This window comes from Macaca nemestrina, chromosome 13, assembly GCF_043159975.1.
Source record: "Macaca nemestrina isolate mMacNem1 chromosome 13, mMacNem.hap1, whole genome shotgun sequence".
In the NCBI taxonomy this organism is placed as follows: Eukaryota; Metazoa; Chordata; class Mammalia; order Primates; family Cercopithecidae; genus Macaca; species Macaca nemestrina.
Window position 1 is genome coordinate 78,148,230 of NC_092137.1, and position 1,133,001 is coordinate 79,281,230.

A 1,133,001-nucleotide genomic window follows, 5' to 3' on the forward strand; every position below is an offset into this window, starting at 1 on the left:
ATGTTCCTTCATTCCTGTCACAGAGGTTTTGCTCTTTTGGTTCCTCTTGGTGGAATGCTTGCCCCATCTCTGGACCCAGTTAAATCTTAATCATATATCAAATTGCTACTCTACTGACATAGTCCATGGATGGATTAGCTGACCCCTATTATAAACTGTCATAGCACCCTGTTCTTTCCTTTACAACACATATAACTGTTTATAACCATCTTTTACTTCCAGAATATTACAGCTTTTATTACTATTTTAGTGCCACAGGATGACACCAGTGTTATTAATGTTATAAAAACAGAACCATAAGTAGAATTTACAGTTCTTTCTGAATAAGACGGGGATACCATGAAACTCTGTTTTACCCTGCAGAGACCCTCTGGCTATGTTTTAGGTTAGAGCTGTCAAATATAAATTGTTTAAATATATTTTTTATCTGTATGTTCAGTTGCTAAAATTCTTAAATATTGTTCATCCAATTATTTGTAGCATTTACTAGTATTCAGAGACATACGCTGGCCTCAAATATTGGTTCTGCCATTACCTGTCTCTGTGACCTTGTCCAAAAATTATTTAACCTTTGGGATCTTTCCTTTACAGAGCATAAGAATAAAACATAACTAACTAGTTTGAAAATTAAATATATAGAATAAGTATAATATAAAATATATACTAAATTTAACTCAAAATATATATAAAGTATATAGAATAGAATAATATAAAAATTAAGTATATAGAATACCCATTGGTCCTTAGGAAGCAATAACTGTGAGCAATCCGTATCTGTTCCTACACAATATTTATGACTATAAAGTGCATGGTTTGTGTATCTTTTGTTCACTATTTACCTCCAGGTGCTTACGAAACACGTGCCACATGATAAAACATTTTTAAAACAAGAATAGCTAAATGAAGATAACTGTGAATATTTGCTAATTTATTTTACACAAATAATTGCCAAGCCTGCAGTTAAATTTAGAGTAAAATTCTACATAAGATGGAGACACGTTAGAACTATCCAAGATCAATAGTTATAAGAGTAAGTATATTATATTACAAGAGTGCATATCTAGGGAGATTTTATTTTCTGATATTTAGAAATGATCCATAGCACTTAAAGAGGAACAAAATCTATTGAAATACAAGCATTCAGAATTCTGTAAGTTTTCGATTTAAAGTTCTATTCCTAAAATATAAATAGGTATTACATGAAAAGTAAGTTCTGTAATAGAATCATTTTGGAGAATTCTATTCAAAGAAAATCAATATATATACATTCTAATTACAGTAGAATTTCTTATACTTTTAGCATTTTAGGCATATTTTCTCTAAATAACACTGAACATTTTATTATAGATTATCTTGTGGAAACTATGTTCTGAAGAACATTTATGAAGTAACATTGATGAAAATGATCTTTGAAGAGAAAAGAGAAGGAGACAGTGGTTTGACATAAAGATTCACTTGGTTATATTAACTTAGAAAAATAAACCTCATTTTCTTAATCTAATCTATAAATTAGAAGCAATAATCTCTTTTTATTAGGCTGCTATGAGAATCAAGTGGAATCGTAATTACAGAAACACTTAGAAAATTAAGAGGACTACAAACATAGAAATTATAATAGTAACCCCACATAAGATTGTAAGAGGCTTAAAGCCACATTAGTTGTTAATTAGACACGATTAATTTTAAACTACCTTTTTCTACTTATCATGTCCAATTTCAAAAACGAAAATGTGTGAAAGGTACTCAGGATGCCTGTAAGTAATAATTATTTGCAATTTCAAGGTTATTAAAAAGGCATAGCTGGCTGGGTGGGGTGGCTCATGCCTTTAATCCCAGCACTGTGGGAGGCCGAGGGGGGTGGATCACTAGAAGCCAGGAGTTCAAGACCAGCTGGCCACGATGGTGAAACCCTGTCTCTACTAAAAATACAAAAGTTAGCCGAGCATGGCGGTGCGTGCCTGTAATCCCAGGTACTCAGATGGCTGAAGCAGGAGAATTGCTCGAACTCAGGAAGGGGAGGCTGCAGTGAGCCAAGATTGTGCCACTGTACTCCAGCCTGAGCAACAGAGTGAGACTCTAAATAAATAAATATATATTTTTAAAAGTCACAGCTACTCAATGTGTGCCAGAGATTATTTCTGCATATGATATTTTCCCAAATTGGTTCGAGATTGGATTTCTAAAAGTGTGTTCTCATGGATGTTTGCATATATGAATGCTTTGACAATGCCAGCTCACGTTGATGGTTGGTGTAAACGATCATGCACAGACATTCTGAAAGGCACTGAAGGGCACTTCTTTTCTATAGCAAGAAAATCCAGGGCCATGGAAGGTTAATATGTTACTCTAAAGATGGTTGTTCAAATGCTGAGTATTAAATAAAAATCGGATTTTTGAATAGCGTTAGGAAATGTAGTCCAGGCATAGTGGCTCACACCTGTAATCCCCGCACTTAGGGAGGCTGAGATGGGACAATCTCCTGAGGCCAGGAGTTCTAGACCAGCCTGGGCAACACAAAGAGACCCTGTTTCTACAAACAATTTTAAAAAATTAGCCAGGCATGGTGGTGCTTGCCTGTAGTTTCAGCTACTTGGGAGGCTGAGGTAGGAGGATTACTTGAGCCTGGGAAGTCAAGCCTACAGTGAGCCATTATCATGCCATTGCACTCCAGCCTGGGTGACAGAGTAAGGCCCTGTCTCAAAAAAAAAAAAAAAAAGAACATATACATATAAAATATAATATATGTTATAATATATAAAACATATATTATATAATATATAGAAATCTCTGGCACACATTGAGTAGCTACTATGTATATTATATTATATATATTATAATATATATAAAACATTTATTAATATAATTCCTTACCATACAAAATATCCTTATGCATTCATAAGAAAAAGATAATAAGCACTAGAAGAGGAAAAACTAACAAAGAACTAGTAAAGTTAAGGGGAGGAAAGACCATTCACATAATATTATAATTCCAGGTAAGAATATTACATGCTGCAACCATTTTTGAGAACAATTTGCCATTGTACATTTTTAAAAATCATGTTTAATTCAGAAATCTCCCTTTTCATAATGTTTCTTAGTGGTTTAATTGGATTATTTTTGGCAAATTGAGAGCACACCCTCTTCTCCTTCAGTGTTCTTGCATACTCTTCCACTGGAGACCTCAATTGGAGAGAGTCCTTTGCCTATTTTGACATCACTATTTCACCTGCTGGTACATCTCACTCATTTTATATAGGGAATGTATTAGTTAAAATATATTTGTTATTGTAACACACAGGCCAAAAACTGTGTAATGGTTCAAATGGGATGGAAATTTATTTTTTTGACCATACAGAGTAAAAATAAACGTCTCTGATTGATGTTTCTCAAAGCAATGGTGATATTTGTATCCAGGCTTCCTTCATTTGGAGTTCTGCCATCTATTACAAAGGGCTTCCAAGAGTTCAGTGATCATTAGTATCAAACAAAAGAAATTAAAAAGAGTTTAGAGGAAAACATATGGAAGATTTTCTGGACAGACTGGAAGCAAAGCACATACCTTCTGATCACTTTTTGTTGTCTAAAGCTTGGTCATTATAACCTCCTCCCCCATAACACTGTGGTAGGCTGGTAAATGTCGTTTAGCTCCCTGTGAGAAAGAAGAAACAGTCTTGATGAATACCTTGCCTGTTTCGGCCAGAAGGTACAAGATAAATTATGCTTCCAGGACAATACTTTTAACAAAATGTATTACTGTTTTTATTTGAGAGTTACAAATTTACGTTTTTGCTATGTAGCACCCACTACAGATTATAATGTATTTGAAAACCTAAATATTCAAATTATTCATGATTTAAGGTTTCCGTTTCTTCGCTGTTCTTTATTCTGCTTCTACTCTATTACAGACATCCACTTCTTTAAAAGCAACTTTAGGCCAGGTGCAGTGGGTCAAACCTATAATCCCAACACTTTCAGGGACTGAGGGGAGAGGATCACTGGAGACTGGGTGTTTGAGACCAGCCTAAGCAATATAACAAGGCCCCCATCTCTACCAAAACAAAAGTGTTTAAAAATTAGCCAGGTTTGGTGGCCTGTGCCTGTAGTCACAGCTACTTGGGAAGCTGAAGCTGGAGGATCACTTCAGCCCAGCAGTTTGGGGCTGCAATAAGCTATGAGTGTGCCACTGCAGTCTGGCCTGGGCAAGAGAGCAAGACCCTATCTTTAAAAAAGCAACTTTACCTGTTTCAACTTCTTTCACTTTCACCAAAAGTATTTTAACTTATTACTTTTATTATCTTTCAACTTTTTTCTATTGTCCAAAGTCCTGTTATGTAAATGTTATTAAAAAGGTTTCGTATTTTCCCGATAATATGACTTATTCACATAATTAACTCAATCATATAGGTATTTAAATATGCATGATTTTATGAATATCAACAAAGGCAAGCTATAAATGAAGCAAACAATTGAAGGCAACAATTGGTAAACTAATGTTTGTCTTATCTCTGAATTCCTAAATATTATTTTTAAAAGTACTTTGTTAAAGTAGTGTAAGCCCATAATCAAAAAAGATAAAATAATGCCTAAAAATACTTACAATGAAAAACAACTTGCCAATGCCTCTATATCTACTTCAACCTCAATTCTCAAAATTAACCCCTTTAAATTGTTTGTTTCTTCTTGCAGTTATTTCTTTTTATTTTTTCCAAATAAGGTTTCTACTTTTATTTTATTCCAAATGCTCTAATAGATCGGCCATATATGTGTCAAAAATGTGGCCAAAGGTACACCCACCAAATATATAGGTATTTAGTGTGCTTCACACTTCTCCGGTTCATACATGGAGATCTTCTTACAGAATTAAATCCTCAAGAATCGCAATAAACTTGTCAGTGCCTTGAGCTGGTGCCTTTTTGTGTACCTGGGAATTTCTTTTGCCTCTCTCTTGTTTATAGGGTATAAACCTAACCATTTGCTTTGCAAAAGCTGGACCCAGGACGAGGTAAATATGTCATCGTTGATGCATAGGTTTTTAATCAATCCTTCAGTTTTCAACAGGTAACTTACTCCAGATTTCCAGAGTGGCTTGTGATTCTGCATCTGAAGTATCTCACATTCAAATTACTCACAGACTATACCGTGTTCTCTACCATGTAGAAAATGGGTATTGCTGGATGACTCCCAATGATAAATAGTATCTGGAGATTCTAACTGCAAGTCTTTGGCCAGTCTTTCTTTTCAATCCCAGCCTTTGCCGTACTCAATTTCTTCCTATAAGACTATAGAAGGCTCTGTGACACAATCGGCTTTTAGCTTATTGTCATTCCACACTGCAGTCACTCGGATAATAACTTTGCTTCCTAAATCAGTTTACCGCTCTTCTACTTCCCTTTTAGTCTTCAAATTTGGTTGAAATATCAGATCCACTGTGGCCTTTCCTCCAGTTCTCTTTGTCCTTGGGAATATAAACTCTTTTATTTTATTATTAAATTGAAAAGATGTAAATACATGAGGTCAACCTCCAATAATTAATTTAATTTCTAATTAAGTTTTTAGGGAGATAGCAGAGTATCATACATGCCTGAGCTGTTGATTTTCAGCCTTATTTATTCCTGAAATTGGTGTTTTAATGCTCTAGAGAGCTAAGCTAATCAGGCTACAAATATAAAAGAAAATGATTTCTACTCTTAAGCCTGGACTGAAGCTAGACCTATGCAATAGTCCGTGCTTTCTTCCCTGGGAAACCATGTTCTCTTTCACTTAGTCTTGTCATGTGAGGACTGTATTCCAACAAAGAAAGCAAATGCAGCTTGTTTTTAATCAGTTCAGGTACCATAAAGAGGAGAGGAGAAAGATTCTAAGGAGGAGGATGAAGAAAACTGGTGTTCAGAAGGAAAAATTTTCATACATAGCTCAGCTTTAACCCTAAAATATGACACCACACTTTCCCCAATATTTGTCTATCTTTATATTAAATGTATAATGTTAAACACCCTGTTTGTATATATAATTGTAAATTTCACTTAAGCCTCATAGCATAAGGATATTTCTATGAAGTCAAAAATAGCAATGAAATTATTTAGCTCTTATAATAAATTAATTACAAAAATGTATACAAGCATCAAAAATGCTTAAGATTTTTTGTTGGTGACAGACAGCAAACTGCTGAAGAGTACTTATAGAATGACCTCATTTCTGAAAAGTAAATGATATATTCAATAGAAGATAGCATACCAACAGAAACTAACTGTAAATTAGTATGTTTAACTGTTTATAAACTATTCCTTTGAAGAATGGGAATACAGTAAACTTTCTGAGTTTTATGCTTCTATAATGTTTTCATTTTCTTACAGTATATCCATATAACTAGTTTAAGGATAAAAATGTCATATTAATATATGTCATTTGTCTAACATAATGCCAGGGTTCAAAGGGATTATAAAGAACAATAAGGTGCTGACTCCAATATCATGTAACTTGCATTATCAAGACATGTGGTCACGAACTGCACAATTATAGAAAAAAGTATATGAATAATTGTTAAAATTAGTGGTTTTATTTTAGTTCAATGAGACAAAGTTCAGAGTAGAATGGAAGAGGAAAATGATTTACCTCAAGATGCATATTAACAGTGAAATTCTCTTTGGATAAGCCAACTAGAATTGTAGAGTATATTAGAGGCAGAGGTTATTTGGGCAACATGGACTCAAATACTTAGAGAGAAGTTGATGCTAACAAATTATTTTAAACCCCTGATTCTTAATCTGAAAATATTCAGTTTTATGAATGAAGTAGTGTAGGCATCATGCCCAGTTGTGATTTACACAGAAAAAAGATACATAAGGAGAGGAAAACTAACGCTTGCCCAAGAAAATATGGAGGGCATCTGAGGACATTTTTCCCACCCTATATTGCTTGCCCCCACTACCACCATGCTGCTTGGGATAGAGTTTAGCCCCTATATGTATTTATTTTTTTTAAGATATTGATAAAGCATCTGTAAAATGAAAATAAATTTACTGTGCATTGTATGAGTTATATTTTAATTGTCTAAAAAGTCAATTTTTCAGGTTTATGATCTAAGAGTAATTATGATTTGGGGAGCTTAGTGTCTTTTCAATTTATGGCTATGCAATATCTCAGCATGAGTCTTCTAACTTTTGATCCAATATTTATGTCCTAGCTTACAGTGTCATAATTGTTGTTCAGTTAACAGATAAGAGAGACAAGGTTAGAGAGTGTACCAAACCGTAATCAAGCAACCAAGTCGAGTAGTAGAACTCAACCTTGGCAGCTCATTGAAGGGCATCTCACCGGGACAATTTCATGCTCTACAAGCCCTTTTGGAAGACAGTAAAGTGTAATTTCAAAAACACCACAGGTGATTCCAATGTGCAGCCAATGTTGAGTACTGCTAAACTTAGGTGAACGCAGGTCACCAAGAAAAAGGTGAAGCTGAGTATAAAGAGTAGGATTTCTCACTGAAGTAGAACTTGGAAATCCACATGGGAAATTTAAATACAAAGAATAATAAACAGATTTTCAAAGAGATTAAATTAACAGATAAAATATTTTTAAGAACCTGTATCAAGAATTTTGATTATATATATATTATATATATATATTTAAAAATATATATATTTTTATTTTTTATTTGGTAAAGATAGGGGTTTTTCCATGTTGCCCAGGGTAGTGTTGAATTCTTGGACTTCAGAGATCTGTTCACCTTGGGTTCCCAAAGTGCTGGGATTGAAGACATGGTCCATTAAGCCTAGCCTATTGAATTTTAAAATTTAATACACAGAGTAAAAGTTTGCGGGTAACTACTAAGAACCAATTTAATCTTCTGGAATTTCTTGTGGAAGAAATACCTTAATATTCATAGAAAAACCAAAAAGATATGAAAAAATGATCAAAAGATAGCAATTTGATGTACATTTACATGAGTTGTAACACGGAGCACATAGGCTTTCCATAAAACAGAAAATTAGAGAGAAAGATTGGCTCAATTAGTAGAGAAAAGTGTTCATTATGTAAATAAGTAATTGAGTCTGCAGACTGGAGGACTTCTGTAAGGCCTGGGAAAGACTAAAAGAAAACCAAATTCAATATCAATATTGAATAACAAAATTAAAATTCAATATTAATATTAATAATTTTCAATAGTGAAATTTTTGAATTCTGAGACTAAAGACAATGATCTTATTAGTAGAGGATAAATATCTTAACAGAGAAAGAAAATTTAACAATAGATGTATCCTTTATAAGAAGACTAAAAGTGAAGAGCAACAAATAAACTATTCAAAGTAGGGTACAGAGACCCAAAAATCTTCTTTCCAGTTACAATAGTTTCACCTCTCAGGAAAAAGGAAAGAATTTGTAGTTATGCAAGAATTCAAAGAGGGTAGCATCCATACAATTAATATAAGAAAAGTTCTCGAAAAAAATGTTCTAACCAACAAATAAAAATTCCTTTTTTTTTTTTTAAAAAAAAGCAGACAATATGATAAGGATAACGAGAATTAATAGTAGACAATTATTATAAAATATGTGTATTATAAAATGTAATGCTGTAAAGAAATTTCAAATATATGTACAGAACTAAAAAGCTAAAAAATATATCATCTAAAACCAGGAGATGAAAAAAATCAAGAGAAGGATGGAGAATATGAATACTCGAATACTCTAAAGCAGAGTTGGTAAATGTTTTTCTGTAAAGGGCAGGACAGCAAATATTTTGGCTTTGTGGCCATGTGGCTTTTGTCACAACTGCTTATCTCTGATGTAGTGATACATAGCTGACAAAGACAGGCACAGACTATATATAAGCACATAGTGAAGACTGTACTACAATAAATATTTACAAAATCAGGCAGTGGGGTCGGGCACGGTGGCTCAAGCCTGTAATCCTAGCATTTTGGGAGGCCGAGACGGGCGGATCACAAGGTCAGGAGATCGAGACCATCCTGGCTAACACGGTGAAACCCCGTCTCTACTAAAAAAATACAAAAAAAAAAAAAAAAAAAAAAAAAAAAAAACAAAAAAAAACTAGCCAGGCGTGGTGGCGGGTGCCTGTAGTCCCAGCTACTCGGGAGGCTGAGGCAGGAGAATGGTGTAAACCCCGGAGGCGAAACTTGCAGTGAGCTGAGATCCCGCCGCTGCACTCCCGCCTGGGAGACAGAGCGAGACTCCGTCTCAAAAAAAAAAAAAAAAAAAAAAAAAAAAAAATCAGGCAGTGGCACAGATTTCACACAAAGGAAGTAATTTGATGACCTCTGTTTTAAAGGATATACTTATTTGAGGGGAAGTAGATAGGCAACAATATAAGTGCATAAATGAACAGAAAGAAAAAAATATGGAAGAACTTGCAGGATGACAGCATGAGGGCCTCTGTGGATATGCTCCCTAGTGAAGCAATCATAACTGGAAAAATTAGTATACATATATAACTTTTGTCATAGGTTTATATCTATGTACAATATACACACATAAAAGTCTTTGGAAATTTTGTCCTAATTTAGACAGGAGATAGGAGATAGAGACAGGAGACCTGGCCTCTTCAATTCCTAGTTGTAAAGACAGGTGATCTAATGATAGAGTTTGAGAGATCAGGCCTCTTCAATTCCTGTATGGTGACCTACGATTCAATCTGTGAGGTGGAGGACCTATTAGGAGGACACCATCTCACTTTTCTGAGTTTTATTTTTTTCTTTTTGCCCAACAAATCATGCTCCTCACCCTTCTATGTGTCTGTGAGTCTAATCTTTCCTAGTCACGTGAGAAGAACCCGGTTTTAGCTGAACTAAGGAGAAAGTCCTGCAATACTAAGGGCGTATATCAAATGAAGAAACATTTGTTCAAGGAAAGCTACTAAATCTCAGAAAGAGGAGTGAGAGTCTGTGGCACTTGAGCCATACCCACGTTTGCCTCCTACCCTCAGGTCAGTGTGACCAAAGCCCCACTCTGAGTGGGTATGGCTAAGAAGATTAGGCTCCCTTCACCCCCCAGTTCCCAGTCAAGGGCTGTGGAATCTCCCTGGAAAGAGCAAGACACTGGCATTTCTTTTTCCCTCAAGCTCCATGTTCCAAGTGAGTGTAGTCAGGATATTGTGAGCTCCCCCCTTCTACCTAAGAATCCTGGGGCACTCATCTCCCTTACCCCAACTCCCCCATAGGGATGTTGCTCCACACCAGGAGAAGCAAGCCCAAAAGACCAGCACTAAAGCCCCTGCCTAGCACCTGGCTGGTAAAGCATCCGTGTCGTCCTAGGAAGAGAAAGCTTCTGTCACTGATATTTGTTTGATGATTAAGAATTCTCAAAAGCTTAATTTATAAGCATTTTTTAAAATTTAAAAATAAATTGGAAACAAAATTAAACAAATTTCAGTGTATGTATTCCATATCCTGCTGGTATAAAAAAGAATAGCTAAGGAAATCCTCCAAAAGCTTGGAAAAGAAAAAAAAAAAAAAAAGGTACAACATAGAGGATTAAGAAAACTAGAGTTAGTTCCAAGAGATCCAAAAATTAATTAAATAACAAGAATGATCACAAAAAGAGAAAGTAAACAAATAATTCATGAAAGGAATTAGAATATCCACCTAGTTGCAGCAGATACTAAAGCACAAAAAATGCATATTATGAAGATATTTGTACCAATGAAATTGCAAATGTAAATGGAATAGCAATATCCTAGAAAAATATAACTTACCAATACTGACAAATTAACAAGCGAGGCCTAAAAAACATGAATGAACTTCACAAACATAATTCTGAGCGAAAGAAACCAGAAACAAAAATAATGCATACTATTTAATTCATTTTTGCATGTTTCAAAAATTCAGCGAAGATAAACTGTGTGTAAAACTCTAAAAGAAAACAAACAGGTTTGTGTTTGTTTGTTTTACCATAATGATCAGGCTAATGGTACCCTTTTAAGAGGTAGGCAGGAATGTCACTTCAAGTGACCATGAGGAAGGTTTCTCTGGTTCTAACAGATTCTTTTGGGGATTTAGGTTTCAAGAATGTTATTATGTTATAATCTGTACAACTTTTTTCCCCAATTTTCACAAGTATGATCAATTTAACATTTATTGCAGCACTATTCGCAGTACCAAAACTTGGAACCAACCCAAATGTCCAACAATGATAGACTATATAAAGAAAATGTGGCATATATACGTCATGGAATACTATGCAGCCATGAAAAGGATGAGTTCATGTCCTTTGCAGGGACATGGATGAAGCTGGAAACCATCATTCTCAGCAAACTACCACAAGGACAGAAAACCAAACACCATGTGTTTTCACTCATAAGTGGGAGTTGAACAATGAGAATACATGAACACAGAGAGGGGAACAAGGGGAACATCACACACCAGGGTCTATTGGGGCGTGGCGGAGCTGGGGGAGGGATAGCATTAATAGAATTACCTAATGTAAATGATGAGTTGATGGGTGCAGCAAACCAACATGCCACATGTATACCTATGTAACAAATCTGCACATTGTGCACATATACCCTAGAACTTAAAATATAATTAAAAAAATTACAGTGGTTATCTTTGTGTGGCAGGATTATAGATGAGCCTTATATTCTTCTTAATTTTCTGAATTATTTATATTTTCTATGAAGAACATGTATTACTTTTATAATCAGTAAAACAAAAAGTTTATTTAAAAAACAAATAAAAAGGGTATTAATGCATATGTTACATTCTCACTATAGAGTACAATGAGGTTAGAAGGAACAAATTTGAAAAGTCTTAGCAGATCTGGTAAGAATAAGAGTCCAAAATTCCTTCCTTCTTTTGATTTAACAAGAGTGAACAACAGAAGTACCTTTTCCAAATATCATTTGCCCATATATGTGTGCGTCTGTTTCTGGAATCTTCGTTCTGTTCTATCGATCTATTTTATGGAACTTGACATGCTACCACACTGTCTGGTTTACTACAGCTTTATAATAACTACTGACATCACATAGTGTGAGTTCTCCAACTGTGTTCTATGTTTTCAAAGTTGTTTTTGTTATTCTAGGTCCATTGTATTTCTATATGGATTTTAGAATTCATCAGTTAAAAAAAAAATCTGCTAAAATTTTGATTTGGATTACACTGAACCTATAGAAAACTTTGGAGAGTCTTACCCATGAACAAAATACCTCTCTGTATTTAGTTAGATATTATTTAATCCCATCAATGTTTTGTAGTTGCCACTGTACAGGTCTTCCACATCTTTTGTCAGATTTATCCCTATTTCACATTTTAATGCTATTTTAAATAGTATTTTTAATGTCAATTTTTATTTTAGTTGTAGAAATACAGTTTTTGTTTGTTTGTTTGTTTGTTTGAGACAGAGTCCTGCTCTGTCACCCAGGCCGGAGTGCAGTGGCGCGATCTTGGCTCACGGCAAGCTCCGCCTCCCGGGTTCACGCCATTCTCCTGCCTCAGCCTCCCAAGTAGCTGGGACTACAGGCGTGTTGCTCTTCAAAAAAGCAACTTTTGGTATAATAGTTTGTCTCTATTTTGTTGTTGTTGTTGTTTATTTTATATATCCCTAATTTTCTCTCTGATCTTTTTTTTTTCCCCTTTTCTGTTTACTTTGGTTACATTTGTTCTTTTTAAAGTTTCTTAAGGTAGATGCTGATTTGAAACCTTCATTCTTTTCTAATAGTGGTTTTCAGTGGTATGAATTCCACATTACTACTTTCTGTTGGCAATTCACAAATTTCGGTATGTTGTGTCAGTTCAAAAGAATTTCCAATTTCCACTTTTATTTCATCTTTCATTTATGGGTGTGTTAAGTTGCAGATTTTCCTTCAATCTTTCTGTTTTTCATTTCTAATTTTATTCCATTGTTGCCAGGGAACATTATTCATATAATGTGATTCATTCTAAATTTACTGAGAAATTTTCAACGGTCCAGAATATGGTCTTCTGGGTAAATGTTCCACGTGATCTTCAAAAGAATATATACTATCTTATTGTTGAGTGTGGCATCCTATAAATGGCAATTAGGTCATATTTGTTGAGTGTTGTTCAGATCACTTATATTCTTACTGTTTTTTTATTTACTTTTTATATCATTTATCAAGAGAAAAGTATTCAAACTTCCAACTATAAGTGTGGATTTATCTATTTATCTTTGAGTTCCGTAAGCTCTGTATTTTGAATCTCATTTATTTGGTATATAAATATTTAGGATTAGTATGTCCTCTTGAATTGATTCTTTAGTGTTATGAAACAAAGTTCTTTGTCTTCAGTAATATTCTTTGCTATGAAATTTACTTTGATATTAATATAGTCATTACAGATTTTTAAAAATTTGTGTTAGCGTGGTTTCTGTATATTTAATGTGTGTTCGTTTTAGGCAGCATAAAGTGGGATTTTGCTTTTTTTAGCAAATGCAATCTCATATTCTGTTTTTATTTAAGGTAGTCAGATTACTTACATTTAATGTGATGATCAATATCCTTATGTTTAAGTTAATAAACTTCCCATTTTCCTGTTTGTTCTGCATTTTTCCCATCTTACTTTGTTCCCCTATCCTCTTCATCTGCCTTCTTTTAAATAAATTTCTTTCTGGGATTCCATTTCATTTCCTGTGTTAGCTGTGACTCTTTTTTTGTTATTTTAGTGCATGTTTTGTGGTTTATACTAAACACCTGTCACTTTTTAGAGTCTACCTTCAAGTGATATTACATCACTTCACATATAGTGTAAGAACCTCACAATAATATACTCCCATTTTGTTCTCCTGTCCTTTGTGCTACTGTTGTCATATATTTTATTTTTATGGGTATAAACTCCCTACGGCATTGTCATTAATTTTGTTTAAAGGATCACTTAACTTTAAGATATTTAAATCATAAAAAACATCTTGTATATTTACTTATGTAGCCACCACTTCCAGCACGCTTTATTTCTTTGTGTAGATCAATATTTTTATCTAGTGTCATTTTCCTTCTGTTTTAAGGACTTCCTTTAACATTTCATGTAGTACAGTTCTGTGGTTGATAAATACTTGTATTCCTGGAGATGGTATTGTATTCCTGTTTTGGGGATTTTTTTCTGATATGCAGTAATGTTACTTGAACACAGTGTCATCCTTCTGGGTTTTACTTTTAAAATTTGTCAGGACCTGAGCAAGTACTCAATTTGAGTCTGATTATTCTCCTCATTTCCCACTACTAAGGCACAACCAGTCTGCACTCTACACAATTTCCTGTGAATCACGAAGTTTCTCACTTTATGGTGGGAAGAGGCACTATTCTTGGACCTGTGTGAGTACGGAGCACTGTTACCTCTCATCTTTTCAGATAGGCTCTTTCTCCAGCCTTGGCTAATTTTCTCACATAATTGCACTGATCAGTTGTCAGCTAAATACTCAAAGCGGAACCTCTGCAGATTTCTGGAATTCTCTCTCTGTGCAGCAGTATTTTATCCAGTCCTCTATCCCATGAATTTTTGCCACCTAAGTTTCTTGGGCTCTCAGATCTAGCTCTTCAATTTCAGGGGTCCACCAGTGTCCTGCTGGGTACCCCAATCCTCAGCCTAGAAAGGTTCGCCAGCTGCATTTATCATAGGCTCACCTTATTTGTTTTCCGTCTCTCAGAAATCAGCGCTCTTTGTGGCCTAAATTCCAGTGTCTTAAAAGCCATTGTTTTATAAATTTCATCTGTTTTCCATCATTTCAGGATAAATCTATCCATGTTATTCCATCTTGACAGAAAGTAGAATTCCCAAGGGTCATAATTACCCAAAGTAGGTAGTTTAAATGATAATCGAATGATTTGAAAGGCATAATCATTCAGCTAAATCTAAGGTACACTTATTTTTAAAACTTCTTTATAGAAGTAGGTAAATATGAGCCTATAATTTAAAAATAACTTTATGATTTGGATGATGACTTTCAAACCATCTAAAACAAAGTAGATTCCTGATCCTGATGTTTTTATTGTTTTATGTGAAATATTTGTATGATGCAAGTCAGTCTACGACTCAAAAGCACTAGCAAACCAATTCGATATTCGTTAAATCCATAAAGATTAAATTTGTAGATTACTAATTTTCTCTAATATGATTCCAAAAGATTGACATTGTGTTAATTTGTGAATGTTTCACAGGGTTGGAGAATTTTAGAACCTGTTTTTTAGCTTCAAATCAAAACCAAAACTTTACATTGAGGAAGCCATTCTAGAAAGTAAGAAAACCTGACACTGTGTGCACGTGTGTTTTTTCCATTTTTAAGTATTTAATAATTCCTTATATTTTATATGCCTTTACAATATAAATGTTTTCTTCAGTCAAATTTAAAGACCACAAGAACTTTGTTTTTTTCAAAAGTCTCTCAAAAGGTTACTACAGGAGCCTACTACATAGAACCTAAAATTTTTAACTATGAATATGTGAGATTGAAGGGAAAGGAAATAAGTTTAAATGTCCTTCAGTGAATGCTCTAGCCATGAAATTATGACTGAAGTGATCATTTCATATTAAAAATATTTTAACAAGAAGCTTTATCACAAAAGTTAAACTCACTCACCAATAAAGATAATTTTGAAGTAAAAAAAAAAATGACAACTAAAAATTTACCAAAGTACGTGACTCAAATGGAAAATGTGAACAGCAAAAGCATATCATCAAAAGCAAAATACACTGCTATAGATTCTAGAGTTTCCTCTTGCCATGCTTGTGATGTATTTATATATCATAGGATGAATATTAAGATGGTAAATTGCCATGAGCTGTTTTAGTACAGTTCAGCCTTAGAGGCTCTAAGAAGGACCTAATTTTGATTCCATCTCTAAGTAAATGCAGATGTCTACATTTCCTATGATCTTATTCTGTTTTATGTTTATGGAATTGGAGATTCATCTTCCATTAAGTACAAAGCAAATTGCTATTTAATATTAAAATACCTAAGGTACCTAGACAGGTTTTGTTGTTCTGGTGGTGGCGGTGGTGTAATGTTGAAAAATTTATAGGACAGGAAAATTTTTTTAAATTTAAAATTAGAGGAAAATTTACCTCATGAAAATATAGTTAAATGAACTTGAATCATGTTTAAGTCAGCAATCTTCATTCATCACTTTATTCTAGTCATCATTTGATGGGCTAACAAATATTAGGCTCTCAATAAAAAAATTTCTCTAATTGAATTTGAATCAATTTGAGGACATCAGAAGAACTGGAACAAAAAGAAAGAGTAAAATACAAATAAACTGAAAAAGAAAATGTTCTTCCAAAAGTGTCAATTTATTTGCAAAATACCTCACATTTCTTTTTCTTTCTGTTTTTAGACATGGGATCTTGCTCTGTTGCCCAGGTTGGAGTACAGTGGTATGATCATGGCTCACTGCAGCCTTGAACTCCTGGTCTCAGGTGATTCTCCCACTTCAGTTTCCTTGGTAGCTGGGGCTAAAGGTGTGTACCACCATGCCTGGCTAGTTTTTTAAATTTTCTGTAGAGACAAGGCTTTGCTGCATTGCCCAGGCTGATCTCAAACTCCTGGCCTCAAGAAATTGTCCCACCTTGGCATCCCAAAATGTTAACATTACAGGCATGTGATTTTCCTAATTTGTCAATTGAATTTTAGCTTTATTACTTGTGTCCCTTTAATATCTTTATTAAATATTAATTTAATAAAGTTGTTAAGTTTATGAATTAACATAATTTTAAAATATGTTATTGGTGATACATATTTACTGAAGAAAATTTAGAATTAGTAAATAATAGTATAATGGAAAACAATGACCACAAGTACAAGCCCAGGCCCAGATGGCTGCACTGGTACATTTTAGCAAATATTAAGTTGGTAATAATCCCCCTCTTTCATTTGTAATTTGAATACATTTTCTACTCATTTGCTACAAATTTGGAAAGTTTGTTATAAAAAAGAGTATACTCAGCTTCTTTCTGGATTAATACTTTCTCAATTTTCAATGTGAGTTAATGAAATACTGTTTAACTGTTGACTAATTGATAACAATTTGCGAATAACATTTGTGTAATTATGCACCATATGATAATCATTTTTATATCATAATATTATTCCTATTGATTTATAAGTTAAAATTGTTTTAAACTTTCAAACTATGGATGCACATTATGATCTACTGATATGATATAGAAGCATAAGGGAAACTGACCAGAAATAGATTAAACAAAAGATCTCTGAAACTATTTAGTCATCTATTTCTCTGGTCATTTTTTAATGCACACATAGATCTTTGTAGGAAGGACATAGTACTATATCATAAGCTGTATTATCATCAGAGAAGCTTTCTAAAGTCAACAAATTATTTTTAGCATCATACTTAAAGAAACTACATTTGCAATGAACTATAATTTATTTCATCAATCTCATCACTAAGCATTTATAGTGGTTTAAAAATTTCTTTGAAGAACATCTGATAAACATTTATCTGTGGAATTTTATCATAAAAATAAATGTCTGAAGATGGAATTGCTGCATCAAGTATATTTATATTTGATACATATTGACACATTACCTTTCAGAAAAATGGAAGTTACATTTTTTTCTTAGCGCTCAAAACTCAGAAACAGAAACTATTTTTCTACTACAATTTTGAAGTTAACCCAAACTTTTTTTTTCTGACGGTAACCCACTGTTTCTCTTTTAATTACTAAACCCCAATAGGATGATTACTATGGTTTGGATGTTGCCTCCCAAATTCGTATTGAAACTTAACTCCCAATGCGGCAGTGTTGAGAGGTGGGATCTTTAAGAGGTGATCATGAAAACTCTGAATGGATTATTCCATTTGTGGATTAATGGATTAGTGAGTTAATAAATTAAAAAGTTATCACAAGAGGGGAACTGGTAGCTTGAAAGGATGGGGAAGAGAGCCCTGAGCTAGCATGTTAGCACACTCAGCCCCTTGCCATGTGATGCCCTGCACCTGCTTGGAACCCCTTGAGTCTCCACTAGCAAAAAGTCTCTCAGCAGGGGTAGCCCCTCAACCTTGGACTTTGAGCCTCAAAACTGTAAAAATACATTTATTTTCTACAGAAATTACCATTTCAGATATTCTATTATAAGCAACAAAAATTTGATTAATACAATGATCCTTTTATAATGTTTTTACTATTCCTTCCCTCATCTTCCTATTTATGCCTCTCGGTAGGCCTTTAGAATGCTTTCAGTTTTGCTTCTGACCTCTGACAACATATGGTTTTGTTGGTGTTTCCTTATGGAATTCAATAGATGTTTTCACTATTTCATGCATTATTTTTGGTGGGTTTACTGATTCCACTACTTCCTCTTCAGTTTTTTTCTGTATTAATGTCACATTCTTGTTCTTTTTTAAAAAGATTAATTTTTAAAGTATTTCTTTAGATATTTTATGTGGATGACAGCATTTTTTAAATTCTTGCATGTCTCCAAATACCTATGTATATCTAGCTTTGTGTCCATGGTCACAAGACTTTTTTCTCACGTGTCTATAGCATCTATTCCATAGTTTTTCAATATCTTATTTTGCAGATAAGTCCAAAGCAGCAGATGCTTTACCTATGGAAATTATGAATCTTCCTTTCAAGAGGCATGCAACACTTAATTTTCACAAGACTGAAGGGATTTTACAGACTATACTGAGATACACGTCTTTTCTCATAATTTTTCCTCGCTGTAGTGAGGCAATTCAGGCTGCAGTTTCAGGGCTTTTTATAGCTCAGTGAGCATTTCTTTGCTTTTGTATAATCTCATCTATTCTATTATCTTCCTTCATATTTATTATTATGTATGTGCTAAGTCCCCTGGATGTCACTTCCAATCTCTGATCTTTCCTCACACTTTCATATTTTTTGTTCTGTACTTTTAGCTATTTTTTGCATTTAAGCTTTTAGGCAACTAAATCTAGTCTCACCAGTGATTTGCCCTCGAATAGTTTGTAGATTCCGTTTGTTAGATCCCATAAAACACTGGTTGTGTTACTGGGAATGTCCTTCAATAATGTAACTTTAAAAAATTCAAGTTGCTTTTTATCTTTTCTTTGTTTTATGTGCCTTGCTGATTCTGGATGGCATTACTCTTTCCAGATGCAGGTTTAGTTTTTTCAGAGAAGTTTGGAAATATAGGAAAAACATGAGAAATTTTTCATTTCTCACTAGGGGTTTCAGAAGGAGAAAAAAATAAAGTGGCAAAAGACAATATTCAACATAATGATGCTTATACATTCTTAGTGATAATCAAAAGAAGGTTTCTTAGTGGTGGTATGACTGTAACGGAACACAGAACACATACACACACACATATGGACACACAGAGTGGACAATTACACACATATGGCTAAAAATTATTGAAAGCAGCTGGAAAGATACACGGACACACAAATTCCACAGGAGAAAGAAGACAATTAGCTTGAAGGATAATTTCTCAATAGACACAAGAGAAACCCAAAACAGATAGACTACATCCAAATTGAGGAAAATAAATGATACTCAATCTCAAAATCTGTATCTAGAAATAATAAAAAATTCAGTTGAATAAAGACATTTGTAGATAAATTAAAAAAAAACAGAATTTCCCATCAATGAGTCTCTCCTAAAATAATTTCCAAAAAACAGACTCTGGAAAGCAAAAAATTATCCCAGAAGAAAAGCCCAAGACGAATAGGGATATACTGAATGAAAAAGTTGAGAAACATGTTGGTAAATTTAAATAAACATTAATTTTATAAGATAATAATAATTATGTCTAGCTTGTTTGAGAGACAAAAATAAAATAAAACTAAAGTATTCTGATTACTCATTTAGCCTAAAGAATTCGGGTTTATCTTAAAGAGCTGTACTGTTATGATACAATTGGGGACAAGAATAAAGTTATTGAATTAATCATTGCATTAAAACATTTGATGTGCTTTTGTAAGTGTCTGCTGTTGAAACTTGGGAAAGAAAACTGAATACAGAAATAAAACAAAGATACATAATTAATATTTGGGTAGTTTAAAAAAAAAGCAAAACAAAACGAATTCTGCTTTCACCAATGGAAACAAAATTGGCTTGAAAATTATTTCTGCAAGAAAATTTTATTATTGAAAATCTCCTTTTTTAACTTTTAAGTTCAGGGTACGTGTGCAGGTTTGTTATTTAGGTAAACTTTTGTCATGGGTGTTTGTTGTACAGATTATTTCATCACCCAAGTATTAAGCCTAGTATCCATTGGTTATTTTTCCTGATCTTCTCCCTCTTCCCACCCTGCAATGTGTGTTGTTTCTCTCTATTTGTCCATCTGTTCTCATCATTTAGTTCCTACATATAAGTGAGAACATATGAAAAACCACCTTTTTTTGACCCTACAAAATCATTTAGATATATTTAAATAACATAGTTTTGACATAAGGTACCATATTATTAATAAATATATGTTTATTAAATAATTCTCCAGCTTTGCTTAGTTTAGTTTGGTTTGGTTTAGTTTTTCTTCTCCAGCAGACATCTCTTTTCAGCTAACAGTGATGTCATGTGCACAGCATAAAAATACCCAGAGATAGAGCATATACTTAATAAGAATATCTGCTTCCTTATTTGTATTGCTTCTTAATTTTCACTGGATACCACTTTCCATTTCATTGAAGCAGAATCAATTTTCCCATGTAATTTCAATATGAAAATATGTTTTATTGATTTTGTTTTGTTTTGTTTTGAGACAAAGTCTCGTTCTGTTGCCTAGACAGGAGTGCAGTGGCGTGAACTTGGCTCACTGCAACCTCTGCCTCCTGGTTTCAAGCAATTCTCCTATCTCAGCCTCCGGAGTAGCTGAGACTACAGGCGCCTGCCACCATGTCTGGCTAATTTTTTTTGTGTGTGTATTTTTAGTAGAGGCCACCCACCTTGGCCTCCCAAAGTGCTGGTAACCACTGCGCCTGGCCATTTTATTAAATTTTTGAAATTCTAACTTACACACACTTAGAAAATCTTTCTCCTATACAGTGAAGAAAATTAACCTATATTTTAAAAATTCCACGTAGAAAATACATTTATCTGGTTTATACAGATGAGTTCTACAGTACACCCAAGGAAATTATCATTCTAATCTTACATAAACTTTATCAGATATTAGGGGAAATAAAACATACCCACATCATTTTATAAGTCTAGTATAATTGAGATATCACAACTGGGCAAGGAGAGTTTAAGAAAATAAAAATACACCATTCTTTTTGTTTCGGACAATTTAAAACTCTAAAGCACTATATAGTATTAGGAAACTGTATACAATATGCTAAGACATAAAATTAGTATATACAATTAGATTTTACATATATATACGTAAATATAAGTATATATAGTGTGTATGAAAATGTGTAATATCTATCATGAAACATATTAATATGATGTATACACACATGCGCATATATGTTTGAATGGTTTGAATACATACATGCACATTACATGCATATTATATGACATGACAGACTATATTCTAGAAATGCAAGGGTGGTTTATTATTGGAACACTGCTGAATGTAAATAAAAATTAAAAATATTTAAGATAAAACGAATCGATCATCAAAGACAATGCAGAAAGAAGTATTGGATCAAATTAAAAAATCTATTCATGCTGTGTATTATCAACATAGGCTCAGAGATGTTTTTCCTTGTTTTAATAAAATGTATCAGTCAAAAACCCACAACAAGCATCATGCTTAATATAGATACATTAGACATAATATCTTTGTAATAAAACCTACAATACTTTGTAATAAAACCTAGTATTAAAATATCTGTGTAATAGACACAGACATTTAATGTCGTATAATAGACAGATATTTAAATACTGTATAACTTTTAATACTATACTGGCAATCCTTGCAAAGTATACAATTAAAGAAAAGAAAATACTGCAGTGGAAGAAGAAATATTCATACACATATTTATTCATATATAGTCCGCCAAAGTATTTACTTATTATTTCTTAAATCTTTTATATTGCATAGTTTTTAAATACACAGAAAAAAATTTGAAAACAAGAAAGAGTTAATTTTAGTCTTCCTGATGTAAATAAATTTAATTTTTCTCAAGTAGTTTAGAAATAGCTACTTATGTTTTTCATAGTTTAAAAAATATATTAATATTTTATATAATTATTCACTATTTAGGAACATGCTATTATTTTTTATTTTCCCTTTTCTTTGTAACTTAATTATATTGAAATAATTTTACTCTTGCTAGAAAGGATTAATTGTCCTCAGTTTTCTAAGTCATTGTTTGTTATTTTTACATAATTTACCCTAATAATAAAGGTATAAAAATCACACTTTATTTTTTATTAATTTCACTACACTCTGTAGAAACATGTTTATTTATTCATCCAAAAATAGTCTGCTGTTTTTTAACCAAGCAATAGGTTAGGTATTAAAATTTCCATGGTGAATAAAATAGTAAGTCTCCATTTTCATAGAACCTTTAGGAGTAACAAAAATTATGGAAAAACATCAGGCAGGGCGCAGTGACTCACATCTGTTATCTCAGCACTTTAGGAGGCCAAGGCTGGTGGATCACCTGAGGTCACGAGTTCGAGACCAGCCTGGCCAACATGGTGAAATGCTATCTCTACTAAAAATGCAAAAATTACCCAGGCATGGTGGCGGGCGCCTGTAATCCCAGCTACTCAGGAGGTTGAGGCAGGAGAATCACTTGAGCCCAGGAGACAGAGGTTGCAGTGAGCTGAGATCGCACCATTGCTTTCCAGCCTGGGTGACAAGAGTGAAATTCCATCTTAAAAAAAAAAAAAAAAGGAAAAAATCAGTCAAAAGTATTTTGACAGGTGTTAAGGAAAACTTAATCAGAAGTTAGATTGAAGAGCATATAAAATGAGACCTGACCTTGTTTAGAAGCCTAAGAATTGTTTCACCAAGAATATACTATTTGAACTAAGACTTTGTTTTAATAATTATCCTATAACTAGATAAAGGAGATCAAGGATAGCAGTTCTAGACAGATGTGGAATCATATGGGGGTTCTAAAGGCAGCCATAGGCTGTCTGGAATGGCCATTGCCTCTGTGCTGGATACAGTGAAGTGAAGCGAGTGGTGGGGGCAGGAGCAGCTATAGGAGCTGCCGTGGTGGCGGTGGATCCCCTGTGCCCTGCATCTCCGATGCAGCCAACTGCCCCACCTACTCCCTCACATGGCCAGGCAGGAACTGCCTCCAGGCCCAGAGCCTCTGCTCATCTGGACCCTGGCCCCTCATTGAGGCTGTTGCCTGATGCTGCTGCGAGGAGGGTGCAGAAAGGAGGTGGAGCTGGACACTGTGGGATGCCACACTCCATGAAGCTGTTGAAAGCCAGCCACAAGCAGGAGCCATCTTGGAGCCCGCTACCCTGGGGGTTGCCAAAATGGGACCAAGGCTAAGTCACCTGCTGGCAGGGGAGCAGCACAGTCAGGCACAAAGCTGTGGGCAAAGAGGGGCCCAGTGAGCACCGGAGCCCTCCCACCCGGAAGCTGCGAGGAGGCACCTCCCAGGTGCAGGACCGGATCTCTCTGCAGTCTACTTCCTTGAGAGCCTGGGAAGCCCCCCACCCTGCCTCACAGGCTTGGGGATTTCTCCTCCTGCTGCCTGGCCTCTCCCAGCTCTTGGCACTCACTTCAGTCTTGGAGCAGGGTTGGTTGGGGCTAAGCCCAGGCACTGTCACACCCCAGCTAGGTGTGCACGCACTTAGGGCAGTGCTGACACATTGACCCCCTGCAGCCTTGGTCCCCTCTGGACTTTGGGTGCCAACAAGCACAAGGGTTTGTGAAACAGGGAGGGTTCTGAGGCAGCTTGCTGCTGACCTGCAGGTGTCCCTAGGCACGAGCAGTCTGGGCATCATCGATGGTGGCAGGAGGCAGACAGGCTCCTGGGCAAAACAAGGTGTGTCCCCAGGAGGGCCTGAAGGCTGGGAACTGGTCTGCCCGTCCCGCAGAGTGGAGTTGGAATTTGTGGTGCCATTTTCTCATCCACCCATGGCTGCCCATGGACCAGTCAGTATGTTTTTTCTTCTCTCTGAGGTTCAGAAAAAACCCCAGTCTCCATTGGGTGCCGTGGCTCACGCCTGTAATCCCAAAATTTTGGGAAGCTGAGGTGGGCAGATCACGAGGTCAGGAGTTCGAGACCAGCCTGGCCAACATAGTGAAACGCCTACTAACAATACAAAAATTAGCTGGGCCTGATCGTGTGCGCCTGTATTCCCAGCTACTTGGGAGGTTGAGGCAGGAGAATCGCTTGAACCTGGGAGACAAAGGTTGCAGTGAGCTGAGATCACGCCAATGCACTCCAGCCTGGACAACAGAGTGAGACTCCATCTCAGAACAAACAAACAAACACACAAACAAACGCAGACTCAGCTGCAGAGAGGAACTACCTTCTCCACTTAGAGTTGAACACTCATTGGAACAGCCAGCTGCAGAGAGGAGCTGCCCTCTCTGCTAGGAGCTGAACATTTGACAGTATATCCTGGCTGTGGAAAGGAGCTCCCTGCTGCAGGTGTCCCCTAAGCAGTTCTATGGCTCAGCAAAGTTCCTCTTCATCTTGCTCAGCCTTCCTTGTCTGTGTACCTCATTCTTCCTGATCACAGAACAAGAACTCAGGACCCACCAAATGGTGAGGCTAAAAGAGCTGTAACACAAACAGGCCTGAAACATGCCTCTTGCTCACCACAGACAGACAAAGAGAAAAAGAGAAGACCTACAGCCCTTTGGAGAGCCTAGACCTGGGAGCTCCCCGAGCAAGGGTTGTGACTCCCTCTTTGGAGCCCTGTGGTTCCTGGTGTCTCTAAACTTCTGGGTGTCACTGTGTTTCCCAGTGCTGGGTCCAGCTGTAGCCTTTGAGAGAGCCAGAGCCCATGCTGGCACCTGGAGCTGCCAGCCCTGCTGCAGCAGCTGGCATGTCTGACTGTGTACAGTGGTGTGGCATGTCTGACTGTGTGTAATGTGCACACACAGTGTGTGGCATGTCTGACTGTGTGCAGTGTGCACATGTTTGCTCACACATCCCTTGCCATTCCACACCTGATTCTCCCTTGTCAGGCATGGGATCCAGGCTGGTAGCATGAGCTGAGCACAGCCTGCCAGGCTGAGGGGGTGAAATGAGTCCAGTGGGCCTGAGCAGAACTCAGGCAAAGATGCCACCAGCCACAAAGATTTTGGCCAGAAAAGCAACCCAAGGATCCCATAACAGTTGTACATGATGTATGTACTGTGGGACTTTTATAGAAACCGATGAATACAGGCTTGAAGAGGACACATAAATATAAGAACATGAAGAAGAAATTGAGAAGACTGGGCTGTGTGCATGTCAGTCATACATACAAGTTACTGACATGTTCAATGTGAGGTATCTTTCCGATATTCAAAAAAGACATATTAGGTAGACAGTTACACCTATTATAGCAATGCATGACTTAAAATTATAATACTGGACACATCATCTTATAAATGCTACCTGAGTTAATTGGATGAGATTCTGTAGAGAAAATGGACACTATAAGAAATAATAGTGTCCAGGATTGAGTTATAATGATCTCTAATATTTAATGATAAATTAAAGAGGAGGAGCTGACAACTGAACCTGAGAAGAAACCAATAAACTTGTAATATCAGAAGAACAAACCCAGGTGGTGCTAAAGAAATCATAGTTCATCAAAAAGGAGGGACCAGGGGACTTGCCTTGTTAAAGATGGACTGCCTTATCAAATATGACAAGTATTAAAATATGTTTAGATTTCAATGATGACCAAATATGTAAATAAGACACTGGAATTTATTCATCAAATTCCTGATAATATTAAATGTTACATGAGCAATTGGATGTTAAAGCATAACTTTTTGGCCGGGCGTGGTGGCTCACGCCTGTAATCCCAGGTCTTTGGGAGGCTGAGGCAGGCAGATCACCAGGTCAGAAGATGGAGACCATCCTGGTTAATACGGTGAAACCCTGTCTCTACTAAAAATAAAAAAAATTAGCCAGGCTTGGTGGCAGGTGCCTGTAGTCCCAACTATTTGGGAGGCTGAGGCAGGAGAAAGGCGTGAACCCAGGAGACACAGCTTGCAGTGAGCTGAGATCACGCCACTGCACTCTAGCCTGGGCAACAGAACGATGCTCCGTCTCAAAAAAAAAAAAAAAAAAAAAAAAAAAAAAAAAGCACAACTTTTCCCATTTCTTTTCTGGTATATAAGTCTTGCCATCCACAGCAGCCCGGGTAGTGTCATTCGCAGACTCTAAAGTTTTGCTGTGCACAGATTTCACTACCTTTCAAAGGCTCAGCCCTTTGCCTGGGTCACTAAAGCAGTAAGTGCCACACTCCAAGGTGATAGAGAAGTCAGGATGTAAAATGTATAAAGGATGTAATTGATCTAGTTTCAAAGCTCTTAAATTTTACTGCCAAAAACTATAGTGAATTGGAAGTTGTTGGCAAGTAAAGAGAATATTTTAATATTGTCAAAGTTGTTGATGTTTCCCCCTTATCCCAAGTGCAAAAAGTGATGCTGTAATGAGAGCTCCTCCAACTTGGAGACGTTTTAAATGATCTCTTCAGATTAGAGAGAAAAAGAGACTGTGTGTTTCACATGGTCTAGAGTCTAGAAAGTAAGAGTTGGTCAGCCTGACTTAACTATGGGGCCAGGGAGAGGTGGGTGTGTGGGGATTGGTCTGATCTCCCAAAGTATCTCAGAAAAAAAGTGAGTGATTCCCATGGACCAGATATGAGCCACAATAGTCTGGGGTTCAGGGTATGGTCATCACCTAGAATGGGGGCTATACCTCACCAGAATGAAAGTCAACCTCTGATGTCAAAAGGCTTAGAAAACAGAGCTAATCAACAAAACTGTGGACTCAGTATTCTTTTCCACACTTCACAGGAACTTCACATTTGAGATCTCCAGCTAACAGGTTAGATTTCTATTTCTTTCCTACAGAAAAATTAAATAGATTAAATACCTCTCATACCCAAAGAACTTAATGTTACCTCATGAGAATATTAGTCAAGTAAGAAATTTTCTGCCCACTTTCTCACTTGCTCTCTATTTAGCATAGCTGGATGGCCTGGAAATCATGAGTCAGCTGGGTAGGAGATGGACACATTCTTTTGTTCTACAAAAGACCAACCTGCTTCCAGTCCAATCTAAGCAAGGATGGCAACTACAACTTTAAGTAAAATCTAAAGGCCTTATAATTATATTAGATTTGACATATTATTTATTAATTGAGATTGCAATTTTATTTGACTGTGATCCAAATATCATGGAGCTTACCCTCATTTTCATCGATCAGTAGCAAAAAAATCACACACAAAACAAAAGTAAAAGGATAATTATAGTACAATATAAAACCTTTTCTGATTACAGCCTGTATTAGTCCATTTTCACACTGCTGATAAAGACATACCCGAAACTGGGCAATTTACAAAAGAAGGAGGCTTAAGGGACTTATAGTTGTACATACCTGGGGAGGCCCCACAGTCATGGCAGAAGGTAAAAGGCACGTCTCACATGGTGGCAGACAAGAGAAGAAAGCTTGTGCAGGGAAACTCTCATTTTTAAAAATATCAGATCTTGTGCGACTAATTCACTATCATGAAAACAGAACAGAAAAGACCCACCCCACGATTCAATTAACTCCCACTGGGTTCCTCCCATGACATATGGGAATTATGGAAGGTACAATTCAAGATGAAATTTGGGTGGGGGCACAGCCAAACCATCTCATTCTACCTCTGGCCCCTCCCAAATATCATGTCCTCACATTTCAAAACCATTAATGTCTTCCCAACAGTCTTCTAAAGTTTTAACTTATTTCAGCGTTAACTCAAAAGTCCACAGTCCAAAGTCACATCTGAGACAAGGCAAATCTCTTCCACCTCTGAGCCTGGAAAATCAAAAGCAAGTTAGTTACTTCCTAGATACAATGGGGGTATAGGTATTGGGTAAATACAGCCGTTTCCAAAACAAAAGGACTATGGACCCAGTGGAGGTCCAATATCCAGCAGGGCAGGCAAATTTGAAAGCTCCAAAATAATCTGCTGGCAGTGTTTCTACCATTTTGGGATCATGAGGACGGTGGCCCTCTTCTCATAGCTCCACTAGGTGTTGTCCCAGTAAAGACAATGGGTGGGGGATCCAACCCCACATTTTCCTATTGCATTAGGGTTAGAACTTATTGTATTAACATATATATTCCCTGAAGTTTTCTTATGCGTGATTTTAAAGATGAGTTTATAACAGGAATAAAATATAATTGCCAATCTTTCTTTTCTAACTAATATTCAAATAACACCATTTCTTTCACAGTTTAATGTTACTAGCTATTTTTACTCCATTCTCCCATATATTTATTTACTTATATATCTTTTTACTCTAAATATATATAGAATAATACTACTATTCAATATAATTTCATAGCAGTGTAATTGCTGAGTCAAAATTATGAGCGTTTTGAAATTTACCAATAAATGTCAGCAAACAACTTGTAACAAAGGAGAAGATGTGACCAGAAAGCAACTGTTATTTTAGTTAATGCTTGATCATTTATCTACGGAGCTGTTGTGAAGCGTACGGACATACACTTATATGTATATATTGTCATTCACTGCAAATATTTCAGCCAACAAACAACCAGGTATGTACCACTGGTCCCATAAGATTATAATACCATAGGTTTACTATAGATTTTCTATGTTTAGATACACAACTACTTACCTTTGTGTTATAAGTGCCTACTTATAACATTCAGTACAGTCATATGCCGTAAAGTTTTATAGCTTAGGAGTATTACAGTAGGTAGCTAATCAGGCATAAGCAGGACAGCAGAGGCCCCCCCAAGACACACACATCAGGAATGTCAGGTGACCATCAGGTGATGGTCAGGTGGTTGGTAAACTGTCTACCTGAAATAATAATTGGTCACAGCTGGCCACAGGGAAGGGCAGTCTGCCAGTAGATATTATAGAAAACACCTAAAACTGATGATCAGCAGCATTCCAATAAGATCTCAGGAGCTGGGTGAGTGGGCTCAAGCATGTGCATTTAGAAACAAAACGGCAGAGTTTAACTGGTATATGAGCTTCCTCTAGAAATGCCACACTGAGAAGGGGAAAACGTCCCAAGTGAGCATGTGTACAACTCCAGTAAACACAGCACACGCTCCCCTCCCAAGTGCTCACAGGCCACTACTCATGCAGATAGCTCACCCCAAGGGAAGCATCATGGGAAGAATGCAAGATCCAAGAAAGACGTCAACGTATAAAATACCAGGTCAAAAAGTCAAACCATGCATTTGATCTCTCAGGTTGTCCATTTAGCCCTCTTCCAAGTGTACTTTACTTCCTTTCACTCTAGCTCTAAAGCTTTTTAATAAGCTTTCATTTCTGCTCTAAAACTTGCCTTGGTGTCATCTTTTGCTTTATGCCCCTCAGTCGAATTCTTTCTTCTGAGGAGGCAAGAGTTGAGGTTGCTGCAGAGTCATGGATTCACTGTCAGTAACTTGGGCACCTGCCACCGATAACATACCTAGTTTCCGCCTGGCTCAGGTACATTCCCCAGTGGTAAGATACTTCTACACTTCAGCTTCTCTGGCTGGAGGTGTTCAACCTCTGTATGCAGTTTTCTTCTGTCTTTTCACTCTCCTGCTTACTAACCAACATTTAGAACAATTTCTCTTGGGCACAAGTGGCTTGCTCCCACACCCCCTGACTGATCTCTCAGCTCACACTGATGGGTGGCTTGTAGGGGTGGGAAGGAGGTTGAGGGTCTACTCCCAGTAGAACTGAGGCACTAATGGGCAGAAGGCTTGTTAGAACAGTAGAACTAAAGCCTAAAACTGTGCTATGTCTGGGGTTTCCTCTGCTTTTTCAATTAAAATCAACTTTCCCAAGAAACTGCGCTGCTTATTTACCTGTCTTCTATCCCGGCCCGCGGGATAGTCAGAGCAGGCCCTGGAGGAGGGGGTGGGAATTTGGGGAACAAGAGACACAAGAAATGGAGACAAGACAGTGCTCTGATCAAGTCTTGTTTAATGGCGGTAATGCACTGCCTTATATACACTTGGAAGAGAAGGGGTTGGGCTAAGGCGGAAATGATCTCATTGCCGAGGGCGTGGCCAGGTTAGTTTCGGTTTCTCCGGTCGGACGTCATGTTGCGCTTGCCCTATTAAGTAACAATTTTCCCGGGCGCGGGAAAAGTGAGTGAAGAAGAAGCAGGAAGAGCGCCGTCTTTAATGAGGTATTAGTACAGGGGAAAAAAGGCAAAGATAGGGGGAAGGTGTGGGGTGGAAATGAATATAGCTCAGGCGTTTAATCCTCAATTATTATTTGCTATGGCCGGGGCGTGCAGCTCCGGACAGTCTTCTCTGTGTCTGTTCTATTAGGTTGGTGCAAAAGTAACTGCAGTCTTTGCCATTGAAAGTAATAGGAAAAACCTCAGTTACTTTTGCACCAACATGAGGAAATGGCCTTGGGCACCACCTGGACCAGCTGCCTCATGGGCAAATTGCCCCTTTGCTTTCATTTCACATGACATATGACTTATACACATTCCTTGTTATTTGTGCACCTATCATTTTTACTGCACTTGCAAGCAGCAAAGACATGAGCTCCCTTGAGGATATCCCTAAGATTTATACTTATTTTTATCCTATCAGCTCAGATGATCTCCAACCCTTCCCTGTCTGCTGGCAAATTGCCAGGCCAGTTACTAATTGTAACATTGGTTCTCCCAGCTCCTTATGACTTACCATATGGTATTGATTCTTGTTATGCCCCAAGGCCAAGTTTTTTGGTGGCCTTTAAAGCAGCTTGTCTGCTTGCATAGGGCCTCACTTTGACCCTTTAAGGTCCCACCTACTTCCTTTTCTTTGAGTTAGCACCCCTTTGGGAGGAGGGAAAATTTTTCCTTCGTCACTTGTGAGTTTTTAGCCCAAGCCCTAAGTCCTCTGGACGTTCCTACGTTACATCAAGAGGGTAAATAAACATTGTCTTCTTGAATGCAAGGGCTGCTGTTTTTGTGAGCGCATGAAGGCTTTTCATGAGTATTCCTCTCACTTCCTCTCACTTTCTCCTGTAGCCTCCCTTTCTCTAATTACTTACATCTTCTTAACATGCATCAAAACCTTCAAGGTCATATTGGAAGGGAGTAGGGAAGGAGGTCCAGTCCCTTGTGGCAGTTAGCTGAAAAACAGACTTCTCATCTACTTAAAGAACATGGGAAATCGGAATATGTGAAAAAAAAAATCATTTTGTTGCTAAAATGCTTTAAGTAAGAGTCACTACAAAGTAACAGAGACAAGGATATAGGCCAGCCCAAGGCTGCAGGCACAAGAAACCCATAGGACGGAGATGAAATGTTATGGTAGGTAGCTAGTCAGGCATGAGCAGAGCAGCAGAGACTCCCCACCCGTTGCCACAGCCCACACCAGAATATCAGGCAACTATAAGGTGATGGTCAGATGGTTGTTAACTGTTTCTTTAAAATACTAATTTGTCACAGCCGGCACCAGGGAAGGACAATCTTCCAATAGATAGAAAACACATGACTCGTGATCAGCAACTTTCCAATAAGATCTCAGGAGTTGGGTGAGTGAGCTCAAGCATGCACATTAAAGGGAAAACATGGCAGAGTTTAACTGGTATATGACATTTCTCTAGAAATGCCATGCTGGTAAGAGAAGAATGCCTCAAGAAAGCATGAGTACAACTCCAGTAAACACACTGTGTCTGCCCCTTCCTAAGTGCTAGCAGGCCACTGATCATGGAGACAGCCAACCCATAGAGAAGAATCAGGGAAAAAGTAATGCAAGACCCCAGAAGTATGCCAACGTAGAAAAGCCCAAGTCAAAAGGTCAAACCACGCACTTGATCACTTAAGTTGCCCACTTGGCCCTCTTCCAAGTGTACTTTACTTCCTTTCACTCCTGCTCTAAAGTTTTTTAACAAACTTTCATTCCTGCTTTAAAATGTGTCTCGGTGTCTTCTTCTGTCTTATGCACTTTAGTCAAATTCTTTCTTCTGAGGAGGCAAGAATTGAGGTTGCTGGCGACTGCTCTGGATTCTCCACCGCTAACAAGAGAAATAGAATATACCATGCAGCCTGGGTGTATAGTAGCCTATACCATCTAGGTTTGTGTAAGTACATTCTATGATGTTTGCACAATGAAAACGGATATGATTTGGCTGAGTCCCCACCCAAATCTCATCCTGAATTCCCACATGTTGTGGGAGGGACCCGGTGGGAGGTCACTGAATCATGGGAGCAGGTCTTACTGTTATCATGATAGTGAATGAGTCTCATGAGATCTTATGGTTTTAAAAAGGGGTGATTCCCTGCACACCCTCTCTTCTCCTGTTTGCTGCCATGTTGAGCGGTGCCTTTCACCTTCCATCATGATTGTGAGGCTTCCCCAGGATGTGGGACTGTAAGTCCATTAAACCTCTTCGTTTTGTAAATTGACCAGTTTTGTCTATGTCTTTATCAGAAGCATGAAAACAAATACGACAGCATTGCCTAATAATGCATTTCTCAAAATGTATGTCTTCTGCTTACATTACTAATTTTATTTTATGTTTGTCGTTTTCCAAGTATTTTAGGCAGCACATCATTATATACTAATGCAAAGCTAATTTTCACAGGAAGTTAGTACTGTAATGTAACCATGCATTTACTTTAAATACCAAAAGATAATTTTTGTCATTTAGGTATGTTCTCTGTCTTGAAGGAATAAAGTCTAATCAAGATGCATAAGTGAACCCAGAAATTGATTTAGCAAGAAAAATGTAATATTAAAATATGTAAAAGGCTTGAAGTCATGTACAACAGTGAATTCACAGTTGGAACTCTTCAAGGCATTGATATTTCCTGCACCCACTTCTCGTAATCTTCTACTGGATTTCCACATGGTCAGCTTTCTCTTTTCCTCCACTCTCTTTCCTCCTTCCCTCTAGTATATATGTATGTCTTCGTGTGAGAGGATGTGTGTGCATGTTTGTGTATACATATGTTCATATGTTTATCATAACTTTACTAAATATAAGCTTTTGAAGTCAGAAATTTTATCATAATTATGAGACATCGTCTTATAAAGGGACATTATCACAATGTCTGGGACATTGACTCTGTATTAAGTTTGCTACTTGTAATTTTTGTATTTGATTGATTGTGTGTGTGTATTTTACAGGGAGATGGATAGAGCCGGAGGGTTTTATTCTTAGGAAATTAATACAGGAACAGAAAGTCAAATAACACATGTTCTCCCTTATAAGTGGAAGCTAAATAGCTAAACGATGACCACATGGACACATAGAGGAGAAGAACACAGCCTGGGGCCTATAGGATGGTGGAGGGTGGGAGGAGGGAGAGAATCAGCAAAAGTAACTATGGGTACTAGATCTAATACCTGGGTGATAAAATAATCAGTACAACACACCAGTAATCAGTACAACACATCAGTAAACACAAGTTTACCTAAGTAACAAACCTCCATATGTACCCCTGAACTTAAAATAAAAGTTAAAAAACAAAAACAAAAACAAAACTTGTAACACCTACAGAAATACAGAAGGACAAATGTAGAATACAGTATACAAACAAACAGAATTTCAGATTCCAGTTCCACATCTGATCACCACCAGTTGGAATGCCCAGGATAAATTTACCCATTCTTTGCAACAGAATGTACACATGGCTTAATGAAACGTACTGGACAATATTTTGTGTTAAATACTTTTTGTTTGTTTTGTTTTTTAAATGAACATATTTAAGATTTTGCTAAAACAGTAGATTTTAAATGCTCTTGCCACAAAAATAAAATGCATTAACTATGTGAGCTGATACATACGTTTATTTGCCTGATGGCAGTAACCATTTTGCTATGGATATATATATCAAATAATTTTTGTTTTAAAAAAAGTATTTAATCATACCGTATTGTATACTTTGCTGAGAGTCAATTTTAAATGTTTTCCCATCCTCCAAAATGGTAACTATGTGAGGTGATGGATATATTAATTAGCTTGATTATGGTAATCATTTCACAATGTATACATACATCAAAAGATCACATTGTATGCCTTAAATATATGTCATTTTCATTTGTCAGTTGTGTCTTGATAGAACTGGGAAAATGAAAAGTAAAAAGATATCACCCTCTAAGTGAAAACAGGGCCGATTTATATGTTTCCAAATTGTTTCATTTTGAAAATTCTATATTTTATATTTAAGTGTCATGGGCAACTGCCCAGCTGGCCAGTCCTTAATTTGACTCTTACCATATGTAACAAGATATATTCATGTTGGAGAATATATAGGGAATTATTTTCTCCTGTTTTATTCTCCCATCTTTTCTCTCATTACATCTTTTTGCTTCAGGGCTTTTTAAAAACATAGTTATGGCACTTAGACTACTAGTGATATTTTCATACTAATTATAGCAATATGTGAGTACTTTTTGGGACCAAATAAAACATGTATCCAGACTTGATTTTGATCTCATATTTCAAATTCAATTCACGTTTCTTTTAGATATTTGTAAATATATCACTGTAATTGCAAGGTTGATGTTGGTGGTGCTTTAGTTTATATAGCATATACTTATCATGATATCAGCTATCAGTATCAGTTAATAGATCTGTCTCGGTCCCGTTGTGTTTTAGAGATGATATTTTTATTTTTATATTTTCAATTTCCTTTTTACTCCATTTTGAAATTAATTTCAATTTATATTATAGAAGAGTTATTACAAACTATAAAAAAAATTTCCAGGCTCAGTCAATTATATGTAGATTTCATGAATTGCAGCTTACTAATGGAGTAAGTCTTAAACATCACCTCTTTTATTCTAAATATGAGTAAAATCGAGTAGTGGAACTACACTGACATATTCCTGCCACAAATAAATGAGAGAAATTAACATTAAAATTTGTAAGTAAGATGCACAACTTTGACAGTTTTCAGGATTTCATGAAAGCATGCTATACACATAGACACATTAGATTGTTTGGTTTCCATTTAAAATCAGTCTGTTACTATCAATTTGAAAATCAGCAGAGTGAAAAATCTTTTAATATGATGAAGCTGCTCTTGCATCAGATTCTGGAAGTTACACAGAACATTGCTCTAAATCAGAGGTTGGCAAACTTTTTCTGTATATTAAATAGTTTAGTTTTATTGGGCATATACGCTGTGTTGCAATTAGTTTTCTGTTATAACAAAAAAGTAGCTTTAGACAATACATAAACAAATGAATATAACCATGTTCCAATAGAGCTTAATTTACAAAAACAGGTGGAGAGGCCGATTTTACCTACAAGCTATAGTTTACAAACTTCTGCTTTAGATGAAGTAATGGAGGAGAAGAAACAAATTATAGGAAGCTTTTAACATATAAATATTACTTTGTTAAAATTATCAATTATTAAAATACTGATATAATTTATAACACATAATGGAGATAATTATTTTTATAATAGGTATAAATGTCACAGTTATGTTAATGAAACAGTACTCACGGGTTGTGATATGGTTTGGCTGTGCCCCCACCCAAATCTCATCTTGAATTATAACTCCCACAATTCCCACGTGTTGTGGGAGAAACCCGGTGGGAGGTAACTGAATCATGGAAGCAGATTTCTCCTGTCCTATTCTCACAATGGTAAATAAGTATCACAAGATCTGACAGTATTAAATACATGAGTTTTCCTGCACAAGCTCTATTCTCTTGTCTTCCACCATGTGAGACGTGCCTTCACCTTCTGCCATGATTTCAAGGCCTCCCCAGCCATGTGGAACTGTAAGGTCCATTGAACCTCTTTCTTTTTCTTTTGTAATTTCCCAGTCTTGGGTATGTCTTTATCAGCAGCATGAAAATAGACTAAATTGGTGCCAGGAGTGAAGTGCTGCTGAAAAGATACCTGGAAATGTGGAAGCAACTTTGGAACTGGGTAATAGGCAGAGGATAGAACAGTTTGGAGGGCTCAGAAAAAGACAGGAAAATGTGGGAAAGTTTCAAACTTCCTAGAGTCTTGTGAATGACTTTGCCCAAAATGCTGATAATAACATGGACAATGAAATCCAGGCTAAGTTGGTTTCAGATGAAGACAAGGAACTTGTTGGGAAGTGGAGCAAAGGTGACTCTTGTTATGTTTTACCAAAAACACTTGTGGCATTTTGCCCCTGCCACAGAGAATTGTGGAGCTTTGAACTTGAAGGAGATGATTTAGGGTATCTGGAGGACGAAATTTCTAAGCAGCAAAGCATTCAAGAGTTTATGTGGGTGCTGTTAAAGGTACTCAGTTTTAAAAGAGAAACAGACCATAAAATGTTGGAAAATTTGCAGCCTGACAATATGATAGAAAAGAAAATCCCATTTTCTGAGAAGAAATTCATAATTTCAAATAATTTCAAATTCATAAATTCTGCATGGCTGCAGAAATTTGCATAAGTAACAAGGAGCAGAATGTTAATCACTGAGACAATGGAGAAAATGTCTACAGGGCATATCAGAGACCTTTATGGCAGCCCCTCCCATCATAGGCCTGAAAGTTTAGAAGGAAAAAGTTTTGTGAGCTGAGTCCAGAGTCCCTGTGCTGTGTGCAGCCTAGGGACTTGGTGTCCTGCATCCCAGCAGCTTCAGCCATGGCTTAAAGGGGCCAATGTAGAGCTCAGGCCATGGCCTCAGAGGGTGGAAGCCTCAAGACTTGGCAGCTTCCACATGGTGTTGAGCCTGTGAGTGCACAGAAGTCAAGAATTGAGGTTTGGAAACTTCTACCTAGATTTCAGAAGATGAATGGAAATGCCTGGATGCCCAGGCTAAAGTTTGCTGCAGGGGAAGGGCTCTCATGGAGAACATCTGCTATGGCAGTGAAAAAGGGAACTATGGGGCTGGAATCCCCACACAGAGTCCCTACTGGGAAACTCTGTAGTGGAGCTATGAGAAGAGGGCCACTGTCCTCCAGATCCCAGAATGGCAGATCCACTGCCAGCTTGTACCATGTCCCTGGAAAAGTCACAGACACTCAATACCAGCCCAGGAAAGCATCCAGGAGGGAGGCTGTACCCTGCAAAGTCAAAGTGGCAGAGCTGCCTAAGACCATGGCAACCCACTTATTGCATCAGCATGACCTAGATGTGAGACCTGAAGTCAAAGGAGATCATTTTTGAGTTTTAAGATTTGACTGCCCCACTGGATTTCAGACTTGCATGGGGCCTGTAACCCCTTTGTTTTGGCCAATTTCTCCCATTTGTAATGGCTGTATTTACCCAATACCTGTACCCCCATTGTATCTAGGAAATAACTAGCTTGCTTTTGATTTTTACAGGCTCAGGCAGAAGGGACTTGCCTTTTCTCAGATGAGACTTGGGACTATGGACTTTTGGACTTTGTGGGATTGTGGGGAAGGCATGATTGATTTTGAAATGTGAAGACATGATGCCAGGGGCAGAATGATATGGTTTGGCTCTGTGACCCTATTCAAATCTCATCTTGAATTGTACTCCCATAATTCCCCAGAGTTGTGTGAGGGACTTGTTGGGAGATAATTTGAATCAAGGGAGCTGTTTCTTCCATACTTTTCTCTTCATAGTGAATAAGTCTCACGAGATCTGATGGGTTTATCAGGAATTTCCACTTTTGCATATTCTTCTTTTTCTCTTGCCACCACCATGTAAGAAGTGCCTTTCACTGCCCCCATGATTCTGAGGCCTCCCCAGTCATGTGGAACTGTAAGTCCAATTAATCCTCCTTTTCTTTCCAGTCGCAGGTATGTCTCTATTAGCAGCATGAAACAAACTAAAACACTTGTGTAACCAAAACCCAAAGATTATCTTTCACAGTCCTTTACAGTGAGTCACAATCTTCCCCATAGTGAAATCAATTTTGTGTATAGTCCTATAAATATCTAGAAAGACATTAAATTACTAGGTCATATGATAGCTCTATGATAAACTTACACTCTGTTGCCAATGAGTTTTGTCCTAGCAATGTTCTAGTTGTTGTGTATCTTCCTCAATATTTGGTTTAGCTTTCATCATTCTAGTAGGTTTCTGGTAATTTCTCACATTGACTTAGTTGCTATTCACTAATCACTAGTGATATTGGATACCTTTTCAAAACCTTGTTAACCATTCATATATCTTATTTTGTGGAATGTCTCTTCAACATTATTTTTATACTTTAGCCTATTAAAAAATTGGATTTCTAGTTTTTTGTTGTTGTAGTTTTTGTTTCTGAGACAGATTCTCACTCTGTTACCCAGGCTGAAGTGCAGTGGCATGATCACCACTCACTGTAGCTTTGACTTCCACTGGCTCAGGTGGTCCTTCCACTTAAACCTCCTGAGTAGCTGGGACGATAGAACATTCCACTATGCCAGGCTAATTTTTGTATTTTTTTGTAGAGATGGGGTTTTGATGTGTTTTCCAGGCTAGCCTCAAACTCCTGGGCTCAAGCAATACACCCATCTTCGCCTTCCAAAGTGCTAGGATTACAGTGTGAGCCACCACACTCAGCCAAGAGTTATTTTATATATTTTGTTTGTGAAGATTTTTGTCAGATATATGTATTATTAATATTTTATCTAAATCTGAAGCTGGCCTATTCTTCTGATAAAAAGAGGAATCAATTAATTTATTTTACTTTCTTTCATTTTCAGTGTTTGCGAGTTCTGTCTGAAAAAAAGGTTTTTTGTTTTTTTTTAACTCATGGTAATTAGTGTATTCTATGTTTCCTTTTTGAAGCTATACAGTTTTCACTTTAGCATTTAGATTTACAATCATCCCTGTCAACTTTGTGTGGCATGAAATATAGCTTAACATTGTTCATTTTTGTTCCTATAGATTCAGTTTTTCTAGCAAAATATATGAATGTCTATTACCTTTGCTTTTATTGTCACCTTTATAGATAATCATTTACTGTATATATGTATATCTAACTTTGCTCTCTGTTTCACTATTTGTCTAATCTTGCAGAAACTTCACACTGTTTTAATTATCATAGGTGTATAGTAGAACTTAAAATATGACAGTATGGAGTCTTCCAAATTTATTCTTCTTTGGCAAGATAATCGTGAAAAATCCATAGATTTTATATCGCTGTATAAGTCTTACTTCATTTTTATGAAATTCTACAAAAAATACATTTGGAATATTAATCAGAATTGCATTGATTCTATAGGTCATTTGGCAGAAACAACATTTTTCTGACATTACATTTAACAACTAGAAGCATTATATATCTATTTATTTAAATTATCATAATTTTTTCTCACTAATGCTTTGTGTTTATCAGGAAGTATGTTTTTCATATATTTCATTAAATCTATTTCTCGTGTTTTATGTTATTTTTCCGCTATTGCCACTGAAAGTTTTATTCAATTTCTAAGGTTTTATATATATATATGTGTGTGTATATATATATATATATATGTATGTGTATATATATGTGCATGTATAAAATTGCACTTGCTTTTTCATTTAAACATTTTTCATGTACCTTTATTGATTTCACTTATTTGATTTAGTAGGCTTGGGGTAGATTCCTTTTTATTTTTATTTAAACAATCGTGTTCAACTGATAAAATCAATTATAATTTTTTTCTTAATGCCTTTTATACTATTTATTTATTTCCATTGCCTTATTGCACTGAAAAGACCACCAGTAAAGGCTAAATAGTAGTTATGACAGAAGATATGCTTGACATTTGTCTAACATTAGAAAATTATGCATATATTAATATCTACACATTTATTAATATCTACCTTCTATGATTTAATAAATCAATGAGATTATAAATGCAAAAGTGCTAAAAAAAAACCCTGGGAAACACAATATAATTGATTTTATTACTAAATTGTTAGCTCATTGTACTGCCAGATTTAATGCAGTGGCTGAATAAAAGTTTAAAAAACAAAACAAAGCAAAACAGAAAACTTGCAATCTAAATGTCTGTCACCTGAAGGTGAATCATAAAAGAGCTGAATGTTATTTGTCTAGGACCAGCTGGCAGAAAACCTATGTCAAGTTAGTATTTCAATTTCATTATGGGTATTTAAAGAACACACACATTTATACACACTCACATACCTGGGCCCCATTTTGTAAATTCTATTATGCCAATTGCAGGCTTGGCACAATCACTAAGTAGAGCTGCTATCAAAAGGTCACTTTTACTCATTCCTTTAGTCATTAAAGAATAAGCATCAATTACATATCTTGCCTTGACTATTAGAAAGGTCAAAAGTTGTAAAAAGGCATACCTTTAACTTAAACATGTGATTATGCTTCCTGAAAATTACAGCTCTTGCATTTATTTATAAAAGATAACAGTATTTCCTCAAACGGCAAGAACTCCAAAAATCATGAATTTTTTTTTTATAGTTTCATGTTTTTTAGCTGATATACAAATTATGTGTGGTGTTGAGGGAATAATGTTAGGGAAAGAACAAAACAGTGATTTAATTTTTAAAAATGTGTCATTTTAATGATAAAAGTGGTCTATGTTTAGTGTAAACAAGAAGAGGCCAATGTTCTCCTAAAAGCAGACTGGAAAACAAACACACACACAGCATACACACATACACACAAAAATAGTCCTCTACTTGGTATGCTAAATGAGACATAACATTATTGCATTTGCAAAAATTGCTTTTGTCTATTTAAAACATATTATTTGCCGACTACTTTAACTTTTCTCAAATAGTATGTCTTTGAAACTGTATAAAATTCTATGGACTAGGGGACAGAGTGTTTCAAAGAAAGAGAAGAAAATAAGTAAAAATATGTTTTTTTTTAAATTTTAAAACCTAGAGAGCATTATCAGCCTAGCAATACCACAAATAACACAAAAGATCCAAAAACACCCTATTAGATTTTAAAAGTTGATTTTATTTTTCTTGAATTATTTTGAGTCCAGTCTCAAGAATAGTAAGATCAAACAGGAAATAAAATAGAAGAAAATAGATAAACTAAGGGTCAATACCTAGAAAAATTACATTAAACATTTTGCATGTCACATTATAATTTTTAATAAAGTAAAATAAGACATGCAAAAAATGGAATCATGTTACAAATACTGTTTTCAGAAAAGTGGTTTTAACATATTAAGAATTGTTTTCCATGTACCTATTTCTTTCTCTATGTCATTATTTTTAGTGGCTGCGTTTTATTCTCTTAGACAGCTGTATTCTTTATCAATGAAAAGTGTATTTCCAGGCTTTCATAATCAAAAACATATTTTTCTTCATATATTTTTATATTTTCCTGAGTATTTAGTAATAAATTACACATATTGGAATCCTTGGATCCAAAGGTCAAGGAAAGTTTAAGGATTTGAAGCCGCACTAACAATTTCCTTCATCTACTTGTACCAATTTTTTGGTCCAAACACAATGTGTGAAATTTTAGTACCACGTCATTTGTATCTCTTTACGTAATCAGTTTTGAATTCACAAAAATCAGGGAATTTAAAACTAATAATTATTATTGTTTTCCAAAATTAGGCTTTCTCAGATTTCTGTACAACATTACATAGGAAGACAATTGAAGAAAACACATAAAATTTTGAACTTAAACTCTACCAACTGTGAGTTCTATATTCAGCAAAAGTACCTTTGATCTGTGAAGACTAAGTCATTCTCACATTTCTGGGAATTCAGGAAATATAAAATTAATGCATCCATCATTCAATTCTATGAGGTAAGTACAGTATTACATTTTATAGATAAAACATAGCATCTTCTCCAAGAATTTCATTTCAGAAACAATATTGTTAGTGACTTCATAACTTTTATTTTTACTTTTTGTCTTTTTAAATAATGTTCTTTTATTATTTTTATTTATTTATTTATTTTGTTTGAGATGGAATCTTGCTCTGTTGCCCAGGCTGAAGTGCAGTGGTGCAATCTCCACTCACTGCAAGCTCTGCCTCCCGGGTTCACACCGTTCTCCCACCTCAGCCTCCCAAGTAGCTGGGACTACAGGCACCTGCTGCCACGCCTGGCTAATTTTTTGTATTTTTTAGTAGGGACGGGGTTTCACCGTGTTAGCCAGGTTGGTCTCCATCTCCTGACCTCGTGATCTGCCCGCCTCTTAGATGTACATATTTACGTGGTATGTTTTATAACTTTTAGTTTTCAGTGTACCCTCAACTATTATATTTTTGCCATATTGTTATCTGAAATATATAAGAGAAGTAGGTAGGTGACATCTGAAAGGGGAATATCTGTCAGTGGAATGAATAAAAACATAGGTCTCTGTCTCCAAAGCATGGTTAGAAATCGGAGAAGTACAGAATATTTTCTTGCTCCCCACAATAATATGTTAATTAGGCTTCTGCATTTTTAAAAATTTGGTGCTAAATACCTTTTAGTGAATGGAGACTCCAAAATGTAGGTTAAATTGTTAGTTTTAGTTTTCACAGTCTTTTTTCATTTCCATAATTTTTGATTTTCTGTAGACATTTTAGTTTGCTATCGGGCAGATTGCATTAGCTAATAGCCAGTTGCTCTTTTTTGGCTGAAATTTACTCTGATGTTTTAAGAACCTTCTGTGTTCATTAACTAAAAAACTAAAGAAAGCCAAATATTATTTTTCCTTTATCTGACCTTAGATTAATTCATTCAAAGCGCAAGATATGCCAGAGTCATAAAACACTCCTAAGATTCTATCGTTTTAATAACAGTAGTAGATTATTTCCCTTAATGGGTAATTATAGTTTGACTTTTACCTATTCATTCCATAAATTCATTTAAATCCGTGTTCCAACACAAGATGCATACATTGAATCATTTTTAAGTTGACCAAGGGAAACTTAAACTACTTTTTAATTCCTACAATAACATATGGGAAAGCTATTTTAATTTTTGTTCTACAGAGGAGGGCTAACTTTTAAAAAGACATTTCTATTGTTGTTCAGCTGGTTAATGACAGAAGTATATTTTGCATCCAGATCTGTATGACTAAGAAAATATTCTATTCTTACTGAAGCATAACACTGCCTCTCCTCACAGTCCACCCCTGTGCCTGAACCCAGAAAATAAATATAACAGTAAGAAGAATGTGAATGAGGATTTTTACGCTGAGATACATTATGAGCTTGTCAGCACTTAGATTACAAATTTAATGACGTGAATAAACTCCTGTAAGGTATTAGAAAAATGGAAAACTAGTCTTCATTCAATCACAAGCCTTTATATGCAATCACAGGTCCCAGATGATCACTGACTAAACATTAAAAACATGCATGGAAATTTTGCTGATTTTTAGGACTTGAATAGAGAAATGTTTGGAAAACTGCTAGTCCTTGAGTTTTACTTATTGCCTCTAATGCTAGACATGGAAGTAGAGCAATAAGTGATGTTTGGGCACAATTCCACTTTCTAAGCCTGGATGTCTTCATGAGTACAAGAGCCAATCTTACAATATTGACTAGAAGCAACTAGAAGCTTCCCTAGAAGCGACTGGAAAATTTACATAATAGCTGCAAAAATAGCATTTATTGTATGTTTGCTATATTCCAGGCATGGTTCTAAGAATATTATATGTATTCATTCATTTAATTTGGACATGGCCTTTTGAGCTTGGTCGTATTATCATTGATGTTTTACACACAAAATAGAAATGCAGAATTAAGTGTTTACCAGATGCACCCCAAGCAATTCAGACTCTAAGGTCTGTGCTATTAATGACTGTGTTCAGCTGCTTTTCATCAACCAAAAGATGGTTTGAAAGTACTTTGTAAACTACTATTCAGTAGGTAATTTTTATTAATTATTTCTAACATTGTTTTATTTCATTATATATATATGCCTATTTTTATATATATGCATCTACTGAATAGTATTTAATCAAAACTGTCATTTACTATATGTGTTAAATGCTCTTTTATTATAACTGTTTAACTAGGCTCAGAGTTAGGCACAAAAATATGTTTTATGTATTTACGTAGTTCGAATGAGTGATCTTGCTTGATAATACTTCTTTAATTACTTATATGAGGCAGTAATCTCATTTTCAATGTGAAGACATCAACAGAAGATACAAAACTGAAATTGAGTGCCTCTAGTCATAAGCTTTCTTGAATCGTTGGGGTAGTTTTCTTGCTTTCCTACGCAGGGCTGTTATGAACATTAAATATACACAAAGTGCTTATGGTCGCTCCTCAGGTATTTCCTGCTTCCCTTCATTCCTCATATATACATGGCAGAGCCAATGAGCTGAGAAGAGAAGTTCACAGTACCTTCTCCAAGACAAAAGTATACAACAGTAGGCATTAGTGCACCATTCTCTGTTTCTTCGCCTTCAGAGGCATGAGTGGCCATTGTCAGCACAACAAAACTGCAGCAGTTCAGACCACTGAACAGCTCCATGAAGGTCAGCTGCTTTCTACTTTCATGATACCTACAGAGGATTTCATGTAAGCTAGAAATGAACTTGTTTCTGTTCGTATATGCTTATGTGCGCATGTATGCGTGTGATCCTAATGTAACATAAACCTATTTTATCCTGGTTAAAACAATATTTCACATAAACTCTGGACCTTTTCAATCATAAGTAAATATCAGTTGTTATTGTAATTGGTGGTTATTATAATTGCTAATGTTATTATCATCATCATACCATGACATTCTGCAATCCCATTTATTTATCCTTTTGTATGACTAGGGTTGTCTTGGAAAAAAACTGGAATTGTTCATCGTTGTCAAATCGTCTAAAGTGGGGCTATACAACATAGTTACTGATATTGAGAAGTTCACCAGAAACTTTAGTCACTGCATCATGACCAAGATTTTGAAAGCTTCCTGACCCAAAAGTAATTTTAAATGTTAATTGGCCAAAGTATATTGGTAAAATACATCAATTAAAATAATTACTGAAAAACAGATGCTTGAGATTTGAATCAGTAGGTCTTGCTAAGGGCTACCATTTTAAATGTTGGTATTTCTTTCTTTGTTAATGTAAAATTTGCTTATTTGTATCCTGTGAAAGAATAATTAAAATAATGACTGATCTTTCATAAATAACATCTTTTTTTTTTTTTTTTTTTTTTTTTTTTTTTTTTTTTTTTTTTGAGACGGAGTCTCGCTGTGTCTCCCAGGCTGGAGTGCAGTGGCGTGATCTCGGCTCACTGCAAGCTCCGCCTCCCGGGTTCACGCCATTCTCCCGCCTCAGCCTCCCAAGTAGCTGAGACTACAGGCGCCCGCCACCACGCCCGGCTAGTTTTTTGTATTTTTAGTAGAGACGGGGTTTCACCATGTTAGCCAGGATAGTCTCGATCTCCTGACCTCGTGATCCACCCGCCTCGGCCTCCCAAAGTGCTGGGATTACAGGCTTGAGCCACTGCGCCCGGCCCATAAATAACATCTTTCATAAGTTTGCGCTTATCACATTTCTGACAACCACATTCCTGTTATCATTGGCTTCTCATCCGAAACTGCTGATGAAGGGACATCCATTCCTCATTCTTTGTTCTGCCAATTGATTTTAATGATTGTTCATATGAGACTACTGAGTGTGAGCATCTCTGCACTGAGGCACAAGCTGCATTGCCCCTAATTGTGTTCATTTACCTATCATTGGGATACATTTTCATGGTTATGGGAAGAGCAACTGTAAATGATATTGTCATGTAAAGAAAAACACAACTGAAAGAAGTTCACTTCTCTAACTGTGGCAGGAGTTTAGTTCAGTTTACTTAATCTTTGACTTTACTATGCTATTTCGCTGATTTATTGAAGATCATTACTACTCATGTTTGTGGGTCTGAAATTACCAAGTTTTAGAAAGTTTATAATTTTCCCACATTCTCAGGGTATTCCAGCAAACTAAGCATCTAAGGGAAACTTCACAGGACCTAAAAAAATCATAATAACAAAAGCATAGTGCATTAATGGAGGACTTAAATTGGATTTCCTAAGACCCATCACAGAATTTTTTTTTTTCAGAACTCTAAACATATTTAAACAATAACTTATATTTTTCCGTGGTAACTGTTTTAACATTTTTGTAATTCTTATAAAGTTGCCTTTCCCTTAAGTATATATTATGTGTCTATTTTTTTAGCTTTATTTTATTTTATTTTATTTTATTTTGTTTTGTTTTATTTTTTGAGGCAGGGCTTTGCTCTGTGATCCAGGCTGGAGTGCAGGCACATGATCACAGCTTAACGCAGTCTCTACCTCCTGGGCTTAAATGATCCTCCTACCTTGGCCTCCTAATGTGCTGAGATTACAGACATGAGCCACTGTGCCCAGCCTGTGTCTAAATTAATGTCTGACATGCAATAAAATGTCTCATTCTTACCAAAATATTAAAATTTCTCACTACTGACAGTAAATGACATGAACTGTTTCAGTCTTTGCGAAGGTCAATTTTGCAAATTTAATTAAAATTCTAAAAATATATTTATTTTCCTTAAATGATATTTATTTTCCTTAAATGATTTAAACTTATCCAATTAAAATAACTTCCATGGATTCAAAAAGTATATGCATAAACAGAGACTTCACAAAATGGTTGTAAAAATTCCCTTTGGTTTTCCATATGTATGTGCATCTACTTATGTAATACGTTCATTTTACACATGCATACTATTTACATTTTAAAATTCTCAATGCATTTTAATCATGTATTGATTAAGTAACTACAATGTATCTATAGTTTTAATACTTTACAATCATTTGAAACACTGTGGTAAATCCTTATGTACTAACATGGAGAGATGCATGACGCATACTTAAGAAAAAAGTGAAAATGTGAAATAAAAAGGCTTGGAACAATGTGTATGCATTCACACATGAATATTCTTTCAATTCTCAAAAATATATTTAGTGGACATTGACTCGAATAATAGTATAAAAACAGACTCTATTTACTTATTCAGTTTACAGTTGAACACAAATAATTAAAAAGAAGCTGCTATATTAATATTATTTCCTACAAAGAACTCAAACAAATTTACAAGAAAATAACAAATAACCCCATCAAAAAGTGGGCAAAGGATATGAACAGACATTTCTCAAAAGAAGACATTCATACAGCCAACAGACACATGAAAAAATGCTCATCATCACTGGCCATCAGAGAAATGCAAATCAAAACCACAATGAGATACCATCTCACACCAGTTAGAATGGCAATCATTAAAAAGTCAGGAAACAACAGGTGCTGGAGAGGATGTGGAGAAATAGGAACACTTTCACACTGTTGGTGGGATTGTAAACTAGTTCAACCATTATGGGAAACAGTATGGCGATTCCTCAAGGATCTAGAACTAGATGTACCATATGACCCAGCCATCCTATTACTGGGGATATACCCAAAGGATTGTAAATCATGCGGCTATAAAGACACATGCACAAGTATGTTTATTGAGGCACTATTCACAATAGCAAAGACTTGGAATCAACCCAAATGTCCATCAGTGGCAGACTGGATTAAGAAAATGTGGCACATATACACCATGGAATACTATGCAGCCATTAAAAAAGGATGAGTTTGTGTCCTTTGTAGGGACATGGATGCAGCTGGAAACCATCATTCTTAGCAAACTATCACAAGAACAGAAAACCAAACACCGCATGTTCTCACTCATAGGTGGGAACTGAACAATGAGATCACTTGGACTTGGGAAGGGGAACATCACACACCGGGGCCTATCATGGGGAGGGGGGAGCGGGGACGGGGGAGGGATTGCATTGGGTGTTATACCTGATGTAAATGACGAGTTGATGGGTGCTGACGAGTTGATGGGTGCAGCACACCAACATGGCACAAGTATACATATGTAACAAACCTGCACGTTATGCACATGTACCCTAGAACTTAAAGCGTAATAATAATAATAAAAAAGAAGCTGCTATATTAATATTATTTCCTAATCATGTATTTAACTGAGATAGGAAGGATAAAAATATGACAACAGAAAGGGGAAAAGTAAAATCATTACCTACAGTAGAAAATAATAATTATTTTTAAACTGCGTATTAACCATGCCAGGTAATCTCAGTATTCAACTTTTTATTGGGAAAAAAAAATTCAATTTTTAAAACCTCTTTGCTTTACATGTAAGTAACTCATGAGTCAGTGTGGAGTGGTCATACACAAAGCTTCCATTTGCTTACTGCACTTTATTAAAAGTTTTGAGGCTGACAAAACTTTTCCAAAAAAAAAAGAAAAGGATTTTGGAAATCTATTTAGAAACAATTCTGATTAATTCAGTATACATTTTTTAAATGTCTCTTTTTACCAAGCAGTTTTGCATGATAATGGTATATTTATTTCTTAACATTTCAAATTCTCTAGTTTTGGATCCTTTTTATACCAAAAGTCATAATTATTTCCATAGCAACTATATTCATTGTCAAAGGTAGAAATTTTTGACTTCTGTTGAGCATTTTTTTAAGGAGCAGAGGAACATTTAAGCAACAAAAAGTGGTATTTTACAAAAATTGACAAGAATTGAGAGAGAAAAAAGGTACTGGGTGGTTCCTGTAATAACTTACACAGATAACTTGTTAAAACTGTAAGTTATTGCCAAAACTCAGCACAATTTTTCTTTAGTAACATTAAGTTTTAAATAATATATTTTTTGCAGTCATAATTTCTTCTTGTACTGAGATAAATCAACAACCATAAAATGAAGAATAAATATTTACATATTTAGTTAGGGAATATGATGTAAATATGGAATTTTTTTACCTTCATTTTTTTATTTAAAGAAATGAGTCAAAAACTAAATTAAGTCAAAAATTCCATCTAAAAAGTAAAGAATTATTTTTCTCTCAACCACCTCCAATTTTCTATCAACATATAACTTAGTGTAGTATTGTATATTATAATTTAGAAAATAAACACCTTATTTAATTATGCTCTTTTATGAGCAGTAGATAATAATATTTGCCATAACACATTCATAAATACAAGAATGATGAACACTGAAGCAAAACTTGTTTTTTTCTTACAGCTTTTATTGCCTGAAGTTACTGTTTGGCACCACCGGATGGAGATACGGAGTTAGTAAAGTAGAGGGGAATAGTTTTTGTTTTATTGTATCTATAGATTTATTTACAGATGGCAGGTTATTTTAGCTGGATCTTCCTGACAGTCCTTAGTACCACCAGCAACAAAACATGCTTTATAAGCAGGGAAATCAGATACAGAATATTAGACTTGCGGTGGCCCGTGCCACATAGTGAGTTGATTGAGGAAACCAAGCTACTGGTTTCCCCTCTAATTTATTGTTTAGTAAATCAGCAAGTACAATAAAAGAACAAAAAGAATAAGTTAGCAAAACTTTTAAAGAGAGGTGCTTTATATATGCCATCATATCAGTTTATTGATGAAATTTTAAACTTGGAAAAAAAGGAAATTTCTTTATATAGTTTATTTATATATTAAATTTAAAATGTACCAAACAACTCATATGTGAAAAATAAGTGTTGTAGCTTTTTCTGTAAAATGTACACATTCTTTGGTCTCTACCAATAAGCATAATTTAGTGAAAGTGACAAAAAAGCAACGAATTATACAAAAGTTAGAGGAAACACTAAAACTGGACAAACTCTGGAACTAACACTCTCAAGCTTCAAAGTTGGAATATGAGGATTAAGTTGTGCTTCGTTGTAATGTCCCTTTCAGGAGCTGAATGCTCAACATGAGAATAATGGCTCAACCAAGGGCAGATTTGAGTTCCTTCTGAGTTTTCAGTGAAATCCCATATTAAGGCTAATTATGTTACTACTCTTCTAGCTGCCTGGTTTGCAACCTCCTTCTGCTTTTCACATCTCTATGACCATATTAAAACAATTTCTTGTTTATTTCTGTTTTCATCTCCCCCACCATGTGAACCTCTTTCAGCAGGAATAGTGCCTAATTTTCCTCTGAATCTCAGACCAAAATTTGGTAAAGGGTACAAATTCAATATGTTACTTTTAACTCTAAGGGTACAATTTGATAAACAAGTCAATGAGTTAAAAAAAAATCACTACCTTTCTCCCAATTTCTACCTGTCCCCTCAAAATTCGGCACTTATGTCATCAAAATACATTTCCCACTGAAATAATAAATTTTACAATGAAAGAGAATATAATTTGGAGAGTTTACTAGTTTATCACGTGAAGTTTCATTTTCTTTAGACAGGTATTAAAGAATATTTCAGTATTTTTAAGGAATATTTCTACATCAAGCCCTATATAATTATTATCTTACAGGGAAGGAAACCAAACTTCAAAGTGTTTAAATGAATTGCCCCAAATCAAAGAGGTAACAAAAGGCAGAGCTCAAGGTCAAATACAGCATCCCAAACCCTTTTTTCTCAGTCTAGGGACTTTTTTCTTCCTGACACTACACTTTGATTCTAGAAGTAAGCGGAACTCTTTAGATGCATAACACATTAAGCCATAATTAGACATTTACACTTCAGGTAACTTCTTAGATATACATATTTTTTTGAAATTGTAAGTTAACTACAATTCTGGTTAATATTATAAAAACTTGAATAACATTAGGATGCATCTTATAAAAAAAAAGGAATTTCATGGATAATTCACCAACAAAGACAATATCCTGGGGCTTAAAATAAACCTCAACAAATGTTAAAGATTGAAATTACACTCTGGCCATAATGGAATCAAACTACAAGTTGAAAACAGAAGATAACAGGAAAATCTCGAAATACTTAGAAATAAAAAGAAACAAAATAACACATGTGTAAAAAAGTCTAAAAATATTTAAAATACATAATTGAGAATGAAAATATAATATACTAAAACATGTAGGATGCAGTTAAATCCATGCTGAGAGAAACATGTATAGTAATAATACTTATGTTAGGAAAAAGAAAAAGTATCAAATCAATCATCTAATGTCCCACCTTGAGTGACTAGTAAGGGAAGATCTATTTCATTGGTTATTTTAACCCAAAGGAAAAAAAGAAAGTAAATAATATAGATGAGACCCCAAAATAAATAGAATGACAAAAAGAGACTCAATAGAGTAAAATCAATGAAACTAAATGCTGGTAATTTGAAAGATTCAATAAAATTAATTAAACTCTATTTGGTAATACTGACAAAAATAGAGAATAAACAAGTCACCAGTATTAAGAATAAAAGGAGTTATCACAAAAGATCCTGCACTACAATTCCTTTATTATAAGGATAATAAAGGAATAATTTTTAAAATTACGTTCATAAATTTGACAACTTAGAAACAAAATAAACCAATTTCTTAAAACCAAAAGCGGCAAAAACTCATCAAAGATGAAATAGATAATCTGACTCAACCTATAACCAATAAAACTGGAATGTTTCATTTAAAATCTTCTCAATAAAAGAAATCTCCAGATTCTAAATGGTTTAACTGAAGAATCTGTCAAACGTTTAAGGAATAATTAATATTAATTTTACACAATCTCTTTCAGAAAATAGCAAATTAGGGAAATTTTATTGAGCAAATATTATCCTGATATTCAATCCAAACAAAGACAATATAAAAAGAAAAATATAGATAAAGTTACCTCAGGAAGTTAGGTATTCTAATACTCAACAAAACATAGAAAATTAGATCTAACAATACACAGAAAGAATTATGCAGCATGATTAACTGGGATTTTCTTCAGGTGAGTAAATCTGGTTTAACACTTGAAAATCAATCAATGGTATCTTCCATGTCAACAATCTTCAGAATAAAAATTATAATATTTGGTGTAGAAAAAGCTTTTGACAAAATTCAATGTATATTGGTGATAAAAACAGTAAGTTAGGCATGAATGAAAACTACTTCAACTTGGTAAAGAACATCTACAAAATCCCTGTAACTACATTATCTTCAATGTGAAATATTACATTATTTACCTCTAAGATTGAGAATCAGTCAAGGATATACAGTCTCATTACACTTTTTCAACATAGTACTGAAAGTCTTACCCACTGCAATGAGGTAAAACAAACAAAAAAATTAAAAACCCACATTTATATTTGAAAGGAAAAAATACAACTTTTTTGTTGTTGTTGTTGCAGAAGACATGGGAATATGCAAAAGAACAAACTCCCAAAACCAATAACAAAGTTCACTAAGGCGGTAGCAAAACATCAACTCATAAAAATAAACTGCATTTCTATCTACTAAAATGGAACATGTAGAAACCAAAATTAAATATATAGCACCACTTACAATTGCTTCAAAGAAATGAAATACATAGAAATAGACCTAATAAACATGTACAGTGTATGTATATATAAAATATATATATATTCAAAATTGTATATATATATATATATATTCAAAATTATAAAATGCTCAAGAACTCAAAGAAGACCTAAATAAACGAAAAGACATACTATGTTCATAGACAGGAAGACTCAGATTCACAGTAAAGATGTCAAATCTCTACAAATTAATCTACAGTTTTAATGCAATTTCTATCAAAATTCCAGCCAAGTTTTTGTGCATATACAAAAGCTTTTTCTAATCATTATGAAATATACAGATCTTAGAATACCTAAAACAATCTGGACAAAGAATAATAAAAGAAGAAATCTCTCCACTCTATATTAATGCTATACTATATTAATATATACATAGCTATATTAATCAAGACAGGGCAATATTGGCAATGAAATAAACACATAAGTCAATAAAACAGAATAGAGAACCCAGAAATAGACTCAAATGTGCCCAACTAAATTTTATCAAAGACACATACACACAAAAATATTCAATGCAGGAAGGATATCCTTTTTCACAAATCATTCTGGGGTATTTGGATGTCCATAGGCCAAAAGAATGAATGTAGACTTAAATGTCATACTTTATACCAAAACTAACTCATAATTCATCATGGACTTGGAAGTAAAACATTAAGCTATAAAACTTTTAGAAAAAAAAAGAGTAGCATAATATTGTACTATGGGATTGATAATGTGCACAGATGTAATACATATGACAACAGTAGCAAATATCCATGTAAGAAAGTAATCTATTTAAAATCCACAGACATTTTTTGTAGATTAGATTCCATATGTGAGATTATACAGTAATTGCCTTTTTGTCTCTGGTTTATACAATTTAGCATAACATCCTCCAGATGCATCCATGTTATTGCAAGTGACAAGCTTTCTTTCTTTTTATGGATGAATAATATTTAATTTTATTATATTCCAATAACATTCCACATTTTATTCATTCATCCATAGATGGCCACTTCATTTCTTCCCATATCTTGGCTATTGTAAATAATTCTGCAATGAACACAACAAAAAGGTATAGATATCTCATATATATATGAGTGTGTGTGTGTGTGTATGTGTGTGTATAAATATATATCATGGACTTCATAAAAGCAGAAATAGAATAGTTGTTTCCAGTGGCTGTAGGGTAGGGGAAATGGGAGAAGTTGGTCGATGGGTAAAAAGTTTCAGTTATAAAATGAATATATTTCCAGAATCTACAGTACTGTGATTATAGTTAATATTATTGCATTATTCACTTGCAAAGAGAATAAATTTTAAATATACTCACATACATGCACACACACACAAATCATAACTAATTGTGATAGATGTGTTAATTTGAGTGTGATAATCATTTCAAAATATAGATATATATCATATCATCACATTATGTCTTGAACGTCTTTCATTTTTATTTGTCAAGTATACCTCAGTAAAGCTGAGAAAAAATCTACATAATATGCTTTCTCATAAAGCTCTCTCGTAGTCTAAACTTGGTATTTTATACCTACTAGCACTATGTATTTGCCTTACGTTACTTTTTAAATATGACCTTATTGTACTGATAATTGTTCCTATTTTAGATCTTCCAATAAATTTTAATCTTCTTGATAACAAGGCCTGCACATTTTCACTCTGAAACAATCCTTTATATGTAGTGAATACCTGTATTTATTCCAAAAAATAAACTATTTTCTTAAAAATTAAGTATGTTAATAAAAGATCGTTTGAAATTACTGCACTTGTCATAAACATTGATTATACCAATGATATCTGGAAAACATTACCATTATTTCTACATTATTGCATCTATATTCTCTTTCATAATTTTAATCTACATCTTTAAAGTATTACTTATTCAAAGAATAGTGAATACCGGAATAAAATGAGCTTCAGTAACTAAATATTATAGGAAAGGAAACTGTTCAGGAATCCTCCCCAGGCAATGAGAAGAATTTTTCCAACATAGAATGTGTCCTGGTTGAAGTTGAGTGAGGTGATGGTTCGAAAATTAAGAAAGTTCCTTCAGGAAAGATTTCCCATTAGGGGCACTTATTGTGAAAGAGTGGTTCCTGAAAATATCCCCAAATATGAAAGAGTCTGTGTGTGCATGTGTATGTATGTGTGTGTGTGTGTGTATATATACACCTATATATACACCTATATATATTCTATTCCATAGGTATATATAGGTGTATACCATATTCTATAGATGTATATAGGTATATATACACACTCACATACACATACCTTTAATTTTATTTATGTATTTAGATATTTTTACAATATATAGGCATGTTTTACAATATACAATATACACACCCTTTATAATATATTTCACAATTATTTTGTCATATATTTTCATAATATATAGATTTCTTGTATAATATATGCATATATGTGTGTTATAACATGTGCTGCTGTACTGTTAACCTCTTTTGTTTCAATTAGTCTTTACATTGAAGTTAGCACTGGTAGATTTGTGCTCCAAGTGCAGAATTTTGTAATTAGAGGTTGCAAAGCTGCAACTGTTTCTGTTTACTATGACCACCTCCCTTCAGCTAAACTTTTGTATCCTTTGCTAGTTTGTAAACTAATAATAGTTACTGAATAACTTGGAGGAACTACTAATAAATTCCCTTGAAGTGTCTACTACTTTTTCTGCTGTGGTTTTTAGAGTTTTAATGGCTTTTAAAAAAAATTTGTGGCAGTTGTGTAGATATGTATTGAACTACTGTTTTTTTACCACAAAGAAAGTAAGTACTGTTCCTACTTCTCTTACTTAGAATATGCAAGTGACTGTTAAAATACTGGCTTATATAAGTGAGCTTGATGGATCAGATATATTCTGTCTTTCTATACTTTCATATATGTTCTTAATTATTTGAATGGCTCATATTATTTCATAGCTTTCCTCTATAATATCATTTAAAATAAGCTTATATTAGTTAGATTGAAATAATCCATTCCAAATAATATTAAAGCATGCATTTTATTGAGAAGCAGAAACTCCTACCCTTGTTGGTGGAAATGCACAGCACTCCTGGAGAACAATTTGACAATAAATAGTAAAATTTTATCATGTGCACCACATTGAAGTGAGGAATTTTTCTATGAGGGATGAATTCAAAATACACAAAGTTGTTCTCAATTTTAGTCTCAAGAACATTTATTGCACAGTTATATATTATTTCCTAATATTTATAGTGATGTAAATAATCAAAAACGTGCCTAAATATGGTACCTCTTTATAATGGAGTGTTGTGGAATAATTACAAGTAACATCACAGAAAAATCTTAAATGACAAGAAGAATATACCCAATATGCCATGTAAATGCAAAAGCAAACTTAGTGTACCTGATGTATATAGAGAGCTAAAGTGGTAAATACTAAAAGCATGTTTTCCAAACACTGGCAGTGGTTATGTCTAAGGTGGCTGTTGAGTTTGCTTTTTTAGTTTTCCAAATTATCCCAGAGAATACACATAACTTTTAATTAAGAAAATAGCAGTACTTTTTGAAAAGAATAGATTTAAGAAGTAGGAACTGTATTGTGAAATATCCAAAATGACTAGTATACTATTTTTATGTATTGTTTTAAGTATATATAGAATGTCTACTTTGGGCTGGGCATCATACTAAGTTAACAACTGATAGTGCTAAGATAGTGCTAAGTTCAGAAAGAGAATAAGTACAGCAATAACAATACAATTAAGTTAGTGTTATCAAATACGTTTGAATAGAATTCAAATAAAACGTAGTAAAACTTTGACTAATTTGAATGTTTCTTTTTATTACAATAATTAGTCTTGGATTTCATGATTTTATTGTTCATACATGACAAATTTTTATAAGAACTTGTCACCAAGTATCTTTGAATGATTTCGTTTTTCCTAATTTAACCCTAAACGTTTATAATGCATTTCTTCATGCACAGTTGTAAAAGTGATATACGTTTCATAACTTTTCATCTACCTCCTGGTAATATTCAGGCATTGTTTTTAGTTCTCCTTTCTGGAGGATTAATTTAAACAAATTTTGGCACTAAGTTGGTATCTTTTTATACAGTTTTTATGTACTTATAGGGACACATGACTTTCAGAAACTCCTAGGTTAAATAGGTATGCTTGTACATCTGCAGTGCAGGGATGGTTTTAATATATTTATTTAAAATGTCCAACCTTGTTTTTATCCATCCTGGTTGTGCCACTTACCAAAATTCAAAAAAGAAAAAATCAAAGAGAATATTTATATTAACCCATAAGAACCTAGAATAACACAATAAAGAGAAACAGTTTCAGTAATTTTTAATTAAAGGGCTATAGAAACCACATTCTTAAATTATTTACTTTCTACACATGATTGAAATTTCAGTCAAGCAAAAATTTTTAAAAGGACGAAAGAAAAGCTTTTGAGAGAGGTATAACTATTGGGCATAGCTAGACAAGGGTGGAGAACTAATTATTGTTGTCTTTCTTTTTTTCCTGTATTTTGTTCCAGGGCAGGGTATGCTTTTGGCCTGTATATTTTCCACCTCCAGATAATACTGCATTTCAGGGCTTTATCCAAACAAGAGTAATACAGTGTAGCAGTAAGTCATCTATTTTCTATCTGTTAGAGTAAGGCTACCTTCTATTTTGATGTTTTTAAGCCTCTTGGGGAAGGGATCTAATTTTAGACTTACAGAAAATTGCAGAAATAGTAAAGAGGCTTTCCATATATCTCTTGCATATTTTCACCAAATGTTAGCATCTTGCATAACCACTGTGTAATGATCAAGACCAGAAAATTAAAACCAGCATAATAGTATATACTAAAAGAACTTATTCAAATTTCACCTGTTTTTTTTTAACTACAATTATTTTATTTCTGTTCCAGAATCCCACTTAGAATTCCACATTGCATACACTTTTTTATTTTCTTCAGTCTCCTACAGTCTATAACATTTTCCCCGTTTATTCTTTGTCTTTTATGACCTTGACACTTTTGAAGAGCATTGATCAGTTGCATTTTTCAATTGTTTCTTAGTTTGAGTATGCTGTTTCCTCATGAATGGACTAAATTGCGTTTTCTCGGCAAGAGTACCATAGAAATGGCAGTGTTTCCTCAGTGCATTTGCATTCCAGAGATCATGATATTGATATATCTTATTACTGGTGGTGTTGCCCTGGATCACTTGTGCAAGGTAGTTTCTCCAGGTTTCACCACTATAAAGTCACTATCATTCCCTTTGTAATTAATGAATATATTGAGTACATGCTTTGAGAGTTTGTAATTCTATTTCTCCTTAAATTTTTACTCACTAATTTTAATGTCGGCCAGTGAATGCTGTCTTCATTAATTATTAAAGTGGTCCTCTTTCCAAATGGTGATCTATTTCCCTCTTACATTTTACATTTAAAAAGAAGACAGAATCCTTCTGCTCTATTTATTTATTTGTGTTAGTATACGTTCATCAATGCTCATTTTATTTGATGGTTATAATCTTTCTGAAAAGAGTCAAACTCTGTAAAATATTTGAAGAGATGTTATCTGAGCCAAATATGAGTGAAGTGACCATGACCTGTGACACAGCCCTCAGGAGGTCGTGAGAGCATGTGCCCACGGTGGTCCAGGTACAGCTGCGATTCATACATTTTAGGATGGCATGAGACATTAATCAAATATATTTAAGAAACACATTAGTTTGGTACAGAAAGGCAGGACAATTTGAAGCCGGCAGGGGTGGCGAGGGGGTAGGTTCCAGACTATAGGTAAATTCAAACATTTTCTGGTTGACAACGGTTGAATTTGTCTAAAATCCTGAGATCAATAGAAGGGTCTGTGTTGCCATAATAGGTTGTGAAGACCAAAGTTTTACTACGCAGATGAAGCTTTTTGCTGGCAGGCTTCAGGGAGATAAGGTTGTAAAATGAGTCCTATCAGACTTAAAGTCTTTGTTGTTAATGCCAAAAGGTATAATGAGACATATCTGATCTCTTCTTCCTTTCAGGTTAAATTTTAAGTGCCCTGGCAGAAAAGGAAGTCCATTCAGATGGTTGGGGAACTTAGAATTTTATTTTTGGTTTACAGTCCAATATTATAAATGTTTTATTGCTCAACTTATGCCAGCTTTAGCCATTTGGAAATCCTTTAGGCTACTTTGGGTTTTTGGTAAGATTTCATCTCTATCTATCTATTTATTAAAAATAATAAGTTTATAATGGTATGTTGGCTTTTAATTCAATACCATTTAGCTAATTTTAGCCAATCCTTTTTCTTTTTTGTAGCTTCTTTCCTCAACAGTTAGGATCTTAAGCTGAACTTACTGTTCTATTGAAACCTACCCAATAGTCCCATAGATAGTTTTTTTTGGATAAACATAAAAATTGACCCTTCTGGTCTTAATGCTTAAAACCTACATTTGTTTTATCTGAGTGCCTTCCTCAGGAAAGGACCCCCAGGTCTCTTAAAAAGTATCAAAGAACTGAAACTCACCAGATCATCGCATTCAGACAACGAGATTTCAGGTCCCTCATTCATGATGATTGCTTCTGCTGGGCGAGGTGTCAGAGCCCTGGCACCGGGAAGTGGTCAACTCACAGATTGATAAAAGGAATTTTCTGACAACAGTATAGGTTTGAAAAAGGAAGGTTTATTAGAAAGGAATAATGGTGCAAAAGGGTGCAGTGGGGAGCCTCAGCAAGAGTACTGAGCACGCCTTGGTGGATTTTCCTTAGGAGCATTTATGGACCTTATGGCAGGAGTTTAGGATTGTAAAATTAGTTTCAGTATGTATAGAAATTTTAGTTACTTATCAAAGTTGAAAGAGGCCCAGAATGAGATGTCGGCTTAGATACCAGGGAAGTCTGACTACCTCTAAATTCCCCAGATAAGGAGTTTGGCCTCCGGATGGCCTTTTTTTTTTTTTTTTTTTTCTTTTTTGAGACTGAGTCTTGCTGTTGTAGGCCCCCTGTTTGGAGTGCAATGGCATGATCTTGGCTCACTGCAGCCTCCACTTCCCAGGTGCCAGCAAATCTCCTGCCTTAGACTCCCAAGTAGCTGAGATTACAGGCACCCGCCACCATGCCTGGCTAATTCTTATATTTTTAGTAAAGACGGGGTTCACCACGTTGGCCAGGCTCGTCTCGAACTCCTGACCTTAGGTGATCCACCCTCTTTGGCCTCCTAAAGTGTTGAGATTATAGGCGTAAGCCACCACACCCAGCCCAGATGGCCTTTTAGATGGTCACCTGGTGGTCTTTGCTCCCTTCTAAATTGCTCAGATAAGAAGTTTTTGCCTCTGGGACTTGTTCAATCACCAGGTGGTTTTGCTCTCCTCAGCTTCCTTACCCCTCAAGTTTCTGTTTTCTCACACGTAGTTACATTTCTTCCCTGCTATATGAACCCTTAAGTTTATTCGGTCATAGAGGGGTTTGAGGCTGAGCTCTTATGTCCTCAGCTGCAGCACCGGATTAAAGCCTTCTTTCTGGGCAATACTCATCATCACAGTCATTGGCTTTCTGTTCCGCAAGCAGCAGTACCTGGATCGAATATCTGGTGTTTCGGTAACACTATTATACTGTCTGTTTATTCCATGAACATGTCGTTTTAATTACAGAGGCTTTATAGTGTGTTTTAATGGCTGGTAGGGCTTAGTCAATCTTTGTAGTTTATCTTTTTCAGTAATATCTTGGCAATTCTTGCATTTTTTTTTCCCTCCATATAAACTTCTATGTCAACTTAGTTCTAACAATATAAAATAGTTTATTCTATTTTATTGAAATTTCATAGAATTTATAAATTAACTTGAAACTGAAATCTCTATGATATGTCACTTTACATATGAACCTACCTAAGATCTTTTGATTTCTTCAAGTGTATTTTTATGTCTTTAGGATCTGTAGCATTTTTAAATTTCTCAAAGAGAGGTTTGACACATTTTCTTGTTAACTTTATTCCTAAGTATTTAGTGTTCTTTGTTGCTATAAATAGGATTCTATGTATTACTATGTTCTGAGGACTAAGATCTGATTTTTTATCTTGCCCAAATTTCTATCTAAGGGGTCTGGAGAGTCGTGCCCTACTTTTTCATCAGATGGGTTTTATTTAACCCTGTACATTGTGACTTACTTTCCAGTCTGTCTCTGGCATAACAAGGAATAAAATCGAAATGTTTTACTTCAAAATATATTTCCTTGACATACCTTGAAATTGCCCTGCAAAGTCTCTTGTGGCAAAAATGCACATTCTGTAGAGAATCCTCATTCCCCTTTATTTTCCTTCCTTCCTTTCCAGATCCAGGAGATAATCAGCTAAAAGCCAGGCAACCTTTTAAGTCTGATATAAAACATTTTAAAACCTGCTCTCTCTGAAGTCGGCTGAGAGCTTCCTCGGCACAATAAAACTTGGTCTCCACAATCCTTTATCTTTACCTGAACATTCCCTTTCTATTGATCCCAGGTCTTCAGATAAACTCAACCAATTGTTGACCAGAAAATGTTTAAATTGACCTATAGCCCAGAAGCCCCGGCTTTGAGTTGTCTCACCTTTCTAAACCAGACCAATGTATTTCTTAAATGTATTTGCTTGAAAGCTTGTGGGAAAGAGAGTTTCTGGGGTGCCAGATGAGTTGGTCTCCCCTGTGTGAGACACCCGTGGGAGCCATGGGCGACCTCTGAGGAGAAAAGTCTCTTTATTGCCTTCATGTCTTTATGCCCCGAGAGCATAACCGCTCAGTGGCATGCCACAGGTGGATCAGGGAGGTAACACTCCCTTGAAGCAGTGGAGTATAATCAAACATCTTGGCTCCTCCTGAAACCCACTCCCACCTGTTTCAGCTCCAATAAGTTAAAGATCTTAAGTAGTTTAGACACATGCCTTTGCTCAAGGAAATTCACAGAAACCACCACTGCTATACATCTTATCGAATGACTCATGAGTTCTCCCTCCTTCACTGATTAATCCTTTTCCTCATCCCTTCCTACCCCTTGTTCTGTCCTAAGAACAAGGAGCTTGTAAACCAATAAATTGGGCGGAACCCGAGAGCTCTGGGCTGTGAACAAGCCTGCGATGCTCCAGTCCCCTGGACCCGCCTTTTAAACAATTATTCTGTCTCTTTCTAACTCCTTTGTCTGCGCCGGACTCGGGGTACCCACCGGGCGGTGGGGGGCAGGTTTCCCCAACAATGACTCATGCCTTCCTAAAATATATAAAACCAAGCTGATTTCATTGTTCAGTTCCACTTGGGCACAGGGTGGAGAACACCACACACCGGGGCCTGTCGTGGGGTGGGGAGATGGGGGAGGGATAGCATTAGGAGATATACCTAATGTAAATGACAAGTTAATGGAGTTAATGGGTGCAGCACACCAACATGCCACATGTATACATATGTAACAAAACTGCACGTCGTGCACATGTACCCTAGAACTTAAAAAAAAAAAAAAAGTCATAAGAAATAGAAAGCTGCAACCGTAGCAGAAATTCAAAATACATTTTGAGAAAATATACCTTCCACATTTTCTGCTTTCCATAAAATAGATGATCAATTCAAAAAAATAAAACCAAGCTGTACCCCGACCACCTTGGGCAAATTTCCTCAGGACCTCCTGAGGGCTGTGTCACGGGCCATGGTCACTCATATTTGGCTCAGAATAAATCTCTTCAAACTTCAGAGTTTGACTCTTTTCGTCAACAGTTCTGTTTTTTTATTTGTATGTATGAAGGCTGTTAATTTTTGTATGCTAATTTCATATCATGCTTCACTGAATACTTTCATTGAGTTAGTTATATTAATGGTTTTCTAGGATTTTCCAGGTATACTACTGATGCAGCCTCATTGTCTGGGGACACACCTGAGGTTTGTCTCACAGCCAAGGAGATCAAGGACACAGACACACAAACAGTGAGGTTAAGAGCAGAAATTTAATAGGCAAAAGGAAGAGAATAGCTATTTCCTACAGAGAGGGGTCCCGGAAAAACGGGTTGCCAATCTTTAGCAAAATGCAGGGGGTTTTATAGATGAGTTGATGTCAAGGTTGTGTCTGATCTACATAGGGCATGAAAAACTGCTTAGGACCAGGTGTGCCATTTGCATAGGGCATGAATCTCTGGCAGCCCCCACCCCAGTCTTTTATTATGCAGGCGAGATTTCAGCCTGAGCTGCTCCATGTTGCCCGTTTCTTTCTTACTGTACACATGCAAACAAAAAGGGAAGATGGGTCCAGACACAGTGGCTCACACCTGTAATCCCAGCACTCTGGGAGGCCAAGGCAGGCGGGTCACTTGAGGTCAGGAGTTCGACACCAGCCTGGTCAACATGGTGAAACCCTGTCTCTACTAAAAATACAAAACTTAGCCGAGTGTGGCGGCACACACCTGTAATCCCAGCTACTCGGGAGCCTGAGGCAGGAAAATCACTTGAACCTGGGAGGTGCAGGTTGCAATGACCCGAGATTGACCGCCACACTCCAGCTAGAGCGACAGAGTGAGACTCCATCTCAAAAAAAAAAAAAAAAGTAAGATGAAATTTCTATGGTGGACATGATGCCGGGCCCTCAAGCAGTCCTTTTCTATTGGCACAGCTGCCAGCATTCGCCCATGCAAGCTTCCAGCTTTCTTATTTATCTTTGCAGCTCAATTTTTCAGGCTGCTCTTTGTTAGAAAAAAAAAATAACGCCGGGTGCGGTGGCTCAAGCCTGTAATCCCAGCACTTTGGGAGGCCGAGACGGGCGGATCACAAGGAGATCGAGACCATCCTGGCTAACATGGTGAAACCCCGTCTCTACTAAAAAATACAAAAAACTAGCCGGGCGAGGTGGCGGGCGCCTGTAGTCCCAGCTACTCGGGAGGCTGAGGCAGGAGAATGGCGTGAACCCGGGAGGCGGAGCTTGCAGTGAGCTGAGATCCGGCCACTGCACTCCAGCCTGGGCGACAGAGCGAGACTCCGTCTCAAAAAAAAAAAAAAAAAAAAAAAAAAAATAACAATTTCTTGGACTGCTTTGTTCGGAGGGAAGTTCTTCTGAGGACTCTTTTGCCCTCACTACCTGCCTAAATAATTTCTTTCTACCTCCTGCAATTAGAAATAAGTTTGTTTCCTCTTTACCCATTCTTATGCATCTCATTGATTTCTGTGTTTGAGTTGCACTGGCAAATACCTTTAGCACAATATTGAATAGTGCCAGAAATAGTGGACATCCTGGCTGCATTCCTAATTTTATCAAAAATACCTCCAGTGTTTCCTCATAACATAAGACAATGGCTTTAGGACAAAAGTAAATGTATTTTTATCATGTTAAGAATGTAACTTTTAATTCCTGTTTAATGAATGTTTTTTTTATTAAGAATGGGTGTTGAATTTGGTTATAGGCTTTTTTGGCATGTAGAAAAATAATCATATTTTCCCTTAGGTATATTCATAATGTGTGTGTTGTTATTGGATTTTCTAAAACCAAGGTAACATTGCAGTCCTTTTATAAATCTCACTTGGTTATCATGTATTCATTTCTTAATGTGGTGTCAGATTCTGTTCTTAATATTTTCTTTAGAATTTCTCTGTTAATATTTATTAGTGAAATTGGTCTGAAGTTTTCTTCTTCGAATTGTATTTATCCTTGAATCTCAAGAATGATTAGAAAGATTTTGTTCCTTTTCAATAGCCTGCAATGAACAATAAAGCATTAGGACTATCTGGTCTTTGAAGAATTGATAGAATTACACTCTCAAATATCTGGACCTAGTTCAATTTGGGGAAGGGTAGTTCTTAGTATCTTTGCATACGCTATGAGAATTTGTATGTTTAAGCTTTTTAACTCCAATAGGGTCAATTTGGGTAACCTGAATTTCCTGCAGAAATTATCGATTTTATTTAGATTCTCAAATATATTTGCATGAAAGTCTACATATTAATCTCTTTATGATTTCTTCTTTTTAATTATTATTTCCTCTTGTTATTTTTTTACTGTATATATTTTTGTTTCTGCTTTGTCTTCCTGATAAAGTTAGCTATTGGCTTATAGCTTATAGCTATAGCTATTTTCTTAACTAAACCTGGGATTGAATTTATTAGATCTTTTATTTTAAATTCTCTGCTGGAAGTAATCCCTTTGCAAATCGGCAGAAGACCAGGATGCCTTCTCTCACCAATCCTATTCAACAGAGTATTGGAAATTCTGGCCAGGGCAATCAGGCAAGAGAAAGAAATAAAGTGTATTCAAAAGGGAAGAGAAGTCAAATTGTCTCTATTTGCAGATGACATGATTGTGTATTTAGAAAACCCCATCATCTCAGCCCCAAAACTCCTTAATCTGATAAGCAACTTCAGCAAAGTCTCAGGATACAATATCAATGTGAAAGGGATGTGAAGGACCTTTTCAAGGGGAACTGCAAACCAACGCTCATGGAAATAAGAGAGGACACAACAAATGGAAAAACATCCCATGCTCATGGATAGGAAAAATCAGTATCTTGAAAATAGCCATACTGCCCAAAGTAATTTATAGATTCAATGCTACTTCCATTAAACTACCATTGACTTTCTTCAGAGAATTAGAAAAAACTACTTTCAATTTCATGTGGAACCAAAAAAGATACTGTAGAGCCAAGACAATCCTAAGCAAAAAGAACAAAGCTGGAACCATCACACTACCTGACTTCAAACTATACTACAAGGCTACAGTAACCAAAACAGCATGGTACTGGTATCAAAACAGATATATAGACCAACGGAACAGAACAGAGGCCTCATAAATAATGCCACACATCCACAACCATCTAATCTTTGACAAACCTGACAAAAACAAGCAATGGAGAAAGGATTCCCTATTTAATAAATGGTGTTGGGAAAACTGCATAGCCATATGCAGAAAACTGAAACTGGACCCCTTTCCTTACACCTTATACAAAAAACTGAAACTGGACCCCTTCCTTACATCTTATACAAAAATTAACTCAAGATGGATTAGAGACTTAAATGTAAGACCTAAAACCAAAAAAAATCCCTAGAGGAAAACCTAGGAAACACCACTCAGGACATAGGCATAGGCAAAGACTCCATGACTAAAACACCAAAAGCAATGCCAACAAAAGCCAAAATTGACAAATGGGATCTCATTAAACTAAAGAGCTTCTGCACAGCAAAAGAAACTATCATCAGAGTGAACAGGCAACCTACAGAATGAGGGAATATTTTTGCAATCTATCCATCTGACAAAGGGCTAATATCCAGAATCTACAAGGAACTTTCACGAATTTACAAGAAAAAAACAACCTCATCAAAAAGTGGGTGAAGGATATGAACAGACACTTCTTAAAAGAAGACATTTATACAGCCAACAAACATGAAAACAAGCTCATCATCATTGGTCATTAGAGAAATGCAAATCAAAACCACAACAAGATACCATCTCACTCCAGTTAGAATGGTGATCATTAAAAATTCAGGAAAAAAGAGATGTTAGAGAGGATGTGGAGAAATCAGAATGCTTTTACACTGTTGGTGGGAATGTAAATTAGTTCAAGCATTGTGGAAGACAGTGTGGCGATTCTTCAAAGATCTAGAACCAGAAATACCATTTGACCCAGCAATCCCATTAAGGGGTATACACCCAAAGGTTTATAAATCATCCTACTATAAAGACACATGCACACATATGTTTATTGCAGCACTATTCATAATAGCAAAGACTTGGAACCAACTCAAATGCCCATCAATGATAAACTGGATAAAGAAAATGTGGCACATATACAACATGGAATACTATGTAGCCATAACAAAGGATGAGTTCATGTCCTTTGCAGGGACATGGATGAAGCTGGAAACCATCATTTTCACAAACTAACAGAGAACAGAAAACCAAACACTGCATATTCTCACTCATAAGAGAAAGTTGAATAATGAGAACACACGGCCACAGGGAGGGGAATATCACACACTGGGGCCTGTCGGGGGATGCGGAGCTACGGAGAAGTATCAAATGCAGATGATAAATTGATGAGTGCAGCAAACCACCATGGCACGTGTATACCTACGTAACAAACCTGCACATTCTGCACATGTGTCCCAGAACTTAAAGTATAATAAAATAAATAAATAAATAAATAAAATAAATTATCTGCCTTTTTAATATCTGCTTCTTTATTATTTCTTTTTTTGTGCTCTCTTTGACTTAATTTGTAGTTATGTTCTGGTGTTCAGAACTAAGAATATAATTATTTAAATTTTATTCTTTTTTATCAATATAAATGTTTAGTTCAATAAATTTGATTATCATGAATGCTTTTCATAGATTCAGTTATGTAATATTTTTATGTTCTTAGTTTTATGTGTATAATTTCAGTTTGTATTCCCTTTTTCAAGTAGAAGTTGATTTAAAGTAGTTTAGAATTTATTTTCTTATTTCAAAATGAATAGATCTTTTTGTATTATTGTTGTTGCTATTATTATTTAATTCTAGTTTGCATTGTTACCAGAAATTATTGTTGTAAATACTTATTTTTACCTTATGAAACATTTTTTTTTGAAATCTAATATATGAACAATAACAAATTTTTGACCACACACTGTGACTCTTGCCTGTAATCTCAGCACTTTGGGAAGCTGAAGCAGGAGTATCACTTGAGACCAGAAGTTCCAGAGCAGCCTGGGCAACACAGCAAGACCCCATCTCTATAAAATATATTTCACAAAATAGGCAGTCATGGTAGTGTACACATGTAGTCCCAACCACTTGGGATCCTGAAGAGGGAGGATAGCTTAAGAACAGGAATTCACAGTTAGTGAGCTATGATTGTGCCAATGCACTCCAGCCTGGATGACAGAGTGACACTCTGTCTCTAAGAAAATTTTTTTAAAAAATTTTAAATTGGTTGACATTTTTTTCAGTGACTTAAAAAAAACGCTACCTTGCTTGGGTGTTTTGAAAAGCATGCTAGTGTAAATTTTTTTGCCATTGTTAGTTATTTGGTCTTTTTGCCTCAAGTTCTTAGGATCTTATTCTCATCTTTGAAATCTAATAGTTTTACTATGATAGTTTTTGGAGCTCATCACTCTTGGTGTCAACGTACAATAATGAAGTCAGAATCTAATTTTTAAAGTTTATTAATGTGCAAATTGCAAAGATGGACCACCCAGAAATGTCAGATCTAAAGGAATGGAGTCAGAGTTCCAGTTAAGATTTCATTTATATAGGTAGAGATAAGGAATTTTTCGCAGGATTACAGTATTATTCACACAAGGTTAACACATAATTATAGTAACTTGATTGGTTACAGGCAGTGTTTCTTTCTGGAAAGGGTACATTCAGCAATTTTTCTTAGTCATAGGTTTTCTGTCATCTGATCTAAGCAAAGCAGGACAACAAAGGGGAATTAACATACATAAAAAGGGCCATTGATTAAAAAGGCAGGTTGTTGCCCCTGACATCATTTGCTTCTCTCTAGTTATTGCCCAGAACAAGAAAAATGAGAAAGTTAGTTAATCTATAATCTAAGAACAGAAGTTGTAACCAAATATGACTGAGATTACAGTTACTACTCTCTCAAGGCTTAAAGTGTTTTAGGGGCCTACAACAGCTTTTAAATTGTATTTATTCTCACACTTGTAATTTTTCCAACTATCCACTGAGCCCTTTCAATTTGTACATGTTAATATTTTTCTATTTCTGGTATATGTTCTTAGAATATAGTTTTAAATACTAGCTTTGTTCCATTGTTCTCTTTTTCATTATCAAAAAATTCCGTAAGACAGATATTATCTCTTCTTTGACTTCTTCTTCAATATTTTCTCTGCTGATCCTTTTTTCTTCTTTCTTTATGTCATCTTCTATTCTTGGTTTGCTTAATTGTCTTCTATGCCCATTATTAAGTTTAATTTAGTTAGATTCTCCCCTGGGAAGCTTGTAAGTTATTCTTTCAATTCTGAGATTATTTTGTCTTTTTTCATTGGTTTTATTCCTGAGTTCAGCTCTTCTGTATTTTTCCTGATGTGTGTGTTTGTGTGTGTGTTTGTGTGTGTGTGTGCGTGTGTGTGCGTGTGTGTGTGCGTGTTGGAATTTCTGTTTGAAAGTCATTTTCCATATTCTAATATATTTTTGAGTATATTTAACTGTTTAAAATGTAGATTACAGTTTTCTTCTGTTTTATGATTATTTCTTCTTATTTTAACTTATTTTTCCTGCTTTTCTGCAACAGTTCTCTGCAGGACTTGACTTTGGTTTTGTTAATTTTTAATATAATGAACTGTTTTAAACAATTGCTGATACTCTTCTGTCAGTCTAGCAAAGTCCATGTACTTTAGCAGGGTTTATTTGCTTTTTTTGTATAGTAAGTAGGAAGCTGCAGATCCTCTAACTCTGTGGTCTTAATATGTCTTCCAGTGGCCTAAATCTCCCTATTCCTTTCTTCGTCATCCACAGGCCAATGACACTCCTTCCTTCCTCTTGGTTTTTGATACCTCCAGACTACATGGATTGAGTCTATCCCCCTAAATTGTGCTTATTCTTTTAAATCAGCTTTATTGTGATTAAATCAAATATACCTGGTTACTGTTTTTAGGATTTTCTTATTCAGGGCGTCATCTGTCTTTCCGGTGTGTGTTGCATCTCACACTCAGGCCTCTTCCCTAATGTTCCAATTTTCTGTCCTCAGTTTTTCTTGTTCTGAGACTAAGCTTTTTGACTGGTAACAGCTGTTGAAAGCACCTGAGAATTTGGCACTTGTATTTATTGTTTCTTTTCTTTTTTCTTCATTATTTTTGTTTGTTTGTTTGTTTTAGTTTTGACATGCTCTGTTTTCAGATAATGTCAAGGGTGTGGTAGCACATGAAATTCTGCCATGTTTTTATCTCATATAGTGTCCAGAATTGGTTCCTTCCGGTGGGTTCTTGGTCTCACTGACTTCAAGAATGAAGCCGTGGACCCTCGCGGTGAGTGTTACAGTTCTGAAAGATGGCGTGTCCGGAGTTTGTTCCTTCAAATGTTCAGATGTGTCCGGAGTTGTTGGTTCCTTCTGGTGGGTTCGTGGTCTCGCTGACTTCAGGAGTGAAGCCGCAGACCCTTGCTGTGAGTGTTACAGCTCATAAAGGCAGTGTGTACCCAAAGAGTGAGCAGCAGCAAGATTTATTATGAAGAGCAAAAAACAAAGCTTCGCCAGCTTTTATTCCCTTATTTGGCCTCGCCCATGTCCTGCTGATTGGTCCATTGTACAGAGCGCTGACTGGTGTGCTTACAATCCTTTAGCTAGACAGATAAGTTCTCCAAGTCCCCAACCGACCCAGAAGCCCAGCCGGCTTCACCTCTCAACATAAGAGAGGGTGTTTTTGTTTTTGTTTTTGTTTTTTACATTCTCTTAAAATCACTCAAAAAATTAAATGTTTAATTGTTCTTCACTCAACAACTTTCACTAGAAGATCAGAGTTTAAATAATAATTGAGAATTAAAATATTTGGCTGGGCATGGTGGATCATGTCTGCAATCCCAGCATTTTGAGAGGCCGAGGTAGGTGGATCACAAGGTCAAGAGTTCAAGACCAGTCTGTTCAAGATGGTGAAACCCCGTCTCCACTAAAACTACAGGAATTGGCCAGGTGTGGTGGTGGGCACCTGTAATCCCAGCTACTCGGGAGGCTGAGGCAGAGAATTGCTTGAACCCAGGAGGCAGAGATTGAAGTGAGCTGAGATTGCGTGTTGCACTCCAGCCTGGGGGACAGAGCAGGACTCCGTCTCAAAAAAAAAAAAAAAAAAAAAAAGAAGAAAGTTTCTCTGAAATTTCAGTACTGGGCAGTACAAAGCTATCTCTCCTGTATATAAAAGCAAACCATCTCAAAATGCTGTTTACTTATATATTCAAGTCAAGATAGAATGAAATTCTTTAGAAAGTGTCTCACTCACAGGCTGATACTGCTCTACCTTTTTTTAATCCCTCACAGGTGATATAAACAAAGGTGCCAAAATTATTTTAAAAATTGTAATTTAGTGCTATGAAATGATAAAGCATTTTATAGACACTTTGCATTTCCTGTCAAGAAGATATTTAAGGGAAAATAGTAGATTATGCAGTTTTTCTTTAAAGCGTTTCCCAGGAAACAAATCATGAGGTAAATTTTGAAACTAACACTTTATTAGAAGGTACAATCCTGGGAAGACAGACTGAGGGAAAAACAAAAGTAGTGGAAGCTTGGGGAAAGTGAAGAAGGAAAACAGAAGGAGACGCATTACGGATGCATCTTCTTTTTCAGATGAACGACATGGTCTGCTCACTAGTGACATTCTCATTTTCATGCTGAATCACATCAGCAAAGGCCATTATGACCTTGGGAATGACCTCTAACCCAGCACCAAAGCAAGTAGCATAGACCAGAGGTCAGGTAAGGCTGAGTTCATCTGGGGTAATGCAAAATGGAGATCTGTTTATAGAGCCAAATATACCTATATATACCAATATTTATATGTTAACCTCTAATTTAATAAAAGATACAATATGTAGAAGTGACTCTTTTAACATTCTGTTGCTTTGGACTTTGTTATGTGTAATTGATTTTGTTTTTCAGTTACGTGTAAAATGCAATTCTTCCTTAATCAGGCATGAGAAAATGCAATGAAACAATAATTGCCTGTCTTTCCCAGTAATATTCTAGTTAAAAAACACAGATAATAAAACATTGCTATTTTGTTTTTATATACCAAGTTTAAGATTTTTTTAAAAATATTTTATTACAATTTAACAGGTATGTTAATTATTTTATTTCAAGGCATATGAAAGTAATAACCTCATTATTGTTTTAATGATAATTTTCTTTTGGAAGACTGAACAAGATGATGAGCAGATTATTATTTTCTTTTGAGGAGCTACTCAGCAATTTTACTTAGCATCTTCTTCAATAGGAAACATATTAACTTGATGCACACAATAATTTTGGAGCTGTTTTATTCTCTCATATTTTTATATTCATTTATAGACTTTGCATAGACTGACCTTTTCCCCTACATAACACAGAGTGTTCTCAAGTTAAAATTGAGTGCTGGTGTAATAAAATTAATTCCAATACCATACTTTATAATCTGTATGATTCCATTCACACAGTACTCCAGATGTAGTGGAAACTGAAAGTATTCTTTTCCACAAGCCCTCAATATTATGACTGAAAAATATTTTAGTTTTAAGTGGCACTGTTTAGTGAAGAAATCAAGATGGTAGTATTATTTATTCTGAAGGTGAAGTAGAGCCAAACTCCTTGTAAATAGGTTTGTACTAAAAATTAGAGCAAAACATTTAAAGTGAATATGTTTCAACTGAAATAATCACAGTATAATACTCAGTACCATAGAAACCAATAAACTTAGAAGAAAATGAAGTTCAAGAGACTTTTAAAAAATAGAAATAGGATAGAAAATCTAAGACTAAATAGTCTAAGAAATCTGAATGGAATATATAGTAATAATGGTCATGAGAATAATTATTAGAACTACCTTTGTGTTTATTTTTTTCCAACATGAGAATATACTTTGCAAAAATAAGGAGCAAAGTAAGTACTCATAGTCTGTGTGAATTTTCGCAAATAAGTAAGTAAAAAACTTAGGTTACCTATCCAAGTTCCCTTAGTTTCCTCCTCTTCCTTTCAGTAGAAGTGGCAAAAGAAATATAAAAGTGGTTACAATCTGCATCTGTACTTAAAAGATATAGCCAACTCCTTCCTTCCTTCCTTCCTTCCTTCCTTCCTTCCTTCCTTCCTTCCTTCCTTCCTTCCCTCCCTCCCCTTCCTTCTTTCCTTCCTTCCTCTCTTTCTTTCTCTTTCTTCTTTTCTTTCTTTTCTTTCTCCCTCCCTCCCTTCTTTCCTTCCTTCCTTCCTCCCTCCCTCCCTCTCTTCTTTCTTTCTTCTTTATTTTCTTTCCACCTTTCCTTCTTTCCTCCCTGTCCCCTCCCTTCCATCCTTCCTCCCCTCCCTCCTTTTCTTTCTTTCTTTCTTTCTTTCTTTCTTTCTTTCTTTCTTTCTTTCTTTCTTTCTTTCTTCCTTCCTTCCTTCCTTCCTTCCTTCCTTCCTTCCTTTCTTTCTTTCCTTCCTTCTTCCCTCCCTCCTTCCTTCCTTCCCTCTCTTCTTTCTTTCTTTCTTTCTTTCTTTCTTTCTTTCTTTCTTTCTTTCTTTCTTTCTTTCTTTCTTTCTTTTTCTTTCTTTCTTCCTTCCTTCCTTCCTTCCTTCCTTCCTTCCTTCCTTCCTTCCTTCCTTTCTCTCTCTCTCTTTCTTTCTTTCTTTCTTTCTTTCTTTCTTTCTTTCTTTCTTTCTTTCTTTCTTTCTTTCTTTCTTTCTTTCTTTCTTTCTTTCTTTCTTTCTTTCTTTTCCTGCCTGCCTTCTTTTCTTTTTTCTTTTTGAGACAGGGTTCATTCTGTTGCCTAGGTGGAGTGCAGTGGTACAATCATAGCTCACTGCATCTTTGAAGTCCTTGGCTCAAGTGATACTCCTGCTTCGGCTTACCAAGTAGCTGGGACAACAGGTATGTTCCACAATGTCCAGGTAATTTTTTTTGTTTTTAGTAGAGGCTGGGCCTTGCTCTGTTGTACAGAGTTGTCTGAAATCCCCAGGCTCCATGATCCTCTCACCTTAGCCTCCCAAAGTGCTGGAATTACAGGTGTAAGCCACTGCTCCCAGCCAGCCAAGCTTCTATATGGTAATGTCTTACCATTTTCAGATTTCCTTCATGTCATCTGTACAGCTAAAATTCTAAGAGATTGCTATCTTTGCTGCTAAATTTAGTTTGTCAACAAAGTAAATGCATAGTGCGCTCACACAAATTTACTCCAGAAAAATTAGTCTTTTATGGCTTGGACAAAAATTCTTTAATTGGTGTTCTGCAAGGTTGTTCTCATTAGTTTGATGTCTTGTGTTAGAATACAATTTTACTACCCAACGTAGGCATTGTAGAATTTTCAGCAGCAATACCTGTTTTGAGTACCCTCTCTTTTTTAATCTTCTAGTTTCCCAGGATTGGTGTTATGAATTTAAGATCTGAGGGCTACACTTTACCTTTAAATCTCTGAATTATGTAAGTAAAATATTCTCTAATGATGACTTATGAAGAATGAGTCTTAGCAACATCTTTCCTGCCTTTGCGCCTTCAACAGTGTGATGGTTAATATTAAGTGTCAACTTGATAGGCTTGAAGGGTGCAAAGTTTCGTTCCTGGGTATGTCTATGGGGGTGTTGCCAAAGAAGATTAACTTTGAGTCAGTGGACTGGGAAAGGCAGACCCCCTTCACTCTGGGTGGGCACCATCTAACCAGGTGCCAGTGCTGCTAGGAGAAAGCAGGTGGAAGAAAATGGAAGGACTAGCCTTGCTGAGTCTTCCGGCCTTCATCTTTCTCCCATACTGGATGCTTCCTGCCCTCGAACATCAGACTTAAATTCTTCAGCTTTGGGACTCTTGGACTTACACCACTGGTTTGCCAAGGGCTCTCAGACCTTTGGCCATAGACTAAAGGTTACACTGTTGACCTCCCTACTTTTGAGGTTTTGGGACTCAGACTGATCCACCACGGGCTTCCTTGCTCCTCAGCTTGCAGACGGCCTATTGTGGGACTTTACCTTATGATTGTGTGAGTTAATTTTCCTTAATAAACTCCCTTTCATATATGCATATATGCTCCTAGTTCTGTACCTCTAGAAAACCCTGACTAATACAAACAGGAACTTTTATGAGTACTATTCTTACCTCCTCTTAGACATGGAAGCTTTTTTTTTTTCCTGTATCACAATAAGTATTTTTTTCCAAGCCCTCAAATGACCCTTAGTATCCCTCTACTCCTGATCTTCCATTAATTTTTTTCCCCAAAATGTTGGCTCTAATTTCAAAAGCATTGTTAATGCTAATAGAAAAAAAAATAGTTACCTAAGGAGTGAATTCTTTAATCATGATTGCTTTCCTCTTCCATTTGAAATACTGCTACCTTTGAAACATCTCCATATTGTTCTCCAAGTACCATTCAAAAGCCTCTGCTCTTGTTTGTGCATATACTGCTAAGCACATCTCTCTTAACCCCCTCAAGATTCTCATTGAAAATAGCACAGAAATATACAAATCAAAGAAAAGAAACAATCAAACGAACAAATCACTGTAGGAGCAGTTGAAAAGTGAACACTCATCATATGAAATAATAATTTTACTGAAAATCTTATTTAAGAAAACTTATAAGGCTACTTCATAAAATTATTTCTATTTTCAGATGCCTTTGCTCTGCCTCTAGTAAACAGTTTCATGGGTGGAGATGAAAAGATGAGGGATTGGGAAATGAAAGAAAACCTAAACCTCCTAACTTTTCCTGAGATACAACTGGCTCTGCCTAACTAATCCTGCTTTAGAAATAATTCCTGACATTCAGGTTTTATTTTCAAATTCTGTCCTAATACAAATGCCAGTTTGTTGGGTTTTTTGTTTTTGTTTTTGTTTTTGTTTTTGTTTGGTAATCTGAAGACCTTACCTACAGAATTTCAGTTGTAACTAAAACTAGTCTTTAACTTAGTCGATCTGATATGATTTGCCTCTCAGATCCCTTGTCTCATTGTATGTACTTATGCCAACCTGTTGAAGGCGATAATGAATCTAAGACACACAGAGAGAGAGGCAAAGATAAAAAGGGAAAGAGAGGTCTGTTCTGAAGACTCAAAGCAGAGCTGATCTAAATTGCCAATCCATAGAAATTTTCAATTGAGAACCTTAGCCAAACCATTGTTATACACCAGGAAACTGGGAGGGAACATTTTATTGGAGAGTCAACTTGGTATTAAAAAAATGTAAGCACATGAGGCTACTACAGTGCAGAATCCAGCTTTTGACTCACAAAATCACTTTCTTAGCCTTGCCTTAAATTTAGTGCTTTCTTGAAACTAGAGTGAGTTGGAAACAGTCGTCTTCTTTTTGTATAATAATAAATGCTATCAACATTAGAAAGCAGAACAAAAATACATTGAATAATGTGATCAGGATTGAATTACTAAGTTTTCCAAGTGATATAGTTCTGATATCTGCACGTTCTCTATAGAAGCCTTTTATAGTTTTTAATTTATTACCCCTCAAATTACAATGAAGTCCATTGCAACTTGAGGCCCTCCACAATTTGACCACAAACAAACTTTTATTTTACTGGTTCAGTATCTTATATTGCTTTAAAATTACTGTACAAAGTAAAACTTTTTAATATTTAGTTTAGTGTCTTTTTATTTGTTTAACTTTTCCAGATGGAAAATGCACTTTTTTCACCATTTCCTCATATACATCTTTGCCTCTCTTCAAGATTTAAATGATACTAGTTTCCTGAAGCCAACATAATTTTTCTTCCTGTCTTTTCTCTGCACATTGATTACTTATGACATTTTTGCCTTGTCTTGGTGGTAATCATTTTTATGTTATATCTCTCATAATATATTTAAAGTGGGAAGACTCAGGTACTGCTCCAATTACCTGCTCAGTTAGAATTGGTGCAGGAATTGGAATAGTTCCTAAATCTGTGAGGCATATATTTACTCAACTGAATAGAACTAGAGAAAGCAAAGCTGGAGCTGACCATCCCGTCATGCTGACTACCACGGTGCCTTTTGCATAAGGGACCTGCTGTAAACACTTATTCAATACCTATTAAACACTCTTCATTTAAAAACTACAGGCTATTAGGAAAAAGGAAAGACATTGCTTAAATTTTGAACTCAGCAGACTCCAGTGGTATCTATCTCTTTACACTGTCATAAAAAGATTTATAAAACGGCAAATCCTTTCCCCTACAGGAAATTGCAGCCAGTGAGACTATTTTACTTTATATTTTATTATAAAAGAGAATTAAGTTTTCTAACAGAGACCATTTTCAAATTCCTCTTTAAAAACTTTTTCATATGTCATCAGTAAATCTGCCCCCCATCCCCAAAAAGATTTATGTAATTTTCCTGTGCATCTATCTTTTTTATCCCCTTCCAAGGACCAACCTCCTGTGCTTGGGTATTAATGCCAAGTCATGTAGTGGAATAAACAGTCCATTAGCATTAAAAAACATACACCTCTTTTTTATTGAAAAATCCTTTTTATGACAGAAAGAACCTAAAATTTGCATTTAAATGGAGACTACTCAAGTAAGATACTGCACGAGATCGCTAGATTTTTAAATATGTGATTTTTATAAGGTTGATAAATACTGCCACTGTCATAGAATTTTTTGGAAAGATGTCAAGAAGTAAAAGACTATTTCCAAAGCTAGAAAATTTAAACATTTATAATCTCTACATTCAGGAATTTTGATCTGCATTAAGTTCTCTATTAAAAAAAAAGGGTCATTTTTCAATATTTAAAGTATTTAAAAGTTTAAAATAAACATTAGATGGCATGCTTAGATTCTTCTTTTTGCAAAATCAGTTAAATCCTCGATGTGACTATCCTATATTAAAATCATTTACTGTCAGTCACCTCCTGGGGTATACAATATTACAAACTCCTCTCTTAGTGAACCCTGTTACTCTACAGTATCTGGCATATAAAATTTCTGGTACAAACTATATTTTGGATGAAACCATTACAAACCAACTGAAGTTGTTTTAAAAATGCAGCCCATGATAGCAGTTATAAAACTTTATGGGGCTTATTAATTGCTTGAGATCTTGCAACAAAATTTTTGAAATCTAGGAATTCTGATTTTGATTTGGGTGGGACATTGAAAGAGTATTTTACCCGTGATCCATGTCCATATGAATATGCATGGTGAATGGTAATCAATGATGCTAAAATAACAAATATGTTGTAACCGTCTGTGTTAACACAAAGGTTTAAACTGTTAAAGCAGGCTCATAGGAATGATAATTCTCACCTGATACCACACTTGATTAATAATTCAGAGATTCAAACAAAAACCAATCAAAATCTATGCTCTGGAGGAGCAGGCAACTATTAACCACAGTTCCCAATAATTTTTTTTTCTTACATTAGAACACTGCTTGTTATTGGATTAACAGATTAAGTTTCTGAATGATGTGTTCAAAAAACATAGTTCACAAGAGAAGCTTTTCAATTTCGGGGCTTGCCAGTGTTACACTCTGTTAGTTGTATGACTACAAAGTGCGTACTGGACAACTTCCCATTCTCTAGACAGTTATGTTCTATACATCTATAAATCCAGGATCATTTATAATAAGTAATCTACAGAGGCAAAATATGTCCTTCTCAAACATTTACTTTGTAAAAATAGAAACTCTTTTTCTTACCATGATCAAGTTGATGCAGGACATAAGCATGTCTGTGAGAAAGTCTGTTGGAGATCCATCACTTCTATTCGATCTTCTCAAGGAAGATTCTCATCACCAAGAAGAAAATAACATTGCTATTAAATTATTTCTTCCCACTTCTACTCCTACACTGTTCATAAGAAAAATCTTTACTTTAGACAAAACATTGTCTTTCTGATATTCTCTCTTTGCAAACATTCATACTCTAACCAAGTCTTATTTCCTGAAGAAATTCTTTGTCTTTTGATCAATGGATTATTCCCTTATTAAGGGGGATATTTCACATTCTCTTTGAGGATGACCACCTGTTCTCTGTAGGAGTCCTGATTTTTTTTTAACTTTTATTTTTTATTTTTGTGAGTACACACTAGTTGTATATGTTTATGGGTAACATGAGATACTGTGATACAGTTTTGCCTGCATAATAATCATATCAGGGTAAATGGAGTACCCAACACCTCAAGCATGTATCCTTTTTGTTACAATCTAATTATATTTTCTATTTATTTTTATATTTACAATTAAATTATTTTTGAGTGTAGTCACCCTGTTGTGCGAGAAAATACTATGTCTTTATTCTTTCTAACGATTTGAATAAAGTCTTAAAAGAATAATTCGCATACATGTCATAGACATTATATATATATATATATAATTATACACACACACAATTGTTTTGCTTAAAGTAAATACTGTTACTAGCTAGTAGAAACTTTCATGAATATAGATTTGTACCTCTTTTATTGTACTTGAATACTGCTGTGGTTTGAATGTGTCCCCAATCCTCTTAATCTCCAATGCAACAGTGTTAAGAGGTAGGAACTTTAAAGAGGTGATTAATGACTGTTCTGCCCTTATGAATGGAATAATGCCATTATTACAGGACAGAAGTGGATGAGTTTTGGAAGAGTATATTCTTGATAAAAGGATAAATTTGGCCCCCTTCTCTTCTTCCTTTTGTCCCCTCTTACTCTTTGGTTTTCCACCATGGAATGACAAAGCAAGTTGGCCCTTACAAGATGCCACCACCTTGATACTGGACTTCCCAGCCTCTAGAACTATAAGAAATATATTTTTTAATTGTTTTTTTGTTTTATTTTTTCTAATGTTTTACTTTTAATCTCTGTGGGTATCATAGGTATATATATTTATGAGGCACATTAGATATTTTGATACAAACATACAATGCATAATAATTACATATTGGGAAATGGTGTATCCTCCTCTCAAACATTTATTATCTGTGTTTAAAAAAACTAATTATACTCTATTAGTTATTTTAAAATGTACAATTAAATTACTATTGACTATAGTAACCATGTGCTATCAAATACAAAGTTTTATTCATTCTTTCTAAGCATTTTTATGTACCTATTAACCATTCTCACCTCCCTCTTACTGCCCCTGACTGCCCTTCCCAGCCTCTGATAACCATCCTTCTACTATATCTCAAGGAGTTCAATTGTTTTGAGTTTTAGATTGCACAAATAAGTGAGTACATGCAATGTTTGTCTTTCTGTGCCTGGCTTATTTCACCTAACACAATGACCTCCACTTCCTTCCATGTTTTTGAAAATGACAGGATCTCATTCTTTCTTATGGCTGAATACTACTCCATTGTATATATGTACCACATTTTCTTTATTCATTCATCTATTCACAGACACTTAGGTTCTTCCAAATCTTTGCTATCGTGAACAGTGCTGCAACAAATATGAGAGTGTAGATGTATGTTTGATATGCTGATTTTCTTTCTTTTTGGTATGTACTTAGCAGTAGGATTGCTGGATCATATGGTAGCTATATTTTTAGTTTTTTGAAGAACCTCCAAACTGTTTTCTATGGTGGTTGTACCAATTTACATTTCCACCAACAATGTACGAGGGCTGCCTTTCTCCACAACCTTTCCAGCATTTGTTATTGTCTGTCTTTTCAATAAAAGCCATTTTAACCGAGGTGAGACAATATCTCATTGTAGTTTAGTTTGCACTTCTCTGATAATCAGTGATTATAACTTTATTCCATTTGCATGTCTTCTTTTGATAAATGTCTATTCAGATCTTTTGCCCATTTTAAATCAGATTATTAGATGTTTTGGTTATTAACCTCTTATCAAATGGTTAGCTTGGAAACATTTTCTCCCATTATGTGGATTGTCTCTTCACTTTCTTGATTGTTTACTTTGCTGTGCAGAAGGCTTTTTAACTTAGTGTGATCCCATTTGTCCATTTTTACTTTGGTTGCTTATGCTTTGGGGTTATTACTCAAGAAAGCTATGCCCAGTCAAACGTCCTGGAGAGTTTCTCCAATGTTTTTCTTTAGTAGTTTTATAGGTTGGGGTCTTAGATTTAAGTCTCAATCTAGTTTTATTTGAGTTTTGCATATGACAAGAGACAAGGGGCTAGTTTCATTCTTCTGCATATGGATATACAGTTTTCTCAGCATCATTTATTGAAGAGACTGTCTTTACCCCAGTATATGTTCTTGACACCCTTTTTAAACATGGATCACTGTAGATGTGTGGATTTGTTTCTGGGTTTTCTATTCTCTTCCACTGGTCTGAGTCCGCTTTTATGCTAGTACCATGCTGTTTTGGTTACTATAGCACTGTAGTATAATTGAAGTCAGGTAATGTGATTCCCCCAAATTTATTCTTTTTGCTCAGAATAGTTTTGGTTATTCTGAGTCTTTTATGGTTTCATATAAATTTTAGGGTTTTTTTCTATTTCTGTGAAAATTATCATTGGTATTTTGATAGGGATTGCATTGAATCTGTAAATTGTTGGGCATTGTGAACATTTTAACAATATTAATTCTTCTAATCCAGGAACATGGAATTTTTTTTCATTTTTTGTGTGTTTTCTTAAGATTTTTTAAATCTGTAGTTGATTGAGTAGGATTGCTGTTAGTTCCTCTTTAAATGTTTTGTAAAATTCAGCAGTGAAATTATTGGGTCCCAGGATTTCTTCCTGGTTCAATTCGGTAGGTTGTATGTGCCTAGGGGTTTGTCAATTTCTTCTAGATTTCCAATTTATTGGCATATAGTTCCTCATAGTAGCCACTAATGACTCTTTAAATTTCTGTAGTATCAGTTGTAGTTGTCATGTCTCCTTTTTCATCTCTGATTTTATTAGTTTTATCTTCTCTATTTTTTTCTTCATTAGTCTGGGTAAGGGTTTGTCAATTTTATTTAACTCTTCAAAAGACCAACATGTTGTTTCATTAATCTTGTGTATTTTCATTTAAATTTCATGTATTATTACTCTGATCTTTATTATTTCTTTTTTCCTACTAATTTTGGATTTTGTATGCTCTTGCTTTTCTAGTTCCTTAAGATGCATCATTAGTTTAGGTTTTTCCCTTGATGGAGGCACTTATAGCTGTAAACTTTCCTCCTACTACTGCTTTTGCTATATCCCATAAGTTCTTTATGTCATGCTTCAATTATCATTTATTTTGAGAAAATTTTCAGGTTCCTTCTTAATTTCTTCATTGACTCACTGGTCATTCAGGAGCATATTATTTAATTTCCACTTATTTGTGTAGTTTCCAAAATTCCTCTTGTTTTTGGTTTCTAATTTCACTGCATTGTGGCCAGAGAAGATGCTTGCTATTATTTCAATATTTTTTTTTTTTTTTTTTTTTTTTTTTTTTTTTTTTTGAGACGGAGTCTCACGCTGTTGCCCAGGCTGGAGTGCAGTGGCGCGATCTTGGCTCACTGCAAGCTCCGCCTCCTGGGTTCACGCCATTCTCCTGCCTCAGCCTCCCGAGTAGCTGGGACTACAGGTGCCTGCCACCGCACCCGGCTAATTTTTTGTATTTTTAGTAGAGACAGGGTTTCACCGTGGTCTCGATCTCCTGACCTTGTGATCCGCCCGCCTCGGCCTCCCAAAGTGCTGGGATTACAGGCTTGAGCCACCGCGCCCGGCCTTATTTCAATATTTTTTAATGTTTTAAGATTCACTTTTGACCTACCATATAGTCTGTCTTGAGAATGATTTATGTGTTGAGAAGAATGTGATTCTGCAGCCATAGGAAGTAATGTTCTGTAAATATCTGTTAGATCAACTTATTCTATAGTGCAAATTAAGTCCAATTTTTCTTTCTTGATTTTCTGTCTGAAAGATCTGTCCAATGCTGAAAGTGGGGTGTTGAAGTCTCTAGCTATTATTTTATTAAAGTCTCTTTAGATCTAATAATATTTGCTCTATATTCTGGGTGCTTCAGTGTTGGATGCATTTATATTCACAATCATTTTACCTTCTTGCTGAATTGATCTTTTTTATTATTATATAGTGATCTTCGGTTTTCTCCTACAATTTTTGTCTTGAAATCTATGTTGCCTGATATAAGAATAGCTACTCCTGCTTTTTGTTTGTTTGTTTGTTTCCATTGGCATGGAATATCTTTTTCTCTATATTTTCAGTCCATGTACACCATTATAGGTGAAGTGTGTTCTTGTAGGCAACAGCATTGGGTGTTTTTTGTTTGTTTTTTTGTTTGTTTGTTTGTTTTTTCCATTTATCCACTCTGTTCCTTTTGATTGGAGAGTTTAATTTGTTTACATTCAATGTCATTATTAATAAGTAAAGACTTACTTCTGCCACTTTGTTATTTGTTTTCTAGTTGTTGTGTGGTCTTCTCTTCCTTATTTCCTTCTTGTCTTCCTTTTAGTGAAGGTGATTTTCTCTGGTGGTATGATTTAATTTCTCACTTCTTATTTTTTGTATATACATTGTATGTTTATCCTGAGGTTACCATGAGGCTTTAAAATACTATCTAATAAGCCATTATATTAAAATGATGACAAATTAGTACTGATTACATTAAAAAAAAACTAGTAAATTGTGTTCCCCCACTTTTTAACTTTTTGTTGCTTCTCTTTACATCTTATTGTTCTGTCTGTGTCTTGAAAAGTGATCATAGTTATTATTTTTTATTAAATCACCATTTAGTCTTTCTACTTGAGTAGCTGACACACAACAATTACAGTGTTATAATATTTTGTGCATTCCCATGTGCTTACAATTACCAGTGAGTTTTTTTTGTTTGTTTGTTTGTTTGTTTTTAACTATCAAATGATTTCTTCTAGCTCATTAACATTTTTTTTCTTTCAGACTAAAAATCTCCCTTTAGCATCGCTTGTAGGACAGGTCTAGTGCTAATGAAATTCCTCAGCTTTTGTTTGTCTAAGAAGGTCTTTATTAATCTTTCATGACTGAAGAATATTTTTGTAAGGTATATTATTCTAGGCTAAAAGGATTTTACTTTCAGCACTTTAAATATGTCTTGCCCCTCTCTCCTGGCCTGTAACGTTTCCATTTATATGTATTGGAGCTCCACTGTATGTTATTTGTCTCTTTCCTTTTGTGGCTTTTAGGATCCTTCCTTTTCCTTGACCTTCAGGAAGTTGATTATCAAATTCTTTGAAGGATTCTCTGTGTTAAATGTGCTTTGTGTAGACATAAGACTGACACCTATGACCATCTAAACTTCGACAAAGCTGAAAAAAGCAAGCAATGGGGAAAAGACTCCCTATGCAATAAATCCTATTGGGATAACTGGCTAGCCATATGCAGAAGATTTAAAATGGACACCTTCCTTACACTATGAACAAAAAATCAAGTCAAGATGGATTAAAGACTTAAATATTAAACTCAAAACTATAAAAACTCTGGAAGACAATGTAGGTGATACCATCCTGGACACAGGAGCAGGCAGAGATTTCCTGACAAAGATATCAAAAGCAATTGCAACAAAAGCAAAAATTGACAAGTGGAATCTACTTAAATTTAAGAGCTTCTGCACAACAAAGAAACTAGCAACAGAGTAAATAGACAACCTACAGAATACAGGAAAATACTGGCAAACTGTGCATCTGATGAAGGTCTAATATTCAGCATCTATAAAGAACTAAAACAAATGTACGAGAGAAAAACAAACAACCCCATTAAAAAGTGAGCAAAGAACATGAACAGCCTGGAAGATCGAGGCTGCAGTGAGCTGTGGAATGCCACTGCATTTCAGCCTGGGAGATGGAGTATGACTCTGTCTCTCACACACAAAAAGACCTCTCTCTCTCTCTGCATAATGGAGAAGACATTGGCTTCAAGCTTACACAGCTAGCCTCACCTTTAAGATATTTTTCTGGGCAATCTTGTTTTGTCTAAGCCCTTACCTAAGTCCTATTTTGTCTCAGCAAATAATGGTGTTGGGACCTAAGTTCTGTTCCTTTGGGATGTAAATATCACCTGAGTCATGTTTTTGAAAGTGCAAATTCAAGAGTTGACTAGCTAACAATTGTTTAGAATAGTGTAAAGGGAAAAGATAAACTATTTGAAATCTGGCAGAGGAAGGATTTAAGAGGCTATGAAATTTGCCTCTATCTGAGTGTCTCTGTCTACATGTTTATATATGTCACATGTTTGTGATATTTCACTATCAAAATATATGAAAGACTTCTAATTAATTGTCTTAAAGAAAAAGTAAACACTTAAGTATTTTATCAAAAAAATAGAACCTAGGTCAAATGCCTTTTAGTTCATATGACTTGGCTACATCTTTCACAAGTAATACTAGTTGAAAATTGTTGGCTTAATAAAAACAACTATGTCTTCTAAGTTATTTAAAAAAAACTACATGTATTTAACTTTATGGATTTTGCTTTTATGATACTTGCCTAACACACAGTAATATAAAAATTATGAAGAGAAAAATTAACTTGAGATGATGGCTAGCTTTGTTTAATGAACTATTCAAGCATAATTGTTAAGAATAAATTAAGTGAATGTAAATGTGATAAAAGGTCATAAGTGAACTTTTCATAGTTTCAAAATTCTTTTCAGTAATTTAAAATCTTAAAGTCATGTTATGGTAAATTAACTAATATGTAGTCATAAAATTTCAGAGTCATTTCTAAGTAAGTTAAAATACAGAAACATTATTAAATAAAAGTTTAAGTTTATATATAGGCATCTTATATTTATATGGTACAGAAAAGCTAAATATATTTAGATCTGTTAATAAACAAAAAAAATTGAGAACATATCTCTAAAAATCATGAAATGGTTTTTATCTACACTGGTATAAAACAGTTCAAAATTACTTACTTCCTAAGTTTTTCACTGAAAATTAGGATTACTAAGAATTAAAATTAAAATTAATATATGTAATTGAGATAAATATAAGAAAAACAATTCTACATATTAATTGTATGAGAAAAGTGGGATTGTTAGAGTAGGTAGCCAGGCAGACATGTGCAAGGCAGGAGAGGGCCTCCCTCATAACCCACAGGAATGTCAGGTGACCATCAGGTGATGGTCAATTGGTTGTTAAACTGTCTCTAAAAGAATAATTGCTTGCAGCCAATGCCAGGAAAAAGCAGTCTCCCAATAGATGGAAAATATCTGAGGTTAGTGATCAGCAGCTTCCTGATAAGATCTCAGGAGTTGGGCAAGTGGTCTTAAGCATGCGCACCAAGAGGCAAAATTGTGGGGTTTAACTGGTATGTGACATTCCTCTAGGAACATTTGACCGGTAAGGGAAAAATGCCTCAAATGAGCATGCATACAACTTCAATAACACACTGTGTATGTGGCCCTTCCCAAGTGCTGACAGGCCACTGCATGGCCCACCCCTAAGGAAACATCAAAGGAGGAGAAACACAAATTTTGGAACCATGCCAATATATAAAAACCCCAAGTCAGAGGTCAGAAAGGGCACTTGGATTTCTCAAGTTGCCTGATTGGCCTTTTTCCAGGTATACGTTATTTTCTTTCATTCCTGCTCTAAAACTTTTTAATAAACTTTCACTCCTGCTCTAAAACTTGCCTTGGTCTCTCACCCTGCCTTATGGACCTCAGATGACTTCTTTTCTCTGAGGAGGCAAGAATCAAGTCTGCGACAGACTCATTGGACTTGCTGCTGCTAAAATACTTTGGTGCTGTGATGTGGATACATTCCCAAGTGGCAAGAAACTTCTATGTTTTGCCTTCTTCAGCTGGAAGCATTCAGTGCCTGTAACATGGTTTTTTTCTCTCCTTTTGCTCCTGTTTACTGACCAATTCTCAGAACAATTCATCTCTGCCACAGTAGCTCTTCTCTGGCCAGCTGATCTCTCTGCTCACCATGATGGGTGTCTTGTGGGAATGGGAAGAACCTTGGAGTCTACACTGAGGAGACCTGAGATACTAATGGCCCTCTTGGATGAGAGGCTAATGGGTATTGTAGGGCTGAAGCCTAAGACCATGAAATATCTGGGGATTCCTCGACTTTTGCAACTAAAATCAGCTCTTTCCAAAAACCCACACCACCTCTTCTCTTGTTTTCTTTATCTGTATTCTAAAATGTACTTGCATACTCATCAGACCGTCCACCATGGGTGCCAGTCTGCCTTTCCTCTGTTTTTACTTTGTGTGCTACGTGACTTCCTTCTCTGCCTTAAACAAACACTCCCTGTTTGTTATTTGTGTTCCCATGGCTCTTGCTGTTTGCCTGACAGCCAAGAGACAAGCTCTTTTGCTGGTATCCCCTGAGATTTATACTTGCTTTTACCTTATTAGTTCAGACGACCTCCAACCCTTCCCCTGTCTGTTGACTCACTGCTAGGATAGACCCTACTTAGAACCCTGGCTCTTCTAGCTTCTTATGACCTACCATGTGCTTTTTGTCCATTATGTTCCAGAACTAAGGTTTATGGTGGCTTTTGAAGCAGTTTGTCCACCTGCATAGGGCCTCACTCTATGGACCTTTAAGGAATGCACCTACTTGCTTTTTTTGATTCAGCACCCTTCTTGAAGCGGGGGAAATTCTTCATTTGCCATATGCAAACCCTTATTCCAAGCCCCAAGTCCTCCAGAGGTCCTCATTTATGTCAACAGAGCAAATAAACGTTCCCTGTGGAATCCAAGGGCTGCTGTTTTTGCGAGCATATGAAAGCTTTCTATGAGTATCTCTCTCACTTCCTCCCACTATCTCCTGTAGCAAAGTGATTGTCCTGTCCAGTTAAAAATTTGTTCTGCATGTTACCCCAGGAAGACAAGGAACCCCAAATACAAATTTTCCTCCATTCCTCTAATCACTTTCATGCTTTTCTCAATACACTTCAAGGTCATATTCAAAAGGAGGAAAGTCCTGCCCATCTGTGGCACCTAGCTAAAAATCAGGTTTCTCATCTACTTAACTAAAATGGGTTATGGGAATCTGAGAAAAAGAGATAATCATTTTGTTGCTAGGATGCTCTGAACAAGAGTCACTTTAAGATCTTGGAGACCAGGATATAGACTGGATCAAGACCACAGGCAGAAGAAACAAAAGTACCCATAGGACAGAGATGAAGGCTGATCCCAGACTTTAGACACAGAACAGATTACCATTAGAACAGAGATGAAGGCAAGGTTAGGGGTACTGGGAAATAAAAGTTCATTCTGGAACACCAAGGGTGAATAGGGGGCCCCTTGTTCATTCTGGTATTTCCTCCATTCTCAAGTGGACAATTGTGATGAAATGGGACCTTAAGTGTATCTGGTGAGACAATTTCATGCTGGAACCCTAAGGATGAATGGAGGATGCTCTGTTCAAGAAAGGATAATAGGGAATAAGAGGAGATATCTCTTTTTTGTTTTCTCTGCTTTCTCTTTGCAGATGGGTAATAGCATCTCCATACCACAGGACATGCCCCTCAAATATAGCCTCAAAAACTGGGAAAAGTTTGATTCCCCCAAATCTTGAAACAAACAACTAGGTTTCCTTTGTAATACTGTGTGGCCTAAATACAAACTGGGGGAAAGTTACAAAAGTCAGTCATAGAACCCAGTCAATGCCCTTATACAGAAAATCCTCAAATTAGCCTCCCCAGTGTTTTATAAAAGAGAAGAATAAAGAATAAATAAAGACTAAGAAGAAGAAGAAACATGGACAAGAGGCAGGCTCAGCTATTGACTGGTTTACCAGGCCTGAAGCCCACTTCAGATTGTCCTCAGAATACCTTTGCAAGTAACTGTCATCATCAGTGTGAGAATCCAGGCCACTGGAAGGCAAACTTCCCCAGTGGGATAAACGGAAAAAAGCCCCACCTGACTTGGCCTCTCTGCCGCAAGCTTGGCCACTGGAAACAGGATGGCCCTGAGGTCCGAAGGGCCCTGGGACAGAATCCCAGGCCCTGATGGCCTTGAGCTGAAGGGGCTTTCTCTTCCAGCTGGCTTCCAAATCAGATATGATTATCAACAGAACAAAGCCAAGGGAAACCCTACAGGTAGGAAGTGAAATTACAAATTTCTCTTTTGGGTTTAAGGGCTGCCTACTCTGTGCTAATCTTCTCTGAGCCACTGTCCTCCAAATCCTGTTGGGTAATAAGGGCAAATGGCACCCTGTACCTCCAAAATAAAAGAATCATACTCTTTTGGGGTAAAAACACACTTTCCAAAATGGGTGCCTGCTTAATATTTCTCCAACATCTAAATTCATCTGTTATTTACACATAAATCTTTAACCAATAATGATAACCTGGAAATTCCAACCTCAGGGGTTTAGAAACAGCCCACACTTATCTTGACAAGTCCTAGCAAACATTTATCTGAGCAATCTTTTATCCCCAGATAAACTGGGGATAACTTCTACAGTAGGTAGATAACCTTGTCTGTTCCCCTCTTTACTGGACTCACATAGCAACATGTAGTAAAATTATAACTTCCTAACAAAAGAAAAAAGACTTCTGTCTAATTAAAAGGTTATGAAAGTAAATAAGTATTTTTGGTAAGGAAGGTAGTAAAGAAAAGAGATTTTGTATAAAAAGAGATTTTGTTTGGTAAATTCTTGTCCTAAACTGAAATAAACGGTTGTTTAAAAAGAGGAATGTTTAGGACGTCAAAAAGTCCAAACATGTCATAAATGGTCCATGTAAGTCATAAGAAGATACATAAAATGGAATTTGTGAAAGTAATGTAGTACAATTTTAAAGGGTATTAGGAGTACTGAATGCTTTAAGGTCATAAATTGATGCTATGAATTTTAATAACTGTACAAATTGCCTGCTTTAAAGTCATTAAATTCTAGGTATGGACTGGGAACATAAGGAGTCAGCTATGTCCCCTAGCTATCCTGGAAAAAGTCAGGCTTTTATTTTGTTTTGACATCTTCACCTGTCTTAAAATGCAAGGAAACTTCTATGTTCTTGGCCACTTAGTTTGCCAATGCTTCTCTACTAGCTGTATTGGAACTTATACAACAGGCTATGTATTCCTGCATATCTTCATAGCCCTTGGCAATCTCTCTCTTTCAGTACCAATCTATAGGCGTTCCATTATGCCCAGGGTAAGGAGGGTTATCCAGCTAATTCCCCCTTCTCATGGGACTTGGCATTATAACTGGTACAGGACCTGGAATTGCAGGAATTACAGAAGTCTTCTTGACCTATAGCCAACTCTCAAAGAAAATAACCAACAAGATTGACACCATGGCTAAAACTTTAGTAACTGTGCAAGAACAAATGGGCTCTTTAGCAACCATAGCCTTCCAAAATTGTTGAGGAGTAGATACGTTAATGGCAGCACATAGAGGAATTTGTTTAGCCTTAGATGAAGAATGTTGCTCTTAGGTAAATAAATCAGCAGATGTACATGACAACATCAAACAACTCCTAAATGAAGCCTCTCATTTACGGGAACAAGCCTCTTAGTATTGCTTAAATTGGGAAAGAACCTGGAAATGATTCTCCTAGTTTCTTCCCTTTTTAGGCCTACTTGTTACTCTCTTATTCTTGCTCCTTTTTGGTCCATGTCTTCTAAACCTAATAATGTGATTTGTCTCTTCTCATCTTTAGGGCATCAAGCTCCAGATAACCCTCAGTGAGGGATACTGGCCTCTCAATATTTAAGATCCACCCTTCTATAAAGAACCCTTAGAATGTCCATTAGTGGGACACAGCAGAGGCAAAATTCTGCCCCATATCCCTTGAACCTGGCTGAATAGCACTTTCACCAACCCACAGAGCCACACTGCCCTGACAGTTAGCAAGAGTTCAAAACCCATGAAACAACCACCACGGTCCCTTTGTCAGCAGGAAGCAGTTACAGAAGACTGACCTCTGTCTATTTTCCCAAAGAATTGGGTCACAGACTCTTGACAGGGGAAATGTGAGGTAGCTAGGCAGGCATGAGTTGGGCAGGAGAGTGCCCCCCATACTCAGGAATGTCAGGTGCCCATCAGATGATTGTTAAAGTCTCTTTAAAATAATAATTGGTTGCAGCCCACACCAGGAAAAGGCAGTCTCCCAATAGTTAGGAAACATCTGAACCTGGTGATAAGCAGATTGCAGATTTCTGATAAGATTTCAGGAGTTAGGCAAGCAGGCTCAACCATGGATACTAAGAGGACAAATGGTGAAATTTAACTGATATATGACCTCCCTCTAAAAACATTCAACTGGTAAGGGAAAAATGCCTCAAATGAGCATGCACACAATTTCAGTAAACACAGTGAATGTGGCCCCTCCCAGGAGCTGGCAGATTACTGTGCTTGTAGACAGACTGTCTCAAGGAAACACCAAGGGAGGAGAAATGCAAACCCCCCCAAGCATGCTAATGTGTAAGTACCCCGAGTCCAAGTGTGGATGAGGTACTTGGCGCTCTCAAGTTGCCTGCTTTTGCCTCCTCCAAGTGTACTTTACTTCCTTTCATTCCTGCTCTAAAACTTGCCTTGGTCTCTCCCTCTGCCTTATGCCCCTGAGCCAAATTCTTTGCTTTGAGGAGGCAAGTACAAAGTTTGCTGCAAACCCGTTGGATTTGCCACAGCTAATGGAATGTTTTTTTTCAAGTTTATAAAAAAAAGAGATCAAAATATGTTTTTATTAGAGACAATATAAATTTATCTACTTTAAAGGTTACTTAAAGTTTGTTTTGAAATGAAAGAAAGATTATATTTATGTATAACCAAATGAATTTAGGCTCAGCATGGTGACACACACCAGTAATGCAAGCACTTTGGGAGGTGGAAGTAGGTGGATTACTGGACCAGCCTGGACAACACAGTGAGATGAAAGAGAAAGAAAGAAAGACAGAAAGAGAGAGAGAGAGAGAGAAATAAGGAAGGAAGGAAGGAAGGAAGGAAGGAAGGAAGGAAGGAAGGAAGGAAGGAAGGAAGGAAGGAAAGAAAAAAGAAAAAGAGAGAGGGAGGGAGGGATGGAGTGAGGAAGGAGAGAGAGAAGGAAGGAAGAAAGGAAGGAAGGTAGGGAGGGAGGGAGGATAGAGAAAGAAGGAAGGAAGGGAGGGAGGAAGGGAGGAAGGGAGGGAGGAGAGAGAAGGAAGGAAGAAAGGAAGGAAGGGAGGGAGGGAAAGAAAGAAAGAAGGAAGGAAGGAAGCAAGGAAGGAAGGAAGGGCATAGTTGATCTGATATGTTGGAGGGAGAAAAAAATACAAAGGTTTTGTAAGAGGTTATAAAACGGTGGAAATCTTATGTGGTCAAAGTTCGTTAATATTAGATTCATTTGTTTATAAGATTTTATTAAAATTAGCCTTAGTACTGATAACACACTAATATGAAATTCAGCTTTCTCCTTTGAACAAGAATTTCATGTACTATTAATAAGTGATAGTAAAAGATTTGGGGGGTTTTGTCAGTAAACTGACAAAAGGAATGGAGGGAGAGTTAGATTCTGTTGGGCTCATACTATTTCATTGGATCTTTTGATTTTGGGGGAATAGTGTCCTCTCTAAAAGAGTACAGGATTTTTCTTTTTAAAATATTTGAAATATCACTCTGCCAAAAGGAATTGACCTGTGGTTCTATTTTGATATTAAACATTTTAAATTTTTGATATTTCACATACTTCCCCAAATCAAATTTCAAATTCTAATGTTGTTTATATTTAAATGTGAATTAATATGTGCTCCAAAATTGTATGATATTCCTAAATTCTTGTATGTTTTGGTATATATTATCAGCCATAATTATGATTGTCATGTTAAATTGTTGTATGCCACATAAATAACCGAATTTTCTTATCAATTGTATCTTTAGCCATGGCTATCTTAAGTCGTTTGTCAAAAAGTGGTTTGCAATTGGCTACAGTCCAAATTTTGCCTTTTTAAGATAGAAAATTATTTTAAAAGACATTGACCAGTCCTCTTGAATACAGAAGATCATACAATTGGACTGTTTAAAAAGTTTCAAAATTTAATTAAATAGCTGATGCATTCGTAAGAATTGGTAACCCAACATCAAACAGAACAATAATTAATTACATGGAATTGAACTAGTAGTGGACTAAAATAATTTTTATGACTTTTTTTTAAGAGTGCTAATTCTTTTTATATGATGTTTTCCAGAGTCAAGAAAACCTTTCTTCTTTTGATCTATAGCTCACAGAAATTGGGTAAAGCACATATTTGTGAGGAAAATTAAAATGTTTGCTTTTCTCTTAAACTGACTTCTCCAGAATTTGGGGACTGTTTCTGAGTATTCTTGATTTATGGAAATATAGTCATTTGTATAAATTCAATAAGAATATGTTTTTTTTTTGTTTTTTGTTTTTTTTTTTTTTTGCAACAGTACACAATTGAAGACATTGGTTTTTGTTTGTTTGTTTGTTTTATTTACCAGGGCTTTGACTGGAATGGTGTATTTTAAGATCTGACTACACTCCTTTGAGGAATTACGGTTGACCTCATGGAGCTGATAAAAAAAGCCTTTTGGAAAGACTGGCCTGGTACCTTGTCTACATAGTTCTCTTAAAGATTCCTGATCTTGTGGTAAGTAAAGAATGTCACTTCCTGACAGACCCAGGAACCTCAAGATATTTTGGGATGGCAAAATAAGATCATTTCACCCAATTTGTATAGGCACAGTCTCATTGTGAATCACCGTCTTTGCTTCTTGACCTAGAAAGGCTTTTACAAGTCTAGTAAGTTATACCTTATGAAAAACGTTCCAGAAAAGCCAATTTTAAAATGCCATATGGCCGTTCACTATCTCTGTTGCACTTTGTGCAAATAATCATGCCAAGTATAACACCAAAACTTGCTTTGCAAGTAAATTGGTCTTACTAAGATTTCTATTTGGTAAAAATTGGGAACTAAAGGGGGAACTATTTTGTTTCAGAGGAAAACTATAAGATACCTGTTATTAGATTCCAGCCCTAACCATTGTTTTGGAGTTTTTATTAGTTTCCTAGTTAGAATCTGAACTCTGGAGTGTAGAATCTGAACTCTGGAGTGATGTGTGATTTTGTCCTAAATACATTATTCTTCTGCAATGCTTTCTATGAAAAATTTTAAGAAACGGAGAAAATATAAAAGAAAAGAAAATTGTAGGACTCTTTAAATGTATTATAACAAGGGAGAAGTTAAGCCTTGGAGACTGCTTTACATAGCATGTTTGCAATTGTGCTTCTCAGATTATAGGTTAACTCTCTTCCTCGGTTCTTGTTCTGTAAATGACTAGGACAGACCAGAGACCAGACCTCCCCTTCATTTTAATCACTGATCTTTGTTATAGATTAACTGCCTCCTTCATTATCCTCTACATAACTCAGACCAAATGGCACCCAAGACCCTGTGTAGGTTATATCTTCAGTGTGGAATGTTAAATATACCCTTCCAAAAGAAAAAAACATTTTTACTGGGTGCAGGGCTCATACCTGTAATCACAGTATTTCAGTATTTTAGGAGGCTGAGGCAGGAGGATTGCTTGAGGACAGGAGTTTGAGACCAGCCTAGGGCAGCATAGGGACATGCTGTTTCTACAGATTTTTTAAAAAGTTTGCCAGGCGTGGTGGCACATACCTGTAGTCCCAGCTACTCTGGAAGCTGAAGTAGGAGAATCACTTGAGCCTGGGAATTCAAGGCTGCTGTGAGCCGGGATTACACCACTACACTCCAGCCTGGGTAACAGAGCAAGAACCTGTCTGAAAAAAAAAAAAAAAAAAGGTTGAAAAGACCAACTAAATTAATCAAATCATTGTAACTAGACATTAAGCATTAAATAGAAAGATACTGAACATCTTTTAAACTTCCCTAAATTTCATCTTTATAATTCAACCCAAACTTCTATAGCTCAGAACACTGACTTCCATTCTTCGGAATCTTAGCTTCCCGGGCAGTCTGCCCTTACATTTTGTGCTTGAATAAACTCTCTTTAAACTAGATACTGACCTTTTAGATTATTTTCAGTTGACAAGACAAAGAAATTAAAATGAACTTTTCAATTGCACTTTAAAGTTTATCAAGATTCTAAGACTATATATTCATTTAATCCTCACAATAAGCCTGTAGGTGTAGTTACCAACCTTGTTTTAAAACAAGTTGAGAAACTGAATCTTCAAGAATTTAATTAATTTTTCTAAGCTAATACCGTTAGCAAATAATGAAAGCAGGATTGATTTGGGGTCTCTTAATGCCTAAACCAGCCCTCTTTTCATTATAACAGCATTTTCCAATGTGTGTTCTCTGGAACTGTATTATGAGCAGAGTGAAAAAGAGACCCTGTGCTAAATTAAGTTCTATCAATGTTGAAATAAATAACATTTTCTATATTTTCTAACCAGATGACTCCTCATAATTTATAATATGCTGTCAAATAATTTGAATCTTTTTTTAATTTTTTCTTTAATTTTATTTTTACTTATTTTTATTTTTTGGGATGGAGATTCACTCTTGTTGCCCAGGCTGGACTGTAATGGCGTAATCTCAGCTCACCTCAACCTCCACCTCCTGGGTTCAAGCGATTCTCCTGCCTTAGCCTCCTGAGTAGCTGGGATTACAGGTGTCTGCCACCACACTCAGCTAATTTTGTATTTTTAGTAGACACGGAGTTTTTCCATGTTGGTCAGGCTGATCTCAAACTCCAGACCTCAGGTGAGCCACCCGCCTCCGCCTCCAAAAGTGCTGGGTCTACAGACCTGAGCCACCGTGCCTGGCAAATCAATTTTATGTAAGTTTGGGCTTGTTTTATGGCAGAATGAACCCTGAAACTAAAGTTCCTTAGAAATTTCTCTGGGAAATGCTGGACTTTGTGATTCTACACTCCAGAGTTCAGATTCTAACTATCAGTGAAAGAATATCACTGCGTCTGCTTGGAATATGGACTAAGAAAAATACCCCTACTTGGGAGAGTCATTGAGAGCCTATGGTGGATAAATAAAAATGATGCTTTTAATTAATATCAACTATTAGAGAAAACTGGTAATCAACAGGTTAAACATCTGCCTGCCCCTTTGCCTTGTGTAGATGCAAATGAAATATGCAAAATATTTTCTAAAATAGTGTGTGATACTAAAATAACCTAAACTTCAGATGCCATTTGAGAGCCCAAACTGCTGGGGTGGTTTGGGGTAAGCATAGACAGATTTTCAACATTGAACATTTAGAGCAATTTCTTCTCCAAGTTAGTTTTATTATACCTGATATAAGATTTTTTAAAATGAGGCTGGGCGCAGTGGCTCAAGCCTGTAATCCCAGCACTTTGGGAGGCCGAGGTGGGTGGTTCACGAGGTCAGGAGATCGAGACCATCCTGGCTAACACGGTGAAACCCCGTCTCTACTAAAAATATAAAAAAAAAAAAATTAGCCAGGCGTGGTGCTGGGTGCCTGTAGTCCCAGTTACTCGGGAGGCTGAGGCAGGAGAATGGAGTGAACCCGGAAGGCAGAGCTTGCCCTGAGCAGAGATCGCACCACTGCACTCCAGCCTGGGTGACAGAGTGAGACTCCGTCTCAAAAAAAAAAAAAAAAGATTTTAAAAAATGAAATTGCTCTCTTATTTCAGACTATACTCATATTCTTGAGCTTCTAAAAGTTCTCTTTATTTGAAATGAAAACAATTAAAAAAAAAAAAAAAAGAAAGAAAACAATTACTGCAGTGTATTATGGTGAATTACATCTAAAAATCCAAACCATTTCTGCAGCAAATTCTATTTAACTGTCCTAATATCCTCTTTTAATATTGGTTTCACTAGAGAGATAAAAAATTAAATGTTTGCCAGAGTGATGCATTAATAACTCAAAACCCTTAATTATAGCAGTGCCCAATTTAATTAAATCCTACATTACAAACTGTCGGCCTTCATATCATGGACCCCAAGTTGAATGGTTTATAGCTGAGCTATTAAAAAAGTTATTTCATATTTCAGAATATGATACAAGTTCTTCACTTAAGAGAGAATAATCTTTGTTTTCAACTGGAAAAAAAATACTCTATACAAACCCAACATTGACAATGTAGGCATAGCTTTTATTTCATTAAAAATATTCTTGCACACTTCTTTGATAATTTCTGTTACCCTAAATTAGTAACTTTTGAAAATGAAACAAAAGATGCCAGAAAGGAAGATAAAGAAGGTGTCTCATGTAAATTTTCTCTACATAAATATAAAGAACTTAATTTAAATTTTAAGAACTAAATGAATAGCAATCTGTGTATTCAAATACTACTTGTTTTTAAAGTGATATTGATTCTCTGAAAAAGCTCTTAAACTGTACTCTTTTTTCTCCCTTATCACATGATTATTATGGGTCTCAGGATTAGAATAATGGATTACAAACTTGAGCATGAATGAGAATCACCTGGAGGGCTTGTTAAAAACAGATTTCTGGGCCCCTTTCACATAATTTCTGATGCAGTAGCCTGCGAATAGCTCAGGAATTTTATTTCCTACAAGTTTCTAGGTAATACTGATTCTCCTGGTCCTTTTATACTCATGGTGGGCTCCTCTGACAACTGATAGTTTAGGCTAAGGAGAAGACTCAGAGTTTGCTCAGCTATATATGATAGTCAGTGTGGCGGCTGATCATTTCAGAAAGACAGCCATGGATTTAGGGTGGGGATTTGAGTCAGAAGGCTTTCGGCCATGTGGGCAATAAACCAATTGTGCCTACATAATGAAGTCTCCATAAGACTGGATCCTAAACCTCAAGTGAACTTCTGGGTTGGTAATACCCCAGGCATATTTTCACACATGAATATCAGCAGGTAATACATCCTGAGGACAACGCAAATTTCAAATTTAGAACTCTCCGGCAGTCAGCCCTATGAGTCTCTCTCTTTAGTGGATTCTAGTTTGTAACCTTTCCCCTTAATAAGTACATCCATGAGTATAAATACCCATAAGTATAGTAGCTCTCAATGCATTCCATGGGTCTTTTTAGTGAATTATTAAACATGAGTGTGGTTTTAAAAGTTGTCTTGTAGGACTCTCTTTTTTTAACTTTGGACTCTTCCCTGTAACCTAATTTCTTGCAGCTGGAGTCAGAAGTTTTGGGCAGATTTGACATTCTGGAGAATTGTGCCTTAAACCTCAAAGTCCAGTTTACTCTAGGTTTGGGGGTGGAAAAATGAAAGAGGGGAAGTGAATAAAAGAAAGAAAGACGGTGAGGAGAGTGAGAGAGAGAGAAAAAAAGTGGCCATGGGATGCCATGAATGAGGGTGAAACCACTTTATTTGTGCCTCAGAGGATACTTTTACCCTCAGTACAGGTGTCCCTCAATATCTGTGGGTGATGGGCTCCAGGACCCCTGAAGACATCAAAATTTACTTATGCTCAAGTCCGTGATATAACAAGGTGTAGTATTTTCATGTGACCTACACATATCTTCCCGTCTATTTTGTCATCTTTACTTATTACACCTAATAGCAATTAAATACTGTGTGAATAGTTGTTATATTATGTTGTTTAGAAAATAATGACAAGAAGAAAAAGTCTGTACATGTTCAGGAGAGACATACTCATCTATTTTCTTTTTAAAAATATTTTCAATCTGCGGTTAGTGGAATCTAGGGACGTAGAGCCCATGAGTATGTAGGAACCACTGTATTAGCTTTTCGCCATATACCACTAATCTCCGTATCACTGTAGCTAGTTACACCTCCTAGGAGACAAAAGAAAACCTGAGTGAAGGCTTTTGGTGTTGCCATCTTCAGTATGCTAATATAATCTATCTCCTAGATTTCTATGTATCTCAAAATCTACAATGCTACATCTTATAAATTCCTGTGCTTTAGACATCCTATGGTTTCTGGAATATTTAAAGTATTGAAGGATCAAGAAACATTATATCAAAAAGTTAGATAGTATCCATTTTATGTATTAAAGGGGAAAGAAAATCATTTGTTTTTCTTTTATATGCTTGTCATAAGAGCCCGCACTACCTCCAAACAAGATATAAAAATGCCAACAGAATACTTCTCCTTTGAGATAGAGAGAGCTTCTATAAAGGGAGAAAAAGTCAGCTGAGTACTCTTCAGTTCTTTAGGGGTTGTGTCAGGGGGTGTCAGGGGTGGAGAAGGTCCACTTGACTGAGGAATTTAGAGAGGAAAAATAGTGTTAATTTAAATTTCTTCTTTCTCCTCAGTAAAGTTTACTCTAATACTGTTGAGTATCTCTAGAGCAATATTAAGAATCTCTCAAATGAATTCACTGAGATGTGACAAATAATTGTCATTGATGGCAACTCTGTGGCACTTTAGAGTACAACTATGTGATGTGTTATATTTTTCTGAATATTTTATATGTTCATTACTTACTTTAAATTGTGTTTATTCCCTTCAACTACAGATTTTTCAATGGAGTTGTAAATTTTATGTACAAGTTCAAGAAAGAACTGGACACTTTCTATATGCAGAGCTCTGTGCCAGACTTTGTTCTGGATAAAAAACGAAGGAAAAATGACAAAAAGTGTCTACTCAGAAGGCGCTAGAAAAGAACAACTGTGGCTGCAATGGTTTCTATTTAGCATGGTAACGAAGTAATTACAATTCTTTCATTATATTTGAATCCTCTAAGCTCTTTGCATATACTTGGTCCTCAAAAATATTAATTTAATGCTTAAACTTTTTATAGCTTTAAAGTTAAAAAAAAAATGCATATATTGGCGGGGCACAGTGGCTCGCGCCTGTAATCCCAGCACTTTGGGAGACCAAGACCATCCTGGCTAACACAGTGAAACACCATCTCTACTAAAAATAAAAAAAATTAGCCAGCCATGGTGGTGGGCACCTGTAGTCCCAGCTACTTGGGAGGCTGAGGCAGGACAATGGCCTGAACCCAGGAGGCGGAGCTTGCAGTGAGCCAAGATGGTGCCCCTGCACTCCAGCCTGGGCGACAGAGCGAGACTCTGTCTCAAAAAAAAAGAAAAAAGCATATATTTATGAGCATCCCATTTAGGTGGACTAATTCTAAGGGGAACATAAAGGAGAGAGCTCTGTTCCAAAAAATAACTGAAAAAATTACTTCTGCAATTATTTAATTTTGTAAAATAAAAATACAAAAAATGCATGCATCTTCATCTCAAGGAAAGATGGATATCGATACAGAATTTTTACAGATGCACACAATGAAGAATAAATATTATTTATTACCCACATTTTCTGAAACTGTGTTTGATAGTAGTACTCTGACTCCCCTTCCTCAAAATTTATTCTGCTGCTTTTGTATTTTATATGTATTTAATCATTTCAATTAAATTGGTGATCCCTGGGATTTTAAAATTAGATATGATTTTATACAAAGATCTTTCAAAGCTCTTAGTAGAAGTATGGAGTAGTGAGAAAATGTGGTTTGAAGTGGGTTTATTTTTCTGTTTCTTTATAATGATACATTTTAATAACTTTTTAATGTTTTAATGTCAAAAATATATGTCTGCACCATCTTCTAAAATAATCATCTATATACCTAGAAAAATGAGTATAAGATCTACATGAGGAAAACTACAAAACTTTTAAGAAAAATATCAAAAAAACTAAGTGGAGATATTCTATATTTGCATGTAGAAAGACTCAATACTGTCAAGATGTTAGTTCTTTTCAATTTGATCTAGAGAATTAATGCAATCCCAGTAAAAATACCAGTGAATTACTTTGTGGATATCAATAAACTGATTCTAAAGTTTGTATGGAGAGGCAGAAGATCAGAATGGCCAACACAATACTTAAGGAGAAAAACAAAGTTGGAAGACTGATACTACCAACTTGAAGACTTACTATACAGCTACAGAAATCAAGCCAATGTGTTCTTGGTAAAAGAATGATCACGTAGATTAAATGAACTAGAATAAAAATCTTCAAAATAGACCGACATAGAGTCAACTGATCTTTGACAGAGGAGACTGTGCAATACAATGAAGAAAAGATGGTCTTTTTCAACAAACGATGTTGGAACAACAGTCATTCTACATGTAACAAAAATTAATCTAAATACAGATTTTACACTCTTCACAAAATTAACAACAACAAAAAAACTGGATCACAGACCTAAACGTAAAACACAAACCTATAAAACTCCTGGACCATAATGTAGGAGAAAATCTTGGGTTTGGTGATGGTTTTTTTTTTTTTTTTTTTTTTTTTTTTTTTTTTTTTTTTTGCGGTGAGGGGGGATGGAGTCTCGTTCTGTCACCCAGGCTGGAGTGCAGTGGCATGATCTCAGCTCACTGCAACCTCTGCCTCCTGGGTTCAAGTGATTCTTCTGCCTCAGCCTCCCAAGTAGCTGGGATTACAGGCTCACACCACCACACCTGGCTAATTTTTGTATTTTTAGTAGAGAGGGGGTTTCACCATGTTCATCAGGCTGGTCTCAAACTCCTGACCTCGTGATCCTCCCGCCTCACCCTCCCAAAGTGCTAGGATTACAGGCGTGAGCCACCATGCCTGGCCAGCTTTTTAGATATATCACTAAAGGCTCAATCTGTGGGAAAAAAAATTAATAAATTGGACAAAATTAAAATATAAAACTTCTGCTCTCTGAAAGACACTGTCAAAAGGACAAGAAGACGAGCCACAGCCTGGGAGAAAACAATATTTGTGAAAAATGTATCTGATAAAGAATTATTTAAAATACCCAAAGATCACTTAAAAGTCAGCAATAAAAAAAAAAATGAACAACTCAGTTACAAAATGAAGCAAGGAATTAACAAACACCTCATCAAAGAAGATATTTTGATGGCTAATAAGCATATGAAAAGGTGTTCTACATCATATGACATTAGAGAAACAAAAATTAAAATAACAATAATATATATTACTACACATCTATTAGAATGGCCAAAATCCAGAACACTGAGAACACCAAATGCTGGTAAGGATGGGCAGCAACAGGAACTCTCATTCAGTGCTGGTGGAAGTGCAAAATGGTCCAACCACTTTGGGAGAAATTTGGTTGTTTCTTACAAACTAAATACACTGGTACCTTACAACCCCAAAATTGTGCCCTTTGATATTTACCAAAAGAAGTAAAAAATGTATGTCCATGTAAAAATCTGCACTCTGATTATTAGAGTATCTTTACTTGTAATTGTCAAAACTAAGGAACAATCAAGATTTCCTTCATCAGGGAAATAGGTAAATTGTGTTACATCCAGACAACGGCATATTAATTAGTGCCAAAAAGATATGAGCTATTATGCCATTAAAATGTTCTTCAATGCATATTACTAAGTGAAAACCAGCCAGAACAGGCTGCATATCATTTAATTCCCAATATAACGAAGATATTCTGGAAAAACAAAACTATGAAGACAGTAAAAAGATCAACGATTGATAGGAATTGGAAAGGAGGAAGGAATAAATATGTGTAGCATACAGGATTTTTAGGGTAATGACCACTACTCTGTATGATACTACAATGATGGATTCATGTCATTGGAATGTATAACACAAAGAGTAAACTCTAATGTAAAATATAGACTGGTTGATAACGATATATCATTGTAGGCTTCATCAAGTATAATGAAGGTAAAATGGTGGTGAGGCATATTGATATTGGGGGAGAATATGCTTGTGGGAGGCTGGGGTATATGGGAAATCTCTGTACCTTCTAATCAGTTTTGTGGTGAATCTAAACTCCTATGACAAATAGTCTGCATGTATGCATGTATTTTTGTATCTGTCTATCTATCCATCCATTATGATGTCAATAGTTATGGTATTCTATTGTATGACTGGAGCCTAATAGACTTGATCCTAACCTATATTGTATTACTGACTTGAGCTGTTTCAAAACTTTCAAGATAAAATTTAGTAACGGGAAAGAAAGCTTGTTATAGTATAATGGTAACTAATAAAAGTAAAAGAAATGATGAAGTTAGAAACCCAATATTGAGTGCTAAAACTAGTCTCAGTGTCTGTGTAAAAAGTACTGTTACGTTACAAAGGGGAAAAATACAGTGAAGAAAATTGGAGAATACCATATTAATTATATCATCAAAACTAATATCACTATTATGGAAGCAAATTCCATGTTCCCGCTAATACAATGCACTGAAATGGACACATTGTTTCAGTTGTGTACCTGCCAAGAGTATATACATCGAATTGCTAATGAGTAAACATCCAACAGAATTAAACAGAGAGACATTCAACAAAATAACTGGCCAACGATGTAAGGTACAGAAACAAATGTAAAGGCTCAGGATTTTCTCTGAATTAAAGTTGACTAAAAACACATGTTAAGTAAATGCAATGTGAATCCTGTATGGGAAAAAGTCATCAGTCTTTAATGGCATTATTAGGCATTTGAAACAATTTGAGTATGAATATGAGGCAATCGTGTTGCATTTATATTTCTTCAGTTTTGGCAAAGAAACTAAACATAATTTTCTTCTTCTTGTGATATTAGAATTAAATTATTAAGAGGCAAGGAACAGAATTTCTATTTTCTTGTTTTCAAAAGAAAAAATATATATCATACACATACACAAAAGTATACATACATATGCAAACATATTTTAGATACTGAGAAAATATCTAAAAGAAGATAAATAAGAAAGAGAATGAGAGGAGAGGGAGAAGAAGAAAAACAGAGAAAATAGGAGCAAAATATGAACAAATCGAATAGGGGCATACACGGAAAATCCTGGTGAAAGTTATTATATTAATCCTTGTAAATGTTATAAATTTGAAATTACATAAATTTACACACAAAAAAGAAAATACCTGCACAGTTATGACAAACATAAAACAATTTTATTATTTTATTCACAGGAAAAATTCCTACAAGAATCTTTTCTTATTTAGTAACGCATATAAATAAACTTTTGAATATAGAATTTCATTTTACTTGATTTAAAATTATAAACTAATTATGAAAGTATTTCAGTAGTTGCCATCCAGAACTTTGGTCTATTTCTCAATTTGTACCTACATTTCTCTTTTTATTTCACAATAATGCTTGATAGTGTTTGTGTGTGTCTATGTGGGCGGGGGGCGGGGAGCGTGGGAGGTGGAGTAGTTTATTGAGAGACCTGGTCATTTCTTGTTGATAAATAGGCAAGCAGATCGAAATATAGACGTTTGTTTGTTTGTTTGTTTGTTGAGACAGAGTCTCACTCTGTCACCCAGGCTGGAGTGCAGTGGCGCCATCTAGGCTCACTGCAAGCTCGGCCTCCTGAGTTCATGCCAGTATCCTGCCTCAGCCTCCCTGGTAGCTGGGACTACAGGCGTGTGCCACCACGCTGGGCTAATTTTGTGTGTGTGTGTGTGTGTGTGTGGGTGTGTGGGTGTGTGGGTGTGTGTGTGTGTGTGTATTTTTAGTAGAGACGGGGTTTTACCGTGTTAGCCAGGATGGTCTCGATCTCCTGACCTTGTGATTCGCCCGCCTCGGCCTCCCAAAGTGCTGGGATTACAGACGTGAGCCACCGTGCCTGGCCCGAAATATAGTTTTATCTGTCTTTGTCATCTCTGCCTCTGTCCTTCTCTCTCAATCTTAAATACACAAATAGATATTACTGATGCAATATTAAATAAAATAAACTTTTGCTTGTATATAATTTCAGTTTCTGCAAATATACAGATATATAGAGATTTTAGGATTTTCTAAACTAAAACTGTCTATTCCAGTAAGGAGTAATGAGTGACTCCTGAATTAGAGGTGATTTCCTTTTTTTTTTAAATTTAATTTTTGATTTCTATCTTTTGTACAGACATGGTCTTGCTTTGTTATTCAGGCTGGTCTCAAATTCCTGGCTTCAAGCAATTCTCCTGACTCAGTCTCCCAAAATGCTGGCTGGGATTATAGACATAAGTCACCATGCCCAGCCTAGAGAGGATTTTCTACAAGAATTTCTATAGCATTTAAAGAGACAGGAATTGCAAAAAATCTAAGTAATTTTATTGAACTATACCACAACTTCCTAGTTGGACTGAATGCACCATGAGTTGTTCAGGAGTAGTAATTTGCAGCATAACATGAATGCCCTGACATTAATGCAGTATAACTTTGCCCTTCACTTTATGTATGTGTGTATTGGCTGCCTTTGTGCTCTTTCAACAGCTATTGAAGAGATTATTTACCCTTCACACCGTGTCTTTCTTTATCTTCACTCTATCAAATGGCCTTTTTGCATCCATGAATTGACTCATTAGAGGAGTTGCAAATGTGGTAAATTCTATGAGAAGAGCACATCATTGTCTAGAACCTGAAAAAATATTGCTTTTGGTTTGAAAAGCAGTTTGGATAAAATAAGGCTTTTAACACAATGGTCTTTTAATGTGCTCAAAAATTTTATCTTGCTTAGTAAAATTTAATAATTTTCTCTATACTTATTCATTGTTATGCTATTTTTTCTAAATATTTAATATTTTGCTATTTTAAATATTCATCATTTTTAAATTATATTTTCTACCCAATTATTACTGATGTAAGAAAAAACAATTGTTGGCTGGGCACGGTGGCTCAAGCCTGAATTCCCAGCCCTTTGGGAGGCCAAGGCAGGTGGATTGCCTGAGCTCAGGAGTTTGAGACCAGCCTGGGCAACACAGTGAAACCTCGTCTCTAGTAAAATACAAAAAATTAGCTGGGCATGATGGCATGAACCTGTAATCCCAGTCACTTGAGAGGCTGAGGCAGGAGAATTGCTTGAACCTGCGAGACGGAGGTTGCAGTGAGCTGAGATTGTGCCATTGCACTCCAGCCTGGGCAACAGAGTGAGATGCCATCTCAAAGAAAAAAAAAAAGTAGAAGTAAAAGAAAAAGCTATTGTTTTAGAATTCCATTACATGAAAACTTCTCTTGAGTGTCTTACATTATTTTCATTGTTGACTTAAATAATCTGGGTCTTTGTTTAAAACAGTTATTCATTAGTAGATAAAGAAAGTACGCTTGTATTCTTAATTAGGTTTAAGTTTATATACAAAATGAATGTTGTATTTTTTCAGAAGTCTTTTTTGGCTATCCAGGTAATGGTAATTTCTTATTTTCTTATTGATGTCATTGATTATATAAATTTATTCACTAGTATTGGATAAACTTTATGCTTTTATTATAGTTCATTTATGATAATGCTCTGTTATTTTTCCAGTACTCTATAGAAACAGCTTTTTAAATAATAATGAGAAAACTTTGATATGTGCCAGATATATTCAAGACTTTGGGGTACCTACATAAATCAGGCAACATTGCTATGTCCAATTAAAGACATAACTTGCTGCTTCAAAAGATCTGCTTGGCTAACATATTAAACCCAGGAATTTCTGACTTTAAAGCTTGAACTCTTGTTTTTTTTTTTTTTTTTTTTTTTTTTCTTATCACACTCAACTGCCGTTTTCAATATTGTGATGTCACTTAAGTATCCTCTAGGGAAGCTAAAGGCCTCCAGAATTTACCAGATAAGGTTAAGAGATAATTCTTATGTTATTTTCAATATTACTGAGCTAAGAAAAGAATTTAATTTTTTAAATGTACTCAGTACTTATAACAAACATTGGTATATGGACATAAATGTTGAACAATTACAACACAAATACAGACTCTGTATTTCAAAATATCATATTGTATGCCTTAAATACAGATAATATTTCTGTCAATTAAAAAATGCTATAGCACCTATAAAAAGAAATAATTTTCAAAATATTGAAAACAAATGAATTATGTCAAGAAAGGCTTTCCAATTATTAATATTATTAATATTAATGACAGAAGAATACATGGAATACAATAATTTTTTTAATATTAAAGCTAGATTGATTTTTGTGTGAGTTAGACAGCTACCTCATATTTTACACAAAAATAATTATAGGAAGCTTAAATATTTAAGTTTGAGATAAAAAATTGCAACACATTAAAAATAAACAGATACTAAAAATTAATCACTGTGTCAAAACAAAAATCCACAGATTATGGAAAAATGTCGATATGAGGTAAAAGTTGTTTACTATGTATGCTAATAGACATACTTTCATCAGTTTAAAAATAAATATAAGAAAGAAAACTTTTAGAGACATGATCTCACTCTGTTGCCCAGACATGATCACTGGATGAATGGATGAATTTCAGAGACACAATCCTAGCTCACTGCAGCCTTGAATTCCTGGGCTCAAGAAATCCTCCCATCTCAGCCTCCCAGCATGCTGAGATTACAGGTGTGAGCCACTGCACCTTAATTTTAAATGAATCTTTAAAATTAAGTTTAATAAAATCATGCAAATCTCAGTTTTACATGTACAAATGCCTTTAAAAAGTTATTATTAAAGAAAAATTCTATAAACATATGCAAAGTTTAATTTTATTATTAATCAAAAAACACAATAACAGGAATTTTTTATTGTAAACTGGCAAAAGTAGAAATGATGGCAATGCCCAGTGTTATTAAGACCTTTGGAAAAAAAAAAAAAAGACCTTTGGAAAATGGTTAAATTCATAAACTCTTGAAGGAAGGGTAAATTTGAAGAGAAAAATCTCAAGGGAGAGGGACCAAAATGCAGACAACATCATAAAATTCTTTGAAAAATGACATATACTTGTTTCAGCTCACCTTTTTAAAGAGTACATCCTATGAAAGCAAACAACATATTTTCAGAGTTCTATATTCATGTTATATTCATTATGAATTTTATATAGAAATCAATAAATTGTAAAAACGTTTAAATATCCAATACAATGTGATTAGATAAACAAAATATGGTACACTAATAGAAGGAAAAACTCAAGCAGTATCTCCCAAGAGGAGATGAATAATAAAATTGAAATAGTTAATGAAAAACATACATTTAGTATTTTGTTAGTCTTGAATATGATTGCAGCCTTTTCTTAAACAAACTTTCAACTTAGACTTTTTAATCAAAATGTAATGTGGGTTAATAACAGACATTTTAAAAATCACAGGTAATATGGTTTTGATCTATGTCCCCACCCAAATCTCGTCGAAACATAATTCCCAGCATTGGAGGTGGGGCCTGGTGGGAGGTGATTGGATCATAAGAGTGGTTTCTCATGCTTTAACACCACCACTCCTCACTCCTCTCCTCAGGATAGTGAGTTCTCAAGGTAGCTGGATGTTTAAAAGTGTGTGCACCTCCCCCATCTCTCTTCCTTCTGCTCTGGCCACATCAAACCTGCTTGCTTCCCCTCCAGCTTCTGCCATAATTGTAAGTTTTCTGAGGCTTCTCCAGAACCATATGCTGCCATGTTTCCTGTAGAGCCTGCAGAACCATGAGCCAGTTAAACCTCTTTTTGTTATCAATTAGTCTCAGGTTTTTCTTTATAGCAGTGGAAGAATCGACTAATACAGAAAACTGGTACCAAGGAGTAGACCATGGCAATCAAGGTACCCGAAAATGTGGAAGCAGATTTAAAACTGGGTAATGGGCAGAGTTTGGAACAATTTGGAGGACTCAGAAGAAGACAAGAAGATGAGGGAAAGTTTGGAACTCCCTAGAAACTGGTTACATTGTTGTGACCAAAATGCTGATAGTGATATGAACAGTGAAGTCCAGGCTGAGGAGGTCTCAGATGGAGATGAGGAACTTATTGGGAATGGAAGTAAAGGTCACTTTTCTTATGTCTTGGCAAAGAGTTTGGCTATATTACACCTCTGCTCTAGGGATCTATGGAATTTTGAACTTGAGAGTGATGATTTAGGGTATCTGGCAGAAAAAATTTCTCAGCAGCAAGGCATTCCAAAAGTGGCCTGGTTGCTTCTAACTACCTATACTCATATGTATAAGCAAATAAATGACCTGAAATAGGAACTCAATTTTAAAAGGAAGCAGAGCATGTTTGGGAAATTTGCACCCTGGCCATGCAGTAGAAAAGAAAAACCCATTTTCTGGGGAGGAATTCAAACTGGCTACAGAAATTTGTATAAGTAAAGAGGAGCCAAGTGCTGATATCCAAGACAATGGGGTAAAGGCCTCAAAGGTATTTCAGAGACCTTCTTGGCAGCCCCCTTCCATCACAGGCCCAGAGGCCTAGGGGGACTGAATGATGTATGTGAGGCCCAGGGCTCCACTGCTGTGGAGCCTCAGGATACTGCCTCCGGTATTCTGGTGGCTCCAGTTCCAGATGTGTCTCCTACTCCAGCTTTGGATTAAAGGGGCCCAGAAACAGCTTAGGTTGATGCTCCAGCAGGTGTAAGCCAGAAGCCTTGGTGGTTTTCCCAAAATGTTAAGCCTGCTGGTGTGCGGAGTGCAAGTGTTGAGGCTTGGGAGCCTCAAACTGGATTTCAGAGGATGTATGGAAATGCCTGGATGTGCAGGCAGAAGTCTGGTACAGAAGCAGAGCCCTCAGGAAGAAGCTCTTCTAGGGCAGAGCAGAAGAGAAATGTGGGGTTGGAGCCCCCACACAGAGTCCCCACTGGGGCACTGTCTAGGTGAACTATGGGAAGAGGGCCTCCATCCTCCAGACCCCAGAAAGGTAGATCCACTAACAGCTTGTGCCATAAGCCTGGAAAAGCTGGAGGCACTCAATGCCAAAAATGAAAGAGCCACAGGTGCTATACCAGGGGCGGAGATGCCCAAGGCTCTGGGAGCCCATCTCTTGCATTAGCTTGCCTTCAATGTGAGGCATGGAGTCAAAAGAGATTTTGGAGCTTTAAGATTTAATGACTGCCAAGCTGTGTTTTGGACTTGCATGGGGCCTGTGGCACTTTTTTTTTTTTTTTTTTTTTTGGCCAATCTCTCTCATTTGGAATGGGAACCTTTACACAATGCCTGTAACCCCATTCTATCTTGGAAGTAACTAACTTATTTTTGATTTTACAGGCTCAAAGGCAGAAGGGATTTGTCTTGTCTCAAATGAAACTTTGGACTGGGACATTTGAGTTAAGGCTGGAATGAGTCAAGAGTTTGGGGGACTGTTATGAAGGGATGATTGTGACACAGCCAGGTGGGAGCAGGTCCCTGGCAAAACTCCAGCCAGCCTGCACACTGCAGTGGAGCCTCAGGAAGTTTGCAACATCTACAACAGGGAGGAGCCTGACACCTTCTCTTCCTGGGATTCAAACTTCAAGGCAGGAAGCACTCTAGCAGGCACTCTGGCCTTGAAGAGAGTCCCTGTTTTCCGGTTTCCTTCATTTTTACTCAGTAAAACCCTGTCTTACTCACCATTTAAATTGTCTGTAACCCTGAATTTTCATGGCCATGGAACAAAAAACCCATATTTAGCTGAATTAAGAAAAATTCCTGCAACAATTGTCTTTTAAAACGTGAGAAGGGAATGAGATTTGGAAGGGGCCAAGTGCAGAATCATATGGTTTGAATCTGTGTGCCCACCCTAATCTCATGTTGAAATGTAATTCCCAGTATTAGGAGGTGGGGCCTGGTGAGAAGGGAGGTGATTGAATCATGAGAGCAGTTTCTCATGGTTTAACACCATTCCTATGACAATGCTGTCACAGGCATCGTGAGTTCTCATGGGACCTAGTTGTTTAAAAGTGTGTACACTTTCCCCTCTCTCTTCCTTTTGCTCTTACCATGTAAGACCTGCCTGCTTCTCCTCTACCTTCTGCCATGATCATAATTTTTCTGAGGCCTTCCTAGAACCAGATGCTGCCATGCTTTCTGTACAGCCTGCAGAACCATGAGCCAATTAGACTTCTTTGCTTTATAAATTACCCAGTCAGTCACAGGTATTTCTTTACAGCAGTGTGAGAAGGAATGCAACAAGGGAGGCTAAAGAAAATAATTTAAATCACTCTGAAGTAAATAACCATAAATATTTATATATACATACATATATTTTTTCAAAAATAAAGAAATTAAAATGAGTAAGAGTTCAGCTGTGGCACTTGTTGGAAGACTGTGAAAAGCACAAATTCCAATTATTTGAAAGAAATCTTTAATCCTAAAGTATTGTGATAGCATCACTGTTACCATTGCTTTTTAAATAATAATTTTTTGTGTGTAGAATTTTTGAAGAGCCAGTGAGGTAACAGGGAGTTTCCATTTAAAAAAATTCATAGAATTTTGTTTTCCTAAACTCTAATTAAATTCTTATTAAATAAATTAGGAAAATAATGTAGTTTAAAAATACATTTGATTTCTTATTTTTCACTTGTTGACCTACGAGAAAAAGACTGAAGCACAAAATATAATTTTAAGAGTTTACATGAACCAGAGTGAGGTTAGCTGTGTAGGGCACACTTCCAAGTAGTTTTGGGGAGAGCTCCATCAACCCTTGTTACCAACTGGTTTTTAAAGGCAAAGAAAACAAGGAGTGGACTGATACAAGGTTATCTAATAGGAATTCTCATTGACTACAGAGATATCGATTAGTGATTGGCTATACATTATTGAGTTAATGTTATGAGTTAGGGTGCCCATCACATGGGATTTAAAGGCTTCTTGGCATCAGTTAATCTAGAACTCACATAGCAAGTGCCTTTAAGAGGTAATTGTGGCCGGGCGCGGTGGCTCAAGCCTGTAATCCCAGCACTTTGGGAGGCCGAGACGGGCGGATCACGAGGTTAGGAGATCGAGACCATCCTGGCGAACACGGTGAAACCCCGTCTCTACTAAAAAAAATACAAAAAACTAGCCGGGCATGGTGGCGGCGCCTGTAGTCCCAGCTACTCGGGAGGCTGAGTCAGGAGAATGGCGGGAATCCGGGGGGCGGAGCTTGCAGTGAGCTGAGATCCGGCCACTGCACTCCAGCCCGGGCGACAGAGCCAGACTCCGTCTCAAAAAAAAAAAAAAAAAAAAAAAAAAGAGGTAATTGTTTTGCTCTAATGGGAGAGATGTGACTGCTATTTCATTCAAATTCCTTTCTGGGTCTCATAATTTACAGGAGCTCACATTCCTCAGATAAAAATGTACTTTTTTTCTTCACAGATTAAACTGTCATTTATTTTAAATGAAAGTATCAAAAGGATTGCTTGTTACAGTTAAAAATAATACAAGTTCAAAGTAGTCATAAGGTTGTGTTATTTGTGAATATGTCAGAGGCATTTGAACCAGAGTGATCTATCCAGAAGAGGCACTGGCTGGGTAAAATGAGACTGACCTGCTGGGCTGCATTCCCAGGAACCTAGGCATTCATAATCATAAGATGTTGATGGTCAAGGGAACAGATTAATAATGTTTACTAAACAGACCCAGGACTTAACAGACCCAGAAAGTGTCCTGATGTCCCCACATCTTAAAGACAAAAGCATTCTTAGTTTAAGAATATTTTGCTTTAAGATAATCATGTAGATTTTTGCAAAATCAGTAGAATTACACAAAGATTAACAATCCTTTGTCATGAGCCCTAGTGGTATAGCATATATACATATACATATGTGTGTATACATATATGCACACATATATGTGTGTGTTTGTGTGTGTGTATGTGTGTGTGTGTGTATATATATATATGATATGGTTTGGCTATGTCCCCACTCAAATCTCATCTTGAAGCATTCTTAGTTTAAGAATATTTTGCTTTAAGATAATTATGTAGATTTTTGCAAAATCAGTAGAATTACACAAAGATTAACAATCCTTTGTCATGAGCCCTAGTGGTATAGCATATATACATATACATATGTGTGTATACATATATGCACACATATATGTGTGTGTTTGTGTGTGTGTATGTGTGTGTGTGTATATATATATATGATATGGTTTGGCTATGTCCCCACTCAAATCTCATCTTGAATTGTAACTCCCACAATTCCCATGTGTCATAAGAGGGACCAGTGAGAGGTAATTGAATCATGGGGGTGGGCCTTTCTCATGCTGTTTTCATATTAGTGAATACGTCTCACAAGATCTGATGGTTGCATAAAGAGAAGTTTCCCTGTACAAGCTTTCTCTCTTTGCCTGCCATCATCCATGTAAGACGTGACATGCTCCTCCTTGCCTTCTGCCATGATTGTAAGGCCTGCCCAGCCATATGGAACTGTAAGTCCATTAAAACTCTTTTTCTTTCCAATCTCAAGTATGTCTTTATCAGCAGCGTGAAAACAGACTAATGCAATATTTTTCTTTGTTTTTTGCTTTTTTAACTTCTATATAAACAAGGGTTCTGCCTAAGGTGGGCATGTTTCTCTTCTTGCTTTCAGGAATGCCCTCCTCTGTGGAGTAGCCATTGTTTTTGTTTCTTTATTTCTCTCATAAACTTCCTTTCACTTAACTTTGTAGTCTAGCCCCAAATTCTTTCTCGTGTAAGATCTAAGAATCCTCTCTTGGGACTCCTTTCCAGTGACAGTTATGGTAAATATTTAGCATGACAGTTGTGCCAGGGGACCAAAAAACTTTTACTACGGCACTTATTGGAAAATTATGAAAAGCACAAACTCCAATTATTTGGAAAAAAACCCACCTACTTCTATAATATTATGTGATAACATAATTGCTACAATTGCTTTTCTAAGAATAAATTTGTGTGTGTGTGTGTGTGTGTGTGTGTGTGTGTGTGTGTGTGTGTGTAGAATTATTGAAGAGTTAGTGAGGTAACAGGATGTTTCCATTTAAGAAAGTTTATAGAATTTTGTTTCCCTAGAGGAATGAAAATTTGTCCAGTAGAAAATGGCCTGGTACAGGACAGTGGAGGAATGATGACTGGAACTGACTTAGAGGCTCTAATAGTAAGCTTTTATGCCATCTATGCAACTCCTAGCAATCACATAATTTTTCATGGTTTATTGTCTTAGAATTGGTTAATTGTGTTACATTTTTTAAAAATATAATTTCTTATTTTATACTTCTGTCATTTGATTCTGTCTTCTAGTTCTATGAAATGAATGGTTTACTCAGTTCATTTTTTTCATATATATGTGTTATCATAGCTTATTGGAAATTTGCAAAAAATGTGCTGCATGATCTAAATTTTTGAATAGTAAATGAGGTGTGTGTGTGTGTGTGTGTATATATATATATACACACATACATATACATAAAACTATTAACAATGACTTTCTGATAATATAGTTAATAATTTTTTTACTTTTTAAGAATTTAAAAATATTTGGTACTGCTTTCTTGATAAGAAAATACATATTTACATGGTAAACCTATATATTGAAAACTTAAGTAAAATATTAAATAAATAATGTCAGTTTATGATAAAATGTTGATAAAATTTGAAAAGAAACTGTGTTAGGCCGTTTTCACACTGCTATGAAGAACTACCTGAGACTGGGTAGTTTATAGAAAGAGGTTTAATTGACTCACAATTCACATGGCTGGAGAGGCCTCAGGAAGCTTACAGTCATGGCAGAAGGTAAAGGAGAAACAATGCATGTCTTACATGACAGAAGAAGAGAGAGGGCAAAGGGGGAAGTGCCAGTTTAATGCCATCAGATCTCATGAGAACTCACTCACTATCATGAGAAAAGCATGAGGAAAGCTACCCTCTTATCCAGTCATCTCCCACCTGGTCCCTTCCTTGACACACATGGGGATTACAATTCATCATGAGATTTGTGTAGAGACACAGAGCCAAATCTTATCAGGAACCCGTTAAATTCACACTATATGCTGCATTCACTCATCATGTTAAAAAATACAAGTTAGTACCCTTCGCATTTTACTCTTTTGCATTAAAAAGGTTATCTATGTATGTGTATCTGCAATTTTAAAGAATATAAATTAGACATTTTTACTCTTTTGTAACTGTTTTGGGTCTAAGGAAGTTTTTTTAGTAAAAAGGGTCATTGTTGCCAATAGAGAAATAATTAGATTGCAACGCATTATCTGAAACGTTTTTTGCTTTATAAAACATTTTCCAGCAAAGTTTCTATAAAAAATGGAATTTCTCCCCCTTAGGTTTTATTTCACAAGGATTATGAGTATTAGGTGTCTTTCTTTTGATACCTGCCATGAAAGCTCTGCCTGGATAAAACCAGCCAAACAGGCTAATCTCCTACAGCTATTTGTGATAGTCACTATGCATGAGAATGATAAGTGAGGGATGCAACTCAAGTGTTCCCACTGGGAAGAAAGTCTATCATCATCTGTCTAACATTGCTATGGCTCCTTAAATGAAGGATTCAATACTTGGGATCATTTTGAAAATATGCCAAAGCCATCTTTGCTCACTAATCCCTCTGACAGTTGAAATGCTATAATGAAAATATTACAAAAGTGGTTCTTATAAGAGACATTCATATGTTTTCCCTAAATATTAGGGCACTGTTTTCAACACCTTTATCTCAATTAGTATTTCTTCTTAGAAGACTAATGCTTAGTTTCCACATGCATATTTTTAATAATTATATTTATTGAATAATTATAATTATTAGTTATCCTTTATTGGGTTATGAACTGATATTAAAAATTAAAAGATGAATAAAAATCAGATATAGCAATATAGCACATCAAAATCTGAGTATGATAAACAATCTTTCAGGTAATTATTCATTAAATTCAAGTAAAAATATAATCAGTAGGAGTAAATATAGAAACGTCTAAATTAATGCCAACTTCACTGAGGGCTATTTGACAATATGTATTGAGGGCTGAAATCAATGTGATTCCCTGTCCCTATATTGAACAATACTGGACAATTTCTGTGTCTTTATCGTAAAATGCTAGGGACAATCAAATATTTGCTTCTGGAAGATATGACAGTGAGCCAACTAAAACAGCTTTTCTTTTTTCTTTTTTCTTTTTTTTTTTTGAGACAGAGTCTCGCACTGTCACCCAGGCAGGAGTGTAGTGGTGCGATCTTGGCTCACTGCAAGCTCTGCCTCCCAGGTTCACGCCATTCTTCTGCCTCAGCCTCCCCAGTAGCTGGGACAACAGGTGCCCACCACCACACCTAGCTAATTTTTTGTATTTTTTTTTTTTTTTTTTTGGTAGAGACAGGATTTCACTGTGTTACCCAGGATGGTCTCAATCTCCTGACCTCGTGATCTCCCCGCCTCGGCCTCCCAAAGTGCTGGGATGGCAACATGAGCCACCGCACCCAGCCTAATATAGCTTTCTTATCAAGACTAACAGATTACTCAAGACTTACTTCAAGACCCTTAATTCACGTTGCCAGTCAATTCAAAGCTACTTTATCATAAACTGTTCCTAATCTTAGGCATTTACACAGATTACAAGTCCCATCTTAATATTACACAAATCAGGTAATCAAACTCTGTAACTATCCTCAATTGTTTTCATACTGAGACACTACTAATACTATTTCAAGTTGATATTCCCTCCTTATTGCAGTAAGTCTCATCAATTTAAATTTGCTTAATCAACAGCTTTTTCAGGTGGTCTTTGTGGAGGGCAACAGTCAATAGCTTCAAAGCACTTAAAGAAACAAATATTCAATAATAGAGAGATGTTCATTTGATTAGCGTATGTTCATAAGGCAGAATGCCATAACATAATGAAAAATCAAGGATTAAAAAAAATAGATGGACATCTTGTATTATATTCAAAAGGACTGAAAACAAATGATAATCAAAATTATTTTTGTATTCTACTCCACCCAAATCTGTTATTTCTCAATTTTATTCACTTCAGTTAAGAATTTTAACACCTATCTTGTTGCTCCAGCCAAAAATCATAAGGATTATTTTGGTTATGCTTTTTGTCCCTCTTCCCTCTCTACATATATTGTATTGACCTTTACATTTTGCTTTAATTACAAAGTATACATGTCCCCTTTTTTTATTTGTATTTCCTAATAATGAAGTTGTTGGGGCTCAGGACATACCACCCCAAAATGGGACTGTAGGAGACTAATCTATGCTATCACAAAATATACTTCTTGGCATATTTTGAGATAACTATTCAGAGAAGCTGCAGACACAGGAATAGATCTGAAAAGCTGTCCTTTTGTAAAAGAAATTTACATCTATCTACATTAGTAAACAGCAAATGTAAGAACAGGCTTTCTCTGAGCCTCCTTATCTGTCTAAAACAGATCTAGAAAAGATCATATCAATGCTTAGCCCAGAAAGAATTTTGCATAGCCCATCACCTATTCTGAAGGCTGCCTGAGAAACTTGATCTGTATAGTAAAACAACCTTTGTTCATCATGGATGTCCTCCCTTCAACCTCCTATGGCTTGTGTTGTCACGTCTCCACAACAAGCCCCTATTTCTTTCTGTAGCTCAAAATGCTATTTAAGCTTCAACCATCTGGCCCCTCTTTGAGTCTTATATTTTGTGGGATTCCTGTGCATATGCATATAATAAATTTGTATGCCTTTTCTCCCTTTCTTTTCTTTTCTTTTTTTTTTTTTTTTAAGAGATAGAGTCTTGCCAGGTTGGAATGCAGTGACCTGGGATGGATCACAGCTTACTGTAGCCACAAACTCCTGGGCTCAAGGGATCATCCTGCCTCAGCCTCCTGAATAGCTGGACTACAGGCAGGAGCCAGAGCATCCAGATTTGTCTTACTAATCTGTCTACTGTCAAGATCATTACAGAGCTCAGACCTTCAGAGGGTGGAAGAAAAGTTTTCTTCACCTTTAAAAAGTCATTATTGGCAGGGCGCGGTGGCTCACGCCTGTAATCCCAGCACTTTGGGAGGCTGAGGCAGGCGGATCATGAGGTCAGGAGATCGAGACCAACCTGGCTAACATGGTGAAACCCTGTCTCTACTAAAAAACACAAAAAATTAGCTGGACGTGGTGGTGGGTGACTGTAGTCCCAGCTACTGGGGAGGCTGAGGCAAGAAAATAGTGTGAACCCAGGAGGCGGAGCTTGCAGTGAGCGGAGATTGCGCCACCGCACTCCAGCCTGGGCGACAGAGCGAGACTCCATCTCAAAAAAACAAAACAAAACAAAACAAAACAAAAAAAAACAACAAGGCATTATTATGTCTTTCCAAGGATACCATAATAGCAGCTGCCCTTCTTATATTCTTAGCCTTTAAACTAGTTCTCAACATAGCAGCCCATTGGTTCATTTATGAATACAAATTAGATACAGTGTAAATCACTATAAACATCTATTTATTGCAATTAGAATAAAACGTAAATTCTTATTTATGGCATTTCCTTAATAATGTAGGTAAATACATATTCTTACCTCTCCAACTTTGTCTCCTATTATTCTCTTTCTAGCTCACAAAAGTCAGCTTCACTGACATCCTGTGTTATTTTTCAACTAAGTCAAACTCTCACCACTTTGAGCCTTTACTGCTGTTAATTTCATAGGAATTTGCTTCTCCAGCATTTCCTTATTTTTTGAATATTATTGGGAAATACAATTTTAAGATAACCTTTCCCAGCCCAAAAATGCTTTTCAAAAAGGTGGTAGAGAAAGAAAACACATATGTTGGTTTGCGTATTTTGGCAACATTATCATTTTACAACTTTATTTTAGAAAAATGGTCTCACACACACGATTTCTAAAAAATTTCACAGAGGAACCCTCCACAAATTGTTCAGGCCAAAAAAGAGGAGACAATGTTACTTCCCCTTCTCTGAACATGACTGATGCTGGGCAGCTATTCAGGAGATAAATGGTCTCTTTAGACAAAGAGTCGTATGAATTTGATATTTTTCTTTTCAAGTTCTTGAGAGTATTAGTGTTCTTTCTCAAAAACATAGGCCAATCATTTGTGAGGAATTTAAAAGGAAGAGAGTATTTAAAATAACAACCATACAATACCAAACAACAAACAAACAAACAAAACTATTTACATCACAATTAGGTTTTGGGCCTTGTCTTCTAATACAGTGAGGCCAAAGTAATCATAAATCTGGTTAGACCAGGGATCAAGGTGGGGCATACTTTGAAAGCTGACATATTTCGTATATGATCTCTCAAGTTGTACTCTTCTAGGAAAACTTCCCTCCTGCCTTCTCCACTGCATCTTTCCTAAATTCTGATCTCTTTTCTGAACAATATGACATTTATTCTCATTTATAATTTTTAAATATATTTAAATTATTTTTTCATAGAGACAGGATCTCCCTCTGTTGCCTAGGCTGGTCTTGAACTCCTGGACTCAAGTGATCCTCCTACCTTAGCCTCCCAAAGTGCTGGGACTATAGATGTGAGCTACCATGTCCAGATAACATAATATAACATTTATTATACTACCACTTTTTTAAAAGCAATTGTCATAGATGATTAACTGTGTGCATGTTTGGAAGGTTTATTCACATTGTCAACAAAAGGTCATGAGATCTTTAGAGAGAAAATGGAAAGCTTATTTTCTATTAAAAAATAATCTGTAGATTGAGGAGGCATAACATTCAATACAAATAGAAGTATGCTCTCCACAGAACAAAGGGAGGGACTGGCTTAAATAGGGAAAGTTCTCACCTAGGTTATCAACCACGTCCACTTAGGCAAATGAAACTTTCAAACTTGTTCATTTCTGATTGGTCAAAATAGTTGACCCTGATGAGGTAGTTTCTAGACCCCAAATCGGCCAAGTCTCTGTCAGATGTTTCTTTCAAACAGCCAGTGAGTGACAGGGGGAGTTTCTGGTCACAGTTAATCCTGACACTGACAGCGGAAACTTCTTTGGCTTGGTTGTAAAAAGGACACTTAGATCTTTCTAAGTGACACTTAGATCTTTCTAAGAATGCAGAGTACGTGATTGTTCCCTCTCTTAACTATGGTGGCCTGGTTCTGTTTTAACTTTGAGAAGCTCAGTTAGCCAAGGAGAGTCCATTTTGTCTGTTAGTGGGGGAAAATTTAAACAACGCATGGATAATAATGTCTTAAATTCTTAAAGAGCTAGTTTCTCGTTATTCTACATATCTCTCCACATATATCTACAAGTTGAGAACATTTGAAATACTTACTAAATTGATGTTTTGTACATGGAAACTCTACAAACTTATATTTTTGCCATGACATTATTTTTCCTGTGTCCTAGATGTTCAGTGCCATGAGGTTTTATTGAACATTTAGAAGTCATATTTTGTATAAAATGTTAGTATTTCGAAGAATATCAAGAAGTTTCATATCTCTGTCTATCTGAGGACATTTCACTAAGCAAAGAGCCTAACGATGTTTCTCTAAAAGTTCGGCAGTGTGGAACTTCTCTCAGAATATTTCTTCATGGTGATTTCCTTGGACTGGCTTTACTCGTGTATCATTTAGCAGTCAGCAATTCACTTACTTATTTTGTACTCCTCCTTGGCCATCCTTTGCCAGAACAATTAGATTCCACAACAGGAAATACATTTGGTCCTAAACATTTTTAAATTGTTTACTTTCCTCTTGGATATGTGTTTAAAATGTATTCTAAATAAGTCAAATATAAAATAAGATTAGCTCTTGCTGTTGTTTTACACCAGTTTTATATTGAAATTACTTTTTAGCCACTTTATATTTCAAGGGGAAACATATTTCTATTTGCAATACTTAGATGACTGCTTTGGAATGAGCCACTGAGGATTAGAGAACTTGCCTTCAAATTTTCATGACACCACTTGTGAACGGAGTTCTGGGCAATCTTTTTTTTTTTTTTTTTTCCACATTGGAGTTTTGTATAGCAGGTAACTGGAGCACTCTTCTCCCATCAATCAGACATTCATAAAATAAGTTTACGTATGTGTTTCTTGCAACTGAGAAGATATATAAGGAAAAATGTGTTATTTATTTTTTTAAAAAAAGCTTTTTTATATACGTTAAAGTCTTTAACTTTGTGAAAAAGTATTTTTGATACTATTCCATTGATCAAACTTAGATACCATTGATCTTTCACATTCTTTAATGAGTTAAGTTAAAGAACCAAAAATAAATTCAGGGTCATGGTTAAATTTGATAAGTGCTATATTTTTAAAATTTCTATTAAAGCATGTTATATTTTTGCTCTTCTTTAGTTTTCTATAATGTTTAATTCTCCATTTCTTTTTTTCTGATTTTACCAATATAGAAAAAATGTAGTCAATAGAGCAAGTTCCAAATTCCAAGTTAACATGCCTTTAGCATGTATTTTCTAGGCTTAAAATTGTAGTTTTACTCTCATATTTAACTAGAGATAAGTGAACTGACTATTCTCATCTCTGGTGGTATTTACTATAGTTACATTTGCACTTTGCAAAAGTACTCAAGAAAGATATATCTTTGCCCCAAGATGTGTTTTTCTTTAATTTCTAATAGACAGAAGTTTTCCCCACTTACGTGGAACGGGACTTACGAGATATCACTAGTAAGCTGTGACACTGTTGTGGCACTTAGTGGAGATCTATTCAGAATGTCAATATAATCATCATTTGAATGCAGACGTCATCAGTATCTCTTCAATGCCTTCTTCATTCTATTTATTTTGTACACATATAACAATTTTTTGCCAAACTGCAATTCCCAGACATTGGAAACTAGCAGACTTTAATAACTATAAAAATTAGAACAATATACACATATTGTCAATGACATTCAGAATATAAAGTAATGCTATTTAGTTTGCTAGACACAAGAAAGTCAATAATTTCAGAATAAAGGACTGTTCTCCAAACTTAATCTAACTTTATAAACAGTTGATTATGTTGTTCTTATTTAACGGGTATCACCATTTACAATTATGAATTCTGTCACAGACTGCATCTAGATTGAAAACAGCCTTCTATGGATTGTTGATTTAGGGTCATGGTCTCTGAAGTCACATGTAAGTCAATCAAACGGTGTGTAAGAGAATGCATCAGTGCATCAGAAAAAAAAACTACAATTGAATTTGTAATTAGTTTTAAAATCTCACCCTTTAAAAATGTGAATGTTTTGATTCAAACATTGTATATTGTGTATGATATAAAATACGTTAGTATGGTAGTGTGTAACTATAACTTATAAACACATAAATAGAAATGTTGATAGGAAATTCAAGAACATTAAATAATTCATTGAAAGGAGGCATACAGGGAAGAAGGAAGAAGCCTTGTAAGGTTCTCTTTACCTCTATTTAGTTTCATACCAGGACAGCTCTAGTTTTGTGTGTTTTACATAATGTGCTTTAATATTATAATTTATCTGTCAGAAAAATAATTTCCACCAATAATTTTATTTTATTTATTTATTTAGGGACAGAGACCCGCTCTGTTGCCCAGGCTGGAGTGCAATGGCCCAGTCTCGACTCACTGCAACTTCCGCCTCCCAGGTTCAAGATATTCTCATCCCCAGCCTCCCAAGTAGCTGGGATTACAGGTGTGGGTCACCACACTCAGCTAATTTTTGTATTTTTAGTAGAGATGGGGTTTTACCATGTTGGTCAGGCTAGTATCGAACTCCTGGCCTCAAGTGATCTGCCCATCTCAGCCTCCCAAAGTGCTGGGATTACAGGTGTGAGCCACCATGCCCAGCTTTTATTTATTTTTTAATTGACACATTATAATTGTACATATTTAAGGTGTACAATTTAATGTTTTAATATGTATATATGCTGTTTATTTATCAAATCAGGGATATTTAACATATCTATCACCTCATGCATTTATCATTTCTTTGTATTGAAAACACTCAAAAGCCTCTCTTCTAGCTATTTTGTAGTATACAATATATTACTGGCACTAATGATTTTTAAATATTTATTGAAAACCACTATTAAGGGGTAGGATGGCATTGTCATTTTGAGCCAGTAGAAACCATGTTAGTTACATATGTATATATATCTAAATACAACTGCAATTATTGTTTTATTTTTTTCCTCCCTAAAGCCTCCTTTAGTTTTTCTCATTGTTTTCAAAGGCTGCATGATAGTTTATTACGTGGTTTCATTGTAAATCATTTTGAACAGTTTCAATTGGCAAAATACTCTCTTCTTCCAATTTTCAACATTTATTTATACTCCTTAACATTATTTTTAGAGAAGAAAACAAATTTAGAGAAATCTGAAGAAGAAATGCATTCTGATTTTAGAGTTGATAAAATAAGAACATTTTAAGGAAGAGACACTTGAGCAGAGAGCTGAGTAACCATTGGTAATGAAATAAGCAAAGACAGAGGGAAGACAATGCACAGCTATGTGTGTGCTCTAAGGGCTATATGTCAGAGGCCTGTAAGCTGTTACCCCAGGTGCTGGGTTTCATGTCATACAGCTCAATTATTGAAATTGGTTTTTAATCATCTATTTTTGGGACAGTTTTAGATTAACAGAATTATTTCACAGATAACCCAGATATTCCTGTATGATCCACATTGGGTTTTCTCCATTATTATCTCAATTTCATCATCACATCGATAACTCTGAGAATCCTGCCTCTCTCTTATAATGTCTCTTGTGATTAAGCACATCTGGGTAATCCAGAATAATCTCTCCATCTCAGGACCCTTAATTTATATCTGTAGGTTTCCTGTTTTCATGTAGTGTAACAGTTTCACGGATTTAGGGGATTAGGAGGTAGACATTTCTGGGAGATAGAAGGACATTATATCTTACACTGATAAGGTATATTTGTCACCAATAGTAAACCAATATATTGATATACTATTATTTTTTAAAGTCTATTGTATCCAGATTTTTAGTCTTTCCCCAGTATTCTTTTTGTTCCAGGAGCCCATCCATGATACCTCACTATTTTAAGTAGTCATGTCCCTTTAATTTCTTAATCATTGTGATATTTCTCAGACTTTGGTTGTTTTTTGATAAGCTTAACTGCCTGGAGAATTACTTGTTCAGATATTTTACAGAATATCCTTTAAATGGGAACTGCCTGATATTTTTCTCGTGATTATACAGGAGCTGCGGGGTTTTTGGGAGGAAAATCACAGTGATAAAGTTGGTATCACATCATATCAAGGGCATACACTGTAAATATGTAACTTATCATTGTAATTGTTCACCTTGATTGCCTGGCTTGAATTATTTGTCACTTTTCTCCATTTCAAATTTACTCTTCCTTAAGAGTAAATTTACTCTGTTTTATTTAATTTACACATAGTACTCTTTAGAATAAACTATGTGAAGAAAACCTTTAAGGAGCGGGGGTGATGCTCCACATCCTTAAGGGTTCATTTACTGCATACATTATTTGAAATTCTTCTGCAAGTGAGATTTATCTATTCTCCATTTGTTTATGAGTTTGATCATTTACATTATGAATATTTATTTTATATTTTGGATTATAATCATACACGATTTACTTATTTTATTGCTGAAATTGTTCCAATGTTGCCATTTGGAACTCTTTCCTTTGCTCCTATGTCCCTTTCATAGTCCCTGACAGTGTGTGTGTGTTATGTTTTGGTTTATTGAGCACTTTCATACTTTTTCACACTATAATACACAAGAGGCTCCAGGCACATTTTGTATATTTTATTTTTTTATATTTTTTGAGACGGAGTCTCGCTCTGTAGCCCAGGCTGGAGTGCAGTGCCATGATCTCGGCTCACTGCAAGCTCCGCCTCCCGGGTTCACGCCATTCTCCTGCCTCAGCCTCCGGAGTAGCGGGGACTACAGGTGCCCGCTACCGCGCCCGACTAATTTTTTGTGTTTTTTTTTTTAGTAAAGACGGGGTTTCACCGTGTTAGCCAGGATGGTCTCGATCTCCTGACCTCATAATCCACCCGCCTCGGCCACCCAAAGTGCTGGGATTACAGTCGTGCGCCAACACGCCCGGCCTGCATTTTGTATATATTATGCTCCAGTCCTAGAGTGAGTCATTCATCCAAGCAGCCCTGGTTCCTTTTATTGAAGAATGGTATTGGAAACCAAGATCTAGATGTAAAGTTTTCTCACTGGCACTGAAATGTCGTTGTTTTTAGGTTCTTACAGCTGACAAAGGAAGAAAACATACGAGTGTACACTAACTTATGTACATAAATATGTATAGATAATTCTATACAAAATCATCTGTATAGATATTAAGCTGAACATGAGTTCATACTGATGTCTCCAAATCTAATCCGTACTACATGGGTCGTTCTAGGTTCTGCCCCATATTTATCTGTAACCTCTCATTGCAATAAGAAGAAACATGGAATCCCCCCACCACCATCTGATATTTATGTGCTTAATTCAATTCCCGTATCCATGTAGTGTGGTTTTGGAATTTTTAACCCATAACCCCATAGGACACAACTTTCCAACAAGATATAACACTTATGCATAGTTATTTTTACTTTAGTCTCAAAGACTTCGCATTTCAAAGTTACGTATTTCATCATCTGATTCTACCAGCCTTTTAATTGATGTTATTTAATACATTTCTGATAGATTTAAATTCCTTGGTAACATTTTCCCTTTTGTTCTAGCATCCTCCAATTTTCAATACTATTTTTTAAAAATTTATATACATTAGATTTGTTCTTTGCATAGTAAATTTCTGAGGGTTTTGGCAAACGCTTAATTATAGAATCATACAAAATAAAATTACCACCCTAAAATATCCCTGTGCTTTACCTATTTAGCCCTCCCTTATCAAACACAACGAATAATCAATAATCTGCTTATCAACTTTTTATTTCAGTATTTAAACATTTGATCAAACACAAAAGTCCTACTGATTGTATCCCAGGTGGTCTTCAAGAAGTTTTGCATTTTGTATTTAGATGTATAATCTAATTTGTATTGATTTTTTTGTAAGGTTAATTTTGTGTCAAGGTTCATTGTTTTACTTATGGGACATCCAGGTGTCTCACCATGATTTTTTAAAAAGACTATTCTTTCTTTCTTCATTCACATGCCTTTGCTCCGGATCAATTTACTACATTTCGACTGTATTTGGGTGGGTTTTCTCTGGGCTGTCTATTCTGTTCCATGATCTGTGTGTCTAATTCTTCACCAATACCATATGATCGTGATTATGGTAGCCTTATTATAAGTCTTGAAATAATGTAATGTCAGTCATCCAACATTGTTTTTCTTTTTGCTCAGTATCATGTTAGCTATTCTAGGTCTTTTGCATTTTATGTAAACTTTAGAATCAATGCTGATATCGACAAAAGAGCTTACTGCAGTTTTAACTGAGTTTGCGTTAAATCTATGGATTAATTTTGAAAGAACTGTCACTTTAAAGTTGGCTCTTTCAATTCATGAACACAGAACATCCATTTATTTAAATATTTGATTTTTAAAATCAGTACTTTGTAATTTTTTGGATGCAGATCATATACATGTTTGGTTAGAATTTACATCTAAGTATTTCTCTTTTTTTCTTATCTAATGTGAACGGTGCTGTGCTTTTAATTTTAAATTACAGTTATTCATTGCTGATATATAAGAAAGCAATAGACTTTTGTATGTTAATCTTGTATCCTGAAACCTTGGAATAATTTATTATTATTCAAAGAGTTGTCATTGCTAATGTTGCTGTTGATATTTTGGGATTTCCTACAGAAAAAATCATGTTATCTGTGAATATATGCAGTTTTATTTCTTCCCATCCCATTTTTATATCGTTTATTTTCTCTTTTTGTCATACTGCACTGGCTAAACCTTCCAGTACAATGCTGAATAAGAATGGTGGAGAGGACATCTGTGCCTTGTTCCAAAGGTTAGAGAGAAAACATTCAAGTTCTCACCATTAAGAATGAGGTTAGGTGATTTTTGTTTGGTTGGTTTGGGATTTTTTTAAATGTTAAAATTAAATTATGAATGTCACCCTCTATTTTTAGTGTTCTGAGTATTTTTTTCTTTTTAATCATAAATGAGAATTAGTTTCTGTGTCAAATGCTGTTTCTGTATTTTGATGCTATTTCTGTATCAAATGACATGATTATGTAATATTTTTTCTTTAGACTGTTGATGTGATGGTCTTCATTGGTTAATTTGCTATGTCTTAGGCTACGAAAGTTGCTGAAAGATGTTGTCCCTAGCTTTTACCTCATGCAACTCAATTATATTACTTTATAAAGAGATTCAAGAGAGGTTGACCCACACAGAGACTAATTTCCATTTGTTAAAGTGAAATGGCAGGATTTTTAAAAATTTTATTAATGTCAGAAATGGAATGTCAAGATTTCTTCTATGTCATATTATGTCATGTGTTCTGTTCTAGAAATATGATGAGTATGGAGAAATTTGGATGTTCACCTCAGGAAAACCAAATTCTAAAACTTGCTGCAAAGAAATATTTTAGTTAGCATGTTTCTTCTTCCAAAGTATTACAGAATGAGAGATCTACATCAGAAGTGAGAGGGGTCACATACAGCCTAAATAAATCAAACAAACACATCAGAACCAGCAGGTATGGTGACAATAGGCAACCAAAAGTCTTACTTACTCCAAGGAGGATGATTTTGGCTTGCGAAGTTAGGCGACAGTCGGCTAGTCCCAAAGAAACTCCATGCTGGACTCTCTTGAATACAGATATTCATGCTTTCCTTTTCATTCCCTTCCACTCTGGACCTCCTAACTCTAAGTTGCCTGTGTCTCATCCTAATTAAATTTCCTTACTATTACCACCAGCCTCACATTTTATGGAATGTACCATTATGAGCATTTAAGTTATTACAAACCCCTCCTTTTTTATTCATTTTTAGTCAGCTTGTAAGGTGTCACATAATTATTTTCTCCTCCTACTTTACCAGTCTCTCCTTTTTAGGGCTATTTGCTGAATTCCTTTTCTGTTTCCAAAATTTTAGTGTTGTAGATACTAGAGATCAGCCTTTGACCTTCTTCTCTTTCCTGACCACGTTGACTGTACCATCATTTTATTCAGTTAGATGTCTTTATAGTCAAATGTGTGCCTAGACTTTCAAAACGTTATCTTCAGGCTGGTCACTCTCCTTAAGTCCAGAGGCATATATCCAACTTGCTATATTTCCACTAAGATACCTAATAGATATCCCAAATACGCACAGATACACCCCCACACATACTCACACACACAAAGCATAATCTTCTCTACTTCATCAGATGACAACTTCTTTCCTTTAATGGTTCAGACTAAAGCTTTCAGTCATTTTTGATTCTTTTTCTATCATATTAAATCGAATCTGTCAAGAATTTCTCTTGACTTTACTAAAAAATACATTATAATTCAACCATTATCTACACACTACAATTCTGATCCAAGCCATCTTTGTTTCTGCTATTGATTGATCTAATAGCCTCTAAGTTCATCTCCTTGCCCCTACCAGTCTATTATCAAAACAGAAGTCAGAGTTATCCATTATGACATAGAGGTCAGACCATGCCACTTTCTTATTCAAGTCATTCAATGCTCTCTCTTTTTATTTATTCAGAATTAAATGGAAAGTTCTTAAAATAGCCTGTAATGGTCAAAATTATTTGACGCCGTTAGCTCTGTGGCCTCATTTCCTTCTATCTTGCTTATATAGCTCCTATCATAGTGACCTCTCTGTTTTTCCTCAAATACACAAGTCCCATCCCATTTCAAGCATTTTGCACTGGGATGTTCCCTCTCTCTGTATTGCTTTCCCAATATGTTCATGTACATCACCTGATTAGTAAGACCTGAGCCAACAACTTTATGTAAAATTGCAACCCACTTATCACTCTCATACTCTTAATTCCCTTCACCCAACTCTATTTTTTCCATAACAAGTACCGTATTCTAACCATTATATTTAGTTGTTTCACATTTATATTGTTTAATTGATATTATTCCCTCATCCCAGTCATTTTAATATAAGCGAGGCATTAGCAAGCATTATGGTTTGTTTTATTTACCATTTTTTCCAGACACTGTAAGCTCTGCCTGGCACATAGTAGAAACTCAATATGTAATTTGTGAATCAATGAATAAGTCATTCCATTTAACAAAAAATATAATGGCTGGCATAAAACAAAACACATTTTTTCTATATTTCGTCAAGTAACAAAAAGTGTTTGCCAACTAGATGATTCCCAATTTGGTGTTCCAGAAGCAAGAATGAAGTCCATAAAAAAAAATCCTACCTACAAAAAAAAGAAAAATCCCTGATATATTTTTTGTTTTTTTAAAAAGAAACTTTACCAGTGAAAGATTTGTGATCATATCCAAATATTTCATAAAACCACACAAGAAAGTAATAGCCCAGTGTTGCCTAAGCCAAAATTTAACCTTCATACACATAAAAAATTCACAAATACATGCAAGCATTAGATTCAGTTACATCAACAGAGGACAAAAACACATGATGGCAAATTGTTCTCCTTAAGAACTGAATATACAAAAGTATTTCAACAGAAAAAAATCTCATAAAGGCAGAATTTCAAGTGAGTGTAAAAAAGTTAATGATTCTTTTGAGATTTTAATTCCAGACACTCATGAGGTACATGTCCTCTAAATTCTACAGCTTTAGTAATGGTGATCAAATTCTTTATATGGGTAGGTTCCTTTTTTTTCTAAGGGTATCTGGAAGAAAAGACAAAATAATATTTCAGAGATTTCTGAGGCAAAAAAAAAAATATAGACTTTTAATGCATCACTTCTATCTAGCAAAACCAGATAGAAAGTACATGTCTGTAGACATTTTCACATATGTACAAATGTATATACACTCACAAGCATAACTTTCTTACAGTAAAAGGGTTCTTGTGATTGTTGTCATACATACCTTCTACAGAATTCTGTAAGCTATCAAGATAGTGTATGTATCTGGAATAAGATCTCTTCTCCTTAAACAGGAAGTCAGAGTGAGCTGCCACCCTGGGTGTAAGACCATTCCTTGCTCACTATCTACCCAAGTATTACAATAAAGAGATATCTATTCCTCTCTTTTATCCTGATGCAAACACTGCCTTAAACTCACCAGGATTAATCTCTCTATATGTCTATATCTATGTCTATCTATATATATATCTATTTTATCTATATATCTATAGATAGATAGATTTATCTCATTAATTTAGTCCCAAGAAAACGCTCATATTCCTAGTAACGACTTGTATTCTTCACATGAATCATCATGTACCTTTATGTATCTACTATGCTGTCTCCTTTTCAATGCTTCCTCAAATTCTAAACTCGTGTCTATATACCATTTGAAATGTACGCTCCATTAACAGTTAATTATCTCATACTTTCATCATGTGCTCAAAATATTTCTTTCATCTTTATGTTTGAATGTAAATCTGAACCTCTTCTAAGGACCATAGTTAACACTATTTACTATAGATCTCATTCCATGGGACCTGGAGGTGGTGTCAGTGACGTTCTTTTTCCTCATTACCATTTTCAAATCATTCTCCCTTTCTACATTAAAAAAAGAGAGAGAAGGAGAAGAATCAGAATTATATATAATTTCATGATTTTATCACACTGTATTCTTTATTTTGATGCTATGTAGTGTCCTCAAATTAAAATTTGACTTAATGTGATTGCATCTGTTTTTTATCCTTTGGGGATTACAAAAAAACAAGATATATTGTTTGTGAACATTATTTGTATATTCTACTAACCTGCTTTTCTCACTGAATAATATAACTTGGTAACATTCTCATATGCCATAAATTCTAATAGTTGCATATTATGCTACTATATGGAATTACATTGATCTATTTATCAATTTACAGGTACTTTTTATTTCATTTTTATTGGTCAAATAATACTTTACTTTTTAAAAATTAAACATATTATAAATAATGTTTTTTATTTCAAAGGACTTGATAAATATTTATGAAATTCCATTCTACAACTTGCCCTTTTAATTTCCACAGCCTATTTAAAAAAAAAAAAAAAGGAAAATTACACTTTAGATTACAAATAAAATCTCAATGAATTTTTAAAAGAAGATATTTCAAAGGCTACCTTTTATGATCATCATGCATTCAATCTAAAATATGGTTTACAAAGGTATAAAGGAGAAAAATAGCCACAAGAAAAAATATATTCCATTAAATAATTTTAGGGTCTAAATGTTAATTTAAAAAACACAATTACATAAGCTTTAGAAAACAATGAAAATGAGAAACATTGTATATGACCACTTATAATACTGATCAAAAGTCAAGTAAGAAAGAACAGTATAAACGAGGCATTCTGCTCAAAAAGTTAAAAAGAAAGCATAAAACAAACACGGAAAGCAGGAATGTCCCAGGGGCAGAAAGATTCGGGCTTTAGATATGCCTGAGTTCTGCACTTCTCAATTTATAATTAAAACAAAGTAAAAAAAATTGGATGATTACACTGAAAATCAATTGGCCTATTTCAGAGGCTTTCATAAATATTATGCTTTTTATCACTTCTGCCAAATGGCCCATAAGATGCTGCCTTCTATAGTACATGACAATTCTAAACTGTAAAACATTAAATGTTACAGAAAACATGCTGTGGAAGTTCACTTTGTCAAAATATCCTAGTTCTATATAGCAAGGCTTTGGAATAACTTGTAAATGAATAAACAAGCATCATAGGTAAGCCAAATTGAACATGCAAGGAAACATTTTGAGCACCTTATAAACTATAATCATCCAATCCCTCTTGGACTCCTGCCTCCGTTTTGGCAATTTGGAAGCAAGATGAAAGTAGATAAAGTGTTTACTACAAGAGAGGGTGCCTCTGCGATATACAAAGGGAATTGTAAACTTAGCCCTGTGATCCTGCCATTAGTCTTTTTAATGATTCTGAGCCACAACCTCCCTGAGATAACATCTTTTTCTCTCTATGCTTGAGCTTTGAGAAGCCTAGAGGAATCTTGATTTTTTTTTAGCCTTTTATTAAACTTAAGCCTAGAAATAAGGGAAAGCTAAAGGAAAAGGATTAGAGAGGTTTATTCAGCACTGTCAGAGAAAGAAAATCCCTGCCTTACTGCCAGATATATTAAACTCCTGATCTTGCAATTGCATAAAATTATCACTGGCATTATATCTATGTCAATTAAACCTGGTGCTGCAGAAAATGATTTAACCAGTTCGCTCTTTCAATGTCATTCAAGAACTCTAATTAGTGTGAGAGATGTGTTTCTCTTTTAAGTAGTGCTGTAGTCATCTAGGTGTTACTCAAAGGCACCATTAAAACTCATTAATATGAGAGTATCTCAGAGGGGTTTATGGGCTTTCAGGAGAGTACTGTTCAGACAAGTTTGTCCATAAAAAGTATTTTGGATTAAAAATGTTAGAGTATACTGTTTTCTATCATGAGAAAATATTTCTTTCAGTGTTATAAGCAGATTGATAATGTTTCTGCTTATTTTTTGAAGATCCTCCATTTTTATAAGACCCAGATTTTTGTTCCTTATTTTATTCATAACCTTCACAAATAGATATAATTTTATTTAAAACCCAATATTTGTAAGCAAAGAGAAAAGCAATGCATGAAAGTTTAACTTTTCTAAGTTTACATAATAAAACTTCTTTTACTCTCTGGCTACCCTCCTCTATTTTATTGTTGATCTTAACTATGAATAAACTGGTTTGGCCATAATAAAATATTTGAATATCCAGGAGCAATTGAAAATTATAGCTTGGAATGTATTGCTTTCAGACTCACACTATTTCCTATCTTTCCTTCCTGATTAGTGCAAAAGCTCATTGACCCACCATTTCATTGAAAACCAATTAATTTTTGGATAGTTTGCACTATTTTATGGTGGAAGCATACCTGATCAAACAGATTACTATAACCTGAGAGTAGATTGCTCTTCTTACGTATTTTCAAACCCTACCCAATTCAGTACTGAACATATAATTAGAAATTTTTAGTGTTTGTTAATTAACACTTTATTTTCTAAGTGGAGAAGTTCAAAATTAATAATAAAATATCTTTATTGACATATTTTCACTAAAATAAATTATATGTGAAGTATTTTAATGTTATATAACCAGAACTTAACAAGTGAATTCTATATGTCAGATATAGGGCTAAGAAATAGGAATATAAAGAGAATTATAATGTAAACCCAGATCTCAAAAGGCTCAGAATCTGGTAAGGGGACAAATAAGTAAACCAATAATTATAAAATGCAGCAATGGGTTTCATAATTGAGAAATACATGACATAAAATAAATATTTGGATAAGTGATTCTTAGTAAAGGAAATGCAAGTTTTGGGGCAAAGTTTCAAGGTTGGGGAAAATAAGGCAGAGCATATTTTCTATAATAGAGAGTACAATGCTAAATCCTGAAGAATATGTACAATGTGACCAAAATGAAAATTTGGGGAAAGATACTTTTAGCAAAGACAACAAAATCTGCTAAATCAGATAAGGGTAGGGGACATAAAGAAACTTAAGGCAATTTCATATTATTAACAGAATATATGAAATAAAATTGAGAAATGAGACTGAAAACACAGTAAGCAAATGATTAATAACTAAAAGAATATGAAAGAATGCTATGGTTTGAAGGTGTTCCCTTAAGTTCATATGTTAGGTACTTAATCCTCAGGGTAACAGTATTTAAAGGTGGGACTTTATCAGGTAATTAGATCATGAGAGGCCTGCCCTCATGAATGGACTAATGCTGTTATCATAGAAGAGATTTAGTTATCACAGATGTGGATTCCTGACAAAAAGGATAAGTTTGGCCCCTTCCTCTCTCACTCTCACACTCTCTTGCTCTGCCACCTTCTCCATGGGATAATGCAGCAGGAAAGCCCTCAGCAAACACTGGTGCTACTTTCTTGGACTTCCTAGCCTCCAGAACTGCAAGCCAACCAAACTTCTGTTGTTTATAAATTACCCACTCTGTGACCTTTCATTACAGCAACAAAAAACAAATTAAGACAAAGAGTTCATAATGGTAATAAAAGAGATACAGAGGAATAGCACGTAGTGAAAATAAATCAAAAACATAAAATAACAGTTTTAAGTTACAATATCATGGTTTTAAGTTATAACACCATAGTATTATCCTTAAATGAAAATAATATAGAAATACCAATTAAAGTCAAACATCAGTGGAGTGGAGGGAAAATCACAAACCAACTCTATGTTGTTTTACAAATAATTGATTTCAAATGCTACAGCATAGGTAATTTAAAGTAAAAGTGTTACAGGAAAGTGGTCCTGATCCGGACCCCAAAAGAGGGTTCTTGGAATTCAAGCAAGAAAGAATTCAGTGCAAAGTAAAAGCAAGTTTATTGAGAAAGCACAGTGGTGAAAGGACTCCATAGACAGAGTTGGAAAGCAAGAGGAGGAACGTACCCACCCTATGTACAATGCTTGTATATATGGACAGATGTATTCTGCTATAAGGGTTTGGGATAAGTGATTAATTTTCTTAATTAGTTTATTGTGCAAGAATTGATATTATAATCTTTAAAGCAAAATTAGGAATGCCTTTGTTCTCCAGATATTGGAGTATCTGGGCACTCCCAAGTCTGGGTCTGCTTAGTAAACATTGTTAATTCATTCCCTTAACTATAAACTTCTAGAGGCTAGGAATGCCTAAGTGTCTGGGAATGTAGCCCAGCAAGTCTCAGCCTCATTTTCCAAGCCCTCACTCAAAATGGAGTCACTCTGGTCCAAATGCATCTGACAAAAGCAGTGCAAAGGAAATAATAAAGATAAGATTAAAAATCAAGGAAATGAAAACAATAAACAAATTAAGAAAATCAATTACACAAAACCTGTTCCTCCAAATGTTAATACAATTGGTAAGTCTTTAGTAAGGCTGACAAACATCAAAAGCAAAGCAAAAAGACACAAATCACCAGTATCAGGAATAAGCAGGGTTGTCACTGAAAAATCCTGCTACTATTATAAGGATAATCACAGTATATTACAAACAACTTTATGTTCCAAAATTTAACAATTTAGGAAACAAATGGATCAATTCCTCAAAAAATACAAGCTATTAAAATTCAACCAAAATGAAATAAATAATCTGAACAGTATTAAACTGTTAAAGAAATTTAATTCGTAATTTAAAAGTTCATAGAATGACCATCTACAGGCCCATATGATCTCATTGGAGAATTCCATTAAATAAAGAGGAATTAGCACCAATTTGACACAATCTCTTTTCTGAAAAAGAAGAGGAGATAATATTTCTCAACTCGTTTTATTAGGATAATGTTACCCTGATCCCAAAACCAAGAGCAAGAAACAAAAATAAATACCAAAAAAAGATGAATATTTCTCATAATTTTTGACACAAAAATCCTCAACCAAATATTAGCAAATTGAATTGAACAATGTTTTTAAAAACTGATACACTGGATTGAGTGGGATTTATTAGAAGTTTGCAAAGCTGGTTCTATATTAAAAAAAAAATGCAATACAACGTATCAACAGACTAAGAAGGCAAATCACACAATTATATCAATTGATGCAGAAAAATCATTTGAGAAAAGCTAGCATCTACTTATAATAATAATAATAAACAACTCAGCAAATTTTCAGTAGAAAAAAAAATCTCAACTTGATAAAGATATATAAACAAACCTAGAGGTAAGATCATACTTAATGTTGAAATATTTAGTGTTTCCACTTTAAGTGAAGAACATGGCAAAAAAAGGCAATTCTCGTCACTCTTATTCAACATAAAACCACAGTGAATCAAGTAAAAAAGAAATAAAAGGCATAAATTGGAAAGGAAGGAAAAAAGCACAAATTGGAAAAAGTAATATCATACTTAATGTTGAAATATTTAGTGTTTCCACTCTAAAGTGAAGAACATGGCAAAAAAAGGCAATTCTCATCACTCTTATTCAACATAAAACTACAGTGAATCAAGTAAAAAAGAAATAACAGGCACAAATTGGAAAGGAAGGACAAACTGTCTCTATTTGCTGATGATACAATTATCTATGTAGAAAATTTCAAGTAATTTGCAAAGTAGAAACATTTCTTAGAACTAATATGAGAGTTAAGCAAGGTTGTAGCATATGAAAGCAGCACATGCATAGACACACAGACAAAAGAATCACATTTCTAAATAGTAACAGTGAACATATCAAAACCAAAATTAAAATCATAATACCATTTATAATTTTTCCAAAAAAATTACAAAATATTTAGGTACAAACTTAACAAAATATGTACAGTATCTGTACACTAAAATTACAAAATGCTGATAAAAGAAATGAAGGAAGTACCAAATAAATGTAAATGTATACCATGCTCACAAGAAGAGCCAACATAGTAAAGCTGAATTTCTCTTCAAATTGATTCACAGGTTCAGTGATATTCCTATGAAAATCCCACCAAGTTTTGTTGTTGTTGTTTTGTTTCATATTTTTACACTTTGACAAGCTTATTCTAAAATATTTATGTAAAGCCACAAGCCCTAGAATATCTACGACAATTTTGAAAAATAATAATAATTTGAGATGAGTCTATTCAACATTGTCTTACCATATAGCTATATAATCATGAGAGTGTAGTGTTGGTGGAAGAATAGGTCATAAATCAATAGAACAGAACAGAGAACCTAACATTAGACTCCCACAAAGGCACAAAAGCTATTCAATGCAGAAAGCATAGCCTTCTGTTTGTTTGTTTGTTTGTTTTTGAAGATAGGATCTTACTGGCTTATTCAGGCTGGGGTGCAGTGGCACAATCATGGCTCACTGCAGCCTTAAACTCCTGGACTAAGAGATCCGCTCATTGCAGTTCCCTAAATAGCTGGGATTATAGGTGCATGCCACCACACCTGATTAATTTATTTTTTAAAAAACATTATTGTAGAGACAAAGGTCTCACTGTGTTGGCAAGGTTGGTCTTGACATCTTGGCCTCAAGCAATCCTTCCACCTTGGCTTCCAAAAGTTCTGGGATTACAGGCGTAAACCACCACATCCATCCAGAATAGCTTTTCAAACAAATGATATTGCTGCAATGAGATATCCATATGCCAAAAAAAAAAAAAAAAAAAAAAAAAATCTTGACCTTAGCCTCACGCCTTATGCAAAAGTTAATATAAATAAATGTGTATTGTATTTCAATGCAAAATATAACACTATCTTTCTGTGAAAAGTAGGAAAAAATCTTTGTAACTGCAGTTAGGCAAAGACTTCTTAGGCCTAACACCAAAAGCACAAAGCATAAAAAGAAAAAAGTGATAAATTGGACTTCATCAAAATTAAAATCCCTTGCTCCGTGAAAGACCCTGTTAAGAGAATGTTTTTACAACATTTTTGAAGTTGCAAAAGATAAGCTACTGTCTGGGAAAGAAATAAATGCAAACCTCTTATTCAACAAAAGATTTTTATCTAAAATATATAAAGAACTCAAAAATAAAATGAACAATCCAATCAGAAAATAAGAAAAAATGAATTGAACATACATTTAACCAAACAGGATATCCAGATGGCAAATAAGCAAGAAAGACGTTGAACTTCATTCACCACTAGAAAATAGCAGGTTAAAATCACAATGAGCTATACTAACACACCTATCAGAATGGCTAATATTTCAAAATAAAATCATGATAATACCAAATGCTGACAGGAATGTGGAGAAATTGAATCATTTATACATTGCAGGTGAGAACATAAAAGGATGTAGTCATTCTGAAAATTATTTGGCAATTACTTATAAAACTAAAACGTTCTTACCATATGATCCAGGAATTGCACTTTCAGGCCTTCATCTTAGAGAAATGACAACCTAAGGTAACACCAAAACCTAAATAAATGTTCATAGCAGTTTTATTAATATTCATAGTATCCAAAATCTAGCAACAACCCTGTCCTTAAATGGCCAATGGCTAAAAGAACTGTGATTCTTATGTACCATCTAACACTAATCAGGGATCAAGAAAACAAGCTAGTAACATATGTAACAACTTGGAAAAATCTCAAGGGCACTATGTTAAATGAAAAAACAAAAGCCAATCTCAAGGGGTCACATACTGCATTATTCCATTTATATAACAGTTTCTAAATGAAAAAACTTTGTTATAGCCCCAAATTAGAAGTAATTTGATGTCCTTCACATGTGTATAGTAAACCAAGCTATGATACATTCATGCTATAGAATACTACTAAGGAATGAAATGAAAGAAAATATTAATATATGTGAAGCTGAGATGAATTATCATTAAATCATGCTGAATGAAAGAAGCCAATCCCAAAAGTTTACCTATTGCATAGTCTATATATATATGTGTGTGTGTGTGTGTGTGTGTGTATTTTTTTTTTTTTTTTTTTTTTTTGAGACCGAGTTTCACTCTGTGGCCCAGGCTGGAGTGAAGTGGCTTGATCTCAGTTCACTGCAACCTCTGCCTCCTAGGTTCAAGCTATTCTCATGCCTCAGTCTCCCAAGTAACTGGGATTACGGGCGCCCACTACCAGGCCTGGCTAATTTTGTGTTTTTAGTAGAAACAGGGTTTCACCATGTTGGTCAGGCTGGGTTTGATCTCCTAACTTCAAGTGATCCACCCTCCTCAGCCTTCCAAAGTTCTGGGATTACGAGTGTGAGCCACCATGCCAGCCCTGCATAGTCTGTTTTTACAACATTTTTGAAATTGCAAATTTATAGAAATTGATAACAGATCAGTGACTGCCAAGGGATAGGGACAGGCTAAGGGTTGGGGACAGAACAAGGGAGAGATACGGGTGTGGTTACAAAAGCTCAATACGAAAGATCCTCCGCAGAATGGAAATATCTCATATCTTGGCTGTACCCATGTCAAAATCCCGGTTGTGATATTGTATTACAGTTTTGTAAGATGTCACTATCGGGGAAAAAAATGGGTAAAGCATTCATAGTATCTCTCCGATATTTTATTACAACAGACTGTGAATCTATAATTAACTCAGTGTACACATATTAATTAAAAAATACAATAGGGCTAAATAATATATTTGTACAAATCACTCTCTCTTGCAAACACTTTTAAAAGAAACAAAAGCAATAAAAAAATCAATGCTAGAAGAATCAAAATCAACCATGCCTAAATTGTAGAGAATACACTTAAAAATATGGAAAAATGATTTCTTTTAAACTAGACAGAAGAACAGATATACCTTAATAAATGTATTCAAACTTATAGCAATTTTAAAGTTGATATGTTTCTTAATAGAATAAAAGTGCCATAGTGTTATATATTAAATTGAAATAGAAAAGGTTGGATTAGCAGACATTTATTACATTTTAAAATAAACTCTTAGCTTCAAATAAACCTGACTCTGACAAAATATATTTCCATTTACAGGCAAAATAGGAAGTCTGTATGCATAATTTTTCAACTCAATTCATTTTTAGTGTATTTTTACATGAGTAAGTGTACTTACATTTTAATTGTTTTTATGATAGTCATCCATACATTTTTAAATCATTACATTAAACATTTATATGTGTTTTTACCTCACTGAAGCAAACTTGTTTTGCTGAAGGACTTGAAATGTTAACAGGTTTTTAAATATGTTTGTAAGATATTTCCTCTATATGAAGATTGCTGCTTTCCACATTTTTGAGATGCTGGAGATCTTTCTTCCCCTTCTTCCTTCTTTCCAGACCATCCCTCTATTCCTTCTCCTGCCCTTCCTTTCTTTCTTCTTTGTCAATGTTATTGTAATGTAACTTACATTTTAAATTGCCATTTTCTTGATTGCTTTTCAAAATGAATGTATCTCCATGAGACATTTGATCATTAATATTCTTTCTTTTATTTTTGTTTAATAACCATGGCTCTCCTTTTTTAATGTTTACACATAACACTTGAGTATGTTAATATTATAAGATACACTAACATGTGTTAGTGTATATGAGTATGTTAATAATATAACCAGGCCACTTCTTTAAACATTCTTCAAATATATATACATTTGAAGTTTTATATATATATTTGGAGATTTTTTTAAAGAACAGGCATGATTATAATATTAACACTTTGTGGATATAGAGCAAATGTCCCAAGAGAAATTTCTCGGTGGACTCCACAGGGTCTTTTATGATCTAAGCTACTCTTGCCACTTGTGTTGCCAATCTAGTATCAATGTGATTGTTGTCATTGTTGTCTTGGAAACATCTCTAAAAGATAACTCCTTTCATATTTCCTTGGATACACTATGAGCAGCTTACCTTTGAACAAATACACCTTGCCACCTTCTCAGATCATCTCAGAAACCTACTTTTTATGATTTTATAGTATTGCATTTACGTCATAGCATTCATTCCTTATCATAGAAATTAAGAATGTAAGCTGCATGCTAGACTGAATTTAATCCCAAATTTGGCAAACTATTATATTTTTGACAAGGGAAACTTAGTCCTTAGTCTCAGGTTGCTTATATATAATAGTAAAGGCTACCTCATAATGCATTTGGAGGATTAAAAGTGTTAAAATGTGGAGAACTTTCATAATAGGGTTGGAATATAGTGAAAGAAACTAGAGTAACCTTATTTAAGCAAATTCCCTTATATTAGACCTGTGTGTAAACACCAGGTCTCAGATACTATATTTCAGCCTCCTGGAGAGAAGAGATGGTGTTGCAATTTTATAACTCCAGAGTGACTAATATGCACTTTATGCTCCACAGATACTCACTTTTTATGCAGAAAATATAATTCTTTTCTTAGCATAGTATCTGATAAGCAGAGTACAGATTAGCTGTCGCTTCTTCAGAAAGTTCAGAAAGTTCTTCTCTAAAGTAAACCAAACACTATTACTTGAATCTATGTTTTAATCACACATAACACAATTTTATTTTTTTCTTTAGGTATTTATTAGCCTTACACACCCTCTGAGATCTTGGATTTGATGTGTACCTAGCACCTGAAGAATATCTTACACATTGTAGATAATCACTTATTGAATACATGAATATGATATTAGTTAACTTCATCTTTGTTGTTGTTTTAGAGGCATGTATTTTTCAAGATTCATTGTCATTGCTACTAGTCTTTTAAAAAGTCACTTATCTATCCTAACAAATCTGTTTGGATATACTTAATGTGTATTTTTAATCATTCTAATTATTTTCTAAATGGTATGCATATAATTTATTACATTCTATGTTGTAAGCACTATTTTAAATGGATTTCTTCTATCTATTGGGATTTAATAGAGAAGATAATAATAGCCAAAAAGTTAACCATATCTTTTGGTCACAAACTTCTTAATTCATTTATGACAAAGTTTACTAGGGCAATATTCCAAAACCTTTCACTGCAACACACTGGAATTAAAGATGAATGCTACAATAATGTTATCTTTCAAAACTTCTTAGAATTATTCTGGGGAAAACTCCTTCACATTTACACAGACTTTTAACAGTTCATTTTAACAGTTCATTTCCACAAATCTCATAGGTGCTATTTTACTTTCATGATATGCTTATTTGGATCAAAGGTAGGTCCTGTATCCTACAAAACAAAGACATGACTGAAGGAAAAAGAGATTTTTCTCTGTAAAAAGGGATCAATTATTCTCACTAGAAAGCCATTCTATTTTTAGCAAGTGAGCTTCAGGAGAAATTTCCTCTTGCTCTTACTCATATAAAGAGAAAAAAGCCACATAGAATTTTTGACAAATTACTAGAAATTCACAGATCATCCTTATTGTGTCTGCGAAGTATGCTAGTTATTAAGATGAGGCAGCACAACTGCTTACCAAGGTCCTGAAAGATGTGCTAACCAACCCAGAATAGGAATGAGGCCAAGCTTGGTGAGTTTCTGGCATGAAGAGCTGTGGATTATATCCTAGGCCTTTTTTTTTTTTAAATTGACACTCAAAATAGTACTTGAAATAATGTAATTTATTTTTCCCAGCTTTATTGAATTAGAGTCTACCAATAAAAATGTATGTATTTAAGATGTGAAACATGATGTTTTGACTTATGTATATATTGTGACATGATTAAATTCACACTGAAAGAAAATTGTGGACTGGCCCTCTATATTAAGGTGGTAGGCATAAATGATACATGGAATCAAATCTGGCAAAATAGAACTGAAAGAGCTTTGAGAAGAAAGAAAAAACATCCAGTGTGGAGTTCCATGAGATCTCTGAGGGAAATCTTCTATTCTGAGTCTCAATGCAATTGTTTGCAAGGAAAGCTTGTGGATAACTAGGCCTCATGGTGGAAGCATAAATAATTACAAAATATGGGTGTATTAATTTGATCTGAGGCAAATACAGTGTGAATACCTTTAGCTTCTCTATTTTGTTCGCATATTTAGTCTCATGTACTTCACTTGCCAGAAATGTCTGCAGAACAGTATTTGGTCACTGGATTGTTCTCAGTAAATGTATGACTTCTGATTAGCACCATACTAGGCATTGATTAATAATGTCAGGATCCAAACATAGACGAAATTATAAAAAAAGAATTCACCTTTGAAAATCATGCAACCAACTGAATAAAATTACCCAAGGTTATTGATAATTGTAATACACATTTGCCCATTTTTTCTTTAAATCATCGAAAAATAACAAGTTGAGTGACTACTCTGTGTGAGACACTGTGCTAAGCACCAGAAATAGAGAAGTTAACATGAAGATTCTTGCTCTCAGTCAGCTTAACGTATAACTATAATGAACTTTTTAAAATAAGAATATTAACAGCAATACATTAATATATTATTTACTCACATAGTATAATCTTAGTATATCTATGACATAGTCTGTTCGTTTTGAGTGTGAACTACAGAATTTATAATGAATTAGAAAAACCTTAATACCCCTGCTGTTTTTCTAGAAAATTAAGCCTAAACATAAAATAATAATAATGATTAACCTAGTTTAAGAAAAAAAACACATTTAAAAATAGGAAATGATTTTTTCTTATCTTCCAACAATGAAGGGTGACTTAAAATAACTGAGGTGAATTCAAGCACTAAGAAATGAAAAATAAAACAGAAAGAGAAGAATGAGCTCTAGTAGCCTTAATAGAAGAAAAAAACAGATGGCTACCACAAATGTCAGGCCCCGAGTACTGAAATCAGAGTAAGAACTTCTCATTCAACCTAGCTCCTAGTTGAATTTTTAAAATAAAAGCAAATGCAAAAAAGAAAAAAAAAAAAGGTAAAAGAAAAAAACAAACTTAAAAATGATCTAAATTTATGATGCCAAGTAGGAAGTTAAGCCCTGGAGGCTGAGTCATGTGGAATGTGCGTAACTTCTGCTTGTTAGATTATAAATTAACTCTCTTCCTCATCATTCTTCTCCTGTAAGATACTAGGAGAGATCAGAGACAAGATCTCCTGCCCCTATTCCTGCTTATAATCACTGTTCTTTGTTGCAGATTGTCTCTATACCTAACTCAGACCAGATAGCACAAAAGACACCATGACTGCTACATCTTCAGTGTGTCATGTTAACTCTACCTTTCCGAAAACAAAACAATACAAAACAAAGCAAACAAACATACAAAAAACTTACCTAATCAGATGTTTAAAAACTATGCATTAAGCTTTACATAGAATAATGTTGAAATTCTGTTAAGCTTCTTGAAACTTTATCTAGATAAGTGATCCTAAACGTCTATACTTCAAAACATTCGTTTCCATTCTTTAAAATTTGTGGTTTCCAGGCAGCCATCCTCAAGTTTGACACTTCAATAAATACTCTTTCTACTAGAATCTGACCCTTTTGATTAATTTAGGTTGACACCACAAAGTATTAATTCCAATTTTAATTGAGGAAAATGTCCTGCTAACCACGAAGCATTTATAGGTTAATTTGGACATACTACCTACCCACAAATTGGTATTTTTGAGCTTTAATAATTTAAACAAGATCAAATGTTTCACATTAAGATGTATTTCTCCTACTCAGTTGCCTATGTCTGAACTCAGAATCGTGAGGTTCTGCCCCATAAAACTATTTGTTTCTGTTCCAGTAATCAGATTACTGAAGTATTTAGCCCACCTTTCTATAATCACTGCAAGTCAGCAATTTACAGGAATGATAATAGCACAATTCATGAGAAGCCAATGCTACATGTCAGGGATTATATGGAAGCAGCATTGCATGGTGTGTATTCATTTTTAAAAGCAAACCTTTGGAGAATAAATGTTAAAATCTTACTTTTGCATGTGAGGTTTAAAGGGGTTAGGTGGTTGGTAAGGTAACCTCTGAAGGTTACATGGTTAGGAAGTAAAGCCTAGCCACTGTGTCGCAGAACACAAATGGAGACTAGTGAAGGAGATAGACTAAAATGGCACATACCTCCTCTGAAATAGAGTTAGCATGAAAAAAAAAAAATGTTATCAGAGAAAGAATCAATGCTCACAGAATTCTCAGAATGAAGAGAGAAAGAGAAGAATTTCAGATAGACAAAATGGGTATACAAGAGTGTTGGGTCAATTTAACAATGAAAAGTAATTCAAAATGGTAGATCAGAAAATTTAACTAGACAAATGCAATGGAAGAAAGAAAACAAAGCCCGAAATGATGACCAAGTCTATACTATGGTGATGCTCACTAGAAACCAACAAGTGAACAGGAATGTGAATTTGGATTCTAGATCTGGTGGTTAGGACTCATTCCCAGGGGGCACAGAGAAATATAAAATACATAAAGTATATTTTTTTCTGCTGCAGCCAATTGAGGCAGGTCAGGTGGAGTGAAGTAGACTTTTATTTTCAAGACCGAGAGGCAGTGTTTAACAATAATAATAATAATAATAAAGTACTATAAATTCACAAAAATAAACTTAGGAAAAAAGATTTAAGGCCGGGCGCGGTGGCTCAAGCCTGTAATCCCAGCACTTTGGGAGGCCGAGGCGGGCGGATCACAAGGTCAGGAGATCGAGACCACAGTGAAACCCCGTCTCTACTAAAAATACAAAAAAATTAGCCGGGCGCGGTGGCGGGCGCCTGTAGTCCCAGCTACTCAGGAGGCTGAGGCAGGAGAATGGCGGGAACCCGGGAGGCGGAGCTTGCAGTGAGCCGAGATCGCGCCACTGCACTCCAGCCTGGGCAACAGCGTGAGACTCCGTCTCAAAAAAAAAAAAAAAAAAAAAAAAAAAGATTTAAAACCCTTACTAGAATATAAAATGCCAGTAGAATGACCTTGATAAATCAAGAGAACGGCATGATTAGAGAACAAGAGAGGTGAAGATGAACAGAAGCCAGGAGATAAAAATAGGCCAAAATGAGATAAGAAGTGAGACTCGTGAAATAAGCAAGCATTTTCCAGAAAGTAAAACACAATTGCCAAGTTGTGAAGTATATTGCAGGCAGTAAATAAAATAAAAGTTCCTCTCTCCAAAATCAAATCTAGATTTAGAGGACAAACCCAAGACTCTCCACAGAATATAAAAACAGAGAAACTACAACAACAAAAAGAAAGTTGATACATGTGGAGTGGCAAGAACTCAGAACTACTATTACCAGAGACAGGTGTTTCTAAAGAAGAGAAGAACAAATAAAGAACAATAACTTAAGAAGTAATCATAAGAAATCAATTTCTGACATGAGGTAAAATATACCTATTCACATCATGAAACTTTTTTTGCAAAAATTATAATAGTGAGAGAAATCTGACATAGGTGACTCCATCTTTCTTACAACTTCACGAACTAGCTGCCCTTGTTAAATTTAAAACAAAGGTGATAACATGTTCTTCCCCAAACTAGCCTCTTCCTTGCTCTGGGACTGAAATTACCTTTGTAAGACTAATGAAACCCCACGAGGTTAGGATTATGGGAGGGGCATGAATTCCGCTAAGTTTATACATCATTAAACAATAACCAGCCATTTTTCCCTAGCTTGCTTTTCTGCAATCATCTACTGCTCCTGTGTCATGAAGCCAGAGGCCTTTAGATTTGTAACTTCTCCTACTGATTTTATCGCTATTGTCAAAACATAAGACTGATCTTTAAGACATTTTTCAGACTTCTGCATTTCGGTGGATGAGCTGATGCCACCCAGACCCATGACTTATACCAGAAAACTGGCTCAACCAGTCCTGCGACTCCCACACGGAAACTGATTGACTCAGTGCACAAAGACAGTTTGGACCCTGTTTTAATTTCATCCCCAATCAACCAGCAGCACCCATTCCCTGCCCCCTCCTCTCCAAATTATCCTTAAAAACCCTACCCTCTTAGCTCTAGAGGAGGCAGATTTGAGAAGCGAGTCTCATCCTACCCCTTGGCTCGGCCTCTGATCGTTAAACTCTTTCTTTGCTGAAATACCTCCTGTTCTCAGTGTATTGACTTTTCTGGACATTGTGCAAGATAAACCCATCAGGCTGTTACAAATGCAAGTATTAATGATGTTTCAGACAAATGGCTTAAAGTAGATTCTAACCATGAAAGATGGTTTGGTTTTGTTGTTGTTTTCATTACTGTTAGTGCTGTAAGAACAAATTATAGTCCTAAGTATGCTGAGACAGTTGAAAATGAAGGTTAAATTTCACACATAAATCAGATTAGATTAAGATTTTTTTTTGCAACAGTACAAGCCATGAGACAATGAATAAATGAACACATTTAGGGAAGAGGTATGTTTGAAGAATCTTACACCAAACCAAATTAAATTGTTGTCCATGTGGATGGCAACCAGGAAATATTCTCAAATAAAGAATGACTTATAAATAGCACTCATAGAACTTTTGGAAAGGAATCACTGGAAGATAAATAAGAAGGAGCCAAAGGATAAGTCAATCTTATTTGTTCACAATGGCAAGGCCATACTATAAGGAAATGTAGCAATGATTTCTGGAATTAGAATTAATTAAAATAGCGATAAGCTTAAATTTAAGTAAAATACTACAAAACTGACTGTAAATATTGTTATAGACTGAAAGGTTTTGTCTCTCCCAAATATAAATATTGAAGTCCTAGCCCCTAGTGTAATGGTATTTGGAAATGACACCTTTGGAAATTAAGTTTAGATGAGATCATGAGGGTGGTACTGCCATGACAAAATTAGTGCCCTTATAACAAGAGACACCAGAGAGATCACCCTCTTTCTCAAGAAGACTCAGCAAGGCAGACATTTACAAACCAGGAAGAGGGCCCTCATTATAAACCAAACTTGCAGCCTAATTTTGGACTGCCAGCCTCGAAAACTGTGAAAAACCACATGTCTACTGTTTAGTCCACCCAGTCTATGGTATTTTGCTATGGCAGCTAAAGCTGACTAAGACAAATATCGATAGCATTATCCATAAAAAAGTATCCTATACATCATTTGAACAACAGTAATCTGAAAATAAAAGAACTACAGATTTTTTTGACATGTTGATAGTGCATGGAAGACAGAATTAAATTCATGATAATGAAGGGGTGAAGGGGGTTAGAAAGTCTTAATAGCATTTGTATACATATATGTCATATATATGTCATACATATATGTCATATATATGTCATACATATATGTCATATATATATATCATTGGCAATGGACTTGGATAGCCAAACCATTCGTTATTTTTAAATGGAACCGATAAATGTTGATAAATGCATATATAGTCAATTTACGAAGCAATATGGAAAGCATCCAAATATTAACTCTTCAAACTTAAATACTTGTATAGATTTGTAGATAAACATAATTGATTTAAAAACCTGATAAACGAAACTAAGCTAACAAATCAAAGTTGCTTCACTAGTGCAAAGGAATTACTGGTGAAAATGAGACCCATAGAAAATATGGTATAAATGGACTCTCTGTCTTCCTATGTTTGGCTTATTTCACCTAGTAAAACGTTCTCTAATTCCATCCATGGTTTTGAAAAGAACAGAATTTCCTTTTTTTTTTTTTTTTTGAAATAATAGTATTTCACTGTGTATATGTATCACATTTTACCCATTCGTCCGTCGATAGACATTTTGGTTGATTCTGTATCTTGGCTTGATTAGTGCTGTCGTGAACATGGAAGTGCCCATAACTCTCTGCCATGCTGATTTTATTTATTTTTTTTATTTTATTTTTTTTATTTTTTTTATTTTTTGAGACGGAGTCTCGCTGTGTCTCCCAGGCTGGAGTGCAGTGGTGCGATCTCGGCTCACTGCAAGCTCCGCCCCCTGGGTTCACGCCATTCTCCCGACTCAGCCTCCCAAGTAGCTGGGACTACAGGCGCCCGCTACCACGCCCGGCTAATTTTTTTGTATTTTTAGTAGAGACGGGGTTTCACCGTGTTAGCCAGGATAGTCTCGATCTCCTGACCTCGTGATCCACCCGCCTCGGCCTCCCAAAGTGCTGGGATTACAGGCTTGAGCCACCGCGCCCGGCCGCCATGCTGATTTTAAATCTTTTGGGTATATAGTCAGAAGTGGAGTTTCTGGATCATACAGTAATTCTATTTTTAGTTTTTTGAAGGACTTTCATACTGTTTTTCTTGATGGTTTTACTGATTTACATTTCTACCATCAGTGTGCATGGATTTGTTATAGAATTCTACTCGGGTCCGCTCCCTGGTGCACTAAGACCAGATATCCACACCGAGGTTTCTGGAGGAAGAAAGGAAAGCATTTATTTGCAGGGCACCAAGCAAGGAGGATTAGGCAGCTCACACTTAAGACTCAATCTTTCCAATGGCTAGCAGGTTTTACGGTTTTTAAAGGCAGGGGTAAATTTCCGGAAAGCAGAGTTGTAGGCAAAATTATAAATCAATACATAGAGGGTATTGTTTTTGTCCTGAAAACCTGGGATATCTTGAAGCAGGAGCTTACAGACCATAGGTAGATTCAAAGATTTCCTCACTGGCAGCTGGTTAAGGAAGATAAGCTTCGTTTGCAAATTTAAGGTAAGCAGACATGTTTTGGCTCATGACCGTGACTTCCTCCAGGCCCTGGAGGAGGAAATTTACAACACTGGTGATCAGAGTTTGGTCTTCAGTTACCTCTTACCTGAGCTCTACATGCTGGTGGACTCCTTGGCGGAGGTCCAGGTTTCTGAAAAACAACTCAGAGATGAATGGTAAAATGTTATCATTTGTTTCTATAGGGAACCAAACATCTCACAATTCTAGCTTCCTTCATTTTTTTTTTAGGCTACTATTACATTCTTGTTTATCAAGTTGCTTATTTACTTTTCAGGGATAGTTAGTTGACAGGAATTTCCCTTGAAAGGACTCAACATTTTCCTTTACTTTCCAGTTTGATGGAAGCCCACAGGTCCCTAAGACAAGGTCCCTGATCCATCTCAGGTTCCCTTTACTCCACACCCTTACCAACATTTGTTATCTTTTGTTTGTTTATAGTCACTCTGAGAAAAGTGAGCTGATACCACATTGAACTTTTAATGTGTATCACACCTTCCTAATGGTTAGTGATTTTGAGAATTTCTTCATATATCTGTTATCCACCCATATGTGTTCTTTTGAGAAATGTCTATTCAAGTCGTTTTCCTATTTCTTAACTGGAATTTATTTTATTTTATTTTTTTACTTTCTATGAAGTTGTTTGAGATTTTTATATATTTTTGTTATTAAATTCCTTATCTGATATATGCATTGCAATATTTTACCCAATCTAAGATTGGTCACTCTTAATTATTTCCTTTGTTGTTAATTATTTCCTTTGTTGTATATATGAAATCTAAAGCAATTAAACTCATGGAAGCAGAGAGTAGAATGATGGTTGCCAAAGGCTGAGGAGTGAGGGTAATGGTGAGATGATAGTCAAAGGGTATAGAGCTTCGGTTAGACAGGAGAAAAAAATTCAATTTTTTTTTTGGATATCTATTGTATGTCATGGTAAGTATAGCTAATAATTGATTTCCATACATTTCAAAATCACTAAGAGAGTAGATCTGAAATATTCCTATTACAAAAAATGTTAAATACTTGTGATGAATATTTGAATGTTTGATTTAATTATTTCACATATTTAAAAAGCATAACATCTCTGTGTAACCCATAAATATATACAACTATAATTTGTTGATGTATAATTAAAAAGTAAAATATGGAAATGGAAACCTATTTTTCTGATAGTGATTTCATGACTTATATGCTGAGATCAGATATACCACTATCAGTTATTTTATTACATAAAAAAATGGCTTTGAAAAAGTGCTGAGAGTCTCTAAGCAAAGGGTATAACACATGAATATGTGTCCACCTATCTGTCCATGACATTACCAGCCCTAGAGCTGTACATTTGCTATGAAGTCTGTAAAAATTTGCATTTTCCATATTTGTTTTATTGTTTGTTCTATCTCAAAAGACTGGTTATCTATCTTTGGGGTTCCCTCTCTCTCTTTTTCATACTTTTAGGATTTATAAGAACATCTCCTGTGACATCAGGAGTCTAGACATAAAATATCAAAATTGATGTGACTAAAGATACAGCATTTACATCTTGCAATATGACAATAATTAACAGATTATTTGACAACTGTGTGTTATTGAGTGTTAAGAACTATGGTAGATACCAAGTAGGATGGATGAACATTAACCCAGATGGTTATTGTCTCAAAGGAGCTCCCAAATATGGAGAGGGCTGCAATAGCAGCATGTGCCTAGTGTTGTAGCACATGGGAGAGAGTGACGGCTAACTGTGCATGTGTACTTACAATGGTAGAGGAAGGGTGATGCTGTGGAAAGTGTTGGGCTTAATGACATAGCCCAACACTGATGCAAGGGAGAAAGGAAGAGCAGAACTGGTAGAGGGAATAGTAACAAGCAAGGGTATAAACAAATAGGTTCTCTTACCCAAACGCAATGTCCTTTTGAACTAAACCAGAATGATTATGTTGAACTCCAAGAGAAACCAAGTAAATGATCAATGGTTCATGGTTAAATCCAAGCTAAGGGGATATTGTCTACGTGAACAGTAGTGGCCTGAAAAGATTATGAAATTAAGCAGGATCTAAATCAATGTGTACAGGTCAAAAGACATGCACTGTTTAGAAGCACAGACAACTGGGGAATTGAGGGGAAGGGGACTGGGGAAGTGGAAAATGAACAAGAAGCTGGATACAGTTAATTTCTCAGAGAAGCAAATAGTTGAAATGTCATTCTGAAAGCTACCGGCATTTTTACCTTTTACACATCTCTATGACATGATATACACCTAGGAGATTTCTCTTTTGCTATTTACTTTTCTATTCTGAAACTAGGAGAGAGCCAAAGCAAAGGGACTGTTGTCTGGAGAGTTAACCTTTTAAATTTTCTGTACAAACTACTTTCATTGCCTATCAGTTCTGTGTTGGGCTTTAATTTCACCCTGAGTTACTAATGGTGAGCTTCTATCTTTTACTTCTCTGACAATGGTAACTGTATAATCAGCTTCTAAAAAAACTCTGGCCCCCAAAACACAATAAATGACAGATATCTTTGCTGCTTTCTTTTCCTCATTTCTGGTGGATTTAGTCTTGAGGGAAAACACTTATTTTAAAGTGGAAAAAAATTGTTTTCCACCTTATAATGTAGGAAGAAAAACATTGATATTGATCATGACTCATATTGATCATGAGAATTTAAATTCTCCAACAAATTGAAACTGATTTCCTAAGAGTGTTTATTTATAAGCCTTCAACAATAAAAAAGACCTCTTATTTCTGATCCATAATTTCTTCCCAGTGGATTGCAAAGATTCCTACGGCTTCTACTAATGTCTAAATAGTGATAATTCTAAACTTTTCTCCCTTGTCATTTATTTGAAGAATTATAGTTGTCTACAGGATGTTTCCACTTATACATCTCATAGGCGTTTCGAACATTAAAAAAATACTCAAAAGGTATGCATTTTAGGTCTTGTAAAATCCTCAGTCCCAGCCTCCTATTCATACTACCTGTCAATACCATGTTTTGAATTATGCTATTCAGCTATAACACAGAGACCAAGCTATAAACACAAACATATATTTCACTTTTTTTCCTCTGGCTTTCTCCACTCATCACATCAATCTATCTCTCCACAAGACTACATGAATTGTATTTAAAAATATCTGTAAAATTTTGCCTCTCCTCTTTAGACCCTGCTTCTGACAATGTATGAAGGTCTTTATCAGTTTTGACTTCCTTCAGTAGCCTCCACTGCACCATGCCATTCTTTATGAACTCCTGGAAAACAGTCAACTATTTCACTTTTCTGCTTAACATCCACAGTCTCTAATCATCATGGAATAGATCCAAATTGTGTAGAGTTATCCACACTCCAGGCTTGTCCAAGATGCTCACCGTATTAACTGTTTGGGAATAGGGGTGGAAAGAGTCACTATATTAGTCAGTTTTCATGCTGCTAATAAAGATATAGCTGAGACTGGGTAATTTATAAAAGAAAGAGGTTTAATTGACTCACAGTTCCACATGACTGGGGAGGCCTTAGGAAACTTACAATCATGGCAAAAAGGGAAGGAAATATATCCTTCTTCATGACAGCAGGAAGGAGAAGTGCTGAGAAAAGGGGGAAAGCCCCTTATAAAACCGTCACATCTCATGAGAACTCATTTACCATCCCAAGAACAGCATGAGAGTAACCATCCCCACGATACAACTACCTCCACTGGGTCCCTCCCAGGACATGTGAGGATTATGACAATTCGATGAGATTTGGCGGGGGACACAGCCAAACCATGTCAGTCACTCATTCATACCTCTGTGACTTTCACACTGCTCCATAACTCTCCTATACCCAGCTCTCCATCTCTTTTCCTGTCACCCCTCATAATCTCATGTGTGAGTATCTTTATATTAACATCTCAAAATGCCACATTTTATTTAAAATTATTTGTTTCTTTCTCTGGCTTTCATAAAGTGTATGTACCTCAAAACAATTTATAAAACTTCCTTTTCTCTTGCAGGGTCTCTGAAATATTTGTATACTTGAACTCAACTGAATACAATTCACAAAATTCTATGCTTTTTTGCAATCCAGAAGACTATTTGTAAAGGATCTAAGGTTTCCTCAAGCATAGGTTAGGCTCTCCAGATTTTGTACTTAAATATAATTTTGTTCATATGTCTATATGTAATTTGAGCTTTGTATTGTAATTTATGCATTTATGTATTTACTTTTAGTGAACAAGGAGAGGTATTTGTGTATATGGACTTGTTAAATAACACTTCTTTCAATAAACATCACTTGCTAGACATTAATTTTTTTTTTTTTTAATCACTGAAATTATACCCTGAAGTCTGCTAATGAAGAGGGCTGGCTGTAAGTTAGGCTTGAACATTTAAACTATTAGAATTTATCTCTAAACTCTTTATGCTGATACTGGTATCTTGACTTTTTTTTTTTCTCCATTACTTCATGGATGATGTTCCCTAATCTACTCATCTTGCAGATTGCAAGTGTTGATGAAGCATATCCATTTTAATTGAACTGTTAACCCATGGGAGAATTTCTCTTATTTTCTTTTAATGGCATTTATGTTTTTAGATTATTTAGTGCCTTTGATTATTTAGGAGAAGCCCTTATGATTTATCAAGTAAAATGACATGATTAATATTGTACATTATCCTTTCTTTAATATGATTTTACAAGTGGAAAAAAGCATCTGGATTTAATCGCAACATTACATTGAGCATCAGTGGTGCATGCAAAGCAGCTCAGACTAGTGCTAGGTATACAATTTCTCCTGTGAATACAGAAATCTACTGACTATTCAAGTTTTATGAAGGCTGTCACCTTTTTAGTCAGTTTGAAGAAATTAACAAAGGTGGTAATAAGCACTGTTAAACATGGTTCAAGAGATCAAGGAATCCTTATAAATCCCTATGATTTTATTGTATTTTACTGTAATTATGTTTTACATGTAGTCTTCAATTTTACTAATACAGAACTTTCTATAATTGTCTTACAAAAGAGAAATCTGACTGGGCGCGGTGGCTCAAGCCTGTAATCCCAGCACTTTGGGAGGCCGAGACGGGCGGATCACGAGGTCGGGAGATAGAGACCATCCTGGCTAACATGGTGAAACCCCGTCTCTACTAAAAAATACAAAAAACTAGCCGGGCGAAGTGGCGGGCGCCTGTAGTCCCAGCTACTCGGGAGGCTGAGGCAGGAGAATGGCGTAAACCCGGGAGGCGGAGCTTGCAGTGAGCTGAGATCCCGCCACTGCACTCCAGCCTGGGCGGCAGAGCGAGACTCCGTCTCAAAAAAAAAAAAAAAAGAGAAATCCATGGTATTCTTCTTAACTCACCATAATGCTGGTTGCCCTTCTACTCCCTAACTCACCCAGCCTATTCAGATTCTCCATTTTCAGTTATTTCATTTTTTCTTTTTAAAATGTTGCCTGCTTTCCTATTTAAAAACATATATGATTATTGCTACAAACACCCTAAAAGAAATTTCTAAATGCTAGGTTAAAAATCCCGAGATGAGAAATTTTTGTACAGGTAATAAAACCATCTTTAGCATCAGACTTAGCTTAGCTCATTTACTATATTTACCAACTGTGAGATCATAAGTAAACTTCCTTAGTTCTTTCTTTCAAAAAATTAGCAAAATTATTCACAACCTACATGATTGTTGTGGTGACTAAGATATTCATAAGGTGTATTAACCAACACGTCTGGCAAATGTTAAGTGCTTAAAACTATTGGTTATATTTAAAATTATTGGGGCTAAGTTACTTTGCTTACATTCTGGCACTCTTTCTACTGAAGAAATATTCATTTAAATAAATAAATAAAATAAATAACCAATGTTTTCATTTAAAAAATACAACAGTTCTGATTAAAAATGAAAGCCAAGGTATATATATTTGTATTCCTCTCACTTTCAAGTGTAAACACTTTGAATAAATTCCATATGGTAGAATAAACTAATAATAACGAAAAAACTTGAAAACTAGAGTGCCAGGTCTCTGAGTCCAAGCTAAGCCATCATATCCCCTGTGACCTGCAGGAATACATCCAGATGACCTGAAGCAAGTGAAGAATCACAGAAGTGAAAATGACCAGTTCCTGCCTTAACTGATGGCATTACCTTGTGAAATTCCTTCTCCTGGCTCAGAAGCTCCCAGACTGAGCACCTTGTAACCCCCACCCCTGCTCGCCAGCAAACAACCCCCTTTGACTGTGATTTTCTACTACCTACCCAAATCCTATAAAACTGCCCCACCCCTAACTCCCTTTGCTGACTCTCTTTTCGGACTCAGCCCACCTGCACCCAGGTGATTAAAAATCTTTATTGCTCACACAAAGCCTGTTTGGTGGTCTCTTCACACGGACACACGTGACATAGAGTTGAAGATTTCAACAGCCCGAAGATTTAGATTTATTTCGGAACTGAAAATGTGAGTTATCGTTTTAATGGATAAAGTCAATTAGAGGTAACAAAAAGGCAGCCTTGTATTTGACAACTGTAGAGAGAAGAAATCTTAAGTGGGGCAAAGATTGAAGAGAGGAGTTAAGAATTGTCTGTGGAAGGAATACTCCCCATATACTATCCTGCTTGCACAGCATTTGCTTTGGCCTACAGGTTAAGGCACATAATAAACTCTTTAAAGAAGTGGAGTGGTATGTTTAGGGAGGACATAGAATGTCTGAAAGCAAATTACCACGCCAAATGATTTTTGTTTACTTTTGCATTGGAGCAGATGCCATTACTACCTCTCCTCTTTTATACAAATAAAGTTAAGCCTGCCAGTCTATACTCCTCTAACTCTTAGAGAGAGATTAAAGATAAAAAGAATTCTTAGAGAGAGATAGAAGATAATAAAAGTTTTTTAAAAATCCCCTTTCAGGATCCCCAGAATAAAAGATAAAATTTTGAAATATTCCAAACGAATATTAATCGTTTTCCATTCATATTGCTTGTATACACCATTTTCATGATTATAACTTGTTTTTTCTACAGTTCTTATTTATAGCTTTTGACAAAAACACTTTATATTATTTTAATTAAGTTTTTCAAACTCTTCTTTTACATGTTGCTCAGCCTTGTTTTATTTAAAGAATTTTTCTTTACCAAAAACATGTTACATAATCTCCTACATTTTTTTCCTAGAAGCGTTTAATGTTTATTATTTCTCATAATTCAGACTATTTATAGAATGTAGATTGGTAATTTTCTCCTCTCATGTGAATAACATACATAACTGGCACTGGTAACTGTTCTCTCTTAGATGAAATAAAAGTCTCATGCTCTATAAACATTGGTGAAATTTTGAAATTTTTTTGGGAATTACATTGAATTTATAAATATGCTTTTAATGTTTTAAATGTTTGTATTTTTCCATTCATAAAGTTCAAATATCTTTCATTGTAGGACATTTCAAATAGATTTCTCAAAAATATTATAATTTTATCCATGAAGGTCTTATGCATATTAGTTCAATTTATTTCTATGTACATCATACTTTTATCTTTATGAACTGGACTTTGAAAAGAGATATGATGTATACTTACTGTTTATAACTAGTATATAGAATGTAAGTGATTTCTCAAAGTTGATGTTACATCCAAAAATTTGCTAAGTTCTTTAATTAAATCTTCTATTTTACAGCTACCTATAGGGTTTTCTTTTATTATAGTTACATCATCTATGAAAGGACTGCTTTCTTCTTCATTTATCTATATGTTCTTCTTCCTCCACTAATTGTTATTCCCAGTACAAGAAAATTCTTTATTGTTTTCTTGGATTTAAATGGTCTAATATTTGCCAATGATAAATATATGTATTACATATTTGTGTACTCTCTCTAAATAGGGATGTTCTTTGCTATACCGAAATTACTAAAAATGTTTTAAAATTTCTCACATACATAATATCCGCTAATAGGAAATCTAATGGATTTGCTTTTTGCATCTCTTGATATAAATGTTTTTCTCCTTTAGTGCTTTAATGTAGTACATTGCATCAATTGATATTCTAATTTATAAGTAATTCTTAGTGTGCTGAGAAAACCCATCTTTCTCATGAATTTCAATTTTGCATGTACACGATTTTGTCTAACTTTATTTATGATGTGTGCCTCTCTATCCATAACTGAGTTATTTCTGTTGCGTATGTCCTCTTCAGCTTGGGTTTCTCAAGAATTCTCTAGTGCAGTAACAGAATTAGACACATTGCCTCGTGACCTTATCTATTAATGTGTAACATTTGTGAAATATAGGTGCATTTTCATTCTTTGATGTTTGTAAAATTTCCCTCTGAGTTGTGTGGCAGGGATGATTTTTGGCATGCAGCTTTTAAGAACTGATTCAAATTTTTTCATGTTTTTTTCGCACTTTCTTTTCATAGTATTTTAATTTATATTTGCAAATAATTATTTCAAAAATTGTTTACACATAGGGCATATTTTTTTAAGTGTTTTAATCATATGTTGTTAAATCTATTTATAGTTGCTTCTTTTATTCCCACATAGTATCTATTTGATCATCGTATTTGTCAGACTTTTGGCTATTTTACTTGTTTCTTCAAATTAAACATAATTTTTTAGATTCATTAATTTCTGCTCTTTTTAAATTATTTATATTTTTATGTTTAGTTTGAAATAATTATAATTTAGTGTAATTTACAAAAATAGTCCTGAGAATTGTACACCCTTACTAAACTTCCTCCAATGGTAACAGTATATATAACTGTAATGCACATGAAAACTAGGAAATTGACACTGGTATATGCTGTGAACTAGACTTCACACTGTTTTCACCAGTTTTTATATGAGAGTGTGTGTGTGTGTGCGCGCGCGTGTGTGTGTCCAGAGATGTAATGACCACCACAATCAAGACAGAACTGTTTCCCCACTACAAAGAAATTTCCTTTTGATGTTATAGTTCTACCTTGCCTCCCCACTTTATCCTTTATAAATCACTAATCTGTTCTTGTTCTCCATAGCGCTGCCATTTAAAAAATGTTACCTAAAGTGAATCATACAGTGTATAACCTTTTGAGATTGGGATTTTTTGTTAAAGACAAGGCCTCTGAGATAGACTCAAGTTGTTACATGTATAAATCGTTTGTCTATTTTTGTTGCTAATATTCCATGGAATGTGCATATCACAGTTTATGTAGTCATTCATCTATTGAAGGACAGAGTTGTGTCCAGTGTTTGGCTACTATATATAAAGCTTCTATGAATATTTGTTTATAAATTTTGGTGTTAATATAGGTTGTTATTTCTCTGAGATAAATATCTAAGACTGCAATTGCTGGAATATATGGTAACAATATGCTTGGCTTTTTTTTGTTGCTTGTTTGTTTGCTTGTTTTGAGACGGAGTCTCACTCTGTCGCCCAGGCTGGAGTGCAGGGGCGCGATCTCGGCTCACTGCAAGCTCCGCCTCCCGGGTTCACGCCATTCTCCTGCCTCAGCCTCCCGAGTATCTGGGACTACAGGCGCCCGCCACCGCGCCCGGCTAATTTTTTTGTATTTTTTTTTAGTAGAGACGGGGTTTCACCGTGTTAGCCAGTATGGTCTCAATCTCCTGACCTCGTGATCCGCCAGCCTCGGCCTCCCAAAGTGCTGGGATTACAGGCGTGAGCCACCGCGCCCGGCCAATATACTTGGTTTTAACATAACTACCCAATAATTTGTTAGTGCTTCTGTCATTTTACATTCTTACTTGCAGTGTATGAGCAATCGAGTTTCTCTGCATTCTTGCCAGCATTTGGTATTATTATTTATTTATGTTTACGTTTTAACCATGCTGATAGGTGTGTAGTAATATCTCATTTTGATTTAATTTACATTGCTCTACTATCTAGTGTGTTCAATATATTTTTTATGTGCTTATTTGTTACACATATTGCATGTTTAGTGGAAAGTCTATTCATGTCTTTTGCCCATTTTTTATTTTTCTGTGGTACTATTGCTGAGTTTTGAGAGTTTTGAGTTATATTCTAAATGTAAATTATTTGTCAGATATGTGGCTTGCAAATATTTTCTCCCAATCTTCAGCCTTTCCATGTTTTACATAATAACTTTTTTTTGGGGGGGGGGGGCAAAGTTCAATTTATCTACTTTTTTTTCTTTTATAGATTAAGAAAAGTCTTCATCTTGCCCTAGATCCCAAGTCCCAAGCCCCAAGCATTTTTTCTTATATTTTTTTTCTAAAAGTCTTCAAGTTTTACATTTAAATCTATAATCCATTTGAGTTAGTTTTTTTAATAAAGTGTGAGTTTTAAGTTAAATTGAGGGCTTCATTTGTTTTGTTTGTTTTTTGCTTATGGATGTCCAGTTACACCATCACTATCCATGGAAAATATTACCCTTCCTTTAATAAATGGCTTTGCAACAATTAGGAAGCTTTAGCGATCAAATGTAAATATACACATTTACACTTTGTGTTATGCAAATCAGGCTATGTTTGATTTGTATGCTTTTTTTTTTTTTTTTTTTTCCAAATCTTTACCATTCTGGAATTACCTTTTTAATGGAAAATTTTTTTTAAGTATATCAAAAATAAAGGCAGATTTTAGGAAATACTGTAAAGATACTGTTCATTAACTAAATTCTGACCCCTTAGATAAGCTTCAATCACTGTTATAATTTAAATCTAAAATTTAGATGAACAAAAATGCTTTCCTGTTCAAGCTGATTTGATCCAAAAGCTTTGAGACAGAACATTTGTAAAATATTAATATTGTTAAGGTAACACAATTCCACTCACTCAAATTTAATATTTTAACTCAGGCATTGCTTTACTGTTTTTTAAAATTCTTAAATAAATATGCATATCCCCAAAATGTTTCACTGATAAAAAGAAAGCAACTTATGAAGCTTTGAGATTAGTGCCTGTAGCCTAAACAGCATACATTAAATTAGACAAAAGGCAAATAAAGATTAAGAACTGAATGTGTCATTAGGATGCTGGTAGCAATGAGGAACTAAAATATTATGTGAAGCTACATATTCTATGTTTCTTTCTTTTTAATGAAATATACTTACATTTCCATTACCCTCTTAGACTCCAATTAATCTAACACAAAAGCCTCTCCAAAAATACCCATGTGAATTTTTCTTATATGTTTAGTTCACTCCCACAATAACATCTAATTATATGAAACTTCAAATGAATAAGGGGAGGCTATTATCTAACAAATACCTTAAAGGAGGCAACTACTTTTCAAATTTGTTTTGAAACCCTGCCGGCATTTTTTTCTGTTACCCGTAAATGAAACCGCTAACGTTTAGAGTATTTATGGAACCAGATTTTAATTATATTTGCAAGCTATAGGGGTCTGGTAATATGGTCATTTAAAGGAATTATTGTTTATTGGTGTTTACTACATTTTAGTTACCATAAGCTATAAAATATTTTTTTAATTCCACTTAATTTTTGTATATTTAATAACTAAAATGGCAACATCTGCTCATCTTCTGAGCTAGTAAGATTTAAAGGTTTTCACACGCACATCTAATATTCAGTAAAATGTGAATTACTACAATTTTTCAAGAATTCTACAATTTAACATTATATGAATAAGAAACTTAGGCAAAGAATATTTGTGGATTGTCCAAAGTAAAACAACTTGTATCTATAACAAACCTAATGCGGAAATGGAAAGCTAACTGAATTTAGCCCCACAAATGAGGCAGTCCCTTGGTCTATTTTTTTCAAAATGTTTGCTAATCTCCCTTCATTTGACGAAGGCTGATGAAATTGTTTAAAATGGTAGCATTCTAGGAAAGACTATTTCTGACATTTTCAACACTACATCATCAAACTCAGAATGCCCAGAACCGTCCCAAGCACCTCTTCTTCCTCCACTGTTCCTCTTTTCCAACTTGATAGACACCTCATATTTCCTGACATTTCCAACTTTTTCTTATCTATTATTAGATAGGAAAATAGACAAGTTGGTCCTCCCCACTGAACAACACGATTTCAGTGCTGTTCTCTCATGTTTTGTAACCTCTTTTCAAATAATATTCTGTCTTCAATCTCCACAACTGACACCTCTCCTTAGACCCTCAACAGAGTACAACTCTCTTTTGAGATGAGAAAAGGTCATTAAATGTAAACCTCTTAAAATTTCCCTCCCTACTGCATCCTTCTACCTCATTTAAGTTCAAACCCTAACCCTGGAAAAGAGGGCCCGATCTGGTACACATGCCAGTAATACCAAAATCTGCTAATGAATCTAGTTCAACAACTCTTTTTAAAAATTATCTTCAATACTACAACTTCTTCCTTGCTAATTAAACTTTCTGCCTCATTTTTTTTTTTAAGGAGAATAAAATTCAATCTGGCATTTTATTTACTTATTTGAGATGGAGTCTGGCTCTGTCACTCAGGCTAGAGTGCAATGGTGCTATCTTGTCTCACTGCAACATCTGCCTCCAGGGTTCAAGCTATTCTCCCGCCTCAGCCTTCTGAGTAGCTGGGATTACAGGTGCCCACCATCGTGCCTGGCTAATTTTTGTACTTTTGTAGAGATGGGGTTTCACCATGTTGGCCAGGCTGGTCTTGAACTCTGACCTCAGGTGATCCACCCACCTCAGCCTTCCAAAGTGTTGAGATTACAGGCGTGGGCCACCATTCCTGCCCTCAATTTGTTATTTTAAATGTGACCTCAGGAGTAATTTCCCTTATATGTAGCCAAATTTCTCAAAAAAAAAAATAGCAGATTACTCTGTATTATTATTATTATTATTATTATTATTATTATTATTTACTTTTTAATCATTTTGCCTGTGCATTCATTGGGCACTTGTCTCTTCTGACTTCCCTTCTCTGAGGTATAGGATGATATTAATGAATATATCTATTTTGAAATTATACCTTCTTTTGGCCTCCAAAGCAAACTTCTCATAATGGAATCAATTTTGTCTTCCACCGAATATCCAGCCACCCCATTCTTTTTCTCATAAAGTTTCTGCTTCTCTTTATTGGCCATTTAAAAATTCAGTTGTTTTTAGGTTTGTCCCCTTGTCTCTCCTCAGTTTGAACACCAAGCATTGACTCAGAGTTATCTCCTACCTTTATTCAAAAGTCTTTTATGAACCTTACAAACCACATGATCTCCCCCCACATAAGCCTCTATTATAGTATCTAATACACCTTATTGAAATGATTTGCTTTTTTGTCTATTATTCCCAGAAAACCGTGGAATGTTTAGATACAGCGACCATGTCCTCTTCATCTTTGAGCACCTCATGTGCAGCGTAGAGTCTCAATTATTCTATGCACTCAAGTATTCACTGATTGAACAAATGAGTAAACATCTTTTGGCCTAAAGTAGATTACTCTTTTCTTGTGACAGAAATTCTCATGTTTACCAGACAGTGAAGTACGAGCAAGATCAGTTGCTGATGTTAGCCTTCTCATCTAGGATTCCAAAGAGCTTATCTTCTTTCTGACAATTAATTATTAGAATATATTTGTAATGTTGCATGACTCTTTTATACTTATTTTCACTTTTCTCAATTTTGCCTTAAATTTATTGAGTTCCAGAATATCCCTCTGTTTCTTATTTTAAAACTGATGGGCATTTTTGAATTTTGATCAGTGTGGCTCTCCACAGATGAGCTTATTTTTAAATCCCTGGTGGCCTTTATGCACTAAATAGAGGAAGTAAATGAAAAAACAAAAACAAAAACAAAAAAAAAAACAAAGTTTTAAATGAGCTTTCTGAATTTAAGTCGATTCACTTACACATTTGGAATAGTATAGCTAATTCATTCACTCAAGCTACTCATGCTACTCAAAATCTGACATCCTTATATCCCGTAAGTGAATAATCACTTTCATTGTCCTCTCTTTGCTGGAGAGATGGGAAAAGTAACTTACTAATTAATGACCTCACAATATCCTCCAGTTTGAATGGTCTCTTAAATTTGCAGTGAATTCAGATTCATAGTCTTCTTCTGAGCTAGTTTAGTCTCCTTTTGATGAATCAGTTTCTTCCAGGTGATTGTTCAGGTTTCCTATACTGCCTGTTCATCTTCCAGATGGCTTTCTGAGTGGTTAGGATAGGGGAGAAGGTGTCACAATTCTAGCTGAAGGGTATTTCCTCTAGTCTGTGATGTCTTTTGCTACTCTGGTCCCTGGATTTATGACCACTAATTTGCAAACTGTTCAATCTAGTCTTTTGGGCATTGAATAGCACCCATTGCCATAGTCTGATCAGAAATTTACACCGGTGTCAATCCACTCTCCCTATCTCTTTGTTCTGTACCAGTCCACTGCTTGTGGTCCTGACTTCTCCTCCCTTCCATAATCGCTCATTGTGACTTATTGGAACATTTGGAGTGCATGCACGCCCTCTGTGGAACTTGTTGGGCCAGGAGTGTTCTGTAAGGCTGTCAATTAGGACACATTTCCCAGCAAATTGTGTACCCTCTCTCCAAGGACATATTGGGTATGGCTTAAAGGTTTGGAGTCTTTCCAAGCTATTCTTCCCTGTCTAAGTATGCCCTTACTCATCATTGGCTGGCCAATTTATTCAAATTTTAAATTTATCTCTCCTTGAGGTTCAAATGGCAAGAGAGAGAAATAGAGAAAAAAGCACAAAGATGGGTATGTCTGTCTCTTGCCTTTACTGTAGTCCTCTGCCCTAGAAATATTCTGCTTTATTCCCTTCCTCCTTCTCCCTGAGAAGACTTCCATTCTGTAAAACACCAAGGTAAAACCCTGTAGTTCTGGCCCCTGGTATGTCAGTGGCAGGCCAAAGAATTTAGAAACACCTCTTTTCTCTTAATGATTCTCTTAAAACAATATCATTGCTATGTTCATACAAGAAGTTTTGTGACATATATGTAAATAATTGCATTTTAGTTCTAGCTGGCATCAAATACCCCTTGATAGGTCAGTATGGAGATAAAAGGCAAAAAGACATAGAAGATCCTGAAATAAATGAATAAACGGTTGCAAATATATTTAACCACTACACACATTTTAATAGTTTTTATATCCTTGTCATGGACATCACAGTACCCTCAAGACAAAGGTACTCATTCTTACTAGGTGTTGGAAATATTGCCTCTTAATGGCATTGCATCCCTCTCCATTGACTGACCTTGGCAAAGAGGAGCTGTCTCATCTGAAGTTATGTCCCTTCTTTGAGGCAGGCCTATTTTCAATAACTAGTTGATGGAGGGTACAAAGGCTAAATCTTTTGACTTCAGAACAACTCTGAATCTCAGCAGCAGCTGCCATACAATATGCTGAAGCTTTGGAGGCAAAGATATCTCAGTTTAACCTCTCCCTCTGTGAAAGTCAGTTCTTTCCATTTCTTTACAGGTGTTGTCCTGAGAACTCTCCTCAATCAATCTTCTGCAAGTAAATCTCCCTTTAAGACTCTTTCTTAGAAAATCTGACCTTTGATAATTGAATGGAGATTTTGGAGCCAGATACCCTACTCTGTGAAAAGTGCATTATAGTACAATATTCCCCTCTAAGCAATTGTATTTTCCTCACCTACTCACATACATTTTTCTCCAAAGCTCTCCTCAGCAATCACCTCATGCACACAAATCTTTGTCAGAGTCTCCTTCTTATGGAAACTCATCTATGATAATCCATCACTATTTTAGATATAGTAAAGGGAAGAAAATATTGTGCAGGTGAAAAACTAAGATGGCAATCCCTTAAATTTTCACAGTAATTTTATATTTTGCCAAGCAAAGTGATATTATAATCTTTGATTGGATCTACTTGAATAAAATAGTAGGAAAGGGAAAACACTGAAAGAAACCAAGTAGCAGTATTTACTGAGGACTAATCTTTAAACCTATAATGTTGAGTTGAATTTCCATGTATTAACCTGTACTTCTGATAGTGACAGGAGGCAGCCAAATGGCTAGGCAGATAAAGATGGGTCCTTGGTAAAACCCCACCTTAAAGACAAAAAACAGTCTGAAGGCTGAAAGATCTAACTGCTGGTCCTGCATGAAACCCACAACCCAGAGTAAGAACTTTTGTTCCTGTTTGCCCACCCTTTCCTGATTGATTCTTTCTAAATAATCCCTTTTAACAAAACAAATGTTGCCTTTTCCAATACTGTTATACTACAGCTTGCTCCTTCCCTATTCTGAGCCCATAAAAATCTGACTCAGCCACATTGAGAGGACTTTTTCTGCCTTCTGGTAGGGGGACCACCCCTGCATCCTCTTCCTGTGGAAAGCTGTTTCATTATTCAATACAACTCCCCAACTTGCTCATTCTTTGATTGTCAGCGTATCCTCATTCTTCTTGGGTGCTGGACAAGAACTTGGGATCCACCAAGAGTGGATACCCAGAAAGTCTGCCTCACAGGCCTTCTGCCCTCACTGGCAGAGGGCAGCCACCACTCACAAAAGGGCCAGGGGCCAACTGAGTGCCCAACCAGATCCTGCACTCACTTGCTCACATGCTTCTTCCTACAAGGGGTTGAGTGTAGCAGGCCAAGTAGACATAGCATCCCTGCTGTGAGTCCAGCAAAGGGACCAAGAGAAAATTCCTGTGTCACTTTCTCTAGTGGTCTGAGAAAGGTTTTGATCTTACTACCATAGGCATAAATAGCAAACAGGCCCAATGAGAATTCAGTCTCCCTATATCTTGCAAATAATTTATCTAACCACATTGAACACATTGAAAATCACAAAGAAAGAGAAGTATATCTTTGAAAGTAAGTGAAACAAGATTCAGAAGAAAACATTTGATATTCTCTAGAACAGGGGTCCCCAACACCTGGTCTGTAGACCAATACTGGTCTGTGTCTTGTTAGGAACCAGATCACACAGCAGGGGATGAGTGGTGGGTGAGTGAGTGAAGCTTCAACTGTATTTATAGCCTCCCATCATTGCTCAGTTACCACCTGAGCTCTGCCTCCTGTCAGATCAGTGGCAGCATTAGATTCTCATAGGAGAGTGAACCCTAGGTTGCATGCTCCTTATGAGAATCTAACTAATGTCTGTTGATCTGAGGTGGAACAGTTTCATCGTGAAACCATCCCAAACCCACCATCTGTAGAAAAACTGTCTTCTATGAAACCAGTCCCTGGTGCTGAAAAAGGCTGGGGACCACTTCTCTAGAATATAAGAATATCTAGCTCCTGTAAATTAGTAGCAAAAAGTCATGAGGATATAAAATCTGAGAAAGAAACAGGCATCGGGAGCAACAAAATAAGAATGCATGAAGTAAAATGTGTAAAGAAATTAAAGCAAATTTACAGAATCCATACTGGCAGCAGTAAAAGGCTGATGTAATGAAGCCAAAAATAAAAGTTGCACCATGGAAGACAAACTCAGGAACTTTTTTGCTGTATTAATTTTTTTAATGGAAAAATAAGTGAAAATAACTAATATGAAGAGAAAATTAAAGAATCAATAGAAAGATCATTTGCAATGCTGTGTGCAGAAAAAATGGTAAAAAATATAACGAGTGATAGAACAAATAGTCCTTTTTTGTACTAAGGACTATTTTTGTTCCATAAGTATGGAACAATAAAATCAATTTTAAAAAACATCAGGATTTATCATTGCAGTTTTTGATAATTATGAGGAGTGGGGGAACAATCAGATTAGAGTTCTCGATGAAATACTCTTTTTTAAAAGTGACCTTTAGAACATTTAACAATCTTTGTTGGCTAATATTTGCAAAGATATTCCTGTATATGTTGGTTTTGGAAAACAAATGAGCACCCAACTCCTTATTTCAAAAGTTTTATTTCAATGTGCTTCACCATTGGCAAATATAAAACTTGACTATAGAAGAAAAACATAGAAGGCAGTAATATATCACTTAATACACACTGGGGTTATAGCTAAATAATTCCTTTAAATCAGGTTATAAAAACAAATCTGAAGGTTTACATATACTTGATGTAAAAGGATGTATATTAAATAATGATGCAGTAATAACCCACAATCATTCTTTACTGAAATATTATATTATCCAAGCATAATTGATATGCATCTTATATCACTTTCATCATATTACCATGTATATATTTCTATTTTACAGGTGAGTAAATAAAACTAATATATTTTTTTCTTTTTTCCTAATGACCACAGAGTAAAAAAATAAGGAAAGATTTTAAATAATCGGTTGCTTGACAATAAATTTGGCAACTAATTTTATTCATCTGCTCCATGGAACACATACTAATATCTATATACATTTTTTTTAAAAAAAGAATGATTTTCATATATGAGGAATTAAAAAACATAATTCCCCTCCCCACACTTACTGGAGGTGTTTTTAAGTTAGTTATTGTTAATATTCACACTGCTTCAAATTTTCCTAATAACACAATCTTATGTAATTTTAAATTTGCCATCTTTTCATTCTTCTATATAATTTGTCTTAATTCCTTTCTACTTAGAGCTTTTTATTCTCTCCCTTTTTGACTTTTTTCAATAATGGCCAATAGCATTATTTTTCCAAGGCTCATTGGATTATTCTTTGGTTTTGTTTTTATTTTTTTTTCTATTTAATAGAGATGGAGTCTTACTGTACTGCTCAAGTTGGTCTTGAACTTCTAGACTCACACAATCTGATCTCCCACTTCTGCCTCCTAAAGTGCGGGGGTCATAGGTGTGAGTCACTGTCCGTGGCCCCATTGACTTATTCTTAAGTAATTAGAATTAAGCCATAGATGAGTATATCTCCTTGGTTATTTTGTCTCTACTTGCTTCTATATATTCCATGTATCCCATAAATAGATGACGAGGACATCTTTTCCGAGCACAATATCCACCTGGCATGCTGTTTTATATTTTATAATCTCAGTTAGTTGGCCTTCAAGGCTGTGATCCACTGGTCTCCTAACCCAATTTAACATCATACTTCTTGCTAGATCTAAGACTGAAAGTAGTGACATACAAGGTAAAATGCATGCACATTGAAAGTAGTTAGACTAGAATTAAAATTCAGGATTCACCATTTACCAGTTGTGAGACATTGAGGTCTTTTGAATATTTTCCTCTTTAAGTAATGATATGTTTAATAATAAAAGTAGAATCCACATTGCAAATTTTTTGTGATAACTACATTTCATACCTTTTTGAAATCAGTTATCCTGTTGTGAGGGCTCAAAATATGCTAATCAACGTCCAAATTGAATGCATAGTTCAGTTGTGAAAGGTTTGCTCTTAAAATATTATATTCTCTCTTTCTCTCTCTCTCTCTTTTCTGTGTGTGTATCCGTGTCAGAGGTGGAGTGGGATGAGGTGTGTGTGTGAGATTCCCAACTCAGAAAGTGAGGGCTTAAAGTATTTCAAAAATAGTAGGCTGTATGTTAAAATATTTATGAGGATTGTTAAATTACTACTTTTATGATAATAGTTGTGTTAATTTTATAATGGTATCCAACATATAATGTATGATGTTTGTTGTATTTCTTGCTTTTTTTTTTTTAATCTCACATGCTTAGATGCTGCTAAATAAATAAATGTTCAAAACTTGAATATTAAAAGAAAATATTTGTTGGTACTTTTGTTGTTACTATTGCCTTAGGTTTTGACATTAAGTTACTGTTGGGAAAGAAAGAACATTTACACTACTCTTGATGTAACACATTTATAAGAAAGTACCTGTTAAATCTATAAAACTTATTTAAAAGCTATTGGTCAGGGTACAATTTCATTTTAAAGTTGTCATTTAAGAATACTCAAATGCACATAATAAAAGTTGACATTTCATAGTATTATCTACTACTCGAAAAGAATTCTTGTTATGTTTCACTATTGATGTCATGTTAAAAGATAATAAGATTTTAAAATTCTGAACTTTACGTGAAAATGGAAACATTTCCTATTGTGTATTAAATGTTAAGAAGCAATCTTCTTTAAGAGAACGAGGGGAAATGGAACACATTTTCAAAAGACCCCCACCCTCTGCCTCACAAAATATAGAAATAGTGTAAAATTTGTATTGTGTTAACTACGTAATGTATGAAGAGAAATTCAGTAAGTATGAATAAATAAATCTGTAGGAGAAAACACTGGAGTGTGCACTTCCTTGCAGAGGTCCTTATGTTACATAAATAGGTAGGTAGCTAGACAAACCAGTGGAAAGATAGAGAATATTACTAGCAACACTGCTAATTCCCCTATTGTTTGCCATCACGATCTTTGGTATTCAGTGAGTAGAATTTTTAATCTTTACTTTGGGAAGAAAAAACAGGAGGCAGACTTTTCTGAATTAACAAGATCATATTTTAAAAAGTCTTATGTATTTAATACTATTTAATACTATTTAAATACTACTTTGTTTTTTAATTACTTACTTTGTGTTTTAAACAATTTTTTCTGTTATTTAGACGAGATTTAGTAATGTCCAAAATCAAGAAAATAGGAAGGAGAAAATTATTCATAACATTAGCATCAAAACCATTTTAAAAGAATATGTCTAATTTTCTTTTTGGTATATGGTGATTAAGAAGATAAAAATGCTGCCTCTCTTGAAGGAAAAGATGGATAATTTAGGGATATTAAATCTGTTCCAATGCAAAGCTTTATCTCCTCTAAAAGAGCTATTTCTCTAATAAATCAGGAACAGTATTTTAATTATGTATGGCATTTATTTCAGCATTCCAATCAGTGCAATTCATTGGGCAGCTTTCTTTTGTCAGGCATAACACATACACGGAAGAAAATTTATCCTATAACCTCAAAAAGCTCGCAATTTTTAAGAGAGATATAGAAATATATCAAAATATAATATTTCAGATATCACTGGAACTTTTGACAGTCATCATATATGAAACCACAAAAAAGCCTTAATAAATTTATAGAAATATAAACTCATTCTCTTATGGAAATTCAAAAAAATTATAAATGAATAATAAAACGTCAGGCAATAGACCTTGTACTTGGAAAATTGTAAACTCCCTTTAAACAATTACGGATTAAATTAAAATTTCAGAATCTAGAAAATAAACTACATATCAGAACCTATCATATATAACTGTCAAAGAGCTCTCATGTAAAGTTATTATATCGAACTTTCATAGTACTTGATGAAAAAGAAATAAAACTAAATGAAACACTTCTATAATTAGCTACCATGGCTCCACTTGTATTATACAAACTCTTTTCTTGAGAACAACTATAAAACTAGATAACACACCGAGAAAATAAAAATCCCAACTGTTTGAAGTCATGAGAAAGTGGGCAATAAATTCAGGACTTGAAGGGGATAAAAGAAGTATTCTTTCCCAGAATCTTTTCTCCTCTAAGGTCATTTCTTGATTCCTGATGCAAAAATTTGCAGCCTGGTCAAAAGCAGCAACCTAGAGGTTTTGCAAAAGTATCAAAGGTCTGGGAAGATGAAAATTGGAATCCAGATCAACTAAAGTAGCAAAGTCTTGAAACCAAGATTAGGGAACCAGATATTAGAAGCCAAGAAAAGGAAACTACAGATATGAGCCTGACCTTCTATGTGAATTTAGATCACAATTTATTGCCAAATTCTAAAGGGGTAAGAGACAGCAACCAGCTATAAAGCTGGCTCATAGAGCTGAGGAAAAAAAAAAAAAAAAAAATATATATATATATATATATATATATATATATAAAATGCACAAGCTTAACAAGAAACTGTGTACTTGGTCAGCATGGTAGTATTTCTATTGAGATCCCTGATAAGATATAACCTAGGAGTAGGGCAAACTAGAATTAGACATGACTTCCTCCCTTTTAACAACCACTCCAGGTCCAAAGGACTTCAAACAAATGCAGTTGCTAATGGGGTCAGTTGCTTATTCATCCTACTCGCACTACTGTCCATTCGAGAACTATCTTCTATTTGGAGACATGTGGTATCATCCAGAGGCTCTGTGATTTAATATATATGGCATCTAAAATTAAATATAAAATGTGGTAGCTGCATGGTGCAATAGAAGGTAGTGACCAAATGCTAAGATAAAAGGTCAACATAAAGACACCTGAAGTAGTTCAGATTTGGGGGTTATCAGGCACGGACCTTCAGTTTGCTCTGCTTAATATGGTTAAGAAATAGATGACAAGATGAAGCATCCCACAAGTGAACCTAATCTTAAAAATATATAATTATATAGAAATTCTATAATAAAATATAATAACCAAAATTAAAAATCAGTAGATGGCTATGATAGTAGAGTAGACGTAACATCTCCATTGAAATGGTACTAAGCATTTGGAAACTAATTAGGTTAAGAAAAGATCATGAGAGTTGGGTCCTCATGATAGGGTTAGTGCCCTTATAAGAAGATACAAGAGAGCTGGATGGCTGGCTGTCTGCTGTGCGGGGACACAGGAAGAAAATGGCTGTCTGCAAGTCACAATGGAGACTATTATCAGTAATTAAATAGCTAGCACTCAGACCCTAGGGCTTCCCAGTCTTCAGAACTGTGAGAAATAAACTTCTGTTGTTTAAGCTACCCAGTCTGTATTACTAAATTATAGGAGCCCAACCAGAAGAAGACACCAGAATATTTTCCAGATCAGTAGAAAACATTGAGTGAAACAGGAAGGTAGAAAAAGTTAAAAAATACAGATAATAGCATAAAATGATTATGAAAAAAATGTACAGTTCTAATATACAGGTGATCAAAATACTAAACAGGTTTAGAATAGCTTCACAAGCAATATTTGAATAGATAGTAGAAGAGATTTTATCAAATTAATACAAATCCTACCCACAAAAATTCAAGGAGCCATGCAAACCCCAAGCAGAATAACCTCCCTGCCCCACCACACATAGCCCGTAGGGTACATTAAATAAAAATATTAAAAACTAAAGTCAAGGACAAACATTGTAAAATGGCTAAAAGAAAAAATATATATTCATTTCCTTCAAAAATGAAACTTGAGGAATGACAGTTATTTTTTTATCAGAAATTCTATAAATTAGAAGATGATACAACGGTGATGAAAATACCATCAACCCAGAATTTAATATCTAATGAAAATATCCCTGCATGTAAAACATTGAATCTAAAATTTCTATTTAATGGACCTACATCACTAAATCTAAACAGATCTCCTTTCTTACTCCTTCCTGCTAAATTCCACATCCTAAATGTCCGTTTCCACACATATTTTGCTAATTATGTCGACATAAATTTGAAAATTTACGCAATTCTTTTGGTGTTTATCTCACCTCCTCATAGCGAACCTCACTTTGTAATGCACTCTTTGGTTCCGTTGGGACATGAATCTAGTTACAGGTCTATTAGCAAAAAGAGGTGGATAATATGACCGAACATGTAAATAATATATAAGATTTCTTATATTGGTTTATCTATCATGGGTAAGATGCATACCCATGAACATATTTGCATTTTTAAAACTATTATTTTATATTAATTATGATTATCTCTATAGGTTACATTTTTGATAAATTTGCTTCTAAAAATTCTTTCTTTATTTTGTTTTCCTAAATGAGCATTTATTAGTGGCATAAAAATCTCAACAATTAAAGATCATATATGTGAATTATTTATACAATAAAATAATTTTTAATAAATACTACAAACCTAAACATTTGACACAGATTTGTGACTTTCACAACCTCAACACTTAGAGTTAGATCTAGGGCCAAAGAGTGTGTTTTCAGAAATGCAGGAATTGAATCATTAGGAATATTAATTACAATTTCAGTGTCTCAGAATAGAAGGCTCAGCTTAGGAAAAAAGTGATTTAACACTAAGAATATTAGTAAAGCCCAACATTCTTTTTAAAAACGAATGCCACAGGATGGATCATGGATCCATCTGGAAGAATTTACATGAATGAAATTTTGGGGGGGGCTTTTTTCTGTTTTTTGGTATTTCTAAGTTGAGTAATGCTGTAACTCCTAGAATTAGAAAGCCTCAGAGAATATAGAACCTATGTGGAAGGAGTAGCAAACATTTACGTGCAAAAACAAAAAAAAAAAAATCAGATGTGGGATGGAAAAGTGATTTTAATTTTGGCAAAAGAGGCGAAATAATGTAAACATTTGGAAATATTTAGGATAGGACAAATTAGATTGGATCATAATAGGTGAAAATGTCTGGAGAACAATACCACTAGGTGCAATATTTCTTTACTGTGTTGTCCTACATGGGCTCATAAAATGTACACATCAACACAATCCAGTTAAATAGCATTTTATTAGTTTTTTTTTTTTTGTAAAATTATGACTGGAGGTCATGGCAGTGAGATTATCACATGCCTTTTATAACAGGTCACATAATACCTTTTGTGTACATTAAATTTCAGGAAATGTTTTATCTCTGCAAAAGAATTTGTAAATTTTCTACAGTCATAAAAAGAATACAAAGAATGCATAAAACAAAATAATCATTCTTGTTATGGAAAGAAGAGGACATATAAAATACTTACTATAAAAACTTAATGGGTAGATTTCATCTTTCCTTTGATCAATATTGAAAAGACTGTATGTTAGACTAATTCTCATCTTTTAGTAATCCCAATAATGGACACAACTAAGCATGTTTCCACCTACTAAAACACTTCCTTGTGTTCAATCCAAATGCTTTTTCTTTCTTTTTTGCAGTAAAGTTAGGTGTGAAGTTGCCTGACTATAGGCAACAAGGCCATTTCTTATGGGGAATGTTGGTTCTGTCCAATAATATATGTTCAAAAAGCTCCTTTTCATGATGAAAACACCTGGGATAATATGGCTTTTGAATACTTTCTGATATTGCAAATAAATAAAACTTGAAGCCTTTGCCTAAGGAAAAAAGAGCCTACCTCAGGAAACGAGTTAGATGTGTTGGTGTCTTTGCACTTTACTGTTGCTGTGCATCACATTTATGAAGACATAATAAATAGTCATAATAGAAAAAGGGTAGTTAGAATAAAATAAAGTGGCCCATCAAGTATTCAGCCCAAGTTTATTACCACAATGGACTCGGGTTATAATTACCAACAGAGGAGAGAATAACTATAAGTTATTTTGATGTAAAAAGCATATTATACTAAGCCAACATAATAACACAGTTTTTATGAAGCACAATAATTACACTGAAGACTCACAGAAGTGCATTTTTCTAAAAGAAGGAGGTAGGTGTTGATAAGCTTCCACTGAATTTTACAGTTGCAATGAACACAAATAATTGTCATGGCAAAATAATAAAAGTGTGTTGATTTTTGTTGCAATGCTTGAGAGAGATTAAATTATAAAATTAAAAAATACTTATTAAACAGTATGAAATGTCTTATGTTTAATGTCTTTATTTTAAAATGACTTTTTTTCATATAATTTTTTTGTATATTAAATGTTGTTTATTGTCCTTCACTGGTAGTATGCAGATTGCTCCTGTTGCTAAGAATGCTTTTCTGTAATACTTTAGTGAATTAATATAGGCAAAAATGACTTTAAAGTAAGTGTTTAAATATCTACTTTATAAAACTCTCATTAAGATTTGATCTCAAGCTACTATGGCTTTATCACTATATTTGATTTTACATTTGGAAGCTTAGAGAAAATTCAAATGTTATCACCAGTTACTTAATGTCTGGTAAGTAATTAAGGCTCATTAATATACATTTGAAAGCAAATGACAGGCTCTTAAAAACACACACACACACAGGGTCAGGAGTAAGTCATGATAGGACTAAGCTGTTATAATGGGACAGCATAGAAAGAGCCATAAATTTGTACAAAGACTATTTATACAAACCTGACAATAGGCTATATGCTGATGGACCAGACTGATCATGAGGAAAACACTTGATATAAAATAGTTGAATATCTTAAGTTTCGTGATATGCATGTAGTTTTAGAAACATAAGTAGAAATAAAAAATATGCTTGGGCACAGTGGCCCACACATGCAATCCCAGCACTTTGGGAGGCCGAGGTGAGTGGATTGCTTGAGTTCATAAGTTTGACACCAGACTGGAAACATGGGAAATCCCATTCTTCCAATAAAGATAAAAATAAAAATACATTAGCTGGGTGTGGTGGTGCGTGTCTATAGACTCAGCTACTGGGGAGGCTGAGGTGGCAGGATGGCTTGAGCCTGGGAAGCAGAGGTTGCAGTGAGCTGTGACAGCACCACAGCTGGGGCATCCAGTTCAGAGCTGAAAATACCTTGAAATATTAATTTCCCATTTTTTTTTGAGATACCCAGTATTTTTAAAATATAATAAACATGAGAAAACATGTCACATTATACTTTTACTGATCTAACTAGCTTCAAATTCCCATACAGAAACAGATTAACAGAAACAGAAACAGTAACATTAGAGAATAGCAAAATAGTAACACTTCAAATAGTAACATTTCAAGAAAATATATACACATTCACAGTATGTGATGGTATCCACTTACTATCTACTGCCTCCATAAGCCCTAAAGTCTTCTGAAGGTGAGGGGGCAATAAAAGTCATTAAAATAAAATGGTTAAGAGGGGTGAAACATTTTTGAACCATGTCTGTACCACAACAAAACACCTGATGGGTTAGTGAGAGTACAAAGGAAATAGCTCTGTGCTTTCAATTCCAGGTAGTATACTAAAAATAATAATCTTACTGCTTTCCACATTTAACAAATAGAAGCTAACTAATTGTCAGCAGATAGTCCATTTACATTCTCATTTATTATTCTTTTTATTCTGATTATATGTTTATTATTTCTCATTTTATCTATTTCTTCATTTTAGATTCATTACTGCTTTGAATATATGAGCCAAAATTTCTTTTCACAACCTTTTCACAACTGGGAATTCTTTAGAGAAATGCAATCTTATTTCATTTACTTACTTCACCAGTAATGTCATTACTATGCCTACCTAAGAAGAAAATACATCATGTGGCAGGGGACTAGAAAGAAAAAACACCAACAAAAAAAAAAGGCTGTGAAGATTTGATCATATGCCTGTGTGGGTGGTGAATAGAATATTTCTTTAATCTCTGTCAGGAATATAAATCTCATTTTGATGCTATGACATAATAAAGTGCATTATTTTCCTGAAATTTTCCTCTTATCTCTGTTTTATATTTGCATAAATAATCCATTTAAGTACTAGATTCCGAGATAATATTTGCTGTGAATTGTTTTAATTTTATCAAGAGAAATATATTCAAAGGTGTTGTGAACTTACTTTATTTTCATCAATCAATTTATAATTTCTACACAACAAGGAATAAAAACAGATTTGCATCTCATGTCAGTATAGACAATAATTGTCTCTTCATTAATTTTACATTTGTCTATACACTAAAAAGAAACCAAGGGCTTTGTAGTTGAAAAAAAAATAATTCTTGACATATTTTATTCATTATTTCAGCAAATGTTTCTTGAGAATATACCTTTTGCCAGGCACTTTGTGAAGTTATGAAAGTAGCAATGAAAAAAAAGGGCGCAGGGGTTTGGGGATCCTATTTCTAGTGAGTGAAACATGTAGAAGAATGATAAACAGAATATTCCAGTCATTGACACGGTTTGGATATTTGTCCCCTTTAAATCTCATGTTGAAGTGTGATCCCCGAGGTTGGGGATGGGGCCTGGTAGGAGGCATTTGGGTCATGGGGCCGGGTCCCTTATGAATGGCTCTGTGTGCTTTCCACGGTAGCAAGTGAGTTCTGGCTCCATTAGTGCACCTAGAGAGCTGGTTGTTTAATGGAGTCTCACATCTGCCCCTGGATAGGCATCCAGGCAAAAGAAACAGTAGGTGTAAAAACAGCAAGAAGATTAGCATGGTCGGAGAGGAGAATAAGAAAAACCAAGGTCGATGGACCACCTAAATTCTTGAACATTTATCTAATGGAAAATTCTGGGTTAAAATCTTCAGGAAGTATAAAGATGATGAGACTGAAATAAAACATGCATAGTTAGGACTTTGAAAAAATAATGAACTCCAGCTTCTCACAGTGGGACCTGTTGTAGAGAGAGGTTGTGAAAATCTCTATCCTTGTTTTTGAGACAGAGTCTCGCTCTGGCACCAGCCTGGTTCAAGTGATTCTCCTGCCTCAGCCTCCCGAGTAGCTCGGATTACAGGCATGCGCCACCACTCCCAGCTAATTTTTGTATTTTTAGTAGAGACGGGGTTTCACCTTGTTGGCCAGGATGGTCTCAAACTCCTGACCTCGTGATCTGCCCTTCTTGGCCTCCCAAAGTGCTGGGATTACAGGCGTGAGCCACTGCGCCTGGCCAGAAATCTCTAGTCTAACATCATGCCCATCTCACAATCAAATACAACACTGGCCCATGGTAACGCACACCCTGGCACTGATCTGGGGATTATTCCAACAATTACGGTCCTCTATTTTCCTACATTTTATTTTACTTAAACTGTTTTAAGCACAGCATACATAAAAAATTAGACATATATTTACAGTTCCACAAAGTTTTACGAAGTAAAAACATATACAACTGCCACTCAAACCAAAAAACATTAATTGACAGTACGAAAGAAGCCTCCTCTGCCCTCTTCCAGGAATTTTTATTTCGAAATTAACTTTTTTTAAAAATTAGAGCAGACAAATTCTGCCTGGGCACATTATGCACATGCTTGCACCTATATACACTCTTTTATGTCTGTTGTTTTTGCTCAGTATTACATCTGTGAGATTTATACTCTCTGTGAGGTCTAAGGTGACATGCATATTTTAATTAGTGGATAATTCCTGTTGCATGAACACACCACAATTCATTTATTCTTCTACTGTTAATGTTTAAGCTGACTATATGGAATACAGTGTGAAAACAAAGAACGATGCATTCGTAAACGTCCATCAGCATTTACTCCAGATTTTAAATATCTTGCACACTGGAGTACATAAACATACATCAGTGGATATGAAGTAATGAAAATACTGGTCATAATATTTGAGGCATAATCAGAGGCCAGGATGCTAATATTAATAGTTCATTGCATTGTGTCCAATGGAAGATGCAAACATTCTAAATTGTGACTGAAAATAGAGAGGAGCTCTGCTAAGCATCATTAAAGAAAAGCAATTCAACCAAAAGATCAGGTAAGACCAACATAACGTTAATTCCTATTGCTTCCTTTGGTAAGACCAGAAAGCAAAAGAAGCAAAGCAAAAGAAGCATTTTTTTTCTTTTTTTAAAAAAATAGTATCTAGGTTTATTAACATCTTCAGTTACTGGAGGTTGGTATTAGCAATGATTAAATTACTCTCAAACTTTCAATGTGATTGGGGATCATTTGAGATTCAGGAGACCAGATAGTCAAAAATAAGGTAAAACCAGTGGTAAAAAGCTTCACTTTCTTCTAGATGACTATTAGAAGATGCTGTGACAACTGATTTTATGATGCCAGAGTAGAAAGAAAAAAGTAATAGTATTTAAATAACTTAGTATTGATCTACTCAGTATATACCTGGGCCCAATTCACAAAACAGATATTCACCCAGCAGTATTATCTGCTACAGAAAAATCTTGAAATGCATTAAAAATTTACCAAATTAAAATGGAAGAATAATCTTGATTATCAATAGCGAGTGGCCTCTTGGGAAAGAGCAGAGAAAGCAGTCTCTCCCCCTCTCTAAGTAAGTACCTTGGTGTTACGTCTCACACTTTGCCCTGAAACAAAAGATACAAAACTATCTGAACTCTTATCCTCATTGACTTCATCAGATGAAGAATTTTATTAGGCAATGGAAGAATATGACTGAAAAGAAGTTTTCTTTTGCAAGTGAAGAGAAGTGGGGGATTTAAACAATGCTATGTAATGCCTTTTAAGACATTTCTGACTAGCATTTCCTTAAAATGCCACAGAAGGCGATTCTGTAGGGTCAAGAGCAATACTTACATATTCAACGAGGTCCTTCTACTAATAAATCCTTAAATTTCCATGAGGGACAACATCATGAAATCCCACATCTTTGCATTAAGGCATAGACTATGTTGTCTAATAAACAATTACCTAATAATAACGTTGAGTGCACACACACATACACACAAATATAATACATACCCATATGAAGGGAAAAGTAAATAATATATTACTCTTGGGCTAATAACTTACTGGCTGCTCAGACAAAGGGACAGGTTGATGTAAGAAGCAGAGAGGAATTTCTTTGGTTCTTTTCACAAATAAATCATGGTGTGATAAAAGATACCCTGTAGAAAACATATTATGAAAAAAAATCATTTACCAGACAACTTGACCATAAATCTACTTGTGATTTAATTGGAACAGTATAGCCTACTGAACTAACTCAAAGAAGGTGAGGAAAGGGAAACATATTTCTCTTTGGGATTAAAAGTACATAATATATTTTTATTATCTAGAATGATGGTGTATATGAAGGATAGGTGGGTATCAAAACTCTGCCTTCTAAATGTTCATAACACAGGCAGGAATAATGCATAATTCTTTTTCCAACATGGTATCTAGTATGCTTTATTTTCCTGACCTTCTCTTTGCTTACATTGATTATTTTATCTAAGTGGTACTACCCTCAAAGATTGCAGCACAGAATCTAAACTTGTGTTTGAATAAACATAGCAAAATGTAACAATGACACTAATAAATGCCCCTGTACTTCAATGCTACATTTTAATGTAGTCCAAATCTTGCTCCTAGGTTTCATTTGGCTATGACACTTTCTTTGACTTTCATTGCTTTTATCTGTATCCATAGTGATTCATAGTTTATTTTTTACCATCACATTTTGCATGACATCCTGGGATCACCTGATACTCTAAATTTTTTTAAATATTTTGTATATATTAATGTTCACTCTGTGTGGGGTAAATTTCTGTGAACTTTGTAAAATAAAATATTGAATACTTTATAATTTTGTTGTTCAAATTGTTCTATCTTTGGCCATTGGCAGCTCTTTCTGTGGGCTTCTGTGACACTTTATATAACTTCATCATTTTGTGTGCATGTGTTTACACTAAAAGATGCACTAGGCTTATCTTGTCTATATTCTGATCTTAAATTCATTTTCCTTCCTTCCTTCCTTCCTTCCTTCCTTCCTTCCTTCCTTCCTTCCTTCCTTCCTTCCTTCCTTCCTCCCTCCCTCCCTCCCTCCCTCTCTCCCTCCCTCTCTCCCTCTCTCTCTCCCTCTCTCTCTCTGTTTCTCTCTTTCTTTCTTTCTTTCTTTCTTTCTTTCTTTCTTTCTTTCTTTCTTTCTTTCTTTCTTTCTTTCTTTCTTTCTTTCTTTCTTTCTTTCTTTCTTTCTTTCTTTCTTTCTTTCTTTCTTTCTTTCTTTCTTTCTTTCTTTCTTTCTTTTTTATGGAGTTTCACTCTTGTTGCCCAGGCTGGAGTGCAATGGTGTGATCTCTGCTCACTACAACTTTTACCTTCGGGCTTCAAGTGATTCTCCTGCCTCAGCCTCCCAAGTAGCTGGGATTACAGGCATGCCCCACCATGCCCGGCTAATTTTCTATTTTTAGTAGAGACAGGGTTTCTCCATGTTGGTCAGGCTAGTCTCGAACTCCCAACCTCAGGTGATCTGCCCCTCCTCGGCCTCCCAAAGTGCTGGGATTACAGGTGTGAGCCACTGTGCCTGGCCAAACTCAGTCATTTTCTCATAAGTTTGTTTCTTTTTGTTGGAGGATGGTATTAGAAACTGAGATGTTAGTGCTAGGTGTACACTTGTTGTTCTGGATATCATTTCTTCTAGGCCTACTCAGCTGACAAAGAGGGACATATATGTGTGTTTATCAGTCTATGTATATACATATAAATATTTCTATATGTCATCAACATCTATAAGAGTGTAAAAATGAGTTCACATTGATATCTCCAATTCTAGTCTATTACCACATGGACTTTTCTAGCAACTTCTCTTTGCTCATCTGTAACTTTCCACTACAACAGTGAGAAATCGGGCTCCTGCCATCTGTCATCCATTTACTTAATTTTTTAGTTCCAGAATATGCATATAGTTGAATCAGAATTTTTAAACCCTATCCTCATAGCCAATATTTCATCAGTTGGAACACAGTACTTATACAGTTTCTTTGCCTTTAGTCTTATGGAACCCACTTGTTTCCAAAATTACTTAGGTCAGCACTCTTTACACCCACCCCATTCAGTGAGGTTTCATGCATTTATAATATAGTTTTCTCACATTCTGCATTACCTTCTGGGATCTCTTGATACTCTAAATGCTTTTTAAAATTTTTATATGCATTAATATTCACTCTTTGTGCTGTAAATTTCTATGCGCTTTATAAATGCATATTGCCATGTAGTCTTCATTACATCAACAAATAGAATAGTTTCACTGCATTAAAAAATATCTACTGGGCTTTACTTACTTAAAACGTTTCTCTTCTTTTACATTTTCCAGAATGTTATATAAAGGGAATCATACAGAAAGTAGCCTTTTCAGACTGGCTTTTACACTTAGTAGTATTCATTTACATTTAAGTATGTTTTTGGGGGGCTTGATAGTGCATTTCTTTTTATTATTTTATTTTATTGACATACCACAGTTGATCCAGTCATCCTTTACAGAAGGCCTTGGTTGTTTCCATTTTTGAAAATTATAAGTAAAGCTACTATAAACATATGCAGGACCCTTTTTCTGTGTGTGGTGTGTGAACATAAGTTTTGAAATTAGTCAGTGAATATCTAGAAACAGGATTGCTGGATCGTGTGCTACATTTATGTTTAGCTTTGTAAGAAACGGCCAAACTGTCTTCCAAAGGAGCTGCGCCATTTTGTAGCTGTACAGTTTGCATTCCCACCGTCAAAGAATAAGAATTCCTGTTGCCTTTCATCCTCGTCAGCAAGTGGAATAGCTGTTCTTTATTGGGCTTTGGTTTTATTTTTCTTTATTTTTGGATTTTAGTCATTCTAATTAGTTGTAATGCATTTTGTTGTTTCAATGTACAAGTCCCTAATGATAAATGATGTTGAATATCTTTTCCTATGCTTATTGGCCATCTGTATATCTTGTTTGCTGGGGCATCTGTTCAGATCATTTGCCAACTTGGGGGTTGTTTCCTTATTGTTAAGCATAAAAGCTGTTTTTTTTATTTTGGATATAAGTTCCTTATGAGATATGCTTTTTTTGCAAATGCTTTCTTCGAGTCTATGGCTTCTCTTTTTATTCTCTAAACTGTCTTTCCCTGAGCAAAAGTTTTTAATTTCAGCAAAGCCTGATTTATCATTTTTTAAATTTCTTATGTCATGCTTTTGATGCTGTATCTAGAAACTCATTACCAAGCCCAATGTCACATGGAGTTTTATCCGAAGTTTTCTTCTAAATATTTTTAAATTTTTAAACATTTTAACGTTAGGTCTACAATGCATTTCAATTTCTGTAAAATTGTAAAGTCCGTCTACATTCCTTTTTTGTACATGAACTTAATTTTTCTAGTAACATTTATTGAAAAGTCTATTATTTCTCCACTGAAAGCCTTTGTTATTTTTTCAAAAATTGTAGAGAATAGATACTATGATCTATTTATATTCAGAATGATTCTAAGGCCATTTCCCCCACACCAACCTATTCTCCAACTTTCCAGGCACCAACTGGGTGTCCTACAATTCAATTCAATTCTGACACTAACTATCTGAACTTAGATCAGACCCCACAGGTTAAGGGCTCAGTCCCACAAGAGTGCCCTCATTTCTGATACCAATAGAAAGTCTAAGCCACTCACATTTTAAACTAACCAGCTATAAATTGGATTTCCACAATCCTCTCTCGAGGTTTGATGATTTGCTAGAACAACTCCCAGAACCCAAATAAGCACTTAAGTTACATTTATTAGTTCATTATAAAGGACACAAATAGACAGTCAGAAGAAGGGGTGCATAGGCAAGACACAGAAGGGTTCTGAGCACAGAAGCTTCTGTCCCACTGAGTTAGGGTGGGCTACTCCCTAGACACATGAACGTCTTCATCATTTTGGTGAACCTGGGGTTTTCTGAACTCCATCATTTAAGGTTGTTAAGGAGGTTTCATTACGTAAGCGTTATTGATTAAACCAATAGCCATTGGAGATTGAGCTCAGTATCTACCCTTTCTTTCCTCCCCAGAGGTAGGGAAGGTGAAGCTGAAAGTCCCAATTCTTTTATCGCTGATTGGTTTCTCTGGCAACCAGCTTTCATCCAGAAGTTATCTAGGGACCCATCAAGAGTCATGTCATTAGCATCAACTCAGGTATGGCATAAAGGGGCTTATTATACATAACAATAAATGTTCTTTTCAATTTAACATTCAGAAAATTACAGTCTTTTTAAAAGTTCTGTGCCAGGAACCAAAAATAAAGACCATGGATTTACTTATTATCAGCTCACAGAACTCAAATAAGCACTTAAGTTACATTTATTAGTTTATTATAAATAAACTAGTCATAACAACATTATCTTGGAAGGCCAAGGTCAGGAGATCAAAACCATCCTGGCTAGCACGGTGAAACCCCATCTCTACTAAAAATACAAAAGATTAGCCGGGTGTGGTGGCAGACACCTGTAGTACACAGGAGGCTGAGGTAGGAGAATGGTGTGAACCTGGGAGGCAGAGCTTGCAGTGAGCCGAGATCGGACCACTGCACTCTAGCCTGAGCAACAGAACGAGACTGTCTCAAAACAAACAAACAAAAAAGCATGATCATAACCAGTAAGATTTGACTTAAATGTTTGGTAGAATTCACCAGTAAACCCATCTTGGCCGTTTTTGTTTTCTTTTTTTGGAAGGCTATTAATTATTTATTTATTATTTTCTAATAGACACAGGCCTATTCACATTACTTATATTTTCTTGTTGAAATTTGGTAGCTTAAGTTTTATAAGGATTTGATTAATTTCATTTCAGGTTATCAAAATGGTGAGAACAGTCATTCATAGTATTCCTTCATTAACATTTTAATAGCTGTGGAATTAGTAGTGATAGCTCCTCCTTCATTTCTACATCTTTTTTATTTCATTTCATTGACTTACAAATATAAGTAATTTGTGTCTTATTTTTTTATTTCTCTGGCTAAATGAAATCTGCCTAAGCATTTATCAATTTTGTTTAACTTTTAAAAGAATGAGTTTTATTCATTGATTTTCCCTATTTTTTTCTGTTTTCAATTTTATTGATTATTGCTCTAATTTTTGTTATTTTTTCTTCTGCTTACACTAGGTTTACATTGCCATTCTTCATCTAGTTTTCTAAATTGGAAGCTCAGGTTTTTTATTTTAGATACTCTTTTCCAATACATGTATTTAATGCAATAAATTTTCCACTAGGCACTGTTTTTGCTGCATTTCTCAGTTCTTCTTAAGTCATATTTTTATTTTTATTTTGTTAAAAATATGTTTTTAGCTTCTCTTAAGATTTTTTGGCTCGTGATATTTAAATGTATGTTGTTAAATCTCAAAATATTTTGCGAATTTTTTCAATGACCATTCTGTTACTGAGTTCAAGTTTAATTCCACTGTGGTATGGAAACACACGGTATTAGTCTGTTCTCATGCTGCTATGAAGAAATATCTGAGGCTGGGTAATTTATAAAGAAAAGAGGTTTAATTTTTTTTTTAATTTATTTATTATTATTATACTTTAAGTTGTAGGGTACATGTGCATAACGTGCAGGTTTGTTACATATGTATACTTGTGCCTTGTTGGTGTGCTGCACCCATCAACTCGTCATTTACATCAGGTATAACTCCCAATGCAATCCCTCCCCCCTCGCCCCTCCCCCCTCCCCATGATAGGCCCCGGTGTGTGATGTTCCCCTTCCTGAGTCCAAGTGATCTCATTGTTCAGTTCCCACCTATGAGTGAGAACATGCGGTGTTTGGTTTTCTGTTCTTGTGATAGTTTGCTAAGAATGATGATTTCCAGCTGCATCCATGTCCCTACAAAGGACACAAACTCATCCTTTTTGATGGCTGCATAGTATTCCATGGTGTATATGTGCCACATTTTCTTAATCCAATCTGTCACTGATGGACATTTGGGTTGATTCCAAGACTTTGCTATTGTGAATAGTGCCGCAATAAACATACGTGTGCATGTGTCTTTATAGCAGCATAATTTATAATCCTTTGGGTATATCCCCAGTAATGGGATGGCTGGGTCATATGGTACATCTAGTTCCAGATCCTTGAGGAATCGCCATACTGTTTTCCATAATGGTTGAACTAGTTTACAATCCCACCAACAGTGTAAAAGTGTTCCTATTTCTCCACATCCTCTCCAGCACCTGTTGTTTCCTGACTTTTTAATGATCGCCATTCTAACTGGTGTGAGATGGTATCTCATTGTGGCTTTGATTTGCATTTCTCTGATGGCCAGTGATGATGAGCATTTAGAAAAGAGGTTTAATTAACTCACAGATCCTTATGACTGGGGAGGCCTCAGGAAATTTACAGTCATGGTGGAAGGCACCTCTTCACAGGGTAGTGGGAGGGAGAACGAGTGCTGAGCAAAGGGGGAAGCCCCTTATAAAACCATCAGATCTCATGAGAACTCACCAATTATCATGACAGCACACGGGGAAACTGCCCCCATGATCTAATCACTTCTCACAAGGTCCCGCCCCCACCACATGGGGTTTACAATCCAAATTACAATTCAAAATGAGATTTGGGTGAAAACATAGAGCCAGACCATATTACATACTATGTATGTATGATTTCTACCCTTTAAATTTGTTAAGCTGTATTTTGCAACCCAGAATATGGTTTATCTTGGTGGAAGTTCTATAAGGGAGGTAAAGAAGAATGTGTCTTCACTGTTGTTGAAAGGATTGTTCTATAAATTTAATTCACTAATTAGAGTGATAGTGCTGTTTAGATAATCTATATCTTTACTAGTTTCCTACCAACTTGAACTATTAATTACTGACAAAAGGGTATTGAAGTCAGCAACTATGATACTGAATTTCTGTCTTCCCAGATTTATCATTTTTTCATCTCATTGGTTGTGACTCACTATTGTTAGATGCTTACACTTTCAAGATTAATGTATCTTCCTAAAAAATTAATCTCTTTATAATTACAGGAATGCCTCAGGTATATTGTAGGTTTGGTTCTAAACTATTGCAATAAAACAAATAATACTTTTATTATTTCCCAATCCATATAAAGGTTGTGTTTACAATACACTGTAGTTTATTAATTGTGCAATAACATTGTGTCTAAGAAACAATGTATATATCTTAATTTTAAAATACTTTATTGCTAAAATAATGCTAATGATCTACTAAGCCTTTAGCGAGTCGTAATCTTTTGGAGGTTCTTGCTTCAATGTTGATGGCTATTGGTTGACCAGGGTGGTGGTTGCTGAAAGTTGGGGAAGCTGTGCCAATTCCTTAAATAAGACAGCAATGAAGTTTGCTTCATTGATTTACTCTTTCTTTCATGGAAGACATGCCTGTAGCATGTGATGCTACTTGACAGCATTTTATCCACAGTAGAACTTTTCTCAAAATTAGTCAATCTTTTTAAAGTCTACTACTGCTTTATCAACTTTATGGACCAATCTGTGTTGTCATTTCTTTACAAGGATTAGATTTCATCTCAAAAATCATTTTCTTTGCTCATCCATTAGAAACAAGTCCTCATTTTTGAAGTTTTATTATGAGATTACAGCAGTTCAGTCACATCTCCAGGCTCCACTTTTAATTCTTGTTCTTTTACTATTTCTGCCAAAACTTTAGTTACTTTCTCCCTTGAAGTCTTGAATTCCTCAAAGTCCTTCATGAGAATCACCTTCTTCGAACCCCTGTTAATGTTGATATTTTGACCTCCTCCCATGAAACACAAATGTTCTTAATGTCATCTAGAATGGTGAATTCTTTCCAGAATGTTTTCAATTTACTTTGCTCAGATCATCAGAGGAATCACTACTGACGACAATTATAGCCTTATAAAATATATTTCTTAACTAACAAGACTTCAAAGGCAAAATTACTTCTTGATCCATGGGCTACCAAGTTGATGTTATATTAGCAGGCATGAAAACAAATTAATCTCCTTGTAAATCTCTGTCAGAGGTCTTGGGTGACCAATCGCATTGTCAATTAGCAGAAATATTTTGAAAGAATTTTTTGTTTGTTTGTTTTGAGCAGTGGATCCTAATAGTGGGCCTGAAATATTCAGTAAACCATGTTGTAAACAGACGTGCTATCGTTAAGGAAACATTATTGAATTCATTGAAAAATTGAATCCATTGTCATTCATTGAAGCTTGTTGTTGTTGTTTTATTGATAAAGCATTGGCAGATGGAATTTAGACTAATTATTAAGGACCCTAACATTTTTGAAATAGTAAATGAACAGTTGCTCCCACTGAAAGTCACCAGCTATATTAGTCCCTAACTAGAGTCAGCTTGTCTTTTGAAGCATTGAAGCCAAACGCTGACCTTTTCTCTAAAGCTATGAAAGTCTTAGATGGCATCTTCTTCCAATATCAATATAAGGCTACTTCATCTACATTGAAAATCTGTTATTTAGTATAGCTATCTTCATCAATTGTCTTGGCTAGATCTTCTGGATAACTTGCTACAGCTTCTGCATCAGCACTTGCTTCACCTTGCACTTTTATATTATGGAGACAGCTTCTTTTCTTAAACCTCATGAACCAACCTCTGCCAGCTTCAATCGTTTCTTCTGTAGCTTCTTTACCTGTCTCAGCCTTTATAGAGTTGAAGAGAGTTAGGGGCTTGCTCTGGATTAGACTTTGGCTTGAGGGACTATTGTGGCTCTATGCAGTCCCACTAAAACTTTCCCCAAATCAGCAATAAGTTTGTTTGACTTTCTTATCATTCATGTGTTCTCTGGAGTAGCTCTTTTGAATTTCTTCAAGGACTCTTACTGTGCATTTACAAGCTGGCTGTTTGCTGCAAGAGGCTTCCCTTGCAGCCTATCTCAACTTTAGCCATGCCTTCCTCACTAAGCTTAATTATTTCTAACTTTAGGTTTAGTCAGATAAATGAGATTCTTTCTTCCATTTGAACACTTAGAGGTCACTGTAGGGTTATTAATTGCCATGATTTCAATATTCTTGTGTCTTAGGGAATATGGAATCCTGAGGAGAGAGAGAAGGATGGATAATATGGTTAAGCTTTGTGTCCCCACCCAAATCACAAACCTCCTCTTGAATTGCAATACCTATAATCCCCATAATTGCCACATGTCAGGAGACAGACCCGCTGATGGTAACTGAATAGAGGGGGTGTTTCCTCCATATTGTTTTCATGATAGTGAGTGAGTTCTCATAAAATCTGATGGTTTTACAAGGGGCTCTTCTCCTCTTTGCTCAGCATTTCTTCTTCCTGCTGCCTTGTGAAGAAAGTGTCTTGCTTCCCCTTTGCTTTCTGCCATGATTGTAAGTTTCCTGAGGTGTGTCCCCAGACATGCTGGACTGTGAGTCAATTAAACCTCTTTCCCTTATAAATTACCGAGTCTCAGGCAGTTCTTTATAAAGCAGTATGAAAATGGACTAACACAATGGGAATACGGCTGTTCCATGGAGTAGTCAGAACACAGACATTTATCAATTCAGTTCTTCGTTTTATATGGTCTCTGTTCATGGCAACACAAAACAATTACAATAATGGCCTCCAGCTCCATGCAGGTTTTTCCAAAGGACCTAATTGATTCTTTTATATGGCTAGGTAGTGTCCCATAGTATATATGTACCACATTATCTTTATTGATGGGCACCTTGTTGATTCCATGTCTTCTCTATTGTGAATGGTGCTGCAATCAACACATGTGTGCATGTCTTTTGGTAAAATGATTTATTTTCTTTTGGCTATATACCTAGTAATGGAATTGCTGGGTCAAATGGTAGTTCAATTTTTTTTTTTTTTTTTTTTGGAGATAGGGTCTCTCTCTCTCTCTTTCTCTCTCTCTCTCTCTCTCTCTCTCTCTCTCTCTCTCTCTCTCTCTCTCTGTCATCCAGGCTAGAGTACAGTGGAGTGATCATGACTCACTGCAGCCTTAGCCTCCCAGGCTCAATCAATCCTCCCATCTCAGGCTCTGAGTAACTGGGGATACAGGTACATGCCACCATGTCTGGTTAATTTTTATATTTTTTGTAAAGATGAGGTTTCACCATGTTGCCCAGGCTAGTCTCGAACTCCTTGGTTCAAGATCCACCCACCTCAGCCTCCCAAAGTGCTGGGATTATAGGCATGAGCCACTGTGCTCAGTCTGTTTTAAGTTCTTTTAGAAATTCCAAACTGCTTTCCACAGTAGCCAAACTAGTCCCTACTTTCCAGCAACAGTGTATAAGTATTTTTCCACAGCCTCACCAACATCTGCTGCTTTTTGACTTTTTAATAATAACCATTCTGACTGGTATGAGATTCTATCTCGTTGTTTTGATTTGCATTTCACTGATGATTAGTGATATTGAGCATTTTTCATGTTTTTGGCTGCTTGTATGTGTTATATTAAGTAGTGTCTATTCATGTCTTTTGATAATTTTTTAATGTGACTGTTTGTTTATTGCTTATTCAATTGTTAAAATTCCTTATAGATTCTGGATATTAGACTTTGTCAAATGCATAGTTTGTAAATATTTCCTTTCATTCTATAGGTTGTCTGTTCACTCTTTTGATAGTTTCTTTTGCTGTGCAGAAGTTGAGCTAATATGTGTATACAGTTTTAGATAAGGGTCCAACTTTATTCCTTTGCATGTAAATATTTGATGTTTCTTTCAGTATTGATTTAAAAGACTGATCTTTCCCCCATTGAGTGGTTTTGGCATCCGTGTTGAAAATAATTTGACCACCTATGCAAGAATTTACTTCTGGAATCTCTTTTCTATTTCATGGTCTATATGTCTGTTTTTATATAAATATCACACTGTTTTGATAACTGTAGCTTTGCAGTACATATTGAAATTAGGAAATGTGAAAACTCTGACTTTGCTCGTCTTTGTCTAAATTGTTTTGGCTATGTGAAACCCCTTGAGATCTCATATGAATTTTAGGATGGGCTTTTCTATTTCTGCAAAAACATCACTGGCTTTTGATAGGGCTTGCACTGAACCTATAGATCACTCTGGGCAGTACTGACATCCAGACAATATTAAGTTTTTCAACCATGAACACAGAATGCCTTTGTATTTATTAATGTCTTTAATTTTCTTCAGCAATGTTTTGTCATTTTCAGTGTACAAATCTTTGACATCTCTTGTTTATATAATCTCTATTTCATTTAATTTGATGCAATTATAAATTGAATTATTTTCTTAAGTTCCTTTTTGAATTATTAGTGAACAGAAACACAATGAATTATTTTGTGTTGATTTTGTACCCTGAAATTTCATGAATCGATTTATTAGTTCTAATTTTTTTGCATATGGCATCTTCAGCATTTTCTGCATATAAGATCATAAAATCTGTGAATAGAGATAGTTTTATTGTTTATTTCTTTTTCTTGCTTATTGCTGTGACTAAAACTTCCAATATTATGTGGAAAAGAAGTGGCAAAACAGACTTCCTTGGCTTGTTCCTGATCATAAGAGGAAAAGCTTTCAGTCTTTTGCCATTTAGTTTGATGCTAGCTGTGTTTCTTTCTTTTATGGTCTTATTGTGTTTAGGTAGTTTCATTCAGGTCTTAGTTTGCTGAGTGCTTTTGATCATGAAAGGTTTTGAATTTTGACATATGTTTTTTCTGTATCTATTGAGATGATCCTGATTATCTAGACTTAACTAGATGACCAACTAGATCTAACACACACATACAGAATATTCAAGCCAATGACAGAATAATTATTCTCAATATTGTTATTACATATTATTCTCAAATGCTTGTAGAAAATTCTGCAGGGACCAGTTTCATGGAAGACAATTTTTTCCAGGCTTGGCAAGTGGGGAGGTTTTGGGATGAAAATGTTCAGCCTCAGATCATCAGGCATTAGCTAGAGTCTCATAAGGAATGCACAACCTCCATCCCTCACCTGTGCTCTTCAGAATTGGGGCCACACTCCTATAAGAATCTAATGCTGCTGCTGATATGACAGGAGATGGAGTGGAGGCAGTAACACTCTCTTGCCTACTGCTCACCTCCAACTGTGCGGCCCGGTTTCTAACAGCCCATGGACCGATACCTGTCTGCAGAGTAGGGGTTAGGGACCACTGTATTGCACAACAAAATAACTCTAAATACATTCCTTATTTAAAAATAATGAAGGTATACAAAGTATTTTCTCTGATCAGAATGAAGCTAGAAATAAGTAACACAAGGTAAGCTAGGAAATACACAGATTTATGAAAATTAAAGAATACAGCTTTAAAAATCAATGAATCAAAGAATCACAGCAAAATTAGAAATTATTCTGAGACAAATGAAAACAAAAAGACAGCATATGAAAATTTCTAGAATGCAGCAAAGGCAATGTTCAGAGAAAAAATTACAGTTTTAAATATCTCCACTTAAACCAAAAAAACTCAAATTCATAACCTAACTTAACACATCAAGGAACTAGAAAAAGAAAAGCAAATTAAATTCAAATATAACAGAAGGAAGGAAAAAAGGAAGGAAAGAAGATTAAAGTGGAGATAAATGAAATAAAAGATAGAAAAACAATAGAATCAATGAAACAAAAGCTGTTTACTTAAAAAATCAATAATATAAAACTTTAGTCTGACAAAGAAACAAAGAGAGAACATGCAAATAACCAAAGTCCGAGAAGTAACTAGAATATTACCACTGACTTTACAAAAATTCGAAAAAAAGATTATAAAAGGAACAACTGTATGCCAGTAAGTTAGATAACATCAGTGATATAAAAACTCCCTAGAAACTCCCCAAATAACAAAACTGAGCCAATAAATAACAGGAAATCTAAACAGTTATATAACAAATTATATATTAATTAAATATTTGTGAAATAATACATAAATAATTTGTGAATATAAATTCATAATATTAGTTATTATTAATTAGTATTTATGTACCTCCCAATAAAGGAAAGCCCAGGGCCAGATGGTTTCACTGGTAAATTCCACTAAACATTTAAAAATTAATTAACACCAATCCTTCTCAAAGTCTTCCAAAAATGAAGAGGGACCATTTTTTTAAATCTTATTCTATCAGTCCAAAATAACCCTTATACTAACCATATAAAAGCATCACAAGAAAATAAACTATATACCACTATTTCTTATGCATCTAGATTAGACAATCCTAAACAAAATTCTAGTAAACTAACTTCAATATTATATGGAAAGGATTCTACACCAGGAGCATTTATTCTAAGAACATAATATGAGAAAATCAGTGTATCCAATGCACCACATTAACAGAACAAATGGAAACGAAAACAAAACCATGATCACCCAACCAACATAGTAAAAGCATTTGGTAAAAATCCAATCTCCTTTCATGATAAAAAAAAAAAAGTCAGAAGCCGGGCGCGGTGGCTCATGCCTGTAATCCCAGCACTTTGGGAGGCCGAGGTGGGCAGATCACAAGGTCGGGAGATGGAGACCATTCTGGCTAACATGGTGAAACCCGCCTCTACTAAAAAAAAAAAGGGATTAGCTGGGCGTGGTAGCAGGCACCTGTAGTCCCAGCAACTCAGGAGGCTGAGGCAGGAGGCATGAACCCGGGAGGCGGAGTTTGCAGTGAGTCGAGATCCTGCCACTGGACTCCAGCCTGGGTGACAGAGCAAGACTCCATGTCAAAAAAAAAAAAAAAAAATCAGAAAAAAATATATAATAGAAAAGAACTTTTTCAGCATGACAAAAGGCATTGGTTAAAAAAGTCACAGCTAATAATAAACTCAGTGGTGAAAAACAACAACAAAAAATTACTCTTTAGGTAAAAAAGGAGACCTGAAATCACCACTGATATTTACATTGTACCTTACATTTTAGCCAGAACAATTAGGCAAGAAAAATAAATAAAACACATCAAAAATGAAAAGGAAGAACTAAAACTATATATATCCACAGATGACATGATCTTATATACAAATATTCCAAAAGAATTCACACATATACACACACAAACTATTACTGCTAAAAATCAAATTCAGCAAAGTTGTAGGACATAAGATTAACACACTAAAATTACCTGTGCTTCTATACAAAATTGCATGATGCAAAAAAATAATATTTATTCTTCCTATTCAAAGTTTCCATTTGTTTGTGTCCTCTCTTATTTCCTTGAGCAGTTGTTTGTAGTTCTCTTGGAAGAGGTCCTTCACACCCTTTGTTAGCTGTATTCCTAGGTATTTTATTCTATTTGTAGCAATAGTGAATGGGAGTTCATTTATGATTTGGCTTTCTGCTTGTCTATTGTTGGTATTAGGAATGCTTGTGATTTTCACACATTGATTTTGTATCCTGAGACTTTGTTGAAGTTGCTTATCAGCTCAAGGAGTTTTGGGGTGAGACGATGGGGTTTTCTAAATATAGGATTATGTCATCTGCAAGCAGAGACAATTTGACTTCCTCTCTTGCTATTTGAATACGCTTTTTTCTTTCTGTTGCTTGATTGCACTGGCCAGAACTTCCAATACTATGACCATACTGCCCAAAGTAATGTATAGATTCAATGCTATTCCCATCAAACTAACCTTCACATTCTTCACAAAACTAGGAAAAATTACTTTAAATTCATATGAAATCAAAAAAGAGCCTGTATAATTAAGACAGCCGAAAGTAAAAAGAACAAAGCTAGAGGCTTCATGCTACCCAATTTCAAACTATACTACATGGCTATAGTAACCAAAGCAGCATGGTACTGGTACCAAAAAAGACCTAGAGACCAATGGAACCCAATAGATATCTCAGAAATAAGACCACACATCTACAACCATCTAATCTTCAACAAACCTGACAAAAACAAGCAATAAGGAAAGGATTCCTTATTTCATAAATGGTGCTGGGAAAACTGGCTAGTCATATGCAGAAAACTGAAACTAGACCCCTTCCTTACACATTATACAAAAATTAACTCAAGATGGATTAAAAACTTAAATGTAAAACCCAAAACCATAAAAACCGTAGAAGAAAACCTAGGCAATACTATTCCTGAAATAAGCATGGGCAAAGATTTTATGACAAAATCACCAAAAGCAATTGCAACGAAAGCAAAAACTGACAAATAGGATCTAATTAAACTAAAGAGCTTCTGCACAGCAAAAGAAACTATCATCAGAGCAAACTGGCAACCTACAGAATGGGAGAACATTTTTCCAATCTACCCATTTGACAAAGGTCTAATATCCAGAATTTACAAGGAACATAAACAAATGTACAAGAAACAAACAAACAAATCCATCAAAAAGTGGGCAAAGGATACGAACAGATGATTCTCAATAGAAGACATTTATGCAGGCAACAAACATGAAAAAAAAAACTCATCATCGCTGATCATTAGAGGAGTGCAAATCAAAACCACAATAATCTCATGCTAGTCAGAATGGTGATTATTGAAAAGTCAAGAAACAACAGATGCTGGTGAGGCTGTGGAGAACTAGGAATGGTTTTACATAGTTGGTGGGAATGTAAATTAGTTCAACCACTGTGGAAGACAGTGTTGTGATTCCTCAGGGATCCAGAACCAAAAATACCATTAGACTTAGCAATCCCATTACTGAGTATATATCCAAAGGAATATACCTCATTCTATTATAAAGATACACATATGTGTATGTTTATTGCAACACTATTCACAATAGCAAAGACATGGAACCAACCCAAATGTCCATCAGTGATAGACCAGACAAAGAAAATGTGGTATATATACACTATGGAATACTATGCATCCACAGAAAAGGGATGAGATCATGTCCTTTGTAGGGACAGATGAAGCTGGAAGCCATCATCCTCAGCAAAATAACACAGGAACAGAAAACCAAACCCTGGATATTTTCATTCATAAGTGGGAGTTGAACAATGAGAACACATGGACACAGGGAGGGGAACAACACACAGCAGGGCCTGTTGAAGAGGGAGGGTAATGAGGGGAGGGGAAACATCAAGACAAATAGCTAATGCATGCAGGGCTGAAACCTAGGTGATGGATTAATATTTGCAGCAAATCACCATGGCACACATATACCTATGTAAAAACTTGCACATTCTGCACATGTATCCTGGAACTTAAAGTAAAAAAAAAAAAAGAATTCCATTTTAAAAGAACATTCAAAGGAATAAAATAGCTAAGTATAAATTTAACAAATGAGGTGCAACATTTGTATACTAAAAATTATAAAGCATTGCTAAAAGAAATTAAGGAAGGACTAAAGAATGGGAACAACACCCTGTTTTCGTAGATTATATGACCTATTATTCAGATTGCAGTATTATTCAAAGCTGTCTCTAGTTTCATTGCAATCCCTGTCAAAATGAATGGCCTTTTTTTTTTTTTACAAAATGGAAAAAACAATTATTAAATTTATATAGATTTGTAAGTTTTCCCAAATTGCCAAGTAAATCTCGAAAAACAACATTGTTGAATGACACACTTCTTGATTTCAAATTTTCCTACAAATTTATAGTAATCAAAATAGTGTGGTACTAGCATAATGATAAACCAATAGAATAGACTTGAGAGTCCAGAAATAAATGCTCACATCTAGGTGGTCAATTGATTTTTGACAAGAATGCCAAGATTATCAATAAAAAAATAAAGTCTCTAGAACAATTATTGCTGGGACACATTGATATTTACATATAAAGAAATGAAATTGGATCCCCACTCACACCTTTCTAAAAAGTTAACTCAAAATGGATCAGTGACCTAAATGTAAGAGCTAAATCCATATGTCTTAGAAAAAGAGATAGGTGTAAATCTTCATAGATTTGGATTTGGAAGTTAATTCTTAGACATAAAAACAAAAATATAGGCAATGATACAACAACAAAAAAAGTTACATTTCATCAAAATGAAAAACCTCTGGGCATCTAAAAATATTATCAAGAAAATGAACGCCTACAGAATGAAAGGAAATACTTGTAAATTACAGATCTCACAAGGATCTAATATGCATAATGTATAAAGAACTCATATTGCAACTACAAACTACTAATTTAAAAATAGGCAAACGACTTGATTAGGCATTTCTTCAAAGATATACAGTGTCTAACAAGCACATGAAAATATACTCAACAGTGTTAGTAACTAGGACTAGGGAGATAAAAATCAAATACAAATAATATCACTTCAAACCTACCTCCTAGGATGGCTATAATAATACTTTAAAAAGCAAAACAGAAAGTAACAAATGTTGATAAGGGTCTAGGGAAATTGGAAACTCTTATTTTGCTTGTGGGAATGTAAAATAGTGCAGCTACTGTGGAACGCATTTGGACAATTCCTCAAAACCTCAAACAGTATTGTCGTATGAACCAGAAATTACATATTTAGAGATATATATATATATTTAATTAATTGAAACGGATACTCAAATAAATGCTTACACATGGATGCTCATAGAATATTCACAGCAGCTAAAAGATAGAAACAATGCAAATGTTCATCAACAGATAAATAAATAAACAAAAGATGGTATATATAAGAGACCATATTCATCCATAAAAAGAAATGAAGTACTTATACATGGTACAATGCAGATAAGCCTCAAAAATATTACACTAAATGAGAGAAGCCAGATATAAAAGGTCACATATTGTATGACTTCATTTATATAAAATGTCCAGATTAGGTAGATTAATAAAGATAGCCTATTGGTATTTGCCAGTGGTTCAGAAGAGGGAGGATGGGAAGCAACTGCTTAATGAGTATAGGGTTTCTTTTGGGGGCTATAAAAACATTTGAGAACTAGATAATGGTGGTGGTTGTGTAACACTATTGTACTAAATGACACTGCATTTTTCACTTTAAAATGGTAATTTTTATGTTATGTAAATTTTATCTCAATAAAAACCTTATTAAAAATAATGTTGAATTATTAATCCTATTTTATCTTTCTTTTTTTACTTTTACACAATCAAATATGCCTATATCTTATGGTATCATTATTAATAAGATGATATTACTTAACAGTATAATAGATTAAGAAGATTAAGATTTACAGAAACTCATGGATTAATATCTCAGACCGTTCTTGCTTTATAAATAAAAATTTATCAGCTGAATTTTTATTTTTCCCTTAGTGTCACTTTAGGGGCGTAGGGATTTTTTTCTCGCTTACAGAGTTCATAGAATCTAATTAATATATTTCCTAACATGACTGTAGCTTAGATGTTCATAATGTCTACTTAGAAATTTTACATATTTTGATGTCTATAACAAGCTAATTAAAAAATCATATAATTGTAATACTGAATGGGAAAATAAATTTCTAATAATTTGTCCAAACTATTCTTTTTACATATTAACAACTATAAATAATTAGTGTAAATTAGAGAAACTCAATAACAGCTAAGTGTTTGTTTTATTATTATATACAAATTTATGATGGAATGGGAAAAGCAGTATGGGCAATAATCATTCTAGAATACAATGATCAGGTACACATCTTCAACAGGATACTTCTGGTTTTAAGCTTTTTTTAATCCCAGGATGAAAATTCATTTTACTGATAACACCAGAGCTAGATTTGTAATATGGAAGAAGTGAAAAATTCATGGAAGAATTTCTTCACTCCTGAAGAATTGGTAGTGTAGACATAGACCCAAATTAGGAAAATATGAGATTTGCAAAAATCCAAATCATTGTTTTATTTCATTTGGAAATTTAATACAGCAGGCTTTTTCTCTTACTGGGTATTAAGAAATCATATCATAGTATCTATACTTTGTAAGACATAATATTATATCATAAATTTATAGTATTAATTGTCCTTTTTGACATAGATTGAAATATGCAATATAATATATGACACATTTTAGAATAATTTTATGAGTTTTTGAAGATATGAATGAGAAAACAAAACAATTTTGAGATACAATAATTCTTTCGAATGATTTCTTGGTGCAGAGGAAATATTTTCTCAATTTTGAAACAATGAAATTACATATTTGTGTGGGTGTATGAGAGTGTTTTCTATACATAGAGTGGGGAGGGAGAGAGGGAAAGAGCGGGGAGAGATACTTCATATATGCATTATATATTTTCTTGTTATAGATGATTTTAACTGTGATTGTCATTTGAAGGTACCATAGTAAATCGAGAGATAGAAATTTTTTTCAGTTTATGCCATAGAAACCATTGAAGCATAAACTGTGAAAGTATCATTGCTATTCCTGTTCTGGCTTGAAGACTTCTATTATTACTTATTACTATTATTTCAAGAAAACAATAACTGGTTTACTGGTTTCCTGTGAAAAACAACTGAAATCCATATAAGCTAATTCCTTTAAAATACTGCCACCTTTGTCAGTTACTCTAGGCTCTAGATATCAAACCTAGCTTTAGAGAATGAAGCTCCTGTCAATCTTCAGTATTAGATACAGCAGAGTTTTTCCATCATTTTATTCAATCATGTCTTTTTTTTTTTTCTTTTGACAAGATCTCTCATTCTGTCACCCAGGCTGGAGTGCAGTGGTGTAATCAGGCTAACAGCACTCTGTATGTCCCAGGCTCAATCAATCCTCCCACCTCAACCTCTACTAAGTAGCTGGGACTACAGTCTCCTGCCATCACGCTTGGTTAATTTTTTTGATTTTTAGTAGAGATGAGGTCTCACTATGTTGCCCAGGCTGGTCTCGAACTCCTGAGATTAAAGTGGTCCTCTTGCTTAGGCCTTTCAAAGTGCTGGGATTACAGGTGAGAGCCACAACCCCTGGCCTCAATCACATCTTTTAAAATCCTCTTTACCTTTCAACCTATAGGTGGAAACTACCACACTGGTCATTAAAATTAGTCATTTTATTCTGGAATGCAGTTACCAGAAAGATTATAAAATTACCAAGTGACAAAGACAATGACTATTCCCAATAGTAACTGTGAGTATTAATTATTAGGCACCCTCAAATGTTCAGAACTAGCATAGTTTCCTTTTCTTTTTTTGTTTTAGCACTAGTCATCTTAAGAATTGTCACCAAAGATATTTTAGGTTGTGATGCAATAAAATTACCAAAAGGTCAGAGGCTTGAAAACGACAGGCTTATTTATTGCTTGTTCTACATGTCCATCGAGGGTTGGCTTGGGTTGTTTTCTGCATTTTCCTCTCTCTGGGACATGGAATAGCTACTACACATAACATGCCTTGCCATTAGCACAGAGTTTCGGAAAGACAATGTTTGCTGATCTGGTTACAGCAATTAAATTCCCTTGCCCAAAGAAACAGCTCTTGGCTCACAACTTACTGGCTGGCACAAGTCACCTGGCTCCACCTAACCCATAGAAGTGAAAAGTGCAATAATCACGTGCTCAAAAAAGGAAAGATCACGTACATTTGGTCACCGGCATTAATGATTACAGTGACATTCCATTCTAACAGGTTAACCACTTTGTTTGTTTTCTTCTTCTTTTTTTTTTTTTGAAATGGAGTCTCGCTCTGTTGCCCAGGCTGGAGTGCAGTGGTGTGATCTCGGCTCACTGCAAGCTCTGCCTCCCGGGTTCACACCATTGTCCTGCCTCAGCCTCCTGAGTAGCTGGGATTACACGCGCCCGCCGCCAGGCCCGGCTAATTTTTTGTATTTTTAGTAGAGATGGGGTTTCACCGTGTTAGCCAGGATGGTCTCTATCTCCTGACCTCGTGATCTGCCTGCCTCGGCCTCCCAAAGTGCTGGGATTATAGGCGTGAGCCACCGCGCCTGGCCCAGGTTAACCATTTTATTACCTATTTTTGCATATGAGAAAATGAATGTTCAGAAATATTTTGCTCAAGATCACTTACATAAAAAATGCCAGAAACTAAAATAAACTCAGATATTTCTTGGTCTAAATTAGGTTTCTTCACAGTAAACTGTGTTACATCACACAGTTCTAGTCAAACAGGCAGTTGTGACATAGAATCTAATTCAAATTTACTTAGAAAATAAAACAGTCACCTCAACAATCAACATTCTAAACCTAATATCTGGATACTTAATTCTTCAAAACTACTGGTGTTCACTTTATTCTGAGTCTGTAATGGTTTATAAATAAGCACAAATATTTAATGGCTATGAGCTACCCACTTAAGATTAATGAACATGAAAATCCTTAATTTAATCAGCCCATTTAACATCTCCAAAGGGAAAAGAAAATATTAGTAGAATTTTTGATTCAGACATATGTGTTGCTTCGTTGGTTCTCAGACTCACTCTTTTTACAAATATGATGAAATATTCTGCAACTATAATATTAATTTATATTAGAACACAATAGAATTGTAATACAGATAGATGAGGTTCCTATAGAATAACTTTCTGCTTTTTAAAATAGATTGTGGTGGCTACTTTCAGAATTCTGGCTGAGGTTGTAACCTCAGATTCTGCATTTAGAGCATACTAAGATTCTAAGCGATAAAATCTCTGAAGTTAAATGAGCCAGAAATATCACTTCTAACTAATACTACTATCATATCGCTTGGGACTGAAACACAGTATATACTTAGAGCATGTTATTTAGGTAGACAAATGGATGATACAGGTAGGATGGTGGACGCCCTTCGCAGACTACTTACAGGTGTCATTATTTTGGTGGCTCTTTATAAAGTATATTTGAGATTCTGATGTGTCAATACTAAGTATATATATTTCTCATGTGTAACAAATCAGAGATATTTGGGGGCAACAAGTTATAGAATCTTACTCTCAGTGGCATAATAAAATCAGGTTTGTTTTTTCTCATATGATGAGAAGTCTATAAAACAGCTGTTGCTGAATTTGACAAACTTGCTCTATGATGTCAGAGCTGTCGTTGTTTTTCTCTGGTATCTATAACATGGCTTCTGTGGCTCTGCTTATCCATCATTAAAATCAAAGAACAGGAGGGAAGGCCTTCACTAATTTATTATGATTATGATTATGATTATGATTATTTTATATCTTTAGGAAAGTAAAGCCTTCTCATACCCACCCTAAATGTCCCTTAACTCATATACCTGTGGCAGAAGAGGGTTACATAAGCCGTTCAAATGAAGCTCATAAAATGAGCAAAGAATGCTAAAGATTACCTTAGAATTGCCACAACTCTTTAACTGTTCTGGACACAAATATTGTTTTGTTAGTCTGTAAAAAGGAGATGTAGATGTGACAAAAACTGCCACATACAAGTTGAGTGGCATTGTCATGTTACAGATTTACCCAGTGAAGATTAATGTATTTATTTCAAAGCAAAACAAAACCTCAAGTGAAAGTGACATACTATCTCTTCTGTCATATTCTATTTGATAGAAGAAAGTCATCAAATCCAGTCCATCTGCAAGGGGAAGAAATTAGACAACAGCATGAATACCTGGAGGCAGGGATTATTTGGAGCCATTTTCAAGGTTGCCTATCACACTGGAAAAAGAGAGAAAACATTTTGTTTGAAAAATAACATCTTGAAAAATGGCATATAGCTGAATATAAGCAATATGCCAAAATGTGATACCTTTTAACAGGGCATTTAGCCCTCTTTGCAACTATAGTGATCCCTTGTTCTTATTTTAGGTAATAATCTTGTCATTCTATTTATTGAGTTTTCTTCTGTTTTTGCTGGGTTTATTAAATTTTCATTCCTGCGTTGAAAAAAATATTCTGTGTCCTATTTGTAGACACATTGTACTAATAATTGTTTAAAAATTTTACCAAACTGATTTTAATTTATATTATAATGATTAGGAATGGGTCAGGTGTGGTGAGTCATGCCTATAATCCCATCTTTGAGATGCCAAGGAAAGGGGATACCTGGAGCCTAGGAGTTTGAGACCAGCCTGGGCAACACAGTGAAACCCCATCTCTAAAAAATTAAGAAAAATTTAGCCTGGCATGGTGTTGCATAATTGTAGCCCAAGCTAATCAGAGGCTGAGGTGAGAGGATTGAGCCCAGAAGGTCGAGGTTACAGCAAGCTGTGATCATTCCACTGTACTCCAAACTGAAGAACAGAGCAAGACCTGGTCTCTAAATAAGTAAATAGGAATGAACAATTTATATTACAATCACAAACAAAATACACCATTTTTTCCTCCATCATTTCATCCCATTCTGTAGTCCCATTGCCAAATCAGAATTTAATTTAAATTAATTGATACTTTTATTATTCATTATTATTTTATTATTGAGCTTTGGCTATTGTTTTACTTCTACTTTAAAACCCCTTTCCTTACAAGTATATCAAACTTCACAGCCACCTTTTCAACAATTATTACTTAATCTAAGATAAAGCTAACACTCATATAGATTTTACCAAATTAACTTCTACTCATCCTCAAAATCTCACATATAAACACATAATCTTCTCAGTGGCCAGTGGCTCACACCTGTAATCCCAGCACACTGAGAGGCCAAGGCAAGTGGATAACCTGAGGTCGGAAGTTGGAGACCAGCCTCACCAACATGGTGAAAACCCAGCTCTACTAAAAATACAAAAAATTAACCAGGCGCCTGTAATCTCAGCTACTCGGGAGACTGAGGCAGGAGAATCACTTGAACCCAGGAGGCGGAGGTTGCAGTGAGCCGAGATCGCACCATTGCATTCAAGCCTGGGCAACAAGAGTGAAACTCCATCTCAAAACAAACAAACAAACAAACAAACAAACAAAAACTAACATAAAAACTTCTCAGAGAGAAATTTCCTTCCCACTAAGTAAAATTAGTTCTGTCTATTACAAGATTTTATGGAACTATGTCCTTTCCCTTCATAGAACTTATCCCCATTTATATTTATGGATGTATTTTATAATTGTTTGATTAATTTTGTTCTTCCCACCAGCCTGTAGGCTTGAACTGTGCCTGTTTTTGTTCACAATAGTATCTGCAGTATCTGTTATAGTGTTTGGAAGTGTGAAGATGCTCATAAACATTCTGAGTAAATAAGTACATGAATTTTGATTATCAAAAAACTAAAACTAAGCCACTTTACAGTTACATGTGGAAAAAGATTTATTTCAAGGAATTGGATAAATTTCACAAATAGATGCTTGAAAAGTGCATTGATTCCTCATAACACAACAGAGTTCATTTTTTTTTTTTTTTTTTAGAATAGAAATGGAACTCAAAATGTGGGCAGGGAATTACTATCACTATCCTGTTTTCTACAAGAAAGAACAGGTATATGGATTACTTAGATCATTTGAATTATTGTAGAAGTACATTTTTTTTTCTTTGTTCTGTTTTGGGTCTAACTTAAAATTATGCTGAGGACATTTTAGTTTATTTTCTCTTATTCTCCTTTTTCAATGGAGAACAATTACACTTTATTACAAATCCTGAATGTGTACATTATTACTGTCATTTTACAGATTATCTATCAAAGTATATGGGAAATCGTTATCTTTCTTCTTTGAAGACCTATTTTATATGACCTCAAACAGTTACTTTCATTTTATCTTTCATGCATATCACATTCATCAAATATGTGCCCTGAAGCAAGATCAATTCAAATATTTAAATATTATTGTATACCCTTTGCGTATTTGATGCTATTTCATTTAGCTGCAATGTTATTCCAATACTGTATATAAGCTTTATTATTCCTTTTCTCATTCATGCACTTATCTATTCATTTTTTTCATACATTTGTAAATTCGTAGATCCAGCTAATAATATACGTTGAATCATTTTCCCGACCACTTTGTATCAGACACTTTGCTAATAATAACAGATGGAGAAATGATTAGGGCACAGACCTCATTATGAAGAATTTCTCAATCTTCTAGGAGAGCCAGATGTGTAAATTCTGATGCAAATGCCAGAAAACAATTTGTATGGTTGAAGTATGGCCATTACAGTGCTTACATGAGAGGAGTAGGTCATGCCTCTTTTAGAGTTAAAGGAGAGTACAGAGGGGAAGTGAAATTCAAGCTAATAATTAGAGAAAAGGACTATTTAGCAAGTGATAAAGTTCACAGAAAGCACTTAAGAAATAGAAAAATATTCATGATATATTTATCTAACATTAATAGGTCATGTTAGAAAACCAATGAAAATTAGAGTGTAGTTCATAAGAGCATTTAATTTTAAGCATGATTTGTGATGTATTTTTGGACTGGGTATAAATATCTCAGAGTCATGATACATTTGGACTATGTCCTTAAGGGGTGTAAAGTTATCAATTTGCTTTCTGGTAATTGAGGTAATTTTATGAGTTTCCTGGACTATTGAAACAAATTGCCACAAACTTAGTAGCTTAAAACAACATGAATTTGTCTTACATTTCTGGAGGTCAGAGGTCTAATATCATGATGTTTGCAGGATTTCCATTCCTTTTGGATATTTTATGGGAGAATCCATGACTGTTTTTTTTTTCAGTGTCTAGAGCCCATCTACATTCCATTATTCATGATCTTTCCTCCATCTTCAAAGTACATCACTCCAATCTCTGGTTCCCTCAATACATCATTTTTCTGCAGTTAAATCTCTCTTTATCTTTCTATTACAAGGATACTTGTCATTGTATTAGATGCATCAGTCCTATCTGGTAGAATCTCCCCATCTCAAGATATTTAATCACATCTGTAAAGTTCCTATTGCTACTTAAAGTAACATATTGATAGATTATGAGAGTTCATGGATATGCTGGGGGTCACTAATTAGCCTGATAGAGTCTGTCCACTGGCCCAACAAAATTCAGATCCATTCCTAATGTAAAATACCTTCACTCCATTCCAACATCCCTAAACAGTTCAACCAATTACAACATCAACTCAAGGTCCAAAACTTCACCTACATCATTTCAAGAGTCCCAAATCTCATTATCGGTCTTTTCTAAATCAGGTATGGGTGAGAATCTGGGTATAAACAAATGTCTAGCAAAATTCCACACAATTTCTGTACCTGTGAAGCTGTAAAACAGATTATCTGCTCCCAAAATACTATAATGGGGCAGTAATAATATAAGAGTTATAGATATCCCCATTCAAAAAGGAGAAAATGGAAGAAAGGAGTCACCAGTCCCAAGCAAATTTAAAATCTAACCAGACAAACTCTCAGGTTTTAAGGCCTAGAAATAATCTGTGGCTGTCATTTTCATCCCCTGTGTCCAAGTTTCACCCGCCAAGATTCACCACTGTGGCCCTCAGCTTAACCCTCTGTGCCCAAGGCTCTGACCTCTGAGTCATTCTTTTTTTTTTTTTTTTTTTTTTCTTTTTTCATAAAGGGTAGCATCTGTTTGCAGCTGAGTAGTTTTATCAACCTGTTTCCCGACTGCAGAATTTTGGTAATCTGATGACGTCCATTCATTTTGCCCCCTGTCTGTTTCTTTCGATTGATGCTGGTAATATTTCTGCTGCTATCCTCAAGAACATTGTAAAGTTCCCATGTATGTCCTAGGGATTCCTGCCATTAGACAAGAAGCTTCTCCACAGGTTTGTCCTAGATTATATCATTTCTACTTTTGGTTTCTACTGAGATGGCTGAGGGGATCCATGTGTTATATGATCCCTTCAAAGAGTCTTCTGTGTGACTGAATATCGTGACCTTTTGTCTTTGTCAGGCATTAAAAAGGTTGTCAGTCACCATCTTGGCTTTCTTTCCTGAAGATAATTTTCTGACAGTAAATTTCCCAATTTTATTCTTTTGCAATTTAGATCAGCTGAGGACTTCCCAAATAATCAAGCCCTGATTCCCCTTAGCATGTTTTCCTCAATTTATATTTCCTCTCTTATTTTATCATAAGCACGAAGAAGAAAGTAGGGTACACCTTTAATATTTTCCTAGGAAATCTCAGCTTACAAATTTTGCTTTCCATGTAACTAGTAAGCAATTCAGCTAAGAGTCTGGCACTTTATAACAAAGATCTCCTTTTCTCCAGTTCCTAATGACATATTCACTCATTTCTGAGCCCTCAGCAGTGGGTCTAGCATCCATGTTTCCTACTGTCTGCTTCTCTAAGATAATATAGTTTTCCTTTATCATGCATCTACTCCCTCTGGGCCTTCATGGACAAAATCTTTATTATCCATAATTCTGTTAACAGTCTGTTCAAGGCAATATAGACTTTTTCCATTGTGTTTTTGAAAATTCTTCTAGACTCTACCCATGGACCAATCCCAAAGCCACTTCTACATTTTTGGGTATTTATTACAGCAGCATTCCACTTTCAGTTACTAAAATCTGTACTAGGTTCCTGTTGCCACCGTAACAAAATACCCCAAACTTAATAGCTTACTCCAAACAACATAAATTGATTCTCTTTCATTTCCGGGATTTGTAAGTCAAAAATTATGACGTTGGTAGGTTTGCTTTCCTTCTGGAGATTTCAGGGAAGAATCAATTTACTTGTCTTTCCAGCCTCAAAAGACCACCTGCATTGCTTGGCTCAGGTGTTCTTCTACTTCCTTCAAAGTGTGTCACATCAACCTTTGGTTCCAGCATCACATCTTATTTATTATTTATTAGTTAATTCATTTATTTATTTATTTTTGTAGTGAAGTCTTCCTCTGACTCTCTCTTATAATGACACCTGTGACTACATTGAGCCCACTGAATAATCTAGAATGATCTCCCCACCTCAAGATCATTAACATAATCATATCTGAAAAGTTCATTTTGTCATGTAAAAGAAGGTATCCAGAAATTCTAAAGATGAGGGCATGGGCATTGGGGGGATGGTGGTGAAGAATTGTATTCAGCCTAGCATAGTAAGGTATGAGCAATTTCAATGTTGAGAATGACAACGTTGGTTACAAAGTAGAGAGTGGACTGGAATTTCAAGAATGTGGCAGGGAAATATATTAGGGTGCTGTTTGTATACCTCAGAAAGAGAAATTATCCATTATTCAACAAATATGTGCCTCAATGGAACCATATTTATGATAAAAATAATCTCTATTAGGAACTTCTTTTCTGTTAACCTTCACAAAATGTGATGAAGTAATGAAGCCATGAGTAATAAAGGGAGAAGAATAAAATATGGCACTAGAATTTTTAGCTTTAGATATTAAGTAAATGGTTATCATTTACTAGCAGCTAGATTTTTGGTGTACTATGCCATATTATTTTAAAAAAACATTAAAATGAACAAGTTAATGTGATTAAAATAGGTTATTCAAACAGGGCAGGAACAATTAATTTTGTTAGACAGTAAAATAGTAAGGTTGGCACAAAAGACTGTCCATCAGCTTGCAGTTCCCTCTAAATTTTTGTTTTTCTTTCATTTATGTTGCTGAGGTATTCTAATATTCTAGTTAATGAAGCGTTGTTTAACCACTATGCATATTCTTACTATTCTCATGTACAGATGTGTATGTGTGTCTGTGCATATTATTGAACAAAGTTCGATTTTTAATACTTTACCTTTCCCAAAATTGCCATGCAGGTTATATTTAATGTTCTGTTTGCTTTGTTTTGATATATTACTGATGCTGGATGTTGAGGAGAATAAATACAGTAGTATCCTGGCTCCAGGGTCCGGGACTGCTCACATATAATGAGGGACTTGTGAATGCTAATTGCACATTGCTATGTTTCATAAATTCTGGGGGTTGGTAAGGAAAAGGTTATTCCTTTTTATCTGTCAGAGGTGATTAAGATGACCGAATTCCACTTGAGGTTCCTGAAGCATGAGCATACTTCTTCAGTTACTTATGGCAAACAACCCTACTGCCGGATAGGGGGAGTGCCATATCTGTGAAGATACTATTACCTTTCTCTGAGCAGTGTAACTGCTCACCTGAATGTGAAAGGTGGCTTGTTAAGGTGATAATAATTGGCTGAACTGGGAGAGAATTGTGGGAGATCTTTCATTCTTGAAGCGGGAGTGACTTCATTATTCTTGCATAAATGTACTCATATTTTTTAGCTTGCAGTTTCCCTTGTGGTATCTATTTCTAAAGTTTTTCCCTGCAACACATAGTCAAAAATCTCTTAAAATTATGCATATAAAACTAGTATCTGATTCAGTACTTCTGAGCTTCCTAGACTGTAGTTATAGATTTTTCAAAGACAACAGGAGAACATTGGTCTGAAGCATACATGAAATATGTTTCCATGTTAGGTTCTTACTGTTGTTGAAATTTAAATATCACACTTGATAAAACTCCCAATTTTCCTCTATTTTTGGAAAAGTACTATTAAATAAAGTATTTTTCAATTTAGACCCATAAAGCAGAGTCTCATTTATTTGGATGTTGCAATAAAAATATAGGTAGTCTGGAGTAGGTTTCTTTTTTTCTCTATTCCTTATTAATTGTAGAGTGGAGTAAATACGTTATGAACCCCACAAGGACCAATTTCCATAGGACCTAATGTTCACTAGACCCCATTAATTCGGGACCAATACAAAAGGATGTTATTTGATCTCACTGAGTGCTTTAGAATGATCAAAGGTTCACCACAGCAAGTATCTAGCGTGGCACCTTAAAAGGATTAGTTTAACACCTTTTGCTATTGGAGTTGGAGTGAGAGTTCACAACTACTCAGTTCCTTGTATAGATTGCATTGATATGGCCACATTTAGCTATGTGGAGTTTTTCTATCGTTTTTGTTTAGAATCCCTTTTATTTTTGCCTATGGGAATTATTTGCTCCTTGTGATATTTATATTATGTGTTCTTTGTGAAACCCTTAGGTGGCCAACCATGAGACTGCGGCTGCTTCTATGTTCCTCACGTCTTCATATTAAGCTTACAGGGGACCCCTGAATTTCCATTGTATTGTCATCACAGGGTTTTGAGGCAACTTGTATTTCTTTAACCATATTTATGTAACATAAATATCCATTTTTGGTCCACATTTTAAGTTTAAAAATCTATTATAATTCCAATGAGCAGTACACCCAAACACAGGACATTCAGAGTGCAAGCAGTTAAGACAGAAGTGGAAAACAAATATGGTGGTTAGCACAAAGTTATTTGAAAGGTAGATGAACATCAATATTGGTAATACTTCACCATTCAACTGTCCATTTGTTTAGGCAATAAATAGTTATTGGGTCATTACAATAAAAGGCAAGCACTTTCCCCTTAGGTAGCAGATGAGTTCTTATATCTGTATTTTTTAAAGAAACATTGTAATTCTTACAAAAACTGCTATTTTAATGAACTATGTGAATCTAGCTTCCAAAGATGTGAGAGAAAGGCAGACTAAAGCCAAGACCTATAATTAACTGCATGCTTATTTGCTAAAATAAATGTGCAATTCTCACTTCTTTCTCTGAATGGAGTTACTGGGACTACTATCATTAAAGTGCCATTTCAGTCCTATCATTATAGAAATAATAAGAAACAAGTTCTGGAATCTGCTTTTCTCTTCATTTTAGGGGTAATTTATTGGTGGAAGCAGAAGTTATTTTTAGATGCACTAAATTCTTACATAGTGATACCTACATATATTTTAAGTACACATAATATGTGGTCATTTCAAATAATAGCTTAGGTAAAAATAATAATTTACACATGATTAACATGCTTTATCAGACAACATAATCGAGTTTTATTTTAAGTTCAGTTATAATGCAGTAAAAATTGATTTACTATTTCAGTTTCTATAATTTACTCATTTTTCCATAATAGTGAACATTGAATATTTTTGAGCATTTCTTACAGCTTAATACTGGTTTCTAATGAGTGCATGCCTCTTGCAGGCTACTGGTTCCTAGGCCTCTCTTCTTTGTCTTTGTTGTTTCTTATTCTACATGATTTATCTTCCATTCTTACGGACCTGCTACCTAAGAGTTGTGCAGTACCCAAATGGTATCATCAATCAAGGATTTTCTGCTATCCAGCTATTCTTGGGTAATCCAGAGTCACATCAAAATGTGCAAACCCTTATCATATGCTATCCATTTAGCTGGGATCTCTAATGGAACAAGGGATATACCATAATAAATATGCAAAATAAGCTCCAAGACAGAGCTTATCCTACAGAGATAAAGATTTACACACACGTATTTTAAACTAAACTCAAAATATTCTAAAATAAACTTATTATTATTCTGGCTTACTTGCTATTCTTTTATTCTTCATTGTTTCATGTGTTTCAGAAAAGAAAAGGAAATGACTACCTTTTTCAGTTGTTGCTCAGAGGAACTAAGATGAGAACTATAGATTGGATTTGGCAACTGGGAATCTCATTGGTGATCTTTGAACACAGAATAAAAAATACACTGTGGAGACAAAAGTTTGACTGATGTGACTATTAAACAGAGTTGGAAATAAGATAATAGTGACAGCAAAACATTAAGTCTTCAAGTTGTTTCACCACAGAAGACAGCATAAAAGTAAGAAACCAACTGGTAAATAATCTAGGTTCAAAAGACTGGTTTTTCTTCTTTAAGACCATAAATATTACAGTTATTATTATACAGATTTAAAAAAGTAGAAAGAAAAATATAGGTTATACTGTAGAGTGGGATATTATCACAGAGGAAACGTGATTTAGTGAAAATATGAGAATTACATTCTCATATATAGGAAGGTGTTGGGAGCAAGCCCCCCAAAGTCTGGCCATAAACTGGCCCCTAAACTGGCCATAAACGAAATCTGTGCAGCACTGTGATATGTCCATAATGGCCCTAACGCCCAAGCTTGAAGGTTGTGGGTTTACAGGAATGAGGGCAAGGAACACCTGGCCCGCCCAGGGCGGAAAACCGCTTAAGGCATTTTTAAGCCACAAACAAAAGCCTGAGTGATCTGTGTCTTAAGGGTGTATTCCTGCTGCAATTAACTCTGCCCATCCCTTCGTTTCCCTTAAGGGATACTTTTAGTTAATTTAATATCTATAGAAACAATGTTAATGACTGGTTTGCTGTTAATAAATATGTGGGTCAATCTCTGTTTGAGACTCTCAGGTCTGAAGGCTGTGAGACCCCTGATTCCCCACTTCACACGTCTATATTTCTGTGTGTGTGTCTTTAATTCCTCTAGCACTGCTGGGTTAGGGTCTCCCAACTGAGCTGGTCTCGGCAGGAAGGGGTAGAAAGATGCTATGTGGAACAAGGACAACAACTGCCTCACTTCTAGACATGGTTGTATGTAGAGTGTATATAAAATAGTATTTTCTTGAGAGAGTCATTGAAAACAGTGTAGTGAGGGGAAAACAAACTTTCACAGATACGACTAAAGATGTTACAGGATCGTTTGATCATGAATTACAAATTGGAGTATTTGGGGGTTTTAAGAGGTTAGTGATTGAGTCACATGATCTGCTGTAAAGAGCCAGAGATAAACAGTCTGAAAGATAAAATACAAGCAAGGAGGATTCTTCCTGGGAAGATTGGAGTGATCAGAAATATTTGTGATGGCATTGGTTAGACCAGAAGGCTTCCTTGGGGGAGTGAATAATTAATGGTAAATGTAGCCTACTTTATTGACACGTCTCTTTGTCAGTTTATAGCAATGGTGCTAACAATATTAGGGATAGGAGTTGCATTTGCTTTTTCTACATTTTTGCTATGGCAAGAGGCTATCTGACCCCATCTTTGGCTGAAATGGGGAAGGAGAGTTACAAAATAGTACATAATTATTTTTCATTGGCACCCATTGCCCTGACTTCTTCATGCTCTGTGGATTAAGAAAGTTCTTGGCCGGGCGCGGTGGCTCAAGCCTGTAATCCCAGCACTTTGGGAGGCCGAGATGGGCGGATCACGAGGTCAGGAGATCAAGACCATCCTGGCTAACACAGTGAAACCCCGTCTCTACTAAAAAATACAAAAAACTAGCCGGGCGAGGTGGCGGGCGCCTGTAGTCCCAGCTACTCGGGAGGCTGAGGTAGGAGAATGGCCTGAACCCCAGAGGCGGAGCTTGCAGTGAGCCGAGATCCGGCCACTGCACTCCAGCCTGGGCGACAGAGCGAGACTCCATCTCAAAAAAAAAAAAAAGAGTGTTCTTAATTTCATAGGGTGCTTTCTTGAATTTCTTATTATTAAGAAAAAATAATATTCAGCTGAATTAAATTTAAAGGAGTTTGAGCAATGAGTGATTCACAAATCGGGCAGTCCCCAGAACCACAGCAGATTCAGAGAGATTCCAACACAGCCACATGGTAGGAAGAAGATTTACAGAGAAAAAATAAAAAAAATTAAAAAATAAAGGGAAATGATGTAGAAAAATATGAAGTGAGGTACAGAAACAGCTGGATTGGTTACAGGTTGGTGTTTGCCTTATTTGAACATGGTTCAAACAAATGGCGACATTTGATTGGCCAAAACTCAGTGATTAGCACAGGTGTAGGCTATGATTGATTTACACCTCCACTTGTTATAGTTCATCATGTACAGAAAAGCCTTTAGGCCAAACTTAAATATGTAAGGAGGCAGCTTGAGGCTAATCTTGGTTAACAATTGCGCCCTTTTGGTCATTTTCTGTTTTTAGAGATTGACCAAAACTTTAGTTATTGATGTTGTCGTTGGTCTTGAAACCCACTGGGCAACAGTAGAACAGTGGGTTCTGTAAGTTGGGAGTGACGACTGAGTAGAGGGTACCTCTTTATGCTGGAACATCCTGTTTTCAGGAGAAAAACAAAAACTTCCCTTATCTGGTCTAGGATCTATGTGTTATCTTAAAGTCTTAGTTTGATTATGTGACACTTAACGTGAGCAACTTTATTTTGATTTGATTTGGTCTTTTGGGGTCTAGTGCCTGAGCTCAGCCCAAAACAATAGCCTCTCATATATATTTAATTCTTCCTTTTTGGCCAGGTTCTCACTTAAGTGAGAGTGTGACCAAAACTTAGGGCCTTTGCGTCACTCTCTGTCACCATCATAATTGGGTTTCTGGTCTCAGCATGTCATGTATAGGGTATGGCGTCCTCATGATTGTACATTTCTTTCAACTCTTGTCATTTCAGTTGAAGAGAGACCATTTGACATTCTAAAGATGGCTGTATGCAAACATTTAAAACATTTGAGAGAATATAGAGCACCAAAAAGACTACTATTATGACTATCAAGAGGATGAGACCAAGAGTTTAGAGTATGCTCCTTACCCAGGGTTCCCATAAACCAAACCACCTAAAATCAAATAGATCAAAGAGTGAATTAGATAAAGGATCTACTCACTTAACTAGGTGGTCTTTTTGTTAATCTCCTACACCTGAATCTCTATGATACCTGATGTTTTCTCCACAGGCTGTAAGTGCCAGCAGCTGCACAGATATTTTTCTGTTTAGTCAATTCCATTATTCAGCCTAAATTTTATAAGAGAATTTAAATTTTATTGTGAAATCATAGCATTTACAGTAGAATCTATTATAGAGCCTATCATAAGGGATACATTTTTAATCATTGCCTCTTCTACTTTAAACCATGGATAAAGGACCTAACAAATGATGCCGTGTGCTTCTAGAAGAGTGAAGGCCTCCGGGCAACGTTCTCTTTAACCCATAATGTGGGTTAAGAGGAATGAATCAATATTCTGTTTCGGACTGACTATGAGGCAACATATGTACCACTAAAGTTTCTTACCTGCATTGGGTCTTTGTCTTTTATCTCTTAAACTATAAGTTCATCCATGTATAAGCCTGGCTGAAAAAATCCTTCACACATAAAAGTGTACCCCATAAGTGCACACAACAGACTCCCTTTTCACGACTATTGTCCATAGAAACATAAGCAAGGGAAAATATTCAAAGATAAGAGTCTCATGATTGTAGAGAAATTTCAATCCATGATTTTGGGAAAAGCTGTTCACAGTAAGGGTGTTATCTTCTTCTGGGGAGAAACTTTCCTGGTGAGCGTAACCTTCAAAGTTCCAATGGGTGCACTGTTCCAAGAGTATGGAAGGATCCTTCTCAGTAGTGAGATTATGAACCTGAAGTTCAAGGTCCTGAAGTTTTGCTGTAGTATAGATAGATGGCAAGGACAGTCTTTCTCTGATGTTCTCAGAAGATATGATCATAGGCAGCCCTCTAGCGGTACTTGCCTTGGGCTTGTGATAGTGGTGGACTTGGGGAGGGACTCCTCTGCCTGCCAAAAGGGAAGAGAAAAATAGGAAGGATTTTTTCTAGTGGGTTTGGCAGTAGCTCAATATCAATAGAATAGAGCACAAGGTAGATTTCTAAGGTTTCCAGCTCCAGGCATCTCTGTATGTGTCTAGGGTCTGAGGAAATTCGCCACCCTTAAGTGAAGTACACAAGCTTCACTGGCTTCATTCAACTCTTCAATGCCCAGACGCTGATAAACAGTCACAACAATCAGGACCATACAAAAAAACATGACCTCATCAAATGAACTAAATAGGGCACCAGGGACCAATTTCAGAGAAAGTTATGTGACCTTTCAGAGAGAATATTCAAAATAGTTGTTTTGAGGAAACTCAAAGAAATTCAAGATAACACAAGGAAATCATTTAGAATCCTATCAGATAAACTTAACAAAGAAATTGAAATAATTAGAAATAATCAAAAAGAAATTCTGGAGTTGAGAAGTACAATTGACATACTGAAGAATGCATCAGAGTCTCTTAATGGCAGAACTGATGAAGCAGTAAAAGAATTAGTGAGTTTCAAGACAGACTATTTGAAAGGAAGAGACAAAAGAACAAAACATACAAAATAATGAAGCATGCCAATGGTATCTAAAAATAGCCTCAAAAGGGCAAATCTAAGAGTTCTTGACCTTAACATAAAAGTAGATAGATAGGGGTAAAAATTTATTCAAAGGGATAATAACAGAGAACTTTGCAACCCTAAAGAAAGATACAAATATTCCTATATAAGAAAGGTATGAAACACCAAGTAGATTCAACCCAAAGAAGACTACTTCAAGGCATTTAATAAACTCCGAAAGGCAAAGATATAGAAAAGATCCTAAAAGCAGCAGGAGAAAATAAACAAGTAACATAAAATGGAGCTCCGATATATCTGGCAGCAGTTTTTTCATTGGAAATCTTACACACCAGAAGACATTGGCATAAAATATTTAAAGGGTTAAAGGAAAAACCTTTTACCCTAGAAGAGCATATCTGGTGAAAATATATCTCAGACTTGAAGGGGAAAAAAGGATTTTCCCACACAAACAAAGGCTGAGGAATTTTATCAACACCAGATCTGCCCTACAAGAAATACTAAAAGGGATTATTTAATCTAAAAGAAAAAGACATTAATGAGCTAGAAGAAATCATCTGAAGGTACAAAACTCACTGGTAATAGCAAGTACACAGAAAAACATAGAATATTATAACATTGTAATTGTAAATTAGTCATAAGTAGAGAAATGAAAAGATGAACTGATCATAAATAATAATTGCAACAATTTTACAAGACATAGTCAATACAATAAGACATACATAGAAATAACAAAAAGTTATAAAGTGGGAAGATGAAGTTAAAGTGTAGAGTTTCTATTAGTTTTCTCTGCCTATTTGTTAATTGGCAGTGTTATCAGTTTAAAATAATGGCTTAGAAGATATTATTTGCAAGCCTCATGGTAACCTCTGATCTAAATACATACAAGGGCTACACAGAATGAAAAGCAAGAAATTAAAACATACCACTGGAGAAAATTACCTTCATTAAAAGGAAGACAGGAAAAAAGAAAAGAAAAAAGAAGAGAACACAAAACAACCAGAAAAAAAAATACTAATAATAAAATGGCAGGAGTAAGATCTTACTTATCAATAATAACATTGAATGTAAATGGACTAACTTCTCCAATAAAAAGAAATAGAATGGCTTAATGGATTGTAAAAAATGAGACCCAATGATCCATTGGCTACAGAAAACACAATTCACCTATAAAGACACACATAGACTGAAATAAAAAAAGGAATGAAAAAAGATATTCCATGACAATGGAAGTTTAAAAAAGAGCAGAAGTAGCTATACTTATATCAGACAAGATAGATTTCAAGACAAAAACTGTAAGAAGAGACAAGATAATTATACAGTAATAAAGAGGTCAATTCAGCAAGAGGATATAATGATTATAAATATACATTCACCTACAATGGAGCACCCAGATACAGAAATTAAATATTATGGCTAAATAGGGAGATAGAACTCAATACTATAATAGCTGGATACTTCAACAACTCATTTTAGCACTGGAAACCTCATTCAGACACAAAATCAACAACAAAAAAATGGACTTAATATGCACTCTTGGCCAGCTGGACATAGTATTTACAAAACATCTCATCCAGTGACAGCAGAATACACATTCTTCTCCTCAGCACAGGGATCATTCTCAATTGTAGACCACACAGGCAACAATGCAAGTCTTAAAGCATTAAAAATATTGAAATATTATCAAGTATCTTTTCTAGCCACAGTGGAATAACACTAAAAATTAATAACAAGTAGAATTTTGGAAACTATACAAATAAATGAAAATTAAACAATATGCTCGTGAATGACAAGTGGATCACTGAAGAGAATAAGAAGAAAATTTAAAAATGTATTGAATCAAACAATAGTGGAAACACAGCATACCAAAACTTTTGGGACACAGGGAAAGCAATACTAAGAAGGAAGCTTATAGGTATAAATGTCTACATAAAAAATGAAAAAAAAAAAAAAAAAAAAAAAAAAACTTCAACTAAGCAACCTAATAATGCATCGTAATGAACTAGAAAAGCAAGAGCAAACCAAACCCAAAGTTGACAGAGGAAAAGACATAATAAAGATCAGAGTAGAAATAAATGAAATTGAAGTGAAATGAAAAAAATAGAATATTATAACAAAAAGATACAAAAGATTAACAGAAAAAAATCTCAATTTTAGAAAAGATAAACAAAATTGAAAACCTTTAGCCACACTAACAATAAAAGAGAAGACTCAAATAAATAAAATCATAGATGAAAAAGGATAAATTACACCTGGTAACTGCAGAAATTCAAAGAATCACTAGTAGCTATTATGCACAAATACATGCAAATAAACTGGAGAATTTAGAAGAAATGGATAAATTTCTAGACACATACAACCTACCAAAATTGAATGATGAAGAAATCTAAAATCTAAAAAATCAATACTAAGTAATAAGATTGAAGCTGAAATCAAATATCTCCCAGAAAAAAAAAAAAAAAGAATCCAATGCCTTCATTGCTGAATTTTATGAAGCATTAAAACAAAACAAAACAAAAACAAAAACAAAAAAAACCTAATACTAATCCTAAACAAATTAGTCCAAAAAATAGGAGAGGAAGGAATACTTCCAAACTCATTCTATGAGGCCAGTATTATTACTCTGATACTAAAACCGGATAGAGACACATTCAAAAAAGAAAAACTACAGGCCAATATACCTAAGGAATATTGACACAAAAACTCTTAACAATATACCAGCAATCTGAATTCACCAATACATTAAAAAGATCACCATGATGAAGTGGGATGTATCCCAGGGATGCAAGAGTAGTTCAACATATGCAAATCAATCAATGTGATACATCATATAAACAGAATGAAGGACAAGAACCTTAGGTCATTTCAATTGATGCTAAAAAACATTTGAGAAAATTCAGTATCCCTTCACGATCAAAAAAATAAAAACCTAAAAAACTGGGTGTATGAGTCAGGGCTCTCAACAGGGACAGAACTAATAGGATAGATGTATATATAAATGGAAGTTTATTGAGGAGTATTGACTCACACTATCACAAGATGAAGTCCCTCAATAGGCTGTCTGCCAGCTGAGGAGCAAGGAAGGTAGTTCGAGTCCCAAAACCTCAAAAATAGGGAAACTGACAGTGCAGTCTTCAGTCTGTGACTGAAGGCTTTCAAGCCTCTGGCAAACCACTGGTATAATTCCAAGAGTCCAAAAGCTGAACAATTTGGAGTCCAATGTCAGAAGGCAGAAAGCTTCCAGTACAGGAGAAAGGTGAAGACTGGAAGACTCAGCAAGTCTGCTATTCCATCATCTCCTGCCTGCTTTATTCTGGTTGTGCTGGCAGCTGATTAGATGGTGCCCACCCAGATTGAGGGTCTGCCTCTCCCAGTCCACTGACTCAAATGTTAATCTCCTTTGGCAACACCCTCACAGACACACCCAGGAACAATACTTTGCATCCTTCAATACAATAAACTTGACACTCAATATTAACCATCACACTGGGCATGGAAGGAGTATATCTCACTATAATAAAAGCCACATACTAGAGACTGACAGTATCATACTGTATGGTGAAAAATAAAAAGCCTTTTCTCTAAGACCTGGAACATGACAGAGATGCCGACTTTCACCTCTGTTATTTTACATAATACTGGAAGTCCTGGGTAAAGCAATGAGGCAAGAAAAAGAAAGAAAGGGCATCCATGGGGTGGTGGGGAGGGATTGCATTGGGAGTTATACCTGATGTAAATGACGAGTTGATGGGTGCTGACGAGTTGATGGGTGCAGCACAGCAACATGGCACAAGTATACATATGTAACAAACCTGCACGTTATGCACATGTACCCTAGAACTTAAAGTATAATAATAATAATAAATAAAATAAAAATTTTAAAAAAAGGGCATCCAAATCAGAAAAGAAGAAATCAAATTACCCTTGCTTTCAGATGATATAATCTTACATTTGGAAAAACCTAAAGACTACACCAAATCCTATTAGAACTGAGAAACAAATTCAGCAAAGTTGCAAGATACAAAATTCACGTACAGAAATCAGTGGCATTTCTTTTTTGCTTGTTTGTTTGTTTGTTTTGAGATGGAGTTTCACTCTGTCGCACAGATGCAGGGCAGTGAAGCGATCTTGGCTCACTGCAACGTCCGCCTCCCAGGTTCAAGCAATTCTTCTGCTTCAGCCTCCCAAGTAGCTGGGACTACAGGGTGTGCCACCACGTCCAGCTAATACTTGCATTTTTAGTTGAGATGGGGTTTCGCCATGTTGGCCAGGCTGGTCTCAAACTCCTAACCTCAAGTGATCTGCCTGCCTCGGCCTCCCAAAGTGCTGGGATTACAGGCATGAATCACCATGCCTGACCATCAGTAGCATTTCTATATGTCAACAGTGAACAATCTGGAAAAGAAATAAAAAATGTGATAGCCACAAACATGATTAAATTCCTAGAAATTAACTTAACCTAAGAAGTGAAAGATCTCTGCAATAAAAAGTATAAATCATTGAAGAAGGAATCTGAAGAGGACACATATAAAAGGAAAGATATTCTATGTTCATTGAATAAAAGAATCAATATTGTTAAAATGTCTATACTACCCAAAGCAATCTACAGATTTAATGAAATTCCTATCGAAATAGGAGAAAAGGGCACACTTGTGCACTGTTGGTGGGAATGGAAATTAGCACAAATACTATAAAAAACAGTTTGGAGGTTGTTTCCTCAAAAAAACTAAAATCAGAACTACTATATCATCCAGCAATCCCACTGCTAGATGTATACCCAAAAGAAAGGAAATCAGTATGTTGAAGAGATATCTGTCCTCACATGTTTATTGCAACACTATTCACAGCAGCCAAGATTTGGAAGCAACCTAAGTGATCATCAACAGATGAATGGATAAAGAAAATTCAGCCATAGAAATGAAGAAGATACTGTCATTTGCAACCTCATGGAAGGAAGAAGAGGTCATTATGTTAAGTAAAACAAGCCAGGTACAGAAAGACAGACTTCACATGGTCTCACTTCTTTATGGAAGCTAAACATTAAAACAATTGAACTCACGAAGTTAGAGAGTAGAATGATGGTTACCAGAGGCGGGGGAGAGTAGTAGGGAGTGTGGGGGTGTAAAACAGGGATAGTTAATGGGCGCAAAAAATAGGATAAATAAGATCTAGTATTTGATAACAAAATAGGATGATTGTAGTCAACAGTAGTTCGATTGTACATTTTAAAATAACTGAAAGAGTTTTATTGGATTTTTTGTAACACAAAGGATAAATGCTTGAGGTGATGAACACCTCATTTACCCTGATTTGATTATCACACATTGCATGCCTGTACCAAAATATCCCATATACCCTGTAAATATAAACATCAACTATGTACCCACAAAAATTAAAAACAAGAATTACAAAAATATATATTCCTTATGTAAAATTTGGTTTTTTAAAAATTTTTGGATCTGGCTTAAATCTTTTTTCAGCTAAGCTCTGAAAGCATTCACTTTATATAATGGGAAGAGAAAATGCAGATTCTTCATTTTCTGGTGGAAGTGGTAAGAGGTAAAAAAGAAAAAGAAACCCTCATGGGCTAATTCAGTCATTGTGTAAAATAACTGAAGGCAATGATAATATCCATCCTTTATCTAGACTTATTTGAATAATTAACTTATGGTGTTTAGAGAAAACTTCACGGAACAAGGGAATCTTCAAGTTAAATAATATATAATATTTGAAATGATGAATTTACTACAAAATTATAGGTTGATTTACAGAGCATGAGAGGTATTCTTTTCAACAACCAGCTCCTCAAATTTATAGCTGCAAATTAAAAACTCTGCTTTATTCTAAACACAAAGAAATAGTCCCTTTTCATTTTTATATCACTTTTGTTCAGTAAAATTTTGCCAAGAGAGGATGTGATGCAGTAATATGAATTTAGATGTATTTTTGATAGAGGTTTTGGATGAACCATACTCTTTCTTATTGATCTACGGCTGATGGAAAACATACTAAGAAGACAGCATAGAGCTATCAAATCAGTGTTCCTGCTTAGGTATGTTGACCGTTCTCATTTTTCCTGTCCTGGAATATTTGCTTTTCAGTTACTTTGATTCACAATGCCTGGGTTCATGCTTTTACCAAGGATGATCTTTAACACTACACTAAATTCCATTACTCTCTATTGCTTCATTACCCTCCGTCCATGGATAAACAGGTAAACTCAATGATTCCATTTCTTCAAGGATACATCCAAAGAGACTGAGACATGCATCATACTTTTACAGAAATGCACAAGCATGATGAATTGGTTCAACTTCAAATCCATAATCAAAATGTCAAAACTTTGTAATCCAGTGAGTACACTTATTAACTTACTCTGTTACTATGCACAATGGTCAATTTATTCTTTTTTTTATTGTTTATTTTATTTATTTATTTATTTATTTATTTATTTATTTATTTATTTATTTTGAGACAGTTTTGCTCTTGTTGCCCAGACCGGAGTGCAATAGCGTGATCTCGGTTCACTGAAACCTCTACCTTTCGGGTTCAATAGATTCTCCTGCCTCAGTTTCCTAAGTAGCTAGGATTACAGGTGTGTGCCACCACGCCCAGCTAATTTTTGTATTTTTAGTGGAGACGGGGTTTCACCATGTTGGCCAGGCTGGTCTCGAACTCCAGACTTCAGGTGATCCACCTGCCTTGACCTCCCAAAGTGCTGGGATTACAGGCATGAACCACTGTGTGCAATTTATTGCTTATTTTCTCCCCATGTCTCCCCATAAGTCATATTGGTTATAAAACATATTATTATTTAACCAAACAACTCCATTTCACTATTTATCTTCACCCAGTTACATATTTATTTCTCTCAGTGTACTCTGTAAAAACATTTGGCGGGCACAGTGGCTCAGGCCTGTAATCCCAGCACTTTGGGAGACCAAGGTGGGTGGATCACGAGGTCGAGAGATGGCGACCATCCTGGCTAACACGGTGAAATCCCGTCTCTACTAAAAATTCAAAAAATTAGCCAGGGGTGGTGGCACGTGCCTGTAGTCTCAGCTACTCGGGAGGCTGAGGCAGGAGAATCACTTTGAACCCAGGAAGCGCAGCTTGCAGTGAGCTGAGATCACTGACACTACACTCCAGTCTGGGAGACAGAATGAGACTCTGTCTCAAAATATTAAATAAATAAATAAATAAATAAATAAATAAATAAATAAAATTTATCAGACAACACCTCTTCTCCTTTTCATTATCATCACTGACTTTATGTTGGGCTTGCCATACCAGGGGTTTTCTAAGGTCTCGTTTCAGTTTTAAAATTAGTGTCTGATCAGTCATTGTCCATGATATACAATTGCTAGCTATTCAGATTATATTTTCTGTCAAAGACCTTAATTTTATAAACACAAAGTACATATTTCAACACATTAAGTTATTTGGCTTATAGAAATTTTCCTTATGGCTCCCCTTCTTGAAAATATTTTTTTCTTGAATATCATGACTCAGTATGTTCCTTATTTTCCACTTTATATTTTTGGTTCTTCTCTTTTTACTTTGAGAATTCAACTTCTTAAAAAGTGTTGTACTCAATCACAGGCCCTATTCTTTTTCAACTCTCTGGCTTCCTAGGTATTTTTATTTATATCGATAGCTTTAATGGCCACATATAAATAGATAATTCACAAATTTACATCTTTAGCATAGCAGTTTCATTTAAGCTTTAGACTCATATATTCAATTGTTATATTAAAATCTTCACTTGGCTGTTACAAAGGAATCTGAAACTCAAAATGTCCAAAATGGAAGTCACAATTCCTCCCTCTTAGCCACACCTGCTCCAATTTCCTATCTGTAAATAGGGTTCTACTCATTCAAGAAATACACATTTTTTTCATGATATCTCCTCCCTTAAACACATATCTTGAATCTCTCTTGAATCTGTTTACTATTTTCAGTATCCACCATTTCCATCCCAGTCTTAGATTATCTAAGACTACAGGTTATGTTCCTAAACTATTCCTACACTCTTCTGATCTACTGATCTAGCTACCTCACTTCCCACTAACTTCCATGCAAAATCCTAATTCCAAAATCAACCAAAGACAACTTTGTTAACATCCCAAAGGCCTCCTATTGATCTTATGATAAAAACAACTTCATAATATAGTAATTCTTATATACTCAACCCTACCCTTTTTACTAGTCTCAATTTACACCCTGTTCACCTTCATGATCTTCACTATAGGCATACTTATCTTCCTGTAGCTCTTGAACTCACTCTGTTTTCTTAAGCTACAGGACTGTGACACATGCTATACTCATCATTCAAAACTCCTTTTTAAAAATTACTCTTATTATTTTTTGAGACAGTGTCTCACTCCATCACCCAGGCTGGAGTGCAGTGGTGTGATCACAGCTCACTGAAGACTCCACTTCCTGGGCTCAGGTGATCCTCCCACCTCAGCCTCCTGAGTAGCTGGGACTACAGGAGTGCCCCACCATGCCTAGCTTTCTAAAAATTTTTTTTGTAAAGATGAGGTTTTGCCATGTTGCCCAGCCTGGTCTTGAACTACTGGGCTCAAGTGATATGCCCGCCTCAGCCTCCCAAAGTGTTGGGATTACAGGGATGAACCACAGCACCCAGCCTCAAAACGATTTTTTTCATAATCTTCCCAAATTCCACTCAAGTGACTTGCCTAGCTAATTCCTATCTTTTAGGCTTTAGCTAAATTATCTTTGAATTCCTAAGTCTATTCTATGAGCATAATTTCTTGACACCATGTAATTCTCCATCACAATTATGAAATTATAATGTTATAACAATTTAAACTCTTGCATGCATGGAGGAAACATTAAATAGCTAAACTCATAGTACGTAATAGTAAGGAACACGTTAAGCTGTGCATCACTGACAATGCCATGAATGGTTTGGAACAGCATGCTGTAATTAAAGCCATCCATTATAATTTTGCAGATAAATATATACATTCATTCCAACTAACATTAGTGAAGGTTACATATCCCGTACATCCATGTATCAGTTCAAATAATATTTTGACTTAAAATAACAACAAACAACATTTAGACTTAAAATTATCAATTTAAAAAAAGGAAGAAAGTAGGTTGGGGTTGTTGCAACTCTTGAGATTTATGTATATTAGATAGGGCCTCAAACTCATATATGTATATATTGTAATTTATTTTTCTAAAATAATATGAAAACACATAGAGCTGAAAGTTGGATATAAAATTATTTATAAAGCACTTTGAGATTAATTTGTCTACATTGATATACATTTTAAATTATAATTTTATCCTATACTATCAATTTGCTATAATGTAATCAAGTTAATAAATTGGAAAATTGTATATGATATGTAAATTTTCTCTTGCTACTTATTACAACTCTGAAAGTATTTTTGAAATGGAATATATTCTATTTAATATTCTTATCATTAGAAAGGCTTAGAGTATTTTAATAAAGTTAAATTTAATTTACCCAATCCTATCTTTTTCTATCCATGAGAAATAATACTGTATAATTGCCCTTTTATTCTTTCACTAGTTTGCTCATATTTTAAAATAAGTGAATTCCTGGAATGTGGCTAAAGAGTTAAGTTTTTCTTATTGGGGGTATCATCTTTCACAGCAAAATAATAAGGCTATTACTGTAAAAATAAAAGGAAGTCAATTATTTTTAGTAAGAACATCATTCCAGAGGGTATGTTAATGATAACAGCTTGTGCTTCAGCTCATGTTTTTTTCAGAAATCCCTACTGAATTCTGAAATTAACAACATTATTCTCATGTCTTATAAATTTATAAAACACAATGACTTACAGAAATAAGCGGGTATAGTCACTGTGTGGCAAAGCAATGTTCCTTAATAAATGAATAATGAGAAGAATTAGTTTAATATAAACAAAAAAGGGCTTTTAAAACTATCTAAATTGATTCCAGAAACAGGAAGTTTATGCTTATTCAGTTGGTAGAATGTGTGTGTGTGTGTGTGTGTGTGTGTGTGTGTGTGTGTGTGCATCCTTCATCCTCATGTCAATTCAAATTACATTTTGCTAACAAATACATTTTTATAGCCAAATTTATCAATGAAGAAGAATGAAAAAAGAAGGAATGAAGAAAATAAATTAATAATGAATAAAAAGTGTATTATTTAGAGCAAAAATCTATATGAAACAGATATTTGAAACTGTAACCCACATTCTAGTCAAAACCCACACCATTTGCCTGTAAATATAAGTTTTTATTTACAAGTAAAATTATTTAATAAATCACAGGCTCATAAGAAGGAAATAGCATTAGAGGTTCGACATCATCAATAGTTACAATCAGAAAAAGAGAAAAAAATACATTTAGAATACTTAATTTAAATATATAGTTGGGCCTTAGTAAGACAGAAATACTAAATCGCAAACAATTTAATAATTTGGGGAAGAGAAAATTATCTTAAATAAAATGCAAAACTGCAAAACTTTTTAATGTAATGAGTTACAGCTTCATTAACCTAAAGCTAGAATTCTTACAAAAATAAAAGGAAATAATTAAATTAGTGGGTGTTATGAGGAAATTCAAGAGAACTAACACACTTAACATGATAATTCCAGGAGGAAAGAACTGAGTATAGAAAAAGCAACCTGGGAGGCTGAGGCAGGAGAATCACTTGAACCCGGGAGGTGGAGGTTGCAGTGAGCTTAGATGGTGCCACTGCACTCCAGCTCTGCCTCAAAAAAAAAAAAAAAAAAAAAAAAATGTAGCTCAAGAAATAGTAATATATACTTCTCATGTGAATGAAAAAATGGAGGCTTATCAAGTACCAGGGAAAATTAATAAATAAGAGCAGAGGAAAAGAGTAACTTTTTAAAAAACATAATTCTCTCTCAAAAAAATTTAAAGCATGAAACATACATTGATTCCATCATTGTCTGACAAATAGAGAATTTAGGAAACATATTTAAGGTCATTCAGCAGTCCTCTGAAAATACCAGAAATACAAGTAAGGTCTCATAATTGCCTTATATACAAGAAAATTATATAATAATGATAATAAATCTTTCTTTTGTAGAACAATTTCTTCACTAAGTGTAGACTGTCGTTATAAAAATTATTTGTTCTCTTATGTTTATTATTGCAGGAGAAAGTCATTACTTCCACTGCTATTACCAATTGAAAAGAAAGGTCAAGTGAATTGTTGAGAGATTGACAGAGGCACCGAAAATAAAAGCAAGGCTTTTAAGAGTAAATTCCAATCACTGTGCTTCAAATGAAAAGTAAAAGTCTAAATGAGAAAAAGCTAGGATATTTGTTCTGAATTAATTCAGCAAGAAGACAAGGATGGTAGAGTTAATAATTAAAATATATATAAAAGATTTTGCTTTCTCTTTTTTTGTACAAAGAACCCAAAACATTAAAATTAATTTTTTAAAAAAAACTTTGTGATGTATAAAAGAAAATAGATATGCTCTAGTCATACTGCTATAATATCTGAAATTTCTAGCTATTTAGCACATATTTCCTATTCTGTACTGAAGTAAAATTGCTAACAATCCTAATATAAACTCAGCTTCATCTTTATTAGTGATAGATTTCTCTGTGGTGACTAAGGAAATTTACAGATATAGTTTACATCACCTTCCACTACCACACATGAAATAAAAGTCATAATCCTTATTTCACCATGTTCAAAGCCCAATTTTAATGTAAAGTGGTTACACATCTACATATATGAATTTATAACTATATCAAAATTTTGAATTTAAAAGTTGACAAGCAACCTGACAAGGGAAAACAATAATAGGAGTATTTTTATATAAAAAAAAGCATAATCTTAGTCTTTTTCCATAAAAAACTTACAAGTCAAAAATTATTGGAAAAATAGCTACAACATTTTGAGAGAAGAAATTATAATTTTATAATTTTATCACCAGAAAATTTATGTGTGTAATCAAAGCAATATCATGCTTAAATGCTCAAGGAATTTTAAAATATAGCAATTATATACCTCTCCTAAAAAACTACTACACTACATAAATTAAAATAAAAATGTAAAAAAATAGGATATTGTATTAAAACTACAATAATGAATATTAAATCCACAGATAAGAAAAATAAGAATCAATTATTTTTAAAGTATTATTTTAAAAGAAATGCTAAGGATGAGAACAAGTTTTGAAAGTAAAATTTTGAGGGTAACTTATTTGTAAATATATTGAAATAATAGATTGAAATAATAGATACATATTGAAATATATTGAAGTAATAGATACAGTAAGAGAGGTTGAGAAGAAAAATATTTAAATTTTTATATTTGCATAAAAAGGGCTTAATAGACTATGTTATTATCAATGGTAAGTTTTTCAAGTAAAAATATAAACATACATAAGAGAGAAAAACAAAGAAGAATTGAAGTGGAAATGTTAAAAAAAATAATAGTTTGAATAAACAAATTAGGAGGTAAAATTTTCAAACTTTGCCAGAGCACTTAAGAAAGAATAAATAAGGATAATCAGGATTGTAATAAAATATATAAAATTTATTACAAGAAAGAAAATAACTTTTTGTCAATTAAGGGAATGCCTAAATTCATAACTAGAAATGTGCAACAATAGAGAAAAAAATCAAACTTAAATGCATAGAGAAAAATGATTTTGCCACAAAGCAAGGCATATATCTGTATATATTTTGCCTACATAAATTTGGCATAAAAATTGAAGCAATAATTGTTACCAGTGGAGGGTCTTGACTACCAACCATCCAGGTTATTGGCATTTTGAACAGAGAGTGGGACAAAACATAGAAACAAAGCAATTAAGGAACAAAACAATGAAAGTGCAGACCTATTGAAACAAAAGCACACCCCACACACTTTGGGAGGTCAATGCAGGCAGACATTTTGGGGTCAGGAGTTCAGACCAGCCTGGCCAACAAGGTGAAACTCTGTCTCTACTAAAAATACAGAAATTTAGCTGGGTGTGATAGCACATGCCTATAATCCCAGCTACTCAGGAGACTGAGGCAGGAGAATTGCATGAACCAGAGACGCAGTGTTTGCAGTGAGCAGAGATTGCACCATTGTGCTCCATCCCAGGCAACAGAGTGAGACTCTATTTCAAAAAAAAAAAAAAAAAAAAAAAAAAAAGGACACTCCACGGAGTGGGTTTGGCCTTGAACAAGCAACTCAAGAGCACTGGTTACAGATTTTTTGGGGGAGTTAAATACCCTGTAGAAATTTCTCATTGGTGACTTAGTTACACCCTATGTAAATGAAGACCCGGCTGGCGACCAGTCTGATCAGTTGCGGGAGGTGAACAATTGGAGGTACTTTCCAGTTTTCATCTGCGAAGCCATGGAGAAGGTGGGGTTACAAAGGGAGTAGCCTTTGATCCTTTTGTTATTTGGGTGTGGAGAGGTGGAGTCTTCCTTTTGATTCTGTTCTAGGAAGTCAACCCATGTTGGCCTTAGGTTCCCTGCCTCCAGACCCTATTCTCCTGCCTCACAATGACAAGAGATCTGCTTAAGAAATGATGCTTTCACAATGATGAAGCACAAATAAAAAGCACCCCAAATGTAAAACTATTTGTCTATTTCTGGCCACATTATTGTTCATGAGAAAACGGTAAGAAAATACATTTCTAGAAATAAAATTGTTGAAAAAAATTTACCACCTATAGGAATTGCTTGTGTTAACCAAAATTTGAAGGCCTCCCCACAACCATCTTAATGGACTTCCTCCTCACCCAGGGCACCCCAAAATTTAACCTGAAAAACTGGTTCAAGTCATGACAGTAAGTGGGAGTTAGACATGCCTCAGTATACCCCTCCAAGATTAACATCAACACACACTTTAAGTCTGACTAGAAACATTTACAGTCTATTCTTTCTAAAGCCTGCTACTTGGAGGCTTCATCTGCATAGTAAAATCTGAATCTCCTCAACCCTTTATCTTAACCTAGACATTCCTTTCCATAGATAATAACTGTGAACCAATCAGAATATGTTTAAATCTATCTATGACCTGAAACTCCCCCATTTCAAGTTGCCCTACCCTTCCAGATAGAACCAGTGTAAATGTTACATGTATTGATTGATGTATTACATCTCCCTAAAATGTATAAAAGCAAGCTGTACCTTGACCTCCTCAGGTACTCTTCATCAGGACCTCCTGAGGCTGTGTCACAGATGTGTTCTTAACCTTGGCATGGTAAACTTTATAAATTGATTGAGACTTGCTTCAGATACTTTTTGGTTTATACTGCAGAACTTCATGAAGAGAATTGCCCAATAATTTAGTTGAGTCAAACCTGTGCCACTTTAGGTACAAGCAGTGAGAAGCAAAAAAGAAAGGAGGAAAATAGTTACTAACTACTTCTTGAATATTTAACACACATTTAAAAAAATTGTGGAATTTGCAATTTTTCATATTTTAATGATATTGAAGGAAATTACAATATTGTACCTCAAAATATATATATTTGACATATTTTGAGACGGCTGAAACAGGACCAGCCAACTTAAGTGACTCTGAAGAGCTGTCTTTTGTGGAAATTTGCATCTGTAGAGAATCTTGCATTGATGCAGCCAGTCCTTCCCTTTGCTGACTCTAAAAATAATAAGTGAGAATCTGATACATGTAAAGGTCTAAAATAAACATTTAGCGTCTATTTTCTCTGAGGGCTGCTACCTGTGAGGTTTTATTTACACAACAAGAATGTTTTTGCTAGCAAGGCCACATCTCCTCTCCCTCCTGTAACCTGATTTGACATGATCCAAATCGCTAATCTTTCTGTAACATCAAGATGGTTTAGCAACTTTCTCTGATCCATTAGTGAGTTGAGTAATCATTTAGTGATGCTTCCCATGTACATATTAATAAAAATTGTATGCCTTTTTGCTAATTAATCCATCTTTTGTGAGTTAATTTTTCAGCAAACTTTCAGAGGATGAAAGGGAAGTTTTCCTTTGGTCACTACAATGTATTTCTGAAAGTCTCTATACCAAAAATTGAACTTTTCATTTGATTACGGGTGTGTGTTCTGTTTTTAAAGTTTAATATCATATTTTATTCACTGAAATATTTTAAGAAATAATTTTAGAAGTTCAAATATTTTCAAATATAAAAAGACTGCTTAAAATAATTGTTCTAAATCATTCTATAAGTCAAACATTAACTTTTACCACAACTAGACAAAGATACAACTAAGAAAACTATTGACCAATATCCCTGATGAACATAGATGCAAAATGTCTCTTAAAAAAAACAAAAAAACTAGCAAACCAAATTCAAGAACACAGTAAAAGGATCATTCACCATGATCTAGTGGTATTCATCACAAGGATGCAATAATGGTTACACCTGCACAGACCAATACATTTTATACATCACAGCAACATAGACAAGGTCAAAAACCATATTATTTCAATAAAGGATAAAAATGTCAATCAATAAATTTCAACCTGCCTTCATAATAAAAACTTTCAACAAATTGTGCATAGAAGGAACTTTAACCCAAATTAAATTCTAAGCCCTCCAGCTGACTGAAAGAAAACCCCTCTTTGCCTAGGGAACCCAAAGAAACATGGAAATATAGTTTGGGCCATGACAGGGAAGTGGAGGATCAGACATGCCTCATTATACTCTCCTTTCTTTGGGTTCAAGCACAAATTGCTAGCATTAACATTAAAACAAAGATGTTAAGACTGACCAAACAGATTCTTTGCAACAATAACTTACCAAATTATAACCTGACTCTAGTATAATATCACATGATAGATAAAAAAAGAAATCAAAATATTTTACACCAAAACACGTTTTTTTGCTATATTTTGAAATGGCCCTGAAAAGCTGTCTTTAGCGGAGAAAAGTTTGCATCTGCAAAGAATCTCTGTTAACATAGATCTTTCTCCTTTGAAACCTTCCCAATTCTAAAGATGTTAACTGAGAATCCAGCACCTTGGAGAGATCTAAATAGGAAACACTTGCCATCTATTGTCTCTAAGGGCAGCCAACTATGAGACTTCATCTACATAATAAGAAATTTGATTTCTACAACCACTTGTCTTAACCTAGGCACTCGTTTCTGTTGATTCCAGATCTTGGGTGACAACTCTTCCTACAAATTGCCAAACAGAAAATCTTTGAATCCATTTATGACATGTAACCCTTGCTTTGAGTTGTCCTGTCTTTCTGAACCAAATTAATGTATAACTTACATGAATTGATTGATGTCTTATGTCTCCCTAAAATATATGAAACAAAGTTGTAACTCAACCACCTTGGACACATGTTCTCAGGACCTCCTGAGACTGTGATTTGGGCCCTGTTCACTCATAGTTGACTCAGAATAAAACTCTAAATAATTAGCAGAGTTTATTTTTTTCATCAAATGAAGACACATCACACAATAAAGGCCATATATGACAAACCTACAGTTAATATACTGAATGGAAAACAAAAATGAAAATTAAGATCTGGAGCACACCAAGGATATCCACTTTCATTACTTTTAGACCACGTAGTACTAAAAATTCTAGTTAGAGCAATTAGGCAAGAAAAAGAAATAAAGGCATCCAAATTGGAAAGGAAGAAGCCAAAGTATCCTTATTTGTAGAAGACATGATCTTAAATTTTGAAAAACCTAAAGATTCCAAGAAACTCTGAGAACAATAAGAAAATTAAACAAAGTTTCAGGATATGAAATTAACATATAATAATCAGTAGCATTTTTATATATCAACAATGGACAATCTAAAATAGAAATCATGAAAGCAATTTCATATACAATAGCCACACATACAAAAAAAAAGAAGAATTTAACCAAAGAAGTGAAAGATCTCTACAAAGAAAACTAAATATAAAACACTGGCAAAGCAATTAAAGGAAGCACAAGAAAATAAAAAGATATCTCTTGCTCATGGATTAGAATAATCATTGATGTTAAAATGTCTATCCACAGCAACTTACAGACTCAATGCAATCCCAGTCAAAATCTTAATGACAGTGGAGGAACCAAGCTAGCTGACTACAAGCAGCTGGTGTGTGCCAAACTTAGAAAAGAAAGAACAGTGAGTAAATACCAGTTTTTCCACTGGAACATTCAAGTGCACATATTAGAATTCATCAAGGAAACAACCTGACCCACAGGTAACAGAAAGGAGCAAGAAAGATGGGTGGTACCCATACAGGCATGACATGGAGCCCCAGGAGGCTCCCCCACCATGGGGAAATGTTGTGTGAAAGTCTGAGGAGAACCACATGTCTGCCATACACCTTCGCAACTCTGGGCCCAGGAGATTCCTCCATTTGGTCCCCACTCCCTACTGGAGCCTCCAGACTAACATGAAGAGCTACATAGAGCCTGGGCAGAGCCATCACTCAGGCATACATGGAGTCCCAGGAGCCTTGTATGTCATAATGCTGGGCATCCTGGCATCAGCAACTACAGCTCCAGCAATGGAGGAGGTCAGGCTCCCTTGCATGCCCCCAGGAAAGGGGATGAATCCAGAGGGCTACACAGTAACAAATGCAGGCCTAGCCTCCACTGCACCTTGCAAGATAAGACCCTCTGGCCTGGGACACTAGTGTAGCCACACCAGCCATATCCCGACTCTTTGGCCAACAGCAGCTCTGTACTTCTTTGGAACAGAGCTCCTAGTGGGAGAGGCAGGCCCCCATTTTTGCTACCCCACAGTCCTCACAGCTGTTGCCCACAGGTTCTGGAGGGATCACAGTGATTAGGGACTTGTGCAGACCCCTAGCACAGGGAAGCTGTCTCATGGAAAAGCGGCCAGACTGTTCTCCACATGGGCTCCTATTCCTGTTTCTCCTCACTGGCTGGGACCTCCCAACCTGAGACTCCACCACAACTACCCTGCCCCTGCCTGAACACTTCAGTCAGAGGTGGCTCTGCATTTCTTTGAAAATCCCAGAACAGCCTATAGACCCCTTTGCCACTGCAGCTTCAGTGGAATCACACTAACTGCCCTTGTGCTGAGGAAGCAAAAGAGGGCCTGGTTGCTATGCTGACATCGCCAGCAAACTACAGCCACCACACAGAGAGGAACACAATCTCTGTATCCTGTAAGCCCTCACTCTCTAATCTTCACCAGGCAGAGGCCACTGCTTGGGACCACACAACAGCTGCCCCCACCTCTGCCTGAGCATATTCACTGGTAGTGGCTCCAGGGCAGCCCTTCCGCCACTACCATGGCAGTCTGAGCAGGCTGAGGAAGAAACAAAGAGCCTGAAGGCTTCACTCACACTCATGACTGTGGCATGCCCAGCTGGGCATTTCTGGTAGCAGAGGATCTGAATTTCTCTGAGGTAGAGTTCCCAGAAGCAAGCAAAATCCGCTCTGGCACTGCCACAGCAGAGGTACTCTCCTTGTTGCCCAGGAACTGGGAAAGGAACAAAGATTCTGAGCACTTTGAACACAACTCAAGCATGCTACAGTTCCCCTACAGAGAAGAGACCAATATGTCTCCCCTGTAAACTCCTCACCTCCCACTCATAACCAAGGATGCTCCACCCCTAACTTGGGTGCAGAGTGTACAGCTCCACCCCAGGCCGATCACACTGATTGGTAGTGGCTCTGCATATCTCTGGGGTGGAGCCCCAGGAGACCAGTGAAAGGCCCTGTGATGCAGCCACTGATAATGTCCGTTCCCCAGCTGCCTCTAAGCTGGGTAGGCAATATGAAGCCTGAGTTTATTCCAGAGCTGCAGTGTGCAGCCCAGGATGTCAAGTTGAGACCTGCAGACAGCATATTAGCAAAAAAGGAACCCGCATTTTCACAGTATTGAGAAGGTGCACGACTGAAATCATGAAGAAATGCAGAGGAGCCATGAGGTTCAACAAGAGCCTACTTGCAGGCCATTATACTTAAGTGCCATCTACTGGATCACTGCCCAAACTTCAACACCAAAAATACTTTCCTAATACACCCACCTATGAAATCAAAGACAGTAATTCAGCTAAAAATAAAAGCCCTGCACAAAGCCTAGGTCCTCTGAAAACATCCAGAAGAGAGTCTACTGACTACTCAAATTACACAGCGGGTAAAGAATCATCAGCTCACAGAGATGAGAAAGAAAAGCACAAGAGTATTGGCAACCCACATAGCCAGACTGTCTTCTTTTCTCTCTAAATGATGGCAATAGTGCCCCAGCAAGGTTTTTTTTGTTTTTACTTTCTGGGTTTTTTTCAAGACAGGGTTTCACTCTGTCACTCAAGCAGGAAAGCAGTGTCACAATCACAGCTCACTGCTGCTTCAGCCTCCTGGGCTCAGGTGATCTTCCCACCTCAGCCTCCCAAGTAGCTGAGACTACAGGTGTGTGCCACCATACCCGGCTAATTTTTGTATATTTTTTATAGACAGGGTTTTAACATGTTGCCCAGACAGTCTTGAACTCCTTATCTCAAGAAAACCACATGACTTGGCCTCAGCCTCCCACAATGCTAGGATTACAGGTGTGAGCCACTGCATACAGCCATAAAGGGTTCTTAAGTGGGCTGAAATGGCTGAAATGAAAGAAATACAATTCAGAATACTGAAAGGAATGAAGATCATTGAGATTCAGGAGAAAGTTGAAAACCAACGCAAGGAAGTTAAGGATTACAATAAAGTGATACAGGAACTGATAGACAAAATTGCCATTATAAGAAAGAAGTGGCCAGGTGCAGTGGTTCATGCCTGCAATCCCAGCACTTTGGGAGGCCAAGGCAGGTGGATCACTTATGTCAGGAGTTTGAGACCAGCCTGGCCAACATGGTGAAACCCCGTCTCTACTAAAAATACAAAAAATAAGCCAGGTGTGCTGGTAAGTGCCTGTAATCCCAGCTATTTGGGAGGCTAAGATGGGAGAACCTGGGAGCCAGAGGTTGTAGTGAGCCAAGATTGTGCCACTGCACTCCAGTTTGGGCAACAAAGTGAGACTCCATCTCAGAAAAAATAAATAAATAAATAAAGCAAACTGATATGCTAAGCTGTAAAACACACTACAAGAATTTTATTATTCAGTCACAAGTATTAATAGCAGAATAGACCAAGCTGAGAAAAGAAACTCAGAGCTGGTTCTCTGAATTAACACACTGAGATTAAAAAAAAAAAAAAAAAAAAAAGGATATGAATGAATGAAAAAAATCCTCTAAGGAACATGAAATTATGTAAAGAGACTAAGTTTACAACTCACTGTCATCACTGAAAAAGAGAAAGAGAAAGTAAGGAACTTGGAAATCATATCTGAGAATATTGTATATGAAAATTTCCCCAAACTCACTAGCGAGGCCACCATTCAATTTCAGGAAATGCAGAGAACCCCTGTAAAAATTACACAAGAAGACCATCTCCAAGCCACATAGGCAAAAGCTCTCCAAGGTTGAAATGAAAGAAGTAAGGTTAAAGGCATCTAGTGAAAAGGGGCACTTAACCCACAAAGAGGACCTCACCAACTTAACAGTGGATATTTCAGGAGAGACCCGAAAAGCCAGAAAAAAAATGTGGCCTATATTCGGCATTCTTAAAACAAAAAATTTCTAACCAAGAGTTTCATATTCAGCCAAACTAAGCTTCATAAGGGAAGGAAAAATAACATCTTTTTCAGACAAGCAAATGCTAAGGGATTTTGTTACCACCAGACCTCGCATACAAGAGGTTCTGAAGGAAGTGCTAAGCATGAAAAGGAAAGACAGTGACCAACAACTACAAAAAGACACTTAAGTACAAAGACCAGTGACACTATAAAGCAATCGTACAAACAAGTCTGCATAATAACCAACTAACAATTTGAAAACAGGAATAAATCTGTACATATCAATATTAACTTCTAATTAAATGAGCTAAATGCCCTTATTAAAAGGCACAAAGTTTCAAGTTGGATAAGGAAGCAGGAAGCAATGGCATGCTGTTTACAAGAGACCTATCTCACACATAGGCTGAAGTAAAGGGATAGAGAAAAATCTACCAAGCAAATGGAAAAACACAAAAAAGCAGGAGTTGCTATCCTAATTTTAGACAAAATGGACTTTAAACCAACAAAGATCATAAAAGCCTCGCTCACTGCTAGCACAGCAGTCTGAGATCCAACTGCAAGGTGGCAGTGAGACTTGGGGAGGGGAGTCCACCATTGCTTAGGTTTGAGTAGGTAAACAAAGTGGCCGGGAAGCTTGAACTGGGTGGAACCCACCACAGCTCCAAGAGGCCTGCCTGCCTCTGTAGACTCCACCTCTGGCGTCAGGGCATAGCTGAATAAAAGGCAGCAGAAACTTCTGCAGACTTAAACGTCCCCGTCTGACAGCTTTGAAGAGAGTAGTGCTTCTTCCAGCACGGAGTTTGAGATCTGAGAATGGACAGACTGCCTCCTCCAGTGGGTCCCTGACCCTGAGTAGCCTAACTGGAAGACACCTCACAGTAGGGGCCAACTGACACCTCACACAGCCAGGTGTCCCTCTGAGACGAAACTTCCAGAAGAAGGATCAGACAGCAATATTTGCTATTCTGCAATATTTGTTGTTCTGCAGCCTCCACTGGTGATACCCAGGCAAACAGAGTCTGGAGTGGACCTCCAGCAAACTCCAACAGACCTGCAGCTGAGGGTCCTGATTGTTAGAAGGAAAACTGACAAACAGATTGGACATCCACACCAAGACCCCATCGGTACGTCACCATCATCAAGGACCAAAGGTAGACAAAACCACAAAGATGGGGAGAAATCAGAGCAGAAAAGCTGAAAATTCTAAAAATCAGAGCGCCTCTTCTCCTTCAAAGGAACATAGCTCCTCACCAGCAATGGAACAAAGCTGGATGGAGAATGACTTTGACGAGCTGAGAGGAGAAGGTTTCAGATGATTGGTAATAAAAAACTTCTCCGAGCTAAAGGAGGATGTTCGAACCCATTGCAAAGAAGCTAAAAACCTTGAAAAGAGATTAGACGAATGGCTAACTAGAATAAACAGTGTGGAGAAGTCCTTACATGACCTGATGGAGCTGAAAACCATGGCAAAATAACTACGTGACACGTGCACAAGCTTCAGTAGCCGATTTGATCAAGTGGAAGAAAGGGTATCAGTGATTGAAAATCAAATGAATGAAATGAAGCAAGAAGGGAAGTTTAGAGAAAAAAGAGTAAAAAGAAATGAACAAAACCTCCAAAAACGATGGGACTATCTGAAAAGACCAAATCTACGTCCGACTGGTGTACCTGAAAGTGACAAGGAGAATGGAACCAAGTTGGAAACCACTCTTCAGGATATTATCCAGGAGAACTTCCCCAACCTAGTGAGGCAGGCCAACATTCAAATTCAGGAAATACAGAGAATGCCACAAAGATACTCCTCAAGAAGAGCAACTCCAAGACACATAATTGTCAGATTCACCAAAGTTGAAATGAAGGAAAAAATGTTAAGGGCAGCAAAAGAGAAAGGTTGGGTTACCCACAAAGGGAAGCCCATCAGACTAACAGCAGATCTCTGGGCAGAAACTCTACAAGCCAAAAGAAAGTGGGGGCCAATATTCAACATTTTTAAAGAAAAGAATTTTCAACCCAGAATTTCATATCCAACCAAACTAAGCTTCTTAAGTGAAGGAGAAATAAAATCCTTTACAGACAAACAAATGCTGAGAGATTTTGTCACCACCAGGCCTGCCTCAGAAGAGCTCCTGAAAGAAGCACTAAACATGGAAAGGAACAACTGGTACCAGCCACTGCAAAAACATGCCAAATTGTAAAGACCATTGATACTAGGAAGGCACTACATCAACTAATGAGCAAAATAACAAGCTAACATCATAATGACAGGGTCAAATTCACACATAACAATATTAACCTTAAATGTAAATGGGCTAAATGCTCCAATTAAAAGACACAGACTGCCGAAGGAGTCAAGACTCATCAATGTGCTGTATTCAGGAGACCCATCTCACGTGCAGAGACACACATAGGCTCAAAATAAAGGAATGGAGGAAGATCTACCAAGTAAATGGAAACAAAACAAAGCAGGGGTTGCAATCGTAGTCTCTGATAAAACAGACTTTAAACCAACAAAGATAAAAAGAGACAAGGCCATTACATAATGGTAAAGGGATCAATTCAACAAGAAGAGCTAACTATCCTAAATATATATACACCCAATACAGGAGCACCCAGATTCATAAAGCAAGTCCTTGGAGACCTACAAAGAGACTTAGACTCCCAGACAATAACAATGGGAGACTTTAACACCCCACTGTCAACATTAGACAGATCCATGAGACAGAAAGTTAACAAGGATATCCAGGAATTGAACTCAGCTCCACACCAAGCAGACCTAATAGACATCTACAGAACTCTCTATCCCAAATCAATTCTTCTATTCTTCTCAGCACCACATCACACTTATTCCAAAATTGACCACATAGTTGGAAGTAAAGCACTCCTCAGTAAATATGAAAGAACAGAAATTATAACAAATTGCCTCTCAGACCACAGTGCAATCAAACTAGAACTCAGGATTATGAAACTCACTTAAAACCGCTCAACTACATGGAAAGTGAACAACATGCTCCTGAATGACTTACATAACAAAATGAAGGCAGAAATAAAGATACCCTTTGAGACCAATGAGAGCAAAGATACAACATACCAGAATCTCTGGGACACATTTAAAGTAGTGTGTAGAGGGAAATTTATAGCACTAAATGCGCACAAGAGAAAGCAGGAAAAATCAATAATTGACACCCTAACATCACAATTAAAAGAACTAGAGAAGCAAGAGCAAACACATTCAAAAGCTAGCAGAAGGCAAGAAATAACTAAGATCAGAGCAGAACTGAAGGAGACAGAGACATAAAAAAACCTCCAAAAAATCAGTGAATCCAGGAGTTGGTTTTTTGAAAAGATCAACAAAATGGATAGACTGCTAGTAAGACTAATAAAGAAGAAAAGAGAGAAGAATCAAACAGACACAATAAAAAATGATAAAGGGGATATCACCACTGATCCCACAGAAATACAAACTACCATCAGAGAATACTATAAACACTTCTATGCAAATAAACTAGAAAATCTAGAAGAAATGGATAAATTCCTGGACACATACACCCTCCCAAAACTAAACCAGGAAGAAGTTGAATACCTGAATAGACCAATAATAGGTTCTGAAATTGAGGTAATAACGAACAGCCTACCAACCAAAAAAAGTCCAGGACCAGACAGATTCACAGCCGAATTCTACCAGAGGTACAAAGAGGAACTGGTACTATTCCTTCTGAAACTATTCCAATCAATAGAAAAAGACGAATCTTGCCTAATTCATTTTATGAGGCCGACGTCATCCTGATAACAAAGCCTGAAAGAGACACAACAAAAAAAGAGAATTTTAGACCAATATCCCTGATGAACATCAATGCAAAAATCCTCAATAAAATACTGGCAAATCATATCCAGCAGCACATCAAAAATCTTATCCACCGTGATCAAGCTGGCTTCATCCCTGGGATGCAAGGCTGGTTCAACATACACAAATCAATAAATGGAATCCATCATATAAACAGAACCAAAGATAAAAACCATGTGAATACCTCAATAAATGCAGAAAAGGCCTTTGACAAAATTCAACAGCCCTTCATGCTAAAAACTCTCAATAAATGAGGTGTTGATGGGATGTATCTCAAAATAATAAGAGCTATTTATGACAAACCCACAGTCAATATCATACTGAATGGGCAAAAACTGGAAGCATTCTCTTTGAAAACTGGCACAAGACAGGGATGCCCTCTCTCACCACTCCTATTCAACATAGTGTTGGAAGTTCTGGCCAGGGCGATCAGGCAAGAGAAAGAAATAAAGGCATTCAATTAGGAAAAGAGAAAGTCAAATTGTCCCTGTTTGCAGATGACGTGATTGTATATTGATAAAACCCCATCATCTCAGTCCAAAATCTTCTCAAGCTGATAAGCAACTTCAGCAAAGTCTCAGGATACAAAATAATTGTGCAAAAATCACAAGCATTCCTATACACCAATAACAGACAAACAGAGAGCCAAATTGTGAGTGAACTCCCATTCACAATTGCTTCAAAGAGAATAAAATACCTAGGAATACAACTTAAAAGGGATGTGAAGGACCTCTTCAAGGAGAAATACAAACCACTGCTCAATGAAATAAAAGAGGACACAAACAAATGGAAGAACATTCCATGCTCATGGATAGGAAGAATCAATATTGTGAAAATGGCCATACTGTCCAAAGTAATTTATAGATTCGATGCCATCCCCATCAAGCTACCAATGACTTTTTCACAGAATTGGAAAAAAACTACTTTGAAATTCATATGAAACCAAAAAAGAAACTGCATTGCCAAGACAATCCTAAGCCAAAAGAAAAAAGCTGGGGGCATTGCGTTACCTGACTTCAAACTATACTACAAGGCTACAGTAACCAAAACAGCATGGTATTGGTACCAAAACAGAGATATAGACCAATGGAACAGAATAGATACCCCGGAAATAATGCCACACATCTACAGCCATCTGATCTTTGACAAACCTGACAAAAACAAGAAATGGGGAAAGAATTCCCTATATAATAAATGGTGCTGGGAAAACTGGCTAGCCATAAGTAGAAAGCTGAAACTGGACCCCTTCCTTACACCTTATACAAAAACTAATTCAAGATGGATTAAAGACTTAAATGTCAGAACTAAAACCCTAAAAACCCTAGAAGAAAACCTAGGCAATACCATTCAGGACATACTTTATGACTAAAACACCAAAAGCAATGGCAATAAAAGCCAAAATTGACAAATGGGATCTAATTAAACTAAAGAGCTTCTTCACAGCAAAAGAAACTACCATCAGAGTGAACAGGCAACCTACAGAATGGGAGAAAGTTTTTGCAGTCTACTCATCTGATAAAGGGCTAATATCCAGAATCTACAAAAAACTTAAACAAATTTACAAGAAAAAATCAAACAACCCCATCAAAAAGTGGGCAAAGAATATGAACAGACACTTCTCAAAAGAAGACACTTATGCAGTCAACGGACACATGAAAAAATACTCAGCATCACTGGCCATCAGAGAAATGCAAATCAAAACCACAGTGAGATACCAGCTCACTCCAGTTAGAATGGTGATCATTAAAAAGTCAGGAAACAACAGGTGCTGGAGAGCATGTGGAGAAATAGGAACACTTTACACCGTTGGTGGGACTGTAAATTAGTTCAATCATTGTGGAAGACAGTGTGGCAATTCCTCAAGGATCTAGAACTAGAAATACCATTTGACCCAGCCATCCCATTACTGGGCATATACCCAAAGGATTATAAATCATGCTGCTGTAAAGACATATGCACACATATGTTTATTGTGGTACTATTCACAATAGCAAAGATTTGGAACCAACCCAAATGTCCATCAACGATAGATTGGATTAAGAAATGTGGCACATATACATCATGGAATACTATGCAGTCATAAAAATAATGAGTTAATGTTCTTTGTAGGGACATGGATGAAGCTGGAAAACATCATTCTTGTGATAGCAAACTATCACAAGAACAGAAAACCAAACACCGCATGTTCTCACTCATAGGTCGTAATTGAACAATGAGATCACTTGGACACAGGGTGGGGAACATCACACACCAGAGACTGTCATGGGGTGGGAGGAGTGATGGGGGATAGCATTAGGAGATATACCTAATGTAAATGACGAGTTAGCGTGTGCAGCACACCAACATGGCAGGTGTACACATATATAACAAACCTGCACGTTGTGGCCATGTACCCTAGAACTTAAAGTATAATTTAAAAAAAAAGAAAAAAGAAAAGAAAATTAAAGGGAAACCAAAAAAAAGAGAAAAGAGATCAAATGACCCTTGCCTCAGTCACCATTGCTTTGTATTGTTCAACACAAATCCACAGTTCACTTTTCATTGGCAACACTAACATATCACTATATTTAGTGTGATATTATAATCCCTCAAATTATTTTGAAGGAGGAAGACTCTGCCAATAACCCACTGTAGCATTAGAAACATGTAAACACATAATATAATACATATTGTGTATGTATTCCAAAGGGAGAATGTCCCTAACATGTTACACTTAAATGCAATATTAAACATCAACTATCACTTCTTAAAAAAAAAAAAGGAAATCAGTATATCAAGGAGATATTTGCAGTGTTGCAGCACTATTGACCATAGCCATGGTATGAAATCACCCTAAGCGTCCATCAGTGAATGAATGGGTAAATAAAATGTTGTATATATACACAATGAAATTTTATTCAGCCAAAAAGAAGAATTCTGTGAATATAGAATATAGAAAAATTCCATTCTGTGAATATACCAAGATACCACAGGTATACCTGAAATATGTACAACTGTGATATAGCAATAAAAAGGTACGATAAAAGAGACAGTTCTAACAAAAACAAACAGAAATAATTAAAAATAAGACAATGCAATGGCCTCAAGGTAGTTAGATAATGACATTACTTATAGTTTTCTCAATATAAGGAATATTACTTTGTTATTAATAATTTTATTAAAAATCTTTACATCTATAGGGAATTCTCAATATACAACATGTCTAAAGTTCACAGAACACATTTATGATGCACAATTTGATTGTAAAACAAAAGCATGTACATACACATATATATGCATAACCTGGGAACTTATTTACATATATGTAAATATGTTTAATTTTTTGGTTTGTTTGTTTGTTTGTTTGTTTTTGAGATGGAGTTTCACTCTTGTTGCCCAGGCTGGAGTGCAATGGCACAATCTTGGCTCACGATCTTGGTTCACCACAACCTCCACCTCCCAGTTTCAAATGAGTTTCCTGTTTCAGCCTCCTGAGTAGCTGGGTTTACAGGCATGAGCGACCACGCCTGGCTAATTTTGTAATTTTAGTAGAGATGGGGTTTCTCCATGTTGGTCAGGCTGGTCTCGAACTCCCAACCTCAGGTGATCCACCCGCCTCGGCCTCCCAAATGCTGGGATTACAGGCATGAGACACTGCACCCGGCCTAAATATGTTTAGCTTTTAAATGTGTTAGATTACTTTTGGATTTGATTACTGTCATGTTTTACATTGCTAAATTATGAACCATTTGATATTTACAAATTCTTTATTAGTATGATAGAAAACACATATCAATCCACCACTTAAACCAAGAAATATAACAACATACTTCTTATTCTTGTTTCTTTATGTTGCTTAAAATTATAACTGACACTACTACTTTTTGTGGTAATAACTATTTCTTTCTGGTATTTATTTTCCATGTTTTCATTTTCAATAATTTTGGTAATATTTTTAAGTGTTCCTATTACAAATGCCCTATAGCTGTTTTCCCCAAAATCTAATCTGAGAATTTATGTTTTTTGTAGGTAAATTAAACACATTGCACTTAATATAAAAATAGACTCAATTTAAACTTACCTATATATATTATTGAATTCTTTTTTTATGACTCCTTTCTTGTATCCTACATGTTACTTTGTGGATTTTGTTTTATTTTGCTGACTGATTTTATTTTGTTTGCTTTCAGATGTGTTCTACAAGTGTTAAAATTCTTCAGTATTTAAATCATTGAGCATAATTTTTTTTGTGTGTGTTTGGATGATTTTTTGATCGTTTGTAGATTTGAAATTCATAATGATTTTTTTCTGTAAAAAAAAAAAAAGATTTTGCTCTGTAGTCCTCTTAAACCCAATTTTGCCAATATATTATCTAATAAAAATCTGTTTATTTGTTGTTAGTAGCTGTTTTTCTGTTTTTATTAATTATTGATATATCTTTGACTTTATAAATTTATTACAATATATCAACAAGATGTTCTTTTCGTTTTTCTGCTTTTTGTTACAGGTATGTTTATTTGCTTCATTTCCAGAAAATATTTTCCTATTAAATAGATTATCCAGTCTCTCTTCTAACTTCGTTGACTACTCTGAACTATTAGACAAATCCTGAAACTTGTGTTTAATTTGATGATGATAAAAGTTACTTTAAACCAAGATTATGTAATAATCACGAACCTGTTTTATCCTAAAAATCAGGTTTCAAAATATATAATGGTTAACAAATGCTACTTCACAGAAATTAACTCAAAATGGATCCTTATTTTAAATGTAAAACACAGAACTACAAAATCATAGAATATAACCAAGGAGAAAATCTAGATTTGGTGAGATTTCTAATACAACACCAAGATGTGATCCAGGAAAGAAATAATTGATAAGCTGTACTTTATTAAAATTAAACTTTTCTGCTTTATGAAAGACAGTGTCAAAGGAATAAGAAGACAAGCCACTGAGAGAATACATTTGCAAAATGTATGTCTGATAAAAACTGTTATCCAAAATAAACAAAAATTTGTTCAAAAGCAACAAAAAGAAAATAAGTTGACCCAAAAAATGTGCAAAACACCCAAACACACATCTCACCAAAGAAGATATACATATGGTAAATAAGCATAAGAAAATTCTCACATCATGTGTTATTAGGGAAATGCAAATTAAAACAATGAGGTACCACTACACTGTACATGTTAGAATCACCAAAATGCAAAACACTGGCAACACCAAATGCTGGCAAGGATGTGGAACAAGAACTGTCACATAATGCTGGTGGAAATGTAAATTGTGCAGCCACTTTGGAAGACAGTTTGGCAGTTTCTTCGAAAACTAAGTATACTCTTACCACATGGTCCATGAATTGTACCTCGTGGAATTTACCTAAATGAGTTCAAAACTTATGTTCACACAGAAACCTGTACATTGATGCTTATAGTAGCTTCATTCATAGTTGTCAAAATTTGGAAGCAGCTGAGATGTCCTTCAGTAGGTGAATGGGAAAATATATTGTCGTACATTTAAGCTACAGAATATTTTTTCAGCATTAAATAGAAATGCCCTATCAATCCATGAAAAGACAAACAATCCTTAAATATATATTATTAAGTGAAAAATGCCAACCTGAAAAAGCTACATAATATATGATTTCAACTATAGGGTCATTCCGAAAAGGCAAAACTATGGAGACTGTATAAAGATCAATGGTTGCCTAGTGTTAATGGAAAGGGAAGGCTGACTTGGTGGATCACAGAGATTTTTAGGACAGTGGAACTATTCTGTATGATCCTATGATGGTGGATACATGTCATTCCAAACACATAGAATGTACAACATCAAGAGTGAAGCCTAATGTAAACTATGGTCTTTGGTGATGATGATGTATTATCAATGTAATAAATGTACCACTGTGGCACTGGATGTAGGTGGTGGGAGAGGCTGTGTGTGCATGTGTGGAACAGGCAGGGGTTATATGGCAAATCCCTGAACCTTCTGCTCACTTTTGCTGTAAACCTAAAACTCCTCTAAAAATAAATACTGGAGGACATTTTGAAGTACATCCTGGGCCAGAATGGAACTCACTGCCTTCAAGGAAAGGACCCAGTTTTTGCAGAATTCCTCATGAGCTGACTAAAGTGCCCTTGGGCCCTCAACAAGCAGCAATGGTAGCCGGGCAGTACTCACTGTGGGCCTTGAGTGACCCTCAAAACCATGCTGACTCCAAGTGTGAACCAGCACATAACCAGCTGTGGTGGCTATGGGGAGAGACCCCTTCCACTTGAGCAAAGGAGAGAGAAGAGTAAGGGAAACTTTTTCTTGAGCTTGGGTAACAGCTCAGCCACACTGGGGTCTTAGCTCCTTGATGACATTTCTGGACCTGTCCTGGGACAGAGGAAAATCCTGGAAAGAGAGACTTAGTGAGACAGGAGAATAAGACCTAGAGGTAGAAAACCTAAGGACTTCCTAGAACTCAATTAAATGGCAACATGCCAGCTGTGACAGGGAATATCCTCTTCATTTACATAGGGTATACACCAAGTAACCAATGGAAACCTCTAGAAAATTCTTTAACCACGCTCTTGAGCTGCTTGCCCGGGCTTGTTCCCACCCAGTGGAGTGTGCTTTCATTTTCAATAAATATCTGCTTTTGTTGCTTCAAAAAAATAAAAAAATAATAAATAAATAAATCCTATTCAAATTATGAAGACATATATGAAAGACATACAAATGTCTGGAAATTTAAAACCTCGCAATGGAAATGAGAGAATTCAATGAGAACAACAACAAATCTCTCAAAACTTCAGATGACTTAGGAAAAACTAACAAAGCATTCAGGGGATTTTTAAACTGAATTCATAACCTTCTCTAACAATTTGTACTCCTTGCGAGACACATGTTTTAAACACGCAAAGAGCAATGACAAAAATTAACCATGTAATAAGTCACAAAATAAATGTCCACAAACCTCAAAATGTTGAGATTATAATATCATTACAAAACTAAATAAGATAAAACTTTAAAAAATAGACAATTCCCTGCCTAATTGAAATTTAGGAACATTCTTTTTAAAAAGTAAGTATAACTTGTTCATTGTTACTGGAATCCCTAACGTGCTTGTCTTTCTGATCCTATTCACTTGTCCTTCTTCACTAAACAGGTATACTGACATTTTCAAAATTTTTACCCTGTTGGTTTTTTAATAATGTCTTGAATACCTGCATGTATCTATAGAACTATATTATATATGTTTTGTTATTTTTTACATTTGTCCATGTTTTCTGTCTGTATATGTTCCTCTGAATCTTTCTTTCTAATGTAAACTTTTGTTTTTAGGAATGATTCATTTTGTTGTGTAAAACGATTCCCACACACACTATATATAAATATTAGCTTATATTATATACTAGTTTTTTAGTTGCATTTTTGTTTTTATTATTTTAATTTTAATTTTAATTTTTTTGGTGGGTTCATAGTAGGTGTATATATTTATCTGGTATATAAGATATTTTGATAAAGACATGCAATGTGAAATAAGCACACCATGGAGAATTCGGTATCCATCCCCTCAAGTATTTATCCTTTGAGTTACAAAGAATCCAATTATACTTTTTACGTTATTTAAAAATGTGTAATTAAGTTATTATTGGCCATAGTCACCCTGTGGTGCTATCAAATAGTAGATCTTACTAACTCTACTTTTTATGTGCCCATTAGGATACTTAGACACTACTCCATTTATCTGTTCTCCAAAGAGTGGACACTTGTATCCAACAGTGGATACTAGTGTCATTCTTCTGGTGCATACTGAATGCAGGCAAGGGAAGGTTAAAGGTAATTTAGGAGAGAGATTGTTGGGATTTAGGGTCTCCACAAATTTAATTTTACAAGAATATGACAGTATTTCCCCAAATCAGTTTTTTTCAAATTTTACTCCCAACAATATGAATTTGTTTTATTTTTTAAATAATTCAAAAATTAAGTTTTCAGAGTTAAATTTGCCATCTTAATGGGTGTAAATTGTATTTTTGTGGTTTTTTATTTACTTAATTATTAATGTCAGTTGAACTATCACCAATGTTACTAATCATTTCACATTTATTCATTGTGGGTGGTTCATATATTCTGAAATGCCCTTTTATTTTTTTTGCCTATAAATTTGTACATTGTATCATTTTTTATTTGTAAGAGATTACATGCATGTGTAGTTACATGTTTGCATGTTTTAAACAATAACACTTTGGTAATTATAAGTGTGGCAGGTGTAAACTGCCAACGGCATTATTTGGTGTTTTCTTATGGAATCTTTGAATACATTAGAACATTTTATTTTTATTTTATTTTATTTGCATTATAGAAAATTGTATTTATTTATTTAACCTTTATTTGAGGATCAGGGGTACATGTGCAGGTTTGTTCTTTATCCTGTCACAGGGATTTGCTGTACAGATTATTTTGTCACCCAGGAACTAAGCCTAGAACCCAATAGTTATTTTTTCTACTTCTCTCCATCCTCCCACCCTCTGTTCTCAAGTGGGCACCCTTAAGTAGACCACAGTGTCTGTTGCATTTGAACATTTTATAATTATAATGCATCATTTTATTTATAGTTACCCTAGTTTTTTAGTTAAGAAATTATTTTCTACCCTGAATTATACAATAGCTTTCTACATTTTCTTGTAAATAATTATTTTATTTGACTTAAAATATTTCATTGTTTTAGAATTATTTTTGTTTGTGGCACAGGGTATGAATCAATTTTTTAAACATTTTTTAAATATGAAAAAATATTATATTGTATTTATATTGAACAGTCATTTCTTTTCATCTTCTCAGATGCTACCTTTATGATCCTTAAAGTTCCACATGTGTGAGTGTGCATCTAGGCTCCCTACTGAGTGCCACTGGTCAATTTGTCTAGGACTGAAATTTACATTTAGTCAATCTTCTTTCAAGGAGGTCTTCATGACTATTGGCCTTTTTTCCTGTCACATAAATTTTAAAATTTGTTGCATTCCATTCAAAAATCCCACCAGAATTCAATGATATAGCATAAATTTTGTGTCATTTTGACCTTTTTTTATTTTGTTAAAATATTAGCTTTTTATATTTATGAAGAAATCAGATTTCTCTATTTACCTATGCACTATTTAATGTATTCCTACAGTTATATATTTTCCTCCCATAGTTTACACGTGTATTATTTGATGAATTCCTTGAGTTCTTATGTATGTGGTTAAAAATTTTATTCTTTTATTCCATTTTTTAATGCTTTGTCTCTAAGCATAGAGACATAAATGATATTTGAATATTTGAACACTGACTTTCTATCTCTGTATTTGTTATTTTATTAACTTTAAAAGCTTGGTTTATTTCTTTCCAATTCTTACAAGTGTTATGTTTGATTTTAATTATTCCTAAGCACTTTAGGACCTCCCATATAATGATGAATGGAAGGAGTCATAGCCACTATTTTAATCTTGCTCCTGATTTTAAAAATAAAATTTTTGCATTTCAGTATTAATGATACTGATGTTTACTTTTTGATTTTTCCAGATGCTCTTTATTAGGATAACGAAGTTCCTTTCTATGCACCATTTGTCAAGAGTGTTTTAAAATCAGAAATAGTATTGAATTTTTTCACATGTATTCTCTGGAAATTCTATATTGATCAATATTTTTCATATATTCCTGTAATCTATTAATGTAAGGAACTATGTTGATTTAGTTTATACAGGTAAACCACCTTGAATTCTTGAAATAATCCAACTTTATGCATATACATATATATTATGCTGGATTCAATTTCCTAATATTTTATTTAGTATTTTAGAATTTATTTCTACAGGACAATTTTGGGTCTAGTTTTACATTCTTTTACGGTGTCTACTTAGTTCTGTTTTGTGTTTATTTATGTGATGATAAATATGAGAAAATTAATGCTTCAATAATTAAATCTACGGTGGAAAATCTCATTTTTTCATAAGAATGTTCAAAAGTCCAAATGTAAATTATTTAAGTTGTGTGTTATAAGTAATTCACAATTAAAATCTAAGTTGGAAGAGTCATCATTAAAGGATGCCTACCATGAGACTTTCTTAATACAAACAATTGATCCTTGTTTTACCTGGTTTACACAGTTGGATACTTAAATTTTTCTTCTCACAGGAGAATGAATCCTTCTTTGAATTTTACATTTATACGCAACCGCCTGGAAGAAGTATATTCCTGTCAGGTATTTTAAGATTAATAATAAATTATACCTTAATTTTAATAAAGTTCATTTAAAAGTGAACCAAATGACTACTTTTGAAGATTTGATGTATGAATAAAGTCGTTGAAAATGTTTATTTTCTTTATGCCAAAGGTTTTGTCAGATAAACGTATGGTTGATGGTAAACGGCTGCATTTCATACTGAATTATTCTCAAGCCCTGGATACTTTACATATTGTGTCCATTATAAGATACATAGCTTTGTGATTTCATCCAAACAAACTGGAATAAGACATATTCTATTTGTATTACTCATTTCTGACATTATCCCAAGCTACTTTTTGATTTCAGGAAGGATAATTAAAGACTGCTTTATGTTACCAAATTCTGTCTCCTTCCTATCCTAGTCACAAAGCTCCACTATATTTTCCAGACTTCTTTCTACTTAGGGAAACAACATGCCAATATTGTGTGGACAAAAGTCATGAATCCTGGCCCGTAATAATTTTTACACACTCTGCTCACGATCTTCTTCCAAAGTCTGGTCCATGAAAGTTTCCCAGGCTAGCTTCCATACTTTTTATTTTCCTTTTCTTTCATTCCTGAATTCTTTGTTTGTGAGGACATTTTTATTCAAAGTCTGGTGACACCCGTGATTTATTTCAGGAACAATATCATTCAAGATTGTGTAAGGCTGTGGCATTCCCTTCTGAGAATCACTACAATCTAACTATGCGCTAGTAGGTATCTCCACCTTTGAAGTACAATTTTCATCTTTATTCTTATATTCTGTTGTGTCCATAAACTGGCTGTTTACCAGGAATAGATCAAAAATGAGCAAGCTGTTTTATTTTTCAGTTATATTCTATATCCTCCCGTGAAACTTAACATACTAGACAATCAAACAAATTGCTCTGTAACCATATGTGAGAAAAATATACTTATAAAACTACCTGGATGATAAAATGTAGGCTTTTATCCTTATCATCTGTACAATGTTGGATGCTAATTTTTAAAATCAATAATAAATAGATTTTTACAATATTATGACACATACCAAAGGTATATCATTTTTAATCCTACTGTCACTAAATACCATGATTGCATCATTTCATTTTCCCACTTAAAGCCTAAATTTAAAAATGGGTATAGAATTATTTTCACTTAGGAATCTTGATTTAACATACATAAGTCAGCTTTTACATTCAGAATATCACTTTCTCCCTCACTTAGTGATGAATAACAACACCCTGCAAATGGTGATATAAGAAGGATGTGCAGGAGATGAGGCTGATTTTGCTCACTCGCATTATCTTTCGGTTTGACTCATTAAGATCAGGTAGCCCATTAGTCCACCAAGTCTTCTTCTTCTTCTTTTTTTTTTTTTTTGAGATGGAGCTTCATTCTTGTTGCTCAGGCTGGAGTGCAATGGCATCGTCTTGGCTCACTGCAACCTCCGCCTCCTGCGTTCGAGCAATTCTCCTGCCTCAGACTCCTGAGTAAATGGAATTACAGGCATGTGCCACTAAGCTCGGTCGATTTTTGTATTTTTAGTAGAGACGGGGTTTCACCATTTTGATCAGGTTGGTCTGAAACTCCTGACCTCAGGTGCTCCATCCGCCTTGGCCTCCCGAGCATATCATTCCTAATATTGTCTTCATGTGTATTAATTTTGTTGAAATGATCTGTCTTTCCTGTTAGTTTACACAAATGTTACCCAATATTCCACTCATACACCCTCAAGAATTCTTCTATTTCTAATAAAATACACAGTAAACTTCCTTTTTCTTGAAATAATATTGAACTAACTAGAATTATTCTTCAAATTACTGATTTATATATTTTATGATAAATGTGTTGCAAATATTGTGATTTAGATGATGTAAATATTTACAGTGTACTGATCTTAACTTTTCAATTTCATATTCCCTTCTTGCTGGTGAAGGTCATATTTTTCATTTATTCTAGATTACTTTTAACTCCTGTTGCAGAGCTAACAGTATAAAAAATGTAATAGACCCTTCATTGATTAAGTAATTGATTGATTTTTGACTATCTAATACAGATGGGAGAATTCTACTTACCATGGTGATCATCAATCACCTTGTAAAAAATGAAACAATAAACTAGCCATGAAAAATATATTTAACTGGTGCCAAATTTTCTCACTCGAAAAGGAGAATCCTCAGGTAATTCCCACAAAGAATGCTGTTTGAATCAAAGCTAATTGTTAACCTGCTTACTTGTTTTGTTTTGTGTTTTTATTACTACAGTGGGGATTGCTTCCATTCAATAATGCCATTAGACAGATAACTGATTCTATATAAATTCATAAATCTTTATTTCATCATTTTCAGAGACTGTACTTTGCCACCTGGGAATTCATTATGACTTTAAGACCTACAAAATTTCCAAGAAAAATAGATTCAGTATAAAATATTATATTTAAGCAAATTCATTAAAACTCCTATTCCTCGCAACCTTACTATATATTAGTTAGTTTTATTCTAAACTTTCCCAAGGGTAGAATTAAATATGCTCCTTGCTACTCTAACTCTGGCTGATATTCCATTCCTTTCCAAAAGAGGAAATGACTTTTCTCATAAGAGTATCATCAACTAATCTATTATTTTGTTACTGATGAAACCAGAGTTGGCTTTTTATTATTTTTAATGTAGAAGCTTTATATTTTATGCAAATGTATGTGTTTTCAATATAGTTTATAAATGCATTGAAGCTTATAAAAAAATACAACTAGTACTATCCATATTATATACAAAGGATAAAATATGTCTATTTTTATGTTTTATGTCTATTTTATGTATGTATGTTTATGCTTGTGAATGTGTCTATATCTAAATATATTTAAATATAGATATGGACCTATAACTACATAAAAGGTGACAAATTTGGAAAGTTTTGACAATGATAATTTCTGGGGTGAATACAAATGGAGATATTTATATTTTACTAAACGTATTCCCATAGTTTAAAATATTTCACAAGAATATCTGAATGCATTATCATATATGTATGAAAAAATAACTAAACGGAGTTTTTACCTTGTTTAGAAAAATATTTGTGTTTCTACTTCTATGATTTTATTTTTTAAAAATCATATAAACCTGCTGAATCATATTTTATAATTATTTTGATAGAGATTTAGTTCTTCAAAATTAATCATTAATCTGTTGTCATAAAATTATTGTATTGTTAAATGATTTCTCTTCCCAGTTTTAACTGCTATATGAATCAGACACTAAGCACATGGGTATGCAACTGGACTCTTAATACCATTTGGTACATTAATGAATGAATCTGGGGCCCTTATATTATTTTAGATATAGTAACATTATTGAATATTTGAATGCTTTGAGGTGATGAAATTCATTCCTATTACTTCAGGCATAGCTAAATGCTTGCCATATGTATATAAATGCATTGATGTCACCCTGTCCTCTCTAACTGTTCTACCTCCAACTTGTCCATTGGATTCACTGCCTGCAGAACAACTCAGAGAAACAACACTGCTGCTCCTAGCTGCTATGAAAATACCTCTGACATGGAAAGAAAGGGTGCAATTTTGGAATGCCCATATTGCTTCCAACATTCATGATGCCAGAGCATCGCTGTGTTATAGACTTACATGGTAATAACTGCCCCTCCCAAAATCTATATGAACATTTTTCACCCGGATTTGAAAGAAACTTTTTTTTTTTTTTTTTTTTTTTTTTTTGAGACGGAGTCTCGCTCTGTCGCCCAGGCTGGAATGCAGTGGTGCGAACGCGGCTCATTGCAAACTCCGCCTCCTGGGTTCACGCCATTCTCCTGCCTCAGCCTCCCGAGTAGCTGGGACTACAGGCGCCCGCCACCAGGCCTGGCTAACTTTTTTGTTTTTGTTTTTTTTTTAGTAGAGATGGAGTTTCACCATGTTAGCCAGGATGATCTTGATCGCCTGACCTCGTGATCCGCCTGCCTTGGCCTCCCAAAGTGCTGGGATTACAGGCGTGAGCCACTGTGCCCGGCCAGAAGCCTTTCTTTTACCACAAGTGTCACAAAGTCTTATTTTAACATATATTTTAACACTAATGAGCACCATTTGATCAAATTTTTATCAAGCTACTTGTGAAACAGATTTATAAATGTATTGGTTTCTGGTCCTTTCTCCACTACTCATTCAACTCAATTAAAGTCAGGTTCCTAACAGGAAAGAGATCCATGTCAGTGTTCTATTTCCCTCCATGTTCTCATGATCTTGCCACCAATCAAAATTAAAATTTACTACATTAGTCGCAAAATAAAATCTACACACATTGACCAAGAGAAATACATACTGAAAAAGTAGAAATCTGAGAAGAGGTTTAGAAAGAAGGTAACATAACATGCATCTGGGTCTCATCTCAGACATTAAAAATTCCTCAATATGATTGTTATATTTATTTAATGTTGGGAAAACCACATACATATAACAAATATCTAATACATTTACATACACACATATATATGTAATGTTAGAACTATTTTCTCTCAGGATATAAATAACAAGGGTCGTTTCAAAAGAATCAACAATATAAACCAAGATAAAAAACTGTGAATTTAAGAAATACATTCTTTTAAAATTATATTTCCAATAATAATAATGATAAACAAGCCTTAAGTAGCATTATTTGTTCTAAGGCTATTACAGAAAAATAGTGAAACATTGAAATATTTATATATGTAGAAAATCCAGAATAATTTATAGGCAAACTACTAAAATCAATAGGAAATTTATTAACATTGCTGGATTCAAGTTTAATATTTTTAAAAAATAATTGTAGGCCAGGTGCAGTAGCTCACACCTATAATTCCAGCACTTTGGGAGGCCAAAGGTGGGTGGATTGCTTGAACCCAGGAGTTCAAGACCAGCTTAGGCAACATATTAGGTTAGTGCAAAAGTAACTGTGATCTTTGCTGTGACCTTAATGGCCAAAAACGCAATTACTTTTGCACCAACCTAATAATGAGTCCCCCCCCCTTGTTTATAAAAAGAAAGTATATTTACAAATCAGCAACAACAGAAAACAAAAACTAGAGTAAAACAACAGTAGCATTATTAATGGAAATCATTGCATTAACTGTCAGTACATTAACTATGTAACAAAAATATATAAAAACCTCTACATTAAAACAAGCAAATACTGCTAGGACAAATTGATTTCTTAATGAATGATTTAAAGAAATACTCAATATTGTAAAGTATAGAATTTTCTCAATTGAATATACAGATTAAACATAATTCTAATTAAAATCCCAAGGAAAACAGAAATTGATAAAGAAAAAGCACATTTATGGAATGAATGATATAGTTTCATTATTGATATCTATATTACATAGGCATAAATTAGATACACAAGAAAAATACAAAGTAGATAGGGCTCTAAGGAGATGGCAATAACTTATTCATAGATAACAATATCCAGTTTATGGCAGCCATGTTGAATTAGGCAGAAATAGAGATGATGAATAAATTATGTTAAATGAATTTTAAAATCACATGGTATAACTTTTAATATAATAATTATATTAGTAATGATAGTATAATTGATGTAGACATGATTTGGTTAGATATATTTATCAAATGGTTTTTAATAAGACATGTTTAAAGAAACAAAATTCAAAGTTGAGAGGCCAATTTAAATACAAAATGAGGCCATATTATAGCAATTAATAAAATAAAATAAACATTTACTCTGAAGGAGTCATGCAATCAGAGAGTGCAAAATTTCCTTAATTTCTGGGTAAGGAATAATAATTATATACATAGCACAAAAATTGAATAAAGTTTTCAAATGAATCAACCAACCAATTAATCAGTCAACTTAGAAGTCCTATCCTATGCATTACTTTCCTTTTGAGAATTCCTGTGAAAGATCTTAAGTGAAGAAATCAGAGAGAAGAGAGATCTGAGTTAATAGCTTTGTCAAATGTAGCTTTGCGATTGTTGGCAAATAATTCAAACGCATTGAATAAGTTTCTTTATCCATAGGTGTGTATATTTAATTCTGAATATATTAAATTTTCTCTGTACATACACATACACACACAAAAATAGTTCATGTCATGAAAGACAAAATGATATATTAAAATCAAATATACACTAAATTTTGGCCAATAAAATGTAATTATAGTTATTATTAAAGTGGTTGCAATTGAAAAAAATACCAAAAACACACCATGGAAACATGACAATAGCTAAAATATATTGAGTTCATCATATGTCACTACTGATTTCTTCCCAATAGAGGTACTATGATCCGGACACTTCCTTTATGGAAGCACAGACCAGATAAGTAAACTTACGACAGAGATACACCTATCAGGATGAGGAGCCTGCATTCTAATCCTTTCAGATGGTAGATTTCTAGCTTAAAGAAGAATTTTCAAATTGGAACTAACTGCAAACATTAAAATGTACAGATCGGAACTGTTCAATGAGCTTTGACAGTCATGTACACTAGGGCACCGCTCAATCCACATTATAGAACAGCTCTTAACATCTCAGAGGCTTTCCACAGTTAATCCCTACTCCTGAGGAAATAGCCTCAGGAATAGCTTTGCCTATTCTTGAATTTTATATAAATGAAAATATAGTATATAATATTTTATCTTGGCATCTTTTGTGCAACATAAAGTTTTAAACTTTGATCCATATTGTTGCCTATTTAATTGCCTGTTTTTTTTTTTTTATTGTGAACTAGTATTCTCTTGTATAATATGCCACAGATTCCTTATCCAGTCCTGTATTGATAAACGTGAGTAGTTTTTACTTTGGGGGAAGGAGGATAATTCATAACACTTCTCTAACTATTCTTGTACAGGTCTCTTTTCGTGGACCTATGTTTTCCTTTCTCAAGTAAATAACTTGGAGTAGAATAACTTGGAGTAGAATTGCTGAGTCAGAAGGTAGATGACAACTTTTCAAGAAACTGGCAAACAGTTCTGCAAATGGTTATACCATTGCACACTCCCATTAGCAATAAGAAAGTTATGATTGTCCCACATTTTCCTCCAATTTTTGTGTTTCCAGTCTTTTTAATTTTAGCCATTCTTGGGGGTGTCTCTTGGTTTTAGAAATCCAGCTCTTAACCACCGAGCTCTATGTCCTTATATATAATGCTCAAAACCATTCTAATTTCAGTGAATATGTTCTAAATCACAATAAATTCACGAAGATAGCAGTCAGATTAAAAGGCATGGTATAATTTCAATAGACAAGAGAAAGTATTAAAATGTTCTCTAAACAAAACATGGTGTTACACTTATAGAAGATGAGTGCTTAAGTTCAAATTTGACTTTTCCCCTTCAGAACAAAATAGTAATTTCTTTCATATTACATATGATTCAATTCCTGAGAGGACAGCTTAACTGAATGAAGCCAAGGTCCTTTTAATTTGACCCCCAAAGCTAGCTTTATTTTGTTTTTTTAGGTGTTTGTCCTCAGGGCTCCTGTCAAAAAAAAACCTGGCTATGAGACTGCTAAGAGAAAAAGATGGAAGAGACAGGTACCGCAGGTAAAGAGAGTAACTCTGTGTGATAAATCCTCCACGGCCCAATTACCAGCTGCAAAATTGAGTAAGTCACATTCATTTTTGACTTCAGACATTCTGTTCTCAATTTATTTTTCTGTCATATCACAAATACTAGAAAAAAAGTTTTATCTACAACTTGAATTAATGTTTCCATTGCAGATAGCATATTATATATTGTTATTCATTCCTTTTATTAACTGCATATAATTATAATTTTAATTCATTGTTTGCCCTAACTTTTGGTACTAAAAATCAGAGGGAATGTCTACAAAATGTATGCCTTAAAAATAGTATAAGAACATCTGAACCAGAGAATACTTTCTAAGAAAGGAAGCAAAAAGGGAAAAAAAAAATCTCTATATAAACTTTTACGAAGTTTTAACTCCTGTTCAAAACTGGTTCTCATCGCAATTTGGTAAGAAAAACTAATGTAATCATTTTTCTAAAAAATAATCACTTGAAAACTTTTTTTGATAGTTTATGAATAGACAATTTTATCACCATTTGAAGAGATGAGGTGAATCTGCTGTTCTATTTGTCTTCTAGACCAAGGTATTATTGATTCTGACTTTGTTAAAAAAATTTAAAAAGAAACCAAACAGAGTGAGTTATTTTCTCAAATGGGTATATGGAATAATTTCAAAGAAAACAGATTAATTTACACATATCAAAAGAGAGAAAGATAGTGTTTAATACGATGTCTATTTTTTAGTAAATGTAAAAACTGTGGAAAGAATACAGAAGGCATTGAATTCCAAACACCAATCAAAATAATAGAGAATAATGATTATGATTGAGAATTATGATTATGATTGAGAATAATGATTGAGAATGATTATATTAAATATGTGATAGTATATACATCTGAAATTGAAGAAATCTCATCAGTTTTAACATGATAAACTAAACTGTACTACAAATTATTTCAAAATAATTTGATACATTGATATCTCCATAGATAGTAGATACCTCACACTTCTGTGTAAACCAAATTCTATCAACAATTTACAGAATTTACTATTTATTTGAAGATAACAGTCAATTAAACATATAAATTTACACCAACAGATTGTGAGGGTCATATGGTTGCAGATGTCTTGCCAGCATTATTTGTCCTGATTAGTCAGCATTCACTAGGTAGGCTGATGCCTTTTTCTTTCCCTCCCAACCACAAATACCTTCATACACTTTCTCAGTATAGCAAAGAGAGAAGTTTTCCCATAAAGAAAAAAATTAAATAACTCTCTGTGTGAAAGATCAGTTAAAATGACTTTAAATATTATTGAATATAGATTATTTAAAAATTATCTTCATAACATTTGACAACTCTAACAACTATCATAAAATAGTTAAAGAGTGGCCACATTGACATTTTTTATTGTGACTGTTTACCTGAAAGTAATTAAATCGTTGACTCTTGGAACTATTAGTGACACTTAAACATCAGGCCATAAATATTTAAGAAGATGAAATCATTAAAAGATAAGTTTGCATGTACTATTGTTGCTTAATCATACAATAGGACCTCCACAAACTCATTCAATAACACACAATTCTGTACGCTAAAATATCTGTTTATTCTCAGAAGAGGAGATCCTGTGCTAAAAGAAAAATGAATACCTAACCTGAATGATGATATTCCATATTTGGGTCTAGTCTTTTTATACAAAGGCAAATTTCACTGTACATGGTAGCTCAGTCTTGCAATCCCAACATTATGAGAGGCCAAGGTAAGCTGATCACTTGAGGCCAGGAGTTCAAGACCAGTCTGGCCAATATGATAAAGCCCCGTCTCTACTTAAAATACAAAAATTAGCTGGGCATGGTGGTACATATCTGTACTCCCAGCTACTTGAGAGGCTAAGGCGAGAGAATTGCTTGAACCTGGGTTTGGGCAAAGAGTTTAGTTAGAGTAAGCAGAGGTCACACCATTACACTCCAGCCTGGGCAACACAGCCAGACAATGTGTCTAAAAAACAAAAAGACAAATTCTGTGTCTTTGAGTAATATTTTAGCCTAAAATATTGATACTTGATACTTTTTTTGTAACCCAAATTTCTAAATATTTAAAAATTTAGAGATAACACTTTCTTTTTTGCTTTTTTTGTAACCCAAATTTGTAAAGATTTAAAAATTTAGAGATAACACTGATTTTTTATGTCTTTCATGAAATTTTTACTTAAATTTACACAGTATTATACTCTGAGTTTTCAGTCAGTTTTTCACTATTGAAAGCAGATTGGATTCAGGTAAAGGGATGTTGATTATAGTGAATTTGTGTTATCAACTAGCTATTTTATGCTGTGTCAGTGTAATCTGAATCATCTAAGAGTAAAATGATTCAATCAAATAAAATCATTTGAGATGTAAAAACAAAATCAGAATTTATGACTTCTCAAAAATGTAATTCAGAGAATTATGACTACTGTGGTTTCTCAAAGTTAAATGAAAACAAGACAGCGTAATTTAGGTCAAATTCCAATTTATGTGGAAATGAATCATTGTATAAAACATTGATTTAAAACATAAATAAAGTAAAACAATGTATTGTCTCATAAAATTGCTAAATTGCTATAATTTTTAGTGAATAGTAAATATTCATCTTTTCTTTTATAAATAAACAGAACTTTGCCAATGTGGTTATGAGAAAGCCAGAATGTAAGATAAAAAATTTGCTCGGATTTTTTTTCTATCATTTACAGCAAGAAAATAAAGATTGTCATTTCCCTGTTGGTTTTTGAGGTTGCTGATAATATTATCATAAAAATGATCACAGGCTTCAAAATGGTTTACTGTGAATTTTTGGTTTGAGGGTTGTCTTGGAGAAGAAATAAAACAGAAAATGAATTTCAAAGCTCTAAGCTAATGCAGGATATATTAATACACATAAAATCTAAAAAAAAATATATCTGCGGCCTGTCGCGGTGGCTCACACGTTTAATCCCAGCACTTTGGGAGGCTGAGGCGGGTGAATCACCTGAGGTCAGAAGTTCGAGACCAGCACGGCCAACATGGCAAAAACCCCATCTCTACTAAAAAAAAAAAAAAAAAAAAAAAAAAAAAAAAAAAAAAAAAAAAAAAAAATTAGCAGGGTAGGGTGATGCGTGCCTGTAATCCCAGCTAATTGGGAGGCTGAGGCAGGAGAATCTCTTGAACTTGAGAGGCAGAGGTCGCAGTGAGCGAGATCGCACCACTGCACACCAAACCGGTGACAGATCGAGACTCTGCCTCAAAAAACAAAAACAAAAACAAAAAACAAAAAATGGCAACAAAAAACAATATTAGTAGCCTTCAAAACAGCCATTCATAAGTTTGCAGGAAAATAATTAATGAAGACACAAAAATAGAGAAGTAAACATAAAAAAAAAAACTAACCATGAAAAAGGCAACATCCGGGAAGTATTAATAATAGTTGTAATGTACAGGGAGTCAGATTAATAAGCAAACTTGCTGGTTGTTTTGTCTTTCTTTTTTTTTCTTTTTAATTGAGGCGGGGTCTCGCTTTGTTATCCAGGATGAGTAGAGTGGTGTGAGCCTGGCTCACTGCAGCCTCAACCACGTGGGCCCAAGCGATCCTCCCAACTTAGACCCCTCAAGTAGCTGGGACTACAGCCACATGCCACCATGCTAAGCTAAGCTTTGTTTCTTGTTTTTAGTTTTTTTTGGTAGAGAAGGGGTTTCTTCATGTTTCCAGGTTTCTCTAGAACTCCTGAGTTCAGGCAATCTGTCAGTTTTAGCTTTTCAAAGCTGGGATTACAGTCATGAGCCATTATGACAGGCCTAGAGATTTTTTATTTTTGTTTTTGTTTTTATTTTTGTTTTTATATTGCAAGTAAGCTTTATTAAAGAGACGATGCCTGAGACCCACCTATCTCCCCCCCTCCTTTTTTTTTCCCCCCTCTAGGACATTAGTAACCAGGACATAGGGCATCTACCCCTTTCTGCATTATAGATTTTTTTAAGTTAGTGAAATACTATTATATAAGGACTTTAAAAAATGGAAAACACTGGCTCTAGACAAATATTGTTTTGTTAAAAAAATGAGTAAATTGACAGAAATGCAAAGAAAATAATAACATGAAACCAATAGAGAGAAAATGTAGAATGGGGAAAGAGGAAGAGCATTTGGAAATCTCAGGAGTTACAACACTGCTGTAAATAGCAGAAAATTGATTAGCACCTTCAAATATATTAGAAGCAAATATAGCCTTTTAGAAAGAGGAAAGGAATATTGTAGGTGAAAAACAATTTGAGACCAAAAAACACTAGGTGAATTCCGGGTGAAGATGGTTTCTGATCCAATTTTGCTCTTCATAAACTCCCACTAATACTGCAGTAAAGCAATTATCTCCTAAATAGGCATAAATTCATGAGTGTAATGAAAATAAAAGAAGAGGCAACAGCAACATAATGAGAGAATTCAGATGGATTAGTAATAATTTACATAACAGAGCTAAGAAAGCCAAATACTATTTGAACAGATGGAAAATCCAAGAAACAACTCAACTTATTCCATAGAATTATCAAATGACTTAGATTTTGGGAGTGCCATGTACCTCAAAATTAGGGTGACAGTGGGAAGAAGACCTAAAATAATAGGAACTACTATAAACTCATATAATAGACTAGTGTAAGCTGTTTAGAAACAGTTAGATCAATAATTCCCTTCTGCACCTTATGTTCTCAACAACTAATTCACTCTCCTTTTCCAAACACATTGGAAAGAACTCCTTCCAGTCCTCCTGACTAGAAGAAACCAGGCAAAGGTGACAGCTAGAGCCAGGTCTTCAATCTCTTGGTAAGAAATCTAAAATGGTTTCTTTAGGAAATGTGAAAATCACTTTGAGGGGAAAGATTAAAAGATGATGACATAAGGCCTCCTTCAACAAATGGCAAAGAACGCTCAAAATGGATACACCCATTTATTTACTCAGAGAGTATGATGAACTCTTTAGTCATCTACCACCAAATGTTAAAGGAAATTATAAAGATGACACAAATAATTCACACAGCACCATATTAACTCTCTTTGTAATTCATTGCTTAATATTTGACAACGCACTGGAGATTGTGTCTTAATGTTATTAATTAGTGGCCTTTGGTTTCAGCTTCAATAACTCCCTTTAGTAATTTCTCTAACGCAAGCCTAGTGGTGGTGAATTTCCTTAGCTTTTGTTTGTCTAAGAATGTTTTTATTTCTCCCTTATTTCTGAAAGACGACTTTGCTGGGTAAAGTAATACTGATTGACATTTTTTCCCTTCAGAACTTTAAATATATGATACTACGTTTTCCCAGCCTGCAGAGCTCTTGCTAATAAATCTTTAATCATTGTTTTGGAATGACCACATACATGATTTTTTTTTTTTTAAGTTTTGTGGCTTTCAGAGTACTTTGTCTTTTGTTTTTGATAGTTTCAGTGTTGTGTGTCTTGGTGAATTAACTTCAGGTTGAATATAATAGTAGATCTATGCACATCTTGTATCTGGATGTTGGCATCTTTCCTCAGATTTGGAATTTCCAGCCATTATTTCTTTACATATACTTCCTGGCTCTTTCCACAGCCCCCATCTTTTCTTTCTTTCTTTCTTTCTTTTCAGAAACTCCTGTGAATATCAGGTATCTTGATGATGTCTCATAATACCTGAAGGCTTTCTTCCTTTTTATATTTTTTTCTTTTTGCATTTCTGACTAAATAATTTCATGTTTTGTTTTCAGGCTCACTCTTTTGCTTGATCCATTCTGCTTTTGAAGCTCTCTACTGAATTTTTTAGTTAAATCATTGTGTTCTTGATCTGTAGGATTCCTATTTTTTAATATTTCTTTTTCTTAGTCAAATTTCTCAATTACTTCATGTATTATTTTTCAATTTCATTTAAAATTTCTTTCATACATTCTTGTAGTTCACTGAAGTCTTTGTCAGATCTCTATTTCTTTAAGCCCATTGTTAGAGCTTTATTAGTTTCTTTTGGAGGGGTCATAATTCTTCATAATCCTTTTGTCTGTACATTGGTGTCTGTGCATTTAAGAACACAGCCACTTCGTTTCATCTTTACAGGTATTCTTTGACAGTGATAGACCTTCACAGAAGGTACCATTACTTGAGTTCTGGAATTGAGTGGGATTGCATATTGGGTCCTGAGGTTAGATAAAGCCTTGTTCAGGATGCTTGGAACAAGGTACTATGCTCAGTAGAAATACATGGCTGATGCTTAGCCTCCTGCCTTGGTGAAGTATAGGGGTGGGTTTGAGGCTGAGTTGAGGCACTGTTTGAAAGCCAATTGGCTAAAGCCTAGCCTCTGCACTTTGCCAAATGCATTGTGGTGGGTGTCATTCTCCTTGGGTGAGCTCTTGAGGTGAGCTTGGAGGTTGAACTTAGCCACTCTTTGAACTCCCAGGTGGTGTACACCTAGACTCTGTGTCTTGCTGAAGGGTACTTTGGTGGGCATCTCTCTCTAAGTTAAGTCTTCAGGTTGGCTTTAAGGTTGATCTGCTATTTGAATGTCTGGGGGCACAAGTATAGCACCTGTGTTTTTCTGAAATAAAAGTATCTCCATCACAGGTATCTCCCTTACAGGCCTTGGAATGGGGTCTGAGGTTGGGTTTGGAGGTTGGCTGTCTCAGGACTTAAGCCAGATTAAATTTCCAGCAGGCTTCTAGAAGTGACCAGTCTGGCTTTATTGGTGAGTAATGTCACTGTGCCTTTTACTGGGTACTTCATGGGCAGTAGTAACAGAGAACTACAGCCAAGATCCTGGTTTCTATGAGGAATGCTTCCTTCTTTTGTTTCTCTCTCACCCAAGTGGTCTAGCAATACTGTTACCCTCTGTGCTACCCATGAGGTGAGTCCAAATTGGACTTCCTGAGAAGTGTCTTGGAATTCTCGGGAAATAAATGTCCATCTCTGGTTTTATGTTTCATCTATAGGAACTAAGGTCCTCGAAAGGAATCCTCTCTGTGTAACACTGTGCCAACTTGGGGAATGGGAGGGACAGCGTGTTCAAAATGAGAGGAATGGTCTCCTATCCAATATAAAGCAGGTTTTATTCAGTTCTGTGGTTCACAAAGATATCTCAGGCTTATTTCCAAGTTTTTGGAAACTTGAAACTCCTATTCTGCCATCTTACTGATGTGCTCCCTGAATAACCTTTTTTAAAATGAGCTTTTTTAGAAAATGAAAAGAGCTCTTGGAACTTATAAGTATAAAAACAGATATTAAAAATTTAATATAAATTTTATAAGACAGAGTTGAAGAATTTTCTGAGAAAATATAAATAAGACAAAGTTTACTGAAAACAGGCTTTTAAAAATTAGATCACCAGTCCAAGAGGTTTTTACAAATAAAAAAGAAGGAAAAAAGTAGAAAAAAGTTTAAAAAATAATAAAAGTTTAAAAATATTACAATATTTGAATTACTTTTAAAAATTTAAATAGCAATAAAAAATTTAAAAAATAATAAAGTTTCCTCCTTCAAAAAAAGAACAAATGAAAAGCCTGCAAAGAATATTGAGCAAAGTAGTTGATAATACACTCATTCAAGTAACTTGTGAAATTTCATAAAAGAGATAAAATCATTCACATACAAACAATGAGAAATTCTAATTCATTTAAATTTCTAATAAAATGCTGAATGGTCAAAACAATGAAATATACCTTCTCAATTATGAAGCAAAACTGTACCAGACTATAATTCTCTGTCCAACAAAATCATCACTTAAAGGTGAGCACACAATGAAGATATCTTCAGACATGGAATGGTTCAATAAATTTACTTTCCCTATGCTTTTTCTCAAGAGCCCATTAGAAATGTTTCTCAGTCGAATGAGAGAGAAATTAAAAAGGAAATAGGAGATACCAAACAAAAGAGATTCCTGAAACCACAGATAGCATCAAGCCCTATATAAAGAGAATTCTCAGAGAGACAATTGAATGATATTCATAAAATGCAAACACTTCAGATTGTGGTAAATTATAAAATTGCTGACAAGTGCCCAAAATCTTTGCCAAAAAAGGCTAAAAACTAAAAATCTTGGCCGGGCGCGGTGGCTCAAGCCTGTAATCCCAGCACTTTGGGAGGCCGAGGCGGGCGGATCACAAGGTCAGGAGATCGAGACCACAGTGAAACCCCGTCTCTACTAAAAATACAAAAAATTAGCCGGGCGCGGTGGCGGGCGCCTGTAGTCCCAGCTACTCAGGAGGCTGAGGCAGGAGAATGGCGGGAACCCGGGAGGCGGAGCTTGCAGTGAGCCGAGATCGCGCCACTGCACTCCAGCCTGGGCAACAGCATGAGACTCCGTCTCAAAAAAAAAAAAACTAAAAATCTTAATTTTGAGTACATGGAAAACTGATATTTGTGCAGATAAGATAGAATTAGTTATAATTTGTTATGTAGCTTGTCCCTGAATATCATACATAGTTATTACTTAAAACTTCAATATTGAGTGAAACATTATTATACATTATTATATTATACAGTGATATAATATAGTTATATTGTGTATTATATAATATATATTATATGTATAATTATACTATATAATATACTATGTAATATACAATATACAGTATAATATATAATATATAATATATATTATGTCTATATATTATTTCTATAATATATACTATATATAATATATTATGTCTATATTATATAAGGTTATATTATATATTATATATTACAATTATATATTATATATTATATATTATATAATATACATAATAATACATCTTATATTTATTTATATATTTATATAGAATTTATATAATTACACATAATTATATTATATATTATGTAATATATAATAATAATATATAATATATTATATATAATATATATAATTATTGTGTATAACATATATAACATTATATATTACATAATATATAATTATTGTATATATTATATATCTATTATATATAATTATTATATCTATTATATATAACATATCTATAATATTATATAATATATGATAGCTATATAATATAGTTATGATATAATATAGTTATATAATATAGTTATAATATACTATATATACTATACATAATGGAATAATTATAACAATATGCCAGCATCACTACTCTTGTTCTTTGGGACCATTGTTAAGTAACATAGGATTACTTGAACTGTATTATATAATAATAGAATAATAACTGTATTATATAACTGTATTAATACTGTATTAGAACTGTGTTATATAATAATGTTATATATAACTATACATTATATATAATTGATATATAATTATATATAATAATGTTTCACTCAATATTAAAGGTTTAAATTTATTAATTTTTAATATATAGTTAATATATAATTGATATTTATTATATAATTAATATATTAATTATCCCACCTGGAATATTACATCACCCCACCAACCTTGAGAAATGTGAGTGAGACAGTGGTGATAGGATAAGAGTTTTTCATTAATGAGCATATCACTCAATACAAACATTATCTGGATACAAACTGGATGCAAACACAATCTTGATACAAACATAAATCATACAAACATAAATCAATAAGAAAAAAATCCTCAATCGCTTCTTCTTATCACCAGTACCTACCTTTTAGTCACTTAGTAGCCATCTCCATTATCAGCTCAACTGTCACGGTATTGCAGTACTTGTGTTCAAGTAAGCCTATATTAGTTAACAATGGTCCCAAACAACAAGAGTAGTGATGCTGGCATGTTGTTATAACTATTCTATTCTATTATTAGTTATTGCTGGTAATCTCTTACTATGCCTAATTTATAAATTAAACTTATCATACGTATGTACACATAGAATAAAACAGTATATATAGGGCTTGATACTATCTATGTTCTCAGGCATCTTCTGGCCATCTTGTAACATATCCTCTGTGACTAAGAAGGGGCTATTATATAAAATTACTGACAGGAAAAAAAAGATTGAGTGGCCAAAAGGAAAGAGAAAGAAATAAAGTGAAAATCTTACCTTTTAAAATGCCTGAAACTTAATCATTGTAATCATAATAATAACAATGATAACAAGCATAAGTAAAAGTGAAAGTAGTTATAAATATAAAAAAAGTCATGTTTTCCTAGATACAGAATTAAATACCTAAATAATTATCACCTGGAAACTATGAATTTGTAAGTGAATTGGGCTGCACAAGATATATTATAGTGACAAACCTTGTAGAAATAAATTTTTCTAAAATATGCACATACATGTTTGACAAAATTAAAATAAAAACAAGAGAAAAAATCAATAAAAAGGGAAGAAAAGGAACACAATGATCTCAAAAAAGCAGGAAAATAAAAAAATCTAATATAAGTACTTAAAAGAAACTAAAAGCACTTCAGAAGAAATACAATTTGCATTTGAGACAGTAAACCTTTAGGATGAAATAGAAACAATCTTTTCTAGAATTCACAGAAAATTATGAAGTGATAACAAAATGAGTCTGCGAGAGATAATACAACAAGAGGATAGAAGAAAATGCAATATAATACTTTCAACACATGTATAAATGGTATTCTTGAAGTATTAATTATAAATAGAAGTAATAATAAAGTTGTAATAAATATAATTCTCCTGAGCTAAAGACTTTCATGTGCATTTCAATAGTAGTATCAGCCATACAAGTCAAATCAACGAAACTTAGAATATTAATATAACTAATAGCAAATTTCCTAAAACCTTAAAAAATTATTAAATGTTAACCCATAAAACAGGCTACCTACAAAGAAAACAGACATAGAGTCACTGACCATAACAATGAAAATAAGACAAAAGGGAATGAATATAAATTCTGTGTTAGATATTTTAAAGGTAAAAGGACTGTAACACCTTTTGAGAGCTTTAATTAAAGAGCCATAAGTTAAACACACATTTGAATTTAGAAAACAATGGAGAAATAGACAATTTATTCAGGTATACAGATCCAAAATGTTACCTTTATACTGATAAAAGCTTGAGTTTGGGCACAGTCCTTAGTTATGCAGGAACAATGGGTTTCTTGAAAGTGAATCTAAAAATTGGATTTACTAATCCAAATCCAAGAAGGAATCAACCAATTGCAAGCCTTCCTCAGTGGGTGTCTGACCCTGCACATTTAAATACAGAAAATTAGGCAAGAATTGCACACTTTTGAGAACCGCCTGACTCTAAAGAGAAAAGGGAAGGAAGAGGCTCAGCTACCCTGGTTTATTTCAACCCCAAGATGTTACTCTATTGCATCACTCCACTACATCACATATGAGAAATATAAGTGAGAAAGTGGAGACAGGATAAGAATGTTACATTAATGAGAGTGTCTCCACATATAAACACAAACCAATTAAAAAAGAAATCCTCAATATCTTTCCCTCATCACTAACACTCACCATTTTTATGTAACTAATTAGCCTCTATGAGTGAGGGAAAAACAAAGACATTCACAGTTATTAATTTGCATACAGTTGTATAGCGCTGTGTTTAATAGCTTGGGTTTTCTAGGCTTCAGATTTAGGTTTGAAATTGAGCTCTCTCAACTTCTATCTTTGTATATTTGGCAATCTATTTATCTGAGCTTCTTCATTATAATATCTACCTTGGAGGTTTAATGAGAAGATTAGTTAAGATGTGTATCTAAGAATGTTAGGAAGTATGAGGAACACAGAAATAGCTCAATTCGATGTTCATTATTATTGATAACAAAGGTTGAAAAATAAAATTTTTTAAAAAACTCCTTAAAAGTAAGTATTTAATGGCATACATTTTTTCAGTCTAAGAAATAAACAAAGAAACTGATAAGAAGAACTCACCAAATGGGAACATAGCTTGCAATAGGGACTGAGGCATAAAACTGTTGAAAAGAGATTTGAACATAGTTTTAAAAAATAAAATGTTACAGTTTTGTAAATATAACCAAAATACTGACAGTGAATGTGAAAAATACAAAGAAAAAATATAAAATAAAAGTCGAATATGTCAAAACTTAGGAAAGTCCGTTTTCTAGGCAAAGCTAGGCTTTGACATTCTGAACAGCATAAAACAGAAATTGGAGAATACTAAAATACATAAAACCATCTACATATTTTTTCTCTCCATATCCCTAATTAATCACAAGACTTATTTTTATTTAAATGTTTCTGATGTAGCTTTTTGCCCTGCTTCTACAATCAAAGGAACAGCTTATAATCATTCTGGAAGAAAAGTCTCTCCATCCCAATAAAAGTTTTCCCTGTGACTTACAGTTCTACTTTTATAAGCAAGTGAGGCCAGAAGATGGTTTGAAAAAGGAAAATGAGGAGAAGGGGTGAGTCCCACTTACTTTTTCACAAAGGGCAAAACACAGGGCTCATGGAAATATCCAAAGAAAAAATTATTTTCTTTGATATGCTGTATTTTAAGCTTTGCTAACTTTTTGTAAAATTGTCATCTAACAAGCCAGGTAGCAAGCCGATAGAAAAATATATATAGCTTGGCAATGGCACTGGTACATTGATTTGTATCAATTTATCTTAATAACTACTTTAGTGCTTACTATGTATTTGCATTGCTGTAATACATGGAATCAATTCATATAATGTTGAACTAACCTGTGGGATGATCAAGTAATTTGCTAGTGGTCCACAATTACAAGATGGTAAGGCTTGGATTTTAATTTAGTGAGTCTAGTACTAGAGTTCACAGTCTTAACAACTAGAGGTTACCATCTGTAGTTTTAGATGATTTTCCCAAGTAGAAAAAAATGTAGTGGAAGATAAATGTCTACATCTAAGCCAAAATCATATTACCAAGTCTAAGCAATAAAGTATGCTTGTATTTGGTTGTGAGGACACAAACAAATAATGGTTTTCAGAGACAATTGAAAGATTGCTAAGTAAATGATGCAGAAATGAAAATAATGCAAAAAATGCAAAAATGAAAATAATAAGATATGACATTCAGGAAAAAAGTATTTTTAAATTGTGTAAAGGTAGATTAAACATACTTATTTCTTATTTACTTATTACTTACTCATTTCTCACCACTTTATTCTGAAAAGTTACTACAATGCAATAACAAATTAACATGACACAAAACTACAAGGATACGAGAAGAGAGGAGGCCATGACAAAAAGAAGTTAGGAGGTTAACGGAGGGTTAGGAGCTAGAAAACACATGAATGTATGGTAACTAAATTAGTAGGGCTAAAAGAGCTGAAAGCCAAACCAAGAAGTAAACTGAGTCACACCATAGCACCTCAGAGGGGCTCAGATCTTGAGAAACTAGGTGCCCACGAAGGTGATGTAATTGAACTGGAACTCAGAAGTACTTTTTAAAGCCTTTACTCTATTTCATGTCCTAGGTTGTACACCTTAATTATTGACCCAGTCTCTTAGGCACAGTAATAGATGTCTACTTCCCTGCAATGGTGGACCAGAGAAAATCTGGTCTTGTGACACTAGATGTAGCTGATGGAAAATGTATCATAAAGGTCTCATGGTGATATTAAGAAAATTAAGTAATGTCTACACTGTGAATAGTGGCATCTCAGCTCCCTTCTTCTTGGCTCTAAATGGGCTAGTAGGCCTGCAGCCTTTGAACATAAGTGTCTAAAGAGTTGCTCTCTAGGGGAATTGGCCCAAGATAAAAGTCCAAAAATGTTAGCAATTAGCTGAGCCTTACACAGGTAGTAATCTTTTTGCTGGTGGAGGTTCTTACTTCTGTGTTAATGACTGCTAACCGATCAGGGTGGTGGTTGTGGAAAGTTGGAGTGGCTGTGACAATATCTTAAAGTAAGACAGCAATGGTGTTTGCCACTTTGTTTGACTCTTCCTTTCATAAATGATTTATCTATACCATGTGATGCTAATGATAACATTTTACACACAATAGAGCCTCTTTGAAAATTAAAATCAATCCCCTTAAATTCTGCTGCTGATATATCAACAAGTTTTTGTACTATTCTAAATTCTGTGTTGTCATTTAAAAATTTTTTCACAGCTCTTCACCGGGATTAGATTCCATCTCAAGAAACCACTTTCTTTGCTCATCCATAAGAAGCAATTTCTTGTTTATTCATTTTATCATAAAATTGCAGCAATTCAGTCACATGTTAAGGCTTCAATTCCATTATAGTTCTCTTGCTATTTCTACCACATCTGTAGTTCTTTCCTTATTTGAAGTCTCTAAACACTCAAAGTCACCCATGTGGATTGGAATCAACTTCCTTCAAACTCCTGTACATGTTGATATTTTGACCTCCTCCCATGAATCACGAATGTCCTTAATGACATCTAGAGTAATGAATATTTTCCATAAGGCTGTAAATTTATGTTGCTCAGATCCATCAGAAGAGTCACTATCTATGGCAGCCATATCCTTACAAAAGGTATTTCTTAAATTATAAGGCTTGAATGTCAAAATTACTTATGACCTATGGGATGAGAATAGATATTGTGTTATCAGGTATGGAAACAAAACTAAACTTCTTGCACATCTTTATTGTAGTTCTCAGGTGACTAGGTGCATTGTTAATGAGCAGTAGTATTTTGAAAAGAATATTTTTTGAGCAGATCTCAATAACGGGCTTAAAATATTCAGTAACCCATGCTGTAAACAGACAAGCTGTCATTCAGGTTTTGTGTTTCCATTTATAGAACACAGGCAGAGTAGATTTAGCATAATTATTAAGGGCCTGAGGATTTTGAGAAAGATAAATGAGCATTGTCTTCAACTTAATATCCCAGCAGCATTAGCCCCTAACAGGAGATTCAGCCTGCCCTTTGAAGCTTGGAAGCTAATCATTGATTTCTCTCTAGCTATGAAAGTCCTAGATGGCATCTTTTCCCATAAACAGATGTTGTGTCTGCATTGAAAATCCGTTGTGTAGTGTAGCCATCTTCATCCATTATCTTGGTTAGATCTTCTGGATAACTTGCTGCAGCTTCTGTGTCAGCACTTGCTGCTTCACCTTGTACTTTTATGTTATGAAGACAGCTTCTTTTCTTAAACCTCATGAACGAACCCCTGCTACCTTCAAACTTTTCTTCTATAGCTTATTCACCTCTCCTAGTTTTCACAGAATTAACATGAGTTAGGGGTCTTGCTCTAGATTAGGCTTTGATTTGAGGGACTGTTGTGGCAGGTTTGGTCTTTTATCCAGCCCACAAAAGCTTTCTTCATATTTGCAGTAAGTCTGTTTTTCTTTTTTAATCACTCATATTTTCATTGAAGTAGCGCTTTTAATACTCTTCAAGAACTTTTTGTTTGCATTCACAAGTTGGCTAACAGCTTGGTGCAAGAGGCCTAACTTTTGGCCTATCTTAGCCTTTAACATGCCTTCCTCACTATGCTTAATCATTCCTAGCTTTTGATTTTAAGAGATGTGAGAACAGTTAAGAGATCATTAGAGGGTTGTCAATTGACTTTATTTCAATATTCTTGTTTCTCTGAGAACAGAGAAGCCTAAAGAGATGGAAATAGATTGGAGAAATGGCCAGCTGGTAGAGCAATCAGAACACACATACCATTTATTGATCAAATTTGCCCTCTTATATGGGTACAGACTGTAGTGTCCCCAAACCATTACAGTAGTAATATAAAGATCACTGATCAACATAACAAATACAGTAATCATAAAAATGTTTGAAACATTGTGAGATTACCAAAACCTGACTTCAAGACACCAAGGGAGCACGTGCTGTTGGAAAAATAGCACCAATAGACTTGTTTGATTCAGGGTTGCCACAACCTTCATTTTGCAAAAAATACAGTATCTGCAAAGTGCCATAAAGAGAAGCACAGTAAAAAAAAAAATACCTATACAAGTTACGTGGCTTAAATGACAAAATAAAATTGTCTCTCATTTCTGGAGGTTAGAAGTCTAAAATGAAGGTGTTGACGCTGTTCCTTCTGCAGGCTATCAGGTTACGATCTGTTCCAGGCCTGTTTCCTTGGCTTACAGATGATGGCTTTCATGTTCATGTGGCCTTTTCTCTACATGCATGTCTGCATCAATGTCTCCTTTTTATAAAGGTAGCAGTCATACTGGATTATGGTCCACACTAATGACTTTAACTGAATTATCTCTATAAAGAGCTTATTTTCAAATAAGGTCACATTCTGAGGTACTGGGGGTACTGATTTTAACATATGAATTTGGGGTGGAGAACAAAATTAAATTTATACCAACTACCAGTAAATATTTATTATTGGAAAGAAGTCTGCAAGTAATCTCTTTTATGTTTGTAAGTTATACTTTAATATGTATAACTGAATTAATCTGAGAAATCATAAGGATATCTATGGGTTTGAGGTATTCTAATTTGATGGCAGTATTATTATTGTTATTTTACTTAATACTTAATGAATTATTGCTATCTTAAGGCTCAGGTTTTATTTACCTCTGGAAAATGATGTTGTATTTTTTTAACCCATTACTTCTCTATCTACTATGTACTTGCCTCTTAAGATATTAATCCAGTTTGTCATTTCCTGCTTCTTTTTTTTTTTTTTACCATAGTCATTACATCCTCTTAAATCTTATTGAAAATACAAGTTATAAATTTGTTTATATTTTCTCTCTTACTTGCAGCAACTTTGTTTAAGAAAACAAAGACTATAATTTTATCAAAATAATGATATATATGTATATGTATAAAACAGATACATAGATAGATAGATAGATAGACAGATGCATAGATAGATATTCTTTATTATGCAACTGATTTAGCCAAAGTCCATTACCAGCAATCTTACATTTTGACACACAGAGGTCAGATGTGGTACATAATTATTTTTTACTTTTCTGCTAGAACCACTTATCCAAGCACAGGAGGTCCACCTTAGAGGAGTCCTGAGAGTCTCCCTTCTCTGACCTCTTCTTCCCCTCTCTTAGGCATAGTTGCTTTAGCTTTTAAACCCAATGCCTTTCCTGCCAGGTCTATTCTGCTTCTTCACTCAGCTTCTTGTTCAATGTGCCAGTCACTTGGTTTTTCTTTGTTATTCCTTTTCCATCCTCAGAGCCTGCAGACTTAAGGAGCAGACAAGCAAGGAGAGGATTTCAGTACATACGGGCAATTCCAGACTGAAATTATAGAATGACATGAACACATGAGCAACTTTTTTCCCCACTCATAGGCTAAAAAGATTGGAATAGAATAAGCTCCATATAAGCTAGTCATTATGTGTCTTTCTTTATTCATTTTGTATATTACTTAATAAAATTTCATTTGCCATCACAAGAATTTTGCACATATCTTTCAAAATTTGTTCCTAGGCAGTCTATGGATTTGATTTATCAGATATGAATTTATAACTGTTTTATAGAAAAATATTAATTTTATATATTATCCCTCATAGCCTCTTTATTATGGCCCTTTAGTAATTATAATAATGATGATAAAATAATGACTAGCATTATTGAATACTCACTCTGTGCCAGAAAAAGCTTCTCATATTTTCTCATTTTATTCTATACTGAAATAATAAAGTAAGAATAGCTGTTTTTATTTGTGCTTATTTTATATTAGGAATTGTGATCAGTATGTTAGCTGTGTATCAATATTATATTACTTTTGCAAAAGAGGAAAATGATGATCAATGAGGTTAAGTGACATACTCAAGCACTAAAGCTATTTACTTTATGTTGGAGCTACGATTTTAAGTGATGCTTGTTGATCCTAAATCTCCTTAAATAGCATTTTTTTATTAACAATTTTTCCAAGATTTAAAATTTTATTTCATTTCCCAAAGATTTCCAAATAGTTTTTAAAATAAACATGGTATCAGTCATTCTTGCTTTTTTTTTTTTTTTTTTTTTTTGGTTCAATGGTCATGTCAAACATCAAAATTAACTTTGTTTTACTTAAAATTAATTCAATTTCTTATTTAATATCTACTTTTTGGCACCAAAATAATCTTGATATATGCAAAAGCAGGATGTAGTTTCTTGAGTCTCAGATTCCCACCTGTCAACCCTACCTATGAAGCCTTTGAATTTCCTGCCCTTGGAGAAGAAACAGTATTTCATGTGATTATGGGAGTTGAGATTTTTGCCAAAATGCCTGTAAACTTCACACATTTGTGAAAAACAGAGGTTAGGATATGGCCAGTTTTGGCCAAGAACAGCTGATCAAAGATGACTATCTTTCCTTTACACCTCAGCTCACTTCTCTATGTTGCTAATTCTCTAATGTTGCTCTAGCTCATTGCTCTTATGCAGCACACACACCTTCCATTTCTGTTTCTCTCCAGTTTGAGTTGTCCTGAAACTTCATCTCTCCAAAATCATGGCCATTTTGTTTCTAGCCAGGATGTTTCATCTTCTGCATCCAACAAGAAAAGGACAAGAGTTACTGGCTGGTAAAGTTCATGAACAGCCTTTTCAATAGGACCTAGTTCAAAGTGGAGTTGGTCCTTCTTGTAAGAAATTGTACATCTTTACCAAAAGTGTCAAGCAGGTGTCCTGGCTCTTGTGAAGATTGGCTCCTGTGATTAAATATTCTACTAAGCTGGGTCTGCAGAGCACAGCTACATTTTAAGAAAGTATTGGATTGTGTAAGACAATAGTTCTCATATTTAATGACTTATCAGACAAAAATGAAAAATAAGCTAGCATGCAGAATTCAATAAAGAAAGGTATAACTTATGAGAGGCAATGATTATCAGTAGCAGAAGGTGGATGGCAGTTAAATCTAAATAATTCTTGATTATTATGTACTCTATAGATTTCTAAAAATCAGATATAATATGAAAAAATGTATCTGAAAACACATTTTATTTTATTGTGCAAGTCCTTTTTAGTATGCATGTCTCAAATTCCATCCTTAATGCAAAGAGAAGCTGTATATGGCATTCATGAGTGTCAAGTGTTTTTCCTAGTTTTCTAGGCACCTCTAACACAGAGATTTTCTTACTAATGCATTGTCAACTATATGTATAGTTCTACGATCTGAATAGGATGTCCCTTCTCTAGGAATGCTGACCTATTGAATAGCATCCTACCCCTTTCATTCACCAAAGAACAATCACTTCAATATAGTATGCAACGGATTTGAGAAAGAGGCATTGGGGAAAAATGACAAAACATATTCTAGCAAGAATTTAAAATTAATTGTTAGTCATTTGCCCTGTAAGAGAATTTACTGCTTGACTCTTATAATTAGGCTCAAACCTGTTATCCTGTTTATTATTCTCTCTTTTTTATTCACAAATCTTTAATCTCTCTTTCCTTTTCTTGTTCTGCTTCCTTTAAATTTCATAATTGCCAATATTTAGTATGCACAGCAGTTGAACCGTAACACTTCTATCCTGAAGAGGCCTAGATCAAAACACTTTATATAGATCTCATGTGCTAAAATAAAGGAAGTTAAGTCTCTTAAGAAAATATTTTCTGTTGGTTCCAGAACTAAATTTTATTTTCCAATATTAATATCTGTCGATTGTTTAAGGAACAACCCAATATAAGAAGATGTAGGGCCTCAAATCATTATAACAAAAAACAGACTACATATATTTCTGAGAAAATATAAGCAAAATAGCAAAGGGGCAATTTTAATATCGTATATACCTAAGGGCAAAAATATGAAATATAAAAGCAGGGATATTTATACATATAAATATAATTATAAGCCCTGAATCTTTTTATTTAATAATTAGAAATTATTTGTAAATGTAGAGATATTTATTTTCTTAATACATAGTCAACTTGTGGAGTATTAGGAGTTTGTTTACCTCTTCTTTGCTTAATAGCTCTGCATATCTAATGAGAGTTAGTTATAACCTAATACATCATATAATATGTTTTATATCTGTGATAGGCAGTTCAGAGGTAACGTAGAAGTAATGGAAGGCGGGAGATATGAAGAAAAGAAAAGAAAAAAGTAAAAGCTAAAAAATAATTTATACATAAGCATATTTTGTGTTTTATATTGGCTAGTTTTAGAAGCACCAAACTAGTTTCATTTAGAAGTAAAAGTATTTGTATGTAAATTAATCCATGTAGCTGAACATATACTTTATTAACCTTTCTGGCACATTCAGATATGGAACTGTGTCTCTCCTACTTTTGGACAAGAATCCCCACCTTACTGAAAGTATTTAGTCCAAGAGTCTTTGTTAATGTAGTCTGTGTGGCTTAACCAACTATATTCTATCCCGTAGGTAGTCCCAAAAAGACCCATAAAAAATGACGGGTGATTTTGAAGTCTTACTGCTCTCCCATCTGCTCCTAGGAGCTGCTCTACTTAAAGTCCTATTTTTATGTCATCAAGTTGACTGCACTAATCTGCCAGATGATTGACTCACAAACATTTACCTGTCAGAGTCCTTAGAAAAATATCAAAACAAATCTCACATGTTACATACAATTAAACGTTCTTAGTTCTTCATAATGATAGGTGGCACGTGTTCTATCATGAGTGATTCACAAAAATACGTATGTAAATAAGTATATGCAAATTGCTTTAGAGCATATTTACATAAGTGTTCCCAGGACGATTAAATATCTGACCACCTGTCTAACAGTTCTACGCCTCTTTTGTGTCTGTCCAAATGCATGAGAACTGATAAAATTACTAAGTAAATATACATATAAACCATAGTGGCTGACTGGAAAAGTGGATAGGCAAATCTATTAATGTATAGAAATGAAAGAAAACAAAATATTTTTCAATTGTTTAGGGCACACTGCTTTTCAGGAAGGAATTATTTAAGTTGCATATATTCTTAAAATTTAAACTATATACTTCTCTGAAATATTTTTATTTGCCTTATATATTCCCCATGTTACTTATTAATCCTCTCAGATATTATTTGGTAAAACTTAAAATATTTCGAATTTACTAAAGGGAAATTGGAGAGAAAATAGGTTTAGTACAGTTGATCTAATCCTAAGTAAAGATTCATGGTAAAGTTTCCTTTATTTATTTATTTTTTTGTAACAAAATTTCATGGTAAAATTTTCAACAATCCAAAGCAAAATTAATTTTGGAAAGAGATTGTTTGATGAATTTGTCCTACAACCAAATTTATTCCATTAATGGATGTGTCTTTTAACTCTTAAGACTGTGTTGTTTTTATATTTTCATTGGAATATATTCTTTCTCTTATAAAGTGATGGTAATAGGGATTAGGTTTTATGTTAATTTTTAAAATGGACTTAGTTGAACAAAATAACTTGCTTTATCCTATACTGGTTCCCTTTGTCAGTCATATTTACTTTATTTTACCTACATTTCTTATCTAACAACATAAGACCAATTGACTATCTATCAAATACCATAAAATTCGTGGAGTTGATTAAAAAATTCAGTTATTTCTTATTCTAGTCCAGTATATTTTTCCAATGCACAGGACTTCCTTTATATAATATTATGAAGGAAGAATAGACTTCAATTTATAGTTACATATGTATTTGATCAATGCAATAGAAATATTCAAAATATTCAAGATGATAGGAGTAAAATATATTTCCATATAATATATTGTACTATATTATATATTTAGTTGCCATATACAGTTGAGATTATGATAGTCATGGAAGCAATTCAACAGTGTGTAATTGTTCTCCTTTCTCTGTATCCTCACCAGCATCTGTTATTGTTTGTCTTTTTAATAAGTCATTCTAACTCACTGTAGTTTTGATTTGTATTTAACTTACGATTAGTGATGTTGAGCATTTTTTTCAAATGTTTGTTGGTCATTTGTACGACTTATTTTGAGAAATGTCTATTCATGTTCTTTGCCTGCTTTTTAATGTTATTGTTTACCTATTATTGAATTGTTTGAGTTCCTTGCATATTCTGAATATTAGTCCTCTGTCAAATGAGTAATTCACAAATAATTTCTCCATTCAAGAAGTTATCTCTTCACTCTGTTGACTGTTTCTGTTTCTATGCAGAAGCTTTTCAGTTTAATATAGCTCCATTTGTCCAATTTTGTTTTTGTTGACCATGCTTTTGAGATTTTAACTATATCATCTTTGTCAAGATTAATGTTTTGGCTGGGCATGGTGGCTCATGCCTGTAATTCCAGCACTTTGGGAGGCCGAGGCAGACAGATCACGAGGTCAGAAGATTGAGACCATCCTGGCTAACACGGTGAAACCCTGTCTCTACTAAAAAAAATACAAAAAATTAGCTGGGCGTGGTGGCGGGCGCCTGTAGTCCCAGCTACTTGGGAGGCTGAGGCAGGAGAATGGCATGAACCCGGGAGGCAGAGCTTGCAGTGAGTAGAGATCGTGCACCACTGCACTCCAGCCTGGGCGACAGAGCGCGACTCTGTCTCAAAAAAAAAAAAAAGAAAAGAAAAAAAGATTAAGGTCTTGAAGAATTTTCTCTATGTTTTCTTCTAGTAGTTTTATAGTTTTGAGTATGTTTAACTCTTTAATCCCTCTTTAGTTGACTTTTGTATATGATGAGAGATAGGGGTCCCTTTCCATTCTTCTACATATAGTTACTCAGTTTTCCCAGCACCACTTACTAACGAGGGTAACCTTTTTCCAAAGTACGTTCTTGGTGGCTTTGTCAAAGCTGCAAATATGTAGGTTTATTTCTGGGTTCTCCATGCTGTTCCACTGGTCTATTGGTCTGTTTTTATACCAATAACATGCTGTTTTGGTTACTATAGCCTTGCAATAAGTTTTTAAGTCAGGTAATGTGGTGCCTTTAGTTTTGTTCTTGTTCTTAGGATATCTTTGACTATTCGGGCTCTTTTTTCTTTCAGACAAATTTTAGGATTGCTTTTTCTAATTCTGTGAAAAAAATGGCATTGCTATTTTGATAGTATTGCACTGAATCTGTAGATTCTTTAGGCAGTATGGTCATTTTCATAATGTTGATTCTTCCAATCCATGAGCATGGGATGTGTTTCCACTTGTTTGTGTCCTCCTTAATTTCTCTCATCAGTGTGTAGTACTTTTCCCTCTAGAGATCTTTCACTTCCTTGGTTAAATTTATTCCTAGGTAATTTTTTTGTAGCTATTGTAAATGGAGTTTCTTTCCTGATTTCTTTTTCAGCCATTTCATTATTGATGCATAGAAAAGCTACTGGATTTTGTATGTTGATTTTGTATCTTGCAACTTCAATGCATTTTTTAAAATCAGTTCTAAGAGTTTTTTGATGGAGTCTTTTTTTTTTTTTTCCTAGACGTGAGGTCAAGTCAGTTTGCAGAAAGAAACAATCTGACTTCCTCTTTTCCAATTTGGATGCCTTTTATTTCTTTGGGTCCCCAGCAGTGTGCATTGGTGTTGGCAGTGGCTGTGATGTGGGATCACTACCCATGGCCCCAGAGAACCCCAGGCAGCACTTAGGCTTACTAGCCCTTGGTGGCAGTAGTGCCACAGCACCATGCAAGGGAGGGAGGAACCTTGCCCTTAGCACTTGAGCCTGAGGATGGAGATCATGCTGACAGAGGAGACAAGGTTGTCACTGACAGCCCCAGGCTGGCAGCCTTCTGCTCACCTGCCCCAGCCCCTCGTGGCAACAGCAGTGGCTACAGCTGCAGCACTGTGCAGATGGGGAAAGGTATCTTGTGCTCTATGTTCTTTATGTGAGCCTGAGCACAGAGGTTGCTCCACTGGTGGGGGTGGGGTCACTGTACCCAACCCGACAGTCCGTTGTCAGGCTCACCGGTGGCAGCAACTGCTGAAGCAGTGTTTGCAGGAGGTCTCACTATCTTCTTGGGAGCCCAAGCACAGAATTTGTGCCACTACTAAGGGCAAGGTTATTTCTTACAGCTCTGAAAATGCACTCTTTGGGTTCCTTTGTCCCTGGGATATTTTTTGGGTGTGTTGCACCATCCTTTCCTCAGGGAGTAGGCTTCAGTATTGGGGACCCACAGCACTTTGGCTCTAGTTAGTGCTGTGCTGCTGTAGCCCTCTAGATGGACAAGGGTGTGTGTGTGTTGGGGGTGGTTCCTGGGATGTAGAGACATGGGGGCTGTAGTTTCTAAGGCAGCATGCAGTTTCATAATGGCTATGTTCTTAAAATGATGTCCTGCTGCAATGCTTAGGTCTTGAGGGTGTGAGCGACCCAGCCAAGGTCCCTGACTGGTGTGATGCCCTCGTAGAGTCTCTAGATCACTGCTCACACTTATGTCAGCATTCATGTGGGCAGAGGAGCTCTCCTGTATTTCAGATTGCAGCAGTCCATGGTAGGATGTGGGCCACTGAAGTTCTTACACTTACTCTATCCCCACAATGCCAATTCCCTCTAGGCTCCTGGCCCACCTCCACCAAGCTGGTCTCTTGCTCCCTTCTCTTCTGTGTCTCAGCTGTATCCTGTGATTTCTCTGTTAGACTAGTATTCTTTCCTAGATGTTCTATTTGAGGTGTTATTATCTATTCATAATTTTGGTTCTTGTCTGGAGAGGGCGAGTGTCCAATGTCTCTAGTCAGCCATCTTGAACCAGAATTCCATCTTTGATTCTCGATATCTAAATATATTAGTAAGCCATGGGGAAAAAAAAGAAAAAAAAAACCTAAAACACAAATCAAAATAAACAAACAAGAAACAAAGTTAATTGACAAGAAACTACAAGCAAACAAAAAGCAACGGAAGAAAAAATAATCTATTGGAAAAAATCGGTTGGAGACTTTAAAAGAGCAATGGTTAATATATTAAAGAAAGTTTAAAAAGACAATGGAAAACTTCGAAAAAATTAAGATTTAAATAGAAAATAGAGTAAAAAATCAAACTGAAAACACAAGTAAAATGAAGGAATTTGTTAATACAACACACAAGTTTAATAATATACTAGAAAAAGAATGGAAAATAAATGCATTAGTCATGACATTTTGAATACTTTCCTCTCAATTTTGAGACTAAAGCAAAGTTTTTACTGCCATCATTTCATTCTCACATTTTAATGAAGATCTACCTATTATAATAAAGTCAGAAAAATAAAATAAAGCCTATTGATTTTTTTTTTGAAAAGGAGTAAAACCTTCTTTACTTCCAGATGACATAAGGGTTTAGTTAGAAATCCTTATGGCGTCTACAAAAAATCTATTTGAACTAATAATTAAACTGAGCAAGACCACACTATAAAAAGACAATACTAGGCTGGGCATGGTCGCCCACGCCTGTAATCCCAGCACTGTGAGAGGCAAAGTAGAAAGACTGCTTGCGCCCAGGAGTTACATACCAGGAGTCTTGACCCCAGGAGTTACAGGCCAGACTGGGCAGCAAAGTGAGACCCCATCTCTACGAAAAAAATTTTAAAACATTAACTAGACATGGTGGCATCTGCCTGTAGTTCCAGCTACTTGGAAGGCTGAACTTGGAGGATTGCTTGAGTCTGGGTAGATGAAGTTGCAGTGAGCTATAATCATACCATTGCATTCTAGTCTGGGTGGCAGAGAGACCTGGTCTCTAAATAAATAAATAAATAAATACATACATACATAAATACATAAATACATAAATACATAATTTTTAAAAAGACAATACTTAAAAATGAATTGTAATTCTGCATACTGACAACAAATAATACCACTTTCAAGTATCAATAATATTGATAGTATTAATGAGAAATTTAACAAAGATACAGAAAATGCATAAATACATACAATCAGAAAGTAAAATATTTTCTGAAATAAGTAAAAATGGCTTAGATAATTGAAGAGATATGTCATGTCCATGGTGTTGAAACCTCAGTATTGTTAATATTCAATTATCTTCATTATGTAGATACAACAAAATGCAAATCATAAGCTACAGTTAGCATTTTTTATTAGAAATATAAATGTATATGTACAAGACATAGATTTTTCCAAAGCAATCCTAAAAATCAAAGTACAAATTTGAAGCACTTTCACCATCTGACTTAAAGTTGAACTATAAAAAGATTCAGGATTCAAGACAGTGGGTTACTGCCGTAAAGATCAATCAAAATATTAACAGAACAGAATATACACCCAAGAAATAAAATCAAAACAAAAAGCACAAAACAATTCAATGGATGACGAAAGTCTTTCCATAAAATATTTTATAACAGCTGGATAGTTATATGGAGAAAACACAGAGCATATATAGTAACTGGGCTGTGTAGCCATATGGATAGATAAAATATAGAAAAAACAAAAGTAACATTGAGCAAATGGAAAGCCACATGGTATATATATATACATGTATATACACACATATACATACACATATATGTGTGTGTGTGTGTATATATGTGTGTGTGTATATATGTATATATACCTTGACCCTCTATTGGAGATTGATCTTAGCTTAAAATCCAAACTAAAGATCTTTCCAAAAGAAAATAAGGACCATGTTTTTATGACCTGAGATAGTAAAAGTTATTTAGGCAGTACACAGAAAGCACTGGCCATCAATAAATTTTACTTTATTAAAATTCTCCTTATATAAAACTTTGTCAAAAATAAATAGGCAAGGAATAATCAGGGAGAAAATATTCACAAACATACCTGACAAAAAACACTGATACATTGGTAATAAAGAAAAATTATACCTCAACATTAAAAGGACAAAAAACCCGTATTTTGAGTGGGGTAATGATTTAAACAGGCACTTAACAGGAAGAAGTATGAATGACCAATATACACATGAGAGAGTACTTAAAGACATTTGCCATTAGGTAATTGCAAATTAAATCTAGAGTGAAATATCACTGTATAGCCACCAGGGAACTACATGTTGAGGAGTGAAGCAACCAGAATACTTCGGATGTATGTAAAGTACCACAAGCACTACAGAAAGACGGTCTTTCAGTTTCTTATAAAGTTAAACACGCACCTGTTCTATAACATAGCAATCTCACACCTAGATAAATAAAAATTCTGCCAATAAAACGGAAATAGTAGTTCAATTAGTGATATCATAAACCTGGAAAAAGTGTCCCTGACCCAGGGAATATATACAAACTGTAAGATAAATTCCTGCTGTGAAATATTTCTTAGTAATATAATGGAGTGAATTTCTTTTTTTTTTATTTATTTATTCTTTTTATTGAGATGACATTCATATAACATAAAATTCACCATTTTAAAGTGAGCAGTTCAGTGGCATTTAGCACATTTAGCACAATGCCATGCAGCCACCACCTCTATTTAGTTCCAAAACATTTTCATCTCCCCAAAAGGACACCTGTATCCATTAGCAGTCACTCTCCTATCCACCCCTCACCCCCTACCTTTCCAGGCTCCTGAAATCCCCTAAGGTGCTTTATGTTTCTATGGATTTACCTAGTCTGTATGTTTCATATAAAACGAATCATAGAATGTGTGACCTTTCATCTGGCTTTTCCCACTTAGCATAGTTTTCTTTTTTTTTTTTTTTAATTTATTTATTATTATTATACTTTAAGTTGTAGGGTACATGTGCATAACGTGCAGGTTTGTTACATATGTATACTTGTGCCATGTTGGTGTGCTGCACCCATCAACTCGTCATTTACATCAGGTATAACTCCCAATGCAATCCCACCCCCCTCCCCCTTCCCCATGATAGGCCCCAGTGTGTGATGTTCCCCTTCCTGAGTCCAAGTGATCTCATTGTTCAGTTCCCACCTATGAGTGAGAACATGCGGTGTTTGGTTTTCTGTTCTTGTGATAGTTTGCTAAGAATGATGGTTTCCAGCTGCATCCATGTCCCTACAAAGGACACAAATTCATCCTTTTTGATGGCTGCATAGTATTCCATGGTGTATATGTGCCACATTTTCTTAATCCAATCTGCCACTGATGGACATTTGGGTTGATTCCAAGTCTTTGCTATTGTGAATAGTGCTGCAATAAACATACGTGTGCATGTGTCTTTATAGCCGCATGATTTACAATCCTTTGGGTATATCCCCAGTAATAGGATGGCTGGGTCATATGGTACATCTAGTTCTAGATCCTTGAGGAATCGCCATACTGTTTCCCATAATGGTTGAACTAGTTTACAATCCCACCAACAGTGTAAAAGTGTTCCTATTTCTCCACATCCTCTCCAGCACCTGTTGTTTCCTGACTTTTTAATGATTGCCATTCTAACTGGTGTGAGATGGTATCTCATTGTGGTTTTGATTTGCATTTCTCTGATGGCCAGTGATGATGAGCATTTTTTCATGTGTCTGTTGGCTGTATGAATGTCTTCTTTTGAGAAATGTCTGTTCATATCCTTTGCCCACTTTTTGATGGGGTTGTTTGTTTTTTTCTTGTAAATTTGTTTGAGTTCTTTGTAGGTTCTGGATATTAGCCTTTTGTCAGATGAGTAGATTGCAAAAATTTTCTCCCATTCTGTAGGTTGCCTGTTCACTCTGATGGTAGTTTCTTTTGCTGTGCAGAAGCTCTTTAGTTTAATGAGATCCCATTTGTCAATTTTGGCTTTTGCTGCCGTTGCTTTTGGTGTTTTAGACATGAAGTCTTTGCCCATGCCTATGTCCTGAATGGTACTACCAAGGTTTTCCTCTAGGATTTTTAGGGTATTAGGTCTAACATTTAAGTCTCTAATCCATCTTGAATTAATTTTTGTATAAGGAGTAAGGAAAGGATCCAGTTTCAGCTTTCTACTTATGGCTAGCCAATTTTCCCAGCACCATTTATTAAATGGGGAATCCTTTCCCCATTTCTTGTTTTTGTCAGGTTTGTCAAAGATCAGATGGCTGTAGATGTGTGGTATTATTTCTGAGGACTCTGTTCTGTTCCATTGGTCTATGTCTCTGTTTTGGTACCAGTACCATGCTGTTTTGGTTACTGTAGCCTTGTAGTATAGTTTGAAGTCAGGTAGCGTGATGCCTCCAGCTTTGTTCTTTTGACTTAGGATTGTCTTGGAGATGTGGGCTCTTTTTTGGTTCCATATGAACTTTAAAGCAGTTTTTTCCAATTCTGTGAAGAAACTCATTGGTAGCTTGATGGGGATGGCATTGAATCTATAAATTACCTTAGGCAGTATGGCCATTTTCACGATATTGATTCTTCCTATCCATGAGCATGGTATGTTCTTCCATTTGTTTGTGTCCTCTTTGATTTCACTGAGCAGTGGTTTGTAGTTCTCCTTGAAGAGGTCCTTTACATCCCTTGTAAGTTGGATTCCTAGGTATTTTATTCTCTTTGAAGCAATTGTGAATGGAAGTTCATTCCTGATTTGGCTCTCTGTTTGTCTGTTACTGGTGTATAAGAATGCTTGTGATTTTTGCACATTAATTTTGTATCCTGAGACTTTGCTGAAGTTGCTTATCAGCTTAAGGAGATTTTGGGCTGAGACAATGGGGTTTTCTAAATATACAATCATGTCATCTGCAAACAGGGACAATTTGACTTCTTCTTTTCCTAACTGAATACCCTTGATTTCTTTCTCTTGCCTGATTGCCCTAGCCAGAACTTCCAACACTATGTTGAATAGGAGTGGTGAGAGAGGGCATCCCTGTCTTGTGCCAGTTTTCAAAGGGAATTTTTCCAGTTTTTGCCCATTCAGTATGATATTGGCTGTGGGTTTGTCATAAATAGCTCTTATTATTTTGAGGTACGTTCCATCAATACCGAATTTATTGAGCGTTATTAGCATGAAGGGCTGTTGAATTTTGTCAAAAGCCTTTTCTGCATCTATTGAGATAATCATGTGGTTCTTGTCTTTGGTTCTGTTTATATGCTGGATTATGTTTATTGATTTGCGAATGTTGAACCAGCCTTGCATCCCAGGGATGAAGCCCACTTGATCATGGTGGATAAGCTTTTTGATGTGTTGCTGAATCCGGTTTGCCAGTATTTTATTGAGGATTTTTGCATCGATGTTCATCAGGGATATTGGTCTAAAATTCTCTTTTTTTGTTGTGTCTCTGCCAGGCTTTGGTATCAGGATGATGTTGGCCTCATAAAATGAGTTAGGGAGGATTCCCTCTTTTTCTATTGATTGGAATAGTTTCAGAAGGAATGGTACCAACTCCTCCTTGTACCTCTGGTAGAATTCAGCTGTGAATCCATCTGGTCCTGGACTTTTTTTGGTTGGTAGGCTATTAATTATTGCCTCAATTTCAGAGCCTGCTATTGGTCTATTCAGGGATTCAACTTCTTCCTGGTTTAGTCTTGGAAGAGTGTAAGTGTCCAGGAAATTATCCATTTCTTCTAGATTTTCCAGTTTATTTGCGTAGAGGTGTTTATAGTATTCTCTGATGGTAGTTTGTATTTCTGTGGGGTCGGTGGTGATATCCCCTTTATCATTTTTAATTGCGTCGATTTGATTCTTCTCTCTTTTCTTCTTTATTAGTCTTGCTAGTGGTCTGTCAATTTTGTTGATCTTTTCAAAAAACCAACTCCTGGATTCATTGATTTTTTGGAGAGTTTTTTGTGTCTCTATCTCCTTCAGTTCTGCTCTGATCTTAGTTATTTCTTGCCTTCTGCTAGCTTTCAAATGTGTTTGCTCTTGCTTCTCTAGTTATTTTAATTGCGATGTTAGAGTGTCAATTTTAGATCTTTCCTGCTTTCTCTTGTGGGCATTTAGTGCTATAAATTTCCCTCTACACACTGCTTTAAATGTGTCCCAGAGATTCTGGTATGTTGTATCTTTGTTCTCATTGGTTTCAAAGAACATCTTTATTTCTGCCTTCATTTCGTTATGTACCCAGTAGTCATTCAGGAGCAGGTTGTTCAGTTTCCATGTAGTTGAGCGGTTTTGATTGAGTTTCTTAGTCCTGAGTTCTAGTTTGATTGCACTGTGGTCTGAGAGACAGTTTGTTATAATTTCTGTTCTTGTACATTTGCTGAGGAGTGCTTTACTTCCAATTACGTGGTCGATTTTGGAGTAAGTACGATGTGGTGCTGAGAAGAATGTATATTCTATTGATTTGGGGTGGAGAGTTCTATAGATGTCTATTAGGTCTGCTTGCTGCAGAGGTGAGTTCAATTCCTGGATATCCTTGTTAACTTTCTGTCTCGTTGATCTGTCTAATGTTGACAGTGGAGTGTTGAAGTCTCCCATTATTATTGTAAGGGGGGCTAAGTCTCTTTGTAAGTCTCTAAGGACTTGCTTTATGAATCTGGGTGCTCCTGTATTGGGTGCATATATATTTAGGATAGTTAGCTCTTCCTGTTGAATTGATCCCTTTACCATTATGTAATGGTCTTCTTTGTCTCTTTTGATCTTTGATGGTTTAAAGTCTGTTTTATCAGAGACTAGTATTGCAAGCCCTGCTTTTTTTGTTCTCCATTTGCTTGGTAAATCTTCCTCCATCCCTTTATTTTGAGCCTATGTATGTCTCTGCGTGTGAGATGGGTCTCCTGAATACAGCAGACTGATGGGTCTTGACTCTTGATCCAGTTTGCCAGTCTGTGTCTTTTAATTGGAGCATTTAGTCCATTTACATTTAAGGTTAAGATTGTTATGTGTGAACTTGATCCTGCCATTATGATATTAACTGGTTATTTTGCTCGTTAGTTGATGCAGTTTCTTCCTAGCCTCGATGGTCTTTACATTTTGGCATGTGTTTGCAATGGCTGGTACCGGTTGTTCCTTTCCATGTTTAGTGCTTCCTTCAGGGTCTCTTGTAAGGCAGGCCTAGTGGTGACAAAATCTCTAAGCATTTGCTTATCTGTAAAGGATTTTATTTCTCCTTCACTTATGAAACTTAGTTTGGCTGGATATGAAATTCTGGGTTTAAAATTCTTTTCTTTAAGAATGTTGAATATTGGCCCCCACTCTCTTCTGGCTTGGAGAGTTTCTGCCGAGAGATCTGCTGTTAGTCTGATGGGCTTCCCTTTGTGGGTAACCCGACCTTTCTCTCTGGCTGCCCTTAAGATTTTTTCCTTCATTTCAACTTTGGTGAATCTGGCAATTATGTGTCTTGGAGTTGCTCTTCTCGAGGAGTATCTTTGTGGCGTTCTCTGTATTTCCTGGATTTGAATGTTGGCCTGCCCTACTAGGTTGGGGAAGTTCTCCTGGATGATATCCTGAAGAGTGTTTTCCAACTTGGTTCCATTTTCCCCCTCACTTTCAGGCACCCCAATCAGACGTAGATTTGGTCTTTTTACATAATCCCATACTTCTTGCAGGCTTTGTTCATTTCTTTTTCTTCTTTTTTCTTTTGGTTTCTCTTCTCGCTTCATTTCATTCATTTGATCCTCAATCGCAGATACTCTTTCTTCCAGTTGATCGAGTCGGTTACTGAAGCTTGTGCATTTGTCACGTATTTCTCGTGTCATGGTTTTCATCTCTTTCATTTCGTTTAGGACCTTCTCTGCATTAATTACTCTAGCCATCAATTCTTCCACTTTTTTTTCAAGATTTTTAGTTTCTTTGTGCTGGGTACGTAATTCCTCCTTTAGCTCTGAGAAATTTGATGGACTGAAGCCTTCTTCTCTCATCTCGTCAAAGTCATTCTCCGTCCAGCTTTGATCCGTTGCTGGCGATGAGCTGCGCTCCTTTGCCGGGGGAGATGTGCTCTTATTTTTTGAATTTCCGGCTTTTCTGCCCTGCTTTTTCCCCATCTTTGTGGTTTTATCTGCGTCTGGTCTTTGATGATGGTGATGTACTGATGGGGTTTTGGTGTAGGTGTCCTTCCTGTTTGATAGTTTTCCTTCTAACAGTCAGGACCCTCAGCTGTAGGTCTGTTGGAGATTGCTTGAGGTCCACTCCAGACCCTGTTTGCCTGGGTATCAGCAGCAGAGGCTGCAGAAGATAGAATATTTCTGAACATCGAGTGTACCTGTCTGATTCTTGCTTTGGAAGCTTCCTCTCAGGGGTGTACTCCACCCTGTGAGGTGTGGGGTGTCAGACTGCCCCTAGTGGGGGCTGTCTCCCAGTTAGGCTACTCAGGGGTCAGGGACCCACTTGAGCAGGGAGTATGTCCCTTCTCAGATCTCAACCTCCGTGTTGGGAGATCCACTGCTCTATTCTTAGCTGTCAGACAGAGTCGTTTGTGTCTGCAGAGGTTTTGGCTGCGTTTGTTATTGCCCTGTCCCCAGAGGTGGAGTCTACAGAGACAGGCAGGTTTCCTTGAACTGCTGTGAGCTCCACCCAGTTCGAGCTTCCCAGCAGCTTTGTTTACCTACTTAAGCCTCAGCAATGGCGGGCGCCCCTCCCCCAGCCTCGCTGCTGCCTTGCCGGTAGATCTCAGACTGCTGTGCTAGCAATGAGGGAGGCTCCGTGGGTGTGGGACCCTCCCGGCCAGGTGTGGGATATGATCTCCTGGTGTTCCTGTTTGCTTAAAGCGCAGTATTGGGGTGGGAGTTACCCGATTTTCCAGGTGTTGTGTGTCTCAGTTCCCCTGGCTAGGAAAAGGGATTCCCTTCCCCCTTGCGCTTCCCAGGTGAGGCAATGCCTCGCCCCGCTTCAGCTCTCGCTGGTGGGGCTGCAGCAGCTGACCAGCACCGATCGTCTGGCACTCCCCAGTGAGATGAACCCAGTACCTCAGTTGAAAATGCAGAAATCACTGGTCTTCTGTGTCGCTCGCGCTGGGAGTTGGAGACTGGAGCTGTTCCTATTCGGCCATCTTGCTCCACCCCCCCCCAATGGAGTGAATTTCTGATCTGCAATATGAAATGGATTAATTTTAAGGTGCTTATCCTGGGCAAAGTGCAGTGGCTCACACCTATAATCCCGGCATTTGGGTGGTCAAGGCGGGAGGCTTCCTTGAGCTCAGGAATTTGAGACAAGCCTGGCAACATAGCAAGACTGCATCTCTCCTAAAATAATAATAATAATAAAAATAGCTGGATTTGGTAGCACATGCCTGTAGTCCTACATACTCAGGAGGCTGAGGTGAGAGGAGGGCTTGAGCCTAGGAGATTGAGGCTATAGTGAGCCATGATTGTGCTACTGCACTCCAGCCTGGGAGACAAGAGTTGGGTTCTTTCTCAAAAACAAAAACAAAACAATAAAAAAGATGCTTATCCTGAGTAAAACAAATAAGATACAAAGAGTACATAATTATGACTCAATTAGTATGAATATTTAGGGGAGGTTTCATTAATCTCTGGTGGGAAAATAATGAGGACATTGTTTATATTTATAGTATGAGTAAAAGTATTTGAATGAGAATGAGCATAAGGAAATGTTTTAGGATGATAATAAAGTTATTTATTTGGATGAGTTTGCTTTACACAAGTGTACATACAATCAAATTCATCAAGTGGTACGATAAAGATTTATAAATTTTCCCATAAGTAAATTTTCCTAGAAAAGAAAAATTTGTAAGAAAACATTATATTAAAAATGTGCATAATAATATTTTAGGAAGAAATGTATGAAGTCAGAAAGTTACTCTGAAATGTATTTTTATTTAAAAAAAGAAGCAAGATTGATTGATGGATATGTAGTGGTATCGATAAATAGACAGATATGTGATAAAGTATATGTAGTAAAAATATAATTATACAGTGTATGCTCTTACACACCAATGGAATTAAACTAGAAAAATTCCAAAATACATACAGACTAAACAACACACTTCTAAATAATGCATAGACCAAAGATGAAATCTCAAGAGAATATTTTTTAATTCTTTAAAGTAAGTTAAAACAGAAGTATGACATTAAATTTGTAGAATGCAGTGAAAGCAGTGCTTACTGATAAATGTTTAGCATTGAAAGTAAGACAATCTCATTTTAATAATCTTATCTTCTCCCTTTAAAACTAGAAAAAGAAAAGCAAATTACATTCAAAATAAGCAGGATAAAATAATAAAAATAATTAAAACATAAATCAGTGACATCAAAAACAGAAAATTAGTAGGAAAAATCAAAAGAATCAAAAACTGGTTCTTTGGAAAGATCAGTGAAACAGATAAACCTCTACCCAAGCTAACTCAAAGAGAAAAGAGAAGACACAATTACTAATAACAGAAGTGAAAGAGGGAACATCATTACAGATCCCATGGATATCAAAAGGAAAATAGAGAAATAGTATGAACAAGTCAATGCCTACACATTCAATAACCTTGATGAAATTGACCAATTTCTTAAATGACACAATCTGCTAACACATAGGAAGAAATAGACAATGTGAATAGGGCTTGATATGGTTTGGCTCTGTATTCCCACCTAAATCTCATCTCAAGTTGTAATCCCATAATCCCCATGTGTCGAGGGAGAGACCAGGTGGGAGATGATGATTGAATCACAGGGGTGGTTTCTCCCATGCTGTTCTCATGATAGTGATTTCTCACAAAATCTGGTGGTTTTATAAGTGTTTGACAGTTCCTCCTTCACAAGCACTCACTCTCCTATCTCCTGGTGAACAAGGTGCCTGCTTCTCCTTCTGCCATGATTTTAAGTTTCCTGAGGCCTCCTCAGCCATGCAGAACTGTGAGTCAATGAAGCCTCTTTTGTTTATAAATTACCAAGTCTTGAGTAGCATCTTTATTGCCATGTGAAAACAGACTAACACAGGGCTTTATCTACTAGAGTAATTTAATCGATATTTATTAACCTGCTAAACCAGAAACACCAGAACAGATGGGTTGCTGGTGAATCCTACAAAACATTTAATGAAGAAATTATAAAAGTCCTCTATAATCTCATTTATAGTATAGAAGCAGAGGGATTATTTCTAACTTATTCTATGAGGCCAGCGTAGCCCCAATACCAAAACTGGACAAAGATCTTATCAAAAAAAAAAAAAAGAAAGAAAAAGAAAAAAACTACAGACGAGTATCTTTCAGTATCTGTTAAGATGCAAAATTCTTAATTCTTAACAAGATATTAGAAAACTGAATTCAACAATTTAGGGAAGGAATTATACACGGTTGTGGGAATCAGGAGACTGGAGAGACCAATAGGTGGTACAGGAGGACTTTACTGAGTGCACTCAGACCCAGCAGATTAACATCCAAACACTGGGCCCAGAACAAAGACAGCACTTGACTTTTATACACACTGCTAAAAGGCGGTGGGCTAGCTTGAAACAAGCTTACAGTGGTGCAAAGCACAGTGGCATGAAAGTAAGGATACAGAGGCAGAACAAAGGCAGTTAATCAAATTGTAAAAGGTGCATAACTCAGGATTACATGTGACTCTTGCTCTGCGGCCCAGATGGCTGTTATCTAGGCTTACTCTAGGTGCCTTGCGTGGGCTTATCTCATAACCTTTGCCATGGCGCCTACATGGCTGCAGTCCAGGCCAGCTCAGGCATGTCTTATAAACTTCACTGTACTACTCAGATTAAAAAAAAAAAAACACTTGAAGTTACTAGTTACAGAAAACAGGAATCTATAATGTTATAAAACTTGCAGAGCAAGGTACAATCACGTGGAGGGGGGTGGGATTCGAGGGGGAAATTACAAAAGGAGAGAGGAAAATTTATTTTTTCTTATCCTTATATTGAGGGAGTGCTGGTAGAGTCTTCAAAGCACATTCTTTTGAGTCTTAGCTTCCTAGATAATGTTATTAAGATGTCACCTGGGTCCAGGCTTTGCCTGTTACTATCTTTGGGATGAGTCAGCCTAATATAGAAAGTCTGTTTTCCTTTTTTTTAAGTTTATTTTTCTTTCTTTCTTTCCTGCCTCAACACCATTACCAAATTAGACTTATTCCAGGCATTTAAGGCTAGCGCAACATTGAAAATTTGATTAATGTAATCCATTACATCAACAGAGTGAAAAAGAAACATCACATGATCATATCAACAGAACCAGATAAAGCACTTAACAAAATTCAAAACCAATTTCTGATAAAAACAATTAGCAAATTATAAATAGAGAGTGAATTCCTCAAGTTGATAAGCACATTTATGGAAAAAAAACACAGTTAACATTATAATTAATTGTGAGAAGCTAAAATATTTCTCCCTAAACTCAGAAACATGACAAGGATGTTCCCTCACCACTTATTCTCAACGTATACTTAAAGTCTTAGTTAACAATTAGAAAAGAAAAGAAATTAAATGAATACTGATTCAAAAAGAAGAAATAATGCTGTCTTTGCAGATGAATGATTATCTATGTAGAAAATCTTAAAGAATTGAAAAAAATTGCAAAACTATGAAGCAATTATAGTAAGTCGCAGAATACAAGGTTAACGTACTAAAAAGCCAATCACTTTTCTATATACCAGTAATAAACAAGTAGAACTTGAAATTAAAAACAAAATACCATTTACACTGGCACCCTAAGAAACAAAACACTTGTAAATCTAACAAAAGACGTACAAGATCTATATAAAGAAAACTCCAAAATTCTGATGAAAGAAATCAAAGAAGAAATACTTAGAGAGATATTTCAAGTTCATGAATAAAGATTCAATATCACCAAGATGTCAGTTCATCCCATTTTAATCTGTAGATTTAACTAAATTCCAACCAAAGATTTAGCAAATTATTTTGTGGATATTGGCAAACTAATTTTGAAGTTTATATGGAAAGGAAAAAGACCCAAATTAGCCAATATAATATTGCATGAGATGGAAAAAGTTAAAGGACTGACATTACCTGTCTTCAAGACTTAATATAAGACTATAGCAGTGAAGACAGTGTTGGTACTGGTAAAATAATAGACATATATATTAATGGAATGGAAGAGTGAGCCCAGAAATAGACCAACATTAATTTAGTTAACCAATCTTTGACAAGGAAGAAAGGAAACGCAATGGATAAAAGGTGTTCTTCTTTACAAATGATCCTGGGACAAATGAACAGCCATATGGAAAAAAAAATAAAAGAGAATAGAGAAGAGAAGAGGAGAGGAGAGGAGAGGAGAGGGGAGGGGAGGGAAGGGAAGGGAAGGGAAGGGAAGGGAAGGGAAGGGAAGGGAAGGGAAGGGAAGGGAAGGGAAGGGAAGGGAAGGGAAGGGAAGGGAAATGGAGGGGAGGAGAAGGGAGGAGAGGGGAGGAGAGGAGAAGAGAGAGAAGATAGAAGAGAAGAAGGAAGGAAGGAGAGAGAAAGAAAAGAGAAAGAGGGAGGGAGGAAGGAAGGGAGGGAGGGAGCGAGTAGGGGGAAGAAAAGAAAAGGCTGGGTGCGGTGGCTCACACTTGTAATCCCAGTGCTTTGGGAGACCGAGGCAGGCAGATCACGAGGTCAGGATATCAAGACCATCCTGGCTAACACAGTGAAACCCCATCTCTACTAAAAATACAAAAAAATTAGCCAGGCATGGTGACAGGTGTCTGTAGTCCCAGTTTTCAGGAGACTGAGGCAGGAGAATGGCATGAACCCAGAGGGCAGAGCTTGCAGTGAGCCGAGATTGTGCCACTGCACTCCAGTCTGGGCGACAGAATGAGACTCCAGTTGAAAAAAAAAAAAAGAAAGAAAGAAAGAAAAGAAAAAAAGAAAAGAAAGAGAGAGAGAGGAAAGAAATAAACTGGACCTTACACACTTCCCAAAAATTAACTCAAAATTAACCATAGACCTAATTCTAAAATACAACATTATACAAATACTTGAAGATAACGTAAAAAAAATGGGTACGGAGATGTCTTTCCAGATATAACTCCAAAAGCACAATCCATGGAATAAATTATCAATAAGCTGAAATTCATTAAAATTAAAATCTTGTGCTTTATGAAAGACACTGCTAAGGAAATGAGAAGATAAGCCACAAACTCAAAGAAAATATTTGCAAAGATATATGTCATAAAGGATCATTATCCCAAATACATACAGAACCTTCCAATAGCAACAACTGAATTTAAAAAATGCACAAAATACCTGAACAGACACTTCACCAGAAAATACATACAGAGGGAAAGCAAGCATATGAAAAGATGCTCCACATCCTATGTCATCAGGGAAATGCAATTGAAAATAAGAATGAGATTCACTACACATATATTAGAACACACACAATCCAAAGCACCAATGACAACCAATGGTGTTAAGGATGTAGAGAAATATGAACCCTCATTAATTGCTAGTGGGAATATAGAATGGTTCTTGTTTTAAGAACCATTTGTTCTTAAATGATGGACAGAAAGCAAGCAAGATATTTTTGTGTCTCTTCTTATAAGGGTACTAATCCCATCATGAGGGTTCTACCCTTATGCCATCATCTAAACATAATTATCTATCAAAAGCCCCACCTCTAAATACCATCACATTGGGGGTTAGCCCTTCAGTGTATGAATTTTTGGGGGACAAAGTTGAGTCCATAGCAGCTACTTGAGAAGACATTTGGCATTTCCCTAAGCATGCTGTTGTTACAATCCAACAATTGTGTTTTTGGTATTTATCCAAATGATTTAAAAACTTATTTTCACACAAAACCCTGCACAAAGATGTTTATAAGAGTTTTATACACAATTGCCAAAACTTTGAAGTAATCAAAATGTCCTTCAAGATGAATGAACAAATAAACTGTGGCTCATCCAGACAAAGGAATATTCTTCAGTACTGAAAAGAAGTGAACTCTCAAGCCAATGAAAAGACTTAGAGGAAACTTAAATGAATAATACTAAGTGAAAGAAGGCCATTTGAAAATGCTGCATATTGGCCGGGCGCGGTGGCTCAAGCCTGTAATCCCAGCACTTTGGGAGGCCGAGACGGACGGATCACGAGGTCAGGAGATCGAGACCATCCTGGCTAACACAATGAAACCCCGTCTCCACTAAAAATACAAAAAAATTAGCCGGGCGTGGTGGCGGCGCCTGTAGTCCCAGCTACTCGGGAGGCTGAGGCAGGAGAATGGTGGGAACCCGGGAGGCGGAGCTTGCAGTGAGCCAAGATCACGCCACTGCACTCCAGCCTGGGCGACAGAGCGAGACTCCGCCTCAAAAAAAAAAAAAAAAAAAAAAATGCTGCATACTGCATTATTCCAACTATATGATATTCTGGAAACCCCAGCATTATTTTGCCTATGGTTTATTGTCCTTTCTCTTCCTCCCTCCCTACCGTTTCTCCATTCACATCTGGAGACAAAACACCATCTCTCCCATGAGGGATTTCTCAGAATTCTGGTCTTAGATTTTCAGATGTTTCATTTTTGAACTCACTTTTGTGTTATCTTTAGGCACGACTTCCAGGAAGGAGAAAAACAGGGGCCTATTATTTTTTATGCCATGTCTTCAGGAAATGAAAGTTTCTAAATTTGGTTTATTTTTAATGGTATTTAAATAAATTTTCTATTGTCAATTTAATACCATCTACTACCAGATTGCTCCTCCTCATTTTAAAATTTTGCCCAGAACCAAATTTGTTACACTGTTCTTATTTTTTTTAAGATGTTTTAGGACTTTAATGTTCTTTACATATTCAACATAAAATACTGACAATAGATAAACAATAGGGGAAAGACTTTTCAGCGAAGTATCACTCTCGTCCTCAAACATTACAAAGAAAACAGTCAAGAGAACAAAGGATAAGGTAATTTAACAGAAATGCTTAGTTTAATGGCATAATTGAAAAACAACCAACCAATCAACTTTCTCTTCTACTTATGGAAAGAACAGTAAAAATAAATCAAGAACTTCTAGATCTTATTCATAAAACAGCTTAAAAAGAGAAAAGGGAAGACTGGGGAGGAGGTGAAACTGTTGCTAATGGAATAAGGCACAAGGTCAAGGATTTAATAAATTCTAAAAGTGTCTACATGTATCACTGATAACCATATTATTAGAAATATCAATGTATAGAAATATAAAGTATATGGTATTAAAAACAGACCTTGCTAATATAAACATATATAAAGTATGTCACTTCTCTTGTAATAACAGTATAAAGATCTATCTGTAGTTTACCCTTTGCCTGGTACTCTTAAACCACTCCTCCAATGGTCAATATTGACCTTGAATCAACTGCTGCTGAACCAAGGAGACCCCACAGATGTCTAGATTCAGCACCTAGAGGGCCCCACCTACACTCTATGCTGGGTGTTCCCATGATTCCAGAAAAAATTAATTGCAATTTGCATTATTAAGTCCACAGGCAAGTTTGAAATGTAACTAGAAATAGTAGCAGCAAAGGCAAAACAAGTAGGAATTTGTTAGAAAAGCAACAGGATTTCTTAAAATGCTTCCAGTTCAAGTCAGAATTAAGGTGAACATTATGTCCCACCAGCTTTACAGAGCCGTAGATGTTTTGCTGTTGTTCTTTCAAGAAAGAAGAGTCTACAATAAACATGTTCATTTGAGAAAAATACTGTGTGTGTTAACTTTTTGTAGCCATCCCCAAGTTACTTTAAACTTTGTATGTTGTTCAAGAACAGAGTTTATCCTGGTTAGGATGTGTTCATAGCTGATGCATCTCCCAAAAATTTTTCATGAAGGCGGCCAGTTTCTGAACATCTTCAATCATGACAGCATTATACTGAGAGACCTGGATGCCTCCCACAGACCTATGCCTTTTCAAGGACAACATATTGAGTACAAGAGCTTTCTCAAGAAATCTTTTTTCTAGAGCATCATCTCCTTTGACATTGCCAATGCATAAAGGAATACTCATCTTGCTTCTATTTGGGGGCTCCACTGGACATACATAGAATCCTTGAGAATTATCAATAATCTCATAAATCATTTGAGATTTGAGATTTGATGGAGCTAAGTTTCTCCATGGCCGCGGCACCTCCACTGTTTTTAATCCACTCGGGGACCAAGTCCATGAGGTAGATGCGGAAACATAGAGGCCTGTTGTACAAGAAGCTGTTTCCAGCCTGCACCTTGTATTCCAGGACCGAGGGGCACTCTGGGAGGTCAAACCCCAGCAAGTCATCAGGGACAATCACCACGGTGACTGCAGCAGAGCCAACATTCTTCTGGGCACCAGCAAAAATCACATCAAAGTTGGAAACATCCACTGGCTTGGACAGGAAGTTTGAGGACTTGTCACAAACCAGTACTGCTCCCTTGATATTGGGTATAAAGTCAAACTCCACACCATGCACCATCTCATTTGCTCAATAGTACACGTGGGAGGCAGCCGGGTTGAGGTTCCAGGTGCTTGGATCTGGAATTTTTGTATAACTCCCAAGTTTAGGGTGAACAATATTTATAGTCCCAAATTTCTTGCTTCTGCAGGCTTAGGTGACCAAGCTCCTGTCACCACATAGTCCACACACCTTCCTGCTTTCAAGCCAGTCAGGTTTAAGGGGACAGCACTGAACTGGCCGGACCCATCTCCTTGCACAAAAATCACCTTAATAGTTGTCTGGAACGGCTAGCAATTCCCGCACAAGATTCTCTGTATTGTTCATAATCTTGGCAAAATCTGATGACCTGTGACTCATTTCAAGAACACTAATGCCAACTCCTGGCCGGGCGCGGTGGCTCACGCCTGTAATCCCAGCACTTTGGGAGGCCGAGGCGGGCGGATCACAAGGTCAGGAGATCGAGACCACGGTGAAACCCCGTCTCTACTAAAAATACAAAAAATTAGCCGGGCGCGGTTGTGGGCGCCTGTAGTCCCAGCTACTCGGGAGGCTGAGGCAGGAGAATGGCGTGAACCCGGGAGGCGGAGCTTGCAGTGAGCCGAGATCGCGCCGCTGCACTCCAGCCTGGGCGACAGAGCGATACTCCGTCTCAAAAAAAAAAAAAAAAAAAAAAAAAAAAGAACACTAATGCCAACTCCTTTGTAGTCTAATAATTCCTTTTGTATCTCTAACAACACTGAGTGCGGCAGCTTGGTGGGACCAGGCCCAAAGTTGACCACCTGCCTCAGGGAGTCCATGGTGCGTCGGCTAGGGCGGCGAGTCAGCTAAGGAGGACCCAACACGTGAATGGCTAGTGTTCCCGGTCGCTGCCGTGAGAGTCTACACTGTTCTTATTTTTTCAATTTCAGATATTTACCAACAGTGCTTCTCCAAGTGTTGGACAAATAGAATTTTTTTGAACTTACAGATTTTGATATGCTTGTTTACAACCATCTTTTCAATTTGAATGTCATTCTAGTTTATGGGGGAAGTATGAAATGAAAAGTATTCTTAAAAATGTGTTATTGGCTCATGACTGTAATCCCAGTACTCTGAGAGGCCAAGGTGGGCAAATCATTTGAGGTCAGGAGTCCGAGGCCTGACCAACAGGGTGAAACCCTGTCTCTACTTAAAAAAAAAAAAATAGCCGAGCGTGGTGGTGCATGCATGTAGTCCCAGTTACTGGGGAGGCTGAGGCAGGAGAATTGCTTGAACCTGGGAAGCAGAGGTTCCAGTGAGCCGAGATGGCTCCACTGCACTCCAGCCTAGGTGACAGGGCGAGACTCCGTCGCAAACAAACAAACAAACAAACAAAAAACCACGTTTTATTAATACCACCCACAAAATACACTTCTCATTCTGTTTTTTGTGTGATATGCATTTTTAGTTATCAAAATTTTCTGAATTATATATGCAAAGATTGTGGTCTTCTTGTGTAGAAACCTAATGATCCTGTGACTTTGTTCAGAACTGTTGCTAACTGTTATGTATCATCATATCTCTCTGATAACAAAACACTTCTAAATTTCCCAAGGACTTTATTACTTACATACATACAGTGATAGTGACAGGAGCGTCTACTTCATTGGCAATTGTGAAGATTAAAAGGGATATTAGATTTAAAGTATACAACACTGTGTGCATGGGCTTAAAAATTAGTTATTTTTATCAGCATTTAACATTGCATTTTAAATTTGTTTTTCTTTAAAGTTAATAGAGATATTTTATTCATCATAGAGAAAAACATGGTTTTCATATAGCTCCATATTAGGTTCAAATTATTGTGTACCCCTGCATTGTTTGCATTTTCTATATTGAATACAAGATAAACTGTAAATAAGGAGTTTGAATAAACTCTTTTTGAATACTGCCCAACATTTTTAATATTCTCTGTAATTTTCTAGAATCTACTTTCAAAATCATATTTAAAATTGCAGTTTCAGAATGAAAAATTCTACTCTCTTTCATGTTAAAAACAGTAGTGTCGATTAAAGCTCTATGTGGATTACAGACAAGTATGAAAAATATTAGGCGATGACAGGCATAGTTTAAGAAGCTTTCTATAATGCAGTATTGTTATACATTTTATTTTTTACCATTAACAATTAAAGTTTACCCGTTTTCCCAGGAATGGGTTAATCAAATACATCAAGTCATGCTGCTGACAGATTCAATCCCACTAAAATATTTCATTTTTTAAGAGTCAGAAAGAAATATGTTTGTTCTTATAAAGAAGAATAAAACAAATATTAGCAAAAGGTATCATAAACAAGGAAGGTCAGATATGATCCCTGCCAACTCCACTAAAATCCCTCACACAAACGACACATTGATTTTCACAGAGGAATGACAGTCAAGTGGGTCAACATTATATTCACATTTATTGTACTGATGTCAGAGTTGCAAGCCAAGATAAGATTGCAAAAACAATTTTTTAAAGTGGCATATTTTATTCCATCTAAATATTTGTACACACACACAATACACACACACAATATTTATGTATTTTTCCCCCCTCTGGTGATTTCTCATGGCCAAATTCTCTTCAATCTGGTGTCCTTCTGGCATTCTTAGACCTCCACACTCTTAAAGGCCATTGCATATGACTAGGAGCAAGGGACTAGATCACTGGCCAGACAGATGGTGAGGAATAGTTAATTGGCCCACTTGAGAAGATGATGAGTTACTCAGACTATGGCTTTGTCAAGGGAAATGAAAAATAGATTACATCTGTTTTAACAATTAAATGATTTCTCAATTGCTTATTTCAAATAATATAATAAATAAAGGTTTTTGAAGATACTAAGAAGCTTACATATATTAATCTCTTAATTCTGATGATGGTTTTATGGGGATACCAATACTAGTATTCTTATTTTATAGATGAGAAATCTGAGACACTGAAAAATTAAGAAAGTCACCCAGGATCACTCAGAATACGAGGAAAGCCAAGAATCCAAACTAAGCAGATTTTCTCCAAAGTCATTAGATAACTACATTATGTCTCTGCTTTGAGTTCTAGAATGTTTCCAAATATATTTGTAATTATAAAAGTAAAATATGGTCACTGAACACAATTTGGAAAACATAGAATGGTAAAAAACAGACAACCAACTGTAACCCTCCCACCTAAAGGGAAGCATTTCAAACTGTTAGTAGGTTTAACAGGGTTGTAATAATTTCTATACATTCTGCATTTTGATCTGTTTTCTTTCTTTAAAAATAAAACGGTTTTCTTCAAACATTATATTGTAAGCATTTGACTTTAGCGATAGCTCTAATAGGTTAAGAGCATACTGGTCATTAACTTTTTTTTTTTTTTTTAAACGAGAAAACCAGAACAACCTAAATATCAATGGATTTTCTAGGAACAATCAAAGAATTGAGAGAGTAGAATAAACTGGTACCCTGAAATCTGGAGACACTGCCCGAAAAATCACCGATCTCACAAGAAACAGATCAGCTTACCTGGAATAGAAGATGCTGAAGCCATGACCTGATAGAAGCACCTAAAGAGTAATTTTAACAAATGGCTGGAAGTGGAGTGCAAAATAGCATGAGGAATAAACTCCTGAGGTTCGCAGTCTTTGAAGTCCCTAACATGTTGATGGGTTTTACCTCCAGTAAGTTCTTATGGTAAAGAATCAAGAAATTCCCTGGTGCTTCTGGCCTGGGGAGCAGTAGAGAAACCAACTTGAAATATACCCAGATCATTCTCCATAACAAAAACCTGGCTGGCAGGTAGGAGAAAAGACCTTATCAGATCATTATCACACCTGGGAATAGGACAATTATCTAACGAAGCATCCTCTGGCCTTTCTGTCTCACCAGCTTGAGAAAGAAACACTTGTGAAGGTCACCGCCAAGAGATGCAAGGTCACTAAAAGATTGTTTTAATTATAATATTATAGAAAGCTTCCTTTCCCCCATAAAACCACCAAATCAACAAGGTTTCAGTTTAATAACTGTGGATTACAGTTGAAATAGCTGCAAGTCTCAGGTTTTAAGAAGTTCCTAGGAGAACACAAAAGCAACAGAGGAAAGAAAGTAGATGCTAGCGGAATTTGAAACTCCTGACACCTACAGCTATAACAAAGATTAAACACAACACAACTCACAGTCAAATTAACAGACAGCCTCACAGTAAAGGTGTGTTTGCATCATTTCCTATTATCTGATACAAATATGCTCAACTTTCAACAAAAAAATTGTGAGACATTAAAAAAGTCAGGAAATGACAGTCTGAAGAGACAAAGCAAGCATCTGAATATGACTCAGAAGTAACACTGAAATTATCAGACACACATATGTAGGGATATTTATAATGGCCAATATGTTACAGGTAGAATTAGACAACATTCAAGAATAGATGGGTAATATAAGCAGAGAGATGGAAACTGAAAAAGGATCAGAAGAAAATGCTTGAAATAAAAGAACTAATAACAATTAAAAATATATTTGATGGACTCATCAGCAGACTGAATATGGCTGAGGAAAAATTAGTGAGCTTGAGGATCCTTCAGTACAAATTCAAACTAGAATGCAAAGAGAAAATAAGATAAAGAAGCTGATTTCGAGATGCTGAACTCAAATGATCCTCCTTCTTCAGCCTCCCAAAGTGCTGAAATTACAGGTGTGAGCAACCATTTTTGGCCTTTTTTTTTTTTCTTTTTCTAATCTTGGTAAATCGAAATGGTGTAACATGGTGGTATAATCACCACTGTTTTAAATTTTATTTTATGGATTACTAACACCATTACTGGTATATAGTGATTATTTTTTGTTCTAAGTCTTTAACTGTATTAAATTCATTTAATTTCCTTATCTGTATTAACTCATTTATTTCTCATATAGCTCTGAAGTAGGTACTATTAATATGTTCATTTGTGGATAAAGTAATAGTCACAAAAAGTGATTAAATAGCTTTGTCCTCACAACAGGGACCATTAGAGTTGACGTTTATTTGAACGTGACCATTATTATTATAGAGTTCATACCATTAACCTCAATTTTTGAGTACTTCTCTGCTTGAGATGAAACATATTATTTTGTGTAGTCATTCCTGATTGAAATGTATTTTCATGCTTTAGTTCTTTATTGCAGCATAGAATTTTTTAATTAAAAAAACTAAATCTGGAAAATACTTGAATATGACAGGAATACATAAATTTATCATGAATGATTGAATGTGGCAGTCATTATTTACAAAGTCTTTTTATTCAAAGCTATTTATGGAATTTTATGATAAATAACATTTTGATTTTTATAGATAAATCTACCTTTCATTTAGTTGATTTTCTGACTTCGATATTCAGCTTTGAAAAGGTGATCTCCTGTAGTCCCAGCCACTTGGGAAGACGAAGTGGAAGATCTCTTGACCTAGGAATTTGAGTCCAACCTGGGCAACATAGTGAGACTCATCTCAAAACAAAACAAAACAAGGTGATCCCCATCTCCATTACTATATAATTAAAACGAGATGTTTCTTAACAGGCAAGTACTCTTTATCCACAAGCTTCTTCTTGGTGTTTCTTCACTTCATTTTAACTGTGTATTCTGAACATCATGAATTATTCTGTTGATATTGTATAAGGTTCTCCAAAGAAACAAAACTATTAGTATATAGATATAGAAGATTTGTTACGGAAATTAACTCACACAATTATAGAGGCTGGCAAGTCCCACAATCTGTCACATGGATGCTAGAAACTAGTGAAAACTAGTGAACTAGGAAAGCAAATGTAATTCAGTCCAAAGCTGAAGACCTGAAAACATGGCGGGGGTGGGGAGAACTCCTGTAAGTTTTCCTGCCCTGGAGTCTAAAGGCTTGAGATCCAGGATTTCTATTGCCTGAGGGGAAGATATGTGTCCCAGCTCAAGGAAAGATGCAGATAATTTGTCTTTCTTCAACCTTTTTGTTCTATTCAGGGCCCCAACTAATTGGACAATGCCTGGCCACACTGGGAAGAGTAAATCTTCTTTACTGATCCGAATGGCAATTTCTTTCAGAAAGACATGCCCAGAAGTATTTTTAGCCAGTTATCTGAGCATCCCTTAGCCCCATCAGGTTGACAAATAAAATTAATCTTCTCAGATATATACTAAGACAATACGCCATCTTATAGTCTAATTATGTCATTTTAGTGGACTTTCATTGTGAACACTTGTTCTTTTGATAAGTATAACTTATTTATTCCAGCTCTTATTTTTCACTCTGAACTAATCAAGCTCATAGAAACCACAATTCCTAGTACGTGCCATTGGTAATTATTAGTGAGCATGTGAGTATCTGGAGCTATCTGTGTCATTGTACTTTTGAGTGCCCAATGCTCTGAAACGTCATTTATGCATTTATTTAATACATATTACTTGGGTCTTTACTATGTGCTAAGAAGGTGAGCAAATTTTCTGTAAATGGACAGACAGTAAATATTTTAGACTTTGTGGACCACACACATTTTGTTTTCTGTAGTATCCTGCCCCTTGTCTTCCTCCTCCTACTTCTTCTTCCCCCAATTTTTCTACAACCCTTTGAAAAAGTGAGAACTGTTATTAGTTCCAAAGCCATACATAGGCCATTTGTTGATTCCTGTTAGTATCAGAGTTTCAGTGGTGGGTGATGGCTGATGCTGATAATGTCTACACATTGACAGAACTCACAAAATTTACACCTAATTGAAAAGGATTCCAAAGGAATACAGGCCACTATAATGCAACCTATGAGTTGGGAGATTCAGAGAAGACCATTCAGTAACATTGAACTGAGACCCAAAGTGCACCTGTGAATTACTATCTTGTCCTATTAGTGTTAAATTTGCAGTCTCTTGAAAACCATAGATCTTAGGAAGACAGGGTCATTGTGAACCTTCACCACTGTATCTTCAGATCCTAGCTCTATGCCATTAAGGAATATATAAATAGTTGCTGAATAGATAAAGATCAGAATTTGAACAAAACTAGGGTGGAAAAGATACGTCTCAGGGTCCCTTCACATTTCTCACTTGAATGCAAGGTAGACAGCAGCTTGCTCTTTTGGTTGGTAGAGAACCTATCTGAGACTGTGTGGGAAGTTTGATCACTATCATTTTGTTGGCGCGCACTCTATGTCATAAGGTGAAGTAGGGATAAGCTTAAGGTGAAGACTGGGTAGTGATTTACCAATCAACTGTCACTTTTTAATTAAGTGGAAAGTTCTTTGAGATTCTGACAAGAGGCTGTCATTCTCACCTTTCATGGGTTATATTAAAATTTTATCCATGTCTATGCCTTTCTAAGTATTTTAGGGAGAGGTGAAAAATTCACCATGTGAGTTTTGTAGGTAAATCAGAAATGGAAACACAGATTTTAGAGGCAAATAGGTCTTTATCCCAGATTTAATGTATATACCTCACATCTTTAATGAAGGATAAAGTGGAAAGTGGTATTCACATTACGCATGGGGTTTACCTGGGTTTGGCAAAGTTAGAAAGCAGGTAACTCGACTTTAAGTGCTTTCTGTCTTGGGGTTCCTCTGCCTTAATCTTTATGGGTGACTAAGTTTTTACTCCTGATTTCATAGATGTTCAAGTTTTTTTTTTTAAGTATAGGTATATTTTATTTTTAGGTAAAATTTAAAATTTAGAAGTCTTCATCATCCTCACTAGAACCTCATACTGAACTACTGAGACTGTACCTCAATAATAGATCTCCATTCCTTTTGCTGTGACTTTTGTCTAAAATACCATCTCTGATCCCTATGACTGCTATAATAGCTTTATGACTATTGTACTTCCATCCGTGTTTTTCCACTACGGTTTTCTTGTGATTTGCATCCTGGGTTATAATTCAGAAATTCAAATCTGATCATGCTAGGAACTTACTTAAAACCCTTCAGTAACATTCCATAGCTGAGAAGGCTTTTCTCAGCATAAACTGTCCGAAAGTAGCAGTTGGAGCTAACTGCTGCCTACTGGCCTAGCTGCATCGTAAACCAGAAACTTTAGCTTTTCATATCAACTAGATTGGCCTTATTTCTATACCAGAAGTCATATAGTCCTTTCCCACCTCCAAGCTCTCAAAAATCCTGAAAGCCATACTTTCATAATACTTCCCAAGCACTGAGTTACTTAATCTCCATTTTCAAGTCCATATGAAATGTCTTTTTATCCAGGGAGATGCTCATGATTCTCTTGCATTTGTTAGATTTCTCCATTGACCAGGACTCATAGAGCCCCGTTACTCTCTTCCTTAATAATTGTCAGAAATATAAAAATAGAGAGCTCAACTTGAACTAAAGAAGAGAGAAAGAAGAAAACTGTTGGAGATATGTTAATAATTACAATTAGCAAGCAAAAATATCTTTTAAAATTACTTTAGGAAATTGGAATTAAAGAATGGGTAAGACTACTTGTGTGGTGTGTTTATTTGTGTATGCATGTGCTTTTACATTTAAAAAATACCTTACATGTAGTTTTCCCAATTACCATATATTACTTTTAGAATCAAAGGACAGTAGTTGTTTTTGTCTCATCAATCAGAAGGTATGCTTAAAGAGTTCAGAAACTGTTATTTTTATTCTAAGGACACTTGTAATTTTAGCACAGTGTTTTGAACTGTTGTCACTTTTATATACTTGGTAAATATAATGAAGAAAGAAACTAAAATGAAGTGTTTAATAAATAAATAAATTTAATGCCTTTGCCATACTCCCATGTGGCTTAATTAAAATTTATTTTTCTTCTTTTTTTTTTTTTAGTTCTGTAGGGTCTTGCTTTTCTAGATAAAAATATAGTGATAAATTCACCCACCAAATTTTCTAAAGCTGTTTCTCCTCAAGTAACATGCCTTTAAATAGGTTTATTTTCAAGACAAGGCCTTAAGAAGTGGGAAACCAGGGTAGTGGTGAAATAGCAGGAACAACATTTTATGTGTAAGAGTCCATTTTAATACTCTGTTCATACTATATAGAGATTATCTTGTTCTAATACAATATGTATCAAAACCCAGTGTCAGATTCTTAGACTCCAAGGAGCAGAATTGACTCTACATGATTTTAAATTTCAAGCAGCATTTCTGAGATTGGAAAAAAAAAATCTCTCAGTAGATATTTCTTCTCTGTAATTCTTTAATTATATTGAAGGAATATTCTCAAAATACACTATCTACCCTGTTTTAAAAACATTTCTCTAACTAGGAAAGTAGTGTCACTAGGGACTTCAATAATCTGTCTGAAGTACATATAGCAACATCTGGACTATTTGCAATCTATTAGCCCTGGATCCAAAATAGCTTTTCTATTCCTAAGTAATCAGTTCTGCGCATTTCCTTACAGCTCTGAGGATTATACTGAAAAACAACTGCCAATTTTTTTAAGGAAATAAATTTAAATAATCATGGAGAATTAATTTCTCTTCAATCCAGCTAATTTTCTCCTACTACTGCTGCTGCCATGGTCATTTTTACTAGATAATGTAGATATGGGTGTAATATCATGAACTAAAAAGTGGACATAATTGCAAATTTTGGGCAAAAATGTGTTTGGGTTGGGGTGATGATAACAAACAACGTGATATTCTCATGTTTTCAGTCTTGAGAAGTCAAATGTCTCCGTTGGATACGATGTTAAGGTAATGTTTTCCTGTAAAGAAACAAAAATGTTAATGTCTATAATTGTATTGGTAGAAAGTATATTTCAGATGTTATGTAAAATTAATTTTTAGAAACCAATTTATACTTATTGTAACTATATTATACAGATAACTAAGCTAAGGCAAGTGTTTGAAAGGGGAAGAAAAGTGTTTATTTAAATATACTTTTTTCTGTTTTGTTTTGTTCTGGTTTTGGTGTGTTTGCCAAAGTTCTGTGTTAATGGAACAATCTGAAAAAAAATATGTAAAAGGGTCGATGAAGTAAAAAGTAGCATATTTAATTTATATTTGAATTTAAACCTATGGCTTTTAAACTTAGGGAAATCACAGACCTTTCTGATGATCTAAAGAAAAACATAAATATTATCCATAGGAAAAAATGCAAATGCAAATAAAAACAGCACATATAAATTTCTACTACAACCCTTTAACTTCCCTTGATCCTCCCTTCCACAACACTTCCCACCCCTGTCCTTCCACCTAGGCCAAGGATTCTGGTGAACCTTGCCTTAGAGCATGATCCCCTCCATGACTCCAGGTAGCAAGTGTTATTGGCATGTAAATTATATTATGCGGAGAAATAACAGTAAGGCTAAAAATATATACACAGCAGAATTAGATTAAGAAGAGTGAAAACATCCTGAAACCAACATCTGTACTGTTTAATTAAAGATGATTTTTGGAGGTTGCTGGGGCTGGGGGCTGGAGGAAATGGGAGACACTGGTCCAAGAATACAGAGTGAAATTTTAAAATGAGATGATTTTTCATTTCCATCTTTAAACTCTTCATTAAAAAGTTAAAATCCAAAATAAATGCGTATAATTTTATTTCTCACTTAATTAAAATAGACCCAACTTGTGAAGTTTATTTTTTTAATGTATGGTTGAAAATGGCTTTTCTTCCTAGTACTTATTTTTGGTAATAGAAACACTAGACTGTGAATTCCTTTGGCATAAGAACAATGTCTCATTTTCTTCTTCATATTTAGCACCTTGTAAAGGATCCACCATACTTTACAAGGGAAGTAAATATTTGTGAAGGGAGGGACCAATGGAGGAACAAAAATAGAAGAAATGAAGAACTTTAAGAAGTGAATAGGAAACAAACAAAGGAATGAATAAAGGACTGAAAAAAAAATAAAAAGCAGCAGTATAGCCAATTACCAACTTATTTATCAATGTACCACAAAGGTCTCCCTCTTTCTGGCTTTGAATTCTTCCTACTGAAATGACAACTTTCTTAGTAGTATAAATATGTGGAAAAAGTTGCAGAAGAAATAAGATTTTATGCTAAAGAGAGCTTCCTCAAACTCAGTCAGGCTCTGTTAGACTCTTTATGGTACTGTGAATAAGGCATGATACTTTGGGCACTGGAAAAAACATATTGAAAATGCCCCAGTTTGTGCTTCCCTGTCTCTCTCCCTTCTGTCTGCTGCTTTCGTAATTTCCCATATTCAAACCCTTCACTTCAATATTCTAAAATCGTCTCTTTCTGCTCATCAGTCCATTAACTTTACTCTCCCTTTCCTTCACAGTTGATCCTTATTTATCATTGAAATGGACCTTCTCACCTACATTACTGGTGATTGAGTCATAAAAAGGTAAAGCATTTGCACATGCATTCTGTACCTTGAAACTTTACTGAATTCATTTACCAGACCTAGGAGCTCTTTAGATGAGTCTTTAGGGTTTTTCTATGTATAAGGTCATAACATCAGCAAACAACAACAGTTTGATTACTGATTTATATGCCCTTTTTATTTTTTTATTGTGATTTTTTTTTTTTTTTTTTTTTTTGGCTCAGACTTCCAGTACTATGTTAAATAGAAGTGATGAAAGTGGACATTCTTGTCTTGTTTCAGTTCTCAAAGGGAATGCTTTCAACTTTTCCCCATTCAGGATTATGTTGGCTGTGGGTTTGTAAACATTAAGGTATATCCCTTCTATGCCAATTTTGCTGAGGGTTTTAATCATAAACAGATGCTGGATTTTGTTGAATGCTTTTTATGTGTCTATTGATCATATGGTTTTTGTTTCTAATTTTGTTTATATGAGGTATCACATTTATTGATTTGCATATATTAAACCATCTCTGTGTCTCTGGTATGAAATCCACTTGATCATGATGTACTATCTTTTTGATATGCTGTTGGATTAGTTTAGTTGGTATTTTGTTGAGAATTTTTGTAACTATGTTCATCAGGGATATTGGTCTCTAGTTATTTGTTCTGGTTGTTGTTGTTATATCCTTTCCTGATTTTGTTATTAGGGTGCTACTGGCTTCTTAGAAAAATGTAGGAAGGATTTCCTCTTAATCTTTTAGAATACTTTCAGCAGGATTGGTACAAATCATCTTTGAATGTCTGATATAATTCAGCTGTGAATCCATTTCCCTTTGAAGTTAATCTTTACTTTTAGTCCACTGTGGTGTAAGAGAATATTTTATATTATTTTGATTTTTTAAAATTTATTGAGACTTGTTTTGTGGCCTATCACATGGTCTATGTTGAAGAATGTTCCATGTGCTGATGAAAACAATGTATATTCTGCATTTGTTGAGTAGAATGTTCTGTAAATCTGTTAAATCCATTTGCTCTCAGGTATAGTTTAAAACCATCATTTCTTGTTGACTTTCTGTCTTGATGACCTCTCTAGTCCTGTCAGTGGAGTATTGAAGTCACCCAACATTATTGTGTTGCCATCTATATCATTTCTTAGGCATAGTAGTATGGCGTTATGAATTTGGGAGCTCCAGTGGTAGGTGCATATGTATTTAAGATTGTGATATTTTCCTGTTAAGTTAATCCTTTTATTATTATATAATGTCCTTCTTTGTCTTTTTTTACCCTGTTGTTGTTTTAAAATCTGTTTTGTCTGATATAAGAATAGTAAATCCTGCAGACTTTTAGTTTTCACTTTCATGGAATATCTTTTTCCACCCTTTTACCTTAAGTTTATGTGAGTCCTTATGTGTTAGGTGAGTCTCTTGGAGACTCTTGGAGACAGCAGATCCTTGGTTGGTAAATTTGTATACACTCTGCCATTCTGTATCTTTTAAGGGGAGCATTTAACCCATTTAAATTCAATATTAGTATTGAGATGTGAGGTACTGTTCTATTCGTCATGCTGGTTATTGCCTAAATATCATGTTTATTTTTCACTGTCTTATTGTTCTATTGGGCCTGTGAGATTTCTGCTTTAAGGAGGTTCTGTTTTGATGTATTTTGAGGGTTTGTTTCAAGACTTAGAACTCCTTTTAATATTTCTTATAGTGCTGGCTTGGTAGTATTAAATTTATCTAAAAAATGCTTTATTCTTCATTTATGGAGTTTCGTTTTGCTGGATACAAAATTCTTGGCTGACAATTATTTTGTTTAAGGAGGCTAAAGATAGGACCCCAGTTTCTACTAGCTTGTAAGGTTTCTGCTGAGAAACCAGCTGTTAATCTGATAGGTTTTCCTTTACAAGTTACCTGATGCTTTTGTCTCACAGCTCTTAAGATTCTTTCCTTTGTCTTGAATTTAATAAGCTGATGACTATGTGCCTGGGTGATGATCTGTTCGTAAAGAATTTCCCAGAAGTTCTATCAGACCCTTGTATTTGGATGTCTACATCTCTAGCAAGGCCAGGTAAGTTATCCTCAATTATTCCTTCAAATAAACTTTTCAAGCTTTTAGGTTCTCTTCTTCCTTAGAAACATCAATTCTTCTTAGGTTTGGCTAATAATTTAACATAATCCCAAATTTCTTGGAGATTTTGTTCATTTTTTAAAATTCTTTTTTTCTTTGTCTTTGTGTGATTGGGTTTATTTAAAAGCCTTGTCTTCAACCTCCAAGGTTCTTTTTTCTATGTATTCTAGTTTATTGTTGAAATTTCCCAGTGCATTTTATATTTCTATAAGTGTGATTTTGATTTCCAGAAGTTGTGATTGTTTTTCCTTCATATTTATTTCTCTGTAGAATTTTTCTTCCATATTGAGTATTGTTTTCAAAATTTCTTTAAGTTGATTATCACCTTTCTCTGGTACCTTCTTGAATAGCTTAATAATCAACCTTCTGAATTATTTTACCTGGCAATTTGGAGATTTCTTTTTGATTTGAATTCATATTTCGGGAGCTGGCATGATATTTTGGGGGTGTTGTAGAACCCTGTTTTGTCATATTACCAGAATTACTTTTCTGGTTTCGTCTCATTTGGGAAGACTATTTCAAAAAATTGTTCTTGAATTTATTTCTGATTGGACTTTTTTTTTTTTTTTTTAGTTCTTGCTTTTTCCTCTTAAGGATTAGAGTTTAATATTTATTTTAGCCTAATTTGAATTTTGGTGCTTGTGTGGGTGAAGACTGTATAAGGTCCTTAGTTACAGAGTCTTTGCATGCTGACTTTGTCCAATGCCTGCTGTAGTAGTTGTATTTTTGGTGTATAGGCGAGTTCTTTGTCTTCTATGGAGTTGAGATGGTAGGTATCCCTTGAAACTTATCTTGTTCTCTCATAGTGTATAGTTTATTTATTTATTTATTATTTTCCTGGTATTTTATTTACAGAGTTGATGGTAGGTAATTCTGGGTAGGCACCTGTTGTGGCTAAGGCAGGTGTGTAGATGTGATGCCCATTGGCCGGCCGATGTCCTAGCCTTGATGAAAGTTGCTGGGGGAACTTTTTATTAGACGTGTTGAGGTTTTGTCAGGGTGAAGATTAGGAGCTATTTCAGTTCCCCTGACAGGTCAGCAGGAAAGCCATCCATCTCACAGTCTCACTTTGTTGTCCCAGTGTTGTGACTATTCAGATTGTACAGGCACCTCTTTCTGTCTATAGGAAGGTTGATGTTCCAAGTAGGGAGGAATTATGACTCTACCTCTAGTGCAGGGCTGAATCTGGAATTCACTACTCCTGTGGAGCTGTACTCACCCTGGATTGTTCCAGAAAGGCAGTCTATAGGTGCATCCATGCTGCATTCCTGTGGGGGAAGCCCCAGCTGTGTCTGTGGTAGTATGCCAGTGGGGAACAAGGACCCCTGCTCTGAGGCCCTTTATGATTATAGAGGCTGCCTGCCTGTTGGAGAATAAGGGCAGGCATTCTCTACTTCACCTAGCACTGAAACTGTGTCTCTGCTGTGAGAAAGAAAGTACCTACGAGTGGGAAGATTTGGAACTCGAGGCCTGCTGTTCAGATTCTTGTCCCATAAGGCAATACCTTGATGTGGTGCTCTCCTCCTTCCTTTAGTGATGGGGCTTCCTGAGAGCCAGACTGCAGCAATTGTTACTGCTTTTCTGGGTCTAGCCACCCAGTGGGGCTTCATGCTGGTGCTGGGGAATACCTGCAAAGAGTTTGTGATGTGATCCATCTTCAGGTCTCTGAGACAGCCATGTATACCAGCACAACTCTAGTGGATGCGGCAGGGAAGTAGAGTAGACTTGGTGAGAACACTGGTTGAAGATGTGTTTAGTGTTCTGGCTTTCTTGAATGCTGGCTATGCTAGCAGTGAAGTTGTCCATGACTGCTAGCAACTTCACTGCTAGAATAGCCAGCATTTGAGAAAGGTAACCAGGACCTCTGGTTAGCCAGGATTATTCTGGCAGTAGAATTAGCTGTTGCTTTCTCCTTCCTGTTAGCAGGGTTATTCTGTTATGAGTTGCTGTAAAGGCAAGAGTTGGTTGGCCTCTAGCCAAGAGGTGGTGCTTTCAAGAGAGCATCAGCTGTGGTAGTAGCAGTGGAATATAAGCTTGGCCTAAGTTGATCAGGGGAGATATTCTGATATCTCAGATGATGGGTGGGGCCATAAAGCTCTCAAGAGTTTTTGTCTTTTGTGTTCAGTTACCAGCGTGGGTAGAGAAATGTCATCAGGTGGAACAGGGTTAGGCGATCTGAGCTCAGACTCTCCTTGGGCGGGGGGCTTGCTACAGCCACTGTGGGAGATGGGGTGTGGTTCTCAGGCCAATGAGGTTTTACCTTAGAGGAGATTATTGCTGTCTTTGCTGTGACGTATAGCTCACCACAGAAGTGAGAGATAGCTTGTAGCAAAAGATCTCACCCAGCTCCCGCACAGTTGGTGAGGCTGGTCTTGCTCCCCGCCCTGCTAACAGCACCAAGTTTAGATCCAGGCAACCTGCCTGCAGAACACTGATCTTGTTCCAGGCCGTAAACTTCCCGGCTGAGAAATCATGCTCGGCTTTCAGGCCTCTCCCCTCCCAGTCTTCCCACAATGTCGTCGGTGGCTCCCATGCGTGTATCTGCAGCAGTTTCTGTTTGCTCCCCAGATTCTACTCAAAAAAGCCCTTGCCCGGTCAAAATTATTACAAAATTTGTTCAGAAGTTTCTTATACCCTGTGACTCCTCCCTAATTCTGCTGGCTGCCTTCCCTAAGGGCCCCTGTGAGATATACCCACGGATGGCTTTCCCAGGCTTGAGCTTTGGCGACTGGGAGTGCCTATAACGTCTTCCCACTGCTACTTTTACATTTCACGCGGCTCCCTAAATCTGTTCTAGCTCTAGCTCAAGTTATGTCCTTCTCTAGTGATCTGGATTTTCAGATTCCCTGGTGGGGATATGTGTTTGAAGGAAGGTTTTCCCTCCTCAGATTTTGGGAACACACAATTTTTCACCTGTCTGGTGGAATTTGCAGCGGTGTGCCACCTCTTTCAAGGGATTAGTGAATTCTTTTAGTTTCCTGGCATATTCCCACAGTGGCTCTTGAAACAAAAGTTCACTGTGTGAGTGTCCACACACTGTTCTGTCCATCCAAGTGGCAGCTGCACACCCTGTCTCCTATCTACTATCTTCCTTCCTTCTATTTTATAATTGTTTTAATTAAAATTTTCATTCAGAAGTATCATAGCAATTTATCCGTTTATCAGCATTTGTACTTCAATTCATTTACCGATGTAGATTCCCCAGGTCACACAGATCATAGCCCATGTTCTTAATCTTTATGTTCTTCTTATTAGCTTATATAAATAGTTTGTCAGGTGAAGATGTTCACATTTAAAACTTCTTTTATGTTGAAATATGGCATACATTTAAAAGAAAAACATATCCCATCAATATTTATTTCATATGTACATTCGCAAAAATAATTATTAAATGATTCCCTTACTTGAAAATAACAAAGATATTAAAAATAATTTTAGATTTTACATTTGTCTTTATAATATTTAAGTTACTAGAGTTCTTTTTGGGGTTCATACGTGATATGGAGACCTTATTTTCCTGCTTTGGTGGGAATAACGGAGGTAAGTATTTTTTTTCAAACATTACCTGTTGAATAACCAATTTTTTTCCAGCAATTATAAATGCTAACCTATGTATATTGCAAACCAAAATGCCTTCACCTAGGCCTTTTATTATGAATAATTGATTTTGCTTATTCATTTATTAATTATAAGTTTATAGAAGAAGGAGGCAAAGCAAGATGGCGGAATAGAACTCTCCAACGTTTGTCCCCATGCAGCAACACCAAATTGAACCAACTATCCATGCAAAAAAAGCATCCTTATCAGAAATAAAAATCTGGTGAGTAGTGACAGCACCTAGTTCTAACATAATATCTAGGAAAGAGGCATTGAAGACTCTTGCATTACCTACATTACCCCTCTCCCATTCCTTGTGTCATAGGGAGAGACAATCTGTGTCCTGGGAGAGGGACAGTGAAGTGAGCATGGAACTTTGCATTGGAGTTCAGTACTGCTCTGTCACAGGGGAACATGACACATGGCAGAATTCTGCTGGTTTCTGCAGGGGACCATCTATATCAGCCCTGGGCCAAAAGGAATTCCCCACCGGTGTAGGAGGAACCTGAGTTTAGCTGGCTTCACTTTTGCTGACTAAAGTGGCCTGGAATCTGGAAGAAAATTGAGCAGCAGTCAGGCCACAAGAACTGCAGTCATTGTATAAGCTCTAATGTTTTTCTGGTCTCAAAGGCAGTGGACTTGAGGTATGTGTAACCTAGCATGACACCAGCTGTGGTAGGCAAGGGAGTGCTTACATCATTCCTCCCCCAACTCTAGACAATGCAGCTCAGTGAGAGACTCCTTTTGCTTGTGGTAAGAAGAGGATAGAGTACAGAGAACTTAGTATTGCAACTTGTGTACCAACTCAGCCACAGTAAAATAAGGCATGAAGCAGATTCCTGAAGCCTCCAATTTCAGGCCTTAGCTTCTGTATGGCATTTCCAGATGCACTCCAGGCCAGAATAAAATCAATTGCCTTTAAAGAAAGAATGTAATCCTGGCAGAATTCACCACCACGTATAAAAAAGCCCCTTGGCCTTAAATAAATGTTAGCAATAGGCAGTAGTTGCCATGGGCCTTGGGCAAGACTCAGTACTGTGCTGGCTTCAGGTGTTACCCAGTGCAGTGCCAGCTACAACATCCATGGGAATGCTAACATAACTTTTCTCTAATTCCAGGTAGCACAATGCATAGAAACTCCTTTGTTTGGGGGAAAAAAGAGGAAAGGCGTGAGACACTTTGCCTGGTTACTATGGGAATTCTCACTTATCTTACCCAAGTCTGCCAAGGTGGCACCCCCAAGAGTCAGCAAGAGTTGCAGCATTACTGGGCTTGGCATGCCCCAGTGCCAGTATGGTTGCAGTGACTACAGGCTTAGAGCACAACACTCAATTCCCTTTGAATACTTAGAAAGCTTTCTCAAGAAGGATGACCACAAACAAGTCAATACTAGAATACTTAACTCTTCAATGCCTAGACATCAGCAAACATCTTCAAGTATCAAGAACATCCAGAAAATCATGACCTTGCTGAGCAAGCTAAATAAGCACCAGTCACAAATCTCAGAGTGTTGGAGATATGTGACTATTGAGACAGAAAAATCAATAAAGCAGTCTTAAGAGAGCTCAACAAACGAAGATAACACAGAGAAGGAAAGCAGAGTTCTGTCAGAGAAATTTTAAAAATATATTGAAAAAATTTTTTAAAAAGTAAGCAGATATTCTGGAACTAAAATATCCAATTGAAAAGCTGAAAACTGCATCAGGGTCTCTCAACAGCAGAACTGACAAAGCAGAAGAAAAAATGAGTCAGCTTGAAGACAGACTATATGAAAATACATAATCAGAGGAGAGTAAATAATAAAAAAGTAGATCAGGATAAACATTTTAATCTAATAAATAATAATAGAGAACTTTTCAAACCTACAGAAAGATATAAATTTCCAGGTAAAAGAAGGCCATGAAATAGCAAGCAGACTCAACCCAAATAAGACTACCTGAACGCATGCAATAATCAAATTCTCAAAAGTCGTGGATAAAGAAAGGACTCTAAAAGCAGCAAGAGAAGAGAGTGGGATGACGTATTGAAAATGCTGAAAGAAAATAAAAGTCCAACCTAGAATACTATAACAGCAAAATTATTCTACAGTTATGACAAAAATAAAGACTTTCCCAGAAAAACAAAAGTCTGAGGGATTTCTTTAACATTAGATTTGTCTTCAAAAAATGCTGAAGAGAGTTCTACAATCAAAAAAAAAAAAAAAAGGGCTAACAAGCAACAATAAATGATTTGAAAGTATAAAATTAAGTGGTAATAGTAAGTACACAGACAAATGCAGAATAACACTATAATAGTGGTGATATAAACCACTCATATCATCAGTAGGAAGACAAAAAGACAAACCTATGAAAAAAAAAAAACTCCAACAATTTTTAGGAGATAGGCCATATAAATAATTAAATAGAGAAAGCATGAGGTCAGGAGATCGAGACCATCCTGGCTAACACGGTGAAACCATGTCTCTACTAAAAATACAAAAAATTAGCCGGGCGCGGTGGTGGGTGCCTGTAGTTCCAGCTACTCAGGAGGCTGAGGCAGGAGAATGGCGTGAACCCGGAAGGCGGAGCTTGCAGTGAGCCCAGATTGCGCCACTGCACTCCAGCCTGGGCCACACAGCGAGACTCCGTCTCAAAAAAAAAAAAAAAAATGGAGAAAGCAAAAAGTCAGAAAACAGGGAGAATGAGGTTAAAATGTAGAATTTCTTAGGTTTCTTTTTTTTTTTTTTTTTTTTTGGCTTGTTTTTCTCTTTTCTTGTAATAAAAGTTGAGTTGTCATCAGTTTAAAATAATTTGTTGGCCGGGCGCGGTGGCTCAAGCCTGTAATCCCAGCACTTTGGGAGGCCGAGACGGGCGGATCACGAGGTCAGGAGATAGAGACCATCCTGGCTAACACGGTGAAACCCCGTCTCTACTAAAAATACAAAAAAACTAGCCGGGCGTGGTGGCGGGCGCCTGTAGTCCCAGCTACTCCGGAGGCTGAGGCAGGAGAATGGCGTGAACCCGGGAGGCGGAGCTTGCAGTGAGCTGAGATCCGGCCACTGCACTCCAGCCTGGGCCACAGAGCAAGACTCCGTCTCAAAAAAAAAAAAAAAAAAAAAATAATAATAATAATAATAATAATAATTTGTTATAATATGTTATCTGCAAGCCTCATAGTAGCCACAAACAAAAACCTATAACTGATACACAAAAAACAAAAAGCAAGAAATTAAAATATAGTGAAAGGAAAATCACTTGTATACAAAAGACAGGAAGGAAGGAAGGAAGGAAGGAAGGAAGGAAGGAAGGAAGGAAGGAAAGAAGGAAGGAAGGAAGGGCCAATGAAACAACTAGGAAGCAAATAACAAAATGGCAGAAGTAAGACCTTACCTATCAATAATAACATTGAAAGAAAAGGAACTAAATTACCCGAACCAAAGACAGAGAGTGGGTGAATGTATTAATAATATTTGCAAAGAATGAATTTGACAAGAGATTAACAGCCAAAATATATAAGGAGCTCAGGTATTTCAACAGAAACAAAACTGATAATCTGATTGAAAAGTAGACAAAAGCTCTGAATAAACATTTCTCAAAAGAAGACATACAAATGACCCTTAGGCACATTAAAAATTGCTCAATGTTATTAATTATGAGAAAATGCAATCCAAAACCACAATGAGATATATCACCCCAGTTAAAATGACTCTTATCCAAAAGAGATGCAATAATGAATGTTTACAAGGATTTGGAGAAAGGGGAATGCTTGTACGCTGTAGGTGGAAAAGTAAATCAGTACAACCACTATGAATAACCTTATAAAGATTCCCCAAAAAATTAAAAATAGAACTACTATGTAATCCATCCATCCCACTGCTGAGGATATATTCAGAAGGAAGGAAATCAGTATATCAGAGTTATCTGCACTCCCATGTTTCTTCAGCACTATTCACAGTGGTCAAAATACGGAAGCAAACCATGTGTTCATCAGTGGATTGTTGGATGAAAAAGAAGTGTGTGTGTGTGTGTGTGTGTGTGTCTGTGTGTGTCTCTGTGTGCGTATTCACAATAGGATACTATTCATCCATAAAAAGGAATAAAATCCTGTCATTTACAAGAACATAGATGAGCTGGGAAACATCATGTTGTCTGAAATAAGCCAGGCACAGAAAGACAAATATCACATAATGTCAAGTGCATGTGAGAGCTAAAAAAGAAAATTTAACTCGTGGAGATAGAGTGTAAAGCAATGTTTGCCAGAGGAGGGGGTGTGTCATGAGGAGGACTGGATAAAGTGTAGATGGCTAATGGGTGCAAAAATATAGTTAGTAGAATGAAGAAATTCTAGTGTCAGTAGTACTATAGGGTGACTATAGTTAACAATCATTTATTGCATATTTTAAAATAACTATAAGTGTGGAATTGGAATGTTGCTCACACAAAGAAGTGATAAAGACTTCAGGTGATGGATACCTTAATTACCCTGATTTGATTATTATGCATTGTATGCCTTTATGAAGACATTACATGTATTCTAAATATACAACTATAAAGTGCTCATAATAATTGTAAATAAAAATAAGTTTATGGAGTTTCAAAATATCTGATGGAATATTTCATATATCTAATGTATAATACATTCTATATTATAGATGTGGGTGTATATGTCTATATGTATATGTACACGTGGATATACCTTATTAAGTATATATTGGTAATATATCATAGAGACCTAGCCAAGTACATTATGTTTTTATGCTAATAAAAACTAGATATCTCTAAAATGTCAAACATATAAAACAGTGGGTAAATAAGTCATAGTAAAACCATACAATAAAATGTATCATTTACAAAGCATGTGGGTACATACTATCAAAGAAAAATTAGAAAGCTGGACAGCAGTTAAAGTGGTAAAAACAGATTTTATTCAGGAATATTGCAATATGGAAAAAGATACTTTAGCACAGAATTTGCCTCAGTTCTAAAAGCAGCATGAGAATTGAAAATTTGTAGGCAAGTAACATGATGGGCATCAGTGTGGATGGTAAATTACTAAGAGGAAACCTCAGGGGCGAGGGGAAATCTGGCTAATTCCACCTAACAGGATTATTGCTGAAGATGGGCTAATTAGATATCATTTGGGGGTGGTCAAGGATGAGAACCTGATTAGGTATTGAGGGCGATCAGATAAGGAGAATGAGTTCTTGTTAGATTGACTTAGGAGGGGGCTGGGTCAAATAAATGTTCAGTAGGATAAATAACATTTGGTAAAGAATCTTTGTCAGTACCTATTGATGTCTTTGTTCATGTTAGTGTTATGAACATTCATGACGCATATTTTTATTAGAAATGTTCCACTCTTTAAATGACTATATTGGTAATGTTTCATTTTTCTTCTCATACAGTAATGTTTTAAATATGAAATTAGTATTTTAACTCCTACTTATTTTGTACACATTTTGCTTTATCCCTTTCTGATTCATTTAGCTTTAGGTTAGTTAATATTTTATACTGCATATTGGAACCTTTGATTTTTCTACTGAATCTGAGAGACTGTCAGTTTACAACATGCAATGGATTTTTTTCACTTCTTCCTTCAATTTGCCTTTCCCCTCCTCTTGTCCTGTCTTTCAACAAACCTCAATCCCATTTTGCCAAAAATAAATCTGTTGCTCTATGAGACTAAATAACTTTCCCAGGTCACACAGATGTAAGTATTAAGATTCTGATTCTGTTTAACACCAGACTATTTACTCTTCATTACTGAGTTTATGAATTTTCAAACATCCTATTATCCCTTACCAGTAAAGTAATAGTGATAGCTGAGAACTTAGAAAGTAGATGCCCTTTAGGACACAGGCAAGTTTCAGAGACAGTAAATACTGAACTTTAAATGTCCATCACAACTGAGGATTTGTTAGACTTTTACAGTATTTCCAACTGTGAACTATTAATTATCATTAACAAGGTTAAGTTTTACAATGACTTTCTATTCTGATAAAAAAAGTAATGAGTTTTATTTTACTATAGGCACTAATTATAGGTCCTGATTTAAATATCTTAAAAAAATTTATAGCCTCTTTATTTCTGGCTCAAATAATGTAGATAATGAGTTTCTTTCTCTGAGCCAAGATTTTTTGTTTATATATAAGGTGTTCTACCATTTTCCCTTGTGGGGAAATTTCTTCTACATACCTCTTTCTTTTACCATGATTTATTTTTAGTTTACAAGAAAATTAGCCAAATAGCTGAATCTGTTGATAATGTTCTTTAATTGAGCAATCCTAGGTCTACATAAAGAATACTCTTGGCTTTGTCTTCTAGTGATATAAATGGGTACTTCTCATGAGGCTAGTTTAGTTCTCAGGTACTGTTTACAGTGATTTATAAGTGGAAACCTCTCGAGAAATAATTTCTAGAAAAAAACCAACCTAGAGTCATTGTAACAACAAAGAGATAAAAGCATACTAAAACTTCATTAGGCAGTATCACCAAGCCACAATTATAAAACAGTTTATTCCTTTCTTTCCTTCATTTAAGAGAGATTTGAAAAATATTTTATTTAGCTTCTATTATGTGTCAGGCTCTGTAATATTTGGTTGAGAAGCCGAATCCTTTTGAATCCATCATCCCAGACAATATTTCAGGCAGCCATTTTAAATTAATATGAATAGATATGCCAAATGAAAATTACTTATCCTTCTCAGACCATGGATGCTTCACTGAAATCATCTGGAAACATATTGTAAATGGTAAGTATCTCTTTCAACTAACTCTATACCTAATTGTGAACATGCCCGTTATTCTTACTAATTTATAAGTTTCAGAAAAACAGTCTTATGTGCACTGTGAGTGTGTTTTCTAGTCTTAGATTTGCTAAGGAGCAGATCTAAGTATTTTAATACAAGTGATTTAGTGAAAACTCTTCCCAGGGCAACGGAGTGAAGGAAGCAAGCTAGGAAAAGGGAAGAAGTCAAATGAGTGGTCATTACAGGTGATGTCCCAGCCTCAACCTGGTCTCCTAGGAACTGTAGAATATAAACTGAACTCAGTAACAGAAGGCATGAGTTGTGTTTTCCCCACAGGTCAGTCATTGGCCATGGGCTGTCCCAGGGACCATGAAGTTCCCAGGAAATTCTTGTTTTCCTTGATAATTTGGCAGATCCAGTGGCCAAGGGCATCCTTTAATGTCCCTAAGTGCCGAAGGCAACTTTTGTCAGGGACAATACTGAAGAAAGCGCCTGCTCAAATAAAGAAAGTTAAATATATCTCCCTTTTTCTTGAAATTCCCATAGTCCGCTTAACTTCGCAATGGCTCTTCCACTGCTTAGTAATGGACTGCTTCTTGTTCCAAATCTCGGAATATCGCATGACCTTAAAAATTGCTCTACAAGAAAGACTCATAGTCTGACATTCAATCAGTCTATTACCTACAAGTAAAAAAAAAAAAAAATCCCATTTTTTCATATATAATATCTGTAATGACTTGAGTAAATTACTAGGTGATGCATATTTTTTTCATTTTTGTATCTTCCCTGAAAACCTAATGTCTCACATGGGAAAGATGCTAAACAACTTTAATTTAACATAAAATATCCTTTATGTCTAAAACAATTTAAATTCCAGCTACAGAGAAACATAAACACACATGAAAAATAAGAACAAATTATTTAAATTTGTGGTCCTTGACATTTAATAATCTTAACATTGATCAACCTGCATAAACAGAAATGTAAGGCAGTGGGCAGGAAATCCTATCTGGGGAAGTTTCTTCAATGAAACTCTGCAACTAGCAATCAAATTAGTGTCTCTATTAGACTCCTGGAAGAAGGCACCAAGATGATCTATAATTAAATTCCTAGAATCCAATTTACACTAGCCACCCCTAGAATAAACATCATTGAACTACACATTGCTCATCAAAGCAGTGCATAAATGCTTTCTAGAGCACTAGAAAAGGATGAGCAAAGGCACATATTATGTGTAATATTTGGTTTCCTCAGTCTAGCAAACAGAAGCAGAATACAGGGCAAAAGGATGTTATAAAATTACTCTCTCAGAGAGCTTGATGTATAATAGATCATGTAACATTTTATTTATTTGGCCGTTTTTGGTATAATGAATTCCCATATTTACATGCATAGCCCTATATTTTTTAACTCTTCCTTCAAACATAAATGTTCAAAACCAATATGTACCTAAGGAGTTCAGCTAAAGGGTTTTAAGGTTAATTTTTTCTATATTTAAAAATTAAATGGACATGTAACTTGAGTTTTCATTGTATTGCATATGGTGCAGCATAAGGCATATTATTAAATTGTTATTCTGTATTGTGTGTATATATATACATACACACAGATACATACATATATGTATGTACACACCCATGTATTCATGGTTCACAAGCCAAATCTTCTATAATCGGTGCCTTTAAAGGCCATAATCAATTATCTTATCTCACAGGAATATACTTTGTTATTTCATTTCAATGTGTTCTCAATGGGAAGTTGTTTTTGAAGGGAGGCAGTAATTAGAACTGCAGTGAACCATTTGATATTTGAAAGGTTGGACAGATTATTCTCCTGGGATACTTCTGTCTGAGAGTTTTTCTGGGCACAAGCCAGGTACAATAATCTTTATACTCACTTGCATTATTTCAACTTAAAACTTGGCCAAATATTACCATTAACAGAAGCTTTAACTTCAATCATAGAAAGCAAAAAAAAAAAAAAAGAAATATATAAATTTACACATTTTATGATAAAATGTACAAATAAAATATCAAAGTAACATTATTTGAAATATTTTTTGTTTGTTTATTTGTTTTTGAGATGGAGTCTCATTCTGTCACCCAGGCTGGAGTGCAGTAGCACGATCTTGGCTCACTGCAACCTCCACCTCCCAGATTCACGAGATTCACCTGCCTCAGCCTCCTGAGTAGCTGGGATTACAGGCGCACACCACCACACCTGGCTAATTTTTTGTGTATTTTTAGTAGAGACAGGGTTTCACTATGTTGACCAGACTGGTCTCAAATTCCTGACCTCGTGATCCGCCCGCCTCAGCCTCCCAAAGTGCTGGGATTACAGGCGTGAGCCACCGCGCCCGGCCTATTTGAAATATTTTTGAAATGAAGTGACCAATAAAGTATTTTCATATTTACTTTGTAAGAGTAATAATAACTATTTAAAGGAATCAATTGGATACAAATTCAAGGAAATGTAATGATGTTTTAAATTGAATTACAATTATTAGTAAATAATTATTTTAATTTTACAAAACAAATTTTAATTAGATTTTCAAAGTTTGAAAAAAGTCAGGAGAAATACAAAAATAAAATGACAGAAATAACCTAGGGCAGGAATTAACAAATGTTTTCCATAAAGGGCCAGAGAGTAAATATTTTTGTATTCCTGAGTCATATGGTCTCTGTCTCAACTACTCAACTCTGTAGTTAGAATAAAAGTAGCCAAAAAATATTTAAATAAATGAGCATGGCTGTGTTTCAATAAACTTTATTTATGGATGCTGAAATCTGGATTTCATATAACGTTTGTATGTCATAAAATATTCTTCTTTTGCCCTTTTTTAGTCACTTAAAATGTAAATACTGTTCTTAGCTCAGAGAAAAAATAGGCTACAGTAAAACAGGAGGTGAGCGGGATTTGGTCTGTGGTTCTTAGTGTGCAGACTTCTACTCTATAGTTCTAGAATATGACCTTCATATAAATTGGCACAGCTGACACTGTGATATTTGCTTTTTTTCTCTTCTATTTTTATAATAATGTGCTTCTATATATGTATATTTTAATATAGTATTACAGTATATATACAGTATATATGTAAATCTCCTTTGTAAAAAATTATGATTATATCTCATTAAAATACTATTATGTTAATAAGAAATCTTATATTTTAATATAAATGGTTCAAACAATATCAGCATCATCATTATTGATACAATTTTCTTCCTTTTACGGATAAGAAAGCTCAGACTCAAAGACTATCTAGAGGTTCCAAGTTCTGGTCCTTTGTTTTGAAGACAGAGACTGAAGCAGAAAAATATAATTTAAATTGCAATAACATAAATGGACCCTTCTGATCCTGAAACAACACTTGGAAACCAGTATGCTAGATAAAGAACAGTTTAAAATACATTAAAAAAGAAAGTAATAACAAACACCATTTTATCCAAACGATGGAGAAGACTCATAGATTATTCTTTTTTTCTCAGGAAAAAAATACAGCTCACTACTGTGACAAAAATAATGATTACTGATTATTTTCCAGTCTCAAGATTATTCATATGGACAGTGTTGAGTAAACACTCTCAAACTCTGTTTATTCTTCGTTTCTTAATTCATGTTAACTATCAACATTTCCTTAGTAAAGATTTTCCATCAAGTACAATAAATTCAATCTAATCCCTTTTGTATTACAATTTTCCAGTTCTGAGTTTAGCCCATGTCATCTTGATTGAACATGGTTGTGATGTTTTCCTTTACAGACAATTTACTTAATTTTTGCTATCAGTGTATATTATATCATTTATTACTATCACATACTATTAGTGTAATTAATTAGTCTAATTGTCAGAAAACCATCTTAGTCCTCCCCTGTGCCCAAAAACCTTTTTTTTTTTTTTTTCTAAATTCTTTGGAGACACTTTAAGGTTTCTTTCTGAGTGTTTTCTGTTTTACATGGTTGCAGAAACTAATTGAAAGAGGTTTGACTCACAGTAACTGCTAAATGCATTTTTGTGGTTTCTTACTTTCTTACCTCTCTCACATGTAATGTATTATGGCAGAGCAAAAAAAAAAAAAAGCTCCATGCTTTAGCTTACTATAAGTGTCTCCAGAAAAGCTCATTTTTTCTTTCTCAGTTCATTATGTAAAATATTTAATGCAGTTGGAAATTACAGCCTAAATCTCAATTATGGGAGAGTGTGTGCATGTGTGTGTGTGTGCATGCACAAGTATATATGTGCACAATCTGTAAGTCGAATTTTCTGAGGTAATAGTTTATCTTTAAATTCTTAAAATTTTTCTATTTTTGTGCATATTTTCTCTAAGATCCCAGTTTCAAAATCATGGTTTTTCAGAGGGAAAATGCCTACTGTTTTCTCACAGCAAGGGTATTATTTACTCTCCTAAAACATTTATAAAGAGTTTTAAAGTATTAACCTAAATATTTTTTGAATTTTTGCTTAAATATATTTTTCATTCTGTTTTGGGAATTTCTACCCTATAAGAATTGTGAGTTGATGGGCATTGGAGAAGATTGAGGATAAATGAGCAGTTTTTAAAATATGACAACAAATTGGCAGTCATGCTAGCAATACATGAAAGTGACATTATTAAAATATGTTGATTTGTAATTGTTTTGACATTTTACCACTGAGCTTTCAAAACAGTATTATGAGTACAATCATCTCCATATTTTAAGAAGTATTGACAGATAGCTATTAAGTACCTCTCTTGGTGCCAGACAGGAAATCAATGGAATGATCAATATCACAATCCACAGGCCCTGAATCAGCTAGAAAATAAGTGAATTTTGTCCAAATATTAATGTTCACACAAAACAATCATTAAGGTTTTTAGTAAGATCACTTGCAATTATCAATACTATCAATTATTTTGAAGTTTTATTTCTGTCCCCAAAAATGTATTTTTTAGTAAACATATTATCCTGATCTCCTGAATTCAGATGTTGGGCTTATATTTTTAAAAGGTTGGAAAGGTTATGTGACTCTAAGTGTTATGACTTTAGCCAAAGAGCGAAACAAAATTCCAGCAAATGTGAGCTGCCTTTAAAGAAGTTAATCTAAACAGTTCCAGAGATTTGTTGTTCATTGGATATATTTTTAACTGCTGGTAAAAAAAAAACTGATATGATTGTTAATTACACAAATATTCATCCTAAATTTTAGAGAAACTCTATATTAAATATATCTCAAATAAATAATCGATTATGCCTTTCTAATATACTCTGAAAGACCTCAGGTAAATTAATATTTAGTCACTGGGGAAATGAAATAAGAGCGTACATAAAGCTCTATGCAATCCTTAATCATTTTATTAAAAGCGGCAATAACTATTATTTTTTAAGAAAGCAAAAGCAGGCTGGGCGTGGTGGCTCACGCCTGTAATCCCAGTCCCTTGGGAGGCCGAGGCAGGCAGATCACAAGGCCAGGAGTTCAAGACTAGCCTGGCCAACATGATGAAACCTCACCTCTACTAAAAAATACAAAAATTAGCTGGGCGTGGTGGTGCGCGTCTGTAGTCCCAGTTACTCTGGAGGCCAGGCAGGAGAATTGCTTGCACCCGGGAAGTGGAGGTTGCAGTGAGCCAAGATCGCACCACTGCACTCCAGCCTGGGCAACAGAGCAAGACTCTGTCTCAAAAAAGAAAAAAAAAAAAAAAGCAAAAACAGACACACACACAAACTGAATAGGGGAGGATGCAAGCTGGGGATATGGAACTAGTGGCAATAAAATATATCCAAAAGGTGTATTTCTTATATATTTCAGAAACAGGAAGAGCTCTGCTTACTTCACTTTTAAGGTTGTGGGTTCTGAGAAGAAATGGTAGATACAAGGCATTATTTTCACTAAAGTTTCAATAATACTTCTCGGTACATATCTGTATGTATTAAGAATGCCACATAATAAAAATACAGATAATAGAAAAGATCAAAAGATGAGAAATAATCATTTCCTAAATGTATTATTCTATTGCAATAATTATTGAAAGCCATTTAGCAATACTAATGAAAATGTATTAGATTTTTACCTTAAACTATGACCTAAAACTTCTACTCTTCTTTAAAACACTTATGTGAAGGAAATACACAGATCTATTGTAGGGTTGAACTGTTAAGATTTCCATCACAGTCTTCATTACAATAGAAAAATTAGGAACACTATAATGATCTAATATAGGGCTTTGATTAGATAAATTATAATACAATGCAATAAAATGCAATATAAAAAGTAAAATATTTACTAGAAATATTATCTGCATTAACATGTTTATGATTTACTGATAAATAATTATAGCAGATTTATTTATTTTTATACAATTTATATTGATAAAGGATTACAAAACTAACTATTCAACTTCACTGTATTTAAAAGAGAGGCATAATATAAAGTGCTGAAAGTAAAGGAAACAAATATTACAATTTATGGAGTGAGATTTAGGACATAAAATGTGTTTTGGCTGCTTGTCTGCATTTTAAAATTTGTCATCAATAATTTTTGTAATTTGCATATTTAAAAAGATGTACATGTTTGTCTCTGAAACAATATTAAATGTTGAAATTTTGGGAGGTCTAAGCTTCATCTATTTTTCTTCATTCTTTCCTTAATAAAGAAAATGTGAAAAAAAACTTTCTTCCAATAGTTTTCCTTACAAAATAAATTGCCACAAATTAAACTGTCAAGAAATATCAAAGGGAAAGCAAATCTTTTTGATAACTGCCTAGCAAAATGTCACTTTGGGATATTTGACATTTTGATACAATCATTGATAATTGTTGTGAAAAGCTCAGTAAATTTGTAAACCAGGTGCAAATAATGTGGCATAAAATGATCATTATGCAAATTAAATGGTTTAAATTTTCACATGTAGCTAATGTGTTTATGCCGAAGTTGAAGGTATTTATTTTCTTCTCACCTAGCAGAACCAACTGCAAGCACATCCTTCTAATTGTCTACATGTTGAGAAAACTACTTATATTACTACCTAAAGAAGTCCACCAAAGACACGCTACATAAAGTGGGATCATTTTAGGCCTTCTATCCAAGCAGTATAATAGGAGAAAAAGGTTTGAAGATAAAATGACTTACACACAATTGTTATAGGAAAGAAACTAATAATCACAGGTTCTTGTTCTCAATCAGTGAGGAAATTAGAAGTTAAAGTAATTGAATTTCTCCCTTAAAACTTAACAATTAGTGGAATAACAGTAGTGTAACTCTAGTCTAGTCATAAATTTACCTACATATTAGATTATATGGGAAAAGAAAAGCTATTTCCTTTATTTCTTTGTTGCTGATTTTATCTCCCTTACTCTGCTTGGTGCATGAGGAATAGGGAGTGTCATAATGGCCAGTTCCAGTAATCCGTGCCCAAAGTAACGACTGTGTCTTTTTGCAACTTACCGTGTGATTAAAATTTATTTTCATATCCCATATGCTCGTGTTTGATGTGTCATCTGGATGTAGGAAAAAGGGGTATGGTTAACATGATCTCATGGTGTGAGAGATGAAGTCCACATATACACATTGTGTTTTCTGAATACTCTGAGACCTGCAGTAAATTGGTGCCATGCTCCTCTTTCTGGGATAACCAGTGAGGGCAAGTGAGTTTCATCAGTGAGTTGATGATATACTGGCACTCATGGCAGAAGTCCCTGATCCTAGATATTTGCCCATGGTCGTAAATCATTCTACCAAAGATGCCTTTCTGCTTTGATACCCCTTTGATTTCCCACTGAAACATGCAAGCATATTGGAACACTTTCATGCCATGCACTGACCTTGAAGAACTAAAGGTGATGAGAACAGAAAAGAAAAAATAGAGTATACTACATAGCTCAACCCCATAAATAGGATTTATACCATCACCATAAGCCCTCAGGCCTCAAGCTTATGTAATTTTTTTGCCATTACTCATAAAATGACCCCCAACTTTTTTTGGAAATTCTCCACACTGAAGAATATTGGCACCTATATACCTATTTGGATGTATCCAAAACTACTTTCTTGAGTTATAGTTCTTTGAATACTACTCCTCTTAGAGTATATAGTCTCTAAGCCTGCCTCCTGATCGTGGGAAGTGAAATATTCAAAGTCTGCTTTATTTTACAGTCCACACGGTCAAATGTGCTAGAGAAGTCAAGCATTTTAAGGAGTATTCATTGGAATGAATTGCACGTGTGCCTTTTTTGACAAGAACAGTTTATGTGAGTGATTACACATACTCTTTATTGTAGGAGTACAGAGAAGGTAAAAGTTGGAAATAACAAATACATAAAATTATCTCAAATACCTTATTTGTGAAAAGGTTGAAATTTTTTTTGGTTGTTACTTGGATCTAAAGTCAATGGAATATTTTTTAAATGGGTGAGGACATTAAACATGTTTAAAAATGGAAGGGAAGAGATGCGAACTAAGAACAACAAAGGAGAGAAAGGCTGTAGTTATCGAATTGTGTCACATTGAGATAAAATTCCAATATGATGTGGTTCCAAAAAGTTAATGACATTCATGAGGCGAGGCTTCTATTTCTCTTTATGTTTCTCTAAATAAGGGGCAGATATGATGAGATAGATATTCTGAGAGAATTAGAGACTATTACCAATACTTACAATGATGAGGTAAATGCAGAATGATCCCTGGACAATATAATACCACCAGTCTTACTTCATAAATACGTGCAGTCATTATTTGTCAATTAAGAATACAATAACACTTAAAGTTGTTATTTTTTTTACAGTAGCTTTTGAAAGCTAGATGGAAAAGCTGAGAAGCCAATATTTAGACTTTTACAAAATCACAGTTTAACTGGCAGCATGTAATAGGCATGCAAATAAGGAAAAGAATTTGAGATGTTGGCAAGAGAATGATTAAAATGATGCAGCAGAGAATTTAGATAAAAGGGGAAGATAGAAAATTCAGTAGTGGGGATATGGCTAGGAGGCTAATCAATAAAGAGATATTACAGGAATAATAGGCCTAGAGTTCTTGGTGAGAATGCAAGACAGGTCTAGGGGGCAGTCACATGTGAAAGCTACAAGGATAGGTTAGGATGGAAAAAGTGGGAGAGTTGATTTCAGAAGTTCAGAATTGCAGTGAGTGTAGATAATTACGGAAATCAATGGCTGAAATAGAGTCAAAGTGAAGGTCCCAGAAGTTGAGAACGTTATGGAATTAAGAAGTTTACATGTTGGGCCGGGCGCGGTGGCTCAAGCCTGTAATCCCAGCACTTTGGGAGGCCGAGACGGGCGGATCACGAGGTCAGGAGATCGAGACCATCCTGGCTAACACGGTGAAACCCCGTCTCTACTAAAAAATACAAAAAACTAGCCGGGTGAGGTGGCGGGCGCCTGTAGTCCCAGCTACTCGGGAAGCTGAGGCAGGAGAATGGTCTAAACCCGGGAGGCGGAGCTTGCAGTGAGCTGAGATCCGGCCACTGCACCCCAGCCTGGGCGACAGAGCAAGACTCTGTCTCAAAAAAAAAAAAAAAAAAAAAAAAAGAAGTTTACATGTTGGATGTCAGTCTGCATGCCTAATTAACTTTGCATAATCTATTACTGAACTTGAGTAAAGAGAACGACAAAGAGTCAGGTGATACAATCTTAAACTAATACTAAAATGTTGCCAAGAAATCCATAGGTGGGAGCAACTAGAAAGAATAATGGATGGTATAAATATATGACACAAGTGAGTAGGCCAGTGTGGACAGCATAAAACAAACACACCAAAAACAAAAACATCAAGTAGGACCCCAGATTATTCTCAAGGCACGTGAGGATTAAATGCAAGAATGCTTTAGAAATACATAGGGCTGGCCGGGTGTGATAGTTTACACCTGTAATCCCAGCACTTTGGGAGGCTGAGGTGAGTGGATCACAAGGTCAGGAGTTCGAGACCAGCCCGACTAACATGGTGAAACCCCATCTTTACTAAAAATACAAAAATTAGCTTGGCAGGGAGGTGCATACCTGTAATCCCAGCTACTTCTTGGGAGGCTGAGGCAGGAGAATTGCTTGACCCCAGGAGGTGGAGGTTACAGTGAGTCGAGATCGTGCCATTGCACTCCATCCTAGGTGACAGGGAAAGACTCCATCTCAAAAAAAAAAAAAAAAAAAAAAAAGAAAAGAAAAGAAGAAATACATAGGGCTAAAGTAACTTTCTTTCAGAGATTGATTATAAAATGACCAACTGACAGACAAGCCTCAAAATTCAATGTCTAATGTATATTATTTATTATTTGTAGAAGTAATTCACCCAAGGATATTTTCTGCATATACGTGGCTGACAATATGCTGAAATCTAATCAAGACAACTGCTAAGTAATCTTTAAACTTGGCAAAAATTAAGGGAAGTTTAATGTATATAACGTTATGAATCGTAGAATTAGTTGAATGAAGTGAGTTTTTGTTTAGAGTAACTATTTATTGATGTGTCTTGAGCTCTCTCCAGATGACCTTGTGCCAACACAAAGGTGAGTGTTTTGACATGGCAAATATGTCTTTATAGCAGTGATGGTAGTTATAGGTTCCAGAGCTTGTTCCTATGAAGAGTCTTCAGGTAACTTTATTTATTCTGATTCTGTATAGAGGAAAAGAAATCCTAGTTTATACATCAGGTTTTGTTTGTTTGTTTGTTGTGTTTTGTTTTGTTTTTTCTTGTTAGCGTCTGTATTAGCCAGGGTTCTCTAGAGGGACAGGAGTAATAGCAAAGATGTATGGATGAAAGGGAGTTTATTAAGGAATTTTAAGGAGTATTGACTCACACGATCAAATGTGAAGTCCCACAAGAGGCCATCTGCAAGCCAAGGAGCAAGGAAGCCAGTTCCCAAAACCTTGAAAGTGGGGAAGCCAATAGTGCAGCCTTCATTCTGTGACCAAAGGCTGGAGAACTCCTGGTAAACCACTGGTGTAGGTCCCCAAGAGTCCAAAAGCTGAAGAACTTAGAGTCCGATGTTCAAGGGCAGGAAGCATCCGGCACGGGAGAAAGATGGAAGTCAGAAAACTCAGGCTGTCTAGTTCTTCCACATTCTTCTGCCTGCTTTTATTCTAGCTGTGCTGGCAGCTGTTTGGATTGTACTTTTCCAGATTGAGGGTGGGTCTGCCTCTTCCAGTCCACTGATTCACATGTTAAACTCCTTTGGCAACGCCCTCACAGACACACCCAGGAACAATACTTTGCATCCTTCAGTACGATAAAGTTGACACTCAATATTAACCATCACAGGATCTCACTCTGTCATCCAGCCTGTATTGCAGTGGCACAGTCATAGCTCACTGCAGCCTCCAACTCCTGGGCTCTAGTGATCCTCCCTCCTCAGACTCCCAAATTGCTGAGATGTCCAATGCACATGGCTAATTTTTTTGTTCGTTTGTTTTTTGTAGAGATGGGGTCCCTCTATCTTGCCTAGGCTAGTCTCAAACTCCTGGGCTCAAGCTATCCTCCGACTTCAACCTCCCAAAGTATTGGGATTATAAAATAAATGTGAGCCACTGTGCCTGGCATATCTAATTCTTTTTGGAAAATTTAGGGAAAATAAACATGAAAAATATCGTATGTTTAAAACTACAGATTAGATTTTAATCTTCCATTTCTATTTGTGAAGCCCTGTCTTAGCAAGCAGCCTTTCTCTTTTTTTTATAATTTCTATCCAGTCACCTTCAACATTTATGCAAAAATGAGTTTCAAAGTATAATGTACAAAATTAAAGAAACATATGAAAGCACTAGGCTTATTATCTATAGCATTTGTAGGCGTAGATAAGGTCAAATCTGTAAATTGTTTAAAAAAAAACCCTTCGGATATTAATACTAAGCTGAGTGATAGATTGCAGGATGGTGATTTACATGTTGGCAGGATCAAAGTGTGCTGAGCGTGATGTGCGTGGAAGTGGCTTCGTTTCTCCTTTTCATACCACTGTGGTGCTGTAAACCACAGCCTCGTCCATGAGATGAGATCCAGGCATGCTTTGGAAGCCCTCCTTTCTGCCTTGCACATATGCCGTATAAGCATAATGGGCCCCAAGGTACGCTCCCTGTGTGCAGGCCCAGCTGTCTGCTATGTTTTCCCTCGTCCCATCTGACAGCCAGCAGGAGACTAACCAGCAGTAGTCTAGCAACCTGAGCCAGATTATCACCAGGCACATGAGACAAGTGATAAGTTCTGGGCTTTTTTGTTGTCTTTCTCTCATTGAAGATACTTTCCTGCAATTGTTAAGTGTGTGGTTTGGTGTGAAGTTGTTTACTCCAAATTAGCTTATCAAAATCACATTGCTGCCTGTAATTCAGTTCAGCTTCTCCAAACTGTAGGTTTGGGCATCAATATAGATTTTTAAAAATATGTTCCTTTGTTTTCATTTCTTGTTGCCCTCTGTGGCTATATCATCTTCAGATACCTTGACTGAATGTCTCTGAGTTCAGATGAGTTTGTGGCAGAGGCAATGTTCAAAATCTTTAACAATTGGTGTAGCACCAATTCTTCAACATACATGCCAGTCTTACAGCTAGAGCAGGATCCTAGATAAACCAGTTAGGCCAGTAATTCTTATTTAATTGCTGGATCAAAGAGATTTCTTTGATATCCAGCTGGGTAGCTGAGTGGTAGCAGCTTTCAGATAGGCTGACTGTGGCAGAATTCTACCTACAACCAGTATAGCATTTCAATACAGTGTTTTCCAGGTAACTAAAAACACCGATTTAGTGAAGATTATTCTTGTATTACATTCAATGGCATCAAGCTATTTTAATGGTATAAATAACCCATGATTATGTCTAACAACATTCAAAATATTGTGTTGACTATTTTAGGAAATAACAATGTGCCTCAAAATCTATTTGTTTGATTGGTTGGATTGGATTAAGGAAATTAGTAGCGAGTGCACTTAGGTTAACGACGACACAGTAGTCAGAGTTGGTAGTAACAATTTTTCTGCATTTGGTTTTGTTCTTTAATCAATTTAACTACATACACTTGACTGTCTGTTATTTCTGGATCAAAGAGCATCTTAGTAAATTTTTATTTAGGTGTGAATTCTGAACCAAGTCATTAAAAAATGTTCGTTGTGTTTCAGTCCACATTTTTGTGCATAGAAAAGGCCACTATAACACTTTACAGTATAATCTCACATCTCACTCCTCCATTTAAAAAGGGACATGTCAGGGATCTTTCATATATTGAAAATATCCAGAGATCTGAAGCAGCTTGAACAAATTTAATTCTCAGTGCCTTACCTTCTATGTTTTAGTAATCCTACTACCAAAACACACAATAATACATGGAATTGTAGACTATGCTCATGTAATACTCTACATATACACACTTACATTCTTTCCCTCTTTGTCTCTCCCTCCCTCTCTTCCTCACTGACATACACACAGACACACACACACACACAGAAGCAAAAATATGAGGAGGCTTTTGATTGGGGTCTAGTGTAGTCTGAAATTCTGCAACACAGTTAATTCAAATCCCTCTTTGCAATTTTAACTCTATTTGAATGAGATCAATTAACTAATTGTTTCAGCCTATTCTTTGTTTTCTATCTGGAGAACTCCAATATTGAGGAATCAAAACATGAAGAATGAAAGAAAAGCTCTCAAAACTGGCACTTCTATTTAAAACACACCTTTCATTGCACACTATTCAATGACTTTGAGGTCCCTAGGTTTATGATTTATATTATTTCCTCTTTGGTTAAATGCTTTATAAATACATGTTCTCCTCTGTTGCACAAGTCAAACCATCTCGTGCTTCCTTTATGCAAAACTGCTTCCACATTGGATGCACTTCCTTCCACACAAGAGACAACTGAAAACGGAAGATCATGCTAATACCTATGGGTGCTTCATTTAAAAGTTAAATGGATCTGCCTCTGAATTCCTGAATTTCTGTAACTCTTCCAGCTGAAGTCATGGCTGTCAAACTCTTGAAGTTCAGTTTTACATGTTCCTGATCTCATTCTGTATAAGAAAGGAATCATATAATGAACTCCCTCACAGAAGTAAATGAAGTAAGGAAATAACTCTAGCTTTTGTCTGGTGGTTTTCAGAATGCCTTGATATTGGTCCTTCCTGGGCTCATGATGACAGCTCTTCCCAGGCTTTCCCTGTTTCTTGCCATGTTCCAGAAGTGAAAATGTCTCAATGTGCTTCTTCCTAAATATTTGCCTCACTTCCTTTAAATAAAAGCTAAATACTATGTCAGAATTTTTATTTTACCAATTGACTCCCTGATGGTAAGGATGGGTAGTGATGATAGCATGAAAAAGGTGAATTAAAGTATTTTAAATGTTCTGGCATATTCAACATTCCTATATATCAAAGATCGGTGACATTAATAATAAATCTGTCAAGGCTATTTGATTGAGGCATATGGAAAGAATCAGTGGCTGCGCTATAGAACTCAGCATTGCATTTGAGGTTTTACCATTGATCTGTGATTCATTGGTTCCTAACTTTCACTATGTATACATGGATTGTTTACTCCAGCTTTCACCTGATTCAGACTAGCAAATATCAGCAAGGAAGCTCATACTTGTTGCAATGTATACTTATTTGATGACTTAAGGAAATAATACTTCATTTTATTTTCTCTCTTCATTCCAATATTTTTCATCAATATCTAAGGTTTTAAAATTCTACTCTCACTATCTTTTAATTCCCAAACTCCAGTTAACTTCACTTCAGCTTCTGCCATATCCTTAGTGATCGCAATTATTATTACAGATTTTTCAACTGTTGTTTAGAATCATCTGGGTCTATGTAAACAATAATGCCCCCCAGGCAGCACCCTCAGAGGTTTCTTAGTTCTGGAACAGGGCCCTAGAACCTCCATAGTCATAAAAACCCCAAGCAATTCTGATTCTGGTTGTACTCCTGCTTACACTTTGAGAAACACTGACCTAGATATTCTAACCCACAAAGTTACTTCACCAAGTAAATATTAAAATTCAATACTATCTTTGGACACAACCTCATAATTTGTTATCTCTTTCTCACTCCCATTCATAAATTCTAGACCTCATAGAATTATGCTTTCATGATAGGCAGTGTTTCTTAGATTATGCATCAGCTAAGCTAACTTACCTTCTGCATCCTATTATTTACATTTAAATATTCTCTTGCCAGCATCTGAATTCCCTTTCATGTCTTACTCTAGTTACATAGCCCCTCCCCCTGAAAAGAGAAAAATAAACAGAAAAATGGGGAAAATTTTAAATAACTCTAATAGTCCTATATCTGCATTCCTGTGTGCAATTGGAGAAAATCATTGAACTAGCTGGTCACCAATAACAATTCTGAGTTTTAAACTAAAATGTCCTCAGTACCATTTATCAATCACTTAATTTTACCTCTATACCCTACTTCACCCATTTTAAAAAACAGTATTCCAAATACAAAGACCAATAATAGAAATCCCAGCTGTACTTTCAAAAAAATTGTGTTGCTTTCTTCCATAATTTCCCCTTAAATTATTGTCTCTTTCACAAACTTAGAAACATCAGCATACAGGTCTTGCTTATCTAGTCTCATTTGTTGAAACGATTAGTCCTTCTTCTCCTAATCTGGGCCATTTTTGTTCTCCTTGACGACGTAACTTAAGAACTTTCCTCATTGAACATATCCTTTCTCTTTTGTGTATTCACTCTGTTGGACAGTTAGTGCCTTGTCCTTAGCCAATAATATGTATTTATTGTTCCCATTTTATAAAAATATATTTTGAACTTTATTTTTCTCTAGCTACTGCAGTATTTTAAAACTTTTTAAAAATTGTAGAAAGAGTTCTCTTTTGCTAACTTATGTTGATTATGACCCAGATGCTATTCAACCGTTATTATCTACTTTCTATTCCCATGTCTTCTCTTATCTCCTTGACATAATGTTGGTTGGATAATTTTCTCTAACTGCTAAGTAGCTTCACCTTGTTCTCTTGAAATACATATTATCTTTCTTTGAATTTGCAATCATTTAGTCAAAAACCTAAGCTAAGTCTTTTGCTGCTATTTTCAATAAACTAATGCAATTCATTTCTTGCTATGCTTTCCACGATTTAGATTTTTATCTCATAGAACTCACAATACACAGTAGCTAGATATATTGAATTTATCCTTTATTGCCTTTTTATTTTTACTTTATAATTTTTATTTCTTTACATATTTGCATTTTGCTCTGGTACAGAGTCACAACATATTGCTTTAAATTTTAGGATATTCTTTTGTTTTGTCCCAAATACTTTTATAAATAAGCAATAATTTGATTAAAAGTTTTAAATAATTATTAAATTTCATCATAATAAGTTTTATCAATTTGCTTTGTTTTGTTTCTCTTTCTCTAATTTTCTATCTTTCTGATAATATTTAGCATCCTAAATAATTATAAATAAGTATTTACATGGCTCAAAATGTACTTGATGTTAGGAGTGGAGAATCACTTTCATTTCTTTTGAATTAAACAACTTTATTTTTAAGATGGCTTTAAGTTTACAGAAAATTGAGTAAATAGTGCAGAGAGTCCCCAAAATATTCTCCTTCTTTCCTGTTCACAGTCTCCCCTATTATTAACATCTTGTATTAGTGTGTCACATATATTTTAGTTGATAAACTTATATTGATACATTATTATGAACTAAATTTTATAGTTTGTATTAGGGTTCATGGTTTGTGTTATATAATTCTACGAGTTTTGACAAATGCATAATATCATGTTTCTACAGTTACAATATCATAGAGAATAGTTTCACTTCCTAAAGAATATCCAGTGCTCCATGTATTCATCCCTCCTCCTTCTCCCAAAGCCCTGGTAACCATTGAACATTTTCACTGTCTCTACATCTTTGAGATGTGCCTTTGACAGATGTCATATGGTTAGATCATATAGCATGCACTTTTTTTAGACTGGATTCTTTCCCTAAGCAATATGCATTTAATAGTCCTCCACATCTATTTGTGATTCAATAGCTCATTTCTTTTTATGAATGAACACTATTCCATTGTATGGATGTGCCACAGTTTGCTTATTCATTCACCCTTTGAAGAACATTGAGTTGCTTCATGTTTTTGGAGATTACGAATAAAGCTGCTATAACTATTTGCATGGAGATTTTTTGTGTAGACATGACTTTTTAACTCATATGGTTAGATAAGTACAGGCATAATTGCTAGATAATATATAAAGATTATGCTTAGCTTTGTAAGAAACTGATAGACTGTCTTTCAAAGCTGCTGTATCAGTTTATCCATCAAGTAGTCTTTAAATTTTTGATATGATAAACAATGATATGGCATACACCATTTTAATGACAAATTTGCTCACAAGCTTAAATATGTTCTTATGACATTGACATGTTTTCGGACATGAACTACTAGTCAAAGATTACACACATCTTAAGGCTATATATATGCATTTAAGAATCATCATATAATAAGCTTACACCAGCTTTTATTTGTGCTCATATTTATAGCTTAGAAAAAAAATAGCTTTTGATTGAGGAATTTTGAAGGATTTCATGATAATAGCTTTGAAATAATGAAATTAGAATAAAAGTAATCAATCAGCTTCTATAGCATGAGAATGAATATTGCCCAAAAGCTCAAACATGTACTGATGGGATAAATGAAGTGGGTTATTATGGAACATTTCTTATTTAAGATGACTGCCAATTCATAAGGTAAAGTAGAATGCCTAATATCAACAATAAAAAAATCTGGAAGCTGAGGTAAACAGAACATTTCTCAGAGATATGATGTACTTCTATCCTATTTTGTCATGGTCATGAAATAAGAATGGCCTTGAGGTCATGGTTATAAGATAAATATGAACACATTGGTATGTTCTGAACAGTGCCTAACAGACAAGCCATGTTTTACCATAACCTTCTGTGCTTTAGAGACACTTGTGGAATAGTATGGCATTAAGAGGTTGATTTGCTGTGAGATTGATTGTTTCCATGGAAAGCACACATTCACACACCTACACCAAGATGAAGTTAAGTTCATTTCCTGGTGCTGTGGAGAGCAGCTCTTATTAAAACATCAAATCTAAGGGTTGAGAACTGGCACTTATAATGTCCAGGTCTCAGATAAACCTTCTCATGTGGCATAAGGCTGTGCCTCTTAGTGCATTCCATAAAATGATCAGACTTTCAAAGGAGCAATTCTGAGGTTCAGTAACATCAAACAGGACTTTCTTATGTTACAGATGAACACTAGAGCATAGTAAAGTTATGCTGGGTTTTGCCTCCAATTGTTTGGAGCTAGATAGTCCCAGAGTCTTAGTTCATTAAAAGAATGACTTAGAATTGGTTTTTGTTTTTTGTTTTTTTTTTTAATGTGTGTGTGTGTGTGTGTGTGACATATGTACGTTAATGAACATACATATTTAACACATTTAAAGTGTCTGAGACTCCCATAACATATAACTCATTACTCTATGAAACTCAATGATAAAAAAGAATATCTAACTTTCTGCATAAAATTTAAAGTTCAAAACCAAGACTAAAATAATGGCCATTATGTATTGAAATAAAATAAATGAGATAATATAAAAAGTAGTGTTAAATACTAACTGCTTTAATTTCAGCTATTCTTCTAGGAGAGTGATAAAGAAGGAGGAACATAGGCAATAATCATAAAGTCTTCACAAAGTAACCTTTGTTTTTTGTGCTATTTCACATATTTCACACACTTGAAAATGCCTCTGGGAATTAATTCTGATTCTTCAACATTTCATCTGAATATATAAAATTAGAAAAAGCCAGAGTTGGCAATTTGTGAGAGAATTAGGTAGCATCTCTCGTTGTCTATTGAATATCTAAACAGAAAGAGATAAGATACATGTTTTTAAAGCATATGTAATATTGAAAATACATACTCTAAGTGAAGTCCAGGTGAAGTATCTGCTAGATATTCTGGACAAGACATAGATGAATTGAATTCTATTAAAATGCAGGTTAAAAAATGTGGAAGGTTAACTTGAATTGGAAAATAATAAATAAAAGGTATAATGAGGGTTACATTAGTTGTTTTCATAAACAATTTTAAATAGAGCATTGGTATGGACTAAATTGTGCTCCCTTAAAATTCATGCTGAAGCCCTGTTCACCAACGTGATCATATTTGGGGGGGTGCTTGGGAGTTAATTAGGTTTAGATGAGGTCGTGAAGGTGTGGTTTTAATGATGATATTAGTACCCTTACAAAAAAAGATACCAGAATGCTTGCTCTCTCTCACTCTTTCTCTCTCTCTCACTCTTTCCCTTTCTCTCTTTCTGCATATGAGGACACAGTGAGAAGGCATCTGTGTACAAGGCAGAAAGCAAGCCCTCACCAGAAACCACCCATGCTAGCACCTTGATCTTGAACTTCTAGCCCCCAGAGCTATGAGAAAATAAATTCCTCTTGCTTAAGACACCTGATCTATGGTGATTTGTTATGGCAGCCTGAGCTGAGTAAGACTGTATGCTATACATAATTGCAATACACGAGAAAGTTGAGGTGTGTATGTATGTTTGTGTGAGCACATGTACAAATAGGTTGAGACAGAGATAGCAGGCAATGAGAGAGAGACAGAGAGAGAGAGAGAGTAGCAAGCAAGCCACGAAAATAATTTTTTCCCAGTATTTCCTGAAGTAGTGCCTCTGATATCTGTATGTTTTAAAGTGAAATAAAAATAGAATTTTAGTCAACAACCACAAATCTATTGTTCTGGTCTGCTCTGTGGAAGAGTTTGGTGCTTGGCCTAGTAAATTCACTACATTGTGTCAAGAAGGAAGCATAAAATGAAGATTCCCTGTCCTGTATAGCAAAAGAATCTTGTGTTATATCATTTATCACACTGTCATATGTGCAAAATGCTATTTAGAAGCCTACCTTTTTTTCAGCTTTTATTTTAGATTCAGGAGATACATGTGCATTTTCGTAATCTGTGTATATTGTGTGATGCTGAGGTTTGGAATATGAATAATCCCATAACCAAGGTACTGAGCATATACCCAATAGTTTTTCAACTGTTTCTCCCCTCACTTTCCCCCCGTAGTCTCCAGTTTGAATTGTTGCCATATTTATATCCATAAGTACTCAATGTTTAGCTTTCACTTATAAGTGGGAAGATGTGATATTTGGTTTTCTGTTCCTACATTAATTTGCTTAGGATCATGGCCTCCAGCTGCATCCATGCTGCTGCAAAGGACATTATTTCATCTTTTATGACTGTATAGTATTCCATGGTATATATGTACCACATTTTCTTTATCCAGTCCACCACTGATGAACATCAGGATGGTTCCTTGTTTTGCTATTTTGAATAGTGCTGCGATGAACATGTGAGTGCATACATCTTTTTAGTAGAATGATTTGGGTTTTTTTGATATATGTCCTGTAATGAGATTGCTGGGTCTAATGGTATTTCTGCTTTAAGTTCTTTCAGAAATCTCCAAATTGCTTTCCAGAGTGAAGAAGTCAGTCTTTTAGATAATTTTGATTTTCCCCTACTTTAGTATCTTGATTGATATCTGTATTTGGTTTTAGATAGGTAATCTGATTTAAAACCAACAAACAAGAGTATGCCTTTTCCATAATGCATGTTCTATCATGCCAGAACGAGATCTTTTAAAATACCACTTTTCAAAAGGCCATAGTTTTGAAGGATCATGGAAGAAATGTTCTGTGCTGTTGACCTCTAACATGTATCTATTTTAGATCTCAACCACTTACTACTTTTATGCTCAGCTTACATTATTACAAGGTGCCAAAACTAAAAACAAAATTCCTTCATATAAATTAGTGACTAAATACCATAGTTCCAAGTTTAGCATGTACTAAGGTGACAAATTGTTGAAGTATTATAGAATAAATGATAAAGAATTATACCTTTGGAGGCAAATATATCCACATTTGAATGCTGTCTCTGTACCATCTGCTCATGTGATCTTCACAAGTTTAATGAAAAATGTACATAGGTACTTAGCCCAATGACTGGCACTTAGTCACTGACCACTTAATGTTAGCAGATGTAGAAGTCTTCTAGCTTTAGAGTTTGGAAGGATATTTATTGTTTCTATTTGCTGCAGTGAACTTTTTTCCCTCAACGTGTGTAGAAATTTATTTCCAAAATGAAGGAGGATAAGGAGGGAAGGTGAAGGTAGTGGTACTAACTAAAGTCATCAAACCCAAGATGCAACAAGAACAAGTCACTTTGGTTCCTGGAGCCAAACCTGAAGAGGGAATAGGCAGGAAGGAAAACACAATTGTAAAAATATATAGTCAGTGAGATTATTTTTCTATCTCAATGATTTAGTTATAAATATAGACTTCTTCCCTCTATGCATGTAACCAATACACAATTCACTACCGTGAAATTTTAAAAATGAACTATTTCACATTTGTTAAAAAAGTAAAAATCACATACTTTTCTTCCCTTCAGGTTCTGAACTATTCCATGGAATAATAGCTAGTCCTAACTTCTATATGCAGTTAAGCTATATTAAACTCCTTTGACAGTATAAGGAGCTACATAATTTCTATCACACTTGCCTTGAATTTAGGCATGAGAAAAATTTACTGAAGCAACTAAAAAAGAGCAAGTCAAGAAAAAGGAAAGCTATAAAGGAGACAAAAAGAAGACTAACAAATGAAACAATTACCCTGAAAAATTTACTGAAGCAACTAAAAAGGAGCAAGTCAAGAAAAAGGAAAGCTATAAAAGAGACAAAAAGAAGACTAACAAATGAAACAATTACCCTGAAAAACTCGTATGTTTTATTCAAGTAGTGCAAATACCCTACAAATGGCAATAAATGCAATCTATTATAACAAAGTCAGCAAAATAAAGTGCACATCTCAAGCATGATAAATGGCCCTAATAGGCTATCTGCTGAAAGATGTAAGGCTTGTGATTAAGTCCACCCAAAGGTCCAAATTCCTTCTGGACCTTAAAGAAAAGGTTCTGCAATGCACTTTTATTTTTATTATTTTAGTCTTTAAATTGTTGCATTGCCCTTTTAATATACAAACGTATGTATATGATATTTCCCATGTCTGCATTTAAGAAATATTTATTGTGAACCTACTAGTCCAGGTACTGTTACAGGCCTTAAATTCACACACACACACACACACACACACATCATCATCATCATCATCAAATTTTCAGAAACATTCTGGGCGGCACCCACTGGATTGATTACCAATGCTTCCTACATGCTATTTGAAGAGTCCTTGTTTTCCATAAAATAAAGAGAAATGTATAGCTCAAAACATATCTTTACAATAATAAACTTCAAGATTTTCCAGGATACTTGAAAATTTGAATATTATGTGTGATCAGACCATAATTGATATATTGCATTGTCAATTTATATCTTATGGTTACCATTATTTTATAGTACAAACACAATTTAAACTTGAAATAATTCCTTTGTTAAAAAATAAAAACTTCAAACAAAATTTAATTATGTAAAAGCAAAAACTGCAGTGATTCTGATAGCAATATTCTATTATAAATATTAGAAATCACATTCTTCTATTGGTTAGGGTGTCCCGAGTATTTTTTTCCTCCGCATTTAGTGTCAAATAATCTTATTGGTCTGGTATAGGGCATACATGTGTATTTATATCTGTGTGTATTTGGACACATACATAAATATGTGTATATGTTAATCATTATTCACATACACACACACACGCACATATATATGCATTTAAGATGAGGACATTGAGGCTTGAGGTGATAGGTGTTATGGTAATAGTTGAATGGTATGCCCTTTGTTAAATAATCATCTTTCAGCTCCAATCCCTTTACTTTCCACTCTGTTTGGCAACGAGTGTTTGGAACTTTGCAAATCACGCTTCAACATCACCAGCTGCTCAGATTCTTCTGAGACCAGAAGGGAAACTGGGAAGCTGGAGGAGAAGGGGAGAGGGCCAGGCTTTCCTTGTGTGTTTCCTGTTGCTGTTAGCAGCATCTCAGTTTGTGTGTGTGTGTGTGTGTGTGTTTTGTGGCAGTTTATTTCCATCGCATTCATTGCAGTGTATTTTCTAAAAGTCTCCTGCAGCTTTTTGTAGCTGGGGTCTGGAGAGGGTTAGATGGAAGAGCTAGGAATAAAAATGTATGGAGTACTAAGTCAGAGTGGAGAGAAGGGTCCTCAAAGTCCCCCTGCCTCTTCTTCTACCCCCAAAAGGAAGTGTTTGCAGAGGTGCCTGAGGAAGACCTCAGATAAGGGGGCCTCCAAATGAAGGCACCTGGGATAAGAATGCAGATATTTGTCGGGGCACAGCTGACCATATGGGTCTGAGTTTTTTGGTGCAATGCATTGGCTATATGCTAAATTTGATGTCGGGTATGTAGCTTTGCCCCATGAGACCTGCCAGACCAAGCCTTTGTGATTGACTATGGTCAGGCCTGAAAGATCACCCACGGGACTTCAGCTGTACTACTAGTTCCCTTATGCCATTTTTGAATCTATTTATAGACCAAAACTCTCCCAAAATCCTGCAACCAGTGTGCATATTTTTCTTCACTGTAGATTAGCTTTTTCTTTCCTAGAACTTGATCTGAATATAATACTAATGTCGATAGATATGGATAAATTGTAATTACAGGATAGGAGAGTAGAAATAAAATGAGCAAAGTTCATGAGAAAGCAAAAAGAGAAGGCATCTAGAGCTCATATGGAAGGATTAGAATAGTTATTTTATTAACAGCAAAATTGGAAGAGAAGACGAATGAAGTTGAAGATAATTTCTAAAAAGAAACTTTATATCACCTGAGATTATCGTTTGTATAATCCCTTTGATGTTCAATATATTGTATTTTATTAATGATTTTCTGATTACAATCCATCCTGTTATACTCTACTTAGTAACTAGGTACTATTATTTTATCATTCATCTTTAAATGATAACTGTTGATGCAGAAATGCTTATCTGAAACATATGGTAGAGGAAAACATTAAATCTTCAATGAATTAAGAGCATGTAAAAATTATGAGGAAAGAAAAATACCCTAGGAAAAAACTAATCACATGAGAAAGGCTGGAAGCATTTACAAATAATTAGTTAATACATATAATTTAGACGCCTGAGTAGTTAATAATGGTAGAGATGTTGAAAATGTCACCCACATTCATATGGGTGAAAATCACCATGTTTACTAGCAACCTATGGATGTGCAAATTGAATGAGTGAATGTATACAAATGAGTATTTTATATATATGTGTGTGTGTGTGTGTGTGTGTGTGTGTGTGTGTGTGTGTGTGTCCCTTTTGGTAAAGCCACTTCACATTTAGGAATTTATCATACAGGAGTTGCAAAGAGTCTGCTCAGGTTTTCACCTGCAAGAATGTTGATTCACATGCATATTTAAATTAGTAACACAACTAAAAAACTCTCCTGAGTTCAACAATGGAAACATAGTTAATAGTATAATAATACAGATAACTAAGTGATTGTGATGAATAGATCTTTGCAGCCTATTGTTGAGTGAAAGAACTCTAAAAATTATGTATAATATAAACCCATTTGTATAAACATATAGAAAGATTTTGAAATGTTATAGCCAAATATTTACAATCGTCGTCTCTTAATTGGTGAGATTACATGTGAGTTTTAGATTTTTCTTCTTGTTTTATTTTGGATAAGGTTATTTAAATTTTCTTCAGTAAGCATATATTACCCTTGCAATAAAGATAATTTGCATTTCTAATAGATTACAGTTTGTTTCTACCCATGTTTCAGTTGTTATTTTGTGTTGTAACTATCACTCAGAGCCCTTTGAGACTCCGGTTCTAGCAGAACAATTTTGCAACCGCTTTTCACAGTGTTAAAGTCTCTCTGGATATTCTGCTTTATTGCTCTAATAGTTTAATGTCAACTCTTTTTCATAAGAAAGATCTATCTTGGGTATTTCAATCATCTTGCAAAAAAGGAAAAGCATATTTTTTTCATGAAGGATTGAAAATAAATAAATGCTTGGCTTTATATGAGATCATAAACTTATTATCTTTTACTTTTTTTCTTTTGTGTGTGGGAAAATGTCAGAAAATTGCAATAGTAGGACTAAAGTAATAAATTAAATTATAACTAGTAGAATAATATAAAATGTTAACTATATTACTTAAAGCAGAATAACATAGTGAGAGCTACTATATAAGAAAAACTTGGATTTAATTTCTTAATTTCTTAGGTTTTCATCTGATAATCATGTGATCTTAAAGTGATTACTTAACATATGAGTACACCACAATAACCTCTTAAATATACAAATTTTCATGCCTTTTCTTGCAGGATGAGAATCAGGCTTAAATGAGTGATGTGTAAGGACTGATATATTGTGAGGATGCAATTACTATTATCTATACTTAATTTTTTTATTGTTCAACCAGCAAATACATATCTGATGGTAGTATGTTCTATGAAGAAAATAAACAGGACAACCTAATAGATAGTGAATGAAAATTAGCCTTGGAAGAGATTTGAAGAGGCTGACTTAGATTACTTGAGTTCATTAGAATTTAAATATGCTCATACCTACTATCAAGTGTGATCCCACCAAGTGTCAAATATTTCCACATTGTAACAAGCAGTATTAATAACAAAAGCCAATATATTACAAAGGTTTTCTATGTGGCAAACTGTAAGATTATTTGCTTTAATCCTATATTAGCACTAAAATTGAAGTATAATATTGACACCACAGACATCTGGACAAAACCAAATGGAAAAGTCGATTTCATGGAAACAAAGAGTAGAAAGGTGGCCACCAGAGGCTGAAAGGGAGGCAGAGAGATGAGAAAAGGGGGAATGTTGATCAAAGATGTTAAATTACATTAAGCCTAAAGCTGCTTCCATAGGTATTTTAAATTTGACCTGTAGTTTCTCTGTACATAGCGAACTGTAACCTAATTGAATATATAAACAGATTGTTACTTACTCTTGTGCCTATTACCACATTTCAGCCAATCAAAGGCAGCCAGCTGTTCAAACCATATTTAAATAAAGCAAATGCTATGCTGTAACCATTCCAGCTGTTTCTCTACCTCACTTCTATTTACTGTACATCTCTTTCCTCTTTCTATGCCTAAATCCTCTTGGACCACAGGGCAATACAGAGTGGCTTTGAGCCTCCCCTGGTTCTGGTCTGCTCAATTCACAAATCAGACTTTCAGTTTCAGTTAAGCTGGAGGACAAAGTTTTAGTGATCCTTTGCACTGCATCATGACCAAATTTAACAATAAAGTATTGTATATTTCAAAATTGCAAAAGAATATATTTTTAATGCCTTCATCACACAAAAAATAACAGACTGATGAGGTGAGGAATATGTTAATTAGCTTTATTAACTCTTTGGACAATGAATACATAGGTCAAAATTGTATACCCCATAAATATACACAACCATTTTTTGTCAATTGAAAATAAGTTCATAAATATATTTCAGTTCCTACTGCTTCATTTTCATCACATTTGACATGAAATTACAAAGTGGCAAAATTTATTTTGTGGCAATGGACTATAAGTAAGCTCTCTACCTATACCCAATTAAGCCATGGTTAAGTAAAGAGAAAGTACACAAACAGTTGGCCTGAAGTTTAAGACATATGAAAGAAATCTAACAATGTTTAAACCAGCACTGACGGAATATGAGAACATAGATTTTTAAAATTTGAATTCCATTTAATTTTTTAATTTAAATTTTAATTTAATTAAAATTTTTTTATTACAAAAAAAATTATGTATACATAAATATCTTCCCGATCTATATTTTCTAAAATTTAAGCTTTATTTTCCACTAGATGATGACAGAATTCTTGTCTCAAATTTAAGATGTGGGTCAGGTTGATGGGCATGGTTCTTGGTCTAATTTTTTAATTTCTCAGAAAGTTTTCCAGTGCAAGACTACTGCACAAAACTGTGACGTCTAACTTTAAAACTTGGTTTTATAATACACTATACTAACGTAAAAATAAAAGGTAAAGCTTCCACCATAAATGGCGCGCAGGAGAACTCTTGCTGTAGTTACTTCTGCTTAGAATAGTATATTTATGGTGAAACTCTCCCATAGAAAAATGTGACATATGAAACTTACTGATTCTTCCAGTCCCTTTCTTTCTTCACTTTTCTTCTCTGGAAGTTGCTATGTTTGAGTAGTTTATGTAGTTTAAGGGTTGAGGGTAAAACGGGTGATTGGACTTCACCTCTAAAAGAAATATCCAGTGCAGTGCAGGATAGCTATCCAATTATCTCAGTGCAGTTTCTACACACACCTATAGTGCAGGAGGGGCTTTATTTCCTCTGTGGGATCTATTTTATGTATCAAGGTGTAACTTTGGCTTGAGGTGAAAACAAATTTCACGTAATATAACTCCATTAGCATTATTAGTAGCCTATTACCTCCACAGCCCCTCACACACTTTTAGTAGGTTGACTAGCAGTTTGAATTTCTTGGTAGGGTTGTGTTTTCATTGTGTTGTACTTATCACTATTTTAAAGGACACTTTGCAATAGCTGCATATGGTTGTGGTGGTCATTCTGCAAGTAAATCTGGAATCCTTTTGGAGATTATAACATAATATACTTAAAGTACTATTTTTTTTTTCAAATTACAAAGAGACAAAAGACAAAGCCTTTTGCTTCTACTATAAATAGGACACTTGAGTCAATTATGTCCCTGTTCCAGTGATGGAACTCAGCATATTTCTAAGGAGCAGAGAATTCAGAAACTCCCATGGGCCTCCCACAGCTGGAATCTAAGTAAGAAAATGAATTCCATCCCTCACATGTTTTAAAAATGCAAAAGGCTGCTGACATTCTAGTTATAAAAGTTATCCGGGCTGTCAATTTTGTGACTTTAATGTATTCAATATTCCAAGAAAACGCTTCTTGGAGTCTGGCACCTGCAAATGCTGATTTCTTAAATTTATGTTTTGATGCTGTGTTACAGAAATTGTAATTACAACAATTTCAAACAAGTAGTTGTACTGAGTGATATGTTCACTACCCTTTACGTTTAGAAAGAAAATATTTTTTAGTAGGTAAATATTGCTGTTCAATCCTGTTGACAGTTTGCTTTATGAATTTGAGGTGGCTTATGAAAATTTCCCTGAGTTTTGAAAGCTCTTTTATAGCCTCTGGATAACTTTTACTTTCACAGAGCTTTCTACCTAAACTGCTAAGTCCATGATACAACATGTTAAAAATAAACATTAGTGACATATTGCATTTCAAAATTATTATAGTCACTAAAATATTATCATTTTAAAATACAATTCTTATGCACAACTTTTGCATTAGTTACTATAGTTTGCTTTTATTATTTATAGCTCCTAGCCATATAAAGCTTTCTTCACACTGGTTTTTCACACTTAAGAATTTTCTTCATTTATATTTGTTTGATGTTCATAAGTGACACCTTTTTGTTTTTTTGTTTTTTTTTTTTAATTTCAAAAGTTATCACTTACTGTTATATACTTATTTGTCTTCAAACTTTCACTTCTGGGTCAAATAATGGACTGTAATTTGGTTTTTATATTCATCACTAATTTTTGGATTTTGTCTATCCATCTATTTATATATGTGGTTTAATCAATAAAATGCAAAAGACTGGTCATTATTCATCTTTCTAGTAGATAAGGTGAATAAGTAAAAACTTAGAATCTCAGAAGTTTACTTGAGCAAATTTTTTTCAGGTTCAAGAGAACCTCTAATTAGAAGTTCATGACTCACCGTATCAATTTTTTTTCACTAGAACAACCACAGAAGTCTCAGAAAAGAGAATATAAAAGCATACAACAAAATAAAGGAGTCATAAGAGTACAGGAATCCCATACATGAAGTTGAACAATGTTCGGTTTTAATTATTCACAATTATCATTTGTATAATTGTAGGTAAGTTTATCTTTCTAATACTGGCTTTGTCTTTTTTAAAAAATGAAGATAAGTGGCCGGGTGTGGTAGCTCACGCCTGTAATCCCAGCACTTTGGGAGGCCGAGGCGGGCGAATCACAAGGTCAGGAGATAGAGACCATCCTGGCTAACACGGTGAAACCCCGTCTCTACTAAAAATACAAAAAAAATACAAAAAAACTAGCCGGGCGTGGTGGCGGGCGCCTGTAGTCCAAGCTACTCGAGAGGCTGAGGCAGGAGAATGGCGTGAACCCAGGGGGCGGAGCTTGCAGTGAGCCGAGATTACGCCACTGCACTCCAGCCTGGGCGACAGAGCAAGACTCCGTCTCAAAAAAAAAAAAAAAACAAAAGAAAAGTAAATAAGTAAATATCAGCTACATTAGGCATTGTGAAGAACAAATCAAATATTATGTAAAACTTTTTTTGAAACAGTGCCTAACATGTATATAGCACATCAATAAATAGGGATTTTATTGATTATTTTAAATTAATCTTGCAACAATAAAAACGAAGAGATTAAAAGACAAACTTCTATTCGAATCTGGGGGTAAATTTCCTTACTTAACCACTATAATTAAAATTGAATTTACAATTGAAAATTGATATTGCTAAATTCTGTCTTACATGTGAAAAAGCAAGTCTAACATGCTAAAGAGTGGTAAATGGTTGCCTCTTCTGGTATCTACATTATGTCTCGCTGATCCCAGTCTTACAGTTTTTATAACCCCAAATCTGAGGTGCCTTTTATTTATCTACATCTATATGTATATCTATCTACCTATATCTATAGTGTTTTGTTTTTTTTTTTTTGAGGTCACTATACTACAGTTTTTCTATCTAGCGTATCTCTTTCTGTTTATATGCAAGACAACAGATTACATGTGGGAGATGCTTGAAGCGGAGAAGTGTGTCTCTAAAAGTGTGATATCTACAATAAATCATTTGGAAAGAGTCCTCAACCGGCTGTGGTGTCTTAATGCCTGTAATACCAGCAGTTTGGGAGGTCGATGTGAGTGGGTCGCCTGAGCCCAGGAATTCAAGATCACCCTGGCTGAAATGGTGAAACCCCATTTCTACAAAAAATACAAAAATTAGCTGGGCATGGTGGCGCATACCTGTAGTCCCATCTCCTGGAGAGAGGCTGAGGTAAGAGGATCACTTGAACCTGGAGGTCGAGGCTGCCTGCCGTGAACCATGATTGCACCACTGCACTCCAGCGTGGGGGACAGAGCATGACCCTATCTCAAAAAAAAAAAAAAAAAAAAAGAGTCTTGATGCAACACTGCTGGTGCTTTAAGCTTTGGATTTTGGATTCTCATGTACCTATTGATTTATCATAGCAATCAAATTAGCTGTGGAGTCAGGAGAACATTAGCCTCAATTTGGCAGACATAGTATAGATAAATAACTTAAAGTCATCATCAATTGTACTAGGCAACAAAGTATAACTATCCTTTGGTATTAGGGCTAACAAAGAGATTCTCACACACACACACTATATATACACACACACACACACACACACACACACACACATAGTGTATACAATATATAGTTGTATATATAATATATAACAATCCCTTTGTTAGCCCTGAAAATGCCCTTTGTTAGCCCATATATATACAAAATGCTCAACGCACTAATCGTCAGGGGAATGAAAATCAAAATGAGTTATCACCACACCCCGCTTAGAATAGCTATTATTAAAAAGACAAAAGATATCAAATGCTGGTGATGATGAAAAAAAAGAGAACTCGTCCCGGCACGGTGGCTCGTGCCTGTAATCCCAGCACTTTGGGAGGCCGAGGCGGGCGGATCACGAGATCAGGAAGTCGAGACCATCCTGGTTAACAAGGTGAAGCACCCTCTCTAATAAAAATGCAAAAATTAGCTGGGCATGATGGCATGCACCTATAATCCCAGCCACTTGGGAGGCTGAGGCAGGAGAATTGCTCGAACCTGGGAGACAGAGGTTGCAGTGAGCGGAGATGGTGCCACCTCACTCCAGCCTGGGCGACACAATCAGACTAAATCTCCAAAACAAAACAAAACAAAACAAAATAAAACAACACACACACACACACACACACACACACAAAACTACTCATCAATAAAAGGAAAATGCTTCTAATTTATTAAATACAACAGTCAAAATTAAATATATAGTAAAGGCAACATAAATGAAAGAGCATTTTTAATCAAGCTTACATTGTAGTTGTTTAAATATTTTTAAATAATCTAATCATACAATTTTGAAGCCCATGCCCCTGCATGTAGTGTACTGTAGATCTTATGTACATATTTCATATATCAACATAATGATATATACAACATAGAATATAGAATAATGCCTAGTGCTTTTACATACATAGACATGTAGTTTGCATGTAATATATAAAAATTATTTATGTAAGCTACAAATGAAAATTAGTGGCATTATTTTTTTAACATGTCCTACAAAAAATCGTTATTTTTATGTTTTGTTTTAATTTAAAAGCAGAGTAATGCCAAACCAAAAAGGTATGTTTTCAAATTAACAAGTATTTGCTATACAAGGACAAAGAAGAATATTTATTAATTACAATTAATTATTAATTACACAGTCAGGTTAAACATAAATGTCCTTAGTATAATAAAAATCAAACATTCCAAAATTTTACCCACATTTAAATATAGCTGTGGTGAATGGAAAAAGACACAAGATACAAACAAGATTTTTAGAGCAAGGAAGAAAACATCTAAGCTTACAGGTTGCACCCCAATAGCAAAAGGATTCTTTTTTGCCAGGGTTAGCTGACACAAGCAAAAAGCAATGCAATAGCCATAAATTTGCCTTGAACAAGATCTATTGTCTCTTTTGGTTGTTATATTTTAGTAGACTTTTTCAAGACTGAATTTTTCAGGAAACCTGAACATACATTTTAAATTTACATATTTTCCTCCTTGTTGTTTTCATATGTTAAAAGACTTTGACTAAGACCCCAAAAACAATTTTTCAAAATCCCTGGCTAATTTTCACTTATTTTGCAAAAACGGAAATTTTCTATCATCTTTACCGAATATTTTCTTCCAAGACAAAGGGTTTCACTAAGTGAATGAATCTAACATATATCATTTAACATTTTTATTATATCATGCCACCCAACCTCACTCATTATGTTCTTTGCATATATGCTTTTGCATGATCTAAACATTCAGTTCACCAAAATTAAAGCCACTACCTGCAAAATAGTGTCTTTTGAGAAGTACAATTAATGAAATGCTTTTTAAATGAATACATATCCATTTATGGAAATGGGCCTTTTCTTAGAAATACTTTGTTGCTTGAGAAGTATCCAGCATTCTTTTGCGAATGAATTGTGCACATAGATGGAATGTGAAAAATAATGATAGCTGTTGATAATCATTTATATTATAACTGCCTGAAACAATGAAGTGAATTAAGAAAATAAATTGTCTTCAGAATGTACAAAATATAAAATTAAAGAAGTATAAATACCCTCCATGTGTCTCTACCACTGTCAAATATAGAGGGCACCATTCCTGAAAAATTAGCCTTAATATTATGGTAAATTTGGGGTGTGTGTCCTTCGAAAGCAGATGGGGGAGGTGGGGGTGGGGTGGCCTATTGGCTTGATTACTGAGGTCACTTTACTCCCTACCTCTGATCTGAAGAGGTGCAAACAACTTTCTAAACATAAAATGACCAAGTATTTGGATTTTCTGCAGAGGAGACAATTCAACTGAAATTCAATGAATGTCTTTTTATTTCCATGATAGGTAAAGTGAAAAGTGCTAAGTTTTTAAAGATAAATTGGTTCCATTACTGGCCTTAAAAAATGTTCACAAATTGTTGCTGGCTAAGGGCAATCTGGAATGTAGCTAAAAATGTGATAAGTGCTTGTGAATAGGTGCTGTGGGATCACAGAAGCAGCAGCGATTAATTCTGCTTAAAGTAAAGAGAAATACTTTAGAAATAAAGTGGTAAGTCAACTGGGACCTAGCTAAAGAGAAGAATCTTGCCAGGAAGGTAAGGGGAAGCTTTCTAAATAAGAGAAAGACAATACAGTATCATCTTTAATCATCACATCTCTGTTAGGTATGTATTATCCCCACTTTGCAGGCCAATTTATTGAGACTCAAAGACCTTGTTCAAGTTCCCTTTTTAAGTTACAATGAAAAATGAGGCTGTAATGAAATGCTGTTGATCACAAATATAATTTTCTCAGCACTTCTTTCTGCTGTTTCAGTTAATAATACCAAACAGACAAATGACAATAGGTATGAAAATTAAAAGACAGATTAATATACATTTTTTTTTCATGGAAGTGGAATGGCTCCAGAAGAGCAAAGTCACAATAGAAAACTCTGCTCTGGGTAAAACAGCAAAACATTTCTGAGTTCAGGAGATAAAACTGGGATCAAAATGAAGTGGTAGAGAAAACATGGAACCTGGTTTGGAGACTATGCAGGAAGCAAAAAATGCCATGATCAGTGTAGTGTTGAATGTACAAAGAAAAGGCAGTAAACCTACATTTATGTAACTGCTAGAACTTACTACTAGGACAATAGGAACTCAAGGGGCAACTTGCTAAGGAAATGAGAACAGCCAATAGATGCCACTAATACTTAACATAGCCCTTGTAAAATTCCATAATAAAATTGATAAAGAATTGTAAACACCGAAAAAGAGAAAAATTATCATTTCTCTCTGTAACACAAGGGTGCCTTTCTAGAATGGCAACAAAGTGATATTGTAGCTTATAAATGAATAAATAGGAGTCTATAATACATAAAATCACATCTGTCTGCCTCTAAGTGTATTTTTCATTTTCTCGGTATCCCTCCTTCTATAAGCCAATAAAGTTCTTTCTTTCTTTCTCTCTCTCTCTCTCTTTAATTTTTTCCCTGGTGATCTTACTCTAACACCCTTGATACTATATATTTGTTTACTAAGGATAACTTTTATAAGAATAAATGTGCATAAATATTTCTGGCTATATCAGTATCTGTAAAGTATGCTTACAAAGATAAAAACTATAATTGAATAATACAACTAATATTATTTTCTTGAACTTAAATTCAATTCATAAACATAATAATTATTTTATACCTTTTAGTTGATAACTATATGTTATGAAATATATGGTGTAACTAGATTATAGCAGTCTCTCCGAATGGAGTTCTTTTTGAGATGTCACATAGTTTGAATCTACTCTTAACTTTGACAGTACCACAAAGGCCAAAAGTTCTTTATCCCCAGATGTAAGATTAAACTGGAGATTTGTCTTCATGCACAAATCTCTCTCTTACTTACAACTTCTATTTTGACATTTCCTGACAATAAGAAAATATCTTTACCAGTATTCTGGGCTTAGTAGGTATGCATTATGTGTTAGCTTCTTTATTTTTTCACTTCTCTTTCTTTCACACATATTTACTACCTTCTATTCTATACACAGAACACCTCTTCATGTGATCACATGCATTTGAGGATGTGAACTGTAGACTTTAGTTTATAATAATGTATCAGTATTGGTGCATCAATAGTTAAAAAAAAAAGTACCACAGTGATGCAAGATGTTAATAGATGAAACTGGCTGAGAGTTAGAGGGCATAAGGGAACTCTGTAATCTCCACACAAATTTTCTGTAAACCTAAAGTTGCTTTAAAAAGTATGTGTGTGTGGGCTGGGCACAGTGGCTCACACCTGTAACGCAGCACTTTGGGAGACCGAGGTGGGCGGATCACAAGGTCAGGAGATGGAGACCATCCTGGCTAACACGGTGAAACCCTGTCTCTACTAAAAAAAAAAAAAAAAATTTGCCGGTCGTGGTGGTGGGTGCCTATAGTCCCAGCTACTCGGGAGGCTGAGGCAGGAGAATGGCGTGAACCTGGGAGGCAGAGCTTGCAGTGAGTCGAGATTGTGCCACTGCACTCCAGCTAGGGCTACAGAGCGAGACTCCGTCTCAAAAAAAAAAAAAAAGTGTGTGTGTGTGTGTGTGTGTGCATACACACACACTTTATTGTATATGTAATATATACTTTATTTTCTATATGTACTTTTATATATACTGATTTATATATACTAATTTGTATGTAATATATTTGTGGTGTATATAATATATAATTATATATGTAAATATAATGATTTTAACCCATTCTGTCAATCTACATTTAGTGTGTGTGTGTGTGTGTATGTGTGTGTTTGTGGAAATGAGAATAGAATTAAAATGGTTGCTACACAATATCAACTAAACAAAAGAAAGAAAATAATGGAGGGAAGGAGGAAATAGTTGACAAAAAGGTAAAAGACATAGAGAAAGCAAAGCAAAATTGAAGTTTTGTCTTTCATTATCAGTAATTATTCTAAATGCAAATGGTTTGAATTCCAATCAAAAGGGTGAAATTGCCTAAGTGAAAAATGAAAAGCATATATGATTACACTGTGTGCTATCTACAAGACTCATTTCAAATATAAAGACATATATGGATTGCAAGTGAATGGATGGGAAAAGATCCCATGCACGTGGTAAAAAAATAAGAGTTTGGGGTCACTCTACTGTTATCAGACATAAAAGACTTTAAGTCAAAAACTGTTATAAAATACATAGACATGCTGAAAATAATGCCAATTAATTAAGACAATCTGATGATGATTTTTCAGGTTTATTGCAGTGTAATTGCCAAAGAAACTGTACATATTTATGATGTTTTGATATTTACAAACACTCTGAAATGATTAAATCAAGCTAATTAACCTATCAATCACTTCACATATTTATCAGGTTTTTGTATTAAAAATATTTAAGGTCTACTATCTGAGAAGTTTTCAATTATACAATATGTATTATTAAATATAATCACAGTGCTGTTCAAACTTATTCCTCCTCACGGGAAACCTTTATTCTTTGACAAACATCTCTCCCTTTCTCCCCCACTACCCACACAATTTTCTTTCAACCACCTTTCTATTCCCCTTCTGTGAGACTGATGTTCTTTAAGATGTTTTAATACATAAACATTCCCTAGGATAGACCATATGTTTCCAGAATAGATCATATGTTAGACACCAAAAAAGTCTCAATAAACTTATTAATAAAAAAACTGAAATCCTATAAGTATCTTTTCAGACTATAAGAAAATGAAACAGGAAAACAATAACAGAAGGAAAACTTGAATGTTAACAAATACATGGAAATGAACAACGCTCTAAAACAACCAACATGTCAAAAAAGAAATAATGATGGGAACTAGAAAATAAGATGAATACACAAAATGCAATGTGCCAAAATTTAATAAATGTAGAGAAGGCAGTGCCCAGAAGAAAATTTATGGATTCAAATAACTACATTAAAAAAGAAGAAAAATTTGAATTAATTAACAAACTTTATACCTTGAGGAACTAGAAATAAACAGAAAATTATACCCAAAGGTGACCAAAAAACAAATAAATAAACAAAAATAAGAATACAGTGGAGATAAAACGAAAAAACGTAAATACAAAAAAAGAAACCAAAGTTGGTTCTTTGAAAATACTTTTTAAAAAATTAACAAGGCTTTAGCCAGACTGACAAATCAAAAAAGACAAAAATAACTAAAATCAGAAATGAAAGTGGGGTACAATTATTGACTTTATAATAATAAAAAGGATTATAAGAATATATTATGAATAAATGTATCTCAAACAATAGGCAATCTAGATGAAATAGAAACTTCTCACAAGCACACAAATTGTCCAAACTGACTCAGAATAAATAGAGAACTACAGATCTACAATAAGAGACTGAATCAGTTATCAAAAACCTCCCAATAAAGTCCAGGATCAAAAGATTTTACTGTGACCTTTATTAAACATTTTTAAAGTAACACTAATATTCCTGAAATGCTTACACAAAATAGAAGAAGAGAAAACACAACCTGACTCATTCCATGAGTCCCGTGTTATTCTGATACCACTGCAGAGTACGAAATACTGCAGATGCAAAGATATTTTATGTTCATTGGTAGGAAGACAATATTTTTGTGTCAATACCACCCTAAGCAAGCTCTGGCCTGAATGCACTCTCTATCAAAAATTTAACAGTCATTTAGGGCTAAACGAAAAAGCTTGTTCTCAAATTCATACGGAACTCCAAAGAGCTTAAAAAAGCCACAACAATTTTGAAAAAGAAAAAAAAAAAGGAGGATTCATCTTTCTCAATTTCAAAACTTATTACAGTAATCAAAGCAGTGTGATACTGGCACAAAGATTAGAAATAATATATAACTCAATAGAATTAAAAGTCTTGAAATAAACCCTCAGATATATGGACAATTTATTTTTTTTAAATATAGTTATCTTTCCCAGTGGGAAGGAGAACTATCCTCAACAAATAATACTGAGATAACTGCATTTCCACAAGAAAAAGATTTAAGTTGAACCCCACTTTACACCTTATACAAAAATCAACAAATGTATGAGCTAAACCCATAAAATCCTCAGAAGAAAACCTAGGCATAAAACTTTATGTCCCTGGATAAGACAACAGATTTGTTGATATATCGCCAGAAAACAAGCAACATAAGTGAAAACAGATGAATTAAGATTCATAAAAATTGAAAACTTTAGTGCATCAAACAAAATTATCAAGAAAGTGAAAATAAAACTTATTAAGGATTTAAAGTATTTATACATTGTATATTTTTGAGAGCTTAATATATTGAATAAAGTACTCTTACAGCTCAAGAACAAAATGACAAAAACCCAAAGAAAATTAGGCAAAAGACTTGTATAGACATTTTTCCATACAAGACAAACAAATGCTTAATAAGAACATGAAAATATTTTCAACATCTCTAGTCATTACAGAAATGCAAATTAAAACCTCAATGAGAAACCACTCACACTTCATCTCCTAAGATGGTTATTGACATCAATACAGGCAGGAGGTAGACAAATCCTAGGCAGAGAGGAGTGGGTCCCAGTGAAACCCAACCTTCAAGTTGAAGGCAGTTTGAAGCCAAACTACAAGTCCTGGGTAAATCCACAGACCAGATTGAGTGCCTCTATCCCCATTTGGTGCACTTTTCTTAGATTGATCCGCACCCTTCACCTATTTTACATATACCTATCCTTCTCTAATTGCTTTTTTACACTGTCATGTGCACCTTTGAATGATGCCTTTGTTTTAGCCTCTTTGCATACTCATAAACCAATCAGCACAGCACTCTCACATTCTGGGCCCATAAAAGCCCCAGACCCAGCCACACTGAGGGAGAGACCACCTGACCACATTCCCTCTTCACTAAGAGCTTTTTCATCGCTCAGTGAAACTTTTATCCTCTCTCCTCACCCTTTGATTGTCAGCATAAGCTCATTCTTCTTGGACTCCGAACAAGAACTTGGCACCTGGCTGAGCACAGGTACAAAGAAAGCAGTAACACTGTGGCCCTCCAACCTCTGCAAGCAGAAGGGAACTGCTCCACTCCATGGAAAGCAGTGCTGGGGCTGAGCCAATCCAGGTGCCTCAGGCCAGAGCAGTGTGACGGGACTGAGTTGTTAACTTGCCACTGTGCCTTAGGCTGTGGACAGTGGGACTAAAAGAGTTATTATTCACACTGTAACACCCAATCTGGGACTTCTGGGTCATGGGCTTCCCTGCTTGAGTGCCTTCATGTTCCCCTTGTCTAGATGCTAGAGTCCACCATGGAAGTCACTTGCAACATGCTTGGTCAAGCTGTAAGCCCTGCATGGAGCCCACTCCTGTGCCAATACTTGAAGCAGCTGGCCAGACCCTTCACTCACTTGCCTATACACCCTCTTCATCTGGGGGCTGAGCTCATAATCATGGTGGCTGCAGGATTCATGCCAGAGTGAAAGCCAGGTGTGGCCCAGTGGCTGAGTGGTTGGGGCACCTCCTGTGGAGAATGTGGGTCAAGCAGGGGCACTGCTGGCTGGAAATCTCCAGCCGGAGGTCTCAAGCTGGCAAAATGGCTGAGAAAAATTCTGCATCATTTCAACAACTTAAAAAAATTTAAAAAACATAAAATGAAAATATCAAGTTTGGGCAAGTCCATGAAGATACTGTGTTAGTGGTAATGTAAAATGGAGAAGCCCCTATGTGGAATAGTTTAGAAGTTTTTTAAAAAACCTAAACACAGAATTACTGTATGACTAAGCAATTCCACTCCTAGTATATACCCAAAGAATATGAAAACAGTCACTCATGCAGTTACTTGTATGTCAGTGTTGATGAGGATATAGAGAAATTGGAAACTTTGTGCACTGTGGTTGAGAATGTAAAATGGTTGCAGCCACTACAGAAAACAGTGTGTTAGTCCTCAAAACAAACAAACAAAAATTAACACATGATACAGCAATTCTACTTCTAGGTATATATCTAAAATAATTTAAAGTAGGTTCTCAAAGAGATTTCTGACACTGATGTTCATAGCCGCATTATTTACAATAGCCACAAAATTGAAATAACCCAAGTATTCATCAACAGATGAATATATAAATATAAGGTGGTGTATATAAATGATGTGTTATTTAGCCTTAAAATAGTGAAACATCCTATAATATGTATGATCCTTGAAAATACTATGCTAAGTAAAATAAGCCAAACACAACAGGAAAAATATCATATGATGCCACTCATCAAATATCTAAAACAGGAAAATTCGTAAAGACAGAAAGTAGATGAGAGGTTACCAAGCGCCATGGGATTGAAGATTGAGGGTTTTGCTCTATGGTTATGAAGTTTCTGTTTGGGATAATGAAAACATTTTATAAACAGATAGTGGTGGTGGTTGTATAAGATTCTAAGTGCAGCTAATACCAAGGAATTGTATACTTAAAATGGTTGCAATGCTAATTTCATGTTATATATATTTTGCCACACAAAAAAAAATCAAAATACGTAAAGGGACTATGAGTAGATTAACATGCTATTGTTAAAAAGAGAATGAGCATTAAGCATCTGTAGTTTCAAATAATAAAAAGAAATTTTTTCCTTAGATGAAATGTTTATGGGTAAGTAATAGGCAGATTAGTCTGAAAATATAAACATGGACTTGAGGGTGAAAGGCCTTGAAGATTAAATATGGTCTTCAGGGTTCAGTCAGTGAGAAGACAATGAAGGTTCTCAGGATGGAGTGTGCCAGGTTCTAACTGAGTGGGCAAGTGGCAGGTAGCTGGAAAAACACTCAAGGAATCATAGACAGTTTTGACATGGATTTACTCTCTCTCTGAGCACAAGCAAGCCATATGTATGGTGTTATCAGGATAATTATACCTTTTCCAGACAATAATAGTTCCAAGCCAAGCAAGAGCTAACATGGGTGATCACCTAATGTGCCTCACATAGCATGGCTACATAATGTGTGAGAGTGTATGCCTGAACTCCAAACTTGCTAAGTTATGCTGCACTGGAAGGCTGCTTCAGCCTACTCCTGACTAAAGCACAGCCATTCCCTTACACCCCACTCTCTAGGCTGAGGTTGTCCTATGGGCAGGGACACGAGCCATTAGGGCGAAGCCCTGAATCCATAACCCACAACAGCAATACAGAGAGCAACAGCTCACTACTAGGATCCAAGCTATGCAACTTATGACTATTAAGGCCCAATGTAGGCCAGAGCCTAGGGATTCCCACCATCTCTGCAGGGAGTTGTCAGTAAAGCTCTTGAGCACCTTACTGTCCCGTGAGACCCTTTGCAGGGCTGCTGTTATGTTCTGCCAATTGTCAGGGATAAAGGTACAACATTGTGTTCCTAAAAAGGCACAGGTGCCTTCTTGGGCAGCAGTTATTATGTCTAAGGCCATTTGGTTTTGTAATATCACCTTTCTGACCTGATCAACCTCATCTTTTAACAGGAGGAGGACCACTCAGGTGTAATTTAGAATCTGAGCAGTGTGCTCTGCAAGAACAGTAACTTGTGCTTCTACTGTTATAGCACCTGCTCCAGATAGTCATTGCCAAGGGATATAACCACGAGGGGGCTCATCACACTCACAAAAACCAAGTGTGTTGTACCTCCTCCCAGTTATGTGGGCATCTGGGCAACATGGGGAGGACAGTGGCAGGTACATAAGGCCACCCTCAGGTACACCATCCAGTTCAATCCACTGGTAAGTAAGTAAGCCACCCTTTGTCCCCAGAGACCCATAAACTCCCAGGGGGCACAAAATCCATCGGGGCCTGACCTTGGAGGGGCCACTTGTTCCACCGTACCTTCAGTGTGGCAACGTGTGTTATGTTTACACAGGCCGTGATGGGTACCCGCCCTACAGTGGTGTCGCCCGTGTTGCTCTATGCACTGTGGTTCCTCGGCTGGGGCTACCACATATTTCCCCACTAGCCAGCCCCAGACATCATAAATGCTATGGGCCAGTCAGGGGGCAAGTATACCATGGGTCTTGTGGATCCTTTGTTCAAAGCTTGTCACATTGCATTCCAGGCATTGGCCATGGAACCCCAAGTCTCCAGCCATGTCCAGTTCTCTGCAGGCACTGAATATATGTGCTAAGGCAAGCCATCTGCAGCTGCTGCTGGAAGGGAGGCACAGATCCAACAGTTAGAAACCTTGGTCACCTCCGCATAGGTGTGGTGCCAGTCCACAATGCAGTTGGAGCATGTTAACCTATGGTTGAAATGACAGAGAAGACACAGGTACTGATGGAGGTAAATCACATCCCTCAGACAAAATACAGGCTAACCTTTCATCCCTGGATAACAATGCAGCCTCCAAGGGCTTCTGCCCTGGGCAATGGTACCATAGCTTCTCAGCTCCCCATGGTTCCTTTAGGTCCTGTATCTATGCCAAAGTCATGGGGGAGATCATAATAAGCCACATAGACTGTCATAATATGTCCTCTGGAGGAGGGTTCCTTCCCTGGCTATTCCCTATGAACAGTCAACCATGGGGGCCATGCATTGAACACCCAAGGAGTGACATGAAAGTCATACTATAGGTCCTCCCCTCAGGGAGCTATGATGGCCAGCCACTGGCAGTGAGGGCTTGGAAGGTCCATGGTCACGGCCAGGTTTTCTGTTCCCCTACCTGTAGGGGCACTGGGGCAGGCAAAAGCAGGTTACCACTCATCCCCATACCTGGTTGGAGGAGGCCATCCTTGGTATGCATCTGAAACTAAATGTGGATAGCAGCCTGGTGTAACAAAGCCTCCACTGGGGAAGGGTCACCTTTCCATGGCCATTCATTCAAGGTTTGGAGCACTGGGTCCAGCCTGGTACTCCAGCCCCACAGACAGAATGTGACATGCAAGTGTAACCCATTCTTCAAGAGCCTGTTACATCACTTAACCCTACCTGCAGTTTGCGGGTTGTATAACACATAGAATCCCTACTTTTTGACCATATAGTGTGCTCATTGTTTTACCTATTTTCCAGTGAAATGTGTTCCCCTATCACTCTCAACAGCCAGAGGGTGACCACACAGGGCACATAAGTGTTTCAGGGCCTGGATGGCGTGCTGTTGGTTGGCCACCCCTGCATTTGGCAGGGGCCCAGTGTAGTCTACTTGCCACCTGGTCAAGGCCACTCACCCTATTGTTACTTATTGTGTAACAATGGGCACCTGCCTCCGTGTAGGGTATGCCTGAGCACATGCCAGGCATGCGCAAGCTTCTCAAATGTCTTGTGTGGGCAGAGACCGACCCCAGGGCTTAGTGACCTGTTGCATCAGTTTACCCCCCTCATGTCCCAGTTTCTGGTGTAGCCACAAGGCCACATCATGTCTAGGTACTGACTCTAACCACCGAAACTTGGCCAAGGCATCTGCCTCATCATTGCCGGGGTGGCCAAAGGCATATGGCATGACACATGATAAATAGTTGCCTCTTTCTGATGTCCAGTTTCCCGGAAGTCTTGCCACATGGCTTGGCCCCAAATGTGTTGGTGACTAACTAGCCACTTCTGTGTTTTCCAGGTAGTTAATCACAAGGCTAAGCCTCAGTAGACCACCCAGCTATTGGTACAGATTACCATAGGTGTCACCTCCTGGGTGATTACCATCCATACGTCTCTAAGTTCAATCCATTGGCTACTTTGTCCACACCTGATTTCAAACCATATGGTGTCAGTACTAGGTTGGGCTACAACAGTGATACAGGCAACAGTAGCACCTCAGCTAGACACATCTGTGTACCATGCCCCATCAGGAATGAGGGGGATGCCTTTCCTTAAATGGTGAAGGCTCAGGGTCTAGGGGTGCCTCAAGCCCAGTGAACTTATCTTGCATTAGGACTACTGGTCCCAAGATCTCTTGCAGCTCTGCTACTAAGGGACTTGTACTCAGCATACTCCACTACTCCAAGTAGGCGCCCCACTTTGCCAAAGTAGATGTCTGTGCCATTCCAGTCCAGGGGTCTGTTACCCATGAACTCACTCATCCTGCTATCTAATAAGTCATCCACATGATGATGGCAGCCCATCCTGTCACACTCTCACAAGCCTGAAGGGTGCCAAACACAGCTGTTACTCTATCAGGGAATAGTGGAGGTCAGCTCTCTTCCATAGTTTCAAAAGCCTGCTGGCATTCTCAAGTGCTCTGTGAGCTACCGCAGGCCTCAGCCAAAACCATCTGTGCTCACATGCACGCCCAGCTCAAATGGGCACCTCTGGTAAACTACCCAAAGAGCTTGTGCCTTCTGAATAGCCTGACTGCCTGCCAGGAAGGTGGTCTCAGCTGCATCATCCCAATCACAGGTAGCTCCCTTCTTTGTTAACATATGAAACAATTTTATCATTTGAACTAAATGGGACACAAATGCCTGCCAATATCCCAGGAGGCACACAAAAGTTTGCAGCTGCTTCACCATGGTGGGCTGGGGATACGCCTGAATCTTATCAGTGATAGCCTCTGGGATGGCTTCTGTTTTATTTCAACCAGATAACTCCTAAGAATCTGGCAGATAATCCAGGCCCCTGGACCTTGAATTTGTTGATGGCCCAACCACATGCTGCCAAATGTTGCCGTAAGAGGGGTGCTACCACTTTTAAATCCGCAAGAGAAACAGAGGTTAACATAATATCATCAATATGATGGAATAGGCAGACCCCTTCTGGACATAGCCAAGTGGCTAAATCCATGACAACTAGACCATGACATTTCGTGGGGCTATGCACATAGCCCTGCAGCAACACTGTAAAAGTCCATCGTTACCCATCCCACGTGAAGGCGAACTGTTCCTGACTCTCTGGGGCGATGTCTGTGGAGAAAAATGCGTTGGCCAAGTCCACTACATAGTGGTACTCTCCCAGTTCCCTTGTCAAATGGTCCATTGAATCCATGATCGAGAGTGGAGCTGCATGCAAAGGGGGTGTTACTTTATTCAGTTCCTGATAGTCCACCGCCATCCACCAGTTTTCATCAGACTTTCTAACTGGCCACATTGGACAACTGTAGGGGCTGTGGGTGCCACACACTATTTGTACATCCTTCAGCTTTTTTTTTTTTTTTTTTTTTTTTGAGACGGAGTCTGGCTCTGTCGCCCAGGCTGGAGTGCAGTGGCGCGATCTCGGCTCACTGCAAGCTCCGCCTCCCGGGTTCACGCCATTCTCCTGCCTCAGCCTCCCGAGTAGCTGGGACTACAGGCGCCCACAACCGCGCCCAGCTAATTTTTTGTATTTTTAGTAGAGACGGGGTTTCACCGTGGTCTCGATCTCCTGACCTTGTGATCCGCCCGCCTCGGCCTCCCAAAGTGCTGGGATTACAGGCGTGAGCCACCGCGCCCGGCCCTTCAGCTTTTAAAATTATCTCAGTTATCTCCATACGCCTACCCAGCAAATGATATTGACTTGGGTTTTGGTAGAACCTAAGGCTGGTGATGCATATGCCCACACAGCACCAGCTTCACCACATGCACTCAGAGTCTGAATTCCCTGGCCATGGTTTGTAACATCAGGTCATGCAAGATATCCACCCGCGGAATGTATTCCAGTATGAGAGAGACATACACAGCATATAAATGGAGAGCCAAATGGACGATGCCAAGGAGCAGAGATACAGGTTTCACTTTCACTGACTGGCCTCCATAATCATCAATGTAAGTAGGTTTGCCAGGAAACTTATCCGGGTTCTTATAAAGAAGGCTGCAATCTGCCCCAGTATCAACCAGTGCCTGTACTCACCGTACACTGGTGGGAGAACCAGTGGATCGCTAATTCCATACATGGCCTTCAGTCAGCTGGTGTTCCCCCAAGCCGGGCCCCTCGGCCAGCTCCCTAATCAAACAAAAAAGGCGTTATATTTCTGCCTGTCTGCAGCAAGTAGTCTTTGAGCTACATCCCCCGGTGGGACTGGATCACACAGCAATGTCCTTCTCCCCCTTAGGCATTTTCTGGGACTGCTGCTCCAGAGACAAACGTCTCCTCAAAGTTAGGAGTACTTTATTGGGCTGTGTATCAATTTGCTTGTGGTCAACCCTGGCCAAAATCAAATCTATCCACACATGTGAGTGTGCCACTCACTGGGGGTCTTTTTCTTCCATTGTGGGACCCCTGCAGGTGGGATATCCTCCCCTTCTTTACAGCGTGGACCCCTCTGTTTCACTGACAGCTTCCCCAAGAGCCATCATAGCAGTGGTCACTTTATGTATGCAGCACTGTACGTATGGGATGAGGACAGCAGCTAGGGAGCCAAAGGTACTTGGGGGTGCAGAACCCAACACAATATTCCTCATGTGGGAGGTGAAACGTTCATCATCTGGTCCCTGGGTATTCAGGTCAAACATAGCCTGCCACATACTCATCTCTCGGATGACTTGCACCAAATCGGCATACAACTGCCATTTACTCACGGTTTTGCATATTTCACTGGTGTCGTTCCACAGTCTGTATGGCTGCCCATAGTCACTCAGTCAGGGTGTGGCTACCTTGCCCTTGCCCAACCACCTGCTCATCTGCAACTGCTGATGGAGGGAGGGGTGAGTGGTGATAGAGGCCAGCTTTTCCATCTCAGAGGCAGAACAGGAGATACCATCTGCTTCTTCTTCCCACAAATGAAGCACTCAGGCAGGCAGAGGTTCCCCTGGATGCTGACAGCAATGCTTGCCTAATTCCCGCAACTCAGTTGGGGTATAGGCAATATATGAGGTATGTTGCCTTACCTTGGAGAGTCCCCGAGTTTGCCTTTGGGGCCCCAATGGCTGTTCATGATCTGCCTTCTGATGGACCACTGGACAAGCGCACAACGGGGGTTCTTCCTCCTTGGTGTCAGATGAGTGGGGGTGTCCAACTGAGATGAGGGACCCAGGCCTGCATTCACAGCAGCCTCTAATTCCTTTTCCAAGCTCTGTAGCCAGGCCTGCAGGGGCCCTGCCTGCACCTGGAGGTCTCTATTCATGGCAGCTTCTATCTATTTTTCTGAGCTGTGTAGCAGGGCCTCCAGGTGCCCTGCCTGTGTCTGGAGGCGTCCATTCACGGCAGTATCTATCTCTTTTTCTAAGCTGTGTAGCTAGGCCTCTAGGTGCCCTGCCTGCACCTGGAGGGCCCTGACCTGCACTGCATCTCTCAGGGACTGGGTATGTACTTCTTGTAGCACAGTCAAAAGTGTCTATTCAACTCTTCTGGCAAAAGATCACTCCCTCTCCATGCTGTGCTTCCAGCTGCTTCAGCGCCCTCTCCATGCTTGCGGGGAACCATCTACCTCCACTCAGGTTTCCACTGAGGCCCATCCGAGCAGCACAGCTGCCACCGGGTACCACAACCCATGTTGCAGCCACCTGGCTGACCCAGAACTAACAGGGTATGAAGGCTCACTCACCTCGGGACCCTGTTCGTGATGCCAATTGTCAGGTTCTAACTGAGGTCCGAGGGGAGTTGGTCGGCAAGTGGCAGGTAACTTGGAAAACACTTGAGGAATCGTAGACAGTTTTCACATGGCTTTACTCTCTCTCTGGGCATGAGTGAGCCTATGTACAGCTTTTATTATACCTTTTACAGACAATAGTGGCTCAGGGCCAATCACAAGCTCATGTGGGTGACCACCTAATGCTCCTCACATGGCATGGTTACATAATGTGCAGGGTTATGTGCCTGCACTCGAAACCCACTGAGTCGTGCTGCTCCAGGAGGCCGCCACGGTCTACTCCTTACTAAAGCAGTCATTTTCCTTACAGAAGGTGACATAAGCAATACTATATTACAAATATTTAGCCTATTAGTAGATGGGCCATAATGGAGAAATATTGCTGGGCAGAGTAAGCTGGTTGGTATGTTCACAATCATCCACATAAGATATGCAATATTTCAGAGCCAACTACAGAATAGGAAGAAAATGATAAGTCCACCATATGTTAAATTCTTTGATAAGAAATTTAAGTTTGGGTTCATCTATATATACCCTAAGTAGCATAGTGATTGGGATATTTGACGTACTCTTAAAATATTAAATATTTTAAAATGTTGTATACATGTGAGTACATATCAAATAGCTTAGATGAGTAATTTTGAGTTGGGGACATGGAAGTATTAAAGATCCCTTTTGAGAATCTGAGCTGGAGTGGAAGGACGTCATTTACCATGGAAAGATCCTACTGCAATTTGTCAGATTTTTCTATTGGACTGATATAAGTAAATATTTCCAACCCATGCTCACATACGTAATAAGTTTGAATAAGTAAAGAAATATTCTTTTCCTATGCAGCTATAATTCTGGCTCTAAAGGAACAATAAAAATGACAAACAACTATTATGTGGCTGAATTAAATTGGTGAAACCATGGGGAACCATGCTCTTCAGTGGGTCTTCTGGTAGAAGCTAATGAGACCTTAAACAAACAGCTGTAGCTAATGCTGCAGCCTGAGGAAATGTCCCCCATTACATCCATGTGTTCATTTCACATCTGGGTTTTGAATTGCATTCTAGGTTTTCGTATCATTTTCTCATGTTTGGATCTTCCTCCCCATGAGTCCTTTATAGTTGATTCTTCAATCAAGTTGTACTTTTGAATTACTTTAAATTCTACCTCTGTCCAATGTCTTATTAATTCTCTATGGATTAGTGCTCTTAATATCAGTCCTGCTTATCCTGCTCCCATCTTCAGCACCCAGGAGCCCCCCTTCTTATGTGACTAGTACCTCTGAGTGAAATGAGTCCAGATTTTCCACCTGGAAGTGCATTGCTCTTTATTAGAACAGGTGGTTCTTATGATATTATACATCTTTCCCCTGTGCTTTATTGATATTTAAAGTTTAAGAAGTATCATCTATTTTATACATATTCTGAGATTATTACCTTTTGGTATATGCTTTTAAGTAAAAGCAATCAATTTCTTTTTAAAACCATCTTTATCAAGGATTAAACTGTACTAAAAAAACTTTTTGTCCTGAAATTAGGCTAGAAATTCTACTAAATATTTTAAATTGCCTATTCTAAATGTATTTCTAATGTTTTATGTTATTCAAAACTCAGACTGAGAATAAATGTTTAAGTCAATTTATGGAATTAAGTAATTATCCTGACATAATTCATTGTAACATTCAGAATATTTTTCTTGCATTATCTCTTAGAGTTCTTATGAAAGAATAATGCAATTATTTATATTTATACAGAAACTTGTGATTATACTCTATCACTAAGTAATTACTCAACAGTTATCACTTCAATGCTTAGAACATCAAAGAAACTTTGAAATGAAGATAATACTTATGAGATCAAGTTCACAAAGTAGTTGTGACATTTATAAGAGGGATAATTAAACACACTTTATGAATTGGGGATGGGATCTAGGTTGGGCCAAATCTGCATCCTTTGCAGAGTTGAAAATTGATCATTTATGTCTAATGAGAAAATGATGAGGTTCTTTCACTTAGTAAGAACAAATCCTAAAGGAAGTTGCTGTTAGACAGAACAAATTTGTCCATATACACTTTGCCATTGGAACAGTGGCTTCTAGCTTTCATCACAGGAAAATATTTTTACTCAGTTTTCAATTACTGGTCAGCTTCAGTTTCTTGTTGTGATAGGTTGTAAAAGGGAAGTATTTACATTGTAAAAATTACTTTCTTAAAGCCACGAGACACTGAAGTATATCAGAGCATTCCCAAAATAGGAAAGAGGCATTTCTCCTGAACTCATCAATCAATAGGCTTTAGTCATGACATCTCCTTAGCTGTAGGGCCAAACATGTGTAAGTGGTATGCAGCAAACATAGTAATACTCACCAAATGAGTACCTGTACCCAGAGGAAGATAGTGGGGCCCGCCAGCAATGGTCTTTCTGGCAGAAACAGTAGTAAAACAGAAATGGCAGTGCTTTTACACAAAGATGGTGATACCCAGAGGTACTCATGACCCCTAACAGATTAGGCAGAGGTGTGCTTTCGAAGTAGAAATGTGTGGGGTCAGAATACATAGCTGTCCTCTACATCTGGTTCTGAGGAATAGAAGGGATGGACAACTGTCACTTGATAAGCAGGAAACAAGTTATATTTATGAATCTATCTGACATTCTACACCTGGCAATATGTTTAATTCACATAGCAATTTCTGTATCAGTAGGCGAGAGTAAACACCAGGGTGATATATTCACTTCTCTCAAAGTGACCTTGTCAGCTGAAGAAAAGAATTGTGTATTATTATATATTTCTGGGAAAAAATTGGCACTTGATACCACCTAAATTGACTACTTTTTAGCATTTCCTCAGTAGCACTTACGTATTTAGTCAGCACTATATTATTTTTACCTCTGCTAACCTGCACTTTGAAATTGGTTCCACCAATTCACTTTATAAATATCTACTGAGTTCAAGGAATGTGGCCCAGTATGGTAGTGGAGACATGAAAATGAGTAAGATAGCTCTTTCTCTCAGAGAGTTTGCAATTAGGCAAAAATACAAAATAAAAATAATGATCATATCATTAGCAATATATGTAGTAGTCTCTGATGTGATACAGAAGAAATGTACTTTTATAATTAGAATATTATACAAAATAAGTTCCACTAATTTATAAATATTAAATAATCTACTATATATTGAATACTACGTACTTAGTATATGGCAGTGAAGCATACAGACAAAATCCCTTGCTGTTATGCAGCTTATAGTCTAGTGAGAAGACAAAGAAAACAAATAAATAAATGAATGAGAAAGGAACAATTGAATGAATGGTAAAGAGAAAATGTGCTATGAAATAGACTTAAGCTATAATTATACATGGGATTTCTGGGCTTGGAGAGGTTAGTTTCAATTGCAATTCAATAACACGATTAGTTAAACATCTTTGAGTAACTGAGTAAGAACCTGAAAGTGATGAGTCATACATGTACTTGGAGGAGACAAATAGTGATAGAATAGTGTTTAAATGAAAAACCTTGAGGCAGGAACATCCCTTTCCAATGGAAAGAACAGGATACAATTCAGTTTAGCTGAAGCAGAAAATCTAAAGGAGACTAACAAGGGATGACTCAAGAAAGGTGTCAGGAGCCTGGAACATGTAGAACTTTGTAAGTCATTGTGAAGACTTTAGTATTTTTCGCTGAGAGAGACAGGAAGCCACTGGAGAGTTTGAGTAGATGAGTGACCAGATTTGATTTACAGCTTAAGAGAATTATTCTGGCTGCTGTGTCCAAAATAGACACCAGGAAAGCAAGTGCAGAAGAAAAGATACTAGGTAGGCAGTTGCTCCAGATAAGACATGATCATGGCTTGATGCACAGTGGGATAAAGACACACTCTCAGAAGTTTGAAATACTTTGCAGATATAGCTTACAGTACTAACTGATGTATTGGTTATGAGATTTGAGAAAAAGAAAGTAAACGCAATCTCCAAGATACCTGCCTTGAGTAGAAAGAGATTGGTGTTTCCACTTATACATGTAGGAAAGACTGTTGAAAGAGACAATTTAGAGAGAAAATTGGTACATTTTTTCTATGTGTGAATCTTGAAATGTCAATTACATATTTGTGTGGAATTTAATACAAAAACGTTTACAGAGCAGTGGAAAGGTCTGTAATGGAGAGGTCAAAGGTATCAGAAACTCTAATACTGGATGATTATACAGAAAGAGAGGTATAAATAGAAGAAGAAATTAGGAAGAGAAACAGTAACAAAGAGAGAAATAAGAGAAGAAAATAAGGCATGACAGCATTTGGAGACAGAGAAAGTGAGCTAAAATAGTGAAATATACTAAACGAAGAAATTAATGAGGTGGAAAAACTAGAATTTTCTTTCTTTTTTTTTCTGTTTTTAGACAGAGTCTCACTCTGTTGCCCATGCTGGAGTGCAGTGATGCGATCTCGGCTCACTGCAAGCTCCGCTTCCCGGGTTCATGCCATTCTCCCGCCTCACCCTCCTGTGTAGCTGGGACTACAGGCACCCGCCACCACGCCGGGCTTTTTTTTTTTTTTTTTTTTAGTAGAGACGGGATTTCACCGTGTTTGCCAGGATGGTCTCCATCTCCTGACCTCGTGATCTGCCCACCTTGGCCTCCCAAAGTGCTGGGATTACAGGCATGAGCCACCACCCCCGCCCTTGAATTTTCTTTTTTAAGTGAAGCCAAATGAAGAAAATATTTTGATGAGAAGATAGGGAATCCATAAATTTCCATCAATAAATTGAATAACTGGAAAAATCCATAGATTATGAGTACAGAGTCATGAATTATTACATGTATTAGATAAACTGTAATGTGTTGCATACAGAGTGTGCAAAGTGGTAGGAATTTGAATGCTACAATATAGCTAGACTAATACCATATTTTATTTTTTATTATTCATAAATTATCTACAATATTATCTTTCTTCTTTAATGGAAATATAATATTTTAACATTTTACAGGTCACAATACATTCATTTAAATATATTTAAATTATAAATTTTTAATGAACAACTGTAATAAATACCACAAAATGTTTTAATAAACATTCAACGTCTAACTTTTCTTTTTCTGTAGAGTTCTACTATATACAAATTAATGAGTGATGGTGAGATCTATTCCCTGTGGAGAAATAGCTATGTACCAAATTTGAGTCATATTCTGTTATTGAACACACAAATGTGTATAGGTAAATGAAGAAAATCTACATTTTCTTGGTTTTATTAACCCATCTTTGCTGTACATATTTAACTTAAACTTGCAAGAAACAGAAATAACATCTTTTCCTTAAGGTTATAATGATAGTCTACATCTGCTAGAAAGTATCATGCAGACAAGAAATTGTCAGAAATATATTTATGCAATGACATCAATGTGAATGTAGTTATAATATTTATTGCTGCAAATAAAATACAATAAAGTATACAAAGAACACATAAATCTTAAATAATCTGGTATTTACAAGTTATTTTATAAGATTAAAAACTTGAATCGTAAAAAAATTTTGTAAATTAAAAACCAAATAAAATGTAAAAATGTGTTTGTCCAAAGGATTATATGTATATTTCTATTAATTGTGTAAATTATCTGTATAGATTTCCTTATAAACTTTTGAGAAAAAAATATAACCTTACATGTCATAGAATATACTAAAATAAACTCACAAGATGATGTATTATGTGGTACTCAAATAATCCTAACAAGTAAAATTAGTTATATTTCTTAAGTTTCTGAAATTATGCCTGAGAAATTTTATAAATAAAAATGTGAAAATCCATCCTTATGAAAAAACTCCAATGACATAAATAACATTCCATGATTAAATTAAATAGACTGAAAAATGATGTAGAAAATTTTTTCCATCATGATGTTGCTGTTTGGTGGATAAAATTCTTTATTGTAATTCATAAGTAAAACAACTTTAGGAAATAGATATATTTCCTGTCTCATCGACAAACACATGCTTTTCATATTCATATTTCAAACTAACAGAAGAGTGTATTTGACAAAGAGAGCTAGCAGGAAAATGAACTCGCCCTTAGTCATACCAACTGTTGCCAATCTTAAGTAATTCTCGGAGTGGTTTAGTCTCACACAGGCAACAGCTGCAGGACTCTGATGAGCCTCCAGGGTGGTCTTGTGTGCCCAACATTTTTTGTTTTCTACTTAAAAATCAACTGACGAGGATGTGCCTGAGTACACACTGTTCTAACCAAATGCCTAATGCTATTTTATGTTGCCTTGAATTTTATTACCGAGCATCCTTTGAAATACGACGCATGCCATTTTTCTTTAATATCTAATTCTAAAAGCAAAGGAAGATAGCTTACTTCCTTGTACGTTTCATGAGTAAAGCAAAGAATCATGTCAGAAGCATAAAGCAATGCACTCCTCAGTAACAAGGTATCACTTCACAAATTATCATGAAAAGAAATGCCAAATTGGCTTAAGGTAAAACAAAACCAGCAAGAGAAAATTAAATTAAAAACTCATGGTCAATTCATTTTCTATTAGAAAAGACACAATGTCATTATACAATTCTATTTTCATACTTAATCTTTGTGGAAAACGTAATTAGAATAAACAATGATGAGAGAGAAGGTATAATAGGTATTTTTAAAAAATTCTATCCCTCCTGCCACCCTTCACCCTCAAGTAGACCACTGTGTCTATTGTTCCCTTCTTTGTGCCCATGTGTTCTCCTTTTATAGACCCCACTAATAAATGACAATGTACAATATTTGGTTTTCTGTTCTTGTGTTAGTTTGTTTAGGATGATGGTCTTTAGTTGTGTTCATGTTGCTGCGAAGCATTTTTTTTTTTTTTTCTTTATGAGACAGAGTCTCACTCAGTCGCCCAGGCTGGAGTGCAGTGGCGTGATCTCGGCTCACTGCAAGCTCCGCCTCCCGGCTTCACGCCATTCTCCTGCCTCAGCCTCCGGAGTAGCTGGGACTACAGGCGGCCGCCACCACGCCCAGCTTTTTTATTTTTATTTTTTTATTTTTTAGTTTTAGTAGAGACGGGGTTTCACCATGTTAGGCAGGATGGTCTCGATCTCCTGACCTTGTGATCCTCCCGTCTCAGCCTCCCCTAGTGCTGGGATTGCAGGCGTGAGCCACCGCGCCCAGCTCAAAGGATATTATCTTATTCTTTTCTTGTGGGGGATGTATAGTATTCCATAGTGTATATGTACCACCTTTTTTTTTTTATGTCCAGTCTAATGTTTGATGAGTGTTTAGGTTGATTCCGTCTTGGCTATTGTGAATAGTGCTACAATACACATATATGTACATTAGACTTTATGGTAGAATGAATTATATTCCTTTGGGTGTATACCCGGTAATAGGATTGCTGCATCAAATCATAATTCTATTGTAAGTTCTTAGAGAAATCGCCATACTGTTTGCCACAATGGCTGAACCTAATCTGCATTCTCACCAGCTGTGTGTTAGCATTCCCTTTTATCCACAACCTCGTCAGTATCTGTTATTTTTTGACTTTTTAATAGTAGCCATTCTGACTGGTGTGAGAAGGTATCTCATTGTGGTTTTAATTTGTATTTATCTAATAATTAGTGAAGTTGAGCATTTTCTCATATGCTTGTTGGCTGCATATGTCTTCTTTGAAAAAGTGTCTCTTCATGTCCTTTACCTGCATTTTAATAGGATTGTTTCCTTTTCTTGTAAATTAGTTTAAGCTCCGGCTGGGGGCGGTGGCTCACACCTCTAATCCCAGCACTTTGGGAGGCTGAGGTGGGCGAACCATGAGATCAGGAGATCGAGACCGTCCTGGCTAACACGGTGAAAGCCCGTCTCTACTAAAAATACAAAAAACGAGCCCGATGTGGTGGCAGGTGCCTGTCATCCCAGCTACTCAGGAGGTTGAGGTAGGAGAATGGAATGCACCCAGGAGGAGCAGCTGGCAGTGAGCCAAGATCACGCCACTGCACTCCAGCCTTCCAGCCTGGGTGACAGAGCAAGACTCCATCTTAAAAATAAATAAATAAATAAATAAATAAATAAATAAATAAATAAATAAATTGTTCAACCTCCTTGCAGATTCTAGATAATAAATCTTTATCAGACTCACAGTTGGCAAATATTTTCTCCTATTCTGTAGGTTGTCTGTTACTCTATTGATAGTTTCTTTTGCTATGCAAAAGCACTTTAGGTTAATTACTTCTCATTTATAGTTTTTGATTTCATTGCAATTTTTTTTGGCACCTTCATCATTAAATCTTTGCCATGTCCTATGTCCAGAATTGTATATTCTGGATTTTCTTCCATAGTTTTTATACTTTTGGGCTTTAAAATTAAATTTTTAATCTATCTTGAGGTGATTTTTGTATATGGTATAAGGAAGTGGTCCAGTTTCATTCTTCTCAATGTGGCCAGTCAGTTATCCCACCACCATTTCTGGAATAAGGAGTGCTTTCCCCATCGCTTGTTTTTGTCACCTTTCAAATTTCAGATGGTTGTAGTTCTGCAGCATTATATCTGGGCTCTCCATTCTGTTCCATTGGTCAATGTGTCTGTTTTTCTACCATTACCATGCTGTTTTGGTTACTGTCACTTTGTAATATAGTTTGAAGTTGGGAAACACTATGCCTCTAGCTTTGTTATTTTGCTTAGGATGTCTTGGCTATTTGGCCTATGTTTTTGGTTTCATGAATTTTAAAACTTTTTTTTTTTCTAATTACATGAAGAACATCATTGTTAGTTTGATAGGAATCACATTGAATATGTAAATTGCTTTGATCAGCATAGCCGTTTTAAAGATGTTGATTTTTCCTTATCCACGAGCATGAGATGATTTTCCACTTGTTTTTGTCTTCTCTGATTTTTTTGTGCAGTGTTTATTAATTCTCATGGTAGAGATCATTAACCTCCCTGGTTAGCTGTATTCTTAGGCATTTTATTCTTTATGTGGTAACTGCAAATGAGATTGCATTTCAGATTTGGCTCTTAGCTTGGATGTTGTTGATAAATAGTGTATGTTGATTTTACAATCGACATAATTTGAAACCATTGTTTAACAAAATGAAACTTTGCTGAAGTTTTTTATAAGATCAAGTAGCTTTTTGGGCCAAGACTATAGGATTTTCTAGGTATAGCATTGTCATCCACAAGCAGAGATAGTTTGACTTCCTCTCTTCCTATTTGGATACCTTTATTTATTTCTCTAGCCTGAGTGCTCTGGACAGGAATTTCAGTACTATGTTGAACAGGAGTGGTGAGAGCATCCTTGTCTTGTTCTGGTTTCCCAAGGGAATGCTTCCAGCTTTTGCCCATTCAATATGATGATGACTGTAGGTTTGTCATAGATGGCTTTTATTAGTGTGAAGTATGCTCCTTAAATGCCCAGCTTACTGAGTGGTTTTAACATGAAGGATGTTACATTTTGTGAAGAGTTCTTTCTGCATCTATTGAGATAATCAGGTGGTTTTTGTTCTGTTTATGTGATTAATCACATTTATTGATTTGTGTATGTTGATCCAACCTTGCATCCTGGGGTTGAAGCCTAATTGACTGTAGTGGACTGGCTTTTGATGTACTGCTGGATTTGGTTTCCAAGTGTTTTGTTAAGGATTTTAGTGTCTATGTTCATCAAAAATATTGACCTAAAGATTTTTGTTGTTATTGTTATGTCTCTGCTAGCTTTTGGTATCAGGATGATATTGACTTCATCCTGATGACTGAGTTAGGAAGGAGTCCTTTTCTCCCCAATTTTTTGGAATAGTTAAAATAGAATGGGTACCAGCTCTTCTTTATGCATCTGGTAAAATTTGGCTGTAAATCCATCTAGTCCTGTGCTATTTTTGCTTAGTAGGCTTTTTATGTAGAATTTAATTTCAGAGCTCATTATTGGTCTGTTTTGGAATTTAATTTCTTCCTGGTTCAGTCTTGGGAGGCTGTATGTGTCCAGGAATTTATCCATTTCCCCTGGGCTTCAAGTTTGTGTACCTAGATGCATTTGTAGTAGTATCTGGGTTTTTTTCTCCCACTGTGGGGTTGGTGGTAATGTCTCCTTTGTCATTTCTGATTGTTTGTTAATCTCTTATATAATTTTTCACATCTCAATTTTTCTTTAGCTCAGTTCTAATATTAATTATTTCTTGACTTCTGCTAGTCTTGGGTTGGTTTGCTCTTGTTTCTTTAGCTCCTCTGGGTATGATGTTAGGTTGCTAATTTGAGTCTTAAAAAATTAGTTTATAATAGAAAAAAAAATGTATTGTTTGCAGTGGTGAGGGATTCATATATACTTAACCAACAGCATGGGAGGGTCTATGCTATGTGCTAACCGAGGGCAGATATCAACTGCAACCAACTGGTGTGCTTCTTAAGGTAACCAAGTAAATATCAGCAAGTATTATAATGCTATAAATATATATTAATATATTCCAGCCACATTTGATGTTTTAAAATTGTTTTAATGTTGAAAAGAATGTAGATAGACATTTCAGATGATCAGTTTATCACTATTGAGACACAGATATTGAGTATAGATAGGACCAATTGATATAACTTAAACATACTTAATGTTTAATTTTGTGTTTCTATTCATTTTATTTGTAAAATATAGCTAGTAGTGCAAACACCACAGGAATCTTATAAGAAATGAGGTAGTTTCATATGTGATCCTTGTGCTGACATTATACTTAATAATGACAAACTAGGTGTTTTCCTCCTAACATGGAGGACATATCAAGAATGGCTTTTTCAAATTATGAGGAAGTCGTAGTCAATACAGTAACACAAGAAAATGAAATAAAACGTATACAATTTTAGAAGGAAGAAATAATTGTCTTTGAAATGACATGATTGTCTCTAAAGAAAATCTAAAAGAATCAACAACTTAACTTTTTAAAGATAGAAACATTGCGGGATATAAGTTCAACATGTATAAAAACCATTTTCTATTACCAGAAATAAGTTATTATAATTTAGTTATTGAAATTATCAAAGGCTATGTCTTGTTTTTAAATATTTTGGAACACATCCAACCACTAAAGAAATATATTATTTAAATAATTGGTAAACGTTAACTGTGAAACTCTAGAAATTGAGTTTTTTGAAGGGAAATGAATGGCATTCTTCAATTTTTTTTTCTTATAGTAAGTGACTTGTATTCTATATATACTGATCTTACTGAATATATCTTTTTTCTTTTTACAGGGTTGAGGATAAAATTTCCTGTAACGTAAAACTAACCATTTTAGAATGTACAAGTCAGTGGCATTTAGTAAATTTGCTGTGTTCTGCAACCAATACCTCTGTTTAGTGACAAGACATTTTCATCAACCACAAAAATAACTCATACCCATTAAGCAATGAATTCTCATTCCTCCCGCAGCCAAGCTTCTGGTATCTACTAATCTGTTTTCTGTCGCTATAGATTTACCCATTCAATACATATAATAACATGAAATAATGCAATATGTAACTTTTTGTGTCAGTCTTCTTTCTCTTAGCCTAATGCTTCTGAGATTCATCCAAGTTGTACCACGTTTTGGGACATTGTTCTTTTTTATGGCTAAACAATACTGTGTTGTATATATATATATACACCAAAATCTGATTATTCATTCGTCTATTAATGGACATTTGAGTGGATTGCCATTTTGAGCTATTGTGAATAGTATTATTATGAACATTTGTGTACACATATTTGTCTAAATGTCTCTTCTCAATTATTTTGAGTGTGTGTCATGAGATAATTCCATGTTAAGCTGGTTGAAGAATCACTATTTTCCATAGTAGATGCAGCATTTTATATTCCCACTATCAAGGCATGAGAGTTCCAATTTGTCCACATTCTTATCAACATTTGGTATTTTTCTTTAAAAGAAAAATCACCATCGTAGTGATTGTGAAGTAGTATCTCAATATGATTTTGATATGTGTTTTCCTAATGACTAATTGTGCTGAGCAGCATTTTGTGTGTTGGTTGGCCATTTTAATACCTTCTTTGAAGAAATGTCTATTTAAGTATTTTGCCCATTTCTAAATTGGGCTTTTTTTTTGTGGTTATTGTTGAATTATAAGTGTTTCTTATATATTCTGGATATTAGATACTTATTAGCATATGACTTACCAAAATTTTCTCCCACCCTGTTGGTTGTCTTTTCACTTTTTTATATTTTCCTTTAATACACATTTTCATTTCTAATAAAGTCAAATTTAGCTTTTTAAAAATTATTTTGTTGTTCATGCTTTTCGTTTCTGATCTAAAAATCCATTGCCTGAACAAGATCAATAAAATGTAACTTACCCCTGTGTTTTACTCTGAAAGCTTTACTGTTTAGATATAATCCACTTTAAGTTACTTTTTGTGTATGGTGTAAAGTAGGGGTCCAACTTTACTCTTTTGCATTTGAATATCATTTTCTGAGCAGTATTTGTTGAAGAGATTATTTTTTGTCTATTATTTTTTGCTTATTGATTAATCTTGGCACCCTTGCCAAAAATTAATTTGTCAAAAATATGTGGGTTTATTTCTGGGCTCTATATGCTAGTACAACACTGTTGTGGTAGATTTGTAGTGTATTTTAAAATTGGGAAGTGAGTCCTCAAACTTTACTGCTCTTTCTCAAGATTTTTTTGACTACATGAGGTACCTGGTGTTCTGTATGAGTTTCAGGATCAGTTTTTCCATTTCTGAAAAGAAAAACAAAAAAAGAAAAAATGTCTGTTGGGATTTTGATAGGGATTTCCTTGAATGTATAGATTAGTTTGAGTATTAACATATTCACCATAGTAAGCCTTCCAATCCATGAATGCAAGGCATCTTTTTATTTACTTAGGTTTTCCTTAATTTATTTAAGGAATGTTTCATAGCTTTCAGTGTACAGGTCTTACACTTCCTTAGGTATTTTATTTTTTAGATTTTATTGTAAATAAAATTGATCTTAACTTCTGTTTTGATTAATTGCTGCTATACAAAAGCACAATGAATTTTTTGTGTTAACTTTGTGCCTTGCAAGTTTGCTGAATTAATTTTTCTGGCACTAGCAGTTGTGTGTACTTGTGTGTATGTATGGGAGTTCTTTAGGATTTTACATATATATGTATGGATATACACACCTATGTGTATATATATGTATGTATGTATACATCCATGTGTGTATATATGTACGTATATATACATCCATGTGTATATATGTACATATATACATCCGTGTGTATATGTACATATCTGTACATCCATGTGTATATGTATGTATATATACATCCATGTATATATGTATGCATAATCATTTTCCATTAAAATAAATATAGTTTCACTTCTTTCTTTACAATTTGGATGACTTTTATTTTGTTTTCTTGCCTAATTGTTCTGGCTAGCATTTCTGGTATAAAGTTGAGTAGCAATGGTGAAAGTGGCTATCATTCTCTTGTTCCTGATTTTAAGAGATAATAATCCTTTAGTCTTTCACCATCTAGTGTGATGTTAGCTGTGGGTTTTTTATATTGCTCTTTGGTAGGTTAAAGAAATTTATTGTACTCCTTTTTGCTAAGTATTTGTAATATAAAAAAATGTTGAATTGTGTCAAATAGCTTTCTACATTGAGATGGTCATTTTTTTATTCCTTCATGTCAATAATATATTAGGTTATTAGTTTTTATGTGTATTTGTTTTTATATGTATTTTTTTATATAACATATTAGTTTTTATATGTTGAAATACCCTTATGCTTCTGGGATAAATATCTCATAGTCATGGTGTATAATTTATTTGAGTCTACTAGTTCCATTTTTATTCATACATTAAAATTATACATATATATAGGGAATGTACGATATTTTGATACACGCATACAATGTGTGATAATTGAATCAGGACACTTAGAATATCCATCTATTCAAGAATTTATCGTTGCTGGGGATTGAAGACATTCTAAATTTTCTTTTCTAACTATTTTGAAACACACCATAAATTATCGATGACTATAATCACCCTACTGTGCTATCACACATTAGAACTTGTTTTTTCTATCTAACTATAATTTTGTACTCATTCAACTTCTCTTCATTCTCACTTTCTTCCGTACCCTTTCCAGCCTCCGGCAACCACCATTCTACTTTCTTCCTCCATAGTTCAACTTTTTAAGCTCCTGTATATCAGTGAGAACCTACAATATTTGTCCTTCTGTGCCAGCCTTATTTTGTTTAACACAATTTCCTCCAGGCTCATCTATGTTTCTCCAAATGACAGGATTTTATTCTTTTTCTGGTTGAATATTGAATATTTCATGTGGAGTGCAGTGGTGCAATCTTGGCTCACAGAAGCCTCTGCATCCAGGGTTCAAGTGATTCTCCTGCCCTACCCTCCTGGGTAGCTCAGAATATAGGTGTGCACCATCACCCCAGCAAATTTTTGTATTTTTAGTAGAGAAGGGGTTTTGCCATGTTGCCCAGGCTGATCTTGGGTTCAAACAATCCTAAGACCTTAGCCTCCCTAAATGCTGGGATTAAGGCTTGAGCCACCGCACCTGGCGATCTCTATTTCATTTAGCTCTGCTCTGATCTTTACTTCGTTCCTTCTACTTACTTTGCGTTTTGTTTGTTCTTGCTTTTCTAATTCCTTGACATGCATAATTAGGTTGTCCATTGGAAATATTTCTACTTTTTTGATGTAAGGATTTATTGCTATAAACTTTCCTCTTAGTACTGCTTTTGCTGTATTTCATGGGTTTGGGTATTTTGCATTTCCATTTTTATTTGTTTCAAGAAATCTTTTGATTTTTCTGCTTAATTTTCTCCTTAATTTTTTTCTTGACCCCGTGGTAATTAGGGAACATTTTATTTAATTTTCATGCATGTGTACAGCTTTGAAACCTCCTTATTTTATTGATTTCTCGTTTTATTCTATTGTGGTCTGAGGAGATATGTGATATAATTTTGATTTTTAAATATTCGTTGATAGTTGCTTTGTAGCCTAACAAGTGGTCTGTTTTGGAGAATTTTCTATGTGCTGATACAAATGTCTGTTCTGGAGCTTCTGGATGAGTGTTCTCCAAACGTCTCTTAGGTCCATTTGATCTATAGTGCAGTTTAAATTAGATTCCCCTGTGTGAATTTGCTGTCACAATGATCTGTCTAATGTTGAGAGTATGGTGTTGAAGTCCATTACTCTTAGTGTTTTGGAGTCTATCACTCACTCCCTTCATCTCTAATAATATTTGCTTTATGTATCCGGGTGCTCTAGTTTTGAATACATATATATTTATATTATTATATTCTTTTTAATTGACTGCTTTATCATTACATAACTTTCTTTGCTTTTTTCTATATTTTTTTACTTAAAGTTTATTTTGTGTAATGTAAATATAGTTACTTTTTTACATCACTGGTTTTCATTTGTGTGGATTGTCATTGTCCATTTATATTTTCAGTCTATGTGTGTCTTCTTAGGTGACATTAGTTTCTCATAGGGAGTGTACAATATGGTCTTCTTCTTCTTCTTCTTCTTCTTTTTTTTTTTTTTTTTTTTTTTTAACTCAGCTAGTCTATAGCATTTATTTGGGGGAATTTAAACTGTTTACCTACAAGGTTGTTATTGATTGGTGAGGATACACTTCCTTCATTTTATTAATTGTTATCTGATTGTTTTGTGTATTTTTTGTTTGTTTCTTTCTTTCTCATTGCTTGTTTTTCTATTTGGTGCCTTTTTGTATCGATCACATTGGTTTTATTTCCCTTTCTCATGTAAATACCTGCTTTTCCAGTAAGTTTTACTGTATGCCTCTCTCTATTTTAAAACTGAATGTTACTTTGGAGGTTGGCGTGATTATGTTCTCCTATAATTGATTTGATTTTTTTTTTTTTTATACTTGCTTTAAGGATTCTATTCTTTTATTTATTTATTTTTTTGTTTTGAGACAGAGTCTTGTTCTGTCGCCAGAGTAGAGTGCAGTGGCACAATCTCGGCTCACTGCAACCTCTGCCTCCCAGGTTCAAGCAATTCTCCCGCCTCAGCCTCCTGAGTAGCTGGGACTACCAGCGCATGCCATCATGCACAGCTAATTTTTGTATTTTCGGTAGAGACAGGGTTTCACCATGTTGGCCAGGATGGTCTTGATCTCTTGACCTCATGATCCACCCGCCTCGGCCTCCCAAGGTGCTGGGATTACAGGCTTGAGCCACCACACCCGGCTGCCTCAAGGACTCTTTCTGTATCTCTGAATTTCATTAACTTGACAAGCATATGTTTCTTCTACATACTACTTATGTATTTTTAAAATTGTGGTAAATGCACATAATAAAAAATTTCCCAACTTAACCATTTTTTAGTGTGTGGTACAAAAGTGTCACTGCATGCACATTGTGGTGTATCAGATTTCTAAAACTTTTCTTATTGCACTCCATTGAACAACTCCCATCCCCCACTTCCCCCCAGACTCTGACAATTTTCATTTTACTTCCTATTTCTAAAAAATTAACTAGTTTAGAATCCACATGTAAGTAGAATCATGCAATATTTTTCTCTTTGTAACTGACTTATTTCACTTACTATAATGTCTTCAAGGTTTATCCACTTTGCAGAATATGAAAGGATTTCTTTTTTAAGGCTGAATAATATTTCATTACATGTATATGTACCACATTTTCCTTATCCATTCCTCAGTCTATGGACATTTAGGTGACATCAACCTCTTGGCTGTTGTGAGTAAGGCTTCAATGAACATTGACAGACATATGTCTTCAAAATCCTGTTTTTAAGTTTTTGGATATATACTCAGAGATGGGATTGCTAGATCATATAGTATTTCTATTTTTAATTTTTTGAGGAACTTCTATACTATTTTCCCTAGCGGCTATGCCATTTTACATTCCCACCAGTAGTTTATAAGAATTTCAATTTCTCCACATACTAGGCAACACTTCTTATTTTGTTTTCTTGTTATTATTGTTTCAGACTTACCATCCTAAGAGTACGAGATGATATCTCATTGTGGTTTTCATTTGCATTTCCATGATAATCAGTGATATTGATGATCTTTTCATATACCAATTGGTGATTTGTATATTTTCTTTGGAGAAAAGTCTAGTCTATCCAAGTCCTTTGCCTATTTATAATTTAGATTACTAGTGTTTTGTTTTTGAGTTGTAAAACTTTTTAACACAAGTGTCAGCTCTAATTCAAAAATACAAAATTTGAAATACTCCAACTGAAACTTATTGAGCACCAACATAATGCTCAAAGGAAGTGCTCACTAAAACTTTTTGTATTTCAGAATTTTGGATAAGGGATGCTAAAACTGTATATTCTATACATTAACTCCTCTTCAGATATGTGGTTTGCAAATATTTTTCCCTTTCTGTAGAATGCATTTTCATTCTGTTATTGTTTCCTATGTTGTGCAGAACTTTTAAAGTTTGATGTACTTTCATTTATCTCTTAATGCTTTACTTTCCTGTGATTTTGGGGTCATATCCAAAAAGTGTTGTCACATTCAATGTCATGAAGTTTTCCCCATTTATTTAGGCCTAGAAATTGTATAGTTTCAGGTCTTACATTTGGATTCTTAATTGATTTTTAGTTAATTTTTACAAGTGGCATAAAAATAGGATCAAATTTTACTGTTTCGTGGGTGAATATCTAGTGTTCCCAGCACAATGTGTTGAGAAGACCATTCTTTTTTCATCGTGTGGTTTGACATCCTTGAAAAATTATTTGACCATGTATGCAAGAATTTACTTCTGGACTCTATTTTCTATTCCATTGGTCTATTTGTCTTTATGACAATACTATACTATTTTGGTTACTACAGTTTTACAATGTATTTTGATATCATGAAGTGTGAAACCTCTGGCTTTTCCTTTTTCAAAATTGCTTTTGTTATTGAGACTACTTTGAGGTTCCATAGAATTTTAGTTTTCTTTTCCTATTTCTGCAAACAGAAAAATGCCATTTGAATTTTGATGGGCATTACATTGAATCTGTAGATCAATCTGGATAGTATAGATACTTTAACAAGACCATTTTCAAATCCATGGAAAATCCAGGGACATGTACTGTCTTCCAATTTACTTGTGTCTTCTTTAATTTTCCTCAACAATATTTTGAAATTTTTGGTGCATAAGTCTTTTGTCTCCTTGGTTAAATTTATTCCTTAGTATTTTGTTCTATTGATGCTATTATAAATGACATTGCTTTCTTAATTTCTTTTTGAATAGTTTACAGTTAGTGTATAGAAATGCGGCTATTTGTATTGATTTTTGTATCATCCAACATTTCTGAATTCATTTATTAGTTCTAACTGGTTTGTGTGTGTGAGTGTGTGTGTGTATGTTCTTTAGAATTTTCTGTGAATAACATCATGTCTTTTGAAGATACCATTTTATGTTTTTTTTTTCTGTTGGTTGCATTTTATTTATTTTTTTTTTAATCTAATTGCTCTGGCTAGGACTTTCATTACTATATTAAATAGAAGTGCTGATTTCTGTGTTGATCTTCTGTCTGGTTGTTCTTGATTTATGCATTTTTAATGGTGCTTGATGTCATCTTTGAGTCAACCACTTCAATTTTATTTTTACCCAGGAATCTTTTACTTAATAATGTGTTTATAAATGCTTTCAGTTTTATTCTTTTGGTTCATTTAAAACACACACACACACACACACACACACACACACACACACACGCAATCATGGCAAAGGAAAAGACCTCTTTTCTCCTTCTGTCCTCAGCATTTTCTCTCCCCAATTCCCTCTTTACTGTATTCAACCAAAAAACTGTTTATGTCTGATTCTGTCAGGAGTAAGTAGGTGATCTCTGGTCAAATTCAGTTATATGGGGTAAAAAACAATCACTGGCAGATACAAGGCAAGAGATTCAAATTAGAAATTATACGTGAAACTCTAGTTGAGTAACAAAGACATTTTTAAAGGTTTTATAAAAAGTTGCAGTATTTTAAAAATCCTGTTTATTATTAGGCTGTCTTTGTGTCTGTCAGTTCCTTCAAACATCCTTTATCCACTCCTCTATGATAAGGAATTTTGATCCTTATAGCCACACCAAATGCAGCTCCCTGACATCAACATTAGTTTGAAAACTGGTTGGCAGTAGGCCTGGGGCTTCTGTCTTCTTATCGTTTATGGATTTGGTTTCTCTTTCACATTACGAGAGGCATTTGTTTTTCTTTTTGAAAAAAGTATATGTATTTTAGATATTTTAAAAATATCTCTCCCACGTTTTACTATGAACCACGTGAAGGAGGTATTCTGTGATAATACCTAAAATGTGAAACTATCTTAATTGGTAACTCTGATTAATGTTTCTTATCAAGTACACATGTATTGTACATTTATCTATGGTAAGATAAATTGCTTGGACTTTGGTGTCTGATTTCTTCATTGCAAGATTTTCAAATGCCAAAAATATTTCATAAAGAAATGATTATGATTCACTCAGATTTTTATGCTTTACTGCATATACAGTTAAGTAATGCAAAATATTGATGGCAAAGAAGAATATTAACAGTCATTTTATGCTTTTTGTGTATTTTGTTTACCTATGGTTACATATCTAGAATTGTATTATAGATCATATTCTCAAGTGTCTTAGACAATGGATTATCACAGTTGATAAATTATCCCATTAAAATAAACTATTTGAATCTTTCATCGTTATACATCACAGCCACCAACTAAATAATTTTAATCTAATTTTGTAGGTTACATATTTTTAAGATTTAAGATAATTCCAACCCCCCCACCCCAGGATTTTATAGCACAGTAAAAACATGTTCTTTAAGATAAGCTTAATCTGTATTTTTAATCTTCAACTATATTATTTAATATGTGGCTTTGTAAAAGTAACTTATAAATGTCTTTTCCAGTTTCTCCCCTATACCTACCTCAGGGTTGTGATGAACTTGTTAGTATGTTTCAAGAAAGTATCAGGCACATTCTAAGTGTTCAATAGGTATTTTTATTTGTTTATTTTTAGTTATTCTCAGGGTCAACTTTAATCCTAATAAAAAAAAATAAGTTATGCCTACTTGATATAAGAGTTTTAAAATTTTATATTTATTAAATTTTCTTTTCTTAACCTGCCTTTCATATGATTACTTCCACTTTCTGACTTATTTTAAAAAGAGCTCATGAACTTGAGAAATCCTCAGAATGTCATAAAAATAACTACACCTAAAGATATTGCTACATTTTGATTTATTTGAGAGGGATTTGCTTACATAAGGGAAATAAACAAGATAGCTGAAGATCATGCATTAAACATTTTGGTATTCCCTTACAGTATACAGTGTATAAAAGAGACAATTAAAATGTAACAGAAAGACAATTACAAGTGAAAAATATGTGATGGAAACATTGCTTTTAAAGCATATAAAATGCAATGCTATTATGAATTAACTATCTCCAAAAATCTTGTTTTGCATTCAATTATAATTTAAGCATTTAAAATTATTTAAATTATTGTTCATACTGTTTTTATTGTTAACTACCAGAGTAACTTAAAATTATTGATCTTTTATCTAATACTTTTACATCCATTCATTATTTCATTGAGAATTTATGTTTGTTCTTTAACCATTATGAAGTTCCCATTTTTTCTAAAGGAGAAATGGAAGGTAATATTGTTGCAATGTCAAGTGATTATCTCATTTAAGAATGTGGTTGCAACAAGCTGAGTGAATATTTTGAGTGTTGACTTTTCTACATTAGAATAAACTGGGTTTTTTTTGTTTTTTTTTTTGTTTTTTTTTTTTTTGTTTTTTTTTTTTTGAGACGGAGTCTCGCTCTGTCACCCAGGCTGGAGTGCAGTGGCGCAATCTCAAGTCACTGCAAGCTCCGCCTCCTGCCTTCACGCCGTTCTCCTGCCTCAGCCTCCCGAGTAGCTGGGACTACAGGCGCCCGCCACTGCGCCCGGCTAATTTTTTCTATTTTTTTTAGTAGAGACGGAGTTTCACCATGGTCTCGATCTCCTGACCTTGTGATCCGCCCGCCTCGGCCTCCCAAAGTGCTGGGGTTACAGGCGTGAGCCACCGCGCCCGGCCCTAAACTGGTTTTTTTTTTAAAATGCATATGTATGGAGTTATTCCAATATGTGTTGAATTAGAATTTGGGAGTAGAGCCCATGAATTGGAATCTTATGTCAGCCTCCCAGGTGCCTTTTCTGCACAATCACATTGAGAAGCACTAGGTCTATTCCAATCCATAAATGGAACAATAGATTGCTTCTGAGACATGGCATTACTATTATTATTATATTATTATTTTCCTAAAATATCCCACCACAGGACTATAGCTATTCTTCAGTTTTCACTATTTTGGAGTGGGTTTTAATACATGCACAATCATTTAACACAAAATCAGAAGTTTAAATTGGAACCCATAACCCCACATTATTTTCAATAGATACTTATGCTAACGAAGAATATAAAAAGTTCACACTTCTGGCCGGGCGCGGTGGCTCAAGCCTGTAATCCCAGCACTTTGGGAGGCTGAGACGGGCGGATCACGAGGTCAGGAGATCGAGACCATCCTGGCTAACACAATGAAACCCCGTCTCCACTAAAAATACAAAAAAATTAGCCGGGCGTGGTGGCAGCGCCTGTAGTCCCAGCTACTCGGGAGGCTGAGGCAGGAGAATGGCGGGAACTCGGGAGGCGGAGCTTGCAGTGAGCCGAGATCGCGCCACTGCACTCCAGCCTGGGCGACAGAGCGAGACTCCGCCTCAAAAAAAAAAAAAAAAAAGTTCACACTTCTTTTAGAATATTATTATCTGCCTCATGAGAGTCTGTACTTTGAAACATCACATTAATTGATAGTTCACTAATTATTTGGCATTTAAGATATAGAGGGGCAGGATTGCATAGTGTCTCATCTCTATTTCAATTGGGAAATTAAATACCCCTAGTTCTTAAAATAGTAACTGTGTCATTCAATGTATGTGTGATTTTCTAAAAGATACAAAACTTCTTTAAATCTCACTTTACACATCTAGAAAAAGAGGAAAGCGATAATACTCTTATTTTAAGAAAGAGTGATTGATGTAATGCATGTAACCTAACAACAGAGCTTAAATAAGTAACAGCTGAGAAAGGACTCACATATAAATTTACATAGAAAGTGGTAGGTATTATGGAAAATACATGATTAAAAATAAACCTTACTATTTCTAAGGACTTCACAAAATATTTGGGTAAAAATATGTAACAAAGTTTAAAGACAAAAGTAAAACACTGGGCCAGGCGCGGTGGCTCACGCCTGTAATCCCAGCACTTTGGGAGGCCAAGGGGGGCGAATCACGAGGTCAGGAGATAGAGACGATCCTGGCTAACACGGTGAAACCCCGTCTCTACTAAAAATACACAAAACGAGCACAGCGTGGTGGCAGAACAAAACTTCTGTGACTTTGTGTTAGACTAAAATTTCTATGATGTAACTACAAAAATACAATCCATAAAATGACATATTGGTAAATTGGATTTCAAATTAAAATATTTTCCTCTTCAAATCAGACTGTAAAAGAATTAAAACCCACAGATTGGTTGAAAATATTTGCAAGTTATATTATATCTCATAACAGCATATGAAGAATTGTCAAAACCCAGTAAGAAAACAACCCTACTAAAAATAGTACACTGGGCCGGGCATGGTGGCTCAGGCCTATAATCCCAGCACTTTGGGAGGCTGAGGCGGGTGGATCACAAGGTCAGGAGATCAAAACCATACTGGCTAACATTGTGAAACCCCCTCTCTACTAAAAAAATACGAAAAAAATTAGCCAAGCGTGGTGGCCGGCGCCTGTAGTCCCAGCTACTCAGGAGGCTGAGGCAGGAGAATGGTGTGAACCCAGGAGGTGGAGCTTACAGTGAGCCCACATTGCGCCACTGCTCTCTAGCCTGGGCAACATAGCGAGACTCCATCTCTGGGGGCCTGCGGGGAGCAACACTGTTTGATATAAGTAGTTATTGATCATGTGATCCACAGAGAAACACTGTGAGGGATTCCATGTGCAACTGAATCAAGGCCAGGCCAGGGAGGTGGACACAGAAACCTAAGATCATTTTAGTATCATTCTAAGAATGTTCCTTTTCAGATCCAGGAAGCTTTCTATTTTACCATGGGCTTACAAATAATTGTAGCAAATAAGCATGACCATGATTCTGTTGTTTAAAAATTTCAAAGCTGTTAGGGAGCTGAATGTTTTTTAATGGGATATAGTGTTATAAGATTTCAGTACTTTTGTCAGCAACTCTTCAGCCATTGAGTATTTCTTAATGAACTAACCATTAGGAACACAAAAATGTTTTCTTCTTACTTTAAGGGTTGCATTCTGCAACTAGGCAGGCATAATCATGTTTGGGCACATTGATTATGCGTTTTTGTAGTGAAGCTTGAGTCAATTAAAGACCAGAATTTTATAGCAAGCAATGATAATCTCTCTTTTAAAGCATGTTTTCTGAAAATCTGAAGGAAGAGGAGGGAGAGAATAAGGAGGAAGGAGAGGGAGAGAAAGAGAGAGAGAGGGTAAATTAAAATTAAAATAAGTTATGCTAGCAATATTAGCCACTATGCGATATCCTTTAGGTCTTGCCCTCTCTAAACCAAACAATTAACACAATTAAAACCATCATACATATTTCTCTCTAAATATATACTATAATTAGAAAGAAATATAACTATAGTATGGAACATAACATTTAAATTCTGGTTAAAACATAATTTACTTCTGGAAAGTCTACAGCAGCCTATTAAAATGGAGAAGGAAGTTTTAGGGGTACCCACTCCTTTGCTAATGCTCTATTTCACCGTATATTGATTATGAGGGTCAAAATAGTGAGTTATATCTTCAGGTTGCATGTGGCTTTTCTGGATCTTTTTGTTTCATCTTACGCTTCCTCTACTTTATTTATTTTCCACTCTTGGCATTAGGCATTCCCTAGATACTCATTATGCCACTAAGAAAAATGAATATAATTGAGAAATGAAGTTAGAATCTGCAGCTGCTTCCTTCTCATCTATCAACTCTACCCTCTACTTCTGTACATGGCCAAAGAGCTTAATTTGTCATGATTCTCGAGTTCTCCAGCAACCCAATGAACCTTACATAATATACTAATCTAACTAAATATATTTATGACATCTTTGTCTTTTAAGTAACACATTGGATTATAAAGTTACATAGGAACATAAACTCATGATACAACAGGAGAAATAGAAAAAAAAAAACCTGCAAACAAAGATTCCTGTATATTATCTCTTCACATCATTTTTGCTCTCAATATAGTTTTAAAAAATTACTCAAATGCCAAGCTTCTGAGTGACAATTCATAGTATAAATGAGTAGTTACATGATTTTTTTTTTTTGTGAAATTAATCACATTTTTCCTAAATAGTGTTGACAGATAAAATGCAGAGTGCCTAGGTAAATTTGAACTTCAGATAAAACAATGAATAATTGTTTTCATATAAGAATATCCCAGTTATTATACGGAACATAAGTCTCAAACATATTTCTTATCTATCTGATATTCAAATTTTACGGGGTGTCCAATGTTTGTTTATGTTCTGGAATCCCTTAATAGGGGTTAGCTAAAATAATGTGTTTTCTCTACTTTAGGGAAATGAAATTAGTTTTCTCTCTCCTACCAGGTGTTGTTTCTGGACCATTTTCCTCCTCTCCAAAATCAATAAATAAGAGAGAGAGAAGAAAAATCACTTTAAATACATTTCCTTTAGGCACACCTATTTTCTTCCCCCTAGTAAAATATAATCTTCTGACCTCTGACAATCGTTTTAAATTCAAAACCTTATAATCTTACCACATTTCATTCTTCAGTCTGGTCGCTTGCCGTACAACCTCAGTTTTCTGATGAGTTCAAGGAAATTTATTATTTGCAGAGTGGTTTCGAGTGATGTCTTTCAAAATGAGGGTTTTGAACCTGGGGTTGTATTATTTTTAGTTTACAACAGCAATTTTGCAAGTAACTATATTCTCATAGGATTTTCAAGAGAGTATGTCATCAAACTTTTGGATATTGCCCATTTGATAAGTGAAAAATATCCCTTAGTATTTTTGTTAGCATTACATTAAATTTGTAAATGAACAAAGACAGAAATTAGATATTTTGGCCTTTTGTCTTCTATTTTGAAATAAAGATTTTCTACCTATGTAATCCTGTGAAAAAATATTCCCTTCCTCTCTCTCTCTATGTATATATACACACATTCACACATATACACATATATATCAATAATTTTTCTCTATGAAGGTTTTTAAAATTTTTTTTCTTTTACCTTTGTACTATTTTCTCAAGGATAATATAAGTGTTTTATCTTTTACTTTTGATGAGAAATCCATTTTCCATTGCTATTCCATTAAGAGTAATATTAAAATTAACTAGTAGCCTCTTATTCCCTTTCCCTGCCCTTACCTCCAACAACTCATTTAAGATCTTGTTATTTTTAGTTAATACTTCTTTAAGGCTCTTAGAGGGCTCACTTAACTTTGTATGTGTGATTTTCATACCTCACACCATTTTTTATACATACATTAGGAAAGAATATATCCATTATATACTGCTCTGTCTCCCTGTTGGCCATTACATTGCCTTGATTCTATAAATTCTATAAAATGTATTTAATGTGCACCACCATTATTTTAATCTCTCATCATTATTGTGTTTGTCCGAAGGTTCTAGCTGATTCTTAAGAAAAGTTTCACTTTTATGTTATCTGAGTTATCTTATGTTAGTAACAGTTCTTCCCAGCCTTTATATTTGAAGTCATGTTTTACCGAGTATAAATCTTTGTACAATTATAACCCTTGACTATATCACATATTTATATTTTCTGTTGTTCACTGAAATTGGACATTTCTGTCAAAATTGTCTGTTGAATCCTCAATTTTCTTTTTCTTATAAGTGACATTGTCTTTATTTGAACTCTCATAATTTTTTTTTTTCATTCTCTTTCAATCACAAATGTGATTACTAGAATATATTTCAAGGCTGGCTAATCTGCTTTGATTTTGCAGGTAAGTGGTGTGCCCTCTCAGTATGTAGCTTTAAGTGTGGTTAAATTTATTTTAGGAATAATAAGACAGTAGTAATAAACTCATTTACAATAACACTGATTTTATTACATTATACTGATATTTATACTGTTTCATTGCTTTGATTTTTTTTATTTGATGAATCAGAGTATACACCTAGATTTCCTAAAGTTCTTTGAACTTATTTTGTAAAATTAGAAACTATTTTTACTAGTTTGCAGAGTTGTATTTGAGCATGCTTTCATTTACTGTTGGATCATTATGTTGATTCTTACAATAATGCAGAGTAAACGTATGAGAGATTTAAACACAGTCCTTTATGGTCGCACAATTTTTATACGTAAGTTTTGTACCTTTAGTAGGGAAAGACATATCAGAGTAGTCTTTCTGTGTGCATAATTTGACAATTCTTTCTTCTCTTCTTTTTGTAAAATGACAAAATGTTCCCTCCTACTCTCTGAAATTTGCCTCCACTGTTTTCTTGTTGCACTTTAACTGCACTTCCCCTTTTCTTTGTCCTTGTTCTGATATATTTCTTTATTGTAGAAAGGATATTTAAATGATTGGTTTTGAAAGTTTCTTAGACTCAGATTTCTTGAGCATTTTCAAACCGTATCATAGTCAACCTCATATCCTCTGATGTGAATTTAAAGATCTGTGGTTTTACTGCTGTTCCCAGACAGACCCTCCATGTTTTGTGGTAAGTACCTGCTAATAACTCCAGGTATTATGATTCTTCTCATTGTCTTCAACTTCTGCCACATGTTTTTCTTACAGTAAGCAGGTCTTACAGCTATTTTTATTCTATGCTTGTGTTTTGTAACATGGAATGTCTTCATATATATTTTGAAATTATTATCACAATCAAGGTAATTAACATATCTATCACATCACATACTTTGTTTACTTTTTGTAAACATATACTTGTTAAGATCTACTCTGTCAGCAAATTTCAAGTACATGATACATATTAACTATGGTCACCATGTTACATGGTAAACCCCAAAAACTTATTTCTCTTGTCTATCTGAAAGTTTGTACCACCTGGCCAACATCTCCCCATTTCACTCCCTTGCCCCCAATCCCTGGAAACTACCATTGCCTTCTGTTTCTATGAGTTTCTCTCTGCTAGAATTTACATATGAGTGAAATAATGCAGTATGAGATTTATCTTTTGGTGTGTGGCTTATTTAATTAACATAATGTTCTCTAGGTGTATTCATGTTGTTGCAAATACAGACACACACACACACACATACACACACACATACATTTTCTTTATCTATGTTTCCTTTGATGGACCCTTAGGTTGATTGGACAAGAGTGGGCATCCTTGTCTTGTTTCTGATCTTGGAGAAAATCCTTTCAACTTTTCATCATTGAGTGTAATGTTATCTATGGATTTGTCATATATGGTCTTTATTGTGTTGAGGTATATTCCTTTTACTCCTAATTTGTTGAGTTTTATAATAAAAAGATATGAAGTTTTAAAATGCTTTTTCTGCATCCACTGAGATAATCCTATTATTTTTCCCTTCATTCTCTAAACGTGATATATCACATTTATTTATTTGCATATGTCCAATCTTCCTTACCACAAGGGGATAAATCCTAGTTGATCATGGTGTTTGATCTTTCTAATGTGCTACTTAATTCAGATTTATAAAAATTTGTTGAGAATGTTTGCATCAATGATAACAGAGATGTTATCCTGTAGTTTGCTTTTCTTGTGGTGTCCTTGTTTGGCTTTTGTGACAGAGTAATGGCGATCTTCTAAAATGACTTTAGTAGTTTTTCCTCCTCTTGAGGTTTTTGGAAGTGTTTGAGAATAGGTATTACTTGTTACTTAAATGTTTAGTAGAATTCAGCATTGAAGCTATCAAGTTCTGAGGGTTTTTTTGGTAGTTGTGAGGTTTCTGATTACTGATTTAATATCCTCACTCGTTATTGAACTGTTTAGATTTTCTATGTCTTCATTGTTCAGTCTTGGCAGGGTGCATATTTCTTGAAATTTATTTCTTGCTTCTGGGTTATCCTATTTGCCCACATATAATTCTCATCAGCAGTGTCTTAAATTATTTGTATTTCTTTTACATGAGTTGTAATGTCTCTTCTTTGATTAATAATTTTATTGACTCAAGTCCTCTCTCTTTTTGTCTTGGTGTGTCAAGCTCAAATTTGTCAATTTTGTTTATCTTTTCAAAAAACCAACTGAGTTATGTTGATTATTTATATTTTTTCTACTTCCAATTTTATTTGTATTTTCCCTGATATTTGTTATTTCTTTTATTCTGCTAACTCTTGACTTAATTTTTTAAGTTGCTTCTTGGAGGTTTAAAGTTAGATTGTTTATTTGAGATCCTTCCTTTTTCTTAATGTGAGAATATATCACTCTAAAGTTCCTTCTTATAACTACTTTTGCTGCATTTGATATGTTGTGATTCCATTTTCATTTCTATCAATAATTTTTAAAATTGTGCTTTGATTTCCTCTATAACCCACTGGCTGTTCAATAATATGTTGTTTATTTTTCACATACTTATAAATTTTTAATTTTTTCACCTGTTACTGATTCTAGTTTCCTTGCACTGTGGTTGGTAGAGATATTTGATATGATTCTGATATTCTTAAGTTTATTGGGACTTGTTCTAGTGCCTAACACATGATGTATCACGGAGGTTGTTACATACTTGCTTAAGAAGAATGTGTCTTCTGCTGCTGTTGTCCCCAGGTTTTCTGTGGTAGGCCTGATGCTGCGTTTACAATGAAATCATATACTCAATTCACTCTCCTTTATTTATGCAAAGGATATCTCTCTCCATACTGTGCTTTCCAGGCTTGTGAGAGGAATGATGTAGATAATTTGAAACTGTCCTTTCTAACATTTATAATACATCAATTTTAATTTCCATGTTAATCTTAACTACTGTAACATCTTATCTGCATCCTTTTGTTCTGTGAAAGTATTTTTGTGGATGGATAATTGTTCAAACTGATGTTTCTGTGAGGAGATAATTGCTGAAAAGTTTTAATCCACCATTTTGCTGGCATCACTCTCCTGCCAATTTTGTTTTAGATATTGTCTATTAGTATCAGTTTTTTATTCTATTTACTCAATTATCTTTAGATACAATTTAAAAATCCAATAAAATTATTTACATTTTCCCACAGTTATAACATTTTTGTGTTCTTCATTTACTTTCATAAATTTTGATTTTTATAAGGTGTCATAATTTTCTGCCAGATGAAGTGCCTTTAACAATACTTATAGTATATACCTTCTGTCAGTAAATACCCACTTTTTGTTTATATAAAAATGAATTATTTGTCTTTATGTTTAAAAGTTATTTCACTGGGAATGTAATTCTAGGTTGAGACTTATTTTTTCCCCCCGTACTTTAGAGATTATCCAGGATTTACTTCTCTGACTTGCATAGTTTCTGAGGAAAAGTCTGCTCTCATTTTAATCCTAGTTAGATAATATGTGATATTTTGTTTTTCTCTAGCTGCCTTCAAGGTTTTCTTTATATCTTCAGTCTTCAGAAATTAGACTATTACACAGTAGGTTATTATTATCATTTTATCCGACTGGTGTTTCTCTGAGCTTCAGGCACACTTAGGTTTTTTACTTTCATGAAACCTGCAAAATTATAATTCTTTCAAATTGATTATGTATTTCTCTCTCTTTTACTCACTTTGCACTGCTTTCAGTATTTCAATTACGTGTATGTATCATACAGACCATTTATATTCTTAAATATTGTACAGAGCATTTATATTCTTACATAGGTGCTGGATACTTTGTTCTTTTTTCACTTGTGCTACAATTTGGAGAATTTATATTTGTTTATCTTCACATCAACTGGTATACTAGTCTTCTTTGTCAGTTCTGGTAATAATCCCATCAAAGGAATTCTTCACCTTTGATAATTGTGTTTTTCATTTCTGCCATTTCAGTTTTACTCTGTTTTATAGTTCTGAAATTCCTAGTGTCTTCCAAATATGTTGTCTTATTTATCAAGATTATTTAACACATTTTTCATAGTTATTTTTGTTTTCATTCTGATAGAACATCTGATAGACATCTCTGTGTCTCTTTTCGTTCTATGATATCTGTTAATAATAGGTTGTAGTTCTTTTGCATTTGTGAATAGCCTTATTTCCATTTTAATTCTAAACATTGTGTGCAAAAGAACAGATACTGGAAATAATATTTCTGTTTAACATGTGTTTTCTTCTGTCTGAATATCAGTGTTGGGGTGGAATCTTGTAAATCTGTAGCTGATTTGGAATTGGTTTATTTTGTATAGTCACTAATCATTATCTGTGGTAGTTATGTTCTGAAATGTTTCCAGACACTGAACCATTGCTTCTAGGAAAAATACAGATCTAAGTTCCTGAGAGCTTCTGGTTACAATACTTTTATTAACCAATCAATATATAACTTTGTTTTGTTTGTTTCCCTGTGTAAAGACAACTTGTTTAATATAACAAAGAGAATCTAACATAGGCATTTTCCCTGTAAGGCACATCCTAGCCTTCTTGTGCTTCCAAACACTAAACACTTTAGCACAATACTTATGGGCCAAAATAAAAATAAGAATAAAAAAACTGTGTTATTAAGTAATCCTTGGAAAGGATGCATTTACAATATAAGGTCTGCAACAAGAAAGCAGAATAGTTCCCTCTTCGAACTCATCTGGGAATATGTGCATCAAGAAACTTAAATTTTTCACTCCTCTGTGCATTCTCAAATAACTATAAAAGTGCTACAAGCATGGACTTTGAAATGACAAATAAATTTTAGCGGCAGGTGAATTTGCAAATAATCCACAAATAGTGAGGATTGACTATGTTTGTATAGTGACTTTCAATGTACCATATGCTTCAAGGTCATGAATTTGCAAACAAAGAAGCCACAAATAGTGAGGATTGACTATGTTAATGTGATGACTTTCAATGTACCATTTGCTTCAAGGTCATTGTGTGAAGAGTAGTAACTTCAATAAAAAGGGGTTAGGTTGCTTACTTGCGCTCGATATGAGGCCTAGAGGGCTTGAAGAGTTCTTCTCAGTATCCCAATTCATCCTCAGGTCAGCGGACTACGCACACCTGTATCACAAAAGACATCTCTCTTCTCCATTGGTGCGTGTTACTTGATTCAATATTCATAGTGAGTTCATAGGAGTTTCTCAGTTCTCTTTTCTTTAGACTCAGTCTTGGGTAGGCACTGTGTAACCATAACTTGGAAACAACACTTATATAACACTCCTGCCTATTTCTCAGGGGAAAAAAATGCTTATTATTAATTATAAGGTGTAAATCAAGGCTATAAAAGATTTTCTATAAATAATCAGATCGTAAGTATTTTAAGCTTTTAGTCACATATGCTAAGTTAACAATTATAAAATGTAAAAAAGCATTCTTAGCTCACAGACTTGCCAAAAATAGACTGAGAGATGGAATGAGCTCCAGACTCTAGCCAGCATACTGCTACTTAGCACAGGTTGTTTTCCTGTGCTTCCTACCTGTGGCAGGATAACTCTGCCTTGAATCAGCAGGGATTTGGAGATACGAGCAAGCATGTTTCTGCTACACAAGCAGCAGAGTCTTATAATCTAGTGTCAATAAAACGTTCTGATGGAGTGAGTACATTTTCTACCCTTCCTCAAAGGCAGCACACAATTAATTGGTATCAGGTAGGGGGCAAGGGCACAGGCAGGTTTTATGCCTATAAACCAGTTATTTCTTCATCTTACCTACAATCTTCACCTTACATACAAGCGAATTATGGATGTATGTTTTCGAAGTATATTGCCTCTACCCTCAAACATTGGAAAGTCCTGAATATCAGTACCATGAAGGGAGTCTTAGATCTCTTTTCTTGCACCTGTGTCTTTCAGGAGGATGCTACAAAAGCCTATGGAAATTTCTGGCAGGTAGATGCATGCTGTCCTGTGTCTGGGACACATAGAAATTCTAAATTGCGATGTTAGACTTTGCCCAGTTTTTGAAAAGTTTTTTTTAACATTTCTGTTCCTTTTTCTTACCTACTTTTAAGGCTTCCACTTGTTTTCTCCCATGCTTTACCCAAGTTAAAAATAAATACTATGATTTGTCTCTCCTTAGAGTAACTTCCATTGTTGTATATTCACATAGATGTTATTGGCTTTTTCCCTACAAACATATTGAACATTATGAAGGTATGATTTCTGGAATGCTAACTGTGTTGGATTCAGTAACATTCTCTCCAGAATAAGCACACTTCTTTTGTCACACCAAGAATTAAAGAGGTTGTGGACACTATTCTACTTCTATGCCTGTAAGAATAACAATCAAACCTATTTTATATCTTTACTATATGTTACAAGAGGGATGTATCCATGAACCCTCACCATGACATAGTCTTTAAAGCAGGGCCTCACCACTTTATTCATCACCCAAATATCTTTTCTTTTTGTACCACTTATTCTGTTTTACTTCTTTCTTTTAAAAATTCAGTTATTAAAAATTCATTTATGTTAATCTATTTTACACATTTTATTTTTTTATTATATTTATTGTTTATTTTATTTAAAATTCATTTTTCACTTCTTATTTTTCTTTCTGTACCAATTTTCTGTAATGTGTCTTCTTGGCCCACCCCAGGATTAAAAGGAGTAGTTAATCTAATGGAGGTATGCGAACACATTTGGCATATGCAGCCCAGTATTAGAGTGTCGGAAGTTTATCAGAAATCACAATTAGTTGAGTCTTCAGTTTTTTACTGATATCAGAAACATATGAGTTAAGCTAGCCTAACAAAGGGGTGAAACATAATTGCGCTAAATTAGCCCATAACTAAAGCTTACATTTCAGTTACTATTTCTTCTCTTTCTTTCAGTTGGCTTGGAATTACAATCAGGAGAAAGGAATGTTCTTTTGCTAATGAATGAGGAGAAATTGACAATGTTCCAATCCCGAGTCTAGACCTTGGGAGGCTTGCACTTTGCCAAATTATGATCCCCTTCTCAGCTTCTGCTCCTTCAGCATGGATACTATCGTGAACACACGGAAAATGGCCTTCCCTAGTTAATCCCAGCCAAACCAAACCCAGGTGCAAAGTAGACTCACACAGCCAAACCCACCCTACACCAACAATTCCCAACTGATCTGTATCCATGAGAATAAATGACTGTGCTTTTCAGCCATGTTGCAGCGTGTAGCATTTTTGTAGTAACAGCTAGTTGGTAGGAGGGATGTCATTTAATAGCCCTTTTAAACTCCAATATCTGAAGCATGGGCCAGTATTCATGAAATACAGATGAAGGCTGTTATTAGGCATTAAATGCTGAAATCAGGTTACAGAACATCAGCTTTAGCATAGAAAGACACAAATAATATATTGAGATTTTTTCTTTTTTAATATTAGATAAATGCAAAAAAATGCACAAACTATAAGTATATAGCTCAAAGAATTAGCACCATATAAACAAATTACTAGTGTCCCACAAACCCATTCTCTCCCAGAATTGCATGAAGAGGAAGAACTGTGAGTTGTGATATCTTAGTAATTAAAATGGCTTCGGGTTCAGATGTGAACACCTGCAGATTTAAACAGAAAGGCAAAAGTAAGCTAAGAAATGAAGTACTATCTTTGTAAGCAACATTCCTAAAATGACATTCATCTTAATGTTTTTAATTCACTGTTATAAAATAGGAAAAGAGAGTGCCAATTAAGGACTGTTTGCTAGGTTCACTATCCTACGCCCTGTATGACAGATTGTCTTTCTGTATTTAAAAAACTAAGCAAACTGTTGTAAGAATCCAGAGATTTTAATGGTATTGGTACAGATCAAGTGAATAATACATTTAGATTAATAAATATAACACACAATGGAAAAGAACACAACCTGAAATTTTGTTTCAAAGAGTCAAGCTGCAGTTGTTAAAATAATTAAATTTCAACTTATGTGACATTTTTCAAAATCAAGCAAAAATGAAGCGTTTAAATGTCAGCATAATTTTTGTATTCAGTTAAATCTTTTTCAAACTAATTCAGGTTTTTTTACTTCCATTTTAAATATCAGCTAACTAATATGCTCTTACTGGAATTCAAAGTAAAATAAATTTGGGAACTCACACAATGAATGTGTAGATAAGTAACTTGGAAAAAAAGTCAATAAAATTCTTTGTTACAATGTTACCACATTAAATTTATAGCAGCTGGTTAAACAATACACATCCTCCTCCATACTTCTAAGTTTTGCTCCAGGATATTTTTTATAAACTGTATTCTCTCATGGTAGAATTGTAAAGAGTCAGTTAAAATAATTTTTCTGAACATTCAGTTCACCTTCAAGAAATATTCTATTTTGAAGATTTCTCCAAATAATATCTTACTTAAATATCTCAGAAATAGTTTTACTTTAGGGCACGTGTAGGTTTTCACCATGGGTAATTCTAAAATAGAAGGTTTTTACCCAGAAAGGGAGCTTCCCACAGGGAATGTTAACCTTTTAAAGATATAATCAAGATCAAACTTTATATAGGAGAATCATGAGCTTTGACACCTGTTTTAAATTATTTCCTTTTTCATCCATCCTACTTCCTCAAAAATTATTTTTGTTTTGGTGCTAGTTTATCTTTTTTTGCCATAGGTTTTTTATGTTTTCAAGTAATAGAATACATACTATTATTTTATGAACGTGGAATGTATTAAAAGACCACTTAATAAAACCTGTCACTATTCCTAAGAAGCAATGTTGAAAAGAGGCCTCTTGTTACACTTTACGGGGCCCTCTCTAAATGGACAAAAAGAGAAAAAGATACTAAACTTTCACTTCCCGCAAAACTTGTGATTTTTCTGACCTGCCAGTTTAGTAGTTCTATTATTATCTATGTGTTTTGATGTGTAAAGAAGAATAGAATTCATGGTTCATCTCTAGCAGATATACAACAGTATATATATCCATTTCTGTTTTCTAAAATCACAATTATTATTATTTACTTGCATTATTGTTCTAATTTTACATTTATTCTCGCTCAAATTGTTACAAATATTTTGTTCATATATATTAAAATCACATATAACTATTTTCTCATGTGCAACTTGCATGATCAATAGAGGGTACTTAAAGAACAAAAACAATAGAAGAATGAACAATCCCATTACCTAAAGCAAGAATATACCAAGTACTGTAGCTAAATTACATGTGTTTCTAAATCTAGCTCTAGTCCCCTCGATGGGCCTATAAATGCATACATAATTACATACATTGTATATGTCGCTTACAAATTCTATATTCTATGAATTGGCTCTAGATACATATATAATTATATATTATATATATTCAAACATATATGGAAAAATTTGCTTTGCAAATGATATAATACTGTACTTATTTAAAATATCTTTTACTTTATATTTTAAAAACAAGCATTTGAAATAAATGCTTTATGGCAAGCCTATGAATTACTTAATTTACTATGGAAGTAAATTAATTTACATAAACATTTCTCAATTGCTTGATAGAACTTATACCAGTTTTTCCGTACATAGATCATTGAACACGTTTTATAACTTTCTAGATGTAGAATTTCTGAGTCAAAATATGTACAAAATTCTAAAGCATGTGATGTGACCTGTGAATAAACAAAAGTGAGCATGTAGCAAAGATTCTTACTTTGAACAGGGATAAGTCAAAGATGATGCTGAGATTTCTGGCTTATGCAATTTAATTATCAATATGATTGTCAGTGAATTAAATAATATATAATAACATAATCTTTTTATCATTGAACAATTTATACCTTATTTGGTTTGAAAACATGTTCCCTCCAAATCTTATGTTGAATTGTAATCTCCAGTGTTGGAGGTGGGGCATGGTGGGTGTTTGGATCATGGGGCCAATCCTTCATGACTCAGTGCTGGCTTCATGACAGTGAGTTCTCATGAGAGCTGGTTGTTTAAAAGTGTGTGCACCTCCTCACCCACTCGGTATCTCCTCTGCCTCTGCCACCTGATGTGCCTGCTCCAACTTCACCTTCCACCAGTCTCCCTGAGACTTACCCAAAGCTGAGCAGATGCTGGCGCCATTCTTGCATAGTCTACAGAACTGTGAGCCAATGCAATCACTTTTCTTTGCCCAGTCTCAGGTATTTCTTTACAGCAAATGCAAGAACAGCCCAATACACCCCATTGTTATTCAATCTGACACAAATACGGAGAAATTTAATTACACTTAAATATTATTATATTATCTGTAAAATGACCTGTAAATAGATGAAGCAGTACATATTTTTATATATAAACTCAGAGTAGATCTGTAAAAAGACATATTAACAAATGAAAAGATATGCAACCTGATTAATTTTTAAAAGAATTAATAAAAAAATTACTATAGTGTTTACACGTATCCAAAGGACAAAAGTAGTATTCTTCATAAGTGAGTGAAACAAGGATCTGGGTCAACAAGCCATTTCAAACTCTTTGTTGTAGTGGAAATGAATGAGGGCTCTTTGGAGAGTATTAAGACAATAACTTTAATGTGCACATTTTCTTTGACAAAACAATTATACCTCTAGGGATAAATCTGAAACACAGATTACATGTAACTATAAAGTTACGAACCAATAAGAAAAATGAGTGTTCGTTTTTCTTATTTTCCTATTTTCTGTACCAATTTGTCATTATCCTCATGCCCTAAATCCATCTACTTCACACTAGCCGAGAAAAATTGTATCATTTTATTGAGTGATTCATGGAGCCACTAATGAGGATAACTTCAGAGATAACTTAAGAATATTTCAGTACACGACTTTATTCCACATTTTCCCCATGTGAGAGAGAAAGGAATTACCACTTTTCTCAAGCCAAGTAATGGGCCTTCAATAAAATTCAGAGATTGCTTGTTGTGTCTAACCTGTGGTTTAAAAAGTATTCAGCATTCAGTGTCTCACTCTCATCCAAAGAGAAAGATGCTGGCGTTGCAGCTGCGCTTGCCTGTGGGATGGCACAAGCACAGAGGTATACCGAGGCTGTAGTTGCAGAAGTGTGCAAGTTTCCCATGGAACAGATACTGACTCCATATTAACTACTTCTGGAATTCTGAGATGCCGTTTACAAAGGGCTGTACTTCTGGAACTCGAATGGGAAGGAAGATTTTTCAGTTGCCCATTGAAGACTGCATTGCCCATGGCAAATGCACTGTGGATGAAAGATCCTCAGCAACTTGAGGTGAAGGACTAGTTAAAGAATTCAAACCTGCTAACGGGAGGGAAAGAATAAACAATGGATTCTATCACATCCAGAGGCCAACAGCATTAGATTAAAATCTTACCAGCCGAAATTCTTGCAAGGTTTTTCTACCTGTCAAATGAAATATTTCTGATACTTTCTCTTTTCTCCATTACTCGATATTCCAGACCTAGAAGGGCCCCAAACCACAGTTACTGAACGGAAAAATAAGAACAAGAAAGACAGACAAGCTTATCTTGTTATCTACTTCGCTGCAGATTTCACAGTCGGGGCAGGTCCAAACTGGAGACGATAAACAAATGAAAACTCATTACTTTGATATGATATTTATTAGGCTGTCTTACCATAAATGATTGAAAACATTTTATTACTTGAACCTGGCTGAGAAACTGAAGGACTTGCACAAGTGTTTACATAGCGTGGAGAAGATATGAGCTCACAGAGCAAACTTAAAGGCGCAGTCCTTAAAACACAAGAAAGTAAGTTTACCTAGTAAACTCTATTTCAACTTTACAAAGATTTTCATTACGGCCTTGTTCATATTAATAAAACTTAAATTAAAATCTTGTTTCAACTAGAAAACTGGTTAAAGAAAGTATAAACAGCTTTTTAAAATACAATACTATAAATCCTTCAAAAAAAGATGGTAGGTTTCACTTGTAATAATAGGTATGACTCAAAAGACAGTGTTACATGCAGGAAGTTACAGATATAAGTTAAGAGCACAGTAGACCCTTAAACATGTAGGGGTTAGAGGTGCCAACACCCCTCATTGTTGAAAATCCACATATAACTTTTAACTCCACAAAAATTAACTGCGAAAAGCCTACTCTTGAACATTACCAATAACACAAACAGTTGATTAGCACATACTTTGTATATGTATTGTATACTGTATCATTACTATAAAGTAAGAGACAAGGTTATTAAGCAAATTATAAAGAAGTGAAAATATACCTACAGTACTGTACTGTATGTATTGATACTGTAAGTATATGTCATCTGTTTATAAAATAAACCTCTTCCTGAAATGGCAGGCAACTGTAGCTGCAGACCTCAGTCCTCCGTACATATCAAGTAATTTAGTTTTCTCCTGTAATATCATGATTTTTCTCTGCTTCCTGGGAGCACCTCCAGCATCACTAGTGGCACTTCGTATGGGATCCATAATGTTATTCAAAGTTTACAAGAGTTCGCAACATTGACCTAAACACAAGGAAAGATACTCAAGAACTGCAAGATCATTTACTGTAATATGCAATTTACTGAAGACACGACTGGTCACACAATGATTAGCATAGCACAGCCTTGTAAATAGATTCTCACATTTGAGCTCCCCACAATAGCAACAGGAAGTAGCTATAAAATTATTACAGCAGTGTGATTTGTCCTAGAGTTAATTTATGCAGTTAGAATTTAATATTGCTTATTTACATTTATTTCTCTACTGCATTTACTTCGCTACTGCAAATGGCACCATGCATGGTCTGTAATTGTTTGTGTCCATGTTTTGATACATTTTAACTTCTTATAAATTTGTGTATCTTATGGTAATAAATGATAAAATAGACTAATGTCTACATATATTTTTTGATTTATGGTATACCTCTTTCTTTTTGTTTAATATTCTGGGCTACATGGTTTGTTTGCAAGTCTTTTGAAACTGTAACAAATTTTTGATAACTTTTCTGGTATATTTATTGAAAAAACATCTGCACATAAGTGGATATGGGCAGTTCAAATCCTTGTTGTTTGTGAGTCAAATGTATAGTTAATTACATGTTCTTCATTCTATAATTTGTTTATTTTTTTAAAACTAGATGTTTCTGAAACTCCCTATACAAACTAATTTCCTTGGATGTTAGCTTATTTTCTTCTTCATCAGGTGAATTTATTTCCTGTTTCATTAATAAAAGACTCCTACAACTTAGTTGCTTTTAACAACAGTGTTTTATTTTTTATTTTTGTTCCTCTTACATATCCTTACGGGTCACGTTAAGTTCTTCTCTTCATTCTGTGATCAAGGTTGAAGAAGCAAATCCACCCTGGGGAAAAATAGCCTCATGACAAGTAAGAGCCACGGTGAAAAAGAGATAACAAGAACTTCAGAACTGCCAGGCATATGTCATTCTTGGTCAAGTTTAATTGCCCGGAAGTCACAAGGCCAAGCCTGATGTTCCCGGGGCAATGAAACACAATTCTCTCACTGGGAGGTAAAGAAAATAACTAGGACCAACTCTGTCAAATGATTAAGAATATTTTTAAATTTAGTGCTGTAAAATAATGTCTAATTTTAGGGAAGCATTTTTTGTTGCAAGACAGCAAAACCTGATTTTTAACTGAAAATATTTTCAAATATACAGTAGAGTTGAGAGAATTTATGAAAATCCAGATACCTAACATCTAGATTCTACCATCAAGATTTTATTTTAAAGCTTGATTTTGGGTGTAGGGGGTGGGGGTTATTCCTTGAGGTCTAGAAATTTCTTTCTCATATATTGGGAATAACAGAGCCAGTATTATTATGCTCATTTTATACAAAAGAAAGTTGAGTATTAGAGGCATTTACTAGGTCTACTTACTAGTTTAATGCCTTACTAGGTCAGGTTTTCTTAACTTGGCTGCACATGATTTTGTTTAAGAAACTTTAAATATGTTGATGCTTGAATTCTACCTGAAGAGATTTTTAAAATTTATCACTGCTAATGATTTTAGATTTCACATATAAGTGAGATCATGCAATATTTGTCTTTCTGTATATGGGTAATTTCACTTAGTATAATGTCCACTAGCATTATCCATGTCGTCACAAATGGCAGATTTCTTTTTTAAAGGGTGAATAACATTTCCCTGCATGTATGCATGTAATATACAATTGTAGCATGTATTTCCACTGAATGTGTGCATTTCTGTGTGTGTGTGTGTGTGTGTGTGTATACATGCACACATATATTTTCTGTATCCATTCATCTGTCAGTGGGCATTCAGGTTGTTTTAATATTTCGGCTGTTGCAGATAATGCGACAATAAACATGGGAGCGCAGATATTCCCTTTGAATATCTACCTAGAAGTGGCATTGCTGGATCATATGGTAGTCCTATTTTAAATTATTTTCTGTTTTCCATAATGGCTGTACCAACTTACATTTCCACTAGCTATGTACAAAGGTTTCCTTTTCTCCACATCCTCACCAACACTTGTTTATCTTTTGTCTTTTTGATGATAGCCATTCTAACATGTGTGAGGTGATACCTCATTTTTCACTTACATTTCCCTAATTATTAATGATCTTGAACATTTTTAATATACTTATTGGCCATTTTCATGTCTTTTTTTAAAGAAATGTCTCTTTAAGTCCTTTATTTTTTAATTGGGTTATTTGGATTTTTGATACTGAATGGTATGCATTTCATATATATTTTGCATGTCAACCCATTATCATATATATGGTTTGCGAGTGTTGATATATGCACGGACCAATCTTTCATTTCCCTCCTGAAGGAGGAGCCCCAGTATAGGAGGTTTCCTCCTGGATGCATGTGCTATGCCACTTAGAAGATGGGCCAAGATAGATGCACAAAACATTGAATGTTCCTTTTGCTGGGATCTTTCCTTGGCTTTAATTTGGCCTGGCCACTGTGCTCTCAGCTGGTCTCTCAGAGGTATTTTAGTCTGCATATTGTTGTTAACTTGATGTCTTCTGTGGGGAGATAAGGTCTGGAGCTTCCTAGTTTTCCATCTTGCTTATGTCACCTCTGAGAACTTTGTGAGATATATATCATCCTCAGAAACCATACATTGAAGTCGATGATACAATGTGCCACCCAGCTCCTCTTTTTAGAACTCAGTCATTCATTCCTCCAGTCTTCAGGAGTCTTGGTAACTGACAGGTCAGAGCGGAGTCTCCTCCTGAGAATTGCCTTTGCTCTTAAAGAACTGCTTTGCCCAAGTTTACAGATTCATCAGCAGCAGCCCACCTCCAGTGACTAGTCTGCATAGTGATTCTAAGATTCCTTGATGTCTCATTGGGCAATGATTCTGATGGGTTATGCCATTTTCAGAGCTCCTGATGGAACCAGCTGAAGGTGATTAGTTCTTTTTTTTCCCTAAGTTCTGCTTCCCTTGCTCTCTCACAGATGTTATTCCTGACAACACTGCTCAACACCCTTCTAGCCTGCAAATTCCTTTTTCAGTTTTTCCTAGGAAATCTGGATGAAGACGTTCAGTTACATCCCTGTCTCTACGGAAATATCTCTGTCTTGTTCTCTGTGAATCTGAAAACTCCACTGAATCTTTATATTCTGCATGTGTGTGTGTATATATGTTTGTATGTTTACATGTGTGTACATGGTGGGTATTGCCCTTCCTACTCTACACAGGAATGCCTTTTATCTCTGATCAATCTAAGGATGTTGTTGCAAGAGGATGTTGCCACATTACTTACATCCTTACTCTTTCTAAATGTACTGACTCTCATTAACGTATGAAAGAAGACCTTCAAAATACCCTTAATCACATCGATTTTTATACTTTTTTCCTGATAATTTCTAGTTGCTCAAATGGGATTATTTTTTCTCACTTACGAAATCTATTAAAGTCTTAATAATGCAAATCACGGATGCTTTGATAAACATTACATGTTGTTGAAAGTATAAAGTTGAATAGATTAAGCAAAGTTTGAGATAAATTATATACCATTCTACCTTACATTTGTCAGAAACCCTATGTTTTATCATGTCTTATCAAAGAGGAAACAAATGGAACGATGCATAAATGTCCCTCCTTTTTACACTTTTTCAGATTATATGATATTTGAATAGCTTTTATGTTTCTCTAAGAAGAATTATTTAAACAATGAATATATATAACTTATTGATATGGTTTGGCTCTTTGTCACCACACAAATCTCATCTCAAACTGTAATCCCTTGAACTGTGTCCAGGTATCCAGGGAGGGACCTGGTGGAAGGTGACTGGATCATGGAGACACTTTCCCCCATAGTGTTCTCATGATAGTGAGTGAGTTCTCATGAGATCTGGTTGTTTGAAAAGGGTCCAGTGCTTCCCCCCTTTTACTCCCTCTTTTTCCTGCTGCCTTGGGAAGAAGGTACTTGCTTCTCCTTCACCTTCCACCATGATTGTGAGTTTTCTGTGGCCTCCCCAGCCATGCAGAACTATGAGTCAAACCTCTTTTCTTTATACTTTATAATTTACCCAGTCTTGGGTAGTTCTTTATAGCAGTGTGAAAATGGACTAATACAGGAAATTGGTACCAGTAGAGTGGGGTACTGCTATAAAGATCACCTGAAAATGTGGAAGCGACTTTGGAACTGGTTAATGGGCAGAGATTGGAATGGTTTAGAGGGTTCATAAGAAGGCAGGAAGATGTAGGAAAGTTTGGAACTTCTAGAGACTTGTTGAATGGTTTTGACCAAAATGATAATAGTGATACGGACAATGGAGTCCAGGCTGACATGGTCTCAAATGGAGATGAGAAACTTTCTGGGAACTGTAGCAAAGGTTACTCTTGCTATTGTTTAGCAAAGAGACTGGTGGCATTTTGCCCCTTCCTTAGAGATCTGTGGAACTTTGAACTAGAGAGAAAAGATTTAGGATATCTGGTGGAAGAAATTTCTAATCAGCAAAGTGTTCTAAAGAGGTGACAGAGCATACAAATTTGGAAAATTTGCAGCCTGACCATGTGGAAAAGAAAACCCCATTTTCTCTGGAGAAATTCAAGCCAGCTGTGGAAATTTGCATGAGTAATAAGGAGTCAGTGTTAATCACCAAGACAATGGGAAAAATGTCTCCAGGTCATGTCGGAGATCTTTGTGGCAGCCCCTCCCATTATAAGCCTAGAGGCCTAGAAGTTAAAAATGGTTTTGTGGGCCAGGGACAGGGCCCTGCTGCTCTGTGCACCTCAGGATTGGTAACCTGCATCCTATCTGCTTCAGCTCCAGCCACGGCTAAACAGGGCAACGGTATAACTGAGGCCATTGCTTCACGGAATGCAAGTCCCAAGCCTTGATGATTTCCTTGTGGGTTTTGGGCCTGCAGGTGCACAGAGTTGAGCTTTGGGAACCTCCACCTAGATTTCAGAGGATGCATGGAAACGCCTTGATGTCCAGGCAAAAGTCTGCTTCAGGGGCAGAGTCCACATGGAGAACTTCTGCTAGAGCAGTGCAAAGGAGAAATGTCAGGTTGGAACCCCCACACAGAGTCCCCACTGGAGCACTGCCTGGTGGAGCTGTGAGAGGAAGGTCATTGTTCTCCAGAACCCAGAATGGTAGATCCACTGACAGCTTGCACCATGTGCCTGGAAAAGCCACAGGAACTCAATGACTGTCCCTGAGAGCTGCCCAAGGCCATGGGAGCCCATCCCTTTTATCAGCATGCCCTGGATGTGAAACATGAACTCAAGCCCTGCCAGGTTTTAGACTTGCACGGGGCTTGTGGCCCCTTTGTTTTGGCCAATTTCTCCCATTTGGAAAGGGAACATCTACACAGTGCCTGTACCTCCATTGTATCTTGGAAATTAACTAACTTGCTTTTGATTTTACAGGCTCATAAGTGGGAGAAACTTGTCTTGTCTCAGATGAGACTTTAGACCTGAACTTTTGGGTTAATGATGGAATAAGTTAAGACTCTGGGGTACTGTTGGATAGGTATGATTGGCTTTGAAGTGTGAAAAGGGCATGAGATTTGGTAGGGGCCAGAGGAGGAATAATACTGTTTGGCTCTTTGTCCACACCCAAATCTCATCTCAAATTATAATCCCTATGTTTTAGGGACAGACCTGGTAGGAGGTGATTGGATCATGGAGGCAGTTTCCCCCATTCTGTTCTCAAATTAATTCTCATGAGATCTGGTTGATACGTGTCTGGTGCTTCCCCCTTCTTTCTCTTTTTCTTGTCATTTTGTGAAGAAAGTACTTGCTTCCCTGTGCCTTCTACCATGATTGTAAGTTTCCCAAGGCTCAGATATGCAGAACTGTGAGTCAATTAAAACTTTTTCTTTATAAATTTCCCTATCTTGAGCAGTTCTTTATAGCAGTGTGAAAATGCACTAAGACACTTATTAAGAATTCTCTCCATCACAGTATTCTGTTTCTTTATTTAACTACAAAATCACGAAATTTAGTTCCTAAAACCAGCCCCATGAGAATGACATTCATTTCTGCATGACAATTTTTAAGACTACAAACGTATCAATTTGCTCAAAATTATGATGAACAAGAAACCAGGCAGAAATGCAAATTGTAATTAGAATATCCATTTGAAATATACTTATTAATAATCTTAACACTGCATACAGTTTTCAGGAATTCAATACTGTAATTAAATTAGCACTCTTTATGCTTTTCATATTTAAAGTCTAAAATTGCAAGCAATAACCATAAAATAAAGTAGTAAATAATGATAATAACCAATTACCACAGAAATGGAACAAAACATTGTAATAATCACAGTTTTTTATTGACAACAGCTTCTTTATGGCACTCCAAATCAGTGGATAATTCTACAAAGATTACTCTTATTTTCAGCAAAATGTTTGGTTCCACCTATTAAATAAAACAAAGATTTCCTCTACTTACATGAGAGAGTTACCTTATTGTTTACATTTTTAAAATTTCTGTGAAGTAGTACCCCCTCACATTTTGGGACCTCTAATTGTATAGGAGATAAACTAATTGAAGACCACTTCAAATAATTACATTTAAAGAGTTGAATGTATTACTAATGGAATAATTTTGACTGGTTATAACTACAAAAGAGTCATCATCGAATACAAACACCCCTCCACACACACACATACACACACACGCACACTTGCAAACACACATATATATATATTTATTCTTCATTCCTTCTTATCTACCACCAGTGTTATACTATTGAATTCTGGAAACCCAAAACTCATGAAGATTATAAAAACTTCCTATAAGTGAGGGAAGCATGGAATAAAACTACTCGAATAGATGATTCAGATGATACTCGATTAATGGAAGGCTCTACATAATTTTTAATGAGCTTCACATACTTCTGTGATACACTTGTTTATAAAGCAGCAATGTATACTAGTGTATAAAGTACTACATTGAAAATGAACTACAGATACACATAACATATTGACAGATCTCACAATGTTATAATTTTGAGTGAAAGAGGCTAGAGACAACACCATTAGACTCTCACGATACAAATTTAAAAAAATATATAGCAAATTGATGTGCTGCAGGCCCAGGCAATTTTTAACCTTCATGAGGAAGAAAGAATGAAGTGATCTAGAAGGAATATCAGGAGGTCTTCTGTTTATTCTTATTTTTGGACCTGGATGGTATTTCTGGTATTTTTTAAAAAGAATTTTTAGCTGTATACTTAAGGTTTAGGCACCTTTTTCTTTTATATTTTTAAATGTATGTGTATGAATGTATGTAGACTGTATGAAGAGATTTTGAAACATATGCTCTACAAATATCTTACTTTGTGACACCCAAGTAATTCAGAAATAGCAACAAAACTATTATATTAGCCTCAAACATTAAATAAAATTCAACAGCATATATTGTATATGCTCTATATACTGAGGATAAGACTTTAGACATATATAGCAAAAATATATGTTTAAAATGTATTACATTTGTCCGAGAATTTTATGACAGAAAGCATTTTAAATAAAAAAGCTGTAATTCCATTATAAACATTAGATAAATTCCATTATTAAAATTAGAAAAACTTTTTAATAAAAATTTCTATCTAAAAATTGAAAATAAAAATTCAAAAAATTATTACACTTCATTTTGAAAGGTATACATGAAACAGTGTCCATTAACATACTATTTTATCTTTTGTGAACTAAATCTTGAAATTTTTAAATTATAAAATAAGTTTTTACCATGTATAGAAATGCATCCAACATGCTTATGGCAGCCTTATTTATTGTGCTAAATATTGACTACAAAATGAATTTACACAAACAGGGAAATGAACAAATTGTTTAGTATTCCAGTTGGTAAAATGCATGAGTTGAATCTACGAGAAGGATCTAGGAGGATTTCCACCGTGTGTTACTAAGTAAGGAGTTAAACAAGTTGTCAAGAGTACACATGAGACTTTTAAAAATTAATACAAACGCTATGTGTAGTTTGAATTACATTAATTCTATTTGAGTGTGTTGATGGCTATGTGTGGTTTCAATTACATTAATTCTATTTGAGTGTGTTGATGAATATATTGGGGCATATATTATGCATAAATAGATGGCCAAGAAAATGTAAATTTCTATTTCATGATGGTCGGATTTTAGGTGAATTTTGTATTTTTGTTTTGATTTTATGTCTTACTCAATGTGTGTCAATGGAAATATGTTATTTGTATAAATAATTTAATATTTTAAAAGGTATTGTTATAAAAATTTTCAACTACAAATAAATAGCAGATTTTCATGCATGAGATTTAAAATATGTGAAATATAAACAAATTCATCTTTGTAGTTTCTACTTTTCCGATTTTCTGCTTTCTCTACATATTTTAACTTTGGGGATTTTTCTCTTTTTTGTAGCTCAGTTATGCATTTAAAACTTTTTAAAAATTATCCAAATTTCTTCTCCATATTTACTGTTCCATGCTTCCAGAAATAGGTGTAAATAAATTACATTTTTACTAAATACGTTGAGTTAACAGATTTAAAAATATATCTCTTTTAGATTAATTTTATCTTCTTCTCATATAATTTGTTTGTGATAAAGCTCCAATAAAACTCTACTATTGGCCGGGCGCGGTGGCTCAAGCCTGTAATCCCAGCACTTTGGGAGGCCGAGGCGGGTGGATCACGAGGTCAGGAGATCGAGACTATCCTGGCTAACACGGTGAAACCCCGTCTCTACTAAAACTACAAAAAACTAGCCGGGCGTGGTGGCGGGCGCCTGTAGTCTCAGCTACTCGGGAGGCTGAGGCGGGAGAATGGCGTGAACCCGGGAGGCGGAGCTTGCAGTGAGCCGAGATCACGCCACTGCACTCCAGCCTGGGAGACACAGCAAGACTCCGTCTCAAAAAAAAAAAAAAAAAAAAAAAACAAAAAACAAAAAACTCTACTATCATTTTGCATTTAAAGACCTTTGGAATTAGGCAAATTAAATAAAACACTTTCCCCCTTTTCTTCCCCCTCTAAGGAGCTTTTTGAATTTTGTCTGCAAAGCCACAAGCAAATCAAATGTCACTTCTACATTGGCAAAATTAATGATAAACTTTTTAATGGGGGTCTTTTGAGGTTGGAAGAGCTTATGTCTTACCCAGTCGATTGATTACTTTTATGCCACTCTCTATCTGTAATTTCTGGGGGCAACACAGGATTGAGACCAATGGTAAAAGGATATTTCCATCTACAGTTCTAACAGGTTTGATTTTACTCTTATATCTATCGTATATTGATGGTACAATTTTCTCATGATGACAAATCATCTATATCAATTGTTCTCAACCATGGGCTATTTTGCTCCCCTAAGAACATTTGAAAATGTTCAGAGACATTTTTATATTTCACAACTAGTGTGGTGCTACTGACAGTGGGTGGAGGTCAGGACAGTGCTAAACATTCTACATTTGTTTTATTAATGAATATTCTAAATTCATTTTATTTTGTTTAGAATCATATTTGCAAAAAATATGTTATCTGCTCTACTTTATACTACAAACATCCAAATAGAAAATAGTTACTTGGAATACATTTTGCAATAACTATTAATATTGAGCAACCATATTATTAATACCATGTGCCAAACACCATGGTAACCATTACAAAATATAAGATTATATAGAAATGTTAATAATATATCAGGGCAATCACTGTCAACTTTTTTAAAGAAGAGTAAATGAAGGTTCAAAGTTATTAGGTGAATTTCTCACATGACATAGGTAATAAGTGGAAGCATTAAACCCTTTTTCCATAAATTCTGACTCCAGGATCAATACAAATTTGTTTCTAAGAACAAGAATAAACTAACCAGTGTGTATCATATATTTTCCAAAGTAAGGAATGGCATATATTATATACTTTCTAAATGCTACATGTAGGTCAGAAATCATCAAGTAATTTAATATAAATCATACCGGATGCTCATTAGCTCATTGCCCTACAGGAGAAATACAAGCTGTGTCTTATATGTGAGCATGCCAGACTCTCTAGTTATCTACCCATAAAAACAGTTGGAGAGATTATAAAATTTAATAGTTTAGTGAACTGCCAATGACATTTGCAGAGAAATGGAAGCTACTGTATGAAATTAGTACGTATATATAATTTCAGCTTCTGTTTCATTGTGAATCCTCCAGTGAATGCTCATTATCTTGCCCCTGGTCATGATCACTGGCATGACTACCTCTAGATTTGGGGATGTTGTCATTAAATTCCTTTTTTCTTTAATTAAGTATGCTATTAAAATATGCTTAAAAGTATTGGGTTTCTATACATTAACTTTTACAAGTTTTAATAGAACCCACACCCTTTCATCTCAATATTACTGGAATAAATAATCACTTTTTCCCCTGGGATTTACAAAGTAAGCATACAACAATCTGGCTTCCAGGAGCCTAAAAATTAAATGACTTCATCATGTAAATTTAGAAGTGTAACATCTCAGAATTGCTCAAAATTTTACAAATTAATGAAATTTTTATGAAATGGTAATACTCTCTCCCCAGGTATTCTTACAACTTGTGATTATTTCTTCACATCTGTATCACCTATCCCCTCATCCAATCTTGTGTTTGTCATAGCTTTTATTACTACTTAATATTAAAGTTTCTCAACATTAGACTGTCTGGTAAATGACAGCAGGGTATTAACTCTTTTATCAGATTCTTATAGATAAGCCTGACATACAAGAACATCTCGATAAACATTTGTTGAAAAATGCATATAAGAGGAGGCCATACTCACATTTCCAATTTCTGTATTCAGACACCTCCCATTAACTTCCCACCTCCCAGTTAACAATATCCCTCATAATAGCATCTCTGAACTTGATATTTCTCTTTATTTGTTGCATAGAAGACTTTCTGCAATGGTTAATGTCATTTTCTTGCCTATAGTGCTATATAGTAAATATGTAGTCAAATAATTTATAAATAAATGTAAAATAATTTAGATGAATGGATTAACTCTATAATATTCTCTCTGTATATGTTTGTTTTGATATTTTGATAACTTTTTCCTTGAAATTTTGTGTATTTTATTTCATTTCTTTAAAATTTCTTTCTGAGAAGCGATCTCTAGGAATCATCAAACTGCCAAAGGATACACACACATATAAGTTTGACAACCCCTGATCTAAGTTTCATACCTAAGAGTGAAACTGCCAGTTCCCTGGATGTAATTATCTTCAATCTTAGTAAATGTCTAAATATTTTCTGAAGTGCTATTACCAATGTATTCTCACAAAGGTATGGTGTAAAGTTTGCCCATTGCTCCACAACTTCAGTTTCTCAGCCCATTCAGGCTACTATAATAAAAACCATAGACTATGTAGCTTATGAGCAACAGAAATTTCTCACAGTTCTGGAGTCTGGGAAGTCCAAGAATAGGCCTGCAGACACAGTATCTGGTTTGTAGATAGTGTCTCCTTACTGTGTTCTTACATGGTAGAAAAGGCAAAACCCTCCCTTGGATTTATTTCACAAAAGTATTAATTGCATTCATGAGAACTCTTTCCTCATGACCTAATCACCTCCCAAAAGGCCCCACCTTCAAATACCATCCCTTGGAAGTTACGATTTCCACATATAAATTTAGGGGTTTATGGACACAAACATTGAGACCATAGTATTCTATATCCCTTCATATTTTCAGACTTTTAAAATTTGTCCCATCTGGTGAATATATGACTTAATTTGATTTTTTTTTATTTTAATGAAGCTTTAAACATTTGCAAATTTATATTTCCTAATTGATTTTACATTTTGGAAAGTGTTGCTCAAATGTTTTACTCATTATTTTGTTTCATTGCTTTTATATTTATCTGTGAGTTTTGGCTAGCCATATGTAGAAAGCTGAAACTGGATCCCTTTCTTACATTTTATACAAAAATTAATTAAAAATGGATTAGAGACTTAAGTGTTAGACCTAAAACCATAAAAATCCTAGAAGAAAACCTAGGCAATACCATTCAGGACATAGGCATGGGCAAGGACTTCATGTCTAAAACACCAAAAGCAATGGCAACAAAAGCCAAAATTGAAAAATGGAATCTAATTAAACTAAAGAGCTTCTGCACAGCAAAAGAAACTACCATCAGAGTGAAGAGGCAACCTACAGAATGGGAGAAAATTTTTGCAATCTACTCATCTGACAAAGGGCTAATATCCAGAACCTACAAAGAACTCAAACAAATTTACGAGAAAAAAACAAACAACCCCATCAAAAAGTGGGCGAAGGATATGAACAGGCATTTCTCAAAAGAAGACATTTATGCAGCCGACAGAAACATGAAAAAATGCTCATCATCACTCACCATCAGAGAGATGCAAGTCAAAACCACAATGAGATACCATCCAAACATATACTCACACCAGTTAGAAAGGTGATCATTAAAAAGTCAAGAAACAACAGATGCTGGAGAGGATGTGGAGAAATAGGAACACTTTTACACTGTTGGTGGGACTGTAAACAAGTTCAACCATTGTGGAAGACAGTGTGGCGATTCCTCAAGGATCTGGAACTAGAAATACCATTTGAGACAGCCATCCCATTACTGGGTGTGTACCCAAAAGATTACAAATCATGCTGCTATAAAGACACATGCATACATATGTTTATTGTGGCACTATTCACAATAGCAAAGACTTGGAACCAACCCAAATGTTCATCAATGACAGACTTAATTAAGAAAATGTGGCACATATATGCCATGGAATACTATGCAGCCATAAAAAAGGATGAATTCATGTCCTTTGTAGGGACATGGATGCAGCTGGAAACCATCATTCTCAGCAAACTATTGCAAGAACAGAAAAACAAACACTGCATGTTCTCACTCATAGGTGGGAATTGAACAATGAGATCACTTGGCCACAGGAAGGGGAACATCACACACTGGGACCTATTGTGGGGAGGGGAGGTGGGGAGGGATAGCATTAGGAGATATACCTAATGTAAAATACTAGTTAATGGGTGCAGCACACCAACATGGCACATGTATACATAGGTAACAAACCTGCACATTGTGCACATGTTCCCTAGAACTTAAAGTATAATAATAAAAAAAGATAGTAGCATTCTGTTATTAATTTGCATGTCAAACACTGCAGTAAAATCTATACGTTGCCGATATTACCTACTATTTTAAGACTTTTAAAAAATTCTACTATATGGCTTGACTTAGGTTAAATATCACATTGCTAATATATATTTTTAATGATTTTTTTACTTTTCTGGTGTTTTCCTTATTTATCAACATATCAGATAAATACTTAGCTTAATCTTCTGATATTTCTCTTTTTAAATAAAGCTAGAAATTTTCTGTTCAATACTTCCTCGGATGGACATTTAATTATCCTTTGGTTCTAAATTTTGTTTTTATTCTAGTATTGTAATCCAAAAAAGTGTTTTCTTTCTTAATTTCCAAACATATGAGGGTATTCTGGTTTATTTCTGATTTCCAAATAATTCTTGTAAGGCAACATGATATTTATACCTTAGTATATGTTCAGTATTGTGATCCATGTGTGTGTGAAAAATGTACATTCTACAATTGTTAAGTATATTCTTCTATAAATGTCCATTTAATGTTCAAATCTCCCTCCATATTTGATTGTTTCTGGTTTTCTCTCTCATTTCTCGTTTTCTAATCATTTTTTGTCAACTATAAAAATAGACAAAATGGATATATCTAATTCTAATAGTTTTTCATCTTTGTTGTATACTCAAGCTATAGTCTAGATGCATAAAGCTATATCATTCTGGAAAAGTAATATTTAATAATTATTGAATAAATATACTTAATTCTTAACCCAGCTCTCTTTGGTTATCATTTGCATGCTTTATATTTGTATTGATGGCAGCTGGTGGGCCATCCAGGATGGTAACTGCCATCACATTGGCTACAGTGGGGAGGTGCAAGTGGTGACATCAGGAGCAGCTGCAGGAGCAGCAGTAGTGGCAGTGGGACCCCGTGCCCCACAGCCCCTGCGCACCACATCCCCAAGGCAGCCAACTGCCCTGCCACCATCCTCATGCAGCCTGGCAGAACCTGCCCCCAGGCCCAGAGCTTCCAACACTGCAGACCCTGGCCCCACACCGTTGCTCTCTCCTGCCATGTGGGGAAGAGGTGGACAGTCCCCAGAGTCTGCCCCTGGGAGCCCCCGGGAGCCCACTGCCCTGGGGGCTGCTGCATTGGAACGTGGCCGAGTTGCCCACCAGCAAGGGAGAAGCATGGTAGGCATGAAGAGACACATAGAAAGGGGCCTGAAGTGGAGCTGGGGCTGGAGTAGTGCTGCATTTGCATTTGGAGTGTGAGGACTGGACTCAGGGTGTGAAGCTGGGGCTGTTCTTCTGGGTCCCAGGAAAGGAAATAGAAGCAGTGCCTGCTCTGGGGACCTCGCTAGCAGCAAGGCCACCATAAGCCCACTCTGCTGATGGCATTCGGTTCCTGGGCCTCAGGAGGAGCCTCCACAAGGGGCCGACCAGGGCCGCATCCCCAGGGTTTGCCCCGCATTGTGGCGACCGCTGGGCCTGACACTCCCAGTGACTGGGCCCAGGGCCACGATCTGCTCCTGAAGAAACCCCCCATGGTCAGGGCCTTGAAACAAGTGAAGGGGAGCCCTGGACCACCCCTGAGCACCAGGGCCACAGGATGAACATGTGGTGACATCACCCTGCCCCAGACGCCAGCCTAGGCCCAGTAAGGACCTGGAGCCTTGGCTCAAGCTGTGAGGAGGCAAGACCAGGGCTGTCTGCACACTCCACAGAGATAGTGGGAGCCCCACCTACAAAGGTATAGGCACCAGGCATCTCTGCACTCTGCACCCTTAGGGATCTAGGACAGTCCCCCATGCCCCTCACAGGCTCAGGGGTGTCTGCTCCCACTGCTTGGCCTCTACCCGCTCCCAGTGCCCACTGTGATCTCAGAGAAAGGTTGAGGGTGAGCCTGGGTGCTGTCACAGACCAGCTGGGTGTGTGCACTGTTGGGGTAGTACTGACACATAATCCCCCTGTGGCCTCAGGCCCCTCCAGGCTTTGGCCATCAACAAGCACAGTGGGGAAGCCTAGAGGGGAGCTGAGAGCAGCTCAGCACTGGCCTACGGGTGCCCCTTGGCATGAACAGCCTAGGTGGATGGACATCAGCAAGAGGCAGAAAGGCTCTCGGGAAGAAGGGGGTGGGTCCCTGGTGAGGCCCCACCTGTAGGCCAGGGAAGTCCCAAGGGCTGGTGGTTGGGCTACCAATCCCACAGATGAGAGTGGGAACTCGTGGTGCCGTTTCTGGGCTGTCCATGGCTGCTCATGTACCAATTGGGGCATCCTTCCTCCCCTCTGAGGCCCATAAAGACCTTGGACTCAGCTAGAGCAGAGCCGACTACTGGAGAACCAGCTGCAGAGTCAAGCTACCCTCTCTGCTTAGAGTTGGAGAGATGGGACAACCAGCTGCAGAGAGGAGCTGCCCTCTCTGATGAGGGATGCAGAGACAATGGGATGACCTGCCTACAGAGAAGAGCTTTCCACTCTAGGGAGATGAGCACTCAATGGGACAACCTGTCTGCAGAGAGGAGTTTACCACTCCAGGGTTTCCTCTCTGCTGGGAGCTGAACATTTGTCCAGAAAACCTGGCTGCAGAAAGGTTCTACTCACTGTGGGTCTCTTCTGAGCTGTTCTATCACTCAGTAAAGCTCCTTTCAGTCTTTCTCGCCCTCCATTTTTCTGTGAACCTCATTCTTCCTGGTGGCAGGATAAGAACTTGGGCCCTGCCAGATGGCAAGTCTAAAAGAGCTATAACACAAACAGGGCTGAAACATGTCTCTTGCTCACCACGTTGCAGGCTCAGAGAAGGAAAGAAAAGCTGTGGTCCTTCAAGGAGTCGAGACCTTGGAGCTGTCCGAACCAGGGCTGTGACTCCCTCTTTGGGGCCCTGAGGTTCCTGGCATCTACAAGCTTCCAGGCACCACCACATTACCTGGTGCTAGCCAGGGAAGATGTTGAGATGTGCCTGGTCTAGCCACAGCCTTGAAGTGAGCCAGCACCCATGCTGGCACCTGGAGCTGCCCACCCCACGGAAGCAGCTGGCATGTCTGACTGTACAGTGGCCAGACACCATGCTCTCACACACCTCTCACTGTTCCATGCCTGACTCGCAGTCTCCCTTTGAGCCATGGGATCCAGTCCGGTAGCATGAGCCAAGCCCAACCTGCCAGGCCAAGTGGGAAGAATGAGCCTAGCAGACCTGAGCAAAACTCAGGCAAAGGTGCTACCAGTCAAAGGTTTCTGACCAGAATAGCAACATTCCAAAGATCCCGTAGCAGTATCACCATTTAGGTTCATGCTTTTTTTATTATTTGAATTTAGTTTCAGATTTATCCTTATAAATAATTGGGCCTCTTAAAAAAATAAATCTACTCCAAAATTGTACTCTTTTTCTAATAGAGCATTTGGTTCATATAATATTCATATAAATACTGACATATTCCTGTTAAATACATTTTGTTTGTGCATTATAATTTTTCTGCTTTACCCATGTTTATTTTTTCTTTAGTCTTCCTTGTTTGACTCATTTATTCTCATTAATTTTATTGCCACTACACTAATGTGAAAGTTATATATGTGTCCATTCTTCCATTTGCTACCTTCAAAGTTAAATCATGAAGTTATATCAACATGTAAGTTGAATTTTAAAAACCCCATTTTTTATAGTTAATACATTTAAAACACCTTAGGCCACATACATACTTTGCAACATACGTTTTCTTGTCATGACTATTAATTCTATGCCATTTTTAAAAAATCTCATAATGTGTTATTATTATTTACCTAAGTTGTTTATCATACTTTGGCTCCATATCAATTTTCTAATTCAGTGCTCATTCTCCTTCTGCTTGAGTTACAGCCTTTAGAATTTCACTTACAACGGCTTTACTGGTAATTAATGTGTGTATGCTTGTGTGTGTGTATATATATGTGTGTTTTTAAAAATTATACTTATTGTTTCCTCATTTATGGAATTCATTTTTATTAGTATTGGAATTTTAGGTTGGTGATTATTTTTCCCTCTCCAATGGAAAAATAATTTAACTGTATTCAGGTTTCTAGTAAACTGTGAAGAAATCTTCAATCTTATTGCTATTCCTTTTTAGGCACTCCATCTTTTCCCTTGGGCTACCTTTATAATCACTGCTTATTTTTCTTTTTTTCTTTTCTTTTCTTTTCTTCTTTTCTTTCGTTGTTTTTATTTCATCAGGATGCACCATCAGTGTAAAATCATATGTATTTAATCTACTTCAATTCCATTGTGAATTTGAATCTGCAGCTTGTGCCTTTCCTCAGTTCTGGAAAACTGTTTGCCATTTTTTTTTTTTTTGAATATTGCCTCTGTTTTTATCTTTCTTTCCTCTCTGATATTCTAAATAAATGTATCTTAGTCCTTTTCATACTGTCCTCTAAATCTTTAAACCTCTGTTTCTTTTGGTAAATTTTTTTTTTTTTTTTGTCTTTGAGCCATATTCTGGATAATTTCTTCTGGTCCTTCTTCCAGTTAGCTTATTCTCTCATTGTTCCATCACATTGGTTGTCAAAGTGACCTTTGAACTCCTGATTTTGTATATTCTATTTTTTTCTTATATCTGTAATATCTTGCTATATAATTTCTTTTTCTCTATAGATATTGTAAAATTATGTTTCTTCAAAAATATCAAATTTTACTATCTTACAACACACATCCAACAATTTCTATATCTGATATATTTCATATATACTATATTGTGAACCAAATTGTCTTCAATGAGTGATACCTGTATTAACTATATTGATTCCTTCTAATCTGAAAAACAGGTATTTTGGAGAGGATTGTCTTTTGCTTCTGCAGGGTATCAAAGTTTCTGGTAGTCAGAGACAAGGCTAAATAACATTTATAGCATCAAATCAACTAGCCACAAAAAATAAGCCAAACAAAAACAGCAACAACGTAAGAGAGCTGACTTACAGCAACCAAGATTCCTCAGAGATATATTTTTTTCCTTTTCTTTTTTGTCTACTCCACTCCTGCAGTCTCCTGGAAGTAAGGGTTCTCATGGAAAAAAGTGTTTTCTTTTTAATTTCATTCCTAATTCTGTAATCTTTGGGGTTCACGCTTTTTAAATATGGGTTTCCTATAATGAGGAGATCCTGAACCTTGACTTTTGTGTCATCACCGATTTAAAGCCTCAGTATGTTCTTGCTTGAAAATTCCTTTAGAGCAAAAGATATTTGGGAGATATTTTTCCTGTCTTTCCAGATTCTTATGTTTTCCCAAGTTTGGTTGGCAATTTTTGACTCTCTACCCTGCTCCTCAACACTTTTAATAAATTGGAACAATTAATTATAAGATTGTTTTTTACTGATTATAACCAGGTATTTGTTCTGAGTAAATAAACCAGCATTCCTACAAACAAATATCTTATGGAGGCATTATTTGTAATACATGTACCAAATATTGGGAATAAAATAAGCAGAAGTAATTAGGTAAATAATTTGGTAGCAAACTATACTCCTTCTGGTAGATTTAAACTTCCTAAACCATTGGCCACAAATTTGGCCAAAAAGCATTAATGCCTTATTAGTAACCCCATTTAAATAGAACCTAAAAATTAAAGAATTATGGTTTAATGACTAGATAGGTGTTTTCAGTAATGTACTCATTATAAATTAGACATATTGAAAATGTAAATAGTATAAATATTCCAGGGACTTTGTTATTCAAGGCAAATACACTATAAAATAATAATAAACTAGAAGTCCAAACCTAACCATTATACCATATATCCATGTAACAAACTTCACATGTACCCTCTCAATCTATAAAAAAATAAATAAGATAACAAACACCAAAGATACCAATTATTTCTTCAAAAATCAAGACTAATGTACTCTATAATAAACCAAAGTTAGTAAATCATAACAGGCTAGTTTTAGAATTCTAAAGAAAATAAATAATGTAACTTAAAATTATAGTCTCTACTCACAATTGTGACTACATGCACACGCACAGACACACGCATGCATATCCCTACTTATTTGACAAAAGTTAAGCATTCATACTCTTTCCAATCATTATTTTAAGCCCTCAAATAAAATTTGAGATTTAGACATAACACTCTTATTAAAAAAAAAAATTGAAGAGAGAAATTGAAAAAAAAACTGTAATAATAGCAATGATAGATAAACCAAAAGTAAATTTTGAATGAATCATACTTAACGCTGTGCCATTCCTAAAAAAAAAGCTGAGAAAACTGATAGAAGCATGAGAGACCACACCCTTCCCAACTACTACGTGGTAGGTGTATTTGCTTGGTGGAGATATTGAGGGAAGGAGAACCACAAAGAGAAGTCAACTTGTTTCTTTATTGAAGGCTTAATGCAAATAAATTATTTTATAATACATCTGTGTAAAAAGTAATAGCATCTACAAAGGCAACATGCTTTTTAGATCCTAGAGATCAGATCTTTTCCCTTTTTCAGAAAAGCCAATATGATTTTTTGGAGACAACTTGCTTGACCTAAACACAGATAATTTTACTGTTTATAGTTAAATATTTAAAGATCTACTTATGGTGTGCAGTAGTGACTAATTAAAATATGAGATAATACATGACTCTCATAATTGAAATGGAATAGTATATCATTTTTTATTTAGTTCTAATGTATACCAGGCATTATATGACTCTGACGATTTTAAGAATAAAAATAAATTACATTCAGCATTTAAAAGGATGTGTGAGCATGCTTTGGTTATACTAGTGGAATTTAACTTAACTCATCAACCTCATGCTTTTCTTCTCTCAATTATTAAAAGAACGGATGATTATTTTAAAAATTGCAACTAGAAGACTATAAAGAAGAAAACTGAAATCACTTTGACTCCTTAATCTCATAGCTATTATAAATAAACATATATTTATTTCTAGAATCGGTATATCAGTCCTCTGCAGAATGTTTAAATCTCATACATAAATGGGAGTACAATGGATTTTTCTCATCCTGTAGTTACCTTTTTATTGGCTCTCTGAAATTAAAAAAACATTTCTTAATTTGCTCTTTGAACAAATACCAGTTGAATTTCTAGTATGTGACAGAAACTGGGAATACAGAAAAAAGCTCAACAGACAAAACATTTACCTTCACAGAGATTATACTTTAATGGTGGGAGGGGCCCAGGTAAGGGAAAATACACGGTTTTTTCTTGCGTGACTGTGATTTTGAGTGCCTCCTTAAGTTGTGTGCCGTAGGTCACTTACTCATCTCACCTAAGCCAAGACTTGAATAGAACAAAACTTCTGTGACTTTGTGTTAGACTAAAATTTCTATGATGTAACTACAAAAATACAATCCATAAAATGACATATTGGTAAATTGGATTTCAAATCAAAGTATTTTCCTCTTCAAATCAGACTGTAAGAGAATCAAAATCCACAGATTGGTTGAAAATATTTGCAAGTTATATCTCATAACAGCATATGAAGAATTGCCAAAACCCAGTAAGAAAACAACCCTATTAAAAATGGTACACTTGGCCAGGCGCTGTGGCTCACGCCTGTAATCCCAGCACTTTGGGAAGCTGAGGTGGGTGGATCACGAGATCAGGAGATCGAGACCAGCCTGGCTAATACGGCGAAACCCCCTCTCTATTAAAAAAAAAACAAAAAAAAATTAGCCGGGCGTGGTGGCAGGCGCCTGTAGTCCCAGCTACTCGGGAGGCTGAGGCAGGAGAATGGTGTGAACCTGGGAGGCGGAGCTTGTAGTGAGCCAAGATCGCGCCACTGCACTCCAGCCTGGGTGACACAGCAAGATTCTGACTCAAAAAAAAAAAAAAAAGGTACACTTGGCCAGGCGCGGTGGCTCACGACTGTAATCCCAGCACTAGCACTTTGAGAGGTCGAGGGGGGCGGATCACAAAGTCAAATAGAGACCATCGGCTAACACGGGGAAAACCCATATCTACTAAAAATTAAAAAAAAAAATTAAAAAAAAAAAAATTAGCCGGGCATGATGTCAGGCGCCTTGTAGTCCCAGCTACTGAGTAGGCTGAGGCAGGAGAATGGCTTGAACCCAGGAGGTGGAGCTTGCAGTGAGCCGAGATCACGCCACTGCACTCCAGCCTGGGCTACAGAACGAGCGAGACTCCATCTCAAAAAAAATAAAAATAAAAATAAAATAAAATAATAAAAATAAAAAATAAAATAAAATAATGTTACACTTGACCAAAAAAAAAAAAAAAAATACAGTGATGGACAAAAAGGTGCTCATATTATTATTCATTAAGAAAACATAAAGTCAAATCACAACCAAATACTAGCACATGTGATAAGAATAATTAAAATTAAAAGAATTGATAATGTGAATTGTTTCTCTAATACAATATTGGAGAAGTTATAAAATAGGACATCCAACTTATATATAGTTACATGTGATATTCCCTAGGTATCTGTATTTACTGCTTAACAAACTTCCATAAAACAGTAATTTATAACAGCTGTTTTTCCCCCAACAATTTAGCAGTTTGAGATAGGTGGCTCTGGTTTAGGCCAGCTAGGAGCTGAGCGATCTTGAATGACATTGCCCATATGCCTGGTGTCTGGCATACTGGATGATCTAGAAGGCCTGAGATGGATTATGTTGTTTCTCCTTCATATGGTTGTTATCCAATGGCTTTAAATATCATCTTTTTTAAAGTCAGATTTTATCATTGTTATGAGCTATATATAGTCTTAGTCCAATACAAACTTCTGTGGCATCCTAAGAACAGAAATTATGACCTCAAACATTTAACTACTGAACTTTAGTATACAGATATTGACATTTCTCTTTCTATCTTCCATGTATTTTAAATTTTCTTTTCTTTTTCCCATTTTTTATCATGTTTTGCTGTGAAGAAAAGTGTTACTCAATCAGATTATTCTGCTCAATAATTATTTTTTTCAATTTTGTTCTGTTTTTAAATTTTTTAAACTTAAAATATCGTTTTTACATTTAGTGTTTCCATGATTTTTCACATTGCAAATACTTATATCAAGCCCTCAATAGCTTTATTTTATCTATTATAAATCTATTCAGCTTGTCATCTTTATTTTAACAGCAATTGTACGCCTCAATTATCTAATTATTTTTTCCATTAGTGCATTTCCCTTGATGACATCAGTCACTTTAGCATTAATTAAATATGTACGTCGGGAGAGTGGCGGATGTCCTGCTCCTCCTTATGCTCTTCTGTGAATTTAAGATGGTTTGTGCCTTAAAGCAGTCTCAGTGCCACAGCCTGGGACTGGCCACTTTCATTTCCTGCATACCACATCCTTCCATGGCATACCCTGAGCCTGGGCACTGATTATTTTTTTCTCTGTGTCATCATCTGGGACCGGTACCGGATAGGAGTTTCTGATCACATAGGCACTAATATTTAGTTAATATTTCTATTTCCCAATTTTGACACCTGGATCAGATTCTCCACACTGCATTGCCATTTCCCTCCCACAGCAAGTCAAGGCTGCTTTTCCTTCTCTCCATGGGTGACTTCCTCTCTAAAAATCATGACTAATGTATCATATTCATATATTTGTCCATGACTTCCATGGTACCACTATCGACAGGCTTGGAACAAAAGCCTGCTAACAGCCCTAGTTCTAGTTTTTTACCTGTACATTTGCTGAAAATGTACATCAATAGGCTTTACTTTCAAAAAACTTTTTTACTAAATTTGTAACTCAATATTTTCCTATTTAAAACTTTTATATTAAGTTCGGGGTACAAGTGCATATAGACTATACTTAAATGGTATGGTGATTTTGATTTCTTACTATAATCACAAAATGAGTAATATAATAATAAATACAAAACTAGCACTATGTTAAAAATATATTCGATTTTCTATTTTACTAATTAACCCTGATTTTTAAACTTCAGTATATATTATTACTACTCAGAAGCTTGCCTAAAACACAGGTTGCTAACCCTTAACAATAAAGTTTCTGAGTCTGTACATTTGGGGTGGTACCAGGGAATTTGTATTTCTAACAGTTTCCCAGGTAATAATGATGTGACTTTTTCATTGCTGTAAAATAATTAGGTTTGTCTTTGGACACTTACATTAGCACAGTAGAAAGACAGGTTTATCTAAGGTCAAGGTTTACATATTGTCAATCAGGTAACTTCCAAAAGTTTTGTTTATCCTTTTAGTATTCTCTGGAAAATTTCAAATTGTTTTCATTATAGCTAGTATTATACTAGTCCCTCCTTAACTGTGGTTTCGTTTTCCATGGTTTTAGTTTCCTGCAGTCCATTACATCTGAAAATAGACGAGTACAGCACAGGAATATATTTTGAGAACGAGAACCTTAATTCACATAACTTATTACAGCATATTGTTATAACTCTTCTGTTTTATTATTATTACTATTGTTTTTGGTTTTTTTGACAGAGTCTCCCTCTGTTGCCCAAGCTGGAGTGTAGTGGCACAATCTTGCCTCACTGAAGCCTCCGCCTCCTGGGTTCAAGCAATTCAACTGTCGTGCGCTGCCACACCTGGCTAATTTTTGTATTTTTTAGTAGAGATGGGGTTTCACCATGTTGGTCAGGATGGTCTTGATCTCCTGACCTCGTGATCCACCCGCCTTGCCCTCACAAAGTGCTGGGATTACAGGTGTGAGCCACCATGCCCGGCCAATTGTTCTATTTTATTATTAGTTATTATTGTTAATCTCCAACTGTGCCTAATTTATAAATTATACTTTATTACATATGTATGTATGGGAAAGAAACAGTATATATATGGTTTGGTATCCATGGTTTCAGATATTTACTAGGGTTCTTGGAACATATTCCTCAGAGATAGGGAAGAATTACTGTATCTGTATGCAAAAATGTGTGCACAGATACTGTACGTAAAAATTCGATTGATGATCATGCTGGATTTTTTTTATTCATCTCAACTGGTCTTTTCTTCCCCTTTTTCCACCCTACTCTTTTTTCAAGACGCTGATATATATATAAATATATATACTATTTCAGTGAGTTCTTTCTCTCTCTCTCTCTGAGTCATAGTTCCCTAGAGAAACAGAAATAAAGGAAGTCATCTATCTATCTATCTATCTATCTATCTATCTATCTATCTATCTATCTATCTAGAAAAACATTTTTAAGACTTTGGGATATGTGATTGTGAGGCCTGGCAAGTTCAAAATCTGCAAGACTGGTCAACAGCTGGAAATTCTGGCAAGAATGGGTGTTGCAATCTTTCTTGGGTTAAAGGCAGTCTGGATGATGAATTCTTTTCCCCCAGAGAGACCTCTTTTCTTTTAAGGATTTCAACTGATTGGATGGAGTCTATGCATATTATGGAGGGTAATCTGCTTTACTCAATGATTACTAATATAAATGTTAATCATGTCTCTAAAACTACCTTCATAGTGATACAGGAGCTAAAAAGAAATTATTTAGGCAGTTGGTGAGGGTAAGAGAGTCCTTGGTAAGCCTTCCCTTTTAACAAAATCGCAATCCGCAAATCGTTTCTTTCCTAACAAAGAGCAGCCTGAAAAATCAAACTGCAGACGTAGAAAAGCAAGTTAGAAGCTTGCAAGGGTGGATGTCAGCAGCTGTGCCAATAAGAAAAGGTTACCTAGGGGCCAGCCATGTTCAACATGGAGGCTTCATCTTCTCTTTGTCAACTACGTGTACAGTAAAGAAACAGGCAACATGGTGCCAACTAGGTAGAGAACCCATCTGTATAATAAAAGATTAAGGTGGGGCGTCCAGCTTCTTCCTGCTCTATACAAATGGCACATCTGGTCCAACCCATCTCTCGTGCCCTAAAATCAGACATCGCCTCCTCAGACTCATCTATAAAACCCCGTGCATTTCACCAGGGAACCAGAAGACCCACTCAGTAGCCCCTCTTTCTCTGCAGCAGGGAGAGCTTTTCTCTTTCTTTGCCTATTAACCCTCTGGATCTCGGCTCACTGCAAGCTCCGCCTCCCGGGTTGACGCCATTCTCCCGCCTCAGCCTCCCGAGTAGCTGGGACTACAGGCGCCCGCCACCTCGCCCGGTTAGTTTTTTGTATTTTTTTTAGTAGATTCCGGGTTTCACCATGTTAGCCAGGATGGTCTCGATCTCCTGATCTCGTGATCCGCCCGTCTCAGCCTCCCAAAGTAACCCTCTGCTCTTAACCTTACTCTACGTGCGTCGGTGTCCTTGATTTCCTCAGCATGAGGCAACGAACCTCAGGTATGACCCCTGACGAACGACGTGGCTTCAACAGAGACACCCAGAACAGTGTTTTGACTAAAAACTGGGTACTATAACATAACCTAATTGACACCTAAAATTAACCTTCATATTCCCTAACATCTAGGCTTATTAAATGGTGAATTCTAGCAGGAGTTATGAGGGAGAGGGAAGCAAGACATCAAAAAAATCAGCCCTTTGGTTTCGTATTGGCTGTGTTACCATGGACTTCACGGCTCGGGCCAAGGAGACCCTGTACATTGTGACTCTGTCTTTCCAGTTCCAGTAGTTACTCTCCTTTTATCTGACCTGTTTCCAGAAAGGAGTGGTGACAGACCTCCTCCTCCTCTTACCAGCTCCCTGGTACTGCACCATTCTTTATATTTTGTCTAAATTCTCCTCACATCTTTAAAAATACCCCCTTTATTAAAATCTCCTTAAAACATCCACTTTGACCATGGGTTATTTTTCCTGCCATAACTGGACAATAAAAACAAACTATGGGTTTGGAAATTAGTAGATTACTCCTGTGGATACTCAAATCTCTAAAGCAAAGCCACAGATATTTCTTCTACTCTTTGAGAATTTCCCTTTCACTCTTAGAAATTTCAACCATTCAATATAATTTCCGGTTTTACTTTTGGACCCCCTTTGTTTGCAAGGATATCATTTCCCAATGCTCAATTTGCTAACATCATGAAACAGGCTTGATATTTGGAAGTGCATCAAGTACTGAAATTAAGGTGAAGAATACTACAGAAAACAGAAAATAATCTTCACTATCAAACTGCTTCAATCATACTTTGCTATGTTGGAAGCAAAAGACAGGCTTTCTTTCAGGTCAGCAGTTGGTGCCATTTCTGCATCTGTGCTGAGGAAATATAGCACTTTTATTTACTTTCTTTCACATCCATCACTTGATTCTTCTAAATGGCAAATATATTTCTTCTTGCATTGTTGACAGAATTGGTGAAGCCAGCACTGCATCTGAGGCTTTTCTAAAGACTGAGAGCAATGTACTGTCCTTGTGCTTACTGCTCATCTTACTTCTCCCTGGCACTCTGACCATATGACACAGACTGCTTCCTTGCCTCAGTGGCTTAGCAGTTACTAATATGATTTTTACAAAACATTGATCCAAAAACCATGAAAAATACTTTGCGGGCTTCCAGTACGGGTAAGGTTAAAGTTGGTAATGTGGCGCACAAAAGCTACAACGTAAGAAGAGGTTTTGCAGTTGTTTTCTATTGCTCGTGCACTTATTTTTCCAAATGTAGTTTCTAGAACCAGTTAGCACAGAAAGTTACAAACATTATATAATTATTCATCTAAATGAACTGTAATAATAACTACAAAAAATTATGTCTACTGGCTGTAACATAACAATAGTTATTCTGTTTGTATGTACTTAGATAGCTTCCAGAGGTTTATGGCTAAATGATCCCTAATAATTATTCTTATTTTCAAATTTAAATGTCAATTGCTGCATATATACATACAATAAGGCTTTATAACTATGTGTATTAGTTAGCTAAGAATGTCATCACAAAATGCCATAGACTATGTGGTTTAAACAATAGAAATGCATTTTCTCACAGCTTTAAAAAGGCTCTAAGTCTGATATCAAGGTGTTAGCAAATTTGGTTTTTCCTAAAGTCTATCTCCTTTTCTTTCAGATGGCTGCCTTCTTCCTGTGTCCTCACATGGTCTTTTCTCTGCACCTATGCATCCTGTGTCTCTATGTCCAAATTTTCTTTTTAAAATAATGACACCAGTCCTACTGAATGAAGGTCCACTCATATGACTTCATCTAAGCTTAATTACCACTCTAGAGGCCCTGTTTCTAAATATGGTCATATTCTGTGGAACTGAGTATTAGGTCTTCAACATATGAATTTTGGGGGAACAAAATTCAGCACATAACTCTATATATCAGAAAAATAAAGTATATACCTATATCTGCTCATCTGTGTAAAAGGAGTAGAGAAAGAATAAATTTTTAAATCATGAGATGTTTTCTTACAGGGATGTGTGATAATGGATGGGCAAGGATGAAGATAGACTAGAATAGAAGGAATAAGAAAAGAGTAAAATATCCAAGTTTGCCATTTTTTACAGTACATATGTTTAGAAACAGATTAATATTTCAGATACACGATAGATATATGTATATTTTATAATAGATACATATACAAAAACATGATAAAATCATCAGTGATAGAGGAAAATGTAGAATAAAATACAAATAGAAATAAGTATATTTCAAATAACTGACAACTTTATACATGTTATGTTCATATGCATTTATTCATCTGTATACTTATCAAAACTATTAGGACTTTCTAAAATGTGAAATATGAGATAATTTATATATGTCAAATAATTTAATACTTTTGTTATTTATATTCTCAATAATTATATTTTATCAATTCGTATTGCTTCTTATATTTGCACTTATAAAAGCAGCACTTCAAGTATAATATTTTTATGAAACTTAAACTCCTTTTTCCTTTATAGTTTTCACTACTTTTATGCAAATAAAAGCCTCCCTCTTTTTTTTTTTTTTTTTTTTTTTTTTGAGACAGAGTTTCTCTTGTTTCCCAGGCTGCAGTGCAATAGTGTGATCTCGGCTCACCACAACCCACACCTCCTGGGTACAAGTGATTCTCCTGCCTCAGCGTCCCGAGTAGCTGGGATTACCGGCATGCGCCACCAAACCTGGTCAATTTTTTACTTTTAGTAGAGACAGGTTTCTCTATGTTGGTCAGGCTAGTCTAAAACTCCTGACCTCAGGTGATCCACCCGTCTCAGCCTCCCAAAGCGCCTGGATTACATGCACCATTAGACATATGTGGGTATTTTCTTGGTCTTACATATACACAGGTGCCAACAAGCACTTTGCAAGACACTTAAGGAAAATCCACTTATTTGAACAACATACCAGAGTAAACATCATTTGTTTATATATCAGTGATTGGTAACTTTCTGTTTCTTCTGTTAGAAACAATTGAATAATTTTCATTACCTCGGCATTCAAAATGTATTTTTATCTTATAGGACCAGAAGACCAGAGACTGTATACTTCTTCTCTAACCCCATCTGTTTGAATCTAGAGTTAAACATCCAAAAATTGTCCATAGACACGTATATGTTACTCTGGACAGTTAATGGAATAAATAATCCTTTCATCCAGCTGTTAAAGTCCATAATTTATTATTAATATTCTAATTTACTTATGAAACTAATCAGATTCATTTCATGTTATCTGTCACAACTGCAAACATATACCCAATGCAGTCTGTAGACATCTAATAAAGTAAAAGTATTTAGATATTGGAAACATAATATCATTAGCGATGAATATGTGAGCATTTAAAACTTAAATATTTTAAACTAGCTGGTTATTTTGCCTGTTAGTTGATGCAGTTTCTTCATAGTGTCAATGGTCTTTACAATTTGGTACATTTTTGCAGTGACTGGTACCAGTCGTCCCTTTCCATGTTTAGTGCTTCCTTCAAGAGCTCTTGTAAGGCAGGCCTGGTGGTGACAAAATCTCTCAGCATTTGCCTGTCTGTAAAGTATTTTATTTCTCCTTTGCTTATGAAGCTTACTTTGGCTGGATATGAAATTCTGAGTTGAAATTTTTCTCTTTAAGAATGTTGAGGCCGGGCACGGTGGCTCACGCCTGTAATCCCAGCACTTTGGGAGGCCGAGACAGGTGGATCACGAGGTCAGGAGATCGAGACCATCCTGGCTAACATGGTGAAACACTGTCTCTACTAAAAATACAAAAAATTAGCCAGGCGTGGTGGCAGGTGCCTATAGTCCCAGCCAGTCGGGAGGCTGAGGCAGGAGAATGGTGTAAACCCGGGAGGTGGAGCTTGCAGTGAGCCGAGATCGCGCCACTGCACTCCAGCCTGGGTGACAGAGCGAGACTCCATCTCAACAACAACAACAAAAAACAGAATGTTGAACATTGGCCCCCACTGTCTTCTTCTGGTTTGTAGGGTTTCTGCTGAGACATCTGCTGTTAGTCTGATGTGTTTCCTTTTGTGGGTAATCTGACCTTTCTCTCTGGCTGCCCTTAACATTTTTTCCTTCACTTCAACCTCAGTGAATTTGACAATTATGTGTCTTGGGGTTGCTCTTCTTGAGGAGTATCTTTGTGGTATTCTTTTTTTTTTTTTTTTTTTTTTTTTTTTTTTTTTTTTTTTTTTTTTTTTTGAGACGGAGTCTCTCTCTGTCGCCCAGGCTGGAGTGCAGTGGCGCGATCTCGGCTCACTGCAAGCTCCGCCTCCCGGGTTCACGCCATTCTCCTGCCTCAGCCTCCCGAGTAGCTGGGACTACAGGCGCCCACAACCGCGCCCAGCTAATTTTTTGTATTTTTAGTAGAGACGGGGTTTCACCGTGGTCTCGATCTCCTGACCTTGTGATCCGCCCGCCTCGGCCTCCCAAAGTGCTGGGATTACAGGCGTGAGCCACCGCGCCCGGCCTGTGGTATTCTTTATATTTCCTGAATTTAAATGTTGGCTTGCCGTGACAGGTTGGGAAGTTCTCCTGGATAATATCCTGAAGAGTGTTTTCCAACTTGGTTCCATTCTCCCTGTCACTTTCAAGTACACCAACCAAATGTAGATTTGGTCTTTTCACATGGTCTCTTCTTTCTTGGAGACTTTCTTCACTTCTTTTCACTCTTTTTTCTCTAATCTTGTCTTCTTACTTTATTTCCTCAAGTTGATCTTTAATCTCTAATATCCTTTCTTCCACTTGATTGATTTGGCTATTGATACTTATGTATGCTTCAGGAAGTTCTCGTGCTGTGATTTCAGCTCCATCAGGTCACTTTTGTTCTTCTCTAAACTGGTTATTCCAGTTAGCAATTCATCTAACCTTTTTTCAAGGTTCTTAGCTTCCTCTCAGTGGGTTAGAACATGCTCCTTTAGCTTGGAAAAGTTTGTTATTACCCACCTTCTGAAGCCTACTTCTGTCAATTCATCAAACTCATTCTCTGTCCAGTTTTGTTCCCTTGCTGGTGAGGAGTTGTGATCCTTTGGAGGAGAAGAGGTGTTATGGTTTTTTGAATTTTCAGCCTTTTTCCACTGGTTTCTCCCCATCTTCGTGGATATATCTACCTTTGGTTTTTGAAATCGGTGACCTTTGGGTGAGGTCTCTGAGTAGACATCCTTTTTGTTGATGTTGATACTATTCCTTTCTGTTTGTTAGTTTTCCTTCTAACAGTCAGGCGCCTCTGCTGCAGGTCTGCTGGAGTTTGCTGGAGGTCCACACCAGACCCTGTTTGCCTGGGTATCATCGGCGGAGCCTGCAGAAGAGCAAAGATGACTCCCTGTTCCTCCCTCTGGAAGCTTCATCCCATAGGGGCACCTGCCAGATGCCAGCCAGAGCACTCATGTATGAGGTGTCTGTCGGCACCTACTGGAAAGGTGTCTCCCAGTCAGGATACACGGGGGTCAGGGACCCACTTGAGGAGGCAGTCTGTCCCTTATCAGAGACACACATAGGCTCAAGATAAAGGGATTGGAGGAATATTTACCAAGCAAATGGAAAGAAAAAACAAACAAAAAAACCCCCAAAAAACAGGGGTTGCAATCCTAGTCTCTGATAAAACAGACTTCAAACCAACAAAGATCAAACAAAACAAAGAAGGGCATTACATAATGGTAAACAGATTAATGCAATAAGAAAAGATAACTATTCCAAATATATAATGCACGCAATACAGAAGCACCCAGATTCATAAAACAAGTCCTTAGAGACTTACAAAGAGACTTCGATTCCCACACAATAATAGTGGGAGATTTTAACACAGCTCTGTCATTATTAGACAGATCAATGAGACAGAAAATTAACAAGGATATCCAGTACTTGAACTCAGTTCTGGATGAAGTGGATCTAATAGACATCCATAGAACTCTCCACCCCAAATCAACAGAATATACATTCTTCTCAGCACCACATCACATTTATTCTAAAATTGACCACATAATTGGAAGCAAAACACTGCTCAGCAAATGGAAAAGAACAGAAATCACAACAAACTGTCTCTCAGACCACAGTGGAATTAATTTAGAACTCAGGATTAAGAAACTCACTCAAAACTGCACCACTACATGGAAACTGAACAACATGCTCCTGACTGACTACTGGGTATATAACGAAATGAAGGCAGAAATAAAGATGTTCTTTGAAACCAGTGAGAACAAAGACAAAATGTACCAGAATCTCTGGGACACATTTGAAGCAGTGTGTAGAGGGAAATTTATAGCACTAAATGCCCAGGAGAGAAAGCAGGAAACATCTATAATCGACACCCTAAAGTCACAATTAAAAGAACTAGAGGAGCAAGAGCAAACAAATTCAAAAGCTAGCAGAAGGCAAGAAATAACAAAGACCACAACAGAACTGAAGGAGACAGAGACATGAAAAACCCTTCAAAAAATACCAATGAATCCAGGAGCTAGTTTTTTGAAAAGATCAACAAAATAGATAAACTGCTAGCAAGACTAATAAAGAAGAATTAGAGAGAATAAAAAAGAAAAGAGAGAAGAATCAAATGATGCAATAAAAAATGATAAAGGGGATATCACCACCTATCCCACAGAAATAGAAACTACCAATAGAGAATACTATAAAAACCCCTACGTAAATAAACTAGAAAATCTAGAAGAAATTGATAAGTTCCTGGACACATACACCCTCCCAAGACTAAACCAGGAAGAAGTTGAATCTCTGAATAGAGCAATAACAAGTTCTCAAAATTGAGGCAGCAATTAATAGCCTACCAACCAAAAAAAATCCACAGCTGAATTCTACCAGAGGTACAAACAGGAGCTGGTACCATCCCTTTTGAAACTATTCTAAGCAATAGAAAAAGAGAGAATCCTCCCTAACTCATTTTATGAGGCCAGCATCATCCTGATACCAAACCTGACAGAGACACAACAAAAAAAAAGAAAATTTCAGGTTAATATCCCTGATGAACATCGATGCGAAAATCCTCAATAAAATACTGGCAAGTCGAATTCAGCAGCACATCAAAAAGCTTATCCAGCATGATCAAGTCAGCTTCATCCCTGGGATGAAAGGCTGGTTCAACATAGGCAAATAAGTAAATGAAATCCATCACATAAACAGAACCAATGACAAAAACCAAATGATTATCTCAATAGATGCAGAAAAGGCCTTCGACAAAATTCAACAGCCTTTCATGCTAAAAACACTCAATAAACTAGGTATTGATGAAATGTATCTCAAAATAATAAGAGCTATTTATGACAAACCCACAGCCAATATCATACTAACTAGGCAAAAACTAGAGGTGTTCCCTTTGAAAACTGGTACAAGACAAGGATGCCCTCTCTCACTACTCCTGTTCAACATAGTATTGGAAATTCTGTCCAGGGCAATCAGGCAAGAGAAAGAAATAAAGGCTATTCAATTAGGAAAGAGGAAATCAAATTGTGCCTGTTTGCAGATGACATGATTGTATATTTAGAAAATCCCATCACCTCAGCCTAAAATCTCTTTAAGCTGATAAGCAACTTTAGCAAAGTCTCAGGATACAAAATCAGTGTGCAAAAATCACAAGCATTCCTATACACCAATAACAGACAAACAGAGAGACAAATCATGAGTGAACTCCCATTCACAACTGCTACAAAGAGAATAAAATACCTAGGAATACAACTTACAAGGGATGTGAAATACTTCTTCAAGGAGAACTACAAACCACTGCTTAAGGAAATAAGAGAGGACACAAACAAATGGAAAAACATTCCATGCTCATGGATAGGAAGAGTCAATCTTGTGAAAATGGCCATACTGCCCAAAGGAATTTACAGATTCAATGCTATCTCCATCAAGCTACCATCGACTTTCATCACAGAATTGGAAAAAAACTACTTTAAATTTCATATGGAACCAAAAAAGAGCCCACATAGCCATGACGATCCTAAGCAAAAAGAACAAAGCTGGAGGCAATCATGCAACCTGACTTCAAACTATACCAAAGTATACAGTAACATAAATAACATTTAATGGTAACTAAACAGGTATATAGACCAATGGAACAGAACAGAGACCTCAGAAATAATGCCACACTTCTACAATCATCAGATCTTTGACAAACCTGACAAAAACAGGCAATGCGGAAAGGATTCCCTATTTAATAAATGGTGTTGGGAGAAATGGCTAGCCAAACACAAAATATTGAAACTGGATTCATTCCTAACACCTTATACAAAAATTAACTCAAAACACTTAAACGTAAGACCTAAAACCATAAAAATCCTAGAAGAAAACCTAGGCAATACCATTCAGGACATAGGCATGGGCAAAGACTTCATGACTAAAACACCAAAAGCCATGGCAACAAAAGCCAAAATAGATAAGTGGGATCTAATTAAACTAAAGAGCTTCTGCACAGCAAAATAAACTATCATCAGAGTGAACAGGTGACCTACAGAATGGGAGAAAATTTTTGCAATCTATCCACCTGTAAAGGGCTAATATCCAGAGTCTACAAAGAACTTAAACAAATTTACAAGAAAAAAACAAACAACCTCATCAAAAAGTGGGCGAAGGATATGAACAGAAACTTCTCAAAAGAAGACATTTATACAGCCAGAAAACAGATGGAAAAAAAGCTCATTACCACTGGTCATTAGAGAAATGCAAATCAAAACCACAGTGAGATACCATCTCACACCAGTTAGAATGGTGATCATTAAAAAGTCAGGAAACAACAGATGCTGCAGAGAATATGGAGAAAAAGGAATGCTTTTACACTTTTGGTGGGAGTGTAAATTACTTCCACCATTGTGGAAAACAGCGTGGCATTTTCTCAAGGATCTAGACCTAGAAATACCATTTGACCCAGCAATCCCATTAATGGGTATATACCCAAAGGATTATAAATCATGCTGCTATAAAGACACATGCACAAATATGTTTATTGCAACACTGTTCACAATAGCAAACTTGGAACCAATCCGAATGCCCATCAATGATAGACTGGATAAAGAAAATGTGGTACATATACACCATTAAATACTATGCAGTCACGAAAAAGGATGAGTTCATGTCCTTTGCAGAGACATGGATGGAGCTGGAAACCATCATTCTCAGCAAACTAACGCAAGAACAGAAATCCAAACACCACATGCTCTCCCTCATAAGTGGGAGTTGAACAATGAGAACACATGGACACAGGGAGGGGAACATCACACACTGGAGCCTGTCAGGGGTGGGGGGCTAGGGGAGAGATAGCATTAGGAGAAATACCTAGTATAGATGATGGGCTGATGGGTGCAGCAAACCACCATGGCACATGTATATGTACATAACAAACCTGCACATTCTGCACCTGTACTTCAGAATATAAAGCATAAAGAAAAAAAAAATATTTTAAACTAGATATCCTAGTTTCAGGACAAGTATCACCATTAAGTTGTAACTATAATTTGAGTAAGCCAGACTTGTACTTCTGTTTTGACATTGACTATACTCTGACCCTCTCAACAGTTTTCTTATGTTGAACAACACTCTACTCTTGTATAAAATAGATATGGGGCTATTGATGTAATAGTGTAGTATCTTGGAGTTTCAGATTTTTCATCTCTAAAGAAGGAATAGACAAAACAACTGCACAGTGGAGAACGACTGTGAGGACTTAATTTTTTTTTTTTTTTTTTTACTTGCCTCAATTTGGAGTCTCCACTAATTTAGAGATAAACCTGAAGAGAAGCACTGAAGAATACAGTAGAAAGAGACTACATGCATTTCTAAGATAGGAAGAGTGTAGATGATAAATCATTTACAGAACTGCTGAATATCCTGGAGTTTTTCATATTAACACCAGCATCGTTTCTTTCTTTAGAAATTTGGAGAAGACAATATACTCTATGTGTACTATATGTATATTATAATACATAGTTTTGACAATCCATTTTGGTGTTTCTTATTTAGTAAAGAAAGTTATCTTTCAGCTTTTCTAGTTGATAACTTTCTTCTTTTTTAAAAAAATGCATCCTCCCTTAGCTATATAGAACACTGTGTCTTCTATTAATCACCCTTTAGATACTTGGCAATGTCCAATATCCATGGACTGTTTTATATATTGCCAGTTAAGATGTCAGCCAGAATTGTAGGTTGCATAGACTATAAACCTAAACAATTATATTTTTAAAAATAAACTATTATAGCTATTAATCTAGCTGGGAAGTGACAGGAGCAATTTTGTATTTTAGAAAGTCAACTGCAGTTCAGAGAAGAGAAAGGATTTAAAAGGGGTCATACTAGAAAAAAGTTTTACGTGGCAGTTGTAGTAATTGAAATGAGATATGATAATATGGACAAAGGGAAAGGCAATAGAAATAAAAATTACAATATAAACTCAAGTGATATTAAAGGGAAAGATCTGACAGAATATAGTGACTTATTGATTAGGAGTGTGTGAGCAAAAAATAGGACTGAAAGTAATGTTATTGATTGGGAAGGTCATGGTAGCATTAACAGAGAATACAGGAGGAGGATAAGACTTTGTAAAGAGTATGCTTGTTTTTGTTTGGACACAGTGATTTTTGAAGCATATGTTCTTGGAAACTTTGATATTTTTTCCCAAGAATGTTCTGCCATATCCCCAGTTTAGCATCATTACGTACACAGACCTTTAAATGTTGTGGCTGATTTTTACTTAAGAAAAAGAATGCATGTATATTTGAACATTGGTGAATTATTCATATATACGTAAAGAATTTTTATATATGACAAATACATATTTATATAATACATATATAATAGATAAAAATTCTTATACATTTCTAAATATATATCAAAATATATAAATATATATCAAATGCATATATTTGATTCATATAAATTCTTCACATATATACTAACTTCTCAGTCTTTACTCTGTGCTCTGTTTCTGGTATCAGAAACTCATATACCTCTATATGTTTTGTAACTTTTAAAAATTGTTAGGGAAACTCAATTTATTTCATATTCATCTATAGCTTATAAATTTTTCAATATATATTATATATATATAATAAAATGTAACTACTGTAAGAAGATGCTGTCTCTTCCTAAGCATTTTCTCTACTCATCCAGACCTTTCCTCTCATGCCATCCTTGTCAAAGGAACCATATATCCATATATATGGATATATGTATATCCATGCAAGTAGTTCAACTGACAGAGTTGTTTTCCTGCTGAACACACATATCATCAATAATAATGTTGGTATCTCTTTTCCAATATTTATTTTCCTTATTTTTCATTTGTTCTCATCATTAATTTATAAAACAATAGATGACACAGTGTAGTGATGGTCACAATTAAATCACACATAAATATCATGCTAACATCGTTTGTGTTTTATTCTGCTACTCGTAATAGAAACTGAACCAAAGAGATCCTGGAGGTAGGAGTACAAGCTCTGCAGCTGCTCAATGGTCAGCAGAAGCTGAAGTTCTTTCTACCTTACTGCTCTGCCGTTCTTTTCTGAGGCTTTTGTCTTCATAGTTGCAAGATGATTCCTGCACTTACAGCAATCACATCTTAAACCCCAGAAGGAAAAAGGTGACCGGAAAAGAGAAAAAGTTAATGAGTTTCTTTTGATGTTTTGTTTTATTCACTGAGTAAAAAATACCCTAATCAACATCTCATACTTCTTTCTCTGGATCAGACAAGGACTATTAATAAAGTGAAATTGGCCACATGTAGAAAACTAGAAGCGACTGCTATCAACACTGTGTAGGGTGTTGATTATAAGATTGCATCTTTTAAAATTATGACTTATACTTCTATTTTCATATTCTTAAAACTATTATTAAAGTTATGAATGGACAGTGAATATTTTAAATGTTATTTTCTTGTCTAGTAAGATAATCTGTTTATATATTTTTATAAAATCACCTAGAAAATAAAAGAATTTTTTCAAAATCCCCACAACATTTTTATAATTTGCAATTTGTAATCACTTGCTTGGTCCTGAGTTTAGTTTTGTAATTTCTTTAGCTTTGTTGTTTTAAGTGTCAGTTTAGACTAGCTTTATTAAATGAATTGGACTGCATCTTTTTTCTATAAACTAAGAAATTTTTAATATCCTGTAATACTTTGCTTATAGATTTTTATTACAAAAAATTCAGTTTCAGAATATTTTATTGCAATTCTATGAAACAGTTTACAACCTGACCAGATCATTGGTCTAAAAAGAAATTCCACCTTAATAAATAATGGCAATTTATAATACTCATATACAATTAAAATATACTCATAATATTGAAGTTTGTGAATATTTAGAAATTATATTACATTGAGTTTATGTAATCATTTTTGTTCAATCATCTCTGTCACTGAGACTATAGGTGCTTGTCTTTTTCTAACAGTTTAATTTTTAAATCTCAAACTTTTACTATTTTTAGTTTTGACTTTTATTTTTTAGTTCAGTCAAAAAGCCACCTTTCTAGGATTTATTAGTTATATTAACTGTTTCATAATTTATTTTAGCTTTGGTGTATATCAATTTCTTCCAGATTCCTTTCTTTGTCTTGTTTATTTCCAAATAGGTCTTGCATTTAAAATTTATTATCTAGTACTTAATAAAAATGTAAAGACACAATTATGTAGTTAAATTTGTCAGCATCAATGTTCCAATTATGTTACTTTTCAAAATAATTATTTTGCTAGTTTTAAACTTTTTCTTTAAATCAAAGCTTTTTAAAATTTGTTTGTTTTTTGTTTGTTTGTTTGTTTTGTCTTGTTCAGACAGGGTCTGCACTCCTGTTGCCCAGGCTGGAGTGCAGTGGGATGAACATAACTCATTGCAGCCTCAATGCCCTGGGTTTAGGTGATTCTCCCACCTCAGCCTTCCAGTTGAAACTACAAGCATGCACCACCAGTCAGAACTAATTTTTTGTTTCTTTTTTTTTTTTTTTTTGAGATGGAGTCTTGCTCAGTTGCTCAGGCTGGAGTGCAGTGGTGCCATCTCAGCTCACTGCAAGCTCTGCCTCCCGGGTTCACGCCATTCTCCTGCCTTAGCCTCGCCAGTAGCTGGGACCACAGGTGCCTTCCACCACGCCCGGCTTTTTTTTTTTTTTTTTTTGTATTTTTAGTAGAGACGGGGTTTTCACCGTGTTAGCCAGGATGGTCTCGATCTCCTGACCTCATGATCTGCCCGCCTTGGGCTCCCAAAGTGCTGGGATTACAGGCGTGAGCCACCGTGCCTTACCAGTTGCTTCTTTTTTTTTTTTCTTTCTTCATTCTTCCTTCTTCCCTGCCTTCCTAATTTAGCATTTTAAATTTCAAATTTAAATGAATTAAGTTAGAAACTCTTACTTATATTTTTAATGGAGTCTGGTATACAAACATTGGCAGTCTGTTGTCATGTATCATATTTTAATTTACTCCCAAATGTCCTCTTATAATCTGAGTATAGATGAAAAAGTGTATGAACTTCCAACACTTTCACGTGAATTGCAAGGAGCCCTGAATAGCTAAATGAGTCTTGAAAAAGAAGAACAAAGTTGGATGACTTACACTTCTTGATTTTAAAACTTACTAAAGAGATATACTAACCAAAATAGTACACTTCTGACATATGAACAGACAGACAAATGAAATAGAATTGAAAAGCAAAAAACAAAACAAACAAACAAAAAAACACATACACATCTAATCTACCAGCAATAGATTTTTGACAAGGGGGCCAAGGTCATTAAACAAACAAACAAATACAGCCTCTTGGACAAGTGGTGCTGTGACAAGTGTATAACTGCATGAAAAATTATGTTGTTAGACTGCTGTCTCACACCACATAAAAATTAACTCAAAATGGATCAATGCCCTACTCATAGAAACTAAAACCATACAACACTTAGAAGGCAGCATAAGGATAAATACAACCTTGGGTTTGGCAATGGATTTATTAGATATAAAACCATAAGTATCAGCAACAATATCAAAAACTCAACAAATTGGACTTAATAAAAATAGAAAATACTTTATGCATCAAAGAACATTATCAATAAAGTAAAAAGAAAATGTACAGAATGGTAGATAATATTTGCAAATATTAACATCATTAGTCATTAGGGAAATGTAAATGCAAATCACACTGCAAATGTAAATGCTAATTCACACCCACTAGAAAGGCCATGATCAAGAAGACATATAATAACAAACATTGTTGAGGATGTGGAAAAATTGGAATTCTTTCACTTTGCTTCAGGAATGTAAAATGGTACAGCTTCTGTGGAAAGCAGTTTTGTGAGTCCTCGAATTAAAACAGAATTTCCACATAACCTGGCAATTTCACTCCTAGGTGTACACCCAAAAGAATTGAACATAGTTACTCCAACAAATACATGTACATGCATGTTCATAGCAGGACTATTTACACTAGCCAAAAAGTGAGACAACCCAAGTATTCATCAATGGATGATATAACATTTCAGCCATAAATAGGAATGAAGTGAATGTTACAATGTGGATAAGCCCTGAAAATACTATGATAAGGGAAAGAAGATAGATACGAAAGGACACACATATATGATATGATTCAATTTATATGAAATATCTCGAAGAGGTAAATCAGTTGAGACAGAATGCAGATTGGTAGTTTCCAGTTGTGTGGGATTAGAGATGGGGAGAAGGAAGAATTGGAAGTAACTGCTTAATGTGTATGGTGATTCATTTGGGGGTGAGGAGAATATTTTGGAAATAAATAGAAATAGTGTTTTTACAACATTGTGAATGTAATACATGCCACTGAATTTTCACTTTATTATGTTATGTGAATTTCACCTCAATTACAAAAACAAAAAAAATTAAAAACATTTAAGTCAGGCATTGGTCTTTCTCCTCTCTCTGCCATTCTTTTTATCCTATTTCTTGTAAGCAGCCAATACTTTTTTTTGCAAATCTAAGCAAGTCTGTTCATATATATTTCTTTCCTGTTATTTCCTATGCAAAGCCAATAAATTAGAACTTTTTAGTGCCATTTTTTTTCACCTAATGCATTAAGCAAAACTACAGGGTTAATTGTGAGAAGTGTAATTTATGAAACAAATGGTAAGTACATATGTAGTTTTGATAGATATTGCCAAATTGTTCACCATCAGGGTTGTATCATTTTGCAGTTCTAAAAGCAGTGATACATCATTTTCCCATAGCTTGGCCAACAGTATATGTTATCATGTCTTTGAGTTTGTCAATCCAATAGGTGAGACATTGTGACTAAGTGTAGTTATAATTTGTATTTCACTTATAAGCGATTTTTAGTGTCATTTCATATATGTAAGACCTTTATAATATATTTTTGAACATCTTAAAAATTAATTTCAGGCCTTGTTAATTAACACAAGTTTTTAGTCTTCCCTCAAGGTCTTTAGAAATTCTGTTTTATGCAATAAGGTTAATGGCCCTTTTATTTTGCAGCACATGTTGCAAATATTTGTACCCAGTTAGTTATTTCTTTTTTCTTATTACTAACTCTTTTACTCTCCAAAAGGAAATGATTTACAATTTTTATATATTCAATTATTAATCATTATTATTGAATCTGAATTTAGAAATGTAATTGAAAATGTTTTTCTCCATTTAGAATTTAAAGGAATGGGCCAGGCGCGGTGGCTTACGCCTGTAATCCCAGCACTTTGGGAGGCCGAGGCAGGCGGGTCACAAGGTGAGGAGCTCGAGACCATCCTGGCTAACATGGTGAAACTCTCTCTCTATTAAAAATACAAAAAATTAGCCAAGCATAGTGGCGGGCACCTGTAGTCCCAGCTACTCGGAAAGCTGAGGCAGGAGAATGGCGTGAATCCGGGAGGCGAAGCTTGCAGTGAGCCGAGATCGCACCACTGCACTCCAGCCTGGGTGACAGAGCAAGATTCCGTCTCAAAAAAAAAAAAAAAAAAAAAAAAGGAATGCTGTTATGTTTTCTTCTGCTACATTTATAATGTTCACTTTTACATAATATCTTATCCATTAAAGTTTACTGGTATATATTAAAAATGGATGCTATTTTATTCCTTACTAAGTGGCTATCCAGTTGTCCTAACATCATTTATTAACAACATTATTTTGGGCCCAGCAATTTAGGATATTACCTTTATTATATACTAAAGTTCTACAGTTCTTTATTTCATTACATTACTATTTTATATTGATACAAATATTTGCACATATATATGGCATGCATTTGATGTTTTGTTAAAGTGAGGAAGTCAAGGTATTAGGGGTGGCCATCAGCTCAAGTTATCATTTCTAAGTGTTGCAAACATTTCAAATCCTCTCTTCTATCTATTTTGAAATATACAATACATTATTTTTAACTATAGTCACACTGTTCTGCTATCAAACATTATCATTGAATTTATTCTTTTTATCTAATTGTAGGTTTCTTTCTACCTGTTAGCCAACCTGTCTATCCCTCCACCTCCCCACATGCCTTATCTAGCTTCTGGTATCTGTCATTCTACCCTCCATGAGATCAATTTTTTTAACTCCCACATATAAATGAGAACATTCTATATTTATCTGTCTGTACCTGTCTTATCTCACCTAACATAATGACCTTCAGTTCCACCTACATTGCTGCAAATGACATGACTTTATTTATTTCTATGGCTAAATAATATTTCATTGTTTATATATGCCACATTTGCTTTATTCAATCATCTCTTGCTGGACACTTAGGTTTGCTATTGTTAACAGTGTTGCAATAAACATCAGAATGCAGATATCCCTTTGATATATTGATTTCTTTTTCTCTGGATAAATCCTGAGTAGTGTGATTGCTGGATAATATGGTAGTTCTACTTTTTCCTTTTTCAAGAAATCTCCATACCATTATTTCATAGTTGCTGTAATAATTTACATGGCCGCCAGTGCTGTATACATGTTCCCTTTTCTCTGCATCCTTGCCAAAGTTTTTGTTGTTGTTGTTGTTGTTTTGTTTTGTTTTGTTTTGTTTTTTTGAGACAGGCTCTTACTCTGTCACCCAGGCTGACGTGCAGTGGCAGTGGTCATGGCTCATTGCAGCCTCAGCCTCGCAGGCTCAAGCAATCCTCCTACCTGAGCCGCCTAGGTAGGACTGCAGGCATGCACCACCATGCCTAGCTAATTTTGTTGGTTGCTTTTTGTAGAGATGACATCTCACTATGTTGCCCACGCTGGTCTGGAACTCCTGGCCTCAAGCAGTCTTCCTACCTTAACCTCCCAATGTGTTGGGATTACAGGCATGAGCCACTGTACCCCACTATTTTTTATCTTTTAATAACAGCCATTCTATTTGTGTAAGATGCTGTCTTATTATGATTTTGATTTGCATTTCCCTGATGATTAGTGAGTGTTTTTCATGTATTTGTTGGCCCTTTGTACATCTTCTTTTGAGAAATATCTATTCATGTCTTTACCTCACTTTTTAATGGAATTATGAGTCTTTTGGTTTTGTTGTGGAGTTGTTTGAATGCCTTGTGTTTTCGGGATATTAGTCCCCAGTCAGATGCAAATATTTTATCCTATTTAACATGTTGTCTCTTCATTTTGTTGCATGTTTACTTTGCTGTGCATAAACTTTTTAGTTTAATATAATTTCATCTATTTTTATTTTTGTTGCCTGGCTTTTGCAGTAATAGCTATAAAATCTTTGTCTAGACCAATGTCCTAAGTGTTTCCCCATGTTTTCTTCTAGTAGTTTTTTAGTTTTATTTCTCACATCTGGCTTTAATTCATCTTAACTTTATTCTTGCATATGGTGAGAGGCAGGGGTCCAGTTTCATTCGCCTGCATATAAAATTCAGTTGTTTTCCAGCACCATTTATTGAAGAGGGTGTCTTTTCCTCAGTGTGTATTCTTGATGTCTTTGTCGAAAATCAGTTGGCTGTAAAAACGTAGACTTATTTCTGGATATTCTATTCTGTCCCATTGATCTATGTGTCTCTTTTTATGTCAATACCATGAAGTTTTGTTTACTATAGCTTTGTAGTGTATTCTGAAGTCAGGTAGTATGATGCCTCCAGCTTTGTTCTTTTTGCTCAAGATTGCTTTGGCTAATTGGGGTCTTTTGTGCTTCCATACAAATTTTAAAATGATTTTTGCTATTTATATAAAGAATATCATTGGTATTCTGATAGAATTGCATGCCCATGGTAAATAAGCTCTTCTTTTTCATTATAATTTTAAACTTTCTATTTTTTTGTACACAATAGTTCTTTAGTTTTGTCTGTTGATTTTGCATCGTGTGTGTGTGTGTTTGTGTGTGTGTGTGTATAATTTTTTGCTTTGAGTTAATCTACATGAGCAACACAAAGGAATTGGTGATGGAAATCATATCATCCATATAGATAATAGTATTTGTGATTTTGCAAACCTTATGCCTGCATATATTGCCCTTTTCCTAATTTTATAGACTAATATTTCCAACAATATAAAAATGAAAACTGTGGGCTTTCTTGACTTATTACTAACTTTGGTGATGATGACTCTAGTGTTTTCCCATTAAATAAGATGCTAACTTTAGGACACATATGTATTTGAAGTTATTATGACATAGAAGTCACTTTTTATACATTTTCATACCCCTGGCATCTTTCAGCAGGAAATGTTTTTGTCTTAATAATCATCTTTATTTTGTCTATCCATTTATATTTTTAACTCCTGGAGATAAAAAAAAAACACCATAATTATTTTTTCAGTTTCTCTCTACCAATGGACCATTATTTTCATGCTACAAGCTCTTAAATGATTTAGATTTATTACTCACAAATTTTATGATTCAAAACAAAGAAAAACAGGTGAAATAACACATAAAAAGTATAAAGTTTACTATAGGAATTAGAATGAAATCCTTCCTCATTAGTGAAAGAAAAATGTAATTCATTTAAAAATATTTTTTATGAATTATGAATTCACAAATGTAACTTCTCCCTCCTATTAATTCTTCCATCTACCCTCACCATACTCTGGGAAAATGCATACATAGAGAGAAGCACAACAAATAATATATTGAGAGTAATTTTAAAAAATAGAAAAGAAAATTGTTTATGTGTTTAGAGGTTAGACAGTTGAAAGGTCAGTTGTGTATTAGAAAATTCATTTCAACACTAGAAAGGTTAGTAACCTGGAAAAATTTCCTGTTGAAATAAATAGCCACATTCGTCCAAACAGCAGCCTGTCAAAAGTGAATGGTAATTTACATTCGCACATCACAGAAGCCTTGGGAGGAGGGGATGCTCCTTGACACTTGCAACTAAAAAACTGAACCAAAGAAATCCAAACTGGTTTTAAGCCTCCTTTCTTTTAAAGACACATGAAGGATTTATATATATATATATTTATTATTCTGAAACAAATTTTTTAACATCCTGGGAAAACAAATATCCAATTAATAAATTGGCCAGCAATTTAATGACAGTAAACATCTATAGATGTACCACCTGTAGAATCATTATTCAGTTTATATTTAAAACTGCTAGTAAAGCCAAATGGTCTTTTCTGCTTTCCTCTATATTAATCTAAATGAATTTTAAAAGAATACACTTTTTATATAATTATAATCATAAAACCACTTACCGAGTTCATCAAATCATTTTGTATAAATATATATCACAATCAAAATATGTCTTTAAACTTAATCTTTATATTGTACACTAATAACAGTCTTTTTAATATTCAAATTTATTAATAATAACATATAATTACATTTAAATTCAATATTCTTAACATACTCATCACTATTATTTTTCTGCTGTGACAAATAAAATTGAAATAAATAGGAAAATAAATCCAACTTTCATATTATTGAATATCTTGACATTAGAAGAATTCCTAAATATAATGAAAAGTATACATTTTAAAATATCAAATATCTTTATAGGTAAAAAAAATATAAAGTCATTTTTCCTTAAATAAGTTTTCACTTGAAGCTACTATTTTCTTTAATGAAAATTAAAACAAACATATGCCATTTTTATTAAGTAATCTTAATTTGTTTCTTAATCATGTCACCCTTTTTCCTATGTTTTCTATATTTGTAAAAAAAAATACATGTTAAATATTGGCTTTTTAGCTTTTGCAATTCAGAGGCTTTTCTAAATTATTCATAAAAGAGTAGTATATTTCACATACCACAGTTTAAGTAGTGAAAAAAAACTCACTAAAACCAATACTCTAGTGGATTTACAGAAATAATGTGAGTGAGAGAAAAGGAAATAATTGATTCAGACTGGTATATTTTATACCAAGGTATACTTGCTGTTCAGGTCCCTTTTGCTTTCATAATCAATATAATATTAAATATAATGCAATTACCTAAAATCACCAGTGTTTCTTTTTCTCAACGTCTGACACCTGTCTTGAAACATGTATGCCCATGACTGATGGACTAGACACTTTACTCGGGAGATTCATGAATTTGGATGGTGATTGTGTCTTAACATCATCAAGAGTGAATACAAGCAGATGGAAGCCATGTGTTCTACAGCTTTCATGTTGTATATCAGTATGAATATATTTTCCCAAATAATCCTTTGAGCTCAAGATCATTTTGGTCTGATCATGAATTATTCCTTTTGCCTTCACTGGTATTACTTCTATAAATCCACTAGAGTATTTATTTTAGTGAGATATGTTTGTTGCTACTTAAACTGAAGAAAATTGCCTGAAAAATCCTAGCATTACACAAGAGGTATAAGTCCTGCTTTTAGTGGTACTACAGAATGTGTTACTTGCCCTTGATAAGTAAATGATATTTAAATAGCTCAAAATAAGCGATTATGAAATTGGCAAGTGCTGATTATTGAAAGTGATTGAAATTTGTTAATTAGATCTCATGTATTTTGCATTTCATGGTAAAAACTGATGTCTTTTTCCCAGAGGATTTTAAATTGTCCCACTAACTGCATATTTTAAGTTGTATAGAATTTTATTATAATACATTTTTATTCATTTCTGATTTAAATTGTAGCCTGGGATAATTAACAAACTGCCCATTTTAAGGGATTTTGAAAGAGCTTGTTAAATCACACTGTACATTGATCATTTAAATTGCTAAAGAAAGTAAAACTAAGAGTGTACATTTTTAATTGTATTGTGAATAATTCATTTACCATCCATGAATATAAAGGACAATGTCACAAATAACACAACTGGAGTTATGATAAAACTGACCTGAGCGTTGCTGTCCTTGTTCTTCTTACTTGGAATAATGGCTGTTGTCAGCTCTAATATCATAAACATTCTCTATTCTCCACAATTATGTATATGAACCGAGGGTCAACATTCATACTCCTTTGGACACAATTTTCAACAGGCAAAAGAGGGATAACTGGCCTGATAGAATCTAGTAAATAATAATAGAGGTAAAACAGAAAGAACCTTTTCTGCATTTGCAGAGTGAGGTTGAGGATCACTACAAGCACTAAATTTATGTTCAAAATCACAGCTTTAAGTAAAAGCTCAGAGAATGAGTAATGGCAAATGCAAGTGAAAAATATCCAATAGGTACAATCATGCAAAGATACACTTAATTATCAAGATGGTAGCATCAAAATTTGCATTCCTTTTTCTTAAATAATTCAAACATGATGACAAACATATGATGAAACTTTTCTAAAAAGGCAAAGAAAATTACCCATAAGTCTACCCTCCAAACTGTTATTTCATATTTTCCTATCATATATTTCCTTTTCAATTTTTCACATCAAACGTAAACATTATTTTGCTATATATTCTAAGCTTTTATTTAACAAGGCTTAAATATAAAGACTGTGATCTTCATCATAACCACTTCTATGCTTTTGCAGTCTTTATATTTAATTTTCAAGGCCAGAAGATGTTTTTAATCAGGATGTCTCCGCACTTAATTAGACAGCACATATTGTTATTTTTATTGCTATAGATTTACTTTTACACATTTGGTAATTTTTAAATAATATCTGCAAGTCCTTCTTTTAATATATAATAAATGCACATATCATTAGCAAAACATATCCAAATATTATATGATTATTAAATGCTATTGCTCATAGTAGATGCAATCATGGTAACATTGAGGTTGCATTAGATTTTTAAAGTAAGTTAACCTCTGTTTCTAAATTGAGAGATCCTTTTTAATGGGTCAGGGACTTTTGGCTTATTATACACAAAGGTGATGCTTAAAAAAAAGAAAATAAGTTTTATAACAGAAGAAAACCCAGATTCAAATATTTAGCTGTCTATTCACTAACTTGGTGACCTTAGAAAATAGTGGAGGTTGTTACCTTATTTGTACCTCTGGTTATGGGGATCAAGTAGAAAGGATTATGTGAAGGGCTTTGTAAATTAACGAAAACTAAATAAAAGTTGAATATTCATAATAGAAATGTAACCATTTTGTTTAAAATAAATACAGAAGCATTAACCATCATTATAATTGTTCTTGCTCAGAGTCTACCTTCATTTTCACCATTTTTTTGTTACTCATATACGCTTTTGAAACTTGTGCCTTAACTTTAGGAGAAACTATCTTAGTGAAATCCCTCTAAAACCTTTACTACTTTGACTCCTTTATGGACTCTCATCCCCATTTAGGTCTATAATTTCTTAGTCTAACTCAATTCCTTACTCTTTTACAAACCAAGAACTCTTCCTCTATATCTCTGGCATGCATTTTCAGTCATTAGTACAATAACTTATATTTTCAAGCACTTCTCTGAACACGTTTTATAGTGAAGCTTGTTTTCTGTTTGTTTTCATTTTTGTTTCTGTAGTCAATACTCCACAGAGCGTGGAGGTGGGTAAGTATTCTCCTTATTCTTTATCTACACTTTCATATTTACTCTCCATTTTTATATCCTAAACCTCCAGCTCATTTACAGCTCACGCCAACAAGCTTATTAAAGCTGCTGCTTCTCTTCATTTTAGCCTTCTACAGAATGTGGGGTTGTTCCAACCTCATTTCTTGAAGATTTTACCATTCAGCTCACTTTTTCTTCTCCACCACTATGGTGATCATTTATTTCCTTCAACTAATTTTAACTATTTTTCTCCGAATACTACGGCTTTGCCATTTTCCCCTCTTGGGAAACAATTGCACAACTTCTGTTTAATCTCACTCTGCCCATGGTTTTAGATGAGACAGTAAACACAAATATTTCAGTTGTAATATTTTCCCTATTGATACAATTGATAAAAATTTCAATACAATTTCCCTATTGATACAATTGATACAATTTTCAATAGGTGCTGATAAAGACATACCTGAGACTGGGCAATTGCCAAAGAAAGAGGTTTAATGACTTACAGTTCCACATGGCTGGGAGGCCTCACAATCATGACAATAGGAAAGGAGGATCAAGTCACATATTACATGGATGGCAGCAAAGAGAGAGATTGGCCAGGGAAACTCCCCCTTATAATACAGCCAGGTCTCTTGAGACTTATTCGCCATCACAAGAACAGCACGGGAAAGATCTGACCTCATGATTCAATTACCTCCCACTGGGTCCCTCTCACAACACGTGGGAATTCAAGATAAGATTTGGGTGGAGTCACCAAAACCATATCAATACTTTTGAGGCAGAGATGCATTAGCTGATGAATAAGAACCTGTAAACCCCTATAATCAATATAAATTTGGTGGCTTGCCCAAGGTTGACATACACACAAAAAAACTAAAAATAAATTATATTCGACCATAATTCAGTTAAATATGAAAGCTTGTTTTCTTTATTTAATACTAAAAGGAAGTTACTGGAATTTCCTAATTTAATTAAAAATTTTTTATGTTATAAAATGATGAACTGAACTAATTTGTAAGATTGAGTTAAAATTGTTACTATTGTAATAGAAAATAATATGTTGCCAGAGTATTTCTCATGCCAGTGATAGATATATTTTAAACCAGATAGATATGGTTTAAATCATCTTTTAAATCAGGCTAATGCTCTTTGTTTTTTCTAATATCCCTATAGAATGTTTGACTCAGTTATACATTTTGAGCAAGAAACATTATGAAAACTGCTTGTGAAAATATAGTTGTAAAATTAGTGGAAACTAGTCATAAATCATTTCTGTGTGATACAAAATACACAAAATGAATAGATGGCAGTTGTTAAATCTCAAACTATATTTTATTTAGTATACATGAATTCCAATTTCTATTTGATTCTATATATATACACACATATATATATACACACACACACATTCACACACAAACCAATAAAACACACAAAACACGTATACATATGTGGGAAGAAATTGAGAGAGAGCTAGAGAGAAAAAGAGTGATTTTGAAATAAAAGTAGTAACAAAGAATGCAATAGTTTCGTGAATACTTCAGGCATTAAGTCTGTTGCTAAAGTGACCAAAGTGTTAGTGTCAGAACATGGAACCCATCCTAAGGTTTTGGTTTTATTACTGGAGGTCGACAGATTACATCATTGTTGTCAATCCTAGCATTCCTATTTGTGTAACTTTACACTTTTCTTTTTTATGCATATGAGTCAGTTGATTGGCCCAAAGTCAGCTTCAATCTTGCAAGAGAGGGAGTGATACTCATGACATTTACAGGAAGCATAATAAAAGTCAGACCCACCATCATATTTGTGCTTAGATTTAATAAGGCTGCTAACTTGACCTATGTCTCTAATGGTAAAAATGAATCCTGATGGACTTCAAACAATCAAAATCCCTTGACTATGGACACTCTTAAGAGGACTTCTTTTATGGAGCTAACTCTGACCTCACTGTCTAATACCTTTCTATAGAAGGTATTACAGTTGGAGGTTTTCCCACTGTTTTCTCAATCATAGAATGAAATTACTAGATATTTTATAAATAGAAGTAAATTCCATCATCATTATATATGTATATTTTTCTCAAATCAATCTTTCTCTCTCAATCGGTATTTGCAAACTATGCATCTGACAAAGATCTAATAACCAGAATCTACAATGAACTTAAACAAATCAGCAATTAAGAAACAAATAATCCCGTTTAAAAATGGACAAAAAGAATGAACAGACCTTTGTCAAAAGACATACAAGTGACCAGTAAACATGAAAAAATGTTCATCATTACTAATCATCAGAGAAATGCAAATCAAAAGCATAATGAGATACTATCTTACATCAGTCAGAATGGCTGCTATTAAAAGTCCAAAAATAGCAGATGCTGGCAAGGCTGTGGAGAAAAGGTAACACTTATACGCTGCTGGTGGGAATGTAAACTAGTCCAGCCACTGTGGAAAGAAGTTTGGAGATTTCTCAAAGAACTAAAAACAGAGCTACCATGTGACACAGCAACATTATTACTGGATATAAACCCAAAGGGAAATAGATTCTTTTATGATAAAGACACACTCTCGATATTCATTGCCATGCTATTCACAATAACAAATACATGAAATCAACATAGTTACCCAGCAATGAGGGATTAAATAAAGAAACTGTGGTATATGCACATAATGAAATGCTACACAGCTATAAAAAAGAATGCAATCTTGTCCTATGTAGAAACATGGATGGGGCTGGAGGTTACAAGCCTAAGAAATTAACGAAGGAACAGAAAACCAAATACTGCATATTCTCACTTAAAACTGGAAGCTAAACACTGAGCACCCATGAACACAAACATGGGAATAACAGACACTGCAGACTACTAGAGGGAGGAGAGAGAGAGGGGATCATGAGTCAAAAAACTACTTATTGGGTACTCTGCTGACTACCGGAGAGCAATATGTGTGTAACAAACCTGCACATGTACTCCCTGTATCTAAAGTTTAAAAAAATGTTTTTAAAAACCATGGTAGAGAAGGTTTTTTGGTCTTCAAAGACATTATCAAATTTATCCTAGCTACACACTCACGCATATATCAATATACTTATGCACACATTGGTGCCTGTGCATAGATATTAAAATTATTGACGTGTATATAGATAGATAGGCATTACTTTACACTTCTATTAGCATCAAAATTAACCATTTTGCTTTCTCTTACCATCAAGAATATTATATTTTAAGAAAATCAAAGTATTACAGGACAATTTATAGGCCTAAATTTCTATCACTTTATAGTTTAATTAGCCATTTCATTCATCACTACTAAAGAACCCAAGCCTTGCCCCACCCCTTGCGTTGGCGTTTTTCATTTTTTTTTTTTTTAACAGAAACATTCGTATTATTTTCTTAACTGATATTTTTGGAAGAGTGTTAGTTTATATCTCAGTGATTTAAGAATATTCTTAATATTATGATGTTTATACTTTAGTTGTCACACATATTTGGCATGATTATTTGCTTGTGTTTTCTCTGATAGAGTCAGCTTTCCTTTATTCTGGGTTACAGTACCCCTATTTTTTCCCATCACCATCCAGCTACATGTAAGTTGTAGCATGTGACTGAGACTTAACTTCATTGATATAAGCATTTTGAGGCCATAATGATAACTCTGTTGATTAGTAAGTGCCATAAAAAGAACCAATCAGGCTCTAACCTTGGGATTTTGTTTAATTTTTGGAGAAAGTGTTGCTGTTAACTATCTGTCTTAAAGATGGTGGCCAGGTAAGTTCCCCCCATCTCTTTGTCACGATGTCAGTGATGAAAAGAATCCATCACATACAGAAAGAACAAAAGAAACACACACACACACACACACACACACACACACAGAGATCATTTTTACTCTATTTTTATGCCAGATGAGCCCTAGTGATACTATAAATCAAATATTTTTTTAATCAAGCAACATTGTGTCCTTTTTCACTGACACTTTTAACCTTTCATAGTTTATCTATTTGAATGTTTGAATATCAATTTGATTTGTAAAAGAGCTTTATGAACCCAGAGATATTTGGGTATTGGTAAGGTGATTTAGGGAATATATTTAGCATGTAGCAAAGGCCAACAAATATTAACTTTATTTTACTATAACCACTATAAAAATATTCTTTATTTAATTGGCGTATCAGATAAAGCTATAGTTATCAATTTATTAATTTTTTATACATTTCTTTACTTTTTTTTTCTTTGAGACAGAGTCTTGCTCTGTCACCAAGGCTGGAGTTTAGTAGCATAATCATAGCTCACTGCAGCCTCGATCTCTCAGCTTAAGTGATCCTCCTACCTCTGCCTCTCGAATAGTTGGGACCACAAGCACATACCACTATACCTGATTTATATATATATATATATATACATATATATATATATATTTTTTTTGGTAGAGTCGGAGTCTCCTTATGTTGCCCAGGATGGTCTGGAGTTACTGGGCTCAAGCAGTACTCCCACCTCGGACTCCTAAAGTATTGAAATTAAAAGCATGAGCCACCACTGCATCCAGGCTACATTTATTGAATATTCTGTTCTTATTACCAAACTTGGAAAGCTACCTTAATTATATTCCTTGTATTTATTTTCAAACACTTTCTTGGCTTTCTTCTATGTTCAACTAATTTATTTTGGGAAAGTGTCATTATTTTTTAATTTTTGTAATCTTAATGTAAATCTATCTATGGAAATCACTGGCTTTCTTGGTTAAATAAACTTTCAAAAAATGTCTTCACTTTTGAATCACGTGTATGTTTGCAGTATTAAATTCTACCTTCATTTTATTCTCTGATTTATTTGTATTTATTTGCATGCATTTGTAATTTCTAATAATTTTAAATATTTAGATTTAGAATTTTTGATTTAGATTTACCTTAAAAATATGTTCTCATCCTTTTTGAACCTTTGTCTAGCTATTCCACTTTACAGTCATATCATGATTTGTTTAACTATTCTCTATTGCTGAATCTATCACTTGTTCAAAGCAATTTTCAATTACAAATAAGCCTAATAAATAATGCTAAGAAATTGCTTAAATATATAAGAAGTATATAGAAAAGAATTGCTAGGTCAATGTCTTTACATATCTGAAATTTCGGTAGGCATAACAACAGATTTTATTGACACAAATAACGTTTTGTATGCTGGTTTCCCTACATCCTTGCTAAGAGAGTATGGTCAAATTTTTAAATTCTGGCAATTTTTAATAAAAGTGATATCACTGTAATTTTACTTTGCGTTTCCTTTAATATATATAGTTGATTGTTTCCCTATGTTTAAAGATCATTTTAAATTATTCATCTGTATCATGTGACTTGATGCATTTTTCTGCAAGGTTGATATTCTTTTCTTGTAGATCTTTTACAATCAAATATTCTTATGTATTATGGAGATTTATATGTTATGGAGTTTATCTCTGATTCAAACTGGAAATACTATTCCTAGTTTTTTTTAATATATAATTTATTTTTTAGTTTTAAAGTATGCATGTGTGTTTGCATGTTATTTTTATAGTACACAAATTTGAGTCATTTTTGTAAATGGCTTATTTAATTTATGGTATATTACATTTGAAAGTATTATTCAAAGATTTTTTGTAACTTGTATTTTTTTAATGGTTTTACTCAAAATTCTTGATTCATTTTGAACTTATGGTAGTATATGATGTGAGTAAAATTCTAAATGTGGTTATCCAGATGGCTATGAGTTTATTTCAACACTATTGTTTCTTTTGGTTTTGTTGATCTTTTTAAATACAGGATTGGGATGTCAACTTGTCATGTATTAATTTATTTTTTAAATTTTATTTGATATTTATATTAATCTTTCTACTTAGGCATCAATTTTGTTGATGTTTAATATGTTTTCATAGCTGATAAGACAAGTTAGTTCACATTGATCTTCCATTTTACTTCTATATTACTGATCTTACATATTTCTGATTCACTTGAATTGTGAACGGCTTCTCCATCTCCACCACTGCCATACAAATAATTGCTATATTTATTGGTTATCCCTAAATATGTGATACTGACTTGTCTATTTTCCTCAAATTAATTCTGAGTGTCCTTTGTATATAAATCAATGTCATAATGGTTTATATTTCCCATTATTGTTATGAATAAAATTTTATGCTAATTTTTTTCTGGATATTGGTGATAATTGTGAATGCTAATTGTTTTTTGTAGAAGTAGTTTTAATTTATTGCTATTGTTTTATTTTTTAAAATCATATGATACACATCAGATTTTAGCATGACCATTATGTATTTGAAATAATTCACCTTATAATGTTCTAGGATTATTGCCTTTTGTATTGTAATTTTTTGACAAAAATCCAATATATTTTAAGGTTATTGGTATAGTTACATTTTTCTGGCTTTAAGATAATAATATATTTTATGTTTTTGTAGAAATCATTCATATTATCTTTTTTCAAACTTATTTTCATAATGCTAAATTGCATTTTGCTATAGTTTTTCTTTCTTCTTTTAATATTCCCAGTGATGTACATGTACAGTGGAATTGGCTCAGTTCTTACACTTTTAGAAGAACTATAAATTTATTCACAGTTTTTTTTTTCTAAATAGTTCATCTGAAATCATAAATATATTCATGTTATTTGAAAAAGTAATACCATTTCTGGGAAGTGATCCCAAAGCAATAAACAATTGTAAGCAAAAAGACTTCAAAATGGAGATATTCATTTTCCCAGTATGTATTATAAAGAAAAATCAGAAACAATATAAAATTTCACTGACTATCATACAATTTGGAGCATGTTTATATATCAACTAAATAGTATGGTCTTCACATTAGAGACTAAGGACTAATCAGGGAGCTAATTCATTACAGAAGAAAAACTAGATAAAATGTCCCAGCCCATGAAGGACCGTAATTATTAGATGAGAGATGAAACTTTGAGTATAGCAAAGTTATCATTTTTTGAATATGTCTCTCAGCTGAGGCCCCTTTGTATACACAGCTAAGTCACAACACTAAAAGATTTTCACTAAAATCCCTTTCAGACTTCGTAACAAAGGTAGCTTCGTTTAAGTACTATTCCAATAAAATATTCTTACAAATGGAGTTGTCCTTCATTCTGAAAAACTCCACTAAGCAATGTAGTCATCTTTAGGCCTTCAGTGTCTGATTTAAAGTAGGAACTGGGCAGAGGTCAGTAGAAAGGCTGTAACCAGGACATTCATAGAAGGTATCAACAGGACCTGAGCATCTAAGCCCTACTCTTCACACCCCTTTACATTTCTTTAAAAAGAGTCGTGGAACTGAATTAAAACACATTGTCAAACAATTGTGCAATATAAGCTAATGCTATCACAGACATTGTAACTCAAGTATTAGAGTTTAAGTAACTTGCACAAGTTACAGAACTAGTAAAAAGTAAAATAATATTTGAATCTATGTTCAATAGAGATTGCAAATCCATGTTTATTACATTTCCATAGACTATACTCAATAGAGGCCAAAGTACAGTTATATCACTGCAGAGAAGGTAGCAGATAGCTATTTATACATTGCTCTGAAATTTCTCCATACAAGCCAGACAAATTCCTGTGCTCAAAAAAACCCAATGGCATTATCTCACTCACACTAAGTAGCCTGGATGATGCTAGTCATTTCTATTGTGGTAGGTTAATCAAAGTTTTCTCAAATAATTTAAGAGTATGACAAAAGTAGAGCTTAAATCTTGCCCCAATGTATTCTCTTCTGAAGGCAATACAATCTCCCATTCAATGAGTTCACAGTTTATAACTGTTTTTATTTTAATCCCTATGCTTTTTCAATAATTTTTATTTCATTTCTTATATCCAGACTCACCTGTGACTTTTGTATTTTCTCCAGAGCTGATTTTGGAGGAAACAAATGTGGTCATTCTAATTTGTCAAGAATCTTTAATATCTTTTGCAATTTTCCCTAATTTTTAAAAGCCCCACTGAACTTGATTCCTTCAAATGATTCAGTCCTTTAATCCAAAATCCAAAAGGAGTTCCAGTCCTTTAATCCTCAAATCACCAAGAACATATTTCAGAATTGTTTAATTGCATACATTAGAATGCATTAGTATTATTTGTATTATTTCCATGTTTCTCAGTAGAAAATTTGCAGGATTGCTTTTGCATTTCCTTGTTTTCAGAGGCTTTGAAGATTGTAATTTTCAATTCAATATTTCAACTGAAATATTCAACAATTCAACTGAAATATTGTAATCAATATATATTTTTAAACTATTATAACCTGATTATTTGAAAGATAAAATAATTCATTACTTAAAGCTGAAATGATAAAGTATTGTTGAGAGGAATTCAAATGCATAAATTGTTCCTATTCTTCACTATGAAATGCAGATATTTTCGTAGGAAGCCTGGGCTAGAAGTCTGTAGAAAAAGAAAGCAAATGTGAAAAAGTGATTTAATGCCTGTCCCAGAGCATGTATCTTCATTAGTATGCAAATAATACATTCTGCTGATGAAATGCCCAGAGTACTAGATAATGTATAGTAATAGATAAGCTACCTAGTTACAATCTTTTATTAAACAGTGCTGAAATAGAGGTGACACGCCTCCAGCACATCTTACATTTTCTTCACACACTTAAATAATATGTTTTATTTTAATAGTGCTATGAATGGTCATGATAATAATAATATACTTTTAAATGCAGGTAGAGGTTATAACTAACCAAAAGATAAGATAGCATTATGTAGAATATAATCCTAAATATTCAACAAGGTTAGTAAATTCAGTTTTTCGATTAATTATATACTTTAACAATGAATAACTATTCATTTAACACCTACTCTAAAAGTATACAGCATAACTGATAAGAATAAAGTATAAGGCATGGTGCTAACTAAATAATTAAGGGTTTAAGATCCATTTGAGTAGACAATACTTTCTTTCCTGAAAACAATAAATGAAATGTGAAGAGTGTGTATCATTTGAATAATAAATAGTAAGGGTAAAGAGTGTAATTATTTAGATACTATATAAAGATAAAAGGTTTTGAATCAAAACACAACGTGAATGTCATTTAATAAAAACAGTGGTACATTGACCAGGTACAGTGGCTCATGCCTATAATTCCAGCACTTTGGGAGGCTGAGGAGGGTGGATCACCTGAGGTGAGGAGTTCAAGACCAGCCTGGCCAACATGGCAGACCCCCATCTCTACCAAAAATACAAAAATTAGCCGGGGGTGGTAGTGGGCACCTGTAATCCCAACTACTCAGGAGGCTGAGACAGGAGAATCGCTTGAACCCAGGAGGTGGAGGTTGTAGTGAGCCGAGTCGCACCGCTGCACTCCAGCCTGGGCGACAGAGCAAGACTCCATCTCAAAAAAATAAACAAAATAACAACAACAAAAAACCAGTGGTACATCAAACTGTGGAGTTCAGAGAGTATCTTTTCCAATGCCAGCCCCTTTGTGTTTAATGAGTGGAGTGGTTGTCTGGTAGGATGTTAACAGCCAAAAGTAACTATAAGTAGTTTTCTGTGTCTTCTGCCTCAACCCATTCAAAGGGCTTAAAACTTTCATATGATCTAAATATTTTCCATTACACATTACCAGACAGGAGAAGTGATACTGTCAGCCATGTAACTTATTTGCTAAAGTAACTAGATAAATCATAATTTCTAGTTCTAAAAAAGAAAGACATCAATCAAGTTACATGTACAACATGAACCAGAATAACTAGAATTTAAAAATCTAGAAGTTAACATAATTATTATAATAATGTCTCCCATAAGGTCATATAGGACATTAGTAATATGAAACAAGAAGAGGAAGTCATAAAAAGAAACAAATGGAAGAAGGAAGAATGAAGATTATAAATTGATAGCAAAAATAAAGGAATAAATAGCAGAAAAGGTAAAATAAAGAACAAATTAGAGAGAAAGAAGTTCAGACTGGACGGAAAAAATCTGTGAAACTAGGGAGGAAGGACAATGGCATAGAAAATATAAAAGGATAGGGAAGATAAGATACATGGAGTACAGAAATACAGGTTCCAACATCAGCAACCGCCTGCACTAGGACCATTCATATCCATGCTTACGAGGTATTTATAAATGTATTACAAGTGTTTCCTTGCAGATAACAGTATATCATCTTAAAATCTCTTCTATACAGAAAGTTTTTCTAACTTTCAGAAATGTTTCATTTGCTTTTTGTGTCATCCCAGATAGAGTAGGTCCCCTAAAGTTTATAGCTTTCATAACTTGCAACTAAATTTCTAAACAAAATACAAAAAGCAACTACCTGAGGGCTGTGACTTTAAATAACTTGTTTCAAACAGATAAGGCAAAGAAGTCAAAACTTGAAAATGTACCAGTAACTCTTTAATTATTTATTTTGTTTTGATGTTTCCCCTTGCATCTCCCTGCTTTGGCCTGAAGATGGCCCAAGTTGCAGAACTGCACAGTAGAAAAGTAAGAACAGCAAAAACCCATAAGATGTCATCTCTTTCTGGCAAGAGGACAAAAAACATGGACTTCTGTGAAGTGGACAGTAGGGTTGGTGGGAAGGAGTAAAACCTTGTTTTGTTTTATTTTACTTTTTTTTCTTTGATTCTTCCTCTCCTCTTCTGGCTTTCATCCAAAGGAAGCCCCCAGTAATGGAGCTGTGATATAGCTGAAGCAGCATCACATTATGCAAAACTCTAAGAAATTCCTATTCCACTGCTCAGAGGAACCAGAGAATAGTTCATAGTGGTTCAAAGAATGTGGTAAGAATTGTTTTTAATTTTTTCTTTGCCCCTCTTCTCCCTCTCCTTTGCCTAGAGGGTGATTCAAACTATGCTGAACTATGTATGCAACAAACCAAGGGACTGACACTCTGAGGGAAACACATCATTCTTATCAGATAAATAAGAAAAAGTACTCTTGGGAGTTAGAGAGTGAAGAAAATCCTCCAGGAGAGCACTGAAGAAAAGAAATCATTAATTCTAAGTAAACCAAAAAATATCCTGGGTGGAAACTCTATCTGTATATGTGCAAACAGGCACCAAGATGTATAGCAAAGATTTTAAGAACTAAACTACAGTATCAAGTGCTGTTCAAGTTTAAACTACTGAGTGGTGCAAGGATATGGAAAATCTAAAGCATAGCAAATGATGTCAGCAAGATGGCAGTGTAAGAGGTGTTGGGATAAACTCCTCCTCAAAGAAAGCTTAGCAAGCAACTATCTGCAGACTAGAACATTCTTTTGAATAACCTAACATCTGGAAATGAGCCTGAGACATCCACATGGTAAACAGAACTGAATGAAATCTACAGGTTAAGATGAACAGTATTATTACAACTGTGCAACACTACCTTTCACTCCAAGTTAGTATAACTCCAGACTGAGAGATTTTTGTCCATGCCCACAGTTTCTTCACGGGTAAAAAAAACCATGGGCCATGATTCTGGTTCCCTAGCATTCTGAGATGCTTCTTGGGAAAGTTACTCTGATGTCACTTCCCAGGGAACACTAGGGAATATGGAATGGATTGATCATCTGGGGTACAGGTAGGAACAAAAAAAGTGATCAGTGTGTGCATCTTGGTGTTCCTTGTAGGTGCGGTACTCCATCAGAAGTAATGTCATATCACACCTGCAAAGCTGAGCTGGTCTTCTATAGAAGAAGTACAATCTAGCTTCAGCCCCTAGACTACTAGTCTCCCTACATAGACATAAAACCTACCCAAAAGTCCCGGCCCAGGTAGGGAGATTTCCACCTCCACAGACCTCAGAGAATTAAAGAGGCTTCACCAATTTGAACCAGCAAAGCAAGCAGAGACTACTCAGCCAAAAATCCTGTTCACCAACCCAGTCTAGGTGGGGAGACACCCAACTCTTTGCATTTTGGAAAAACACAAGGTTTAGCTCTGCTTAATCCAGAAGGTCATACTGCCACTCAGCTCCATCGAAGACTAAGCTCCACCCGGAACACCACCCAGACAGGGAGGCAGTCTCCAGTTATGCATTTCTAAAGAGCACTGCCTTGGTTCCTGCCTTTCTTGACCAACTCCACCGAACCTGATTGCACAACCTGCAGTCCTGTCAAGCTGCAGATTTTAAGTAGCAGAATTGCCCGGGAAATACACCACGTGATCAGCTTGAACAGAAGTCATTGTAATAGCCAGCAAACAGCAATTCCCTGTAGTAATCCCAACCAGTGGTCTCACAGGTCAGTGAGACTCAGCTAGCATCCTCATTTGACATGAGAACAAAGGCAGTGGCCCAGACAACTAGAGAAATCACAACAAACTCTGCTTCAGGTTTATGAACAAGCTAGACAAAACAGTGAAATTTTATTCCAGCCAACAAGCACCTGTAAAGGCCAGAAGAGGGTTTATCTCTTCAAACACACAGATAATAATGCAAGGACATAAAGATTACAAAGAATCAGGAAATCAAGAAACCACAAAAAGAACTTAATAAGGTTCTAATAACAGAGCCCCTCCAAATGGAGATCATGAAATGACTGAAAAAAATTGGACTACTATACATATATATATATGAATATGAAAAAAATTGAACTATTTAGGATAATCCAAAAGTTGGATTTTTATATATATAATATATAAATATATATGCCTTATATATTTATATGCAGAAAATATACAAATATATACATATATACAAATGTATATATAAATTTATACAAATATACATGCCATATATATACAGAAATATATAATTTATATATATAGGAACTAGACAAATATATAGATAGAAAATTTAATGAAATCTGGAAAAAATACACAAAAAATCAAATCACCAAATAAACAGAAACAATAACATTAAGAAATAAATCTTAGAGATGAGAAATACAATGACTAAACTGAAAAAAAATCAATAGAAAGCTTTAACAACAGAATTGAAAGAATTAATATGCTGGATGACAGAGCATTGACAATTATCTAGTCATCTGTACCTCTGGATCTAAAAAATTTAAAAAATTAAAACGTAAAAATAAGAGAGGAGAAAAACGACAAATTTTTTTTAAATGAAGATAGCCTACAAAAATGTATGGGATACTATCAAGAGACCAAACCTTTGCATAAGAGGTGTTGTAGAAGGAGAAGAAAAAGAAAAAGGGTCAGAAAGACTATTTAAAGAGATGATGATTGAAAACCACCCTGATCTAGGGATAGATGCCAACTTCCAAGTACAAGAAGCACAGAGGTTTCTAATAAAATTCAACCCAAAGAGTATTACACCAAGACATATAATGACCAAACTATCAAAAATAATAAATGAAGAAAAAAATTCTGAAAGCAGCAAGAGATAAGAAACACATCATATGCAAAGGAGTGTCAAGTATGAGTGAACTTCTTAGCAGAAACCCCACAAACCAGGAGAGAGTGTGATGATATATATAAAGTGCTGAAGGTAAAAGACAAAAAAAAAAAAAAACATAAAAACCTGTCAACCAAAAATACTACATCTGGCAGATCTGTCAATTAAAAATGAAAGAGAGAGAAAGATTTTTCTCATGCACAAAAGCTGAGGGAGTTCCTCACCACCGTGTCTTAAAAAATGCTAAAAGACATTCTTAAAGCTTAAAGGAAAGGACACTAGTGAGTATCATGAAAACATTTGAAAGTAAAACTCATATAAAAAAATACAAATTTAATATACTCTAGTTCTATAATGAAGTCTTGTAAATTACTTACATTTGTAGTATGAAAGTTAAAAAACAAAACTATTAAAATGATAATTACCATCAACTTTAAAGATAAATACAATACAAAAATATGTAAATTGGGACATCAAAAATCTAAAATGGGGATGGTATAATTAAAAAGTAAAGTATATTTTAATTGTAATACAAGTTAAGTTGTTAATAGCTTTAAAAAATTATCTATGTCTATAAAATGTTTTTGTAAGTTTCATGGTATGCACAAAGCAAAAATTCAAAATAGATACACAAAATATACAAAGCAAGGAATCAAAACATATAACTATTAAAAATTATTTAGCTACAATTAAAAGCAGCAAGAGAGGAAAAAAAGGTAGAAAGTATTCACACCAAGGCGGACGGATCACGAGGTCAACAGATCAAAACCATCCTGGCCAACATGGTGAAACCCTGTCTCTACTAAAAATACGAAAATTAGTTGGCCATGGTGGCGCATGCCTGTAGTCCCAGCTACGCAGGAGGCTGAGGCAGGAGATTTGCTTGAACCTGGGAGGTGGAGGTTGCAGTGAGCTGAGATTGTACCACTGCACTCCAACCTGGCGAAAAAGCAAGACTCCATCTCAAAAAAAAAAAGAAAAAGAAAAAAAGAAAAAAAGAGAAGGGATTAACAAAACAGCTAGAAAACAATTAACAAAATGGCAGTAAAAAGTTTTTACCTATAAATAATCACCTTTAATGTAAATGGATTAAATTCTCCAATTAAAAGACATAGGATAGTTGAATGGATTAAAAAAAAAAAAGAAAAAAACAAGAACCAACTATGTGTTGCCAACAAAACACCAGCATCAATATTAAGGGCACACATAGACTGAACATAAAGAGATAGAAAAAGACTCCCCATGCCAGTGGAAACAAAAAATGAGCAAGAGTAGCTATACTTACATCAGTTAAAACAAACTTTGCATAATAAAAGGATAAAAAGAGATTTTTAATGTATCATTACATAATGATAATGGGATGACTTAGGAAGCAGATATAATGGTCTTAAATATATAGGACTAACATTGGAAGACCTAAATACATAAAGCAAATAATAATATATATAAAAGGAAAAATTAACTGTAATACTGTAATGTTTAGGAAGCTTCAACCCTACTCATACATTAATGAACAGATTATCAAAACCAAAAATTAACAAAGAAACATATTTAAACTGCACTGTACACCAAATAGTCCTAACAGACATTTACAGAACATTCTGTTCAAGAACTGCAGAATATGCATTATTTTCAACTGCACCAGGAAGATTCTTCAGGATAGCTTGCATGCTGGGCTACAAAACAAGTCTTATCAAATTTAAGAGAATAAGAATTATATCAAGTATCTTTTCTGACCACAATGGTATAAAACTAGAAATCAATGACAGGAGAAAGTTCAGAAATTTTACAAATACATGGAAATTCAACAACATTTTCCTTAACGGTTAAAGAACCAAAGAAGAAATTAAAAGGAAAATTAAAAATTTTTGAGACAAATGTAAATAAAAATACAATATACCAAAACCTATGAAATACAGCAAAAGCAATTCTAAGAGGGAAGTTTATTGCAATAAAGCCTGCACCAAAATAGAACAAAGATCTGAAATAAACAACCTAATATTGTACCTCAAGAAACAAGAAAAATAAAGAAAAACCACATCAAAAATCAAAAAATGAAGGAAATAATAAAGATCAAAAAAAATGAAATAGAGATTAAAAAATAATACAAAAGATCAACAAAATGAAGAGCTGGCTTTTTGAAAAGATACACGAAATCAACAACTTTGATCACACTAAATGAGAAAAAAAGATTCGAATAAAAAAATCATAGATCAAGAAAAGCCATTACAACTGATATGACAGAGATGCAAGGATCATAAGATACTATTAGGAACAATTATGTGCCACTAAATTGGGTAACCTGGAAAAAATGGATGAATTCCTGGACACATACAACCAAAGAAGAATACAGCATGAATAAATGAAAAATATGAACACATCAATAACGAGTAATAAGATTGAATCAATAATAAAAAGTCTCCCATCAAAGAATAGCTGAGGACCTGATGATTTTACCAAAGTACTCTACGTTTAACGAATACCAGTTTTACTCAAGCTGTCCTAAAGAATTGAAGAGAAGAAAATACTTCTAATCTCATTCTACAAAATTAACATTAACATGATTCCAGAACCAGACAACACAACAAAAACAGAAAATAACTTGGCATTATTCCTGATAAATATAGATGCAAACATTCCCCCCAAAAAAATCCTAGCAAATAAAATTCCACAGCACATTAAAAAGAGCATTCATCACAATGAAGTGAGATTCATCTTAGGGATACAAAGTTGGTTCAACGTACAAAATAAACATCATGCATCATATCAAGAGAATAAAGGACAAAAATCTTATGATTATTTCAATAAATGAATAAAAGAATCTGATGACATTCCTTCATGATAAAAACTCTTAACAATTAGATATTAAAGAAATATACTTCAACACATTAAAGGCCATATATAACAAGTCCACAGCTAATTATTATGCTGCATGAGAAAATGTTAAAAGTTTTTCCTGCAAGATCTGGAACAAGACAAGAATATTTACTTTCATCATTTCTGTTCAACATTATATTGGAAGTCACAACCAGAGCGATTAGGCAACAAATAAAGCCACCTAAGCTGGAGAAGGAAGAAGTTAAATTGTTCATGTTTGCAGACAATATATTGTCTTATATAGAAAAAAACTAACTCCACTAAAAATTTTTTAGCTCTAATACAAAACTTAGTAAAGTTGCAAAATACAAAATCAATTTACTAAAGTCAGTAGCATTTCTATTCAGTAATAGCAAATTATGTGAAAAAAAATAAATCAAGAAAACAATCCCATTTACAACAGCTTCCAAAAATAAAATAGAACAAAATTTCACCAAGGAGGTGAAAAACTTCTACCCTGAAAACTAGAAAACATTGGTGAAAGAAACCGAATAAGAGACAAGTAAATGGAAGGATATTTTGTGATAATATAATGGAAGAATAAACATTGTCCATCCTACCCAAAGTGATCTACACATTCAATGTAATCCCTATCAAAATACTAATGACATACTTCATAGAAATAGAAAAACAATCACAAATTTCATATAGAGCAACAATACCTCAAATAGCCAAAGCAACCTGGAGCAAAATAACAAAGCTGGACACATCACACTACCTGACTTCAGAATAAACGACAAGCTATAATAACCAAAATAAAATTGTACTGCCATAAAAAATGGAAACATGGACAAATGGCACAGAAATTAGAACACAGAAATAAATTCAGGCAGTTAAAATTGATTTTTGACGAAGTTGCCAAAAACACACAATGAAGAAAAGACAGCCTTTTCAATAAATGGTTGGAAATCTGGATAGCTACATACTAAACAAAAATCAACTCAAATAAATTAAAAAGTTAAAAGTAAAACCTGGAATTATGAAACTATTAGAAGAAAACATAGGCGAAATACTTCATGATATTAGTCTGGGCAAGAATTTTTCAGATAAGGCCCCCAAAGCAGAAGCAACAAAAGCCAAAACAGACAAGTGAGACTGTGTAAGTAAAAATATTTTGTACTGCAAAGGAAACAATCAACAGAGTGAAGAGGCAACCTACATAATTGGAGGAAATATTTGTAAACTATGCATCTGACAAGGAATTAATAATGAGATTATGTATCAAAAAACCCAAACAACTCAATAGCAAAAACAACAACAACAAAAAACAAACCTGATTTTTTTTTTAAATGGGCAAAAGATGTGAATAGGCATTTCCCAAAAAAATGTATATATAAATGGCCATTAGGCATATGAAAAAAAAAAAAAAACTCAACACTACTAATCATCAGGGAAATGCACATCAAAACCAAAATTAGATATCACCACACCCTGCTTAGAATGGCTATTATCTAAAAGACAAAATATATCGAATGCTGCTGATGATAAAAAAAGATAACATACACTGTGTCAGTGGGAATGTAATATAAATTAGTACAGCCATTATGGAAAGCACTATAATGTTTCCTCAACAATTAAAAATAAAACTACCTATGCTCCGGAAATCCCACTACTGGGATCATATATATATGCAGGGGAATGCTATCTAATCATAAAATAATGAATCCTCTCATTTGCAGCAACATCGATGAACCTAGATGACATTATATCACATGAAATAAGCCAGGCACAGAAAGATAAATACCACATGATCTCACTCATATGTGGAATCTAAAATCGTTGATCGCATAGAAGTCGAGAGTAGAATAATGGCTACCAGAAGCTGGAAAGGTTAGAAGGTATGGGGTCATAGGAGTGGATTGGCCAATAGGTAAAAAGTGACAATTAGATAAAATGAATAAGTTCTGGGGTTCTATTGCATACCAGACTGACCATGGTTAACAGTGTTTTATTGTGTATTTCAAAATAGCTGGGAGAAAATTGGCATACAAAGGACATACCTTAATGTAATAAAAACCATCTATAACAAACTCACAGCCAACATAATACTGAATGAAAAAAAGTTTAAAGTATTCCCTCTGAGAACTGGAACAAGACAAGGATGCCCACTCTCACCACTCCTCTTCCACATAGTGCTGGAAGTCCTAGCCAGAGCAATCAGACAAGAGAAGGAAAGGGCATCCAAATCGGTAAAGAGGAAGTCAAACTGTTACTATTTGCTGGTGATATGATTGTTTACCTTGAAAACCCTAAGGACTCCTCCACAAAGCCCCTAGAACTGATCAAAGGATTCAGTAAAGTTTCCGGATACAAGATTGATGTACAAAAGTCAATAGCTTTTCTACACAATCAACAGAGACCAAGCAAAGAATCAAATCAAGAACTCAACTCCTTTTACAATAGCTGCAAAAAAAACAAAACAAAACAAAACAAAACAAAACAAAAACAACTTAGGAATATACCTAACCAAGGAGTTGAAAGACCTCTACAAGGAAAACTACGAAACACTGCTGAAAGACATAATAGACAACAAGAACAAATGGAAACACATCCCATGCTCATGAATGGGTAGAATCAATATTGTGAAAAGCTTATAACTGATTTTCAAAAGATTTTTACACATGCTATTTTATAAATTCAGTTAAATTTATCAGTCCTTTAATTTTAGCATGTTGTTTGTAAGTACATCACAACTTAGAATCAAAAGATATTCTTATTTATGTTTCTAAAAGATTTAGACTTTACAGTTTGTATTAAATCCTTAATCCACAGGGGTTTTTTATAAATATATTATATGAGATAAATGTTCTATTAATTGTACTCTATATTCAGAGCATATGTTCCCAAAGTTTATACAAGATTTTATCCCATTTACACTGACCAGTAACATTCCTTGATATAATAATGAATGTAAGAAACCTAAAAATTAGGACATCATTCTCCATGGGTTTATTATATTTCTTTAAATCATCTCAGCAGAGGTGCTGACAACTTTTTTTCTATCTTTTCAAGAATTTTAATGGCAAATAACCTTAGAAAATATATATAGTGTGTTCCTCTGGGGAATAGGCCAGCATTATTGTGGTTGTGGTTACGGTTGCTATCTAGAACATTAATGACAATATCTTCCTCCTCCAGGGCAAAATGGAGAATGTTTGCTAGCATCGTGCTTTAAATGTTAAGTTTCTTCAGCTGTGACACAAACCACTGAGTGTACAGCATTCAATATGCCCTCTTGCACATCATTTTGATAATAATTGGGGACAAGGAGAACACATGCGAGTGTGCAGCTCATGCTGGCTTCTGTGCCATGAGTAATAAGGGATTTTGTCCTTGACCCAGGAGTCTCATGTCTTTTGCTTGACTTATAAAAATATGACAGGCTAACACAGTTCTTGACACGAAGTAGCTACCAAAAGCAGATGATAATAGGAGGAATAAAGTTCTGGGGCCCTTTGCAAGCTAAAAAGGAAAATAAAACAAATACCATGAAATCAACAGGAATCTCGTACATCTTAAAATAAAATGTCCAGTGGTGATTATACATAACATTTTAATTTCTGGTCAGATATGTCATTAAAATTGGACACTATTACAGATCACAAAACCATCTGATTAGGTTATCAATGCTTACCTCCAAATTCTCAGCATTTCAAAATAGTTAACTGTGATTAGTTGTTGTAGAATTGTCTCTTCAAGTTTTAACCACAAATAGACCACTTCTGTGCTCTGCATTTGCTGCGTTTGCATGGTGCGTCTTAGAAGGTATGCCATTTTAAATTCATGTGTTAAAGAGTTGGCATTAAGACCTAATACGCTGCAGTGTCAAGCCAATAGAAGAAGAAGAGTCTATGAGAATGATAAGATGTACCTAAAGGCAAAAAGAGGCAGAGAAAAGTAGGCATGAGTAAGTGCAACAATTAATACCAATTTTTAAGGAAAAAACATTTTAAAATACTAATACAAATTACCAGCAAAATATAGTAATACTTACCATCTTCTGGAAGGTCCTACTTTCTACTTTGTGCATACATTGTATGTGTGTGTGTGAATGGACAGATAGATGGATGGATAGCATACCTGTTATTAATGTATATTATATAATTAACAAATATAATATGTACAGATATGCATGCATTGCATAATATTTATATATGTAAAACAAGTAGGTTGAAGGTACAGAAATTATTCCCTTATTTAGTAATTTGAATGATATGAACCTAATGAGTTTTTAACCTATATTAAAACATTCAGTTGTCATAATAACTCATTTGGAAGATGCTAAAATTGTGCTTACATTAAATATAAAAAAACTAAGGTATAAAGGTTTTAAGTTACTTGCCCATATCAGAAAGTGTTTGATCCAGAATTTCAATCTAAGCAGCTTGACCCTAGAGTTTACAATTTTTATTTTTATATCTACAATAATACAACAATATTTGCAAATTTTTGTATAAGAAATTCATGAATTTTTTTCTATGTAACTGATTATTTCAAACTGTTTTTTTATGGTTCTACTGCACATCTTCATATAGAGATGCCTGAGTTTACCCATTTGAAAAGATAAAAATAAAAATAAAATGAAGTAGAAAATTTGTCAGATGTTATTAATTTATTTGAAAGTGATATCAAACTTGCCTCTTAGAAAATGGTTTTATAAAAATCCTAGAGGAAAACCTAGGTAGTACCATTCAGGACATAGGCATGGGCAAAGACTTCATGTCTAAAACACCAAAAGCAACGGCAGCAAAAGCCAAAATTGACAAATGGGATCTCATTAAACTAAAGAGCTTCTGCACAGCAAAAGAAACTACCATCAGAGTGAACAGGCAACCTACAGAATGGGAGAAAATTTTTGCAATCTACTCATCTGACAAAGGGCTAATATCCAGAACCTACAAAGAACTCAAACAAATTTACAAGAAAAAAACAAACAACCCCATCAAAAAGTGGGCAAAGGATATGAACAGACATTTCTCAAAAGAAGACATTCATACAGCCAACAGACACATGAAAAAATGCTCATCATCACTGGCCATCAGAGAAATGCAAATCAAAACCACAATGAGATACCATCTCACACCAGTTAGAATGGCGATCATTAAAAAGTCAGGAAACAACAGGTGCTGGAGAGGATGTGGAGAAATAGGAACGCTTTTACACTGTTGGTGGGATTGTAAACTAGTTCAACCATTATGGAAAACAGTATGGCGATTCCTCAAGGATCTAGAACTAGATGTACCATATGACCCAGCCATCCCATTACTGGGGATATACCCAAAGGATTATAAATTATGCTGCTATAAAGACACATGCACACATATGTTTATTGTGGCACTATTCACAATAGCAAAGACTTGGAACAAACCCAAATGTCCATCAGTGACAGATTGGATTAAGAAAATGTGGCACATATACACCATGGAATACTATGCAGCCATCAAAAAGGATGAGTTTGTGTCCTTTGTAGGGACATGGATGCAGCTGGAAACCATCATTCTTAGCAAACTATCACAAGAACAGAAAACCAAACACCGCATGTTCTCACTCATAGGTGGGAACTGAACAATGAGATCACTTGGACTTGGGAAGGGGAACATCACACACCGTGGCCTATCATGGGGAGGGGGGAGGGGGGATGGATTGCATTGGGAGTTATACCTGATGTAAATGACGAGGTGAAGGGTGCAGCACAGCAACATGGCACAAGTATACATATGTAACAAACCTGCACGTTATGCACATGTACCCTACAACTTAAAGTATAATAATAATAAATAAATTAAAAAAAAAAAAAAGAAAATGGTTTTATGTGCTATGTTTGTTACTTTGCAAAGAAAGAGCACTTCTGTCAACGTCAGAGTGCTAATTTAATTTGGATATACTACAAAGATATTAATGAGTTTGTAGACTGAAATAAATTTATGTCTAGGAGACTCATTAAAAGTAATTTGTTATTTTTTATCTTAATGAATTGTATTAATAGCAATAATTATATATCCTACAGTGCTATGATCAGATAGTTCATTTTTTCTATAAAATAATTTAAGAAAATACAGCAGATCAAAATGTTCATATTGATGCAAATTATTTTTAGTACTATGTTGTGGTGTATATGCATGAAAATATATGGCCTTATATTGCCATTTGTAAAGTAAAGAATAAAAATGCCGGAATGTGTTTTTTTCACCTACTGGCTTAGTCTTTCAAATTTTCAATAAAATAAAAAAATATATAATAACTAAAAATATTTTTCAGCAATATAGACAATTTTGCTCACAAATTTAACATTAAAAATTACTCCTAGATAAAATACAGACAAAATTAGCTTGCATAATTAAGAAATACAAAATATCTAAATAGAACCGAGCACATAAGACTCTCAGAATGACTACAGCAGTGGTTACTCATGTCACACTAGAGTAAAAGGCTAATTATTCACATTTAGTGAGGAAAAATCTCAGTCTTGTAGAAATCTCTACAGGGTGCACAAGGAATCAGTGTATTTAGGATAGAATCTCATTGAAATATTTTAGTCTTACGTTTGCTTACATGACTGTGTAAGGGCGCAATGGGAACCTTTTCAAGGGTTTTTGGTAATATGGGCAACTGTACTGTAAATTTTACTTGTGGCTTTATGCTAACTAACTTTATCAGCTTTGTCATTTGGGAAAAGTTGCTTTTAATGCGGAGTGAATTTTTCTGCTATGACTGCATTAACATGTAGTACCTTCCCTACTGTCCGCCAGGCATTAACCTCATCTAAGGGTAAGGCAAATTAAAGGCAGTCACGATGACAGAGAGGAAAGATGAAAAGTGGATTTCTGTTGACATCATTGGGTGGCTGAAATTTCTAAATTTGTTGGTCCTGTCTCTAAATACCTTGTATGCAATAATTCATATATATACTATTTAATGGAAATTGGGGACTTTCTTTTATTTGAACTCAAAACATCTGACTGTATGTGTCTTTTATGCTTTCTTCTCTGGAAAGTTTCCTGATTGCCTGACCACACTGGCAATATTGCTTCTAAGATGTAGAAAGTTTATATCTACCATCTACCATACAATATATACCATTGGTATATATCTACCATATATACCAATTTTATAAACGGTAACATGAGGATTAAAATCTGTACCTCTATAACATTTTAATTTTTATTCTCAGTACAACAAAATATGCAGTATCAAGATATACCCTTTTATTTTTTGTACCTTCTTTTCCCTAATGTTTATTAAATGCCTACTTTGTTAGAGGAAAAAAAAAAAGCCTGTTTTTAATCCTTTAACATTATACATTACATAACCAAGTAAAATAATTAATTGAAGTTTAAGACTTTGGGTTAATCATTAAAAAAACTCCAAGTTTCCTAAATGAAATTCTAAACCTTACCATTCAGCAGTCTTAGGTAGATTTATTATGGTTATTTTTGTAGTTACGCATTTCTTCTCTAAACAACTTCTTATATTTAAAGATAGGGTCGCTCTTTTTGCTCTTGTTCAAACTAACACCTACAGCTAGGAGATAAAAAGTCCAGAGCTTCATATATGTTTTATAATGTGAATACCTTCCTACTTTAAATATATTTCCAAAGTTGTGTCGTATTTCTACAGAAAAGTACAGCACATCTTGGGACTCTAAAATTGGTCTGATTCCTTCGTCAGAGGGATCTTTCGTATCGGGTTGACTGTGCACCCCAGAGACTGTCAACATCATTTCTTTATTTTTTCCTGTGAGGACAAATGAATATGTAATCAGACGAAGCAGCCAGCCTACATCCTTTAGCTTGACCCTGATAATTGCACAGTTGAACAGATTTCTTCAAACTATATTCACTTGCTTTCATTTGTCAATAGAGCAAGAGAATAACAAATACTACAATACTGACTGTCATTGTAAGACAGATTTTGGCTGCAAAATTTATGTACTGCTTCTTCATGTAAGCCTTTCTGTTATAGAACAGCATCTAAACACCCTATGAACAATATCAAAGTGTGAAAACAAAAACTTGTTAGAACTGAAAATGTTGACACAGGAGAAGCCAAGAACAAAAAGGCATTAAGAAAACCTTTAAACTGTTGAAGAAAACAGAGATGAAGTAGCGTCACACGTGCTGAGTAAGCCTTCCATGTGGAGAAAACCGACTCTATAGGGAATGCATAATACTATTAAGGGTATTCATCATAAAGTTGATATTTGTTGTTCCCTGATCCAACATTTATGCTTCAGAATTTTTACTGAGGCACCCAACTTTTAATTTGTGAAATAACATCTCCAACCCCCATTTCTACTTGAAGGTTTCTGTGGTATTGACTCACCATATACTCCGTTAAGAACTCCCATTCTCCTCCCCACAGAAATCAGTTCAGAGATGATCAGGAGACCCAACTTATGTCATGAGGCATTTGGAACATTTTACTAGGGCATTGAAGAAAGTAGCTTTGTTAAGTTACTTGGATCTACTGGACTATTGGAATAGATAGAGATAATTCTGGGACTTACAAGGGAAGTGGCAAGACTGACAAACCCAAAGGTAAAGCCCATACACACACACAAAGCAGCAGCCTTACCATATCGGAGAATAGGGAAGCCATACAGCTATCTTTACTGGGCCGAGTGAGGAGGTTCTTCTTCAAAACCACTCTCACAAAGAGTCACAAGATAGGTATTTCCCATGGCTCTCAGCCACATTGATGTCTGGGAATAAACTATAGTGTGCATCTAAGCAGGCAGTCATGAATGCCAGGACAGGAGTTTGAGAGGGACGACATCACGTTTCTGCCTAACTAAGACATGAAGCCAGTGCAGCCCCCTCAAACCTTACACAGACATCAGTAAATTTCACCAGGAGTTCCCCACAGCCCAACTACCCTTGTCAGGGTTGGCGCCTACAGTCACCATTTGGGTATTCATGGGCAAGCAAGGGGACCCAACTCCACACAGAAGTGTACCCCCAAATCCATGGAACAGGAAGCTCAGGGCACTAGACACTCCATTGTCCAGTCCATCACCTAAAACAACAGAGAGTACCTCATAGTAAATATAGTAAACAGAGAGTACCTCCTAGTAAAACATAGTAAACAAAGACCTCATGATAAACTTGGCACTATGAGTAGCTCTCTTGTGTCACATCTGCTTGTGTCACAGCTGGCTCTTACCCATAAGCGTCATCTGCTGGCCTATAGGTTGAACCCTATAGCCCAAAATAAAACCCACCAACAGAATTGCATAGGAATATCAAGGCAGAGCCAAAAGACCCAAACTCACATACTCTACAGTCACACTCTCTGGAAATGGAGGAAAGGGAAAGAAAAAAATAAAGAAAAAAAGAAAAAAAAATCCTACCTACATGAACATCATTTGAAAAATTAGAAGTGGCAACCTCTTCAGATGAGAAGGAGCTAGCATAAGAATTCTGGCACCATGAACAATCTGAATGTTGTGACAACACCAAAGGATCATGTCAGCTCTCTAGGGTTGTACCTTAACTAAATGGAAACTCAGAAATGACAGATAAACATTTCAAAATATGGATTAAAAGGAAGCTCAATGAGATCAAAGACAAGATTGAAAATCAATATAAAAAAACACAAAACAATTTAAGAAATAAAGGAAGAAATAAATATGCATAGAAAAATCAATCAGAACTTTGGGAAACAAAACATTCACTTAAGGAATTTCAAAATAGAATTGAAAACTTTATCAATAGACTAAACCAAATAGAACAAAGAATTTCAGAACTCGAAGGTTGTTTTTTCACACTAATCCAGTCAGATAAAAACAAACAAAAAAAGATTTTAATGAACAAAACCTTCAAGGAATAAAGAATTAACCAAACCTATGGATTATTGGCATTCTTGAGAAAGGTTAAAAAGACCTGGAAAACATATTTGAGGGAATAATTTAAGAACATTTTCCTAATCTTGTTAGGTTCACATCCAGATACAAGAAATCCAGGGAATACTTGTGAGATACTCTAAGATGAACATCACCAAAGAATATAGTCACCAGACTACCCAAGGTCAATACTAAAGAAAAAATCTTAAGGCAGTTAAAGAAAAGGGTCAAACCACCTACAAATGAAAACAGACTAAAAACAGACTTCTAAACAAAAATTTTATAAGCCGAAAGAGATTGGGGACCCACTTTTAGCCTCCTTAAAGAAAAAAAAAGCCAGCCAAGAATTTTATATCCAGACAATTTAAGCTTCATAAACTAAGGGAAATAAAGCCTTCCCCAGACAAGCAATGACTGAGAGAATTTGTCACTACTACCCTGGTTCTACAAGAAATGAAAGAGTTCCAAACATGGAAACAAAAGGGTTATACTTACCATTAGAAAAGGACACATAAGTACTACGCTCACAGATCCTATAAGCAATGACACAATCAAAACTCCAAAACAAATAGCTAACAACACTATGTTAGGAATAAAACCTCACAGATAAATTTTAACCTTTAATGTAAATGGCGTAAATACTCCACTTAAAAGATACACTGTGACAAATTGGATTAAAAAGGCCCAATTCCCCGTCTCTACTAAAAAATACAAAAAACTAGCCGGGCGAGGTGGCGGGTGTCTGTAGTCCCAGCTACTTGGGAGGCTGAGGCAGGAGAATGGCGTGAACCCGGGAGGCGGAGCTTGCAGTGAGCTGAGATCTGGCCACTGCACTCCAGCCTGGGCGACAGAGGGAGACTCCGTCTCCAAAAAAAAAAAGACCGAACCATTTGCTCTCTACAAGACACTCACCTACTGGCTAAAGTCACATTCAGACACAAAGTAAAAGGGCAAAAAATAATAATAATAATAATAATAATAATGGAAAACGAAAGTGAGCAGGAATAGCCATTCTCCTATCATATAAAATGGACTTTAAACTAACAACCATACAAATAAAAAGAGGGCCTTATATAATGACAAAGAATTCAATGCAACAAGAAAATTTAACTATTCTAAATATATATGAACACAATACTGGGGCACTCCAATTCACAAGAGAAATGACTAAACCTAAGAAAACAGATTGATAGCCATATGATAATAGTGGGGGACTTCAACACCCCTCTGATATCACTAGGCAGATCATCAAAGCAGAAAATCAGCAAAGGAATTCTGGAATGAAAATGGACTATAGATCAAATAGACCTAATATACATCTACAGGATATTTTACCTAACAACTATAGAATATAAATTTTTCTCATTTGCACAGGGGATATCCTCCAAAATCAACTACAGGCCTGTTCATATGGCAAGTCTCAATAAATTCAAAAAAAATTATATCATGTATCTTCTTGGACCACAATGGAATAAAATTAGAAATCAATAAAAAGAGGAAGTCCTAAAACTATACAGGTACATGGAAACAACTAACTCCTGAATGACTTTTGGGTAAACAACAAAATCAAGACAAAAATTAAAAAGATTATTTGAAATGAATGAAAATAGAGACAAAGATACAAAACCTCTAGGATACAACAAGAGTAGTGCTAGGAAGAAAATGTATAGCATTAAATGCCTACATCAAAAAGATAGATCTCAAATTAACAATCTAACATCACGGCTCAAGGAACTAGAAAAATAAAAGCAAACCAAACCCAAATCTAGCAGATGGAAATATAGATCAGAGCAAAACCAAATGAGATTAGGACCAAAAAATGACACAAAATGTCAATGTAATCAAAGGTTGATTTTTTGAAAAGATAAACAAAACTTCCAGACTGACAGTTAGACTAAAAAAAAGGAGAGACGATTGAAATAAGCACAGTCAGAAATGATAAAAGTGACATCACAGCTTATATCAGAGAAACAGAAGATTGTCAGAGAATACCATTAATATCTCTATGAGGACCAACTAGAAAACCTAGAGAAAATGAAACCCTAAACATATCAATAATGAGAAATAAAATCAAATCATTAATTTAAAAATCTTACAACAAAAAATCCCAGTATAAGATGAATTCACAGTGGAATTTGCACAGACGTGCAAAGACAAGCTCTTACCAATCCTATTGAAACTATTCCAAAATATCGAGAAGGAATCCCTTCTTAACTCATTCTATGAATCCAGTATCACTCTGATACAAAATTAGCCAAGAACACAACAAAAAAGGAAACTACAGATTCCATTATAAACATAGACGCAAAAAAATTCAACAAAATACAAGCAAACAAAATTGAACAGCACATCCCAAAGATAATTGACCATAATCAAGTGGGCTCTATTCCAGGGGTTCAAGGATGGTTCAACATATGCAAATCAATGAATATAATCCATCACCCGAACAGAATTAAGAACAAAAACTTGTGGTCATCTCAATAGATGCAGAAAAAGCACTACATAATATCCAATAAATGATATTTTATGATAAGAACCCTCAGCAAAGTCATCATAGTTAAAATGTATCTTAAAATAGTAGGAAACATATATGACAAGCACACAGCCAACATCATACTGAATGGGGAAAAATGGACACCATTTTCTCTAAGAACTGGAAAAAAAGATAACGATGTCCACTCTCACCACTACATATCAACATAGTACTAGAAGTTCTAGCCAGAGCTCTCAGGCAAGAAAAACATATAAAAGACATTTGAACTGAAAAAAAATGAAAGTCAAATTATCTCTGTTTGCTGATGACATAACCATGAAAACCTTAAAGACTCCTCTAGAAGACTCTTAGACCTGGATTATCAACTTTACTAAAGTCTCTGGATTCTGAATCAGTGTCAAAAAAATAGTGGCGTTTCTAAACCCTGATAACATTCAAGCCAGAATAAAATTAAGAATTCAATTCTATTTACAATAGCCACAGGAAAAAAAAAAAAACACCTAGGAATACATTTTACCAATGAGGTGAAAGGTAACTACAAGAATTATAAAACACAGATGAAAGAAATTGTAGATGACAGAGATAAATGGAAATACATTTCATGATCATTAATTGGAAGAATCAATATTGTTAAAATGCCCACTGTGTCCAAAGCAATCTATATATTTAATGTCATTCATATTAAATTACAAACACTATTTTTACAGAATTTAAAAAAAATTCTAAAGTTCATGGACAACATTAAAAAATTTACATATTATGCCTCTAAGAAAAAAAATATATCATTTCCAGAATCTGCAAAGAACTCAAACAATTCAACAAGAAATGAACAGTCTCATTAAAAAGTGGACAAAGGAAAGGAACAGATATTTCTCCAAAGAAGAAATACAAGAAACACATAAAAACTTTCAACATTACTAATTAATAGATAAATTCAAATTAAAACCACACAGACATCAAGATATACCCAACAGAATGACTTTTATTCAAAAGTCAAAAACAATGGATGTTCACGTGCATGTAGAAAAACAGGAATGTTGTTCTATATGCACTGTTGTTGTGAATATAAATTATGTGTTGTTCTACATGCACTGTTGTTGTGAATATAAATTACGTGTTCTACATACACTAAATTATGTGTTCTACATACACTGCTGTTGTGAATATAAATTAGTTCAACCTTGATGGAAAACATTATGTAAATATCTTAGGGAATTAAAAATAGAATTTTCTTTCTCTTTTTCTTTTATTTATTTATTTCTTCTTTAAAAAAGGAGGGGATACATGTTTAGAATATGCAGGTTTGTTACATAGGCATATATCAGGGGACATGGCGGTTTGCTGCACCAGAGCTATCTTTTGACCCATCAATCCCACTACGGTATGTACACCTAGAGAGAAAAAAAAGATCATTCTATTAAGAAGACTCCTGAATTTGTTTCTTTATTGTAGCACTATTTACAATAGCAAAGTCATGGAAATGATCTAAGTGTTAACCAACAGTTCATTGGATAAAGAAAATATGGTACACCATGAAATGCTATACAGTCATCAAAAAGAATAAAATCATATTTTTTGCAGCAATGTTGATGAAGCTTGAGGCCTTTATCCTAAGTGAACTAAGACAAGCAGAAAATCAAATATCACATGCTCTCACTTAGAAGTGAGAGCAAAGGGTACATATGAACATAAAGATGAAAAAATTAGACTCTGGATATTCTAAAGGGAGAAGAGTTGGGTGGGTGAGGGTCAAAAAATTAACTACTAGGTACAATGTCCAATATTTGGGTGATGAGCACACTAGAGGCCAAACCCCCACCATTATTCATCTAATGCTCATGTAACAAACAAGCACATGTACCCCCTAGATTTAAAATTAAAAAAAAAAAAAAGAAAATCTACCAATAATGAGGAAGGAAATTGAATCAGTAATACAAAGTCTCCCATCAAAGTAAAGCCCAGGATCAGGTACCTTCAGTGGTGAATTCTACCAAATATTTAAAGAAGAATCAGTACCAATATTCTTAGTCTATTTTTGTATTGTTATATCAGAACACGCAAGGCTGAGGACTTTATAATGAATAGAGGTTTATTTAGCTCTTTGTTCTCAGGGTTGTAAAAAAGCATGGCACAGGGATCTTCTTGCTTCTGGCAAAGGCTCTTGTGCTGCATCCAAATGCAGTGTAGAAGGTCAATGGGGAAGAATTTGTGAAGAGGCAGAAAACTCATGGGACATCTGGCTTTAAAACATTTCACTCTCTTAGAGGAATCAATTTATTCTCCCAAGAGCCAATCCAGTCTCGTGAGAGCAAGAAGTCACACACTACTGTGAAAACAGAACCAGGCCATTGATGAGGAATTTGCCTCCGTGGCCCAAACAATCCCCACTAAGTCCCACCTCCCAATACCCTCAAACTAGGAATCAAATTTTAACATGATATTTGCTGAGAACAAACTATACCCAAATCACAGTACCAAACCTTCTCAAATTCATCTCAAAATTTTAGAAATTGGTATAACTATTACTATGATGCCATATAATCACATTATATATGCAGAAAGAGCATTTTTACAAAATCCAATATTCTTTCATGATGAAAACTCTCAACAAATTACATATAGAAAGAATGTAGCTCAACACAATATATGACACGCTCATAGCTGACACTATACTTAATTCTCTGAAGTTGACAGTTTTTCTCCAAAACCAGGAAAAAGACAAAGATGCCTATTTGCATCACTTCTATTCAATTTAGTATTCAAATCTGAGCCAGAGTAATTAGGGGAAATAAAGGAACAAAAGGCATTGAAATTAGAAAAGAAGTAAAATTGTCCCTGTTTACAAATAATATAAACTTATATTTAGAAATCCTCATGTTTGCCTACAAAACTGTTAAAAACTAATAGGGGAATTCAGTAAAGATGCAGAATGAAAAATCAATACACAAATTAATGGCATTTCTATAAACTTAACAATTAACATCTGAAATAAAACACCTAAGACAATAATGCTATTCAGAATAATTATGAAAGTTATAATATTTTTAGGAATGAATGTAACCAAGGAGGTGAAAGAGCTGTATAAAAGGGGTTTTTCTTCAACTTGAGGAGAGGAGAGACAAAAGGAAAGAGGACTTTGACTTACAACTTGGATACCAGCTCAGCCACAGTAGGATAGAGCATGAGGCAGAGTTGTGAGGCCACAATTTTAGGCCCTAGATCCTAGATGACATTTCTAAATACACCCTGGGCAGGAAGAAAATCCCCTGTCTTGAAGGGAAGGACGCAGTCCTGGCAGGATTCATCAACTGCTTACTAAGGAGTCTTTGGGGTCCTGAATAATCAGCAGCAGTAACCAGATGGCGCATGCCAGGGGCCTTGGTTGAGATTCTAAGATGTGCAGGCTTCAGTTGTGACCTAGCACATTCACAGCTGTGGTGGCAAAGGAGACAGATGTGTTCTGATTCAGAAAAGCAGAGGAAAGACTGAAAGAGACTTTATCTTCCAGCTTAGGTACCAGTTCAGCCAGTGGGGAAGAGAACCAAGCGGGCTCTTCGGGTTTCTGATTCCAGGCCTTGGCTCCTGGAAGGCATTTCTGGACCTACTGTGGGCCAGAAGGGAGTTTATGGCTATGAAGGCTGAGTCTCAGGCCTGGAAGCATTCAACATGAGCTGACTAAAGAGCCCTTGGGCATTAAGTGAACATCGGTCATATCCTGGCACTAGTTGCCATGGACCTGCGGTTGTGGTGGCCATGATGAGAGACTCCTCTGCCTGGAAAATGGAGAGGCAAGAGTGGGAAAGACTTTGCTTTGTGATTTCTGTGTTAGCACAGCCACAGTAAAATGGGGCACTAGTACATTTCTAAGTTTTCACCTCCAGATCTGGCTCCTACACGGTAACTCTGGATCTCCCTGAAGCCCACAAGAAATTGCTGCTCTTCAGGCAATTCACAAGCCTGTCTGGCTTTGCAACTTGCTGACTGTAGAGCCCTAGGTTCCTCAGTAAACATAGGTAGTAACAAGATAGCGATTACAGTGGGCCTTGGGCAAAATTCAATGCTAAGCTCACTTCATGTATGACGCAGCAAAACCCCAGTGGTGGTGGCCACAGGGGTGCTTGTGTCACTTCTCTCCCAGCACCAGGCAGTTTAGAACAAAGAAGGAGAGAAACTCCACTTGCTTGGGAGAAAGTAAGGAGAAAAAAGCAATAGTCTCTGCCTGGTAAACAAGATAATTCTTCCGAATATTTTCCAAGAGCACCAAGGTGGAAGAATACAAGTCTGCAAGAATCACAGCATTACTGCGCTTGGAGTGGTCCCGAACGCAGATGGGGCAGCAATGACGCAAAACTTAGAACACTCAAGTCCTTTTGAAGACTTGGAAAGACATCTTAGGAAGAATGGGTACAAATAGCTTACACTGTGAAGACTACAATAAATAACTAACTCTTCAATTCCCAGGCACAGATGAACACCCACAAGAATCAAGGCCATGCAGGAAAATGTGACCTCACCAAATGAACAAAATAAGGCCATTAGGTACCAATCCTGGTACCTAATAAATAAATAACAAATAATAAACAAAATAAGGTCATTGGGTACCAATCCTGGAGAGACAGAAATATGTGACCTTTCAGATAGATAATACAAAACAGCTATTTTGAGAAAAGTCAAAGAAATTTAAGATAACACAGAGAACGAATTCAGGATCCTATCAGATTAATTTGACAAAGAAATTAAAATAATTTAAAAGAATCAAGCATAAATTCTGGAATTGAAAAATGCAATTGACATACTGAAGAATACAACAGAGTCTCTTCGTAGCAGAACTGATCAAGCAGAAGAAATTATTGAGCTTGAAGACAGGATATCTGGAAATACACAGTCAGAGAAAATAATAGAAAAAACAATAAATAGAATGAAGCATGCCAACGAGATTTAGAAAACAGACTCTAAAGGATGAATCTAAGTATTATAGGGTTTAACGAGGAAGTAGAGAGAGAGAGATGGGGCAGAAAGTTTATTCACAGTGATAATAACAGAGAACTTCCCAAACCTGGAGAAAAATATTAACATTCAAGTGTAAGAAGGTTACAGAACAGCTAGCAGATTTAAACGAAAGAAGTCTATCTCAAGGCATTTAATAACAAAACTCCCAAAAGTCAAGAATAAAGAAAGGATCCTAACAGCAGCATGATAAAAGAAAAATAACAACATTCAATGGAGCTCCAATATATCTGGCAGTAGACATTCTAGTGGAAACCTTACAGGCCAAGAGAGAATGTCATAACATATTTAAAGTGCTTAAGGAAAAGAATTTTCACCCAAGAAGAATATATCTGGTGAAAATATTCTTCAAATATGAAGGAGAAATAAAGACTTTCCCAGGCAAACAAAATCTGAGGAATTTCATCAACACTATACCTGTCCTACAGGAAATGACCAAAGGAGTTGTACAATCTCAGAAAAAAGAAAGGATATTAACGAGCAAGAAGAAATTGTCTGAAAACACAACTCACTGGTAAGCTTGTGAGCTTCAGGTTAGGGTTGGGGTTAGGGGCAGGATTAGGGTTAGAAAAAACACACTGTAATTGTGGTGGGTAAACTAAACATATCCTAAGTATGAAGACGAAAATATAAATTGATAAAAATAATACCTACAATAATTTTTTAAGAGATAAACCACGCATTTAGATATAAATATAAACAGTAAAACATTAAAAAGTGGGGAGACAACGTTAAAGTGTAGAGTTTTTAACAGTTTTCTTTTGGCTTATTAGTTTGTTTATACAATCAGTGTTAAATTTGTATCAGTTTAAAATAATGGGTTATAAGAGATTCTTTGCAAGACTCATGGTCATCTCAAATCTAAAATATACAATGTATACACAAAAAATAAGAAGCAAGAAATTAAAACACCCCACCAGAGAAAATCACCTTCATTATAAGGACAACAGAAAGGAAGGAAAAAAGGAAGAGAAGACTACTAAAAAACAGATAACAAATGACACCATTGCAGGAGTAAGTTCTTACCTATTGATATTAATATTGAATGTAAATGGACTAAAGTCTCCAATCAAAAGACAAAAGTGGCTGAATAGATGAAAAAAAAAAAAAAAGACTAAATGATCTCCCGCCTACAAGAAGCACACATCACTTATACAGGCACACATAGACTGAAAATAAAGACATTAAAAAAGACATACAATGCAAATGAAAACCAAAAAAAAAAAAGAATAGGAGTAGCTATAATTACATCAGATGACACAGATTTCAACAGAAATAAAACTGTAAAAAACAATGAAAAAGTTATTATGTAATGATAAAGGGGTCAATTCAGCAAGAGTATATAAAAATTATCAATATATATGCAATCAACACTGGATCACCCAGATACATAAAGTAATTTTATTAGAGCTAAAGAGAGAGACCGCAATAGAATAAGACTTGGATAATTCAACATCCCACTTTCAGCACTAAACAGATCATCCACATGGAAAATGAACAAAGAAACATTAAACTTAATCTGTACTATAGACCAAATGGACCTAATAGATAGTTGAAGAACATTTTATTCAATGGCCGAGGAATGTATATTTTTCTCCTTAGCACATATGGTACCAAAGAACGGCCACATGTTAGGCCAGAGGGCAAGTCTGAAATTTTTAATGAAATTAAAACCATAATAAGTATCTTCTCTGACCACAATGGAACACCAGTAGAGATCAATAACAAGAGGAATTTTGGAAACTATAGAAAAAAATTAAACCGTATGTTTTCAAATGACCAGTCGGCTAATGAAGAGATTAAGAGGGAAATTGAAAACAATTTTAAAAGAAATCATAATGGAAATATAACATACCAAAACCCAGGAGATATACCAAAAAGAATACTGAGAGATAATTTTACGGTAATGTGTGCCTATGTGAACAAAAAGGAAAAGCTGCAAATAAACAACCTAATAATACACCTTAAAGAACCTGAACAGCAAGAGCAAATGAAACCCAAGGTCAGTTGAAAAGAAATAATAAATATCAGAGCAAAAATGAATAAAATCAAAATGAAGAAAAAATACAGATCAACAAAATGAAAACTTGGTTTGTTGAAAATGTAAAGGAAATGGACAAACCTGTAGCCAGACTAAGAAAAGAAGAGAGACAACCTAAATAAACAAAATCAGAGAGTAGAAAGAAGACACAACAGATCTGTAAAAATTTAAAGAAGATAATTAGATGCTACCATGAGCAACAATATGCTAGTACATTTAAAAATCTAGAATAAACTTCTAGACACTTACAACTTACAAAGATTGAACTATGAAGAAATAAAAAACCTGAGCAGATCAGTAACAAGTAATGAAATTGAAGCCATAATAAAAATATCCCAGCAAAGAAAAGCCCAGGACCCAATGGCTTCATTGCTGAATTTTACCAAAGATTTTGACACAATCGATACCAATCCTATTTAAATGATTCCAGAAGATAAAGGAGGAGAAAATATTTCCCAACTCATTTTACAAGAACAGTATTACCCTAATTACAAAACCAGACAGACACATCGATTAAAGAAAACTACAGACTTATATCTTTGATGGATATTGATGCAAAAATCCTCAACAAAATATAAGTAAATCGAACTCAACAGGACATTATAAGGATCATTCACCATGACCATCTGTGATTTATTCCAGACATGCAAAGATGATTCAACATCAGCAAATTAATCAATGTAATATACCATATCAATAAAATAAAGGACAAAATCCATATGATCATTTCAAAGGACACTGACAAAGCATTTGATAAAATTCAACATCCTTTCATGATAAAAACCCTTGAAAACCTTATAGAAGAAACATACCTCAAAATGATATATCATATATGTCAGACCCCTGCTAGTATCACAATGAATGTGCAAAATTGAAAGTCTTTCCTCTAAGATTGATAACATGACAAGAATTCTCACTTAAACCACTGTTATTCAACATAGTACTGGAAGTCCTAACTAGAGCAATCAGCCAAAGGAAAGAAATAAAAGAAAAATTGGAAAGGAAGAAGCCAAATTATTCACTTGCAGATGATGTAATCTTATATTTGGAAAACCCTAAAGAAATCATCAAACAAAGGTTAGAACTGAGGTGCAAATTCAGTAAAGTTGCAGGATAAGAAAAATTAACATACAGAAATCGTAGCATTTCTACATGCCAAGAGCAAACAATATGTAAAGGAAATCAAGAATGTAATTCCAGTTGCAATAGCTACAAATAAAATTAAATGTCTCTACAATGAAATTGTACCTCTACAATGAAACTATAAAGAAGTCAAATACCTCTACAATGAAACTATAAAGAAGTTAAATACCTCTACAATGAGACTATAAAAATAAATAAAAGAAATTGAATATGACACACAAAAAATGGAAAGATAATCCATGTTGACAGGTTGAAAGAAGCAATATTGCTTATATCTCTATACTACCAAAAGCAATCTAAAGATTCAATGCAATCCCTATCAAAATACCAATGATATTCTTCACAGCAATAAAAAACTGCCCTAAAATTTATATGAAACCATAAAAAATACAAAATTGCTAAAGTTATTCTCAGCAAAAAGAACAAAAGTATAGAAATCACATTACCTGACTTCAAATTATACTAGAGAGCTATAGTAACTAAAATTGTATGGTACTGACATAAAAACAGACACATAGACAAATGAAACATTGAAGAGACTAACCCAGAAACAAATTCATACATCTACACAGTAAACTTATTTTTGACAATGGTGCCAGGAACATACATTGGGGAAAAGATAGTCTCTTCAACGAATGGTGGTGGGAAAACTGGATATCCATATGCAAAATAATGAAATTTGACCACTCTCTATTGCCATATACAAAAATCAAATCAAAATGGACTGAAGACCTTCATCTGAGACCTCAAGCTATGAAACTACTACAAGAAAACTTTGGGGAAACTCTCCAGGGTATTGGTCTGGGCAAAAAATTATTGAGTTGTACCTCACAATCAAGGACACGTAACCAAAGCAAAAATGGATACATGAGATCACATTATGTCAAAAACCTTATGCATGGCAAAGGAAACAATGAACAAAATGAACACAAAAAAACCCAGAATGGGAGAAAATACTTGCAAATTATCCATCTGACAAGAAATTAATAACCAGAATACATAAGGAAGTCAAACAACTCTACAAGAAAAAAATATAACAATATGATTAATAAGTGGGCAAAAGATCGAAATAGACTTTTCTTAAAAAAGACATACAAATAGCAAATAGGTCTATAAAAAGGTGTTCAACATCTTTGATGATCAGGGAAATGTAAATGAAAACTACACTGAGATATCTAACCCCACTTAAAATGACTTTTATCCAACAATCAGACAATAACAAATGCTGAGAAGGATGTCGACAAAAGGGAACCCTTATACACTGATGGTAGGAGAATAAATCAGTACAAACACTAGAGAGAATAATTTGGAAGTTGCTCAAAAAACTAAAAATAGAGCTACTATATGATTCAGCAATCCCACTGCTAGATCAGCATATCGAAGAGATACACTCTCATATTTATTGCAGCACCATTCACAATAGCCAAGATTTGGAAGCAATCTAAGTGTCCATCAACAGGTGAATGTATAAAGAAAATGTGGTACATATACACAATGAAGTAGTATTTAGTCATGAAAAAAAGCGAGTCTACCATTTGCAACAAAATGGATAGAACTGGAGGTCATTATGTTAAATGAAATAAGCCCAGGACAGAAAAACAAACTTCTAATGTTCTCACTTATTTATGGGAGCTAGCAATTAAAATGATTGAACTAACAGAGATAGAGAGTAAAATGATGGTTACTAGGGGCTGGGAAGGGTAGTGGGGGGTTGGAGGGGAAGTGAAAATAGTCAATGTGTACCAAAAAAAAAACAAGTTAGAAAGAATGAATACTATCCAGTATTTGAGAATATAACAGGGTGACTGTAGTCAATAGCAATTTAATTGTACATTTTAAAATAACTAAAAGCGTATAGTTGAATTATTTGTAATACAAAGGATAAATGCTTGAGGTGATGAATACCTGATTTACCCCGATGTGATTATTACACATCATATGCCTGTATCAAAATATACCATACACTCCATAAGTATATATGCCTACTATGTACCCACAAACATAAAAAATAAAAATGCAGCAAAATCTGTAGAGGGAGAAAAATCTTAACTTTCATGATAGTCACATTATAGGTTTTAGAAAAAAAATTGAGGTATTCAGAGAATCAGAAAAGTGTGGTACATACAAACAAAACAAGAATAAAGAAACTGGCCCTGTGGAAACTCATGTTTTGCATTTCCTTTTAAAAGACTTTATTTCAGCTTTTATAAATATGTTCCAAGTAATAAGTTATTTCTCATGAACTAAAAAAAATGAGAATTGTGTTTTGTAAAATAGAGAATGTTAGTAAAGAGAGAGAAATTATAAACAAAATTAAAAACTATAGAGTCAAAAATTACAGTAATTGGAATTAGATATTCACTAGCAGGACAGAACAGCTGAATTGTCCTTAAAGACAAAAAAATAAGAAAACTTAAGGATAGGTTAGATATGATCATGCAGGTAGAGAAAGAGGAATAAAAAAAGAATAAAAACGGTTAACCTAGTCTCAAGAACAAGTTACCACATCAAGAATACCAATTTTTGCATAATGGAAATTCCAGAAGAGGAAAGGAACAGAGAGTGAAAAATAGTAATTGACAGCAAAGATCGCTTGGTGGACATCAAGCAGACTATCCGGAGGCAAAACTCCGTATCTGAGGAATTCAGAAGTAATGAGCTTTTTCTATTATCTAAAGCAGGCATCTGGTTCCAGGGTCTTTTCCCCAAATTTATAAGTAACTAGAATTTCTATACATCTCTGGAATGCGTGTATATCAAAATTCATTGCGCAATCCTTGCTGACATTAAGGCACCAAAATGACCAATGTGCCTCATGTGGTTCAATTTACCCTTAAAATCCCACTTTAAGGTCTGTACATATCCCTAAGGAAAAATCCACTGTGGGCTCAGTTCTCTCTTGCTGAGGCACCCTGCTGTAAAATTTGGCAGTGATATTTCTAGCTGATAAAAATTTCCTTTTCAAAGCTATGCTGTTGTCAGCAAATTCTTCTTACTACCATATGACCCGTGAGTGGAACACTTTTTGATGCTGGGGCTCTGATACCTCACCTGGCAATAATGTCCAAAAACTTACCAAATTCTGAAGTTTAGCAAGGTTTCGGGATACAAAATAAATATAAACTATCAATTGTATTTCTAATTGTAGCTATGAACAATCAAAAAAGGAAATTAAGAAAACAATTCTGTTTGCCAGAGCTTCACAAAGAATAAAATGTTAAAAATAAATTTATCAAAGCAAGTGCAAAACTTGTACACTGAAAACTAAAACAGCTTTGAAAATAATGGAGGAACATCTAAATGAATAAAAAGCATCTTATATACGTGAATCAGATGACTTAACATTGCTAAATGTCAACAGACCACCTCAGATTGACTTGCAAATTCAATGCATTCTCTTTCAAATTCTACTTTTTTTTTTGTAGATATTTACAAGCTTGTTTTAACACTCATATGGAAACTTAAGACACCCAGAATAACTGTAATAATCTTGAAAAAAAAAGTTGGAAGATGTATGTTTCTTAATTTCAAAGCTCACTACAAATTACATTATTCAAGACAGGGTGGCACTGTCATAAGGATAGAGATATAGTTAACTTACTCCATCTGTTGATAAACAATCTTGGAAAGATTGCAATTCAAATGATATTAAAAGAAAAAATAAAAATACTGACAACTTGTAACTTATGGAAATCTAATGCAGAATCAAATATATTGAATGATGTACAAAAACTCAAAGAATAATATTAATTCGGAAAATGATTTATGGCATTGATCTGAAAAATGTTTGGTAAATAGTACTGGATTCTCAGAAGAACAAAATAAGTTATTGACTAGATAATATAGGGAAAAATTTGAAATGCTTTCCCAGAATACACAGGACACAGATGAAAATTAAAAGAGAAAAGATGTAATGTAGTGTAGTTATGGAAACTGCAAACTGGAATTTAAAATGCAGATTATTGGTGATTACTTATAGAACAAAACAAATAGGGCAGTAGGGGTAGCCATAATTATATATTTACTGCATGTATAATAAGGGAGTTCACTAGAGTTCATACAACATCATTCTTGAAACACCTACATGTAAAACAAATGGGGTTGTAGGAGAAATTTCATCTCATAAAATGTCAAAAGCAAAGTAAAAAATGAAGATCAGTTTTATACAGATAGTAAAAAATAAACAAACTAATCACCCTCACCTTTTCTGTTAAAACTAAAAAGGATGGAAGAAAAACATAAAAAGTAAAACAGCATCAGTAATTTAATGTTAAAAAATAAAAGCTTGTGACAAGATAATTTTCTATGCAGTCATATTTTTAAATAAAAAATACTCAAAGTAAGTTTCAAAAAATATGAATGTGTTTGCATTCCTTTAAAATATTGTATACAGACATAATCTTATAAATTGAGAGAAAAATAAAAATTAATACTCCTAAACACCAAGCCTGGTAAAATGTATAACAATTGGAAAGCCTTAGGGATAATACAGAGTTAATGTAAATAATTAGAAATTTTGTTAGAACTGTGAAATCAAATTATAATTAATAAGGTAATGTCTATGGTATATTACACCTCTGAAGCTAAAATAAATTGTAGTTTCTAGCTATATATTCTTTTCTCATCTTCTGGTAACAAACACAGTCTCCCACACAACATTTTTTTGTTACTTATCCTCCTCCCTGGTGAGAATTTTTATCAAGGTGTGTCATCTATCCTTCCCAAAGTTAGTCACATTGAAATTGTTTTAAATACATCCTAGAATACTTTAAGCCTCCTCTCAAACAGTCCTTGAAACATGGACTAGCTTACTGACTCAATTCTAATGCATAGAATGTGTCAGAAGTGCCAGTTTTGACTTCCTGTGATAAGTCAGAAGAAGACAATACAACTTCCATCTGACTCTCTCCCTGCACCTCTCAGCTGACATGTAAAATTATGGCTACCCTAAAGCTTTCATACTGGGAGATCAGGAGAGGAGAACACCTAGAGCAAGAAACAGATTCCTGAGGATTCTTCTCTATCCTATACCTATGCTCCTCAAAACCATCTAGCATCAACCTCCAGATATGTAAGTGGGCAAGAATTTAGACAATTCCAGGCTACAGCCTCTGAGGCCCCCCCGGCAGGCACTAAGTGAAGCAAACAAAGCTCCCCCACTGAGCCTGATGTGAATTCCTGATATACAAAATCCACCAGCAAAATTAATAATTTTTTTATTGTTTTCTAAGACTAGGCTTTTGAGTAATTTGTTTAGAAATAATAATCGCTGCAACACACATCGACCAACTTTTTAATTAGAATACTCCATCCACTCACACATGTAACTGGTGTAAGAATGACCACCCTGCTTCAAGCTGAGCCAGTCGGAATTATGATTGATTATTTGATTGATTGTTTTGATTTGCTGTGATGTGACTTATTCTTTTGTCAGAGTGATTGAAAGAGAGATAGGTGAAGATATTGATATGGAAGCTGAGAAAAAGGTTTTCCCTGCATGTAAGATCATAAAAAACAGGTGCTTAATTACACTGAAGCTCAGGGAGCCACATTTATGATGATGAAAAGAGTATGTCTAGAAAAAGAATCAGAAACAAGAGAGGCAGAAAATGACACATTGCAAGTAGCATATTTGAACCCTGGGAATCACCTTTACCTTAAATTAGCACTGCTAGTTAGCCCTCCCACTGTGTGGACCAATGAGTTCTTCTTGTGACTTAATTCAGTTTGAACTGGTATCACGTGTAATCAAAAGATTACTGAATAATAGTGGTACAATGTGTTTTGTTATTATCTTGCAAATCTGATTTCCATAAATTTTTTTTCTAATCAGCAAACATTCTATTTTTACTAGCATTGTTCCTACATCTCCAAAGAGTCAGAAAGCCCTCCAAGGACTTTCCTCTATCAAAATAATAATAATAATAATCATCATCATCATCATTATTTTAGTTTATTTCTTTGGTAATTATTTTAGTAAATAAAAATATAGGGACTTTTTAATAGGAAGTTGCTTTTTTGGAGATCAGCTCAATTGTGAGCTTACAAGTAAAAAATCACAACCTGAAAATGTCAAAAGTTTGAGCAACTGACAGCAGAATTCTGATCTGCCTAAAATAATTGAAAAGAGTGATTTGATAATACCTCACTTACATATTCATAAAGAAAGGCAAGTAGGACTGAAGATATAGTTTATTTTTGATTGGTATTATACTATTGTTCAGATCCTAATAACTCTAATGCATCTAGAAGCAATTTTAAGATAACAAAATTATTTAATTTTTATAAGTTTATTGAAGGAGCAAAGCAAACATGTTTGCCTTCTTTAAAATATTAAAATTTGTTTGAGAACTAATATTTAAGGGACTGGCTTTATTCTTCATTTCAAACTTAGGAAATATAAAGAAATAGAATAAATCATAATATTCTTATAATCTTAGAGAGAAATATAGATTTCCGTAATATATGCTGTATTATCTTCCCTTCTACCTTTCTTGCTTTAGACTTACAGCAGCCAATTATGTTTGTCCACAGGACACAAAATTTTATGATATTATTCCTTTCAAAACCCAGTTTTTCTTCTAAGGAGGAAAAGTTTACATTTTCCAAAAGGATCTGTAACTTCTCAACAGAGAAAAACAACCATGTGAGAAGAGAATAGGACATGAATGTCCTCTCTATCTTTCTCTCTCTTTTAGATACATTCATCAGATGCATGGCAAATTCATAGAATACAAAAAGACAGTTTCAAGAAGAATAAAGCATGACATCATTAGCAACAGAGCAGTATCCACTATTCTGATGGTGCATGTGTGTTTTTGTGTGCGTGCATGTGTGTGTATGAGCATGTGTTTGCTTCATTTCCCTGTCATATTGTCATTTTCGTTTTCTTGTGCTATGTAACAGAGCAGTTTGGCCAAGAGTCTGAGTTTTCTTTCTCAGAAAAAAAAAAAAAGAAAAAGAAAGGACTGCAAAGGAAAAGATCATAAGAGAGAATGGAAAGAATGTTGTCAAAAACCTGCTATCATAAATATTAAGCACATAGGAAGCAGAGGCAAGTCCGCAGGGTGAGACTCAAGAAAGACAGTAGTTGGCTTAAGATATAGGAGAAATAAAAGAACCAAGAACAGTACTGAAACATGGAAAACAGATTGTACTATTACAAATTTGACAGGATTGTTTAATGGAAGCTAATTTCTCTTTTATTCTTGCAACTGTACCCTAAACACTAAAGAGTGAGAGGCGGGGCCTGGTGCAGTGGCTCATGCCTGTATTCCCAGCACTCTGGGAGGCCGAGGTGAGTGGATCACCTGAGGTCAGAAGTTGGAGACCAGCCTGGCCAATATGATGAAACCTGTGTCTACTAAATACACAAAAATCAGCCAGGTGTAATGGCACATACCTTTAATCCCAGCTACTTGGGAGGCTGAGGCAGGAGAATTGCTTGAACCCGGGAGGCAAAGGTTGCAGTGAGCAGAGATCACACCACTGCACACTCCAGCCTGGGTGACAGAGCAAGACTCTGTTGCCAAAAAAAAAAAAAAAAAAAAAAAAAAAAAAAAGAATGAGATGCATCTGTTATCTTCCCCCTCAAAGTCAGATAAATTTCATGTCCTAGGAATTGTGGTGTCTCTGGATTTGAGGGGACAACAGTAAAATCCCAACAATATTTTGAAAGATATTCAAATTTTAGAAGAGCAATGTTTCAAGATATGGAAACACAAAAAAGACATAACTGAAAAAAGCTATATACCCTCAAAGACAGGTTTATTAGATATTTTCCCAAAAAATGTCCCCACGGCCAGTCATAGTTCCAACACGTTGTGTGACTCTGTGTCTCCTATGGGTCTTATCAAGAGCTGAGCTGAGCTGGGGAGACATTAGCTCCCAGATGTCCAGTTAGTGAATTATGACAACAAGTCAAATGAATGTAATGGTCAAACCTTTATAATCATTTACTGCAGTAGTATGATTAAGAGGCTACACAGGAGAAAGTGCTGGTTCTGATGATGTTCCATGTTAACCCCTGAAATTGCCCTAGCTGATGGTCAGGGAGATTCCTGCAGATATGGGGTTTGTCTCACTGCAGAGAAATCTGGGAACAATAAGTTTCTGCAATTTTATAGCCCCAAGGGATGAGGGAAGACAGATGGGACAGCTAAGAACAGAGTAGAGAAATATATTTTTAAAAACCCCTGATAAGTGATCTGGACAGAGGAGCCTGAGATAGGCCTTTGCAACGGGCCCTGATAAAGAAGCCAGAAATTGAAGGCACTTGGATTAAGAATTCAGATATATGTAAGAACATGGACAACTAAGGATCCTGAGTCCTTGGCTGCAACTTTTTCCAGAGAGTGCAATTCACTGGCTGTGTACCAAGTCTAATGTGGGCACTGTGGTATCCCCTTGTGAGTCTTGTCAGGGCAAAGCCTTTGCAATTGCCTATGACTGAATGTGAAAAATGACACATAGGATTTTGATCTGAAACTAGACAACTAGGTCTGTCTATGTAAATGATAGTAGAAACAAGATAGTAGCCAACTAAGCTGGAAGTTTTTAATGAGCACAGGTCTTGGTTCCATGTACTGAATAGATCATAAGGGGAAGTAAGTGTGGGCATGGGGAAGTGCTTTACCCCAATTTTCTGGTCAGTGTAAATCTCCATGGAGCAATTGTAAAATTCCAGTGAGGAGGAAACAGTTCCCCAGCCTTGACCATGATTGAGTGAGATAAATATTTCTCACCCCCAAAAGACAAGATATTAAAGAACAATTAAATGGGATTAGAAAAATTAAAGCAACGTAACATTTCTGAAACTGGAACGTATAGAGCAAAAATTATACAGCTACAAAAATTATACAGCTATAAAAATATACTAGTTAGGATTGCATTCAGGAGAAAGTAACAAACTAAAACTGGTTGCAAATATGAGGCCATTTTAAATTACCTAACAAGACAACAAGGTATAGGCAATTTTAGGTTTTGTGTAATGACTCAGTTGTGATTTCAACCCAGGATCTGTGTCATAATCCCTATAGTGCAGGTTATTTGTCTTTGTGCTAAATGCCTCACGATCGTTCAAAGAAGGTAGTGCTGTAGATGCCATGTCCATTATTGAGTCAGGGAGAAGGGATACAAGGGGCAAGTTAAGCAACTTTCTTCCATGCTTGATACTTTAACAGAGAGTAAGACTTTTCCAACCAGCCCCCCAGATGTCGTCTGCATATATACCACTGGTTAAAATTGACTCATACAACTACTCTTATCTGCAAAATAAGCTGGAAAACCAAGTAACTCTCTAACAACTGTGTAGACTTGAAGTCAATTTGTAGTCTACTATGTAGACTTGAAGTCAATTAATTTGTGTACACAAATTAAGGCTCTATTTTTAGAAATTATTCTAATTCTTAGCATATCAGTATTTCCACTCATTATTCTACATTGAATAATACTTGACACCAGGTCTATAAATGCTTTGTTTAAAAAACGTTCTTCGGATTTAACTGCCTTGGGATTGTTATTGTGCCTCTGTCAGAACTGAATATTTGGTTTACCTGTGGATAACTGATCATACAGCCAACTGACAAAATTTCTTTAAAGTTAGACTTCTAATGATAAGTATACTTCTTGAGACCTTGAATTTTTGCATCCATATTGCATCTTTCAGGGATTCTTATACTGTACTCAGAAAACGTGAAGAAAATAATCATGGCTTTTAATTGCTAAACAAAGGCAGTACATCATATTAATTTTACGTTTGTCTTATAAGAAATTGTCTTATTTTGATGTCCTTGGTATGATTTAGGAAAGGGATGAGCAAATATGTTTACCTTGAAACAAAATGCCATTAAGAAGTTTGCCCTAAGATAAAATGCCATCAAGACAGGTTAATTCTCTTGGTATTAAAGATATATTTTTGTGTGTGAAAATATTCTCCATTTCAAATGTATATATTCAGCCATTTTTCTGTAAGGTTGAGAGTGGCACTGTTGAAAAATACCTGATAGTCTTGTCAAAGAAGATGGATTAAGTAAAAACAAATCTAAATTAATATAAAATACCATACCAACCTAGAATAATGTAAAAGTGTAATTTTTAATTGGAAAAAAATATCCATTATGCATTCTATATTAAGAAAAATATAAAATAACAAATTTGTATTATTTAAACAAATCTCTATAAAATATAAGTATGCATGTTTGTGTCAATTTCAAAATGCAAAGACAAGAATGTGGAAGATTACAAACCGATGTTAAAAGTTTATTGACAGAAAGCAATCATTGTGGTTGGCTACTTATGTATTACTCCAAATGTAAAAATAAGCACATTTTTATAACAAATGATTGAAGTAAATGTATTATGCAGGTAAAATACAAATATTTCTGAAAGTCAGATAAGCCTTCATTTGTGAATTACTGAAGTATATAACAGTGTCACATTTATTTTTAGCTTAGACTTCATTAGTTTTTCAGCTAGGAAAAAGTATATGAGAGTATTAGTCCATTCTCCTGCTGCTAATAAAGACATACCCAAGACCGGGCAATTTATTTTTTTTAAAAAAAAGAGATTTACTGGATTCACAGTTCCACATGGCTGGGGAGGCCTCACAATCATGACAGCGAAGAAGGAGCAAAGGCATGTGTTACATGGTGACAGGCAAGAGAACATGTGTAGGGGAACTGTACTTTTTACACACATCAGATCTCATGAGCTGTATTCACTCTCATGAGAACAGCACGGGAAAACCTGCCCCACTGATTCAACTACCTGCCACTGAGTCCCTTCCATGACACATGGGGATTATGGCAGCTACAATTCAAGATGAGATTTGGGTGGGGACATAGCCAAACCATATCATTTCACCCCTGGACCGTCCAAAATATTATGTCCTCACATTTCAAAACTAATCATGCCTTCCCAACAGTCCTCCAAAGTCTTAATTCATTTCAGCATTAACTCAATAGTTCACAGTCCAAAGTCACATCTGAGACAAGGCAAGTCCCTTCCACCTATGAGCCTGTAAAACAAAAAACCAATTAGTTACTTCATAGATACAATGCAGGTACAGGCATTAAGTAATTACACCCATTCCAAATGCAAGAAATTGGCTAAAAGGAAGGGGCTATAGGCCCCATGCAAGTCCAAAATCCAACAGGGCAGTCAAATCTTAAAGTTCCAAAATAATCTCTTTTGACTCCACGTGTCACACCCAGGTCATGCTGATGCAAGAGGTGGGTTCCTATGGTCTTGATTTTTGTATGTGGTATCTAGTTTTATTCTTCTGCATATAAATATCTCATTTTCTTAGCATCATCTAATGAAGAAATTGTCTTTCCTCAATGTATGTTCTTGGCATCTTTTTTGAAAATCAGCTGGCTGTAAATATGTGGATTTACTTGAGTTCTCCATTCTGTTTCAATGATACGTGTGTCTGCTTTTATGCCAGTACCACATTGTTTTGATTATTGTACTTTTGTAGCATATTTTTGAGACAGGTAGTGTGATACTTTGGTTAATTGGGGTCTTTTGTGGTTACATACAAATTTTAGGATCTATTTCTGTGAAAAATGTCATTTGCATTTTAATAACAACTATATTGAACCTGGGTATTGCTTTGGATAGTATAAAGATATTAACAGTATCAATTCTTCCAATCCATAAACATGAGATGACCTTCTACTTTCTTTTGCATTCTTTTATTTCTTTCATCAGTGTTCTGTAGTTTTCACTGTAGTACAACCATTATGGAAAACAGTATGTAAGTTACTCAAAAAACTAAAAATATAAATATCATATGATCCAGCAATCCCACTGCGAGGTATATATCAAAAAATAAAATAAAACCAGTATGTTGAAAAATATTTGCACTCCCATGTTTATTGCAGCACTATTCATAATAGCCAAGATATGGAATCAACCTAAGCATTCATGAATGAATGAATGAATGAATGAATGAATGAAGAAAAAGTGGTATGTTTACACAATGAAGTACTATTCAGGCATTAAAAAATGAAATTCTGTTTTTTGCAGCAACGTGGATGATCCTGGAGGAGATTATATTAAATGAAATTAGCCAGGCGTAAAAAGATAGTGAGAGCATGTCCTTATTCTGTAAAAGTAAAAAAGTTGATCACATGGATGTAGAGAATAGAATGATGGTTACCAGAGGTTAAGACAGGTAGGAGGGAGAGGGAGATGAAGAGAGGTTGCTTAATAGATACCTAGATATAGTTAGCTAGAAGAAATAAGTTCCACTGTCCATTAGAAGAGTAGGATCATTATTAGGATCACTATAGTTAATAATATATTTCATATTTCAAAATAGCCATATAAAGAAGATTTGGAATGTTGCCAATATAAATAATGATACTTTAGATGATGGATAACCTGATTACTCTGGTTTGATCATTATATATTATATGCATGTATTAAAATGTTACATGTATCCAATAAATATATATAAGTATTATGTATCAACAAAAATAGAAGCAATGTGCTGAGAAGAGTGGAAATAGAAAAGGAGATTAGGTTCCTAGTATCTATTGAGCCATGATACCAACCCGCAACTCCTTATTTTTCAATTTTTTTGAAAGAGTCACATTTGTACTGTTCTGATTAAACCATTTTTATTTAGGGTTTCTAAAATACACAACTGAGTTTGATTGCTACTGAAGCCTAAAGATTTACACCTGTTTATATGTACATGTATGCATTTTCATGTGTATACAGATAGATTACTGCAGAATTGTTGCATACAATTAGAAAATTACTGCCAAAAATTGATATAAATTGCTAAAAATTCTCCGATGTAAGGATTTTTTAATACAGATTTAGATTAAAGAATAACAAATATGGTTAAATGATTAAAACAATCATTCCTAAGAAAAAAATTACATATTAAGCATCACTAATTCAAATATCCAAAATCTGAAGTGCTCTAAAATTCAAACCTATTTGAGTGTCGACATGACACCACATGTGCAAAATTCTACACCTGACACTTTTGCTTTCTGATGACTCAATAGCAGTTTGTTTCATGCACAAAATTATTTAAAATATTCTATAACATTATTTTAAGTCTATTTGTATAAAAATATATAAAACATAAATAAATGTTGTGTTTAGATTTGCTATGGGCAGAGTGGTCTTGACTTCAGATAAATATTTATTATGTCAAATGCAATTTCGTAAAAATGTGCTTTTTTGACTCTAATCTTACATGGTTTCCTAATTCACAGTAAAGTTATTTTTCACTATCATTAGCTGCCCTATGTAACAAAAAATATAAATTATCACATCTGTTGATCTATCTACCTATATAGACATCTATATTTATATCTATATAAATTTCATGTACACTTCCTTATTATAGAATTTTTTGCTAACAATATTCAGACAAGAGCAATTCTTAGGCTAGGCAACTTGATGCAAACTCAAGTAAATATGCTCTGGTAAAGAGCTTCAGTGATTAAAGCATACACTTGGAAATCAGTAAAACATGAACTTGTATGTTGATGCCAGGTCATCTGCATCCCTAATATTTCTGGTGAACACTGAATGACACTAAATGGATAAAATATTCAAAAACTAATACTAAATATTTGTATAAAGCCTAAGTATTGTTTTGTTGGAGTCAAAAGTTCAAACTATTTAGTAACTAAATTAGGAAGCAAATTTGAGTTATTATTGGTTTATATTCAATTGAGCTAATAAAGATGAGTTTTAATGGGAAATCTATTGGCTCTGCTTACTTATAGTCCCAAAAATGAGAATTTTTATTAGACTTATAGGATAACATTAGGAAAAAATAGTTGAAATAATAAATGTTCAAACCTGGAATCATTTTTTCCATAATTCTTCAATGTTTCAAAAAAACATAAACCCATGCATATTTGTAGACATGTATACAAATAGCTAAAATATATCTATAGTTTAAAAATTGCTTATGATCTCAGAAATTTTGTTATAGGAACATTTCTAATGGAGATGTTGATATTATATGTGAGTGATAAAATGTATTCCCCTGAAGTTCTCCCTAATGGACTTGGTATAGGTGTTGACTGGGCATCAGATTTTACAGGGGTGGTGGTCCCAGAGGCTATTGCCTCCATTCAGTAAATAAGCACAATTGATCCTATCATCTTGTCTACCTTTTTCAGCTCTCTGAAAATTATTTCATATTTTGTGTTGATCTAACTTAGTAATTGATTTGGAACCACATCACAGGATTGATATCATCTTCCTAGAATAACCTGTAAGTAAAGTAGGTCAGCATAGCCTGGCAGCAACTGACAGAAAGTGTTTTTATAGCATCAGTGAATGCAAAGGTAAACCTTGGGCAAAATTTTGAAACGTGTAATACCGGCCACCTGCATCCATCCATACATCTCTTTTCTTCACCCCTCCCTTCTACTAGTGTCTTCTATCCTTTTTCCTTTCACCCAATCAAGATATGTTATCAGAAAACAATAGGATAAAAAGGCTGATTGTCAAATAAAAAATAATTCCTGGCCATATCAGCACCTATGGCTTTCAGATGCAGTTACATCTCTAGACCCATCTCATTTTTAGAGGAACAAAAAGTCATATTGATAAATTACGTATTCTACTGCTAGTTCTGCCTCTGAATTAACTGCATGACTTTAGAGTGGTTGACTTGTCCTTGTAGATATCAGTTTCTCAGTTGAAAAATAAATTCAACTCTATCAGAAGTGTCGAAATGGGCCTTAGTGAGCTCTAGTATGCTCTGTAAAGATTCATGGAGCCAGAATTGAAGAAAAAGTCAGGCACAATCCATTAAATATAGTTTCACAAAAAAAAATACTATTTACCTCAAAACTGATTCTGGGACTCTGCAACACTTTTAAATGCAACCATGTCGAAAATCACATTTTACTCCATGATTTCATTGATTGTCAGACTAAACTTTAGGCCATATCAAGATACCCAGAGCCTCCAGATTCCTCAGGAGAAACTTCAAGCTTGCTTCTCCCCTAGCAGATGACATAAAATGGGAGAGTTTGTCCATGAGACAAGGAAGTAGAGAGTTTTTGGTTTTGTTTTTCCTGTCAAAGTGGTCACAAACTTCAATTTTTAAGGAAAACACATCTTAATATGCATTTCTCGTCAAAGTCAACGTATGTATCTACACTATTCTTTACCTTCTTGGATGTATTAAATGAGGGCAACTATTTGTTTCAATGGTGGAGTAAAGAAAAGGAAAGACTAGAAATGACAAGAAAAACTACCATACTAAGGTTTTAAGCTTCCTGACACATCACATGGGTCTGGTGAAAAAGCAGAGGAATGTGCATTTAAAGATTTTTTAAAAAAAATAGGAGAGACAATTTGGGTCTATAGGAAGTAAGAAATGTGACCATGAACATGGGACTTTGGGTAAGAGTTTGGTGTTAGAAAGCAAGTCCATTTTGCTGGGAGGAAGCATTGTGCTATTCTCCTCACCACTGCTTCTTAACGTCTCATGGGTAAAGTGTAGTAAACTGTTTTTAATGTGGTTGTGAAGCATGTTAGTAAAATATAAAAGTGCTTTATATGCATGACTGTATTTGAATTGTTATAGCTGTGTTGACAATATCAACACAACTTCTTGGTAATGGACCTTCATTTTCCAACACATAAGATTAAAATCTAAGTTTAGGGAAATTCTAACGTTAATGTTACTCTAAAGACTTATAAGGTTTATCACATAAAGTGTAACATATAATTATATTAGAAGACATTCTTCAATGCTCTAAGAAAAAAGGGAATTTTGTTCTTGTAACATTGTGTAATTTTATTTGGACATATTTTAGAAGCATAAGAAGTTAAAAGGTGATTTTCATTCTTTTTGTCTATTTTCTCATTTGTTTTATTCTAAAACTAGAAAAGAAATTAAAATTCTTAGATCTATCTATGATAGAAAAATCTTATTTAGTTCAGGAGCTGAGCCGTAACCCTCACTTTAACAGTTTACTTAGGTGACCCCAGCGGCAAGTCCAACTCAAGTCTATTACAGTTCATGTACATTCATTTACTGAATAATAAAAGCTTTGAATCAATAGTTCTGAAGATAAAATTTGTGTCAGCACCCCACAAGTTGATAGTCACATTCCATTTCTTAAATTACAGGTGGGATAAAATGACTTTGCCCAGTATGTAGTCTATGATTAAGAAATTAAAAGAGCATAATATGAAAATTTTCTAGTTAAAAACATATATTTTATGTGTTTTCTCTCTTCAATTAAAAAGTAATTACTATTCCAAAGTACAATACCACCTGCCAGACAGCCAAAATATATTTTCTCTGAAATTATTATTAACAAGAAATCAGTGTTACTTGTGTTTTGTGTTTTGTTTTTTATGCAAGATTGTAATAAATCTCCATTAACTAGGTAAACTACACGTCTTTTTCCTGAAACTTTATACTTTTAGTAATCTGTGATGATATAGTTGATTACGTATAAATCCAAAAAATACCACCATAATGAAATATTGGAACCAACAAAGAAAATGAGCAGTTATTTTTAATAATCAGCAGTTTGTAGATAATATTTCTCAAATGCCATAATGTATACATACATTAAAACATCAGCTTGTACCTGTCTTGTCCATTTTGTGTTTATTGTAACAGAATATCTGAGACTGGATAATTTATAAGGAAAAGAGGATTATTTGGCTCATCATTCTGGTGTCAGGAAAGTTCAGAGTTGGGTAACTGATGATGGCCTCAGACGGCTTTCACTCATGGAGGAAAGCAAAAGGGGACAGGGTGTGTGCAAAAGGGGATCGCGGTGTGTGCAAGACAGGATGCAGGGAGAATGAAATTGAAGAAGTTAGACTCTTTAACAATCCAACCAATAACAGTAGATTTGTTTCCCAGAATCTGGGAAACCAATTCTTCCCTATGAGAATGCTTCCAGTTTCACCAGAATGGCAACTCGTTTGCTACTTCAAGTATGGCACCAAGCCATCATGAGAGCAGATCCCTCATGCACAAATACCTCCCATTTGGCCCCACCTTCCAAGACCACCACATTGAGAATCAAGTTGCAATATGAGTTTTGGTGGCGACAAACACACTATATCCAAGTGACAGTAGTACTCCATATATATACAACTTTTACTTGTCAATTATATATATATATTAAAAGTTGAACTCAGAGAAATGGAGAGTAGAATGAAGATTGTAAGTTGCTAAAGGAAAGGAGGATGGGAAAAGATGGGTCAAAGGGTGTAAAGTTTCAGTTTGATAGAATGAAGAAGTTTTTAAGATGAATTGTGCAGCATGGTGACTATAGTTAATAATAATAAAATGCATACAGTTGACTCTTGAACAACACAGGTTTAAACTCCATGGGTCCACTTAAATGGCAATTGTCCTCCTCTGCCATCCCTGAGACAAGACCAACCCATCCTCTTCTTCAGCCTACTCAATGTGAACAAGAAGAGGATGAAGGTTCTGATGATTCAGTTTCTCTTAACAAGTAATAAATACTTAGCTTAATTTATTGTAAGAATAGACTTTGTAGGACATATAATACATATAATATACAAAATATGTGTCAATTAACTGTTTATTTTATCAGTAAGGCTTCTAGTCAACACTAAGGTATTAGTATTTAATGTTCTTAGAGAATCAAAAGTTTTACACAGATTTTTAACTATGCAGGAGGTCAGCACCCCAACCCCTAGGTAGTCCAAAAGTCAGCTGTATTTCCAAATTACTAAGAAAGTAGATTTTAAAGGTTTGCATCACACACACACACACACACACACACACACAAAATTAGTGTATATGAGGTAATGGACAGGTTAACTAGCTTGCTTTAATCATTTCATAATGTATGCATATATACATGAAACATCTCTTTTAACCACATAGGTAAATATAATTATAATTTAAGAATGAAAATAAAACAATGAATTAAAATATATTTTTAAAAGAAGCTAAAAATCAAGGAAATATCACGGAAGTAAAGTTGAAGTCGAAAGGAAATACTAGTCACTGTGGAATGAACAGTTGAAAAACACAGTATATATAAATTAACAAAACAAAACAATAAAACAGTTTTACAATGTCAAGAAAATTAACATAGTCATAATAGGTAAGCAAAGAAGATCTAATAGATTGTAAATATATTTAGCCGAATAGAATAGTAGATATGCCTAATTGGGGCACAAACATAAGAAAACCAAATAATAAAATGTAAATCTGAGAATGCATTCAAGAAGTGAATATATATATATATATATATATAGAGAGAGAGAGAGAGAGAGAGAGAGAGAGAGAGAGACCCTATATAAAGGATAACAGGAACAAAAGCATCAACACCACAATATAACCTAGTAAAAATTCTGATCTTTTAAATATAAAGATTCCTTCTCTGGCCGGGATAAAAATATCAAGTAACTTATGAGAGGAAAAAATAAAGTTTGCCTTCAGATTTATTCACAGCAAAATTTAATGTCACAAAAGAATACAGCAATGCCTAAAAACACTCAAAGGAAGACATTGAGCCAAGAATTCTGTATCTAGCCAATCTGTCCTTCACTATAAAAGTTATAGAAAACAATTTTGAAAGTGTAAAAATTTTAAGATTTTTTTTTTCTTGACACTGTTTTAAGCATTCTAAGAGTTCACTTGAGGAACTGTGGCAAAAAAAGCTGTCAATAAGCTGAAATTTAAAATTTAGACTAAACAAAATACTTGTTTTAGAGTGACAGTGTAGAATGCCTCAATAATCGGGAGAAATAATTGAATTCAGACATGTGGGAAGAGGACAGAAGGAAGATAGGAAGTATCTTCTATTTTTGCCTCATCTGTTTTTCTGTGAAGTTAAATATATCATTTTATTCTTACAAATCAAACAATACAACAGTTTTTACCAATTTCCTTATGTTTCTAAAAACAATGGGTATTATGAGGTTGTTCAGTAAAGCATTCTACGTGTATACAATAGGTACATTTAGTTAATAATGTTCGATTCTTACATACTTTTACTGAGTTTTTGTAACATTTTTCTGTTTACTTGATACATTTCTGAGAGAGGTACATAAAAATCTTTCATTTCAGTTGTTTGCATGGGAAAATTAAGGTATTCGAGCACCATTTGTTGAAGAGACTATTCTTTTCCTATAAATAGTCTTGGCACTTATGTTGAAAATCAATTAATATTATATGTTTGTTTCTATTTCTGGATTCTCAATTCTATTCCATTGATTTATAGTTCTATCGCTATGCCAGTACTGTGTCGTTTTGATTGCTGTAGTTTTGTAGTAAATTTGGGAAGGCCCCTTACAATTCCACATGAATTTGAGGACTGAAATAAACATTGGTAGAATTTTTGTAAGAGATTACAATGAATCTGGAGATCACTTCGGATAGTAAAGACATCTTAACAAAATTAATTCTTACAACCCATGAACGTTCGATGTCTTTCCATTTTTTAGGACTTTATTCCTTCTGCAATGTTTTATAGTTTTCTGTGTAAAAATATTTCACCTCCTTAATTAAATTTATTCATAGGTGTTTTATTCTTTAAATGCTTTTGTAAAACCAACCATTTTCTTAATTTTCCTTCAAATTGTTTAATGCTGGCATATAGAAACACAACTGATTTGTGTGTGTTCATATTTTATATAGTTGTATTTTTTAAATCTGTAATATTTATATTTTAGTAGTTATTTAAAGATAACAATATGTAGCCTTAAATTACAAAATTTAATGTTAAGTGACATTTTTATTTTCTGCCTGAATAAGGCAAGCATCTTAAAAAATTAATTTTACCTCTTTCACTAAGTTATATATATACTACATATATTATATATGATGTTTTATAAATATTTTCTTAAGACATATGTTATTGTTGCACATCGTGTTGATTATTTATTATAATTCTTTTCCTCTTGGATAGTTTTTTATTTTTTCTCAGAATGCTCATTAGTATTCCCTTTAGTGTGGGTCTGCTGGTGACAAATTATCCCATTTTTTATTTATCCAAAAATATTTTTATTCATCCTTAATTCCTGAAGGATATTTCCATAGGTACAGTATTTTATCCCCTTTCAATACACAAAATACCCATTTTTCTCTATAATTCATTAATTAATTTAAGAGGATAGGCTCTCAGATAAATTGTCTTTTTAAATTTTTATAAAATTCATTGTGTTTTAGAATCAGGTCTTGCTATGCTGCCCAGGCCAGACTTGAACTCATGGGCTCAAGAGATCCCTCTGCTTCAGCCTGTTGAGTATCTAGGACCACAGATGCACACCAATATATCTACCTAAAATTGTCTTTTGAAAGCCTTTATTCTCTGTTTTCCTTCCTTCTTCCTATACGATACTTTAATAGTCTGCTTTTTCACAGTGCACTATTTTTGCTGATATACGTAGTTTTGTATTTTATCTTTTTGAACATAATAAGCTTAACTATGATAAAATTTGAAATGTTAAAGATGTAAGTATAGGTTAAGCATTCACAATCCAAAAACTTGAAATCTGAAATGCTCCAAACTCTAAAACCTTTTAAGGACTGACATGACACCACAAGTGGAAAATCCACACCTGATGTCATTCGATGGGTCCAGTCAAAACACAGGCACACAACAGTTCATTCAGTGACTCTAAGGTAAAAAGATCATCTCAGCCATCTTCAGCTGGAATGTATCTGTATGAGTCCATTCTCACACTGATAATAAAGACATACCTGAGACTGGATAATCTATAAAGGAAAGAGGCTTAATTGACTCACAGTTCTGCAGGGCTTGGGAGGCCTCAAGAAACTTACAGTCATGGCAGAAGAGTAATCAAGCATGCCCCTCTTCACATGGCAGCAGCAAGGAGAACTGCAGAGCCAAAGAGGCAGGGGGAGCCCCTTATAAATCCATCAGATCTTGTGAGAACTCATTCACTAACATGAGAACAGCATGGAGATAACTGCCCCCATGTTTTAATTACCCCCCACCTGGTCCCTCTCATGACATATGAAGATTGTGGGAAATACAATTCGAAATGAGATTTGGATGGAAACACAGCCAACCATACCAGTATCTTTCCCATGCATGCCAAGATTCCCCCATATAAGCATTCCACAAATGTTAACAAAATCGCACTTATGAAGGCCATACACATCAGTGGCAGGTTCCTTACAACGCTCTACATGGGGCCAAGACCTATGTCCACTAACCTTTGATCTGTAACGGAAAGGTATTGTATTGTTGAAAATGTCAAAAAGACCTGCAGATACCTACATGAGTAACAGTGATAAAAGGAGGAAACAATTGTGTTTATACTTAGCACAGAATTCAAGCTACTAGAGACTCTGAACAATGGGGAGAGTTTGAAATATACAGAAGAGTATGATACTGGAATGTCCACCATATATGACTTGAAGAAACAAAAAGATAAACTGCTAAAGTTATATGCTGAAAGTGATCAACGGAAGGTAATGAAAAATAGAAAACACTGTATGAATCTAAAAATGAAGATCTCAACTGTGTATTGGAAGAATGAAACTGTTAACATTGTAGTGAACACATGCCACCTAATGGTATGCTGATCAAGAAACAAGCAAACATCTAAAACAACAGAAAATTGTAGAAAACTGTGAATATTCAGTGGGTTGAAGAAATTCATGGCGTTAAATTTTTAAAGATCTACGGTGGTAAAGCATCTGATAATCATGAACCCATGGAGAAATTCATTGACAAGGTTGCCAAAGTCATCACCAATGAAAATGTGATGTAGAACAAGTCTCTAATGTTGATGAAACATTAGAATTTTGACATTATTGCCACAGAAAGACACTAATGAGAAAGGAACCGATGAGGCAGTTTCTACAAAAATTGAGAATGCCAAGGACAGAATAACTATGCTGCGATGTGCCAATGCAGCAGTCAGGCATAAGTGTAAATTTGCTGTGATAGGCTTGCATCCTCACCATTTTCAAGCAGTGGATTTTTTACCAGTACATTATGCTAATAAAATATCATGGAAACCAGGAACTTGTTTTCTGATTGGTTCCACAGAGAGCTGGTACTAGTGGTTTATGCTCACTGCAAGAAAGCTGGATAGGATAACAACTGAAAGATTTTGTTATTTATTTGTTTGTTTGTTTGTTTATTTATTTTGGCAACCATTCTTCTCATCTTCAAGCTCAATTTTTCACCAAAAAACTTTATGCTATGTACTTTCCTCCAAATTTGACTTTACTGATTGAGCCATGTGACCAGGGTATCTTTAGATCAATGAAGAATAAATATAAACAGTACTTCTTAAATGCTTTCTTAAACAGCATTTTAGCAGCAGTAAACAGAGGCACGGGACTGGATGGTTTTCGAAAGGAATTTAGCATGAAGGCTACTGTATATGTGTTGTCAATGCTTGGAACTCAGTAACTAAAGACACAGTTGTGCATGCCCGGCACAACCTCTGGCTTGTAACTGTGTTCAATGATGATGATTAAGAAACTGCTAGCTTTGAAGGATTCTTTATGTTGAGTGGGAAAAAAAATGGAGAGAAGATGCCAGTAGAAGGGAGGGATGAAGAAAAGAGATGTATGGATGGATGCAAGTCTGATCTTACATATGCAAAAAAATAAATATATCTTCAGAGTTTGTCAGTAAGCTGGAAGAAGTAGATATTGAAGATGTTTTAACATCAATGATGTGGCTCTGGTTGTTTATTCATTGGCCATTGGTGTTGATGAAGCAAGGTGATTATGATATCAGTGATGATGAAGATGATATTGCTAACACTGAGAAAAAATGCCTGGAGACAATGTGAAGAAAATGTGTGATGGGCTTTTTGAAGGATTAGAGTTGTGTAAATTGGTAACAACAAGTTTTTATGTTAGTTTATAAAGTCAAAGAAAGGTTTCTAAGACAAGAATGATTATTAATGAGACAGATGACTCTGGAGGAAATATTTTTAAAAGCCTTTCAACAGAAAACCTCCTCACCACTAGAGGAACCGCTTCCTGGTCCATTAAATGCTTCTAATGTTTTTCAACAAAAAAATTAAAACCAGTGTATATTAATACTTTTTTCTGAGATAGAGTCTAACTCTATTGCCCAGGCTGAAGTGTAGTGGCGCAGTCTCAGCTCACTGCAACCTCTGCCTCCCAAGTTCAAGTGATTCTCCTGCCTCAGCCTCCCGAGCAGCTGGGACTACAGGTGTGCATCACCACACCTGGCTAATGTTTTTGTATTTTTAGTAGAGATGGGGTTTCACCACGTTGGGCAGCCTGGTCTCAAACTCCTGACCTCAAATGATCCGCCCTCATCAACCTCCCAGAGTGCCAGTGTACATTAACTTGTATCAAAACACAGCATCTTAATTGGAGACTGAAAGCCTGCAGTTGTTTGCTTTTGCTTTTGTTTCACAGCTGATCCAGGTATTCTCGTGATCTTAATGTGCTGCTTAGTTACACTGAACACATTATATTTTGCTGCATTAACGATATTTAAAATTTTTTAAGTACTTATGTGTGAATAAGTTTAAGAAATTTTCAGGCGAGGATGGTGCCAATCAACTAAGATTGTCCACATAGGTGGCTGAGATAGTGACATCCTTGCTTTCTGATGGTCCCCTGTACACAAACTTTGTTTCACACACAAAATTATTAAACAGATTGTATGAATTACATAGAGGTTATGTGTCTAAGGTATATATGAAACACACGTCAGATCAGAATGTATTTTACTAGACATTTATTCATAAATTATGATTTTATTAATTATTTTACATTCTGTTTTTGTTTATTTTATCTTAGCTAGTTTTTGGCACATGTGCATCTTCAGCATATTATTTTCTTATTTATTTACACTGCAGTAGAATTTCATTGTAGAAGTTCATTGTAAGCAAGGAATAAAGTATAATTCATACCTGGCACCATATAGTTTTGATGTACTAATTTTACAAAATTAAATGTTATTATTTACAAATCCTTCATAAATGTTATATATATTATCAATCATCATTTATATATATTAACAAAATGGGCTAAAAACTGAGAAGCCATTGTTATTTTCAACAAAGGACTTGATTTAGAGAATGAAAAATGCCTACACACACGCAGACACACACACACACACACACACACACACCCCGATTAATAATGCAGGTTGTCACACAATTTAAGGAATAATTGAACTAAGCCTTTTTAAGGACAGGCAACAAAACCATTCTATGTATCTAAATAGCAGGTTTAAAGTATATGAGATAGAATTGACAAGATTCAATGCAATAATCCAATATTTGTGTCTCTTGGGGAAGACAAAATGCCTATTCTATCCTAATTTAGGGGCTCACTTTGATAGTAATCAACTATGAACCAAGTAGCCAAATACATGGATGCAATTTAAGTGTTATCCCTGTATAGAGAACCATTCTTGATGAAGAAATCTACTACATCAACTAAAAAAATTTAAGTCTAGCTTCTTTCATTTTTTAAAATCTGTCATGATGTTTTGATTAAGGTAAACTTACATGAAATCAGATAAAATGGAACACAGACACACCCATTCAACAAAGAATATGGTCCCAATATTCTTTATGTACTAGCTGTGGAAAATTGAGTAAGATATTTACTGTCTCTGTTCCTTGATTTCCTCATTTCTAAGTAAGAATAACATTTTTATTAGTGTTATTGTGAGGACTAGATAACTTAATGAATGAAAATCCTTGAAATTAAAATAGTGTCTGGTATATAACATAATACATAATAAAGCATCTAAAAGTTAAAATATTATTGGTAATATGACTGCTTTTATTATTATTACTATTTTCACATGATAGAGATTTTTCTTGTGGCAGATAGAATGACGATATTATCTTTCTGAACCACAGTGGGATCTTCAATGGTCTTGACACACTAAGAATTTTACACAAGAAGTTTGGGCTTACCACTGAGCAATTCATAATCTAGATAACTATCTGGTAGGGTGATTGACAAGTTCAAAAGAGAAAAAGGTGCAAACAATGTGAAGAACACTTAAGGCAAGTATTCAACTACATATTTGGAAACAAGTGAATGAAATTGTTTATGTCTCAAATAGAAAAAATATTATAACAGTCTACAGGTGTTGCATTAGTGTTGTGTGCTTGTCTTTACAACTGGACAGATAAATAAAAACAAATATGTTTTTAAAATTCCAACATGTTGTAGTTTGAAAGTGTGTCTCTCTCAGCAAGTGGAATCATAAAATTTGGCTCAACTTTTAGATAAATTTGGAGTTAAATACAAACACACATACGTGCTTCCAGATGAATATATATATATATATATATATATATATATACACACATATATATATATTTTTTTTTTTTTTTTGAGACGGAGTCTCGCTCAGTCGCCCAGGCTGGAGTGCAGTGGCCGGATCTCAGCTCAGTGCAAGCTCCGCCTCCCGGGTTCACGCCATTCTCCGGCCTCAGGCTCCAGAGTAGCTGGGACTACAGGTGCCCGCTACCTCGCCCGGCTAGTTTTTTTGTATTTTTTAGTAGAGACGGGGTTTCACCGTGTTAGCCAGGATGGTATCGATCTCCTGACCTCGTGATCCACCCGTTTCGGCCTCCCAAAGTGCTGGGATTACAGGCTTGAGCCACCGCACCCGGCCCCTGAATTAATATTTTTATTGTAATATGCACAACTATTAAAAATAACCAAAAGTGGTATATCAGTGACCAAAACAGAAATTCTTTACCCATCTTCTTCTCTCAGCTCTCTGCTTGGAATAAAATTATTGCCAATGTAGTTAAAGTTTCACTTGGTGTTAGTAAAGGAAATAAATTATTATGCCAGTATCTTTGAGTAAGACAGTTCAGTGATTCATTATGCAATATTTTGGATGAAATCTCAGACAACACAGACATTAAAGAATGCTTGCCAGCTATTAAAGCCTGAGCTAAATTCTCATCATTTTTCCCTTCCCGTGGAGGGTAGGCTAAGGAATTCACAGAGAAGGAATGTGGTCGGCTGGCTTACTGCCTGTAGTCCTTGGAAGGATTGCCCAGATCTGCTAACCTTGCCTGTGTCTCCACAGGTGCCACAGATAGCCCAAATCTGAGTGATTGGAAGAACATAATACTTGCAATGGCAGCAATGTGGGAGCAAACAGACTTCATCATGATATCTCAGCAGAGGGTGACAGTTGTCCAGCTCATTAGATGCCAGGTAATAAAGGACAAATCTTTCCAAAATTCTACTGCCCATCTGTTTTCTTCTGCCTAAGCCATCCCAATAGCTTGCTTATCTGGGTACTGAGGTCACATGTCAACATGAACAGTCAAATAAAAATTGTAATTCATTTACAATGAATTAGTAATTTGAACAATCAAGACTGAACAGACTGAAAAAAAAAAAGCAGAAAAAAGAAAAAAGAATGAACTCTTGGATTTATTATGGTTCATTTATAGGAGAGAATTTTAATACAATGCATAGAGAATAATCAAGGATACTTTAGCATGCAACACCAATAATTCTTTCTAACTGGAATAACATAACTTGTTTATTTAGAAATGAATAGGTAAACCGAAGAGAGAAAATTCACTGAGAACATCAAAGAAAAAAAGTGATTTTTAAATAATTAATGTGATAAAAAATGGGGAGAGTAGAATACCTAAAACCTAAAAGTTAGTAATTTCAGATGAGAACATTAAGAAATGGTGAATTAATAACTACAGAAATAATTTAAAAATCAAAATCTCAATATTACTTAAGTTTTCGGTTTAAAACACTATCAGGAAAAATTAATGAAACAAAGACATACATATTTAAGATTAACTAGTGCATTTCCAGAATAATGAGAAAAGTCTTGAAAAAATGAGATGTAAGAAAATGAAACATAACCACACATATTAAGAGGAAAATAATATAAAAAATATAAGTGCATCTATTATCAAAATAAGTGACAAGTGACAGAATTACTTTTTAAAAAGACATTAATTTTAGAATTGACCTAAAGCAAAATTGATGAATAGAAAAATGTGAGCATAAAACGTACAAGGCAATCACAAAGAAAAATAGAATAGCAAAGTAAAATTTAAAGTCAATGTCTTCACTTTAAAAAAAACAAATGATTTAATTATAAAATATAAACTCAGTGTAAAATATATAGCCCTTGAACATTCATTCATAAAAATAAAGACATATACAGGGAGAACTTCATGAAATATATTCATAGCTAAACCTTTTAAAGTACATTCTTTCAATAAAATAAGTTGTGGTTTTATTTTATTGGAGGTTTGGGGGTACATGCACAAATGTGTTATATAGGTAAATTGGGTACCATGGGACTTTGGTGCATAGATTTTTTTCCACCCAGGTAATAAGCATAGTACCTAATAGCTTTTCTATCCTCACCTTCTTCCCACCCTCCACCCAGTGTTAGCAACTTAAAGGAGATCTCTTTTTTCCAAATTTCAAATAATATCACAATAATTCTTTCTAAATATTTATATTCCTTTAAAATTTCAGCTTCACTGGATATGATAAGCTGATATGGCCTATACAATCTCTGTTTATGAAAATCATTGTAATTTTAGTTTTTTCTCACTACATAAATTTTCATGTGAAATTTAGAAAACAAATATGTATATATCCTTGGACTATAGGGCAATCCTTTGTGTATATTAATGGAGGCTTGCTATTTGTTAACCAAATATTCTACAGATCTTTGAATATGTGATATGTCACATTTTCATGTAGAAGTAGATTTATTCCTCAGAATTGCATATTTTTGAATGTTATTGTAAAACATGTTTTTTAATTTTATTTTTTATTTTCTCTTATAAGTAAAAGTACAATTGACCTTTTATCCAGTGATCTAATTATATCTCCCAATTAGTTAAAATTGTTAGTAGATACGTGATATATACATAATTTATACAATAATAATAAATAAGCATAATGTTATTTTTATTTATTTTCAATATTTATATTTCTATTTTTGCTGTATTGTACTGAGTAAGAAGACCTCTAGAACAATGAGAAGACATTATTTAATGTCTTCAAAATGTCAAAAATAGAAGACATAATTTAAACATTAATAGATGTTTTTAAGTGAAAAGTGTTAACAAGACAAAACATGAGAAAATAGAAAAATTGCAACTTTTATGGGAAGAAAAAAAAGAATGAATGCACTCACCCTGTGTTTTAGTCTAAATATTTGTGATTTCCCAAAATTCTTATGTTGAAATCCTAACCCCCAGTGTGATGGTATAAAGAGGTGGGGCATTTAGCAGGTAATTAGGTTGGGATATAGTAAAGTCATGAAGGTGGAACCCTCATGTATGGCGTTACTAATCTCATAAAAAGGACTCCAGAGAGCTTTTTTGCCCTCTTTTTGCCTGGTGAGAACATACATAGGAAGAATTCAGAAGTCTGCAATCCTGAGAAGGGTCCCCACCAGGACTTAGCCATGCTGGCACTCTCATCTTGAACTTTTAGTCTCCAGAACTGTGGGTAACTAATTCATTGTTTATAAGTCACCCAGTCTATGGTACTAAGTTATAGCAGCCCAAACTAAGACGCGATGTAAAGAATTCTTTCAAATTACAACAAGACAATATACATTGAAAACCAGTCAAACATTTTAAAAGATTAACTTAACAACAACAACAAATTAAATAGCTAGAAGTCTTGGTCAACCTTAGTAATGATCAGTGAACTATGTTAAGGAAAAATACACAAAAATTCATTCAACTGTGAAAAGTTGGAAAAATTCCCAGTAAGTCCACTTATCTGAGTTGAACATTGTATATCATCTTATATTTTATAAATAATAGAAGGATTTTGTTTAAATTACAAAATTGTTTGTGGGAATGATAAGGGTTCCCCTAAAATTAATAAGCTGAAGTCTTAACCCCAGTACATGAAAATGAGAATGTTTCTGATTTGGAGTTAAGGCATTTAAAGAGGTAATTAAGGTAAAATGGGGTCATCCGGTGCTCCCTAACATAATATAACTGGATTCCTTATAAAAAGAGATTAGGTCAAAGACAGACACCATATAAATACAGAATAAGAAGGCATCGATCTGCACGCCAAGGAGAGAGGTTTCAAAACACCAAATCTACCAACACTTTGATCATGGACTTCTAGCTTTCAAGATGGTGAGAGAATAAATCTCTGTTGTCTAAAGGACACAGTTTGTGGTATGTGTTTATGGCATCTCCAGCAAACTAATACAGAAGAAAGAACAAAATGGGACATGGTTTAGACGTCTCTGATAGATTAAGATTATGTACATATACACTTTAATGTTAATAGTTACCATCATTTATTTCTTTTATTTTATTTGCCAACATTTCAGTAATATTAACCTGAATATTTACCAAATATACATGCAATATGTAAATAGCCTTAAATGATGTCCATGTCACTTGGAACATTTTATTTTCATTTATTCATGAATTTTTTCAGCAAGGGCTAAGGCATCATTATTAAGGACTAGTTCGCTGATTGTAGTTCCATACTAAATCTCTTGTATAAACCACAACATAATAAAAATTTAAAAATTCCTATTTTGAGTTTATTTAAAATGAAACCATTTTAAGAAAGCTATAAAGGAAACAGAGTACAGAAACTTTTTAGAGTACATATTTTCTAGAATTTTAGCCTATTTCACCTGCCTAAAATGATTGCAGTTTTTAAGCAAACTTACAGAATATTTCTCAATTACCCTAGCTTTCATACAATTTTCTTGTCAAATTCAAATTTTATAGACTTACATACTTACCACATGATACAGTAAACGGTAGTCTAAATAATACTTGCTCTGTTAGTGAGCTCAGGCTGCCATAACAAAATACCATAGACTGAGTGACTTAAATAATGAAAATTTATTTTCTCATGGTTTTATGGACTGGAAGATCAAAGACGAAAGTGCTGACTGATTCAGTTTCTGGTGCAGTTACCTACATTTTTGCTTTGACTTCACATGATCTCTCTTCCATATGGACAGGGAGAGAGTGGGAGCTCTCTTTCACTCTTCTTATAAAACCACTAACCCTATAGGATTAGGGCCCTACTCTTACGGCTTCATTTAATGTTAATTACCTCCAAAAGTCCTATCTCCAAGTACAGTCACATTTGGGTTTTGTGATCCAATATGTGAATTTGGGGAGGACACATGTCACCCCATAACAGTTGCTAATACTATGGTAATCACTAGGGAACTAGTTGAAGCAAATGCGTACAGGCCTTTTGTCTGCATTCATTAAACATACCAGGGGTTTTAGTTTTAAAGGATTCATGAGGGAGAAGAGCATTTGTTACTCTTGTGAGCAGGTGACTTGAGCGCCAGCTGAGAAGACTGATTAATTACGGAAATGGAAGAAGTGCAGGAAGCAAAGCATTCAGAATATTATAGAAGGTATAATCTCATTCTAAAAAAAAAAAAAAAAAAACAAATAAACCCTTTTTTTCCGTCTCCTGCCTGATTGCCCTGGCCAGAACTTTCAATACTATGTTGAATAGGAGTGGTAAGAGAGGACATCCTTTTCTAGTGCCGATTTTCAAAGGGAATGCTTCCAGCTTTTGCCCATTCAGGATGATAGTCTCCGTTTGCAGATGACATGATTTGTATATTTATAAAGCCTCATCATCTCAGCCCAAAAAGCTCATTAAGCTGATAAGCAACTTCAGCAAAGTCTTAGGATACAAAATCAATGTACAAAAATCACAAGCATTTTTATACACTAATAATAGACAGAGAGCCAAATTATGAGTGAATTCTCATTCACGATTGCTACAAAGATAAGAAAATACTTAGGAATACAACTTACAAGGGATGTGAAGGACCTCTTCAAGAACTACAAACCACTGCTCAAGGAAATAAGAGAGGACACAATCAAATTGAAAAACATTCCATGCTCATGGATAGGAAGACTCAATATCTTGAAAATGGCCATACTACCCAAAGTAATTTAGAGATTCAAGGCTATCCCCATCAAGCTACCATTGACTTTCTTCACAGAATTAGAAAAAACTACTTTAAATTTCATATGGAACCAAAAAAGAGCTCATATAGCCAAGAAGATCCTAAGCAAAACGAACAAAGCTGGAGGCACCATGCTACCTGACTTCAAACTATACTACAAGGGTACAGTAACCAAAACAGCATGGCACTGGTACCAAAACAGATATTTGGAACAACGGAACAGAGGCCTCAGAAATAACACCACACATCTGCAACCATCTGAGCCCCGAAAAACCTGACAAAAACAAGCAATGCAGAAAGGATTCCCTATTTAATAAATGGTGCTGGGAAAATTGGCTAGCCATATGCAAAATACTGCAACTGTACCCCTTCCTTATACTTTTTACAAAAATTAACTCAAGATGGATTAAAGACTTACATGTAAGACCCCAAATCATTAAAAAAACCCTAGAAGAAAACCTAGGCAATACCATTCAGGACATAGGCATGGGCAAAGACTTCATGATTAAAACACCAAAGGAAATGGCAACAAAGCCAAAATTGACAAATGGGAACTAATTAAACTAAAGAGCTTCTGCACAGCTAAAGAAACTATCATCAGAGTGAACAGGTAACCTTCAGAATGGGAGAACATTTTTGCAATCTATCCACCTGACAAAGGGCTAATATCCAGAATCTACAAGGAACTTAAGCAAATTTACAAGAAAAAAACAACCCCATCAAAAAGTCGGCAAAGGGTATGAACAGACACTTCTCAAAAGAAGACATTTATGCAGCCAACAAACTTATGAAAAAAAGCTCATCATCACTGATCATTAGAGAAATGCAAATCAAAACCACAATGAGATACCATTTCATGCCAGTTAGAATGTCAGTCATTAAAAAGTCAAGAAACAACAGATGATGGAGAGGATGTGGAGAAATAGGAATGCTTTTACACTGTTGGTGGGAGCGTAAATTAGTTCAACCATTGTGGAAGACAATGTGGAGACTCCTCAAGGATTTACAACCAGAAATACCATTTGACTCAGCAATCCTATTACTAGGTATATAACCAAAGGATTACAAATCATTCTGCTATAAAGACATATGCACACATATGTTTATTGCAGCACTATTCACAATACCAAAGACTTGGAACCAACCCAAATGTCCATCAATGATAGACTGCATAAAGAAAATGTGACACATGTATACTGTGGAATACTATGCAGCCATTAAAAAGGATGAGTTTATGTCCTTTGCGAGGACATAGATGGAAACCATCATTCTCAGCAAACTAACACAGGAACAGAAAACCAAACACTGCATGTTCTCACTGATAAGTGGGAGTTGAACAATGAGAATACATGGACACAGGGAGGGGAACATCACATACCAGGGCATGTTGGGGGCTGAGGGGCTAGGGGACGGATAGCATTAGGAGAAATACCTAGTGTAGGTGACAGGTTGATGGGTGCAGAAAACTACTATTGCATATGTATACCTACATAAAAACTTGCATGTTCTGTACATGTATCCCAGAACTTAAAGTATAATTAAAAAAAATAAAACATCATATATTTGTAAAACCTTTTAGACTTTCCAGTGGCCTGACAATGGTCGTGGTTATAGAAGCTTTTCTACTTTTGCTTCTTGCTCATTTCCAGGCCTCTTTCTCCAGGCTTCTAAGTGAGTCTGTGATTCCCTAATATTGTTCCAGTAATTTCTTTTTGCACTTAAGTTAGCTAGAGTTATCAACAGTCAAGTAACATGAGTGATACAAAAACTGTTTTTATTTGTGGGTTAAAGACAATGGATCTGGAGTGCAAACATTAGATGGTCCTAAAAGCAGAGAAAAATCCAGTAACTACGGTTGTGGTTCAGCCTCCAGTATGTCCTTGTGTGTGTGTGCATAACTAGGCAGAATAAAGAAGTGCAAAGTTATATGTTACTTTTATTTACCAGAACTTAGTACTTTTAAATTACTGTAAATGAATTTGGTATTGGATGTGCAAAATTATTTTAACACACAATATCATCTTCTCTCTTGTCACAGAGCATTGATATACTAATTACCAAATACTCATTTATTTATTAAATTAGTTCCCCAACTAGGCATTTATGCAAACTTAGTTCAAAAATACATTAGAGTAATTCAGACTATTAACACTATATTTCTTTTAAAAATATATAATCCATATTGTTCAGTAATTGCTTCCACATAAATCTCTTATCAAGCTATAATATATAATTTGCTAAGAATTATATCAGGATCATTTAACTCTCTCTCGCCCTTAAAAAAAATGTCTAAATATATGTTAGACTGCAGTTTAATTTTAAAGGAAAAGCATCTGGGAAAAATGGCTTACCATTACATTTGCAAGGGAGATTATTGTAGAACTTTAAAGTTCTTTATTAGTATAATCATGGATTATACATGTGCATTCAAAAATTTTGGTCTTGAGATAATTTTTTAATCACTAACAAAGCCCATATATTCTAACCATAGGTCCTATAGAGAAAAGAACAGCAACATTTATCTGAGAAATGTCATCTGTGCAGAACAAAAGGGACAATACAGAGAGAATTTGCCTAGCGAGAGGTTATTAATCTTAGAAATCAGTATCTATAAATTCTCATCAGTTATGTTTCAAATGAAAGTAATTATGCAATAATAACATTGACGGTTTAAAATATTAAGCTTTTTTGGTAAAGAAATAACTATTCTTTGTCATGTACAATAAGAACTGGAAGCATGAGCAGTCTATTCTTTATGGATGGTTATAAATTATCAAATATCAATATATTTTAAAATATAGTGGGATATTAAATTGTGTGATTATAAGGAAAACTGTTTTTACAATTAGTATTTTTCTGTAAGTAAGTTTATGTACCTTCGGAATATTAACAACTATAATCTGATAATATGCATTGAGGGAAATTCTTAACTAAGAAAATTTAGCAGTATTCTGATTTTCTATGTGCATAGTAGAGTTAAGTCTATTGGATATTTCATAGACGGTCATGAGGTACTTTCTGAGATTAGAATTATAATAAAAATACAGTGATATTTCTTCTTAAGGATTTAATAATGGATTATTTCTTGAGACCAATAGTTGAAAAAGTAATTGTAAATATAATGTCAGTTCAAAAATAACAGCACATGGATTAGTTACAGAAAACAGGGTACATCCTACTTCACATATATTTATTACTTTTCTGGCATCTGAGACACTACAGAGGTTATTTAGCCGGATATGCATTTCTTAAAGTAATATAATATTCTGCCTCCAGTCAAGTGCAACCAATTATAGGTGTTTTGATGTCATTAACATGTTGATTTTTATCTCCAGTTTATGCCCCCAAAACTCTGTTCAAAGTAATAATTTAAGATCTATAACTATCTAGAGCCCAGAATTATTCTGTAAAATGTCTTCTGTGACTAACATGACATCTAGAAAACGTCATGTAGAAATACTGATACAATAGAGGGTTTTACTAAACTCGGGAGCTATAAAAAAGAAAAATAAAATGGTTAGGAAGATTTTTTATCGTGTTTTAATGGGGATTTGCTTTGAGATATTGTGACATGGTAGGACTGCTTCCCAGAGTCATCAGCCAAGGTTTAAAAAGGAGAAGGCTAGATTGGAGGGGTTTTTGTGGGATCATATTAAATAATTTTTGAGAGATTATTTTGTGCAATAATGTCAAAATCACTTGCTACAAATTGATAAGAAGATGATGTTTTCAAAACTGTATGAATGAGTAGAAACTCTTAATCATTCACACAAAAACAAATACATATGCATGTACACATACACATTTATGATAATGACTCATGCTTCAGTAGAAAAATTATATTTAAAAAAGACTACAAATTATTTACCTCCAATATTAAGTAACATTATTAATAATGCAAAGATGTGCTATTAAGCCTATTAAAATTAAAAATAATCTTAAAAATTCCAAATCTTTTGCATTTGTATTAAAATCTCCCTAGAAATCTTAACGTTGAATGATAGGCCCAAGATTTGTGTAATGGACTTATTTAGATCTTTTAAAGCACTTGTTTTGTTTGTTTCATTTTCAGATCATTTTATTATTGGAGTCCACAGATAATTTCTTTGAATGGTTTCTAGGATGCTGTTTACAAAAGAATATGACAGTGTGGTACTGCATCTGTATCCTACTTAGGATTTCTGGTGATGATTGTTCTATTTCTACCATATATTCTGGAGTAACAAGCCTATATGATAAGAAAATATGAATAAATGAGATGTCTAAAAAATAGAAAGAATAATATGAAAATATTGTTACTGAAAAATGAGATTATAAACCCTGAAAATCCTAATCGGTGAAAAAGTGTTAAAAACTATAGGGCCACTGCTTAAGTAAAGATTATTTCTGATAAAGATAAGTAATTAGAGTTAATATGAATAAATACTTGCACACACACACACACAAACAGAACAGACAGATTGGCAAAGAAAAGTTTCATTTCTTAATTGAACTTTACCAATATTCCCAATACATCTATATATTTTAAAAACCTGGGGTAGAAAAATCTGTGGAAAAATAAATGGGAATATTGATGAAATTAGTAATTGTGAAAGTTATGTAGCATTTGGATCTCTTGATTTTCTACCCTCGATTATGATTTTTATTCATTCTTAAACAGTTGCTATTTTTATTGCAAATAATATATTTCTTGCCACACTGATTAGTTTACTTGAATTTTTTAAACCAAAGGACATAATCTGATAGTTCTCAGAGGTGTTATATTTATTATAGTGTATTTTAAAATCTATGCTAAAATTTAATGTTAACACATTAAATAAATGTTAACATTTAAAATAAAACTAAATATTATTCAATAGTCTATTTAAATTTGGCTTTGTAACATTCTAGAGTTTTATTACAACTATTAATAATGCATTTATTTTTAATATACGGAACATTACATAGATTTACTCTCTAAACACTAGAGTTGTGCATTATAATGATTTTTTTTCACTTTCTAATCAAAGTGAGATACTTCAAGATAAGTTCATTTTTTCCATTTTTGTTTTTTATTGAGATGAAATATGCATAAAAAATTTACCATGCTTATCATTTTCAAATGTATGGTGCAGTGGTAATAAATATTTATATGTAGTTTTCCCTTCACCTCCCCCTCTCCACTATCCTTCCTAGCCTTTAGCTACTCCCTGTCTTCATGAGATCTACCTTTAAACTCCTATACGTGAGTGAGAACATATGCTATTTGTCTTTCTGAGTTTGGCTTATTTCACTTAATATAATTACCTCAAATTCTGCAGAATTTCATTCTTTTTTATGGCTAAATAATGTTCCATTGCATATGTGTATCACGTTTTCTTTCCCATTCATCCATTGATGGGCACATAGTTGGATGCCATATTTTGGTTGTTGTAAATAGTGCTCCAATAAACAGGGAGTGCAAATATCTCCTCAATGTACTGATTTTATTTTCTTTAAATATATGAGCGGCAGAGGGATTGCTAGATCATATAGTGTCTCTAGTCTGAGTTTTTCTGAGGAGACTCCATAGTTTTCCATAGTGGCTGTACTAATCTACATTCTTATCAAAAGTGTAAAAGCGTTCCACTTTCTCCACATCTTTACTGGCATCTGTTATTGCCTGTGTTTTTAGTGAAAGCCATTTTAGTTGGAGTGAGATGACATCTCATTGTGGATTTGATGTGCATTGCTCTAATGATTAGTGATGGTGAGCATTTTTACATATCCCTGTTTTTCATTTTTATGTCTTATTTGAGAAATGTCTACTCAGAATTTTTAAATCAGATTTCTTCCATTGAGTTTTCTTTATGTATTCTGGTCATTAATTCTTGTCAGATGGATACTTTGCAAATATTTTCTCCCATTCTATGGGATGTCTCTTCACTCTACTGTTTATTTCCTTGGCTGTGCAGAAAGATTTTTAGCATGATGTAACCCCATTTGTCTATTTTTGCTTTGGTTTCCTGTGCTTTTGGGGACTTATATAAAAATTTTTTGCTTAGAACTATGTCTTGGAGTGTTTCCCCCAATGTTTTTTTCTAGTAGTTTCATAGTTTCAGGTTTTTGATGTAAATATTTAATACATTTAACTTGATTTTGGGGGAGACGTAGGTGTCCAGTTCTATTCTTCCACATACAGTTAATCTAGTTTTTCAGCATCGTTTATTGAAAAGACAATCCTTTCCCCATTGTATGTTTTTGGCATCTCTGTTGAAGTTGAGTTTGCTGTAAATGTGTAGATTTATATCTGGATCCTCTATTCTGTTCCATTGGTTTACGTGTGTCTGTTTTCATGCCTGTGCTATGCTGTTTTGGTTACTATAGCTTTGTAAAACTTTTGAGGTCAGGCAGTCTGATGCCTATAGCTTTCTGTTTGTGTTCAGGATTGTATTGGCTATTTGGGGTGTTTTATAGTTCCATATAAAATTTAGGATTTTTTTTCCATTTCTGTGAAGAATGTCATTGATGTTTTGATAAGGATTACATTGAATCTGTAAATTAACTTGAGTAGTATTGATGTTTTGACAATATTGGTTCCTCCTATCCATGCTCAGGGAATCTCTTTCCACTATTTTGTGTGTCCTCTTTAGTTTCTCTCAGCAGAGTTTTATAGGTTTTCTTGTATACATCTTTAATTTATTGGTTAGATTGACTCCTAGATATTTTATATTTTTTGTAGCTATTGAAAATGTGATTGCTTTCTTGATTTCTTTCTCAGATTGTTTGTTGTTGGTGTATATAAATGCCACTGATTTTTGTATGTTGACTTTGCATCCTGCCACTTTATTGAATTTATCACTTCAAAGAGGATTTTTGGTGGCATCTTTAGGTTTTCCTAATATAAGTAATAATGGCTACAAACAAGGATAATTTGACTTATTCCTTTCCAATTTGGATACCATTTTTTTCCCCTTTTTCACCTAATTGTTCTGGCCACAACTTACAGAGCTTTGCTGAATAAAAGTAAAAGTGGGCATCTTTGTCTTGTTCCAGTCCTTAGAGAAAAGGCCTTCAATGTTCTCCTGTTCAATACAATGTTAACTGTGGGTTTGTCATATGCAACTTTTATTATTTTGAGGTATGTTTCTTCAATAAAGATTTTCATGAGGATTTTATCATAGAGTGATATGGAATCTTATATGCTGTTTTGTCAAATAATAAGGTAATCACATAATTTTTATTCTTTATTATGTTACTATGATGGATCACATTTATGGATTTATGTATGCTTGCATCCCTGGGATGGATCCCATTTGACCATGGTAAATGATCTTTTAGATATGTTATTGAATTTCATTTGCTAGTATTTTGTTAAGGATTTTCACATCTATGAACATCAGCGATATTGATCTGTAGTTTTCTTTCTTTGTTATGTCCTTGTCTGGTTTTGGTATTAGGGTAATGCTGGAATCATAAAATAGGTAATGGGATTATTCCTCCCTCTTCAGTTTTTTGAAGAATTTGAGTAGGACTGGTATTAGTTCTTCTTTAAATGTCTGGAAGAATTCATCAGTGAAGCCATCAGGTCCTGAACTTTTCTTCAGTGGGAAACTTTTTATGGCTTTGATCTTATTACTCATTATTGGTTTGTTCAGGTTTTCCATTTCTTCATAATTCAATCTTGGTAGGTTGTATGTGTTCAGGAATGTATCCATTTCTTCTAGACTTTCTATTTTATTGGCATATAGTTGTTCATAAAAGTCTGCAATAATTCACTGAATTTCAGAGGTCTCATTTATGTCTCCTTTTTAATTTCTAATTTTATGTCTTCTTTTTTGGTCTAGCTAAAGATTTGTCAATTTTGGTTAACTTTTTCAAATAAATGACTATTTATTTTGTTGATCCTTTGCATTTTTTAGTCCTTATTTTATTTGTTTATCCTTTAATATTTATTGTTTCTTTCCCTTTACTTATTTTGGGCTTTTTTTTTTCTTGCTTTTCTAATTCCTTGGGGTGCATCATTAAGTTGTTTATTTTAAATCTACTTTTTTGATATAAATGTGTATTGCTATAAACGTCTCTCTTAGTACTGTTTTTGCCATGTCCTATAGGTTTTGGTATGTGGTATTTTTATTTTTCTTTGTTTCAAAAAATGTTTTAATTCCCACCTTAATTTCTTCATTGATCTATTTGTCATTGACTAGCATGTTGTTTAATTTTCATGTGTTTGTGTACTTTCTGAGGTTCCTCTCATTACTGATTTGTAGTTTTATTCTATTATTATCAGAAAATAGTTGATAAAATTATGTTTCTAAAAAATTTGTTTACAACTTTTGGCGCCCTATGATATGGTCTGTTCTGTAGAATGTACTATGTGCTGATGAGAAGAATGTTTATTTTGAAGCTGTTGAGTAAAATGCTCTGTAACATCACTTAGGCCTCTTAGATTCAGTGTGTAGCATAACTCTGCTGTTTCTTTGTTGCTAATCTGTTTGGATGATCTATTGCTGAGAGTTAGATGTTAAACTCTCCCACTATTATTGTATTGTAGTCTATTGTTTCCTTTAGATCTATTAATGAGTGTTTTGTATATTTGGGTGCTCTGGTGTTGAGTGCTTAAGTACTTATTATTGTCATATTTTGTGGCTGAATTGAACTCTTTACCATTATATAGTGACCTTCTTTGTCTCTATGTATAATCTTAGATTTGCTGTCTATTTTTTCTGATATAAGAAAGCTATTGTTGCTCCTTATTGGTTTCTAGCTACATGGAACATCTTTTTCTATACGTTCACTTTCAGTCTATGTGTGCCTTTGTAGATAATGTGTGTTTCTTGTAGGTAGCATCTAGTTAGTTCTTGTTTCTCTATCCATTCAGCCATGCCTTGTAATTGGAGAACTGTGATCATTTATATTCTGTGTTATTAATAATAAGTAAGAACTTACTACACCTAATTTGTTGTGGTTTTTGGTTGTTTTGAGGGTTCTTTCTTTTATTTTTTACTGTCTACTTTGTGGTTACGTAATTTTCTCTGGTAGTATGTTTTACTTGGTTGCTTCATATTTTCAGAGATTCTATTATATGTTTTTGTGTTGTGGTTACCATAAGGCTTACAAAAAACATCTTGTAGATATAGCAAGTTATTTTAAAGAAATGACACCTTATCTTAGATCACAAATGAAAGACTGGAAACATAGGCAAACACCCAAAAATTGCACACTTTACATCTTCCTTTCTACATTTTGACTTAATTGCTCAATTTACATATTTTTAAATCATCTATCTTTTAACGGCCTCTGTTGCTATTAGTGTTTTGGGTAGATTTGTCTCTGTGGTTTCAGAAGAGATTTATAAGTAGACTGCACATCACAATTACAGCATTAGAGTATTATGGATTTGTCCATGTTCTTAATTTTACCAGTTTTTAATCAGGGTTTTATACCAAAGAAAGTTGTCTTTTTTGCCTGTGAGTGTTTTATTTTCTTTCAGACTGAAGAAATCCCTTTAGTATTTTGTATGACGTGTCTGGTGGTGTTGAATTCTCTCAGTTTTTATTTGTCTGGGAAAGAACTTTATTTCTCCTTTATATTTGAAAGATAGTGTTGTTGCAGGCAATGATCTGAATGGCAGTATTTTTCTATGAGCACTTTAAGAACATTTTCCCCTCCCTCCTGGCCTGTATTGTTTCCATCGAGGAGTCTGCTGCCAGATGAATTGAATCTCCGGGATATGCTATTTGCTTCTTCTTTCTTGCTGATTTTAGGATCTTCTCTCTATTTTATTCTTTGAGAATTTGATTATTATATGACTTGAGATAGTCTTACAAGGGTTAAATCTCTGTAGTAGCCTTAGAGCTTCTTGTGCCTGTATATTTATATCTTTCTCAATATTTGAACAGTTTTCTGTTATTTTTTCTTTGAATCCTCTTTCTACCCAATGCTCTTGAACACCATTATTTCTTAGATTTGGTTTTTTGAAATAGTTTTCCATATCTTGTAGGCAGTCTCTGTTACTTTTGTTTTTTTCTTTTTTCTCTTCTATGTATTTTCAAATAGCCAGTCTTTGAGCTCACTCATTCTGTCTTCTGCTTGGTACATTCTGCTCTTGAGAGTCTCTATTGAGATTTTCAGTGCAGCAAATGTTATTTCTTAGTTCCAAGATTTTTGAATTTTTAAATTATTTCAATCTGTTTGCTAAATTCCTCTGATAAATTTTTGAATTCCTTTCTTGTGTTAGCTCAGAGATCATTGGGTTTCCTTAAACTTGCTATTTTGAATTCATAGTCACAAAGCTCACTAACCACCAGCTTGTTAGGGTCAGTCACCGGATTTTTGCTTTGTCCTTTTGAGAAAATCATGCTTCCTCATTTACTACTGTTTCTTGTGAGTGTATGTCTATGTCTTTTCATTTAAAGATTATTTATTTCAGTTGTATCTTTCTGTCTTGATTTGTTTTTTACTGGATATATTTGCTTCACAAATATTGACTGTTAGGTCTCTGCCCTTTTTTAAGCTCATCTTGATGTCTTAAGCCCAGTGCTGCCCATCTCAAATGGTAGAGATGCAAGGAATCATCCTGGTAGTGTGGAAAGACTGGCCAGGGTTTTGTGCCCAAGGAATCCATGGGACATATCTTCTACAGTGTGCTACTGCTGAACAACTGCTCTGATTTCACATTTCCTTGGTCTGAGTTACAGAGAAGTTCCCAGAGGTAAAAATTACAGTCCCACTTCCCCTTTTTGTCTCTGACTGACCTTAGGAATCACTCTTCTTCAGACAGTCACATGCTTCCCATGGGTTAAGGCAAGGATAGGTCTCCTGCCAGGTAACCCAAGATGGTGGGAAAGCTGGTTAACCATCTCAATCTAACTATTTTCAGTGTAGTACTAGTACCATGAGGTGGGGGATGATTTTTTGTGTGCTTCTTACAGGAGCAGAATCAGGGTTGAGGCACATCACTGCTGTAGAAGTTTGATTCTCCTACCATCTGCCCAGAAGATTTTATTTTTATTTTTATTATTTTTTTTGTTTGTTTTAACTTCTTTGTGTCCCTAAGATTTATCTTAATTCTCAGATTTGAGTTGTGATTTGTTGCTGGTAAAAATCTTGGCACTGTGTGTTTGTTTGGGATTGTCTTGGGGCAGGCAGGATAGCTTGCTTCTATCCTGCATTTTCCCCAGTAGTAGAAGTTATTTTTTAAAAAAGAGGAAAATGCAAAAAAAAAAAAAAAAAAAAAAAGCAAGCTAAACATTTAAACTTTGAATTGAATTATATTAAAAACTATCAGATATGATGAATAAATTGAAATATATCAATACATATGATGAAATAAGATTTAATTACTATACAAATAATATTGATTTGTACTGTACAGTACAAATAATATTTACCATGAACTGGATAGATAGCATTTGAGAAAAAAACTATATAAATGTGATATATCTACTCATCATCCAAAAGATCACAGCACTTTTTAAATAGTGACAAACCAATGAAACTTCAGTACTACCCTGGGTTGGAAACAATGACCTCAGAACTGTGTAAAATGTTTGCTTAGAAATTAAAGGAAATAAGATTTTGGCAGAACCAAATTTATATTCAGGAAGTTGCCTTCAAAATTATAGCTATGTCTTATCTCCATTATCTTCTGCTTTCATTATGGAGAGGGTGGTCATATGAACAAAAACATCTATATCTTATTATCTAATACCTATTAAATTTATTTGTAGTGAAAAATAAGTTTATCTTCTCCAGGAAACAATATCCTTGATTTTTTTTGGGCTGCAGGACCACCGGGAAGCTAAAGAATGTTGACCTTTTTCTTAGAGTTGTATGAGATCATTTTTGTTTGCAGGTTACAAAAACTCAATCTGATCTACTTGGGCAAAAATTATTTGGCTCAGAGAATAAAACCACATGAAGAGTTTGAATGAAGTTGAACCCCAGAGGCAGGGTTTCAGGGGGATATGCCAGTCTCCATTCTATCTAAATATCTGCCTATGTCTGCATGCTGATTTTATTCTTTCCATTTATCCCACATCATCACATCCTCACCATCAGACAGAAAGACTTGCTTTCATTGGTTCCAATTAAAAATTCCCAGGAAAGGAATTTCACTGATGTGGAAGTGGGGGAGATAACATTTTCGCCTTTGATTGGTGCCCTGGAAGTTGATTGCAGTAATCCACAGTCCCCACAAGAGCCACATAGAGTCAGACAACATAGAGTTCTTCCAAAAGGAGGGCAGCTGGGAAAAATTAATTAATTTTGAAAACAATGCATTTATATCAAATATAATATTTAACAAGTTGCCTCCACATTCTCCTTTAAGCCTTAATGATTTTGTAAAAAAACATATTAGAAATTATGAGATTGAGCCCCAGAAGACTTAAATGGTTCACAAAGTTAACATACATACTAAATGCCAGATATTAGACAAGAATTTAAGATTTCACACTTTGAGACCCAAGTTCTCTCTACATTTCAAATTAGGTGCTTGCATCACTTATTCAGACTGTCATAACTATTCAAAGTCATGCATTCATAAATCTTTTAATATTAGGAGCCTAATACTAATTATACAAAAGAATACTGTACAAAAAGAAATAGAATAAGTTGAGCCAAATGACAGAAGGTTGTAAAAATCTCTTCTTACTCTTTCTAATACCAACGTCCCACTAATGTTTCCTCTATATTTCAACCAGTCCCTTCTAATGCTGAATTACTTGGATTTCAAAATGAATTTCCTTTCTCATAAGATTTGTAATGGAGAGTATTTGCCTGATGGTAAATATTATGAAGGCATTGTTTCCTGGAAATACTTGAAGACATTGTCTTTGAGGAAGTAGATATATAGAGTGTATATTTCCTGTACTAGGTATATAAAAATCCACATGATTTCTGATTATGGATGTCTAGAATAGTCACAAAAGTGTTTGACTGCAGAAGATTAGGTGGAACATCAATGATCAGAATGAGCCAAATATTCCCCAACTTCCTATTTTACCTCTTTACTAATAGAACCTTTTATAGACTCCAAATATCTGAAAATGCTAAATATGATCGCGACTAGTGTTAGTCACAAACGTACAGAAAGTACACATGATGGTGCAAAACCAATGGGAGTCCGGCCTTTTTCTGTCTCAATTATTCTTCTTTCTTTTTCTTCCGCCTATTAGCCTTGCCCTCTTCTGTCAGATTTTTCCTTTTTTTTTTTTCTTCACTTTTACTGGGCAGACCGTTGTAGATTCCTCATTTGCCCTTGATTTGGAGGCTTACATTTTCTGATTACTCTTTTTTTAATTTCTAATTTTTATTTTAAGTTCAGAGGTACATGTGCAGGATGGGCAGCTTTGTTACATAGGTAAATGTGTGCTACGGTGATTTGCTGCACAGATCATCCCATCACCCACGTATTAACTCTATCATCCATTAGCAATTCTTCCTGATCCTCTCCCTCCTTCCACCCACTACCCTCTGCTAGAGTCTAGTGTGTGTTGTTCCTCCCCAATATATGCATGTGTTCTCATCATTAAACTCCCACCTATAAGTGAGAACATGCAGTATTTGGTTTTCTGTTCCTGTGTTAGTTTGCTAAGGATAATGGTCTCCAGCTCCATCCATGTCCCTACAAAGCACATGATCTAGTTTCTTTTTTATGGATGCATAGTATTCCATGGTGTATATGCACCACTTTCTCTATCCACTATATCACTGATGAGCATTGATGTAAATTCCATGTCTTTCTTACACCATATACAAAAATCAACTTAAGATGGATTAAAGACGTAAATGTAAAACCCCAAACTGTAAAAACCCTTGAGGAAAACCTAGGTAATACCATTCAGGACATAGGTACAGGCAAAGATTTCATGATGAATACACCAAAAGCAATTAGAACAAAAGCAAAAATTGACAACCGTGATCTAACTAAACTAAAGAGCTTCTGCATAGCAAAAGAAACTATCAACAGAGTAAACAGACAACCTACATAACAAGAGAAAATTTTTGCAATCCAGCTATCTGACAAAGGTCTAATATCCAACATCTATAAGGAACTTAAATATAATAAAACAAGCAAACAAACCTATTAAAAATACACAAACTACATGAACAGACACTTCTCGGAAGAAGACATACATGTAGCCAACAAACATATAAAAAAGAGTTCATCACTCATCACTAAAGAAATGCAAATCAAAACTTTGAGATACCATCTCATAGCAGTTAGAATGATTATTATTAAAAAGTCAAAAAATAACACATACTAGTGAGGTTGTGGAGAAAAACGAATACTTATACACTGTTGGTGAGAGTGTAGGTTCATTCTGACTACTTTTTAATACTAATTACCAGAAAGTGTTGTCTTGTATCATGTAATTTTGATGTATTATTATGTTGACAATATCTTTTGCTTTATTCTGTGTTCATGATACATTTTTTAATGTCGGGAGAAGGTAAAAACCATGTCATGCTTGTACTATCACATAGTATGATAAAATATGTGTTCTGTCTTCAGTAAATTATCTATTGGAGTGACAGTTCAGCAAAAGATAAATTTAGTACCAATAACACTCATGTTGAGCTGTTCACTTGTGTTGGTGAACTTCCAGGCATTGTGTTAGAAACTCTCCCTAATCATGAAGGAAGTGAAAGTTCAACCATCAGTAGAATACATATTATCATTTATACTAGCAATAGCTAAAAGGAGGGATTATGCCCTGTGAGGGCTGGGTAGTATGGACTCTTACATTACAATCTCCCAAGAGGAAATCCCACCACCTTTGATCCTTCGACTCCTTTTCTGTACATTTATCTCAGGTGAATTATTAGATGGATGAATCACTGTAGCTGAACAATTATACTCTCACCTGAAATCACTGTTTATAAAGCATATTGTCACTGAGAATTGGTTAAGTGTGGTATATTCATGGAAAGGAATTTTAGGGAGGCATTTTAAAAACACAAAGAATGCTTTAAGCTAATATAAGCAGTTGTTCACAGTGTGTAGTTTAATGAAATTGCAAGCTTCCATAGTTTATATCCAGTATGTATCATTTATCTATACTTTTTAATCAAGGTAGTTATATCAAATGGCTATTGAGTGTTCATCATATGTCAGGCTGTGTGACTGGCTGTAGGAATAGACTCATAAACAAGACAACCAATTTTTTTTAAAAATTGCATTATACTAAAGAATACATGCACAAAAGCAAATAAACAGAGGATAAACATTGGTATATTTATATTTAGACTTAGTCAAGCACTTTTACTGAAAGATCTGTTTCAAAACCAAAGTTACACTGAAGATTTCAGTGTTAAAGAAAATACTTCTAATTACAAATAAGAAAAAAGAATCCCCTGTGCTTATTGCAAATTAAGCTTTATTTTAAATGATTAGCAAAAGTATAATTTATGAGTTATATGTCTTGCAAATATTAATATATGTATTGGCCTCCTGTTGGTTATCTTATACTTCTGGAAGTCAAAGGACTAAAATGGGTACCCCTGGGTTAAAATCCAGGTGTTGGCAGTGCTGTGTGTCTTCCGAAAGCCTTGACCAGAATCTCTTCCCTTTCTTTTTACAACTTCTAAACCTATCTTGGTCCCTTTTTTAAAATAAATTTTTCTTTTGAAAATTTCCATTGATTCATATTATTTGTACATTTTTATGGGATATGTCTGATACTTTGTTACGTGCATGGAATGTGTAGTGATCATCAAGTATTTAAGTATTATAACCTCAAGTATTTACCATTTCTACATTTTACAAAGATTTCAAGGTCTCTCTTTGGTTACTTTAAAATATATAATGCATTGTTGTTAACTATAATTGCCCTATTCTACTCTCAGACATTGCAATTGATTTCTTCTAGCTATTAGGTTGGTGCAAAAGTACTTGCTATTTTTGTCATTAAAAGTAAAGGCAAAAAGAGCAATTACATTTGCACCAACCTAACTCAAGTATGTGTACCAATCAACTAGTTTCCCTTCATTCCCTCTTAAAGCCAGGAATACCATCACTTAGACCTCTGCTTATGTTGATACGTCCCCTCTGATTATTTCTGCTACCTCCTCTTTCCTTTATACGGAAACTTGTAATTGCATTGGGCTTATCAGATATTCTAGGATAATTCCCCCATCTCAATATATTTAATTTAAAAATATTCACAAAAACACTTTTACTATGTAACGCAACATTTCCAGAGGTTTGGATCTACGAGGGGCTATCTTTCTGCCTATTACAACATGCTATATAATTTTCAACAATTATATAAACTGTGCATCACAAATCGTTGTTACAAATATAGAGGTTTACATTTCAGATGGGTCAAGTACAGCTTTTTAATAAAATAGTTTGAAAATGATGGGGTCCTTATCTTTGTGCATCAGATGGCAGGAAACTAAAACAGCATAATCAGTCACATTAATAAAGCACAGAGTAGATATAAATTTAACCTTAATTGAAAGCTTCAAGTCAAACTAGTTAGTTGTTCAAATTGTTTAGCTATCTGTATTATAAAAAAAGTGATATGTTTCAGAAACATATCACTCTTCAGTTTAAAAATTCAGCACTGCATTGTGCCATGAAAATATAAATACATCAGTATTTCTCAGAGTGGTGTCTGCACCAGCATCATCACCTTCAAGGGAGAACGAGTTAGACCTACAAATTCTTGGAACCCAACCCAGATATGTTTAGTCAAAAATTATGTGGGCGTGGCTCAATAATTTGCATTTTTATAAGTATTCCATGTAATTCCGATGCACATACAAGTTTAAGAATCACTGGAAATAACAAAGCAATTTTAGAAGTCAATGATTTGCTTTTGAATTTTTCTCTAATTAACATGGGTTCTTTATTATTTGTTATTTACTTATTGATTCATTTTTTTATTTTTTGAGACAGAGTTTCTCTCTTGTTGCCCAGACATGGGTGCAATGGCACGATCTGGGCTCAATACAACCTCCACCTCCTGGGTTCAAGCGATTCTCCTGCCTCAGCCTCCCAAATAGCTGGGATTACAGGCATGCACCACCATGCCAAGTGAATTTTGTATTTCTTTAGTGGAGAGAGGGTTTCACCATGTTGGTCAGGCTGGTCTCAAACTCCTGACCTCAGGTGATCCACCCGCCCCTGCCTCCCAAAGTATGGGATTACAGGCGTGAGCCACGGCCCCTAGAAGTTCCTTTTTAAAGATTGCTAATTCTGATTTCATATTTACCTGTATCAGAGAGAGAGAACTAAAATTATGCTTTTTCTATATATGACCTATATATTCTATACTTGCAATTTGCAATAAGTTTTATTAAGTGTGTAAATAAGAACCTTAATTTAGAAACCTACTTTAGTCAGGGAGATTCCTAAAAAAAGTGAAATTTAAATCCTAACCTATGAAATTAAAGAAGTAAGTCATTTAGAGAATGGTCAAGAACATTCTAGGTAGAGGTATCATTTCTAGGACAGAGATGAACTTAAATAATTTGAATAAATCTTAGTTACGCAAGGGTGCCAGAGATAGTGAGCCAAGAAGTGGACAAGATCAGATCCAATAGAAAGAAAAGATCTGGACCCGTAAATCTTGTACATCTAGTAAGGAATTTGGATTTGCTTTAGAGACAATGGAACATATTTGAGTGGCTTTAAGTGACGTAAATTGAGACGTAAACAAGCATGCACATGTGCGGATGTCTGCATTGATTTTATGCTAGAAGAATCAAGGCTGCACCCAGGAACGCTGGTTAAGAAGACATTGCAATGATACAAGTTATAGACTGATGGTCCATGAGCAGAGCTAATGATGCTAGAGATGGCCAAAAGAAGGTAGATTCAAAATTAATTATGCGTGAATTTGTTTGTTTATTTTACTTTTTTATATTATTATTGTTTTTCCTGGTTTTCTTTCCTTTAATGTTTGGTAGAAGTCACCAGTGAAACCATTTGGCTCAGGAGTTTTTCTTGTTACGAGTTATTTTACTAAAAATTTCAATTATTGAATAATTAAAATGGATATAAAATTATTCAGAGTATTTCTTCTTGACTGAATTTTGATAGATTGTGGATTTTAAGGAATTTGTTCATTTTATCAAAGCTGTCAATTTTGCGGACATAGTGACATAGAGTTTTTTTCATAGTATTTCTCAATTATCTTTTTAATGTGGGATGATATTGCCTATTTTGCAAATCTTTCTCTTTCTCTGTGACTTCTGCTTCCACCATTGAATTTCCTCCTTTCGTCCTCCTGAATCCTGCTTTCATCTCTTAAGGCCCCTTGTGACTGCACTGGGCCTTCCTGGATAATCTCCCTATCTTAATATTCCTAACTTAGTCACATCTACAGAATCCCTTTTGTCATATACGGTAACATATTCACAGGTTTGAGGGATTAGAATGACGGCATCTTTGGAGAGACTTCTTTTCTACCTAGAAATTGACTTATTTGATAATAATATAACTCTACCATCATTTATACTTTTTTAAATCCAAACTAATAATCTCTGTCTTTTAAATGTTGTGTTTAGACAATTCACACATAATGTCATTATTGATATGATTGATTAAATTCAACCATCTTGGCAGCTCATATTCAATTTGTACGCTCTGCTCCTTTGTCTTTCTCCTTTCTTTCACAATATTCTCTTGTGTCAATTCAAAACTTTTTGTGTTTAATTTTCTGTCCTCTACTGGTATATCATTTATACATTTAAAATAAATTAAAACTACCCATTAAAGAAAGTCTGAATTACACTACATTAAAATAATACCATTTAGCATGAAGTTTTAAAACTTTTTAATACTGTTTTTTCAAAACCCTCCTCCAGTCATTTGGGCTATGCTGTCATGCTGCTTACTTTTACATATGTACTAAGTAGAAGTACTTATTTCATGATGTAAAAAGTATTACATCATGAAATAGTCCCATTTCTGCTTTCAACAGCCAGTTATCTCTTACAGTAATTAAACACACACAAAAGAGTAATTTTATTGCACTTTTATATATTCCTTTTCCAACGTTTCTTATTTTATTTGTATAGATCCAGATTATGCTCTAATTCCTTATAATTTCTTTCTGAGGAACTTCTTTTAACATTTCTTGTAGAGTAGTTATGTAAGCAAGACATTTTCTCATTTTTGTTTGCCTGAGAAATATGTATTTCTCCTTCAATTTTAAGGGACAGTGGTGTTCATCCTCCTTGGTCTTCTCTGGGCTTTTTGAATATGGGATTTTATCATTATATCATTAATTTAGAAAAACTCTCAACTGTCATTTTTTCAAATGTTCCTTCTGCCTCTTTCCTCTCTTCTTGAATTCCAATTATCAGCATGTTAGATCATTTGATATTGTCCAATATTATTGGGATGTTTTATGCTTTTTTTCTTTCATTCTCTGTGTGTGTGTGTGTGTGTGTGTGTGTGTGTGTGTGTGTGTGTGTGTTTTCTTGACCTGTCTTCAAGTTGTTTGGTTCTTTCTCATTTGTGTCAGATCTATCCGTGAGCTTGCTGGAGGCATTCTTCATCTCTGTTATTGTCTTTTCCATTTCTAACAGCTCCATTTGGTTATTTCTTATGATTTCCATCTTTCTGATCATATTACTCATGTGCTTTTAGATGTTACTCAGGAATTTTTCTGCATTTCACATACTAATTATAATTATTTAAAAACCCATGTCAGAGAGTTTCACTATGCGTACCATATTTGAGTATTCTGCTGATTATTTTATCTCTTCAAAGTGTGTCTTATATTTCCTTTTCGTATGCTTTTACATTTCTTTAGAAAGCCAGATATTTTGTATAAGACATTAGAGACTAAGGTGAATTATTTTTATGCCTTGAAAAGAGCAAAGCATTCTTTGTGCCAGGCGTTTGTCGTGTTTGAGTTAAGCTAGGTAGGGGTTTGCCTGTGTTTGAGGTTTGTTATACTATGTGCATAGTACATGGTGCATCCCAGGCTTCAAAGTTTATAGCAGTGCTTTGTTTACAGGGTGGGTGTAGATTTACTGGAGCATGTTTGATTCAAAGCTTTCACCTTCCCCTTGAAATGTTATCAGAGAGGACCATTCTTCAGGACCTTGTTCTTCTCCTTTCTCTCTCCCAGTAGTGTTAAGCTGTTGTTATTTAAGCCTTATTAGCTTGGTGCTAGGAGTCTCTTATTCTAATCGTTCTAAGGTTTTGAATGTGTCCTGGAAAGTCACAGATGTGACTTTCTTAGTTCTCCTGTCCTTTCCTTATTTATAGCCGTGTAAACCACTGTCCAATGTATAATGTTGCTTCTGCTGCAAGAGTAGAATTTTTCCCGTTTTTTTGTTCCCCCTGCTGCCATGAGTTTTATTGATGCCAAAGGAAAGCATTGCTTCTTTCCCCTTTCCCTTCAAGTTCTGAATTCACCCCTCCTCCTGTAGGAGCGAATTATCTGGGTAGAGTTTCTTGCCTTTTGCATACAGTTCCCAATACCTTTGCCCTCCTCCCACCTCCCAGCTAAGATCTACACCACTCTGAACCCTTCTTAGCAATCAGTGGGACTGCTGAGAAAAGAGAAAAGAGTCAGCAAAAGGTCTTGAACTTCCATCAGTTATGTGGCCCTCTGGGGGTTCAAATTGGCCTACCAGCTTGCTTTCCATCCTCAACAAGTCATCAACAGTTCTGGCTAAACTCGTCTTACTTGTGATCAGTCATGTTAATATACTCCAGGTGAGCAAGTACTTGAATATCATCTCTCCCTGCTGGTCTTTCTATTTGATTTGGGGCTAGTTGTTTCTGTTATCTCAGCTCCCAATGGGTTAAAAAAATGAATATGAAATTATTTCAGATATTTTCCTGTTGTAGGATGAAAGCAACACTCTTTCCAGCTTTCTATGCTTTTAATGTAATTTTTAACATAATCTATTATTAATTAATTAATTTATTTATTTTTGAGACGGAGTCTCGCTCTGTTAGCCCAGGCTAGAGTGCAGTAGCGTGATCTTGGCTCACTGCAAGCTCCTCCTCCCGGATTCACGTCATTCTCCTGCCTCAGCCTCCGGAGTAGCTGGGACTACAGGTGCCCGCCACCGCGTCCGGCTAATTTTTTGCATTTTTAGTGGAGATGGGGTTTCACTGTGTTAGCTAGGAGGGTCTCGATCTCCTGACCTCGTGTGATCCGCCCACCTTGGCCTCCCAAAGTGCTGGGATTACAGGCGTGAGCCAACGTGCCCGGCCTATAATCTATTACTTTTAACATAATATACTAACAACTTGGAAGTTACGCTGTTTTGAAGATGACTTCTAGCTTTCTTAGTTAAGTACATAATTGCTTAACTCTGTGATCTCATTAGCTCCCATGGATTTCAACACATCTCTAGCCCAGAAAACTTTCCTTCATGTATATTTTGTTTTACTACCAAATTATTAATTTTTTTCACAATTTTTGGCATATACACAAACTTAAAATGTCCATAAACAGGCTGGGCGTCGTAGCTCATGCCTGTGATCCCAGCCCTACGGGAGACCAAGGCGAGCGGCTCACATGAGGTCAGGCGTTTTAGAACAACCTGGCAAACACAGTGAAACCCCGTTGCTACTAAAAATACAAAAATTTCCTGGATGTGATGGGGGATGCCTATAATCCCAGCTACTTGGGAGGCTGCGGCAGGAGAATCGCTTGAACCCAGGAGGCAGAGGTTCCCGTGATCTGAGATTGCACCACTACACTCCAGCCTGGGTGACAGAAGGAGAATCCATCTCAAAAAAAACAAAAGTCCGTAAACACAAAAGTGCATACACAAAACTTAATTCTTCTTTGTCTCCTGAACTAAGGCACTTTACACTGCTCTAACTTCTATCTTCCTGAATTCATAAATCACACAAATATTGTTATAGTTTAATACATGTCATATTAAATGATAACACATCTCATGGGGCAGCCACAAACTTAATTCAAATAAGGAAATAATTATAAACTTTGTTGAGTGCTTTTGAACAAATGTTGCAGAAGTACAATGAGGAGGATGTCATGCCATGTCTTGCTTGAGATGCATGCCAAATCCTAAAAACTCAGAGAAGTCTCAGGGGGCCTGTTCCAAAGAATAGAGCAACGGGGCAAAAGACAGTGGGGGTAAGAGAAGGTAGATTATTGAGATAAATGGATAGATAGATAGAGAGAGAGAGAGAGAGATAGACAGATAGATAGAAATTTTGCAACAAAAGGCCTCTAGTGGTAGTCTACCTGTGTGGTATTTACACAACTTGTGCAATTGCAAGTTATAATATATTGTGTTTATAATTTACTGCTCTACTACACTGGTGGATTCAAATTTTGTATAGTGAACTTTTTTGGACAATTAAACATAGGATAATAGAACTTCAAATTTGTAACATTAAACATTTGACTACCAACTAAAAGGTAAACTAAAGCAATTACATAGTTGTTTTGTATGCCAGCTAATAGTTTAATTTTGACTTCATCATATTTGGCTTTAAAGATAGCTTTTGCAATTATGGAATATGTTGCTGCTTTTTGATTTGTGTTTAAAAAGAAGAGAATGGGCAGTGGAAGAGCTTCTACAAAATAGAAAGTTTAAATATCAAAACTGGGCCGGGCGCGGTGGCTCAAGCCTGTAATCCCAGCACTTTGGGAGGCCGAGACGGGCGGATCACGAGGTCAGGAGATTGAGACCATCCTGGCGAACACGGTGAAACCCCGTCTCTACTAAAAAATACAAAAAACTACTTGGGCGAGGTGGCAGGCGCCTGTAGTCCCAGCTACTCGGGAGGCTGAGGCAGGAGAATGGCGTGAACCTGGGAGGCGGAGCTTGCAGTGAGCTGAGATGGCACCACTGCACTCCAGACTGGGCAACAGAGCGAGACTCCGTCTCAAAAAAAAAAAAAAAAAAAAAATCAAAACTGGAAGACAACCAAGAAACACAGGTACCAGAAATAATCCAAACAACAATAACTTCTCAGGACTTGCTCCTTCCACAAAGCATAAAAAAAGTGTTTAATTGAGTTGGGGAGTTCTATATTTTTGTAGACTCACAAGCCAAAAGAATCTTTTAATTCTGAATCAGTAAAATGTAAAACTTTTCATAATAGATCTTAAAACTCAAGGTGGAATGACAAATGAATTTTAGCAATCTAACCCAAATCGAGACCAACACAGGGGCTGTCTCCACATATAATACAAATACCAGACAATTAGTTAACTATTCTCTAATTGAAAAATGATATGATCTCATTCATTCATACACACACACACACACACAGCTACCCCATAGTTAATGAGTTCTTTCATTATGTCTGTTCAACAAGAGCTTTTTATGTTGGATCAAAGTCTCTAATGCAATTCTGAGGTTATTCCATTTAGCAGTCAGCTGATTGGTAACTGCCTTCAGGGACCTCTGAGTCTACCCCCATTTAGAACTTGCTTTAGGAAACGTGTTCTGCATACTGTATGTTAACAGAGGCTGTGCGTTCTATAATTACAATAGGGATATGGGAATTCTTAATTAAACATACACCACGTTTTATAACTTCTAGTGGCATGAGAAATGAAGTGAGGAGACCTTCAGGAAATCAGAAAGACCATTCAAATACATTTTATTTTATCAAGGTAGTAGTGTAATTAAAGTCATCAATACTTTTATGAACTAATATTTAACTCTATATATTAATCACAGTTTCCATTTTGAGAATATTATATGGGTCACTGGGCTCATTATATCTTTTCCCATATAATATTTATTTTAAAAATCTAATAAGACAGTTATTACTAGTGCTATTTTATAAACAAGGAAATGGAAACTGATACATAAAGTAATTTTGAAAAAGACATACAGCTCGTAATTAGTAGACTTACATATTTATGTAGGTGACTCTGACTCCTAAGCTAATATTTTGAATAAAAGAATAACCAAACTACAAATCCTTTATGATTCTTTTCACACATTGTCTTTTTTATCCCGTGTTCTGGGACACATTATTTTGCAGTAATCTTGCCTTTTAGGTGAATTCAGGTGCATGAATTGTAATTTGCTTATCATCTTGATTCTATAATATTTTGAACTTGTGGGGGCTTATAAACATTACCTTGCACTCTGAAATTGAACAGCTATGGAAAACTGGTTAGCCATATGCAGAGAATTGAAACTGGACCACTTCCTTGTACCATATACAAAAATCAATTCAAGTGATTAAAGACAAATGTAAAACCTAAAACTATAGAAGCCCGGGAAGGTAACCTAGGAAACGTCATTCTGGACACAGGCCCTGGCAAAGATTTCATGACAAAGACACCAAAAGCAACTGCAACAGAAATTCAAAAATTGACAAATAGGACCTAGTTAAACTAAAGAGCTTCTGCACAGCAAAAGAAATGATCAACAGAGTAAACAGACGACATACAGAATGGGGGCAAATATTTGCGTACTATGCATCTGACAAAGGTCTAATATTCAGCATCTATAAGGAACTTAAATTTATAAGCCAAAAATAACCCCATTAAAAAGTAGGCAGAGGAGATGAACAGAACTTTTCAAAAGAAGACATCCACATGGCCAGAAAACAGGTGAAAAAATGCCCAACATCACTAATCCTTAGGGAAATGCAAATCAAAATCACAATGAGGTAACATCTCATACTAGTCAGAATGGCTATTATTAAAAAGTCAGAAAAATAACAGAAGTTGGTGAGGTAGCAGAGAAAAGGGAAAACTTGTACACTGCTGGTGGGAACATAAATTAGTGCAGCCACTGCGGAAAGCAGTTTCATGATTTCTCAGATAACTTAGAACACATCTACCATTCGACACAGCAATCCTATTACTGGGTATATACTGAAAGGAATATAAATTATTCTACCAAAAAGACACATGCATGCCTATGTTCATCTCAGCACTACTTACAATAGCAAAGACATGGAATCAACCTAAATGCCCATCAACTATAGACTGGATAAAAAAATGTGACACATATACATCATAGAATACTATGCAGGTATATAAAAGGATTAGATTATATCCTTTGCAGCAATATGGATGGAGGTGGAGGCCAACATCCTAAGCAAACTAATTCAGAAACAGAAAAACAAATACTACACGTTCTCACTTATAAATGGGAACTAAACTTTGAGTACACATGGACACAAAGAAAGGAACAATAGACACTGTGGCCTACTTGAGGGTGGAGAGTGTGAGGAGGGTGAGGATTAAAAAAATTACCTATCCGGTACTATACTTATTACCTAGGTGATAAAATATTCTGTACACCAAACCCCCATGACATGCAATTTACCTATATAACAAACTTGCACATATACCTCTGAAACTAAAAGTTTTTTTTTTAATTTTAAGAAATTGAATAGCTAAAGTTGAATTCACATTTCAGTATTCCAAATTTTAAAAAATCCTTGTGTGTTTTAAACAATGTAAATATATTTGTGTAGTTGTGAATCTTTTAGAATTCTTAAATGAATGCATGTTTTTTCATGTAAAATTATTTTGATAGTAAAATTTTTATTATAACAAGTACATACATAAAATTTAACTTCATTATAGAATAGTTTGAAAGTACAATTGAGTATGACACTCTACATAAGAAAACCTGCCTCATCCCATAACTGAGAAAAATCTTTGTTGGTTACCAGAACACATCTCTTAGTGTTTGGCTGTCACACACTCAGCAGGTACTGTCCTGCTTGGGAACCGCCATTTATCCTCCATTCCACTTGGGGCCCTGACTTCACAGGTGCCCTGCTCCACGGCAAGCCCTTATTTTCTACTTATGTCATATTTCTTAAGACATCAACTCCATTCTGCTAATAAATGATGCTTACTTCTCCATTGTAAAATAGAGAAATACGTTTTTTTCTTTCTTGAATTTTAACACTTTCAAAAGGATGGCATAACAGAATTACTTGGGTCTCAGTAGTGTTTTATTGTTGTTGTTTGTTTGTTTAAATAAATTTAACTTACAGGCTTTCTCAACCCAGCTTGGACAAATTCTGCTAATGGTGCTATTTTTCTGCAATAGGCATTAGAACAAACAACCAAAGTGTACCTGGACATACCACTCATATATAATGCTAAAGTTAATTGCTAAGGCTGACTAATATTGCTAGATTTTCTCAGGGTAGAGCTGTTGCACAGAGTTCTTGTGTCTGCTCACATCGATTTACATGATGTAATTTCTGAAATATACACATATACATTTCTAAGTACCAAACAGCTTATTTTATAAGCAAAGACATAAAATTATTCTATGAAACATATTTAAAAAAAAATCAATGTAATAGTTGCAATCTAGTAAGGCTAACCAATTAAAAAGGAAGAAGACACAAATATATAGATGAAAAATAAAATATAACAAGTATATTGACTTAAGTACTCAAGAGATTAGAAAAATTAAATAGTAGTATAGCCTATGCTAAAACTTAGAAAATATTGATAATATATAGATTGATAGAACTATCCATGTTTACAGGAAGCCTGACTAAATCAATAACACTGAGGGAAAAGAAAACAGTTGTTACAGAACTATTTCTCACTACAAATATAAGACTCTGGAGTCAGACTTGTATTTCATAGGAAAGAAAAATCTTAAGTCGCTTTTATTTTTCTAACACGTAAATTAATTATGTTGTATTTCTTTTTATTAAGGTACTCTGTAGTTTAAGTATCTCATATATAGATTTCTGACAGCTAAAGCAGTTTTTCAAACATCATTTAACTTTCCATCCATTACGTGGATATAAATAATTTAGATAGTACTTTGTAAGTTTATTTCTTGTTTTTTGTATTGCAATAATAGCAAAGCATTTACTATAAAAAAATGTTCATCTGTATAATTCATTACATATCCTTGGAGTAAAAATTCAGGAGGAAGAAAAAAGCACATTTATACTCTCACCCATGTAGTATGAAAAAACATGGTCATCTAGGATTTTAACACTCCTGCTCTCACCTTTGTAGGTTTTATTTATTCATTCTATTCATGACTTAGATTCTTGCTCTTTCCTGATTTTATGCTTAATATTCATATGATGAATTTCCCATATTTAATGTAACTTGAGTATTTGTTCCTTGCCAAAATAATCACCTAAATAAAACAAAATCAATCTATATTTAAAGTATGGTATGAGACTTGGAAAGTGCCTCTTCCCTCCACTCCTGTCCACCTAGAACCTTAGAATGTGATCATATATGGAAACAGGGTCTTTGCCGATGTAATTAGTTAAGGATCAAGATGAAATAACCTTGAATTCAGAATGGACTCTAAATCCAGTCATTGGTGCCTTTTTTTAAAAATTATATTATATTATTTTATATATATATATATATATATATATATTTTTTTTTTTTTTTTGAGACGTAGTCTCGCTCTGTCACCCAGACTGGAGTGCAGTGGCAAGATCTCCGCTCACTGCAAGCTCCACCTCCCGGGTTCACGCCATTCTCCTGCCTCAGCCTCCCGAGTAGCTGGGACTACAGGCACCTGCCACCACGGCTAATTTTTTTTTTTTTTTTTTTTTTTTTTTTTTTTTGTATTTTTAGTAGAACCGGAGTTTCACTGTGTTAGCCAGGATGGTATCGATCTCCTGACCTCGTGATCCGCCCGCCTCGGCCTCCCAAAGTGCTGGGATTACAGGTGTGAGCCACTGAACCTGGCCGTTTTCTTGTTTATAAATACATTTCTTTCAATACTTTTGCATGTATAATTTGAGTACTTTTTGTGTACTACTTGAAAAATATCTACCTAACCCAAAGTCATTTTTCAAAATTTATTGTTTATAGAAGGAATATATTAACTGAAGATTTATGATTTATTTAGGGATTGTTTGCATGGAATTTGAGCTTGATCTTTCTTTTTGTTCTCCATGTGGATATCTGTATGTCTCACTACCATTTGTTTAAAATACTATTTTTTCTTGTGTTATACTAACTTGTCATCTTTAGGAACTTTAGGAACTTTGTCAAAACAAAAATGAATTATATATGAATAGGCCTATCTATTCAGTTCCATTGGTCAATGTGACTATCCTTACAATAAGACCAAAATGTGTTTTTTTTTAACTTTGTTAAGTCTTGAAATCAGATAGTGTCAGTCTTCCAAAAGTGTTCCTTTTTCAAAGTGTATTTGACTATTCTAAATTCATGTCATATAAATAAATTCTCAACATATCAACATCACCGAATTATATTTTCTTTTCTTACTAGAAAACAGGTCAGGAATTGCCTCGACATAGTAAGACTCACTTCATTTGTTTCTTGTTTCTCAAGAATCATACTTTGCCACTGTCTATTGTACAATAACTGAAAATAGATGATTTCTAGTTTTTTCCTTGTTTTCTAATTATTTTCATTTAAGTATAAATCAAGACCATCTTACCTTTCCTTTTTAAAGCCAGATATGTAAATCTGGAATTAATATTATTTATGTCTTCATGTATCAATAATATTTTGTTGTTGTTCTGTTTTTGAATCCTTGCATCACTTTTTAGTCCTTTATGGTAGGGAAGGTAGCTAAGGTGTGCTATACTTATCGCTTCAAGGAAAGGATGGATGATTAGAGTACAGGCAGAAGGAAAAAGAGGGCCAGATTTTAACTTTTTTATTCTCAAATGTCAGGACCTGGTAAAAGCAAAGTTTATGGAAGAACACATAATCAATAGAAAAAAGTTCTTTCAATCCATATCATATAGTAACCAAAACTGAGATTCTACAGGTTCCAGAAAAAAACATACTTAGAAGGATAAATAAAAAGAGTTCATATACAGTTGGGCCTCTAAGAAGGGCTCTCTATCATGCATTTTTTTAATTTTAAAAATAAATGTTATTTTATATATTTAGGTATACAACAAGATGTTATAGGATACATACAGATAGCAAAAAGGTTACTATAGTGAAGCAAATTCATATATTTATTGTCTCACATAGTTGTCCATTTTTTGTGTGTTTTTATGGTAAGAGCAGCTAAAATTTACTCATTTTGCATGCTGCCATTAGAAAAAGGTCTAATATCCAGAATCTACACAGAAATTAAACAAATTTACAAGAAAAACAAACAACCCCATTTGAAAGTTGGCAAAAAGACATGAACATATACTTCGCAAAAGAAGATATTTATGTGACCAAGAAACATGGAAAACAGCTTAACATCACTGATTGTTAGAGAAATGCAAATCAAAAACCACAATGAGATACCACCTCATGCCAGTCAGAATGGTAATTATCAAAAAGTCAAGAAACAACAGATGCTGGTGAGGCTGTGGAGAAATATGAGTGCTTTTACACTGTTAATAGGAATGTAAATTACTTCAATTATTGTGGAAGACGGTGGGGCAATTCCTCAAAGACCTAGGAATAGAAATATTATTTGAGTCAGGAATCCCAAAGGAATATAAATCATTCTGTTATAAAGATACATGCACACATACGTTCACTGAAACACTATTCACGTTAGCAGACATGGAATCAACCCAAATGTTCATCAATGATAGACTGGTTAAAGAAAATGTGGTATATGTATACCATGGAATACTATGCACCCACGAAAATGAATGAGATCATGTCCTTTACAGGGATATGGGTGGAGCTGGAAGTCATTATCCTCAGCAGAAGTTAATGCAGGAACAGAAAATCAAACACCACATGTTCTCACTTACAAGTGGGGGCTGAACAATGAGAATACATGGGCACAGGGAGGGAACAACACGCTCTGGGGGCTGTCATGGCTGGGGTGTAACTGGAGGAGGAGCATCAAGAAAAATAGCTAATGCATGCTGGTCTTAATACTTAAGGAATAATACCTACTACCTAGGTATTAGGTGATGTTATATAGGTAAACACGCACTTACCTATGCAACAAACCTGCACATCCTGCACATGTATCCCAGAACTTAAAATAAAATAAATAAAACAAAAATAAAGATATAAACATAGAACTATCATATGACTTAGCAATCCATCTTCTGAGGATATATCCAAAGGAAATTAAATTACCACCTAATAAAGATACCTGACCTTCCATGTTCGTTGTAGCATTATTCACAACAGCCAAGATACGAAGTCTCTGTCAATGGATAAGTGGATACATAAATCATGGTATATGTATATATGCAATAAAATATTATTCAGTCCTGAAAAAAGAATGAGATATTGCCATTTGCCACAATGTGGATGAGCCTGGAAGACACTGTCCTATCATGCATTTAACAGTGACAGATACCACAGTTAGTTTTTATAATACAAGAGCAGAGTTAAATATATTCCTAATCTGAGGAAGAATTCAGAAACGTGGTAAAACTGCTAAATGGAGCAGGAACAGCAAAACATCTGTATTTTTTTTTATTTTAAAAATTGATTTGGTGAAATCTAGTCAACTTCACTATTTGTATCATAGTGATATAGTAGAATGTTTTCAGTATGCTTGAAGGTAATGTGAAAACAAAATATAAAACCAAGATCATTATCTCAAGATTTCCTTGAGAAAGGAAATAGTGACTGAATTACAGATGGAAATGAAGCAACAATTGTGGATAAATGAAGACAACAGAGGTCAGACCCATTTATCCTGTTAAGCAAGACCTGTGCCTATTTCGAATAATTTATGAAAGAATAATTTATGGTGTGTTTTATTGTACTCATTGCATTTTTGACCAACTATACACCCTAGACTACAGTCTAGTACAGGCCATCTAGAGGCAATTCTCATGTTCCTTAATAGAATTCACATGTATATTTATCATGGATTTTCAAAATATCCCATGGATTGTGATAAAGCAGAGTTGCAAAAAGTGATATTACAGGATTTAGATATTTGACAGAGATGTGATAGTTGTCAGAAAGAAAGAAAACTAAGCAAATGCCTCCTTTCTGGAGTATGCTGATAAGATTAATCTGAAATCAGAGCTTCCTAAATTACTACAACCCTTCCAGCGAAGAGAAATAGACTTAGTTCTGCCTTCCTCAGCCAACAAAGCAAAGGAATGTTATTATCCCCAACAAACTGGTACAGCATTAATCTGTACTGAAAATTGTGACCTGAGGGCTGGCAGAAAAACTGTTTTAAACAGATAGAAGTGCATGCCCAGATCACAAGGAAATTCTAATTGTCAGTGCCCACCTGGAATAATTCTTGGACACACAGCTACATCTAAGGAAAGATATTGAAGATGTTCATTACAACACATTTTTCCAACAACTGAAAAAGCAAACAAATTAAAACCAGTCCCCTTTAGAATAATAAATATATGTTTCCCTTTTCAATGGAATACCATATAGCAGCTACAATGAATAAATTCAAGCTACATGTATCAATGTGACTCTCTCCAAAAACATAATCTTGAATGAAACCATCAAGTCTTAGTGTGTCAAAATGTATTTAAATTTTAGAAATAGTACATTTCTCTAAAATTAAAAATCACATATTAATCTTTTATGCAAATGCATAAATAAAAAAGAAACAAAGGCAGACCAAAGAGCCCAAAGAGAAACAGAAACACATATTTCAGTATATATCTTAGTACTCTCTTCTTTGAAATTATCAAATGGTATGTAATGTAAATTTCAGTCTGATAGAGCAGGAGCACCATCATCTCACACAAACACCACCACTTTAAATTCCAGCTCCTTTTCTAGCCTCATGCATTTCAAGTATATCATTTCTCTTGGAACTACAAGCAGCCAGAAAGAGCAGACCATAAAACACAGATAAGACAGCTCGGGCACAGAGGGAGGTGGGAGAAAATTCTCGAGTAACTGCCAAACTTCACTTTCATACAATGGGCCCCAGTAAAACAGTGGGGCTTAATAAGCACATTCCTTTCCTTTCAGGTGCACTGAGATAGGGAGGCTAAAAGCAGACTCCGCAGCCGGTATGCCTGCAGCTGCAGAAAGATGTATGGGAACAGACACACAATTCTCCCTCCCAGATAAGCACAACAAAGAGGAACAGAATCAGTCCAAGCCTCTGATAAACTCTCCCACCCTGAATCCTTAAAAACTCTTAGTCTATAAGAGAGTATAGCTCTGACCTAACTCGTCAGCTGCCCCTCTCAGGTTTATTCAAAATAAACCTGTCACTGTTACTGTCGAGCCGCCCTTTATGTTTCTCTCCTCTTTCTCTAATTGTTACACAGTCTATAGCATTATGTACTTTGTGATAACAAACCCAAAATTAATATTTGAGGCTACATTTTACCCGAGTGGAACAAATTTAATCTTTAAATTTAAATGAGATGTGTTTTAGATTATGGCTACATCTATGTCAACACCTTTATTTCTTTTCCCCACCATCTCCCAGTTAAACAGTTCTCTATTAGCTTTGTTCCTATAACATTTTTAGTTTTATCTTCTATTCTCAGAATGTCACAGAATATTTGAAGTTTAAAAGGTGGTTAAGCGGTTTTTGAGAAAATATTGTAAGAATTTATAAATATATTTTATTCAGATGTAACTGTCTTTGCAAATACTGTGTATATACTTTATTATAAAAGCAAATGACAGGCCAGGGGCGGTGGCTCACGTCTGTAATCTCAGCACTTTGGGAAGCCAAGGTGGGCAGATAGCTTGAGGTTAGGAGTTTGAGACCAGTCTGGACAACATAGTAAAACCCTGTCTCTACTAAAAATACAAAAATTAGCCAGGTATGGTGGCGCATGCCTGTAATCCCGGCTCCTCAGGAGGCTGAGACAGGAAAGTCGCTTGAACCTGGGTGGTTGGAGGTTGCGGTGAGCCAAGATCCTGCCACAGCACTCCAGCCTGAGCAACAGAGCAAGACTGTCTCTAAATAAATAAATAAATAAATAAAGCAAATGACAGAGAATTATATTCCTGCAGGAGGAAAAAAAAATTAAATCAGATAAATTCTTTAACAAAGGATAAATTTATTTATAAAATAAAGGAAAATTACATCATAGAAATGAAATAAGACAAATATATGTTGTTGTAGTTTATAATCATTTAAAAGCAATTTAGTAAATATAAAATTCTGATTTTTACTCATCCTAAGACACATCTCCGCAGCCAAATTTAGGTTTTTTCCACTTAAATATGTAGATTTATAAATAATATTGTGTATGACAAGAGTATTACCTCATGTTTAAAAAGCAATTCTTTCTCCCTCTTTTAAAATTTTTCAAAGGAAATATTTTGTTTCACACTTGTGATATTATGATCAATAAGGAAGAGTACACTTTTCTAAATGTGGGATTTTCATGCTTTGTTGAAGGATAAGTGGAGTTATATATGCATATGTTTATGTATTTACATAAAGGTTGAAGTCTCTTAACTTGTAACAAGGTACTTCTCACAACATTTATAAAGTTTATAAACCCCTATATTCTAAGCTGATATCTCTCCACTCTTCCTGACTTAAGAAATGCTACTTCAATTAGATTTCTATCCATTTTTCTTAAAAAAATGGTACTGATATCAGATTCTCCCCTCTTTATCTCTTAAAACTATATTAATATTCAAAATAATTTTTTAAAATAAATTTCAATTTTAAAAACTTTACGTTTGAGATGTTGATTACCTGATTACCTAGTATTTTATTTGTATAATTAATTCACTTTAACATGTCAAATCTATGTTGATATTTACGCAATTTCAATTTTTACAAATAAATACAACATAAACTTAAAATTCATACACTTTTTAAATTCAATTATAATCCTATTTTTAAAAAATTTCCCTTAAATTCAAGTTTATCATACTATTGCATAAGTAAATTGTTCTTTGTTTTTTACATACTTCAAATATTAGAATTTCCAGAATCTGCTAACTTTTTCTCATTAATCATGCTATTTCCAACTATCTTTATTAATCTTTTTCTTATGTTTTATTTCTCATGTATGACCATGTAATTATGTTACATATTAGCCCATGATTTTCTTAATGATTTAATATGTGACTTCTAATATGTAATATATTATTATAATTAATGTAATCTAACATATTGATAGCACATACTATGTAATTAATATATAACATAATTATATATTACATATTTTATCCTATATATGTAATATATAATTATTTTGGCAATGAATGGGAATAAAATGCAAAGCACTTAATCCTGTCTCCAGTAGTACGTGAGGATGAAGTGGGGGAAGGCAGGCTTCATATTTCAAAGGTAAACATAAGAAGAAATCTCAGAGGAAGCTGTTTTAAAATGTTGGGTATTAACTTAGAGATCAGTAGTCATTAGAAAGCATAAGGTACATCTTTATGTGACAGAAATTTTCCAGAGAATTAAGGGATATTGGTTCTTTGCAGGATATATTTGCTTTTTCTGTAATTCTTACATATCTTATATTTCGATAAGAAAATAGAATATTTATTTAAAATATACCAGTGCCAGATATTTTATGCAATGGGAATAGTAACCAGTATAGTAGAAAGGGTACCTCGAGACATTTTTCCTGAACTTAGGAAAAACAGATAAATGGTTCTAATATAATGATTGCAATATAATAGCAAATGTAAACAAAATTAAAAAGAAAATCAGAAGAAACTTTTACATAGAATTATTTCAGGTGAGAGAAAATTGTAAAACAAATAGCAGAAAATTGCACTAATTTTGAGAAAAGACACGCATCTTCAAGTAGATGTGGTTCATTATGTACCGACTACATGGTCATTTATTTTCACAAAATTCTTGGTTATTTCAATCTCCTTCTCTGTCAAAGTGCCCTACTCCGTATTATCCCCTCACTCTGATGGCATTCCATAGATTTGCTCATATTCCTACACACAAAAATTGCAACTGCAAGTGCTCCATTTTCTTTACAACAACTCCATCTCTCCATATCACTCCGTCTTTCCATATTCATCCTATTACCTCAAAACCAACAATTCTCTGAGCTTCTCAGAAACCACAAATTATTACTCCTACAACTTTTTCCTGAATTTTACTTTTCTTCTTTTTCACCCAACCCAGTATTAATTCATTGCTCTAGTAATCTAATAGTTCATTGTATACTCATTCAACTTTTGTGCCCCTTTCTTGTTTTTTTATACTTCCTTGGGAGAAGCCAATATTCTGCCTGCCTTCTACCTGGACCCCTGCTACCGTATTTGTTTAAAGAAATGACTTTTAGGTTGGGGATGGTGGCTTACACCTGTAATTTCAACAGTTTGCACTTTAAGAGGCCAAAGCAAAAGAAGAATTGCTTGAGGCCAAGAGTTTGAAACCAGCCTGGACAACATAGCAAGAGATTGTGTCTCTATAAAAAATTAAAGGAAAAGAAAAATGGCTAGGCATGGTGCTGCACTGGTAGTCCCAGCTACTAAGGAGGCTGAGGCAGGAGGATGGCTTGAGCACTGTTTTGCCACTGCACTGCACTCCAGCCTGGGTGACAGAGTGAGACCCTGTCTCTATTAAAAAAAAAAAAAAAAGAAAGAAAGAAAAGAAAGAGAGAGAATGAAAAAGAAGAAAGCAAGAAAGCACAGAAAGCAAGAAAGCAAGAAAGCAAGCAAGCAAGAAAGAAAGAAAGAGAAAGAAACTCACTTTTAAAGTCATAACCACTAGTGCTAGAGTGGCTTTTTAGCGCTCGATTATTTCAGGTTACATTTGTATACATTATAGTAACAAAACAAAGACATTTAACATACATAAGTTTATTTTAAAACAGCCACTTAACATACATATATTTATTTTCCACCCACGCAACTCTGCTATAGGTTTGTCACGTTACCAAGGTATCTCACATCCAACCTACAATTGAGCATGCAGACTTAGCCCACTCTTTGATGGCACCATTTTGAAAGGTGGCTTCCATTGACTTCAGATGAGAAATTACACATGCCTTTTCTACTCAGAGTCAATGGGCAGAACACATCACACTGAGCCAAGTAACTGTAAAGATGCTTGGAAGAGTAATCTTCTTTATACTCAATAAAGAGAGATTTGACCATGAGTGCGCACAGAAATAGTCTGCATAGCACTTGCCAGCACTCATATTATATTTCCTTAGTCCAAACATTCTGTCATGACAAGTATTCTCTACTTTCTTCTTTCTCCTCAAATATCTGACAAATACTTCTTAATTCTTACTTTCAACTATGTTTTAGTTTCTAGACAAAATAGGATAAACTTAGAAACTCCACAAATGTCCACAGACCCCACTCCATTTATATGTGCTTGTATAAATAATTATCTTCATATCTGTTGCCATGACTTAAAACTTTATCCTTGTAAATAGGATTAATGTATTATTTAAACATTAGAACCTCTCTGATAGGATTTGGCTGTGTTCCCACACAAATCTCACCTTGAATTGTAATGATTCAATTACCTACACGTCAAGGGCAGAGCCAGGTGAATGTAATTGAATCATGGTGGTGGTCTCCCCCATACTGTTCTCATGGTAATGTATAAGTCTCACGACATCTGATGGTTTCATAAGTGGGAGTTCCCCTGCACAATCTCTCTTGCCTGCTGCCACATAAGACATGTCTTGCTTTCCTTTCCACCATGATTCTGAGGCCTCCCCAGGCATGTGGAACTGTGAGTCAATTAAACTTCTTTCCTTTATAAATTATCCAGTCTTGTATATATCTTTATTAGTAGCATAAGAATGAACCAACACAGTAAATTTGTATCAAGACAGGGTTCCAGAGACTTGTTTAATGACTTTGACCAAAATACTGATAGTGATATGGCACTGAAGTCCAAGCTGAGGTGGTCTCGAATGGAAATGAGGAACTCGTTGGGAACTGGAGTAAAAGTCACTCTTGCTGTGTTCAACAGAGACTGGGGGCATTTTGCCCCTGCCCTACAGATCTGTGGAACTTTGAACTTGAGAGAGATGATTTAGGGTATCTAGCAGAAGAAATGTCTAAGTGACAAAGCATTCAAGAGGAAATAGAGCATGAGAGTTTGGAAAATTGCAGCCTGACAATGCAATAGAAAAGAAAAGCCCATTTTCTGGGGAGAAATTCAAGCCAGCTGCAGAAATATGCTTAAGTAACGAGGAGACAAATGTTAATCATAAAGACAATGGGGAAATTGTCTCCAGGGCTCGTCAGAGGTCTTCATGGCAGCTACTCCCATCACAGGCCGAGAGGCCTGGGAGGAAATATTAAATTCCTGGGCCAGGTGCAGGCCCTTGCTTCTTTCTGCAGTCCTGGGGCTTGGTGCCTTGTGTCCCAGTCATGGCTAAAAGAGGTCAAGGTACATCTCAGGCTGTGGCTTCAGAGGATGTAAGCCCTAAGCCTTGGCAGCCTCCACATGCTGTTAGCCCTACGGGTACATAGAAGTCAAAAATTGAGGTTTGTGAGCCTCCACTTAGATTTCAGAAGATGTATGGAAATGCCTGGGTGTGCAGGCAGAGGTGTGCTGAATGGGGCAGAGCTTTCATGGAGAACCTCTGCTAGGGCAATGCAGAAAGGAAATGTTGGGTGGAAGCCCTGACACAGAGTCCCCACTGGGCACTCCCTAGTGGAGCTGTGAGAATAGGGCCACAGGCCTCCAGATCCCAGAATGGTAGATCCACTGACAGTTTGCACCATGCATCTGGAAAAGCCACAGACAATGCCAGCCTGTGGAAGCAGCCAAAAGAGGAACTGTACCCTGAAAAGCTACTGGGGTGGAGCTGCCAAGACCATGGGAACCCATCTCATGCATCAGTGTTACCTGGATGTGAGACATGAAATCAAAGGAGGTTGTTTTGGACCTTTAAGATTTGACTGGCTCATTGGATTTTAGAATTGTACAGGGCCTATAATTCCTTTGTTTTGGACAATTTCTCCCATTTGAAAAAGGTGTAGCTGTCCACTCATCAAAAACATTTGAAAAACATTCTGGAAATATATAACTAACTAGCTAAAATGATTATTCACTTTGCCAAACAGTTCTCTCTATTCTAAGAAATTATATATGATTATATATCTAATGATATATCAATAGATATATAAATATGATAAAAATATAAGCATTGTGAACAATTTTGTGCTATTGTGATGACATAGATGTATGCAGATTGGGTGAATTTTCAATTGCAACACTTGAAGGAAAAAATGTAGAAATTAAATGTATTTTTAACAAAATACCTTAGCACGTTAGTGAAGGTTCTATTTATTCTGGCAGTAGAAAAGTTAATGCCATGAATCCAAGGAAAATGCAGCCACTTTAATGTATTTTTCAAATTTCATGAAAAAGTAGCCATGGTAGTAAGAATGAAAATTATGCATGGGCTCAGAAACATGAACTTCCACACACCAAAATCAGCCTGCCTACAGCACTGCTGAGCACCCAATCTGTCAGCAGCAGAGATCAACACTGACCCCCTGATATGGCAGCATTCCAACTACCTAGTGGCAAGTCGATTACACTGAACTATTTCCAACATGGAAAGGCAAGTGTGTTGCCTTTATTAGAATAGACACTTACTCTGGAGAAGAATTTGCCTTCCCTGCATGCAATGCTTCTTCCAAAACAACCACCCGTGGACCTACAGAATACGGTAAGCCTATCCACAGTCATTTTGTTCCATGTAGCATTGCTTCTGGTCAAGGAATTCAATTTAGCCCAAGAAGTGTGGCAGTGGGTACATGGGGGCATTCGTGGAATTCACTTGCCCTACCATGTTTCCTGCAACCCTAAAGCATCTGGCTTGCTAGAACAGTGGAAAGGCCTTTAGAAGATTCAGTTACAGCACCAGCTAGGTGGCAGTACCTTGCAGGATTAGGGCAAGGTCTTCCAGAGGGGTTTATATACTCCAAATTAACATTATTTGGCACTGTTCCTCTAATAGGCAGAATTTATGGGCCTAGGAATTACGGGGTGAAATTGGACACACTAGCAAATTTTTAACTTCTTGTTCTTGTGCTCTTATGCTCTGGGGGCCTGTTGGTCTTACTTTCAGAAGGAGGAATAGTTCTACCAGGAGACACAACAGTGATTTCATAGACCTGGAAAGTAAGACTTCCAGCAGGCCACTTTGGGTTCCTCATACTTCTGAATCAATAGGCAAAGAAGGAATTACAATGCTGTTGGAGATAATTGATCTTGATGAACAAAGAGAAATTGGACTACTACTATAACTTAGAGGTAAGGAAAAATATGTCTTAAATATAGGAGATTCCTTAGAGTGTCTCTCAGTATTACCGTGCCCTGCAATTAAGGTCAATGGAAAACTACAACAACTCAATTCAGGCAGGACAACTAATGGTCCAGCCCCTTCTAGAATGAAGATTTGGGTCACCATACCAGGTGAAGAAGCAAGACCAGCTCAGGTGCTTGCTGAAGACAAAGGGAATACAGAATGAGTAGTGGAAAGAGGTAGTTATAAATACCAGCAATTAAAATGTGACCAGATACATAAGTGAGGACTGTAATGTCATAGTTTTTGTAAATTTTTTGTGCATATGTCTGTGTGTATTCCAGTTATATATCTATTCATATATCCACATTGAAGTCAAAAATTATAGCTATGGCTATATTTCCCTGAAGTCATTATTGCCAAATATAACTTTAATTCCTATTTAGCTTTAATTCAATTTAAATTCCTCAAGGCAAAGCCTTCAGACTATTTTTATTACAACTAAAAATAAAAGTCATTGTGAGCTATTGAGCAACACAACTTATCTTTACCAAATTTTAATTGATAGTAAATAAGAACTTCAAGTAAACTAACTAACTTCTTTATTCTAAGGAATAGCAGTTTAACAATCTCTAATGAGTTCCAATCACCATTGATATTGTAATAAATGTGCAAACAGTTTTATCATTAAATGCTTTTATCAGAATGTAGGTAATAGATTCATTATACTCACTATATTTATCTTTTTAGTAATATTTTCTCAGTCATCTAATTCAACTGATTTTGTTAATGACTGCCCCAATATAGCTTCTGCCAACTTCCTCTGAAAACAAAACAAACAAATATAAAATGTCTCATCGCTCAAACTTTTAAAGATTATTAGCAGTAGATTTCCGGTCAGTACAGTATTGCGAGTTAATATTTTGAAATTCTCAGAACCAAATAGAGAATAATGATATGTTAAATATTAAACTAAAATGAATTAAATATATCTACATTAAATAACAAAATATACATGTGAAAGAACAGAATATGGACTGTAAACAAAAGGATTCCTAGAACTGAAGCTAATTGACAGCTGCTTTTTATTTTGTAAATATAAATGAGAGGTAGCTGCTGAAAAGAAAAGCAACAACAAAAATTGTTAATTCAAGATGAGGAACAACATCAGCTTCATTGCTTAAAATTTGAAGCTGTATATTCATCTTAAAAGAAGCTGAGAAACACAGCATGTGTTTTTGGATTATATAAAGGGGCTTAGAAGAGAAGTTGGGGTGAACATATGCAAGCATGCAGCCAAGAAAGACAAGGCACCTACTGAAAGGACAATCCAGCGACTGGATTTAAAGTATCTCTAATATAATTGTAATACAGAATCTCTAACCCACAAATACAAGACTTAGTTCTGTATCTCAAGTTTAGCAGAAGGCAACAGACAATGCCATTTGCATGGATGAGAATACTCAAAATCACGTCACATGTAGCATATCATAAATAACCACATTGGCTTTTTCCAAATTTATATATTAATTTCAAGCAGCATCGATAAAGACATGTAAAATATTAAGCTGATCACAATGATATAGAGAAGAATACAGAAGTAGAAATAACCAAGATTATATTTTAAGAAGAAACATGAGAAAATTTGACCTTTACTTAACAGTTACTAAGACTTATTGAAGTTATAGACATATTGAAGTTATATATAAATAAAAATACTGTGGAGTTGGCAGAGTGAAAAGCTAACAGACCAATACTAAAAAATAGAGGACAAAATAAACTGACCCAAACATTTAAGGACAATTGTGACAGAGAAGAAAACGGCATGGCAAATCAGTGGGGATTAATTCAAGTGTTCAATAAATTGTATACAATAATAGCATCTGCATATGAAAATAAAAATTATGCTGCCACCTCATAGCATACCAAAAATCCACATAGATTATAAAACTATTGGTAAAATGAAAAATTTGAAACTTTTATAAATATTCATAGTAGTATATTTTCATATCCTCTAGGGATTGAAGCCTTTCTCAATGACACCAAAGTACACGCCATTAAGAAAAAAAAACTTGATCAGACTAAAGTTTAAAACTTATTATTGGTATGGAAAATACTCTATAAGGTAAGACTAGAAAAATGCCACATTGGGGAAAATGTATTTTCAATGTATATAACCAACAAAATTAAATACTCAGAATTTACAAAAATTTATTTCATTTAAAAAAGATTCCACAGCCTACATGGAGAAATGTACAAAGGATATAAACAGGTAACTAACAGAGGAGGATACTAAAGTAGCCAATGTGCATGTGAAAAGTGCTTTTGACTAGGAATCAAGAAAGCATAAAACGAGTACATTCATAACTATCAGATTAGCAAAACTGCAGATTGACATTGTCACTTTGTATTAAGGATTTGGAAAGGTGGAGCTCTCTTACTATAGAATAGGATATAAAGACCCATTCATTTTTGATAACAATTTGGCAGTACATTTTAAATTTTAAGATTGAAATATTTAACTGCCTATTGAGAGTGGCAGGAGACAACCAAATACCTAGGCAAATAGGGGCAGGTCCCCAGTAAAACTCCACCTCCAAGCTGAAGACGGTTTAAAGCCTGAAATGCAAGCTACAAGTTAAATCCTCAGAATGGATTGAGAACTTGTCTTCCTGTTTGACATGCTTTCCTCTGATTGATCCCCACCCTTCACCGATTTTACATATACCTACCCTTTCCTAACTGGTCTTCTACACTATTGTGCCTACCTTTGAGTGGTGTCTTCACTTTAATCTTTTTTTGCATACTCACAAACCAATCAACACACTTAGGAATCCATAAGAGGCCCCAGAACCAGTCACATGGGAGACTTTCCCGCCTTTGGATAGGGGAACCACCCCTGTCCCTTCTTTGCTGAGAGCTTTCCTTTTGCTTAATAAATTTTTACTGTACTCACTCTATGGTGTCTGTGCACCTAATGCTTCCTGGTGAGACAAGAACTTAGACCAAGCTGATCTAAGGAGCAGAAAGACCGTAACACTATCCATTGTTTCCTTTATGAATCTGTCTTGGATAAATGTTTACATATACATAAAAATATACGTGCACAAGAATAATCATGGAATATGCTTATGATGTTGAAATACCAATTTATGTTTACCACTAAAAGAACCCCAGAAAATTTTTCAAAGTATCTTCACAATTATTTATGATACTGAAAATTGGGAAATAACATAGTGCCTACTAGTTGAAGAAAACATAAATAAAATATAGAATATTCTTTCATTGAATCAATACAGCATTTACAACTTATAAACTGTATTTCTCTACATATCTAATTCTAAAACATCATATTTCTTGAATAAAAAGGTCAAAACGCCTGAATAGTATGATAGATTTATGTAAATGTTAGAAAACAATACTATGTTAAAGAATAAATACATTATTATGGATATATAGATGCTTAAAACACACAGAAATTGATTTCCTTTAGAGAGAGAGGAATGAATAAATATTAATTCAAACTATGTAACAAATGGGGGTACAAAGTATGTTTTAAATACAGTTGTATCTGTGTTAGTTTATTAGCTGATGGAAAATGTAAAGAAAATATGGCAGAAGACTTAGTGGTACATGTTCATTACGTTAGTTTCACTTGTTTATTATTTTATTGAATTTATATTTATTTATTTATTTAAGACAAAGTCTCGCTCTGTCGCCCAGGTTGGAGTGCAGTGGCACGATCTCGGCTCACTGCAAGCTCCACCTCCCGGGTTCGCACCATTCTCCTGCCTCAGCCTCCAGAGTAGCTGGGACTACAGGTGCCCGCCACTACGCCCGGCTAATTTTTATTTTTATTTTTTGTATTTTTAGTAGAGACGGGGTTTCACCGTGTTAGCCAGGATGGTCTCGATCTCTTGACCTTGTGATCTGCTCACCTCGGCCTCCCAAAGTGCTGGGATTACAGGCGTGAGGCACCACATCCAGCCCTATTTATTTATGTTTGGAGAAAGAGTTTCGCTTTTGTCACCCAGGCTGGAGTGCAATGGTGCAATATCGGCTCACTCACTACAACCTCTGCTTCCTGAGTTCAAGCCATTCTCCTGCCTCAGCCTCCCAAGTAGCCAGGATTACAGGCATGTGCTGCCGTGCTCGGCTAATTTTGTATTTTTAGTAGAGATGGGGTTTCACCATGTCAGGCTGGTCACAAACTCCTGACCTCAAGCAATCCACCTACCTCAGCCTCCCAAAGTGCTGGGATTACAGGAATGAGCCACCGCTTCCAGCCACTTTTTTGTTATTCTGGAAGAATAATATTTACAAAATTTTGCTAGCCAATATTTATTTAGAAGTTCAAAAATTAAATTAGAATACACTATTATGGAGATAGAACTTCATGGAATGGTGTGGGGACAGTGGAGAAACAGAATAAATTCAGTCAGGCTTCAGTGAAAGTGAGAAGTTTTTTTTTAAATTATTATTCCCTACTGGTTTTTTTCCCTGAATTGGCGAAACAGTCTCTGCCAATCAAACAAACAGATAGATAGCTAATTCTATCTGCTGTACTTCTACTAGTCTGATATCTTTCTGCTCAAATAGTATTTTTCATATTTGAGAAGGGGATATTTTAAGAGAGTAAGTCAATATGAAGTAAGTGGCATAGAGAATGACTGGCACTGATGTAAGCAATATTTAACAACTTCAGTCACTTTTATATCATCTTAACTATGTAGTGTACCTGCACACCACTGTGTTACTGTTACTTATTTAAATCCACTTGTTCCTCAATTTGTTAAAAATTACTAAGAATTATATATCATTTCATTTAAAGAAATTCCCAGTTGAGCTCGGTGGCTCACTCTTGTAATCCCAGCACTTTGGGAGACCGAGATGGGAGGATTTTTTGAGGTCGGGAGTTTGAGACCTGCCTAGCCAACATGGTGAAACCCTGTCTCCACTAAAAATACAAAAAAATTAGCAGGATGTGTTGGCGCATGCCTGTAATCCCAGCTAATTGGGAGGCTGAGGCAGGAGAATCCCTTCAACCCAGGAGGCGGAGGTTGCAGTGAGCCAAGATAGTGCCCCTGCATTCCAACCGGGGTGACAGTCTTAAAAAAAAAAATTCCCATATCACTTGCCAAATTAAATGTAAAATAATGAAATTTAAAATAGAATATCAAATCATCATTTAATTAAAGACATATTAAAATGAGATTGATTATAAAACGAAAGTCTTGACGTAGTTTGCGAAGATATATTATCTGTAAATAATTTTAAAGAAAAGCATGAGGCTGAAAACAGTCAAAACAATTGATAATTGCTTGATGTCACCTAGTTAAAAATTAGAAATTATAATGCAAAAATCTAATTCTGTACTATAGTTATGATGCTCTGTATCTTGAGATTTTCAACTCATAGATACATAGTCATGAATGGTCAAAATTGTTTAACTGTGATTTCTCCTAGGATAGGTTATTATGCATAAATTTCTTAGTAAAACAGAAATTGTGTGTAACCAACTCACCTCAAAAATTCATCTGAACAAGCTTCAGATTCCATCTGTCATCTGATTAGTTCTTATCGGGTAATGCTCAGAGAGCAATGGCAAAGTTCCTCATCCACACACCAACACTAATTGGTTTGGGAAAATAGGGCTTTTAAATGGCTTACCAAAGCCATTTAAAAATCTCTTCCTGAAGTTCAAAATATTTTTAGTGAGTTCTTAGATGAAACTATAAATCCAATTACAAAAGTCTACACGTATTTCACCAATTTTTTAATCATCAAGTTAAATGTTCTGATATAAATGTGTCTCTAAAGATAAGTGAATTAACGAAGTCTGCTAACATGCAAAGCTAAACAAAGGATGCGTGTACTATCTCTGAAACAACAGTCTTGTTCAGAAGACCATAGATTCTTTGAATAATGTAGGAAGAAAAGGTTAGTGTAGAAAAGGCCAATAAATAAGCATCACTGTAAAATGAGTTGTTTATGGTCTAACAGAGAGATAAAGAGACAATGAGGGACATAGGGAGAAAGAGAGAGAATAAAAATTGAATGGCCTGTTATTATATGATTTACACATTTCTTCATGCAGTGTATGTGGGGAAGCGGACTTTCATGTGTATATATTTGAGTCCATTCTGCACCCAAAGCAGCAAAACTGAAGTAACTGGGATTTGAGGAACAATACTCACATTAGACTCACTATGGCTTTAGCATCCTGTGTGCATTTTCTAAAACGTAGTTTCTAGGCTGAGTTTCATTTGTTTTCAAATAAGTAAGTTAGCAACCAGTTTGAAAATGATCTTTTTCAGTTATAGGTATAGGACAAGTTTGCAGACTTTCTTGTTTAGAAATTGGAAATTCTTGGGCAACTACTATCTGATAAATGTCAAATGACTGACTGAATTTATTTATTTGTCTTATCAACAGTTGTCAGTGAAGAGTATTAACTTTGTTACTAGGTGTAATCATTGATAAATCAACATTCTGACAATGTCTATAATTCTATAACTTACCATATAGTTTAACTTACATCAAACATTGTGCATATTTGCTACTGATTATATGTTTACCATTAAAATAACTCCAGCAAATGTTAAAAAGTATCTTCACAATTACTTTTGTGGTTCCAATGTTTTTTGCTTTTTGCCTTTTTAAAAGGCTTTTTGCCTTTTTAAAATTTTTATAGATTCAGGGTGTATACATGTGAGTGTATTATGTGCATGTATAGTATGTTATGTGCATATATAGTGTGTTATGTGCATGTTATATGCACTATATTGCATAATAGTGAGGTTTAGACTTCGAGTTACCCATCACCCCAATTAGTAAACATTGTACCCAATAGGTAATTTTTCAAACCTCAACTGTCTCCCACCCTCCCTGCTTTTGGAGTTCCCAGGGTATATTATTTCCATTTTTATGTCCATCTTTACCTATTGTTTACTTCCCACTTATAAGTGAGAACATGCAGTATTTGATTTTCTTTTTCTGAGTTATTTCACTTGAGCTAAGGGCCTCCAGCTCCATCTATATTGCTGCAAAAGACATTATTTCATTTCTTTTTATGGATGTGTTGTGTCCCATGGTGTATATATAGCACATTTTCTTTATCCAATTATTTGTTGATGAATCACGCAAGTTGATTCCACAATTTTGCTATTGTGAGTAGTGCTACAACAAACATACAAGTGCAGTTGTATTTTGGATAAAATGATTTCTTTTCCTTTTGGTAGATATCCAATAGTAGGATTGCTGGGTAAAATGGTGATTCTATTTTCAGTTATTTGAGAAATCTCCATAGTAGTTTTTATAGAGGTTTAACTAAATTACATACTCACCAACAGTGTATAAAGCATTTCCTTTTCTCCATATCCCTGACAATGTCTATTGTTTTTTGACTTTTTAATAATAGCCATTCTGATTGATGTGAGATGATATCATATTGTGGTTTTAATTTGCAATTCTCTGATGATTAGTGATGTTGAGCATGTTTTCATATGTTTGTTGGCCATTTGTATCTTCTTTTGAGAAATGTCTATTCATGTCCTTTGGCCAGATTTTAAAGGGGTTGATTTTTCCTTATTGACTTGTTTGAATTCCTTGTAAATTCTGCATGTTAGTCCTTTGTAGGATGCAGAGTTGGCAGATATTTTCTCACATTCTGTAGGCTGTCTGTTTATTTTATTTCTTTATCTGTGCAGAAGATTTTTAGTGTAATTAAATCCCATTTGTTTATTTTTGCATTTGTTGCATTTGCTTTTGAGATTTAAACCATAAATTCCTTGCGTCGGCCAATGTCCAGAAAAGTTTTTCCTAAGTTTTCTTCTTGTATTTTTGTAGTTTCAGGTCTTATGTTTAAGTCTTTAATTCATCTTCAGTTAATTTTTGTATAATGTAAAAGGTACGAGTCCAGTTTCATTGTTCTGCATATGACTATCCAATTTTCCCAGTGCCATTTATTGGGTAAGATATGTTTTCCTTATTGTGTTCCTATCAACTTTGTTGAAGAACAGTTAACTATGGGTAGGTGTCTTTATTTCAGGGTTCTGTATTGTATTCCACTGATCTGTGCCTATTTTTGTACCAGTGCCATGCTATTTTGGTTACAATAGCCTTATAGTATAGTTTGAAATCATGTAATGTGATGCCTCTGGCTTTGTTCTTTTGCTTAGGATTGCTTTGGCTATTTGAGCTTTTCTTCTTATTCCATATAAATTTTAGGATTATTTTTGTTAATTCTGTGAAAAATGACAATTGATAATTTAATAAGAATTGTGTTGAATCTGTATATTGCTTTGGGCAGTATGGCCATTTTAATGACATTGATTCTTCCAATCCATGAGCATGGGGTGTTTTTTTCATTTGTGTCATCTATGATTTATTTTATCAGTGTTTGCTAGTTCTCCTTCTAGAGATCTTTCATCTCCTTGATTAAATGTATTCCTAGGTATTCCATTTTTTTGTGATTATTGTGAATGGGATTGAATTCTTGGTTTGGTTCTCAGATTGAATGTTATTGGTATATAGAAATGTTACTGATTTTTGTACATTGATTTTATATCCTTATTAAATATAGGAGTGTAAATGATAATTATTTCCTATTCTAATTCTCCCTGCATATTTATTTTTATGATTACTGAATGTTTATTATTTCTAAAAATAGGTTTTGCAAAATCATTCTTTGCTTTATTTTTTGGCTTTGAAATTCCATCACAAATGGAAAGATTTACGGATGATTCTTTATAGATGAGTGAAAATAAAATAGACCTACTCTCTTTGCCAGCTACCTAAAGATCAAATATATAATGTTAGTGTAAATTTTTAGGCAGTTATTTGCTGAGTACCAAAATACTGCTAAGTTATTCACTAAATTGGTATTCATATATATACAAAGATTATAGGAGTATTTTCTTAAAATTGTCATGAGTATTTAAATTCAATGCCTTTGTGATTTTAAAATTCTATTTTTAAGCACAGCCTAACAACACTTCAAAAACCATCATCACCACTATGACAGCAACAAAACAAAGTCCCACTTATTTTTATTTACTATATATGCTTTTACAAACTTGATTTAAATAATGGTTCTTTCTAAAATTGGTCTTTAGACATCACTAAAAAGAATGTATAGAAAAAAAGGTGTATAGAAATTTAGTTGTCAAAAATATATATATGAGATCCATATTATCTAGTCATTCATACTTCCAGATATCTATAGAAGATGTAGGCAACATATTAGCCCCAAGTAAAGCATTGAGTTAATGATAATTAATCACATTTGTTTTACTTTTATAGATTTGGACCAATTTAGAGATACAATACATACTTTGATTTTTATTTTTCCTATCTATCTATCTACCTGCATACCTACCTATACATCTCCACACACATACATGATTGAAAGGGTAGTTCTTTCCAATGTTCTCATATTTCAGATAAAGGGATTCCACTAAATCTGTGGTCCTTGTCATTAATTGCACATTGAAATAACCTGGAGAGCTTAAAAATCTGTTTCCTCCAGAGATTCTGATTTGTCTGGTCAGGTCCCCAGGCACCTCTATTATGCTTCCTAGATAGAGAATCACTGCACTAGAGCAACCCTTCAAGCTTCTTATGCTACTACTTCACTCTCTTTTAATAAAAAAAAAAGAAAAGCCATAGAAGACTCTTTTCTCTAATTCCCTTTCTGGATGTTACTGTCTTTGCTTAAATATGCCTAATAATGGTAAATGGTAAACTTAAATTGTAAAGTCCCATATAATAATACAAAATAGAAAGGTGTTAAAGGGAAGTGGCTGATAGCTAACAACACACGCAGGGTCATTTCCACTCCTCTAAACAAAACCATTTTTTGACAGAAATGTAAACCATGACCAGACAGTCAAACAACATGGGATTGGGTAATTTTTGAGGTGCAGAAAGAGAGACAGAGAGAGAGAAATATTATGAATGAGATATTAAGAGAGTAAAGGAAAAGCTTCTGTACCAGGAAATATATTTACACTGCAATAAATATGTAGTCTGTAATACAGGAACCTGTGGCTCTTTTGTGAGGACTTTGGCCCTGAAGTAGTAATTCAAGCTGTAAGGGAGCCATGAAATACTAAATAACTTCAATTTTGTGCCTGTATTTTATGAGATCATCAAACACTTCAAGTAAATTACAACTTTAAAATCAATTTCTCTCTTCAGCCGATTATCTATTATCCTGTATGATTGAAGCTTGCATCTCTTAACTGGTGTATTATCCAAAGCAAAGTCAAACCCAAAGTTCTCATTTAATGACAGCACTTTAGCACTTTGAAGAAATAGAAAATACAAATGCTAATCTATATACAGCACTTTGTTCTGTAGTGCTGGGCTTTTTATATTTATGTGGAGAAAGTAATTGGAAATGAAAGAAAATAGTGAGCTTGAAGTATAGGAAATGGCCTAGGTACAGAAATTGGGGACTTCCTCTGCCATGTACTAGCTACCTTATACGGACAAGTTAATTAACCTCCTTGAACTGATTTCTTCTCAGTTACAAAATGAGAATAAGATATAATATCTATGGAAGTATTTAAATACAGATAGATAGAGACAAGTAATTACTATGTTACTATATTTTTTTCATTATATGTATATAGAATGGACTAGCTTCAAGAACCAGGATAAGGAAAATAGTAAAACATAAAAATATATGATATACATATGAAGGTATTTAATAAACTATGAGGTAGAATGCTATGAATATGAATGTCAGCTGTAGAAAGAATTAGAAGTGTCAAGAAAATTGGAGGATTACAGTGAAGTAAGAATATTCTGTGGTTAGGATTTGATAGTCATGAACTATTCAAAGGGGCATTTAAAGTCTAGAATGGGCGTGTTGTAACTCGAGGGAGTGTTAACAGGTGCTAAGCACTGTAATTCATGTTTCCTGAGTGACAGACAGTGCCCTGCAGACAAAGGTAGATGTTGAAAGTTTTAGGATAAATAATATTAGCTGTGATAAAATGGACTTTTTGAAAGAAGGCTATTAAGAATGGTCTCTTAGGAATCTGTGACGTTTTTCTTTACAGGCCCTAGGGATTAAAGAAAAGAACACTATTCCATCAATTAGAATGACAGTAAATAACAATTTTAAGAGACGTTTTGAAGAATCAACACTTTTGTTGCCCTGTGGAGAGGAGATAGGATTTGAAACTATTAATTGGAAATTAGATCCAAAAACTTGAATAAGATATGAAAACTAGAAATATCAATTCATTTATTTTTAGATTCAACATTTTTGGCAAATAATGCAAGGTAAAGCAAATGAGAACCTAATATTATTAATATTGACTAATATGAATACATCATAAATACTAGTTTAAATATTTTGCCAGGATTTTACCATCTTATTACCTTTTCCCCCTTGTTTTCCTTGTTCTTTTCACAATATGAAAACCAAAGGCAATAATATTAAGACCATTAATATGATAGTTTTATTTAGATGAAAATTCCAATCTTCTTCCATAAATGCCTAACTTTTGAAATAATTGATGATATGTGTTGACCTCATTTTCCTCTAGCTTATAGTACAACTTTCTTTGTTAATATTGGTTGGAAATGTATCCCTCAGTTGTTAACAAAACCTTTAGATTACCAAATTGTTCCTTGCTAGTTATTCTGTGTTTTGACAACTTGACATTCCCTTAAAACTTTTTAAAGGAAATTTCTCATGTTGTGAAAATTTTCTTTTTGTGTTTTTTAAAAGCTATTTTTCTTCTTCAGTGGTTGAAAGAAAAAGAGGAGTTGCCTATGGTTCTGTCGTTAGTATTAATTAGAAAATATTGATGAGGGCATTATGTATTGTTCAAGGGAGATTATTTCTTTTTCTTTTTTTTTTTTTTTTTGAGACAGAGTCTCGCTCTGTCGCCCAGGCTGGAGTGCAGTGGCCAGATCTGGGCTCACTGCAAGCTCTGCCTCCCGGGTTTACGCCATTCTCCTGCGTCAGCCTCCCGAGTAGCTGGGACTACAGGTGCCTGCCACCACGCCCAGCTAGTTTTTTGTTTTTGTTTTTGTTTGTTTCTTTTTTTTTTTTTAGTAGAGACGTGGTTTTACTGTGTTAGCCACGATGGTCTCGATCTCCTGACCTTGTGATCTGCCCATCTCGGCCTCCCAAAGTGCTTTAATTACAGGCTTGAGCCACCGCGCCCAGCCAAGGGAGATTAATTCAACATAATTTCAAAAAAAATGTTGAATTCAGTGAACTCAGGGGATACTCTCAATGTTTAATTGAATTCTTCAGTGCTTGCAAGAATATGATCATAAAGGTGGAATGAGTCAAGATCATTGTTTTCCAAAGTATCAAAGGTACAACTGGGGAGGAAAAAAAAAGACACTCATCCTAATGGTACTCCAAAAAGAAAAGTACAATAAAAAAAAAGAATAATAAATTTAGAAAGACTTTAACAGAATAGTTTTGCCTTGAGGGATAATCTAAGGGTGAAATTAAGCTGAGTTGTAGTAGCTGACTGAGAATAAAATCATGAGGGAAAAGGGTTTATACTGAACCTGCCTATTGAAGAATTCCTAGGTAAGTCACTAACCGATTGCTTCATTACTGAGGTACAAGTCAGTATAGACAACAGATCACACAGCTGCTTACCTTGGTTACTACCTCTACCCTTCTGCATAGTGGATGATAAGTAATTTTGAACTACGAATGAACAAGCACATAGTGTCCTACAGACATGTATAACCTGTGTGTGCTAAGATTTGGAGTAATTCGCTGTAGAAGCCCACAATTTAGATTGTTCTTCCTACATGACCCAGTTGCATTGGAACTGGTCAGAAGACATGAAGAATTAAACTAGGAGTCTCCTCCAACCCCTTATTTTCTTTCTCAAACCTCTCATCTTTCGGGCTTAATTTCTTCAATGTCTTAAACTTACATTCATTGTAAGTATCTCCAAAATATCTGTTTACAGCCCTGAGCTCTCTCTCCAGGTCCAGCGCGGTCTTTAACTTCTTGTCTTTAAACTGTATGTTTCATTGGCTCATTAGGCTTATTATGTGCTAAACAAAAAAGCGCCAGATTTTCCATGGAGCAAACTCACTTCTAACCTTACTTCCCTGTATTTATTTATAATCCCAACTCAACTTCTAGTTGTAGAGATTGGTCTTGGTCAACTATGCCTCCTCATATTCTACTTTTACCCGGAGCAAAAAAATTCAGTTACTTCTTCACTAATCCTCCTAGAATACTTCTTTCTATTATTATAGCTATTATTCTTGTAAAACATATTATTCACTTTGCAATAACAACTTCAATAGTCTTCAAACTGGCCTTCCTGACTCTCTCTTTTTTTTTTTTCTACTGAGGTCTATGGCTAGTTTTCTTAAAGAATAGGCCCAATTATGCCACTGCCATGCTCAATTAACATCTGTAACTCATTGTTGTATGCCAAATTAATTATATATTTATTAATCTGGCACTTAAGTCCCTCCATAGATCCTTAATCTATTTTTGCCAGTATTGCTACTCTGTCACTCATTTCCAAATGAACCTTATGATCAAATCAAATTTAACCATTTCTCAGAAAAGTTCATGCTTTGTGGCTTCCAGGTTTTTGCTCAATTTGTTTCACTGTTCTTATGTCTTTTCCACCAGTAGATGTAATAATGACAATTACCATCATAGCAATATTAATAATAGCTAACTTTGATTGAACTATATACCCGGGACAGTGCTACGTGCTTTATAAATATTTTCTCATTTAAACTTAAGAGCATCACTGTGCTAACATGCTATTATCGCTATCATATATACTGTATTTGAAGCCTTACACAGGTTATATTGCTTGTTCAGATGGAATAATAATTCAATCTAAGAATGCAGAGTTCAGAACAACTATATTTTACTCTCTCAATACAAATGTAAAGAGATGGTAGAATTCAACTTGTCTTTCATTTCAAATGTCTCCTATTCAGTATTGACTTCATGGTGCATTCTTTTTTTTTTTTCAGGCAGTTAATTGTTCCTCTTTAGAATCATCAAACCCCACAAAGCATTTTTATTGTTCTTCTTATACAAATACACTTTGTATTGTAAAAATATGTTCATTTGCTTAATGCCAAGATAAATACTAGCAGCTTGAGGAAAAGAGTGTTTCTGATTCACCTTCATACCTTCATGTCCTCTGAAGCACATAACCAAAAGTGTGTGTGTGTGTGTGTGTATACATATATATATATATATAGAGAGAGAGAGAGAGAGAAAGAGTAGGTACTCAATAAATAATTGTTAAATTAAAAATTTCAAATGATTCCCCAGTGGCAGAACTGTACTAAGTACATAATATTTTCTCAATATTTTTATAACCAAGATCTGCTAATTTATGATTTAACCCTTTTTTGTGATTTGTCAAGATAGACCCACGGATAGTTAAAGGACATGATTTAATATGTCCCTGAACATTGTGGAAAGACTTATGCAGAATAAGAATTTGTACCAATTTTTTTCCATTTGAAATCCTGATATTTTTGGAGAAAAACAATGAACTCTTCATAACAGAACCATAGGAAAAAACTCAACAACACTGGAAGCAATAATTATGAATATAAAGGGGGATTCAAAACAGCAGGAAGCTAGATTGAGCTGTAGTTATTTAATGCTGAGTACTCTTACCCAGATGTACTAGCCTAAAAAATGCTAGGGAATAGGGTTTAAAGCGTTTTATGCTGTAATGTTCAATATGCTATGCTATCTAGTAACTCCTACTAAAGAATTTGGCTGGAAGACCAAAGGTATGATATAACACAGAGATACAGATGAACTGGAAATACAATGCTAGGGTTGACTTTGCTGCCAAGAGCTGATAGTGAAAAACAAAAACCACTCCTAGCATTTAATATTCCAGGGAGTTTGCAGTATAAGTTATAGGACTCATACCATGAAGCCACTAAGGACCTGGACTCTTGAAACAGAAATTTAACACAATGACTTTCCTAGAACTTTATGAAATATCCTATAAGAAATGGGACAAATTAACACAGGTTATTTTTGCACAGGAGTTCTTTGAAAAGGTAGGTATTTCTGTATGTCTGTGAGTACCCCTATAATGGAATATATTCCTAAACAGAAATTTACATTATCCCTCTTTCCTTTTCATCTTCAGCAAAATAATAATAATAATAATCATAATAATAGTAAGTTAATGGCAATAGAAAACTTATACTGTAAAATCAGTCATTATTTCCCAATTAACACAGCGATATTAAAGTTCAGAAAACAGTGTTTGGAAAACTGAGCTACAGGGACAAAGACCATACGTTTAAATATAGGTATTTGCTATAGTCCAGATACAACTGTCTCCACCAAAACTCATATTGAAATGTAATTCCCAGTGTGAAGGTGTTGAGAGGTGGGGCCTAATGGGTGGTGTTGGGTCATGTGGGTGAATCCCTCATGAATGGCTTGGTGCCTTTCTTGTGGTAGTGTGTCCTCAATCTGGTGAGACTAGATTAATTCTCACAAGAATGGGTTAGTTTCCTCCAAAATAGGTTGTGATAAAGCCAGGGCTCCCCTCAGGTTTTCTCTCTTCTCACCTGTTTACTTCTCCTTTGACTTTCTCTACCATGTTTTTACCTAGCACGTGGTCCTCAGCAGAAGCTAACCAGACACCAGTGCCTTGCTTCTTATACTTCCTAGCCTGAAGAACTGTGAGCTAAATAAACCTCTTTTCTTGTAAATTATCTAGTCTCCAGTTTTCTATTACAGCAACATGAAACTAAGACAATATTCCCAAGCTTTTAGGAACAACTGACATCTTTACAAGGCTAAATTATCCTATCAAAAAATAAGAAATGTCTTAAACATTGTTATGCCTTCTTATAGCGCTCAGTAAAGTTTTAATATTTTCTTCACATAGGACATTTATTGCATGTTAACTATACTTCTGAATATTTTGTATTCTTTAGTACAATTTTTATTTCTTTTATTTTATAAATGATTGTGGAAGAACTATGAGAAACTACTTTTTTGTATTTCTACATTTTAATCAGATCTTGTAATAATTGTATACTTTCTTATGGTCTTTCTAAGTATTAGGAGTTTTGCAGAAACTGTTATTATAAAATAGAAATACTTTTGTTTTCTTGTGTGAATTATTTTACTTTTAATTAATTTTTCATATTTAAAATAGAATTATAAAATAGTGTGGAAGAAAACAATAATAATTATTCCTCTAGTTTATTGAGGTTAATTCTGGAGTCTGTTCAAAATGTTATTTAAAATTTCTTAATATGAAATTACACTACATTTTTGTACTATTTAAAAATTTAAAATCATGTTTGGTAGAAATATATGAAAGAAATTTTTTAGTTTTCTATGATGACACACAGTTAAAATAGTACAGATATTTTCTATAACTTGGTAATTTTTAATTTCTAGCTAGTAAAAACTACATTTTCTTGGCATTTTAATACAGATTTATTGAAGTATAAATTGACGTAAAATAAATAGTAGTGTTTATCCATTAGCTTGTGGATTGACATTGGCTTGTTTTCACATTTTGTCTATTATACATATTAATGTTTGATAAATGTTGGCAGTACACACATATATGTAGATTATACATATATGTCTGTCTGTATGTATAAGCATATATGTGTGTATATACAGAGAAAAATTTCTCTGTGTATATATGCATATAAGAAAATAATCACAGTAAAGGTAATGAATATGCCCATCACCCTTCAAAATATCATTGTGTGTTTGTGTAAACCCTCTATCCTACCACCAGTTCTCAGAAGACAATTGTTCTCCTTTCTGTCACTATAGATTTGTTTGCTTTTTCTAGACTTTCATAGAAATAAATTATTTTTCAACATGTACTCTATCTTCTTTCACATAGCATAATTATGTTGAGATTCATTCTTCTTATCTGTCACTACCTCATTTCTTTATATTGCAGAGTATCATCCCATTATATGGATATACCATGATTTGTTTATCGCATAGCTTGTGACTGAATATTTGAAATGTTTTCAGGTTGTAGGTATTATTATTATTAATAATACTATTTTTGAGACAGAGTCTCACTCTGACACCGTGTTGGATTGCAGTGGCATGATCACAGCTCACTGAAGCCTCAACCTTCCAGGCTAAGGTGATTATCCCACGTCAGCCTCCCCAGGTGATGGGAATACAGGCACATGCCACCACACCCAGCTATTACAGTTTTTGTATTTTTTGTAGAGACAGGGTTTTTCCAGGTTGCTCAAGCTGGTCTCAAACTCCTAGGCTGAAGTAAGTGATCCGCTCACTTCCACCTTCTTAAAATGCTGGGATTATAGGGATGAGCCACTGTGCTTGGTCAGGTTTCAGGTATTAAAAATAAAACTGCTATGAACATTTACTTACAAATATTTTGTATAAACATATGCTTCTAATTTTCTTGGATGTAGAATATCTGGATCATATGGTAGGTATAATTTTAAGTTTTTAAGAAGCTACTAAACTATTCTTCACCATATGGAATACAGTCACACTAATTGTTGTAATGCCTGTGCCTGCCCATTCTAACATCTGTGTCAGTTCTGAGTGGTTTTCAACTAATTCATTTCTTTTCATTATAGATCATATTTTCCTGTTTCATCCCATACTTCATACTGTTTTATTAGACATCAGACATCATTGTAAACTTTATCTAATTGAGTGCTAAATATTTTTGTATTTGTAAATAATCTTAAGCCTTGTTTTGGGAAGCAGTTTGATTCTTTTAAATCTAAGACCATATTTAAATTTTAGTTTTATGTTCATTAGTCTTTGAGAACTTCTTCCTAGAAGATTGTTTAGTTCATCGAGGATTTTCTTATTTCAATGATTTGAGTCTACATGTAGTTGTCTTATAAACTGTTCATAACTTACAAAAGATATGATAATGTCTTCTTTATTATTCTAACATTTTGTGTATGCATGTTGCAAATTTACCTAAACTATTTTGTTCATGTGAAAGTTTCTCATTTGGTTTCTGTAGGTTCCAAAAGTTAGAAAAAGGGGACAAATGGGTGTTTGAGACTAAATTGTTCCATAGAGACATATAGCAGTAATCCAGGATTCAACTAAACTTACAGTTATCTAGATATCAGAAACCTAGAGTGTTCCAGTATAGTTGCAGGACTCAAAAACAAGCTCAGTTTCAATTTCAAAGTGCAGACTACAGTGTTCATTACTTATGCACAATTTATTTAATACTATACTGTATTTATATTATATTTCTAGCAACTCCATATATTTGATTTACCACAATTTAATCAATTTGAAAAAATAATTGTAGCATTCATGTAGCTAATTTTTTAAAAGTCCTATAATGGTGAGTTAGAGTTAAAGGAAGTTGAAGTATTTATGATAACTACTTCTGAATTATAATCCTTGATTACATCATAATTAACCACTCCTTGAACGAAACATATCTCAATTATAGTACCTAAACAGCTTTAGTTTATAGTTTAAAACCAACACACATACACACACACACACACATTCTCTCTGTCTCTGTGTGTGTTTATGTGTTAAGTATATACATATAAATATATATTTCCAAAATATATTGCAGCATTTTATATTACAGACTCACATTTTACAGATATTCTTCCCACTTTTCAATATGATGTTTAATAGTTATTTTTTAAATAACTATTTTTAAATTAATTTTACTAATCTTTTCCAAGAACCCATTTTGGGGTTAATTTTTAAATTTTTTCTGTTTTCATTGATTTTAGGTTCTGAAAATTTTATTTTTTGTCTTTGTGAATTCATTTCTCCTAGTAGTTTTCTTAGCCTTCTTGCATTGAATGCTAATTTTACTATTTTTATTCTTCTATCCCTGAAAATAAAAGTATTTCAGGCTTTGTATTTTCTTCCAAGCACTTCTTTGCTTATCTCACAGAAGTTTAAATATGTACTGTCTAATGCCACTCTGTTTTTTCAAACAAGATTTGAAAAATACAAAGCTGACATGTTATCAATTTTGTTGTTATATTATTTATTTTTATAAAAGTGGTTACTTTTCTCAGTCTCAAATCTTTTCTTTAAGCTGCGAAATTAGTTTATAGACTTTATGCTATTTTTCTGAATGTTTTTCTCATTAGCTGACATCAATGATACCCAGACATTTTTTACTCTACTAAAAATTTCATGTGTGGCTTCTCCTTGGTACCAGTAACCGTCCACTTGCAATCTGTTAGAAGGTCTGTTTAAAGCTTAAGCTGCAACTCTGGCTAATGTAAATTTATGTTACTACTTGAGCAGTGAATCAGCTTAATTGGGAGGGGTGTCAGAACTGTTGGCAGTCCAGGAGAAATTGATCTCTGTATTTTTTTTATTTTGTGTTTGATGAAGCTGGTGCTTTTTCTTTCATAGCTTTTCTCTTAAGCTACCCGTTCTGCCAGCTCGTTGCTGCATTTATCCCTCTCTGTTTCCTATGACTTGCTGTAACAGGAGTGATCTCCAAATCCTGTCTTCCTACTTGTGTTTTCCACTGTGCTGTGTGGAATTGTGATTGATTACACCGTCAGGGACTGTATATGTGGCCTGCTGCTTCGGTGACCCATGGGTGAAGCTTGTCGCATACCCTGACCTACAAATCTGGAGGTGTTTGAGGGTTTTTGCAACGTGTTATCCCCCTGTTATCCAAGTATGCTGCTGTTTCTCAGTAAAGAAAGTTGTATGAATGTCCATAGCACAGTCTATAAACTGATCTACGTTTACCACCACTGCTTTTTCCTTGAATTTTCTCGGAACTGGATGGCTACTTCCTCTAGTTTTCACTATCCAATGAGGTATATTCTTATGATTATGTCATGTAAATGAAAATCTTTTATTTTGGGATATGGAGCACATATAATAATAGGTACGCATGTACACCTTATCCACCTCCTGAAACACAAGATATGCTCCGAGTGTAAAGTAGTTGTCCATGTCATGATTATTAAATAGTGCCAGCATTTGTAGAAACTAAAAAATGTAAAAGATTGAAAAATACAAATAAAAACTTTCCTGACTTTTTTATTCCTATTATTCCCCCAAAACTGTTACTGAAAAATGTGCCTACATTTGGGTATTAGATATAAAACATTCTAGATTAATGCATTCATGTAAAGAGAGAGTCTATAGTCAGAAATGTATTCCACTTATCAATGATATAGAATCACGATATTCCCATGTCACACATACAAATCTTTTTAACTTTTTTTTTTTTTTTTTTTTTTTTTTTTTTTTTGAGACGGAGTCTCGCTCTGTCACCCAGGCTGGAGTGCAGTGGCCGGATCTCAGCTCACTGCAAGCTCCGCCTCCCGGGTTCACGCCATTCTCCTGCCTCAGCCTCCCGAGTAGTTGGGACTACAGGCGCCCGCCACCTCGCCCGGCTAGTTTTTTGTATTTTTTAGTAGAGACGGGGTTTCACCGTGTTAACCAGGATGGTCTCGATCTCCCGACCTCGTGATCCGCCCGTCTCGGCCTCCCAAAGTGCTGGGATTACAGGCTTGAGCCACCGCGCCCGGCTTAACTTTTTTAAAAGGCTGCAAACATTTTACCTCAGTGATATTTTTGTGTCAACAGTGAGGAGTCTATGTCAATATACTGCTGAATATTTTATTATATTGTGTATTATAAAAATTAAATTTATTTATGGCTATTTATGTAGTTCTTATTTATTTGTTTCAGTTTTGCTAGTACAAACAATGCTAAAAATTAGTATCTTTGGATCTTTTATTTCTGTGTGTCCATCTGAGGACGATCGAAATGTAAGTCAATAGAAATTACATATTTAAGTCCGTGAATAATTAATTTTGTAATTTTGTTAGTTCTGAAAAATTGACCTCAGAGTATCACATAAACAAGGATTTCCTGTACTACTTTTCCATTGTTGCCATAAAAATTATGACAAACCAATCTTACACTTAGCACAAGACATCTAGAATGTTCTAGAATAGTTGCTGGATCTCAAAATCAAGCCTTGGTTTTATTTTCAAAGTACAGACTTTACTGGAATCATCTATGCAGTTTATTTAAGAGTAGAATGTATCTAGATACATTACGCCTAAAATATGTAAAAAGATCATTTCTACCCAGAGATTATATGGTTATTTTAAAATAATTAATCTAGTGCTTTTATTCTTCATTTTTACATAAATATCCTTAATACGTCTCAACATTATCTTTAGTATAATAATTTAACGAGGCAACCAGAATATTTGCAGTCTCATAACTATTGAAATATATTATTTTCATGATAACTTAAGTTCCATATTTGTCATATACTAAATATTCACATATATTTGGATTCATATTTAAATAGGATGCATACCTTCAGTAATTTATCTGTCTATTCCTATACCACAATCAAGCTGATATAGTTACTGTAAATTTATAATTTTTTTTCTTAGTAAGGAGCTTATACGTGATATACCTTTTAAAACTGTTATTCTTGGTATTTCTTCCAGATTAATTTTATCACCATTTATTAAGCTTCAAAATTTCTGTTAGATGAAAACCACTTTTTACTGGTCAGTTCATTTAGAAAACAATATGACTTTAAAATGGTTGGTCAGGCTGGGTGCAGAGGCTCATGTCTGTAATCCAAACATGTTGACAGGCCAAGGCAGGAAGATGACTTCAGCTCAGGAATTCAGAACTGTAGTGAGCTATGATCACACCACTGCTCTCCAGCCTAAACAACAGAGTGAGACCTGTCTCTAAAAAATAAATAAATAAATAAATAATAAAACATATATATCATTTTTTTTCTTTTTTTGAGACGGAGTCTTGCTCTGTTGCCCAGGCTGGAGTGCAGTGGCGTGACGTGATCTCGGCTCACTGCAACCTCTGCCTCCTGGGTTCAAGCGATTCTCCTGCCTCAGCCTCCTGAGTAGCTAGGATTACAGGTGCCCACTACCATGCCTGGCTAATTTTTTCGTATTTTTAGTAAAGACTGGGTTTCATCATATTGGCCAGGCTGGTCTCAAACTCCTGACCTCATGATCCACCTGCCTCAGCCTCCCATAGTGCTGGGATTACAGGCGTGAGCCTCTGTGCCCAGCCAAAATATATTTATTTAAGCATATTAAAATAAAATTTAGAAATGATTGGTCAGGAATGGTTATTTTGGCCAACTGCTGTGGGTTACGCCTGTAATCTCAACACTTTGGGAAGACAAGGCTGGTGGATTGCTTGAGCCCAGGAGTTTCAGACTAGCCTGGCCAACATAGTGAAACCTTATCTATGCAAAATACAGAAAAATTAGCCAAGTGTGGTGGCATGTGCCTGTAGTCCCACCTACTAGGAACGCTGAGGTAGAAGGATCGCTTGAAGTCAGGAGATCAAGGCTGCAGTGAGCCAAGATCACATTGCTGTTTTCTAGCCTGGATGACAAAGCAAGGATGACGGGGCTACCCTGTGTCCAAAAAAAAAAAAAAAAAAAAAAAGTAAGAATGGTTGCTTTGATCAAAATGGTTCTATGTTGTTTGGATTAAACAGCTTAAAAGAAAATAATAAGAAGTATTTATGTATTTATTTGCCTCCTCTTTTCAAATATCATCACTCTGTGGATAACATAATGTCATACTTAGAAAATTTCAGAAGATAATTTTAAAAATCATTCCAAATTATAAATAAGCCTAAACTGCCCAGATAATACATATTAATATCAAGATCACACATAGATACAAGCTATCGTATTAAAATTCTAATACCAGAAATTTTCACAAGTAATGATATTTGGTTTCTTATATAGTGTGCATCTTCTCCTTCTTATTCTTAATAAAGCCACATTTTTTAAGGTAGCCATCCCTCCTCAGATTCTAGATTAATAGTAATATACCAAGTCATAGTAAACTATGCCAATTCAATGTGAAGGCTGTCTGTTGAGAGGCTGTCTGTCAATGAGAGGCTGCATAATGGGAAAAACTGTTTGTCTCCAAAGAAAGAGAGGTAATAGACCCATGAATGCCTCGTAGGCGGTGAGATTGCTTCATAGCCAGATAATCCTGAGTTTAAGAAATCCACATGTTTTGTAATGGGCTGCAGGAAAATGTGCTCAACCATAGCCCCAGAGTGAGACATTCTATTAATTACATTGAACAGCAAACATTCCAGCTCTCTACTCCACCAGCCAAAGTGATCTCTATTTTTCAATGCTCTTTGTGATGCAAACATCTTTGAAAGAGGATAGTGCAGAATTAAAGCTGTCTGTGCTGTCTGTGCAGACAAACTTTGTTGAAAGACATGCAAAAACATAAGATATGGCTGGAAAATTGCATCTCATTATTTTAAGAAATACATTGTAGAAATTTAGCTAAGGAATAAAATTCATCTGCAAAGGGAGCTGATTAATTGACTCAGAGCCCTTCCAGAATAGTTTGACTCCCCATAAGACAGATTTGTATTTCAATTCTTACTTTTTAAAATATACTCACTAAATTTTGTTTTCAGAGGATTATTTAATTTTCTGAAAAGATAAATTATCTGTTTATCTTTCTCAACTTTCAACTAATTCATACTTGATCATAATTTGCATATGGTATCTATTATATCTGACCAGTTTATATAGAAGTCTTCTCATTCAATTATTGTTTACGTAAGAGTTTAAGAGCACTGTGCCATTTCAGGGAACTCTTGGCAATCTCTAACCCCAGTTTCAGAAGCCTTAATGCTGTAGTCACATGGGTGTGGCACTTACAAAATTGTTTATAACTTTATGCCTATAGGCATAAGAGTTAATGGCAAGTGATGAATTTTTGCGTTTTTATGAACACCAATATATTTGAACACGGACATAAAATTTTGCATTTGGAAACAGTAACCACAGGAAAAAAGGAAGAAAAATTACCAGTTCTCATTTTGTAGCTCTGTGCCATGTAAATATATTCTTGAAATCTTAAGGGCTCTCATGGATTTGTTATTTCAATTACAATTTTAATGATACATATGATCTGAATTGACAAGGCTGTTTAAATGTCCTGCTGCATAAAACTAAATCAATTCAGGGAATAATATTAAGAGAATGTAGATTTATTAATACTGTGATACATGATATGTAGGAACACACGATGGAGGAGAGGTATTTTTGCTATTCAATGGCAGAAAGTTAATATATTATGTACTATATAATAATATATAATAGAAAAAGGCAATCATTCTATTGAATGGCTTTGGTACCACTATAAAACACAGCAGCTATGCATTTTCTTCCCCTCAAGTACAGTCTGGAGTCACATCTGCATCAGACAAAAGGAACAGCTCACCATTTGTAAAATAAATGAAATCCAACAGAATCACAAATGACTGATATTTGCAAGCTGAGAGCATTCTTAATATGGTACATTATAATAAGTTATAAATGATACATTTTAGAACTAGTAAATTCCTGTTGGAATTAAGGAGTACCATCAATAAACAGACTTATTTTTTCCTTTCAATCTACTTTATGTATCATGCACTATTATGAATTCTGAAGACAGATTCACATGAGGAACATAGCACTGTAGCACAGTGTGAAAAGCTTTTATGAAAATTATCTCCAGCCTGGAATAGACAGAATTTAAAATATTATGTGGAAATAACAAAGGTCAGGGTTGTGTGGCAGTATCTGTCTTAAAGCAGTGGGACTCAAACCTGGATGCACCGTCAAATACTCTGGAGAAATCTAAAAGCTTCAGATGTCCAGGAATCACACTGCATCCACTGAATCACAGTTTCTGGGTTAAGAGAGGCCAGGTTTTGGTTTTGGGATTGCCTCAAAGCTCTTATAGCTGTTTAAAATATTCAGAAAGGATTGAAGATCAACCAAGCTTCGGGGCTCATGATTCTTAACTTCTGGTGTTTTGTTTTTCGGATGATTGTACCTAATGCTGCTTCAACATAGTCTGGCAAAAATATTTGTATTACCACATGCATGAAGGTCATTCTATGCTTTTTTGTGGATGTAATATTTTTTCCCAAATATCTTGAAACAGCAATATATTTATTTTTGATGCCCTAAATTACCTTCAGTTCCCTTGAGTTTAGTTTTATTAATTAATACATGTATATTTAATCTTAATCTTTCCTTTTTATGGTGCTGGTTATTCATTCACCTGTGCCCAGAAATTCTTAATTGTCTTTTGATATTTAGGAATAAAGGATTACGATGATTATTATAACTATATAATTTTCCTCTGTTGTTTACATGTGGACATGTTTCCCCTGTGGAGGATTCTTTTAGGATTAGAAAATTTGACTGGGAGTTCTGTTTATGTGGCCTGGGTTTGCCGAATGGCTGGTTTTGTTTGGGTCAGAGGAAAACAAACAGTTCCTAAACTGAAGTTGTCAAATGTTCCACCCAAAATTAAGGACTGTGAGGAGGTCGCTGTAGACACCACAGAGCCAAAGGCCATTCTGAGAGTAGAAGTTAGTCATTTAGGGAAACAGATTCAAACTACTGAATGATGCTCTGTTTTCATAAAGTTAAGGTAAAGTCACTTAATATACACATTTCCTTCCTGGACTAGTCCTTACTTACATATTCGGCATCACCTTGTACCAAATTACTCCCTCTTCACCTAGTCACATTAGCCTTATTACATATTCTTATAGTGCATACGCTTTCCTTCTGTTTGAAAAATATAATTTACCACCATTTTTTTCTTAGTTAATTTCTATTTATGTTTCCCACCTCAGCTCAACACCATTTCCTCAAGGAAGATAATTTGAATTACCCTAAATGGTCCTCACCCAATTATAGAGGACACACAATGCACTTGGCAATTGGTTAAGGGCTGGGTATAAGACAGTGTAATTCTTTTCGGAATATTATAACACACATGGGAAGAGAAGAATTTTCCCTATTCTCATGAATAATAATCTTGGTAATGATATAGCAAATTAATAGAAAACAAAAGCATTTTTACGAAAACATATTTTATCACCACTAAATAGATTATCAGTTAATAATGGAGTAGTCTTTTAAAACTACAACACAATTACCAGGATGGGTTTATTTTTTAAATATATGAGTATTTTCTAGAAAAGAAATAAATTTTATTTTATCAAGATTTTACATTTGTCCATATCTATGTTCTCTTATGTTCTCCAAATCATATTTTACGTCCTTCCTTATTCTAAATTATATATTTGCATGCTTTCTCTGATTTTTTCTTAGGCTACTCATGAGATAATTATTTTTGTGTTTTTTTAAAAGAACTATCATTTTTATTTATTAGTTCTATCTCTTGGCTGAATACTTAGCAGTTTCTGCTACAACATTAAATCTACTACTTTAAATTTGAGCAAATATTCATAGAAAAAAGTAACAATTTTTATACTTTCAAAAAGTCATACTGATTTATTACTCTTTATGCTTTATTCTAAAATGTATTTTCCTCCATTTGAATATTTTATTTATTAATTTCTCTGCTATTTTGATTTCTGTGAGTTTGTTTCAATAAATGTGCATAGATGCTATAATTTCAGATTATTTATTTGGCTAAAATTACTTCTCTATTGTCCTAGCACATAAGTTACAATTTGATTGGGTACAGGAACCTTGGAAAATACATTGTTTCAAAACTATAGCTGCTGCTCCACTTTATTCCTTCATTGTATGTCATTGAAATTTCTGATACCAACCTGATTCGTTCTACTTTCTCTTTTTTAGTCTTCCTTCTTATAGGAATATTTTTTCTTCAACCTTGAAATATTTTTAAAAGTCACTGTGATATATTTAACTGTGTTATTAATTTTTCTCATCATTCTAAAAGTTCTGTTAATCAGAGGACAGTTATTTTTATCTCTAAGGTGTGGCTTCTGTTATTTACAAATTATTTTTTCTTTCAATCTGTTTTTTTACTCTTAAAACACTCTGCGTATACTGATTTTTTAGAAATCTGACCTCATCCATATCTTTCAGCTCTCCAAATTTATTTTAGGAGAAAGCTGACTGGGTGCCCTGGTTCACTAATTCTCCAGACAGACTTACATTTTCATTTGTTGAGTCAAGAGCTGCTTGGTTTTCCTTGAACTCTACCTTAGGAAAAATTCTTGAGGTTTCTGGCATGTAAAAGAGCATGCTTTTGCCCTTGATCTTATTCATAGAAGTACTGGGGGATTTTCTCAAAAGTAAATTATTATTTGTGGATTTTTCAATGTGGTCTCTTTGCTTCCATTTCTCCTCTATAAAAGAATGTGTGTATACACACACACACACACACACAGAGACACACACACACACAGAGCAATCCTTTATTGTCTTGTAAAGCAAATAGGCAACCTGATTTCCTACCTAATGGTCTTATATGGGATGAAGGCTTGCAGAATAACAATTTCCCAATATTTGACACATTCAATGAGTAATAAAGGCTTGAATTGGTATAAGTGTTTTTATGGGCTAGGGACAGCAAACTTACTCTTTAATGCTGTCCAAGACCATCCACACACATGACTTTTCTGCAGAAAATCATATAACTGAGTAAACTACTTTCACTTTAACGATCTTACATCAGAATCGAGTAATCAATTTTGTCCTGCAAGCCTATCCACTAGTGGCCATGCTTTTTTGCTCTATGAGAGGATTCCTTAATGATTTCTTTCTCTTCAAACCTCTCACAATTTTTTTTTCTGTGTTCTGAAGAAATAGAACCCATTACAACTCAATTTCTTCATGTTCCTATTTCCAGATTTAGAGTCCTATTTTCACTGAACCATCTTCATCCTTTCTTTTACAAAAAAAGTCACCGTTCCCTTCTTCTCAAAGGCAGTCCTTCCACACGTTGACTCGATCCCATCCTCTCCATTCTCTCAAAGTTGTGCTGCATGTATTATCCCCTCTTGCCTGTGTGACTCTCCCTGTCTGCTCTGTATTTGCTTTTTCCGTCCAAAGATATTATCTTAATTCCCATTTAAAGAAAACCATTTCCTAACTGCATTCTTCTCCAACCATTATATTTTTCCCGCTTGCATTCATCACCAGCTTTTTAAATGAACTATTTAAAATTGTAGTGCTTAGCTTAAAATAGCTATTTCAACTGTTCTTGTCAGTATTACAGACAATATCCAATCAGCCACAAATTCGATCCTCGTATTTCTCAATACCAAATAGCATTCTTTACCTTTGACCAGTCTCCTATACTATATTCTCTTTCTATAATTGATCTACAATATTTGACATTGCTCTAACCTACAACGCAGAATCTGTGAGTTAATTCTGTCCACAAATTTTATGTTGATCCTAAGATCTACTACTTTAACATAGATTTATTACCCAAATTTAAGAAGCCTCTGCCCAATTTCTGCTTGATTTCACCACATGGCTGCGTCTTAAACATCTCAAAATAATTTTTTTAAATAGAAACTTCTTTAATGAAAATTTCATCTGATTGCTCCATTCCTTCTACAGTTTTATACTTATATTTAGCATTAAGAAGTTGTGCAATATGAAATCTAGATTTCTTTAACTTCTCCTTCAGCCTCAAAAAATTCTTAAACTCAATTCTGCAAGACACAAAATCAATTCTATTTACAAAATATATCAAATAGCCAGCTTTTTTTTTCCCCCCTTTGGCACCTGTATGTCCACTGTTGTCTGAGTCCCCATCAATTCTCTCCTAGAAGTTACAAACTCTCCTGAATTCGTCTTTATACTTCCACTTTTGTGTCCATATGACAAATGGTTTATATAGAAGATATATTTTAATTTAAATAAATGGTTTCTTCCTTTTTATTTTTTTTTTTTATTCTGGTGAGAACATTTAGCATGAGATGGATCCTTAATACATTTTTTTTTTTTTTTTTTTGAGACAGAGTTTTGCTACGGCTCACCTCAACCTCTGCCTCCTGGGTTCAAGGGATTCTCCTGCCTCAGTCTTCCGAGTAGCTGGGATTACAGGCATGCTCCACCACGCCTGGCAAATTTTGTACTTTTAGTAGAGATGGGGTTTCTCCATGTTGGTGAGGCTGGTCTCGAACTCCCAACCTCAGGTGACCCACCCACCTCGACCTCCCAAGGTGCTGGGAATACAGGTGTGAGCCACCATGCCCGGCCTCTTAATTCATTTTTAAGTATACAATACAATATTTTAACCATAGGCATAATATTGTATAACAGATTTCTAGAATGTATTCATCTCACCTAATGGAAATTTTATAACAATTTATTAGTAATTTTAAATTTTCTTCTCCCCGCCCCCCCCTTAGGCCCTGGTAACTACCATTCTACTCTGCGGTTTTTCAAGTTTGACTATTTTATCTACTTTATGTAAGTGGAATCATTCAGTGTTTGTGCTTCCGTTACTGGCTTATTTTGCTTGGCATAATATCTTCATGGTTCATCTACGTTATTGCATATTGCAAGATTTTGTCCTTTTATAAGACTGAATAATATTGCGTTATATGTTATGATGGCTAATTTTTTGTGTCCACTAGACTGGGCTAAGGAATGCCCAGATAGCTAGTAAAGCATTATTTCTGATTGTGTCTGTCCGTAAGGGTGTTTCTGGAAAAGATTAGCATTTGAATAAATAGACCGAGTAAAGAAGATCACCCTCACCAATTAGGGTGGGCATCATCCAATCCACTGAGAGCCTGAATAGAATAAAAAGGTGGAAAAAGGAAACATTTTCTCCATATTTGAAATGAAACATACATTCTCCCCTGTCCTCAGCCACCAGCACCCCTGGCTCTCAGGCCTTGAGACTCAGGCTTGGAATTATACCATCAACTACCCTGGTTCTTAGGCCTCTGGACTAAGATGTAATTAAAACTTTTCAGGTTACCCAAGTTGCAGATGGCAGATCTTGGGACTTCTGAGCCTCCACATCATGTGAGTCAATTCCTATTTGTGTCAATTCCCTGGAGAACCTTGACAAATACTTATGTATATACCACATTTACTTTATTCTTCTGTCAATGAACATTTAGGTCGTTTCCACATATTGAAAATTGTGAAGAGTTCTATGGTAAACATCGGATGCTAATATCTCCTCAAGATCATTTTAATTATTTTGGATAATAACATAAGTAGGACTGTTGAACCATATGGTAGTACTGTTTTTAATATTTTGATGAACCTCCATGCTGTTGCTAGAGCAGCTGAGCCATTTTGCATTTCACCAACAGTGTACAAGGGTTCCAGTTTCTCCACATCCTTGACAATACTTGTCTTTTGCTTTTTGATCATAGTCATCTTAATGGAAATGAGGTTATATACATCATTGTGGTATGGGGTTACATTTTTCTGATGATGAGTGACATTGAGCAAATATTCATATACATGCTGCGTGTTTACATTTCTTCTTTTGAGAAATGTTTATTCAAGTTTTTAGTCAATTTTTAATTGGGTTAAGAGAAGGGACCAGGCACGGTGGCTCATGCATGTAATCCCAGAACTTTGGGAGGCTGAGGCTGAGGCTGATGGTTCACCTGATGTCGGGAGTTCAAGACCAGCCTGACCAATGTGCTGAAACCCCGTCTCTACTAAAAATACAAAACTTAGCCAGGTGTGGCTGGTGCCTGTAATCCCAGCTACTTGGGAGGCTGAGGCAGGAGAATCACTTGAACCCAGGAGGCAGAGGCTGCAGTAAGCTGAGGTTGCCCCACTGCACTCCAGTCTGGGCGACAGAACAAGACTCCATCTCAAAATATATATACATTTTGAATATATAAAGAGAATATATACATTTATGTGTGTGTGTACGTGTGTGTATATATATACACGTATATATGTGTATATATAGAATTTTGAAGTCTTATAATTATATATACATAATATATAATATATGTATATATATTTTTATGTATTATGTATATATACATATGTATATACATATATTTATATGTATATATGTATATATACACATAATATATAATATATACACGTATATATACATATATTTATATGTATATACGTATATTACATGTATATATACATAATACATAAATACATATATTTATATGTGTATTATATATACATAATACATAAATATACATATACATAATACATAAATACATATACATATATACATATGTATATATACATAATACATAAATATATATACACATATATGAATTTAGAAGTCTTACAATAAATATGTGTGTATATATATTTTATATCTATATATATGAAGAGAAAATAACATAGCATTAAATCAAGTACAAAGCTCTTTTGAGTCCAGGACTCTGTGTGACTTGTGGTCCTGTCTATTCAAATCAATCTAATTCTAGCCCAGTTCAATCTGAAAGCTTAAAAGTTCCAAAGATTATTCAATTTTTCAAATACACAATAAGTTATAGTGCGCATGAAGAGATTGTTAACTCAGCAAACTAAAGATCCTTTATGACAAAAATCAATCTTAGAAGACGGTATAATATGGGATAAGTAACAACTGCGTTTCTTGTTCTATGTTCAATATAAAAATGCATTATATCCATTAAAGGTAGAAAAACCAAATTATGTTTTGCATCCATATGAGGATTTGCACATGGAAAATACATAGATATAACTATGTGCGAAAAATACATAAATTAATTGGATTATCCCATCTGTATGTGAATGCCTAATTGGAACCAATAAATGCTGCCCTCCTGGCTTTAATCTGGTATATCTCTTCGTTTACATTAATTAGACTTCAGCTTGGTTCTATCTGTACCTCACCCCTGCTCAAATATGTATATCATTATATTTCATTATTCTTCCCTAAGCATAACTATTATCATATATTTCTCATCAAAAACTTTGTGTTTTCCCATTGTACAAAGTCTATATAAAACATATAAAAAATTTCCACAATATAAGCAAAATTTACATTTCAAGCACCAACCAAATTGGATGATGTATTTTTCCTTAATGATGTTTCCATGGTCATTGAATGAACACATATCTCTATTTGGCCAGGGGACTTTTAGAAAAGTGTGGTAAATAATTGAATAACTTATTTTTGTAGAGATATCATCTTATTACTTTTGCACCAACCTAATATACAACAGATGTTTTAACATTCTTTTGTGACATTTGTTTCCTCTATCATGCAATGACATTACACAATATCCCACTTGTTTACATCTATAAACTCTACCACATACATGAACCCTGAATGACTCAATGACCACAGAAGGTATTTTTATCTTTCTCTGAGTTAGGAGGTAAGAAGAAGGGAACATATCTGAGAATAGAAGATCTTTCAAAATCTTTGAAGTCAGCTTCCTGCCTTTTAGAAACTCAGCATGCATTTTGCTTTGTTTCTAATGCTAGTTTCCTTTACTTCAGCTACTTGCACATATTTTATAAGACTCCATCCCAAATCAGTAAAGCTTTTATACAAAATTTAATATAATTTAATAGTTCTTAATTCTGCTACTACTAACAGTAAAGAGCTTTGTACTTGATTTAATGCTATGTTATTTTCTCTTCATATATATATAAAATATATATACACACACATTTATTGTAAGACTTCTAAATTCATATATGTGTATATATATTTACGTATTATGTATATATACATATGTATATATGTATATGTATTTATGCATTATGTATATGTGTATTATGTATATGTATTTATGTATTATGTATATGTGTATTATGTATATGTATTTATGTATTATGCATATATAATACATATATAAATATATGTATTTATGTATTATGTATATATGTATATATACATATGTATATATTTATGTATTATGTATATATACATATGCATATACACAATACATAAAAATATATATAAATATATACATATATTATATATTATGCATATATAATTATAAGACTTCAAAATTCTATATATACACATATATACGTGTATATATATACACACACGTACACACACACATAAATGTATATATTCTCTTTATATATTCAAAATGTATATATATTTTGAGATGGAGTCTTGTTCTGTCACCCAGGCTGGAGTGCAGTGGGGCAACCTCAGCTTACTGCAGCCTCCACCTCCTGGGTTCCAGTGATTCTCCTGCCTCAGCCTCCCAAGTAGCTGGGATTACAGGCACCAGCCACACCTGGCTAAGTTTTGTATTTTTAGTAGAGATGGGGTTTCAGCACATTAGTCAGGCTGGTCTTGAACTCCTGACCTCAGGTGAACCATCAGCCTCAGCCTCCCAAAGTTCTGGGATTACATGCATGAGCCACCGTGCCTGGTCCTTTCTCTTAAAACTCTTAATAATTTTATCTTCGAATTGTGATATGTAATTAAATCCCATTAGGGACATAGTGATATGTCCCTAATGGGACAATAGAGCATGCATCAGGGGCTTGAAACTGGCTGAAATGCAATCCTACCTCTTACTGCCTCTCTTTTTCCTACAATAGGTTTTCAGGTGCCTTCACCTCTGCTCCTGTCCAGCTACTGCTCAGGGCATAAGAAAATGTAGAGTTGGCCCATGCCCCATGTAACAAACGGTGGAGTAGTTGGGGCATCTGGGAGTCTCCCAAGTAGGGGCCCCATGAGTATGACTATGTCAAAGGCAATGTATCATTAAATAGCAAATAGAAAAGCACCATAAGAGGGTTAAAAAGAGACTGGAAGGCCAGGCATAGTGGTTTGCACCTGTGATTCCAGCTATTAGGGAGGCTGAGGTGGGAGAATTGCTTGAGGCCAGAAGTTCAAGACCAGACCAAGCTACACAGTGAGACTCCCCCCAAAAAAATGTTTTTTTAAAACTAACTGGGTGTGGTGGTGCACACCTGTAATCACAACAGTTTGAGAGGCAGGAGGAGCACTTGAGCCTAGTCGTTCAATAACTCAAGCCTGGTTGAGAGAGTAAGACCCCATCTCTAATAAATAAATAAATAAATAAATAAATAAATAAATAAATAGTCTAGAGGAGAAAGTGAAGTTTGTTAGTTGCTTTTTAAACAAGAGACCACATTTTTATTTTGCACTGGGCCCAACAAATTATATAATTGACCCTGTGCTTGGGATCAAAGCAATGTGACGAGAACCTTGATAATAATACAGGAAAAAATTAGTTAATTAGGGAGGTAAAGATTCAAAATATTGAATGCTAGAGGTAAAAGCAAAGAGAGGAGGATTCTATAAGATCAAGGAAAAATGGATATAATAGGGACATTTTTAGATAAAATGCTGTATATTATGTCAAATAAATTTTATTATCAAAATTTCCTGTAAATTATGTGTTTCTTACAAATTGGCTATAGAAGTGTGGCATGTTTCATGGTGAAAGAACAGGAAACATAAGTAATATAAACATAAACAGTGTAATCTCATGTGAAGCAATCTCAAGTGAACAACATGCAATTAAGAGTACGAAAAAACTAGTTATACCTAATAAATCAACATTTAAAAACAATTTAAATATTATTTTTACAGGATCTTTAAAATATTTGCTTTTCCTGATAACACATCGTGATTCAGAAGAGATATAATAAGAATTTGATAATATATAATAGGGATATGATAGCAGGTGTTAAAAGAAGAAGGAGTTATAATGGGTGAGTGAGAAATATATTCCTGAAAATGTGATATATGAATGTATATAAGAATTGAAATAAATGGAAAAAAAAAAGACTACAAATTTCAAAGCTATTTGATTACAAAAGTAATGATAGAAATAGATAGTTGGGAATGTTGGTGTATCTTAATTAAAGACATTGAATAGCTGGAAACATAAATAGTAAAAAAAATACTAATGAGAAAAAGTGTAAAGTAAATACATTTTATGTATCATAATTGTTGGTATAGATAAAAATAAAGAATTATTTTAATGTGATAATCAACACAAGGTCATAAAAGGTCATGCAAGTTCTCTCCAAGTAGATTTTTTGCACTGAGAGTTAAATTATCAGAAAGAGTGAGCCATGTGAAATGAATAAAGAATTTTCCCTCAGGAGGTTTGCAAGAGCAACATGTCAAGTTTTGGAAAGTTCTTTAATTTTCAAAGAATAAAAAGAACAGTAGTGAGTCTGGAGGACAGAAAGTAGAAAGAAAAATTGTATGTGGGAAGTGCAGACAGGCTTTGCAGACCATGTGAGGAGTCTGGATTTTCATTTCCGTGGTAATTAGTGCCATTCTGAAATTCAGTTTTTCATCTGGCCAATAATATGATCTTATTTTGTTTTAAGAAGAACCAAGTTAATACAGGTGAATTTTGTTGCCTGTTATTTGAATATGATATCTAAAAAATTGTTGCCAAGACCAATGTCATGAAAATTTTTCAGTATGTTTCCTTCTATGAGTTTTACACCTACAAGTTTTATGGTTACATCTTCAAGCAAATCAAATGTTTGATTTGATTTTTGTGTGTGGTGTAAGATAGAGGTCCAAATTTTTTTTTTTTTTTTTTTTTTTGCATGGGGTTGTCCAGTTTTCCTGAGACAATTATTGAAGAGACTATCTTTTTCCAATTATGTATTCCCAACCTTCTGGAAGATCAATTAACTGTACATGCATGGATTTGTTTCTGGATTCTCTGTTCTGTTCCATTGGTCTATATGTCTGTCTTTATGCCAGTACCATACTGTTTTGATAACTATTGTTTTTTAATATATTTTGAAGTTAGGAAATGAGATGTCTTCAACTTTGTTTTTTTGCCCAAAGTTGTGCTGGCTAATCAAGGCCTTTTGTATTTCTATTTGAATTTTTAAAAGACTTAATTTTTCTAGAGCAGTTTTATGTTTGCAGCAAAATTAAGAGGATAGTGCAGAAAATCATCATATACCCTTTCCCCAACATATATGTAGCTTCCCCTATTTTCAACATCCCTCATCAGGGTGGTGCTTTTTGTTTTTGGCTTGGCATATATGAAAGGACAGATTGGTACCTTTGTTACAATTGAGGAACCTGCATTGACACATCATAATCACCCAAAGTCAATAGTATACATTAGTGTTCACGATTAGTGTTGTATATTCTATGAGTTTGAACAAAGTATAATTGCATATATATATATATCATTATATTATGATGCAGAGTATTTCCACCACCCTACAAGTCCTCTGTGATCTGCCCATTCATCCCTCCCTCACCCCAGTCACTGGTAACTCCTCGTCTTTTTACTATCTCCAAAGTTTTGCCTTCCTTCGAATGTCATATAGCTGCAATCACATAGCATGTAGCCTTTCAGATTCTCTTATTTCACTTAGTAATACGCATTTAATCACCTCCTCTACATAGTTTTTTTTTTTTTTTTTTTTTTTTAAGATGGAGTCCCACTCTGTTGCCCAGGCTGGTATGCAGTGGCATGATCTCGGCTCACTGCAACCTCCACCTCCCTGGTTGAAGCAATTGTCCTGCCTCAGCCTCCTGAGTAGCTGAGATTACAGGTGCACACCACCACACCTGGCTAATTGTTTTGTATTTTTAGTAGAGACGAGTTTTCACCATGTTGGCCAGATTAGTCTGGAACTACTGACCTCAGGCAATCTGCCTGCCTTGGCCTTCCAAAGTGCTGGGATTACAGGCATAAGCCACCCTCCCAACCCTGTATTTTTGAAAATTAAAAAAAAAAAAAAATTTTAGAGACAGTCTCACTCTGTTGCCCGAACTGAAATAAAGTATCATGATCATAGCTCACTGCAGAGTGGACTTCCCGGGCACAAGCACTTCTCCCTCCTCAGCCTCCTGAGTAGCTAGGACTACGGGTACACACACCTATGTCTGGATTATTATTTACTTTGTGTTTTTGTAGAGCCAAGGTCTCACTATGTTGCCAGGCTGGTCTTGAACTCCTAGCCTGAGACAATCCTCCTGCCTCAGCCTCACGAGGTGCTGGGATTACAGTTGTAAACCACTGTGCCCAACTCTCCATCCCTTTTAATGGCTTCTTAGCTAATTTCCTTTTAGCACTGAATAATATTTCATCGTCTGGACGTGTCACAATTCATGTAACCATTCTTCTACTAAGAGACACCTTGGTTGCTTCCAAGTTCTTGCAATTATGAATTAAGCTACTGTAAACGTGTGTTCAGCTTTTTGTGAGGAAACAAGTTTTCATCTCCTTTGCGTAAATACCAAGAAGTTCAGTTGCTGGATCACATGATATGAGACTATTTCATTCTGTAAGAAACTACTAAAATGTCTTCCAAAGTAACTGAACCATGTATATTTCCATGAACAATGAATGAGAGTTCCTGTTTTTCCATGTCCTTGGTAGCATTTGGTGTTATTCCATATGAATTTCAGAATTGTTTTATCTATTTCTATAAACAATATCATTAGATATATTTACTAATTAAAATATGAATATTTAAATAGTATGGTTAATTATTGGATATACATATACATTATAAAATAATCATAATCAAGAAAATTAGCATATATATCACCTCAGTTACCATTTTTGTCTTTCAGTTTTTATGGTAAGAATACCTGAGATCCGGCCGGGCGCAGTGGCTCAAGCCTGTAATCCCAGCACTTTGGGAGGCCGAGACGGGCGGATCACGAGGTCAGGAGATCGAGACCATCCTGGCTAACATGGTGAAACCCCGTCTCTACTAAAAAATACAAAAAACTAGCCGGGCGAGGTGGCGGGCGCCTGTAGTCCCAGCTACTCGGGAGGCTGAGGCCGGAGAATGGCATAAACCTGGGAGGCGGAGCTTGTAGTGAGCTGAGATCCGGCCACTGCACTCCAGCCTGGGCGACAGAGCGAGACTCCGTCTCAAAAAAAAAAAAAAAAAAAAAAGAAAAAAAAAAATAGAATACCTGAGATCCATCCTGTTAGCAAATTTCAAGTATATAATATTGTTAAATACAGTCACATGTTTTACTTACTCATCTTACATAACTGAAACTTTGTACCCTTTGACAAACATCTCATTTCAGCCCCCACAAAATAAAACATTAAAAAATTAATGGAAATTATGCCTGCCACTTATTAAGGAATCAATTTTTGGTGATCAGTGTTACTATTATTCAGATCAGGCTGGAGTGCAGTGGCGCGATCTCGACTCACGGCAAGCTCTGCCTCTCGGGTTCACGCCATTCTCCTGCCTCAGCCTCTCTGAGTAGCTGGGACTACAGGTGCCCGCCACCTCACCCAGCTACTTTTTTGTATTTTTAGTAGGACGGGGTTTCACCGTGTTAGCCAGGATGGTCTCCATCTCCTGACCTCGTGATCCGCCCACCTCGGCCTCCCAAAGTGCTGGAATTACAGGCGTGAGCCACTGCACTCGGCTCGGCAGCCTCTTATAAAAATAAACATCCACCATATGATTCAACCTTTCTACTCCTAAGGATGTATTTAAAAACACACACACGCATTTGATACAAAGACTTGTACACATATTTCTATCCAACTTTATTTGTTATAACCCAAAACTCAAAATAAACCTAGTGTTCACCAGGTGAATGGATGAACAAACTGTGGTATATCCAATACAGTGGAATGCTTCTCAGCATCAGCTTAAAATGATAAAGCTTGTGAAAGAAGTTAGACAAAAAAGAGTGCATTCTCTTTGATTTCTTTTATATAAAATTATACAAATGCAAACCAATCCATTGGGACAACAATTAGATCAATAGTTGCTGTATTAGGGTTCTCTCCAGGGACAGAACTAATGGAATATATATATTTATTTATTTAAAGGAGTTTATTAAGTATTAACTTGTATGATCACAGGGTCCCACAATGGCTGTCTGCAGGCTGAAGAGCAAGGACAGAGTCTGAGTTACAAAACTGAAGAACTTGGAATCTGATGTTGGAGGGCAGGAAGCAACCAGCATGCGAGAAAGATGTAGAATGGGAGGCTAGGCAGTCTGTCCTTTCACGTTTTTCTGCCTGCTTTACATTCGCAGGCAGCTGATTGGATGGTGCCCACCTAGATTAAGGGTGGGTCTGCCTTTCCCATCTCACTGACTCAAATGTTAATCTCCTTTGGCAACACCCTCACAGATGCACCCAGGATCAATACTTTGTATCCTTCAATCCAATGACGTTGACACTTAGTGTTAAACAATCACAGTTGCCTAAGAATGAGGATAGAGGGAGGCATAGAGAAGCTGTGAGATGCAAAAGGAAACTTTTGCAGCTGAAGGATCTGTCCACTATGTTGATGGTTGTGATGTTTTCACAGGGCTACCTACATGAAAACTTATCAAATAATATATTTTAAATAGGTGGAGTTTATTTTATGTGAATTATATCTCAATTAAAAATATATACAATGAAACTATATTTTTCTTTCAAATGATCAGCTCCCTTTGAATGAGTGAAGCTGAAATGTTTAGATTGGAAGCTAATAGTAACTTTGATGTTCAACGTACTTCCTGTGTTATTATTTTTATTTTTCTCAGGTCAGAAACTGTGGACTTATGAGAGCCTGTTCATATCACATTTGTTTTTTGTTTGGCATTTTACTCTGTTGGTTCTGTGAGGAAATAGATCAGCATGATACATTCAAAGTATTTAGGCTATTGCTTCATTTTGGATGAGAGTCTACGCAGCAAATTACAGCTCAGGATACTATTAGCTTGTCCAAGTTGGAGACTAAGTAGTCTGCATTTTCTTCCTTCAAATTCCTTTATCCCTGAAGTCTCCCTGAGCTAATTTTCCTTGCATTCTCAATTAATTTTAAGCTCAGGTCTTTGGCTGACAGCTGGACTCTTCCAGCAGGGCATCCAGCTTCCAACAGAGCATTATTGGATGTAACTGCTCTGTCGTTTTGATTGAGGCTGTGACTTCTCAGTAGTAACCTCCCTTCCAAAGGGAGCTTTTACCTCACTCTATGCAGAGTACGGGGACACGGGAAAGAGTGGAGAGGCCTAGCAGGAAAAAGCCACAACAGAGTTGGCATGTTCAGAGATGAGGGCATGTGACTTTTGGTCATAGTCAACATAGTGCTTAGCAAAGCTGTTTTTAATTTTATACACAAACTGGGTATATTTAAAAATATGTGGGAGGCAATACTCTATAATTTTTTAAAATTTAATTGTCAAAAGTACTTTTGATGTCAATATTTTTTTTTTTTTTTTGAGATGGAGTGTCACTCTGTTGCCCAGGCTGGATGCTAGAGTACAGTGGCACAATCTCAGCTCACCGTAACTTCAGCCCCCTGGGCTCAAGGATCCTTCCACCTCCACCTCCTGAGTAGGTGGGACTCAGGCACACATCACCTTTTTTGGTTTTGAATATATATTTTGTAGAGATAGTGGGTTCTACTATGTTTCCCAGGCTGGCCACGACCTCCTAAGCTCAAGTAGTCTGTTTGCCTTGGCCTCCCAAAGTTCTGGGATTATTGGCTTGTACCCACTGTGCCAAGTCTGATGACAAATTTAACAATAAATACGTTTCTACTCTTTGGCTTACTAATATTATTGATACACATTATTCTAATAAAAAATTATTTAAAAGCTGTAAGTACACGGGTTTAATACATCATCACCTATATTTGTTCATACTTATTATTATATAAAAGTCATTGTTGCCTACATTGTGCTGCGGACAATATTCAGTATATTGAAGTGTCCAACAAAATATTTTGAAAGAAAAAATAAATGAGTGAAGTCTCATGCCCTTATTGATTCTATGATGTGTACTTATAATCAGATAAATTGCTTTCATTGCCCTTCTTTGGGTATTATTTTACAATGATCTACATATACTTAAAATTAATTATATTTTTATTGTTTCTACAGTACTTTATTTATCAAGTGATTTCTTGAATGTGAATCTACTAAAAAAAGAGGTTCAAGTGATATTTTACTAAGAAATGTGTTTATTTCTTCTGTATGTACCATGATGGCAGGCAATTAAATTACAAAGAAATTTTAATTATGTTTAGTAAGAAGTAATTGAGATATGTAGGTTATTTTATGCTATAATGTTTTTATCCTCTGCTGAGTCTACCATGAAATGTCAAGTAGGTAAACATTGTAACCCAAGCATTCTGAATTTCAATTTTTTAAATTATTTACACTACACTTTGCTTGAGTGTTCCTTTCTCTGTGCTTATTGTTCAGATAGAGATGATTATAATTTCATTTGTATTTAACAGTAAGTTTTCCACTCTCTAGTCTGAACATGTTGACCTCAATTATTCTTACAAGTCAGATTAGCCTTATTAGCTTCAATCATTAATAAAACATAGGAAAAGACTATATTCTAAGCAGTTGCTTTTCACATGGCAACTATCAGCAGGACTAGTGTGTTTGAAGGGAGAGATGTGTTTTCTTCTCATGAGATTTAAGGTATGGAATACAGCATTAAGCCCATCTACCTAACCAACCTGGATAAAGGACTGGAGAATGGCCTTCATCCTTATCCTGCAGTACAATGACTCTTTTTAGGACCAATCAAAGCTGAAAAAGAAGAACTTAAATCCTGTCCCAAACTCCCGTCTTTGTACCCCAATAGAAATTCTGCTATGAATAACTGATAAAAACATCAAATTGCATTAGCCAGACTACCACTGTACAGAAGAAATACCTCATATCTTTTCCAAACACTCAAAGAATATGTGGGATATTCCTGGTGAAATTTAATGACTCATCTGTGTGCATCAAGTCTAATGTGAACTTTCTGCAACAAGCACTGTACTAGTCATACATAAGATGAAATATATCTAAAGTAATATCAGCACGTCTCTCTGATTCTCTTTTTTATTATGAAAGCCATCACTTTAAAATAAAGTAAATATGTGGGGGATTTTTTTTTTTTTCTACTTATTCATCTTGGATATCGCCTGTGTACTGTGGAATTAGATCTTGCTTTCTAATTCAACTAACTGTAGGTGTGCTAAGTGACCAAAAAGAAGATAAAATTTGAAGTCGATTACTTGAGAATCACTTGTTATTAAGTATCCTTTACTAAGTCTGGCATAATTGAGGTGGTTCAACAGGTCTTAGATGTGTCAATGGTGGAATGAATAAGAGAGTTGGTCCATTCCCTTTTTTCTCTTGTTGAGATATATACATTTCTAAGCAGGCCTTTCAGAGAGAAGGAGTTTTTAATATTTCATTGGATATTTTTCTGTAACTATGTTTGTAACTTCGTATGATGCAAAAATTGAGGCAATATTGATGACTGCCTATAGAAGCAACATTTTCCCAAATTCTTTATTCTTTTGATGAGCCCAAATGTTTGCCATCTGTGATTATCTGTGACCTTACAACAAAATACTTGGAGTAGTAGTTCTACCTGTTTGAAAGCTGACTCTGGCTGGCTGTAGGGTCTGATTAAATTTAGACTGGCTTGAGTCTCAGATGGACTGAATGCCTCTGGATCCAACTCATAGTTCTTCTACAATGTTTCTTGATGTGAGAAATGGATGTAGTGGGCAGTTGTGCCTGTCCAGAGTGCATTTATTCAGCATTACCATGACCAATTCCTTTTAACTTCTAAAACTACTTCATCATCATGGAAGTCATAAATTTGCAATTGCTCTTCTGAGAAGACAGCTACAAAATATATAACCTATTTTCTTTTAATAGTTTAACATAGTATCTTTTTTATACTACCCCTGAACTCATGGCTTGCCAATTCATGATACTTTTACTTTAGTGCTGTATTCCTTATACATCCTCTGTTCACTTCATTTTTCTGTATTTTTGATATGTCATTTTTTGTCTTTATATACCAACTCAATGCTGATTATACACAATCTCTTATATTTTTTATATAGGGGAAACCTAAAGAGACAAAGGATAGTAATGCTCTTCTAGCTCTCTCCAGGGAAATGAGTGCAGGAATTCAAAGACAATGTCCAAATAGACTTCAGGTAGACCGTGTGATTTAAACATCATTTTCCTTTTATGAGATGCCACTTAAAAATCAAATCGTATGCCATGCACTACTTACAAAATTGTGATTATACAAATTCGATTATAATTTCGCCTTCCAAATACTATGCCCACAAGGAGAGAATGATCTACCTGAAGAATATGGCTGCATGCTTTAAAAATATTCCTCCTCACAGTAAAGTAATAAACTGAGCCTCACATTAAAATTAACTTCATGCAGCAATTCTTCTAAGTCAAGCATTTTGATACAGTTGATATTTTATTTTTCATTATTAATTAATAAGTTGGTATTGTAGATTTTCTCCCATGGTTTGTTCTACAGACAGGCCTAGTTTAGAGAATGAGTCAGGAATAAGACAGAGGCTGGATGTTGGGATAGCGGAAAAGTTGAGAAAAAATTGCCAGCCAGAGCCAGCTCAGAGAAATTTTTCAACAAAGGATGGGAATACTCTTTTATTTACTCTGGACTTCTAAAGCTGAATGGTGGCAGTCACTCTGGGATGACTTATTAAAGCTATCAGCTGTAGCATCAAGGACAGTATAATAAAGGACCTCCCAATTCAGATTCTTCAGCCATTGAGAAAGAAGCAGTGGGGTGGGGTTGAGGGTTCAGGAGATAGGAAGGGACCATTTGCTAAAGAGAATGGATTTCTCTTAAGACCAAGCTAAAGTGAGAGCAGCCTGGGTATACATAGGGGATTATGCATTATGGATTCAGCTCAACAGGGCCTCAGAACACCCAAGACAAGCACAATAAAATGGCTTTTTAATTGCCACCTCAATTGAATTTGTCACTACCTTGGTCTCATCTGTTCCCCTAATTGATTCCACTGACATAAGGTACTTCTATGTATACCCCTGTGAGTAAGGTTAGTATGAATTATACAAGATGAGGTCACTATTATTGTGCTTATATCATCAAATTTGGTCCTCAAAGGTAATTGCCACTCTTTAAGTTCATTCAGATAGGTAAATTAAAGTTGGTGTTGGCTCTCTGTTAGTTGATCTTTTCCCCATCACAGCTTTCTATATTATTGTATCTTATGAATGTCTTTTCCATTTGAATTTCAATAAAATGAACTTCTTATCCATTAGTTGCCTGTGCAAGGATGATTTCAGTGTCTCTGACTCTGTCTTTCTCTCTTTGTACTTGCATTTGCACAGTATCCCTTCCATTTGTCAATCTCCAAAAACCTCTCCATAACTATAGCCTCTTTGCTAATACATTTCTATATAACTAGTTGCATATTCTTACCTCTGATTTCTTAAAACCCTGCTCATAGTATGGTCAATATTTTCTTTACTACTACAGCTCAGATTGTGTCACTTACATGTATAAAGGCTTAACTGTCTTTTGTCACTTAAAGAATGAAGTCCATTTTACTTGTTATAATATAAATGAACTTCACAATTTAGTACTGCTTTACATTTCTAAGATTATCTTCTATTTGGTTTAAAGAACTCAAAGTATGCCTTAGTCCTTGGGAATGGTACTGTTTCTGAAATACAGTGCCATTCATTTGTATTGTTTGCTCCTTTTCAACTCTGAAAACAAGAAGAACAAAACCCAACACTCAACAAATAGGACCTATATTTCTGTCCCTCTTTTTTCTCCATCATCATGATTTTGATGATGGACATTTCTAATGTGAACAGTGAAAGACTATTAGTTGTAAATGCAGCTAAATGGTAAGTTACAACTCTGCTAGCACAACACTTACGTCTACAACTATGGAATTTAAACATTTTATGATTTTATTTTCAAAGGAGGGGAGAAATTATAGTCTCACACATTCCTGATAAATTGAAAAAAATTTTCTAAATATCTGGGTAAACAATATAACAGCCTCAAAAGTGTGTGTATACTATTTTTTTTAAAGTGTGCATATACTATTTTTTAAAGTGTGTGTATACTGTTACCATCAATCCCATTACTTGATATTTACCCAGAATAAATACATGAAAAATAAACAGAGTCATGTAAATACATATCCATAAAAGAATGAGCTTTAATAAGCCAAAATTATAAACAAACTGAATAACTAAAAATATCATGATAAATTTATGTTTCTTTATTACATTGAAGGCAAGGTAAACCTGATAGTAATATGAGTTTTTATAGTAAGTGTAATTGAGAAAACTACAAATAATAACAGTTAAAATAAAATACAATGCTTTCATGTAGTTATTTATAAACTTTTAATAAAAAGCAGACATTATTTACTGTAAAATGTATTTCAACAATTAAAAAAGATTGTCTCTCATATATATATATAAATAGTTGCATTGTGTGACATATGAAATTTAAACTTTTGTGCATTTGTCAGTAATAGTTGCTAAGGGTATCTTCCTTTCTTAGGTCCTAAAAAGCATTTGGATGTTGTTTAAAAGCAAACAATCAAACGAACATGGAACTGCATTCTAATCTACAATGAAGAATACTTTCTCTATTTTAAATTTCCACTTTGTTGTCTGTTTCTACCCCTTCCTACATAGAAAATAAATTTTTATTTCAATACGAAATCAAACCATAAGCTTTTAAAATCGATTAAATATCAAATTAAACACTGGTAGTACAGTCATGGCAAATGCAATTGAAGTAATGACAATATGAAGAGCTCTCACCAAATATATATGGGTATAGGCAGTGACAGATATGATACAAAACCCAACCTGTGGTAAGTACAAGATACCATTAATTTTAAGGCATCTCTATTTCAGAATTTCTAAAATGTCCCCAAATTATGCATCTTAGAATCGGTCAAATCTGTCATTAAACATAATGCAACCAATAAAATGAAAGAAAAATCTAGTAACTGATGTTAAAAAAAGAAAAGCCCCAAATATTGATGAATAAAAAGCAAAATTGCAAAGAAATACAACAATGTTCATGTAAGACACAGACGCGCTGAAAAGGCATATAATAACTAAACATATCGATGTAACTAGCCGGATAAATAAATGCATGAGGGAGAATAGACAAACCTCTAGCGCTGAAGAATTCCATAGGGTTTACAGAGCTATTGTACCATCAGTGAGGTGAAACACAGCTTCCCACTTCCTTAAGTGTGGGTCATGCATAGTGACTTTTTTCCAAAGAGTACAACATGTAACGGGGAGGAAGAAGAATAACGTTACAGCAGAGAAAACTGACAAATGCTGCGTGAGCCATATGATCAATGTGGATACCAACAAAGGTAAGTTAGATTGATTGTATGTACACTTGATATGACATGATGAAAACGGAACTTCACTGCAGTAGATTTCCCCAAAATACCCAGGACATTCTACGAATCCCAGTTGAAAGGCATAATGCAAAATAACTGACCAGTATTTCTCAAAACTGTCAAGGTAAGCACAAACAAGGGAAGTCTGAAAAACTGTCACAGGCCAGAGGAACCTAAAGAGACACAGCAACCAAATATAGTATGGCATCCTGTTGGAATTTCAACAAAGAAAGACGATGGGTAAAAAATAGGAAATATGAATAAAATATGGCATTTAGCTAAAAATAACTTTTCATTATTAATATTGCCATGGGGCTTCTCCACGACACTCAACCCTCCAGGATGTTCAGAAGGGTGGCACGGTCACTCTCACCAGCATACGGGGACGAGTAAGTCAGGCTGAAGGCAGAGGGAGGGTCTGGCCCTCAGATGAGGCCTTGACTGCAGATGGGCTCTTAGCCCCACTCCCATCTAGCTCTGAGAATCCCAGCGAGTTTCTCTGATTTGCCCAGAGAGATCCAGGCTTAGCTTGGAGCAGGGACTCAGGCTTATCCTGAGATGAGTATCTGGGCTCAGGTTGCAGAAGGAATCTAGGGTCAGCTTGGGTGGGCCGAGATAGGGATCCAGGCTCAGGCTGGGACAGGGATCTAGGGTCAGCCTGTGCGGGCACCAGCATTAGTCTGAGATGAATGAATGAACCGAACTAATTTAAGGCACTAATAGAGAAACTGGGTGCATGGTACATGGGAATGCTCTGTACCATTTTTGTAACTTTGCTACAAATCTAAAGGCGTTATGAAATAAAAGTTTATTAAAAATACATGGGATATTACACTATACAGTAGAAAGAAAATGGATACAAGAACAATGAAATAAGACTATAATTAAATTAACCATGCAATAATAAAATTCATGTTACTTTTGAAACTGAACAACGTAGAACAGAAATATCAGAAAAGTACATGATGAAAGGATAAATGTACTATGTTTGACCCAGATAAAAGGAAATAGAATAAATAAATTACAATGATAAGAATGATGGTCAATTACAGAAAATGTTCTTGGAAGGATTGCACCAATAACATACATTCTTCTGTGTTATGCAATTTTTCACAGAGTATCACCAATAATGTATGGATTGACTTATACCCATGTAAGATAAAATTTTCAGAATGCTAACCGAAATATGCACTATCAAAAATTAGAAGATATAAATGTCTTAAAGTAATTTATATCTTCTCAAGTAAATACTTTGCTTATTAAAAAGCACAACTATGAGTTTCGTATAACAAAAAACAACTGAGATAAAGATCTACCAAAAGAAAAATAACAATGTGTATGTGATATTATTGCAATCATACAAATTATATTATTATAATTCAAAGGCTGAAACAAAAATATTTTGCCAATGCTTTATGCGTAGTAACATTAAATATTAAGGCAGTGTGCTATTAGGCTTCAGTAGAGAAACGGAACCAATAGAAGATTATATTTAATTTATATATATACTAATATAACTGTACATACTAAATATATATGTGTCTGTATATGTGTGTGTGTGTGTGTGTGTGTGTGTAATATGTTTAATTATGGAGAATTCATTCACATGTCTATGGAGGCTGAGAAATCTAATGATCTGCCATCTGCAAATGGAGATCCAAATAAACCAATAATGTAGATCAACAGGCCTGAGAACTAGGATAATCAATAGTGAGAGTTTCAGATTGAGGGCAGGAGAAGATTTATGTCCCAGCTACTGCAGTCAGGGAGAAGGCGTAAATTATCCCTTCTTTTGTCCTTCTATTTAGTCCATAATGAATTGAATGATGTCCACCCATTTTGATGGGTGGTCAGTCTTCTTTACAGAACCTACTGATTCAAATGCTAATTTCATTCATATACATCCTCACAGGCACAACCAGAAATAATGTTTAGCAAAATATGTGGGTAATCCATAGCAGCATGCACAGGATGCCACGTACTGAGTCTTAAAATAAAACGAAGTCCAAATCTGATTTACTAATACAGTCCAGAAAGACTCAACAACAAATTTTTCTTCTTTTATGGCACAGTGCACACAAAGTTTAATAAGACCAAATGCAATTTTTATTTTCTCTTGAGAAAATTTGTGATTTGTGATGCTACATTTACTATGTATCTAAAATATAATTATCTGATCATGAAACTAGTATTGTTCTGACCATAATTAAACCATAAAGATAATCGTTGTTTCTAAAAGACATAAATATCCAAACATGGAAATCAGAAATCAGAATGATTAACCCGACCTTTGTTTTTTTTAAATCATCTCAGCTTTAAATGCCAGCTTAGTTTTATGGGAATAGTCTACATTAATATGTTGAGACTATGAATCTATTATGTCTCCCAATGTTTTAGACAAAATGTTGAACTTAGTGACACTTACTACTGAAAGTAATAGAATTCAGTAATTTAATTTAAATAAGTTAATTCAAACATTTGCTTCCATTAAAACTTGAAAAATAGTATTTCAGTAAATTATATTTTTATTTATATAAGAAGATTGCCATTCAAGCATGTTGTATTACAGAATTTAAGTGTTAAAAAAATCCTAATTTTTTGAATAAAATAGCATACAGTTCATTTGCTTCTATTGGTTGAGGTTTTTTTTAATAATTATTTAAGACCAAATTTTATATTATATAGAATGACTTAGGAAAAGACCTGCTAATAATACAACTGTCAATGTGAAAATTATAAAATTTTAATTACAAACTTTTTTATATTTCAAAGTTACAAAAAAGATTTTGTCACTTTTAAGCTTTAAAATGCTTTTTTAAACATTGAAATGTATATGCATAAAACAAGTATTCTTTCTTGGAAAATTAATTTAGTTTTATGCATGTTTAAAATGAGGGTAATTTTTTTTCTAGAATACTATGACTATAATAAAAATTTGTCATAAGGGAAAATCATTAATAAATAGTTTTAAACGTCTGACTAGAAATAGAGTTGCCAATTTGTCAAACATAGAATTGTATGATACTTTATTCTCAGAGTTAAAATCTGGGATGGTAAATTGAGGTTTTGTTTCAAGCACCCTTAGGCAAATAATTATAGTATATAAAATATGAAAACATACCAGTCAAAAATCAAATACAAGACAAACATCTTTATAACAATGACAGAAGATAAAATGGCAAACGTGTTGAATCAATGGGCTCCTTTAGCTTTAATGAATACAGAAGTGGATGGCAGCATCCAGAAATTCTGCTTCTATGGAAAACAAAGAACTAAGCGTCCCCCAACCAAGATGGCGCACCTGAATCACACTTACATATTAGAACTACAGACTCCATATGAACCCCATATGCTAAAGAACGGAGCCTGAAAAATAACAATGCCCAATGCTACCTAGAGCAATTGCAAGTGCCAAGCTAACGAATGGTAGGTAAAAGGATATCCCATTTTGGGTCGATGACTAGATTTGCCATGTTATCCAGATTACTACAAGGCCATAAATGCAAATATAGAGTACTAGATTTTACATCGAAGAAAAACAACTACCAAAAAAGCAAACAAAAACAAAACAAAACCCACTTGAAAATGCAGATATCCAAGACCCTGAAGAAATTTAATGTCAGGGAAAAAAAAAATCTTTTAAATCATATTTGAAATTTTAACTTTTACCTGTTGAAGTTGCATTACCATCTCAGCAAATACTTTTTAAAACTCTATTCATAATTCAAGTATAGAAATAATGTATCATATTACATTTACAGTTAGCATAAAGTTTTGAATAGAATAATATTCCATTAATATAAAAAGGGTTAGAAATCATAACAAATTATATTTCACTTAAAATATTTTTCAAAAAAGTCTTTGCAAATCTAGCTTGGATAGAGTTAAGTGGTCAATGCAAGATAGTGAGAGAACGCGTGCAAAACAGAGAGGACACATGTAGAAAGGTTGCACTATACAATGTTAAAAAACTCTTAGGAGACATGGAGGATACACTCAAAATCTCCAATAATAATTTAAGAGTTGAAAACAAGAGAGTAAAATATAGAGAAGTGGCCGGGCGCAGTGGCTCAAGCCTGTAATCCCAGCACTTTGGGAGGCCGAGACGGGCGGATCACGAGGTCAGGAGATCGAGACCATCCTGGCTAATATGGTGAAACCCCGTCTCTACTAAGAAATACAAAAAACTAGCCGGGCGAGGTGGCGGGCGCCTGTAGTCCCAGCTACTCGGGAGGTTGAGGCAGGAGAATGGCGTAAACCCGGGAGGCGGAGCTTGCAGTGAGCTGAGATCCGGCCACTGCACTCCAACCTGGGTGACAGAGCAAGATTCCGTCAAAAAAAAAAAAAAAAAAATAGAGAAGTAACTGTATTTGAGTATTTTTTAATGTTTTCAAAATTGAAGGGGGGAAGAGAGCTGTAATAAAATTTGCGTTCTTATAAATAGAATAAATAACCCCATATCTAGATATTTTATAGTGAAAAATGTACATTAATGATAAAACAGGTCAGAAAAGCTGCTAGTGAAAAGACAGTTTAACAATAAAGAAGTGCCTGACTGACAATGAACATTTTATTTGCAACAATAGATGCCAAAGTGAATGGGGTACTATATTCACACTGTTAAAAGAAAATAACTCTAACATATAGTTTTATATCCAAGCATAATATTTTCAAGAGTAAGCAAAATAAAAATGTCTTTCAGCTATAGACACATAGAATAACAGGAAATTTGACCACCCACAGAACTTGACTTAAAAAAACTATTAAAGAAAAGTGAAATACTGAGATAAAGATGTCAGAAACTCTGTTGAGAACAGAAATTGATATAATGTAACCATAAACGTATTTAACACTTTAAGAAAAACTTTCATTTTGCAAAAAGGAAATTTAAATATTTAAATAATAATATTGGAGAAGAGTATTCAAATGATGATCAATTCCTAGTAAGGATGTTGTGAAAAGGAAAGAATATAAACTTAATGACTGATTTTCTTGGAAAAAATATTATTGATTACCAAATAGCTTAGAAATTTGAAGGCAATCACTAAAACTATGTAAGTATAACTCAAAATCTCCAAACCAGCAGGGAACAAACAACAGAAAAATAGAATCTGATAAAAAATGTATGCATACTACACTTGAAGGGTTGTATAATGAAGAAAGCATGATGAAATCCTAAGAATCCTCTAGCTTCAACTTTGGGGTCTATTGGTGAAATGGTATCAAACTAGTGCTCCCTCCATAAACAACTAGAAAACTGACAAAATATTTGAAACAATAGCTTTTGTTAAAGTAAATTAAAACAGAGCAAGCCATGATGAATCCCTGGGCAGACAAAGCCAATTAAACCTCATAAATTGTCCTAATCTTGCTTAATTTGCAAACACACATTAAACTTATATTGAGCTATTTCTTTTTTCTTCTTCTTTTTTTCTGAGACAGAGTTTCGCTCTTGTTGCCCAGGCAGGAGTGCAATGGCAGGATCTCTGCTTACCGCAACCTCTGCCTCCCTGGTTCAAGCGATTTTCCTGCCTAAGCCTCCCAAGTAGCTGGGATTACAGGCGTGTGCCACCACGGCCGGTACATTTTGTATTTTTAGTAGAGACAGGGTTTCTCCATGTTGGACAGACTAGTCTCGAACTCCCGACCTCAGGTGATCCACCCACCTTGGCCTCCCAAAGTGCTGGGAATACAGGCATCAGCCACTGCGCCTGGCAAAGCTATTTCTTGTAAATACTTTTTTAAAACAAAAATGATACTTAAGACTAACCGATTAGAAGCTGGCATCTAACTCATATAGGGACCTTCCAAGAGAATAGACCAAATAAGGCAACTGTGTTACTGTAACCAGTTGAATATTTTCTTTGCTTTATTGCCCTGTTTGCACCATGAAAGCCTTCCTCTTGCGGTCCCTGTTCTCTCCCAAGTCCCCAAACAACCTCCAGTTTGAAACTGCCAAATTCATGAATTGTTGTTCAGTTAGACAAACTCTTTACAATTTTATGGTGCTCCAGTTTATCTTTTAACACTTTCAAATATTAAACACAGGGCTAAGGTTTTTGAGGGTAAAAGAAATGTTACTCTAGCTTTTTCCCTGGAAGCGTGTATCTGACTACAACATAGGGAGATAATCTAACCAAAAAATGATATTGTTCCTGAGCTGAAAAGTCAGAAATCTGAGTTTGTGATGGCTAAAGCAGTTGACATATGTAGGACATAGTATTCAAAAGGAAGGAAGTATGTACAGAGAGCACTTCACAAACCTTTTCTGTCTTTTGGTTTTTTCTTGAGACGGAGTGTGGCTCTTCACCCAACCTGGAGTACAGTGGCGCCATCCCGGCTCTCTGCAAGCTCCGCCTCCTGGGTTCACACCATTCTGCCTCAGCCTCTGGAGTAGCTGGGACTACAGGTGCCCACCACCACACCTGGCTAAATTTTTGTATTTTTAGTAGAGAGGGAGTTGCTCCATGTTGGTCAGGCTGGTCTCAAACTCCCGACCTCAGATGATCTGCCGGCTTTGGCCTCCCAAAGTGCTGGGATTACAGAAATTTAAACTGTAACACATAGGGTGAAACTGCCTAAGGCCAAAGAACTACAGGGGTATATTTAATATTTCTGAAAAAATAAACTTTTACACACTTAGCAGCTGGAAAAAAAAAAAAAAAAAAACCTTATAGTTTCTATGGATCAGATATGTGAGCATGACAGACTGAATTTTCCTTTCAGGATCCCATGAAATTGACGTCAAGGTGCCAACCATGGCTTTGGAATTATTTAGAATCACGGTCTTCTAAGCCAACTCATTGTTGACAGAATTAATTTCTTTATGGCTGTAGGAAAGAGCTCCCCATTTTCCTTCCATGTCTCATTCACAAACCACACTCAGCTCCTAGAGGACACCTAACAATTCCTTGCTACAGGTCCCCTTAGGTAGTTAACAGTATCGATGTGTTTTTGTTGTTATTGTTTTGTTTTGGTTTTTGTTTTTCATTCCAGGCCAGACAGAGCATATCTCTTTGACTTTGTCTTCTGCAGAAACTCTCTTTTTTTTTTAACAGCCTAATGTGTTTAGGTTAGCCTACCTAGATCATCTCAATATTTTGAAGTCAAACAATGTGTGACTTCATTTATATCTGCAAAATCCCACCACAGCTGTATCTAGTTTATTATTCGATTAAATAGCTGAAGAGGGTGTTAGTATGACAGGTACTTGGAATCTTGTAAGGTGGTTCTAGAATTATACCTACTGCATTAAGAAGAAAGCCAGGAAACAATAAAGTTTTAAGTAACTAGACTGGAAAAACTTGAATACTAGTGATTTTCTGTAGAGACTTAAAAAAAAAGCTATACCTTTGAAGAAGGGCTAAATTAGGACAAGAGTAAAGGCTAATCTGGAACCACTACTGTTCAGTATAAAGCAAGACTCAAAAGAAAAAAAATTCAACAGTAATTAAAGTAGTGCAAAAAGATCTAGGCATTCAACTAATAACATAGAACATGTCGATAATTTAATAAAAGAAGCATCTCTGGATGCCAAGAGGTTGGCAAATTTTACATACTACCTGAAGAAAAAAAAAAGAAGCAGTAGAAATAGGTCCAAAAGTCACAAGTGGAATTAGAAAACTATGATATTAATACAGCTTACCATAACAAAGTATTGACATATCCTATACAATGAATGGATATAAAAATGTCATATATAAGCCAGCCATATATAAATTCAATTCTGTAAAGCTTTAGACCAAATAAAACTAATTTTTAGTAGTAGAAATCACATCATTTTTTCCTTGCTTGCCTGACATAAGATCTGAGGAGGTGATGGGAATTGAAACCAAGGTTATGGAGAAAATTTTTGGTGTGGTAGACGTAGTCTCTATATTTATTGTAGTAATTATTGCCCAGGTGTATTATATGTTTGTCAAAACTTACCAAATCATACACCTTAAATGGATATAATTTATTGTAGGTAATGTATACCTCAATAAAGTTTATTTAGCGAATCATAACAAAAATAATTGGTGACTAGAATAGGCCAGCCAGAGGAAAGATGTCAATGAGGCCAGTTGAAAACCTGCAATTCTTTATGTCCCCTGAAAAGATCTCATCATCAGTAGAAAACATTTGTAGAATTTTATGATAAACATTCTGAAATGTGATTAGTTAAAATTATATTCTGTATATTTTTTATATCAGTGAGATATAAAAATGTAAGAATTTTAAATTACAAAAATAAAATAAAATTTATTCTATGTGTTCCCGAATAAGAAATGTATATTAATGTTAATTGTATTTATTTTATTTTTTAACGTTTTTGTTTATCTTTTTATTTTATACTATTTTCTTTGAGACGGAGTCTCGCTCTGTCTCCAGGCTGGCGTGATCTCAGCTCACTGCAACCTCTGCCTCCTGGGTTCAAGTGATTCTCCTGCCTCAGCCTCCCGAGTAGCTGGGAATGCAGAATTGTATTTTTTAAAAGATAATCAGATTAAAAAATGAACTATATGCATTATAAAATAGAATGAAAACTTGTAAAAACATAATGGCAATCATATACATATTTTATATGCTTATAAATCATCAACAAGATAAAGAATTAGGATCCTATCAATCACAACCATTTCCCGTCTACTAAAAGAAACCACCATCATGATTTTCATAGTTACTGTTTTGCACTTCTTTATATTTTTACTAAAGTGTGCATAATTTAAAAGTAAAATTTAATCTTTCTCTCTTTTAATTTTGATTATTTTTTCTAATTTTAACTGAACTTTTTTTTAGGATAGTTTTAGATACACAGAAAAATGGAGAAGAGAGTATAGAGGGAGGCCCTAAATATTCAACACCCAGTATCCCCATTATTAATATATTGCAATGATGAGACATTTGTTACACTTAGTGAACAAATATTTATACAGAAGTATTAGCTAAAGTTTATCAATTTTTCTTTGGCTTTTGCATAATGTTCTTATTCTTTCCCAGGATCCCATTCAATATATTAGGTTAAATTTTGCTGTAGTGTCTACTTAGGCTCCTCTTGGATCTGATAACTTCTCAGACTTTGTTTTTGTTGACCATGATGTTTTTGAGGAGTAATGCTCAGGTATATGCTTCCATGTTGGAATTAGTTGAGCATTTTTCATGTGATTACATTGGAGTTGTTGGTTTGGGGGAAGAAGATTACTGAGGTTAATTACCATTTTTCATCTCATATCTACAGTACATACTATCAACATGATTTACCACTGTTGATGTTGTCATGGTCACCTGGGTGAGGTAGTGCTTGTCAGGTTTAACCGCTGCAAAGTGGGATATTTTGCTCTGTTTCATATTCTATTCTACTCTTTGGAAGTGAGTCACTACATGCAGCTTACACTGAAGGAATGTTAAGCTCCATCTAATTGAGGATGGATTATCCACATAACTTTTTGTAATTATTCTACATGGGTCATTTGTCTCCCACTTATGAACCTTTTCAATTATTTATTTACATCATTGTAGACTCATGAATATTTCCTACATTACAGCATAATTTAGTACTTTTTTATTTATTTTGTTGCTCAAATTTTTCCAACTTTGCCCATTGAGAGCTCTTTCAACTAATTTCTCTGACCCTTTGAAATACTCCCTTCATGTGTGTCTTCTTATTTATTTATTTTTAGCACTTTATTACTTTCTGACTTGATAAAATACTACAGCCTCATCTTATACATTTACCCAAGTCCTAGAGTCAGTCATTTATCCCAGTTTCTCAGGTTTCTTTTACGGAAAAATAATATTAGAAACAAAGATGTGGGTACTTAGTGTGCTTAATGTGACTGAGGTCTCATCATCTCTAGGCTTTTCAGCAGGCAGATAAATAAATAAAATATATTTATGTATAATCACACACACACATGTTCACAAACTCCATTATGAATACATAGCAGTATCAGAACGGTTAACCTGAACTCCCTTAGGAAGCAATTTTATTAATGAGAGTACAGTGTTTGCATGCAATTTGTTTTGTCTTTAGTCGTACAGACTCCACTCATTTCCACAGTTACCGAGTTTGGTATTTCCTCTGCCCTTTCCAGTGAGGTGGTAACATATATTTGTAATACATTTCTATTCCGTTATCAGAAGCTTGCATTCCCTCTAGGGATCCCTGACCCCTTAAATGATTTTTTTTTAATTTACATATATTAAGAGTCACTTTTGTGTTGGCCAATTAATGTTTTGTATTACCATTACAATATTACCAAAATATTTTCAGCACCCTGAAGGTCTCTTGTGCTTCATCTACTCATGTCCCCCAACCTCCATCCAAATCCCTGACAAACATTAATGATTGAAAAGTTTTGCCTGTTCCAGAATATCTTATAATTGGAATTAAACTTTAGGGAGCCTTTTCTGAATGGTTTCTTCACTTACCAATATATATTTAAGTTTCCTCCGTATCTTTTCTTTGTTTAATATCTAATTTCTTTTTAGTTTTGAATATTTCATTATTTGAATATATCACAGTTTTTATATCCATGATAGACATTTTGGCTGCTTCCAGTTTGGGTGAATAAAGCCATTATAAATGCACAAATACAGACTCTTGTAGACATCACTTTTAAAATCACTTGTGTAAATACTTAGGAGTACAATTGTTTGATCATATTAACGAGATGCGGTTTAGCTTTGTAAGAAACTGCCAAGATACATTCCACAATGTTTGTACAATTTTGTATTCTCACCACCAATGGATAAAAGTTCCTGGAGCTCCACATGCTCGTTAGCATTCGGTACTGTTAGTATTTTTGGATTTTACCTATTCTAATAGGCATGTAGTGGTATCTTATTTTTGATTTAATTTGAAAATCCCTAATGACAAATAACATTGTGAATCTTTACATATAGTTATTTGACTTACATAAATTTTCCTACATGAGGCCACTGAAAAATTCACAAATATGTGGAAATTAAACATCATACTCCTAAATAACCCATATATCAAAGAATAAATGAAAACAGAAATAAAAAGCATCTTGAAACAAATAAAAATGGGAACACACAATATCCAAAAATATAGGATGCAGCAAAATAAATTTTAAGAGGGAAGTTTATAGCAGTAAATGCCTACATTAGTTAAAAAAAAAAAAAAAAAAAAAAAAAAAAAGGGACCGGGCGCGGTGGCTCAAGCCTGTAATCCCAGCACTTTGGGAGGCCGAGACGGGCGGATCACGAGGTCAGGAGATCGAGATCATCCTGGCTAACACAGTGAAACCCCGTCTCTACTAAAAAAAAATACAAAAAACTAGCCGGGCGAGGTAGCGGGCGCCTGTAGTCCCAGCTACTCGGGAGGCTGAGGCAGGAGAACGGCGTAAACTCGGGAGGCGGAGCTTGCAGTTAGCTGAGATCCGGCCACTGCACTCCAGCCTGGGCGACAGAGCGAGACTCCGTCTCAAAAAAAAAAAAAAAAAAAAAAAAAAAAGAAAAGAAAGATTTCAATTTAACTTTATGCTTCAAGGAACTAGAAAAAGACCAACAAACCAACTCTAAAGTCAGCAAAAGTAAAGAAATAATGAACATCAGAGTAGAAATAAGTGAAAGAGAATAGAACAACAATAGAAAAGGCCAATGACATTAAGAGATAATTTTGGAAAAGATCAACAAGTTGGCAAACCTTTAACTGGACTATGATAAAGAGAAAAAAGACTCAAATAAATAAAACTATAAATGAAACAGGAGACATTATGACTGATATCATAGAAGTCAAAGTATCAAAAAAGGCTCTTATAAATAATTATATGCCAACAGATTGGATAATCTAAAAGAAATGGATAAATTCTTAGAAACATATAACCTAAAAAGGCTGGATCATGAAAAAGAGTAAATCTCAACAGACCAATATTGAGTATGCATATTGAATCAGTAATCAAACACTTTTCAACAAAAAATCATCTCAAGACACGACAGTTTCACTAGTGAATTCCACCAAGATTTAAAGAAGAATTAATGCAAATTCTTCTTCATGTATTCAGAAAAACTAATAAGAACAGAACACTTCTAAACTTATTGACAGGGGCGTAATTACCCCTTATCCTGAGAATAAAGCTAGACAAGGACGCAGCAAGAAAAGAAAATTACAGTCCAGTCCTCTCAATGAAAATAGATGTAAAATCTTAAAAAAAATACTAGCAGACCAAATTCTACAACACATTATCAGGATCATATTTCATGTTTAATTGTAACACATTAAAAGGATCATATATCATGTTTAATTTGTATTTATCCCTGGATTGTAAGAATAGCTCAACTTATGGAAATGAATAAACGTGAAACACTACTTTATCAGAATGAATGATGAAATTAATCGTTCATCTATTATTATCTCAATCGATGCAGAAAAAATATTTGACAAAACTTAATATCTTTTTATATTAAAAAACCTCAACAAAATAAGTATAGAAGTAAAAGTACCACAACCTAATAAAGGCCATATATGTCAAGCCCATAGCTAACATCATACTCAACAGTGAAAAGCTGAAAGTCTTTTCTCCAAGATCAGGAACAAGACAATAATGCCTATTCTTGCCACTTCTACTCAATATAGGGCTGGAAGACAGAATTACTATGCAAGAATAAAAGACATCTAAATCAGAAATGAAGACATAAAATTGTCTCTATTTCCTGATGACATGATCTTATATATATAGAAACCCTAAAGACTCTATCAAAAATCTGTTAGAAGTATTAAATACATTCAACACAGTTCCCAGATACAAAATCAACGTACAAGAATCAATTGCATTTCTATACACAAATAAATGAAACTCCTCCTCCCCAATTTTTTAAAATCACTTTAACATCACAAAACGAAATAAAGCACCTAGGAATAAATTTAACCAGGGAGATGTATGATATGTATACTGAAAACTAGAAAACATTGGTCAAATAAATCGAATAATATACAAATAAATGGAAAAATATCCCATATTATGAATTGGAAGAATTAACGTTATTAAAATGACCACTCTACTCAAAGCGATTTACAGATGCAATCCAATTCCTACCAAAATTCCAATGGCATCTTTCACAGAAATAGAAAAAAGAGTTCCAAAATTAATTTGGAGCTACAAAAAAAAAAAAAAAAATAGAATAAAAACAAATAGAAAAAAGGTAACCAGTGTTGTTGAGGATGTGGAGGAAAGGGAAACTTTGCACACCATTGGCAGGAATGTAAATTAGTGCAGTCACTCAGGAAAACAGTATGGAGCTTCCTCAAAAAATTAAAAACAGAACTACTATACGATGCAGTAATCTCACTTCTGAGTATATATCAAAAGGAAATTAAATTAGTATGTTAAAGAAATAAGAATAGCTGCACTTCTATGCTCAATTACTAACTTCTGTGGTGGTATATTAACATTAGTGTAAGCTTACACATTTCCTGCTTAAGACCTGGAATCATCCATTTATCCAAGAAACTCTGTTTCCTTTTAGATGAAAATGCTAACTCATATTCACAATCTGGATGCTGGGAAGGCTAATTGTTACTGATTGATCATTGTTCTTGGCCTTTTCATTGGACAATATTATGATTTCTTTTTTTTTTTTTTTTGAGACGGAGTTTTGCTCTTGCTGCCCAGGCTAGAGTGCAATGGCACGATCTCGGCTTACCGCAACCTCCACCTCCCAGGTTCAAGCGAATCTCCTGCCTCAGCCTTCCTAGTAGCTGGGATTACAGGCATGTGCCACCACGCCCGGCTAATTTGTATTTAGTAGAGACAGGGTTTTTCCATGTTGGTCAGGCTGGTCTCGAACTCCCGACCTCAGGTGATCCGCCCACCTCAGCCTCCCAAAGTGCTGGGATTACAGGCATGAGCCATCATGCCCGGCAATATTATGATTTCTAAAGATAAATATTCACTTGTATTTACACTCATACTCACAACTTCAATTTAGAACGATGGAGTTTTTACTTAACCCCTCGTTTGTTACATATGTATCCATTTTTTTCCACACTAAGGATCATGCTTTTCAGAGAAGCCCAAAGGAAATTTTTTTTCTTGAAAGTCCAGTAGTTTTACTAGACTATGGCTTGTTATTAGTCATTCTAGATATGTGATTTGCTTTTTCACTGTGTAGTTTATGTATTTTAATATTTTTAATTTCAGAAATATTTTATCAAAATAAAATTTTAACATGTATTTTGTTTCTTTGTTGTTTAGTGACGTTTTTAATCTATGTGATGGTTCTTTGCCTGTATAGAAGGACCGTTGAACAGGATAGTTTTGCAAACTTCCCAGTGTCCCATAAGCCATTGTTTCTGTGAAGTGCTCCAAAATATGACTCTTGTTTTTTGAGATTTATTTGCTTTGTTATTCTCTCCACCTTCTTTGCCTTCAACTCTGTTGTCCTTATCTTTTTGTCTATGATTCTACTCCCAGAAGTTTTCCTTCAGTGTTTAATCTTGTCCTGTAAGGAAGCTTCTACGTATCTGTTTCCAAGACATTAGTCCATATGTTTCAAGCTTCATAGAACTTACTGCTGACTCCTTGCATTAAACCATGATTCAGTTAGGCAAATCTAGCAGCAGATACAACTGACATTCTCAAATTACCACAATGACCAGTCCAGTGAATAGTGGAATCTTGGGTATTTGTGGTTTCCCCTCTATTCTCCTTGTTTTTGCTCCATTTTGTTATGCCCTCCTTTCCCTTTTGCACTTCCTTATACTTTGGGGTCCATGAGGACACCTTGTCATCTAGTTTAGTGTTAATGCTATTTGTCGGTTTTCATTTGCTATCTAGTTCCTCTAGTGTTCTTATGTACAAATTCTGGAATATTTAAATACTAAGCAAATACTGTCATGCTACCCCAGAGTTGTAAAATTTCCTAGATCATATTAAGTGTATATTAATTGTTATAGAAAATAACAAAAAGAAATAGCCATATCTCTCCTTTAAGAGGACACTGAACTGTAATAATTTTTTTTAAGGATAGTACAGAAACACCACACAATAGCTCAATTTCACATTAAAAACTAGAAGAAAGCTGCAGATAAAATATTAGCTGACCTAAATTAGAGAGTGTAATACCAGAAAATTATTTAAAAACTGTATTATAAAATTCAAGGATAAAAATAATTAAATATTATTGCAGCAAAGAAAAAGCAATTGAAAATATTCAAAATACATTCTTGAATTTTAAAAAACTCAGCCAAATACATTTAGAAAAAACTTATTTGACTTGACAAAAACTTATTTAAAAAAAATAGAAACATTAAACTTTTTCTTTAAGAAACATTCTCATCAAATTCAAGAACAAAAGAGGGTGAAAACTACCACTGTCTTATTATGTAGCCTTGTAATTATCTAGAGTGCATCTAAAGCTCCAAAGACAAATTTACTAAAAATAAAAATAGGAAAGAAAATAAGAAAGATCAATAATTTGAAAAATTTCAAACTTTACAAATTTTTTAAGAACAATATATTATTTCTACAACTAGCATCATTTTATATCCATTGCATTTGCAAACCTGGAAAGGTTGACAAATACTTTTCTTAGAAAAGATGGGTAAGACAAGAAGCCCTTATATCCTTGTATGAGATATCTAAGAATACACCCTAAAATTGAAGATTTTCAAATGAAGAATTCCCTTTATTTCTCTACATATTAGAAAACCATACAGCTATGCGTACAGTTACAAATATGTGAATTTTTGAATATTTAAAAAATATATTTGAAAACAATATAAATGTCAATCAATGTGAGCACTGATAAAGAAAATGTTATATATGTACAAGCTCTTTACTGGATAAAAGATAAAATGAGTACATTTTATATATATATTTTAAAAAATAATGAAGAGAAAATTCCAATTTGCAGGTTTATGCATGTATACACATACATATGTATGGTGTATGATTCCAGCTATCTAAATAATAGTCTATATGCAAAATAATGATAAATAATATTTATAAATATTTAGTAAAATGTACATAAAATCATAAGCATTGAATTTATGATAGAAGTTACCATCAAGGTGAGAAGGAAGGAAAGATTAGATAAGAAAACATAGACTCTCAACTATCTCTGTCATGTTTTTTCTTCGAAGACCTGAATAAATATCACATAATAACCAATATTGGTATAACTAGGAGTGTGAAAGAGTGCTTATTATATTTTTCTTCCATCTTTTCTAACTAGATAGAAGTCGTTCACAATGAAAGACTTTTTATTTCAGTAAAAATGATTTATTTCAATTAAAATGTGTTAATAGTTTGTTATTTCTCTTGAAAATAAAAATAAGACTTTTCTTCCAGTTTCTTCCAGAAAATGGTGCTGGTAAACATTTGCACTGACAGATTGCTGTTTTGGTGAAATCCTATTGGGATATCTACTGTGATGCCAAAAAAAGCATGAGCAGATGTATCTGCAGCTGGAGCAAGATACCCACACATGTGGCATAGTCACACTTGGCAATGAGAGAGGACATTGGAGTCTGCATGGGCTCCCTTTTTTGTTTGCTTATTTATTTTTCTATTTAGTTAACAAGTCAGAGAAGCCTGAAGTCCCTTCCCAGTGTACATCATGTCCACAGAAGACAAGCTATGGTATCTAGGAGGCAAAAGTTGTTTCTGAATATTGCTTCAACTCAGTAATTTTACATTTTGAAGTATAATCCTTGGCACCTAGATTTCCATCAGCTAATAATAACTTCTCATATTAAAAATTTAGAAACACTTTCTATTTTAAGCAATCTTACTTCTAGAAATTCAAGGACTGAGAGTGGGAATCTTTACTAAGCATATTCAAAAAATATCAGTGTAGGAGAAATAATTGAGAAATTCATTTTTCAGAAAACATATATTTAGAAACACGAAGAAGTTTACAATAGAAAATTTATGTATGTATGTATGCATATATTTAATTTCATAATATCTACTTTTATGTTAGATTCAGGGGGTACATGTGCAGGTTTATTACCTGGGTATATGGCATGATGCTGAGGTTTGGAGTATGACTGATCCCATCATCCATGTTTTGAGCATAGTATCTGATAGTTTCTCAACACTTATGTCTCTACCTCTCTCCACCATCTAGTAGTCCCCAGTGTCTATTATTGCCATCTTTATGTCCATGAGTATCCAAGGCTTAGCTCCCACTTACAAGTGACAACATATGGTATTTGGTTTTGTTTTCCTTTGTTAATTTGCTTAGGATAATAGCTTCCAGCTGTACCCAAGTTGCCGCAAAAAGCATGATTTCGTTCTTTTTTTAGCTGCATAGTATTACACAGTGTATGGGTATCACATTTTCTTTATCCAGTTCACCACTGATGAGCTCCTAGGTTGATTCCATGTCTTTTGTGTCGTGAATACTGCTGCCATGAACATATGAGTATATGTCTTTTTGGTAGAATAGTTTATTTTCTTTTGGATATATACGCAGTAATGGAATTGTTGGCTCATATGGTAGTTCTGAGTTATTTAAGAAATCTCCAAACTGCTTTCCACAGTGGCTCAACCAGTTTACATTCCCACCTACAGAATATAAGTGTTTTATTTTTCCCATAGTTTTCCCAGAATCTGTTCTTTATTGGCTTTAATCATAGACATTCTGACTAGTATGAGATGATATCTCCTTGTGGCTTTGATTTGCATTTCTCTGATGATTAGTGATACACAGCACTTTTTCATGTTTTTTGGCTGCTTATATGTCTTCTTTTGAGAAGTGTCTCTTCATGATTTTCTCCACTTTATAATGGGGTTATTTGTTTTTTCTTTTTCACTTGTTTAGTTGTTTAAGTTGCTTATACAGTCTGGATACTAAAGCTTTATCAGATGCATAGTTGCAAATATTTTCTCCCATTCTGTAGGTTTTCTGTCTATTCTGCTGAGAGTTTCTTTTGCTGTGAGAAGATCTTTAGTTTAATTAGGTCTCATTTTTCAATATTTGTTTTTTGTTGCAATTGCTTTTGAGATCTTTGTAATAAAGCCTTCTAAAGGCCAATGTCCAGAATGCTGTTTCCTAGTTTTCTTTTAGGATTCTTCTAGTTCAAAATCTGATATTTAAATGTTCAATCCACCTAGAGTTAATTTTTGTATATGGTGAAAGGTAGCAGTCTAGTTTCATTTTTCTGGATATGGCTAGACAGGTATCACAGCATCATTTCCTGAATAGGGAGTTCTTCTCCCATTGCTTATTTTTGTTAACTTTGTTGAAGATTACATGCTTTAGGTGTGTGGCTTATTTCTAGGTTCTCTATTCTTTTCCATTGGTTTATGTGTATGTTTTTCTACCACTACTGTGCTGTTTTGGTTAGGTGACTTTATTGTCATGCGCGTCTGTGTGAGGAGACCACCAAACAGGCTTTGTGTGAGCAACATGGCTGTTTATTTCACCTGGGTGCAGGCAGGCTGTGTCCGCAAAGAGAGTCTGCGAAGGGAGATAAGGGTGGGGCCGTTTTATAGGATTTGGGTAGGTAAAGGAAAATTACAGTCAAAGTAGGGTTGTTCTCTGGGAGGCACGAGTGGGGGTCACAAGGTGCTCAGTGGGGGAGCTTTTTGAGCCAGGAGGAGCCAGGCAAAGCAATTTCACAAGATAATATCATCGCTTAAGGCAAGGACCGGCCATTTTCACTTATTTTGTGGTGGAATGTCATCGGTTAAGGCAAGGCAGGGCATTTGCACTTCTTTTGTGATTCTTCAGTTACTTCAGGCCACCTGGGCGTATAGGTGCAAGTCACAGGGGATGCGATGGCTTGGCTTGGGCTCAGAGGCCTGACACTTATATTATAATTTGAAGTGAGGTAATGTGATGCATCAACCTTTATTCTTTTTGCTTAGGATTGCCTTGGCTATTTGGTCTCTCTTTTGGTTCCATATAAATTTTAACAGTTTTTTTTCTGATTCTGTGAAAAATGACATTGGTAGTTTAATAAGAATAGCATTGAATCTGTGGATTGTTTTTTGCAGTATGGCGATTTTAATGATAATTCTTCCAATCCATGAGCATGAAATATTTTTCCATTTGTTTGTGTCATCTGTCATTTCTTTTAGAAATGTTTTGTAGTCTTCGTTGGAGAGATCTTCCACCTCCTTGGTTGGATGCATTCCTAGATATTTTATATTTTTGCCACTATTGTAAATGGGATTGCATTCTTGATTTGGCTTTCAGACTGAATGTAACTGCTGTATAGAAATGATACTGATTTTTGTACATCAATTTTGTATCCTGAAAACTTTACTGAGGTCGTTTATTTAGTTTCCGTGTAATTGTGAGTTTTTGTTACTGTAAAGGGGTCCTGATCAATATCGCAAGAGCGCGTTCTTGGATCTCATGCAAAAAAAGAATTTCAGGCAAATCCATAGAGGAAAGTGAAAGCAAGTTTATTAAGAAACTAAAGGAAAAAAAGAATGGCTACTTCATAGGCAGAGCAGTGGCATGGACTTCTTAGCTGCTTATACTTATTTTTATTTCCTGATTATATACTAAACAAGGAGTAGATTATTCATAGGTTTTCTGGAAAGGGGTGGGCAATTCGCAGTTCCTTGTCTCTTTAAACCACGTAAGATAACTTCTTGACATTATCATGACATTTGTAAACTTTCATGGCACTGATAGGAGTGACTTTTCACATGCTAATGTATTATAATTAGCATATAATGAGCAGAGATGATGACCAGGGGCCACTCTCATCACCATCTTGGTTTTGGTGGATTTTGGCTGGCTTCTTTACCTCAACTTGTTTTATCAGCACAGTCTTTGTTAACTGTGTGTGCCAACCTCTTATCTCATCGTATGACTAAGAATGTCCTAACCTCCTGGTAATGAAGCTCAGTAGGTTTCAGCCTGATTTTACCCAGCCCCGATTCAAGATGGAGTCACTCTAGATGGAACACCTGTAACAGTTTTGAGAGATCTTCATGCTATTGATTTAATTTTTACTCCATTGTGGTCTGAAAGTATGGTTGGTAAGGTTTCAATTTTTATTATTTGGATTTATTGAGACTTTCTTAATGGTTGAGCATGTGGTCAATCTTTTAATATATTATTTATGCAAATGAGAAGAAGATATATTCTGTTGTTGATGGATGGAGTATTGTTGCAGGATTTCCTTAGTTCAGCTAAAGACAGGTATTCTTATCACATGGCTATGAAAATGTAGGTGCTCAGGCAATTTGAAAGGTGAGTAAGGCAGAGTTTTATTGGGTGGAAAAAAACCAGGAACCTTCTGCAAAACCACAGTACCTGCTGGTGCCCTTTCTGCCTTGCAGTTTGAATCCCAGGTTCCACACAGGAAGAGGCGGGGCCAGGCTCCTCCCTCCTGCAAACAGCGCAAACTTCTGCAGCTGCACCCTAGTGCGCATTCTTCCCAGTGCACAGGCCAACTGGAGTTTTGCCAGGGATCTCTTCCCACCCAGCTGTCTCATTACCCCCTTTAAAGAAGTATATCTAACTGCTGTTAGAATAAGTGTAAGGATGAGGATGAAGACTGATCTTAACTGATTCCTGCTGACAGGGGGTGATGTTTTGGGGAAAACAGAAGTCAGATCTCCCCAAGAGAGGCCTATCTAAGGGTTCCCAGCAGAAGGGACCATCCTCTGAGGCTCCTGTTACATGACCATTTGGAGTCTGATGGACTGAAGGCAAGAACAGACAAACCACACTATTAGAACACATGTATTGAAACAAAACAAGGGGAGGGGTAAGGACAGCTCAGAAATTCTGAAGCCTTTTACTAGTTCGTGGAGGGAGAGGGAGGCCAAAAGCCCAACGGACAAAAATTTTACCCTTTTGCCAGCATGTTAGGCTTCTGGGTTCTCCTTCCCTGAGCCTAGTCCTAAGCCATTGAAGTTTGAGAAATTAACTCTTTCCATTTTGGAGGATGCATCTGAAGGGAATGTCCCATAGCACAAAGACACAATTACCTATTAGTGAAGAGAGGACAGAGGAGGAGAAAGGAAAAAAGAGAACTTTTTTATCAAAGGAGTCCCAGGGGATCAGGATGCTTTAGAAAGGGGTACAGACTGAAGATGAATGACTACTCATCTAGAAAGAGGGGAGCAGACATCTCTGGTTCCCTTCTTTTCCTAGCAGATACCTGGGGTACAGGAGGGAGAAAGGAAAGAGTGTCCTCTTTCCCTCTTCTGTCCTTGCATCCCTGAGTCCTGGGGACCTTGGCAGGCACCAGCAAGAGTGTCAAAGCAGCTTGAACCCATAAAGCAAGGAGGGCCTAGAGAATAGGAATTATCTGCGCTCATCTATGTCTCTTTCCCACCTACTATAAGTAGCCTTGGAGTTCCTTAGACCTCATTTATACCATGGATACTAACGTGGCCTTTATCCGTAAAACAGGAAGCTTGGGCTAGGCTGAATCGGCAGGAATCAACCATATTCACCTGCACCATGCCTTTTAACATCTGTGATGAGTTGCCTCTGGATCCCTTAGATCCAGTTTTCTTCCTAGGGTTTTGACCTGAAGCTTGGAATTAAGTTTGGGATGAAAATGTGTCTCGAGGTGGTTGCATGGACTCCTCATCGTGAGCTACATGCGAAGGCGAAGCCTCCTTGTTGGAGGAATTGAGTCCTCCTCAAAAGGACAGTAAAGGATATCTTGTGACACTCCCAGATAACTGGTGGCTATAGTTAAGCTTGCTAGGATTTGGGTGCATAGTTCCTGGCTTAGGTTAGCTCCCTTGGTCTTACTTTCACAAAAAGGAAACCTGCGGGTGATGGGCACCCTTTTTATTCCCATCACCTGGCAGGATGTGCAGGATAATTGCTCAGAACTAGAATATTAATCCAGATTTTTACATTACCCATCTCACTTTTTTTTTTTTTTTTTCTGAGGGGCAGCCAGAGATTGCTGGTTGGTTCACAGGAACAAGCAGGGTAAGTATAAAAAGAAAAAAAAAAAATGTATAAACAACTAATTAGCTTAGAATTTAATGACAAATATATGATAAGTTTTAAAACATAATTTCTCTGTTGTTAATCTTCATTTTTGCTAAAAATAGAAAAATCATCACAGGACTGAGTTGTTTAAATAGACTTTAGTCTTATACTTGGCCTGATGATTGGCATAAAGTACAGCAAGAATAATTATTTCTACACAGGCATTGGATTGGCTTTAATAGAACTCTGTTCCCCAAGGAATCTCAGATAAGACCTTTTAACACCCAGCCCAGCCATGGGTTTGTATCCTCAAACACCTGTGAGTTGGGTGATCCTTTCCTCTTAAGGTCCCCCCAAAAATTTGGAGTTCTTGGACCTATTAGAAAGTGACATTCTCTACTGACTACAGGTCAGGAACCCTGTGCAGGGGCTGTGTAGATAAGGGTATGAGATCAGTCTCCCGTGGAGCTTTTACCAGCTCTGCAAGTCGACATCGAGTCTTTAAAGGGAAGCATACCCTTCCATTCAAAGTCTTGGTAAGATAACCAGTTTTTCTAATTGCATCCTGTTGCAGAGGAAAAATTGATTCTTATTGTAATGATGCAGACAACTATATTGCCATAAGAACACTGACAGATCGTTTTCAAGTTCTAGAGGAACCAACAAAGTTTCGGAGAGAAACATGCTCCAAATGTTGCTCACAGGAGTATACCTTACGCAATTATTAAATAGTTTGAAATAAGTTTCCTTGACTCTGAAAAACAAAACAAGAATCAGCAATATTCCAAGCAAAATCAGAAAGGTTGCTTCAGCTCTCTGAGTTCAGTCCATTTAGTTAACTCTTGTTTTGCTTGATACTTGTGACCATTTTGGCTCTTCATGAGTCCTGTACATTTTCCTTAATTCCAATGTTACAATCTCCGAAATTATCAGAAGCCTGTATTTGAGAGCACCTGTTAAAGTTCTATAGCCTATTATAAACCATCTATTGAAAAGGATTGAAACAAGACCACAGTTGTCTGTGAATAGCAAAATGTCCAGGATAGTTACAGTTAGAAACACAATTGACAAAGAAGTTTGGTTGTCTCCGTGATTTACAATGACTTAACATAACAACCCTAATTATGATTGATAGCATATACTTCGAAATTAGAATTTTAGAAATCCCATACAATTTTGGAACGTATATTAGCATTATTTATCAAGATATAACCTAAAGAAGATTCAACATCATTTTGGCAATCCCAGGTGCCTAAACATGTCAAATAATCCTGTTTACCTCTGTTTTCTGGACATTCCAGGGGCCCTCTGGAGTATCCAAAAAGCCAGGCGTTAAGAAAGACAATTTTTAAACAAATTTGATTTGGGGAAGTCTGTTACATATGTTCAAGGTTTAAAACACTTGATATTATGAAATATATTTCCAGATTACCATAAATTATTTATTTTGCCAAAATGATGACTCAGAAATTTTAAAGAAGCAAAAACCTTTTATGACCCTTTACAAATTTTGCCAAAAAGCAGATTAGCACCTTAAGAATACCTTGTTGTGCTTCTACTTCAATGTTCAATTTCCAGAAAAACCATACAATATCCTTTTTTTGAGTGTACTCAATATGTTCACTCAGAGAACCTCTTCTGCAAGATTAGTTTCCACAATCCTTCTACTACCTGTTTGAACTTTCAGCTTTTCCTATCTAACTCTAAACAATCCTTTAACTCTTGGCAAAAATTTATATTTTCATGCCTTTTTACAATCTTTTACTAAAAAAACACATTTTATTGTTCTTACACAGCTTGCATGTAAATTTATTTTCAGTAATCTCGATTACATGTTATAATGGTAAATCCTACCAATTTTTAACTTTAATGTAAAACCTGGTAAGTTGTTTGTTTTAATTGTGTGCTAAGTGCAGCCAAGGTTTGACTTTTTTCAGCATAATTAAGGGCATGGTTAGTTCAATATGTTCCCAGGCCTTAAAGATTGTGAAGCCAGAAAGTCAAATAGTTCTCAAAACCCCAAAAGCAGTTTGTAACCTTAAAACACTTAGCAAATCTTACTTCTGATCTCCATAATTTACTCCACCTATTTATATTTTGATGACACCTGCATTTTATCAATAGTTGTTAAATTTGTATTTATTTCTCGAAGATTAAAGTCATGTGAACTTTTATCATCCCTTTAAAAAAAATTAGATCTAAGTGCTTGTCTACCTTTAGGTAAAATTAATTAGAGCTCTTTCTACAGATATCATACACAACGCATGTATAGTTACACAAAAAAGTAGAAGAAAACTCAGTCCCTTCAAGATTCTTTTCCACAACCAAAACTTTACAGAGATTATAAACAGTGATTCTTATCATTCTTACCCTAGTAAAAGATCTTACAAAAAGAAAAACTTTGCTTAAAAGTTAACTGCTGATAGGGTGGAGAAGATAAAACAAAAGAAACAATTTAAAAACGCCTGAGGAAGAACCTTTTATTCTTATGCAAGTGGTTTTTCCACGGGGGAGAAAAGTTTAACTACTGTCCGATAGAGTTGAAACCCTTGGTTTGCAAAGAGGAAGGCTCTGCTGGTGCATGGCAGGGAACAGCAGTGCGGCGCCCTCGGAGCCACGTGCCCCAGCCCGGCGGGAAGGGGAAGAGGGAACCACTGCTTGCTCCTCTGTCCAAAGAAAGGAATGAAAAGGCCATGGAGACGCAGGCCAACCTTCCTGACCCCCTGCAGCGACAGGGGTTGGGGCCTGGTTTCCCTTAACCTCAGAAGTTCCAGGATGAAAAGACTTAGAAATGGCAGTTAGAGGTATTTTTGTTTGTTTGTTTGTTTGCGGAGTCTCTCTCTGTCGCCCAGGCTGGAGTGCGGTGGCGCCAACTCGGCTCACTGTAAGCTGCGTCTCCCGGGTTCACACTATTCTCCTGCCTCAGCCTCCCGAGCAGCTGGGACTACGGGCGCCTGACACCAGGCCTAGCCAATTGTTTTTGTATTTTTTAGTAGAGACCGGGTTTCACTCTGTTAGCCAGGATGGTCTCGATCTCCTGACCTCGTGTTCCATCCGCCTCGGCCTCCCAAAGTGCTGGGATTACAGGCGTGAGCCACCGCGCCCGGCCAGTTAGTGGTTTTGAGTTCCCATTTTACTCACCGCCTTGCAAGCCCCACATTGGACTGCAAAAATGTTGCAAGACTTTTCCTCAGTTCAGCTAAAGATGGGGGTTCTTTATGAAACCCCCATGAAAATTTAGGCTTGCAGATGCTTTGAATGGTGAGTAAGGCAAGGTTTTATTGGGTGAAACGGAAGAACGGAAACAGAGACCCTCCGCAAAGCCAGAGTCCCTGCTGTTGCCCTTCCCACCTTGCAGTTTGAATCCCAGGTCCCATACAGGAAGAGGTGGGGCCAGGCTCCTTCCCACTGCAAAGGGTGCAAACTTCTGTGGCTGCACTCCAGTGCACATTTCTTCTAGTGTGCAGGTCAGTGGGAGTTTTGCCAGATAGCCCTTCCCGCTTGGCTGTCTCAGTATTACTTAAATGTCTATTAGGTCCAATTGTTCCAGTGGCAAATTTAAGTCTAGAACTTCTTAGTTAGCTTTCTCAATGACCTGTCCATGCTGCCAGGGGGGTATTGAAGTTCCTCACTATTATTGGGTAGCTGTGTAAGTATTTTGCAGGTCTAGATGTACCTGTTTTATAAATCTGGATGGTCCAATGTTGGGTGCGTATATATTTAGGAGAGTTAAGTTTTCTCATTGAATTGAACCTTTATTATTATACAATAATATAATATTGTATTTTTACAAGACATAGTGAGAAGCATCTTATGCCAAAAATATACAAGCAAAGCTAGAGGTATATATTTCCATGGGAAATCACAGGTAGAATAGACTGAATCTAAATACAAAAGGGGATTGGGGAGTTCTTCTTAAATGTGATCTAAGCATAATATTTGAAAAGGCCATGTAGATGATTAGATTACCCTCTACATTAAACATCGGACTAATTTAGCCTTTAAGATACACATTAAATATCATCTTCATGAACTCATCTCTCAAACTGAAATAACTTTCTCACTTTTTGAATATTCATAATGTTATCTTATGTTTTTCTATTGATCAGTTTGAATTTGCATTTTCTTTCAAAACTATTAATAGCTTGTACAGTATATACCTAAATGGTTGCCAAATATTTAAACAGCAAACTTTCTATTGTCATAATTGGAGGTCCTTAGTTATACAACAGAACTTAATATAGACTTGTGAAGAACTTTATTATTCAGACCTCAATCTTTGTGCACTCTCAGTATAAACATCTATCCTCTCATAACATGGTCAAAGATATTTCGATGTTACGATGTTAGGAACTTGGTAGAAGATTTTTGTTTTTGTTTTCAGAGCACTCTAAGAAGCACTAAATGTGCTTGGCATTTCAATGTGCATAAATCTGTGAAACATATAATAATATTGGAACTGAAGATATAAAAATAGATGACAACTCTTCATTTAACCTTTGAGTTTTTAGCAACTTGAGAGTGACAGATAAATTAATTTATGAGTTCAGATGCAGAAGGTTAAGCATCTGACATAGACTAATGTGAACTTTGAAAGATCAATAGAGCATCACTAGCTGAAATAATAAAATCAGAAGATTCAAATCAAATTCAGATCTAAGCTATTCCCATTACCTTGTGCTGGAATTGTGGTAATTAGATCTGTGCAGAACTTGTACTTTGTTATATTTAAAAAATATATTTTGAATATGTCTGTATGCATGTTATACATATATTGTAATACATAACATTTTATAATCATCTTTATATATAATTATTTGATTGAATTTACAAAGTGCTGAGCAAAGAAATAAGTTAAAGAGAAGTACTTAAGTGAGCTTCAGTCAACATACAATTACATCAACCTCCTCATGTGCAGGTAAAGGTTGATTACGACTTGCAGAATATTACTTTAGCAAGGTCAGTCCTTTTGTCATTGTTTCTGAAGTTGTACCTACAAGAAAAAAAGTATGCAATGGAATGCATAAAAAGCAGAAAAATGTACAAATACACACACACTTATTATGCCTGATATATACGTAAATTTTAAGAAATATAGCAGAGAATGTTCACTATAAATGTCTCACCTTACACATACTTCTCTGTTTAATAAGAAATGACCACATTATTATTTAATATTAAATCTGATGAGTCCAGTAATTGCATAAATTACCAAGTCCACAAATGAATCTTACAAGTGAATAACCAAGTAAATCTAATTATGTATATATAAGAAATATGTATGAAGAACCATTTTCATGTGGGAAACTCATAGTAGAAATAAATAAAAATTGTTTTTATTTACAGGAGTATAAAACTAGAGGGAAATCAGACAAAGCAGACAATTTGAAGTAAAATAGAAGTCTATTTTAAGAATAAAGTAATAAATGTTAAGGCTGAAGTAATAAAAAGACATCTTGTTGGAAGTGAACTGGAGTGAGAATAATATTAGATAAATCATAGTCAAGATTTTAGGCTATAGAAAATACCTGGCATGATTGCTATGGAGCATAATCAGTTTTTTTTTTGTTCAGAGATAGGATCTTGCTCTGTCTCCCAGGCTGGAGTACAGTATTGCAATCATAGCTCACTGTAATCTTGAACACCTAGGCTCAAATGAACCTCTCACTTCAGCTTCTCAAGTAGCCAGGACTACAGGTCCACCCCACCACATGCAACTAATTCTTTTTTTTTTTTTTTTTTTTAGACAGGTCTTGTCATGTTGCTTAGACTGGTCTTGAACTCCTGACCTCAAGTGATCCTCTCACCATGGGCTGCCGAAGCACTGGGATTATAGGCATGAGCCACTACACCTGGTTGAAAATACTGTTATTTAAACATAAATTAATGCATTCACTTCTTCAATATGAAGATGGGGTAGAGCAGTGAGTTTATTTCAGTAGTTGTTGGCTTTTTTACTTAGGAGATTTTAAAACATTTGTTTTTTAAAAAATCGGCAAATGTGTTTGTGTGGAAGAGATTTCAGTGGAATTTACAACTGATTTTAATAAAGTAACAAATTTTTCTATTACTTTCTATGAACTGAGACTTGATTTTGGTGGAAAGGAGCCTCAGAATTTGAGGAAAAGAAGGATAATTTAAGTCACAGTACTAATAACAATAATAACAATTTTTTTTTTTTTTTTTTTTAAGTATAAGAAGCATGATTGAAGTGGACCTGAACAAAATGTTGTCAGGTAGGGGCCCCACATCAGTGAGGGACAAACTGATGAGACATTAATTTAGGTAAAATACACTATTACTCCAGAATCTTCAAGACACAAAGGCACAGGATTGTACAATGTACATAATGCCACTTTGAATAGCAGATATAATTGGGCATGGGGAGATAAATGTGGGATTTTCAACATACGTTCTTTAGGACCAAAAAAGTACTCAGAGAGGTAATTCAAATAAAAAGTTTTGTTAAAGTGCTGGAGACAGACTTAAATTAGTTGGGAGTCAGAGGATACAAAAGAAGCACCGAAGTTCACACATTTTAGAATTTTGACCATGAAAGGAAATAAAGACAATTATGTTTAAGGTAAAAAGTTTCTTATTGCTTCTTGCTTGCTTTTTTGGTTGGCTGGTTTGATTTGTTTTCAACTATAGGGGAGACATTTTTAAAGCAGAAAAACAAAAGATGTCAAATGAAAGGAAATGATTGAAAAGTCTGGAAAGAGAATGTGTAATTAATGGAGCAAGTTCCCTGAAGAGATAGTCAGAGGTGGGGTCAAGAGACTAGGCAGAAAGTTTAGCCTTAGAAGGGGGAAGGTTGTATGAATGAGGGCTTACTTTGGGGTTGAGAGGGAAATGACTACAGTGGTGAATAAGGCAGAATCAGGATGACTGTCGTTTCAGTAAGAATTTATTGAACGCATAACTTTGTTCTCAGCACTACTGGCACTGTACAAATTCCAAGGAAGAATTCAGAGAAATCGAAGATGCATTATGCCCTTAAAGTGTTTTCTAGTTATAATCTCAATCTTTTGGAGAGTTGAAAGGGTAGAGATGAGAGAAGTTATGGCTATTCAGAAGAAATCATAATTCAGATATTTGATTCAGTAGATATAAGAAAAGAAAAATAGTTCTGAAAGGTAAATAAAGCTCTTAAGGAAAACATAGCCTTAAAAATAGTCTGACAGGGAGAGAGAGCCTTACTTTTCATATTATTTACATCTTATACCTTATAAAGTAAAGGAATATGACAGGGCTTTTCAGATGAATAGCCCTTTTTCCTCTGAAATCAAGATTTTCCATTTTGGAATAGATAACATAAAAAGTAAACATAAAATTATGGTAATATGGGACTTTTGTAATTTCTATAGCATGACAAAAATGAATACTGGACCAAAGGTATCTTGTGTCTTTTGCTTTTTCATAATAGAGTTTATATCATAATCATGTAAGGTAAAACTACATATATATATACAAGTATTTGCATCTTTTCTTAAAGAAATAGATGTAAACATATTTGTCACATTTTATTACGGACCTTAGCCTCATTACTCTCATTTATATTACAATTTAAATATAGTAACTTTGCAAGACTCATTTAAAGCCACCAGATGTCACTGTTTTAGATATGATACCTCCATCACTATTCATATGCCCTAGGTATAAAGAAATTACTAAACTTTCTAGTAAAATTATTTTCAAGCAAAATCATGATAAGCATAATTACATTAGAATCCTATTAAAGGTCACCCCCAAAACTGTACATGATACTTACACACATGCATCAGGAAAATATCCTCTGGAACTTTATGGCTATATGATCATCTCAATTTTAATAGCTTTATAGTTAGGGATTCCATCTCATTCTTTGCCTTTCTTTCTTTCTTTCTTTCTTTTTTTTGAGCTACTGTCTCACGTTGTCACCTAGGCTGGAGTGCAGTGGTGCTATCATGGCTCACTGCAGCCTTGACTTCCCCTGCTCAAGTGATTCTCCCACCTCAGCCCTCCAAGTAGCTGGGACTACAGGTATGCAGCACCACGTTGACTAGTTTTTTAAAGTTTTGTAGAGATGAGGTCTCACTATATTTCTTAGGCTGGTCTTGAACTCTTGGGCTCAAGCTATCCTCCCAACTCGGCCTCCCAAAGTATGTCTTTTATCTTAAAGACTATTTATAATAATTAGTTCATTGTAAGTAATTAACAAACACTTAAAATACTAGAATATTAGAGTTGGGAAACCATTTTAAGGACTATTCAGAACAATTCACTCTTTTACACATAGTGAACATAAAGGACAGAGATAAATGACTGTTCTAAAGGCAAAGAAATATGAAAATGAAAATATTCAGCTAGTTAATATTCTTGACTAGTTTTTCTTACATAATATCATATCACTCAATGATAAATTGCTTTTTATGAGAACCATAACATGTTTGACCACAAGAAAATAAGGTAAAGACAGTTAAAACATTTATAGATCTCATTAAAATTTTTCAAAGTATATAAATATGGTTTAAAGAGATGTATTTCTCACTTTCTATTATAAAAAAGCTATATAGAACAGTGAAGGAAAAAATGTACAAAACTAGAAAAGACAAAGATATTGAGCATGGTTAACATTTTGTTCCACATAATTCTTGTCATTTTTAAGGATTTTCTATATATATATATACATACACACACATTATTTACTTATGTGGTTATAGCATTCACATACATATACTGTTTAAATATCTACTTTTGCTAAATAACAATATGACTGCTTGCTCATGTTACCAATTTGGTCAAACTATCAATATCTCAACCTCTTACCACTGACTAACTTATCCTATCAGGTAGGTAATTGTCTTTGGTCTTGCCATCAAGCTGGGGAAATTGCTGTCTATGAGAATCCCCAAGCCAATGCTTTAAATGGAACTATTCCATTCTGGTAAACATTAGTTCCATTCTACTCATTCACATGATCATATTTTGAGTCATTAGATAATCCCAAAATGTCTAAATCCAAATTATCAAATTCAGACATCTATTTTCTAAACCCACCTTTCTACAAAACCATCCATTACCCATTTGTTCTGAAGCAGCTAGGTCATCCAAGCAAGGGGGTTCCTCATTCCCTGATCTCTACCTTTGCCCTAGTCAAACTCTCCTACTTTAACTTCCATGCCTACGTTTGTAGCATTGCTTTATACAAAGCTTAACAACTCTTGTGTGAATACACAACTTTTTGCTCCATTTCTCTTTTCTTTATATTCACCAGCAAACTTCTAGCCCTGGATCGATTTGTTTGTCAGACACTCTGCCTATGATTTCTCAAGATTCTGGAGAAAATCAAGCAAACATGCACATTGGGTAACAACTTCATGGCCTACAGTTAGAGTTGAGCTGGGAATGTAATATGTCAATATTTGTATGGTCTTTGGGTCATTTTTATCTCTTTCTATCCAGAGAAATATTTCAAACTGCCGTTGTGGATCAACGTTGTGTCTCTCTCTCAAAAAAACAGTAGACTGAAAAAAAAAAAAAATGAGATCACTTCCTGAGACTGCCATGCTAATTCCCTACGTAAGCAGGACAATGGAAGATATTAAGCAGATAGATAAAAGCTAGTTTCTTGATGAGTTCTCAGTCCTACTGCTCGAGAATGATTCATCATGGCTCTCAGTTCTTCCCTTCTAGGATCTTGGCTCTGCTTCTTAAATTAGCCATTATTTTTCATAAAAAAATCATTTTGTATTTGCAGCTAAGTTGTTTTCTCAACTATCTTCATGCCCATAGAAGTTTGGGGACTCAAAGTTCTCTTTTCATTTTGTAATATCTCTTTCCCTTAAGCCCTACGGTTGGGCAGAATCATCTAACACAAAGGCTATTTTATAATAGTGTTGAATATGTTGTGTAGTTTATTGTATACCATACTGAAAGTGAAAAACAGAGTGGTTTTATGGAGATCAGAGTACAGTTCTACTGAATGTGTTTCACTTTCATACCATCATAAAGCTTAAAAATCATAAATTTAACCCTCAAGAAGTCAGAGGCCATCTTTAGTTTTGAGACTGTTTCGATAACCTAGACTAAACATGGCAAAAGTGAAAATGCACTAACTGGATTCTACTAACAAGAAATTGACCCAGATAGTAATGCATAGAAAAACCAATAAAATATATGAGAGGTTTTAAAAGGCAATGGGAAATTATTAACACACTTTTTATTAAAGTATGGAAGGAGTTTCAAGAAAAAATAAAGGTAATGGCAGATTAAACACTCAAAGATCCAATAACTAAGAATATCTGAATTGATAAAAAGTGAGTTCATAGATGGAATATTTATTAAAAGTGCCAACGAAGATATATGAAAATAAACTCATACCTAGATAAAATGTAGTGAAACTGAGAGTATCGATGTTAGAGAGAAAATATTAAAACCACCTAAAAAAAGCAAAATGATATACAAAGACACAAAATTAGGCTAATTACAGAAAAATCACAGATTAATAACAGAATAAACAATTCCAGATACAAAAAGACAATTAGTATTGTCTTCAAAATGTTGAAGGAAAGTAACTATCACTTCAAATTATATATTCAGCAAAATGTATTAATCAAGACACATATTTTCAAACATAAAAAGCTAACGAAATGTGTTATCTTCAAAACCTTGATGAAGTATTTAGAGAATAAAAAATGAAGACAGAAAGATAAAATGAGAAATTAAAAATAACATGTGAAAATAAATTCAGTATAACACAGTAAATCTATTTATTGACTACAGAAAGGTATTTTGTGTTTATAAAGTAGAAATTATAATTTTATTTTATTTTATTTTATTTGTTTTTGACGGAGTCTCGCTCTGTCACCCAGGCTGGAGTACAGTGGCCTGGTCTTGGCTCACTGCAAGCTCCGCCTCCCGGGTTCACGCCATTCTCCTGCCTCAGCCTCCTGAGTAGCTGGGACTACAGGCGCCGGCCACCACGCTCAGGTAATTTTTTGTATTTTTAGTAGAGACGGGGTTTCACCGTGTTAGCCAGGATGGTCTCGATCTCCTGACCTCGTGATCCACCCACTTCGGCCTCCCAAAGTGCTGGGATTATAGGCGTGAGCCACCGCACCCGGCCGAAATTATAATTTTATATATCAAGAACTCTAGGATGGGGAATTCATGGAGTAAATAAGCTGTATTAAAGTACATGATTAGGTTTGTGTATAAAGTCAAAGGAAACCAGAATAAAAAGAAAGGAGATGTGTGAATAAAGAATATAAAGGCAAGAAGAGAAAAAAAAGATATGATAAAAATGTATGGCAAAACGAAAATTAAAACAAGAAAGTACGATTAAGCAAATTCAGTAGTAATTGTAATACACCAAATTGATAACTTCACCTATCAAAAATAAAGGTTAATAAATCAAACTAAAAATAAATGAACAGAGAAACCCAGCTTTCTCTCGTTTACCTTAAGCATAATAAAAGAACATAATCCCTACCTTTGAAAGTAAAGTGATAGAATTTAAAAATTGGGAAAACATCATGGTAAGAAGAATGATATCTTCCCATATATGTCCATGTCCTAATTTCCAGAACATGTGATTATGCAAAGTTACGTGGCAAAGAGAAATAAAAGTTCTTATGTAATTAAGATTGCTAGTTAGTGATCTTTAAAAAAAAGGGGGGGGGTATTAAACTATATTATCCAAGTGGTCCCAATACAATTATTAGAATCCTTCAGGCGAGAAGAGGGACACCGTAGAATACACGTCAAAGTGATGCAGTGTGAGAAAGACTTGATTGGTTCTTGGGGGCCTTAAAGATGGAGGAAGGGTCAATGAGTTTAGGGATGTGGGCAACCTCTAGAAGCAGAAGGCACCAATATAAATTTTTTTCTAGAACCTCCAGAGAGGAACATAGCTTTGCCAACACCTTAATTTGAGTCCACCAGAAGTCATTCAAGTGAGACCTCCAAGAAGTATAAGATAATTTTTTTGTTTTAAGCCATTTTGTTTGCTAGAATTTTATATATCAGTTATAGGTAGCTAATACAAATAGCAATCAAAAAGGATAATGTGGTCATAATAGTATCAGATATAACATCATAAAGCAAATAATATGTAACAAGGGAAATTAAGAAAAAGGAAAATGCTAATATATAATTTTCTTTAATTAAACACTAATCAGGCATTCTGAAGCAAATCCCTTAGATGGTAAAAAATTTAAATTAGAACATTTAAAGTCTATGTTTTATTCCATAACTGTATATGTATATATGTATGTATATTTGGGGATGGTAAGTGAGAGGACTCTACAGAAAATAAAGTAGATACTCTATTTAAACCTCAAACATTCACAAAGTGTTGACTATATAATGGATCACAAAGTAAGTCATAACACATTTCAAATAAATAAGCATATACACACAACTTTTTCTAAGCTCAATGCAATTTAACCGAAAGATCACAAAAAAACTAGAATGTGTGTTTGAGTTTTATAAGGGTCGTTTTTCAAATCTTATCAATTAAAAGGAAAGTCAAAACGTTTTAAATTCAGACACAACAATATGTATGTTAAAAATTATAGGTACAAAATATCAGAATCTGTGCTTCAAGTCCATTTTAGAAACTTATATTAATTCATTAGAATATAAAAACTAAAAATGATGTGTTAATACTTCTATTTTAAAAAGTTAACATTTCAGTTTGAAGACTATGGTATTAAGTGAACATTTCCAATTTCCTGGAAATATTTCTGAAGCTATAATGGGGATGGAAATATACATAATATGACCCGTAAACCAAATACATAACTGATTAAACAAAACGCCAAAGAATGTTGTGCTACAGACAAAATTATGACCAAATATTTTGACTTAAAAAAATATAAGTGAACTATTACCTTTAAAAAGCCAGTAGAGTAGGGAACTGGGTATTCAAGATCTCATGTAGAAAATGTTGAGACACTGTCCAGGAGATGACATTTGAACAAAGGTAGTATTGAAAGAGATAGTGTCAGAAAGACAAAGCATGTAGAGGTGGTGGAATGGGAGAGTTCCCTGACTCCCCTCAGAGGACGTGCAACAGGGATGTGGCTCATCTGTTTGGTCACCACGCATTGTCAAACTCCTTGTAGAAGGGAGAGCACAAAGAAGGGCAGGTGCAGGAGCCAGGGCAAGCACCCCTGGGATCCAGCCCCACAGCAGTGTCCAGGGGTGGGAGCCTGTGACTCCCGAAGCCCAAGTGGGGTCACATGTTACAATGTTACATTGCACACTTAAAAGGACAGCCTTGCTGTCTATGGAGGTTAAGTGTTAAACAGCTCAGTGCCCTTTTGTTATCCAGGTCCTTGTCTGGTGACCAGGAAGCATCAGGTCACATACAAACATGAAGGATGAGTGTGGGGGTTTTATTGAGTGGTGGAGGTGGCTCTCAGGGAGATCGATGGGGAATTGGGAGGGGAATGAAGTGAGAGCATGATCCTCCCATGGAGTGTGGCTGTCCAGCAGCTGATCTCTCCAACCATCCCCAGCCAAAGTCCTCTCAGCATACAGATATTCCATCTCTTCTCTCTGCCATGCCGTTCTGCCATTCTTCTGCTCTTCTCTTCATCCTCATCTGTTTGTCTTCTTGAGGAGCCGAGCCTGGGGTTTGTGGCTTATGTGGATAGAGGATAGGGGGAATTGTGGGCCAAAAGGCAACTTTTGGGTGCAAAAACAGGAATACCTGTTCCCATTTAGGGCCGTGGGTTTCCAGGCTTAAGGGTGGGGTCTTTGCCAGGGAACTGCCCTTTTCTATCCAGTATTTCCCTGTTTCCTGTCTGTATCAGTAGTATAGAAAGGCAGTTTTGGAATGGTCACTACTAAGGAGAAAAAAAGGTACACAAATCATAAATTAGAATAGTGAGCAAAATATTATGAACCTGATTAGGAAGAAATGGTAGATAATAGAGATGTGCAAAGAAAAACCAGCATATAAACCACTGGAGTCCATCCCTTGCCTCTCAAGAAAAGTAAATATGATAAAAATACAGATAATATTTTCAAAGGAATAGAAACTGAAAATCCACATGTTAAAAGCAATTGCCTCATTTAAAATCGGATGGATGGGACGTTGGAAAAGGGATGGAGTGGGAGGATGATCTTCCCATGGAGTTCGGCTGTCCAGCAGCCGATCTCCTCTCCAACCATTCCCAGCCTAACTCCTCTCCAGTCTAGTAAAGTTATTAAACTTTAAAACAAGGAAGAATATTTAGAACAACCAGACCAGATGAGAAAAAAAGAGAAGAAAGTATAAAGCTAGGTTCAGATTTCATCATAACAGCATGTGCATGAGAAAATTGTGGGGCCATGCCATCAAAACCCTCAAGAACTGTAACCCAAGGATGTTATACACAACCAAACTACTGTCCAAGGATAAAGGCAAGAGATAAGGTTCTGAAATGTGAAAATCCAAGACCTTTTAGAGGAATCTTCTCCCTAGAAAAATTGTGGAAAAAAAAATCAGGGGTAAGCATCAAATTACTTTCACTATAGGAAAAAGGCTAAATAAATGTAAGATTACAGAGCAGAATTAAAGTCAAAACTATTTATGAAAACTGCAGCAATCAAAATAAAACATAGGATAAATTAGTATGTTAGCTATATAAACAAAATCAATATTAATTATATAACATAAACATATATCTTTATCTCACTATGCATATATATATATCTATAAAGTAAAAACCATTGTACATATATAATGAAATAAAATATTCATTTCAGTATTAATGCAAAAATTAATATACCTAAAAAGAATAACTTGGCAGGAAATGTATAAGCTCCCAATGAAGAAAAGTTTTGATTGCAACTGAGGGCTGTCAAAGAAGACTTGAAAAACTGGAAAAGTAAATCATTTTCTTATTTATGAAGACTGAAAATGATAGTATTATGATAGGTCTAAGATAGTATTAAGATAATGGGACCTTGGAGTAAGGATGGAGTATTAAAAGGTTTTGGCTGATTACATTTCTTTATGGAACACATAAATAAAATTAAAAATAAATACTATTTACAAAAGTAGTCTCTATTGTGGATATGTGGAAACTCACCTTAAAAGTTATTAAGAGAAAATATTATAGAAAATTTATATGAACTATTGATAGGAAATAAAAAGATATACTGATGAATATATATACCACATATAGATAGACAAAATAAATCACTGATTAATTGATTAATAAAGTTTAATTATGAAAAAAACTAGAGAGCAGAATGTTCATAACTGGCATTATGACTCAGTGTGGTGATATTTCTTAAGTGAGCACAGTGTTTCTTTTCTTTTTAAATATTTAATAGACATGTATGCCTCTTTATGTTTTCCCTCTGGCTTTAAAATGACTTCATTGGGACTGAGTAAGTTAATAAAGACTTTGTAAAAGGTTTGGGAATGGCAGTCTTTCCTGATAATAATGCAACTTAATTAGATGCCACTTTTTTTAAAAGACTGCTTTCAACTTTTAAAAGTTGGGGTTGAAAATTGACTCAGCATTACGCTAGTACTGTTTGTGTATGTGTCAACAACTTCCTCCAACATTCCCTATAGTTCACTGAGATCTCCTGAATCAATGTCCCATACATTTTCTGTTTAGTCCTTAACTTTATTATCTCCCATCTACTTAATTTGGCTTTACAACAATAATGTTTCATATGTTTGAAATCTTATTCTTCCACATTGTTGTTTCAGACTCCACAGGCAGGATGAAAAATTTAAACACAACCTAACTAAAGGACATATATTCTACTTCAAATTCTGTAATAAGCTATATATATGTGTGTGTGTGTGTGTGTGTGTATTTGACTTAGGATCCCTGACATTTAAATGAATGAATTCTGAATCTATAAATGTCCAGACAGAGATAGGAAGTGATCCACATGATTTAGTAAAGCCTTTGATGATCCTACTGTTTTCAGAACACTTCTTTTATTATCAACTAAAACGTAATGTGCAAAATAAGTGTACAAGTATGAGTCACTATCTAATTCGGATAGATGACCCCAGATATTCAAGAAATGTATTATATTATTCTCCAAAGCATGTGACTGAATTGAAGCTGCCTAGATATGAGTTAAAAACAGAAAACAACAGTAACTTCACAAATTTTAAGAGATGGCAGAGTGGAAAGATAATTGGATTTGGGATTATAAAACATGTCACCCCCACTCTGCCAGTTAGCAGTTGTGGACATTGAATAAAATCCCCTGAACCTTGGTTTCCTAACTTATATAGTGAAATACTGGTAATACCTACTTTGTGTTTCTCAGTTTTGCTGAGAAGGTCAACTGAAAGAACATGAATGAAAATACTTTGTCAATGAGACATTAATAGTAGCATAGTGGGAAAGAGTGAATGCTATGGACTCAGGCTGCCTTGTTTTACAAAGCAGCTCAACCATTCTGATCAGGGCAAGAGACATAATCTCTTTAGAATCCAGGTTTCTTGTGTAAATGTACTTACCTCAAAGAATCAGTGAGGTCATGGACTGAAAAATTGAAAACTTTTCATATTAAGTACTAGATGTGTAGCCTGGAAAGCACTCTGTGGCCAGGCATGGCAATGTGAGGGCAACTTGTGCGTAATAGCTACACTGTGCCTGCTCCACTTGGGCACCAGACCAAGGACTCCTCTCCATTTACGTTGAAAGATGTGTGTGTGTGTTGATCTGCTTTTTATATGTCCTTGCATCAGAGGGGTTTGGCCTGAGAGTCAGGTTTGGAAATTAATGTACGGGGAGATAAATAGAGCTTTGTCACATTTAGTCCAAGACTGCTTAGGAGTTTAGCATATAAAGAAGCCCCGGATGATTGAACCTGTTTAATGTAGCTTTATCTCAGACTTCGGAGCCAAAAACTCCAGCTAATAATGTATTGTTTTGCATTACTTGGATAATATATCTATCATTCCCCAAAACTGTACAGGAGGTTGCTTATTTTGCTTATTTTGAAATGGAATTTGTATATATATATGTATTTTTTTTTTTTTTTATTCTTTTTTGGAGACGGAGTCTCGCTCTGTCGCCCAGGCTGGAGTGCAGTGGCCGGATCTCAGCTCACTGCAAGCTCCGCCTCCCGGGTTCACTCCATTCTCCTCCCTCAGCCTCCCGAGCAGCTGGGACTACAGTCGCCCGCCACCTCGCCCAGCTAGTTTTTGTATTTTTTAGTAGAGATGAGGTTTCACCGTGTTAGCCAGGATGGTCTCCATCTCCTGACCTCGTGATCCGCCTGTCTCGGCCTCCCAAAGTGCTGGGATTACAGGCTTGAGCCACCGCACCCAGCCAAAATATTCTAAACTTCTCTAGGCAAAGCTAGAGAAGGGACATATTTATAGTCCCTTGAAAAGAACTCATTATCTGGACTCCTGGAAACTCCTGTATTTCTCACGTTCATTTCTTTCTCCTGAAACTCTCTTTCCCCCTAAACTTATTGTTTGGTGTCTGATGAGATCCTTTTTTAGTTTCCAAGATGGCATCTTATTGCTGTGTCCTCAAATGGCAGAAAGGGCCAATGCTGTGTATCCACATAGTGGGAGACAGAAGAGCATAGGAGCTTAGCTAGTTCCCTGCATCTCTTTCATAAGGGAACTAACTCATTCATAATAGTTGAGCCCTCATGATTAAATCATCACCTAAAGGCCCCCTCACTAGCCTTAATACGGTTGCCTTGGGGATTAAGTTTTCAACATATGAATTTTAGACAGATAAATACATTCAAACTATAGCAAATATTACACAGTACTCCTATTTAAGCTTTTGTATTGGGCTTCAGGGACACACCTGCCAGTTGCCTGCCAATAACATTTACATCCTCATTCTTTAATTACAGAATCTACAACTTATTTAGACATGCAAAAAGCCTGGCTAAAAGATGGCGTTTCTGTGCCTCACCAGCAGCAATGTGTGGCATGAAACTGTGTGAGATTTGGGGAAAACCCACATGCAGGACACTAAGTTGGGAAGTGTGCTATTGTGTTTCTCCTACCTTAATCTTTCTGCCACTCTAGACCACAGAACAGTTAGAGCTTCTTCAGTTTTCGGTGAGCATCAAAGAACCTTTAAGATGGTAGCCAGTGCTAGGCTAGTGAAACAGAAATGAAATCGCCTGATTTCCACAGAGCTGCTAAATCACCCAACTTTCAGTTTACCTTTTTTGTCAGAGACAAGGTAATGCTAGTATTATTTGGGGGCAGTTGTTAACAACTAAATTAAAGCATACACAATTCCCTTGTTTATTTTGTCTCCACGTCTTGTATTTCCAAAACAACACATCTCTCATTAGAGAAACTCCGTATAGCGACTTAGCTTTTGGTAGGATTCTTCCTAAATGAATTTCTTAATACCCATCATCATTAGTCTCATATTTAAATTTTAAGGTATTCTGTAAGTTTAGCTTAACGTCTAATTCCTGGTCTTAAGTACTTGAGGGAGACAGCAAAGCTGGAAAAGGGAGAAGGGCCGTATACCTTCCTGCCCACTTTCTGTTTTAGTCAGTAACCCAGAAAAGGTTTTTTCTCATGATGCAAAATTACTATTTTATTTCCCACATTTCTTTGGTACTCGCATAACCAGTCTCATTACTTTCCCCAGTATTACACTAAACCCTTGGGCAGATGTGCGTGTTGTGTGTGCATGTTGGGGGCTGGGAGTTGGGAAGAGCACAATACAGCAAATTGCAATTTAATAAACACACAAGAGATTCTGATGCACACCCAAGTTTGCACACTCAAGTGTCCAGCCCTGAACAATGATTTCTTCCATTCTTTTCTCTTTATATACATCTGCTTAACATTTTCTAGACTTTTCTTTAACTCTATCCAGTATAAAAAACCTCAGGTATGGCTATTTTCAGGAAGTTTCTGGAATCCTGGTCACATTTCATCTTGCTGTTTGCTTTTAGAATTTCTGGATGGAAAGGACTCTGAGATTTCCTTTTATTTCACCCTTCATATCATTCTTCAAATTACCCATCTTTCTCTCCTGTGTTGATACTCTTATTTCCTAGGCCCTCATTTTACTGGATCATAAAATTATACAACTTTCTGAAAAATAGTACATAGGTGGTATTTTTGAGACATTGAATACTTTAAAAGTCTTAATTTTACCTTACATATTTGTAACTATTTTAAAAACTCTCAAACTCTAAGTTGGAAATATATTTTATATTTTATGCTAAAAGGGAATATTACTTTTGAAAAGTCCAATGCAATTCTCCTTACTGAATGTTTGAAAGTAACTCTTTTACTCCCTTCCCTTTCTTTCTGCTGTTTCTCTCTCTCTCTCTAGATAGATAGATCTTCTATATATCTCTCTCTGTGTATATCTAGAAGACATATAGAGACATATCTAGAGAGAAGATATATAGACATTTATATATAAATATATAGTATATATGTTATATATCTATATCTAAATTATATCTTCTCTATATATCTATATTTATATATAGTAGATATAGATATGGTGGATCTATATTTATATATAGTACATATATCTTCAACATATATCTATGTAGAGATATACAGAAGATGTATCTATATATACATATATCTTATCTTCTAGAATCTCATAATAGTATCTGGGGATTCTATTTTTAGTTATTGTCTTGAGTCTTTGAAGATCCTACTGAAGTGAAGACCCATACTCTTCTGTTATAGAATTTTTTTGTTGCATATTTTGTGATAATTTTATCTTCTTCATTTTCTCTGTTCTTTCTTTCAAGCCTATCTGTTTACATGAGGTTAGCCTTCTTTGACTGGATTTTTAGAGTTTTTGCTGATATTGTCAATGTTTGTTACTAGGATTTTTCTACTTTCTGTGGGATAGAGATTGCTTAAAATTCCAGCACTTCTGTGTTTTTGGGTATGGGTTCAAATTTTTAATTGACAAAATATTACTATTGTTCTTTGAATATTCCAGATTATAGTGCCTGTTTCTTTTTGGAGACTTCCAGATGTTTTTGTAGAGAGCAGTGTGCTTTTAGGTTTTCTGATGATTCACTAATTTTCTCTACTTTACTGTTTTTTTCCTGGTATTTATTCTAAGACCTTATTTTCCCAGTTAGATGCCTCACTCAAATGTAACTTACTCTTTTTTTCCCTTTGGATTTAATAAAGGAGCACTAAAAATGGAATCAGGTGATGTTTACATGGGTAGCGTTTGTTGACTTTCTTTCCTCATCATACGTTAATTAACTAGATGTCTGGTGATATTTATTTATTTATGTATTTATGTATTTATTTATTTATTTATTTGAAACAGAGTCTTGCTCTGTCACCCAGGCTAGAGTGCAATGGCAAGATCTCGGCTCACTGCAACCTCTGCCTCCCCGGTTCAAACGATTCTCCCACCTCAGCCTTCTGAGTAGCTAGCATACAGGCACTGGCCATCATGCCGGCTAATTTTTTTGTTTTTTTTTTTTTGGAGAGACAGGATTTTTTTGTTGGCCAGGATGGTGTTGGACTCCTGACCTCAGGTGATCTGCCCACCTTGGCCTCCTGAAGTGCTGGGATTACAGGCGGGAGCCTCCGTGCCCGGCCATGTCTGGTATTTTAATGAGAAACCACTAAACATTAATACTTGGCTACTCACTGTTTTCCACCAATGACACTTCCAATTTCCAGTTCTGCACACTGCACCATGGGAATCAGGAAGATGAAATCAGCTAGTGCAATGTCTCACCATTCAGTATGCAGATTTTGACTTACTGTCCCCTTTGCCTAACACAGTTGTTTTTGATATTCCAAATTCTACATTTTCTTAGGCACATGTTTTGCATATGGTAAATCTTTGTCATAGATAACTGTGGATGAGAAGCAATTATATCTCTAGTGGGGGTTGTTGGTGGAAATCTTAAGTGTTAATTAACATACAGAGTGTCAACCGGATCACCTCCTTTCAGCTCCATAAACACTTAAGCTTCACAGGTATCTTCTGCAACCAATTTCAGAGCCATTTGGGTTCTTGAGATTCAAAAACTTTTTGAGGGACTGGGCGTGGTAATCCAAGTGCTTTGGGAAGCCAAGGCAGATGGATCACTTGAGGTCAGGACTCTGAGAGCAGCCTGGCCAACACGGTGAAACCCTGTCTGTGCTAAAAATATAGCCAGGTGTGGTAGCGCATGCCTCTAATCCCAGCTACCTGGGAGGCTGAGGCATGAGAATCATTTGAACCCGGTAGGCAGAGGTTGCAGTAAGCCGGTATCACGCCACTGCACTTCAGCCTGGGTGACAGAGACTCTGTCTCAAACAAACAAACAAACAAACAAACAAGGATGACAATTTATTTTTTAACTTCATTTTCCTGTTGAGAGCTAAAACATTTCAACTTCCTCTGCTCTGCTGTTAGCAGGATTTATCTCCCTTCCTTCTATTTTCCATCCTGCAATATTTTAAAGAAACTTACGTGTCTTTATCTTCTATTTGGTTTTATTTGTCTATGTTACTTTATACATTATCTTATTTCTCATTTATTAAATTTTAAAAAGAGGAAATTATTATATCCATTAAATTCATCCTATTTAGCCAGTAGTCAACATTTTATTTCATATTTCCATACATTCTTGGTACTAAGTTCTTTGTTGCTAGTTTTCCATTTTTATTACATTGTGGAATGTCCCATTCTATGGTGATGAGGATTTGAATCTACATTGTTTTCTCGATTTTCAATAATCTAAACCCTTGGTAATAATTTCAGATATCAGAGAACTCTCCACTGTTGGAAATTTATTCATTTTATTTTTAAATCTCATTTCCTTATGCTGTTGTGAGTGTGCTATTCTGAAAATGACAGAGGATATAGATTCCATAGCTCCTGTATTAAAGCTGTCTTTTAAAATATTGTCTCTGCAGTATTAATTCTAATAACCTTCTCCCCAAGGAAGCACTCCTGAAGAATTATTAAGTTTGAGCCAAGGCATTAGATATTGAGGAGGATGTAAGTCTTCCAAATGTGCCATATGGTTCAGAATGCTCCTTATCTGATGGGGAAGGAGGCTTCAAGTTTTGGCAACCACCATCTCTTTGATCTCTCTCGTATGCCAAAATTATCCTTATTTGCCTTCCTTAATTGTATTCCATTATCTAATATGTTTATGACTACTTCACATGATTTTTTTCCTTTTTGCTTACCCCTCACTTCATTTAGGTGACTGAGAAAATGACTGCTATCAAAGGAGATTTCTCTGATCTTGATGATTATATCTGAAACAGCACCTCCCTCTTTTCAATCTCTATCTGCTTACCCTGCCTTATTTTTTGTTGTTGTTAATAGTATAACACAGTATTTGAAATAGTATAGTTTTATCAATATATTATATGCATTTATCTCTCTTAACACATATTATGATGCCAGGGCCATTAGACTAGGAAATTTGTATTTATTCACTATTATATCTCCAACACTTACAATAATGTTTGACACAAATTAGGCCACAATCAATAGTTGTTGGAGTGAATAAAGGCTGGGATACATTTACCTCCATCTCACTTCAAAGTCTATTGAAGTGGCAGAAAAGATGTAAACAAGAACAATAAATCCACCACCCAACATACATACACAAAACAGCAACAGAAAAAAAGAAACACTATTGAATTTCGGGAACACAAATAGAATACAAGACAAAACTGATAGTCACAACAGAGCAGACAGCCCCAAAGCAATACATAAACCATACATAATACTCAAGGTCAAACAAACATGGCACACACAGGAAAAGGCAACTACCAAGGTCAGACTACGTGATTTACTTGCTTAAAAATCCAAGTTATGAAGAGAAAGAGTAGAAAAGAGTTTGGGGACAAATACTAAGGTAAATATTAACTACCTTTTAAAAAGTTTAACTACCAGAAAAATTCTCCTTAACTAGATAGTCTGAGAATATGTCCTCAGGCTAAAGAAGTAGAGCAGTAGAATCGCTCTATTAACCAACTCAATTTCTGTTCCAAATTGTGTTGTCAAAGGAGTTTGGTTGACAAAGAAAGAATCATCCTGGAATTCCTGGCAAATTGTGACCCACAAAAGTGTAGAAGAATTTTGTGTTGGGAAGAAAATGTTCAGAATGAAAGAAACAAGAAAACCCAGTAAATAAGAAATAGACAGACATGACAAAAGTAAATTTCAGTGATTGCAACATATATAAATAGTGTTTTCCTATCATAAAAAAACCCGTAGCTCTTTATTTTTGCAAGAGGCTCTCATGAAGAAAAAGAAGAATTAATAAACTAAAGCTAGGTCAGAAGAAAACATAAAACTTGAAGCATGTAGAGGCAAAAGGATTTTGTAAAATAACTTTTCCATAGTAAAATAAAGAGGAATTAAATTTCATAACTGTCAGGGCAAAGCAGAATAAAGACAAAGGAAATGTACATCAAAGAATAAGTAATTAGGAAGAACAGGATGAATTTCCCTCATCCTCAAATTACTCCTATTACACCCAAACATATTTAGAATAGTTTGTTTTAGAGATAGAATAAACCATGAGTGATCACTTACTATACCAGGTTATTTTTTAAACAGAGGAAACCGTTATATATGTATTTGACTCTTCCAAAATCATTGTAAGTTGAGAGTAATTTTTAATATCAAAAATGTTCAATTCTATCTATCAGAATCATCTTTCCTGGAATAACATTATTCTAACATCTATGAGATTTGGGAGAAAGGAGAATTATAGTAAAAGTAAATCCTCTTTGATGCAACTTTCCATCCTTGCTGTGATCGAGATGTTTTAAAAAAATGACCTTCTTGGTTATCTGAAAAATTAATAGAAACCATGTTTAGAACCAATAAAGCTTGTCCCCACGTGTTGAATTGCCAATTCTAGTCAGTCGTTACTACTTAAACAGAAAATCCTGTCAATTATCATCATCTTTGCTATTCTCTTTTATGAAGTGTTTTGAAATCAGTGTGATTTGTAAACCACCACATACGTGTATTTCACAAGCAAATATTAATAGCTAAACATGTCATTATTTTTATAGTAAATGAAAACCAATGAAAAACAATAAATCATATAGAGAAGAAATAATGCCCCTACTAACGTTTTAAATTACTTTGAGGACTAATGAGCATAGGTATTTTAAAGGTTACTTCAATTTCAATTCTGTTTATCTGTATAGTATTAAAATGATAACAAAGAAAGAAAAGTCACCTCTGTACATGAGATGAAAGGAGTAGGAAAGAAAAAACAACCAAACTATACTAAAACAGAACAAAACAGTTATTTAATAACTCATCCAATTAAATGATTCACACACTGCTTTATTAGGTTAGGCATTCATTAAATAACCTTCCTAATGATCCAGTGGCATCCTTGTCATTTGTGCAGTGTCCTAAATCAGTGTGCAAGGATGTCACCTGAAGGAAGTAAATTAATTAAGAGCTCTTAATGAGCATAACAGCCTGTTCATTTCACTAAGGCATCTTATAATCTCCTTGAATACAATGTAACCGCTAGAAATATTAACGAAAAATTATAAAGCTGCATCTTACTCTACTTCATTGTTAATTTACATTTATTCCTGACATTACTGATTAAACTGTCAAATTGTTGAGGAAAGATATTCAAACTTATTCAAAAGTATGAATTTAAACATCACACAGGCTGGCATCAAGCACTTACACTGATGGAGAAAAAAAACTATTTAAAATTGAAATCTGAAATTAAGTTATTCAATATAAATGTATTTATTTTTCTCCTAAACTTTGTTAATCATGTTTAAATGACTTATTTTTCTCCAATATTTAAAAGTTAAGGAACAGCTTTTGACCACTTAGGATATGTACTCCTAATAGATTAGATATCTATCTTTAAAATGTGTATATAGAGAATGTATATCTCACATGTGTACATTTGTGTGTATATTTAGTGTATGCATTATATATGTATACATGAGGTGAGGTATCAAATACATACATATATATATATATATATATAAATAAAATACACACAAATATACACATGCACTTAACTTGTAACCATGGATTTGCAGTGTATGATAAGAAATATTTCCAGAAGACTAACTTCAGTGTATTTACAATCAAGAATGATGTATGTGCATCAACAGTGATTATAGAGACGCATCACAATATCCCCTTCAGTTCACATCTGTGGCATTCATGCACCCCACAAACTTTTAATTTTTAACTAGGAATCACTGACAGGTAGGGAGAATCCCACATCTCTGCAATCATCTGTGTCACAATTTTTTGTCAACATCTATATGTCTCTTATAACTGGTGAACTTATCTTCACTCTGCCTATACAGACCAAAAATTATTGACTGAATATATTTGAAAAAAATCTAATGTAAAGGGCACCTCATTGACTATCATAACTTCATGTCTGCAACCTATTAGCTGTCAAATATCTTAGCTACAGTGAGCCTTGATTTCTTCATCTTTAAATTGGGATTCTGCAGGGGATAATTCTTAAATTTTGCATTTTACGTTCTCTTCTTGCAAAGGATGAAAACATTCTGTTTATTATTTAGAATTTTCCTCCACATTATTTTTAGTGCTACAGTCTAGAAATTAGTCTAAATACCCATTTATTGTGCGTAGTTATCATTTTTAAAGTATAAAGAATAAATAAATGATCATTGGTTAGCATAACCTGGTCTAACAAATATTAATTTTTTGCTGTAAATAAACTTATCTCTGTACGGCAAATAATGCGAACACTGTGACTTGAGTTTTTGTCTGCCTATCTTAAAAGGAAATAAACCTGTGTCCTATCATCCAGTATTTGCCCCCCTGACACACACACACAAATGTAACAGAATTGAAAGTGAGAATGGCATACACAACAGGAAGGATGAACATGAAAGACAATCTGAATCCTGATGGAAGAGAGAGATTCAGACTCCTTGTAAGTCCCATAAAGCAGTTTCAGAAGTTTTATACCGATCTTGAGTCATCACTAATTACACTGAGGCCAAGTACAGAAAAGTCTTCGTACTAAATTGGTGATTAATAGTGCATCAATATATATTTCTCTTTTCAAGCTGCCTCATTCTTGTATCATTTACATACAATAAAATACATTGATTTTAAGTATACTATTTGGTAAATTTTGCCAAATCTATACAGTATTGTACCCATCATCAGAATTATGTTATAGAATATTTCCATTAGGCCAAAAGTTTTTTTGTATTTTATTGCAGACACTTCCTTAGGCCCACCTGAGCTCCTGGAAACGATTTATTTGATTCCTTAGAATTTAGAATTTCATACAAACTGAATTTCATAATATATATTCTCTTGTTTGGGGCTTCCTTTATTGGGCAATGTGCTTCTGTGATTCATCCATGTTGTTCTATGTATCAGTAATTCTTTTGCTTGTATTATTGGTCTTTAATTGTATGTCAACATATGAAATTTTGTTTACCTATTCACCTCTTTTGGAACAATGGTATTTTCCAGCATTTTTAGCTATAATGAATAAAATTGCTATGGGCACTGAAGTAGAAACCTTTGTGTGGACATATGTTTTTATTTATCTAGTATAAATATTTAAGAGTGTGAATGTTATATCTTATAAACATATTTAGATTAATAAGATATTGCCAATTATTTTTCAAAATGGCTGCGTCATTGTGCATTCCAACAGCAATACAGAATTTCAGTTCCTCCATTTTCTCATTAACAAATGCTTTTGTCTGTCTTTTCTTTTTTTTTTTTTTTTTCATTTTAGCCATTCTAGTCAGTGTGTAGTGGTATGCCACTATAATTTCATTTTCTATTGCCCCAGTGGATGAAAACATTATTTTTAACAGGCTTACTTTCCATTTGCATATCTTCTCTTTTTTTAAGAACTCATAACTTTCTATTCAAACATTTTGCCCATTTTTGGATCAGTTTATTTGTCTTATTATTGAATGGTAAGACTTTCTAATACATTCTAGATACATATCCTTCATACATACATTATAAATATAGTCTTCATATCTGGGAACTACCTTTTATTTTTCCTAAATGTATTGTTTAAAGTGCAAACACTTTTATTTTTGAAAAAGATCATTTTATTCATTTGTTTAACGCATCATGGATATTTTTGCCCTGTCTTAACTGATAACTTTATGTTTATCATAATGCCACAAAAACATTCTCTTGTTTCATTCTGGAAGTTTTCTAGTTTTCGCTTGCCTTTAGGTTTATGGTGTATTTTTATTTTTCTATATAGGATATGATGTCAACCTTATTCCTGTTTTTTTTTTTTTTTTTTTTTTTGATATAAGTAACATTTTTCAGCCCTTTTGTTGAAAAAATATTACTTCCCAAATTAATTACCTAGGCGTTTTGTTAAAAAACAATTGGATGTAAGTATGTGGTCTTACTTCTGGATTTTGTGTTTATCTCCATTGGGTATATAAATATCCTCACACCAATACTAAAAATTAGTTTTCATTGTTTTGTAGAAGAGAAATTGGGAATATCAGAGCTAAATTCCTGCTGTTGCCTTGGATACCCGGAATTCCTTCCATTAACCTCTAAAGAGAGTTTTTTTTAATTTACTCAAATATTTGCAATTTCTGGCACTCTTTATTTGGGCAGATCCAAAATTTCATCTGGCAAATTTTTCCTTCATTTAAAAACATTCAGTTGATATTTATTATAGTGAAGGTGTGTAGGCAATGGATATTCTCAGCTTTTGTTTATCTGAAAAGTGCCTTATTTTACTTTCATTTTTCAAAGGTGTTTTTGTTGTGCTTGAAATTTCAAATTGATATATTGTCTTCTCTTTTTCTTTGTGTTCTAATGATGCTGTTCAGTTGCCTCGAGCTAGCACATATTCTAATATGAAGTTCACTATCTTTCTTCATTCATTTATAACTAAATTATTTTTATTTCTGGTTGCTCTGAAATTTTTCTGTATTACTTGATATATGTACTTCAATTACAATGCATTATGTGGTTTCCTCTATGTGTATTATGCTTGAGTAGCTTTTTAGCTTCTTAGATATCTTGGTTTATATTTTTATCACATTTGTTCAATTTTGTTCAAATATTTTTTACATCCTTCTCCCTATTATGCATTTTTTTTTTAGAGAATTTGAGATAGTCCCACATGTCATTGATCCTCTGTTAATTTTCTTCAATATTTTTTGCATCATTTGGAGAATTTCCATTGGTATATTTTTAATTTCATTGACATTTTTCTTTTGATATTAATTCATTTCAGGGTATTTTAAAAATCCCTGATATATTTTTATCTCTAGAACTTTTATTTCATCACTTACATACCTGATGTTTTTCCTTATCATATTTGTGCTTTTGTTTACCTTCTTTATTTATTTTAAAGAATTGGCTCACATGATTGTGAGAGCTGGCAAGTCTGAAACCTGTAGTTTAGGCCAGCACGATCGAAACTCAAGCAGCATTTCTATATTAACGTCTTGAAGCAGAATTTCTTCTTCTGCAGGAAATCCCAATATTTGCTTTTAGGGCTTTCCACTGATTGTAGGAGGTCCACTCATCTTATTAAAGGCAATCTCCGTTACTTAAAATCAACGCGGTTTAAATATTAATCACATCTAGGAAATGCCTTCACATCAATATCTAGACTAGTGTATGACCAAACAACTAGACACCATAACCTAGCAAAGTTGACCTATGAAGCTAAGCGTAACAACTGCTTTCCTCTGTTTGAATTTTCCCTTCCTGAATTATGGCTTTGGGATTGTTTTCAGTTATAGTGATCTGATGAAATTGTCATGCTCACTTGTTTTTTAAAGCTTCTTTCAGGGATTGGAGTTTTGTGTTGCCTATTCATTTAAAAATTGTTATTTTGTGTTACTTTTTTTTCTAGCTGGTTAAGGTAGGTAAAGAATTATTCTTGTTTACATTAATTTTGTATTTTTATTTGTCATTCAGTGCATTTTTCCAGTTAAAAACTGAATTAATAAAAAGAAAGCTAGAGATAAAAATATTAATATAAGCATTACAACTTAGAATAAGTATGCACAGTAAAATGATCCTATGGAGACCAAACTATTATGAATCTGTTTGGGCTTGGAGAATTGAATCTGTGTGATAGTTTTAACGAAACAACTCTTTGTCCAAATAAAGGAGAAAGAGTGTGAAAACTTTTCATGTTTACAAAAAGGAGCTCTCCGGTGTTACAATTTAAGTGTCTGGACAACCAGAAAATATTTTTAGTATTTTCTCAAAGGAAACTAAGAGATGGAATTGTACCAGTGTACTTTTTTTGAGAAACTTGAATACTGATCACAAAATTGATGGAAAGCATTATGTGCTCTGCTGGGAAAGAAACACGATATTTTATTAGAAAAAAAAATTTATCAAATAGTGTTATTTCACATTCCATAATTGTATTGACACCCAATCTGTAATAGCCGTTACTGATGCATACATGACCCAGTAAATATACTGCTTTACGGTCAGATTAAACCTCTGATATGCAAACTACAAAACAATTCCTGGCGTACAAGCGGCAAATGTAAGAGATCAATGTGTATGATGAATGTTTTTGTACCCTTATCTGTGGAACTCCATTACACTGTGAGGAAATTTACATTTGTTTAAAGTTTATTTTGCAAACTATTATGTAAATCTCAATAGGTGTTTTCAAATTAGTGCTGCTGGAGTATCAACTATATGTAAAGAAGAAGAAGTGCTATCATACAAATAAAAATATAATTAGATATCTACTGAACAGTATTTATTCACAGAGAATAGTTATCATTTCTTCATTTTGTTGTTTCGATGTTAACTGAAATCTTAGATAATTTTTATAAAGACAAGTTGTATTTCCTATGCCTTATGCCAACAAAGAGGAAATATATTTTAAATATACATAGAATATTTTAAATTTACATAGATACACAATTGATTTGAAGAGAAAGGTGCTTATACTTTTAAAACAAGAAAGAACATATATTAAAAAATGGCAGCATAAATAACATCTTGACTATATGATAGAATTTCTAAAGACGATTTCTATTTATTTTTTGAGTGAATTGTTCAAAGGGTATATCTCAAAAACATAGTCAGTGTATTAAATATGCAGACATTATTACCTCAACTGAAATATCATGATTTTAATATTGAAGTTTTCTTATTAATCTATGCTGAAAGCATTGGCTAGCCAAATTTGTATTTTTTTCTGGCCCATGATGATTTTTTTTTTGCTTACAAAGACACCTAATACCTATTTAGAAAATATTAAGAAACATTCAAATTACATAAGAAAACATGAAAAAATGATTTTATGAGCTGAATAGAATGAGGAAGTAATAGGAACATAATCATGCTATCTCCTAGACTGAAACAGTCAACTTCTTTGCCATACCTCCACTCTCATCCCAGCTGCTAAATATGATATATTAGTAAAGGACTCATCTTTGAAAGAGCTAACATTTTTCTTTATTGAGGAGTACTCTTCATTTTCTGGTTTGTGTTCAATTAGAAAATCAAAACTATCAAGCATACATCTTTTATGATGAACCTTAATGTACAAGTAGTTATTTAATGTATTATACAAAGGAATAAGAAAACAATAAGAAAAGATGACCAACATCTCAAGCAATTCTAATTATAAATATATATTATTTTTACCACACAGAATAATTTTTTTTCTGATTAGTTTATAAATATTATGACCATCGATGAATAAAGACATAGAATTTGATTTCCATGTTTCTCAATCAACAATTTATAAACTAGTACCCTTCCAAAGAAATATTGAGAGACAGAATGCTACTACATGAAAAATCCCAAGGAAGTGGTTAGGCAAGGAAAGGAGAGAGCCTTCTTTGTCTTCTTACAATTTTGCATGCTACTCTTGCTTACCACAGTTATACACAAAAAACCATGTAATCCTAAATATAATTATAATTATAATCATAAATAGGCTGGGCAGAATGGCTCACACCTCTAATCCTAGCACTTTGGCAGGCCAAGGAGAGAGGATGATTTGATCTCACAAATTCAAGACCAGCCGAAGCAACATGGCAAGACCCTGTCTCTACTAAAAGTACAAAAATTGGCTGGGCGTGGTGGTGCACACCTGTAATCCCAGTTACTTGGGTGGCTGAAGCAGGAGAATACCTTGAACTTGGGATTAGGAGGTTGCAGTGAGCAAAGATTGTGCCATTGCACCCCAGCCTGGTCTCTAAAGCAAGAATCTGCCTCAAAAGCAAACAAACAAAAAAAGATCTATAATCATAAATATATACAATAAATATAATCATAAATAGACAGCTTCCTATGAAGCCTTGCAAACTTTTCAATATAAATAGTAAAGAACTACCCTTTGTAAATTTATGTTTCCAATTTTTCTTTCTCAGAACCGAAAGTTTCCATTCTAATTGGATGTTTATGATACCAATAGTTTCAGTAATTGTGTGAACTTGAGAATTTGGTATAAATATGACAACAAAAGGGATAAATCATAGGTCAACAGTTTTTAAACAATTGCTCACAATAATATCTTTTAAGTAATTTATTTTTGTTTCTTCATAAATATTCTAGAAAACTTTTTCCTCAGAATGTATTATTAGTGTGTGTGCCTTAGCCAAAATGTGATATGCTTAATTATATGTTTTATTAGAATTCTAGCTTTATATGTGCTAGAACCATAAACATTTGAAAATGCTTGAGTAAAAAATAATTAATTAACTTCCTATAATTCCAAGTGTGTTATAGTTAAGCAATAATAATGTGCCCCGTGTTTTGTTTTTTGTTTTTTTGTTTTTGACACAGGATCTTACTCTGTCACCCGGGCTGGAGTGCAGTGGCCTGATAATGGCTCACTTGCAGCCACGACCTGCTGGGCTCAAAGGTACTCTCACCTCAGCCTCCAGAGTAGCTAGGACCACATGTATGCCCCACTGCACTTGGTTCATTTTTCTTTTATTTTTTGTAGAGATGGGGTCTTGCTGTGTTGCTCAGGCTTGCCTCAAACTTCTGGGCTCGAGTGATCCCCCTGCCTTCACTTCCAAAAGTGTTGAGATTACAGATGTGAGCCACCATGCCCGGTCCTTGTGTTCTTATTCTTTAAAGGTTACAGGTATGATTTGACTTCTTATGGGTTGCTTTGCTGATAATTTCTTTGAATACATATTCAAATCATTTAAAAGAGAAAAATCTGAGAAAATTTGTTAATAGATTTTATCAGAATGTAGATTTAGATCATAATCTTTGCTTAGGTTTGGAATATAGGTAAAATTTCTGGCTTTGGGTTCTCTGTTTTTGTTATAAAAACAAACTTGTACTCAGTCAAAGATAAAACAATGATGTTATACATAGAATCTTACTACCAGTACCAGTTAAACAAATCAAATCAAAATAGTAAAATTCAGAAAACATTATCAGTATCAACATAACAGTAGTATTTCAGTTTTATGTCATAGTATTTAAAAAAAATTGGTATACTGAAGATAGTAAAAGAATTTGAAACCACTCAAACCAGCTCTTAACACTACTACAACCCCAGTATCTGCTTGCAGGAGTAATGAGAAAGTAATTTGAGTAGACAATTATGTTTTTTCAGTAGCCACCAGTTTAGAACACTAGCATAAAAGGATGAGAATAAATAAAGCCAAATGCTAAGTAGAAGATAGGCAAAAGAAGTCTTCAGTGGTGGTGAGAATCAGTCTACATAGGAGAAACCAGTGAGATGATACTGGGTTTTATAGATATGGATCGTGGGCATGGTGGGTTGTTATGCGGAAGGAATTGAAAACTGAACCACAGTCTTAAACTTTCAAAGAAAAGTAAAGATATAAATAAGAATGTTGCTTACTGTAAGTTATGACCGATGCACCTTTACTGAGAAAGATATTTAAGAGGAAACAGAAGTAAACATGATAGAAAGCAGAGACTTGATCTAACACAATAAAGGTGAAATTAGAAAGTCAGTAGAAAGTTATTTGAAAAAGAAAATCATGATACCATATATTTTAAAAAGGCTATAGAACTTCTGAAAGAGAAATCATTTAGTAAATACAATTAAAGAGCACAAAAAGAGAAATACAGAGAGAACGGATGTGAAAAGTGGATTGAATGCAATCTAGGGGTCTCAGAAAGAGGGAACAGAGGAAACAGATGAGCCGAAATTCAGAAAAGTTTAATATGTATCAGAATAATTACTAGAACTAATGGTTGCTAGTGCCCAGACTGAAAGAGTCTTCCAACCAATTGGCTTAATGAGAATGAAACACCTATACCAAGCTTATCACAGTGAAATTTTGGAACATTCAAATACAGACATCTTAAATCTTCAAGAGTTTTTTTGTTTTGTTTTGTTTTGTTTTCAAGCCACATATAAGACATATTAAAAGAAGTTACCACGGTCTTCTCAGTAGTGTTACTGGAAGATCTTGGTTCACAATTCTTAAGGAGCTGATTCCAGTATTTTATTCTTCTACCCTACAACCACTTGCAAAAAGCAAAAGCTTTGGCCTGGCGTGGTGCCTCATGCCTGTAATCCCAGCACTTTGGGAGGCCGAGGCGCGCAGATCACGAGGTCAGGAGATCGAGAAACCCTGTCTCTACTAAAAAATACAAAAAACTAGCCAGGCGAGGTGGCGGGAGCCTGCAGTCCCAGCTACTCGGGAGGCTGAGGCAGGAGAATGGCGTGAACCCGGGAGGCGGAGCTTGCAGTGAGCTGAGATCCAGCCACTGCACTCCAGTCTGGGCGACAGAGCGAGACTCCGTCCCCCCACCCCCCAAAAAAAGTTAGCCGGGCGTCGTGGCGTGCACCTGTAGTCCCAACTACTCAGGAGGCTGAGGCAGGAGAATAGCGTGAACCCAGGAGGCGGAGCTTGCAGTGAGCCGAGATGGCGCCACTGCACTCCGGCCTGGGAGAGAGCGGGAGACTCCATCTCAAAAAAAAAAAACAAAAAAAAAAAAACCCAAAAACAACAACAACAACAACAACAACAAAAAAACAAAAAACACAAAAGCTTCTGTGTTCATCCTGAGCACCAGGAGGCTTTAGCATTTTTCTCTCATCCACCTAGAGAGAAAATAATCATTTGAGGTGTTAAGTTGCTTGAGAATTCTACTCCTTAGTGTCTCAGAAAAAGTGAAATGTCAGTCACCCTCCGATTCTGTATCTAACATAACTTAATGTGTCCCTAGCAGAATTAAGTGGCAGGTAGTTCAGAGTCTTTCGGCCTTGAGCACACGTATAGTATCATGCTTGTCCAAACACAATTTTATGAGTACTACCACGGTTTCTCCAAACTGCAGAAAATTAAGCTACTTTTGGGGGACAGGGTAGGCGGAAGGTTGGTATCTCTTTTCTAAGTTAGAATGTTCTTCAGTGCAGTAGGTCCCAAGTACACATGATTTCCTTCCCAAAATTTCCGTCCCAAGATTTCCTTCTACTTCTTAATTGAGAACATACAGAATTGTGGTCATATTTATGTTCTACAGTCTGCATGACACTTACTGAGAACATTTGAATCACCTAACAGCACTGATTAGTGTATTTGTTCACATAGTGAAATTGTGGTTGACTCCAACATAAGCATATTTAATAGCTATCTATACATGGGGTTCCAATTTTTTTCTATATAGCTTAAATGAGACCATATGCAGTGTTGAGGGTTGAAGGAAGATATCAGGGCAGCAAACCTAGTGGATAAACCTGGGAGTTTCATGGTCTCCCAATTTTACTAAAATAAAATTTGTAGATAGTGAATTAGATATAAACTAATTCATTAACGCAGACCATTCTCCTTTCCTCATGAAGACCCAAAGTTGTACTAAAATTTATGCAACTATATTATTCACGCATGCCTTCAGTATGAGTGTATTGAGTCTCTCTTTGTATTAAAATTGGTGAGTCATGGCATGGTGCAGTGACTCACGCCTGTAATCAGCACTTTGGGAGGCTAAGGCAGGTGGATCACCTGAGGTCAGGAGTTCAAGATCAGCCTGGCCAAAATGGCAAAACCCCGTCTCTACTAAAAATGCAAAAATTAGCTGGGCGTGGTGGCAGGTGCCTGTAATCCCAGCTACTCGGGAGGCTGAGGCAGGAGAATCGCTTGAATCTAGGAGGCGGAGGTTACATGAGTCAAGATCATGGCACTGCACTCCAGCCTGGGGAACAGGGCAAGACTCCGTCAAAAAAAAAAAAAAAGAAAAAGAAAAAGAAAAAAAGAAAGAAAGAAAGGAGGGGGGGGGGGAGGGAAGGAAGGAAGGAAGGAAGGAAGGAAGGAAGGAAGGAAGGAAGGAAGGAAGGAAGGAAGGAAGGAAGGAAGGAAAAAAGATGGTGAGTCATGGCATGCACAACATAAACCTACTTTTGAGGGAATTGATAAAGGGACTACTTAGCATTGCCTCCTTTCAGTCTCACTGAAGGAAGCCTACTCCTCTGGAAAAAAATTCATACCTGCCCTTTTATATCACCATTCTTGACAGAAATGCCTTCATCTTGCCAGTCCCAATGCCACGTATAAAGAAAAGCTGGATTCCTTTCTACCCACTACATACTGACATCTCAAATTGCAAGACTGTTATATAGAATTCTTCAAATGAAGAGATTAATCAGTGAGATTGCCTTATATATGAAACATAGTTAATGTAAAACTAGTCCTCTAGATATCAATTAAATATATCCTATTCATCTGCTCTTCTTCATAAACCTGCACGATTTATCTTTTCTCACCTAGACCAGTATGAAACACAAAGATCCTTGCAGTGTAGAAAAAATGGCCAGAGGATCCCCAAATTCACTATCAGAAATTCCAAAGTGTGATGTATTTCTGTTGGGTACAAAAAAGAAAACTTGGGCCTGCCATGCTTAGTGGAGTTGATCTGAAATGGCTACATTTTTCATACTTAATTACTATTTGTGTGAATGCAATCATGCAACTCATACTCTAAATACATACAAAATCATTTGTGTTATTTGCAAAGAATTCCTCCAGGCTTATTGGTTCTTAATCTACTCTATACTTTTGGCAAGATTTCACTTTTCCTTTATTCTGTACTTGTTTCCCAACTTATCTTAACACTGTCTATTTTTTACAATACAATTTGGATGTGCTAAAGGAGTTTGGACACACAGTGCTTTTTGTTAGGAAGGTGCTTTTTGATAAGAAGTTCTGTAATCCTAACATAGACATGGCCATCGGCATTGTAGTAACCATGCCTAGAAAACTCTGGCAAGTGTCTATGTGGACACTGAGAAACATAGCTTAATGAAAGGAGAAGTTCTTAAATTTGAAGATTAATATTAGATTAATCTTAAATCTTGTTTGCCACTAGAATTCCATCTTCCCTGAACATTTTATTCCCCTATTATTACCCTTCTCATCAAATGTACTATAATTTATGCAGTTATTACAGCCAAAAAGCTGTAAATCAGAAAATATTTGTTCTTATTCTTTCAAAATACATGTGAAATCCTTCCATTTCACTCTACCTACAAATCTATAAACTTAATCTATTGATAATTTCCTCATAGACAATTGCAGTGTTACCTAACCTGTGTATGTGATTTTTCTTTGGTACCTCTGGATTATAGATTAAGTGTTGATGAAATCGTATGTATGTTTTTGGTACCTCTATAATCCAGAGGTACTAAAGAACAGACAAAATAATAATTTTGACTTCCCCCATCCCAATCAAAACACTCAAATAGCTGGCTGTTCATAGAAAAAATAAATTAAGCTTCTTTTTTTCTGGAAGGCCTTCCCTAAAATGTATGGAGGGCATTGTCTCCAAATTTCCCACTAGTTCTTTTTTAAATTTTTTATATTTAAAAACTAAAAGAGCCTCCTTGTTGTTTCTTGAATGTGTTTAAAAGAAACTGCCAAAATATTTCTGAGGTGACCTTCCTATTTTGCAGTCCCACCAATAACGTATGAGCATTCTAATATTTTTTCAATTGATATAGCCAGGTTTTCAGCTGTATGTTTGTTCTAATCCATCCAAATATGTGTGTAGTGATATTTTATTATGGTTTTAATTTACATTTTACTAAAGAGTAATAATGTTGAGCATCTTAAATGTGTTAAATTGTCATCCATTTATCTTTTGCTCAAATTTTTAGCCTATTTAATTGTTTTGTTAGTTTGCTGTTGTTTATTTGAGCTATGAATTTCTTCTTTGAACTATGAGTTTATTTCTTATGAAGCTATGAATACTTATTTATTTATTTATTTATTTATTTATTTATTTATTTATTGAAATGGAGTTTTGCTCTTGGCATCCAGGCTGGAGTCCAATGGTGTGATCTTGGCTCACTGCAACCTTTGCCTCCCAAGTTCAAGAGATTCTCCTGCCTCAGCCTCCCGAGTAGCTGGGATTACAGGTGCCTGCCACCACGCCCAGCTAATTTTTGTATTTTTAGTAGAGACCAGGTTTCACCATGTTGGCCAGGCTTATCTTGAACTCCTGACCTCAGGTGATACACCCGCCTTGGCCTCCCAAAGTGCTAGGATTACAGGCATGAGCCACCGCACCCAGCACATGAATATTTTTAATTTAGTCTAGACACAGGTTTTACCAGATTTGTGTTTTGCATGTGTTATTCCTCAGGTTTAGCTTGTGTTTTTAATCTCTTAATAGTTTCTTTAAAAGCAAAGAAATGTTAATATTGATGAAATCCTATGCATCTTTTTAAATGAATTTTGCTTTTAGTATCTTATCTAAAAATATATTTGTGAAATCCAAATTCACAAAGATTTTTTTTTTTTCTAATTTTGCTTGGAAGCAGTGGGATAACTCTCCTTATTTTTCTACAATAGAAGACTGCCTTAGAATGGTTTCATATTGAAGGAAAGACCTGCCAGTCTGGGGAGCTTCTGCAGTGATACTGTGCACCAAAATAATAAGGAGTAGTAGCCTGCAATTCAGGCACTGGACCTTTCCCAGTTATTTATGGAAATCAGACTGACACCTCTTTTGGGCAGCACAAGATCCGTGTAGTCTTCAGAAAATCAAAAGTGAAGAGAAGATTCCCATGAAGGAGATGGAATTCCTAATAATCTGATCTTTCCATACTTGAATCATAACTAATTAACTAAAAAAGATAAATTATTTAACTGTATCATATTCTGGTTGAGTATGGTAAAGGACTATCTACAGAGTCAAATACTTAACAAATGTAAAGATCATTAAGCCTCATGTAAGCAATGAATTTTGCTATGGTAAGTAGTCTAAGACCTTTACTTCTCAGTCACCTCACTGCACTGTTCTATATTACTGATGAAAAAGAATAACAAAAGATAAAACCGTGACATTACAGGAAAATTTCCAATGGAGTGTGTCTTTATTAAAGAAGTTTAAGGCTTATTTTCAATCAAGTTCTTTTACTATCTTCCACGACTATTCACGGACAATAAACGGAACATTTCAGAATATTTCATTAATATTTATGAGCTTTTCACATGGCTAGTTACAAACCAAGTACTTCAATTTGTTAAACAAGAAAAGATCCTGCTATGAATTTTGTGCTGATCATTTTATTTTAGTAAAATGGTATAAATCAGTGCCTTATAAGTGAATGATGTACTCAAATCATAGTGTTTATGCTTATTCAGTTACAGAACTGTAACAATTATCCACATCACATAGATACATGGCTACCTATACATTTTCTCCATACTTGGGTATTTTTTTCACCTCTACATTTTTATACCTTGATGTAATTTGCCCTAAAACTGTTCTCTGTTTTCAGAGCATTACCAATGCTGCTTGTCTATGGGAAAATCCTCACGACTCTCCTGTTGCTGCCATAATAAGTTGTTCATCCCTAATTATGACTGGAATTGTTGATCATCGACAAGAATATTGCCTATACTGTAGATTATATTAGTAAAACATTAATCATAAACATAGGCATGTGATTCTGTAACTTAATTTGTTCACAGAAATTGCTAATCTATTTGAAAATTAAAGAACAAAAACTCTAAAATAGAGTAAACACTAAAGCTATTAAACCAAGTTAAGGACTTCAAAAGTGGATGAATTTTCTTGGATAAGAATTGTTGGTGGTGGGCTTTAAAAGGGTTTTTAATATAAGGCCTTTAAATCATATTATGATGTTATCACTGTGAATGATACAGATATCATTCTAACATTATCTTCTTTATTAAACAATTACAGCACATATAAAGACTTTTCAGTTCATTAGAACAGAATCATCTTTTCATAATAACAAATATAATAACTGTATCAGGCAATTTCATCAATGGATGCTAACACTAATGGGCAAAAAGTTAGGATACAGAATATTCACGAAGTCTCAAAGTATTACTGCACAGATTACATTTAATTATAAAAAAGAAATACGGCCGGGTGCGGTGGCTCATGCCTGCAATCCCAGCACTTTGGGAGGCTGAGGCAGGTGGATCACCTGAGGTTGGGAGTTCGAGACCAGCCTGATCGCCAAGGAGAAACCCTGTCTCTACGAAAAATACAAACTTAGCCGGGCGTGGTGCCGCATGCCTATACTCCTAGCTACTAGGGAGGCTGAGGCAGGAGAATTGCTTGAACCTGGGAGGTGGAGGTTGCAGTGAGCCGAGATAGTGCCATTGCACTCCAGCCTGGGCAACAAGAGTGAAACTCCATCAGAAGGGAAGGGAAGGGAAGGGGAGGGAAGGGGAGGGGAGGGGAGGGGAGGGGAGGGGAGGGGAGGGGAGGGGAGGAGGGAGGGAGGGAGGGAGGGAGGGAGGGAGGGAGGAAGGAAGGAAGGAAGGAAGGAAGGAAGGAAGGAAGGAAGGAAGGAAGGAATTTACAATGGAAAGATTTGATGGTATGGTCTTAACTAACCAGTCAAACTTGGCATTGCCATTGTGATGTAATGCAGTGGAACAAGTACATGACTTATGTGTCACTCTTGCTGAAAATTACCGGCCTCCATTTAATCAAGTAAAAACAGTCAGTTGAATTCAGAATTACATGTTGTCAGGAATACTGGCCTGAGTTTCTCAAAAGAAGTAAGCAATGGTATTTTTCTTTATTTAAGGAGGCTAATAAGACATAACACCCAATGCAACGCATGGACATTGAATGAATTTTGGATTGAAAAAAATGAAAGACATCTTGAAGGTATTTGGAAAAATTTGAAAGTGGGCCATATATTGGATGATGGCATTGAAATAATGCTGATTATCTTATATGCTTCATGTGATATAGTTTCATAGAAGAATTTAATTATTTGGGGTAACATTTAGGGATAGACTATCAATATAGTTACCTTTAGATGAGTTAGCAAAAGGGAAGTGTTTGTGGGTGGATGAAAAGACATAGAGAGAGATAAAGAGGTAGATAGACGACAGATATATGAACCTATGTCTGTCACAGATCTATGTCTATATTTGATATAAATACAGACAGTTATAGATCTAGATAGATGTAGATATAGATAGATATATAGATACAGATATAGATGTAGATATAGACATAGATATAAATGATATAGATATGGAGAGGGTGGCAAGATCTTCAAAGTTAGTAAATCTAGAAGAGAAATGTTTGGGTATTTATTGTACTTTCAACTTCACTGTAGATTTAAAAAATTCAAAATAATTCAATTACTGAGAAAAGAAAATTCTGCCTTAGTGATTAGAATACATTACTCTATAAGAAACTTTTATATATGCCATGTATCATGCAAAATATTAATAATAAAGTTACAAAAGTGATCAGTTTTGAGCTAGAGAAGCAATCAACTGCTTGTTTGGTCTAAGATTAGGGAAAACCAGGAAAAAAATCACATAGAACAAAATGAAATAAATAGTAATCAAAGCAAAAGGTAAATAACACCAGAAAAAATATGAGAGTCTTATTCAATTTTAATGATCTGGAAAGATAAAAATTACACCCATGAGAAATTATGCTCAACACACTCCAAATGAGAAAAAATACTGAAATACAATAAAATAGTCTTAATGTTTCTGATTAGCAGAAATCAATGAATTTTTTAATGTACTCTAAGAAAGGGCATAAATGCTCTTCTGTATTAATAATTGGATTATAAAATAGAAAACCTTTATGATAAACATTTGGTAAATAATATCTTTCAATGCTCTATAACTCAGCAATTCTCCTTCTAGGAAGTGATATTATAGGTGCACATGAAACTATATCCTATTGATGCATGCAAAAATATACAAAATGTCTTATTTTTGTAGATACTATCACAGCATAGTTTGTAATACCAAAAGATAAGAAATGACCTCAATGTCTTCCAGTAGGAGACTGGTTAAATAAATTCTCTAGTATTCATTTAAGATAATATTATATCATTCTTTAAAATGTACTAAGTTGTTGATGTGTAACAATACTTGAGATATATAAATGCATGTTAAAAAGCAAGGTTCACCTAGAAGAAAACCTAGGCAATACCATTCAGGACATAGGCATGGGCAAAGACTTCATGACTAAATCACCAAAATCAATGGCAACAAAAGCCAAAATTGACAAATGGGATCTAATTAAACTAAAGAGCTCTGCACAGCAAGAGAAATTATCATCAGAGTAAACAGGCAACCTACAGAATGGGAGAAAATTTTTGCAATCTGTCCATCTGACAAAGGGCTAATATCCAGAATCTACAAAGAACTTAAACAAATTTATAAGAAAAGAACAACCCCATAAAAAGCGGGCAAAGGATATGAACAGAAACTTCTCAAAAGAAGACATTTATGCAGCCAACAAGCAGATGCTCATCATCACTGGTCATTAGAGAAATGCAAATCAAAACCACAATGAGATACCATCTCACACCAGTTAGAATGGCAATCACTAAAAAGTCAGGAAACAACAGATGCTGGAGAGGATGTGGGGAAATAGGAATGCTTTTACACTTTTAGTGAGAGTGTAAATTAGTTAAACCATTGTGGAAGACAGTGTGGCGATTCCTCAAGGATCTCGAACTAGAAATACCATTTGACCCAGCAGCCCCATTACTGGGTATATACCCTAAGGATTGTAAATCATTCTACTATAAAGACACATGCACATGCATGTTTACTGTGGCACTGTTCACAATAGCAAAGACTTGGACCCAACTCAAATGTCCATCAATGATAGACTGGATAAAGAAAATGAGGCACATATACACCATGGAATACTATGCAGCCATAAAAAAGGATGAGTTCATGTCCTTTGCAGGGACATGGATGAAGTTGGAAACCATCATTCTCAGCAAACACACACATGAACAGAAAACCAAATACCAAATGTTCTTACTCATAAGTGGGAGTTGAACAATGAAAACACATGGACACAGGAAAGGGAACATCACACACCAGGGCCTATTGGGGTGTGGGGGTCTGGGGAGGGATAGCATTAGGAGAAATACCTAATGTAGATGATGGTTTGATGGGTGCAGCAAACCACCATGGCGTGTGTATAACAATGTAACAAACCTGCACATTCTGCACAGGTACCCCAGAACTTAAAGTATAATAATAAAAAAAAGCAAGGTTCAGACAGAAGGTACAATTCCTGTTGTGATAATCAAAAGTATATGTAGATATAGACATAAACATGAAATTGACATATAGATAAATATAGACATAGATATACACACACATATACACATGGTCATTTATAGATATGTATTATGTAAACATATTATGTTCCTTTTATTATTTTTCTTTCATTACGTTCCTTTCAAAATGCTTAAGAGTTTGGCAATAGGGGTTGCTCTGTAGAGTTAAATGGTCATCAGACAAAAGATATAGAAGAAAAATATTTTCCATTGAATTATTTTTAAATAAAATGAACACATTTAAAAGGCAAATATAGGTCAGGCACGATGGCTCACACCTGTAATCCCAGCACTTTGGGAGGCCGAGGAGGGCAGACTGCCTGAGCTCAGGAGTTCGTGACCAGCCTGTGAAACATAGTGAAACCCTGTCTCTACTAAAACACAAAAAATTAGTTGGGCATGGAGACATGCGCCTGTAGTCCCAGCTACTCGGGAGGCTGAGGCAGAGGAATTGCTTGAACCTGGGAGGCAGGGGTTGCAGTGAGCTGAGATCCTGCCACTGCACTCCAGCCTGGGCTACAGAGTGAGATTCCATCTCAAAACAAACAAACAAACAACAACAATAACAGCAGCAGCAGCAAATATAAACATCAAGAAAACATGGATGGCATAGAATGTCCAAAAACTTGAAATATTGGGAGGCCGAGGTCAGTGGATCACCTGAGATCAGCAGTTCGAGACCAGACTGACCAACATGGAAAACCCCATCTCTACTAAAAATACAAAAATTAGCTGGGCCTGGTGGTACATGCCTGTAATCCCAGCTACTCAGAAGGCTGAGGCAGGGGATTCGCTTGAACCCAGGAGGCAGAGGTTGTAGCAAGCCGAATAGTGCCATTGCACTCCAGCCTGGGCAACAGAAGTGAAACGGCATTTCAAAAAAAAAAAAAAAAAAAAAAAGTTGAAATAATGTATATCAAAAGAGCAATTAGAAATTAAAAGATGACAAGAAAACCCAGTTCCAAGGTAGGTTAGCCAGAGCAAAAGACAAGTCTGGCGTTATGAAAATAAAATGGCCACTAAGTAAATATAAACCAATCATTCTCTCTCTTAATTAAAAATATCTATACATTTATCCTCCCTCTTTTTGTTTTTCTTTTTGCTGATGAAATTCTGTTTTATGTTTGAGAAATGCTCACTCTATTATAATTAAAATGCTATGATCCTGTACTATATCTTACGGTCACACTTTATAAATACGAACATTTTTCTTCATGTAAATTGTTGTTCTAGTTTCAAAAATAGACATTTTTTAAATCTCAAAAAAAAAACCCCCCAAATTATACTTTTTTCCAAAATGCTCTTCTATTTCTTTATACAGCACTGTTTGAGAAATACTCATTTCTGGTGATTCTTCAGGGCATATCTATTCTTTGCGTCACAGTCTTTCCCACAGTTTTCTAACTTAGAAGCTTCTCTAAGCCTGTTCTGTCTGTTGTGCCTGCTCTCACTATGAGGAACCCAATAAAGATGTGACTGCCTGAGTCCGAGTGATCTCATTGTTCGGTTCCCACCTATGAGTGAGAACATGCGGTGTTTGGTTTTCTGTTCTTGTGATAGTTTGCTAAGAATGATGGATTCCAGCTGCATCCAAGTCCCTACAAAGGACTCAAACTCATCCTTTCTTATGGCTGCATAGTATTCCATCATCACACACCGGGGCCTATCATGGGGAGGGGGCAGGGGGGAGGGATTGCATTGGGAGTTATACCTGATGTAAATGACGAGTTGATGGGTGCAGCACAGCAACATGGCACAAGTATACATATGTAACAAACCTGCACGTTATGCACATGCACCCTACAACTTAAAGTATAATAATAATAAATAAATTAAAAAAAAAAAAAAAAAAAAAAGATGTGACTGCCTGTGCTAGGAGTACCGCCCTTTGGAGCTTATTAGGCCCTATTTGCCCAGGAGGGCAAAGAGTTATTCAATTTAGTCAATTTCATTGTTTTGTTGTCTCCCTTCCAAAATCCCAGCACTCATCCTTGGAGCGGGAGAGGCCCATTTCCGTAAGACTCACTGAAGGAGTATGTTCTCAAAGAGCCTTTCTGCTCTTTCACTAGTACACAAGGATTGCTTCCTCTGAGAGAGGATGTCTAAGAATTCGGCTTCGATAGAAACAATTTTCAGAAGTCTGACCATCCTACCAGTTTCCAGCATGGTGCTTTTTTCTTTGCTCTGCAGCATTTTTGCTTTTCGAACCTGTCTTTTGTAATATTTACTTGCTTTCTTCATGTTGGTACTTCTAACATACCTTTAAATATGTCAGAAATAGAGTATGGCCTCACTTTGTGTTTTTCTATTGGAATTATTGGTATTACAATTTTACCTTACTTTCTATTCACTGTATTGATGTTCACATCATCTCTTCAGATCTGCAGCTGTAAGGCAGGTTGATATATGTGGCTCTTACTCCTCTGATTCCAGGGCTTTCATACAGTGAAGACTGTTGGTCTAGCTGGTTAAATGAGTATTTTTTTTTTCAATTTTTTTGTGGGTACATAGTATATACATATATATACACACACACAAACATATATGTGTACATAAATATACATATATATATATGTATGGTACAAGAGAAATTTTGATGCAGGCCTACCATGCATAATAATCATATCAGGTAAATGAGTAATATATCACCTCGAGAATTTATCATTTGTGTTATAACATTCTAATTATACTCTTTTAGTTATTTTAAAGGTACAATAAATTATTGTGGACTGTAGTCACCCTGTTATGCTATCAAATAATATATCTTATTCATTCTATCTAACTATATTTTTGTACCCATCAAACATCCTCACTACCCCCACCCCACTGCTTTCCCTAGTTTCTGGTAACCATCATTTTACTCTCTATTTCCATGAGTTCAACTGTTTTAATTCTTAACTCCCACAAATACAGGAGAACATGTGAAGTTTGTCTTTCGATGCATGAGTTATTTCACTTAACATAATGTCCTCCACTTACATCCATGTTACTGCACATATTCAATTCTGTAGGCCTGGAGAACAACCAGGTAGTTTGCATTCTTAACAAAGACCTCAGAAGATTCTGATTCAGGCTGATCATTGACTGCAATTTGAAAATTATTGCACTTGAGTGTTAGCTGTTAACTTATGACCCTGAAGGCAAGCAATATACACTCATGGATGATAATGCATGGATATTTAAAGCTGCTACTTTCATTTTGTTGAAATTGTACTAGGATGCTATCAGTGAGTTTCAAGCTTATTACACCAATCCTATAATTAATTTTTCTTTTAAGTGATATATTTTTTCAGTCTAACCTTCATTTTAAGACAAAATTTTTTATTTGATGAAGGACAGAAAGTGGTCTTGTTTTGAATCTCTGTCTTATAACCAGAGAACACAGACAGCATCTGATTCAGGGCTGGTCTGCATACCATGTATGTGAGATAAATTAAGGCTAAAAGACACTGTATGCCCTAATGGGTTCTAGAAGGGAAAAGGTTTACATCACATTTGACAAGAAGGAGATCGATGTCCTTCACATTAATAAATAACAATTTGGATTTCTCAAATTGGGTTAATATCAGGGAAAAGGTGAATAGTTTATAAACTTCTATGGATTTATGATAAATCTCAACCCACAGACTAACATACAAACCACTGTGTGAAAAATTATTGTAACTGATACACATTGTGCAGAAAATTATTGATCCAATACAGAGTACAACAGAGTAAACAATGAGATTACTGAGACAAGAGGATCAATGAAACAACCACCTTTCAACCTTACTTTTATCATGTGATAAAATATAATACCACATGTCTCTTTCAGATGGCTACAGAGCTTAGATGACAAAACAGTATCTTGCAGGCAACCTGAGCTCTTTGAGAAAATGTGGAAAGTAAACGTAAAAAATTATCGAAGTTATTTATTTTTAAGAATAAGTTCTTTTGAAGAAAAGTCAAGGGCTTAAAAGGTTGTATTATGATGAGATGGCAATGATTATGTGCATAAGATAAACACGTTTATTAAATCACGCTTGCCAATGAAGGTTGTGAATAGCTTCTATTGAAAGAGCGTAAGGTTGCTCTTATTACAGGTAATGAGGTGTAGTCTTTTGAAAATATATCCTGCTTCTAAATGCCTGTAAAATGGAAACCACACTAACTCTGCTGAGTTATGTTAATAACTAGTGAAAAGCATCCTTATTCTGAAGTACTTCAAAAACCAATTATTCAAAGTGGCTACCAGGTGTTGGGGAAGGAGGAAAGTTTGGTTTTGGGTTTTTTTCCAAGTCACCTTTAGGAGTACTCCAGAGCTTCTGAAAGTGGCTTATCACTGCACATTTAAATATTTTAATTATACACTTCAAAAAATACTTGAGAGTCATTTGACTAAAAGTGCAATTTGTGTATAACATTTTAGTACTTAAATCAACTATAAAATAGCATTTTAAAATCCAATACACTTTGCATTCACTCTGTTCAAGAAAACTGAAGCTAATTATAACTCTCAAATTAAGCAAATCTAGGGAGTTAACAATGCAGTTTTTAGAATATAATACATTATTGGATGTGAAGATAACTATATTTGTTTGCTAAAAAAAAAAAACACAAAACTACCAGTATGATAAAGAAAAGGTGAGGGGTAGGATGGAGGTAGAACTAATTCTTGTGAGAGTTTTGAAGAATAAATTTCTAAGGATTATGTGTGCAACTCAACTAATTGCCCTCTTTTCAGAGGACCCTCTTTACTAGTTTACCAGAGAAAATAGGGGTTGGTTTCTCCATGTGATTCCTCCTCAGTCCATGACTTACGGTGCGTCTCTGATATTTAAACCTAGGCTTCCAGCTCGTGTTGTTACTGGTAAATAACTGGAAGTTGGGAGTTTTACCAACACTTGAAATTTTGCTGCCCTCATCATTTTAACCCTACCAGTGGAGTGCTGTAAGGAGTTTACACTTCCCTGTATTGACTTGATTTCTCTTAATTACACTATTGAACAATCATGGGTTATGAAAGCCTTTGTAGGTACTGCTAGTTTGTCAGCTTCAATGGAAAATGCCAAATGACTTTCCCAAACTACTATAAAAACTTATACTCCACCCTGTCTCTACTAAAAATACAAAAAATTAGCTGAGCATGGTGACACCCAACTACTCGAGAGGCTGAGGCAGGAGAATCGCTTGAACCTGGGAGGCGGAGCTTGCAGTGAGACAAGATCGTGCCACTGCACTCCAACTTGGGCGACAGAGCGAGACTCCGTCTCAATAAAACAAACAAACAAAAGCCAAAACAACTAATAATCCACCTAGTAATATCTTATTTCCTTTCCTTGCTTCCTTGTTAACACTTCACATTATCAGATATTTAAATGTTTGTCAATGCAGTGAAAGTATATTTTACTTTCATTAAATACAATGTCTTTTAATATTGATTAATATTTTATTACTCCTGCCTAGTTTTAAAAATTTATTATTAACATTTTAGTGGGGTTGCCTTTATATTTTGTATACAGATTGTCTTTTGTTATGTATAAATGTATGCGTGTGTGTGTAGTATATGTGCACATACTACAATATATACAAATTGTATGTGTGTGTATATATTTATATATGCATGTATATAAACACATTTGCAATACATTACTTTGAAAGTGGTTAAATTTTGTTTTTTACATTTCAGTTCCAGTCCACTTTAATTTGGTTTTTGCATGTGGTGTCTCAATTGTCCATTTGGAGACAGACTACATATGAAAACACACTATTCTATTTCTGTCTGCAATTTATTGACATCATACTTAAGGAATATAATTTCGTATTTTCTCAATATCTGATTTTATTTCCATATAAAAGTTAAAATCATCCATCAAAGTCCCCAGATAATGTCCTTTCAGATTTCAATTTAAAGTACATCAAATCTGTAGAAAAAAATTATAGACTATAAATACCTTTATTACATTTACTCGTTATGATAATAGCATAAATTTTCACATTTATTGTTAAATGTTTTTAACGGTTTTATAATTTTCTTGTTTTACACATCTATTATTTTATTATTTTAAAAAAGTTTTCTAACATTTCTTTATTGTTTTAAGTTATGATCTACTAATCATATTTTTAGACTTGTGGCAAGTGTAAACAGGTGAATTTGAGACCTATTGACTGTGTTAGACTTTATTAATTGTAATATTTTCCCATAAATTTTGCATATACTTTGTAGACAATCATGTTATATTTCCCAGTAAGAATTTCATTTTCTCTTTTCAAATTTCTAAACTTTTTATTTAATTATCTTATTCTACATTGCAAACTGTAACTTCTAGTAACATTTTGAATAAACACGATGAAAACAATTACTCTCGTTTTTTATTCTTGATTTTTAAAGGAAATGCTTACATTAGATCATGATGCCAGATATATGTATTTTGAAGACCACCTTTCTTTTTATTGATACCTAAGAATTGTACATGTTTTTGAATTACATATAATATTTTGATGCATTCATATAGTGTGTAAGGATCAAATAAAAGTAATTGGGATATCTATCACCTCAAACATTTCTCTGATTTTTTAAGATGCTAGAAACATTGGAATTATTATCTACTAGTTATTTTGAAATATACAATAAATTATTGTTAACCTCTGAACTATAAATCACAAGTTCTTATTTCTTCTGACTGTATTTTTGTACCCATTAATCACCCTCTCTTCATCTTCCCTTTCCCCTTCCCTTCCCTGCCTCTGGTGAACATTCTATTTTCACGTGAACCAGTTTTTTAGCTCCCATGTGTGTGCAAGAATATGTGATATTTCTCTTTCTGTGCCTGGATTATTTCACTTAACATACGGTCTTCATTTTTATTTATGTTGCAGCAATTATACGATTTCCTTTCTAATGGCTAAAGCATATTCCTTTGTGTATATATACCACACTTTCTTTATTCATTAATTCATTGATAAATAATTAGAATGATTCTGTATCTTGGCTAACATGAATAGTAGCTGCAATTAACAAGACAGTGCAGATACTTCTTTGATACATGTACTTCCTTTCTCTTGGACATACATACAGCAGTGATATTGCTTGATCCTATGGTAAATTATATTTTGAGTTTTTTGAGAAAGCTTTATACTGTTTTCCATAGTGGAAATACTCATACATCAACAGGGTATGAGTGTTCTCCTTTCTTCCTATCCTCACCACTATCTGTTGTATTTTGTCTTTTTAATAAAAGCCATTTTGATTAAGATGAGATGATATCTCACTATGGTTTTGATTTGCATTTCCCTGATGATTAGCAATGTTGAATATTTAATCATACACCTGCTTTCCATTTGTATGTCTTATCTTGAAAATGTCTATTCAGATATGTTGTGCATGTTTTAATCAGGTTACTTTATTTTTCTAATATGTTTGAGTTCCTTGTGTATTTTTGTTACTAACCCCTTCTAGGATAATTTGCAAAAATGTGTTCTGCATTTCTATAGGTTGTCTCTTCACACTACTGATTGTTTCATTTGCTTTACAGAAGGTTTTTAGTTTGATATAATTCTATTTGCCTATATTTGCTTTTGTTGCCTGTGCTTTTTGAGGTCTTATTCAAAAAAATCTTTGCCCAGTCCAACTTTGTGAATCATTTTTCTTTATATTTTCTTCTAGTACTTTCATAGTTTCATGTCTTAAATTTAAATATTTCATTTACTTTAATTTGATTTTTGTATATGGTGAGAGATAAGGGTCTAATTGCATTCTTCTGTGAATGGTTATCCAGTTTTTCCAGCATCATTTATTGAAGAGATTGGCCTTTTCCCAATGTATGTTCTTGGGACACTCGTCAAAAAGAGTTGTCTGTGCATGTGTGGATTTATTTCTGAGTTCTCTATTCTGTTCCATTGGTCTGTGTGTCTGTTGTATGCCAGTACCATACTGTTTTGGTTAATATGACTTTGTAGTATATTTTGGCATCAGGTAGTATAATACCTCCAGCTTTATTCTCTTTGCTTAAGACTGCTTGGATAATTCTGGGATTTCTGTGGTTCTATACAAATTTTAAGATTATTCATGTGACTAGTATCATTGATATTTTGACAGAAATTGCACTGAATCTGTAAAGTTTTTTGGGCAGTGTTGACATTTTAACAATATTAATTCTTCCAATCCATGATCATGAGATATCTTTCCATTTTTCTTTGTGTTGTTTTCAATTTCTTTCATTAGTGTGCTAGAGTTTTCTTTGTAACAATCTTTAATTTCTGTGGTAAAATTAATTACGAAGTATTGTATACTTTTTGTAGTTCTTATAAATGGGATTGACTTTTTATTCCTTTTTTAGATTGTTTGCTGTTAGGGTATAGAAATGCTACTAAATTTGTGTGTGTGTGTTTTCTTTTTTATCCTGCTACTTTACTGAATTCATGTATCAGTTCTAAAAGTTTTTCGGTGGAGTGTTTAGGTTTTTCTAAATATAAGTAATGATGTCTACAAATGAGGTTAATTTGACTTTTTTCTTTCCAATTTGAATGCCCTTTATATCTTTCCCTTGATTAATTGTTCTGGCTAGGACTTTCAGCATTATATTCAATAAAAATGGTAAAAGTGGGTATATTTATTTTATTCCAGATCTCAGAGTAAAGGTTTTCCATTGTTTTCCATTCAGTATGTTAGCTGTGGGTTTGACATATATGACCTTTACTGATTTAAGATATGTTCCTTTCAATGCCCAGTTTCTTGAGGGTTTTTATTATGAATGAATGTTGAATTTTAGTGAATGTGTTTTCAGCATCCATTGAAATAATCATAGAAATTTTGTTATGGATTCCTCTGATATATGCCATTTATTCATTTGAGTACATTGAGCCATCCTTTTATTCCTGGGATGAATCCCATTTGATGGTGATGAATGCCCTCTTTAATGTACTAAATTTGATTTGCTTATGTTTTGCTAAGGATTTTTGCAACTACGTCCATCAGTGATATTTGTCTGTGGTTTTCTTGTGGCTTTGTCTGTTTTTGGCATAAGGATAATACTGGCTATCAATATCAATAATGAATTCAGAAATATCCCATGCTCTTTGATATTTTTAATAGTTTGAATAGAAGTAGTATTAGTTTTTTTTTTTTAAATGTTTGGTAGAATTCAGAGTGAAGCCTGGGATTTCTTTGGTGGGCAACTTTTTTATCGTTGCTTCTATCCCATTACTCTTTATTGGTGTGTTCAGGTCTTCTATTTATTTATGGTTCAATCTTGGCAGGTTGTATGTCTGAAGGAATTTATCCATTTTTCCAGGTTTTTCAATTTTTTGGCATATAGTTGTTTATAGTGTTTCCTAATTTTTTTTTTTTTTTTTTTGTATTTCTGTGGTGTCAGTTGTTATCTTTCCTCTTTTTGTTTCTGATTTTATTTATATAGGTCTTCCTCTTGTTTCCTTTGCTTGTCTAGATAAAGGTTTATTGACTTACCTTTTCAAAAAACCAACTTTTCATCTTATTCTTCTCTCATATTGTTTGTTATTTGGTCTCAATTTCATTTATTTCTGCTCCGAGATTTATTATCCCCTTCTTTGTGCTTATTTTGGGTTTAGTTCATTCTTGCTTTTCTAGTTTCTTAAGCTGGATCATTAGGTTCCTTTTTTTTTTTTTTTTTTTTTTCTTCCTTTTTTTCTTGAGACGGAGTCTCGCTTTGTCACCCAGGCTGGAGTGCAGTGGCCAGATCTCGGCTCACTGCAAGCTCCGCCTCCCGGGTTCACGCCATTCTCCTGCCTCAGCCTCCCGAGTAGCTGGGACTACAGGCGCCCGCCACCCGCCCGGCTAGTTTTTTGTATTTTTTAGTAGAGACGGGGTTTTACCGTGTTAGCCAGGATGGTCTCGATCTCCTGACCTCATGATCCACCCGTCTCGGCCTCCCAAAGTGCTGGGATTACAGGCTTGAGCCACCGCGCCCGGCCAGGTTCTTATTTTAAAAAGTCTTTTTACTTGGTTGACGTGGGCATTTATTGCTATAAACTCCCCCCTTAGTACTGCTTTTTCTGTAACCATAGACCTTGGTATGTTGTATTTCAATTTTCATGTTTTTCATAACATTTTAAATTTGCTTCTTGATTTCTTCATTGACCTATTAATAATCCAGGAACATATTATTAATTTCCATATGCTTGTATAGTCTCCAGACTTTTCTCATTTTTGATTTCTGGTTTTATTCCATTGTATCAGAAAAAATAGTTGATGTTATTCTGACTTTTTGTGTTTGCTGAGACTTGTTTTGTTATATGCTGTATTCTGAATAATTTTTCATGTGCTAATATAAAGAATGTGTATTCTGCACCAGTTGACTGAATTGTTCATTAAATGTCAAATAGGTTCATTTGATCTAGTGTGCAGTTTAACTTTGATGTGTTTTGTTTCTGGAAGCTGTGACCTTTATTGAGACTGTGTGTTTATGTTATTATATTGTAGACTATATCTCTTTAGATCTATTAATGATTTCTTTATATGCTTGGGTGCTCTGATGTTGGGTGTACACATGTAGTTACAATTTATTATAACCTTTCTTTGAACTGATCCTGTATCATTATATAGTGACCTTCTTTGTCTCTTTTTATGGTGTTTGACTTGTTTATTTTATCTGGTATAAGTATGTGTACCCTTGTTCTTTTTCATTTCTAATTACATGAAATTTGTTATTTTTATTCCTTCACTTTTGCTGTGTGTGTGTCTTTATAGGTGACACAGATTTCTTATAGGTAGTATGTAATTAAGTCTTGTTATTTAAAATTTTATTGAACCAAACTATATTTTTAACTGGATAATTTAGTTCATTTAGATACATTTTATTATTGATAGATAAGGACTTACCACTGCCATTTTGTTACTTGTTTTGTGGTTGTCTTGTAGTTCCTGTCTTCTTTTCTTTCTTTCTCACTATCTTCATTCATGCTTAAGTGAGTTTCTCCAGAAGTATGTTTTAATTTGTTGCTTTTTACATTTATTGTATCTGTAATAGGTTTTTGCTTTGTGTTTACCATGAGGCTTACAAAAAAATCTAATATATGTAACAAGTTATTTTAAACACATGACAACTTATCTTTGATCACAGAGAATAGACACAAAGAAAAAACTTAGTAAAAGTCTGCACTTTAAATACATATCCTTTTATATTTTGAATTTTTGTTGTCTCTATTTAAATTTTTATGTTACCTAACTCTAAATTAGTTACATACATTTTTATATTACCTATCTCTTAATTAGTTATGTACTGTTTTGGATAGGTTTGTCTCTTAGTCTTTATGCCTAGATACAAGTGCATTACACACCACAATTACAATATTAGAGTATTCTGAGTTTGTCTGTTTACTTTATTAATGAGTTTTATACCTTCAAATGTTTCCTTTTTGTGTGTTAGTGTCCTTCTTTTTCTGATTGAAATACATTCTTTAGCATTTTTTATAAAACATGTCTGGCAGTGATAAATTCTGTCAGCTTTGGTTTGAGAAAAACTTTATCTCTCTTTCAGGTTTGAAGGATAGCTTTGCTAGACAAAGTATTCTCAAGTAACAGTTTGTTTTTTATTTGTATTTGTATTTTTTTTTTATTTTTTGTATTTTTATTTTTGAATATGTCCTTCCACTCCATTCTGGCATGTAATGTTAATTCTGAGAAGTCCATTTCAGGACAAATTAGAGCATTTTTTTTTCAGTGCCCATAAATACATCTTATTTTATTTTTTATTTTTAGTTCTGGGATACATGTACAGGACATGCATTTTTGTTACATAGGCGAGTGCAAATGTGTCCAATGGTGGTTTGCTTCACCTATCAACCTATCACCTAGATCCTAAGTCCAGCATGCATTAGCTGTTTATCCTGATGCTCTCCCTCCCCACACTGCAACCCCTGACAGGTCCCAGTGTATGTTTTTCCCCTCCATGTGTCCATGTGTTTGCTGTTCAGCTCCCAGTTATAAATGAAAACATACCGCGTTTGGTCTTCTGTTCATTCATTAGTTTGCTGAGGATAATGGATTCCAGTTGCAGCCATGTCCCTGTAAAATACATGATCTTATTCCTTTTTATGGCTGCACAGTATTTCATAGTGTGTATATACCATATTTTCTTTATCCAGTCTATCATAGGTGGACATTTGGGTTGATTCCTTGTCTTTGCTAATGTGAATAGTGCTTCAGTGAACATACACATGCACATATATCTGTAATAAAATTATTTATATTCCTTTGGGCCTATACCCAGTAATGGGATTGCAGCATCTAATAGTATTTCCTGTTCTAGATCTTTGAGGAATCACCATACCATCTTCCACAATGGTTGAACTAATTTACATTCCCACCAACAGTGTAAAAGAGTTCCTATTTCTCCACAACCTTGCCAGCATCTGTTTTTTCTTAACTTTTTAATAATCAGCATTCTAACTGGCATGAGATGTTATCTCATTGTGGTTTTCATTTGCATTTCTTTAATGATCAGTGATGTTGAGATATTTTTTGTATGTTAGTTGGCTCCATGAATGTCTTTTTTTGAGAAATGTCTGTTCATGTTTTTTGCCCACTTTTTAATTTTTTTTTCTTGTAAATTTGTTTGAGTTCCTTGTAGATTCTGGATATTAGACCTTTGTCAGATGAATAGGTTGCAAAAATTTTCTCTCACTTTGTAGGTTGCCTGTTTGTTCTGATGATAGTTTCTTTTGCTGTGCAGAAGCTCATTAGTTTAATTAGATGCCATTTGTGAAATTTGTTTTTGTTTCAAAAGCAAAACAAAGCAAAATTTTGTTGCCAAAATCACTTTTGGCGATTTCGTCATGAAATTGTTGTCTGTGCCTATGTTCTGAATGGTATTGCCTAGGTTTTCTTCTAGGGCTTTTATGGTTTTAGATTTTACATTTAAGTCTTTAAGCCATCTTGAGTTAATTTTTGTATAAGGTGTGAGGAATGGATCCAGTTTCAATTTTCTGCATATGGACAGCCAGTTCTCCCAGCACAATTTATTATATAGTGAATCCTTTACCCATTGTTTACTTTTGTCAGGTTTGTCAAAGATCAGACAATGGTAGATGTGTGGTCTTATTTCTGAGTTCTGTATCCTTTTCCGTGGTCTATGTGTCATTTTTGTAGCAGTACCATACTTTTTTGGTTACCGTAGCTGTATAGCATAGTTTGAAGTCCAGTAGCATGATGCCTTCATCATTGTTCTTTTTGCTTAGTATTGTCTTGGCTATACAAGCCTTTTTTTGGTTCCAGATGAAATTTAAAATAGTTTTTTTCTAAGTCTGTGAAGAATATCAGTGGTAGGAATAGCATTGAATCCATAAATTTCTTAGCGCAATGTGGCCATTTTCACAACATTAATTCTTCCTATCTGTGATCATAAAGTAATATTTTTCCATTTCTTTGTGTCCTCTCTGGTTTCCTCGAGCAGTGGTTTGCAGTTCTCCTTGCAGAGGTTCTTCAGTTCCCTTGTTAGCTGTATTACTTGGTGTTTTATTCTCTTTGTAGCAATTGTGAATGAGTTTATTCATGATTTGGCTCTCTACTTGCCTATTGCTGGTATACAGGAATGCTTGTGATTTCTGCACATTAATTTGGTATCCTGAGACATTCTTGAAGTTGCTTATCAGCTTAAGAAGCTTTTGGGCTCAGACAATGGAGTTTTCTAGATATAGGATCATGTCATCTGCAAATAAAGATAATTTCACTTCCTCTCTTCCTATTTGAATACTTGTATTACTCTCTCTTGCCTGATTGCCTTGGCCAGAACTTCCAATCAACACTATGTTGCATAGGAGTGGTAAGAGAGTGCATCCTTGTCTTGTGCAGGTTTTCTAGGAGAATTCTTCCTGCTTTTGCCCCTTCAGTATGATATTGGCTGTGGGTTTGTGATAAATGGCTCTTATTATTTTGAGGTATGTTCCTTCAATCTAGTTAATTTAGAGTTTTTAACATGAAGGGACCTTGAATGTTATCAAAGGCCTTTTCTGTGTCTATTGAGATAATCATGTAGTTTTTGTATTTAGATCTGTTGATGTGATGAATTACGTTTATTGATTTTTGTATGTTGAACCCACCTTGCCTCGCCTCCTGGGAATGAAACCAACCTGATCATGGTGGATAAGCTTTTTGATGTGCTGCTATATTTGGTTTGCCAGTATTTTATCGATAATTTTTTGCATTGATGTTCATCAGGAATATTTGCCTGGAGTTTTCTTCTTTTGTTTTATCTCTGCTAGGTTTTGATATCAGGATGATGCTGGCCTCATGGAATGAGTTAGGAAGGAGTCCCTTCTTTTCAATTGTTTGGAATAGTTTCAGAAGAAAAGATATCAGCTCTTCTTTGTATTTCTCATATAATTCAGCTGTAAATCCATCTGCTCTTGGGTTTTTTTTCCTTTTTTATGGTTGGTAGGCTATTTATTACTGCCTCAATTTCAGAACTTGCTATTGGTCTATTCAGGGATTTGACTTCTTCCTGATTCAGTCTTTGGATGGTGTATGTGTCCAGGAATTTACCCATTTCTTCTAGATTTTCAGGTTTATTTGCATAGAGCTGTTTATAGTATTATCTGATGGTTATTTGTATTTCTGTGGGTCAGTGGTGATATCCCCTTTATTGTTTTTCATTGTGTCTACTTGATTTTTTTCTCTTTTCTTCTCTATTAGTGTATCTAGTGGTCTATTTTATTAATTTTCTCAAAAAAACTGCTCCAGGATTCATTAATTTTTTGAAGGGTGTTTCATGTCTCTATCTCCTTTAATTCTGTTCTGATCTTGGTTATTTCTTGTCTTCTGCTAGCTTTGGGGTTTGTTTGCTCTTGGTTCTCTAGTTCTTTTAGTTGTTATGCTAGGGTGTCAATTTGAGATCTTTCTAGCTTTTCGATGTGGAAATTTAGTGCTATAAACTTCCCTCTTAGCACTGCTTTAGTTGCATCCTACAGATGGTGGTATGTTGTCTCTTTGTTCTCATTGGTTTCAAAGAACTTCTTGATTTCTGCCTTAATTTCATTATTTACCCAGGAGTTTTTAGGAGCAGATTGTTCAATTTCCATGTGGTTGCATGGTTTTGAGTGAGTTTCTTAATCCTGAATTCTAATTTGATTGTGCTGTGGTCTGAGAAACTCTTTTGATTTCAGTTATTTTACATTTGCTGAGGAGTGATTTACTTCCAATTATGTGATCAGTTTTAGAGTAAGTGCCATGTGGCCCCAAGAAAAACATACATTCTGTTGTTTTGGCATGGGGAGTTCTGTAGATATGCATCAGGTCCACTTGATCCAGAGCTCAGTTCAAGTCCTGAATACCTTTGTTAATTTCCTTTTTTGATGATCTGTCTAATATTGACAATGGGGTGTTAAAGTCTCCCCTATTATCGTGTGGGAGTCTAAGTCTCTTTGTAGGTCTCTGGGAGCTTGTTTTATAAATCTTGGTGCTCCTGTATTGGGTACATATATGTTTAGGATAGTTAGCTCTTCTTGTTGAATTGACCCATTGACCATTATGTAATGTCCTCTTTTTTGTTGTTGTTGTTGTTGTTGTAGTTTTTGTTTTTTATCTTTGTTGTTTGAAAGTTTATCTTGTCAGAAACTAAGATTGCAACCTCTGCTTTTTTCTGCTTTCCATTTGCTTGGTAAACTTTTCTCCATTCCTTTATTTTGAGTCTATGTATGTCTTTGCACATGAGATGTGTCTATTGAATAAAACATGCTGGTGGGGTCTTGTCTTTGTATCCAATTTACCATTAATTTGCACATTGTCTTTGTAACCAACTGCACATTAATTTGGTATCCTGAGACTTTCTTGAAGTATCCAACTTGCCACTCTGTGTCTTTTAATTGGGGCATTTAGCTCATTTATATTTAAGGTTAACATTGCTATGTGTGAATTTAATGCTAACATCATGATGCTAGTTGGTTATTTTTTCTCTTCCTGCTTTTAGGATCCTGTCTTTTTCTACTGACTTTGGAAGTTTTTGATTATTATATGCCTTTTGATTGTTTTAATTGGGCTAAATCTGTTTGGTGATTTCTGACCCTCTTGTACCTGAGTATTTCTATCGTTCTTAAGATTTGGAAAGTTCTGTATTATGATTTCTTTGAATCAGCACTCTAGCCCTTACTATTTTCAGCTCTCTTTTGAATCTCAATGATTCTCAGATTTGCTCTTTTGAGCTGATTTTCTATATCCTCTAAGATATAGTTCTTTGTTCCTTTTTATTGTTTTTGATTTTCTGACTCTCTATATTCAATTAGCATGCTTTCAAGCTCACTGACTCTCTTTTCTGTTTAGTCTATTGTGCTGTTAAAAGCCTCAAATGTATTTTTTTTAGTTTCACAAATGTATTTTTTCCAGTTCCACGATTTCTATTTGATATTTTAATTATAATTTTTTATTATTACAATCTCTTTTTAAATTTCTCTGATAGATTTCTGAGTTGCTTTTTTGTGTTATCTTGTAGTTTTATTACAAGTACTATTTTTAATTCTTCACGTGAGAGCTCACATATATATCATTGTCTCATTAGGGTCAGTTACTCGCTTCTTGATTTGTCTGAGGATGTCATGGTTACCTCTTTGCTCCTGTTTCTTATGATCATACAACTATGTCTTCACATTCAAGGATTAGTTATTTATTTCAGTCTTCACTGTCTGGCTTGTTTTAGTTTTTTAAGATGTATTTTCTCACAGGTTCCTTGAAAATTACCTGTTTAATTTTTTTTATTATATTTCAGATTTATCACATTATTTTTTGAAATTTTTATTATATTTTGCCTTTTATTCTCTTTGGTTTTCTTTTTTTCTGTGATTTCCTAATTTGTATATTCATTCATTTTCAACATTTTACAAAACCTATTATTATAAATATCTTTTCAAGTTCTATGTGAACTCATCACACTAGATTATACACAGTTACATCACACTAGTTAAGATAACATTAGCATTAAATTAGGATTGCTGCTGCAGGGTCTGGGAGACAGCCAAAAAATTGTGAGTGCCTTAAGTGTGAAAGGGGGATTGTCTGTCCCTGAACACACATCCCCACTGGGGAATCTGAAGGTCCAGATGACAGGAGAAGGATTTGACCTTACCCAGAGCTAAGACAAACTTAGAGAGCTGAGCAAAATGCAGAGGAAGAGAAAGGAGCAGGAAGAGCCCTGTGGGCACTCTCAGTCCCCAGGGAAGCCATTTCTGACTTTGCTCAATGAAGGCGTCTTTCAGGTGGGCTGCCAGTGGAATAGACAAAAGACCACATGGAGAAGGAAACTTCTAGCTTTACTTTGTACCAATTTCAACCAAATGCAGAGTTTCCTGGACAGAATCTGGGGGAGAGTGTGAAACGAGAGTGCAGACACAGCTCAGAAGTTGTGGCAGGTGGTGAGGTGCAACACCTGAAAGTCCTGCTTGTTTTCCCAGTAGGGAGGCCTGGAACCTGTGGTATGTCCTTAGCCCTGCTCACTCACTGCCTGGCAATGAACTTGGTGCTGTTGGGGGAGGCATGGTGGGAGTGGGACTGACCTTTCAGGCTGCATGGGAGCTGGATGAGGCCCTAACTGCTGGTTTTCCCCCACTTCCCTGAAGACCTGCATGATACAGAAGAGGCAGCCATAATCCCCCCTGGGAACTGAACTCTGTTGGGCTAAGAACCACACCCTCATCTTTCAAAGCAGCCCTAGCAAGCCCTGTCCAGGAAGAGTCTGAGTTCAGACACACCCAACCTTGCATCCACCTGATGGTCTTTCTCTACCTGCCCTGGTAGCCAATGACAAAGGATACAATTTAGTGGGAACTTTATGGCTCTGCCCACGACCTGAGAAACACATCCAGGTAACCCTAGGGGAATCTTGTATCCTCCTTATACTGCCGCAGCTGATGCTGTCTTGAAAGTGCCACCTCCTGGCTGGTGTCAAACCAACTGAAAACTAGCACAGTAAACAAAAATTCAACCAAGGACCCTCACAGATCCACTTCATACCCCTGTTACCTTCACCAGAGCAGGTACTGGTATACAGGGCCGAGAGACCTGAAGATGGATGACATCACAGGAATCTTGGCAGACACACTCCAGTACCAGCCCAGAGCCTGGTAGCTCCATCCGGCAGCTAGATTCAGAAGAGAAATAACAATCACTTCAGTTTGGTTCTCAGGAAGTCACATCCCTGAGCTCCCACATCCAAGAAGCACCTTGTGGAATAAAAGAATCTGAGCAGCAGCTCTTGAGCCCCAGATCTTCCCTCTGATGTAGTCTACCGAAATGAGAAGGAACTAGAAAAACAATTCTAGGAATATGTCAAAACAAGATTTTTTTAACACCCCGAAAAGATCACACTAGCTCATCAGCAATAGATCCAAACCAAGAAGAAATCCCTTAATTGCCAGAAAAAAAATTCAGAAAGTCAATCATTAAGCTACTCAAGAAGGCACCAGAGAAAAGTGAATACCAACTCAAAGAAATTTAACAAAATAGTCAAACACAGTGGATCATGCCTGTAATCCTAGCACTTTGGGAGTTTGAGGTGGGTGGATCACCTGAGCTCAGGAGTTTGAGACCAGCCTGGGTATAACAAGACCCCATTTCTACAAAAGTAATACAAAAATTAGCCAGGAACAATGGTTAGTACCTGTAGTCCCAGCTACTCAGGAGGCTGATGCAGGAGAATTGCTTGAGCCCAGAAGGCAGAGGTTGCAGTGAGCAAAGATTGTGCCACTGCAGTCCACCTTAGGTGACAGAGTGAGACCTTGTCTCAAAAAAAAAAGAAAAGTAAAGGATATGGATGGAAAACCTCCAGAGAAATAGATAGTATAAATAAAAAACAATCACCCCTTCTGAGAATGAAGGGCACACTTAGAAAAATGCAAAATAAACTGGAAAGTCTCAGCAATAGAATCAAACGAGCAGAAAAAAGAAATTCAGAATTCAGAGATAAGGCTTTTGAATTAACCCGATTCAACAAAGACAAAGAAAAAGGAATGAAAAAAAAAAAAAAATCATGGACAAAGTCTCCAAGAAGTTTGGGACTATGTTAAATGACTAAATCTAAGAATAATTAGTGTTCCTGAGGAAGAAGAGAAATCTAAAAGTTTGGAAAACATATTTGAAGGAATAATTGATGAAATCTTTCCTGGCTTTGTTAGAGATAGAGATCTAGACATCCAAATAAAAGAAGCTCAAAGAACACCTGTGAAATTCATCTCAAAAAGATAATCAACTAGGCAGATAGTTATTAGGTTATCTAATGTCAAGATGAAGGAAAGATTCTTAAGAGCTGTGAAGCAAAGGCATCAGGTAACCTATAAAGGAAAACCTACCAGATCAACATCAGATTTCTCAGTACAAACCCTACAAGCTAGAGGAAATTGGAGTCCTATCTTTAGCCTCCATAAAAATAATTACCAGCCAAGAATTTTGTATCTGGTGAAACTAAGCATCATAAATGAAGGAAAGATACAATCTTTCTCAGACAAACAAATGCATAAATGAAGGAAAGATACAATCTTTTTCAGACAAACAAATGCTGAGAGAATTTGCCACTACCAAGCCACCACTACAAGAACTGCTTTAAAAAGCTCTGAATCTTGAAATAATCCCTTGAAATGCATCAAAATGGAAACTCCTTAAAGTATAAAACTCATAGGACCTACAAAACAATAACACAATTTTAAAAAAGTCTTCAGGCAACAAATAGCAAAATAAATAGAATAGTACCTCACATCTCAATAATAACATTGAATGTAAATGGCCTAAATGCTCCACTTAAAAGATACAGAATGTCAGCATGGATAAGAATTCACCAGCCTTGTATTTGCTGTCTTCAAGAGACTCAACTAACACATAAGGACTCACATAAAATTAAGGTAAAGGGGTGGAAAAAGACATTCCATGCAAATGAACACCAAAAGAGAGCAGGAGTAGCTATTCTTCTATCAAACAAAATAAACTTTAAAGCAACAGCAGTTTAAAAAGCAGAGAGGAACATTAGACAATAATAAAAGGACTTGTCCAACAGGATACTATCACAATCCTAAACATATATATACCTAACATAGGATCTCCCCAATATATAAAACTATTACTACTAGACTTAAGAAATAAGATAGACAGCAACACAATAATAGTGGAGAACTTCAGTACTGCACAGACGTCATTAGACAGGTCATCAAGACAGAAAGTCAACAACAAAAAAAATGGACTTAAAGCATACCTTAGAACAAATGGACTTAACAGATACTCACAGAACATTCTACCAAACAACTGCAGAATATACACCTTATTTATCAGCTCATGGAACATTCTCCAAGATAGGCCATATTATAGGCCACTAAACAAGTCTCAATAAATTTAAGAAAATTGAAATTATATCAAGTACTCTCTCACACCACAGTGAAATACAATTAGAAATCAACTCCAAAAGGAACTCTCAAAACTATGCAAACACATGGAAATTAAATAACCTGCTTCTTAATTATCATTGGGTCAACAATTAAATCAAGATGAAAAAAATTCTTTGAACTGAACAATAATAGTGGTACAACCTATCAAAATTTCTTGGATATAGCAAAGATGGTAGTTCAATACTATGAAGTAAGAGGAAACTTCATAGCATTAAATGCCTACATCAAACATCTGAAAGAACACAAATAGACAATGTAAGCTCACACCTAAGGAACTAGGGAAAAAAGAACAATCCAAACCCAAAGTCAGAAGAAGTAAAGAAATAACAAAAATCAGAGTTTAAATGAAACACAAACAAACGAAAAACAATACAAAAGATGCATGAAACAAAAAGCTGGTTCTTTGAAAAGATAGAAAAAATTGATAGACCATTAGCAAGATTAACCAAAAATAGGAGAGAGAAGATCCAAATAAGCTCAACTGGAAATGAAACAAGAGGTATTACAACTGATACCACAGAAATACAAAAGATGATTCAAGGCTACTATGAACACTTTTACATGTATAAACTAGAAAACCTAGAAAAAACAGATAAATTCCTGGAAATATACAACCCTCCTAGATTAAACCAGGAAGAAATATAAACTCTGAACAGACCAAAAAGAAGCAGCAATATTTAAGTGGTAATAAAAAAATTGCCAACAAAAAAAGTCCAGCACCAGATGGATTCACAGCTGAATTCTATCAGACACTCAAAGAAGAATTGGGACCAATCCTATTGACACTATTGCATAAGATAGAGGAAGAGGAAATTGTCCAGCTCACGCCTGTAATAACAGCACTTTAGAATGCCGAGGCAGGCAGATCATGAGGTCAGGAGATTGAGACTATCCTGCAAACACGATGAAACCTCGTCTCTACTAAAAATACAAAAAAAAAAAAAAAATTAGCCAGGCATGGATGGCGCGTGCCTGTAGTCCCAGCTATTTGGGAAACTGAGGCAGGAGGAACGCCTGAACTTGGGAGGTGGAGGTTGCAGTGAGCCGAGATCGTGCCACTGCACTCCAGCCTGTGCAACAGAGTGAGACTATATCTCAAAAAAAAAAAAGAAAAAAGAAAAAAGAAAGAAAGAGGAAATCCTCCCTACATCATTCTATGAAACCAGTATCACGATGATACCAAAACCAGAAAAAAATAGAGGAAACTACAGACCAATGTTATTAATGAACATACATTCAAAAATCCTCAAGAAAATACTAGCTAACCAAATCCAAGAGCATTATCACAGAAATAATCCATCATGAACAAGTGGGTTTTATGTCAGGGATACAGGGATGGTTTAACATATACAATTCAAATGTGATACACCACATAAACAGAATTTTAAAAATCACATGATCATCTCAATAGATGCAGAAAAAAATAGTTGACAAAATTCAGCATCCTTTTGTTATTAAAACCCTCAGCAAAATTGGCATTGAAGAGACATACCTTAAGGTAATAAAAGCCATCTATGACAAATCCACAGTCAACATTATACTGAACAGGGAAAAGTTGAAATCATTGCCTCTGAGAACTGGAACAAGAAAAGGACATCCAGTTTCAGCACTATTATTCAACATGCTACTAGAAGCCCTACCCAAAGCAATCAGACAAGAGAAATAAACAATTGGCATCCAAATAGGTAAAGAGGAAGTCAAAATGTCACTCTTTGTTGATGATATGATTGTATACCTAGAAAACCCTAAAGACTCATCCAAAAAGCTCCTAGAACTGATAAATGAATTCGGCAAAGTTTCAAGATACAAATTTAATGTACACAAATCAGTAGCTCTGCTAAACACCAACAGCAACCAAGCTGATAGTTAAATCAAGAACCCATCCCCTGTCACAATAGCTGCAATAAAATAAATAAAATACTTAGGAATATACCTAAACAAGGAGGTAAAAGGCATTTTTAAGGAAAACTACAAAACACTGTTGAAAGAAATTATAGATGGCACAAACAAATAATAATACATCCTATGCTCATGAACAGATAGAATCAATATTGTAAAAATGACCATACTGTCAAAAGCAATCTACAAAATCAATGCAATTCCCATAAAAATACCACCATCATTCTTCACAGAACGAGACAAACCAATCCTAAAATTCATATGGAACCAAAAAAGAGCCTACAGAGCCAAAGAAAGAATACGCAAAAACAAATATGGAGGCATCACGTTGCCTGACTTCAAACTATCCTATAAGGCCATAGTCACCAAAACAGCATGGTACTGGTATAAAAATAGACACATAGAACAATAGAACAGAATAGAGAACCCAGAAATAAAGCCAAATGCTTACAGCCAACTGATCTTAGACAAAGCAAACAAAAACATAAATTGGGAAAAGGGCGCCCTATTAAACAAATGGTGCTGTGATAACTGGCAAGTCACATGTAGAAGAATGAAACTGGATTCTCATCTTTGAGCTCATACAAAAATCAACTTAAGATAGATCAAAGACTTATATCTAAGACCTGAAACCGTAAAAATTCTAGATAATAACATTGAAAAAATCCTTTTAGACATTGGTTTAGGCAAAGACTTCATGACCAAGAACCCAAAAGTAAATGCAAGAAAAACAAAGATAAAGAGATGGGACTTAATTAGACTAAAAAGCTTCTGCACAGCCAAAGAAATAAGGAGCAGCACAGACAACGCACAGAATGGGAGAAAATCTTCACAAACTATGCATCGGACATTGGACTAATATTCAGAATCAACAAGGAATTCAAACAAATCAGCAAGAAAAAAGAAACAATCCCATCAAAAAGTAGGCTAAGGACATGAACAGACAATTCACAAAATACAATACACAAACGCCCAACAAACATATGAAACAATGCTCAACATCAGTCATGATCAGGAAACTGCAACTCAAAACCACAGTGAGATATCACCTTATGCCTGCAAGAATGGTCATAGTAAGAAAATCAAAAGATAATAGATGTTGGTGTGTATGTGGTGAAAGGGAACACTTTTACACGGCTGGTGGGAACGTAAACTAGTACAACCACTATGTAACACAGTATGGAGGTTCCTTAAAGAACTGAAAGTAGATGTACCATTTGATCCAACAATTCCACTACTGGCTATCTACCCAGAGGAAAAGAAGTCATTATACACAAAAGATAATAGCACATGCATGTTTTGTAGCAGCACAATTCACAGATTCAGCCCAAATACCCATCAATCAATAAGTGGATAGAGAAAATGTGGTATATATACACACCATGGAATACTACACAGCCATAAAAAGGAACAAAATAATGGCATTTGTTGCAACCTGGATGGAATTGGAGGCCATTATTCTAAGTGAAGTAACCCAGGAATGGAAAACCAAACATCGTATGTTCTCACTCATAAGTGGGAGCTAAGCTAATGAGGACATAAAGGCAAGAATGATACAATGGACTTTGGGGACTCAGAGGAAAGAGTGGGGAAAGGATGAAGGATAAACGACTCTACATTGGGTACAGTGTACACTGCTCAGTTGATGGGTGCACCAAAATCTTAGAAATCACCACTAAAAAACTTATTCATATGAACAAATACCACCTGTTTTCCAAAAACCGATTGAAATAAAAAGTTAAAAAATGGACATAAATGTGAGCTATACATACATTTTAAAAGACAAATAAAAACAAATATAATAAAATAGCATTAGCATTAAATAGCAGTATTTTCTAAATAATTCATGTTATTATTTCTTCCCTGGCATGTGTTATTTTTAAGTAATTTATTTTAACACTACTCTTTGTCTTTGACTCTATTTATTGTAACAATTACCGTACTATGGTAACAGCAGCTTTTTCGCAGTTACTATTTATGTAAAAGTTAAATAATTGCTATGCTTAATTTTTTACAAGTTTGAATGCCTTGTAGAAAAAAAGTTCCTCATTTTTGTTTTTGTTTTTAAGAAAGGTTTTCAAGTATTTCGGTGTATTTACAGTTACATGTGAATTTTAGGCATCTTATTTCATTGTTGGTGATTAAAATTACTTAAATTTATATTTAGAGATGAAGTTGGGGAAAATGCACCTAGATTTCTAATTTTTTATTATCATAATCCTTTTGTTAAATTTCTCTATTTTTGAATTGTTTTCTTGTGTTACTATGTAGTTTTCTTAAAAGTTCTATATTTAATGATATTTTTCTTTACTCTTTTTTCTTTTCTTGCCATTAGTAACATTAATAAGGTTATTACTTTAAAAATTTCTGTGTCTCTATTGTTTTATAAATTCATTTCTCTATATTTCTTACTCTTAGTATCTCATATATCTCTTCATGAATTCAATTAGTTTCATTTATAGTCTTCATAGGGCTCTTGAATATCTTTTACCAAAATTTTTCCATTCATGAGTTTTGTCCACTCATGAATTCATGAGTTTTGTAGCTGTTATAGTTGATCTGCTTTTAAAATTGTGTTTTTTAGATTTAATGATTATTTGCACACAAATTATTTATTGATTTTTACATTTATTTCTCTTCTACAACTTGATGAATTAATTTGCCAGTTTCAATCATTTCTGTACATTGTTAGGAATTTTTGGTACACAAAATAGCAAATAACGTGCAAATTATTTTTTATTTTGTCTCCTTTTCTTATTTAATTTAATTTAATGAATAAAGGCCACTAAAGCTATTTTGAAAAAGATGCAGGCAAGGGGAGGCATCTTTGTTTTTATCAGAATCGATGTCAAAGTTTATCGTAAGTTTGATATCTCTGATTGGTTGTGGGTATATATGATTAACAAATTAAATTAAGAGAGTACTCCTCCGTTTTTAATTTATAAAGAATTATCTTTCTCATCATGTTAAGATGATTTAATTTTTCATGTTTTTTATCATCTTGTAAGATGGTTTGCTTATTTAATTCATAATTAGATTACACATGTGTACTTTAAATTTTGTTTGGTTATGATAAATGTACCATTATATTTTTAAATTTAATTTACCAAGCATTTTGTTAAGATTATTTGCATTGGCATTTATTGGAAACATCATTAGGCTCAGACTTGCTTTTTTCAAGGAGGTAAGAAGGTCATAGGGTCAAGGAGATGTGACCAAACGATGCCCACAATCCCTTATGCCTTACCTGAGCTCTTATGATCTCTGAATGCCTTTCTGCAATGGCCTTGATCATACTACCAGGGTTAACACAGACTTTTTCCTTGTCTTTCCTGCTGACGCTGAACTACTTTATGGGTAGGTATGCATACCTGGATACAAGAGCCTGTACCTAAAGGGTAGCTAATTCGGTAGTACGTAGACAAAGCTTGCACATGCAAACATCGATGTTGGCCATAAGTATACATAGAACCATTCACTGTACAATAAAGAAATAGTGCTGAAAGACAAGGGGTAGCCGATGACTAGAAAATATTGACCAGCTCTCCCTAAAGTAATTTATTCCCACATGAAACTCAAAGAAATTATCGAATTCTAAATATCAGTATGGCCACCCAGATCCTTAATAAACTGATATATTTTTCAAAGTAGTAACCAAAACTAAATAGTAATTGGGTTTTTTAATTTGAGTTGTAGCTTTCAAATATTTAGATATATGTTACATGTAATTTCCATTTGGACTATAGCCCAGAATTCCACAACTGTTAGTGGATGTCCTAATGTTTATAATTGAATATTAAAAATAAATTTTATCATATTGTTCTTATTCAGTTTTTGTATCAAGATTACCTAATTTCATAAAATAAAATAGGCAGCCTTAAAATTTTAGATCTCAGAAATAATTCAAATAAAAATCATTAACTCTTACTGAATTTTTAAAACTGGGTCAGTTATTTTTGGTTTGACAGAGTTTGGTTACTAATTAAATATTTTAATTTTTATTGGTCATTGTAGAAAATTATATCTTTTCCGTTATGTTTTCAAATATACAGGTATATATTTTTTAATGGTTTCATTTAATATATCTTGATTTTAAGTGAACAGGTTTATAGCTTCACAATTTTTGTGACTACCTACCTTACATGCTATTATAATCGAGAATTTTAATTGCATTTTCAAAACAGAAAAAAAATAACTTTTGACTGGTTACAAAACTGGATTATATCTATTTTTATCAATAATCTAACTTATTATTTCTCTTTTCTTTCCACATTTTCTCCATTTGTTCCTTTTTTTATTCTTGTCACTCTTACTGACACCCTTTGGGATTATTTCTGACAGTGTCTTTGGTGGTAATTTTAAATTGTATCTTCTTTTCTTCCTTGAATGCTAGTATTAATAGGCATAGATTTCTTCATTGGAAATTATTGTCTCTCAGTACTTTGAAGGTTTTACTATCACTTGGCATCTGAAGTTTCTGCAGGAAGCCTGTTGTAAGTCTCTCTGCTCTTCCTCCATTGATAATCTGTCTTTTTACTCTGGATGCATTTAAGGTTCTCTCTTTATCATTGATATTTTACAACATAGCTACAGTGTTTCTGGGTATGCACTTATTTTTATTTATGTGTGCTTTGTAACTGAGCACCTATCTTTCTTCAATCCAACAAACTTTAGAGCCAGTTTTTCTTAAAATATTGCCTTTCCATCATTTCTTCTATTACTTATTCTAGATATTTCACTCTATTTTTCATGGTGTTTCACTTTGATGTTTTTCATTTCTTTCTCTATACTCCACCTTGAAGCCCAAACATTGTCTTTTACATTATTATCTAGTCTCTGTTATTTTTATTTCTCATTGTAATTTATTAATCTTATTTTCTAACTACAACTCTGTCATTTATCTCTTGAAAGAATTTGAAATATAATTATTGCAAAGTCCTTTTCAGATGCCTCCTTTTTTTCACGCATTGCGATATAAACTCTCTAACTTCTTACTGAGTTTTTTTGTTACTTTTTTCCTAAAATTATTTTTTCCATGTATTTTGACATGTATCTCTGCTAACATATTCTAAATGACATATGATCATTTCTTGTCACCTTTAATTTTTCAGTCACTTACATTTAATCTTCTAATCTTACCACGTCATTAATAGATCTTACTTTGGTCTAAGATCTTACTTATTCAACCTTTAAGAGATACCCTGAGCCCAAAGCCTTTTAGGGCAGCCTCTAGATGAGTGGCTCTCTGTTTCTCAAAGCTCCCAGTGGGAGTTTAGCAGCAGCTGAAGTATCTGACAGAGGGTGCATTTCTTTTATGCCTTTTTTTTTTTTAAAGAATCTTCTGGCCCTGGGTGCAAAATTTCTTTCATGTTCCACTTTTGTATGAAGTTTGGTTGATGTCACCACCGCAAGGAATCCTTAGAGAAATAGAATTCTAAGTTACCTCTGCATAACTCTAATTCAATTTGTCCTGGAACTTCATACTGAGTTATAACTTTTATTGTGTGGAAGGGGGACAGGCCCACTGAGCTATCTGCATGTTATGGAAGACATAAAGATGCTTCTATATATATACAATGTATAGTGATTAGATCAGGGTGAGTAGCATACTCATCACCACAAACATTTAGCATTTCTTTGTGTTGAGAATATTCAATATCCTCCTTCTAGCTATCTGAAATTATATAATACATTTTTGTTAACTAGAGCCATGCTACTGTGCTATAGAACACCAGAACTTATTTATTTTGTCTAGCTGTAATTTTGTATCCTTTAAAAAATCTCTCCCTATTCCCTTCATCCCATGACCCTTCTGGCCTCTTGTAATCTCTGTTCTGCTGTTTACTTCTGAGATCAACTTTTTTTAACTTCTGTCTATGACTGAGAACATGTGGTGTTTAACTTTCTGTTCCTGGCTTATTTCACTTATAATATCCTCCATTCCCATTCATATTGTTGCAAGGGACAGAATTTCATTCTTTTTTTATTGCTAAATAGCATTCCCTTGTGTACATATACAACTTTTTCTTTATCCATTGACTGGTTGTTGGATGCAACAACACAAATTGTTCTCCTGATTTCATTGAAATAAAAAATATTTGTATTATGTTGTATCTCACTGAGTATCCTTAAGATTATTATTATGAATTATTTTTCTAGTATTTCATATATTTCCTTATGATTGGGGTTTGTTATGGAGAATTATTGGATCTCTTTGGAGATGCTATGTGTCCTTGTGTGATGTGTTGCTACACTGATTTCTACACATCTGGTGTCTAATTTTATGGAGTAGGTTGCACAGGGAAAGACTTACTTGTGTGAATGGATCTCGGGTGTCAGTTGGGTGGAGTACATTGGCTTTGTTTCTAGGTAGATGCACTAGTGTAGTTTCCATGTAGTTTTTTCAACTGTAATCCTTGCGAGTGATGTTTGCACGTGTCTCAGTGACTTCAGCTGAGATAATTTGTGGTGGTGGTGATATGACTTTTCCGTGAGTGGGCTTGTCATGCTGTTTCCCAGGATGGGGGCATGTGGGGCCCCACAACTTGGGGCCACAGGGCTGGTACTATGACCAGGAGCATGGGCACGTGGTTGTTCAGTCATCCTGGTGGCATGCCTGCCATGAGCAGCCTGTAGGGCAATTTCTCAAGCCCCAGGCTTGATCGTACTGCTTCCTGGCTGGGGATTTCCTGGTGGGAGTTTCTTCTCAGGCCCCCAGTGACAGCTAAAGAATGCTGGGCCTGCCTGGGGGCAGGTCTGCCAGGATTGGCTCATGGGGCTGCTTCTCAGGCCTGGAATGTGGTGTGCAAGGCTTCCTGGCCAGCCTAGGGGTATGTCTAATGAGAGTAGCCCAAGAGGCTGTTTCTCAGGCTAAAGAGGTGGAAGCATAGCTGCTCATCCAGCCTCTGGGCATGTTTGCCAGGAGTGGCCCGTGGGAGTGCTTCTCAAGTCTGGAACATGGGTGCAAGACTGCTCCATTGATCTGGAAGCCTGCCTCACGGGGTGGCCTATGGGTTGTCTCTTGGGATCTAGACATGGGCACACAGCTGCTTAGTGGGCTTGGGGGAAGGCCTATCAGGGGCAGCTGCAGGATTTTTTTGCAGTCCTGGGGCATGGGTGCATGGCTGCTTGGCCTGCATGGTTGAGTGTCTGCCAGGAATGGCCTACAGGGCTGTTTCTCAGGCCCCAGGCATGGGTATACAGCCACTCACTGGCTCAGGAGTGGGTTAGTTGCTCAGAGGCTCAGGGCTCGCTCCCAGACACAGGGGGGTGCTCAGTGGTTTGACCAGATCAAGGGGGGTTCGCCCTGCATGGGACTGGCAGATTGTTCCCCTAGGTGGAAGTGAGGGTGGCAGGGGCTGATTTCCCTACTTTGTAGGACTAGGATCACAGTGAGTCTTGGGTCCAGGCTCCATGCTACTGGGGTTGTGGTATTCAGCCCCTTGCATAGTGCAGGTATTCATATAATGAAGATGGAGCCCCAGTGCTGGAGAGGTGCAGTGGCCTGGTCCCCAGAGCAGGGTGCACTCCAGAGGTGGCCCTGGTCTCAAGATGGTACTGTGCTGCAGCAGCTTGGCTCACAGGGAGTCAGTGGGGGTGGAAGTGCACACCTTGTGCTCCTAATCTAAGGCAAAACTGCTGTGTGAATTCCTGACATCTTTCCAATGTGGGCACAGTGCTTGTGCAGACCGTGGGATTCTCCTGTAGTAAGGACTATAGTTATCGGCAGTGGCAATAGAGGATGTTGGGGAACTTATGCTTACCTTTTGCCCACAACAGAAATTTCCTCCTGACTCCAGGCAGATCCAATCAAGGTGGAGAAATTGGGCTGCAGATGTTGGGTGCTTCCACCGTGCCCTCCTGCATAAGTGTCTCTTCAGTCCAACATTTGCCCCCGACACTTCAGGCAAATCTAATCTATCTGTTTATTGCTTTTGTATTTTCTTGTGGGAGGATGAGTGCCAGGCATCTCTTGCCAGTCATCTTGCTGATGTCACTCTCTAATTTCTTTCTTTAACATTAAAGTTTTCTTCCTTGTGACATTTAACTTAAAATAATGCATAAGTTTGAAATATAGAGTCATATTATTTTTTTCAAAACAATTCAATGAAGAATTTATCTTTATTTCTTTAATGATTGGAAATCCTAGTTTTATCATAAAATTCATCTACATACTTCTTTTTGATTAATGTGTTTATTTCTATGACAATATTATTCAGTTTTAATAAGTAAAGCATGCTAACTCTACCTGAAAGATCTAGTGACTCTTCAAAATTATTTTTTCATAAACCTCCTGCTATCATAAATGCTTAACTGTTCCAGACGATTCTTAATAATTTTCGGTAAGTAGAAATTATGCAATTCGAATAATTCAAGAAAAGTTTTATTTTGTGATTGTCTTACATTTAAAGAGAATTGGCTTATCAACAGTGTCAGTTTTCTAATATCCTTTATTCTCTCATGATCTACAGCTTTATGCTCATATTAGCTACAGACACTGATCTTATATCCTCCCATGTATCAATATTTAAACACCGTATTACAATGCTTTCTTAATATAAAATGTCTAGTACTTGCAGAACAACATCACATAAGATTTCTAGTATTTTTACAAATAAAAAGTATACTGAATTTGTTTTTATTTTAAATTTACAGATGCATGTGCATGCACAGGAAGAATATATATTTCGGGAAAAAATGTTTATGTTAATATAATCAAACTTATCAATCATTTTTATGATTCACTGTTGGGGTTTTTATTTAGAATGCTCTTCATATCTTGTTTCAAAGACATACTATTATACTTTCTTTAAAATCTTTCTAATGTTAGTTTACATAGTATGACTAATGAATATAGCATTTATTTTTATATGTAATATAAGGAAGGAATTATTAATCTAATCTCATGTTTCTTCATATGTATAACTAATTTTTAATCATTTTTAAAAATTGCTTCTCTTTTTCCTGTTAGTCTACAATGGCAATAGTCATACATCAAATATATGTGTGTATGTGTTCATCTTTTGATTGATTTCTGGAATCACTATTTTACTTAGCTTTCTATTTATCTATCTCTGCACAATATGACTTTCAGGTGCTGTAAGACTTATTATATTATGGCTTAAGTCACACTAATTTATTTATTCATTTTCAAAAATATTTTTGCAATTTTTTGGTCCCTTATATTTCACATGATTTTTATGTGCTGTATCAAGATCCATTAATATTAAGTTCTGTCAGAATTTGATGGGAAGTTTTACATTTACATGGAAAGAGAAGTCATTTTTATAATATTGAGATTGCTTATCCATAAAAATATTCTTTTAAAATTTTTAAATAAAGTTCAGAATATTCCTTATATTAGTTATGGACATATTTTCAGCAAATACATATAAGTAAGCCATTTCTGTTATACACAGAAAATATTCCTGTGAAAATTATTTTTTCTTTTACAATAGTAGCTATTTACAATACATGTACAAAATTGGTATGTGTAAGTCATGAATAGTATATACAAAAGGGGTCTAGGTAACTTCCATTTTATAATCCAAAAGGAGGAACCTAAAGTCTCCTTGAACTAAAAATGAAAGACTCGAATGAATTTATCAACTAGACAATGATTTTGCATACTGTCAGTGATTGACTAAGAGAACTGGAAAGTGTTATTTTTATAATTTCTCTATTTACTTCTATTTTATAAAGAGATCAGGGTATCTTTACAATCATGATACACACCAAAATTGTAAACTCTCCCACAAGAATACCATCGAAAGGTCTTCAGAACCTTAGGATAAAGTAGGAAGTAAATTTTTCTGCTGTTTTTAAATAAGTCATATAATCATAAATGCCAATGACATTTTTCATGTGATTTGCTTCATTAAATGACACGGACATCTCACTTCAACCTCTTCTCTCACAGCTTCTCCTCTGCTTCCTGATACTCCAGGCCTAGTGACCTTCAATTCATTTCTGGAAGAATCAAATTGAATTAAACTTTATGCATGTCTATGTCTTGGAGCTACGTCCCACAACATATGCACGGGGCTATTTCCTTGGCCTGTAATCCTCAGCCTCTAACTCTCTACATTTTATCTTGTCATTCAAGTCTCACATGAATTATCATTTTTTCAAAGGCCTCACTTTAGCCTCCAACCTAAAGCTGTGTCTCTGTCACTTTCCCTCTCATCACTCCGATTTATTTCTTTCATCGAAGCCATCTCTGCCAGCAATTATCTTGTTCAAGGACTCATTTATACATATGTGTCTAATGTCCTCCTTCACTAAAAAGGAAGCTCCTTCATGCAGCACTAGATGTATTCTGTTTACTGATGCATCCCAGGCACCTAGAATGGTATCTGGAACATAAATACACTTAATAATTACTTGTTGAATATATGGATATAATTTCTAAATATTATTTAAATTAAATGACATATTTCATTATAGTATATTATGAACTTAATGCCTATATCATAAACTCTAGAATTGTATTTTTGACACATTTGTAATTGTTAATGTATTTAGAGTATGTCTTTTCTTTGCCATGAACATTTTTTTTCCCATGATCTGTGAGTTTCTTTTGAATTATCTTAAGTCTGATGATCACACATAATTTTGAAATTTATGTATATCTCCTCTACTTTAATTCTTTTAAGTTGGCAAAAATACTATTCGCAATCACACATACTGAGCAGTTCTGCAGTTTTATGTATCTGAATGGCTGTTTAGAAAATCTTAAATTGTAACTTAGTTTGACTTAGATTGTAAAGAATTCAAGAGTGAAGTTTAACTTGCTACTATTTTAAACACATGTGACCCTATAGATCATCTATAAAATGTGAGAAGTGTTAAATAATCTTTGATATTACACATAAACCACACTAAAATGCCTTTCAATAAGTAAAAAGAACCATTTTAAATACAGGGAATTCTAATTAGATTGGCATAATTAAGGCCAAAAATATTAAGTAGACTTTGCTACCTTATTTATCTTCAACCCTTGCCTTTAAGAGGCAAATGAGCACAAAACACAGATGAATCTTGCTTGGTTCTGAGACAGTGAAGGAATTTCCCCAGTATTTAAATATATTCACATGACCAGTTATAGAAATCTAAATATAAACCAATTTCCAGTAAGTTTTAAGATGGCAGTCATCATCTTTGTGAAAAGTTGGACATTACAAATGAAGTCTAATCATATCTTTAGAAGGAGTAAACAGTAATAGCATTTACTGAATTGGAATTACTATTAAAATTCAATAACTGAACATATTCATTTAACCATAAGCCCGTCTTTGTTTTAAATCAGGAGTGCCCAAAAAATATTCTGTCAGTCATTCATGATCTGAATTCTGGCGTATGAGATCTATTAAAGTATGGTACATATACAAAAGTCATGAGACATTTCTTCTGTTTTATAAGGCAGTGGCCAACTATTACTCATTAGTAGCTTCTTTTGAGATAAGCTATCAAGTCTGCCCTTTCTGCCTTCTTAATGCCGGCAAAGACCATTTTTGTTCCAGGGATGTAGTTCTTGGGATTCTCCAAATACTCTATCAGTGTATCCTTTCTGCCCAGGTGATGCCTTTGTTCTTATTGGCGTCTCTGTTAGAGAATCCAATGGCCTGACCTGGCTTCCGCACAAAGTGACCATGGAGATTAGGCCCAGTCTTGTGCTTGCCTCCTTTTTCCATAGTGTGTTACTGGGTACACTTCTGAACGAAAAACCTTCTTGCCTTTCTAACATCACCCATAGTTAATTCTATTTTTCGTCTCTGGCACAAGGATGGTTCCTGCTCTGAAGCCGGACGTCCCACTCTCTGTCATGAACATTTACTACAGGAGTGACAGAGGAAGAGATTTTCTTATTCTTCTAAAAACATATACAAATAATAAATGTAAAATATGTGTACAAATCCTCAAATTAATTAGAACAATGTGAAAAGTAATGAGAAATAAATAATATGGAAAAAAAATATATATATATATTTTTGACACGGAGTCTCGCTCTGTAGCCCAGGCTGGAGTGCAGTGGCGCAATGTCTGCTCACTGCAAGCTCTGGCTCCCAGGTTCACGCCATTCTCATGCCTCAGCCTCCCGAGTAGCTGGGACTACAGGCGCCCACCGCCACGACCGGTTAATTTTTTGTATTTTTAGTAGAGATGGGGTTTCACTGTCTTAGCCATGATGGTCTCTATCTTCTGACCTTGTGATCCGCCCCCTGGGCCTGGCTAAATTTTTATGTATTTTTAGTAGACGGGGTGGGGGGCGGGGGGGGCGGTTCGCCGTGTTCGCCAGGATGGTCTCGATCTCCGGCTCTCGTGATCCGCCTGCCTCGGCCTCCAAAAGTGCTGGGATTACAGGCGTGAGCCACCGTGTCCGGCCAAAAAAATATATATATTTTTAAAAGCTCATGTAGATTTTCCTTACTTCCCCCTGCATCTCATTGCTTTTTCCAAAGGATACGCACAATGAACAGATTGATGTAATTCTTCTTGACCTTTTCCTATGGATTTTTAATCTGTGACTCTATTTATTTATTTATATGTATATATATATATCTCCATATATCTCTCTGCAAAGCCTTGGTGAGTTTAGCATAATATACAAAAGATTATTAAGGGATGAAATATCAAGTAAGCAAACAATATATGTATTATTTTTTAGAGTAAATGAAGCATTTGGTAAATTGATTAGCACAATTTTTGGTACAAGGTTTTAAAGAAACCACATTGGGAACTGGATAACACAATAGAGTTATATCTTAGATTTCAGAGTAAATGGAAGTAATTTTCTTCAAATATGATTGAATGAATGTGATATTTTTCTTGTGGGTTAGCATATTAGCATAAGCAAACTGACCTGAATGCATAAGTAATTTTTCCTACAATTTTTCTGCAATCGTCAGAGACAGATTAATTAACCTTAAAAACATTCCCTAAGTTCATATAAAATATATAAAATGCTATTTATTTAGGGAGAGTAATTAATTTTCTTCAGGGGCTAAAATCACGTTCCCTAAAGCAAAATCATTCTGACATTATCAAATATCACAGTGTGGTTAAAGAACAATTATAAAGTAATTTACAGAATAAATCTTATTATTTTTCAGAGGCCTTTTGAATTAAGTGAAAGAAAATGTTACCATATTTGACTTTCAGCCTTCTTTCCTCAAACAGTTGAACATGCAGAAATAAAAAGTGAAACTTCATTACCTATAAACTATTAAATTCAAATGACCTAAAAATAATACCTTTAAGAAATCATTGAGCACATTTTTTTTCTCAAAACTTATTGCCATTAAAAAAAATTAAAACTTTTAAAAACCAAGATATTAGACTTTCTTCACAGTAATGTAGATTTAACTTCTGAAGGGTTGTTAAGATTTGGTTGTCATCTATTGATTTCCTGTGATTAAAAATAATCAATGATTCATTAATTGGTCAATTGATTTTTTCTATCAAAATTATTTGTTAAATGTAGACTGTATTAAAAAAAACCCCATCTAAAAAGCTGTGGGCTGTTTAAAGAAACAAATGTATTTATATACTGTTGGTGTGAATGTAAATTACTTCAACTCCTATGGAAAACAGTATGGAGATTCCTCAAAGAACTAAAAATAGAACTGCTATTCAACCCAGCAATCCTGCTACTGGAAATCTACCCAAAGGAAAATGAATTGTTTTATCAAAAAGCCACCTGCACTCATATGTTTATTGCATCACTATTTACAATAGCAAGGTCATGGAACAAACATAAGTGTTCATCAAGTATTGACTGGATAAAGAAAATGTGGTATGTATACACAATGGAATACTAGCAGCCATCAAAAAGAATAAAATCATGTGTTTTGCAGCAACATGGATGGATCCGGAGGCCATTATTACGAGATAAATAGCTCAGAAACAAAAAGTCAAATGCCACATGTTTTACTTCTAGGTGGAAGGTAAACAATGGTTACACATGGACAGAAAGATAGAAATTATAGACACTAGAACTCCAAAAGAGGGGAACGTGGGAAGAAAGCAAGGTTTTTAAATCTATGTATTGGATATTGTGTTCATTGTTTGAGTGATGAGTTCATTGGAAGCCGATCAGCATTATACAATATACTTATGGAACAAATCTTCACATATACCCTCTGAATCTAAAATAAAATAAAACTAAATTTAAAAAACAAATTGTATACTCCTAAATAGTTATTATCAGAAATCTTGAAATATAATGGAAGAAATTTTTCCAATTTTTAAATTTATAAAGAAATAATTATACCAGGCAATATGTAGTATAAATTAATAAACAGGATATTGTTTAGTTGAAAATGAAAGGCTAAATTAAGAGGAATCAAAACATAGATAAATTCTTTAAGTGGTCTACCCACAATTTTCTTTGTATTTCCACTCTTTTGAAAAATTTTATTTTTCTTAATTGACATATAATACTTATGCATGTTCCTGGCATACATAATTATGTCTCAAAACATGTAATGTATTTTTAAAAAGATCAGGATCCTCTCTTCTAATCATCACTAATGCTAATTTCTTATCAACTGAATGTTCACAACGAACTTGGTAACCTTTTTCTAGATACTCTTTGCAGTAATAAGATTTGGCTATAAAAATATATAAATAAAATCAGAACAATAACTATGCCACGTTTCTGCTGAAAATTTTATTGCTGTCATATAAATAAATGCTAACATTCAAGTCCTTATGTAATCTGACAAAACATTGCTCTTTAATTTCTTACTACTTTCTTAGATTATAATAATAATATCCAGCCTTTCTAAAGTGCTTGTATTTTCTAAGTTATAGTATTCAATTTAACTCTTACAAATGCTCTATGATTACAGTCATCTCTCAGTATCTGTTGGGGACGGGTTCCAGGATTACCCACTCCTCCACAACTACCACAATCCACAGATGCTCAAGTCCCCCAGTCAGCTTCCGTGTTCACAGATGCAGAACCCACAGACACAGAAAACTAAATGTAATTACAATTTACAGATAAGTAAAGAAAATCTCAGTACAAATTACTTGTCCAATACTGCCTAAATGTGCTAAGACTAGAAGGGAAATCTATTCCAAGAGAATTCACCTGCTAGATGGTAGACATCAAGCTTGTCCAACCCATAGCTCCTGGGCTGCATGCAGCCCAGGAAGCCTTTGAATGAGGCTCAACACAAATTCATGAACATTATGGGATTGTTTTTGCAATGTTTTTTAGCTCATCAGCTATTGTTAGTGTTAGTGCATTTTTTATGTGTGGCCCGAGACAATTCTTCTTTCAGTATGGCCGAGGGAAACCAGAAGATTGAACACCCCCGGTAGCCATGATTCTAAACTTCCCTCTGGTGAGCAATTACTGTCTGTCAAACATTATGTTAGGGAATAGAAATAGAAAGAAAAAATCAACAACAGTATCGTGTAGGCTACTCTTAAATGTATTCAAATCCAGCCTAAAAAGTAAATAAATAACATACTAATTTAACAGTTTAATTTTTTCAAAATGGAAAGAGAATGAGAAACTGCTGAGCTCACGCATGGAACAAGGGACCGTAGTCCGCTGCATCTTCCGGAATCACTGCTGAGTTTTTTTCCCTTTTCTTTAACTCCATTGATTTAAAATGACCTCACTTGTCTCACTTACCCCTTGCTAGTCACCTGGGGTAGAATTAAAGATCAGATTTTACCATAATGCTTATCATATCTTTATAAGTAGCTTTTTATTATAGCACTCCAGCAATTATATTCCACACTAATTTTGAGCCGATGGTTAAGACATTGACCAAAACAGCTTGCAGAGATAGTAAGTTGTTTGTAGAATCATGATTTGTCCTTCCCCCCAATTTCCTCATGGCCTAGCATTCTGATATTTGAGTCATTTATGATAAATGGTGGTAAGTAAACAACCATCAAAGAGCACAGTCTCTTCAGTGGAAACAACCTGCTCTCTGTGCTAAAGGTTGATGCTGTTGTTTGTCCAAATGGGTGTGTGACCATATAGAGTGATAGCTATCCATTTATTATTTCATCTATGTATTTGACTTCCATTGAGAATCTATCAGGTTGGTGCAGAAGTAATTGTGGGTTTTACTATTGAAAGTAATGCAAAACCACAATTACTTTTGCACCAACCTAATACTATGAATCAGTCACTGTTTTAGATTTTGGTAAACAAGTGTGTGTCAGGGCCCCCAGGAACACTCTTAGGTTTAGTGATTTACCAGGAGGGCTAACAATATTCAGTATACAGTTGAACCCGTGGCTATGATTTATTGCAGCAAAAAGAAACAAAGAAAATCCAGCAAAGAGAATAGGTGCATAATGAAAAGTCTAGAAAAGACAAGGTGTACGGCCTCTAATAGTGGAGTCACACAGAATACAATTTCTACAGCAGAGCTGTGACAACACGTGAGAAATACTGTCTACCAGGGAAGCTCATTAAAGACTCAGTATGCAGGGGTTTTATTGTATGTTCCTCACAAAAGCACACTCTGCCTAACATATACAACATTTCAGAGTCCCAGAAGGAAAGCAAGTAGTTAGCATAAACCATATTGCTCGCACAGTCTAGACTGAGTGAATCATTCTTACCAGTTATGGAATTGTGGGAACCATTCTGAAATCCAAGTTTCCAAATACCAGACAACAGCCTACTTTGTAAGCAGACTTCATAAGGATAGCAATCTCAGATCTGCTATGTTAACTATTTTCTGCACAAAGTCACATAAATAAAACTTGCTCTGTTATAACTTATTCTCTGGTGTGTGTGTGTAACTGTGGAAGGGGAGACTAAAAAAGCAATAAATTATATGTAATAATATATAGTAGACCCTGCCACAGCTCTTAATACATGCCAGGTGCTACTTTAAGTGTTTTACCTATATTAATTCACTCAATCCTTACAACAATGTTTTAATATGGATACCCAATATAACCATTCCTATTTTACTATGAAAACTAAGGCACAGAGATTAGATACATTGGTTAAACAGGAAAAAGTCAAGTCAGACATTCAAGGTAAGCAAGGAAACTCCAGAATCTGTAACTTTTGTCATTATATAATTCCTTTTCTAAAAAAAAAAAAATAAGAAAATATCAAATAGTAATAAATCCTAGGCTGAGAAATAGAATGAGAAATACAATAAGGGATTATCAAAAAATGTATGTTAAGAGCAAGGATTGCAATTAGCTGGCATCACGAGTTGCCTGTCCAGCTGTTATTGTGCCTTCTCTGTAATGTTTCCTGGGCTGATGCCATAAAAATGATTTGGTAATAAAATGGAAAAAATGGAGTCTCTGATGACAGAGTCACGTTAGCAATTGTACTAGAGCTAGCCCCAACTCAGGACTTCATATCAAGTGAATTACATATTATTCTTATGATGTAGGCCACTTGCATAAGAGGTTCTCTTACATATAGCTATAAACATTTGAATTAACATAGATTATGTTAAATTAGATGATAAGTAAAGGGTTTTCTTAGTCAATGACACAAGCTAAAATCTCAATGACAAAGAAGAGCTCACTATGCAAAAATAAAATAATTTCAGGCTGAGAAAATCATGTAAGTCAGGCATACTAGTCAGTGTATGTGGGAAACAATACAAAGGCGAGAATTGATAAAGCATATATGTGAGTAGGAGACGGTGTAAGAAGTTGAAGTGGTAACAACATATTAAGCTTTGGAGACTGTAATATGAATTGTGAATATTATCTTATGTGCAATTGGAAGGTACTAATGAGTTTAAAGCATAGATGTGAATTATGTTTGTGCTTTAAAAATCACTCAGCTCACTGCAGAGGATAAAAATTTGTGGATTCAGCTTGGAAGAAAGGAAACAATTTACAGGCAATTGATAGTGTTCATGTAAAAGATGACAACATTTTGTATTAGATAATAAAAGTGCAGAATAAGATAAGTGAATAGATTTAGGAGATTATTTATTTGCTTATTTTTATTTATTTATTTTTTTAGTGATGGGGTCTAACTCTGTTGCCCAGGCTGGAGAGCAGTGGCATAGCTGCCCAGGCTGGAGAGCAGTGGCATAGCTCACTGCTGTCTCTGCTTCTCAAGGAGCTGGGACCACAGACACGCATCACCACACTGGCTAGTTTTTTTTTTTTTTAAGTGTTTTTTTGTTTTTGTTTTTGTTTTTTTGTAGAGACAAGATCTTGTAACATTGCCCAGGCTGGTCTTTACTGTTGGGCTCAAGCAATTGTCTCACCTTCACCCCACGAAGTGTTGGGATTACAGGCAATAATTAGCCACAGCACCAGGCATGAGGTGATATTTTGTATATGTGGTAAATAAGTCTGAATAGTGGAGAAATAAATTATATCAAGAACATCTTTTTTTATTGGATTATTTGTCTTTTTCTTACTGACCTGTTGTGTTTAGTTTGGTTGCATGTCCTTTATCAATAATATATACTTCAAATATTATCTCCTTTCCATTGACTAATTTTTTTTTAAACACACACACACACACACACGCACACACCCTATGTACAAATGGTTGAAAAACACAGTAAATATTCTCAACATCATAAAAATTAAAATTATATGAGAGATTTTCAGTTTAAACAAGAACATGTAAACATCTTTAAAATTGTCTATCCTATTCTTGTATACTTGGAATAAACCCCACTTGGTTGTGGTATATAATTCTGATTTTGATATGAAAGGAGTGTGTAAGACTCAAGACAAAATAAACTGGATATAAATACTATATTGTAGTTAATAAAGTTGTTCCCCATGGATGTATAGATTATCAATTCTTTTACCACCATTTTACCACCGTATGTGTGTACTTGAATTTAACAATTAAATAATGGATGGTGAATGGTAAGAACCATTTTTTTTCACAGTTGAAAGGGGAAGTTGCATATAAGGGGAAGAAGCTAGAATGATACACATGGTAATTAATTACAGTTGGTGACATCACTATGAACTCATGTTCAGGTGAGTGTACAGAGGCTATAAGTACATTTTTTTTAATCTATCAGCTGATAGGGCCTAGAATTAAACTAGCATAGGAACATAGAACATATTATTAAGGAAATGCTTATTTCTAATACTAATATTCAATACAAAGTACCAAATCTTCTCGCAGAAATGACTGAATTATTCTAAGACTTGGCAGAACATAAAATATGTACTATGAGCCTGAAGTATGTTATAATGCCAGAAAGTAAGGTTATATTTAGCATGTGGTCACACAGACACACAGACACACAAACACAGATACACACACACACACACACACACACACACACACAAACCGCATACATCCCTACCTCACACAGTAATGAGACTATTTAAAAAGGATACTGAAGTCACCTGAAAGAGCTCCCAATGGCCAAAGCTAGAATAATTTGAGCATAAAATACATTATGTTGTGTTGGGTTATAAACCTGTATTAGTTGGCTAGGGCTGCCATAACAAAATAGACTGAATGGCTTGAACAATAAAGATTCATTTTCTCACAGTTTGGAGTCTGGAAAGTCCAAAATGAAGGCCCAGCAAAGTCTGGTTACTGGAGATTGGTCTGTACCCAGATTGCAGACAGATGACTTCTCCCTGTGTACTCACATGGCAGAGAGAGAGTGAGAGAGAACTTTTGCTTATTAGGTTGGTTGGTGCAAAAGTTATTGAGGATTTTCTCATTACCTTTAATGGCAAAAACTGCAATTACTTTTACACCAACCTATATAAAGCCACATATAGTCCTAATATAAGGCCACAAATCCTATCAGATTAATTCTCCATATTTATGACCTCATTTAACCGTAATTATTTCCTAAAGGCCCTATTTTCAAATACAACCAACACTAATCTTGGGAGTTATAGCTTCAGCATATGAAATTTGGAGGGACACAGTTCAGTCCATAGTGAACTGTAGTCCTGTCCCCCAAAATTCATATTCTTATAAGAAAAATACATTCATTCCATCCCAACAGCCCCAAAGACTCAACTCATATCAGCATCAACTCTCAAGCCAAAATTCCAAAATTTAAATACCATCTAAATCAGATGTGTGTGATACTCAAGGTACTGTTCATTCTGAGACAAAATTCCTCTGCAGCTGTGAACGTGTGACATCAAAAAAGTAGTATGCTTTTAAAATACAACTGTGGAACAGACATAGGATAGACATTCTTATCCTAAAAGAGATAAATCAGAGGCAAGAAAAAGGTGATAGGTTCTAAGCAAGTTCAAAACTTAGCAAAGCAAGTTTCATTAGATTTCAAGTCTTGAGAACAATCCTTGGTTCAGTGTTCTCCTTTTAGAACCACTGGGGCAGTGATCCCACCCTCAATATTCCCAAGCCTTTACCTAAATTACCCAGTTCAAAGCCACTTTCACATTTTTAGGTACTGGTTACAGAAGCCTTGACCAAAATATACAATAAGTTTCCAAGGGTTTATACTGATATAAATGCATGATTGACTATGCAAATAAATGGAGGAGGATAACCAAATTTCCTATACAGAAGAATTTCAAATAATTTATGTAAACACTCTGCCCATCAGGTTTCAGAGTATAAATTCTCACACTTTAAGTATAACCTGAAATCAGGGAATTCTTTTCCATGAGTACAATAAGGAAGGGAGGGGAAGAAATTGAGATGCTGTTAGAAGCTTGCTAAACACCACTTCCGCCAGGCCATGTTAAAGGTTTATGCCTCTCCAACTGTAGTACAAATCTCCTTCATTTATAAACCTGTTAGTCAATCTTGATGTTTATGGCAAGTTTTCCTTTTGCAAAAATGCATGGGTCTCTTCCAATTGTTGTCTTCCCTTTACCCCCCCAGGACTACTCCAAACTACTTCAGCTTGATGTCTCAAATATACACTTGACAGCACTAATCTTGTAAATATTTCCCAAAGCTCCTTCCATCATTCCATGTAAATTAAGGATATTGCTGATACTACTACTATAACTCTTACTGTATGTGTGTGTATATATGTGTGTGTGTGTATGTGTGTGTGTGTGTGTGTGTGTGTGGTCATTTCAAAAGAAATTTTAAAGAGGTATATGTAGGATATGGCAAAATATTTTTATCATAGATTCATCTCAGATTACAGGACTATTTTAAAAATAAATCAATGGAGGAAAAATACAATGTAATTTTGAGAATAATATGTCATTCTAATATTTTAATAAAGTAAATATTTTAATAATAGCTTTTTGTGTCTTTTGAATTCTTTTCTAAAAACAGAAAATATTTCAGTACACATAAATATGATTATTGTACTTGAGGAGTAGATGTTTTATGTTAGATTTAATTGTTGATTTTTTTATGTATCAAGTCTTTCATTAAAGCTAGTATGTTGATGAAGTTTCTGTTCTATGTCAGAAATATGTTTTCAAACACAACACTATAAAATATGCCAACAGAGTTTTACTTTAAAAAAATTGTCAAGAAGATTTAACATGAGATCCACCCTCTTGACAAAATTTTAAAATGCATAATACAGTGCTTTTAACTAGAGACACGATGATATCCAGCAGATTTTTAGAACTTATTTATCTTGTGTAAATGAAACATTATATCCATTGGATGAGAACTCTCCCGCCTGACCTCTGGTAAGCACCATTCCACTCTCTGCTTCTATGAGTTTGATTTTTTAAATATTTCACAAGAGTAAAATCATGCAGTATTTGTGCTACAATACCTGACATTTTTCACTTAGCGTAATTTCTTCAAGTTTTATCCATGTTGTTTTACATTGCCTGCTATAGGCTGAAAGTGTATGTCCCCCTAAAATTCGTATGTTGAAAATCATCTTCCCAAAGTGATGGTATTAGAAAGTGATCAAAAGGTGGAATCCTCAAGAATCGAATTAATATTCTTATTTTAAAGACCCCAGAGAACTCCCTTGTCTCTTCTGCTGTGTGAGAACTCAGTGAGAAGATGGTCATGTGTGAACCAGGAAGCGATAGCAAATCTGCTGGCACCTTGATCTGGAATTTCTCTGTCTCCAGAACTGTGTGAAATGAATTGCTGTTGTTTATAACGCACCTAGTCTGTCGCATTTTTGTTATAGCAGGACACATGGACTAAGACATGGTGTAATTTTCTTCTTTTTTAAGTCTGAATAATATTTTGTTTTGTGTCTATACCAGATTTTGTTTATCCGTTTGTAGATAATGAATGAATGAATGAAAAGTTAATGCATTTTGTACTCTAATACATGTACCGAATTAAATGTTAAATGTTGTTTTTATTAATTAAGGATTTACACTGGCTTTGTTAAATCAGAATATATTAAAAAACACAAATAAAAGTGCTTTTATATGGATAAAAATCATGTTTGTCTAATTCCTGTCCAGACAGTGGCACCAGGCAGGCCTCTTGGATCCTATAGTTTCTTCTTCACAGAGCACCTAAGGAAATCTTGTTACATGTCATGGCTTCTCTGAAAACATCTCAGCATTTTCTAATCCCATATACATACAAAAAAAGCAAAGTTCCTAGTATGGTCCATGGGTTCCTGAATGCTCTGGCTTCCCTCCCTTCTCTTCTGTATCTCCTTTCTGTTTCATCGAAGCTGCTATATTCTAGCCACAATGGTACTGTGCGTATTCCTAGAATACAACCAACCAGGCTTCAGGGACGTTGCACTATCTTGTCACAGAACATAGTTGTAGCTATGTGCTTCACTTCTTCATTTATGCATCTACACTAATGACATGTTATCAGAAAGTTCTTTCTTGCTTGCTCATATTATTTAAAATGGGTATGTTTTATATTTCTGTACCATGTCTAATTTTTTCTTACTATCATTTAAATCTGATTGTAACAAATTACCACAAATGCGGTGCTTTAACACACATTTATTTTCTTTTGGTTCTGGGAGTCAGAAGTCTCCCAGAAATTAGGTTCACAGGACTACAACCAAATCAGCAAACTTGTGTTTCTTTTGGAGAATCTAAGGGAGAATCATTTTCTTACTTAGAGCCATTTTGTTCCTACAGGCTGCTGTTCCTTGCCTCATGGTTCCTTTCTCCGTTGTCAAAGCCAGTGGTGTATCATCCCTCTCTGACTCTGCTTCCTTCTGCTTCTCTCTATCCTACCTTAGTTCCTGCCTCTTATAGAGATTCCTGTAATTATATTGGGCCTAATTAAATAATTAAGGATATAATTCCTTTCTCAAAATCCTTAATTTAATCACAACTGAGAAGTCCCTATCACCATGTAAAGTAACATAGTCACAGTTTCCAGGGATTAGGATAAAAATATATTTGAAGGGGCATTATTAAGTCTACCAAAATGATAAAAATAGTATATATTTATTTGTTTATTCATTATCTGTTTCTTTCAATGAGATGTAAGCCCCACAAGAACAGACACTTTGTATGTTATGACCATTACTTTTGCTTCATCTCCTAGCAAAATATCTGGCACATTATGGATGCTCATATGAAGGTAGTAAAAGACGAATTGTTTGTGGACACATATCCTTAAAGGTATTTCTTAGTGCCAATGCTTAATAAACAACTTAAGTAAATAATCAAGGACGTAAGATTGCTTGTCCTCTAATAAAACATACTCAGTCACTCAAAAGATGTCGCTACCCCAAAATAAAACATATGATAATGGAGATAAAATGAGAAGCACTAGTATTGGCTAACATTTGACAACACACTGATGTGGATTTCTATATGATACAACGTGCTATTTTCCCTCTCTGTTATATTTCAGCTCATAAGACAACATTCTCTGATCTCCAATTATGCCCATGTCAAAGATGACATGCCATATCAAATCTCATTAACAAATACAAATTATACGTTTTTAAGATTATTATCCAGCTCTTTGGACCTCTTTCTAATGGTATGTCAGTTTCATAAGGGAATATTATCTCTATTCCCTCAGATTGATATTGTTTCTTTGAATGTCTCAAACCTTTCTTTGTATACTGATTTTTCTTTTTGAATTTTTTATCATGTAAATCTGAGTACAATATTGAAAACTAATTAGGTCCTGTGGAATATGTTTTTCTCAGTTTCTAACCAAATGTATCAATTCCATCTGTATCAAATATAAACAGTAAGAGAAAAATACATAATTAATTTGATTAATTTCAATGAGTTATTTTACAAGAAAAGAGGTCAAGATGTTTAGAAGATGCAATAGGCATAAATATGTTCATGAAAGTCTTTTCTTCCCAAAGTGTTGAGAGAAAAAAATAATACCTACATGATAATACTTTAGTGTTGTTGGCATAAATGGGGAATATAGATTTGTTTGTTATATTTAATAATTAACTAGGGAGTAAAAAACCACTAAAATTAATGCAAACACAAAATAATAAGACCTACTAGGGACTAAAGGAAACACTGGCAGATTCAGTCTAGTTTTTGTTTGTTTGATTGTTTGTTTATGTATGTGTTTGTATCTTAAGATTCCCTCTAGAGAAGTAGAAAACTCAATTAACATACTTTAAAAAATTACATAGTAGAGCAATAAGGGAAAACCCCATACAGTATTAGACTGATGGGAGATTTTCCATCTTCTGTTGTGGGCCATTAACTGCTTATTAAGGATATAAAAAAACAGCTTCCTCAGCTAAACTCCTAAGCATCTGAGGATCAACAATTAATCTTTCAAACATGACAATATTTAAATTGTCAATTAGGCCTAAAACCTATTTTTTATTTTTGTTTTGCAAATCTGGCAATTCTCTTCCCACAGGGACCATAATATCAGTTCTCACTATTATACTTCCACTTATTTAAATATGTAAATACATTTTAGTAACACAGTAAGCTACTTTTCATAGTCTTCTACACTACTACTAGAAAAATCACCACTGATTTGGATTAAACATTTATTCAGACGTGCTCTTATTGAATTCATTGTAAAAATAATGGTTCACTTACATTAATACCAATATCTATGTTGGTGTAAACATACTATTGTGAATATCAAGAAATATCACTTGAAACATAGTCACTTAATCTATGAGGAGAAAGGAACACTTCCAAACTCATTGTACAAAGCCAGCATTATCCTCATACCAAAGCCAGACAAGAAAATTACAAGAAAAGAAAATTACAGGCCAATATCCCTGATAAACACATGCAAACCTTCTCAACAAAATACTCACAAATTAAACTCAACAGCATATTAAAAGACTTGTGAACTAAAATTATCCGAGACAGCTCTCAATCAATTTAGAAAGATTATTATGACAAGGTTAAGGACACGTCATGACATATCCTGAGACATGAGCCTAAGGTGGTCGAGGTACAGCTTGATTGTACATTATAGAGAGACACGAGACATGAATCAATACGTGTAAGATGTATACTGGTTTGGTCTGCAAAGGCCGGGCAACTTGAAGCAGGTGCTTCCAGGTCAAAGGTCATAATATTCCACAAAGGTGTCAAAAATACACAATAAAAAAGATAGTATTTTAAATAAATGATGTTGGGAACACTAGGTACCCACATATTCACACAAATAAAATGAGTTTGAATCCTTATCTTACACCATACACAACTATTCACTCAAAATGGATTAAAGACTGAAGCACGATTTGCAAAACCATACAACTTCTGGTAGAAAACAGAAGGGAAAATCTCCATGACATCGATCTTGGTGATGACTGTTGGGATATGACACATACCCATGTGTGTCATATACTAATTGACACATTAGTCAATGTGTCAAATATTACATTAAAATAGCCAAGAAGCAAACAACATTATTTCAGTTATTTAAAAAATAAGCAAAATACCCCTCTCTGAGTAAAATATGTAAGTCAGAATTTAGTACTTGTTGCTATTAGACCTATATTGTGTCTGCCAATCACACACATTGAATATCACTTAGGAAAGATGGGATGTACAAGGAAAAAGGAGGAGAATGAGAAGGAGAGACAAGGAGAGGGGCCAGGAAAATAAGAGGGGATAGGGAAGGAGAAGAAGAATATCTCAATAGACTCAGCTTCTCTTGTGTACCCAACTTTCTTCTGAATTTAAAAACTGAGAGCCTGGTGTGATGGTGCACCCCTGTAATCCTAGCTACTCAGGAGACTGAGCCTCGAGTTCAAGACCAGCTTGGGCACACATTTAGACCTCTTCTCTTTAAAGAAAGAAAGAAAGAAAGAAAGACCCTCAATTTGAAGTAATTTATCATTAAATATCTAAAATGTAACACTAATATTTTCATATCTAGGGGAGAAATTTACCATTGGTATAGCTTACCTTCCTTTGACAAAATGTAAGAGTATGTGATGCTGAGGTCAGTTTCCCTAGTATTGATGCGGGGCCTCCTCTCTGCTGAGAGGAGTAGAGGGCCTACTCTCTACTGAGTGTAGCTGAACACTCCAAGGGAAGATCTGCCTGTGGAGAGGAGCTACCCACTGTGGGTCTCCTCTAAGCTGTTCTAACACTAAATAAAACTCTTCTTCATCTTCTTCACCCTTCACTTGTCTGTATACTTCATTTTTCCTGGATGCAGGACTAGAATTCAGGCAAAGGGGCCACAGCCACAGAACTTTCCGGCCAGAAAAATCGACACCCCAGAGATCCCGTAACAGTATGGTCCTAAATGTATGCAATATTTTTCATCGTATGATCCTCAATATGAAAGTTGCCTAATTTCCCTTTTCATATCTACTTTCATTTTTACCTTCCTTTTATTTCCAAGATTTAATAGGTATTTTTTCTGCCCAGAAATTCTCTCTTTCTGTCTCTTTCTTTCTCTTTCTCTGTCTCTCTCTTTCTTTAACAGGATAACTCATATTTCTAACTATCTACTCTTCAATGTCCAAAGTATTGCATTTCTGATAATAGACACCCATGGCTAATTTTACCGTTAAAAATATTGGTAGGAATTTTTGGGGTTTTTTTTTTTTTTCCATTTGCTTCTATTTTTGCAACGCTGTCGTCTCTGGCTCTCAATTCCTTCAGCCTTTACATCCAGCATATCTGAAGAAACTTAACATTTAATTTTCAACATTTCCTAGTTGGTACTCACTACAACAAATTACTGAATTGGGAATGCTGTTGTTGTGTATCCTAAAGCTGTAGGAAGCAGCATATTCCATGTGTGCTTCCTTATACACTTGTGTACCTGAATATCCAAGGCCATGAAGAAACTTCCTCTTACTGAAAGCAGCATCAACATGCATATGCCCACTGTATTTTTATGTAGCAGAAACTTTCTGTTACATTTCAGTTCTACATACTGTATATCTGCCTTCTTTATGAAAGTTTATCTATATTTAAAAAATTTTACCTCTTTCTCAAGTTGGTCTCTTTCTTCTTCTACCACATGTAGGTTAAAAGAATTGTTGGATCCTCTTTTCTCTTTCTAGCCTAGAAGTTTTGTCTTGACCACAAGATCAAAATTTGTTTTTAAGTTGATCCTATATCTTCCTGAGTTTCTGATGTCCTCTTTTCAAAGTCTGAGCTTTTCTTTTTGTTCACTACAAAATTCTGAAGACTTTTTTTTTTTTTTTTCTAATTTGCTAACTGTGGCTTTCCTTTTGCCTCTTGGCAAATCTAATTCTTTGAGATAAAGTGTTCCAAAAACAGGTCTTCTAACTTTTTCCTTGATGCTTAGCTTTCTGATAATTCCATTTTTTCCTGATCTTCTCAATACAGAAAGTATACATAGTATTTTTCACATTAATTTTATCTGTTTATTTCTTAAAAATATTATTTTCCTAAATATATTATGTTGGGATTTATATTTCAAATCATAAATATATATGAGAATATTGAAGACTTGGTGCCATTCAGTGTCTCAGCTGTCATTATGTAAAAGAATAAAAAACAGGTAGCTTGATTAGTAAACAATATATCATCCATCAGTTCAAATACTTGTACACATAAACTGTGCATCCTTGAATTGAGGCTGCCCTGGTCCTTAAAACTAATCCAATTCCCTTCCAAATAGATTACCGATAGTGTAAAAAATGCACTAGATATGCAGATATGTCTTCACTCTAAGCGTCCTGCCAATATCTCAGTCCAACCACATCATTTTGCCCCAATTTTGAAATTTTGCCCTCCGTGTGTGATTTTGTCAATTATTTATCCTGCTTTTCGAAAGCTCCCTCTCATAAATTATAATGTGTTATGTATACATTGACCTCAAATTGATGATGTACAGCAAATGATAGGAAAACTTCTGATGGAAAGAGAAACAATCAGGATGCAGTATTGATGATACAAACCCAATCAGGAGGTGGCAGACAAACACTAAAGTGTTTTCATATTCACACCCTGTATAATGCCTCCCCTTGCAGACAGGTGGGGCCTATGGCTTGTTTCTATCCAGTCTAACATGGCAAAGGTGACGGAATGGCAGCCACATGATAGAGTTACATTACAAAGCAAAGGTTACTAGATATCACTTGATTGATTGCATGATGTTATTTGACTTCATCTAAGCAGGCTGAAGAGAGAGATTATCCCTGCTGGTTTAATGAAGTAAATGCCATGTTAAGAAGTCCTTTGTGACAAGGAACTGCTGGAAGCCTCTAGAAACTATGGTAGCCCCTAGGATCTGAGTGTAGTCTTTAGCCAGTCAGGAAAATGCTGGAGGCCTCAGTCATATACCTAAAAGGAAAGGAATTCTGAAACAAACTTGAATAAGCATGGAAGTGGATTCTTCCTCAGTCGAGCCTTGATATGAAAAAGCAGCCCAGTCAGTTCTTTTACTGCATCCCGTGAGACCCTGAGCAGAAAACCCAGATAACTTCTGCCCAGGCTCATTATTCATGGAAACTTCCAGATTATAAATACATGCTATTTTCAGCTGCTAAATTTGTAGTAATTTATTACAGGGCAATAGAAAACTACCTTTACCACATATTCCTGAGAGCAATGTGTTGCTGAAAGACCACTAATGAATACAGTTATTTGGCCTTAACCCCTAAATGACCTCCTTCTGGAGAACTGGGCTAAGGGAATCTATGATCCAGAAGTCTCTTTTTATCAAGATAAGAGGTCCACACTCGGAAAAACTTCATCTATAAGGAAGGCCAAAGTTTTTACAATTATTCCAGTTATACAGGCCATTAGTTCTAAGAAATAGAAGCTACTGGACGGGCGCGGTGGCTCACGCCTGTAATCCCAGCACTTTGGGAGGCCGAGGCGGGCGGATCACAAGGTCAGGAGATCGAGACCACGGTGAAACCCCGTCTCTACTAAAAATACAAAAAATTAGCCGGGCGCGGTTGTGGGCGCCTGTATTCCCAGCTACTCGGGAGGCTGAGGCAGGAGAATGGCGTGAACCCGGGAGGCGGAGCTTGCAGTGAGCCGAGATCGCTGCCACTGCACTCCAGCCTGGGCGACAGAGCGAGACTCCGTCTCAAAAAAAAAAAAAAAAAAAAAAAAAAAAAAAGAAATAGAAGCTACTATATAATAAAGAACATAGGAAAAGAGAAATCTAAGCCTTTTCTGTGCATTCCAGAGTGTTGAATCTTTTTAGCTCTTTCACTGTTAGCTCTTTAGTGTTGTGACTAAATTTTCTGCCCTTGAGCCATATTAGAAAATATGTGTATGTGTATGAGTCTGTGTGTGTGTGTGTGTGTGTGTGTGTGTGTGTGTGTGTGTAACTCAGTTCTTCAAGGCTTGCATGTGTATTCAAAGACATTTTAAATTATTTCTGATTTATTCATTTTGGTTGATGAGTATAGGAACATGAAACATCTCTTAATGAAAGTTGTTTCTGATTATTTTGCCAAATGGAGAAGCATAATCACACCCAATGATGTTTATACTCCTCTTTCATTTAAACAAAATGTTCAAAGCAAGCTACATTTTTTTTTCTTTTTTTTGAGTAAATAAATAAGAGACTACTTTAACTTTTCATTTTCCAGATCTGGACATAATAATTTAGCTTATGGTGGTATTCAACCTTGTTCCCTTAGACATAGTGAAATAAGCAAGCTAAAAACAAGTGAGCCCCAGTTTCTCTGATGGGTTTTTAGAAGTAAAAGAGTCACTGAAAACATTACAGTGTTACCGAGTTGGGAGAAATGGACCAGCAAGTCCCAGGCTTTGTGTTCTAGGACCAGAGCAGGAGGAGGTCAAAAAGGTGTCTATTGGGCACATCAGATACATTTAGATGATGTCTGAAAGCAAATCACAACTTCTATAATTTTGTCTATAAGGATAAATATCTAAAGATAGCAGCAGTAAATTTGGAGCCAAAGAGGGATCACGAATATTACATCTATTATCAGGCATGTTGGTCTATATGAAGTTAATCCAATGGAATCATCTTGCTCTCTGCACCAGAGGTGGAAAAACAGAGGGGCAGGAGTTATTGAGGGAAAAGCAAAATCGTTGAAGAAAATCTGATATTAGAAGGATAAGAACGTTGTGATTTAGAATTACTTCTTTCTGTGTATACTGCAGAAAATATCTCTATTTAGAGGAGCTTGAGTTAAAAACTTAATGTGATCAGACCATATCAGTATAGATTTTAACAGGCTGCTTTTAATGCTTCAATTCTGTTCATACCCCTTTGAAATGTTATCAATATTAAATTTTTTTAATGGGCACTGTGTAGTTTGCAAATATGGAGAGTGTGTGTTCTAATACCTCAAGAACTTGCAACCTAAGAAGAAAGGTAATATATGTGTGCACATTGCTATCGTTTATCTTTGAGGTTTGCAGCCACAAGTGGAGGAAACTAAATGTGCACAAACAACAATAATATAACAGGAGATAGAATATGTGATTCTATGTTAATATTTTTGAAGACAGGAAATATAGTGTATCATAGAGTCAAGGTTCCAGCAAGTGTCATTATTTTCTTTCTTATCCAACTTCGGACCAGATAATTTTGGCTGTAACTATATAACGTGACTTAATTATAAAACAAAAAGTGTTCAGATAACATCATTTGAATTTCTGTTGAGTCACAAAAGCATTCTGAGAAAAAAACCCACAAAGTCCTTTTGCTTCTATTCAACTTAACTCTGTGCAAAATATGACAGAAAATGTATAAAAGTGTGGAAAAATCCCTGAAAGCAGAGAGAATGAAGTGACGTGGAAATAGGAATGGGACGTTTGGGGAGGTATGGAGGCAGAGATGAGATGAGAATGATAAGCACATTTCCAAAAGCTGAAAAAGAGATTAAGCTTGCTAACAGATTATTCAAACCATAGTTCTTGAAGTCCTGAATACTAGTAGGAGAGAGAATAACTGAAGGAATAGAAACCTAAAAGAGATGACTGATGGTATGAGTCTGGAATGTGAAAATGCTATAAAAACAGTTCCATTAGTTGGAAGTCTGTCGACAGAAGTTTACTACAATGCTGTTTATTACTTAGAAAAATATCAGGGAGATTTTAAAAAATAAATGCAACTAACTACCTTCAAAAAATAATATTGTTGGTATGGTACTGGCATCACTAGAATAATTATCTCCTCATTCTAGCATTTGAAGAGATTCAGTGTAAATGCCAACCTCTCAATTTTTGAAGATTTATGAGTAAATTTCAGATGTTCTCATCACAAAAAAACGTTAAATATTTGAGGTGATAGATATGTTAATTAGCTTGATTTAATCATTCTTTATTATGTTTAAAAATTATAACATTAATTTGTACCCCCATAAATATATACAACTGTAATTTTTCAATACATAATGAAAATAAATTTCAAAAAATGGAAATTCATGAGCCGCCATGCCACTGATCCATGACCCTTTGATAGAGCCCCAGTTAGATATTCTAATTCATCTAGAATAGTTTGGGGGCAGAAAATACCTACCTAATAACAGAGAAAAATTGTGCCAATAAATAAAGTAACCAATGCAGTCTTTCTTTCTTCAATAAAAACAGATATATAAGGCCAGGTGTGATGGCTCGTACCTTTAATACCAACACTATGGGGAGACCAAGGTGGGAGGATTGCTTGAGACCAGGAGTTCGAGACCAGCCTGAGCAATATAGGGAGACCTCGTATCTGCAAATAATTTTTTAAAAATTAGCCAGGCATGGTGGCTTACAATTGTGGTCCCAGCTACTTTGGAGACTGACACAGGAGAATCATTTGAGCCTTGGAGGCCAAGTTGGCAGTGAGCCATGTTCATGCCACTGTACTCTAGCCTGGGAAAGAGAATGAGACCATGACTCCAAAAACAGAACAAAACAAACAACAACATATATAGATGGAGTTATTTAGATATATTTACAAGGTCATGTAAGAAACACATAGACCAAGAAAAAGAAACACTGAGATAAACTGGAGAAATATAAAACTTTTAAAGAAGCAGGGAGATTCTGCAAATTATCTGCTTAAGAATTAAATTACTGAATTCCAAATTCGGCTTCAATATGTAAAATGTTTTTAAATCGTTACTCCCATTTTTACATCTTTTCAGTCCTGCAAGAAATATTAAAATATTTTTTCAGCGTAAGGAAAATGACATAAGTCAGAAACTTGAATCTCTGTAAAGAAAGAAAGCGTTTAGGAGAGAAAAAATAAAAGTAAAATAAAACATTTTATTTCAATTATTTTAATAAAATCTAAAGATAACTGGTAATACAATAATAGTATCAATGCATTGTGTGATGGTAGCATAAGAGTAAATGAAATGATTGATAGCAACAGTGTAAGGGAAGGGTGGGAGAAATTGGGAATTATCTGTATGAGGTACTGATTGTGGAGAGGTATAGTGTTATTTGGAGATAGACTTATTTAGGTTAAAATGTGAATTGCAACATCTAGGGTAATTACCAATACCCTGGTATTATCCTTTAGTATAATTTATGCTAAAGGAGATAGAATGGGGTCATATAAAATACTCAATTAAAAGTAGAGAAGGCACAAAAAAGGGAGAAGAAACAAAATCAAAATCAATAGCAGAGATATTGTAGATATTAATAAAACTATATTAACAATCACTTTAAATGTAAATAGTCTAAATATGCCAATTAAATGATATATTGTGAATAAGAGGAGGGAAATGATCCAGCTAAATTTGCTTACAAAAGCCAACTTTAAATGTTAATACTCATAAAAGTTAAAAGTAAAAGATGAAGAAAGTTGTATGAAGCCACCACTGTTTTAAAAACCAGTATTAATTTTAGAAAAGGAAAGCTGAGATCAGTAAAGATTACTGGGAACAAAGACAGGTATTATATGATGATAAAGGGATCAATTATCCAGGAAGATGTAATAATTCTATATGTGTATATAACTAATCATAAAGTATCAAAAAAAATGAGGCAAAAACTGATAAAACTCATAGATGACAGAGACAAATCTGTTATAGTTGGAACTTTAACATTTTTCTTTCAGTAATTGATAAATCCATTAAGCTAAAATTAGTAGAATATAGCTGATCTGTACAGTATTCTTTAAAAATAAATCTAATTAACATCTAGCCACTACCACATCCAACATAACAAAAAACATACCCACCTAAAGCTCTCATGGAATATTTATTAAAGCCATATTCGGGCCCTAATACATATCTTATCAAATTTAAAAGAATAGATATTATACAGAGTATATAAGAATAGATATTATAAAGACCACAACAAAATTAAACTAGAAATTAATAACAGACAGATAGCTAGAGAGTAACCAAATATTTGGAGATTACACAACATATTTCTAAATAGCACAGAGGTAAAAAGAAAGTAAAAAGCGTTTTGAAGTAAATGGTAATAAAAATACAAGTCATCAAAATTTGTAGGATGTGAGAACACAGTCATTACAGGGAAATTTATAACATTCAAATCACGTATCAGAAAAGAGGAAGGTTATAAAATAACCTAAGTTTCCAACTTAGTACACTAGAGAAAAATATAATCTGATAGGTATCCTTATAGAAGAAGAGAAGAGAAATAGACAAATGAGAGAATGTCAGGTTACAGTGGAGGCAGAGATTAGAGGGCTGCATCCATTTATATATATTTTAGATATAAAATGAAATGCCAATATGAATATATTAGAAAATAGACTGACCAAGAATATTTAATGTACACTGAGGTACATTAAACACCAAGTTGACGAAACACTAACAAATGCAGGCAAAACCTAAAAATAAGAGAAAGAAATGGAACAGATTTTTCCCTAGAAACTTCAGAGAGAGTGTGGTACTGCTGACACCTTGTTTTTGGACTTGTAGGCTTTGGAAGTGCCAGAATACATTTCTGTTGTTTTAAGCCACCCAACAGATAGTTATTTGTTTTAGCAGCCCTAGGAAACAAATATAGAGTAGCTAAAGCGTACGTGAATATTAAACGTAATTTGGTACCCTGTATGGGATTTTGGAAGACAAAAAGAACCTGAGGGAATACTGAGGATATAGGATTAACTAATGTGTGATCTTTAGTTAACAATAATGTATCAGTATAGGTTCATTAATTGTGTTAAATGTACCACACTAACTTAAGGCATTAATACTGGAGAAACAGGGCATAGAGTATATGGGAACACTATTTTTAATAATTCAGTAAATCTGAAATTTTTTCTAAGTTTTAAAAATTATGTATGTTATATGTAAAATATATTAATAATATCCTTTTTTTTTTTTTTTTTTTTGAGACAGAGTCTCACTCGGTCACCCAGGCTGGAGTGCAGTGGTGTGACGTCAGCTCACTGCAAGCTCTGCCTCCCGGGTTCACGTCATTCTCCTGCCTCAGCCTCCCAAGTAGCTGGGACTACAGGCACCCATCACCATGCCCAGCTAATTTTTTGTATTTTTTAGTAGAGACGGTGTTTCACCGTGTTAGCCAGGATGGTCTGGATCTCCTGACCTCGTGATCCGCCTGCCTCGGCCTCCCAAAGTACTGGGATTACAGGCAAAAATATTCTATATGTATATAAAAAGAAATACCATTACTGACACAGTAGGAAAAAAAAAAAATAACTGACCAAAAACGTTTAATGTTATCTGATACGGTTTGGCTATGTCCCCACCCAAATCTCATCTTGAATTGTGGCTCCCACAATTTCCACGTGTTGTGGGAGGGACCTGGTGGGGAGATACTGAATAATGGGGGCAGCTTCCCCCATATGGTTCTCTTGGTAGTGAATAAGCCTCATAAGATCCGAGGGTTTTATAAGGGGCTTCCCCTTTTGCTTGACTCTTGATTCTCTCTTGCCTGATGCCATGTAAGACTGCCTTTTGTCTTCCACCATAATTGTGAGGCCTCCCCAGTCACATGGAACTGTGAGTCCATTAAAATTCTTTTTTAAAATTACCCGGTCTCCGGAATGTCTTTATCAGCAGTGTGAAAATTGACTAACACATTATCTCAAGGAACATAGGAAATTGAAGTCAGAAATATTTCCCTTTATGATACAAAACTTGAAAATAATAATTTGCTATTTGGACCAACTAGGTCAATTGAAACCCTGGTGACACAAACTAACTAATGGTCTTAATATATTTCTTTCATCTATGACTGTTGTAACCATATTGAATCAGTTTTAATTATCATATTATGTGAGGATATTGCATCTGTGATTGCTAATCTATTTCGAGATGCCAATTTTCACATTAAAAGCACACAACTTGAGAAGATAAAATTAAAACTAATTGAAGACCTAAAAAAAAAAAAAAAAAAAAAAAAAAGCACACAACAGTGGTTTATTTCTCTTGTTAAAGTAGTTAAGTTTGACAGTGTGCCAGCCATTTATCATATATGTTATGTGTAGAGAATATCTTCATAAGGCATTATTAAAATTACTATTAGGCCCACTAGCAAATATTCCAGAAAGAAATTTCAATAAGCTGTTCCAATAAATTGTATATGATTATAGAACAAACATACAGTTTTTAAATTGGTTTCAATTATTTAGACAAACTAAGAGGAGGAAAAATGAAAAGTATTTATATCAGGAACATCATCCAACCTGGGAAGAATTAGAAGGGCTGCAGCTGTTACAATATTACCACTTTAGAAGAAAATCTAAAATATTGAATTTTTATTGTTAGGACATGTGGAAGCCAGAGATCTTGAGATGTTTAGAACAGTTATCTGTGTTGATTCTTTTACATGGCCAGATACTAACAGCCACACTATATCATATTATTTCATATATTAATTATATCATATCAATCATATCATACCATGTCATATCTTTGTATCATCACATTACATGCCTCAATGTACCAGGATTTATTCAGTACGTCATCTCATGACTTAGATTGAATTCAAAGCACACAAAAATTAGACTATTCCTAAATTGGCACTGAACAGGAAAACCTGTGGAAGAGATCTTTGGTCCACTATAGAAGATGTGTCTCTAAAACCAATGTTGGATTTCAATAATTAAGATATTGAATGTGTTAATGCTGACAAAGAAAAATTAAATAGAAAGAAGGAGGCAAGTACATCTATGCTTAATTGAAAGAGGGCTCTGGAGAGAAGAATGATTTTGGAGTTAAAAATAAGTGATGGTCTTGCCTACCAAATGCAGTAAACAAGCACCATCAGAATTCAGCTTGTGTATAAAAGCTTTCTTTTTATTACAGATTGAAACTGCCTTAATATTCTGTAATTAAAGGGTTTGGACTGATCATGGATAACAAAAGTGGCTAGAAGACTTGAGGATAAAATCAGATCATCGTCTTACTGTAACATCTCACTAGCCTATGGCAAAGATTAGAGTTAGTCTTGAGATTATTGTTGTCAATATTATTAAAACAACAGGCCTAAAATATTGTTTCTGAAGTAAACAGGGCTACTATCAAAAATAAAATGAAAGACTTTAGTTTTCTGGCTAAGCTCTTCAGGTTTCGGTACGCCATATCGATCACTTGTACTTTCTGTTCTAGATAGAAGTTGAAACTGCTTTCACAGACAATGATTAGAGGAAGGAATACTGAAGGAACATTCACATCACTATGGTGGACATTCAACATGAGCAATTCAAATTAAGTATCATAGGTTTTTGACAATTCCTTCACAGCTTTAGTGTGGATGGACAACTTTAGAAAGTATTTTGCCGCTCTTTAAACTCATGATAATTTCAAATTTCTGTATTACCTAGATGAGGACAAGCAGTTCTTTTTTAAGATGGCATTTCACGTTATTCCTTTAATATTTCATATCAAAAACAGTACCTCATTCATCTATGGTAAGAATCTGAACTGAGGTAAATATAAAAAATTGTAAATGACTCACACTTCAAGTAAAAGACAATGTTAAATTTATTCTGATCAGTTTCAATAACATTTAATAAAATTTGGGCTTTAAATCTATCATGTGAAAGAAATAATTTATTTTTAATCTAGTGGGGATAGGAAAACAGAATTATTAAGGCAGGATTTTGAATTTGGGATGTTCAAAATCTAACTAGAAAACTCTGTGAACAAGACTTTTTTTTAAACTCACTAAAAATGTGTCAATGATAGATAATGATAATATCTACTTATGAAATTACTGATATAAAGTGCTTCGCCAAACCCCAACGTAGCAATACTTAATCAATGTTAGCTATCATATTATTTCAAAAGAAATAATAATTTCGGATAAAAAATGAAACACGAAAATTGAATTTTTAGAAGTCTGAATTAACAGGCAAAAACTAATGATATAATTATTGCTTCAGCAGGTATAATTGGCCAATTGTTCACCTGTTTCTCTTGAATTTAATAGATAAACAATTATCTGAAAATATAGGTTGCATCCACCATTTAGATTTTTATAAACTTTTAATTGCTCTGCTGTCAAAACAAATTAATAGGAATGATCAAAATTTTTCAATAATTGTACTGATAGCAGATACAAGTTTTGTTATTATTTGGTGGGAAAGTGCCTGTTTTCTCACATAAAGCAAAATACTGGTAATGAATTGATTATAATGTAAAAATTATGTTGCTATAACATGGACTACAATTCTTTCTACAAAGAAATTCTAGTAATTCTTTCATATTTTATATTTGGAGGAAACAGACAACAAACATATGAAAAAATGCTCAGCATCAAATCATCATTGAAATGAAAATTAAAACCAAAATGAGACACCAACTCATACATCAGTCAGTATGACTACTATTAAAACGTTAAAAAAAACAATGGATGTTGTGAAGATAAGGAGAAAAGGGAATGCTTTCACACTGTTGGTGGGAATGTAAATTAGTATAAACTTTACAGAAAACAGTATGGCGATTTCTCAAATAACTAAAAATAGAACTACTATTCAACCAGCAATTCCACTACTGGGTATCTTCCCAAAGGAAAACAAGTTATTATATGAAAAAAATGAACAACCTACACTCATATGTCTATTGCAGCACTATGCCCAATAGCAAAGTTATAGAATCAACCTAAGTGTCCATCTGTGTATATTACATAAAGAAAAGGTGTTATATACACATCATGTAATACTACACAGTCATAAAAAAGGATGAAGTCATGTCTTTTGCAGCAAGATGAATAGAGCTGGAAGCCATTATCCTAAGTGAAATAACAAAGAAACAGAAAATCAAATATCACATGTTATCATCAATTAGTAAGAGCTAAACAATGAGTACACATAGACATACCAAGGGAAATGATAGACACTGAGTACTCAAAAGGTAGGAGGCAGGAAGGATGTGAAGTTGAAAAAAATTTTCTATTGAATACAATGTTCACTATTTAGATAATAGGTACACTGAAATCCCAGATTTCACCTTTATGGAACATGTCCAGGTAACAAACCTGCACATGTATTCCCTGAATCTACTTTTAAAAAATACAATATTGCGTATTTTCAAATATTTAATGTCTAAACATGATATATTTGGGTCTGTGTCCCTACCCAAATCTCATCTCAAATTGTAATCCCCACATGTCAAGGGAGAGACCTGGTAGGAGGTGACTGGATCGCACAGTTCTTACTGTTCTCCTGATAGTGAGGGAGTTCTCATGAGATATGGTTGTTTGATAAGTGTCTGGCACTTTCCCCTGTGCTCTCTCTTTCTCTCCTGCCACCATGTAAGATGCCCTTGCTTCCCCTTCACCTTCCACCACGACTGTAAATTTCCTGAGGTCTTCCCAGCCATGCAGAATTGTGAGTCAATTAAACCTCTTTTCTTTGTATATTACCTAGTCTTGGATAGTATCTTTATATCAGTGCAAGAACAGACTAATACATTTCTGAAACATCTTATAGGGTTGTATTTTTCTTATATAGCTGAGGGCATTTGCCAATATTTTATTTATAATATAGTTGTTCTATAAGAGCTATGAGGGAAATAATTCTAATCATCATATTCATCTTAGGAAGACAGTACAGCCTTTGCTTGAAAGAATGGTGTAATAAGTACTTGTGTTAAAAGATAACCCATCATTCATCATTCCTAGAATTCTTACAACCTAATGTCATGAAAAGGAAAGAGAAAGAAGGAAGACAAAGGATGACACGATGAAGTGTAGACAGATTGAGAGGTGAGTGCAGTTACACAGTTTTGAACTGCTGATGGATATTTTAAGGACTCTGCTTTAAAAACCTTTAACAGCGCTTTCTCTTGCCATGATCTACCTCCCTAAAAAATCTTGAGAATTTCAGTGCACTCACAGATGCTTTGTGGGAATGTATATTTTGAAGATTTTAAGGTGTTACATTTTGTTCTTGGATCAATACTTAGTCCGAAAAAAGTGACTTCTCTGAGATCACAAGTTATAGGAAAACAATGACAATTTTTTAGATTAGGTGGCAATTTTTTTTTAACATTTAAAGAACTATTTTGTTCATTATTGACTGTTTTTAATTTTAGTAAAATATACATAACAAGATTTACCATCTTAAGTACTTTTAGATGTACAGTTTAGTAGCATCAAATACATTCATATTGCTGTGCACCAATCTCTAAAACTCTTCTTGCAAACTGAAACTCTATGTCCATTAAACAGCAACTCCCATGGCCCCTTCTTGCTGACCTCTGACAACCGCCATTCTACTTTCTGTCACTACAGATTTGACTATGTTATGTATCTCAAGTAAGTGAAATCATACAATATTTGTCTGTTTGTGACTGACTTACTTTATTTAGCATAGTGTCCCCAAGGTTCATACATGTTGTGGCATATATCAGAATTTTCTTCCTTTTAATGCTGGAAAATATTCCATTGCATATATACATCATATTTTCCTCATCTAGTCATCACTTGATGGACACTTGGGTTGACTCTGTCTGGATTTTGGCTATTGTGAATAATACTGCTTTGAACATGGGTATACAAATTTCTCTATAAGACACTACCTTCAACTCTTGGGTATATATGCAGAAGTAAAATCGCTAAGTTATTTTACTATTTGGAAAAGCCATCGTACTGTTTTCAATAGTTTCTGTGCCATTATATATTTACACAGACATTGAGCAATAGGCCTGATTTCTCCACATTATCTCTAACATTTGTTATTTTCTGTTTCTTTCTTATAAATAGTCATCCTTGAATACAATTTTAATGATGTAAAGTCCATATGATATTTCAAATGTGATTAAAAGCCACCATTTGGAATGCCTAAATATGTATTGTATATGTATATGTATAGATAGGTATACCTATTATGTAGCTATATTATATATATAATACATATTATTTATACATATATAAATAAATATTGCTTATACATATACAATGTATTTAAATACATATAGGATGGATGCATACATAGCATATCAATAGATTTGGCCTGTGAAGTGTATATTATGAACATAATTTAAATTGATCACTTGCATTTACAAATAGCAGAATATTCAAATAATTACACTAAACTGTATTTCTAAAAATACACAGCACCAAAAGAAATGGAACTTTTAGCTCTGATTGTTTATCTCTCATTTAGCACCACCATAGCATATATCAAAGTCAACAAAAGGTTACATTTAATCTTCCATTGAAGATATCAGATACTGTAGCTATTTCAGCTTATTTTTCTTCTATAAAAACACATTTTTATATATTATTTACAAAAATATACTTATATAGGTATATGTAAGTAATATATACACATACATTATGTGTATATGTGTATTTATTTGGTATAATCTCTAATTTATTCAATGATGTTGAGATTAATCTATGGTACATATATCAATAGTTCATTATATTACTATTAATTATTTTAATTTATAATTCACACAATAATTGTACATTTTATGGGGTACAGTTTGATGTTTTGATGCAGGTATGCATTGTATAAAAAGTCAGGTAATTATCATATTCACCATTTTACACATTTTTTTTTTTTTTGTACTGAGACTATTTGACATATTCTCTTCTTGCTACCTTGAAATACACACTACATTATTATTAGCTATAGTAAACTTACAGTGTAATAGAAGGGCAGAACTTATTCTTGTCTAACTGCAACTTTCTACTCATTAACCAACCTCTCCCAGTTCCATCCTCTTCCCTCCCCTCTCCCCTCCCCAGCCTCTTGGTTACACAATTCTACTTTCTACTTTGAAATCCACTTTTTTCATATACATGATAAAATTGATTTTTCTATTTCCATGAAGAATGTCATTGGTATTTTGATAGGGATTGTATTGAATCTGTAGATTGCTTTTCTGTAATATGGACATTTTAACAATATTAATTATTCCAATTCATGAACATAGGCTATGTTTCCATTCATTTGGGTTTTATTTCAATGTATTTCCTATTTTTGTTATTGTTTTCTTGATTTTGTTCTTTAATTTTGTTCTCAGATAGTTTGCTATTGGCATATAAAAATGCTAATGATTATTGTATATTGATTTATAATAATGCAACTTTACTGGATTTGCTTATTATTTCTAACCATGGATTAGTGGAGTCTGTAGGGTTTCTGTATATATGATCATGTCATCTGTGAACAGGTACAATTTAATTTCATCCTTTCTAATTTGAATGTCCTTTATATATTTCTCTTACCTAAATTTCTCTGGCTATAACTTCCAATAGTATGTTGAACAAAAGTGGTCAGAATGGACTTTCTTGCCTTGTTTCCTATCTCAGAAGTAAAGGCTATCAACTTTTCCCCTTTAAGTATGATGTTAGATGTGGTTTTGTCTTATGTGACCTTTACTATTCGGAGGTATGTTGCTCTATATCCAATTTGTTAAAGAGTTTGTATTATGAAGAGAATTATTTTCAATGTTTTTTCACCATCTATTGAAATGATTACATGAATTTTGTCTTTGAGTCTGTTAGTGTGATGTATCATCTTAACTAATTTACTATGTTGAAAAATCCTTGTAACTCTTGGGATGAATCTAATTTGAGCAGGGTAAATCAATTTTGTAATGTTTTGTTGAACTTAGTTTGCTAGTATGTTTGCTGGGAATTTTTGCATCTTTGTTTATCTGGAATAAATAAATTTCTTCTTTTGTTGTTTTATCCTAGCTTGGTTTTGATATCTGGGTAACACCGACCTTGTGAAATGAGTTTAGAATTATTTCCTATTTTTCAATTTTTAAAAATAGTTTGAACTGAATTGGTATTAGTTTTTCTTTAAATATTTGGTAGAATTTAACAATGAAGTCTCAGGTACTAAGCTTTTCTCATATGGGATAACTTTTTATGGCTTCAATTTTGTTACTTCCTATTTGTATGCTAAAATATGCTATTTTTATGATTCAATCTTGGTAAGGGTTGTGTGTCTAGAAATTTGTCCATTTCTTCTAGGTGTTCCAATTTGTTGGTATGTATGTATGGCCAGTGGATATAACAATTATACCATCACATGGATATAACAATTATAAACATATATGAACCCAACACTGGAGCATCTAAATATATAAAGATAACATTAAGAGTCCTAAAGGTAGTTATCAACTGTAATACAATAAAAATAGGTAACTTCATTATCCTTACTTTTATCAGTGAAGAGAACATCCAAACAGAAAATTAACAAAGAAGCATCAGAGACAGACAGCACTCCAGACCAAATGAATCTAACAGAAATTTACAGAGCATTCACATAACAGCTGCAGAATACACACCTTTTATTCAACAGCACATAATATATTCTCCAGGACACACCATACCTTAGGTCACAAAGCAAATCTTAGCAAATGTGTAGTTGTTATATCCACTGGCCATCTTTATCATTATGTAATAGCCTTTTTTTGTTTTTTTAAAAAAATATTTTGACATAGTCAAATTTATCTAGGTATAGCAATTCATGTTCCTTTTTGGTTTTCATTTGCAGGGAATATCCTTTTTGTACATTCACTTTCACCTGGTGTGTCAGTATAGGGCAGTTAGTTTCTTGTAGGCAGCATATAGTTGGGTCTTTTTTTTTTTTTTTTTTTAAATCCATTCAGCTGCTCTGCATTTTAATTAAATAATTTAGTCCATGGAGGTTATTGTTGATACGTAAAAACCTACTATTGGTATCTTGCTACTTGTTTTCAGTTATTTTGAAACTTCTATCTTCCTTTCTTACTGTCTTCCTTGTATCTTATTGATTTCCTCTGGTACTATGCTTTAAGTTCTTCATTTTTATTTTTAGTGTATCTACTATAGATATTTGCCTATGACTTACAAAAAACAATTAATAAATATAACAAGTTATTAAAAATAAATGACAATTTGCCTTTGATCACAGAGAAACAAATAGAAACAAACAAAAACTAAAAAATGCAAAAAATTTAAAATCTCTACTCTTTCAGTTCATCCTTCCATATTTCGATATTTCATTGTGTAAATTTACATCATTTTATGTTGCCTCTTAAGAAGTTGCTGTCATTATTATATTTGATAGATTTATCTTTAATTTTTATACTAGAAATACAAATGGATTATGTACTGCAGTCACAGTATTAGAGTATTCTCAGTTTGTGCACTTACCTTTACCAATTAGTGTTATACTTTCTAATATTTTGCATATTAATGTCCTTTTATTTCAGAGTGAAGAACTCATTTTAGTATTTCTTGAAATACAGCTCTGTTATTGATGAATTCTCTCAGCATTTTCTTGGGAAAACCTCATCTCTCTTCTTCACATTTGAAGAATAACTGGCTACAGTATTCTCAGTTGGCAGGGGGTTTTTGTTTTCTTCATTTTAAACATGTTATACCACTCCCACCTGACCTGTAAAGATTTACTGAGAAATCTCCTTCCAGATATATTGGAGTTCCTTTATATGTTATCCTTTTTTTTCTCTCTCTTGCTGGTTTTAGAATCTTCTCTTTGTTCTTGACCTTTCAGAGTTTAACTATTTTATTTTGTTTTATTTTTTGAGATGGAGTCTCAATCTGTCACCCAGGCTGGGTAGCAGTGGTGTAATCTCGGCTCACTGCAAGTTCTGCCTCTCCAGTTCACGCCATTCTCCCACCTCAGCCTCCCGAGTAGCTGGGACTACCAGCACCTGCCACCACGCCCAGCTAATTTTGTTTTTGTATTTTTAGTAGAGACAGAGTTTCACTGTGTTAGCCAGGATGGTCTGGACCTTCTGACTTCATGATCCACCCGCCTCGGTCTCCCAAAATGCTGGGATTACAGGCATGAGCCACCTCACTCGCCTGAGAGTTTAACTATTATACGCCTCAAGGTGTCCTTATTTGGATTGTAACTGCTTGGTGATACTGGACCTTCCTGTAACTGGATATTTATACCTTTCTCTAAGTTTGGAAATTTTTGTACTATTATTTCTTTGAATAAGCTTTCTACCTTTTTCTCTTTCTCTAATCCCTTCTGAAGACTAATGACTAACATATGTTATTTGATGCTATCATATAGATATCATAAGCATTCTTTTTTCCTTTTTATTCTTTCTTTTTCTTACCTGACTGTGTATTTTCAAATAGCCTGTCTTTTAACTCACTTTTTCTTTCTTTTGCTTTATCATTTCTGCTCTGATATCCTCTAATACATTTTTAAGTATAGCAATTGCATTTTTTATCTCCCGCATTTCTGTATAATTTTTAAAATAATTTCAATCTCATTATTAAATTTCACTGATAATTTCTGAGTTGCTTTTTTGTCTGTGTGTGCGTTTGTGTGTGTGTGCAAAATTTACTAAGCTTTCTCAAAACAACTATTTTGAATTTCCTATCTGATAAATCACACATTTTCATTTTTCCAGGGTTGGTCATGGGTGCCCTATTTAGTCTTTTTAGTGAATTTATATTTCCCTGAATGTTCTTGATACTTGTACATGTATGTTGATGTCTGTGTATGGAAGAATTAAGTATTTATTGCATTTGTCACAGTGTGGCCTTGTTTGTACCCTTCCTTGTTTAGAGGGCCTTCTAGGAATACAAAGGGAACTGACTGTTGAGCCCTAAGCCTGTGGTCATACAGTTATGTCAGCACTATAGGGCAGCTTAATTCTCTGTTTTCTGAGACTCTATAGCATATTCTGATGTCTTTATCCCTGAAGGACATGGGTAAGTTCAAGGAGAGTTCTCTAGTTTAGCATGCAAAGTCCATCACTCGCTTCCCTTTCCTTCCCCTCAAATTTCTCTGCACTGTGCTACCTGGAGTCAGGAGATAAGTGTAGCAGGCTTTCCTGTGTCTAGCACAGCTGGTACCTAGCTGGGATGCAGTCAAAGCTCATGACCTCCCAGAATACAATAGCACTGAAGCTCACTCAAGGGCCATAGTCGCTATAGCCTGCCTGCCAATGAAATTTATTTGGAGCCTGAGGCCACTTTAGACAGGTGTCAGGGGAGTCAGCTAGGATTCAGGTTCATCCTTCTGGGGCAACAAATTTACTTTTGTCATAGATGAGTCTAGGAAATCCATCCATGGGCACCAGCTTGGAATCAGGGGATTAAAGTACATCCTCACAGTGCCTTGGCCAGTTCCAAGGCAAAGTCTCATGCACACTTTCCTCCTGATTCCCCAAGTTAACAGATTTCTTCACTGTTATCTGCTGCCTGTGGTTAGGTGAAGGGTTGTGTAGGCAATGTGAAAGTGTTCTTTCTACCCTCTTCAATGTGTCTTTTCTTGTTATTATGCTAAAACCAGGTCCTGTGATCTCTCGCCTGGTTTACTTAGCTCTTGTGAAAGTGTTTTTTGTTTTGTTTTGCTTTGTTTGTTTGTTTAACATAAAAAGTTGTTCAATTTGATGTTCCTGTGGAGGAGATGAACAATGGAGTATTATATTTTATAAAATTTCACTAAAATTCTTACTTTAGACAATATTTTAGTCTTATTGTAATTTATTTTTAAAGGCATTAGTTATCCATAAAAGACTAAAATTTGTAGATATCTACAGGCTAGAGTTTTTGAGTAATATGAAATAGTGCTACCATTTTTACTTAACTTTCACTTTATCTTTAAAAGAAATATAAATATTTTTATGATATATTATAATGTTTTTCAAAAAATATATTAAAATCTTTTTGGTAGAAGCAAATAATTGTTTCCTCACATCTTGTATATTTTTCTTTCTCTGTAATAAAATGTAGCTTAAAAAAATAAAAGAAGCCAACAAAAAAAAGAAATAGAATTATAATATTATGTTGTTCATAGGAGGCACATCAAAGCATAAACATTCAGAAAGATTCAAAAAACATGATGAAAACTGACAAGCTATTATTTAAACATCAAACAAAGTTAGCAAAATAATTTTATTAGAATAGGCAAAATAGATTTTAATACAAAATAAAGTATTACTAGAGATAAAGATCTGTTTATGATAATAAAAACTTCGTTTGATCAAGATAGATAAAACAATCTGTAATTTTTATTCAGCCAGTAATCTAAATAGAAAAACACTCCAAGGAAAAACAAAAGAAAAGTCTACATGCCTTACATTATAGTGAGAGATTTTAAGACACATTTCTTAGTAATTTATAGAATTACCGGACCAAAAAAATAGGTTATAGATTTGAACCACATAATTCACAAACAGCCATAGGATATGCATGCTTTACAAGCGTACTTGTAACATTAACTAAAATTAGGTATACTGGGTCATAAAGCAAATGTCACCAAATAACACAACAATCAATATATTGTCTGATTCAAAGCAATACTTGAAATCAGCAATGAAGATATGTAGAAATATCTATATCCTTGAATGTTGAAAAATGCATTTCTAGTAACCCATTGCTCAGAGATCAAAACAAAAAATTTAAAAAAATTATCTGAATGATAAACATACTGTGCATGAAGCAAAGTAGGATGCATCCAAATATCTAGAACATAATTTATATACATTTAAATTAGGGCTATGAATCCATAATTTTTTAAAAGGAAATGTTTAAAATTAATGGATGAAACATTATTTCACATATGCTACAATTATGCCAGTAAAAAATCCAAATCATCTTTAGACATATTATTAAAATTAAGAGAGTTCAGCAAATTTACTGGACATAAATTTGATATGACATAATAAACTACAGCAAAACACAGTAAATATGTGTGTTATCTTAAAATAAAGACACACAAAAACATTTAAAAAGCATTAAATATGTTAAAGCCCAGAAGTTAAGTGTAAAAATACAGATATATACTAGATTCCTAGATTCAAAGATTCATTGTTATCAAGATGTCAGTTCTCTGCATATCATTTATAGATTCAGTGCATAATTAACAAACAGTGCAATCTCAATCCTTTGCTAACAGGTGTGTCTACTGAGGTGGTGAGGTGGAATGTGCGTGTGTGTGTGTGTGTGTGTCATGTTCAGAATGGCAAGCTGAATCTGAAATGCATACAGAAATGTAAAGGAATAAGAATGTCCAGACATTCTTGAAGATAAAAATGTTGTGGAGATTTATAAAGCTTAAATTATGGAAATAGGTGTGGTAAGGTTGCCAGCTTAGCTAAAGATTAAATGAATAAAAAAGAGAGCATATAAACAGAACCGCAGATATACGGACATACAATAATTTAAAAAAGATGGTAGTGGAGAAGGAAGAGTTTTTCCAATAAACAACTTGGGCACTTGATGCACACATGGATGAGAATAAAATTGGAGTCATACTTCATATCATAAATATAAAACATACTCCAGTTGAATTATGTACATAAATGTTAGACTATTACATTAGAACTAGACCACAGTAAAGTTTGAAAGAGAAAAGTACAATCACTTCCAAGAAAATGTTTGGCAAATGAGATAACTAAAATTAAAATCCTCTAGTCATCAAACACTCCATCAACAGAATATACTGATATATCATAGAGTGGGAGTAGGTATTTATAACTCAGGAAATTAACAAAGGGTCTCACTCAGTGTAATTTTTTTAAGTCTTAACTCCAGGTAAAGGGCATACCATCCAGTAGAACAATGCACCAAAGACTTAACTTCAATTATCACAAAGTGCAGAAATTCAAATGACCAGAAAAAATATAAAAAGGTGCACTGGGCACAGTGGCTCACGTCTGTAATCCCAGCACTTTGGGAGCGGGTGGATAACCTGAGGTCAGGAGTTCTAGACCAGTCTGGCCAACATGGTGAAACCCAGTCTCTACTAAAAATACAAAAATTAGCCGGTAGTGGTGGCAGGATCCTGTAATCCCAGCTACTCGGAGGGCTGAGGCAGGAAAATCACTGGAACCCAGGAGGCAGAAGTTGCAGTGAGCCGAGATCGTGCCATTGCACTCCAGCCTGGAGGATAAGAGCCAGACTTCATCTCAATCATAATAATAATTATATATATATGTGTGTGTGTGTGTGTGTGTGTGTGTGTGTGTGTGTGTGTGTGTGTGTGTATGCCCAACTTCCTGAGTAATCCGGACAGGAAATCAAAAATTATCTAGCAAAATTGAGACTATTGTGTAGTATGTCTTGACAATTCTACTTGTTACCTACCCTGCAGAAATGAGTGTTTGTACATACCAGAAAATATTATACAAGATATGTTACTTACAATCGTGAAAAGAAAGCAACTAAAATGCCCATTCACAGCCAAATGGATAAATGGTGGCATATTATCCATTACAACCTTGTACACAAACTAGAGTAAAACAAAAACAAGACACATAAATTTACCAACACAATAATCCATGACTTCATTTATTTAAAATGCAAAAATAGGAGGAAAAAAGAAACAATGGTTTTTAAAATGCAAATGGATTGTATAATCATTGGTAGTAAATGATGAAGAAAATGAAAGGAAATATTACAATAAAAATCATGATACTGTTGCCCTGAAGGAATGACAGAGGCCTGTGGTCAGATTGATGTATAAAGAGGGGTTTTGAGATGTTGATCATATTTTCTTTTTTGTATGAATGGAAAATAAACATGTTACCTTTATAAGTCATTGATGTTTTGTTGACTGTTTGGTAGGTGTACTACAATGTAACTTATCAAAAAACAAAAAGAAAACCTACATGAGAACAATTGCCTTTTAGTTTGTCCTTTTATATAAACATTAGTATGTTTAGTTTACAAATTTATAACAACAAACTTACAATAACAATTTTGTAACAACAAATACTGAATCTATTTTATTATCCTAAACTATTTTTTATTGTCAATGAGACTGCTGCCCAGATTATTTTCAAGGGGTTGGGAGAGTGGTGAAAGGAGTTAGGTCATCTGTTTTATTTGTTTTAATGTCTGACTGCTCACATTAATTTTTTCTGTGCAAAAGTATTCCAGATTTAATCAGTATGTATCTACTTATGCAATGTATTTTTTACTGAAATGTATATGTATGAAATTTTTACTCCCTTTTTCTCCTTTTTTCAGTTCAGGATTAGTTCCTTCTCTTACAGTTTTGACTACTACTTTTTCATATGTGTGGTCCTTTAATTTGTTAGTTCCTTATAATTTCAAAATTCTGTATCTAAATGTTAGCATTTCTACCTATAATTTTGTCTATTTCTCTAGTTACAGCTCTGTCTTTGACTAATCACAGATTTCTTTTTAATGTCTATATTCTTTTGCATGATTTTGGAGAAAATTTTCTGACATGTCTCCAAATCCTGTGTGTAGATTCTTTATAGTTTCTGAAAATCACATTTGCTCAATTGCAGCAATTTTAAATTGAGATCATATGTAATATAAAGGTTCACAGGATTCCAATTAAAAACAAAGTATTTTCAAAGGATTTACTTTATTTTTTCCAAAATGATTTATGAAAGTATATTTGCTCTAATGTTCAGGTTATTCCACTTATATTTAATTGTTTATTATACTCATATCCCTAATGCTATTTGTTTTCTTTGCTTATTCTTTCTAAGGTACAAAAATGATAATTGCCCGCATTATAAATTGTGAGTTCTTTTTGTATTCAAATCATTTAGCTTAGATGAGAGAAGAATAAGATTTTATATCTGAGGCATTTTAGTTTAAAAAGTTACAGCTTATGATGAAAACCACGTTTAAATAATAAACAGATATTCCAAGTGGATGGGAAAAAAAAAGTTGTAGCCATAAGTTACCAAACTTTAAGAGGCTACTTAAAAGTTGCATTGATAATATATATTTGAAAGGTCAACTATGCCTTTGAAAGGGGGTCATATTTATACGTAAAAACAAAGGAAGTTACCATATTTGTTCTGAAGAACAAAGGAGGTAGGACATTGAAGATCTGTAAAAGACTCGGGAAGCTTGTTCAAGGGAGTAACACATCAAAAATAACTTTCTTATTTGATAATAACTTTTCATGCAGGCGTCATGCCTCCCTGTTGAGCAGTAGAATGTCTCATCTTTATAAACTGAAATTTAAAAGTCCTCTCTATCCCTGCCAATCGGTGCGAAAAATCTTGAAGAGGGTCTTGGTTATACTCTAATATACATTAAAACCTGACATTGTGTTGAGATAAAGAATTTTGGTGTGCTGTGTGTGAGTTCCCTGGTTGATGATTGCTTTCCTTCTTCTTTCTTGCAATACAATTTTTTTAAGCAGTAAAACCTGGTTAAAATACATTGTAGAAAAGCTTTAATGTTTATTAATATCAGTCTTGCTTACCTGGTTTCAGCCATGCATACCATTTTATTTTTAAGCTCCCACAAGCCATTATTCACCTTCCCTCCACCGTGGTTCCTCTTGTCTGGCCTCTCCTCAAGTGAGTGACCATGCCTACCAGTGACCAAGAGGGACAGACCCTGTGACAGATGAAATGGGGAGCCTCAGAGGGGGCCATGGGCTGGAGAACTACAGTTATTCTTTAAATAAGTGGTTCTTGGCCGGGCGCGGTGGCTCACGCCTGTAATCCCAGCACTTTGGGAGGCTGAGGTAGGTGAATCACCCGAGGTCAGGAGTTTGAGACCAGCCTGACCAAATGGTGAAACACTATCTCTACTACATATATAAAAATTAGCTGGGTGTGGTGGCATGCACCTGTAATCCCAGCCACTTGGAAGGCTGAGGCAGGAGAATCGCTTGAACCTGGAAGGTGGAGGTTGCAGTGAGCAGAGATTTAGCCATTGCTCTCCAGCCTAGGTGACAGAGTGAGACTCCATTTCAAAAAATAAAAATAAAAGTGCACAGCAACAATTTTATTTCATACATGAAAACACATTATAAAAGCATGTTTTCAAGTAGGTATTACATTAAGTGTACAAATTCTGTGGCCCCCAAGAGTCCTGCAAGTGACAAGACATAATGCGTGCATTCTTTCTTCCTAATAAATTTTAAATAATATATCAGCTAAAAACAATATGCCAGTAAGATTCAGTGCTTTGAGTTATTAGGGCAGAAAAGACTTTGCAAGAACAGCATATACTTTGTGAAAAACAAAATATTCTAAAAATCCTGGATTTGTGTGAAGAAACAAATTATCTATTAACTGAAGCCAAGAATTTTTGTTTTGTTTTGTTTTTGTTTGCTATTTTAGGTTGAGGCAATCGTTGTAAAAGCAAAAGAATTACGCAAACGTCATCACCACATTTTGTTGGGGGCATATTTGAACATCTCTTTCAATCACTAGCCATGAATCTATTCCAAGCATCAAAAAATGAGAAAAGTTTAAAAAGTTGCTCTTCAATTACAATATTCTTTCCTTTTTCAATATAGGGCAACTTTTCCCAAGTTTTATATAATTCTAGCTAAGGTAACACCAAATATAAAAACTCTGCGGTGTAATTCCATAGAGAGATCTGAAATGTTAACTTGGAGAATGGCACTGCAGAGGTTCTAAGAGGAGTGGGTAAAATATCCTTAGCATTTTCTACATTTCAGACAGGTAGAAAACTTTTTCAAGACTTCCTGTCTCCTGGGTAATGTATTAGCATAACATTTTCTTACATTTTCTATTCATTTTATGCCTCCCCTTCTACTTTAAATTATTTGTTTTTGTACTGAAACTTTTTGACAGTTGTTGACTCAGCTAAAAAACCTCCAAATAGAATTGTTTCCATCCATAATTAGCCATTACAATGACACTTTACCTTTATTGGGTTTTCTAATCAAAAGGTAAACTTCAGAATCAAGTCAGAGTATAAGGAATCCATAAAGCTCAATGATAACATGATACCTAAAGCTCAAAAATCCCCTATGGGTAGTTTGCTGACAGGATTACTTTGCAAGTTTGTCCTTGTATCTCCAAGTCTGATATAGTGTGCCTGAACCAAGGTCAGGTGCATTGGCTTGTAAAATAATATACAGTAAAAAAGATGATTCTCTACTATCTGTTTATGGAGGACATCAATTAAAATGATATAGATGTGCTTTGATGGAGTCAGACCTTGGAGTCTGGCAAATTTCCTTGGCAAGAGCTGACCATTTTATTCAGCAAAGACCTGGCAATGAATACAAGATTTTTTTTTTTTCACTCACGGTATTTAAGTAGCTAAATTTTTGCTTCCATGCTAAGGTTCTGATTAAGTTACCTTCTAGTAATATTAGTCTTGATTTCCAAAATAATGCCGAACATTATTTTCCATTTCCATTACTAGCCAACCTTTTTGGTTAGACAAAAGATTCTCTAGCTGCTTTCACCAGGTGCACGCATAAATTAACTCATCCTCATGAAAATCACTCTTTAACCATATGCTAACAATAAAGTTAGCCAATTTGTTATGTGTGTGTCTGGGAGATTGTAGAACTAAGAAGCATTAGAATGAATTAAGATAACATCAAGAACAATGAAAAAATCCTTACCATTCAATTTCTTAAGAAAAGTAACTGCTGATACTGTTCTTTGTGCAAACTCTGTCTCAGGTCTGCAGATTATACACACACACATACACACAGACACACACATTTCTTCTGTGGACAGTTATATTGTCAAGAGAATACACATCAAATAGAGGACATATTTGAGTTGTTATTTTGTTTGGCAATTGCAGCTGTTTTCGTTCAGTTCGTCTTTCTGTCTTTATCAAGATACTTCTTAAATCACATTTCCTTAGGGATAACTGGATCTGCCATCCTTGGTCATCAATGTTTCAACCCATCTGTTACAGTTCCTGTTATAGTTGTAGTAAAATAGTATGCACAGGCTGGCTTGAAGTGTATGCATCTAAAAATGTTTGACTTCATGATCAAGCATTTAAACCTTACTTGATTCCAAAGTGTAAAGAGCCTTCAACTGATTTTCTGTAATGGATTTTTAATGCCACCCTCCTTTTGCGTGCCCCTGCCTCAGCTGTGATCTGGGTTGTTTAAAGTTGTTTGAGAAACAGTGAAATAAACTTGGTTTGGGAGTAAGAAAGGATACGCTTCAATTCTACCTGTCCTTTTTGAAAAACACTTTGAGAAATCCAGTTACCTCTTCAGAATGAATTACAAATTTAGAAGTACCAAAGTGAAACAAAAACAAAAACAAAAACGAAAACACAAAAAAAGCAGAAAGCAAGCACTGACTCTGGATTATAGACTTTAGGTCCAGTAGGTATTCCCACTTCATATGTTTGCAATATTTGCAAATTACCTTGGATAGTTTGATTAAGTACCCAACTACTGCTTTTTCCCTTGTTACATGGAGACAAGAAAAAAACTTTCCTGTACAGGTGAGAGGGAGAGTAACATATGCTAACTTTGAGGTTATGCAGCATAACCTAGACCTTTGCACAAGTAGATGTCAGAGGCAAACCTCCTCCCAGGAAAAAAAAAAAAAAAAGTTTCTTATTTTCTCTCTAATGAAGACTGAAATTAGTATCAATTTCAAGTAAAGAAAAGGTAACATGTAGGGAAAAAAAAAAAAAAAAAACTAAACAACAACAACTTGCAGCCTGGGGCTAATTATTTCCTGAGAATAACTTAAAGTAAGTTTGTATCCCCTAGAGTATTTCAATGAAAGATGCTGTTATAGTTTTAGTAAAATCCAAGGGAAAAATGGAGTTCAATGTCCACCATTCATGGCTGAGCTTTCCCACTCATCAGCACTACTATATCAAGCAATGGAAAAGTTGACTTTCTAACACTCAGTCACCATCATGAGACTCAAAGTGAGACAAGGAAATAGTGTTTACAAAATCCACAAAAAAATAAATACACACTTGTAATGGAAAGCACTAGCCACAAATGAAATAGCAAGAAAACACAATTTGGCTATGTGAAATGCAAGAGCCAAAAAAAAAAAAAAAAAAAAAAATGTGTGTCAAGACAGGGAAAGAGAGATCTGCAGAGACAAACATAGAAAAAAATCAAGGAACTTAAAATCTATGTTAGATGGAAACAATAAAGGAAACAGTTTTAAAATGAGATATATAGCAATTAAAAATAGAGAATTCCAGGCAGAAAATAAAACAGGAATTGTGCCTACAGAAATATAAATTTCAGGTAAAATGTAGAGCAGATTTATTCTTGTCACATTAAGAAAAATAAATGGAAAACCATGAATCATTGTATATTTCTGAAAAGCCTAAATTGTGGCAAAGAAATGCCCAGATAACTAAAGAGAATTGGCTAGAGTTGGAAAAGATAAGACAAAGCTTTCTTCCTGATAATTAAGGGAAGATTAAAGACATTAGTCATCTATTAAACAAGACCAATATAATTTCTAAAAGGAGAAACAAAAACAAAAAGGTATCATTATTAATTAGAAATATGATTTCCAATTTTTAAAACCAATAAATCATTAGAAAATGAAGTTAAGAAAGGGTCTGAAGGTAATGAAAAAAACAGAATATTTTTTAACTTTTATTTTACTTTCCGGGGCACAAGTGCAGATTAGTTATATATGCAAACTTGTGTCATGGGGGTATGTTGTACAGATTATTTCATTACCCAGATAGTAAGCCTAGTACCCGTTAGAGTTATTTTTCCTGATCCTCTCCCTTCTCACACCCTCCATCCTCCATCCTCCAAAAGGTCCCAGTGTGTGTTGTTCTCCTCTATTTGTTCATGTGTTCATGTGTTAGCTGCCACGTATAAGTGAGAACATGCGGTATTTGGTTTTCTGTTCCTATGTTGGTTTGCTAAGGATAATGGCCTTCAGCTCCATCCAAGTGCCTGCAACGGACATGATCTCAATCTTTGTATGGCATCATGATATTCCATAGTGTACATGCACCACATTTTGTTTATCCAGTCAATCATTAAAGAGCATTTAGGTTGATTCCATGCCTTTGCTATTGTGAATAGTGCTGCAATATACATTTGCACACATGTGTCTTTATCACAGAATGACTTATATTCCTTTGGGTGTATACCAGTAATAGGATTGCTGGATTGGATGGTACTTCTGTCTTTAGATCATTGAGGAATCGCCACACTGTCTTCCACAATGTCTTAACTAATTTACACTCCCACCAACAATGTAAAAGCATTTCTTTTTCTCCACAACCTTACCAGCATCTGTTAGTTTTTGACTTTTTGATAATAGTCGTTTTGACTGGTGCTAGATAGTATCTCATTGGAGTTTTGATTTTCATTTCTCTAATGATCAATTATGTTGAGCTGTTTTCCATACGATTGTTGGTCACATGTTTGTCTGCTTTTGAAAAGTGTCAGTTCATGTTCTTTGCCTATTTTTAACAGGATTGTTTGCTTTTTTCTTGTAAATTTGTTTAAGTTCCTTGGAGATCCTGGATATTAGACATTTGTTGGATGCAGAGTTTGCAACAATTTTTTTCCACTCTGTAGGTTGTCTGTTTAATCTGTTGATAGTTCATTTTTCAGTGCAGAAGCTATTCATTTATTTAGACAGGGTCTCACTCTGTTGCCCAGGCTGGAGTGCAAAGGTGTAATCTAAGCTCACCACAACCTCCACCTCAGGGGCTTAAGTGATCCTCCCACCTCAGTCGCCCAAGTAGCTGGGATTACAGTTGCATTCCATCATGCCTAGCTAATTTTTGTATTTTTTTGTAGAGACAGGGTTTCACCATGTTGCCCAGGCTGGTCTCAAACTGCTGAGCTCACATGATTTTCCTGCCTCAGCTTCCAAAAGTGCTGAGAAAATAGGCATGAGCCACCATGCCGACTTAGAATTTTTAGTTTAATTAAGTCCCATTTGTCAATTTTTGCTTTTGTTGCAATTTCTTTTAATGTCTTTCTCATGAAATCTTTGCTTTTGCTTAAGTTATGAATGGTATTAACTAGGTCATCTTCCAGAGTTTTTATAGCTTTGAGTTTTACATTTAAGTCTTTCGTCCATCTTGAGTTGATTTTTGTATATGGTGTATGGAAGGAGTCCAGTTTCAATCTTCTGCATATAGCTAGCCAGTTCTCCCAGTACCATTTATTGAATAGGGAATCCTTTCTCCATTGCTTGTCTTTGTTGGGTTTGTTGAAGAACCTATAGTTGTAGATGTGCGGTCTTTTTTTTTTTTTTTTTTTGAGACGGAGTCTCGCTCTGTCGCCCAGCCCAGGCTGGAGTGCAGTGGCGCGATCTCGGCTCACTGCAAGCTCCGCCTCCCGGGTTCACGCCATTCTCCTGCCTCAGCCTCCCGAGTAGCTGGGACTACAGGCACCCACAACCACACCCGGCTAATTTTTTGTATTTTTAGTAGAGACGGGGTTTCACCGTGGTCTCGATCTCCTGACCTTGTGATCCGCCCGCCTCGGCCTCCCAAAGTGCTGGGATTACAGGCGTGAGCCACCGTGCCCGGCCAGATGTGTGGTCTTATTTATGGGTTCTCTATTCTGTTCCATTGGTCTATGTGTCTGTTTTTGTACAAGTACCATGCTCTTTTGGTTAGTGTAGTTCTGTAGTATAGTTTGAAGCTGAGTAGCATGATACCTCCAGTTTTGTCCTTTTTGCTTAGGATTGCCTTGGCTATTCAGTCTCTTTTATGGTTCCATATGAATTTTAAGAGAGTTTTCTCTAGTTCTGTGCAGAATTTCAGTGGTAGTTCAACAGCAATAGCATTGAAACTACAAATTGCTTTGGGCAGAACAGACATTTTAACAATATTTATTCTTCCTATCTATGACCATGGAATGATTTTCCATATGTTTGTGTCATCTCCGATGTCTCTGAGCAGTGGTTTGCATTTCTTCTTGTAGAGATCTTTCACCTCCCTAGTTAGCTGTATTCCTACGTATTTTATTATTTTTTTTCTGACAACTGTAAATGGAGGTTTATTTGTAAGATGGCTCTTGGCTTGACTGCTGTGGTGTGTAGAAATGTGGTGATATTTGCATATTGATTTTGTACCCTGAGACTTTGCTGAGGTTGTTTATCAGCTTATAGAGTTTTCTAGATATACGATCATGTCATCTGCAAACTGGAATGGTCTAACTTCTCTTTCTATTCAGATGAACTTTCTTTCTTTTTCTTGCCTGATTTCTCTGGTCAGAACTTCTAACACTATGTTGAATAGGAGTGGTAAGAGAGGGTATCCTTGTCTTGTGCCAGTATTCAAGGTAAATGCTTCCAGCTTTTACCTATTCAGTATGATGTTGTCTATGGGTATGTCTTATACAGCTCTTATTACTTTGAGGTATGTTCCTTCAGTATCTAGGTTATTGAGAGTTTTTAACAAGAACGGATGTTGAATTTTATCAAAAGCCTTTTCTGCATCTATTGAGATAATCATGTGTTTTTCATCTTTAGATCTGTTTATGCAATGAAACCCATTTATTGATTTGTGTGTGTTGAACAAAGCTTGCGTCCCAGAGATGAAGCTCACCTGATAGTGGTGAATAAGCTTTTTGGTGTGCTGCTGGATTTGGATTTCCAGTATTTTGTTGAGGATTTTTGCATTGATATTCATCAAAGTTATTGGTCTGAAGTTTTCTTTTTTTTTCTTTTTTTTTTTTTTTTTTTGGTATCTCTGCCAGGTTTTGGTTTCAGGATGACGCTGGCCTCAGAAAATGAGACTTGAACACCCCACTGAAAATATTAGATCACTGAAACAGAAAATTAACCAAGATATTCAGGATCTAAACTCAGCACGAAATCAAATGACCCTGATAGCTATCTACAGAACTCACCACCCAAAAACAGACTATACATTTTTCTCATTGCCACATGGCACATAGTCTATAATCAATAACAAAACTAGATATGAAACACTCCTCAGCAAATGCAAAATAACTGAAATTATAACAAACAGTTATTCGGACACCAGGGCAATAAAATTCTAAGTCAAAAGTTAGAAATTCACTCAAAACCATACAATTACATGGAAATTGAATAACCTGCTCCTGAACGACTCTCTGGTAAATAATGAAATTATGGCAGAAATCAAGAAGTTATTTGAAACTAATGAGACCAAAGATACAACGTACCAGAATCTCTGGGATGCAGCTAAGTCAGTGAGGGAAATTAATAGAATTAAATGCCTACATCAAAAAGTTAGAATGCTGTCAAGTTAACAACCTAACATCAAAACTAAAAGAACTAGATAACCAAGAGCAAACCAGCCTCAAAGCTAGTGGAAAATAAGAAATAACCAAAATCAGAGCTGAACCGAAAGAGATAGAAACATGAAACAAACTTCAAAACAATCTATGAATCCAGTAGTTGGTTTTTCTGAAAAAATTAATAAAATACACCACTAGCTAGACTAATAAAGAAGAAAAAAGAAGATTCAAGCAAACACAGTCAGAAATGACAAGAGGGATGTTATCACTGACCCCACAGAAATACAAACAACAATCAGAAAATACTATGAACACCTCTGTGCACGTAAACAAAAAAATTCAGAAGAGATGAATAAATTACTGAACATATACACCCTCCCAAGACTGAACCAGGAAGAAATTGAATCCCTGCACAGACTAATAATGAGTTCTGAAATTGAGGCAGTAATAAATAACCCAGCAACCAAAAAAAAAAAAAGCCAAAGACTAGAGATATTCACAACTGAATTCTATCAGTTGTACAAAGAAGAGTTAGTACCATTCCAGCTGAAACTATTCCAAAAAATTGAGGAGAAACGATTCCTCCCTAACTCATTCTATGAGGCCTAAACATAAAAAATCTTAATTAAAAGAGAAAAAATATAGAGAAACATTGTAGAGAGTTTAATGTTGAACTACTAGGAGTTCCAGAAAGAATAGAGAAAACAAAGTAGAAATGATTTATATAGAAATAAATTAAAGAATACAAGGAAATTTCCTTAGATGATAAGAGAAACAAATATTTACAAAAAAATTAATAGCTGTGGAAGAAAACAACACTAAGCTTAAAAAAAAGACAATAAAAACACTTAAAGAATGAAGTCTAGATCCTTGAAGAATCACCACACTGTCTTCCACAATAGTTGAAGTAATTTACTTTCCCACAGTTTTAAACTATTCCTATTTCTCCACAGCCTCGCCAGCATCTATTATTTCTTGACTTTTAATAATCGCCATTCTGACTGGCATGAGATGGTATCTCATTGTGGTTTTTATTTGCATTTCTCTAATGATCAGCGATGTTGAGCTTTTAAAAATACATTTGTTGGCTGCGTAAATATCTCCTTTTGTATTATACTTTAAGTTCTGGATACATGTGCAGAACGTGCGGGGTTGTTATATAGGTATACACTTGCGATGGTGGTTTGCTGCACCCATCAATCCGTCATCTACATTAGGTATTTCTCCTAATGTCTTCTTTTGAGAAGTGCCTGTTTATATCCTTTGCCCACGTTTTGATGGGGTTGTTTGTTTGTTTTCTTTCTTGTAAATTTGTTTAAGTTCCTTGTAAATTCTGGATTTTAGACCATTGTCAGACGGGTAGATTGCAAAACTTTTCTCCCATTCTGTAGGTCGCCTGTTCACTCTGAACATAGTTTCTTTTGCTGTGCAGAAGCTCTTTAGTTTAGTTAGAAATACAATTCGACCCAGAAATCCCATTACTACGTAATACCCAAAGGAATATAAATCATTCTATTAAAAAGACACATGCACATGTATGTTTATTGCAGCACTATTTGCAAGAGTAAAGTCATGGAACTAACCCAAATGTCCGTAAATGATAGACTAGATAAAGAAAATATGGTACATACACACCAGGAAATACAATGCAGCCATAAAAAGGAATAAGATCATGTCCTTTGAAGGGACACGGATGAAGCTGGAAGCCATCATCCTCAGCAAACTAATGCAGGAACAGAAAACCAAACACTGCATGCTTTCACTCATGAGTGGGAGTTGAACAATGAGAACACAAGGACACAGGGAGGGCAATAACACATACCAGGGCCTGTTGTAAGGTGCAAGGCAAGGGGAAGGATCTTAGAAGATGGGACAATAGGTGCAGCAAACCACCATGGCACACGTATACCTATGTAACAAACCTAGATGTTCTGCACATGTATCCCGGAACTTAAAATTAAAAAAAAAAAAAAAAAGTATCTAAAAACATGTGAAAAAGAATGAAGTCAAAAAGTCAAATGAAAGAAGAATCTAACTGATATAAGTATTTTCATTATTAATGTTGGATTTAAAAAGAAAGGGTGAGACTTTCAAGTTTCTGAATGAAAGAAAGACCTTTTTTAGCTTATTACAGGAAAGGCACTCCAGAAAATGGAAATGGATGTTTAACAACGTAAATATAAGTGAAGAAAGTGTTCTCAAGAAAGATCATCAAACTAGAGCCGACATTTTAAAAATTTCTAAATTATACGAGATCTTATTGCAGAGGGAAAATAATTTTTAGAGCTATTAACAAAATTTGCCTACCATAATATAATTTTAGTGTCCTAATTAACATTTTGAGGATATGCTCATAAGTGGGACTTTGGAGAACTTTCATGTATTGCCTGAAAATAAAAACTATCCTTCTCTTTTTTTCTCCCCAGATAATACCATATTTAGACTATCCATTGATGAGTAAGAGAATTTTGGGTCTGTATTATATTAAGTATTGATCCTCAAGGCATAACTTTGGTTTGATGATGATGCTATTGTATAAGGTTGTATAGAATGTTAGCTTCTGTGGTATTCATGTTTGTTGCTAAGGATTTGCTTGTGTTTTCTAAATTAAGCGGTTGTAACGTGACAAATGTGACTTTTCTAGGCATTACTATGATATTCTAGAGCTTTGGAAAGTCATGACGCAGAAGATAATCTGGTTCAGAGAAAAAAATGTAATAAAGAAATTTTATCAGTTTTCTCTGAAGAAAGACCTCTATAAGGATCTCTTCCTGGAAATAAAATGGTAAAGAGACAGATAAAGAAACAGACAAAAAGGAAGAACAAGAGGACAAGGGAAGCTGTTTTCCTTTTTTATAATATGAAGCAATAATAGTTCTTTGAGAAAATAAATGGCAGATTTATTTTCAGGAAATAGATATTTTCTGTGGAATCAACATGCTTGCTTTGAAAGGATGATAGAAAATTTGAAAAAAAAAGTCAGTGATATTGTAGTATGTGCACATATAGCACAATAAATTAGTGTTCATTGTAAACTAGCAAGGTGGGAAATTGAGAAGAGAATGAAGTGGTTGGTGTATTGATCTACTGTACAGTGTAGCTTTGGATTAAAATGAATTGAAGTTAACCCAACCCTGATATCTTTCAGATTTCTGAAGGAAAAATCAAAGAGACTCTTGAGAGACTGAATTTTCCATTTCATTGACTCCAAGTGGATGTATGGGGAGTTGACCCATGAAATCACTGGTAGACCAAGAGATTACAAATATATATCTGGTAAACTCTGACCTTGGGTAACAAACATTTTTTTTTTTTTTTGAAAAAGAGAATGAATTGAAACACACATATTCTTCTTTCCCATGTTCGCCTTCAGGAAAAACCTGAACTGTCTTACCTCTCCTCAGTGCTGTATCTCAGTGATGTCAAATAAATCAGTGGCTAAGTGGGGGTAGAATTTATGTATTCTGTATTCAAGGTTTATCTCAAATTCTTTCTAGATCAAATATATAGGTTACAAAGACTTTGCTTATCTAGTACTAACACTACTAATTGGTAAATCTAACCTCATTAAGAATTAGCCAGAGTTAAGACTTTCCCCCCTTTCCAACCATGAAGCTTTCATTGGGGATAAATCATTCAAGGTCTAAAGAAACCTGCTCCATTTAATTATTTTTCATATACCCTCACTGTCATTCCTTTCTCTACTGAGCTTGACATTGTTATTGCAATTCTGCTAAGGTCCCATTTCCTTACCTCCCACATGGTTACGTGCATTACAGGAAGTATCCTGTAGTCTTGTCTCAACTGTTACATGTCCTGTTAAAATTATTTCAAGGTTTGAGAGTATAAATGTCACCTTTCCCTAGTTTCCAGGCTCTAATATTTGATAGTGAGAACTTTAATATTTTTGGTTTATTTTTTATCCTGACTTGAATAGGAAAGCAATCTTTAAAATTAAACTCACGATTGGCCAATACTAGAATATTCTAAAGCAATGTGAGAGTAACTTCTAAAGCTGAGAACTGAGAGATTCTTCCAACAAGTCTTCAGTTTTAGAAGTTATTCTAAATCCCTCATCTGAAATGAGAATATTTCTTATTCTATCAAGTAGAATTTAGGCAAATTTAGAATATTTTGGGGGGGGCCTCAATTTTCTCATTAATAAAATAAATGTGCTCAGCTAGGTAATTTGCAAGGATACTTACAACTCCAATACAATATGCCTATATTGAAATTTCCCATATTTGTTCAATGGGATAAGCCATAAAAATGGCTCATTGTGAAATAGACTGAGAAACACAGAATTCTCCTACTCATCTTGGAAGTTCAAATTATACTTTAGAATAGAAAAACTTTGAGAATTACAAGAGTAAAGCAACCTCTGCCTTTCTTTAACTTCTTGATTCCCAGAACTATTCAAGTATATGTAATGCCCACTAACATGAGCAGAACACATTTTAGAAACCATAAATCCTTAGACTGCAAGTGAAAAATCTTCTCTACCTATTTCTCATTCCTTGACTCTCTCACACACACAAAAGCTAATGTACATTTTTACTGAATTTAAGAATTGTCTTGAAAATGTGTTAATTATGACTTTCTTTTTTTTATTTTTTTTTATTTTTTTTAAATTTATTTATTATTATTATACTTTAAGTTATAGGGTACATGTGCATAACGTGCAGGTTTGTTACATATGTATACTTGTGCCATGTTGCTGTGCTGCACCCATCAACTCGTCAGCACCTATCAACTCGTCATTTACATCAGGTATAACTCCCAATGCAATCCCTCCCCCCTCCCCCCTCCCCATGATAGGCCCCGGTGTGTGATGTTCCCCTTCCCGAGTCCAAGTGATCTCATTGTTCAGTTCCCACCTATGAGTGAGAACATGCGGTGTTTGGTTTTCTGTTCTTGTGATAGTTTGCTAAGAATGATGGTTTCCAGCTGCATCCATGTCCCTACAAAGGACACAAACTCATCCTTTTTGATGGCTGCATAGTATTCCATGGTGTATATGTGCCACATTTTCTTAATCCAATCTGTCACTGATGGACATTTGGGTTGATTCCAAGTCTTTGCTATTGTGAATAGTGCCGCAATAAGCATACGTGTGCATGTGTCTTTATAGCAGCATAATTTATAATCCTTTGGGTATATACCCAGTAATGGGATGGCTGGGTCATATGGTACATCTAGTTCTAGATCCTTGAGGAATCGCCATACTGTTTTCCATAATGGTTGAACTAGTTTACAATCCCACCAACAGTGTAAAAGTGTTCCTATTTCTCCACATCCTCTCCAGCACCTGTTGTTTCCTGACTTTTTAATGATCACCATTCTAACTGGTGTGAGATGGTATCTCATTGTGGTTTTGATTTGCATTTCTCTGATGGCCAGTGATGATGAGCATTTTTTCATGTGTCTGTTGGCTGTATGAATGTCTTCTTTTGAGAAATGTCTGTTCATATCCTTTGCCCACTTTTTGATGGGGTTGTTTGTTTTTTTCTTGTAAATTTGTTTGAGTTCTTTGTAGGTTCTGGATATTAGCCCTTTGTCAGATGAGTAGATTGCAAAAATTTTCTCCCATTCTGTAGGTTGCCTGTTCACTCTGATGGTAGTTTCTTTTGCTGTGCAGAAGCTCTTTAGTTTAATGAGATCCCATTTGTCAATTTTGGCTTTTGCTGCCGTTGCTTTTGGTGTTTTAGACATGAAGTCTTTGCCCATGCCTATGTCCTGAATGGTACTACCTAGGTTTTCCTCTAGGATTTTTATGGTATTAGGTCTAACATTTAAGTCTCTAATCCATCTTGAATTAATTTTCGTATAAGGAGTAAGGAAAGGATCCAGTTTCAGCTTTCTACTTATGGCTAGCCAATTTTCCCAGCACCATTTATTAAATAGGGAATCCTTTCCCCATTTCTTGTTTCTCTCAGGTTTGTCAAAGATCAGATGGCTGTAGATGTGTGGTATTATTTCTGAGGACTCTGTTCTGTTCCATTGGTCTATATCTCTGTTTTGGTACCAGTACCATGCTGTTTTGGTTACTGTAGCCTTGTAGTATAGTTAGAAGTCAGGTAGTGTGATGCCTCCAGCTTTGTTCTTTTGACTTAGGATTGTCTTGGAGATGCGGGCTCTTTTTTGGTTCCATATGAACTTTAAAGCAGTTTTTTCCAATTCTGTGAAGAAACTCATTGGTAGCTTGATGGGGATGGCATTGAATCTATAAATTACCTTGGGCAGTATGGCCATTTTCACGATATTGATTCTTCCTATCCATGAGCATGGTATGTTCTTCCATTTGTTTGTGTCCTCTTTTATTTCACTGAGCAGTGGTTTGTAGTTCTCCTTGAAGAGGTCCTTTACATCCCTTGTCAGTTGGATTCCTAGGTATTTTATTCTCTTTGAAGCAATTGTGAATGGAAGTTCATTCCTGATTTGGCTCTCTGTTTGTCTGTTACTGGTGTATAAGAATGCTTGTGATTTTTGCACATTAATTTTGTATCCTGAGACTTTGCTGAAGTTGCTTATCAGCTTAAGGAGATTTTGGGCAGAGACAATGGGGTTTTCTAAATATACAATCATGTCATCTGCAAACAGGGACAGTTTGACTTCTTCTTTTCCTAACTGAATACCCTTGATTTCTTTCTCTTGCCTAATTGCCCTAGCCAGAACTTCCAACACTATGTTGAATAGGAGTGGTGAGAGAGGGCATCCCTGTCTTGTGCCAGTTTTCAAAGGGAATGTTTCCAGTTTTTGCCCATTCAGTATGATATTGGCTGTGGGTTTGTCATAAATAGCTCTTATGATTTTGAGGTACGTTCCATCAATACCGAATTTATTGAGCGTTTTTAGCATGAAGGGCTGTTGAATTTTGTCAAAAGCCTTTTCTGCATCTATTGAGATAATCATGTGGTTCTTGTCTTTGGTTCTGTTTATATGCTGGATTATGTTTATTGATTTGCGAATGTTGAACCAGCCTTGCATCCCAGGGATGAAGCCCACTTGATCATGGTGGATAAGCTTTTTGATGTGTTGCTGAATCCGGTTTGCCAGTATTTTATTGAGGATTTTTGCATCGATGTTCATCAGGGATATTGGTCTAAAATTCTCTTTTTTTTGTTGTGTCTCTGCCAGGCTTTGGTATCAGGATGATGTTGGCCTCATAAAATGAGTTAGGGAGGATTCCCTCTTTTTCTATTGATTGGAATAGTTTCAGAAGGAATGGTACCAACTCCTCCTTGTACCTCTGGTAGAATTCAGCTGTGAATCCATCTGGTCCTGGACTTTTTTTTGGTTGGTAGACTATTAATTATTGCCTCAATTTCAGAGCCTCCTATTGGTCTATTCAGGGATTCAACTTCTTCCTGGTTTAGTCTTGGAAGAGTGTAAGTGTCCAGGAAATTATCCATTTCTTCTAGATTTTCCAGTTTATTTGCGTAGAGGTGTTTATAGTATTCTCTGATGGTAGTTTGTATTTCTGTGGGGTCGGTGGTGATATCCCCTTTATCATTTTTAATTGTGTCGATTTGATTCTTCTCTCTTTTCTTCTTTATTAGTCTTGCTAGTGGTCTGTCAATTTTGTTGATCTTTTCAAAAAACCAACTCCTGGATTCATTGATTTTTTGGAGGGTTTTTTGTGTCTCTATCTCCTTCAGTTCTGCTCTGATCTTAGTTATTTCTTGCCTTCTGCTAGCTTTCGAATGTGTTTGCTCTTGCTTCTCTAGTTCTTTTAATTGCGATGTTAGAGTGTCAATTTTAGATCTTTCCTGCTTTCTGTTGTGGGCATTTAGTGCTATAAATTTCCCTCTACACACTGCTTTAAATGTGTCCCAGAGATTCTGGTATGTTGTATCTTTGTTCTCATTGGTTTCAAAGAACATCTTTATTTCTGCCTTCATTTCGTTATGTACCCAGTAGTCATTCAGGAGCAGGTTGCTCAGTTTCCATGTAGTTGAGCGGTTTTGATTGAGTTTCTTAGTCCTGAGTTCTAGTTTGATTGCACTGTGGTCTGAGAGACAGTTTGTTATAATTTCTGTTCTTGTACATTTGCTGAGGAGTGCTTTACTTCCAATTACGTGGTCAATTTTGGAGTAAGTACGATGTGGTGCTGAGAAGAATGTATATTCTGTTGATTTGGGGTGGAGAGTTCTATAGATGTCTATTAGGTCTGCTTGCTGCAGAGATGAGTTCAATTCCTGGATATCCTTGTTAACTTTCTGTCTCGTTGATCTGTCTAATGTTGACAGTGGAGTGTTGAAGTCTCCCATTATTATTGTATGGGAATCTAAGTCTCTTTGTAAGTCTCTAAGGACTTGCTTTATGAATCTGGGTGCTCCTGTATTGGGTGCATATATATTTAGGATAGTTAGCTCTTCCTGTTGAATTGATCCCTTTACCATTATGTAATGGCCTTCTTTGTCTCTTTTGATCTTTGATGGTTTAAAGTCTGTTTTATCAGAGACTAGGATTGCAACCCCTGCTTTTTTTTGTTCTCCATTTGCTTGGTAAATCTTCCTCCATCCCTTTATTTTGAGCCTATGTATGTCTCTGCATGTGAGATGGGTCTCCTGAATACAGCAGACTGATGGGTCTTGACTCTTTATCGAGTTTGCCAGTCTATGTCTTTTAATTGGAGCATTTAGTCCATTTACATTTAAGGTTAAGATTGTTATGTGTGAACTTGATCCTGCCATTATGATATTAACTGGTTATTTTGCTCGTTAGTTGATGCAGTTTCTTCCTAGCCTCAATGGTCTTTACATTTTGGCATGTTTTTGCAATGGCTGGTACCAGTTGTTCCTTTCCATGTTTAGTGCTTCCTTCAGGGTCTCTTGTAAGGCAGGCCTAGTGGTGACAAAATCTCTAAGCATTTGCTTATCTGTAAAGGATTTTATTTCTCCTTCACTTATGAAACTTAGTTTGGCTGGATATGAAATTCTGGGTTTAAAATTCTTTTCTTTAAGAATGTTGAATATTGGCCCCCACTCTCTTCTGGCTTGGAGAGTTTCTGCCGAGAGATCTGCTGTTAGTCTGATGGGCTTCCCTTTGTGGGTATCCCGACCTTTCTCTCTGGCTGCCCTTAAGATTTTTTCCTTCATTTCAACTTTGGTGAATCTGGCAATTATGTGTCTTGGAGTTGCTCTTCTTGAGGAGTATCTTTGTGGCGTTCTCTGTATTTCCTGGATTTGAATGTTGGCCTGCCCTACTAGGTTGGGGAAGTTCTCCTGGATGATATCCTGAAGAGTGTTTTCCTACTTGGTTCCATTTTCCCCCTCACTTTCAGGCACCCCAATCAGACGTAGATTTGGTCTTTTTACATAATCCCATACTTCTTGCAGGCTTTGTTCATTTCTTTTTCTTCTTTTTTCTTTTGGTTTCTCTTCTCGTTTCATTTCATTCATTTGATCCTCAATCGCTGATACTCTTTCTTCCAGTTGATCGAGTCGGTTACTGAAGCTTGTGCATTTGTCATGTATTTCTCATGTCATGGTTTTCATCTCTTTCATTTCGTTGATGACCTTCTCTGCATTAATTACTCTAGCCATCAATTCTTCCACTTTTTTTTCAAGATTTTTAGTTTCTTCGTGCTGGGTATGTAATTCCTCCTTTAGCTCTGAGAAATTTGATGGACTGAAGCCTTCTTCTGTCATCTCGTCAAAGTCATTCTCCGTCCAGCTTTGATCCGTTGCTGGCGATGAGCTGCGCTCCTTTGCCGGGGGAGATGCGCTCTTATTTTTTGAATTTCCAGCTTTTCTGCCCTGCTTTTTCCCCATCTTTGTGGTTTTATCTGCCTCTGGTCTTTGATGATGGTGATGTACTGATGGTGTTTTGGTGTAGGTGTCCTTCCTGTTTGATAGTTTTCCTTCTAACAGTCAGGACCCTCAGCTGTAGGTCTGTTGGAGATTGCTTGAGGTCCACTCCAGACCCTGTTTGCCTCAGTTGAAAATGCAGAAACCACCGGTCTTCTGTGTCGCTCGCACTGGGAGTTGGAGACTGGAGCTGTTCCTATTTGGCCATCTTGCTCCCGAGTCCAATTATGACTTTCAATGGTCATAATTAGGCAGCACATGCCACAAATGAAATGGAGAATAATGTTACTTTGTTTCTCCAGGTAGCAGTGGTTTATCAGAGACTTCAACAAAAAGCAAAAATAATAGATAAAAGTATGACAAGAGTGACCTTTGATAGAAATAGAAATTTGACTGTTTATATTGCTTACATTCATCTGCATATATATAGTCACACTAACATTAAGTCTGTAATTATTCATGATTATGTGCAATACACAGATATATTTGTATTGAAAATTACAATTACACAAGTGTAAGAATACAAGATCTAATTTCTGATTCATTGTTCTTAAAAGCAATACAGTTTTCTAATCCAACCGATCTTCTGTAAACCAGAGTCTGAGTTGAAGATTACTATCAAGAAAGAGTTATACTTTGAAAAATATTAATACTTTTTTGGCAGACTTAGTTCCTCATCTGATAATACATTAGGGGCTGACCTCGGTCTCACTGAAAGTAGTACTTATGATAAGTTATAAAATTAGACTGAATTCAGAGTTACTGGGAACTATTGGAAGACATGAAACCAAGATATCTACATGTTACATATATCTCACCATGCATAATCATTAAAGTAAGTTTTTAAACTATAACATACAGCATAGTTTGCAAATTCCTCAGGACCTCATTTTGAATATTTGCCTACCATATTAGACTAACCCTCTCAATATATAATACAGAAATAACTTTCTGTGATATGAATCACAAGGAAAGAGAAAGTTCTTCAAAAATGAGAAATTTCTCACCTTTTATTTTGTAAAATAATAAGTGTGCAGATTCAACTACCTATGATTTGGATATCCTGGAGGAATTTTCACCAAAAATATCTAGGTTTGCACTGCATGCAAGAAAAATGTTAACAGAACCTCCATTTGGGGGATGAAATGAATTGTTAGAAGACAATATTGTAAGATTTTTTTAAGAAGACATGCCATGTAGATAAAGGATATTGCATGTCCTCATAATCATCAATGGGGGTCTCTCTCCTACAAGTAGTTCTTCTGTATCTCCCACTCCCAATATCTTAATACTCTGAATCTCACAGCTATTAGGACTTGAAGAAGGACAATGCTCTCCGTGGTAGGATTTCTCACTATTTTGAAAGAGTAGGGACTTGAAATAAAACGTTGACTCATAGAAAATAAAATAATGTGATATTTTCTTGCACACCCACATTTGTAAGTTAAAAAACATTCTTGTCAAAGGCTTTCCTCCCTGTTTTACTAAATATTGTTTTATATGTAACCTATAAATAGGTTATTAAAAACTTTTTGAGTGTATTAGCGTTGATGATATTTATCTCTTCATCATCACTTGGCAAGCAATGGTGGACACAAATGAGTATCACCCTAGCAGCGGAGATTTGAAACTGAGTCGAGTAACTTGAAAAACTTGAAGACAGCTTCTTTTGATGAGGGTACATAGTGTTATGGTATATAACGGGGGAGTTTTTGGTGTAAGTATGCAAGCATATATAGAAAGAAGTGTGTAGGAATGCTTGGCAGTCCTAAGAATAATGTGGTATATATAAAATATTTGTCAAGCAATCTGCAACACATGGGTCTGACGTGACTCATTCTCTTTCACTATCATAATTTTAAGGAGCTGTCAAGCATACAGAGATGCCTGCTACTGCCACCACATGGAGTATAGGTAGCTCAACCTGGTCAGCTGGAATACTTGAATTCACTCCCCTGATGATTATTTCAAAGATGGGCAATAAATAAATAAGTAAATAAGTAAATAAATAAATAAATAAAAGCATGACCAGAGTTTTACTTGTAACTTTCCACAGAATATCCCAAGATACTCTCTTGAGACTATCTCATCTCATTCCCAAGACAGCTTGGGAATCTCATCTTTTAAAAATGTCTATATTTTTTACTGTGAGGGATAGAAAGCTAGTGATAACTATATTCCTTATGAAGAAGAGTCTTTCTGAGAATGAATTTGATTTACTATGGGAGGAAAAATCAAGAGAAAAGAGAAAGAGCCAGAGCAAATGAATCTTTGAGGTCCATATCCAGTTGTATTAGCATACCTTTTGCCTTTAAAATGGCATAGTCAGATAAATGTCCCTTTTCCTTTTTTTGTTTATTTGAAAATTGATTTGAGTTGGCTTTTTATCACTTGAAATCTAAGATACACATTAATATTGAACTCAGAATGATTAAGTATCTTCCACGTATTAACCAAACATAAAAATGAAGTTAGGTTTAAATGCAAGATATCTTGCTCCTTTTTTATCTACCAGTAATTTAAAAGCCTTTCAAACGAAGGGAAGTTGAGATTATACATTTAAAAATAAACACATGATAACAATTTGGGCTCAGAATCATTGAGCTCAATTTTGACTGGAATGTTTGCAATTATATCATTAAATAGTTTATTAATTATCTAATACATGTAATGATATGTAATTAATTACTTGTTCACTAATCTTCCTAATAAGAATGATGGTCATGTTCTTACTAGCATAGTTGATCAAAACAATTAATCTTTGTGAAAACATTTTCAAAGCTAAACAGCATCACATTTACAACAAATTTATTATTTACCTATTTTAAAAAATTATTATTTGAGATATCATTGGTGAAATTGTACATTTTCTTATTTTTGAAAAAAATGCTAAAGCCTATTTTCCTACTGGAAGTTGCCTTCAGTAACTATGTTGTCAAGGCATTTCATTGCTGTCAGAACAACAGAAAATATGGCAGTCTCTATAATCATGTCCTACAATAAAGCATTAGTTTAATTACCTGACAATTTGGGCTGATATTTGAAATGAATTTCTAATACCCTCTGAGTACATTGATTTATATTTTGAATTATGATTTTGCGTATTATCCAAGTGTATGAATCCTTTAACTCTCATTATCTTTGACTAACTATGGAAAGAGTTCTAATTGTAATGCAAATCATTCTTGTTTATGTGTATATGTGTGTTTGCCTGGAAGAAATTATGATTTAATTTGCTTTTAATTAGAAAAGTAATTTGAGCACAAAGCTTCAGAAAATAGAGGGAAGCAGAAATGAAACCTCTTGATCCTAGAGGATGCCTTAAGGAAAAATGGAGACATAGTTTATCTCTTTTGTGTTTGTTCATTTCAAAACATGAACAATGCTGTCCCACATGTCACATTTTAGAAAATATAATTGTGCCTATAAGTTAATAAGCTTGATTATTTTATTATATAGTAAATCATAAAATATAAATATGTATGTGGTATTCATCATGGAGAGTCATATGACAACGTGTGTGTGTGTGTGTGTGTGTGTGTGTGTATTTAACTTCCTTCTAACTTTTCTAAATCTTATTTTTTTGTTTGACCTTAAATGAACTAGCTATAAATGCTCTCATTCCTTCAATATTAAATGTTTAAATATTTTCGGAACTTTTACAACATTCAGATATTTGGTTTACATTATGTGAACTGGAGAAAAATCCGCCAATGTTTCACAAAATACTAGTTACGAAAAATTACTATTGTTGATACTCCCAAGCTCTATAAAACTTTGGGAATCCTCTATTCATCAAAATCTTCACCATGCTAATGTGTTTAAATATCATTTGAGTTAAAAGTGTACCCCAAAATAATGTGAAAGCAACCACAAGAAAATTCAATTTATCTTTAACATCTCAAGGTTTGTTCTTAGCACAATTTATTTTTGTATTTACTATGAGATAACAACATTTTCTTTGAATTTAATATGAAGAGAAAACCTTTGAAATCAGTAGAAGCTCCATGCTGACTGAGAATTGTTCAATAAGTTTATGCAAGATGACCAGGAAGAGAAAGGTAGAACTGAGGTCTAAAGAGTTTCTCATTACTAGTGTAATAAACTCTTCAAGGTACAGGTGGAGCTCTTCTAGAGCCAGAGTCCCAGCATCCTCAGGTTTGTCCTTGTGTGCTCTCGCCTTGCCATTCCTTGCTCATGTAGTCAGGGAAACAGCTTCTTAGAGGCACCATCAAGAGACATAAGTAAGGAAACAGAAGAAATGAAAGAATGACAAAATCAGCTACAACATGGAATGACATGGCACATTCACATTTAAGGATCTAAAGGAGAAGAAGAAGAAGAAAAAAAAAAAAAAACTCAAGCAATAGCAGAACAGCTAGAACAGCACTAGAGGATGTTCACGTACATTTTCAATAAGAAAAGAAAGGGAGACCTGGAGGGACCTTGCAAACAAATAATGAAGAGGAGCAGAGTGACTTAAGAAAACACAGTCCTCTTCTGGGACAGAAATACATGACAGAGGTCAAAGAGGACTAGGAAGAGACAGGGCTACGAGTCTTTGCTCTTGGCTAAATAAAGCTTCAAACATTACCTACATTTATGCTGAAAAATTGAATACTAAACTGAATATTGAACATTTATTCTAATTTCTCTAATTTATTCTATTAACGTATTTTGAAATTCACTGCAGAAGACAAAAGGTTAGCCTATAGAAACTAATCTACATGCTAGTTTCATACATCAGCCATTTCAATATTTTTTGCAAACTGTTTATTCATGTTTCTTCTCTATTCATTATTGGTAGGTTCATAAATCAGTTACATTCTTCATAGTCTTCTAAGATAACTATTCCTTTTGTGTATTTTGGGTTGTGCTCCATATCAGTATTCCACAAATTCAGAAAAAAATGAAAAAAAAAAAAAGTAATAATAGTTTTAAGTTAAAAGCAAAATAAAATAAATTCATCAGTATTAACCATTTTTGTTTATATGATACAAAGATAGCCTGGATTTTACTTGTCTTTTAATTAAAATGCAAATTTTTAAAATTTTAAAAATCTTTTATCAAGACAATAGTATTCATATTTTTCTTAATATATTGCTTTTGACGTGTTTAATGTCATCACACAAATAAATTGTTCAATTAATTATATTCTTAAAATGTAAATTATTAGAAGATATTATAGACATATAAAAAGGTTTAAAAAGGAATCTTACAGAAAACAATATGCTCATTTTATGTGGATTAAGAGATAAAATGTTGCCAGACTATGTTCAGTTCTCTGTAAAACTTTTTTGCAGTTTCATTCCTCTCCCATGCAGCCAGAGGTAGATACTCTTGAATTTGCAGCTTGATGTTTATGACTTCCAAATATTAATGTTTACAGTTTTATTATGAATGTTTGGAATGTAACTAGGGGAGCTACCACAGACGGGTATCCTAAATAAATGCCATAATTGGCTAGGCACAGTGGCTCACGCCTGTAATCCCAGCACTTTGGGAGATGGAGAGGGGCAGATCACAAGGTCAGGAGTTTGAGACTAGCCTGACCAATATCATGAAACTCCGTCTCTACTAAAAATACAAAAGTTAGCTGAGTGTGGGGGCGGGTGCCTGTAGTCCCAGCTACTCGGGGAGCTGAGGCAGGAGAATCGCTTAAACTCAGGGGGTGGAAGTTGCAGTGAGCCTAGACCACTCCATTGCACTCCAGCTTGGGCGACAGAGTGAGACTCTGTCTCAAAAAAATAAAAATAAAAAAATAAATGTCACAATTTAAGGTTTTTAGATCACATGGATTATACAACTTTGAACCCTAAATGTATGTTGCATGTTCCTAAAGTCCTGTTTCCTGTCTCCCTAATAGTCATTAAAATTAAGGAGTCTACTCCTAAGGATAGTTTCAGTCTGGTTTTGATTCTGATTTCTGGTTTCTTTATTCTTCTCCTTAGGTTTCTTTCATTTTTCTTTCCCCCCGGAACCATTGAAATCCCACTTTATAAGGTGGGGAAAAATAATTATTTGTTCATAACATCTAGTTGGAACATTTGCCTTCACTCCTTGGTATTTTTATTTATTGCAGTCTATCTTTAAAGAAGAAATGCAAACTCCTCCATTCTCACCTCCCCTTCCACCCACTCCCCACCCCCAGACTTCATGAAATTGTTGTTAGAATTAGAAAAGATTATTTAGTGCCAGGGCTATAGAGAAAACGTTCTGGTGCAGATTTAGTGAATGACATAGCAAAGCATTTATAGTCCATTGCTCCATGCAGGACCTATGCTGAAAGACAGCTCCCTATTTTAGATATGGAACTACACAGAAGTGAAGCTTAGCTCGAATGTATGGAGGTTCCAAGTAGCATGAATATCCTTACGAGTAACGGCTTCATCAGTGGTGAATAGGCTAGGCTATCTGAGAATAAAAAGATACATTGCCTCCTTCAGTGTTTGATTTTTGTCAGTAAAAAAATTATATATGTTTGGTGATAAGAGTGTCTTATTTATTCTAAACATATGTATAGTGGAGAGAGAGTAATTTAAGTATTGGTGGAAGAAAATAGATATAATGTGAGTTCTGTTTTAAGCATTTTAATTTAATAGTGTGAGTTAAATTACATGGTAAGTGAAGTTATTAATGTTTCATAATTGATATGATTTGAGCTGATGTTTAGAAATCTGTATCAAATAAGATGTACTTGGATTGCTTTATTGAAAAATTGGGAATAAGAGGAAAGAGATGATCATCAAAATTTAGTTCTTTAAAACCTTTTTATAAATGCAAACTTTTTTTACTATTACCTAAGTACACCGTAGACATTTCAGAAACTACATTTCGGAAATTCCAACAATCTACTCTATAACCGAAGTTCCAATACCCACTAGGCTCAGCAATAGAGTTGACTGTATTTGCTTCAGATAACACCTTCTATGATACCCCTAAAGACCTACCATATCTATCCTGGGATATATACACACACACACACACACACATATATTTATATATATACACATACATACATGCACACTATATATATACACACACACATACATGTGAACTTAAGAGCAGTTATCTTTAAATGGTGAATATTTATATATTAATATTATATGTAATATATATTAATATATTAATATTATATATAGATATTCACCATTTAGAGATATATATATTCATCACTGAGATAACTGCTCTTAAGTTCACATGTATGTGTTTATATATATATGTATATGGTTTTATAGAACACAAAAATACAGGAATAAGAAATATATGAATTTGGAAATTCATAAGAAATATATGACTTTGGAAATTCATAAGAAATATATGAATTTGGAAATTCATATAGGAATAAGAAATACATTAATTTAGAAATATATGAATTTGGAAATTTTCATTTAGAAAAATAGTTACCACTCTGATTTTATACTTTGTCACCATTCATTGAGAAAACAGCTTTGTGATGACCATCAGTGTAAATCGGAAACACTCCTCATCTAATAGCAAGCTCATAAGAAGATACAAAAGCAAAAATAAAATTACAAAGTATTTATTTTGCAAAGAAAAGGAGTTAGATTTGGTTGACTAGAACCTGAGGTAGCAGTAGAAAGCCCATAATGAATAAGATTGTAGTAATTTGGAATCTAAGTGTGACATAGCCATTGGAAATATTGCCTATGGCAGAGAATGACTGATGGATGTTAAAGCAATGGTTTCTAATACACAATTTCAAGTTGTTTTGCTGGAGTGCATTCATACTTTGTTATCTCAAAACTACCAATAAAGATCAGCGACTCTTCCTTTCTTCAACATGTTTATTGATTGTCTACAATATAACTGGAACTGTGCTGGCTATAATAAAGTGGTGAGCAAAAGCAGATGAGAAACTTACCTTCACGAAAGTTGCAGTTTAGCATGAGATACAGAAATTAATCATATAATTATGCAAACAAATATAAAATAATTCTCAACAATTCTGCAAAGTGTGTGTGTGGGGGTACAATATGCTCTGAGACTGCATTGCAGAAGGATTTGAACTATAGGGAAAACGGGCTTTCTGAGAGAAAGAAGCCCTACTTCCACATGATGTGGGGAAATGACCGACATGAGGCCACATCAGGTGGGGAGAAAAAGCTGTGAACAGATCTCTGGGCTGTCCACTTGCCATGGTCAGTAGAGCAGATTTGATGATCTGAGAGTGGTTAAGATCCGTCTCTTCAACTGCGGCGCACACTGCCTCCTGTCCTTACTTCTGGTTCCTGTTGTGATAGAATGCAAGCAGATAGCAGGAGAAAAGATGGGAACTTCTCACTTATTATTGCAGTAGACTTTCCTTTGGTACCCAACGAAATATGTTTGGCTTGTGTTCCATTTTTCTCAGTTCACTCTGAACTTTTTATTTTGAAAAATGCTTCTTTAAATTTTAGGGAGGTGGATGGACCTTTTCTACTTTCCAGTGATGATAGTAGATGACTTTTTATATCGATTGAGTTATTTCAAAGTGAAATTTAGATATCTAAGACAGTCAAGTGTCTTGTCCCAGAAGCACCACTCTTTACATTTGATTTTTTAGAGGATTTTAAATAGAAATATTTATAAAGAATTTGTGAGCTCATGGGAATGGAAGCAATAATAAAAGTAGGGAGCAGGGAAATAAATCAATTTTGAGAATCATTTCAAATTTAAAGAAGATTGTCCTTTATCTAAATTTAGAGGACATTCTAAATAGGAAATCAAAAAGAGGAAAAATGTTTCCATAAATTGATTGGATGATTATTTTTTCTTGTAGGGAAAAAATGATACTGTCAAAGGAATAGAAGCTATTAAAGTCCCATAACTAGCTTGAAAAGAGAAGATAATAACACATTAGTGTCTTTGATAGTGATTTTGTTAAAATTTTTAAAAGGGAATCTTGGTATGAAGAAACATAATTGCCTCCATGGAATTTAAGACTTTAATTTTAAGTCATCTAAGATACAAAAAGCTCCTTAGGCATCAATATTAAACCAAGAAAAGTGCTTAAAAACACAGACATCTATCATTAATTAAAAAGTAAACATTTCAGTTGGGCGTGTCATTTTTTTTCCAAACATCATAAAATAGTCGGAGAGAGGGCATATTCTTTTTGTACATAAGTTTAAATATAATTAAGTATATAGACCTTTTTAGAGCAATGTAAATTAATTCCTTTAATATTTGAAATCCCAAGTAATGTATCATTTTCTTGGGAAAAACAAGAAAGTAGCTGACATAATAAATATGGAAAAATTCAAAACCAAAGCCAAATAACACTTCATTAACGACGCTATGTATTACTCCTGATGGGATTTTGTTTCTACATTTTTTCTTCTTTCCCACTACTGGTGTTAAAGTTAAATTCTAAATTCAATCAAGACAGGAGAGGAAGACAGGTTGGTTAACAGGTACACATAAACACTTAGATAGATAGAAGGACAAATTCCAGTGTTCAATATCACAGTAAGGTGACCATTGTTAACAATAACTTAATGTATATTCCAAAATAGATAGAAGAGAAGATTTAAGGTGTTCCTAACACAAAGAAGTGATAAACGTTCAATGAGATGGATATCCTAAATACCCTGGTGTGATCATGATAAAATGCAGGCATGTATCAAAATATTACACGCATCCCATAAACATGTATGATTATTATGTATCAATACATTTTAAGGATACTTCAATGACTTGGGAATTTACAATAACCACTAACTAGTCAAAATTATACGCTTTTAATATTTACTTCCTAGTCACTTTGTGTGGTGTTTTGATATGTTATTAACTCTGAATGACATTGTCAGGGAAATTTAAGCTAGTTGAAGAAACATTTGGTCCTTGTACAGTATGACATGTCATTTTATCCTGAGCCTGATTAAGTTTCACTTCAAACAAACAGTGTCCATTTTTCAATTTTATATTTTATTTTACACTTGGTGATCATTTTTCAAAATTCCAGGTAATCCACTGATGCAATAGAAAAAAAAATAGAAACAGTCTGAATATTAAAAACTAATATAAATTATATAGCAAGAAGTTGTAATTGATATATAAAAGAAGAGGTATACAAGATAAATATTATCACAATTTTTTTTTTTTTTTTTTTTTTTTTTTGAGACGGAGTCTCGCTCTGTCGCCCCGGCTGGAGTGCAGAGGCCGGATCTCAGCTCACTGCAAGCTCCGCCTCCCGGGTTCACGCCATTCTCCTGCCTCAGCCTCCCGAGTAGCTGGGACTACAGGAGCCCGCCACCACGCCCAGCTAATTTTTTGTAGTTTTTAGTAGAGACGGGGTTTCACCGTGTTAGCCAGGATGGTCTCGATCTCCTGACCTCGTGATCCGCCCGTCTCGGTCTCCCAAAGTGCTGGGATTACAGGCTTGAGCCACCGCGCCCGGCAATTCTATAAGTAGATTACAATACCCTAGAAATATATATTAAACTCAAATATTGGGCTAAGAAAAATTATTCAAAATATTTTGAGTTTGTGTGCAATAGTTTAGGCTGAAATACATATTTAAAAAATAATTCCAAAAAGTAAAAAGTTATACATATGAAAAGAATTTCCACTTGGAATGAAAAATTACCTTTGATTCATTCCCAAATCTAATTGTTAAATTTGTTGGTTTCTGGCTGGCATTTTGGACATTGTTAATAACACCTTACCAAGAAATTATGGTTTCTCTAAAAAAAAAAAAAAAAAAATCACACTAGGCAATATCACAATGGGCAATACATTTTTTTTCAAAACACAAGTTATGATTTTCTTCCCTTATTGGCCCAATGCACTCTTGATGCTACTGATTCCATCATCAGACGAACAATGTTACTGAGTAATTTTTTAAGGAGAGGATTATTAATACTGCACCAACCTGAAAATCTCAGCTGAGTGAGGAATATATTTTAAGTATAAAAATGTATGATTAAAATGCATGTTCCTTTGGAAAAGCCAAATACCATTATCCAAATCATGTTGTTGTTGTTGTTGTTTTACACATTAAGGGTTAAACTGCAAAGTTAAAAATAAGTGTAAATATACATTTTATAGGAAAGTTTTCCTTTTGATAAAATGTAACTATTCTTAGATCTGTAATAGAGTTAAGGAAAGAACAGCATATAAAAGCACACAAATGTTACTAAAAGTTATAATTATTATGTTGATATTTCCCCATTTACCTAAAACTGATGACTTACACCTGCCACTGCAATATCCATGTAGTTTAATATTTGTGTGGGATACTGTATTTATCTGTTAAATGAGTATTATTAGTTGCATAAATATAAGTGGTCATAGGTTGGTAGACCTCTGCTGAGTGTTGCACACTTCTGTTCCAATCTTATTTGATACTACGTGAAACATACAAACAGCAAACTGAGTTCTCACTTCTATGCATGGTTAAATCAAGAAGACAACTAGAAATAACTTTTTTATTCCTTTTCTGATACTCTCCAGACTATGTGTCACTAACACTTCTTTTCCAAGGCCAGTCTACAAGAGAGTGCTTGGTAAAACAGTGAGCTAGGGTAAAGTTGCTAAAAGGAAGTACTTTCTTCCAGTACTCAGGCATGGTGGATGTAACAATAGATAATATTTTTCCCTTAACTACTTGATGTATATTTTTGGGAAAAATAAATGGCTGCAAATATATTTTTTAAAAAGTGTTTTATTGGTTCTTGAATACAATTTTCAAATACATACGTAAACACCTTTTATACACACACATAAACATGTATTTGTAATTGTAATCATTTATATCACTTCCTTTCACTTAAAAATCTAAATTTGAAAGTTATATATTATGTTAATCTTATTTTTAATTGAAAATAATATTGTATTCTGTGAGAAGTACATTTCACTACTTTTTTTCCTGTGTCTAAACAGAAATCTAAAGGCATTGTGAACAAGTTAATAAATAATAAGATACCATGGATAGTTTGATTACTAAGCAGGAAAAACAGTACATAGTATTCGGTCTGATTGTACAAGTTTTCAACCCGAAGCCATTTGCAATTGCTTTCCTTTTTCATACTTTACTATTTGCAATGGACTTCTTTCCTTCTCTGTCAGTTTTAGTAGTAACAGCAGCAGCAATTTTCTTCAGTCCTCAATGAGAATGTGTCAATTATTAGAAGAGATAATTCTTGTTCCAGCAATAGGGCAGAAGTAACTCCCAACTTTCCTGTCTAGAAAGCATATAGACAATTCTATGCTGGGTGGGGGAGGGGGACAATATATCTTAAAGAGTATGTACTTGTACTTAAATTAAAGAAAGGTAACTTTAGAGAACGAAAAAATAAGACGGGAAAATTAAACCAAGGAAGTAGACAGAGGAGCCAATTCAGTGGTTCCAGGAAGTTGCACCAGAGTCTATCAATCATCTATCTACTTTTCCTAAGCCATCTGAGAACATGTCATATACATCATATCCCCATAGGATATTCAACATCTTTGAAAAAAATTCCAGAGCCAATAGAGCAATATTTAATACTTTTTAAAATAAAATATTAAATCATCAACTTTTGTAACAGCATAGACGATGCTATTTTGACAAATGATAACGTGAAATTGAAAAGTGACCCATCAGTAGGTCAGACCATGAGTGTGACACAGTTTTAATGATATCCTGAATTTACTTGGCTTATATTTTCCACTTACGTATGTACAAAGCTGTATATAAATCAAGATCCATCTAAAGACTTATTTATTAAACACAAAACAAAATTCTGTATAAAAATGTGTTTTGTCAGCATTTAATTAGCAGTAGTTTGCCTATATTACTGATTTATAAGTGTGGTTCATCTTAAAAATAATTATATTAGATGTCATAAAATCCAGATATTTATGCTCTTCAACACTCTGTATCATTGTCTGAGATACGCAGTTTTCCCAGCAAACCTCCTCTATTGCTAATGGGAGGATGTAAGTTTAACAGACCTGCTCATGCCCTCTGCAGCTCTCTATAGCTATAGAAAATTGCTCTAAGTTGTTTTTCCTTGTGGTTATTTCTTTGCATTCTCCCACTTGACTAGTGCCTATTTCATTTGATCACATAAATGCTACTTTGATCATGTAGCATTCATCAGGAATTTTATCAAGCAATGCCCCAAAGTCAATAAGCAGGGTATTGCCATGACACGCGTCACCCTGTATTTTCATTTCAAGTTCACATCACAAACATTATTGAAAAAGACATTAGTTTCTGTATTCCTATCACTTTAGACTTTCTGCCCTGGGGAAATTTTATTCATTCCCCCTACTTCTGCTACTGTCTCGATAATAACATCCATTAAAATCTATACTTCACACTTCTTACATTTCTAACTTTCAAAAAGTCTCTTTAGTCCTAAACTCGGCCTGTCCAAAGTTTATACTGTTAGGGAACATTCAAATGATGAAAAAAGATAATAGAGTTAGACTCAAACATACTTTGTTATCTGCCCTTATGGTACCACATAACCAAAATTTTAATTAATTGAATTTAAATTTTCTTTCAAGAAAGGAGAGGCCAGACATGGTGGCTCACACTGTAATCCCAGCACTTTGAGAGACTGAGGCGGGTGGATCGCTTGTGGCCAGGAGTTTGAGACAAGCCTGGCCAACATAGGGAAATCCCTTCTCTACTGAAAAATATAAAAAATTATCTGGGCACGGTGGCTCACGAACCTGTAATCCCAGCTACTCAGAAGGCTGAGGTGGGAGAATCACTTGAACCCTGGAGGTGGAGGTTGCAGTGAGTGAAGATCACCCAGCCTGGGTGACAGGGTGAGACACTGTCTCAAAATAATAATAATAATAATAATAATAATAATAATAATGGGGAAATATTAATGCTTGATTTGCTTGGGTCAATTGAAGTTTAAATGAAATACCATATGTGGAAATGCATTTGAATTGTAAAATCCTAAACACTTGGGATTAACGCCTTCCTGTCGCCAAGGCTGAAAGCTAATGTAGCCATAACTTATCTTCTCCATCTCTCTATAGAATAAACAATATCTCAAGAACATTTCTCTAAACTGACAAATTCATTTCCCCTGCCAATGCCCTGGTTTAACCATGTATTCATGCCAAGACTGAATTAATGCTTTTCTAATACCTGTCTCTTTCTTAAATATCCTATCTCTTCCAATATATTTTCCATGCACACACAAATTATCTATGTTTATAACTAATTTTTTATCCATAAAGGTAATAGCTCCTCATTTCAAATTATTTTGTACCACCTAGTCTTTAATTCCCATGTAAGACTCCAAACAACATTCAGCTTTAACTTTCAGTTTCCATAAACTTTAAATATCTCAATGCTTTTGCTGCTCTTACTCCATCTGCCTGAAAGTAGTTTTTTATTTATTTTGAAATTCTACTCATCTGTTAAAATTTAAATAAAATGCTACCTTTTCTATTAAACTATTGCTTTAGTTAATCAAAATTAATCTGTCTTCTTTATATTTGAAAATATACAAATTTTATACTATTTATCACATTTGTTCTTATATTAATATTTATTGCTGATTCTCACCCAATAAATTCTAAAACTACTTTAGGGGTTGGGATTTTATCTTGTATTTTTCCTCTATAATCTGTGTCAGTAAATATTTCCTGAATAAACATCTTTCTGTGTGACATATATCATACCTATCAATTACTTACCTATTTCACCTATTAGATACACATCATCTATTCATCCCTTTTATTTAAATATAAGTCATAAATTGTTTTTAAAGATTACGTTTTATTTCTTTCAGAATATGTCCTTTGGGCTAAAACTCAAATTTTACATATATAAGCTTATTTAAGTGCTGTTTCTCTATGGCCTATGAGCTAAGATACGTTTTCACATTTTTAAATAATTGAAAAAATGCAATAGGAGATTCTTTCATGAATCATGAAAATTATATAAAAATCAAGTTTCAATGTCCATAAAGTTGCCCTGGAACACAGCCACATCCATTCATTTATGTATTATCTTTGTATACGGCTGCTTTCACACCACATTGCAGAAATCAGTAGTTGTTACAAAGACAGTAAGGCTGGCAGGCCTAGAATATTTACTCACAGATCTTCTGTGAAAAAAAAAAAAAAACTGCCAACTGCTATCTTAAGGGATACACATTTCTCAACCAAATTACATATTTACTTATACTGAATATAAAAGGCCAAGTATCACACCACGAGTTAGTCGTCTCCTGTTCACACGCCTCCCACCCCACTTCACCAGCACCCGTGACCACATGCATGCTTGGTCCTGGCATACAATATTCCCCCAGGTCTGGTCATTTTCCTTTGTGATTGATAAATCTGATGCCAGATGCTGTGTTAATGGCTCCCTCTGAACCCTGGCATAGATCTCTGGGTTTTATATACTGGAATGCAGGGAGAGCTGAAGAATGAGGAATGTCATTCAGTGTATCACAAGCCAATGAATGGGTTAAAGATGTGCCAAACGTGCAGTATAAGCTGTTATCGACTTAACACATAAAAAAGTTTCTTATTTGTTTCTCTCTTCCAGTGATACCACATCAGAAGTAGAGGTTTATCTTTAATTGACTTACACGATAGCCAAAAGGAGACAGTTCAGTTACAATTTACTCAGACCAATGTATCACAGAAAGGCAAATTTAGTAAACTGCAATATCTTCTTACTAGTCAGGTTGACTAGCCAAATGAAACTTTTATTTCACCAATAGTTTAAACAAAATTCTATATAGTATGTAAAGTCTAAACACTTAAATCATAACCTCATTTTTAATTTTTTCACAGGAGGTAGGGGAAAAGTATAATAGTGTTTAATTAAAGAATAAAAAACAAACAACAAATTAACATATTATCATCATTTGTATTTTTTTGTTTACCCCAACCTCTACAGTTAGATAATGAGAAACAAAAATTAGAATATATAAATTCTGTACTTTTCTATATAAACCTAAATGTACTGCTATTGGAAATTGTCTGTGATTGATCATTATGTAAAAAAGTCAAGTTTCAAGATAGTATACACAGTATAATCCCTTCTATAAAGAAAAATTAAACTAGGCCAGAAAATACATGTTTATGTATACGTTAGCAATTTTGTTTAAATATACAAAACTCTATTTATATATTTACTTAAATCAGAGCAAATATTTTTTACAACATACGATTAGATATTTGTATTAATATAGAAACATTCATAGGTTATAAAGTGGACTCTGTGGCTAGATGTTTTATGGAACTCGACTTTGATATCTAGAAGTACGCAGAGAAATAATACTTGACATGACAAGTATGAAATTGTTGTAAAGGGCTTTATATAGATCATAACTCATCAAAATTGCAATGATGATGACATTGCAGCATAATTAAAACTTGATAATATATTTATAGATCAGATCAACTTAAATGTGTACGGGAGGTAAAATTTTACCTCCACCCTCTTAAGCTTTTCAGCTGGGTCTGATAATTAAATTGACATAAGACTGAGAGAAGAAAAGTATATGCATTTGTTCAGTTTAAGTTTTATGTTATATGGATTCCTACGTAAACCAGTTAAAGTTGAACACTTGCATACTGAGTTGGACAAAGAGTAGTAAATTTTGAAAATATGATAAAGTGAAAGGGCTTGTGTTAGTTGGGTGGAGAAGAGTCTAGGAAGGAAAGGGTTAATAAGTTTTCTTTGTACAGATTCTCTGTGTCCCCAGCTTCCTGTCATTGGTAGGAATGATACTTTCCTTCGGGTTTAGGGTGAATATCTTTCACATGCGATTTTGGTCTCCTGTTTTTAGGAACAAGAAGGAAGTTCTTTTTGTACCTGCTATTTTTCAAGTGCCTTAAACTAAAAGTATTCAATATACTTGAGCAACACACTTGGAATGGTGTCATCTGAACTCCTTCAAACTAAATACAAGTCAGTGGGCTAATGTGTTGGAGATGCTGGCTGACCATGTATTGAGGGATATTAGAGAGAGGTTCCAGCACCTGGACATTAGAAAAGAGCATTTTGAAAGCCTCTATATTGGAGAGTACGTATATTTAAGCATATTTTTAAAGACAATGGTATTTCAAATGTATTAATATTAAAAGAAGGTAGGGGTCATATGACAGGGAAATTGAACCAAGACTATCAAGCAACTACAAATTTAACCCAACAGTTAATTAAAAGAAGAGGAATGTATCCATATCCGACTAAGTTGCCATCTTTATTTAAATTGCAATATCTTCTTTTCTGTGTATCTACCTTGATAGGGTCTTTTATAAATCTTAATCAGCCTTCCAAATTTACTGGCAATTCGGACTCACTTAAATAAAGCCCTGTGTGGCATGCGATCGTTCATAGTGAATTCTAAATAATCAGCTGTTAGAGACTTCTGGACCCTATACCAGTAGATAAAAATTTCATGCATCACACTTAAAATATTACCATAGCTGAAAAGAAATAAGGGCTGATCCTACATTGGCAAGTGCTGCAAATGAAATTACACTTCAAATGCAGCCAAAAATTAAACATTCACTACTTAACAGAGAAATGAAAGGCACAATTAATCCTTGAACTAATGGACTAATCAGGGTGGGATCAACTGCATCAGTTCATATAAGAATTGTACTTCATTTTAAATCCCAACTTTGGCTTAAGAGGATTCAGGATTTCTCCATAAATGACAATCATTTGAAAGATAATTTTCTTTGCTTTCTAATACAAGTATGCAATGGAATTCCCCTGCATAATAAAGTAAGTTACTCAGGTGACATTGTTTTCCTCTTTGGAATGATCGATGAAAAAATAATACTATAAAAATACTTTCTTTCTTTTTCTTTTTTTTTGGGGGGCGGGGGACGGAGCTTCCCTCTGTCGCCCAGGCTGGAGTGCAGTGGCCACATTTCCACTCACTGCAAGCTCTGCCTCCTAGGTTCACGCCATTCTCCTGCCTCAGCCTCCGGAGTAGCTGGGACTACAGGCGCCCACCACCGTGCCCGGCTAATTTTTTGTTGTTGTTTGTTTTTGTATTTTTTAGTAGAGACGGGGTTTCACCGTGTTACCCAGGATGGTCTCGATCTCCTGACCTCGTGATCCGCCCGCCTCGGCCTCCCAAAGTGCTGGAATTACAGGCGTGAGCCACCACGCCGGGCCAAAAATATTTTCTTTCCAGTCTTCCTTAGTCCATTGTGTCCTTATATTGCTTTTCAGGACAAAAAATTTTAAGTATGCTGGAAAGAGAATAAAGTCTTGTAGAAACTTCTCATAGCATAATGAAGAGAACACAGGCTTAGAGACAAATCAGCATAGCTTTAGGATCTCACATTTTAGTGTGTCTAAAAATCATCTGGAAGGTTTGTTAAAACACAATTTTTTTGGCTCCAGCACAACAGATTCTGGTTCAGAAGGTCAAGGGCGAGGCCTGAAATTCCTCATGTCTAACAACCTCCCAGTAACGGATGGCTGTTACTGCGTCTTTGTTCTACTTATGAGCTTTGGTAACTGTGAAGAAGTTACTGAAAGTCTCAGGATCTCAAGGATTTCCTCCTCCGTGAAAAAAGACAGAATAACATTGACCTTACATGGTAACTAAAATGAGGTAGGCATTTATAATCAATTCTTTCCTTTTTTTCTATTACAAAAATATTCTGCTCCTTTTCTTAGTACTGTGGGAACTTCAGCATATTTATTAATAAGGACAGCTGAGTGGTATCAATCCTCAGATTTGAAAATCCATAGCTCGTGACTTGCACATTTGTGCCTCCATAACTAGATATGTTCAAATAATTAATAATTATTTAAGCATGAAACACATATATAATTAATTATCTGTGTTTGGGTCACAGTTCCAATGATCAAAACAATGCACAATATTAAAACGTGTCTCTATTAGTCAGTAGCCAGCCACAGATGATTTGATGATACTCAGTAAATGTGGAAAGAAAGGAAGGAAGAAAAGAGAGACATGTTTCATGATTTTAAAAATTCTGTCACATTATAGAAAACACCGTCCTTACCATGCACAGTTTCTGGCACAAAGTAGATGGCCCTACAATTTGTAGAAGCAGACTTTTTGGTTTTTTTTAAAGCAAAATTGTACACGTAACCCAGCATGTACAATATAAGAAAGCAAAAGTCATCAGAATGAAGCAGGCTAGGAGAATGGCTGATTTCCATGTTCTGTCTAATGAGCTAGAGCTTGAAAACCGTTGCCTCTGTTTTGGATGTTTGATGATGATTCTCCCAACGATAGCATGCTAAGAAGGGAGGCTAGAATTCATGTCTTTAGAATGCTAGTGACATCTTTCTACTCAGAAATAAGACATGAAGTAAATAAATGAAAAAGAACAGTGGGTTCCATTCTGCTGTAGGTGCTGGGGCAAATGCAATTCCCAGATGTGGAAGACAAAGGCACCTGAGAAATGAGACTTGGCCTGGGAAATATAGGAGCAGCTCTGAAGCTTTGCCTCAGCCAGCAACTTGCACTGTGCTAGGATTCACTTCAGGTCTGTAATCCCAAAGGCACAAATGTATTGTTCCACTCCGTTAGTAGTTGCCACAGGAAAATGGGGGACTACTTAAGATTTAAGTGAATAAATTAAATGATCAGAAATACTTGAACGCATATCCTCTCTCTCAATTATTATTGGCTAGGTCTTGAGAAAATATATAAATTTCTTTTCAATCTAATTAGTATTAGATTCAGTTAATCAAACCTTTCATCTTATATCACTATTTTATCATGGTTCACTCTTGATTTGTTTATTTATTATTATTATCCCCATTCCCTTGTGCAATCATTCTAATATATGTAACAGACTTACTTTTAAAATGGGCTCTTGTAAAATATACATTAGAAATTTGTATGCGTGTATTTTTGTTTTATATGAATGGTATTTGCCAAAAATGTGATCATGTTTTTAAGCAGGGTGAGAGAAAGAGAGAGAGAGAACCCTTTTTAAAATCTACTCTCAATACCATGCATCTATCTGCTGCTTAATATTCTATACAGTGTATCCTCCATATTTTACTTAATCAAGCCCGAGTGATGGTCCTTCATTGCCTCAAAATTCTAATTCCCATAAACAAAACTACAACAAACATCTTTGTATGTTTCCTTTTGGATCTCCATAAGGTGCTGTTATTATTGGGCCAAAAGGCTATCCACATATTCATTTTTGCTCTGAACTGTAATATTCACTGGATGTACCAGCCTGAATGAGGGGACACCCCCCACCAATTGATAACGTAAAACTTCTCACTTAAGCCAATCTGATAGGAACAGTGTGATATTTCATTACTACTTTGTTTGGCTCTAATTACTGATGAATTTCAGCATCTCTTCATATGCTTCAAGGCCTTTGGGATTTTTCTCTTCTAATTATCTGTTCAGTCACAGGTCACACTGCAGAAGAGCATGTGTGATGGAAGATATTACTGAGTCCACCTTCGGAAACTATTAAATTATTCATCTTTTTCTACTGATGTTTTCTCTCTCTCTCTCTCTCTCTCTGTCTGTCTCAGCTCCATTATAAACCATACTCTTACACATGCCTTGGTCTATCAGTGGGTTTTCTAGTCCTTACAATCTGAGAGGCAGATTCCTTCACTCCTTTCCTAGTTTCTTCCTTTAAAATGTTGAAGGGAAACAATGTTTGATACTGTTGATTCATCCCGTGAAAAGTATAAAATGGCTTAATTTGCTTCAGATCTGCTTTTATGTTTTCTGATCAAATATTAATTTCTTATACAAAGAGGTTTTCTGTATTATTTTAAAGACCTTATATTTTTGTTGCTAATATGAAGAATATCTTTATTTTTATTTGTGGTTAGTTTGTTGTAATTCATTTTTGTAAATATACATTTTTTTTGTGGAGACTTTACCAAACTCTTTTGTAAGTGACCATGTTTTGTTGATTATTATTTCCATTTTTTTCTAGGAGATAATCATATTAAATTATTTAATATCATTATTTACAAATATTGCAAATAATGGCACTTTTTAAAATTTTTTGATTCTGATATCTCTTATTTCTTTTTTCTTTCTTACTGCATTAGAAGTAATTCCATGTTAAGTTGTAGCCTTCTCTTGTTCTAATGCTAGAGTTTCCCTTTAGGTACAGTACCATTTGTACATATTTCATAGTTACCAGGGTAAGAAAGTTTCTCTATTTCAGGTCTGGCAGGGTTTATTTTTTAATCTTCTGTAAGTGTTGAATTTTATCAAAAGCATCCTCTATCCATGACAGAAATCAGTCAATATACTGGGACAATTAGATTACAGATGTTAAAAAATATACACTGAATCAATTAATATTACTTTTTGCAATGTTCATATGAACTTTCAATATTACCACATTTAAAATATTTTAAGATCATGGTTACATGTATCTATTTATTACATGATTAATTGATTTTATTGTTCATTTTAATTATTGTTCATTCAATTTTCATATAAACTTTCAAGAATTATTACCACATTTGCAATGTTCTAAGATCATGGTTGCACGTATTTATTATATGATTAATTGATCTTATTGTTCATTTTCATTTTAGTATAGCAGCTCCATGTTTGAGATCTTTATTTGTTTTTTAATGGATATCAAAAGTGATTTGAAGTTGTTTAGCTTTTGTTTTTTTTTTTTGTTTTTTTGTTTTTGAGATGGAGTCTTGCTCTGTTGCCCCGGCTGGAGTGCAGGGGCATGATCCCTGCAACCTCTGCCTCCTGGGTTCAAGCAATTCTCGCACCTCAACCTCCTGAGTTGGTGGGATTACAACTGAAGTTATTTTATTTTATTTTTACTATACACATACACATACACACATACATTTTTAGAGACTACTGTTTACACACAAGTATTTACCAACCCAAATAAACAAATATTTTTATATTGCATTTTGTTAGATTTTTAATTAAAAAATAAAAATTTACAAATTAATCAATTCGACGTTTTCCCTGAGTCCTTGATTATATCCTGAAATCTTTACAACGACAACCATTAACATGAATGTAGAGTGAATCATTTCAGTCCACACTGCATCACATGATTTTGAAACAGTTTCCTCTTCCCCCATTTTTCCTTGGAGGTTTGGAATTACAGCTAGAGGTTCTATAATTTTGGTTGTCACCCTAAATTATTCAACATGCTTATATAAGATTGGAGAAAGTGATCGCGGTTTGCCTGGTCAAATCCGGCTTCAAGGGCGGGCAGCCTACGCAGCTGCAGGGGCCTCATGCTCAGAAGGAGTTTGCACTTGGTTTAATGCTCTGCTTTCACCTTCTTTAAACTTAATAATTTTGCCTTAGAACTTACGTTTTTTAAGTGAAGTCTGATGGGCCAGTTGAGCAAGTGTGCAAGCAAAGGATTATCAGATAGGCCCAATCTCATTACAGAAGCCCTTTCAAAGCTGAGTTTTCTCTGTTGGGAGACAAGAAAAGTCAGAGAGATCTGAAGCCTGAGAAGGACCAAATGGGCTGCTGCCACCTTTGAAAATAGGTCATGTCCTTTGCAGGGACAAGGATGGAACTGGAGGCCATTATCTTTAGCAAACTAACACAGGAACAGAAAACCAAATACCAAATGTTCTCACTTGTAAGTGGAAGCTAATGATGAGAACACATGGACACACAGTAGGGAACCACATGCCCTGGCGCCTATCAGAGGGTGGGGATGGAAGGAGGGAGAGGATCAGGAAAAATAACTAATGGGTAGTAGGCTTAATACCTGGGTGACAAAATAATCTGTACCACAGTCCCCATGACACAAGTTTGCCTATGTAACAAACCTGCGCTTGTACCCGTGAACTTAAAATAAGTGTTTAAAAAAAGAGGAAAATGGGAAAAAGGAAAAAGAAGGAATTTAAACCGGCACTAATAGGAGACAGTAGCCCCAGGAGACAGCCATTAAGGAAAGGGAAAACTCAGACCTATAACCTTAAGAACCTGAATTCTGACAACACAGAAGTGACTTTGGAAACTAACTATTCCCAAGAGCCTCCAGCTAACAGCTCCCTCAGCCAAGACCTTGATTTCAGCCTTGAGAGACTGAGCAGAGAACCTGACAGATCCTGCCTGGACTTCTGACCTACCGAACTATGAGATAACTGCGGGTTGTTTTAAACCGTAAAATTTATAGTAATATAAAATTAATATAAACATCAATTGAAATAATATTATCCAGTACATCTCATACATTTTATAGTATGTGTGAGATCTTCAGTCTGTTATATGGAAAAATATTTAATTGATTATGTAGGTTTCTCTACTTTTAACAACTATCATTTTTAAATTTCTATTGATATTTTTAATTGCTTGCTGTACTTTTAGATGAAGATCAGTTTCCCTGTCATTGGGAACTAATACAGGTTAAAATCTTGTGTTTGCCTTTCAGAGATTTTGGCCAGAAATACATCTACATGTATACATATATTCTATTTTTGTTTATTATTAAATTATGTATTTACTAATTTTGAAGGGTAGAAAGGAATCTCTACCAGATACAAAGTTTCTTTTTATTTCAATTATTTAAGTCAGAAATTAAATGAGAAAATGCCAATCATCTATCAACAATTTGGATATATTCTGCTTTAGTTAGCTTGTTGAATATGCTCTCTAAGATGCTTGAGTAAATATCAAGGTTAGTCATTTCATTGCTGAACAGTGTGAACTCATTCATGGATTTGCAGTTTGCTCTCACCTCCACATGCACTGACTGGAGCACATCTAGTTCTTTCCACCATTTCATGTCTTTATGAGCCTATCAGCCTATATATATTTCTCTGCAGGAATTGTGACATCTATGGGTCAGCTAGGCTGATCTCCTCATACTCAGATGACTTTCTTTTTAGAATCAGTGTTGTTAATGTCTCTCCTTCCTATGCACACGTCTTAGCCTGTTGTGTGCTTAAACTGTACATTGTAGCCTGTTGTAAACATTAAGCTCTACTCAATGTTTCTTCAAGATCAAGAGATTTAGAATGTTTTCCAAGAGACCTTGTGGCTTCCAAAAACTCATTTTATCATTCACATGTTTTGAATTCTTGCTTGGCTAGTACTTTTCTCAATCTAGTCCTGTTTGCAGCACTCCTATTGATACTTAAATTTTTTTCCTGTGTATTAGTGACAAACACTCTTGCTTTGAAATTTTTTTTAGATGTTTTTGTATGCATGTATGAGTATATATGAATATGTGTGTGTGTACATGTATAATCATTTAGTGGGCATTGTAAAGACCATACTTTAAATATGTAAACTTTTTTAAAAAGAATATTTTTTGTGAAATTTATTATTATCATTATTATTTTAACAGGTTCTTATCTAGGTATTTGATATCTATATATGATAAATCTATATATTGAATATTAAGCCCTTCCTTTTAATATGTGCTGCAGATACTTGTTTAGAGTTAGTATATGAATACCTCCCTATGTTGCCCAAGCTGGTCTCAAACTCTTGGGCTCAAGGAATCCACCTGCCTTGGCCTCCCAAAGTGTTGGGATTATAGGGGTGAGCCAGTGCACCCAGCCAGCATATTTGTGTTTAATCTTTTTTACAGGTTGTTTAAGAAATAAAATTATGAAACAATAATGGCTTGGTGTGTTTAGGAAAGTTCTTCTGAGTTCAAGTATAGATTAAAATTAAACTTGCCTGAAGCCTGCATCTTATTGATATTTTAAAATGTCATTTAATATTGGTGAAACATATATAAATTGATTCAGTAGCAAAAATTTCATTCAGCAAAAAGTTACTCTAAATAAAACTGACTCTCTAAACAACACACCCAAATATTAATGTCAGATGTTTTTTGAGAAGACAAGAAAGTGGGACTACAACTATCTGAACATATATCCTGAGTTTTCTTAAAGAACCTGTATTTTTTTGCATTGTCCACATAAATGCTTGAGTTATCAAAATTCCAACAAGACTCTTTTCAAAGATATATCTCTAAAACTATGTATTGTCTTTGGATTCAAATTTAAATTATTTCCAGTGTTTTATATCCTAATTTCAGAAGCAGATCATGTTTTTCCTTTGATTATAACCTGTGGAAGACTATAAACCATGAAGGTTTGCTTATGGCAAGGCAGTTTTCTTCCTTTTTTCTTGGGTATAAAGTAAGAGGAAATATGTAAATATTTGGATGAATATTCACAATTGGAAGAATTTCAGACACCAGTGACACCTTGGGTAATTAGCCAACAAACATTTCAAGCTATCACACAAATGATATTGCAGAGAAGAGTGACTTTAAATAATCTTTGAATTTAATTTTTTATGATTTACTTCTAAATAACAAAAAGATTAGTCACCTATTTCTGGTAAAGTAACAATAAACATATCAAAATAAGAAAATGGAATCTCTGAAAGTAATTAATTTATACTATACACTTATATCACCACTTTTCATTATCACTTACATTGTACATCCGAAATACTTTTCTGTTTCTACTGAATAATTAGAAAGAAATAAGACCCAACGCTGTCTTCAAGAAGCTTATAATAAGCTGCTAACATGTGGGCATGAAAAATGGAATGACTAACAATATATGAGAAAGCTCCAGAGATATGTCAAAGCAGTGGCTGTGGCTGAAAAGATGGGGCTACTTCTCCCATCAGTTTCCAAGCAAGGGGTACCACATGTCACCATGAGTGTCACACTAGCAGAAACTGAAGAATAGAGAATGAAAGAAACAGCAAAAAATATATATATTGAAACAATCAATGGTTGAAATTTTTCTAATTTGATGATAAACATTGGAAACATTAATCTATACATCCAGGAAGCTAAAAAAACTCCAAGCAGGCTAAAGGCACAAAAGGTCCACATCCAGAGATAATGTGGTAAAATGGTCGAAAGGTAAAGGTGAAGAGAATATCTTGTAAGAAGCAAGTGATAGACAACTGTCACATGGCAGAAACCAAGATGACATCAACAGTTGACTTCTCAGCAGAAATAATAGAGGCAATAGGCAAAACATCTTTCAAAAATAAAGAGCAAAAATACAGTCTCACATAATAAAGTAAAACTAAAATAATTTGTTGTTAGCAGACCCTCCTGACAAGAACTACTAAAGGAAATCTTCAGGCCGAAAACATGTACACTTAGATGGATGTTTAAATCTAAAACAGAAAACAAAGAGCACCAGTAAATGTAATTATCAAAACACATATGTGGGAGGAAATTTTGCATACCCCATATCTGAAAAGGAACACATTTTGCAAATCATGTGTGTCTAGATGTAGTCGTCTGTTCTCACACTGCCATAAAGATACTACTTGAGACTAGGTAATTTATAAATAAAAGAGGTTTAATTGACTCACAGTTCTGCATGGCTGAGGAGGCCTCAGGAAACTTACAATCACGTCAGAAGGGGAAGCAATCACCTTCTTCACAAGGCAGCAGGGTAGAGAGAAAGAAAGAAAGAGAGAGTGTGAGGAAACTGCCATTTTTAAAGCCATCAGATCTCGTGAGAACTCCCTCACTATCACTAGAGCAGCATGTGGAACCTCCCACATAATCCAGTCACCTTCCACCAGAGCCCTCCCTCAACATGTGGGGATTACAATTTGAAATGAGATTTGGGTAGGACAGAGAGTCAAACCATGTTACTGGAATATATAAATAACTGCTACAACTCAATAATACAAAGACAATCTGATTAAATAATGAGCAAAGGATCTGAACACATGCTTCTCCAAGTAAGAAACACAATGTCTAATAAGCACTTGAAAATATACTCAATGTAATTAGCTATCAAGAATTTGTAACACCACAACACTCAATGCCACGAGATACTACTTTACACCCACTAGAAGGGCTATAATGAAAAGAGACATATAAGAACAATGGTTGGCACAGATATGGAGAAACTGGAACCTTCATACACTGCTGATGAAAATATAAAATGGTACAGGTACTTTTAAACATAGTTTGTAGCTCATCAAAAGGTTAAACATAGAATTACCATATAACCCAGCCATTTTACTTCTAGGTATGTAACCAAGAAAAATAAAGACATATGTCCATGAAAAATATGCCAAACAAATGTACATAGCAGCATTATTTATAATAGACAAAAAATAGAAACAACTTAAAGGTCCATCAACTGATGAATGGATAAATAAAATGAAATATATTCAAACAATGGTGTATTATTCAGCAATAAAAATGAAATACTGATATATTCTACAACATGGATTTGCTTAGAAAACAGTTCATGATGCAAAAAAATAATAATAAGTCACTTGTGAAGGACCACATATTGTATTATCTCACATAAGATACTTAGAATAGGCCAATTTATAGAAACAAAAAAAATAGATTAGTGATTGCCTATGGTCTACAGGGAGGCAGGAATGAGGAGTGACAGCAATGGGGCATGGGATATATTTTGGCGTAATGAAAATGTTCAAAAAATTATTATTGTTATGAATGCACAAATTTGTGGAAAAACCATTGAATTGCTTGCTTGAATCATGTGATTTTATGGTATGTGAATGATATTTCAATAAAGTTAACTTTTTAAAAGAGTTGGAGTAAATTCCTTTTTAGTTTAAGTAGTTATGGTTGGGGTTTCAACACTGAGGACAATGTGGAGTTATTTAATTGAAACTGGAAAAGGATCCCTGGAGACCAACTCATCCTAAGTTTTCCCTATAGCTACATGTCCTGTGTCCAATTGCCTAAGCAAAGTAAACAAAACAAATGTGATACTAAAAATACACTGAGTAACAAAAATACAAAATAAAGCTAAAATAAATAAAACAAAAGAAGCCAAAGCAAGATTCAAGCAACTATATGAGTTAAAAATTAAATCATAAACATTATAAGAAACACAGTAAATCAGTAAATATAACTAAGAATATCAGATAGATGAGATGAAACACTGATAAAATAAATGTTAAACTGAATAATATTTGAGGTGCATTAAAAGAGCTTGAAGTGAAAAAAGTTAAATAAATGATAAAGTCAGTCATGTTATAATTAGATACAATCTAACTATATACAGTGTGTTATTCTGTTCTCAAGCTGCTAATAAAGATATACCCACGACTGGGTAATTTATAAAGAAAAGAGTTTTAATTGACTCACAGTTCCACATAGCTGGGGAGGCCTCACAATCATGATGGAAGGCAAATGAAGAGCAAAGTCATGTCTTACATGGCATCAAGCACGACAATGTGCAGGGGAATTCCCCTTTATAAAACCATCAGATCTTGTGAGACTTATTCACTATCACAAGAACAGCATGTGGAAGACCCAGTCCCATGATTCAATTACCTCCCACCAGGTCCCTCCCATGACACATGGAAATTATGAGAGCTACATTTCGAGATGAGATTTGGGTGGGGACACAGAGCCAGACCGTATCAGACAGTAATACAAGTAAAAGACAACAGAAAATATCAACTGCAAAACTTGAATGAATTTTTAAAAGTATGTTAGAGGCAAGATGGCTGACTAGAAACAGCCACTGAGGAACTGGAATATTGGGAAGACTGAGGCACTCCAAGCAGATCTCCAGAGGGAATTCATTTGAGAATGGACAGAAGAAGGACACAGATGATGGGCTAAAGGGGAAAGAAATGGGGAACCCTACACAGGGTTACAATGCACTGGGACTTGTTTCTGGCTGTCAACAATTATTGTGGAAGGGGTGAGCAAGGTAAGCAAGGAGCAATCTGCTCTTGCCACAAACCTCTGGAATCTTGGCAGCAGGAGACCCTACAACCCACATAGACACTTGAGCTGGCAGGGACAGCTGCTTAAAGAGGTGGTAGGGGCAGTACTCAAGTCTGTGCAGGAATATCTGCAGTGGAACACAGGCAGAGATACCCCCCATCACTCCCCAATCCCCTCGCCCCAAGGCTTGCCATGCTTCCTTATGAGACTGTAGCCTTAGGGGAACTTTTGGATCTGAACAGAGCAGGGCACCCTTACCTATCAGATGTTGCCACTCCAACCTGAGCACTCCTCTGTCTTCTAGCCTTTCTCAGGGCCTGATACTGCCATGCTTGCTTGCAGTGTAGGTTTGGATGCCCTGCTGATGTGCCTCCAGAGACCCTGTATCATACCTTCTGCACTGGCAAACCACACCTGACTGTCGGAGAGCTCCACCAGAGTGGCCTTTACTGATGTGGCTTAGCACATCTGCACACTACCCCCACTGCAGCCTCTTCTGCACCACTTTGCCAGCACACACTTGCCCACAGTCACCCCCACATCACTTTTCCAATGCATGTGTGCTCAGGCAGATCTCATCTCTCCTTCCCTGCCAGTGTGTGTGTTTGATGCATGCACCCCACCATACCATAGCTGCCAGCACGAGTGTACCCTACTCCCCTCCCTACTGCACCATCATTACCGATCTAAATGCATGCATAGAGACCAGCAATCCCATGCAACCATTGACACTAGTATGAATATTCACACAGAAGCTGCTTGCTTTGTGTCCACCAAATTCCCACAACTATGCTGATACCATGGCAGACGTGAGTATGTGCACGGACCCCCTTGGTTCCACCCTGCACTGCCACTGCCACCGGCATGAATATGTTCATGGAGACTGCCAGCCTTGCACCCACCAACATATTTATCCTTGCTCCACCACTGCCACAGCTACAAAAACCTGCACAGAGGATGTTTGCCAGTACTTCACCCCAGTAGACGAACATTCAACTTGCTGCAGCTCCTGGCACACACAAACAAGCACAAATCCTGGTTCCACCACTCAATAAAGTGTTTTGGCTGTCACCACCCTTTGCAGTGTTGTGGCCATTGATCCAGAATATCTCAGCTCCTCCAGCACAGCAGGTTTCTAGCCTCAAAGGGCCAGAGAACAGAGCCAGGGCTGATGCAATCCTGTTGGAGTTAGAGCACGCAGCACAGCAATGCTGAGCTGAATCTCGGCCCTCTAAAACCTTCTAGAAATTAATGCGGTCCACCCACCTTATACTACAGTAAAACCACCAATGACATCAAAGAAGATAAAAGCCAAAAAAAAAAAAAAAAAAAAAATCAAAGGACAGCAACTTTTTTTTTTTTTTTTTTTTTTTTTTTTTTTTTGAGACAGAGTCTCACTCTGTAACCCAGGCTGGAATGTAGTGGTGTGATCTTGGCTCACTGAAACCACCGCCTCCTGGGTTCAAGTGATTCTCCTGTCTCAGCCTCCTGAGTAGCTGGAATTATAGGCAAACACCACTATGCCCGGCTGATTTTTGTATTTTTAGTAGAGATGGTGTTTCGCTATGTTGGCCAGGCTGGTCTCGAACTCATGACCTCAGGTGATCCGCCTGTCTCAGCCTCCCAAAGGGCTGGGATTACAAGCATAAGCCACTGTGCCTGACCAAAGGACAGTAACTTTGAAGACTGAAGAAACATCAGCCCACAAAGATGAGAGAGAACCAGTGCAAGAACTCTGGCAACTAAAAACCCAGGTTGTCTTCCTAACCTCCAAATGACCATACTAGTTCCCAAGGAATGGTTTTAGCGAGGATAAAATGGCCACAATGACAAAAATAGAATTCAGAATATAAATTTAAAAAAAGATCATTGAGATTCAGTGGGAAATCAAAACGCAATCAAAGGATTCTAAGGAATATGATAAAATGATACAGGAGATGAAGGATCAAACGGCCATTTTAAGAAAGAACAAAACTGAACTGATAGAGATGAAAAACTCACTTCAAGAATTTCAGAATACAATCAAAAGTATTAACACCAGAACTAACCAAGCTGAGGAAAGAATTTCAGAGCTCAAAGACCAGTTCTCCAAAATAACTCAGCCAGACAAAAATAAAGAAAAAACTAAAGAAGAATAAGCAAAACCCCTGAGAAATATGGGATTATGTAAAGAGACCAAATGTACAACTCATTGGCATCCATGAAAGAGAGGAACAGAAAGCAAACAATTTGGAAAACACATTTCAGGATATCATCCATGAAAATTCCCCTGACTTCACTGCAGAGGCCAACATTCAAATTAAGGAAATGCAGAGAACCCCTGTGAAATACTATACAAGAAGACCATCCACAAAACACATAGTCATCAGATTCTCTGAGGTCAAAATTAAAGCAAACATGTTAAAGGCAGCTACAGAGAAAGGATAGGCCACCTACAAAGGTAACTCTACCAGGTTAATAGTGGTTCTCTCAGCAGAAACCCTACAAGTCAGAAGAGACTGGGGGTTTACATACAGCACTCTTTTTAAAAAAGTTTTTAAAATTTTTTTATTATACTTTAAGTTCTAGGGTACATGTGCACAACCTGCAGGTTTGTTACATATGTATACATGTGCCATGTTGATGTGCTGCACCCATTAACTTGTCATTTACAATAGGTATTTCTCTTAATGTTATTCCTTCCCTGTCCCTCCACCCCATGACAGGCCCTGGTATGTGATGTTCCCCACCCTGTGCCCAAGTGTTGTCATTGTTCAATTCCCACCCATGGGTGAGAACATGCAGTGTTTGGTTTTCTGTCCTTGTGATAGTTTGCTCAGAATGATGGTTTCCAGCTTCATTCGTGTCCCCACAAAGGACATAAACTCATCCTTTTTTATGGCTGCATAGTATTCCATGGTGTATATGTGCCACATTTTCTTAATCCAGTCTGTCACTGATGGACATTTGGGTTGATTCCAAGTCTTTGCTATTGTGAATAGTGCTGCAATAAACATATGTGTGCATGTGTCTTTATGGTAGCATAATTTATAATTCTTTGGGTATATGCCCAGTAATGGGATTGCTGGGTCAAATGGTATTTCTAGTTCTAGATCCTTGAGGAATCGCCACACTGTCTTCCACAATGGTTGAACTAGTTTACACTCCCACCAACAGTGTAAAAGCGTTCCTATTTCTCCACATTCTTTACAGCACCTATTGTTTCCTGACTTTTTAATGATCACCATTCTAACTGGTGTGAGATGGTACTCATTGTGGTTTTGATTTGCATTTCTTTGATGACCAGTGATGATGAGCATGTTTTCATGTGTCTGTTGGCTGCATAAATGTCTCTTTTGAGAAGTGTCTGTTCGTATCCTTTGCCCACTTTTTGATTGGGTTATTTGATTTTTTTTTCTTATAAATTTGTTTAGGTTATTTGTAGATTCTGGATATTAGCCCTTTGTCAGATGGGTAGATTGCAAAAATTTTCTCCCATTCTGTAGGTTGCCTGTTCACTCTGATGGTAGTTTCTTTTGCTGTGCAGAAGCTCTTTAGTTTAATTTGATCCCATTTGTCAATTTGGGCTTTTGTTGCCATTGCTTTTGGTGTTTTAGACATGAAGTCCTTGCCCATGCCCACGTCCTGAATGGTATTGCCTAGGTTTTCTTCTAGGATTTTTATGGTTTTAGGTTTAACATTTAAGTCTTTAATCCATCTTGAATTATTTTTTGTATAAGGTGTAAGGAAGGGATCCAGTTTCAGCTTTCTATGTATGGCTAGCCAGTTTTCCCAGCATCATTTATTAAATAGGGAATCTTTCCCCATTTCTTGTTTTTGTCAGGTTTGTCAAAGATCAGATGGTTGTAGATGTGTGGTATTATTTCTGAGGGCTCTGTTCTGTTCCACTGGTCTATATCTCTGTTTTGGTACCAGTACCCGGCTGTTTTGGTTACTGTAGCCTTGTAGTATAGTTTGAAGTCAGGTAGCATGATGCCTCCAGCTTTGTTCTTTTGGCTTAGGATTGTCTTGGCAATGCAGGCTCTTTTTTGGTTCTATATGAACTTTAAAGTAGTTTTTTCCAATTCTGTGAAGACAGTCATTGGTAGCTTAATGGGGATGGCATTGAACCTATAAATTACCTTGGGCAGTATGACCATTTTCACGATATTGATTTTTCCTATCCATGAGCAAGGAATGTTCTTCCATTTTTTCGTGTCCTCTTTTATTTCTTTGAGCAGTGGTTTGTAGTTCTCCTTGAAGAGGTCCTTCACATCTCTGGTAAGTTGGATTCCTAGGTATTTTATTCTCTTTGAAGCAATTGTGAATGTGAGTTCACTCATGATTTGGCTCTCTGTTTGTCTCTTATTGGTGTATAGGAACGCTTGTGATTTTTGCACATTGATTTTGTATCCTGAGAATTTGCTGAAGTTGGTTATCAGCATAAAGAGATTTTGGGCTGAGACAATGGGGTTTTCTAAATACACAATCATGTCATCTGCAAACAGGGACAATTTGACTTTCTCTTTTCCTAGTTGAATACCCTTTATTTATTTCTCTTGCCTGATAGCCCTGGCCAGAACTTCTAATACTATGTTGTAGCACTCTTTTTTTTTTTTTTTTTTTTTTTTTTTTTTTGAGACGGAGTCTCGCTCTGCCGCCCAGGCTGGAGTGCAATGGCCGGATCTCAGCTCACTGCAAGCTCCGCCTCCCAGGTTCACGCCATTCTCCTGCCTCAGCCTCCCGAGTAGTTGGGACTACAGGCGCCCGCCACCTCGCCCGGCTAATTTTTTTGTATTTTTAGTAGAGACGGGGTTTCACCGTGTTAGCCAGGATGGTCTCGATCTCCTGACCTCGTGATCCGCCCGTCTCGGCCTCCCAAAGTGCTGGGATTACAGGCTTGAGCCACCGCGCCCGGCCAATAGCACTCTTAAAGAAAAGAATTTCTACCAAGAATTTCATTTCCAACCAAACTAAAGTTCATCAGTGAAGGAGAAATAAAATCATTTTCAGACAAGCAAATGCTAAGGGAATTTGTTACCACCAGACCTGCCTTATAAGAGATTGTTAAGGGAGTGCTAAAAATGGAAAGAAAAGACCATTATCAGCCACCACAAAAACACACTTAAGTACATAGACCAGTGACACTATAAAGCAACCACATACCAACTCTGCATAATAACCAGCTAAAAACACAATGACAGGATCAAATCTGCCCATATCAATACTAACCTTGGAGGCAAATAGACTAAATTCCCCTAGGAAAAGGCATAGAGTGGCAAGTTGGCTAAAAAGGCAAGACCCAACAGTATGCTTTCTTCAAGAGATCCATCTTAGATGCAATAACACCCACAGGTACAAACTTAAGAGATGGTGAAAAATCTACGAAGTAAATAAAACATCAGAAAAAAGCAGGGACTGCTATTCAATTTCAGACCAAAAAAAGACTTTAAACCAACAAAAATCTAAAAAGACAAAGAAGGACATAGCATATTGGTAAAGGACTCAATTCAACAAGAAGGCCTGACCATTCTAAGTATATATGTGCCTACCACAGGCACACTCAGATACATAAATCAAGTTCTTAGAGGCCTTTGAAAAGACTTAAATAACCATGTAATAATAGTGTGAGACTTCAACATCTCACTGATGGTATTAGACAGATCATCAGTGCAGAAAACTAACAAAGATATTCAGGACCTGAACTAGACATGTGACAAAATGAACCTGTCATGTGTATAGAGTAGATAGGCATCTACAGAACTCTCCACCCAAAACAACAAAATATACATTCTTCTTATCTGCACATAGCACATACTCAAAGACCAAACACACAAATGACACAAACAATACTCAACAAATTAAAAAATTCAAAATCATAGCATGCATATTCTTTGATCACAGTGCAATAAAAACAAGATTAATATTAAGAAAATCACTCATAATGATAAAATTTAATGGAAATTAAACAACCTGCTCCTGAGTCACTCTTAGGTAAATAATTAAATTAAGGCAGAAATCAATAAATTCTTTGATACTAATGAGAACAAAGGCACAACATTCCAGAATCTTTGGAACACAACTAAAGCAGTGTTAAGAGAGTAGTTTCAGCAGTAAAAGTCCACATCAAAAATTGAGAAAGATCTTAAATTAACAACCTTATGTCACCACTAGAGGAATTAGAGAACCAAGAGCAAACCAAAACCAAATGTAGCAAAAGATAAGAAATAACCAATATCAAAGCTGAACTGAAGAAAATTGGAAGTTGAAAACCATACAAAAGATCAATGAATTATTAATTTTTTTCTCTGAAATAATTAATAAGATATATAGACTACTAACTAGATTAATAAAGAAAAAAAGGAGGGAAGATCCAAATAAACACAAGCAGAAATTACAAAGGAGATACTACCACTGACCCAAAAGAAATACAAAAAACCCTCAGAGACTGCTATGAATACTTCTGTGAACACATTCTAGAAAACCTAGAAGACATGAATAAATTCCTCTAAACATACCATCTCCCAAGGTTGAACCAGAAAGAAATTGAATCCTTAAACAGACCAATGATGAGATCTAAGATTGTGTCAGATATAAAAAGCCTACAAACCCGAAAAATTCATCCCAGGATCAGATGGATATATAGCCAAATTCTACCAGGTGTAAACAGAAGAGCTGATACCATTCCTATTGAAACTATTCAAAAAAATTGAGAAGGAAGGACTATTTCCTAACTCATTTGTTGTCATCCTGATGCCAAAACTTGTCAAAGACACAACAAAAAGAGAAAACTTCAGGCCAATATCTTTGATGAACATGGATGCAAAAATTCTCAAGAAAATACTAGCAAACTGAATCCAATAGTGAAGTGGCATCATTGTTTAGGGCGATGCCTGAGGTTCATTGTCCCATGGCCACGGCAGACTAGGATGCAGACACACCAGAGTGAGGTTAAGAGTGGAAGTTTAATAGGTGAAAGAAAGAGAAAAACTATCTGTGCAGAAAAGGGTCTTTGATAAAAAAAATCTGCAGGAAGTTATTAGATGAGCTTGTCTGATTTACATAGGGCATGAAAGATTGGTTGGACCAGGTGTACCATTTGCATAGTACACAAAGAAGCTGGCTGCCCCACTCTAATCTTTTATTATACAGATGGGTTATCTACTTAGTTCATGCCATGTTGCCTGTTTTTTGTTGTTGTGGTTGTTGTTTCTTTCTTTTTTTTTTTTTTTACTGTACACGTGGTGACAAAGGAAAGGGAAGATGGAGTCTCCATGTTGAACATACCTGGCTTCCAGGTAGCCTTTTCCTATTGGCACAGCTGCCAGCATTCACCTGTGCAAGTTTTCAGCTTGCTTATCTATGTTTGCAGCTTGATTTTACAGGCTGCTCTTTGTTAAAAGGGAAGCCTTGCTGAGACTCATTAACCTCACTAACTGGAAAAATAATTTATTTTTAGTTCCTGTATCAATAACACATCAAATAGTTAACCTATCATAGGCAAGTAGGCTTTATCGCTGAGATGCAAGGTTTGTTCAGTATATGTAAATCAATAAATGTGATTCAACACATAAATAGAACTAAAAACAAGGCTCTTAATAAAATTCAACATTACTTTGTGTAAAAAAAAAAAAACAACTCAACAAACTAGGCATTGAACACACATACTTCAAAATAATAAAAGCCGTCTGTGACATACCTACAGCCAACATTATACTGATTGGGAAAAAGGTGGAAACACTCCTCTTGAAAACCAGCACAAGATGAGGATTCCATCTCTCACCACTCGTATTCAACATTGTACTGTCAGTCATAGCCAGAGCAGTCAGGCAAAAGAAAGAAATAAAAGGCATCCAAATAATAATTGAGGAAGTAAAACTATTGCTGTATATAGATGATATAATTCTGTTCCTAGAAATTCCCATCATCTCTGACCATAAACTCTTGATCTAATAAACAACTTCAGGAAACTTTCTGGATACAAAATCAATGTATGAAAATCAGTAGCATTCTTATATACCAATAATATCCAAACAGAAAGCTAAATCGAGAATGCAATCTCACTCACAATAGTCTGAAAAAAAAAGAATAAAATACCTAGGGATACACCTAACCAGGGAGGTGAAAGATCTCCAAAACAAGAATACAAAACACTACTCAAATAAATCAGACAACACAAACAAATGGAAAAACATTCCATGCTCATGGATATGAAGAGACATTGCTGAAATGGCCATACTACCCAGAGAAATTTACAGATTTAGTGCTATTCCTATCAAACTATCAGTTACACTCTTTCCAGAATGAGAAAAATCTATTTTAAAATTCATGCAGAAAAATAAGTGCCAGAACAGCCAAGGCAATCCTAAGCAAAAAGAACAAAGCTGGAGTCATCCATTACTCAACTTCAAAATATACTGAAAGGCAACAAATAGCAAAACAGCATGATACTGTTGCAAAAACAAACACATAGATGAATGAAACAGAGTAGATGGTCCAGAAATAATACCACATATCTATAAACCATCTGATCTTCACAAAGTCAACATAAACAAACAATAAAGGACTCAGTAAGTAGTGTTGGGATAACTGGCTAGCCCTATGCATAAGACTGAAACTGAACTACTTCCTTACACCATACAACAAAAATCAACACAAGGTGGACTAATCACTTATATCTGAAACCTAAAACTGTAAAAACCATGAAAGATAACCTAGGAAATACTATTCTGGACATATACCCTGGCAAAGATTTCATGACAAAGATGCTGAAAGCGATTGCAACAAAAAGAAAAACTGACAAATGAGACTTCATTAAAATAGATAGCTTCTGCATAGCAAAAGAAGCTATCAACAGAGGAAACAGACAACCCATAGAGTGGGAGAAAATATTTGCAATCTATGCATGTGAGAAAGGTCTAATATTCAGAATCTGTAAGGAACTTAAATCAACAAGCAAAAAAAAAAATACCCATTAAAAAGTGGGCAAAGGACATGAACAGACACTCTTCAAAAAAAGACATACACATGATCAACAAGCATATATAAAAAAAGCTCATCACGAATCATTAGAGAAATGCAATCCAAAGCACAATGAGATGTTATCTCACACCAGCCAGAATAGCTATTATGAAAAAGTAAAAAACTAACATGCTGGCAGGGTTGTGAGGAAAGGGAACACTTTATGTACATATGGGAATGTAAATTAGTTCAGCCATTGTGGAAAGCAGTTTGGAGATTTTTTCAAAGAACTCAAAGTAGAATTACTATTGACCTAGCAATCCCATTATTAGGTATATATCCTAAGGAATATAGATCATTCGACCACAAAGACACATGCATGTGTATGTTCATTACAGCAATATTCACGATAGCAAAGATATGGAATTAACTTAAGTGCCTATCAACAGTAGACTGAATAAAGAAAATGTGATACGTATACACCATGGAATACTATGCAGCCATGAAGAAGAGTTAGATCACATATTTTGCAGGAAAATGAATGGAGCTGGAGGCCATTATCCTAAGGAAACTAACACACAGGAACAGAACAGAAAAACATATAAAATGTTCTCTCTTGTAAGTGGGAGCTAAATATTGAGAATATAGAGACATAAAATAGGAAACAACAAACACCAGGGCCTACTTGAAGATGGAAGATGGGAGGAGGATGAGGATTGAAAAACTACCTATTAGGTACTATGTTTATCACCAAGGTGATGAAATAATCTGTATACTAAATCCCCATGATATCAATTTACCAATAACCAACTTGCACATGTACAACTGAACTTACATAAAGGTTTTTAAAAAAATGTTAAATATATATTAAATATATCTATAATACATAAATAGTATATATAACATATAAACTATGAATATAGTAAAGCAGTTGTATAAATCTCAGGCTATAATAGAAAGTTATAGGTATAATTTAACTGAGTCAATAATAAAGAAACACAGCAGCTGGGCGCGGTGGCTCACGCCTGTAATCCCAGCTCTTTGGGAGGCCGAGGCGGGCGGATCACGAAGTCAGGAGATCGAGACCATCCTGGCTAACGTGGTGAAACCCCGTCTCTATTAAAAATACAAAAAATTAGCTGGGCGTAGTAGCGGGCGCCTGTAGTCCCAGGTACTTGGGAGGCTGAGGCAGGAGAATGGAGTGAACCCGGGAGGCGGAGTTTGCAGTGAGCCGAGATCAGGCCACTGCACTCCAGCCTGGGTGACACAGCGAGACTCAGTCTCAAAAAATAAAATAAAATAAAATAAAAATAGAGAAAGAAACACAGCAGATAACTTCCCCAAATAGGGAGTCTTTAGGCAGAAAATCTCAAGACTGAGAAATCTCAAATTTCTTGCCTTTTTACCATTTGCTTAGTGGCTATATGTTGTAGAATATAGGAAAAGGCCTAAATTAAACAGTTTTACTTATTTACATACTGTGACACTCTAATCCCTTTTCCATCAGAAGCTAGCAAGCACATAGACATGTTTCTAGCCACATGCTGCCAAGTGGAACTACTGAAAAATAAAATCTTAAGACATCAGAGTTCCAGCACTTTGATGTTGATTTTTTGTTATGCCTTGTGACCTTGTATATGAAACTTAACTTTAAAGAGTCTCAGTTTCCTCATTTTTAACATGAAAGGATTAGACTAGATTACTGGATATTTTATCTTTTCTTCTGGGCAGAGTTCTTTATTTAAATAAAATTTTATGTGGAAACTATCAATATAGATAAAAGAAGAACTGCTCTGACTGAAGTTGGAGTGAGAAACAGAAGAAATTACTGAGTTAGCGAGTTAGGTAAACTTAAAGATACTTATCTTTAACCAGGAATAAGACAAGAATATGTACTAAAGTATTGATCCTATACCTTTCTCCTTTTTCTCATTTGTTAACATTTTCATGTTGCATGGGAAAGAAAATAAATGATAGATTCAGAAAATCCTGTATGTTGACCAAATAGTCCTATTGACTAAGTTATAAAGAACTACCGAGGACTCACGCAAAGGGCAGATAAATTAGTTAGTATTCACTGAAGCATTTCCTTGGAGTAGGTTCTGCTTGAACTGCTTAAAAATGTTATTTCATATAATTTTCATAACTCTTTTATCTCCATTTTACAAAAAAAAAAAAAAGAAAAGAAACTGAGACGGAAACATTAACTTGCTCAAGGTCACATAGCTAAATAATAGACCCAGTTTTCAAACTATACTACCTGATTCAGAGACTAGAGTCATAACACTTTCTTTTGCTTCCCTTATTCCCTACAGAGTAGTTTTAAGTGGTGGCTCTCAACTTGAGTATGCATCAAAACCACCTGAAAAGCTTGTAAACCATGGATTGTACCTTCCCCCCTCCAGCATGTCTAGTTCAATGTATCTGGAGTAGAGCATAAGAATGTACATATTTAAGTTCTGAAGTGCACTGCTTGAGAAGAAATTATGGTAAACAACCAAACGATTAAAAGTAATTTATAAAGCATAAATGATTGCTGACATTTTAATGAAAGTTTTTAAAATAATAAATGAAAGACAAGGAAGGAAAGTGCAGAACAACATATAAGTAAAAAGTTCTACAATTTTGTAAAGAAAAATAATAAAAAGCAAGAAGAAAATCGAAATATCTTGAACATTTTATCTTACATATAATAATAACAGTAGTCAATACTTATGTAGTATTTCCTATACACAGACAGTCTGCTAATCACTCTACTTATTTAATCTTCACACATACCCTATAAAATAGAACCTATATTTCCCCCATTATACAGATAAAAGTAAGTCAACAGCTGGAAAACAGATAGGACAGGGTTTGATTTTTCTGCAGTCTACTTTTGAGTCAGAATTCTTCCCATCCTATTCCTCACTAAAAGATACTTGTGTATTCTTGATTTTGATTGAGAACTATCTATGGAAACGTATTTTAAGCATGAAGATAATTTATACTCATCAGATGGACAATGTTGGAATGAATGTGTGAGAAGAAAGGCATTTGCATGCACTCACAGTGGCAGCATTTATTGGTGGAACTATTCTGGAGAGTAAGTTGGCAATGTGTAACAAAGGCTTTAAAAAAACCTATACTGTTTGACCTATGATATAAAGTTACAGTAATTTCCATTAAAGAAATATTTAGATTGCTTCACAAAAATCTCCATGCACAGAAATATTCACTTCAATATTGCATTTCAAAATAAATCAGTGAAATGAGGAGATTTTATTTAAAAAAATGACTAACTAAAGCTTACTAGGAAGCAATTAAAGTAAGTATGTGGATATTGCTCTGAAGTGATCAATATAAAAGGGCAATCATCTTATTTTCTTATGTTGTAAAAAAGCATCATGGAGAACACTGTGTAGAGTATGGGCTAATATAATTTTAAAATATAATAACCTAAGGGAATTAACCAACAGAACCAAACTAGATGATTTAAGTTACACGTAGGGCAAAAAAAAAAAAAAAAAAAAAAAAAAAAAAAAAAAAAGTAAAGAATAATGGATCTATTATAATTTAAGAAACAGCAAAGGAGAACAGTTAAAACCTACACAAAGGAAAAATAAAACCTCAAAATACACAATCACTTTAAAAGTATTTGAAGCAAAGACATGGAATCAATTTAGGTGCCCGTCAATGGTGGATTGAATAAAGAGAATGTGGTACACACACACCATGGAATACTATGCAGCCATAAAAAAGAATGAGATAATGTCCTTTGTAGTCACAGGGATGCAGCTGGAGGTTATTATCCCAAGCGAAGTAACACAGAAACAGAAAGCCAAATATGGCATATCCTCACTTACACATGGGAGCTAAACACTGGGTACACACAGATGTAAATATGAAAATGATAGACACTGGGGACTCCAAAAAGAGGAAGGGAGAGGGGAAAAAGGGCTGAAAAACTTATATTGAGTACTATATTCATTATCTGGGTAACGGGATCAATAGAAGCCCAAACCTTAGCATCACGCAATATACTTGCATGAGAAACCTGCACATGTACCCACTGAATTTAAAATAAAAATTAAAAAAAAATAAGAAATATAAAACTACTTATTTAAGATAAACATTACATTTCGCTCAAAAACAACACTCATATATTTGTTGTTTTCTTGAAACACTTAAAATCAAATGACAGAAAAAAGGACAAAAACATAAAGATGAGGTAACACATAATAAAATGTAGCCAGTGCGTACAACAATGATTACATAAGACAAAATAGAACTCTAGAAAAATAAAATCACAGTAGATACATTTCATTAAAATCAAAATCCACATAAAGATTGAGTCATTAATCATTATGTGCCAATCTGCAGCATTAATATAACCAAACTTAGATAAATAATAGAAATTTAGGAAAATACAATTGCTTATTCTCTAGAGCAAAGTGACCAAAACACCCAACTGGATAGGTTTCAAGGATAGAAAATATTTATTTCCAATAATTGAAGGTTAGTGGCTTCAGATACTACTTGATTTAACAGCTCTTCTTAGTTTGGCTCTCTCTTCATTGATACAAGTTGCTGCAGCAGGACCAACTTGTATTCCACTCTCTGTCCCCATGTAGCAGTGAGGGATGTGATGCCTCTCTTCCAACAATTTCAGCTGAGGTTCTATTGTCTCAGTAGACCAATGAAGAAAGCAATACTCTGGTCGATCCAGCATAATCCACAATGCTGGGGTAGAGTCAGCTCTACTGAAAGCACGTAAAGAATCGGGAAGGGAGGAGAGATGAGAAATGACTGAACAACATAAATAAGTCAGTCACTTTAACTAATATATCTGCTAACTATGCAATCATAAGAAAAAAAAAGTAGCTTATGTAATACATGTTATTCCAGAGTACATAATGGTGGTTGAGAGTAAGTTGCAAGAACTGTACTCCACATATCCTCTATTCTAGGACTCAGGCTGAGAGGATTGAGACATCATTTTTGCGCAAAGAAAAAGAGAGGTAAAGGGCCGGCAGAGCACCACAATGTCTCTTAAAGCTCCTGCTCTCACATAGCATTGGTGAACTCCACTCACATTCCAATGGTCACCGCAGGTTACAAACCTAATCCAAAGTCAAAGTAATGGGGGGTATATTTCTCTGCATTGAAGTCACATGGCAGCGTGCAAAGATGTATAATCAATATCCTTACAGGCAAGTAGAAGGAGAGGGGGCTTATTAATTGTGAATACAATCTATACCACTTTTGTATTTCTCACTGTAATTCTAAGTTTGGGATCGTTAAAATGTAAAATTTAACCAGGATGAGAAATTTCATTTCTTTGTTGGTATCTACCTGTGTCACTGTCCCTGTCTCCATTTTATCTCAGAAATTTAATTGCCTATTCTCTATCATATTCTGTTTGTGTCCTACGGTGTTCGGAATGCCCTGCAGTGTTTTTTTATTATTATTAATTAAGCTGACCCACTGTGCAAATAATTGGAAATGCTATTTATGAACTCCAAAATATCAGGATATTATGATCAGCAAGAGAAGAACTAATCTATAGAATGAGTACGTTTTAAACACAGAGCAAAACACTCAAACTGACAAGGTGACTGTTAATCTATTTCTTCAACAAATTGCTAAGATAGTCTCTAATTAAAAGAAGATAAATGACTCTTCCTCAGTCTTTGAGAATTCAAAAAACACACACAAACACACTGTCTTTCTGACCCACCCCTCAGGATTTTTCATACACACATACGTGATGCAAGTTGCTATGGTGATATGCTCATCTCCATGGCAATTGATCGTTTTATTTCTGTACATGTCCATTGTCTCTTAATAGACAAATTATGGGCTATCAACCCAAAGATTTTAATCTTCAAAGAAGATATAAAACAAACTCACATAAAACAAATTCCCACCCAAGAAAAGATGTTATTCCCAATAATACAATAACAACAATGGACAGGGCAAAAGTTTAGAAAATTAATAACTAGAATGAAGCTATAAAAAGTACAATTTGTTTGGAAAATAAAAGCTTTCAAATAGCTGCAAATGTTCAGAATGACAGCTTTCTCACAATAGGAATGCATGATGCAACTCAGCTTCTAGTTGTAGTTTGTGTGTAGTTGAAACACTCCACGGCAGAATATGAAATTCAGGATTCTTTTTTTGGGGGGGATGGAGTCTTGCTCTGTTCCCCAGGCTGGAGTGCAGTGGCGCGATCTCGGCTCACTGCAAGCTCCGTCTCCCAGGTTCACGCCATTCTCCTGCCTCAGCCTCCCGAGTAGCTGGGACTACAGGCGCCCGCCACCGCGCCCGGCTAATTTTTTGTATTTTTAGTAGAGACGGGGTTTCACCGGGTTAGCCAGGATGGTCTCGATCTCCTGACCTGGTGATCCGCCCGCCTCGGCCTCCCAAAGTGCTGGGATTACAGGCGTGAGCCACCGCTCCCGGCCGAAATTCAGGATTCTGATTGCCAGAAAGTAATCATTGTAAAATCTGTCTACCTTCTGGAAAAAAATCATTTATAATCATATACAGAAAGTCATAAACATTGACTGAAGTATGACTACATCGAAAACTCTTGACTTACAGAGTGAGATTAAAGATAGTGACTTCAAACCCTGGTACGATTTGAAAATTTGACATTTAAATATATAACCGATATGTGTCTTTACATGTTAACTATAACAACAACAACAAAAAAAACTTACAGACATGGTCATTGGATTCTGGTAAATTTTATGGTGCAAAAAAGACAGTTTGAAAGAGGAGGTTCAATGAGCTGTTTTTTTGTAAACAATGTAACATTTCAGGCTTATTTAGTATCATTTGCTCTAACATGAAGTCCATTAAAAATGCTTTTATATTCCTGAGAGGCTTCCTCAATTTTAGCAAGTGAATTTATGAAATTATTTTGAAATTCAGTGGTCCATATGAAAGTAATGATTGGAACCTTAAGTTATATACATAAAACTAAGGCAAGTAGGAACATCAAATATCCACAAACACAAATTAGGACTTGGAATATAAATGTTATAATACTTTTTATTTAACTCCAATAAGGTATGAAAAAGCATAAACAGAAAAAACTGGAAGATTAAACAATTAGATTAATAGAGTTAATTTCAAATATTGGTTTGTTAAAATTAACTTTATAAGAAAAATATCTTTAAAAAATAAAAGTAAAGAAAAAATAATTTAAAAATAAATATTCTGAAGTCCAACCATGAGAACATGACTTATTTTGATGAACATTAAAAAGGAAGAGAATGAGAGAACAATCTTCACCATCCACTTATTATCTCCACGGTGTTGCATTTTTAGATGTTCCGTACTCACTTAACCATCCCTGGTTGATGGAAAATTTTGCACATATTCAATATTGTATTAAAATCGAAGGGCATATATTGAGATTATATCTTGAAAAATATAGCTGATTGATGATGCTATGTTCTTACTTCTTGAATGTTAGTCTTTCTCTGACTGATTTTTAGGAGAATTTTAAATAGGAAGTTAGCAGTGTTTTCCTTTCAAGTAAAGACAATTATTGTTGTTTAAATATGTGGATTATTTATATAATATTTGGGCAAATTGAATTTTCTAATCAGAACAACAAATCCAGAAATAAGTAGACAGGTAGAAATTTACGTATTTGTTTACAAGAAAAAGTCTCCAGCAAAATACAAAATATATAGGTACCCATATATTATGTAATTAACCTAAATGTGTGTCCTTATTCTCATTGGTCTCCTGTAGCATCTAATATTAATGAATATTCAAAAACAAATCTGTGCCACATTACTTGAGAAGAGTTTAGTGGGGAGATTACATATTGGCCTATTTGTAGGCAAGCAATTATTTTTTTGTTCTTAATTCTCTTTCACCTAATTTTGATCAATGATAACAAAGTATAGTCAGAAACACGTACCAAATATCATTTTAATGTATGCACCTTTACTCACAAAATAAGGTTTAATATAATTGGAAATAAATATCCATCAAAGAATACTGAGATTGGAACCAGAAGACAACATATTCTATTTGTAGTCTTGTTGCAGCGGGAAGGTGTACAGGATGTCATGAAATAACAGAAACCTCAATTGGCTATAGATACGGAGGGTATTGTATTGATCGGTTAGCATTTTTCATATATTATGAGTCAGTCAATGACCCAGTTAATGGTTGATACCAAGAAAGCCATTTGCTCAAAGATGTTATGGCTCCAATATTAAAAACATGCTTCAAGTCACCCTCATAAGAAGTGACACAAAGTGAGAGGCTTATGATTGTATCTTTTCTGTGACCTTGTCTTAATCCTTTATAACTCAAGGGGGCCATCAACATATATCTTAATGCTCATTATCATATGTCAAAAATCATTAATTACCTATTATATGCTAAATAGAAAAAAAAAATTGGAATCTTCACCTTTCCCCATCCATCATCACACAGATAGAGGCCAGTGGTCTGCCTCAAACAAACATGTTTCAAGTTCCCCACAAAGGTATCTTAAAAGGAGGGCTAGGGGAAAAAAAGAGAATGACAAGATGGCCGTTATTGATCAATATAGCTATTATAACAAGCTGAATTCAGGGGATTCAAAATTTCTTTCCCAGTGGAGTTTATGAAATTTTTACCCACTAGGGCTTCTTGTGACCCATATTAGGATCCTGTATTTTAAATCTCTATATCCTAATGAATGAATAATTCCCTAAATCGACCCCGACTTTTTTAAATAAAAGCCCCTCCCTTTCTTTTATTTCCATGTGGACATCACAAAAAAACCTAGCCTATTAGCCAGTTCTAGTCATCTCAATCATCTATGCTGGGCTTAAGAATTCTGTGGTTCACCGGGAGGCAGAGCTTGCAGTGAGCCGAGTTCACGCCACTGCATTCCAGCCTGGGCGACAGAGCGAGGCTCCATCTCAAAAAAACAAACAAATAGACAAATAGACAAACAAAAAAGAATTCTGTGGTTCAGTTTCTGAGCTAAGTGTCCTGGAAACTACAGACAACCTGCCCTCCTAACATCTGCAAGAAAAGGTGATAAAGAGAAGAAAAGATAGAATAGAAAGCCATGAAACATGGAACATATCAAACAGAAGCCTCATACACTTAATACAGAATAATAATTAAAGGAAATATAAGTAGATACCAAATTCAGGAGTTGCCAAAAATTCTTCTCTAAAAATTTTATATGATTGCCAGAGCTGATTGTAAAGACTGAGAATTAAGATGTTTTCAAGGATTGATCATTATGCATTTATTTATTTGAGCATTTAAGTCTATGATTTGTTTTCAGCATCATCTTAGTCACTATCATTATTTCCTAGATATTTTGCAATCTCAACTTTTATCTTTTTTCTTTTATTCAATAGTTGTTTATGAAAAACATATTTAATTTTCAGGAGTTCTGTCTCTTTCTCTGTCTCTTTCTCCTCTCTCTCAGCATCTAGCATTTTTGAGAGAAAATAGTTTATATTATTCCTACTTTTAGTAATTAATTGAACTTTTTTATTTGCAAAAATGAAAGATTTGTAGAGACAAATATATATAGAGAGAGAATATATTAATGTATGAGAAACATATTTGTTCAAATATATATATTTTAAGTATAACATACATATGTTAAAAATATGGTGTAATGAGACAGGTAGGATATATTGTTAGGATACCAGATGTGAAGGTTAAAGGAAGGTTTTCCTGAGGAATGGACAAATTGATATGTGCAAGATATAAGAAAGGAGCAGGAGTCAGGAGTGAAGGGGGGTAAAGAAAATACATCATATAAAGCAGAACAGCTCATATTCGGTACATTACAGAAAGAAAGAAGGAAGGAAGGTATTGAGGATGAGAGGAAGCAGTGCTATGGTCTGAATATTTGTGACCTCCCAAAATCATGTTGAAATTTAATCCCCAATGTGGCAGTACTGAGAGCTGGATTACTGGGTTACTGTGGGAGTGGGACTGGTGGTTTTATAAAAAGAAACAGTCCTGGAGTAGCACAATCAGCCCCCTCACCATGTGATGATCTGCACTGCCTTGGATTCTGCAGAGGGTCTCCACCAGCAAGAAAACTCTCACCAGATGCATACACTCAACCTTGGACTTCTCAACCTCCATAACTGTAAGAAATAAATCTTTTTCTTTGTAAATTACTCAGTCACATGTATTCTGTTATAAGCAATAGGGAATGTACTAAGACAGAAAACTGATGGCAAAGAGAAAACAATGGCCCTCTCCAGAAATAAATAGGAGGGATAGCTACAGTTTAAAATGTGAGTGGGAATGAGTAGCTAGAGACGAATTTGGAAAAGTCAGCATAAAGCAGAATGACCTTGAAAGCCACATGAAGACGTTTGAGTGGTTTCCTATATACAATGGAGAGGCAATTATAGATTTTTAGCAGAAGAATGGCATAATAATATTTCTAGAAATATAACTGGTCCAGAATAAAAAATAGACTGGAGAGGAGACATGGGGAATGGGGGAATCCTTGTTAAAAAAAATTATTTTTGTTACTCAAGTAAGAATTAGTGGTAGCCCCTAGTAAAGGAGGAGCTAGTTAACAGAGTATGATTTCCAGTTGGGAAATATTTGGGAAGAAAAATGGAGAGGAATTGGCACATAACTAGGCATATATAGTGAAGAAGAAGTCAAAAGATCACTTTGATTAGCTAAAGATTTCTAGTTCTGAAGGGATGATGGCTACACATTGGAGAAAGAATGGTTTCTTCAAGGAGTGGTGCAGAGGAAAATAAATATCCACATGCTAAAGAATGAGACTAGATGCTTACACCATACATAAAAATCAACTCAAATGAATTAAAGATTTAAGTATAGACCTGAAACTGTAAAACTCCTAAAGGAAACATAGGGGAATGCTTCATGATATTTATTATGGCAATAGTTTCTTTGGATTAATGTGAAAAGCACAAGCAGCAAAAGAAAAAAATAAGCAAGTGGGAGCACATCAAACTGTAAGACTTCTGCACAGCAAAGAAAATAATCAACAGAATGTAACCAAAACCCAGGGAAATGGAGTAAATATTTCCAACAGGTATATCTGATAATAGCAAATAAATTAAAATAAAATAAAATGGAATAAATTAAAATAACCTCATTAAAAATGGGCAAAGGATGGAATAGACATTCCTTCAAAGAAGACATACAAATGAAGAGTAGGAATATGCAAACAAGCTTAGTATTAGTAATCTTCAGTAAACTATAATTAAATGTCACTTTATGTGTCTTAGGATTGCTGGTTTTTTTAAAAGAAATAACAGTGAGAATGTGAAGAAATTAGAACTCTTTGTGTACTTTTGGTAGAAATGTAAAACGGTCCAGGACCTATGGAAACCAGTATGGAGTTCCTCCAAAAGTTAATATAAGCTATCATATAATCCAGCACATACAAAATAATCAAAAGTATGACTTCTACAGCAATATCTTCACTCCCATTTTTATTGCAACATTATTCACAATAGCCAATATATGGAGATATGAGAATAACCCAATTGTTCAACAGATATTAATAGACAAGGAAAATGTGTTGTGTGTGTATATATATATATATATATATATATACACACACACATATATATGCACACACACGTATATATATGCACACACACACATACAATGTTCTTTATCTTTCAATATCTGGGATGAGATTGCATTTACTTACAGATAGGTAGAAGTTCGTGTGTGCGTATGTGTGTGTGTATGTGTGTATTTTACTCCTGGTAATTTAGAAAGTTTAAAATTGCTTTTGGTTACATGAGTAATTTCATTTAAAACTTTATATACTACTTTTGACCCTTCCCTTTACTTTAGCAACTGCTGTCTCCTTGTTATAATCATCACTTACACAAATTATTGCAATAGCATCTTCACTGGTCACCTGTGTTCACACTTGCCATTCCTATGCTTTTCCTATTCTCAACATAGCAGCTAAAGTGGTCCTTTAAAAGTGTTGCTATCTTGCTCAAAGTCATTCAGTGGGATCCTATGGATATCAGAATAAAAGTCTTGTTTAATCTCTCAAGCTTTATTTTTACTCTTAAGTGACTGTTTTCAAATTTCACCCCACTACACAGCCCTCCTTACTGGCTATGCATCAGCTTTCAGAAAAACCAATTTACCAAGTTGCTCTCACCTTATATTGAAAAGTACTTCCAAAAAGTTCCTCTTAACTATAATGGGAAGTGACTTTGCCAGAAAATAAAGCAGAAAAATATCTATTTATATTCAAAGACATTATCTCTATGCATCCTTAATCAGGAGACACTTATCAGAAAACCAGGATTCTTCCCCTTCTATTCTGTTTCTATCTTCATTGGTATAACACCAAATGAGGATACTGAAATACAATTTTGATGCCAACCATCTAGTGTTAGTGTTTGTCTGGCTGGCTAAAAATACAGATATTCTAACAGTCCATGCCTGTTCAATAATTTGCTAGAACAATGCACAGAACTCATTGAAAGTATTATATTTAAGATTACAGATTTATTATAAAGGATATATATAAAGTAAGAGAGTGTCTGTGCCATTTCCCTGTGGAGTCAGAGCATACTCTACCTGCATATCAGTATTTCTCAACCAGGTGAATGTGTTCACCAACTAGCACACTCTACTGGGCCTCAGTGTCCAAAGATTTGTTGTTGTTGTTGTTTCATTATGTAGGCATGATTGATTAAATCATTGGCCACATAATCTAATCTAATTTCCAACCCCTTGCTTTCCTAGGATGTCTGGCAGATGAAAGTCTAACCCTTAAGCCATATGTTTCATCTTTCAAATGACCATCTTCCGTCTTGAAACTATGTAAGGTTCTACCAAAACTCATCTATTAGTATAACAAAGACACTTTTTTTTTTTCTTTTTGAGCTGGAAGTCTCACTCTGTCATCGAGGCTGCAGTGCAGTGGCACAATCTTGGTTCACTGCAACCTCCATCTCCCAGGTTCAAGGGATTCTCCTGCCTCAGCCTCCAGAGTAGCAGGGATTACAGGCACCCGCCAACATGCCTGGCTAATTTTTGTATTTTTAGTAGAGACAGGGTTTTGCCATGTTGGCCCGGCTAGTCTCACATTCCTGACCTCAGGTGATCCGCCCGCCTGAGCCTCCCAAAGTGCTGGGATTACAGGTGTGAGCCACTGCATCCAGCCTAAAGACATCCTTTGTAGTCAGAAAATCCCAAGAATTTTTGAAACTGTGTACCAGGAACAAGAGACCAAAAAAAATATGTATTTGTATTATATATCATACCTCACCTTCCCATTTCCTCACCCCATCAGAGCCAAGAGAGTCAGTTACTTCACATACGCATTGAGGACATATAAAATAGTGTCAACGAAGTGATTTAGAAGTCTATTGACTTCTTCTTAATCCAGCCCTCATTGTTTCTGCTTTGCCACTGCCACCTTTATCAACTAAAGTTATTTGCTTCCCAATAAAATAATTTCCCAATTCCCTGGCACTTGATACCCCATAACCCCTACATTCTTTCAAATCATGGCCACAGCCACCTGTCATGTCACTAAATCAGCAAGTTTACTTTTTTCTCAGTTGAATTATATTCTAATTTTTTCTTTTTGTCCAAGCCTGCCATATTATAGTAAATTATGAAGGGGAACTTGATCATTTTCCACCCCCAGCCTTGATACTCATTAGCCTTAGGGTGACAGGTTTGATCAAAGAACACTGAAGGTAACTGAGCCTCAGAATTTAGAATGATTCTATTGATCATATGACAAATATGACATGAAAGTCAGATGTTGCCGGACTTACTTTCTTTAAAAACAATGGATAGGAAATTTGGCCCATTCCTCTCCGTTTGTAGCCCTGCAGCAAGGTCACCATGGTAACCTATAAAAGAACAGCAAGAAAGAGTTTCAATATTATCACCTAGAAATCTTTCTCATCCTTTCAAATTCCAAAGAAGCCATGTATAGTTTCAAAAATCCTAAAAACTAGATCATACCTAATACATAGGGACAATTTTTTTTTGGTGTTATAATTTGTAATCTTGTGCACCTGGTAACTAGAGCTAACCACAGGCAAAATATTCTCCCAGAAGTATATGGCAATATCCTCAATTTAGTAGTTAGGATTCAAAAGAATTACATAAAACCCATTTTACAATATTTGTTCTTTGAAAAAATATTCTACTTAAAGAAATAATGTCAAATAACTAGTAGATAAAAGGGAATACAGTTTAGTTTTCACTATGGTATTTCTTCTAAATCTAGTAAATATCAAGACACTTAATTTATGGTAGGCAAATCTAGTGTCAGACCTCTGAATTCCTAGGTTATTAATATTCTTAAAGCCATTGATTCCTAAAAAGTCTCAACTAAGTACACCTAACACCTTAATTAACAGGGCAGGTGAGAGAATATAAATCTCTGAGCCATCTAAAAGTGAGGCCCAAATTCACACAAGGGGAAGGAAAAACAATTAATAGTTTTTTATATTTTGCCTTAGAATCTTCAGATCCATTTTTTTGAATCCACAATGCGGTTTGTTTCACTATTTTTAAAAAGGTGTAAGTGACGTACTATAGATTAATTTGAAGTGTCTAATCTCTTTGAGGAAAATCTTGTTCTCATTTTTCATATTTTATGTCTTTAGTAAACACTGACTTCTGAAAGGCAGCAGATTGGGATTGTCTAAAATGTAAAAGAAAGGACTAAATAATGACCTGTGGAGCTTGATTTTGGAGTACTCATGTACATCCCAGTTTCTGCCATGTCTAAGAAGAATAATTTCAAATGCAAAGGCAAAAAATAGTATCATCCAGAATCATTTGGGAAAAGAAATCATATTGCTAACAGAAACCGCAGACAAAGCAGATGGCAGGACCGTGAGGTATTTTAAGCTGAAAGAAAAATACTTTAGCTTTAAAGGTGACTGAAAGCCAATTAGGAACACAATAAGAATTAAAGAATTAGAAACATTTATAAAAGAAAAGTTTAGCTCTTACAGATGAAGTTAGAAACGTGTGAAAGACAAGAATCATGCAAAATAAGACAGAGGGATTTAATTACTTCTAAATATTCAGGTTGGGAGAGAGCTGGAAACTAGGGAGAATATGCAGAGAAATGCACCAGGAGAATATGCAGGGAGGGTAAGGAGAAGGGGTAGGCAGGAGGAGTATGCAAAGGGAATATGCAGAGGAATTCATTGGAATTCAGGACAAGTTACACAGAGGAGGAAAAGGAAAGGTCTGTCTGAGAAGACTGAGTAGGGCCCTGCTGAGAAACCTCATATCCAGAACAATATTCAAAAGCATTCTTTGAACAGAAAAATTGACTTTTAAGAAATGACTGGGAATCTCTCCTTTGATGACAGGGGAATAACCACAACAATCATAACAGCCAACATGCAGTGAGTGATCACTCTATGGTAAGCACTGTGCTATGGACTTGGCCTGCTTTATGTCATTTAGTCTTCACAGAAAATCTATACGTTCTGCAATCTTTGCTTATTTCCTAGAATAAAGAGGCCATTGATCAGCTTTGAGTCTTAAAGCTGACTTTCATGACCTCTTTAGTACAGAGCTGTTCAGAGATAAAGCTTTTCTGAATTTCATTATTCTGACCTTTATCATAAAAAGAGGTAGCCCTGGCTAACATAAATATAGAATATTATTGGAGACAGTGGGGGGGATCATAACCAGACTCAAAGGATTTGGCAAAAGTCAAAGTCTTTTAGTCCCATCGATTATGGGAAGAGACAGGAGACATAGGGAGCTCTAGGTCAAACATGCAGGAATTATGCCTCCAGAGAATGAACTCATAGATACAGGAGTAGAAAGAATTAGCTATATGGGGAACCTGAGGGATTGGGGGGTATTGGCCCACTTTCAGGCCTTTAGGATATGCTCCACAGTCTGCCACTTCTCCCAACACTGCAGGGAAACAGTGCTGTAAAACAGGCAAAAAGCAGCTACACAGGTGAGCTGGAAGTCATTCTGGATCTCTGTGTGCTATGAGTTTTCAGAAAGAGACACATAAGTGTCCATGTGTCCAGTAAGGAAACACAGATGTGTTAAGAAAGTTTTTGCACCAGCAGAGGCCTGGGGTTTAAAATAAAGGCGTGTGAGCTGTGGGGACTTTGAATCAAGATATAAACGGCCCGGATCAAAGACTTCAGCCACCGCTGACTGGAGCATCATAACCTCAAAAAGCCAGACGCTTTTATGTCTCACTTCAGGAGCTACCAGTCCAGGAGGAAACTAGATCAGGCACCCTGGAGACAGTCTAGCAAGCCTGCGGAGGACAACATGTTCATACAAATACCTAAGGCTTTCTCTGCTAATCTGAGGTCACGGACCCTCTCTAAACACCTAGTCCAAGCCTTGGAGGGGAGAGTTGGAGAGGAAGAGGAGGAGAGTGGAACATGAAAAGATAGCATTTTGTCCAAAAGTGACTGTTTACTAGGAGAGACAGATTATATTCTCTGATGGATCTAAACTTCCCACAATGTAAATAAAACTTAGAACTTCAAGCCACCACCATCCTATTGGAATACCCAGGGGTAAGAGTGCTTATGTACCAAGTGTGAATACATTTTTAGTATTGTAACACTACATTTGGGGTTTGGGTTTTGTTGTTGGATTTTGCATCAATAAATATGTTTTCTCCATCAAAGGGAAATACAATTTTTAAATCATCTATTATTTGAGGAGTTTACTGATCCTCCTGCAGAACTATATTGGCTGTCTCTTTTTATTTATGTTTGTTTGATAATTAACTTAATACCTCTGGTTATTTCCATAATGAGATTCTAGCCAATTTTGGTATTGTACTGTTATCATTAAAACTATCATCTAAATTTGATCTCAACTCTATTTTTTTATTCTCATTAGTTTTCATTGGTTGGTTTAGTATGTTATTCATTTTTTAAATTCTTGAGTTGAAAATTTTGTGTGTTTTTTTCAACATAAATATTGTGTTATTACAATAGGCTTTCTAAATTTAATTCTTTTAGTGGGCATTTGTTAATTGCCCATTTGGCATTAATGCCTTCCCTGCTCCCTTTCCTTTCTTGACAGGGTCCAGAATTTTGCAACCATGTAGTTTTAAACTGAAGAGGATATATGCACACCACGTTGCCCAAGGACCTCGGAGTCTTCTGGTGGGAGCTGGGGGAGGTGCCAACTATTTCCTGGGAGGGCAAGTTAAACAGATTTGTCAGGAAGACAAGGATAGTACAGATCAAGATTTTTCATAAAATGTATTTTTAACACCATAATCAGATATTATGTATTTGCCTTTGTAAGAAAATTGCTAAAATTTCACCAAAGCTGGGCATTTTTTACATAAACATCACAAATAAATTTTGCATATATATTTTTATTTAGATGCCACACTTACTGAACTGAGGCAAGGATTCAGAGCATTGGAGATATGGCCAGATAATTTTCTCTCTCTGCAGTTTCTGCTTTATTTTAGAGGTGTGACTTAAACTAGGAACTGCAGAACTACTGAGTAGTTTTACTAATTATAATCTTGCCCACTGGTGAAATAAATAATCTTGAGGACTTATAATTTGGAAATATCTATGTATTCCCAGAAAAAAATTAATGTTTTACTATTCTTTTCCTAGATTGCTAGAATATTTTTCCTAATATTTTATTTATTGTTTGTTTAAATAAATGGTTTTGTGGCCAGAAACTTCACTACTATATAAAACTTCAGTATTCAGCTGGGCGCAGTGGCTCACACCTGTAATCCCAGCACTCTGGGAGGCCGAGGTGGGTGGATCACCTGAGGTCAGGAGTTCGAGACTAGCCTGGCCAACATGGTGAAACCCTGTCTCTACTAAAAACACACACAAAAATTAGCCGGGCGTGGTGGCAAGTGCCTGAAATTCGAGCTCTTCAGGAGTCTGAGGCAGAAGAATCACTTGAACTCAGGAGGCGGAGGTTGCAGTGAGCCGAGATTGCGCCACTGCACTCCAGCCTGGGCAACAAGACCAAGACAGATCTCAAATAATAATAATTTCACTTTTCTATGTTTGCTGGGATAGCCCAAATTTATTTAGAACTTAACTGCTTTCTGCAGCTGGTGCCCTTTCCTCACTGAAACTGTGTTACAGAGTATTTGCTTTATTTTTTTATATTTATTTATTTATTATTTCTTTTTTGAGACCGAGTCTTGCTTTTTTGCCAGGCTGTAGTGCAGCAGCACGATCTCAGCTCACTACAACCTGCGCCTCCTGGGTTCAAGCGATTCCCCTGCCTCAGCATCCTGAGTAGCTGAGACTACAGGCATATGCCACCATGCCTGGCTAATTTTTTGTATTTTTAGTAGAGATGGGTTTTCACCATGTTGGCCAGGACGGTCTCAATCTCCTGACCTCGTGATCTGCCTGCCTCGGCCTCCCAAAGTGCTGGGATTACAGGCATGAGCCATCTCCATTGTTTTAGAAATCACACTCAATCCAATGCTTACCTCTATCCTTCAATTATTTCTGTGCTATGATACCCTGAAGGAATGCCTTTAAGTTTTCTCTCCTGTGGATGTTAACTTTTACCATCCTGAAATGATGATACATATGTTTCCTAATGATTTGTATTTCTTTGACATTTAAATAAAAATTTGACCAGAATAGGAAATTAAACAAATGGGTACAAATCATGATGTTGATTGTATATGCAGCTATCTTTTTTCCTAGGGGTGCCACCATTTAAATGATGTGAGATAATTCAGTACTGCCCTAGGTTATTTTATGTCCCTATATGTTTACACAACCTCAGAAGTGGAGTTAAGATAGACATTTCTCACACAAAACTACCATCTGGTTTTATTGTTCTTCGATTTTCAGTAAAGCCTCTGAGATTTACCTATACGAACAGACATACTGATGACTTCTCTCTTCCGTATAAAAAGAGGATAATAAACAGAACCAAAATGCTCCCCTTTTATATTATTTTCCCTATGATGTCCTAAACAATAAAGAAATAGCAATATAGATAAATGCTTGTAAATGCCCTTCTTTATAAGAGCTGCAAATAAATTCTGAACATATATTTGACCCTGGAAAGTCAGCAGGAATTATCCTGTAATGTTGATATTGCATAACAAAGCAATTTCTCTTTTTTGAAATAGCTACATACAAGTATTTCCATGGTTAACAGAATTTTGATCATTATTTCAGGAAACACAATCAACATAGGCCCTTATTATATACAGTATATTTTTTCTATTTTCTTCTTCAATTAAAATCAACAGGTTGGGATATTATTTGTATTGAAATAATTTAACTGTACATATAATATAAAATTCATCTTAGAATAGCTTTTATATAATCTCCTATATTTGTTTTCTATTGCTGCTTAGCAACTTTCCACACACCTAATGGCTTAAAATAATATCTATTTATTAACTCACAGATTTTATGAGTCAAGAATCTAAGTACAGAAAAGCTAGGTCCTCTAGTCAGTTTCTCAGCAGGTTGAAATCTAGGTGTTGACTAGGGCTTCAATCTCATCTAAAGTTCAGAGTTTACTGTCACTTCAGTGGTTTGGGACCCAATTTAGTTCTTTCAATCTGTAGCACTAGGTCATTTACCTCCTAGAGGCTGCCTGTCATTCTCTGCCACGTGGCCCTCTCCAAAGCATAGCAGTCTGCTTTTTTTCCAGGACATCAGGAAAATGTATTTGACTTTTAATCTCTCTGACTTCTGATAAATCATTTTAAAGAAGTTATCTGGTTACATCACACCCATCTAGGACAGTCTCTATGTTGTTTAAATCAAAGTCAATTCATTAGGGACCTTAACTACACATGCAAAATCTCTTATACAGTATAGCATAATTAAATGGCATTGTTAACCGTAACAATCCTGATACTGAAGATGTGGGGTTTTTTCCTCACACCTCACCAACCAATTTGCCAACTCTCCAGAGGCCAAATGCCTGAGCTAGAATGAAATTCAATTCTGACACTAACTACCTAGGGTTAGTACCCACTCCACAGATTCAGAGCTCAGTCCACGCGACTGCGCCCACTTCAGACATCAGCTTTAAGTACTCTTGACTGATCCGCTATAAAGTTGTGCAGATCCCACAACCCCACCCTCAAGCTTGATAATTGTCTAGAATGTATCACAGAATTTAGGGGAGTGCTTTATTTACTCTTACCAAATTATTCTTAATGGATACAAGTAAGTAGCCAGTTGAAGAGGTACCTGGGATGAGGTCCAGAAACGTCCTAAGCACAGGAATTCCTGTCCCTGTGGAGTTTGGCTGCACCACCCTTCTGGCATGTGGATGTGTTCAAAAACCAAGAAGGTCTTTGAACCTCCTTGTTTAGGTTTTTTTAATGAAGGTTTCATTACATATGCATAATTGGTTAAATCATTGACCATTGGTGACCAACTCAATCTCCACCCTTCTGCCCTCCCTGGAGTTCTAATAACATGGTTGGTTCCTCTGGTAATCAGCCCTTATCCTAAAGCTAGGCAGGGATCCACCAAGAGTTACCTCAATTAGCATGAACTCAGGTATGGTTGAAAGGGAATATTATAAATAACAAAAGATGTTTCCCTCACCTCCACAACGCAGAAAATTACAAGAGTTTTAGAAGTTCTGTGCCAGGAGACATGGATAAAAACCAAATATATATTTCTTATTAGATCACAATATAACAATAGTAATGAAAATAAAATCCCATCACATGCTTAAATCCCACTCACATACAAACAAACAGGATTACATGAGGCAATAGACCAGGGGGAAAAATTTTCTAGGTCATCTTAGAATTTTGCCTACCACAACAGTCTAGTCAACCGATGGAGACATAAGCTACTATTGATTACATAAAAATCACAGAACTGAAAATTAGGGAAATATGGCTAAGATCATAATTACTACTTATTTTTATCCTTACTCTATTCCAGGAATTTTACTTTGTGATCAGAGACTAATTAAATCTTTGCAACGACCTTCTTTTTTAAGTATTATTGACATTATCATTTCCAAAATTTACACAGGTTTAACGGTTGGCTAGAGGTCACATAGCCTTTGAGTGGCAAAGATCGCTGAAGTGCAGACTCTCTAACACTGGTGTCTGTGCTCCTGCTGTATAAGCTATCTTTTCAGCCTCATACAACCCTCACTACTTGTTGATAAAGAGGTAAGAAGATAATTATTGGGGTCATACCTGTCTAGAAGCCCTCAGTCTTAGGTAACAGTGCTATGAGAGGATAAGATGCTAAGGAAGGTGAGAGTCTGCTCAAGAGCAGACTTAATGTTGTCTTTCCTTTGGGAATATTGGGTGTGTGCATCAGAATTGTGGCAAGTGGGGTGACAGTTGGTAATGGACTCCCCATCTTTTGGGGCTGGATTGCTTCTAATAGATTGGGTATCTGAGCCAGAGATCATGCTGTAGCATTGAGGACCTAATTCCCAGAAAGACCTACCACCACATGTGTTTTGGGTAGAATTATTAGCTAAAAGAACAGGCCTGAATTCGAGCTTTTGAAGATATTGGGAGTGGTGATAATTTCAACAGTATGGCTAACAGCAAAACTAATCCAGGCAAATGTGTCACTCTGTACATACAAATAACCAAAACAGATTGGCTTCTGCAAATATGTAGTTATAATTAACAAACTTAACAATTTGAAAAAAGTGAGTATGTCAGAAAAATGGATCATTCCAAAACCACAGGTATCTTTGGACACAAATTATTAGGGACATAGAGTCTACTTCAGACATGCTCACTTCTCACAAACTGAGAAGTTCAACACACTGATAACAGGATGCTCAGGGATGGCTTCAGACACACCAAACTCCTCGGGCATCTTGATTTTTTTGCCAAAATCATGTGAACACGTTCATGTGAACACATATTAGGAATCACTTGGTCAGTTTAAGATTGAAATAAGGGAACCACATTGGCATTATTTTGAGGGCTCATCAGACCAATATCTGAATTCTTGTTCACCTGGCTATTTGAAATACTTAGGTATGCTTCCTCAAGACGAGCTGTTTTTGTGCGGCTACTGCAGGCAATTATGTGCAAATAATTAGTAGTCACTGATAATTATTTAATAATAATAATTATAATTAATCAATACATGTAATGCAGGTAAAATACTTAAGGTTATTTAAGAATTATATGTACTTTTTATTCTTTGCTTAATGTTTTCTTTCAAAGTGATCTTGAAATTTCTGTAAAAACATTAACTTCAGTCCCCTATTTTGAACTTAATAAGGTGCATAAAGGTTTGACAGGGCAAGCTTGTCTAAAAATCTCCTTATCCTTCTCAAGACTGTATTTAGTTGTAGATATCTACAAATTCCTTTCTCAAGAATTCAATTATTGGACTTCTTTATATTTTTTTTCTGGGAATATTGAGTTTGCTACCTGTCATTGACAATGGAACAAATAATTAAACTGCATTAACAGTTTATTAAGTTCTGATAGAATGAATGTGTTGTGTAAGGTATATTTGCTTTTATTTTGCAATAAAAAGGTTTTTTGAGTGTTTCAGCCTCTGTGGAAATGTAGAGTCCTTATTCCAGGGTCAATTTGCTTCTCCTAAATTATAATTGCTGATTCTTTAAAAAGATTTGTTAGAATATAAAGTCTTTATGCTTTTATAGTTCCTGTTTTCTCCTATGATTTCCCTGCTACAATTACTGAGTACTGTCTACCTTGCTAAATGAGTGGGTTTACTAAATAATATTTTGGTTCTAAGCCTAGTCTTAACATTACCTGGATCAGTTATAGGAGCTCCCCTTTACCCAGTTCAAAGGATGGACTTTCTGTCCCTGGTCTTGCTTTGAAGGTAAGCCTCCTTTCTATTGCTGAAGTAGGTCCTACATATTTGTAGGTGGCCTTCCCACAGCATTTCATCCCCTAATTCCACTGATTAATTTGAGGTGAGCATATGACACAATTAGAACCAATTAGATATTCACTGCTTGTATGAAGAGAAGAATGCTCCTTTACCAGTGGATTCTCACTGTGGACAATGGGAACCTAGGACTGCTGGAGACTACCGTGTGACACCTGAAAATGGGAGGGCAACAGAACAGAAGGCAGAGTCAGCACTGGAAACCTGTTTCTGAAGGCAGCCTTATCTGAATCAGTATCCAAACTTGGACTTTCCTACTGAAGAGGACATTTAGTTTTCTTCTTTTCATATTGAGTAGATTTTTCCCACTTATAACAGGACCTTTTCTAAATAACACATTACTGCTGCAAAGAAAATGCTGCAGCTGTCATGAGAGTGTACGACCAAGTATCTTAACCTGTTCTAAAGGATCAAAGAAGGAGAATAAGCCAGGCAAAAGAGAAAAAACGGGAGCAGAGGAAAAGTTTCCAAATGGAATGAAGAACTTTTGTAAAGGATTTCTTCAACATTTAAGAAACAAATTGAAGGATGGGATATATAGAAAAAGCGAAAAAAAAATGTGATGATACTGGGGAGAAAGACAGAAACTTTCTGGGCCATGAGTTGACTTTTATTGGCCAATGTAAACTTTTTTAATTAAAAAATGAATACATGCACATGGTCAGAAGTCAGACAGTGCTGAGGATGCTATTGGTGCCCTCTCCCACAGCCCCAGGGAGAGTTTCAGTGCCTCTTCTTTTCTTCAAGAAAAAATAACTAATGTTCACACACACACATAAAATACTTATTTAAATGCTTATGGTGTTTTTTGCTAAACACTAGAAACATATCAAACATTTTTCATCTGGTAAATAGAAAAACAAAGTCTGGTACATCCATATAATGAATGGTATGTTACTCAGCCAATGGGAAGAATGGGGGAGGATTATGTATTTGCATATGAAAGGAAGAGAGCTAGAATTGATTTTTTTTTTACTTTCTGTATAAGTTTGAGATTTATATAAGACACTCTAGTGAGAAGTCATGTAGTAAATTTTATCTTTTTTTTATGCACAGAGAGGTTAGAATTTGATAGTAGTTTAGTTACTATACAGAAGAATAAATGCAGTTAAATATGGAGAGGTTAGCAGGATCCCAAATGTACAGGAATATCTTACCACTTCACTATCTGCTTATATTTTTTTGCATGAAAAACTAGAAAAATATGTAAAAAATTTAGTATTTATAAGCTATACATTTAAAAGAGTTTGAGTCTTATAAAAATGTATATCTCCAATCAAGATTATCTACTTTATTAACTAAAACTATGTACATGAGAAAACTGGCACTGTTTTTTTACTACTAAAATATTTCTATATTGACATATAACAAAATAAGTGAAATACATACACACATTTCAAATCTTTCACAGTTAATATCACTTGAAGGATTTTCATTTCCAGAGAAAGTTCATGCCTGTTATCTTATTTCACCTTAAAACAACCTCTGAGGAAAGATATTATTACCAATCTCATTCTACAGATGAGGAAAATGAAGTTCAGAGAAGTGAAGTCTGTTGCTAATTGTGTCTGTGGCTAAGCAGGGACTAAAATGAATTCATCCCATTCAATGCAAAACATGCTGAGCATCCACCATAAGCCAGATAAATTGGAAATTACTGATGGCTACAGATAAAATTAAAAAGCATCCAATTATCCCTTTTCCAGGTATTGTAGCCTCTTATCACTTAAGACTGGGCAAGGCATGATCACACTTACCCCTGAAGTGACAGCAGTGATGAGTGTTTGGGTACCTCAGCAGCTCGCACATACTTCCTGCATATGGACTGTCTCCAGTACATCTGGAGGCTACATTCGAGCATTTAGAAACCACAGTCTGAATTAGAGCCAAAAATCCCTCTGGCTCCACTGCCATTTATACCAGGCTTCAGGACACAATATTGGGGATAGGTAATTCTAAAGAGGCTAACCTCCAGGAAATGTACCTTCCAAGCTTTATCCCCAAAGCTTCCCATTCAGGAGTTTGAAGTGTGGCCCAGTTGTCTGCATTTTTAGCCAATCACACAGAAGCACTGATGCAGGCATTCCATAGAAACTGTACTTTGAGAAACACTGCCCTGGAAGCCTTTTGCTTTTTCTCGCTCTTTTGCTTTGAGAAACTGGACAGTTGCATTTAAAAATAAATTGGGTGCTAGAATATAAAATTAAGTTAAGGATCTTAAGGTAGCTTGTCATTGGTCTAATAAAAAAATAGATTTATGTTTTTAAATAAAACGTGAGCATACTAATATTTATCCTTTTCTCAGTCACTCATGCCTGAAATTGGATGATCTGTTATTTCTGCATTAACTGTTGTAATAATATTAGTATAATCATCTAGTAGCAGTTATCATTGCTAAATTCTGAGATTTGCCCTGAATTGCCATCCATTTAAATATATACAAACATACATAGACATATCAACCTGGTCAGCTGAAATAACAGTCTTCAAACAAGACCACCTTTCTCTCAACAAAATCTCAGCAGTTTCTGAGATTGCCATTCTGTTTTTAATAGGCATATTTTATTAAAATTTTGTTTGCTTTTAAAAACTATTAGCAAATAGGACCACAAACTGGAGGTTTCATTGCATTAGTCGGCCTTTGCGTTTCATAACGGTGTTAGTTTTCTCAGATTGTTGCTTATGTATTTCAGAGTCATAATTTCAATTCAATCAGTAAATTGCAGTGAATTTCCACTTATTTGTGATAGTATGAAAGGGCAGTGATTTACCAGGAAGCTTTCAGTGTAAATTGTATGAGCCAGGACAGAAATCTAAATACTATTAATCCTTTTTTGTGAGTGTGTCAGCAGCATGCATTTTGATGACACATTTAAAAGCTAATGCTTCAATGTGAATTTGGGAGTTAAAAATCCATATCTGAAAGAAAAAAAAAAAAAAACACAATAAAGCATTCTAAGAAAACAGGTAAAACTGAAAGAGTCTCATTCTGTTGTATTATGTTTCTTGTCCTTTCAAGATTTAAATGGCTTTTGATTGAGTGCCACATATTTACCGAACATGCCAAATATTTATAATAGTTCATCATTCTATCTTTGACAGGGGTACTTAAGCATTTCTCTCTATATCCCCATTCGCTTTTGTTTAGTTTCACTTTGTAAAGCCATTCAGTTGACATACGCCACTAAAAATGTCACAAGATAGCAGAAATAAAAATAATAACCTGTATTTTTTTTCCTCAAGCAGCCCTTCCATTATTACTGCATACTTCAGTAGTTCAAACCCTTTAATTCTCGCTTAAGTTGAATCAGTAATCATTAATATCTAAGTAAAACCATGATTTAAATCAAATTTAAGCAAATCATCTATTTTTTTCTCTCTCTCTCTGTATGGTTAAAGGCTTAAAATAGAAAAGAGTGAAAAGAAAAAAAAGACGCGAAGGATAAACTTCATGCTGGTGGGCAGTGGGATATTACTGTGCTCCTTCCTCCACCATTACAATGATCCGTTCTCAGTTTTCATTAATCACTGTGCTGTTAGCAACATGGTGGTTAAAAGGGGCCAAGATATCTCTCTTGTTTACCAGTGTAAAGGGTAGAGAGATTTTCCACAATTTGTAGCATTCTAGAATTTATCTTCTGAAGGAATTAGTTCCAATAATTGTACCATTAGCTCACATCAGAAAACGAACTCCACAAACAACTGATGATACCTTTCAATAAAGAAACAGGAAAAGCTGACATTTACGAAAGATAGTGTATCTTTACTAACTAGGTGCTGTTGAATTAATGATCTGAGAGTTGATCCTCAGACACTGAATTGGAAGTGCTCTTAGTCTTTATTTTGTTAATGGCAGTTTATCCAGGATGTGCTCCCTGGGAAGCAGCCAGCAGGAGGCTTATTAGAAAATGTTCTTGGGATCAACACCTGTGGAAGGAAGGAGTAAGAAAGAAAGGAAGCAAAGTGAGGTACTGAGAGAAACTGAGCCACATGAAAGCTCTTTAGCCGATCCATGAGGAGATGTATAGCAGAAAAATCCCTTCAATGTTGCCCTGACTTGAGTTCATGGGGACAGACCTTTATACCCACTTCTGGCTGACCACCTGTGAAGCAGGTGTGATCTTGGTCAAGGCAGCTCTTCTCAATTCAATTCCTGTAGGTTTCTAACTGATGAAGGCTTTCTTCTGGCAAAGCTTCCAGTAGTTGGGGAAATAAGTTCTTCTTTTCTGAAGGGGAGTTGGAGTGGAGCGTTCACTATAAACCAAAGTTCAAGTAATCTATCTATCTATCTATCTATCTATCTATCTATCTATCTATCTATCTACCTACCTACCTACCTATCATCTATCTATCTATCTCCATTTGACACACAAAAATCAGGTATTGTAAATCAGTCTACAATAAACAAAGGTACAAATACAAATATCTTGCACTTTATTTTAAGCTCAGTAATGCACTGGTTCTATGATTCGAAAATCGGTCTTTTAGGACCAATTTTTATCTACAAAAATAAAAGGCTAAACTAAACCCAAGGCAGCCAACATTTTATATAAAGGGCCAGATAGTAAACATTTTTGGTTTTGTGAGCCACATAATCTTTGTCTCAACGATTACACCTCGCCTCTGTGGCATGAAAGCAAACATAGGTAACATGTAAATGAGCAAGTGTATCTGTGTTCCAATTTACCTGTATAGGCAAAGATTTTAAACCACAGGCTGTAACTTGCTTTTCCCTGAACTAGATAATCTCTGTTATCTTTTCAATTACTAACATTATACATTTTTGTAATTTCTTCTCAGATTTAGATAATAGATTCCTTCTTTAACTTACGTACAATCATATGCCACATAATGTGGTTTTGGTCATCAATAGATTGCATATACATGGTTGTCCCTTAACATTGTCAGAGAGCTTAGTGACATTATACCTATTGTAATGTCATAGTGTAACACACGACTCATGTTTGTGGTGCTGCTGGTGTAAACAAACCTAATGCATTGCCACTTGCATAAAAGTGTAATTAATGATGTACAAAAGTACAGTCAATAATGGAGACATGTTCTCAGAAATGCCTCATTAGGTGACTCTGGCATTGTGCAAACATGATAGAGTATAGTTACACAAACCTCGATGGTAAAGTAGACTACACACCCAGGCTATGTGATATAGCCTGTTACTCCTAGGCTACAAACCTGTACAGCATTTTACTGTACTGAATGCTGTAGGTAAATTTAACACAATGGTAAGCATTTGTGTATCTAAACACAGAAATTATACGGTAAAAATATGTTATAAAAAATAAAAAGCGTCCACCTGTATAGGGCACTTACCAGGAATGGAGCGTCAATGACTAGAAGTTGCTGTAGGTGAGTCAGTGAGTGAACGGTGAGCAAATGTGAAGGCCTAGGACATTACGCTACTGTACACTTTACAAATACTGTACACCTAGGATGCACTAAATTAATTTTAAAAATAAAGTGTGTTATGACATTACAACATCACTAGACAATAGAAATGATTAAGATCCATTATAATCTTACAATGTCATTGTATACATGGTTCATTGTTGTCCAAAATGTCATTATCTCGTGTTTGACTTTATAGCAGATATAATTATGTTCAGTACATAATATTTGATAACGATAATAAACAAGTATATTTCTGGCTTATGTGTTTACTATATTATACTTTATATTACTATTTTAGAGTGTACTTTTTCTACCTGTTAAAAAAATTAACTGTAAAACAGCCTTAGGCAGACCCTTCAAAAGGTATTCCAGAAGAAGGAATCGTTATCATAGGAGATAACAGATTCATGTATTATTGCCCCTGAGGACCCTTCAGTGGGACAGGATGTGCAGGTGGAAGACACTGATATTTATGATCCTGACCCTGTGTAGGCCTAGGCTAATGTGTGGGCTTGAGCTTTATTTGTAACAAAAAAAAAGTATACAAAGTAAAAAAAAAAAGAAAAAATCCCAAATAGAATATATAGAACAAGGATATGAAAAAAGAAAATATTTTTTACAGCTGTACATTGCATTTGTGTTTTAAGCTAGCTTTATCAAAGAAGAATAAAATAGTTTTAAAAAGAAAAAGTATATAAAGTAAAAAGTTACAGTAAGCTAAGGTTAATGTACTACTGAAGAAAAACTCTTTGAAATAAACAATGTAGTCTAATTGTACAGTGTTTATACAGTCTACAGTAGTGCGCAGTAATGTCCTAAGCTTTCACATTCACTCACCACTTACTCACTGGCTTGCCCACAACAACTTCCAGTCCTGTAAGCTCTATTCCTGGTAAGTGCCCTATACAGGTCTATTCTTATGTACAAAATATTTTTCTTTTGTGCCATACTTTTACTGTACCTTTTCTACGTTTAGACATATTTAGATACACAAATACTTACCACTGTGCTAGAAGTGCCTACAGCCTTCAGTACAGCAGCATGCTATATTGGTTTGTAACCTAGAAGCAACAGGCTATACCATAAACCTAGGTGTATAGTGGGCTCTACTATCTAGGTTTGTGTAAGAACACTCTATAATGTTTGCACAATGACAAAATCACCCAATGAAGCATTTCTCAGAATGTATTTCCATTGTTCGGTCATTCATGACTGTACTGTAATTCCTTCTAGAAATAGAGAGTAGAGAAAAAAGTAAATGTTCGAAATTGAAAATGCTTGCCATTTTCTTATTTCAGTAACTAAAAGTATTTATGAATTAATTTTAGTCACAGATAATACTCGTAAAATACATTTACCCAATAGGAAAATTACTTTTTAAAAACTAATATCTTGGCTTTTTCTAAATTGCAGGCACATTTTCTAAAAGAGTTCCCTGAAAATGAGGGTAAAGATGTTTAATTAGAAAACCTTGCTTTTTCCTATCACTATAACCACAAGACATTTCTAGAAATAATTCAAGATTTTTATGTTTGGGGTTTCTTTTGTTCAACTGAATTCTGGATTGTGGTGGGAAGGAGGCAGAAACAGAGAGTAGGCCACATAGGAGGTCAATAAATCAATTTTCTTTGGTTTCTGGTTGAAAACCAGATATGAAAGCACTCTAAGAAAGATTCTAAATCAATGGATTCTCTCATGACCTTAAAGCCTAAAAATTTAAGCTCCTTCAAGCAACTATTTGAATGTGAGAAGGTTGATATCTAGAAAATATGAATATGTTTTTCTTTTTTCTTAGTGTATGACCTTCTGCCCGTTTGACTCAGGCATTAATCTGAAGGATTAGAAAATGATCATTACAAATGAATATAATGAAAAATAAAGAATAAATGTTTAGTTTCAGACATTTAACATAGAATTTTGCAGCAAGACTAGAGTCTTATAAGATGGGCTACTGCCTTGTGAAAGGATTTTCTAAATTCCCTTACGTATCTCTTTACCAAATCAAGAAACAAGATCAAAAGACATGAGACAGAGTTTTTCCACACTGATAAAAATATATATTTTTTAAATTTTAAGATAGCTGGCTGTGCTTGTTGTTCTATAGACAGGATAAATACCAAAGAACATTGACTAAATCCAATACCTAGCCATGAAAAAAACTTTCAAAAATTTACAAATAAAGGATAATTTCTACAATATGATAAAAAGCAACTATAAAACTTACGATGGTTAACAAACACACTTAATGGAAAGATTGCATGTTTTCCTTCAAAAATCATAAACAAAACAAAGATGTCCTCTGTCATCACTTTTGGAAGTTCTATGCTTCTCAATTGGGAAGAAAGGAAAGGAAAGGAAAGAAAGGGAAAGGGAAAGGGAAAGGAAAAGAGAAGGGGAACGGGAAAGGGAAGGAAGGAAAGAAGGAAGGAAGGAGGGAGGGAGGGAAGGAGGGAGGGAGGGAGGGAGGGAGGGAGGAAGGAAGGAAGGAAGGAAGGAAGGAAGGAAGGAAGGAAGGAAGGAAGGAAGGAAGGAAGGAAAGAAGGAAGGAAAGAGAGAAAGAGGGAAGGGGCCAATTGGAAAGGAAGAAACAAAATTGTCACTATTAATAGATTAAATGACTGCTTACATACATAAAAAATTCCAAGAATCTATAAAGAACAGCTCCAAAAGTAATAAGTAAATTTATAGTAGTCACAGAATACAATATTAAGACACAAAATTCGATTAAATTTCTCTACACCAACAATAAATGTGCAAAAGCCGAAATTGAAAACACTGCATCATTTTCAAGTATTCCAAAAAAGACTCATATATAAACAAAAAAAAATGTATAGAATCTTTATTTAAAAATTCTAAAATAGCACTGATTAAAGAAATTAAAGAAGACAATTTAATGTGGAATTATATTATGTTCATGAATTCGAAGGTTCAACATAGCAAAAATGTCAATTCTCTTCAAATTGATCAATAGATTCAATGCAATTCTTATAAAAATCCCAGCAAGGTTTTATAAATAGACATAGACAAATTTATTCTGAAATATATATGGAAAGGCAAGATGGCTGTATAATAACTACAATAATTTTAATGAAGACTAAAGTAGAGGACTCATACAATTGAATGTTAAGGCATACTAAACTATGGTAATCAATATAATGCTTTATTGGTGGAGAAAAAGGAACATAAATCAATAGAACAGAATAAAAAGCCCAGAAATAGAACCATATAAATATGGTCAAACAAATTTTGAAAAAGAAAAGAAACAAATATAGAAAGGATTGTTTTTTCAACAAATGGTGCTGGAGCAATGGCAAAATTATGGCAAGTAAAAGAAAGAGCCTTAACCTAAAACTTCACACTTTATATAAAAATTAACTCAAAACAGATCATGGGCTTATAAGTAAAGTTATAAACTTTTTAGGAAAAAAAAAAAGAAGAGAAAATCTTAGCTTAGATTTAGCAAAGATTTATTAGACTTGACACCAAAAGCATGTTTCAAAAAAGGAAAATGTAATAATTACATTTAGGATTAACACTTTTAATTCTTCAAAAGATTCTGTGAAGATGAAAAATGGGCTGTTGACAGAGAAAACATTTGCAAATTACACTAGCAACAAAGCACTTGATTTAGAATATATAAAGTTCAAAACTCAGCAATAAAAACATAATCTAATTTAAAATTACGCAGAAGAAGCAGACATTTCACTAAGAAGTATAAACAGATGACAACATGAAAAGATGTTCAACATCATTATCCTCAGGGAATGCAAATCAATAGCCACATGAGATATCACTATGCACATATCAGCATGACTACATTAAAAATTAACAAATAAACAAAATAACACCAAATGCTGATGAAGATGTAGGGGAACGGCATAACTCACATTTGCTAATGGAAATACAAAATCACATAGGCACTCTAGAAAACAGTATGTCAGTTTCTTATGAACTATATGCACTTACTACACATCCCAAAACTGTACTCTTGCACATTTGTATCAGAGACAGAAAAACCGATGTTTACACAAAAAACTGTATATTAACTAATGCTCATAGTTACTTTACTCATAATAGCTCCAAAATGGAAGCAACTCAAATGTCCACCAGGTAAACAGTTAAACAAAATGTGGTACAATCACACCACAGAACACATGCTAATTAGCGATAAGAAGAAACAGACCAACTTGTGTATTAAGATAATTCTACTGAGTAAAAATTTCCAATCATAAGATTAGATATACTTGTTTGATTTATAAAATATTTTTGAAATTACAAAATTAGAGAGAAAAAGAAGAGATTTGATATTTCCAGGGATTATGAACTGGGGAAGGAATGATGGAAAGAAGGTGGATGTTTCTGTAAAAGTGTATCAGGAAAGAACGCTGAAATGAAACTCTCTGTTCTGTATCTTCACCGTGGTTGTCACATGAATCGTCAAATCTGATAAAAGTGAATAGAAATAAATACATGCACATACAGATGCGTGCACACAAACACATGAATTACACAAATCAGTGCTTATAAAACTGTGGATTCCAAATAATGTTGGTGCCTTTTATCCATATTAATTTGCTGATTTTGCTGTGTTTATGTGAAATATTACCACAGGAAAAAACCTGGTGAAGGGTATGCAGAATCTTGCTATTTCTTACAACTCTACATGAATCTATGATTCTCTCAAAACATTTTTCTCGAGGTGAGTGAATCACCTGAGGTCAAGAGCTTGAGACCAGCCTGGCCAACATGGCGAAACCCTGTCTTCACTAAAAATACAAAAATTAGCCTAGCGTGGTGTTGCACACCTGTAGTCTCAGCTACTTGGGAGACTGAGGTAGGAGAATCGCTTGAGCCTGGGAGGCAGAGGTTGCAGTGAGCTGAGATGGTGCCACTGCACTCCAGCCTGGGCAACAGAGCAAGGTTCTGTTTCAATAAAAAAAAGAAAAAAATTCTAAAACAAGGCAAAAAAAGATGAATAAGACTGACTAATTCACTTTTTAAAACATTAATCGATAAATTGTTTTTAAAATTTTAACTTGTAAGGGAATTCTACCTTCCATCCCAGGTTGGAAGAAGCATTACTCCCATCTTCACGGCCACAAAGACCTAGACAAAGAGCTAAATTAAATTCAAATTATGACTTTTTTAAAATCTAACAAAGAGAAGCTGAGGTACCATAACAACCAGTAACCCAAAACCTAAGGAGATGTCTGCAGGGGGAGAGAGGAGAGGATGTGCACATCTGGAGTAAATGCAACCAGTTACACATATGACCAGTTAGAATATAGAATAATTGAAAAAAAATGAGTGAAAATGGAGTGCAGGCTGATGCAGAAATGTGAAACACCTAGGAGGCAGGCAAAAAAAAAAAAAAAAAAAAAAAAACTGGGGCAATATGTATCTTTTAGGTTGTTTTCCTCCATGAACTCCATTGGATGCTTACAGAAAATATTATTAAAAAAAAAAAAAAAGAATCTAAGTAGCAGGACAGACCTGGAGGAGAAAAAGAACACACCTATGCAGAAGCAGCAAAAAAGTTTGCCTGGATTGTTCTTCACTATCCCCACCATGAAACAAAAGCCTCAATCTACAAAACCTATAAGGACATTGGTGAAATCTCATTGAAGAAGGGATAAAAGAACAAGAAAAAGAAATTTATAGTTCTGTGGGAGGAACAGGATTATGCACTGACCCCCACATCTACAGCCATAGAAGGGGCAGAGTTAAAGAAGTCCCTAAACACAAGAAAACAGTGCATGCCTAAGACAGAGGTTCAACCAGAACAACAGAGATCACAGCTTATTTCTTCCTACCACTAAGCCATCTAGCTTTCTGAAAAACAAGTAACAGTAGACTACTATTGGGGGAAGTATAGGAGAAGCACAAGTACATTTGAGTATATTTATGTAATGTCTATTTTAATCCATTGATGTATCATTCTAGCTCACACTGTCTGTTTTACTGCAGGTTTTTAGTAAGGCTTAAAATCCAGTACTGTAATTTCTCCAACTTTATTCTTCTTTCCAAAATTGATCATTTTTTGGAGTCCCTTTACTTTTGCATATAAACTTTTGATTTACCATGTCAATATCAATGACACCACCTACTGGGACCTCGATTAGACTAACTTTAACTTCAAGTTCATAAAGTGATTTGAGGAGAAGGGACTTCTTTATTACGCTGAGACTTCGAAACTGGGAACCTGTTATGTCTCTGCATTTATTTAGGTCTTTGATTACTTTCATCAATATTGCATAGTTTTCAGCTGACAGTGCACATTTTCTGTGAGATTTGTATTTCGTATTTTCACAGCTATTCTTGTTATATTTCAGAGCTATTCTAAATAGTACTGATATTTTAGTTTCTAATTGCTTATGAAGTCAGAATTATTATATGTGGAAATGCAATTGATTCCTGTATGCCAAACTTATAACTTGTGAACTTGTTATTCTCTTATTAGTTTTAGGACATTTTTAGAAAAAAAAAAAAAAAAAAAAAACTAGAACTTTATAATAGATAATCATATCATCAGTGAAGAGAAACCATTGTAGTTTTTTTGTTTTTTTTTTTTTTTCCAAATATATGTGCCACTTTGGGTCCATCATGGCGGATGGCAGGCAGACTAGATTGCAGCTCTGACTCTGACAGAGCAGTGCCCGGAGGCTCGCGCAGTGAATTTTAGCTCCAGAACGACCACAGGAATAAATCAGGAATCGTAAGAGGACCTACTACAGACCCTCTAAGGAAGCAGACTGCTTCTGCAGGACCCGGAAGACACCACAAATACTGTGAGTGCCCAAACTCTGAATTGGGAAAGGGAGATCCTTTGCCCTCCCCAACCATCCCAAACCAACACACACACCTCCTGGGGAAACAGAAGGTCTAGTTTGCAGGAGAAGATTCTGACCTTACCTGGAGCTGAATCCATTTGGAGAGCCCAGTGAAATACAGGGGTAGAGGAAGCAGCAAGAACGGCCCTAGGAGCTCGCTGGTCTCCAACCAGGCCATTCCGGCCTGGCATCACAGGAATTCTTCAGCAGGGCAGCCAGTGGCATGGGGAAAATGCCACAGGGAGAAGGAAATCTCTAGCTGAACTTGGTAACAATTTGAACCCGCTGAGAAGCCTCCCTTTTGTTTAGCAGCTGGGAAGCAGGTAACCTGGGGCAAGTTCTCAGCTCTGCCCACTGCCTGGAAACAGACTCAGGGTGGGAGTGAGACCGGCCCTTCTGATTGCATGGGAGCTGGGTGAGGCCCCTGACTGCTGGCTTTCTCACACTTCCCTGGCAATCTGCATGACTCAGCAGAGGCAGCCATAATCCTCCTAGGTACACAACTCCATTGACCTGGGAACCTCCCCTCCAAACCGCAGAGCAGCTGCAGCAGGACCTGCCCAAGGAGAGTCTGAGTATACCAAGTCTAGCCCCACCCCCACCCAATGGTCCTTCCCTACCCACCCTGGTAACTGAACACAAAGGACATATACTCGGGAGTTCTAGGGCCCCGCCCACTGCTGGTTCCTCTCCAGACTACCACAGCTGATGCTCTCTGGAAAGCGCCACCTCCAGGCAAGGAGGCCAACCAGCACAAAAATGGAGCTTTAAACCACCAAAGCTATGAACCCTCACAGAGTCCATCCCATTCCGCTGACACCTCCACTGGAACAGATACTGGTATTCATGGCTGAGAGACCCACAAACAGTTCACATCACAAAACTCTGTGCAGACAACTCCTAGTACCAGTCCCGGAGCCTGGTAAACTTGCTGAGTGGCTACACCTAGAAGAGAGAGAACAATTTCTACAGCTCGGCTCTTAGGAAGCCACATCCATAGGAAAATTGGGAGAGTACTACGTCAAGGGAACACCTTGTGAGACAAAAGAATCTGAGCAGCCTTCACCCCTAGACGGTTCCTCTGACAGAGTGTACTCAAATGAGAAGGAACAAGTAAACCAACTCTGATAATATGACAAAACAAGGCTCTTTAACACGCCCCCGCACCCCCCAAATAACACTAACTCACCAGCAATGGATCCAAACCAAGAAGAAATCCCTGATTTACCTGCAGAAGAATTCAAGAGGTTAATTAAGCTAATCAGGGGGCACCAGAGAAAGGCGAAGCCCAGTGCAAGGAAATCTGAAAAACAAAACAAGAAGTGAAGGGAGAAATATTCAAGAAAATAGATAGCATAGAGAAAAAATGAAAACTTCAGGAAACACTGGATACACTTATAGAAATGCAAAATGTTCTGTTAGGTCTTAGCAATAGAATTGAACAAGTAGAAGAGAAATTCAGAGCTCAAAGACAATCTCTTCAAATTAGCCCAATCCAACATCGACAAAGAAAAAAGAATAAGAAAATATGAACAAAGCCTCCAAACAGCCTGGGATTATGTTAACCAACAAAAACTAGGTACCTAAAGTGTTCCTGAGGAAGAACTAACAGTTTGGAAAACATATTTGGGGAATAATCAAGGAAAACTTCCCTAACCTTGCTAGAGACCTAGACATCAAATACAGAAGCACAAAGAACACCTTGGAAATTAATCTCAAACATATGTGCCATTTTACTTATTTTTCTTGCCTTATTATACCAGCTAGGATTTCCAGTATAATGCTTAATATCAATGATGAGAGTAGACATTCATGGTTTTTTTTTTCTGATCTTAAGATAAAACTTTCAGTACTTCATTATTAAATATGAGGTTAGGTAGGTTAGGTAAATTTTGTAAACATTCTATTATGATTCTATTATGTTCCAAGTTTACTGGAAGCTTTTAGAATGAACAGATGTTAAATTTTCTCAAATGCTATTTATCTGTCAACTAATATAACCACATTTTTATTTGTTTTATACTGATGATATAATGTACTACATTGATAGATTTTTTTGAATATTGAACCAGTTATTATTGCTACAATAAAACCTACTCGGATATGGTATAATATTTTTTATATATTGCTGTATTCAGTTTGTCAATTTTTTTGAGGATTTTCAGATCTATGTTCATGATGAAAATTTGTGTGTTCATTTTCTCGTACTATCTTCCATCTGGTTTTGATATCACAGCTATTCTTGACTCGTAAAATAAATTGGAAAGGGTCTACTTCCTGTCCATTTTTTAAATTTTTGGAATTGACTTTTTTCTTTAAATGCTTGATATTACTTCCCAGTGACATGACTTTTGCATAAAGTGTCCTTTTCCATACCATTTTAACCATTATTTTAAGTTTGTTAATAAATTAACTTATTTTTGAGTAAATTTTGATGGCTTTCTGGTATGGTTTGAATGTTTTGTACCTTTGTAACACATGTTGAAACTTTAACGTAACACTATTAAGAGATGGGGCATTTAAGAAATTGTGTCATGAGGATTCTGCCCCCATAAATGGATTCATGTATTCATGGATTAATAGATTAATGGATAAGTGGATTAATGAGTTACCATGGGAGTAGATCCATTATAACAAGAGTTTGGCTCTCAATGCACCTCTCTCACCCTGTGATGCCCTATGACAGGTAATGATGCAGCATCAGGCCCTCACCAGAAGCTGACCAGATGTGGCTGCCCAATCTTGGACTTCTCAGCCTCCAGAACTCTAAGAAATATTTTCTTTATAAGTTACTTAGTCTCAGGAATTCAGTGATAGCAGCAGAAGGGACGAAGACACTTTTCCCTTTCAAAAAGTTGGTCCGTGTCATCTGAGTTGTAAATATTTTTGTTCATAGAGTTTTCTTCCAGTATCTTCTTATTAATTATTTAACCGTTGCATGGTCTATAGTAGTATTCACTGTTTTATTTCTAATACTGACAAAAATTTATGTCTTCCGTCATTTTATTCTTTATCAGACTAGTTACAAGTTTATCAATTTTGCCAATTTTTCCCATTAACCATCTTTTTGTAGTTTTATTCATTTTGCATGTGTGTGTTCTGCTATTAGTTTCATTGCTCTCTGCTCTTATTTTTATTATTTCTTTTCTTCTGATTTCTTTAGAATTACTGTTTTTAATTTTTCAAGTTTCTTTAGAAAAGCTTTGATTTTAGATTTGAGACTTTCTTGTTTTCTAATATTAGCATTTATTCCAATAAACCTCCTTCTAAGCACTGCTTTTGGTAATGTTGTATTTTAATTTTTGTTCAGTTTAAAATATTGTCTAATATCTATTGGAATTTCCTATTTAAACTTTTAAATAACTTTGAAGTATATTTTTAAATTTCCAAATATTTGCAGATTTTCCAGTTATATTTAATTTCATTATGATCGAGGACATACTTGTGTGCTTTCAATTGTTTAACATAAGGTTTCATTATCTTTTACAAGATAGTGATTAATACTATTGAATGATTGCATGCCAACTTGAAAATAATGCATATTCTACTGTTATTTGGTAGAGTGTCCTATAAATGCCAATTATATCCATTCAGTTTATGATACTGCTTAACTATTCTCTATTCTTGAGGATTTGAAAATGTATTATTCTGTTGATAACTTAGAGAAGCATTTCAAGTCTCCAGCTACAGTTGTGGATTATACATTTCTACTCTGAGTTTTCAAATACATGTGAAATATATTTATATTTTCATGTATGTCAAATATATTTTAAAAAATTTTCAAATTTTCTGGATTTCTTATTTTGTTTATTAATGTTTTCCTATTTTAACTTCTGTACCTTTAAATTTTAGTATCTAATGAATAAGTCCACACCTACTATTATTCTTTCCTTTGTTTTTTTCCTTGAAACTTTTATTTTTTTTCTATATTGACATTGATATCCCTTTGTGACAGCACCGTCCACCCAAAAAATTGTATTGTATTTGATTGTCATTGTATTCATTACATAATTTTAATACTAACAAATTGGATAAATTTTTCAGGAAGTGGGCAGATTGACATTTCTGGCAGAATCCTAGGAGCAGAAAATAATCTGAAAAACAAATAAGATAACACCACCAATATTTGTATATGTTGTTTTTAGTGTCATGTGTGAAGGCAGTCTCATTTCAGGACAAGGAATTTATGAACTCTGTGTTTGGGGTAGACAGAGTAAGGCCAATAGTAAAGATTTTCTAGCATTCCATGCATAATCCTGCATTTATCCTGATAACAAATCCAGAAAAAGACCCTACCATAAAAGAAAACTCCAGGCCAATATCCCTGATGAATACAGGTTCCAAAGTTCTCAACAAAATATTAATAAACTGAATGTAACAGCACATTAAAAGAATCATGTGCCATGATGAAATGGGATTAATTTCTACGATATACAAGGATGGTTCAACATAAAGATCAATCAGTGTAATACATCACATTTAACAGAACAAAGGGAAAATTACATAATCACCTCAATAGATGCACAAAAAGCATCTGACAAAATTCAACCCCGTTCCTGATGATAAAAAGAAAAAAACACTCAACAAACTAGGAACAAAAGGAAATGCAAATTAAAACCACAAACCACAGCGATATAATCACCTCAAACCTGTTAGGATGGTTATTATGAATAAACAAGGGATAAATATTGACAAGGATGTGAGGAAATTAAACCCCCTGTATAGTTAGTGAGAATGTAAAATTGAGCAGCTACTATGGAAAATAGTATGGAGTATGGAGGTTTCTCAAAAAATTAAAAATATAATTACCATGTGATCTGGCAATTCCACTTCTGGGTATTTATCCAAAGTAATTGAAATCAGGCTTTCAAAGAGATACTTGCACTCCCACGTTCATAGCAACATTACTCAGAAATGCCAAGTGGACACCTAAATGTGAAGAAATGTAAAGAAAATATGATTTATATAGACGATGAGATATTATTCAAATGTAAAAAGAAGGAAATTATGTCATATGACACAACTGTATTAACCTTGAGGACATAATGTTAAGTGAAGTAAGCCAGATAACAAAGGACAAATACTGCATGATCCCATTTATGTGAGGTTTCTAAAGTAGTCAGACCCTTGAAGCAGAAAGTGGAATGGTGGTTGTCAGGATGGCAAAGTTTAGAGAGAGTTTTTTATAGAGTTGTGATTATAGTGTTACTGGCAGGTCTTTGTTCTTAGAACTCCCAAGATGGGGGCGGGCCACTCCCAAGATGGGGGCAAGCCTTTTATTCTCTGACCCTGGGTTCTTGGCCTCACGGATTCCAAGGAATGGATCCTTGGGCCATTCAGAGGATGTTATAGCTCTATTAGAAGCCGTGGGTCAACCGTGGAACCCAGCGACTAGTGTGCAGCCAACTGGTGTTCCCGATTAGGCGGAACCCAGGCACTTAGCGGCACAGAAACAAAGGTGAGCCTCCAGCCCCACTGGGAGTGGCAATGGGCGCCTCGCTGGATCAGAAGCGCAGGGAACACCCTGCCAGATCCGGATGGGTGGAAGTCAATGGGGGGTCTGTGACTGCAGTGTTCAGCAGTGGTTGATGGCAAGCGAAAGCTCAGCTCGAGCGGGAACAAACACGGACCAGAAGAGTGTGCAGTTGCAAGATTTAATAGAGTGAAAACAAAGCTCCCATAATACTGGAGGGGACCCAAAGGGGTTGCCACCACTGGCTCAAATGCCGGGGATTTAATATCCCAATCATTGCCTCCCCCTGTGTTCTCAGGCGATAGATGATTTCTTTACTTCCTGCTTTTAGCCTAATTGGTATTTTAGTGAGCTCTCTTTATTACCTGATTGGTCAGATGTTACAAGACCTGTGCTTAAAGGTGGGTGCAGTCACCTTCCCCAGCTAGGCTTAGGAATTCTTAGTCGGCCTAGGAAATCCAGCTAGTCCTGTCTCTCAATAGTATAGAATACTCTACTGTACACTTAAAATTTTGTTAAGATGGGAGATCTCATGTTATATTTTTGTAATCACAATAATAATATTTTTAACCACAATAACGAGCATAATTGTGAAAGAAACAAATAGCAAAAATATGGAGTGTGACAGGCAGAATACTAAAAGTGCACTTCCCATCCAGTTCAATATCCCGTGCCTTAATTTCTAGAACCTATAACTATGATGATATATTGCTCTCATGATTATCATATATGGAACAGTCAACTTTAAAATAGCCAGATTGTCTGGGTGGATTCATCTAATCACATGAGCCCTAAGAGCAGAATGCCTTCTCTAACTGGGAGCAGAAAATTAATCAGAGATTTAAAGAATGAAGAAGATTCTACCCGCCATTGGTGGTTTTGAAGCTGGTGGGAGACACATGCTAAGAAATGCAGGTAGACTGCAGAAGCTATGGATGGCCCCCAGATGAAAGCAAGCAAGGAAATGGAGATTTCAGTCCTACAGAGGCAAGAAACTGAATTCAGCACACAATCCAATGAGTTTGAAGGCAGATTACTCAACAAAATTTCCAGATAATAGCCCAGTTCTATCAATACCTTGATTTTGTCCTTGTAGGACACCAGTCAAGCCTACTGAGTTTTCAGACCTGTAGAAACTATGTGTTATTTTAAGCCCTTAAATATGGTAACTTGTCACTCAGCAGTAGACAATTGATATATCGAGTGGTAGCCATAGGGAGACTCAGGATTCCACCAAGATCTAACTTCATTGAGGAAAGATTTATGTCTGATATTTTCACTGCTGTATCTCAAGCACCTGTAACAATAACAAGCATTTAGTACTCAATTAATTTTTATTTGATGAATAAATAAATCAAGAAATAATTATTATTTGATCAGTGTGTATGTTGAAGGAAGAGAGTTAGTAGAGACAAGAGGGGACCATAAGAAAAAAAGTGATAATTAACATCCAAAAACCTAGACATGGGACAGGATGACATCCAAAGAGAAAGATAATAAATGAATAATTGACATGTTCTATGATTGTGATTGGGGAAAGCAAAGAAGAATGTGTGTCATTTCAGATTGTGGTCTGCACATTCAGAATAAGGAATTAAAAGAGAACTTAATGGTTACACTACATTCCATATGAAATTGTATGGTATATAATTATCTGATAATTAAAGCTGGAGAAAGCAATTTGCTGGGCTTCCTAAGAGTTGTAAAGAAAAAATTTTTGAATAAAGTATCATATACTATGGTTTCATATTTTAAGTTATTATAATTCTTGTTAAGAAATTGTCCATAGAAAAGCTAAGAAAAGGGGTGAACAATATGTCTTCAGAACTGAGACATTAAAGGAAATGTGCAATTAAGTTCTTAGGTACTAGACTGTGAATTGCCCAGAATGGTAGCAGTAATTAGTGTGGAATGAAGACAGAATGAGGAACTTGATAAATGCGAGCTCATATACTTTATGAACAAAAGACCAGAAATTGTTAGATAATGGATGAACTAAAAGACGATGCAGAAATTTGTGTTTGGATGCCTTTGGCTCCTAAAGGAGCCAAACTCCTAAAGGAGTTTAGCCCTTTTCATTTATGTGAAAAGAAAACGACTGGAAGTCTTAGTGAGGTACAAAGAGGTTACGAATACTACCTGTAGAGACAAGATGCTATGGAAAATCAAAGACTTTCTTTCCTTGAAAGGGCAAAGGCAGAAAGAACTTATGAAGGAAAGCTGAAAGGGAGATAATAGGATCAGAGAGATGAGAAAGGACTGTAGTTCTTTACTTAGTGTGCCTCCTTTTTATCTATTATACCCTTAAAGATGAAATGTTAACGAAAAGAATTATATGTTGAATGGCCATTTGCCACCCATCTGTCTTAATAAAATGAAATCAAAGAAAATGATTTTTTTTCCTCTTAAAGCAATTACGTTAATGTTAATCAAGCATGATGAAATCATAGGTATTTTGAAGTATATGAAATTTTTAGATATCATTTCATATGGAAACATTAAAAATCCAAGCTGTTGAAATTATGTCAGTTTTAAATGCCAAAATATAAGTTGTTAATAGAATTTTAACAGACTGCCCTATGAGCTTTCAAACTTGGAATAAGAAGTCTGAAACCTTATTTGATATAAAGTTAAATTGAATAATATATACAATTCTGTATTATTTCAAATCCTAAGAAATGAGGATGAAGTATAATATTAATCTTAAACATACTCTTAAATAAGTTCATTTTCTTTAACTATAGAAGAAAGTGTTAATGATTCAAATTGAGTTTAAGAACCATAACTGTTTTTGAAAAGTTCTCTCTTTAACTTTACAAATGCATATTCTCTCACCTCCAGATTGTACTTTATAAAAATCATTAAATTGCAATCTTTCATTTTAGGAAAAAATGGCAGACTTGAATACAAATGAAACTTGGAACTCTTACAGAACTTCTCTTTTACAAAAATATAAAGATTTTAGCCAAAAGTTTTTATTATGCTATTATCAAAGTTGACTGCCAATTTTCCCATCGTACATCTTGAAAAACTTGATGCGCTTTCTCCTTACTTGATAACAGGAACATTATTATAGAGTGCAGTGTGTAGAAGTAAACTGTTGTTGTAATTTTTGAAAACACCCCAGTGCCCCTAAAAAAATGGAATAGGCATTGGTAGACTTACTTATAAGTTACATCACAAGGTAAAACACCAAACATACCTGATCAATAATAAAATTAGTGTAATAAAAATGTATCTTGAAAACAGCCTTCTGAGTGTTTAATACCACAAATATTTTCAGAAACAAAACCAAAACGTTTCAAATAGCAAACAGCTGTTAAAAAGCTCATATGTCAGATTCAAAATTAAAGAGCTAATGGTGCATAGATTGGTACAATGCCATTTAGTTTTTAATTATATCCAGTTGGTAATCTCTCAAGTAGTATTTGCAGATATTCTACTAAAACTGTAAGGGCATACTATACAGTTACTCATTAATACAATTTTATTGAAAACTTACAGTATGTCAGACACTGTGTTGGATGCTGGACAATCAATGTTGTACACAATAGGTCAAGCCTCTCCTTAAGAAGTTAACCCTTTCCTTACTCCTTATACAAAAATTAATTCAAGATGGATTAGAGACTTAAATGTTAGACCTAATACCATAAAAACCCTAGAAGAAAACCTAGGTAATACCATTCAGGACATAGGCATGGGCAAGCACTTCATGTCTAAAACACCAAAAGCAACAGCAACAAAAGCCAAAATTGACAAATTGGATCTAATTAAACTAAAGAGCTTCTGCACAGCAAAAGAAACTACCATCAGAGTGAACAGGCAACCTACAGAATGGGAGAATATTTTTGCAATCTACTCATCTGACAAAGGGCTAATATCCAGAACTTACAAAGAACTCAAACAAATTTACAAGAAAAAAACAAACAACCCCATCAAAAAGTGGGCAAAGGATATGAACAGACATTTCTCAAAAGAAGACATTCATACAGCCAACAGACACATGAAAAAATGCTCATCATCACTGGCCATCAGAGAAATGCAAATCAAAACCACAATGAGATACCATCTCACACCAGTTAGAATGGCAATCAGTAAAAAGTCAGGAAACAACAGGTGCTGGAGAGGATGTGGACAAATAGGACCACTTTTACACTGTCAGTGGGATTGTAAACTAGTTCAACCATTATGGAAAACAGTATGGCGATTCCTCAAGGATCTAGAACTAGAAATACCATATGACCCAGCCATCCCATTACTGGGTATACACCCAAAGGATTATAAATAGTGCTGCTATAAAGACACATGCACACGTATGTTTATTGCGGCACTATTCACAATAGCAAAGACTTGGAATCAACCCAAATGTCCTTCAGTGACAGACTGGATTAAGAAAATGTGGCACATATACACTATGGAATACTATGCAGCCATAAAAAAGGATGAGTTCGTGTCCTTCATAGGGACATGGATGCAGCTGGCAACCATCATTCTCAGCAAACTATCGCAAGAACAGAAAACCAAACACCACATGTTCTCACTCATAGGTGGGAATTGAACAATGAGATCACTTGGACAAGGGAAGGGGAACATCACACACCGGGGCCTATTGTGGGGAGGGGGGAGGGGAGAGGGATTGCATTGGGAGTTTTATCTGATGTAAATGACGAGTTGATGGGTGCTGACGAGTTGATGGGTGCAGCACACCGACATGGCACATGTATATATATGTAACAACGTTATGCACATGTACCCTAGAACTTAAAGTATAATTTTTAAAAAAGAGAATATGTAAAAAAAAAAAAAAAAAAAAAAAAAAAAAAAAAAAGAAGTTAACACATTCCTGGGATTCCAGGCAAAAAGAGAAGTATAATACAGTATGAAATATGGTGTAAATGAAGTGAGTAGTATTGCACTAAAGTAGTATACCAAATTTAGAGGTAAAGAATGTATCTTTGAGAAGCAGTTAAATAGATATCTCTGAGACATGAAGAAGGAATAGAGAAGTCAGGAGTGAAGATGGTGGGAAAAAATGCATTCAAGTAAAAAAGAACAGCTTGCATTTAGTACATACTTAAGAAAGAGGGAAGAGAGGGTGGAAGGATATAACAAGAAAGGGAGGGAGAAAGGGGTGTAAGGAGGACAAGAGAGAGAAAAATGGTATTTTCTAAAAATAAGAGTTAGTAGGGATAGCTACAACTTAGAATTTGAGTGAGAAACAGTAGAAAGAAATGAAACTGGAAATGTCTGCATGAGCGGAATGACTTTGGAAGCCACATGAAGAAGTTTGGATGTTTTCCTAGAAACAATGGAGAGGTATTGTAGTTTTAAGTTCCTTGATTATTTTCTAAAGTTATCTTTCAAAGGAATGGGAAATTGCACTTAAATTTTATTTTCTTTTAATTTGTTTGAATTTATTTCAAGTACCATAGGAAAACAGTGTCAAATATAAAGAAAGCATTTAGCTGACATCAAATAAGATTTGAAAGAATTACATCAACATAATATACTCTTTTGATAAAACGAAGAAATAGATACCATTCATCTCTCTAGTTTTTTTAATCATTAACAAGGTAAATAAAATGAATTCTCAAAGGTCAACCAAGTTCTATGTTGATGACTAAAACAGGTCTGAATTCTAGAGAATGTTACTCCAACTCAATTTACTAATCCTATTGTAATGAAACCCAGGCTCAACTGCTTGCTGCTCAAAAGCCAGACATGAGAGAGAGGAGTTGGTGGGAGGAAAGGCAGGTTTATTCAGAGAGTTTGAAAACTGAGATGATGAACTAGCATTCTAAAGTACCCACAAAAACTAAATATAAAAATAAAAAGAATAAAGTACCATCCTACATTTTAAATTTTACCATAGGGTTTTTAAAGGGAAAGTTGGTATGGGAGACATGCAGGAATGGTACGAGGTGGAGGGTATGTGTGTCTTTGTTCCAATGGCTATCTTGGGTAATCACCTGTCTAGAGGTCTGGTTGATGACATCTTGACATCTACCCAATGGTTGTGGACTAATTGTTGCCAACTCCCTGTAAGTGGGAGGATTCCACAGGGGCTCCATGCCTGGTTTGTTTCAAGTTTAGCCTCTGGGATTTCTCAAAAAGAACATAATTAGATAAGCATGTATTGCCAGAGGAGATTATCTGACAGGAAGGGAAGACAGTGGTGAGAGGGGAGGGAAAAAAGAAAATGGGTGATTTGGTAAGTTAGAAATGCAGAGAAATTGTGTAGATAGGTAGCAAGAATACTACAAGAAAACAAATCATATTTGAGAAAAGATGATATAGCTGCCTAAATACTGAGTCTAAATTTTTATACACAATAGGTATACAGTTTATGTAACTATTATCTATTGAAGCCAAACTCTGATTAACGCATAAGTAATACTAATATAGCCAGGCCAAGACTAAGACTTTGTTCTTCATTTCAAACTTCCTATGTATGTTGCTAATGTTTAGACACCAATTTTCAGTTTCCTTTATATTGTTTCATGAGAAATGAGCATATACATCTAAACTTAATATAAAGTACAGGTGCTAATAACAATGAGGAATTATGAAGAGAAGTTTGCCTATGATACTATCCTCACAATACAACTTAGATTCAAACCTGCCTTTGAGTATGGGTCTAATAATAGTCACTTTAGCATAAATTTAGAGTCACTAACATACCTCCTGGGACTGCCTCCCCTATGCCTAATCATGTAACAAAAGGTTTTGACTTATTTTAAATGGAATATAGTCAAATTAGTCAACACCATCTTTTGTAGCAGTAGGGAGAAAAGTGAGGTTTTTTTCTTTTACAAGCTATAGACCTGTACCATTACAATCAAATGTACTTTATTCTCTGTCTGAGTTTAAGGTCAGTGCTGCTTGTCTAATTTTAATGACCAAGTCATACTTATCCTCACTCAATAATACATTCAGTTTCAAATGACTTGGAGAGCTTCACTATCTGAAATTAACATGCTTTAATCACTTGAGTAAGATATAAAGCGCATAAGGCCAATCTATAACAATTACTACTTTAATACTTTTCACTAGATCTATCTCCACTTCAACAAATCAAGATTTTATAAACTAGAAAATAGGTAGGTGGACCCCAGTCTTCACAGACATAGTAATCTATTAAATTGCTTTAATATTTTATACTCTACTTTACTTTAAAATTTTATAAATACTTACTAAAAATTTCCAATAAAAAATGTCTTTGATTCCAGAAAAAGACTTACAATGATGCATTACTTAAACACATCATCCAAACAATGGCAAATGCATGATTTATTCATATATCAATGGACTCCCTAACTAATGATGGTCAGTTATAATACATTAGGTGCCTTCAGAATTTAACACTTAATGTATTCAACAAAATAGACTATGAGGTTGAATATTTCACTAAATAAATAGAATTAGTATTGGGAAAAATGGATCCAGTGAAATTCTAGAAAGAGAATTACAATCCTGAATTTGAGAACTCAGTATGTGTTTATTAGTCAAGTGGACATTAATGAGAAAAGTTTTAGTGACATGAAAGATGAGGCTATACAATATATCCAAACTAAAGCAAGAGAAAAAATATTGATTAAAAACAAAGCAAAGTAAAAGAGCAGAGGTATTTATATATATATACACACACACATACATATATGCATATACACATACATACACACACATATGCATACATACATACACACACAACACATAAACATATCCACCATGATCAAGTGGGCTTCATACCAGGAATGCAGGGATGATCTAACATCTGCATGTCATACATGTGATAAACCACATAAACAGAATTTAAAACAAAAATCACATGATCATCACAATAGATACAGAAAAAACATTTGACAAAATCCAGCATCCCTTAATAATTAAAATGCTCAGCAAAATCGGCATACAAGGAACATACCTTAATATAATACAAGCCATCTGTGACAAACCCACAGCCAACATAATACTGAACAGGAAAAGTTGAAATCTTTCCCTCTAAAAACTGGAACAAGACAAGGATGCCCACTCTCACCACTTCTATTCAACACAGTACTGGAAGTCCTAGCCAAAGCAATCAGACGAGACAAAAAAATAAAGGGCATCCAAATTGGTAAAGAGGAAGTCAAACTGATGACATGATCATATAACTAGAAAACCCTAAAGACTCCTCCAAAATGCTCCTATAACTGATAAATGAATTCAAGAAAGTTTCAGGGGACAAAATTAAGGCACACAAATCAATAGCTCTGCTATATACTAATAACAACCAGGCTGATAATCAAATCAAGAACTCAACCCCTTTTACAACAGCTGCAAAAAAACCCCGAAAATTCTTAGAAATATTCCTGATGAAGGAGGTAAAAGACCTCTACAAGGAAAACTACAAAACACTATTGAAAGGAATCATAGATGACACAAACAAATGGAAACACATCACATGCTCATGGATGGGTAGAATCAATATTGTGAAAATGACCATACTGTTAAAAGCAATCTACAAATTCAATGTAATTCCCATTAAAATGCCACCATCATTCTTCAAGAACTAGAAAAAAACACCCTAAAATTCATAGGGAACCAAAAGAGAGCCCGCATAACCTAAATGTTAGTTTTTGAAAAGACTATTGGATTAAACTCTAGAAAAGTTAATTAAGTACAAAGAAGGTACAACTTACCAATATTAAGAATGATACAGGCAAATTCACTACTGATCTTGAGGATATTATAATTAAATTTACCCCAATTTACACAAAACAAATGGAAAGTCTTAATAGTTTTATATTTAATTAAAATAATTGAATCTATAACTAAAAACCTTCCCATAAATAAATCTTCAAATTAAGTAACCTTGACTGGCAGATTTTTTCAAACATTTAAGAAAGAAATAATATCAATTTTAAACATATGTTCCAAAGAATGGAAAAAGGAGAAACATTTATCAACTAATTCTATGAAGTAAGCAAAGCAATGATAATTGAAAGCTTGCAGAGACATTAAAAGGATAAAAGAAGTTTAGACAATACCTCTTATCAGCATATAATCAAAATATAAGTGCAAATTTGGCAATTAAAAATATATATGACAAAGCAATGTATACATCATGACAAAACTGGGTTTAATCTTGGTCTATAAAGGTTATTTAACATTTAAAAAACAGCCAATGTAATTTTCCAAATTTATAAAAAAAGAAAAACTTTATGTACTTCAATGGATGCAGATTAAGCTCTTATAAAATATAACACCTATTTATATAAAAATCAAACTCTCTCCGCAAGCTAAAAAAAAAAAGGAACATTATTATGCTGAAGAAGTTATGTAACAATAACCAAATTGTTGCAGCAAATATCATTTACAGAAAAAGTGAAAACTTTCCTCTGAAATTTGGAAGGAGGTAAAGAAATCCTGTATCACTATTTCTAGTTATATTTTACTGAAATTACTACCAAAGCAATAATGAAAGAAAAAATAAGACATACAAGAAAATGTGCAGGGAAAATATACAACTTCTCTGTATAAAATAATTTTTATACAGGGAAAATAAAATTGAAGAAACTGCAGAAGAATCTACAAGGAAACTATAAAAATTGAGTTAGGAAGGTTGCGAGATTTAAGGCCAATATACAAAAAAGGAGAAATTATCTCTGTATAACATCAACAAGCTGTTAGAATATGAAATTATAAATATGATACCATTTGCAACAGCAAAAAAAAAATCGTCAATATGAAAAGATAAATATAATGAAAGATATAAAACGCCTCAGCACTGGAAGCTTTGTCCCTATTGAGAAAATGTGAGGATGTCTTCAGTAAACGGAAGTTCGTAACATGTTTATGAATTGAAGAATTCAATATGGTAAAGAAGATACATAAATTCATCAAAATCACAATCAACATCCCCGCAAGTTTTATTAGTAATTGGGAAGTTGCTGCTCAAGTCGACTCGGGAATGTTTCAGGTCTAAAATACCCAAGACATATTTGAAAAAGAACAATATTGGAGAACTTACAATACAAAATATCATGAATTTGTATAAAGCCACAGTATTTAAGACAGTAGGAAGTATTTAAGACAGTAGGGTATGGGTTAAGGATAAACACATTTATAAAGGGAACAGAGTAGAGTTCATAAATAGGCCTACACATACATTCAAAGTTATTTTATGACAAAGGTGCCATTGCAATACAATAGGGAAATAATAAGCTTCTTAATCAATAGTGTTGGGTAAATTGGATTTACATACAAAATTTATTTGCACCCATATCTCATCCCATACACAAAAATTAATTATACATTTAAACTTAGGTCTGAGTATAGATAATTAGACAATAAAGTCCATTGAAGATGACAGAGGATAATTCATTCATGAGCTTGGGAAAGGCAGACTTTTAAAAAACAGAGTCTCAAAAAGCGTTAACCATAAGTGATTAATAAATGTACAAAAATGAAGGGAATAGAGAATCCCCTTAAAATACCACAGTAATAATTTTTGCAAGCAAGTTTCAATAGTAGATACTAAAATAACAAGTGAAACATAGTATATTTGCATCAACCTCAAGTAAAATAGAAACCTTATAGTGGAGAGAACTGGCAGTTATTCCTTAAACCAGTGATTCAGATTAACATCAGTAATAAGGCATATTAATGTTTTTAACCCCTAATATGACCCACTGAAAAGAAAATAGTACTTCTGAGGTATTCTCAAGAAAAACGTGTAACACAATTTTACCATTAGAAAACATCAAACTGGTAGCAAACCCAAATCGAGGTGCCTTAAACAAAGTAATTTACCAATTTTTCGAAAGTGTCTAAATCATAAAAGGGAAAACTGAGAAGCTGTCACAGGTAGAAGGAGACTAAGGAGGCATAAAAGTAAATGCAATGTGAAATACCGAATTGAATAGTTTACTTATTAGTTTCATTACGTTAATTTCTTAGATTTGATGCATTTTTATGGTTATATGTTAGCATTAGAGAAAGATATTATAAGTTAATGGAAAATGGTAAATTTTCTGAAGTATTTTTTAGACAAATCTGTATTGTGTGATCTCTAAAAATCATAGTGGCAAAAATATATAATATATTAGATATAAACTTTTAACCTTTAGGGAAATGATCATAATATATATCCAATTGTATATACCAAATGGGAGAAAAATGACTAAAAAGACAGATATCAAACTCAAATGTATTCTCTGTGAGTATGTATTTCTTTTAGATTAGAGGAATATTTTAACACAGTATAAGCCAACTGTGTTTAACTCCATTTATTATTTGACCAGTTTAACTGAAGATACTGTGGCACTAAAATAAAATAAAATTTAAATTGCCTATTTCCAAATTGGTTTATGTAACATGGTGCCTTTCGTTGGTGCTGTTGTTTGTTTTGTTCTGTTTGTTTGTTTTGTCGTGTGTGTGTGTGCGCGCGCGCCCGCGAGCGCTTTTGGTAAGAACTGAATATATTTCTTTTTCTTGTATTGATCTGCATTTATAAGAAAAGCAGTGAAAGAATAAGTATACTGAGGCCCTGCTAGTTAAGTTTTCAGTGTTCTGCTTCATTGACTGGAAGTCTTCACTATTTTTATTTACATATATGTTAATTCAGTCATTTTTTTTTCTTTACTGTGGATTTATTAGGAAACTTCTCTATAATTGGGCTTATATGATATACACAGATTTCCATTTTCCAGAAAGTAAATCAGATGGATGGTGACTGGTAATTGACATCCCTGTGTGACCTCATACCTATCAAATTAAACCAAATTTGGCAGTTGATGAGGCGTGGCTACTAAAGACCTCAATGTTTGCATTTACATAGTTTTGTCACTGATAGTTTTAATGGTCCTTGATTGCCCAAAAGTATGGTTAGCATTACATTTTTGTTTCTTTTCCAATTTCAAATCAAAACAATGCTTTCTCTGCAGGGTATAAACTTCAGTTACTTTACCTTTAAGGATAACACATTTTATTTATTTGCCCCCAGAGAAATCTCAAATTTCCAATCGATTTTTATTTTTATCTAGGCACTCTAATTCCAATACTAAGACTTTGGGTGGCTTTTCCCAATGCAATGCTTATCAAGTTGTCATTGAATTATAAAATATGCTGCTCTGTGCTATAAAATGTTCTCCTGAAAGAACAATTGTGAGGCATTAGCTAACAAAAACCTTTGTTACCTCACAAAGGAGAATTTGACAGTTATTCACCGGTACTTCATGCCTAAGAAAAATATGCAAATAAGAAAGCAAACTTTTGGAGGAGGGATGCACATGCACATTAGTTGACAATACTTTTTTAATACTTCTAATCTATCAAGAGTAAAAAGTTAGAATATATTTTTAAGTTTGAATCTCTAGAGGTTTTCAATTAATATTACAAGGATTGAATTTAATTCATTACACACCTACTATAGAAGAAAGATGACTTGTATTCTCAAAGAGTTTTAGAAATAAGGACTGAAAATTTATAAATGGACTCATTTTTAAACCTCACCAGAATGCTTCATTTCTTCAGATTTCTAAATCACCAAAATAATATATTTAACTTTACATTACTGGGAAATAGTATGCACATTTTGCTTAAAAAGCAATGCTCACACTAATGGTGGCTTTATATTAATTCTCCCATAAAAAATCTTCAGGACAAATTAAAGATAATTGAGAAATACTGGCAATGTGGAGTCAAAGAAACCTTGATTTTAAAAAAGTCTAAAGAAAATAAAGATGATGGCAACAAACAGAAGATAGAAGTCTGAATACTTACCACTTCAAGTGAAATGTAGCTACATTGACAACATTTAGACCCCCTTAATATTCCCTTTAACTACAGTTGTCTTAAAAATTATCTCTACCTACACTGGGACCCATATCAGGTAATGAGCTACCATAAGTGGGAGACAAAGACTTCAAACTGGCAGTCTTTGTGATAAAGCCTGAATGATAAGACTCTTATTTGTCATTTTCTTGTATAACTACTTCATTCCATGCCCATAAATAGTGAGTTTAATTATTTTCATTACTCCCTCAATTAAAGATATTGGTTAAAGAAAATTATGAAAAGAACATGTCTTTGATTTGCTTTTCATCTGGGTCAGGGAAAAATTATATTACCTGTGAAAATTTGTGGAAAAAATGAAGACTTCTTAAATATGTTAATAATTTAGAATCAACTTAGGATATTCTAAAACACTGGCGGGGGGAAAGGGAGATGATTTGAAGCATTACTTACATAACAGCTCAAAAAGCTCAAACCATATAAATACATTTCTCAAGAAACTGAGAATCTTAATACAAACTGTTTTTTCCTTCAAGTTGTTTAAAATTGAATCGCATGGTCTTCACAATGTATAAGAAAACAAAATTAATATAACAGTCTGAATATTTTCTTCTTAGAGGTATGTTTTCCATTCCTCTCTGCCAAAGAAAAAAAATAGTCAATTTAAAATAAAATAGAACATTGGAAACACAGCAAAGGAATTCTCTGTCATACTTCCTGCTAGTTTCAAGCTATTTTCATTATACTTGGCTCATCTTGAGTATTTTCAGCCAAAATGTTATTCAGGCTCCCTGAAGTACATTTCCTGGGGGTGGGGAGCAGATTTTTTATCATTGTATAATAGCATTTAATATATCAAAATGACATTTGAAAATGTCAAGAGGATGTAAGTTTGTGTTTGTGTGTATGTCACACACACACACACACACACACGTACAGATGTCAAAGCCCCAAATCTTTAAATTCTTCAAAAATTACTCAATATTTTTTAAAAAGTATTACTGCGAAGTTTCAGTAACTTGAATAAAGGTTAAACAGCTCATATTGCACTGACAATTTAGAAACATGGTTCATTTGGTAATGAACCATGTTTGTTTTTTTGAGTTTTTTAACCAGTGCTGTATTTCATCTCCTGTTTCAAGAAGGAGACGGAGAGAACACACACAACAGAATCTAGAAAATCTGACTTCTGGTCTCTACTTATAAATTCTTTAAATAAATATATATCATAATAAACATATTTATTTTTTAAGTGTTCTATTGTGCAATTACTATATTCCAGGCACTATATAGCACAAAAGTAATACAATAGAATCTAACATAATTTACAGAAGAAACATTTTGATTATTCACTAAAGTGTTAGTAAAATAAATAATACTTTTAAACCTGTATCTTCTTCTCTTATAAACTATTCTAGATAGAGCAATAAGCCCTTCCTTAAATAGCCTCCACTAAGATTTTCTATATTATAAATAATGCAGTAGCATAATTAGCTCAAAGATTATGTATTTACTATAATAAAAACTATACATTATTAAATTACTATTATTATTTCAATTTTGTAGACATTGGATAAAACACCCTACAGTCTCTTCCTGGTCAAAAACAAAAACAAAACCAAGAAACCAAAACACCCCATCAAAATCCACATAGGTTTTCCGGAGATTTTATCTTATTAACCGGCACAATTACCTACTGAATTGCCAAAGTAGAAACCTTGAAAGAAACTCCTCCTCCTTTTGTTTGTAGAATTTGAAATCTGCACTTTTCCATGGAGGATAATTGTTTATATTTTTGCTTTCATTTACCTCAGGAGCCAGCAAAATTCAGTGGTTAAGAGCATGGGCTGTGGAGCCAAGCTATGGTTTACTAGTACAGCTTCTTCACTTCTGTTGTGTGACTTCAGACACGTTATCATGGAACTGTTGACTTATTTAAAAGACTAAGTAAAAAAAGTTATATCTACTTCATTAAGCATTAAGTGACAATACATTGTACATGGTGCTCCGTATCTATTAGTATCTGTTCTCTTTGGCTTGTTTTCTTTGATAATTCTACCACTTTCATCCCATCTATTTTATATTGTTTAGTAATTATTCAACTCCTAAACTTCCTTGTATGATAATGACTTTTTTTTTTTAATTTTCCAGCAATAATATGGTTCTTTCAATCATATTTGGACATATGCTATCAGTGTGCAATTTTGAACTAAATAGTGCTTCTAAACAGTCTTACAGCTTCTTGAATTTCCCCTTCTATCTGTTCACATCACTTTGTGTGTATCACTTGTTTTCCTAAATTTGCATTGCAAGATGGCAGGAATCATGCTTGTATTCTTCCATGGCCCCAGTATCTAAGTAAGAATCGTGTATATAGTAAGCATTCACTTAAATTAAATTAAATTAATTAACTAATACATTAAGAATAAAAGAGAGCAAGAATAAAGACACATACCTCATCCTCAACCAGAAAAATGGCCTCCGGGGAAATGACAGTCCACCACAATTTTTCTTTGATGATGAATGTTAGATGCCATTAAAGGATAAAAGAAAGGAGCATTGAGAAACACCATCGTAGTTACTTTGTATTCATTTCTTTATGTATTCCAATCAACTGACTCATAAGATAGATTTCTTTATCTTCCTCTTTTCAGATGAGGCAAATTAGGCTCAAAGAGATTGTAAGACATCAGCCGTGACCGAGGAAACCTCTATGTCAACCAGTTCTTATGTAACCAATTCATGCCTGCTACCCATGGTGGTGATTCTAGTCAAGGGAGTTTCCTGGGTTTTCAAGGCATGTCCAAGGAGCGTCATCTTGGATCTATCAGAGAAAGACTACCCTTAACCCTTTTCTTGTCTTAAAATATGTCACAATATGACTTTAACTGTGAAAATAGATGAAGATCACCCAAATGAGAACAATCAAAGGCAGTTTTTTTTGGAGTTTACTATAGCAAGAGAAACAGTTATCATCACTTGCATTTTACAGAACTTAGGCAGACTGAGAGTTGGGAAAGCTTTGTAGTAGAAAAATCAGAAGGTTTTAGGTCTGCCCTTTCTGGAGGCTGTTGGCATGGGAATGCTGGAGGTGATCTAACTAGAAGTGGGGGAGCATATGTGATTAAGAGTGCATTATTTTGCTTTCTCCAGTTGGTCGTAACTGGGAAGCAGCTGCAAAAAATAGGAAAGCTATCAGTTATTAATCAAGTGCTGGTCTTTTTGAGCCAATTGCTTAAAATGGAATCACATGGTCTTTAAAATGTATAAGAATACAACATTAATATAGTTATAATAGTCTGGGTATTTTCTTCTTAGGAGGTATGTTTTCCATCCTCTCTACCAAGGAAAAATTAATCAAAAAACTTTTAGAAATAGAGCATTCATTAGAAATACAGAAAAAAAATTCTCTGTTATACTTCCTGCTGGAAGCAAGCTATTTTAATTATACTTAGCTACAGGGGGTATTGTTTGACCTCCTAGAGTAGTTGCAACAGACAGTAGGTTGGCTTCCTTGGCTGATTGCTGCAGGTTGTGAGTCAGACTTCTATTTTTATTTATACCATGACCATTGTTCATTTGTGTACCCAATCTTTATACATATTAGTATAAAGCAAATAATAAATAAGAGTTATCAGAACATAGCACTACACTTTTCAACTAACATGAATCATGTAGCGACATATATTAACCACACGAAGAGAAAAATTTTAAATGGAGTACTGTATTAGTCTAATGTTTAAAAAGCATGGCAAAGGTTTGACTCTATATTATAAAGTAAATAAATGAGGGTACCAAAGGGGAAAATGTGGCTTACCATGATGAAAATGATAGAAATTAGAAAGATGTACTAGTCTGATGAAAGCAAGTCTACTTACTCTATTAAAAATAAGCATAAACAAGACCATCACCTTGACGAGTTGAGACCCAGTTATTGGTGTTTTGGGTACTAGGATCTGAAAAATCTATTATCATAACATGTAATCAGAAAGATTAGAAGGTGGCAATAACTTGGAGATAATAGTCAAAACAGAGGTGAGACAATTAGGGAGAAAAGAAGTCAGTGGTTAGAGATGAATAAAAACAGTCCAGGAGGCCGATGCAGTGAACAGGAAGCAACCTCTGGTCAGTGATAGGAACAGTGGTTTGTAGGACATCCCAATAGCTGAGGACCAGGCACTGCTGAAGTACAGAGTTACATGTCATCTGGAAATGCAGAGTTCAGCCTATGAGATGAAAAATCAGTAGTAGCTCAAATCTGGCACACTGGAAGGGTGAGATAAGGTAATAAAATGTAGTTGAAAGTCTAAAATAATAACCGCAGGAGCAGCAGCTCCCGACAATGATAATCCCTCCTCCATTTTTGACATGTAAAGATGGTGCAGTGTTCCTAACTGAAATGCTAGCACCTCTGGCTTGCCCATCAGCTAGCCATTTTGCCTTTAAGTAAGTTCTTATTGCCTGTCTCTTGGTAAAATAAAAGTTACACTCTATCATCTCTATCCTTTCCTGATGCAACAGAGCAGCCAGAGTCACTCCTATGTCCATTGCTTACATAAGTGAGAGATGTGAGTATTGCCCAGTGGAACAGGCAAGAAGTAATCACAGATATTATTGCAAAAATCAGAAAGTCAAAGAACAACAGAACTCATTTGACTGTATGGGGCCAAAGGACTTATCAGTGAGAGAGACATGCACAGCACAGTATCATATTTAAACATAATCAGTTAGCAAAAGAAGTGTGTGTTATCGGGTCTCATTATTCCTTTCCTCTTTTGTTCTAACTAGAAACCAGTGAAGACTTCTGAGCCATGGTGAAGACACACATGGTGAAGTTGCACATGACTGAGACTGGCTATGTGAACAGCAGACAAAATTTTTTTCAGGCAGTTCTTGTCAGGATGGAATTTTAAGGCAACATTCCCATAAATTCTATAACTCTAAGTAAGTGATTTTTGCATAATGTGGAACTTGAAAACAAGACAGCTTTTCTTTAAATCTAAAAATGATATTTTCTATGAATGCTTGATTTCCAAAGGGACTCTTAGAGCAGAAGAGTCCTTTTTATGACATCTTCATTTTGCATGAAATCACACTGAATAAACATATATCAGTCAGAATAAGAACAGTAAAAAAGCAATTGCTTCCACATCTTTCCTCTGAGGCTAACACAGAGAGGAGTAAATTGTCTAACAATGAAGAAATCATAACTGCTTTTTAACGTTTTAGATTGCTTTTGGGAAGCGATACACTTTATATTTAAGTCTTCAATGGCATAGTATTATTTATTAATGATGAATTTATTAATCAAATCTTCAGAAGATTATTTAAGCCATTGTTAATAGCTGTTTAGTGGTAAAACTGTTGCATAGCACTTAAAATCCAAATTAATTTGGCCCAGGAACTGGACAACTGATTAATAAAATATAGCAATTATTTCTATTGTCAATTCGCTGAAAAACGTATGATTATTTTGATGTCATACATTGTTTTTAGTGTAGTGTCAGTAACATAAAAATGCTGGATTTGCATACACATGAATGCAAGTTATATACACATGTGTATACATAAAATGTATTTGTACATAAATGTACGTGTTAGCATACAGGAATAAGAATGATAGCTGTTATTGAATGCTGGGTAATTGGATCTAAACCAAAAAAACACAATAATATTTTATATTTGCTTTTTTCAACAAAATATACAAAAAATGTTCTATAAAATTGTCAAGATGTTATAGTTCTATACTAAGACATAAAAACAATACATTTTTTAAATTATTTAATTAATTTATTATAAAATCAATGTTAAAATATAAAATGATTATTAACTATTAAGTGAAAGTATACAGAATGGCATTATACTAGAATTGTTTATATTAAAAAGGGACATTTTCACTGTTCTGGCTTCTAACACCTGAAGTTAGAGTTAGCCATAGGCCTTCCAGATGAGTCCTCAGAAGATATCGTGGAAGTAGAGAATGACATTAATATTTGTTGTATTGAGTATAACAAATAAATTAGCAGCACTGTGAAGAAGAAGATCAAGATTACGGGTTCTACAAAGGGCCCTACCTCGAGGCAGACACCCTGGAGAAGGAGGATGCATGCAGAATGGAAAGAATCGGAAGTGAGAGGTGTACAACTCTGCCATGTGGCTCCATTAGAGTTGGGCAGGCACAGGAAGAGATACAGTATCCAGCAGCAAGGCAATGAGCTTCAGGACCTTTTCTGATTGAGAAGGGAAACTGTTTTCAGAGCAATACACTCTCTCTGTGGTTCTGAGATTATCCAAAGCAGGGAGAAAGCAGAGACTGAGTGAGATTGGACTACCCTCCCCATCCAGTTGTTTATGGTTTGAGACAGATTTTATTTGATTTAAACAAATCAAAGTTGATGTAGACAATTAAAGTGTGGGTAATTTCATGCCTATTGCACTAGAAGGATGGAATTTTGACTGGATGCTTTCCTCTATTTATGAATGTTTTGTATAGTTTCAAAATTTATTAGTGCTCCAATTTACTGAGTAACTGCTTGGGGTAGAACAATGTACACATAAGTACGGCCCTCACCTATCCTGCCATATAGGAAACATCTTCATTTCGCATGTTCTGACTATCTATTGCTGCATAGCAAATTGCCCCACACCAACTGGCTTAAAAAACAACCAGCTCAACCAGGTGGTGATAATTTGGTTCTCTCATTCAGCTCCAACTCAATAATAGAGTAAGATATATGGGACAATAGAACAGCTGGGGACGTCTGGGCAAAACTCTTTCCTCCAGGAGTCTTAGAGTCTTTACCTGTGTTATTTCCATGTAGCCTCTCAGTGTTAATTAATTTAGGCTTCCTCATAGCATATCAACAGAAAAATGTAGTCAAACTCCTTGCATGGCAGCCAATATTTTTCAAGAGTGAGTATTCAAGCAAACAATGCAGAACCTGTAGTGCCTTTGTGTGACTTAGACTGAGAAGTCACATGGTACTATGCCACTTCTGACATTCTCTGTTACTCAAAAACTTCGCAAAACTCGCCTGCTTTCAAAGGGGAGATGATACAGATAACTCCTGGTCGTGGGAATAGTGTAAAGGAATCTGTGGATGTATTTTGAAAGTGCCCCAGAGAACGCATGAAACCCAGAAAGAGCAATTGGTGGACCCCAGGTCTGTAGAAACCAAGGGCTCTTCCAAGCCAAGCACTTGTTCATATCAATGTAATCAAGGGAGATCAGGAGACTATGTGAAAAGTCTAAATGAAAACATCACTTCTTAGTAATGAGACCAATTGGAGCATTTTCCTTGTCTTATTAAGTTTTATCAAAAAACATTTGCCAACAATAGTACCAGCTGTAGAAATAACACAGCATGACATAATGAAGTTTGGCTTTGTTTCTCAAAATAACATATTACAAATGCAATACATATACTCTGAATTACAGGGTAATTTATTACCACTGTTAACAGAAAAGGTCTCAAAATAGGCGGTTCTTCTATTCTTGCCATTATCTAGTCCCTATTCTTTCCAGTTGTGCATTTGATTTCTTACCTCTTTTCAGTTCCTTAAAGACACAGCATTGGACTCATCCGTCTGTATTCTCTGCCTTTGCGATTAATGGTAGCTTAAGACTGTACACAGCCACAAGAAGTAATAGAATTTAATTTCACTATAAATTTTTAAATTGTAAAGGGATAACAACAGAAGGCCCCCTTGGTGGGAGAGCAATGTCAAACAAATGAGTGATTTTTCCACAGTGATAAGTAACTCAGCGATGAGCATTTGCCATTTCCTGTCAGAGGCGGGCTTGTGAGGCATCCAGGCATAATTTACAAACCTGCTGGTTCCTACCCATTGTTCACTGACTACTCCCTTAGTCTCTATCTGCCTGATAGAACAGAAAAAAAACCTCAGTCTAGCCTCATTATTCCCTTTCTAAACTGCTGTGCATACAATTATTTGCATTGTAGGTTTCTCTCGAGACTCTGTTGGTTTTTCTTAGAAAGAAAACATGACAGTCATTTTTATCATTTTTCTGCTTATAAACTTCATGGTTTATTTTTTGCAGTCTGCTATGCCTCCTTATATTTTAGCCCTTGATTGATTATTTTTGAGAATTGAAACATTAGGTTCAGAGTTGTCATCTACTACATGCAAGCTACATAAACTTTATTCAACTAATAACATAGTTAAGATTACATAGAAAATAAGGAAAATACAATATCAGGCCATGTGATGAAGGCATGCAAAATACTTTCTCTGTACCATGATGGCAATTATGCAAAAATGTGTAAATGTAATAATCAAAAGTATATTCAAATTTGGCACAGACTTTAAAATGATGGACACCAGTAGCACTATTATATTTTACAGATAAAGACTTATACAACTACAGTTAAGATTTTTCATAGTACCATAGCACCGTGCTATGAATAAAAATAATTTACAATGAATATTTTATTTTTGTAGTGATTGATTGACTCACGGGGGCATGACTCTATTTTAAGAAACAGAAACTGAAGGTCAGAAATCCAATTTATGATTAATGTCAACACTTTTGGTGTTGGGTAAGGTCACTGAGGATTGCATATCTGCACAAATCAGTTAACTTTTCCACCTTATGTGTTGGAGAGAAGGGGAGAGGACAGGAACAACTGCACATTGCAATAGAAACCAAAAAAAGATGGAGAGAGTATGGGCACAGGAAGCGATTTAGGCAGGTACTTTAAAACACGTAGACTTAAAATTAACTGCACCTTTACTTTTAAACAAACAAACACACAGCTGTGAAATCAGAACACTAGTGGGAATTTTAGGTAATAGCACCCTTTCCTACTCAAAAATAACAATTTTAGGGCATAGAAAAGGGAGCACAGCATTACTGCAGAAAGGACTTTGAGAAACACGTGAGACTCATCCAAAGACACATGACTAGTCACAGGCAAAATTGCAGAAGAGCTGGGAGATCTGACTCAGTGCCTTGAACATTCTGCTTTATCATTTTTGCTTCTTCTTTAGAGCCTTTCCAACATCACATGCACTAGAAACAGGAAATGACAAACTGAGTAGACAACTCCTAAACACAAATAATTATTTACAGACATACAGAGAGAGAGAGAGAGAGACAGACAGACAGACAGATAGACAGAGAAAAGAGAGAGAGAAAGATCTTTCCATGTTTCAATTTAAGGACCTATTGTACATTTAATGGTAAGTGTATTTTCTAACAAATAATCCCAAACAGAAATACTGTGGCTAGATTTACACATCCTTTAATTAAACAATCATAGGTAGGGGATCAATTATGTTTGTTTCAGTATCTTTGTATCACCAGTATCTGTAATATATATTGATACATAGTAGGTGTTCAAGATTCAATAACTAAATTAAAGAGTTGCCTAGCATTTAGATTTATGCCTTGAACTCCGCTGAATGTAGAATGATTTACAAAATAAATTGCCACTGCAGACAGAACCTATGTCATGTGTCTGAGTGATTTTTAATGTCAAGTGGCACTTGCCATCACAGTGCATCTCTCCTTGCTGTTTATTCAAAGGCGTGGTAATGGCTTAGCCAACCTGGATGAAATAGAATCAGAAACTGTCCAATTAAATTATGTAAGGAGGCTTGGGCATATTGGTTATCTATTGCTGCATGAAAAATTAACCCAGAACATAGTAGCTTAAAACAAATTGATCTTCTCAGCTTTTCAGGGTCAAGCATCCAAGAATTGCCTAGATAGGTGGGTCTGGCTCAGGGTCTTTTATCAGGTTTCAGTCGAGTGATTGGCCAGGGCTGCTGTCATCTGAAGGTATGACTGCTGCTAGAAGATTTGCTGCCAAGATAGCTAACCCAGACGGCTGTTAGTTTGGGGCTCCATTTCCTTGCTCTGTACTTTGCTACAGGGTTCTTGCTTACTGGACCTCTCTATGGGACTGTTTGAGTATCCTCATAATAAGGCACCTGGCAAATTTTCCAAGAAAGTGAGGAGGAAGACATGGTGCATTTTATTTCCTAATCTTAGACATCACAACTCACTCTTCTGTCACATTCTATTCCTTAAGAGTGAGTTACAAAAGATAACCTACAGTCTGGACGCGGTGGCGCACGCCTGTAATCCCAACACCCGAGGTGGGCAGATCACAAGGTCAGGAGATCGAGACCATCCTGGCTAACATGGTGAAACCCCGTCTCTACTAAAAATACACATACACAAAAACATTAGCCCGGCATGGTGGTGGGCACCTGTAGTCCCAGCTACTCAGGAGGCTGAGGCAGGAGAATGCCATGGACCCGGGAGGTGGACCTTGCAGTAAGCTGAGATTGCACCACTGCACTCCAGTCTAGGCGACAGAGCAAGACTCCATTTCAAAAAGAGAGAGAAAAAAAGATAACCTACATTTTTTACAGGGGGAATCACGCTTCACCTTTTGAGGAAGAGAGTATCAGTAATCTATCGATATATTTTAAAATAACTACATGGGATCACAGGCCTTTTCAATAGTACAGCAGTTCATTAGTACAATAGTTCAATAGTACATAATCTGTGTATCAGATTTTACTATATATGTATGTGTATATGCAAACATATTATGTTAAAGACTCCTTTAAGATGATTTATTTTTATGAGAAGTAATTGAAAATCTAACTAACTGTGATGCTCCACACCAGAATGGATGCCAATCATACTAAAAAAAAGAAAATGTTGGCAAATAAGAGAAGAAAGAGGAGAGGAGAGGCTTGTCGCAAAGACAGAGGAAAAGGAGGCATCTACATTAATGACCATAATAAAACAATCATATGCAATTACACACATGATGATGTCTACTTCTGGTCCTATTCCACATCCTGGCAACTGGGTTTTGATGAACGTTAGTGGCCATCGCATGCACACCATCACCCTCTAATTAGTCCCACACACAGGAAGGAAGTAATAAAATACCTTTTTCCAAGACTGACAACTACTCACCGCACGTCTGCATGTCTTTGCGTCAGTGTTGCACAAATTGATGGCATTTATTGGCATGGCCCCTGCTACTCATTTTTGTATATGAGCTGCAAGTTTGTCAACAACTATTATAAATACAGGATATCATCTACCTGTAAAATGTATACAATGCACATAGTTGACTAGATGAATTTTAAGTTTGAAATTTCCTTATGGTACCCTAAACAAACCACAGAAGTAACTTTTAGAATTACCTGACTACAATGCTCCTTTTAAATGCTTTATCTCTATGAAATGTCTACAAGAGACTGGGTATAGTGTTACCAAGTTATAAAACTTTGTGATTCTGTTTCTGTGATAATACAGGCAATATATTAACAACCTTGGCAAATATGCACATTTTTATTAGCAGTGAATATCTTCCCAGTATTTCCTGGCAGAATTTGAGGAGTGAAATGTTTTTATCATTTCCATTTTACTGCTAAAATTTTGTTATTTACCATAGGGGTCCAGGCTACTGCTGAGTTTTACTCTGTAATTAGAGATGTGTGAATCAGAACAAAAATCAAAGTCTCACTCATACAATATTGAATATTTCCTGCAACAGGAAGTTCACCAAATCACATGTTTCACCTTTCATCAAATACTCGAAGGAGAAAATATGTTGAGCACATTTTACTAAGCAAGATGAGAAGATACGGTGAAAATGGAAGGCTACCCAAAATATTTCATAATCTAATTCTGTCAGCCTAAGGGAAATTGAACAGGTCTAAGGGAGATTCATCTTGCTTTGTTTTGTTACTTGTTCCATGATAGTTTATGATTGATATGTACGCAAGTGTCCCTTGCATCTTCTATAGTCCTGTGCATTCGGTTGGGTTGTGGAGTTGAACACAGCCTATCTTCTATAATCAGTATGCAGAAGGCCATGGTATGACAACCTGGAGCTTGGAACTTGGAATATAATGTCTTCTTATTGGAGATTTGGGAGTTAGGAAATTCAGCACAATACCCAGAGTAAATTCTCTGGGCTGAGAAACAGACAAAGCTGTAATCTAATTAATTTTTATTTTTGGGATTATGTTTTGTTAGTTTTATCAGTCATGGTGTAGGTGTGTGACTTTGAAGAGATAATTAAGCTCCCTGCACCTCAAGTCCTTTTCTATAAAATTACTCCTCTCATAAGGTCAATGTGAGAATTAAATGCAATAATGTCTCCAAATTGCTTATCCTGGGCCCTGATGTATGCATAGTAAGCTCACAGTAAATAGTGTGAGATGTAATTATAATTTATTATTTTATTTTATTTAAATGTATTGGGGATTAGGGTTATAGAGAAGAATGAAATGGCTGAAGAATGTCATTTAATCACATTGTCAATCTTTATAGCTTTGAGAGATCTTAGATGTAATCTATTATTTTTACCCTTTTAATAAATTACTTTCAAGATTGCTCTGGAACTCCAAAATATTGGTACACGTTCTAGATGCAGTGTGACCCAAATTTTGGCCGATGGACTTGAGTAGCCATAAAAATGTTTGTTACTGGTCCAAAATGAGATAACAATAAAATTGAGAGTAATTTAAATATATATATATATATATATATATATATATATATATATATATAGAGAGAGAGAGAGAGAGAGAGAGAGAGCAACCTAACACAGTCACAACATCCAACATGTGATTACTAGACTTGTCCTGTTTTACAGGGTATTTTAAAAAATAATGAATCTCTGATTGAAAAGCAAACCAATTGATTCCTCACTACAGAAATTTGAGAAGTGCTACTGCAGAGTAGATATAGGGTATTGCCAAAGCCTTTCTCATGGTAAGTGGGAAACCTGGCTGAGCTTCGGTAGGGGATGCAGAATGTATATGTAGCTGCTGAAGAAACAAAATGGAATATCTATTTTTATTTAACTTTATTTTTGCAAAATTGTGAAGAAAGTAGCATCAAGAAGCCACTATTATATGCATCTAATATGTCAAAGGCTGATCACAGTAATCAGTAATCCCACAGACTAGCCAGAGAAGAAAAATGACCAGTTTCTATGTTCAGATTTGCATCAAAGCATAAACCAGAAATCACATAAAAGTCACAAGACCTCAAAACATGAACAGAGCTGTATGCTAACACAAAAGCCTTCTAAATTTGAGACGATTTCTTTCGTACAATTTCCAAGACCTACTATTAAAGAGTTAAGAATTCTGAATCCACAAGAGGAGAAGAGTAGAAATACCTGATTAAAATAGAAAAGTGAATTGGCAAGGACCTAGGAAATTCTTGAAAACTTTGCTGTCTAGGGCAGAGAGATGCTAAAATGCCCAGAGTCTAAGTAAAGCATTTGTTACCACTCTGCTGGTAAGGTGATGGCTGTTTTTAGCAAAAATGTGTGCTTTGCCTTAGCAAGTAAGAAATCAATTTTCTCCAGTATCTCCAAAGCACGCAATTTCTCAATTCTTATGGCTCTTTTTAGATAGAATTCAATGGCCAATGTACCTTGTTCTTTCCTCGCACTAAATTAAAACTCATTCTTTCTATGTTCAAAACTATGATTAGAATGTTTTACTAAGGAAAGTAGATATGAAAATTATGAATTAGGCTATATAAATGGATTGAAACTATAAATCCTAGAGTTCTTATTTTGAGGACCCAGATAGAGGTCATTCAATGTCTTTTCTGAAATGAAGTCCTCAGGGAACTAAGTTTCCAGCTCTCCCTTATCTTGTGAAATCGAATCCCATATTTCTAATTTTTTAAAGGACTCTTTCACTTGGAATTCTCATCAACGTACCAAAGTCATCAACATATTTAAAAATAAACTCATGTTTTCCGCATATTTATTGATTCTCCCGAATTTCTCATTTGTGCAAGTGACGTGACTCTCTTCTAAATATCAAGGCATTTATTTTAGAAGGCTCCAATCCCCTGTCACCCTCACTCCTTGTGTCTCCTCAGTTATTAATACTAAGCTTGTTAGCTCTTCCTTGGTTGTATCACTCTATTCATCCTCATTTCCCGAAACTACTGCAATCAGCCTAGTTTAGACTCTTAAATCTCTGGACTCTTGCCTCTTTCCTGGAGTGCAATGTTCCTCTGCCTTCTACTTCTTGTATATAATAAGAAGACCCATTTTCCATGTAACATGTACATCTCAATGAATTTTAGGAATGCTGTATCATATTAAGGTGATAGTCTCTGATGGATCTGTAAGATGAAGGCATTAATAACTAGTAATAACGTCTGAAGTTTTCCAAAGGAGTGAAATTAATGCTCAGTAATAATGTATCAGAGAATATGGAAGTGGAAACTCAGAATGTGAACAATATGTAGTTACTGTCTCCCATCATTGGGAGAATAACTCTTTTTTCAAGCAGAATATTCCCTATCCAAAATGCTAACTTATTAAGTTATTAAGAGTTATCACTAATTCCTAATGAGGGATAACAGACACCAAAATTTTCTGTATACCCTTTATTGATAGTTGTAAATAATCTTGAATAGTAAATGCTCTAATTATAGGTGTATTTATAGTCATAATTACAGACAAGGTTATAATTGCCATATATTCATAATTATGATTACATTTATGATTATAGTCACATTTATAGATCTTGTTAAACTTCCAACTTCATGCCAGAAAGATCTAACTTTAACCACTGAAGCCCCAGCACTGAGCTCAGCAGCTAGAATGTGTAAGATTTTCACAGATAAATATTGAATAAGATAGGAGCTATCTTTACCAAATTAACTGAATTATTCTTACTATGTAATTCCATCATTCTCTAGAATGAAAAGTCACCTAGAAATATTAAGGAAATATTGATACCCCAACAAAATGAATCCTAACTAACCACTTTAGTTCTGAGTTCTGGTGCTCCAAATGGGCATAGCCAGATAAACATTGTTAGATAAATTGAAGTTATCAAAATCTATATTTTATGAGATGCTACATTTTCATCCTAAAAATTTGATTTTTATACCACTAGGGTGTTTTATAAATCATTCAAAATGTTTAAATTAACAAATCACAACACTAATAGAAATAGCTACATAAATATAATTTATTTATTGGTATATATTAAGGTTTCTCAATGTGTGGCAATATTCACTGGCATAGTCATATGTGCATATTTGTGATTTGTTGGTATCTACTTAAATATGTTTATACATTAATGTGTCCATGTTAGTCTTTGAACATAGTGAAAATTCTGCCTATCAGCGTTTCCAAGGATGTTATTAGAAGGAAATGTACCTCCTCAGTACAGTTCTACAACAGAGTGCCTGGGTACAGTTTCTGGGACCTCATTCTAAATTGTTTCAAAAAATATCTACAAAGTCATTTGATGCAATATAAGGCAGTAATTTGAAAGAAAATTATATGAATCCAGGAGTTCAGAATGGGCTGACCTCACAGAGATCAGATGCAAGTAAATTTTGGAATAGGAAATAGGAAGATAAAGTATAGGAGAAGGAGGATGCTGTGTGCCAAAAGTTGTCTTGACATCAAGTCATTTTCAACAGCATCAATGTAAGAATTTAAATTTCTCATACCCACAGACATTGTAAACTTCCCAGCACTCCATGATATCTCAAGCATATGTCTTCCTAACAGCCAGTATCCCTATATCTAACATATGTATCATCATATTTAATTCATTTAACAGGGTTAAATCTCACTCTGCAAACTAAGGGGTGACAAAGATATCATATAACTTTATTTTAATCAAATCAAAGAAATCTGACACTGAAACTTCATTTTATCAGAACAACAGAGCATCTACACTCAGTCATTTGTAGGGACACTTTACCTTCCCTGAAGTTACATATATGTCCCTCACCCACCGGCTGGCTATTGACATCTTTCTTATTCAAGGGGCTGTGCCACTTTCATTATGAGTTTGAGCACAAAATTATGATCCCACCCTGGGGTGCACCATGCAAACAAATTCTTGCACTTCCCAGAGTATGCCTCCCCACCAGGGGCCTGGACCTGCACATAGGTCTCCATTCTCAGAAAATTTGAAGATCTCAGTTCCCACCTTGTCTCTAGAAATCCACGGCATTTCCATTTCTGTCAATGTCCTTTCCTCCATAAGCATGAATCCCTGAGTCTCATCAGACCAGCCCACTCCTGCCAGGCAAGAATCCCAAAAGGACCTATTTATCTTCTTGAGAGGAAGGAAAAAGAACCACTGTAAGAATAAAATATATACACATTAATATTTCAGTAAATTATCTTCCCACATTGCAATTTATTACATGGATAAGTAGAAGAGTCATTCCTCACCTTTTCTGGCAAAAAGACAGTGAGAAGTCCCCCCAGAATACATCTTTTTACCTGAAATTATTCACGAGAAGGGGGAAAATACCTCTGTCTGGGACTTTATCTCTACCACAAAAGTTTTTAACCAACAGAAAAAGAGCACAATTAGACAAACCAAGGTATTCAGCCTTTAGTACATTTTGGTTCTTCACGTATCCTAGTTAGGGTTACTAGTTAGGAATGATAAAAAGAAGAAGCAAGAAACAGACTTAAGAGGCCATAACTTTTCATCCAAGTCCCTCTGTATTAAGTGTTAACTATATTAGTAGCAATTCTTCACATAATTATCATATGTTGGTTTTATAATATTAATATTATTTTGATATATATTTATATCACTCTTTGAATGTTTTTGTTAATGATAGTGGTAGAATAAAAGAAGGAGTGCTTTCTTATATTTAGAGAGTGTTGCTGAATACACAGAGTGATAAAAATTCTATTTTACTGAAGCAACTAATAAAAACATTTGTTAATATACGGGTTGAATATAATCGACCTGGTACTTGAACTTGGGATAGAGATATGCCTCTATGCATTTGTGGATATTGGATGTTTTCAGTTAACCAAATTATATTTAATTTTATCCTGGGATAAAACTGTGGTTTGGCAACTTTTCCAGTGACAATGACAAATTGGAGGAACACAGCCAGCTACGAAATTGCCACTTACTAAACTCCTCGTCAATTCACTTCTGCATTCTTTGAAAAGAGTGATTTCATAGCTTTTTTCTACGGCCCTAATGCCCTCTATAAAATAAATACCCTCCTAAATGGTCACATCTGCTTACTTTTGGCCCACAAAATGCTTAGTCAATGAAATAAGCCACCATAGCTACTTTGCTCACTTGACATTAAATCAAATTTTGTGGCAAAGGAACAGTGAAGACCAAATTGTGTGTGCTATTCATATAACTTGTATTGCTTCAAAAGTCATTTAATTTCCCCAAGGTCTTTAAGAGCAGTTATTTTCTCTATTTATTTATTTATTTATTCTTTTTACTTACTCATTTAACAAATATTTATTAGATGCTTACTATATGCCAGGTGCTGTGTTGTAGATACAAAGATCAATAAGGTCACAGTCCCTGCTCTTAAAGAGTATACAATGTATTATTGGAGACAAATATAACTAAAAAATGACAAACACAATGTAGTTAAAGGGATGGAGATGGAAGGTCATAGCTGCAAAACATAAAATATGATCAATTCTGCTAGGGCCTGGGGACGTCTGGTTAGGTTTTACAGAAAAGAACATTCTCAAGCAGGGCCTGAAGAGTGAATTTCTCAGGCAGCAAATGGCAGAGGGATTTTGGTATTAACAGATATGCATCACAATTAGAGTTGTATATAATTCTGTTAGGATGGGAGAAAAGGATGAAATGGAAAGTGTTGATGGATGAGGTTGGAGAGATGAACAGATGAAAGAAATCTTCCGATATATAAAGCTAAGGAGTTGAGATAGTGTCATACAAGAGACAGAACATGATGGGAGGATTTGAGTGGAAGCGTAATGTTATGTAATTTGTAGTTTTTAAAAGATTATTCTCACTATAGTGTGAAGTTTGTGGCCAATTTAGAGTAAGACAAATGTCCGAAGTCTTCGATTTAGTGAGATTTTCCTAATGCTTACTTTTCTGTTAACTTTCTATGAAACGTAACATTGTTATGTACTTTTTCTCAAGATAACTCTCCTACCGTAGATTTTACAAATCACTCTGGTTTAGGTCTCACCTTATATCTCTGTGTGTTACTTCTTATTTCCACTCAGTAGTTCATTTAATACTAATGACAAGAAATAAGAAGACCTTAAGGAAAGTAGAAATAATGGAAATATTAAATATTAGAAAATACAAATAACAAGAAGTTATTGGTTATCTTTATGAGAATCAAGCAAATGACTGGCAGAAATTAGTTGCATTGCATCTGAGTAATTGGCAGAAGTTTGACCTTTGTTTTTAAAAAACATTTCAGCTTTCAAAATTGGCTTTTAGATAATGAAAAATTAAAAAGAACAATTTAATGGAGTGGTCAGATATACTTTTATAGAGACGTTCTTGTTTTTCTTTTACATTGCAAACAAGGATATGATCCAGGGAAGAATTAATAAGTTCTATATTTTGTTTGCATTTTATCTATTGCATGTGTTTTTCAAGAGAACTATATATAATCAAAAACATTTAGTTATTGTAATTATGGCAGAGATTATCAGAAATATACTAATTACTTTAAACAATCCCTAAATGTCAATGCCAATTGTTGATTGCTATTACCTAATGCAGATTTCATCCAAATAAGGAACATTTGACTCTACATAATAGCATATCCAAAGGGAAGTATGCATATTAGGAGAACAGAAATAATGAACAATTAACTTTGACTGCAGGTCTGATTTCAATAAATGCATCTGAGAAGACAAACAAAATGTTGCTAAAGATTTTTAGAATGCTCATGTAACATCCTTCTTTATTCTAGTTTGAGGTAAAGTTACCAAGCACAGGATGATTACTTGTGTGATACAATACGGCCGGCCACTGCAATGGTTTGAGCAGAGGTGGTGACCTCTCCAAAACTTGTGTTGAAACTTAATTTTCAATGTAGTAGTATTGAGATTTGTGATTAGGAGATAATTAAATGATCAGGGCTCTGACCTCCTGAATGGGATTAGCACCTTATAAAAGGGCTCAAAACCAATATTGTATTCTTTAAAAATGCTAAGACAGTGGATAGAAACTGTTCTCACCATAAAAATGATAGCTATGTGAGGTAATGCATATGCTAATTAGCAAGTTTCAGTCATTCCATAATGTATACACACTTGAAAACATCCTGTAATACACAGGAAATACAATTTCTCAAGTCAATGTAAAAAATTAAAATGTAAAAATTAATACATCGATTAACAATTGCTAAAATAAAAACGGGCTCAAGAGGCTCAAGTTTGAAAGGAGTGCTCGTTTATCCTTCTGTCCTTCATGCATAGAGGACACCATGTTTCTCTTCTCAGGAGGATGCAGCAGCAGAGCTTTCTTTGAAACAGAGCAGCCCTGACCAGACGTCAAAGCCAGTGCATCAGTCTTGTACTTTACAGCCTTTAAAAAGGAAAAAATAGATTTCTGTTCTTTTTGAATTATCTAGTCTATGATATTCTGTTATAGCAACACAAATGAACTAAGACAGTCACTTTATGAATTTGTTTCACTGTTCTTTCATAAATTTAGAACTTATAAAAGAAAACAAGAAGAAAGATTTTACTAAGTAAAATTGTGAAACTTTAACAACAAAATATTAAATTAATAAATGACATATGGATTCAAACTACAGCCAGTGAAATTATTAGCAATCAAATATTTAACAAATAAAATCTGTTAAAAAGACAAACACCTTAACCGAAATATGCAGTCATGAAATAATCAATTCCAAAAATATACTTCTTTAATACGGTCAACAAATATTTGACAAAAATATTCAATATCATTAATAATTAATGATATCAAGCTAACATTTGTTTATAAGATTTACAAAGCTGTGAAAAAATGATGTGATGTACTCTTTGTGACTAAACACCCAAATGGTTGGATTAGAAATTGGTACGGCTTTTCTGGAGGGTATTTTGATTGTAAATGTCAAAGACTGAAGAATCCGCAAATCTCTTAATTATGATTTTATGTTTGCTAATTCGTCCTGAAATAATTTTAAAACTGCCTAAAACACATTAAAAGAAATGCCTATGACCATATTACTTATATGCAAGAAAAAAAGCCTAAGGAAGCCATGTAAATTTTGTACATTAGATTGCTAAATTGTGTCCTACAATGAATAAATCATACAGCAGGTATATATTTACCAGTTTCAGTTTCTAGGGTTGATGCTATTTCTTGTTACTAAAGAAAACTGGGTACCAAGTTAAATAACAGCAAAATGTCCTTTTAAAACTTAATACAAGCAAATTTGCATCTGAAGACAAAAATTTTGCTGGATATAGTCTAAAATACAAAAAAAGAATATATTCATATTATAAGATTATTTAAGAGATATAGTCTAAAATACAAAAAAGATTATATTCATATTATAAGATTATTGAAGCTTTTTTTTTATTTCCTTTTCCTTAGTTGTATTTTATTATTTTTATGATGATTATGGAATATTGGCAAATTTGAAAAAGCACCAAAAATCAAAACCTCTCCCTTCCCATAAAAAAAAGAAAAAGAAAGTAAAAGATAAAGAATATATATTGGACCACAGTGTGGAGGAAGAAATATATACTGTGGAGGAAAATGCTATACCCAAAATGATGGAGGCAATTTTAAGAACATTTTGGAAAGTATCCATGTAAAATAGACAAAAATAAATCATAAGGATTATGCTAGAGACCACAAAGCCAGATAAAAAAATCATCAATATTACTCAGAGTTAGAATGTATTAATATTATAGCAGTGACTTGAAAAATGTGCCATTTACAAAAAGCTATAGAATGGCTTGTATTGAGGAATGTTCTTATTTACCAATAAAAAAGAAACAGTGACAGTAGTCAGAAATGGTATTTTGCAAACAATGGGAACATTGAAAAGGGACGTTTACAAGGGCAAAGGATCAGAGGGGAGACTGCAACATGACTTCAGGATGGAATGGATTGCTGCCTGTCATGGGTACTCTAGTCATACTACTGTACCTTAATGAGAGTGGGAAAGGATGATAGCTATAGTAAAGAGATAACACATAAAAAGGGAATTAAATCAATTCCTAGTTTGGCTCAAGTTGAAGGAACAAGAAATAAAAGTTAAATACTTTAGTACAAATAGGATATTTCAAAAAGTTAGCTCTTATATACAGTGCAATGAACTTTTTGAGATTATGATTTTTCCTCTTGGGGAGTTTGTTCCAATAAGATAGAGGAATGAATATTATTGGCATTGCTGCATAATTCTTTGTTAGATTAGAAAATGTATTCCATAATTTCTACCTTCTCTTCAAATTTGAAAATTAATACATTCAATAACGCACGTATAGAAAAAATTCCAACCTTAACTTGACCTAGAAGCTTAACTTTCTTAGCTCAATTTGGAAAAGCATAAAAATCCAGTACATTAAGGTAAATGGATGATGAAATATCTTATTTATCCTGTTAGGAAGAGCTAGAGTAGTGCTGTACATTAGAAATATAACTTGAGCCACAATGTAATGATAAATTTTCCAATAACTCCATTAAGAAACAGGTAAAATTAATTTTTATAGTATATATTATTTATCCCTATGTATCTAACCTATTATCAATTCAATAACTAATCAATATTAGAAACTATTAATGACCTATTTTACATTTGCTTCAGCATCTGGTGTATATTTTATACTTAGAGAACATCTTCATTTAAACACTAAATTTTTATTGGGAGTACTTGATCCATATGTGGATTTATAAGTTTACATTTGAAAAAATAGATTCACATACCCAAGTTGTTCTAAACGAAGTGTTCTAATGGCTGAATTAAGTATTAGTTTTTTAAGGTTAAATTTTAAACAATTAAAACTAAATAAAATTAAAAATTCAGGTCTTCACTTGCACTAGCCAAATTTCACATACTAGGTTACCATGTGTGGCTAATAGCTAATTCATTAGACAAAACAATACTAGAGGAGGCTGATATCTAAATTACTGGGCAAAGTAACGAGAATGTCCCTTGGTGGAATTATGATGAAAATATTGAAAAGAAGAAAATTTGTAGAGTGGGGCTGAGAAGGAGTTATAGTCACGAGACATTGTTACAGGGAAAAACCAAACTTTCTTCCACTCCCAAAACATGTTAGTTTAGCTCTTTCAGTCTCTTTTATCTTTAGATGATTTATATTTATTTTGAGAATATATTTACCTTGTCCATATTTTCTACATATATTCTTTAAAAGCCGTGACTTTGTTATGTATTTTACCTAAAGACAAATATAGAAATTGTTTTTATTTATCTAGCACTGTATGACCTTTATTTCATTTGATATTTATAACCAAGCTGTGCAGTGCGATGTAAGAAAATGGCAGCAAAGCAAGATTAAGTAGCTTATGGTCACACAGCCAGACAGAACTAGAACTAGATATCAAACCTAGGTCACTCTGACACTTAAACATGCTTACTAGACTCTTGATAAATATTGTATTATGTTAGACAGCACAGACCTTTAATCAGCCCTGGACCACTAAAGATGGAAGGAGTAGATGAGCTCCTGGAGGACATCCACTAGAACTCACTCCACTCATTAAATGCTGTGAGTGGTGTTTATTGCCCACATAAAGGAATACAACTGAGGGACAGGAAGTATGGTTTGGAAATGTTTATAAAACCAATTTCTGACGAGGCGAGGTGGCTCACGCCTGTAATCCCAGCACCTTGGGAGGCCGAGGCGGGCGGATCACGAGGTCAGGAGATCGAGACCATCGTGGCTAACACGGTGAAAACCCGTCTCTACTAAAAACACAAAAAATTAGCCGGGTGAGGTGGCGGGCGCCTGTAGTCCCAGCTACTCGGGAGGCTGAGGCAGGAGAATGGCGGGAACTCGGGAGGCGGAGCTTGCAGTGAGCCGAGATCGCACCACTGCACTCCAGCCTGGGCGACAGAGCCAGACTCCGTCTCAAAAAAAAAAAAAAATCCTAAGCTTGTACCGTAGTATTACAGAATTAACTGGAAAGTATCACCTAGGCAGTTATCTCATTATATTTCCCTGAAAATACTATCTCAAGACAAAAATAATCACAAGCTGACTTCTTTGCAGGGGAAATTTTAAAAAACTGTATGCTGTAGTTTATCCTCTGTTTTTTCCTTTGGTAAATTAGGTTTGTCTACAAAAATTAGCATTGCAGTTGTATCAATAAGAGACAATAAAAATAACATTTTCTTCTCTTCTGTTCTTGTCCTGAGCCCCGAAAGCCAGCAGGGGATTTTCTTTTGACATGTGCTGCTAGTTATGTATTTATATTTTAAGAATCAATTCATTGTATCGGGTTTTGCCTAGGATCAGCCTAAGAAAGGGACACTGTAGGGGTAAGGTGAAGGTAAGATTTGCAAAGTGCAGATGAGGTTTGAGTCACATGAATGAAAAGCAAACCCTAATTCAACCGTGCAGGTTAGTGTCTGCTCTATGATCAAGTGGACCATTTGGAGAAGTGAATACTAATAATATGTCATCAAATTATTACAATCATGTTACCATTTAACAAATTCATAGAGCAAAATTGAAAAAAAGAACTTTCTAGTTGACTTTCAAAATGTATCTGAATGTGTAATGAATCTGGTCATTTCTTTCCTATTCCACATTTGCCGCTTTAGTCTGTCACTCTTATCTGCTGAATGGCCTCCTTTGGGTCTCCTTGAGCCCATTGTTGCCCTATTCTGCCCCTTTTACACACAAACAAAATTGTGGAAGTGCAAATCAGATCAGGTTATGTCCCAGCTTAAAACTTTTGCAAAAGGTTTTGATTATGCTAAGAAAAATATTGAAGCTTACTAGCTGTAAAGCCCCCATGTACTTCTCAGACTTTACCTTTTTTCTTAATTGATTTATCATTTATCTTACCCAAATTGTTATTCTGTCTTTTGAATACATCTAACTGGTTCCCATTTTGGGACCTTGGTACTTGCCATTATTCATAATTGAACCAATCTATTTCCCGTTTACATGCACCTCCTTCTTCCTATTAGTAAGATTCAGCTGAAATGCCACCTCCTTAGATTCTGTCTGTCTTATTCATCACTAAATCCCCTAGTAGGTGACTAAAACTATTTAGTGACAGACTGGTCAAATGATAGAGTTATTTTAATAAAAATATACTGTACAATAGTAAAGTTGATGCACTTATAGGCATATATATATATAACAAATTTAATTTTTAAAAAATCTACTGGGCTTATTAAAAATATTATTAGGTCAGATGACATGAGTAGTTTTTTATAAGTGAATTTAAGAAGTTCCTCTCCCCTAATGGTATGTTGAATCTTGACCGCAAGAGCTCATTATAAGATTTTTAGAATTTTTGTAAAATTATTTAAAAGATATCATTAAAAATTAAATTATATAAATTTACTGTTAAACAAATGATGTTAAGAAACAAAGAAAATAAGCACTCAAAACTCACTCATACTTAATTGTTTTACTACCTTTTACTATAATCCAGGCCAGTGTAAGTATAGGGCCGGGGAGTAAATATTTTTGGCTTTGCGAGCTGTATCATCTCTGTCACAACTACTCGACTCTGTCCTTCCCATGTAAAGGCAGCCACAGTCACTGCACAAATGAACGGGGATGGCAGTATTCAATGAAGCAAGTCAGGTTTGGCTCAGAACCTGTCATTTACTGACACCCCTCTCTAGATTCTTTGCTTCTCTCATACACATATAACGGAGATGCTTTAAAATGATGTTCTAATGTGCATTTCTCCCCAAATCCACATTCAGAGATTTCACATTAGTAGCTTGCAATTTGCCATGGAGGGAGTATTTATACGATTGAACTTAGCAATGCTACTACTCAGATCTTCTAATTATCTCCCAGAAAGCTGGTTGTTAAACATTTACCAGCACACCAAGTTTTCCCCCGTCAAGAAAAACAACAACAACATTATTGAAGCACTTGTTAAAGATGGTAAGGCAGACTTTATTCAAGTAGGGGTCATGGCCCTATGTACAGGAACCACTACAGTGGGGTCTTGCAGCAAGGGAGAGAGATTGGACTCAATTCTGACTTCAACAAGGACAGGTGGAGTTTTATAACTAAGGAACACGATTGGGGGTCAGTGGATGGAAAATTACTAAGAGGAAACACCAAGGATAAGAGGTTCCTCACTAAACTGACTTGATATGATTACTGCTGAAGGTAGGCCATGATGATAAGGTCCCAAGTCAGATATCAAGCGTGGGGGGGTTTTGCTAAGCTGACTTAGCAGGATTCTTGCTCAAACTGGATTCCACAAGGATGGAGAGGGAAGACCAAAGACTCCAGGCCTAATCAATGAGATGATTTTAAAGGAGTCTGACTGTAGTTTTGGTTAAAGAGGCTTTTATTACTGCCTCCTATTCTCCCACCCCCACCACCATAGAGCTCGTTGGTAAAACTTGAAACAAGAAAATACCACACTGGTAAGAAGTCTGTTTCTCTCAGGACATCTGTTGTGCTATCAAATGTCAGGATCTGACAGGAACAGGGAAGTATTCCCTTTCCTCTTAGGTTACAACACAGCTGCACATTTGGAGAGTTTTACAAATATATAAAAATAGCATATTATGTCAGTGATTGGAATATGCTTAGCATCTCAACTTCACTCAAGACTTTGCAATGTATAATCAATGTTAATATTCAACAAATATTTATGGAACACCACTTATATACCAGGCAGTAGGCATATATCTGCATAAAAGTTTCATTAGTAAATAAAATAGTGCTAAGATGAAAATATAGCCAACAGGAGGATTTAAAATGCCAGCAGGTGGCTTGGAGTAAATTAAATTTTTAAATAGAATGCCCAGAAAATGCCTCACTTTAAAGTAACATTTGATCAAAGTCTTGAAAAAGCTGAAGAAGGAATCTGTTTGTATAGGAGGACGGTGGGAGAGGAAGGGAAGATTTAGGCAGTGTGAGCAGCAAATGCATATTCTTAATGTGGGAGCAGATCACAATGTTACATCAACAAAGGGACCAGTGGCTGGAGCAGAGGGAGTGAGGAGGAGGATTGAGGAGTCAGGGGAAACAGGGATGGAAGATTACATCATCATGTAGGCTATCAATGGGATTAGGGCTTCTCCTTCTTCTAAGTTTGGACACCTTTGGAAAGTTCTGAGCGGAAGAGAAACTTGATCTGGATTCAAATTTTAAAGAATTGTTGGAGAACTAGGACATGTGGGAAGGATGGGATAAATGGAGCAAGATTGCAAAATGTTGATAATTGTTGAAAGCTGGTGATGGATATATGGCAGCTCGTGATATTTTTTCTCTCTATTTTGTAGAAGTTTCAAAATTTAAAATGAAACAAAAGAAAAAGGAATGTTTTTTAAAAAGGATTGTGTTATAATATTGACTCTAGAGAATGATGTTTGCAAGATCAGTGGGAGGCTACCGCAGTCATACTGGCTAGAAATGGTTGTCTTAGACCAGATCAGCGAAAGTGGTGATCATTAAGACAGAGCCAGATTCTTGGCATATTTTAAAGGCACAGCCAGGAGTAGTAACTCAAGAAATTAAATGTGTGAAAAATCGTTTTCTTTTTCTCAACTTCAAAGGCATTCTCTCTTATTTATTTTTGTATTTTTTTATCCCAGGATTTTCACACTATTGAGACAAAAGATGGTGACGTTCAATAGGTTTTTTTTTTAAGAAAAAATGTTTCTCTTTCTCCTTATATTTTTACTTCCATGGGGCTTATTTAACCTTTAGCAATGTGACTGTCATTAAAGGTGTTTATGCACTTGGCAGTAGATGAGTCTCTCTCCTGTCCAGGTTTATGAATTCCAGTCACCAGGGTCTCATTTAAGCCAAGAGTCTCAGGCTGTCACTACTCTTAAGAGAGAATCACTGTCTCACTCAGCATTTCTCTGTGTTAGAATAATGCCATCTGTTGTTAGTCAAGCTGTAACTCTAGGCTCACCTGCAAAGAATGTTGAGTCTTGCCATGAGCTATGCCCATTCCAGGCCGTGTTCCAGCCTTCTAAAGGAGAGGCTCTTTCATATGCTAGTAACACTGCATGTAATTAGGTATATAGAACAAATGAAAAGTAAGCAGTAAGTTTATTTTCTCATATAAAAAATAGTCAATTTATTCATTAGGTCTATCTCCAAAATATTATTTGCCTGGGTAAAATTTGAAAGGGCAGAGTTAAAGATACTCCCCCTAGAACCAAACATTGACATGCAATTATATTCTGCCTATACTCTAGATAAAAGCTAACATGATGGAAAACTAGGGTCGCATAAAAATTCCTGGAGAAATATATCACAAAAATGTTTAAAAGTATAGCTAAGGTCTTAAGAGGAAATGAATATTACAGGGAGAAGACCTGAAGAAGTGAATGAATGTCACTTGCTGAAGTGTAAAACCTTATCCTGTGGCTTCTCTTAAAATTTAAGCCAAGGGAATTATGTGTCTTGGTTACTAAGGGATTTTGTCTTACTGAAAAGTGTGATGTAGACAGTTGGAGGTGAATGAGATGCCCAAATAGAGATGGGTTGTTCCCAGAGAGAAATTGGGAAAATAGAAGTAAATTTATTCTCTAGCACAGGATGATGACAATAAAGCTCGTCTGTCCCTGCCTGGACTCTCATTAAAAACAAAACAAAACAAAAAGTTATTGTCTAAAATATAAAACTCCTCAGCTTAGGCAGCCAGGTTTAGAAATGATTTTACAACACCCATGTAAATCCAGAATCCTCAAGATGAAAAATTAACACAGTGATAAGTTACAGGTAGGCAATGTTTTAAGGTTGTTTTTCAGGAAGCAAATACATAACCCATCAGGAGTCACACTTCAAAAACTCAGTCCAGAAGGGATACCTGTCTCCTACCACGTTCACGAAGACAGGAGTTCATGGCATAAAATTACAAAAGAAATGAGAAAACAATTTGTCATGATTTAGAGTCAGGCATAACAGACAGTAGGATCCTCAGAAAATAGAGCAGTGATCAAAAACAAGGAGTGAAATATAAATATGCAACATATTTTAAAAAGTTTAAAAAATAATTAATACCCTTAAAAAGGAACCACATGCTAAGGAGAAAAAAAAAATGAGAATATTTGAAAAAGAAACAGAAAATGCTTCCAGAGAAGACAAAAAAAGTAATTGCAGAAGAAAAGTAACTGAAAAGGTAGTGTAGAAATGAGGACGAGTTATGAGACATGGAATTAGAATGAGAAAGAATGGAAGGGGCAGGCTTGAAAGACACTGCTGGGAATTTTCCAAAATACTGCACAAACATATATTCTCAAAATTTGTGTTTGCCCAATTTTCTGAACAATTAAAAAGAAGCTAACTTAGATCTGAGTTTCACTTTATAAATCTGTTGAATCCTCAAAACTGAAACATTTTAACAATGACAAGTAAAAAAATTGTATGTAAAATTGCATGTTAAACTGATCACAGGCTTCCATTAACAATAGAGACCAGAATATAATGGAAAAAGACTATCAAAGTGCTGATGGAAAAACATCAAATTCAGATTCTGAATTATATCTAAAAAATATACATCCATTATATATGTAAAGAAAGGTAAATCTAAAATGAAAAAGTGGAGTATAAGAATAAATGTGAGCTTTAGATACATTATTTTTGTCTCTTTGAAATCTTTACATAAGATTAAATTTAAATTTTAAAAAGTTTAAAATAATTCTCTGATTACTTTAAACCTTAAAAGAAGGGCAGGCCAATTTATTGAAGGATTGTTTTAGCATCTCATGAAACCTTTCAATTAAACAAAATGTGAAAAGGAAAGGAAATAGACATTTCCAGATCCTGCAGCAGCAGGAATCATGATCTTTCAGTCCATAACTCTACAGGGTGATTTAACTCCACAATTCTCATTTACTCTTTTACATCTGTTGAAATTGTTCAGGTGACTCTGTATCAACTGTTACTGATTGGAAGCTAATATTAATTGATTTCCAATTCCATAAAAGGGAAAATCATTGTGAACCAATCTTTCACTCCATGAATTTTCTATTAAATTCTATCTTTTACTGTTCGGTACATACACATTTCGTCTCCTTTAAAGATGCTGTCACTTAGTGTGCTGTAAACACTTTTGCTACCTCTATAAAAAGAGACAATCCCAGATTATCTCTGAATGCCCAATCTAGATTTGAGATCAGGGAGCCAGTCTTGTCCATAGCCAGGATCTACAGACAATGAGTCATTTTACAGTATTCAGTCTTCATCAGATCTCACGTGACTTAATGTCTATTTCACAAAGGACTATTAATCCAACATTCAATTCATTTACAGTAAGCCATCATTTTTATGTGTTAAGCAGTTATCAATGCTTAGGATAAATTAATAAACAGTACTTTGTTTTGTGGGAGAAAAAAGCAATAAACTATTTTATAAATAATCATACATACAGTATATTCGAATTTCATAGTTCTTGGAAAAAATAGAATATAATAAAGTGTATCAAAAATTCTGGAGAGGAAGGGGCAGCTCCAATATTATTTTAGGTGGTCAGGGTAGTTTCATTGCAAAAGTGCCATTTACGCAAAAACACGAAGAAAGTAAGGTCAGCAGACATGTCTGTCATCTGAATGAAAAGTGCTGCAAGCACAAGGAAGAGTCAGTGCAATAACTCTCAGGTAAGAGAGTGGTTAGAGCAGTGACTAAGTTGGAGAGTAAAGATGAGACAGGTAATGGAGATTCCAGGCATGAAGCACCAGTTTACAGCCTCTGTAAGGATGTTGACTCTTTACTCTGTATAAAAAGCAAGCGTTAGTAAGCATTACAAGTTGAATTGCATCCCCCAAAATTCATAGGTTAGCATCTTAAGCTCCAGTACTTCAGAATAAGACCGTATTTGAAAACAAGGCCATTGCCCTTCCAATTAATTAAGATGAGGTCATTAGGGTGGGCACAAATCCAATACGATTGGTGTCCTTATAAAAAGGGGAAGTTTGGAGGTAGACACACATAGGGAGAATGCCATATGAAGATGAAGGCAGAGATTGGGGTGATGCTTTCCCAGCAAAATAATGTTAAATATTGCCAGAAAACCAACAGAAAACCAACAGAGAAAGCATGGAATAGATTCTCTTTCTAAGCTCTCAGAATGAATCAGTGCTGCAGACACCTTGATCTTGGAATTCTAGCCTCTAGAACTGTGAGAAAATAAATTTATGTTGTTTAGGCTACTCAGTCTATGGTACTTTGTTACGAAAATCCTTGCAAACTAATGCAGTAGGTATTGAGCAAAGGGGTGAAAGGATCCTACAAAAGTTTTAAAAGAATCACTGTTGGGTAAGGCAGGCAAGAATAGAAGCAAGAAGACTGCTAAGCAACTTCTTGCATTAATGCCAGCAAGAAATCTAGGGGTCTCAGATCAGAAGTGAAATAGGAGAGATACTGAGAAATTGTCAGATTCTAGATGAATTTTGAAGGTACAAACAAAAGGGTTTCATGATAGATTGAATGTGGATTGTGAAGAGAGGAGAAGTCAAGGGTAACTCAGGTTTCTGCCATGTACAACTGGAAATATGGAGATGTCATAAATTAAATTGTAGTGGTAGAGCAAGGACTGAAATTGGTTTCTCGCTCAGTTTTTCCTGACTCTCAGAATAATGTCCTTGACCTTGGAATCAATACTGGAAAGATGTGCCAACATTATATTCTCAGAGTCTTTAATCATAAGTGCACACACAGACACACACACATACATAGAGAGAGAAATACATACGCACATACACAAACACATGTGTCTCTTATATTTTAACTGTGATAACTAAAATGTTTTAATCCCAGCATATCATTTTCTTCATCTCCCTTTCTGCTCTAATATGGAAGCTAATTGTCTCTTCTGTTAAAGTAAAAAATATTTTTGACTTTTTAAATTTAGTTTGAAAGAACTGCAGTAAGAATTGCTGTTTTTATCCATTTGTCAGAACAGTAGGGAAAATTCATGCTCTTGAATGTTCTTCATATTTTTATTATGATTATTCAATATCGGATAATTTTTTCTCTGTTGCTCTCTACTCAAGAAAACAATCAGAAATGCTATTTATGAAAGAATGAGAAAAATTATAAAAGAATAAGAAAAAATTATTCTTTTATATATAGCATTTTTGATTATTTTCTAGAACAGTAGAGAACACCATTAAATAGCTGAAAGTCTATAATTTATGTGTTGAGAATCTCGGAGAAGAGCTTGTACTTTTCATGACATTTGCAGTAGACTCATCCCTGATAATATTGTGAATATTAATAAATATTAATACTAAACAAAAAATCCCCTTTACTTCAATGTCCTAAAATAGAATCCCCTTTACTTCAACGTCCTAAAATAATTGCCCATAATTTACTGCTGCATTATTCCCAGAATAAAAAATAAAATCCTCAAAAAGTCTGTGGTTTCTTGAAATATCTCACATCCACGGAGATGTGATCTCATTTCTTAAAATGAGGAGAAAAATAAAAGAAGCTACAGATGCAGTTTACATCAACTTTCCTTATGACCAGAATCTATATGAGTTTACTACATATAGAATGCCACGTACGTGGCAGTTGTACATCCTTTCGTGTGATAAATACTTGAAGATAAAATAATAACCTGAACGAAGTCTATTAAAAGACTTCTAAGAGGGCATATTTACCTGGAAGAATAGAAGACTATTCATGAAACAGAACATAAACAATTATTTCAAGGAAGTGATATAAAGATTTACTTCCTTGGATGGCTTCCAATATTATGCTAGAGAACCTCATTCTAAGTGTCTAGAACGGAGGAATCTTCCACAAGAGACAACGTGATGGCAGTAACAACAAAATGATGAACAGAAAATCTATAAGTAGTACTGACTTCTGGGTGATATTGTTGATGTTGTACTTGAATTCACTGGGAGTTCCTTAAAGCTATTGAGGAGCCATTGAAACATAGACACCATGTTGAACATAAACATGCTGTATATGAAAAACTGGTACACAGAGAGAATTTCAACTTCTTTTTAGATTTCCTTCTTGCTTTGCAGAGTCTTGAAAGTTAAAATGAATATTTCCCAGACTCCCTTAGAGCTGCAGTTCTGAATGGAAATTTATTCCTGTAAATTAGATGCACTTACATAAAATCAGAGGGTGGGAGAGCCCATCTGCAGCTGCTGTGGCAACTGCTGTGGAAAGCAGAGTTGTGTAGGCTCCGGATGTTGCTGTAGCAGCATTCCAGTACTAACTTTGTGAGAGTTGACGGGTGATTTTGCAGCATTGGTGGTGACAATGAGAACAGCAGCAGTAGCAACAGCAGAACAATGACTATATCCCCTTCCAGTTTTCCAAGTCAGCCAGTTTGTGGATACTGCTATGGGAGTGATTCAGGGAAGTTCAGCCTAGATCTTGACCTTGTACTCATGCCAAGGAATTTCTAGATATTTATTTCACTGTATAAATAATTTTAATACACCAAGAAGGCTGAATGCAGAAAGTTTTCAAAACAATTCAGACATACTTTTCCCTTCCTAACAAGGGGAATGAGCAGAGGGCCTTGAATTGATGCTTAGACTGAAGAGATTAGAATGTAGCTGGGTTCTGGAGTAAAGGATTTAACCAGTATCTTGCATGCCGAGTGTACACACCTCAAGCCTTTGTGTCAGAGGAAATGCTTGTATGTTTAAATTCTTTCTTTCTCTTTCTTCTCCTTCCTTCCTTCCTTCCTTCCTTCCTTCCTTCCTTCCTTCCTTCCTTCCTTCCTTCCTTCCTTTCTCTTTCTTTCTTTCTTTCTTTCTTTCTTTCTTTCTTTCTTTCTTTCTTTCTTTCTTTCTTTCTTTCTTTCTTTTTCTTTCTTCCTTCCTTCCTTTCCTTCTTTCTTTCCTTCTTTCTTTCTTTTTCTTTCTTTCTTCTTTCTTTCTTCCTTCTTTCCATCCTCCCTCCCTGCCTCCTTCCCTTCCTCCCTCCCTTCTTTCTTTCTTTCCTTCTTTTCTTTCTTTCTTTCTTTTTCTTCTTCTTCTTCTTCCTCTTCTTCCTTCCTTCCTTCTCTCTCTTTCTTTCTTTCTTTCTTTCTTTCTTTCTTTCTTTCTTTCTTTCTTTCTTTCTTTCTTTCTTTCTTTCTTTTTCTTTCTTTCTTTTTCTTTTCTTTCCTTCCTTCCTTCTTTCCTTCCTTCCTTCCTTCCTTCCTTCCTTCCTTCCTTCCTTCCTTCCTTCCTTCCTTCCTCCCTTCCTTCCTTCCTTTCTTCTCTTTTCATTCTTTCCTTTTTTTCTGAGACAGTCTCAGTCTGTCACCCGGGCTGGACTTCAGTGGTAAAATCTCAGCTCACTGCAAACTCTGCTTCCCGGGTTCAAGCGATTCTCCTGTCTTAGTCTCCTGAGTAGCTGGGATTACAGGTGCGCACCACCACTCCCAGCTAATTTTTGTATTTTTAGTAGAGATACGATTTAACCATATTGGCCAGGCTGGTCTCGAACTTCTGACCTCAAATGATCCACCCACCTGGACCTGCCAAAGTGCTGGGATTGCAAGCATAAGCCACCATGCCCACCCTAAATTCCATATGACTTATTGGAAACCCGAGTTATCCTCGACCGCAAAAACTAAACCAAGAACACAAAAAATGATTTCCTTTATGGCTAAAAGTAAGTTAAAAAATCATTTGAACAAGAGGCCTCAACCTATAATCTCACTATTCACCTTCAGTAAGGCTATAAATTTGTCTTACCATTCAGGCCTTCTTTTTTTCCCAGTTTTCACCATCCCTATAAAAAAAGATGAAAAATGGAAAAAAAAAAAAAAAAAGCCCAGCCATGTGCCTGTTTTTCTGAGGCAATCAATCTGTCAAATGAATAAATGAAAGTTTAACAAGATAGGCTCCAGGAAAACAGTCACCACTAGATATGTCATACTGATTAAAAATGCCAGGCCCTCAAAAATTTTGTAAAGTTAAATTTCCATCCAATTATTCCCCAAACAAGATCTGGAATACTCTAAATAATATAATTCTGCTTAACAACTTTTGTCTGGTACTTTAATTAATATTTTTAAATTAATACATTTTCCTGAGGCAATTTAATGAAGGGTGAAGTTGAAAATGCACACTCTATTTTATATAATTAAGTTCAAATTAAAATAGAGTAAAATTTGTATGTCTATACTATATTTTTTCCAAGCATGAGCAATTTATATTTTTTCATAAATAATCATTTCTTTTTTGGTAAAAGCAACAATAAAAATGCATATTCCTTCAAATATAGTTTTTGAGATTACATATTTCAGAACACAATTCAAATAAAGCTACAAACAAAATCTTTAATATGACAAAGTGAGAGAAATGAGGTTTTTTCAAAACTTTAGGAATTATTTTATTGAAATAGATTTTTTTTGCAAAATAAGAATGCATTCGAAATGGATCAATTTATCACTATGTCTGGTTATTTCATGAAATACATATTAATATGGGTAACATATTGAACAGTAATGATTGATTTGTATTAATATTAAGTGATTATTCTCTTAAGACTGGTAGCACTTGGAGATTATTTACAAAGAAAAGCAAAGAGAGATTGGGCATGGTGGCTCACACCTGTAATCCTAACACTTTGGGATGTCTAGGCAGGCAAATCGCTTGAGCCCAGGATTTCAAGACCAGACTGGGAAACATGGTGAAACCCCATCTCTACAAAAAATAGAAAACACAGTTCGGTGTGGTTGCGTGCGCCTACAGTCCCAGCTACTCTGGAGGTTGATATGCGAGGATCACCTGAGCCTGTGGAAGTCAAAGCTACAGTGAACTGCAACCGCATCACTGCACTCCAGCCTGGGTGACAGAGAGACACCCTGTCTCAGAAAAAAAAAAAATAATAATAATAATATTAAAATAAAATAAAAAGAAAGAAATAAATTAAGAATATTTTTAGCAAAGAAAAGAGAAAAAAGCGGCATGTTGAGGCAGAAAATCATGAGAATCAGTAGGCTGACATTTTTGCAGGTTTCCATTTGTATTATTTCAACTGGGATCAACATCACAGTCCTTTATGGTAGGTATATTTTTATTTTTCTTCTTTTCAAATCTAAAAACTGAGGTACCAGAGAGGACTACTAGATTATAAGCACTATACATTTTTTTAATGGTAAATCAGGAATGTAAACACAAATTTCCTATTTCCAAAGGCAATGCCCTTTCCTGTGCATTATCCTGAGTTTTAGTACCATCTTTATCATTAACCTGCTTTGGAATTTTGGAAACTGCTTACATTCTCTGAGACTGGGGTTCTTCATTTATGATTAATGGTTAAACTCCATGAGGAAAGTGATTAACTTTTTTTATAATTTTGGATTTGGAATTTAAAGCAGCATTTAAAAAGCAGCATTTTAAAAAAGCATTAAAAATCCTTGCCCTCAATAAAGCCTGAGAAACATTCATTTCTAAGTGCCTTGTTGGTTTAGAATCTAAGAGAGCTCAGTTAGAGACCAACAAGTAAGACTGCACCTCAGCAAAGCAGTACCAGATGAAAAACCTCACTAGGGTCAACAAGGATAAGACTAAATGAGGAGGATACAATCTTTTAATTTCCAGTCATTCATCTAGTCAGAAACTAGACCAAAGAAATTGTCAATACTTTCCTGTTTTGTAAAATGGAGTTAAGCTTATGGAAAAATAAAGACTAGAAGATGAGGGAAAATATTATTTTGAAGATCCAGTGTATTTGTTGCAAAATGGTATGCTGCAGAATCCAAAATAAAATGTTGGGAAATAGTTTGTCATGCTATAAAGCATGCAGAAATATTTGGTATCTACAAAACAGAAACAAAATGTCTAAGGAAGTCACCCAAAAATTATATGTAATGTGAAATAATTGTGATAAAGTAGAAAATTGCAAATTAAAGAGCAAATTCAATAGCTTTCCAATTGGGAAATGTTTACAAGCAAGAGAAAAAAGAATTATAGCCACAGTATTTGTTCTTTACAAGTTTTAGGCATTATGCTGAGTACCTTACATGCCTCATCTCATTTAATTCCCAGAACCTGAGGTTCATTCTTTTACTTTCGTCAATTTACAGATGAAGAAATTTATAATAATCCGTGAGCAGAAACCCACTCAATCTGATAGGTAGAATATCAAGTCCTACTACTGGGCAAAAACAAACAAATTTATCAAAGTTCCATTCACTGGGAGTAATTGAAAATATATTAATGATTTTTTTAATCACAAAAGAAGTGTGAAGATAAAAGGCAAAAATCATGGGGTAATAAAGTCCCTTGGGCGCTAGCACCATGTGTTGCATTTACCATTCATTGAGCTAAGGAGATGAGAGAAGGAAGTGGTTACCAGAACCTGGAGAAAGTAGTTATTCAGGAAGACACCCTGCAATAGTGGAGGTCATTGTTAAAGGCACACAGTCATCTTTTGGGGACTGGGAAGAAAGATCAGAAGAATAATTATCCCATTTGATCAAATTTCCCACTTTGAGTTTTTGTTGATGGCTCCATTTGCCCCCAAGCATGCAGATAACAGAGAGTAAAAGAACATTTGATGCAGACCATAAGGTCAGCTTTTTGGAACACAGGAAGAAGTAGAGAAGTACATAGAGTGAATATGGAAAGGAAAATAGAAACTACCCATTTTCATCTGGTTGTATAATGTACAACCAAATAAAAATTGCCAAATAGATTATGATATGGTTTGGCTATGTCCCCACCCAAATCTCACTTTGAATTGTAATAATCCCCACATGTCGTGGGAGGGACCTGTCGGGAGGTAATTGAATCATGGGAGCGTGTTTTTTCCATGCTGTTCTCATGATAATGAATAAATCTCATAAAATCTGACGGTTTTATAAAGGGCAGTTCCCCTGCACATTCTCTCTCTTGCCTGCCACCATGTAAGATGTGGCTTTGTTCCTCTTTGTCTTCTGCCATGATTGTGAGGCTTCCCCAGCAATGTGGGACTGTGAGTCAATTAAACCTCTTCCTTTAAAAATTGGGTATGTCTTTATTAGCAGTGTGATTAATTTTTTTTATAATTTTGGATTTGGAATTTAAATCTTCTAATACAGATTGGTAGATTCAGTAAATTAAAATAAAGAGAAAGAGAAAGTGCCCTTATAGAGTAGCATAAGAAACAGAAAACATCTGAGAAAACTACAGGAGAAGATCGAGTGTATGTGAGTAAGTAAGGACTGACTTGTTAATCTATGTATTTCTATTTTGTTTTAATTGTATAACACAAGGATGTATTTATATTTTGTTACTGCATTTAAAACTGAAACTAAGCCTAAACTGAAACTGAAGCTAAACCAATAAACTATAACTTATTCTGTCAATTATAACACAGGGTTGATGTCTTCAGACTAGAGACCTCACTTCTGACAGTAAGTGACAAAGGATCAGAAAGAAGAACATGCTAGATATACTGCAGGAAGCCTAAGAGGCAAGCCAGAGTGAGAATCAAGATGACAGCCTACCAAATACAGTAGAAATCAAATATGTAGGGGTACCAGTCAAGATACAGACATGGAAAATTGTTAGTAGGGTAACAAGGAAGGATGAGAGAAATTCCAAATAAAATGGAGGTGGAGGTTCCCTAAGCAATTGCCTCAATAGCCAGTTAGCATAATCCTTATGGAGAAGAGGTTCTCTTATTAAAATGCTCAGGTTTATATAGACAGTTTCCATGTTATTTATTCAAAGGACATTACATTGCTTTTCTTTTATCTTGGCTATACCTATTCAGAAGATTCAAATGGGTAAGTGTAAGAAAAAATAAGTCTCTAATCCAAATCAACCTTTGATCGTATTTTTCTGAAATAAATTCTAATTTGGTTCTCATTTTGCCCAGAACAGTTCCTGCCATATGGTAGGCAATTAATAAATATTTTAATGAGTAATAAAAAATACAAATGATTCCAGGATTGCAAGATGCTAGAGTATTAAGGTGACTCAAGTTAAATATAGCACAGTCTCAGGAATTTGATAATTTCTAGGATAAGTCTCAGACGTATACCTGAGAGGAGTCAACACACTTGAAACTCGCATTGTGACGTTCTAATTATCCCATTCGTCTGAAGGCTGATATATTAGATTTGTTTATAAGAAAGTTCCTTAGAAAATTAACTATATTGTTGTTTGTTTCCTATCCTTTTTAATAAGACTATAAATGTTCAAGAATAAATAGACAATAGTCCACAGGTGATAGTTAACCTCCTTCCTTCTGACACTCATAGTAAGAAATGTAACAGCCTAATTAGATGCCGGTGAATGCTAAATCCCTTTCCCTGAAGAGAAGCCGTTAAGCCCGCTCTGTTGAGCTCCATGAGACCACATGTTGTTAAACTTCGTCTTTGCCATTCACCTGAGACAGTAACTTATACGCAATCCAAGAGTGAGTTGTGAGAGCGTGTCTCTCTACCCAGGTAGTACTGCTTAGTGCCATTCCCAATGTACATAAAGGAGATGCCTCTGTTGTGGTATCTTAATAGATCCTGTAGTTCCCACATGTTTTGGTAACTGTTTGATATAATTACTGTGTTTCATAAAAAATAAATTTTATACAGTAATACTCCAGCCTGCTGTGCTGCTTCACTTCAAGATAACTTATGGCTACTAGATTCCTCCGTACAATATTGGTCCATAGCAATAATAAAGTTGTCATCAAGAGGCTATGATAGACCACTTTGCATTATTCTAACTGCCTTTTTGTATTATAACTGTTTGCAACTTTATGAGGTCTTCATAAATATGATCAATGGCAATAATAAAGTGTTCAGGCATTTGTTGCAGCTTATTTTTCTCCGCCTCAAAACAGGAGCTGCCTTGCTTGTTGGTCTAATGTCTGTGATTGCATCCTTGACTGCCTGTAGAGCTCTGCGCTACAAAAGGAGCAACCAGCTTAGCTTCCACAGTTGCTCTCTGGCTTTCAGGAATTCAGCGATCTATTAATGTAACTGTAAAGCCAGCAGGTCCAAGCAATAGAGGGATAACTTTTGTGTCCTACATAAACGAGGAGAAGCAAGTCAAGCACTCCATACAAGCACATCTTTTTCCAATATTAGAAAGTTATGGATCATATTTTGCTATTGGAGTCATTTACTTGAAATTATTTGCTTTCATTATACAAATGACTTATGAAAATGTGTCAATTTACTTAAAAATAATAGAAAAATATGTATCAGCAAAAATGGTAACATTGCCAACAGAGATACTTCCAAAAAGAGAGACAGCGTGACAATATTCGCAGTGAGAAATGTAGTCTAACTGTTTTTCAAAATAGATAATCCTGATGATATTTGAAGTGTTACAAAGTGATAGGGGAAATAGTGCTCTCCTGTTTTCATAGTGGAGGAAACATGGTCCCCAAGCATGACACTGATAGTACAATAAAAGCCCCAAAGACCACAGCACTTTTTAGACCATCTGTGTTGCTTCTTTAAAAATATTTTTTGTCTTTCCTGAAATAAATACAGATGGCTTCATTCTTCCCTTTTCCAGAAATACTTTGCCCAAATCCTCAAACATTCATAAACTAAAAAAGTGAATTATATGTAGGCCAAATTACTTTCACTTATTCATTCAAAAATAATAAAGAAATAAACAAGCAAATAAGCAAATTAAATAAATCAATAATTTAAATGGTAAAGCAACTAAGTTATGAAGTAGTAAACTTTAGGTTTTTATATAAAATTTTACATACAGGAGAATTAATTTATTTTGTTAATAATTATATATATTAAGCTGTGGTTTAGTGAAACAATTGCATTGCAAATTAGGAAAGCTTCCATTTACACATAATTTGACAGGCTTTCGATAAAACAAGAAAAATATTTATAGTCTACAATACATTTATATTAATTAAACACTTTGTTTTCTGTGCCTATGTTCCTATAGCATAAAGTGTAGAAATAAATTTCAGCAAATTAAATATCATGCTTTGAACTATACAGTTATTTTATACTTCCTGACTTACCAAATTATTTTGGCAGAAAGTCACAAAATTAATAAATAATGTATACCCTTAAAAATTAACATAGTTTTATTTTGTGTTCATTAACCATCTAATTAAGACTGAGATAATTTTTTCTAAATGATATGATTTAAAATTAGTTATATTCAATATGTCAGTAAGTCATCTCCTGATTACTATCCTGTGACCTCTCTTGCAGTTCTCTGACTCTTGTGGGCACACTTATATTATGTAGTTCCAAGTTTAGGACAGAAATCCTGGGATTTCCCAGTATTCACGTAAAGCTCAAGCAGGCGAGAACTCTGTCTGGAATTATGTGCAAACTATTTAATTTCTGGCACGTCAATGTGGGATATAGAAAAGATATCTAAGGAACAGCGGTATTGTAATACAATACAGTAATCTTCAGTGGCAAAGAACACTGGGCTCTGGAATCAAGCCCTGGTTCGTATTCCAACTCTGGTCCTGACTCACTGGGTACTACTTGCAAGAAGAAATATTTGGGCACAAAGCCAAAAAAAAAAAAACTTTCTGATAATTACTTTAACTAAAAATGTAGTGCATTGAGAAAAGAAGTTTTCCACCACTGAAGGTGCATGATAAATGTCTGAGTAAATACACATACACAGATGTAGCTAGAATAAAAGCATCAACCAACATGTGGCTGGGGCTCATGCCTTCTCTCTCACGGAGATTCTGTTACAGAAAAAGAGCACCCCCCATCACTTAATCATTTCTCTTTCCTCACCACGTTCATCTCATTCACTCTACATCCTGACCGCCTGCTATTCCAAATTATCAAATTATTTTAAATAGATAGTAACTCTAAAGGTGGAGGGCAAGTGTGGGTTAGAAAAAATTGCTGCTTTTTACATAATTCATAAGAAATATGGACTTTTGCAATCACTGTCAAAAGAGGAGTTAGAATTACTTAATTTTTACTTTAATTATCTCTCTATATTATGTTCCTTTATAAGCTCTGCAAGTTCAAGGATGCAGATAATTTGGACACTATCCAGGAAGAAGCAGTGAAAATTATTAAGATGCTGGGAAATTCTCTCTGTTATTAAAGAATGAAAGAATTGGAGACACTGTGTATTAGCAATATGCATTTTCAAGTATGCATAAGGCATATAGTCACTTTTTTCTTGATCTGTCTCAAGAATAAGTAAAAAGATTGGATTAAATTGCTTCATAATTATGAGTATACACTCTACTAAAAAATATGAATATAAATTGGACATCAGAAAAACGAATTAGGATAGTAGATTCCTCCATATTTATTTTAAAAAGTCTTCTTTAAAGAGCAAATGTATCATTCACTTCTTAACAAAAATACTGGAGGAAGTAAAATTAAGTATGTATAAACATTTTAGGAGTTTCTTCCAAGTGAAGAGCCAGTAGAAGCAGAAAATAATACATCTTCCCTGAAATTGTAATTTGCACCCATGAATATATTACTCAATAGCTTAATACAACTATATAGGTTATTGTGTTCTCTCTTTTGAGCCTGTGCTCAATTTAATGGATATTTAATCTGTACATATATTTATGAATAAATGTTTGCAAATGAAACCAGAGGTCAAAATTGAGGCATTCAAGTATGTTTTCTTCCTGCCACAAACTGTTGCAGTGTCAAAATTTAGAAATTGCAAGATTTCACATCAAAATATAAGTACCTGTCTTCTCTGTGTAAAAAAAATTCTGGGCCGGGCATAGTGGCTCATGCCTGTAATCCCAATACTTTGGGAGGCCAAGGTGGGCGGATCACGAGGTCAGGAGATGGAGACCATCCTGGCTAACACGGTGAAACCTCGTCTCTACTAAAAATACAAAAAATTAACTGGGCGTGGTGGCAGGTGCCTGTAGTCCCAGCTACTCGGGAGGCTGAGGCAGGAGAATGGCGTGAATCGGCGGACCGAGCTTGCAGTGAGCCGAGATGGTGCCAGTACACTCCAGCCTGGGTGATAGAGCAGAAAAAAAAAAAAATCTGTAGAATAAGATGACTGTGGGTGTCCATCCTCACGTGGAAATGAGTAGCTGGAGTTGGGCAACAGCATCTACCCTTGAGATAGGTTACATGTGATTTTCTTCATCATGAATTTCTTCATTCCCTTTTATGTATCAAACAAAAAAACAAGAAATTGTTTTTCATCTTAGAGCAGTTCCATTTAACCAATTTATTAATTCGTCCTCTGTATTCATTTATTTGAAATTGATGATGTAACATGTTTTGTGTTTTCACATAGCCCATAATTCTGCAACAATTCCATCTGTACTGTTTTTGAATTGGGAAGTTCTCATCATAAGATATATACTGTGAGTGGGGAAAAAAAAATGTCCAAAAGGTAGTTGGAAAATATTGGCATTTGACGCATGGAGAGATTAAGGTATTGCCATACTGCTGAAATCTAATAAACCATTATGGGTTGGGCGCAGTGGCTCATGCCTGTAATCCCAGCACTTTGGGAGACCAAGGCAGGTGGATCACGAGGTCAGGAGTTTGAGACCAGCCTGGCCAACATGGTGAAACCCTGTCTCTACTAAAACTACAAAAATTAGCTGGGCGTGGTGGCGAGCCTATAATCCCAGCTACTTGGGAGGCTGAGGTAGGAGAATCGCTTGAACCTGGAAGGCAGAGGTTACAGTGAGTTGAGATCACGCCACTGCACTCCAGCCTGGGCAAAAGTGCAAAACTATGTCTAAAAAAAAAAAAGAAGACTACTAAAACAACTCTTATTTTTATTCATTTATTTTTCATCATATTTTAATACTTGTTATGTGGATATAATTCTGCATTTTCGTTATCCGTATTTGTAAAATCTACTTTCCTTTTAACACTTATTTAACAAATATCTAATGAGCAATTACTATGCTACATAATCTTGGTACTGGGCAAAAAGGCATGAAAAAAACCACTTTGTCCTCATGTAACTTGTGTTCTAGTGGGGAAGTCACAGAATGAGCAAGATGGATAAGTCAATTATGTAACATTTTAGATAATTTTAAGTGGAGAAAAGAAAAAAAAACTAAATGGAGGAAAAGGTGTTACAAAATGTCAGAATAATAATTAAAATTTTACATAGGCCAGACAGGAAATTAGCTAACTTTTAATATGAAACTAACTCTTCAATCAAGATCTGGCTAAATTAAATGAGTTAGCTGAACAAATGATACCTCATTATATACTTGTTCAATTTGACTACATATTATGCATTGCTATCTATGTTATTTGCATTAATTAACCAAATGGAACACTGTAATTCATTTTCCAAAAATGATATTGCTGGAATTTTATACTGTTGCAAAATGTTACAATTTTAAGAATTATACAAAAATAACAAAGGAAATACATCTTAATTCGGGTAATGATAATGTTGGTAAATACATATATAAAAAGTCTTTCAGCTCTGCATATAAGATGTGTGCACTTTTAGTTATGATACACCTGGGTTGAAAAATAAAAGCAGTAATAATATCTGGTAGTAGTAGTAGTAGCAGTAGAACTATTCCATTAATACCTTTACTATTACTAGTCCTAAGGCTACCCAATCATCCAAAATTTCATCTTGAGCATTTGTCATCTCTCAGCCATGTATGGGAGACTTTACATTCATTATTTTATCTGATATTTATTTAAAAACTTTGAAATTGGCAGGGATCATTCCTAGTTTACATAGTAGGATGCTAAGATGCAGATATATAAAGCAACTTGTATTTAAAATGAAGTAAATGTAAAATAATGTCACACTTTTCATGAGTATTATTTGCAAAAGTAGGCATTTTCTGATGAAATAGCTTATTTGTGTTCACATGTAATGAGCTATAGTATTATTTTGAAATGAATTTATAAGTGAATATTCTTTATATGTCTCAGTTTTAATTCATAATGTGTTAAACACATAACTGATGAAAACAGAAGCTCCTGTTTTCATCAGTTGGGGATACAGTGGTGAAAAATAAAACAAGATGAGTCCCAAAATCTTCACTGTAGTGGGTGAGAGAGACATTTGAAGTTTTATTAACTAATGCTTTTTAAATTAGCTATTATATGTCTTCTATGTCTGGGATAAATTTCCATGTGTTTTCTCCTTGCCCTGAGGTATTGGGAAATAATCACATAAGGCATGGTTCTCAAGCTTTTGTGTCTCAGGACACTTTATTACTCCTAAATTTATTGAAGACTTCAAGGAGCTTCTACTTTTATCGGTTGTATATTTCACACATTAGGAATTAAAACTGAGACATGTAAAGAATCTTTACTTATAAATTCATTTTAAAATAATACTATCACTCTTTATATGCTAACACAAATAACTTATTTGATTGGAAAATGTCTATATTTTCCAAATAATAATCATGAAAGAAGTGACATTATTTTACGTTTTAAAAAATGCCTCTGATGTCAGGTTTCTCAAATGCAACTGAATTCTCATATCTGCTTCTGCATTCACTGTGTTTCAATATCTCACACCATAGAGCCTTGGGATATCTCCCTGTACATTCATGAAAGAATAAATGAATGAAAAATATATCTTAGTATTATTGAGAAAATAGTTTTGACCTTGCAGACCTCCTGCAATGGAGCCCGTGCTATACGAATTGCTGTTCTAAGGCAAACTGCATGAGATTATGTGAGGAAGGCACTGTGGAGGACAAAAAGGGAATAACAAATATAACAATGAAGTTGAAAGGCAATTTATTTGTTATTTATATAGGGAAATCGCTAGTAGTGTTGAGTGAAATCTGGTGACTCAGTCATTTGAGGAAATCTGGTACTAACCACCTACATCACCTTTGGTGTGTCACATAAACACTCCAGGGATGTTTATTTTAAAAATAAGGAAGTTGAATTTTTTCCTCAAGATCCCCATGCAACATTAATGTTCTATCAATTTGCAAAATCTAAATATTCTTTAGATTTCTTTCCACTGCTATCCAGAAGATTTTATATGTATCAGTTGAAGGCTAAATACAGAAATAGTAACATGTTTTGGAGCATAATTTTTCTGCTTACACCTGACATATTAGCCTTATCTGAGAAGCCTTCTGAGAGTCCCACGAGAAGCAGAGGTCTTTAGTGTGAGAGAATAGAGATGAAGGAAGTTTGAATCAATGACATGTCTCCAGAACAGTAGAATTTAAGCCCGTTAAGAATCAGGAGTGAATGTTAAGCCATTTAGCCTGGAAGGGCATGGGATTCACTCCCAGATAGAGTATATCAATGACACCTGGGATCTGCCTAGGTCTAATTTGAGAACTCTGTGGTCCTGATCATTTCTGAGACATTTCTAAACACAACTAACACTCACATACCAATATATGCAGTTATCATTTTATCTGAATGTTATATCCTTTTAATACATAATTTGTACCCATTCGGGTGTTCTATTCTCTATCCTACATTCTCATTTGGGGCTCTATTTAATCAATTGAGCTAGGTGAATTTCTAAGTTAATGTGTATTTCTAATACCCATTTATAAAATACCCACCATTTTCTGAATGATAGAAGTGATTTTTCTTGTATTTTTATTCAAGTAGCATCCTTTCCTGCTTTGTCTAGTTTATAAACACAGAAAATGAAGGAGATTTTAGCCAACTTGTCAAGTCACTATTCTTCCTTCACAAAAAGTATCTAACAATTTAATAATGTATTATTATGTAGTGTATAATTGAGTATAACCATATACCTTAGAAGTCTTGAAAAATGAAATTCAATGGAATGAATATCCTTCTAAACCATCTGCCCATCAATTATAAGAATGAATATTCTTCCAAACCATCTGTCTGTTAACAGTTCTTGCTATAAAAATGAAAAATTGTCTAAACAAAAACAACTGAGTATGTGTTAATTTCATTAATAAACATAACTGGTGCACAATGGAAAATAATGGAAAAGGAGAAAACAAAGAAAATAAATTATGCTAAATATGTAGATTAATTTACACAGGGTCAAAACGTTTTTATGTTGTCAACCTAAATAATAAGCACAGAGAAATACTCTAAAAGAAAATAATATTTATTTGGGAATAGGGCATTGCAATGAGATTATGAGTACCATAATAAAGTATGTATGCTTTCAAGGAGGTAACGAAAGACAAAGGTCCTTAGAGAAAAAAATGAGGAAAGTCACATAATTGTTTTGAGATAATTGTCCTTGGCTACAAGGATCAATAACAAGAGTTGCACCAATCTGAGCTTAAACAGGCATTTGCAGGGCAGATGTCCTCACAGGCGTATTTCTTTGTTTAAGATTTTGATGGCCTTTGTGCAAGGTTGCAATTTTTGCAGTCATTTGTGATCATTTTTGCTATCAGCGATTTATTCATGACAGCCCTCCCTTCATGGCTTTCCTGAGCTCTATTTGTCAAGTTTGCTGATTTGTTTGTTTTTAACACAAGTGACACCATTTTGATTCTAACAACTTTCACAATGGCTAGTTCTCCACATTTTCAACTTTTGTTTTATGACCCTAGCTTTGTCAAGGTTAGTTCTGTTTTTCAAATAAGTCCCACAGATTTCTCACTGAATTTATTTGTAGTTACTTATCTTCCTCATTTTTATGGCTACTGGGAAAAAAGAATTTTTCTCCAAAATTCGTAACCAATTACTATAGATATATAGCAAAGATAATTATTCAGGAAGGTTATTTTTTAATTAGCTGTACTAATAAATTATAACTTCTACTTTTTCAAGTCTGTTTTGTTTGGTTCAAGATAAGTAATGATATATCCAGAAAATAACAAATATTTGCCTAAATACAGTTATCTTTGTTGCTTTGAATGACTTATTTTACTACATAGCACTTTCAAAATTATGTTAAGAAGGAATTTATAGCAAATGTTTTATTAGAAGCTAAAATTATTTGTTTCTCTTAAATTTATTTTCTCTGAATTAAAGGAAGGTAGACAATTGGTTAAAAATATCAAACTGATCCTGGCTCAGTGGCTCACGTCTATAATCCCAGCACTTTGGGAGGCTGAGGCAAGTGGATCACCTGAGGTCAGGAGTTTGAGATCAGCCTGGCCAATATGGTGAAACCCCATCTCTACTAAAAATACAAAAAAAGCTAGCTGGGAATGGTAGTGGATGCCAAGACCAGCTCAGTCGGGGAGACCCTAACCCAGCGGCACTAGAGGAAGTAAAGGCATGCACACAGAAATATAGAGGTGTAAAGTGGGAAATCAGGGGTCTCACAGCCTTCAGAGCTGAGAGCCCCAAACAGAGGTTTACCCACGTATTTATTAACAGCAAACCAGGCATTAGCATTGTTTCTATAGATATCAAATTAACTAAACGTATCCCTTATGGGAAACGAAGGGATGGGCCGAATTAAAGGAATAGGTTGGGCTAGTTAACTGCAGCAGGAGCATGTCCTTAATGCACAGATCGCTCACGCTATTTTTTGTGGCTTAAGAATGCCTTTAAGCAGTTTTCCTCCCTCCGCGGGCCAGGTATTCCTTGCCCTCATTCCCGTAAACCCACAACCTTCCAGCTTGGGCGTTAGGGCCATTATGAACATGTTACAGTGCTGCAGACACTTTGTTTATGGTCAGTTTATGGCCATATTTTGGGGGACTGGCTCCCAACAGGTGGATGTCTGTCATCCCGTGTACTTGGGAGACTGATACAGGAAAATCGCTTGAACTCAGGAGGAGGAGGTTCCCCTGAGAAGAAATCGCGCCACTGCACTCCACACTGGGTGACAGCGAGACTCCGTTTCAAAAAAAAAAAAAAAAAAAAAAAAAATCAAACCATAGAGAAAGTAACAAATTCAATGCTCACGCCTCTCTTCCCCACTCATTGACCGCCTCTCTTCAAAAAGTAGTCACCATTAAACTTTTATGTCTTCAGGATGTTTTCATCTGTCTTTATTTTTCTACTACCCAAATAAGAAAACGTCTGTCCAAATTTAGTTTAATTTACTCTAATTGCTTTCTATCATCTACGAAGGTTCTAGAGCCAGCCAAGTATATTATTATCAGCAGGGCCTCTGGAGCCAGTATATAAAGAAAGTGTCCTGACACTGCCACCCATTAGCTCTAAAATTTTGGGTATTTTCTCAACATCTTATGTGCTGGTTTCCTCATCTGGAAAATTAAGATAGTCATAGTTGTACCCCCACCTTAGCTATATAGCAGGTTAAATGAATTGCATATTTTAAATGTGATTATTAACTAACTTAATATATAGATTTTATAATTAAAATATTGCACATATATTATCTCATTTATATTATATACAATATAATGCATATTATATATTATTGTATTTTATTATATAGATTTTAAGTGCTGTAAGATCTAGCTATGTTTATTAATCCTTATCACAAACATTTGTTCAATTTCCAGTTAATGAGTCCAAATCCCAATCCAACACTGAGTTTCCTCTAGACATACTTAAATTCCTCTTTCTATTGCCTAGATTGATGGCATTACAGATGACCTTTCTTTCCTGGTTTGCTCATACTCTAAACCATTTTTCCCCAAATAAGAATGTGAGCACTCACTAGAGAAAGTATGAAAGATAATCCATTGGAATTTCTAAGGACAATATTAGAGCTTATATTTACTTTATGTTTAAAAAGTAAGAAAAAAATTAAGCTGTGTTAATACCTGATTTGAGTTTTGATACTACTACCCACACTTTGTAAAGTCCCCCAATCAGGCATGGGGGCAAAGGTGTCCCAAAGGAAGAAGGAAAATTTCATACCCCTAGGAGTTTAACAACAGAACTCACTAAGAACAGTATACGCCTGAGCGATAGGTTTATAGATTGGATAATCTCATTTAAGAAGACTAAACCTCAAAAAATGGAGAAGCAACTTGCTTGCAAGCTCTCTTTCAAGGAAACTCCTAATTTAAGATAATATGAATGATACCAGCAGGAGAGAATGAGAAGAAAATGATTGAGCTGATATTTCTGCTCCTAATGTAAGTTCTACCTCAGCCTTATCATTAGGAAACAACAATGACATATAATTAGATCTGAGGAGCAAGCCCGTCAGGTTATTAAGAATATGATTAGGAGTGACCCTTGCCCTGAGCATATTAGCATGGTTGGAGACAGATGGTAATGGTTATATGAAGCAGTAGGTGGGATCTATAAACCAAACATCCAGCTCAGAAAAACTAAGCTATGAAATTTGATTCATTCATCAATTTCTAAGCCATAGGACATGCAATCTGATTTTTAAAAAGTAACGAACCTTTACTTGTGATGTCTTACACAAAAACAAAAGACAAAAAGCTTACGTATTTGGGTAAGCCCTTGATCTTTCTGCCATCATAATAGTGACTGAAATAATAGACAGAAAACCTGGTGACAAATGAATTTGTGTTATTTTGTGGTAAATACTGTTCATATAATCAGAAAACATTGCTAAAGAACAGAAAAAAGTGTTAGTACAAATCGTGAACTCTCAGAGGTCGGTTCTATAGTTGAATAAAAGTGCAGGTACAGCAAAGAACTACATTTTGCAAGCACTAGAAGGAAGATTAACAACTGAAATATATTTTCAACAGTAAATTATTTCATTTTATGAGAAAAACTGGGTGCCTGTAACTATAAATAGAATGCATTGAATAAAATAAAATGACTCTGTGTTAACAATGCAAAGATTATAACACATATGAAATTCACTAGACGGCAAGCCATTACAACAATAAAGATGAAGCTAGAGGGGTGTAAAGTGTTAGTGGTTTGCCATGGGAAGTGTTGAAGTTTATAAAAACAGAAGTTATTAATACAGCAATTTTTATCATACTATGAAATTAAGTGGGGCTAACCATGAAAATTCTCTGTACAGCACAAATTTTACTGATGTCTCTTGGTTAAGTTCTTAAAGCACTGTTAGAATGAGACGTGGTTTTATTTTTCCTTGAGCAAAGACACATGCTCCAGATTTGCTGTCCTTTTCTGTATTAGCAAGTAGCTGTCATTCATATTCTACTTAGAACATATACTTTTCTAAAATTTCCAACTTGGAAATAATTTCAGACTCATAATATTGGAAACATAAGTTGAAAATATGGTACAGAAAGTTCATGTACACCCTTCACTTTCCCTAAGCTAATACGTTATACAGCCATAGTATATTTAAGACAACGAAATCAACATTAATACAATAATATTATTAACTAAGCTATAGACTTTATTTGAATTTCACCATTTTTCTTCTAATATAATTTTATATTTTATCCCATGTTCCAGCATCCAATCCAGAATTTCATATTGCATTTAACTTTTCATATCTCCTTAGTCTGCTCTCATCCTTAACAGCTCTTCATCCTTTCCTTCCCTTTCAAGATCTTGACATCTTCGATTAACCTTAGTCAGTTTGGGTTAGCCCAGTGTTTTCTCTTGACTAGAATATCATGCATTTTTGTCAAAATAACACAGAAGTTATGCTGTGCCTCTCTCAGGCACATTATATCACCGTCTCTTCTTACTGGTGATGCTTACTTGGATCACCTGGGTAAGGTGGTGCCTACCAGGTTTCTCCACCATAATGTTAAAACTTTTTTTCTTTGTAATGGTTAAATATTAATTAATTTATTTACTTTGAGACAATACAGATATGCCTTTATTCCTCCCATTTTGCATACTGACTTGGTCATTCATCAGCAGATCTTGCTGGCAACAATTATCACTGTGTCGTACACATAATGATTTCAGATTTCCCTCATTCCTTTTATATTATGAATTGGAATTGTTCTGTAAGAGAAAGCTGTCCCTTATCTCTTATTTGCTTATTCATTCAATTATTTATTTATACCTGTATGAACTCATAGATATTTATTAATTCTGTGTGCTACCACGTATTTTGTAATACCATTTGTTCATTTTGGGTTCTGAGTTATTTTGACATAGGCCCATTTTTTTCCAGCACTCTTTAATTCCTAGATTATATATTTAAAAATAGACACAATCATCTAATCTTTTAAGGTTAGAGTGACATTTTTATCACAAATGAGAAAGTAAGTTTTTAAAAGAAGGACATCAAGCATTTGCAAATGCTTGCTAATCTTCCCATTTCAAAATAACTGTGACCAAAAATTACACAACTGTATTATCTATAAAAAGTCACATTTGTGCATTTAAATTGAGAAACAAAAGATTCTAATCTATTCAAAATCATCCAGAGAAGGACTTAACAACAAAGGTTTGCAATGGTTTTTATTTATTTATTTACATTTTAATTATTACTTTTCTTTGCAGAGATGGCATCTCACTATGTTGTCCAGGCTATACTGGAACTCCTGTCCTCAAGCAGTCCTCCTGCCTCAGGCTCCCAAGCTGCTGGAATTAGAGGCATGAGCCATCACGCCCGGCCCAGGTTTTGCAGTGATTTTTAAATCTGCTTCTTAAAAACACAAAAATGCAGTATGTTTAACTTACTCGGTAAGCAAAGCTTTTTATCATAATTACACAAGTTTTCAAAACAGATTTGTACATAAAACTTTAGATAATAGATAGAAAGAAATAAAAAATAAATAGCCTAGTGTATTAAGTAGCACCAATGAATTACTTTTTCCCTTTAGATCTTTGTGCCTTTATAGACTATCATTTTCAGTTATGATAGATGATAAAACCATGTTGAGAAATAAAATGAGCTTACAATCAAATATTGGAGCCATTGTATCACAAACCATCCAATCAATATTTTCAGTTTACAGAATAAATTTAATCAAATTAATCTCACTAAAACTATTGAAGGGTTTTATGTCATTAACAGACAATGTAACAGGGATCTTTAACTCACATTTTGTACTTACCTCATAATGAAATATAATAAAATAGTACCTATATAATTCATAAGTAAATATGAATATGATGAACATATTTGGTCAATCTTTTTAGTTATGAAATGAATAATCAAAAATACTGCGAAGATATACAGACACTAAAGATATACAGACACTACTAGAGAAACTACAGTTATAATACAAAGTAATATTGGTTCCTGTCCTCTCTTGTGTGCAGTAAAACCTACTATAGGAGTGATACCTTGAAAGGATAATTTTAAACTTTGTTCCTATTTGGCCCCTGTGTCCTGACAGTTGTTTCCTGGTAGCTGAGTATCTATGAATACAAGGAAGCAGGGGAACAGGGATACTAGCCTTTTGCCTGGTTTCAGAGTGTGCCAGTGGAAAGGGTGATTTACAACATCATTTCATGATGATGATAGTCTCAAGAAGAGATTTGGTGGCAGCTTCTTAAATTAAACACAAATGAGTTCCTTTTCATTCTTTTTTAAATCTGGTGGCTTAATTAGAACATCATTCTAAATTTTTCAAATGATGTTGAGCATCAGTTTTATCTTGTAGTGCCGTAAATGTTTGTGTTTTTGTTGTGGTTATTATCAGATCATCAATAGAATTTTAGTAATAAAAGGGAAAATAAACAATTGTAATAAGGTAAAGGACTAAAGCACTGGAAATGTATATTAGGTTTTTATTTTCTGTAAACATTTTCAGCATCTTTCTACAAAAATAATTATAAGAAACTTGAAAGAAATACACTTTCTTACAAAAGCTTTCCAATCTGAGATAATTCTAACTGTATTAAGCTAATTAAAAAGATACCCCAAACTGACTCATCTCAGTTAAGATTCAGAACATAAATGACAAAATTTCCCGCATAGACTTTTTTTTTTTTTTCCCAGAAGTTACCAACTGCGGGGAAAACATTCACATCAGAAATACCCAGATTTTACATAACACACTTCACCTTTTCCTTTTAAAATTCATCTTACCTGCTTTAAGAATTAATAAAGATGAAATATTTATATTTCAATGAGCATTTCCTCTTCATCCCCTTTCATCTTTAATTTGGTACTCTAGGGTGAAAAAGCTTTGAGCTATGGTACAGATCTCTGAACTTCACAGAAGACTAACATTACATCATCTTAAAGAGAAATCCACTCTAGGCATCAAAAAGCATAGAAATATATCCTGGGAGAAAACTCTCAATATCAGACCCCAGATGAACTGAAGAATAATTCAATTAAAATTTGAGTTTTGTAGACACCTGTTACAGGATGGATGAGGCAATGCATAGACTCTTTTACCCTCATTTGCAGGACTATCCTGAGGCAAAATAAGCAGTTAGAAGTTTGTCTTAGGGAACTTCTGATTTCCTACCTCAGTGTTTTTTTTTTGTTTTTGTTTTTGTTTTTTTTTTTTTTTTAGTCAATGTTGAATCATTTGCAGCCCCCATTTCTCTATGTTTTATTTTTTTTTTTCCAAAGTAGGTATTAATTAGGACCCACTTTCTTTTAAGGTATAGAATTAGAACTGAACTGGAATTCATTTGGAACCCAAAGTCACCTCGCCTACCTATAAAATCACTGCTTGGACATTGTATCATCAAATTGTCCTAAGAAATTGGATTAAAACTCAAAAATGAAACAACACACTTAAAGTTGCTATGCTAAGAATTGCCAGATCCAAAGGTACAAACTCAAATTCTGTTTCTCAAATTTGGGAATGTGTTGTTTACATTATTTTGCCTGCGTAAGGCTTTGGGCAATATTTTAGAGTTCCAAGCACTATTTGGTTTGCCCCCAAACAATATGTATGACAGTTTATCAACAGTGAACACTTTCCAGTCTGACCACTCAGTTTTCATCACTGCTTTGACATTTGCTAGTTAAGGGAACTTGGGCAAATTTTACTCAATCTGACCACACCTCAATTTCTCAGAGAAGAAAATGTGCACAAAACATAATATTCTCTCAAGGGTTACTAACAGAATTATTAAGCATCTTACATAAAAGGAGCACAATACCTGGTACATAGCAATCACCTCAAAATCATGAGTTTATATAATTTATTGATCTGTAGGCTAAGAAATTATAGACAGATGCATTGATCATTATAATTAAGAAAATGTCTTCTAACTGCTGTAACTCCAGAATTTCACTCAGCCCAGTCACTGAGTCGCTGACACAAAAGAGAAACTACAGCTCTTAATAGAATAAATGAATGAATTAATGAAATTACTGTCTTGTCCAGGTGAATTGCTTGTGGAAAATAGCAATAAAATTGTATGGTAATTTGAATGATTCCTTGGCATGAATCTATTCCAGATGTTCGAAACATATGGCTGTTCAATAAATATACTTTAGAATGCTAAGCCTATGTTTTCCATGAGGAGTCAGGAGTCTTTGAACATGGGTGTTCCATTATTAACTCTGTAACTTTAACCTTCACCTGCTAAAGCCATCTTTCAGGGAAAGTATGAGATTGCTTTCAACTTTCATTGAATTTTATCCATCTCAGCTGTGTAAAATAGACCTGGTTACATCTAAATTCTAAGAATATTTTTTATGATGCTGGTTAATAACACTTTTGTAAGACCTACACTTTAACATGAAATGAGCATCAATGCCTGCAGGTATAGTGTTCTGACAGATTAAATGATCACGGTAAGTGAATATGAAAAAGAGTGTACATTTTGGAAACCCCATGTGTTTAATTTTTACTTTGATCACTGAATGTTCATTGTGGATGAGCTGGATGCATGCCAACCTTTTACTGAGAATACACACATTTTATAAGTTTATGACATAATTGTATTGTCACATGCAAAAATGACTTCACTGGGCAACAGGCTAACTCCCTAAGGATCCCCAAATAGATGACTCAATAATGATATCAACAATTTGACAAATATTATTTAGAAGTTACTGACTTAGGTATGCAAATCTCTGAAACAGCTTAAAGCATAGATTTATTTAGACAAACACTTTCTAACAAACAGTTGAATTTGAGCAGATAAGCTCACGTTTAGTAGGAAATGGTGTTGTTTGGACATCCTTGGGGAGCAATGGAAATTATCTACTATGAAAAATTATAAACTACAATTACTACAATTATGTGGGTGAATTCTATGACATAGACTGTTAAGATCTCAATTATTCATAATTATTTCTGAAGACCATTGTGTCCACAGATGCTCTTTGGATTCAAGTTTATGCAAAGCCAGAGTTTGTCAGTCATTTACACATAAATGTAAGGCTCCTGAGTTTGTTTAGGAACATGCCTACCTCTCTTTTCTTTCTGTTTACTACCAATTCATATGAATATACCCTTAATTAGAAACTTTACATAACCATGCTCCACGTTCTTAGCAAAAAACATAATATTTAATCTCAGCTACCCACTTCTTGTGAACTCTCAAGAGAGACAGATAATGTCAAAGAGGACTGTTCAAAATGTAGGAAGACTATTCCTTTGTCTATATATTTCAAATTTTTACTTTCAGAAAAAGCCACGTTAAGAATGATTCCAATTTGCACTAAAATATCTCACCTGTTCATATAAAATTGCCTCCTCAGCCCCTTTATAAAAGTGAGGAATATTACAAAAAATACATATTTTGTTGTTGTTTACCATGTTGTTACACATCAAGTTTCAAAAATCAAAAATAAATTTTGAAATATAAATAAATAAAAATGAGATAAATGTATCTTATTTTAACTGATACATTATATAAATATATGATGTATGTTATATAAATACAATACATACTATGTGAATGTCCAGGCATGGTGACTCCAAGCCTATAATCCCAGCATTTTAGGAGGCTGAAGCAGGAGGATCAATTGAAGCCATGAGTTCGAGATTAGACTAATCAACCTAGCAAGACTTTGTCTCTACAAAAAATTTAAAAATTAGATGGGTGTGTTTATGCACACCTGTAGTGCTAGCTGCTCAGAAGGCTGAAGTGGGAGGAGCTCTTGAGCCAAGGACTTCCAGACTGGGTAATAGAGTGAGACTCTGTCTCTAAAAATAAGAATGATGATATATATATACTCTATATAAATATAAAATATATAATACTATGCAATATTTTATATTTAATAATAGTTTATAAATATTTATAATATTTTATAAATATTAGTATGCATATTTTATAAATGTTAATATGTGTAATATTTTATAAATATTTATTAGTATTTATAAAATATAAATATTAAAATATAAATTATTTTAAAACATATATATATATTTGCATATACTTCCTTTGTACCACTTTTATGTTTCTAACTAACGGACTCATTATACGTCTCATTAGATTGTTTTGTTCGATTTAGTCCTTGACCCAGGACCGAATTTGCAGCTCATTAAAAAAAAAAAAATCACAAATTTTTGTGCACTAACTATACTCTGGATTTATCTTATTTTTCTACTTTTATTTGTGTTTCCCTATTTTTAATCTTTTTAAATAAACACATTTTATCTGTTTAATTATATATTTAATTATATTTAGATTAAAATATACTGTATATCTACATATCTCACACCTACACACGCACATACACACACACCAGGGTACAGTAGGCTTTGCTGTAACTAGCAATCCGTGATCTAGCAATGATCACAACACAGTCCTTTTAGATCATGTAATGCATATATTCTCAGTGTTACCTGACCTAGTAACATTGATTACCCTCAAACCTGTGTGAAAGACCAAAAGACATTCCCTTTGGCTTTCATGTACCACATTTTTCAGGCTTTTCACACTTTTCCTAATGTCTCTTAGATCCTCCTACAGTCTTATTTATGGGCTCTTAATTTTTTTTAATCAAATGCAGATATTTATTTCTTCTTTTGTCATTTGAAATATTCAAATAGAAAAACCACATCTGTTTCTACAGTTCAATTACTGTCTGCTAATTATTTTAAACATCCCAATGTCTCAACCAGTCTCTCCTCTTTCTTTCACACTCAACTGATTATTCCCATTAAACTCTTAAAATCAGCAAGTGTAAAATTAATCATGATCTTTCCACACCCAAACTGCTTGTTCTTCTAGGTTCCCTACCTCTGCCCGGGTTTGCTCCATTCTCCCGCCTCAGCTTCCCAAGTAGCTGGGATTACAGGCACCCGCCACTACTCTGGCTAATTTTTTTTTTTTTTTTTTTTTTTTTTGCATTTTTAGTAGAGATGGGTTTCACCATGTTAGCCAGGATGGTCTCGACGATCTCCTGATCTCGTGATCCGCCCACCCCGGTCTCCCAAAGTGCCAGGAATACAGGCGTAAGCCACCGCGCCCGGCCCAAAAAATCATTCTTAAATCATTATTCACTTTACTATTTATATTCAACCAAGTACAAAGTTCTGACACTGCCATATATTAAATATTTTCTAAATCTATGCTCTCTTCATTCCGCTCAACTACTGCTGTCCAGGTCAATAGTACCTCTTTCCAGGAATACAATAACATTACCAAACCAGTCTTCTTGTCTACATTGAAGCCTTTTTCAATCCATTCCAAAGTCTGCAAAGTCATATGGTTCCCTATGCAAAATCCTCAAGGAACTTTTTACTTTTCTTGTGATAGTGTTGATATACCTTATCTTGGCATTCAAAGGCATGTACCAATAATCCCTTTGTAATCTCCACCTTTGTATTTTATCATTTTCCTCTTAGATGCTGCAGTCCGTCCGTTCTGAATTTTATTTCAGTGTGTTGAACACATGGAGCACTCTCTTGCTTTCAGAACTTTTTATGTGCATTTCTTTGTTAAAAGTTTATTCTATCAACCATTTTTTCTGTAGCTCTTATATTTCAATTTAAAAACAAATCTTTTATCAAAGGATTATAAGCATTGAATAATTTTTGTACATTTGCTTCTTAATGTATTTCATTCGACTACAAGTTTCATAAAGACAAAGGGCATGTTTATGTTATATATTATTTAAACCTAGCACTTACAACGTCTAAAATTTGATAGGTGCTCAATAAATATTTTTAAATAGTAGAAGAATTTTTGTAAGTTTTTTCTCTTTTCATCTTTTGTGTCATATGGTATAAATTTGCATAAAATCTATTCAGATGCCAACTGAAACTTATACCTCTTCCTCTATTACATGTATTTTTCCTAATGAATATTAAGCTTCTAAACTTTCTGAGCATACGTTTTTCTCTTTATAATACTGTGTAATTCAAGTCCTGAGTTTTGTTTTTGTTAGTTCTGTCCTTTTCTATGCCACAAAAATAATGAGATTTGAGGAATTCTCTTCATCTATTCACTTATTATTATTATTATTATTATTTTGCAAGTAGCTGTCTATCTATATGCCTGCATTTGGTGAAGAAATTTTGCCTGTGCCAACTTTTCTATATGTGGATTTGCCTTAACCTGTTCTCTACTCTGGGGACATGTTATATTTCTAGTCTTTTTCCTAATGTTAATGCCCCATGTAGGAGACATGCTAAGCCCTAGTGCATTGAAGGAATAAGAGTGTCATTTGGCTTTCTCTTTGATTGTGTGACAACATTCACCTTGGACTATTGGTGCACTGCCCCATTACTGAGTCATATCTACAAAAAGTGTTTAGAGTGAACGTTTCCGTCTCTTCACCATCCTGCTACCTAAAATACCCCAATCTTCAAAGTAGAGTATAAGTGAGTTTCTATCAGAGACACTGCCACATCGTTTGTAATTCAGTTTCTATTCTCTTTCTTTAAATTTTGTCTCATTTACTGTGCCTAGTGAAATTTTTTTTTTTTTTTTTTTTTTTTTTTGCCATTTGCAAGACAACCTTTAGGTTTTCCAATACAGTGGGTTTTTTTGTTAGTTAGTTAGTTTGTTTGTTTTCTCTCTCTTCATTTATGTTATAACTTTATTTCAAGTGACTTTTCAGATGGATCCAAAGCAAGGAGGATAAAAAAATGTTGATGACTGGGACAGGTGCAGTGGCTCACGCCTGTAATCCCGGCACTTTGGGAGGCAGAGGTGGGAGGATCACGAAGTCAGGAGATAGATTGAGACCATCCTGGCTAACATGGCGAAAACCCGTCTCTACTAAAAATACAAAAAAAGAAAAAAAATTAGCCCGGCGTGGCGGCGGGCGCCTGTATTCCCAGCTACTCGGAGGCTGAGGCAGGAGAATGGCGTGAACCCGGGAGGCGGAGCTTGCCGTGAGCCGAGATGGCGCCACTGCACTCCAGCCTGGGCTACCGAGGGAAACTCCGTCTCAGGAAAAAAAAAAAAAAAAAAAAAAAAAAAAAATGTCGAAGACTTCCCAACTGGCATTTTATAGACAAAGTACTTTTGTTTTCTGTTATGAGTATCTTTCCTTGCTTTTGCTGTAGGTTTATACTGTAGTGCAGTTCTTTAAGTGTTTTCATTACTGCTTACAAGTTATTTTTTGTTTCAACTTAAGCTATTTCTCAAAGTTTTGTCAATTTTTTTTTTCTTTTTCAAATTTTATTTTATATTCAGGGGTACATGTGCAGGTTTGTTACCTGGGTATATTTTGTGACGCTAAGGTTTGGAGTACAAATGATCCCATCACCTAGGCACTCAACAGAGTACCCAGAAGTTAATTTTTCTACCCTTGCCCCTGAATGTAGTCCCCAGTGTCTATTGTTGCCATCTTTATGTCCATGAGTACACAATGTTTAGCTCCCATTTACAAGTGAGAAAATGCAGTATTTGGTTTTCTTTTCCTGTGCTAATTCACTTAGGATATTGCTTCCAGCTGCATCTGTGTTGTTGTAAAGGACATAATTTCATTCTTTTCTTATGGCTGCATAGTATCCCATGATACTATGTACTATATTTTCTTTACGCAATCTGTCATTGATGGGCTCCTAGGTTGATTCCATGTCTTTGCTATTGTGAAGAGTGCTGCAATAAACATAGGAGCTCATGTGTCTTTTTGGTGGAACAATTTGTTTTCTTTTGTATATATACCCAGTAATGGAATTGCTGGGTTGAATGGTAGGTCTGTTTTAAGTTCCTTGAGAAATCTCCAAACTGCTTTCTACAGTGCTTGAACTAATTTACATTCCTACCAAGAGTTGCAGTTGATGTCACCTTTTTAATTTGGAAATTAACAAAGATAAATTAATATTTTTCCATTTACTTTGCCTTTTAGATCCCTGTAAGACTGCAATCTGTATCCTAAATTTATTCTTGATCTGTAGGGAGGAGATGGCAGCAACCGTAGCAATAATTTGTTTGACGTTTACTAAGTGACACACACTCTGCAGGAATGTGGTGACCACCACAAATGGGGCCTTGTGGTCATAGTGTACAACCTCCAGTAGGCAATAGACATTAGGTAAATAAACACAAACATATATGTAAATACTAGCAAGATTTAGCCATTTATGCAAAAGATATGTATTGAGCACCTGACTTACACCAGATACTTTTCTAATCATTTGGGATACAGTAGTAAACCAACTAAATTTAAAATCTCTGCTATCACAAACCTTTTATTTAAATAGAGCTTATATTATAAAGCAAAGTTAAAAGAACAGAGTATAGTGATATACAATAACTAGGGACAGTGGCCTTGCTATTTCCTGGTGACAGGAAAGGCTACTGTGAGCAATTGGCATTTGAATTAGGATCTCAAACCCGAGCCCATGTTATTAGATGAGAGCAAGATTAGATGAAGTTGTGTGTGGAATAGGGGTTTCAGCTTCCAAGGAAAAGAAACAGAACGGATTGAGGCCTTGTAGTAGATGGTAACATGAAAAGGGCCAAGAAACAGATAGAAGCCACTGGGGCTAGAATGCACTGAAAGGTGCAGAGAGAGATAAGGGAATGCTAAAGAGCTTTGACTGAGTCAAATATTGCTAGGCTTTGTGGCTATGTTAAGGATGTGGGCCTTTATTCTATGAAGATTCAGAAATTATTTAAAAACTTCAAGTAAGTAAGCAAACAACATGATTATTTTTAAAATAAAGCACTCTGCCCCCAGTGGAGGGCAGTGATCTAAAAAGTAACGTATGCAAGCTCATATAATAGGAGGAAATTAAAAAATAGTGTCTTTAGGTTGTTTTGTCTTTTAGATTTCCATTTTGTATACTTTTAAAATAATAAATCAATAGGTATATATTCATGTATTACTCATAAATAGTTTTCTATATGGGTTAATGGTAAAAAAATATGTAGATATTTATGTAGGGAGAGGAAAATCACTTAAGCAGTTATTTCATAAGATACATAAGGAGTTTATAGTATTTCATTTTATGTTGATGATGGTTAAAATGGAGTCAAAGGGTGAACAAAAGAGATATTTAAAGAGAAGAGTCAGCCAGGAGCGGTGGCTCAAGCTGGTAATACCAGCACTTTCGGAGGTCTAGGCAGGTGGATCACAAGGCCAGCAGTTTGAGACCAGCCATGGCCAACATGGTGAAATTCTGTCTCTACTAAAAATACAAAAATTAGCCTGGAGTGTTGGCAGGCGCCTGTAGTCCCAGCTACTTGGGACTCTGAGGTGGGAGAATCACTTGAGCCCAGGAGGTGGAGGTTGCAGTGTGCTGCGATCACGGTACTGCACTCCAGCGTGGGTGACAGAGTGAGACTCTGCCTCAAAAACTAAACTAAACTGAACTAAACTAAAATAAAAAGAGTCGGTGTCTTATTATGGTCTAAATTAGAATGGACTGCAGTAGCTTCAAAACATTTTCTAGTAGTATTACACTTCACTTTGACAATTAAAATATAGGGGTGCTAAAATTTGCTGATTTCATGGCTTTTAAATTAATTCTTTTTTTAAATTATACTTTAAGTTCTAGGGTACATGTGCACAACCTGCAGGTTTGTTACATATGTATACATGTGCCATGTTGGCCTGCTGTACCCATTAACTCGTCATTTACATTAGGTATATCTCCTAATGCTAACCCTCCCCCCTTCCCCACCCCATGACAGGCCCCGGTGTGTGATGTTCCCCTTCCTGTGTCCAAGTGTTCTCATTGTTCAATTGCCACCTATGAGTGAGAACATGCGGTGTTTGGTTTTTTGTCCTTGTGATAGTTTGCTCAGAATGATGGTTTCCAGCTTCATCCATGTCCCTACAAAGGACATGAACTCATGCTTTTTTATGGCTGCATAGTATTCCATGGTGTATATGTGCTACATTTTCTTAATCCAGTCTATCATTGATGGACATTTGGGTTTGTTCAAGTCTTTGCTATTGTGAATAGTGCTGCAATAAACATACGTGTGCATGTGTCTTTATAGCAGCATGATTTATAATCCTTTTAAATTGTTCTAATACTGCTTTTGCAGTCAGAAAAGATGGGTTAAGACGAGAATAAAATGTGAAAAGCTTATAAAGTTAATGGTTGGTCACATCTTAAAAGATTTAGGAAAGTCACCTGATACTTGAGACGCTAAGTACTGCTGTGTCTAAGGTATAAGTAATGACAGAGTTTGGAAGTAATAAACAGTCTTGTTTATTTCCTCACTCCACTTTTGACTTATTTTTCTTGGTGATTACTTTGAATATCTACCAGCCATTTGTGGTTACAAATATTCTAATATTTTTCAAATTGTGTAAGAACTTCAAAATATTTATATTACCCATTTCCTTAGAATTCTTATAAACTTTTCTCCCATTTTACATTAACATAGCTAGTTTCTAAAAACTCCAAAAGGTAAAGAGATTTGTTTTGATCTGTAGCACATTCTAAGAAATTTGACTGCTTTTTTCCAATCTACTGTAAAACATTTACCCTGATTTACAATGCATTGTGTTTTTATAGATGCACAACAGATTATTGGAATCTAGAATGGAAGGAGTTGTGTCCATTGATATCTGGAACTTTATTAAAAAATCAAATCATATTTATTATAAGGAATCTGGTTTTTATAAGATTATGCTGTTATTATGGACAAAAATAATCCTATAAGTACTATTTGTTTTCTCCTTACAATGTGCTTTGGAGAAAGTTAGTTCACAAGACACAAAAATAATCACATATCATTTAGAAAAACTTTGTATTTATAGCTGTAAGTTAATATCTTACTTTTTTTAAGTTTATATATTAGTTCTTTCATCCATTAATCTGATGAATAAAACAAGCAAGATAAGCAAAATATTATTTTATATAGTTAATATTTCTGGAAGTACGTCTAAAGTACTCTAGAACTCTCCCCTGTCTATCATTTTGATGGACTGAAAACTGCCTTTTAGGTAAAGTAAGACTGAAACTTTTTTCATACCATTTTGTATCCATTATTCTCACTGTAAAAATGCAACACATTGAAAAATCATGTATAGGATATAATTAGGATATAATTCTTCTGAATTATTTTCATAACCATGCTTAAAATTTATAATAAGGTATTTTCGGAATGTCAATTAATATTTGAGAAGTTTTTAAGAGTTATATATTTATATTTCTTATAGAAGCATAAAATCCAAGTATTAAGTATATTTCAACTTTCAGCTCTCTTTATGAAAATCAATACGAGCATAGAGATAAACTACATTTCAGTAATAGACTAGAGATTTTTCAGCAGCCCTTTTCAAACTATTCACATTATTTTCTGATGGCAATGACATCTCAAAAGAAGCATGATATTGTCTTTGAATACCATCAAACCTCCTTGCTGTCTTACATTCAACAATAGGTGGTAGATTTTCTTTTTGTAAGAGATGAATGTATTCCAAAAGCAATTGTTATAAAAGTAGCTGACATTACGAATAAAAAATGGGAGGAAGGGCATTTCTGCTGGAACTAATTTTAGAAAAGTAGACAGGCATCAGTTATTACACAGAAGAGTCAAGGATTATCTGAAAATGTTGATATAGATTGTGGTATCACTACCAGGGCCCCCTTTTTAGCTAGTAGATAAGCCTTATGGCTTCCCAGGAATGCTAGATTAATTGAAAGAAGATGGAAAACAATTTGCTTACAGAATCTTGGAAATTTTCTTGAGTTCATGATGCCTGCGAGCAGTATGAGAGCAAGTAAAATAATGTCTCCAGCTCCATTAAATGTGTAAAATTTTAAAATAATACACTATATAATATCAACTTATTTACAATGTATCTTCTTCCAGAGTTCTTTCAACACATTATTCATTATTATTTAACATAAACCTGTAACAATCAAGAACATGCGGCCGGGCGCGGTGGCTCACGCCTGTAATCCCAGCACTTTGGGAGGCGGAGGCAGGCGGATCACGAGGTCAGGAGATCGAGACCATCCTGGCTAACACAGTGAAACCCTGTCTCTACTAAAAATACAAAAAATTAGCCGGGTGCTGTGGCGGGTGCCTGTAGTCCCAGCTACTCGGGAGGCTGAGGCAGGAGAATGGCGTGAACCCGGGAGGCGGAGCTTGCAGTGAGCCGAGATCGCGCTACTGCACTCCAGCCTGGGCGACAGAGCGAGACTCCGTCTCAAAAAAAAAAAAAAAAATCAAGAACATGCTTCTAGAAGGTAGTTCATTAAAGAGCTTGTTATTACCACAATTTCCAGGTCAAAGATATTTGTTCTCAAGTGATAAAGGGTTTTCACCCACTATACTCAAAAACCTGTGTCCAGATCTATTCAATTATTACTTGAAAGACTCTGTAGGCAAAGAGTGTCTTTGTGGTTTTGGAGCAAGATATTGGTCATACTCATGAATTGTTTATCTTAATATAGCATTAATAGATAAGACCTTATGAGAAACACAAAACAAAATGTTTGTGACAAATTTAAGCTCTGGAAAACATAATTATAAAATAATAAAACTAGTCTAAGGTAAAAGAGAATGCAGAAAGGTAAAGAGAATCAGATTCAATACCATAAAGTCAGTATTCAAAGAAAGGCACAAAAGAGTTTTAATGCTAATGTTTCAGTGAAGTGTAAGGTGCAGTCTCTTAAGCTGGAAACCAAAGTAACTCAGAAAATTTCCTTTAGAAGACTACTTTTTTGGTTTTTTTCATTTTAACTTCAGCATTCTCCTGTTCTTTATTATTATATTACAAGCTCTTCTTTCTTATCCTTAATCTCATAGCCCATAAAATCACCTAACATTACTAGCCTCATTGGACCAGTTTGTACCTTGAGGAAAAATAAAGTGGTTTGCTAGTGAAAAAGATTAAATCAATATGCCACGTGATATATTGATATCGTGTGGAAAATATGGCGGTTATACATTTTTTTGGTCCCTTGGCAATAGTAAACAATGTGTGAATAAAATAGCATTAGCAATGTAATTTGAAAATTAAACAAAGAAAAAAGTCTTCACGGTAAGAAAACTGTATATAAAGTGGAAACTACATTTTTAGTCCATTATATTTTTTATTAAAAACAGCAAAACCACGTACATAAATCTAAATACTGTTCTATGTACTGAAGGAAGGTGTAAGATTCTAGCGCAATTCACCCTCTCACACATATCAATTATTCACTCTTAAACAAATGAGAAAAATGCTAACTGATTACTCTGAAGATTGAGAAATTGGCAGAATTTAGAGAGTGAGAAAAACATAGAAGATGCAATTGGCACACAGGGAGCTCCCCTATTTTATGATTTTTGCCCTGAGGACTCCGCAGCTCATGGCAGAATTGCTGAATGGTTAACTTTTGATTTAAAAAAAAATAACCGGCCAGTTTTTTTCTGCCTTTGAAAAACAATGAAAGACAGACTCAAAGAAGAGTGAAGGGGGAACCCCATAAACAAATTCAGAAAATGAAAGTTTCAAATTCAGTTAATACATTTTATCCTAATATCTAACCAGTCCTTGAGTTCTACATGTATGAAGTAGATTGCTAACAATTTGGCCTGAGGTCTCAGAGATTTTGTTCCAGTTACAGTCCTACTAAACAAACACTACAACATTCTTCAGAAGCATATAACAGAATCCACAGCCTCCACAACATAATATTCCTAATGTCCAAAATATACTCCAAAATTACTTACAGGAATAAAGCTATGAAAATATGACCTATTCTCAGGGGAAATAAAAATTGACAAAAGCCAACCTGTGGATGACCTAGCCGTTAAAATTATTACAAAAGGACATCATAGAATTTTATTTGACTATGGTCAATTAGGTCATGAGAAATATACTCAGAGTAAAGGAAAGAATATCTCCAAAGAAAAATCAAACGTATAAAAACAAAAGCAAATATAAGTTTTAGAATTGACACATATAATATTTGAGATAAAAAGGTCCACTGGAAAGACTTTATAGTAGAATGGTGAGGAAAAAAATTGTAAACAAGAACATAGATTAAGTGAAATTTTCCAATTTTGAAGAACAGGGATTGGAAAAAGATTGAAAAATAAGAACAGAGGCTCAGAGATCCTTAGGGCAATGTGATGAGTGTGACAGTATGAGTATGTGCATTTGGCATATGTTTGTGCATAAAAATATATTGACATATAATTGACACATACATAATGTAAAATTTACATATGTTCATATATATTACATTAATATCAATAATGTTTTAATATTATACATATAGCATCACATATATGTGGTATATAGTGACTAAATCTCAGAAAGAGAGAAGGAAGTAAAACTGGTCATAAAAAATATTTAAATAACACCAGGAAAAATCTTCCCAAATCTGGCAAGATTTAAATTTAAAAAGTTAAATTATACATTCCTTAAATAAACTATACTTGGTCATAATATTGTTTGTTTTAAATTGCTAATAATTTGTTTAAGGCAATATGTGCCAAGATTCATGACAAATACTGATCTACATTTTTATTTCTCATATGTCTTCACATACTTTTGTTATCAGGGAGATTCTGGCCTCAAAAAGTGATTATGTTTTCCTCCTCATCTGTGTTCTTCACTTTTGCTGAATTGGTGTTATTTCTACTTTAAATGTTTTATAAGATTAGGTAGAATTTCCCACCAAAACCGGGAAATTTATATAAACGTACATTTAAATATAAGCTCAATTTAGGCTATTCTTGTATCTATTTTTTTTTTTTTTTGAGACGGAGTCTCACTCTGTCGCCCAGGCTGGGGTGCAGTGGCCAGATCTCAGCTCACTGCAAGCTCCGCCTCCCGGGTTCACGCCATTCTCCTGCCTCAGCCTCCGGAGTAGCTGGGACTACAGGCGCCCGCCGCCTCGCCCGGCTAGTTTTTTGTATTTTTTAGTAGAGACGGGGTTTCACCGGGTTAGCCAGGATGGTCTCGATCTCCTGACCTCGTGATCCGCCCGTCTCGGCCTCCCAAAGTGCTGGGATTACAGGCTTGAGCCACCGCGCCCGGCCTCTTGTATCTATTTTAATGTAAAATTTCCCACTGCTTCTTTTGAGAATTTGTCTATTTCATAAAAATTATCAAATTCATGGCCATAGGGTTGTTTGTAACAGTCTCTATTTTTTTTTTACTTTCTATATGGTAGTGATATACTTAATTTCATTCCTGATATTTTTAATTTGTTTTTTCTCATTTTTAGTCAGTATGGTGAGAGGTTTATCAATTTTATTGATTTTTTCAAAGAGTCAAGTTTTATTAATGTTCTTTATTCTTTCTGTACTTGAATTCAATAGTTTCTACTTTATATTTGTTATTTTCTTAATTATTCTTGCATTGAGTTAATTTGCTTTTGTTTCTTTAGTTCTTAATGTGGAAGCTTAGATCAGTGAATTAAGATCAGTGTTTCTTACAGAAGCCTTTAATGCTTTCCAATAATGATAACTTCACAAAATAAAGATATGCTGTATCATCATTTTAATTCAATTTAAAATATTTTTGAATTTCCCTCATAATCTCTTCTTTGAACCAGGGGTATTTACATGTAAGTTGTTTAATTTCAAATATTTGAGCACTTTCTAGATATTTTCCTGTTATTTACTTTTGGTTTAATGTGTTTTAATCTGAGAAAACACAGTATAGTTTATTTTTAAGATTTTTTAGTGACCCAGAAAAAGGGCTGTTGGGTGAATGCTCTACATCAACTTTAAAAAAAATCTATATTTAGCTGTTGTTGGGTCGAATCTGTGTATGTTAAATATAGTTATTCTTCATAATGATGGGTTCTGCATCTGTGTTCAATCAATCACAGATCAAAAATATTAAAATTAATAAAAATAATATTACAACATAATACAAATAAAAAATAATAGAGTATAACAACTATTTATATTGTTTTAGGTGTTATAAGTAATTCAGAGATGATTTAACATATATAGGAAGTTGTGCATAAATTTTATTAAAAAACCGTAAAACATTTTATCAACATACCATACCATGCATGAGCTCTACCAGCGGTGTGCTGTTAAATATTGAACCAGTTCTCTGGGGGGAAAAAAAAAGTTTACACATGTGTGTATTTATTACAAATTTTATGGATATAATAGTTGTAGAACACATAATTTACAAATAATAAAAAACAACATTGTATTATAATTTAATTTATCATTTGTCATTTTTAAAAAATTGATACATAATTATACATATTTATTGGGTACAGCATGATATGTTTATGTATGTATACAATATGTAATGATCAAACCAGTATAATTAGTGGATCCGTCTTCTCAAATCTTCATCATTTCTTTGTGTTGGGAGCATTCAAAATTATCTATTCTACCTATTTGAAAATATGCCATAAATTATTATTAACTATATTCACTTTACAGGGCTATAGAACACTAGAATGTATTCCTCTTATCTAGCTGTAATTTTGTATCAATTAACCAATCTCCTCCTCTCTCCTACCCTTGCCAACCAGTACTATGCCATTTTGTATAAGGGGCTTAAGCATCTGCGGATTTTAGCATCCGCAGGGGTCCTGGAACCATCCCCCCATGTGTACCAGTCCCCCAAGAATACAACTGTGATCACTGGGTATGGTGCCTCAGAGTTTCTGTTGCCATATTGATTTTTTATGTACTTGTTTTATTAATTACTAAAAGATTAATTTTGATATGTGCAAATATAATTATAGAATTATCTATTTCCCCTCGTAATTCTATCAGTTTTATGTGCTATATTTTGCAATTATTTTGTTAGTTTTCTTTTACTTTCAGGATTGTTAGGTCCTTGTGGAAAGTTGATTTCTTTATTATTGTGCAATGATTCTCTCTAGTCCTAGTAATATTTCTTGTTATGAAGTCTATATTTCCTCATATAAATGTAATTATTTTATCTTTCCTTTTATTATATTGGAGTAGTTTTTCTAATCTTTTAACTTGTTTATATCTTTACATTTAAATGGATTATTGTAGATAGCAGGTAGTTGGATATTTCTTTGTTATCTGACTTGAAAATATCTGTCTTTTTATTGATGTGTTAAAATTGTATGTGTTAATGTAGTTATCGATACAGTTAAAAAAATCTATCAGCTTGCTGGATGTTTTTGTATTAGTGCCATCTGTTTTTGTTTGGTTTCTGCCTTTCTGTGGACTAATGAAGTATATTTTATGCCTTACTTTTCTCCGTTATTGGATTAATTTTTTTTTCACTTTTCAAAATTGTGTTTAGTAGTTACCCTAGACTTTACAGTATGCCTATTTAATTATTCATGATCTTTCTTAGAATATGAGTATACCACTTTATATACATTGTAAGAGCATTTATTGGCTTTTTCTAGCAATGTAACAAATTACTACCAACTTAGCAATTTATAACAACATCTCTTTATTGTCTAATAGTCCCCTAGATCAGAAAACTAACCTCACTAGAACTGGGTTCTATGCTTAGAGTCTCATAGGCTAAAATCAAGGTATCTGCCAGCATTATGAGCTCATCTCAGTCTCAAGGTTATCTTCCAAGCTCATTGGGTTGTTGGTATAATTCAGTTTCTTGCATTTTAGTGGAGCAAAGTTTCTAAATTTCTTGTAAGCTATCAACTGACAGTCATTCGCTGTACCTAGAGGCTAACCATTGTTTCCTGTTATGTAGCCCTATCCACAACATGGAAATTTGCTCTTTCAAGGCCACCAGGAAAACGTGTCTTGCTCATAATCTCTTAACTACATTTAAGAACTCACCTGATTATGTCCGACACACTGACTAAGATTTCCCATTTGAGTAACTCAAAAGTAGCTGATTAGGAAATTTAAATTTATTTGTAAAATCCCTTTTGCAATGTAACATAATCATGATAGTGAAATCCCATCATATTTACCACTCTCTTTTAAACTCAGAGGATGAGCATTACTCAGGATTTGTACACCAGAAGGGGACAGGAATCCTGGAGTCACATTACTACAGAGGAAATTACACATTCATTACACATTATACAATCACATTTTTGTTATTCATCAAACATTGTACAATCATATTTTCTCATCACTTGTGCTATTTTTTCATGGCTTAGACTTTCATTCTGTACTGGGAAAGCTTCCACAGAGAGTAAATAAACATTTTTATTTATATTTATCCCAATTCAGAACATTCCTGCGCGATAATGAACTCTAAAACTAATTATCCTCTACTATACTTCTCAGTAACAATGGCATTAAGTCATTCCCCAGGATGATCTGTGGTGAACTCATACATAATCTTGAGAGTGATTTTGGATAAAAACCTAGTATCACTTTCCTGGAGCGACCTTATCTAAGTGAAAAAATGTAGGTAGCTTAAATAACAGAAATTTATTGTCACATAGTTCTTGAGGCTGGGAGTCCAAAACTCAACATGTCCACAGTGTTGTTTCCCTCTCTGGTTTGTGGGCGAGAATCTATTCTAAGCCTCTCTTTTACTGTCTGGTGGCCTCTGGTGTTGCTTGTTTTGGTGGCCTCTGGTGTTGCTTGTTTTGTAGATATCATTCTCCCTGTGCAGTCACATCTTCCTCCTTCTCCATGTGTCTCTGTGTCCAAATTTGCCCTTTTAATAAGAACACCTGTCATATTTGCTTGGAACTCACTCTGGTAATAGAATTTTAACTGAATTACCTCTTTAAACACCTTATCACCAAATACAGTCACATTCTAAGGTACCAGGAGTTAGGACTCTAACATGTCTCTTTTTGGAAGGACACAATTGAAACCATAGCATACCTCTTCTTGGTATTGTGAGAGCAATTTTTACTTCTGTAAAAATAAATAAAGTGTGGGGACATATAGTTAAACTTGAAGTGCAAAAATGGTGCTATAACATACAATTCAATTTATAAAATATGTATTAAAGTAATGTCCACAGTTTTTGCTTTGATGCTATGGTACACATCCTCCATAGCTGCACGTAAAAACAAAACAAAAACAAAAAGTCTTCAAATTGTTTAGCAACTTTAAATTAACTTTAATAACAATATACTAAGGAGAAGAAGAAAATTCTCATTGGCACATTCACTTACTATAAGACCAATTTAAACACATACATCCATATACTAAAGCATGTTTGACTCATAAATATAATACTATTAAAATTTTACAACTCTTCGTTTTCCCAAATGACCTGTTTATTTATATAAAATAGCACTACTTTCTCAAACAGATTGTGTAAGTACTGATTCACCAAAGCATGAGTGGATTCACCTCTATATTCCTTCTTCCTGGGAAATTATATTCCTTGCCTAATAAGTTTTGATCCAGTATTAGGAAGAAAAAAGCTTTTATTCATATGGTTGCAGTTTAAAACTTTTAAAAATTCAATCTAATGTATTTCCAGCAAGGAGTCCTATTCTTGGAGTGTTTTTTGGTTCTCAGGCTCATAATCTTCCACATCTTGTTGTTACTTTACCGTGTGGGACGATGTTCCTTTCAAAGTATATGTAACTAGACTTCTTATCCAATAGAGTAAATAGGACATGAAAAGTCATTCAAAGGCAAAGGTATGACTTACTTTTCATCATTTTACCACCAGAAATTAATAGTTTCTTTTCATTCTGACTAGATGGCATCATTTGGATATGACTTTGAGTTTAAGCTGGAGTTTACAGCCTAGCTGATTCATGTTCAGAAAGTATGGAAGATAGTTCATAAAGAGATGGAAGGAAGGAAGGGAGGGAGGGAGGGAGAGACAGAGGAAGAATGGAAGGGAGGGAGGGAGGAGGAATGGAAGGAAGGAAAGAGAGAAGGACAGGGATGGAGGAGGAATGAAAGAGGGAGAGAAAAAGGAATGAAGGAGGGAGAGAAAAAGGAATGAAGGAAGCCAGGAGGGAGAGGGAGGGAGGAGAGAAAGGGAGAAATATGCTAATCCCAGCCTTCCCAGGAAGCAACCATGAGGGTGCCCATTCTTCCCTGAGGTTGCCTCTTTAGTCTCTTTTTTTTTTGGTAAAATACTTGTTATTCATACAAAATGATTCTAATAAAAATCTGCTTTTGTCCATTACCCAGAATGTTGCAGAGATGTACATTCTTGCCAAGTGACTAAATCATTTTAGCAGTTGTTTCGCTCCAGTTGGGTTGCAGCAGATTTGATTCTCTAACCCAAGTGAAAGAACAACATGCTTCAGAAGGTGTGTCTATCCTACTTGATGCCATTTGTTATGCACATTTTTTCCAGCCCATTCCAGAAATGTTGACGAGCTAGCCAGGATCATTGATGCTTTTAAATAATTGTGGCAGAAACACACATGCATAGCTCACAAATGGTGGACTAAACTTTAGAGTTATTGCTGGATGTCATATAATCCTGCAGAAAACTTGCTCACTTATTTTTTTCTGCCTGGCAAGATTGGGGTAATTTTTAACAACTTCACTAATATATGTTTTACCAGAACCACCAAAGTCTTTCTAAAAATTTAGGGTAATGTAAGGGAACATTTTGCTTCCAAAATCCTACAGATTTCAGAATATCAGCTGATATCATAATGGTAGTCTGTGTAATTTCTTAGACATCTCTCAAAATAATAAAAAATTGACAAATTTTTTAAAGGTGTAAGCCATTTTGTCTTAAAGTATGTTTCATTGCTAATTATAAGCCCAATTTATTTGGATCCACCTAACTCCTAGCACTTTGGCCACTTGCCAACAAAGAGCCATGGCTGCCACCACTACAGCCTTGCTGCCTTACGCCTTACGCCACTGGTTCTCAAGGCCTCCTTCTGGAGAGAACGGGGCTCTGATACAGCATTCATGCTACAGAGGACACATTGGCTCAAGAGCTCATGTTCATGCCATTTGGATAGGAGGATCTGACTTCTTACATCACTCACAGACTCAAATGAAATTTTCACTGAGTTAAAAAGTCTAGATTGTCCAGGAGCTGCACTAGGGAAATCAGAAACTCAACTTGAAAGCACAGAGGTACTAATATGCCATGAGGCAAAATTTGACCAATGAGAAACGAGAAATGAAAGGAGGCTAGCAGATAAATGCATTTCCCTTGTGTTGCCAGACTAACTGATCCAATGATTGAAAGACAGTACATGACGTTTTTAAAACTGTTTCACCTGCTCCAGCAAACTGCCCAGTTTTCTTGAGAGGCCATGGCTAACTCAATAATGAATCATATTATGTTTGTTTTGCCTACTTCCTTGCTTCACTTCCCTTTCCCCCTCACTTATATTCCTATGGTATATTAGTCTATTCTCACGCTGCTAATAAAGACATACCCAAGACTTAAGTAATTTATAAAAGGAAGAGGATTAATGGACTCACAGTTCCACATTGCTGGGGAGGCCTCACAATCATGGAGAAGGCACATGAAGAGCAAAGTCATGCTTTACATGGTGGCAGGCAAGAGAGTGTGTGCAGGGAAGCTCCCCTTTATAAAACCATCAGAACTCGTGAGACTTCTTCACTATCACAAGAATGGCACAGAAAAATCCGGCCCCATGACTCAGTTCACCCAGGCCGTCTCACAACACATGGGGATTATTACAATTAGAAGTGAGATTTGGGTGGGGAAACAGAGCCAAACCATTTCACATAGGATCATAGCTCCCAAGAAAGCATTAGCATATAAGCTTTGCAGCACAGGTACTAGAGGTATTATTATATTTCCTAAATAAGGAAACAGAAGTAGAAAAAATTGAAATTGTAGGTAGAAACAGAAGTAGAAAAGGTTGAAATTGAAGGTAGTAGAAGAACAAGGTGTAGAGTGTAACTCTCCAGGTTTCAACTTTGATGAACTTTTCTTTACATTATGCACCCTCTAAATATAGATGAGCAAAGAGAAGATTCAAGAAAATAAAATCAACTTCTGAGTCTTAACGATTCCATTTCTTATGTAACTATAATCAAATTTACTGGAGAGCTATACAAGCTGCATTCTACTTCACAGGTTGGCACTGTCTTTTCCTGTCCCATCAACTGAGAGGCCCAAAACAAGTCCATGAACATCCTCCTCTCTTATGGGCAGTATAAGGCACTATTCTTATCTGACATAATAAAAAGGAAGACAGAAATCAGTGGGATCCAGTACTTCTGAGGACAACCATGACTTCTGCTTTTTTAAACCCTGAGTATAATAATTCATGTCGGGGCCGGGCGCGGTGACTCACGCCTGTAATCCTAGCACTTTGGGAGGCCGAGGCGGGTGGATCACGAGGTCAGGAGATCGAGACCATCCTGGCTAACATTGTGAAACCCCATCTTTATTAAAAACACAAAAAAATTAGCCAGGCGTGGTGGCGGGCGCCTGTAGTCCCAGCAACTAGGGAGGTTGAGGCAGGAGAATTGCCGTGAACCCGGGAGACGGAGCTTGCAGTGAGCCGAGATCGTGCCACTGCACTCCAGCCTGCGCGACAGAGCGAGATTCTGTCTCAAAAAACAAAAACAAAAACAATAAATAATAATAATTCATGTCAGAAATCAGATAGCTTCTCCTTCTCCAGGATGCATAGACTTGCACCTTGTAATATAGCCTTTAATTGGAGCCTTATGTCAGCAAGACTCCGGAATAGGACTGGAGTCTTAGCTGAATAGGACTAATATACACTTTCCGACAGAATATCCTATAATTCATTCCGCATTTTTTTCTAGCTCTAACTTTGATTTCATATACAATTTGAATTAATAGTTACTCCAAATTAACTGTAATATATACTGTTATATTTTTCCTGCTCAGATTCCCCGTGCTTGATTCTGATTTAAATGTGTTATTGTGTTTTAGTACTCAACCCTATTGTAATGTTTAAAGAGTATTCCTTAGATACATCATCATGATTTTCTTTTAGATATATTCAACATTAGGGAAGAAGAAATGTCGTCTAGAGTTCACTGCTTTGTCTGCTAATTCATAGCCATTTATGTTACTGCCTGTTGGTTATTTATTAACTGTGCATTAACAGTCTGAATTTTTTTCAATCAGATAGCTTGCATAAATACATGTTATAGATATGTTCTCACAGCCTGAACAAATGGCCAGTATAAACTGAGCCCCTATTTTGTGTCCAGCATAGCATTTGGTGTGAGTCACAGAAAACCTTATCAAGAACATGAAGCTTTAATACTCAAAACAGACACATGTGAAGCCATAGCGAAAATAAATACACGTTTTCAAATGCTAAATGTTGTGGTAGCAGACTTATTTTTCATCTTAATATTGAATATTAACAATTGTTTTCTCTGTCATTGCTTCATAACCTCATTGAGACTGAACTCATCTATCGAGTCAAGCTAATCTTGAAGAACGCTGTCTGCTTGTTGTGAAATAAGCTTTCATTTTCTGAAATTTTTAGTTTTTAAATTATGTACTAAACAATTGGTATAAATAGTTCTGCAAAATCTTTATCTAATACAGTGTTCTTTATCACCTTATGATCTCAATTTTTGATAGGTAATTCATATTTTTATAAAAATTCTGGAAATATCCTGGGGAAAAAAGTGTGCTGATATGAATATGAATTTTGCATTAAAACAATGCAAATAAACAATGCAATGTTATAATGTTTTCTTAAATATATAAACTACATCAAAATAATAGTATGATGATGATAATGATGATAATCCCAAGAACGTTTATTTTGTACTTTGTACTTTTTTCTTTTTACTTTGGACATTATCCAAAGTCAGGCCACCTTTGTGGTCTTTACTTAGAGACTTTTTGTTTGGTTGTTTTATCAGTTTTGGTTTTTAGTTGGTTGTGATAATGTATAATCGCACTTCTCCCAAAAGTTGCCAGGTCAATGTTCAATGTCAATATATGTTAGTGATTTTACAACATATAGAATCCTGTTATAGTCAATTAAAAAGTATTCTCCAAGAATATGTTTGGGTCTTTACTGCAAATACGAACTGTGATGATTAATTTTGTATCAACTTGACTGAACCACAGGCTGTTCAGATATTTGGTCAAACATTATTCTGGGTATTTCCATGAAGTTGTTTTTGAATGTGGTTAACATTTAAATTGATAGATGCAGTAAAGCAGATTGTCCTCCCTCAGGTGCGTGGGCCCCATCCAATCAGATCAAGGCCTAAAGAGAACAGAAAAACTGATTCTCACCCGTGAAAGAGAAAATTCCTTCTTCCTGTTGCCTTTTTACTGATTCTTCAGCTCTTTTTCTACCTTTTGAACTGAACTGAAACATCAGCTTTCCTTGGAGCTTGAGTCAACCAGCTTTTGAACTGGAACTACATCACTGACTGTTCTCATTCTTAAGATTTGGACTCAGACTGGAACTATACCATCATCTTTCTTGGATTTCAAGCTCACAAATTCATCCTGCAGCGCTTGGAACTTGCCAGCTTCCCTAATTGCATGAGCAATCATATACATATATATATTTTTTTCTCTATGTATATAATTATATATAAATATACAGAGAAATATAAATATAGAGAGACCTATATATTTCTCCCTATGTAAAAACATATACAGAAACATAAATATAGAGAGAAAAACATATATTTCTATATATACTTATATTTCTATATTTATATTTCTATTATAGAAATATATAAATACATTTATATTTTAACATTTAGTAAAATATAAATAAATATATTTTGATATTTCTACATTTATATTTCTACTGTATATGTATAGACATAAATATATTTCTACATAATAAATATGGAATATTTTTATATTTGTATTAAAATTAAAACAAAATAAATATAAATAAAATATATATAGAGAAATATATCTATGGGGGGAGATTTATTAGGAATTAATGTACAGGAATATACATAATATAAATAAACGTTTTTCTGGAGAACCCTGATTAATGCACTATCCCTTGCCTCCACTCTTAATAGACATCACAGTAAGTTTATTTCTAAAATACCTTCTAGCTAGGTTTCATCAAACATTGTAAGAGAATTTTTTTTCTGAATTGTCAATTAAAGCATATAAATCTGTGTTTAACTGACAATATATAATTAGTTTATAATTGGTACTGGAAAGCTAATTACAAGTCAGATTTTTTGCATGAATAAAGCATAAAATTATTCAAAATGTTTTGCTTCCTCATACTTTACCTAATGATATGACAGAGAGATGTTTCAACTGTGCTTAGAATTGTTAAAAAAATTTTTTTATCTCAGTTTTTGTGTTATACAAGTATACTTAATTTAAAATCATGTTTACAATTAAAATATTTATTTTTAAAATTTTTATTAAGTATAAAACTTTGTGTATACCCCAAATCAGAATGTATAGCCATGTGCAATATGATCACAGTATGACTTTCATCAGCAATCACATCTCTCAGCCTCTAAATGTCAAATTATAATTGGCATTTAAGAAAATTGCTTCAGGATATATATCACATATCTTTTTAAATACCAGTTGGTATTTTCTGCTATTATTTCATTACTATGAAATTGAGTACTAGTGTCCAATTAGACATTAATTACAAGTCTAAATATGGTTAATGTTCTAACCAGGATGTCACTAGGCGTTTTAATTTTACTAAATTAAATGCAACGAAATTCAACTTTGCAGATTTCACAATTCAAACACTCTTTTAATTATAAAGGTTTATTTGAATGGGATAGAACAAATGCTCTCTAACCTTAAAACTCTGGTGAAATTAAACGTGATATTAAGTGGAATATCACAGGAGTTTAAATAGGAAAAGATTGCTAGAGATCCTGAAAGAAACCTCCCACAAAACCCCATAAAACCTTATGATAGTCGACCCAGCCCCTGCTTCAACGACTCCCCCAACAAAGGGTTCTAACTGTTGCAAATGTCTTCCTTTTATTGAACAAAATATTGTCACTGTAATTTCAACCTTTAATTTTATTCCTGCCATTTGGAGCACAGTAGAATAAATTTATTATTCCTTTCAAATATTTGATGACAGCTTGTCTATTATTCCCCTGCCTTACCTTCTCTAGGGTAGCTGGATATATTGCAGTACACCTTCATCATTTTCGTTGCTCTCTCCTGAGCAATCAACATTCTTCTTAAAATAGGGACCTCTGCTATAGGAATGACATATCTCCAAAGCCCTCTCAATTCACAATCTTCTTATAAATGTAATAAACTACATCCTCTGAAAAACTGTCAGAAACTCTATAAAGGTAGAGGGCGGCTTTGGGTATTTCTGTTATACCAAAATACCTTTTAATTTTTTTTTAAAAAAATAATTGTTTCAGGGACTTTTAACTGGTAAATAACAAATAAGATACTGTAAAACAATCCTTGTCTCAAAATTTCAGTATATATATTAAAACAATTAAATGAGCATTTAAATTAGAACAAACAGGAGATTGGGAAACATAGTACAGTAATTTACTCTTGTCCTCTTCAATCTACAGGTGAACTGTCCAGGAAATGGACAGTATATCATGTCTTACTTAGTCTCATTACCCTCTTTTATTTAAACACATCTTTATGTTAACAAACAATTTCACATAAAGAAATATTTTTGTTTTTTTTTAATTTCTTATTCTTGAGTTCTATTAATGGTTCTTCTCATATCCAATATATACTCCCTATATATATACTATATGTACTGTAATATATACTATTACAATTTTTTCAAGTAGGCTACATAAATGACATAATTGCTGAGATGCTTTTTAAATGAAAAAGTCTTTCAGTTACTTTCTAATCTTAAATACAGTTTTGCTAAATGTAATGTCCTCTGGTTACAGGCAATCAGATTAAAGAAAATATTAATATACTCATGAATATACTCATGAGTTCAAAACAAGGGAAACAAAGATATTAAAACAAGGTCTCCTGCTGTGAAAGGAACTTACAGGAAGTACAACATTCAAGACATCTCTATATTCTAAAGGATGTTTCTTAATCAAGTTTAAAGGTTATTATAATTACCAAATGTGATGAATTGAAATCAGAAGAGGTTTATTTGATAAAAAATAAGTATAACATTCAAAATTAAATTTAAGGTAATGAATATCTAAATTATTTTCTGTAGAAAAAACACAGAAAATAAAAAGGAATATGAAGTATAAAATAGAAATGGAGTAAAGAACCAAGAAATTCAACCTACAGATATATTTGAGAAGAAGGGAAAGAACAGATAAGGAAACAATATCCAGAGGTAATATTTTGTTAACCATTTTTTTATCTGAATAAAAGGGTCATTTCTATAAGCCAAGTAGTAATGGAGACTCATAAGAAATATTTCTTACTGAAACATTTTAATTTCAAGATTAGGGAAGTAAATCACACAAGTACCAAGAATTTTAAAAAAAAAAAAAAAAAGGAAAACTAAGAAAAAAATCCACAACTGACATGACAAAGTGAAACAATCAGATTGTATCGCTGCTGTTAGATTTTGAGGGAAACAAACAAAAAAATATGAACTAAAATGTCTCCATCCAATTATGTCTTTACTTACTTGCAAAAAAAACTATAGTGAGACAGCATATTATTTTTATATCTTCTCTTCCAAATTACTCAACAGTGATATTTCCCAGAGCTTACTACTCAAACCCCTATTCTTTGACATGCTTATGAAATCTAAGAGCTCTGTTTCTACTGGGAATCCTTCTTTCCATTTTCCCTGCCTTTCATAAAACTCATTGAAGCATTCATCACAACATACTGATTATATCCTATTCTGCTCTAATTAGTTGAACTCTAATCTGAGGAAAATGTCCTTTTCCTAAATCTAGAAATTACTACATGGTGTATGTTATGGCTTGGATGTCTCCACAAAAACTCACATTAAAATTTAATCCACTATGTGGCAGCATACATTGAGAGATGGGGTCTTTAAGAAGTGATTGGCACAACAGCTCTACTCTCATGGATTGGTTAATTCATTTATAGATTAATGAGTTGTCATGGGAGTGGAACTGCTGGCATTAAAGGAAGAGAAAGAGAGATCTGAGCTAGCACATTAGCATACTCAGCCTCCCTGCCATGTGATGTCCTGTATCACCTCAGGACCCTAGGGAGCCCCCATGAGCAAGAAGGCTCTCACTAGATGCAATCCCTTGACCTTGGACTTCTCAGCCTCTAAAATGTAATAAATACATTCTTTTAATTGATAAAGTACCCAGTTACAGGCGTTCTGTTATAAGCAACAACAACAAAACCTAAGATAGTGCATTAAAAAGAAGAAAACATATTGTTGCTCCCTGGATTCTTCCTTGAATGATACATGTCAAGTTCCATAGTTTCTTAAGAAACTATTCCCAAAGATGATGGCTGTTAATGAAAGCTATGCAATTTCTAGGAATGGCTTTTGTCTTTTTTGTCTTCCTCATCTGTATGAAACCCACCACAAATAAGCACAAAATCTGTGGTTTTGTTTTTGGTGTGTTTTGTTTTACAATGTAATTTCAGCCAGAAGAAAAATTTCTCTAGCCTTTTCTATTTAGAAATTTTAGGGCTACTATTGGAGGCATCTAACAAATTCTATACATTCAAAGATGGCTGATGTAGCCCAGAGCTAAATGTTGCCATGGCATTTAGCGAAATGATTACTATACCCACATAGCAAATAACGGGGGAATACTGATTTTTACGAACAATTTAAAAGTAAGCCATAAAATTACACCATTGGACTCATTGGGGTCAGGTCAGAACTCTCTAAGCCTTCTTACCAGGTTAATGCCAGCTCTTGTGAGGCTTCTCTGGTTGACTGCAGTGGTAGTAGCAGGAGAGGGACAGAGCACTTAGTTGGGTTGGCTAGCCCAATAGAGAGTAACTGGGAGAATGTGAGTTGGACTTATTGATATATCACAGGCATTTGTGGTACATCTGCACTGGGTAAATCCATATCCAAAAAAATATTTCACATAAATTTTAACAGAAGGATATTTACAATTGCTTATTTTACTGCATCCTTTAACATACACCAGGCACTTCGGGACATTTAGAAATATTAGATATATATTTTTCAAGTACTTAAAATTGTTAACTATATATGCAATAGTGAGGAAGAATGTACACACAGAACAATAGTTATAATCTGAAAATGCCTTTTATGCATGACATGAAACCCTTCTCTTCTCTTCCTTTTCATGACCTCTGCTTCACCTCTGCTAATACCTCCTAGTGTCACTTGGAGAAGTGGTCTAGCGATCCCATTTCCAAAGGTCATTTCCAGAGGCATTTCTTTTCTTTTCTTTTTAACAAAAGAACATTTACAAAATGTCTGATTTTCGAATTCTGCTTTATCATATGTCTCTAAGTATAATACATAAAAAGAACCAGATGTGGCAAAATAAGTTTCCTTTTAAAACTTTAGGAAAAAAGTTGAAAGCAGTTCTTTTGTTTGTTTGTTTCACATTATATACACAAGTCTTTCTACATGTGGCCAGTGAATCTTCCCAAAGGAACATGGGCACTTCCTGGTGTTCCCTCATTTTTCTCTTACAAAGTCAAGGTCTAGTGGAATGAAGACCTGCATTGCCTTCAGGTCCCCATGTCTCCTGGTCCTTCAGGAAGGGACGTGGTTGTCCCAGGGCTCTAGACTCAATGGATAAAAGCCCAGGCCATGTAGGGCCCTAGAGATATGTGTGGACTGTGCTCTGTTCTCACCTGCTCCCTCCCAAATTCCAAATTATTTTCTTTTAATTTTCAAAATAGTTCTTAGTTAAATTAACAAATAAAATTACAATAACTCATTTTATAGAATTTAAAATTAATGAGAACCTTAAATATCAAACACATGGAATATCAATGTGAGATACAATCCCACAACTCTCAGAGTAGCAGAAAATGAAATTCTGAAAAGATCAATTATTGACAAGGACAAGAGAGGGAGATAACTTTAATATTCTATTTTAGGAAGTGCAAACTGCCATTATCACTTAGGAAAGGAATTTGTCAACCTCTAGTAAAATTAAAAATATGTATACTTTATAACTAGAAATTTCACTTTGATATTTGTTCCCTAAACAAGTCCTTTACACATTGAATAAAATGCCACATACAAAGATGTTCATTTTGGCAATTTCTGCTAAACCAACAAATTAGAAACAATCTCAGTATCTACCAATATTTGAATGCAGAAATACACTGTTATATGTTTATACAATGGATTGCTATCTAAAAAAAGACTGAGTTAGATCTATATTTATAAATATAAAAAAATACCAAAAATAATATTTCATCATTAAAAGATTGCAAAATGATATTTAATACAAACGTTAATAACCCATTCAGTATCAACTTGTATCTTAGAAAACTTACTCTGGTTAAGGTGTAGAGAAATTACAGACAAGAGAGACAGTAAGTGTATTGAAATATCACAGTAGCAATGATTTCATTGGAGGAAAGGGAGATTCAGAAAGAACACAGAGGAAATTGCATCCATTGTAATGTTTATTTCTTTAAAAATATCTGCAATAACTATGAAAAATGGTTTTTACTTTTTAAATATGGGTGATGTTGAATTGTGTGCATAATTTGCATCCTGGAAACACAGTATTCCCCTCTTATTCACAATTTTGTTTTCAACAGTTTTAGTTACCTTTAGTCAACCTTGGCCCAAAAACATTAAATGGAGAATTCCAAAAATAAACAATTCATGTGTTTTAAATCACACACTACTCTGAGTAGTGTAATGACATCTTGCACCGTCCCTCTGTGTCTTGCCCAGGACAGGAATCATCCCTCTGTCTAGCACATCAACTTTGTCTATGCTACTCACCCATTAGTCACTTAGAAGCTGTCATAGTTCTCAGACCGACTATGGTGGTTTTGCAGTGCTTTTGTGTAATAACCCTTATTTTACTTAATAATGGCCCCAAAGTGCAAGAATTGTGATGCTAACATATTGTTGTAATTGTTCAATTTTATTATTAATTATTGTTAAATTACTCACCCATTAGTCACTTAGAAGCCGTCATAGTTCTCAGATTGACAGATTGACTGTGGTGGTTTTGCAATGCTTTTGTTTAAGAAACCCTTATTTTAATAGTGGTCCCAAAGTGCAAGAATCATGATGCTAATATATTGTTATAATTGTTCAATTGTATTATTAGTTATTGTTAATCTCTTACTATGTCTAATTTATAAGTTAAACCTTATCGTAAATGTGCATGTATGTATAGAAAAAAACATAGTTTATATAGGGTTGGTACTATCCTCAGCTTTAGGCATTCACTGAGGGTCTTGGAATATATCCCGCCATAGATAAGAGAGGCACTACTCTACTGCATTAGTGGCAAAGGACTTGCCTGTTTAATGTAGGCAGCCAAATGGTTCCTCTGATGGAATGTGACTTTTGGTCTTTGTTGAAGGTTTGATGGGCAGCAAAAATGTCCCACTATCTCTTTCTCTATTCTACATATTGAATTGAGGATGACTTTAGTTTCTGGATTCATCGTTCCTGCTAAGAGACTAGACATCTTGCAATAGATTCTTTAGTTTCTTTAGCAATCGATTTCCCTGTTTTGGCCTTAGGGTAAACATTGCTCTCTGAAGTCAGAAATTTGTAAGTTCTAATATGAAATTAACTTAGAAACTAATGAGAGATGTCATATATGAAAAGCAGAACTGGTTTATTTTTAATGTTTATTTTTATCTAGTGGACAGACCTCATTTACAAGTTCACTTTGGGCTAGGGCTTCAGGCAAATCCACTCAAAAAGCAGTTGATCATATTCTTAGAAACTTTCCTATTATTTCACAGACCAACTTCTAGTTAATGAAAATGTAGAGTAATTTAATGGCAAGATTCATACCCCAATTACAGAGTCTAAGGAAAAGCCTACAAAAATGCAATGTCCTTCAAACAGCAATAACAGAAAACTGAAGAAATAAAATTGTAATTTTCAGACATTGTTAAAAACTGATGAGTTAGTGTTTTTGTTCACCACTATTTCAGCCATGCTATGTTGGAATCATCTCTTCCTCCAAATACAATTCTACCCCCATTCCTCTGACCAAAAATTAAAAAAAAAAAAAATCAGAAATGATATTAAACCATGGTAAAGAAAGCCTTTACACTGACGAAAACTAGTAACTATATGGTACTATATTTTAGAGATTTTGAAATCTAATAATCAAACACCTATAAGGCAAATGAGGACATTGCATTTCAGGGAAGTAAAGTCATACATACCGTCAAGTCATACCGGATGGCACTGGTAGTTAGTGGTAGAACTGAGATTAGGACCTAGATCTCTTGGTTGCCAGATTACAAAATAGAAAATGGACTGAGGTAGTTTGTTTGATGTTTGAATTTATAGATTGACATTTAGCTTCACTTGTGTGTTATCTCTACTCTTCTCATAACTGCAAATATAATTGCCAAGGATATGAGTTTCACAGAAGTAAAGTTAGATGCTGATCTCATTCTATTCTTAACACAGACAGAAATCTGACAGCACTAATGGCAAGCGAAAGAGATTCCTAAAATTGAAGTGAGTACAGGGAGTCTTTTAGGTTTAGAATACAAATTACTCAAGAGCTGGCTACATCCCATCTCAAAGTGGATTAATATTGTAGCTCCTCACTAATTGATTTCCCAGAATATTTTGTGTGGAGGATGTGCTGCTATCCTCTATAAATGCCCCTAATGTTTTCCATGCATGTCAGTTAGGAACTAGAAGCTAGTGCTTCAGGTCGTTTAGAACGCTCCAGGGGCTCATAACTACTAAGGCTGAAAGAATTATGATCAGGATAAGTGTATGAACAGCTTTAGAAACCAGCATAACAAAAAAGAACTGTTTTAAAATCAACAAGTTTAACCTATACCACCATTTCTATTATCTTCAAACCCCCACACTTAGAATGAATCATAGGAGAACTGGACAATGTAATTTGGAAAGTAAGCAAATATAACTGGGCCACCTCTGTTGACATTGGTATTTTTTGAATGCTTTGTTGTTGCTATTTTTATTTTGCTTATCATTTCTTCAAAACCCAAAAAATAGAAAATACATGTTACTTGTAAATATCTAGTGAATGGTTATTCTCAAGATTACTATGTAACCAGATATGGTTTTCTAAATCCATATTTCCCGTTGGGTCTCAGCCCAACATCCTTCTCTGGGTCAGCTCAAGTGATAGCTCTTCAAATCTTTCTCAACTAGTCCAATTTCTTCCATAAGTGTGGCATGCATAGGAAATATCAATAATTGGTATGTGAGGGCTGGGCATAGTATCCCATGCCTGTAATCCTAGCACTTTGGGAGGCTGAGGTGGTAGGATCGTTTGAGGCCAAGAGTTCAAGACCAGCCTGGACAATACATGAAGATCCTATCTTTAAAAAAAAAAAGAAATTCACCAGTTATGGTGGTACAGTCCTCTAGACCCAGATACTCAGGAGGCTGAGATGGGAGGATTTCTTGAGTCTGGGAGGTTGAGACTGCAGTGAGCTCTTTGTGCTGCTGAACTCCAGCCTGGGTGACAGAATGAGAGTATCTAAAAAAAAAAAGGTATTTGATTAAAGGCTTATTTTGCTGATTTTCTCTATCAGTTGTATAATCCCTTACTCCTCTCTGAGAAGAGTATGAGAGGCAGTGCATGAGTAGGGTTGTACTTGACAACATGGGCTATGGCATTCAAGTCTTTGGATTAAGTCCTAAATGTCTGATTATACGTTGAGTGATCTTGGGAAAGTTATTTAAACTATCTTTATTTCCATCTTGTAAAATGTTATATGAAAATACTAATAAAGTTATTGCAGGGCTTAACTCAGCGCATCTCAAGCAGCCAACAAATTTTGTTCCTCAATAATCTTTCGTCAATGTTCACAGATATTTTTAGCAGTTACATATTAGGGGATATCTCTATTGCCATCTCCTGGATAAGGTTACTGCTAAACATCCTACAATGCACAGAACAGCCACCCACAACAAAGAATTATCTGGCCCATTGTTGATAGTGCTGAGATTGAAAAAACTTGGCTTAAATGAATTAATTTATATAAAACATTCCAAATAGTGACTGACACATAGTAAGTACTCAGCAAAGAATTAACAGGTATTGTTAGGATTATTCCATTGCTCCAAAATATTAAAATGCTGACTAAACTGCACTTCTCTTTTCAATGATCAGGTAAAGCTTAGATTTTCTACTTCATTGGCACCTTCTAACAACTTATGCATCTCATTTTATTTGCTATAATTAGATAGCCCTCTTATCTTTAACACTTAGTGTTTATTTTATTTTTCCTTAGAATTAAATGTCTTACTAAACATGAAAAAAACATATCTTTATGAAACATTCTCAATTTGAAAAGGATCAAACTAGAGAAAGCACTAACAGATCAACAAAAGAAATCTCCAACATATTTTAAAGAAAAACTATCATATCCTTTATTAAACTAGAGGATTGAGGCCTGATATGCTGCAGCTTTAAAAACTGGGGATTCAATGTATTCATGAAGAATAAGAAAGGAATGTTGAGAGATATTCCAAGAGCATGTTGAAATAACTCACCATGTATCCATCAATAATTTTTGAATGTCAGCTATGAGACCTTTTTATACATCAGAGATATTTCTGTGATTAGGGACACCTGTAAAGGAATAATATACAGTATTAAACTTTTTCAATATATTTCATCTCTTTGTTTTCCATAAAACTATCAATATCATAATCTGTCGCTGGAATAACATTCCAGCAAATAACAACACAATATAATAGTTTTTACAGTCAATTGAATGCAAGGCTGCAGAAATGGTGGTATGATTTTCTCAGGAAATACATCATGGAATATTCCAGGAATAATCCTAATATTGATATGACTTCAATCAATTCTGCAAACATTCACTGTACAACTGTGTGACTGCTTGTATCAATTACCAGCTTTTAAAAAAAGGTAAAGCATCCACATCCACTTCCCAGGCAACACTATTTTTCATCATCTGTAAGACAGAATAAAAGGAATTGAGAATTTGACTTGCATTTTGAGAGAATTAGAAATTGACTTCCTGAATATGACTGATGAAATACACTTAAATCATTAATTGCATCATCACCCTTCAGCAAAACAATTACCTTAATGAATTAATGGGTGATTAAAATTTTGAAATAACCAACATGGGACCAGAGCCTAGAATCAATCTACTTAATAATGGATCTTTATTTCAAAAGTAAAACGTAAACCAATATTTATTTACACTTGTCAGTAAATCAGAAAAGAAAAAAAAGAAATCAGTCAAAGCCCCGTGGCTTGTAGTAATATGTAGATATTGATTTCTACTAGATAGGAAGTTAAAAGTAGCAGTATACATCAAGCAAACCTCTCAAAGTTGATTGCTCCTTTGGTGAATAGCGATACAGCACTAAAGACTTTCTACATCTTAAGTGCTGGTGATCTCTCTCACCCCTTTCTTCTCTCCTTTCCACCTCTCCTCCTTCTCCTTTCTTCTCTCATCTTCTCTCCTGTTCCCTCCTCTTCCTCCTCTCCCAATTCTCTCCTTTCTTCTCCTCTCTTCTGAATCTGTTTTCCCTGAGAGAAAAGAAAAAAAGCATTACTTTTGAACACGTTGAGAATGTGTTATTGATAGGGTATGGCTATAAAGGAGTTACAAAAATATACATATATATGTGAACAATATGCGTGTGTGTATATATGCATATATACCATACACTCATGTGATATGATATGCATATCATATGAATACATATATCATATGAGTATGCATGTATATATATACATGTATGAATCTAAATATATACATGCATTTTATATGTAATGTGTGTATACATACATCTATACATATATACATATATGTATATGTTGTATATATACATCTATACATGTATATGTGTATATATGTATATGTGTATGTAGTATATATAATACACATATTATATATGTAACTCATAATGCATATATCATATCATTATACATATGTATATGTCATGTGTGTATATAATGTATATATGTGTTTGTAATGCATGTATATGTGTGTATACACACATATTGCACTCATATATGTATATAACTCCTTTATAGCCATATCCTATTGTTACCTCATTCTCAACATTTTCAAAAGTAATGCTTTTTTTTCTTTCTGTCATAGAAACTCACCATCTCCTTTATCTAGCATTCGTTTCTGTGAATTTATCTGTGAGAGATCAGTGATGCCAACTTTGAGAACCATTCTTCCAGGAGGGTTAGCTTTTATTTTTGTCTGTCTCTCTTAGTGCCATTTCTCCCCTCGCTGACTTTGCTTAGTGTCCAAGTTCCAGGTTCAGCCTCCCCATGACACCATTATCCAAAATTTTGTATCTCAACAGCAGGGCCATTAAGGGCAACTCTACTCTTCCTGGGACCTGTGGGCCCAGGCTGGCTCCTTGTGACCTGCCTCCATCTGACTTGGCCCCTTGATGCTGCTCCCATCCCTGTACCCATCTTACAATCTCAGTTTCCCTCCAGCCCTCTGTTGCTGTCACCTGAGCCCAGGCACTACTGTACTACTTTCTGGGCACCTAAAGCCCATTTCTTTGCTCAATGACTCTGACTCATAGAAACTCCAGGCTAGGTCACACGATGTATTTGTCCATTCATTTGGCTATGAGGGAGGACTCCTTGGAGAACTCTTTTATCTTTTGAGATATTAACCATGCCTCAAGAGATGGGTGCTAGTGTCTCTTAAAACTCCTACTCTGTCATGATTCCAGAATTGGAGCTTCCACCTCCAAATTTCTCCACTCCCATTTATATGCTTGGAAAGATTGTCAGTCTATTTCCTCACTTCTCAATATGTCTTGAACTCTCTCCATCCAGACTTTCCTTCCTGATGCTCCCGGAAACAGCTCACATTAAGGTCATAATGACCTCCATTTGTCAATTATAACGCTTGAGTCTCAGTTTGCAACTTACTGAAGCCATTCACAATAATTGCCATATTCCCTTCCTGGTTGAAATAATTCTGAAGTTGGACCATACATCCTTGACTTCCTTTTCTATCTCACTGAGCTCTTTCTTTGTTTCCTTTGCTCTCTTCCATCTAGTCATTGCCCAGTCCTTGTCTTTATACTTCTTCTCTCCACCATCCATGCTTTCTCTTGGTAATCTCATCAGGCCCTATGCCTTTCAATCCCATATACACCCTATAGATTCTCAGAATTATATCATTATCTTGGACCTCTCCCTTCACCTCCAGAGTCATTTATCCAACTTCCTACTGGGCTTCCCCACTTGGCAGTATATTATGTATCTCAATCTTTTCTTTTTCTTTCTTTTCTTTCTTTTTTTTTTTTTTTTTTTTGCAAAATAGTGAATTTCTTTGTTTCTATAACTGAAAAATCTAGAAATAAAGCCCAGTTGGATCGGGGTTCAAATGTATCATTAAAACAATATATTTCCATCTCTCAGCTCTACTTTATATGTTGCTTTCTTCTTTTCTTCTTGGGCTGGCTTTATTTAAATGGGGGAAAAGATAGCTCCTGATAGACTCAAGCTCATATGGTTCTTAGAATGCACAATCTCGAATTTGATCTTCTGTATTAGTCTCTCATTGGTTTGACCATAATCCATATGGAAATGTTTACTAAAGTACTACTATTCATCACAGACTTTACTATTATCCCAGCATAATAGAAGAGGCATTATCATTGTATTTGTGTTTGAATTATTGTTATCTTCTCAATATGCGATGATAATTACAGTCCAGTCCAGACTGAAATTCCAGTCCAGGCTCTCAAATTTATGAGCTGTATGACCTTTGACATATCTAATCATTTCTCTATGCCTCGATTTTCTCATCTTAAAATGAGGATAAATAATAATGCTAATCTTACAGAGTCCACTGTTTTTGTTGTTGTTGTTTTGAGACAGAGTCTCACTCCGTCGCCCAGGCTGGAGTACAGTGGTACGATCTCAGCTCACTACAGCCTCTGCCTCCTGGGTTCAAGTGATCCTCTCACTTTAGCTACCTTAATAAACATTTCCATATGGATCAGGGTCAAACCAATCAGAAACCGACACAAAAGGTCAAATTCAAGATTGTGGGCACTAAGAACCATATGAGCTTGCATGTATCTCAATCTCAACCTGAAGATACTTAGAAACCAGAAATCTTGACTCAGTTCATATACATGTTTCTTTTCGATTGTTCCCTGCTTCAAAAAAAAAGGCATAACTTTTGCTTCACTAGCTCAGACTACTATCCTTAGTTCCACTATTGCTTTTATATATGTGCAATTAATACACAAGAGCTGTCAGGTTTTTCTTGAAAATATATCCAATATTTAATCACTCTGCAGCAGGTCCACTGCTACCATCAAATCCAAGCCCATATCATCTCCCATCCAGACAAATTTTATACATTTCAAATGGTTCTCCTCATTTTGGGTTATTATCATAGTGATCATATCATTAATCTGATAATACTACTCCCTGATTATTTTCTGCTATTTTAGTGACTGTTCTATTACAGTTATACTGACCTTGCTACTGTTTCTAGATTGCAAACTCATCCTTACCTCAGGGCTTTGGTACATGCTGCCTCCTTTGTCTGGAATGCTCCTGCCCTGAGTTTTCTCAGGATTGACTTCACCTCTTCATTCAGGACTCCACTTAAGTGTCACCTATTCACAGTAGTCTTCCCCACATCAGAAGAACCTTCAAATCTGTTATACTCTGTTTCTTCAATTTGCCTTATGTTTTGCTAAGCAATTATGTAATAAGTACTCTGTGACATTTCATAAATAATAAATATTATATCCATTTTACATACATGCATGTGTGTGTTTAAGCCAATACATACAAACATATACATACAAAAATTGAACATACACAGATATATGCATATATGAACATATATGTACACGTCCACTCATATTTAAGTGTATACATGTTTATCTCTATATATGTTTCTATTTTTCTGACTTAGTACGTTTTGTTAAATGCAAAAACATTTCCTGTCCTTGCCAACTCCTTATCTCTAGGAACTACTGTAGTCCTGCTTCACAGTAGATAGCCAATGCATATTAATAGTATAGTAAATGAATAGCGATAATAACCATGAAACATGATATGTTATAAAACATTAAAAACAAAACTGGTCCGGCGTGGTGGCTCATTCCTGTAATCCCAGTACTTTGGGAGGCAGAGGCGGGTAGATCACGAGGTCAAGAGATTGAAACTATCCTGACCAACATGGTGAAACCCCGTCTCTACTAAAAATACAAAAAAAATTAGCCAGACTTGGTGGCACGTGCCTGTAGTCCCAGCTATTAGGGAGGTGGAAGCAACAGAACTGCTTAAATCCAGGAGGTGGAGGTTGCAGTGATCCGAGATCGTGTCAATGCGCTCCAGACTGGCGATAGAGTGAGACTCCATCTTAAAAACAAAAAAAGAAAACAAAAACAAAAACAAAAACCCCATAAAACTATATGTAATGAAGGAAGAATTAGAAGCCAAAATTATGATGGGCGATTGTAACAAACACACAGACACACACACACAATTTTAGAGGTCTCACAGTTCTTTTATACAGTAAGTATGTACATGAACTTTTTATTTGTTTTTTTGTTGCAGTAAAATACACAAAACATAAAATTTTTTATTAGTGAAATATCTGTCATCTTTAAAATTGATTGTAATAAATAAAAGCATGAAAATTTAAATGGCATCTTAGTACAGTAGTAGGAACTAATTGAATATTTATGTGCTAGATGTTAATACATTCCATTTTACCTTGCTAAAACTACATTTTTTATTTTGTTTGAAATTTTGTAAAATTGTTTCATAAACCAAAGAACAAATTAAGCTTCATTAAATTTCAAAAGTTTGATTTATGTTGCATTCTGTGACTACAATACAACTAATTAGCAATAAATAATAAAATTCCAAATAAAACTTACAAAAATCCCAGTAAAAAGTATTTAGAAGTTAAATAATAATAACCTTCTAAGTAAATAGTTGTTATTAACAGGGCCAGTCCCAATTGCAGACAATTTAGAAAACAACAAAGCTGAAAAGAAAACATCAAAATATGCACAATGCAAAATTCAAGTTTTAAAATTATAAAATGAGTGAATTTCAATATATAGAATCAAGTTTCTGGGGGGTGGGGCCAAGATTGCCAACTAGAAGCAGCAGTGATTGGCGACTCCCATCAAAAAGAACCATAATAGTGTGTGAATCCTGCACCAGCAACCAAGCTATTCAGGTTCTCTCTCAGAACTGATTATGTGGCTGGTGTGACCCATGGAGAGGAAAGAAGAGCAGTGTGGTATGGCACCCATTGAGAGCTGCATGGGGCAGGGAACCCCCCCTCCCCCAGCCAAGGGAGGCAGTGAATGAGGGTGCTACTCAGCTGGGGAAACCATGTTTTTTTCTACAGAACTGTGCAACCCACAGATAAGAAGATCCCGCTCATGAACCCAAGCCACCAGGGCCTAGGGTCCCAACCCTGGAGCTGTGCCGATTCTAATGGCTTCTCAGCTAGAATCTGCTTAAGTCTGTGAGTTCCCAGGTGGAGGGGTAACCAGCACCCCAGCTACCACTGTCTGCTGTCTAGGCCATTTGAGCTTCTTGAGGGAGGGGCAGCAGGCAGCACTGGGACTGATAGCTGCCTAACATGTTAAGTTCTCAGTGCAGGGAAGGGCAGCATCAATCTCTATAGCTCCAGGCCATGCTCTTGCCCTGCCGGAGCCAGGGAGGATGGACTACTTGGTCCCAGGAAGTGTCCCCCACAGCCCAACACACCAGCTGTGACAGACTACAGCCAGAGAGCTTCTTCAGACCTGACCCTGACCCATCTTTCTTCACTGGGTGGGGCTTTCCTGCAGGAACTCAAACGACTCCAACCAGGGGCTCAGGGACAGAATGTTGAACTCCCTGGGCCTGAGCCCCTAGCAGGAGGTGCAGCCACAGTCTCTGTGGACCAGCAGACTTAGCCATTCCTCCAGGCAGTTCTGAGGAATCCAGGCAGCCCAGACAAGTGGGTTTCTCCCTAGTGAAGCACACCCCCTCCACCAAGGGACCGTCAAATTTCTTCATTAAATAGGTCTTGTTCCCCATGCCACCCAACTGGGTGAGACTTTCCAACAGGGGTTGTCAGACACCCTATACAGGAGTGATCCTACTGGCATCAGGTTGATGCCCCTCAAGCTCAGAGATCCCAGAGGAAGGGGCAGGCTGTTCTCCAGCTTGAGTGACATCTCCAGGTACAGGATTGAACCAGATGAATAGGGTCTGAAGTGAACCCCCAACAAACTGCAGCAGCCCTACAGAAGAGGGACCAGACCATTGAAAGAAAAACAAACAAAAAGCAACAACAACCGCATCAACAACAAAAAAAGTCCCCATAAAAACCCATCCAAAAAGTCATCAGCTTTACAGATTGAAAAAAAATTTTATTGATTGAAACTAGACCAACTCAAGAACATGAGAAAGAATCCTCAACAACAACAACAACAACAAAAACCACTGAAAACCCATAAGGCCAGAGCCTCTTCTCCTCCAAATGATTGCAACACCTCTCCAGCAAGGGCACAGAACTGGATGGAGGAAGAGATGGATGAATTGACAGAAGTAGACTTCAGAAGATGGGTAATAACAAACTCCACTGAGCTAAAGGAGTATGTTCTAATCCAATGCGAATAAGCTAAGAAATTTGATAAAAGTTAGAGGAGCTGCTAACTAGAATAACCAGTTTAGAGAGGAACATAAATGACCTGATGGAGCTGAAAACACAGCGTGAGAACTTTGTGATGCATGCACAATTATCAATAACCGAATCCACAAAGTGGAAGAAAGGGTATCAGAGTTTGAAGACCACCTTGCTCAAATAAGGCATGCCGACAAGATTAGAGAAAAAAGGATGAAAAGGAATGAACAAAGCCTCTGAGAAATATGTGACTACATAAAAAGATCAAACCTACGATTGACTGGAGTACCTGAAAGAGACAGGGAGAATGGAAACAAGCTGGAAAACACACTTCAGGGTATTATCCAGGAGAACTTCCCAAATCTTGCAAGACAGGCCAGCATTCAAACTCAGGAAATACAGAGAGCACGACTAAGATACTCCATGAGAAGTTCAACACCAAGACACAGAATCATCAGATTCTCCAAGGTCGAAATGAAGGAAAAAATGTTAAGGGCAGCCAGAGACAAATACCAGGTTACCTGCAAAGGGAAGCCCATCAGACTAACAGCAGACCTCTCAGCTGAAACCCTACAAGTCAGAAGAGAGTGGGGGCCAATATTCAACATTCTTAAAGAAAAGAATTTTCAAGCCAGAATTTTATATCCAGCCAAACTAAGTTTCATAAGCAAAAGAGAAATCAGATTTTTCCCAGACAAGCAAATGCTGAGGGATGTCATCACCACTAGGCCTGCCTTGCAAGAGTTCCTGAAGGAAGCACTAAATATGGAAAGGAAATACCAGTAGCAGTCACTGCAAAAACACACCAGAATATAAAGGCCAAAGACTCTTTGAAGAAACATCAACATTAACTAGTGTGCAAAGTAACCAGATAGCGTCATGATGACAGGATCAAATTCAAACATAACAATATCAACCTTAAATGTAAATGGGCTAAATGCCCCAATTAAAAGACATGGAGTGGCAAATTGGATGAAGAGTCAAGACTCATTGGTATGCTTATTCAGGAGACCCATCTCACATGCAAAGACACACATAGCCTCAAAATAAAGGGAATGGAGAAAAAATTACCAAAGCAAATGAAAAGCAAAAAAAACAGGGGTTGCAATCCTAGTCTCTGACAAAACAGCCTTTAAACCAACAAAGATCATAAAGGACAAAGAAGAGCATTACGGTAAAGGCATCAATGCAACAAGAAGAGCTAACTATCCTAAATATATATGCACCCAATACAGGAGCACCCAGATTCATAAAACAAGTTCCTAGAGACCTACAAAGAGACTTAGACTCCAACAAAATAATAGTGGGAGAATTTAACACCCCATTGTCAATGTTAGACAGTTCAATAAGACAGAAAATTAACAACGATATTCAGGACTTGATCTCAGCTCTGTATCAAGTGGACCTAATAGACATCTAAAGAACTCCCCACCCCAAATCAACAGAACATACATTCTTCTCAGAGCCACATGCACTTATTCTAAAGTAGACCACAAAATTGGAAGTAAAACACTCCTCGGGAAATACAAATGAACTGAAATCATAACAGTCTCTCACACCACAGTGCAATCAAATTAGAACTCAGGATTAAGAAAATCACTCAAAACCACACAATTACATGGAAATTAAACAACCTGCTACTGAATGACTCAGGGGTAAATAATGAAATTAAGGCAGAAATAAAGAAGTTCTTTGAAACCAATGAGAACAAGGAGACGTCATACCAGTATTTCTGGGATACAGCTAAAGCAACGTTCAGAGGGAAATTTATAGCACTAAACGCCCATATCAGAAAGCTGGAAAGATCTCAAATCAACACCCTAACATCACAATTAGAAGAGCTAGAGAAGCAAGAGCAAACTAATCCAAAGGGTAGCAGAAGACAAGAAATAACTAAGATCAGAACAGAACTGAAGGAGCTATAAACAAAAAATCCTTCAAAAAATCAGTGAATTCAGGAGTTGTTTTTTTTTTTTTTGAAAAAATTAACAAAATAGATCACTAGCTAGACTAATAAAGAAGAAAAGACAGAAGAATCAAATAGACACAATAAAAAATGATCAAGGGGATATCACCACTGAACCCACAGAAATACAAACTACCATCAGAGGTTACTAAAAACACCTCTATGCAAATAAACTAGATAATCTAGAAGAAATGGATAAATTCTGGGCATGTACACCCTGCCAAGACTAAACCAGGAAGACGTCAAATCCCTGAATAGACCAATAACAAGCTCTGAAGTTGAGGCCGTAATTAATAGCCTACCAACCAAAAATTAAAGCCCAGAACAAGACAGATTCCCAGACTAATTCTACCAGAGGTACAAAGAGGAGCTGGTAACACTCCTTCTGAAACTATTCCAAACAATTCAAAAGAGGGTCTCCTCCCCAACTCATTTTATGAAGCCAGCATTATCCTGATACCAAAACCTGGCAGAGACATAACAACAACAAAAAAGACTTCAGGCCAGTATCCCTGATGAACATCAATGTGAAAATGCTCAATATAATACTCACAAATCGAATACAGCAGCACATCAAAAAACTTACCCACCACGATCAAGTCTGCTTTATCCCTAGGATGCAAGGCTGGTTCAACATATGCAAATTGATAAACATAATCCATCACATAAACAGAAACAAAGACAAAACCACATGATTACCTCAATAGATGCAGAAAAGGCCTTTGATAAAATTCAAGATTCCTTCATGTTAAAAACTATCGATAAACTAGGTATTGATGGAACATATCTCAAAATAATAAGAGCTATTTATGACAAACCCATAGCCAATATCATATTGAATGGGAGAAAACTGAAAGGATTTCCTTTGAAAACCAGGAAAAGACAAAGATGCCCTCTCTCACCACTTCTATTCTACATAGTGTTGGAAGTTCTGGCCAGGGCAATTGGGCAAGAGAAAGAAATAAAGGGTATTCAAAAAGGAAGAGAGGAATTCAAATTGTCTCTGTTTGCAGATGACATGATTGTATGTTTAGAAAACCCCATCATCTCATGCCAAAAACTCCTTAAGCTGATAAGCAATTTCAGCAAAGTCTCAGGATACAAAATCAATGTGCAAACTTCACAAGTATTCCTATACACCAACAATAGACAAGCAGAGAGCCAAATCAAGAATGAACTCCCATTCACAATTGCTACAAAGATAATAAAATACCTAGGAAGACAGCTAACAAGAGATGTGAAGGACCTCTTCAAGGAGAACTATAAACCACTGCTCAAGGAAATAAGACAAAAGACAAACAAATGGAAAATAGGAAGAATCATTATCATGAAAATGGCCATACTGCTCAAAGTACTTTATAGATTCAATGCTATTCCCATCAAACTACCATTGATATTCTTCACAGAATTAGAAAAAACTACTTTAAATTTCATATGAAACCAAAAAAATCCCATATACGAAGACAATCCAAAGTAAAAAGAACAAAGCTGGAGGCATCATGCTACTGGACTTCAAACTATGCTATAAGGCTACAGTAACCAAAACAGCATGGTACTAGTACCAAAACAGACATATAGACCAATGGAACAGAACAGAGACCTCAGAAATAACACTACACATCTACAGCCATCTGATCTTCAACAAACCTGACAAAAGCAATGGGGAAAGGATTTCCTATTCAATAAATGGGGTTAGGAAAACTGGCTAGCTGTATACAAAAAACTAAAACTGGACCCCTTCTTTACACCTTATACAAAAATTAAGATAGATTAAAGACTTAAATGTAAAACACCAAACCATAAAATCTCTAGAAGAAAATCTAGGTAATACCATTCAAGATATAGGCATGGGCAAAGACTTCATGATGAAAATGCCAAAATCAATTGCAACACAAGCCAAAATTGACAAATGGGATTTAATTAAACTACAGAGCTTCTGAACAGCAAAAGAAACTATAACCAGAGTGAACAGGCAAGCTAGAGAATGGGAGAAAATTTCTGCAATCTACCAATCTGACAAAGGTCTAATATCCAGAATCTATAAGGAACTTAAAGCCAAATTTACAATAAAAAGCCAAACAACCCCATCAAAAAGTGGGCAAAGAATATGAACAGATGCTTCTAAAAAGAAGACATTTATGAGGCCAACAAACATATGAAAAAAATCTTAACATCACTGATCATTAGAGAAATGCAAATCAAAATCACAATGAGATACCATCCCACACCAGTCAGAATGGCGATTATTAAAAAGTCAAGAAACAATAGATGCTGGCAAGGCTGTGGAGAAATAGGAATGCTTTTACACTGTTGGTGGGAACATAAATTAATTCAACCATTGTGGAAGACAGTGTGGCAACTCCTCAAGGATCTAGAACTAGAAATACCATTTGACCCAGCAATCCCATTATTGGGTATATACCCAAAGGAATATAAATCATTCTACTATAAAGACACATGCACACATATGTTTATTGCAGCACTATTTACAATAGCAAAGATATGGAACCAACCCAAATGTTCATCAATAATAGACTGGATAAAGAAATTGTGGTACATATATACCATGGAATATTATGCATCCATAAAAAGGAATGAGATCATGCCCTTTGCAGGGACATGGATGAAGTTGAAAGCCATCATCCTCAGTAAACTAAAACAGAAACAGAAAATCAAAGACCGCATGTTCGCACTCATAAGTGGGAGTTGAACAGTGAAAATACATGGACACAGGGAAGGGAAAAACACACATCAGGGCCTGTTGCAGGGTAGGAGTTAGAGGAGGGAACCTAGAGGAGGGGTCAACAGGTGCAGCAAACCACCATGGCACATGTATACCTATGTAGCAAACCTGCAGGTTCTGTACTCACTTCCTGGAATTTAAAGTAAAATAAAATAAAATAATTAAAAAAAATCAACCATTTAAGGATTAAAAACAGAATAACAAAATGAACATCGTAATTGTAGGAGAAATAAAATAGAAAAGAAAAACAAAATAATTAATTTCAAAGTAATAAAAAAGTAAAGTTAGCACACAATTTTAAAAGCTGTTTTTCCATTTGTGGTTTTGAAGCCCAAGAAATAGAAGTAAGTCACACATCTCCAAAGCATAAGCTTCACTTCTAGATCTGGTGTTTCCAGATATTCCAGGTGCCTCAATATATTGGAGCAGGTATTTAGTAGGTTGATTTGGAAAAAATAGCCACATGGAAGAGCAACGTGTGTGTGAGTCTGTGCATGTGTATCTGTGTCTGTGTGCTTCCTCTACGTTTGTGTTTACTTATTCAACAAATAAAGTTGCATATATTTATGGTATACAACATGATGTTTTAAAATATGTATACATCACTACATTTCTAAATCAAGCCAATTAACGTATGTCTTACCTCATGGTGAGAACACTTAAAATCATCTTTTAGATATTTTCAAGAATACTATACATTGTTATTAACTACAGTCACCATGTTGTACAATAGATATTTTGAATTTACTACTCATGTCTAACCGAAATTTTGTATTTTTTGACCAACACCTCAGCAATCCCCACCCTGGCCCCCACCAATCGCTGGTAGCCACAATTCTGTACTCTCTGCTTCTAAGTGTTCCACATTTTTAGATTTAACATATAACTGAAGTAATGTTGTATTTATCTTTCTATGCCTACCTTATTTCACTTATTATCCCACAGATTCATTCATGTTTTCACAAATGACAGAATTTCTTCCCTTTTTAAAGCTGAATGGTATTCCATTATGTATATATACTACAATCTCTCTATCCATTCATTTTTTGATACACAGTTAGGTTGATTCCACATCTTGACTGTTGTGAGCAATGTGTTTTATCTCCCAGCTCACCACTATTGCTTTAGAGAACACTTTGCATTGCTGGAGAAATAAACTCTGTGCATAGCTTCAACTACCTGCAAGAAACCCTCCCTTGACAAGAGTGACCCAAGATGAACATGAGAAATATTCAGAGTCTTTTGTGGCTACATATCAAAATTTCTGGATTATTTTGTCACCATATACCAAAATTTTAGGGTTATTATTTTGGAGTGGTAGTGTAAAAGGAACTAATGGAATTCAGAAAACCCAACTTTCTTTCGATTCACATGAATGTATTTTAACCTATTTTATTATTTTACTCTTAATATATTTGTGTCTTTATGTTTAACGTACATTTATAGTAAGCAGCAAAATGTTGGCTCTTGTTTTTTTTATACAAGTCGAAAATCTCTGCCTTTTTGTTAGGGCATTTAGATTGGGACTCTGAAACCTGTGACTAGTGGGGGAAAATCTGTCCTATTGGCCTAATCCAGCCAGCACCTATGCAGTTACGTATCATCTATGGCTGTTTTGGGGCTCCAGTGGTGGAGTTTAGTTGTTGCCATATGGCTTGCAGAGCCTAAAATTCCTACTTGGTCCTTTACGGAGAAAGTTTGCTGACCTCTGGTTTACATTGAATTGGAATCTTGAGATGATTAAGTCAATAATTTCACTATTCATTTTCTATTTGACCTAATGTTATTTGTGTTCTTTCCTTTTCTGTTTTTTCCTGTTTTGGATTATTTTAATGGTTCCGATTTATATCCTTTCTTGGCCTATTAGTTATGCCTTCTTTGACTTGTTATTTTTTAAGTGATTAAAGTTTATTATACATATTTTTAACTTACCATAGCCTACTTTAAAATGATATACAATTTCACTTATATTATCAAACTCTTACAATAGTATACTTCCGTGTGTCACCTCTGGCCTTTATGCTGTGTGCTATAAACCCCATGGTAGATTGTTATTATTTTCATTTAATAACAATTATCTTTTATAGAAATTTAATAATAAGAAAAAGATTGTGTACATTTGCTCATGTAGTTATAATTCCTGGAATTTTTCAATAAACATATTTTTAATCATTTTCCTACTCTTCAAAGGTTTTCCTTGAACATTTTTTGCACTGCAGGTTTCTAAGTGATGAATGTTTATGCTTTGTATGTTTGAAAATCCTTTATGTTGCCTTCACATTAAAAGATATTTTCCCCCAGTAAAGAGTTCTCAATTGACAACGTGTGTGTGTGTGCATACATTTGCATATGTAGGTGTGTGGTGTGATAAAGTTGTTGCACCACTGTCTTTTGCATATTATTTCAGATGAAAAATCTGCATCATCTTTATTTTAGTCCTTTAATATAGAATGTCTTCTTTCTCTGGCTGCTTTTAAGTTTTTCCTCTTTTTTTTTTTTTTTTTTTTTTTTTTTGCCTCTGAACAATTTGATTGTCAGGTTCCTTAGCAAAAATATTTACTGTGCTTTTAATTATTAAGCTTAAAATAAAATTATAAAAATTATCATCAACTTTGGAAAATCTTGTGCCAATATTTCGTCAAATATGTTTTCTGTCCCCTCATCTCTTCTCCCCTTTAGGGATCCTAATTACATGTATATTAGGCTGCGTGGTGTTGACTTAGAGTTCACAGATGCTCTGTTTACTTTAGTTCAATCCTTTTTCTGTTTTTAAATTGTGGCTACTTTGTATTGTTGTGTCTTCAAATTCACTATTTAGTTATTTTGCACGTTGCTTAATGTAATCAATTTTACATGGTATATTTTTACAGAAAATATTGTAATTTTCATTGTTAAAAAGTTGATTTGTGCCTTTTCATATTTTTATGCCCTTATTTAACATGTTCAGTTTTTTCTCTAGCTTTGTGAACATATGGCATATAGTTGTAAATACTGCTTAATGTCTTTTTATACTAATTCTATCACTGGTGCCTCACATTGACTCTGTTTCTTCTCATTCAGTTGTTTTTTCCTTCTTCTTTGCATAGCTGGTAATTTTTATTAGATGTCAGATACTGAAAATTTTACCTAATTAGGTGCTAGATGTATATTTTTAATTCCTATGGACATTCCTGAGCTTTGTTCAGGGATGTTTTTAAGTTACTAGAAAATGGTTGAACCTTTTGAATCTTCCTCTTAGGACTTTTTGGGCAAGATCAGAAGAGCAAGTAATCTAGAGCTATTATTTTCACTACTGGGGTAAGATACTTCATTATATTCTACCTATTGCCCTATGATTTTTTTAATTTTTTCCAGTCTGACTTGTAGGAATAAGCAGTATTCCTGGCTCTATCTGACCCTCAAGAGTTAGTCCGTCTATTGCTTTCAGAAGCTCCAGTTCTGGGCCTCATATATTTTCCTCACACATGTGCAGTCATCATTACTCAGCTGAACACTTACGGAGGACTCTTTATAGGACTCCAGAATTTTTCCTCTGTGAAGCTATCTTATCTTGGGTATTCTGTCTTGTGAATTCTTGCTGCCTTGACCTTTCAAAATGCCCACCTCCTTAAGGAGACTGCTAGGCTAATCCTGAGTCTTTTCTCCCCACACTAAACTGAAAATTTTCTCCAGTTAGTAAGCTGAAACACCTGCATAGGTTACATCATTTATTTTTAATAACTCAGAGAACACTAACCTTTGTAGCCTGATGTCTTATGTCTTGAAAAACATTATTCTATCTATCTTGTCTGTAATTTAGTTCTTTCAGGCAAGAGAATAAATCTGGTTCATGTCACTCAATCAGAGCCAGACAGCCAAGTTTTGTTACCTAGCATTTAATTTTCAAGGGTGTTTTAGTTCTTGTTGGCCATTTGCATCTTCATATAATTGTTAGGAGGAGTTTTGTTCTGTTTGATGAAAATAAAACAACGGAAATTGGCAGATAATTTGTTAGAATTCCATCAAATCCATAGAAACATTTGAGTTACACTGACCTCTTTGTTAAGTTGAATAGGAAAACTCTTTTTTCCTAGGGCTTTTTATCCAAGTGTTAGCTATGCCAGTTCTTGGCTTGTTCCTGGGTAAAGCCAGAAGAAAAAAAAAAATACCAAGAAGCCTCATCCATGTACTGCTTCCCTCAAGTTTTAACACCTTCTTTTCTTCACTTTTCACAGTCTTTAGGCATGTGTATTTTTTATTTTGTTCATAGTGTATAATTTTCTAAAGCTGAAGATCTGAGTAAAGGGATATTTACTTCACCTTTTATTTTTTACTTTTAACATTTTACATTTTTCATTTTTCAACAGAAACCTTACAAACCAGATAAGATTGAGGACCTAGTTTTCAAGATCTTTAAACAGCAGAAATTCCAACCAAGAATTTCATAACCCACCAAACTAAGCTCATGAGCAAAGAAGAAATGAAATACTTTTCAGAAAAACAAATGCTAAGAGAATTAGTTATCAGTAGACTTGCCTTACAAGAGGTCCTAAAAGAAGTGCAAAACATGGATGTGAAAGAATAACTGCCACCATATAAACACACTTAAGCACATACACCATTGACACCATAAGCAACTACACAATCAAGTCTACATAATAACCGGAAAACAGCATGATGACAGGATCAAATCTTCACATATCAATATGGATCCTGGATGTCAATGGGCTAAATGTTACACTTAAAAAGACAGAGTGGCAAGTTGGATACAGAAAGAAGACCCAACTGACTGCTGTCTTCAAGAGACCCATCTCACAAGTAATGACACCCATAGACTCAAGGTAAAGGAATGGAAGAAGATTTATTAGACAAACAGAAAACAAAAAGAGAGGAGGGATTGCTATTTTTATATGAGATAAAACAGACATTACATCAACAATGATCAAAAAGGACAAAAAAAGAGAGCATTGAACAATAATAAAAGACTCAATCCAATTGGAAGATTTAACCATCCTAAACATATACACACCCAACATTGGAGCACTCAGATTCATAAAACAAGTTCTTAGAGATCTATAAAGAGATATAGACAACCAAACAATAATACTAGGGAACTTCGACACCCCACTGATGGTGCTGTACAGATCATTGAGGCAAAAAACTAAGAAAAATATTCTAGACTTAAACTGTACACTTGACTAGTTGAACCTAATATACATCTACAGAACACTCCACCCAACAACCACAGAATGTACACCCTTCTCGTCTGCATGTAGTAAATATTCTAAGATTTACCACATGCTCAACCATAAAGCAAGTCTCAACAGATTGAAAAATATCAAATCAAAGTCATACTAACCATACTGTCAGACCACCGTGCAATAAAAACAGAAATCAATACCAAGAAGACCTATCAAAACCTTACACTAAGATAGAAGTTAATGTGTTTCCAAATGACTTGGGTAAATAACAAAATTAGGGCAAATTTGAAACTAATAAAAACAGAGACACAACATACCAGAATCTTGCGGAAACAGCTAAAGCAGTGTTAAAAGGAAAGTTTATAGTACTACATGCCTACATCCAGGAGTTCAAAATATTTTAAATTAACAACCTAATGTTATACCCAGAGGAACTAACAAAGCAAGAGCAGACCAAACAGAAAGTTAGCAAAAGAAAAATAACCAAACTCAGAGCAAAACTGAAGAAAATTGAGTAATGACACCCATAGACTCAAAGCAAAGGGTGGAGATGCAAAAAATTCATTTAAAAAGTCAATGAAATTAAGAGTCTTGTCAGTTTTAAAAGATTAAACAAAATTGGTAGATCACTAGTTAGATTAATGAAAAAAAAAGAGAGAAGATTTAAATAAACACAATTGGAAATAACAAAGACAACATTACAGACAATCCTGCAGAAATACAAGAAATCCTCAGAGACTGTTATGAACACCTCTATGCACAGAAACTAGAAAACCTAAAATAAATTGGTAAATTCCTGGAAATACACAACCTCCCAAGATTGAACCAGCAAGAAAATGGAATCCTGAACAGACCAATAAAAAGTTCTGATATTGAATCACCAATAACAAGCCTACCAAACCAAAAAAGTGCTACACCAGTTGGATTCACATCCTAATTCTACCAGACATATGCAGAAGTGCCAGTACCAAACCTATTATATTATTCCAAAGAATCAATGAAGGAACTCCTCCCTAACTCATTCTAAAAAAACCAAAGCCTGGCAGAGACACAACAACAGAAAAAAAAACTTTAACCAGTATCTCTGATGAACATAGATGCAAAAGCCTCAACAAAATACTAACAAATGTAATCCAGCAACACATTCAAAAGTTAATTCACCTCAATTGAATAAAGTTTATTCCTGGGATGTTTGTGTGTGTTTGTTCAATATATGTAAAGCAATAAATTTGATTCACTACATAAACAGTATTAACAACAACAACAACAAAAATCAGATGATTATCTCAATAGACACAGAAAAGGCGTTTGATAAAATTCAATATTCTTTTATATTAAAACCCCCCAGCAAATTAAAGTTTGAAAGAATATACATCAATAAGAGTCATCTATGACAAACCCATAGCCAACATCATACTGAATGAGCAAATTGGAACAAGAGAAGGATACTCATTCTCACCACTCTTTTTCAACATAGTACTGAAAGTCCTAGCCTGAGCATTCAGGCAAGATAAAAAAAATAAAAGGTATTCAAATAGGAAAAGAAGGAAGAAGTCAAACTATCTCTGTTTATAGATTATGTAATTCTGTATTTAGAAAACCCTCCCATACACTCTACCAGAAGGCTTCTAGAACAAATAATCAACTTCAGTAATGTTTCAGGATACAAAATAAGTAATGTACAAAAATAAGTAGCATTACTATACATCAATAACTTCCAAGCTCAGAGCCAAATAAAGAATGCAATTTCATTTACGATAGCCACAAAAATAATAAAATACTTAGGAATATAGCTTACCAAGGAAGTTAAAGATCTCTGCAATAAGAATTACAAAACACTGCTGAACGAAAACAAAAATGATAAAAACAAACTGCAAAACATTCCATGCTAAGGGATAAGAAGAATCAAGATGTTAAAATTGCCATACTGCCCAAAGCAATTTACAAATGAAATGCTATTCCTATCAAACTAACATCATTTTTCACAGAATTAGAAAAAAATTCTGAAATTCATATAGAATGAATAAAGAGCCCAAATTGTCAGAGCAATCTTAAGCAAAAAGAAAAAAGTCAGAGAGATCACACTACCTGACTTCAAACTATACTGCAAGACTATGGTAACCAAAGCAGCATGGCAATGGTAAAAAAAACAGACACCCAGACCAATTAAACAAGATGGAGAACCCAGAAATAAAGCTACACACCTACAACCACCTGATCTTCAACAAATTAAACAATAACAAATAATAGAGAAAGGAATCCCTATTCAATAAATGATTCTGGGATAAATGGCTTGCCATATGCAGAAGATTGAAATTGGACTGCCTCCTTTTACAATATACAAAAATTTACTGAATATGGATAAAAAACTTAAATGTTAATACCTAAAACAATAAAAACTCTATAAGAAAGCCTAGGAAATACCATTCTGGATGCTGGCTTTGGGAAAAAATTTATTACTAAGTCCCCAAAAGGAATTGAAAAAAAAAAAAAAAAATTCACAAGTGGCACCTAATTTAACTAAAGAGCTTCTGTCCAGCAAAAGAAACTATCAACAAACAGACAACCTACTAAATTGAAAAAAAATATTTGCAAACTATACATCTGACAATGGTCTAATATCCAGAATCTCTAAGGAAATTAAATTGGCAAGCAAAAAATAAACAAACCGAAAACTTCATTGAAGAATGGGCAAATGACATCAACAGACACTTTTCAATGATGGAAAATGGTCATCATTGGTAATAATTAGAGAAATGCAAGTCAAAACCACAATGAGATACTATTTCTCATCATTCAGAAAAGCTATTATTAAAAAGTCAAAAAACAACAAATGTTGGCAAGGTTGCATAGTAAAGGCAGTACTTATACACTCCTGGTGGGAATGTTCAGCAGGGTACAGGTTTCTGACAATCCATTTTTTTGGTTTTCTTATATCTGAAATTTTTTAAAATTTTGCTTTCATTCTTGAAAGATTTTTCATTGAATATAGGATTCTAAATTGAGAGATTTTTTTTTCACTTAATTATTTACAGATACTGTTGCACTCGTTTTTGTTGTCCATGGTATCTAATGAGAAGGCAGTTGTTAAATAAATCTAATTTTTTCCCCATACTTAAGACGTACTTTTCTGTGCATGTGTGATTTTGAGGATAGTCAGAAATGTGGGTAGACAGAATTTTGGTGTCTTCCTTTTCATTACTTACTTTCTGATATCTCTTCATTATTGCCAGCGGTCAGTTTTCTGAATTTAGATATCTGGTTCCCCCAGGCCAGAAATATTGTAGGTGTGTTTTTTGTTTTTGTTTTTATTTTTTTCCATCAGCACCCCCACTAACTGCACTTTGTACTAAAAGCATCTAAGCTCAGGCTGAAACCACAGAACTTGAACTCTGTTCAACAACCTTCCCTCATTTTCGTGTTCCCAACATGAGTCTGTCTGTTTCTATTCATTTCCCAGTGCTTGTAGGTAGCTACTTTTGTATGAAGTCCAAATGTTAGTTTTGTCTGAAAGTAGCTAATCCATATGTACTTACTCTGTTTTTATCAGCAGCGTGTTTGCTATTGAATGACATTTTGTTTTCTAATTTTACTTTCAAAAATGTTGTTACATAGAAAAGGAATTTACTTGTTTATATTATATAAATGTGCTTGATATATATAATCATTGTTTTATTTTGTTTTTAATTTCTTATCTTATTAAAATGTTATTTAGGAGGACATTTTGCGCTTGGGATAGTTCATTTTTCTTGTTTGGATGATTATTTAAATTTATCTTATTAATTTGGCTCTGTAACACTGTCTACTCATAGGTTACAATGTATAAAATGCAAAAAATTTTTTATATGAGAATTTATTGTATTTTAATTTGAAAAATAAAATAAATGATTTGTCCATGTCCTATGCTAGATTAAATGATGAAGATTTATTCTCTTTTATCAGATTTCAAAATTATTAATACATTAATATATATATTATTAGCAAAATTTTCAGGTCTTATTTTCTGTGTCAGTAGCTATATATTATATAAATACTTGAACTTCTAACATTTTAATTTTTTTACTTATGTCTTCCCAAAAGTTTATATCTGCTTTATTGCATGAATTTATTTCTTCAACAAATATTTAATGTTGGTCACAAAACAAAAAAGCAGTGTTCAATAAAAGGCTAAATTATCCTGTGTGCTTTATCCTATCAATAAGAAATTTCTCATTTTCTTCTATTTCTTGATTTTTTTCTGTTGACTAGTTCCTTGTTCTGATGTTAATATTTCAAATTCTATCTTACATTATTTCCAACTATTTATTTTATTTTTTCTTTTTAATATTCTTATTTCTCTCTCTTTGTCATAATAAAACATACTTAGATTTTCGTTTAAATTCAATAATTTGATTTTGCTTCTAATTAGTATGTTTGATTGATAATTGTACAGATTAATCCGATTCTATTCAAATGCACTGAATTTTAATACCTATTGTTTTAAAATTTGTCCTCAATGGATCAGTTAGTACAAATTTTACTGATTATAAAATAAAATTAATTTAATTTCGATAATTAAATTCTTGTTGTGAGAATGTTAAACTTTTAGCTTGCTAAAAATAATTTTGATATTCTTTCAAGAAAGTTATTAATAATAGAAAATTTTACAGATGATTTATTATTCTTACAAGTTTAGTTTTATTTCTATTTCTGAATAATACTTAGCTAGATTTAAAATGACTAGCTCAATTGTAATAAAATTTCAGTCTTTGATAACTTAAACATCAAAAAGTGTTGGTACCTATTTTAATAAAATATCTGACAGTAACATGCTTTATTAGGCAAATAATGAATTTTTATTCAAAATTTGAACCTTCATGTTATTGCTTTCCTTTGTTTCTTACAGAATTATTACACTATACTGCTACATAGAGAAAATTAGAATGACTTTATAAATAAGTCATTAAACTCATTACATGATTATAATGGAAGTAAAGGTCATTTAGAATTAAATACTACATATTCTCACTTAACAACACTTGTTATTTCTACAAAATACCAACAAAACACTGCAAAAGCTGATTATTAAAAATTATGTAATGATAAAAATAAGATATATTGGTCAAAATGGAATTTCTGGTTGCGATACTAAAGTTGTTACTAAATACTTTCAAAAGAATTAATTTATTCATATACTCTACTATCTAGAAGTATACACATTTATAGATGCATATTTATGCTCCCCTCTGAAGATTTTACAGAAATATTTCTAATCTGTTTCTTCATGTCTGTGTAACTAAATTATATGTATTCGTTAAGCCCTGTTTAAAATCTGATTACTCAGAGTTGTCCAAAGAAATGGAACGAATGGGATATACATGTTATATATTTTATATATTATATTTAAGAAGAGATTTATCCTGAGGTATTGGCTCACAAGGTTATGGAGCTGAGCAGTCTTTCAACCTACCATCTGCAAGATAGATGCCCAGGAAAGTCAGTGTAATTCAGAGACGGAAGGGCCACAGAACCTATGGTATAGATTTCAGTCTAAGTGTGAAGGTCTCACAATGAGGAGAGCAGATCCTTACAGAAAATCAATGCCCTATCTTAAGCAAATGGTGTTGCAGAATGTTGCAGGACTTTTTCTTAGTTCATCTAGAGATGGGAACCTTTGTCCCATGGCCACTAAAATTCAGGTTTGCAGACAGTTTGAATGGTGAGTAAGACAAGGTTTTATTGTGCAAAAATGGGGGGGGGGGCAAGGAGGGGGGGAATAGGGATCCTCCCCAAAGCCAGAGTCCCTGCTAGTGTGCTTCCCACCTGCAGCTTGAGTCCCAGGTTCCACACAGGAAGAAAAGGGGCCAGGCTCCTCCCCACTGCAAAAGGCACAAACTTCCTGAGGCTCCACTCCAGTTGGCATTCCTCCCAATGCACAGGCTGGCTGGAGGCTTTCCTGGGAACCCCTCACACCTGGCTGTTTCATTCCCCGTCTAAAGTACATCTAACTGCCATTAGAATAAGGATGAAGATCGATCTTAACTACTTTCTGCCGACAGGGGGCACTGTTTTGGGAAAACAGCAGTCAGAGCTCCCTCAGAAGCCTATTTAGTGGTTCCCAGCAGAAAGGGCCATTCTCTCAGGCTCCAGTTGCATGACCTTTTGGAGTTTGATGGCCTGAGGGCAAGAACAGACAAACTGGATTATTAGAAAACATGTATCAAAATGAAACAGGAGGTGCAAAGACAGCTCAAAAGTTCTGAGGGCTTTTAAGAGATTGCATGGGGACAGGGAGGCGAAAAGCCTGACTGGAAAGGAACTGTACCCTTTTGCAGGCATGTTGAGCTTCTGAGTTCCCTTCCTGGGAGACCAATCCTAAACCAAACAGTTTAAGGTTGGGGAAATTAACTCTTTCCAGTTTGTAGAATGCATCTGAGGGGAGTGTCCCCTAGTACAGAGACAAAATTACCAATCAGTGAAGACAGGACTAAGGAGAAGAAAGAAAAAAAAAGAAGGTGCCTTTTAAAGGAGTCCCAGGGGTTTAGGATGATTCAGAGGGTACAGACTGAAGATGACTGGCTACCCATCTGGAAAGAGGGGAGCAGGCATCCCTGGTTCCCTTCGCTTCCTAGCAGATACTCAGGTACGTGAGGGAATGAGGGAAAAGCGTCCTGTTTCCCTCTTCTATCCTCACATCCCTGAGTCCTGGCAACCTTGGCAGGCATCACCATGAGTGTCAAAGCAGCTTGCATCCATGAAGCAGGGGGGCTTAGAGGTGGGAATGATCTGCTCTTACCTGCAAACGCCCTGTCTCCCCTGCTGTCAGGAGCCTTGGGGTTCCCCAGATCTCATTCATGCCATGGATGCCAATGTGGCCTTTATCCATGAAACAGGAAGCTTGGGCTTGGCTGAATCGACAGGAATCAGCTACACTCACCTGTACTGTGCTTTTAACTTCCGTTATTATCTGCCTCTGGATCCCTCAGATCCAGTTTTCTTTCCTAGGGCTCTGACCTGAAACTTGGAAATGCGTCTAAAACAAAAATGTGTCTCAGGGAAGTTGCATGGACTCCTTATCATAAGCCGAATGCTAAGATGCTACTGGGGAACTGAGTTCATCCTCCAACAAGGGAGAGAAAAAGATGTCTTGTGACACACTCAGATAACTGGTAGCTATAGCTGTGCTAGCTAGAATTTGGGTGCATGCTGCTTGGCTTTGGATAGCTCCCTTGGTCTTGCTTTCCCAAAGGGAAACCTGCAACTGATGGACATCCTATTTATTCACTATTTATTGCATCACCTGACAGGATTTTCAGGATAATTGCTCAGAACTAAAATATCGATCCAGATTTCTACATTACCCATCCCTATTGTTCTTTGTGAGCTGCACCCGGAGATTGCTAGTTGGTTCATAGGAACAAGCAAGGTTAGTGTAAAAATGTAGGGAAAAGCTTAAAAACAACCAATGAATTTAGAATTTAATGACAAATGTATGATACATTTTTAAACATAATTTCTCTCTCTCTCCAGTCCTCACTTTTGTTAAAAGAACAAATTATAGTAGGACTGAGTTGTTTGCAAAATAGACTTTAGTCTTATACTTGGCCTGATTATTTGCATAAAGTACAGCAAGAATAAGTATTTCTACATAGACCTTTTGGGTTGGCTTTGATGGAACTCTGTTCCACAAGGAATCTCAGATACGACCTTTTAAAGCCAAGCCGAGCCATGGGTCTATCCTCAAATATCTGTGAGTTTGTTGATGCTCTCCTGTTCAGGTTCCAAGATAAATTTGGAGCTCCTGGACCTGTTAGAAAGTGACATTCTTTACTCATCACAGGTCAGGAACCTGTACAGGGACTCCGTAGATAAGGATATGAGGCCAGTCTCCCCACAGGGCTTTCACTGACTTTCAAGTCAAGATTAACTCTTTAAAGGGAAGCATACCCTTCCAGTCAAAGCTTTGGTGAAACTACCAGTTTCTCCATTTGTGTCCTGTTGCAAAAGAAAAATGGATTCTTATTGCACTGATGCAAACAACTATATTGTCATAATTTAAGAATATTCACAGACAGCTTCCAAATTCTAGAGGAACCAAGCAGAGAAACAAACATGCTCCAAATTTTGTTGATAGGAGTATACCTTACTCAATTATTGAAGGCTATAAATAGTTCAAAATAAGTTTCCTGAGTCTGAAAAGCAAAACGAGGATCAGCAATATTCCAAGCAAAAGTCAAAAAGATTTGCTTCAGCTTTCTGAGTTCAGTCCATGTAGTTAACTTTGGTTTTGCTTGATACTCATGAACATTTCAGCTCTTCATGAGTCCATGAGTACATTTTCCTTTATTCCAATGTTTCAATCTCCAAAGTTATCAGAAGTCTGTATTTGAGAGCACCTGTTAAAGTTCTACAGCTTTCATAAACCATCTTTTAAAAAGGATTATAATAAGACAACAACCGTCTGTGAATAGCAAAATGTCCAGGGTAGTTACAGTTAGAAACACAATTGACAAAAAAGTTTGATTATATCAGTGGTTTACAATAACTTAATAAAACAATGTTAATTATGATTGATAACATATACTTATACATTAGAATTTTAGAAATCCCATACAATTTTGGAATATATATTAGCATTATTTACTAAGATATAACCTAAAGAAGACTGAACATTATGTTGGCAATTTCATGTAACGAAACATGTCAAATAATCCTGTTTACCTTTCTTTTCTGGACATTCCCGGGGTCCTCTGGACAATCTGAAAAGCCAGGTGCCAGGAGAGACAATTTTGAAGCTGAAGTTTGATTTTGGGAAGGCTGTTAAATATGTTTAGTTTAAAACCCTTGATACTACGAAACAGAATTCCAGATTACCATACATTATTTATCTTGCCAAACTGATGACTCTGAAATTTAAAGAAGCCAAAACCTTTCCTAACCTTTTTGAATTTAGTTAATATGTTCACAAAGAGAACCTCTTTCACAGGATTAATTTCCACAATGCTTCCACCAATTGTTTGAACCTTTAGCTTTTCCTATCTAACTCAAAACTATTTTTAACCCTAGGAAAAATTTATGTTTCCACGCCTTTTTATATGATTTTACATTAAAAAAAAAAAATCATTGTTCTTACATACCTTGCATGTAAATCTATTTTCAGTAGTTTCAATTACATGTTATAATGGTATCTACTAGCAATTTTTAACTTTAATTTAAAACCTGGTAAGTTACTTTAATTGTGTGCTAACTGCAGCCAATATCCACCTCCTTAATTAAGGAGGTAGGTAGCTCCCTATGTCCTCAGGCCTTACTGGTTCTGAAGCTGGCAAGTCAAATAGTTTTCAAAACCCAAAAAGTAGTTTCTCAAAACACTTAGGAAACCTTGCCTCTGACCTGCATAGTGTAGTTCACCTATTTACAATTTAATGACACCTGCATTTTACCAATAATCTTTAAGGCTGTTTTTTACTTCTTAAAGAACAAAGTCAAGTTCATCTTTTGGGATTGAAAGGTACCGCAGCTTTACCTTTCCTTTAAAAAATATTAGATCCAAGAACTTGCCTTGTCTTTTTTTTGTTTGTTTGTTTTGTTTTGTTTTTTTAGATGGGAGTCTCGCTCTGTCGCCCAGGCTGGGGTGCAGTGGCGCGATCTCCGCTCACTGCAAGCTCCGCCTCCCGGGTTTATGCCATTCTCCAGCCTCAGCCTCCCGAGTAGCTGGGACTACAGGCGCCCGCCACCACCCCCGGCTAAGTTTTTGTATTTTTAGAAGAGACGGGGTTTCACCGTGTTAGCCAGGATGGTCTGGATCTCCCGACCTCGTGATCTGCAGCACTTGTCTTTCTTTAGGTCAAATTAATTAGAGCTATTTTTACAGACATTACACACAACATACACACAGACAGGCAGGAGAAAACCCAGTCCCCAGGTGGGGCTTGGAAAACATACAGATATCAAACCTAAAAGGAACTTAACCCCTAAGCTAGGATTGCTAAACAAAGCCTTCCCACCAGAGTTACAAGCCACGCCCCCAGGATGTAGAACAAGATGGAGCCTGGATTTCCCAACCAAAACTTTGCAGAGAATACAGTGATAATTGAGGAGGGGGAGTGGTTTAGTAAAGCATCTTCTGAAAGGGAAAATACTTTAAAAGTTACGGCTGATGGGGTACAGAAGAGGAAGGAAAAAAAAAAAAAAACAGTTTAAAAATGCCCGGGGAAGATCCAATTTTTTGGATCTCTTATTTTTATGCAGGTGGTTCCTCTACCAGGGAGACAAATTTAATCGCTGTGGGGCAAAGCTGGCCTCCCTGGCCTGGGAAGGAAGCGACTCCATGGGCGCATGGCAGAAAATGCCAGCCAGCGGCTCCTGGCACCTTGGACCATGGATTCCAGTCACGGCAGGCAGCCGGGAGCAGCGATGAGCCGCTCGCCGTTCTGTCCCAAAAGGGAAAGGAAAAGGCCATGGAAAAGCTGCACTGGTTCCAGAACCCTGGGAGCAACAGGGGGTGGAGGCATAGTTTCCTCTACCCTCAGAAATTTCAGGATGAAAAGACCCAAAAGGGAGAGAGAAAAATAACTCTAACTCACTACTTCCAGTCTCCATATTGCGGGCTATAAATGTCACAGGACTTTTCCTTAGTTCCGCTAAAGATGGGGTCCTTTGTTTCACAGCCGTGAAAATTCAGCCTCACAGACAGTTTGAATGGTGAGTAAGACAGGGTTTTATTGGGTGAAAAGGGGAAAAAGCGGGGGTGTGGGGGAGGGGGGAACAGGGATCCTACACAAGGCCAGAGTTCCTGCTACAGTGCTTCCCACCTGCAGCTTGAATCCCAGGTTCCACACAGGAAGAGAAGGGGCCAGGTTCCTCCGGGCTGCAAAGCCCGCGAACTTCCTGAGGCTCCACCCCCGCACACATTCCTCCCAGTGCACATCCTGGTTGAAGTTTTTCCAGGGAGGACCTCCCACCTGGCTGTCTCAAGAGGGCGCGGGGATTCCACCTTGCTCCACTTTTGTGCTCTATTCAGTTCCTCATTGTATTGGCTGAAGCCCATCTACATTGGGAAGGGCAGTCCAGTTCACTTTCTTGTCTATCAGTTTAAAGAGTTTATCTCTTGCAGAAACATCCTCTCAGGCACATGAAGAAATAATGCTTAACCAGCTATCTGGGCATCTTCTCATTCAATCAAGTCGACATATAAAATTAACTGTCAAAAAATCAAATGTATTTTTCTCACTGCATCCTCCTTGATAAGGCATACAAACAAACAGATACTAAATACCTAAGAATAAGCATTAGAAATGTTTTTATAATAATAGAAATGTTCAGACCTATATGACAAAAAGTATTAAGGGGCATGAGAAAAAGATTGAATAAATTGAGAAACTTTCAATGCTACTGAAAGACAATATGGAAGAGCTATGTGCAACGTTTTGAATTAATTAAATTATTTTAAAATTTTACTTAAAATTCCAAGTGTCTTAGTCGATTTGGGCTGCTATAACAAAATATCCCAGATTGGGTGGCTTATAAACAACAGACATTTATTTCCCGTGGTTCTGAAAGCTGGAAGTTCAAGAGCAGGCTACCAGCCTGGCTGGATTCTAGTGAGGACTCTCTTGTGGGTTACAGATTGCAGGCATTCCATTGTGTCCGCACAAGGTAGAAAGAGCATCAGAGAGCTTTCTGGTGTCCCTTTTATAATGACACTAACCCAATTCATGAGGGCTCCATCCTTATCCCCTAATTTCCTCCCAAAGTTCCCACCTCCTAATACTATCACATTCGAAGTTAGGATTTCAACACATGAATTTTGAGCCAAAACATTCAATCCAGTGCACCAAATAGAGTTTTTATCATTCTTCAAGTATATTTTAATTTGAAAAAAAAGATAATATGTTTATTCTGGAATATTTAATGTTGACAAACATGCATTAGAATATTTAATATTGAAACTTTGAAATAAAAAGAAAAATACAGTTAATAACATTGAAATTACATTATATAACTATGCTATAGTGATTAATAGAAAATCGTAATTTTACAAAAAGTAGTCAATTTCGTGTGGGAAAATAGATATCCAAGAAAAGATCCCCTCTCCTGTGAATTTTATGTTGGTTACAACTTACTTTGATGGCAAAATGATATTTTATTCTTATAAGTGGTACAAAAACTATACATTTTGGGAAAATAATAAAATATATCCCTACCTCCTGATATATGCCAAATAAACCTCGAACACATTTAATATTGAAATGTAAAAATGTAACCCTAAATAATGTTCTGAAATAATAACATAAGTAAAAACTGAGGTAATTTGTGATGGAGTAGACATGACACCAGTATGTGTATATGTATGTATACATATTTATTTATATGATGCACATGCATATGTACACATATATATGCAGTCATACAGTGCCTAACAATCTTTTGGTTAACAACAGACTGCATATATGATGGTGGTCCCATAAGATTATAATGGAGCTGAAAATTTCCCATCACCTAGTGATGTTGTAACTATTGTAACATCGCAGTGCAATACATTACTCACGTGTTTGTGGTAACATTGGTGTGAACAAACCTACAGCTCTGCCTGTTATACAAGAATATAGCACATACAATTATGTATAGTACGTAATATTTGTAATGATAATAAACCACTCTTACTGGTGTATATATTTACTATACTGTACTTTTTCTGTTATTTTAGAGTATATGCCTTCTACTTATTAAAAAACACTAACTGTAAAACCACATCAGGCAGGATCTTCATGAAGTGTTCTGGGAAAAGGCATTGGTGTAGGAAATGACATTTCCATATGTGTTATTGCCCCTGACGACTCTCCAGTAGGAAAAGATGTGCAGGTAAAAGACAGTGATATTGATCATCCTCGCTCTAGGTCTAGGCTAATGTGTGTGTTTGTGTCTTAGTTTTTACCAAAAATGTTTAAAAAGTAAAAAAAAATAATAATAATACTAAATTTAAAAAGCTTGTATAAAGAAAATGTATTTATACAACTGTACATGTGTTTGTGTTTTAAACTGTTATTACAAGAGTCAAAAAGTTAAAAAGTATTTAAATGTTTACAAAGTAAAAATGTTAGAATAGGCTAAGGTTAGTGTATTATTGAAGAAACAAAAATATTTTAAATAAATTTAGTGAAGTCTAAGTGCACGGTATGAAATCTATCACAATGTACAGCAGTATCTTAGGTTGTCACATTCCCTCACCGCTCACTTACTCACTGACTCACCCAGAACAACTTCCGGTTCTGCAAGCTCTGCTCATGGTACTGCTGTATACACAGGTGTACCCATTTTATCTTTTATACCATATTTTTACTGTAATTTTTCTATGTTTAGATACACAAACACTTACCATTGTGTTACAATTAACTACAGTATTCAGTACAGTAACATGTGGCCCAGGTTTGTAGCATAGAAACAGCAGGATAAACCAGACAGCCTATGTATGTGGTAGGTTGTACCATTAAGGTTGGTGTAATTACATTCTATGATGTTCCAACCGTGATGAAATAGCCTAAAGATGCATTTCTCAGAACGTATCTGCCATCATTAAGTGGGACATGATAGTGTATGATGTAACATAAAGTTGATATACCTGTAACACTATGAGGTGAAATATCTCACAAAACTAAATGAAAAAGAGAAAGAGACAAGGGGAAAATGGCAATAGGAAATGTTTAAAGGAACATTTTTTTTTTCCAAGGTGGCCAATTAAAGGCATTGCTAGCATACGTTTCCCACTTGGAAGGACAAAATAGAGTGTAGAGATTCACACTGTGAACTATTTTTTCAAAAAGCCACACAGGAACTGAACAGGAAAACAGAAAGAATCCACAGACACCACATGTTACAGAAACCACGTTAATATACTGAATACTTTAGTTAATTGTAACACAATAACAATATAGTAAAAATATAGTATAAAAGATTTTTTTAAAGGTATACCTGTGTAGGGTACTGCCATGAACAGAGCTTGTAGGACTGGAAGTCGTTCTGGGTGAGTCAGTGAGTGAATGGTGAGTGAATGTGATGGCCTAAGATATTACTGCACACTGCTATAGACTTCATCAACACTGCACACTTAAGCTTCACTACATTTATTAAAAATATCTTTGTTTCTTTAATGATACACTAGCCTTAGCTTACTATAACTTTTTTACTTTGTAAACATTTAATTTTTACTGAGCTTTTTGACTCTTTTGAAGGAACTGGCAGGCTGCAACCTGCACCTTGAGTCAGGCAAACGGCTATAAGACCCCAGAGTGTGAGACGGAGAGATACTGCCTCTGGGGTACACACTCCCACCAGGGAGTCTGAAAGTCCAGGCCAGGGGACAAGGCCTTAACCCTACCCAGCACAGGAACCAATGTGGGGAGGGTCATGGAACATAAAAGTAGGAGCATCTGCAGGAGGACCCCTGCGTGCACTCTCAGTCTCCAGCACAGACATAGGGAAGCCATTCCTTACTGTTCCTCACAGGGGACCCAGTGGTGGTCACACAAATAGTTCCAGCAGTGGTCACAGGTTAAATGAAACCCCCAAGTGGATTTCACAATATAACCTCAGGTGGGGACAAATCCCCTCGGACATGAGGGCAAGAAGGGGGTGAGGGTGAGGGTAAGCAGGCTGCAACCACCTGTGCAAAAGCCAGGCACCTGACTTTGCCAGTGGACAGGGAGGCTCATGGTCTGAAAACCGTGGTTGCTATATCTCTGTGGGCAAAGTTTATGACCTGAGACGCTTGCAAGTTTTGAGTGCAGGCTACCTGAAACAGCCTGCTGCTGCGCATGGAACATTGCAGGAGTGGATCTGCCTCATCAAGTGTGTGGGATCTGTGTGAGGCCTACTGCTGCCTGCTCCTCTACACTCCCTGCACGAACTCTTCTGTGCAGCAGAGGCAGCAATGCTCCCATCAAGAACATCAACCCAGAGGCCTAAGAAATGTCCCTGTCTGTCCCCCTGTCCCCTGACACCCACCGTGGCTGCTGCCTGCCTTGCACACAGAGTGTCAGAGTGCAAACCTGCCTGACCCAGCCCCACCTGACTTTGTGCCACCTCTTGCCCTGGTAGCTTAACACAAAGGACAGAAACTTTTGGGAGCAATGTGGTCCTGCCCATTGCCAGAGAAACCACTGTATCACCCGCCTGCTCCCCTCTCCCCACCCAGCGACATAAGGCAAGAAAAAAAACCACTATGACTATTGCAGCTGATGCTGTTTTGCAAGCTCCACCTCATAATTGGAGGCCAACCAACGAAGTCCATTATAGCATCTCCTGGTAGAAAAACATTGTGCCCAGGAAGGAAAAAAAACAGACGGCTGTGTGACCTTAGCTATCACCATTCCCTACACCACTCTGGCTAACAAGGAGTTCCTGAGTTCATCTATGTGACCAGTTCATTACTACTGTAACCAGAATTTGAAAAAGCCAACATAATAAGCTATTTATAACCAGGAAATCTCACAGAGTCTACAGCACTCCCCTGCCACTCCCATTAAAGCTGATGCTGCTACCCACTATGGGGAGACTTGAAGACAGGTCCCATCACTGGATCTCCTGTAGACAATCACCCGCACCAGCATGGAGTGTGGCAACTTCACTGGGCAGCTAGACACAGAGGAGCAACAACACTCACAATAGTCTGGCTCCTAGGGACTTTCTCTCCTAGGGGAAGGGGGAGTGTACTACATTAATAGAGCAGCCCATGAGAAAAAATAATCTGGACAGTAGGCTTTGAGCATCAGATCTTTCCGCTGGTGGAAAGTTTCTCTCAGAGACAGTTGCAATGCTGAGCTCAGCAGGGAACATCTGCAATTCTAACCCAATGGACAACCATGGTGTACGTGAAGGGTCTTGGAGAAAGGAATGTCTTCTCCCCGTTACCCGCCACTGCAGGCACAATTGGGGCTTTTCCCATGGAAGCTTGGCATGGGTGCCACTATAGACAGCCTTTCTGGAACATGTCAGGGTGACTGCATTCTCATAGGAGGAGCACCCTCCAGGTTCAGGCTTGCATGAGATAGAATGACAGTTCCTCTCTACTTGGAACATCAACATTCCTACAGATGAAAAGAGGTGCCTGTCTGATCTGACTAGCTGGAGTACTGGGATAGGAATGTGTCTGAGAGGAGGATTGCTTTCCTCCTGGCCTCACAGGGGAGCTGAGGTGGCTCCAGCCCTTCCCCCTGATAAGACCTCAGTGTGACTCACTGAGAGCTCCTCCAGCCACCTCTGTCAAGGCTGAAACCTCTGCTCATGATTGGGTATTACATATACTTACTTGCTTTGGCCACAACCAATTCCTAACCAGGTTTATCTTCCCTACTGGTCTGAAGCCTGAACCACCAAACCAGTAAATAAAATATTGGGGAAAATTACATAAATAAAAGAGTGCACACCATAGGGGAATGAGGTAAATTTCAAGAGACCTCTACCATTCCAACTCTATAAGAGACAGTGAACTTGCTCATACACTGAGCCCATTGCTACTACAACTGGCATATGAGGAAGCCAACCTGTAAGGACTCTTTGTAATAAAGGTTCTCTAACAGAGACTTCATCCCTGAAAGCACGAAGAAACAACATAGGCTATAATTAACTATAGGAATTATTGAGATCATCATGTGATTCTTTTAAAGTTAATTATAGCCTAATTTGTTTCTTAATGCTTTCAGGGGTGAAGACTCTGTAAGAGTACCTTAGTTATAAACAGTCTTTGTAGAATGGCTTTCTACAAAATTCAGCATCCTTTATGATTAAAAGCCTCAGCAAAATTGGCATACAAGGGACATACCTTAATCTAATAAAAGCCATCTATGACAAACTCACAACCAACATAATACTAAACAAGGAAAAGTTGTTGAAAGCATTCCCACCTGTGAAATGGAACAAGACAAGGATGCCCACTCTTACCACTTCTATGACTCATAGTAACGGAAGTCCTAGCCAGAGCAGGACATCCAAATTGGTAAAAAAAAAAAAAAAAAAAAAAAAAAATCAAATTGTCATTGTTTGCTGATGATATGATTGTCTACCTAGAAAACCCTGAAGACTCCGCCAAAAGGCTCCTATAACTGATTAATGAATTCAGCAGTTTCAGGATATAAAATTAATGTACACAAATAAGTAGCTCTTCTATACACCACCAACAACCAAGGAAAACAACAGAACACTGCTGGAAGAAATCATAGATGACACAAACAAATGAAAACACTTCCCATGCTCACAGGTGAGTAGAATTAATATTGTGAAATTGACCATACTGCCAAAAGCAATCAACAAACCCAATACAATTCTCATCCAAATACCACTGTCATTCTTCACAGAACTAGAAAAAATAATAATAATATTCATATGGAACCAAAAAAAAAAAAAAAAAAAAAAAGAACCTGCATAGCCAAAGCAAGACTAAGCAAAAAGAACAAATTTGGAGGCATCACATTACCTGACTTCAAACTATACTATAAGGGCATAGTCACCAAAACAGCATGGTATTGGTGTAAAAATAGGCACATGGACTAATGTAACCGAATAGAGAACCCAGAAATCAAGCCAAATACTTACAGCTAACTGATCTTTGACAAAACAAACAAAAACATAAAGTGGGGAAATGATACTGTATTCAACAAATGGTGCTGGAATAACTGGCAAGCCAGATGTAGAAGAATGAAATTCGATCCTCCTCTCTGACCTTATACAAAAATCAACTCAAGATGAATCAAGGACTTAAACTCAAGGCCCAAAACCATAAAAAATCTAGAACGTAACATCAGAAAAACCCTTCTAGACATTGGCTTAGGCAAAGACTTCATGACCAAGAACCCAGAAGCAAATGCAACAAAAGCAAAGATGAATAGATCGTAAACTAAAAAGCTTCTGCAATCAGCAGAGTAAACAGACAACCCACTGAGTGGGAGAAAATCTTTACAATCTATTCATCCATTAAAGGGCTAATATCCAGAATCTACAAGGAACTCAAACAATCAGTAAGAAAGAAACAATCTGATCAAAAAGTGGGCTAATAATATGAATAAATAATTCTCAAAGGAAGATATACAAATAGCCAACAAACATATAAAAATATGCTCAGCATCATTAATCATCAGGGAAACACAATTTAAAATCACAGTGAGATACTCCCTTACTCCTGTAAGACTGGCCATTCTGAAAGAGTCAAAAACAACAGATGTTGAGATGGATGTGGGGAAAATAAAATGCTTATACACTGCTGGTGGGGATGTGAATGAGTAGAACCTCTATGGAAAACAGTATGAAGATTCCTTAAAGAGCTAAATTAGAGCTACCAATTGATCCAACAATCCCACTACTGAGTATCTACCAAAAGGAAAAGAAGTCATTATATGAAAAAGACATTTGCATACATATGTTCACAGCAGCACAATTCACCATTGAAAGAATGTGGAGCCAACCTAACTGCCCATTGACTAATGTGTGGATAAAGAAAATGTGGTATATATATATATATATATATATATACACCATGGAATACAACTCAGCCATGAAAAGGAACACAATAATATCTTTTGCAGCAACTTGGATGGAGCTGGAGGCCATTATTCTAAGTGAAGTAACACAGGAGTGGAAAACCCAAAATCATATGTTCTCATTTGTAAGTGGAAGCTAAGCTATGAGTACTCAAAGGCACACAGAGTAACAAAATGGACTTTAGAGACTCAGAAGTGGGAGAATGGGAAGGGGACTAGGAATTTAAAACTACATATTACGTACAATGTACACTACTCTGTACTATGTAGTAAAATGTACTAAAGGCTCAGAATTCATCACTATATAATTCATCCATTAAACAAAAACCACTTGTACCCCAAAATCTATTGAAACAATTCTTTTTTAAAAATCAGTTAAATAAAATAACAAGAGAAATGTGTAAAGGATGTATAATGTTTACAATACAAAATGCCAAAAATATATAAATATATACCTTTATTAATATACATGCATAAATATATACAAGTTAAATCTGCAATGGAATTTTTATTTGTCAAAATTGCAAAGATTAAAAAATAAGAACTTGTGCTTGAATGTTTAGGATTCATAAAAAGAATTCAAGAAAATTTGTTGATAATAACTAAAATGTGAAAATAGTTCCAATGAGCATAAATGGGTGAATGAATAAATAAAATGAGATATATTCTTACAATGGAATACTATTATTAAGCAACAAAAAGGAATAAAGTACTTATACATGTTACGTCATGAATGGACCCTGAAACCATTATGTTTAATAAAATAAACTAGACACTAAAGGCCACAATTGTATAATCCAACTAATATGATATGTCCAGAAGAGTAAAATCAATAAAAACAGAAAGTAGACTAGTGGTTGTTAGGGACTGAGCTCAAGGAGTGATAGGGTGGTGGGATAAGCCATTTGTAGTACTTATCCCATTGCATTGCATCTAACTGCTAGGTGTCCACTCTAGTTTGAGTTGTTGGTAAAACATGGATTTATCTTTAACAAAGATAAATAAAATAAAATCACATTATCTAACATAATGTGGTTTAATGACAATACATAATATACAAATATAAGATTGTTTAGTCAACTGAATGATATTGTTTATGTGTTAAAAGTCCTTCACTTATTACTGTTGGTTTGAACATCCCTGTTGAATATGTCAGTATTGAGCCAACTTCCTTAAGCATTTCTACTGTCTCTATTTCATCACTTGTCGCAAGTAGAGTTTGAACAGCCCTTCCCAGTTGCTCTGGACTATAATTAAGAATTATAGAATAACACCTCCCCAAACTAGGACTTAGTTCTTGGTCAAAACCTCATGTGCTAACAGCCATAAAAAAAAAAAAAAAAGCAAAACAAAAATGCATTATTTTAAAACCACCAGAAACAGACATAACAAATTCATGTCAAATAAAATGCTCTTTATTCTGGAGGTCACTTTAAGCAAGATACATGTAATATCTGTTCCGTAATTCCTCAGAACATTAAAATCAGGAAAATAGTAGGAGGAGATTGACTGGCATCTGGAGACACAGGGTACTGAGAAGTGACGGCTTAGAAGCAAAAAAAAGCACAATCCTCTGGGACAATTTACAGTAAGATAAAAGAGTCCCATAAACCACAATAGCTCCTGGGACTGTCACTGTATTAATGTAGTGCAAACTAATAATAGATGTTTGTGTTTGGTGATGAAACACGTAAGCAAGATAAATGTTTCTTGGAAAAATGACAACCTAAAGACAAGCATCTACATCCTCTCTTCCCAAACTCTTACTGATAGCGACAAAGGAAAATATTACAATGGATAAACTCTCAGACAGTGCTCAAAAACTAAAGCATGATTCCATGTACAGAATTTGCCTTAAGCTGTAAAAATCAATGAGGTCAAATGGAAGAAGATATTAAAATGATCCCCAGACTCCAACTTCAATATGATGTTTCTATGTGGCAGGAAGTCAATAGAAGAGATGATCATGATGATGATAACCCCCCTTTACAACCACTAATTTGAGACATCAGGGTGAGCCATTGGACAAATGAAGATCTCTTATTTTGAATTCCTTTCCTCTGCTGAAAATAAATCAACAACATTGGAGAACCCAAGGGCAAATATGACCATATTCAATAGAAGGATGCTAATTTCTTTCTGGCTATAAGTTTAATAATAATAATCATAATGTTTAAAAACGAGTCCCATTGTAAATGAGGTATGAATTCTAGACCAAAGAAATAAAGGAAGAGGAGGGGGAGGAGAGGTTAGAAGACGAGAAAGATATGGAAATATGATTCGGTGGTTCCAAGGAACAGAGGAAAACTACACAAAGGATCCTGCTGCGTATTCTTGCAGACTGATCTCATATTCCTTAGTTCACTAAACATGAATAGAGATTTAAAGATCAAATACGATAACATGAAGCAGATATCAGACATGCACTATAAAAGGCCTATTCTTTTTATGGTCAATGCATCAACATAATCTCCAGATTTAAAGAGTGCTTAATAGTATACTCCCTAAATACTGACTATAGGAAATACTTATAATAAGTAATACAATATAATCTATGTGAAGTAAATATTAAATGCTTTGAAAGATTGATATAAGGAATGACAAAGATCTAAGTTTTATATGCAAAGTGGTTATGATGATGATTTTACAATATACTATTTTATACTAATATTATAAATTATGGCTTTCCAATTTAAATTTTTGGGGTTATGGCATCTGATTTGATACAAGAATAAAGAAAAAAATCAGTATTCTTAACTGGTATCATCTCTAAAACAAAGGTGTAATTTCTGGAGCAAAAAAGTCATGGTGCAAGCATTTAATAAAATTGCTTCAATAATTATCAGATTTATTTTAAAATAACTAAGGTTTCTCACATGAAGCAGGAGTTAGGGATGAGAATGTTAATGTGACGAAAATGTCCGTAAGTATAGAACATAGGATGAAATATTCTAACTTTAGAAAACTAAAATCTGTCTTCAAAAAGAACATTCTCTTGCTTCTTAAAGAAAAGATCCTGGGAGCTTAGGGCAAGATGAAAACAATACAATAAGAGAGTTGGTATTTTTAACTTTCCCAAATTATTTCTGGCATTCCAAAGAGCGCACATCCACACTCGTCTTAACTGCCTCAAAAAGAAGAAGACAGGATTTATCTTTTGCAATAGAGAGATTGGGACACACATATGTTTTCTTGATTAGAAAAGGGGAATTCTACTAATATTAAAATTTGAAACATTTTATGTGTTCATGTCTTACTGACTTGTAAAAGATTATCTTGATTCATTCTACATTCTTCACCAAAAAATTCAGAATTACTTTTACTTCTTTGAAAAGCAATAGAAAAATATTTTTTCAAAAAGATGTGCAAATACTTGTTCTCTTTTACTCAACTTCTAAGGACAGATTATTATAAAGAGAGCTTTCGGAAAACTGCTAAAGTTGGCCGGGCGCAGTGACTCATGCCTATGATCCCAGCACTTTGGGAGGCTGAGGTGGGCAGATCACCTGAGGGCAGGAGTTAAAGACCAGCCTGGCCGACATGATGAAACCCCATCTCTACTAAAAATACAAAAAAAAGTAGCCAGGCTGGTGGTGCATGCCTGTAGTCCCAGCTACTCAGGAGGCTGAGGCATGATAATCACTTGAACCCGGGAGGTGGAGGTTGCAGTGAGCTGAGATCATGCCACTCTACTCCAGCCTGGGTGACAGAGTGAAACTCCGTCTCAAAAAAAAAAAAAAAGACAGAGTGAAACTCTGTCAAAAAATACACACGCGCACACACACACACACACACAAACACACACACACACACAAGTGCGAAAGTTAAAACAAGATGATCAGAGTGAAAAACCGTCATTGCAGGAACAAGAAACATGCAAGAACTTTCTCCATGATTAAAGAAGAGGCTATATTTGTAAAACTAGAGTAGGTTACCTACTCCTGAATGACTCCTGGGTACATAATGAAATTAAGGCAGAAATCAAGAAGTTCTTTGAAACCAGTGAGAACAAAGAAACAACTTACCAGAATCTCTGTGATACAGCTAAAGCAGTGCTAAGAGGGAAATGTATAGCACTAAATGCCCACATCAGAAAGCTAGAAAGATCTCCAATTAACACTCTAACATCACAATTAAAAGAGCTGGAGAGACAACAGAAAACTAATACAAACGCTAGCAGAGGACAAGCAATAACTCAGATCAGAGAAGAATTGAAGGAGATAGAGACAGGAAACCACCCCCCCGCCAACAAAAAATCAACAAACCCAGGAGCTGATTTTTTGGAAAAAAAAAAAAATTAACAAAATAAATAGACAGCTAGGTAGAATAATAAAGAAGAAGAGAGAGAATCAAATAGACACAATAAAAATGATAAAGGGGATATCATGACTGACCCCACAGAAATACAAACTACCATCAGAGAATACTGTAAACACCTCTCTACAAATAAATTAGAAAATCTAGAAGAAATGGATAAATTCCTGGATGCATGCACCCTACCAAGACTAAACCAGGAAGAAGTTGAATCCCTGAATAGACCAATAAGAAGCTCTGATACAGAGGCAGTAATTAATAGCCTACCAACCAAAAAAAAAAAAAAAAAAAAAAAAAAAAAAAAAAAAAGCCCAGGACCAGACGGATTCACAGCTGAATTCTACCAGAAATACAAAGAGGAGCTGATTACCATTCTTTCTGAAACTTTTCCAAACAATTGAAAAGTAGGGACTCCTCATAACTCATTTTATGACGCCAGCATCATCCTGGTACCAAAACCAGGAAGAGACACACACAAAAAAGAAAACTTCAGGCCATTATCTTTAGTGAATATTGATGTGAAAATTTTCAATAAAATATTGGCAAACCGAATCCAGCAGCATATCAAAAAACTTATCCACCACATTGAAGACATGGGTGAAGCTGGAAGCCATCATCTTCAGCAAACTAAAACAGGAACAGATAGGAGGTAAACAGTGAGAACACATGGACACAGGGAGAGGAACAACACACACCAGGTCCTGTTGCAGGGTGGGGGGTGAGGCGGGGGGAACTTAAAGGATAAGTCAACAGGTGGAACAAACCACCATGGCACATGTATACCTATGCAGCAAACCTGCACTTTCACATATGTATCCCTTTTTGTTTTGTTTTAGAATAAATAAATAAATAAAGGAGTAAGTTTCAGTACAGAAGGAAAAAATAGAGAACAATTTAGAGACAGGAATATAAAATATTGAGAAAAGACAATCTGTCAGTTTTTTAAACATGAGATTTTAAATTTTATGACTGAATCCATAACACTAAGTCCAGGTAAATGCCCTTTCATTGAAGTCAGTCCTACTCATTCAATACCCATTGATTTCCCATCTGACCAGCTGTGACCATCTTTGGATATTTCAGTGGACGTTCTCACACGGGCTTCACTCTTTCTTTCTTCAGTCTGTTGCTAAAATAGTCTCTCCTCCTAATCTACCCAGTTATTCTATAAGTCCTCAATGTCATCAATCAGTTCTCGGAAACCATGACTTTAAGTGAAATGACTGTAAATAAACATTTTTCCCCTTACCAGTGTTACAAGGAAAGGACGTTTATGGAAACAACATTCTTTGGAGGACATGTCGTTTGAATTAAAGTCACAGTCCCCAAGAACCCATTAGTGACAATAAATGAGGATTTATTCTAAAGCATATGTAAGAGTTCATCCTTTTCTTTCTTAAAAAATTCAAAAACAATTAATACTTCTTAAAACAAAAATAACTTACTTCAATAATAAAATAGAGATAGAAACAATGAGGCTGGGCTCAGTGCCTCATGCCTGTAATCCCAGCACTTGGGAGTCTGTGGCGGGCGGATTGCTTTGGCCCAGGAATTCGAGACCAGCCTGGCCAACATGGTGAAACCCCGTCTCCACAAAAAATACAAAAATTACTGGGCATGGTGATGGTGCCTGTAGCCCCAGCTACTTGGGAGGCTGAGGCAGGAGGATTGCCTGAGCTGGAGAGGTTGAGGTTGCAGTGAGCTGACATAGGGCCACCACACTCCAGCCTGGGTGACAGAGGAAGACCCTACTCACAAAGAAGAAAGAGAGAGAGAAAGAGAGAGAGAGAGAGAGAAAGAGCGAAAGAAAGAAGGAAAGAAAGAAAAGAAGGAAAGAAAGAAAGAAAGAAAGAAAGAAAGAAAGAAAGAAAGAAAGAAAGAAAGAAAGAAAGAAAGAGAGAAACGAAAAGAAAGAAAGAGAAAGAAAGAAGGGAGGGCAGAGAAGGATGGGAAGGATGGGAAGGGAAGGAAGGGAAGGAAAGAAAGAAAGAAAAAGAAGGAAAGAAGGAAGGAAAGAAGGAAGGAAGGAAGGAAAGAAAGAAAGAAAGAAAGAAAGAAAGAAAGAAAGAAAGAAAGAAAGAAAGAAAGAAAGAAAGAAAGAAAGAGAAAGAAAGAAAGAAAGAAAAAGAAGGAGGAGGGAGGGAGGGAAGGATGGAAGGAAGGAAGGAAGGAAGGAAGGAAGGAGAAACATTTATAGGATTAATTCAGAAAATCAATATTTTACTATTATGATTTCTGTGAGTTATACATAGAATTAATATACACAAGAACATTTTTCTGAACTGAGACAAAATTAAAATTTTCTTATTAAAAGGATCCTACCATGATAGGAGTATTGAACAAAGATATTCAAATACACATAAGCTCATAAAACTCCTGAAGTTGAATTTTAAAGAGGGGCAATATGTTCCATTCTATAGTGGCTAAAAGAATGAGCTTTGGGTTCAGACTAATCATTCAATTCCTTGCTTTACTAGTCACAAGGGGAAATTACTCTATCTCTGTAAGCCTAAATTTTCTCTCTGTGTAACTGAGGTATTAATAGTATCTACATTATAGTATTGTTGTGAGAATTAAATGCGACGTAAATGTGAAGCAGATGCTATAGCACCTGACATAGTTCAGAAGGCTGGTAATGCACATCTCAAGTGTTCAAACAATTAATTCACTGGGTGTTCATTCTTTCTCCTGCTGCCCTGTGAAGAGGTGCCCTCCACCAAGATTTTAAGTTTCCTGAGGCCTCCCCAGCCATAAGGAACTGTGAGTCAATTAAACCTCTTTCCATTATAAATTACTCAGTCTTGGGTATTTCTTCATAGCAGTGTAATATTGTACTAAGTGTGTACTAAGTGTGATATTAATCACAATTAGTAATCATTTCAAATCAGCATTTTTAGTCTATATTTTTAAATTTCCTAAATGTGTTCATTAGTACCTCTAATACAATGTTCAATAATAATTGTATTTTTGTGAAAAATTCTTTTTACATTTTACTTTAATGAGAACGCTTCTAACATTTTGCCTTTAGCACAAATCTCAAGTGTTCAAAGTTCCTCTCCTCTCTCTCTGTGTCCTTCACTGTCTTCACACACACGCATGCACACACACACACCCCCACACACACAGGTCACAAGAAAAAGTAAAAATATTTTGAATTTCATTAAAAAGTCCCAATTTTGAGTCAAAGAAAATAATGCTTAAAGAAAAATATATTGCATTTAATTTTTATATAAGACAATAAGAAAAATTCAAAATTAAAAAAATCTAAAAGTCTACCTTGGAAAACAAAAAAAAGCAAATTAAATTCAATGCAGGCAGACTAAAGGAAGTAATAAAGGTAAAAGAGGGTATCACTAAGATTATAAGAACAAAAAATAGACATTAATGAAACGGAGAGTTGCTTCTTTAATTATAATGAGATCAGTATTGATAATAAAACTCTACCAAAATCAATTAAGAAAAAAAATAAGTAGGTAAATCCTAACTACCAATACTAGCAATGAGAGAGAGGAAGTATATATACACTTAAAGACAATAAAAGGCAAATGATGAAAAATTAATCATGCGTTTGTATTAGTCCGTTCTCACACTGCTATGAAGTAATACCCAAGACTGGATATAATGGAAAGAGGTTTAATTGACTCACAGTTCCTTATGGCTGGGGAGGCCTCAGGAAACTTAAAATCTTGGTGGAGGGCACCTCTTCACAGGGCAGCAGGAGAAAGAATGAGCACCCAGTGAAGCGGGAAGCCTTTTATAAAATCATCAGATATGGTGAGAACTAACTCACTATCATGAGAACGGGATGGGAGTAAACACCCCCATGATTCAATTACCTCCCATTGCATCCCTCTCAGACACGTGGGGATTATGGAAATTACAATCCAAGATGAGATTTGGGCGAGGACATAGCCAAACCATATCAACATTCATGCCCCAAAATTCTGATATCTTAGATGAAATGAATAAATTCCTTAAAAGACATAAACTACTATAGTTTGCTCACTGATAATTAGATAACTTGGATAGCACTATACCTGTTTAAAAAACGTAATTTATGGTTTAATACCTCTAGTCACAGGTGGTTGCATTATTGAATTCAATCAAATATTTAACAAAGAAATGGCATCAATTCTGAAATTAAGGAAGAAGGAACACTTCCAAATTTGTTTTATGAAATCATTATTGCTGATACAAATGCATTCAATGATTTTATTTTATTTTATTTATTTATTTATTTATTTATTTATTTATTTATTTTATTTTTATTTTTTGAGACGGAGTCTCGCTCTGTCGCCCAGGCTGGAGTGCAGTGGCGCGATCTCGGCTCACTGCAAGCTCCGCCTCCCGGGTTCACGCCATTCTCCTGCCTCAGCCTCCCGAGTAGCTGGGACTACAGGCGCCCACAACCGCGCCCGGCTAATTTTTTGTATTTTTAGTAGAGACGGGGTTTCACCGTGGTCTCGATCTCCTGACCTTGTGATCCGCCCGCCTCGGCCTCCCAAAGTGCTGGGATTACAGGCGTGAGCCACCGCGCCCGGCCCATTCAAGGATTTTATAAGAGAAGAAACTACAAGAGACCTTGAGGAAATATATCTTCAGGAATCCTTAATGAAATATTAGCTAGTTAAATTTACCAAAATATAAAAAAAGTAACACTGGAAGACCAAATGGAATTTACCCCCAAAATACAAGGTTTGCTGAACATTTTTAAATCAATCAAAGTAAATCATCATATTGACACAGTTATGAAGAAAAATGTTACAACTCTCTCAATACATACTGAAAAAGCATTTGACAAAATCTCCCATCCACCTGTGATTAAAATTCTCACCAACATTGGAATAGAAAAGAACATCCACATTATAATACAAAGACTGTGACAAAAATCTACAGTTAAAATAATATTGAATGGTAAAAGACAAAATTACTTCCTTCTATGGTTAAATATATGCTCAAGAATGTGCTGGCAAATCCATCATGCAGTGAAGCAAGATTAAAAAGCAAATAAAAGATGCACAGATAGGAAAGGGATAATCAAAAATATATTCATTTTTTAATCACCTTATTATGGACAAAATAATAAGTTACCAAGATGGCCACAGGAATTAATAAAAGAATTAAATAAATAAAAAGAATTTACCAAAGTCACAGTATATAAAGCTAATATGCAAAGTTTGGTTGCATTTTTTATCAACTGGCTATTTAAAAATTAGAAAATTGAAAATAAAAAGATGTCATAGCATCAAAACTGTGAAAACTCACCTATATGCTTAACAAAAGACACAGAAGGGATATATGTATGATAAATTTGTATGTTAAAAATTACAAAACACTGATAAAAAAGATGTTAATAAATGATTATAGATTGTAAGGCTCAGAATTAAGTTGCAAATGCTTTACAAATTGATGTATAGATTGAATGCACTTTATGTGAGAAAACAAAGAACCTTGAATAGCCAAACCTATTTTCAGAAGAAAAATGTGGAGCATTTACACTGCGTGGCTTACGCTACAGTAAATAAAACAGTGTGGAATTGGCATAAAATAGACATGTGGATAATGGAACATAACCATATACACAATATATGAAAGTTGTGACTTATTTGGAATAATATTTTATCCTCATTTACTATTGTAATTATTTTCTGAGTTGTAGTCATTGTATTAATTTTTTGGATATTCTGGGTATATAATATATTAATCACAATTAGTAATTGTTTCAAATCAGAATTTACTTTTTAGTCTATATTTTTAAATTTCCTAAATGTGTTAATTAGTACCTCTAATACAATGTTCAATAATAATTGTAATTTTGTGAAAACCTCTTTTTACATTTTACTTTAATGAGAATGCTTCTAACATTTTGCCATTAGTACAAACTATTACGGTTTATGGAAATTATGTAGACATATATAGGTGTATATATTACACACTATTGTATATAATGTAGACATGACATTATGTAGACGTATATTATATATGTAAAATATATATAAAATATTCAGATGTACCCATCTCTCCCTCTTTTATGGATTCCTGAGAGTAACTGTTACAATTTATCAGAAACATTTCTAGATTCCAAGAAAAATAATCACTTTTTAAAATTATTAGTTTGATAAATTAGATTGCTTAAATTTAAAACATTTATGTATTATTGACATGAAACAATGGTCTTAGTGAATTCTTCCTCTAATGTGCCCTACAGTGTACTAATTTTTGTACTAAAATTTTGTACTAATGTGCCCTACATATACTAAAATTGCTAACATTTACTTAGGACTCTTACATCAGAATTCATTAGAGATTGGTCTCTAGTTTCTGTTTTGCAATCAGTGTAAGGTTGGGCTATTGAGACAATAAATACCTCATAATTTTTTTCTTCTTTTCCTATTCTTTAGGCCAGTGTTAAAAAGTATGGAAATTATGCTCTGTTAAATTGTCTAAGATGTATTTATTTATTTCTATAAGATGAGAGTAGTAGCTCTTTGACAGCTTAATTATTTATATGAAAATCCATCTGTTTAAATTTTCTGAATCTAGGAATTTTTTAAACATTCTCCATACTATCCAGTTTTTCAAATTATGCTGCATACAGCTAAACAGACTACTCTATTTTAGCTTTTATTTTCTGCTGTGATTATATTCTGTTTATTATTTACTGTTTCATTTTTACATATTTCTATCTACCTATTTTTAAATTACATTAGTGAGTCATTTATCCAACTATCTGTTATTTGATAATCCAGCTTTCATACTGTTTTTAGTTCTACATTTGTTCATTTTCACGATTTATTTATTTCATCCTCATGTTTTTAATGTTTACCTTCAGTTTATGGTACTTAGTTCTAAATAGTCCGTCAAGTGGCTATTTCAGTTGTCTTAATTCTCTCATTATTATTAAAATGAGAAATTCAGGTTTAGGTTATGAATTTTTTTTAAGGCAGGATCTCATTCTGTCACTCAGGCTGATGTGCAGTGGTGCGACTATAACATGCTGTGCACTCAAATGATACTACTGCCTCAGCCTCCTGAATAGGTAGGGCTAGAGAGACAGGCCACCAAGCCTGGCTAATGTTTGTGTTTTTGTTTTGTTTTGATTTGTGTGTAAGGAGATCTTGCTATGTTTCCAAGGCTGGTCTTGAATTACTGGCCTCAAAGTGGTCCTCCTGCCTTGGCCTACCAAAGCATTGGGATTACACGTATGCACCACCATGCTTGGCCATGAATATTCTTTTAATCATAAGTTTGGCCATATTCCTTAGTTACAAAATAAAATGTATTCATTTTGCTTCATTTCACTTTCATGACCTGGAAATTGTTTTAGAAAAAAGTTTTTAAAATATTTTAAATGCCCAGGTAGAATGATCATTTTGTTTGCAGATTTTCTTATTAATTTCTAAATTAATTACATGGTTTTCTGAGAATGTGAAATATTTCCATTTTAAAATTTATTCGTTGACTTTGAAAATGAATATGCAATTACCATGTGTTGTGTACTTATATATCATATGCTATTTTAATATATGATTATAATTATTAACCTAGAACATTTAATCTGTGTATTCTGAGACTCATTTTTTTATACGTTAAAGTCTCTGAAATTGGCATCTATCAATAAAAAAGATATACTACAACTGTAACCAGCAGCATATTTTCTGTTTTAATGGACACTTCTTGCCATTGACGCAATTTTAGATTCAGGAAACGTAATAGTCACATTATGTGAATATTCCCTAGACTCTCTATTTTTACTTTATAGTATATGAGTTATCTATGTGTGCTGTAACAAATTACCACAAACTTGATGACACTACACAACCAGAATTTATTCTCTGACAGTTCTGGGGGGCAGTAGTCCAAAATCAAGATGTTGGCAGGGCTGCACTCCCTCCAGAGACACGGGGAAGAAACCTTCTCTTATCTCTTTCTGGTGGCTGCTAACATTCCTTGCCATTCTTAGGCCTGTGGCTATATTATTCTAATATTTCTCCAGCTTTGCATAGTCTCCTCTGTGTGTGTCTAATCTCCTGTCTCTCTAAATACACGTTTGATGACATTTATGGCTAACCCAGGTAATCCACAATAATTTCCTCATCTCAAATTCCTTAACAAGCACAAGTGCAAAGATTCTTCTCCCAAGTAAGACAGCATTCACAAGTTCTGAGAATTAGGATTTGAAGTCTGTGGGAGCCTTTACCAGCCTACCACCCATAGGTTTGCAGCACAGCAATCAAATCTACTTCATTAATGGTAGGTTGGCTATGGACCTCTTTAAATTTTCCAGATTTTCTTGAAGAAAGAGGTTTATATATATTTTTAGCTATAAGTGTACTTCTACCTTTTCCCTTTGTTTTCGCCACTACTTTAAAATGAATGTTCATATTATTTTTGATCAGAATCATCTTAATTTAATATTAAGCCCTGATTACTGAATATTTTTAATTACTTACAAAAGCTTGTATATCTTTGCCCCTCCTTTTATTTTATTAATTGACACATAATAATTTCACATATTTATGGTGTACATAATGTTTCAATACATACAATGTATAGTGATCAAATCAGAGTAATTAGCATATTGGCAATTTCAAATATTTGTTAATTCTTTGTATTGGGAACATTAGATATCCTCCTTCTAGCTATTTGAAACTATGTATCACTGTAAACTACAGTCAACCCACCATAGTAAAGAAAACCAGGTTTGCCTCCCATTAAGCTGTAATTTTGTATCCTTTAACGAATCTCTCTTTATCCCTCCCTTCCCCCAACTTTTCCCTAGTATCCGCTGTTCTACTTTTTACTTCCATGAGATCAATTTCTTTCTAGCTTCCACATTTGAGTGAAAACATGCAGTGTTTAACATTCTGTTCCTGGCTTATTGATCCTTTTATTTTCAATCTTTTTGTTTTTTTGAAATGGAGTCTCGCAACTCTGTTTTTTTGAAACGGAACCTGCAAGCTCCGCCTCTCGGGTTCACACCATTCTCCTGCCTCAGCCTCCCAAGTAGCTGGGACTACAGGTGCCCACCAACACGTCCAGCTAATTTTTTTGTATTTTTATTTTTAGTGGAGCCGGGGTTTCACCGTGTTAGCCAGGATGGTCTCAAACTCCTGACCTCCTGATCTGTCCGTCTCGGCCTCTCAAAGTGTTGGGATTACAGGTGTGAGCCACCACATTGGGTCTATTTTCAATCATTATACTATGCTTTAGATATTTTTTTCTTATAGCATAGGGTTGCATATTATGATGTAATATGAAAATACACCCCTTTAAATAGAGAGATATCTTAGTTACATATACTGATATGGTAAATACATTTGGTCTTAATTTTATTAGTCTATATTATAACTCCTGTTTTTATGGGTTTTTGTTTCATACTATGTTTGTTTACTTTGTTATTTGTATGCAACCCTTCTGATAGTTAAAAAGATTTATATTTTGTGCTCCAATGGTTATAGTCATCATTTTATTTTATTTTATTAATTAATTTATTATTATTATTATTTTTAGATGGAGTGTCGATCTGTTGCCAAGCTGGAGTGCAGTGGCACAATCTCAGCTCACTGCAACCTCCGCCTCCCACGTTCAAGCAATTCTCCTGCCTCAGCCTCCCGAGTAGCTGGGACTACAGGCATGTGCCACCACACCCAGCTAATTTTTGTATTTTTAGTAGAGACCGGGTTTTACCATGTTGGCCAGGATGGTCTTGTTATCTTGACCTCATGATCCTCCCGCCTCGGCTTTCCAAAGTGCTGAGATTACAGGCATGGGCTACTGTACCCGGCAGTCATCATTTTATTATACAAAACTCTTAATTTTCTAGTTATTCCAACAATATACACTATTCCAGGAATTGAAAAATATATAATTAAAATGTTTCCATTTACTAGTCCCTTTTCTTACTGTTCACTTCATTATTCAATATGGTTATACCTCATTTATTTGATATGACTTTTAGTTATGTAGATGAGACAATCATCAAACTACTCTAGCTACTAAGAATGTGAATAGTGGCTGACACAGTTTGAATGTTTGTCCCCTCCAAATCTCATGTTAAAATGTAATTTCCAGTGCTGAAAGTGGGGCCTGTGAGGAGGTGTTTGGTTCATGGGGGAGGATCCCTCATGAATCTAGGTGCTGACCTCGGGGTAGTGAGCTGTCATGAGATCTGGTTGTTTAAAAGTCTGTGGCACCGCCCTCCTCTTACCATGTGACGTTCCAGCTCCACGTTTGCCTTCTGCCACAATTATAAGATCCCTGAGGCCTCATCAGAAGCCCAGCAGATGTTGGTGTCATGCTTGTACAGCTTGCAGAACGATGAGCCAATTAAACCTCTTTTATTTATAAATTACCCATCCTGAAGTATCTCTTTATAGCAGCACAAGGATGATCTAAAACAGTGGCCTTTCTGGTAGCCACACCATAATATTCTTAAACAATGCTTAGACCAAACCACACTGCAACTATGTTGGGAACAAGAAAGAAACAAAGCCACTCGTCAGAGACAAAAATTTACTAAACATTCCCCTGATGATGACTAATGTGATTGATTGCTGTTTCAGTACCAATGAGAACACTAGCTAGAGCAATTAACCTCCCACCTACTACATTGAATATATTAAAATATCCTATTATCAAATGTCCCCCATTTCTTGACAGCATCCAGTCATTCCTCACTCCACAGCTTTTCCTTAATCCCTAATCAGAATCATCCAGCAGGAACCTGTCTCCTATAGGAAGCCGCTGTCTTCTGTGTTTAGATGGCCTACTTTTCTCTAGGTTATGTTTTCCCCTGTGGTAGTAAGCTCATAAAACTTTATGTGAAAGTAAATGCAATTAATGAAAGAAACATACACACATTGTATACATGAAGAATGAATGGAGGGGACTCATAAAAGGGAATTCTCATACAGATCTGCTGGAACTGTAAATAGACATAAACTGGAGAATTTTACCGGTATAAAACAAAAGTCAAAAGAAAAATAACCAAAACACTTTAATTGCAATTGCACTCATGAATTCTTCCAAAAGAAGGTATAATGATGCAAAAAAATATATATATATCATGGAAATGAGTGTCCATTGAGGCATGTTTTTATGTTTTAAACTATAAAATATTTCCAGTAATAGAAAAACAATTATGCTGCATCTCCTTATTCAAAAATTTTTCCATATAATGGTAGGGTAAAATAGGCATTTCTTCACTATAAAGTTTATACTAACCAGGTCACAAAATAGTTTATGTAATAAGATGTCATTTCTATAAAAATAACATATTCAAAATTACATGTATATTTTTCACAGAAAAAAAAATCCTTGGAAGAATATATACCAAACTATTAAAATTAATTAGCTGGGCACTAGGGTGAGAAAGCCCAGGACCTCAAGGGCTTGGCCTCAGTAAGTTCCAGAAAATATGAGAAGCCCAGCCTGGATGCCTCCTTTCCTGGTGATGGGATCATTATTGTGGATTATTTTTGTTTTTCCCCATATGCCTGCCTGTATTATTTTCTATTTTTTTAACCACAAATTTGGATTGTGCTTGTAATATAAAAAAAAAGTAATGTAAAAAAAAAAAGAGAGAGATTGTATTAGGTTCAGTACCTTATTGATTAACATGACTGAGACCTATGCAAGATTTTCTTTTCTTTATTTTCTTTCTTTATTTTTTTGTGAGACCAAGTCTCTTTCTGTTGCCCAGGCTGGAGTGCAGTGGCACAATCTCAGCTCACTGCAGCTTCCACCTCGCAGGTTCAAGTGATTCTCCTGCCTCAGCCTCCCAAGTAGCTGAGACTACAGGCATGCACCTCCACACCTGGATATTTATTGTTTTTAGAAAGATTTTCCTATTACCCCATTGGCTGACACCTGACACCTTGTGATAATTACCTGATCTCTGAAATTCTTTGCCCATATACAAAGTTAAATTCTTATTAACAACTTGCATTCACTTGAATATTTAGATGTTGAGGCGTATTTTTCTACTTTTCTCCAATTTCAACATTAGGGGGGAAGATAATTTATACCATTATCCTGTGACCTATGAATTTGTTGCTGATTTATATCAAATGAGTTCATGTCAACACACTCCTAAAACCATTACTATATCTGTTTTCTATTAAAGCATAAGAGCAGCATTGATTGTTTTCATATTTTGTATGTAAGATGTTGAATATCGCTGCCAGAATAAAAATACGTATCCTGAAAATTGTGTGCTCTATGATATGGTTTGAATGGAACTCCCAAAGTTCATATGATAGAAAGTTAAGAAACGTAATCTCTAATCAACAGTGTTGAGAGGTGAGACCCTAAAAGGGTGATTAGGTCGTGAGGAATTACTGTCATTATAAGGAGAGTGAGTTTGCTATAAAAGCAAGTTTGGTCCTCTTGCACTCCCTCTCACTTCTTCTCTCATCCTCTCATCTTCCACCATGGAATAATACAGCAAAAAGGCTCTCACCAAATGCTGGCACTTTGATATTGGACTTCCTGGCCTTAAGAACTGTGAGAAATAAATTTTCTTTCTTTCTAAATTACCCAGGCTATTGCATTCTATTATAGCAGCGCAAAACGGACCAAGACATCTCATCAGTTTGATGTGTTTCTGAGTTGACATGAAAAGCAAAATTGGCATCTCATTGGCACTTGAAACAGCCACAGATGGCTTCTAAAACAGCACCGTGTGTTTTCATGTGGGGATTCCATTGTTTAATCCACTTTCATGAATAATTAAAAATAAATCTGTGATGCCAATAATTATAATAACCCACACCTGGCTTTACAACAGAAAACAGTGATTCCAACTCCCTAAAAGGATATAAACTTAACCATCTCATAGATGGGAGCCATAGGAAAATGCCCTAGCCTTTTTCCTATACCCTAAAAAAAGTAGCACTTTTGTATAATACATCTAATGAATTGTTTTACATAGTTCATTCTCTTTTGATGTTCTAATTTCTATTCATTTTCACAGTTTCTGAAATTCACATATATAATGAAGAATTATTTGAGGATACAAGAATCTTTTAAAAATCATGTTAAGAAATTTAACTAGTTTTATGAGAAGAAACACTATTTGTAATTGTGCAAAAAATAGCATAAAATATTTATGAAGATCAGTCTACAACTATGACTCTGTATCCATAGAGAAATCCCTTGATGAGCATTTCTCTAAATTCCTGTTTCAGTTAAAGTGTGAAAATGAAACAATGTGTCTCAGTTTAAAAACAACTTCCACCAAGAAATGAAATTAGGTTTTACTCCACATCTTATAGGCTGGGTTTGGAGTATGAAATAAAACTTACCACAAACCATGAGAGAATGTTAAAACAAAAATTATAATAGATATTTTAAAAATCATTGAATAAAACATGGCGTTCTAGGAGCATTTTATAAAGAATGCATAAAACCTAATGAAGAAAAACTCACAAATGAAAATTATATGGTACAAATTAGAATGGAAACTCCTTATAATTAATATTCGTAACACTATTATACACCATTGCTATTTTTTATTGATCTCTATTTCAAGAAAGAGTAGTGGAAAGATTTCACTACAAAGCAGCAGGCTTGTATTTAAGTCTCAACTCAATCATTAATGGCTCTCATAATCATAGATAAATAATTTTTCTTGGCCTAAATTTTTTCATTCATAATATTAAAGTATTGCACTTGATAAGTTCTAGGGTCTTTTCCTGTATTTTGTTTCTGTGACTTGAAGTCTTATCTCCCTACTGAATTACTGAATTCCTTGAAAAAAAAACCCCTCATTTTATCATTTTTATATCTAAAATCATTTTGCTGCTAGAGATGCTAGCAGCTCTCTGTATCTACTAAGTGTAAACTTTTGTATTAAAAAATTTAAGCACCTAAGCATACCAACATGGCACGTGTATACATATGTAACAAACCTGCACGTTGTGCACATGTACCCTAGAACTTAAAGTATAATAAAATTTTTTTAAAAAAATTTAAGCACCTAAAAACAGCAAATAACTGTTGAAAGTATCATTTGAAAGACTAAAATATCATAATTAACTCAATAGTCACTGCTCAATACATTTATGACACATTTTTGACAAGTTAAATTCATAAAGAATCTATGAAATTGTAAGAGAACTATAATAATTGCTTTTGTAAATTTAGTATATTTGTAATCTTTTCTGTTCTATGGTATACACAATAAATAGAGAGTAAGAAGAACTGTTAAATTTGGTAGATAAATGTATGCTTGAATCCTGGCTCTATTATTTTGGTGTATGACCCGCATGTGTGCTTTATTTTCCTTGGCATATACTAGGCCCTAAATAAAAATTCCTCCTTTTTTGTCACTGATAGGCTTTTTTGGTGAGATTTAGCTCCTTCTACTATCTAACATATTTAATTTTCAAACTATATTTTAAGTTTCTTGAGAGTGAGGATTGTATTTTACTCACTTTAAACCCACTGCTGAAATATCAAGCACTACATTAAGATTCAATGAATATGAATTTATGAAAATCATGTATCTATGTATCATTGTTGGTGCTGTAGAGAATATAAGAATAAAAAGTATATAGTTCTTCCCTTTAAGAAAATATATTTTATTAGTTCATTACTTACTAGTCAAATAGCTAATCAAATGTATTATGTAATCATATTAATACACAACATTAATGGTAAAACATATTTTAAAATAACTTTGACTACTGAGCTTCACACCTACTAGCTGTGACCTAGAGGACTTCTCAACTCACTCATCTATAAGATGGCACAGTGGTATTAACCAGAGATAAGCTGTGGGGGTTAGATGATCTAACACTTATGAAATACCTAACACGGATTGAGATTTCACCTTTGACTTTTGACCCTACTTGTACAAATCTACCAAACACACACACAAACTCACACGCGTGTGCGCGCGCGCGCACACACACACACACACATATTTTACAGCTAGTTATTTGGGGGGAGGGCTTCTTATTTGTGCTATTATAATAAAATTAAGAAAAGTCTTAGCCATAAGGTCCCCGTGGAAGGCTGTAAGGACATGATTTTTCACACCTGTAGAAGGCCAAGGGGTAATCTAATCAGTTGTAAGAACAGGTAACATTTATAAAGTATTCACTTCATGCTAGGGACTATTCTAAGCATATTTTATAGAATAGCTCATTTAACCTTCACAATAGCACCATGGGAAATTTTAAGCATCCTTATTTCTACAGGTAAAGAAAACTAAGCTGTGGTTAAGTAGTGAAGGCTGAATTCACACTCAGAAATTTTGATTCCATGCTCACAACCACTATGCCGTATTATCTAACTACAAAAAGAAACAAAGTAGATTAGAGAGAAAGAAGGTCCACTAGTTTACATACAGGTACATTTTTTAACTAGAAAATATAGAAGAGTGGAAATGTACAACTAGAATTTGTAAATTCATAAAACCCAGTGATAAATGAAAGACAAAGAGGATTCCACCCATCCTTTCTGCTTAAATTTCTGCTCGAATCTACACCACTTTCGGTGTTTTATGCCAGGAGAAGTTTTGCAGCCGTAAACACAAACTCTGTTATTTGGATGCTAATTACTCAATGCCAACAAAGAACATATTATTTTATACTAACAACATTTCTTGATCACATTTTTTTAGAAACTGTTCTTTATATCATTTGTTGATAAACTATGGGATGGTAGAGATAACATAGACAAGTTAAAAAGTTTAATAAGCCATGTAAAAGGCAATGAATCCTTAATTAATTAACTTGCTGTTGCTATATCGAAGTTTATTGTTTTATTATTTGTGGTATGGCATTTGGGACAGTTTGTTCCTGCTGCTGTAATAAAAGGCCATCGATTGGGTAACTTATAAACAGCAGAAACTTATTTCTCATAGTTATGGAAGCTGGGAAGCCCAAGATCAAAGCTCCAGCAGATTCAGTGTCTAGTGAGGGCCTGCTTCCTGGATCATAGTTTTCACACACTTCCTTGCTGTGTCCTCACATGATGGAGAGGGTGACGGGTCTCCTTCAGGCCTCTCTTATAAAAATGCAAATTCCCTTCATAAGGGTTCTACCATCATGACCTAATCACCTTCCAAAGGCTCCACCTCCTAATGATATCTATTTTGTGATTAAACTTCAACATATGAATGGAAGGAAGGTAAAAACATTCAGACCATAGCAGAAACATTTAGATATTGCTTAAGTGCTCTACAATGACATATACCAAGGTGCTGGGCCACGAAGCAAGTGTATTTTCTATCTGAAATGAAATAGCATAGATGCCTGATAGCCTGGGAAAGACAGAGAGAACTAAAAGGGCCAGTCTGCCTGCCACTGTCAGCTGTGTAAGAGAACAAAGCAAATTCAGCCTTCATGCATTACTACAACTTTTATTCCAAAAATGTTGCTATACACTGAATTGTGTCTCCCCCAAAATTTGTATGTTGGAGTCCTAACTCCCAAGTATTTAGAGATGGAATCTTCGAGAGGGTAGTGGTACCAAGGTAAGAACCTCATGATGAGATTAGTGGCTTTACAAGGACAGGAAGAGATGGGATCACTCTCTCCACTATGTTAGGGCAGACACAGTGAGAAGGTAGCTGTCTATAAGCCAGGAAGAGAGCCCTCACCAGGAATTAAACCAGCCAGCATCTTGATCTTGGCCTTCCCAGGCTCCAGAATTGTGAGAAATAAATGTCTGTTGTTTAAACAACTCAGTCTATGGTATTTCATTAGAGCAGTCAAGCTAGATGAATACTTACGCTTATATCTGAGGGCAATCAACGTGAATGCAGAGTCAGGAAGGCTAGGATGAGATAGTCTCTCACCAATAGTCCATTGATAATAGAAGCTGAGCTTACAGCATGTAAGGTACAAGGCAAAGCTGAACAATTTTAGGGTCTTTGTCAAATGTAACAAGGTCTAGGAAAATATTTGACTCACTTATTGAATGTCCCCCCAAAGCAGGAACTACATAAAAGCTGTTGCAACACACGCTCAAATTATAGCCAATATTAGGTCACAAGCTACAATAGTGATTGAAACTTCCTTCTCTGCGCTCGCTCAATGACCCTGCTCCCTCAATTCTAGCTTTCTGCTACTGATCAAGACTAGAGGAAGCAGGGATTCCTTGAGATTCACCCCAGATCCAATTAAAAAAAAAAAAATCTCAAATACAACTTTTCCAAAGTAATAGTTTAAATAGATCATTTATTTTTAGTATAACAACCTCCCTTGAGCATCATACATATTAAAACCTCAGTCACAACTGAAAAGGGTTTTCAAAAAATGTCATCAGGTACAAAGTTTTGCAGGTCACAGCCTCATAGAGCCTGATTACTTTGCATGCTACAAATTGTCAATATTTTCAGTCATTGCAATTGAGGTAAAATCTCAGGCAAATAACATAATAATTTTCCCACTTATGCAAAGCATTTCATTACGACAGCAAAGTACATTTGAACACTACTGCCAAGCTTGAAAAAGATTCATTTGAGAGTATTAATGGTTAAATCTTTAGAACTGAGTCACTGAGGAGTATGCTGAGGAGTTAAGGGATGGCCTCAAGATTCATACACAAGTGGGCTGACATCAGAATCAATGCACTTTTTTTTTTTTAGTGCTTCATCTTGAAGTAAATTAAAATAATAAAATTTCTCAAATATGTATGTTTTGTGTATTTCATCATAAATTCAAAGAAAATCATTAGCATAAATATGCAACAAAGATAAATGTCTTACCAGAATAGTTTCAATTAACAGTATAAAATAGAAATTTGTTTTTCTTTAGAGTCACTCAGTAAAATGGTGCTTTGCCCATGCTGTTTGATTTGTAATATGAATTACAAAACAAGACAAAGCTTTGCTGGCATAATAATCGATATTGTTAAGTGTCCCCAATTTGATCTATGAATTTCATGCAATAGTTGTCCTCATTTTGTAGCAATTATGAAGCTGATTCTAACATTTATATTAAATTATTTTTAATGTACAATAGCGAAAACAACTTTGAAAAAGAGAAAAGTTGAAGGATTTATGCTACCTCATTTAATGATTAATTTAAAAGATACGTTAAACAGAATCAGGTGTTATTATAATCTTGGCTATACAACAACATTTGTGGAACAGAAATAGATGCAAACATATGTGAAAATAAATTTAAATTAATTAAATATTCAAGGGAAATTCAGCAGAGAATGGACGACTATCTTTTCAATCAATGGTGCTGGAACAGAGACATTAAAGGCAAAAAATAAAAAACTTGAATCCATATGTCATATTACATAAAAATTAATTCAAAGTGGATCATAGACTCAAATGTAAAACCTAAAACCATAAAACTTGATGGAAAGAATGTAGAAGAAAATCTTTATATACTTGGGTTAGTCAAAGATTCCTCAGATACAATACCAAAGCTCCAACAATAAAGAAACCACTCTCACATCTCAATAAAAATAAAATAAATGAGGAACCATTTAAAAATGGGCAAAACATTTAACAAATACTTTATCAAAGAAGATCTATGTATTGCAGATAAACTCCTGAAAAGGGATTCAACATTATTTTTCATTAGGGAAATACAAATTAAAACCACCATTAGATTCCATTACTTACCTATTAAAATGCCTAAAATTTAAAAGACAGATTATATCAAGTGTTGGTAGGAATATGGAACAATATTCTCCCACCATATGGCCCAGCCATCCTACACCCACATATCTTATTAAATAAATAAAAGAAACTGTTCAAACAAAGACTTATACATAAATGTTCATAACAGATCTATTTACAATAGCCCCAAACTGGAAATCCATTAACAAGTCAATGGATAAACTAACTGTTATATATTCACACTGTGGAATACTAGGCAGCATTAGAAAAGAATACTATGGACACCTGAAACAACATAGATGAATCTCAAAATATTTATGCTAAATGAAACAGGTCTGGCATGGTGACTCATGACCAGGAGAAGTGGTGTCTCATGCCAGGCGCAGTGACTCATGCCTCTAATCCCAGCACTTTGGGAGGCAGAGGTGGGCGGATCATGAGGTCAGGAGTTTGAGACCAGTGTAACCAACATGGTGAAACCCTATCTCTACTAAAAATACAAAAATTAGCTGAGCGTGGTGGCGGATGCCTGTAATCCCAGGTACTCAGGAGGATGACGCAGGAGAATTGCTTGAACCTGGGAGACGGAGGTTGCAGTGAGCCAGGATTGTGCCACTGCACTCCAGCCTGGGTGACATAGTGAGACTCTGTATCAAAGAAAGAAAGAAGGAAGGGAAGGAAAGGGGAAGGGAGGGGAGGGGAAGGGAGGGGAGGGGAAATGGGCCCTGTATGATTTCATTAATATAAAATTAAAGACAATGCAAATGAATCTTCAATGACAGAAAGCAGGTCAATAGTTGCCTGGGATTACTAAGGATTTGAAGAATATTTGAGGGGTGGTAAATATGTTTTCTTGATTGTGGTGATGGTTTTTCTGGTGTATACATAAGTTGGCATTGATTGTTTTTTAAAATGTACATTTTATTTTGTGTTGATTGTATCTAAATAAGTCTGTTTTTAAAAAGGGAAATGAAAATTTTTTTTTACCAGGGATAAATCTTCTCCTAATCTTAAATACAAAGCTAGGCATATTTAAAACTCTGTTCAGTCTTAAGTAATTCACCATCCTATGGTTGGCTGCAGCAACAAATATAGTCTTGAATAAGAAATTAGAATGTGCTTAGTCAAAACAGACAAATTTTGATGAAACTCAAAATCCACTGGCTTCCCAGAGATGATGTAGTTTTCTCACACTCCACCCCATTTTTCATGGCCATATACTTCCCATGGATGGGCTGGCTTTGGCATGGTTGGTGGGTGAGCCTGAGAATCTAGAATCTTTTTCCATGATGTTGTGCTACATGTTGTGTTGTTGCCCATCTTAGTTTCTTTAAACCAATAAATCCATCATAGCCAGTGAGTTTGATTGTCTACTAGAATCCAAGACCCACACTGTTTGTTGATTAGAGTAATCATTGCATATACTTATTCATGTGTTTCTTATTCATTTCTGTCATTACCTATTGAGTTCTTAGTGCGGTTGAATATTTATATCCCTATGATGGACAGTTTTATATGTCAATTTGGCTAGGCTACAGTCGCCTGTTTTTCATTCAAACATCCATCTAGCCATTGCTGTTATTTTGTAGTTGTGATTAAAGCCCGTAATCAGTGACTTTAAGAAAAGATTATCTTAGAGAATTCAGGTAGGTCTGACTCAAATCAGTTGAAGGTCCTAAGAGCAGAGCTGTGGTTTCTCTGGAGAGTAAATGCTATCTGAGAATGGAAGCTTCAGTTAGTATTTGAGAATTCTAGCCTGTCCTTCCTAATGGGTCACCCAACAGATTTCAAACTTGACTTGTGAGTCTTCACATGGTATATGCCAATTCTTTAAATAAATTTTATTAAATATATATGTGTGTGTATATATGTATATGTATATATGTGCATATGTATATGTATATGCACATATATACAAACACACATATATATGCATATGTATATGCAGATATATCTATATCTATCTACATATATAGATATATCTATATCTATCTACATATATAGATATATCTATATCTATCTACATAGATATACATACACACACACACACTCAGCTCTCCATATTCATGGGTCTTACATCTGTGGATTCAAGTAACCATTGGATAAAAAATATTTGGGAAAAATTTACATCTGTACTGAACACCTACAGACATTTTGTTTCTTGTTGTTATTCCTTAAATGATACACTATAACACCTATTAACACAGCATTTCCATTGTACCTAACGTTACAAGTATTCTAGAAATAAAGTATATGGGAGGATGTGCATAAGTTATACACAAATACTACACCATTTTATATCAGGGACTGGAGCATTCACAGATTTTGGCATCTCAAGGAGGTCCTGGAACCATATCTCAGGGAGGTCCTGGAACCAATCCTCCATGGGTACTCCCATGATTGTTTACGTATCTCCTCCTTGTTCAATTTCTCTGGCTGAACTTGAACAGATAAATTCCCATATTCTGTAAATATGAATATTTTGGCTTTAGCCAGTAGTGTTTACATTAAGTAATATACACTGCTGTACAAGGTAGTAGACCATTATTCTGTGGGGTTTTTTCTATCTTTTTAAAATTTACTTTTGGAGTTATTTATACTTTTTAAATAACATTTGCTTAGCTTTCTATGTATCTACTTTTAATTAAGTCCAAAGATTTAATTAAACCTGTAAAAAGAAAATAAAGTTTCAGGACTTTCCAAATGTATTATGCCAAAGGGAGAAGTTAAGCCCTGGAAGCTGACTCATACAACACAATAAGTTTTCTCCTCTGGTGCACGATCATTGCTTCCTAATCTTTGTGTTGAGATGTTTTATATTAAGCAGACTCCCCATTCTTTATTCAAACCTGGACTAAATCACATGGAGATAGAGAACCTTGTAACTATTACCTCTTTGGAAGAGAATATTGAGCAATCCCCTTAGAGTGTAATAGTAGCTAATCAAAACTTGTATTTGAATATTAGCCTTTGAGTGAGGAATGTAATTTTCCAAGGTTCAGCACCTCCATTTTGTCTGTATAAATCATCCCCATTTTTGCCCACACTGGGAACACTGATCACCATTCTTTGATATGGCTCTGTTCCCCAGATGGCTGCCATCACACTTTGTGCTTGAACCCAACTCTCTTTAAATTATTCAGAGCTTTTCAGCTATTTTATGCTGGCAAATCTAACAAAATATTGGTAGTATTTTTTTCTCTAGATGTTCAAGCATATAATCTGTAATCTCGTTTTTACCATTTTGGCATACAGCATCCTCCGACAGGCATCTATTCTCCTCCTGTAATGTAGACTGGCTGCTATCTGACTAATGGAGGGTGATTATCCCTGGACTACCTAGCATTTCTTCAGCAGGATATTACGTTCTTAAATTACATGTCTTCTCTTACCTCGATTCAGTCTGCCATCCTGTGGAAACACATGCTTCAATAGCATTCTCAGAAAGGGACTATGGAAAATACAGTTCTTTTTAGTCCTTGGATATCTGAAAATTCATTTTTTCTAACTTCATATTTGATAGTTTGAATGAGAAAAACATTATCGATTCAAAATTATTGTGCCTGGTAATTCTGAAGCCTTGTTCCAGTCTTTTTGTATTCTGAACTGAAGTTGCTAAAGCTGATGCTATTTTGAGTTGTTTCCTTATGCAATGTGTTTTTTTTTAAAAAAAAAAAAAAACAAAAACCTTTTTCTGAACATGTTTAAGCCTTCTTCTTATAGTTATTCTAAAGCTTCAAAATGATGTGTCTTATAAATTTTTTCTGTATAAATTTTTGAAATAAATATTTAAATGTGAAAAGCAAAATTTTAAACACATTTATGGTCAATAAGATAAGATAAATATTTTTATTTTAAGGTAGAGAATATTTTTTAAACACAACAGCAAAAGGAAAAATTATTAAGCAAAAATACTGATATATTTGACTTAAAAAAAAAGAGATTCTGGTCTTATAAAGTGTAAATGGAAAGTTATCAACCTGAAAAAAGACACATGTAATAAATAAAATAGACAAAGAACCAGTGTCTTAAATATTTGTACCTCTTACAAATCAATAAGAAAAAATAAATAACATAATGTTATAAAAATTAATAACATAATGTGCTTGTCTAAACAATAGACAAACGCATGAAGATAAAACCCAGTTAATCATATAATGAATTTAAATCATGACAAATTACCTAAATTTAAATTATGACTGCTTAACAGTTGAGCAGACCTGCAATTACTTAGTGGCTTTCTAATGTGGATGATCCATTGCAGAGATATTTTATGCTCCAGGGGTAGTTCAGTTTTTTAAAGAAGTATATTTTAATATTTTACATTTTGCAGGAAAAAGAGAATTGGAAAGAGGAAGCGTCTCTGCAATTAATATTCTAAGTAAATAAGACACAGAAAAGAGGTATAAAGCCCCTTACGTTGTGTTCTAAGATTTAACGTTATCTCACTTTTCTCGCTTAGTCATTTGAGAGATTTCTCTAATTCTGTTATGAATAAGAGAACCAGATCTTATATGTACCTTTCTTTTCTACATTATTCCTAAGCCCTGTCTCATTAATCTTGACTATTAACAAATCTTATTAGTCACTCCGAGAATATGGTAAAACAGAGAAGTAATTTAAAATTATAATAGTAATAGTAAAATTGAGTTATCTTCGGCCTACAATTTTAGCAGTTGCCTACAACTTTTCCCATAATTTTAGATATGTGGATGCCATTGTCTTATTTGTATTTTCTATTCTATCTATGTAGATTATTTCTACTTTGGCATACAAATGCTTTGGAGGAGTGTTTTTACCGTACAATTGGGGCAAATATTTTTTTTTCCTCAAATAATTCACAGATTGTTTATCTTGTTTTTATTTTACTAATGGTGAATGTAAAGTAAAAATAGTTAAAAATTCAAGCTCTTTATCAATATCCCAGAACTATAAACTAATGATTCTCACACTGTATCATACTTTAGGAAAATCTATTTTACAGGCTTATCTACCTTCTTCTCTACTCATTTCCCATAATGTTTGATAAACTATTTTATCAATTCAGATTGTTAATTTTTTGACATTGTGCATTTTTCTTCTAAACAATAAGTTTTGACATTTGTATTATTTTTTCCTAAACATATTAACACAAATTACTTAGTTGCTGTTTCTAATTTTATTGCTCATCACCCTATCTTTATGGCATATCTCACTCATAAGTGAGATCCTAATTTGCATTCATTTTTCTGACCACAAGCAGCACTTGAAGATATATGAAGTGTCTGCCTGTCAGAAATTCTTTTTATGCCTTGCAAAGGGTATAAACTAACCTTGTATTTTGTAATCTATTCACTAACTTGATCCCTTAAGGCCTGGGCAATATTTTTCATTATTTTATGACATAATGTATAAAAAATTCTGACTTAATTTTGTTTGTACATTTAGGTAGATTAATCTTGTTTTTCTGATTGCAGTTAGGTTTTCTGCAAACTGAAGAAATATGACTATGACATATATTTGTGGAATTTTCCTAATTGTTTAAGACAGAGAGAAAATAATGTATTTTTGCATGTTTCCTGCAATTACATTATATAACTGGATGACATTTGCTTTGGTTTCCTGGCGTGATATCTTTATATTTGATAACTGTATTCATAGACAGCAGGTCTTTTTTTTTTTTTTTCTTTTTTTGGTTTTGCTACTTAATCAATTTAAAGAGATAAGTTTTTGTATTGGTCAAAGATTTAGATTTGAGATGGTTTTAGTTTAGAAATATTACGGGCCCATGTTCAAAACCTTTAGTCTCAAAGGCAAGAAGAAAAAGTTTGTATTTTCTGTAGTTTTGTTTCTCTAGGTCATAAATTGGCAGAGTATACCCTGTGAGCAGGCCCAAACTGCGTACTGCCTCATTTTGAAAATAAAGTTTTATTGGAACCCATACACATCTATTTGTCGATAGATTGTCTATGGCTACTTTTGTACTACAACAGCAGAGTTGAGGAGTGGCAGTACACACTGGACTGCATGGTCCACAAATTTGAAAGTTGTTTCCATTTGGCCTATTATAGAAAAAGTTTGCCAACTCCTGGTCTTAACTATTGGTCTATTTGTCTGATGGTATTGGGAAGAGGCTATTTTAAGAATAAGATAGACAATAGGAAGTTCACTGTTTTACAAAACATTTTCTGTCCATCGTAGTAGTAGCACAGATACCCTCCGTAAATGCTGTCATAGCCCCCAGGGGAAGCCAGTTACCCTCAACTTCACAGTACCTTCATCTTTACTCAACGTGGCATTTGCAGCAGGTGGAGACTTTGAAAATTCCCTGCCAGCAGAGGTAGCCAACCCATCTAAAGCTCTGCCACCTGAAGTTTGAGGCTACTTTTTCATTTCAGCTAAAGAATCTCTTCGTTTTTTTAGATACATAGGATCAGGAGCTACTGAGGTATCCTCCAACTAACCCCATCTTCATTGTATCGTAATGTCATCCTCAATTGTTTTTGCCCTAATAATGTACACTGTCTATTTTCTAGCCTAGATAAAGGTATTTCTTATTTTACGCACAGGAATTTAGTGTCGCAGACTATTACTAAAACTAAGTAAGTAATTTTACAAAGCTTATAAACAGTTTATTATGAAGACTACTGTAACAATATTCTTACAAAATGTTGCTATAGTTGTAAAATGTTTAAAAGTCACTATATTTGGAAAATAGCAATAATTGTTAGACACTGTATGAAAAGCAACACAAAGTAAAAGACGTAGCCTTTTAAAAAAAAATTCCAATCCCTCTCTGGAAATAGAATTAGTATATAAGAGGCAATCAACATGGCCATTAAAAGAGCAACTAGATTTAGGCTTCAAATAGAAATACCTGGACTAAAAACTATATAAACCACTGACTATGTGGCCACATTACATTGAAGCCTTAACTCCTCATTTTTATTTTTATTTATCTTATTTTTATTGACTCTCCATCTTCATTCTAATTTAATCTGAATATGCTTCAGAACAGACTCTTTAACAAATATAAAAATATTGTTTTACATTTGAGGAATACTTTAAGGAGACTTTTATCTCCTACAATACACACTAGTGCCTGCTCTGACGGCCCAACTTTCCTCAGGACCCCAATTATCTCACAGATACATGTTTTTGTCTAAATCTAGATTATACAAAATAACCAGTCCCCTTTATCCTTCCACTTCCCACTTCCAAAGCTCCTAGATCACAACTGCTGGAGACACACAGCTTACTTCACTATTTTACCCCAAGCAGACTTCAATATTCCAGGAAGGCATTTAGAAGTTGGAATATTTCAATTTCTTTGAAGATCTGGAGAGCCATGAATTTCCATGATCACTGATTGGGTATGTTTCCACACAGAATATATAATCAACCCTTTATAATAAAAATCCAACCACAGTGAATAAAGACTGAGTGAGAGTACTGAGCTTAATGCACTGGCATATCCCAAACAAGAAATGTTTCCACATATAAAATATACTTCATGATATCTACCTCACATGAATTCTTACATGGATTCACATTATTCAAAAATTTGAAGACATTCCATGTTCTAGGCACCATGTCAAATGTTGGAGATACAAAACAAGATGTAAGCTCTGTTTCAAGTCACTTTCTGTCTGTAACAGCATAATGAATAAATAATTACCATATGGCATTCATAAAACTAAGAATTAGAGTTATACATGACATGAGAGCACACAGAAAAGATTCATGATTCAGGTGAAAGCCAGAAGAGCAGGATTTTGTGGTACAAAGAGACTAAACTAAGTCCTGAGATGAACTAGGATCAGGAGCAACAAGACTATTCCACACCATTGGGGCAGCATTTGAAACATAGAGAACAGAAAAAAAAAAAAAAAAAAAATGTGATCTTCTGATTTGATCTTCTGATTTAACTGAGGGCAACATGCAGTTGAAAGTACAAGAGGGAAAAGCCGTGATGTGACAGGTAAATCGGGGACAAAACATGAAAGAGGTGATATGATAGCTTCAGTGTTTGAGCTCAGGCCAGAATTGCATGCTGAAGCATCATCAGAGACTAGAGAAGATTTCTCATTCTGTAAAGCTGGTAGTAGCAACAGCATTGAGCAGTGGGAACTGTGAGCAACTAGGGAGCTAGTGCATTTCTTGATTAAAATCCTCCAAGTTAAAATGAGTTTACAACATTATGCCACCAGACAAAAGTCTCCTTGGCCAGATTTGTTCAAAGGCCAACAGACTGCAATGCCTTCATGGGGCTGTAGAAAGCCATTGAAGAAATTTAACGATGTCATCACGTTAGCATGATGATACAGAGAAGTTTGAATTTCCATGATTAGGGCTTTGTCATTTTAGCAAGTTATTCTGAGAAGATGAGGGAATGACATAATATATCCTGAATGTCTAGCACTGCACCAGACACAAAATAATACCTAATAAATAGTAATGTCCTTCTTTCTCATCTTTTCTCCTTATCAGTGTCCCTACAGAAAAGAGAAATCAGCATAAGGGAAGGTGGAAATTGATGTCAAAAGTAGTGTATTCATTTCTCATGGCTGCTATAACAAATTAGCACAAAAATTATGATTTAAAACAACAGAAATGTATTGTCTCACAGCTTTGGAGGCAGAAGTCTAAAATCAGTTTTATTGAGAAGAAATCAAGTTGCCATCAGGAGTGTGTTCCCTTAGGAGATTCTAGGAAAGAATCAGTTCCTTGTGTTTTTCAGTTTCTTGCAGTTGCCAGCATTCCTTAGCTTGTAATCATATCGCTCAAATCTCTCTCTGGTGTCACATTGCCTTTTCTTCTTATTAAATCTCCCTTTGCTTCCTAAATATAAATATAGCATGATAGATAGATGAATGACAGATACACAGATAGATAGATAGATAGATAGATAGATAGATAGACAGATTGCATTGAGAACCTACTCAGATAATACAGTGTAAACTCCTCCCCCTAAGAACATAACCTAATAACATTTTACATGCTATAAGATAACATTCTTAGGTTCCTGAGATTAGGACACAGATAACTTCTGAAGAGCTAGTATTTGCCTGCCACAAATAAGAAATCATTTCTTCAGCAAGTTGTTTCTGGAGTTTATTAATCAGAGGTCTCCAGAGAAACCTAACAATAGAATAGAATAGATAGATAGATAGATAGATAGATAGATAGATAGATAGATAGATAGATAGATAGATAGATAGATAGATAGATACATGGATAGGAAAATATATAGATACATACATATATAGGTATATGAATAGATAGATAGATAGATAGATAGATAGATAGATAGATAGATAGATAGATAGATAGATAGATAGATGGATAGACAGACAGACAGACAGATGAAGAAAGAAAGACTTGGCACATGTGGTTTTGGGGCTGAGGAGTTCCAAGATTTGCTGCTGGCAAGTCAGAGACCTAGAAGAACTGATGGTATAGTTCCAGTGCATGTCCAAATACCTGAGAAGCAGGAAAGCTGATGGTGTAAATCCCACTCCAAGTCCAAGTTTGAAGTTAAGAGAAGATTGATGTCCCAGCTGTAAAACGGGCAGAGAAAGCAAATTCTGTCTTACTTCAGACCTTTAGCCAGTTGGATGAGGTCTATCCACATGGGGAAGAGTCGTTTGTTTTACTCAATCTACTGAACCAATTGTTAATCACATAGAGAAACACTCTCACGGGCATACCCAGAATAATGTTTAACCAAATACCTGGGCACCACTTGGCCCACTGAAGTTGACACATAAAATTAACCATCTGATGAGTCTAAATTATTAGTTTAGAGGTTTGTAATACCATTTATAAACAGAATGCTTGTTAAGTTGCTATGTATTACTTCATCCTTCAAAAATTTGTTATCAATAACTACCTTAAATGCCTGCTATAAAGATTTAAAGAGGGGAAGGAGAAGGGTACATCATGTTAAACATATCATACCAAGGCAGGGACCATACATTGTTCATCTTTCTTTCCACCAAGTCCAGGATTCATGGGAAAAGCTAAAAGTAGCAGTTTGGAAATAAAATTTAAATATACAGAACAGAATTGAATTATCAAATCTTTTCCCCATCCTATCTGTGTAATTAAATTCCTCATTCTAATTTCACTGGAGCCTACCCCTCTATAGTCTACTATTGTATTACCCTGCTATTCCAGAAGAGAGCTACCATATTCTACAGATAAATCCTATTTCTCTACTTCTAGGCTTTATTATAAGACGCAGATTATCTTTGAAGTCAGAAGTTTGTGCTAACCTAATTTAACAATGGTTTTTGAGGAGTCCACTTAAATATTACTTTATGATAGAATAATATGACAGTTGCCTATAAACATTCCTATCTCATAAAATGCCCAGGGTTATTCACAGCAATAGTAATTTACATCATCCTGATTGTGATGTTTCTGGGTTCTGGTTGACAACTTTATCATATGATGCTTTAAACAGAACATCTGCTTGTTTTTCCAGTGTACAATCAAGGCAAGTGGCCCCACTTTGCGTAAAAACTTATCAAAGCTTTCTTAGGTCTACCTGGTCATTGAGAGGACCAACAATCTAAATGGTTTTGTATTCATGCATGTGATTGCTGACTCTGTTCACCACATTTTGAGAAACACTGTAGTGAGTAGTTTTATGGGGAAAAATAGCAAGTGCTAAAGAATTTCAGAACCTACATGATTTATAGATAAATTTATGGAAAATTGTAACGTGAAATTATGAGTAAAATAAAAGAAGTGTTTTGAAGCAATCTTTCTACTAACTGCCCAGGAAGTGTGATTGTTCCCATCTCCATGGATTTACTCTCTCTCTCTCTCTCTATATATATATATATATAAAAAATGTACTATGTATAACTTACCATATAGTAATATAGTAAGTAATATATAAAAATTAACTTACTGTACAGTAAATTATATATATAAAATCTTATATAATATATAAGATTGGAATGAAGAGAAAGAATAGTGTCTTTTACTGTCTTTCCAGTTGTTTTTCTGTTATATAGCATATATAATTTACTATATATTTATTTATATAATTTATATATTTATAATATATACATTTAAATTATATAAATTATATATTTAAATTATAAATTATACATTTATAATTTGTATATTTATATAATTTATGATATATAACTGACTATATAACTTACTATATATATTATATAGTATGTCTTTATACCATATAAAAATTATATATATAATTATATATATAAAAAATATATTATATAACAGAAAAGCAACTGGAAAGACAATAAAAGACACTGTTCTTTCTCTTCAATCCAGACATATAAATAAAACCTTCCATTGTGAAGAATTATACAAATTCAATGACTAACTGAAAACAGAAAATTCTAGTTTCAGTATCACATAAATCATTGTATTAAATAAAATGATAATTTATATCATTAAGAATCTTACTACTATAATAATATAGAAAGAAAAATGTAGAATAAAAATATGAAAGTTAGAGGAATTTAAATTTGCACATTATAAATTTTAGTAATGACCAGCTGGTATAATTTAATTATATACTAAAAGTTGATGGTATGTGTTTTTTTACAATAGAAGGAATACAAGGTCACACTTATAAGTGATTCCAAAATGATTTCACAAGCACAAGTATGTTGATGTCAAAATACTAACATAATAAACACAATTGCATAACAAATATGACTTTATTGAGTAGGATATTTTTGCACTATCTTAAATAATTCTCTTCAAAATTTCAGTGTGGTCTCATCACTTAGTTTAGTGATTTTGCAATAAAGAGGACTTCTGAAATCATTTAATAGATAGTGATATGTCAATAAAATATGTTTCAGAAGTGGCATGCCAAGACCCATCTAGGAGAAAGGTTGCTCTTTTATGGAATAGCACAAATTCCTTAAAACGCAACTTACTAAACTGAAACAATGAAAAGAGAAAACCTGAGTAGCCCTATATCTGTTAAACAAATTGAATTTATAGCAACGAAAATTTTTAAAAATTTCCCACAGATATATGTAACCCAGTTTCATTAGTGAATTCTATTACCTTTATGTATAAATTACATCAGTCTACACAAACTCTTTCAGAAAATGAGGAAAACACATCCCAACTCATTTTGTGAGGCCAGCATGACTATGATACCAAAATTAGGCCAAAACATCACAGAAACGAAATTACAGGACTGTATCAGCTGTTAATATAATTGTGAAAGTCTTCAACAAAATAGTAGCAAATTGAATCCAGTAATAAACGAAAAAGATAATACATGATGATTATATGGGGTTTGTCATAGGAATTCTAGTTTGCTTCAAAAATTGAAAATAAATTTAATCCACCAAATTAACTGAAAATGAAAAGAAATCATTTGATTATCTCAGGAGGTGGAGAAAAAGCAATTGTCAAAATTCGAAACTCATTCATAACCCATAATAAACACTTTCAGAAAACTACCTGGTAAAGGACGTTAATGAAATGTGCACTGCCGGTGTTATAACCAAGGACACCATTAAAGACCTGTGACCTCTGCAGTCACACAATGCCTCTTCTTTCAAAGGGCCCTCTACCTGGTTTAATGATCTGCTGTTGCTGTTCTGAGGTTCTTAATAATTTGTAAACATGGAGCTCCACTTTGTCACTTTGATGTGGGCCTCACTTAATTTTAAAAGACTGAATGCTTTCTTTTCTAAGATCCGGAAGAAAGCCAGGATGCCTATTCTTCCCACTTTCATTTCAGTGTGATGCTAGAGGCCCCAACTCATGTAATAATTCAAGGAAGAAAGGAGAGGTACAAATCTCGGGGCGGTGGGGGGGCGGGTAAAGGAAAGGAAAAACTGCCTCTACTTGCAGGTAGAAAGATTAAGTAGGAAAGGTTAGAAGTCTACCTTAAAAATTACTAAAATTATTAAGTGAATTTGTTCAACTGGTAGATAGAAGTTCAATAAATCAATTTTATTTGTATGTACTAGTAATAAACAATTTGAAAAAAATTTCAAATTACTATTTACATTGGTATCAAAATATTTAATAAGTTTTACAAAAGATGAGTGACATCTATGCACAGAAAAATAACAAAACACTCCATAAAGAAATTAGAAAGAAATCAAAGTGGGCCAGGCAAGGTGGCTCACGCCTGTAATCCCAGCACTTTGGGAGGCTGAGGTGGGCAGATCACAAGGTCAGGAGATCGAGACCATCCTGGCCAATGTGGTGAAACCCCATCTCTACTAAAAATACAAAAATTAGCTGGGCGTGGCAGCACGTGCCTGTAATCCCAGCTACTCAGGAGGCAGAGGCAGGAGAATCGCTTGAACCCAGCAGGCGGAGGTTTCAGTGAGCAGAGATCACACCACTTCATTCTAGCCTGGCGACAGTTAGACTCCGTCTCAAAAAAAAAAAAAAAAAAAAAAAATCTAAGTGAATGAAGATATCTTCCATGTGTATGAATTAAAATGCCCAATGTTGTTCCAATAATATTTTTCCTCAAATTGATTTATAGGTCCAATACAATTTCAATCAAAATTCCAATTCTAAGAATTTTCTTTTTCTCTTTTAGAAGTGGACAGGCTGATTATGAAAGTTATAAAGAAAAAAAAAAATTAAGGCAAAAAAACTGTTTATTTGTTTTTGTTTTTGTTTTTGTTTTAGAGATGGGACTTCGTTCCATTCTGCTGCCCAGGCTGGAGTGCAGTGGTGCGATCATAAATGACTGCAGACTCCTGGGAGTAAGCGATCCTGCCTCCTCAGCCTCTGAGGCTGAGGGCCACCATGCCCAGCTAATTTTCGAAGTTTTTTCAGAAACAAGGCTTTGCTATACTATCCAGGCTGGTCTAAAAGTCCTGGCTTCAAGAGATCCTTCCACCTCACTCTTGTAGAACCTGAGATTACAGGTGTCAGCCACTAGGCCAGGTCCAAAATAATTTTTGGAATCCATACTTTTTAAAATCAGGTAGGATTTGCGCTACCTAATTTTAAGACTTTCTATGAACCTGACTGCAATGTAGTATTGGTTTTAGGCATAATAGATATATTGAGTGTATAAAATAAAGAAACAAGAAAAAGAATCAATGTTTAGTGTTAATTGATTCTTGACTAAAGTACCAAAGCTAGACAATGGAGAAAGAATAGTCTTTTTCAAGAACTAGATATCTGTATGGGACTGTAGGAGAGAATTCTTCATCTCTATCTCAGATCCTTCAAAAAGTTAGTGGGGAATAGGCCATAAATATAAACATAAACATAAAATCATTAAAAGTCCCAAATAAAACACAGGAAAATGTCTTTGCCACCACGAGGTAGGCAAACATTTCTTACAACACAAATAGAAAATGTGATAAATTGGACTTAATCAAAATTAAAAATTTCCACTCTTGAAAAGACAGTGTTAAATAAATTAAAAAGCAAAACAAGTTACAGACTAAAAGAAATATTTATAATAAATGTAACGAACAAAGGACTTATCCTCAAAATATATAAAGAACAACTACAGCCCATACAAAAATGAAAAACTAATCTAATCGTAAAATGAGCTCAAACAAATATTTCATGAAAATGTTCTATATCTTGATATGTCTGGTGGTTTCACAGTTGTATATATTTGCTAATACTCATGAAATTATATACTTAATATTCATGAATGGAAAAGGAAAACATGGCGTGTATACACAATGGCATACTATTTGGCTATAAAAAGGATTGAAATTCTGTCATTTAAAGAAACACGACTGGTGAAACTGGAAATCATTATGTTACCTGAATAAGCCAGGCACAAAAAGACAAATATCACATGTTCTCACTCATACGTGGGGGCTAAAAACATTGATCTCATAGAGGTAGAGAGCAAAAATGAGAAGAACTTGAGGCTGGGAGGGGTGGACTAGGGGACATAGAGAGGTTGGTTAATGGGCACAAACATACAATTAGATACAAGGAATAAGTGCTAGTACTCAATTGCACAGTAAGGCAACTACAGGTAATAATAATTTATTATATATTTCAAAATCGCTAGAAGAGAGGACTTGAAATGTTCCCACAACACAAAATTCATCAATGTTTGAGGTGATAGATTGCCTAATTCTCTAATTTGATCATTAAATACTGTATGCATGTGTGAAAATATCACGTTTGCCATAAATATGTAGAATTTTTATGTGTCAATAAAAAAGTGTGCACTTAAAACCTGTGCATTTTATTGTGGTTAATTATACTCCAACAAATTTAATTAGAAATCAAAGAAAGGAGAAAATGATTCTACAATCCCACAACTGTTAAAAATTATTTACAATTTTTAGTAGTTTCTTCTACATTTCATCTATATGTTTACCTTGTTTGCTTATCTATAAACTTATTTTCTTTTCTCTCCTCTCTCTCTCTCTTTTTTTTTTTTTTTTGAGGTGGATTGTCACTCTGTTCCCCAGGCTGGAATGCAGTGGCACAATCTCAGCTCACTGCAACCTCCACCTCCCAAGTTCAAGTGATTATCCTGCCTCAGTCTCCCTAGTAGCTTGGACTACAGGAGGGCCACCATACTCAACTAACTTTTGTATTTTTAGTAGAGATGGGGTTTCACCATTCAGGTCATACCCGAGCTCCTGACCACAGGAGATCCATCTGCCTCGGCCTCCCATAGTGTTGGGATTACAGGCGTAAGCCACCATGCTCAGCCTATAAACTTAATTTCTAATATTACTATAGATATATTTTTGCTTTGTATTTGTATTCTCCATTAATCGAGACAGAAAATAAAGCATTCTTCACAGTTTCAAGTGTGTTTTTATGGTAATGCCTTATTAATGTTTCTACTGCTAATAATAATAGCCATGAAAAACCTCTTGTTTTTCTGGAAATATCTAACATAATCTTTATGCATGATTATATTTTATACTCAAGTAATTCTTTAGGAAAAAATGTCAAAAACAAGTAGCAGATATGTTGATTTTTTTTCTTTTTGTTTAAGGAATGAAAATGTTCAAAATTATGACTTTGTCTATAAGTATAAATATACTTACTTTCTAATAATTTATGACATTCTGTATTCTTATTTCTTTGTATTTTAGGGCATATAGGAAATTTTAAAAATTGTGTCAGATTTGAAGTGGTGACGTACTGGTGAGAATTTTTAGTTTCAGACAATAGAATCTACCTTAGGTAGTTTTGAAGGAAAGAGATATCTGAATAAAGACAGCTTATAGAATTACTGGGAGAGACGAAGAAATAAACTCTAAACTGCATGTTGAAGAAATAATTCTTAGAATTTTATCATAGAACGGAACTTCTTTCCTTTTTTTTTTTTTTTTTTTTTTTCTTTTTTGAGACAGAGTCTCGCTCTGTCACCCAGGTTGGAGTGCAATGGCACGATCTCCACTCACTGCAACTTCTGCCTCCCCAGTTCAAGCAATTCTCCTGCCTCAGCCACCTGAGTAGCTGGGACTACAGGCATCTGCCACCATGCTGGGCTAACTTTTCTATGGTTAGTAGAGACGGGGTTTCACCACGTTGGTCAAGCTAGTCTCGAGAACTGATCTGAGGGGTTGCTGCCTCTCCTGAGAAGTTGATAGGGGTAATTGCTACCAGTGCTTCTGGCTCCAGGTGATAGTCTCTCTCCCAAAGTGGAAACTAGCATTACTGCCATCGACTGCAGAAAATAACCAGAAAATGGAGAATTTGCTCCTTGCCTGTTTTTTCCTCAAGGTAAGTGAATCCCACTATATCTCAAGGAGGGAGCCTAAATCACCAATATGCATCTTGGTGGCAAATGAAATGAGAAAGGCAGTAGTTTGTGCTTCATTCATTCATTAATTCATTCACTCATCCTCCCATTCAATTTACTGTTTTTTACAGTGAGAGTTTAGGGTACACTATGGATAATGCTCAAAATGTAGTGGGAAAATTCAAAAATTTTTAGGAAGCTGTGAATGACAAATGTTCAGTAGAGTTGAATCTTTGTTTTTGTTTGTTTGTTTTAGTGCATTTTTTTTCAGAGAATTTGTCCTATTCTGTTCTTTTATTTCATAATTTATTAAAGTCTTCTTTATGATTCATGCAGAAAAAAACCATAAGGTCTGCAAAAAAGTTACATGTGATTTTTGTCAAGAACAAGGATTCATACACACAGCTTATTAATCTTTTGTATCTATCATTATTTTTCATAAATCCTTATGCAAAAGTTACATAATCTCACCAATGCTTTCCAACCACTGATTCTTATATTCTTTATTGATCATCAGCTGCCTGAAAATTCACTTTCCTCTTTATCCTACTTAAATTCTTCTGCTTATCTCTATAATCTTATTCCTGCACATTCCCTCAACTCTCCTGCACACCTTTCCATCCAATGTACTCACTGGTAAAATCCAAACCACAGTTAAACTTATCTCTCCATTAATTCTGGGATTTTACACAAACAACTGAATCTATCTGGAAACTAAAAACCAAGATGACAGGTCTTGTTTTAAATCTATGTCCATAAACGTCAAGGGTTCCCTCAACACTTTCAGCAATTCTATTGTATATTCTCTATTGATTCATTTTCTCGGTCTCCCTAATTACTACTTCATAACTTTTGGACTGCTCAGAAGATGATTGCAAATGTAAGTGTTTGAAGTAGAAACTAGAGACATTCAGAAGACTTTCTCTTCTCACCACTACCAAATCCAGTAACGTCTCACCTTCACAGCAATGTGCTCTGCCTTCCCTTATATGGCAATTCAGGCCCATTTCTGTCCCCTTTTAAGGACAGCCTGTACCCTTCATCTCTTTTTACTACTTCATCAATTTCTCTGTCTCCACTGGATCATTTTCAGAGGCATGTAAACACATCACTGTATCTCCAACGCCATTACAAAAAGAAAAACCGGCCGGTCGCGGTGGCTCACGCCTGTAATCCCAGCACTTTGGGAGGCCGAGGCGGGCGGATCACGGGGTCAGGAGATCGAGACCATCCTGGCTAACGCGGTGAAACCCCGTCTCTACTAAAAAAAATACAAAAAACTAGCCGGGTGAGGTGGTGGGCGCCTGTAGTCCCAGCTACTCGGGAGGCTGAGGCAGGAGAATGGTGTGAACCCGGGAGGCGGAGCTTGCAGTGAGCCGAGATCATACCACAGCATTCCAGACTGGGCGACAGAGGGAGACTCTGTCTCAAAAAAAAAAAAAAAAAAAAAAAAAGAAAGAAAGAAAGAAAGAAAAAAAAGAAAAAGAAAAACCAACCAAACAACAATTCACTGTCTCACATACTCCTCTAGCTAATCCATTGTAGCTAGTACAGTCCATTCCTTTGTTCCCTTTTGAAGCAAAGTCCTTGAAAGGGGTATCTAAGTTTGCTGTCAATTCTTCCTTTCCTTTTATTCTCAGCCAAATTAAGCTTTCATCCCCACCACATTACTGAACCATTCTCAACAGAGATGGATGTGCTATTAACATTAATCTAAATAAATCTATAAGTATCAGGACCCTGGGCTTTCATAAGCCCCTGTAAAAGTCTTGGGATCGTCTTAGCAATGTTTTCACATGGGCGTATGGTTTTGTAACAATTGCAAAATAAAGATAAATTGACAGCAATTGGCTGGAGCAACTATCTTATTGCACTCTGGCTTCCTCCCAAAAGCTTCCCAAGTTAAGTGGTCTCTAGGTAGCGAAGAGAGGTTGATATTGAAATATGTTATTTCAGTGTAACTCAGGAAGGCCTCTTAGTCTATTTCAACAAAACAAGTGAGAAGTAATAGATTTTTTAATTGGTAATAGATGTCACGTTTACATTTGTATGTTAAGGAAGATACGAATTCAGATAAAAGTTAATAGAATGTAAAAAACCAGTAAAGATGAGTAATAAAATCAATAGAAACTATTGAACCATAAAAAGTTGTATTCAAAAAATGCTTTCAGATAAGACCAAAAACTTTAATTCATTAAGAATTAAAGGAAGTAATTAATTCTCAATAGAAATACTATTTAGGCTCTGGGACTGTTTCATAACCCAGTTGATGAAAAAGAAGGGATCAAGTGAATATACTGGAAAAACATTTACATTTCTTGCCAAAATCTAACATGGATTCTTATAGCATAACCCAGATAACAAAACAGTACAATGGGGTTACCGAAAACAAACTGCTCAATGAGTGTCCTCAATTCAAAGAATAAGACTAGTTCGAGCATGAAAACTTGCAATCAGGTCTTGAAACTTGATGGAGCATTTCTCACATTTGACAAGTATCAAAAAAAAGCTCATGACATTGTTAATAATGAGTTATGCAACTAAAAAAAATTCTGTAAAAGATCAACAGTAATTACATTTTGATCAACTATATTAGTTGAAAGAACAAATATATTTTATCTTTAGATAATGAATGTTATATGAAAAGATAAAGCCTACAAAAATATATAGGAAAACAGTGTTGTGGTTATAGTGAAAAGTTATGTATGATAATGATAAACACAATTATTTTCTCTTCTGAATTTTAGAATGTCTTTATATTTTTCAGCTTTTTAAATTGTTTAACATGGCTTTGTTTCTTTTGTCACTATATATTGCATACTCACTTTTATACCTAGTTTGTACTTATAATTTTATAGTGTTGTTTATAGAAGTCCCCATAAACTGAATAAGCTCCAGGCTTTCCAAATCTCAAGTTACCAATTACATCTGTCTTGCCAAACTTAATGTTCCATTATTAAAAATTATCTGCTATATCTTTCTGATATGGGTTGACTCTGTGTCCCCACCCAAATCTCACCTTGAATTGTAATAATCCCATGTGTCAAGGACAGGACGAGTTGGAGGTAATTGGATCATGGGGGCAGTTTTCCCTATGCTATTTTCATGTTAGTGAGTGAATTTTCATGAGATCTGACGGTTTTATAAGTGTCTGGCAGTTCCCCTGCTTGCACTCACTCCATCCTGCCATCCTGTGAAGGTGCCTGCTTCTCCTTTGCCTTCTGCAATGATTGTAAGTTTCCTGAGGACTTCCCAGAAATGCAGAACTGTGAGTCAATCAAACCTCTTTCTTTTATAAATTACCCAGTCTCAGTTACTTCATAGCAGTGTGAAAACAGACTAATACACTATCAGCAACTTTTGAGATAATTGATTACTCCTTCCTACAACTTTTTTTTCATAGGATTCTAACCACCATTCTGTTCAGATTTTCTTTCTCAGCAGCTCCATCCTCAGTCTCTTTTGGTGGAAGCTTCTTCTCTTTCAAACCTCTAAAAATGGAAGTGTTTCAAGGCTTACATCTAGGAGCATATTTTACCTACCCCCCAGCCCTCTTCCCTTCTCCTCCCTTATCTATTTACTTCACTGACCACATAGGGTGTCTTATCTAGCCTCATGGCTTCATGTATCATCTCTATGCAGAAGATAATCAAGTTAAGTTTTCAATCCAATCTTCTCACCCTTACTGATTAAATTTTATATCTGACATTTTCATCTGGAAAAATAAGATACATCTCAATTAAGTATGCCTGAAAATTAATGCTTGATTTTTAAAGACTCCTAACACCTGCCTTCCATCAGTCTTTCCTAACTCAATTAACAGTGTCTCCATCCTTTTAGCTTTTCACATGCCAATTCTAGAAGCCATCATCATTTTTTCCCTTTATCTCACACCTCACATTAATTCCATTTCATTTGGTTTGCTATAATCTTTTAATATATTTAAACCGGATCACTTCACAGAACAGGTAGTATGTTGCTTCTTTTCTTCTATTAACATAGGAGAACTATAAATTAAGAAATATGTTTTGCCTTTTTGTTGCTTTTTAGGTTCCCATCATCTTCTTTTCATAAATAAATAAATACAAATGTTAATATTATGACATTAAATAGTTTATGACAATTGTTTATGTATTCAAATTAAATATTTTAATTAGAATGACTACAAACTCATAGATGATATTAGGAATGTATAAGAACAACTGCCTCACAACAGTCCCTAGGGAAAAAGATATCTAGAACATGTGCAGAGAATGAGAGGAGCACTCCAAAGCTTCTATTACCACACTGTGCTAAGATGAATGATGGCCCACTAAAGATGTTTACATCCTAATGCCCAAGAACCTCTGATTATGTTTGTTACCTTACATGCAAAAGGAATTATATGGAAGTGATTCAATTTAAGGCTGTTGAGATGAGATTAAACCAGATTATCTGAGTAGGCCAGATCTACTCTTACGAGTTCTTATAAAAGAGAGGCAGGGGTGTTGGAGACGGAGAAGATGTGACAGCAGACACAGAACCAAGAGAGAGTAACAAAGAGGTGGGAGTGGGGGAAAATTGGAGGATGCTATCCTCCTTGGTTTGAGGATTAAGGAAAGGGCAATAAACCAAGGAATGCAAGAGGCCCCAGAAGGCAAGGGAACAGATTCTCAGTAAACCCTCTAAAGCTGAGTTTTGATATGTGCACTTTAGCCCTGGAAGACCTATTTTCAGACTTCTAACCTCCAGAACTGTAGAATAATAAATTATGTTGTTTTAAGCCAGTAAATTTTAGTAATTCCTTGTAGCCACAATAGGAAACATACAGGTACGTAGGAGTTCTCCTATATAAAATGGCACTCTTTTTTAAATGCATGCTATCTAGAATTCCATTCTCTCCTGCTAATATGGTAACTCCAATGTCCTTTTTTAATTTCTCCTACAATGTGCTTGGACAGTATTTTCTCATCCATTCGCTTTTGATTTTTCTTACTTTGTGAAAGAGTTGTTGTTTTTAGAGTACATTCATTTTGCTTTCCAAAAATGTACTTTTTTTTTTTTTTTTTTTTTTACAATATAGGGAGTTTAGTACATTTACAATTGTACCTTAATTATATGTATTTGCTCTATATAAAAGTTTTCTGCTATCTTCTCTTTGTATTTAGGTTTTACCATTTTTACCTTCTATCTCATACACATATATTTCCTTTTGATCTAATTATCCTTTTTCCTTCTTTCACTCCATAGGTCACATTAGTCTCTGTTCTTTAAAATCGAGAAAACCTTTGTAAACTTTTACTCACTCTTGATGTATATTGAGGGTCTCTTGTTTATCCAGAGTAGTTATGTACAAATCAAACATATACATTTTTCAGACAAAACTTTTACATATGTCATTTTATTTAACTCTCACAAAAATCCTGCACTGCAGGCAGAATGATCTCATTTTTCTCATTCTACAGAATACTAGAACTCTTAAACCTCATTAAACTGCTCTTCTTACAATCATCGCCTTCACTATCAACTGATTATCTCAAATAAGAACAGAGAAAGAAGATCGTACAATGCTATCTATGGAAAGGCCTTTATTAGTTTACTGTACCATCCCTTACACACCTATGTCTGTATTATAATTTGTTTCTTTAAAATAAGTCAGCTCTTAGTAGTAGTACTGATTCTGATGTAACCTTAGTTTGAGGGCTGGTAGAGGAAATTACATAATCACATTGAAAAGGTATCTCAAATTAATATGATGGAGTGCCCAGGATAAGCAGAAATAGGACTGATCCTACTGTTAATGGATAATTTTGTCATTAAGTCATTTTACTTCCTTACTTTGACACATTCTCTGACACATAATGCAAATTGGACTTCTGTTCACCATATTTAGTCAGAAAAAAGGTACCAAAAGGTGTTTGAAGGGAAACATATATGTTCTTAGAGAAAATATGGTTTAACATAAATTATAGTAAACTCTGATATCTCAATTATAAATACTGATACAGTGATAGGTGAACCAGGCTTGTAATAACTGAGATCAGATCAGCAATACCACTTTTTATTCTTCTTTTATGCAGATAAGAAGGAAATAAAGCAGCATTTATTGAGTGCTTGTGAATGCCAGGTATCATACTAAGTACATTTATATATTTTTTCATTTAGTTTTTTGTCCTTGTAGACATTTTATTCTATTCAATGTACTATTTTGAAAACTGTGATGAAATGACATTTTAAAATATAACCAAGGACAGCACACATAGCAAGCATGATATTTTAAATCACCTACATCTTACAATATCAGACTGATACAGAAGACAGAAAGCTGATATTAGATCTGTCCTGTTACGATATAAAAGCCAGTTGCAAAAAATGTAACCATCCCCTGATGCAGTGATTCTCAAAGTGTAGTCTTGGATCAGCAGAATCAGCATCACAAAGGAACTTCTTAAAAGTGTATATTATTGGATCCCCTCTTAGACCTATGAAGTCCAGCAATCTGTGTTCAGCTAGTTCCCTAGGGGACTCTGGATGCTCCTCAAGTTTGTGAAGAACTGCTCTTGTCTTTGCCTTTCTGCATCACTTTTTTCTTTCACCCTGCAAATGCTCTTGTCAAATCTTTCATAGCTGGAAACTCTCAGTGAGGAAATTTTTATTTGGTTCCTTGGGTTATATATTTCTTTCTAGACTTTTTTTTTGGCTTCAATATAGTGTGTGTGAATCTCATTCTCTCCATTCCACATTACTATCAACTTTTTCTCCTCCTAAAAGGCTTAATTTGTTGGCTAAGTATTGTTACATTCACTTTGCTGTGTCTAAGAGGGAAGTGAGCCGTTAAGGGAAAGTTCCACTGGATCTGTGAGTCATAATTGTTTGATAAAACTTTTATAATTTTTAAAAAATCTCGGCCGGGCGCGGTGGCTCAAGCCTGTAATCCCAGCACTTTGGGAGGCCGAGACGGGCGGATCACGAGGTCAGGAGATCAAGACCATCCTGGCTAACACGGTGAAACCCCGTCTCTACTAAAAATACAAAAAATTAGCCGGGCGAGGTGGCGGGCGCCTGTAGTCCCAGCTACACGGGAGGCTGAGGCAGGAGAATGGCGTACACCCGGGAGGCGGAGCTTGCAGTGAGCTGAGATCCGGCCACTGCGCTCCAGCCCGGGCGACAGAGCGAGACTCCATCTCAACAAAAAAAAAAAAAAAAAAAAAAAAAAAAAAAAAAATCTCATATTAGATATAAAAATGTAGAGTCTCTTTATTATGGAATGCGTGGGTTTTGCTTGGGCTGTATTATTTGCCCAACTCAATGTGGGGCCCTGGAATCTTTTTTAACAAAACGAATTGTGGTGGACAGGGGCTGAGATGATACCGAATGATTGTGTCATTTGGTGACACCATGATTGTGTCATTCATGGTGTTCACATTTTTGTGTTATCCCCTTCCCTTGAGTTTTGGCAGGACCTGTGACTAGCCTCTAACCAATGGACTATGACAAAGATAATAGGCTGTCATGTGACTAGGTTTCTCACATAGAATTTCATATCAGCCAACTGGAGCTGGAAATTCTTCTTGCAGTCTTGAGAAAGTAGGTGGCAATGTGGAAGAAACCGTAGGCAGCTTAAAGGCAAATTCCAGTCAACAGCTAGCAAAAATCAAGAGCCTTCAGTTAAACAGAAGCAGTGAAATCAATTCTGCCAACAACCAGAATGACCTTGGAAGCAGATTCTTCCTCAATTGAGCCTCCAGATGAGAATGCAGACCATCCAACAACTGCCTCACAAACTACAAAACTGACTCTGAGCAGAGGACAAAGCAAAGCTGTGTGCAGACTCCTGACTTACCAAGCCTGTGAGATGATATTCCCAAATTATTTTAAGCTGCTACATGTCTGAGGACATTATTACATAGCAATAGAAAATGAATACACTAATTATCTGATTTTTCTGCCAATTTCACTTGTCAGTTTTCCCTGGCAGATGCCTAAGATATGAAAAACTAAAGAAAACTTGAAAGTTCAGGCTTCAGGGTTGCTAATGGGCTCCTTGTCTCTCTTTTCCCTCCAAGTTGCCCACACTTCCCCATAGATCATATGTTGCTTAATTTACCTTGTATGTTTAGTCCTATTTTCAGTAGAAATAGTTATTTCTGGGAGATCACAATTATACCAATTTCTTTCTCTTGTGTTTTCTTCACAGAATGGGAAAAACAAATCCTAAACCTTAGAAATGCCCCTGCCTGGTGAACTCTGTGGTGGCTGACAGGCCTTCTTTTCTGCAGGAGTTTTCAGATCTTTCCTTCTGGCTTCCTAGTTATCTCTTCAGTATGATTTTCTCCAAATGTGAACCATTTATGCGATTAGGCCCTTCAGTTTTTCTGCATCACATTTGGGAAGGCTGAGATGGAAACTGAGCTTTCTTAATGCTGCATTTTCTCTCTTTCCCCAGTTGCCACTTTTGAAAAATTATGGCATAAGATTGTGACCTTTCCTTAGTAACAATAATGCAGGTGTTGTTTGCTAGTTTCCATCTTATTTTGTGTCCATTTTTTGGAGGGCATAATGTTTTCTGAAATATTTCATGTTCTGTAAATCTTCTTTCCCTCTGGCTTTCCTCCCATTGAATCAATGGGTTTCAATGCTGCAAGGGGAAGATGAATTACTAGTTAAAAAAGCAAAACCATTTCTCAACTTTGACTGTTATTTCTTCTTTACCCCTTGTGAGGCAATAGTTTTGAAAGCCAGACTTTGTTTAAAACAATGTTTTACAAATGCTTTGAGTTACCCCTAACCTACCAAAGAGCAATAATTATGAATTTTGATGTTATCTTTGTATAATGATGTTGGATATTATATTGTATGGATGTTATTTTTGGATGTTATCTTTGTATCTTTGGATGTTATCCTTTGTATAAGCCAATGCATCTCAAAGTGTAGTCCCTGGATCAACAGCATTAACATCATCTAGGAACTAGTCTGAAATGAACATTTTGAGTTTTTTCTCAGAAATATTCAATAAGAAACTCTGGGAGTGTGGCCTAGCAATCTATGCTTCATTAAGTCCTCTAGATGATTCTGATACACAGTAAAGTTGGAGAACAGCTGCTATGAAGATAACTGATAAGTGAAGATAAACAGAAATAAGTCATGGTATGACACAGATAAAATTGTTGAAACATGCATAAGGCAAAATTTCTACCTTTTCCACCCTCAGAGACAATAGGATGGCAAAGTGAGGAATTGTACCTAGTGAAAACAACCAGATATATATAGGAATTGTGAAAACATCAGAGCTAGAGAACAGCTGCACCAGGGCATAACCTAGAGTTTGGATGGAATACAAGTTTTAGGAAAAGTTCCACATTTACTTAGCACCATGTTTAAAATGGTACCAGAGCAATAAACTAGGGTTGGCAAAGGAAATTGGTGAGACAGATCATCTAAGATAATGCTGCTCTTTTTCCATGGCTTGTCCATAGCATGCAGGACACTCTGATTTTCTTCCTGTACCTCATGCAGGGGACACGGAAATATGGAGGGGACTGGCAAGGACGTGGGGTTGGGAAGAGGGGATTGCTATGTGTGGAAAACTGAATGACAAGCGATGATCTCAGACAAGTATACTGCCAGTTGTCAGCAGCACTGGTCATGAGAAAATGCCCCAAAACTAGGCAGAACCTGATTATCATAAGTGGAGTCAGTGTGGGCAGAGGCTGCTGCCCAGGGATAAATGAACTGGGATAGCTTTGCTGGGGTCTTGCAGAGAAACACAGAATTTGTACCCCTTTCTGTCAATAATAATTTCCCCTTTATGCAGAAACTGTATTGTGAAAGTAGAGTAGGAAGAAGGGGGAAATTCAATGTGAGAATTTGAATTTTCATTAATGTAATATATACAAAAAAGGAATAATTTCAACTGAGAGAGATATTTAAACCAGTGGTCTCTGATTTATTGTTGAGTGGTGTTTAAATATTGACCTCATAATCCCCTGTCCTGCTCCCAGTTTGAGTGTAAGTGTATGAAAGCAATAATATCAGTTATAGAAAATACTGCTACATTTTAAAAGAAACTTAATATAATCTTGAGTTAAAATTTTAAGATGGATTTTGTTAATTTTTAAAGACTGAACTTTTGCATTCCATTTCCTTCTCCCATCTTTCAGCATCTATTCAAATATTTTTCTTAACTCTGCCTCTTAAAGACAAATCATAAAGCTTATTTTTTTTTTATTTTAGGTAAAGTGTTTTCATTAATTGCCAATTTGATGCAATTGATTTAGCTTTAGTCTAAACTACAAAATCAGAAAAGCTAGCTAAAATTATATATATGCAATTTGATTGTGTTTATCAAATTATTTTAAAACATACATCATTGAAGAAAAATAATAATTTTACTAAGCAGACTGAGTTGCATGTATTCCCTCTGGACTTTTCATTTAATTTATTTTTAAGTGATTTTCTTGAAGATACAATGTACATATTACTACAATGTCTATCTATAGATTTCTTTATGATAAAATTGATTTTTGTAAAGATATATTGAGATAGTGCTGAAATAAATTATTCCACCTCCTTTGTAACATTAGAAAGTGCTTTCCAGGCACTTTCAAGAAGATTACATTGGTAAGTTTTAGGTCTTGACTGTCTGCTTTTTCTGTGTGTAGAGATATGAAGAACCTATGGGGGGGGTTAAGAAAAGTTTCCACATAATTATGGGGAGGTGAGAAGAAAAGAATGTTAATTTCATATATTTCATTCATTTAAACAAGACAATTTCAGTGACTACTTTATCCTATTCTAAGGCCTAGAGACCCCAAGATGGGAGGGGGTGTGAGGAGATGCTACAGATAGCAGCTACTCTCAAGTAAGTCCCTCACAGTGCAGTTCCAAGACAAAAATATAAATAATGACAGACTAAATAATTTCTAAGAATGAAAATGTACACAGGCCGGGCGCGGTGGCTCAAGCCTGTAATCCCAGCACTTTGGGAGGCCGAGACGGGCGGATCACGAGGTCAGGAGATCGAGACCATCCTGGCTAACACCGTGAAACCCCGTCTCTACTAAAAATACAAAAAACTAGCCGGGCGAGGTGGCGGGCGCCTGTAGTCCCAGCTACTCAGGAGGCTGAGGCAGGAGAATGGCGTAAACCCCGGAGGCGGAGCTTGCAGTGAGCTGAGATCCGGCCACTGCACTCCAGCCCGGGCTACAGAGCAAGACTCCGTCTCAAAAAAAAAAAAAAAAAAAGAAAATGTACACAAAGTACAGTTGTATCGTAAGAGAAAGATATACTTACATTGGAAGTAGTCAGGGGGACATCACAAAGGAAGCAACATCTGAGCTAAAATTTTTAAAAGGAATTCTTAAGAGTGACAAGCAGGAGAAAAGGAAGGTGAAGCTTTACTCTGGATATACTTCTGAGAAGAACTGAAAACTCAGGGTAAAATACTCTTGTGAGCTGTAGTGATGAAACTGTGAAGAACCAGCAGTGTTGAGTAATGGAAACAAAAGCTGAGAGATACTCATCGGTGGTATTACTGAAACAAAGACTGGGAAATTGTATAGTTAATTAAAAGGAGAATTTAATCAGATACAGTTGGTGAATCCTGGAATGGATAATGGAGGCTATTTAATCACCTTTCTAAATATAAGGCAAGCTGACTGTGTGTCTACTTTGTTAGAAGAAGAAGAAAAGTAAGAAAGATAATTTTTATTAGAGTCAAAATGTGCATTCCTGCACTAGCCATAAACCAAGAAAATAAGCTACTATTCATGGTAAAACCAAACACTGTAAAATAGTTAGAGGTTTATTCTGTGTCAATATGAATAACTACAGGCCAAAAGAACGGTCTCAAAAGGACCTGAGAAAGTGTGGCCAAGGCAGTTGGCCACAAAACAAAGTTACAGCTTCGTTTTGCACATTTTAGGGAGACAGGAATTACAGACAAAGACATAAACCAATATATGGTTGGTATCCATTGGTTTGGCCCCAAAAGATGGGACATCTAGAAGTGGTAGGCTGCAGGGGGTGGAGTGTTATAGGTCATAGACTGACTCAAATATTTTTTATTGGGAATTGGTTGAAAGACTTAGCTTTGTCTAAAAAAATTGAAGCCAGTGTAAAGAAATGCTTGCATTAAGATAAAGGGGCCTATGGAAGCCAATGTTCTTCTCATGTAGATGAAGCCTGTAGGTAGCAGACTTCAAAGAGAATAGATGATAAATGTCTCTTCTCAGGCCTTAAAAGGTGTCAGACTCTTAATCTCTCCTAGATCCAGGAAAGGCCAGAAAAGTGTAGGCCTGGCTGCATTAATGGAGATTCTCTACAGGTGCAAATTTCCCCCACAAAAGACGGCTTTGCATTTTAAAATATGTCAAAATGTATCATAAGTATATATAACTTTGACATATTTTGAAATGCAAAGCCATCTTTTGTGGGGGAAATTATGTATGTATATATAAGTATATATAAGTGTATATATGTATGTATATATGTATATATACATATATAAGTATATATATAAGTATATATGTATATATGTATAAGTATATATACATGTGTATATGTGTGTGTGTATATATACTTATATATATGGGGGTAAAATACTTTTTATTCCTCCAGTGCCTATCTGTCATGTGATGCTATATCAGAGTCAGATTGGAATTTGGTATCTAATTGCCACAAACGGTCTATTTTGTCAGTCTTAGGTCTGTTGTGCCGAATTCCAAAAGGGAGGGGATATAATGAGGTGTATCCAACCTCTTTCCTCATGGCTGGGAATTCAGTCTTTTAGGTTTCTCTGGCGTCCCCTTGACCAAGAGGGGTTTCTTTCAGTCAGTTAGGGGGCCTAAGATTTTATTTTTGGTTTACACCAACTTCTGATTATTAAGCAGAAAAATATTCCTACCAAATAACAGAATTCATAAAGGGCACCTCATAATATCAACTGCAGTGGAAACTACAAAAATAATAATTTTTATGCAAATGAAGACTTCCTCTATGCCTAATAAGCCAGAATTTTAGAGAGTTTCTATGAGACCTGTGCTAATGATATAGGTAGATAAATTTTCAAGCTAAACTCTCTGATAGGACAAGAGTACTGCCATCTTAATGAGATTCCACCATTATAAAGTATCAAGCTTTTATTTCTCAGAACTGTCCACTGCTACCTGACCAAACCACAGATGTCAGCACTGACCATATCTTCAACAGAATAATGACCCTAATCACAGCAAAGTTTATCAAAGTCCAGCCAGCACTTTCCTAGCCCCTCCCTGATAGGAACCACTGTTAGAGCACACTTCCCCCACCGAGCCCTTTTCAAAAGCCTTAGGCTGTAAGACAAGTTTGCTCCTGACCCTGCTGGCCAAAAGCCCTTCTCAGGTTTGCTCTCAATAAACCTGTCTCAACTGTTGAGGTGCCTTCTCTTCTCTCCCTTCCTTTCATTTCTCTATGCTAGCACTCTCCTTTCTTGAGAAACAATGACAAATGTGTTTAATGTGTGATATACACCATTTGCTGAGTTGATCTTGTTAACAGCAGTGAATCCATATGGGTTTGTAGCAAACTCAATTCTTGCCTCCTCAAAAGAAAGAATTCAACCAAGGGGGCATAAGGCAGACTGAGAGACTGAGGCAAGTTTTAGAGCAGGAGTGAAAGTTTATTCAAACGTTTTAGACTAGGAAGGAAAGAATGTAAAGTACACTTGGAAGAGGGCCAAGCAGGTGACTTGAGAGAGTCAAGTGCCCTGTTTGACCTTTCACTTGAGGCTTTATACTCTAGTATGCTTTCAGGTTCTGTGTTACTTCTCCCCTGATTCTTCCTTTGGGGTGGGGTGTCCTCATACCCAGTGTCCTGCCAGCACTTGAAAGGGATCACATGTGCAATGTGTTTACTAAAGTTGTGCACATGCTCACTTGAGGCATTTTTTTCCCTTACTAGTTGAGTGTTCCTAGAGGAAGGTCATACACCAGTTAAACTCTGCCATTTTTCCTCTTAGTGTGCATGCTTTGGCCCACTCATTGTCCAGCTCCTGAGATCTTATCAGGAAGCTGCTGATCACCAGCTTCAAGGGTTTTCTCTTTATTAGGAGACTGCCTTTCCCTGGCACCATCTGTGACTGATTATTATTTTAGAGAGACAGCATAACAACCACCTGAACATCACCTGATGGTTGCCTGACATTCCAGGACAGGGGTCGTCTTCTGCTCTGCTTATATCTGCCTAACTTTCCACTGTAACAATCTCACTGAAAGAATTTTAAATATTCTTGATTGTAATTTACCTATGTTACTCTATGCTAGTTTTGATTGCTGTGCCTCTGGGCACTTACTCTCTTCCATATATATTAGAAAAAATCTCTGAAGCTCTAGCCAAGTGACATTGCTCTGATTGCAACCAACTCTGCTCCCCAAATACAGTGTAAGGCCACCAAGCCTGTTCAAAGTGGTAGAAAACAGAAATTCTAGACTTAATTACCAAATACTGTGACATCTTTCTCATCAGATTCCTTATTCCTCTTTCATAAAAATGTTAGTTCTAATGGCAGCTTTGTGAGATGAAACCTCACTGGAACTGTGTCTTAACGTGAGTTCAGTGCAGCTGAAGAACACATTTTAATCAGTAATAACAATCTTCTCAATTCTGTGTCCTATGGTTTCATGTTGGGTAAAACAACTCACCGCCTAGAATATAGGCAGCTAATTCCTTGTTACCTCTAGTTGCGGTGACTAAATTCACATTCAATTGAACTATAGCTGTTCACATTCCTTCTGTTTGTTTATTTTGTTTCTTTTTATACACACATAAAATAGTTTTATTCATATATTCAAAGTGAACTCACACATAATAGTATAATCCTCCAAAGCTGTGACTGATAGTGTCAGAACAATTGTAAATATACAATTGAAGATTTGTTTAATCATTGTTAATTAAATGAAATAGAGAAATTGTTGTAAAATGCATCCTGTGGTGTTATGTTCTGTTTAGACTATGTGAAATTACAAAAAGAGTTTGAGTTGGCATGACCTAGAATGAAAGACATCTGTACTTGCTGAAAGGGATAACTATGTCATCTTGTCCTGTTACCTAGAAATGTATTTATGACAGTCTTTAACTCCCAGATTACACGACTTATTGTTGATGCCAATTTTTTGTATGAAATTGTATATATGTCATAGCTCTTAAAATACTTTCAACGAAGGAGGCCATTTTCATGCATTCTAAATAAAAATAACTACTTCCTTTTTGGTTCTGACCTTACTCTATAAGCTACAGTTACTCTAATAGCTACTACATTTCTAAAACTTTCTATGTGGCTTCTTACTCAGCTGATTTCTATGAATATTCCATGTGGTTTAAAAATTTAGTACTTTCTCTGAATCTCATGTAAGAGCCATATATCTGTCTATCTTTACCTACCTATCATTTCTCTATGTCCGTTGATAGGATATTATTGGTTTATGCACATTCGTATATACACATATAAAATCTTTCTTTTTTTTTGCTTAATCTATATTTTTCTGACAATAAGTAAAAACTCCAACACAAATGTTGATCTATCTATTTCTTTCTGAAATCTCTTTAACAGTTATTGTTTCCTGTGTTTTGAAGGAAACTGGTTAGATGTATATATGTGTATATCATTATAGTACTACTAACTTTTTCTTTTTCTTTTATCAGAATGTAATATTACTCGTTTTCTCTTACAAAGCTTTTCACTTTAAATTCTATTCTGCTCTGAAAGAAAAATTGTTATCCAAGCTTTTCTCTCACTGCCTGTTAATATCCTTCTAGTCATGTAATTTAAACTTTTAGAATTATTTTCACTTAAAGTCAATTTGTGTAAATTACAAGTATCAAATCTTGGATAATTGTCCAGTCTGAGGTTTTTCTCCCCTTCGATTAAGTTCTATTTATTGAATTGAATGTGATTATTGTTATGTTAGGGTATATCTACCGTTTTCGTTCATGCTTTATTTTGCAAAATTTTATTTGTTCCTCCTTTTTTCTTCTCTGCCTTCAATTAGATAGAATGATTGTTGTACTAAAAACTATTCATTTCATCTTTATTTGTCTGATGTTTTCCCTAACAATTATACTTATATTAACTTTCCTCTAGCCATTTTAAAGTATCCACAATATTTTCCTAAACAATTAATGGTTCTTAGCATACTCAACTCTGTTTCCCAGCTCTTATTGATAACATATGGAATCTTAGTTCTGTTTATGGATGTGAGAGGAGCTGAAGAAATTGTTGCATAGTTTCTTAATGGATTTCCCTTCTTGCTTTTTTTTCTTCTAATTGTTTTCTCACCTTCTTTATCTGAAATACTGTGTTTAAATATTTTGTTTCAAAGATAGTAGACTAGGTATACAATTTCAGGATATAATTTATTATTTTTCTGAGTTTTAAAACTATAATTTTACTTCCTTCATGAGACTGAAGCTTTTACAAGAAGTCTGATGTGATTTTAATTTCTGTTTTCCTTATTGTGGCCTGTTCTTATTTCTTATTTATTTATTTATTTATTGAGACAGAGTTTCACTCTTATTGCCCAGGCTATAGTGCAATGGCACAATCTTGGCTCACTACAACCTCCACCTCCCTGTTCAAGCGATTCTCCTGCCTCAGCCTCCCGAGTAGCTGGGATTACAGGTGCCCACCACCACGGCTGGCTAATTTTTGTATTTTTAGTAGAGATGGGTTTCACCATGTTGGCCAGGCTGGTCTCGAACTCCTGACCTCAAGCAATCCACCCTCCACGGCCTCCCAAAATGCTGAGATTACAGGCATGACCACAGCTGGCCACCTGCTTTTATTTTTAGAAATTTTTTGACATTACTTTTTTGTCTTGAATGTTTTCACATATTATCACTGTAGTATGTAAACGTGAATTTTTTCAGCTCTTAGATATTTGGATATCTATAAATACTTTCAACCTAATTTCCTTATGAAAAATTTATGGTTTTTATTTCTTTAAATATACCTTCCCTTTTATGAATTTTTTTCTATTATTTATTTATACTTATAATTCTTCCATGTATCTTAATTTTAAAAAATTATAACTTTTTAATGTATTTGTAGTACAGTACCTTGTTTTGACAGTATAGCAAATCAATTTACTCTTTGACTATATCCTTTCTGCTATGTATGCCTGTTTGAGCTCTTATTTTTAACTGTAATATTTTTCATATTATGTATTTTCATTTGGCTTTTATTTATAATTACTTAATCTTTATGCTTTTTAAAAATTATGTATTGATGCACTATCAGTCATAGAAACTTGGCAGATACAGAAACTACCATTTCGAAAAAGCAATAAACAGTATAGTATTTTGTTTTCTTATAATAGATAAATATAAATTCTTTAAAATATTGTTTATTAATTCTACTGTAACTAGTATGAATTATGCTACTGAATTTCCACAACTTTTTTCTATGCAAAACCCATATTTCCACAGGTTCATCTTGATCAGTCATGTGTACTCAGGGTAAGGGGCTAAAATCCCAAACTTAATTCAAAGAGTAGTAAGTTCATAGTCAATTTTATAACATAGTGTCACGGTGTTTTTCAAAGTGGCTGTAACATATAACATTTCTTCCAAAAATCAGTGGTAATTCAGTTCTTCTGAATATGTACCAGCACTTGGTTGGTCAGGTTTTTGTTTTGTTTTGCTTGTGGTTTTTTTTTTTTTTTTTTTTGGGGGGGGGGGTGTTTGTATGTTTGCTTGCTAATTTGTTAGACTTTGTTTTCAATTTACTTGTTTTAAATGGTGTGTAACCATATCTCATTTTGGTATTAATTTGCATTTCCCTAATAACTAATGATATTTCATGTGCTTATTTACCACCTGAATATCCTCCTTGCTGAAGTGTTTCCTCAAATACTTTGCTCATGTTTTATTGGTTTGAATATTTCTATTGAGTTTTGAGAGTTGTTTATATTTTCCTGCTACAAATCCTTTATCACTTATAAACACAGTAACTATCTTTTCACACTTCGCATCTTGTCTTTTCATTCTCTTAATGTTATCTTTTAAGTAACAGCAATTTATAATTTTTATGAAGTCCAATTTCTTGTTTTTCTGTTATGCATTGTGTTTTTGATGTCATATATATGAAATGTTTAACTAACTCAAGATTTTGCCCTATGTTTCTCCTACAAGTTTTATATTTTCGGAATTCTTTCAGGTCTATGATCCATTTTGAATTGATTTTTATATAAGGCAAGGTATTTTTAAATTTATTTTTAAATCTTAGATTCAGGAGGTCCACGTGCAGGTTTGTTACATGGATGTGTTGCATAATGCAGGGGTTTGGGCTTCTATTGAACCCAAGAAAGCATTACGGAGATTTCTCAAAACTAAAGAAAAAAATGGATATCCAATTATTTCATAATCATGTGTTACGAAGACTGCTTTTCCCCTCACTGAATTTCCTTTGTACCCATGTTGCAAATCAATTAACCACCTATGTGTGGGTGTCTTTCTAGAGTATTGTGTTTCATTGATCTATGTATCTTTTCTTTAGTTAATACCAGTTTCTTCATAATTGTAGTTTAGACTTAGTCTTAATTTTAGATAGTGATTCTTCCATCTTTGTTATTGTTTTTCAAAATCATTTTGACTGTTTTTATTCATTTGCCTTTTTACAAGAATTTTAGATTCACCTGGGTTATTTCTACGAAAAATAGTTCCAAGATTTTGACTGAAATTGTGATAAATATATAGATCATCTAGAGAATGGATGTCTTAGTAATATTAATTTTCCAACCCATGAACATGGTGTATCTCTCCATGTATTGAGGTAATCTTTGATTTCTTTCATTAATACGTTGTAAGTTGCAGCATACAGATAGATCCAGCATTATGTTAGATTTAATACCTAAATATATTTTACATACTATTTCAAGCAGGACTAAATTTTAATTTTCAATATCTAATTTTATATTACTAATCATTTAGAAAGACATTTAATTTTCTGCCTGTAAATCTGAGGTCTACAACTTTGCTAAACACAAATACTAGTTCTAATAGCTTGCCTATAGATTCTTTTAGATTTTTCTGTGTCGGGAATCATGTTGATTGTTTGATTTCTTCTTGTCTTGAGAGGTGAAAATGTGCTAGCAGCCCTCACTCTCGGCACCTCCTCAGCCTCGCCATCCACTCTGGCGGCACTTCAGGAGTCCTTCAGTCCACGGTTGCACTGTGGGAGCCCCTCTCTGGGTTGGCCAAGGCGGAAGCTGGCTCCCTCTGCTTGCAGGGAGGTGTGGAGGGAGAGGTGCCAGGGGAACCGGGGCTGCGTGCGGGGCTCACGGGCCAGCTTGAGTTCTGGGTGGGCGTGGCCTCTGTGAGTTCCGCAGGCCCCCTACTCTGAGAGGCCGGCTGGCCAGCGCCACTGGCCCCAGGGCAGTGAGGGGTTTAGTACCCAAGTCAGCAGCTGAGGAGGGTGCCGCTGGGTCCCCCAGCACTGCAGGCCCAACCTTGCCCCGCTGGAATTCTCTTTGGGCCTCAGCTGCCTCCCTGCGGGGCAGGGCTCAGGGCCTGCAGCCCACACCCCCAACCTGCCACCCCCGCCTTACTGCACAGCATGAGCCTCCCTGAAGGGCGCTAGCCCCCTGCTCCATGCGCCCAGTCCCATTGACTGCCTAAGGGCTGAGGAGTGCGAGCATGCAGTGCAGGAATAAAGGGCAGCTCCACCAGTGGCCCCCTGTGGCATCCACTAGGGGAAGTCAGCTGGGCTCCTGAGTCTGGTGGGGACTTGGAGAACTTTTGTGTCTAGCTGGAGGATTGTATACATGCCAATCAGCATCCTGTGTCTAGCTCAAGATTTGTACAGGCACCAATCAGTGCTCTGTGTCTAGCTAATCTAGTGGGAACTTTGGAGAACTTTTGTGTCTAGCTAGAGGATTGTAAATGCACCAATGAGCGCTCTGTGACTAGCTCAGGATTGTAAACGCACCAATCAGCATGTTGTCAAAATGGACTAATCAGCTTTCTGTAAAACGGACCAATCAGCTCTCTGTGAAATGGGCCAATCAGCAGGATATGGGTGGGGTCAGATAAGGGAATAAATGCAGGCTTCCTGAGCCAGCGGTGGCAACCAGCTTGGGTTGCCTTCTACACTGTGGAAGGTTTGTTCTTTTGCTCTTTGCAATAAATCTTGCTGTCAGTCACAGGTTCCACACTGTCTTTATGAGCTGTAACACTCACCACGAAGGTCTGAAGCTTCACTCCTGAAGCCAGAGAGACCACGAACCCACCAGAAGGAAGAAACTCCAGACACATCTGAACATCTGAAGGAACAAACTCTGGACACATCATTTTTAAGAACTATCACACTCGCCGCCAGGATCCCCGGCTTCGTTCTTGATGTCAGCAAGACCAAGAACCTATCAATTCTGGACACAGTCTAAGCTATTGAATTTTATATTTTTATTTGTCTTATTAAATTATGAACTCAGTACGTTACTGAATAAGACGTCATGAAAGCGATGTTCGTGATCTTAGAGGAAAACATTTAGTCTTTAACTATTAAGTATTATATTAATTGTAGGATTTTTGTAAGATGCCCTTTATCTGATTGAGATTTATCGTTCCTGTTCCTAGTTTCTTGAGAGCATTTCTAGTCCCCCTTGAAGAACTTGGCTTTATTTGGAAGTTTCAGTTTCCCGTTGATTAATAACATCTCAGCTCCTACTCACTAAAGCCTATGTTCAGTTTCCAGTTGCCAACAGAGTCATCAAAAAAATCTTCCCACCGTGTGTTTGAGATCTGTCATTTCCAACTCTGAAAATTAGCAGCACCCATAACATTCACACATAATGTTTTTCTTGTTGATGTTGGGCTCTGCTACATATGTTTTAAGTTGATATATGTTGTCCAGGTTTCATTAATATAGTACATTAGTTTAGTCTTCCATACTGCTGAAATCATAAGTTATTATCCGCATTTTAGAGATTAGGAACCAACAGCAACTTCTTTTGGAAAGAGAGGAAACTGGGTTCCCAATAAGTTAAGAAATGTATCAAATTGAAATCTACCTCATCTTAAAGTTGGTCTTTTTCTGGTAGTCTATAAAACAGTATCTGCATGTATATAGGTGAACAGCAGGTCAGTGGGAACAGTATGACTTAGGCAACAGGCATAATTCAATCAGGGGTTTATAAAATATTTTAGATTTATAAAAGTGAAAATAAAGATTTTGTTAATGAAAACATTTGGTTAATTTGTTAATAATTTTTACCTGCTGAAATCACAATTCAATGACATTTCAAATGTATACAGAAGGCAAAAATAATGGAACGGATAGTTTTACATTATTTTTAATGGCAAAAAACACATTACTTTTGAACCAACGTGAAAGAATCTTACAAATCAATAGATACTTCTAATTAAATAATGGAAATTTCAAATATACAGACTAATATATAAAGAGATCTTTCCAATTACCATCTTTTCTGACATTAAATATCTTGTCATATACTATATGTTCCCAATTATTTTAGCTTTATGTAGTACTCTGAATGAATTTGTTTATAAAAACCAGACTTTAAATTAAATAATAAAAAAGGAACAAATGAACTTTTTGTTTTGCTTTGTTTGCATGAAAGCCAATTTTACCTGTTCAGATAACATAAATATTTACTTCTAAATACAAATCACTTAGATTTTTAAATCCGTGTTATTTGTTGCCTTTTAATCATATTTAGTGACATTCTGCTTCGTATTGTGACATTTAAAGCAATATAAATTTCCAACTGCCCGTCTGAGGACTATATTTTCAAATATTTTAACACCTTAATGACTTCCTACTGAACCATAAAAATATTTATACATTCATATTTCAAAGCATTTAGACTATGGGAAGCTCATAATAAGATATAAAAAACAAATTATGATTACTGGAGCATAATTTGTATATGTGTTTATGTATGCATAATGAAGGAAAGGAAAAATGCTTTGCCAAAGTGACTTTTTACAGATAATAATAAAATGGAAGGAAGGAAAATAATTAATGACTTCCTCCCACTGTGATATTTACACAAACCTCTTGACAGCATGAACCATCAACTACCAAGCCTCAATTCGTGCTAAGTGTTTTCATATGGAAATGGATGAAATAACTCTGGATTTAACAAATTTTCACATCTGCTACTTTTTTATGTCCCCAGTATTTTCCAATTGCTCTAGTAGTCATCAATTTATCTTTTATCACCTGAGTTATTAAAGATGGACATTAGAGTTATTCACATTTACCTCATAGTCTATTCAAATTGTCATAATATACATCAAAAACGTCCTCATGGATTGTCATAAATAGAGTCAAATGAAGATTCAGAGAATTTACTCTGTTATATAAATGCCAAAGCAAGGCAGTCTTACATGGTTTAGGTTGGCGCCTAAGTAGGTTTATTTGAGAGGCACTCAGGAAAGATCTCTGCTGGGAAAGTAATTTGTCCCCTTTTTGACACAATGCCTGAAATTGCACATTCGGGATTCATTCCTTTGGCTTATGCAAATAATTCTAAATAGCAAATAACCCTGGAAATTAGGTCAATAGTTCCCAGTCTTGCCACTTGTTCATGTGTTGTTTACAGATCAACTGATTTTGTTACCAATGTCCAATTTCTATCACTTATTAAACATTTTCAACGACAGCTGTGGCCCTTTGTTATTTGACCCTCATAGCTCTGTTAGGTCATTGATCTCATCCCCAAAATGACAGAAATGCTTATCCATGTGATAACTGGTGCTATCAGACTGGAAGTAAGATTTACATGGGCTCTGTGAAATACTGAAAAAAAAGCCTGTTGCTTGCTCATCCCTAACCATGTTAATTATATTTAGGGCAATTTTTTTTTTGCATTAATCTCCTTATTCTAATTACAAAAATATAAATGCTAATGAGATGCATGAGAGCACATAGTGAAAATCATGGTGATCAATTCATAAAAATCTGAAAACAAAACCCGGTTTAGTTTCTGAGTTGTTGTGTAATCTCCAGATTACCGTTCACTTCATGGTGTGATGTGTGTGTTTGGAGGAGGTGGACATCAGTTGCTACCAGAAGTTGTCACATTGTAAAAATTTGCCGAGAAGGCCTCATCATTTGTGTTCTGGAGCAACTAGTAAAAAATAGGAATTTTCTATAAAGTTTGAAATAAATTTCCTTTAAAATCATCTGGGGCTAGTAACATTTCAGACGTAACTTTTTTATTGTTTTATTCAGTGCATTCTGTAATTTGTAATCAGATCACCAAGTCTTCTAGTTATTTTTCTTTTGCTTAGAGATTTATTAGGAAGTACTATGTTATTCAGATTGTGTATATTGTGCTTTTATAAATTTTAATATCTTCTATAACTAAGAAGTTAAATTATTACATTACCTCCATTATTACATACTTGGCCTGTGTGTGTGTGTGTGTGTGTGTGTGTGTGTGTGTGTGTGTGTATGTGTGTGCATCTACTCTTCTTTCTGGGTCTTATCAGCAAATACACTATTTTATTTTCCCTTTGAAATGGAATTGCTAAGTCATTTCTTTCCTTCCACATTAGCAGCTGGATTAGCTGAAAGGATGAGACATGACAAGGTGTTAGGAAACAAGAGAAGAGGGAAAAATGCTAATAGTTAAAGGTTAAGCCATGGATCCTTTCCAGTTTAATTTTCCATTGGGCTGCCATCAAACAGGAAATTCTGAACAGTTGCTGATTCACATAACTGGGCCAAAATTGGTCCATGATGAATAATAACATACTTAAATGGCAGATACTGTGAAGAAAAAACTTGCATATGTGATAAGGACAAATGTTTTTGAGCAAGCCAAATATTCTAAGGATAGTTCATTCAAAAATTATTTTAAAAAATATACAGCCTTTAAGTCAGTGATCATTTTGTGAAGGGTAAAAGGAGCAATTCCACTGCTGCATTTGCTTTTACCTCTATTACCTTTTCTTCTAAGCAGTGTGATTTAAAATAAAGGTAATAGAAGAAAATTTGGCCTTTATTCTAGCTTTACAAGTTCATCTTCTCAGGGAAAAAAACAAGATGCTCTTGAAGAACTTATGTTAACATAACAGAATTGAGGAAACTGTAAAAGAATACAGGCATAAATGTTAAACAATCATTTTAGTGAATTATTATATCCTTTTACTACCCAAAATATCATTATTCAAAGTTAAAGAATAATTTTAAAACAGTTGTTTTCTATGTAAGTTGCACCATGTGCTTGGGACTTTTCCTGGATCATTCATCTTACTCTTAACAACATTTTTATGATCTGGATATACTATCAGCATTTAAAAATACAAATTTTGGCCAGGCATGGTGGCTCATACCTATAATCCCAGTACTTTGGGAGGCCGAGGTGGGCAGATCACTTGAGGTCAGGAGTTCTAGACCGGCTTGGCCAATCTGGTGAAACTCCTTCTCTACTAAAAGTACAAAAATTAACTGGACTTGGTGCTGCTCAACTGTAATCCCGGATACTCAGAAGGCTGCAGCAGGAGAATAGCTTGAACCCGGGGGCCGAAGGTTGCAGCGAGCCAAGATTATGCCACTGTACTCCAGCCTGGGTGACAGAGTGAGACTCTATCTCAATAAATAAATAAATAAATAAATAAATAAATAAATAAATAAACGAATTTTTGTTCTGACCTATAAGTGGGAGCTGAATAATGAGAACACATGGATGTATGGAGGGGAACAACACACCCTGGGACCTTTCGGAGGGTTGGAGGTGGGAGGAGGGAGAGCATCAAGAAAAATAGCTAGTGGATGCTGGGCTTAAATCTAGGTGATGGGATGATCTCTGCAGCTATTCACCCTGGCACATGTTTAACTATGTGGCAAACCTGCACATCCTACACATATACCCTTGAACTTAAAATAAAAGTTGAAATTCAATAAATAAATACAAATACAAATTTCTCATTCGTTGAAAAGACATTGATGACCCTCAGGAAGGTATGTCACCAGCCTAACACCACTCTGCAAGCCAAGAGTTTGAGGTAAAGTTTCAACTGATTTTTATTTATTTTTTTATTTTTTTATTTTTTTATTTTAAATTTATTTATTATTATTATACTTTAAGTTGTAGGGTACATGTGCATAACGTGCAGGTTTGTTACATATGTATACTTGTGCCTTGTTGGTGTGCTGCACCCATCAACTCGTCATTTACATCAGGTATAACTCCCAATGCAATCCCTCCCCCCTCCCCCCCCCCCTTCCCATGATAGGCCCCGGTGTGTGATGTTCCCCTTCCTGAGTCCAAGTGATCTCATTGTTCAGTTCCCACCTATGAGTGAGAACATGCGGTGTTTGGTTTTCTGTTCTTGTGATAGTTTGCTAAGAATGATGGTTTCCAGCTGCATCCATGTCCCTACAAAGGACACAAACTCATCCTTTTTGATGGCTGCATAGTATTCCATGGTGTATATGTGCCACATTTTCTTAATCCAATCTGTCACTGATGGACATTTGGGTTGATTCCAAGACTTTGCTATTGTGAATAGTGCCGCAATAAACATACGTGTGCATGTGTCTTTATAGCAGCATAATTTATAATCCTTTGGGTATATACCCAGTAATGGGATTTTTATTTTAAGTACACACCTTTCACATCACTTCTCTCCTGCAGATACACAAAAAATACATACATTTCACATATTCTTATGACAAATTGATTTTCTCTCTCAATTTTTACATTAACATTATCATCATTTTTGTCTTTTGTATATTAATTATAGAACATTTAGAAAATGAAATAAAATAAAAAGTGAAAAAATAATATTAAACATAAGCTAAATTAAGCAGCTCCATTTATATTCTTCCAATTCTTGTTCTATGAAATCATTGAGGGAGTTTTAATCTTAGGGAAGACTCTTGTAAGTATTTTACACATCAGGAGTATTTTACTCAATTAATTCTCATATCTCTAAGAGAAAAACTATTGTTATTATTCCCATTTTAAAGATGAGGGAACACACTTAGTGCGATGGCACTATCTCGGCTCACTGCAAATTCCACTTCCTGGGTTTAAGTCATTCTTCTGCCTCAGCCTTCTGAGTAGCTGGGATTACAGGAACCCGCCACCATCCCCTACTAATTTTTGTATTTTTAGCAGAAATGGAGTTTCACCATGTTGGCCAGGCTGGTCTCAAATTTCTGACCTCAGGTAATCCATCTGCTTCGACCTCCCAAAGTACTGGGATTAAGGGCATGAGCCACCACACCCAGCTCAGGAACAGATACACTTTCTAGTTTTAGCTTGTAAATTACTGCTCCCAGACTTGAATTACATAGTTTCTTGCAGTCAGCTCTCTACTTTTAGTTGGAAATAATATTTGGAGACTTCAATCTGGGCATTGGGGTGCTCATTACAAATGGGCATACCATTGATTCTAGGGCAAGGTTGATAAATAATTTTTTAAAGATAAAATACATCCTGAGCTCATATTGATGGTTCCAATAAAAATGTATTCCAAGTAACACTTTCAAAAAAACAAAATCAACAAAATAGGGCAGTGTTTTGTTTTGTTTTCCCAGTTCTTTTTGTTCATGGAATATCTTACAAGAGCATATAATCAAAATGCTTGTTTTTAAAGTTACTGGGAATATTGTTAATCTCTATGCTCATTCCACCAACTAGATACATGCCTAGGATTATTATTTTTTCTTTTATACTTTGACTTTTGATATTTAGACATTTTTCTAAATATAATTGTGTTTTATAATTACATAAACTGTTTAACTTGCTTTTGTCATTTAAAAAGACCTTAAAGGTCATTCCATCAAAATATACAGCTAGATACTAACACAGTATGTCATTTATTTTCTATATCAGACTTTATTCAATCAGTCTTTCATTGATAGACTTGCTTCCAATCTTTTACTATTACAAAGAGTACATCTGTGTTTTTTAAAACCATTTTTTTGAAGGGAGGCATAGGCTCACTCTGTCACCCAGACTGGAGGGCAGTGGCGTGATCTTGGCTCACCGCAACCTTCACCTCTCGGGTTCAAGTGAGTCTCCTGCTTCAGCCTCTGAGTAGCTGAGACTACAGGTGCATGCCACCATGCCTGGCTAATTTTTGCATTTTTAGTAGAGATGGGGTTTCACCATGTTGTCCAGGCTGGTCTCAAACTGCTGACCTCAAATGATCCACCCGCCTTGGAGTCCCAGAGTGTTTTAAAAGCATTTTTAAGCAGTGTATATAGTTGGGATGGGTTCCTGGATAAAAAAGTATAATTGCATATGTAATTTTCCTAGATAATGCCAAACTCCCCTCCTAGACACAGCGCTGCTGGTGGAATATGTTGTTAAATTTTTCAATTTTTGTCCATGTAATATGTAAACAATGTTATTGCCCTATAATTTTATTTTCTCTTTTTATGTGTGAGGGGATCATCTTATTATGTGGTTAGTAGCTATTTGCATTTTGTCTTCTATAATCTTGCTGTCCCTATTTCTAATTTTTCTAGGTTATTGGATTTTTTTATTTGAAGCTCTTCATATATTAGAAATAGCAAATTTTAATTTAACACAACTGAAATGTTTTCCAAGTATATAATTTCCTGTTTTACATATATAATACAAATAAATTAAAGAATAAAAATCTGAAAAAATCTAACATGGCAATGTATAATATGTTTCTAAATATTCAAAAACTTTTGATTTTGCAAAAAATCTGTCTCAGAAGATGAGACAACTATAATAAACTTTTTCTAATTTTATTGTACAATTTATCTATGTCATTCCCTTTCTTTCTCAACTTAGAGTAATGCTTACGAAAGTTTCCCCACCTTCACTCCATAGAGGAATTAACCCATTTTTTTCTTGTAATACATGTATGCTATCATTTTTTATATTTAAATATCTAATCCACTTGGAATTGGTGGTAATATCCTATATATAGAATAAATTCATCTTTATCTTTTTTTTATATGACGGTCTAGAGAAGAAACTATCTTTCCCTCACTGATACGATGTCATCTTTATCACTTAGTAAATTTGCACATGTAATTGGTTATCTTTCTTAAGCTACTTAATAAAGAGAAAATTCATTAACTTTACAGTAGAAAGATGTGGTAACATCATGTTAACAGTGTGATCAAAGTTAATATGACCAACAATAACGAAGTCAACATCATGTCCCTCCTGATGAGCTGAACTGAGGGGTCACAGCACCATTTCTTTGACATTCTTACCAACATAGATAGCACTACTTTAATTACAAGGACATATCCCACAAATTCAAAATGAGAAACATTCTCAATATAACTTGTTATGACTTTTTTAAAGTGTCAACCTCCTGAAAGAAGTTCTTTCCTGAAAGAAAGAACAAAGAACAACTCCACATTAACATAAACTAAAAAGACTTGTTGACAACTAAACATAATATATGGTCCCAGATTGTATTTTGCATCCCAAACAGAAAGGACTAGAGTGATAGAACTATTAAAATTTTATTGAGATCTATAGGCTAAAATGTAGGATTGTACTAATGTTAACTTTTAGATTTTGGTGATTAAAGTGTGTTTAGGTAAGCTGTTAGCACTTGTGGAATTCAGATGAAGACAATATAAGAATTATTTGTACTTTTATTTTTTGAATGTTATTGCTATTGATATTACTTGCTTTAGATAAACTATAGCAATATATTTTAAACCAAAAATACAGTTTAGAAATAATGCATAGGATATGCTAAAGAAAAAATTCACACTATAAAAGATAAGCAAATAGAAATTGGTTTTATTCTGAAAGGACAGTATTGCTTCAATAGGCAAGAGAGAGTCCTAACCAAGTCTGGATACTCAGCTCCTCCCAACCAAAGGTAAAAGAGATTTTTTAAAAATTGAAACAAGAGAGCACCAGGAAGATTACCTCGTGGATGCTGGGCTTAATATCTGGGTGATGGGATGATCTGTGCAGCAAGCCACCATGGCACACATTTACTTATGTAACAAACCTGCACATCCTGCACATGTTCCCCTGAACTTAAAATAAAAGTTGAAAAAAGAAAAAAAGAAAACAAAAAGTATCTAAGTTAAACACACAAACAAACAAAAAACAATTGAGATGAGGAGTCTTAGGCCATGTGAGTTCTCTAATTGGTTTACCCAAGAGAAAAGTAAGCCTTCTGTTTTCATTATAGGACATCATTTTACAACTTGGAGTAATTTCCCTCTGCTCCCTCAAAAGTTAGGCTCCTGTCCTTGGCAACTGGAAGACAGAAGCTCTGTCTTCCTGGATGATTACCTTTCAAAGGAATGGCTCCCAGATCCTTTAGTAAGACTTTCCTGGGTTATAAACCTGGCAAGAGACTTCTAAAATATTTACATCTCAAAGGGGCAAAGGGAACTGACAACTACAAGTTTTCCAAAGTAAAATGCTTTAAGAAAAGGAGGCTATGGACCTAGAGTCTGAAAGAAGAGGCCTGTCTAAAGTCTACTCAAGCTGAAGGGAACATTAAGGCATTCGTGGTCAAGAATTTTACAACATACACGCACACACACTCAAACATACACACACAATCCTTGTATAAATTCACTCAGGATCCCCTACATGATTTTCCAGGCTCAGTGCAGAATGAATATGCAAGTTTCCATGTTCGAAATTTATTCATAATTTCAAGGCAGCAACAGCAGGGCATTAAGCTAAGCCCAGGGCCCTTCTGAGCGTGTATCCTTGTACAACAGCACTGGGAAGACACCCATACAGCTGGAAGCCAGACTGGCTGAATATTGAAGATAGAATCCTGGCTTCTCCAATTACTGCCTGGGTGACTTCAGCATTTTATGTAATCCTCCCAAGATCCGATTTCCTCCTGTGAATATTGGGGAAGGGAATTGAAGAAGTCACTAGTTGTATGAGGAATAGTTGCTGCAGGCCATGTAAAGTTCACAGAACAGTGACTGGCATGTAGCAAGCATTAGATAATTGTTACTTTTTATTTTGGAAAACACAACTATATTGACCTTTATGCAAATGCATTTTAAACGTTTTTCATGGCATTTCAATATATTTAAGATTCATTCAGTCGGAGAAACAAATAATTCTATATAGTGAAATATACAGTTGTCAGGCCTCTGAGCCCAAGCCTGCACGTACACATCCAGATGGCCTGATGCAAGTGAAGAATCACAAAAGAAGTGAAAATGGTGGGTTCCTGTCTTAACTTATGACATTGCCTTGTGAAACTGCTTCTCCTGGCTCAGAAGATCCCCCATTGAGCACCTCTTGTGACCCCCACCCCTGCCTGCAAGAGAACAACCCCCTTTGACTATAATTTTCCTCTACCCACCCAAATCTTGTAAGAAGGCCCCACCCCTATCTCCCTTCACTGACTCTCTTTTCGGACTCAGCCCACCTGCACCCAGGTGAAATAAACAGCCTTGTTGCTCACACGTCTGTTTGGCCTGTTTGGTGGTCTCTTTACTCGAACGCACATGACATTTGGTGCCGAAACCCGGGATAGGAGGGATCCTTTGGGAGACTGGTCCCCTGTCCTCATCCTCACTCTGTGAGGAGATCCACCTATGACCTCAGGTCCTCAGACCAACCAGCCCAAGGAACATCTCACCAGTTTCAAATCGGGTAAGTGGTCTTTTCACTCTCTTCTCCAGCCTCTCTCACCATCCTTCAATCTCCCTCTCTCACTACCCTTCAATCTCCCTGTCCTTCCAATTCCAGTTCTTTTTCCTCTCGAGTAGAGACAAAGGAAACACATTTTATCTGTGGACCCAAAACTCCAGCGCCGGTCATAGAATTGGGAAGATGGTCTTCCCTTGGTGTTTAATCACTGCAAGGATGCCTACCTGATTATTCACCCACACTCCATTCATGTCTGATCACCATGGGGATGCCTGCGTTGGTCATTCACCCACATTCCCTTGGAGGCAAGTCAATTGCGGGGACACCTGCTTTGGCTGCTCACCCACATTGCAGCCAAGGGCTGCTCACCAACTCCCTTCTCTGTATCTCTACCCTCTCTTTTCTCTGGGCTTGCGTCCTTCACTATGGGCAATCTTCCACCCTCCATTCCCCCTTCTCCTTTAGCCTGTGTTCTCAAGAACTTAAAACCTCTTCAACTCTCACCTGATTTAAAACCTAAGCGTCTTATTTTCTTCTGCAACACCACTTGGCCCTAGTACAAACTCGATAATGGTTCTAAATAGCCAGAAAACAGCACTTTTGATTTCTCCATTTTACAAGACCTGGATGATTTTTCTCGAAAAATGGGCAAATGGGTCTCAGGTGCCTGACATCCAGGCATTCTTTTACACATTGGTCCCTCCCTAGTCTCTGCTCCCAGTGCAACTTATTCCAAATCTTTCTTCTTTCTCTCCTGTCTGTTCCTTCAGTCTCCATCCCAAGCTCTGAGTCCTTTGAATCCTCCTTTTTTACAGACCCATTTGACCTCTCTCCTCTTCCTCAGGCTGCTCCTCACCAGGCTGAGCCGGGTCCCAATTCTTCCTTAGTCTCAGCTATCCCACCCTATAATCCTTTTATCACCTCCCCTCCTCACACCCTCTCCAGCTTACAGTTTCGTTCTGCAATTAGCCCTCCCCAACCTGCCCAACAATTTCCTCTTAAAGAGATGACTGGAGTTAAAGGCATACACAGGTTAATGCTCCTTTTTCTTTATTGGACCTCTCCCAAATCAGTTAGCATTTAGGCTCTTTTTCATCAAACATAAAAAATCAACCTAGTTCATGACCCATTTGGCAACAACCCTTAGACGCTTTACTGCCCCAGACCCAGAGAGGCCAGAAATCCGTCTTATTCTTAATGTGCATTTTATTACCCAACCCTCTCCCGACATTACAAAAAGCTCCAAAAAATAGATTCTGGCCCTCAAACCCCACAACAGGACTTAACTGAACTCACCTTCAAGGTATACAATAATAGAGTAGAGGCAGCCAAGTAGCAACATATTTCTGAGTTGCAATTCCTTGCCTCCACTGTGAGACAAACCCCAGCCACATCTCTAGCACACAAGAACTTCCAAACACCTGAACCGCAGTGACCAGGTATTCCTCCAAGACCACCTCCCCCAGGATCTTGCTTCAAGTGCTAGAAATCTGGCCACTGAGCCAAGGAATGCCTGCAGCCTGGGATTCCTCCTAAGCCATGTCCCATCTGTGAGGGAACCCACTGGAAATTGGACTGTCCAACTTACCCAGCAGCCACTCCCAGAGCCCCTGGAACTCGGGCCCAAGGCTCTCTGACTGACTCCTTCCCAGATCTTCTTGGCTTAGTAGCTGAAGAGTGACACTGCCCAATCACCTTGGAAGCCTCCCAGAACATCACAGACACTTTGGGTAACTCTTACAGTGGAAGGTAAGTCCGTCCCCTTCTTAATCAATACGGAGGCTACCCACTCCACATTACCTTCTTTTCAAGGGCCTGTTTCCCTTGCCTCCATAACTGTTGTGGGTATTTATAGCCAGGCTTCTAAACCTCTTAAAACTCCAACTCTGATGCCAAATTGGACAACATTCTTTTATGCACTCCTTTTTAGTTATCCCCACCTGCCCAGCTCCCTTATTAGGTCAAGACATTTTAACTAAATTATCTGCTTCCCTGACTATTCCTGGGCTGCAACCACCCATCATTGCTACCCTTTTCCCCAGTTCAAAGCCTCCTTCATATCCCCCCATTGTATCTCCCCACCTTCATCCACTAGTATAGGGCACCTCTACTCCCTCCTTGGTGACCGATTATGCACCCCTTACTATCCCATTAAAACCTAATCACCCTTACCCTGCTTAATGCCAATATCCCATCCCACAGCATGCTTTAAAAGGATTAATGTCTGTTATCACTTGCCTGTTACAGCATGGCCTTTTAAAGCCTATAACTCTTCTTACAATTCCTGCATTCTACCTGTCCCAAAACCAGACAAGCCTTACAGGTTAGTTCAGGATCTGTGCCTTATCAACCAAATTATCTTGCCTATCCACCCCATGGTGCCAAAGCCATATAGTCTCCTATCCTCAGTAGCTCCCTCCACAATCCCTCCATAACCCATCATTCTGTTCTGGATCTCAAACATGATTTCTTTACTATTCTTTTGCACCCTCCATCCCAGCCTCTCTTTGCTTTCACTTGGACTGACCCTGACACCCATCAGCTTCAGCAACTTACCTGGGCTGTACTGCCACAAGACTGCAGAGACAGCCCCCATTATTTCAGTCAAACTCAAATTTCTTCCTCATGCATTACCTATCTCAGCATAATTCTTCATGAAAACACACATGCTCTCCCTGCTGATCATGTCCAGCTGATCTCCCAAATCCCAACCCCTTCTACAGAACAACTCCTTTCCTTCCTGAGCAAGGTTAGGTACTTCCACCTTTGGATATCTAGTTTTACCATCCTGACTAAACCGTTACATAAACTCACAAAAGCAAACTCATCTGACCCCACAGATTCTAAATCCTTTCACCACTCCTTTTTCCATACCTTAAAAACAGCCCTAGAAGCTGCCTCCACACTAGCTCTCCCTAACTCATCCCAACCCTTTTCATTACACACAGGCAAAGTACAGGGCTGTGTGGTCAAAATTCTTACACAAGAACCAGGACCATGCCAGGGACCATGCCTTTCTGTCCAATCAACTTGACCTTACTGTTTTAGGCTGGCCCCCACCCCCATGACTGTATCTCTCTGATCCACCTGACATTCATTCCATTTCCCCAGATTTCCTTCTTTCCTGTTCTTCACCCTGATCACACTTGGTTTATTGATGACAGTTCCACCAGACTTAATCACCATTCACCAGCAAAGGCAGGTTATGCTATAGTATCTTCCACATCTATCATTGAGGCTACTGCTCTACCCCTCTCCACTAACTCTCAGCAAGCCAAACTCATTGCCTTAACTCAGGTCCTCACTCTTGCAAAAGGACTATGCATCAATATTTATACTGACTCTAAATATGCCTTCCATATCCTGCAACACCATGCTGTTATATGGGCAGAAAAATGTTTCCTCACTATGCAAAGGTCCTCCATCATTAATGCCTCTTTAATCAAAACTCTTCTCAAGGCTGCTTTACTTCCAAAGGAAGCTGGAGTCATTCATTGCAAGGGCCATCAAAAGGCATCAGATCCCATTGCTCAGGGCAATGCTTATGCTGATAAGATAGCTAAAGAAGTAGCTAGCATTCCAACTTCTATCCCTCACGGCCAGTTTTTCTCCTTCTCATCAGTCACTTCCTATGTACTCCCCTGCTGAAACTTCCACCTATCAATCTCTTCCCACATGAAGCAAATTGTTCTTAGACCAAGAAAAATATCTCCTTCCAGCCTCACAGACCCACCGTATTCTGTCATTTCATAACCTCTTCCATTTAGGTTACAAGACGTTAGCCCGTCTCTTAGAACCTCTCATTTCCTTTCCATCATGGAAATCTATCCTCAAGGAAATCACTTCTCAGTGCTCTATCTGCTACTCTACTGCTTCTCAGGGATTGTTCAGGCCCCTCCCCTCCCTACACATCAAGCTCGGGATTTGCCCCTGCCCAGGACTGGCAAATTGACTTTACTCACATACCCCGAGTCAGGAAACTAAAATACCTCTTGGTCTAGGTAGACACTTTCACTGGATGGATAGAAGCCTTTCCCACAGGGTCTGAGAAGGCCACTGCAGTCATTTCTTTCCTTCTCTCAGACATAATTCCTCGGTTTGACCTTCCCACCTCTATACAGTCTGAAAATGGACCAGCCTTTACTAGTCAAATCACCCAAGCAGTTTCTCAGGCTCTTGGTATTCAGTGAAACCTTCAAACCCCTTACCATCCTCAGTCTTCAGGAAACATAGAATGGACTAATGGTCTTTTAAAAACACACCTGACCAAGCTCAATTTCCAACTTAAAAAGGAGGACTCTGTCAAGGATAGAGTCCCAAAACTCACCAACCAAGCAAGTAATTATGCTGAACCCCCTTAGGCACTCTCTAATTGGATATCCTGCATCCTCCCAATTCTTAGTCCTTTAATACCTGTTTTTCTCCATCTCTTATTTGGATCTTGTGTCTTCCGTTTAGTTTTTCAATTAATACAAAACCATATCCAGGCCATCACCAATCATTATATACAACAAATGTTCCTTCTAATAACCCCACAATATCACCCCTTACCACAAAATCTTCCCTCAGCTTAATCTCTCCCACTCTAGGTTCCCACACCATCCCTAATCCCGCTCAAAGCAGCCCTGAGAAACATCACCTGTTATCTCTCCATAGCACCCCCCAATATTTTCACTGCCCCAACACTTCAACACTATTTTGTTTTATTTTTCTTATTAACATAAGAAGACAGGAATGTCAGGTCTCTGAGTCAGATGGACTGAAGCAAGTGAAAAATCACAAAAGAAGTGAAAATGGCCAGTTCCTGCCTTAACAGATGACATTGCCTTGTGAAATTCCTTCTCCTGGCTCAGAAGCTCCCCCACTGAGCACCTTGTGACCCCCACCCCTGCCTGCCAGAGAACAATCCCCTTTGACTGTAATTTTCCACTATCTACCCAAATCCTATACAAAGGCCCCACCTCTATCTCCCTTCACTGATTCTCTTTTTGGACTCAGCCCTCCTGCACCCAGGTGAAATAAACAGCCTTGTTGCTCATACAAAGCCTGTTTGGTAGTCTCTTCCCACAGATGCACGTGACAATAGTGTCTTTTTCATGTGTGAAGTCATTCTTAGAAAGACTTATACCAAAAAAGAAGTAATAATCACACCTGGCTTTATTGTGTGGTGTGGGTTTTTTAAAGTGTATTTTCCCACTTAAAAATATCATAGTATAAATTAAGAGTCAAACTTTATTTCCAAGTTACAAGTCTCTTTGCTCAACACTCCTTACCTTAGAATAAAAAATTTTACATTATTTTAAACTATCAAGATCACTTTGTGCTGTTTTTAAAGATACTTGAAATGTCTCTAAGTTAGAACTGTAACTTTATTATATAGTTTTCTTTTGTAATTGCAAATATCTCTTTGATTTTAGAAAATACCTCTTGGATATTAGAAGATAAAGTTACAGTTCTAGCTGACGAACTGCAACTTTATTATATAGTTTTTTATTGGATATTATGTATATAAGATAGGCTAGGTTTTTCTATCATCACAAATATCCATAACACCTCAGTAATTTAAAACCACAGCCATCGAGTTCATGGAGATTAGCTGGGAGTCTGTTCCACACAGTCTACTTTCAGAGAAATAAAACCCTTACTTAGACAGGCTGTGTTATTATTTTACCATTTTATTAAATATAATTTACCATTACTGAAGATAGAACTCCTGAATTAAATTGCTATTCAGAACTATTCTTTGTGTTATCTTGGTCAAATTTCGTTATTGATTTAGATTCATAAATTGCACTGTGAGGATTTCTGAGTTTACATAGTTCGAAAACTGCATAAGCAATGAATATTCTCTTCCTTGAAGGTCTGATAGAATTTTTCAGCAAAATCACCTATTTTAATAGTAGTTTTTAAAATTTTTTTGATATCTATGAAATTGAAACCTATTCAAGAGCTCTATCTGTTCTTTAGATAAATTTGGTAATATTTGAAGAACTCTATATCACATTAAATTCCAAATTATTAATAAGAACTATATTGTAGCTCTATTTTCTCTAAATTTGATTTTAAATTTATTGATAATTTCCAAGGTCATAGTTAAATTTCATTTTCTCTATTTTTTACCTTGATAATATTTGTTAAAATACAACACTAATTTATTATTTATCTCTTTAAAGGAAAAGTTATTGAATTTATAAATTAAATTTTTCTTTCTTTCTTTTTTTTTTTTTTGAGATGGAGTCTTGCTCTGTCACCCAGGCTGGAGTGCAGTGGCGCGATCTCGGCTCACTGCAAGCTCTGCCTCCTGGGTTTACGCCGTTCTCCTGCCTCAGCCTCCTGAGTAGCTGGGACTACAGGCGCCCGCCACCATGCCCAGCTAATTTTTTGTATTTTTAGTAGAGGCGGGGTTTCACCATGTTAGCCAGGATGGTCTCGATCTCCTGACCTTGTGATCCGCCCGCCTCGGCCTCCCAAAGTGCTGGGATTATAGGTGTGAGCCACCGCGCCTGGCCGATAAATTAAATTTTTCTAATTTCTAAATAATTTGATTTAATCTAATCCCATTCCTCTGTTTTCTTTATGTTTTTGTCTTATCACTTCCTAAATTCTTATATTCATTATTTCTTCTTATTCTTATTGATGACAGTAATATTAATCATTATTATCCTCTAAGGACAGCTTTTATGCTGCATATGAAAGGACACAAAGATAGATGTGTACCCGCCCCCCCACTACACCCTTTGTTCTGCTCTCTAATCTTTGCACATACCAGAGATTTCATAAGTTCTGTGAGTACCTGTTTTTCTGCACGTACCAGAGATTTTGTTTTGCACATACCAGAGATTTCGTAAGTTCTGTGAGTATCTGTTTTTCTGCACGTACCAGAGATTTTGTAAGTTCTGAGGCAAGGTCACAAGATGTGTTTAAGTAAGATAAACTCTTGCTGCCATAAACCTGCTCTCCTGCCTCAAAGGTTGAACCGAAATATGAGAAATGGCGGGAACCAATCATAGTTAGCCAAATCGCCTTGTTCAAACACTAGCCAATCATATATCTGATTTGTATAATAACTCTATGCCCACTTTTCTTAGACTATATAACACTGCTCGGAGCTCAGTGGGGGAGCTCTCCTGCCCGTCTCGTTTTGCGAGTGAGTGAGAGTTCCAGGTTCGAACCTGTAATAAAGATCCTTGCTGCTTAGCTTTGACTCTGGACTCTGGTGGTCTTCTTCGGGGAATAAACGGTCTGGGCATAACAAATGGGGGCTTGTCCGGGATTTCCCCCAAGCCCACCAGACCCCCAAGTCAATGGATCTTAATCTGTAGGTTAAGCCGGCTTTGTCACTGTCTCTGTCTTTGTCTCTGTCTGTCTCCCTGAAATTTCACGAAATCCGTAATCTGTAATCTGTATTGGTCTGTTTTGTAAGTGGCACGGTCTTGGCGGATGCGCTAAAAGACAGCCACTCAGGACTGGTGGGAGACGTCCCCCAGTGCCCATCTGGGGGCCTCCATCCTTGGTTGCCCCGTCTGACTCAGGTAGGAAGTCCGACACGCGCTCGCGAAGGCTCATCGTTTCTCACTGTCTGTCCGTTATTGTTAAGTGTTAAGCGTAAGTCCAAAACGAAACATAAAACCTCTTCTTCCCCTTCCAGGACCTGACCTGTCGGATACTCCCCTCTGCTTCACACTCATTTTCGTCCCTCCTTCTCTTTGTAGGAGCAGTCCAAAGATGGGCAACAACCAGAGCATGCCACTCTCACTCCTTGTTACCAATTTTAAGGATGTGAAGGCTCGGGGGCGTAACTTAAGCGTAGAACTAAAGAAGGGAAAGCTAGTTACTTTCTGCCATTCGGAGTGGCCCTCTTTCGGCATAGGGTGGCCCTCCGAAGGAACTTTCTGTCTCTCTATTATTACTAAGGTAAAAACTAAGATTTTCCTGCCAGGGCAGTCAGGACATCCTGATCAAATTCCTTATATTCTAGTGTGGCAGGATCTTGTGGAAAACCCACCACCCTGGATAACTCCATTCATCCCTGAGCCCTGCAAAGTCCTAGTAACGCAACCTACAAGACAAAGGACTCCCTCTGCTCCCTCGGCCCCTGTGCTGCCGGACAGCCAGGACCCCCTAACGTTAGAACCCACTCTTCCCCCACCATATCCGCAGGACCCAGTCCCCCAGGGTGGTGCTTCCGTAGAAGGGAACCGAGAAGTGGAAGCAGCTGAGAGCAAAAGCAACCTGGGGGGACCGGCCGGCCGAACGCGAGGCCGAATACAGCGGGACCAAGCTTCCCGACTCCCTGACTCCACTGTAGCCCTGCCTCTCAGAGAAATAGGATCGTTCGATGATACCGGGCTCTCCCGTCTCATGTATTGGCCTTTTTCCACTAGTGATTTATACAATTGGAAATCCCAAAATGCTCGGTTCTCAGATAATCCCAAAGATCTAACCTCGTTGTTAGACAGTGTCATGTTTACTCACCAGCCGACGTGGGATGACTGTCAACAGCTCCTCCGAATCCTGTTCACAACGGAGGAGCGGGAAAGAATCCAAGTTGAGGCCAGAAAACTGGTTCCAGGAGATGACGGCCAGCCAACTGCAAATCCTGACCTCATTAATGCGGCTTTCCCTTTGACCCGGCCCAGATGGGACTACAACACGGCAGAAGGTAGGGGACGACTGCTCATTTATCGCCAGACTCTAATGGCGGGTCTCCGGGCTGCAGCTCGCAAGCCCACCAATTTGGCTAAAGTATATTCTGTGTTACAAGGTAAGACAGAAAGCCCCGCTATATATTTAGAGAGATTAATGGAAGCCTTCAGACAGTTTACCCCTATGGACCCAGAAGCACCGCAAAATCAGGCAGTGGTAGTAATGTCCTTTATAAACCAGGCAGCACCAGATATAAAAAGAAAACTCCAGAAATTAGAGGGTTTAGAAGGAAAGCAGATACAGGACCTCCTTCAGATGGCACAGCAAGTTTATAATAATAGAGATACTCCAGAAGAAAAACAGTTCAAGGCAACCAAAGAAATGACCAAAGTCTTAGTAGCAGCTTTCCCCCAGGCAGGAAATGGCCAAAACAGAAAGCAGAAAAAACAAGGCCCTAGGCAAGGATTAGAAAAAGATCAGTGTGCTTATTGCAAGGAACGTGGCCACTGGATTAAAGACTGCCCAAAGAAACGGAGACCAGCTAACCCTACCTCTGTACTCGTCACCCAGGACTCTGACTAGGGAGGACGGGGTTCGGACCCCCTCCCTGAACCCAGGGTAACTTTGCAAGTGGAGGGGTCCCCAGTTCGCTTCTTGGTCGATACTGGGGCAGAACGCTCAGTCCTAACCAAGCCAATTGGAAAAATGTCTAAGAAAACATCCTGGGTGCACGGGGCCACAGGCATCAAAAAATACCCCTGGACAACCCAGAGGACTGTAGACTTAGGAACGGGAAAAGTCTCCCATTCCTTCCTAGTCATCCCAGAGAGCCCCTGCCCTCTACTAGGGAGGGACTTGCTGACAAAAATGGGGGCCCAAATCCACTTTGAGCCAGAAGGGCCCAAGATAACTGATTCCCAAAACAGGCCAATATCTATCCTGACTGTCACCTTAGAAGATGAGTACAGACTCCATTAAGAGCAAAAGCCCCCCGATCAGGAAATTGACTCTTGGCTCCAGCGTTTCTCTGAAGCGTGGGCAGAAACTGGGGGCTTAGGGCTAGCTAAACATCGACCTGCCATATTTGTGGACGTTAAGCCAGGGACGGACCCGGTTCGGGTTCGGCAATATCCTATGTCCCTGGAGGCAAGAGAAGGAATCACGCCCCATATCCGCTAACTCCTAGACCAAGGAGTCCTACGGGCTTGCCACTCACCCTGGAATACTCCAATGTTACCTGTTCGTAAACCCAACAGTATGGACTACAGGCCAGTAGAGGATTTAAGAGAAGTTAATAAAAGGGTCATGGACATACATCCCACTGTGCCCAATCCATACACCCTTCTGAGTGCCTTACATCCTGAAAAACAGTTGTATACCATTCTTGACCTAAAAGATGCTTTCTTCAGCCTTCCTCTGGCTCCCAAAAGTCAAGAACTCTTTGCATTTCAATGGACGGATCCTGAGAGGGGCATCAACGGTCAGCTAACATGGAACAGGCTGCCACAAGGGTTCAAGAACTCGCCAACCCTGTTCGATGAAGCCCTTCATGAAGATCTGGGTGAGTACCGGCGGCAACACCCTGAAATAACTCTTTTGCAATATGTTGATGATCTCTTAATAGCAGCCAGATCCCCAGAAACTTGTGTTCAAGGGACTGAGGACCTCTTGAAGACTCTGGGGGAGCTAGACTACCAAGCCTCAGCAACAAAGCTTCAGATCTGCAAGTCGGAGGTAACTTATCTGGGGTACCTATTAAAAGGGGGGCAACGCTGGCTAACAAAAGCCCGAAAGGAAACAGTCCTATGCATCCCTAGACCCCAGTCGACACCGCAAGTGAGAGAATTCCTGGGGTCGGCAGGGTTCTGTAGGTTATGGATACCTGGATTTGCTGAGCTTGCCAAGCCCCTATACCAGGCAACAAAGGAACGGCAGCCCTTCAATTGGACGGAAGAGGCTGAGCTGGCCTTTCAACAAATCAAAACTGCCTTGTTATCAGCCCCCGTGCTGGGGCTCCCTGATGTCTCCAAGCCCTTCCACTTATACGTGGATGAAAGTAAGGGTGTTGCAAAAGCCGTGTTAACACAGTACCTAGGCCCCTGGCAGAGGCCAGTTGCCTATTTGTCAAAAAAATTAGATTCAGTGGCTGCTGGCTGGCCACCCTGCCTGCGGATAATCGCGGCGACCGCCCTAATGGTCCGAGACGCTGATAAACTTATCATGGGGCAAGAGTTGCATGTTATAACCCCGCATGCCATTGAAGGCGTCCTCCGGCAGCCGCCGGACCGATGGATGAGTAACGCCCAGCTCACCCACTATCAAGGACTGCTGTTAAACCCCCTCAGAATAACTTTTCTGCCCCCAACCTCTTTAAACCCTGCTTCACTGCTGCCAAATCCAGACTTGGACACCCCGTTCCATGAGTGCACTGAGATACTGGCTCAGGTGCATGGGGTGCGGGAGGACCTGTAAGATCGTCCGCTCCCCGACACAGAACTCATCTGGTTCACTGATGGCAGCAGCTACATCCACCAAGGCCAGCGGTATGCAGGAGCAGCTGTAACATCAGAGACTGAGGTAATCTGGGTGGAACCCTTGCCTCCAGGGACATCGGCCCAAAGAGCCGAACTGATAGCACTCACACAGGCCCTCACCCTAGGGGCAGAGAAAAAACTAACAGTATACACGGATAGCCGCTATGCTTTCGCTACTGCGCACATACATGGGGCCATCTACAGAGAGAGGGGCCTATTAACAGCTGAAGGCAAAGAAATAAAAAACAAGCAAGAGATCCTAGCTCTATTAACTGCTTTGTGGAAACCAAAGAAATTGGCTATTGTACATTGCCCTGGGCATCAGAAACCAACTACACCAATTGCTCGAGGCAACTCCTTAGCCGACCAAACCGCAAGGAGCATAGCAAAAGCTCCCAGTCAGCTCCTCGCACTCCAGCTCCCCGATCCTGGCCCGCGAAAATTGTCATGTTTTCCCAACTATACCGAACAGGATCGTGAATGGATGGACACGCTTCCCCTAAAACAGGTTAAAAATGGGTGGTGGACTGATATAAATGACCAAACCATCCTGCCAGAGAAATTAGGACAGCAGGTGTTGGAACACATCCACCGGACAACTCACCTGGGTGCCCGGCGAATGATAGACTTAATCAGGCACGCCAAGTTCAGAATCAGGCGCATAGCTGAACTGGCCAGCGATGTCACAACAAATTGCAAAGCCTGCCAACTGAACAACGCTTGCCCCCAAACCCAGACCGCCGCAGGAATTAGGTGTAGAGGAACTAGGCCTGGTATCTATTGGGAAATAGACTTTACTGAGATAAAGCCTGGAAAATATGGGTATCAGTACTTACTTGTCTTTGTAGATACTTTTTCAGGATGGACAGAAGCGTTCCCAACTAAGAGAGAAACTGATCAGATTGTAGCAAAGAAAATTTTGGAAGAAATCCTCCCCAGGTATGGCTTTCCCGTCCAGATAGGGTCAGACAATGGACCAGCCTTCGTTGCTAAGATAAGTCAGGATTTGGCTTCCATTCTTGGGGCAAATTGGAAATTACATTGTGCTTACAGGCCTCAAAGCTCAAGACAGGTAGAAAGGATGAATCGGACTCTAAAGGAGACCTTAACTAAATTGACCATGGAGACTGGCGCTAATTGGGTAGTACTTCTCCCCTATGCTCTGTTCCGGGCCCGAAATACCCCTTACAGACTGGGCCTCACACCATATGAAATCATGTATGGCAGACCCCCACCCCTGGTCCCCAGTCTAAAAGATGACTTACTCAAACCTGAAACTGAAAATGTCTCTGAGCTCTTGTTCTCCTTACAAGCCTTACAGAAAATTCACCAGGAAATTTGGCCCAGACTACGAGAACTGTACGAGGCAGGACTTCCGCCGATGCCTCATCCGTTCCAGCCGGGAGACTGGGTCCTGGTCAAGCGCCACCGGCAAGAAACTCTCCAACCCAGGTGGAAAGGACCACTGCAAGTACTCCTGACTACTCCCACTGCTCTCAAAGTAGAAGGCATCTCTTCATGGATCCACTACACACACGTCAAACCGGTGGACCCATCATCCGACCTTCTCGAGCCATCTGGAGCACCGGTTACATGGACTGTGGACAAAGCTAAGAACAATCCCTTAAAGCTAACCCTGCGCCGTCATCCCCATGGCCGTAACCATATTTAGCTCACCTATGCTTTTATGCCTTATGCATCTGACTCTCCTCACTGCTGCGCCGTCTAATCCCTATGTCTGGAGGTTCTGGCTCTATGAAAACAAAACTCATCCTGGGGAAACCCCCCAGGTGGGTAAACTGCTGGCTAGTGCAGACTGCCCCCCCTCAGGGTGTAATACTATAGTTTACCTCAATTTCACTAGGTTCCAGATTGCCCAACCAGCAATACCCATGATCTGTTTTGAATATGATCAAACTGAATATAATTGTAAAAATTATTGGTGGCACCAGAGTGCAGGTTGCCCATATAGCTACTGTAAGACGCACTCTCTCCGATACTGGAGAGAACAACAAGGGTGGTATTTTTACCAAACTGAGTCTCCCGTCACTTACACTTGGATAATTAGAGACCCATGGGACTCTCGGTGGACAACCCCACAACATGGGGGAGTATATTACTCATCAACTAGTACCTGGCCCAGTAGCCATTTATATCTGTGGAGAAGTCTAGTCCAGATTCAACCCTTAATCCATACACAAATCCACAGGCAAGAAACCAAGCTATCACAAGACTTGCAGCCCTTCTCCTGGCTAACCCTACTACAGGAAGGGCTAGCATTCGCCAACCTCACCAGTTTAGGCGACCTGTCCTCTTGCTTTATGTGTGCAACCCTAGGAAGACCACCATTAACGGCTGTTCCTCTATCCTCCCCTCCCACAAACTATACAGGTTTTAACTCATCAATAGTCACGATACCCGATGTGGCCCTGTACTGTGACCCATACCAAGAGAAATACCCCTATTGTTATTCGGCATTTAGCAACAGCCTCTGTAACCAATCGGCTACATAACCTAATAGTCCCATATATGCTCCCCCTGGTGTGTTCTTCTGGTGTAATATGACTCTATTAAAGACTGTCCAAAAGCATCTCTGACGGACAGTTGTGTATCCCTGTTACCCTAGTTCCCCGACTGACACTGCTAACCCCGGCAGAGTTCATAGGCTGGGCAGGGACCGCCCCAACTGAAACTGCGCGACATAGACGAGCAGTTTTTCTACCACTAATTGCCGGAATATCCTTAACCACCTCTGTTGTCGCAGTGGGGTTAGCAGGAGGAGCCCTACAACACTCCATGATAGAAAACGACAAGCTGTTACAACAATTCTCTGTTGCTATGGAAGATTCCGCCTATTCCCTAGCCTCCCTTCAGTGGCAGCTTACCTCCCTAGCACAGGTCACCCTTCAAAACCACAGAGCCTTAGACTTACTCACGGCTGAGAAAGGAGGTACCTGTATGTTCCTCAAAGAAGAATGCTGTTTCTATATAAATGAGTCAGGGTTAGTTGAGGAAAGAGTCCAACGCCTACACAAACTAAGCTTAGAAATGAAAAAGCAACAATTCACTACAGCCGCTAACAATTGGTGGAGCTCTTCAATGTTTTCCCTTCTGGCACCCCTTTTAGGCCCCCTAATGTCTTACTACTTCTATTCACTATAGGCCCCTGTGTGGTAAATAAAATTTTACAATTTGTCAGAGAAAGGTTTGATACCATTCAACTAATGGTCCTCCGTAGCCATCACCAGCCTCTCCTGCACCCAGAAAGTGAGGCTACATTATAAGACTCTGGAAATCCAAGATTGGACATCCAGTTACTTATGGGAGGGGGAAATGAAAGGACACAAAGACAGATGTGTACCCCCCCCCCCGCTACACCCTTTGTTCTGCTCTCTAATCTTTGCACATACCAGAGATTTCATAAGTTCTGTGAGTACCTGTTTTTCTGCACGTACCAGAGATTTTGTAAGTTCTGAGGCAAGGTCACAAGACGTGTTTAAGTAAGATAAACTCTTGCTGCCATAAACCTGCTCTCCCGCCTCAAAGGTTGAACTGAAATATCAGAAATGGTGGGAACCAATCATAGTTAGCCAAATCGCCTTGTTCAAACACTAGCCAATCATATATCTGATTTGTATAATAACTCTATGCCCACTTTTCTTAGACTATATAACACTGCTCGGAGCTCAGTGGGGGAGCTCTCCTGCCCATCTCATTTTGCGAGCGAGTGAGAGTTCCAGGTTCGAACCTGTAATAAAGATCCTTGCTGCTTAGCTTTGACTCTGGACTCTGGTGGTCTTCTTCGGGGAATAAACGGTCTGGGCATAACACATACAGCATAATATTCTTGTTTATTGTTGTTAACCTCCATATTTTTAGCATTTGCAGTTCTGATTTTGTGTATGTGTCTGTGTGTGTGTGTGTGAAAATAGTTACTTAAAAGGAGATGACCCCCTTTAACTAAATATTTTATCTTTTCTCTTTTATCTTGGAATATTAACATACATATAATATCAGTCAACATGTAGTTTGTTCTGCTCTTTAATTGCATAGTGAGCAACTTTCCTTCCAAAGTCTACCTCGAGAGACTGGGCACCTAGTAACAGCCTTGAGTTCACTCCATTTTCAGGTTTTCATCAAATCTCCTTGGTTTTCCTGAAGATAACTTCTGGTTCTCTAGGACTCCATGCAATGCAATGAAATAATCAATTGTTTATCACTAGCACTGTCTCTAGCCTTCTTTCAGTTTATGTTATTCATAGCTTGTTATTCCAGGGGAGAGCTTTTCAGGATACATTGTGTCATAGTCAACACTTGTTAATTGTCAACCAGTCATTCCCTGCAATTTGGAATCTCTGCATGAACTTATGTATCTGTGAGGGTGAAGTGAGGACAGAGGCAGCAACACTCTCTCAATTGCCCCAATTTATAGAAGACTGTCCAAGTGCACATAGAGATAGGAGTCCAGCTTTTTGACTGCTGAAGGCCTTGGTAATTTACAAAAGCAACAGCATGATCCTTTTCCAAGCAATTTCTGTTTCAAGTAATAAAGCCAGGTACTACCAAAAGCAGAAGACTGAATGACTCTATTCTCAATTCTGTTCCTTAATTTGCAGCAATTGCTTTATCTGTGACGGTTTTCCATCAAAGCTCTTTTCCATTTCCTTCTGTCAGTGTCATCCTGGATGATCCCAGTGTGATTTTGAATGCATGCCACTGGATGTCACTGGGCAGATACTATCTGAATGCAGAAAATTAGCAATTGTCTTTTAAGAAGGAACAAACAATGAGCATGTTATTCTAGGAAGTCTTCATTGAAATTAGGCAAACTATTGAATTGTTAATAGACGGTCAACATGACCTTAATTAAACCATTTTCCGGACATACTTCCTATGAACTAAAGTCATAGAATAATACTTCTACACTTGAAGTTTTGATTTGATATCTTTAGTAAAGTTTTTTGTTTTTTTTTACTCTGAAAATGATTATAGCAATCTTCAGTGTTCATGAGTGTAAATTTCACTTATCTGTGGCTCAGTAACTCTGGCTTCAGCTTCCTACCCAAAGCTACAAAATCACTTTGGAGAGCACCATATAAGTAAATTGAGCCATCAAGTCATCAAGCTGGGAATGTCACACTCAGGAGAGTACTTCAATGGTTACAGCTGCTACTCTGGGGCTCCAACAAGAATTTCCCAAAGCTGAAAGCATTCTGAGGCTCAGAGACTTCATGGAACATAAACCTTTACTTCAAAAATAAACTTTGTATTTTGAAAACAAACCATTTAATGTTTGTGTAAAAGGTCCCTGCATTTTGTTAGGAAACAATTTAATGACTCCAGTTTATAAAAGTACTATGGGACACTGATTACCATTGTAACCTTTACTTTAAAAGAGCAGAAGCAATCTAGTCCCTCGGTTTTAAAATTATGTTTCTTGGCTGGTTGTACAGAGCTCCCAGTTGGGCCCAAAATTGTTTGTGGAGCTCTATTTTGTTTTATTTTTGTATTTTTCATAGGTTTTTATTTTGTAGTGAATAGCTCTTCATCTCCCAAATAGAGGAAAAATTCTAGAATATATGCATCTCTATATGAAGTATTGTGAGCTTAAAAACATGAGTCATTTGGGTTATAGCTGTTTTAGAAGAAATTTGTAAATAACATCTAAATGCAATTTTTTACATATAGGACTGCTATATTTCACAATTGATGAGGTTCAGGACATATCACCCCAAAATATCATTCTAAGAGAACAAAATATGCCACCCCAAATATGCCTCTTGGCTTAAGAATTATTTTGAAAGGCTTATTTTTAGAAACTGTAGGCATAGGAGAAGCTCTGAAAGTTACTATTTGGTAAGATAAATTTACATCTAGAAAAGAAATCTGCTTTTAAAGGTGTCTTCCTCTCTGTACCAGGGAAAAACAAGATGACTAAATGGAGAAAGTATGGGCTTTAATTCTGCAAAGTAAGCTTTGCTCCTGTTTATTGCACTTGCTCATAACTGGACCCTTTCCCATTCCCTTCTTTCTTTGTCTCAGGGGTATTTAAGCCTGAAATCTGAGACAATTATTTAGGATCTTCTTGAGATAATTACTCACATCTCTGGGTTATCTCCCATATGTGGAGAGGGTATACACATTATTAAACTTCTTTTTCTCTTGTTAATTTGTCTTTTGTTACAGGGGTTTGTGCGAATAAGAACTGACAAAGAGTCCTTTGACTGAAACTTTAGTCCACCTTCTGAGTCCTTTCTGACTATGCCCAAACTTGGACTTCCCTCTCTGTCCTCGTAGAATGCAGTTTGAGCAAGAATCCTGCTAAGTTAGTTTAGGAAAAAATCCCCCACTCTTGGTATGTGACCACTCTCCAATATCTTAGCATCCTGACCTGCCCTCCAAAATAATCTTCTCAAGTAAGCTGAGCCAGAAACCCTTTATCCTTGATGTTTCCTCTTAGTAATTTCCCAACCACACCACTGCCCTTTGGCTCTGTTTCTTTCTTTCTTTTTTTTTTTTTGGAGACAGTCTCACTCTGTCACCCAGGCTGGAGTACAGTGGCACGATCTCAGTTCACTCACTGCAGCCTCAGCTTCTGTGTTCAAGCAATTTTCCTGCCTCAGCCTCCCTAGTAGCTGGGACTATAGCCATGCACCATCACGTCCAGCTAATTTTTGTATTTTTAGTAGAGATGAGGTTTCACCATGTAGGCCAGGCTGGTCACTGCTCCTGGCTCAGCTCTGCTCCTTGGTGGTAAACCCCACTTGTCCTTGTTGGAGTCAAAGTTGTATCAAATCTCTCTCCCCCCATAAAAATCCCGTTGAATGGCCCCGAGGCTTATCACAGTAACTCCCTACCCCGAAAAAAGTCTGACTTAGTATCTTTACCAAGTGTCATTAATATTTTTTTCTTTCAGACAACTATGGAGGGTAGAGAGAAAACTATTTTGTTCTCCCCTAATTAATGTACATAGTATCCTCAACAATTTTAAAAGCTTAAATTTCTTATGACGAATTTGCATTTAAATAATTGTTGCCGATGGTTACTATTTCAATGACCATTTCTACAATCTAAGTTAATAAAGTCTAAAATTTAACATTGTAAAAGTTCTGCAGGGTATATATGAAGGCCTTGTATACATCTTTCTCCAATCACCAAAATAGCTCTGAGTTAATGCTAACTTTAAGCAATGTTTCCTTCAATCAAGTTTGAGAGCACATTTAAATAATGTTTCCAAGCTCTCCTCACTTTATTTTCCAAAACATAAACATAAGAGTGATATATAATTTTTTGAAAATTGTTAATAATAATTGGAAATTATCCTACTTGAAACAAAAATGTTGATCTTAACTCATTCTATTTACTGAACAATCATTGCTGAACATTAACTTATTCAGAAACCTTATAATGTAAAGCTATTCTTAACTCTAAAACTATAGATTATACTATATTCATACTTCCTTTTTCACGAGGGTATTCAATATGATAATTTCCTGCAAATAAAGAGGAAATGATTGAAGATAGAAAGACGGAGAAGGAATGCTGACCCTGGACATTTTCTTTCTGAGGGAGCTCTGAGTTCTGACCTTGAGAACTCTATAACGCCAACGAAACCACCTTTGCAAAGATTATGTCAGTCACAGAAATCTATCATGGTTGGACTCCATCTTGCTTCTAGCCTCAAAGGCTAGCTGTCCTTGCTCATTCCTGGGCCTAAGCCAGGCTAATCATGGGAGGAATTTAGTTTACAGTTTAGCTTTAAAGCAAGGAAGAGGGTACCTCTTCCCAAAACTAAACCACTTTGCAAACCTAATAAAAGTCCACGGGGATAGGATTATGAGAGGTGCCTGAACTCTGCTAAGATATAAACATAGCTTCTATAATCCTTACTACTCAGGAGTCAATGTGTCCAGAGGTCACATGATTTGTGACTTTCTGAATTACACCTATAGATAACATCACAATTGTAGGACCTAAGATTGGTCTTTTGAGACATTTTTCAGGCTTTTGTGTTGTGGCAACTGACCCCATCCAGACATGTAACTTATGTCTCTCCTGGTCCTGTGGCCTTCACTTGGAGGCAGACTCAGCACATGAGGACAATTTTCTGTGCCCCAATGGTGGCATCCTCACCCAATCAGCAGCACCTATTCCCTAGCCTGCTACTTACAAAACTGTCCTTGAAAAACTCTAACCTTTGAGCCTTTTGGGAGACTTACTTGAGAAATAACTCCATCTTCTGTGTGTCTGGTCTTGCATTATTTAAACTCTTTCTTTCCTTCAATAGTCCTCAATACCATGGTTTCAGTGAATTGGTTTTGTCAGCGCAGTGGGCAAGAAGAACCTGTCAAGCAATTACATCAAAGCAAAAGTACACTGGATAAAGTTAAACGGGCAAGGGAGCCTTCAGTCAATGCCATTGCAGCAGGTGACAAAGTCCAGAATGAAAGTCTGAACTCAAATTTACTGAAACAAAGAGCTAGAGGGATTTTAGGAACTTAGGTGATTGGATCATGAATCGCTTCTTTGCTAATTGGCCTTGTCCCTCAAAAAAGAAATTTACCCATATCTTTATGGCAGGAGGTAGTTTTACATCTTAAAGCCAGGCACCCACTAAAGTTAGACTCCTACTCTGTCATAGAGACCCAGCAACTGGGAGATAGAGGTACTGATTTCCTTGATGATAACATTTTAAAATGATATTTTCCAGATCCTCGAGAAACATTCCTGGGTTGTAAAAATGGCATGAGGCTTCTTAAAAGATTTATATCACTAAGAGGAAGAGAAAGGGTTTGCAATCACAAGTTTGCTAAAGCAATTGTTCTAAGAAAATGGCGATCAGAAAGAAGTCTGTAAGAACTTTACCCAAGAAGAAAGGAACATTGAGGCCATCTTGATTAATGAATTATCTCTTTAAAATTAATTAAAAGTTACTAATCATAAACCAAGTCATTTTAAATACAATGCAGAAACTGTATAAATAAAGTAAGTACTTTTAAAGATTGCAGAATTATTTTAACTCTATACCCTTTTTTTGTTGAAGGATTATTTCAGATATTAATTTAAAAAGAAGGCAACTGTCCATTAGTAGGAGAATAAACAAATGGTGATGTACCCATACCATGGCATATTAAGAAGCTATTGAAATCAATGTAGTAGATTTGTATCCATTGTCCTTTAAGGGATCTCCAACATACATTGTTTTAGCTGTTCAGGCCAAAATGCTAGAAGTCACTGTTGAGGTCTCTCTCACATCTCACTTCCAATTTTTCAGCAAAGATTGTTGGCTCCCACTTCAAAATGTGTACACGATCTAATTACTTATTCATTTGGCTCAGCCATCATCTCTACCTTAGACTACAATATTAGCTTCATCACTGGTTCCCCAGCTTCTACAATGACCACCTTCCAAATGTATCCTTACACTGCAGTCAAAATTACTTTTTAAAAACTTTAGTCAGATGAGCAAGTAGGAATATGTCACCCCTCTGCTTGCATCACTAGCCAATCCCATGTGATCTGGTTCATTCCCTCTTTCCTCATCTCACCTCCTCCACTCAGGTGCTACCATGCTAGGCTCTATACTAGACCTCAAACACGTCCAGCCCCCATGCTTTTGCACAGGCTACTTCGACTCTTTGAATGCTCTTATCCCAGATACTAATCACATCTAACTCTAGGCCCCTTAAAGTCTTCTAAAATCTCATCTTCATTGAGGTCAACTCTTATCACTTCAGTTTAAAGTGCAACCTGCTTACTCCCCAATGCACTCCCATTCCTCTGTCTCCTAGCTTGTATCACCTCCCAGCAAACTTATAATTTACTTATTTGTAAGCTTGCGATTTATTTTCTCTCTCCTACTTGAACGAAATTTTTATAAAAAGTAAGATTTCATGGTATTGCATAGAACAGAGAGCCTGGCACAGATGCTACTCGTTAAATATTTGTTAAAACATGAATTAATGATGGATGAAACTCTTTATCATTAGAATAAGGTGAAAAACCTATGTGAAATATCAAACTGTATCTCAATGTCCTACTTATTTCTGAGTATGCTCTTTTAACAGTTTTAGAAATCAAACAGATGTTGTAAATACACACTAAACAAAAACATTAGAAAAACCACAGCTCTTATATTATGGGCATTGTTTAATTAGCCAAAATATAGGTATTAAAATTTAGGAATTATAAGTCCACACATGTGATTTTTCATATTGCAATTTCTATTATTAAAAATACATACCAAGATCAGAACAGGTATAGGTTAAGCTAGGAAAACACAAACATAGAATAAACATTTTTTGGGTGGGTGCGGTGGCTCATACCTGTCATCATGACACTCTGAGAGGCTGCAGCAGAACTGCTTGAGGCCAGGAGTTCCAGACTACTAGCCCGGGCAACATAGTGAAATACTCATCTCTATTTTTCAGTAATTTTTTGAAATAAACAAATATTTTTGATTCAATACTTATGAAACCATGATGATATAATTTGTTTTTCTATGAAGAATCTATATAGGTCTGATAAAATTAATACTTGTGCTGATTTTTTTCTTTGTGTAGTCAATACTGAATTATTAATTTGAGCAGAAGGGTGTTTGTTGCAAGCTATTCTAGGAATGAAACGAAATGTACCAATGTACCAGACTGACATAATATTTTCAAATCTGGAGTGAAATTAATGAAATTGTAAATATAAAATACAAATAATATGAGGTAAAACCACAGATAGAAAACAAGTTTCTAGAATAATTTTATGAACTTTTATTTCATTTGCTTGAACTGACTCTCCTCAGAGTGCTTTTTTTGGATGGGTGATCATTTATAATTTGTTTGATTTAAGAATATCCTACTAACATATACAAATGCTATGATACATTCTGGTTAAAGTAAAAGGTTAAATGTATTTTACAGTTTATCTCCTATTTGTTTAGTTTTGTTTTTAAGACATTCACACAAGAGCTAGGAGCTATAAAAATATCAGGTAAACATGTTAGAAGGAAAATGATTTTGAGCCGCATGGATAACTCCTTTTTAAAAATAAAAATAAATACATAACAAATCAAAATAAATAACTCTACCAACCAACACTATCAAGGGCTTATTTTAAAATAGCTTATTTATTCCTGAACAGTTTTATTTGAGTTAAGCCAAAAACAATTTTTGATTGAGCTCTCACCAATGTTTAAGAAACAAGATATGAGTAAAGGCAATAAATATGAATATATTATGATGTGCTTAAGCTACCATCTGGGAAACTCATATATGAAAATTACAAATCTTACATTTGCTGTTGAATCGACTATGAAGAAAGCCAATACTTCATAGCACCTGAGCTTTAAAAGACCTGAAGTGAGACAAACGAGTCTTAAAGCCCTATTAGAAGCCAGAAGTTATTCAGTAGGCAAGAACTATATGCCTTATACTAATTATAGTTCTTGGTAACAAACAAAGGAATTTTGCTCTGGTTACTCTAATCAGATAAAGTGTCTTTTGGAAGGGTGTTGGATAGTTCCACAGGGTAGAGAAAGAGAGCCAGAATCATACTGCAGGACGAGTCAGCCCACTTCAAGAGCTCACAAGCCAAACAAGCTGATACGGTTTGGCTGTGTACTCACCAAAATCTCATCTTGAATTGTAACTCCCATAATTCCCACGTGTCAGGGGAGGGACCCAGTGGGAGGTAATTGAATCATGTGGGCAGGTCTCTCCTGTGTTGTTCTCATGCTAGTGAATAAGTCTCACAAGATCTGATGGTTTTATAAAGGGGAGTTCCCTGCACAGGCTCTCTTGCCTGCAGCCATTAAGATGTCCCTTTGCTCTTCCTTCCTCTTCCACCATGATTGTGAGGCCTCCTCAGCCATGTGAAACTGTGAGTCCATTAAACCTCTTTCCTTTATAAATGACCCAGTCTCAGGTATATCTTTATTAGCAACATGAGAACAGACTAATACACAAGCAACACCAATACTGGACGGGTTCTAACTGTCCCTGTTTCTTTGAGTTATTCTCCCTGTATTCAGCATATTCCTGGAGTACGTATCAGTAATCCTGTATGCCTATGACCTAGTTGCTAGTCTTCAGGGATGACAAGGCTCTGGCTTCTTTGGCTGTGCTAGTGGGATAAGACACTGTCTCCCACCAAAATGCCCGAACAGTGGATTCCACAAGCAGAGAAAAAAGTCTCAGATATCAGAAGATTTTAAAATAAGTCTCTAAATACCTTTATTGCCAGCAGATCTAATTAGTTTGATCAGTCAATCAAACACTGCAATGAGGGGAAATTCTAATTTATTGACCACCTCTCCTGTGGCAGTTTCTGAAAGAGAAATTATCTGCTTTTTAATCAATTAACTTGGCTGATGACAACCGTTGCTTTGTGTGCTAATGTATTTTATATTTTCCCTCATCAGAAACTGCATCTTTAATTTGAAATATTATAAAAAAGCAACGAGCATAGGAGTAGTTTTTGTATTACAAACAAAACCTTCTTGTTAAGAGGTAGTATAGATCATGGCAGGTAAGATTAGGATTTCTTGGAACCAGCCTGAGTTAAAAAATCCTGGCTCTACTCTTTATTTGTGAGTGAACATGAATATGTCTTTACCCTCTCTGCAGCTTAGTCTTCTCTTTTGTAAAGTGGCAAGAATAACAGGAGATTGTTGCAAGGATTGAGTTTATATGAGTTGAACCAGTGCCATCATGGAGTGAGAACCATGTTCCCATGAGCCTCCATTCCTGTGTTTGCTTGTGCTAAGTAATTATAATCGACTTCATATGCTGGATGTATGGGGCAACATTAGTATAGTTACACACATGGCATTTTTATATCAAGAACTGTAGATATCTGATGCATTGCAGTTTATCCTCAACATTTACAACTCTGGGCAAGCTACAGACTTCAATTTTATCATTTATGAAAGGAAAAGGCTAGAAACACTTGATCTCAAATCCTGCTTAGGCATTCTTCAACGATGACTCTAGAAAAACACAAAATCAAAATCCTCCTGAAAACCGAGACTATAAATTCTGGAATCTGGCTTGACTCCCTGCCAATAATAGATGGATATGGATTAAGAAAACCTTAACCAGGATTTGCTTTCTTCTCTTCCAAGAAACACCATCATAGCTTACTTCCCTCCTGAACTAAAAACGACAGATTCAAAGAAATAGAAGCCCACTGGAAAATGAAGATGTAGTAAGAACTTTTCAACACAAGCAATTGGGAAAAAGAAGAAGAAGAAGAAAAAAAGGAGCCTAGATAATGAAACTACCTGGAGACTTTTAAAAGAAAGATGGAATGAATGTCAATCACTGGTGCTGCTTCTTTATATATTTAAAATGTTTCTTAGGATAGGGTTTCTGCCATTCTTTAAGTTGTATGTGGTCACTACAATTCTTGCTCCTGGATCATGAGCAAAAGAGAAATCGATTGGGATAATTCACCCAGATAGAAAGTGGTTTGCCTGACATGGGCATCTGGTTCACCTACCATCCCCAGAGCCAATGGTTCACCTACCATCACCAGGAATGCCTCAGACAGGGAGGCAGTAATGAGCAATCTTGCCCCTTATTTAGTGAAGCAAAGACTCCTAAAGCTGAACAGGACTTATGCCTAATTAATTATCTGAGAATACAGAGGAATTTGAAAGTCTCATGTAATTAAAACTTCCAAGAATATTTGACTGTCTAAACACAACCAGAGGCTGAAAAAGAAGTTAAAATGCTCATAAGGAGTTACCTGCTAGGAAACTGAACTTATTCAAATATAACAGAAAGGAGAAAATCTAGGGGTAGAAGGTTAGTCCTGCAGGGGTGTGGAGGGGGTGGTGAAGAAATCAGAGACAGGGAAATTGAACTTAATTAAAAGGTAAATGGCAAAATATATAAATAATAGTTTAAATAATGATTGTAATAATGAACGATTAGCATTTAATGCATGGAAAAAAACAAAACTTAAGGGGAAATTAGACTTTTTAAAAAAAAATGGCTAAATTAATTTCATTAGAGTTTTGGTAAACTTCAACTTGACATCTAATAAGTAGGTAATCTCATCTACTTTCATGGCTCAAGTTGTCATCCATACATTTGTAACAGAACAATGTTACGATACATAAAGTAATGTGCATTTTTTTTCTTTTTGCGGTATTCTCAAATTTTTCTCTTCATGCTTTTCCGGGAGATGGTGGCCCTGGATGTGCTTCCCCAAAGAGAGATGTAGGAGGCAGACAGCAGAAATGCCTGTGTATCTTTGTTTCAGGAGCTTTAGGATAACTTAGTACATTTGCTATACACAGAAATGTGTGGAAGAGCACGTGGAAAGAGACCGGTGCTTCAAGCAGCTAGAAAAAAGGTCCTCTTGTAAATGTAAGCGGTTCCTTGCCTGATGTGCAACAAGTGAATACCTCAAGAAACAAGGTTACAGCAGAGAAAGAAGTCTGATCTTAAGGCAGCTGAACAAGGAGAGGAGGAAACTTCAAATCTGCCTCCCAAGGAGTTTAAGGATAGGGATTTTAAGGGGGTTAATGAAGTATTGTGCTGGAGTGTGGGGATCATTGATTGGTCAAAGAGTTCAGGGTGAAGGCATGGGATGGAGAGATGAAGAAACTGCATTCTCATGCTGATTTGGCTCCTCCGTGGGATCTTCAAACTGTCTGGAATCAGCCATTCCCCAGGAACTCAGGATCTGAACAACATCTTAAGCAACTCTAAATCAAAAACGTGTCTAATGTCAAAGATCATATCTCTAGTAACAATGGGGATGCAAAAGTCAGTATCTGGTGACTTTTGGTTAACAAGCAGCTACAAAGAAGTAGGACAAAGTGCAGCCTGATTAATGCTTAATTATAACTATATTTCTGTCCAGAACATGGTAAATAATTCTTGTTAATTTTGTGAGAATGGTTTTACGCTCAGCTAGAGGGAGGAAAGGAAAGATAAGGAGAACTCCACTGCAGGGGTAGCTTCGGGTAAGAGGACAGAAGGATCCTGCATGAGACCAAAGGGAATGGCGTGATCCAGAAACAGGAAATGCATGCATGATCCACCTGCATGGTCAAATGTTCCATCAACAATCCCACAAAGTTTCTGAGTGCCAGAATCTTGCAGAAGCATCAAAGGACACGCCATGTCACCCCAAACTGGCATTAAAGTAGCAGGAAGGGCTTCTGAGACTAAAGTAACCATATTAATAGAAGGGGCATGTGAGTGTGGACTTTTACTCAGACAGGATCTCAGTTTTGTTCTCCTCTCTTTCCCCATCTCCTACAACATGTCGGGCACATAGTAGATGCTCAGTTAATTTTGTCTTATGGGAACCCAAATGGACCAAAAGCCAGTCAGAAAGACATAACTGGCAGTATATTCTTTCATGAAAAGGGTCTTGAGGACCAGTGGCTCCCATCCTTTTCCACCTACCTCTGCTTAGTTTAATGTATTAATACTCCTTATTCATGAAATAATTCAGGTATAGAACAGGAAAATCGGAGGAAAGTTTGATGGAGATTACATTTCTGCCCCCCTTGTGGAATGGGAGCTCATACTAGAAAGCAATGCTCATTTATTTCTAAACAATTGTTTATTGAGCCCCTATTATGTGCCAGACACTGTTCTAGGCACTGGGCATATGTCAATAAACCAATACAAAGTTATAGAAACATAAAGTTTTGTTTCTTGAACATAACTAATGTTTTTAAACCTCATGGTAGGTTAAGTACTATTGAATATTATATGAGTAATAACTCAAGAGGATGCTCAAAGTAGACAGTATAATACATGTTTTATAGATTGATGAAGCTGAAACACAGAAAAATTAGTTATTATGCCCCAGGTCACTAAAATAGTAAAAGTAGAATCATGTTTTGAACCTAAGTCAGTCAGGCCCAAATGCTATGTTTAGAATTATAAGTTCTCAAACTGAGCTGTGTATTCTCTAAATCCTGATGACTCAGAAGTACAACCCTAGCCAGAGCCTCTCCCTTGGACTCCACGTCCCTACATACAAATGCTTATAGGATATCTCCAATCGGATGTCCCACTGGCACCTCAAGTTCAGCTTAAAAAATCAAAACTGAACCCCACACTGATCTTTCCAATTTTCCCTGGGTTTCTTCCCACAGCAAATGCCATCCTCTCAATCTACATTTACCACCCCATGAATTTTGTTTCCTTCCTTTTTGTCTTCCCTCCCCCTTCCCCACAGGTCATCCCTTGTCTAATCAAACAGCAGGTTCTGTTGCTTCTCTTCTCCTAATATCTGCCAAGCCTTTCCCTATCTGGTGCTATCATCTCTTGTTTGCAATATCTTAATGGCCTTCAAGTTTGTTCCTCCAACTCAAACTTCTGCATCATCATCTCCACAATCTAGCTAGACTGATTTTTATGAAATAAAAGTCTGACCATTTCACGCCCATGTCACCATGGCTTACAAATAAAGACCAACTTTTGTTGACATATCATGTAAAACTAATCATTATGTGGGTCCTATCTGCTATGTAAGTTTCACCTCTCACCCTTTTGTCTTTCAGTATTCCCTTTTCTCTTTCAGTCCTACTAACTAACCGGAATCCATCAGAGTCACAATATGCACATTTGCAAATATTTTGTCTTATTTTTAAAAAAGGCTTTGTCATTCCTTCTTCATCAGGATAAAGACCATTTATTGTCAAGGTCCCAGTGTAAATGCCATTTCATCTGGGAAATCTCTTTTAATTCCTCTGAATGAAGTCATATCCTCTTTTTGTGCTCATTCCTGGTTGCTACTTACCATGTGACTGTCTACTCCTCTGTCTTCTCCTCAAGACCACACTTCCCTTGTTGCGCTGGGAACATATCCTGGTAACTGTGTGTCCTTATTTCTCAGCACAATGCTTGCTACCTGAGAAGAGTGCAATTAAAACAGCAGCGACCACAATAACAACCACTTGAATGAATGAAAAAATGATTACATTAATTAATTCCTGCTGGGAAGTGAGTAAACAATAAACCAACCCAAATATGGGAGAGAAATTATTTCTAAAGCAGAATCTGGCATAAGAGGACTGTGAACTTAAAACAAGGATGGGATCATAAATCTTACTCTAACTGGATCATACCAGCAGCCTCCTCACTTTCTACCAGCCAAATGCAGAGCGGCAGCCCCAGCTGCTTTTTCTCTGAAATCTAAATATAGAAACAGTTTTCACTGTACTGGATCACGGCACTCACAGCAGCAGATTGTTAATAATTGGGGATATCAGCTTCTGAAGGAGCAAGCGAGGTTGATCAGATTAAAACCCGAACAAGACTGAAAACAAGAGAGCGGTGGAATTCAAAATATTTCTTAGAATAATTCTGGCCAGCCAGGGACTCAAATCTCTGGCGATTTGATGAGAGCAGTTTATGCTAAAGGGGAAGTACTGGATAAGAAAACTGAACAAAACCTAATCTTCCTTCAGGATAACAGAGATTTTATCAGGGTGCTGAAATTTTCTAGTCACATGGCCTTAGATAAGTCACGTTATCTTCCTCATCTTTAAATTGGGAATAACAAAGTCTCTTCTGCTAATTGCTTGGGATGTTTCGAGGCTCAAATGAGGGCAAGACAGAGTTTTCGATAAACTTCAAGGTCTGCCAACGTATAAAATCACGTGGTTTCTTCTGCTTGCAGATCTCTCACCAACCAATCTCCAGTGAAGTGAGATTAAAGCAGTGGTTTTCTGTGGGTGTGCTGCTGCTCTGTGGAGTGTGTTTTAGAAACCTGTGTATCATTTTTAGTTGGGGATGATGGAAGGAGCTACTGAAATTAAATGTGCAGGAGCCAGTGTTGCTAGTGGCCCTACAATGGGCAGAACAATAACATGCAATGAAGAATTTTCCAGTCTATGGCAAGAAATAATACAAAATTGTCCACTCTATGCCAAGACTTTATCATGTCTAAAGTAGGTAAAAAGTCCTTTACAATTACTAGAAGCTAAAACAAGGGCCTCTGCAAATATTTATCCACTGCACAAGGATGCCTAGCTATGGGGCCAAGTAAGGCCAAAGCCCAGCCAAGCCACGTGCCCTGAATCAGGCAGTACCCAGTAGGAAAGAATATTTTAAATCATTCACCAAAAAATGCATATGGAATATATCTCCACTGTATAATTAATATTTTTTGCATTGTTTTAACATACTTGAAATTTTCAGAAAAGTGAATAACATGTAAACCTTGGGAATATTATACTTTGGTTTTTGGAAAATTTAACAAGTTTTTTTTCACCATTTAAAAAAAATCATATGTCCCAATGGCAGTGCTGATCACAGTAATTGAGATCTCAAAACCTCTGTCTGTTTTTCTATCTATGATCTATTCATTATTTGTATACATACTCAAGTGAACATAATTTCTGATACTGGGTAGTTACCTAATACATTTTACTCTCTTATGTTTTTCCTTACAAACCTGAATGCTTATTCAAAATAACAAAAGACATACGCTTTTTCACCTGATTATCATCAGTTGGAAATAATTCTTTGTTCTGATCAAAAGGGGGAATCTATTTCAGAGAGTACTGGGGTTGTAAATAGATTAGAGGAAAACTAATATGATAACAAATGCTATGTCAGAGCCTTGACAAAAAACACAGCATACGCCCAGAGCTAAACATTTTGTATTTGTTATTGCAAGGGTGATTATTTTTTCACTAGAATGTTGCCAATCTACAGCAAGTGACTTGGCTTCTGCATTTTGTGAAAAAATATATTTATTCTAAGAGATCTCTCTAGGGAATTCGTGTGGCATCCTTAAAGTAAACTGCAAATTCTGTTTGTCATTAAATCTTTTAAGGACAATTTGAAACATTGGGAGGAGAAAATTCACACTAATGTCAATAAAATATGTCTTCAATGCTTCTACCACCAACTATGCAGGAAAAATATATTCTGGATCAATAAAGAGCTAAATAGAATGACAAAGGGGCTATAAAACAAGTTTACATTATATAGACTTTGTGCTTTAATCCCTTTAGGTAGACCACTTACCTCTGCCAGGAGGTTCTGACAGCCTAGTGGGGGAGTTGTGTCTCTACCTGGAACGTTACGATGTGTTACCATGAGGGACATACTATATAACCATACAGAAAATCAGTGTCTAAACTTACTTGGGGAAGTCACAGAATAAGTGAAATTTCGACTGGGTTTTAAAGGTGGTAAGGAGTTTTCTTGAGAGTGAAAAGTAAAGACTTTCTCAGCAAAGTGAAGGGTGTATGAAAATACCTAGAATCATGGCAAAAGTAAACACAGAGATCAAAAATTCCACATGATAGTGTACTCTGATAATAACAGCAATCATATAATAATAGTAATCACTGCCAACACGCATCAAGTATTTAATTACTGGGTTCTTTACATGCTGTATAGTGGAGATTGAAGACAAAAGCCACACCTCACAGAAAGAAAGGATGAAAGAGACATAGACTCTATTGAAGAAACTCAAAAGCAAAGGGTGAGGAAGATAAAAGATTTAGTTCCCTGAGGCAGTATCCTCTAGCAGAGAGATATGCTGAGGCTGTGGTAGTCTGGATGTACTGTGGGCTCTGCTACAAAAGGGAATCCCTAGACATCTGCTTATCAATCTTTTCAAAGCATGAGCATGCAAGAAGCCTTGCGTATCTGAGATGCATTGGGGTGTAGCAAGCATGTGCCGATAGGGTACCTAGTAGTCTCTGTAAAGAGAAGGTTTTGGGTGCCCCACCTGCTGGGGAGAAGGAGAGCCACAAGTCCCAGCTAGCTTCGTGCCAGGCATTCTTGAGAGAGTCGCTGACACCAAATATTCATTATGTCATTTAGTGAATATCATAAGCGATTTATAATTAGGAAAATGGACTCAAGTTCCAGCTCTGATATTCATCATCTTGAACAATTTATTAAATTTAAGTTTCATTTTTTTCTCATCTGTGAAATAGGAATATTACTAAATACATCATAGCATTAATTTGACTGATAGTAGATTAACCAGTATTGAGGTAAGTATCAATTTAATAAAAAATAAGGTGTTCTCTGTTACTCGTGTCTCCTCTGTAGACTCCCTTCATACCCTGGGATGTGGTATACCTGTCCATTTGTTTTTTAACAGTGAGGAGTGCCAGAGAAGTTTTACGATGAAATATGGGAAAAAGAATTTAATCATAATATAGAAATTCTGAAAGGAGAAGGAAGAGGATATTTTTCTGTTTCATTTTGTTTTTGAAAGAGAAAGCAAGGAAAGAATTTTAAAAGATGCAATGACACGGAACTGTGAATGTTTTCCTAACCCTCAAGATGTGCAAAGCAAACTGAGATGTGAAGAACATTAGAAGACTCTGAACTCCTGAAGCAGCAGCACAAGTGAGATAATCACGCTGTGGTTTTAGAGGGACAATAGTGCTCAACAGAAAACCGGGCAGATGCTGAAGAGTATGATGTATGGATATCCTAAAGCTGGTGGTGGAAAATAGAGCAGCAGTCTTAGAGACTGAGATTAAAGGCCCATGCCTGTGCAATGGTGATAAGCAATGTGTCTGCATATTTTCAAGGATTTGGATTCTTTAGGGTTTTCATTGCAAACTGGAGACTTTATGTTTCTTACAATTTTTTGTTTTTATTGTTTCGATTAGTTAAACCTCTTTATCTAAACTTCGGTAGTGTGGTTCCAAACAGTCATTTAAGCTGGAAAATATTTTTCTTCCTATGGCGAGAAGAGGTTCATGACGTATGAGGCAAAACAGTTTCAAATGTTACCAAGGTTTCCTATTGGAGTTTAATTACTCATTTAAGTGAAATCCATGTGACATTCCACCACAAAGTGGGGAAAAAAAAAAGATTCTCTAGAAATCCTGATAAACTCTTCTGGCTAGGCTCAAGCTATCATTAGATAAAATGGTCCGAAAGTCATAAAACAAAAGCAAGACTTAGCTCCACAGATTCATTTTATTATACACAATGAAGTGCATGAATTTTATATTGCTTTTAATGATATTTAACACACAGGAAAATTAAGGAGTAATGAAATGTTGAAAAGTGCAGCCTTACACCCTGCATTGTGAATATGATTCAGATTTAAGCTATTCATGGCTACAAAGACAAAAAACATCCTTTTGAGGGTAAGCCTGTCTATTTGTCATTGCTTTTTCTCCCTCGTCGCCATAAAATGTAAACTTCATAATTGTGTGGTGGTGTTTAGTAGGCGTTTCTGATTTGGTCATTCTCTTTGCCTTTTGCTACCTTTATGAGTATTTTGCCTCTTTACTCAGATTCTAACCCTTATAGGTACCATCTAAGCAAAGAATCTACTGAGAATAACTATACCCTGCCTATGTTTTTTCATTTTGTTACATTTGTCAGGCACTCAATGGATATTCCTGAGCAAAGTGGCTGCGATATTCATCTATGTGAAAATGGAAATAAGAAAAAAAGTAAAAGTTAAAATTATAGAGAAAATAAGTTATAAAAATAAATACAGATGGTGCTCCATATCCATGGCCTTGGCATCCACGGGTTCAACCAACCACGGATCTAAAGTATTCAGAAAAAAATAACACATGAATAAAAAACAATGCAAATAAAAAATGGAGTGTCACATACATAGCATTTACATTGTATTAGGTACTATAAGTAATCGAGATACGATGAAAAGTAACAGGGAATGTGCATAGGTTATATGCAAATGCTATATCATTATATATTAGAGACTTGAGCATCCACAGATTATGGTGTATCTGTGGGAGTCCTAGAACGAGTTCCCCACAGATACCAAAGGACAACTCTATAAGTTTAAACATACATATTTTTAAAAACATTTTTTACATAAGGTGTAAGTGATTAGTCGTGTATTGTTTTACAAATATTTTTAAAGCTTTAATTTAAAATCTAAGCATTTTTTCATGATATTAATGTTTTATCCAAATAATATAATTTTCATTAATTTATTGAGGAAAATAACCCATCTCAAAAGAGAAAACTTGCAAAACAAATACATTTTAAAAGCTCACACAGCACCTTATTCCCACTATACACACAAGAAAATGGGTACATATCTGGTTTGCATATTCCACTCATACGCATCACTATGTCTATATAACTATATAGAGATATACACACATTTTATATTTCAAAACAAGATCATGCTGCAATTGTTTAGGTAACATGATCTTTTCTTTAAACAATATATTTTGACTAATATCCTGTTAGCTAAATTTCCCTTCTAACTCTTGGTTTTAAATGAGATCTCAGTAAATCACATAAATATAGTTTATAACACCAAACACCCGTTGTTAGGCATTTTTTATTTCTTTTCACTGTGATAAAACCCGTATCCATACACGTGTGTTTGTACATGTATATAATCACTGATTATTTAGCAATACATTTCTAAGGTAATTATTAAATTGATACCATAGTCTTTATAACTATACTTTTATAAAAGTTGCAATATCTGAGATATCAAGTGTCTTTTAACTCAATTTTCTCTCCAGGGATGTCATGGGAATTCTGCTTCTTGGCAATTTTCATAGATTGTAAAATCAGCTTATCAACTTGCATAAAAACTTCTGATGGGTTTTGATTAAAATCACATTAAGTTTGAAGAGAATAAATACTTTTATGATATTGAGTCTCCCTAAATATTAACATGGTAAATATTTCCATTCATTTTATCTTTTAGAATGTCTTTCAATAAAGTTAATAACTTCTCCACATAAGTCTTACATACACTTTGTATTTGCTACAAGGTGCCTTAGAACTTTTATAGCTATGAAAATTTTATTGTACATTGATAGCAAATTTGCATAATTTTATTATTAATTCTAGAAGTCATTTACATTCTTTTGTTGTCATGTATCATATCATTTACAATTAATGAGAGCTTTATTTTTCCCTTTTAATACTTCTTTGTCTTTTATTTTATTCTGTTTTCTTAATGTTCCCTGGAAATCCTGTAGTATGTTATTGAATATCATCAGGTTTAGCAGACATTCGTGTCTCATTCCTGATTTTAGAGGAAATACTTGAACTTCTCACTCATAAGTATGATGCTTTCTGAAGATTTGGATATTTACACTTCCCTTCTTCAGTGATTTGTGATGTCAGCCCTGTCATACATTTCCATAAATATGTGGGTCTGTTTCTTATTTCACAATTTTGTTTCACTCATCTATTTGTTTATTGCTGCGTATAATGGTTGATTTGGGAGTATGAACTTGAGTGAATTAGAGATGTCCAGATAGCTGGCAAAGCATTATTTATTCCTAATCAGTGCATTAATTATTCTCAGTGTTTTAGTAAGAACTGAGCCCATCCCTCTTTTGATGCAAGGGAAACCCGGGTGGTTTGGCATTTGATTACAATGACTGGACTGCCTACATGTGTCTCTGAGGGTGTTTCTGCAAGAGATTGGCATGTGAATTGGTGGACTGAGTCGAGAAGATCCACCTTCATGTAGGTGGGTCCTATGCAATTGACTGGAACAATTGGATAGTGCCTTTTTATTCTAGATCAAACAAAAAGGTAGTAGAGGGAAGGCAAATTCTTGTTATCTCTTCAGAAGCTGGGAGGCCCTTTTCTCCTGCCCTTGCATGTCAGAGCTCGAGGTTCTCTGGCTTTTGAACTCTGGAACTTGAGTAAGTATCCCCACCCCCAACTCACACTGAGAGTTATACCATCAGTTTCATTGGCTCTGAGACCTTAGGACTTGAACTTAGCCATGCTACCAGCTTCCCTGGCTCTCCAGTTTGCAGACAGAAAATGGAGGGACTTCTCAGCCTCCATAATTGTGTAAGCCAATTTCCCTAAGAAATCTCTTCTTATATAACTCTTTATATGTAGCCTATTTTTCTATCTCTCTGGAGAGCCCTGATTAAAACACTGTGACAATATCAAACTGTTAAATTGTAGTAAATAAATTATCAATCTTGTGATTGGTAAGGTATACACTCACAATATATTCTTATTCAAAAATACTTCAGTTATTCTTGAACTTTTACTCTTTCATGTGAATTTTAAAACCACTTTGCAAGTTTTTAAAATTACTTTGAATTTATGGAAAAATTAGGAATTTTTAAAATTCCTATATTTAACAATATAGGAATAAGTGACAACATTAAAATAGTCTATGCTATAACATTCTATTTATTTGGATATTCTTTTGTGGGTTTCAGTAATGTTTTGAAAATTGCACTTTTAAATCTTATTTACTTTTATTTTCTAATTGCTTTACTAGAATCATCATTACTATCTTGAATACCTGAGTTGACAGCAGCTATTCAATCTGGTTGCTAATTCTCTATACAAATCGTATTAGTCTGTTATCATGCTGCTGATAAAGACATACTTGAGACTGGCTAATTTACAAAGGAAAAGACGTTTAATTGACTCACAGTTCCATGTGGCTGGGGAGGCCTCACAATCATGTGGAAGGCAAAAAGCACATCTTACATGGCAGCAGACAAGAGACAATGGAACCAAGTGAAAGGGGAAACCCCTTATAAAACCATCAGACCTGCTGAAACTTATTCACTTCCATCAGAACAGTATGGGGGAACCGCCCCCATGATTCAATTATCTTCCACTGGGTTCCTCCCGCAACATGTGGGAATTAAGGGAGCTACAATTCAAGATGAGATTTAGGTGTGGACACAGCCAAGCCATATGACAAGATTTTATAGTAGGTAGAATATTTACTATTAGATTGACGTTAGATTCACTTTACTGATTAGGAACTTTCCTGTTCACAGCTATTAGTCTAATTTAGAGTGTAAAATAACGAAAAAGATCTAACTGAATAACACATTCTATCAATCCTAAAATGTACACTTTTTTTTTTTTTTTTTTTTTTTTCTTTTTTTTTTTTGAGCTGGAGTCTTGCTGTGTCACCAGGCTGGAGTGCAGTGGCACGATCTCAACTTACTGCAACCTCCGTCTCCCAGGTTCAAGTGATTCTCCTGCCTCAGCCTCCTAAGTAGCTGGGACTACATGCATGTGCCACCACACCTGGCTAATTTTTGTATTTTTAGTAGAGACAGGTTTCACCATGTTGGTCAGGCTGGTCTCGATCTCCTGACCTTGTGGTCTGCCCACCTCGACCTCCCAAAGTGCTGCGATTACAGGTGTGAGCCACCGTGCCTGGCCCACTTTTTCTTTATATCGTACTATTGTTTAAATTATGATGCATGCTATAGTAGTTGTGATAAGAAAGAACTGTATTCTGTTTACTAGCATAGTTTTAAAAACATGAAGTATTGTTAAATTTTACTGAATATCTTCTTTGAATCTATTTAAATTTATATGTGTTTTATTCATCTGTTACAGTGGGAGGGTTAAATTTTATTATATAATTTTTAATGATAAATTTATAAATATAATTTATAATTAATGATTTACAAATGGTATATTATTTCAGCCATTTTTGTGTTTCCATAATAAATCTAGTTATGATATATACATATATAATATATAATACATCCATGCATATGTGAGCTACATATATTATGTAGCTCTATAATCTATTTTGTTAGTACTATGTTGCCATTTTTGCACTTACATTTATACAGTGTATGTTAATACTTTCTTATACTAGTCTTATCCAATTTGTGTGTTGTGGTAGGCAGAATAATGGCTCTGCCCAATGTCCATGTTCTAATCTCCAGATCTTATACACATATTATGTTACATGGCAATGGAGAATTAGGGTTGCAGATGAAATAAAGGTTGCTAATCAGCTGACTTTAAGCTGGGTAAATTATCCTGAATTATCCAGGTGAACCCGCTGTAATCACAAAGATTTTTAAAAGGTGGAAAAGGGAGATAGAAGGGTCAACGTTGAAATGATTTCATGTGACAAAAGCTCAACCAGACATTTAAGGTTTGGAAAACGGAAGGCGCTATGAGTTAAGAAATGTGGGCAGCCCCTAGAAGCCTGATAAGGCAAGAAAACTGATTTTCCCTCAAAGCTTCCAAGAAAAGAATCCAGCCCTTCTAACATCTTGATCTTAGCCTAGTGAAAGTCTGACTTCCATAACTGTATAATACTAAATTTGTGTTGCATTATGCCATATGAATACGCAGTTATTTGTTAATGTAGCAATAGAAAATTAACACAGGTGTCAATAGTATATGATCTTTTATAACACTATGATATTTCATTCAACCTAAGATGTCATTTAATTATAATACATACTGATATTTTATTGCTATTATATAGAATTATGCCAATTAAATGACAGAATGCTTCCTTAGCACATTCACTATAAGATGCATCATACTTTCAAAAATATTACCATATGGAAAAAAGCAAACTTTAGAATACTCAATGTTTTCCTTCTTTTTCTATTCACTAAAGCAACTTGCATAAAAATAAATTATTAACTTCTTGAAATTTTGGTAAACTAATCTTTGAAGCCAAGTGTCATTTGAAGGAGGGAATACGTTTGCTTAGTAATTAATCTTACATAACGTTTTGAATTTTTCTTCGTAAGGACCATGAATACTTTTGTATATAGGTGTATTTACACATACATACTTACATGTCGTTAGTAATATTTCTTTTATCATTTTGTATCTATATTCATGAGAGACTAATTGAGACTTCTGTGTGTATTTCTGTGAATTTTTAACTGATTTTGTCTTTACAGTTTTCTCTGATATACAGCTGTTTTCATCTTGGCTGACTGATCAGTATCTTTTACTTAGAGCCTCAGCAGATTGTTCAGCTTTTCTCTATCTTCAAATCTTTATTCCTTAAACACAATCTGTATAGTCTATCATCTCGTAGCTCCAGATTGACTTTATCTAATCCTGCTTGGATTTTCTCCTGATAATAGTAATAGAAGCACATATGCAATTAGAAAGTTTAATTTCAATTGGAAGTTATATGAAGAGACCAGATGAAGTATTTAATTATTCTTTCTTTCATCAATTGTCTCAGTGCAGCTTGCACAAACTTTAGCCCAATTTAGCAAACATCTAGAACAATGATTAGTAGAGCAAATTCAATAATTTCATTGTAATTTGTTGTATGTATCTACTGCTTTTTTTTTTTTTTTTTTTTTTTTTGCAAGAAACGAACTAAAACAATTGTGAGTACTAGCAAGGGCAAAGATGAAGTTCAGTGTCATGACTGCAAAGTGAAATGATCAGAAGTTTCATGGCCATGAGTACTGCTGCCTGGGCTGGGCATGAGAAATGAGTTTGTTCTAGACTGCAGATAGTCAAGACAAGTTTTGCAAAAATCTAAGATCTAGTGCATTATGACTATGGAGAGGACATAATTGATGTAAGACTCCAAGAGATTGCTTGTGTATGCATCTGTGGTTAGATTTTAAATGATGGATTTAGAAAACAATTAGTTCAATGAGGTTAAAATTAATTTCAGTAAATGTGAGGGATAAGAGAAAGGAAGGCTGAGATAAGGCTGTTTTATAAGAAATAGTTATGCTGAATAGATCCAAGTTTTGCTGAGGTGAAGCAGAAACAATACGGTGATTAGAAGGAACAATGAGGTCAAGATGTTACTGCATTTTCAACCTGGGTAACTATGAGGTCAATATGTGAATAAGTTAGCAGTGTATTGCTGAAGAAATTATGAATAGAATGAGGAGGAAACTGGGAAAGTATAGACTGTGGTTATTGACTACATGTTTTAGGTCACTAGTTAAAATAAAGTTGGTCTAGGTTTAAAAAGAAGGGAAAATGTTAAACAAAGATCATAGGTGAGTAATTGGAATTAGGAGTTCACACAAAAAGCAGGCTGTGTCTTAATCCTAGGGCATGAAGAGCAGGGGATACAAGAACGGGCTCTGTCAGATATTTCCAAGAAAAAGCATTATCAATATTAGGATGTTTGGGTCTGGTTAATGTAGAAAGCTATCATCCATAGATGCTAACACAATTTTGGCATATAACAGATTCTCAAAATTTTTTATTACATTGGTGAAAAGTTTATATATTCATGAGTAAGAAATTTTCCAGATTATATCTAATTTTGGTTTTCCTCTTCACCATATTCATAGTTCCATTGAAAGGAAACATTGACTAATATAGAAGTTAGAATTTAGACTTCATAAATTTTAGAATCAATTACACTGATTTTCACAACTATGCAGGTAATAATTGTATCCTCACATTAATCCTGGTGGTACTGGGGTTCATCATCTTTAAACGTTAGGGGATACCATCTTTCTCATGAATCTAAAAAGCTCATGGGATTATACTGAAATGAGAGGAATTCCCTTATCATCCTCACAGGGCGTGTGACAAGGATGTGGCTCGCTTCTTTGATGCCCCACTGCTCAAACTCCTAGGGGGAGCATGCAGACAGGTGTGTCATAGGGAGCATTACTGAGCTCTGACTCCATGGCAGCATCTAAAGGTGAGATTTTATAACTTCCGAAGGCCAAGTGAGCCTGTGTTACGGTGCACTTTTTCAGCTTATCCATCTGCAGGTGGCTTGTGTTTATCAGCTCAGTGAGACCTTCTGCTCTTATCGCAAGATCAGAGGGTTTTCTGTATCCCAGGTTCTTGCCCTAGTGTACCAGAAAAATTGGATTATATGTGAACTTGTAGAGAATGAGTGCAAGGTTTTACTGAGTGGTGGAGGTAGCTCTCAGTGAGTTGGATGGGGAGCCAGATAGGGGATTGAGTGGGAAGGTAGTCTTCCCCTGGAATTTGGGTGCCCAGTGGCCAGACTTTCCTCTTACTGCCCCTGGCCTAATTCCCCTCGACATCTGCATCATTCTGCTATCGATGGTGTGCCAGTGTCTGCTGGTGTCTGTCAGTGTGTTCTTCTGCTCCTCTCAACATCCAGCCACTTGTGTGTGTCCTGAATTTTTATGGGCATAGGATGGGGATACGGAGGACCAAAAGGTAACTCTTTGAGTGCGAAAACAGAAATGCCTGTTCTCATTTAGGCCCAAGGATGCAGGTCTGAGGGTGGACCCCTTGCCAGGGACCCTTCCCTTCTTTACTTAGCACCTCCCTGCCCTGTTCCCATACCATTTTTCCCTCTGAAGAGGTACCTCTAACTGCCTTTAGAAGAAGGATGACAACTGGTCTTTAGCTACTTCTGCTGACCGGGGACATTGTTTTGGGGAAAACAGCAGTCAGATTCCTCCCAAAGGTCCACGTAAGTGTTCCTGGCAAAGGGGAGCCATTGTCTGTGGCTCCAGTTACATGCCTGTTTGTAGTTTGACGGCCTCTAAATGAGAGAGAAACAAACAAGCTTTATAAGGTTAAGTATGCATGAGTTAAACATTTGTGTTATACAAGTAAAGAATTTAGTGACAAAGATTACAGAGATAAGAAGTGAAATATAAACTAACAACAATATTGTACCCCAAGTCGTTTCACCCTGATGAAAGAAATAAAACCTTATATGGGAGCAGTTAAACTTTAGAAGAGAGATAACTGTTCTTGCCATATCTTTAGCAGTTAACAGGTGTACCTTGGGAATTCTAGGGTTTGTGAGTTTGCATGGTGGCCATTACAGCTTCTACCTCTTTCTCGCATCTCCCTTTCTCTATCGTGGAAGCCTAAGGTGGCTACTCTCAGGAGACCTTCTAATGTACTATCTGGTCCCAGGGCCTGTTTTTATAGCTTCCACTTGATGTCAGGAGCTGCCTGAGTAATAAATTTATCCTTTAGGTTTAGCTGTCCCTCGACTGAATCAGGAGATTGTGAGATGTTTTACCAAGGACTCTCTTAGCCTTTCCATGAAGGTAGTGGAATTTTCATTATATCCTTGGTCGATGATAAATAACTTCGTATAATTGAGAAGTCTGGTTTTAGTGCTATGTAAGGCCTCCATTATGCACACCTGAAAGTGTCTCCTCTTCCAGGCTTTGATCTTATCACTGGGATCCCTTTGAGGGTCATCCACTGGTACTGCTTCTCTTCCAGTTGGATAATTTTTGTCTCTTCCCTGATGCTATATGTGATACGAAACTCATACCCAACTCTCTCTGCTGCTTGCAGAGTGGACTGCTTCTCAGTGTCCATCTGGGTCTGATTTAAAAGTAACATAATGTCTCTCCAGGAAAGTTTAGATATTTTGGTGAAATTCTGGAAGCCTCTATATATCTATCAAGGTCATCTGAAAACTTGCCAAGATCCCCCTTAATTTGCTTTAAGTCCTGTAGGGAGAAGGGAACCTGGACCTTTCTGGGCCCAATTCACTGGGCATCTGTTACAGGGGCAAGAGTGAGACTAGGGTTTGTGTAGGGCAAGGATTTCTAGGAGGTGGCAAGTGAGAGGCTGAAGCTGGATAGGGAGGTTAGGGTGGACCTGGAGGAGCAGGGTTGGAGGGAGCTGGCTTCTCTGCTGGGTATGCCTCTGGGACACATATCTTTAACACCCTGGGCTTGCCAGTCCTACACTGGATCAAACAGGAGGAAACAGGAGGGCTGGATCAATCCTACACTGTCAGCAAAACTCTGAATTGCCTTACAAGGTATGGAAAGCCTGTATATGGCTTTCTGTGTATGTACGAGGACATATGAGGCCTCAGACCAACTGTCCTCACATCTATAGAAAAGTTCCAACTGCTGGATGGTATCAAAATGAATGGTTCCTTCCTGGGGCCAACACAGTCCTTTAAAATTTGGCCAAAACTTTGTGCAGCGGGCTATGAAGCAGTTTTTTCCTCCAGACTCTGAGGGTCAAAGCAGTCCCAATAGTTCAGGATACACTCCAGAGGGTTATATATAAGCTGGGGGTGTTGAAGAGAGCTGCTTGTCCATTCTAAAGGACAGTGAATAGAGGTGTCCCTCATTTCCTTCCTTCTTTCAGCAAAAAAACTCAGGGTGTGATGGAGAGAGAAAGTAAGTGTCCTTCCTTTCCCTTCCATCTTTTTATCCTCGAGTCCCAGCAACCTCGGCAGGCACCGCCCATAAGTACCAATGTGGTATATACCCATGAAGCAGGGAAAATCTAGAGAACAGGAATTCATCGCCCTCACCTGTACCTCCATTTTCCCCTGCTGTTGACAAACTTTCAGTTCCCTGACCCTGGTTATGCCATGGAGCATGACCTCCTTCCATGAGCTGGGGGGTTCAATTGGCAAGAATTGATCCTACCCATTTACATTGTGCCTGTTGCTTGACTTTGGATCCCTCAGACTTGGTCTTTCTTCCTAGGGCCTCAGTATGAATCTTGGAGTTGAGTTTAGGACTGGAAAGATATTTCAGGGGCTGTTTGTATCTGTTTAAAGTGTCTCAAATGAGCCTTGCCAAATTTGCAGTCATCAGTCAGCAGGCACCACTTCTCTGTTAGCTTCCCTATCAACAGCAGAGTGCTGGGGAGTGCTGGGGGTTCTCTCCCACCCCTCTTCCTTGTGGCTATTGGGCATGGCCTTTGCCTGCTATGGACATGCCCAGGTGCTCGAGCTCAAGAGGAGAGGTTTGGAGGGGGTGCCCTGAGCTACGTGTGCCTGCAGCTGTCAGGGTGGAGGCAGAGATAGTACCTCTAAGAATAGTTGCTCTGATCTTCACCCTTCATGACTGAGCCAAATTCCCATTTTACTTAGTAACACTGCCACAGCCTCTAGCAAAACCCTTAACATTACAAACGAAGAGATAAGAGCCTTTTCAAACCATGAGAGAGGAAAAGATACAAAGTGTGGAGGGGGGGCTGTTGACTGTCCTGGTTAGGGTGGTTAAACCTTGGAGAAGGGAAACAGGACCTTTTACCTGCAGGAAAGAGAGAGAGGTAGCAGGGTTTTAGAAAAGAGACAGATCCAACAGTTTCACATTTGCACTCACCTTCTTGGGTCCTGGATGAACCCTAAGCTGTGTTCCCTTATTGCTCTCACAGGGCGTGTGACAGAGCTGTGGCCTGCTTTTTCAGTGCCTTGCTGCTCAAACCCCTAGGAAGAGCATGCAGAAGGGCAGGTCATGGGGAGCATTTTCGGGGTCTGACACCAGGACAGCATCTAGGGGTGAGTTTTTATAACTCCCAAATCCCAAGTGGGCAAGTGTTACACTGTGCTCTTTCAGCTTAGCTGTTTGCAGGTGGATTGTGTTAATCAACTTAATTAGACCTTCTGCCTTATTGGAAGGACAGAGGGCTTTCTGTATTCCAGGTTCTTGTCCTAGTGTACCAGAAAAATCAGACCACATGTAGGCTTGGAGAATTAGTGCAAGGTTTTATTGAGTGGTGGAGGTAGCTCTCAGTGAGATGGATGGGGAGCCGGAAGAAGGATGGAGTGGGAACGTGGTCTTCCCCTACAGTAGGGCCACTGAGAGACCCCAGGCCGAATTCCCCTTGGCGTCTGTGTCATTCTACTGGCGTCTACTGGTGTTTGTCAATGTGTTCTTCTGCTCCTCTCAACATCCAGCCACTTGTGTGTGTTCCTGCTATGGTCCTGAGTTTTTATGGGCACAGGATGGAGCATGGCAGGCAAAAGGACAACTTTCTGGGCCTGAAAACAGAAATACCTGTCCTCATTTAGGTCCATGAGCATAGGCCCAAGGGTGGAGCCCTCACCAGGGTCCCCACCATTCTCTACTTAGCACTTTGCTGCCCCTTTCCCATATCAATACTACCCTCTTTCTGGTCTAATAAATGTTATCATTCTCTTTGTTTTCTCTTGTGTAGAGATATGGTCTTGCTATATTGCCCAGTCTGGGCTCAAACTTTTGGCCTTAAGTGATCCTCCTGCCTCAGCTACTTAAACTGTTTGGATTACAGGCATGAGCCACCATATCTGGTCAATATTATTGTTCTTAACAACAAGATTAGGTTTTTTTTTTGGTGTATGAAAATTTTTAGGTATTATGTATCTATACAAACATAGATATATTACACTATTGATATTAGGGCTGGATAATTTTTTTTTGTGGAGGCTGTTTTATATGTTGTAGGATGATTAGCATCATCCCGTGCCTTTATCCATCAGATCCCAGCAGCAACAGTTGTGACAACCAAAATTATCTCCAGTCATTGCCAAATATCTCCTGAGGTCGCAATTACTCTTACTTTAGAGCCACTGATGAAGATTTATAGTAAATTAAACAAAAATGATTTCATTATTTTCCCTAGTTTTCTTTAACCTAGAGAATTACTAATTCCCAATCATTTGATAAAAAATTATTACTTTCTTATATTGTCTATATTTTGGCAAATAATAATTAGAAAACATCAACAATGCAGTGGTTCTTTACGTTAGGCCACTTTAGACTAAATCATTTGGAATAAATCACTTAAATATTTGTATGATCAATAAATTAATCTTAATAAATAACATGTTTTTAAGACAATTTTATGAAATTAGATTATTGTTAAAAAATGAGACTAAAAGAATACCAATGATGTTTAGGGTCCAGATAGCCAATTTAAAACATAATAAAAGTAATTTTGGATTTTAAAATGATTTTAAAAACCATCATTGCCTAAATAAAAAACATGGGAATGATAAGAAAGTGAAAATAATTGAGCTTCCATTTTGTACAAAATATATTGTGTGTAATAAGATTTGAGTAAAATCAAAAGATTCAAGCTAATCATGTTCACCACTTGCTAGCACTAATCTTTATTTTTTCCTTGTAGTTATCTTAATGCATAATGACTTCTAACTTTTCATAGAATATGTATATGTACACTGAAACAAAGAGATTTTTAAAGTATAAAACTGAAAAGTGATTAGCATAGTTATCAAAAGAGTCATTATAATTTACATAGAACAGCATTAAATTTGAATCAGAGTACGGTTATGAATTCTGCTTTATGTGTTTACTGTATAGGTAACAATGGCTGAATCACATAACTCTAATTCTTGTTTCCTTTCAAGCAAGATGGGAATAAAAACACTGGTCTCACAGGGATAAGATTTAATTTTGAAATTTATGTACAAGCACACAGTGCTGCTTCAAACTGATGGTTCAATTATTATTTGGTGAATCTGAATCTGAATCAGAGAATAGACACTATGTGACCATGAAGAAAAATGGTATTTCTATATTTGCTATTATTATTCTACAAAAAATAGCAAAGAGGAAATCTGTATAAAGTCTCTGTGCAATTGAAAAAATGATCATCTTTACTGCACTTAAAATAGAATAACAAACTATAGCTTTTAAAACAGATGTGTATAGTTTAAGCACTCTTCCCATGGTGTTAGTTTGAATATTGCTATAAATGAAATGTTGTCAAGAAAATAAACATGATCTTCTGATTATTTCAGCTGTAGTCTATAAACACTGTTATAAAGAACTACCTGAGACTGGGTAATTTATAAAGAAAAGAGGTTTAAATGGCTCATGGTTCTGCATGCTGTATAAGCTTTCACCTACAAGGAGGCCTCAGGAAACTTACAATCATATGCAAAGGCAAAGGGGAAGCAATCCTCCCTTTGCATGGCCAGCAGGAGAGAGAAGGAGAGAGAGGGAAGGTTCTACACACTTTTAAATAACCAGATCTCATGAGAATTCTATCACAAGGCAGCACTAGGGGGATGGTGCTAAACCATTAGAAGCTACCCCCATGATCCAATCACCTTCCACCAGGCCTTACCTCCAACACTGAGGATTACAATTCAATATGAGATTTGGGTGAGGACACAGAGCCAAACCATATCAGATGATATATAAAGAGATTACAGTTTTCAATTATGAAGACTGAAAATATAAACTGAAATTTTATGGATTTGCTAACTACTAGGAATTGTATCTATGCTTTATTATTCACAGATGTTTTTTCATGTGGAGAAAATATTTGTTTTTGTCTGTGTAATTTGGACTACATTATTCAGTTATAGACTTAGTACTCTGGCATAATTTATTTATATTTAAAGAATGCCACATTCTTTCTTCCCTTCATTACCATTTATTTTTAGTGGAAGTTTCCACTAGGATTAATGTTTCAAGTTTTTTTAGGTCAGTGGATTGTCTCTTAGTCTTGGCATCTATTATGCACACTTCAGAAAGTGCTAGGACCCATAGAACTGTAGTTTGTTTCAATCCATTAAGGCGTGATTCTTCGACAGCTTAATGCATATGTCTTCTTAGTTGAAATCTTAAAATCTCAGGATAATTGAAGGGAAGATTGTCCTTAGTATTTGGAAGGATGGCTAAAATGATGTGAAAAAAATTATAATCTATCCCATTATCCATTCATTATTAGGTATATTTCATATATTATATAATTTATTGTATTTTCATCTATAAATTTGTATTTATATTCAACATGTTATAGTGCATAAACTGAACATCAGAAGTCCTTTCTGCTTGAGAAACTCCTAAAATTTCTAAATTTCTACAACTTAAAAATGAAAAAATGAATCAGATAATTGATATTTACTCTTACAACTCTAGAACTTAAAGAAAATATACCCTATTATCATCATAACCATCATCATAATTGTCATCATCATCTAACATTCCCTGAGCATTGTTTAACAGGCCTTGTGATAGAATTGTGTGAACAAAGCAGTCTGAGTAAATAGAATGTAAACACAAAATCAAATGCTGCTGTATGAGTGTCAAATGAGAAGTACAGAGTTGGTCCTGCAGATCAGGGCTAAGAAGGATAACCTAAACTCATTGTGTAATACTTTGAAATCCTACAATTCAATAGCTGGGGTCAGAAAAAATCCACAATGACTCTTGCAACAAGCAGAATGGAAGTATTAGATTTATTTTCTCTTTTAGGCTCCTTACTTTTATATATAAATGTATAACTCAGCATTAGATTTCATAAACACATGTGTTTCTAGAAATCACACTTCATCTCCATATTCCCATGCTATTTTTTAGTGAAATGGTATACATGACAAGACTTCAAAATTGTGAAGCATTCGTAAGTTTAATTTGACATAACCTAGGACGCTCTTTCTCTTTTCCAGACCTTGAGATCTCCTGAACGTACTGTCATTTGGTGGTCATTGCTTCCTCTCTGAACACCTTCCTTAATGTGAGAAGGAACTTGGAATAAGTGACCCAGGAAGTCATTCTATGATTTAATTGTTTTTATTGGCCTAATTAATTTAAAAAGCTTAATTACGAAACCACATGAGTGCTGTGCAATCTGAAAAGTACCGTTCAATGACATCCAGATGCAGAATGCATCAGTAGCTTTTTAACCTAATTCACAAAATAAACCAGAGAGATTTATAGTACAAAGTGTGGACCCTAAGTAAAATAATTTCACTCGTCCTAAGTTTTCATAGAAATGGTAATAAAACATTTAATTAAAAATTTTATTCCTAAATGATCAAGGGAAAGTTAGCATCCATTTCAGTTAACTATCGGTTTATTTAAAAACACCTCCAAAATTAATGGTTCAAAACAGTATCAACTATTTTATTTTTGTTGACTGAGCTCAGCTAGACACTTTGCACTCAGGGTTTTATGTGTTTACAATGAGACAGTATAGGGGCTGGGGTAATCTGATGGCTCTGTCATTCACACATCTGGCACCTGGGATGGGAAGACTCAAAACAGCTGGTTAAACTGAAACAGCTTGGAGCCCCTCGGAAACCACTTTATACTTTGCTGTTCTTTCCATGTAGCCTCTCCAGCAGCTTCAGGGTAGCTAGACTTTTATTTGGTGACTCAAGGGTTCAAAGGTTTGTGTCCCAATAATGAGGGAGCGTGGAAGAAGCTGTATCACATTTTATGACCAACCCTTGGATGCCACACAGAGTAACTTTTGCCTCATTTTATTTGTAGCAATAACCACAAAATCTCATCCAGAGTCATTGTTAGGAATATTAAATGCCATTCTTGTTGGAAATTACCAAGACTCTGTAAATGCATATGATCTGGAATAAATTGTACAAACCTTTTGGTAAATACAATCTATCACACCATCTTAATGGCAGAAACTTCAAATCCATATCTCAGGCAAGTACAGACAAGGCTGGATGGAGAAGAGAACCTACTAAAGTGTGATTGACACATAGGAAGAAAAATAATCAGGGAACTAAGATGTCAGGGAAGGATCCCCAGCTTAATACTAACCTCTCCCCCAACTCATAATTTCTGCAGCAGATATAGAAAATGATAAGAGTCTGTGAGGTCAATTATGTTCAGGGAGGAGATTGAGTGGGAGAAAGAAAAGATGGAGGAAGAGAAACAGAAGAAGAAACATGAGGAGGAAACAATGCTGTCAAGGGAAACAAAACTATATTTTTTAAAAGGAGCAGAAAATTAAGTTGTTTACAAAGGACCACTAATCAGGGTGCACTCAGACTTGTCTTCAAGACATTGAAGAAACATTCTACTAATATTTTTTTAAAAAACAAAAATCATCATTTAAGATATCTGGGTCTGGATATGGGCTTTTAAACTAATTCTTTATCTGTGTGAGAATAAGGAAGTTACTGAGTCTCTCTAAGCTCTTCTTCTAACCTGTAAATTGTAAATAATATTTATACTTAAACTATATGGTCTTTGTGTGGATCAAATGAGACAATGCATAGAAAGTGCCTGACACTGAGTATAAGGGCTCAAATAATGCAAACTAATCTAGCAAGAGATACTAGGTCTTAAAAATTCATCTTATCTGCTGGCAAGGTTGAGGAGAAAAGGAAACACTTATACATGGTTGGTGGGATTGTAAATTAGTTCAGCCACTGTGGAAAGCAGTTTGGAAATTTCTCAAAGAACTGAAAACAGAGCTGTTATTCGACCCAGAAATCCCATTATTACAGGTATACATCCAGAGGAAAATAAATTATTTAACCAAAAAGCACTATTCACAATAGCAAAGTTATGGAATCAACCTAGGTTCCCATCAACAGAGACTTGGATAAAGAAAATTTGGTACATGTACACCATGGAATACTATGCAGTCATTAAAAAAGAATGAAATCATGTCCTTTATAGCACTATAGATGCAGCTGGAGGCCATCATCCTAAGCAAATTAACACAGGAACACCAAACCAAACACGGCATGTTCTCACCTATAAGTGAGATGTAAACATTGAGGCACATATGTACATAAAGGTGGGAACAATAGACACTGGGGACTTCTAGAAGAGGAAGATAGGGAGGGGACAAAGAGCTGAAAAACTACCTATTGGATCCTATGCTCATTACCTGGGTGATGGAATCATGTATACCCCAAATCTCAGTGTAATGCAGTATACTCATATAACAAACCTACATATGTACCACTGAACCTAAAATAAAAATAAGAATTATTATTATTATTAAAATTTTGAAATAGAGATGGGGTCTTGCAATGTTCCCCAGACTGGTCTCGAACTCATGGGTGCAAGTGATCCTCCCGCCTCAGCTTCCCAAAGTGCTGGGATTACAGGCATGTGCCACCACACCTGTCCTAGAAATTATTTTTCAAAAATCCATCTTATCTTCAAAGACTCAATGTGCTAATTTCATCATATATCAATTTCAAATCCATATATTTCTTGAGTTTGTTTCTTGGTTATTCATTTGTTCATAACTTGTCTATGTACCATTGTCAAGCAGACTGTTTAAATCACTTTATCATAAGATATTTTTATACCTATTATTACAATACCTTCCTCATTTGTTTTCAAAATAATTTTGTACTTTCTTAGATTAACAAAATGTCCAGAATGTTGCTGGGGAGATTCTACTATTTAATAAACAATTCAAATAAAACAAACTTTTAGGCTGTTTTCCCGCTTGGCATTCTACAAATCTAGAAAGACATGTGATACTTTGATGCAATTCTTCTCTGGATAGTGAGAGGCAATGTGACAAAATTTAAACTTCACAAGCTTAGAGACAAAGAAACTAGGCATCAAATTGACAAAATGTTTGTAGAAATTAGTTTCAAAGTTAGTAAAGTGAAAAAGGAATATCATTATCACCATGCAATTTCATCAATCAAATGAAATGTCTAAAAAATTCCTAATATAGAGTCATTGTTAGGTAGATTGGTAGATGACTGGATAGACATAGATGTTCACTTTCAATGATAGGTAAGAAATAATATTAATGTCATTACTATTGCTATTAATTTCTCTATTAGTTCCTGAAGCTATCTAACTGATATAGTTATATAGCTTTTTGTTTATACATAAATGAAATTCTACAGCCCTTAAGTTGTATGAAACAAAGTCTTAATGCTTGTAAGTTGTGTTATATAATACTTTTTTTTTTTGAGACAGAGTTTTGCTCTTGTTGCTCAGGCTGGAGTGCAATGGCGTGATCTTGGCTGACCACAAACTCTGCCTCCTGGGTGCAAGTGATTCTCTTGTCTCAGCCTCCCAAGTAGCTGGGATTACAGGCATGCACCACCAAGCCAGGCTAATTTTGTATTTTTAGTAGAGATGGGGTTTCTCCGTGTTGGTCAGGCTGGTCTCGAACTCCCGACCTCAGGTGATCCACCCACCTTAGCCTCCCAAAGTGCTGGGATTACAGGCGTGAGCCACCCCGTCTGGCCTATGTAATACTTTTAAACTAACCTCACTCTTTCCATAGATAGCTGTAAGATCCTGAAGGGTTGCTGTGATTGAATCGAAAGCAAAAGATGTGGGAGTACAGTGAGGGAAAGAGATATTTGCGGATAATATTTTATATGCCAGATGATCAATGTAACACCCTGCATGTGGAATGCTGTTATCTTCATTTTATAGATGAGAGAAATGAAGCCTAGAGGGAATAGTGTATGAAAGGCACATATGCATGAGTGTGCACAAACACATGTGTAAACACACATGCAAACTTCCTCTGTGACCTGGCTTGGCCTTGAATCAAGCCTTTCAGATTTTAAAGCCCGAATTCTATTCTCTCTAATTCAGTGCCTCCTCATTGTCAAGTGGTGGCATTATACACATGTATAATTTAAAATGAAAAACTTTGAGTTGTATTTTGATATTTATCCTATCTTTGTGTTTTTAAAAGAAGGCTACTTTTAATGCCACAGTAGTATATAGTTTAAATTAAACAAGGCAGATCGTAGAAACAATTATAATACTCACTGCAGCATTATCTTGGTTATATGCTTTGACAGATGAGGAAATTAACACCTGATCTGCACTGTCCAAAATGGTAGCTACTAGCCACATGTAGCTAAGGAACCTTCCAAAATGTGGCTATTCTAAATGTAAAATATACATAGATTCCAGAGACCTAGTATCATAAAAATATAAAATATATCATCAATATTTCTATATTAATTACATGCTAAAATGATAATATTAAATATCCTATTAAACTTAAATTCATCTTTTTTTAACTTTTTAATGTAACTAATAAAAATTTGAAATCACACTTATGGCTTACATTATATTTCCAGTGGACAGCATTGGTCTAGAAGCATGAAGTCGTTTGGATTTACTACTTCTCATGATCTGTACTGGAATGTTGAGGCATAGGTGTGTTAAATTACTTGTCTGCTCTCATTAAACATGGAGGGATTGAATGTAGCCATCTTATCACTCATCACTGAAAATATACTCGCTATTGAAAAATAATCTTCTAAGCAAGAATTGACATTACAATCTAGTTCAATTCCTGTATTTTACCATTTGAAGAAAGTTAGACTGTAATTTTACAAGATCATGTTATAAGTGGAGCCAGACTTGAAATTCTCAGTCAAATTTCTTTCCTACCCTATGATTCTACCAAAGTGCCTTCAGTTGTTCTATTTAATTCCAACAAATGTAAGGCACACATGGGACAATACAATGAATTATAAAGTGGGATTCTGCTCATCTGTACTAGGTGGAACCACGTTTTAAGTTATTAAATTCAGTGCTAACTCATTGATAGCACACGGTTGGTAGTTTGCACACATTGACAACTTTACTTCTATGTATTATAACCCTTTACTCTAAACGATACTTGCAAAAGCTATCTGAAACCTAAAGAACAAACCAACAAAACACTAAAAGAGAATGTTTTGACTCTTTGCTATAAAACAGATTTCCAAGGGCAACACGTTTGGCGTATTGAAAAATAAAACACACAAATCACAGTTTGGGATTTTCTTTTCTTTTCTAACTTTTAGCTTATATAGCAATGATGCTTCCCAACGAAGAGACCTAAAACTTTTGCTTTCTTTTAGGATTTCTTGGGCAGAGGATCATTGTATAGACAATTAAACAATGCTGAATATGACCTCAGCAAAACAAAAATGTGAAAAGTAATGTTTTATCACTTTAATATAAAAGGTACTTAAAATATAGAGTACTTAATGATAGACTATTAACTATACTTAAAAAAAGAATATATTAAAGTATAGTAGTTAAAATATAGAGGGAACCAACATTGCAGAGTAATAGGAATTCATGTTTGGAGCTGAGGCACCGGCTTCAAGTCCCTTTAGTCATTATTGAGCAAGCTGCTTAAATATTTCTGTAACTCAGCTTCTTCTTTATAAAAGGCATGATTAAATATCTCCCTCACAGGTATACAATAAGAATAAAAATATACAGTGTGCGAACTTATGTATATTATCTGACATAACTTAGAACACAGAAATTTTCATTGAAAAATATATTTTCATATATACTACTAACCAGTAGCTTGTACTTTGACAAATCACTGAAACTTGATGTTTATCTTTAAAAAATGAAGAAAATGGTACTTTCACCACAGGGTTATTGTGAGGATTGAATAACTTAGTATTTGTAATGTACTTAGACCCACGTTGAACAAAAGTATATCTTTTATAAATTAATTTGGGCCTATGTAAAAAATGATCTTATTTCCAGATACAAATGCAATTTGTGTTATAATATGCTCACACCCATAAGAATTTATATATGTGTACCATACAAATTGGAAAAATTGTTATTTTAATTACTTTTACCTTTATCAGTGAAACAAGAGTCAGAGGAGAAAGCAAATTGTTCCCAAATTTAAGAAGAAAAAGTATTTTGCCTTCTAATAGAACAAGTAGTAGAGTCCAGGGTGTCTTAAAATCAGCTCAACCAGTGATTCATGATATGACGCTGGGAAATTCATTGATTACTTCACCTAATTTACCTGTTGAAGTTCGTTATTATACTCTTTGGGGCTTTTGTTGTTCTTTATATTACTAATACTTCTACAGGTAAACTATTTTGCTGTTTTAAATTTATTCTTGTTAAAAAATTGTCATCTCTCTTCAATTCTCATTTTAAGATGACATCACTGACTTCACTAAGATAGGCCTTCCCAAGGCCATTTTTAAAACCAAGGATCAATTCATTATTTAATGGCATTACTTGAGACTCAGCTTAATAGTCTCTATCATTAACTGAAGCAACATCAATTTAGAAGACATACTATTTATGCCAAACTAATCTGTTTGGAGAAGGTGAAACCAATGTTAACAATTTGATCAAATTAAAACAAAAATGGCTTTTAACTAAAAATGAATAAATTGAGAGACAGTAGAAGTCACGTTGATTTAATATGTAAATTGTATATATCTATTAATACTAGTTCTTCCCTAGATAAAATGTCTTAGAAAGTCTTGTGTTGAATAGAGGGAAAATCCTCGGTGTATGTATGTGTGTGTGTGTTTTAATAAAACCGAATTTCAAATCATTTAATTATAAATAAATTAAGAGAAGTAGTGAAATTGCCTTAAGTGTTTTAAGTAATTAAGCCACTGGGTCATGTGTTTTCATTTGCTTAAAGCTAAATAACTATTTAGCCATTGAAGTGGCATATATTTCTAGCTTTCCAAGTCCATAATAGACTTTTTTTGCTACTGGAAATTGACTTTTCCTACTGCCTAAAGTCTACCCAAAATACAAATTAACCCAGAGTTCTCTATTATACCAGAATTTATTGATGTGTTGAAGTAACATTAAAATGCTATAACACATAGCACTAACATTCTATCTTAATAATTGGATTTTACAGTAATGGACAAATTAAGCCTTTGACTGGGGTAAGAGTAAAGGAGAGCATCTAGAAGATGGTGAGATACTGATGGTATCCTTGGTTCCTAATAGTGAGAACATGATAGCTGTCTTCCAAACCAATGGGTTTTAATTTTTTTATTCTATAAATTTATATTGTGTATCTCTTGTCTTCCAGATGCTATTCTTTGTACTGACACTATAGTCAGAAGGAAGACATCTTTCAAGCTCTTATATAGCTCATAATCTAAATTGCAAAGCCTACCCTAAGCAATTACATTTTTAACTAGAATTATAGTAACTTATGAAGGCCATAGGATGTACTTTGGATAATTATAATGAGAAGGCCTCATCTAGTCAGGATGATCAGAAGAATGTTCTCTGAGTGTTGGAGGCTTAAGTTAAGATTTGAAAAATGCATTTACTTCACTTGATGAATGGCAGTGACAATGGGGTTTAATTTTGGTAGATGGTAAGACTGGATAGTATAAAAGCATTGTAATCAACAAGAAGATAGAGCCTATGAGAAGATAGACCCTTCTCCCTTTCTTGAAAGGGAGAAGCTTGTTTTAGTAAATGAAAGGAAAGGTGAATTAAAAATCAACCAAGGAGAAACTAACATGAGATTCAGGATATAAGTCAATGGTAGCTAGGTCAGCCAAGGCCTTATGGGCATGTTAAGGGCTGTCATCTTTACCTAAAGGCAAAAGGAAAGTCCAAGCATGGCATGATATGGTTTACATTTTTGGATCATTTCTGTAGTTGCAATAAGAATGAATTTACAGAGGCATTACATATGAAAGAAAACAAATTAGGCAGTTTCACAACATTTCAGGTAAAGTTTATGTGGATTTTTAGTGGGGTTTTGATTGCTTATATGTAGAAAAGAAACCCCGAAGTTATTTAGAAGGTGCATTCAAGAGGAGTTTCTTATTGATTGGATAGACAGAAGGTAGCCAGTACTACATGGGCTATAAAAAACTAAATGGGTGATTAAAAAAAAAAACAAAAAACCCATCTATTTAGTGACTAAAATTACTGAAGAAAAATATAGTTTTGAGAAAATCATTAAATTAACATCAGTTATGTAGTATTTGAGATATATAGTGACATAAAACTAGGTTTCAGTAGATATGCAGTTTCTAAGTTTCTCAACTTAGGAAGAGATTAAAATGTTTAATACACATTTTAGAGTTGTAAGCATGGCTATAATAATTGTAAACATGAGGATTAATGCAATTACCCAGGAAAAACATACAAAGTAAGAAGAGATGAAAATCTAAGATAAAGCCGTGATGAAATCTAATATTTAAGAACTACATGAAGGATGCAAAAAAATAAAAACCTAGAAGTTGAACAAAAGAGATAAGAAGAAAATGAGAGGCACGACATCACAGAAGTCAAAGAAAGAAAATAAGAAGAAGGATTGGACTATCATTTATAATTTTGCTGTTGAATTTATAATACGTAAGTTGCTAGCAACTGAGAATGGCAGTTTGAAGAAAATTGGTGAAGGCAGAATCCATATTATTGTAGTTTGATAATGAGCAGAAACTAGGGAAACACAAGTTTCTTGTGCAAGAAGCATTTCTTTTGAGAAATGTGACTTCTTAAAAAAAAAAAGGTAGGTAAGACTGAAGCTAGTAGAGGATATAAGGTTTGAATGCAAATATAAAAGAAAAGAAGATACGTGATGCAACGAATTCTTTTGTTGTCTTTTAAAAGCAAAGAACTGGCCAGGCATGGTGGCTCACACCTCTAATCTCAGTGCATTGGGAGGCCGAGGCTGGAGGATTGCTTGAGGCCAGGAGTTTCAGATCAGCCTGGGCAAGACAGCAAATTATGCCTCAACAAATAAATAAATAAACAAATTAGCTGGGTGTGGTGGCATGTGCTTATATTCCCAGTTACTCAGGAGGCTGAGGCAGGAGGATTGCTTGAGCCAAGAATTTAAGGCTGCAGTGAGCTATGATTGTGCCACTGCCCTCCAGCCTGGGTGACAGGTCTCAATAAAAAAAGTAAAGGTAAAAAGCAATAGAACATGCTTGAAGGATGATGCAAAAGATTTAGGAGAAAAAGAATGTGATTTACAATGCAGGTAAGAGCAAGAATACATAAGTGCAATACTTGAGGTGGTATGGAGGTACAGTAGTGAGAAAGATTTTAAGTGGAGGAGCACTTTAGAAAGCTCACCTGTTTCATTGTAATATAAATGGAGGTATATTCATTTCCCAAAGTAAGAAGAGAGAGTCCCCATCTTATAGCTTCTATATAATAGTTGCAGGGGGAGAACAAAACAAATTTTCGTGACAATAAAAAGGAGAAAGGAAAGATAGGCAGTATGAAGACAACAGAGAAGTTTTGCAACTTAGAAAGTTGCAGAAGGCCAAAAAGAAGACAGAGGTTGCAACAATTGGGAGTAGGGAGTAGGAAATGAAAAGATGAGTAGGTCCAAGATCTAGTTCTTTGATCAGAAAAATAAAACAGAGACTTTTAGCATGTCTCTTGTGAGAATAGAGATAAACACACAAATATAAGGTGGGAAAATTAACACAAAAAAAGAAAATTTAGAAAACAAAGAAATGAAGAAAAAAGAAAGTAGCAAAAAGATAACAAATAATGCATTTGGAATATATTGAAAGTCAAAGGAAAGAATATATATATATATCCCTGCAAGTGCTTCATTTTCTGGAACAAATTAACAGAAACTTGAATTGAAGTTTTTAAAAGAAATTTAAAATGATATCATGAACACTAGTAAGGGGTGAAAAGAGAGATGACAAGCACACAGAATTGAGTTGAATACCACAATAATACCACATGGGAAACACCTTAGGAAAATGAGATAAAAGGTGGGGAGAGAAAGAGAGAGAGAGCAAGAGACATTATTAAAATCAGTCATATTTACAGAAAATAGAAAATTATTAGTTTTTTAAAAATATGAATTATATGTATAATAAAATTAAAAATATAATTATTTTAATTCATTTCTTAATGTCTCTATTATACTACATTACCAATATAAATTTCACTTTTTTAATGTATCCTTTATAAGTTTATTTTTTTTAAGATTTGGATACTACATATTTAATACAAATATTTGCTCAATATTTAGAATCATATGTATCATATGATATGTCCTGTGTCCTGTGCTTGCTGGGTTTTGATTTTAGGAATATGTCTGATAAAACCTAGTAGGACACTTTTACTTGAATTAATAAAGAATTTAAATTGAATAAGATTCTATTAAATAAATGCTTAAAAATAAATAAAAGATCTAAATTAAATAATGATTTATATTTAGAAAGAAATATAAGGAATATTTATTAAATTCATATTAAAATAATTTAAAAATACAAGCAAAAACCCCAAAATTATCAATATTTTCTCTACTTAGAAGAAATAAGAAAATTATTTTCAATATTAATGAAATATTATTCTAAATATTTCTCTTTGCAGATACAAATATAGTGTAGTTGTAGAAGTAGAGATAGTGGTTGACTGAACAACACAGAAAAAAATTGATGGGTCTTTGCGCAAACATATTTGGGTTTTGGTATTTAGTGTTTTTGTTCTTTCCAATTTCTAAGTAGTTTGTAATTTCTAATATGAATTCAAAAGGGTTTTCTGTGTATGGTGTGTGTGTGTGTGTGTGTGTGTATGTACTTATTTGTGTGCATAGGCATATAGATTTCTTATTAACTTTTAATTTAAAATATATTAAGAATTCAAAAATCATATGTGTCTCTATCAACGAGTTAGAATGAACACACTTGTGTTTCTATAAATTAAATTATATGGTTTGTAATGTGCTTGTTTGTGTGTGTGTTTATGTGTGTGTGGCATCCTTTGCTGAGTTCCATATTCACGGGATTCATTGACATCATCACAGTGAACATGATTCTATTTCTTTGAAAAACACTACATGGTTTTAATTTTATGAATATGCTACAATTTATATACCCTGTTGGACATCTGAGTTGTTTTCAATTTAGAGCTACTACAAATAGTGCAACTGCAAATATGCTTATACATGTCTTTCTGCACATTTGCTATCATACTACTGGATATTTACATAGCAGTAAAAATTGCTGGGACAAAGGTCATGCGGATGTCGAATTGTAGTAGATAATGATGATTCATTTTCACAATTAGATGAGAGATTCAGTTGCTCCATGTCCTCACTAAAACTTGGCATTATTAATTTTAACTTTAAATGTTTTGGAGGGTATGTATAGAGAGTATTTCACTGTGGTGTTAATTTGAATTTCTCTGGAGACCAAGTACATTTTTATATATTTGTTATTTGAATATTCTTTTTTTATTAGATGCTTGGCCTTTTTCTAATTGATTTCTGGAAGATCCTTGCAGATCCTTGACTGCTTTTTAAATGTTTCTCTAAGAAAGAAGTCTAAGTATTTGTTGCTGCAGTTAAGATTAAAATATTCTTGAAACTTCCTAGGAAAGAAAAACCTTGATTATACAAATCTTACTGTAACCTCAGTTCCAGTTTCTGTTGAGAAATATGAAGATAGAGGAAAAAAAAATCATCTATGATGCGAGCCAAATGAGAAAGTCATTCAAATGGCAGTGGCTTTCCAGAATTTTTTTATTGCTGAGAGGAATTATTATAGAATTTTGTCATGGCTAAAATGTAATTAATCTTCTTGAGAAGGAATGTGACTTTGAACAAAGTAAATTGAAGAAATTTGAACCATGTGACCTGATCTTCACCCCAACTTTACTCATTGTAACCCAAAGAGTTGTAGGGGCTGTGAGGCTAGAAACAAAAATTAGAATACCTACCTTTTGAAACATGAGAGAATAACAGTAATGGGACATGAGCGGAATTTTGGAAAACAAATGTAAGCCAAGAATTCCATAGCTGGCCCAGTTATCATTTACATATGAAGACAGCTGCAGAAAATTTTCAGATATTCAAGCCTCAAAACACAAATAACTAGCATATTCTTTCTGAAAAACAAAACTCCCTTAGGAATATTCCAGCTAACTGAAAGATCAATTAAAATAAACAAAACACAAAAGGAAATTCATGTTATAAAAGGCCAAGTCTTGGGAAATTAGCATTTAAATTAAAAATAGGTATAAGCTTTAGATGAAAGTAAACAAGATATATAATATTCCTTAAAGCAAATATGAAGAAATTAATAAAGCTTATAATCTTTTGCTTGAATTTGATTTTAAAATATACATTCTTTATTTTTTTGAAAAATTTAAGGAAAAATAGAATATATTATACAACAGTAGAATTCATTCTCTTTATATAGAGAGAACGAAGCCATATAGTTTGTTAACAATAAGTACCAACCATAATGAATCTGTTGATTACCAAAATCATAAAATAAAGTAAAAGTAGACAGATATATAAAGAGACGTTGATAGGGATACTTGGAAAACATGGGTGATTGTAATGAAAACACTCAAATCCCATAAAAAAGCCATCATTGGAGATGATGCTTTCTCTAAAACTTTTATCTATCATTTAAAAATTTCAGAATATGCAAAGTAAAAACTAATGCAGGAGAAAATAATAGAAATACAAGAAGGAAGTGAGGACTTTATGAGAAGGTTGAGGATAAATGCTTTCTTCTTTCCTTGAGAAGTGATTGTGAAACCATACTGCTCCGGGTGCCATCAGCAAATAGTTTGTCCTCGTGATTGGAGACAGCCTATTGATAGAACTGTTAGGGCTAGAAGTGAGCTGTGAGCGCAGGGAAAGGGGAGGACCGGAGGGAGAACTTTTCAAATGAATCAAGGAAGAGCCTTTATCCCACAATTCTGGAACATAGATGACATCCAATAAATCAATTTTGTACTGCTTAAGCTAGTTTGAGGCTTTTCTGTGGAGCATTTTATAAGATACATCAGTTTTTCCGAGGCACGTTCACATTTTTAACATGGTCCACAAGTTCTGTATGATCTGCCTCATGCCAACTCCTCTAGGGTCACCTAGCCCCACTTCTTCCTTGCTGTTGACATTGGAGCTGCCCTTGCCTTTCAGATCCTCATAAGCATCCTTTCCACAATAAAATCTTTGATCACACTGCTCTCTCTGCTTAAAACTATTTCTTAGCCTACTGACCTCCCCACCTGACAGCTGAACCTGTTTAGTTAACCCCAATCATCTTTCAAATATAAATGAGTTGTCCCTTTCAAAATGAAGACATCTTTCATGCCCAGAAAGGACAGGTCCCATTCCTCTTTTATATTCTCTCCTTATTACCCTGTACTTACCTTTCTAGGGTTCATTGCTTTCAAATTCTTCTCCTTGTTAACTTGTAGGTAGAAACCACATGCGATTCTCATTATTTAACATCTAGTCAGTAGAAGAGTTCTGGTGCTTAATAGTTACTCTATAAATACTTGTTGGATCAGTGAAGGGAAATAAAAATGAGGGTACCAAATATATGGATAACGTAATACTTACTAATGCCAAGTAAATAGGTTTGATTCAAAGTTTACCAAAAGAAAATATGCTTTCCTTCCCCCAGTGATCATGTAAGATTTTTAAAAAGCTGATCAAAGTAAGGCCAAAAAGAAAGCCTCAATAGATTCTGAATAGCAGAAATTACACATTTCTCTAGCATATTAAGACAAAATGTTGACACATCTTTCTTGGAATTTCTTCAGTAAAACAGGAGGACTTAAGTAACATGATTATACTTGGATATCTTTCAATTTCCACAAAGCAAATACCAATAAATTCCTTTCTATGGAAAACTATTATTCATTCTTTGATCACAGAGTAATATAATTAAGAAAAAAGTTAGTTTAAAAAGAATAATATTTACATACTTTTTTTTTTTTTTTTTTTTTTTTTTGAGATGGAGTTTTGCCCTTGTCACCCAGGTTGGAGTACAATGATTCAGTCTCGGCTCACTGCAACCTCCGCCTCCCAGGTTCAAGTGATTCTCCTGCCTTGGCCTCCCGAGTAGCTGGGATTACATGCACCTGCTACCACATCTGGTTAATTTTTTGTATTTTTAGTAGAGACAGAGTTTCACTATGTTGACCAGGCTGGTCTTGAACTCCTGACCTCGTGATCTGCCCAACTTGACCCCCAAAGTGCTGGAATGGACTGCCCGCCTCAGCCTCCCAAAGTGCTGGGAGCCACCGCGCCCGGCCACTAATTTTTGTATTTTTATTAGAGATGGGGTTTCACCATATTGGCCAGGATGGTCTCGAACTTGTGACCTCAGGTGATCCGCCCACCTCGGCCTCCCAAAGTGCTGGGATTACAGATGTGAGCCACCGTGCCTGGCCTAACTACAAATTTTAAAAAGAAATAAAGACATGGTGAAACAATAAAGATTGTGAAAAATAACTTTGGGGACTGTCTTCATGATTGGAGGCAGCAGCAATTTTTAAATAGAATACAAAAAACACTAACTACAAATAGAAAGATTAATAGATTATATTAAAATGAAAATTTTTATCCATCAAAAAATCATTAGGAGAGTGAAAGGACAAGTCACAGAGAAGAAAAAGATGTTTTTAACATATATAATTGACAAATGCTTGTACCTTTCTTGGCAATTGCAGAGTCTAATCAACATTAAGGATATTAACATTGTTGGAAAAGATCAAAACCATCACACACAAAAAATGATTGTGTCATCTGGAAGTCAATGGGAAAGAAAGATGACATAAAAGAAAAAGGGAAGGGCTATGAGGACTCCTTTCAACAACTGTGGGCTCTCAACTAAAATGCATTGAGGCAGTTGTTTTTAAGCTATTCTTTTTTGGGGGGTATGGGACTACAGGCGCCCGCCACCACGTCTGGTTATTTTTTGTATTTTTAGTAGAGACGGGTTTTCACCGTGTTAGCCAGGATGGTCTCGATCTCCTGACCTCGTGATCCGCCCGCCTCGGCCTCCCAAAGTGCTGGGATTACAGGCGTGAGCCACCGCCTGATGATATTAAAAGAAAAAAAAAACATTTATATACACCTTGTGAAGGCAGTGTTATAGCCACATTTCAGGTGAAGAGACCGAATTTCAGAAACGTATTTAGGAATCAGATTTTCTGACTTCTGAATACAAAATGAGTTTTCCTTCATTACACATTGTAGAAGGTACCTTCTAGCTTTAGCCCTTTGTGCTTTCTGGTAAGTAAAACAATGTAATTAAGGAGAGGAAATCTGAACTCCTATTCACTTTGAGAATGCTGGTTATGGCTGCGGGTCATGTGGTGCACTAGTTGCATGAGATACTGACGCGCAGAATCTGTGAAGAGCGAAGGACAAAATTACCCAATCTCCTCACATCTATGTTTTACAACTGGGTCACAGGTGAAAGTCATTTCAATGAGTAAAAAAGTCTTGATGCACAAAAAACAGATCTGTCTCATGCTGATTTCTGCTGTGTCGTGAAATTCTTCTGATTTCAACATAAATCATTATTGTTAGAAAGCGGAAATAAGAAACCCTTCCTGGCGGGGCGCAGTAGGTCACGCCTGTAATCCCAGCACTTTGGGAGGCCGAGGCAGGCAGATCACCTGAGGTGAGGAGTTCAGGACCAGCCTAGCCAACATGTCGAAACCCTGTCTCTACCAAAAATACAAAAATTAGCCAGGCATGGAGGTGCATGCCTGTAATTCCAGCTGCTCCAGAGGCTGAGACAGGAGAATTGCTTGAACCCAGGAGGTGGAGGTTGCAGTGAGCTGAGATGGTGCCACTGCACTCCAACCTGGTGGGCAGAGTGAGACTCTATCTCTAAAGAAAGAAAGAAAAAGAAAAAATAAAAGAAACCCTTCCTATAGAAAAATGTCTGGTTTTTTTTTTTTTTTTTTTTTTTTTTTTTTTTTTTTTTTTTTTTTTTTTTCTGTACTTAGCAAGATACTTTCACCTAGTATTTAAAATTTACTGTGGTTATTGTGATCAGTTCTCAGCTGCATTCTGAGTTTTTTGTCTGTTTGTTTTCTTTTAGAAAATAAATGCCAGGATCACTTGAGGCCAAGTTTGAGACCAGCCCTAGAGAACATAGTGAGAGCCTATCTCTACAAAATATTTTTAAAAGTTAGCTGAGTGTGGTGGCATACACCTGTAGTTCCAGCTGCTTGGGCGGCTGATGTGAACAGATCATTTGAGCCGAGGAGATCTGGGTTGCAGCGAGCTATGATTGTGACACTGCACTGCAGCCTGGCAAAAAATTGAGAAGGAAGGAAGGAAGGAGGAAAAGAAGGAGGGAAGGAAAGAAGGCAAGGAGGAAAGGAGGGAGGGAGGGAAGAAAGGAGCGAGGGAGGGAACACCTCTTTTTGTTTCATTCTCATCCCTTGACCTCCATAAGCATCTCTACCCCTTCCTCATGTTAGTTTTCATGTTGACACTTCCACATTACATTGACATAACTTATGAACTTTCCATAAATAAATGCATTTTATGAAGAATAGAAATGTTAAAAATGTGCACAAAGTGTTAATGATGGAATTGGGGAGGGTATGGGGAGGTCCTAGTAGGTATGGGGAGGTCCTACTGTGCATGCAACTATAAACACCACAAGGAGAATCTACCATTATAATTCAAGAAGCTTCTAGCACTTTCATTTATCTCTAACCCCTGGAGCTAGATCCTTTACATCCCTGATATATTATTGAACTTAATACATTGGTGACAATCCAAGACAAATTTTAAGAACTAGCATAAAAATAATCATTAATGAAAGTTGAAAACTAGCATTTTATATTTACAAAGCAAGAATGAAAAGGTTGGTGCAGAACTCTTTTTAGAATGTGCCTCAGATTTTTTTTTCAAGATATCAATACTTTTCGGATAAACATTGTGATTTATAGATTTCCTGTTACATAATATTTTCATATTGGCTCATTTTCCTCACTTGATCCTGATTTCAGTTCAAATGTTATCTTAACCAAAAGCCCTTTCTTGACCAACAGGCCTTTTGTGACTTCTATAATGTGCTGGCTGCCCAACAAATATACCTGCATCCTAATCCCTAGAAACTGAATGTGACCTTAATTACAAAAAGAATCTTTGCAGATGTAATTAAGTATTTTAAGATGAGATCACCCAGGATTACCACTCAGCCCTAAATCCATTGACCAAGTGTCCTTATAAGGGACAGAAGAGGAGAAAAAGGATAAAGCAGAAGGAAGTAAACAAAGCTATCCGATCATAGAGACAGAGATTGGAGATATGCAACCACCGGCCAAGGGACACATGGAACCACCAGAAGCCAGAAGAGTCAAGGAAAAATTTTCCTCTGAAACATTTAAAGAGAGCATAGCCCTCCTGATGCTTTGATTTAGGATTTCCGGCCTCTAGAATGATGAAAGAATAAATTTGACTGTTGGTTGGTTTAAGCCACCAAGTTTATGGTAATTTTTTACAGCAGCTCTAGAAAACTAATATGACTGCCTTATCTAAAACAACACATTCTATTTTCTCATCTGCCTTATTTTTCTTCATAGTACATGTTGCTACCCAATGCTATTATTATTATTTTGTTTGTTAAGCGCTTTGTCTTCTCTTACTAGCTATAATTGGACTGGGAGGTTGTTTATTCACTTTTGTATTCCTAGTGCTTCAACAGTATCTAATTCATAGTAGTAATTCAATTATTTATTTATTTAATTTATTTATTTATATATTTATGTATGCATGTATGTATTTATTTATTTTTGAGATGGAGTCTTGCCCTGTCACCCAGGCTGGAGTGCAGTGGTGTAATCTCGGCTCACTGCAACCTCGGCCTCCTGGGTTCAAGAGATTCTCCTTCCTCAGCCTCCCGAGTAGCTGGGATAACAAGCGCTTGCCACCACACCTGGCTCATTTTTTGTATCTTTAGTAGAAACAGGGTTTCACCACATTGGCCAGGCTGGTCTCGAACTCCTGACCTCATGATCCGCCCACCTTGGCCTCCCAAAGTGCTGGGATTACAGGTATGAGTCACCACTCCTGGCCCACAATCATTTAAATGTAGGAAGAATAAAGGAAGAGAGGAGAGAAAAAGGAAGAAGGAGGGAAGAAAAGAAGGGAGGAAAAAGAGAGAAAAGTAGGGAAGGAGGAAGATAAGAAAGTAAGCAAAGATGGGAAGGAGGGAGGGAGGGAAGGGAAGGCATCTAAAAGATTTTTATACAATCTTTACAAATCTACATTAGGAGACCCGTAGAAGCAGGTAGCCTAAATATTGATGGTAGCCTACTGAACCCTCAAAGCAGAGTTGTCTGGGAAGGGGCTGCTCAGTGTTGCTGTCAAAATTCCTGCAGCAAAGGAGGGGCTGTGGCCGATGATTCTTGAGCACGATCAGCGAGATCACACCCAGCTGCGGTGGACATCACTGTTAGGCTGTTTTCCTCCCTGATTTCAAGTCACACAGCAAGGACAGTGTAATAACAGCTGCTCACTCAGTGTCTCTTCATTATCTTTGTCATCTCCACAGCCACAGTGACAGCATCACTACTCAGGAGCAGGTCTCCAGTGGGCTCCTCAGTTTAACAGAGCCAGGTGCAAATAATTCATACCAATTACCCCGATTGGGTTGTTACACCTTTTATATATGTATTAAAAGATCACATATACACTCTAAATTTGTACAACTAATACATAACAATTTTTAAAAATTTCAATTTTAAAAATAAAAATAATTCATACCGGTGACACCATTTCTCACACTAAACTCTCTTTTCCTCTGAAGAATGAGGAAGGATAAAGAGAACAGTGGTTCTGATGGGAATGTGGAATGGCCAGATTTAGCAAACACTTCCAACCTTCAACCTCCCTTATTCCAAATTCTATACTACAGAACGTGTCATAGCTCATTTACAGTCCGTATGCTTTTAAGTGACTTGAGACCAAAATAATGTTTTCTTTTCCAGATCTAAAGGGTTTATTCATAAATAAAGAAGCTCTGGTTGGAAATTGGTAATCATTTAAAACGTACAGTTTACAAAACCTGTATGCATTCCCTAATAGGCTTGATAACTTATTTTAATTGGTGAACTTCAACATTTCATCTTTTATAAGCTAAAAAGTTTTTTATGTTTATTATAGACTATGTAAGATTGTTGATTTTCTTTCCATTCACTTAACTTTTGTTAATTAGTACTCATTTACAACTAACTTTATAACATATGTTATACTCGAAGTTAAGAAATTCATTTTTCAAATTATTTAATAATTTAAAATATTTTCGAATTGAGATTTGCCTATGTCTAGTGGTTCTGATTTTCTCTAAAATATATTTTCATGTGGAGAGGAACTATGTTGGAAATTTAATTTTTATAGCATATCGACTATTGAATAACATGCTTATCAAATGCTTATGAACTATTATCTCTGAAAGCAAGAGAAATGATTTTGTCATTTTTTTCTTTCTTGTTGTAAGTAAAAAAGATTAAGATCTGTTAAAACTATTCAAAACTTGTCAGTTGCTCAAAGCACCCATGTACACATAGTCTACAGGTGAAATGGATGCCAATAGAATATATGTTAGGATACATAGTCTGTGTAAGACTAATATATACTTCCTCCACATACATACTGCATGTTTGTTCTGCCAAAATACTATTTAATTCATAATCCTACACAAATATACACCCACAAAACACAACTGCATATGCTTGGCTTGAAAATTTTCCAATGTTTTGCTGTGTGTGTGTGTGTGTGTTTCTAAATTTTCCTAAATTCTTTATTGATGAACTGTGCTACAGTCTCATTTCCCCCATCTCACATAATGTATGCCAGAGGAGTGCCAAATCATGGCACCTGGAGTTTTATTGATTGCCTGTACTCACAATTGGCTCAATCAACGGGATGTTGAGGGTGAAAAATGACAAAAGGAGTGATAAACAATCAAACAGCCAGAAACCATCATTAGCCTAATCTCTTCCTTTTGACTAAAGATCTTACTTTAGTTAACGAGGATACAGATTAATGATACACAAACAGCTCATCCTTTGTCATTTTTTCAACTAAGCTTGAAGGGAAAAAAGCCAACCTAATTGTAAACACTTTTGGAAATACAGAAGTATCTGGCCAATTATTCTAAGCATCTTTTAAAAACCTCAGTTGTCTGAAGCCCAGATGAAATAGGAGCAGGGACAAAATTACATATCACAGAGCATACTAAGCCACCTTAGTTTTAATGAGAACCTAAAATATATGGGCATCTCTGATCAACATGAGCTGTGAGGTAAAAAACAGAAAACTGATATCTGCTTTGATATTAGACTTCCTAGTCTGTTAGGAGTTCTCTCGGCACCTCAAAGTCTATAAAGTAACAATACTTTGCATTTTTGTAAGGTTATGAACTTGCTTAAAAGCCCCACTATGAAAACCCTACTAATAAATTATTTATTGTCCTAATCCACCAAATTTCTTCCCTGGTCAGTAACTTTTTTTTAAAATTAAAATAATTTCTTAGTAGTTGTAGCACTTGCTTCTACTTCACTTTTTAAAATCATATTAAAAACCTTAATTTTATTCTGGTCATAGTAAAGCTGTTTTTCTTCATGCAAATGAGAAGTGAACACACACACATGCAAACACATGCACACACACACGTGCATGCCCACACACATGCATAGAGTCTGTCTGCAGAAACCCTAATGAAAGAAGGGAAAAAGCTAAAGAAAGGAACCACATTTTCTTTGGTCTGCCAATGTCTTTTTATCTCTACTAAATGAAGTGGTATGAGAACCCAAAGATCTTCCCAACCTGGTTTCAGTTACTGTGACCCAACAAATAGCACCTTTTCTATGCATCCTGCCCTCCTGGTACTAAATATATGTTCCATTTTTGCCCTTTTTGTCTTTCCTTGTTTACCAAGAGGTTGCTTCTATAGAACACGTCACCTTGCCATGTTTTCTAGTTGGCAACAGCCAATGAGAGGTAGCCACACCAATTCAGAAGGCATGAAGTGAGAAAGATTAGGGTATTTTTTCTGCACACCACCACCTCATCCAGAACTACAGTTTTGGCAGTACTATGCTTCTCTTGCTCTTCTACCCACAACCTCAAGTGCCCTGGCCAGCTCCTTTCCAATGGCTACACTGTTTATGAGTTCTAGTAATGTTGTTCTCCTTTTACCTCTTCAGGCCCTTAGGCTTTCACTGTTGCTAGTACCTGGCTACTTTGCTATTCAAGTTTGTTTCCCAAATCCAACCCATGCTTCTGTAAGTAGTCACTCCACTAAGCTCTTATTAGTAAATTCTTTGAATGTAGCCTGTTTCTTAGCAGGAATTGGATCACAGATTGCTTTTAGAAGTGTGCTGCCTCTGTCCTCTCACAACACTTTGTTCTTTTCTCTTATGACACATTTTACAGCCTACTTTAATAATTTTTCTACACATTTCTTCTCCCAGTTAGGCCCTGATTTCCTTGATGGCTGAGATTTTGCTTTAAACATCAATGTGCCATTAGGAACTTACAAAATGCCTGATAAATAAATGTGTGTGAATAGATGGATAAATGCACATATTTGGAACTCCATTCCTTGTCAGCCAAAAATTTAAGTCATGTCAAAAGCCTCCTTTATCTGAGACAGTTGCTTCATTTAAAATAACAGGATCTTCATTGTGTTATATAAGTGGTGGGATAAGGCTGGAGGAAAGCAACTTGATTCCTGCATCTGCTAACATTAAAACAGAAATCAGTGCCTCAGGTATCCAGGCCAATGCCCAGGAAGGGTTCACAAAAGAAAGAGGTTAATGCCAGCATGTAATGATACTCCACATGCTGAGAGCTGGGTTTATCTGGAGCTATGTTCCAGTAAACTCCAAATTAATTAACATTTATCTTCTGTTTGTCATCTTTGTAGTAAAGGAATTTAGAGGACATCTTCTGTACCATTCATGGCTTCCTGAGGAGCAGAGGACTCCTTTACACTGAAATGAGGGATGTAGCCAAAGATTTGGAAGGCAGCATGGTAAGTCCTGCTATTGGGCATTTCAATGGACAGGTGCTTATGAGGACAGGTCCATTTAAGTGCCACCAGGTAAGCCAATTTGTCCAAAAGATGCTCAGTTTACCCCAAGGTTCCACAACTCACAGCAAATGTTCTGAAAATCCTGCAACTCCTGACAAATCTCACATGCTAACAGTGATGTGCTAATGGAGTTAATTGAGCACCACTTCTTCTGTCCAGGTAGTGGAAGCTGTAGGACTGTGATCTCTTTGAGCAGCCATGACACAGGACAGACAAGAGATATTTTCACAGAAGCAAGGCTTCCTGCTTCTTATTCAGGCCATTCTCCTTATAGAAATTCCCCTTCCATAGCCAGTCAGAATGGATGGGAACCTAAATGAGGAGTGTCAGGCTTATCCTGGATTGATCATCAGCAATATTAAAACAGGAGTTGATTTAACTGTGTAATTTACATTGTTGATTAGTCACACATCACCATTGTCCTCTAATTAATTGTACAAAGAAACTTTTTTTGTTGTCGTTGATAGAGTAGCCACCTCTGTCTTATGGAGCTGGGTACCACAAGCTTACCTTTATCCTGAGCGGTTAACTTTATGGGTCTAAAGCTGCAGTTCTGGGGACCATTTTGCCCTGGGGGACATTTGATAATGCTGACAGACATTTTGGGTTGTCACATAGTGGAGGAGACTTGGCGTTCAGTAGATAGCCTCCAAGGATGGTGCTAAACCTCCTACCATGTACGAGAAAGCTCTGCATAAAAGGAATTATCTGGCCACAAAAGTGAATAGCACCAAGATTTGGCAACTCTAATCTAAGGATAGTGCCATCTTTCTTATCAGGCATTAGTTCAGAAATGAGCACATGACAACTTCTGGCCATTGACTTAAAAGAAGACATTGGATGTCATCTTCCGGAACAGTTCTTTCTCACTCTTTTTTTTTTTTTTTTTTATTAGATGGAGTCCAGCTCTGTCTCCCGGGCTGGAGTGCAGTGGCGCAATCTCAGCTCACTGCAAGCTTCACCTCCTGGGTTCACTACATTCTCCTGCCTCAGCCTCCCAAGTTCTTCCTTACTCTTAAACCACAACCATAGGAAGCAGACAACAGAGTGGAGTGACATCAAATACCTGAGTCCTTTAAGATGTGCTTCAGTTCATGATCCACCCAACTGTAAAACCTGCCTGATCTCTCAACATCGACTTATGTGAACTAACACTCTATTTTGTGTTTGGGTTTCAGTTAGTTGCATCTGCAAACTCCTAACTGACTCACATGTGATGGGTCAATAAGATTTAAGATGGCTCTGGAAAGATGAGTGAACACTGAGAAGCATGAATAGCTAACAAGACCAGAGAAAGACATTAAGCAAGAAAGGTATAAAACTTCCAATATTCTTTGGGTTAGCTAGGAGAATAAGGCAATGTCATCAGGGAAGGGAGAAGCTGGAGGAGAAAAATGGAAAAGAATGGGCACCAATTATTCATTCTGACAATGAGGGTCTCTAGAAAAAGCCCATTTTATTGGTAAAGGTGGTAAGAAGTGGCTCCAACACAACCTCAGTATGAAATATATTTTGTAATTATTCAAAAAAGAGACTGCCTATTTTTGGGTTCCAACTTCATTTATGTTTCTAGGGTAAATTCCCAAAGAATCCTCAGAACAAGCAGCATAAATGCTATAGAAGCCCTGACCTATGACCTGGCTTCAGGCTCCTCACCAGGAGTTCTTCTCTTGTTTCTGTCTAAAGGAGGGGCCTGCTTCCCACTAACACTTTTCCTCCCAGCTTATTTCCAAAAGAGGCATTTCCTGTTGTCTCAATCACTTCCAAGGTTGTAGCATTAGAGCTGTGGACTTACATGTCCTTGCCCAACTGCTTCAATCAAGTTTAGCTCAGAAAATTGTATCAATACTAGACATCATCACTATTTCAATGCTAGATGTTTCTTTAAAATGTGGGATTACTTTAGTCAATATGTTTTTTGTAGTAAGCAGATGTACCTAAGAGTGGATTTATTTTCTTATCTCCTATAGTGATATAATATTAAGCATGACTCTGATTTTTAAAACCGTGCACTAAGTTTCACAGCCCTGGAAAATAACACCAGCTTTCCTCCTCTACATACTAGACCTCTACCACAGGAAAATTGGAAACAGAGAAGTATGACTATATGACCATGTGGATGAAACAAATAAAAATATAATACAACCTGAAAATGGCAGCACTAAAAGTGCTGGAAAAGTAATTCACCCATGTGTTTTAAAGACAGTGTTATTAGTTATTAATAGTTACTGTAAGAAACACCATATCCTATTGTGAGAAGACCACTACCCTGAGAAGGATCATCACAGGTCCTGGTCCAAGTTTTTCACTTTTGGAAAACAAATTTGGGGAGGTCAGGCAAGTTCTTGGGCTATAAGTTATGTGAGCTTCAGGGTTGGGAGTGTTTATTCTCAATGGCTATATTAGTAATACTGTAATGTCTCCATTAAATTTGCAGTCATATCAATTGTGTGTGTGAATGTGTGTAATAAATATATTATAACTGTATATATATTCATATAGACATATAGCATTTCTTACTTCTGAAATAAGAAATTTGGAGAAATGTACCACAAAGAAGGAGGAAACTGGCTTCTGAAGAAACAAGGTAAGGAATATGCATATATATATATATATATATGTGTGTGTGTGTATATATATATATGTGTCTATGTGTGTGTGTGTGTGTATGTGTATATATATATATACACAGAAGTTTTATAACAGAATTTGGGGGAGAATGCCTTTTCTCCACATGTGATATTCCCCTTTTCAGTAGACAAATGCAATCAGTGTTCTTGGTGCCCTTACTCTGTCCCATTACACTTTTTATCCCAGAGAAAAGTGGTGGTTTCTCTGATTGGAACACTTGGTACCGTTACATGGACATACCTGGGTTGGCTTTTCCCTCGTCCTGTTGGGAGTAAGCTGCCTGTGGAAGATTATCTTCTAATCTGCTTTCCCATAGGTCGGCTCTGCTGCTTCTATGAAGGGTGCTTCTATGGTCCAATGTTGCTTGTGATTGGGCCACTAATTCTGCTTAATTTTGACATTCTGTTAGAAGATGCAATTGATGCTGATACTAAGTGATTTTTCTCAAAATTAACCTTTATCAGTAGTAATAATAAATGAGGAACTTCTCAGAGAGACGGATGCAAAGCTCTTCTCTTGATGTCTCCTATTTATTTTCTATAATGAAGTAAGAAACACCTCTCAAAATGCAAGGAATATAGCATAAGTATATATTCCTAATATCAATAAAAAGGCTTAGAATATAAACTGACAGTTGATTCTAAAAGCTTGATTATTGTAAAAATTGTGGCTAGCAAACTGGTAGTGTGAAAAATCTTACCATCTTTTTAATCCTCTATGGCAATGGAAAAGTGGGCACATAGAAATTTGGGATTAAAGTAGTCACAATTTGGATGTTCCAGAGAGGTTAAATTAGTATCAGAAGAATAAATGTATTTTCTATTTTTTAACATTTATTTTATTATTTAATTTATTTATATTTACATTCTATTTGTTTACTTTTTAGAGACAGGGTCTCGCTCACTTGCCCAGGCCAGAGGATAGTGGCACAATCCTAGCTAACTCTAACCTGAAACTCCTGAGCTCAAGAGATCTTCCTGCATTTAGATGTTTTGTTTATACTGAAAATATTTAAAATTGACTCAGAGAGTATGAAATTTTAAAAATAAAATCACACTATCACATATGAAGTCCATTCTCTTACAACACATCCTATAACCTAATGCCTTTATACACAACGAAAGGGAACCAAATCAGAGGTTCACAAAGGTAAAGGTCTTGCTGTAGAATGTAAATATGGCATGATCCAGTACAAGCAATTGATTCAAACATTCTCATTTCTATAATAGCGGAGCTTTTGTGTACTTTCTTTAGGTTAAAACCACACTCCCTCATTTAGCTGACATTAAACTTAAAATGAACTATAAAATAAACTATGCTCCATTTCATGAAAGTTTATTGATTAACAGAGAAATTAAATACGTTAGGTGGCTTAGGGGGAGAGTTAGGAAGAGACGGCGACGTCATTGCAACAATTATGCAAATGTATTTTTATAAAATAATATTGTTAAGGTCATTTTGTTAAGACCCTGAATATTGTTAATTCAAAATATGTATTACATTTTAATCAAACTACCTACTTTCCACTCTGTTCTGAGAAATTTACATGCTGACTACACTTTGAGGGCAGTTAGGATCCAGCTAAACTCTCAAATATAATAACTATCAGGAAATTGTCCTGAATTATTCATGTTAATTATGCTGAACCAAACATTGTAGATAGGAAAATGTATTTCCCACTGAAATATGTTTGCCTTAAAGAGATTTCTAAATTGATCATGGTCTCCTTTTTTTATGATTAGACCTAAGAGCCCCTAGGATGGTCAGGAATGCATATAATTAATTGAATTCCAACAAACATCATGCTTTTTCAGCACAATCAGCATCGTCTAAATCAATTCCGCATTTTCCCCTCTGTTTCATAAATAATCATAACTAAATCCCCAGTCCAAAGCAATTATCAATCATTGTAGTGTGTATCTGTTTAAATTATATAGAAAAATGCTCCTTGGTTGCATTTTATATTTGTACATACTTCTTATTCCACATAATAAAGTTATAGCACATTAAACATATATTATTCACTCTTTTTAAATTTGCTCATTCACAAATTTATTTATTTATTCGTTTGTTCAGGAAGCAATTATTGAACAAGTACTTTGTGTCAGATACTGGGCTGACTTTTCTCCTCACTTCTGATTACCTTTTGCGGTTTACTTTTTGTTACCCTTTGCTTAGGGATTCCAGAGACTGAGAATTTCGCTAATGATTATCCTTATTTAATAACTCACTGTCATTATTTTATGAATCTTTCTCATTTATCCTGCACCTGCAGTTCCATTTCTAACATCACCAATTTTCTTAGAGACCCATACTCTGTATTGAATACTCATACTTTAGTAATTGGGATTGTGCTATATGTCTCATTTGGTCACCTACTTTTCGTATTTATAATGTTTAACAAGATTTATTTAAAGTTACGTTAGGAAAAGCTGTGTCATATTCAAGGACAGGCACATTCTTCTTTTCACTAGGTGGACAACAAGATGGATTTCAACTTTGCTAGAACAAACAAATCCTTAATGAACACTCTTGTGAATATCTCCACGTGTCAGTGTGTGAGTGTCGTAAGGTTACACATGTAGGATAGATTTGACAACATGGGACTTCATTGTCTAGGAAATGCCACATTCCTTATAAATTGAACACACTCATTAGTATCCCACTAGCATAACAAGAGAATTTCCATTTCTCTACTACCTCTCAATAGTTGACAATACATTTTTTTCCCAATCTGAATTTGAAGTGGTATTTCAGGGTTGATATAATTTTGATTTCTCTGATTTATCAATGAGGTAGATATCTCTTTAATTGATTTTAGTTCTCCTGGTATTTCCTTTATGGTGAATTAATTACTGACATTGTTTACAATTTCAATACTGTCAGATCTTTTGTATTTTTATTGCTGATTTCCTTAAGTTTATTTTCCACAATGCAAATATCTACACCAGTCCATCACCCAACTTGTTTAATTCTTTTCAGAGAATTAGAGACTAGGGAGAGAATCCCCTGCAATGTGGAGATGAGGCAGACACATGGATCTGTTTCTCAGACTTCCTGGTTTTAACCCCACCTTTATCATCATTTCCAAAGGTATCTGGTCCTTCCAAATTATGACACTTTCAGAGGTGTATTCCACCCATAGATATTCTATTGCTTAATAGCTTTCCATACTTTAAGCTTAGGATTTAGTTTTGCCATGTCTGCTAAGTCATTGCCACTATGCATTTGTTTTCTAGGTTCTGAACATTTCACTGTTGGGTTATCTTCTCTCTCTTTGCCCTTCAGAATGTATGCCATTTTAAAAATCCTTTGTCATAGTGAATATCAGAGGGGAGAGGAATCAAATGTATGTTTGCAATCTGCCATCTCTAACTAGAACTCCCATTCTGTTATAGCAGTTTTAAATGATGTGTGTCCCCTGCCTGAACATTTTCTCATTTATTATCCATTAAGAGGTTCACTTCCCCCATGGTATTATACAAACTAGCTCTATAACAAAAGCTTTCATTTAAAAATATAAGGAGCCATGTTCTCATCTTTGCCCCACCAAGTGCTAACATTTCACTGTGTAGCAGAGACTTTTCTAAGGATGACAACGAATACAAATAATATGATAAAGAAAATTCTTTTACATAACCCTATAATAATAAAATATGCACAAATAACAAAAATACAAACAAAATAGGATACTGCCCACACCCTGAGAAATTTGGTAAGTTATTCACTCCCCTCCATATCAGGGGGATATGTACAATGAAAATAGGTTCAGTTACATAATTGCAAGACCCTTTATTGTATCAGGTACATGGTAGACTAAAAAATATTTTTTGCTTATTGAACATATTAGTATAAAAACATACGCAGAAATTAAAACATGTAAAAATTATATGCAGTTTTTTAAAGAAGAGCCAGCTCAATCTACTTTGTCCCAATTGAGTCTGAACTTTTATAATACTAGTGAGTCTGAAAAAACCTCTGACTTTTCTTTATAGGAAGTTCCAAAACTCAAAAAAAAAAAAAAATCTCTCCCCAAAACAATTATAATGTTCAAAAACAGAAGAAGTGTCCTGATTCTGAGGTTCCCTGATGTTCCCTCTTCACATTCACTCATCCCAAAGACTTAGATTCAAAGAAGTGTTACCCTAAGTAATTTAATTATTAGGAGCCGACACTCCTTCAAGACACTTCAAAGAGATAGTAAAGAAATAAGTCTGGCAGACTAATACACATCCAATTCCAAAAGCCCAGCTGTTTTCCCCTTCTTGCTAATCGATCAACATTTGATCGAATAAGAACGATACTTCAGCTGGGAAAATGTCAGCTAATTCATGTCCCATTTTGCCCTACAGATTCCCAACAACTCACTAGAACCCCATTACGAGCGTATCCTTGAGATTGTCTGACATAAAAGCAAATTACTACCACTGTAGGAAGGAACCTGAACATAAGTACTGCCAGATTTATAGTTCTGCTGCAAACCCTGTCATTTTGATCTAGTTGAAATTTCTGTCACTAAAACAGATTGATATTTTGAGAAATTTTAACCCAATGAACACAAGGAATACCAATTAAAATGTCAAATTCTTATTTCTAATCTCAAAACGTATAGTTTCCACATGTTATCCGATGAACATTTTAGACAAATCAGTTTCCTTATATTTCCACCTCCAAAGTGTAAGTATTTTCTTTGATATTCTGAGAATTCAGGCCGCTAAAATTGACCTAAGGTCCCAGAGACATTCTTTATGATTATTTAGTGCAAAATATTTAGACAAACTTGCACAACTGGTCCCTCTGTGAAAACAAATTTAAAAACGGGTTTAGTATTTTATAAAAAGAAAGAAAACTCCAATATTTGAGATCCAAATAAGGCTAAAGGGGCAGGGGCATTACTGAGATATTTGGATATGGAGGATGTGATCTCTTATATTTGAAGATGTGTGCGTATTTTTCTCTACCGAGGTTCCCATTGCCAATCTCTACTTCCAAAATGAAAAATGGCTAATTTGATAGAAGTCCTCTGAGCTGGTAAGCCAGACAAGAAAGTTTAGATCTTTCTCAGGTGGCAGATGTATTATCAAGGTGACCTTTTAGAGGAATTCACTGAATTTATTACTTAGATTTGGGAAGTAGCCATGATGAGAAGATTTTACTTAGTATTATTAGTCCTATGTAGATGAGAAAGTGTCATGGAATACCAGGCTTAGGAATTCTCTTCTAATCTTTGCCCCACCAAGTTCTAACATTTCACTATGTAGCAGAGACTTTTCTAAGAATGATAACAGAAACAACAAGATTAAGAAAATTCTCTTACATAACTGTATACTGATAAACAAAATATGTATAAATAACAAGTTAGGATAGATGGACTCTCTTGGGAGCCTAGAAATCACACTATGGCAGGTGCTGTCTACTTCTCTTCATCATAGAGCCAGTTCTGATGCCCAACACCACTGGCCAAAGCAGCTAAAGCAGCTCAGTGTAGCACGGGGGCTCTACCACGAGGCCCCATTCTTACTGATCTATCCCTGAAGGTGATGAACAGAAGGTGATGAACGTCTTTACACTCACCAAGTATAAAGATGGTTTTCTAAACAAAACCTGATCACTGGAGAGCAAGTTGCAGGCCGGATAACTTCAGATTCATTCGATACTATTCATCATTATTATTATTCAAGTGGAAAACGGTGGCATGATTCTACACAACTGAGCTAGAAGACCAGAATAATGTTCTCAAAGGACCAGCCTGAAGCCTGGGGCAGGAGATCTGAAGTAGGAGAATAATGAGTTGCCAGGAAGCCAGGCTTTACCCATTTTTCATCAAAGAGGGGAAGAGCTTCTACAAGAGCATGCCAGTCCCCTTAAGCACCAGCTTTTTTTCTCTTACATTGAAACCAAAAGATTAGACAAAATAATTGTCTGAGTACATTATTAATGAACAAATTCACTTATTTCACTGCCATAACAAACATGTATTAAAACTAACACTAGTCTTCAAGTGCTGAACTGGATACTAGGCATACAAATAAGACTAAAATTATGTCCTGTCCTGAAACGTCACCATTTTGTTGGGGATATTGATACATTATATAAAGCAATACTTTTCCTTATAATGCATAAAAATTAAAACAATATTAGTAGAAATTTTGAGTTTATTGATATTATAAATATATATAAATATAAAATTTAGGGGAAATCTCCAAATGAATAATAGGAAATCAAAGATTACAGATGTTTAATGCATCTGGTAGTTCTAGCTGGATTATATATTAATCCCACATGGAACACATTAAGGCCATGCTCCATGCAAATCTGGTGCACTGTTGAGCCTGTTTGTTGTTTCTTTTTTAATTTTTAATGGAATGAAAGCTTACATATCCACTTTAGTCCATCTAAATATATCATGTGTATAGTAATAATAGCAATGCATTTCAATACATTGTATTATACTCCACTGGTTCCAGTCCATTATTTTCTATTCCATCGTCTTCTATTTCACTTTGTTAAATTCTGCTCATGGCACACTAAGTCACTATAATGACCCAATAACCTGTCACAACCTCCACTGCACTAGAACTTATTACCTGCATCTTCTATTTGATAACACATCATTCTCCTGTTGCAGGGTCATTTATACAATTCCAAGAATCTCTGCAAAATGTGATTTATTTCACAGGAAAGGCACAAGAAGATTGGAGAGGATCAGATTTTGAGAGATGCTTGGATCCCTCATTAAGAGTTCCTTCTAAAATTGTCCTAGCACTAAAATTCCCTAAGTGTCATGAACAGAGGTTATATTGGAGAGACTAGGAGGGGAGTAACAACGTAAAAGCATCATCTAGATTTTATCAACCATCAAACACAAACACACTATTGCAAATAATGTCATGTCATTATGGCAATTTATCTAACAATAAATCAGCTCTGAACAGGTGCTCTGAATTCTTATTATATAACATGTTTATCACTGAACACCTGTGCGTGTACATTGTAACACAGCTATGTCCTCAGATGACTCATTGGAATTTGGCTTCTTCTCCAGGTAGTAGGCTATCCTAGTCCTCCTTACAGCTCCAACCCACTACAATACAATGTTGTCTTAAATGTTATAATTTGTTTATTTCTTAACATTCTGTAGTCCCATTAATGCTGTCCTAACTACACAGTAGCTTCTTCAAGGGTAAGAAATGTATCTGTAACGCCTCTCCTACTATACCTGCATTCACATAGTAGTTGCTCAAAAAATATTTGATGGCTCATTGAGTACCATCTGAATCACGCACTTCTACCAAACTCATTTTGATGGCTCATTGAGTACCATCCGAATCATGCACTCCTACCATAACCAATTTAGGTAATATAATACAGTGTAAAATGATTTAATTTCTCTTTTCCATAACCATATAATTAATGTCTCATTTTGGATGTTTCAAAGTTATCCCAAATTTACTATTCTTAAAATAAACTCATTATCCTTCTCTCTTGTCTTATTCCTAGTTCTATTCCTAATCTCAGAAAAAGGCTCTATTATGCACCCAACTGTATAAACCAAGCAATCTGGGACTTATTCTTGTCACCTCTCTTCCTCTCACCTCTCTTCACTAATTCATCACCAAGTACCCTGACTTAACCTCCAGAACATTTCTCAAAGTTATTCACTTTCTTCTTCTCTACCAATACTGCTCTGGTCCCAGCTAGTGATAATTCTTACCCGGACTGCTTTGTTAAACACTCAGCTTGTTCACTTGGCTACACTTTAGTTACTCTCTAATCTGTTCCTTATTCCATAACCAGTGTTCTTGGGATAAAAGTAATGACTCCTTAACATCTTCCATGTGTGGTTTTTAAACATGGCCACAAACTCTCTGACTATCCTTCCATCAAGAGCTGGAGTGTATATTCCCTCCCCTCAAAACTAGTTGAGCTTATGAATGCTTCGCCCAATAAAGCACAGTAGACATGACACTACATAGCTTCCAGGACTAGACTACATAGGTCGCACAACTGTCTTGCTTGTAGAACACTTACTTCTGGAATGCTAAGCTTCCATGTGAGAAGCAGGATAACCCTAAGACTAACATACTGGAGAGGCCGCAGGTAGACATTTTGTTTGACAGTCCCAGCTGAGTTATTTTTCAGCCATATACACTCAGTTGCTAGATATGGAAATGAAACCATTTTGTAAGTTGATCTTCTTGGCCCAGTTGTTTCCTCCTCTATTCATTCGAGTTCTTCCAGCTGAAGCTCCAGACCTAGTGTAGCAGAGGAGGGCCATGCTCACTGTGCTATTTCTGAGTTACCAATATACAAGTATTGGTATCCATAAGCACAAAATAAAATTGTTATTGACTTGTACCACTAAGTTATAGAATGGTTTGTTATGCTGCAATATATAACAGAAACAACCTGAAAGTTCCTACAAGGTATAGAGCATATTAAACTCTCCTGCTTCATCTAGTACTATGATTCTTCATTCCCTCTCTCTAGACACAGTGACTACTTCTTTGGTTCTTAAATTTAGAATGCCCTCTTGCACAATAAGGTCATTGAACATGCTGCTATTTCTGCTACCTAGTTAAACTTTCACAACACTCAAATCATGTCAAAATCATATTCTTATAAAAACTTTCCCTGACCTATATTGCAAGTTATAGCCAAAAAGTATAGTCTTCATAAGCTGTGAACCTCCTTCTTTCAACACTTGTCAAAATTATAGTTTTATATTTGTGCATATGATTTCTGAATTAATGTCCATTTCCCCCATTCAACCAAGCTTAGCTTCAAGAATGGAGAGATCATGTTTACATATGTTAAGGATTGGATATTCGGCCAGGCGCAGTGGCTTACACCTGTAATCCCAGCACTTTAGGAAGCTGACCTGGGCAGATCACATGAGACCAGGAGTGCAAGATCAGCCTGGACAACATAGTGAAACCCCATCTCTACTAGAAATATAAAAATTAGCAAGGTGTGGTGGTGTACGCCTGTAATGCCAGCTACTTGGGAGGCTGAGGCAGGAGAATCACAAACCTGGGAGGTAGATTTTGCAGTGAGCCGAAATTGCACCACTACATTCCAGCCTGGGCAACAGAGGAGACTGTTCAAAAAAAAAAAAAAAAAAAACAGATTGGATATTAAATGTTCAATATTAGTATGTCATGCTATGATTACAGATCTAGATCCATATTAGATATTCAGTAAATATTTCATGAATGAGAATATTATTTATGAAAAAAATATAGTTTTCATGTATAAAACATGTGTAAAACATGTATAAAACATGTAACTATATTTAATCAGTTGTAACAGATAGTTGGAATTACAAAGTATTTTCCCTCTGGAAAGATTTCTGAGCCATAGTTGGACTATTTCTGGTTTGTGCAGCCCTAAATAAGAGTTTTTAGATTACAGATAGCCAAAATTATTACTGAGTAGAGTGCATTCTGAAACACATGCATATATACACACTTAAATTCCATTTATACCAATGGATTTCAGAGAAAATGGAATCAAATATTCATGACATATCAAGTATTAAGCAATTTTTCTGAGGAAATTATATATTTACCAGTTCTAGTAGGAAAATTTGGAAAGGAAAAAAGAATGGGATCAAGCATCTATAAAACTGCAGGGGAGAAGATTAGCTATTACCTTAATTTTTACATGTTTGAGTTATTGCCCCTATTTATCAGATTTACTCTTCCAATCTCTTTAGAAAGCAAACATACTAAGGTTGGAGAATAAAGGAAAATTAATGATTGTTCTTTTAAAAATTTAGTAATTTTCATCTTTTGAAAACAAGTAGCTGTTTCAGATAGTCGAGGAATCAAAAATAAAAATATTTGTTGGCTTCTTACTTGTTGGCATCTCAAGCAGTCCTTTTAGCAGACCCCCAAAAGGGATTATCTTTATTTTACAGGTGTAAACAGTCTCAGAAGAGTAAGATGGCCTGCCCATCGCAGGCCAAGCAGACAGTGCAGCTAAAACATTTTTCAACAGCAAGTTTATTTCTGCTACACTATACTGGCTCCAAATCAAGGGTCAAGCAAATAAGAAGAAAGGAAGAGTGTTTTCGTACAATTAGGAGAAACAGATATAGGACTTATGCTCCAGAACCAATGTACCATTCTCTTCTTGTCTCTCTGTTACAAACTAAATAATTTGGGGGAAAATGAAGTTTATCATAGTATTCACATATGAAATTAACAAGATTATTGAAAACTGGTATTTCCACATCATCAAGGACTTTCTCAAGTAAATCTAAATGCATCGTCATTCTATGAACACAACTGTATCACAGAAAGAGTGTCCTTAAATGTGAGTGCTGTTTAATGAAAAATGGTACCATCCAACACGTGGATGTCAAATTAGAAATCATTTACAAGTTAATTGTAACTGAAACGTAGTTTCAAAGAGTAAAAACAAAACAATTTCAAAATAAATTTCAGTTAATTGAAGAAAATTCCAATTTAAGCTGGCTTGTAAGTAATAATACAGAATTTCTCAAAGTCCCATTGAAATACATAGAAAACAGACAAAGAAGATGCCCAGTTTAGATAAAAAGTACAAATAACAGTGAACTTGTTTCAGAGTCCAAGAAGAACATCATTAACCTGAAGGCCAAAGGAATTAGTTGGATAACTCAGTGTCTGGCTACCTCATCAGAGAGAAAGCAAAGTCAGCAATTAGAACGTACGTAGTAAGAATTTTGATGATTCCTTCATGTATAAACTCTGGTTCAAATACCCTAAGTATCCCACTATTCCACACTATGCTGCTGTTCATTGTTGAGGCAAAAATCATGTCTTTTAAGTCATCCATGTATCTTTCTATAAATGAGCGTACAGAAAACAAGGAAGACTGAGAGTGGCAGAGTCCTCACAATACAAGTTCTGCAGGCAGTGGAGAAAAAAGAAAACCCTGGCAGCACTGCAGGAGTGAAACTAGGTTTTTGTGCGTGTGTGCTTTTGCTACTGTCCGTGAACAGCTGAGAGTTCCAGACGACAAGGGAGTGAGGAACAGATATTTCATCTTGGGTCACTAAGACTGTATCAAACGAAGGTGAAACAGACTGTCTGCTATTTCCTGGAAACTGGAAACTGGTGGAGAGAGGGGCATACATCTAGCAGTTTTCTGGCTGTAATTCGGAGATGAAGGTTATAATAACACCCAAATGCACAGAGAGAGAAGCCAAGGGCAAGCCACACAATTTCTTTTGACCACTATAGGGTCTGGAGAGCTGTTTTTCTCTCTCTGCTGGAGGCTGAATAAACAGGAAAAGTCAGCAGGCAGAAAGATTACATTATAAAAGACAGGCAAAATGATCCTGAAGATTTACGGAAGGATTAGTTGTAAACGTGATTACAGATAATTTTAGAGAACAGTTTAATATTGTCGATAGGATGTAAGAACATACAGCCTCAATGATAAGGAATGAAAAAGTAAAAAAGAAAAAAAGGTAGGATTAAAACAAAAACAGAAAAAAAGAAAACTGGTAAAGATTTTTACGTATTTGTTGACCATTTAGATTCCTCTTACTGTAAATTATCACACCAAAATACCTTTCAACTTTTTCCATAGAGAGATTTTAATTTTTTATTATTAATAATATTCATTTATTTCTTCCTTGTCCTTATTTTAACATTAATATAAAGTATGAACATCATTAAATGACAATATATTATAAGCCTATTAATAAACAAAACCACTGTTAATATTTTGAGTCTATCCTTCACAGGCAGCATAGAGATAAGGTTCAGAGGCCAGTACTGGCGAGGCAGATTTTAATTGTTCAGTCTTTGGCAAGTTACCAAACTGTGAGACATTTGTTTTGTTACTTGAATAAAAAGTACAGCAATAGAATCCAATTCAAAAAGTATCACATGGGATAAGTATTAAATGAGATAATGCATTTAAACATTCTCTGGAAGACAGTAAATTTGAATAACAGTGACTATTACATCAATCCAATGTTTCCTACATAAATATATATACTTTTTTTTTTTTATCAAGTTACCCTTTTGTTTTGTTTGTTTTGTTCTGTTTTGCTGAGACCGAGTCTCTCGCTGTCACCCGGGCTGGAGTACAATGGTGCAATCTCAGCTCACCACATCCTCTGCCTCCTGGTTCAAGCGATTCTCCTGCCTCAGCTTCCCGAGTAGTTGGGATTACAGGTGCCCACCACCACGCCTGGCTAATTTTTTGTATTTTTAATACAGACGGTTTTTCACTATGTTGGCCAGGCTGGTCTCAAACTCCTGACCTTCTGATCCGCCTGCCTCAGCCACCCAAAGTGCTAGGATTACAGGTGTGAGCCACCACGTCTGTCCTATCAAGTTACTCTTACTTAAATATTCTTCTGTTTAAAAATTAGCACTTTGTTGTTATTTTTATAAAATTAAATATTGTTCAGAAATATCACTTATGATAGTTGTTTCATATCTAATTGAGTAGACATTCATGATCACTTATCCAATTCATTCAAGCAGTATGTGTTGAGCAATTACTGTGACTCAGGAAGAGAATATAGCAAAGATCTGGGAACTAACTAAAGAAAATAACCTGTCCTCATAGGGCTTACATAAAACTTGCACTCATGAAAACCTAAAAATATAGGATAATTACAAGTCAAGTACTGATACGTGCTATGGAGAACAATAAACTAGGGTAACATTAAAATATGTAGTGCCTGGAAATGTGGAATTGACATTTTATAGAAAAGGTCTCACTGAGAAGATGATGCCAATGGCAGAATCTAAAGGAAGTGATGGAATGAGCCATGTGGATATCTTAGAGGAAACAATTTAAGGCAAATTTAGATTCCTGAGCTGGAAATATCCTCAGCAATTTGTCCAAAAATGCTGGAAAGGTACAAGTAAGTGGATGAGTGATGGAAAATGAGTTACAGAGATAGAAGTAAAGCTCTTGATGTTGTATTTCACTTAGAGTAAGGTAAAAGCTATTGGAGGGTATTAAGTACAAGGGTAACATGATTTGACATGTTTCAGAAGAACACTCCAACTGCTAGGTTGAAAATAGATTTGTAGAAGATAAAAGTATAAAAAGAGACCAGTTAGAAAACTGCTGCAGTAATCCAGGTAAGTGATGATGATAATTTAGACAAGGGGTGTAGGTAATCAAAAATAGATTTTGTATTTATTTGGAAGAAAGACCCAACAGAATGTACTGAAGGCTTGCAGATGGGATGTGTAAAGAGTCAAGAATGAAGAAAACTGAGGCAAGACCAGGTTTTGGGACTGTATGAATTGCAGTACAGTCTACAGTGCTGGAATAAAGGCCCCAAAATACAGTGATCCAGCTAAGTCGTAGGCTTATTTTTATCTCACAAAACTTTCCAGGAAAATGCCATCCAGGGCTGGCAAGATGGTTTTGCTCCAGGAGTCATTCGAGGACCTAAGTTTCTTCCAATCCTATTGCTACAGCTTTCCAGAGAGTTGTCCCGTTGCTCATGAGGATATCTGGCTCACTTCCATATCTCAATCCCAGTCCACAGCAGGGGGAGAAACAAATCTCAGAACAAATAACTTCATCTTTAAGGAGATAATCTGGATGTTGTACAAACCCTTGACATCTTAGTGATTCTAGTTTTGTCCTCTAACTCTATGGCCATGTGTTTCATGAAAACTATGGAGTTTCTGTTGAGAGGAAAAAAAAAAAAAAGCAAAGTAGATGGCTAGATATGGTGGCTTATGTCTGTAATACTAACACTTCAAAAGGCTTATATGGGGGGGGCTCTCTTGAGGCCAGGAGTTTCAGACCAGCCTAGACAACATAGCAAGACCCCCTCTACAAAATTAAAAAGAAAAAATAGCCGGGCATGGTGGTGCACACCGGTAGTTCTAGCTACTCAGGAGGCTGAGTAGGGAGGATGGCTTCAACCCAGGGGTCCAAAGGTACAGTGAACTGTGATTGTATCCCTACATTCCAGCCTGGGTAACGAAGAAAGACTTTGTCTCTGAAAAATAAAATAAAAAGGAAAGCAGAGAGAATAAATACTGGTAGACAAAAGGCAGTGTCTGACCTGGAAGTGAAATCCGAATTTTATTTTGGGCACATTACATTTGAGATGGCTATCTCTGATAGAGACTTGTATGGGCAATTGAGAGAGGGCTAGGCTGAAGACGTAAAATTGGGAGCTGTAAGTGTAGAGATAATATGTAGTCAGAACACTGAAGTCACTTAAAAATGAGTGTTGAGAAGAGAGAAGAGGTCTGAAGTCTGAGTTCCAATATTAACATGTCGGAGAAAGGTTTTTAAAAATGGAGAAAATAAGTAATCAATGAGAAAGGAAGGGAATAAAGAGAGATAGATCCTCAACAAAAAGGCATTCACTTTTGGTCCAGTTGTGTACAGATCCTTTATGGTCTAATTGTTGTAGCTTTATGGTAAGTCTTTCTAACTGGTAGAGCAAGTACTCTTACCATGCTTGCATTGTTCAAAACTGCCTTAGCTCATCTTGGTCTTTGCATTTTTACAGAGAAAAAAAAAATTTTCTTCACAGAGTTTGAGACATAGCTGATCATCATTTGCAAGTAGTGAAATTAAGTACATTATTTCTACCACGCCACAAGTGTCACTGCACCCTTAGGCATTTAATCTTTTTTTACAGTGTCTCTAAACAAGATCATTTGTTTCTGTAGCACTGCACTACTACAAGAGGGCACTAGTTTCTTCTTCCAGTGGAAAGCATTGGTTTAAATGTCAGCCAGCATAATTATTCCTTTAGTGAATCAAAGACACCAACGATCAGGTCAACCAAAGGGGTCATATTTCTTCATAACTACTTTAATAACCTTATATCTGCTAAAGAAAAAGGAAGGTCAGCCAAAGTATTTAAATATAGTACCACTGCCCATAGTAAGAAACTGGAGCTGAACAGAGATTATTAATAATAAGCTACTAAGACATAATTAATTGCTCACCTTAACAGTTCCTATTAATTATCAGACCATAAGCACAGCTGGAATTACAACTTGAGTTTGAAATTTAATGGACAACTTTGTACATCTTATTTCAAAATTTCTGAATTACTAGCTTGAGGCTTTCTTGATTGGAATACTGGCAAAATCAAAAGTCAAATAAATCAGTTTCTAACATGTAGTGTGGGAACAATTTCAAGGGAATAAGGAAACTTTAAAAAATTTTTTATATTGAGATAATTATTTTTCTCATGCAGTTGTAAGGAACACTACAGAAAGATCCTGTGAACTCCTTTCTCAGTTTCCCTTAATGGTAACATCTTGCAAAACTCTAGTAAAAAGTCAAACCAGGGTATTTACATTGATACAGTCAAGGTTTTATTACTTCTAGAACCTTGGTATTGTCTTTTAATAGACACGCCCATTTATTTCCCCACCCACTCATCCAAATGGGTCAGATTCCCTGGTAGCTACTAATATCTTCTCCATTTCTAAACTTTTCTCATTTCAAGAATGTTATATATGTGAAATTACACAGTATATATCTATCTATATTATATATAGAATATATTGCCTTTTGGATCAGCTTTTTTTTTCAATCAGCATAATTACCTCTAGATTTATTCAAGCTGTTGACTGTACTGACAGTTAATACTTTTTATTGCTAACAAACTATTTTCCAGAAAGGCTGTACCATTTTATAATTTCACTAGCACTGTATTAGTGGCTCAATTTCTCTACATCCACAGCACATTTGACGTTAGCACTAATTGTTTGTTATTTTAGCTATTTTGATAGGTGTGTAATAACATATCATTGTGGTTTTAATTTGCATTTTTCTAATAGTTAATGATGCTAAACATCTTTTCATGTGCTTATTTGCCATCTGTTTGTCCTTTTTAGTTCATGTCTGTTCTTATCTTTTGTCCGTTTTCTAATTGAATTGCTTTTGTTTTACTGTGGAGTTTTGAAATTCTTTTTACATATTTTAGATATAAGTTTTTTGTTGAATACGTGTTTTGCAAATACTTTTATCCAATCTGTAGCTTGTCATTTCATCCTCTTCACAGGGTCTTTCACAGAGCAAACCTTTTAAATTTTAATGCAGTCTGTAATGTCTTTTTAATTGAGGAACATGACAAGATTCTAGTTTTTGAAGATTTCCTGTGGTGTTGTGTTTATCAGGTTCTAGGAGGTTCAAAAGTATTCTTATGTTGGTGTCATTTCCCATAAACCAAGTCTCCAGGCTGAAAGGCACACAGTGGTTCCTGCGGTTAATCCTTCAGAAAAGGAGTCAGTCCCTGTTGATTATAAACTTGAGTAAATTGGACTAGCCCATTACAGGGTTTTGGCCGTATCAACCTAAAAAGTAGCCAAGTCATAGATAAGAACTATGAACCTAGATGTGTATGACATCTGGTGATCAGCTGTTCCATTTTTGTACTGTCATGTTCTAGGTAACGCATTTGGAATCTGGGGAGCACACCAGAAGGTCATTTACATATTACAAAAGGGTGGCAATCTCGGGGAAATTAAATATCTCTAAGGCGATGGAAGAAATGCAAGAGAGCACTTCTCTAAAGCTTTGGGCAATTACTGTCCATATATTTTGTTATCTTCCCACTATGTATGTAAATTGAGTGTGAATCTAGGTACGAGACGGTACAGTATGCTAAAGAATACTGACCAGGACTGGATACTTAATTTGTGGCCCCAGTGCAAATGAAAATGTGGGGCTCCTGATTCACAAATTATTAAGAAATTCAAGATGGTGACAGCAGCTGAGAATCAAGCACAGGGCCCTACTAAGTGTGTAGACTTGGGCAACTACACAGATCGCTTGTGAATGAAGTTGGCTCTAATGCTAAGTATAGATTCTATTATAAAATAAGCATCTGTCTCAGGGATTGATAATAGAGTGATATTAGGGTTGGCAACCTAATTAGGGTTGGAAGTAAAGAAGTCCAATCCTATTAATAGCTCTTAAGTTTTGTACGGAGTGATATCCTCACTCATTTGCATATTTGGCAGACAGAAGGAAGCTTTGCAAGACATAGCATGAGGGATGACAAGTCCTGTATGTGGGTATAAAAATATGATGGGCCACCATTTATTTCCGTGAGTATGGAGCTAACTTTCATAAAAGTGTAGCCAGTTTAATTGAGACTTTTAAGGGTTAGTATATGTGTCCCACATCTGAGTTGTCTTGGTCCCAGTGATTATGTGGGGCAGACTCAGGGTCTACCATAACAACAGGGTAAGTACTAAAAAGTGGGTAATCAATCTGTGCCATCAAATGGCTGGGGATTCTTCTTCTGGGATTTCCAGCAAGAAACTATCTTGTTCACCATTAATCAAGACACTTAATTTACATAGTAAATATCTTCCCACAAGACTAATGGGGTCAAAAAGGCATTCTAACTAGTGAGTCATCTAAGGAAACAGAAAACGGATATGTCAAACGCAGAGTTTAAAGAGCGATTGAAATTGCATTCACTGAGTTGGTAAAATTACTCCAAAGAAAAGGCAACCAAATGGTGGCAGGATTATTGTTCAAATTATTGTTCTTTTGTGCACTAGGAAAGGAGTCCTCTGTACTGACACTTTCCCTCTGGAAGATAGTGGTAAATGTGGGCACAGAGAAAACATTACTTATTACATAATCCTCATTTAGGAAAAGGGCCTCATCCCACTTCTTGTTTCTACAGCATTGAGCCAATACCAGGCAATTAATTTTCCAATGCCTTTTGCCTTACTGTGTTGTCAAGTGCCTTTATCTATTTTTCACTTAGCTATGGGATCACTTTTATTTCATGAGTTGTCTAATTATTTAATTGGGAGGGCCATTAGTTATGCCTGGGTTTTTCCTTTCTTTGATCTATCTTAGGCT

The 1,133,001-nt window shown here is 35.2% G+C and overlaps 4 long non-coding RNA genes and 2 pseudogenes across 6 annotated transcripts; 3 read left to right on the forward strand and 3 right to left on the reverse strand.

The window, feature by feature from the left end:
* Positions 1-5,729: 5,729 nt before the first annotated feature.
* On the reverse strand, positions 5,730-565,648 carry LOC139357912 (uncharacterized). The gene is made up of 4 exons (XR_011611946.1): positions 565,305-565,648; positions 128,518-128,600; positions 93,213-93,334; positions 5,730-5,857 (listed from the first exon to the last, which is right to left on the reverse strand). It is a non-coding gene; the product is annotated as an uncharacterized lncRNA (long non-coding RNA).
* On the forward strand, positions 70,334-102,429 carry LOC139357911 (uncharacterized). Of its 3 annotated transcripts, none has more exons than XR_011611944.1 (6): positions 70,334-70,551; positions 72,558-72,673; positions 73,155-73,222; positions 92,032-92,180; positions 96,892-96,982; positions 97,976-102,429. It is a non-coding gene; the product is annotated as an uncharacterized lncRNA (long non-coding RNA). The 3 variants fall into 3 exon arrangements; XR_011611943.1 differs by having other exon boundaries at positions 96,897-96,982; XR_011611945.1 differs by lacking the exon at positions 73,155-73,222 and having other exon boundaries at positions 96,897-96,982.
* LOC105465448 (phosphoserine aminotransferase-like) lies at positions 295,565-297,013 on the reverse strand (annotated as a pseudogene).
* Positions 309,416-313,790, forward strand: LOC139357713 (uncharacterized). The gene is made up of 3 exons (XR_011611319.1): positions 309,416-309,495; positions 313,249-313,375; positions 313,478-313,790. It is a non-coding gene; the product is annotated as an uncharacterized lncRNA (long non-coding RNA).
* Positions 342,763-399,818, forward strand: LOC105465331 (uncharacterized). Its single transcript, XR_977488.2, has 6 exons — positions 342,763-342,817; positions 347,490-347,632; positions 348,627-348,766; positions 361,229-361,440; positions 366,396-366,627; positions 399,518-399,818. It is a non-coding gene; the product is annotated as an uncharacterized lncRNA (long non-coding RNA).
* Positions 565,649-703,800: 138,152 nt separating the features above from the next.
* LOC112423684 (cytochrome c-like) lies at positions 703,801-704,111 on the reverse strand (annotated as a pseudogene).
* Positions 704,112-1,133,001: the final 428,890 nt, after the last annotated feature.